This window comes from Vulpes vulpes, chromosome 3, assembly GCF_048418805.1.
Source record: "Vulpes vulpes isolate BD-2025 chromosome 3, VulVul3, whole genome shotgun sequence".
Lineage (NCBI taxonomy): Eukaryota > Metazoa > Chordata > Mammalia > Carnivora > Canidae > Vulpes > Vulpes vulpes.
The window spans coordinates 126,500,868-127,654,300 of record NC_132782.1 but is presented as its reverse complement, the minus strand read 5'-3'; the positions used below and the strand labels follow the sequence as shown (position 1 = coordinate 127,654,300).

At 35.3% G+C, this 1,153,433-nt stretch overlaps 2 protein-coding genes, 2 long non-coding RNA genes and 5 pseudogenes across 9 annotated transcripts; 3 read left to right on the top strand and 6 right to left on the bottom strand.

Moving 5' to 3' along the window:
• Window positions 1–170,739: 170,739 nt before the first annotated feature.
• LOC112918388 (nucleoside diphosphate kinase A pseudogene) lies at window positions 170,740–171,193 on the bottom strand (annotated as a pseudogene).
• A 38,237-nt stretch (window positions 171,194–209,430) lies between these two features.
• DPYD (dihydropyrimidine dehydrogenase) lies at window positions 209,431–1,002,575 on the bottom strand. Of its 6 annotated transcripts, none has more exons than XM_072754540.1 (25): window positions 1,002,334–1,002,473; window positions 999,878–999,975; window positions 997,962–998,062; window positions 962,512–962,622; window positions 892,474–892,556; window positions 807,441–807,528; window positions 788,486–788,647; window positions 761,965–762,161; window positions 755,008–755,089; window positions 745,122–745,209; window positions 656,637–656,744; window positions 654,654–654,823; window positions 638,481–638,691; window positions 615,706–615,890; window positions 590,597–590,812; window positions 529,685–529,849; window positions 477,376–477,444; window positions 469,909–469,992; window positions 420,146–420,266; window positions 419,221–419,340; window positions 354,469–354,611; window positions 321,160–321,339; window positions 231,820–231,963; window positions 213,107–213,247; window positions 209,431–210,908 (listed from the first exon to the last, which is right to left on the bottom strand). In XM_072754540.1, exons 4-25 carry the CDS (start codon window positions 962,581–962,583, stop codon window positions 210,735–210,737), a joined length of 3,003 nt encoding a protein of 1,000 aa, XP_072610641.1. In that variant the 5' UTR covers window positions 962,584–962,622; window positions 997,962–998,062; window positions 999,878–999,975; window positions 1,002,334–1,002,473; the 3' UTR covers window positions 209,431–210,734. The 6 variants fall into 6 exon arrangements, 4 of the variants coding, with proteins under 4 accessions (XP_072610641.1, XP_072610643.1, XP_072610642.1 ...); XM_072754542.1 differs by lacking the exons at window positions 997,962–998,062; window positions 999,878–999,975 and adding exons at window positions 884,702–884,799; window positions 886,751–886,801 and having other exon boundaries at window positions 1,002,334–1,002,462; XM_072754541.1 differs by lacking the exons at window positions 997,962–998,062; window positions 999,878–999,975 and adding an exon at window positions 884,702–884,799 and having other exon boundaries at window positions 1,002,334–1,002,502.
• LOC112918480 (U4 spliceosomal RNA) lies at window positions 223,487–223,610 on the bottom strand (annotated as a pseudogene).
• Window positions 238,494–251,954, top strand: LOC140598264 (AKT-interacting protein-like; annotated as a pseudogene).
• LOC112918317 (FAS-associated factor 1 pseudogene) lies at window positions 490,061–504,689 on the bottom strand (annotated as a pseudogene).
• Window positions 973,567–990,049, top strand: LOC140598365 (uncharacterized). Its single transcript, XR_012000750.1, has 3 exons — window positions 973,567–973,818; window positions 975,312–975,447; window positions 989,568–990,049. It is a non-coding gene; the product is annotated as an uncharacterized lncRNA (long non-coding RNA).
• Window positions 1,002,576–1,013,927: 11,352 nt separating the features above from the next.
• On the bottom strand, window positions 1,013,928–1,038,884 carry LOC112918456 (uncharacterized). Its single transcript, XR_012000749.1, has 3 exons — window positions 1,038,183–1,038,884; window positions 1,037,504–1,037,785; window positions 1,013,928–1,032,774 (listed from the first exon to the last, which is right to left on the bottom strand). It is a non-coding gene; the product is annotated as an uncharacterized lncRNA (long non-coding RNA).
• Window positions 1,038,885–1,062,231: 23,347 nt separating this feature from the next.
• Window positions 1,062,232–1,062,355, top strand: LOC112918481 (U4 spliceosomal RNA; annotated as a pseudogene).
• A 51,364-nt stretch (window positions 1,062,356–1,113,719) lies between these two features.
• Window positions 1,113,720–1,140,082, bottom strand: LOC140598364 (uncharacterized). Its single transcript, XM_072754538.1, has 4 exons — window positions 1,139,529–1,140,082; window positions 1,136,592–1,136,701; window positions 1,136,092–1,136,458; window positions 1,113,720–1,135,138 (listed from the first exon to the last, which is right to left on the bottom strand). Exon 4 carries the CDS (start codon window positions 1,134,955–1,134,957, stop codon window positions 1,134,208–1,134,210), a length of 750 nt encoding a protein of 249 aa, XP_072610639.1. The 5' UTR covers window positions 1,134,958–1,135,138; window positions 1,136,092–1,136,458; window positions 1,136,592–1,136,701; window positions 1,139,529–1,140,082; the 3' UTR covers window positions 1,113,720–1,134,207.
• Between the last annotated feature and the right edge of the window lie 13,351 nt (window positions 1,140,083–1,153,433).

The window sequence follows — 1,153,433 nt, the reverse complement described above, 5'->3', positions numbered from 1 at the left end:
CTACAGCTAGGAACCTAAGCCAGCAGCATGGCTTAGAAACTGCTGACAAGCACGTCCCCATTAGCTGCAACTGGGCCTCAAACCAGCCACCCAGGGTATAAGCTCTGCTACCAGTGCAACCACAGTGCTATGTCTCAGCCACAATAAAAGGCGGCATGCAACACAGACAGGGATAGCCCTGGAGCACCTGTTTCTAGTAACCAAGGGGTACTGGCTTATAGGGGATCACATAAACCTTTCTACACAAAGCCACTTTCCAGACCAGAAAATGTAGCTTTCCTACCTAAACATAAAAGTAACACAGACAGACAAAATGAGACTGAGAAATCTGATCCAAATGAAAGAACAAGACAAAAACCACAGAGAACTAAATGAAACAGAGATAAGTAATTTGATAAAAAGTTCAAAGTAATGGTCATAAAGATACTAATCAAACTTGAGACAAGAATGGGTGAACTCAGTGAGGACTCCAACAAAGAGACAGAAAATATAAAAGAGAACCAGTCATAGCTGAAGAATATAGTAACTGAAATGAAAAATTCATTAGAGGAAATCAAGAGCAGATTAGAGAATGCAGAAGAATGGATCAGAGATCTAGGAGACAGAGCAACAAAAGTAACCAAGCTGAACAGCAAAAAATAAAAAAAAAATGAGGATGGGTTAAGAGATTTATGTTCCATCATTAAGCATAACAACACTGGATTTATGTAGGTCTCAGAAATAGAAGAGAGAACAAGGGGCAGAAAATTTGAAGAAACATTATTTGAAAACTTCCCATTCATGGAAAGAAAAAGATATCTAAATCCAGGAATCAAAGAAGGCCCCAAAGAAGATGAACCCAAGAAGATATACACCAAGACACATAATAATAAAAATGGCAAATTTTAGAGATAAAGAGAGCATCTTAAAAGCAAGAGAAAAGTAAATAGTTACATACAAGGGAAAATCCATAAGGAAATCAGCTGATTTTTCAGCAAAAACTTTGCAGGCCAGAGTGGCATGTATATATTCAAAGTGCTAAGGGCAATAAGAGCCTACAACTAGGAATAGCCTCCCCCAAAATATAATCATTCAGAATTGAAAGAGAGATAAAGACTTTCCCAGACAAATATAAGTTCAAGGAGTTTATCACCATTAAACCAGTCTTATGAAACATGTTAAAGGGATATTTTAAGTTGAACAAAAAGGCCCTAAGTGGAAGTAAGCAATTATGAAAGGAAAACATTTTACTAGTAAAAGTTATCATATGTTAGATGCAACAGACCAATCATTTATATAGCTAGGAAGCTAAAAAAACAGAAATAGTAAATCAACTACAAGTTAGTTATCAGATTCACAAAAGAAAAAGATGTAGGGATCCCTGGGTGGCGCAGTGGTTTAGCGCCTGCCTTTGGCCCAGGGCGTGATCCTGGAGACCCGGGATCGAATCCCATGTCGGGCTCCCGGTGCATGCAGCCTGCTTCTCCCTCTGCCTATGTCTCTGCCTCTCTCTCTCTCTCTGTGTGACTATCATAAATAAATAAAAATAAAACAAAGAAAAAGATGTAAAATATGTTATATACATAAAACAGAGAAAGAAAATGAAATGAAATTTAGTGTTTTTATATGTGTTCAAACTAAAGCAACCATCAACTCATTTTAAACTACTATATACCTAGGATATCACATATGGTCCTTATGATACCCACAAATCAGAAATCTATATCAGATACATAAAAAATAAAAAGGAAGTTATCTAAGTATAACACTAAAGAAAGCCATCAAATCACAAAGGAAGAGAGCAAGAGAAGAAATGGAAGAGCTATAAAAACAACCAAAACACAAGTTTTAAAATGGCAATAAGTACATACTTATCAATAATTACTTTACATACAACTGTATTAAAAGCTGTAATCATGACAGCCCCGGTGGCTTAGTGGTTTGGCACGGCCTTCAGCCCAGGGTGTGATCCTGGAGACCTGGGATCAAGTCCCCCTCAGGCTCCTTGTATGGAGCCTGCTTCTCCCTCTGCCTGTGTCTCTGCCTCTCTCTCTCTCTCTCTCTCTCTCTCTCACTGTGTGTCTAATAAATAAATGAATAAAAATCTTAAAAGCTGTAATAAAAAAACACAGGGTAACTAAATGATTACAAAGACAAGAGACTGCATACAAGAGACTCACTTTGGACCTAAAGACACACAGACTGAAAGAGAAGGAATGGGAAGAAATTCATACAAATGGAAGTGAAAAGAACTGGGGTAGCAATACTCTTATCAGATAAGAGATTTTAAAACAAAGGCTCTAACAAAAGACAAAAGATAATTTTATAACAATAGGGATCAATCCAAGTAAAGGTTGTAACAATTGTAAATATATACGCATGCAACAGAGAGGCACCTAAATATATAAAGCAATTATTAACAGACATAAAGGGAGAAATGGACAGTAATACAATAACGGTGGATGAATTTAGCACCCCACTTAGACCAATGGATAGATCATCCAGCCAGAAAGTCAATAAAGAAATAGTGGCTTTGAATGACACATTAGACAGATGGACTTAACAGAACACTCCATGTAAAAACATCAGAATACACATTTTTTTCAATTCTCTCTAGGATATATCATATGATAGGCCATAAAACAAGTCTCAAAATTTAAAAACAAAGGATTGTGGAAGGGGAGGTCGGTGGGGGGATGGGGTAACTGGGAGACAGGCAATGAGGAGGTCATTTGATGAGATGAGTACTGGATGTCATACTATATATATGTTGGCAAATTGAATTTAAATTTAAAAAATAAGAAAAAATGGGATCCCTGGGTGGCTCAGTGGTTTAGCACCTGCCTTTGGCCCAGGGAGTGATCCTTGAGTCCTAGGATCAAGTCCCATGTCAGGCTCCTTGTATGGAGCCTGCTTCTCCCCCTGCCTGTGTCTCTGCCTCTCTCTCTCTCTCTCTGTCTCTTATACATAAATAAATAAAATCTTTAAAAAAATATATATATATAGGAAAGAAAAGGAATTTAAGAGATTAAAATAACATTGAACATCTTCTCCAACCACAATGGTATGAAACTAGAAATCAATTTTAAAAAAAACTGAAAGAAACACAAACACATGGAAGTTGAATAAACAACCAATGGTTCAAATGAAGAAATTTTTTAAAAAGAAATTAAAAAATTAAAAAAATACCTGCAGGCAAATTAAAGTGGAAACACTACACAGTTCTTGGGGTTCAGCAAAAGCAGTTCTAAGAGGTAACTTTATCATGATACAGGTTTACCTCAAGTATAAGAAAAATGTCAAACAATCTATCCTTATACTTATAGGAACTAAAAAAGAACAATAACCCAAAGTTAGTGGAAACAAGAAAATAATATAGATTAAGGTAGAAAATAAAAATAGTATGGAGGTTCCTCAAAAAGTTAGAACTACCTTACAAACCTAGCAATTGCATTACCAGATATTTATCCAAAGATACAAACATAGTGATTTGAAGGGGCACATGTACCCCAATGTTTATAGCAGCATTATCAACAATAGCCAAACGGTGAAAAGAGTCCATATATCCACCAAGAGATGAATGGATAAAGAAGATGTATATATATATATATACATATACATATACATATATATACATATACATATATATATATATATATATATATATATATAAGACTATTACTCAGCCATCAAAAGGAATGAAATCTTTCCATTTGCAATGACATGAATGGACCTAGAAGGTATTATGCTAAGTGAAAAAAAGTTAGAGAAAGACAAATGATTTCACTCATGTGGAATTTAAGAAGCAAATCAGATGAACATAGAGGAAGAGAGTGAATAATAAAATAAGAAAAAACAGAGTGGGGGGCAAACCATAAGAGACTCTTAACTATAGGAAACAAACTGAGGGTTGCTGGAGGGGAGGTAGGAGGGGGGATGGGGTAATTAGGTGATGGGCACTAAGGAGATAACTCTATGGAATGAGCATTGGGAATTGTATGCAACTGATGAATCATTAAATTCTACCCCTGAAACAAATAATACAGTGTATGTTAATTAAATTGATTTTATTTTATTTTTTTTAAATTTTTTTTAAATTTATTAATGATAGTCACACAGAGAGAGAGTGAGAGGCAGAGACATAGGCAGAGGGAGAAGCAGGCTCCATGCACCGGGAGCCCGACGTGGGATTCGATCCCGGGTCTCCAGGATCGCGCCCTGGGCCAAAGGCAGGTGCTAAACCACTGCGCCACCCAGGGATCCCAATTAAATTGATTTAAAAAAAAAATACAAAATAATAAAGAAGGGACAAAAAACAATAAAAAGATCAAAGAGACTAACAGCTGATTCCTCGAAAATATTTACAAAATGGATAAAACTATCCAGACTAATCAAGAAAAAAAAAGGAGGACTCAAATAAAATTAGATAGGAGGTAAACTGATCACAGAAATATAAAATTTATGAGATTACTACAAAAATTATAGGCCAGCAAATTGAACAACTTAGAAGAAATGGATATATTCCTAGAAACATAGCCGTTTAAGATGGAATCAGGAAGAAATAAAAAATCTGAACAGACCAATTGCTAGTAACAAATTTGAAATGATAATTTAAAAAAATCAACAAACAAAAGTTTGGGACCAGATGGCTTCACAGGTGAATTCTACCACACATTTAAAAAAGAGTCAATACCGGGATCCCTGGGTGGCGCAGCGGTTTGGTGCCTGCCTTTGGCCCAGGGCGCGATCCTGGAGATCCGGGATCGAATCCCACGTCGGGCTCCCGGTGCATGGAGCCTGCTTCTCCCTCTGCCTGTGTCTCTGCCTCTCTCTCTCACTGTGTTCCTATCATAAATAAATAAAAATTAAAAAAAAAATAAAATAAAAAAAAGAGTCAATACCTATCCTTCTCAAACTATTCCATAAAAAAGAAAAAAAAGGGGGCCCAGTGGTTTAGTGCTGCCTGCAGCCTGGGGTGTGATCCTGGAGACCCAGGATCAAGTCCCACATCGGGCTCCCTGCATGGAGCCTGCTTCTCTCTCTGCCTGTGTCTCTGCCTCTCTCTCTCTCTGTGTCTGTCATGAATAAATAAATAAAATCTTTAAAAATAAAAAAGAAAAAAAAGAAAAGGAACAAATGCTTTCAAATTCATAATATAAGGTCAGCATTACCCTAATACCAAATGAGACATAGACACTACAAGAAAATTACAGAACAATATCCTGAATGAACACAGTCAATAATTCTCAGCTAAATGTTAGCAAACTGAATTCTAGGGATGCAAAGATAGTTCAAAATATGCAAATAAGTCAATGTAGTACACCACAGTAACAAAGTGAAAGATAAAAATCATATGATTATCTAAATAGATGCAGAAAAAACATTTGACAAAATTCAACATCAATTAAAAACTCAACAAAGTAGGTATGGAAAGAACATATGTCAACATAATAAAGGCCATATATGACAAAGCCACAGCTTACATTATACTTGGTAATTAAAGTTGAAAACTTTTGGGACGCCTAGGTGGCTCAGCAGTTGAACATCTGCCTTTGGCTCAGGGCATGATACCAGTCCTGGGATTGAGTCCCACATTGGGCTTCCTTCATGGAGCCTGTTTCTCTCTCTGCCTGTGTCTCTGCCTCTGTGTGCGTCTGTCTCTCATGAATAGATAAATAAAATAAATCTTAAAAAAATAAAGTTGAAAACTTTTGTCGAAGGTCAAGAACAAGTCAAGGATAATCACTCTTACCACTTAAAAAAATATTTTATTTACTTATTCATGACACACACACACACACACACACACACACACACACACACACAGGCAGAGACAGAGACAGAGGCAGAGACAGAGACAGAGGCAGAGGGAGAAGCAGGCTCCATGCAGGGAGCCCAACATGGGACTTGATCCTGGGTCTCCAGGATCACGCCCTGGGCCAAAGGCGGTGCCAAAACTCTGAGCCACCTGGGCTGCCCTCACTTTTACCACCTTTATTCAACATAGTACTAGAAGTTCTTGCCATAGCAATCAGACAAGAAAAAGTAGTAAAAGGCATCCATATTGGTAAGGAAGAAGTGGAACTCTCACTTTTTGTAAATGACTTGATACTGTATGTATAAACCTGTAAAGACTCCACAAAAAACAGTTACAATTAACACATGAATTCAGTAAATTTGCAGAATACAAAATTAATATACATAAATCTTGTGTTTCTATATGCTAGTGATGGCATAGTAGAAAGGAAAATTTAAAAAACAATTTCATTTATATTACATCAAACAAAAAAGTCCCTAGAAATAAATTTAACCAAAGAGGGAAAGACCTATACTCTGAAAACTATAGGATATTACTGAGGGAAATCCAAGACAACAGAAATAAATATAAATATTTACCATTCTCATGGACTGAAATAATTCAGATTGTTCAAATGTGAATCTGTATGTGAATATGGATGCAATTCAATTCCTATCAAAATAGCAATAGCATTTTTAACAAAACTAGAACCTAAAATTTGTATGGAAGCACACACACACACACACACACACACACACACACAAACACCCTAAAAGAGCCAAAGCAAAGCAATCTTGAGAAGAACAATTGGTACAGTACAGCCATTACAGAAAGCAATAGGGAGGTTCCTCAAAAAATAATAGAGGTATCATACCATCCAACAATTCCACTTCTGGGTAAAAGAAAACAAAAACACTAATTTGAAAAGATATTTGCACGCTTGTGTGTGTGTGTTTTTTTTTTTTCATCTTTATGTTTATTGCAGCATTATTTACAATAGCTAAGTTATGGAAGCAACCCAAGTGTCCATCAAGAGATGAATGAATAAAGATGTAATATACATACACACGATAAAATATTACTTAGCCATAAAAAAGAATGTGATCTTGCCACTTGTGATAACATAGATGGACCTAAAAGATATATGCCAAGTGAAATAAGCCAGACAGTGAAAGACAAATACCATATGATTTCACTTATGCAGAACCTAAAAAACAGGGCATATGGAAAACCAAATAACAACAACAAAAGAAACAGACTTATCAATATTGAGAACAAACCAGTGGTTGGCAAATTAGTGGGGTTGGCAGGTAAGTGAAATACGTGAATGAGATTAAGAGGTGCAAACTTCTGGTTCTAAAATAAACAATTCACAGATATAGCATAGGTTATATAGTCAACAATATAATAATTTTGTATGGTGACAGATGTAAAATAAATAAAATTGTTCTGTGAAAAAAATCTAGGATATACTCAAGGATCATGTATTTAATTTAGTTTTCATTTCTCTTTGTTTTTAATTTAAATTTCCTAGTCATTATTATTTATGTATCTATATACTTATTTTCATTTTTCATAATATTGGCATTTTTCTTGAATCCTGGGTCAGTCGTTTTTGCAAAATGTCCTTCAGTTTGCATTACTAGTCTATTACTTTATAAAGAGAGTCAGGCTTACATTTTGGTCAAGAGTACTATGTGGGTGATGCTGTATCTTCGAGCATGACATCAGGAGGTACCAGAGGTCCCCTTATTGGTGATGTTATGTTTGATCACTTAGTTAATCTATTTATTATTAGTACATTTATTTAGAACTTGCAGACTGTTACTCTGTACTATTGTACTATCTCCCAGTATAAGGATACTTTGTATGTACAAAGGCATAAGTTTTTAACTACTTCCCAGCAATATTGGGGTAAAGGAAGAATATTCCTTTTCATCTATTTTCTCAGGGAGTTGTCTCCAAGTAGTTATGCTAATATAGCTATTATAAACTCAATAAATAGGAGTCTGAATAAAGCAGAAAACATTGCAGGGTCTGAATATAAAGTTCTGGGCAATGCCATGAACATTATTGTAAACAGACTTTAAGTAGAGCTGAGCCTTCCTGGCAGCTTGTTTCTTGATTTTGGATTCTGCTGATTGCCTCAATATTTAGCTTGAAGAGGTAATCTGCACTGAATTTATAGACCCACTCCAGGAAATACCCAAAGCCTGTAGCACCTTCTACTCATGGAATTTTTCTCTAGCTACTCTGATGACCTTAATCTGGAACTCAGTTTGGATTACCATTTTTTCTTTCTTTTTTTGTCTTTTAAATCTTTGGGGGAAAATCGAAGTTCTCTACAATAAAGGAAAAAAGATCATTCTTTCACTTTAGCCATCAGGCACATAGCTTGATGAACTAGAAATATTTGTGGACACTAATTCTATCACAATAAGGAATTTCACTTTGAAGAGAAGGATAAAAATTATTCAGTTTCACAGAAACTGTAGTGAGATTTCCCTGGCTGTGTTTGCAGGATACCTTTGGTTGAGAACCATTTGTGGGACAAGTAGACTGCATAGCAATTTCTGGCTCTCCATCTTCTACCTGTGATCCTAAATTTCCTCATATGTAAAGTGGAGGTAATACATGCTTTACTCAGAGACTATGAGAATTAATTAGAAAATGCCCCTAAAATATGAGGTGCACTTCTCACTAGAGTTGGTGCCAGGCATGTAGATAGCAAGAGTAATAATTTTTATCATGATTACCTTCAATTTAGATTAAATTTCACAAAAATATGGATGGGGGTATATCCAAACTTTGACAATTCAAGTTTCTCTTAATTTGAAGATGTTACTAATGATATTGTGCATTGGAAAAACCCATGATTTTAGGGGCACAGAAAGTGACTGTTCAGAGGAAAGAGAGTGGGTTTTGAATCTGACAATTTTAGGTAAAGCCTTTACCAAGATATGTTTGGGTACATTATTTAACTCTCAGCCTCAGTTTCCCAATAATTTGCAGAGTTGCTCTAAAGATTCAAGCTACTGCACCAGGAAGTAAAGAGGAAAGGCAACTTCTGTGGCTCTAGGCTTTCTTCTTCATGGATTAATAGAACATTGGACCTCCAAGTCTTGAAGCCATTCCTTTTTTTAAAGATTTTATTTATTTATTCATGAGAGATACAGAAAGAGGCAGAGACATAGGCAGAGGGAGAAGCAGAGTCCCTGCGGGGAACCTGATGTGGGACTCAATCCCAGGACCCTGGGATCATGACCTGAGCCAAAGGCAGACACTCAACCACTGAGCCACCCAGGTGCCCCTTGAAGCCATTCCTGACCCTTCAGACACTCAGGTTCCCTGACTATGGGAGTGGATAAGACAGGGCTGCTCACCACCTTTCTCTCACAACCAGTCCTGTGCCAGCTTTAGAAAGAACAAAATGGCTTCATTATGATAGCATCCAATATTTTTGTGTTGTATCTGATTTTCTATGTAATTATTGTTTTGCTCATAAACTTTCAATGGTGGAATAAAATCTGCTAAAACTGTATCTCTTAATAAAGATGAATTCAAGTAGTACTTATAAGAAGTATCAAGAGGAAAGTAAGATTTAAAGCTTGTTTCTCTGATTTTCTGGGCTGTGATCAACCTAGTGGCTCAGTGATCTGAGACATACATATCTATATATCTATATCTATGTCTATTGATACACAAATACATACAAGCTCTATTTGTTTTTAGTTTTGTGGAAGTTAATTATAATACATATCTGAATATTTTTCTTATATGTTCAAGAGTCTTTGTATATAGAGAATTATACTTAGGCAGTTTCCTCATAATTTTGACTTTGGACTTTTATAGATGACTTAGAAATATATTATCTAAGTATTTTTAAGCATTTGTGTATTGCAAAGAAATATTCTAGGAACTAAGACATAAGAAACTACGAGACAGAGTGTCTCTCCTCAAACAGCTTGTAATCCAATTTAAAAAGAGAGAGCAAACATAGGCAAAGGGAATATTTGAAAATCCCAAGTAGTAAAACCTAATGACCATGTAAATAGACCAGACTCTATTGCTTAAAAGAATGAAAAAGGAAAATAAAATAACTTCCAAATAGGGTGATTAAAGAAGGCCTCATGATTACTAAGAGCTAACATTTATTGAAAGCTTATTACATGCGAGGCACTAACTGCTTTATACATTTTGTTTCACATCAGCCTTACAAAACCTAAGAGGAAGGTGCTATTATTTTTATCTTACAGAGGAAGAAACTGAAGCACAGTGATGTTAAGTAACTTGATAAAGATCATGCCATGCATCTAGTAAGCCACAGAACCAGGATGCAAGCCAGTTAGACTGTGGAGCTCAGGTGTTCTTACGTTTTATGCTAAATATCTCTTGAAGGAGTTGAATTGAGCTAGACCTCAGAAGATGAGCAGAATTAGAATGGAGGACAGTTTGGGTAGGTCAATGAGATCACAGGCTCAGGAGTGGGAAAGTACAAGTTAGATTTTCAAAAAGTGAGTAGTCTCTTATACAATCAAGAGTTTCTGTGAGAGTGAAAAATGTAAGATAAGGAAGGGAGAAATTTGGGGTTCCATTGCAGAGGGCCTTATAGTTCAGGTTTAAGATAAGCTACATCAATTCCATGATTACCAGGGACCAACTAAGCATTTTTTAATGTGAGTTAAGATTCTGGTATATACTTATCCATATGTCTCAAGAAGCCAAGAGAATTGTATCTCTCTGTACAAGATCTGTAGTTTCCCATAAAACTTGCATCTGACTCCACCTACACTTTATCTCCTTGACTTCCTTCTTGTGCCAGAGATATACAGGGTCATGCCAACAACCTTTATCTTTATTGTTCTCAGTTCTCACCCTTCTTTAGTTTTCTGTGGCATTCATTGATACTTGATCATTTTTAACACCCCAGAACACTCTTTGTCTTTAGGCTCCTGTGGCTGGAATAACTTTTTCTATCTTTGAAGGTGCCTTTCCTGTGTATGTGTGTGTTCCTCATCTTTCCAACCCCCTGAATATAGGTTCTGTCTCAGCCCATTTTACTTCATTGTCTCTCTTTGCCCTCATTGTTTCCACAGTAGAGGAGGTAACTTTAAATCTAGACTTCTGACTGCTTTACTGTGCTCCACAGCTCCCTGACCCTTGTGCAGAAGAAAAGCACCTTGGAAGTATTAAGCCTTAGGATGACTTTTCAGGCCCAGAGGTCTTTGAGCTTAGCCTTTCTTTATTTCCACTGGCCACATGGACTTAATTTTTTTAAAGATTTTATTTATTCATTCATGAGAGAGAGAGAGACAGAGAGACAGAGACAGAGACACAGGCAGAGGGAGAAGCAGGCTCCATGCAGGGAGCCTGATATAGGACTCGATCCCGGGTCTCCAGGATTAAGCCCAGGGCTGAAGACAGTGCTAAACCGCTGAGCCACCTGGGCTGTCCTGGACTTATCTTTCTTCATTTTTGCCTCTTTATCTTTTCCTTTTCAATCTCTCTCTATATGGCTTTTTCTCCCACTGTTTCAAAGAGTGGTTGCAGATAGGCTATGGTCTAAGTTCCTTCCTTTGTCAATGTTTCTGAACACAAGAACACAGGTTTTTTGCATTTTAAGGCATTTGTAATACAGGCACAGCTTGAGATAAGAACTTGGAGTAAGAGATTAAGAAACTTTTCACAGTTTAACATATTGTAGACCATGGCTTATAGTTATTAATTCCTTTACTAAGGTGGTAGCATCTGGAAATTGGAACCTCTTCTCCTATCACTCCCCTTTACCAATCCCAACACCATCCATCATGGAGCTACTATTTAATGTTCCAAAACAGAGTCCCTACATTACTGCTTCACTTCCTTTATAATTACTTGTGCTATATCTTTTTCTGAAAAGTCTAGGTAACCAAAACACTGTTCATTAAATACCTATTATATAGGGAACACTGTGTTAAATGCAGATTATAGATATGTTAGTTCTACTTCATCACGGAACTTAGAGCACCATTTTTAAATTGTGAGCATGTATGTATGACAGCTATGTGTACAATGGTTTGTCTATTGCAGTTTCCTTCAACTATGATGAATAAGGAATAAGGTGGGTCACATAACAACCACATGCCTTCCCAGAGTCTTCCTCTATGGGTTAGAAATATACTTTTGTCTTACTCACAGCAATCAAACAAGAAATAAAAGACAATCAAATTGGTAAGGAAGAGGTAAATTTTTCACTATTTGTAGATGACGTTATACTATCTATAGAAAACGCTAAAGATTCCACCAAAAAACATGGAACTGATAAATGAATTCAGTGAAGTTGCAGAATACAAAATTAATATACAGAAATCTGTTGCGTTTCTATACACTAAATATAAAGTAGTAGAAAAATAAATTAAGAAAACAGTCTCATTTACCCCAAATAATAGAATACCTAGATATAAACTTAACTAAAGAAGTAAGAGGTTTGTACTCCAAAAACTGTAAAACAGTGATGAAAGAAATTGAATAAGACACAAACAAATGGAAAGATATTCTATTTTCATAGATTGGAAGAACCAATATTTTTTAGGTGCCTATAATACCCAAAGCAAAACTACATATTTGGTGCAATCCCTATCAAAATACAACAGCAAAAAACAAAACAAAACAAAACAAAAAAACAAACAACAACAACAACAACAAAAAAAAACCCAAAAAGACAAACCAATGCATTTTTCACAAAAGTAAAAAAAATAATCCTAAAATTTGTTTGGAACCATAATAGACCCTGATAACCAAACCTGCCTTGAGAAGGAAGAACAAAACTGAATCACAGATTTCAAGATATAGTACAATGCTATAAAACCAAAACAATATGGTACTGGCACAAAAAACAGGCCTATAGATGAATCAAACAGAATAGAGACCCGATAAGTAAACCTACAATTATATGGCCAACTAATCTATGCAAAGGAGGCAAGAACATATAATATAGGAAAGACAGTCTTCAAAATAAAATGGACAGTTACATGCAAAAGAATGAAACTGGACCACTTTCTTATACCATACAAAAAAAATAAATCCAAAATGAATTACAGGCCTAAAGTGAGACTTGAAACCATAATACTTTTTAGAAGAAAACACATGAAGTAACTTTTTGACATCAGCCATAGCACCATTTTTCTAGATATGTCTCCTAGGCAAAGGAAACAAAAGCAAAAAATAAACTATTGGGACCATATCAAAATAAAAAGCTCTTGCACAGTGTAGATCAACAAAGCCAAAAGCAACCTACTGAATGGGATGAGATATTTGCAAATGATATACCTAGTAAAGGATTAGTATCCAAAATATATAGAGAACCTCTATAACTTAATAACAAAAAATAAAATATCCTGATTTTTAAAATGGGCAGCAGACACTAACAGACATTTTTCAAAGAAGATATATAGATGGCCAACGGGCACATGAAAAGATGCTTGGCATCACTAATCATTAGGGAAATGTAAATCAAAAGCATAGTGAGATATCGCCTCATACTGTCAGAATGGCTGGAATACAAAGGACAGAATAACAAGTGTTGGTAGGGATATGGAGAAAAATGAACTTGTACATTGTTGGTGGGAACATAAATTGGTACAGCCATTGTGGAAAACAGTATGGAGTTTTCTTAAAAATTAAAAATAGAAATATGATATGATTCAGTAATTCTACTATTGGAGAGTCACCCAAATAAGTGAAAACACTAATTCAAAAAGATACATGCACCCCTATTTATTGCAGCATTATTTACAATATCCAAGATGTGGAAGCAACCTGTCCATTGATAAATGAATAAAGAAGATGTATGTATTCCATATAGATGTATATAATCCATATGGAATATCACTCAGCTTTCAAAAAAAGATGAGATCTTGCTTTTTGTGACAGCATGGATAGAACTAGAGGGTACTATTCGAAGTGAAATATGTCAGAAAGAGAAATACTATATGATTTCACTTATATAAGGAATCAAAAAAAAAAAAACAAATGAATAAACAAAAAGGCAGAATGAAAGCTATAAATACAGAGAACAAACTGATGGTTGCCAGACTTAAAGTAGTTGGGAGATTGGCAAAGTGGATGAAAGAGAGTGAGAGGATAAGTCATGGGGAAAAAAGTGGAGTATAGGGAATATAGTCAATGGTACTTATGTAGCATCGCATGGTGACAGGTGGTAGCTACACTTGTGAGCATAGCATAAGGTATAGTTGTTGAGTCACTGTTGTATACCTGAAACAATGTAACCAAATATATTCTACATTTTGGAATAGAATAATAAAAATATATTATGGAAGTAGAGACACCTATGAGAAATAATTTATCAGATCTTTCTCTTGACATTAGAGCATGTTTCTTGGCCAGGAAATCTGACTCCCTGCCCCAAAGTGGCTAGGTGGATTTCTCTAGTCCAATATTCCTTATGGGTCCCTTCTTAGTAGAGCACTAGGAATAATTTCTAAGTGTATATATGTGCCTACATTCTCATAGCAGTTCAGTTTTGGTGGCAAATCTTCATTGTACTTTGTTCTGATTTTTGTCTGGGTGATATTCCTAGTGGGTTTGAATCAAACAAGCCACTATTCTCTAAGCTTAAGTTTTTTCTGATAATTTAACCCACTCAAAATCTCTCCATTTACTTCAGAAACTCCATTTAATTTGTTAAAAGCCAATTCTAGAGATATCTGCCTCTTAAGCCATCCTTCCCAAACTCTGTTTACCAAGCTAATTTGTTTGTTTATTTGGAGGATCAAGCCCACTTGTATTGAATTAATCTCAGCTATTTGGGACCTGTTCATCCACACTGCATGTTGTTCTGTGCTTAATGGCCCTTGTCTCAGGGCAGGGATGAAGAAAAATGGATCGGGAAGAAGCAGATGGGGTTTTTTCTTGCCTAATTTGCCTGTGTTATATCACCCATTACTGCACTGGAAATTCCAAATCTAGAACTAGAATAAGGTAGTAGAAGATCATTGCTTACCTCCATTTTGTCTTTCCTGCAGGTGGGGTCCGTGTGTAGAAGGATAAGATATGTTTGATTTGGATGTTTTGATTTTGAGCTTGTATTTCCAAGGGGAAATTTTTGAAAATAGTTGAAAGAAGAAGCTAGAGTAGACATAGGAGATCTGCACCGGAGAGGTAGTCTTGCAATCTAACCTAAACAGTTTTACGTTTGAAATCCTAAATATATTTAAGCTCAGTGAAGAAATAAATCAATGGAGAGAAAGAGCATTTAAGAGTCATGTAAGTAAGGCAAATAAATGTCTATACTTACTAAAATGCCATGAAATATTGGTTTTAATTTTTATAATCATGATAAGTATTTCTATTAAAAAGAGGGAAAGATATAGAGATGGATTAATTATAGAGTTGGAGGAAGATAATGAAATTAATATACCAAGGGAGAAGAATGTTTCCAGTAGAGTCTCAAATATGTGTTATTTAGGGATGCCAAATATATATCAAATAAAGTATCACATATGTTCCAGAGAGAACATATTGACTGACAGAAAGTCATGGGATTTGGCAAACAGAAGAGGTCATTGGCAATGATGGTTGTAGATTGGTAGTAGGGACAAGCATCAGATTATGAGAAATTATGATGAAAAAAAATCAAGAATTTGGGATCTTTGTTTAGATTGTTGGCATAAAAAAGAAAGGGTGCTATTGATTGGTAAGTAGAAACATTAAAATGAAGTGGAAAAGAATTGTTAACCAGGGGAAATGAAATATTTTGAAATTAGAAGGGAAGGGAAAAGATGGACTAAAGCCTGTATTGAGAAAAAATTGAACTGTTGGAGGGTGATAAGGGTGGGTGATAAACATAAGAAAAAAGGAAGGAGAATAAGAATTTTCTCAAGAGTCACAATTCTCAAGAATTGTTCATGTGAACTCAATCTGAGAGGGTGTGGAGCCTTCAACATCATACAGGAACTTGCTCTTCTTCAGCTTTTACTAGCTAAAAGACATTGTTTATGTCTCTATTTCATAGATTTTGTCTTCTTTCAAACATCAATTGAAACTTTCCATTTTGCTTTGGCACTCTATTTACATTTTATTCCCCTATACATCTCACTATATGGTTTTCTACCATATAGAATTGCGTCATACACACAAGAATAGGATGAAGCATGGTGAACCTCATGACCAGTACTGCAAGTGCTGAAGGAATGAAATGATCATTCTTATTCAATGCTTGAATATATATAAGAGCAATTCTTTTCAAAGTATCCATAAAATCCTTATGATGAATTACACCAGAAATTCAAGTTGGATAAAAAGAATATATTTTATTCTTTTTAAGATAAGGGTTTTTAAAACAAGAGTATTTTTATTAGTTGATTTATCATGTAAAGTATTTTGGGGTTTGTTTTTTGGCTCAGAGTCAATAAACTGCACAAAATCAACTTCAAATTCATTTTTTCATCTCTCCCCACCTTCCACCCCCTGCAAGTGTTAAAAGATGTGACTAGGACTGAGATTTTGGTTTAAAAACACAGAGTGTGTGATGAAAGCATCTATACAGAGATTATTAGAGAAGAGTATTTTAATAACCTTCTCTGATTTTTGTGCTTACAATGTGGACAGAGGATTTTGATTCAGTGCAAGTACCTCCCAGGTTATAATTAGAATTGAATGAAAACAGTGATCAATAGGTTCTTTTTTTTCTCCACGGGGCAATGTGAAGTCTGCAACAGGAATTATATTTTGGGATAGGGGTGCAAGGAAGTTATTTGGAAAAAAGATTTAATCATAGCCATTATGATAATTTGATATTGGTGAAAGACAGTCTTTTAAATAAGCTTTTTACTTAATCCACCTGAACTCAGCTTTATTTTGTGTAACCCCCACAGCAATGTTTTGATGTGATTTATGTTATTTTCTAGTGTTTCTTATTTTGTGACTTTGTGATATTTACATCAGTACCAACGGCCAGAGAGAAGCATTTGTTCACTCTATTCTTTTTTACACTATGGACTGATTCATACAAATTGAGGCAGGATGTAGAAAAGGTTTCATTAATTTCAGACAGGTCATGAGATTGAAGAAATATATAGGGTGTTAATTGAAAATATCAGGTTGTATGCTCTCTCCTTCTTAATTTCCCAGGCTAAAACCTTGCTGGCTTTTTCTCTCTTGTCACATAATGCATCTCTCTCTCTTTTTTAAATTAGCTTTGGGTTGCTGAGGAGTTTAAACATCACACTGAAACTTGTCTTAAACCAAATTATTATAAAGCATTTGATTGTGTGAATGTTTCATTTCTCTGCCACATATTTTATCTAAATTAGTTAGGTTGAAAAGATTAATTCAAATTTGCCTGGATTTTAGATATTCTGGGTGAAATAGCTAACAGAAAGTCATAGTCTGTTTCACAAATTTCTTGTTCTGTAATTTCATGAGGCAAGATATCTGTGATTCTCCATTTTAAGAACTATGTCATATATTCCTCAAAACCAAGATTGGGAAAAATAACACTACTTGACCAACTAACAGGCTGTCATATGCATGGAGCTTAGACCTGATAAATCATCCTGAAGAGATGAGAATATGTAGGGAAACTTTCAAGATACTCATATAAAGGACTATGAGTATAGGTCTTTAAAAATTGCTTTATTTTATTTATTTGTCTCTGATGGCCTTTCTGTGGGCATATGACATATTTCACAGAAAGTAGAAATTTTGATAAACTTTTGATTAAACTGTAAAATGCATCATGATAATTATGTTTACTTATTTTTCATCTTCTAATTGAAACTGCTACATATGTAACATAAATTGGATTAAATGAAACACCAGAGAATTTGGAAGCTGGGACTAGAGAAATATCTTTTGTTTGCATTCTACCTTGTGGAACTCCAGTCACTTCAATCAAAGAGAAATAATTAGTTCTTAGAAGCTTGATCAAATCCTGTAATTCTAAAGAATCATTCATCTTATGGATGTGGACTTCCCAAAACAATATTCTTCTATCATCTCCTCTGTCAATACAAGTAGACAGAGAAGTCTCCTTTCTTTGATTTTTTTCACCCCTTATCTGCCTCCTTTTCTCTGGAACTCTCCTCTTTGTTAGCACTAGTGGAAACATTTCCAGTTTCTTGCTTCCCCTTTAGCTTTTACTTTAGACCTAAAATCACTCCTGGAACTTTCTGTAGGGGAAAAGGAGCCATACAAGAGGCCTGTTTCCTCCTATGCAATCTGTCTTCTCAAAGATGACTGATATGGCTGTATAGCACTTTGGTAGTTTACTTTAAAAATGCATACAGATTTATGGTTTGTTTTAATTACTAAGATAATACATGCTCATGGCAAAATAAACCCACAAAATTTTAAAATTATATTTGTAAAATAAAACAAAAATTTTGCAATTGAAATTAAATTATCATCACTTTAAAATAGAGTTATAAATGTAAGATATTTTACATAAAACTTTTGGTAACCACAAAGAAAATACCTATTGACGATACACAAAGGAAAATGAGAAAAGAATCAAAATATATATTACTACAAAATAATCAATGAAAAACAAAGGAAGACAGAGAGGGAAAGAAGGACAAAAAAGCTGTAGTATATAGAGAAAAAATTTAACAAAATGGCAATAATAAGTCTTTCCCTGTTAGTATTTATTTTAAATGTAACTGACTTGAACTCACTAATCGAAAGATATAGAGCTGCTAAATGAACAAAAATGCATAATCCAATTATAGCTGTCTAAGAAACTCACTTTAGATTTAAGTACACACAGACTGAAAGTAAAAGCACAGAAAAACTCATTCCATGCAAATCGTAAACAAAAGAGAGCAGGAGTAGCCATATATAACAGACAAAATAGACTATAAGTCAAAAGTTTCACAAGAGACAAAGAAGTACATTGTATAATTATAAAGGGTCAATTCAACATAAAGATATAACAATTATAAATACATATCCATCCAACACAATGTATATGTATATGAAGTAACACCCATGTATATGAAGAAAACACCTAGAGAACTGAAGGCAGAAATAGATAACATAATAATAACATATTTTTTGATACTCCATTTTCAGTAATAGATATAACATGCAGACAGAAAATAAAAAGTGAACTTGTACTGTACTTTAGATGAAATGAACCTAACAGACATACTCAGAATATTTCACCTAACAGTGACAAAATACACATTCTTCTCAAGTGCATAAGGAACATTCTCCATGATAGATCAAATGATAGGTAACAAAATGAGTAGTAACAAATTTAAGGGGATTGAAATCATACCAATTATCTTTCCTGACCACAATGGAATGAAGTTAGAAATCAACTGCAGAAGAAAAAGCTGAAAATCTGGAAATAGGTGGAAATTCAACATATTCCTATACAATCAATAGGTCAAGAAAAAATCCAAGAGGAAATAAGAAGATATCTTGAGACAAATAAAAATGAAAATACAATGAAACAAAATGTATGGGATATAGATAAAGTAGTACTAAGAGGCAAGTTTATAGTATTAAGTGTCTGTATATATATCTATACACACACACACACATATACACAAAACCAATCTAATGTAATACCTCAAGGAACTTGAAAAAGAACAAACTAAACCCAAAATTAGCAGAAGGAAGAAAAACTTAAAAAGTGAGAGCAGAAATAAATGAAACAGTAGGAAATCAATAAAAAAAATCGAGTTGGTTTTTGGAAAAGATTTTAAAAATTGACAAATTCTTAGCTAGACTAAGAAAAAACATGAAATGACTCAAACAAATGAAAGAGAAATGCCAACTGATGCCATAAAAAAAGGTTCAAGAAACTATGAACAATTATATGCCATTAAATTGTAAACTTAGTAATAAATGGATACATTGCTAGAATCATACTATCTACCAAGACTGAATCATGAAGAAATAAAAAAAATCTGAGATCTATTATAATTCATAAGAAGATTGAGTAACTAATCAAAAACTTTCCAACAAAGGAAAGATAATGATCAGATATCTTCATTGAAGTATTCTACCTACATTTAAAGAATGAATACCAATGTTTTTCGAACTCTTCCAAAAACTGAGGAAAGAACGTATATAACTCATTTTATCAGGTCAACATTGCACTGACACTGGAGGCAAACAAAGAAGAAAAGTATAGACCAATATCCCTTATGAATATAGATGTAAAAATTCTTAACCAAACAATAGCAAACTGAATTCAACAACACACTAAAAAGATCATATATCATGAGCAAGTGGGATTTATCCCTGGAATGCAAGGATGATTCAGCATATGAAAATCAATGTGATTCACACATTAATAGAATGAAGGCTAAAAATCATATGATCCTAAAAGATTGAGAAAAAGGATTTGACAAATGTTTTAACACCCTTTAACATCCTTTAATAATAAAAACACCCAACAAATGGGAATAGAGGGTTATTATTTCAATGTAATAAAGGCCATATGAGAAAAGCCCACAATTAACATCATACTCAATGGTAAAAAACTAAAAGCTTTTTTTCTAAGATCTAGAACAACACATGGAAGATAACAAAAGTACCATAGAGGAGGGAAGAGAAGATGACAGAATAGGAGGATCCTGAGCTCACCTCCTCCTGTGACACACCAAGGCAACAGCTATGTATGTATTGCAACTCACTCTGAAAATGATCTGAGATGACAGAGCAGATCTTCCACAGCTAAAGTCATAAAGAAGTCTGCATCAAAACAGGTAGGTGGGAAGGAGATACAGTTGGGAAACAAACCCTGATACTGCTACCTACAAGGAAGCAAGAGATCACAAGCAGGGAGGGGTAAGGGAATCAAGCCCCACACTGAGCATCTCTGGCCCTGGGGTTTTGAACTAGGAAGACAACTCCTTGTAATGTCTACCTTTGAAAATCAGGGGTACTTAACTCTGGGAGCTTTAAAAATCAGTGGGGCTTAATTCTGCCATAGCCAGAGGGTCACAGGAAACCAAAGATCTGCCCTTAAAGAGCTAGCACGCTAGTTTGAAAATCAGCTGGGTAATACGTGAAGATTTATTGATTTAGGACATGTGCTAGAGGGGTCAGTGTCTGCGGGGACTTTTTATGGAAACAAAAGTGTTGGCAGGAACCATTTTTCTTGCTTTTTTTTTTTTTTTTTTTTTTTTTTTGCAGTCTAGCTAGTCAGAGGCTTATAGGAGCCAGTTTTGAAATGCCCCTCCAAAGGAGTTCCTACCAATCCACAAATGGTGGCAGTTTCAGGACCAGCATCCTCACAAAGCATCTACCACCACTTGATGGGCAGCCCCAGCTGTGACAGTTGTCTCTAAGTGATTCCTCTGGAGGGGGGAGCTAAGCCTACACATCAGCATGCATGGAACAGTCACAGAAATTCATTGCAGCCGCTGGGCTGAAGACTGGATATACCTGGCCAGCAAAAAAACCAGTGGCTACAGCAGAGCTCAGCCAGTTATGCAAGGGACAAGCCCCCCCGCCCGCCCCGCCCCTGACAAGTACCACCACAGCAGGTGAAGCAAGTCACTGGGGCCATCTTGGCTGAGGGCCAGCACCCACCAATAACATGCCTACAGTAGTTCCAACTCAACCACAACAGGACACATATAACCCATGCAAGGAAAAACCCTTTTGCATCTGATTCTGGAAATCAAGGAGACTTGCCGTACTAGACTCCACAGAATGTGTTTTTCATAAGGTCACTAATTTCAAGACCAGGAGATATAGTTGGCCTACCTAGTATGTATAAAACAAACACAGGGAGTAAGACAAAGTGGGTAGAGAGAAGAATATATTCCAAAAGAAAGAATAAAACAAAACCACAGAAAGAAAGCTAAATGAAATGCAGTCTGCATTTAAAAAGACAAGCAGGGGTACCTGGGTGGCTCAGTCAATTAAGTGTCTGCCTTTGACTCAGGTCATGATCCTAGGGTCCTGGGATCAAGCCCCATATCAGTCTCCCTGCTCACTGGGGAGCCTGCTCCTCCCTCCTGCACAAGCAGGAGGCTTTATATATACCTACCTATATAAAGATAGGTAATCTGCCTGATAAATGCTCAAAGTAATGGTCATACCAGACTTGAGAAAACAGTGGATGAACTTGGTGAAACTTCAACAAAGAGATAGGAAATATTAAAAAGAACCAGTCAGAACTAAAGAATAAAATAGTTGAAATTAAAAAATACACAGGAGGGAATTAACAGCACAGTAGAGGATGAAGAATGGATCAAGGCTCTAGAAGACCGTATAATGAGAAACAATGAAGTTAAACAGCAAAAAGAAAAAAGAATTTAGAAAATGGGGATATGTTAAGTGACCTCTGTGATAACAGCAACACAACATTTGCAATATAGGTGTTCCAGAAGGAGATGAGAGAGAGAAGGGGGCAGAAAACTTATTTGAAGAGAGAATACCTGAGAACTTCCCTAATCTAAAGAAGGAAACAGACATCCAGGTCAAGGAAATACAGAAGTCCCAAACAGTAGAACCAAGGTGGTCCATACTACAACACAATAGTTAAAATAGGAAAAAAAAAAATAAGGTAATCTTAAAACCAGCAAGAGAAAAGAAAACAGTTACATACAAGGAAGAATCCATTAGGTTATCAGCTGATTTTTCAACAAAAATTTGAAAGACAAAAGAGAGGGGCATGATATATTCAAAGTACTGAAAGAAAAAATCCTTCAACCAAAAATACTCTACCCAACATGGTTATCATTCAGAATCAAAGGGGAGATAGAGTTTCCCAGACAAACAAAAGCTAAAGGAGTTCATCACCATGAAACTTGCCTTATAAGAAATGTTACAGGGACTTCTTTGAGTGAATAGAAAAGGCCAGAACTAGACATAAGAAATTATGAAAGAAAAGAAATCTCACTGGTAAAAGAAAATATACAGTAAAGTACTAGATCAATTTTAAAGCTACTATGACTACTAAAACAAAAAAAGTAGTGAAATAAATTCTATCTAAAAAAATTAGAAAAAGGATATACAAAATACAAAAAGGTGTAAAATATGACACATAAAATGTAGAGAGAAGGGTAAATATGTAGCACTTTTAGAATGTGTTCAAACTCAAGTGACCATTAAATTAATTTACACTGCTATATATTTAGGATATTAGATATGAACCTCATGGTAGCCACAACCCAAAAATCATTAGATACACAAAAAGTAAAGAGAAATAAAGCCACACATAACACTAACAGCCATCAAACCCAAGAAAGAGAACAAGAAAGGAACAAAACAAAACAAAACAAATAAACAACAAAAAGTAACAAATGGCAATACATAACTATCTTGAATGATAGCCTTGAGGGTAGAGTGTTCTTGGCTGCAGATTTTTTCCTTTCAGCACTTTGAATATATCATGCCACCCTCTGCTGGTCTGCAAAGTTTAGTCTGAAAAAAACTCTGGATAGCCTTAGGGGGCTTTCCCTTGTCTGTAACTGTCTTCTTTTCTCTTGCTGCTTTTAAATTTTTTATTACTACTTTTTGCCATTTTAATTACTATGTGTCTTGGTGTTGACCTCCTTGGGTTGAATATTTGTGGGGATTATCTTTGCCTCTTGGATCTGGATATCTGTTTCTTCCCCAGATTAGAGACAATTTAAGCTATTATATTTTTCAAGAAATTTTCTGTCCCCCTTATCTCTTCTTCTTCTTCTTCTGAGATCTCTATGGATGTTATTATGCTTGATGGAATCACTGAGTTCCCTAAACTTATTCTTAATCTGCATAATTTTCTTTTCCCTCCTTTGCTCAACTTGGTTATATTCCATTACTCTGTGTTCCAGGCCATTTATATAGTCCTCTGCTTCATCTATCTAGCCTTCTATTTATTACACCTAGTGTATTTATAATTTCACTTATTGTGTTCTTAATCTCTGATTGGTTTCTTTTTAAATCTCTGTTAAGGATCTCACTGGTGTCCTCCAGTATTATCCAATCCAGTGAGTATGTTTATGATCATTACTTTAAATTCTATGTCAGGCACATCACTTATATTCATTTTGTTTTGGTCACTTGCAATGGTTTGGTCCTTTCATTTAGGATATGTTTCTCTGTCTTCTTTTGACTGACTTTCTGTGTCCATTTCTCTGTGTTAGGAAAGTGTAGAGATAAAGATAGAGTCTAGAGAAAAGACAAAGTCTAGAAATAAAGAGTTTCTGAGACAAAGAAAAACTAGAGGAGTTCCTGACCACGAAGTCTGCCCCACAGAAATATTAAAGGGGATTCTTTGAGTGGAAAGGAAGACCATAAGTGAGAGTATGGAAAGTAAAAAACACAAAAACAGCTAAAATAAATATTTTGATAGACGCCAGTCAAGGGATTCATAAAATTAAAGGCTATAAAATATGACACCATATACCTAAAACATGAGAGAGAGGAGTAAAGAATGGGACAAAATCAATATAATCAATATAATATAGACTGCTATATGTAGAAGATGTTATATATAAACTTAATGGTAACCAAAAATCAAAAAACACTAATAGATATGCAAAGAATACAGAGAAAAAAATCCAAATATATCACTAAAGAAAGCCAACAAACCATGAAAGAAAGAGGTGAAAGGATCAGAGAAAACCTATGGAAACAACCACAAACAAAACAAGTTAACAAAATGGCAATAGATACATATCTATCAATAATTATTTTGAATATATATGGACTAAATGCTCCAAAAACAAGACATAGGGTGATAGAATGAGAAAAAAAAGACCCATCTATATGTGGGTCTGAAAGTCATTTCAGACCTAAAGACACCTACAGATTGAAAGTGAGGGGACAAATATTTGCCATGCAAATGGATGTCAAAAGAAAACTGTAATAGCAATATTTACATTGGATGAAATAGACTTTAAAACAAAGACTGTAAAAAGAGACAAAGAACACGATGTAATAATAAATGGGACAATTCAACAAAAAATATAATATTTGTAAATTTTTATGCACCCAACATGAGAATACCCGGATACATAAAACAGCTAATAGCAAACATAAAAGAAATAATTGGTAGTAATAGTAGGGAATACTAACAGCACTTATATCAATGTACAAATCATATACATAGAAAACCATCAACAACAGAAAAGTGGCTCAAATGACACACTAAACCATATGGATTTAACAGACGTATCCAGAACATTCCACCCTAAAATGCAAAATACACATTCTTTTCAAGTGCACATGGAACACTTTCTAGAAGAGATCACATATTAGGCCACAAACCTAGTCTCAACAAATTAAAAAAAAAAAAAAGATTGAAATGATACCATGCATCTTTTCTGACCACAACATTATAAAACTAGAAATCAATCACAAGAAAAAATCTGGATGGAAACAGCAAAAATACAAGGTTAAATAACATGCTCCTAAACAATAAATGGGTTAACCAAGAAATCAAAGAAATACAAAAATTACATGAAAACAAATGAAAATAAAAATAAATGGTTCAAAATCTTTGGGATGCACCGAAATGATTTTAAGAGACAAGTTTATAGCAATATATCCCTACCTCAAAAACAGGAAAAATCTCAAATAAACAATCTACACTTACACCCAAAGGAGCTAGAAAGAGAACAGCAATCAAAATCTAACCAGCAGAAGAAAGGGAAATAATAAATATTAGAACAGAAATAAATGATATAGAAACTAAAATTTAAAAAAAAACAAAACAATAAAGGTCTATGAAGCCAGGAGATTGTTCTTTGAAAAGATAAATGAAATTGATAAACCTCTAGCCAGACTTATCAAAGAGAGAAAGAGAGATAGAGAGAGAGAGGGAAAGAGAGAGAGAAGTCAAATAAAGTCAGAAATGAAGGAGAAGTAACAATCAACATCACAGAAATACAAACAATTGTAAGAGAATAATATGAAAAACTGTATGCCAACAAATTAGACAACCTGATACATATGGATAATTCCTAGAAACATGTCCTGCCAAAACAGGACAAAATAGAAAATTTGAACAGACCAAATATCAGCAAGAAAATTGAATTAGTATTAAAAAAAACTCTCAACAAATAAAAGTCCAGGACCAGATGGCTTCACAGGTGAATTGTACCAAACATTTAAAGAAGCATTAATATTTCAAAAAATATGAGAAGGAAAAAATTGCAACTTTATTGTATGAGGCCAGTGTCACCCTGATACCAAAACCAGGTAAAAACACCACAAAAATAGAGAACCATAGGCCAATGTCTTTGATGAACATCGATGCAAAAATCCTCAACAAAATTTAGCTAAGTCAATCCAACAATACATTAAAAAAAATCATCCACTATGACTAAGTGGGCTTTATTCCTTGAAGCAAGGGTGATTTAATCCTCATAAATCTACATCATACATCACATCAACAAGACAAAGAATAAAAAACATATGATCATTTCAGTAGATGCAGAAAAAGCATTTGGTGAAATACAACATCCATTCATGATAGAAACTCTCAACAAAGTAGGTTTAGAGGGAACATACCTCAACATAATAAAGGCCATGTTTGAAAGCCCACAGCTAACCTAACCTTCAATGGTGAAAAACTGACAGCATTTTCCCTAAGGTCAGGAAAAGACAAGGATGTCTACTCTCACCATTTTTATTCAACATAGTACTATGTTGCCATAGCAATCAGAGAAGAAATAAAATGCATCCACGTTTGTAAGGAAAAAGTAAAACTGTTGGTATGACATGATGCTATATATAGAAAACTTAAAGATACCACCAGAAAAGTTCCTGACCTGATAAACAAATTCAGTATTGTAGCAGGACAGAAATCTTTTGCATTTTTATACACTAATAATGAAGTAGCAGAAAGATAAATTAAGAAAATAGCCCCATTTACAATTGCACCAAAAAGTATAAAATACCTAAAAATAAACTTAACAACATTGGTTAAAGACCTGTACTCTGAAAACTATAAAACATTGATGAAAGAAATTGAAGATGACACAAATAGAAGGATATTCCATGCTCATGGATTGGAAGAACAAATACTGTTAAAATATCCATACTACCCAAAGCAATCAACAGATTGAATGCAATCCCCATCAAAATACCAACAACATTTTTCACAGATCTAGAACAAACAATCTGGAAATTTATATGGAATCACAAAAGACCTTGAATAGCCAAAGCAATCTTGGAAAAGAAAAATACAAGTCTGGAGGTATCACAATCCAGATTTCAAGATATACTACAAAGGTATATTAAGATAGTATGGTGCAGGCACAAAAACATACATGACCAACGGAATAGAATGAAAATCGTGAAATAAACTCACAATTATATGGTTAATTAATCTTTGACAAAGGAGGAATGAAAATGCCTGGGAGGAAAAAAAGAAAATATATGGGAAAAAGATTGTCTCTTCAACAAATGGTATTGGGAAAACTGGACAGCTACACTCAAAAGAATGAAATTAAACCACTGTCTTACACCATATATAAATACAAACTCAAAATGGATTAAGGACCTAAGTGAGACTTAAAACCATTAAAACCCTAAAAGAGAGCACATGCAGCTGTCTCTGACATTGGCAGTAGCAATATTTTTCTAGATATGTCTCCAGAGGCAATGGAAGCCAGGCAAAAATAAACTCTTGGGACTATATCAAAATGAAAAGGTTCTGTAGAGCAAAGGAAACAATTCATAGACCTAAAAGACAGGCTACTGAATGAGAGAATATATTTATAAATAACACATCCAATAAAGGGTTAGTATACAAAGTATGTAAAGAACTTACATAACTCAACACACACAAAAATGAATCTAATTTAAAATGGGCAGAGAACACGAACAGACATTTCTCCAAAGAAGATATACAGATGGCCAAAAGGCACATGAAAATATGCTAAATATTACTAATCATCAGAGAAATGCAAATCAAAATCATAATGAGATGCCTCCTCACACTTGTCAGAATATCTACACTCAAAAACAAGTGTTGAGGAGAATGTGGAGAAAAAGGAATCCTCTTGAACTATTGGTGGGAATACAAACTGTACAGTCTTTGCATATGATCCAGTAATTCCACTACTGGGTATTTACCAAAGAATACAAAAACACTAATTCAAAAAGATATATGCACCTCTATGTTTATTACAATATTAAATACAATAACAAAGGTATGGAAGGAACTCAAGTGTTCATCAATAGATGAATGAGTTACTAAGATGTGATGTGTATACACACACACACACACACACACACACTGGAATATTACTCAACTATAAAAAAGAATGAAATCTTACCATTTGCAACAACATGGATGGATCTAGAGGGTATAATGCTAAGTGAAGTCAGAAAAGGTCAAATACCATGTGATTTCACTCATATGTGTGATTTTAAAAATAAAATAAATGAACAAATTAAAAAGGTGCTAAACCATACAAAGCTCTTAACTATAGAAAACAAACTGATGGTTATTAGAGGGATTGTGGATTGGGAGATGGGTAAAATAGGTGAAGGAGATTAAGAGTACACTTACCATGAGGAGTACTGAGTAGTGTGCAGAACTGTTCAATAACTATATTGTACACATGAAACTAATGTAGCATTGTATGTTAACTATACTGAAATCAACATTTAAAAAAGAATAAACACTTTAAACTCTTTAAAAACGGATTAAAGACCTAAATGTGAGACCTGAAGCCATAAAATTCATTAAAGAAAATGATCATCAACCTTAGCAATATTTTTCTGGATGTTTTGTCAATCACAGGAAACAAAAGCAAAAATTAAACAATTGGGACTTCATCAAACAAATCGGTTTCTTTTACAACAAAGGAAACCATCAACAAAATGAAAAGGCAACCCACTGAATGGGAGGAGATATTTGCAAATGATATATACCATAAGGGCTTAATAGACAATATATATATAAACAATTTATATAATTCAATGCTAAAAAAAATCCCAATCTGATTGAAAAATAAGTGGAGGACTGAACAGACATTTTACCAAAGAACACATACAGATGGACAACAGACACATGAAAAGATACTCAACATCACTAATTATCAGGGAAATGCAAATCAAAACCACAATGAGATCTTACCTCATGCCAGTCAGAATGGCTGGTATCAAAAATGATAAGAAGTAACAAATGTTGGTGAGGATCTGGAGAAAAAAGAACCTTTTGCTGGGAATGTAAATTGGTGCAAACACTGGAAGATAATATGGAGGTTTCTTTAAAATGATGCGTATTTACCCATAAAAAGGAAAACAAATTCCAAAAGAGATATGCACCCCAAATTACAGCATTATTTGCAATAGCCAAGATACAGAAGGAACACAAGTGTACATTGATAGATGAATGGATAGAAAAGATCTTATACATATATATATATATATATATATATATATACACACACACACACACACACAATGGATTACATTCAGCCATAAAAAGAAATGGGAGTTTGCCAATCGTAACAACACGGATGAACCTAGAGGATGTTACGTTAAATGAAGTAAGTAAGACGGAGAAGGATGAATACCATGTGATTTCATTTTATGTGGAATCTAAAAAACAAATGAACAAACAACAAAAAAATATTTTAAAACTCAAATATAGAGAATAAACTGGTGGTTGTTAGAGGCGATGGGTGTGGAGGTTAGGTGAAATAGTGGAAGTAGATTAAGAGGTACAAACTTACAGTTATAAATAAGTCCTGGGTTCAAAGTACAGCATAGGGAGTGAGTCAACAATGTGGTCATAACTTTGTTTTTGTTGTTCTTTATTTGGTTTTGTTTTCATTTTTTGATGGATGTTAACTATACCTATCATGGTGAGCATTTTGAAATGAAATAATTATGGAATGACTATGTTGTATACCTGAAGTTGATATAATATTATAGGTAAAAAAAAAAAAAAAAACCAAACCAAAACAAGAGAAGGATGCTTACTTTTACCACTTATATTCAACATAGTACTAGAAGTCCTAGATAGAGCATTTAGGCAAGAAAAAGAAATACAAAGCATCCAAATCAGAAACTAAGAAGTAAAATGATATCTGTTCATGAATGACATGATTTATATGTAGAAAACTCTAAAGATTACACAAAGAAAACTGTTAAAACTAATTAGGAAAAGTATTTGGCAAAGTTGCATAATATAAAATTAATATACCAATAGCAGTTGCATTTTTATACAATAAAAATGAATAATCCAAAGAGGAAATATAGAAAGCAATCTCAATTTACAGTAGCATCAAAAAGAATAAAATTCTTAACAATAAACTCAACAGTTGAAAGACAAGTATATTAAAAACTGTAAAATACTGCTGAAAATAGTTAAAGACAAATAATGGAAAGGCATCCTGTGTCATGGATTATGGGAGACTTAATACTGTGAAAATGTTCATGCTATACAAAGCAATCTACAGATATAATGGAATCTCTTTCAAAATCTCAATGGCTTTTTTTTTACAGAAATAGAAAAAAAATCCTAAAATTCATATGGAATCATAAAGGACCTGAATAGCCAAAACAAACAAACAAAGAACCCCACAAAAACCCCAAAAGATCTTGAGAAAAACAATGTTGGAGGCCTCACATTTCTTCCCTTCAAAATATGTATAAAGCTTTGACAATCAAAACATTATGATACTTGCATAAAGACATATAGAACAATGGAACAAAAAAAGGATATCAGAAATAAAGCTATGCATACACAGTAACATGATCTTTGACAAGGCTGCTAAGACTACACAGTGGAGAAATAATATGCTCTTCAACAAATGGTGGTAGGAAAACTTGATATCCACATGCAAAGGAGTGAAATAGGACCCTTATCTCACACTACACACAAAAATCAATCCAAAATGAATTAAATTCTTAAATCTAGGACCTGAAACTCTAAAACTGGAGGAAAGCATGATGGGAAGCTTCATGACATTGGACTTGCCAATGATTTCTATATATAATACCAAAAGCACAGGCAGCAAAAACAAAAAATAGCTAAGTGGGACTACATCAAATTGAAAAGCTTCTGCACAGCAAAAGAAACAAAGTGAAAAGCAGTATGTGGAATGGGAAATATATTTGCAAACCACATATATGATGAGAGGTTAATATGCAAAGTATATAGGGAACTCCTACAACTCAAAAGTATTTAAACAATAAAAAAAATTTTTTTTTAAGTAACCCAATTTCAAAATGGGCAAAGTACTTGCATAGACTACTCCCCAAAGAAAACATACAAATAGTCAACAGGAACATGAAAAAATGCTCAATATCAACTCTTCATCAGAGAAATGAAAATCAAAATCACAGTGAGATATCATTTCACACTTTTCAGAATGGGTATCATCAAAGAGACAAGAGATAATAGGAATGGTGAGGAGTGGGGAAAAGGAGCCATTGCACTCTGTTGGTGGAAATGTAAATTGGTGCAGCCACTGTGGAAAACAGAATGGAGGTTCCTCAAAAAAATTAAAAATAGGACTACCATGTGATTTAGCAACTTCCCTTCAGGGTATTTATCCCAAAAAAAGAAAAAAAGAAAAGAAAAGAAAAATAGGACTTCAAAAAGATATTTGCACTTCTTTGTTGATTGCAGCATTATTCACAATAGCCAAGAAATAGAAACAATCTAAATGGCTCATTGATGCATAAATCAAGAAAATGCAATATAAACATACAATTCATTTTTCTTTTCATTATTTCATTTATTGTCATTCAGCCTTAAAAAAGAAGGAAATTCCCTCATATGCTACCATATGGATGAATCTTGAGTGCATTATTTTAAGCAAAATAACCCAGTTACAGAAGGACAAATAACTGCATGATTCCATTTATATGTGAAGTCTAGAATAGTCAAACTTATAAAACAGAGTAGAATAGTGATTTGCCTGGTACTGGGGGGAGGGAAATGGGGAGATACTATGCAATTGGTATAGGGTTTCAGTTCAGCAGAATAAGGGTTCTAGAGATGTGTTATACAATGCACATACAGCGAATACTGTATTGCACACTTACAAAAGTGTTAATAGGGTAGATTTCATGTTATATTTTTAACACAAAAAAAGATTGCTATCTTTGAACCCTGTTGAGGTTTTTTTGTAGTTTCAGTATGTAGGCAGTCTTCTATAGGAATGTTCTATGAAAATTTGTAGTTTTCAAAATCTTATTACTTAATAAATCCTATTAATTATATGAGCAATGTATGTGATAATTCTGGCAACTGTATCTTCTATATATTGACAATGACTTGCGTAGTTCTACAATTACATTTCTGTCATTTTCTCCTTAAATTTTCAAATGGCTTCTTTATTTATCTATTCAATATAAAGATATTGAAACCTTTGTTTTAGGTTTTTCTTCTCTTTGGCTTCATAGTTGTAATGCTATATACCAGTTTCTTTCTTCCTCGTCCTTCTTGCCTACCTTTCTTACATTTCAGGCATTTTCTCAATACATCTTTATTTTTTCTGTTAATAACATATATCCTATGTTCATTTATTGTCATTTAATATTTTGCTTTTCCAGCTTGTTTCATGCTTCCTAGTTTCTGTTTTTCAGTCTTTTGACAAACACATTTTTTTTCTTTAATAATATGGCAAGCACATATTCTGTTATATCTCTGGTTGTTTACAGCTTATTAAATATATAATTTTTATCTCTCTATTAAAATAAAGAATTAAGCAGAGATGATCCTTCTAATGTACTGAGGAATTTATCATCATTTTATTTCTCCTCCCCAGTGAGATCTTTGAAGGCTACAGGATGTAGCTTCTTCAAGATTCAAAAGTTTTGAATTACATTTTAGGATTCATTAAAAACACCTTCTCCTTTTATCTAGTATTTTTTCTTTGCCTTTATCTCACTGTATTTTCATTATGCTTTTGGAACCTGTGTCATGAGAGCCTTGTTGTCTTGCAACTACTTGAGAGCACCAAATAGATGCTTTTCTAAAATGGTCTGTTTTCTGCATGTATTTTTGAGTTTTCAAATACTCTTTTCCTCAGGCATTGCTTTTTGTTGTCTATTTTCTTGGGTGGGAAGAAAACTCTCTAGGTCTTATGTTTGTCTGTAGATTTGGGAAATAGGTTTCTCACAACCCTCTCTGTCTCCTAGTTATTGGGAAATTTCTACTCTCATATATCAGGTCCAAAGAGCAAAGTGATTTGTACAGTCCCTACATTCAGTTTCTAGCAACTTTGTCATCCAGACTGAGCCTGCTTGGCCAAGATGTTTTTGTTTTTGTTTTTGTTTTCTTCTCTGTAATCAGGCGCTCTGCCCATGGTTCTGAGGCAGAGGAATCTATAGTAATTCTTAACACAAGTTTAGGATAGGGACGACTATCCTAAAGAAGCATGCACTTCTCCCATCTCACCTCATGTCCCCTCACAGTAAATGATATAGAAACAAGAGCAAAAGAGATATTATTACATTTCCTCACTATTTACAGCTCATTGACAAATCCTTGAAACAGTTAGAGAGACATTTCTCTAGGAACTTGGCTGCCTCAATATTAATACTTTGCTAGGGGCAAAAGGCAATCTTAGCTCCACCTCCAGGAACCTGTAAGTCTACTTTAACATATAAAAAATCCTTTGGAAACTTCCTTTATTTCTACCCGCCCCCCAAGATATATGTTGGCAGTCATACCTACCCATGTGACCCACCGATATACCTCTGAAGGGTCTCATGACTCAGGTTTTAGTAGACAGTAATAAATGACCCTTCTTCAACGATAGTTAGCCCCATCAAGGTCCTGGAAACCTTGCTTCCAAAATTCCTTAGAGACTTATGCTACCCCTAACTCTCTCTCAACTTTAAAATATAGAACAGGCCACTCCTCATGAACCCAATGCAGCTCTTCCTGCCTAGGGACCTTAATAAAACCACCATTTTGCACCAAAGATGTCTTACATTCTTTCTTAGTCATTGGCTTCAAACCCTAATGTCTTTCCTACATCAGTAAATAAACATTTTGGTCAAGTACCTGTGCATCCTAAGATGCTGTATATCATTGGGTGAACTTCTTTCTTTCTGGTGATATTTATTGCTTTTAGCAGTCTCTGAATATGTAGACATAGACAAGTATATAAAAGCAGAGAAAGAAGCATTATTTTGGTCCATTGGTTTTAGAAAAATCATGTATCCCATAGCTAAAAGCAAGGGTTTTTTTCTTCTTCATAGTGTTTTTGGTCTTCTGTGTTATTTTTGGTTGGCCCACAGAATATATGTAATCTAAAGATATATTTTTTTAATGCATAAATCTCAGTGATAGATTTTTTTTTGGAAAAAAAAATCCCAAGACTTTAGTATTTGTTCTCTTATTTTATTCTTCTGTTGCTAGTTTTTGACTCCTCCTCCCCAACGAGATATTTTAATCGCAATTTGCAAGGACACCATTTTCACTCAGGTTCTCTAGTTCTAGGGATTGGGGTCCCTAGTTATAGGGGTAGCCTGGGACTTACAATTCATTCAAAATGTGACTCCAGGGAGCAGAGTCTGAAGCAAGGAAGGAGAGAGAGAGCCATTCTGATGATGTGTATGGAGCTGATCTTCACTATGGGGGACTGGTTGATCAATCCTGTCAGATATCTGAAGAGCAACATGAAGTGCGTCTTAGCACTTAATGTTAGTGGTAGCATCCATTAGTTTCCATCTCTCCTTAGTCAAAGGTTTCACCCATGGGGTGAACTCATACATTGTACATGTGTCAATACTAAACAGTTTCCTACAATCAACCAAAGAACACCAGAGCAGGAGGCCAGGGCATGCAGGCCTGAAGCCAGGTGCCATTGAAATGCTTTGCCTTGAAGCTGGTCAGTGTCCAAGCAGAGCCAATTACTGAGCTGAGGATGGAGAAATGTACACCAGAGGCTGAAAGGATGTGGACTGGTGGCTAAGAGGGTCCTACCAGAAATATACCAGGCTCTTTGTAAAGATCTGAAGAAGCTTCACATACAATAATCTGAATAGAATATAATTGTTTTCAATTAGATTTAGCATTACCCTAAGTTCTAATAAAACTGAAATAGCTAACATTTTTCAGAAGTTTACCGATGTTCTAAGATTTTTCATTTTCAGATATTGTGAGAATTAGAGACTCCGCACCAACCATCACATCTATTAACTCCCCTGATGTGAGCCCACATATGTCACTACTTCAACAACCAACTAGAGGCCCCCATCTTATTTTCAATGTGAAATACATTCTGTCTTCATGAAATCTATTGAATGGATAGAGATGACACAGAAATTCTATGCAAGGACATTTAAGTGTAACTTAGGCAAAAGTCTGGCAGGTAAAAGAAGTAAGGACACTGGGCTCTTGAGAAAGAGAAGCAGAAAGACTGAAGATCTCTGGAGGCCCCCTTCTAATGTTTGTACCAGCCTGCTGTCTGCCTTTTCACAACAATAAATTAATCCTAAAGATAAGAAAGCTGTTTTACATCTGGTGTTCACAGACATGTGAGGAGACAGATTCGTTAGTGACAATGGAATATTGAAATATATTTGTATACTGTTTGCTGCTTTACCATCAACATTCAGCTATTTCTCATTGGTTCTGATACTTGAAAGTATCAGTATGCTCCAGATATTATTTTATTGCTGTCGCTATTGTGTGAAGTAGACCAAAGGATTGGTAAGAGTCTATCCTATTATTAACTCATATATGTTTTATAAAAATGATTTTTAAAAATATTTTTTATATTGAATTTATTTTAGGTTTATAAAAACTTGCAGAGATAGTATAGAGAGTACTTGTATATCCCTTACCTCTCTTTCCTTAATGTTCACACCTCAAATAACCACTGTCCAGTTATCAAAGCCAGGAAGTTGTCATGGTTTAGTACAAGTAACTAAACTCTATACTATATTTCATACTGTATACCATTTCTTAACTTTACCCAATTTTCTCAATAATATCCTTATTCTGTCCTAGGATCCCACATTGACTTTGTTGTTCTGTTTGAAGAGTCTTGATCAGTTATTTTGTAGAATGTCTCTCAGTACGTGTTCTTCTGATGTTTTCTCAGGCCTGGGATAAACTTATGCCTTTTTGCCAATACCAAAGAAGTAATATTGTGTCCTTTTGAATACATAAAGGTGATTTGTAATCTTTTCTTAGTTAGTTCTTAGTTCTTGAGTTACAGAAGTGCTCAAACTCTGAGTAGACCTTGCCAATGTTGTATTTAGGATTATTGGCTCTGGATATGAAATTGAGGTAGATGACTTCTAAGATCAGACTCTATGATTTATCAGACTCTATGATTCCATTTCATCTAGCCAGTTAGTAAATATTTATTGAGAACTTACTATGTGTCAGGTATTGGAACATTGACAAATACTTGTATTAAAAAAACCCAGCACAATATTCCAGGAATAGACACAAATAGATGCATATAGTAAAATAAGTCTGTTAATAAAAGAATGACTAAATTTCTTGGGAAACTTGGAGGAGTATAGGGTTAGGAAAATAAGGAGGGGAATTATAATGTGCTTTTTTACACACCAAATAATTCTCCTATACCAGCTGAGTGTCTTACAATTGATCTCAATTCTGATATTAAGTGCCACAGGTTAGGGGCTCAATCCTACCCCTTCTTCAAAGGCCAATTGCAATTCCAGGTTGTTGCCTGTGCTTCTGATCAACCAGTTGGCTATAGACAGATTCCCAGGACCCCCTCCTTTGGTTTAATTTGCTAGAGCAGCTCACAGCTAGAGAAGCTCACAAACATTTATTTACATTTACCAGCTCATTGTAAAAAAGATATAACTCAGCAACACCCAGATGAAAAAGATGATTAGAGCACGGTATGTGAGGCTGCCTGGGTGGCTCAGCAGTTGAGCACCTGCCCCTGGCTCAGGGCATGATCCACGGTCTCAGGATCCAGTCCCACATCAGGCTCCTGCCTGGAGCCTGCTTCTCCCTCTGCCTGTGTCTCTGCCTTTCTCTCTCTGTGTCTTTTATGAATAAATAAATAAAATCTTTTTTAAAAAAAGAGAGAACACGGTATGTGGGAAGGGAGTACCACTCTCCCAAAGTCTCCACGTGATTGCCAACACAGAAGCTGTCTGAACCTTGTCCTTGTGGGTTTTTATTTTTTTAAAAAAGATTTATTTATTTGTTCACGAAAGACACATACACAGAGAGGCAGAGACATAGGCAGGTGGAGATGCAGGCTGCTTGCAGGGAGCCTCATGTAGGACTTGATCCCAGATCCTGGGATCACACCCTGAGCTGAAGACAGACGCTCAAGCTCTGAGTCACCCAGGCATCCCTCCTTTTGGGTTTTTAAATGGAGGCTTATTCCATAGGCATGATTGATCAAATCTTTGGCCATTGATGATTAAGCTGAATTCCCAGCCATGCCCTGCTCCCAGGAGGTCAGAGATGAGACTGAAAGCTCCAAACCACTAACCACATGATTGGTTCCTCTGGCAACCAGTCCCTATCCCTAGGTTACCTTAAGGCTTTCCAAAGGTCACCTTAACAGTGTAACAAGACACTTTTATAGCTTTCATCTAGAATATTCCAACAGTTTTAGGAGCTCTGTGCCAAGAATGGAGACAAAGAACAAGAATATGTTTCTTATTATAAGTGACAGTACCACAGGAATATAAGGGGGAGACAAATCTTCTATCCCCTAATTTCCATTTTTACCTATGCAGGAAGGAATGTCTTCTAAAATTTAAGGGCTCTAAAAGAAGTTGTAGGGAGGGAGTTTCTTCCCTCTTCTTCCCATTAACTGAGTTAACTATTGGTAAGATTGATAAGAGTCTGACATTTATTAAGTCTCAACTTTCTATTAGGCATTGATTAGACATTCATTAGCACTGTTGCTTTTGTTCATGTATGTTCCACACACTTGATTTCTAGGAAAGTTCTTTGGAAGCATCAGGCTTTGTTTTTAGTTTTCATAAGGGCAGTCTCTCAATAGACGGAGCTCTGGACAAGGATGAGGGAGCTCATTCTTCTCTCTATTGGTGATTGGTATATATGGGTAAGTGTGTTTGTGTAGGGGAGTGGTTATGAGAGGCACCACGAATTATCCAAATCAGTTTTGCCACTGATAGCATGGATATTTTTGCCTTTATTTTGACTTAATGTGTCTAAAATCTATTGTTTTCAATCTAAAGGCAGAAAGGTAAGTAATTAGTACTACTAATATACTCTAATGCCTTTGGCAGGGCAGGCTTTACAGAAGTGGATATATTTGAAATAGGTGTTGAGGTAAAACAGAGAATATCAAGCAAGGGTGGAAGACAGGTACACATTTTGGACACAGAAGTGTTGGAGCATTTGGCCAGTTATGGCCTTTCTGTTCTCTGCCTTGGGTTTGGAACAAATTGTCAAATGACAAAATGGAGTAGCTAGCAGATGGAGAACCAAATATCATTTTTATTACTGATATATGCTAAGTTGGAGAATATAGCTTAGTGTATACCTGCTGAGTGTGACATAATTTTAATTTAAAACAGAACTGGAGGATATGTAATGGAAAATCTCACACATGCAATCAGAGGAACAGAACTTACCTCAAAGACTGATTTCTCAAAAATACTTGATTTACAGATGGCTGAGACTTACCTTCTGACCAGTAAACACTTGCCAAGATCCTCATGATCCTCAAGTCAATGAACTTACTGCTTGGGCTCTGGCCAGATATTCCCTTTTGTACTGCTTGCTCATAAATACAGCCTATCCTAAACCCTCCCTAGACTCACTTATAGCTTACTATAGCATGGATTTTCCAAATGCAATTCTTCTTCTATTCCTGAAAAAACTCTGGTAATTTGGGCTTGCCTCAGTTTACCTTTTTAATTAGGTTTACATGAGCAATTCTCAGAATTACCCCGATTTATACCCATGGTCATGGGCAGTGAGAAACTGGGGCAAGTACCCTGACATGAGTTTATGCATGTGAATAGTGGTGTATGTGTGTATTAGGATGGTAGGAAATAATAAAATGTGAGACGGGAAAGGAAAATTGGAACACATTTACTACTTTGTTAAAGGGAGGTAGTTTGTATCATTAAATCATTCTAGTTGCAGAATGAAGGATGCATTCATAGGAAGGGAGACAGAAGGCAGATAGCAAGGTCAACTTTCCAGTTATTGAACTAGCCTAAGAGTGAAATAATTAGCTTATGAACCAAGACTATGGAAGTGAGGGTAGAGTGAACAAGATAGATTCAAGACAAATCAGTACAGTAGAAAGACCACCTGGCAAACAGTTAGAGGTGGGAATTAGAGAGAGTAAGACCTGAAAGTCAACCAAGTCTCTAGCTTTAGGGTCTGAAGTAGGGAATTTGGGCAGCAGATACTTCTAGAAAAAGGACATTCATACTTTTTGAGTTCCTCATTTGTGCCAGAATGTGTTGGGCACTTTCTATACTGTTGGGGTTTAGTGAGCCAAGAAATAACATTTTTATTTCTCCTTGAAATTTGGAAATCATTGAAAGATACAACATAGGAGTTAGTCACGAGGAGATCAAATTTCTGGCCAGGTGAGTCAGCCCATATTTTTCACCTAAATGGAATAGATTTATCCAGTGGTGCAATGGGACAATTGTAGGCATTTATCACAGGCCTGAGAATGGATCAAGAACTCTTTTCTAAAGGCAGGCACTTCTAAAGGACAAAGAATCTAGAAATTACTGACCTGAGCAGCCTTCAAGCCCTTCTGAATTTACCAGAGTGCTTCTTCTCTTCCTGTTTTGGGAAGACATAAATGAAGGGTGGAGAGATAAAGGAAGTGGACCTCATTTTTCTTTTTCATTCTTAATGAAATTTACACATCTAATAAGAGGATTAGAAAATAAACATTTGCCCTAGTTTGCCCTAGTTGACTTATAGGAGTCATTTCAACACTTTCAATAATACTGTGAGATAGGTATTTTTATCTCCAGTTTATAGACAACAAACCTGAGGCACAGAGAAGTTGAATAATTTGCTAAATTCACACAGATACTGAGTGGTAGGGGTGAGATTTAAATCTAGGTTTGCTTGAATTGAAATATGGAACATTTTTGTATTTTTATACCATGTTGCTTTAGAGGCTGAGTTAGGAAATGTTGAATTTTGGATGTGACAAAGACTTCCAGTTGGAGAGGTACAGTGGAAACATATATATGGGGTAAAAAGGGGATCTTGGGCTAGAGTTATAAATTGAGAGGGCAAAGAAAATATATGGAAGTTGAAGGTTTTGAATATGATAAAATTCCATCAAAAACATTATTTAATAAGGAGGAATATATGAAGGAGAGTATTATGGAAAAAAGAATGCTTAGAATAATTAATAGTATTAGGAGTTGGTTGCAATACACATGCACACACATATACATATACACTGAAGCTTTACTTGAAAATTTTTCCTTGAAATCTATGACATGTTTTCAAAGACAGACCTTTCTTTTCATAATTATATTAATCAGCCTTCTAGGATAAAAGCTCATAGCAGCATTGATCTTAGAATTGGACTGACAAACTCAGAAGACACATAGGCTTCCCCCTAAATTTAGGCTTAGGAAAGGCGACAGGATATAATAACAGCATGGATGGATCAGAATAAAGTTTCCATGACTCTCAGGAACAGCTTTGGAGGTCCTCCTCACTCTGCACTTGGAATGTAATGAAAATGAGTAGGTGTAGATAATTTCAGCTTAGAGAATCCATCAGCTCTGAATTTTTCTAGCTTTTATGACTAGCTAGTCACTTAGACCCCTCAGATTTATAATTCTAGTTTTCATTCTCTAGTACTGAGCTGATTCTCACCAGTAAAATTTATTCATTATTTGATAAACAATCTTGACAATAAAGTATAGGTTCTTGGTTTGGTACATAGTTCTTGACTGGATTCTCGCTTATCTTGGATCTGAAATAAACATACTCCTAAAATTTCTTTCATTAGTGTTAGAGGAGAACTTGCAGGATCACATCCCCAAGTGTCTCAGACTAGAGAAAAAGCCACAGAACCATTTTATTCCAAATAAAAATTAAGGGAAATCTATAAATACTTATTCTACCAACTATGTAACCTACTTATAAAATAATTCTTAGTGCATACAAATGAACAATGATCTCTTACAAGTGACAAAAAAACCCCACCAAAACTTCAAGCTGATTTAAATAAAAAATAGAAACAATGGATTAAAAATCTAAAAGTAGGTCATAGCTTCTGATATAGGTTGATCCAGAGTCTTAGGATCTCAAATGAAACATTAGTATTTACCCTCTCTCTCACCATTTCCCTGCTCTACTTGCTGATGTACTGCTTTCATAATTAAGCCTACCATGGTAGTCCATTTAAACTTAATGCTCAGTTTCTCCAGTGTTCATATCCAGTAAAGAATAGATAGTGTCTTTTTTTTTTTTCAACAGTTTCACTCTGCCTCATTGGCTCTGATTGGAGCACATTGTCTTCTTGAACCAGTCACTGTGGTTCAAAGGAATTTGGTGCTTTAGGTGGCCATGCTTGTAGCTATCGTTGGAATCATACCTGAAGCACTATAACTAAAAATTGGAAACTGTCTTTTCCCAGGGAAATTTGAGCTAACATTATTTTTTAAATGGTGAGTGGATGCAGAGAAAGCTATCTATATTTAGAATTCTTTCTCTCTTTCAACTTATCAAAACCGAGCTCAAACTACCTTAAGGATAAAAGAATATTCATTGGTTCATATCCATGGGAAGTCCAGAGATGCAGCTGACTTCATTCAAGTCAGTGGCCAGGAGCTTAAATGATGTTGGCATGACTCTTTTTCTTGCAATTTCTGTTTATTCAGTGTTATTTTAGTAATTAGGCCTTTGCATAAGGTGGGCAAATGGAAACTGGAAGCCCCATACTTGCTTATGAAGCAGGAAACATGGACTATTTCAGCATTTCTAGTGGATAGCAGTTGTTTTTTCTGTTAGCTCCAGAACCTTTGGAGACTTTCTGGCCCTGCTTGAGTCAGGTTCCTATTCCTACATTAATGATTAGACCCCAAGGTGCATAGTTAATTTGGCAAGGTTTGGACCCACTATTGACCAGATGAGGGCAGGATTTTGGGAGTAATAACCCCAACGGATCAGAAAGTGAGCATTAGAGGAAAGTGGGTATATACCAGAGGTAGATAAGATAAAAGCATAGCCACTACAGTCTACTATGGCTAGTTAGTGGCCTCTAAGGGATTCTAATATTGTGTTCATATTAACATTGTTCATGTACTGTATCACCCCCTCTGAAAGCAAATCACCATGCAGAAATGTTTTAAAAATGAAAAAGAGAAAGATCACATATGATTTCCACTTTATCAGAACATAAAACCTCAGCTCTACTCATTGGAAATTCATATTCTTGTAATCAGGTTAGAAGAAATTCGGGAGGGATCATGAGATTCTGGTAATAGGCCAAGTATTTTCCTCTACAGAATTATACTCGTCAAATCAGAGGAAATAAACCTAATGCAATGACTGAATGGAGTTCAATGATAAATTTTGTTAGTTGTGATTATTGCTAACATTATTTCTTACCTTTAGAACAATGATAATATTATTTCTTACCTTTGTACTTTGACAGTAACTTAGGCAAAATTCTTATTGAGTTGTAATTCTTTTACATGTAAATTCTTTGGAGATTAGCTTTCAGAAGGGGAGATCAATTAGTGAGTCCCTTCTAAATTCATTCAGCTTTGTGATTAGGCCCCAAAATAGGGTGTCTTTTAGGGAGGTAGATTAGAGATGACTTGCTTTATTTGTTCACTATGTACGCAATTCTCTATGTGTGAGCAAAGCTTTCTTCACTTTCATCACTAGGAATGAGTCCACCCAAGCTGATTAACTCACACCAAGGGTTTAAATGGAATGGAATAAAGATGGCTTATTTAAATCACATGCTTTTTGAGGATCATTAGAACTCTGTGTCCTATGAATAAGGACGATTAAAATTCAGCAGAACTTTGTGTATTCTTAATATGCATTTAGTTTACACCACAACGTCTTCTTTAACATACCATTATGCTGTATATGCTGTGACTGCTATTCATAATGGCACACACTTGGTAATATGCATGATGATACAGAATAAGTTTAAGTGTCTTTACATTATTCTTAATATAATAATGGTTCCTAGGGCTGCATGCAGCTGTGAGTGCATATTAACAGGGATAGCCCACTGTGAATTATGAATCTATAACACAAAATTTTCAGAAAAAGTACTTACTATGTATGTAAAATAGCTGCCTTTTAAAGCTTGAAACTTGGGCTGGTTAGAATTGCTCCTAGTAATATTTTTAAAAGAAAATATTCTGGAGGTAATAAGTGAACTGAATGGATTTATGAGTGATTGCTGTAAAGTCTTCTTTTTAAGGTTATAACTCACAAAACTGCAAAAAGAATAGAAAAGTATCCTTTTATGCATGCGTAATATGAAATCAATTCAAATGAATTTCAGTGACAAATGTTCTTGATGTTTTTGCCATCTTAATGGATCTCACTATTTATCTTTTGTTCTTGTTGATTGAATGATACTGAGACATAAAGAATTCTATTTCTTTGTTAATTTGGATTAAATGTCTATAAATGCAGACATTTTAAAGAATTTTTAAGTTGCCATTTTGACCTTATTTTAGTAATCTCTATACCCACAGCAACTCTTCCCTAAAATCCTTACCATCTTTATGAAGTAGAGTAATTACCAGCCTTGTACATGGAATTATTTGTGAACTATCTACCATTCTCTCTCCAGACTCATCTTCCATACTTCTCACTCCCTCAGACAGTATATGTCAGCATTTTGCTAAACATTCATTACTTCTTTAATTTGAACACACTCTTGCTTTACTCTGGAATGTGTGACTTGCCCTTTTGGACACTTCTCAGTTTCAAGGCATAGATAAAACCTCATCTTCTCTGTAACATGGCCCTTGACCCCTGTGTTGACCTCCTTGTCCAGCCCATTCCAATCATATACTTACTTAGGCCCTTTCCCTCGACTTCTATTAGTACACCTACTGGGCAACGTGATAGAATAGGCAAAATGCTACTGATTCCACAGGACTGACATAAGCCTGAAAATATGTGTAACTCAAAACATCTAGTACACAATATGTACAGTATATATTAGCTATATTTTTATTATTTAATAAAACTGAATTTTAATTGTTTATAGTTATGAGTGTGTCTTACTAAACTATAAACTCTATGAAGGGCGATGACTATATCTTATTCTCAGGATCAAGCAAGCATTTGCTAAGCATAAAAGAAGGGACTAATGAATGCATGTTGCAAAATGGATGAAATATTTCACTAAAGCAATGCATGGATTGTACAATCACTTTCCATGTGAATTATTGTTTTGGCATTTCATCGATTCTAAGATTCACTTTTTTTTGCACAATTTATCTCCTTTGAAATTGGGAAGGGTTCTCATAGCTTAATTGACAGCATTAATTCTTTCTTAGTCTTTTTTTTTTTTTTTTAAGAGAGAGAGCATAAGCACAAGCTAGGAGGAGCATAGAGGGAGAGGAAGAGAGAGAGAATCTTAAGCAGATTCCATGCTCAGTGCTGAGACCAACACAGGGCTCAATCTCATGACCTGAGGAAAAAATCAAGAGTCAGACTTTTAACCTCCTGAGCCACCTCGGCACCCCTCATTCTTTCTTAATAGATCAAAATAATGATGTGTCATACATTTGATGATGTCTTAAATTCAAAGAAATATAGCATTAGTACTCCTAGCAAGAGGTGGTAAAATTAGTTAAGAAAAATCTAAGTGTGTGATTGGTCTGGGTAGGCTAAGGGCCATAATAAATAACCACAATACTTAGTTTTGATACTAACCACAATACCTAGTTTTGATACTAATCAAAGTTTAGTCCTTACTCATGGTCAGTCTAATGTGGGTCAGAGAAGGGATGAGAGAAGCTTGTCATCTATAGTCTTTCAAGGGCATATGCTTGTTCCATCTGGTGGCTTCCATACCTACTGGGATAGTAGCATCCTTTGCTGACTTTCTAAATGAAGGGAAGGGTGAGAGCACAGAGGACCCTGCTGGAGGCTTAGGAAGCAGTCCTAGAAGTGGTACATACCACTTGCATTCAAAACTCATTCACAATGTCCAATGTAACTATAATAAAGACTAGACACATAGTTTGAATGTGTGCTAGGAGGGAGAAGCAATGGGTTTGAAAAGCACATACAAATCTCTTGTCATTCATCTAATGCTGCACAAGGCAATGTTGAGAACACACACACAAATTTCCATAACTCCTATCTACAAGGAGGTTGCAATTCAATATTTGTTTATTTAGCCAATAAATATTTATTTAATATCTACTATAAACCACGTCATATGCTAAATGGTGAGGCACACAGGATCAAAGAGATTTGGATGCTCATGTTGAGGCTTTTATTATTTAAGAGAAGAGATAAAATAGACACATAGATAGCTGTACTATAAAAAGTGAAAAAAAGGGGAAAAAAGTGAAAAGTTTCACAAAATAAGAAATTGTATTTAGGAAGATTTTGCAAGACAGAATAATCAAAGAAGGGTTTTTCAAGAGAGGTGTCTAGAGACCTCGACTAAAATAAGGAAAACTTTGGACATGGATGTGAGCAGAAAGGAGTCCAGGAAGAGGAACAGACAAACTCAAATGGTGGAAGAGGAAGGGGGTACAGGCTTGATATGAGTGTTTTAGAAATTTGCCTGGAACACACAGATGGTCTTAAAGAGATGAAGAAAATCCCAGTGAATGGAAGCAGCCCAGAAAGGGGCAAAGGACATTTTGTTAGGTAAACCTTAGGGAGGAGAGAAGGCAAGAGGAAATGCCAGAAGCAGAATCTCCATATTGCCTACTTTGGCTTCATCATTTTGGTAGCCAAAGTAGCACATCTTCCCTTCTGTCCCTCTACCTCTCAAGCTAAATAAGATGTGGTAGGTCATGTTTCATGGGTGAGCACTAAAGCACTCAAAATCTTTTCTATCAAGATATATGTCCTCAGTGCAGAAAGGTTTGTTCCTAATAATCCTGTTACCCTACTGCAGAGGGCACAGCAGCAGATAGCTTTGGTATCCAGGGTCACATCGTCACAACCACCTCTGATTTCAGTCACAGTTGGGATAGATGGTTCCGTGGGAGTCCATCAGATTCTCCTTAGGCTGATAGCTTTCCTCTCATCTAAGTGGCCATCTGAGGAGTCTATCAGTCTTGAAGTGGGGGAGTAATTAACAGCTTTAGGAGCAACCCTAAACCCAATGAGGGAGGGTATTTGGAGAATAACTGCCTATATTTCTAATTGGATGTTTGAAAAAATTGATAAAATTATAAGTTTTCCTTGTTGATTGCTAGGAAAAGGAGAGAGAGATTGATAGTGTTCCAGGGACTAAGGAAACATCCTTCAGGATCATGGGTTAAGAAACCTATTTTCATAGAACTTGTATCCGTGTAGAGCTTTGGAAAGGTCACATATCTTCCAGGGAGTGTCACATTTGGTTTTTCATTAGGTTAGTATTCTTTACTTTAATAAATTCTGGCTCTGTAAGTCTCCTTTTAAATATAAGAGATATCCCCTCTTTGTCTAACTATTATAAAAGCTTATCAACACCTTAGTAACCTTTATAGGTTTATTTCTATTTAAATCACTTAATCTGATTTACATTGGTCTTTTAAAAGAAGCAATATTTTCTTACAATAGACAATCTTTGAAATTGATATGGTTTAAATCTTTCCACACAGACATCTCTGAGCAGGACTTACTGCTTTCCTTAGTTGCCAACAGACTGAAGAAATACCAATAATAACAAAGGAAAACATAGGCTTCCCTGCCTCTAAACCACCTTAAGGTCCCATAACCTTGAGTGGTTAAAATAAGAAAACATGATAGGGATACCATCTAGTTTTTATTACAGAAGTTAACCGCATAAAAAAATTCCTTAGATGTATACACTTCTATACTGACTTCTGCTTAGAGGTATCCTCATAACTCTCATGCTGGTTGATAGAATTCAGTTCACAACAACTTTACAGTTCTAAAATTCTTTCAAATACTACATTTGATATGGATAACAGGAATGACAAGAATGTCAACAACTGATAGTAAATATTCAGTAGGTATCTTATCCACTACAAAGTATGATACACACTTTATATGCAATTCACTTATTCCTCAAATCATCCCAATGAGATAGGTGCTATTATTCCAATTTTGCAAATGAGAAATTAAAACTCAGAGGTTAAGAAATTTTCCTCAAAGTTATACACTATTTGACTTAGACCATATTGATCTCACTTAGTTGAAATGATGAACTGGGTACTTGCTCTCCCCTCCTTATTTCTCTCTTTCTTCTGTCTACCAACTCATATTCTTTCACTTATTCTTTGTGAAGACCCATATTGAATGCCTTTTAGGCACTAGATCCTGGTTTACAGGCTTTCATAGGCTCTCAAATGCAGCCATCAGATGAAGCCACAGAGTTAAATGAACCTGAAAAGTTATCTAACTAGTTCAGCCTTTCTCCAGATAGAAAAGGGGGAGAAGCTACAGCATTCCAAATAGTTTTAGTCCTACTTGAAAACTTTCTGGGATCAGGAATTTATGTTCTTTCAAAGCAACCCATTCTTCAAATCTCAGCTTTAATCCTGTGTGTGTGTTGTGTGTGTGTGTGTGTGTGTGTGTGTGTGTGTGTGTGGTAAGTAGATTTTATCAGCCTTGCCCTGCTAGAGCTGCCTCCAGGGGAAAGCCAATTTTTCTCTAGAGAAAAGAGTTGATTTGGCTCCTGCCCAAGTGGATAGGATGGGATGGGAAAGGTCAATTCTGGTTGTCTTGATCAATTTCCAAATAAAGATAGTTTGTGTCTCCTTTTTCAAACTGAGAACTGTTATTTTAAAATTCTGATCTTCTAGGAGATTTCCTAAATCATTTGGGAGGATATATCTCCCAACCTCTTTCTTTCTTTTCCTTACTTCCTCATCTTTTTCTCTGTTATTATCAGAAACCACCATAAATTTCCAATTCAACTTCTTGCCTCTCTATTTTATCCACTGCTCTTTTTAGGGATTTTTTTTTAATCTGAAGATTCCTTTGTCAGTTGCTCTTAGAGCCCATATGAACTCTATGTATTCTGATTTATTTAAATCCAATCAGTAAGAGTTAATGAATTCCTAAGGGCAGGAGATCAGTCATGTTCTGTTTATATTTAATTAATTTCTTGTTGACTCACTTGTCTTCTCTAACTAAAGCATAGTTGTGATACATTCTTACCTCAGAATTTTGTGTGGATTATACTTCATAGGAATCTTAGTTTCCTCAAGACTTTTTTTTTTAAGATTTTAATTTATTTATTCATGAGAGACACAGAGAGAGTGAGAGAGAGAGAGAGAGAGAGAGAGAGAGAGAGAGAGAGGCAGAGACACAGACAGAGGGAGAAGCAGGCTCCATGCAGGGAGCCCGATGTGGGACTCGATCCCGGGTCTCCAGTATCACACCCTGGGCGGAAGGCGGCGCTAAACCACTGAGCCACCCAGGCTGTTCCTCCTCAGGACTTTTAAGACGTCCACTGTAATATTTTTATTAGCCAAAAAAAGCCTCTTCACATATTTTTCCCCTCATATATTTCCTCCAAAGTAGAATTGATCCTATACTTTTTTTGTTCCTAAGTGAAACCCAATTGTAAAAGTTTATTACATGTGCTAATTTACCTATTTGTCCCTTTTTCTGTGCTTTTTTGTCTCCCTGTGTTTGACACTATGCATAGTGCACACAGTAGATGCTGCAGAAATATATTGTTTTGTTGGAAAGAATTGATGAGTCAATTTAAAAAGCTGTGAAACTAGAGAAATACAGTAAGTACAAGACATAGCAGAGGAAGATTGGCTGACTACACATGAAACAAAGTATGTAGCAGGTAAAAGATGTTGGAGCACAATATAATTAAATGCTGAATAAAAGAAAAGCATGATATAATGTATACAACTGGGCATAAGATTTTGGTATGGAGGGAAAAAGGAACTGGCTGGAGGAAGAAAAAGAGTTTGACAGGGATATGGGTATGCACTTGTAGAGAGGGAAGATTGGGAAATCAGAATTAGGGTAGGTGAGATCCATAACCTTCAGGAGCTGGTATAAAATGAACATAGGTTCTTTTATGGAAGATCCTCAGACCTCTTTTTGGTGTCCAGGCCAGGTACTAATCTTTCTTCTTAACAAAGAAGAGAAACCATCTAGGGTGGAGTCAGTAACCTTTTTCCATAAAGAGCTATACAGTAATTATTTTCAGCTTTGTAGGCCATATACTCTGTAGAAAATTCTCAACTCTATTACCATGAAAACAGCCATAGACTATATGTAAATAGTGTAATTAAACTTTATATACAGAATCAGACATTGAGTTGGATTTAACCAGCAAACATAATTTTCTGACTCCTGATATAGGGTATACAGATCATAGTCTGCCTTCTGGTCCTCCCTCTACCATGTTGTGTTTTCATGGCTTGTCCAATAAATTGGTCTAATCTGACATTAAGGGCTTTCTGTCCTGAATAAACAAACTACAGCTTTACCTGCTTACTAACTAAAATTCCTTAACAGAATATAAAATCTTTGATTTCCTGTTAGCTATAAAGTGTTCACTAGTCAAGTAAGTTATCTCAATGTTTGAAATTCACTCATTAAAATATGCCCTATCAATAAGTCAAAAAGTTCAAGTTACTGTTTCTAGATCTATTTCAGTTTTCTAAAGGGAAAGGGACAAAGAAATGATAGCTTGGAATATCTGAGCTAGGGAAGAAGTAGACATGAAAGTGGTAGTTGAAGAAAAGTTGCATAAAAAGCTAATTGGAGGAAAAGAAAATGAATTTTTCTATTCTCATCATCTGAATTAAAGTTGGCTTGGCTTACTTGGTCTCAAGTTACAAATTGACAAATTATGATTGAGTGGGAGGCATTTTTGTTAGGAATGACTCAATATTCTATAGTTTCCAAGATTTAAAAAATTTTTTGTTGTTTAAACATGGCTGACCAGACAAAAAAAGAATTAATTCTAAAATGATTCTAATTGTGGTGCCACACTGTTCCTTGGGATAAAAGGTCAGATTACTAGAGAGGTAGTATACTGATCAAAATTGGGTTGTAAACATTTGTGTAATACTACTTTCTCCCAAATATAAACATGTAGTAATAATATCTATGTTATATTATAGAGTCATTGCTGCTCTGGGATAAAATAAATGAGCATCTCTTATGAACCAACAGTTGAAAAGAAACAGAAGTGAGCTGAAGATTGACTATACTATAAATGAAAACACAAAGAGGTAGCTAAAAACGCAATCCTTTTGGAAAATAGGACCTAAACTTTCCATATTCAAGTCAGGAGCCAGAGTAAGAAAAAAATTTAAAAGGCCAAAATCATTAAATCATTCTCAGTGGCCATAATTTACAGTGTACTGCTGAGTAGCATAGCAGGAGAAAGTAGAGACAGCTGGATATGGCTTTGACTATATATTGCTTGGGATATTTGATCAGTTGTAACTCTCAGAATGATCATTCTGAACTGCCAACACAAGAGCTGTTTCTGACTGGGGACTTGGGTAACTTAAAGAGAGGCAACTATAAAAATAGTAGATATGGAGCAATGCATGGAACAGAAAGGAAAATAAACACAAGAAAAATTTTCATTTATCTTGGAACTAAAATTTCATGAATGAAAACTAAACTAATAGCCAACAAATTCAATAAATGATAAAATTTATTATTGAGTATAAGTTTCTGAATGAGACATTAAAAGGCATATGATCAAAATTCTCAAAGGATAAAGAAAAAATCATCCACAAGGCAAGAACAAGATAATATGAACAAAAATAGATGAATATAAGTCAAGGAAAGAGTTGATTTTTTTTTAATGTAGAAATTTGGGCAATGAAACATGTAATAACTGAAATACACTCAGCAGACTGAGCATAGCCAAGAAAAAATTAGTAAACTTGAAGAAAGCTTTAAGAGCTTGACTCAGAATTCAGGACAGATAAAGAGATGGAGTATGTAAAAGTCAAGAGACAGGGTAAAATGAGAAGCTCAATCTATCTATTATAAGAGTTCCAAAAGTAGAAAAGAAAAAGAATAACAGAAAGGTAATATTTTAAGAGATAATGGCTTAGTGTTTTTATGAATTGAGGATAAAAAATTCATATAAATTGAAACACGAGAATAAAAATAAATCCACAGTTACATCAAAATAAAAATGTAGAAAATAAAAAAGGATTGGAAATCTTAAATAGTAACATAGGAAGAAAGGACATATTACCTACAAAGTGGTGAAAACTAAGTTGACAGCAGACTTAGAAGCAATAATAGATATAAGTTGATAGAGAACATAAATTGTAACATGAAACTCTATGACCAGATAAACTATCATGCAAAGTAAAGGTAAAATACCATTTTGAGGTTCTAGGATTAAGTCAATTTATCCATATATAGTTGCTTAATGAGGAACTAATGGACTTGTGAAGTAGTGAATCTCAGGAAAGTAATATGAAATATGAAAGCAACCTAAGTAACTATTAACTCTAAAATTAATATTAATACTCACTAATTATCTTAAAATTAGCAGGAATAACAATACCCTAAAAAAATAAAGGGGCTGTGTTTGGGGAGTAAATCATACTAAGATATTTTAGGAGTGAGAGAAATAGTGAAGACTTCAGGCATAGTTAGAAAAATATAAAATCAAATCAGACTGTTAAAATATTTATACTTACAGAATAGAAACACAACCTATAATGTCTAAACTAGGAGAGAGAGAGAGAATGAGAGAACAAGCATGCAAATAAATGTTATAAATGAAACCACAAGCAGCAAAAGAATAAAGGAACAAATATGGAAAAGAGAAAACATGAAAGAAGGTAACATAAATAAATCTAAATAAATCAATAATCACAATAAATGTAAGTGGACTAAATACACAAATTAAACAGGTGTTCTAAGGGCAGCCCTGGTGGCCCAGCGGTTTAGCGCCGCCTTCAGCCCAGGGCGTGATCCTGGAGACCCGGGATCGAGTCCCACTTCACGCTCCCTGCATGGAGCCTGCTTCTCCCTCTGCCTGTGTGTCTGCCTCTCTCTCTCTCTCTTTCTCTGTCTGTCATGAATAAATAAATAAATTCTTAAAAAAAACAACAGGTATTCTAATTGCTTTTTAAAAATATGTGAAAAGCCATGGCTGAAAAGAGCAACTAGAATATAAAGGATCAGCTCTGGAACTCTGCCAAATAACAGGGAGTTGCTAGAACTCTCTCCAGGTCAGAAGGGCTGATGAATGCCATGGTTTATGTTCCCCTTCCACCTTGATAGAGTAGACAGGAGCACTGGATGTCCTAAACAACCTACCATTTCAGTGAGCCCTGGGTCCCTGTGTCTTGTATATCTTACCTAAGCACACATTGGGAATACACCTGGTCCACACTCAAGCTGTTATTCAGTTGCTGTACAGTACATGCTGTCTCATCAAGCTGACCTAGGCATGAAGCACCCCATAACATTCTAGGTCTTAACACTTTGGCTACAGACAACTTGCCAGGGTACCCCTGGTGCAGAGTGCCCTGGAACTTCCTGATCTGGAGACACTTTGACTCCAGCAGCTCTTCCAGGGGTCCCCTGCATGGAATACCCTGGAATGTCCCAGCTTGCACCCACTTCAGCTTCACCTATACTGCCACAGTGCCCTCTGTGTGAAGAGCCCTAGGACTGCCCTTACTTATGACTTCAGTTCCCCCATCCCATCAGGGAGTCCCCCAACATAGAGTGCCCTGGGACCCCTAGTCCATGTAAGTCACAACTTCAGCCAGCCAGCTGAGGCTACCATGCACACAGAGTCTACACAGGGAACAACCGTACATGGAACCATTTCTTCAAATTTGGGAGTAGCTGTTCCATTTAATTTATAAAAACAAACACAGAAAGTCAAAAAGTGAAAGATAAATAGGCTCCATATGAAAGAACAAGACAAAATCTCAGGGGGAAAAAAGAACTAATTAATGGAGATAAGCAATCAGCCTGATAAAGAGTTCAAAGCAATTGTCATAAAAATGCTTATTAGAGTGGAGAGAAGAGTGGATGAACTTAGTAAGAACTTCAACAAAAAAATAGAAAATACAAAAAGAACCAGAGTTATAAACATTACTGAAATGAAAAATACACTAGAGGAAATCAACAGATTAAAGAATGCATATGAATGGATTAGCAATCCAGAAGACACCATAATGATGGAAAGCACCGAAGCTGAAGAGAAAACAAATTTTTTAAATGAGAATAGGTTAAGGAATCTTTTAAACAACATCAATCTAACAAGTATTTGCATTATGAATTCCCAGGAGAAGAGAAAGAAATGTGCATAAAACTTATTTGAAAAAAATAAAACCTGAAAATTTCCCTAGTCTGGATAAGGAAACAGACACCCAGGTTCAGGAGGCACTGAAAACTCTTAACAAAATGAACCCAAGGAGATCTACATCAAAACACACAGCAACTAAATGGTCAAAGATTAAAGATAAAAGGAATTTTTAAAGCAGCAATAGAGAAGCAACAAGTTACTAGCTGATTTTTTAGCAAAACTTTGCAGGCCACAAGAGAATGGCATGATATATTCAAGTGCTGAAATGTAAAAGCCTACAACCAAGAATGCTCTACCTGAAAAGTTATTATTCAGAATTGAAGAAGAGAGAAAACTTTCCCAGACCAAAAAAAAAAAAAAAAAAAAGAAGAAGAAGTTAAAGGAATTCAGTAGCACTAAACTGGCATTACAAGACCTGTTAAAGAAACTTCTTATAATGGGGGGGGGGGGGGGGAGGTCATAATTAGAAGACTATTAGGAAGAAAAAAATTCATGAATAAAAGAAAACATACAGTAAAGAGAGTAGAATAATCACCCATAAAGCTAGTGTGAAGGTTAAAAGACAAAACTAGTAAATTCAATTATATCTAAAGGATTAGTTAAGGGGACTCACAAAATAAAAAGATCTAAAATATGACAATACACACGAAACATGGAGGGGGCAATAAAAATGAAATTCTTTTAGAATAATGTCACTTATATGACCATCAACTTAATGTAACTGCTCTAAACTTAGGATGTTATTTGTAAACCTCACGGTAGCCACAAAACAAAAACCTATAAGAGATATACAATAAAATAAAAAGCAAGCTAAGCACAACACTAAAGAAAGTCATCAATCACAAGGAAAGAGAGCAAAAGGAATAGAGAAGACCTACAAAAACAATTGGAAACAATTAACAAAATGGCAATTATTCTGCATCTATTATTACTTTAAATGTAAATGCCCTAAATTCTCCAATAAAAAAAACCACAGTGACTGAATGAATAAAAAAATGAGACCCATTTATATGCTGCCTATAAGAGAATCACTTCAGATTTAAAGACACAGACTGAAAGTAAAGGGATGGAAAAAGATACTTTGTGCAAATTGTAGTGAAAAAACCCATGGTAGCAATACTTTTTTCAGACAAAATAGATTTTAAAATAAAGATTGTAACCAGAGACAAAGAAGGGCACTATATAATGATATAGTGATCAATCCAACAAGAAGAAATAACAATTGTAGATATCTATGTACCCAACATAAAGCAAATATTAAAGATATAAATTGAGAAATAGACAGTAATACATAAAAGTAGGGGAACTTAACACCCACTTACATCAATGAATAGATCATCCAGGCATCTTTGAATGACACATCAGATCGGATGGTCTTAACAGATTTTATATATATCAAATAACATTCCATCCCAAAACACAATACACATAATTTTCAAATGTACATAGAACATTACCCAGAATAGATCATGTTAGTCCATAAATCAAGTATCAAAAATTTAAGATTTAAATCATATCAAGCATCTTTTCTGAGCACAAGAGTATGCAACTAAAAATCAGTTTCAAGAAAAATACTGGAGAATCACAAACATGTGGAGGCTAAGCAACATACTACTAAACAACAATGGGTTAATGAAGAAAAAAAACACATGGAGACAAATGAAAATGAAAATGAAAATGTAACAGTTCAAAACCTTTGGGATACACAGAAGCAGTTCTAAGAGGGAAATTTATAGCATACAGACCTACCTCAAGAAATGAGAATAATCTCAACCAACCAATCAAATATACTTCAAGGAACTAGAGGAAGAACAACAAAATCCAAAGTTAGTAGAAGGAAGGAAATAATAACATTTGAGTGGAAATAAAAAGAAAAAAAAAATTTGAGTGGAAATAAATGAAATAGAGACTTAAAAATTAATAAATGAGATCAATGAAACCGAGAGTTGGTTCTTTGAAAAGATAAACAAAATTGATAAACCTTTAGCCAGATTCATCGAGAAAAAAAGAGTTGTAAATATAAAATATACAGAAAGATATAAAAGTTAAGATATAAGACATATAAAATAATATATAAAATAAAATCAGAAATTAAACAAGAAAAGTAACAATCAACATCACAGAAATATAAAAAGATACTACTATGAAAAATTAAATGCCAGAGCTCCTAGATGGGTCAGTTAGTAGAGCATGTGACTCTTGATCTTGGGTTTATGAGATTGAGTTCCATGTTTGGTATAGAGATTACTTTAAAAAGAAAAGAAAAATTATATGCCAATGAATTGGACAATTTAGAAGAAATAGATAGATTCCTAAAAGCGTACACTCTTCCAAACCCAAATTAGGAAGAAATAGAAATTTGAACAGACTGGATTTTAGTAACAGAATTGAATTGGTAATCAAAAACTCCCAACAAACAAAAGTCCAGGACACAGGTGAATCCTACGTAACCTTTAAAGATGAGCTCATGTGTTGGTGAGAACGTGGAGAATAAGAAACATTAAACAGGCAGTGTTTATTGGAACGCAAACTGGTGCATCCACTGTGGAAAACAGTATGGAGTTTCCTCAAAAAGTTAAAAATAGAGCTACTCTATAATCCAGCAATCACACTACTGGGTATTTATCTAAAGAATACAAGAACGCTAATTCAAAGGTTTACGTGCACTCCTATGTTCATGGCAGCATTATTTGCAATAACCAAACTATAGGAGTAGGCCAAGTGTCCATCAATAGAAAAATGGATAAAGAAGATGTAGTTTATATAAATATTATTCAACCGTAAAGAAAATTGATATTTTACTATTTGCAATGACATGGATAAAGCTATAGAGTATAAAGCTAAGCAAAATAAATCAAAGACAAATACCATATGATTTCACTCACGTGGAATTTAAGAAATAAAACAAGCAAAAGGAAAAAAGATAGAAATAAAGAAACAGACTCTTAATTATAGAGAACAAACTGATGGTTACCAGTGGAGAGTGGTGAAGGGGAATGGATTAAATAGGGTATGGGGATTTTGGAGTACACTGTGACAAGCACCAGGTCATGAATGGAAGTGTTGAGTTACTATATTATACACCTGAAACTAATATAACACTGTGTTAATCAACTGGAATTAAAATGAAAACTTTAAAAAATAAAGTTAATAACTATACTCCTCATACTATTCAAAAATAAAAATGAAGAAAAGCTTCTAAGTTCATTCTGTAAGGTTAGCATCACCCTGATATCAACAGCTGACAAAGATACTATAAAAAAAGAAAACTATAGATCAATATCACTGATGAACATAAATGCAAAACCCTTAACAAAATATTATCATTAGAAGGATGGTGTAACACAATCAAGTGGGATTTATTCTGAGAACACAAGGACACAAGGACAGTTCAATATTGGCAAATCAAGCAATGCAAAATATCATATTAACAACATGATTATCCCAAATAAGCAACCTCATCTACACCCCCATGGAAATGCTGGCAGAGGCCATTTGTGTCTTCGTTACCTACCCTGTTAGTACAAACACACCAGCTTGTGTATGGCACCTTCTTGATGCCAGAGAATGTGGGTGATTGCATTGATCCCTTACTCCTTAGCTGGGACCAACAAGTGTAAGTAGTCATAGCATTTTTCCACCCTCATCCTGGGGCCTGCATTCATGGGCATACAGGGCACTCTCCTGCAGCACTGATGAAGCCTACAGGCATGCACAGTCTGGGCATTTTCCTGTTGCTTTTCTGAAGCCAGTGAGATACCCTGCTCCCTATACTCTACAACTGTCCTGCTAAAGCCAGTGGATACAGCCAAATCACACATGGGAAACGCTTTGTTTTCCCAGGCCTGGGGGACCTGACCCCAAGAGACTATAACAATCAGAAAGATATTTCTTGGCAGGTTACCACCTCTAGGGCATTGCACAGATGGGGAATATAAACAGGGGGACACTATCCTTGCACTTCATTGGCTGTGCTACAGCTTAATGAGACCTTCCAGAAAGGAGTTTTTACGCTCATCTAGAACCCCAATTGTCACAACTCTTGCCCAGATGAGACCTCCAGATCTCCCAATCAGGAGGTCAGTAGCATTCATGAATGTGGTCCTACAGGAATATATCATACTTAAGAAACTGTTGCTTGAGGGTCTGACTTCCATCAGCCCCAAACTAAATGCTAAATGAGATTCCTCCCCCTAGATCGTGGGCAGGTTTCGCACACACTCAAAAATGAAGGCATTTCAATAATAAATCAGGCAGTTTAGAACATCACAAAAGTTTAATATGTAACCAAGAACAAATGAGAAGATTCATCACCTACACAAGGTAACACATTCAAGGCAGAAAGCAGTAGTGCTTTTGGGGACAAGCACAGAAAGTCAAGTACAATGAGGGACCATAGAAGTATGTTCCAGATAAAGGAATAGGACAAAACCTCAGAAAAAGACCATAATGATCAAGAAATAAATAATGTATCTGATAAAAGTTTGAGGTTAATACTTATAAAGATGCTCACCAAACCCTTGAGAAAACTGAATGAACTCAATGAGAGCTTCAACAAAGAAATAGAAGATATATGAAACTTGAATTATGAAGATGATAGAATAGGAGGATCCTAAGCTCACTTTGTCCCATGGATCACCTAGTAACACTCACATCAGGGCAAATAATCCAGGAAATGATCCAAAGTTTGGCAGAACAGACTCTCCACAGCTAAACAGAAAAAAGGTCATATTGAAAATGATAGGAAGGGCAGAAATACAATCAGGAACTAAGGTGACCTGCAAGACTATCCATGAGATGGAAGGAGGGAGGGAGCAATGCCACGAGCACAGAAAAAGGAGAGGGGCAGAGCCCACACTGGGTGCCCTAGGCATAGGGTACCCACACTGGAAAGACAAATCTCCATAACATATAGCTTTGAAAACTACAGGAGCCTAACATCCTAAGTTTTATAATCAGTAGGGCTTAACACCTGGAACTTTAATCAGTGGCCTTTGGCTCTGGGAGACCAAAAGGGTAAGAGGAAACTAAATCCCTTCTCTTAGAGAGCATGACAAACAGCCCCACTGAGATATAGGATAGAAGCAGGAGTTTGAAAAATGCCTGGGGCATATGAGAAGGAGATATATTTACTAGTCTCAGAATATCTGCTAGAGGGACAAGGATCATTAGAAGACTTCTCTTAGAACAAAAAACTGGAGGATGGCATTTCCTCTGCCTCTCAATTCCCTAGCCTAAAGGATACCTACAAGAGTCAGCACACTGAAATCTCTCCATCTAGCTTGAAAACAGTGTGCCCACTCTGGCATTCTTCTGTGGACTCACCCTCTCCAACCTGCCCTCAGCAAGAGTCCATCCAAAGTGGTGCCAAAATGTTGCATTATGTAAGCAACCCTGAAGGAGCAAGCACTACTCCCAAGTGACTCCTGACCCAAAAATAGGGGAAGATAACTACACAAACCAGTTTGACTTTGGGTCCAGAGGGGGCTGCCGGGGCGGGGGGGGGGAGGGGCAGAAATCTATTCTGGCTGCAGGCCCCCCAGGGGCCAATGAAAGCCTTCCAGGGAACAATATAGGGAGACAACTCCTCAGTTTGGTGCCACCACAACTCTGAAAAATGCAGCCCAAGGCAGCTCATTCAATAGCACAGGGACCAAACTCTGCCCACAATAGGCAAAGAGAGCCATTGCAGATTACTAAAGGCAAATGCAGCTCAGCAACAAGAGTAGGGCGCACACAACACACATAGGAGATACTCCTGATATGTCAGGTTCTGGTCAACAGGGGAAATTGCACTATAGGGCACCACAGGAACCCTTATTCAGAAGGTCACTACTTGCCAGAACAGGAGACATAACTAGTTTTCCTAACACACAGAAACAGCAGAGTTAGACAAAAATGAGACAGAGGAATATGTCCCACATGAAAGCACAGGACAAAATCATAGCGAGAGAGTTGAACAAAATGGAGATAAATAATATGCCTGATAGAAAATTTAAAGAGCCTCCACTTGAGGGGTGCCTGAGTGGCTCATTCAGTTAAGCCTCTGCCTTTGGCTCAGGTCATGATCCCAGGGTTCTGGGATACAGCCTCACATCAGGCTCCCTGCTCAGTGAAGAGCCTGCTTCTCTCTCTTCCTCTGCTGTTCTCCCTGCTTGTGTGCTCTCTGTCAAATAAATAAATGAAATCTTAAAAAAAAAAATAAAGATACTCAACTTAAGAAGAGTGGAGGGGGATCCCTGGGTGGCACAGCGGTTTGGCGCCTGCTTTTGGCCCAAGGCGCAATCCTGGAGATCCGGGATCGAATCCCACGTCAGGCTCCCAGTGCATGGAGCCTGCTTCTCCCTCTGCCTGTGTCTCTGCCTCTCTCTCTCTCTCTCTCTCTCTCTCTCTCTGTGTGTGTGTGACTATCATAAAAAAAAAAAAAAAGAGTGGAGGATCTCAACAAAGAAATAGGAAACAAAAAAAAAAATCAGGGATGAAGAACTCAATAATTGAATTTTAAAATATACTAAAGGGAATAAATAGTGGAATAGAGGAAGCAGGAAAACAGATCAGAAACCTGGAGGAGAGAGTGATGAAATCAATAAAGCTGAACAGGAGAAAGAAAAAATATTAAGAAAAAATATCAATAGATTAAGGAAACTCAGCAACAGCATCAGCATAATGACATTTATGTTATAGGGATCCTAGAAGAAGAAGAGAGAGAAAACAAGGCAGGAAATTTATTTGAAGAAAAAAGAGGTGAAAAATTTCTGAATCTGAGAAAGGGAACATGCATCCAGATCCAGGAAGCACACAAAGCCCCCCAACAAAATTAACCAACATTTGTCCACAACAACACACATAGTAATTAAAATGGCAAAAAGTAGTGATAGAGAATTTTAAAAGCAGCAAGAGAAAACAGCTACATACAAGGGAAATCCCAATAAGGCTGTGGGCTGATTTTTCAGCAGACACTTTCAGCCACAAGGGAATGGCACACTATATTCAAAGTACAAAAACAAAACAAAGCAAAGCAAAACAAACAAACAACAACAACAAAAACCCTGCAGCCAAGAATACTCTATCCAATAAAACTATCATTCAGAATAGGGGAGAATGAGTTTCCCAGAACAAAATAAAATGAAGGGATTCATCACCACTAAAACCAGCTTTACAAGAAATGCTAAAGATGATTCTTTGAGTGGAAAAAGCAAAAGCAAGAGTACGAAAAGTTGGAAGTATAAAAGCAGTGTACAAATAGGTATATCTATAAAAATAAGTCCAGGGGTTCACAAAAAAAAAAGGATGTAAAGTACGATACCCTATATCTAAAATGTGGTAGAGAGGGGGGTACCTGAGATTGAGTCCTGTATCAGGCTCCCTTTGAAGAGCCTGTTTCTCCCTCTGTCTATGTCTCTGTCTCTGTCTCTTTCTTTGTGTTTCTCATGAATAAATAAATAAAATCTTCAAAAAAAAATGTGGTGGAGAGAGTAGTAAAAATTTAGTGCTTCTAAAATGTGTTCAAACTTAAGTGACCATCAACTTAGTATAGGTGGTTATATACACAAGATGTTACATAGAAACCTAATGGTAAACGTGAATTTAAAAAAACAGTAAGAGATATGCAAAAACTAAAGAAAATAAATACAAGTATATCAATAAAGAAAGCCAGCAAACCATAAGAGAAGAGAGCAAGAGAAGAAAGGAACAAAAGGACGCCTGAGTGGCTCAGTGATTGAGCGTCTGCCTTCAGCCCAGGGCGTGATCCCAGAGTCCCAGAATCAAGTCCCATGTCGGGCTCCTGGCATGGAGCCTGCTTCTTCCCTCTGCCTGTGTCTCTGTCTCTCTCTCTGTGTGTGTCTCTCATGAATAAATAAATAAAATCTTAAAAAAAAAAAAGAAAGGAACAGAGAAAAACTACAAAAACAACCTTAAAATAAGTAACAGCATGGCACAAAGTACCTACCAATCAATAATTACTTTGAATGTAAATTGACTAAATGCTCCAATCCAAAGACACAGGGTGGCAGAATGCATAAAAGAGCAAGAACCATCTGTACACTCCCCATAAGAGACTCCTTTCAGGTCTAAAGACACATGCAAATTGAAAATGGAAAAAACACATATCATGAAAAGGAAAGTGAGAAGAAAGCCAGGGTAGCAATAGGTATATGGGAGAAAATGGACTTTAAAATAGACTGTAACAAGAGATAAAGAAGGATACTACGTAATCATAAAGGGAACCGATCCAACAAGAAGATATAACAATCATTATATTAACAGAAATAATGGAAGCAGTCCATAGTGAAACAACAATAGTAGGAGATTTTAACAACCCACTTACATCAATGGGTAGATAATCCAAACAGAAAACCAAAAAATAGTGGCTTTGAATGACACACTGGACCAGATGGGGATCTAACAGATGTATTTAGAACATTCCATTCCCAATGTAGCAGAATACACATTCTTGTCAAGTGCACATGGGACAGTCTCCAGAATGATCACATATTAGGCCATAAAACAAGTCTCAAATTAAAAAAAAAACTAGCATCATACTATGCATCTTTTCGGATCACACCACTATGAAACTAAAACTCAACCACATGGAAAAAAATCTGGAGAAAACACAAATGAATGGAGGCTACATGCTACTAAACAATGAATGGGTCAACCAAGAAATCAAAGAAGCAGCAAATAATACATGGAGGCAAGTGAAACCCAATGATCCAAAATCCTTGGGATGCAGAAAAAAACTGTTCTAAGAGAGAAGTTTACAGTAATACAGTACAGGTCTATCTCAAAAAGCAAGAAAATTATCAAAAAACAAAAACAAAAACAAAAAACCCCAATTTAACCTTACACCTGAAGGAGCTAGAAGAAAACCAGCAAAACCTAAACCAGTAAAAGGAAGGCAATAATGAAGATTAGAGCAGAAATAAATGAAATAGAAACTAAAAAATTGATGGAACAGATCAATGAAACCAGGAGCTATTTCTTTGAAATGATAAACAAAATTGGTGAGCTGTGGCCAAAAGCAACAAAGAAAAAAGAGAGACTAAATAAACAAAATCAGAAATTAAAAAGAAGAAATAATAACTAATACCACAGAAATACAAAGGATTATAAGAAAATATATGCAGACATAAACATACGTTCTTCAAAGAAGACATACAGATGGCCAACAGACACATGAAAAGATACTCAACATCAGTCATCATCAGGGAAATGCAAATCAAGACTACAGTGAGATATCACCTCATACCTGTCATAATGGTTAAAATCAAAAACATTAGAAACAGTAAGTGTTGGTGAGAATGTGGAGGAAAAGGAACCCTTGGGCACTGTTGATGGGAATGCAAACAGGTGAAGCCACCATGGAAAACAGTATGGAGTTTCATCAAAAAATTAGAAATAGAAATACTTCATGATTCAGTAATCACACTATTGGGTATTTACCCAAGAAATACAAAAATACTAATTCAAAGGGATACATGCACCTTTATATTCATAGCAGCATTATTTACAACAGTTAAACTATGGAAGCAGCCCAGGTGTCCATTAATAGATGAATGGATAAAGAAGACTTATGTAAACACACACACGGGCAGCCGGGGTGGCTCAGTGGTTTAGCACCGCCTTCAGCCCAGGGTGTGATCCTGGAGACCCGGGGTCGAGTCTCATGTCAGGGTCCCTGAATGGAGCCTGCTTCTCCCTCTACCTGTATCTGTGCCTCTCTCTCTCTCTCTCTCTCTCTCTCTCTATCTCATGAATAAATAAATAAAATCTTAAACACACACACACACACGCACACACACATATGTTGGAATATTATTAAACCACAAGGAAGAATGAAATCTTACCATTTGCAACAACATGGATGGACCTAGAGGGTATAATGCTAAGTGAAATAAGTCAGAGAAAAACAAATACCATATAATTTCACTCATATATAGAATTAAAAGAAAACAAAACAAAACAAATGAGCGAAAAAGAAAAGAGAGAGTGTGACAAACCAAGAAACAGACTCTTAACCTTAGAAAACAAACTAAACTGATGGTTCCTGGGCAGGAAGTGGGTAGGAGGGATGAGTGAAATGGTGATGAAGATTAAAGAGTACACTTATCATGATAAAAAAAAATGGAAAAACGGACACCAAAATATTGGACAACCTAGAAAAAATGAATATATTCTTAGAAACATAACCCCCCAAAACTAAGGAAGAATTACAAAATTTGAACAGATGGATTATCAGCAATGAAATGGAATCAATAATTAAAAACTCCCAACAAACAATTCATCTTCACAGGTATATTCTACTAAACATTTAAAGAAAACCTAATGCCTATTCTTCTCAAACTATTCCAAAAATAGAAGTGGAAGGAAAGTTTTCAAATTCATTCTATGAGGCTAGCATTACTCTGATACCAAAACCAGATAAAGACACTATAAAAACAAAACAAACAAGAAGAACAAAAACTATAGGCCAATATCTCTGATGAACAAAATGTAAAAATCCTCAACAAAATATGAGCAAACTAAGTCCAACAATACATTTAAAAAGCATTCACCAAGATCAATGGGGATTTATTCCCAGGATCCAAGCGCAGTTCAACATTTATAAATTAATCAGTGTGATACATCACATCAACAGCAGAAAGGATAAAACTCAAGAGATGCAGAAAAAGCATTTCATACAACATTCATTCATGAAAGTTTAGATGGAACATACCTCAACTTAATAAAAGCCATATATGAGGGAATCCCTGGGTGGCTCAGTAGGTTAGTGCCTGCCTTTGGCCTAGGGTGTGATCCTGGAGTCCTGGGATCGAGTCCTGCATAGCTCCCTGCATGGAGCCTGCTTCTCCCTCTGCCTGTGTCTCTGCCCCCTCCTCTCTCTCATGAATAATAAATAAAATCTTAAAAAAAAATAAAGGTCATATATGAAAACCCTGAAGCTAACATAAATAGTGAAAAACTAAAAGGTTTTTTCCTAAGGTCAGGAACAGAACAAGGATGTCCACTCTCACCACTATTATACAACATAGAACTAGAAGTTCTAGGCATAGTAATCAGATAGAAAAATTAATAAAAGGAAGGATGAAATAGGTGGTGGGGATTAAAGAGTACACTTATCCATGATGAGCACTGAATAATGTATAGAATTGTTGAATTGTACTAAATTGTACATCTGAAACTAACACTGTATGTTAACTATACTGGAATTAAAATAAACATAAAATTTTTAAAAAGCATCAAAATTAGTAAGCAAGAAGTAAAACTTTCACTATTTGCAGATGACATGATACTCTATCTAGAAAACCATAAAGACTCCACCAAAAAGCTACTTGAACTGAAAAATAAATTCATTAAGATCACAGGACACAAAATCAATATACAGAAATACATTGCATTTTTGTACACTAATAACAAAGCAGAAGGGAAATTAAGAAATAGTCTGATTTACAATTCCACAAAAAATAAAATACCTAGGAATAAACTTAACCGAAGAAGTAAAAGACCTGTACTCTGAAAACTATATAACATTGATGAGAGAAATTGAAGATGACACAAACAAATGGAAAGATATTCCATGCTTATGGATTAGGAGAAAAAATATCATTAAAACATCTATACTATCCAAAGCAATTACAGATTTGATCCAATCTTTATCAAAATACCAACAGCACTTTTCCACAGAAATAGAACAATCCTAAAATTTGTATGGAACTTCAAATGACCCCAAATAGCCAAAGCAATCTTAGAAAAGAACAAAACTGGAGTATTACTATCCCAGATTTCAAGATATTCTACAAATCTATAGTAATCAAAACAGTATGGTACTGGCACAAAATAGACACATAGGTTCGAATAGACTAGAACAGAGCCTAGGGGCACCTGAGTGGCTCAGTCAGTTAAAATGTTTGACTTCAGCTTGGATCAGGGTCCTGGAATTGAGCCCCTCATCGGGCTTCCTGCTTGGTGGGGAGCCTGCTTCTTCCCCTGCCACTCCCCCTACTTGTGCTCTTTGTCAAATAAGTAAATAAAACTTTTTTTAAAAAGATTTTATTTATTCATGAGAGACACAGAGAGAGAGAGGCAGAGACACAGGCTGAGGGAAAAGCAGCACCCCCCCCCCCCAAGGAGCCCAATGTGGGACTCAATCTTGGACCCAGGGATCACACCCTGAGCCAAAGGCAGATGCCCAATTGCTGAGCCACCCAGGCGTCCCAGTAAATAAAATCGTAAAAAAAAAAAAAAAAAAAGAAAAAAAAGAATAGGGAACCCGGAAATAAATCACACCTCTATGGTTAATTTATAACAAAGGAAGCAAGAATATATAATGGGGAAAGCAGTCTTTTAAAAAAGTTTTGTTGGAAAAACTGGACAGCTACATACAAAACAATAAAATACTTATACCGTACACAAGCTCAAAATGGAATAAACACCTAAATGTGAGATCGAAAACCATGAAACTCCTAGAAGAAAAAGTAAGCAGTAATTTCTTTGAAATTAGCCTTGGCAGCAAATTTATGGATGTATTTCCTCAAACAGGGGAAACAAAAGCCAAAGTAAAGTACTGGGAGTACACCAAAATACAAAGCTTTTGCATAGCAGAGGAAATCATTAACAAAAACAAAAAGGCAACCTATTGAATAGGAGGAGATATTTGCAAATACTATACTTGGTAAGAGATTCATATCCAAAAGTGTATAAAGATCTTATACAACTCAACAGCAAAAAAAAAAAAAACAAAACAATCCAATTTAAAAATGAGCAGAGGACATGAATAGGTATTTTTTCCAAAGAAGGCATAGATGGCCAACCATCCCACAGCAAGATGCTCAACATCCCTATCATTAGGGAAATGCAAACAAAAGTACAATGAGATACCACCTGCCAGAATGGCTAAAATCAAGACAAGAAATAACAAATGTTGACAAAGATGTAGAGAAAAAGGAACCCTCATACACTGTTGGTAGGAGTATAAATTGGTGCAGCCACTCTGGGAAACACTATGGAGGTTCCTCAAAAAGTTAAAAATAGATCCAGTAATTCCACAACTGGATATTTATCCAAATAAAATGAAAATACTAATTCAAAAGGATATGTGCACCCCTATAAATATTATCTACAATAGCCAAGATATGGAGGCAATCTAAGTGTCCATTTGATAGATGAATGGATAAAGAAAATGTGTATACACTATACATAATGGAATATTACTCATCCATAATAAAGAATGAGATCTTGCCATTTGGACAACATGGATGGACCTAGAGGGCATTATGCTAAGTGAAGTAAGTCATACAGAGAGAGATAAATAGCATATGATTTCACTTATATGTGGAATCTAAAAAGAGAATACAAACAAGCAAAAAACCAGACCCTTAAATACAGAGAACAAACTGACAGTTGCTAGAGGGGAGGTAACTGGGGGGGTGGGGTTGGGCAAAATAAGTAGATGTGGATGGGAAGTATAGACTTCCATTTACAGAATGAAAAAGTCACAGGGATGAAAAGTACAGCACAGGGAATACAGTCAATGGTATTCTAATGGTGTTGTATGGTGGCAGATGGTAGCTATACTTGGGGTGAGCATAGCATAACCTATATAGAAAAGTTGAATCACTATGCTGTACACTTGAAACTAATGTAACCTTGTGTATCAACCATACTTCAATAAAAAAAAATGTACAAAATCTACATTTACCAATGTTCCATTAGAAAGTATGATTTGGAGGAAGGCAAAGCAGAGTAGTTATGTAATTTTGGTGCCATTTTTGTTATTTGGAATTTATAAAACTTCAGTATGAGCTACAAAACTAGAAATAATAAAAGCAGTTAAAACTACTGAATTTGTCAGCACATTACTAAGCAACTCTGCTTTTCAGTATATTTGGAATGAGAGATCCTTAAGCTTAAATCTTGATCGTGATACTTGACTTTGTACCCAGGACAAGTTACTTTAGACTTTTAAGACTGTTTTCTCATGTGTAACAGTTTATAGATACAACTCATTGGGTTGTGGGTAGGATAATGAATTTAAAGTTTCAGTATATGTTAATACCTCTCTTTCCCTTTCCCCTTTATTCTTTAACATACTCTATTTTGAGGTAAGATAAAACTAAACATTTGGCTTGATCTGTTATAAAGTAAACTTAGAGGAAGCAAATGTTCATTTACTCTCAGTCTCCATATGTAGATGGTGTTGAGCTTGGAAGATCTACAGGAAATGCAAGAGGATACCCAAGAAAGGAAGTTTTCTAACTTGCATTTGCTGTAAACCATAAATTGAGGACAGACCTTAGTGACTACTCAGTCTAACTGTTTCATTTTATCAACAAGGAAAATGTAATGCAAAAAAGATTAGTGTGCTGAAATGATAGAGAACAACATCTCTCACACTTTGATGTATACATGCATATGTGAAGATCTAGATAAAATGAAGATTCTGATTGATTCTGTAATTCTGGGTAGAACCTGAAATTTTGCCTTTCTCACAAGCTTTGATGTGAGGTCAGTGCTGCTATTCTGTGTATCACACTTGGACTTCCAAGGACATGGATACTGATGGCAAAATATACTTTAGAATCTGATATGTAATATGCTTTAGAACCTGAATTTGTAGATATATAATGTGCTTCCTGTGCCACACTTTAGGCATCTTTCCATAGAAGCAAACAAGAAATTATTTCTGGAATAAAATAAGGCATGCAATGCTATGGTTTATGGGCAGAGGAGAATATAATTTATATTTATGTATACTATTTTTGGCTTTTTATTAGAGGTCAGATGGCAATTCTATTTATATAAATCCAAATTAAATTGATCAAAATACTCAGTGAGGAAAGAATTTTAAATTCTAATACCTTAAAGTTCCCCCTCTTTGCCTGTCAATTTCCCTGCCGAACCTGAAAATTTATCTCTAAATGTTTCAATTGCGGGGGGGGGGGGGGGGGGGGGGGGGGAGGATTTCAAAGCAACTTCCTCTTGCCATGACAATCACTGGGATTTAGAACACATATACAGGAGGCATATTCCAAGCCAAAACTACCAAAAACAAAGCATTCATTTGTTGGGTTTGGATTTAGAGATTTTAGCCAGTTTTATTTAGGCAACATTCTTTTCCCAAATACTCCTTACTTCTGGGATTTGAATAAGGCTCTTATACTCTTGGGCTCAATTGCCCTGTCTCTTCTCACACTAACTATTAAAAAAAATAATAATAAACACTTAAAATTGTTCTTTAAGCACTAAATTCTTAGATTTATGGATCCAATAAAAAAAAAAACAGTGCCTCCTCAATTTTTCAGGGCTTGTGTTGATTTATATGGGCTTTACTGGCACAAAAATTAGATTAAAAAATTTTTATTGAATCTTGTCTGAAATGTTTAAACTTGAAGGGAGAATTTGTGGGGTTTTTTTTTGTATTTTTTTTATTGGAGTTCGATTTGCCAACATATAGTATAACACCCAGTGCTCATCCCGTCAAGTGCCCCCCTCAGTGCTTGTCACCCAGGCACCCCCACCCCCTGCCCACCTCCCCTTCCACTACCCCTTGTTCGTTTCCCAGAGGTAGAAGTCTCTCATGTTCTGTCACCCTCTCTGATATTTCCCACTCATTTTCTCTCCTTTCCCCTTTAATCCCTTTCACTATTTTTTATATTCCCTATTTGAGTGAAACCATATAATGTTTGTCCTTCTCCGATTGACTTACTTCACTCAGCATAATACCCTCCAGTTCCATCCACGTCGAAGCAAATGGTGGGTATTCATCTCTTCTGATGGCTGAGTAATATTCCATTGTATACATAGACCACATCTTCTTTATCCATTCATCTGTCAATGGACACCGAGGCTCCTTCCACAGTTAGCTATCGTGGACATTGCTGCTATAAATATTGGGGTGCAGGTGTCCCGGCGTTTCACTGCATCTGTATCTTTGGGGTAAATCCCCAGAAGTGCAATTGCTGGGTTGTAGGGCAGGTCTATTTTTAACTCTTTGAGGAACCTCCACACAGTTTTCCAGAGTGGCTGCACCAGTTCACATCCCCACCAACAGTGCAAGAGGTTTCCCTTTCCTCCACATCCTCTCCAACATTTGTTGGTTCCTGTCTTGTTAATTTTCACCATTCTCACTGCTGTGAGGTGGTATCTCATTGTGGTTTTGATTTGTATTTCTGAAGGGAGACTTTGAGAGAGAATTCATTCTCCCAATTCTCTCATTGTATTTGGCTTTAGCAACACAGAGGGTATAAGCACTGATGAGGCTGGTTTATCTGGTTTATCCCTGAATGTACACCAGTCTGTCCAGCCCATTAGGGGAAGAGATTTATTTTTTTAATAATAATTTTTTTATTGGTGTTCAATTTGCCAACATACAGAATAACATCCAGTGCTCATCCTGTCAAGTGCCCACCTCAGTGGGCACCCAGTCACCCCCACCCTCCTCCCTTCCACCACCCCTAGTTCGTTTCCAGAGTTAGGAGTGGGGAAGAGATTTCTTATCCCATTCATAATCTCACCAGAATTGAGTGTTCTGCTTGGTATTTCAAGGTGTTGCAGCCTGATTATCATCTATGAAGACAGGGCTTTAAGTTTTCTAGGATCCTAGCAGTTGAGCCAAATTCTTTCTGACTTAGTCATCAATAAAAGAATTATTGCTTCAACAGCAAAAAACCCACAAAAATCTATTAAAAAATGAGCAGAGGCCCTGAATAGACATTTTTCCGAAGAAGATATACAGATGATCAACAGGTACATGACAAGATGTTTGACTTCACTCATCATCAGGGAAATACAAATCAAAACCACAATGAGCTATTACCTCACATCTGTCAGAATAGCTGAAATTAAAGTGACAAGAAATAAAGCATGTTGGTGAAGATGTGGAGAAAAGGGGACTCTTGGGGCACCTGTGTGGCTCAGTCAGTTGAGGGTTGGACTCTTGATTTCAGCTCAGGTCATGATCTCAGGATCCTGAGATTGAGCCTTAATTTGGGTTCCACACTCAGTGAAGATGCTTGAGACTCTCTCTCTCCCTCTCTCTCCCTTTGCTTGCTGTCTCTCTTTAAAATAATAAAATATTTTTAAAAAAGAAAAATGGACTTTTGTACACTGTTGGTGGGAATGTAAATTGGTACACCTCTGTGGAAAACAGTATGGAATTTCCTTAAAAAAATTAAAATTAAAAATGCCATATGATCCAGTAATTCCACTATGGAGTATTTACCCAAAGAAAACAAAAATACTAATTCAAAAGGATATGTTAATTGCAGCATTATTTACAATAGCCAAGAAATGGAAGTAAATTGTGTCCATTGATAGACAAATTGATAAGGAAGATGTGATACACACTGCAGTGTTATGCAGTCATAAAAAAGATTGAGATCTTGCCAACTTGAAACAACATGGATAGACCTAGAGGTTATTATGCTAAGTGAAATAAGTCAGACGGAGAAAGGCAAATACTATATGATTTTACTCATATATAGAATCTAAGAAAACAAATGAATAAACAAGCAAACAAAAAGCAGAATCAGACCTGTAAATATAGAAAACTGGTGGTTGTCAGAGGGGAGAGGGGTGGGGGATGGGCAAAATGAATAAAGGAGTGGGAGATACAGGGCAGCCCCGGTGGCGCAGCGGTTTAGCGCCGTCTGCAGCCAAGGGCATGATCCTGGAGACCCTGGATCGAGTCCCACGTCGGGCTCCCTGCGTGGAGCCTGCTTCTCTCTCTGCCCCCCGCCCCCCCGCATCTCTATGAATAAATAAAGTCTTTAAAAAAAAAGGAGTGAAAGATACAGTCTTCCAGCTATGGTACGAATAAATCAGGGGAATAAAAGCTACCGCATAGCGAATGTAGTCATGGATGTTGTAATAGTGTTGTACGGTGACAGATGGGAGCTATACTTGTGGTGAGCATAGAGTGATGTATAGAGAAGTTGAATTTCTATGTTGTACACCTGAAACTAATATAACATTGCATGTCAACTATATTCAAAATTTTAAAAAAGAATCGAGAAACTTCTTTAGTGCATTTGGAAGAACTTGTTTGTCAGAGTTCAAAATTCAAATTTCTGGGTTACAACTTCCTGCAGCTTTAATCATAGCCTTTCTTTTTTTGGTCATGATTTTCTTCAGTTGAGCTCAGTTTGGTCTCCAGAAGTCCAGTTGTGTTTCATGCACCTGGATGAACACTGAATCAGAAGGACAATTAAATAGCTGAGAACAACGAATTCAAGGAACTCTGCCTTTCTTCTTTGTTTCAATTCAGGAATTCTTCTAGGCTTTATTTTCAGGACAATCAAAACCCTTTGGTTTTTACCTCCAGTTGCAGGCTACCAGCAAAGTGTGGAATTGGTTTCATTACCTTGTGAGATTGCTGGTGACGGTGACTCATGCAGGGATAGTTATTTGCTTCCTGTGATTTTCCTGCCATGCAGGTGGTTAGTTATATATAAAAAACTTTTTTAAGAAGTTATTTTCAGATATGTCCTGAAATCATATCACCTCTGTTGGGTTGCCTAAGGTAATAGGACACAGAAGGAGGAGGAGCAGGGGGGCTCGGTCTTGCATCAGTGGCACTAAAAAGGTGTTAAAATGACAGTGTATGTTAGAATAGCTATGTATAGAATACAATGCTATGATTGCTTATGGCTAAAAAATTTAAACACTGCAATAGCATAATTATCTAGTTGGGTGAATTGATAGATGGTGGTGGTTTTATTAATGTGATTTTGAATAATTTAACAGTAAAGAAATGTTTACCATGAAAATTATTAAGCAGAAATATAGATACCTATTCCACACACCCTCACTCCCAGTCTTCTGTCATCCAGAAAAGCAAAGACTAGATTTTTGAAAAACTTATTTTTGACAGGTAAATTGTGCATAGACTTTTGAGGTACAAATGTTAAATGGATTATGAATATTAAAACACTGCCAGAACATTTGTGTATCCGTACTACCGGTGAGTTAGATTAAAAAAAAACAAAAAACAAAAAACTCACTTGTCAAATGCATAGTTTTTTCATCCTGGCACAAGTTAAATGCCTCATTTCCTAATTTCTGAACTTGTTAATTTAGTAAATGCACACTGAGCTCAGTTGTCCCTGTAAATTAATCAATCAACAAATGCTCCCTTTGAGTCATGCTTCCTTAAAACTACCAGGGAGGCACTGTGGGGATATTGGCTTCTGGAGGTGACAGCAAGCTCTTTAGATCTTGTTCTGCTAGCATCTCTTTCTCCTCCCAGCCTGGAAGCACTGGCAACTACCTGGGGTTCTTTGTGAGGAACTGAGAGGCCGTAAGAATCAGGCAACAGATTCCTCATTGGCATGGTCCTGGAGCTCTTCTGAGGAACAACAGGGCAAGGACGCTGCCTGCTTTGACAGCCTGTCTGCTGCCCTGAACTTGCTGTTTTTCTAAGCAGATTTCTTTTTCAATTCATCTTTATGCTTAAATTTTTTATTACCATGTAAAACTACAACTATCAGGAGAAGCCCATATTTACTCTAGGAGGATATTACTCAGTTAATCTCTTGAGATATCATGATTCCCATACACTTATTTTTTGGCTCTTATCATTTGGATATTTCATATCAAGGAGGATATGAGTTTGCTAGAGAACGAATTGGTGCTGTTGTCAGTTTTTCCTGTGTATGATTTTATTTTCTTTTTTAATTTGATGGTAGGAATGACTCAGAAGAAGATCTAGGAAAAGGTAACATGATCTATATTCTTAATTTAAGAACCGGTTTCTAATGATCAATATCTGCACCAAAGGTTTAGCTTTATTCTTTCACTTTAAATACAAACCAGGCAGCACTTCTATATTTTCCATTAGATATTGATGCTTTTTTAAAGCTTGAAATAAATGACCTATTCATTTATAGAAGAAATATGTATGTATATTTTACAAAATTTGAAAGCTGTTGGGAGGAGGCAGCATATTGGTAGCTAAAATTTGTACTTCAGTGGATTTTAGATGAATGATAAGGTGGGATGGTAATTTAAATAATCATTGGATCAGATTTCCAAACAACATATTACCTATAATGAGATGATCATTTCATTTATGATAAAAATTTAGAGAAGGGAGCTTTAGCACTCAGTGAAATTTGCAAATTCATGCTAGTGTTGGAGGGCAGATAAGAGCCACCCTACAGACTGAGTTAAAAACAAAATGAACATAAAACATTTGTCTTATGAATTTAAACAAGGTTGCCACCCACCATATAAATGATACAAAAAAAATTAAAGAAACAAGAAAGACAACTTTATTAATTCCCCAATGATTGTCTATTAAGCACTTCGTACATCCCAGGCATTGTGCTAAGTGAATGTGCTCTAGCTCATTTTGGTTACTGTCCAATACCACTTAATATTATCCTAGCCTGGGTCTTCACTGCTGTTCTACATCTACCAGGTTCTGATCCCTCAAAAAGTCTCTTGAGCTAGTTAATATTTCCTTGTTTTGAACATTGGTGAGATTTTTGTTTGCTTAGCCCTCTGTCTTCCTGCTCCTCTTTCCAATTAACCATCTGTAGGATCTGAAATTACCTGCATAAATGGTGCTAATAATGGGTGTGTTCATTCCTTTTGGGAGGAGATTGTACATTTCTGGTGTCGTTGCTGTGCTGCCACAGAAATAATGGGACTTGTGACTCATTTGAATCATCTTCATAATGAACTAACAATGGATTCTCTCTACATCTCTATACTTGTTAAACAAATTAAACTTTTTTTCTGAAAAAATATACTTGTTGAATAACACTTTTAGTTCCATTGAACTATCTAAATTAAATGCATTAGAGATGAAAAAAAATAAATGTATTAGAGATGAAAGCTTACTTCATGGCATTTATCAGAAGAAGGAAGGTGATTTCCTCTGAAGCAACTTTCTTTTCAGTGTTGCCAGTGAACATCTGTCTTGAAGTACCCTGAGTAAAAGTGGGCACTAAGCAAGAAAAAATTCTCTAAGATTTTCTTCTATATTTCTAATTTCTTTGACCATTTGGTTGACAGTGCTTAGAGCACTATGAGCTCTCTAAATTGCCAAAATGATTTTTTTCTAGCAGCAATTTTTGAGGATTCCTGGAAATTCTTATGGTCTTCGGTTAGATTAAAAGATAAGACTATAACTCAAGGCATTTTCAAATATGCACTCTGATCTGTGGATATTGAGGAAAATTTGAAAAGTATGATCTTTCAATTATTTGTATCTGATGATAGCCTGAGATCAGAAGAGAAAAAGAGCTTTCAGCAACTGTTAAGCTGAGGAGATACTGGCAGGACGAAGGACATCGGACCTCATTGTCCTCCTACCCTTTTTCTCCAAAGCCCCTCAATAAAATGGTTTTATTCCCCCTCCCCCAACAAAAGAAAGAAAAAGAAGAGATTGAGAATAATTGTTAAACTCTTGTAAGCTAACATGTGTAGGGGAAATAATTTAAAACAAAATCTTTTCCCAATTCAGAAAACTCCTTAAAGGTAATAATGAAAGAAGTTAATTTTATTATTAAATAAACATTAAGCCACATGTGATACATATCACAGGCAATCTGATTAAAAGATTGCAAAAATACAAGCTTCATCTCCTTATATAGCCAAGCGGATACAACCCATTGTATATATGTTTCAGAATAAACAATAACTATCATCAAGGACTCTACCACTTACCATACACAGTTCATCTTAACTTTACCTGGTAATTGGAGTGAACATATATATTAGCTAATTGGCTTTATATGGAGAAAAACAAACTCATTTCTTAATGACAAGTTAGTTTTACACTTGGAGCAAGGTGCCCACTGAAGTTAGGCTACCGCTCTAACATAGAATAGGAAGATAGGTGTGCTATTTCCCTTGGTGTTTACATTTCAAAGAGATGGCTTCCTTGTTCTTCAAAAAGACATTTCTAAATCAGAAGGCTGACAAAAGACCAGCTGACCAAAGGCCTGTCTAGTCTTCAAATGGATTATATACATTTCAAAGAGATGAGAAAGTACTAACAATGATAAGTTTTCTGAAGTAAATACTCTGAGACAAGGTAGGGGAGGGAGATTTCTTATTTTCAACAGGGAGTATTAATCCTCTTATTTTTGATTTGTATTTGCTCTTACATGAGCAACTGTGTAGAAAAATCATTTGGTTTCAGAATTATCTGTTGATAAGACCTCCTGTGTAAATATTTATCTCTGAGTATTGAGACTATGTGCAATATTATAACCTTAACTCTGATGAATCTATCCTATGGGTCGAGTTCCCTAGAGATTTGTGATCCTTTCTGTAGCAGTCTTCCTCTGCATGCTGTAAGTTGGTTGGGAGACAAGGGATCTGGCTGATGTATTTATGTAGGTGCCATGACTCTTGGTTATAATTCAGTGGCATGTCCAACTTTTGGGCTCCTTTAGTTAAGTTAATAATTTCTCCTTTGGCCCTCCTCTCAATTTAGTTACTATTAATGTAGATATTGTCACAATCCCCAGAAAATTCTTCTTACTTTTATCTACAACATTGGCTCTCAGCACTAGCTACATATTACAGTCATCCATGGACCTTTTATAAAGCAAGCAGTGTCTAAGAACCTGTCTTCAGATGTCCCAATTCAGTTGATTTGTGGTGGGGCTCAGGCATCAACATTTAAAAAACTCCCTATAGTGTAGTTGGAATTTAGAACCACTGATCCAAAAAAAAATGGTGGATCTAGTAAGCCAATCACCAACAATAATTTCTCTCCGTCTGCAATCTGGTCCCCTGCTTATCTATTTAAAATTGTAGACTTCCACTATACTGGATTCTTCATATAATGGAGAGATACCTTTTTGAAGAGATTGTGTTATTACTATCACCATCACCACCACCACCAAGAACCATAAGCTACGCATTTGAATTCTTAGACTTTTTACAGAGGCTGGCGTGCACTAGCACATGATGAATCCTTATTGCATGAATGACAAATACCTAGTTATTGAGGAGTATGTGAGACTCAAAGAAGCAGAACATGCAGTTATCTCATGTAAAGAAAGGTCTTCTGAAATTCCAATTCCAACTCCGGGGACATAAGATCACAGTAAAATTCAAGTACATGATTACTTTCTGTTGAGAGTAATTAAGGTATGATCATGGTAAGCTTTTAGGCTTTAGAAAAGGGGGGAAAACTCAAAGCCAAAGAAATTTGAGTGGCAATTAATTCCTGGGTTTTCAAATGTTTTAGTTATAAGATATCAATAAAATCTTTTCTGCTATAGCCTATTCATCTCTCCACTGAGAGAGTGAGGAAAAAAAACCCACCCAGATGTTCTGTGAATTATCACAATTTCTTGACTTAGGTGGGAGGGTAATAGAGAGGAAAATAGATAAAATAGAAAAATTGAGGAAAGATCATGTCTTTAGGGGCGAGGAGGAAAAAGGAAAAGTGTGGGAGGACAGGAGGAAATTGATTGAGCGAGCTTTTCCCCTCAAGACAAGGAGAGTTAGAATAGGGATTGCTTCTTTATAAACAAGCATGATATTGTGTTAGCCTAAAAGACATTTAACAATAATTTTGGAGCTTACAATCTTCTTTGACATACATCTTGTGCATTTGGTAAATGTGCTTCCTGGGGTCTCCCCCACCGAAGTCCTACATGATTTTCTACAAACAGCAATCCCTTATTTAACTAACTCTGAAAATGATGTGAACACTGACAGAACAGACCTTTCACAGTGAGATACAGAGAGGCCATACTGAAAAGAGTAGGAGTGAGAGAGATGCAGTTATTAACCAATACCCTGGCAAGACTAACCACAAATGAGAGGCTGGGGGGTGGGGAGGAATACCACAAGCATGGAGAAGTAAAAGGATCAGACTCCATATCAGGCACCACTGATATGCGTACTAGGGACCCACCCTGGGAAGATGAGTCCCTATTAACACCTCATTTTGAAAATCCACCTCATTTTGGAACTTAATTCCAGGGTGATAGAAAACTGAGTCCTCACCCTTAAATAGCCATAAATAACTTGGCCTGAGTTACACAGCAGAAAAGCAGCAGTTTGAAAAGTACCTGGGGAACATGTGAAGATTTACTGACTAATCTTAGAACATGTGTCATAGAGTCAAGGACCTTCAGGAAATTCCTCCAGTAATAAAAGTGTTGGCAGGGACCATTTCTTGTCCCCTCCCCCAGCCAATATAACTGGACCCTTGTGAGAGCCAGTGCTAGTACTTTGTTTACTGTAGGCCCTACCATGGCATTTCCCTGCAGACACACCCTATCCACCCCACTCACCTTGACAGGCATCCTCTGAAACTACTCCTGCCCCTTCACAACATTCAAGGAACCCTGACCTGGATTGGTAGCACTCCAATATGACTCCTGCCCTGGGGAGGGAGGGGACGATAACTACACACACCAACTGCTGCAGTTCCAGCAGCCTGGCTGCTTATCCTGCTACTGAAGGGAGCAAGCCTTGCACTTTGGTACACCCACAACTGTGGCAGTAGAGGCTATTTTCAAACAGCGAGGCTGACTGCCAGCATATCAACCAAGAAGCCCATGGCAGCCTCAGACAGACCTTTCAACAGTACATGCCTCAAATCCTGCACAATGTACCCACAGTAGACAAAGTAGGTTATAGTAGGTAGGTGGGCTGAAGGGAATTATGGTTCAGTAATAACAGTAGGGTTCATGCAGACCATACTGGGAGATGCCTGAAGTACCTAGTTCTGGTGCCCAGGGGAGACTGTGGTACAGGGCACCACAGGACCTCTTTTATATAAGCCACTACTTTTAAGACCAGGAAACATAGCTGACCTACCTAATAGATAGAAACAAAGAGAAACAGAACGAGGAGACAGAGAAATATGTCCAAATGAAAGAACAAGACAAAAATCCTAGAAAAAGACCTAGATAAAACAAGGATAAGCAATATGCATGATAAAGATTTTAAATGAATAGTCATAAAGATACTCACTGGACTTTAGAAAAGAGTGGATGGACATAGTAAGAAACAAAGAGAAAATATAAAGAACCAGTCAGAATGGAATAATTGAATAACTGAAATGAAAAATACACCAAAGGGAAACAGCAGCAGATTAGAGTATGCATAAGAATGGATTAGCAATCTGGAAGACAGTAATGGAAAGTAACCAAACTAAATAGCAAAAAGAATAAAATATGGGAGTAAAGTAGGAGAACTCACCAACATCATCAAGCATAACATTCACATTTTAGGGATTCCATAAGAAGAGAGAAGGGGGCAGAAAACTTGAAGAAATAATAGTTGAAAACCTCCTAATCTGGGGAAGTAAACAGACGTCCAAGTATGGAAAACAACTAGAGCTTCAAACAAGATGTACCTAAGAAGATCCACACCACAACATATAATAATTAAAATGGTAATAAGTAATAGAGAATACAAATTATTTAGTGCACATGGAACATTCTTTGGGACAGGTCAAATGTTAGGCCACAAAAAAATCTCAATAAAATTTAAGAAGATTGAAATCATCTTAAGCATCTTTTCTCCATACAACAGTATGAAACTAGAAGTTACAATAAAAAACCTGTAAATAACACAAACACATGTAAGCTAAACACACTACTAAACAATAAGCGAGTCAACCAAGAAGTCAAAGGGAATTAAAACACACACACACACACACACACACACACACACACACACACACACACAAGGACAAATGAAAATGAAAACTCAACCATCCAATCTTTGAGACACAAAAGTAGTTTTAAGAGGGAAGTTCATAGCAATATAAACCTACCTCAAGAAACATGAAAAATCTCAAATAAATAGCCTTATACTTAAAGGAGCTATAAAAAGGGAACAAAGCCCAAAGTTAGGAGGAAAGTAATAATAAAGATCAGAGCAGAAATAGAGACAAAAGTAGGGGGGGAATCTCAATGAAATGAAAAGCTGGTTCTTAAAAAAAAAAATTAGTAAACTTTTAGGTAGACTCATTTAAAAAACCCCAATAGAATCGGAAATGGAGAAATAACAACCAACGCCAGAAATACAAAGGATTATAAAAGAATAATATGAAAAATCATATGCCAACAAATTAATCTAGAAGAAAAGGATAATTCCTATAAACATACAATCTTCCAAAACTGAATCAGGAACAAAAAGATGTGAATAGATTGATTACTAGTATTAAAATTGAATCAGCAATAAAAAAAACTTCTAACAAACATAAGTTCAGGACCAGATGGCTTTATAGGTATCAAACTTTTAAAGTTAATACCTATTCTTCTCAAATTATTCTAGAAAAAATAGAAGGAAGCCTTTCAAATTCATTCCATGAAGTTCACATTACCCTAACACCAAAACCAGATAAAGACACTAACAAAAAAACAAAAACAAAACAAAAAAAAAAAACTACAGACCAATATCTTTGATGAACATAGATGCAAAAGTCCTTAACAAACATTAATAAACTGAATTCAATAATACACTTTAAACAATTATTCACCACAATCAAATGGGATTTTTTCCCAGAGATGCAAGTGGTTCAATATTTACAAATCAATGTGATACATCATATTAACAAGAGGAAGGACAAAAACAATATGAACATCTCAACAGGTACAAAAAAAGCATTGGAAAAAAGTTCAATATACATTCATCATAAAATCTCCCAACAACATGGGTTTAGAGGAAACATACCTCAACCTAATAAAGGCCATATATGAAAAAAAAATCACAGGTATCGTCATACTCAATGGTGAAAAACTGAAAGCTCATCCTCTTAGAATAAAAATTAGATAAGAATGCCCATTCTCAAAACTTTTAGTCAACAATACTGGAAGTCTAGTCACAGCAATCGGACAAGAAAAAGAAAAGACATCCAAATTGGTAAGGAAGAAGTAAAACTCTATTTCCAGATGACATAATACCGTATATAAAAAACCCTAAAGACTCCACCAAAAAGCTATTAGAATGGAAAAGTAAGTTCAGTAAAGTTGCAAGATACAGAATCAATATACAGAAATCTGTCACATTTCTATACACTAATAAGAAAGTAGCAAAAGCGGGATGGAAACAATCCATTTACAATTGCACTAAAGGGAATAAAAATCCTAGGAATAAATTTAACCAAGGATATGAAATACCTATACTCTGAAAACTATAAGACACTGATGAAAGAAATTGAAGATGACACAAACAAATGGAAAGATATGCTTTGCTCATGGACTGAAAGAATGTCATTAAAATCTCCTTATTATCCAAAGCAATCTTCAAATTCAATCCAATCCCTATCAAAATACCCATGGCATTTTTCACAGAACTAGAACAAATCCTAAAATGTGCATGACAAAAGACCAAGAATAACCAAAGTAATCTTGAGAAAGAAGAACAAAGCTGAAGATATCATAATCCCAGATTTTATGATAGACTACAAAGCAATAGTAATCAAAACACTTGCTACTGGCACAAAAAAACAGACACATAGATCAACAGAACAGAATAGAGAGTCCAGAAGTAAACCTACACTTGTATGGTCAATCTAAGACAAGGGAGGCAATAATATACAATGGAGAAAAGAGAGTCTTTTCAGTAAATTTTGTTGGGAAAATTGGACAACCACATGGAAAAAAAATAAAGCTGGATCACTTTCTTATACCATACATAAGCAAATTCAAAATGGATTAAAGACCTAAATATGAAAACTGCAACCATAAAACTCTTAAAACAGGCAATAATCCCTTGGACATCAACCTTAGTAATATTTTTCTAAATATATCTCCTCAGGCAAGGGAAAAAAGAGCAAAATTAGACAATTGGGCCTACACCAAAGTAAAAAGCTTTTGTACATAAAGGAAACCAACAAAATGAAAAGACAACCTACTGAGTTGGAGAAGATATTTGCAATTGATATGTCTGACAAGCGATTAATATTCAAAATATATAAAGAACTTGTGCAAGCTCAACACCAAAAAACCGCAAATAATTAAAAAATAGTCAGAGGTCCTGAATAGACATTTTTCAAAGAAGACATACAATTGGCCAATAGACACATGAAAAGATACTCAACATCACTAATCATAAGAGAAATGCAAATCAAAACCACAAGGAGATAGCACTTCACACATCAGAATGGCTAGTATTAAAAAGACAAGAAGTGGGGACAGAAGAGGAGGCTCTTGTGCATGGTTGCTGGCAATGTGTATCGGTGAAGCCACTGTGGAGAACATTATGGAGGTTTTCAAAAAATTAAGAGTAAAAATCCTATATGGTCCAATAATTCTACTGGGTTTTACCCATAGAAAACAAAAACACAAACAAATATCTTTTCAAACAAAAAACACAAATATCTTTTCAAACAAAATTTGAAAAGATATATGCACCCCTATGTTTACTGCAGCATTATCTACAATAGCTAGAGTATGGAAGCAACCTAAATGTCCATCAATATATAAATGGGTAATAAAGATGTGGTATGCACTTACGCGTGTGCATTAGAATATTAGTCAGCCATAAAAGGAAATAAGATCTTGCCATTTGAGAAACCTGGATAGATCTAGAGGGTATTATGCTAAGTGAAACAAGTCAGAGAAAGACAAATACCATGATTTCACTGGAACAAAACAAATGAAAAAAACCCCAAAAAGTTTCTCAAATACAGAGAACAAATTAGTAGCTGCCAGGGGGAAGATAGGAAGAGAGATGGGTGAAATAGATAAAGGGGATTAAGAAGTACAAACTTTCAGTTATAAAATAAATACATCACGGAGATGAAAAGTACAGCATAAAAAATATAGTCAATAGTATATAATAACGTTATATGGTGACAGACTACACTTACTGTGGTGAGCAGAATAATGTATAGAATTATCAAATCAATATGTGTATACCTGGAATTAATATTATTTGTATGTTAATTATACTTTACTTAAAAAATAAAAAAATAATTTAGAGACTATAAAAGAGAATGAGGGAATAGGCTGCCTGGATCACAATGAGTTTTTGATTTTAGGGTTCTTACTTCATATAACCAGTTGCAATCTAGTCTTTAGATACAGCATATTTAAAGGAATTGAGATGAATGTGAGCTGAGCTTGATATAAGAATTTTTCAATGGGACACCTGGGTGGCTCAGCAGTTAAGCGCCTGCCTTTGGCTCAGGGTGTGTGTGATCCTGGGGTTCTGGATCGAGTCCCACATCGGGCTCCCTGCATGGAGCCTGTTTCTCTCTCTGCCTATATTTGTGCCTCTCTCTCTGTGTGTCTCTCATGAATAAATAAATAAAATATTTTTTAAAAAAGATTTTTTCAAGAAGATTTGGTACAGAGAAAAATGTCAAGTTCTTTATGACGATTTTAGAAAAATTGCTCCAATTCCTCTCTAGAATGTGATCCACCCGCATTTCATTTTTTAAAAATCCTGTTTAGATAATATTATCGTTGTTTCCTTTCTTATCTACTTTGTTACCTACTTTAAAATTTATCAAAACCAAAATTCAACTAACCAGATTTCTGATTATAACTAGAAAGGATTTCTTCAGTATTCCACATTTAGAAAAATAAGTATCAACAAAAGGAGTGGATGGGAGAGATTTATAAGATGTACAACAATTCCAACAGTATGAATTTGATTTCTAAAATGTTTTCATATTGATTAAATATCTAATTTTGTATAGTTTGGACAACTAATTATCTCAGTTTCCAGATAAAGGAAGTTAAGTGATTTGCCCAAGATCACACTGCTAGGAGAGCATGAAGTTTATTTTGGTTCTTCTGACTGCAAATCCCATCTTTATCCCAACACATGTGCAGCTTATTTTACTAGTTCTTTGACTTCTAAAAGTACATTCATATTTAAAATTTATAGAAAAATTATCAGTTAACAGCTAATAGCTGATTATTGAGAACAGACTGTGTTGCAGGCCCTGTTTTAAGTCTTTATACAAACTGCCTTAGTCCATCCTCACAATAGAGAAAACACTGTTACCTCATTTGAGGATGAGGAACCAAAGTTTGTAGAAATTGGTGGGTTGGGAATTGAGACTTGGCCCTATTTGATGCTGGAACCCATGTATGTGGCCACAAAGCCACTCCTGTAAAACAAGTCAAAGAAAGACAAATGCCACAATCTCAGTGGCTTAAAACAACACAAATTTTTATCTTACCATTCTAAAAGTCAGAAGTCCAACATGAGTACCGCTGAGCTAAAATTAAGGTGTCGGTAGGGTTGTGTTAGTTCTGGAGGCCCTAGGGGGAGAATCCATTCCTGGGCCTCTTTCAGCTTTGAGAATCTGCCACATTTGTTGGTTCCTGGCTCCCTTTAATCTTTGATGCCTGCAACATTCACTGATTCTCAAACTGCTCTTTCTACTGGGTTTCTCCAGCTTCCACTTTTAAGAATGCTTTTAATTATATTGAGTACACTTGGCTAACCCAGAAGCCTCTCCTTGTTTTAAACTTCTTTTGATAACAATATGAATTCCATCTGCAACCTTAATTTCTCTTCACTCTGTAACTTAACATATTCACCGGTTGCAGGGATTAGGACATGGACATCTTTGGAGAACATTACTCTGCCTGCCACCATATTCTTTCCCTATTCACAGAAGGAAAGATTCAGTGAGATTTAGAATGCAGTACTACATTTACTTAAGTAGAAATTGTTATTGGAATGTTTTAGAAAGACTTTCAAAAAATAAATGTGCAAGCACAAATAAGTTAGTTAACCTCAAAGAAACCAGAAAATATGATTTTAATAAAACATCAGATTTGCTGTGTACTTTACTGTGTACTTTACAGTGTTTCCATACATATCTGGTCCTCACAGACCACCTATGAGGTACCTAAGTCTTGATAGTTAACTTACCCCCCTCCTGCCCTACTTTTCTTTTGTTCTCTCTCTCTCTCTCTTTTTTTTTTTGTCTTCCCTTGTTTCACAAATGTTTTTCCTAAAATAAACCATACTATGTAGGCCTAGTAAAAATTATAATTTTAACCTAAAACAAGTGCGTTAAAATTTTCCACAGCTTTCCATTGCTTTTTAGTTTACTTTACAAGGAACTCCAACTGTGGAGTATTCTGAGTATCATTTGCAGATGGCAGGCCTTGAGAATGTTTGTCTCAACAATAAGAGGAAAACAAGAAGGAGGTAGATGTTGTTGGGAGAAGAGTGAAGTTGGTACAAAAAAGTAGGCATTTAAATTGAAATTGAAATTTTCATTGAAAATGCATTTAAATTGAAATTGAAATTTTCATTTAAATTGAAATTGAAATTTTCATTGAAAATGCATATTGAATGCCTACCACATGCCAGGCACTGTTCTAGGCACTAGGTATACAGCAATAACTTAAACAGTAATTCCTGTTTAGGGAGCTCAGATATCAATTTCTAGATGAAGATACAGATGATGGATAAATTAACATGTACATATATAATATCTAGCAGTGAGAAGTGCTGGCAAGTCTGAGAAGAGCAGGGCTGCAGTTACTATTTTCTACGGGGTGGCCAACAAAGAGTTCTCTGAAAAGGTGCCATGTGATCAGAGACCTGAAAGAAGAGACAGAACCATATGGATATAATGGATAATGGTGCTTTAGATAGAAGCAGTAGTAAGTCCAAAGACCCTGAAGTGGAAGTATTCCTGGCATATTGGAAGAAGAGCAAAGAAATTATTTTATTTTTTCCAGATTTATTGAGATATAATTGGCATTTAACATTATGTCAGTTTGAAGTGTATAGTGTATTGATTTGGCATACTTATATATTGCAAAATGATCACCACCATACCATTAGTTAATACCTGCATCATGTCACATAATTCCCATTTCGTTTTTGTGTTGGGAACATTAAGATTTACTCTCTTAGCAATTTTCAAATATATAATACAGTCTTATTATAACCACCACGCTATACATTAGATCTCCAGAACTTACTCATCTTCTAACTGGAAGTTTGCATCCTTTGACCAACACCTCACCACTTCCCCCATCTCTCAGTGCCTGTTGACCACTGTTCTAGTCTCTTTCTGTTCATTTGGAATATCTCTTTTAGTATTTGTCTTTCTCTGATTTATTTCACTTAGCATAATGCCCTCATGATCCATTCATATTGTCATAATGGCAAAACGTCCTTTCTTATGACAGAATAATATTTCATTATATATATATGTATATGTATGTATATATATCACATCTTCTTTATCCATTCATCCATTGATAAACACTTAGGTTGTTTCCATGTCTTGGCTATTTTGAATAATGATGCAATGAACATAGAAGTGTAAATGTTTCTTCAATACCGTGTTTTCATTTCTTCTGGGTATATATCCAGAAGTAGATTTGCTGGGAAGAATTATCCTAAATGGAGAAGAGGGAAGAAACTGAAGATAAATAGGAAATTAGTTCAGATAGGTGGTGAAGACAAGACTATAGTCTAATATTTGAGGAATTTGGGTTTTATTTTGACTGAGATGAGGATCTCCTGGGTTTTTTTTTTTTTCTCCTGGGTTTTTGGAATGAGAAGTGAAATATGACTTTATTTTCACTTATTTTTATTTAAATTCAATTAGACAACATATAGTACATCATTAGTTTCAGATGTAGAATTCAGTAATTCATCAGTTGCATATAACACCCAGTGCTCATCACATCATGTGCCCTCCTTAATGCCTATCACCTAGTTGCCCCATCTCCCCATCCACAACCCCTCCATCAACTCTCAGTTTCTTGCCAATAGTTACGAGTCTCATGATCTGTTTCCCTCTCTGATTTCTTCCCATTCAATTTCCTCCTTTCCCTTATGATCCTCTGCACTGTTTCTTATATTCCTCATATGAGTGAAACCACATAATTGTCTTTCTCTGATTGCTTTATTTGCCTTATTTGACTCAGCATAATACCCTCCAGTTCCATCCACATCAATATAAATGGTAAGTATGCATCCTTTCTGATGGCTGAGCAACATTCCATTATATATATATATAATATATATATATAATATATAATATATTTTACACCACATCTTCTTTGTCCATTTATCTGTATTCAGTTTTGTAAAGATCATTCTGGCTGGTGGAAATGGGAAAGGGAATACAGGAAAGGGAAGAGAGACCAACCAGGACACTAACAAAATCATTGTAATGAGAAATGATGACAACAGAAGAGGTGGAGAAAGGGCTAGATTGTGAATATTTTTTTAAAGGTAAATTTATGAAGACTGCTGATGAAGGGATAGTGTGGTGTGAGAGAAAGGGAGGAGTCAAAGATAACAAATACTTTAACCTGAGCAACTGAAAGAATGGAGTTGATATTTACCTAGATGAATAAATCCAGGGACATAATAGGTTTAGAGAAGAAAAGAAGGATCATGGCTTTGGGCATGATAAGATTGAACTATTGGCTGCTTAAGTGGCAATGTTAAATAGGCAGGTGGATATGCAAGTATGGACTTCAAAGCTGGAAATACAAGTTGGTGGTCATCGTAATTCTGGTTCCTATTGTGCTTCAATGTTTAAAAGTTGGAGAAAGGAGGGAAAAAGCTGGTAAAAGAGACTGAGGAGAGGCCAGTAAGATGAGAATCAAAAGATATATATATTCAAAATATATATATATACTCATAATTAGCTGTGAGTCAAGTGAAGAAAGTGACTCCAGGAGTCAGTGGAATAGCAGATTGTGGGGGGAAATATAGCATTGACAATTGATAATTGGATTTAGCAATGTGGAGAGTTCTATGATGACCTTGACAACAATTCGAACAATAAAATAGTGAGGATAAAACTAGTTGGAGTGAGCTCAAGAATGATAGGGGGCAAGAAATGGAGACAGCAAGTATAGATACTGTTTAAGAATGATATTTATAGGGGGGATCTTTGGGTGGCTCAGCGGTTTAGCACCTGCCTTCAGCCCAGGGCGTGATCCTGGAGTCCTGGGATCGAGTCCCACATCAGGATCCCTGCATGGAGCCTACTTCTCCTTCTGCCTGTGTCTCTGCCTCTCTCTCTCTCTTTCTCTCTGTGTGTCTCTCATGAATAAATAAAGAAAAAAAATGATATTTTAAAAAACATAGTCTGTATTTCTCTGATATCAGTCATACAAACAGTTTTCTAGCTATATCTCCTCAGGCAAGTCTTATTGGGACTACACAAAAATAAAAACTGTTGTACAGTAAAGGAACTCATCAACCAAACAAAAAGCCAAACTACTGAATGAGAGAATATATTTGCAAATTACATATCTGATAAGGGATTTAAAGCCAAAATATGTAAAGAACTTACATAACTCAATGGCACAAAAACAAATAATCCAATTTAAAAATGGTCAGAGGATCTGAACTGACATTTTTCCAAAGAAGACATGCCAATAGCCAAAAGACACAAGAAAAGATGCACAACATCACTCAATTTCAGAGAAATGCAAATTAAAGCCACACCCATCAGAATGACCAAAATAAAAAACACAAGAAAAAACAAGTGTTGGTGAGGGTGAGGAGGAATGGGAACCCTCAAGTACTATTGGTGGGAATGGAAACTGGTATGCTGGGGAAAACAATATGGAGGTTCCTGAAAAAATTAAAAATATGATTATCATATGATCCAGTAATTTCACCACTGCATATTTAACCAAAGAAAACCAAAACCGTAATTTGAAACATATATGTGCACCTATGTTTATTGCAGTATTATTTACAATAGCCAAATTATAGAAGCAGCCCAAATGTCCATCCTCTGATGAATATACATTTATGTATATGTATATATATACAATGGAATATTAGTCAGCCATAAAAAGATTGATATTGTGCCATTTGCAACAACATGGATGGAACCAGAGGGTCTAATCTCAGTGAAAGAAGTCAGTCAGAGAAAGAAAAATACCATGTGATTTCACTCGTATGTGGAATTTAAGAAACAAAACAGTTGAACAAATGAATTTAAAAAGAGACAAAAAAAGCAGACTCAAATGCAGGGAAGAAACTGGTAGTTGCCACAGGGAAGGTAGGGGGGCATGGGTGAAATAGATAAAGGGGTTAAGAGTGTACTTGTCCTGATGAGTAATATAGAGAAAGATTGAAGCACACTATATTGTATATCTGAAACTAATATAATACTGTATGTTAAGTATACTTCAATTAAAAAAAGAAAAATGGTGTCTACAAAGAGGGGCAATAAATGGAGTAGTAGTGGAGTGGATCATAGGTCAAGGAAGGTTTGTATTTTTTCTTTTTAGTGGAAGAAATTACAGCACATTTGTACACTAATAGAAAAATAACTATGGAGAAATTGATGATGCAGGAGATAAGACAATTGCTGGAGTAACACTCAAGTAGGTGAGAAGACATGGGCTCAGGGAATCCCTGGCCTTGCATAGAGCCATTGAAAGTTTCAAGAGGGAAGGCAGAGGATGTGGCCCAGACACAGACAGATGGTAGATAGGGTAGGAACATGACATGTTCTCATTGCTTCTAAGAAATTCTAATGTCTCAGTGAATTAAATGCAGGGTCTTCAGGTGAGAATGAAAAGAGGGGAGATGTGAAGACTTTGAGGAGACAGAAGGAGATATTCTCTCTAAAAGTAAGAAAGTGACTGCAATAGGGAAATGTGGTAGGATTGCTGGTTATGAATTCTGTGTTTTTCTCTGGCTCTGCCAGCTATAGGAGATGGAAAGACAATCATAGTAATTGGAGCTATAATATTTTAAAATTTGTAAAAATATTCTCTTTCTGGGTCATAATAAAGTACTATGAATGAAGCCTTTAATGTTGTCCACCCTTGGGGACATTTGTATGTTTAACAGTAGGAGAAAGCCTTACTCAACACCTGAAGACAGTAATGAAGTTTGAGACTTCAGTAAATAACGTTGGTAAAGAAATGTTCTTGGAGAGTGGGTCCAATTGCTATTCCGCAAATGACAACATGTTGTTATCAACTAGTGCATTAATTTAAACCTTTATAAATAAGCAGTTGTAATTTCAGATATTTACTTCTGACAAAGGCTAAACATTAATATCAGGGTTAGCATGCCAATTAACTGCTCTGGAATAACAGAAAAATAGAAACAAGGAAAGGTTTAAGGGGGTAGGATGGTTGTAAATCTTCTTTGTTACTATTCTGTAGTTATCTTTTAAAGCTGTGATTCATTTCCAGTTGTGTCCACCAGAATAAATGGTAAGCATCACAAAGATTCTCAATATTTTCTCTTTATAGTTCTTTGGCCCATTATTAGGATGCTAAATTTAAATACCTTCGGAAAATGAGAGCCTAGTGGTATCCTCATAATGCAAGATGCTAACTCTAGTAACCCCTTCCACTTAATAAAGACAAGGGAGATGCCTTTCTCTCTCTTAAGTGGCAGAGCTAACCTTATAATCTGTCATAACTCTGGTAAAGCAAGAAAATTCTGAGAAAACCTTTCTGACACATTTTTCTAGACTTCTAGAAAAACAGTATATAAGGAATCAAGAGAGCCTGACATCAAATGAAGACAGCTTACTGTTCTGTCTTTTTTCTTAATTGGAAATGCTGTTTTATAAGAAGCTCCATTTTATTTTCACGTTATTTCAAAGATCAGGTTAGTTCAGTTAAAGTAGGAAAATCTTCATTGGTGCTTTAATAGTGCTGTTTGTTTCAGAGCTCATGATATGGAAGTCGAGGTCCAAAGACAGGCTGAGGGCCCTGATAGTGCATTCTGATCCACGTCACAAAGAGAATTTTGAATTCTAACTGAATTTTCCCCAAACAGAAACACAAGATAAACAGAAGAAAATAGAATGCAATACAAAAGTGCCACTTACTTTTATTTTTCACTTGCAATTTATTGGTTTTTCATCACTAAGAGTCATTGTTATTTATTTACCTACCTACCCTATTAAGCAAACATCTATTAACTATCTGCATGGTACTTGAGGCTAGATGGTGAGGAAGTAGAAATTAGTCAGTGATGGTCTTTGACCTCCTTTAGCTCATAACCTAGTGTTCTAACCTAGTCGATACTACTGAATTGAATAGAGTCCCACCTCAGAGTGTGGTTTACCAAACTTCAGAGTGTGACCTTATTTGGAAATAAGGTCTTTGTAAATGGATTAAGTCAAAATAAGATCACACTGTATTAAGGGTGGACCCCAATCCAATGACTGGTGTCCTTATGAAAGGGTGGGGGCGGTATTTGAACATGGACACACATAGAGAGAAGGTGGCCATATGAAAACTGAGGCATCAATTGAAATGATGCTGCCACAAAACAAGGAATGCCAAGGATTGCTAAAAACCACCAGAACCTAGAAAGAGGCAAGGAAGGATAATCTCCTAGAGATTTCAGAAAGAGCATGGCTTTGCCCACATCTTTATTTCAGAACTTTAGGACAATCAATTTCTGTTATTTTTAAGCTACCTAGTTTTCAGGGATTTGTTAATGTCAGTCCTCGCAGACAAATACCGATATCCATTTTAATATATCTACTCTAACCTCATGTAATTCTCTCCTCTCACCTTTTCTTTTGTAAAATCATTCTGTAAGTGAAAAAAAACCTTTCTTTTTATTTTTTTAAGATTTTATTTATTTATTAATGAGATACACACACACAGAGGCAGAGACACAGGCAGAGGGAGAAGCAGGCTCCATGCAGAGAGCCTGATGTGGGACAGGATCCCAGGATCCTGGGATCACACCCTGTGACAAAGGCAGACGCTCAACCACTGAGACACCCAGGCATCTCAATGAGAAAAAAACTTTTAAACAAGTGTTCTGGTACCAGTTGATCTATGTCAACTCACTCTCTTTTCTTTTCACTCAAGTGCTTTTGTCTTCACTCAGAGTTGATGTTTCCTTTTTTAAAATACCTCTCTGAAACAATTCACTTTTGTAGTGAAGCATTTTGTGGTGGAAATAAAGGCTAGTAGTAGAGGACTTACTGAAGCTGGAGGCTTTTTTACCAAACTGCAGGTGGATGGTTTATAATTCCTTCCTGAATTTCAGATACTTTCTGTGAGAAGCAAAGACGGAAAGAAAATTATATCAGGCCTTCTTAAAGTTAAATGAAATTTCTACTTGGCCACATCTTAATAAACAGAAGCCAGCTAAGCCATATTTCTTTTATCTGCACAAAATGAATGGCATTTCAATCAATAGATCCAACAGCAAAGAGCAAACCGTGGTAGTACAGCTGCCAATGTCAAATATAGTAAGTACTCAAGAATACATTGGCAGGGACAAGTTTTGTGCAAATGTTGTTTCATGAAAAGCAAATTCTCATGGTAATTGTTGGTGACCATGGAGATCATGTTCTAAATTAACATTGTACGATTATTGATTTGGAGGTAGGAAATGCATTTATTCTAAAAGCTCATTACCTAGCAACCACTGAGGCACAATCCCCCAATCAGAAATAGCCTCTCTCGTGGAACTATGGAGGTCAAATTATATGTACTGCTTTGTGTTGTTGTTGTTGCTAGTTTTTTTGTATGCAAATACAGGTCTGCATAAAATAGAATATTCATTGCCATTACTTTCTAAACCTGTTCAAACTAGTTTCTCTCATAAACAATAGAATAGAGCATAAGAAGACCTCTTAAAGGTGCTTAAGAAATAGAAAAAAATGTACAAATTACTTGCATTAGGTTAGACAATTTTTATTTTTTCTTCAGGAGAGAGACTTCTTTCTTTCCTTCTTCCTTCCTTCCTTCCTTCCTTCCTTCCTTCCTTCCTTCCTTCCTTCCTTCCTTCCTACATACTCTTTCTCTCTCTTGCTTTATCTTCTCTCAGGACTAACCATGTATAAAATCTCAGAATGTGTATATACAGAACCATCCCACCAATACAACCTATTCTCATATGGAATTTCTTTTAAAATAGTTTTTCTCTGAAATATTTTCCTTTTTTTAAATTTTCCTAAGATAATTATGATCAAGATAATCAGAATCCCAACTTAGATATAAAACAAGATGTAACTGAGCTCCGCCTTGGGTGAATACACTCATGAGAGATAACTGTTGTAAGATGAGGGTCTAAGTGCATGTGTTCAATTCATAGAGTTAAAAAGTAATTCACAGGGAAATTATGTTTTTCAATGACAATAAGTATTCATGAATCTATTTTAGATTCTATTTCTTTTATCTCACCTTTTTATTGCACTTTTATAAAAGAAGATGTTTGTTTGAAGGTGGTAGTGACATATATCTTTAAAAACCTCTTATTATAGCCTGTTATAAGCAAACCCTGGTCAGTTTTTTGAATATGTGCTAAAACATAAGAATAACTTGACTTTCACATTAAAGGTAGGAAGGTAAAATAATCAAAGATCTTGAACTTCTTTACATAGTATGCCTATGTAATTCTAAATATTGTTTGACTAGTTCTGATCATATCTCAGAGGAAGAAGTAGTAACTCACTAGAAAAACATAATTCTGCCCTAATGCTTTGCAGGGGAATAATTATGTGAACCATATATGTAACTATACCCCAAATCCTTAGAAATTGGTCATAAATATCTTAAAAAGTTTAATTTTTAATCTGGGTAAATTTGCCTCATACAGCTTTTATCATGCTTAATGTTAAAATCTCCTAGGTACATGTGGAGTGCCTGTATGAATGACGAAGTGCTTGGAGAATCTGGCATGACAATTTTAGTCATTAGTTATTGGGCTGGTAAAGTTAATTTATAACCAAGTAACCAATGGATGACTGCTTTGCTCGCCAGTTCCTATCTTCTGTCTGCTAAGCACACCACAATCCAAGAAGCTCTACTGAGCTGAACTGTAAAAAATAGATCTATACATAACAGAACCATGATGATGTATATAATTGAGGTTGAGATTCTTAGCTAGGACTAGTAATGTGATCCATGACTCATTCATTAACAAATATTTATTGAATGCTTACTAAGGGTCAGGCATTGGGGACTTAGCAATAAATGAAACAAACAAAAATCCAGACATTAATCCTATGATGACTTTAATTACATTACAAATTAAATATTTAATTAAGATTATGCATAATATTGAGAGCCATTATGATTTTTTACTGAAGTAAGATGTATACACCATATAATGTACAGTTAGGAAGTGAAAAATTTATTGAGCTTTAATAATTATACCTGTGTAATCACAACTGCAGTTAAAGTATAAAACATTTCGATTACCCAGCAAGTTTCATAATGAATCCATACTCCACATAAGGAATCACTGTCTGATTTCTACAGATTGTTTTTTCTTGTTCTTAGATTTTATATAAATGGAATTATAGCGTATGCATTCTTGTGTCTTGCTTTTTTCACTCAGCATAAGATTTATTCATGTTGTTATACCAGAAGTACATTCCTTTTTTATTGCTGAGCATGATTTCATTGTATGACTATGCCACGATTTGTCTATCCGTTCAAATGTTGATGGACATTTGGGTTGTTTCCCATTTTAGGCTCTTATGAATAAAGCTACTGGAAATAATCAGGTATATTCCCTTTCTATACAAGTCTGTTGTCAGATGTATGTATTGTGAATATTTTCTACCAGACTGTAGCTTGCATTTTTATTTTTAACCATGTCTTTTGATGAGCAGAACTTTAAAATTTTGATGAAGTCAATTTTTAAAAAAATTTTTATGATCAGTGCTTTTTGTATCATCACTACAAAAGCTTTGCCTCCTCAAGACTCACAACGACATTCTGCATTTTCTTCCAGAAGCTTTAAAGTTTCAGGTTTTGGCTTTAGATCTATGATCCATTTCAAGTTAATTTTTCTGTGAGGTAAGGGTTGAGTTTTATTTATTCTTCCTGTATTTATCCAGTAATTACTGTTTTTCCTTTCTTCTTTCTTTCTTCCTTTCTTTCTTCCTTTCTTTCTTTCTTCCTTCCTTCCTTTCTTTCTTTCTTTCTTTTTTGACAAGACTATTCTCTTCCCATTGAATTACCTCAAGACATTTGTCAAAAATCAGTTAACTGTATATGTTTCTGGACTCTTTCTGGATTCTGTTCCACTGATCTACTTTTTAAAATATTTACACAATACCATTTTATTTCAGTAAATTTTATTTCAGTAAATGCTGTTTTCAAACAGCATGAGTCCAACATTTTTTTCTACTTTTTTCAAAGTAGGTTGAACTGTCTTAAGCTCTTTCCACATATATTTAAGAATCAATTTGTGACTTCTTTAGAAAGCTCACTGGGGCTTTGTTGAACTTGTGTTTAATCAATTTCATATAACTGAATTGTGTTGATCAATTTAAGGAGAACTGACATCTTAATAATATTTAGTCTTCCAATCCATAAACATGGTATATTTCTCCATTTATTTAGATCTTCTATATCTCTCAGAAATGATGTGTAGCATCTCCAGAGGCAAGGGAAACAAAAGCAAAAATAAATTATTTGTATTTTATTAGGATTAAAAACTTTTGCATGGCAAAGAAAAAAATCAACAAAACTAAAAGACACCCTGCAGGGGATCTCTGGGTGGCTCAGCGGTTCAGCGCCTGCCTTTGGCCCAGGGCTCCTGGAGACCTGGGATGGAGTCCCACATCGGGCTCCCGGCATGGAGCCTGCTTCTCCCTCTGCCTGTGTCTCTGCCTCTCTCTCTCTATGTCTATCATGAATAAATAAATAAAATCTTAAAAAAAAGACATCCTGCAGAATGAGAGAAAATACTTGCAAATGACATATCAGATAAAGGGTGAGTATCCAAAATCTATAAAGAACTCATCAAACTCAACACCCAAAAAACAAAAAATCCAGTTAAGAAATGAGCAGAAGACATGAATAGGCATATCTCCAGAGAAGACATACAAATGACTAACACATGAAAAATGCTCTACATCACTCGGCATCAGGGAAATACAAATCAAAACCACAATGAGATAGATACACCTCACACCAGTCAGAATGGCTAAAATTAACAACTCAGGAAACAACAGATGTTGGCAAGGATGCAGAGAAAGGAGAACCCCCTTACATTGTTGGTGGGATTGCAAATTGGTGCAGCCACTCTGGAAAACAGTATGGAGATTCCTCAAAAAGCTAAAAATAGAACTTCCCTATGGCCCAGCAATTGTACTACTAGGTATTTATCCAAATCCTATACTATCCAAAAATAGTATAGGATTCAAAGGAGTACTGCATCCCAATGTTTACAGCAGCAATGTCCACAATAGCCAAACTATGGAAAGAGCCCAGACGTCCGTGGACAGATGAATGAATAAAGGAGTATGGTGTATATACACAGAGCAATATTACTCAGTAATCAAAAAGAATGAAATCTTGCCATTTGCAATGACATGAATGGAACTAGAATGTGTTATACTAAGTGAAATGAATCAGAGAAAGACAAATACTGTATAATTTTACCCATCCTTGGAATTTAAGAGCAAAAACTGATGAATATAGAAGAAGGGAAGGAAAAAAATAAGATAGGGAGGGAGACAAACCATAAAAGACTTAATTATAGGGCAGCCCGGGTAGCTCAGTGGTTTAGCGCTGCCTTCAGCCCAGCCCGGAATTGAGTCCCACGTCGGGCTCCCTGTGTGGAGCCTGCTTCTCCCTCTGCTTGTGTCTCTGCCTCTCTATCTCTCTGTCTCAGTCTCTCATGAATAAATAAAATATTTTTTTTTAAAAAAGAGTTAATTATTGAGAATAAACTGAGGGTTGCTGGAGAGAAGGTGGGTAGCAGGATGGTGTATTTGGGTGATGGGCACTCGATGTAATGAGCACTGGGTGTTATATGCAACTTATGGAACACTAAACTCTACCCTGAAATTAATAATACCCTCTATGGTAACTAAAAAAGAAGACATGATTTGTAGTCTTGTACATTTTTTGCTAAATTTATTCCTAAGTATTTTATACTTCTTGATGCTATTTTAAATAGAATGATTTTAACTTTCATTTTTAATTATTTGCTGTTGATATATGAAAACTCAATTGAATTTTGTGTAATGATTCTGTATCCTAAAAACTTGCTAAATTTACTTATTAGCTCTTTTATAAATTTGTTAGGATTTTCTATGTAAATAAACACTATCTGCAAATAAAGGCAATTTGTAACTGGATTTTAAAATTCTTATTAGGAAACAAAATGTTTTTGAGGTGCAAAATTACTAATAATATGAACACAAAAACGAGACACCAAGCTCTCATTATTTCAAGGTTATGTGTTAAGTGTGAGACAGATATTTTTTTGTATCCTTATTAACCTAAACCCGCTCTGTCCACTGGAAATACAATGTGAAAATATTTCCTAGTAGCCACAATTTAAAGTGTTAACAGAAACGCATATAATTATTTTTAGTATTGAATTTTATATAATGCAGCATATGCAAAAATTATCATTTCAACATATAATTAATGTAACAGTTGTAAGATAGTGTGCCAGGTGGCTCAGTCAGTTAAGCATCTGTCTTTGGCTCAGGTCACGGTGGTAGGGTCCTGGGATCAAGCCCTGCATCGGACTCTCTGCTCAGTGGGGAGCATGCTTCTCCCTCCTCCTCTGCTGCTCCCCCCGCTTGTGCACTTTCTTTCTCTCTGTCAAATAAATAAATAAGAATCTTTTTTAAATTGTAAGTTATGGGATACCTGGGTGGCGCAGCGGTTTGGCGCCTGCCTTTGGCCCAGGGCGCGATCCTGGAGACCCGGGATCGAATCCCACATCAGGCTCCCGGTGCATGGAGCCTGCTTCTCCCTCCGCCTGTGTCTCTGCCTCTCTCTCTCTCTCTCTGTGACTATCATAAATAAATAAAAAATTTTAAAAAAAATTAAAAAAAATAAAAAATAAATTGTAAGTTATTTATAGTTTTGTCTTGGCACTCAGTCTTTGAAATCCAGGGTATATTCTGCATTGATAGCACATCTCAGTTTGAATTAGCCACATTTCAAGTACTCAATAGCCACATGAGGCTGATAGATTTCATACTGAACAGTGTAGATCTAAAGGATAAAAAACAAGTATATAAATAAGTAACTCGTGGTTGAATAACTATGTATTTTGTCCCTCTAAAAATACATGGAAACAAGACAACTTGGAAATTTTACTTCTTAATGTACATATTGCAGTATCTAGCACACTTTTCATTATAAATAACATCTTGGAAAGGCAACAACAATGGTTAAAAGATTGAGCACTGAAGCTAGACTGCCTAGTTTCCTAATCCTGCCTGACTGTGACCTTGGACAACATCCTTATTCTCTCTTTGTCATAGTTACTTCATATGTAAAATAAGGACACTAATATTTCCTATCACATAGAATTGTCGAAACTTAAGTAAGATAAAACTTAAAAGGATAAGTTAAATGAGATCAGACAGCACCTGGCACATGGTGCTCACTCAAGGAATATCAGCTATGAGTATTTCACTGTGTGTGTGTGTGCGTGTGCATGTGTGTGTGTGTGTGTGTGTGTGTTTGGGAAACCCTTATATATGACCAAGATAAAAAATGGATCCAGTAGCAAGTTGAGCTCATTTATGTTCCTCCTAGTTGGTCTTATGGTTAAACTGAGCCACATATATCAGGTTGATATATTAAAGTGGAATAATTTGGAAGCATGACACTTATGAAGAAAAATCATGAGGAAAGTGTCTGTGGAACTAACGAAAGAGACAGCTGTCTAGCCTGGTCAGCCAGGAGAGGGTCCACCTAGGGATCTCAAAATCACTCTTATTTGGAGCTGAATGGACTTTTCAGACATTTTCTATAGATATATTTGCTCTAATTTCTACTTCTGGTCCCAAGCTGCCAGTAACCTCTGCTGGCTCTGTTGACATCTGGCAGCTCTCTGGCTCAGTAACTTAAGTCAAATTACCTTTTTGTCTTTGTTTTAATAACTATTCTCTTCTATTCTTCTCCCTGGAAGCCAGAGGAAGGACAGAAGAAAAATAAGAATCCCCTCCGAGGCAAAGTCTTAGATTTTTGAAAGAATCTATTTTGGACTCGCTTTAAAATCCATTCATTTTGATGAATATAATCTAGTGTGTGTCTGGAGCCAGCCCAGTAAATTTGTGAAGATTCTCAGCTTCATCTCAGTACTCTCAGAGAGACAATAATTCTGCACTTCGGCAGCATAATGAGATTTATTTGCACAACTTCCATGAGTGTATCTATAGAATGTGCTTGTGGGGGAGAAGGGTTATTCAAGTGCTATCATCTGACTTTCTGCTTTCAGTAAATGTTTGCTATTTGAGATATTTTTCTATGTATGTGTCTCTTAGAGTTTCTTTGCTTTGTGATGTGTTCTCCTCTTGGGAGGCTGGCAGTGTAAGTGGTTGACAAAAAAAGCTAATAAATCTGAGGTTAATAGGGCTCTAGACAGCAAAGTACATAGAATAAGGAGTCTCACTAGCTGCAGAGTATTGTTGAAGGAGGAAGTGTCAACAGAGAGTCTGATTATTGCAAAGGGCAGGACGACGCTCAGAAAAATTCCAGATAGGTTTTCAGTTCAATGAAGTAATATCTCACATCAGCATATACCTCTCCCCTGGCATCTGAAGTTGGAGAGAAAGGAAGTCAAGGGAGGATACAATGTTCTGTGGGGGTTTAGTTTAGCTTGGTTTCAGAGATAGTTCAGGTAAAATAGCTTGAGGGGGCAAAGCATTTAGGGATGGAGACTCGGATACATAATGCACCCTAAATATTTGTATAAAGAATGTGCATGGTGGAACCTTGTGCAGTTGTGATAATTTGCCATTCATGTTGTTTTGGTGGCTCAGTGATAGGGTCATTGTCTACCTGCAGGGAAATCAGGTATATTTAACTATCAGCTGCTTGTAGTTACACAGTATAGGTGAGGTAGGCCAGTGGGAAGGAATTCCGCCCATGCAGATCTTGCGTAGGAGCTAGATTCGGGGACAGTGGCTGCTGACACCTGATTGTCACAGTGGCCACCACTTTGTATTCCCTCAGTGAGTTCCGCGGGTGGGGGGAAGTTGTGTTGCTGTGGTAGCGGAGGTGACCTGCTAGTGGGGCAAGGGTTGCTTTATCTGAGATCTGAACACAGAATCCGTGACAGAAGGGAGAAAAGCTTTCTTCAAAGGCTCTAATTTATAAAAAGAGTAAGGGGCTGAAACATTATATGTTTGAGGTATGGAATAGAAAAAGGTAGCTGAAAGTGTACATCTGACGTAGGAACACAATAAACAAACTAAGCTGTCTCTGACTTATAACACAGACATTGTTTTCTCTTAAAATCAAATGACTCACCACTTGAAATGTATACATCTCTTACATGGAAGCAAGTAAAGGATATCATTTACAAATAACATGTCAGGTAGAGGATAAACTGAGATTCCCACATGCATTGTAAGTCTCTCAGCATTCGTTGAGTAAGCAATTTGTACTAAGTTCATTTCTAGGCATAGCAGGATGGTCTGAACAAGCAAGGATCAAATCTTACAGCAATTCCATCCAGTAGCAACTCATTGACTCCTACTAGATGTCCAGTTTTGTCTGAGGCACTGGTCCATATGATGAGGAATAGCCGAGGGAAAGGCATTATAGAATCCTTAACGCTATCTGCCAAGCCCACTTTCAACTTCTCTGGAGACAGCCATGTAACCCTGAGCAAGAGCAAGAGAAAGGGAAAATATCACTGAGAGTATCAGTGAGTATTTAAACACCCTAGTTCCTAATAGCTCTCTGCCTTCTCATGTAGCCTGTCATGGGCTTCTTGCCCTTGAGTTCAGTGGAATACAACTGTTTTCTTAGAATCAATTTCCTTTCCTGACTTATGCTAGTTAGAATGGATACCTGCTATTTTTGAGGGAGGCCAGACATATTTATAAACAAAGGAAAATGAATAAACATTAAATTAAAGTAGAAATAATCCTTCCTATTCTAATTTCCATCTTTCTGCCTTATCTGTGTATGTTTTTATTGACACTCATTTTTTTTTTTTCTGATCAGTTCAGTGTAGCCCTTCTCTTCTCTCTACTCTCTGTCTCTTTGCAATTCTAACTGATTTCCTGGTCCTCAGTATAAATGGGTTCCAGCCTTTTCTCTGATTTCTGCTTTTTATGCACATTATGCCATGATAAAATTAGGCTATCTTCTATATGACAGAAATCTATTCCCTAGATTATTCCCTACATGGTTAGTGTAGTAGTTATTACTGAACGAACGCAGTGTTTCCATATGAACTGTGTTTCCATATGAGCCTTTTCTTTTCTTTTTTTGTAAAGATTTATTTATTTATTTGAGAGAGAGAGACAGAGAGTAAACAAGCACAAGGAGATGAGAGGGAGGAACAGAAGGAGAAGGAAAGAGAAAATCTCAGGCAGACTCCCTACTGAGTGAGAAGCCCAACACAGGGCTTGATCTCATGACCCTAAGATCATGACCTGAGCCAAAACCAGAGTCAAGCACTTAACTGACTGAATCACCTAGGCACTGAGAACCATTGCCTTTTCTATCTCAATCTCTATATAGCCAAGTCTTACCTAGTTGAGTCTGTTTAAATGCTTTATCTTTTTGATTCTCCTTGTTACCTCATCTTTCTTGTCTTGATCCCTTTCAAACCTACCCACCTTGAAAAGTAATATCTTTCTTTAAACTTCTCATACTATTCTAAGTACTTTACATGTGCTAACTCATTTAATAATAACCATTACCCTGTGATGTATATCACTCTATTATAATCACTATTTTATGGATGAGGAAATTGAGGCATAATAATCACATGACTTTCTCAAGTTCATGCTCTTAGTAGGTAACAGATTCAGGATTCAAACCTAGACAGTTTGGTTCTAGATTCCATGTTTTTTTTTTTTCTATTTTTAGATTCCACGTTTTTAACCTTTATTCTATAATGACTAAATGTCATTAATGCTTTCTACCTAGTGTGAAAGATGTTAAGGGAGACTTCCTTTTGTGCTACACTCTAATCTTCTTGAATGTAGAGCAGATGTTTGATTTTCTTTGGCTCCCCTACAATTGCATAGCAGGGTGCCTTACGCATTCCAGAAACTCAATAAATATTGGGTGAAGGATTGATTCTCTTATTTTGTTACTGCATCACTTTCTGTGGTTTGGTTGTCCCTAAATTTAACCAAACAACATATTAGTTAATGGTCAATATGTTGATTTATCAAAAGCCTTATTAAGAGCAGAGTGCCTTCACATCTCTCAAGCCACCTCTCACCTCCTCCTGGCTGAAGAAGAAAGTGGAATTGGTTTGACATGACAAATTTTGTGGGCTGCTTTTAAACAACTTAATAACCTCCAGGATTTCACAAATTGATCTTTTTCTTAATGAATTGCCCCAGAAACTTTCAGGTTTGAGCGTCAGACCAACTGCTCCATAATTCATGAGTTAGTCCTTGTATTCTTCTTGTAGTGCAGGATGAACTGATTAATTTTTTGGACACTTTGGCAAATCTGATCTGGATGACTAAGTCCCTGCCCTGTTTTAAATCCTATTTCTTAAGTCCTCTGGTAGGAATTATATTATGTCTCTGACAACAGTAGCTTTTGTAATGAGAACTGAAACAAAACAGGCATTAAACATGCCCGTGTTAACCAACCATTATTCATTTCTCTTCTTACTGCAATGAGTGTCTACCCTTTGTTTTGACTATGTTTGAAATATGTTTCTTGGTTGCTAAATGTTACAACCCTCCTGCTAAGTTGATTTTGTGTATCAGAAGTGTATGCATACTTTGAGGCTTTGGGTGATAGAATTTGGACTCATTTATTTTTTTGAAGGTTAAAGTTTGGGAATTATTTATTACAGCAGCCCATCCCATACAAGCATGACCTTTACCTTGCTCATGAAGAAGGGCTGGTCCCACAGACAACAATCTACTTAATCTTGCTCTATTATGCCATACAAGTGCCTGGGAAAAATTCTGAAGCTCATGATGTAGTCAAAATAAACTAATCTGTAATAGCTGAAGATGTTTCTCTCTTGCCTGAAGACTGTAGTTCCAACACCTTTAAAGTGAGGCACTTATTTCTTATTTATTCAATTTTTAAAAATAAATATTTATTGACATTCTATCTTGTACTTGGCCAAGTGCTAGGTCAGGAGAAGCATATAAAGATGAATACTGATCCCTGTCCTGCAGGAGCTCATCTGGTAGGAGAACATAGTCAAGTCATATGTCAACAAAAATATTGGGTGTTTACAGAGGGAAGAGTGACTAAATTCCCAGGTGACTTAGCAAAGGTGAATTTTGAACCAGGTCTTCATGGCTAAAAAGGAGTATATGAGACAGAGAGAAGGGAGAGGAAAGGGTTGCATATGAGAGAGAGAAGATGAAGATGGAAAGGAGAGTCTGGCTCTGATGGGGAAGGGCTTAGTGTGATTTTCTAAAATGATCAGATTATAATCTGAAAGTTATAGAGAAAATCTGAAGCTTTTGAAACATAAGAGTTACATGCTTGTATTTTTTGTAGGAAGGTCACTTTGATGTCAGTGGGGGAATTTGTAGGGAAGATAATCAGGAGCTGCCTATAAATACAAAATAACATTGTTTAGGAGATATCCATATTAAAATATCAACCCTGGTGAAGAGGGTATTTTGTTTTTTATGAGCATGTATTGATAATTGTTAATGACTTATTTGTCCTATAACTAAATAGCTATGGCATGCCTTCACTGCTCTCTGAGTACAAAAATCCCTGCCATTATCCCAATCCACTGCCCATATCTGAAACAACCAAACCCTTGACATTGAAGAGAGTTCATGTCCATTTGTGAACTATTTGTGCTTCAGGACTTAAATGAAAATATAATGCAAATTTGGCAGGAAAATGGCCTTAAAAGTAATTGTGGAACCCAACTTTATCTGCTGATTAAATCAGAATCAATCACTTATGTAATTGATGGTGATGATGATGATTGTGATGCAGTAATGCAAATGACGCTTGGAACAATTAGTTGTCTTGTCCTTGTCCATGGAAACAAATGTCTTCTCTAATTATGAAGAATTGTACTGTTTTACACAAGGAGTCTCACATCCTGTATTCATAAAAGGAGAATCTTGCTATTTAGGGTATATTTGAATAGCCTGCTGGGTTTTTATGTGAGAACTGGGGTATATTACAGGGTGAGGGAAAAATAATAAAACATAGTAAAGAAAAAGTAGACATGAAGTCCATCTTTAAGGTCTCATAAACTAAAAGTCTTTTAAAATGTTAAAAATATAATGACCAAATGCTGCAGAAACACAAATGTGTTCACAATGAATTAGAACTTCAGAAACATATCATGATGTCATGATATTTGGCTTGCTCCGATTCAGCCCAGGTAGAAATGGAAGGAATTTTGCAGTTAGAAGCTATGGTCCTTTTGATGTCAAGGAGTGGTGGTGGAAGTAATAACAAGTCAAAGCCACAGCTACTACTGATGTGATAAAGTTGGAGTCCATCTTCTGATTCATATTCAAAGGCCTAAGTTCAATATCTGGCCCTGCCACATATTGGCTCTAGGACTGTGGGAAGTTCATTTAAGCAATAAGTGCCTTGGTTTGTTTGTTTGTTTGTTTGTTTGTTTGTTTGTTTGTTTTTCAATCTGTAAAATGAGTGAATTCAATTATATGCCCTCTGAGATGCTTCTTGCTTCTAACATGCTTTAACTTCATGAATTGACAAGACTGTCCAGGGGCCCAGAGTTTCAGGGGTTTGATGAATCCAATCAAGACTCTTGATGGGTTGCTGGGGCTTTAGAGCTAAGCAACACTGTGGCTGAAGCAGTGAGTGGGGGGAGGGCTTCCTCTATATTCCTTTCTGGATGCATCTGATCTCCATCTGTACCTTAGTTTCCACAAACGAATTATGAATATGGAGTTTCTGGAGCCAGCCAACTACACATAGGACTGAATCTACCAAAGGTAAAAGAGGAGGAAAGGATACGAGGGTAGGATATTCTGACATTTCTTTGCCGTGGTAGTAGCGATGTGCTGTGGTGGTTAAAGTGCTCACTGGCTCCATGATTTAGGCAATGGAATTAATCTCTGCGAGTCACATTTTCCTCTCTAGTAAAACTGGGCTAAGGTTACTCATAGAGGAGGCTTGATTCCCTTAGATTCAGGTAAATAATTTGAAAAATCATATTTATTGAGTGGCACCAAAGCCAGGCACTTGGTGTGAGCTTTAAATTCTCAGTCTCAATTATTTCTCAAAAGAAGTAAAGGGGATAGTGAGTAAAGAGACTGTAGTGGCCGAGAGGGAGGAAAGAGGAACACCAGAAACAATGTTTCTGTTGTGCTGTAGGTTTGCCCAGGGCTGGCCTTTGTCCCACATACTTGTCTCAGTTTTCTCATAATTCATAAGCATACTGCTATTGTAGACATGACTTCTGAGTTTACAGAAAAAAAATAATGAAGCAAGAGAAAGCTAGTGGAAGTGCATTACTAGCTAAACATAAATGTGGCTTTTGCATTTTATATTCACACTAGTGTACTCTACTTTAAATTTCTCTAATTTTGTTTTTCCCACATTTCAACTTGGTGGAGATCATTTGCTATCCTTATGTTCAGTTAGTGGATTTTTTTTGTGGGGAAAAAAAAAAGCTTTTAAAAAAAATCTACTGTAATGACCACAGCATAAGTGAATCCTTTCTATAAATTCACTTGGATTTTTCCCTTGAATATTGTAAAAGAAATATAAGAATATATTTAACATCCCTGAGAGAAGCAATGGGTTCCTCTTCTATTACTTTTAGGTCCACACCTAAAGTTAATTTGTTTTTGCTCTCCATAGAGGGCAGTCTAAGACAAATTGCATTTAAAGTAAAACAAGAATGAATTGGAAGACATAGGGAAGAACTGGCTCAGATGAAGATTTTTGAAATACTGTGGCATATTATCCAAAACTACTGTGAAAATGTCTTCCCTTGAGAACTTGCTAAGTAGACTGGCTTCTTCCCTGTTTATATTATTTTCAGTGCAGTGGTAGCTGACAGTGTTTGTGTGTCCGTGTGTGTGTGTGTGTGTGTGTGTGTGTGTGTGCTCCGCACATGTGTGTCTGGGGAAGTGGTATATTCATAGCCCCTTCCAGTCCAATCTTTCAGAGTCTAATACCAAAGGGGAAGGAACCTTCACAAAGAGCCTTTATCATTAGAGCCAACTTAATGACAAAGAGCAATTAAGCATTTCTATGGCGGGTAGTATTCTGTGTCTGTTAGCTATTATTAAACTTATTGAGTTTTTGAAGGGATTTATCTCTTGTTGCCTCTCTTTGCCTTTGGCTCAATAGGGCAATGAAATCAGAATTGCATGCCTGTGACAACATGGGGCGTTGCCACAGGATGAAAGATGTTACCAATTTAGCCTGCCGACCACTTCAAAATCAAGAGGAGGAGCAGATGGGCTGGCGCTGGAAAATTCTCCTACTTGCTAAATGAAAATAACTCATAAAATACTAAAGATGGAAAAGTGACTTAAAAATTAAGCAAATACAATTCAATTTTTTTCTTTTCTGTTGGTTTGGTGCTTAGATGATAAAGTCATGTCTGATCTAGGATCAATCAAAAAAGATTTATTGAGGGCATACTGTCTATCTTTGTTATGAACTATGAAATACAAAATCAATGAATTTTAAAGCTATGGACTGCTTCTAAGGAGAGGATATGTGAATACCAGGACAAGCTACATACATAAGTATGTATGTGTATGTGTGTGTGTGTCTGTTTATATGTATCTGTAGAATTATATAAGCAGGCATCTTGAATTAGTATTATATGTATGTCGCATATAGACAAGATTAAATGTTAAATTGCTAGCTACTGGTATGTAGAGCTGAAAATTATGTGATATGCAATACAGATATTGTAAAGGAGAATTTTAAAAGTAGATTAATATGAATGGAGGAATCAGCATTGACTTAATCTGGACATTCAAGGGCATAGATGGAAGAAGCAAGACAATCAGGTATGACAAATAGTTTGAGCCAAGGTAGAGGCTAGAGTCAGGGAGATAGTAAAAGGACCACCGAATAGGGGCTAATTTTTTCTTGATTTGGAATTATAGGAGATAAAACGAGGTAGGTGAAGAGGCTAAGAAAGCTAATGTGGAACTAATGTGGTACCCATTATAGGATCCTAAATAAGAGTGGTATAAGATTTAGCAGTTGGATTAATTTGGATTTGCAGGTAAGCTTCATTCACCTCCACCACTATTTTATAAGGTTGGCAAATGGCTTAGTGGGATTATTTGGAAAGATGGGAACTAAATAATTGTGAAAAATGCCACAGAGGAGGCAAGTCTTAAGTAGAGTTTTAGAGGTAGGGAGGGATATAATATAGCATAGAAGTAGCTGCAAGCTTGGTGACATCATTCATTTAAAAAACATTTGTTGGAGTGCCTGGGTGGCTCAGTTGATTAAGCAGCAAACTCTTGATTTTGGCTCAGGTCATGATCTCAGGGAACTAGGGTAGAGCCCCTTGTCAGGCTCCTTGCTCAGCAGGGACTCTGCTTGAGGATTCTCTCTCCAGCCCCTCTGCTGCCCCCCCATCTGCCCCTGCTCTCCTTAAGTAAATAAATAAATTAATTAATAGATCAACAAAAAACATTTGTTAGCACCAACTCTCTGCAATGTACAGCCAACAGACAAGCTCCCCATCCTCCTGGAATTTGTACCTGGAATAACTGGAATAAATGTCTACACTTAATACAGTTATTAGACTGTTTTTCTGGTGTACCAAAAAAAGTAGCTTCTTTTTTTTTTTTTACAACTCGTCTAATCTTCCTTGTGATTCTCATCCCACTAGATAACAGGAAAATATAAACTTGCCAATTAATGTCTCATCTTATCTTTCTTGATCCCAATCATTTAACAGTTTTTGTGGGCTAAATCTTTACTAAATTCAAAATTTTCATTTCATTAGAGCGAGCTTAGATTGTCTTAAATGACTCGACCTTTTTGCAACACCTTGGTCTTTCAGATTTTTGTCCTTCCTGCTCTTTTCCACAGAGTCATCTGGCTGCAGAGGGCTTGTTTAGGTGGCCTTAAGATTTTGGAAATGAAGGGGGGGGGGGGTGGGGATTCACATGGTGTCTTTTGGATACTGGCAATCTCAGCTAATGGGGACAACCAGTGCTGTTTGAATTTTTCGACTAACAGGTAAAGTTTGTCCTTTGAGTCCATAATCAACCATTTGTCTTTGATTGTGATTTGGCCCTGATAGGTCAGTCACTTCTCCTAGCAGCAAATTTAACATGCCATCTGGCTCACACAAGACCCCTACATGTCCCCTGTGGGCTCTGTGGAGCCAGACAGATGAACTGTCTCCATCTCTTCAGCTGCTTCCTGAGACTGGTGTTGTACACTTCTTCCCAGCCTGCCCACGCAATGCCTGAAAAAACATGCACCAACTCCCTTCTCTCCTACCTGGCATTATTGGGCTTTCTCAGACTTAATCAACACATTTCTAACATTCCCTACATCCTGAAGATTCTACTCCTATGTAGGGTCGAAGTCACCAAGGGTATGCACACAAAGGAAGGGTCATGTGAAGAAGACACAGAGAGAAGGCGGTCAGTCCCATCTGCAAACCAAAGAGAGAGGTCTCAGAAGAGACTAATGCTGCTAACACTTTGATCTTGGACCTCTAGGATGGTGAGAAAAGAAACTTCCATTGTTTAAGCTACCCAGACTGTAGAATTTGTTATGGCAGCCTTGGTCAACTGACACAACTCCCAAGGCAGAACGTTGAAGACTTATCCATATGACTTCTTGGCTCTTTCCTCTCTTTCCCCTTTGCACAGTTTATTGGGACAGATAAGCCAGACTTCCTATTTCCTGTGCATGAACTTCCCTATTTTAATCCTCCTTTTCTTCCTATGCACCAAGCCTCCTATTTACTCATGATGAAAGAAAGGATACCTCTCCCTACATTAATAATAAAAAAAAATCCATGATTTGAGTCTCTCAGGTGTGATTGTTTTTATGACAGCCATAGAATAATTTGTAAGTAGCAATGAAACTAACGTGACAATGTTTTAGTTTAGTATCTTCAAAGTATTATCCCCTGCCACTCGGCCTAGTGAGCAAGACAAACTTTCACACATAATTACACAAATAAATAAGTAATTATGAAGAGGAATAAGTATGATGAAAGCAAATATAGGATCTATGAGATGGGGATGGATAGAGGTCAGAGAATTCCTCTGTAAGAAGCTGGCATCTTCCCTGGGAGCTGAAGGATGGGTAAGATTTAGCTGGGAGCAGGACAAAACTGTTTTAGGAGTGCAAAGGCAAAAAAAGAGGGAGGGACCTCCAAATGGAAGAGAGTGGAAGTGTATGTGTGTGTGGAGGGGGGGCTGGATCAGGATAAACACAAGAATGTGGTGCAGGATGTAACAGTGCAGTGGGCTATTAAGCAGACCACATTGTTCAAGACTGGTGGATTACGTTAGAGGTTTGGGACTTTAACCCCAGTGCAAGGGCAGCTACCAAAGGATTTTAGTCTGTGATTGCCAATTTGTGATGATGGAAATTCTGGGGAGCAAAATATATAATGATAATAGCTATAGTAGCATTTATGAAATGCTTCTTTGGTGTCAGGAGACTTACGTGCTGTTATTTAACCTTCACAATACCTGGCCAGGTAATAATTGCCTCTCTTTATTGGGCACCGACAATAATCCAGGTACCATATTAAACACTTTGTAAGTATGTCTGTGATCTCGCAACACACTTGTCAGGAGGTATTATTATCTTCTTATTTTCAATAGTAGAATGCAGGCAGAAAATGCATGCTCGGAGTGATTAACTGATGATTAAGGTAAGTGGCAAGAGTTCCTGTGCAAACCTGAAGCTATGCAATCTCACCATTCCGCAGTCTGAGGCACGTAGTGTACTTAAATAGAGAAATGACTAAAAAGTGTTAGCAGTACCCAGAGCGAGATAAACAAGGAGGAAGTTGAGGAAGGGCTTTAAACATTCCCGAACCTCTCATGTTGGCTGAATTTAGGAAAAATCCACACAATCTATTGGTCATGGTACCTATTTCACCAGCAACCCATGAAATCATCTTGTGTTCATGCCATATGTATTAGCTTCCTAGGGTTTCCAAATAAGGTCACATTCAGAGGTTCTAGAACGCGAACACATCTTTTTCCCACTTCACCATGTATTCCATTTCAGGAAGCTCCTCCTATGTTCTGGACAAACACATCCAGGAAAAGAACCCAGGTTATTACCGATCTGGTTGTGATCTCTTTGCTCCTAGAGGCCAAGACCTCCCTGCTTTGCTTTCAGTCTCTTCCTGGGATTAAGGCTTCTGAACAAGCAAGGGAAGGCTAAAAGTCCAGAGAAGCCCATGGATTTTTTTTTTTCCATTTTGTGGAGAAAAATGTGGAGCTTTTTTGATATTGCACAATTAACCAAAATCATACAATTTCCCCTTTCTTCTTTGGTGAGGAGTGAGATACACAACTGTTCCAGTTTGTACATAGGGCATTCGACTGTGTGTTGCTATTGTACTTAAGAGTGAAAAGTCTATCTGGGATATAAATAATAGTTAAGACTTGAAGATCATTTCTTTTCTCTTTTTTAATTTGTCAATGTTGGTTCAATGAACCAGAGTGAAAAAGATCTTCACACAGCCTGGAGTTAACATATTCTGCTCTACTCACTCATACATCCAGGCATAAATGATAAGGCATAGTATGTGTTTGGAATGGAGCCCTGTAATCTGACCTGCAGATCAAAAAAGTGCTAATAAGTGGCAATCAATCCATCAGCCAACAAATGGTTTTATTTTCACTCAGTGAGGGTTTCACGCTTAAAGGGGAGATGGATAATTAAGACTTCATGTTTCAAAATATTAAATATTGATTTGTAGACATTTAGCAGCAGGCATAAAGCTCTCCTGAGGGATGACAACAACTGTCTAAAAGATTATAAAAGATTTTATTTCTCTTGGTAGAATTTAGCATTTATTTCTTATTTAAAAGATGTGAAATGAGAGTTAGTAAAATATTATATCAAGGAGATAGCTCGGAGCTCTGCAAATGGATGTCATGTCTGTGGTGTGTGGCTAGCCAGAGTTAAAATAAAACCATTTTGCTAGTTTCATATCGGCTTTTGGTTTATTGAAGTGTCAGAAGGTTTATAAGCTCTTCAACTCAAGTTTTGATTGTTTTATCCAACTACTGTCACTTCTTATCAGTATTAAAGGCAGAAATCAAAGGAAAGGCCCAGGGGAGGAGGACTTCCAAATGTTGCTTTTTGCTGTCACAGTTGTAACGCTGATACGTTCTTGACAGGCCCTTTTTCTTGCCACCACGGAGTAATTAGGGGGATTTTTATAATAGGCTTCACCAATTAGTTAATACAATTTTTGATTAAATACTCCTTTGTCTCCGCCTTAGAGAAACTGCCTAAATGACTGGGAGCTGGAGATGGGACCCTATAGGGGCCAAAAGGGCGATGCCATGATGAGGGCAAGGGTCACCAAGAGCTTTGATTTTCCCAAGACCTTGACAGGAATACTTGTCAGTGCAGGCAATTGGGACAACATGAGGGCCAGACATAATATGCAGACCTCACAGAGTAATTTTGCAATCAATAGACCCCACGTAATGCGTGGTTTTCTAGCACCTCAACAAAATTTAGAGTCTTTCAAAAGGTTATCTCTACTAATAAGCTCTTTTGGTTGAGGGACTGTGCAAAGTACAGAAAAAGGAATCCAGTTGAATGGATGTGGGGAGACCCGTGAAATACTCTAAAGGTTCTGCAAATACCCAACATGTAAGACTTACAAAAATTGCAAAATTCCCCAGAGTTGTCACAGAAGTCTCATAGATACAATTTGAGTTTCATCTTTATTTATACTACTTAATATGCTTCAATACAACAAGCATGCTCTCGAAAATTGTGAGCCGTTTGGTTTGTTAAAACAAGTTCTTTGTTGATAAAAGTAAAAACTGCAGTCCCAAGTCAGAATTCTTTTGGCAATGGAAGCTTGAGGTTGTCAGGTGATGTTGAGGGATGGTGAATCTTGGATCTGCTCTTGCTCTGGGGTTAAAAATGGCTGTTTATGGGGATCCCTGAGTGGCTCAGCGGTTTAGTGCCTGCCTTTGGCCCAGGGCTGATCCTGGAGTCCCGGGATCGAGCCCCACGTTGGGCTTCCTCTGCCTGTGTCTCTGCCTCTCCCTCTCTCTATCTCTGTGTCTCTCATGAATAGATAAATAAAATCTTAAAAAAAAAAAAAAAGTGTCCGTTTACAACCTTTGAATTCCCCAGGGGTGTGTGCACCTGGAGGGAGCTTTGTTCTGCAGTCTCTGCTGCCTTTCCCTTATTTGGCTCAAAAAGTGATGACCTATCTCTGAGTAGCTTCTCGAATTTTTTTCTCTTGCAGCATTCACCCTGGGTTTTGTCTTTTATTTCTCATTTTAAGACTGTGGAAAAGTGACAGCTGTTGGATTTAAAAAATCAGAATTTGGATTGAAGTTCTCATAAACCTTCTTCCCACTGAAGATAATAGAATGTTGAGGCATTTTGCTTTTGGCAGCTCCTTTGACATTTTTAGGATTGAGGTGGGTAACATATCCTGTAGGCATAAACTGTGAAGAGCAATGAATGAGAGCCCAAAGCTCTCAAATGTAGCCATGACTCTCCAATGGATGATCCTTGGATCTCCACGCCTGGTGGTCTGCTTCCTATTGATTTTTTTTTTTAATCAATTGCACCATGGGGCTTTAGAATTGCTCATTAAGGAGGTTGAGAAAGAAGCAAATTTGGTTCAAGTTTTTGTACTGAACATTTGCACTTTTTGAATCTGAAGTGCCCAGCACTAGAGCTCTGCAGCTCTTACCTCATGCTTTGATGGCTCTGTTGCATATGTTCCATGGCAAAGTGGAGAAGATTTAATGAATAGCCTTGTGGTATATGAAATTGATTTCTTTAGCAAATATTAGTTCGGGAGCTCCGTGTGTGAAACTGACATGCAGTGTCACAGCTCATTTTATTTTGTTTATTGTACAGATATATTCAATTTTAGAATAAAAATATTTTGGTATTTCCCATTGAAGCTCATGTGATTTATTTCAGAGCTATCTTTTGCTTATAATGAAACACTTAGAATTAAAAATGCATACTTTTAAGGGCATATTCTTTTCTTATTAGACATCTGAATGCATCACACCGTTTTATCAGCAGCAGTAAGTAGAAGATAGGATAGGGAAGTGACAGAAAATCCATTTGACAGAGAAAAGAGGCTCTCTTCATATGGGTATGTGATTGCATGTGTGTAAGTAACATTATGGCAATCGTAATATGAGGATAGACATCTTTTGGCATCATAATGGCAAATCATAAGATAAAAAACAATTTTTAAAATATGGTCTGTTTTGGTCACTTGATTATTTCATACTTGCAGCAAATAGAAAATAGACTAAGACAAGAGAATCTACTACATTAGATTCTAAATTAAGTCCTAGGTTATATCTCTCTTATAAGTGAAAGGGAATTTAAAAGGCGAGTCATCTATTTGGAAGAGAAAAGGAGACAATATAGTTAGAAATAAACACTCATATTTTGTTTTAAACATATATTTTATAAAACAAAGAAGCAGCTGTGGTTTCCATAAGAGAATCATTGAGAGTGCATTAAATGGAATATTTAAAGCTGTAAAGTGGAAGTGGGAATTCATACCAATTATCATTGCCTCTAATAATTTAGATAGTATTTCCTAGTGTGCAAGAAAATCTCTAAAGTATATGATCATGCTCATATTTATATTTAGCCTTGGAAAAACAAAACAAAACAAAGAAAAAATTTTTTTCTTTCTGAGACCTTCCAGGAAAGTCTTATTAGACATGCAAATCCCTCCCGATTATCAGGTGATCAAGGAAGTATTTGCCGCTACTAAAATACGAAACATTGGATTCTGAGGAGAATGCACCCTGAAGAGGGGAAACCTGGCTCATTTAATAATGTATACTTCATTTACAGCTCTGAGTAGGTTTGTTCTTCTGGCTACGACATTTCCCCCAGTCATAGTTCTGATGTATGCAGATCTCTAAGTACATTTTAAATAGAACAACAGCTGAATGATACACTCAACAGAATTCATGAAGAGGAAATAGACATATTTCGGCATGGGAGAATATTTATGCATTATTTAACAGCAATAATGTTTGAATTCATACATTATGCAAATACAGTTATAATCAGGAAAATGAAAGAACTTGGACTGTGCAACATCCTTAAACCCACCATTAGGTACCTATTTGTGCATAGCATTTAATACTGCACGATGTCTTACAATGCTACAGTGTGTCACTTGAAGAGAAAAGTTATCAGAGATTAACTGGGTATAAAATGAAAAGTTGATGAACCCCTGATTGCTACCTTGATATTGACTTTTATAAATTTATCCTCAAACAAGTGTAAGGATGTTAATGATAATTAAAATGATATTGGAATAAAACACGCTTCACTCAGTTGCTGCCCCCCATTAAAGTTTTTTCATATTTAGTCAAATATGGACAACTTCATCCTCTTTACCTAGAAAGCCCCACCAAATGCAAGCACTGTTCTGAGCACTTGACAAGACTTATCTCATTTAATTTTTTAACAGTTAACTAATAACAATGCCTTGAGGTAGAGCTGTTATTATTCTTATTTTACAGATGAGGAAACTGAGCCACAGAGAGGATGAGTAGCTTGCCCAAGGTCACTCAGTATTTTTTTAAGATTTTATTTATTTATTAGAGAGAGAGAGAGAGAGAGAGAATACCTGGTGGGGGGTGGGACAGAGAAAGAGAGAAGCAGACTCCCTGCTGAGCACTGAGCCAGGCAGGACCCAATCTCACAACCCTGAAATGATTTGAACCAAAATCAAGAGTCTGGCACTAAGCAACTGAGCCACTCAGGTGCCCTCAAGGTCATTCAGTATTAAGTGAAAGAACCTTGCTTTGAATACAAGAAATCTGAATCCAGCGTCCATGCTCTTAACCACTATGTCATGTTGTTTACATTACCATGAAAATTACATATGTTTTATTTCCTTCTTTCAGACTGTAAGCTGACTGCATTAAAAATGATAATAATTGAGCATTTGTTATATCCCAGGCACTGTGCCAGGATCAGTAAGTGCAAAGATGAGTAAATATAGCCCCTGGTCTCCAGAGGCTCAGTCTACCAAGGGAGATAAGCATGAAAGTATATCGCTTCTTGGGAAGTGCAGAGATGGGCATGTAGAGAGGGAATTAGACAAGCAATGGGAATGGCATCTAACCCATCCTGAGGAATGGGAGTAGGAAAGTGAAGGAAAACAAGAGAAGAGATACCTGTGATTGGAGCTGTATTCTATTTACTTTGCCCTTTCCTTACCTCTAGCTCCTGGCATGGGATTCTGCACAGAAATAATAAATAGATCAATTTAATGCTTAATTGGTTGAATTAGGTGGCTCATTCTCAACACCAGGGACCCAGTGACTTTCATGCTGGTGATCCTGGGTGCCACAGTGTCTGGACAAAGTTTAGAGAAGACATATTCCTTGATTTTCACTGAAAGCAGTGGTTCCTGGTGACTTATAGAGAATATAAAATCCGTGACCCTTGCCCCAGGGGAGAAATATACACCTATGTAAAGTTCTATGAAATGTCAAGATGAATTCCAAAACATGTCAGAACCCCAGGTTAGGGACCCCTGGTCTAAAGGAAGGCAAGTTGGGTGAGTAATAAGCCTATCAGTATATAATGGCAGTGAGTAAGTATGAATCATCTGTTCTCAAACTTTCTGGTCTCAAGACCTCTTTACACTTTTAAAACTTATTAAGGAACCCTCCCCTCCCCCACCAAGTTTTTGTTTATGTGGATTATATCAACTTTCACTCATCATATTAGAAATTAAAACTGAGAAATTAAGGAATATTGTCTATTAGTTAAAAATTATTAGAACAAACTCCATTACATGGTAACATAAAAGTTGCCATAAAACATATTTTTCAAGCAAAAAATTAGCAACATGAATGGTACTATTTACACTTTTGTAAATTTCTTTAATATCTGGCTTAATAGAAGGTATGTGATATGATGAGCACTAGGTGTTATACTCAACTGATAAATTATTGAACACTACATCTGAAACTAATACTAAACTAAAGAAAACAGCTGGATTCCTAGGTCTGTTTCTGTTTTTAATCTGTTGGGATATGTTATCTTGGTTGAAGCATATGAAGAGAATATGTCATGTAGGGGAAAGAGAGAAAGAATTTAATAGTCTCTTAAGATCATTGTGGACAGTCTTCTTTGATACTACACCAAAATTTGGAAAGTAATTGTTTCCTAACATTTCCTTGAAATGGCAAGCCTGAAACTGTAAAATGAACGTTTCATACTCTGTTACACAAAAATCCATTGTTTTCTTTGCATTTTGAGTGGATCTTTTGTTCTTGCATGATTTTATAAAATTTTGCAATGGTCATTTGGAAATATAAGCTCACTGAGTTATGAAGATCTTCCAAATGTTAACACATTTACACAGTATTTTAAAAAATTGCATTCAATAATATCACCATCAACTCAACCAAAAGGCTTTAAGCATTAGGAAGCTGTCAAGCTCATCATTGTGGATACAAGTTTTCCCAAATTGCAATTTTCACACGAAATCTTTAATTTTATCAATGGCAACCAACATTGCCAGTTGCTTTTTTTGAAATGATAGGTACACTTCATTTGTTTTTGAGAAAATGTCTTCCAGATACACAGGGTGGAGTAATCATATTTGGTCAGGCGTTCTTTCAAGTCACAAAGTGGCTTGTTGAGCTCACAACTCAAACAATTGCAAAAGTTCTTCCTGAGACAAATTCACACTTCTATTTGCAGCCAACATGCTTCATATCTACTTCCCATTTTATTACCTAGATTATTAAATGTTATATTTGAGTCAAGTTTCAGTAAAATTAAATTTACTATTTCATAAAGGTCATTACTAATGAACCTGGTGTGCATTTTTTCAAGCAGTGACTCCATTGAATAATATGCTTATATCGTACTGTTGAATGTTATTGCCTTGATTTTGCTAAGGAACCAGAAATCTTACCCACCATTGCTTTTGCACCATTATTGAAAGTGTCAACACAATGAAAAAGCAAATAATATCTTAGTATTATTATGGAGATAGTTTCTTATGTTGCAGATGCCCCAGAAAACTCTTAGGGACTCTTTATTAAGAGTGCATTCCACATTTTGAGAACCATTGGTATAGAGGATAGAAAGAAAGAAAAAAACTATCTATGGAGGACAGTTGAAAGAGTATTGAGAGCTGAAAGGTTTAGGGAAAAGAACTTTTCAGGGAAAGAAGTTAGCTAATAAAAGTAATACTATGTGCCTAAGGGTGTTTACCGTGCAGAATGGCTGCGGACTTCTTGGATGTACAATATATCAATTTTAACATTGGATTGTTCTGGATGAGAATGTGAGCCTCCTTAGGCAGTCATTTTCCCAGCCGCAATTTTTGACCTTAGTGTCTCGAGCACACCAATACGTATTTCTCTGGGTAGAATTTAAAGAAGTGAATAGGAATGGTAAAAGGCAATTGCTCTCATCCAGCTGCAAATAGAGATCTTTTAAAATCTCACAAAACAGAGACTTTCAAGAGTGAACTTATACTGTGAACACATAAGCTTCAAAGAGTCCAGGTTCAGGGTGGAGTGTTGACAGAGGCAGGACTAGAGAAGCAGGAGAAGGCTGTTCTGCAGTAATTAAAACTAAACTGAAGAAGCCGAAAGATGCTTGTTATTCTGTGTTTTCATAGCAGTGTGTTCAAGCTGCCACGGAGGAGGCTCTATTAGCATTTACTTTACAAATCTCATTTCTTCAGGGGTCATAGCTCAAGCTGAAAATTCACTTCTGGTTGAAATTCCTTACCTTTTATTGGCCCTTGTCACAAATGGAATGCTTCTTAAGTTTATTTTGGTTGTCTAAATATTGTAGGGTAGTCTGGTAATAAATCAACTTTATGCAATATTTTTCTTCTCTTTATCTCTAGTCATCTTGAAACACTAAGGGTTTCTTGCATTAGGGTAGAATCCTGTATAATACATAGATCACTGATAAAAAGATAATTTTGTGTTGTGAAACAGGTTAATAAGAAAGAATATTACTAGCCATTCATCTTTCTGCCTCCAAGGCAAAGAATATCTTCCAGAGAGATAGCAGTTGATGTCTTTTTAAAAACACGGTGATAATTTCTCCACCAAGATTATTGCCATATGGATGGAAACTTGCAGTAGAAAGTTATCTGAAGCTTCAAATTTCATTCATACTTTGTGATTTCCTTGATATCACCATTTCTTTAAGCACAGTTAAGGTATACTGTGTAGAATCTTTCATGTAGTCCAATATGTAGTTATTTCTGGGACTAGGTTGGCATTTGGTGGTGTTTCCTGCCAAGGAATTTTGCAAAGGAAATCACTGTGCTTTGGTAGTGCATGAACGATGTAATCTGCTGGGACACTGAGTACCTACCACATGAATAAAAAATATGTGTTCCCAGTAGAAAAAAAAAAAAGCCTGGATTGAACAAAATTTACCCTGCTCTTCTGACCTCTGTGGGTCACTGTCAGGCCAAAAAGAGGACCAGTAAGTACACAGCTTTGGAGATAAAGGTAAATGAGATCAAGTGGTAGTCTCAAGCTTCTACCCAGTTGGAAGAAAATACATTTTCGGTCTGGAATGTTCTAACATCCACACTTGGCATTGTAACTAATGTAGTGATTACACACATTTATGTAATTCTAGACCAGGCATAGATGATAGATTAATGGAAGAAATTTCTGCTTTCTGTTTTTGCAATCTGTTACTTTACCCAAATGGGCTTCTCAAAGATCTTTTTGGGAGATATCTTTTTTGGAAGTTTGCATAAGAATCATAGGTTTCGAGAACATCATAGTGATATAGGGGGCCCCATTCATTCATTTCTTGGGTAAAATGTATCTTCAGCTCTTTAGGATCATATCAAATGAGAGTGAACCTCTAGATGGGAAATAGGCTAGAGAACTCCTTGAATTTGCTTTCAAGACCTAAGTTTTCATGATTCAATAATTATAGATATGAAAATACTTCCATCAAAATAAATGCTCTCCATACATTCTAGTTATTCTTATTATCTTGACTATTGGTTAAATGCTAAAGGCTTAAACTGTAACAATAAATCCAGGACAGAAAAAAAGACTGTCTCTATAGAGCCTTTCAAGGGGAGCGAAAGCAGCATTAGCCTGCTGACTGGTGTTAATGGGGAGCAGTTGAAAAGAGCTTAGAATTTCCAAATCGACACAAAAGCAGTATAGGTGTCACTTCAATCTTCAATCTCACAGAATCTTACTAAAAAAATTAAAAATAAATAAAAGAGAAAACAGAACTTTGTTCTCTTTGTGACTCAGAATAAATATGGCCTAAAAAGAGGCCATAGGAAGGAAGGACAGTGTTTGCTTACTCACAATGAATACTGTAATTGTGACATATTTATAATATTGATGCTTCTGTCTTTAAACGTATAGTACACCTCCCCCACTGCGAATACACATCCTGAGCTGAAATGTGGCACCAAAAGCTTTCTCCTGCACAGTTTCATCATTAATAGTGTTATCATTAATGCAAATGTTGACACATTATCTACGCGACCATTTTCTAGTAAGGAAATCCACAAATAATACTTGACATCTTGTTTGCATAGCAGCTACACTGTGTATTTCTCACTGCTCTTTCTATCTTTACTGCATGTTGGAGCTCCACAACATTTTGGCCTAGTTCAAATGTTTTAATATGCAAACTGGAGTCAACATCAAAGGACAAATCAGTTTCAAAATGATTTTCCACACTAACAGTCTTATGCATCTCTACCAAATATTATCACGTCGATTACTAAACAGTTTTAAGATTCAATGGTTTTGTGTCAATCTTTTGCCCATTAATATGCCATGTGGACTTTTATAATATCCATCTTAGGGGCATGATTTTTTAGTTCTGGTTTTCTTTTTTAAAATATATTCTTCATTAAATGTGTAATTTTTAATACAATGCAGTGTCTTCTGGGATCATGATATTAATGATACTTCAATTATTTTAAACTATTGTTTGCAATGTAGTTAAGCAAGACACTGAATCTTTAGCATTAGAATTTCATCTGTATGACTACAGCCATTATGTAACTATTGCATACTTGCTGTCAATTCTGCAGGATTTAAATCAGAAACCATTTTTTAAGAGCTATACTTCACCATAGGACGCAAATATCTGGGCTCCTAAGAAAAGCATTGTAGAGAGGGTTTGCTAATTGATTTTTCCTTAAGAACAATCTGTTTCTCTTCCAGTTTATTATAGGAAACACTGGCATGTGTCATTTTTCCAATATTTGGAGCTTGCTGTCTTAATAAATGCACATATCAGATGATGCTCTCTCTCTGTCTGATGGGCGGATGGTGTTGGGCAGAAGAAGGTCACAATGATGTTAAATTTGCTGCTGAGCAAAGGATCAAAGTGTAAATGGAATCTTGAAGCTGGGAAATGTGAGTGTGCCAGTGTAAATAATCTATTAATTATTGACAGCTAAGGGACTGAAAATTCCTATTTAGTCATGACATCTTCATTTTCACACTGACTGAACCATTTCTGGCATTTTTAAAATTAAAGTTTTCTTTTACTGTAGACATGAAATATTTCCATTTATTCTAAGTCTCTGCTAGTGCTTTCTTCTTTTGACATTTTTGTCTGATTTCTGCATATTAAAGCAATATTGGATATGACAAAAAGCAAGAAAGGAGCCAAGTATGAGAAATAGAACAATGGTATTAGGATTGCCTACGCATCACACATTTAAAAACTTCTGTCCCTACATAGAGGAAAACAAACCCCTGGGAAAAATGTAAGCGATGTTTGAGAAGCTTCAGGCACGTTAGCTATTTAAGAAGCCAAATGGCATTGAAGGTGCTAACATTTACGAGACCATTTAGCAGATATAGCTGGACTGTAGGCCATTTTTCAAACATTTTGAAATGTATCCAAGAAAAGTACAATGCAAATATAAAATATTTCAGTGTCCTCACTCTGCATTTTAAAAATTATTATAAATTGAGCAATGGCATGATACCTTGATACATCCAGTTTCTATATCTATATACATCAACAGGATTTCTTTATTTCCAGCATTAGCTATTTATTTAACTGAAGTAACTGACGTTCTGTTCATCGCATTTTAGCCAGAGAGAGTGAAAATGTAGCCTGACGAAAAGGTTGGCACCGTACGAGAACATCTGGGGACTTCTGAGGCACAGTGGGCTGGTGCCCCTGACATGTGGGGGGACAGCTTTTATTAACAGCGCACGTCCATTGATGAGGTAATGTGCAGACCTTTGATAACTATAAAGACCATCTCTTCTGGGCTTCTTAACAAACTAAAAGGTTGAATCAGGTTCCCTGAAGTTTGTGAACCCCCTTTTGTACATTTGGGTCAAGTTTGAAGCCCAAATGGGCCAATTTATGTTTTCAGGTTAGTTTTGCTTTGAGTTGAGGAGATACATTTGAACCTTCCATTCAACAATCCAACTCAGGCGATGTGAATAACGGCGAACTGTTCACACGAGCCCTGGCACACCTCCACTGCTGGGTTTCCTACTGCTGGACTGCTGGTCCGAACTGGCTTTAAAGGATTCGACACCAGGAGGAGGTCTTTCATGTTTCTCTAACTTTGATTTCACACTCCCCGTTACTGATCATTTATGATAAACTGGAGCCTTTTGAGGTGAGCAAAGTCATAGCTACTGTCTACATTTGAAATGACACAATATTGATGCATTTTACAACTAAAAATGTATATAAAATATATGATTTTTAAAGAACCATTTTAGAATATATGCCAAGATAGAGAGAGAAAAGTACAAGGGAAAGTCGCCATGGGACAAATTTAAAGATGAGGAATTTAATGATGTAGTTTGTTTAAAAGAAGAAAGAAGGCAGGAGGATCAGTCTAGAAGGAATCCACCAGAGGTTAAGCTAATAGCAAGACATTATTCCTAATAGAATCACATAGTAGGGATGAGTTTTCTGTATCCTGTCTTCAGTTTAGAAAGATTGTTTTTCTTCCTTGGGGTGATGCTATGCATTATTTGTTCTACAGCAACAGCATCCGAAATGGAAGAAATATGGATCCATCTGTATTGCTTAAGACAAGGGAGACCAAGTTCAGCCACAGCCCTGGTGGTACTCGAAATGCTTATTCTTTCCAGCAGAGGGCACTAGTAACCAGGGCACACCAGCAGCACATGATAGTATTTCCCATAAGAAGAATAACTGTATTTCCAATACATCACAAGCCACAGTAATGAGAAGCACCAGTTCTTATTTTTGTTGTTGTTATCATGGCATAGTATCTTTTATTTATCCCAGTGAACATTTCCAATCCCTTCAATGGAAATATTTTCCTTCAGTGGAAATATCAATAACCCGTTCAAGGCCCTCTCTGAGAGTCCAGAATGGGCCTATTAAAACAAATCCACACAGATGTTTTCACGCTTCGGAATAAAAGGAACTTCTCTGACTTTCCTCACACTTCTGCTCGCTTAAGCAGGATTCCAAAACAGAATAGCAGCAATCGTAGACTTGAAATCCCTGAATGTGTAGAAATACTCCAAAAATCCTAAGTAGCGATCTCCTTACATTGTTAGACCTTATTTATGGAAGCATCCCAGCACATATTTAAATATTAACATTAATTTAGCAACCTGCTGTTACTGAGGCTTAATTCCTCGGGAAGTGAGAAAAATTTCACACAAATTATCAAAACGTTATTCTCAAACTTTAACAAAAGATCTTTGGCCCTTTTCATCACCTTGGATCAGAAGTGAGAGGGAGAGGCAATGGAACTTCATGTATCTTAACTGTTCCTCAATAAACTTATCTGTAAAAACCAATAGCAAATATCTCTGGGTCACTGACAAGAAGGTTCTTTGCAACATCTCTATGTATTAGCAATCTAAAAACATTATTGAGTGATGGTTATCTAAATACAAATTCTAAGGATATTCTTACCGAAAAGAAGTTTTATAGGACATTTTAAATTAAATTAATATATTTTTGTATCCCCGTGTGTCTGTACATACACGCGTTTAACTTTGGATCTTTGCTAATTTTGAGTCTCATTTGCGAGGGATGGGACCTAAACCTTATGAATATATATGTGGCGATAAAAATACATCATGTACCCCGGGCATCATTGAAATGGCACATTTTACTCTAAAATTATACCTTTTATGGCTTTCACTGAAAATATAGACTGTGACATTAGTCTATCAGAGTTTTGAATTTTGCTACTCATATTTCCTTATCATTGGTTTATAGATAGTGTGCATTTTGCTTTCCATCACTATCACACCCAGATGAGTGCAGAAAAAGTTATATTCCTGAATATGCTAAGATTTCTGCCATTTTTGAATGGATTACTTCAGGTTGCCTGAATTTTTAATACCTCTTTCTTGTCACAGAGTAGAGAACTTTGTTATTTTTGGCTTTCATTAGAGTTCTCACTTCAGAGTTGGTTAGTATGGGTTTCTGCTTTCAAAGCTGACATGTCTTTTCTTTTTAGCATCTGTTACATAAACAGGGTGAATAGCTACAGGGTTCCAAAATTGTGAAGGAAGCAGCTAACCCGCTTAGTCTTCCCTAGCCAATGTAACTGACAGCACTTAGCTCTCTCCATCCTGCTGGCTCAGTTCTGCAGGGAAGCACTGTTGTGCTGCCTTCCTGACATCGAGGTGCTGACAACGGGCAGATCTGAGGCAAGGAGTGTCGTTGGGAGGAGAGCAGAGGAAGGAAGTCTGGTGGGGAGGAAGAAGATAATAAAGGAAATTATTAAGACTTCTGTAGTGGTTTTGTGCATACGTGTCTCACCAATTTCCATACCATCCTTCTGAGAAATATACAGTTATTATTACAACTTATTTTTAAAATCCTATATACATATCTGTATATTTTTATTTTTCAAGTATCTGTATATTTTTATTTTTCAAGTAAGAAGAGGATTAATACTCTAGGTAGGAAAAATTTTTTTTCTTTTCTGCTCTCTAAGCTTATGTTAAGGCAGAGATTGGTGCCTTCACCAATCGAAATCAAATGCCAAAATAACCAATCATATCAAAATGCCTGAAACAGCAAGGAAAATACCTCATACCACAAGAAGCTTCAGTGTAGAGTGGCTCCAGGGCAGAATGATGTCCTCAAGGAGTAAATATTTGCCATGGTCTTTCTGCTCTGCTGTGTTCATAGCACAGTGGATTCGTGCTCAGCTTGTGTCTTCATGGTCATGCGATGGCTGCCAGAGCCCCAGGAGTCACAGTTCACGTTGTCTAATGACACAGGGTGTAGCACAGTTTCTTAAAGATAGTAAAATCTGGTTCATCAAATTATAGTGTTTCATCTTTGAGTTCCAATGGTGGCTTAATTCTTAAGCTACACAAGGCAGCAAAATGGCTCTATTTGCTCCTGCCTCTTATATTCAAGTAGACCACAAAACCAAAAACAAAATCCTTGGGCTCAGAGAGTTTAAATAATTTGGTCCAGGCATATACAGAGGCATATACAGAACATGATGCTCACCATTCTAAGTCCAGTGATCTGTCCTGAAAGGTTTGGGGCTTAGAAAAAACAGCCCTCTCATCCGTTTATTTTTTGTGTGTGTGCATACTTTGTACATAGTAGGCACTCAATCAGTTGACTGGATTTTAGGTTTAAAAATAAAATGAAAATGAAGCTCCCTTGGGCTATTTGGCTTTGCTCTCTTTCTGGCATTTCCCTGGGTTAAGTTTAATTGAATTTGAACCAGATCAACTGTGAGAAATGTTCAGGACCCAGATATCTCTTCTTACGTGTTTACTTTGCCAATATCAGCATCTATGGGGATCATCAGAATTAGCGAGCTCATTCAGCTGTGCGTGGGATCCTAGCCCTACTCTCTCTGTCATTAATCAGCCAATTAATCGACAGCAGTTTTTCAGCACCTCCACTAGAATTCCTCTCTAACTGCTTCAAAATATGTAGGGTGTAGTGCCTTTTGTCAAGGAGTATGCAATATATTTGGAGAGACATATCAAGTCCATGTAAAAGGTTAGCTAACCATTTTAAGGTGTTTTATATGCATCAAATATGTATAAGCTTTCTGGGAGTCCAAAACACAGATAGGTATAAGATGTGAGCTGGCTCTTGGCAGGTGAACTGGCCTTGAGGGAGCAGAATCATAACTCTGATGGAGAAGCTCTACTCGAATTTTATGAACATGAGTTTCCTCAGATATCCACAGTTGTACCACCTGGCGAGGTCAGAACTTAATACCTCTCAAAGGCATAACTAGGACCTGGAAAACTGGGGCAATTGCTTAGGGCTGTGAACTCTATGCACTGAAACAGTGATTCAGAGTCAGCCTTTGGGGGGGCAAAGGAGGATATTTTCATTTAGGACAACTTTAATTAAGATGCAGAGTTTGAGGGATCTTTCCAAGGAAAGAATCAGCCAGTATACGTGCCCGTCATCCCCAACACAGAGCCCACCAAGCCACATAGCCCCTTCCTATATACATAACCATATACATCATATGGTTTTTATTTAAACCTAATTTCACTAACCTTATCAGGAAGATGGGCTCAGTGGACAAGCAAGAGTTCTCGGATTGGTTGTTTTTTTCCACAGAGCCTCTGAAGCTTGAGTCAAGAATAGAGGTGCAGATTTGGAAGTCAACAACAGGAGATGATTATTGACACCAGGTGAATGAGCTGTCTAGGCAAGAGATTACACAGAGGAAAGCCAGAGATAGGGTCTCAAGGATTGCTCATAGTTAATCCTAGACGCAACTGTGTCTTGGCTTTGATGCTTCAATTGTTTTTTAAAAAAAAAAAAGTATCCTAATACTATCTACTCCATAGGGTTTTGCTAGGTTTTAGTGAGTTAACAGATGCAAAGCAATGGGAAGTTTCTTGACAGATAAAGTGTTCCGCATCATTACCAAGACTAGTCATCTCACTGCCCCCACTTCCCACTCTTCTTCCTCTGCCCATTCCTCTGGCCATGGCTCAGCTGCTCCTGGGTCCGCATACCTTCCTTGGGTGTTTGCCACCCTCTGCCAAGGGGGTTTGTGGACCTCCAGACCTCTCTACATGCCACAGTTAAAACTTAACTGCTCCATTTTAAGCCCCATAACTCTGCCCCGGGCGTTTGCATTTTAACCAGACAATGCCTTGGTGTGAATGATTGTCTACACTTCTGAGATCCCAGGCACGGAAGAGATCTGGGATACAGGGCTCTCTCTGTGCCCTCCTCACCACACCCTTGTACGCAGTCTCCCCCTCATGTGATACCTTGAAAGCAGGAGAGGAGAAGGCAAAAAGGTGGTGAAGAAACAGGCACCCCGAAATGAGCAGTAATAGGACGCCACCAAGTTATTTCCGCAGAAATTGACAACCGATTAAAAGAGGGAGGCAAACAAATTTGTGGTCATTTGTGGTCTAAAGACACATTTAATAACATTTCTTAATTTCTTTCAGTTTCTATCTTTTTTTCCCACTATGGAAGAAATCTCCCCGATATAACATAAACCACTAATATTGTGCTCTAGGCAGAACATGGCTCTGTGAGCCAATGCAGGCTGGTTTCAGGGAAACTAACAACATTATTGATTTTAGTCAAGCTTATTAGAATCAGTGTTACATGCCCTCTTCCTCTACCAGATTGTATTTGGACTTCATTATGAAATCTCATTACATTAAAAGGAGGCAGCAGTGAGTTCTGTAAATAAAAAATTTCCAAAGATGGATTTGTTAAAATTAGTATATCTGTGAAACCTGCTTTGAGTATCAATCTGTCAAGAAACAGAATCATGTATTTTCTGATTCTACCATGATTTTTTTTTTTTGTATTGGGAATATTCACCAAATCTAGCAGCATACAGAATCTTCACTTGTTTTCCTGTTAGCAACCTCTGTGCAACATATTGTTATACAACCTGGGTAAGACATCACATCACCTAATGACTACAGACAGCTTGAAGGGATGAACATGGGTTTTTCTTCCCTTTCCATATAGCTCAGTAACACAATAGACCCGTGAATCCCAAACAAGAGCTATGGAAATGGAGTTCAGTCTACAGCCAGCCTGGCCTGGGTTTTTTAAGTGCAGGCATATGGAGGACTAGGAGAGATTTGAAGTAGCTCCCATTTCTGCTTCAATATGTGCCATATCATTTGGATTAGGTGGCTTAAGTGAATTGATAAAATTGATGGAAATGAACTGATAGAGGAAATTACTTTTCCAAAACAAACAGTTACAATATGTACTTTTCTCTCAGACACTCGCTCCTGTGTCTGTTTATTCAGCACCAGCAAGCACAGTCCTGTAAATACTGGAGAAAATGATGAAAACCATTTATCCAAAAAGCTCAATACCCTCTCATCCAAAATTATAACTGCAAGCTCCACACCAAACCACAGGGGTGGCCTGAGTTGGCACCGAGGAGCAATCCTGGGGTTGCCATTGGAGAGGAAGTGATGGTGAGAAGTCAAATGGGTTCCCAAAGAAACAACCTGTAGAGGTTCCTGTAGTTAGCCTGTTGCCTGCATTTTTCCATCTGCTTACACACAGCTACCCTGTGGAAATCTGCACTCCCTTTGTCACAGAATGCTTCCTTCACTCCCACCCAGTTGATGTTTAGGATCTCTGCAGTTCTAGGCCTTGATCTGATCTATTGTGTTTAATACTGACATGAGGAGAAAGACAAAACACTAAGAAACTGAGAACAATACTGTGTAGGGAGAGGCACACAAGGAAGCTAAGAGGAGAACTCTCAGGACTCAAGTCTCCTGGTTATGGTGACAGTTGAAGAGACAGGCTGGTTTCTCCCATCTCTTCTGATGTGGCCTTCCCCATCAACCGTACCCTATAGATTAATAGTGGGGTCATAAATTTACTTGAGGCACACACAGAAAAAAGTAGTGCCTTTATATTCTATAATTCAACTCAGTCTTTATGAAGACTCTTGTCTCCCCTGGACACCTTGAGTTGCCAAATATTAAGATAGCTGTCTCCTCTGCTTTGAATGGTTTCATTGTGGACTCTGGTCCTCCGTTTGGCCTCCTCGCAGGACGGCCTGTGTACCACCGCTCCTGCACCATGGGCCCTTGGCTTGGTCCCAAACGCTGGGGTTGTCCTAGAGATCTGGGGCTTGGAACACTGCTCTCAGTGTTCCTGTTACCCTATAATTGCAAAATTTTTATTACCATCTTCTCTTGAGATATGACTCCATGATGGCATGATGGGAGGGGGGTAGGTGAGGGGACCAGGCAGGGGATCACATGCATATCTAAATGCATATGCTTCCCTTTACATCTGCCGCTTTTCTTCCTGCCATTCCTCAGTGCTGGCAAGATTCTTTTTTACTTCCTCTTCCTATCTAATCAGGACTTCTATATCCTACATCCTCTTTGCAGATTTCAGTGTTATAACACATTCCTATTCTTCCTTGAAGTTTAAAGAGAGAAACCAATGCACCAATAGAGGATTACAGTTTGGAAGGCATTTCAAAACATTATGCCCGTCACCCACTGTTATATCTGTAGAGGTAAAATCTGAGTGGAATTATAAAATATTGAGACCTTCTCTTTCCCATATAATCTTTTTTCACAGTGTCCATTTTCAGAGACAAAAAATAGAGGTGTGTATTGCCCTAGCTCCCATGTTGCTCAGCTAGACATCTCGACTTCGTTAGATCTCTTAAAATTATTTAAACCAGATAGGTATTTACTTTCTTTTTAGTCATCACAGATACTTGGAAAAGTGTGTGTAGAACTGGTAGCAGAAACTACGAAGATTTGTGTATCAGTCTGGTTATCAGAAGTCTGCATTTATATTTACAACATTCTCTTGCAATGACTTCATTATAGCCCTTCAAAACAAGGAGTCTCTCACTCCTAGTTTGTAGTGTTGTATATACAGAAGCATTAGGTTATGAAATTAGTTTTCTAAGCTTCTACAGAGGGGAAAATGATCTCATTGTACTCAACACTAGTCAATAGCTCCCCTGGAGTATATTATGCAACTCTGGATGGAAGATATCACAAAATTACAGTACATCCCTGGGGAGGCAGCTGAGACTCAGTCATTCAACATATGTTTATTCAGCAAATATCTCGTGGACTCTACATGCCAGCTCTTTTTTTTTAGATACTGGAGACAAGATGGTGAAGTGTTAAATAGGGTAGATAAAGTCTCTTCCCTGAAGGAGCTTGTGTGCTAGCAAGAAAAGTAAGAGAGAGGGATCTAGGCAAGCATGAAAAATATCTAAGTACCTTCAGGAGTGTAACCATCAGAAGAGGAAGGGGTAGGGAGAAGGGCGTAGAGGATATGATTTGATGATGATAAATAGTTGAAGGCCTGAATTTTAGAAAAGGAAGGAACTTGCATTTCTATTGGGTGTTGTTCAATAGAAGAGGACTAGGATCAATGGGGAGAAGTAGGGAGATAGATCTTGCTCAGTATAGGACAGAACTTGCAAGCAATTATCATTTGATTACATCTGTTGCTATACAACCCCCATACACTGCTGGTGGGAATGTAAAAGGGGCAGCTCATTTGGAAAACAAACTGGCAGTTCTCCAAATGATTAAACATACATTTACCGTATGACCCAACAATTCCACTACTAGGTATACACACAAGAGAAATGAAGGCATGTAAGAGAAATGTAACACGCTAACACAAAAGTTGTACATGAATGTTTATAGAGGTATTATTCAAAACAGAGAAAAGGAGGAAAATGATCCAACTGTCTGATAAACGATAATGCAATATGAATTGGCTTTAATAAGGAATGAACTACTGATATGTGCTACAACATAGATGAACCTGGAAAATATGCTAAGTGGGAGAAGATGGTCACAGAAGACCACAATATTGTGCGATTCTATTTCATATGAAAGTACAGACTAGGGATATTTATAGAAACAAAAATTAGTTTAGTGATTGTTTAGGGCTTGGTGTAGGGAGGATTAAAAATGAGAGCTGAAGGGTATTCAGTTTCTTTTTAAGGTGATGAAAATGTTTTAAAAATTGACTGGGGTGAGGGGTGCACATATCTGAGAAGATATAATATCATACGCTTTACCTGAATAAATTGTATGGCGTATGAATTATATCTCAATAAAGCCATTCAAAGAGAAGTAATATTCAAATCTGTGATTTGAAAATGGCTTCAAATATAATACTTGGCTTTTCAAATCAGAGTATGGGACACTCCAAATTGTAGCTTCTACCCAAAGGAAAAGAGAGAACCTATTTCAGACTCCATCAGGCACCTTTAAATTCTTTATTTTAGCAGGTATGCAAATCTGAAATTCAGTCTCTGCTGATTTGGAAGATAATCCCTGCCCTTTTCAGTGCTTTTTGTGTCCTTTGTCCTAGGTTCTTACTCTTAGCAGTGCAAAAAACTATGAGATGCAGGAAAGTGAGTATCTGGGAGAAATCCTCTAACCAGCTGCTATTCTTCTTCCAACAGACATTTATCAAAAAGGGCAATTGTAAAAAGGATATTCATTAAGATATCCTTAAAATTTATAATAAGGAACAAAATGTCAAAAATTTCAAAATTTTCTTATCTCTTATTATGTAACGTGATACAAATTTTATGTATTGCCATGTATCCAGTATCTATTGTGCCGTGGGCACTTTTACCTACCTTAGTCCTAATCCTGTTTAGAGTTAAAGAAACAGAGTTCAGAGAGACTGCTACTTGCCTAAAATCACATTGGTTTTTGGCTAGTGGCAGAGGCAGGATTTGAATTTGTGTCTTTCAGACATCAAAGTCTGAAACCAACAGGTGCAGGTGGCCTAAGAAAACAGCGGACCAAGACTGCAGCTTGCGTCTCTTCACTGCTAAGGAGTATGAAATAACACAAGAGTGAAAAGGAAACCTGGCTATCTGGAAGGTCCCCCAGCAAAGTTATAAGTGAGAGCCCCTCCACAAGTGAGTTCTCCCTACTATTTCCTAACTGTTCGAAGTCCCCCAAATCCAAATGTTCATGTTTCACGATTACTGGATTCGCACGGCAGCATTCTCTCTCCCTTGTCTTTTTCTCTTGCTTTCACCCTACACAAATTGCTAGTTGTTGAGCTGCCAACAAACCAGAGCTCCCCTGGTGCTTCTCACACATCTCCAGAAACGATGTCAGACCAGCTCGGCTCATGTTCATATTCTCCTTGGCTGATGAAATATTTAAACCGTGCTGATAGCCTCAGATGGCATTTTAGATGCTGAATACACCCCCCTGTGGGTCTCCTTCCAGAGGAACAGTAGGCTGCAGTGCCCCGCATCCATTTCTTTCCCATGTTTATGCTAAAAATGACACTTCCTCTTCATGCTTTTTAATCAAAAGCAGCTCATCATCAACATTAAAAAAAAAAATTCCATTTCTAGTAGGCTTTACTGGCCAAGTGCACACAATTAGTAAGACCTTTTGGAGGAAGAATTTACAGAAAATGCTCCATTCGTTGACTTTCAATTAAAATGATAAGAGCAACAGATCAAGTGATAGGAAACCTGTTGCCTTTCTGTCAACCCTGTGGCTGGTGCGTGGTGGGAGAGCGAGGTTCTCTTTGCAAGCACAGGTGAGCAGGTCATTCTGAGTGCAGCTTTTACACCCAAGCTAATTGATGAAGACATTTTCATTTTGACCTGATCCCATAGAAAACAGACAAACAAACCCAAAACACTTGTCAAAGAGCTATGCTGACACAGGTAAGGTTAATAGGTGTGAGGGACTAGACTTTCTTTAATATTAATCAAAAATAATTTGAGCCTTAACACGATGGCCTTGCTCCTTAATTTCGGCGGTAAAAATCAGAACATTTCCCTTCAATGCTGTTAATGGGGTCAGTCTCTGAGTCTGAGCTGGTTGCCATGCCGTCAGTCCTGTGGAATCCTAAAAACCATCATCATTTGTTTCTAAACAGATCAAGAGCTATTTACCATCTCAGTGTTTTGTGCACAGCTGGGTGTCTGGCAAATGTCCAATATCCATTAACATTTAAAAATTAGTCCCATAATGCATCTTTTCTAGAGCTTGAGGAGTACACACAGTGACACATGTTGGGAACCAATTACACTTGCACTACCATTAGTCTGGCTGCATTCAACTTCCCAGTAAATGCAGGCTAATTTAGTTTCCAGAATAGTGTGTCTAAATTCATACAATGACCTTAGAGAAGGCTGAGTATCTAAAGATTTAAAGTGGAACAAGCCTCTTAGCAAGAATATTACTTTCCATAGTGATACACGAGACTACATTATGTGACAATTCACTAAATTTCTGCAAGTTTCCTTTTAATTCATCCTTTTTAAAACTTCCAGGCAGGGGTGAGTCAGGAGGGCACATTTTAGTGACCATTTCTATTCCCTTGGTCTACAAAGCTAACATCACTTTGTATGTCAGCAAATAACTTTAAATGTGTCTATTCTTTCTCACTTCTGGGGATATAAGTAGGTTACTTTATTCTACTTGTTTAATGAATGAACAAATTCCGTCTTCAGAGTAGAACATTTCAAATTCTATTTGGGAATCATATTATCTTATCACCTAAGAGGAGAGAAGCAAACTCTGTAATTAGTGGTTTAGTGAAAGGCTGAAAACAGAGAAGTTCAGAAATAAATACTTTCCGGAAAGTGTTCTTCAAACTTGCACTGTCTAGAAAAATTCCTCTAATAATATTCAAGGTGAAAAAGGGAGTGGAATCTATCTGGGGAGCAGCCAGTAGAATCTCCTCCCTCCTTCTCAGGTGTCCATTCAGCCCTCCATAATTAGGATGGAAACTGATTGGCTTCGCTGGCTGATGATTCTGGGGCACGTATTGTACCAATCTTATCTTAGCTCACTTAGTCTATGTCATGCTGTTTAATAAAGCCAAATTGCTCACATAAACAGAATACTGTGCCATGGGCTTTTAGGATTCAGAGGTGGTTTAAAAATATAATTTTTCACTAACATTCAACAGAACAATTTAGCAATAGCTTACAGAAAATTGCAGGAAAGCAGTAATTTTCCAAATGTGCACAAACTGATTCAGCAATTTACAAATTAGAGACTTTGGGGGTGGTTAGGGATGTGCAGTGAGCTAGCATAGTTGTCTTCTCCTAGGGGAGATTTCCCATGCCTCCGGCCAAGCTGAGGAACATTCTTCCATTATTTCCTCAAGCATCTTGAAATATTTTATGGCAAAGTTCCTTTTGGAAGGTTATAATTGTTAAGTTAAAAATTATATTGACTGAACTGATTTAAATCGGGGTTGATTTTTGTAGGAAACGTCATGGCCTCTGTAATTTTAGAGTAATTTTTAGTGATTTGGAAGCATATATTAGGAGCCCCTTTAGTATATTTCTATTTTGAAAAGACTATATATTATGATGTTTTGGGTTGAGGTGCTTTTAAACATCACAGGAAATACAACTGTCTCAATTATGGCTGTTGATTTGTGCTCTTAACTGAATTAGGAGTTTGGGGTTAACATTGTTTTTATTGTTCGGGGAGTGTGAATCATAGTCACTGCTGAAATGTTATAGAATAGGCAGATAGGCATAATAGGTTAAAATAATAAAGAATAAATGTGCCAATTAGGGAAAATATCCGAACCTATCATTTTACAAAGCTGTCTATATTGTATGTTTCCGGGTCATTCTTTTAGTGTAGGGATTAGCCCAATGGGCATAGAAGAATTTGATTCATTAGATGAAGACAGGTTGAGAATGCTTCATGTTAATAACTTGAAAGGTAAAGATTTTATCTACAACAGTAATTTGAATGTGTGTCCTGCTTAGAATAACTAGTTCAAAACAGGCTGGGGGGGAAAGGTGCATTTATCTTTTGCAGAAAAAGCATGCAGGACTATAATCTCATCACACATACAAAAAAAAAAAAAAAACCCCACAAAACCCAAAACCACCAAAAAAATTCTTTACCATAGGAATAGTGAACAAGAAATGTATTTCCTTCAACTTAATTATTTAGTTTCCTACTAAGAAGTTGCTCTGCAGAGGTCAATTATCCTTCAGGGATATCCTGGAAGAAATGAACAATTAGCTTGATTTTCTGTTGAATTTGGAGCTTGAGACTCAGTATGTGATCTATTAAAAACAGGAGATAATTCCTCTTAAACCATGTCCTAATCTACATGGGAGTCTTACACTGCAGGTAAGAAATCAGCAAAGTAATCCAATCCACCACCATGGGGCCAGGACTGAGTATCTTGATACACAACAATCATGGCTTCAAAACATTAAAAGAAAAATCTCTCATGGGGAGCAATGAAGGATAACAGAATTCACTCTTCTTATGAAGTGCAAAAACCTTATGAAAGAGAAACGCCATTTGATTTTTTTTTTTTTTTACCTAAACAGAATTGCTCAAATCTGATTAAAGGAAGTAGCGGCAAACATTGTAATTTGGAGTAATCAGGAGAATGTACGGTTTTAAGAAGAGATGAAAGGCAAGAGTAAGACTTTCATAAGCTTCAGACTATCCAGGAGGCTGACTATTACCTAGCTCTGCTCTAAAAAAAGCTTTCTTGCCCCAAGAAACAGAATTTAAAGTGGAGACTAAATTGAGTTAAAAAGCATCCTGCACAAAGCTTTTCAGAAAAGCACTGAATTCACTTATGTGATGAATCTAGAAAAAAAATTATTTCCTCTCTGGAAGTGTCTTTCTCTCTCCTTTTGAGTTATCTTAACATGGGAGTTGTAAATACAACATTCTCTGTCTCTCTCTCCCTGTCTCTGTCTCTCTCTCCCTGTCTTAATCTGAACATGCTAGTTTTAGCGGGCTCTATTTCCTTGGAAGTCAGGGCTCTGCCTTAAGCTTAATAATATTGGCTTCCCCTCAAGACCTTTAAATCACCTTCACGTCACCGATTTAACACTTCCCTTGAGGACACATTCATTTGTTCTCAGACCTAGGAGTGTGGCTTTTAAACACACACACACACACACACACACACACACACACACCACCCACAGAAAGAAATGAGAATATGCAGAGGGTTCAAAGAAGAACTCAAAAATATATTGTAGAGTGGGAACTTGCTAGCATTGTGTCATTTCAACTATAAACCCAAGAAAATAGTTTTATAGCCAGTTGTTGGTTTTCTTTACAAGATGAACAGCAGTTTAAAAAAAAAACCACTGAGTGGGTGGCAGAAATGTCTCTGCATGGAGAGAGTAGAGCTGTCTTGAATGGTTGCTACCTAGGACACCCATGATAATTTGTAATAATACATAAAGAGAGAAGCTTGAATTCATTTAGCCTATTTCAATGAAACTTAAGCATTTCCCACACATTTTTGTTTACTTTTAAAGCATTCAGGTGAAGCAGAGTGGACAGATCTTATTTCTCCCTCTGCAGTTGAGCAATGGCTGTGAGAATATGTGGATTAGCACCTGGTTATACCAGATTAGGTGCTTCTTGTTGAACTCTTTTAAAGTTATATTTTCTGATATGTTTCCCTTTCAATACCATTTGGGGCCCAGTTTCACACTTCTTCCAGTCTAGCCTGGGGGAAAGGGGAAGTCCCAGGACTTTGAATCAATGGAAAGATGTGCTCTTTGATTTTAACCCTCCTTGGCTCTTAAACTCCATTTCTGCTGACAGCTTTAGCATGACCCTAGTAACCTTGAGCTATCAGATTGGTATCAGTGGTCAGAAGAGATTTTATGAGGAAATGTGTGGTGTGACCACTCCATCTGGACCTGTCTCCAAAAGCAACCCTAGCCTCATTGACAGCTTAATGTGTCCTGAAGGATTGGGCAGAGGCAACCATCACACTTCTGGTGTCAAGACATACCTAGGTTTAAGTCCTGGCTCTGATATTTAGTCTGAGTCTTCATCATCTGTAAGATGAAGGTGATACGGATAACCACCTCATAGGATCATTTATTTAGTTATTGGTAAAGATGGATGAGACAATGCTAGGAAACATAGCTATTGTGAGTAGCATGCTGTCATTACACATCCATCTTGAACCAGGCAAGTTCACATCTCCATGATGCATCTTTAGCTTTAGACCCAGAATTTTCTTGTGCTTCCTTGGTTAAAGCACCAAAAGCCAGCTTTCTCTGTTAAGTTCATGTTGAAACACCACAAAATAACTTCTCTGAGTGTAGATTTTATATTAAAAATGTATTACAGAACTCTTAAGAAAGTTTACCTTAAGAAAGGTTTTCTCTCCAATTGCCCTCCAGAGTGTATGGGTTGATTTAGATCAAGGTGACTGAGGAACATCACAAGGCAAAAAATTAACTATGTGTGGTGGTGGATATTAAATAGATTATTGTGGGGATCACTTTGCAATATACATATCTATCCAATCATGTTGTATACCTGAAATTAACATAATACCATGTGTCAACTACAGCTCAAAAAAACTGGTACATTTAAAAAAAAAGTGACTGAGGAATCCATAAACTAACCTGAGTCCTAATGAGTAGCGAATTTTGTCATAAGAAGGCCTCACATTTCCTAAAATTCCCTCTGAAGGTGCAAAATGCATGTGGTGGCAGTTTCCAGGTGCATTTCTGGGCTTTGCTACCACAATGGAAGCAACAGAGATTGTTAGGTCCAACAGCACCTTGGAGAGCATCACACTCGCTGAGTGGTCCAATCTTCAGATGTAGAAATCAACACATAAAATGGTCACATAGCTCTTCAGTTACCAAGTAGGATAAGAATCCTGGACTCCTAAATCCTAGTAGAGTATCTCAGATAAAACATAATCTTTAATAAATATTTGTGAATACAATTCTGAAGCCAATGACTTACTTGTTCATAAAACAAATGACCCATGTATGCAACCCAGTTACTTACCTGACTAATTCCTTAGCAAGAGAAGGGGGGGTATGTTGCTCTTGGGGAAGGGACTCCTAAATTGGTTGTTTGGCTAATTGTTTGATGAAATCATCCTCAATTTGGTCCAATGGTGATTCCAATAGGCTTCTATATACAAAACAGATCAGTTAAAAAATAAAAGTTGGGAGAGTCAGGGACATCCCTTCCACTGCTATGCTGGATGAATGAGAGGCAATGGTTATAGCAATGGGACATTCAGCTGGACAGAAAGAGATGGCTTCCATTCCTGGGCATTTATAAGATGCATAACTGTAGCTAGTTGTCAATTTTGTCTCATTCAAAAGGAGGTTTGAGGTAAGCCGTTACACATTTTTCCCCCATCCACAATGATTTATTTCCTCCGTCCATTTTTCCTTCAGTGGTGCATTTATTTTACACAAGGCCTAACAAAATATGGACACCAAACTCAAGTGCAGAGTTAAATCATTCAAAAGCCTTTCTCTGGGAATTAAGGGGATGTTTGAGCAACCACCAGATGACAGGTAAAATCCATGCAAGGCAATTTTAGTTTTTTCTCTTCTTATTTGTTCTTAGAATTATGCATTGCGCTTAATGAAGAGTTGGTGAAACTTCCTCTCTAATAGTGAGTTTTAAAACACCCAGAAGCATGAGATGGCATTTGACTCCTATCTCTGATTTCATTCCCGCATTTTTTTCTTTTACAGACATATTTTATTCTCAAAGGTCTCTGAGAGTTAGAAAACATTTCAAAGGCTACAGCATCTGTTCCATATGTATCAGTTGCCCCCAAAAGAGCTCTATAGAATCACCTTCACTAATGCAGAGCCAGTACTCTGTTACATCTACATAGGTACCACATATCTGGATGCCTAACTACTATGTAATCTGAAGACTTAGGTCTTATAAATGATGGCACATAAACATTTCCCCAACTCAGGCCCCCACTTGCTTATTTTGGAATCTCAATCCCTCTCCCCCTGAACTTACTAATTATGCATGCAGGCCCACCTCAGGGAAACACTACTTAGGATTGAATCTCCCACGATTTTTGCAAGGTGTTTCACCGCCTTGGCAGAGTCCTCAGAATGAAGACTCAGCCTGGCACAGCAGTTGTCTGGTAGCAGCCCCATAAGCCTTTAGGGAGATTAAGCTATACCATAATGGGGACTGTCATGGGATGGAGATCCACTAGGAGGAACAGAAAAGAGCTTCTCCCCAGCTCCATGCTGTAATTTGTCACTTGGATTCCAGAGTAGAGTAATTTGGGCCCAGAATCTTATAACATCTTCTATAAATTCAGTTCTGTATGTCCTTACCTCTCTCTCTCTCTCTGTGTTGTAGACTGCTACCTATTAGACTGGTGATGGGGAAAAGAGTGGTTCGGTGAACAAAAGGACACAGTGCCACCCCTTGCATTCTTTTCTTCCACCCCAGCACTATTATGTACAATGAGAGCAACACTCCTAACCCCCCCAAAATCTCCTTCAGTCAAAACTCAAGACTCTTTGAAAATTAACTCATAGAAATGGATGTACATGTGTGTGGTGTGGTTGGAAGGAGAGGCAATTGAAACAAGAAAGGAGAACAGGAAAGTTCTCATCCTGAAATCTCTGAACTGAGAAGTTGAGAATGCTGGAGTCACTCAGGTGGTGAGCTCCTTTCTGTCATGCTGCAAGAGTGTCCAGCTGCATCTGGCCAGCCAGCCAGATTGTTACCTCAGCACAGTGGCTGTCAGAGGTAGATCCTCCTCTCCACGTAGGAGCTCACAGTATGGCTGACTATAATGTCTGCTTCAGCTGGCTTTCAAGAGAACAGGTTATGCTGATGAATGTTTTCAGCAGTTATTTACTAAGGAGTTCATTAATTGGCCCTCAAACCACAAAGTCAGGGGATGAGGGTGGGGAATTGCATAGCATAAAGGAGCAAGGCCTTCCTACCTTGACCTTGAGAGTGTTCCAAAGGAATGCATTCTTGTTCACTAATTCTCCCTATTCTCTCTTCTTGCTACATGAAATCCTTCTCTCATCCGTGTTCCTGGCACCATTGCTACTCCCTTACCACTCCCACCAATACTCCCAGGATTTCAATACTCTAGTCAGAATGATGGAGTCCCCATATTCCTCCTAGTGTCAGGAAATCTTCACAATATGGGGCCTCAGGTATCTTCCACATGCCATGTTTTTAAATGAATGAAAAGGACAAAAAGAAAACGATTCCAATTGTATTGACCTCTTCTCCACCTGGTCTCTAAACTTTCGAGTGCGGCAAGTCTCTCAGCTAGGCCTTACCCCCTTTTCTATTTACATCCTCTCCTTTGCTAATTGCACTCCACCCTCATGATTTTAAGCATTATTTATACTCCCAGATTTATAGCTCCATCAAGGACCTTCTTCTGAGAGCACATTTGACAAAGTATTGCAGAAATAGCTGCTTTTTTCCAATCCTGCTACTATTTCTACTATTTTTATTACCAAAAGCTAGCATTTATTGAATGCTTTTGCTGGCACATCCCATACTTAAACATTGATAGGCCTGATCCCCTTTATCCTAACAAGCCTAAGCAATAGAATCTTCAATTATCTCCTTTTTCTCTGGATAAGAAAACTGAGACATGCAGAGGTTACACGAGTTGTCCAGTGTTTCACAATCAACCAGGGATCAAACTTGGACAAAAGGGCACAAGTGTTTGATTCTCAAGTGTGTATAACATGCTGCTTCTCTACTTGTGTTTACCATTTCTTCTGCACATTTGTGATTTAGCATGTGCCACTCTGAATTGTCATCATCATCATCACCACCATTATTTCATCATTAAGTATTGTTTCTTCCTACCCCAATGCCAGCCCTTAGGGCAGGGACCCTGTCTGGTATCTCTCTGCATGCTTTGCTGCAGCAAAGCCTTGCATGGTACATCATTATTGTGTTGGAGGTTTCACAGAAATGCATTACAATTAATAGCCTGGATAGAAGCCTAAGTCAAGATATTTAAAAGAGCATCTTTACTCACCAGGGTTTTAACCCATTACTCAGGTCTTTAAAAAGCTATAGAACACGTTGTCCATGCTACGCCTGATTTATAGGGAGATAACAAGGTTCTGTGGCTTCCTCTCCAGAATTCACTTTGCAGAGCTAGATAGAAACTAAATATTAAATGCAGGTCAGATTCCCTCAACTCTGCAAATTGTACTTTGGAGGTCATCAGGCCAAAATCTAGGAGACCAGCCTAGAAAGCCTTTTGAGGGTAGGGATTTATTATTCGTGGGACAAAAGATATAATCAAAAGACTTGTCCCTAACACTACTGGGGATCATCCTCTTGTCTTAAAGACTGATTTTTTCCCCCTGTTTTTAGCTTTTGTCACATTGTTCCGTCATTTAGTGTCAAATGGGGCAAGTTCTCTTTTCCTTTGTAACTAATCATTGCTGACATGTAGTTAAAAAATCTTTTACTCCAGAGAATCTGCCCGTGGAGTTTTAGGTCAACCTCACCCCGGGTGAAAATACCATACATGGTGTCTCAGAGCCTGGGATCTGAAAATACAACAAGCTTGTTGTATGCTGACACTTTATAGTACATTAGGCTGGGTCATCTTTCACTGAGGCAAATGTGCTGTCCAACGGACTACAGCAAGCATATCACTGGCTTTGTTCAAAGTACTTCTGGATGCAGCAAATCAAAGGGAACCTCGTCAACTCTCCACCTCCTGCTTAGCCCTAGGGAAAGGCTTCAGTATGGTAACTGGCTTTCTCTTGACTTTTTGAGGTAGTTGCCCAATAGTTCAAAAATACTGTGAAGCCTTGTGGCTTTTTGTTTGTTCTGATTTTTTTTCTAGTTGTTGATTGCTAGTAAAAAGAAATGCAACTCTATTGTTGATCAATCAGGGTGATTGAAATATAATTTGTATATGGTAAAACTCATCCTTCTTGGTGGACTGTTCTATGAGTTCTGACAAATGTAGACTGTAGTGTGACCATCACCACCTTCGAGATATAGAGCTATTCCCTCCCCACAAAATATTCCTCGGCACCCCTTGTCATTGAACCCTCTCCACATCCCCAGTCCATCAAAACCCCTGGACTGTTCTCTACCTCTATGGATCATCTGTATAGCATTAAATGATATGTAGTCTTAAGAATCTGGGTTTTTAAAATTTACCATGTTGCATTTGAGATTCATCCATGTTGGTGTGTGTATCAGAATTTTGTTTCTTTTTATTGCAGAAGAGTATTCCATTATAAAGATGTGCCACAGTTTATCGAATCATTAGTTGAAGGATGTTTGGGATGTTGCCAGTTTGGAGCAGTAATGAATAAAGCCATTATAAGCATGCATATACAGGTTTTTGTGTGACCATAGGTTTTTGTTTCTTTTGGATAAATATGGATTGCTGGGCATATGGTGAGTATGTGTTTAACTTTATAAGAAACTGTTTTCCAAAGTGGCTGCACCATTTTGCATTCCCAACCAGCAATATGTCAGAGTCCTAATTGCTCTGTATCCTCCTTGGCATTTGGCACTAACAGTCTATGGTTTCTTTCTTTCATTTTAGTTAGCGTGCAGTGATAGCTCATTGTGGTTGTAATTTGTATTTCCATAAAGACTAATGATATTGTTTACCTTTTCATGTGATTATTTGACATTTTTATATCTTCCTTGGTAGAGTTTTAGTTCAAATATTGTGCCCATATTTTAGTTGAGAGTTGGTTTTCTTATTACTGAATTTTGAACACTCTCTTTATATATCCCAGATACAACCCCATGACGGTTGATCAAATTTTACCTTGTGTTTACTATGCCTTCTCTTTTAGCAGAAGCCTAGCAAAAATAGTAGAAATAGTAGTACTTATACTTTTTTGCAGTTATAAGTCATAAAAGTAATCAAATGTAGATATGAACTCCTTTGAATGATGTGCCTCTTCCTTTAATTTTTGGGAGACATCATTCAGTGAAGTAAACCATCCAGGAGGTTCAGCCCTTGGTTCTCTCTCGCTCGCTATTTCCTTGGCGATTTCATCCAGTCTATGGCTTTAAACACACTCTGTATGCAAATGTTCTCTAAATTTATATCTCCAGTCTGACCTCCAGATTCATGTTTCTAACTCTGGTTTCACATCTCCAAATGCCTCCTCGACATCTCTGCCTAGAAGTAAATCAACCTGTTAACATGCAGTACTCCAAGACGATCTCCACCCCAACCTGCTCTGTTTCACTTGTGCTCATGACAGTTGATGGCAACTTCATCTTTCCAGTCACTCGGGTCAAAAATTTTGAAGTGACTCAGCTCCTCTCTCTTTCAGTCTACACCAAATCCATCAACAATGCTGTTGTCTCTATCTTGAACGTATAGGAAGAATAGGACTACTTCTCCAAAGTTCCACGGCCGCCATCCTGAGTCAAGACACTGTTAAGTCTCATCTGGATTTTACTGCAATATTCACCCAATCGATCTTTCTGCTTCCTTCTTTCCCTTTCCTCCCAACCCCCACCCCAGAGGCAACACAGCAACCACACCAGTCAACTAAAAGCAGAATTCAGATAATTGTATGCCTCTACTTAAAATCCTGAAGTAGTAAAAGTCGAAGACAAAGTTCTCACAGTGGTCAACAAAGGGCTGCATGATCTGTTCCCTCCACCCCATTATCTCCAATTATTTTCTGAAAATACTTCAGGGCTCTGTTATTATCATCAAATTCCAACATCATATTTTCCACGTGAATTAAAATTAAATGGCGCAAATAAGTATGTACATTACTAATGCCAAGTACACAGTGAGTCAATAGTAAAGCTAAAAACAGTTTAGCACCTTGCCCACTTCCAATACTGTATTCTAACTGCTAGATATCTGTCTTCCCAGGGGCTATAATAACCTTGTTAAAATAAAAATGCCTGGCAATTATTAATTGCTTACTGTTTTCCACGTACCTCGCATACATCTTCCTTAATCTTCACAATAACTCTATGTGGTATGTATGATTGTACTTGTTCTTGAGGTGGTAAACCTGAGACTCGGGACTGTGGGCGACTTCCTTCAGACCACACAGTGAAGGCTAGAGGAGAGCTCGGGGAGCGGGGGTGGCCAAGCCCCGGACCTCATCTCATTATTGCCTCACTTTCCCTCTTTTCCCAAAAGTAGGTCAAAAAATTGAAGAAAAAATACAAAGATGATTTCCAGGTTTTTCTCGGTTTCTTATATAAAAAAGATATCAAAGGTAAACATTTTTTATGCTTTGTAATTCTACAAGATATTCTGTACATGCTTCTGCCTTCCTTTATTATTTTTCTTCTTCTTTACCCATGCCCAAGTCGGTGGCAAAGGCCTTATAACCCTGGGAGAAATACTGCCAGTGAAAATCCTGAAACTGTAAAGAGAATAGTGAATTTTCAACAGATGAATCAAGTTCTCCTACCTTGGAAACCAGCCAGCCTAATCGATATATAGATTCACTTGGCTTTATGTGCTAAATGTTCCTGAAAAGTTGTCTATAAAATAAATATTTGTATATGAAAATCATATATTCCCTCTGCCTTCCTTTGTGATTTAAAAATGTGTTCACACACACACAAAAGAAAAATATTTGCCCCAATATATTACGAAATGATGCTGAAGCCAAACATGCACTTGGACGAAGAGTCTGTCAACACCACTCATGCAAGAAGTTCATCAAACGGACAACCAATCCATATGATCATTGATACTCCTGCAAAAGCACAACTATGTCAAAATACACAATCAATTCCAGCTCAAATATTTAAACAGCCTTCCTAAGCTGTGATGCTGGATGTTTAATAAAACCCAATGGAAATAAACGAAAATACTTGCTGGGAAGTTATTAGGCATCCTCGACTTTGCAGTTAAGTTGCTACTACCTCTTTAACTAGCCGCATACTCCTTTACCATTCAACAAAAGTTTGCTTAACTTAATGAGTATCTAACAGATAAAAAAAAAAAGAGAGAGATTCTATGTCTCTCACCTGACAAGAACAATTGTAGTGTCACCTGAGATAAAAAGAAGCTTCTTCCCACCTCTATAAAATCCTGAAAACTTTAGAGTGAGATACCAGGTATATAAATCAGGATGCATCCTCATGGGTTAGCTACGTAGTTGCCATCCTGTGCAGCTGGGGGAAATCATATTTGGGAGAATCCTGATTGTCTCCTCTACGAAATGTGCATAGCAATAATAACCTCATAGAGTCATCCATAGAATTAAATATTAATTTACTCACATGTCTTATCTAATTTAACCCTCATCAATCATGAGATAAGTATTATTTGTCACAATCCGACAGACTTAGAAACTGAAACTTGAAGGGTTTAAGACACTTGCTCAATGTTAGTTAGGAAGCTAGTAGGATTTGAATTAAGGTCTTAAGACAAAGTCTGTGTCCTCATTTTTAGCAGGGCAATTAATTTATTGTAGTCTTTCAAATAAGTTTATACATGTAATGACAAATTTATTGACCAGCAGATAAGAATTTTTCCATGGATAAATGAATGAATGAATATAGTAAGTGTGTAAATGCAAGTATTTGCTTACATTATGTTTGTGCATATTTATGTTACAAAAACTCTATGATTACCTGCTACAACCAGTGGAACAGAATGAGTCCTGAATAGGAAGTTACCACCCATAACCAATTATCAAAGAATTAGGAGAAACAAAAACACTTAAATATCACTGGTTGTATGCTAAATATAGCTTTCTTTTTCTTGTCAGTTTTCCTAGACAAATTTTATTTATTTAAATAAGAGCTATTGGCTTCGGAAGATTTTCATCAAGCCAGGCTAGTCAGTGTAGGAACAAATACAAATGCATCAGTGCTTAGCAATCATATTATTTCTGAAAAATAAAGCCATTGCAATTATAAATATGGGCAAACATTGTCAAATTTTCTAATATAATGTGAGAAAATGCTTGTATTGTTTCTAAAGCATTTGAATTATTAATAGATCTGTTTTTAAGAGTGTTGACATTTTGGCTGATTTGAATGGCCCTTAATGGAGTGGGGATTTTGCATTCTGGCTAGGTTGGCAGGCCAATTTACAGGTCCCCGTCTAGACACACAAAAGCCATTATCAGCCAGGGTAGAGAATTCCCAGTGAGGGAACCCTTTCGTTGCCATCTTGGTGGCAGTGACTGTTTCCAGTCTCCTTAGCTCAGGAACTCCCTAATGAGGTAAATATTGAACAAAATGAAAAGAACACAACTCTTCAGATCAGGTGTTCTTAACTCAAATCCCAATTTTTGAATTTATTCTTCCATTCAATAAATATTTACTTTCATTAAAGAGATACTGGTCACTTTCTTAGGTAGTATCAAAAGACCAATGATTATCTGTAGATAACTCAATATCCCAGCCAGGCTTCTCTTCTCCTTGCTAGATTCTTCTGTGTGGAGTGGGTGTAAGGTGGGCTTCCATTTCAAAAACTATATTAGCCAATTGTATGGAGTAGTTTCTGACCAAGGGGAAGGGGGAGATCTCTCCATTTCTGGGTCACAGACCAGTAAAGTATAAAAGGGTTTCTATTCCTGTCTTTGAACAGAGCAGTAGTAGATAGGGAAGTGAGTGACCTACTCATTCCCCTTGGCTCTGACTGTCCCATCACAATTTATTATTAAGTTCTAATTGCAAGCTCCTATGAATCTGCAGAGGGCTGTCTCTACTTCCTAACAGAGGGAAGGGTTCACCAGAAATGCTGGGGGAGTTAATCCCTCCTGTAATAGCATTCATTAATAATAGAGAAGAATAAATACCCATCTTTCCCATCCCTTGGGTGGGCCATTGCTGAGGTCACTTCCTCACAGTCTCCCAGAAGTGGAAGGGGACTGAGTAGTAGTCTGCGGTACACACATTAGCTTCCTTCATCCTCTTTCCTGTCTCTCCCCTTCACTCCCTTGTTGGTGTTTCCGGAGATTACCTTCCAAACAAAACTAATTGCACTTAAATTTTTGTCTCAGGGTCTGTTTCTGGGAGACCCAACTTAAGACAAAGCCTAAAGAACTTATATGAAACCTTACTGTGCATGCACAAGGCACACCCCATCCTATAAGGTAGTCTATGCCCGTGTACTCTGAAGACTGACCAGCCAGGCCTCCCATCCTTTCCTACCCCCAAATGTCTGTAAACAGGGAGAAACTGGTGATGAGAAAGAAGAGATTTAGATTTGGTGCCATTCATACCAATTAATGTAAGGAATGTAAAGTAAGGGATCAAGTGTGTCTTTAACATAGAGGCCAGGATTATTCTCAAGAAACAAGGTCAGAAGTATGTTAATAAAAATAAATATTTTTTTTTAGAATTTATGCCTATAGCACCTTACAAATTCCCCCACAAACATCACAGAGATGGAATTAGGCCTCTACCTCCATCCTGACAGGTATCTCCATTCACATTCATTTCTGTCGCTATTCACAGAATGTTAAAAAATCAGCTAAATAAACTTCTATTGGCTTACATAATTTTAGTCCAGGTCTCCACTGTCAAAGCAAAGGCTTGAAGCAATTATCTGGATAATTCAGGCAGAGCCTACCAGACCCTTGGGACCCCTCTCTGCTTCTGCTACTTTTGCCCGAGTAACCAGGGAATCACTTCAATCCTTTCCCTACTCATGTAACTCCGGCCTTACTAGGTCTTTAACCACTGGACCTTGTTACTGAAACAAATATGTCATATTGGAAAACAAATACCAGTGAGGGAGGGCCTTTTAATTTCACAGGTGGATATATTTTATTTCCATATGGACAATGCAGAGAGCCAGTAAAAAGGCAGGTCCCAAGCATAAAGGACAAATGAAGGCAGACAGTTGGAAACTGAGTCCTTGTCATTTTGAAAGGAAATCAAGTTTTCTAAAGGTGAAGGAACTGGATTCTCTCAACAAGAGCCTGTATTATCATTTATTGTTATTTATGGCTCATTAGGAGAACAGTGAGAATACTAAAATACAGGAGAACATTTTGACTCATGTCACAAAACACCATGTGAATTTATAGCCTCCTCATTAGAGATATTTTTCTAATCAAGAAGCAGCACTTTAGCTTCACGAAAAGGGATGTGAGGGGGATGAGATGTTTTTGATTAAAAAAAAAGGGGGGGGGGAATTTTACTTGCCTAAATGTCCAGGTTAGGATAAATAACAGCAGAGGAAATGAAAATCTCACCAGCAAAGGACACCCTCCCTTTTGTGTGACTGAATATAAGTCCATGGAACTTGCAGTTGTGCCCAAATAAAGAGAAGCCACCAGCTCTAACTGAGCATTGACCGAGCCTGTCAGATCTTATCTTAATGAGGCACAGATCCTAGGACAGGAGAGGAACAAAACGAAGCAGTGTGATAAGGTACACAGTGCAGTAATTGGATCAAGCTGAGGCAGTGGTGGTCCTTAACAGCAGCTGTGGGCACAAATGAAAGGGCTGTCACTTGCGAATAATTTGCTATGTTTCAGTTTTCACTTTTGTCCATACGGTTGTGTGTCAGAAGAAAAGTCTAAACGCATAGATTTTCCTTCTCCATTTGCCTCCCAGAATATTCATCTCTGACCACACTTTGGCAAATTTAACAACATGGCAAATCTTGGGATGTTTCAAATCCTTTATTTATGTGACAATAATGGACTTTCTCAGATCTTACGGCCTTATTCTATGTCCAGCAAATTCCCCACATTGCTAGCAGAGTGTTGCAATTTGCAATGCATTTTCCATGATTTTCCAGTGTTCCCAAGAAATGCTAGCTAAATATTGACATTGAATGCTGTGAAATAAGGCCCCCAGAATAAGCTGAGGTCTTGTTACAATTTAAAAAGCATGTAGCCACTGTAGTCCACCACAATCTTGTAACAGTTCTATGGATATTGTTGGATAATCTACGGCTTTGTAACATACTACCACAAAATTTAGTGGCATAAAACAACAATTTATCATTTCTCTTCATTTTCCTATCTGGGTGGGCTTAGTGATATGGTTCTTCTGCTTCATCTGCTATCTGTTTGGGCTGGAAAATAAGAGATGTGTTCTTTATTTACATGTCTGAGTCTCATCTCAGATATCTGGAACAGCTGGCAGCCGGTCTGGTGGATCTCTCCAAATGGCCTCTTCAGGTGGCAGACTTGTGATTTCTAGTGACATCAGGGTCTCAGAGAAGTCTGACAATCTTACGTGGTAGCTGACCTCCAAGGAAGAGGTAAAAACATTCAGTCTTCTTAAGACCGGGACTTGTCCCATAAAACCACTTCTGCTACATTGTACTAATTAAAGCAAATGACAAGGCCAGCCCAGATTTACCTCTGAGGAGCTGAAGAAGTGCCAGGGGTGTTACAGGAGGCAAGAACTTGATGGTGGACATCTGTAAAAGCCTTAGAGATGCCTCCTGACTTCTCTGGTGGAGACTGAGGAGCATGGGACATTGGGTTCATTGCTTGTATATGGTTCATTTCTAGTTTGGAGCGTATTATTTTGGAGAGATGAGGAACCTTAGACATCATTTAAATTAGTGTTTCTCAAACAATTATGGTCACCCGAAGTTGAAAACATCTTATATCATGATCCAGCACATAAAACTGAAGTCAAATATATACACACACACATAAATATACACATATACATATATATACACAAACATATATAAATATATCTATAACACATATACTCATAATTAAACAATATCCCTACACAAACATACACAGGACAATAGTTTCGTAAGACAATGTTGATTCTAAATATGTGCACTGAATTCTGCTATTTTTTTATTCTGTTTCATTTTAAGGAAAGTTGATCTTGACCCATGAAATTGATTTCATGACCCACAAATGAGGTAACATGGTGATTTGAAAAATAGCCATCTAATCCTATCTATTCATTTTACAGAAGAGCTTGCTTAGGATTCACAGGTTAGGCTACATGTTAGGCAGAGGCAGAGCTAGGATGCAGGTCACCTGACTCCAAGGCTAATGATGTTCTCCTGCCTCCCACACTGCTGTTACAGATACAGAATAGCAGTGATCTAATGTGAGTTATTAATTTTGCTTAGTTTATACTTTCACATTCTGGTCTCCACAAAGGTACAAATGGGAGATTTTTTAAAAGCATTTTCTTTCTCATTTCCCTACAACTTAATTATGCTTAGTATAATTATTCAAGCGTGAGTATTAACTCACAGCACTTTCAAGTAACCACATAAAGCATAACCTATTCTCTGCCCTCAGACTTTTTTTGGTAGTTCACCTCCTTCACAGGTCTAGGACATGTAAAGAAATCATTAAAAGCCATAAATTCCTCATATTTACTTATTCATGCAAAGAGGAGACATTTCTCAACTTTAATGCTACAAAGAACCAGAGCAGTTTCCTAAGGGAGGTGGTGGAGATGTCCACAGGAGATTTTGAGGAATAGGTCTGTCTTCCAGGAAGAGTGTTAGTGTATTTCTGCCTGGAATCGTAGATTGACTAGATGACCTATGAATCCAAATTATTACTCACCATGGTTTAGTGGTGTTATGGGGCTGCATTAACTGATGGCCCAATTAGCTTTCCAACAGTAAAACTGCTTATTAAGTAAACTAAACTATCTCTAAACACTGCAATTGATAGCTCAGAGCTCTATAGATGTTACTTTAGTTCTCCCTGTAGCTTGATGCTCTGCTGTAGCACTATCCAGCAGAAATATGATGTGAGCCACATACTGGTATTTTTATATTTTCTAGAAGTCACATTGAAAAAAGTAGAAAGAAACAGGTAGAGCTAAATTTTTTTAAAGATTTATTTATTTATTTTATGATAGACTTAGAGAGAGAGAGAGGCAGAGACACAGGAGGAGGGAGAAGCAGGCCCCATGCTGGGAGCCCAATGTGGGACTCGATCCCGGGACTCCAGGATCAGGCCCTGGGCCAAAGGCAGGTGCCAAGCCACTGAACCACCCAGGGATCCCCGGTAGAGCTAATTTTTAAACTTTATATTTGGAAATAAATTTAGACCTATAAAAAAGTTGCAAAAGGAATGCAGCATTCCATTCACCTTTTCACCCAGCTCCTCTTAATATTAACATCTTGCACAAACCACGGTATAGTTATCAAAACTAAGAAATTAACATTGGTATGATACTATTAACTAAACTCCAACTTCATTTAGACTGGTGAAATTAATGAACACATCCAAAATATTATTGTTTTGATATATATTAAACATAAATATTATTAACAAGGTATTTTAAAATAAATCTTAAAAAATGCTTAAAATATGTTTTAAAAAAAAGGGCACCCCCCGTGGCGCAGCGGTTTAGCGCCGCCTGCAGCTGGGGGTCTGATCCTGGAGATCCAGGATCGAGTCCCTCGTCAGGCTCCCTACATGGAGCCCGCTTCTCCCTCTGCCTGTGTCTCTGCCTCTCAGTCTCTCTCTCTCTCTCTTTCTCTCTCTGAATAAATTTTAAAAAATGCTTAAAATATGTTTAAAAAACAAGGTATTTTACATTCCTTGTTCTCTACTAAACCTTCAAAATCTGATTTGAGTTTTATACCTATAGCGCATCCCAGTTGGGACCAGCCACATTTCGAGCACTCGGTCGCCATATGGTTGGTGGCTACCATGTTGAACAGTAACAACTAAGGAAAAGCTGTCATCAACAATCTACTTACTCGTGTGTGAATTCTATGTAGAGTACTTGAGTCTATGAAGCACTGGCAGGAGAGGCAAAATAGCCGGCTGTTAAGAGTACCAGCTTAGGGGGCCAGCAGAGGGGAATTCCAAGTCTGCAACTTATTAGCTGTGTGACCTTGGCACACAACTCAAATTTTCTGGGCCCTTTTTTCTTCATCTGGAAAAAGAAGGCGATGAAGATGAAGAAGAAAAAGAAGAAGAAGAAGAAGAAGAAGAAGAAGAAGAAGAAGAAGAAGAAGAAGAAAGAAGAAGAAGAAGAAGAAGAAGAAGAAGAAGAAGAAGAAGAAGAAGAAGAAGAAGGAGAAGAAGAAGAAGAAGAAGAAGAAGGGGAAGGAGGAGGAGAAGAAAACAACTCACGGGGCTATCAGATGTATTGAATGAGAGAACACATGTTAAATGCTAGCACAGTGCCTTACCTGGAATCGTTACTGTTACACAGTCAATGTTAGCTTTCAGTGGTCATCTGTGTCACTACCAAAAGACAAAAAATGTGTGTGCTTTCTTCAGTGTTGAATGATATTAAAAGTCCAGTTAAGGCACTCATCAATATTTTAGAGAAGCTCACCAAGTGTTTATTGAGTACTTACTATTTCATAGGGATTGTGCTGAGTGCTAAGGGTAAAAAGATGTATAAAAGCCCTCATGGAGTTTACTATTTAGTAAAAGATATCTTTTAAATAAAAAGACTGCATCTTCTGTGTGTGTACATATATATATGTATATATATATATACATATATATATACACATATACTTATACACTTATATATATTCATATATATATATGCTTGTGTGTCTGTGGCAGAGGTAGAGAGGGAAATTGTTGTGGCTATTCATTTTTTAAATGCTAAAGTAATTATATCTTTTCATGTTATGGAAAGAATTTAAAAATTGATTATTAGCAGTAATCCTATCATCCGCACAATAAACTTCCTCCGTCTCTCTTTTGGTATTTATTTTATAGTTCTGTCATTTGCTTAACTTTGTGTTTCTGTAATCATAGTACAGATATAAATAGTATTTTTGTGCCAGGGCGTGGCTGGCCCTTAGTACCTTCAGTGTTTGAAGAACATATACTTTTCACCAGTTATCTTTTGGCAGCCACTGCATGCATAGCTAGGGCAGGAGGATAGAAGCTTACTGATTCCTCCTTTTCTCCGTCATAAGCCTAAGGCAAATGGAAAAATGGGCATGGGCTTGGATGACCTAGAGGGAGTGCACTGTACTCAGTAGAGTACAAAATCCTCAGACATACGCAGGGTTGCCCGTAAGGAAGGGAGCGAGGCAATCCTTCCATGCTCCCTGTAAGCTTAATGGAAGGAAGAGGGAAGACATTATTTGCATGTCATCTGGGCCAATATTTTGAAAAGGAAAGTCCTATGCTCTTTTGGCCTTCTGGTTTAATACAATGGCAGGAGGTGGGAAGACGTAGAAGGTCCTCTATCTCTGGCTGATAACGAAAGCCATTTGTCTCCTACTATTTCTACCTCTTTGCCTTCTTAGAATAACACCTGTGAGAGCTGGGCCTGAATATCCAACTGTCTACTGGGGCTTCCAGCACCCTTGAATCATAGTCATGCTTTATTTTTTTTTAAGATTTTATATATTTCTTCATGAGAGACACAGAAAGAGAGGCATAGACATAGGCAGAGGGAGAAGTAGGGTCCCTGTAGGGAGCTCGACATTCATGTTTTGTTATGAGGAGACATGCAAGGCATGTAACTCACATTCCCTTCCTTGCATTTGTACTTTCCACGTGCACCTCACCTCCACACATCCATCTTCCCTGAGTGTGTTCAGACATGACAGTGGAAGTAAATGCTCTATTTCACGACACTGGAGATGGATGCCATCTTCCCAAGTAGATGCATGTGAAGCGATCTTCCCTGCATCACTGACATGATATAAAACTCCCACCCTCCTGAGGTGTCGGCAGGTCCATTATCATCCTTGACTTGTTTTCAGTTGCTGATGCCGCAGAGTTTATCTTGTTCTGGAAACAAATGTAGTCTTTTCTGAGAAGTCCGAGCAAAGCATAGGAGAAAGGTTAATAATAATAATAGTAGTGGTGATGGTATTAAATATGCCACTATTGATAGCTACCATTTATGCAGTAAGTTCTGATGTGCAAGGGCACTCTGTTCATTTCTTTGCCTGCTTGATCTCAGCTACAGGGGAAGTGGGGTTTGGGGGATCAGATATAGTGGTTAGATTTGGAATTCTGGTAGCATCTCTCATCACTGCGTGTGACGCAGGACCCCCTTTGCCTTGATTTCTTCATCTGAGAAATGAGAGCAATAATAACACCACACCCACTGTATAGGGTGGTTTCACAGACTAAATTTTATGATGTGCAGAAACTAAGTTTAACATGTCAAGAAATTAGAAGAATACTTGGCACGTAAATGATCCATAAATATCAGGTTTATAAATACCAGTGTTACATTTGTCCTCTTGTCAAAAATGAAAGAAGGAAATCAACAGAACAACCTGAGCTGCACCATGATAGGTCAAATTTCCAGGCTGAAGGTCAGTTTTGTTTAGGGCTATACATCATCCAGTGTCCAGCGGCCAAAATATCCCCATAAGACATTTCTGACATTTGTGTATAACTAATGTGTCTCATTCAAATATAAGAGATAATGGTGAACGCATTATGTGCTGTATCACATAAGTACATGTTACATCACTCTCAAGAGAAGACCACATACTCCCATTCTACTTGACTTTTGTGCTAGTTCAAGTGATGGTGATCCATGTGCAAATGAAAGCAGCAACCACAAAACCCCCGCAGCTGTGTGAGAAGGTCAGGACACCTGACCACAACCACATCGTGCCTGGGTGTCAGAGTCCTGACTTTATGTCGATTCTATGTATGCAAGAGTACTTTGTAAATTTTAAGGCTCTTATAATTATCATCCTGGGATGTCTATTGTGTGAGTACCCATACCTAGGAATATCTGTGCCATCTGGGTAGAAACAAAAAGTCCCTGAAAGTTGATGTTATAACTCTCAATGCATTTTTCCTCTCTATTTTTCTTGTTTCTAATGTTGACAACCGCCCACATGGTATTCACTGGTTCTCAGTGTAGCCCACAGAAATGCCAGCTGGCTGCATGCCAGTGTCAGGAGGATGAGATTGTTGAGAGCTTCCTCATAGCAAAACCTTGTCAACGACAAGCATTGTTTCTGAATCTGAAATATATTTCTTTTTCCATCCCTTTGGTTTTTCTTCCCACCTGGGAATGGGCCCCAGAATGGATTACTAATTATATTGTGGTAGCTGTGATTCCTAACAACACCAGTCCTCATATTTATGCAGCATCACTCACTTAGCTGTACCAGCTAATACGTGGAGATCGGATGGGGCTGTCAGCAGGCACATGCAGCATTGCAGGAAGTCTGCTGTGCTTCCTAGTTGCTCCATGCTGGCTTTTTAAAATATGATTTGTTTTCTCCAAACCTGTCCAAGGCATAACATCCAGAGTGAAACATGATAAAAACACAAAATCTGCCTCCTGCCTATTTTTGACAATTATAATGATCTTTGTTTTAAATTAATAGGAATGCTAAATTTTGCTGTTTGAGAATCAGTGACCACCAAAATTCAAACACAATCATTTCAAAACCCAAGACCTTTCTTCTATCCTAATAACAACTTCTAAGGTAGCAACACAGACTCTAGGGAATATTCCTTAGTTTGAAATCTAGTCTTGTGTACACTGGATTGCTGATTAGAGCAATAAATGAAGGAAGCTTGCAGAGTACGCAGCACTTCCTAGACTGTCTAAAAACATGTTATCTTTAACTCAACAGGCATAATGCTTTAAAACTGATCCTCACTGGCTTGAGGACCTATTTTGGCCTCCGAAATCTCCTGGCAAAAACCTAAGGGATTCTAACTCAATGCTTTTGTATAATGAAAATAACAGTGAACCGCCAACCTGTGTGTGAGGTGTGCATATCACTATAATAACTTATGTGCTATTGTGCTTATGTTAATCTGCCAAGGATGATAGCAGTTCGCTGACTTATGATTTCTTTAGAGAATGATGGAGTTAGGATTCCTAGGCTTGTCATTCAAGGTATTTTGGTTTCTATTAGGTGCTGTGATTGTTCAGAATACTGTATTATTACGTGTGAAGCATGGTCTCCTACCAAGGCTCCCAGAGGTTTCCGGGAAGGATCCCCAGTTCCTTTGGATTTGGGTGCAACAATAGAAGAGAGGGCCTGGTTGGTTCCCTCTTCTACCATAGGCCTGAGGTTTCCCTGTGCCTGCTGCTCCTGACAAAGGGCTATCCAGTAATTATTTACAATGCATCTATGATTTGAAATATTTCAATTGCTCTCACTCTATATATATTGTGAATTCCTCATTAGAAAGACAGGTGAGTTGTTATTTACTGAATATTATGTTCTAGGTATGTTTTAAGTGCCTTAGGTGTGTTAGTCCACGTAATCATCACAGTAATCTTATGAGGTGGAGTTACTATTTTCCCAATTTTCAGATGAGGGCACTAAAACACAGCAAGGTGAAGTGATTTTCCTGGGGTCACATAGTTAATAGTAGAGGGGAAATAGGCTCAGGCTCTCTCACTCCAGGCAGAGTATTATTAACCACCATGGCCATAGACTTTGAGACACCACTTTTTTTTGTAGAAGGAGCAGTAAGGGAATTTTCTAGTTAATTTTAATTAATTTTCTAATTAATTTTCTAGTTAATCAGGTTAATCCAGAGGAGAAGCAAAGAAGATTTATGATACCTAACTTCCTGGCTTTTTAGGCTGCTCTACCATGTTAGCAAACAGCCTCTTGATTCCTTAATTTGAGGAACATTCTAAGTCTATTGTATCCACACACTTTCCCTATTGCAACAAAAACATTCTGAATATGTAACATACTGAGAGCACATGAAGAGATTGCAAATAGTAAGAGGTATGAACATAAAGACTCCTTTAATATGTGTGGTAGCAACAGAATAGATGTTTACAGAATTGGTACCCATGTACAGTTTTAAGCCTTACCCAAGAAAGAGATAGAGTTCCACTTCAAAGGCACCTAGTTAAATCAGTTGGCAGTGAACATAGGCAGTGCTGTGCCCTCCAGCTGGAGGGAATTTGGACATCATATCTGTTGGCTTCATACACAATTAGAGGACAACTATAAGTGTACTGTGTGGTGCATTTAATGAAGAACTAGACATTTCCAGATACCACTGAGTAGATATTTTGATTTGTTCTTATTAGACCCAGCCTGGCCCTTGACTTCTGAGCTGTTGCAGGCATTTGAGGCATTACTGAGTGACTGGGATTTCCGAGGAACCTAAGTAACGAGGGCCACTTGAAACTCTGTCTATGGAAATGTGTATGTATGTAGGCTTTACCTGGAACAGGACTAGGAGGAAGGTGAGCCACTGGTTCATTTGTTCCAATCCATTCCATAGGTTCCATATCACCCAATCCATTTCACCCTGGAGAAATATCAATAGCGTTTGCTTCTGGCCTTACCCAGACAGTGAGTCCTTTAGTTGTCCATTGTTACCTCCTGATTATTTTCATTGTTGCTCCACAAAAAAAAAAAAAAAGAAAAAAGAAAAAGAAAAAAAAAAACCTCATTAGCAGCACTTGTATATGATTTGGTTGATTCTCCTGCGTGTTTTTTTACATTTAGAATCCTAGAGCAGCTCTGCAAACAAAAGGGTGTCCAAGTAAATCTACATGTTAGGATAATTCACTAACCAGTGGTTGCACTGCTAATTTGATTTTGCTGCTGATCAGAGATAGGAAGAGAATCGTAATTGAAATGCATTGCAACCAATTTGTAAATGTTAGTACACATTATCAATCATTGTTATGCTATTATGCTATTAACATAAATTATCACATAGGAGTAATTTAAAACTGTTAACTGACACAGGTATATCTTATTCCTGGTGACAATTACATATAAAGGAAGGAGGTCAGGGTAAATGTTGCATGGTATTACTGCATGGACTACTGATGGACAGTAGTGATTAAGTGAACAAAAATTATTTTGTTCCTATTTTTTTTAATTTTCTGTTATACATAAATTTAGAATATCATATTCATATTCTTAAGAACACACTTTTGAGGCTAACTTCTCAAAACTCACTATTCTGCTTCATACTAATCTAATGTTGATTTTTAATGAGTTATTTCACATTTTTTTAGCTTTATACTCAGTTATAGGACATTTTCTTTAAAAAGTTAGAAAACTAACTCATTACCAGTGAATTCTTGGTTGACTACACGAACTTCCAATACCTTTGTATATTGATGCATTGTGTCCTGTATTTTTGAGCGAATTAGGACCAAAAAATAATAAGCTTATGCTTCATGAGGTGAGCATTCACTTTGAATAAGGGAACTGGATATGTGGGCAGATTATCTGTTGAGGCTATGATATGATGAAGAAAGACTTCCTGTTTTCCTGTAGGGCTTAACAAACTATTTACTATATGTGGCCTTTGGGGTATAATAATGAAAGGTAAACTAAAATCCATTATATGAGGAGAGATAAAGCCAGATTATGAGCATTGGATTTCTCAGGTTCAAGCTTTGAAATCTTAAATGCTTGAAGCTTCTCAGCCAGAGGTTAAGTTGTCAGTGGCTAACACAATGAGAATTCTGGACAAGTGTCATGACTGGAAATGTTATATGAGATCATACTGCAACTGGATGTCAAGGACAACATGTAAAACGACAAATGGGTCCTTAGCAGAATAGCAGAATAATGTGCTATCACTTCATCTCATCCCAAAGGGTTTCATCAGTTCTAGGACTATTGAGTCTATGAGGGTCGTCTGTTATAAGTATTTATGAGATGTAGATGACACAACATGTATGACATCCTGAAGCTGTGAAATGGAATGGCAATACTGATTCCTTGGTGTTCAGGTCAGAAAACAATTGCATATAAACATATAGAGAAGATGCTACAATAATTTTTTGTTATTTTAAAATGTGGAATGCTAAATGCCAAGTCAGGACATAGAGGAGATGTTTCTAGTGATAAGTTCAAATAATCATGGAGGATAAAAGATAGATATCATCAAAATCACTCATGAAAATCTCAGGGACAGAGACACTCCGTGAATCCAGCTTTATCCCCGGGTTGGGTAGATCAGTGTTTCTGGGGAGGCTCTTCTGTTTAGGACCATAATGCATGAGAAGTATATATCTATAAACATCAGAATCTGAGTCAAAATAAAAAGGAAATTCACATAAGGGGCATGTAAGAACTGGAGATAGTTAAAGGAATAGATTTTTATGTTCTTACATTCCATCTACAATTCTTCCTGGGATTTACATGCACTGAGTGAAAATATTAAAATTGCAGACCTAATTGCATTATCTAATGGTTATCTTTCACTTTCTTACTTTCTTTTCTCTTCCTCTTTCCTCCCCTCCCTTCCTTCCCCTCTTCTACTAACTCTCAACAGTTAGCATTATTTAATATCACCTTGTCTCTTTGAGTTGGAATAGAAACATTAAGCCTCTTTTAAAAGAAAAACTTACATATCATCCATTGTCATCTCTAAGGTCTTTAATTTTTCAAATTTTTGTGTCTTATTTTCTGTTAGCAGGAATTCTTAAATTTTTTGTAGGCCAGACCTTTTGAGCGTATAATGAAAACAAAGGACACTTTGCCAGAAAAATTCACTAGATACATTTAACACTCTATGAAAAAAAACAAACAAGATTCAAGCATGGCCCTATAATTCTCAACTAAGAATCTCTAGACCACCACAGATTTCTCTTTCAACCAGCAGGTGGTCCACATTCTTACCGTCTAACATTCTATCCTGTATCATCATTTTAGAAGGGGACTATCGTACCCATAAAGACGGTATAGCAATAAGTAGCTAACATTCATTAAGTATTTAAATCCATACAGGCACTATTCCAAGTTAACTCTTTTGCCATTTACCACAACCTGAAGGTAAGTGTGCTGTTGTTCTGATTTCCTGTTAAGGAAACTGAGGTACAAGGAGGCAAAAGAATATGCTGAAGACCACATAACTAGTAAAGTGGCTGAGTTATGATTTGAGCCCAGAAAGTCTGGTTTGAGACTGTGAACCATTATGCAATGCTACCTTGTGACATAAGAGAAATCAGATGTCTTTTCTACTAGCCTTGGTAAAAAGAAGAAAAGGTGATGACGGCCATACTATAACCATTTAACTATGACCCTGTGACAATGGTCCTTTCTAATCAGGAGTGCTTTCTTCTTAGGAGAGAGGATGCGCCTCCTCTTACTACTTGAAGCTGGCTGTTGTTCTACACCTACACCTAGCTAGTCTTACAATCAGTCCTTTTGGTAAGCATTTGAATTGATATCTAGCAATTTTATAACCCCATGAAAAGAAAAATTTATTGGATCATAATCTGCAAAGAATTCATGAACAGTGAAGTCATGGAAGAAGCAGGGAGGCCATGGGCCTTAGGAAAAACTCAGACAGAGAATCTAATGCTGATGGATATATCTGGTTTTCATCTGCTTCTCTCTTTATTATTCATTTTCTCTTACTGCCAACTGGCTTTCTCCAAATGGCAGGAAATGTGAGCCACCATAGCTTACAAGTTTTATACTTTACATTTTATCATAAGAGGGAGATTGTTTTGTCATTTTCTTAATGTCAAGTTCAATAATCTAAGACATTATATTTTATTGACCCAACATGGGCTAATTTCTCACCCTTGGAACAAATCAAATGTGACTTAGGGTAGAGTGATTGGATTATGTGAAAATATATCAGTGCCATAGAAATATGTGGGTGGAATAGGAAGGGAGATGCTCCCAGGAAAAGGGACAGAGTGATAAACAAACAATACTCACTGCTTTACCACAAAAGAAAACTCAATTTATTTGTTTGAAGTTAGCATTAAATTATAGATGACTACTGGACAAGGGACTTGAACATTTATTTCTTGCTTTACACAGTTAATATGTTGGGGAAAATGGTGTGCAAATCAAATTTGTGTTGATTCAATAAATAGGTGACTAGTTGGAAAAATTTTGTAATAAATATTTCCCCAAAGGGAATGTTCTTAAAATAAATAATATCATCCTTAATTTGGGTTTTATATTAGCTCATAGAGAGATAAACTTGTAATGAGAAACTGGTGGGAGTAAGAAGTACCTCTTTTAGGAGAAAAGCTGTCACTTTTTGCTGAATGATTTCTGAAGGAGTCTGGGACTGTGATTATGAGAACTTTCAGCTGAGAATGAAAGTAAACATGCAAAGTTTAGTGATTGACTTGTCAAAGGTTCTTTGATAGTGTAACTGCCACCTGGTGCTTCTTAATGAAAGAAGCAAAACAGAATTAGTATGCATAGCACTTTGAATAAAATGATATTGAGACATGAGCCTGGACCAGCTCCTGAATGAATCTGAAGTTTTTGACAGGGAAATTTAACTGTCTTATATTCTATCACTATGCTGACTAAAAGATGGCTCTGGACAAGAGTGTACTGAGAAATTATGTCAGTAAAAAAGGCATGCATCTTTTTTTTTATATAACACTAGACTTCCTTTTTAAAGATTTCATTTATTTATTTATTTATTCACGAGAGACACACACAGAAAGGCAGAGACACAAGCAGGCTCCATGCAGGGAGCCTGACATGGGACTCGATCCAGGGTCTCCAGGATCAGGCCCTGGGCTGAAGGCGGTGCTAAACCGCTGAGCCACCCGGGCTGCACAAAAGGCACGCATCTTATAGAAGTCGTATTTTTAGCATTGAACTAGAATCAGAATGTGAAGGACAAGCTTCTTTCTCATTTTTTCTCTTCCTCATCAAGTGAGAAAAAAATTTACATGTGGAATTTTATATATTTTAAAACACGTGGTAGTCAGACTGAAACTTTTCTCCTTGAACCGCTTGAGCAAGTTTGAGAAATAGTGTGTATGGTGGATGGACAAATGCAGCTCTGAATGCCATCATTTGGAAAAATGAATATCAAAGTCTTAGGTTTAATACTTTTTTAAAAGATGCTTTATGTTTATATTTACAATTAATATTTAAAAATATTTTTCATCTACCATTAGCTCTGGGAACATGACTTGGGAATGTCAATTTGTAGCAGTGTCTTTATACCTGGGAATAAATGTGCACAGGAAGTTCAAAAGACAATTTAAGATTGAGCAAATATAAACCCTAGTTCATGGTGATAGTAGTCTCTCTCAATAGCTTCAAAAGAGAAGCTAGTAGCTGGTATACATAGACGAGAGATGGAGCAGAGGGATGAGATATGGTGGAAAAAATGCAAGAAGGATGCAGAATTGGTAAGAAACAAAGTGTTCATAGAGACTGTCATTGTATCTAAATTATAACTATTGATTCCAATGGAAATAGAAAATAAGATATTAGAATTATAATTTGTAAAAAGGAAAATCCAGCATTATTTTTGGTTATTTAGAATTATGAATCATTAGCCATTATGCCATTGGAAGCCATTATACAATTGGTCAAGAATATGGACTGTAGAATCTAAGTTCAAAAACCATCCTTCTTATTGGTTATGTGACTTTGGACAACTTAATCTCTTAAGCCTCAGGTTTCCCCATCTTCAGAATGTAGATAATAATAGAACTTATTGAGAAGGTTTTTGTTTTGACTGAATAAGCAAATCCATATCATATTACTACCACAGTGTCTAATATATAGTAAATGCATTAATGAAGTTTCCTATTCTTTATGGCTCAATCTTAAAAATAAATCATCAGGGCACCTGGGTTGAGCATCCAATTCTTGATTTCAGCTCAGGTCATGATCTCAAGGTGGTGAGATCATGCCCCACATTGGGCTCTGTACTCAGTGGAGAATCTGCTTGATATTCTCTCCCTCACCTTCTGCCCCTCTCCCCCTACAACATGTGTTCTCTCTTTGTCTCTCTCAAATAAATAAATAAATAAATAAATAAATAAATAAATAAATCTTAAAAATAAAATATAAATACCTATAGACAGAAATATCTGTCTCATTATGTAACATGCCACATCCTAGTTATATTCCTGACTTCAGTACTCTCTGGAATGACCTTAACATTATCTGGTTATGCATAACCCTTTGATCAGGGAATAGTAATAGACTGTTCAAGACAGAAAGTGATAAAGTCTTAATTACCGTTCCTACTGAGGAGAAAGCTGATTTCCAGAATGCTTAAGTATTCTTCATAAAGCTTTCCAACTAATTGGTGATAGATTAATGATTTTGTCCAATAACTTAAGCTTTTCCATTACACCATTGGTTCTTAAGATTTTGTGGGAGCCAGGAATCTCTTTGAGCATCTGATAAAAGTCACAGGCTTTATTCTCACCCAATGTGTGTCTGCTGCACACGTAAAAAAACTTTCTGCAAAAAAAAAAAAACAAAAAACTTTCTGCATATGATGTCAGGGATCCTCTCTTCTCTACCTCCTATTCGGCTCTTGGCTATGGACTTTAGCTGATCAATACCATTCCTGATGCTGCCACCTTGAAAAAAGAACTTTTGGTTAGTTTCCTCATTGTTCCCCATGTCCTTCATGCAGAGACTTTCAGTTTCCCCTCTCCCTAGTCTCTAGCCCATAAGGATAGGAGCCAGACATCTACAAGCAATGACCCCTACGTTATATTTTAGAGCTGGTTCAAACCAGCTCTAAGTGGTCTTACCCCACAAATCCTTCAGAAATGTTTCAAGAAATACACAACCAACTCCAAGAAAAACAAATTTCTACCAAATCCCTCAGGAATGGAGCAAAGAATAAGCTATAGGAAAAATATAGATGCAGGAGTATGTCCTTACATGTGATAGTTCTAATTGTTATTATATCAAGGCCATATGAAATGAGAACGTGCCTCCCGATTACACTCATAACAAGGAGAAAAATTGCCAAAAATCATTGCTTTCTTTACCTCCTGCAAATGATGACTTGTGATTCAGCTGGAAAGTTATATCCAAACAAAAATGTTCTCATCAGTTGTGGAATGATTGTGTGTGTGTGTGTGTGTGTGTGTGTGTGTGTGTGTGAATGAAAATTTGCAAACTATCTCTTTTATGCAAAAGAGTGAACAGTGGTTTTATATGAGAATGGGAACGTAAGGAGTGCTACATCTTTAAAGGGAGTGGCATGATATAATGACTGGGAAAAATATGCAGCCAAGAAACTTTATCCAGCCAAGAATACTGTATTTTGTCATTCAGAATAGAAGGAGAGAGAAAGGGTTTCCCAGACAAAGCCCAAAGGAGTTCATGACCACTAAATCAGCCCTGCAAGAAATATTAAAGGGGACTCTTTGAGTGGGAAAGAAAGACCAAAAGCAACAAAGACTAGAAAGGAAAGAGAAAATCTCCAGAAACAATGACTTGACAGGTAATACAATGGCACTAAACTCATATCTATCATCACTCGGAATGTAAATGGGCTAAATGCTCCAATCAAAAGATATAGAGTATCAGAATAGATTTTAAAAAAAAGAGAGACATCTATATGCTGCCTACAAGAAACTCCTTTTAGACCTCAAGACACCTCCAGATTGAAAGTGAGGGAGTAGAAAAACATTTATCATGCTAATGGATGTGGAAAGAAAGCCAGAGTAGCCATACTTACATCAGACAAACTAGATCTTAAACCTAAGACTGTAACAAAAGATGAAAAGGTCACTATATCAAAATAAAGTGATCTATCCAACAAGACAATCTAACAATTGTAAATATCTATGCCCCCAAAATGGGAGCACCCAAATATATAAAACAATTAATAGGGCAGCCTGGGTGGCTCAGCGGTTTAGTGCCGCCTTTGGCCCAGGGTGGGATCCTGGAGACTTGGGATCGAGTCCCACGTTGGGCTCCCTGCATGGAGCCTGCTTCTCCCTCTGCCTGTCTCTCTCTCTCTCTCTCTCTCTCTCTCTCTCTCTCTGTGTCTCATGAATAAATAAATAAAATCTTTAAAAAAGGAAAGAAGAGTTAATATCTATTCTTCTGAAACTGTTCCAAAATATAGAAATGGAAGGAAAACTTCCAAACTCATTCTACAAGGCCAGCATAACCTTGATTCCAAAACCAGACAAAGACTCCACTAAAAAAAATAATTACAGGCCAATATCCCTGATGAACATGGATGCAAAAAGTTCTCAACAAGATACAAACAAATCAAATCTAACAGTACATTAAAACAATTATGCACCACAATCAAGTGGGATTTATTCCTGGGCTGCAGGGGTGGTTCAATATTCACAAATCAATCAACGTGATATACCACATTAATGAAAGAAAGGATAAGAACCATATGATTCTCTCAATAGATGCCAACAAAGCATTTGACAAAATATAGCATCCATTCTTGAAAAAAAAATCCCTCAACAAAATAGAGATGGGGGAACCTACCTCTGCTTTATAAAGGCCATATATGAAAAACCCATAGCTAACATCATCCTCAATCCAGAAAAACTGAGAGCTTTTCGTCTATGGTCAGGAACAAGACAGACATGTCCACTCTCATTATTGTTATTTAACATAGTACTGGAAGTCCTAGCTTCAGCAATCAGACAGCAAAAAGAAATAAAAGGAATCCAAATCAGCAGGGAAGAAATCAAACTTTCACTATTTGCAGTCAACATGATACTTTATGTAGAAAACCCAGAAGACTTGACCAAAAAATTGCTAGAACTCATACATGAATTCAACAAAGTTGCAGGGTATAAAATCAACATACAGAAATCTGTTGCTATTTCTGTACATTAGTAATGAAGCAGTGGAAAGAGAAATCATGGAATCAATCCCATTTACAATTGCACCAAAACCATAAAATACCTAGGAATAAACCAACCAAAGAGGTAAAAGACCTGTACTTTGAAACCTGTAGGACACTGATGAAAGAAATTGAAGATTACACAAAGAAATGGAAAAATTCCACTCTCATGGGTTGGAAGATCAAATATTGTTAAAATGTCTATACTACCCAAAGCAATGTACACATTTAATGCAATCCCTATCAAAATGCCACCAGCAGTTTTCAGCGCTAGAACAAACAGTTCTAAAATTTGTATGGAACCACAAAATGCCCCAAATAGCCAAAGCAATCTTGAAAAAGGAAAACAAAGCTGGGGAATCATGATTCTGGACTTCAAGCTATACTGCAAAGCTGTAATCATCAAGACAATATGGTACTGGCACAAAAACAGATGCATAGATCAATAGAACAGAATAGAAAACCCAGAAATGGACCCACAACCATATGGCTAACTAATCTTCAACATAGCAGGAAAGAATATCCAATGGGAAAAAGATGGTCTCTTCAACAAATGGTGTTGGGAAAACAGGTCAGCAATATGTGGAAGAATGAAACTGGATCACTTTCTTACACCATACAATAAAATAAATTCAAAATAGATGAATTACCTAAAGGTGCTCACTTTCTTACAGCATACACAAAAATAAATTCAAAATAGATGAAAGACCTAATAAGGTGAAACAGGAAACCATCAAAATCCTAGAAGAGAGCATAGGGAGCCACCTCTTTTGACCTTGGCCATAGCAACTTCTTATTAGACACATCTCTGGAGGCAAGAGAAACAAAAGCAAAGATAAACTATTGGGACTTCATCAAGATAAAAAGCTTCTGCTCAGCAAAGGAAACAATAATATTAAGAGGCAACAAGTGTAATGGGGGAAGATATTTGCAAAATATAATACAAATCAAAACCACAGTGATGGCTCCCCTTTCTCTGCATCCTTGCCAACAGCTTGTCATTTCCTGACTTGTTCATTTTAGCCATTCTGACTGGTGTGAGGTGCTATCTCATTGTGGTTTTAATTGGTATTTCCGATGCCAAGTGATGTTGAGCATTTTTTCATGTGTCTATTGGCCATGTCTATGTCTTCTTTGGAGAAATGTCTGTTTATGTTTTCTGCCCATTTCTTGATTGGATTATTTGTTCTTTGGGTGTTGAGTTTGATAAGTTCTTTGTCACTGTTGGTGGGAATGCAAGCTGGGTGCAGCCGCTCTAGAAAACAGTATGGAGGTTCCTCAAAAAGTTGAAAACACAGTTACTCTATGATTCAGCAATTGCACTACTGGGTATTTACCCCAAAGATATAAATGTAGTGATCGGAAGGGGCACCTGCACCCCAATGTTTATAGCAGCAATGTCCTCAATAGCCAAACTATGGAAAGAGCCCAGATGTCCATCGAACAATTGAATTGATAAAGAGGTGGCATATATATATGATACACATATAATATATAAAATATATATATTTATATGATATACATATGTATATAAACATGTGATATACATATATAGATAAATACATATATAATGGAATACTATTCAGGCATCAAAAAATTGAAATCTTGCAATTTGCAATGACATGGTTGGAACTAGAGGATATTATGCTAAGTGAAATAAGTCAGTCAGAGAAGGGCAATTATCATATGCTCTCACTCATATGTGGAATTTAAGAAACAAAGCAGGCCCACAAGAGAAGAGAGGAAAAAAATAAAACAAGACAAAATCAGAGAGGGAGACTAACCATGAGAGACTCTTAATCATAGGAAGAAAACCTGAGGGTCACTGGAAATGAGGGAGGTGGGGGGATGGGGTAACTGGGTAGTGGACATTAAGGAGGGCACGTGATGTAATGAGCACTGGGTATTATATAAGACTGAGGAATCACTGACCTCTACCCCTGAAACCATTAATAATACATTTTATGTTAATTAATTTAATTTAAATAACAAAAAACCACAATGAGCTAGCACCTTACACATGTCAGAATGGCTAAAATTAACAACACAGGGAACAATGGATGTTGGCGAGGACGTGAAGAAAAGGAAACCCTCTTACATTGTTGATGGGAATGGAGAAAACGGTGTGAAGTTTCCTCAAAAAGTGAAAGCTAGAACTACCCTATAATCCAGCAATTGCACTACTAGGTATTTTGTACCCAAAAGATACAAAAATCTGAGTCAAAGGGGCACATATACCCCAATGTTTATAGCAGCATTATCAACAATAGCCAAATTATGGAACAAGCCCAAATGTCCATTGACTAAGGAATGGATAAAGAAGAGGTGGTCTACACATACAATGGAATATTACTCAGCCATTGAAAAGAATGAAATCTTTGCAATGACATGGATGGAGCTAGAGTGTATTATGGTAAGCAAGACAAGTCAGTCGGAGAAAGATAAATACCATATGATTTCTGTGTTCTCACTTGGTATTTCCTCTGTGTGTCACATCCCTGGTGTCACTTTTGTGTGGCCAAACTTCCTCTTATAAGGACATCAGACTGGATTTAGGGCCCACATGAACATAGCCTCATTTTAACTTAAGCACCTCTGTAAAGGCCCTAGTCACTGAGATCCTGGGGTTTAGGGCTTCACCATACATTTTAGGAGAGACACAATTCAGCTCACAATAGCAGCATAGCTTATTAGCCCAGCAGACTCATAAATGACACTTAAAGAGGTAAGCAGTTTTTTGTGGGTTTTTTTGGAGTAATATTTCTGTAAGGTGAGTGATGCAAGGTGTGCTCACCACCTGTTTACCTGCCTTTTCAGCCATCAGCACTTGTAAGATATAAGGTACACAGTGACTAAATTGGCTCTTTGACCAAGACATGTACCAACTCTTGCTCTAGCTCTCTCTGCAAAAAAAAAAAAAAAAAACTGAAGTGTTTGGGACAAAAGATTTTTTTAAACCTGAGAATGGATTTCCAAGAAGGCTGCCAACCCTAATATAAAGGCTTGCTACCATCCAGCTCTCACTGCTATGTTTACTCACCATGGTGGAGCATTTCCAATCCTGTCAGCTTGTCTTTGATTTTACATTTTTTATAGTAACTTTCTAGCCAAATATCAGTGCTGCTTGCTATCTTTTAGATGTTCAAAATCAAAAGTTGCACAGTGGTTATGTTTTTATTTTACTAAAGATTATTTCTATTTTTGGCAATCTTTGACAGCTCTTTTCAGCATGGGGGCTACAATAAACCCATGGAAACTCTGGCTTTTATGGAAAGCAAAACAAGTCAGAGAATTATTTCACCCAACTAACTTGGGAGATAGATTTTTATTCCCTTCAGCCTCTATAAATCCTATGTATCTCCATTACAGATTTACCTTAGGAATGGAATTTTGTGTCTTGCTTGCATTTTATAAATTTTGTCCAGAGTATTTCACATAAAACAGAGAAGTACTTTTCATATCTTTTATTTAAAGCCAGGATGTCTTCTGGGCCAAGGAGGTGGCTTTTAGTAATGGAGCCAGAACATGATAGTCTGCCCAAAATGGGAGACAAATCTAAAGTGTGCTGAGCTAAGAAGCCAGACAGGTTTCAAAAACCTCTTACCATATTTATTTTTATACGTATACTTCATCTTGTGTCCACTCCCATATGATCTGCCATCAATTACGCAGTGGTAATGAAAACCTCCATGTATTTTACAAGACAGAGACACCACAATAAAAGTAACTGGGGCCAGTGAGCTGCCAGTCCAGCTTTTTTTTTTTCTTACTGCCTCTCCCTGCACACCCCTGACTCCTTCCTCTGCCCTTACTTTAAAAAGCTTCCATTGGTATATTTCCTCCTTTTCATGTTTTAAAGTTTGCTGGAGAAATTATAATGTTATGTTTCAAAGCACTTTGGAATCAGACCAGGAATTGAAATCTTGGCTCTATCCTTGGTGTGAACTTTCTCTGCCTTAAGTTTCCTTATCTCTAAATCGGTGCTAATATGAAGAATAAATAAATTATATTTATAAAGCACTTGGTCTAGTGCATGGCTACATAGTATAAGCACTCCATAATTAAAAGCTATTTTTATCTTTCTTATTGTCTCTCCTTATTGTTCTTCTAAATTTTGGTTCCTCCTTGCCCCCATTGCTTCTTCTCCTTCCTGGTCTTTATTAATCAGCTTTCTCTTTCCTCCCCAATGATGTAGTTAGTGTATGTATGCCTTTGCTTGTGACCTAATCCAGTGAATCTCAAACAAGCAGCTGTATTAGGAAGGATTTTTAACTATTCAACTATTTGAACTATTCAAAAGCCCTATGGAAGCCTTAAATTGATCTCTAATAGTATTTCATTGTTTTTCTTTCCTTTCTTCTTTTTTTTTTTCTTTTGCTCCGTTTAAATCAACTTGGTATGGAGAAACTGCCAGGTTCATGCTTACCAGAAGTTCTGATGAGGAGTTATAAACATTTTACATTAAAAAGAGAGAATGATCAATGTATAAATATACTTTTCCTAGGAGTAGCATCTTTCAACACAAAGTCCACGGGGATAGGGGAAGAGAATATACAAATTAAAGGCTTTGTATTTCTCTTCTCTCATCTCTAAAACTAAAGAGGTGAGCTAGATGCTTTCACCTGTTCTAAATACTAGTGATATGGACCATGTTAGCATAACTCTTTAATTGAAAGATGTTTTGGTATCTAAGGCTCTCCACCCTTTCGTTGAGGGATACTATAATGAATAGATTTATGAATCACATCCTTGTATTCATTGCTCAGGAATACTATTGAGGATATAGTCTAGTATGTTATTCAGTACGGCTTCTGTTTGAAACCCATCTTAGTATTTCATATTAACATCTAGCAAACTTATAGTCAAATTCAAGTTTCAATTCTAGTCACTGAAGGAGTCTTTATAGGCTTACTAACAATATTATCCATAATTTTGCTGTTTAAAAAAGTGTGTTCAGAGTTTTCTATTTTATAATATTTACCTTAAACCCTCTCTAGTAAAACTAAGAGTATACATTAATAAGTAATTCTTATCCCTTCCCCTGGCCTATCTAATTTCTTAGCACTCACAGGTACTATTTCCTTGAAATGTCATTTTGTTCACACACCTTCTTAGGCTCTGTTTATCTCATGTGTGAAATCAAAGACTAATAATGTGTGCACATGTATAAAAGAAGGGAGCCTATTCTTTCTTCCCTCCTGACCTCTAGTTTTTTGCATGTAGATTTTTGTTTGGCTTGCAGATGTTATTCAATGTTATTTGGTAAGGGGAAATCTACAGTGATAACTGGCACCTCCTATCATATTTGACTTTCCCTTATGATTTTAACATTGCTAGTAAAGACCCTATTTTTTCCTTTCTATATTTCTTTCTTTTTTAAAAGAATATAGCATATTTTTCGTAGAATATGTCCTATGTTACCTTGAGAACATGGACTCCAGACATAATTTGTCCTGAATTGCTTGGTTTGTATCCTACTTGAAAACAATTAACTATCACAAGCCAAATTATGCACAGAATGTAGTTGGCTTATGTCAACTCTTGGTTCAGTAATTTACTATAGGTTTTATTGAAGCTATTTTGTGTTTTAATTTTACAGATTGCTTTAAGATTTTAGTCATTTGCCTCAAATCTTTATTAGGTAAGGTACACATGTAACATCATTTTACAAAAAAGGAAAGCTAAGATACTAATAACTAAGATAGCATGTGGCTTAGGACACTGTGAAGGCCGTGGATCTGGAGTAGGATTTCTTGGTTTTTGATTCTAGATTCTTCAGTTATTTGTCATGTGATTTTGAACAAATAACTTAATTTTTTGGTACTTCAATGTTTTGTTTTTTAATCTGCATAATGGGCTTAAAACTGGCATTTTTAGCTTAGCTCGGAGCCTGGTGCATAAATAGTATTATTTCTTTGGTGATTTTTAATTTTCAGGATAAAACTGTCAAAACTGGTCTGCAATGAACTGAAACATAATTACACTTAATTGCAGAATCTCCATGTCTCAGGGCCCTTTGTTGGTGAATTCCTTTTATCCAGAGAAAGCTGTCCTTTACCTCAGCATTAAACTTCGACATTGGGGGACAAGAAGAAGTAGTATATATATATATATATATATATATATATATATATATATATATATATAATGAAGCTGAAAAAAAGAAGTTGATGATTTAAATAAATGAGCATTGTTTCTTATAAAACCCAGGAAGGATAAAGAGCCCCATTCAGTTCATTAACCAGTTACTAAATGGTGTTTGTGTTATCCCCATGAATACTAAATGAATTCATTATGATATGTGCTATTACAGTGAATAGCAAATGAATTCATAACGATGGGCTCCATAAAAATATTCCTAATGGAGAAGTTATGCATTATCAAGCTGGTTTCTAGAGTAACTGAGGCTTACATTTAAATGGGGGAAATAAATAATACCAGGCACAACATGGATTAGTTGGAGTTATTTGAGTAGGTCCTACAGAAGTGAAAATACCGAGTCTTGGTAATGTGTCTGTAGCCTCAGATGACTCAGTTTTTAGTTTCTGTCCTCTATTACTGATGGATAATGTCTCTATCTGTCTTTGATTCAAAGAGATGGATGCAATTGTATGCAGCTGGTCAACAGTAAACCTTTGGTTTGTGATGACACAGATTAGTTGAGAAAGCTTGAAGGGTTTTCAACCTTTCCTGTTGAGACACTATCTGAAGGAATGGCTACCACACTTGACCAATCTGCAGGTCAGTTGCTGTACATAAAATCCAGCGAACCCCCTCATCTGCCCACTCTCTTTCTCAGCAGAAGAATAAAATAAATTTTAGAATTAATGGCATGAATGGTGTACCCTTGAAGTAATATTTGAATTTTATTGACCATCGTAAATAGATTATGAAGTCATGGCAGCAACAAAAGCACAGATGGTGTCTTATTATAAACCTGCAAACTACAAGCGATGAGCCTGAAGACCACTCAGAGGGCACTTGTGGGCCATCAGTGATCTAGAAATCACACTATGATAGCCTCTCATCTAAAGGTATAATTAATTTCTTAGGAAAAAAAAATGACACAGCTTCTCAGTTCATAATAAAATTAAAATACTTCCAGGGCTTAATTTTCAAGAACCAGCAGTTTTATATGTCACCCTAATTTATGATTATATTTGAGCCTATGAGAGTAAAATTTAGCAAGAAGAATAAAAAGTAGAAGAAATAGAAAGCAGAACTTAATGAATGCAAGCAGTTTAACAACTCAATTAAGTAACATTACTTGCAACCTACAGTGTACAAAGCGTTGTGGGAGATACATAAATAAAACATTGTGTTAGTCCTCAAGAAATTTTATAGGGAGCACTCCCAACTCTAAGAGTTCCCCTCCATGTTACAAAGGAGTTCTCAAAAATAATTGGATTTGCTAGAGCCTGGTCCCTGCCCATGGGAAGGAGTGGTAATGGAGTGGGCAAAGCTCTGGGGTTTGCTCTCTTGTCACTCATAGATACAGTTCTGAGCAGAGCTTTTATAATCCACCAGCTCCTCAGGCTGAAACCCCAAGCCAGTCACCGAATCGCTACCCGTCACCAAATTGCTACCATGGGTAATGTTCCTGTCAACATGGATGCAAAGGTCCCTATGGATGGTCCCAGGCTTGGATTCTACAGGGTTAGTCCTCTGAGATTTACTCAGCTTGTCTTCACCACATTCACCCCCTCCCAGACCATGGGAACCACAGTCCCTGATTGCATGTATTTCACCAGGCTGGCAAAGAATGATGGTCCTTTAGGTCAATGTAGTGTTCTTTGAGAAGGTCTTCCGAAGCCTGAATTAATCTCATAGCAATGAGACAATTCCCTTTATTCAAAACACTTGATACTCTCTCCTACCAGGCTGCACTGGACCTCATCAGGCTTGATGGCAATAAGGCGCACTCACTATTGGCCATCGTCCTGGGGATAGAGAGCCCTCCAACTATTCAGGCCACAACTCCATCAGGGGCCGCCCTGTCATGTACATGTTTAACCATGATGCAAGTTAGACTGGGATAAGACTTAGAACCAATATGCACCAATTTGATGGAGTGTGAATAGTAGCAAAATAATAGCAAGCATTTCTATAGCACTTGCTATGTGCCACGAACTTTTCTAAGCACTTCACATAAATTAACTCATTTAGTCCTCATAACAAACCCATGATGTAAGCACTATTGTCATCCCCAATTTAAATGGGAGGAAACTGAGGCACAGATGATTAACGAAGAGATAACTAATGGACCAAGACTTTTTCTCACTTTCCTTCCATGACAAAAGGTTGCTGCTGAGAAGCAGCTGCCACCTAGTAGAAAATTTTGAGGTTGTAGAAGAGAGTGGAGCCACAAGATGGAACATGAATTCTTGATTCCACAGATTGGACTTTCCAAAAAAAAAGAAGGTGGTGTCAAATGTGGTGAGACATAAAATAGGATGATTTGTGAAGAAAGGCACAAAAAGATGTTTGATAATTAGAACATCAATGTTTTTTTAAGATTTATTTATTTATTTTAGAAAGAAAGAGAGAGAGACCATGGGGCAGGGGTAGAGGGAGAGAATCTTCAAGCATACTCCCCGCTGAGCACAGAGCCCCATGTGGTCCTAGATTCTATGAGCCATGAGGTCATAACCTGAGCCGAGATCAAGAGTGAGGTGCTCAACCCACTGAGCCATCCAGATGCCCACTTTTAAGTAAGTGGTTCTAAGAAGTAATAATACATGGAAGTGGTTTCCAAATTATACCTAATTAAATAAAGAATAGGGTACAAAAAAGTGAGGATAGTAAGCAAAGCCTGCTTTTCTGATCAGTTCAGTGTTCCTGGTCAGAAGAGTGAGGATGAGATTAGTTACAGGATAGGTTTTAAAAGGAGAGCATTACAAAATAAGCATGAAATAGATTTAAGAATGATGGTGGGAGGAGAAGAGTCAATGGAGACAGACTGAATATGTAATCACCCTTTATATTACATGTTTTGTACACTACTTGTCATATAAGACATTGGCCAAAAATGCAGCTGGTTTTGTTCGTAACAGTGATTGGACACCATTGTGTGGGAAAACATATGACTTGGTAGTGTCCTCCTCTCTTTTATTTAATTTTATTTTAATTAATTAATTTTTATTTATTTAATTTGTTATATATCTTCCCTCTCTTTATGGAAGATCGAGTCTGAAAGATTATCAAAAATTTCATCAGAAAACATTGCAGTGAAATTGAAACAGGCCAAATGTTGAAAATTGTTAAAAACTGGGCAACCCCGGTGGCTTAGTGGTTTAGCACCACCTTCAGCCTGGGGTGCAATCCTGGACACCCAGGATCGAGTCCCAGGGCGGGCTCCCTGCATGGAACCTGCTTCTCCTTCCTACTGTTTCTCTGCCTCTCTCTCTATCTCTCTCTGTCTCTCATGAATAAATAAATAAAGTCTTAAAAAAAAAAAAAGAAAAATTTTAAAAACTCTTCTCTTGGCTTCCGTGAAGGGTCTCCCTGGATTCACTTCCTTCTCTGTCTTGGTTGTGAGCTAATTTCCTTCCCTCTTTGGATCACAATCACAAATGAAGTAGATCCATCGGCTAATGAAGAGCTTGAGCTAATTGTTCAAAGTTTGGCCTATTTCAATATCATTTCAGGGTCTCCTGATGAAGTCTGTGGCAATTTTTCAGGCTCTAGGCCTTTAATATAGAAAGTATTAAAACGCACACACACACATACATTCACATACACACACACACCCTTCCACTCAATATAATTGTAATACACAAAAGCTATAGTTTTGAGTGCTTTCCTTTACAACCTAAATATATATTGTGATTCAAGTAACTTTAATTACTTTAACTTTATTAAAACAATGGCATTAGTGCCCATTTTATACGTTATTGGCACACTGCACTTTCAGAAATGAGTGAACTTCTCACACAGCACCAGCAAAATGTTAAATGAAGTAAATGTAATTAAACATGAGCTTTAAGGGATCCCCGGGTGGCTCAGTGGTTTAGAGCCTGCCTTTGGCTCAGCGCCTGATCCTGGAGTCCTGGGATCGAGTCCCACATCGGGTTTCCTGCATGGAGCCTGCTTCTCCCTCTGCCTGTGTCTCTGCCCCCCGCCCCTGTCTTTTGTGAATAAATAAATAAAATATTTTTTTAAAAAAACATGAGCTTTAATACACACTATCTTATTTAATCCTCACAAAAATCCTATGAAGGAGGTATTATTATGCTATTTTACAGCTGAAGAAACATGTTAAGCAACTTAGGAAGGTCACACAGGGTGGAGAGGAAAAGCCTGGTCTTGACTGGATTCCAGGTATCTGACTAGAGCCTCCCCCTGCCTTATATTGGTTTTGTTTGTACTTAAAAGTGAAAGTAGAAGGCAAGTATAAACCTAAACACCACTGTGCTATTAAAAATCATGGTTTTTTTTTTTAGTGTAATGACTTCTAAAAAGTGTTCACAGTCTTGTTCTGTGACTTAACACCTCAGCAGAAATAGCTCTCGGCGCTTTGAAAGTGGGACCATCTTATACAGCCTAAAAATGCCCTCAAATAAGGCTACTTAGTAGCAACTCTACTGACAACTTCTGGAGTGTAAAATACAAACAGAGTCTAAACGGGAAGGATAATTTTATGGGAGGAGAATGTTATTATTAGCAGCCTTAGAGTCAACATGTTCTTAGCATGGAAAAAACAATGATCCTGAAGAAAAAACAGCGATGTGGATTTATAGATACTGGTCTCTACTACCCTCCTGGAGGCAATTGATAATCAATTCCTTAACTGTCCTGAATATCTTTTCTATTTCTACCATAACAACCATAATAACAGCACAAATGGATTCATGCAATCATTTATTCCTACAAGAAACTCGTTTTAAGCAATTATTTGGTGCCAGGCCCTGGGATTAGCACTTTGGACACGAAGGTGAATGGAGCACCTAATCTATTCCCATGGGACTCTTGGTCTCTAGTGTATGTATTTTAGGTACGTATATGTACGCATGCAGGTGGTATTATACATAGGAATTTTAAGATGCATTGTAAAAGAAATCATATTAATGATAACCTAGCATCATGCTCCAAACTCACAGTTGTCCCAGATGCCTCCAATTCTAAACTTTCCCAGGAGAGAAGCAGCCTTATATAGCACTTTTCTACCCTCCCATCTCCCTTCCCAACCAGCTGGTACAAGGTTTTGCACCTAGTGAATGGACAAAAATACTCATTAGATTATTCCTCGATTGATTTTGGCGATCTTTATTTTTCAAGGTATATACTTAACATTTTTCTCCATGGCAATAATGATTTTTAATAATTGGTTAGAAGGGTGCCTGAGTGGCTCATTTGGGTAAGCATCTGCCTTTGCCTCAGGTCATGATCTTGGGGTCCCAGGATCCAGCCCCAGGTCAGGTTCTCTGCTCAGCAGGGAGTCTGTTTCTCCTTCTCCCCTTGCCTCTCCCCCACCCCACCCCGTTCATGTTTTCTCTCTCTCAAACTAAAAAAAAGTATCTTTTAAAAAAATGATTCATTAGATTGTTTTTCTTTCATCAAACACTCCTGAATGCTCCTAGATGTCCTAGGTGGTTTATGAATAGTTGTCATTGGGTTCAATTTACATCTAAACAAGTCTTGATGCTCCAGGAATCCTAAAGATGATTTGGTATGATGTCAAAATTATTTCCTAAGGTCAGTAAATTAAGCAGTGTCAACATAATGCCAGCACCATTAAATGATCTTTTAGTTTTTATTTATTTTTTTAATTAATTTTTTTTAAGGAGCCTGCACACCCAGCATGGAGCCCAATACAGGGCTTGAACTCACTTGAGTTGAAATCAAGAGTTGGACACTCAACTGACTAAACCACCCAGGTACTCCAAGTGATCTAACTTTTAAATCCATGTCGGTGCTTTATGTTTGCCCATCCAGGGAAGGAGAAAAAAACTAAGGAACCCACAACTTGCTTGGTCATAGGTGGCAAATCAGTCACTTGTCTTGCCTCTCTAGGAAGCTTTGGCTGAAAAACAAATCGAGTATATCTAAAGCTGATGAAGTAGCTTAAGTTTCAAAAGCAAAACAAAGCCCAGAACTTGATAAATCCCTTTGCTTAAAAACAAAACCAGAGAAAGTTAAGTGACTTTAAGAGAAAAGCTTTTGTTTAGCAGCCAGGGATATATATGCCACATAGTCTTTTGGGAGATTGGGAATGAGAATTTAGCTTGCATAAATGATCCCAGTGTTTTAATGAATGATTATGAAATGACCAGAAAAAAGCATATTGTTGTCTCATTTCGATCAGGGATTAAGGTAATACAGTGGAACAAGGTTGATAATTAAACAGCTCCAGGAAAACTGATGTTGACTTAAAAAAAATTTAAAACTAAGCCATCCTTCTCATCATATAATTTAGGTGACAACATTTCTTGTTTGTTTATTTTTACGAAAGCCACTTTATTCTTTATCAGCTAGGGCTCACTCTTTCCTGAAAAGTCAGAATTCTGTGCCTCAAAGTGGATGATATACATTGCAATGCGTTGCAATGCAATAAAATTGGCTTGAAGAGTTTAAGGTCATTTCATAATTAATTGGATTTTGAATTAGCTTTTCTTTTGGAGGATTCTCTGTGGTAAATCCCACCACATTTAGTGTGTGTGTGTGTGTGTGTGTGTGTGTGCCCTTTCTGAAATATTTAACCTTGTGGTCTCCTGTTTACTTTTTGAAAAACTCTCTACCATTGGATGTCATGATAGCTTACTTTCTTGATTTTTTCCTCCATCCTTTTACTTCTCAGTCTCCTTTTGGGGGGTTCTCTGCTTCACCTCCTCAACCTTCTGCCCAGATCCTTGAGTGTTCTCGGCAATGACCCCAGAACTTCTGTTCACATCCTTTTCTTAAGCTCCCTTTCACTGCAGTTACAGATTTCTCTACCTTTTTTATTTCTCAGACTCCTAAATTTCAGTGTGTTAAAAACTAAAATTGTTATTTCCTCTTCAGACTCATCCCTTTTTCTTTGTTCACTATTATTTTTAAATGCTAGCTTCCCAAATATCACCAGTCTAGCAGAAACTGTTGAGGTAAAATTCAGTTTATTATGGTAAATTAATTAGAAAAGAAGGTCATTACACTGAGGTGGCTTTAAGGCCTTAATAGCCTTTGTAAGCAAACCAAAAACCAAAGCCTGTAAGTGCCTCAAGGACAAGAAATCAAATCCTAAGGACAGTCAATCACAAACAGTCAACTAGACTTTCCCAAATAATGCAATGACTTAAGACATAGGCTATCAAATAATTTCCTTCCTTTACTTCTACCCTTTCTCTATAAAAGTCTTGCCTTTAACTACTGTTGGTGGAGCATTGCTAACTACTTCTCGTTTGATCACTGCCTGATTTGAATTATTTTTTGCTCAAATAAATCCTTAAGAATTTTAATATGACTCAGTTTATCCTTTAGTAATTGTTTACTGAAGTAAGAGAGAATAGCCTCTCAATAGAAATTGGATAGTGTCTAGAGGAAGAAAGCAAGATTTGAGTTTATTGAGAGCTGAAACTTTGGTTTAAAATGTGTTTCAGTGTGGGGACTTGATAGGGTCGAATAAGGATCCCCATACAATCATCCAGGATTGGTGGAAACACCAAGGTGAAAATTTTTGAAGGAAGGAACTCAAAGACTCTTAAGGCACACACTATTGATGTTTTCCAAGGAAAAGTTGGTGGGCATTTCCAGAAGTTTCTATAACAATCAAGCTATTTACCTGAGCTAGAGTGTTCCAGAAAGGTAAAGTTTTACTAATGAAGACAACAGAAGAGTGAGTCATGCTAATATCAACAATAAATTATATATATGTGCAAGGGATGAGTAATTTCCAACCTCAGTATACAATCTATGCGTGGAGGTAGGTGGGTTAGTTCTCATCACGCACAAACTTGTTTTGGACAACTGGGCAGCTGATGGCTATGAGGACATACAGTTGCTTCACATATTCATATAGATCTCTCTCACAAATTCTCCAAAGAATACATTCACAAATGATCATTACTAATAAAAATTCCCTTTAATACATATTTAATTTGATAGCTTACACATCTAAGAGAATGAATTCTAGCCCTCTCGGTGCTCTCCCTACACAGCTCTCTAGTCCCTAATATGTATCATGTACGTAACTCTGTAATACTGTCCATGACTCTAGGAAACTTTTTAACCTAATTTTGCATGTATATTTTCCCTGATTCATTGAAAAAAATCTTTGAAGGCAGTTCCTAAAGCAGTATCTGCAGGATAGATAATAGGAGTTCAGTAAGTACATCTTGAAAGAATCCAGTTATCCAGTTTGAGGATTGTGTGGTTATTCTTCACATGAAGTAACTTTTTTGGTAAAAACATGTGGAGTGGTCTGTTTCATGAATATTAGTTGCTTTAAGTGTTTAAAAGTAATTTACTGGGCAGCCCCGGTGGTGCAGTGGTTTGGCGCCGCTTGCAGCCTGGGGTGTGATCCTGGAGATCCAGGATGGAGTCCCACATCGGGCTCCCTGCATGGAGCCTGCTTCTCCCTCTGTCTGTGTCTCTGCCTCTCTCTCTGTGTCTATGAATAAAATAAAAAATAAAATCTTAAAAAAAAAGTCATTTACTCCTCATGTCATTATGTAATTCCAATTTGGATAACTGTCTGAAGGCATGAAGGCATCATAATATATGGTGAAGAACATAAGCTTTGAGTCAGCCAGATTTGCATCCCTCAATAACTGTGGGATTTTGACACAATATTTTGGATTTCCAGGCCTCATTTTTTCCTCTGTAACATGCCAAGACAATTATACCTGACCGAATTTGTTTCCTAGAGCTGCCATTACAAACTGAGTGGTTTAAAATAACAAATTTATTGTCTCACGGTTTGGGAAGCTAGAAGTATGAACTGCTCCTTCTGAAACCTATAGGTTTGCCTCTTTCCAACTCCTGCCAGACTGCTGGCCATTTTTGGCGTTCACCAGCGCTGGTTGCATGACTTCAATCTCTGCCTCTGTCATCACATGTGTTCTTCTCCCTGGGTCTGTGTCTTCACATGGCCATCTTCTTACAGCCATTATATTATATTAGAAGCCCACCCTGTTCCAGGATGATCTCATTTTAAATTAATTAAGCACATCCACAATGACCCTATTTCCAAATAAATTTACATGCTGAGTTTTTTGGAGGTTAGGACTTGAGTATATCTTTTTTGAGGGGTCAACTTCAACCCGTAACACTGACATACGGAAACCTTGTTTAATTAGAACGACAAAGCAGTTGCTTGGCATGTAGGAGGTGCCACAAAATTAGATTTCTTTTCTTTCCTCCCTTCTTGCTGGATTATAATTATGGAGACTGTTCATGCTTTGGGTCTGTCCCAGTGCCCTTATGTTGGTCAGAAAATGTGTTCTATGTGTGGGGAAGGAAGGTTGGGTCATCACTTTGATCCCTGTTGGCCTCATCTTATGCCACTTTCTAAGGACATGGGCCAATTGATGTCATTTAGTATTTTTGTTTAGAGAATCATTTACTTGTCTTTGATGCAGTGTTCATCCATTGTCGGCTTCTTTTTTGTCATTTTGTTAGGCTTGCTGCATTCCCTTCCACACCACAATAAGCTTTTGTGCCGGAGGAAGCCAGCTCACTCCAGGGAGAGGGTTGGCGTCCCTTCCCCACACCCTGCCAGGGGACCCCACCAGCACCAGCTCTGATACGGGGATGGGGACGCAAGGTGGCTCCGGGGGATGCAAACCGTCCTGTCACGGCTGCTCATAGAAGGGTGGTTGGTTTTAATTGTAATACTTTACTTTTGGCTATGCTTACCTCCTGCCAGATTTCTAATTCCCATAACATTTAAGATTGCCAAATCAGGCCATCTGTAAACATGAAAAGTTGTAAAACTGGGGTCTCTCACCAAAGTGATAGTTTTAATATTTTGAATAGAAGAAAGGCTGATCTTCCTGGTCCTGAAAGTCCCAGACTGTATACTTCGGAGCAGGTATACTCTCTCCATTCTTCACCCTCTGCACTTCCTAGGGATTTCTGGATGTGGGTGGATTTTGGTTTGATGATCATCTTTTAATTTTTTTTTTTCCTTTTTGCTGTCAAGAATGTGCCTTGGCAACTGTTGTGGCAAAGCCCAGCACAGCCTTTCGTGAGCCAGAAAGGTTAAAACTGGGCCGACAGGACAGCCCCAGCTCTCTGCTGTTGGTGAGTTATTCTGTTTATTCTACATATGTTTCCTTTTAATTAAAATGTCATTTTTAATTAAAAATGAAATGTCAAGAAAGAAAAAAATTGGCAAAGTCTGGACTATTGCAATGAATGAAGGCAGAAAAAGTCAGTAGAGAGAAAAAAACTTTGAAAGGATGAGAACAGTATCTTATTCACCATTTTGGCAAAAAACAAAATCAAGAAGAGGTTTGGAGAGGTTAGAATGCCCTTTGTTGTTCATGGCACACGCGCACATCTTCTTTATAGCATTTCCCCATAATTAAAATATATATATATTCGATGTGTGGGCACATGCTTTAAGTTAATGAGTGATGCTGATGGGTGCCACATTTTTCATGAGTGACAGAGCCACTAATGAGATGTAGCATTGACTGCAGAGGGCACCAATAAATTGTGTAAAACACCCCTGCTGGCCGTTTATTTAATTTATTTTACAGAAGTGTAATGCCTTATAGTTTAATATGGAGCTTTTATTTTGTTATAAAGACCTAAGCCTACAATGGGCCTTTCAAGAATTATGCACCATTTATGCCTCCTATTTCAGCATTGCTCTGATAGAGAATGTTCCACGTTATGATTAAATCCTCAAAGGGATGCTTCCATAGGCAAGTAAATTCCATAAAAACAACTGCACTGGGGTATACATCACCTTTACTAGAGAGTAGGAGTGACAAGTGGCTGGGAAGATGGTGGGCGTGTAGAAATCAGTTGTGGGGGAGTAACAAAGGGTAGTTTTGGTACTGAATGGAGAGAGACCAAGGGGAGTTAGCTTCTCCCCAGCAGGTATTATCTTAATGTGCCCCCCACCCCATCACTTTTCGCATTCTTTTGATCGGGCTGAGAAACTTCCTCTCCTTCTCCATGTTTTTCCACTTTGGCTTTATTTTCTTCCCTCTGTGGTCACATGCTTTTCCCTCCTGATTTAGGTCTTTGCTTACCCTCTTCCACCCCACTTAAAATGCAGTTTTGCCCCCATACTGGCCCCTAATCACCCATGCAGAGACTCCTTCTTATCCTTTGGGTCTCAGCTTATAAAATCAATTCTCAGTATAAACCAAATCTGTCCGGTAACTTCCTTTCCTCTACCACTAATAGTAGGTTCTGTGATCACCCCTAACCTCAACCATTATATTCTTTCCTAACATCCTGGGCTTGTCCTTCATGGGACTTACAACAACTATAATTAAATATGTAATTGCCAACTTGACTTGCTGGCATTTTCTAGAATGTAAGCTCCAGGAGGGCAGAAACTGTGCCTACTTTGTGTTTACAGCTGTGCCCCTAGCATCTGGCTGGGTGTTTCTTAGATAATAACGTTAGATAAACCTTTGTTGTTGAATGAAGTTTGCTCTCAGTAAAGTAAGACTCTGTAAGTATTTGGTTAATATGGTTTGCCGAAAATCGAGTTTAAAGTAATACAGGTTTATATAGATTATGAAAGGGCTTTACTAACAGTCAAGCTGTTTAGCTTGAGCTCTGTCCAGATTAGCTTTAGCTCTGTCTCCAGTTCTGCTGTGATCTAGGAAAATGATAATAGCGCTTAGAGTGTGATTCTCTAATGATACAGACAAGAAATGCAATTTTTAGAGACATATTTCAGTAAACCTATACTGAGATTCTACTTTGGGTCAGGCAGTGGGCTTGGCATCGTGCTACCCTACATTCTAGGAGTCCTCAATTTAATAAAGTTTGCTGAGCAAGTGAGAATAAAAGGACATTTTTACCTTGGCTGTCTTTTTTATCCCTCTTCCCCCACCCCAAGTAAATGTTATCTGGAGCAAAAGGAAACTCAGGTGTTGGCCAAATTCTTAACTGGACCTAGAAAGAAACATGCTTGTATCTATTTATGAAACCCAAACTGACAGAATTGAAATGCTTGTTTACCTTAATAGCTGATTAATTAGTACGAAATGGTTCCTTTTGGTGAAAAAAATGGTGAAAATAGAATTAGGTATATATTACTACTCTCCAGTCTTCAAATTGTGTGACTATAAGTAATAAAACTAAAGACATCTCCTATCCATTTCACTGGATATTTTTTGACAGTTATCTTTGAAAAATTATTGAAAAGATTTCCCCAATTTTTCTTTATCACCATGATAGTCAAGAAGTTCTGCCTTATGTCCAATTGAAATCTCTCCTGCTTTATTAAACCAATTTCTGCTTGTTTGCCTCTCTGTATCCATGGAGAACAACTGATCAGCATCCTTCATATAAAATCCTTTATATTCTTGTAGACAGTAATTTCCTGTGAAATATTTAGTTGGAAGTTCCATAAACTTTAAGAGAAAAAAAAGGGGGGCTGTGGTTAGTTTATACTCATGAAAATATTACTGCAAGGCTTTGGACATAAAGATAGCTACATTTACCTTTTAGTGTGACAAATTAACTTTAACCCTGTTTTTAATAGCATTCTGAGGGCCATCATAATACATGTAAATCACGTATTTCCTGTCAAGCGTGGTTAATTATTTTGAAAGTGTGTGCATTATAGCAACTTTTTTTTTGCCTTCTCTTAATTTCTTGGTAAATCTCTTTCACTGTATTCTATAATTTAAATTTATAATTGTCTCAATATGAATTATTACTCATTTCGAATTGATTTTGGCGATTTGATTCTAAAACCTTGAAATCTGATTATGGGTAACCAATAAGAAAACATCCATGTGAGATACAGGAAAAAAATGCTGTCTTTTAAGGGTGAGCAATTTGATGTCAGGAGCTATTTTTGAAAAAAAAAAAAAAACAAAGCCTTATTCCTAGTATTAAACTGAGAAGTTCGTAACTGTCCACAGAAGTTTATGAAATCCAAACAATTATGTGACAATAAAGGTAAAATGTCACTGAAGCTGTAAACATTAGTATGATGACCTAGACGGGCAGATATTTTCTGAGATTGACAGCATATGGTATTAACTATCTCCTAATTTCTTCATTCTTTACATTACAGGAACTCTTCTTGGAGGTTCTATGATTGGAGGGGTCTCTATACAAATTAACAAAAAGTCCTGCCCAAGTGTTTCCTTGGTTTTGGTGAAAGGCTGCCCTCTTGTGCAGAGATGAGAAGCAACTGTTAAAAACCTCACCGACCTTATCAACTGATGCAATGTCTGTTGGATTCTGAAATGGACATAAAGAGTATGCTTGGGACCCACTGGTCCTCATTCAGAAATAACAAGAATTCACTCTTAGCTTCCTTTGGATTCTTTGTGCTTTAGAAAAGGATTACAATGTTCATGGTTCTGTATACAACTTGGACCAAAGGTAAGCTCTGCCATTCCACGCAAGAAAACAGCCCACCCATAGGAGAAACCTACAAAGTTTCCCTTTCAAAAAATAAACGATGTGCTTATTTCTAATTACAAAACCTTCTGATCTGTTAGTTAACAGAATCCTGTAACGAAATGAAAATGAAGTCAGAGCCACTCCCTTATGTATGTTAAAGGTTAGGGCTTGACTTTGTCCCTAGTGGGAGAAAAGAAAGTTGGAGAATCCGTCTCAAGGTTAGCACTTGAAAGTGAAAAAATAGAGTGCACACACTCTTCCTTCTCCTCCTCTTCTCCTCCTCCTCCCCCTCCTTCTTTTGGTCTTATATTTCCAAGTATTTAGTTCCATTGAAGAAGTCATGTTTCCAAAATGCGTATTTGATAAGTAGCTAAGACATATGATTTATTTCTATCTGAGACTTTAATAATAGGTTTTATTTTATGCAAATGTTTTTTATGCTTTTTAAATTTAGGGTTTTAAAGAGCTTAGCAAATAATTGTTGTCAGAAAAGAATTAGTGGACTATCTTTTTGAAAGTTACAAGTGGCTAAGAATCCTGAGAAATGTTATCTGAACCAATTACTCTGTCTTTAATCCATAACTCATAGAAAGTAGAAGTATTGATGTGGATTATAGTTTAGAATTCCATGGGGTCTTCAGTCATCAGAGCATGTTTGAGTTCCATCCTCTGGATGATAAGAACCACTTAAAAAGCAAACAGAACCTCGAGAAAAATGAAAACATATGTCCACACAAAACTTGTCCACAAACATTCACAGTAGTAGTATTCATAATCACTATAATAGTGGAAAAGTCGAAACAACCCATCAGTGAGCAAAATGTGGTTCATCCATACAATGGAATATCATTCAACTATAAAAAGAAACCAAGCGGGCAGCCCCGGTGGCTCAGTGGTTTAGCGCTACTTCAGCCCAGAGCCTGATCCTGGAGACCTGGGATCGAGGCCCACATTGGGCTCCCTCCATGGAGCCTGCTTCTCCCTCTGCTTGTGTCTCTGCCTTTCTCTCTCTCTCCCTCTCTCTCTCTCTCTCTCATGAATAAATAAATAAAATCTTTAAAAAAAAGAAAACAAGCAGTGATACCTGTTATAACATGGATGAACCTTGAAAACATAAGTGGAAGAAGTCAGAAGCAAAAGGCTACATAATGTATGACTCCAATTTTATAAAATGTCCAGAACAAGCAAATCCATAAAGATAAAAAGTATACTAGTGGTTTCTTAGGGCCTGGGAGGGAGGAGGGAGGTGACAAGTAGTGCATACAGTGTTTCCTTGGCAGTGTTTCCTGTGCAGCTTTGTGGACATGTTAAAAACCATTGAATTGTACACCGTAGATGAATTTTATGATATAGAAATTATAGCTCAATAAAGCTGTGAGGTAAAAAAAAGGGAAAGACTCAAAAAAGTTTTAAAAAGAAAAAAATAAACCAACCCCAAAACCTTGTGTTCTGTAAGAAGTATTTTTCTTCATTTCAGTGGCTGATATTCAGCATTCAAGACTCTTCATATGTGTGCAGTTAGCCTCAGAGAACCTTCCTTGGTTTTTAAAGATTTTATGTCACTGGTTCAAATCTGCCTTCTTGTTTTATGAGCTTAATTATTACGAATAATATTCCTTCAGACTTTTTTTTCCCTTTTCCAGGACAAAATGCCTTGGAGGGAATGTAAATATTTTAAGTGTTGTTACAATATTTATATGAGCAGAAACGAAGAGCCAAGGGCGGCACTTTGTCCTAATGGATGCTGGTACAGTCTTGGAGGTCTAACCGATTAAGATTCAAATCCTACTTACGAGCTGTAAAATCTTGCATGAGTTCTCTTGGAGTCTCAGTTTCCTTGGTTATGCAATGGGGATAGTGGTACCTTCTTCACAGAGCTGTTGACTCATGTAATTAGAAGAGCTAATGCATTTTAAGCATTTGCAAAGTTGCTTAATGCATAGATGTTCAGAAAAGGTGGAAATTAATAACAGTAATAGTTCTGAAGGAAATAATGCTATGTATTTTAACTAAGGTGAATGACTAGAAAACAGCTAACAGCTTCCTCAAGCTGCTTTAACGTTAATTAGGGAGTTTCTGCACTGGTCTTTAAAAACGAGTATTTCCAGAGGGTTCAGTATTAAGATATATTTTTGTTTTCCTTTAAAAGAAAAGGTAGATGGAAACCTGTAAGGAATCATCATAGCTTTAAGGCAATGGGCAGAATTATTCTCTTCAGGTCTTATTTTCAAAATAATGGATTTTACTTGTCTTAGGAAATGTTTTCCTGCCTTTCATCACAATCGTAATCAGCACACGACCTGCTTTCCGCAGCAACAGAAACAGCTGGATCACCCATTTTGATGAGGGATTACTCTTCAGTATTTATAGTAACACCCATTTCACCAAGTGGAGTCCAAAAGAAGGAAAAAACAAACAAGTGACTTTTCTTATAACAGGTAACTGTTTTCTTTTGTAGTAAATTTCCTTGCCTATTGCTCTCACCCGCTACAGATTCTGAAGCCTGTTTCACCACTCAGGGGACATTTGAAAGCAGCCAAACCAATGTAGCCAATAGAAATTTCATACTAAAAATATAAAGCTTTGCTTTAAATATCCTGTAGAAGCATTAAGCAAAATATTGGGGGATAAAAACCGAATACGTAAACATGCCAAAGACCTTGAGATCTGAACAGAGACTACGTTCGAAGTCAGACGTGAATAAATGGGTCTTTTCTCAGGGATATTAATGAAATGGTTAATTCTGTTGTCATGGCAACAAAGAACAGCTGTGATAAAAAAGCTAAAGGTCTATACATAATGCCCAATACAAGGTCTCTCTAGTTCTAAAGCTGATTTTCTTAGCTACAATAGAAGTGAGGTGTTTTCAATATCATCCTAAGCTTTCACATCAAATCCTTCTAGTTAATCCAATAAATAGACCAGTAGCATAAAAAGGAATATATGTTTGCACATTATAAACCTTATAAAAGAAGTTTACCTATGCTCAATCTTAAGAGGGGATCTGGAAAGTAAACATAGGCTCCTGCAAAAAATAAAAACCCATACTGAGTAGAAATTAAAAAAAAATAAAATATGTTCAAATGGGATATCAGAGTAATTATCAAACACATTATTACCCAGCCAGTCAGTAGGAATGTATCATATTCGAGATAACAGCATCACCGTGCACAACAACAGCAGTGCAACAGCAAAAAATAATTCAATTTTTAAAAAACTCACCAGAACATCATGATGTAAGTGAAGGAGTTTGTTTTTCAGGCCCATCAATGTTGCCTGTGGGAAAGGGATTTCATTAAAATTTGCGGAACGTATCACACTGGCGACTCCACCTCAGATTATAGATAGATTTCAGGGTCTGAGAAAGACCCAGATAATATTTGCTCTTTCTTCACAAACCTCTTCTCTCCATTTTCTGGTTCCTGGGAGGTGTCCTAGATTGCTTGGTGTCCTCACCGGGCCTAATCCTGGGTCTCCATGAGAATTATCCCCCTCCACAGCCATTGGTGGTCTTACCTCAGGCCCGCACAGCTTCTCCCCGGCTCTACTGTAACCATCAAGTGGGTCTCACTTTTCTCTCCACCCAGATGTCAAAGTGATCTTTCTAAAATACAAATCATATTGTGTCCCTTTGTCTGAAAATCTTCCCGATTTTCTCCCATTACTTTTGGGGAAATCCAAACTTCTTTTAAAAATTTTGTTTGTCTTTATTTTTAAAATAAAAACTACATGTACTTGAGATGTACGCCATGATGTTTTGATACGCTTGTACATAGTAAAATGATTACTAACATACCCGTCTCCACACATAGTTACTATTTTATTTTTGTAACGAGAGCACCTGAAATCGACCCTTGGCAAATGTCCCCTATTATTATTAACTACAGTCATGCTGTACATTAAATCTCTAGACTTACTCATCCCACAAAGCTATAACTCTGTATCTTTTGACCAACATCTCTCCATCTCTCCTGGCTCCCTGCCCCTGGTAAGGACCTTTTTATTCTCTGCTTCTGTGTAGTCAACTTTTTTTTAGATTCCACGTGTAAGTAAGATCGTGTGTATTTTTCTCTTCTCTGGCTTATTTCGCTTAGTGTAATGTCCCCCAGCTTCATCCATGTTGTTGCAAATGGCAGGATCTCCTTAGAAGGCACTTCGTGATCTGAATCTTAGGAACTGCACCCTCATCACCTTTGATGCCCTGCATCTTATGCTCTCTGATCAAAAAGACCTTTTGAAGCTCTCTGAATGGGCAATGTGTTCTTGTCTGTGGTCATTTTATGACTGTTTCTTCTTTTGATTTGAACGCCTCTTTTTGCTTCACCATCTAACGCTTCTCCATTTGTAACTTAAAGCTTAACTCATATTTTCAAAGGTGAACAACATAGTGTTACATACAATGGTTTAAAAAATGGTTAAAATTTAATTGCTCAACGGTAAAATAATTTAGTTAAATAAATTATGCCCTAGCCACAATATGGAATGTTTTGAAGCCATTACACACTATGTCAGAGATATCCATGTAGTTAGTGATACAGAAAATAGTTGTTGCTTTTTTTTAAGGTTTTATTTATTTATTTGAGAGAGGGAGCAGAGTGAGAGAGAGAGAAAGCACATGAGCAGGGGGTGGGGGGGCAAGGGGACGGGAGCTGAGGGAAAAGGTGGACCAGGCCCCCTGCTCAGCAGGGCTCGATCTCAGGACCCTGGGATCATAACCTGAGCTGAAGGGAGACGATAAACAGACTGAGCCACCCAGGTGCCCCAATTGTTGCTGTCTTTTTAGGTGAAGAAGAATATGTTCAACGTGATTCCATTTTTTTAAAATTAACTTTATTGAAATGCAACTTATATAATATAAAATGGACACAATTTAATGATGAGTTTTTAAATATATACTACCATGTAACGATCATCACAATCAAGATATAGAACATTCTATCACCTCAATTTCCCTTGTTCCCTCTTCTAGTCGATGGTACCATCAGTTCTGGTTTCAGGCAACCACTGGATTGCCTTAAGTCACTGAGGATTGGTTTTTGTTTCCTAGAGTGAAACCACATATATATGAGTGAAACCATATGGCACGTACCTCTTACGTCTGACTTTTCTTCAACACAATGATTTTGAGACTCCCCTATGTTGTATAGGTTGTTATTTGTATTGCTGAGTTGGACTCTACTATGCTATTCAGTTATTCAGTGATTTACCTATTCACATGTTGATGAACATTTGGGTTCTTTCCAGTTTTTGCCTATTCTGAGTAGAGCTGCTGTGAACATTCGAGTGCAAGTCTTTGCATGGACATGTGTCTTCATTTCTTTTGGATAAACATCTAGGAGTAGAATTGCTCAGTGTATCCCTAAGTATACATTTAAGGAAACTGCCAAATTGTTTTCCAAAGTTATAGGACAATTTTACATTTTCATCAGCAACGTATGAAAATTCTGGCTGCTTATAGTCTTACCGAATTTACTATCGCCTTTCTTTTAAATTTGAGCCATTCTAGTGGATGTGTAGTGATATCTCATGGTGGTTTTAATTTGTATTTACTTATTCATTAATGACATTCAGCCTCTTTTCATGTGCTTATTGGCCATATGTATATCTTTTTGGTGAGTGTCCATCCAAATCTTCTGCTTGTTTTTTTAATCTGTCTTTTTCTTGAGTTGTAAGAATTTTAAATTTTTTCCTGGAAACAGGTTCTCTCTTTTATGTGACTATTATACATAAAATGTGTATGTATATTACATAATAATACATAATGTTTCCTATAACATTTACATAATATTTTCTCTCTGGCTGTGGCTTGACTTTTCATTTTCTTAATGGTTTCTTTGAAAGAGTAGAAGTCTTTATGTGATTACATTTGGTAAAAATAAAACTTATTAACACATCTATCAAACACAAAAAAGAACCTGGAAAAACATACACCAAAATGTTCACAGTGAGTTCCTGTGACTGATGGAATTTTTTATTTTTCTTCTTTTTTTCTTCTAACTTTTCCATAATAAATAGGAGTTACTTTTGTAACTCAAAAAATTATATATATATAAAAAAATTTATCCCAGTTATCATGTTTACCCTTAGACATCTTCATAGACACTTTTCTAGCTCCTGAGAAAGGTGAGGTGACTCTTCTGGTTAAACTCCTATTGTGTCTTTCATCTTTGCATTACTGGAAACTGGCTCAGTGTCTGGCATAGCCAGTGCACAATAAAATTTGACTGAATTCATTCAGCAAAGGTTTATTGAGCGCCTACCACATGTCAGGGAGGAACTGTGGCTGGCACTGGGAATCAAAATTGTGTATGAAATACAAATCTTGCAAATATGTAGCTTATAGTTGAATAAATGAAGAAAGGAATACCGCATATGGATAAATCCTCTATATTGACTGTAACTAGCATGATTCTCTGTGCTTATTGGGTACTTGAAATAAGTGTCCTGATGGAGTGATCATAATTGAAACTTTGTTTCAGATATATTGTCTATTTATTTGACAGCTTTTTGTTCGTTTTACTTCTCTAATAGGTACCAGTACAGGGGCACCTGGTGGCTCAGTTGGTTAAGTGTCTGACTCTTGATTTCAGCTCAGGTCATGATCCCAGGGTCATGAGATGGATCTCATGTCAGGTTCCACGCTGAGTGGAGAGTCTGATGGAAAACCTCTCCCCATCTCCTTCTGTCCCCTGCACCCAACCCTCTCTTAAATAAATAAATATTAAAAAAAAAAATAGGTACCAGTGCAGACAATTCAAATAAATTAGGATTTGATAAAATACTGAGAAAAGCTGATAGCACAGAGTTTTGTTTAGAGTAGCCAGACAAACTGAGTTTTACTCTGTTTTACTGCAGAGTTTTACTCTGCAGAGCTAATGACTCCTAAAAGGAGAGCTATAAGAAGGGATCAAAATAAAACTCTTTTACTATTTATTTTTTTCCAAAGAGAGTTCATCTTTAAACAAAAAATGGAGCCCCAGACATCTGCCTCAAACTGTCTCCTTTTATTCTTTATTAGAAGTGGTAAGATCAGATCTTAAGTCAGTTAATATTGTCTTAATTATTAACAAGACTGTGATCATTCTTTACAAAGATGTTGTCTATGTATTCCTCAGTCATTAGAATTAGGGCACCAGTGTCATTATCTGTATAATCAAATTGGATGATTTCATCCTCAGGCCCTCTAATCTGCATGGTACTACTAACTCATTTCCTGTGAAACATTAACTCCCAGATATTAGATATATCATCATTGGTTACTGTGTTTGAACCTTTTTCTAACAAGGGCAAATAGAAATGGTGATTGCAAGAAGTCTCAAGAACATATGAATAAAGAAAGTGCTCTTTGAGTAAATGATAAATTCTAGTGACCTAAGCATTTATACGTACATAGAAAGACAATTGGAGTGTGTGTGTTTGTGTGTTGGGGGTGTCCAGGAAAATTGAACATTGACTACTGTTTTAGTAGTGGGTTTCTTTTTTCTTTTTAAGATTTTTTATTTATTTCTTTGAAAAAGGGAGAGCTCATTGACAGAGAGGGGGCAGAGGGAAAGAGAGAAGCAGACTCTGCATTGAACAGAGAGCCCAATGCAGGGCTCGATCCCAGGACCCCAGGATCATGACCTGAGCCAAAGGCAGATGCTTAACCGACTGAACTACCCAGACACATTTTTTTTTTCTTAAGATAATATCTGGGTATTTGAGTCTTGAGCATTTATGACTGGTGATTAAAGTACTTTAAAAATAAAAAAGGTTTGTTTATTTTTATTTGAGAGAGAGAAAGGGAGGAAAGGGGCAGAGGGAGAGAGAAACTCAAGCAGAGTATGGAGCCAGGTGCTGGGTTTAATACTAAGACCCTGAGATGGAAACAAAGAGTTGGACACTTAACTGACTGTGCCACCCAGAAACCCCTAAAGCACTTAGCACTTTGTTTTAATTTTACAGTAGCATTCCACAGAATGAGAATCTTTACAAACATTAGTTTCACTCTAAATTTTACTTCCAACTTCTTCTTTGAAGGTAAATCACTACCTGTGGGTGGAAATATATACCTTAGTTCATTTGGTAATGGTTTAGAGACAGAAAAAAAAACTTTTTTTGAGTGCAGATTATAGAGAAAATGTACATATTGTGATCATTAGCTTTTCCAGACAGGAACACACTTCTGAGGAGCACAAGGCAATTGTCTAGTTATTGGTTGAATTCTGAAATACTTGTTAAATTAAATTGGGATCATCCTTTACTTTGGCCAGTGCATTATCCTATTATGTTTACCAAACCTTCCTGCCTGGCTCGTGATCATTCCTTCAATCCTTTTATAGGATGACTGATTATAGAGTTTCTTAAAGCAACAAGACTTACTTTTCAAGTTTTCTCATTTCTACTAGCAGTTGATAGGAATTACAATAGAAAGTTTTGGAAACAACAGTGGACTTCATCGGGTTTAGATTTTATTTGAGAAAACTCTGAAAGGGAGAAGAATATTTTTCATAGAAAACTCTGGAAGAAATCAATTATCCACTTGGGGGGAAAGGTGGCTTCTACTTCTTTGCCATAATAGTCTCTAAAATTCTAATGATTGGAGAAAAGGTTCTTATAGGGAAGAAGGAATTATGTACAATCTATTAACAATTAAAAACCAATAAACTGAGACCCATAATCTAACCCTGTTGTAACATTCTTTTATCTCATCAATAAAAGTCAGGAATTTTTCAAGTTTGTTAATTTTTTAAAAGATTTTATTTCTTTGTTTGAAAGAAAGAGAGAGCACATGAGCTGAAGGTTAGGGGCAGAGGGAGAGGGAGAAGCAGGCTCCCCACTCTCTGACATCATGACCTGAGCCAACTGCAGACATTTAACCAACAGAGCCACCCAGGTACCCCTGTAAGTTTGTAAATTAACCTATTATTGCATCAGTAACCTTATCTATAAAATGAAGATAATCAAAGTATCTATGTCATTGACTTATTCTGAAGTTAAATCAAATAATTTAAATAAACCATTAGATTAGTGGATGACACAGTAAGGGTTTAATAAATATTAATAATTGTAATTGTTGTTGTTGTTACCTCCTCTATGGCCTCTGTAATATTTAGGAATAAGGACTATAAAATGAAAAATGCTGAGCATTCATCTTGGGAGTGAGCAGGAAGTGACATTGCCCTTCTGGAGAGAAGCATCTTCCAACATGAGAAATCTTTGTGTTACATGTGATGAATGGAAGGAAGCGATCTCAGCCTTTCAGGCCTGCAGCCAGCAGGGAAAGAATGCCAAGGGAGACTGCCTGAGTCTCAGCCAAGGTCCTGGGGCATGACAGTGTTTCCCGTTGTGCTGAGATAACACTAAAAATGAGTCAAGAGTTGGTGGTAATCAATTCATAGCTTTATTTGGCAATACAGGCCCATGATCTTTTCTCCACAATTCTGCAATCTAGCAAGCTCCAAAAACCAAGAAGAGTTTGTGGGGGTGGTGTGCTTTTTTCTTTGTTTTATGTTTTGTTTTAATAACATCATTTGCCAGTGAAACTAACCTGACCTGATTTGTTTTGGGGTGAAACCTGAACTGATAATGATATGAGTCTATTGCAACATCTTCATCACCCTTAGAGTGAGTACAGTGGTTCAGACATTAATGACTTTGTATATGGAATGTTACTCTGATTTTTGGGAATGTACATGATGTGCATATGCATCTTTTCCTAAAATGTGAAAAAAAAAAAAAACCCTGTAATCTGAAATATGTGTGGGCCCAAGGCTTGCAGATAAGGGATTAAGAACTATATGTATCTTTTCATAGATTCACTCTGGTCTAGCAAAATGGGTTGACCCAGTGTAATCCATCATTGCTGCTTGAGCCTCCACCTCTGAATGCCTTCTCCTTAGGAGGCCGTTCCTCATCTCCACATGGCCCCTGTAAGCTCTCAGAGAGAAGGGAGGCCACTGGGATCAAGGTTACAGCCATGGCAGATTGTGGCAGATTCTTGTCTTAGAGAAAGCAGCCCTTCACCCCTTTTTTGAAACCAGGAGTCAAAATTTAGAGATGAATTGGACAGTCAGAATTCAATCTGAGGGGAGACCTCCTCAGTGACACTAGAGCATGGCCTTGAGGGCCTGACATGTCTGGTTCCAGTAAGGCCTGTGTATGTTGGAAACTTGTGTTATTACCAACCTTTCACTTTCAGGTTGGTGTTGAGAGCTCCCGCGCTCACGTGCCAGTCCTACAGTACCATCCTTCGGTCAAGTAGCTGGAACTTGGGACAATTCTGGGGCGATGCCTTCTCCTTTCTCTCCACTCATCTGGAAAAGAAGATATTACCTTTAGGATGAAAGATCAATACATGATAATGAATCGCAGCAGATATACAAGGTCATGCTAAAGAGATCTCAGGCCTCCAGGCCTAGGCAAGACACGGATGCCAGTACTGATATGTTTTAGAGAAGAAATATGTAAATTGGAAGAGTGCTGGAGTAGTAAGGACATCATAGAGACAATCTCACCGGCAGAAATCAGTGAAGCACCGCGGAAGGAAGGGACTTTGACCGGGGGAGGTGACTGACCAGTCCAGGTACTTTGGACTATTAGAAAGGGACGTTAGCTGACATTCCAGCTGTCTAACCAGCTTTCCTTTCTTTATTCCCTATGCTGCCCTTGCCTAGAGAGAAAAAAACATATGCCAACCCCATTTTTTTTTTTTTTTTTTTGCTGCTTGGTTGACTTTATTCTTCCATTTGACTGCTGAATTAATGTTACTAAGTACACAGGCACCTGGGTGGCTCAGTTGGTTAAGTGTCCAACTCTTGATTTCAGCTCCGGTCATGATCTCAGGGTCATGAGATTCAGCCCCGCACTGGCTCTGCACTGGGCATGGAGTCAGCTTAAGATCCCCACCCTCCCAACCCCACTAGCTCTCTTGGTCTCAACAAAAAAAAAAGTTACTAACTATATTCTTCAATGTTGCACTTGAACTGCAGAGGGGGAACAGAGTCCAAAACACAATTTTGGGGTCAGGGAGGCTGTTTTTTATAGGGGCAACTTCATGGGGGCATTGTGCCTTGTGAATTGATGGTCAGTAGAAGAAAAGGATTCTCCAGCATTCCTGAATAGGAGTCCATGTGGAGAGTCCAGGCCCCCAAATTTGCTCCAGTTCTTGCTGCGCATTTCGTTTTATGTAACTGCTCTTGCGGAGTGAGGTAATAGGAGTTTGCCCCAAGACGTGGAGCTAGTTGCGTCATGTGCACTAACAAGTCCTCCAGACAGAGCCGCAGAGCCACTATCCTGGGAGGACCTCCGGCGGGCAGGTGGGCGGCAGGCTCTCCTGAGACTCCCGCCTCGGCGTGCCCGGAGCAGCCAGGTGATCAGATGAGCTGGCACAGGGAGCTTCTCTGGCTGTCAGATGGGAAATGTGCATCTGCCCCTCGAGGTTTTCTTCTTGAAGCAAAACATCTATTTTAGTATTCTTTATTCTTTTATAAGGTTAGGCTACATCAGGTTGACAACAATTAGTCAAATAAAAATATTAACCTAGTGTCTACTGTTTCATCCCTGCAATGTCAGACCTGAGGGGCATGCAAAAGAAGTAAAAGCATGTTCCTGTCCCCGGGAGACAAAACTCGCCAACTTTAAACAGGAAGGAAACATTTCTGCAACTAAATCAGGGCAAGGAAATGCAGCTGGTTTGATTGACAGTGGGCAGAAGTAGGGACTGGCTTGGAGAAAGGAAAGGGAGAGGCCTGAGCTGACCGGGTGAGAGGTTCTAAAACCCTGTAAGCAGAGAAGAAAGCTGATGTCTGCAGGACCTGGATCGGAGAGCCTCACCTGAAGGGACAGGTGCTTCTCATCTTAGCTCAGGGCCCAGCAAACTTTTCCCGTCAAGTGCCGGGTAGTTAAGTATTTTAGGCTTTACTGGCCATACTGTCTGTGACAACTTGACTGTGACAACTTGACTGTGAAACTGTTGCAGCTCCACTAAGCAACTCTGTTACCCATGAAAGCAGCCCTAGGCAATTTGGTTAGTGAATGGGTGTTGGCTTTGTTCTGGTAAAACTTCATTTACAAAAACACACTATCTCAGTGTGGCAGGACCCCTGAAGTACGCCAAGCCTGCTCTAGAACTGAGGGTTTTTGGGTTGGTGGATTTCATTTTATTTATTTATTTATTTTTAAGATTTTATTTATCTATTCATGAGAGACATAGAGAGAGAGGCAGAGACATAGACAGAGGGAGAAGCAGGCTCCCTATGGGGAGCCTGATGCAGGAATTGATCGCAGGATTCTGGGATCACAACCTGAGCCAAGGGCAGACACTTAACCACTGAGCCACCCAGATAGGTTGATGGATTTCAAAGGAATTTAGAAATCAGGACTGTAATGTGAAATATTTGTATGTTAAGCTGTTGACTTGAAAAAGGTTAATGCAAACCATTTCTTATGACCCCATTGTGACCGTTTGCATACTCTCAGTTAGATTTGATATAGGCTTTAATGATATGTAGGATTTAATAACTGAAGAGGAGAAAGGAGGGCTCTCTAATAAGAATAGCATGAAGGGGTGCCTGGATGGCACAGTTGGCTAGGTGTCTTACTCTTGGTTTCAGCTTAGGTCTGATCTCAGGGTTGTGAGATTGAGCCCTGCATTTGGCTCTGTGCTCAGCTCAGAGTCTGCCTGGGTTTTTTTGTCTCTCTCCTCTCCCTCTGCCTCTCCTCCTTGCTGTAAATAAATAAATCTTTAAAAACAAAAACAAAACAAAGAATAGCATGAAAAGGATGATCAGTGGACATAAGGTGCTTGTGGCAGGTGGTTTAGGAGTCCAGACGCTGGATCCAGATGGGTGGGATCAGAACCCCGCTCTGCCATCTACTAGCTGTGAGACCTTGGACAAATGACCTCACCTCTCAGGCCTGGGTGTCACCACATCTGAATTCTAAGGATTAAAGGAGTTATTGTTCACAAAAGCATTTAATTCCTGGCACAGAGAAATTACCAAATAGCTATTGGGCTAATAATAATAAAGAAGACCTATTAGGAGGACAGGTAAATAACAAGATAGATGCTTAGGCCAGCTTACCATTAGGAATAAGTGTCAATTATATCATTCATTGTGCATTTCCCATCGATACATGTGCTTTGTCATTTGTAGCACAGATGAATGAATTCCATACTGGCAGATGACTATCATTTTGTCCAGAGTCAAACTCTACTCCTGACTGTCACTCATCCTGCAATTGTGTCTCTTGGTCTTATGGGGCACCAGATAGACTAGGAACAGACTTAAAATAAATACCAAATCGGGAGAAAAAAAAGTGAAAGAACATCTAAGGAAGTCAATTATATGCTAATTGCTTCATAAGTTATCACAATTCTTACCACAATCTTGTGAAGTAAATATTAGAGCCTCCCTTGATCCTTTGAGTCCAGGAGCTTGCTGCTGCTCAGTGGCAGAAACTCAGACTGAATCTGACATCGGTCGGTGCCCATGCTCTTTCTTCTTCTGTAGCTGGGGTTTTCAAAATGTGTCCCTTGGAACTCTAGGGTTTGGAAAAGTGACCGTAAATTTCTTGTGAGCAGAGATCTTGGTCTGTCTTTGTGTTAAAATCACCAAGCCTAGAACACACACTGGGTGGTAGTTAAACGAATGCATAAATACATGAGGGACAGAGGAAGGAAGGAAGGAAGGAAGGAAGGAAGGAAGGAAGGAAGGAAAGGAGGAAGGGGAGGGGAGGAAGAGAGGTGGAAGGGCAGACACATAGGACCTCCATTCTTGGTCTTTCAACCACAGCAATTCCACTTTCATCTATTTTATCCTTTAAGATCACAGAGAGAAGCTCACATGAGGAAAAAAAGATGTTTAGAAGCCACTGCTTTGCATGTCACTGCATCCCAACCAATGCACATTTTTGACAGCAGTCATTATCTTGCAAGTTACATTTGCAGCAAAATTCAACAAATGATTAAGTACCATTGCTATGTTATTGTGCGACGGTGTCCCCTCTGGGTCTGAGCTGAGATTAGAATCATCTGGCAAGTAGAGACCCTGGAGACGGGGCTTCAGAAACCCAGAATTCCCAATAGCTTCACAACACTTCTAGGGCTTGTGCAGTCCTGTTCACACGTCCTCTTCCTAAAGGTGGACCCTACCATGTGATATGCATGCTCCTGGGCAGAGGCGCAAGCTCTCTGGAGGAAGAGGAGGTTTGTTTCTTCCCCACTGACCCAGACATTTGCACTGAAGTGTCCATAGGCAGTGTGTCAGAGACCACTTACAGTTAAGGTCAGAGAGGGGGTTCAAGAGAAAGATTTGGTTGGGTAGGGGGCTTTCCATTCATACTTTTGCCCCCAGGCGTCATAAATATTAGGACCACTTCACTGAACCCCTTTAATAGAAGGTAATACAATGAGTGGGTGTGGCTTTTATTCTTTTCACCCAAAACTAGAACTGATGTAGTACTAAGAGGATTGAGAGGTTTGGTGGCTCTGAGAACTGGCACAGTGTGGACAAGATGCAGTGTAAACTCAGATAAGGTGAATCCGGGTCTCAAGGGATGGCACACTTGTGTCTCCAGGCCTGGTGTTGGCACATGGGGAGGTGGGGGAGCACATAGCCCCTTGGAGACTCTAATCCTTTCATTGTTGTTTGAAGTTGGGGGCAGTCTGTGCTCTCAGAAAAGGCCTGATGTGGGTAGGCTTGCAGATGAGGTTAATTAAGCATTACCATTTATTTCATGATATTAATGTGACCTCTTTGGTCCACACAGGCTAGTGAGGCCTGGGGATGTTCAAATTAGGTTAAAATTGATCCCAGCACAGTTTGATTAGCACAGCACCCATAGTTCAGCATGTCTACCCATCAGAGCAGACGACGCTAAAATTCAGCCCTTCTTGCAATAGTTCTCTTTAAGTATCCTTTATGATTCTTTGGACGACGTTTTCTAAGAATCTATTCTATTAGGGAGCCCCAAATCTCTAATTTCCTTCTAACGAGGTCTGTTAATTTGATGACAGCATTAGCCAATATAAACACCTCCCTCCTTTGGTCTGTAGGGTGCTTCCTAATGAGATGGATGCAGGGGGATAGAGCTGCCAGATGCATTAAAGAAGCTAGTATCCTGGAGTAAGAGAGAACTTATTAATGATGTTAGTCCCCAAGGAAGAGACACACAGAAATTCTTCAGATGGGAAGAAATGGCGATGATGAAATCAAAGCAACCCAGATGGCCTATAAACAGGCTAATTATGTAGAAGACCCAGAAGCAAACTCTGAAGTTTCTTCCCCAGCTGCTCATGGGGTCTGCCAAGTAGCCAGGTGCTGGCAGGGCCGGCGCATCTTCCACAGGTTGTCAGCAAAGTGATGCTTACACACGAAGCAAATGATAGCCCCTTAGGACAGTTCTTTATGTAACAAAAGAATATTTTATATTTTACATATTTAGGGGTAAAATTCTATGTTTATAAGCCTCTGTGCTATTCAATGACTACAAATTATTATACACAATGTTTCTGTTACTGGAAAGGCATAGTTCTAAAACATAGCAGATAGGTACCTGGGTACATTCAAGAACACAGTGTTAGATTAAGGAAAGAAAATAAATTCTAGCACATTACTAGCTGATTATACTTGAGAGAAATCATGACAAAGTGTTGACGAATAATGTTATTTCATGTCAAAGTTTTCTTTATTATCTTGGAAATATCAAATCCAGGGGCTCCTGCCTGGGTGGCTCAGTCACTTAAATGCCTGCCTTTAGCTCAGATCATGATCCTGGGGTCCTGGGAGGAAGCCCACACCTGCTTCTCCCTCTCTCTGCTGCTCATGCTCTCTCTTGCTCTCTCTCTTTCAAATAAAATTCTCACTCTCACTCTCTTTTAAATAAATAATAAAATCTTAAAAAAAAAAGAAGGAAAGAAGGAAGGAAGGAAGGAAGGAAGGAAGGAAGGAAGGAAGGAAGGAAGAAAGAAAAAAGGAAAGAAAGATCAAGTCTAAAGCTTAGCTCATTGGCTGAGTCTGAAGAGGTTATGATTTAAAAGCCCCATTTGGAGCACCTGGGTGGCTCAGTTGGTTAAGGGTCTGCCTTGGGCTCAGGTCATGGTCCCAGGGTCCTGGGATTGAGCCCCGCATCGGGGTCCCTGCTCCACTGGGAGCCTGCTTCTCCCTCACCCTCTGCTGATTTCCTTGCTTGTCTCTCTCTCTCTCTCTCTCTCAAATAAATAAATAATTTAAAAGTCCCATCCATTCAATCTCTGGTCTTTTACTCCTGGGGCAGACATCTGAGGGCAGGTAGTGCAGCCCCTTTCAGCTAAGGGAGTTTGGTGATTTTGGCCATGTCTGCAGAGAAGCCAGGCGCCCAGACTCACAATAGAGAACAAGACCGAAGAAGGCGGGGAAAGGCATGTGGTGACTTTCTGTTACAAACTAATGGCCTGATTTAACCAGCCCAGGATGGCGTCACTAAGGACAACAGGAGCTGTACTTTAAGAGGAATCTGCTTTAGTTTCTGAGCTCTTTTTATCTATCATACTTAAGATTTTATTTTTTTTTTAAACTGAGGAATCTCCACCTTTTTCTGTGCTTTTATTCTTGGTGATTACTAATTGCTGGGAAATGCATCTGCTTGGAAAGGCTAATGCCCTCCAGAAATTCAGGCATTATGCTCTTTTAACTATATCTGATAGGAAGAGGGACCTGCTGCCTGTTGTAACTTTATGTTCAACATCACGGTTCAATCTAGAAGACATTCCTCACGAACTCTTGCACTTTTCTAGGCTCATACGTTGTTATGTTGCCCCATGATATCCTGGTGTACCTCAGTCTGCATCATCAGACTGAGTTCCCCACAGGAGGAACCGGGTAGTGTGCCATTTAATTCAAAATTTTATTATGGGGAAAAATATGATCTTTTCCACAAACAGCTCTGGGACAAAAGGACATCCACATGAAACAGAATGAAGTTGGACTCTTACTTTACACTATCTAAAAAAAAAAAAAAAAAAACTCAAATGGATAAAAAAAAAAAACTAAATGTAAAAGCCAAAAATATAAAAATCTTAGAAGAAAACATTGGTGCAAATTTTGTGACCTTGCATTACATAGTTTTAAAGATATGACACCAACAATATAAGCAACAAAATGAAAAACTAGATAAATTAGACATCACCAAAATTTTTAAGATTTTGTGTTTTAAAGGAAGCTGTCAAGAAAGAAAAGGGAAAAAAAGGCTCATACAGAATGGGAAGAATTTTTGTAAAGTCCATATCTAATGAAAGACTTGTATCTAAAATATATAAAGAACTTTTACAGCTCAATGTAAAAAACACAACCTAATTAAAAATAAGCAGAGTATGAATAAATATTTCTCCAAAGAAGATATAAACATAACCAATACACACATGAAAAGATCCTCAACTTCATGAGCCATCAGGAAAATGCAAGCCAAAGCCACAATGAGGTACCACTTTCACATTGCTGGGATGGATATCTGGACAGATAATGAAAGGATAGATAGCAACAGGTGTTGGTGAGGATGTGAAGAAATCGGACTCTGATACACTGCTGCCAGGAATGTGAAATGATGCAGCCACTTTGGAGAACAATCTGGTAGTTCCTTAAAAGATTAACCATAGGTACCATGTGACACACCAATTCTACTCTTAGATATATACCCAAGAGAAATTAAAACTTATGTCTACATTTTACGTGAGTATCTGTAGAAGGTTTACTGATAACTGCCCCAAAGTGAAAACAATCTGAATATTCATCAACTGATGAATGGGTGAATAAAATGTTGATAAATTATGTAGCCATAAAAAGAAATGAAGTACTAATATGTGCTACACAGCATGAATGAACATTATGCTAAGTAAAAGAAGCCAGTCGCAATCGGGGCACCTGCGTGGCTCAGCAATAGAGCATCTGCCTTTGGCTCAGGTCATGATCCCAGGGTCCTGGGATCGAGTCTTACACCAGGCTCTCTACAGGGAGCCTGCTTCTCCCTCTGCCTGTGTCTCTGCCTCTCTCTGTGTCTCTCATGAATAAATAAATAAAATCTTTTGAAAAACAAAAAAAGAAAGTCACCACCAGTCACAAAGGATGAAATATTTTGCAATTCCATTTATGAAGTATCCAGAATAGGCACATCCATAAGCAGACAGTAGATTCATATTTGCCTGGGGCTGGGGCAGAGAGGAATGCACAGTGACTGCTAGCGGGAGCAGGGCTTCTTTCTGGGCGGGTGATGAAATTGCTGGTGGTGATGATTGTATAACTGAATATACTAAAAACTGGTGAATATACTAAAAACTGGTGAATTGTACACTTTAAATGCTGAATTTTATGTCATATGAATTATATCTCAATAAACCTCTTATAAAAAAATAATTTATTATGTAGCCAGCCTACTTCAGGCCAAACCCTGCACCTGGCCCTTCGAATGCAGAGATGAAGGTGTTACTTGCCTGCAGCCTGGTGCACCGTAGGCAGATGCATAGGGAGCAGCCCTATGCACCGGGAAGGAGTGATTAACTCTCCTGTCTGGGAATGCCGTCAGAAAGGGGGCCCCAACTTCTGGAGGTAGTTTTTGAAGAAAGAAATGTACTCCTTGTGCAAGATAATGAAGAGCAATACAGAACAAGGGAACAGCATGTGCTAAGGTGTTAGTGTTTTATGTATTATATTTTTGTATGAAATTTTTTTTTTAATCCTGTGCTACAAAAGGGAAAAATAAAAAGATTCGAAAAACACTTTATGGGGCAACTGCTCTAGTAGGGATGAGAGGTTGGGAGCATCCCTCCGGACCTGCAGGTATCCGCTTTTCATCTGCACACAGCCCAACCGTATCTGTTGACTCTTTTCTCTGTTTTGGAGACAAGGGGGCAGTGACACAGAGAGACTAGGTGACTTGCCCCAGGTTTACAGCTGCTAAGTGGCAGGGGTGCGATGCAAACCCGGGGAATCTGTCTTCACACCCGAGCCATCAGCCACTACTTTGTTTTGGAGACGTTGCAGTTGCGCATCCTGCGAGAAACCCGGCACCGGGTTGGGCGCGTGTCTGGTCCTTGGAAAGCCACCGTCGAGGTCATGAATCTGGCTGCCCGGCCCGTCGGGCCCAGGGAGAGCGCGCCGGCAAGGCGGGCCTGAGCGGGGGCTGCGGAGAGGAGGCTGGGGCCGCCCGCCTTCCCTGCAGCCCTGCGAGGTCCAGCCAGCCCTTCTCGGCCTGCAGCGGCGCATCAGCAGCCGATCCTAATACCTACGAAACATCTTCCACGGGCAGGCCTGTGCTAATCACGTTGCACGCAGACCTCCTTAGGCCTCGCGCTGACGCCAAGTGGGTCTTGCGGGTGGTACAGCGGTTAGCGGCGTGATTCCGGAGCTGGCGCTGTGCCCCCGGACATTGGCTCGGCCGTGCACCCGCAGTGAGGCAGGTACGCGCTGCTCCACAGCTCCGTGCCTCAGCTTCCTCGTCTCTAAGTTGGCAAGCACGCCAGCACCTACCTCCTAGGATGGTTGAGATGGATAAAAGGAGGGCAGGAGGCAGGCTCTGGAACAGGGCCTGACATGAGCCCACAGCTGTCACCGGCTAGTTGTTTCCAGCGGGCTCCTGGCTACTTCTCTTTACAATTTAGAAAATAGGTTTAGGTTAGCAAGTACCTTCCACAAGAAGACAGAGCTAAGAGGTGGAACCAGGACTCAAACACGGGCAGTTTGGTTCCAACATCTACGTTCTAAACCCATACCCCAGGCCACCTCTCTGCAAGATTCAGTTGACCTGGTTTATGTCCTCCGTGAAGTATCCTTTGTCTTCCCCAGATGGATTTAAGGATGCCTTTATAGCTATTTCCATAACCGTATGTTCAACATTTTATTAGAAGTATGTAATAAATACTGTGGGTTTCTAGTGTTTTCTCATTACTTTGCACAGTGGCGAGTATCTACTCTTGCCTAATAAATGTGCTAAAGGTATTGCTCTATTGCTAATGATATCTACAGCCCATTCCCTCCTCCCTAACCGCTGCTACTGCTACCTTATTAGTTTAAGTTCTCGAAATTTCTTGCTTGAGTGGGTGTAACAGCACCTAGTTAGACTCGGTGCTGCTATACTCACCATATGCTCTGCTATGAGATACTGTGAGGTAGCGTCTATCCTGTGCCACTCTAAGAATCTCCAGTTTCCTACCTGATAAAATTGATCCAAAAGCTAAATAGATATATATTTAGGCCCAGTAGTTTCCTGATAATTTGAACAGCCTGACACCTGAAAGTTTTTAATTATAATAATTATTTTTAAAAGATTTATCTATCATCTATCTATCTATCTATCTATCTATCTATCTATCTATCTATCATCTATCTATTTAGTTAGTTATAGAGCATGAGAGCACACATGTATGGGAGGAGCAGAGACAGACGGAGAGAGAATCAATCTCCAGCGGACTCCCGACTGAGCAAAGCCTGAGGCTGGGTTTGATCTCACCAACCCAAGATCATGACCTGAGCCGAAATCAAGAATTGGAGGTTTAACTGGCTGAGCCACCCAGGTGCCCCTAATAATTATTGTTTGATAAATGTGAAACTGCTCCTGCCATTTAAAGCATGAGAATGAAGAGTGTGGCTTTGTAAACACTTCTTGGCTGACTCTAAGAATCATTGACTTAATACTACTATGCCAAGTTCGATTTTCTTTACTGTTGCTCTACCAGGCAAGCCATCTAAAATTTTTAACTGCCTGACAAATTCCATGTGGGCCTGTTTATGATCATGCACATCTTCTTTAAGGAAGGTATCTTCTACACTCTGAAGCTGATATTCATTCATTAAAACATCGCTTGATGCAGAAATTAATAAACTTCCCTCTCCTAAATAAATAAATCTTTTATAATGCATGAAGATTAAGAGTACTTCATTTCTCATTTTGCCTCAGCATGGAACTTCTAGGCTAAATTTTATTAACTGCTCAATTACACAATCTGGTTAGGGGCCAGGCAGCTTCAGAATTTTCTATTTGCTAACAATTCTTTCAGATTTTTTTTTTTTTTTCCTATCCAGTGGGTTGCATCTTGTTCAAGATTTGGATTCTGAAACCATAGTGTTTTAGTTTTTAACACCTTGATAACTAATGAGGTTAGGCACCTTTTTACACATTTATTCATCATTTGGATGTCCTCTTTCTGTGTAGTGTCTATTCTTGTCTTTTACCCATTTGCTCTCTAGGTGGTCTTTTTCTTATTGATTTGTAGGAGTTGCTTTTATGTTTTGTCCCTGAGTCCTTTGTCAGTTATATGTATTGCAAATGTACTTTCTCACTTTGTGACTTATTTGTTCATGCTCTTAAAGGTCCTTTGATGAAAAGAAACTCCAGATTTTAATGTAGTTATTATCAACGTTTCCTTAATGATTAGTGTTTTTGTTTCCTATTTATGAAATATTTGCAGTATGCAAAGGTGAAGCTGTTGTACATGAAGAAGGAAAAGAAGATGTGATCTAAGGAGAAAACAGAGCTGACTTTAGGCATAATGAATTAGGATTTGTATTTGAGTATCCACTCTGATAAGCACTCTGATATAAATGTTTCAAATTCAGAGGAGTGGGATGGCACACATAGATTTTGGAAGCTTTAATCCTTTTCCTCCTTTCTTCATGTAGATGTTTTATCTATGCTGCTCTTGTTTTGCTAGGTCCTTGGACTCCTATACTGCTATCTTTAGTGGAACAGAATATAAAGCTACCATGTCCTTATCTTTAAGAAACTTTCAAAGGTTTTATTTAAAGGGTTATCTCAGAATCACATTGCAGTGGGGGCATTGTCATTGGCCATAACTATTGGCAGGACTTTGCAATCTGATAAAGCTTAGTCATGCTCATAGTCCAGAAGAAGAAATGAACTTTCATTATTAAATATTCCATGCCCCCACAGCCCATTGTGAAGCCCCATTGAAACATCACAGCCTTTAAGATGGAGGTGCAAGATGCAGTCTCACAAACGTTGCAAAACAGAAATGGAATATAAAAAATTCATGATTACCTTCTTATAGTCCTATCCCAAATCCCTAAAATCTCCCTCCCCCTTTCACTCAAAGAGGCTCTTTTAAAAGACAGTAAATAAGAATTTTGGGGTTTCTTACCTAAAGATATAAATTGAATTGAAAGCTTCTTATCTTCCACTCAGGGTCTTATACTTCCATGAAAAATATGCAGAAGGAACCTTTTCAGTAATCTTAAATCACTATGCACATTCGTGTGTGTGTATGTGTGTGTATTCGGTGTTTCATCTTTGCCCAAATACCTAGATTCACGCAGATGGATACCATAGAAGGCTAGAAAGAGGAATAAACCTGCACTATTAATAGGTAGGTAGATCTTACATTTAATAGAAACACCTAAGAAAATTATTGGTAAGCAAAGAGGTCTTGAGCCATATGTTGACTAATGCAAATCTTAAAACTGCCAGCAGAATATAAACATGAATTTATCAATGGTAGTCGAATGAAGAAGGCATGAAAGAAGAAAGGCAGGAGTCCACAGAAGGCTGTTGGTGCTTGCAGAACACAGCATATGGAAAAGCACTACATAAATCCTGTAAATAAATAACTGCACAGATACAGTACTCAATATGACTCACTACTATAGACTATTTACCAGTGGCAAAATGACTTGGCTTCTTTATGTCACGGCAGTTTATAGTGCGTATTAGGAGAACGTAAATATGAAAATAACAATAGCCAGTATCAATTTATAAATGCTCTGGATCAGTTAACGGAAGGCTAACACAAAGGGACAATCGGCTATGCATGTTTCCAACCCAAATGTGACTATTCAATTTAAAGATGTCATCTGTAATTTTAAAAATTTAAGCAGAAAAATCTATGTTAATTAATAAAAGAGGTACCATATTAATTAATGTTACCATATTAATTAATAAAAGAGAGAGCTAGACTCTGTGAACTTCACAGAATCATTAAGGATTTGGTCCAAATTTTCACTCTGCAGGCTGTTTGCTGAATTGTGTGCATCTGTGGGTAAGAGGGAAAGTTACAGCTCTGGGTAGATAATAGTGTGTCTAATGGCTTTCCTGTTAATTGAATTAACTTCATAGGACAGAAGTAGATCAGATCCTGCCAGGTAATAAGCTTGTTTCTAAGGGCAGTATCTTAACCCTTTCAGACAACAGTTATTGCTAGATTTCTTTAGGCCATTTGATTTCTTTAGGCCATTTAGTGTTACCCTAAGACCACTAAAAGTGAATAATGTATCTCCAAATACCTATAGTGTAGAAAAATATATAATACTTGCTTAGCAAAATGATATGGAAGAGAGAGCATTGCCTGAAAATCAAGTTAGCTGAGCTTCATTTCTAAATATGATACTAATTAAACATATCAATTTATGTAAGTTACTTATCTGCTTTGTCTTTAAATTTCTTCTTTAAAAAAAAAAAGTACTTCTGCTGTATCCAGCTCATAGAATTGAGAAAGTAAAATTAGACAGTTATACATATGAGATAATTATATATAGATGATGAGATAATTTTATTTATATATATGTTAAATTTTATTTCTGAGGTCTTTTATTTTTGTCAGAATCAATTATCCTACTTTTTAAAAAATCTTGATATTCTACTTTTTTTTTTTAAATCTTGATCTTCCAACTTCATGGAATATCTTTTTTTTTTTTAAGATTCTATTTATTTATTCATGAGAGAGAGAGAGGCAGAGACACAGGCAGAGGGAGAAGCAGGCTCTACGCAGGGAGCCTGACTCAGGACTCGATCCTGGGTCCCCAGGATCAGGTCCTGGGCTGCAGGTGGTGCCAAACCGCTGCGCCACCGGGGCTGCCTGGAATATCTTTTTCTTGATTGCTACAGATGACAAACATTAGTTTAGGAAGTAATATCACCAGTCACTACTATGACAGCCTGATAGAGATTTTTTATTATTTTATTTCTTTAAAATGTATTTAAATTTTCTATGTCCATAAATAATAGCAGCAGAAATTATGATTATATCTAACTTATTAAATGCAAGGCTATTATCTTCTCCATTTTACAGATGAACAAATTGAGGTCAGTCTCCTTCTCTTGTTTCTCGTCCAGGGCTCCGGAGGATTTTTGGCATTGCCTTCTATTACCCTTCCTTGATTTATCTTTTTAGTAATTTGAATAACAGGCTGTTGTCAACTCAGGGTCTTTGCACCAGCTGTTTCTACTTACTTCTAGAACACTCTATTCTTCATATGGCTGGTTCCTTCCAAATCATTAGGACTTCCCTGCCATACTTTATACCCCAGGCTCTAGCTGTCTTTGCCTAAACACTTACCATAATTTGCTGTTGGCTTATTTACTTGCTGTTTGCATGCTCCACTAAGATGTAAGCTCAGTGAGGCAGGAATCATGTCTGTTTTATTCATAGTTGAATCACCATCAACCAGCTTGATATACAGGAGGTACTTAAATGTTTTTGAATGAATGAATGAATGAGCAAAATGATTTTGATCCCTGAAGGATTCTAAGATTCGTCAAACCTCTTTCTCTCTCTCTGCCTTACATCCCACATGTTCCTTCTGTTCTATCCCAAGCTCTTACAGCTTTCTAAATATTCATTCCTCTGACGTTTCATACCTCTGTGCTTTCCTTCTTGTTTTCCTTTTCATTCTTGTTTCCTATTTAGAAAATGCTTTTATGAGCTGAAAACTTGGCTTATCATGTCAAAAGAGTAGGCTGTAGATGTCCCTTCTCTCAATATTGTTTTCCTAGCACTGACCACACATCTGTAATAACAGTTACATGCCCATTTTCCTTGGGGATTGGAAGCAGCTGAAATTTAGGGAACCTTTATCTTTTGAGTTCACACCCTCAGCTGTTAGCCCAGTGCTGGGTACATGGTAGTTGTTTGATAAATATTTGTTAAATGAATGACTGGTTGGATGAACAAAAGGGAAAATGGCATATTAGACATAACCAACACACTTAGAAACATGCCTAATTATCTGTGTGACCTGTAACACATTACTTAGACCCTTTAAGCACCCATGTCCTCATTTGTTAAATAAGAAAAAAACAATAGAACCTACCTTTAATCTTTTCAATATTCAAAAAAGATAATATATGTTGTATTACTGAGGGTTCTTTAGAGAAACAAAGCCAACACAGGGAATGTGTGTGTGTGTGTGTGTGTGCATAAAGAGGTTTACTTTAAGGAATTGGCTCATGTGATTGTGGAGGCTTGACTAGTCCAAGATCTGATGGGGAGGCTGGCCACCTGGAGGTTCAGGAGATACAGGTGTAGTCTGCTGTAAAAGCGGGAAGAGCTGTCATTGCAAAGGAAGTCCAAAGGCCAATGCTGGATAATTACCTCTTGCTGAGGAGGTGAGGTGGAGTCAGCTTTTTTTGTATTTGGGCCTTCAACTGATTGGATGAGGCCCACCTCCATTTTGGTGAGCAACTGCTTAACTCAGAGTCTACTGATTTAAATGTAACCTTCATCCAAAAACACCTCATAGAAACATCCAGAATAGTGCTTGACCAAATATCTGGGTACTGTAGCCCAGTCAAGTTGACACATAAAATTATAGTACGTTTAGTATTAAGTTTTTTACACATAGGAAACACTTAAAATCAGACTCCTTGGTCTGATCCTATGTCTTCACTCCTGTCTGAAGGTCAGAAACCAGGAGAATGTGTGTGTTAGGGCCAAGGGCTTGTGGTCTCTGGCTGGATGGAATGACATAATTTTCATTCTTCCTCTATTCTGGAGTCTCTCTGCAAGCCACACATTGTAAAATTTAAGTATATTTCCTATAAATAGTATGGCTAAGAAATGCTTCTTAGTGTATGGCAGGAAGTGGACACAACAGAAATGTGTGTGAGGAACATACTAGTGTAAAACCCCCGATTGCCATGGCCTAACTCAAAGGCCTGCACTTGCAATTCCCCAAAGTAGTTCAAGAAAAGAGCCATAGCACTATGTCTGCTCTTTCTCAGAGGTGGATGCACAAGTCATAAACTGCTTTTTTCTTTAATCTCTATTAAAGGAGTTTTTGCCTGGCAGTCAGTGTCTTGAAGAGGACTCAGGCATATATGCACGGGATGTACTTTCATAAAACTCCCAGAGTGAAAAACTCTCATTAGATTGAAGTGGGGGTAATCCATTATGATGGCATCCACACAGCTCTGGTAAATTTATTTTCTGGACAACATGAACCCTTTGCTAAGCTGTTATCAAGAACAAAGGGTAAAATGCCCCCACCATGAAAGGAGCAAAAAAGTGAGTCCATTGATAGGAGTCCTTAATATTTCACAACTATTTAAGGAATACCTATTAAGTGACATTGATTTTTCTTACAGTGAAGATGGCACTTTAATGGTAGGTTGCCATTTTCTCATTTATCTCTGCCCATGAACCACTACAAGAAATCTGGCCTGTGCCCAGTGAAAGATGCATTTTGGCAGAGTGGAATTAAATTCAGTGGGAAAACCTGGTAAGAGGTACTGGAAGTGAAATATTTAAATAACTGTACTGTCATTACCTTCATTAGATCTGAACTAGCATTATATATACATTTAGATGGAATGCATTATAGGATTAAATAAAAACTTTTCTACCTCAAAATCTAAATGGTTGACATGATGTTGTACTTGCAAAAGAGGCAGCAAAAGACCACGTTATTTAAAATGCTTTATGAAATTTTATTTGATATCATTCAATCACACAGATCTTGTGGTAAATGTGCATCTCTACAAGTGCATAAACAAATATTTTATTTTTCTAGATCTTGCATTTTCCATAGAAATATACCACAGATTATTACTTAAAGATTTGCTACTTATGGATTCATATTAAAATATCCAACAAAGGGATAAATGAAGTTATATGATGCTATTTGCTGATTATGAAAATAGAGAAATATAAAAATATTTGGCAGTAACAGAAAATATATATTTCCTTTTATTTGATTACTTTTAAAATTAAACATAAACACTAAAAGAGTAGTCAAGTTAGTTTTGCACACCTAATCTATATTACCAATACTATATTTTTCATTCTTGAATAATGAAGCACGTGACCCACTGCTGTATAATTTGGGCTTTGTTCAAACATTAATTGCTATAATCATGAAGGCTACTATTAGAAGCAGAGAGAGCAGATCTGTGCACAGCAAAAGAGTGCCTTTAACCAGAGCTCCATCCTAATATCTTATTTTGTTAGGAACATAGTTTAAATATTTAAAGAAGAATGTCATGTTGATTCATTGGTAGAGTTTGAACACCCATCTCAGGCACGAGTGGGGACCAGCAGAGTGATATGAATGATTACCAAATACTGTCACTTGAGTATCTGGCCCCCCGCAAAGGAGCTATTTTAACAAAGGGGCCTTTAAAAAGTTTTTGCAAGTGACCCTCTTTGCCTTTTTGGCTTTCTTTTCCTGCCACAGTAAATAATTATTTGACTTTCTTCATTTGTGCTTTATGGAGCTAATTACATTTGCTTAGACACAGTGTTAAAATTAAATGTAATTTTTAATTATAAAATGTTTCCAAGGAAACATTTTCTTGTAAGTTAAATGGTACTTTGTTCTAAAATACTTAATTTCACTCACAATTAGAAATCAAAGACAAAGCATAGCACAGGGCAATTTGGAAACTATTGCATTAATTGCCAGCAAAAAGTTAATATTTTTCAGAACGGACAACTAATGGTGAAGATCCAATTAACGGCTACACAATTATTTAACAACTATCCTCACAAAATAATTATTCTGTTTTATGACAATTAGTTGAATGGTCACTGGCAGTAGACGGTCTTTCAAATTTGGGAATGTGTTTAGAAATTTATATTTTTCACTTAGAAATTTATTTAGAACTCCTATATTTGCTTTCATTTAGAAAGAGCTGGACCTAACGATCCCAATTAAAAAGATCAGCATATGTGGGTGGCCTCAAAGTTCACAGCCACAGTTTCACAAATCACCTTAACACACCAGATCATTCACAGCTAAGGGCAAGCCTCTCTTTGGTTCATAAGGTGTTGTCCTGGAAACCATTTTGATGCAGTCGATAATAGGACAGACGCTGAGACACAGGGTACAGCCTGTGCAAGAGTCAGTGACGGTGGGCAGGTGGGTTTCAGGATCAAACTGTATAGCCTGCAAACAGAAAGAAAGAGTATTGCTGTCACTGACCAAAAAGGTCAAGAACGCCCCCATTTTAGTAAGAACATTTTCCTCCACTGCAGTGGAGCTGCACTTGGAGACGACACCCAGCCCTGCGGTGCAGCTATAGCAACAGTTGAGCTGCTGGAGGGGAGGAAAAGAAAGAAAACAAACCAGAAAAGAAATCCTTTTAAATTAGAAATACATTGTTTAAAATTCCTTAGAGCTGTTTTTCTCGGAAAATATTTTGTGACAGTGACTCTCTCATTTCCTTTGTTCTAGCAAAGCGCAGACCCTAGCAGTTCTATCAGGATGGGCTGTGGGCTCCCGGAGGACCCTGGGGTGCTCTCTCCCCTCACACTCCTTGTTCTCAACAGTGAAACAGTGTCACCGGCAGATGTGGGCCATAAATGTATTTGCTTGGATTTCAAATTAGGCATGTAGTTTTTAGAAGAAAACAGTAGTTAAAAAAAAAAAAAAGTTGGCATTAGTGCCAGTATTGAGGTTTGAGGATTTTCAATTAAATAATTCTTTGATTCTGATCAAGGATCAGGATATGACCCTGTGTCATATAAAATGCGGTGTAATCCAATTCAAAGCAACTTTTTTGTTGTTGTTAAAAAAGTTTCCCTCCCCCAGGCGAAGCTACTTGTAACTATAATTCTTTCCTCTTTTATGCACATAAATGTGAAAATGGTTTTATTAAATTATGTCAGACTGCTTAATATAAAAAACCAGTCTGATCCTCAAGGAAACAACCATATTCTATCAGAACAAGAACTGTAGATAAGACAAACCAGAAGAAACTTTGTCCACATAAATCGTTGCCATTTTAAAAAAGAAAACAACATCTTGGATGGCTGTTTGAATGAGTAAAAACTATTTATCTTCCTTATGTACCCTTTTATAAATAGAACCCCAAGAAGCAATTGAAAAGAAAATGATTTTATCTTAAAAATCTTATCCTTTAAAAATTTGCAGACATATGAAACTTTATCATCAGTTGAAGATTTTGATTTTCTATTTTTTATCTTTTTGAGAGAGAAGAGTCAAAGGAGGACTTTTAAAATCTTTTTAAATGCATAATTGTGATTTTTTTCCCCCTCATTAATAAGGGTTTGTTTGTTTACTGATGTGCCAAGGTTAGAATTCTAAGGTAGGAGTCATAACTTCTAAGATTTGAGGTATTAGAGCCCTGCCACTATGATTTTAGTGACAGGACTTCTTGACTCACCTCTAAATGGTTAAAGGGAAGGTGAACGTGAGTGTGATAGGATTAGCATTTCCAAAATAACTGTTAGAGACACCTTTCAGCTACCAAAAAGAGTGACACATTGGGCAAAAATTTGGTATAGAACAAATGTCAAATTAAAGAGGAAGAGATTTTTAAAAAATTAAAATGTCTGTTATATCTCTATTAGGCAGTCAGAGGAATATGCAAAATCCCGCCACAAGCAACATGGGAACTTCCTCCAGGCTGAATAAGTTAAATGAACTTCAATTTTTTAAAAACAGGGCATTTTATCTACCTTGAAAATTCCATTAGTCATCTTAGAAGGTATTATTTTACTCTATTTCGTCATAGCTTGAAAAGTTTAATGGTTATTTTTTTTTCGGTATTGTCCCCTGGCAGCCTCTCAGCTTAGGGGTGAGGAACTGGCTCACTTCATGTGGTAAGACTACAACTTGCTGGCTTCTCTAGTCACAAAGGAATTCCGGGTCCCAACATTTCATTTGCCAGGTAAGAAGGTGCTTTTTTCTAGTAGAAGCCCAGTCAATATTGAATGGAAGAGAATTCTCTTTTGGTGGAAAGAATTAAGGCCTTCCAGGGTAATGGCAATACGTGGTAGTTCTTTTCCCTCTCTGTAGCAAAGCGTAATGCTTCCTAATGTACATAATTGTGTGGATTTCTTTTTTTTGGTTGGATCTTTCCCAGCCAGTTTTATGGGTGATAAAATTGTATTAAAATGACACTGTTCACTGGATAGTGGCATAGGTAGTAGAAGTGATGGCTTTCCTTTAAAAAAAATTCCTAGGCTCAGAGGGTGAGAGGACAGACACGCTGCTGCTGAGGGGTAATACTGGGCACGTCTGGTCTGCATTGCACACTTAGCAACAACACAAGATGCTTTCTGCTACACAAGCCAGAAGAAACACGCCTCACAGCATCCCAATTACAGCAGAATCCTTACCTGGTAGCCAGAGTCATTACAGGTCATGTAGCATTTGCCACAGTTGATACACATTTCTTCATCAATCATGGCCACAACTTGCTCTAGGTTGCTCAGTTCACCAAATGCTCCAAGGTACTGCAGCGCTTTTCCAATTACATCCTAAAACATAGGCACCGAATTACTGACAGTGTGCACTGTAAAAACAGTACCATGCAATAAATAGTATCAGCCCAGATTTCTCTGATTTTTATAAAATGTTGTATTATGTAACTTAGGAGGCTTCCAGGAGTGTCGTTCCCATAGCTCTACTTTTCATAATTGTAGAGTACATTTTTTTTGTCTTCTAAAAGATGGGCAAAGTATGTGTGTGTGTATACATACATATATATCTCCAGCTTAGAAACACAAGACCTAATTGACTACATTCCGTTGGTTTTCTTTTCTTTTTAAGATTTTATTTATTTATTCATGAGAGACACAGAGGCAGAGACATAGACAGAAGGAGAAGCAGACTTCCTGCGGGGAGTCTGATGTGGGACTCGATCCCAGGAACCCGGGATCACGACCTGAGCCAAAGGCAGAAGCTCAACCTCTGAGCCACCCAGGCGCCCCTCCATAGATATTCTACCAGACGATCTAAAACAGTGTTTCTGTGGACAGAAGAAATGACCCCTTTTCTCAGTGGTTCTGGCTTACTTTTTTCCAATTTTGAACTTTGAAGAATCCAAAAGTAGTAAAAAGAGACAAAAGGTAATGGACTTAAACTAGAAAACTTTTTAGATTGCTAGGAATGAGGGGAATAAAAAATGTGAATGCTATGCATTTATATCACTGCATTTGGATTATAGATTTTTCATTTCGAAAAGTGCTTTATTAACATACCCACCTGTCAGTCTTGAAGAGTATATTTCATTTCTAAAAATTCTAATTTATGTTAATTAATTAAGTTCATCTAATAGCTAAAGAAGATGCTCTTTTACTTTTAAAGAACTAGGATTTTCTTCATTCACTACTGGAGAGTTTTCATGCGGTTACACATTGCTTTGTTCTTTTTATTAATTGGAAGCCTGCTTAATATGTGAAGCACAGAAGATGTTTCATCAACAATAAGAAATACTTTGTTGCATAAAACAAAAACAGAAGGATGTAACAATGTTTGTCAAATTAGTATGCTGTTAAGATTTTCTGCTTTTGTTTTTAACTTTTAACAAGAGGATTTTTTTGTTTGAGTTCAAGGTCCGCTTTCAAGGAGGTTTGACTCTTATTTAAGCTATCTTCCTGTATTCTCTTTGGCATTTTATTTTCTGCTCTTCTTTTTATGGCCTTGGTTACCCTTTTCTACTTTTTTTTTTCTCTGTTTCAGCTCTAAATGACAATATGCTCATGACTTGGAGCTTTCAGACTGAAACAAATTTTACATTCTTATTTACAGTTTATGTGTGTATCCCTCAAGGAGTAACAAGATAGAGACTTTACAGACTGTTGTCACTATTTTCAATGTGTTGAAGATGGAATTTCAACTGTACTGTAGTCTGTTTGTAGGTGGGCACTTGATGTCCAAATCAATATCTCTATTCAGAATTGCTCTCACAAACTCAAGATCTACATTTGTCAGCTGCATGATGAGCATTATCACTAGAAATTGGTACCCCAAATTCTCCACTCACTGAACTTATCATCAACACCACAAAACGGGTCTTCCTTCTCATTTCCTTCATCTTGTGAACAGTGGTAGGTTTTTCCAATCACTGAAGCTTGACAATTCTGAGTTCTGTTCTACTCCAACTTCTCCCTACTTAAGCATCTCATCTGTCTATGGTCAAGTGTTGTGAGTTCTGGATCTGCAATATGTTTTGAATCCTCTTTCCATGTCTACTACAATCTGTAACCACGACTAATTAGCTTCCCATTACCTCTAATGCAGGTAAGAGCCCACGTGAAGAGTCTCATTCTCATATCCCTCCTTTCCCTACTCCACCCTAGGTAATGTCATATTAATCTAGGCTGTACAGCACAGACTTAATTTCTCGCTACCTTACTCAAAAATCTGTTAAATAACTGTCTTCCATTTAAGTCTAGCATCTACGTCTTTCTAACAATGTCTTTTTTGGTCTTATTTCTCACTTCCAAATATCATGTGCTTCAGCTACACTGAATACATTCTCCACACTGAACCACACCTGTCAGTTGACTCCTCTGGTGCCTAATTTTAGGTTGAGTCCTCTGTCCAGAATACCCTTCCTTCTCATCTCCACTTTGAAAAACCCTCTCCATCCTTCAAAGACACATCTCACGTGCCATGACTTCATGAAGATTTCCTCAGTTCTTCTTTTGCCTTTCCTACACAAATTGAAGATGTGATCTCTTTGTCTCTTCCTCTTCTTCATCTCCTCCATTTTCTCCCACCTATCCTTCTCCCCTCCCATCTTCTCTTATATTCCACCAATGATCTATAGTATTTTATCTATTATGTGGAACCAATGATTACAGACAAGTTTTGAGTTTTTAGAGTGTCTTAGACCAATGCCATAATTTTAAAGCATCGTCATATTTAAACCTCAACACATGATGAGACAAATGAGATTTAAAGGTATAAAATTAAGTGAATGATGAGAAGGGATTCAGACCAGTGTTGCCTGACTTTAAATTCTATGGTCATAAGCACTGCTATGCTGACTCATCTGTCATTTCTCTATTTAGTGAATTCTACTTCATGTTGTAGATATTTTCTATATTTAGCTTCCTATATGCAGTCTCTTAGCAGGCTTTATTCATCTTTTTGTCTCCTGTGGCATATCTTGCTCCTGCAGATCACTGAAACATAATGGGTGCTCAAATATTTGTTAAAATAAATATAGCATTCATTTATTCATGTACTAAACATACAGTGTAATATTAGGCACACAGTTGTATGGGCTAATAGCTACTTGTTGATTTACTGAACATTTTTATTAATATGAGAAACATAAAAAGATTTGAGCACTTATTTAAATACAAAATAATCATAGTCAAAGTATCTGGGCATGCTTAGTATTTTCTAATAATGTTTTAAGGCAGTAAGTCCATGAGGTCACTTGCTAGCTATAAAGCTATTTATATGCGATAGAAAATAATCTTTTCAACCTAGGAAATAAATCAAACAGTTGTTTTATTGAATCAGATCATGGCTTGACTGAAATCACCAGAAAATATTCAAATGATGATTAAACAGGAAACTCCCTAGACAGTCATCAAACCTCCAAGGCTTATTCAAAAGACACAATGTATATTTCAGGAGATTTTATTGTAAGAGGCAAGTTCACATTCTGTGTATATTAAATATACCTTCTGCTCTGTACTGGAGATTTGCTATTGTTATTTATTAAAATATTATTGTTTAATGTGAAGCTAAATAAAACAAGGTCCTTGGAGCCTCTAAATTTTATCAGCACATGGTGTTAAAAAGTCATCATAGTTCTTAAGATATTATAGTTTTTTAATCTGGTAGGGGTTAAAACAATGATAATTATTTTAAATTATTTTGGGAAAGAGTAGCAAAGAAAATGAATTACCATTTTATGTGCCTTAAAATGTGGGCATTTGTTTAAAACCCAAAGCTTCCACTTAGTACTGCCAGCTTATGAATACCCTTGAGAACACGTCTGGAATTTGGAGTTCACTGAAAGACACACACAGACAGAGGAAGACATATGGTTGGTCTAATCCTTCTTGGACACACACCTGTGGAGACTAGGGAACCTACATTATTTCAAGCAGGGTGTGGATATATACTCCGATAACAGTCGTCCCTGATTAGTGGAAATGTTTATGCCTGAATGTATGTGTGGAGAAAGTGATGCTAAATTCTTTAAAGTATAGATGATATATTTGATTTAAATATAAATGCCCCCAAAATTAAAAATGCAAAGGACTACAGAATTCAAGAATCACATCTTTGGGATCCCTGGGTGGCGCAGTGGTTTGGCGCCTGCCTTTGGCCCAGGGCGCGATCCTGGAGACCCGGGATCGAATCCCACATCGGGCTCCTGGTGCATGGAGCCTGCTTCTCCCTCTGCCTGTGTCTCTGCCTCTCTCTCTCTCTCTCTGTGACTATCATAAGTAAATAAAAATAATAAAAAAAAAGATTTAAAAAAAAAAAAAGAATCACAGCTTTGTCGGTTAATCATTCCTTTCGGACAATCAAAAGTATTTTTTAAAAAACTGGATCAGGGCAGCCCCGGTGGTGCAGCGGTTTGGCGCCACCTGCAGCCTGGGGTGTGATCCTGGTGACCTGGGATCGAGTCCCACGTCGGGCTCCCTGCGTGGAGCCTGCTTCTCCCTCTGTCTGTGTATCTGCCTCTCTCTCTCTGTGTCTATGAATAAATAAATAAAATCTTTAAAAAAAAATAAAAACTGGATCAGCCAATATTTCGGTTTGATATAAAGTTTAGGACTAAAAAGTAAGGGACTAGGGGGCCCCAATCCCATCCCTGCTGCATCATAATTTATGATGCTTAGTATGAATTAGTTTTGGCCTATTTTTTTAAATTGGTCATTAAAGTATTTTCAAGTTGGTACTGTTGTCTGGCACATTAACTGTTCTTCCTAGCTTTAAGTCTTCTACACATCTGACGAACATACTTTTTCCAAACTTGTCAATAAAAGTGCCATTCAAAGGCCAGGACCCAGAAGACTGTGCTGTGGGCAATCACTGTGACTTCTGAGTGAAAGGGATCTAACATTTAAATTATCTGGGCATAGCTATTCAATCACGTTCTCCTTATCTGCACCATTATCAAGGTCCCATGTCTTATCTTTTACTCCTACTTTACTTCCTGCCAAAAAAAACCAAAAAACAAAACAACAACAAAAAAAAACTCTCAAAATAGGAAATGAGATCATTTGGTTGGTTCTCACTGAATTTATGCTGATTCTTAATAATGTCTTTGTTTACTAATGCTCTCAAGTCAGAAGTTTCATTATCTTTGGAGAATTCCACTGGGATCAGACCTTAAGCTCTCTGGTCTACTTCTACCTTTTCCCCACAACACCCAAGAACCCGAGGCAACATTTATTTTTCAGCACTGTGATGCAGCAATATCATACAAAGGTACTTTAAAAAATACAGCGGGTCATTTATTTTTGATATCCTCATCCATACAGTGAGGAAAGGAAATCTTGAGTTTACATTCAGTAGAACTCTGATAACTGAGGACTTAGCATGAATATGCTGAGATGCGAGGGCAGAGACAAAGCAGCAGCCTGGAAATAAAGTAGTAGATTGACAGCGAAGGTGAGAAACAAGTAACCCAAGAAATGGGACAGAAACAAGTGAGAATCTGTGAATTTTTTTTTAATAAATTAATTTTTATTGGTGTTCAATTTACCAACATAAGTGGGGGAGAAAAGGAGTGGAAGAGACATATGAGTGAGGACTGAGTGTGACCATGGTTGGCTCAGTACCGGCCGGTGCTCTCATCACTGTATTCTTTTTAAGTAGGTAGCTCAGGCTTTAAAGGAGCAAGTTCTTGCCAGGAACTTTGGATTTAAATTCAATGAAGTGAATGTGATGTGTTTTTACTATATCTTTACCTATCCTGGGCTTCAACTCTCAAATGTGTTTTCCCTACCCTTTTCAGTTATAAGAGGATTCTCTATGGGGATGCTAGAAAGATAAGAGGAGCTGAACAGTTCTCACTAATTGTAAGTTAACAGTGTGCCATCTGTTCGAAGTCGTGGGTGTATTTTCTTCTCATTTTTTAAAACTTTTAATAGGCAAAATACCATTTCATTTTTCCTAATATTTTCCCCAAATTCAGATAATTTCAGGCTTTGGTACTTCTGAAACATCCTTACTCCTTGATGCCACTCTTTTATGATCATCATTGGTAATGTGATCTTATTTTATCATATGACCATTGACTACGGAGTTATCTAAATGCTTGACCCTCTTCTTGCTACTTGGGAAACTGAGTGATTATGTCATCAAATTTCAATCTGACAGCTTCTCATTCTTCTTGATCTATCTGCAGGTTAGAGTCACTGACTATAGGATTGTTTCTATTGTTTTGTCTGAACTTCCTGAAATGAGATTTACTAAAGGTGGAGGATACTTGTATGTCCAAGCTCAGAGTTCCTTTTTATGGCTTTTTTATGGCCTAAGATGATATGGGATGGTTACTTTCCTTCAAGATTCTTTCAGCTGCCACTTTCCCCAAATGGATTTCTGTAAAGAGCCAGAAATAAGCCAATGCAGCAAGACCCCTCATTGCTTCTCTCTCTTCTGTGAGATTAAGTTTCCAACAAGGCAATTCAATAATTTTTCAGATGTTTTGCCTTTAGTGGAGTGGGATTTTCATCTGAAGTCTGTAAAGGCTTACATCGCTCCTCTATCTTGCCTGTCCATATTAACCATCTGGTTATGAGGTCTGTGATGTAGTCCCAGGATAACATTTCTGTATTTCTTTCATTTCACTCTCCTGCAGCTGCTTCCTCCATGCTTCACCTTCAGGTTTGTGATCTCCATGCATGTGTACATCTTTCTGACAGATACTGCTCCTCCCCTAATCCTTCAATTAGACCTCTTTATTCCAAACAAGATATGCTTTTCCATCGTCATATTCCAGGCAGGAATCACATCGCACAACATCCCCATAAAATGTAAGCAATGATATTTACCAAATTCTGTTCATTTCTCTTAAAGTTCAGTTTAATAATTTTTCATCTGCTACTTGTTGGTATAGAGACAACTGAGAATGTTAATGTTGCCCCAGCCCATTTCTCTGGTATCTCCTAAAAATTGCTGGGATAGTCCTCTACTATTTTTCTTTCTGTGCCATCTCTTTTATGCTCTGTAGTATCTAATACGGTCTTACAATTTTATCTGAGTACTTTTCTCCTTTCTCTCACAATTCAATTGAAATAATAAACCACTCGATCAGGCTGACTGGTCTCCTGCCAACACCGTCTTGCCAGTCTTATGAGATGCAGTCCATCTCTTACTAGAAGCAGCAGGAAGAAGAGATGAAAACATCACTAGTGCCCCTAAACCATTCATTTTCCTACCCAGAAATTCAAAGACGTTAGAGATACATTCCTGGCTTCATAAAGAGAATGAGAATTCATTCTCATATATATCAACAGAAGTGGGAAGCATTCGGGGGACTTTATAAGTCTTGGCAGACTCTCAAATCTCTGTTATATGCTGCCTGGGAATAAAGCACGTTTCTCATTTAGTCGGGCCAAATGTGCACACTGTCACTTCAGTTCTCAGTGAGGAGACAAAACTGTCTCCTATTCAGTTTCTTTTCTCTAGCACAAGCAAACCTGTGGAATGTCAGGACCTTCTTCTGAAAGTCTTGGTTCACCTTTTAGAAGGAGACCTCTGCACCTATTGTAGGAGGCCAGCTGTCTTTTTCTTACTTTATCTCATTCTCCCCCTTCAGTCTTCCAGCACTATTTCTGATTACCCTCTTCTTCCTCAAAATCCTTTCACTTCTGTTTCTTTCAGAAAATTGGCAGCTCCAGATATGGTGAAATATATATATATATATATATATATATATATATATATATATATATCTCACTATATATATATATATGGTAAATGTTGTTTCATTATGAAATGGAAATCAAGATGTGGGCTTGCTAAAAAGGAAATCAACCAGATGCCAGGTTAACCTTAGGGCCTCAGACCCTCCCTGGCATTGGATTGAGGGCCTTAGCTTCCAAAGGAGCAGGAGAAGCTGGATAGCATGTGGCTAGCAAACACTTGGCTCTTGAGGAACCTGTAGTCATAGTGTAACACTGGGAATAACCACTCGATGCTCCAGCTGACACGGCTAGCAGCTTAATCAGCACATCCCTCTGCCTTTTTATATCATCAAGACCGATCAAGAAAACTAGATTATTTTCCTCATTGTTGTCTCTCAGTTTGGTCCTTTCTATGAATTCCTACTGAAAAAAAAAGAAGGGGTTTACCAGTCAGACCCTACTACCTGGCTGATCTACGTACTGTGTACGTCCACCTTATGTGGACATAAGGTTCCATGGCAGCATTTTCTGCCCAGTATGTATGAATACTATGCTTTTCAAACATACTGATTTGCTTGAGATACTGACTTCCTCCTTCTCCTCCTCCCCCTCCCCCCTTTTTTTTCTTTTGTGAGAGACACCAAAGATAGGCTTAAGACACCAAAGATAGTTCTAGAGCCACACTTTGGTATCCAATCTTGGTTTTGATGTCTTTCTAGCTGTGTGACCTTGGGCAAGTTATTTAATCTGCTTATCAATTACTCAAATCAGTAAAATAGGAAAAATAAGGTACCTGATAGGGTTACTGTGAGAATTAAATGAGTCAATTCACAAGCATGTAGAACCATGCCTGAAACCTCATAAGTACTCAATAAATATTAGCTTTTATTATTAATTCTCTGCTTAATTAACACTAATTTATTAAACTCCATGTTAAATATCACCATCTCTGTGAAGCTTTCCACAATTACCCGAGGCAGAACTAATCCCTTTCACTCCTCTGTGTTCCCAGAGCATTTTGTACATATTTGATTGAACTGTAAATAATTTTTAACATGTGTCTTTCTCCCTTGCTAGACTATGAGCTCCATAAGGATAGATGTCTTTCTTTTTAAAATTCATGTTGTATTCCTAGTTTCTAGCACAATTCCTGGATTGCAGCAAGTGCATAGTAAATACATGTTAGTGCTACATCTCCACCGAGATCAGGAAAATTCCTGTGCCTTGGGCCGTGTGTTTTACATCTTTGGATATAAACCTGGTCCTTAGCACACTGCTGGTCACATAGCAAATACTCAATAAATACTTACTGATGGACTGATATTGAAACTGCCTACCTCTGAGGCAACAGACCATTAAATCTTATCTGAGGCATTCGAAGGAAAAAAGAACAAAAGATGAGATCTATTGAGCATGGCTTGCTTAGAAATAATATTGTCACACTCATAACCAGGGAAGATGGGGTAGATTAGAAACTTGAATGCATGACTGAAAAACTTGTTCAGACAAGAGGGCTTAGTTAACTTTGTGGGGCACTGGGGCTCTTTCTGTAGCAGATGGGGAATAATATACTGTGCTAGCTGAAAGGATAAACAAAGCAGTGTCATGGAGTTTAAACTATTGAACAGAGGAATCTATAAAGAGGCCAGCAGAGAGGAGGGAAGAAACAAGCTAAAATAAACAGATGGGTGGACAGAGAAAATATTAAGCACGAAAACAGACAACCCAGGCCCCCCAGGAAAAAGGGAAGAAGGAAAAAATGGTATGTCAAGAACAGAAGAAACACCATAGGGAAAACATAAAAGCAATGAAAGCAACAGAGGGAAGTACATAGCGTGCCTGGGTATGTGTGGTAGGAGAAAACAAAAGCACAGAAAGCAATGTCTCATTCACACTCACAGAGCTGGCTCTTAAAGGGAAGGTGGCTGTTCATTTCAATGAGGACTGAACAACCACAGAGCTACACCATCCAGATGGGGTCTGAGATAATGGGCAGGGGGGTGGAGGCCTTGTATGAAAATAACAATAACCATGGCTCCTTACGTCTGAACAGAACTATGCTGTGTACAATACTTTCATACCCATCATTTCATTTGAAACAATGGAGTCGAGGCCTTCTGACATTATCTAGTATTTATTCTCCCTCCTGCCAATCTCTTGCCTGGGTTGTTACAACAGCCTTCCGACCAGTCTCTGCTTCTGCCCTCGCCCATCTAGGATCCTGTATCAACATCACAGACAGGATGATCCTTTGAAAAATTAAGTCAGATCATGTTTTTCTTCCTTTTAAAAAACCTCAACGGCTTCCTGCCAAAGACTTCCCTATTTCGGGGCCTTTGCACTTTCTGTTCCTTCTGAATGGGATGCACTCCCCAAAGGTATCGATCCACATCGTTCACTCTCTCACTCTTTAAAGTGGTTACTCAAATGCCATTTAATCAGGCAGGCCTCTCCTGACCAACCTCCCTAGCAATTCCTATTCTCCTAATCCTGCTATATTTTCTTCCTGGCACTGTGACCATCTGACACAGTATACATTCACTTTTTTACTCCTTTGTCTGTTTCTCCTTACTAAAACGTAAGAGCCACGAGAGCTGGGCTTTCGTTTTGTTCACTATTGAATTTCTAGTGACTATATCAGTGCTGGAACACGGTGGGTGTACACTACTAGTTGTTAGATGAATGACAAAATGAAGGTGAGTGAATATGACAACGCCTGCAAACTAGCGGTTGGTTATGTGTGAAAGATAAAAGGAAACAATACAAGATATCGCTGCTGAGATGAGGACTGCTTTCAGACCTGTGGACACTTCTACGTTCTTAAGATCCTCCTTCATCATTTCCTTCTGATGATAGTCTCCTTTATTTTTTCCCCTCAGTTCTTCTCATTTGTTTCCCCAGAACTTCCTTCTCCCATGTAGGGTATTAGGTTAAGTAATAATTGTGAAAATAGCAATAATCGCGCCTCGGATATACCTCATTGGCTACGATACTGCCACTGCGCAAAGCTAATAATTATGAAAATAGATGTCAGGCTTCTATCTTGTGTCTAGCACACAGTAGGTAGTCAGAACGTCAGCTCTTTTTCTTTTATATCCTCCAGCATAGGTCCCTGATTTGCTTGAGTTCATTAATTTCAACATGCTCAATTCTAAACTTTCATCCCATATCAAAAAAACCCATTACATCTAAAAACACTAAGAACAAAATCCTGATTCATTATCTTTTCTTTATCTCAGTTAGTGGGACCATAAAAAACCTAATTGTCTTGGTCTCCTTATTCTTAATTCCTTACTTGCCCTCATCTCTCAATATCTAATGACAATCACTAAGTTTTAGAAGAATTAACATGACATCATCAATTTCTTCCCTTCTTCTGTCTCTTTAACCACAGCCACCCACCAAATCCAGGACCACATTATGGATCTCCTAAAACTTCCTTTTCTCCTTACCCTTCTAATCCCTACCCACCTCATAGGGCTCCTTAAATACCAGTTCCTCAGAGAGGCCTTCCTCTGCTTCTTTGGTCTAAACTAGGTCTTCTTCTATGAAAGAGACTCTATACATCCTGCATTTTTCCTGTATATTTTGTATCACAAATATGATTTTATATTATTAGTGTAATTCTTTGCACTCTTCTTAATACCTGTTTCTTTCTTAGTCAGTATGCCTCATGAGGACAGAGGTTGTGTCACTTTATTTATTATATAATAGATGCCTAATTCTTAGCACATTGCTTGTCTTATGGTAGGCATGCAACAAAGATTCTCTGGAAAATATATGGACTTCTTCAAAAACTTCCAACTTGATTGGCCTCCAGAGCTTTATGTATCCTTACTTTAGTTCTTGAGCTAATTTTATTGAACAAAATGCAAATGGAGAGTCACCTTAACCTACTACCTCCTTCAACCTGTCCATTCTTAACATAACTAATAGTAGGTAATATTTATTTAAGATATATTTGATGTAGGCTAAAAGCACTTCATACATTACCTAATTTATAACTCCATGAGGCAGATCCTTTTATTTTTTCTGTCTCACAGATTAGCTAATTGAGGTAAGTTCACTCAGCTACAAAATGGCAGTGCCATAATTTGAACCCAGGCAGTGGGACAGAGTAGCTCCATGCTTAATTCAGGAAACTCTTCCTCTATAAATGTAATCTATGAAAATCCTATGAACTTTGCTATGTATTTCGGTGAAAGAAAAGAGGTTAAGACTTTTTCTTTAAACATGGCTACATACGAAAATGATACTGGTAAGTATAAATTTGGTTTCATTAAATGTATATGGCATGCAGTAGGTAGAAAATCATAAAAGATGTCCTTTCTCTAATGCAAGATGACTTAATGTAGTATCCGAACTCTAACCCCAACCTACTTGTCAAAGATATAGCCTCCAGCATCACACCCTTTCTGGTAGCTTTAGCTCTTCTCTCAGAGCACATGGACTCATGCAAACCTCAATTATCCTAACAAGTAAAAAAAAAAATAATAATAATAAAAAAATCAACCTTTCCCTCTATCCTATTTTCTCTTCCTGTCACTTTCCTTCTGATCAAGTTCAAGGTTAGAAAATAATATATTCATACACCTTGTTCAGAAAAGAGTATTCCATACACCTTGTTCTTACTTTTTCAAACTTTATTAATTCTTCAATTTACCACCTCCTGGGTTCTATTTTTCACCACTCAACTAAGCTGTTCAGGCCAAGACAAGCTAAAATATGAAGGGTGTGAAGGTTATGCTGAGGAATTTACCTTAAGGTGTGGGAATCTTAAGTAAAAGATTAAAAAAAATCAGCTTTGCATTTTTCAAAGAATATTCATAATAGTTGGAGGTGTATTAGGTAAGAATGACAAAAGAAAGCCAGTTAGTAGAATATTTCAAAATTCCATGAAAGAATGTGTAAAGAACCATATTAAGATCTCCTTGGAAGGAAAGGACAGAAGAGGAGGGAGACATGAGAGATAAAAATGATAGATATTAGTGAATGTCTTATGATCCCATTGACAATGGGATGAGCAATAGGACAGAGTCTAGGCTGAATTTCAGGTTTCAGGCTTAGGATAGAGAGTGGTCCTCCATGTTGTTCCCTGAGGCACAGAACTTAGGATCGAGAGCAGTTTGGATGGAATGATAATCAGTTTAGTTTAAAGTGTGATGGCCTTTGTGCTCCTTGTTTAGACTGCCTAGATGGAGGTATCCAGAGAATAGTGAGTGGCCCAGGTCTGAAGTATAGAAAAGAGAAAGTGATGGAGAATGTTTGAGTCAACATATAGGAAAAGTCTATATTAATTATAAAGGGAGAGAATATAGAAATTACGAAGCAGAGAGATGAATACAGACATCATTATCATTAAGCAAATTTTGAGAGGTTAAAAACTTGAATATAAAGCAAGTCATGCAATTTATGATACATTTGGTCACCGAGTCATAATTTGAGAGATAGAAAGGGGCGTTTTAAAATACAAATATTGAGATCTTGGTATGATTGTATTTTGGGGGAAAAAATAAAGCTATGGTCATACTTGATACTTTAAAGTAACAAAAATTTTAGATTAATTAGTCAAATGTAAATATGAAAATCCTAAAAGAACTAGATGGGGTGAATATTTACGATCTTACAGTAGAAAAAGTTTAGACTAAGCAAATAAAGAAAAAGAGAAATCACAAGATAAGCTTTTGTATGCTATAATTACATAAAGTTAAAGCTGCTGTATGTATATATGTAACACTACAAGTTATGAGACAAATGGTAATATATAAAAAGCTTATAAATAATCTGTAAGACAATGATAAATATTCCAACAGAAAATTGGTCAAAAAATGAGTAGTAAATTCACAAAAGAAGAAATGGTCCAAAAATATATAAAAACATGCCAATCTCACTACTATTAGACATTCAAAATTAAAGAAAAAAATTAAACATTTTTTTTTACTGTTGCATTGATTAAAATTAAAAATAAATCCATTGCTGATGGGTGTCTAAAAAAATGGGCCCTTCTATATTTTTTGGCGGAATATAAATTTGCACACTCTTTCTGGAGAGCAATTTGGTAAAACATATCAAAAGGCCTAAAATTTCATCTGTAAGTTCTCTTGAGAAAACAGTAAGATGTCTACACAAAGATTTTTATACAGTGATAATTATAATAGCATTATTTGTATAAAATTCTGGAAATAACTTAAAGGTTCAGCAATAGGTTACTTGTTCTTCTTTCTCCAAGATTTTATTTAAATTCCAACTAGTTAACATACACTGTAATCTTAGTTTCAGGTGTAGAATGTAGTGATTCAACACTTCATAAAACACCCGGTGCTCATCATAACAACTGCCCTCCTTAATCCCCATCACCTACTTTAACCCATTCTCTCCGCTCAGCAACTTTCTAGTAACCATCATTTTGTTCTCTATAGTTAGAATCTGTTTCTTGCTTTTCCCCCTCTCTTTTTTCCCCTCCCATGTTTGTTTGTTTTGTTTCTTAAATTCCACATATGAGTGAAATTACATGGTATTTGTCTTTCTCTGACTTGTTTAGCCTAATATTGTCTAGCTCCACCCACATCATTGGAAATGGCAAAATTTCATTCTTTGATGGCTGAGTAATATTCCATACATATGTACCACCTCTTCTTTATCCATTCATCAGTCAAGGGACATTTGTGCTCTTTCCATGTTTGGCTATTGTTAATGCTGCTATAAACAGGTGCTCCTTTGAATCAGTATTTTTTTTTTTTTTAAATTTTGCTTTAGGATGAAATGTTCTGAATAATATGTTAAGTCCATCTAGTCCAGTGTCATTCAAAGCCACTATTTCCTTGTTTATTTTGTGCTTAAATGATCTGTTCATTGCTATAAGTGGAGTATTAAAGCCCCCCTACCATTATTTTCTTATTATCATTGAGTTTATGTTTGTTATTAACTGTTTTATATATTTGGGTGCTCCTACATTGGGGCATACATAGTTACAATTGTTAGATCTTCTTGTTGGATAGACCCTTTTATTATTATATAGTGACCTTCTTTATATCTTATTACAGTCTTTAGTTTAAAATCTAGTTTGATATAAAGTATGGCTATTCTGGCTTTCTTTTGGTGTCCATTTGCATGATAAATATTTCTACATCCCCTCACTTTCAGCTTGCAGGTGTTTCTAGGTCTAAAATTAGTCTCTTGCAGGCAGCATATAGATGGATCTTGTTTTTTTATCTATTCTAACACACTATGTTTTTCGATTAGAGTATTTAGTCCATTTACATTCAGAGTAATTAATGATAGGTGTGTATTTAGTGCCATTTTATTAGTTTTGTTTTGTCATTGTTTCTGGAGATCTCTGTTTCACACTTTTAGTTTCTTCTTTGCACTCTAGGAGTCCTCTTTAATATTTCTTGCAGGGTTGGTTTAGTGGTCATGAACTCCTTTGGTTTTTGTTTGGGAAACTCTTTATCTCTCCTTCTTTTCTGAATAATAGCCTTACTGGATAGAATATTTAATAGCTGCAGATTTTTTCCATTCAGTATGTTAAATATACGTATCATGGTACTTTCTTCTAGCCTGCCAAGTTTCTGTGGAGAGATCTGCTGCTAACCTTATTTGTCTTTACTTGTAAGTTAGGGACTTCTTCTCTTCTGTCTTCCTTCTTTAATGATTTTTCTTTATCACCATATTTTGCAAATTTAATTACAATTATGTCTTGGTGTTGGCCTGTTTTTGTTGATTTTGATGGGAATTCTCTGTGCCTCCTAGATCTAGATGGCTGGTTCCTTCCTCTGATTAGGGAACTTTTTTAGCCATTATTTCCTCAAATAAATTTTTTGCCCCCTTTTCTCTCTCTTTTTCTGGGACTGCTGTAATATAAATATTATTACATTTAATGGAGTCACTGAGTTTCCTAATCTATTCTTGTGTTCCATAATCCTTCTTTCCCTCTTCTTTTCAGGTTATTTTCCATTATTTTATCTTCTATATAGCTTATTCATTCCTCTGCTTCTTCCATCCTTGTGCTCACTGTATCCAGTCTGTTTTGAATCTCAGTTATTGCATTTTTCATTTCTAACTGATTGTTTTTTTAATTCCTTTACTTCTCTGGTAAGCGTGTCCCTGAAGTCTTTCATTCTTTCTCAAGCCCAGCAAGTATTTTTATGATTATTGCTTTAAACTCTCCATCAGACATATTAACTTATGTCTGTTTCAATTAGGTCTCTGGCCATTACTTTACCAGTTGTTTCATTTGGGATGAATTCCTCGATCTTGGCATTTTTTTCTCCATTTCTGCCCTTTTCTCTGTGTTAGAAAAGCCCATTATTTTTCCTGCTCTTGAGAGAAATGGTTTTAAGAAGAAGGGGTCATAGAGTGTCCAGAGCCTGGTGCTTCAAAAAGGGTCTCTGGTGTGTGCTGTGTGCACTCTACTGCTGTGCTTTGGCTGCTCTATCCTTTAGGCCAGTCTTCTGCAGAGGCTTTCCTTCCCTGCAATGGGCAGTGTTTAGTCCTTGGCCAGAGTGCAGGGAGTTATAACTAGGTGTGCTCTGGTCTGCTTGTTAAATGATACCTCATACGACTTCCATTAGAACTGAAGCCCTGCAGAACTCTTTGGTCGGGAGATGTGGTGTGGGTAAGAGTTTCTGCTGCTTTTCTGGGGAAGGAACCTGTCATGTGGAGACTGAGGCAAACTTGACCAAGACAGCAGTACTGTCATAGCACAGGGGTTGTGGGACCTGGTGCAAACAGGTTAGGCAGTGAGTTTTGGACCTGCGCTGTTTACTGCAGATGCTTCTGTGTTTATGCTGAGTGGGTGTGGAGGAACATGGCACCAGCCAGCAACTTTGTCCTCAGAGAGGGGTCTCCATGCTTGCTGCTCTCAGGGAAGCACTCTCCCTGAGTAAAGGGAATAATCACCCCCACTGTGTGTCCCAGGCAGTTTTCAGATCACTGTTTCCACACTGTCTGCCTCTGGGTTGTTTGCCTGCCTTCTCTGCAGAACCAGCGCAGTGCCCTCTGGGCTCTAAGTTACTTTTAAAAAGTTAATAAGTTCATATTATAAAATACTGTGTAACCATTACTTTGACATAAAAATGATATATAAATTATTGTGGAGTTTTCATGTACAAAATGTAAGAATATTCTATGTTTATTTTAATATATTGTATTTAGATATAAAAAGGATTAGAATTTTATAAATCTAAATTTTCAGTGATTTAAGATTATGGGTAATTTTTATATTACTCTTTGCACTGTTAACATTAGAAAAAAAAACAAATGAAACTACAGAATGTTGGAGAGAAGAATTTAACTTTGCCCAGTAATATCAATCCCAAGACACTGAGATCATGATCTGAGACAAAGTCAAGAATCAGATGCTTAACTGACCTAGCCACTCAGGCGTCCCTAACTTGCACTATTTTTAATAAGACTTATCCCTCCTTGATACTTTAAAAAATGTTTACTTACTTTCCTGACTTCATATGTTTCTTTGGTTTATTTAATTCTGCTGAGTTTGATATTTTATTTGGATTAGTGATCGACCAGTTTGAATTCAACTCTAGTAGGTTTTTCTTTGTTCTGTTTTTGTCTTGCTTCTAGGCTATTAATATATTCCCTGAAGGAATAAAAGACTAGAAAAAGTCAAAATGCTCTTATAATCACCTTGCACTTCTTTTCCTTCAAAGATACATAATATCTTTCTTTTACTTTTTGTATATGTATGGAAAAGATGAGATATTACATTTAATTCAAGTTAGTTTAGAAGAGATAGGAGTGCGACAATTCTCACTTAACCCCAAATCACGTGATAATCATTGCCAAACGTGGGAGGGTGGAGGCTTGTAAAGGGTTGAAGGATCTGGTCTTCTCTTTATCAATAGTGTCCAGTTCATTCTGTTAGTAGCACACAAATAATGTAAAGGAAACAGCTCAAGAGAGTATTTGGGGCTATTATGCTGTTAAATGTCCCAAGTGTTCACTTTATTTGGAATTATGGTATTGAAGTGCTGGTAGAATTTGTGTTCAGACACTTCTATATTTCCTTTCAGAACTCTGAATCACTGAAATTTTGCAACAGCAAGTGTAAACCCCACTGCTTTTGACATAGGACACATCCTTTTTTCTCTCCTAGGTAGAGGAGATTTTTAAAGGGTTCTAATTCCCGGTTGACAGCTAAAGATGAATTTCTGGGAGGTTCCCCTGAGAGGTCCTAAGAGCAAGCTTTTCAGCTGATGCTTCAAACAGAAAATGGAAATGCAGGAGGAGATTGTCATTAAATAGGGAAGACTACGTTTCAGTAACTGAAACCACATTCTGTGATGGTGATTTCAGAGAGAATGGAGTCCTATAACACCTCCCTTTTCTTTCATTAAGACAATTCCATCTTGGGGAAGGTGGGCAGGAAAGAAGCAGGAGGGGTTACGACAGGGCAATCTGAGGGATCTTTGTAGTGACGGAAGTCTTGTATCCCAACTGTGGTGGTGGAAAGAGGAAACTATACATGTGGTGGGATTGCACAGATATAAACACACATGTTTGCATACATATGGACATGTGCATACAAATAAAACATTTAAAAATCTGAATAAGATTAGTAGATTGTACCTGTGTCATTATCCTGGTTGTGATAATTGCAACACGTTACAACGGGGGAAACTGAGCACAAGACCTTCCTGCATTATTTCTTACAACTGTATGTGAATCTGCCTCTCTCTCAAAATAAAAAGTTCAAGAAAAGAGAATCAAGAAAAACAACACACCCACAATTCCATTTGAATGGTAATTCTTGCTATTACCCAGAAAATAGTCTCTTGACTCCCCAATTCGTACAGGCTTTCCAGAGCCTGAACCAGACAAAGTTTGTCCAAACTGATAGTATGTTGTATATTAATAATTTAGTTGTATTACATAGCTAATATATCTCTTGGATTTAATTGTAGATGAAGATAATTTTAAAATGACTATGAGAAGACAAAGAACTGACCTTAATAGTATTTCCTGACCCATTTAATACATACAGAAATTTCCATGAAACACATACTTGAAAGTATTCTAAAAAGTATAAAATATACAAATAAAAGAGGCTACCCTATCACCATACACAGATTTTTAAAAAAACTTTCACGATATTTTTAAACAAAATAAGTGATACATTTAAACAGTAAATAAACATTTACATTATACCGAGCTATATTGTATATTTACGCAGTAAAATATATATATGGCTTAATTTTTACCTTGATGGTAGGTATAGGCTTTTTGGGGATAAAATGCTTTCTCTCAAGTGGTGGAAAACCTGCATTTTGTTCTTTCTGTCTAATCTTGTTCTCTGCTATGATTTCCTTGCGCTGCTCAAGATAAGGTCCAAAACTTGGCAGTTTCTAAAAGGAAAACACACAAATAAGAAAACGTGTTAGCTCACAGAAGAGAAAAATGTGAGGATATTAATACATAAGTATTATCAACAAACAAATGTGTGCTTTGAAATTGTTTCTTATATACTGTAATAAGGGCTTTCTTTATTCAAGAATCATTAGTCTTCTAGGTATCATATTCCACTAATTATTAAAAAAGAACTCAAGAGTACAATATTTTTACCAAGTATATATGTATTCAATATTCAAATGCTAATTAAATACATTTCTAAATGGAATAAAGTTCACAATGGTAAACCAAATCCATTCACTTAAAACAATAGCTATTAGTTAGACCATTTGTTTGGTTTGTATAGACAGAAGGTAAAACCTATTGATGCTTTTTTTCCTCTTCATCAGGTTTTTAGCACAATATAGACACAGCCATAGTCCCTGACAAATGCTTTTGTCAATAGCAAAGGTACTTTGCCAAAGTTCTAATCTGTATCTCTATTTTATTGTGTTCAAATTCTTACTACATCTCTTTAAAGACTGTAACTAATGTTGATTGCAATTTACTGGAATAGCTGAAAAACAAAATGGTAAAAATATTGATTTCTCTGTACAGAAAATAAATTTTATTTTGCATCAAGGAGGCAAAAATAGAAATGAAAGGCAGAAGAAATATCACAGTGCTTAAACAAATTCCATCAGTATTCAAAATCACATCATGGAGCTTTAAATCTCAAGGTTATTCAACTGTACTTTACAAAGTTCATTTAGAAAGATACCTGGGTGTCATGGAAAAATACTAAGTGGTTTCAAGTTAACAGGAATATGCCCTCATACAATTCATTATCCTACAATTATTTCCTCTTCAGTTTTGTCCTTCTCCTCTTCTAGAACCTTTGATCTTCACTTTTACTGACATATAATGCTGGTGATAGACACCACTGAATTCCAAATGTTCCGTGTCTGCCTGTAACCTAGAATTGCTAGGTCTCTTTTCTAAGACTGCAAAAACACCCTTTCTCCTTTCTCCCCGCCACCCTCTCTCATACAAAATAAAGCCCATTTATCTAGCTGATAGAGACTTGGAAAACTTCAGCACTCCAAGGTCATCCTGATCTCTGACCTAGCAAATACTTCGGTGAAAAATCACACTTGTTTCAAAAGACTGGCCTCCACCTGCCAGGCTGCATAATGCCCCAGGAAAATTAGTTCTCTGGTCTTTTAGAGGTGTTAGCAGGGTAGGTAAGCTAAACTTAACCCATGCTCCAGTTCAGCCAAACTGCCACTGAAAATTTATATTAGCAGAAAATTTATATAAAATTCATAGTAGCAGTTCTGCTAATATATTATTTGGAAATATCTAAGATTGTTACTTCCATTATCAATTTACTGTAGTTATATCAACAAGTCGAGCAAATGAAGCAACGTTATGAATACCAAATTGTTTATATACAATTAAACCAGAACCATATACTTCATCCCTATACCTCGATGCTTTCCTAAATTATAATTATAATGTGATGATTTCAGTAACATGAAATAATCTGATGAAAGGACAGAACATAGTGTATCTATTTTACCATAAAATACATGATGCTGTCTTGTTAGAAAGCATAAAATAAGTGAGTATAATGTAGGAAAGGTAATGCTTGTTTGAAATGTCCTCTTACGAAATGACTTTTTCCTGGGGCAGATGAGGTTTAGGGATTATATCTGATGCCAAGGAAATGCCCCTGGGGTTCTGATAACACCTCATAAGGTGGTAAACACATGCTCACATGACATAATTCTCAGAGTATCACCTTCTCCACACTTCTCATATATCAAGGGCACCTAAATCCTAATCTTATATTCTTGAAGATTATCAAAAATTGTTAAATGTTGAGACAAGTGACCTCTGGTTTTAGCAGATCCCTCGTGGTGGCAAGCTCAATGATAATCTGAACCATTACCCTGATTCTCTGATTCTTACCTACTCAACATTATCTAATTCCATGTAAGAGTTCTGTAAATGTTATTCAAAAGAAATCATTCCTGGGACTTTTTGATCTATCTTCTTTTTTTTTTTTAAACTTTTTATTTTATTTTATTTATTTATGATAGGCACACAGTGAGAGAGAGAGAGAGAGAGGGGCAGAGACACAGGCAGAGGTAGAAGCAGGCTCCATGCACCGGGAGCCCGACGTGGGATTCGATCCCGGGTCTCCAGGATCACGCCCTGGGCCAAAGGCAGGCGCTAAACCACTGCGCCACCCAGGGATCCCTGATCTATCTTCTTTTAAACATAAACCAGAGGATATTTTTCCCTCACATTTAGAATATCCTTTATCTGAAAGGAGAGAAATAAAGTAGTTAAGTTTAAACTGGGATACTTACTAATTGCTCCAGTGATAGTAATAATAATATTAATAATAACAATAATAATATTTGAAAATCCCTTGGTGCGGAACAGAACACAGCTTGAGTAAACATCTACCAGCCTGATATTTTCTGTAGGTTTTTTTGCAGTGGTTCACCACATTTGCCATATTTAAATTATACTGCTTTTCTATGGCTAACAGGGCTATGATTATAATGTGCAAATCTTTTGTAATCGGTCCTAACAAGAGGCTCTCAATGGAACATAAAGATTCTTATAGGATTTTATTCGTGTATTCATTAGAAGAATCAGTGGAAAAGAAGGAAAATTACTGCTAATTTTTTCTTTAAATTGAAAGCACACCCGCACGAGATACCAGTGACTGACCCCACAACCTTCCACCATTCATCTCCAAGTCAAATAGGTCCATTTGTGTGTAGTTTTTCACTGCTATATGGAGGTCCCAGGAGCCAAGGTATAGTACCAACTTCTGAAACACTGAGGATGACATAGTGATTTTGCTTTCTGCAAATTAGTATAAGAAAGTTTAGTGGTTTTTAAAAAATTACTTTGTTATAGGGGCACCTGAGTGGCTCAGTTGGTTAAGTGACTGACTCTTAACTTCGGCTCAGGTCATGATCTCAGGGTCAGGAGATCCAGCCTCAAGCATCCAGCTCCGTGCTTCGTACAGAGTCTGCTTGAAATTCTTTCTCTCCTTCTCCCTCTGCTCCTCCCCCTGCTCATGCTCTCTATCTCTCTCTAAAATAAATAAATAAAATCTCTTTAAAAATTACTTTGATACCTATTAAGATGTCTTTACCATATCTGAGTACTGAACATTTTAAAAGTTAAGTTTTCAGAAAATACAAAGATCAATTCTCTCCTGCACCAGATGACCACCTTTACACATACTACATTTGGGCATATATTTGTGTTCTGATCTTGCCAAAAAAACAACTAAAAAAAACAAACAGCAAAATAAAACTAAGAAAGAGTGAAGATGAATGCATAGTTAGCCACTGTGTATGTGCGCAATCAGTGATGATTAATAAAGCATTTAGTTCAAATCTCTGCCTGAACATATAGTTAATTGATTTCCTATTGCAGGAGGAGAAGCAGCAGAGCCTGACAGAGCCAGCAGCAGGAGCTTTTCCTCTTCATTCATTATTTTCTTACAGAAAAAGTTGTAGCCCGCGGTAACTCAGAGAGGTTTTGAGCGTCATGCTATATTTCTTAAACAAAGAAAAAAGAAGAAAAAAGTTTTTTAGGACTATCAAAAGCTGCTTTGTAACTGATGAACTGAACAAAGCTCAGAAATGGTATGATTTTTGTTTCAATACTTTCTCCAGGGATTCATCATTGATGAATTTGTTCTTACCAGAAAAGCTAAATCCTACTCATTTAAAGATAACAGTATCTCACACTAAAACTGTCTCTATCCAGATATAAAAAGCATTACATTGCCGATAGAAAAGTGACAACATAATGAATCAACAATGATATCTTAAGCCAGCAAAGCTTTAAGGTAAAGCAGTCTATTTGGATTATAATTTATTCATGGATCAATCTAAAGGTAATTGAGCATATTATGAAGTAGAAAAGGGTTCTTGTTTCTAATAGAGGCAGGTACTGGTATCTTCCAGTTTAAATTGCATAATTTTTATGAGAATGGCAGCAAGTTGGCTAATAGCACTGGTGTATAGTGCTATAATGGATCAACTCTATTTTCCTAATCATACTGTCTTATCTGATTGGAAACAATAACAGCAAGAAAAGTAATTACTTTGATAGTCAAATGGTAATAAGTTAAAAGATAGAAGGATTTCAGGTTTATACTGAGTGCAATAACCATATATGCGTATACACACACACACACAAAGATCCACATATACACTAAGTACAATATATATTACACTCAATATAAACCTGAAATCCTAATATATATACATATAAAATTGTATGTGCATATGTGTATATATAAATGTGTGTGTTCATGTATGTGTGTGCAAATGTATACACTGACAAAGGATAAGTTACTATGTTTCACAACTAAGAATTGACTTTTTTTTTACAAAAAACATGTCCACATAAGACTTAGTTACACTACATTTTGCCATTTATGCAACAAATATAATATCAAATGCTGGTTCTAGATCAGAAACTATCCTGTACTACATTACAGGTTAAATAATTTACATATGATATGTGTACATTTAACATGGTCATAAATTTTCTAAGTATTCCTTGCTATACATTAAGGGTACTGTCAGATTGAATTACATATTAAGTATTTGTTATTGCAGTTATCAAAAGGAATGCTATACCAAACTTCTTGGAAAACTGATCTCAATCAAATGATTATGAATTGGAGAAAAGAAAAGGAAGAAAATAAAAATAAAACTTCAAAGAGTTGCTCTGTAAAAAAAAACAAAAAACAACAACAACAACAACAACAACACCAAAAAAAAAAAAAAAACCCTCTCAGGAAGGTAGTGGAATACTTTTTAGATACTTAAAATAAAAAATCTGGGTACAATGGTTAGGAACATGAGTTCTCCGAGTGTGTTTCTAACATATCTTAATTTCAACCACTGTGTGCTCAGCATGATGTAAGCATGGGAGACAGGTGAGAAGTCTCTGTTCTGTTCTGTCCGAATTCAGTTACTTTTCTTCCTCCCTTCTCTCAATTACAAAAGTACTCAACTGCTTACATTTGATCTTGATTTTTATTTCAAAATCTGTTTTAGCACGGCTTAGAATCAGAAACTCAGAGTTTTCCCATGAGTAATTGGCATGTAATGCTTAATCACTTGTCACTTACAACAGTAAGCATTTTTTCATGATATTATCAAATTTGGACAGTAGAAAACAAAAAGCAAAGGACTATCTACATTTTATCATAATGCTACATGGTGCCCAATGGTGTAAATGGTGATACTGGAGCTGGACATGCAAAATACCTGAAAATAATGAAATATAACTATTAGTTTAGTCTGATAAATTTAAGAGTACAAGTTTTGATAAACCATCTGATGTCTGAATCAGTCAAAAGCAATGACAGTTCATGCGTCTTAGTGAAAGTAGAAAGCCAACATTTGCATAGTGTTAGGGTACTGATTTAGAAGTCAAATTTGCATTAAAATCACAGTTTTATACTCATTAGCTGTGTGACTATGAGCCAATTACTTAACCATTCTGCTACTAATTTTCCTTATCAACGAAATGAGAATGACAGTATCTAACACACGATGTTGATATAAGCATTAAATAGAATAATATTTGTAAAGTGCATGCCTGCCAATTTATTCCCATAAGCCTTAACTGCTTATATTGCATTGTGTCCCATGCTCTGTATTTCCATGTTGGCTCATACATCCCCTCTGTTAGGAAGCCCCTGCCAGTCTTTTTCATCTGGTACATGCCCATTTGGCATTGTAGCCTCAGCTTGGTTTTCATAGCATCTAAGTAATCTCCTTAACTGACTCCCCTCCCTTTACAGTGGCAGGGGCCCCTCACAGTGCTCCAGGGCACTGTTAGAGTGGGCATACTCTAACCCTGCATCTGCCGCACTGCCTTATCACTATTAGCCTATGCCTCTATTGTCTCTGCTGGAGGTCCTAGAAGATTCGTTTTTTGATCCAGCCCATAATAGGGACACAAGATGTTTTTGAAACTTAACAAACGAATGAATGAATATCTTGAATGCATTTTAAAAATCCTGCTGGTTGTTTGAAATGTCAGATAACCTGAAACAATTACTTTCAGAAAGAAATTAATTTACACAAATAGGTCCATTTAACATTAAGATCCTTTGAAGTAAAAAGTATCGGACACTTGAAATGTATTTATAAAAGACAATCTGTGACCTCAAAGAACCTATAGTTAATAATAATGGCAGTACCTTGAGACAAGGGCGGAGGCAGAGGTGACACAGAATGCTAAATGTACAGTGACAATGTGTACCTAACCCAAGCTGAGGGGTCAGAGCTCTTCTAGAAGGGGTGACATCTGAGCTAAGTTCTGAAGGATAGGTTGGCAAACAGTGAAGGTGGAGGTGTGAGGGTCAGGAAAGGGAGAGAAAATCCTCCTGGTGGAAGAAACACCAGGGGGAGAAGGGCCTCACTTTGGAAGAGGTGCTGGAGAGCCAGCAGACTAACCCTGTGCTCTCTGTTTAATCAGATACAAGATGGCAAGGAGTTTCCTCTGTGAAGGGGAAGCAGAGCACATTTTGTTGTGGAACGACCACACTGGAATGTATGTTAGGAAGACTGTCAATCAAGAGAAGAAAATCTACATTAATGGAATGCTAACAGAGGATGAAGGAGTTAAGACCTGCTTTTGGAAGGTGCTGGGCCTGCAAAGACAATTAGGGGGAGGTGAGTTTTGTTTTTTTTTAAAGCAGTTTATGGTTTTGGGAGGAAGGCTGGCTGCAATCTTTGAAACTGAGGGGAGAAAATTATTTTATGCTGAAATATTTAAATGATGCCCCTCAAGTTCCTCCAAAGAAACAAACTTCACTGTTTAAAGCGGTAACCTTTAAAACAAAACCTTTGCTTGGAGTTTGGGAGATGAAGCCCTGTGGCGTGGTTTAGGAGAAACAAAAACAAAAAGATGGCCAAACCACGGTGCATGAGGAATGCAGAATTCTGAAGCGGTGGGGAGAAGAGAGAGGAGAGGGGAAAAAGAGCCAAAAGAGAAGGAAGAGGGAAGGGACAGAGAGGGAGCAGAGCCTGGTGGTTCGAGGGCTGGAGGACTTTAATAAAGAAGAGCTCATATTCAATTTCAAGCTGTTTGTGTTGCTGCAATTGAAATCCTCCTCTCTGACCCTTAAAACTTAAATAAGTCTCCTACAAACTTATACGCCTTAGAGAGAAATTTGGAAGAAAATCAGCAAAATAGGCTTGAGTTTCATGGTTGGTTTGGCATATAGCTCAAAGAATAAGAACCAACAAGAAGTAAGATTGAGGGAGATGCAGAATTCAGTGAGAGGGAGAATTTATAGCAGGAAGTGACCTAGAGAATATAATCTCCAGGGATTTGGTAGCAATTTCCAGAAGCAGGGGACTGGGTGATTTCAGCTGACATCTGGGTTCCATAGGCAGTTTTACAGAAGAATAGGATAAGTAAAGGAAGAGACGCACAAACAGTGTGATGTAACCCTGATCCAAATGAGCACTTAATTCCAACTAAGAGACTTCCTAGTGAAGGGGGAATTTAAACTGTGATGAAAGATTATAAAAGGGAGAAATAGTATGTGGTGCTGGAAAGGGATGCGAGAGATAAAGGAATGGATGAATAAAAGAATGAAAAATTAAAAAAACAAAACAAAACAGGATGAACCCATAGAGCTAAAATATGATGTGTGACTGGGCAATAGCAGGGGATTCAACTGGGGAATCTGCGGAGGGCTCTGAATTCTGGGCAAAGTAGCTTGGATATTTGTTCTTTAGGGTGAAGGGAAACACCAGCTATTTGAAAATACGTGATTAGATCCCTCTGGTGGTAGAAAGATGGGTTGTGGGAGGGAGGATATTTGTGGCAGAAAGAAGATAATGATCCAGAATGTTAGAGACGGGGTTTTGGTAGAAGCAGAAAAGTGAAATGGATGACCTATAAGATTTTTGTTGTTGTTGTTTTAAGAGCCTATGGTACTCTGCAAAATAGAGAAAAATATTGACTACACACCCCGACCCCAACAGTCTAACATTGATCTTCACTCCCACACTGTCCGCTGGCCTCTTCACCCCTACTTTCACAGTGACTTCTGCCTGAAACCACCCAGCTTTCATTCTTTCTGACCCAGAACCTTTCTCTGACACACCTCTCTATCTCTTTGCTGCTCATCTTTCTGCAAATGACCCTTCCTCTCTGAGCATCCCCTGCTCAAACAGAATCTCAAACACCTTCAAAATCACAAAAGAGCTCGTGTTAACTGATAACCGCAGAGGCTGGAAGCTTGCAAAGAGTTACTTCTCAGTCAAAATGAACATGAAATCATGGTGGTGGGGAAGCTGGGCTTAGTTTTTCTTTCCTGGCACTCTGGAGGACACTTACTCATAATCTGTAGGAATGATGAAGTGGGGAGAAGACACGGAGGACATCAACCCCCTCAACAACAGCTGTAGTGGGAGGTGATTGGAAGTTCGAAAAATGAAGGAACTGCCTTGTCAGCATCATCTTCATCAGAATCAGCACATTACCTGAGCATTGCTATACCCTAGGCCCTCTGCAAAGCATGTGAATACATTATCCCTTCTTTACTGCAACCCTGTGAAGCCGGGATTGTCCTTGTCCCCTTTACAGATGAGAACACAGTTTCAAGAAGGTTAAGCCACTTGTTCCAACTCTCATCATTACTAAATGGCAGAGCCAGGATTCAAATCCCAGTCTGCCAGATGTCAGAGCCTGTGCTATGCTGTCACTCATGTTTCTTTATAGTCCTTACAAAGCTCTCTATTAGATGAGTATGTAAAATATTTTTAAGTGATATGAAGAGGCATATTACACATATAATCCATTCCTTGAAATCTATGCTTTTTTTCTCATTCCACAACCTATGCAGGGAAAAAATGTTTCATACAGTAGACACCATCTAAAAAAATGCTGAACACATACCATGAAAAATATCTGTATTACTTCAGTCCTGTTTATTATTGGCCTCAAGTTTAATGAGCTCAAGTTAATACAGGTGAAAGGCCAGAGTGTTACATGCAGCAGTTAATGAAATACCATAGAGCTGCTGAGAAAATGATTAGCAGCCAAATGTGAATTTAATATACTTCATCTCAAGGAGCAATGCCCCATGGGAGACATCTTTCCGGGGGAGGCAATATAGGAAATAGCACTTGAGAGTTAGAAGATGGGGCTCTGATCTTTGCCTTGATGTCAGCTTGTTTTGTGACCTATGGGAGCTAGTGACTCCTCTGGTCTCAGTTTTCTCATCTGTAAAATGAGGGGGTCAGACCAGATAATTTATGCTTCCTTTCAGTGATAGGTTTTGCATTGTTTTCAAATTAACAGTTAGAAATCTTCAGGGTTTATGGGGCATCTGGGGGGACTCAGTCAGTTAAGCCTCTGACTCTCGATTTTGGCTCAGGTCAGGATATCGGGGTCATGATCAAGCCCCAAGTTGGGCCCTGTGCTCAGTGGAGAATCTGCTTGGGATTCTCTCTCTCTCTCTCTCTGCCCCTCCCTGCTGTTCACTCTCTCTCTAAAATAGGTAAATCTTAAAAAAAAAAAAAGAAAAGAAAAGAAATCCTTAGAGTTTATGACCAGGTGGCATCACATCCACAGTTTTATCCACATCACATCTACATCACATCCACATCACATCTACGGAAATATTGGATTGAGTCACAAATTATAACTCTTCCCATCCTATTTACACAATATTCTAAGTATTTTTAAGCTGTAAAATATGGATAATAAGGATAATGTTTATCAAACTCCCAAGGCTGGATGGGAAACTGTTTTAGGCTTTACTGGTGGAAGGCACAACTAAAGATATCTTCTCTATTTTCTAATTATGGAATAATAAAACTTGTATAAATAATTAAAATAAATAAAATAATCTTTTAAATGAAGGCTAATATAAGCTATATAAATAGAGGAATGCATACAGATCACAACCAACACTGCACCGTAACTATCTTTACACAGTTTGGTTTAGTTACAACTCACCTGAGAAACGTTCTATACGAAATCAACCACATGCACATTAGAAGTGGACATGCGTGATACCAGACATGAAATCACCAAGTCACTAAGACATAGATACACATGTAGTTGCGTTTGGCATGCGGTTACAGGATGTTGGAAGAAAATGGAAGCTTCTACTAAAGCAGTCCAATGTACCGAGTGATCACTGGGGTGCAGAGACTAAGACACCTGGTCTTTAAGACAAGTCACTTGCTCTAATATGGGCCTCAGTTTTCATTTGTGCAAAATGGAGATTACAATGACCATTTTGCCTCCTTGCTCTTCACAACAACTGTTTGAAATAGGAAGATTCTAATATATCATTAAAACACACAGCTTTTACCATTTTGAAAACTATAAAGCAGTACAGAACCACAGTGTTATTTTATTATAGTGAGCATAATTTGTATTTATGTAGAATTTTTAAACATCTTTACAATGTGAAGATGAAGTGAGTATTCTGCATTATAAAAATGTCACATAAAAAAATAAAAATAAAAATGTCACATAAAGATTAGCCTCACACAAACAAAGACCTCCTAAGCTATAGTCCTTCCAATGCCTGTAGGAGGACTTGGATGGAATGATTTGCTTTGGAAATCTACCTTCAAAATGCTGCTGCTTTCATGGCTAAATATTGCATAGAATGTCAAGGGCAAAAACCAATGAGGGGAAAATGGAATAAAAATTACCTCATACAATAGGATAGAAGCAGAGAAAAACAGAAAAATGGGGTGATGAGGAAAATGGGACTGCTATAAATATGAGAAAAAGCATTCAGGAGTCAGGCTATATTTGGAGCAAGAGTAGAAGATTAATCAATCTTTTCTATATTTATTCAATATGATACTTAATATTTTCCCTACACAGAAACACCAGGATGACTGCTTTAAGCCTTTTTACCTGAAAGTGTGGCATAGAGCATAAAATATCACATTTTGATCCAATCAAAAACCCTATTTGGAATTATAGTTCAGGACATATTGGAAAAAATGATCATCATTTTGAAAGTCAATTTCTAGGGTTTCTATGCTAAGCAGGAGATTTACATTGGAGAGAAAATAAAAGGAAGTGCAAGTTTTTAGTTGAAAGGAAAGAATTTTCTAAGATAATTAATTACCATACTTGTAGGAAGTATTTAACATGGGAAAGAACCTTTCATATGTGTGGCAAAGTGCTCCATAAACAACAGCTTCTGCGTGCAGACATGGAGACACTAGCAAACAACCATAAGATAAAATTCATCTCTGTAACCGGGGTCACTACGGAAGGCAATCATTGCCCCCACAGATTCTGGATTTTCCTCTCTGTCTCTTCCTCATTACTTTCTAAACTATATTACCATTATTTATGCATTCTTTCTTTTTATGAGTGTATCATAAACATTTTGAGGAAAGGATACTTTTTGTAGCTGTTTTATCTTCCCCTTAGTTCTTTGTATATAGTTGGCCTAATTAACACAATAACTAATTATAAATTAGTTATTAACAGTAGTTAATTTATAATTAGTAATTAATACTAAAGTGTCAGTATATAAAAGCTATACTGACAAGAAATTTCAGCTAACCTCGATGTGATCACAGCTTAATGCTGACAACTGATGTAGTCTGAACACTTTTCATACAAAATGTCCAGAAAGGTTCTCTCTCTGCACAATGCTTGGCAAGAATGAGACTCATCTAATGTTTAATGACCAAACAAGTAACTTTTGCCCTCATCCATAATATTACATAAGCCAATCCCTGATAATAACACTTGCTTTAAAATTGTACAACATCCTACAGACTAACACATTTGTAATAATAAGGTATTGCAAGGTATAGTTCCAACAAATCAATTTAGATTCAAGGCTTAGAGCACAACACAAATAATTTCTTTGTATTTTCCTGGACCTTTGCTTAAAGTTTTCTATCAAGAAAATAATAACGACCAACTATTTCGCTCTCCTGCTCAAAAAAAAAAAAAAAAATCAAACAACAGAATCAAACAGAAACAACAACAACAAAAAATCAAACAACAAAAAATATTTGTAGGCCACAGTTCTTAAGAAGCCATTATTTTTATTGAAAATGTACTTTGAACAATTGTGAATCTAGGTAATTATTGCATTAGATCAAACATCAAGCCTCTGGAAACAATAACTCACTTGACTTCTGTGGGCTTCATGCAGGCCCTATGGTCAATAGTCCATGTTGATGGTACTTAGACACTCCTGCTCTTGACTGCCAAAGTCTATTATAAAGATGAGCCTCATGTTTGGCAATGGCTAATACTACAAAATGAAAACAATAGTCAAAGAAACTGGCCATTAGGCTTGGAGAAGAATAATCTGTACATAATTTTCTCAGCAAGCTTCATCAGATATCTGCCAGTTGGTGAACATTGCATGTCCCGAGGGGTATTAAAACCAAACTCTAAAACTAAATAACATAGTTAACAGTACTTCCAGTTTTAGAAATTATTTTTGTATATTGTCTGATTTAATTTCCACAATAACAGAATTATTATAATATTGATGAAACCTGAGGCCCACAGATATGGTGAGCACACGAAGCCCAGTGCCACGTAATGGTAATGGCAGAGCACACCCAAACCTAGGTCTCTCACCTCCAAGCCTCTCACCTTCTCCTCTACATTGACTGGCTGGGTCTTTTCTGAGCTGTTTGGCTGTTATTTCATATAAAGTCACTGTATGATTTTTGATGCTTTAGGAGAAGATACCAAGGAGAAGCTCTAATAAGATGTGTTCTTATGAAAGACTCAGTCTATGCACTAAGCAGTGAAGACATAATAGGGGGCAAAACAGATATGATCCCTATCCTCAGGGAGTTTGCAGTATAGTTTGTAATGTAATGGGATTAAACATAAATAATCCTACAAAAACATATGCAACATTTATCACAATTTTTGATGATACACATTTATCTGATCATTTAAGATCAAATCCTATCAAACAACCTCTAACCCTATCTCGTATCCAACAGGTGAAATCAATGCCCATATATAACCCAATCATCCAATCTGTCCATATTTACACTTGAAAACTGAAGACGCTACAGAGCACAACTGCTCCCTTCACAACTCTGTGATCATGATTTCAAGTGACATTCACTAGTGCCAGCAAGCCTTGCTGTGTTACTACAGTGGCTCATCAGCTTTCTCACTCTACCTAGGGACAGTTTTATATCTTCTTGCTCCTAGACTCTGAAGGGCTACCCCTTTTCATTCTCATTTGAGGATCTGGTCTCACATTATCGGTGTTAAAAATACTGAAGTAACTTTTCTATTCTGAATTTTATAAATCTCTCTCATCTGTACTATCACCCCCTATCTTTTCTTCTGATATGATGGGAAGTGTCCTGGTTCTTTCAAAAGATCCACTGAGGGCTCTTTCTTCTATACATCTGATCACATGAAGGAATTTGCTTCTTTAATTTTTATCTCTTACCATCCCGATTCACTCTCATTTTCTTATTATTTCTGTTAACGCACAAATATGCTTTAATCTCTCCCATCCTAAACATAAATACAGAAAACAAATAAAAGAACTCTGTCTCTGCAACCACTTCCCTGCATCCTCATTTATCTATTTCCCTTCAAACCTCTCTTAAGCACTGCTAGTAGTGTTTGTCCTCCCACCCTCACTTCCCATTCACTCCTCAGTTATTCAGAGCAGGAATTTGTCCTCCATTCTCAGCCACAGAAATGCTGTGGTGATGGGGCAACAACAACCTTTATTTTGTAAATCATATGGCCATACTTTTGTGCTCATTTTACTTTCCCAGCAGCATTCAAACTAGATGATCCCTCCTTCCTTCTTAAAATACTATCCTACTCTTTTCCTACATCATTTCTGTATCTCCTTTATTGGGTAAATCTTTTTTTCTGAAACCTATAGGTTGGAATAACCAAGGCTCAGTCCTAGACACTCTTTTTTCCCCATTGCCAGCATACCCTTTCCAAGTGATATGATCTTATCTTATGGCTTTAAATACCATTTTTTAAGCTATGGCTTTCAAATTTACAACTCCAGTTCTGTTCTTCATACTGAGCTCTAGACTCTTACATCCAGTGACTTAATTAACATTTAATTAGATGTTGAAAAGTGATCTCAAACTTAACATGTCTTAGGTAGATCCCTTGTTATTTCACTCCAAATCTTCCTCTCCCAAACTTCCCTATTTCAGTAAATGGAATGACTGCTGACCCATGTGCTTAAGTCAAAAACCTAGGGCTGGTCTGGATTTTATTTTTTCCTCTTATTTTCCTCTTTAGCGCCAATCCTTCAGCAAAACTATGCTCACAACAACCTTAAATGTCCCCCACTTCTCACCATCTCCATTGATATGGCTCTAGTCCAAGGCTCCACTGTCTCTTACCAGAAACACTGCAGTAGCCTCCTAACTGATCTGCCTTTCTCTTTTGACTCACTATAATGTATTCTCCACATAGTAGCCAGAGCAATTGTCTTAAATAGAAATGAGAACATGTCACTCCTCTGCTTAAAATTCTCCAATGATTTCCCAATGTACTTAAAATAAAATCTAAAAGCTTTGCAATGACTGCAGGCTTATCTGGCTCCTGCCTACCTCTTCAATTTTATTTTTTACCACTCTCCTCTTAATTTACTACACTGCAACCATACTCGTGTACTTCTTTCTGTTCTCAAAAAGTCTTAGGGCCTTTATACTGAAAGTAGATCCTCCGACTCATACTCTGTATATCTCCCTTTTGATAATCATCATATTCTTTATCCACTTATTTTGTATCTCCATCCTTTCTAGAAGATATGAGCAACCAGAATAGGATATTCATAAATTTTGTTCACTGATGTTTCCCTAGACCTTTGAAGAATAGTTGGCCCATTATACATTCCTAAATGAACGAATGTTTGAGTAACAGTATATTTAGGATAAACAGTGCAGTCCTTGATGTTGGCTTTCAACCTGGGTTCCATTATGTACTGGGCTTTTGACCTGGTCAAATTTTGTTTTACGTTTAAGATCTCTGTTGCCTCATTCATAAAATGGGAATAACATTTCATAGGGTTGAAATAAGGATTATATAATTTTATATAAAGTATATAAAATGAAGCCAGAGCTTGGTAAACATTAGGCACTTATTATAATGCTAGTCCTTATCATCAGCATTATTTTTATATAAATCCTTGGAACATGTTATAGTTTTCTTTCTATTATTAACTTACATATGCTTTAGCACATTTTGCGATGTGCTTAATATGCTAACGTAAACATTCCCCCGCCCTCCCATAAACCCTTTTTTCCAGACTTTATAAGGAAAATCAATGGCTTAAGCATGTTTTACATGATGGAGAATTGTTTATTTCACATTTAGACTGCATACACTCCATAAAGTAAGAATTACTCACATAGTTATATAATTTTATGCTCCACATGTTTAAATAAGTAAAATTACGAAAATGAAGATTTGATAGTTGAGAAGTAAATGTAAACACTAGTTCTTAAAGAATGAAAGCAAGACCATTCTGTAGCCTAAAGTAAATGCTGTCATTGGTGGGGGGTGGGGAAAGATGCTACGATCTGAGCCCATTACCGTGCTACTTCATGAACATCTGGCAGTCTGTCACTTCACAGGCAACAACATCTTCTCTAAACAGAATAGACTTGAATTCATCAGGGATTCCCATAGTACAGTATATGCTTAACTTAAGTACCTGCTTTCCGTGATTTCCATAGATTATCATATTCATGACACTGTGGAGTGAAAGCATTCTTCTCACTCTCTAACCAGAACATGAAAAAGAAATTAAAACATTGGCAGGCACTTTGTCTCCAGTTTGTTGGACAAGTAAGAAAAGGATTTTCCACCCATTTATGTAAATGAAATTCTGTCAACTTAGAGCATTTTAACAAAGATGACAGCCGCCTGTCTATTAATAAATACCTGACAGGATAACAATTACAATTGTGGTTGACTGTTTTTCTTTCAATAAATGTAGGTCAGTGGGTATTTTAAAAGAATTTATTTAAAATAAATTTGCAAACCCCAATAACTTTTACCCTCATCTCTATTAACCGAGAAAGAAATTTTAACATGTGCATTTTTGCCTTCTTAATAGTGGTTTTAGAAGATTATGGCCAAATCGTTTTAAATACATATAACTACGTAATTATATATGTGTGCGCTTACTCTGTGTACACACACACACATACATATAAAGACATGTAAGACATCCATACTTGGATCCAATATTTTGAATTCTGTAGAAAGACTTATAGGCTCTCTGTTATCCAGAAGTAGTTATTCAGATTAGGGATTATCTTTGTGCTACTTCTTCTTTCTGACTTTGGATTGTATTCATTGTTGACTATCAGAAAGGAAGAATAAGAATATGTAACAAATTAATTAATCTGGCTACCCATCAAGTTTTGGGAATATGTTTAGTAGAGAAAGAAGTGAATTCAATGAATAAATTGAGTTTTGAGGGATTATATATGGAATTCATTAATCCACTCTAGCCCAAAGCCCCATTAGTTAGATTTCAGAAAGTGACTTTCTGAACAGGATTAGGATAAGATTTTGAATTTTTTTGTGAAATAACTTTCCAAGACAATGTGTTTTTCTCTGTTTACTGGAGTTTGGGAGAGGATCTACACTGATGTATTAGTATGCCAGTATGCCAGTACTCCCCAAACAGTGAATTGTTTTATCTTTATCTACTACAAATTGAAAACACAACATTGTATTTCATCACATTTAAGATGTCACTATACATCGCTTTTATGCATATAGTAAGAGGAAAATTATAAGCAAAATAAATTTTTAAAACTATTACTAAAACTTCTAGATATTTAGAATCTGTTAAAGAGAAATTAATTGCAAGACATTCTGAAAAAAATTCATGTCTTAGAATGGAAGAAATATAGTATGTTCCTCAAATACTGACTGGTTCATTTCTAGGTTTTTTTTCTCATCATTGTCAGCAGCCATAATATAGTATCTCATTATTCCAAGAGCAATGCTATGTGAAAATTACATCATCATTCCTAAAATCCTATTTGTAAATAAAAGTCCAAATTTTAGAAGTATAAAACAACAGCACCAAAATTACCATCAACAAAAGCAGGGAATAAACACTGTTCTACTTCCGGCTTTATCCCAGAAATCAATGTGAGTAACTGAAGGAAAAAAGCAGAGAGGAGTAGTTAATTGGATGTTTCTGATTTGAGTTGACTCTAGATGTGAATGCTTCCAAGATAGATGTCTGTTGTTTCTTGAATTCCATACTCCCTATATCTCCTCTATAGATAGATAGTGCCAATTTTTAAAACTGAAGAATATGTAAAATATGTAATTGCATTTATATCTTCTAAGGTGATTTTTGAAGAAAATTTCACAAATAACATTGTTCCTTCAAAGAAAACCATGATACCTATTTTTTAAGAGCACAATTTACCTCTTGAATTTCTGGATGAAGGTCTTTGCATGAGGTAAATATCGGAGCAGTTGACAGGCTTAGTTATTTCTAGGAAAAATTTCTGTTGATCATCGTGCAGGGATTAATTCAAGCACTGCTCTTTTGAGATACTTTTTCTAGGACAGAATAAGCCACACAGAGAAAGATATCCAGACAATGTCAAAAGATACAGCATCATTATGCCATTTAATGGCTGATGTGGATTACGTCAGCCAGTCCTAGGAAAGTGGGTTTTCCCTGAATAAGAATGATTCAAAAAGATAATGTCGTGTTTTATTATAATCTATAAAATCATAAGCAAATACCATATATTCCTGTTAGTCATCCAATGATGGAATTGTATATATGATGGCACTAATGGATTCCTTAAATGCAAATTACTGCCAAATTCCTAAGTAAACTGTCCCCTGCTTCAGAGACATTATAATCCATCTCTTATGTCAGATGGACTGAGAGACTTAGCCTTCTGATCACATAGGCTTTACTGCTTTTCTTCATTCATCTCCCACACTCAGTAATCCTTTTACTTCTCCTTTCTAAGTTTATAATTTAAATGCAATCTATTCATTTATCGAAAAAGAGACCCTAGTTTAAATGGGATGTCTTTGATTTATGGCTAAAGAAGCCGTTACTGGTTATACAATGGTCTGAATCCTATTACACATATAACAATCTGGGGAGCCTCATTCCCTACTTGCCTTCACCACTGTTTTGTGTCAACACACAGAATTAAGGCTGGCTACTAGCTTTGGGGTCCTCTCCTGCTCTGACTTCTTTCATACAGTCTTGCATTTTATGTTTGAGAGAAAAGTCCTCAAGGAGCAGAACTGGCTGTACTAAGTTCTCTGGTTTTTCATCAAAATGGATTTTGATTTTATTATTTAAAAAATTTAAAATAGCAGATTGGCTAAATTGGCATTAATTTCTCAAAATCCTAGATGGCCATTAAAAAGAAAATCATATTTGGCAGTTTTGTAAGAAGCATAGAAAATTCTTACATAATATATTTTTGGGTGGAAAAATAAAAAGCAAAATTAGACCATTATATGCAGTATTACAACTTAAGAAATCATTGTTTTTATATGTATATACATTCCTGCATACACAATTTGTGGATTAAATAAGAACATTTTTGATTGGCTGGTGATGTCTTTTGTAGGCCAGTCTTTTTAAGTAGAAGTCAATGAGTATGGGAGAAGTTTCACTAGAATAATGAATCCAATTTGTAAAAATATGAAAAAAAAAAAAGACTGTATGTAGATTAGAGGTGGTAGTGGCAAATACACTGATGTTGGAAAAATAAGTTGTCAGTAAGGGAGTTAGAAGATCTGTAAACAACAGTTGGTGAGAGAGAGTGAAAGCTGGGATTTTATAAGCTTTTAAGACCCGTTAAAGGTACTATCTACTTCACAAGCATTTAAAATTGGGCACTGATGTGAGTGATTTGCATTATCCTACCTCCTCCTCCTGACAGTCTTTCAAGGCCCAAGTCAGCCCCTGTTTAGCTGGAAGGAAACCAAGGCTGGGGAGCAGTAAAGTGAATTCTGAAGACGAAAGAGTTTGATGATTAATCAAACTAGATTACTAATTTTTTTTGTTTGTAGTCCACATCATGAACCATTTGTGGTCCCTTTGTGGAGCATGTCCACAGCCCTGTATTCAAATGACCTGACAATGAAAAGAAGATACTAACAGAGGTTGTGATACTTAGTCCTCCATGTGCTGCTCCAAAGAAACAGCTGCCTTCTGTTCCCCAAAATGCTTTGCTCATAACTAGGCCGACATCTCTTGTCCCAGCAACATCGTCAATGAATGGCACACATGCTTCTTATGAACCTTCCACCTGGAATACACTTTTCTTGCAGAATTTACCATGGTTGTGAAGCAGAAGTTACCAAGTATCTATGCAGAGTCACCTTCTCGCTCTGCATTAATGTGGTTCGAAGCAATATTCATACAGCATGGACTTTATCAAGATGCTGTAGTTAAGTTTACATTCCCATTAACAACCTAGATGGTGAATGTCCATGCTTGGTGCTAGATATTCCCATCTTTCACCTGCTGGTCGATCCCACCTCAGATGAACTGGCTGTGAAGAGTGCATTTGCAAACTGGAAGTGGAACCACAATCATATTTGGCAAGTATTCATGTATGTGAGGAAAATTTTCTACAAGATTGATACACCAGCCCCCTGAACCAGAGGCCACGGTACTATATGTAAAAGAGACTCAGCTTCTTCAAAGTAAAGTGGTTGACAGTGTTGAAGTATGCAGTGCTTGTGTGTTTGACCAACCTAAGATATAAGACATCTATGCAATTAGCTTTCCTCCGGGGAAGCCTTCTGTACATGATGAGGCCAGAGGGGAAGTGCTGGCTCAGAAGAAGCCTGAAAAAACAGGACAATAAAAGTTCATGTTGCTGGCCTGTTGTGGGTAAAGCCTGGTTCAGTATAACCTTTCATTACGGAAGAGAAAACAGTAGCAACTTAAGGTGCTGGTGAATCTGGTGCCCCGTACACTTTCCTGCAGGGCTGGGCTCGAGTTAAAGCTGACCAATGATGAAGGGACTGACTGAAGAGTAACACTGTGTGAATGAGGGCTGGTGTTGGTGTTGTCCATGATGCTTAGGCTCTACCAGCCGGTTTGGGAAGCCTCTCTTCAGGTAATGGATTACTTCTGTCAGGGTGTCATTTAGGGTGGTTATTGAATTCATACTCTACATTATTGAGGATCTTGAGGCTTAAAATTTATTATTTATTTATTTATTTATTTATTCATTCATTCATTCATTCATTTAGCGGGGGAGGGGCAGAGGAAGAGGGAGAGAATCTTAAGCAGACTCCACTTAGGGTTATTATTGCCCACGCGTGGAGCCGAACATGGGGCTCGATCTCATGACTCTGTGATCATGACCTGAGCCAAAAATCAAGAGTTAGATGCTTAACTGGCTTAGCTATCCAGGCGCCCCACGCTTGAGGCTTAAATATTTTCTGAATATAGTTCTAAAAGTAAGGTACATTCACTTAAACTAATAGAGGAGACACAGTTCAGCATTATCTAATGATTTTTAAATCAGTGACTTCGGTTGTACATATGTTAGTGTATGGAGAAGAGAAGCAAAGTGCTTTTGAAAGTCTGGATAATCTTCCGTCTGAATGATTCAATTAATTAAACCAATGTTTACTGAGCACCAAAAAATGTTTTTTTTTAGGCATTGATCTCTCCAGCTGACTCAATATTCAGTGAGGAGACCCAAATTTAGTGCATCTTGGATACCTTCTAAAGGGTGGCTGTGGTGTGTCTTACTGAGACACCATTTTAGGAGGCCTAGATATAGATTGCCCACGTGAAATGCAAGAAATGGGTAGCTTTTCTCACAGAATCCATTTCTGTACACAATCTCTTTCCTGTAATGGTTTGTAGTACAGATGAATTACTGATTTTGGTTAGTGTCTTCTAATACCCAGCAGATACTCGAACAAGAAACTCAAGTCCCCCTAGGATAAAAAGCATAATGACAGGTTGAATGTGCTAACACTACAGATTCCCCAAATAAAACCTTTATTGATTGAATGCCTTATCATCATCAAGAGTCACTCATTTATTTGATGCTTTCAAGTACTATATATATGAATGTATGGATGAACAAAGCCTTTTTTCCTGAACAATCTTCACTAAAAGATTACTTCAGAATCATAGGTGAAAGCTTTATTATTGCTGTATAATTGTAGAGGACGCCTAGAGGAAGCTAGGTCAAGCACTGTTATCATCTTTCTCTTATACTGATTCAACCTACTGCATACTGGGCTTTATCCACATCCTACCAAGTTAATAAAGAGAAGATCAGAAGACAAACTTAATCCATAATATGAATCTACTGCGTGGAGCTTTTAGTTTCACTATACTATCAAGAATTTAATTTTCAATATTATTTGGTCTACAATTCTGCACCTTTATTCATAAGTGGAAAATGGTCTATATTTTTTTACTGCAGTATTTAGTCTGGGTTTTGGTAGTAACGGTGATCAAGGTTCATAAATTTATTAGGCAGTTTTCTATATTTTTTTAAAAGCTGGAATTATTTAAATAACATAGAAACTCTGATAAAACTATCAGCTATTCAGCTGCAAAACTACTTGGTCCTGATATGTTTTGAATGGTAAATTTAAATATTCGCTTTCCAATTCTATGGATGATTATTAGTTATATAGTTTCTTTTAAAAAAGAAATTCATTAGAGAGAGAGAGAGAGCACACACACATGCGTGTGCATGTGAGGGGCAGGAGCAGTGGAGAGGGAGAATCAGGCTCCCGGCTGAGCAGAGAGGCCCATGTGGGGCTCAATCCCAGGATCCTGACATCATGACTTGAGCCAAAGGCAGGAGCTTAACAAACTGAGCCAGCCAGTTGGCTTAGCTGGTTATGTATTTTCAAAATTTTGGTAGTTTATATTTGATAAGAAATTACTTCTTCTCTCTGGATTTTCCTGCCAAAGAGTTATATATAACATTTTGTTCTTTAATTCTCTTCTGGATCTGAGGTACAGTTCTGTTTTCATTCTTCTACCAAATATATTCTTTCTTCTCCTTTTTTGGAGCTCTAATGATAACTTCATCTATTCATTGGTCTTTTCTTTTCAAATGTCACTTTTAGTTTTATTCTTCCTTTTTAATTTTCTTTTTGGTTCTTCCTAAAAAGACCTTGCTGACACCCAGGAAAAGGAGATGTTCCTGGTAGACCTTCTGCATCTCGTCCCAGTTCAGGCTGACCTTCCCTTTTCTGGGCATCTTTATAATCTTTAAGTTCTATTATGAAAACACCTCCTTTCTTTTCCCTTCTTCCCCCCCCCCCCTCCTAAACTTCTGCCCAGATGCTTTTTCTATTTCTTTTCACCAGTTTTTTTTCAAGTCAGAAATTCGGGCTTCCCAGCAGGTAGACCACTTAAATATTTCTATTTTGGTAGAAACTACCAAAATTTCTACACTTTCTACTTTCATGTGTAAAAAGCAGCCGGTGATTATGCAATAGATTCCATACTTCTTGGCTTCTGTAAAGGGGCAGAGATGGGGAGGACATCAAAAATTAGGTCTGGTAGTAATGAACTACATTATTAAAATTCTCTGCTTGAGTAATGGGAAATAGCTATGTTCATTGAAAAGAGTACAGAGAGAAAGAGAGAAAGAGAGAGAAAGAAAGAAAAGAGAGAAAAAAGAAGAGAGTACCAAGTCAGGAGATTAAGGTTCTAGGTCTTTGTTTACATTTTTTTTTTCTGCCAGATTCAGAAATTAGGTCTTTTCCGATGGATCTTTCACCAAATTTTCCTCTTACTATTTACTCAAAAGGCTAGAGAAATACATAGAGCCAAAATGAAAAAAAAAAATCTAATTTTTAGTTTCATAGTCACTTGAATTTGTCTCAAAACTTTTGAGAAGCTCATTTGTTTGCTTTTAATGATTTACGTTTCAGTGCTTTAGACCAGGTCACTTAAAGATTGAAATTTAGTGAGAAACTGACTGGGCTAACTCCAAAATGAAAAGAAGGTTCTAAATGTAGGTGCATGGCCCTGGAATCCCGGATCCCAGGATGAACACCACATCTGCACGTTGACCAGAGGAAGGAGCGCAGCTCCCATACAACGCATCTCGGAATGTGAGACAAACGCTATGGTCACGTAGAACATTTTTAATGGGAGGATGAGGAATATAATACTATTTAGTGACGGAGGCAAAAAAGCCCTCACTGTGTTTCACAGGCTTTGGAGGCAACAGGCCCCTGCCTTCAGATACTGGCAATTCTGAACAGAGGCCTGCAGTATGAAGCACACTGGGGGCATTACTTTCTGTGATTTCTGGTGACATGACAGAGGCCAGGCAGGACGGATTTTGAAAAGCAAGCCCTATCCTGTGCCTTCCAGAACTCTGGCTCACGAACACGGGGAAGTGAATTCTATGCCACTGACAACACATCTCGGCCCTTCGGCGTGTCCCCAGAAGTCAGGTAAGAGTTCTGTGTAACACCTCAGTGCTCGGACACCATTCAAGGCAATGACACGGATTTCCACCATCTGACAGGAAGATGATACCAAAGACCCCAGAGAGGTGTTGAGGGAGAGCTCAAACGCTATTGTGTGTGTGTGGGGGGCAGGTGAGCAGTTAGGATCGCGTGTCACGGGCTGACAGGAGAGGGAGTGTCAGGCTGCCCTGTGAGTGAAGCGTTGAACATGGGCCCTATCATAGAAAATATGCTTTTTGTTCAAACTCTCAATATCTAGAGGGAGGGGCAACCTTTCTGGCATGAATGCTCTACTGCTGTGAGGACGCAGTAAAAGGTCGTCTCTGGGTTTGTTTAAAAAGGTCAGCCCAGGAACTACTGACCTCCAGGACTCCATCCTGACAGTTGCAGGCCTCTCTCAGAATCACTCCTGTCACTTCCAGCCTCCTGCGCTTTTCTGAAAACAAAACCCTCTACCACCTGCCGTCCATCAGTGAGCAACATGCGCTCTCTTCAGCTGATATTTCAATTTATTTGTGGTTAGATGTGCAATAATCCTCTGACTGAAGCCGAGGGAACAGTTTAAAGATTTAAAACAAAACAAAGCCAGTGCTTCAAACATCTCTTCATGCAAAGCTTACCAGACACAAAAATGTGGCTAATTCTCATCCACACAAAGGCAAAACTAAGACACGCAGATGGTCAGTGCCTGCCCTCTGCAGAGGGAGAAGCAGGGTTGGCTCCAAGTAACAAATAATTATCCAGGTCCTTTGTAAATCAAGTTGTACCACTTCTCCTGTGAGCATCCACAAAGGCGGCTGCATATATTTGCTATTAGCTTCTTCTTTGTCTGGGGATTTTGTTAATGCCCTTTCTGCATATAAGTTTGTGTCGCCTTGTTCTCACATTTGACACCAACTGAAATAGCCTTGCAGAACCTTTGTTTCTATTTTCTTCGAAATGTGTATTCCTCAATGAGGTTTCATCTTAATCTCTTCTTTTCAAAAGGATATGAATTGAACATGCAGAGAATCAGCCTAACAGGACCGATTATCAATTTCCATTTCCTTTCAGTGCCTTTGCCACCCGTGGGCCTCCTAGACAGCTTTCCTTGGAGACAAAGGGTGTCTGAAATGGACAACTTTATTTTATACAGTGGTCTATCTTACTGGACGACAGAGACTCATCGCCCATAATAAATCCTTCCTCTGACCCTTTTATATAATGCACAGCTGAGCTAAAAAGGAAATCAATGTTGCAATTTTAATTTAGCACTTTCATTCTGTTAATTTATCTAAAAAATCCTATGCCATGACTTTCCCTTGTCAAAACAGCCAATTCCTGTCAATGTGAAAATGTGAAAATGCTTTGAGTTTCTTCCCCCACCCCTCCTTTTTTTTAATAGTGTGGCTATAAAAACCACGGGTCACATACTCAGCCCTCCGTGTTTTTCTTGTGAGTGCAAAGCTCCTTTTGAAATCAATGTGAACACAGCAAGTTGGAGAAATGTGTAGTGTCTCTAGGGAGAAAGAAATCTGGGCCTACATTGTTAACTCTGCTAAAGATGCTTGTGAAACACTACAAAAATGGGATGCCAAGTGTCTGCTGTGTGTACTTGGTGGTGAAACCTGGTCATTTTAGTAAACTGGGGCTATATAATCATGCTTAATCCCTGCGGAGAGTTCTAAGTAATGAACATTGCTGTGTTTTTTGTCGGTGCGCCAAAAAAATGATTCTTTGGTTTCACTCTTTTCTCTCTGTATTTCAGACCTTGAGAATACCCTGCAGACAGAGCCTTACACTGCTTTGGGCACTATGCTTTCAGAGGAGACGCACGCCAGATCAATACCATGCGGCAAACAGTGCCATGGTAGGAAGGGTGCGGGAGGTCTCACTAGGGAGGTGGAACCTGCTGCCTTTTCAGTAGGAATCTCATGTCAAAGGAATTATTTCCTAAAGTCTTCATTCAAATATCACCTTTCCTAACCATCCTATTTAAATTGGAATTTTTTTTCCTGCCTCCTGCCGCTTTCCAGCCATAGCTGTGCTCCTTCTGTGCCTTTCTTTTTTCCTGCTTAGCACTTCTGATTTCCACCTTTATAATGTATTTATTTTGTTTATTGGCTATCTCCGTCCCAAGTAAAATGTAAATGACAATTTGTTCACCAAATCATCCTCGTGGCACAGTGCTTGACACATGGTAGATGCTCAATAAATACGTTTCCCTAAGAAATGTTATCAGGCCACTGCTGCCAAGTTGTCCCTTATGTGTGGAAATGGCAGCATTGTACCTTGACTGCCACCCCAGAACCGAGGCCTCATAGAGGGGTTCTGATCAGAGAGGCTGATCTACACAATGACTGTGTTTGGGAAGAAAACCACCCATCACTCAAAGGGGCGCCTGCGCAGCTCAGTTGCGTAATTTGTCGGACTCTTGATTTTGGCTCAGGTCATGATCTCGGGGTCCTGGGATGGGGCCCCTGCTGGGTTCTGTGCTCAGCATGGAGTTTGCTTGTTCCTCTCCCTCTGCTCCTTCTCCTTCCTCTCTCTCTCTAAAATAAGTAAAATCTTAAAAAGAAAAAAATGAAAAAGAAAAGAAAACGATATTGCTCTGAGAACCTTAGGACCTCGGCAAGAATTGAGTTTGGTATAAGAGAGAAAGCCCTGTGCTCGCTTCGGCAGAATATATACTAAGAGAGGAAGCCCATCTCCAAACCCAGGACAAGAAATTAGCTGAAGTGCGGGCTTATAAATCGTCAGAGCTGGGGACTTGTGTGTTGCAGAGATAAACCTAACTGGTTTGAGTTTGACACAAGGCTTCAGCTATTGGTGCAGATACTTTAAGTAATTGAGTGAGGGGCAGTATGGCATGGGTACCAAGCCAGGCATTGCAGGGAAGACAGCATCCTGGCCCATGTCTACAGGTAGATTATGATCTGGGGAGGTAGTTTATATGTTTCAAGTCCAGTGCAGGACACGGCATATACTATCTTGAATCTTGAAAGACAATGCTTTCAGCAGCAGAGATGAGATAAATGGCGTTAAAAGCACTGGGAATGGTGTCAAGAGAAGCAGAATGCATTTGAGAAATAGCAATTAGCCTCATGTAGTCCACTTACCTTACAGACATGCTTACTAGAAGGAAAGCTAAAAAGTGACATAATTCTAAAATCAGGAGGTGGCTAACTATACTGGAGATTCGGTTTTACAGGTTGTATTATTTGTTTGGGGAAACATATATTAATTTAAGGAGAGGACAGAGTCCTTCATTAATCTATGCTTTAGGAAATATGTTTTATTTTATTTTGTTTCTGTGGGAGTAATATGGGCGATGGTAAATATAATTAGTCAAGTAAATAAATGTAAAAACTGGACTATGAACCTTAAGAAGTATAGAATTCAAACAACTTCTAATTGTTAATAAAGATGAATATTCCAGAATAGAGTCAAAGATCTCCTGGACAGAAACTTTGCAACTTTGCTCATCAATCTTTCTAGTGTTTTGACTGTTTAAGAAATTCTTCCTTTTCTCCAAACTAAACTTTTTAACCTTCATTAGACTCCATTTTATTTGATATTATCCTCTGTGTGCACAGAGAATTACCATATGGCATTACCAAAAGTCAGCCTGAAGAGAGTAAGCAAGTAAATTTTGTTGAAATACTGTTCTTTAGAAACCCCATTGCTTTAATCTTTCCTCATTTCACTCATTTAATCTTTTAGTTTTAAAAAAGTAGATCTTAACTATCTTTACATTTCTTTCTGAAAACTGACAATACAAACTACTTTGATCTAAGAAGAATATGACTATTGTAGAGACTAGTGGATGACCATTTTGTGACTCTTTTATGCCACTGAGTGACTTTTTAGTCCTCAAGTGAACTGCTCTGATTAGCCAAATTAAATATAAGGTTGCTTATTCCCTCAGATACTTTTTTCTATACTTGGGTCTAGTCAAACCATCATCTATTATCTCGAAAGTCAAGATTTACCATCATATGGCTAGGGAAGAGTGAAACATGGTCCTGACACATTTATTTAAGTTTTGAATTTATTTAAGTTTTAAAGGTAAAACTTCAGTTTTCAGTTGATGAACTGGAGACTAAAAATTTTAATGCTAACAACAACACTAGGTCCTCACCCAAATTCTGAAAATTGGGTATTTTTCTATATTAGAAACCTATGCTTTACATGCCACTCAGTACTAAGATATTCACACAAAGAGTTTACTATGCTTCCTGTAGTTAAAATTTATTTTTCTAATAAATTCTGCTTCTAATATTGAGGCTGGGGTTTGACCAGTTCATTGAGAGTTGGTCCTTTATTATCCTCTAAAATTGGTACTATCCAATGAGTTTAAGAAAACTAGTAAAAATTCAATTGAATAGGGCTTGAAATATAGTACCTTCAATAGCCCTGAGGACTCTCTTATTTTCTAAATCTGATAAGCAAAGTAAATATATGAAGAAAAATACATATACTCCTTGACATCACATTTATATACTAGCTTATTTATGAAATTTTTTTTATTGGTCCTTTGAATGTAAGAGAATCAACAATCTAGATGCTTTAAAAATGGATGAGAGCATTTATTGACCAAGAAAACATACATGAATGCATACCAATATTTACTTTTGTGTTTTTATTTCTTCATTCATCTTTCCCTAATTTTTATATTTTCTATCTAATCTTTAAGAGATTTTTTTTTGAAAGCTTCATTACAATATTCTAAGTGTCCCCTTTCCTCTTTAGGCTCTGCTATGTGACTGGGTTGTCAGGATGGTGCAGGCTCTGAGCCCTGCAGCATAGAGAAGTGGCCTAGGTGATTCAGGTCAATGTGCAGTAACAGATATGGGTCCCTGCCAAATTTGGTCAGCCATTGTGACACCCCATCACCACATTTTAAATCATGATGGAGTTTCTTGAATTTCAATTTTGCTTGGATTTTGTTTCATTAAACTATTTTGGAAGAAGTATTTTGTACTCTTGATTTCTGTGTAAAAGTCACTGATCAATCGGTGGATTTATGGTTTGGAATGACACAATGCCTGATGTGTAGGAAACAGAGGAAACTTTCATAATGAACTTCTTCTTAATCACTTTGCCAAAGCAAATGGCTCCTCCACCCTGCTCCAAATAGCAGAGATTTCTCGAATTTTAATGTATCATTAGTTTGACCAGCTTTTAGTCCCTAATAAAATAATTCTAACCTTTAGGTTATTTATTTCTCTTAATACTCTGTTATGAGAAAAGGCAAATAGTCATGTTAACTGGGTCACAATGCTTTTAGTAACTTTTCAGAATAATTTTTAAAACACAGAGAGGCACATTTTCCCAAGGGACAGTGCAGGGAAACCAAAGAACTAGGTTTATTCCAAGCACAGATTCAATAGTCGGTGTCCATTTAAGATTTTGTGTTTTGCATTTTATATTATTTCCTTCAATATGCTTTAGTGTCAACCAAGGCTGAAAAAATATAGCCTTCATGGTCCATTTGGAGTTTATCTCTTCTATTTGGACAGACACTAGGGATAAAATATTTGGTTTCAACGGCTATCAGTTCACAGAAAAAAGTTAGATGCTACTAAAATTTGCCTGCATCTTTTGAACACTCTGGGTGATCCACCCCCACTCTCCTCCTGCTTCAAATATTTGTGCATCCACACAGAGAATTGTTTATCTGATCATCTCTTAGTGATTTGTGGGGTGGCCCTTGCCTTGTGAATTTAGGAAAGCCACTTACTCCTTTTATCTGCTGAATGTGGGGATCATACATGTTCTCTAAAAACCTGTGGGGCCTCACATAGGACGTTGGAGAGTACTTAACTTTTTCTACAGTGTGCGAAAGAGAAAATCTAGCTTCACCTGAATAACATTTGGAGGAAAAGATTTAGTAATGTAAAACCACAACTTGTATAATTTTGTTTTAACTTTAATTTTGGAATCTTTAAAAGGGATTCTTTTATAATAAACTAACTAGTGAGAAAGAAACAAACCAAAACACTTTTTTTTTTTTTTTTTTTGGTTTGCTTTCCTGTGTAGGGTGAATGGAAACTGACCATATATGACTATGTTTCCTATTCTGTGTGGATGAATTTCCTTTTCAAAAGACTATCTTGGTTACACGACAAAATTTTGTTTTAACAAACCAAAAATGTATTGCATCTTAGATATTTGGATTCTCTCTAATAACTCAGACAAAACATCTCACCTACTATAGTAAATTAAGCAGATTTCAATAAAACCTTAGACCACCCACACAGGTGTGAAAGAAAAATCCTAATTAAGAACTGTCTAGTAGACAGAATTGTTAGAACTATTGTAAATATTTGCATAGGCTTGGGGTTTAAGTGACTTAATTTACTAATAAACAGGCCAGAATAAACTATGATAAGCAATAACTTATTTTTTATATAAATAGGTACCTTTAGGATGCTTGGAAATAGTTAATTGTGTTTAGTAAATAAATAATTTAGATCACTCCTTTTTTGGGGACTGATAACGGCTTATCAGTCCTTTTGAGGACATAATAACTCTATGTTATCTCTGCTCTTATCTGACTTATCACAGATTCTCAATATCCAGGATAAAAATGAGTGAAACTCACTGTACATACGAGACTCCAGAATTGCTCTTTTGGCCCTCATCTCAGTTCTTTTTTAATCCCCTAGAAATAGTACCTTTGAATTTTTTCAAATTCTATGTTTTCTTTGGGACTTTTCTGCCTTGCTCTGCCTGGACATTCATTCATTCATTTGGCAAATATTTCTGAGTTTTGTTTACGTACAAGGCACTCTGCAAGGTTGTGGAAAGAACTCCTAGAGACAAAATACCTGAGTGTTGCCGTTGAGGGGTTTACAGTCTAACAGAAAAGGAAAAAACAGGCTTAAAGAATACTTATCATCAAAATAGAAAATGATGTCATGGAAGGGAAATAATATATCCGGCTGGAGAGCCAAGACAGGTCTTCTTAAATAAGAACAAGGCTTTAAGGCATGTACAGAGTCTGGACAGCATGGCATAAAGAGAAAAGACATTGTAAGCCACAAGAAAACGTGTAAAAAGAAGAAAGGAAAGAGAGAACATAGAACTCACAGACAGAAGCTTGACTGGAGTTCCGGGTGTGTGATGAAGATGAATTGTAGTAATGTTGATGGTATACTGAAAAGGAGCCTGGGTCTCAGCAGTGGAGACCCTTGAAAGCTAGGCTACAGAGTTAGATTTTTGGTAGACAAAGGGTTCTATTGATGCTTATGAGCAATGTTGTAAATCTCTCAGTGCTTGGCTGAGTCTTGCTTTATCTTCTTACACAATATTTCTTCATATAACTTTTTTTTTTTTTACAAAGCTAAAGAAATACCTCTCATCCCATCCTAGTTTTCTTTTTTAAAAAATTACTTTATGACATTCTAAATGATTCTTCTAAAAAGCTAAACTTGAAGGCTGCTAGAAAGGTCATTGTCAAACCATTTTCCCCATCCTCATTAAGCTTTATTACTCACATCAGGTTCAAAATCCCAATAATTAGCCTCTACTGTACTTTCCTACTGGCATTCTTCCAATTTCAATTTACCTGCTACACATTTATCTAGTCTTTTTGAGACGCTTGACCTCAAATTTTCCATTTTTGGAGTCATTTCCTTATCTTGTGTGTCTCTGTGTTCTTTTTTGAAACACCAACTCAACCAAGTTCCCTTAGACATTCTTTTTCTTGGATTGTGGAAAAAGTGTATCAAACAGAAGCCACCCCCCACATGCTGTTATACCTCCAATACTAAACCTTGTATATATTGCTGATCTTGCATGAACCAAGCACACAGTACTATGTACTTAGTGATGCTTAATGAATAAAGGAATGAATAAATAAATGAAGGTTGGTACATATTGGAATACATGTTCCTCAGTAGTAAAAATTATCTTTTATATTTACATCCTTAGCCACTCTCACTGGCACAGACACTCAATAAATGCTAATCAAATGAATGTAATTAGTCCCTTCAGAAAAAGGGATGCCTTAGAAAAATCCCAAGGAAGTGCCAAAAAAATTGTTTTTCACCTCAAAAAAAACAGAGAGCCTCCTATATGCTATTTGAGATAAGAAACATACTCTTTAGCTCTCATGGCCTATAAGCTTCTGATAAAGTATAGCCACTGTTGATATCTTTTTTAAAGCCCAACTCAAAGGCTTCGTATCTTTGAACCAAACAAGAGTTCTGGGTTTTATGACTTGCACAAACAAACAGAAGCTGAATGTGCTTAGAGTTATCCGTGCCTAATATTTTAATTCCATTGTTCAATAATTCCCATTCCTTTGCATTAGTTTTGCTTTATTATACTCTTATAATACTCTCAAATATATCTATAAAACTTTACAACCCTTTTCCAATGGCATATGGTGTGTGTTCTGAAGAGAAACATGTTTATGAGCTGAAAGATGGGAAGAAAATGTAAAGTGCTCTTACGGGACCTGGGGAGGGATTGCTGTCTGCCTGTGTGTCAGGAACAATGCAGTATATCAGGCTCTCGCAACCTGCATCAGAGCCCTTATGCTTCAGTAATAGATACAAGTCTGGGAATGTACTATGCCAACTTTGATGCCTTCGGATGTTTTTTTTTTTCCCCTGCTGAATATTAAAGTCAATAGTTCCTAAAACAACATTAATTCTGTATGCTGTAGAGTAATATCTGTTAGAGAAGAGAGAATTTAGAGTGTGGAGAGAGGTGTGACACCAAATACAACTGTATCGTCCTCTCCCATCGGAGCCCACCAGACTTTGCCCAGGCCAGAGTTACCAACAGTGCTCCATGGAGAACTTGTCCTTCCATAAGCATTCTTGAAAGTCTACAGATCCCAGGTCCACAAGATCCTACTGTCTTCTTAAAATGCTTCAGTCATTGAGCTCTAGATTCAGATTTTTAGCCACTTATGATATATACCCCTTGTGTTCCTTGTCACAATCATGGACCTATTCACAAAGACTTAGACTGGAAACCTAATCCTTTCTCTTTCTGCTCCCTAGTTGGTTATTAAGTGCAGGCATTTCTCCTCTCTGTTCTCTCTCACCCACACCTACACTTCCTCCTCATTGCTCTTTCCTAGCTTCAGCCTTGACCTAATCTCACATGGTCTATTTCAATAATTTCTTAATTAGTCTCTTCTGATGGTAGTCTTTCTCACTCAAATTACCTTCCAACATGCCACCCACAAGATCACGATGCCTTTTAAAAAGCCTTAAATAGCACATTAAATAAACAACCCCTTTCTGTCCTGTCTACTGTCCCAGTTGTTTGCTTATAATTCACATCCTTTCACCATCTCAATCTAGTTTACCTTTGCAGCCTTGTCTCCCTCTGCACTGCTCCACACACCCTTTGTGTCAGCTGCATTGGATGAACTTACAGAATTCTGCTCTGATATTACTGTGACTGCATCTCCATTGTGGCATTTTTATTCCACTTTTTATTATAGTTTGCAATTTTAGTTTCTTTAGCACCCAGTGACTGTAAGTTGCATCTTTAAGTCTTCTTCAGCATTTCCATTACTCGTTTGACAGTGTGTTTTAAGTGGACCCAGAATTATCTTTGCACAGAATGTTGGCTCGACTCATGAGCATTCTTCTGGTTAATATTTTCACATTTCTAAATGTGTGGCCTTTCCTATAGATATTCTACTAAAAGGAAACATAAAAAGGCATGGATATGTCTTAGTCAGCAACATAAGGAAACTTCACTGGATGTCAGACAGAGTATCTCATGCTATCTGCCGCTCAGTAATGATCAAACATGGGTCTGAAAATAAAATATTTAAGAATGGTCTGAAGACTTCATTTTTCTGAATTTTCTAAATTTTATTTATAGGTGCTCTAAATTTAAGCTTTAGAGATCTATATCTACCTAATTGGATGGCCATTTGTAAAATTCTTGTCACTGTCAACAATGAAGTATAAAGTGCTGTGCTGTGAAACCTACTACCTTTGTATCAGAGATGTGGTTCTAGAAATTATCTTCTTAGTAAGTATATATGAGACATTTCTTGAGGGATTCTTACCAGAAAAAGATGTGCTTCTCTTCCATTGGTTTGTACTTGTAGGTCCTGTGAACTGCACATATGACTGCTTTTTGTATTAGCTGTTGGGCAGCTCAGTCTTATTTTCAACCTTCTTATATTACAGTATATAAAGCCACTGATATACTTGGCAACTAACTCCATTCCATCTCTATTTTATTCTTCTCACTTTAATATCTATCCTCTGATTTCTTTTCCTATCTATCTATCTATCTATCTATCTAGGAAGTTACTACATTTTTATTGAAAACTGTTTAAGTTTTAAACATGAATATGGTTTGGGTATAAATATACTAGCAATTTCTATTTCATATAAAGTATATCAAATACTGTTTTATACATAGAAAGTACTCAAGGTCTCCTGAATAAATCCAAAGACTTTCAAAGTACTGAAAAGTCCTAGAGAAAAAAAAGCTACAGGTCAGATATAATCAGTCACTTGAAAGAACCCACATAGCATTTGGTCAAAGTTGAACACAATAATACGATATTCATCATTATTGGCTCTCACTGATTCTTAGTAACTTATACTTCATAACCTCAAGTATAAAAGACTGAGACAACAGTTTTCCCTACTATAATTCTCATATGGAGGATCTGAAAGAGAATGGTACTTTTTATGCATGTAATATAATAATAATAATAATAATATAATAATAATAATATAATAATATCCAAGCACCATTTTATAAACTAACTCTGTTAGACAGTAGTCACAAAAAATAACATCAATATCTCTCTTAGCTCCACCTGAGAAAGGTTAGTGTTATGGGATGTGCACAAGAAGAAGGGCAAGGAGCATAGATTGCTGGTCCCTGCTAATATGTCAGAGCAAGAGAAGTGAAATACACTGAGAAGGTCAAGTGCAGTGGAAGCTGAAGAGACAACTATTTGTGTGTGTGTGAATGTTCATAGGATCTGAAGAAACCTGAGTATAAATGTCAGTCTTCATGACCTGATCACAGATGACTCAATACAGAGGTGAAATCAAGATGCCCCTACTGAGAAGGTCAAAGTACACACTCCTTAAGAATGAGACTGCAATAAGCCAAAAGACCCAGGCCTAAAAGGAAGGAAATCCATGAACATACTTTTCATATTATGCTCAGATAGACCAGCAATGAGGAAAGATCATTTAAGACTGAATGATTTTAGTTTCTAGGGTTATCTTATTGTATACTTTTACATAAGAAATTTTTTTGTCATTTATTTTCCTTTGCTTAAATGTCTATTAAATGAAGATACATGGTTGCTAAGGTGCCTACAATATAAAATATGCTTGAAAGTATTTCCATGGCCTTCATGACTACTGTGCTATTAAAAGTGAACACAATGAAAATTGGGAAGGACATATAGAAAGAAGCTGAGGAAAAAATGTTTTTAAAAGAGATTTTTAAAGACACACAGAAAACCATAATTGCTTTATTATCCCCATCAGACTTCCTTACAGTTCAGCATTCTTAGGTCAGTTAGTCAAATTGCTGCTAAATGCTTTCATCAACAGGAACTTTATGATTGAGGTTACTACGTCAGTGCAAAAGCTGCTACTAATAACAACAATTTATAATGTTAAGGATTTTTTTTCCTTAAGTGATCTAGAAATGCCCTTATAGATGAGTAAAATACTATATCATTCCTCTAATCTATTCTACATTCATTTACTTGGCTCCAGGATAGTTTACCAGGATAGGAAATGAGTAAGATGGAGGAAATCTTCACGGCTTCATATTTCTTATTTCATATATTCCATATTTAATTTTGTCCTTATATTTTTCAGTTATAAAGGTAAAATAGTAATATAGAAAAATTTGACACATGAAGAAAAGTAAAAGAAAAAAAACCACACATAAACCCAGCATGCTCAAAATTCTTATCTTTCTTATGGGTCTTCCTTCCATCTTTTTCATGTGCAAGTCATCATGATGTAAAATGACTCTTAAAATATGTTTGCTCATTTTGCATTTTATCATATGGAGTGTGCCAGATAGCTGCCTGGAAATTGAAATACTCTATCCAATAATGTACCTTAATTTAATCAACTTTTCTCTATATTGCTTCCAAGTTTTTACAGTTAGTACTGTTTGATTATTAAATAATGATGAAGTGAACTTTTGTGTGCACATTTAAAAAATATATTTTGGAATATTTCCTTAGAATTAAAGTCTTTAGATTTTAGGACTTCTTTTCCAAAGAGTTAAAATCATTTCTAGGCTCATCAATATTTATGAGATCACCAGTTTCAAACCAATACTTGATATTGTCTTAATATACATAAATGTATTTTTTCTTGTTTATTATATGATATCAAAATGAGACCTTACTTTTCCTTTAAACTTTTTCAAGAACCAGTGAGCTTAATTTTTTCTTTTCTTTATTAGTTGTATTTCCTGTTTGTGAACTGTCTGACTATAGAGATGTCAAGATATTTTTCTTAAAATTTTAATTTAACCTTTTATTAAATAAAAACATTAACTCTGCCACATTTATTAAACTTTCTCTAAATGTGTTGCTAGTCTTTTCAAATTTGCGCTGTATATTATATACATAGGTATTAAAATTTAGGCAGCTAAATCTATAATTTATAATATATTTATATAAATAGATTCCATAACTCTTGATCTTTATTTTATTTTTAAGTTTCTTTTTGTTAGTGATAACCTGTAGTGATACTATAGTTTTCCTTTCTTCTTCATTTCTTTAAAGTTTATAACTAACTTTTGTAGAGAGATCTATTTGCTAGTATCATTTTCCTTTTTGTTGCTTTTAAAAATTGATTACCTACTGAACTTTGATAAATATTGTTTTAATTTCTTCTACCTATTCTTTGGTTCATTTTCATATTTAACTATTTCATCCTCTTGGAATTTCTTTCGGTGTATATGGTATGAGGCATGTTTAATTTTTCTCTGTAAGTGCTATACATTTTCATATACTATATTTAACTTAAAAAGTCCTTTCAGGGATCCCTGGGTGGCGCAGCGGTTTAGCGCCTGCCTTTGGCCCAGGGCGCGATCCTGGAGACCCAGGATCGAATCCCACGTCGGGCTCCCGGTGCATGGAGCCTGCTTCTCCCTCTGCCTGTGTCTCTGCCTCTCTCTCTCTGTGACTATCATACATAAATAAAAATTTAAAAAAAAAGTCCTTTCAGGGGTAGTATCACCAAAAGGTGACATATGTTGCTCCTGACATTACTGCCACTCACAAAAAGAACAACTAACAACTATTCAAGAACAAGATACCACTGGGAGAATCCTAGAACACAGGGGTAAGGCTGAAGCACCCCTCTGTACAAGAAACCAAAATAGACGGTATTAAAGGGAAGAGAAGTAGCTACACATTGACTACATTGTCCCTTCCCCAGGACAGCACAGTACCATGTCGAGGGGTCTCCCTTGAGGCTCCAGCCCCTCCAGTGGGAAAAGAGAATCCAAAAGGACGAGTACTTCTAGCATTGCAGGTTGCTTTGTGGGAGCCTCTACTCTGATCTCACCCCACAGGCATTGCAGGGAATCTATGAGGTTTAACCACTGGGTATGAGACTGACAGAGAAGGGAGGGGCTTGCAACAACCAATACATGGATCTTGGCAGACAAAATTCATGCCTGCAGCACCCAAGTAGTAATCTCAATCAGCAGTTTTGCTCATCTGCAAAACTTAGTTGGTGATGCTCTCTGACCAGGAAACTTGGCAGACTGCAGATCTGCTTGATTCAAATCCTCAAAAAAGAAGTTATGCCAGCCCTAGAACCTGGTTTGCCCACACCCAGGTAAGGAGCTGAGTCATAGCTCTACTTGCTATGCAGACGGTTTCCTGGTTTCCTGGCCACATTTGACCAGAGGAGATAGTGAGAACCCCTAGAAACTATACAGCCCAGGAATACTTGAGCTGAGAGGTGGGCAAACAAGCTGATTGTTGCAAAAGCAAAGCTAATTAAGGACATGGAGCTGATGGTCACAAGAGCAAAACCAGTTCAGGATATGGACACACAGGCAAGGGTATTAATTTATAGCCAAGGCTCAGGGTAGCTCCCAGCCCCTCCAAACCAAAAAGTCTGTCTGGGAAATTGAGAGTTAGGAACAGCCCCATTCCTTCCCTCTCAGGCAAGGGAGTTGGACAAAGAGCTGTCCACCACCTATGGGTCCTGCTCCCATCTCACTAGAAGGGCTGGCTGGAAGATGTGTGGCCCAGTGTACTTTGAGTCAAGAGAAGGGCAGCAAGAGTCAATAGTGACAGAGCAAAGCTGGTGTTAAGACAACAAACAATGAGCTTTACCAGCCTTAGAGCTATTTCTCCCACTGCACCTGGCAGGAAAACTAATTCTTAGTCCTGCTCATTAATAAATACTAATGATAAATACAGCTTTCACCTTGCTGGAACTGATTCTTGGAATTCCACCTTGCTGGAATTGAACCAGAATACCCAACATTGGAGCACCTAGATATATTGGACCAGAACACCCTACACTGGAGCACCTGGATATATAAAGCAAAAACTAATAGAGCTAAAAGGAGAAATAAACTATGACATAATAACAGTTGAGGATTTTAATACCCATTCTCAACAACGAACAGATTGTCCACACAGAGAATCAGTAAGGAACAGCACATTTGAGCAATGCTATACACCAAAAGACATATACATAACATTCTATCCAACCAGAAGAATACCCATTCTTTTCAAGTGGAACATGAAACAAATGTACATGGAACCCTTTCTAGGAAAGACCCTAATGTTAGGTTACAAAACAAGTCTTGGAAAAAAAAAAAAAAAAACAAGTCTTGGCAAATTTAAAAAGACTGAAACCAGATCAATCCTCTTCTTTGATCACAATGGCATTAAAGTAGAAACCAGTAACAGGAAGAAACTGGAAAATTCACACATATGTAGAAATTGAACAGCACTCTACTCAATAACCAACAGATCAAATTAGAAATTAAGGGAAGTCAAAACCTATTTTGAGACAAATGAAAATAGAAACACAAAACAGCAAAATTTATGAAATGCAGCAAAAGCAGTTCTAAGAGGGAAATTCTTAGCAGTAAAAACCTTCATTCTAAAACAAGAAAGATTTCAAAAAAAAAAAAAAAAAAACCCAGCCTAATTCTATGTCTTAGGAAGCTAGGAAAAGAAGAAAAAAAACTGAGCCCAAAGTTAGCAGAAGGAAATTAACAATAAAGATTAGAGCAAAATAAATGAAATCAAAACAGGAAAACAACAGAAAAGATGAACTAAACTAAAAATTGGTTCTTTGAAAAGATAAATAAAATTGATAAACCTTTAGCTATATGAACCAAGGAAAAAGGAAAGAAGACCCAAATCAATAAAATGATAAACAAAAAGGGAGACATTACAACCAATACCATAGAAATACAATGGATTATAAGAGGCTACTATGAATATAAAAAAAAAAAACTGTTACAATCTAGAAAAAAATGGAATATTCTTAGAAAACTACAACCTACCAAAACTGAGTCATGAAAAAATAGAAAATCTGAGTAGATAAATTCCTAGTAAGGAGATTGAATCAGTAATCAAAAATTTTTCAATGAAGAAGAGCCCAGGACCTATTGACTTCACTAATAAATGTTATCAAACATTTAAAGACTTAATGCCAATCCTTCTCAAACTCTTCCAAATATCTGAAAAGGAAGGAATGCTCCCAAACTTATTTTACAAGGCCAGCACTACTGATAACCAAAGCCAGAAACAGATATTTTAAGAAACAGAAACCACAGACCAATATCGCAGATGAACATCTATGCAAAACTTCTCAATAAAATACTATCAAGTCAAATTCAGCAGCAAATTAAAAGGATCACTCACCATGATTAAGTGGTACTTACCCCTGGGATGCAAAGGTGGTTCAATATATGCATATCAATCAATGTTACACACAACATTAATAGAATGAAAGAAAAAAGTCATATGATCACCTCAATAAATGCAGAAAAAGCATTTGATAGAATTCAATATTTGTTGATGATGAAAAATTAATAAATTAAGTATAGAAGAAATGTACCTCAGCATAATAAAGGCTATATATGACAGGCCCATGCCCATGCTAACATACTCAAGAGAAAAAGGCTGGACATTTTTCTTCTAATATGAGTAACATGACAAGGGTGCCCATTCTCACCACTCCTTTTCAGCACAGTACTGGAAGTCCTAGTCAGAGCAGTCAGGTGAGAAAAAGAAAGAAAAGGAACCAGAATTGGGAAGGAAGAAGTACAGGTGCCTCTATTGGGAGATGACATGATTTTATAAATAGAAAATGCTAAAGACTCCTGTTAGAGAATGTAAACAGCCCAAAAACAAAACAAAACAAAACAAAACAAAACAAAACAAAACAAAACAAAACAAAACAAAACAAAAGAACAAACCAAAAGAACCCCTGTTAGATACGATGAACAAATTCAGTAAAGTTCTAGGGAACAAAATTAGCACACAAAAATCAGTAACACTTCAATACATTAATAATGAATTACCTAAAAAAAAAAAAAAAAAAAGAAAGAAAGAAAATGATCCCATTTACAATAGGATAAAAAACAATAAAATATTTAGGAATACATTGAACCAAGATGGTAGAAGACCTGTACTCTGAAAATCACAAGATATTGATGAAAGATATTGAAGACTCAAATCAATTGAAAGATATCCCATGTTCACAGATTGGAAGAATCAATATTGTTAAAAGGTCAGTACTTCTAACAGCCATCCATAGATTCAACGCAACCGCTATCAACATACCAATGACAATTTTTATAGAAGTAGGAAAAACGATCTTAAACTTCATATAGAGCCACAAAGACCCCAAATAGCCAAAGTAATCCTGAGAAAGAACAAAGTTGAAGGCATCACACTTCCTGATTTCAAACTATTCTATAAAGTAATAATAGGCAAAACAATATGGTATCAATATAAAAACAGACACATCAACCAGGAGAACAGAATCAACATTCCAGAAATAAATCCAATGGTAGACAAAAAGGGAATCCTGTGTACTACATTAGAAATTAGTACAGCTACTATAGAAAATAGTATGAAGTTTCCTTAAAAAAAAAGAAAAATAGAACTGTCATAGGATCCAGCAATTCCACTGATGGAAGTATGTCCAAAGGAAACAGAAAAAAAATAACTCTCAAAAATAACTGTACCTTATGTTCATAACAGCATTATTTATGATAGCCAAGACATAGAAGCAACCTAAGTGTTTGTCAATAGATGAATGGGCAAAGAAGTTTGGTATACATATTATTGTAGGCCAATATGCATGTATAGTGGAATATTATTCAGCTATAAAAAAATGAGGAAATCCTACCATTTACAATAGGAATGGACCTTGAAAGCATTAGGCTAAGTGAAATAAGTCAGAGAAAAACAAATACTGTCTGATCTTATTTACATGTGAGCTCTAAAAGCAAAAAACCACAAAACCACAAAACCAATCTCACAAAAAAAGAGATCAGATCAGACATGTGGTTACCAGAGGCAAAAGGTCAGGAGAGGAGGAATTAGAGGATGGTGGTCAAAAGGTACAAACTTCTAGTTAGAAGATAAATAAGTACTAGTGATGTGATGTACAACATGACGACTACAGCTAACACTGCTGCATGATATCCAGGGGAGTTGTTAAATCCTGAAGGTTCTCATCACAAGGAGAAAATATTTTTTCTTTTTTTTTTAATATCCATTTAAAAAATATTTTATCTATATGAGATAATGGATGTTATTTGAACCTATTGTAATAATCATTTCACAATACTTGTAACTCAAACCATCATGCTATAAATTTTTTTAAATTAAAAAAATGTTTTTTAAGATTTTTATTTATTTATTTATTTATTCATGGAAGACAGAGAAAGAGAGAGAGGCAGAGATACAGGCAGAGGGAGAAGCAGGCTCCGTTCAGGGAGTCTGACGTGGGACTCAATCCTGGGACTCCTGGATCACACCCGGGCTGAAGGCAGGCGCCAAACCGCTGGGCCATCTGGGCTGCCCCAAACCATCATGCTATAAACCTTAAGCATATATAGTGATGTATATCAATTATTTCTCAATAAAACTGTAAAAAGATTTCTTTCTCCACTGTTGTATGAAATCTTCTATGATACATATTGAATTATTTTACACATTAGGTTCTATTTTTATTTAAAATTATATTCTAATTACATTAATGGAGATTTTGTTATGGGCTAATAACACTGATAATATATGATAATTATGGGAAATAACATTACACTGATAATAATTTCTTTATCTTCTAAGTAATGAATTTTTTTTAGGTTTTATTTATTTGAGAAAGAGACAGAGAAAGAAAAAAGTGAGAGAGCAGGAGCACAGTGTGGGGCAGCAGGAGGGTAGGCAGACGGAGAAGTAGACTCTGCTGAGCAGGGAACCCAATGCAGGACTCCATCCCAGGTCACTGGGATCATGACCAGAGCCAAAGGCAAACTCATAACCAACTGAGCCACCTAGGCACCCCTAGATGATGACTTCTGACCAAGCAGGGCCTCTATAAAACTGGCTCTGAGCTGATCCTACATTTTCAAGAAATGGGAAGAATATCACTTTTAATCGTTAAACTAGGTTATTATTCTATCTCCAAAGTGAAAGTAACCCTTTTCAGTAAGTCTGAGTATAAACATTTGTTTTCCTTTGGTAAAAAATCAGTTCAAAAAAAGACTGAATTTCATATCATCACGTGGTATTTGTGAGTATGGATTCTGAAGCCAGACTGAGTACAATTCTCTGGTCTGCTATGACAGGCTGGAGAGTTTGGATAGCCTGGCAATAATAAGCCATTGTCTCCTGGGGTTGTTATGAGGGTTAAATGAATATTTATATTATTCTATCTAGTTTTGGAGGAAGAGTGCAAAGTGTATCAACAAAGGCTTTCTAGATAAGGTTACCATTAGGCTAAATATTACAATATAAGTAGATGTTTACTGTTTGAATTTCCCAGTTGGACACTAGTTTCTGAAGTCAGTGGTTGGCTTAGCGGAGCAGTTTTATTGCATACTTTCAGAAGGCTCCATCCATCCCTGTTCGGGCATGTAGGATGTTGTTTGTTCTAGTACTAATGATGAAGTATGTCAATATTGCCCTTGCCACTTACCTCCTCTTGAGGGAAGTAGGATGCTGCTGATAGTACCCCAGTGCTAAGAGTATAAATGGTAAAAGTTCTGCTAGAACAATTAATACAAAAGTGGACAGTGGCCGGTGGGTTATTCCTTCTAGGCAGGATCTTACACATTTTTTAAATAAAAAAAATCTCTCTGACATAACTGATACTTAAAAAAATCAGTCTAATGGGTAGCCTTATCCATCTTTTTTTGTTTGTTTGTTTGTTTCTGTAAGCATTAAATTTGGTTACCATGAAGCAAAATTCCTAGAGTTTATTTGCTTAGTTTTGCTCAGACATACTTCTATTGAGTTGCGTTAGCTGATCCTTGGGCTCCACTAAGAACTGATATGGTATAGTTAGCTATTGGAAGGACATTTTTGCATCTTGCAAAACTGTAACTATAGACATTGCACATTATATTGATAAAGGTTTCTTAAATGTAGGTCCATGCAATAACATTTTCCTAATATTTAATGCCAAGAACAAATATTGTCCTTAAGACAAACCTAGATAGCAACCTTTCATCGAGGGTTGTAAAGCCCATGAATTTCTTTAGTTTCTTCACTACTGATAAGTTTAGAACTAAACTTGGTGTCTTGTTTTCACAGTATAGTTTACTCTGGTTTCTGATACAAGCATTTCTTCTTAGGTGATTCCTGATCTCTTTAAAATTTAAAAACTGTATTGTCTTAAATATCTTAAATCTGTAAGCTGCTTTAAAAGGCATGTTTTACAAAAAAGGCATAAATGTACATGAATGAAATAGTTATTGCCTGAGTTCCTCATTTGACTTTTGCTAAATGCTAATTTAAAAAAAAAATGGTGGTATTTTTTTCCTTTCCAAGTGAATTTCAAGGTCTTACCGCAAGAGAGGATTTCTTGTTTTATACCTTTTATACCTCTCACTTATAGGTACCCATTGAAAAACTTGATTGTTGACAGATGTCTTTTAAAAGATGCCTAGAGAGGATTTTTAATGATAGATTTTAATACCTATAAGTGATATTTGCTAAAGGCCCCAACGTATCTTTTTTTTTCTGATGAAGACTAAGGAATAATATGGCAAATGCCAAGTAAATGGTTCAATTTGAATCAGATTCATTGTTCAGCTGAGGGTACCATGGTACTATATCTTGCTTGTGAGTCTTTTGTAGCTGTACACTAGCTAACCCTCTGAAAATGCAGAGTATAGTGACTCCCCAGAGCTGGTTATACACTGGATGCCAGCCTCACTGATGCATGTCCCAGCTAACAGCCATGCCACACATTCCCACAATGCTTTCAGCATGTTCAGTCATCTGCTTGGGAGAGGCTGAAAATACTACTATTGATTCAGTGTGGTGTTTAATGTGGTTGTTAAATTTTAAATCACTGTACAATGACCAATACTTTGGGTAGTAATGTAATTCTTCTAGATTTATCATTTCTCTTGAAGCTTGACTATTTAGTACATTGTGTAGCATTAGATTCCAGACAGGCGAGTAGGTTTTAATAACACAAACACTTAATAGAATAACTTTTCTGTAAGCTTTCTCATATGGTATTAACAGGAAAAGACAATTTTTCTCATTGGGCTTCTCTGAAGACATTTAATTGGCCCTGTATCTCTATCAGTTTTTCCCATAATGCGCTCTTGACATCCTTACTGTAGTATTGCTGGTGTGAGAGCACTGTCTTTTGTATTCTTGTCACCAAAGGTGATTTCTTGCGTGATCCAGATATGCCGTAAGCAGGGACAAACTGATTTGTATTGAGACTACAATGCCAGAGCACGTAGGATCATCTACCTCTTTCAAATGATCCTTTAGGAAATGACTTCATCTTAAGCATACGTCTGGTTATTCTGTATATTTTTTAAAGGGCTAATAACGCACCAGGTAACACTTCTTTCATATTCACTGCCTATGAGCAGAGTGGTCTTGATGGGTACATACCTTGACTGAAGGAGTACGTATTACACCTACATCTCGCCTTTGCCAAAGACAGAGTGATGGCTCCTATCAGAGTAGTCTCTGATAGAGTAGACATCCCTGATCCAAAATGCTACTGGAAAGCATTTCTTTTTGGCAGTGGGGCTTTCAAAGGTGTTTTTCAGTGTCCACCAACCACTTCCCAGTCTGGATGAAGGATGTTAGCTAGGTTCAGGACTAAACACAGATGCAATCTGGATATTCACACTGACCCTACTAGTAGATGTTGGCTGCACATGGGAAGTGGCCTGGCTGAAACCTGTTTCTATGTGAGTGCGGCATGTGGAAATTGAGACAGATGGCAGGGTCAGTAATAAGGAACTTGTTTGTTGTTGCTGATTGGAGGCCATTTCTCCTGCCAGCATGACTCCACAGATTTATCCTGGCATTGGTGACCAAGGGGAGACAAACAACATTGTTCAACAAGCATTCTGAAAGATAGCATATGGCCAGAAATAAATCTCTAGAGAATACCAGGATGTGTTGTGTTGTGCTACACCATGGCAGTATTGCTCCTAAGCAGTAGGGGGCATGATGAGTTCATCCGGTTAGAAGTATAAATAGAAGTAACTGAAAACAGCAGGAAATAGAATCCGGTGAGTTTGTGAGCTGGTGAGCAGTTGGGTTGTATGTTGCTTCTATTTGCTTAATAAATGGCATTATTTTCATCTTTTCAGATTTTACTCCCAGAAAATATTCATATAGATTTGGTTTTAGGGTGACAAAGTGTTGAGAATTTTTGTTGAAAAAAAATATATATAAACTAATAATAGAGAAGTATTAATGATGCTATTCTAGAAGCTTAGTTAATTGGGAGTCTCTGGGGGAGTTACTCAAGTTGGTGTCTGCTAATTAAGGAAATACATTTTCCAGGGATTTAGAGAACCAGGAGCTTGTCTGGCTTTATGACCGCTTGTAGGTTATTATGCAGCAGCAGTGACCAGCTTTCACTGATTCTAGTCACATGGCTGACTTGTCACACATGGCGCATTCCACTCTCATAACAAAGAATTGTGAGCAGTAATATAACATTAGTCTCTGAATACAACACCAAGGTGATTCCCTTTAACTTTTTTCAGGAATTTGGCAATCTTTCATTGAGTTTGGTCCTTTTGAAGAATAAGAAATCTGCCACCATTACATATTTCTCCTTAAGTTTGGTGGATTCATCAAAATTATTCAAAATGTAGATTAATATCCTGGAATAGATCCAAACTGGAAATCTTGAAATTCTGTTGGTCTTGTTCTGATCCAAGCCGGTCCTGGTTCCTCAGATACTTCCCATCATCTCTGATGCTACAGTAGGATCTTCCCAATCACAACTGGATCAAGTAAATGGGATGGTTAGAAAGCTGAACATTACTTGTCATTCTTTTGAGATACAAGCCAGAAAAATAAAAATATTTATTCTCAAAGTGGTTTCACAGATGAATCTTTTAAAGAAAAGTCAAAATATTATGAAAAACCTAAAAATATAACTTCCAGATAAGCAATAGAACAATGAAACAGTGCCAAACCCAAAGATTTGGTTCCATTCATGGATTTAAAAAATCTTGGACTCCCAGTATTTAAATATCCTCTTCTTGTAATTTGGGTTTAACCAACTGAAGCATCACTATATCCTTAGTCTAATGTCATTACTATACTATCTGATATTTTTAGCCTGAAAAGATTTTTCTTTCATATTTACAAACAAAAGATGAAAAGCAAAGACAGAGATTGAAAACAAACTTAATAGCACTATTATATTAGGTGTTATGAAATGTCTCTTGGTCTCAGATGAGGCCCCAAAGATGAAAGAAATACTGGCAAATTTCCTTCTTTCTGAAGAGGATTGGGCAGGACATGGTAAGAGTGATTTAAACTTCTTCTTTGGGTCTGGGATCTTGCCCCATCACCTACATCTAGCCCAGTTCTAATGAGAGACTGATGGAAAAAACTGTAGAAAAGATATTTTATCATAACCTAGAAAAAGTGCTGTACTTCTCTCTCTCTCTTCTTTTGCAGAATCTGTGATCTCAAGCCAAGTGGCCTCTAGAAAATCAATCAAGAATCGAATGCTTGCCCAAAGAGGCAATTGACATTTTTGACTTTGGGGCTCTATGTTTGCTATTTTCAAAAATCTGCCTTCATGGGACAGCAGCTGATTATTAAATGTTATTTTGGCAAATAGGACATGGACATGACCCTTGGTTTTTGGGTAGATAGCTGCAGGCTGGTGAAAATAAGGAGGCTCATTACTGACTATTGCCCAGCAAGATCTATATGTTAGCATTTGACTATTAGGGTTGCCTGCTAGTAGGGGGTCTGCATAAGAGTTAGCTCTGCTGCCACTGTGGCAGAGCATGGGAGCTCATTTTGAGGACACCAAGGAAGGCTGCTGTGATAGAACTGTCTTGACAGTCCTTTCAAGGAGAAGTGATCTCAGTAGAGAGTCACTGTGGTCTGAAAATGTTGAAGCATAGGGCATCATAATGGGCACAGGTTATCACCAGGGCCGCAGAGCAAAGAGAATCTCTGAAGATCCCACAAAGGTGCCCCTTAAGTAAAAGAGCCAGTATTTGGGGTCCCTGCCCTAAAGGGTTGGCATCAATACCAAACCAGTATCTTTTAGCACAGTATATCCCTCCCATCCCAGCACACTAGAGGAGTTAGAGTTGATATTGAGAAGAGGAGAGAGGTGGTGTGCAAGATGGAGGTAAGAACATCACAGAAGACCTAAGCCTGTCCAACATCTTCTCTACTGGTGATACAGAATTCAAGGGTCTAGTACAGATAAAGCAGACAGAATGTAAATAGAAGGAGAGCTAGAAGTTTCCTGGCTGGACTCTTCAATACCTGAGAGTATTCAACCTCTGAAAGTGACCAGAAAAGCACTGACATCTGCCCAGGGTTTTAACCAAAAGCAAAAAAGGAACCTAGTGGATTTGAGAGCAGATAAAGATGTTTCTGGCTGATTCTGAAAGTGTAGTTCATTTAGTGACCTGTAGAATAATTTTTTCCCAATTATCAAGGAATTCATTTTTGGGTTATACTACAAAACTGAATGTAAGTATGAGCTGAGAATGACCTGAAGTCTTACAGGTCTGCAAACATGTCAAGGATAGGGAAAGTACATATTATACCTTCAAACCTTCTTGTTAAATAATTCAAAATAAGGTAGAGTGGGAAGTACTACAATGGCGATCTGGCTTCTTGCAAGATAGGAGCAGTATTTTCTAGCAGTCTCTGGCACATAATGCTAGATTGCTAAATGCATGTCAGACTGAACTGGAAAACGAGAGAGAAAACTGGACAGAAGTGCACAGGAAATGTCCTACAGCTTCTTGAGTTAGAAGGGAGCCAAGTTAGGGTGAGAGGCTGGACGCCTTTGCACTACCTCGCCTTACCCCCTGACTTCATTACTATCACTTCCCCTACCCATTCTACTCCAGCACGCTGGTCCTTAGGGCTTGTGCATCGGCTGTCCCTTCTACCAGAAAATCTCTTCTCACAGACATCCGGGGGGCTTATTTCTCACTTCCTTCGTATCTGTGCTCACATGTTGCCTTCTTGATCGGGTCTGCACTCACTGCCCCTCAACACTTAAATGACAACCTGTCTCCTGGCCTGATCCTTTTGACTCCATTGCCCTGCTTCACTTTTCCTTTTTACATCACCCTGTCACCTAACAGACTGTTATCCCTTGTCATTATTATTCATTTTTAAGTTCCCTTACTTGATATAAGTTCTGCAAGACTGGGATTTTTTTGGGGGGGGTTAAATTGATGCATCTCAAGTTTGAGGGGCTGGGGATTGGGAAATAGAGAGAGGTTAGTAAAAGCATACAAACTCTCAATTATAAGATAAATAAGGTGTGAGGATCCATGGTAACTAATGTTGATAATACTGTGTTGTACAACTGAAATTTGCTAAGAGAGTAGAACTTAAATGTTTTCATAAAAAATAAAAAAGGTAAATATGTGAGGGGATGTACGTATTAATTAACTCAATGGTGGAAACCATTTATAATGTATACATATATCAACCCATAATTTTGTACACCTTAAATATCTTATAATTTTGTCAACTGTACCACAATAAAGCTGAAAAAAAAAAAAACTACTCAGGGACTTTCAAGTCAAATAGCAGGTCAGAGAGCTCTATTCGATTCCTTTCTGGTTGTTTGGAAGCGGAAAAATTAGATTTGGAATCCCTAAAGTTTTATTTTTTATTTCCTTATATAATGCAGAGAGGACAGGAATTTAGATAGTCATGGGAATTAAACTGGAATGCAATCAGTTTAGATTAGCTAGTTCTTCAAATCAACTTGCACTCCAAGAACACTGGACCATTTTGGCAAAAAACAGTCATAGTTCACATCGAGGATACATAAATATATCTTCAGTGGGACTTCACCAAATATTTCCAGTGTTCTGTGTGAAGAACTAACTTGAGAATTCAGATAAATATTCACATATCATTTGGGAAGGAAAAGAAACTAGCTTCCTTCATATAGTTCTACACTTCAGAATTACAGATACGTGAAAATCTTTTTCTCAAAGACTTACGAAAAGAAAATGAAAAGAAACAAAACTTAAAAAAAAAAAAAGAGAGATTCCAGAGATTTATTTTGGGTCCCCTTCAGTCAGCTCATTCCCAGGAAAGCTTACCTTCTGACAGGTTTAACTTCTTTCTGTTCTGTTAATTTCCCATCCTCAGCAGTGGACTTAGGAAACTGTTACTCCTTTGTAAAGTTTTACATAATATCATTCTTAAAAATGCAAGTAGCATTTTTTTCCTCAGCCTTTCATTGTTGGCTAATTTTAATTTATTCTACAAACTAAATAATGCCAGTTCCTTATGCAGTTCTTGGCTTTGCTTTTCGACACTTGAATAGTTTTGATTCTTTCAAATTTGGCTCTTCCACAGCAATTTTGATGAAATATTTGATCCATATTCTTTAGAGACTCATGCAAAAATTTTTTAAAGCTACTACTTTCATTTTTAGTCTTCCTCACTATATAAAAATATATGTTCATTATAGGAAATTAAGGAAGGAGAAAAAAAAAAAAACAACAAGGAAACCAAACCCATCCAGAATGTCTGCTCAGAAATGCCTGTTAATATACGGATGTCATTACAGCTCTTTTTTGGGGGTCCACATATACCTACTTTTCCAATGAAACTGGAATTCTATTTATATAAAATCGGGTTTCTTGCCTTTTTTTTCTGACTTAATAATATGAGCATTTCCTAGGGCCAGTATATATTATTGTTAAGTATCAGATTTATTTTAAAAATTAGTTATTTTCCTTCTACCAGAGATGTTTGCAACAAGGTATATTTTTGAAATCCTGCTTGGTAGAATAGTTATATAAGATTTGGGATTTCTCAGCATCTGCTTTAAATACATTGAAATGTCTAATGGCCAGGGTATTTGGGACTGAGAACTCTTGACCAATTAGAGTAAATTCTTTGAACTGCAAAGTGAATAAACCTAGAAAAATGACTTGATAGCCACTAACTACTACCGATTGAGAAGTCTGAACCTCTTGTCGTTGGGTGGAAATAAAATAAAGATGAATGAAGACTCTTGAGTAAGGAATTTTAGTATTTTCCAGTGACTACACCAGTTAGGTAGATACTTCATCCAGTGATTCAGTGTCAACATCTATAAAATAGTAAATACAATCTTCATCTATATTCCATAAGGGCTTTCTTAGAATTTAAGTTTGCCAAGAACTTACAGATTAAAATATGCTTCTTTTTAATCACAGGAAATTTTTATCATACAGTAATACCAGGCTACCTAGCTGTTCATTACCTCACCATTTTAGTTTCTGAGATGCATAAAATTTTAAGCCAAAAAGTATTCTAAAAATGAAATGTACGACCCATCTTAGTAAGGCCATTTCTTATATATTCTCTTATAAATTTCACCTTACCGGACTTAAGGGCAAAGAGAACTATTCTTAATAAATGTGTAAAGGCTGCGTTTCTGTGTTATCAAGAAGAGTTCTCCACCAGGAAGTGCTGACTGATTCGTCTTGTGTATGCTTTTCCCCTAGTTATGGACCTTTCTTACATGGTAATAATTATTCCTGCCATGCTTCTCTGGTCATGAGACCCCAGTAGGTATCAGCATGAAACAAATGTCCAATATAAGATTGTCTCGGGATAACCCCAGAGCTGATTTTTGACTTTCAGACCCTGGAAAAATATTCTCTGACTTTGTGGCTTTTGCTAATTCACGTGACTTCTTAAAGCAAAAGGCCAAGAAATAGGTGTGCTTCCTTAATGCAGACATATAGGCAAATTCTTTTCTTTATGCTTTACATAAGGATAGTAGAATTTTTACATTGTGGGCAACCAACTGGAACTCTATTAACTGGTAGATGAAGTAAACTAAACTATATGTTCCACATGTAATGGGGAACAGTTACACTTAATCACTGATAAATAAAGTTGCAGCCCCCAAACAGAAAGAACTGAAAGTTATCAGGACATTCTACACGAAAAGTCCATTTTGACATTTCTGTTGTATTAACAATCTGTTCCTGCTCTGGTGGCCTTGGAAGAATGAACAGCAATATTCATAATCTTTACTACTGGTCTTGTTAATTTTTTCCCAAGACCACTGGATATTCATTACCCTACAACTTGCACTTTTTACTGAGTGTTCTCATTCCTGTAACAAATTAAAAGTTCCAAAGAGTGACAGGATTATTGGGAGATTGTTGTGATTACTTCTTTATACACAGGTCATTTGAGTCATAGTGAGAAAACTATTCAGAGTCAGATTCTGTGCTTTGTGCCTTTAGTATATCAGAAAGACAGAGAACTTGGGTCAATCACTCTAATCTGACACAGCAAGGTGGGGGGATGACTGATGTATTCCTAGATGAGTTATCACCTTCTTACGAATCACATTCTTATTCATTCCACTGAGATGCCAAAATAGCATTAGTTCTCTCACTACACTTAACAAATACAAGAGGTTATCTTTCAATGTGATGGCTAAGATTGGGTGATATCGAGGGGATGATATGTAGAGAGATGTTAGTATGGCACAGGGTGTCGGTGGTGGTGGGGGGCAAGTGTGCACCATTAATAGGAGAAGATGTCAAAAAAATGAAGCATAATAATAGTGCAACTTATCCTTGCTAAACGTACTGCAGTGTGCTATAATTAAATATGAAAACCTAAATTTATCTCTATGTTCGGTTGTCATTAATTTAACAGGGAGTGCACATGTTCTAATCTAATGGCTGATTTTTTTTCTCCATGTGCAGCATATTAAAATGTATATTAGCCTCAAGGTGCATAAACACAAAATAATAGACCAAAGGTTTTGGCCTGTGGAGAAAAAAATCCATGCTCAAAGGCCGTCAAGTAGCTGTGATGCAGGAGAGACACTCACTTAGCCTCATTAAGCCAAAGCTCTCTTTTGCTTGTCTTTTGTTCTGCATGACAGCAGCCTCTTTGTTGTATAATAATTCATTCCAAGTTCGTTCCAAGCTACCGAAACTGGTGAACTGTGGCCATTTTAATGAGAAGTATTGGTGGTATGCATAATCTGGAAGCCACGTGGGCCAGACAATCACAGAGCACTGCAGCCAGCAAAATGAGATATTGTCGAAATCACAAATTTGTCAAGTTGTTTTTGGACAGGGTATTATAATAAGCACTAAAATATGCATCCTATTACTCTGCATCTGCCAGTCAAAGATCACTGTAATGAATGCGTGCTGCAGGGTAAAACCAGGCCGTTTTCCTAAGTAAAACAAACCACAGAGTACAGAAAAGAATGATGTGGATTTTTTTTGTTTGTTTGTTTGTTTTTTGTTTTTGGCATTGCTTGGCTTTTTTTTTTTTTTTTTTTTAATCCTTTTGCACCAGGAGTCAGGTTCTCCTGGCATGGTGTCCACTGCTAGCGGTGAATACACAGAGCCTGCTGGTGCCAGGGAGTTAATGTGAATACATTGCTTTTTAATAGGTGTGCTTACCAACTGAGAATACAAAACCTCAAACTCAAGGCTTAAATTGAGTCTAATGAAGAATTCCTCAGAGACAAAAGAAAAAAAGAAGGATAAGAAAATCTCTCCCAATGATACTGAGCCTTATGTTTTATCCTTTCCTACTTCAAATGGCTTAGCCTTTGGGACTTGTTTTTGTTTTTTTACTTTGTTTAGTTTTTTTTTTTTCTTTTCTTGCTTTTTTTATTTGTCAGTTGACTGGATTGCTTTTCAGATTAACCTGAAGCTTTGAGAAGAAATAGATGGGATGGTAATTCATCTTACTTCTGTATTACCTTGTTTAAGAAAACCAATACAATAATGACGTGTAAGGTTAGTCATCTCACCTGTCAATGAAAATGGTCCTTAGGGAGAGTGATCTTAGAATTTATCATTTAATCCAAAACTCTTCTGAGAATGAAAAGGAGAGGGGTATCAAAAATTACAGGTCTGAATACCAGGTCTGTCACAGGCAAACTGGCCTATGTGATTATCCCAATCATGGGTTCTTGGATGGGCAAATATGAATAAAGCTCATCAGGACCAAAGGCACTACAGTACAGTCTATTATTTTAGGCAGTCTGTATCAAAAATTTGAGGTGAGTTTTTTGGTTTGGTTTTGTGGCTTTTTGTTTTATTTTGTTTTTGCCTTAAGTCAATGGACTCTCCATAAGATCTGGCTATAAGTATAATGACTGTAGAGGACAATCTCAAAATAGGGAGAAGAATCCACTCTTACACTCTTTTCTAGTCACTCATTTTAGTAAGTCTTACTAAACCTTTGTTTTATGATTAGTAGGCACTATGAGAGAAAGAGAGATATGAAAGTGTGGTCCTTAAGATATTCATAATCAGGGCTGGGGGTGGGAAGAGATGATTAAAGACAAGTACCATGATGACTGAAACAAATAGGTACACACATAGTCTATGTTAACATAGGCATGAACTAGATGATCTCTTAGTTCAGAGGAGAGAAATATCCTATCTGATGGGAAAAAATAAGCAAAAATTCTTGGAGTAGGTAATGACTAATTCCTTAAACCATTAGTAGGATTTCATTGGGTAGGGGGAATAGAGTCAGAAGAATTAATTGTATGCCATAAGTCAAGGTTTTGAAGTTGTAACAAGAAGGAGTGGAGCATATTTAGTGGCTACTCGACCCAGAGATAATATAAGTGCAGAGGAATAACAAAAGTAAAATTGGTAAAATAGGCTCAGTGAGATTACAAAGAGCCTTAAATGTTAGATGAAAGATGTCCTTACACCTGTTGATCTGAACAGGAAAATAAGTTTTGGAGAGTAACATAAGAGAGTTGGAGAGGGAGAAGGTAGGAGGAGAAAGCCTATAGCTATAGAGCAAGAGAGAGTTCCTAAAAGCCAAAACTAGGATATTGACATTTAAGTGGATAGATGAGGCTGTTCAAAGTGCTCCAATTCTTTTCTGAAATATTTCTACTGTAATATTTATATATAAATGCTTATTTATATATATACGTAATTTATATATATTTATATATCATATCTTAATTTATATATCATATCTTCCCAATGTCTTCCACGTCTTCAGCCCACCAGTTCATATTGCTTTCATATCAATTTCTTCGGTGTACAGTTTCAGGCTCAATAATTAAAGAGCATGTGACAGCTCTAGAGTTCTAGTTTGAGAATGTATAGGACCAAGAGGACAACTCTATTTATATGACTTAGTATGGCCTAAGCTAGTAGGCATTTTCTTTTGCCCTAATGTTTAATAGTATGAGCACTCTGAAGACATAATTACTTTATACTACAGGTGCAGGTTTGAAAAGGAAAGTAAGTGCAAGGCAAACCAGGGCCCTGAGTTTATCTCAAGAGATACAAGGTAGAAGTTCTGCCCACAGTCAAATCATAGAAGTCTGAAAGTGTAACAAATGTCCTGGGATGTAATGTCTGGAGTCTTAAAGCTGTGATGCATGACCAGTGAAGCTCTTCAGTGCCGGAGGTCTCCGTCTCTGGGGCACTAGTACATCCCTTCGTTGCCCAAGTGTCTTTTGTTTGGGGGTATATGTGTGTGTGTTCTCCTCTGGGACATTTGCTTTGAACGCTGGTCATCAAACTTGGCTTTTCCCTGGTGAGAGCTCCATACTATACAGAAAACATACACATTTGCCTGCAGTTTGTGTAACTTGCTAAACTTAAGATAGATCTGCTGTACAGTAACCAGAATGCTTTCATTTTCCTCTTAATTTCATTAGTTTTCCATCTACTGCTCAAAATTCTGGCTTTATTTCTTAACTCTGATGTGAGAACTATGAATTATTTTGCTTATAGCTATATTCTATTTCATAGGGAATACGGAGAGATGTTTTGAATTTTTTCCTGTAAAGACCTCAATAATATTTACCCTTTATATTGTTTTATTATTTTTAAATGAATGATTTTGTTTGTTTGTTTGTTTGTTTATTTATTTAAGAGAGAGCAAGCAGGAGGAGGAACAGAAGAAGAACAAGCAGACTTTGTATTAAGTGCAGAGTCTGATGAAGGGTTCGATCGGACCACCTAGGGAGCCAAAATCAAGAGTCAGCTGCTTCACTGACTGAGCCATCCAGGTGCCCCAATAATATTTATCTTTTAAACGAAATCTTCAATATACCAGGACCATCTTTTTAGCTCGCTACCTACTGGGAGATATCTTCTATGAAATCTCTGAAGTATCTGGTTTTAATTATAATGAAATGTCACAATAATGCTATTCAACAGTCTGATATCACGATAAAATCACTGAAGTCCTATGGAATAAGAACACTTGATAAAACTTAATGATTCTTCTGAACAGACGGACTCCCTTACGGTATAGTACTTTTGTCTCCTTTGTGTTATTCCTATATACTCTTCCTTGTATTATAGCTATTGAGTCTCATCTTTCAATTAAATTACAAATTATTTTATTTTTATTTTTTAAAAGACTTTATGAGAGAGAGAGAGAGAGAGAGAGAGAGAGAGAGGCACCAAGTGTGAGCATAAGCAGGGGAGGGGCAGAGGGAGAGGGATAAGCAGACTCCCTGCTGAGTGTGGAGCCTGGCGTGGGGCTCTATCCCAGGACCCTGAGATCATGACCTAAGCTGAAGTCACACTCTTAAGTGACTGAGCCACCCAGGCATCCCTAAATTCCAAATTCTTAATTGCTAACACCTGCATCACTCTCAGTTCACAGTACAGTCTTTCATGTGCTTTAGGTTCAATAGATATTAGTGAAATGTATAGATAAATCTAAATATTTGACATTCTTCAGAGTTCATTTGTATTATAAATACATATGTAGATGTACTAACAGAAGATGACCAAAAATAGCAATCTTTTGAAAATCAATATTTATTAAATGGATAGGATATGTATTGATTGCCATAAGTTTTTGTTGTACAAACAATTATATAATGCTCTACATGGACCAAACCTAAAGCTCATATTGGTGGCAATCTCATATTGGGTTCTAATTGTATTTCACTTGCAAAACAGAGATCACGTTTCTCCACCCCCAGCACTATCATCCTGGTGTATGGCAACATTATCTTGCAACTAGATTATGTAACAGTCAGCACCAGTTACATAATTTGGAAGCCCTACGAAAAATAAAAATGTAAGGCCCCTTATTTAAAAGAATTATTAAGAACATTAAGATGGAGTGAACAGAATATCAAACCAAGAGCAGAACTCTTTTGGAGAAGGGAGTCTTGTGAGATTTGACAGATCATGCACCCATGAGCCGGGTCAGGTAAGCATCTCCTAATGATCTTTCTGGTTTTGATTTTGCACATTTCCTGTCTGTTTTCACCTAGCGGCATAATGATGTATTTAAAATGAAATTTGGATATCATTGTTTCTGTGCAAAACCATTTGACAGCTTCTTTTTGCATGTTTTTATATTCCAAATTCCTTAACATGGCCAATAGGCTCTACGTGATGATGTAGCCAGTCAATCTCTCTAATCTTCTATAGTATCAGTTTTACCATTTTTCTCTAACTTCAGCCATACAGGCCTTCTTTCAGTTTATTGTACACATTCAAAGATGCTGTTCCCTCCCAGTGGAATGCTCTTCCCTGGCTCCTTCTCATGCTTCAGATCTCTTTTTTTTTTTTTTTTTTTTAAATTTTTTTTTTTTTATTTATTTATGATAGTCACAGAGAGAGAGAGAGAGAGGCAGAGACACAGGCGGAGGGAGAAGCAGGCTCCATGCACCGGGAGCCCGACGTGGGATTCGATCCCGGGTCTCCAGGATCGGGCCCTGGGCCAAAGGCAGGCGCCAAACCGCTGCGCCACCCAGGGATCCCTCATGCTTCAGATCCCATTTCAAATGTCACTCCCTCAGAGAACCCTTTCCCGATACCCAAACTAAAGTAGCTACACATTCCACATTATTCTTCAAAGCATGCCTTTTTCTCTTTAATGAGAGTTATCAGAAACTGTAACTTAAAAAAATTAAAATAATTTTTCTCCATTACCTGACTGTAATCTCTGAAAACCCAGTCTATCTTATTCACCACAGTGTAGCAAGGCTTAGCATACTGCCTAGCTTACAATAGGTGTGTAAGGACAGACATTTGTTAAATGGTTGGATTTGCTGAATGAACGAATGAATGAATGAATGAGCCACTCCAGTGCTCGATGACATTTTTCTCATTATTATTATTCTTTTCATGAAATTAAGATATAATTTGCTTGGCCAACCAGCAATATGACATGCTCACCCAGGCATTTTGGGAGGGATGCTGGGTTCTGTTCTGCACTCATGAAAAAGCTGGTTTTTTAGGATAATGAGTATTAACATTTATTTCTCTTATACAAAATAGGACCCCAGAACTAAGTACATCATCTGTTTTCATGACTTCTGTATGAGTCGAAATGTAATATCTCTTTCTAGGGCCTTCTCTTTTCCATTTTCTATTTTATTTCAGAAGAATGAGCTATTACATATTTTTCACCAGCCATCTTGTTCTTTGGCTTCAAATAGAACTAAGGATGTTCTTAAGAGACTACACACAAATAAAATATATTGCATCTTCCTGGGATTCTAGTACATTATTATGACAAATGTTTTTCATAGCAATATTCATTGTTTTATGTTCAACTGTTTTTGTTGTTGGTCTGGAAACACTAGACGTATAATTACTAGCTTCGAAAAAGTAATAAAGTCAATGGAATAAAGCTATGTTCGGATTAAGGCCTCTTGTTATAAAATAAACAGCAAAACTAAGTCAGTACAAATATGGAAAATTAATATTGATATCAAATCCAGCTATCTTATGCTCAAAATGAAAAATCAATACATTCTCATAATACTCTTCTGTGAAATGTATTCCTTTTATAACTTGAACACTATTGAAAATATTAAAATACATATAATTATGTAGCACCTTACTGCACTTAGATTTTTATTATATATATTACATATACACACATATCAAGATGTATTCTATATATATGTGTGTGTGTGCATTATACATATATGTATGTATAGAATACAGTTTAATTCTATTAATAGTTCTGTGAAATCAGCAGGGAAAGATTTAATTACCTACACTCACTAGACGAGAACACTACGCTTAGAAACGTTATCTGTAACCATGCAATCAGCTAATAGTAGAGTCAGAATTCAGATTTTCAGGTTCCTGTTCTTTCTATATTACTGTTCTGTGTTTAACAAACAAGGGAGATATATAATGCATTTTAGATTAAAAGTATTCTAACAAATATATCCTACTATTCCATGAAAGAACTTAATGCCAGAAAGTTAATTCATGAAAAAAGTTTTGTAATAGTACATTATCTGAATCTGTCCAGTATTATTTACTAAGCCCTCTTTTGTCTTTCATTATCAAAAAGAAGTGATTAAATTAATGCTACAGTTATTTAAAAATGTTTTCTAGACCAATGTAATTTTATGGATAAAGCATTAATTATCTCTTGGTTTCCCATCAAAATGCAGCTGAGAATATTTATATTGGCATTTTCAGGAAACTCCTTCTGCTAACCTTGTAAAGCACTTACTATATACATAGGAAACATTTTAAATACTTCTTGTGGAAAAATACACTATGCAATTTCAGCCAGAGTTTCCAGGGATGTGGCTGATTTATTTCCTGGCCTAAACCATCTCTAAATGAGATTTAAGAGTTTAAAAGCTGGGAGTGAATGTATGGTTGGGTTACATTATATTCAGAAGAATGAGATTTTCAAGGTCAGCATCAGTATTAAATTTAGGTGTAAAATAGAAAGGTAGGAGGTTTGAATGATGTTTTCACTTTGTTAGGTGATGACTAACTCACATACATATGTACATGCATATCTGTGCCTGCACATTTAAGATCTATTAATATATCTATTAAATGATGGTATGATACAGGCTTCTATATTTAATAGGTATCTATATAGTGTACGTTATAATAGATATTTATCAGATATTTACATACTATATATAATATATACACATAGGCACACATGAGATATTGACATTTATTATATATAATGTATATATATAACTATATATGGTATTAATACTATCTTTTTTGTCAAATTGTAACTCTCTCAGGTATAGCATGACAAAGTTTTCTCTCAGGTACAGCATGAGAAATGGGCACTTTTTCTCAAGTTTGTATTTAGATGATTTTTGTTATTTTCCCACTGATAAAACAGAATTTTAAATATAACTTGTCTTATATTTATCTGTCCTCAATTTGAATGCTTCCTAGTTCATTAAATTTAAAAATCCCTTCTCATTGCCCCTCTGCCATGTACTTAATGATCTGTAAAACACTTAAAAACACTAGAGTTCATTTTTTAAAAGGAACCCTATGGAGAAGCCTTCTGAAATGTGAGAAAATCTTTTGTAATAAGCCATTTATTTATTTGTGCTTTTACCACTGATTTTCATTAGTAGACGTACTTTTTTGCAGGCAAACCTGACATATGTTCTGTAGCTTAATCTGATGATAGCTGGTAAAACCCTAATTTTTCATTTTCTTGCTTTTTTGCATTTCTAGTTATAAAACTAGTTTGGAGCCTAATAAGAAGAACTGCTATCCAGAACAGGATTTACATTGAGATGTGGGAAAAGAGGGTAATAGCTACACTATATCTATAATCTTCTCCCATCACTATTGTACCTACAGACAACGTGGTGATGTAGAATGACAGGTGAGTTTAGGCCTGGCTGTATGTTGTAGAACACAGTGAGGACAATATTAAGAGTATGTGTCTAGATAATTTACACAGTAGGTAGTCTCGTCCTGGGTAAGTTAGTGTTTTGTCTGTGTCATTGCAGAAGTGAAGCAAGCCAGAGTTGTATTAGGCTGAGCTTTTTCTTAAGACCTGGTAATGGAGTGGGGAGTTAGCAGCAACTGGTTGTCTTCTCTTTGGGGGAATGCTTGTCTGGCCTGAATAGATGAGAACATAGACTTGGGCTGGGTACTATTAAATATGTGGATGTGCATTAAAATTTGGGACTTATTTTTATGCTTGATTTCACTACTATACTTCAAATTTCATGCTTCCTCACAGCAAAGGCTTTTTACAATTCCTATTTCCATGTGTTGCCGTATGTCTTACCTTGGAGTCATCATTTAAACTATTCAGACTTCTTTGAAGCTATCAAACTTTATAACCTGTTGTTCTCCGGATCTCATATGAAGCCTGAGCTTTTCTGCTTTTGTGTCCAAATATTCTCTTTGAATTTTCACCTGAGTCATTAAAAAAGAAACATTATCTGCCTCTTCCATGATTTGTCTCTGGGTAGGAGGCCTCAAATTGCATTAGTTGTTTTTATTATCCTAATACACCGAAAGCCTGATTTTACTATAATTTGTTCTTCACTTTCATCCCAGCTCTAGGTCTCTTGATAACACTGCTTTCTAAATTGTGTCTATTAAGTATATTATTTGGCATTATTATTTCACAGGTTCATATCTTACATTTTCCTAGGTTTCATTTCATTTCTTCTTTCTTCTTTGTAACCTCTTTAGATTCATTTGTATGAGTTATCTCTTTGTGAGACATAAAAGGACCTCCTAAGTTATAACCATCTACACATTTCCTGAATGTTCTTTTGACCTCACTTTCTAATGACGTCACTAGATAAGACAAAAGTGGTGCTTCTGACATTGAGATTTCACTTTAGCATGTATTGCAGGACTGCTCAAACTTTAATATACATATCAGTCACCTGGGGATCTTGTTGAAATGCAAGTAGATTCAATAGATCTGGGGTTGAAGCTGAGATTGTGCACTTCAAAGAAGCTCAAGGTAATGCTGATGTTGCCGATTCAGATATCATGCTTTGAGTAGGATTTATCTAGACAATTCCAGTTCACGAAAACAACATAATTAACCTAATTAGTTTCAAGTACAGTTTTAAGGAAATTCTTCATGTTTTTATATACGGACATTTTTTGAAATGGCAGTTATTTAAAATGAATGATTTTTTTTTTTTGACTTTGGCTTAGGGGAAAGATCTCACTCCTAAATAAGACCTAAGAGAGAGATTATAACTTGGTTTTCCCTTCTTCAGACTCTAGGATTCTATTCTTGGGTAAGAAAATGCTTTGTAGTTCTTTTCAAATCCTTCTTCTTTTTTTTTTTTTAAGATTTATTTATTTATGATAGACACACAGAGAGAGAGAGAATGAGGCAGAGACACAGGCAGAGGGAGAAGCAGGCTCCATGCCGGAGCCCGACGCAGGACTCGATCCCGGGACTCCAGGATCACGCCCTGGGCCAAAGGCAGGCGCTAAACCGCTGAGCCACCCAGGGATCCCCCTTTTCAAATCCTTCTTGATATTAATATATATTACCTAGTATTTGCTCACATCCAAACACTTGTCAACTTTTCTGTCCATTCATACAACTTTAGAGATCCCTTTTCAGTGTATTACCATCATCTTGTCTTTTGCTTATTGGGAAGACTTATCTACTTCTGTGGAATTTTAGTCCTCAAATAAGACAGGTTTTATTACTGACCCCCGAGTAATGCAAAGGCCTGGTTATCCCCAGCTGTAGTTTTCTATTATTAAGTCAGTTCTCTATAAAAGACAACAAAGTCTCTTTCATTTCCATGGTGACTATATGAAGATGCAATGATTATAGTCAACTAAAGCATATGAGACAGAGAAAAGGAGGCTTGGAATTTCTCCAGACTCAGGAAATATGTATTCCATGGCACAGGATGGAGTAGCACTTCTGAAATATTTCACTTTCTGTGAAAACTGCCCACACTTCTTGATGGATATATTTTCAAGTTGTACAAGCATTCCCATACCTGTAATATGTGTATAAGCTCTCCTTTACTTTTGACACTTTTATTCACCCTTAATGGTACATGGAGCTAAAAGTGATATATTTTCTAGACATGGCTTGATTTCAGGTGATGTATATCTGCAACTAGAGAATAAGATTCTTTACAATGAGCAGTGTTGAATAGGTACTTCTATAATAATCAGACATCACGTATTTGGACTTGACTGCTCAGGGTAACCATATATATTCTTATTGAAGTCCTGGGTGCTTAAAAATGTTTTACTTCATTCTGCAGTTAACAAAAATGACCCTGAAAAGTACACTGATAGCGAGCAGTATTGCACCAATTATACCCTTCACTGCATTTGATTGTAGGGTTTTCTCTTTATTAGCTTAAAAGTGAGCAATACCAAGTCCAATTCCCCAGGGCCTTTTGTGCTTCTACAAATCATGTCAAGTTGCTCACAACCACTGAATTCATTGCTCTGATTTAGAGATGGCAGTGCATAGTATGAGAATTTAAAAACAACAGCAGAAGACATTTAAGTCTTCAAATTATACAAATTTGCAATTTCAGACTTTTATAGGTAGGTGAATGTTCTTTCTATGAGGATTTTTCATGTTCCTTATTTACAACAGTTGATTTGTAGAGAGTCCACCTCTTGTAATGACAGAGTACCTTGTGCTGGACTTCTCCCCCAGATAAACGCACCAGGCACACAGACAAAAGCCATCCAAAGGCACTCTGAAGAACTAGAGGGGAGTTGACACTTGGAAGAAGGGAAGGACACCATTCTTTCTGCCTGAGGACAGGCCCAGCTGGTATCAAGCAAGGAGGTTAAAATTCAGAGAGAAATGCAGTCTTACTGTTTGAGAAATCAGAGTTCAGTGCCATGAAAGCAAACTGGGTGGGTGGGGCAGGGGGACATCTAGGAAAGGGGAAAAGCTACATAGAAAGCAAATCATATTCAGTGTATGTGCCCTATGCAACCAAATCTCTGGCTGGCTTCTGAGCTACGAGCTACATTTGTGCTTGGCAGACTCCAAGTTAATGAAAAGATATTTCAGTTGCTGCTAAGTGCAGAGAGGAAAGAGTTTGAGGTTTGCACTCAGAGAAGTTAACTGTTTGCTAAAACACAAATTAGTACTCCTAGGTAGCAAATAATAGAATTTGGAGTCATGCTACAATGTATTACTCACACAGTTTAGACACAACAAAAAAATTACCAGCCATATGAAAAAGCAGGAAATTGTGACAATTCTCAAGAGAAAGAGCAATCAATGGAGATCAATCCTGAGATGATCCAGATGTTAGAACCAGAGGTCATGGATTTTAAGCCAACTATGCTCAGGATAGAAGGAAAAATATGGCGGATAATGATAAGAAACCTGGCAAAAAAAAAAAAAAAAAGGAAAGCTTTAAAAGTGAACCAGAAAGACATTCAGACATTCTAGAACTGTAAAATATGATATCTGAAGTAAAAAATTCACTAAGTAGGCTTAACAGCATAATGGAGATGGTATAAGAAGAAAGCCTTAGTAAACTTGAAGGGAGATCAATAGAAGTAATCCAATCTGAAAAATAAACAATTAAAAAAAAAAAAAAGGAAAAGGATCTCAGAGGCCCTTGGAACAGTATCAGAAAGTCTAATGTACATTGAATTGGGGCCCCAGGAAAGAGGAAAGAAAGAATGGACTGCAACAATTATTTTAAAAAATAATAACTGTAGCACCGGGTGCTTCAGTTAAGCAGCTTACTCTTGATTTCCCTCAGGTCCTGATCTCAAGGGTTGTGGGATCCAACCCAGTGCTGATGGGGAAGTCTGCTTGGGGAGTTTCTGTCTGCCCCACCTTCCATTCACAGGCAGGCATGCGCACACATGCTCTCTCCCCCTCAATTAAATAAGTAAATCTTAAAAAGAAAAAGAAATAATAACTAAATATTGTCCATAATTGGTAAGACACATACATTTATATATTCAAAAAAGCCCAAGAAACTTAAGCTGAATAAAAACTATAGATAAATTTTGAAGGTTTATTACATTTTAATATTATGTAGAGGGCAAGAAGGGGAAAAGATTCGGGACTCTAAATTTGTAATGTGTTAAGAGAAAGCTGTAGCAAAGGGGATATGGAAAAATGGGAAAATATGAAAAATTAAGTTGAGATGCATTCTCTTCTTTTTAAATCTACTGCTAGAATGTTAAAAAGAAGTATTATAGACTGAACTTATCCACTAGGTAATTAAACAGAAATAATATTATTCAGTTGCTATGCACTTAAATAAATCCTAAGATTTCCTTTCATTTTCCCCTCCCTCCCTCCCTCCCTTTCTGCCTTTCATTCTGGAGAGAGGCAAAGGATACAATTTCTGATACCTTTAGTTGGAGAAGAAGTGACATTTTATTATTTAGGTCAAGAGTTATTGTGATAACTAATAATTTAATATTTACTGTTGCATATTTAACTAATTTCTCCACAATTACTATACAGTAGGGTGCTGGGCTTTCCAAGATGATTTAGAACAATTTCTATTTAAGAGATATGAAATTAAACCAAAGTCATTTTACAAAAATAGGCAATAAAGAAAAAATAACAAAGACAATTTTTCCCCTTTTTCCATTCAAAACACTAGAATAGGGTGACTGGGAAGTCACACTGGAAATGTGAGATAGAAGGTTCTCTTTAAGCTACTCATAATAGAATGTTAGTCATACTTCCTCAACTGAACTGACACTGTATCTTCTCTATAATATTGATAAGACTTAAAAACGGATGCCTCTTTATTATACCACCTGACAAATGTGAGATTAGAGAGTCTGGCATAACTTTGAAGGCCAAGTCTTAGGGTATATGATTCTGAGAGATAAGCTAACTCTTTAACTAGAATAGAAAGATTGTGTGAGATTTACCCCTTCCTATAAGGCCCCCTCTAGTTCCCAACGTTTAGACTCAATTATAATTTCATTGGTACTTGAATTTTCCCTATTGTTACCTACTGAATATTTGAATTTCAAAGAAAAAGACACATCAGCCTTACACATAGAATCAGTCAGAGCTGGAAAGGTACCACTCAAATTGTTTACTGTATCCACAAGACATGGTAGTATTACTGGGATTCAGTAATGTGATATCTGAACAAAAGCCTTCCTTTAATTACTGCTTTCATTTTTTTTCAAAGTCCAGTTCGTAACAAATTTTGAAAACAGAAATTTGGACCTGGTCACTGTTTGTTTTCCAGTTAATTCTTCAAATAGCTTCAGGATAGCTTTAGTTAATTTGGCAAAATGCCCTCAAAAGTAAATTAGCAGGTTTAACAACTTGGCCAAGCTCTCCCTCACCCCCACCCCAAGAAAAGCCTGCTTAATTTCAAGCAGGCATTTTTAACATATAGTGGTCTAAATTCCATCCTGTGTTCATATCTTGAATTGGCTGATTTGGAGGCAGGCAGACTTCCTTCTGCATCTCATGCAATTTAGAAACAACAGCAGATTAGTGATTAAATTGGCTGAACAACTTCTGGCTCATATCAATTAATTTCTCCAAGGATTTTTCCTTAAATAAAGCATCTTTTCTACACAGCTGCAGGGAATGTCTCAAACAGCCAGACTATATAACACAGCACTATCTTTGAATTCTTTCATTTTTAATGTTAGAAGCTCTGTCACGGAAAACAGCCTGGAAACTCTGTGGGGGCAACTCACCATTATCCTGCCACTACTGATACAAGTATAAGAAATGCAAGTATCAGTGTTCCAATAAATTAAAACTCTTTATAAAGAAGAACTCTCAACCTTCTGAAAGCACCTACAATCGTGAAGGATCTGAGGGTATTTCTAAGCCAGTGGACAAAGAGCAATATATTTGGAATCTATAAAGGCAAACTTCCTCATTTATAATTCAACATGAAGTCTACACCACGTGAAAAGTGATTTTCCACATGGAAAGGAAACAACCAAACATTCGCATCCACACACTGAATCTGGTGAACAGTATCAGAAGCAAATGGGATGACCATATTTTAACACGGAGGTGAGGGGACAAGATTATGATTCTCACTTGCTTCTAATCCATAGAGTTAGATTCTTAAGAAAAAGTGGCAGATTACAAAGCTGTATGGTAAAACTGAGGCTTCATGCAGATGGGAAAAAATTCACTTTCCTTTGAGGGCTTCCTTAAGATGATTTGGTGGCTTAACTAGATTGTACCCTCAGTTCTTGGCAGCTGACCAACCCAGTTACCTGCTCCTTCCAAACTTCCCTCTTCTCTCAATTCAAAAGTACCAGAACTTACCTGCCAGCAATTACATTTTGTGTAGAGAACTTTCCAGACATAAGCAAGAATCCAGAAATTTGCCATATGGGCCAAAACTTGTGCTTTAAAGTTTAAAAAATCAGAATTCAATGCAGGTACAGGAAAAGTATCGAGGCATTGTACTATTTGAACATTTTGGAAAGTTTCCTTATATTTTATTTTTAGTAGTTTTTATTACCACAATGTTTTCAATCACTTTATAGGGTATATTAATGCTAAATTAGGAAATAGGAATGTTTCTGATAGCAAAAGTTTGGATTTATAAAACTACTGAATTATGCTTTGGATGAGACTATTTATGAACAGATTTGTACCTCAAGGTTTTATAGTGGAAAATCTTTTTTTTTTTTTAATTTCAAAAGATGTTTCATGAAAAAGTCTATTTTTGTCAAAAGTCTTATGCAGATTAAAAGTTAAAATCATTTTGGTCACAGGAAGAGCACAATATATACTTTTGTAGAATATCTGCTTGATATTTATTTACTCCCTGGGTTTATTTAGTACCCTAGTATTGGATTTAAAAAATTAAAGCATCATTTCCTGTAAGTTACCATTCTTGACCCTGTACAATTCTTGGACATAATTACTTTGAGCCTTTAGAGTAAGATCAGCAAGCAACTAATGAAAGATTCCTGGTAGCAGATAGAATGAGACAATGCCTATATAACAGTGATCAAATTATATCCTCAGGGAATATGGTGCTTTCTCTATTCTATGAAAGTCTACAGTAAAAGCCCACTAATTTGGACGAATTATGTGAAGAGTTCTTTTGAATTGGTGGAAAGTCTGATTTATAGATTATTAGGAAAGAAACCCATTTTCAGGTACATCCACTGGAAAGAATTGACAACAAATGCTCATTTAAAATAGCACATTCATTGTTGGTTTTCATGGGAATTTTGATAGCGTACTCGAAAGCTGTTAATTATCTTAAGTAGGTTAAACAGTTTTTTGAAATATGTTTCTACTAGTAATTTGTTCAGCATGCAGTCTTCTTTATATTATAGTATACAAGTATATTACGGCTTCTAATGACTAAACATCTTGCATTTTAAAATAGTTAAAGTTTTTGGTTAGTCGTTTTTCACTATACTAGCCTCTGGAAAAATTCTAGGCCTTTCTTCCAGAGGGGCAGTATTCTCATTCAATATTTATAAATATATTGCTTTAATTAAATATGATCATAACCTGATAGAGTAATGTTTTCAAGTCTGGATGACAGATTTCTACAGTGAATGTCATATATTCATAGATTCTAATTGTAAATCTGAGGAACTCTGACACTATGAATTTTTTTAAGTGTGGTATTTCCCAAACAGCTGAGCTTTTCATAGAGAAATAAGAATATTATGAGGCTTAACTAGTATGTAGCTAACTCTGTGACAATCTTCTCCACAGTGTCCAATGGGCTATCATAGTCAACTGTCAGATGTTCTCTGGAAATCAAGGTACACTGTGCCAGGCACAGTTCTTCATGCTTTTGAGTGGGATGTGGAATGGTCTGGGGTTTGGGTTCTGATTTACTGTCATACTGGGTCCAAATCCCAACTTGATGATGTACTAGCCTTGTTCTATTTTCTCACCTGTAAAGTAGGCATATCACTAAGACTTAATTAACCTCACAGGTTGCTCCAAGGGTTAAATGAGGAAACTTAGCCCAGGACATGGTATTTAGTAAAAGCCAAAGCAATGTTAACAATTGTCATCTATTGCCTAGAAATAGATCAAAAAAGGAAATTAGGTGCATTTAGCATGAATTGTTTGGATTAGATTTTCATTTCCCTCTTCACCTGCCCAGATGCATTGTTTTAGACAAATCCTGTTTCCAAAGGAATAGTTTTCCTTTCCTTTTTTACAATTTACAAAGTATATATTTAAAACAATGAGTTTAATATTTTCTAGGGAACCACACTCAATTTTAACATTCAGAAATTTTCAGAAGTCACACTTCCTACCTTCGGTAAGATCAATGCATTTTCAAGGTTTTGGCATTTCTCCTGTGTGTGACGGTTCCTCAGAGATGACCAGAAGCTGGGTTTTGATCACATCCCCTCGATGCCACTTGTCTGGGGCTGGAGACTGAATCTGAAGTGGCTAAGAACTACATGACTATACTGACTCACATAGACCTAGGGTTTCAATTCACATGCAGTGACTTTTGTTCTTCTCTTTGAAGAAGATTGAGATTATTCATTTCAGTGGAGGAAATGGAAACAAAACAAGAGTTGAACAGCTCTGCTAACTTTGTTGTCACCTGTAAACATTTTACAATTTTAAATTAACTCTTCTAAGGAATGGTCTATCACCACAACTTTCATTTGGCAGCTCTAAAGAGTCAATGTTTACTAATGAGGTCAATATCATGCATAATTTACTCTTCTTTCCAACTCATAATGTGTACATATTGGCATCCTCCTTACATTCTGTCTCACATGAAGCATGCATGTCTTTCGAAGAGAAAACATTTTGGGGAAAATACCCTTAGTATAAAAATGCGCTTACATGGGCCCATGGTAATGATCAGATATATGCCCCCCTTTTTTGAATGAATTGGGTTAAATATTGAAACACTGCCACACTTTCCTCTTCTAATATGCTCTGTTCTTAACTTGTAGCAAATAATCACCACTCACTTGGGTATTGTTTTAATCTACATTCTCTACATATTTGGCATAACAAATGGAAACTTCAAAAATACATTCTGATGTTGACTGGTGGTATCACTTTTGTTTGTACAATTGTGTTCTGGCTTGAATCATCATTTGTCTTTATATACTCACTTCACTGAAATCTCTTCTAAGATAACCTTGGAGCTCTCCATTCCATACCCAATCCCTGCCACTCCACTCTCCACTCCATACCCAACCCCTCCTCACTTCACCCCACCACAGCTCTGGCATTTTATATCTTGTGACAATCAATAAAACCTAACAAGTGGAAAGTTTCAATAACTTTTCTGGGAATTTTTCTTGGGCCCAGGAGTGTGAGGCTAGGTATGCTCTAGGAACTTCCAGAGAGGAACATATAAGGTACCTATAGGAAATATAAAACCATTATAAGCAGGGGAAGAGTACCCACATACAGAGCTAGGACACCTTCAGATACCACTTGTAGGTTTGCTTTTGGTTCTCTGTAGACCTACATACACCACAATGCTTATATTACAAGGACTGCATGAATAGAAGCTTTGCCTGGATAATAATGAAGATGCTCTAACATCTTTGGCAGGTGTATCCAGGGATTTGCTTGCCACTAAGTATAAATTAGTCATTGCCTGGTACTGTGCAGTAATGTCCACTAGAAGCCCATAGGAGGTTACTTAACATAGAAGAATCTAAAGTCCATTCAAATACCTAGCTTCTGCCTAGATGGCTGATTTTATATGAAATTGAGGTGACTTAAGAGAGGAAGAAGGCATCAAAACTTCAGCTGGGCATACAGCCAGACATCCACACACACATCTAGACAGACACTGCAGCCGCTAAAGGGGAGGCTTAATGCTAGGGAGAACAAAGCAGTCCTTGGGACACCAATGCAGACCTTTGGATCCAGGCTTCTCCCTGTCACTCTCTGGCTCTCTTTATCTCAAACACTTTCAAAGACATAAATCAGAAGACCAGAAGGACTGGGCTCATTAAGGTAATTGGTGGGGGAAATTTATGCATATAAATAAATACATGAATTCATAACTCAAGCTGGATTTGTTGTACAGGAGCTAAAAGTCAAGTAATCCAGAATAAAGGGACAGAACAGAAGGAAGAAGAGATGAGCCCATGGCCTTTGCTGGTAAACAGAGTACTATATGTGGTGAGGATCAGCCCAGTTGGCAGGATGGCAATGCATCTAATGCTCTTGATGCCAGCAGTGAAGGGCCTGAGGAAAGGGGGTGACGTGCCTGCAAAAACATTGATTTATCCTGAGTCCACTGAATACAAGTGAGCAAGCAGGTGTCGTGTAATTCCCAGTACAATTGACTGCCACAGGTCACTGCAAGAGAGGTGGAAAGTTCAACATTCTTGCCCAAAGATTAATAGAATCTTAATCTGCTATCTGTCAACCCAGAATCAAATCTAAAGCCTTAGAACCAATGATCCTCTGCACAGGATAATAAGTGGAGGCAGTGAAGTGTAGTAGGCAAGTGTGCAGGTTTTGTGAACACATAGACCTGGACTAGAATGTCGCCTCTGCTCTTACTAGCTTGGGAGCTTGAACAACTTTCCTAACCTCCCTGAGTCTTACTTCTCTCAACAGAAAAAAAGAGAACAATGATTCAAACCTTATGTGAATTGTTGCAAGGATTCAAGTAGGTAACATAAAAAGCCCTCAAAACAATATTACATAACAGTTAGTTGAATGTACCTTGTTTTTATTATCATATCATAATTATCAATTCTACATTTCTCTGGGCAAATAACCGTGAAGTCAAGAACTGTTTTAACAGTTCTGTTTTACAGGAGGAACACATACATCATTGAATAGTAGAAGCAAAACTTATCCTGGCTGTGCATTCGGTGAGTGCAGTTTAGGGGGATCACTGGCCCCAAAGACTGATCCCAATGCCAAGACATGGGAAGAAGAGATTCTATATGCTAAAGTTCACTGGAACAAAGGAATTCTTGAAGTGGAAATATATACGAAAGTTTTTATTTTATTATTTTTTAAAGATCTTATTTATTTATTCATGAGAGACAGCACAGAGAGAGAGGCAGAGACACAGGTAGAGGGAGAAGCAGGCTTCCCGCAGGGAGCCCGACATGGGACTCAATCCTGGACCGTGGGATCATGCCCTCAGCCAAAGGCAGATGCTCAACTGCTAAGCCACCCAGGTATCCATTTTTACAACCATAGCACAGACTTAAATAGTGGTAGAAGGTAGATTTTGTGTTCCACAGAGTTTGAAGCAGCCTCATTGTCATGATCGTGCGTGGATGGTGTTGTTATTTTTCTTCATAGCCCTTATAGTCTAGCAAGGGCAGGAGAAGGGGATTCATATCTTATAAATCTCAAAGTATATATATTAATGAGTAAAAAGTGTTTCTTAGTCTGGTTAACAGTTTTTATACATTCTTCAAGTAATAAAATACTTGAAACTCATTGTATTAAATTCTGGTGAGCCTAGAAATGCTAAGAAGGGGGAAAGAAACGATTTGATACAGAGTTATAGATCTGATTTCTGTGTGTGGAGATTCATATATATTTGTTCTTTTTGCACTGATTCTGATAACCTGCCATAAAACTTTTGTTAATGCTAAGAGGAAAGACATAGCTAACGCTATAAATTCACTTAGATATCTCTGCCTTACATATTTTGGTAGCAAATTAAATTTATCACTTCATTATCCCTTCCTGGCAGTTGGAAGTTGTAGACTTTAATGGAAGGTGCCAGGGTTGTTAATAGAATCTTCTCGTCACAGATGAAGGAAATGTAAAAGCAAAACTCACAAAGATTTGATGGGATTTATGCTAAAAGACAACAGCTCCCAAAAGCACAAACTAAGAATGAAGCCTGTGCCCTATCAGGGAATGGGATAAGTTATCTAACAGATTTTGTAACTCTTTTACCCATAAATAAAGATGTAGCAATTTTCACACGTGATCACTTGGCCACAGCCATTGCCTATAGACTGGAATTAATGAGGACATTTACATAAAACTTATACTGTTTTCATCCCTCAAGATACAGTTCATTTGTCTCTTTCTAACAGCTCCTGATCCCCCAGATTGAGATGGACACTTGTTCTTTTCTGCTTCTATAACTCTGATATCATAATAGCAGTTATGTCAAGATGAGGTGTAGTTAAGTGGTTAAGGGCACAGTTTTTGTGATAAACAGAATGGGCTTTGTATCCTGTTTCCACTATAATAGCTACACCTCCTTAAGCCTCAGTTTCTACCTTTGTCAAATGGGGATATATACATATGTATGTGTAAATGCATGTATACATGTATAAGCATAAATAATTATGTAAAGGCTTAAAAAGTTTAATACCATTACTTTTTGCAGTTGACTGTCCCTCAGTGATGAAAAGTTTATTTTTATTCATCACTCAATCTCAATTATCTACCACAGTGCCTGGCATGTAACAGATACTCAATATTTGTTGAATGGATAGACTATATATTAAAGGACTAAAATCAAAACTCAAAGTTTCTGAGCTAGGCAGAGATATGTAAAATAAATTCTAATTAGTACCAAAAATCAAATCTGTCACAAAAATTCTGTGAGTTCAAATAAGTTATGTGATATTTGTTTCCAGCCATAATTTTGTAGGATATGCATCTTAGGTAACAAAAAGTAAAAAGCAGAAACTTGAAGCAAAAACAAAACAAAACAAACAAACAAAAAACCAGAATCAAAATATAGTTTTGGACTCATTTTACAACTTTGCAATAATAATGCCCCATAAAATGAATAAAAGGTACCAGAGTGAATGGAATTTCAACCTCAAGAATTTTGTTTTTATCTCTATAAATGTAATTTTATTATCCAATAATAAAAGAGCTATTACAAGACAAAGTGTCAATGCATATATTAAAGCGTTAAAATGTATTTGACTTAAGATTTCCAGAAAAATGCCCCACTGGGTTTGTTTGTGGAAGGATGGGTAGGACAGGAGGGCAGAAGAGCCCAGCCCGGCATGTAACCTCCTATCAGCAATCAATTGAAGGTTCTGTTTTGGGAGCTGTGGCCTCAGGCAAGGCTAGCTTTTGTTAACAGAGGCTGCAGGCACTGGCTGATCTTACAAAGCAAAGCAAGTAGAAGGCCTACCAAAGGACCTAATCAAATTTTCCATCTTTAGGAAGCAGCTTCTCATTTGCATTGTGATGCCACATCCCTTACCTATGTCACTCCTCAAGAAGCCAGATGTTCCCCTTCTTGATTTCTAAGCCCTAGTCAGTCTCCCTGATGTGCAAGGCCTAAAACTATTTCAATTCCATACCCAGCTGCCGGCAAGTTGGCAGAGGAAAATACATTTGTTTATGCCCCTAGTCATCCATTTTCTTTAATCTGGTTTCCAGGCCAAGATTTTTATCAAGGTACCAGTTATTCTTTTCCAGTGGCTAAATTCATAAGATTTTTAGTTTCCAAAGGCTACCTGATTAAAAGTAATTTGGACATTAAAAATGTCTTTAGTATTATACATATACACACACAGTACAATGCACAGACTATAAGCATACGGTTGGAGGAATTTGGACAAATAAATCTATCCACAAATTGTCACCCTAATCAAGGTATAGGACATTTCTACCACTCCAGAAAATTCCCTCGTGCTCTATTCCAGTTAAATCTCTACTTACCACTCTTGTGATTTCTAATGATACAGATTTTTTTTTTCCTACTCTTAAACTTCACATAAATGGCATGAGTTAGTAAGTATTCTTTTGTGCCTGGCTTCCTTCCCTTAACATACTGTTTTTAAAATTCATCTATTTCAAATGTTATGGAAATGTGTTCTTATTTCTCTTGGATAAATACCTGAGAATGGAATTGTTGGTTTTTTTTATAAGAAAATGTTGAAGAGTTTTTCCAAGTCGTGGTAGCATTTTATATTCCCACTGGCAAAGTACAAGAGTTCTAGTTGCTCCATATTCTTGCCAACATTTGATGTTGTCAATCTTTTTAATTTTAGCCATTATAGAGGCTGTGAGGTGGTATCTCATTGTGGTATTTTGTTGTACTTTCCAATGTCACTTAATCATTTTTCTCTGTTTTGCCTCACCCAGATTTATCAGTTCTTACTTTGTGCTAACCTTCACTTAAGAGAATATCATCCTAATCATAGGCCAGGCTACCTAAACTATAGTAATGTGTAAGGCCATATGTGTGATGGAATATAAGATGGTGATGACAAAGATGCATATTTCAAAACATTTCCTTGACCCACTCCTTTTAAGCTTCCTCTAGGTTTCTCAGGATAGACAGAATGAACTACCATCAATACAGTGTCACAGGTTATCAGAGTCTTGGTGAATTAATTAAACAGAGGTTTGCTCTATTTTGAAGCCAAAGGAATAAAAGAAAAATAGAGGCAAGAAAATGGAGCTACAAGATGTCTGTTCTTTGACTCGACTTTGTTTCCCTTATTCAACTGCCACCTTCTCTAGGCTTTGACTCCTATCTAACCAGTTAATGTATTCCTCTTAGAGCAAGGAAATTATCCTTGAAGCTCATTAGGATCAAGTGCGTCTCTTATTAATTGATTCAAAGTGAAAAAAAGCCACCACATTTCATGTAATTTAGGCTAAATAAAATTTTAAAACAGTGCAAATCAATTGAACTGTCCTTTCATGTTGCATCCTTCAATCGCTGAATATTCTATATGGCATTTCACAGAAATATGATTTGATTTGAGAACATCTGCAGCAGTCTGGAACACATTTTCCCCTGTACTTGACTTTTAGCTCATTATAGCTCTCAGATGTTCTCTCAGCAATCCTGTGACATATTGGAGTGTTGCTGAACAAACATCAGTGAAGCCGATGTCTTGAGTAGTGTCAATCTCAGTTGAAAATGTTTCAGCTTTCTTAGCATCAACACTAGAAGAATTTAATTAACCCACTGAAACTTTCAAAATGATAGTTAATGCATGTAAGAAATAAGAAATCAGAAAAGTGGGGAAGAGTGGATAAGCGCTTAACCTCCCACAAACTGATGCCTGCCACCTTCAGCCTGCACTTAGGCAGCTCATGAGAAGCCTGGTTGCTCTGTGCAGCCTCCCACGTTTTGCCATGAAACCTCTGGCTTGCTCTATTGCCCCTATGGAGATGGAGAAGGTGAAGGTGGCAACTGCTGCTGTCATACTCCCCTGGTCCCCAAACAAGGTCAGCTTCCAGCCTCTAATCAGCTCCCATCCAGCTGCTCTCATGTTTTCAGTAGGTGGGGCTGGGAGACCAAGGTCAGAAAAGCGCTGTTGGCAGTGACACGGTTTTTTGCCCACTGCTGCTATTACATTAAGGAAGCAGCTGGTGAGATAATGTATGCCAAAGTGCTTTGTAAATTATAAAGTGCTTATATAATTGTCATGGATAATCACTACTGTTGTTTTATTCCTAGGTTGCAGGAAGAGCACTGAGCAGGGCTATTGCATGGCAAAGTCCACCAGAAAGCTGAAGAGATGGGTGTGTAGGGTCCAGAGGGAGGTCGCTGGTGAGAGTACAAATGTGGAAGATGAACAACAAGGAAAGTGAAATTGGCTTCCTGGGTCTGATGAGCCATACAGTAACATGAAATCCATGAAGAGGGGAAATACTGGTATTTAAGGACCAAAAAAAGAGGAGGGAGTCCTACAGATCAAGTCCAAGAAGATTCTCTCCACATGCAGAAATGTTATTACATCAGGATTTTACCATGCTTTCTGCCTTAGCCCAAGGTATTCTTCATACACTTACTATATCTTAAGTTTCAGATTAGTCTGGAAAACATTCTCAAACTCTCTACCACCCCTGCTATACCTCTGTGTATCTTTCTATCACTGTAATTATCACGATGTTACAAATAACTCTTTAATTGTCTAATTCTACACTAGTCTTTGATACTTTTAAGGGAGAGAAGTTATATTATTATTAATATTTTCCTCTAGAGTGCCTGGCGCACGCTAGGTGCTGATAATTGTCTTCTTGGTTAAAAGTAAAGGAGAAAGAAACCAGGAGAAAAGAGTATTCAAAACTCAAAGAAGAAATTTCAAATACAAAGAAGCAGTCAATTGTTGAATATAACAAGGCCGAGTAGAGACTGGGAAAGATTTGGTGATAACTAAATCGCTGATAACTTCAGCAAGAGCAGTTCTAGTGATTTAGGGAGTAGGGATGGGTAGAAGCCCAATTTTGATGGGTTGAAGATAGAAAAACAGGTAAGGAATGAGAGACAGTGAGTGGAGATGATGCTTTCTAGAACCTGATCTTCCTTTCAGAAGAAATTTAGACACTGTTACTTATTTTTCTCAACAATCTTATGAGATATACATTATTATTCCAAGTTTTTGGAAGAGAAAATGGTGGCTAAGGGAAAGTATGTAAGTTGCCCAAGTCCTTACTACTAACAAGAAAGAAGTTATGTGTAAGGTACATGCTATGCTCTGTTTCCTATGCTGGATTAGTTAATTGTCGGATATCTTCACATAACTTATTGAAAACCAGGTACAGTGCAAGAATAAATATTTTCACTATATAGTTTAGAAAGAAAGGCTCTCTGGTATCATCAGGCACTTTGCCAAGAAATCAGATGCAGGTTGGAGTGATTTAATGGGAAACTGCATTATGGAATTAGCTGCCAGCATGTGGGACCACGTGCAGAAAAGAAAGTGAAGATCACTAAAAATGAGCATTTCCATTTTATAATTTTTCAAAGGCTCGCTCTGTAGCCATGAGTCTGTCTGGTGGCAGGTACAAGTTATTTGGAACTCTGTGTGGTCTTTACCAGCTGATAGTACTGTGGTTATAATCAACTCCCAAATCTCAGTGACTTAACACAATGAAAGTCTGTCACTCACAAGAAGTCTGCTGTCTCTGGATGTCCTATAAGTAAGTGGTGTCTCAGCAATCTAGACCATCCATTTTATGTTGTCACCTTCTCACCATGAGACTATAGTGTTTGCTGTGGTAAAGGAAGGGAATATGGAGAATAAGTGCCAGCTTAAATGTTTCCACCCAGATTCACATACCATATACTTCACTCACATTTTGTTGATCAAAGCAAGTCACCTAATCACATGGAACATCCAAGAGGCAAGGAGATTTGCTTTTCCTATGGAGCCAGAAGATGTTAGTGAACATGACTAATGCTTACCACCAACACCTAGCACATGACTAGAGTAGGATAATCTTTAAAGCAGGCTTCTTCTATCTCAATAAAGACTGTAGAGAGTAATACTGAAATTCTCTTCCCAGGAGGCCTGGATTACCACAAATGCTATGTTTATTTTCTACTAGTTTCACTTGGGATCTACATTAAATGGAAACAAGACTTGGTAATATTTAGTTTCTGAAAAATGACTAGGTTGATAGGTGACACTCTATAGCTCAGATGGACTGGGTACATGCAGAAATTAACTGCCAGAAGAGGATCTAGAGAAGGTTCTATAGTTTGAAATGAAATGGGATGAAACTGATGAGCAGGGAAGACAAGTGAAATGTTTTAAAGATATATGGCAATAAATCTTCAAAAGGCACAATCTTAACGATGTTTGCTGTGAACAATCTATAGCACACCAGCCAGCAGGTGTGAGGGACTGGGAGTGAGGTCTTCAGGGCATTTCCATCAGAGACAACTTCACAAACAATGCCTGGAGCTGCAAACCAAAGGATTCTCTGAGCAGCATTAGCACATTTCTCTGTGTAGGCTGTAGTCACATCTCAAACACGTTTCTAGGGGTCACCTGTGACCGGGAAGCACAGACTATTAAAGGGTATGGATTTGAGACATGTAATAAGATCACTTCCAGCAGCTATATGGCATAAAATAGAGGGGATATTTAGAAATTAGGTGGTTAACTAGATCAATATGAGCAACCTAACAGTGATCTGGTTTCTAAGGAAAAAAGTTAAATGGATGGATATTTCATCTGGATATATAAACCGATTTGGTTAACTATGAGGTTGCTAATTACTCAGTGCAATTAAAGATATCTCAGCCTATCCTTCCTAGGCTTCTAGAGTTTTGGTAAAGCTGTTCAATAGTAGGTATGATCCTTGTAATTTGAACGCTAAAAGAAAAACCAAAAAAATAAGATAACAAAAAACCCCAACTAGCTAATTATCAATTGTTTTATTTTAAAAATTTTAAAGATTGTTTTATTAATTTATTCATTTAAGAGAGAGAGAGACAGAGAGAGAGAGCGTGAGCTTGAGCAGGGGGGAGGGTCAGAGGGAGAGGGAGAAGCAGACTCCTCGCTGAGCAGGGAGCCTGACATAGGGCTAGATCCCAAGACCCTGAGATCATGACCTAAGCCGAAGGCAGACACTTAAACAACTGAGCCATTTAGCTAATTTTTTCTTTTCTTTTCTTTTCTTCTTTTTTCTTTTCTTTTTTCTTTTTTTTGTAAATCAGATCCCCCTTTTTATTTTCAAAAATAGACATTTATTTTTTTTTTCTCAAATCTTAGATTAGGACAAATTGGCATAAAGCTGAATATAATTAGAATTTCTGTTGACTCTTTACATTATCAAAATGACTCTTTGACTCTTTTAATTAGCAGAAAATTTTATCTTTTATCTAATACTCCCTTTATTCAAGTGGACAGATGAGCTTATGTAGAGATATAAGAAATATATATATATTTTTCTAAGGGAGAATCTCAAGGGCATAGCTCAGAATTACAGAAAGATATTTTTCCTTACTCCATAAAATCAGGATTAGGAACAAAGCTAACTGGTTTGCAATAAATGTACACTGATTTTGTAGAGTTATTAGGAGGGGGAGTAGGAGGTGAGACAAGGGTAGTATTTGAATTCAAATTTTATCTTCCACACTTATAGTAATGCTTTCTTTATATATATCCTCAATCCCCATCCAGAACAAGAAAATCCCAAATTTCTTTTCCCGGCTTAAAAGTAACATCAAAATTAACATAGGTAAGTTGTGTTGAAGATGAAAAGTACTTCTACACAGTTCTATGTGTGTAATTAATATTGATAAGGTGCATTTTGATTAAAGTAGTATATTTGATGGAGTATGAGGAATTACACTTAACCACCTACTTTATGAAAGTGACAAAAGAATAATTACATTTATGCTTGGCAATTAGATATCTGTTTATGAACAAGGAGAAATAAGAAATCATACTTTTAAAAAGCATGATGGATGAAGGCAAAGCATGGTGGGATGCTGACAAAACGGTAAAAATGTATGGTTCACATTTTATTTCAGGCATCCAGTGGTAGATTGCAATGAGGAAGCTGCAATGGTTACAAAAATTGCAAAGCTCAATGCTGCCCAAATTTCTAGATCGGGCAAGCTGTCAGTGCTGCACGCTCAGGGAAGTGGGAAGCCATATTCTGCAACATCTTGTCCTGTGTCCATGCTGATGCAGGCATTACCACTTGATCACATACCTCCGCTGGACTTGGCTCTGGATCACAGTCTTTTTCTACATACTGCTGCTGGCAACCACTACAACTGACTGGAGTTGCCCTATGAAATAAACCCACTTACCCCTGAGATGGGAGAGAAACCAAGCTGGGAAGGCTGATACTGGCACAAACTATTTTGGTTATAAGCAATGCAAAACTACCTCATTCTATAACAGGAGAGACTCCTTCCAGCACCTCCCCTAATGGTTTATTTTGTTTTATTTTATTTGTAAGATTTTATTTATTTATTATGAGAGACATAGAGAAATAGAGGCAGAAACATAGGCAGAGGGAGAAGCAGGCTCCCTGTGGGGAGCCCGATGTAGGACTCAACTCCAGGATCCAAGAATCACAAACTGAGCCAAAGGGAGACGTTCAACCACTGAGACCCAGGCATCTCTAACAGTTCATTTTAAGCTCTGGTGTTGTTACTCTGATTTGGCAACAATAGTAATAGGCTCTTCCCTTCTACTTATTTTAGGATCAATGATGGATTTTACTGCCCAAACCCCAAATTAACAAATTTATTTCCATTTTACCTGGAAAGTGAACACTTCTGAATTATTTAGAAACTCTTTTTTTTTTTTTTTTTTGGTAAAGGGAGTGCTTCAAAGGACAAAGATGCAAGCCTTTGACTGAATCAAACAAAATGAAGCTAGCAAAATCATGTTATCAGTAGGTTAAAAAAAGTATACAAATAATTTATAAGTATCACATATACAAATTACCCCAGTATTTCTGTATGTCTACTTATGTTCTATTAATGCTTCTATATATGTGTCTATGTATCTACCCATCCATCAGCTATTTTAGAATTAATAACTGGCATGGGCTGAATGTCTGCTTGCTATGTGCTATACACTTTACATATATGATTTCTAATCCTCACAAAGTACCTGTGAAACTGCTATCATTGTCTCAATTTGCCAATACAGGAATAGAGGACTGTGTGATTCATGTAGCCAGCCTTACTCACCCAGGAGTAAGCCACTGAGCCTAGAGTCAAACCTAGACCTGCTATATTCTAACACTATGCTCTTTTCACTACAGCACACTGACTTCTTTGTGGGATCATTAAACATTAATGAGATGATTAGACACTCGGAGCTAGAAGAAGGGGCTACCAAATCCTATTCAACATTTTTTTTGAAGATTTTCTTTATTTATTCATGAGAGACACAGAGAGGGGGGAAGGGGGCAGAGACACAGGCAGAGGGAGAAGCAGGCTCCATGCAGGAAGCCTGATGTGGGACTCCATTCCAGGACTCCAGGATCACGCGCTGGGCCAAAGGCAACCACTGAGCCACCCAGGCATCCCCCTAGTCAACATTTTTTGCTTTTAAGTAGGAATAATCACCATTTATAAACAGGTGTCTGCCCTATTCTTAAAGGATACTTGGCATTTCAGCATTCTACCTAAGAAACTACTCAAACCATCTGGTGATATTTAGAGATGTAGATAAGTCCTCATAATATCTATGCAGTAGACTCTGATTTGGTAATTTTGGAAAATTTGAACTTCCAGGAACTGGTGCTTTGGTTTTTTTGGTTTTTGTTTTTTTGCCATGTCCTTTGAAGTGAGCTCAATCAATAAAAATATTTAGCCTCATGCAATCTGGCTTCAGTCATAGAAAGGGATCTCAATAATACTGCTTCCTATTTCAATCAGTACCCAAGTAACTGAGAGAAATGGAGACTGTCATCTGGAAGTTTTCTAACTGTATAAAGTATCCAACTGGCAGCCTCAAAGAGAATAACCACAGGGACAGAGTTGCACTAGGAGAAAATAACATGGACAAGAACCACAGGGCCAGAAGATAAACTTGAAGGAAAATGGCTTTCATCTCTCGCATACCCTCTTTTCTAGGCTAGCTCTGCAAGTAGTATTAGAGAAAAGAGAAAAGAGAAGTTATCATGGATGAGGGTTAGCTGCAAGAGCCTACAGGTAGGTCTCTCACCATGGACTTTTCATTTTAAGATTTCCATATGCTTAAGACGAAATTAAATTATTTCATATTATTCCAGTTTACATTTCTAAAGTCTGGTCACAAGTTCTTTGTGAGATGTATATATCATGAATATTTCCTCTGTGACCTGAATTTTCATTTACTTAACTGTGTCTTTTGATGACCAGAAGTTAATTTTGATGAAATGAAAGTTATCAATTTTTTCTTGTTGTTTAGTGCTTTTGGCATCGTATCTAAGAAATTTTTCAGTATCCCAAGACCATGAAGTTATTTACTTATGTTTTCTTTAAAATTTTTATACTTTTGTATCTATGATATATTTAAAATTACTTTTGTGTCCTGTGTGAGGAAAATATGAGGTTCCATTAATTTTAATTAAAAGGACCTTTTCCTCCATTGAATTGCTTTGGCATCTTTGTGAAAAGTCAGTTGAGTGTATCTATGTGGGTTTATTCCTGGATTTTCTATCTGTTCTATTGATCTATTTGTCTATCCTGACAGTAAAACATGCTTGTTTGATTATTGCAGGTTTATAGAAAAACTTGAAGGTAGATAGTTAAAATCTTCTTTGTTCCTTTTCTAGACCGTTTTGGTTATTCTAGCTCCCTTAAATACCAATGTAAATTTTAGAATCAGCTTGTCAACTTCCCAAAACATATATTGGGATTTTGATTGGGATGGTGCTGTATCCACAGACTAATCTCTCCATTGATTTTTTTCTCATTAATTTCTCTCAGCAATCCCTTATAGTTTTCAACATACATTTTAATTTGTTGCTAAGTATTTTATGGTTTTTAAATGCTATTGTAAATGGAATTTTAAAATTTAATTTTCTGTTTGTTCATTGTTTCTGTGTTCATCTAGAAATATAACTGACTTTGTATCATGAAACTGTATCATAAAACTTTCCTAAATTCATTTATTAATTTTTAATAGTGTTTTCATAGGGTTTTGTTTTTTTTTTTGATTTTTGATGTATCCAATATTACCATCTGCAAGTGACAATTTTAGTAGGTTTCCAACCTGGATGCATTTTTTTCTTTTTATGTCTTTACTGTCCTAGTTAGGACTTCCAATACAATACTGGGGATGGAAGGGGTGAGGGTGGACATGCATGCATAGTCTGGATCTTGGAAGAGTACATTTATTTATTCACCATTTATTTATTTTAAATATTTTATTTATTTATTCATGAGAGACACACGGAGAGAGGCAGAGACATAAGCAGAAGGTGAATCAGGCTCCCTGTGGGGAGAGCCCGATGCAGGACTCGATCCCAGAACCCTGGGATCATGACCTGAGCCAAAGGCAGACACTCAACCACTGAGCCACCCAGGTGCCCCTTATTCACCATTTATATATGATATGTGTTGTAGAATTTTTTGCAAACGCCCTTTATCAGACCGAGGATGTTTCCTTCTATTACTAGGTTGTTTAGGGTTTTTAGTATGAGTGGATGCAGGACTTTTATCAAAAGCCTTTTCTGCATCTAAGGACTTGTACTCAGAATATATAAAGAACTCCTAAAATTCAGTAAACTATTAATAAACCCAATTTTTAAACAGGCAAAAGATTTAAATAGGTACTTTGCAGACAAGGTATATGGATGGCTGATAAGAAAATGAGGAAGTGTTTATTATCATTAGTTTTCAGGGATATGGAAATTCAAATCACAATGAGATACCAATGTACATGTGCTAAAATGGCTCAAACTAAAAAGATGGAGAATACCAAATATTGGATAGAATATGAAAGAACTGAAAGATCCATCCACAGTTGGCAGGAGTGTAAAATGGTACAACCACTTTGAAATCTGCTGGCAAGTTTCTTCTAAAGCTCATACATCACTTTATGACCCAGACACTACACTCCTAAATATTAGCCAAGAGAAGTGAAAATAGATGTTCATCAAAAACAGTTATGCCTGAATACTTATTTTAGACATATTTATAATATTGGAAATGAAAATAGCTCATATATCATTTTTGAATGAATAACCAAATTGTAATATAGTTATTCAATGGTATATTATTTGCCAATAAAAAGAAATTGAGTTTCATGACACCCCCAACAGCATGGATGAATCTCAAAACCATTGTACTGAAGGAAAGTAACCACACACACAAAAACATACATTCTGTGGAATTCTAATTATATGACGCCACAGAATATGAACAAACTAATCTACGATGATATAAACAAAATTGTGTTTACTTTTGGTAGTGGGAGGAGGGAGAGATTATGACTGGGGAGGGGCAGAAGGAAGTCTTCTGAGATGTTGGCAATGTTTGATATTGTGACAGAAGTGAAGATTTCATGGATGTGTGCATTTGTCAAAACTCATCAAATGGTTCACTTAAGACCTGTGCATTTTTCTTTATGCAAATTCTATCTCAACTTGGAAAAATAAAAAGCATGAAAAAATAAATAGCATGGAAGACATAAAACATTTAAAGTTGTAAACAGGAGGTACTACTCTCCTCTTCTAAGACTGTTGTTATTTGGCCTTTTGTAATGGTCATGCTTGTGACGTTGTATGTTCCTTTTGGACAGTTGTTTGTTGTCTGTATTGGATAACATGCCAGAGACAAATAAATAGATGGTTAGACATTTACATATAAAATACCACAGCCAGACAGCAGCAATAGCAGAAGTTTTATAAAACTGTATCATTTGTGGCTTTATAATGACATGAGAATGATGTATCTGGTCATATGGATGCACATATTTTTGTTTCTCTCATCAAAAGGAAGCCTTATTTTAAGAAGTGCCTTACAAGCACATTGACAGTTTTTCTGATTTTATCCTAATGAAAGCTTTTCAGTGAGCACAGATTATCTACACTTGTTAATATTACTGATGTGTGTATTTCACTATGTTTTAATACCTACTGAAAGTAATTTGCTGTTTCTTTCTAAAATCTCTGCTATTCTTGAAAGGGACTGGCTGGAATTTTAATTATAAATTGACTTTCTTTTTTCCTTCCAAATCAGGACACTGCAGATAGTTTGTGCAGTTTAATTCTATAAAAATGTAGCATTGTACTAGGTGCTTGAAAATTCAAGTATAAATAAGACTTCCTCTCTGTTTTCAAGATGCTCATAATGACCTCAGTGACAGACAAGAAGACACATAACTTGAAGATGATATAATGACTGCAATACCAGTTATATGAACAAGAACAGAGAAATGCGGGACTCAATTTTCTCAGACAGAGAAGAAGAGGGTCATAGATGATCTCATAAAGGAAGTGACACTTAAAATACATCTTATAATAAATGAGTGATTGATCAATATATTTATTCGGCATTTCAGCTACCATGTCATTTCTCCTAATGGTAGACATTGTGTCAGACACGGGCGTACAGTGTGTGGTCTAGGCCCTCAAGAAGTTTATATTCTAGGTACATTTTGCTAAGTCAAGAAGGAATAAAGCTTGCTCACCTGCCTACCTTACTCCACTCTGACTTCTTTCCATCTCATTTTACCAAACTAGGCTCATAAATGCAATAGGGCTTTAAGTTTAAAGTTATTTTTTTTTCTTCTAACACTCATTTCATTTCTGATGTGATGGGAAAAGCAATGGCTTGGTAAGTCAAATGACTACTGATTTCTAATGCTAACATTTAGCTGTTTTCTTACAGAGTTCATTTATCATTCATTTACATAAGCAGCATTTACTGAGCTCTTACTACATATCAGTGGGTGTCCAAGGAATTGGGAAGTGAGCTTGCTGTCTAGTAGAGAAAAAAGACATTTAAAAATCTAAGTGCTGTGTGATACTTGTTTCAACTAAGGCTGAAGAAGACAAGGAGAAATAAATTCTGGTGTAGAGATCAAAGAATAACTCAAAGAGGTGGTACTTGAGAATTTCTCTTCAGTGAATGGGAAAGACATTTCAGATGTAGGGAACAGAAAGTGATAATGCATGCAGACCCCAATCAAAGAGGAGTGTTGGCCTGTGGCTGCCTCCCTTTCAAGGGCTCTTGCTTAGGAATCCTGTTCTCATCCCAAACACACAAAAAAAAGTGAAGTCATTTCCTTCCATGCTTTTTGGTTGCAAAATTTTCTGTTCTAATCTTGAAGCATCCAATTTCTTTCATATTTTCCAAGCAAATAATCTCAAAATACTGTGATTTGCCACAACTAAAAATTCCAAATACTAATATTTTATTTTCTGATAGCACTAAAATATATACTTTGCCCCCAACTGTAAAGAAGAATTTGTGGATGAAGTTATAATTGCAGTTATATTCTCAATTAAAATTCCTTACAACTCCTTAACCACAAAATCCTTGGAGCCAAATATATCTCAGAATTCAGAACTGCTTTTGGGGTTTTAGAAAAGTAAAATGGAGCACATGCTACATTTAACCTAATAATCCCAGCAAGATGTGAGGTAGCAACCTGGAATCAAAGACATTAGTTTCTCTGCAGTAAACATTTAAATGTTCACTCTATAAAGAGTAAATAAAAATTATAAATAGCCTCACATCAGTGCAGGTCACATTTGCTGCCAAATGAAACACTGGATTTCTGTACTTTTTGGATTTCAGAATTATTAATGAGGGATTCTGGATTTATATTGTGATTATCTTCACTTGATAGTTTTAGAAAGAGATTTGGAGAGATTAATTAACTTGTCCACCTTTGTTACTTAGTTAAGTAACAAAACATCAGGCAAACCCACCAGTCTCACTCTGGCCTCTGCTATAACCTCTGTTCTATGTGTGCCAAACAACCACTTCACTTTCACTGAGTTGCCTAGGTTTTCACCGGGGAAAGGAGGCATTGAGATAACTGAGCCCTCTGCTGTCAAGACCCTTCCTTTCTGGGTGACGGGCACTGAGGGGGGCACTTGACGGGATGAGCACTGGGTGTTATTCTGTATGTTGGTAAATTGAACACCAATAAAAAATAAATTTATTATTAAAAAAAAAAAAGACCCTTCCTTTCTGATGATCCTGTGAAAAGTCTCTGCTTCCTTGTCCTCACAGATTTCCTCACTGTTGACTGCATGGATTGGGGATGTTACATCTTTGATGGCAAAGTGTCTCTGTCCTCACAGTTCTTTTTCCTTCTGTGAAAGGAAAGGAAATGCTGCACTAATTCCCTGCCTGTTTCCTTATCAGGGACTTTCAAACCACTGGCCATTCAGAACTCAGTATGCTGCTTCTCTGGATTTCCTCGCCTGATTATTTAACTTTTCTTCCAGCTCAAAATCACTTATTGCCAGCTTCCTCCATCAAGACAAGCTTGTGTTGTACTCACAGCTAACTTCTCAATCTCTAATGATATTCTGTTGCTATTCTCTTCATTACTTTTTGGCAATGTGGATCCCTGGATCCCTCCATCAGAACCACAACATGACAATGCAGATTCCTGGATCCACCTCTGACCAACTGAATCAGTATCTCTGGGAGTGCGGCCAGAGAATCTACATTTTTCACAGTATGCCACATGGTTTTTAAGCACCAGAAGTTTGAGACCCACTGCTCTGTGATGTGGCAAAGCTGGAGGCTGCTCTTCATATGGGTTTGCTCTCATGTTTGCAAGTACAGATTTATACAGCTTGTACCATAAGAGCAGAGCAAACTATAAATGCCTGACTTTTTGCCTTTCCAAAGCCACCAGAAGAAACATTGCTTGGGAAGCTAAAAGAATTAATAAGTGAGGTATGCAAAGGGAGAGTATATTAAATATACTAATTACTTAAAAGATAACATGACTAATTTGGCCAAACCCTTGTTTCCACAGCTAAAGTCTCATTTTCTCTCCATCTTCAAACACCGTATTGTAATTGGTTTCTTCTAAATTTCTGCTCTAATTTATACTAGCCTGACCTCTATGTGAAAGATTAAGTAGAGTAACATTTGTACTTTCCAAACAAATCTTCCCTCCCTAAAGAAGCCAGCTACTTCTAGTAGATCCTTTGAAAAGGGTCTATATCACCGCTTGTTTTCCCTGTAACATGAAAATACTGTAAAGAGCAGGATCCTACTCTTCAGCTAATAAGAGAACAATAGGAGTTGTTTTCAAAAATACAGACACAAACACACACCCCAGCAACAACAATGAAGGAACAGTTAGGAAGCCCCCTGTACCTTGGATCTAGCATGCTTTGAGTCACTGTTAGGGACATTAAACTAAAGGGGATCATTTCCTATTGTTTTAGTTATGTCTGCCCATACCAAGGTCTCTAGGAGCATAGCTCTATTACAGACCAACTGCTAGTTCCTCAACTTACTGTTGAGAAATGAATCACTAATATAATCACACAGGCAAAATATATGTGAAAAAATCTTTTTTTTAAAAAATGATAATGCTGAAAATTACACTTAGGATTTTGATGAAGGCTGGGCTTACAAAAAAAAAGTGAGAATCTAGATTCAAACTTTCAGAAAATCAGTTTCCACTTATGTCATTGACACAAGTGTCTCCATCATTATTCATCTTTTATTTGAATATGTAAGTTTTGAAATGAATGTGAAGTCCTTTAAAGACAAAATGGCACAGTGCACTGTAGCTACTTATATTTCAGCTCACATGGTGACTACTCGAATTTGAGACAATGCTTTTACACAATGGTCATAAACTATCAGGTCAGAACCAATTTACTTGAGATATTTATGTTGAATAAGTATAAAGTTATTGTGAGAATTTTTTTTTCCTATGAACAACTTCCTGATATTGATGGTCATTGATAAAGGCAAGAACACTCACTGTCTATACTGCAGACTCAGTTTATGATAATATGATTAGTTACATTAATAATGCTGCTGAGGCACAGTCTTGCTAATTACAATATTATAAATATTAATGCCGCCCACTCTTTTTTCTGTTTGATTGCCACTCCTGGAGTCATTCATCACGATATTTTCTAGGAATTCACACTGTAAGATTTTCTTTCTTTCTCTCTTTTGTTTTTCATTACTGGACTTGCAATCATGCACATTATTTTTCAAGAAGCCCTTATTTTTGGCTACCTGTGAGAGGAGTGATAGTTTCCATTAAAACTAGCCAAATGTAAGTCAGTTACGTGATGTTTCTCTTATTCTCTCAGAGTCCCTAACCCTGCCATCCAAAGCAGAGTATCCTGGGTTTTTGTTTTCCATTCTTTTTCATGTGACCTGTTTCAAGTTAAGATTCATTTGAATTATTAAATGCTTCTTAAAGAATCTTTTTATACTTGGCTTTCTTTTTTTTAAAGTTAATTATTGATGTAGTGACAAGCTGAAAAGACTAAGAATTATAATTTTTTCCTCCCCTCATTCAGGACTCAAGAAATGTCTTCTGACAATGGTTGTCTATTTAGAATAATACAAAGGAAATACAAAGGCAAAATGCTGAATGTTGTTTTAGAAAAGATTTGCTAAAATCACTGTATTATACAAAATGTAAATGTAGTATATATTTCTCTGAAAATAGCAGTTAGTGAGAAAGTTGGGACATAACCTTTTGAGCCCAGGTTTAACCACACAGCAGAAGCAGTTACAAAAGACACTGATTAGATTTTAATTTTAAAAACTTCATCATATTATTCAGGGCTCCAGTGATTTAATTGTCTTGAAAATAGAAAGGTAATGTTATAATTTCCAGAGCTTGTTAAAGAATAAAGAAATCTCCAGCCTCCCACTGGAAAGAATGCCAGTCATCACCACGGTAAGCAAGACTTTGGAGGCACTTTACACTACAAACTTCAATCTTTTTCTTTTATATGACCTTGCATTATGTTGCTTTTATAAAAATGTAATGCACGGACCTATCATATAGCTGTAATCAAGCCTCCTTCAGGTTGATTCTACTATAGAAATAACATCCAAAAGGCACTGTGTTTCCTCTGTTAATGAGATGGTGGGGAAAAAAAACAAGACCAGAAGTAGAAAGCTGCTGAGGTAGAGTTCTTAAGGACAACAGAAGTGAACACATACCTTTCCCATGAGCTCAGCAATACGGGGAACTGGTTTCCCTTTCTGGTGACTCACAGTAGCTGGACTCTGCCCATCCCAGTCTCGTAGTTCTTCAATGCTTTTCAGATATAGCAGGGCTTTGAGGCCAGTGCAGTAGTCTTGGATGACAGTGAAATCCTGATTCTGAACAGCACTGCATACCTAGAAAAGATGGAGCAATCAACCAAACATCAATCTATGAGCTAATTCTCCAAATGGACTCACTTTCCATTTATTCAAGAAAGCGGATTTATGTTCCAGGCACTATTCCAAGCATGGCATATCAATCATTACGTGGGGATGGGAATGGTGAGGAGGGAGGGACTATGAAGGGGCACGTGAATATTTTCATGTAGGGACAGGGACAATGAATATTTTCATGAGCTTGATGTGGGGATGGCCTCACAGGGGTATGCATATTTCAGAACTTGCCAGATTGTACACTTTAAATATGTGTTTACTGAATGTCAGGCGGACCTTAGTAGAGCTGTTAAAGATTAGATCCAGTTAATTTGATTTACAAGGGATCATATTTAGCACAGTATAAGAAATGGCATTTTAACTCTCTCGTTTTCCCTCCATTGAGATGGACTACCTGGAGGTAGTTCTCATGTCTAGAGGTGGTCATGCTGAGGCTGGAGTGCTGTTCATCAGTTAACTCAACCATTGTTGATCCCTGTCTACCTCTTCAGCCTTGTCTACTGTTCTTCCTTTTGTTCACTATGCTCCAATCACCCAGGTCTTTGCTCTTTTCCTTGTATCTGCCACATTCTCTCTTTGCCTTAAGACTTTTTCATAATATCTTGCTGCCTAGAAGATTTTTCCCTTCTACCCGTGGTTGAGTACTGGCCCCATCACTTCTTTGAGGAGGACTCTAAAAGTCCAGACGAGGTTAAAGCCTTCATTTTCCACATGTTGTACTTATAACTATTGCATTTAATGTACAGCTCATTCCCCCAATAGGCTGAAGCTTCAGGAGGGAAGAATCTGTATTTACCTTGGTCATTATTCCCAGTGACAAGCACAGTGTTTATCACTTACTCTGCTCTTAATAAATATGTGTCGAATGCCTGGATAATTCAGATGAGATATTTTCATTTGACTGTCCATATCGCAGAAAGTAAAGAATAAAAACAATTCCAGAATAAAGGAAGGCTGAATCTGAGAAATTGGGATCCTTCCAATAAAAATAAACTTGAAAGTCTGTATTGGGATTTGAGTTATAGCTTGAATTTAATGGATTTAGATAAACACTTCTAGGTTAATTATTACCGAAGATACCTCAAACAGCAGAAACAAAAATCCTTCTTTTCCTATTCTGAAGTGTTGTATGTTACTACATTGTAGAAAAGAGAACTGAATAACCACTAAATACAGAGGATATTTTCTATGAAGCCCATTACATTACATTAAAAAAATTGTTTCTTAGGAAGAACAATTTGAGCATTAATTAGGTTTCTTATAACTTTATTCAAGTTGATTTTTTGAGAACATGATAAAAAAAAAAAAACAATAATTTCCTCCACAGGATTTTTTTAACTGTAAGTCAACCGATGCCTTACTTTACCTTCTTTGTTCCCTGTGAGATTCAATTTATTTTTAAAAAATTTTTTCATAGTATACACGTATAGGTATAATTTTACTCTTGTCTTAAAATAGTTCATCATATGACCATAAGAAATCAGATTTTGAAAGTCACATCATATCATGTTCTTTATGGGATGTTCACAATTGTTGTAAAAACCTGCTTGCTAAAAGGAATCTAGATACTTTGTAACATATGAATGGTAATGCTTAATCTCCTTTATCCCTGAGTTGTCCAGTGAGGAGTGACAAAAGCTACTAATTCTCTTAATCCACAAACATGGCACATTTTGTATATTAGATTTAGCCCCTTGGTGCTGCAGTGATCATGAGCAGACTTGGTGTATTTTAATTTATTTTATTATTTTTTTAAAATTAAAGTCAATTAACATAGACTTGGTGTATTTTAACTATGAAGAACATGGGAGGCCCTAAGACTGGGAAGACTACCTCTTTCCTACATTTTCCTATGTTCCTACCCTATAGTGCTATGATATCACATAAGTGGGAGCTATTCTGAGCATGGGAAGGGAACATACCACCTCGAGAGGGAGAAGAGACTACAGCATGGTGACCGAACATGGCTGTCATGGTATACTATGCTGGAAACACTGGAAGCCACCACCAGACACAGGTGTTTGTGGTGATCACTTCAGATATGTTTCATCACAAGGCAAATGTCACACTATTTATATACCTTCCTAAAATGAGTAATTCAATTTCTACTCTGGTAAGATTAAAACTTATTAATTTTCCTGAGAGAATGTCTGATTGTAGGAACTTTGCACATTGATATTTTCTTTTAAACTTTCAAAAAAAAATAAAATAAAAAAATAAAAAATAAAATAAACTTTCAATATACATATAAATTATCTGAGGAGCTTATTGAAATACAGATTCTGTTTCTACCAGTTTGGAATGAGACCCAAGATCCTGCATTTGGGACAAGCTCCTAAGTGGTGCTGATACTTCTGGGCCACATTAGAATAGCAAGAGTTTACTTAAGCCCTGGTAGGGATGAATCTCATTTTCACCTGAAATGCTGTCTGCAAAGTGAATTTCTTCCAGACAAACAATGTTTTTGATTCTTACTATTAGATTCTAGCAATATTTTCAATGGCCCTTTTTTTCTTTCTTTTCTTTCTCTTTCTTTCTTTCTTCTTTCTTTCTTTCTTTCTTTCTTTCTTTCTTTCTTTCTTTCTTTCTTTCTTTCTTTCTTTTTCTTTCTCTCTTTCTCTCTCTCTTTCTTTCTTTCTTTCTTTCTTTCTTCTTTTTTTTTTTATTTGTATTTTTTCTATGCAGAATTTACTCCTGGCCATAAGGTTTTTTTTCTTTAGTTTCTTCTGGGATATATTTTTCTTCTGTGCAACCTCCTCTTCTGGTTTAGGAACAATCTGCTCTTTTTCAGTAAGAATCATCTCGATATGGCAGGGAGAGCTCATGTATGGGTTAATCCGGCCATGAGCCCTGTAGGTTCTACATCGCATCTTGGGGGCTTTGTTCACCTGGATGGGCTTAATGACCAGAGAATCTATATCTAAACCCTTAAGCTCAGCATTACTCTCTGCATTTTTAAGCATGTGGCAGTAAAAATTCAGCACTCTTCTTGGGCCACGGACCCTATGTCCAGCCCCACTGTTTGGCCTGTGCACACCTACCAACTCCACCATGGTAGCAACGGAATGGCACATACTGCTTCAGCAAAGTGACATCTTTCAGATACTTGGTGGCTTTTTGGATATACATACCCTTGATGGCCTGGGCAATTTCATGCGTGTTCTTAAAATGAACACGAAGCTTTGAACCTCTCGACTTGCATGATTTTGTAGGATTTTCTGGGTCCAGCAAGTAGTGAACCATCTCTGGAGGTCACCTGAGGCCACTCTCAATGGCCCTTTCTAAAAGAAGCACTACTAACAATAAGTCACATCTGAAGAAACAAGTGATTTTCTGATTAAATCGTAATAAGACCTAAAATAAATCTCAGGATGCAAGCACACCTTTGGGAACAGAGGTTTGGCCATGGGATCTGATGCTTAGAGAATGGATTTGCTCAGAAAGGTGTCTTGTTCTTGCCTAACCTTTACACTCCACTGAAGGCTTTATCTCTATCTCAAAGGTAAATGGCTCCTTTTAAAACTCCAAACATGTAGCTGCTACTCCTAAATGGGTGTATTTTATATGACATATCTTTGTTTGTTTAACAGCTCTGATTAGGACTCTTAATAGGTGTTAACATGTTTGCTTAGTATAATTTGTAAGTTCTTTATGGTGAAGGCTGGTTTATCTTTCTTCCCAGCAGGACATCAGGTACCATTATAAGGATCATTGCCACTATTAATTATTTCCATATGTGTGAATATCCCTATAGTAAGTCGTTTTAAATAGGGGCCCCTGGATTCTCAGCAGGATCAGGCCTGTGCAGGGGCTGAGTAGACTAGGTGGTGGCCCCCTGTGCAGCATGAGTTGGAGAGTGTCATAAAGTCCCTATTGCCACTGAATGAATAGTCTCCTCTAGAGGTCTGACACAGTGCCCTGAATTTTTGTAGGTGCAGGAACATTTAGTCAGAGCCTGTCTATGTAAAGTGAGCGTACAAATACTTGCAAAGTGACAGAGGGCTGTGAGGTGCTATTCCTTTCTCTTTAAAATGAGATTAAGCCCATTAATAGTAAATTACCTATTTATGGTGATTTACATCTTAAATATTTCCTTTACATACATTATTCTTTCCAAACTCAGAATAAACTTACAAGTTGAGCAGGAGAGAGGGTAATGTTTTTCCTTTAAAATTGGAAAGAAATTGAACTTGAAAAACTATTTCTTAAAGTCAAATCTAGTAGTTTTTACACCATATCAAGTGGTATAGCCTAAAGGCTAAGAGCATGTACACGGAAGTCAAGCAGAATCAGGTTTAAACTACATCATAGCTGCGTAAGTATGAGCAACTTTCTTTACTTAAAAATGAGAAACTAAAAGGCAACATATTTAAATCTTAAAATAGTAGCTAGTACTTAGTAAGATAGATTGGCACCCAAAATAAATTTCATAATATGAATAAATCATTAGAACAGGAATTAGGCAAGATATAATTTTTTAAAGCCTAATACTCTTTAGGTCTAATGAAGTAAAAAAAAAAAAAAAAAAAGGTTACAGAAATTCTATTTGCTTTAAATAGTGATCTCAAAAAAAGCTTTGGTCTTGTTGCCAGAAGCCATGTCTGAGACCCAGCTCTGTCATTCAGCAGCTGTGACTGGGGCTAGTCAGTCTTCCTCTCCCACCTCCCCATCTGAAAAAAAGTGTATGGTAATATCTTATTGTTGTGGGGATTAAATTGCATTGTGTGGGTGGCAGTGCTGTGGAAATTACAAAACTCAGAAGGACAGAATGGTACTAAACCTCATGGTTATTATCAGATAATTTAAAGTTGAAAGTGCCTATGAGGTCAAAATGGAAAGAAGCCAACTTTGCCTGTAAAGAGAAAACCAACTTCCTTGAAAAATAAAAGACAGTTTACTGGGAAGCTAGCAAATTGAATCCAAATTAGATTAAAAATACTAATCCCAGGTAAATAATTTGGCCACAAAGAATTCTACAGAATCAGAACACCGTGGGCTAGCATGTGTTTTTGTGTAATAGAGCAGCAATCTTTCATATGATATTTCAAAATGTGACAAGGGTATTAAATGGGGCTCTTAAACTATCAGACACAAACCAGATGAACCCACGATCATAATGATCCTTTTTCATTTCTTATCACATAGTGGACAAACTACACTTCAGGTCTTAGAAATGTGTGCCGGGATCCCTGGGTGGCGCAGCGGTTTGGCGCCTGCCTTTGGCCCGGGGCGTGATCCTGGAGACCCGGGATCGAATCCCACGTCGGGCTCCTGGTGCATGGAGCCTGCTTCTCCCTCTACCTCTGCCTCTCTCTCTCTCTCTCTCTCTGTGACTATCATAAATAAATAAAAATTTAAAAAGAATCTTTAAAAAAAAAAAGAAATGTGTGGCACCAGGCTATATGCAAATAAAATATATGTTTACAACGGAATCCAAAGTAGACTTAAAGTTGCTGTAAATTCATTTGTAAAAGGAATTTTGGAGAGTACCTGCATTTATGTAAAAGTGAAAATTTTTCTGCAATGCTTATTATATTCCAAAATATACTAATAAGAGAGTCTTATGTAGCTGGAAGAAGTTCAAGAGTATTCCTATGAACACAGTTCATAGATAAAACACTAAATAAGGAGGATTTTCCATCCAATTCTTAAAGATTTCCCAGAAAAAGAAAAAAAAAATCCTACAATCTCTCCTTACTTGTTTACTTTGTTGGAGTGTTAAACTGTTTAAACAATGTAAAACACCTGCAATATTTTACATGATGCTTTGTAGTTTTCAGAGCATGTTATGAAAAAGTCAGGAATGTTTATATAGTGATTTACAGTTTTCAAAGCACTCCAACAAATAAGACAAAAGAGAATTTATAAATTTTTTTGACCAGCCTCCTTATTCCACAGATCAGGAGTCCCGAAAGGCTAAATGATCTATCTGTGGTCCCACAGCTAGCTGGAGGCAGTGCTGTCTCCCCACCTGGCCTGAAGCTCTTCTAGTACAGCACTGCCTCTCCAGCATCATCATCCTTAGTCCATACACCAATTCTCACAGCAAGACAGAGAATGTGCCATTAAATACATAGTAAGTGAGGAAATCAAAACTAAACATTGAATGCTTTGTCCCAACTCAAAAGATTAGCAGGTGGCAGAGCCAACAGTCAGATTAATATCTTTAGAAGTCAGAAGATGGTTAAGATCTTATTTTTATAAGTTTCAAAATCTTAATTTTGATGTCTCACATAAATAAGCACATATTTATGATTTTCATTTGAAGAGGCACATCATTGCAAAATTATTTCAAATCTGTTATCTAATGAATTATGGCAGAAATCCACATTTTTCTTAAATGTAGGATTGTAGTGATTGGAGGATCACTTGAAGGTTTATGATGAAAACTGGAAAACAGATCTCTACTGTTGTTGTATGGAAATGCAGTTTCCAATTTCATCTGTCCACACCCACTTAGCAAAAACATCAGATTTTCTAAAGGCATGGAATCACTAATTTCTCATTGAGTTGAGATCTGTCCAGCACTTATAAACAGACATATAAAAGTACATTATACTTTTGAAATAGTTTTACAATACATATTGTTAAGGTAATAATTCAGGATAACATTATCTCCCTATGAGTTTTTGGTACTATATAAACATGGCACTGCTTACTAGAATTCATGAATAAAACACCAAAATTATAATTTTATAAGGCTATAGGTGAAAAGACAGCCCCTGGAGATACATAGTACATAAGGAGCTAGACGGGTATATATTTGTATATCCACATAAAACCACAAATCTTAGTTGTTCTATCATATTAGTTTCCATTTGTTGAAGCTGTACAACATCAAAGTCGTGATGTCCCTATATATTGTATTTAGCAGTAATGTAACGGACTACGTGAAGAAATCAAAGTGAGAGTTTCTAAGTAGTTTCCCGGCAATTGAGACAGCAGGTTCTTTCATCTGCTCTGTAACTGTGGCAGTGCATTGATTTAAACTCCTTCTGAGATCTCAAATGCTTTTATACTCCTAGGTCTCTCAAGCAGCTTTTTTTTTTTTCAAAGTGATAAAATTCTAGCATTCAGCAAAATACCATCTTGTTTCCCCCAAAAGGAGAAGGCTTACTTCAGCTTTGCTACTAACCTGGACAGGGTCACTAAGTAAAATAGCTGTCCAAATGCCATGCTGCCAAGAAATCTGGCTTTCAGTTCAGTTGTTTATGTTTTTTTTTCTAAAGCTGTGGGAATAAGCACTTCTGCTTATTAATTACATTTTAATGTTGTCCTTTAATTGCTACTCATTGATAAACGCTAAAGTACAGAAGTCACTTAGCTTGTTTTGTATATCATATATTTCATTGTCAATCACATTACTTATCTGGCCTTTTAAATTATATGTTCTCGGACAAATTCTAAGTATATAAATACCCCTTTTCCCCCTAGTCAAGGAAGAATTTTATGGCATTTGAAAGTCTATTTTTAAATGTCCATCTGCGGTCATTCTCTATCTGATTAATTTCTTAACCCAAATTCAGCTGAAGACAGGCTAATGAGAATAGAATGTTTCCTAGGAATTTTGTACCAGGATCCAGACTGATTTTGCCAACTGGAATATGGAATATAAGTATTTTCTCGAAGGTGGTATAGTGATGGGCCACCCACTTGACCGTTATTCAGAACAGCACCGTGGGACTGAGCTTCTCTATTGACTTTGTTCATGATATGACTTGACTGAGGACAGCCTGGGCTGATTAATAAAAAGGGATGTGATGTGTCCTGCAGGTGAGATCGCCTCTGTCCCCTTCCTTGTATCTGCCCTCTACAGAGTCAGCTTGAACTGGATTCCGATCTCAATGATGACCTGACCCAAGAAATCATAATGAAAAAGAACCACACAGAGACACAGCCCCTTTCTCTGTCTTTTATGAAGGGCTAGAGATAAAATGGGTGAGTCAGGCACAACATGTAGGGCCAAAGAGAGGGGACTGCTGTCCTGCCCCTTCAAAGATGTTGCTGTTGATGGTCTTGCTTCCCCACAGACACAAACGGAAGTCTAAAAAGCCTGAAGTGAGACCTGGAGGCCACTGCATGCCCGGGTCCCCTATGCAGCCCATTCTTTGGGGAGAGGCTGTGGCTATAGTTTGGGGAAGCTCGGCCACTTTGCCTCAGAGGCAGAGGGATTTTTCTACTAAAATAGATTCTCTCCATCTGAGGCTACTGCTGTGGTACAGCATCAGTTCCTACCATAATTTTCAATTATTCTGCAGTAACACAGGTGGTGGTGTAAAAGTTTGCATGTTGCATCGTGCAAGCTCAGCACCTTCCGTGATAAAAGTGGGGCAAGAAAAGGAAACTAAATATCCAAACAATGGCTGTCAGATGACTAAAATCCATAATTTTAGGCAATCTCTCTTTTTCAGCAGTGTCAACACAGCTGGGAAAATTTGACTTACAATATCATTTACTAAAATACCACATGGGGTTTGGATGACTGGAGAATAAGTCGCAATGCCTACAGAGGAAAAGTCTACTGAGCAAATTCAACCATGGAAATGGTTTTCTGGACTTTGAAGATGGATAAAGGTATGTGGTTACTCAACAATATAAGCCGTCACTCAACATTTCAAGAAAAGGGGACTATCCCTCTGAAATGGGAAGAATGTTGTTAACATGAAAACAGCACCTCAAATAACACTGTCCACCTCTTCAAGCACCCACAGTCTAGTAGTTGATTTTATGATTAATCTATCATTGACAAAAACACACATTTGTGAGAGTAGTGTGTGGCTATTATCAGTAAGACCACAATCTTGATTGAGTTGCCAATATAGCCTGGAACACAAAAGTTAGACAAAGTTCACCTGATTGGGAATGAATAATCTATTTATGAGTTAAATGCTGCAGAAAAACTTGCCCATTTTCAAATTAATATACTGAAAGCAGAGTGCATACATTTGGGGAGCTGGAGAAAAGGTTTCTTAAAAGAAGCTTTAAAAAATATTGAATACTTGCTCTTAATTTCTTTACTACACAAGTGGAAACACGAGGCTGACAAAATTTGTGATTTTGTGGAAAAACCAAGCAAATAAATTGTATGCTAGGTTTTGTTTTTTGGCTTTTTGTTATTTGTTTTGTTTTTAGTGAAAACCAAGAATCTAAAAATAAAAAGCCTGTTATTGTACTATCTTTTTATGAGTGACTTTATGAAAAGTATTGCTATTTGATCAATTGTCATCACAGTCTATTCTAATTTTAAAATTAATCTTACATGTAACAATACATTTCCAGTATAATTACTTAACTGGTAGTAAATAAATAAAACACTATGGATATAAAAAAAATAAATGCCTGGCCTTCAGCCTCCAAAGATGGATTGTTGAAACACGGTTAGAGAGGAATGAATGCAATGACCAAAGAAGCAGTTTTATTTGTGCATTTCTCACTAGAAGGGCACATATTTTATGATTTGTGAATGTGACAATTAACCTGAAGAAAGATGACAACGACTAGCAAAAATTCTAGGCTGGGGGTTTTAGGAGGATGCTTAGAGAGGACTACATAATTTACCATCCAAACACTTGAGAGTCAGCAGGGAATCTATTAATGAAAATACCAGGACAATCAGCACACACTAAAATTGTCCTGAACAAATCTAGATCTCTGATTCCCTTACTTAGTAGAGGGTTTTTCCCCATCTCTAGATTGGCGGGAGATTTTCACTTATCCTCACAGAACACATTCTAAAATGCTCTGTCACTTTTTGTTTGGTTGAACATCCGGATCCTTCAGGCACTGACGCAGGTCTCAGCATATTAACCCTGGACTGAAGTCACAGGGCATTTATGACTTACGTGTGGTTTGGAATCTCAGAGATCTAACCTGATCCAGAGAAGCCTAGTTTTAAAGGGTCCCTCTTGACCTCCAAGTATCTTTTGGCATAAGAAAAACTCAAAGGATAGGAAGGGTAAATGACGGCCCCAAATCTGAATCCTGTAAGCTAGACAGAAACACCCTTAAGGGTGGAAAACTTTTATGTACTGTACATACTTCTCAGTCTATTCTGTTATTTCTTTATGTTCTATCCAAATTCCTTTAGGCTTACTGCACTTTGACTGAAAGTCACTGGGTGGTGATTACTTTCCAAGCACTGTGCTAATATGTTCAATGTAGCATCACATTTAAACCTCACAAATAACACCACAGAGCCTTACTATTTTCTTCAATCAGGAGATGGCTAAACAGAGGGTCAGAGATTAAGGACCCTGACTAAGATCATACAACTAATAAATAACAGAGCAAGGGTTCAAATCCTTGATCAGTCTGTCCCAGAACCCTTTCTCATAACAATTGTATAATCTTGCTTTTCTTTTTTAACCACTATAAAGGCATCTGGTTCTCATGTAAAAGCAGGAATAAGTATATATACATATAATTTATACACATATATGTCTGCTTATCTGTCTTTTTATCCATCCAAAATAGAATTCTTTTGAGGAATATATCAAACAAAAAGATATGTAAGTAGCTAGAACAATACCTAAAATACATGTGAGTAAGAATTATAATTTAGATGTCCTTCTCCAGCTTTCGAAGATACAGTAAAGGGGCAGAAATTACATCTGTTTTATTCATCACGGCACTCTCTGTTTAACACATAAAGGTCTGTGCCTGGCAGATGATTTGTTCAAGTGAATAAATGAATGAGTGAATGAATGAATGAATGAAGATAATATCATATTAATACCATTCAATGACAAGCAAAACTCTCTTTAATTTCCTGTCAATGATATATTTTTATCTCCGTCTCCTTATACAAATTTATCATAATTCAGAATTCACACCAATTCACAATAAAACACTTATCTCTGTTTCTACTGCATTTAAAATCTGTGCCACTCGTTGCACTATCACACATTAATATCTTTGCATTATTACTTAACTACTCTTTGGGTATATCAATGTCTTTCCAGGATGCCAAGAAGCAGATCTACTTCAGTATTCTTCTTGTTACCCAGAGTACTATTTGTTACAGCCAAATTTGACAGTTTAGAGATGGATTATCGCTTATCTGGTATTCCCAGTCTGGATACCCAAATCATGACAGCAGCTACCATTTGGTTCTTTCTCTTCTGGTAGTCCCCTTTAATTACTAAAAAAAAAATATGTATTTCAGAATTCTGTGAAGACATTTGTTTAACAAAGATTGAACTCATAGTATCATCTCCAGTATATGTGATGTTCTAAACTCATTTTCACACATGTAAGTACATATATTGAAGTATCATACACAGCAGTCTAGATTCTGGCTACGCTGAAGGAAGATAAAACAGCCAGGAGAAAGTAAGGGAAAGGTTTCTATCCTGTTTTGTGTCTGGATTCTCTTAATGTTTTAGTTTCTGCATCACATATCCAGGTCAGTTCAGTTGTCTCTTTGTACCGGGACCGATGCTTTCATCTCAAAGAATTATCTATCTTTAATTATTTCAAGTTCATATTTCAAATTTAAAGTTCAGAACCTCATCAGCTTGCCCTAAATAGTTCAAGGTAAATAATCAAATTTACTACTGAACAGATTTGTGCAAACACTGGCATTTAAAATAATTTTCTCTTCTTTATATATGTCCTGCAAACCTGCTGCACCTTCCCAGGAAAAGCCTTCTCTATTTGCTGGAGATATATACCCAGAAGTATTTAATAGATAATTCTGGAGCAATTTTAAGACATCATTTCTTCAAAACAGTCTTTCTCTATTACTCAAAAATTACCCACTCATTCATTTATTCTTTTATTCTGCAGGTACTAGTTTCTAAGTCAGTCCTCTGGTTCTTTTCAAATTCTGTTATTAAACAAAACTTCTGACTGCAGCAGCCAGGGGTTATGCTGTTCACTTTATATCCATCAGAAAAAACTTTCTTGAAAAGCTGCTGTAAGGACCAAATGAGATAAGAATTATGAAGTGCTATTTACCAGGAAGTCTCTCTCAGTATATGTGTGACATAATAATGGGTCTCCTTCAGAGGTAGAAATAACTGGTTTTTAAAAAAAAAAAAACATTTTATTTCTTTATTTAACAGAGTGAACACAAGCAGGGGGAGGGGGAGAGGTAGAAGGAGAAGCAGGATCCCCACTGGGTAGGGAACATGATGCAGGGCTGGATCCTAGGACCCTGAGATCATGACTTGAGCCAAAGGCAGATGCTTAACCAACTGAGCCACCCAGGCACCCCACTGTTCAAGTTCTTAATTGGATGTCTTCATGTGAAAGTAGTGCCTTTTGAGTTTTCTTCCCATATGAACTAATCTCTCAGATAAGGTACTAGGTTGAGCCCCTGAACAAAAATTGTCATGTCTATGTCATAAACAAGATGGCTTATCACACAGAGATCAACAAGAAGATAGAATGTTAAGACCAAAAAATGACTGAATATCACATGTCATACTTTGACAGCATAAACTAAAATCTGATTATCACCCTCTCCCCACAAAATATTGCAAGCTCTATATCAATTATTGAATATGAAATAGAATATGAATGAAAGAACAGATAAGGTAATGCAGGAAAGTGAACTTGATATGTTTTACATTTCAGTCTTGTTGTAAATTAAACTATTGCTTATATTCTGAGGTTGTGATAAGGAACATCACCTAATTATATAATGCTTTAAAGTGCCATAGAACTGACTGTTTTTTTTAACTCTGTATATTACCCATATTCTGTGTTTTAGAGACCTTGAGCCCTATGAATATGCAACATTATTCTTAATTGAGTTCTGTAAGACTAGGCAGGTGCAATGCATGCTGTATTTGGCCATCCTGAAATCTCCAGTGATTGAGTTGATTTTTAGCTTGCATCATTGTTTTTGGGCCCAATGATGAGTCATAGAACTTTTCTCTCACCTCTTATACATTACTGCATCTGGTGTCATTAGGACAGAGTTAATATCCAGGATGTAGTGATTGATTTAGGGAGATGATAATGAGATTATGGCTCATGCCCTTAAAGCATGACAACTGAAATCCTATCATTTTCCACATGAGGAAATATGCTAAATATTATAATATCTGACATGTCTATCACTGTGGGATTAAGCCAGCTATCTGAAACAGAGGTTTGATATTTAGATTCTTAGACATATTATTTTCTTTTGTCTTACAAACACAGCATAATTGATTTGAGGGTAATGAAGGTTTATATCTGCATGCCCAAATTTTTAATTCCAAGAAGTTCTTAAGTCTTCTTGGTTCAGATCTGTCAGCTTAAATAAAAGAAGCCAATAGCAATCATTGTCTTTCTTTCCTCCAATTTTGTGGGGTGTTTTTTAACTAGAAATATGTATATTTCAACCAACAGAATCTGTTTTGAGTTTTCAGAGACTCCTAAGTCGTAAAACATTGAACATGTAGGAAAACGTGACCACAGCAGAAAAGCAATATTTCCTGGATATCTGAAGAAGATGAGTTAGGGAAATAGATAAATGTGTTTTTAAAGGCTAATAAATTTAGGATTTTTTTTCCTTTGAAAGGAAATGTTTTCTAGATTTTTTATTTACTTTATTTAAAAATCTACACTTGATGTAAATTGTATTTCTTGTAATCTTTTCCTTTAACACTCATGATCTTCTTAAGCTCAGCTTCAGGAATATATATCTGAGAATGATGAGATAAATGAAACTGGCCTCTGAAATATTCAATACCCAGATGCTTACTGTCTATTTCTAAATATTCACTGATCTATACATCCACCCAGTGATCTCTCAGCATCCATCCACAAGCATGTATCCATGTATCACTTTGTGCCTGATTTTTCTAATCACTGTGAGACATTCATAAGAAGCAGAAAGGAATGTATATCCTAGCTGAGGGAGAAGACATACACTCATTTATCAGCATTAGGTTATGCATGCATTTGAAGGCTTGGTACATCTCTGGAAAATAGGATAGAAAATAAGGAGAGGCAACTGCCCATATGACATCTCCACTGGTGTCTCCTGGGCATCCTCACATCCAGAATTCTTAATTTCCTCATTCCCTGAAACCTACCTCTCTAATAGTTCAAAAGCTAAAAATCATTCCTCATTCCTTTATTTTCTGGCTCACAAAATTACAATGTCTCAGCAAACCTTGTTGCACTACTTCAAATCTATACTGTTCATTCTCTCCATGTCCATTGCTCTTTGTTACAAATCCATCATCATCTCTCACCTGGACTATTGCCATAGTTTCCACCTTCTCCTATTGACTATCTCTAAATTAATTAACAGCTATAATGCTCATTTTAAAATATAAATTAGATTGTATCTTGCCACTGCTTAAAATCAATCATGTCTTCCAAAAAACAGGAACACCTGGTATAAAGTACTGCATGATCTAGTCCCTGCTCACCTCTCTTACTCATGCCAACTGTGCTATACCCACAGTGGCTTTTTCTGAGCATGCCAAAAAAAAAAAAAAGGTATGCCTTTTACTTTGCCATCCATGACTTCATTTTTGCAGTCAGGGTTTTCCCTGTCCGCCTATAGAGCTCTTTTCCATATTTTCACATGGCTGGGTAAATCTTCTTCAGTTCTCTGCTTAAATATCACCTCTCCAAAGAACTTCCCCAGCCAATCTAGCCACCCAGTCACTAGCGTATTTGCTAATTTAAATTCTCTGCATAGCACTTAACACTATTTCACATTTTTCTTAGGTGTTTGTTTCTTATTACTGTGCCTGGTGTCTATTAGACACTCAATAACTATTAATTCAATAAATGGACATTATGACCATTACATAACACGGCTTGATAACATGAAACTTGTGAATGAGGTTCTCAACAGATTAACATCGTTGATACCATCAAAGCCAACCTCCCTCTATTTAATTTTTCCTAGATAATATATAATTTTAAAAATTAAAATACTTAAATCAGATATTACCATGTATGCCAAGTATGATCAATGTTTATTTGCAAGAAAATAGTCTAATTTTAACACAAATGTGCATAAAACACGTTTAAGAAATCTAGGAAGGCCTCTCCCAAGGATGTCTTAATCAGGCAGGCTTATTTAAATGTGCTTACTTTTAAATTAGGCAGCGTTCATAAACATTTATTTAATTTGATTACATTTGAGACACTAATAATACTATAAATATTAATGGATCCTTATAAAAGGTATTATGTCATTTTCTAGTAAGATTAAAGAAACAGATTTAAAAAAACAAAGAAACAAAACTTTTAAGCATTATTGATATCCTCCTTGTTTACCCTTCAGGTTTTTCACTATTAATCCCTCAATCCAAATTCAAAATTATTTAGTACTTTTGTTACATACACTAGTTAAGCTATCCATCTCTAATTATGTGGGTTTTTTAATGCAGGGTTATTAAGGCACAATTTAATACCATAAAATTTATCTATTACAAGTATGCAAGTCAACGACTTTTAGTAAATTTATAGAGTTGTGAAACCACCACCATGACCCCGTTTTACAATATTTCCATCACCCAGAAGTTCCCTGTGCCTTTTATAGCTACTCCCCCACTCACACTCTAAGCTGCAGGCAACTACTGATCTGTCTCTGTCTTTCTAGATTTGCCACTTCTAATCATTTCATAGAAATGGAATTATACAACATAAGTATTACAGTATTTTGTGTCTGTTTGTCTTCACTCAGCTTGCTGTTTGTTATACACACGAAAACAATCTATGCTGTTACGGTATCAGTCCATTTTATCGCTGAATACCAAGCCAGTGTATGCACATACCACATGCACCACGTTTTGTTTATCCACTCATCACCTGATGGGGGTCTGGATTATCTTCAGTTTTGGGATATTAGGAACAATGCTGCCATGGGTGTCCGTGTACAAATCTTTTTCTGGATATATGTTTTTACTTATCTTGGGTAGATACCCAGGAGTGATATTTCTGAATTGTCTGGTAAATTTATGTTTAACTTTCTAAGGAGCTGCCAAACTGTCTTCCAAAGTAGTTGTGCCACTTTACATTTCCACAAGCAATACAAGAAGGTTCCAGATTCTCCTCATCCTCACCAGTACTTATTACTGTCTGCCTTTTGATAATAATCATTCTAGTAGGCAAAAATGTCAATATAGTATAGTGGTTAAAAATCAGATGCTAAGTCAGATGCTGGGTCTGGGTTTAGATCACAGCTGTGCCATTTATTGTCTTAAAATTTAACATTCTTGGCTATAGGAGAGGGACAATACCAAAATCTATCTCACAGGATTACTGGAAGATAAAAGATCTAATATAACTATTAACTTATAAAGCATATAGCACATAGTAAATTCTATATAAACATTAGCCATCATAATAGTTTTGGTATTATCATTTGTGAAATTATAATGTACTTATAGCCTGACTCTGGATTACAGTGAACCTTTGAGAAACTGTTTATGTTCTCTTAATTATCAGTTCCCTATATGTCCTGGCCTAAGTATCACAATGTCCAGGTGCTAGAATGCAGGTGCTATAAAAACCTACAAAATCTATAAAAATCTGCTATAAAAAACTTCAGCTCTCACACATAATTAGAATGGGTAATACTCCAAATGGCCAGAATGACCTACTAGGCAACTTCAGTTAAAAATCAGAATTAGATTGACTGATTTAAATAGTGATTTCATTTATTAGTAAAATGTATCTATCAATGGAAAAAAACTGAATGCGGGTATAAACAAGCATCCTAAAGTTCCCTTCAGTTCTCAATTACTTGACAATACGGATCTTCTTCCTTCCTTTCATTTACTCCATCTATTTGTTTCTTTGTCTCCTTTTCCTTTGCTTGACTACTTGGATGATTAATGGATCACTGCTGCTTCTGACCGAGGAATTAATGGAAAGACGGCCAAAGGATAACATTCCCTCTTCTCAAATCACTGCAACTGACCATTTTAGACACTTCTTTCGAGAGACACAAGTCCCATCTGTTTGCCAGATATATTTCTGATTACTAACTTTAAAAGATGTTTTGCACTCAGTTTTTAAAAAACATTATTAAAGCCTCTCAGAGTACTTCTCCTGAATTTCCAGATATAAGCAGGACTCACTTCTATAAGCTGAGGTCATTGCTGTCCTAATTTCTCCAGGTTTCACGAAGTTTGGGGTACCCACTTAATTCTTTAACAGCAAGCAAATTTTTGAGACCACTCAACTTCTTATCTTTCTCTGTCTTGTTCTGGGAATTAAGTGATCTAGGTTATAGTACAGTAAAATATGATTATAAAATTGCATGCTATTTTCACTTACCTATGTTACTATAGTCATAAACACAGACAATAAGGATAATATAAATATAATATTTGACTGCCTCTGCAATAACAATATTTTATCCATTTCTGAAATTCTATACTTTGATAAAAATTACATGGATATAGTCTGTCTCATTTTAAATAGGAGGAGGGCCAATGGATAAAAGATATATGGCGGTAGGGTTTCCATAGTACGAGGTAGAATTTACCTACAGTTTTTAGCTGGATACCGATAAGATAATGAGTTGTCTGTCACTATGAATCTACAGGCTTGATAACCAGACACACAGAAGAGACCAGTGTCCTGGATGAAGTGCCAGAATGAGTTACCTGGTAGCTGGGGCAACAGGCTTTCACAGGGTTGTGAAATCCAGAAGGATGCACTTCAACCAATGGGAGATGGCCAAAAGTAATGGCAGATAAAGTTTCTTTCCCTTTTCCCTGAGGCGTGTGGCCCCAAGGTACAATTTTCTATCTAGTCTACTTGGAGCTGTACCATGTGGCCAACTGACTGAATCGCTTGCACCTTGTGAAGCCGTGGACTACCCAGTCATGCATGACCTTGTGTTCATATTCCACCTTTCTCTGTCTCTTCTCTAATTCCCCTTGCTCTCCCTATCCTAGATTTTACTGTCTAACAAAATATTAGCACTCGGCCTTTTCCTCGGGCTCTGTTTTCAGTCAACCGGACCTACGGCACATGCTAGCGTAATGCTAGAATAGAGTGTTGTACATTTTGCTTGAAAATCCTCTGTCAATGCATAAAATTTCTAGTGGGGGATGACAATGATAATGATGATGATTATGACAATTAATATCTAATATCCATGGGTACTGTGTTACAGGTACTGTTTGAAATGCTTTACAGGTGATAACATTCAATCCTCACAACCATCCTATGAAACCCTAACTTTTCAGAAAACAAACCTGAAGTATGAAAAAGTTCACATACCTAATAAAGCCAAGGTCATACAGCCAGAGAGCAGCAGAGCTAGGATTTCAGTCCAAGCAACTTGATGCGTTTTCATTTGTGTTGGAGCATGAATCAGTAAGATGCAGTCCTGTCAGGCTTCCTGTGCCCAGCTGGCAGTTCTGAGGTTGATATCACTGCCTGTGTAGGCAGACTCTGGACAGGGCCGCATGGGTCCTCGGCACACTGTTTATGACTGCAATATGGTCTCTAGAGAGACGAATTCTGCTATCTTTCAAGAATGTGTCATTGCTGGGGCATCAGACTCTTTACCTCTAAGGCTACCTGTCTTGCATAGAAAAGAAGCACTAAAGAACACCCACTTTGTTGAATCAAAGTCTCTCATATCTTCCCCTCATTGTAGAGGTCTAACAAGGTCTACTTTATTTTTATACTTAATTCAGAGCATTTGTGGCTTCACATCGAATCATATTTACCTACCACCATACAGTGCATGTTATATCCATCCTGTGCGCAAACAGATATGGCCATGCTCAGGCTCATTACACACCATTAAGTGACTATTTGGGGCTACACTACAAAGGTTCCTACTTTGTGTGATGTAAGATGGTTATGACTGTAAGTGACCTATACTTTCCTTTTGCTTCTCTGTTGCTCTATTTAAAATAATGACTACAGAATCTCTTTCAACAAAAGGTCATTTGTGTCAATGGACAGAACACAGAGGATCAGATCACCTGTGGTAATTGCAAATTAATGCTCTCCTGGTAATAGCATTAACTACACACTATTGATCTACAATTGAATCATAGAAGCTACTGAGAAGTGATTTTACTTTCCTATTTTTTGTGCTTTTATTGCTTTTTCCATAATGCATTTTTCTTTCAACTGGAATTTTCCCTAATTATCTCCATTTTTAATTTCCCACAGTGAGATGACTTCTAACTTGTAATTAGAATCTGTAAAAATTCATGTCTCTGTCTCAGAAGCCTTTTAGAAATCTACTGAACTAGAACTTTGATGCCATAAAACACATACATGATGCACAGATATGTATTTCTAGAGAGTCAAGCTCTTGCTTTTCTTTTCCAGCTAGATAAAACAGAAAACTATTTGGTTCTCTATCTGAAATTATACTTTGGTGAGTAGCCTGCAATAAAACATTCTGAAGTTTCCCCTAAAAGCATTTTTTTTGGGAGCATTGATGATGAGATTCTATTTCCTAGAACAAACTTTTCACACATAAATAGTTTATTTCAGAAATGATTTTTTAAAAGGATAAGTGTGAGAGGAAGATGCAATAATCCGGTAAATATTTATACATATCTGCACAGAATATTTCTGATGAAGTCCATATTTCCTCATGTTTGTGTCAAATTCTTAACTGTTATTAATTCTTCTATCTGAGGGAACTAATCATAAGCTTGTATTTCAGTGTTAAACTTGATTATGCTTCTAGGCTAGACAGATCATCTGGTTTAAGCCTGGTTTCTGAATTGTGAGTTAGGAGTCACTGACCTAAAAAGATTTCCTAATAGCAATTGCCTTTACAACTTCTCATAAACCTTAAGCTTATCATTCATCTTGTAAACTTCTCAATTGGAGATATAGTTGTGATTTATAATAAAAGTCTTTCTAAAATATTTTTAGGCCTGTAAGAGCTTTGATATTTTACTATAATTTCTCTCATAATTATTATTTGCATCAAGACTCACAATTAATACTGCAAAAATAAATGTGCATTCAAATTCTTTGCTTATTCTTTATTTCTCAGTAAATCATTGTTTTCTGTACCAGAAAAACCCTTAATAAATGTCAGTTGCATGACTGGAATTACATAATCCTGTTACTCTTTTTTCTAGGAGTTTATAATTAAAGACAAATATATTCACAGTTGATATTCATTTTACAATGAATCTTCAGAGCTGCCCCAGGATGCTGAAGTCTCCCTGATGTGTCAGGCATTGCTGGATGGTGAGAAGAGTAAATGAACCAGGGTGGCTGGAGCAAGAAGGAGACCTTCCAGAGACTGTGACTCAGATTTGTGATATTCCCTTTAACATATTAAATATCGCTTCTTTCTTATAACAACTCAGTGGGATAGGTACTATATAAGTCCTATTTTATAGGTGAATACACAGAAGTTTATGCAAGTTAAATAATTAGCTCAAGTTTCTCCAGCCATTAAATGGTGGGGCTGGCAGTTGAACAAAGGACGGTGGAACTTCTTAACTATCACACTATCCATGACAATACAACCAAATCTGGGTACATAACAATGGCACACGGTACTGCTAAGAATATTCAACTACAGTGAACTGAGGTTTTTGACAAATGCTAGGAACCAACAACAAGGTTTACTAAATAAATGCATTAACCACGGAGAAGTTGAGAACATCAGTTTGCCAGATAAACAAAACCTAACCTGTGATACGGAGGTGGAAGGCAGAACCTCGGGAAGAAGACACACCACCAATCTTTCTAAAGTTGTTCTCAAGCTCAGTTCTAGTTGTGGCTCAGAGCCCCAGGCATTGTGGTACAGCGACTGTCTAGCAAGGCCTTCCTCCCTTCTCTTTTCTACTCCATCAACGCAGCCTTAGACACATCCCACATCAAGACCAGATAGTCAATAAATGAATCTTCACATTTTCTAATCTGTGAAGACAGTGAGAAATCAGACCAAAATCTGCTCCATTAGAAATGGGTTAGGAAGAAAATCAGGAGTGTCTCAACAGGAAATAAAAAAAGAAAAAGAAAAAAAAAAAAAAAGGAAAACTGGAATAAGATCAGAATGCACCACAACTAAAATGATGACTGGATCTTTTCCAAAGAAAATAACTCCAGGGAGTCTAGTTTGCTGTGCATATATTGTGGGGGTTGGTGACCAAGCATGAGGCTTACTATAAGACTTACATGAAACTTGTACACTTCTGTAGGTGTCAGGAGGATAAAAGTTCCTAAAGTTTGGTTTGTTACCATTGCAAAAAGAAACTGCTGCTCCCAAACATAAAAATGTGCTCAAAAATCAAAGGAATCAGTTTTAAAATAGCCTGAAAAAAATACTAACTCTGTTTTGTTCCCATTAAAATAAGGATAAGGCAGACAGAAGTCATTTAAAAAGAAGAGTGGCCAACGGCGCTTGGGTGGCTCAGTCGGTTAAGTGTCTGTCTTGGGTCCTGATCTTGGGTCCTGATCTGTCTTGGGTCCTGGGATGGAGCCCTACATCAGGCTCTTCCTGCTTGTGCACTCTCTTGCTCTCACTCTCTCTATCAAATATATAAAATTTTAAATCTTTTAAAAAAAGAAGAATGGCTATAACCCCAGGAACATCATTATTATAATAAGCTAATAATTCAGTGTCATTTCAAAAATGTAACTAAGTGATAAAAAATCAGGACAGCACCTACAAAGCAAAATAGGTGTATAAAAAATGGAAAGCCATGATTAGAAACTCTTAGGGAGGTAGGCATTTATGAGGAATCAACTGTAAAATGTCTTTCATGGTCTGTATTTTCATTCTTTTCTTGCAAGAAAAAACAGAATGACATAAACAATCTATTCTAATCTGAATCTTTGGGGGAAAATTTATATATACACATGAAACACATGATAAAACTAAGTGATTCTGGAAAGGGATTTGTGTTAGTCTGATTTTTGAATTAATATTTAATAGTCTTTTTAGTGTTGTGATGATTAACAAAACATGAACTCAGAGATATGTTTCCTCTAGAAGTGATCAGCTTGTGTTGATAGTCACATTTGGGGGGCCATTATCCTTGGGAATAATCAAAAAATTATCTGCAAGGCAACTAGCCAAGGATGAAGGAGGCTGCCGGTATCCTTAGAAGAAGAGGGAATTGAAATCTTGAGAGGATAAAAACCATTAATTAAAAAGCGAACAAAATGCCATGGAAGTACAAAGGGCCCACTGGGCATTTATTTGCTCCTGGATCTGAGGAGATAAAGAGAAAAGGGGTGTGGAGTCAGCCTGTGGAAATGTAAAGACTGTCACTCTTCAATAGTTTTCCATTAAACATAAAATAACATATAAATATTATGGCCTAAAGTGCCCTATAAGATCCAACTCTGCCTATGTACCTTTACCTCCTATCATCTTTACATCTGCTGTGCCCCCTGCCAGTCCTGAAACAGGGCAAGACTGTTCTCACTCTCGAACTCTACAGACTTTGTATTTTTGCCCTTGCTCTTCCTTTTGGCAGGAAGACACTGTTCTCCCAGTCTTCTGCATAGCTGGCTATTTTTTTTTACTCATTTGAGTCTGGACTCATTTATCTTATCACTCCACTGAGGGAGGTTATAGACTGTAAGGTTGCTGAAGGCACTGTCAGTTGTCTGGGAACATCTTTGTTTTCTCATGGCTAGAACCATGCCTGGCAATTGTGGGGACATACTATATGATAAAAGGAGATGTCATCTGATGAGAGTTCAGTGGGGACATTACTTCTCTTTTTCTAGAAGTCATATTTCAGATGCAACTAACATCATATCAGCTTTTCGGGGGGAAGCTATATCAATAAGCTGTTTGTGTTGACCTTATTGTTAAGCTTTTCCACAAAATCTTCTCTTTCCCATGTCACCTCCGTGTTAGAGGTATAATTAAGTTTCTACATCCTAGGATAGGATCACATATTTATCATTAATCAGCTTTATCATCTTGTATTGCACCAGTCATGTGTGTATTCTTTGCTTGTCCTGAATCTGCTTTGTAAGTTACTCTGCTTCCATGTTAAATGTTACTTAAGAATTTGGATTTCTAGATTTCCCCAAAACAGAACTCAGAAGCACCTGGATTGCCAGTTTTTAGAAAGCTCAGAATGTCCTTTGCTCAGCATGTGGAAATTTATCAGAATTCAAAGTAACGTTGCAAACTGAAGAAGTCCAAGGTAACTTATTTAGCAAAGAGTAACTGTGGGACCTGAAACTATAAAAAAAAAAAAAAAATCCTTGAACCGAGTGTTGGCAGTAATTTCTCTGACATTGGCCATAGTAACTGTTTTCTAGATGTGTCTCCTCCGAGGCAAGGGAAATGAAAGCAAAAATAAACTACTGGGACTACATCAAAATAAAAACTTTCTGCACAGTGAAGAAAAAAATCAATAAAACTAAATGACAACCTACTGAATAGGAGATGATATCTGCAAATGACATAGCCAATGAAGGATTAGTATTCCAAATACATAAAGAACTGATACAACTCAAAATACAAAAAAACAAATAACCCACCTAAAAATGGGCAGAAGACATGAACCTCCAAAGAAGACATACAGATGGCCAACAGACCATGAAAAGATGCTCAACATCACTTATCATTGGGGAAATGCAAATGAAAACTACAATGAGAGTATGGAATTGTTAAATCACTATATTTTACACCTGAAACTAATATAACACTTTATGTTAATTATCTAGGATTAAAATAAGAATTTAAACTACAATGAGATGTCACCTCATTGCTGTCAGAATGGCTAAAATAAAAAATACAAGAAACAAGTTTATCAGCGAGGATGTGAAAAAAAAAAACAATCCTCCTACACGGTTGGTGAGAATGCAAACTGGTGCAGCCTCTGTGGAAAACAGTACAAAGGTTCCTCAAAAAATTAAAAATGGAATACCCAATGATTCAGTAATCACACTACTGGATATTTACTGCAAGATACAAAAACACTAATTCAAAAGGATACATGCACCCCCATGTCCTGTGTTTATTGCTGCATTATTTACCATAATCAAACTATGGAAGCAGCACAAATATCTACTAATAGATGAATGGATTAAGAAGATGTGAGATACACACACACACACACACACACACACACAATTCAGTATCACTGGTCATAAAAAGAATGAAATCTTGCCATTTGCAACAACATGGATAAAACTAGAGAGTATAATGTTAAGTGAAATGTTAATAAGAGAAAGACAAATACTATATACTGCCACTCATATATAAGGAATTTAAGAAACAAATGATCACAGAGAAAAAAGAAAGACAAACTGAGAGACTTTTAACTAAAGAGAACAAACTTAAGGTTATCAGAGGAGAGGGAGGTGGGGGGTGAGTGAAATAGGTGATGGGGATTAAAGAGTACACTTATCACGATGAAAAAATTATTTAACAAAGTCCAAGGAGTTCACCTATAAAACGGTAAGATTGGGGTAAACTCTGCACAGGTGTAGTATAAGAATTGAGAATGAATCACCCATTAATAAGTCTAGAACAGAGAGAACATTCACGTGTTTATGATGAAGTTCTCTTCCATTTTGCTAGCCCATTTCTTAAGCACAGTAACACAGATTGTAGGGGATGCAGAAACATATCATGGAGCAGAAATCAGGAAACATGGTTTCTAATCCTACTGGGTTAGCCAGTTGACAAAATAAACTCTAGTACATTGCCAATTTGCAAATCTGTAAAGTGGGGTTAAAAATGCTTACTGATACCGCTATAGCTCTGTAAGAGCCAAATGAATTAATAATTGGAAAAGACTTTTTGAAAAACAGAAGGTAATATTCATCAGATCATGAATATTCTTTACCATAAAATGGTTATGGCACAAATTTTTCTAAATATTTATACAGTCTGAATTCTGAACCCTAACTTAGTATTAGAGCCCATAAAATATTGAGGTAGATTTTAAGACAAATACACAATTATACATATCCAAATGAATGTGGCCTTTTCTAAATAATCACTTTGGTTGGCATTGCTCAGAAGAATTTTGTAACACCTCTTTTTTGAGCTGTTTATTAAAGTCAGTTCATGAACTGCCAGAAAAAAGAGACTTCATATGTCTAATTCAGTTCAGTAGTCAACTCTCTAGCTTTGTTTATAGGAAATCAAATCCACTCTCAAAGTATGAAGAGTAGTTTCTGATGATATTCAAAATATGTTGCTCCCAAAGTGATTATTTCTCACAGTCATTTGGATAGATAGTTATGGGATGGTTATTAAAAAAATCAGTTACATCCAATCAGAACTCATTTCAAATGATATTGATAAACTTGAAAGGTTGAGAGAAAAGCAACAAAGAAAACATAATTTTTGGAAAATAATGTGTAACATAAGAATATCTAAACAAATGGGATTAAAAAAAAAACTGAGGGCGGCTGGGTGGCTCATTCAGTTAAATGGTTGCCTTGGGCTCAGGTCATGATCTCAAGGTCCTGGGATCAAGTCCCATATTGGACTCCCTGCTTAGCAGGGAGTCTGCTTTTCCCTCTGCCCTTCTCTGTTCTCTGCCCCCTACTCCTGCACATGTGTGCGGGCTCGCTCTCTCTCTCTCACACACACAAAATAAAATCTTTTAAAAAAATGAATAAAAGAATAAATTGTTTAAAACTGTGGTCAGGAATTGAAGATTTTATACCAAGAAATGTAACTAGTGGTTTACCATATCTCTACATGCAATGCATAAAAGAGCAGACAACATAAAAGATCTGGTGAGAGTTAGAAAAAAAAATCTTTAGCCAAAGAAGTTTATACAAGATCAAAAATTTCATATAGCTGTATCTGCAAACATTTTCACTAATTCATGGTTATTTTCGCACAAAAAAACCCACAGTTATTGCAGTTATTGCATGATACTGTTACTTTTTCTTATGTTAAAACTGTCTTCTAAAAAGATTAGATGTAATTTCAATTAATTTCCTTTGAATTTAGATGTTAATCTTTCTATCAAGTGGAGAGTGTACAATCATTGAAGGCCTAACAGGTTTCCATTTAATTTCCTCTGTTTGCTTATAAACAACGTTGTTGCATGGGAATCACGATGCTTTTCAAAAATTAAAATCTTTTCTGTTAAAAGTAACCATCCATTAAAGTAATTTAAAATAATGTAATAATTGACATGGTAATTGGAATTTCATTGAATGGATACTAAAAGCATATTTTTTCTTATATATTGCTCTGACAATATAGTTTCTATTTTTTTCAATACCTGCTTGCATATTGTTCTTAAAATTGTAAACGAAATACTCATTAAATCTAGGAAATAAGAAACTGCAGAGTGGAAAGAAAAATATGTCTATTTTAACTAACTCTGTGAAATGGTTCTGATGCCATTAAAAAAAAAAGCTTTGAATGGTATCAACTATTCTTTTTTCATATATCATAGCCTGACTTTAAAGTGAATGAAGATGGAAGAAAAAATAAGAAATCATTGAATAACTCTTTCCCACCTACCCAATAAAAATTTAGAATATAGTGTACAAAATTTTTATCACCTCAAGATCCCTGTCAATAGAGTTGAAGAACTAAGGTCTTCCTGTGTGTTATGACCACAAGACAATGTCGGTAATGCATCTGCACTCATGTGGAAACAGTGTCATCGTCTGCTTCAATTACTTCTTTTTCCTTAGTTTTAATAAAATAATACATCTCCTGATCACATTAAAAAATTCCATTTAACTTCAACTAGCTCCATTAGAACAGCTTTGATTATTGTTAAGGATTGATTTGGTTATCTTCGTTTAGTGAGCGTCCATCATGCGACTATGGCTCTTCACAGTAAATGCCCACTACGCTCCCTTTTCCTGTTGAATTTCAGGGTTTTCTATTAACTTCAGTGACAAATCCTAACAAAAGAAATGGAATAAAAAAAAAAAAACCCACACATACAATCTCAATGAAGGCACAGGTCATAATTGTACATGAATGAACTGATGGCTTCCTGTAATTTCCAATGTCTTGAATCACAGTCCTTAAGAGATTAAATTGTAAAGGCAATATCATTAAATTAAACTATAGAAACTCAGAGTCATTCAGTGAAAAAAAAAGGCAGCATAGTACTTATATTATCTATCTATATACAATAGAGGAGATTGAACATTTTGTGATGAAACCTATCACTAAAAGCAATGGACTCAGTCTGGGTTTTGTTTGCAACAGGAATCTCTAAATAGTTTTTTATTAACAGAAACTGCACACTATTACTTAAATCAGAAGAAAGGGATTTGGGCTCATTGGGAAGGCTAGGTCTGGGAGTAAAAAACTAAAACTTACAGTAAAAAAAATAACAAAAATACTCAGATTTAATTTATTAAAGTCCTCTCTTCAAACTATGTTAAAGGACTATTATGCACATTATTTATTTACTATCCTCTTCATGAATAACTAATTGGTAGCCAGAAGCAAACTTCTATTTTTCAGAGTAACCTCCCCAAAAAATATTTTAAGGCCTCAAGACTTCATGAAGAGTTTGAAACCATAATTTAACAAGGAAGTATTTATAAATTTCAGTATTTGAAATTTACTAAAAATTTTGATCTGTCATTTTTAGAGCTTTAACTTGCATATTCTAACTAATGAAAACCTATCAAGTAAGAAGAAAAATCACATTTCAAACACACTGGAGTTTGCATAAATAAATTAGAAGTCAATTTAGCGGACTGACAAAGTTATAGGAGCAGTTACCCAAGAACACAAACCCATAATCGGTTTTGAACCATATTTCTTGGCCACAGTATTGTATCTGGTTCTGTTGTAAAAGTCATTTTCACTCCAAAGATGTACTAGGGAAATGATCTGGAACCCAAATTACTCTCTAGCTAATTCCCTAGTTTTTATATTCAACATTCACTGAAGGTAGAGTTATTGGATGTTTCACCATTGAAATGTTAACATCCTTGTCAAAGCAGGTTACAGAATAAGATAATAGAAATAAACAGTGCCACTGAGAAATGATACATTACTAGAAATGGTAAGAAGATGTCAAAAGTTACCTATTAAAAGGCAACAAGAGACATTTGTTTATAAACTTCAAGGTGATCTACAATTATTTTGTAATTTTTATATTTCAGTTAACTCTCAACTAAAAATTTAAGCAATGGTGCTAGAACATAAGTATTTCCCTTCAATAAAAATTTCCTTAATTCACCAACTCCAATTATTCATACAAATGCTACCTTTATAATAAGGCTTTTTTTTCCCCATAGCACTTAACATCTTACATACCATATAATATACTTACAGTTCATATTTATTATACATTATGTCTCTTACCTCACTAAAATGTAAGTCCCAAAGATAATGGACTTTTGCCTGTTCTATTCACAGAAGAATTCCAAATTCCTAGAATAGGGATGTAGTAGGTTCTCAATAAATAATTATTGAATGAACAAATGTACAAATGATTCTTTGTGATACATGATGCTTAACAAGAAAGGCATGTTCTATCATACTTCCCCAACTTATGAAAACACTTTAGCTTTCCATTTTGAAATGTCGGTACTTTTTCTAAAGTCACATAGAAGGTCATAGCTGTTGAATTCATTTAAACCTGAATTTGAAATTACTGACAAAATCCTTATTCCAGTAGTGAACTCACCTACCTAAGTAGTCTACGTATGCATATAAAGATCAGAATCAAAATATTTATGTCACTATTTCTGTACCCATTACTTCTCCTTCTATATACCCCAGTGGAACAGCACCATCACCCTGATACATAAATACATTTCATTTGTCTGATCACACCTTGTAAAAAATGCATCTCGTCAGTATGTACCTCACTTCTGAGTACAAATCATTAAAAAGGTAGATTTGACAGTACTCCACCCAAAGATATGTAAGTGGATGAGCTCTTCAAGAGAAATATTACAGAACCAGAGAAGGGGACAGAATTGGGTGATAAGAGCCAGGGAGCAAATGGCATCAGAGAAATAGAGGGTGATGAGGGAGGATTTAGGGCCGTGAAGTGTATGAAAAAGATATGAACTAACTACTGGGGAGAATTCTATGGGGATTAAAAAAAAAAAGATAAATAAAAACAGATGCTGACTAGCACCCAAGGCCCAGCTGACATTAAACATTGTGAATTTGAAATAAATCCAATTGGCAGAGTTACTTGAATTTCTTTAATAATATTCAGCAGCCCAGGAGTATAAAAAATGAAAGGTTAGATTAATCCAGGACCAGGGAGTGGAATGGGGTCTAATTCAGTTACAATAGGAGAGACACAGAAATGTTGCACATTCTCCACTCCATGCAAATGCAAAGCCAAAATTCTAAATTCAAGGATCTTCCCTCTCATAACCATCCTAAGTATATCTTAATAGCGATTTAGATTCAGTTCAGACTTTAGCTAACATTGGTTTAAAAATATGTCTGGCCAAATAAAACTCTGACTCAAGCTAATGGTGGAACTGATACATAATCTGTAACCTTCTACCAGAAGAAGCCTACATTCAGAACTTTGCATTTTTATAAAATCATCTGGGAACCAATATTTTACATGGCTGGAAAGTCTATCTGCAGGTCCTAGCTGGAGCTGAAGAGGAAGTCTTTGGCAACTACTTTATAGACCATGTTAACCCTTTCATCTCCTTTTCAGAATCCAGTTAGAAAAAAAAAAAAGTACAACTCCAACATACTCATTTTAACACATTCTTTCAACAAATGTGTGTTTCTGCTACATACCAAACAGTTCATACACTTGGTGACCCATGTTTTAAGATGGGGCCTGGCATGAACAGATAATTGAGCAAAACAAGTTTCCTCTTTTGAAATCTGAGCTAAGAGATATTAAACTGAGATATTTCATGTGAAAGTTGGAGCTACCATGTAGAGTGGGCTCAAGTGCCGTGTGGCAGGCAGAAGTTCAGAGGAGGCAGAAACAAGAGGTAAGCTATGGAGAGAGAAATAGTGAACAGAACTATGGATTCCTCCAAGGGAGAAATCACATGGACCATAACAGAGAGATGGAAGAGATCTCTCTTGAGAACTGCCCAATTGGTTCCTACAGTTCTAATTCCAGGTTCCCCTGATGCATGGAAACAACAGGCTATATATTCTTAAGTTGCTTTGAGTAATTCCTTGCTTCTTGATCCAAGATGGGCCTGAGCGAAAATCACAATTTGAATGATCATTTCACCACACATTTTTGGGAGGACACATAGCATTTTACATATATTCACATACATAGTCCACAACCATGTACTATGTATGGTACACCTCTCCTCGGAACACGTGGTGATTTATTTTTCTATCTTTTCACATTTCTTCTCTTCTTTGCATCCTTTCTCTAAGGAATAAGCCATAGCCTGACTATGTCAGGCTTGAGTAGGTGGGAAAGACCTGCCTATTACTGATTTTCTCACCTTAGAAGTTTTAGGAGTGGGGACAGGCAACGTGAGCAGTTGGAAGAGCACTGGCTTTTCAGTTGTGAAACCTGATGTCTGAGTTCTGGCTCCAGCACTAGTCATGTGACTTTGACTACATTACTTGCATCCTCCAAGCTTCAGGTGATGGCAATCAAAGTACAGGCATACCGCAAAGATATTGTGGATTTGGTTCCAGACCACCACAATAAAGCAAATAATGCATTAATCAAATTATTATTTTTTTGTTTCTCAGTGCATATAAAAGTTGTGTTTACACTATATTATAGTCTAATAGGTTTGCAATAGCATTATGTATAAAAAATGTACATGCTTTAATTAAAAAATACTTTATTGCAAAAAAAGTGCTAACCATCAACTGAGCTTTCAGTGAGTCATAATTACTGATCATAGTTTGCCATTATAATATATGTATAATAACTTTACAACTATGAAATACTGCAAGATTTACCAAAATGTGATACAAAGATACAAGGTAAGCAAATGGTATTGGAAAAAATGGTGCCAGTTGGACTTATCTGATGCAGGGTTGCCACAAACCCTCAATTTTTTTTTTTAAGATTGTATTTATTTGAGAGAGAAAAAAAGAGCATGCATGAGCGGGGGTAGGGACAGAGGGACAAGCAGACTCACCACTGAGCAGGGAGTCCGTTGCAGGGGATCAATCCCAAGACACCAGAATCATCACCTGAACCAAAGGCTGATGCTTAACCAACAGAACCACCCAAGTGCCCTTCACAAATCTTCAGTTTGTTAAAAAAAAAAAAAATCTATAAAGTGCAGTAAAGTGAAGCATGATAAAACTTTAACTCTTGGGTATGTGTGGAAATACTGTCTGTAGCAGTAGTTAGAACCAGCACATGGTAGAAAGTCAACAATCTTCCTACTCATGTGTGACCTACCCAAGATCATGTATTTGGAAATGAACAAGCATATTTTCTGGGGCCTACTAATGACCCACTCGTATCTTCCAGTCCATACATTTCTTCATGTTTGTGAAAGTAAATTCAGGTGATATTCAAGCCTAGACAAACATTAACCTCAGATTTTCCTTGAGGTTATTTTGCTCTTTGCTCTTTCTTCCTTCTTTCCTGATGTCTCAAATACTTCCTTTAACATTTCCTTTCTTTTTAAGGACTTCCTTTAGCCATTCTTTTAGCTATGGTCTCTTGGCAATAAATTCTAGTTTTTCTTCAGTCAAGAATGTGTTGATTTCTCCTTCATTCCTGAAGGATATAGGATTCTGAGTTGATAGTTCTTTTCCTTCAACAATTGAAAAATACTGTTTCACTTCCTGGACTTTCCACTTTCTGATGAGAAATCTATTTCTATTAGAATTGTTTGTTCCCTCTAGGTGAAATGTTTTTTTTCTTGTTTCCAAGGTCCTTTTTTATCTTTAGTTTTCAGAAGTTTGACTATGATGTGTTTTGGTAAGGATTTCTTTAGATCTATCATATTTAAGATTCATTCAGTTTCTTAAATCTATAGGATTTTGCCTTTTTACAAAAAATTAGGAAGTTTTCAAACATTATTTCTTTGTCATCCCCTCCTTCTGTGACCTCTCCTCTGATTGTTTGATCTTTTGTTATAGTCTCAGAGTTCCCTGAAGTTCTGCTCATTTTTTTTCCCCAGTCTTTTTTCTCTGTGTTGTCCAGATTGGTTAAGATCTATTGCTCTGTCTTCCACATCATCGATTCTTTCTTCTGTTTTCTCCACTCTGCTGCTGAGCCCATTAACTGAGTCTTAAATTTCAGTTATTACAATTTTCATTTTAGTTTTCATAACTTTCATAATTTTCCATTTGGTTCTTCTTTATATCTTCTATTAGCATTCTGATACATATTATTTCCACCTTAGATTGTATTTTGTAAGAGGACATTAAGTCTGATTGTCAAATTGGCAACAAGATATTTGTTCTCTACTTTCTTGCCAGAGTATATAAGTGAAGCTAAACTGTATGCTTCCTAATTTCATTCGGTGGAGGTAGTAAGAATCCATTAATAAAGTATTACCTGAGAGATCACAGTCTAGACATCATATGAAAAATTTTATCCCTGGGTTGAATCAGACCATCCAAATCTGCATATCTGGCCTCAGAGAAATGTTTATACTATAATGTGCCAAGGCACTGTACTGGGCCTTTGCTGAGTGACATAAATACAAGCAAGTGTATAAGTAATAAGTAATAAATTATATGTACAAATGGCATTAAGACTATAATGTATTACATCTCAAAGTATCCCTTTGTGACAGTAATGGAAGAATTTCTTTTAGCTCTGAACCACAAGAAGTTGAACAATCAATTTATATTTTGAAAGTTATGAAACCAATAATTTCCTTGCTTTGGTTGCCAAGAAATTCAGAGTCAAATTTGGTAATCCCTCCAGTGCCTTACAGCACAGATTTTGTATATTGGCCTTACCCTTGACTTCATTTTATTTTTCAAACATGATTTTACTTTTACCCATATTTCTTCATGCATTTCTTTTTTCCCCAGTTCTACAGTATGCATTTTGGTATCTGTTTTCATTTATTTTGGAAACAAGGAGATAAGCAAATATATATATTTTTTAAAGACAGTGGGTTTGTAAGCTCTATCTAGGACAGGAAATAAACCTTAGGTTTGTTTTTGACTCACAAAAGGAACTTAACGAGTGCTGCCATTTTAATCCCACACTGTCTCTTTCTCAGGAGACCCTACAAGAATACATTTGTTGTCACAAAATTTACACTATATGTGTTAGATAGAGCTTTTTGAACGGCAAACCCAAGTACTACCTGGAGGACCGAGGCTCCACTGTGAAGAAACTGAAGACCACTTTCAGCTGAGTCAATTCCACCAGTGGCCAAAATGGGAAATCCAGGCAAAGCACGAGCAATGGAGGTCACAGCTCTTAAAGCAATAGGTCTGATAGCTGTGCCTACAGGAAATGAGAATAATCAATGGTTAGCATATTGATCATTTGAGCATATTGCCTTATAATCATTATTATGTATTATTTAATGATAGTGTACTAGACTAAGTCAATTTTCTTTATCTTTACTTAAGATATATGTGTGTGTGTGTGCGTGTCGTGATACATATACATTGCCATGTTTTAAAGTATGTTAATTTGTAAATGGATGTGCATTTATTTTAAGAATTTTGATGCTATTATTGCAAGCAAATGTGTTATGCAAGTGGCTATAGCAACTTTAGAACTGCTGCATAAAATACATGCATAATACAATTTGATATACAGTAATATGTAAAAGATTATATGGAATATTCAAGCATCTGTTTTAAAAAGAACAAGGAACAGCAGATTTTGAAAAAGAAAAACAATCACATACAGTGCATAAATAGACATACAGCTCTGTTATGTTTCCACTAAGTATAAAGCAGCTGGTGTGAATAGAGATACTGTGAAAACAAGCAAGGTGCTGATAAACCTACAGATTCCATATTGCTTTTTACATGTATTATTCACAATTTGATGAAATATAGTGAGCCCAATCAGATTTTTCATATATTAGAAAGTTTCAACCAAGGTAAGAACGATTTTCTAGAATTTAGTAATGAAAGAGTATGTGCTTAATTTCTTATACTTCACTCAGCCAGACATTACCAATATATTATTCTCTAATCAAAATGAAAACTTCATGGATGGACAGAACCCTTGGGGGTCATTTTTTAAAATGATTATACTGTATTAAAGCTGCTTTCAACTCTCAAGGGTTAATATATCCTGAAGTAAATTAATACTTTCATCACATTGGAATAAAATTTGATATATCCTGAAGTAAATTAATACTTTCATCACATTGTAATAAAATTTGATATTTCTGATGTGGATTCTTTAGCCATTGTTCTTTTAAAGGTATTTTCTGAACTAAAAATAGTTCTATTTGTGCAAGAATTGACATTGCCTCAAAAACATAAACAAGCAACTGGTAAAATCAGCCTCATGTGGTGAATACTTTATCATTACCTCCATCACCACAAGCATCTTCACCAGCATTATCAATACATATTTATGGGAGTGTTCTCTTTGAGGAAGCACAAAGAATTTTCTTTAAAATAAGTGGATTTCTTTTTATCCTGTTCACATCCATTTCAGATATTAAATTTATGTGTAACTGATGCTTTTGCATTCAACACCAAAAATGTTTGTGGAAATGTCTGTTCCTATTGCTCCCACACTTTAAAATCTTCCTCTAGATATTAGTGTTTCTCAGTCAAGAATGTTTAATGCTGACCCTTCAGAATTCCATAAGGGACACTGAAATACAAAGCAGTAAGTTAGGGCAAATTAGAAACTTAATGTCAAGATCCTATTTCTACTTCAAAATGTATATCAGTGACTTCTTAGTCTGTCGCAGAAGGTAAAGGTAACAGAGTAGACAGGAGAATGCACAGCAAAGATACACACCCAGGATACACGCTGACACCCACATACACATTTATGTATACAAATCTTTAGCTGTACTAAAAAGAAATCTGAGTAAGAATGAAATTTACATAAAAGCATTTTAAAGGAAATATGTAATCTAAATAAATCTTTTAGATTGACATTTATTTATTTGTATAATATAACAGATATGTTCAATACATGCTAGGCTGATGGTTTCTTCATATACATGTTACTTTGAAGTGATAAACACTGGGATTCTTTTTTTTTTTTCTCCCTTATTTAGTTGACCCTAGAGAGTAAAGGAAATTTGAGCTAAGCAGATAAATAATTTATTTCTAACTGCACTGTTAGAAGACTATCATTAACACTAAGGGATAAAATTTCAAAGTGGTACACAGGGATTTGGCCACATATTCCAATTGATATTAATGGACATCAAATGGCAAAATCCCAGAACACAGCTTTGAAAATTTAACCAGTTACATTTAAAGGGCAACATTATTACACAGGTGTTAAAAAACACCAGCAAATCCTCAATGGCATTTGAAGATGTTCAATTAGGTCAATAAGACATTTTCTATTTCATGTTTTTCTTTCTTTTATAAAACTTTCTAATCTACCTAATGAACATGAAAACCTTTCAAACTAATAAAGGTATCTTCTTAAAAATTAAGAGTAATTATGTTCTTTGAGGAAATGTGATCCAAAACTGAAGAAATGGATCCTTCTGTTACTGGGTAATAGTAAATTCAGTTTTTATTTCCATTATAAATTCCATTTGATTAGTTTTCTTTGTAACTCAACTGATTTAATATGAAGTATAATCTACCTGTTCTCATAGAGCATTTTTATGGGGAATAGATTTTAAAAATGACTTTTATCTACCATGAAAGGTTTCTGGAAAGAAATCTTTTGAAAGTATATAAAAGGATCTTTCTAAATTGTTATATAGAAATTTCTTTTTAGTTTTAAAATGACAGGAATAAAGAAATAATAGGTTCAAGATAAAAAAAAAGTTTCAGCGTAAGGAAAATACATGTATCAGTACTATATAGAGTTGTACATATGTCAATTAAAACACATAAATATTTCCAGGATCACAGCTATTCAGAAAAGGATTTTTATAATTTTGTCACTGCTATAGTAATTAATGATTTTAGACCAAAGACCAGGAAGGAAGAAGCCAGTTTGAGAGGCTTAAGGAATTGAATGCTGACTCCACCCTTAAGAAAATGACAAGGTTTAAAACAAGAAATAGAAATCCTATAAGCTTAAATGAACTCATAGGCAATATGCAATTTAAATTAAGCCCTCATCCACATGGGGGTGGCCAGATGAACCTGATGTCCAATTGGAAATTCAGTTGTATCAAGCCATTCTGTTCCAACCGTGGACTGTTCCAATCAAGGTCAAGCCATTCTGAATTCCCAAATTTTGAGACAAGCTATAGGTTTAAACAAACAAACAAATGAACTGGAATTCCAACACTGTTGCCAAGAACTCTGATTTGTTCTAAAGCAGCCCTACTAGGAAAACTGGTGGACTAGACTGAACTGTACCTTTTGACATCTAATCAGTTTAGGCCTTCCTTACAGTTACATCTTAAAATGCCAATCAATGTGCTGAAGTCATAGATCTTCTCTGAGAAACTTCACAGAACATTTTTGGATTGGTTCTAGAATAAGATCTAGAACTAAGCCATAAATTTTCAACTAAAGGTTAATCATTCTGATTTGGTGATTTTTTTCTTAAGAAAATAATAGTATCACTTGCAAATATCTTTAAAAAAATTTTAAAATGCTACCATTAACAATAGGGTTATGTATTGATATATAAGTATTAAGTATTAAGGTATTATGATTTAATCAGTTTGCTTATGTAGGTCTCATTTATCCATTCATCTGGCCATCTGTCTATCTGATAAATGTCTATTAAGCACTTATGCCTTTAAAAAAATTATACTAAAGCAAAAAATCTTCCAAGAATGATCCCAGTTAATCAATCTGTGTCCTAACCACACTGTCACCAATGACAGATAACCAAAACACTAGTCCCCATGATTTTAAAGGAAGTAATTTTAAGGGAAACAATATGAACCCAATAATTTATTCTGTACAGATGTTGCATTAGGAAAAACTCACATTCATTTAAACATCATACATTTTATAAATACTATTAATATGAATTTGAGAAAGAAGGCAATTTGAGGATGAACTAGTTAGAGCATCAGATAGACAACAGGGCTGACTACTTAGGTTCAAATTCTAGCTCCACTACCTGCAAGCTGTGTAACTTTGTGAAAATTTCTTAATCTCATTGTACTTTTGTTTTTTTCATCTATAAAATAATAAAATTACAATCAATCACAACTTCATAGAATTGTTTTGAGGATTAAATAATTTAATATATATAAAGGGCTAGCACAGGACAAAAATTGTACAGGTGTTTGCTATTCTGATCTGTACTACCCACAAGGACAATTGATTTCAGGGGGAGCATTATTCAGTTTACTTTGACAGTGCCTGCTATGTTTTTGCTGTGTATTTAGTAATGCAATTAAACCATTTTTTTTTTATTAGAGACAAAAGCACAATGCCTGTGATGGTAGTACTCAATATCCCCTGAAACCTTATGGGGACCACAGATGCACCCTCTTTTCCCCCCTTCTAACAGCTCTCATTCAGTAGTGTCATAATGCTGGTAAGATTACTTTAACTGACTCCAAAGGCAAAAATCTCAAAGGCAGTCATCAATATATTTAAGAATTTTTTTTTTTTTTTGAGAATCCAAAGGTCCATGTACTAAACCAATATACAAGGAGTTTAATGACAGCATCAGAACTCAATTTTATTGGTGAAAAGGAGGTAGAGCTTTACTTTGCATGACTAAATCCTTCAAAAGAAAGGAATTTTTAATGGGCAAGATAGTGTGGAACATATATTAATTTTTGGATAACTGGAATTTTGAATAATTGAGTTTAATTCCGTTTGTTTTTTCTCTAATCATTTGACTCCTAGGACAGCTACTGTTGCACAATTAATTGTTAGAGCTAAGTCCACAATAAACTCCCTGATAATAGCTTTAGCTGGCAATAAAACAGAAAGTGGGTTATAATACTCACTCGTGCTCACTGTGTATACAAAAAGAAATGTAGTTTTAATTTGCTTACATTAATTAAAATACAATGAATTAAGTAGATAATAAATTCATTAGAGATTGAACTTTGCCCATCTAATTGTTAATAATTTTAACATCATCTAGAAGAAAGAAAATATTAGCAAATCAAGAATTTCAAGGATTTAGGAGTTGAAAGATTGATTTTTATAAAATACTAAAATACACATAAGTCAAGCACCAAAAAAATTTATGCTTTACTAAAACAAGTTTAAAATGTTAATGAACCTAATATACTGATAAATATGTGAAGCATAGCTATTTAAAAATACATCTTTACACATGGATTAAAGTCCTCTGAGAAAATTAGCATAATTCAACCAGAAACTGAAGTACTAAAAGGATCCAGGGATATATGGAGAGATATGAAATTTAAAGAGGAGAAATGGGATACAGAAAATCAGTTGTTTTATGTTGCTGTTAATTTACTTCTATTGGAAAAATGAGTATTGTCTTATGAAAATGTTTTGATTTTCATAGATTATTTCAAGAATTTTTTCCTATAAATCTTTATATCTTTATGGATATGTTTATTTGCTTCATAATATATTCAATATGTTCAAAGTCAATTCACATTCAGGAACTTGGTACCTAGCATGTGCCAGGCATCCTATTTTAAAGCAAAAGAATGAAGACTACTTGTCAAAGAGGGGGCCTTCTTCCTTTCTGGAGTATCAGCTGCTGGTAGTGGCAGGATTAGGAACGCCCGTTTAGGGAATGATTTCCATGTGCCAGACCTGAGGTCGAGGCTTCATACAGCTTGTGCAACACAACCCTCACAATGCTGTGAAGGTAGATGCTGTCATCTCTATTCCGTAGAAGAAGAAAGGGAAGCTCAAACTGAATAAATAACCTGTTTGATGTCCCACAGTTTAAAAGGGACAGACTGAAATCAAACACCAAGTCTCTGTGACATGAAAGTCTGTACTCCTCAGCTCTTACTGAGAAATGACAGTGAGGCATTTATGAAGAGGATCATCTTTGAATTGTCTTTGCCTAAGAAAACCAGTATCACTATGCTCTACAGCCTAACGCTAAGAGTAGAGGGTCTAATGTCCAACCAATAGGGTGTCAGTCTCAGAGCCCTTACTTAATGTAAATGTGACTCTGAGCAAACTCTTTAACTTCGTAAAACATCCGTTTTCCCTATCTGTGAAACAGGGCCATTAGTAACAATATCAGAGCAACTGGGGAGAATTAAATGATACAATTCTCGGAAAGCACTTGGCATAGTGCCTGGTTCCTAGTATACATAAGCTAATATTACTGTCAAAGCTAGAAAAAACTAATCAGAAAAATAAACATTCAGCTACAAACATGTGGGGATAAATACTTAATACATAAGGGGTGTTAATAAACCTCTTAGATCTCAAATTTGGAGATTCTCTTGTAATTCATATATCACTTCATAGACTTTGAGTCTATGACTATAAATTCATATATTTATTTAAATAAGTCTTTATTAGACTTAAAATGCAATGGCAATATCTAAACGTATATGTCTTTTCATCCAGAAACTTCACTTTGAGGAATTCATTCCATTAGTACATAGACACAAGGTTACAAGTACAAAGACCTCCCTTGAAGTATTGTTTTTCATAGCAAAAGTGAAAACAACATAAATGACCACCGATAGTTATGCTATTAAATAAAATATAGTTCATCACATACAATATCCGAGAAAATTTTTAAAACTAACACTGGCACCTGAGTGGCTCAGTCTGTCGAGCGTCCAACTCGGTTTCAGTGCAGGTCATGATCTCTTGGGTTGTGGGATTGAGGGAGCCTTGTGCTCCCCCCCCCCCCCCCCCCCCCCGCCCCAAGGCAGGCTCCATGCTCAGTGGGGACTCTAAAGATTCTCTCCCTCTGCTACTCCTCCCCCCATAAATAAATAAATCTTTAAAAATAAACAAATAAATAGAAAAAATAAAACTAACATAGAGATATCTCCAGGATATAATGCTGAAATGTTAATAACAAGTAGCAGAACAATATATATGATGTGGTCCCATTTTCAGTTAAAAAAGTATGATTACATTTAGTATGTGGGAATGGTAAATGCCTAGAACATTGCATTTTAAACTGTTAACAGTTATCTCTGTGGATGATGCTGAAGAAGTCTCAGGTTTGATGTCTATACTTCCATACTGTTTGATGCCTTTAGATCAAAAGGTGTTTATAATTTACTTCTGCAATAAAGTGACTATTTTTTAGAATGCTCCTAAAACTGACGATACAGGAATAGGCACTATCAGATTTTCTGTTGTGCAACTTTTATAGATGGGATATGCACTGATCTATACTCTGCACATTCAGCAAAGTACATTAAGTCCTTTATCCAACATTTTAAGTAAAATATGAACAAATTCAAAATATGTCTGACTCTTCTTTTGAGTGCTTTCTAGTTGCCAGGGTTTTTCCTAAGTGTTTTTGCAGACGTTGTACCAATGACATTATCATAACTTTTTGCCCCCATTTTTATAGATGTGTAAGCAGGACCCAGCAGAGATCAGTTCAGTATCTCACTCTCAAGATCACTAAGAAAGTGTGGGTTCAGTACTTGAATTCAGGTCAACCTGACTGCCAATATCATGCCCTTAGCTATAATGTTATACTTCTTCCTTAATTTAAATGTCTGGTTATAAATTAAGTTACAGAGAGAGGAGTCAATAATTTTGTAACTAATAAAGATATATTGTCCATGTATGAGAAAACTAAGACTATTAGCATTGTATTAAATCTTGGCTAGAAATTAGATTAAAGTAATTGTTATAACTAGAGTGACTATATGATCTAGTTTGCCCAGAAGAGTCCCAGTTTATTATACCTGTATTTATTTGTAATTACCTGATGTAATATTAATAAGCATCCTCTTTCAGTCTAAAAGTATCTCAGTCTGGATGATTGAATTATAGTAATAATTATATGCATGAATTATAGCACAAGGATAATTATGAAAGCAAAGTAAAACTGATTTAGAATAAAACAATATCTATGAAGATCTCAGAAACTATACTGTCCAGATCTAGAAGAGTGGCATGAAGAGATAAATGTCTTTAAATCTGTTGCTAGAGGGAAAAATATATGGCTTTCGTACATGATATCTAGGTATAATTAGTCTATATGTTCTTTCTATTTTCAACCTGTAGGTGGCCACCACAAGCTATACTTATTAAACAACTCATTAGTAGCATTTTCAATACTGTCATCTTCAGATAATTAGCAATTTATTTAAATAAGCAATTTCTGTAGAAATAATTGCCATGAAATGCCCTGAACCTACTTTTTTATAAACTATAATAAAAGTGTTAAGATAATCCCTGACATTTGCAAATGCCATTAGTTCACCTTTCCTTTTGATAGTCCTATGGCATTATGTTTAAACAATTACCCGATAACACAGCAGTTTAATGAAACAGTACAGTAAGCACATTCTTCAATATGGCCAGTGAGGACATTCAGATTTACAAAGAAATCCAGTATGCAGACATGTTTACATAGAGAAAAGACACACATCCAAAAGAAAAAAGCTTTAATGAAATAAGTGCATTGCTGCTATTTCCAACTTGGTTTAGTTTTCATGGTAGATGTTACAACATATGCATTCTCTTTGGAAATAGCAATGGAGAGTTGATTCATGCAATTGGCTTGAGTAAATTAAAATAATATGAATCTATGAATATGTAAAATATACTCATCATATTATTTGTTCAGTAACCTCCACACTGGAGAAAACAAGCAGGGAATTTTTCTTTCATTTTTAAATGTTTAAGGATGTTTTTACTTACAAAATGGTGCAAATTTTCAAAGTAGAATATCAAGGAAAACTATAAATGCTTTTTAAATCTTAGTTGGTATTTAACATTTAAATGGACCAGAGTTCTTCTGGTTTCTTCTTTGCTATTCAGCTCTCTATTCCAGTAAGAGGGCTCAGGCAATGTTTCTGAGTTGCCAGCGATAAAACTCTTTGAGGCTTTCATAATTTTTAAGCTGTTGCCTTTCCTATGATAAAACAGAATTAGAATTTGAAGCCAATGGTGATATCATTTTATGCTAAGATGAAGTAATATGAGAGTCTAATGAGTATTAGTTGCTCTGCTAAATTGTTCATACATTATGTGTATGAACACAGTAAGTCTTAAATGCATTATCCCCACTGTACAAATGAGGAAATTCAGGCTTAAAGAGGTTAAATCACATGTATATGTAAGAAAGGCAGGAGTGTGTGGCAAAACACTGTATTACAACAATAAAACAATTAGTATACAATAGGACTGCAAAATTCATTGCTGTATTTGAATTTGAGGGCTTTTCTTTATTTCTAGATTACCATATGCTTTAGTCCTTCCCAAATAAGTACTTCTGGCAGTGCTTTTAGCTTATAAATATAATGAGTTTACCTACAAATACAAATATATGGACTATTTTTAGAAATACACATATTTCCTTTGCCAAGAAATTCAGAACCATGACAGACTTAGTGAACGTGGTGTATAAATATTTCTCAAGGAATTCTGCTTATGGAATGTTCAGGGCAAATGTTATCATACCAGATAGAAAGCTCCCCAGTCTATGTCTATGCAAAATGGTAATTTGAGGGGGAGAAAGAGGAAGATTATGATGATGATGATAACACTGATGACCAAAATCACATTTTACTCATGGAGAATCCAAAATCAATCAGAAGTGAGCATTTTTCTGAAGACATATTAGAAAAAAGAGAGAGAGAGAGTTCCTGCATCCACTAGAATCATATTATTTCTTCCTTTGGAAAATCATGAATTCTTTTCTCTGAAATTCAGTACTCTTTTCACTCTGTGGGTGGTTCCATGGCCAGGATGTCCGTGGTAGCACTTGCCGTACTGTAAAACCTTTGCTTTCATTCTCAGGAATACATTCTCTTTTCACTTTACAATGAATTACATGTGTAAATCTCTGTGCCCTGTGATCAGACTGCATTCCTCAGAGTCTGCTGAAACCCAGGCTGTACAGCAGGCAATAAGGTTTTGTTCTCTTCAAAGATAGTAATGTGGACAAAGACATCTCCAGCTGTACCCTATCTGAACCCTGAGAACCAATGCTTTCTATAAACTGCCTAAGTCCTTTGGAAAGGAGGGGCTCTACTAATTAATATTTGCTCTAGTGATTAGTAATTGCTCTCTTAATTACTCAACAATAAAATTTCTTCCTCAACTTCAATAGGGTAAAAAATGAGAAATCATTCTCAAAATTACTTATTTGTACCCAGCACCGTGTCAGTTGCTAAAAGGCAGCAGTAGAGATGCCTCTCTCCTCTCAGTAAGCTCCTGAGGCTGAGCAGAGGAGATAAAAACATGATCAATGGATGTTCATGTCCTGATTGTGGGAGGGCAGAAGAGTCAGAGGATAGGATGAGCCAGGACTCTAAAGAGGTCCAGGAAGGCTTTATGGCAGATGTAGGACTTCAACTGGGCTCTTGAAAGATGGTCTGGGTGGGTCTGGGGTTGAGAATTAGGCTATTTCAAATCTGGCTGGGGCTGGGGACAACAAGGTGAGCAAAGCTGCAGATTGGGTCCTGAACAAATCATCTTCATGAAACACATTAATAGCAAAACTAAAGTGGGCTTGCAGGTCGGGGAATGATAAACAAAGCACTTAGATGCCAAGAGGTGTTGTCTGTTGAACACTCCCCCAGCGACAACCATGATATTTTCATAAAGATTGTATTTATTTATTCATGAGAGACAGAGAGAGAGAGAGAGAGGCAGAGACACAGGCAGAGGGAGAGGCAGGCTCCATGCAGGGAGCCCGACAGCCCGACGTGGGGCTCCAGGATCATGCCCTGGGCAGAAGGTAGGCAAAAAAAACCTGAGCCACCGGGGATCCCCTGAGCCACCCAGGGATCCCCAGCTGTAGCCTTTCTATAGATTATAAGGATCTTATTAGTTTGATTAAAAATGTAATAGGATTTTTATCTGTCAGAAGAGACAAGGGTTAAAACTAAAATAGTAAGATTCCCTTTACATGATGTAGAGAGCTTGTGTAATGAAAGAGAATACAAGTTCTACTCCATTCTACATTCAACAACTGCTGCCAGTAATGTAATTTTCATTTCCATAGATGCATTTATATTTTTAATAAACATCATAAATATTGTAGCATGTTTAAGTACTGCATGATTAAGCAATTAGGAAAGGGGAAAGAATTTAACACTACATTCCTTCAGATAAGATCTCCCAAAGTATTACCTAAAGGAGCTCTCATGGTCCCCTACATGAAGGAGATATGCATCAGTCTGGCAATCTCTTTTACCATGCCATAGGGCTGGTCATCCATTCTTAGCCTGTGCATATCAGCATGGCCCCTGGGATCCTTGATTTCTGGGGGCTTTGAACAATAAGTCAGGACACGCCTCAGGCAAATGGGTGGTTAGAAACCAGCTGCTATTTAGATAACCATGGAGTAGGAAATAACTTTTAATGGATCTAAATAAAACCAGGTAAAATCAAATAATCTATGTAAAACAGGTAACACAGTGAGAAGCACATACCAAATGCTCAATACAGACCCTAATAACAATAAATATATAACAAGAATAATATGAGCTACTTTATGTAATAAATTCAACAACTGAAATGAAATGGACAAATTCTAAGCAAAACACAACTAACCAAACTGACAACAAAACCCAGAAAGCCAAAATAAAAAATAGCCCATAACTATCACAGAAATTGAATTCATAATAAAAAAAATTATTTTTATCATGCAAACTACAGGTCTAGATGGCTTTACTAGTATATTCTACCAAATTCAAGGAAGAAATAATACCAGTCTTCTATAAACTTGCAGAAGATAGAAGAAACAAATCCCAACTCATTTTATGAGGCCAGAATAATCCTGATACCAAAACCTGAGAATCATACTAAAAGAAAGTAACTATTATTGTTCAATATCCTTCACTAACATAGACCCAAATATCTTTAATAAGATATGAGAAAAATGAATTCAGCAATAAACAAAAGGTGCAAAGCATCATGGTCATATGGAGTTTATCCCAGGAATGTGAGGGTGGCTTAGATTTGGAAATCACTTAATGTAACTTACCATATTAACATAAAATAAAATAAAATAAAAGATAAGAAACATGTTAGAATTTCAAAAGACTGCAGAAACTGCACCAGAAAATTCACAATCCATCCATAATGAAAACTCTCAGCAAATAGGAATAAAAGAGATCAATCTCTGACAAAGGGCATCTAATGAAAAGCATATAGCTAACATCATGCTTAATCATAAAATATTTCTTTTCTCTACATACTTTATATACTTCTATGTACTATGTACTCTTTTTCTTTCTTTCTTTTTTTTTTAAGATTTTATTTATTTATTCATGAGAGACACACACACACAGAGAGAGAGAGAGAGAGAGAGAGAGAGAGAGAGGCAGAAGCAGGCTCCATGCAGGGAGCCTGATGTGCGACTTGATCCAGGGACTCCAGGATCACGCCCTGGGCCCAAGGCAGGCGCTAAACCTAAACTGCTGAGCCACCCAGGGATCCCCTGTACTCTTTTTCTATATACTAGCATGAGTGGTCAGAAAATTAAAATTTAACATTTTACAACAGCACAAAAAAACAACAAATAGGAATAAAGTGAAAAATATGCAAGATCTCTATGCTGAAAACTACAAAATATTTCTGAGAAGAATCGAAGATGCTTAAGAAAAAGAAGAGATAGAGTCATAGGCTGGAAGGTTCAATACTGTTAAGATGCTAAATCCCTCCAAATTGATCTATAGATTTAACAAATCCCAAATCAAATTTCCAGTAAGCTTTATATCGAGAAACTAAGCTGAGTCTAAAATGTATATGGAAATACAAACAATCTAGAATAAACCAAAACATTCATGAAAAAGAAAATAGAATTTAAGGACACTTTTTCACATCAAGACTTGCTATAAATCTATAGTATCGAGACAACAGTCTGAGAATATAGGACAGGATGAAGTTCAGAAATAGTCCACGCATATAATAAGGTCAATTGATTTTTTGACCAAGTTACCAAGTCAAGTCAGTAGGAGAAAGAAAAGTCATTTTAACAAATGGTGCTAGAATGGGTATTTGTAAGAAGAAAAAAAATCTTGCCTGCCACCTCACAGCATACAAGAAAAAAAATTTTTTAAGATTCAAACTGGATTGAAAATATAAATATAAAACCTGAAACTATGAAGTTCTTAAGGAAATAAACAACATGACACTACCTTTGTAAACTTGAGTTAGGTAACAATTCTTGGAAAGGACATTAAAAGCACTAACTAAATTTTTTTTTTAAATTGATAAATTGGACTTTATCAAAAATCAATAAAGAAGCAAAATCTAGGTAAAATATTGTATTTACACACACATATTTGAGAAAGAACTCGTATCTAAAATGTATAAAGTCATGTAAAACAATAATTACAAGATGAATAATTCAATTCAAATGGGTGAAACTTGAGCAAGATATTTCAAAAAAGACAACATACAAGGGGAGCAATTAGTACATGAAAAGGTGCACCATCTCACAGCCATTAGAAAAATCAAGAAGACCAGGGTGCCTTTGTGGCTTGGTAGGTTGAGCCTCTGCCTTTGGTTCAGGTCATGATCCCAGATTCCTGGGATCAAGCCCCAAGTTGTCGGACAGACTGTTCAGTGGGAGTTTGCTTCTCCCTCTGCCCCTCCACCTGCTTTTGCATGCACTCTCTCTCTCAAATAAATAAATAAAAAGATTTTATTTATTTATTATTCATGAGAGATGCAGAAAGAGAGACAGAGACACAGGCAGAGGGGGGAGAAGCAGGCTCCATGCAAGGAGCCTGATGTGGGACCTGATCCTGGGAATATGGGATCATACCCTGAGCCAGGGCAGACGCTCAACCATTGAGCCACCCAGGCGTCCCTAAATAAAATCTTTTTTAAAAAATTAAGAAGACTGATAAAACCAAACACTGACAAGGGTGTGGGACATGTGGAGCTTTTGTACATTGTTGGTAAGAGTATACATTATAAAAACATTGTGGATAATTGTTGGAAAATTTCTTTAAAAATTCAGCATACAACTCAGGTTATGATCCAGCAATTTCATTCCTAGATTTTCCCTCAAGAGAAATTAAAACAAGGCTTAAAAAAGTGTATGCACAAAAATGTTCGTAGCACTCTTAGGCTCTTTACAGTAGCCTCAAACTGGAAATCATCCAAAGGTCCATCAACAAGAGAATGGAAATACAACTTTTGGTCTACTAATTTAGTGAAAACTACCAGCAATAAAAAAAGACTCACCAACTGGTACCTGCAGCAACACAGATGGATTAAAAAAAAAACAGTTTGGGGCACCTGGGTGGCTCAATGGGTTAAGTGACCCACTCTTGGTTTCAGCTCAGGTCATGATCGCAGGGTCATGAGATCAAGCCCCACATGGGGTTCCACACTCAGTGTAGAGTCTGCTCAAGATTCTTTCCCTCTCTCCCTCTGCCCCTCCATTCATGCACATGCTCATAAGCACTCTCTCTAAAAAATAAATAAATATAATTAACCCCCCCCAAAAATCCAACTATGTTGAACAAGTGAAGCCAAAGACACACACACACACACACACACACACACACACACACACACGGGTATAAGAGAGAGATAGAATGAATATTACTTCATTTATATAAAGTTGAAGAACAGTCAACAAGAAAGTATGGTGATGTAAGTCTCAACTGGGAATGGAAGAATTGAATGGAAGAACTGAGCAATACAAGGGAATTTTCTGATATAAAGGGAATATTTTCTATCTTGTTTCAGATTGTAGTTACTGCAGATGTATACAATTTTCAAAGCTAATTTAGACAAACACTTAAGATCTGTGCATTGTATTGTATGTAATATACACTTCATTCAAAAAATTAAAAATATGTAAATATAAGAAGTAGCAAAAAAAAAAAAAAGTCCATAATGAAAGTGAGATTTCCCATTTGGATCCACTTCTCAGAAATCTTTTAATGATCAGATCATTTCAAAGATTCATTTTATAAAATATGAGAGCACCTTCCCATTCGTAGATATAAGCTAAATCTGTGAGAAACTGAATCTTGTATTTTTAAATGTAAATAGGACCTAAGATCATCATCTGTAGTACGTCATAAAAGACAAATCTGGAGATTAGGATAACCCACTGGGAACACTTTTTATGGTGGTGTTGGCCTTTTTGATGTTTGTGATTTCCATGAAATTTTCTTGAAAGCAATGCTTTGAAAGAAACCACATACATATATCACATATAAGGATGTATACACATGCAAACATACATAGTCAGGGATAAATCATGAATTGTTAAGAATAGGACACATGGAGTACAAAAATGATGCAAGTATAAAGACAGGTATTATGGCTGAACCACAGATCTAAATCACAACTCCTGAATTAGGCAGGCATGCTAAGCAGCACTCCATTGACAGTGACAGCTAAGCTCCAGCAAGCCACCAAGGCAGTATGGCCCTTTGCTGACTGTTGTGCTAAGTAAGACCCTAGAGCCAAATTTCAAAAATGTCATCAACGGCTCGCAAATATTGTTCACATATAATGGGAGTTTCTGTTTCCACAATTTATGCCCAAATTGCTATTTGAGTATATCTTTACCTCTTTAAAACAAAAAAAGCAAGCACTCAAGGGTGTTATTCCTATTAAAATCTTGTGATCATAAACTTATCTTCCCAGCAGAATCTTTAAAAAGTACTTGGCTTATAGTTTATGTCAAGTCTGTGATGGGTTTGCAATGAAATATCCTCTCTCTATTTGCTACTTTTCCTATCTTTTATCTTTTCTGATGAAATTTCAAGCTCTTGTCAAATTGAGGTCGTTACTTTGTCAATTGGCATGGATATTTAGGCTGAATTGGCAAGAGTGCAACCCCGGATGATTCAACTCCTTGCCAAATGGCATTTAGCTAACTTCTGCATGCATGAAAAGAAGACAGCCTATTATCAGGACCAACTTGGTGGAAAAAGGATATACAGTCAGTATGTAATGCACATATCTAAGCGGAAATGTGATGCATATGTTTTTCCTCATTCATAGACGCTCATTCAATTTATATTGTTGCCATAAGTGTTTCATCATCCAAATGCTTAAATTGTGCATAATGATTCCAAATAGCATTGGGCCATTCAGAATTGAGCACTGGGCTTCGCAGATGTGCTAAATCCAGTTACAAAGGCATGACTAGAACATGGTTTCCATGTCTCAAGGGGATAGACTTTTTTAGTAACCTTTGCCAGAACTGCTATATATTGTTTTCTCAACAGAGCTCAGAGACTCTCTGTAATTGTGTAGAAGCTGACAGAAATCATATTAGACTATACCAGTCTTTCAAATCTTTTCAAGTATATCTGCAACGGGTGTAAATAGGGCCAGCAGTCACAATGTATATCTTTTTTCTAACACTAATATTTGTTTTACCCTAGGCAATAAGAATGAAGGTGTGAGAAATGGCATGCTCACAGGCAGTAAGTGGCTTAAAAAAGGTCTCCTGTTTACATTCTAGAAGATCATTTATTTATAAACTCCAGAATACAAATCATAAGATTCTGAGTTCTTATTTGCTAGATGCTAAATTGTTATAGGGCAGCTCTTGAAATTTGAAATTTAAAAATGGCAAAGGATTAAAAAGTTTCAGGAAAAATGAAATATGTCCCATATCAAGCACAAACTGAACTACAGAAACATATTTGTGATTGCCAAAAAGGGCTAGCACTCTAAAGACTGTAGGCAAACAAAATGCTAACAAGTTTAATTATTCACAATGGCACATTTATGGAGAGTATAATGTTGCAATCAATAATTACAAGCCCACACAAACAGCATTGTAATAATTCTACAAGGCGTGTTCAGAAGTGAAATAATTTGGAATTTGAAATCAATAGCATTTATAGACATTGGAAAATGTCAAAAGGAAAATGAATGCCAGTATTTGTATTCTTTATAGAGCATTTTCACTACCCAGATTTGAATTATTCCTTAAAAGATCTGCTAGTACCTGAAAGCGAAAGCTAACATTTGCCCTTTCATGTCTCCATTAACTCTTTCAACAGATGTAGATTTCTCAGGGAGCTGCTTTATTTATTTTTCAGTTTCAAGTTTTTATTTAAATTCCAGTTAGTTACCATACAGTGCAATATTAGTTTCAGGAGTAGAATTTAGTGATTTATTACTTACATACAATACCCAGTAGGGAGCTGCTTCATTTACACAAAATGACAAGTCTTTCTGTGAACTACTATTTTTTTCTAAACTCTGTCTTTTAGTCAATGTCCCTTCCTCTAGTTTCTCCCCTCTCTGTGCTTCTTGGCCTTCTACCCATATATTAGTTCCCTTCACTTCCTGCCAGTCTTGGTTAGCCTTCAAAGTAAAGGCTTTGGCATAAATAAATACTTTATATCACCTAATACTACTTTGGTAACTTCTTAAATTAAAATACTCTTTATAATTAAAAATAGGAGAAATTGGGTGAGGGGTATATGGAAAAACTATGTACTATCCCTTCAACTTTTTTTTTTATCAACCTAAAATCATTCTAAAACAAAAAGTTTATTTCAAACTTATAAAGCACTTGAATTCTTCCTGGATTTCTTTAAAAGATTTTATTTATTTATTCTTGAGACACAGAAAGAGAGAGAGGCAGAAACATAGGCAGAGAGAGAAGCAGGTTCCCTCTGGGAAGCCCGATATGGAACTCGATCTCAGACCCTAGGATCATGACCTAAGCCAAAGGCAGGTGCTCAACCACTGAGCCACGCAGGTGCCTGGATTCTTCCTGGTTTTATAACAATATCTATTTGCCTATATTATTTGGCAAAAACAATAACACAAGCTTATGACTATTAATAGTTTTTTAACATAGAATTTATAGTTGTTTTTATTAACTGCCACTTCTTATTTGGAAATAACAGCAATATGATAGCTATATTTTCTTGAACTGCCTAATATGTGCATTGGAATCTGTTAAGGCTTTTACTAGTTCATTTAAATATCAAAAAATCCGGGATCCCTGGGTGGCGCAGCGGTTTGGCGCCTGCCTTTGGCCCAGGGTGCGATCCTGGAGACCCGGGATCGAATCCCACGTTGGGCTCCCGGTGCATGGAGCCTGCTTCTCCCTCTGCCTGTGTCTCTGCCTCTCTCTCTCTCTCTCTCAATCTGTGACTATCATAAAAAAAAAAAATTATAAAAAAAATATCAAAAAATCCCCAAAGCTGTTACTTTTGATGTTGAAAATGGCAAAATATCTTGCCCTTGTAATAGTAACTGGAAGACCTTAGATTCCACCCAAATTTGTTGATTCCCAAATGAGTGCTGCCCTTCACACTGCTTTGCTTCAAAAAGTTAGTATGTACTTCTATTCATAGGAGAATTCATATGAATAGAACCATGAACCATGAATTCATTCATGGTTCCAGGCACTGTACTAAGTTATATATTTGTAAGAGTACTCAAGAATAACCTTGTAAACAAGTTGCTATTAGTCCTAAAAAGTAAAGAAAAAAATTCTGCTACTTTCTAGTGAAAGTTGTTCTAATTATGAAAGCATTTATTTCCCTGTCAACCCTTGTCTTTGCTGACATTTCTTCATGCTAAAAAAATAAAAAAGATGTATTTAACCATTTCTCTATTAATGGAGTGATGTCCACTCACCTTATGTTTCACCAAATTACCTATCAACTGAAAAAGAAAGAGCAGAAAATTTAATTTCAGGTTGCTCCAGAAACTATGGCAACCAGGCTGTTTGGCAGTCAAAGGGTTTAAAATCTAGATTAGATAGATGGATATATTTACATATTCACTTTTACATTAAACAGAGTGGATGACACATCCCTGTATAAAACCTATTATTTAAACACTTCAAGTGCAAAGTGTTAAAATAAATGGCTCATGACTTATGAAGTGTTAAAATAAACGTTTATTTCAACACTATACATGTCATAAGCCATTTATTTCAACACTTTCTACTTCAGAAGACTCACTCAGACAAAAAGGAAAGATTTCATTTGCTAAGACTATGCCAAAAGGCCAAGACACAGAGGGTAAAACTGAAGTTTTGGGCTAGAGTACATGGTTTGGGGAGGCTGGATCAGAAGGTATGATGGGGAGAATGAGGCCTCACGCTTGGTCAAGGTTCTGTGGATGTGATAAGCTCTTCACCAACACCATCTACATTCGTTTCATTTAGACATCACAATTATCTTAACCAATTCTGAGGCTTCAGGGCATGCCTGAGCATCAAACTGCAAGTGAAATGTACTGGTTGGGGTATTTCTACAAAGAAAATATACATTGGATCTCATGTCTCCATTTATTTGAAGAGCTTGATGGACTCCAAACTCATTAGGAAACAAAGCTTTAAAGTCTGAGTTTCATAAGCACAAATGCATATGCTTACATAGCACTTCCCATACAGTTAGCTTTGTTCTCCGGACTGTACAAATATTAATTAACTAATTGAATCCTCACAACAATTTGGAGAGGTGGGTACTCTTATTTCTGCCATTAATTTTTTTTAGGTGAGAAATCTGAGGTATAGTGTGGCCGAGTAACCTGTGCAAGGGAAACAGGTAAGTGGTGGCAACAGGATTTTAACCCAAGTAGTTAGCTCCTGAGTCTCCACAGTTCATCCCTGCCTTAGGCTGCAGCCTTTTAGAAATAGAATAGCAGATTATTTTGTTGCCTGGTCTAGAAGTTATGTCAAACTTGAGAAGTTGTCAAATTCTTCACTTCGTTTTCAGGCAGGGCCAGCCCAAATGGGTGAAAATCTTTTTCCTTTGTAAATAAGATCTCGAAAATAAAAAGTATTCATGATGTTTTTACATGAAATTAGTATTGATCAGTTGCAAATGAAAGCTGATTATGCATTCTTTCCCTTTTCCCTATTTTAAGATTTTATTTGCCTAGCAAGGTCAAATGTCTACAGTTAAAATGAGAATGTTTGATAGTGACTAAATTCCCTCCAAGATGTCTCTATGATCTCCTGACAACAATTCTGGTAAATGTTTCCATTTGCAAGTAAACCCAGTAGCAGTATATGTCATATTCCAAAACTTATTCTGGGGTCTCTTTTATGAGATCACTAATTCCATCAACCAAGGCTCTACCTTCATGACTTAATCACCTCTGAAAGGCCCCACCTCCAAATATCATATCGGGAGTTGGGATCTCAATATCTCAATACATGAATTTTGGAAGGACACAAATATTCAGTCCAATAACAGCAACCAACCCCTTTGGTAATCTCAAGACCAAAAATTGGTAAAGAGAAGTTAGGAGATTGAGAGCACTGTACCATATGAAGAACATACTTTTAACATATCATAATGAAAAGGAAAATTCTGAGATAATTCGTTATAGAGATATTTGGCATTTCAAAAGAGGAAATTAAAGTGTAGCAAAATTGTCAAATGTACTAAACAAAAAAGAGGCAAAGAATTTTTTTCAAGTAATAAGTTGGATAATATTAAAATATAATTTATAAAATCTCTATCTGATATCTTATTAGAATGTAAATTACTTCAAATAATATAATTTTGATAATTATTTATCATATACCACATACATTAAATAAATGATATCTATCTTTTAATAAATGAGACCTGATATTTAAGGATTATTATTAAGAGCAAATTTTGATTTTTACTACTGAAACTAAAATAAGGAATTTATATCTATATATCTATATGTATCTAGATATATATGGTCTGAGTGTGAATATTTTTCCAGCTTCTCTTCAATTTAAGGGAAGTTCTATACCATCAATTGGAAAACAAAATTTGAATTAAAAATGGTTTTAAACTATACATTTAAAGTATTTAAATATTTTCATCTATTAAATCAATAGATATTTGTTGAATGCTAACTATAAAGCAGCTACTATGTTTAGAGGTGGTAATATAATTTACTGTAATATATTATAATGGCTGCAATAAAACCTAGGCAAGTGACCATCATAGCTCAGAGGAAGGTGAAGTATACTTTGGTTGGGCCATCTTTAGCTAAAGATGATATGAGCTAAATCTTAAAGGATAGATAGCATTTTAGAAGGCAGGGTAGGAACCACAGAACTGCATGAGCAAAAGAAAGAAAGATCTGGAAATAACTGGAAAATCAGGTATGTAACAAGGCTTATAGTAAAGGATAAATTAGGAGAGACAAGAGGGGACAACTCTGGGTGGAAAGAATGGCAGATAACTTTGTGACCCACATCTCATTCCATTTTCTGCCTCAGAACCTCTGCTGACACAGCCAAGAGCCTACTAGATCTAGCTCTGCAAGTGTAAGGGCTTGGACTAAGTCAAGACTACAGAGATAGGAAATGAGGTTAAAAAGTTCAGACACATTCAAAGCTGGACTATACAGAACCCTGTGATTAATTAGATGGGCAGAGTAAGAGGGTGGGAGGTATCAAGAAGACTCAGAGGCTAATGTCATTAACTATAATGATGTTTAGGGTTTAGAGAGGATAATACCTTTGAATTTGGGTAAGCACCTGAGGTTACCTAGGTGGAAAATATCTGAGCTACTTAAGAACATGGAATAGAACCCATTATTTTTATTTAGCTTTGTTGCACACAATGCCCTGCATAAATGGCTTTCTGTAAATATCTTATTTATTACGAACAGTAGCCTAGATCTGAAAAGGTTGAGACAGTGTTGACTACTGGAAAGTGTCTGCTAAAATGTTGTCCAATTGAAAAACCACATATGGACTTCAAAAGTCCATATAAATTGGTGTAAATTCTGCTTTCCTCTTTTAATAACAACTGTGAACTGTATCTTAATCACTCTAAAACTAGACCTAACAACACCTATCTCATAAGGTTATTGTAAGAATCAAATAAAATTCTGAAAATGAAAAAAAAAATAAAAAAAAGAAAAAAAATTCTGAAAATGCTTTGGATTAGTAAGAGAGCTACACAAATATGAGGTACCATATCATCTTAAAAGTAGCTTTGGAAATTGATGGATATGTAACAACATGGATTCTCAAGTTTCTGATGATAAGGATGATGGCAATGACGAAAGTTAACATTTATTACCATACTATGTGCTAGCCAGATCTTTAAATATTTCTGCAATTATCTCTTAATGATGATGGCAGAAACTGAGTGACACAAAGACCAGTGAACCAAGGACCAAAGCATTCAATCAAGGCAGGGTAGTGACTTAAGGTCAGTAGATGAGATCAGGTGACACAACTGCAGCAAAGTCAGTGCAAAAAGCCAAGGTGGGAAAATGAAGGCAAGAATTTTAAAGAACTGTTATTGACGACTATGTTACAATAATTTGGAAGGAGTAGTGAAATACCATTATATTAACATCGTTCATTTTTGTTCACATTAAAAGTCAACACGAATTTTAATTCCTGTTTTCTGTCCTCCTCCTCCCCTCATATCTGTTCAAAGTAGGCTAGCCAGACTAAAATAGGGAAGTGATATGGACCCCAAAATATAGATAGGTATGTACACATATTTCTACATATATAAAGTTACCTTTCACCACTGTCATTCTTGGCAAATAAAACACTATAATCATTTTATAGTTGAATGGCATATAATGCAATAAAAGGTCTTCACAGGAAAAAAGAATATTATGTTTTCACCCTTTTACTTTCTTTAGCAGTGATTAGTTCCAGAAATGTAAGGTATCATCACTTCTCAAAAAGCACTGTAGGTTATAAGATTGCTCCTCTGAAGTTGGCAACATGTAATAAGTGTGCTTTATTCCTAAACATCAATCAGTTTCAAGAATGGCAGTTGCTTGTAGAATGGTAATAACAGAAATAGTCAGCTAATAAGTACTATAGGCATTAAAACACTGGATGACAGATGTGAAGACTTCTTGTTATAAAAGAACATTCTCTTATATAATTATGGTTTTATAACTAGTTACATCAGTTTCTAAATATTTGGTTTTTAAGATTTCTGTATCTCTTTTGTGATGAAACTTATATGATAGTGTTCTCTACTGACATAAGAAATAAGATATAGAAATATATTAAAAAACTGTATGAAGGTATTTTTGGATAGTTGTGGGGCACTAGATCATACAATGTGAAGAGTACCTTATTTAAATAATTACTAAAAGTGTGGTTTGAGAGTATTTTAACTACATTTAGTTTAACTTGCAAAAATATGGACTTGAAGTAAAAATATTTGTGATACACCTTAAAATTACCTTGAATTTAAAATGTTTAAGCAACTTATGAAACAGCTATGTGAATATATACATGTATATACATATATACATATACACACTTTACTGTGTGTGCAGTTTGGTAAAAATGAAAAACAACAACAAAAAATGATGCTTCTCATTTTCAAATGCAAAACTGCATTTTGTGTCAAAGACATAGAGAAATTAGGTCCCTAACTCAAATGCAGTTATATTTTGCTGGAGAGAGGGTTTGTAGACCATACACAACTATATCGTGCAACATATCTAAAAGCCTGAGAAACATAATGGACAGTTTCAGAGGAGTTCAGAGAGTGGGTAAGTTTCAGGATGTACTTGAATAAGGTGATCATCAAAAGAACAAAATCAGATAAATGGACCTCAGGCATTCTCAACTCCAGAATATTTTGAAAGAAGGCTTGTAAGCAGTGAGAACACATAAACTGATTTTATGGAACAAGGAGAAAAGTCTTCACCTTGAGTAGACAATCTATAAAACAGTCACTGAGGTGCAGGATAGATTACATGTAGATGGCTGTTGCTAGATTGTGGAGACTTGGTCTAGAATGACTAAGAAGTTTGACAAACAGGCCTTTGGCAAAATGCACAGAGTTTTCTTCTTGTGTAGCACCCAGGAGATTCTGAAGAGGATTTTAATATAAAAGCAAAGGGAGAGAAAGGGAAGGGAATTTAATAGGGTGCTTCTACATACTGGGCACTGTGATGGATAGCGTTGACTTTAGGTATACCACCCTTACGATTATAAATTTTTAACTTTGGAAGAGTGGAGAAAATACCTAGTTACTACCTCGAGTGTGGGTATAGCCACAGGAAAGGAAATAAGAGTAAGCTTTAGGAAACACTAGGCATGAGCAGACAAGTTCCTAAAGCTTTCTTGAGTCTGTTTCTTTATATGTTAAACAGGGACAATGAAAGTATCCACCTGAAGTTAAATAAGAAACTGCATGAAAATGCTCCACATAAACTCCATTGAAGCCCTTCGAGAATGCTACTTCTTAGCACCACCACCACCACCATTCTTATTTTCAGTTACTTATAAAATTTATTCCCCAACTTCCTGATAGATTGAAAAGGTTTATATTTTGCTTTAAAACTAAAACTTAAACTTTTTTTGTATGTTCATCTCCATGGGATGGCCTGTATTATATGCCCAGTTTATCCCATAAGCTTGGTAAATGATGGCTGAAAAGGAAATTGGCTGACCACCTTATTTCTGCCTTAAACTGTGGAGACATAGATTTGGTTAGGAAAGTGCACGCTTCCTTTTCTCAGAGGCAATTTAGGATTATGGTAAAGAGTGAATCTTGAAGAATGGATACATCCACCATCCTCTTTGGGGTGGGAGTGTACCTAGCCTGGTACATGGGGCATCCCCCTGTGTGCTGCAGCATAGGACAGTGTGTGGGTGGGCTTTCCCTGGGCTGCACCGAGGAGGAATCCTGCACCTGGCTTTCTTCCTCTATCACAATGATATCACCTAGTTTTGCTAAGTAAACACAATTAATTTAAAGTTTTACAAATACTACTGTCACTGAAGATTGCCATTTGAGTTTCAGGAGTCATGATGAAAAATAATCTTTATTTCTTTTATGATTTTATTTTGTCTTAATTTTCTGTCAAAGCCTCTAAAGAACTAGCAATGTGGGGACACATATACTTTTACCTGGAAAATACGTAAAGGACAATGTCATTCTTATTTCTCTTTGCCTTTCAGGAAGTAGAAATTATAAGACATTTTCTGGTAGAAAAGATAATATCAGACTTAGGTAGTCAGTTTTATTCTGGATCCATGCTGGGAAAGAAAACAATGAATGTTACACTTCATTTATAATTTCCACTGTGAACATGATAAGGAGTAGTATATTCCGAAATCAAATTAATCCACAGTTGCAGCATTTAAGATACAGTGAAAATCCCTAATTCAAGTGTACAGTATCACCTATAAAGCCAAAATAAATGGGGTAAGATAAGAGTTCTCAATCTTGGGTTATAGTGTCAATGCAAGACTTGAGCTGTGTTAATTCAACAAGCTTGATCTTGATTGCCAAAGCATGCTTGTCAATATTTAGCTCCCAGGGGGCATGTCAGGGGCCTTTACAGAAACTAGCTTAAATACAAAATACCATAGCAGGATTTGTGATCCTTTTCCTAACACTCAGATTAAACTGCTGATTTTTTTTCTTTTAGCTTTTTAAAGCAGGAACGTGTTTTCCATACTTCTACAGTAACAAGAAGAGGAGAAATTGCAAAGAAGAATTGTAAATGCTGTTATTAGGATTTCTTGAAACCCAGATAAAATTCTGTCACATGAAATCACTGTAAGGCTTTTATCTAAAGTTTGAAATAACCATTTCTCCACCATGATTACAATACTGAGAAAAAGTTGGAAAAAATGTTAATCTGTATTCAGAAACAAATGTAATATAGATGAGATGATGAGTAAGGAGTCCCATAAACTTAAAAACAATAGTTTGCAATTTTAATAACTCTACACTTAGAATCTGCTACAATGATGCTGTAAGGTTTCTTTAAAAGTTCCTGTAACCACCGTTTTTTACACATAAGAAAGTGCAGTGAGGATCGGTCTCATGATGAAGAAAATCTATATACTCAATGTTGGTTAAGGATGAAATGATATGAAAAATATTATTCTTCTAAATTAATACATTTCTCATTGCCATCTAGCTTTTCTGGCTTAATATCAAGATATGGATTAGAAATATACATCTATCTTTCTAGTGAGCCTGACAAAATATTCTATGATATTGGATATGATGAAGACTATGAAAAAAATAAAAACAAAAACAAAATGTTAATCAAGCACGTATCTCATATAATTGAAAAATTATCCCTTTCATTTGGTGATCAAAATTTTTATCTATCTCAAGACCTTATAACACGTCTGAACATGCCCTTGATATTCTCTACCTTAATTCTTTAATCCAAAATAATGGGCTAAAGATGAAATCAGATTGACACTGAAACAATGAGATAGAGCTGAAACAATCAGAAGAACCAGCCCATGATCTACCTATATCTAGTTAGCTATAGATAGCTGTGACTGGTTAACTCTGATTTTTAGTACTTCAATGGCAAATTTCTCTTCTCAGTCTATAAATTCCTGAATTGAGAATGCCAGTGATTCATTGAAACGGTACCAGTTTTGACGTATCATACTTGTTTTACTATGGTAAGACAAATGTACAAGGTATGTTCTTAATTAAATTCTATTTAAACAGTTATATAGTGAGAAATTTTCCCATACCTGTCCCTAACTTAAGCTTCCTAAATGTCAGCTGACTCTCACAATATGATAACAATAATCACATTTAATATATAAGAAACAAGGCTCAGATGGATCAAGTGAACACAATCCAACACCATAAAGCTAACAAGTATTTAAACCAGGACTTGAAACTGGGTCTGCTGATAACCTTGGTGCTCTGTCTCTATCAACACATCAGAGATTTCTTGATCAAGGTGAAGCTTATATATAAACATGCTGACACACCTAGACCGAAAAATGTTTGTATTTTTAGAGAAATTTTACTCTTCGGTATATGTCAAAGTATGTCAAAGTAATTTTCCATTTAGTAATGGAAAAGACAAGACCATAGTTTTCAGTTATATTTTGCCTTGTCTATTCTTAGAAAACCATGTCAATTTCCCCACAATAGATTATAATAGGATGATCAGGTTTTATTCATTATCCCTTTTATCCTTGGACACTGTCTTACTAGATGCTGGGACTCCTAATTATAAGTAACATCGTTTTTCTCTTGCCATTGTTCTTCAGACTCCTGCCTCACTAGGATGTAAAGTTTCTAAAATCCCCATACACATGGTAGCAGGTCCTTTGCATGCCCTTTTCTCTCTGTCTGGTGCTCTTAAGTACCCATATTATTGCATGACTGGCATCTTTTTATCATACAAATCTCAGCTCAAATGTCATTTCTCAGAAACACTTGCCTTGAGCCCTAATATAAAGTTCCACCTCTTTCTTCCTCTATCACAATGATATCACCTAGTTTTGCTATTTTTCACAGCAGTTAGAAGTATCTGAGATTATCCTTATTTATTGTTTATTCCTCTTCTCTCTGTCCTCACCTCCTACCCTGCTCATTGCTCTGTGCTCAGAGTCTAAAACAGTACCTAGCATATGGTAGGCTCCATTATAAGTATATTTTTAATGGATAAATAATTGAATCATTCTCTTTAACAACCAGATACAACATATCCTGAAAAAATTGTTTTAATAATAACATCTACTTTTATCAACCCTACCTCTAGGGATCTGAATGTAGCAGAATTTATGTCACTGTGATGTATACATAACCTCATTGTCTATTTTCTGTTTTGTAGTGTAGGTTTTTTTTTTTAAGATTTATTATTTATTTATTTATTTATTTATTTATTTATTTATGACACACAGGGAGAGGGAGAGAGAGAGAGAGAGAGAGAGAGAGAGAGAGACAGAGAGAGGCAGAAACACAGGCAGAGGGAGAAGCAGGCTCCATGCAGGGAGCTTGACGTGGGAGTCGATCCCGGCTCTCCAGGATCACGCCCTGGGCCGAAGGCAGCTCTAAAGCGCTAAGCCCTAGTGTAGGTTTTTTATATCAATACTATTAGGAGCATAATTTTTAACTCTCTCACTAAACATTTAAATATAATTTTTCTTTATTCTAGGTCTCCTACTAACTTACCCTATTTCAAAAATGGAACCTATCTACTCATAAGCCAGAACATTTTGTTAATCTCCTCTTAAATAATCAATTCTCTAAGAAAACCCCATTTTTTATTATAGTATAAATTTGATTCCTCTATTCAGAATTTTATAAATTAAACATTCCATATCAAATGTATTCTACAACATTTTTATTGAGTAAAAGTAATGTATTGTGCTTTGAGTAAAAGTAAAAATTACCTTTAAGTCCTATGAATTTAGACAAATAGTACTATTGAATAAAGTTATTACCAATTGCCAGATTTTTTAGATAAAAAGATGGAGATATCCAGAAATAAAGAACTTAATCGAAGTTTCTCAAGTATTAGCTCATAATAATTTTAATAGAATATGAATTTCAGAGAAATACTGTGCTATAAAATCTGTATGAGTTTTCCCTCTGAGTTCAGAAGGGTATTAATAAATGTCCCTAGGCAGCAACATCCACTTGGCTTAGAATGTCAAGGGAGACTACCAGCCAGGGAATGAAAAATAGTACAGTTGTGCTTAGAATGTTCAGCTGTTAGGAGAAGAATGCTCTGCACCAAAGAGAGAGTGCACAGAGAGCATGAAGGCTCCAAAGGGAGAATCTAGGAGGGCTACCCAACACCCAAATAAATACGATGACTGTGGCTTGCAGTTGAGGCTAACTGGATCTTTGGTCTTCCCATATGCAATTCAGTTCAATACTCCATTATACCTTGTCAAGTGACCTCCAGTGGATTTGCAATTTTCTTCACATCTTATGTGAATATCTCAAATGAATGCTACATCATCTAGTTCTGTCCCTCCCTTTAGCAGACTAGTGAGAAACAAGAGTCTTATTTAGGTCAAAGTAATTTATCTGACCCTCAGCAGAAAGTTCCTGAAGAGCTCAGCATCTTAGCCCAAATGCTGATTTAAAAAGAGAGTATGGGAGTTGGGAACACAATTTTTTCTCTTTGATCTGGGATAAGCCTTCAAGGCAGCCTGAAGTTGTAGGTTGCAGAGGATTATATTCCAGATCATTCTTCAATTTTGGTGAGGATAAGAAGGCTTAAGATCTGATTTCATGTCTGTCAGTTTTGAGGAAGTATAGAGTTAGAATCCAACTTCACAAAACTCCATAGCTAGTCTGAAAGATCAGGTGGTATATTCTTTTTTCATCTGTGTGCTTTCTGCTAAGCCACTGAGGAGAAGCTCTATTGTTAGTGAGAGAGTATTGTACTTAACATCACACCAGAGTTCTTTTATTCTGACCCTCATTAAGTGAGCATACGTGGACAATCATCTCTCTTCTCTGAATCTTGGTTCTCTTATCTTGAAATGTTCACCATGATTCTTCAGAGGATTAAATGAGAGAAGAAACATGAAAGCAAGGAAGCTCTGACTACTATCTGGGGGCACATCATTTGGCTTTTCTGTCAGTATAGTTAGCAGAGCACAGGATCCCTCCTAGCTCTTGGGGGAGCTCAAAATTTGTGGTTGGGGCAAAGATGACACCAAACAGAGACTTGATTCAGCAGTCAGCTGAATAGTACCCATCCAAGGGTACTAAACCTATGCAAGAAAAGGAGGAACATTTTATGTCTTTCCCCTGATGCCTGCCTTTTACCACTAATGCCTGCCTGCTGTAATGTGTACTTATTTTTTGCATTAAACAGCTTGGGCTGCCATAACAAAATGCCATAGGACTATGTGGCCTACATAGGCCCAAACAACAGGAATTTATTTCCCATAGCTCTGGTGTCTGAGAAGTTCAAGATCAAGGTGCCAGGTGATCTGGTTCCTTGGAAGGGCTTTCTCTTTGGCTTTCAATCAGAAATCTCCTATGTCCTAACATGAAAGACAGAGAAGTCCAGTGTCTCTTCTTCTTCTTAGAAGGGCAGCACCCTTATGACCTCATGAACTTTTATCATCTCCTCATAGCCCCTATCGCTAATGCACTGGGGTTAGGACTTCTTCATATGAATTTTGGGGCAGACATATTAATTCAGTCTGCAGCTGAATAATTCACTTAAAATGAGCTATAAATACTCAAACTTAAGACAAACTGTAACTCCTAAAAATTATCCCTCTGAAAAGAGTCACCTCATATTCAAGTCTTAAAGTCTTTCAATTATGTAGTAGTCTCCCAATAGGCTTATATTTTAAATAAAATTACTTCATGTGATATTTTATATATTTAGGTAATTCTCTCAGAATTCTTTTAAATAATCAGGTAAATAAATCTAAAACTGATTTAATCATTATTCCTCCATAATGGGGAATGACCTCACAACTGAAAAGCCTATATATTAGAATAAAGATCAATTTAAAATTTAAAAGTTGTCAAAATCATGAATATATCCGCATGTGATCAATAAGGAAAAAAAGTCCAAAATTGAGATGAATTGGCATTTGTAGCCTGATATGAAATTTTCACTGACAAAAACATATATGATTTCACAAACTGTTTTATCTCAAAATTAACAGCTCAGGAAACAACAGATGTCGGTGATGATGTGGAGAAAGGGGAACCTTCCTGTACTGTTGATGGGAATGCAAGCTGGTACAGCTACTCTAGAAAACAGTATGGAGGTTCCTCAAAAGATTACAAATAGAACTACCCTACAATCCAGCAATTATACTACTAGGTATTTATCCAAAGGATACAAACACAGTGATTTGAAGGGGCACATGAACCCACAATGTTTATAGCAGCAATGTCCACAAAAGCCAAACTATAAAAAAAGCCGAGATGTCTGATGGATAAAGAAGACGTGGAATATACATACAATGGAATATTACTTAGCCATCAAAAAGAATGAAATCTTGACATTTGCAATGACATGGATGAACTAGAGGACATTTTGCTAAGTGAAATAAATCAGTCGGAGAAAGACAAATATTATATGACTTCACTCTTGTGAATTTAAGAAACAAAACACATGAACAGAAGGGAAGGGAAGGAAAAAATAAGATGAAAACAGGGAGGAAGAGAAACCATAAGAGACTCTTAACCATAGAAAACAAACTGAGGGTTGTTGGAGGGGAGAAGCAGTGCAGGGTTGGGGTAATCGGATGATGGGCATTAAGGAGGGCACATACTGTAACGAACACTGGATGTTATATGCAATTTATGAATCACTAAATTCTACCTCTGAAAATAATAATACACTATATGTTAATTAAGTTGAATTTAAATAAAAATAAATGAAATCAATTAAGATATTGTTAACAGGCACTTGAAAACTATTTTCACATTCATAAAACTTATTCATTTAAACTGGATGAAAACTGTTTTTTTCTCAATTTTCTCACTGAAAAATGGACAATTGTCTTATAATCAAAGGCAGCTTGTATTTGGACATGAACTGCCATTTTCTGACACTCAATTCACAAAAATTGCAGTGTGTGGACTACATATAAGCTATTGTTTAACACTAACTCTGTGGGTATTACATTGAAATACTGGGGAGATATTATGCTCATCTAATTGGTAGTTCTTTTCATATCGCTTAGCACAGTTGCTATTATACTCTAAATGTTTAAGAGTTATTCCTTTACTAGATTATAAGCACCTTAAAGGCCTGGGGCCATATATATTTCCTTTACCACTTCATTCCAGCAGACTGCCTGGCATACATATCGGGACACTCAAAATTTGTTAAAGGAAAGAAGAGGGGGAGGAAAGTAGTCAGGGAGACAACAGAATCATTAAATAACCTAATGCTCTCCCATTAGGAGTCTGAATTCATACACAATGGGAGTAGCTTTCCTGAAGAAAGGCTTTGTTCTACTATGGTGTTGAAAGGCATCAGCACTACAGCATCATGTCTGTGAACTCTGTACTCCTTGATCCTCTCCTTCCCCAAATCTGCCTAATTGCACACCTGAACCAAGTGCTGAGATTCCTCATATTTGAGCTATTCCTTTGAGTTACGTCCTAGATCTTCAGAAGAATTATCTATGGAACTTAATTAGCTAAGCCATTTGCACCATTTCTCATTCACATGGACTTGAACTCTGAAGGTTGTGAGGAGACAAGACACAGAACAGGTAAATTCTGCTGAGTGTCAGGCCAGAAAATAGTTGGAATACAAGCAATCACTACCAAATTTTAAGGTGGGGTTTGGGCAATAAATGTTTGGTTCAATGGAGAAAAGGTAAGACGACTCTTAGAATCTGTCCTCCAAGAGGTAGCAAAAGTGCAAAGGACAAGGAAGATGCATTTTGTCTTGTTATTTTCTTCAATAGCCAGCCCTGCCTATGCTGAATATTTTATTTTATTTTATTTTATTTTATTTTATTTTATTTTATTTTATTTTATTAGATTTTTAAAATTTATTTATTCACGATAGACATAGAGAGAGAGACAGAGAGAGAGAGAGAGAGAGAGAGAGAGGCAGAGACACAGGCAGAGGCAGAAGCAGGTGCCAAACCACTGCGCCACCCAGGGATCTCCTATGCTGAATATTTTAAAAGAAAGTTAGTTATATACATTCTGTCATAAACTCTTCTATATTTTTTGAGCAATTTCAGTCAGGAAGATTTCTCTTCTTTCTCTTGTGTTGATCTCCCAAGCATTTATTAAGCACCTACTACTACATACTGGGGACTTTGCTGATGGTTTTTAATTTTTTTATTTTTTTAACGACTAACAGAACATTTGTGGGCTGAAAGAGCTTTTAGACTAGTGAGAGGCAGAGATATAAACAACTAATAACGACACAAATGGCAAGCCCTTTGACAGAAGCACACTGAGAGTATGTGGAAGCCCTTGAAGGGAACATCTAATTTAGCTAGACAGTTCACAGAGAAGATGTATTTGCACACGGAAGAAAAACTGGGATTTCCAGAGACATGGGAAAAGCCAGAGATAAGAAGCCTGGTGCACATCAGAGAGTGGTTTCCTGAGATGAGTACCACTGGGTCTGTAAGGGAGCAGGCAGGGAAAACTATAGCTGGGAAGGTGCTTGGGGTGAATTTGTGCACATAAGGAGTTTGAAAATTAAAGAAAATTGGGTGTGGTGTAGAGAACAGACAGGAGATGGGAGAGAAATGAAGTAAAACCCCACAGGAATTTATTTCAATGCTCCCAGTCGGAAATAAAATGGGGGGGGGGGCAGAAGAAAAAGACCAGCTCAGAAAAACATTAAGCAAGCAAGTTTTCCAGGTTTTAGAGATCAATTGGATCTGGTAATACTTATCATAGCCTCTCCCCTTATGATCTTAGAAGAGGTAATGTATGTTGAAGGTTAAATTGTAATATAAATCAAAGAGACTGGTATTTTTAATTCAATGTTTTTCAAGAAATCTGCATATTATCCACACTCTGCTGATACCATATTTTGAAAGCCCTGAAAAAGCATCAATTACATTAGACCAGATTAAAACAATGGAGAGAACTAGTTACTAGGGCATAAAAATACAGACTGTTTTCAATTTATTGTCCATTCACCACATCCCCAAAATAGCTGTATTCTCCATTCTCCCACTGGGTGAACCACTGAATCACAGCATTTGAATGGAAAGACTTCCACACTTTGAATAATTGATCTCGAGCATGCTCCCTTATGATTTAACATTCACTGTGTTCCCTCTGAAGTATATTTATATCAATAACCTTAGCTTCATTTGCCCTTACATCACAGTGTTCCTTTTTAAGAGCAAACCAGTATCCTGAGATAATTGTGAACATCTTTTCGAAAAAAAAAAATTTCCCTTGCAATTTGAACTTAGGGCAACAGATTTTGTCAAAGGCAAACAAGCACATTTTTCTCTTTTAGAAATCCAAGTTTTGAACACCTGTGAAAGGTCTCTATTCGATTTGACACTCAGCCAATTCCTTGGAAATCACAACTCACAGTCATGTTTACTTTTTTTCTCTACTTTTTCTCCAACTTTCACTACATTTTAAAGTTATTTCTTGGCTAAATTAGTGAAAACAAACAAAAACATGGCTGCAAGCACAGGCCAGGAAGCTTATTCCTGGAGAGAGCTACATTTAGCTAGAAGCTATTCTGTTGCTTCTGGCTGGAATCTTTATTTACACAACAATTAATCAGCTATGGTATGTCTTTTATCTGAGTAAATGATCAACAACCCTTTCTAAATATGTTAAGGAGTTCATTTCCATCTGAATTCTCCTGACAAATACTAAAATAGATAACCTTAATAAGGCACTAATGAGATCATTATAACTAGTTTTGTCTGTATTTAAAGCACAGATTTAAGATCTTCATTAATGATTAATTACTGGAAAAGTGTTCAATCCCTTGAGTTATTTTTAAATCTTCATATACTATAATTACATATATTCAATCATAAAACTTTCCATGGTGCTGAACACAAGTGAGCTTTGAATAAGAGCAAGCATGTTACAAATCTTGGCTGTTTAAAAGGTTAATCTTTAAGTAGATTAATGACAAAGTGATCTTTACTCATTTCAACCTTTTTTTGACTGAGGAATAGATACTACAGCTATCTCTCTGACCAGACTTATGGGGATAATTTCTCTAAAATATTTAACAACCAGCACCTTGAACTTTCTGATTATAAAGTGTCTCTGAGATCAAATAAGTAGCATGCGGCTTATCACTGGTTTTTATTTTCCCTTGTGTTAAAATAAACAAAATGCACTTTCCTCATGGGTTTTACAAGAGAGTAGCAATTAACTGAAAAATTATATTGGAGCTGAAATCAACGTGCAGAACTCTCAACCCTAATGTTACTTGGGAGAATAGGAAATAAGGAGCATTTTACTTACATGTGGTATCACAAAATCAAAGAGACAGGAATATGGAGATATTTCCTTTCAGTAAACATGACATAGTTATTTTAAGAAATAACTTGTAGGTGACTGTATTTTATTTATTTATTTTTAAAAGATTTTATTTATTCATGAGAGACACAGGGACAGAGAGAGAGGCAGAGACATAGGCAGAGGGAGAAGCAGGCTCCAAGCAGGGAGCCCGACGTGGGACTCGGTTCTGGGACTCCAGGATTGCACCCTGGGCCGAAGGCGGCGCTAAACCGCTGAGCCACCCGGGCTGCCCATATTTTAAATTCCTGATGTACAATTTTCAGAATTAAATTTGGTTTTAAGGCAAATCAGCTAATGGCCTCCAGCAAAGAGATGAAATTTAGAAATGGAATTTTTTTAACCTGTCCAAGGCTTTCAAAATACAGTTTACAGGGCACTTGAGTGGTTCAGTGGTTAAGCATCTGCCTTTGGCTCAGGTTGTGATCCCGGGGTCCTGGGATCAAGTCCTGCATTGGGCTCCCGGAAAGGAGTCTGTCTCTCCCTCTGCCTATTCTAATGAATAAATAAAATAAAATCTTAAAAAAAAACACACCCAAAATACAGTTTGCTATGGGCCCAATAAGGCCAAAGGTAAAACTGTATCTGCTGGTCCCTGCCATCTTTGCCAGAAAAAAATAAAATAAAATAAAAGGAATGCAGAAATGTATAAACTATGCTAATGGGACAACACTGATATTCATCTATACTCTAACTGAATTACCCCCTAGTAAATTATCACTTTCAGTATGGTGCAATTACCTACATGGCAACTGCAAAATGGCAGCTAAACCTTTAAAATGTAAATCTTCGCTTTTGTGTGTTTACCAGCCAAGGCTTTCAAAAGTGCTGGAGAGGGCTGGCGAAGGTGGTAAGCTATTTATAAATTGGAAGGTCTTTTGCATTTATCTAGAAATATAGATATTGTCGGTATGTGATTAAATTACTGCACCAGTTTTCCTGGAGGATTTCTGTGTTTATTGCTTTTTTGTAAGACATTTATCCAGCTCTCTCAATTCCATTCTCTTTCTTGCATGAATTCACACATTTTAAAATGCAGGTGTCTTGCTTGTCTGATGTATGTCATTTGCATTATTCGAAATGCTGCAGCCCCCAAAATTTCTCCATGTCTGTACAATTCAGGAACAAAATTATTTAGTAATAATATTCTGAGGATAAGATAATGTGTAATGAAAACATATATACAATAACAAGTTCACAAGCCATCTTTCCAATTTTCCTGTTGAATTTTAGGGGTAAAGTTGAACAGTGTGTCTACTGAAAGGAAGCCAAGACTCTACATTATTATCATCATAGCCTGTGAATTATTACTTAATGCCCATTTTGCTCACAGGATACTTTATACACCATAAAGTTAAGGTAATCTTTGCTTTAGAAGCTTATACTCTTTTTTTTTTTATTAGAAGCTTATACTTTAAAGAATAAAATAAAGAATAAACTTTAAGTAAAATGAACATTAGCTCAAACATAAACATCTGAGTACAGGAATTTAGAACAATATGAACCAAAGTACATATACTCAGTAACAACAATAGCAATAATAATAGCAGAAAAGATTCACTGGGCATTTACTAAGTGCTGCTAAACTAGAAAACTCCATGGGGGTAAGGATCATGATCTGATGACCACTGTATCTAGTAGGTGGGAATAGCACCAATTATATGCCAGACAAGTCCTTTCTGTCCTAAAGCTCAAGTCTAAGGAAGACAGGCAAGAAATTAGAAGGAGAATACCATATAAGTATGATAAAGAAAGGTACAGGCTGCATGGACTCTGGGGGACAGGTTTCCAAAGTGGTTTGAGTAATGTAAGGAAAACACTGGTCTGCATCTTGAAGAATAAATGGAAGAGCAGCTCTAATGATAGGAATCAGAAAATAGGGGACTAGGATTCAGAAAGCAAGGAATCTGCTTGCAACAGCAGTAGTCTATCTGCCTTTAGACAGATCCATTAACCTTATGTCCTTATCTATAAATTCTGGGTTATAACACTTATGACATTTCCATGCAGGGTTAGGCAAGTATGTGAAAGTTGGAAAGTATTCAGAAGAATCCTGGGAATTCAGAAGTATTCCTTGAGTTATTTGAGTATATGTCACATATTTCCTACAAGAATGCATACTACCTAAAAAGGACAAGATTTGGACTTTAGATAGGTGGGTACTATAGTTCGCCAATTATTTATAAGCCTAAAACTTGAAGATTTATCTCAATCATTACTTCTTCCAGGAAACTTTCACTTAGTCTCCATGGCAAGTTAGTTTCTCATCTTCTCAGCTCACGACATGTGCATTGCTCCTGCAATGTGCTTTCCATATTATGCCATCTCCTGATCTTCCTCCTCAGCTTCCTTTGCTGGATCCTCCTACTCTTTGTGATCATAAAATGTTAAAATAATCTTTGGATCCTTTCTTTTCTTTATCTGTATGTAATTCTCAGTTTATCTCGTCAGGTCCCATGACTCTCGGATATCATGCACTGTTTACAGTACATATGCTTGATTTACGTATTAAAGCAATTCCTTCCCCTGAGCTTCAGGATCAAATATCCAGCCAGTGACTGTACATCTTCACTTCCATGTCTAATACAGAATACAACACATCCAAAAATGAACTACTGATCTTGTTCTGACATCCCTGCCCCAAAGTTCTCCAGGGTTCTCAATAGCTTTAAAAGGCACCATTGTTCATTCAGACGCTAAACGCAAACTACTTGCTGTCATCTGTAATTTCCCTTCCTCTCATTTCCAACGTTCAATACATCAGCCAATCTCATTGAATCACTTACAAAACACACTCTGAATACAACATTCACATCTCTCCACTGTCTCCATGCTACAGTACTGCCAAAACTACCATAATTTCTTGCCTGGATTTCCACACTGGCCTTCAAAATTTTCTCCCTGCCTCCATTCTCATGCCTTAAAATCTGTCTGTCACACAATAGCCATTGTGACGTTTTATTTAAAAATAGAAGTCAGATTATGTGACTATTTTAAAAATAAGAATAAAATCCAAAATCCATACAGGGCCTATGTGATCTCTGGCTACCTTTTTTTTTTCTTTCCCTTATTTTCTAAAAAAAGATTTTATTTACTTTTTTGGCAGAGAGAGAGAGCACACAAAAAACAGGGAGAGCAGCAGAGGGAGAGGGTGAAGTGGACTCCCCCCTGAGAATGGAGTCTCAGTCAGGGTATGATGCGGGTCTCGTTCTCAGGACACTGGGAACATGGTCTGAGCCAAAGGCAGATGCTTAACTCACTGAGCTACCCAGGTGCCCCTCTGATTGCCCTTCCAATCTCATGATTAACCACTCTCTTTTCTGTTCATCTTACTTCACATCACACCTCCTCATTGCTATGCCTGAGCATTCCACCATCACAGAATGTGTGGTGCTTCCTTCTGCAGGTATAGACTTGACTTGTGCCCACACTTCATTCAGGATTCTTCTGACCATATTTTCTAAAACAATGATCGTATTCCTCCCTTATCCCTTACTCAACCATTTTATAGAACTTATTACTATGTTGTATTAGGTATCTATTTAGTTATTTAATTATATATCTCCTCTATTAGAATATTTCTCTCCATAATGGCACAGTGTTTATCTGCCTTGTTCAGCCCTATACTTCTGAGCAATTAAAAATAGCAAAGTCTTAGTATTTATTGGATAAATACTCAATTGATAAGTGTATATTTTTTAAAGATCTATTTATTTATTTTAGAGAGAGTGTGTGTATGAGCAGGGAGGGGGCAGAGGCAGAGAGAGAGAGAGAGAGAGAGAGAGAGAGAGAGAGAGAGAATTTCAAGCAGACTGCCTACTGAGCATGGAGCCTGATGTGGGGCTCGATCCTGTGACCCCCCCCCAGATCATAACCTGAGCTGAAATCATGAGCTGGTCTTTCAAGTGACTGAGCCACTCAGGCACTCCTTAATTGATTAGTATTTAATGAAATAGGAAATGTAAATATATTTGAATAATTGATTTTAAGTAGTAGATCAATTTAGCATCCAGATGCATCTTGATCAAGATCATGGTCAGTTTGTCTCCAATCCACTCTTTTCTTCATAATTTAACTGAACATTCATGGGTAATAGTTTACCTCCACGGTTTCCACTCTAAGGCACTGTCCTAAATCCGTTCTCTTTGGTGCTGAGTTATATACTTTGTTTGTGGTCGCCTAGCTCACCTTATATAACTAACTAGAATGTGTCATGTAAGTGCTTATTATCATTCATCTCATGATTCAGCCTGTTTTAGGAAATGCTAAGATCAAGATTAAAAAATAATAAATTCTCTTTGTTTATAGCTTAACTTTTTTTTTTTTTTTTTTTGTATTCAGAAGTGTTTCCTCTTTTGTCTTGAACAATAGCAAATGACCAGTAGTGTCAATAAAAGTTTGCCTACCTGGGGACTTCATCTCTGATAAGAATGTGCCAGAAAAGCCAAAAGTAATGTGTTGGTCTATAACAGAGGAGTCTTCTCTGAGGCTCCAAACTTTAAAAGTTCTATTTACTATATGACTATCCTGTATCACATTACAATTTAAAGCAGGACGGCCAGAAACTCAAGAATGAGAGATGACAGGGAAAGAGAAGTGCAATAGTTGTTGATAATATGCTAGACCATGACTAAGCTGTGCTAGTTAAATGTTTCTCAGTGTTCTTAACTCAATGCCTAGATTTAGAAAGTCAATGCTCCAATTATGCTGAATTACCTGGTGGTATTACTAACCTCCAAGCAGACTTCCTGCTGTTGCTCCCTTCAAAAAGTTTCAAAAGTGTGTAGAGGAAAAGGAGGACAACCAAATGAGGTTAATTTGATGTGTATAACTGGGAAGAAGGCATCATTTAAGAAAGAAACAATGTTTCCTGTCAGGTGGCAATGATGCAAAAGGCTAAAGATATCTAAAATTCTTAATTCTGATACTGTAGAAAATATTTTCCTAGCACAAGGAAATGTACTATTAGCTTATCAATTTTAATTGTGTGTGCATGTGTACACACACACGTCTACATACATATATATTACACCTTACTAAGACAATGGTATTTCATAAAAATAATTTTTCCAAAGTTCTATCAAGAATTTGTGAATGGCAAGAATTAATTTTTAAAATAATATGTAATACATTGAATCTCTAAAATATCAAGGCTCTTATATTGAAATGCTCCATTTATATTAAATGTAACATGTATTTTGGTTCAATATGCAGATTTACTAGTCCTATAAATTCCTTCCTGAAAATTCCACTTGAATGACAGTAAGTAAATATTAAAAGAAAATAAGCATAAATGCCTGAAGACAAAGGGAATGAGGATGGTATCAGCAACAGACGGAAAATTTGGAAAATGGAAAGTGGATTGAGAAATAGTGCTCAATTTAGCAGAAACCCATGAACATTCGCCATGCAGAATTCCCAGGAAGGTCAAGGGCCTTGGAACACAGTAGGATGGAGGGATCAAAAGGGGCTGAAAATGGGAACATTGCTTGAAGACTGGTATGTAGAGCCAGTTGGACTCGTAGGTCCCCTCTCTCACTTTGCAGCCAGGTTTCTAGTGGTTCACTGCAGATCACAAATTTATTTTCATGGAGGAAGTGTATCAGAGATATATCAGATACCAAACCTAGTGGAAGGTAGTATTTGAGATGATGATGAAAAGTAGGGACATGAAATGAAAGTCTGCATATTTTTTTAAAAGATTTTATTTATTTATTTGAAAGAGAGCAAGAGCAGAAGACAGCATAAATGGGGTGGAAGGGGAGAGGGAGAGGGAGTAGCAGGCTCCAAGCTGAGCAAGGAGCCTGTTGCAGGGCTCAACCCTACAACCCTGAGATCATGACCTACGCTGAAGGCAGACACTTAACTGAGTCACCCAAGTGCCCTAAAATTCTGCATATTAACACTGAGACTACCACTCACCCTCCTTCCCTTTCACATAGGAAAACATGTGTTTGCATGACAGGAATCCTGATGATTCTTCTTCTGAGAAACTATTTACTTCCAGAGAAAAGATTTCAAGACACTCAAATTTGTGAGCCTGGGAAAAAGTATAGTTTACCATTTAATCACTCTACATTTAAGATCTTTAGCTGATAAACTGCATTCACACGCTGAGAACTTCCAATCAGCTTCTTAGTGTCTCACATTTGAAACTGAATTGAAAAAGAGAGCCCCAAATCCCCAGACGTTTCAGAAGGTCTTCTATGGGAAGCAGAGAACCCAGGCTAAACCATCAAAATAAATGTCAGAGGAAATAGAGACCAAAAAGGACTGAAGGAAAACTGAAAGAAGAAAACAAAAACAGTTAATATCCTTAGAAAGTGTAAGAGAAGGCACTTGCATTTAAAAGATCATGATGCAATCAAAAAGAAACTTTTGGAAAACAAAATAGAATTGTAAGAAAACATAACAACCAGGGTGCCTGGGTGGCTTAGTCGGTTAGGCGTCCGACTCTTGATTTCAGCTCAGGTCACGATCTCATGGGGTGTGGGCAGCCCCGATGGCCCAGCGGTTTAGTGCCGCCTTCAGCCCAGGGTATGATCCTGGAGACCCAGGATCGAGTCCCACTTTGGGCTCCCTGCATGGAGCCTGCTTCTCGCTCTGCCTGTGTCTCTGCCTCTCTGTCTCTCTCTGTCTCTCTGTGTCTGTCTTGAATAAATAAATAAAATCTTAAAAAAAAAAAAGATCTCATGGGGTGTAAGGGTGGTCTGTCAGTGGGGAGTCTACTTAACATTCTGTCTTTCTGCCCCTCCCCCACCCACATAACACTCTCTGAAGTGAACAAATCTTGAAAAAAAAAAAAAAGAAAATATAAAAACCAATAAAAAGTAAGTTAAAGGGTTGAAAATTATATATATATATAATTATATAATATATAATTATATATATATAATATATATAATATATAATTATATATATATATAATATATATATATAATATATAATTATATATATATATATAAACTCTTAAAAGAATAAGTTTCCTAAAGGACAGAAAAATAAGATTCAAATTAAAAAATTGAAGCAAAGAATGACATTTAAAAAGGAAAAAAATGAAGAAGAAAAATTATACCAAACACAATAACATCAGAAAATTTCTGAAACCTAAAGGTACAAGTTTCCAGATAGAAAAGGGCTGAGAACTCAACAGTCGATTAAAGGAAAACCTTGTTTTGAAAACTAGATCACTGAGAATACTTTTAGATTCTACTAAAAGGATCTGAAGAGGAAAAATATGTAGATACGTTAACTCTTTAGCAGATAGCAATTAAGAGCAAATTTCTCAACAACGGATAGAGTAAATTGGAAAATGACATAAATGTTTTTTAAAAACAATTTTAATGTAGAATTTTATACCCAAATTAAGTATGAAGACAGAATATAGGTATTTTCAAATATGCATGAACTGAAAAGTTTACTCCAATTTCTCAGAATGCTTAGAATATCTTGGGATGTTCTCAAGCGAGGATCAAAAAGATATACTAAGAATAGGGAATAGATGGCATCCAGAACTAGAGAATCCAACACAAGCAGTAAGTCAAGAAACATCCCAAAATGACAACAGCTAGGGCATACTTTCGTTTTTTTGTTTGTTTGTTTGTTTTGTTTTTTAATGTAGATCAAATTATAATTCTACCAATAGTATAAAAATCTACTTTATTCCCATCCTTTGAATTAAATATTACTTTAAAAATATTTTACTATTTGATACTCAAAACAAAGCCTATTTCTGCTTTGTTTCACGTGTCTCTGAAAACAGATTAAAGAGTTTTTTCCTTGTAGTTATTGTTTATTTTCCATCCTTTGTTCAAAGAGCTTTAAAAATCTACCTTTATATTAAGCCAGACCAGCAAAGAGATGCTTTTATTGACTTGAACCTTGACATTGTACAATTAATGAGGGATGTCATATGAACGCAAACTCAGTGGTGTTAGTGTCTATGAATCTTTTGTTGATGATATAAGTAGTATATGGTATTCTTGTAATGAGAAGGCATGTACCTTGGTCCTGAAGTGACTGCATTATATTATCTTTTGAAAACTGTTTTACATTCATCTTTTAATTTTGTTCATTTTTTTATATACAGAAATTTAAGTCACATGCAGATACATTCAACGTCTTCACTGTGGTATTTTTCCGTTTCTTTCAACTTTAGAAAGTTTATCTTTTCTATTTGCAAATAGGATAAACATCCATCTTTCTTTTTTAATAGTTTAATACAGTAGTTCTTTAAGTTTTTAATTGGTAATTTATTTTGTTGTTCATTATGGGGGAAAGGCTACACTTAGAGAATACAACACAATTCTCTTTTTTGCCCAAATAGCTAATGTATCTATTCATTCATAAAACATCTTTTCCCAACTCACTAGAGAGTTTTATTTTATAATATGTTATGTTCTTGGGAATATAGAGTCTATCTCAGTTTTTTCTTTTCTGTTCTACATCTTTTAATTATCATAATTTTGAAATTACTTTGAATTATTAGTTGTATATATCTTTTTTCATCTGTCTTCTGGTTGAAAAAACTACTTAGTGAATTTTTTTCCTGTTTGTCCTTGCTTCTAAACTTTAAAATGATTTAGTATGTCTTGGGGACAAGAGCTTATTATAATTTTGTAATTGTCTTAAACCTACAACTTAATTCGAAATAAATGTCATACTTATAATAACAAGTCTTTTACTATAATAACATACTATGTTTTGTCATTTATTCAAATCTATTTTTTTATGCTGTAGTTAGGTTGTTTCCTTCAGTCCCATATATTCTTTGTTAAGGATGGATATCTGTGCTTTTCTTTGCTGTTGCTAGTTTGAGTGCTGGTGTATAGGAAAGCAACTTCTGTTCGTATATTAACTGTGCTGTACTGTGCTGTACTGTGCAGGCACTGCTGCCTGAAGAGCATAGTACAACTTTCCTCATTTACAAAATGATTCTTGTAAAGATTGCTTACTTAGCTCAGTGCCTGGTACTCAGGGGCCCTTTAACAGGAAGTAGCTGTATGAGACCTTAGCGCCACCATTGTCATTACACTATCCTATATTTTTATTAATTCTGAGATTTAACATTTTGTTTCATATTTCTTAGCTATGAGCAGACTACTTCCAGATAACTAAGTATATTTTCCAAAAACTTAGACCTTTTCTTTCATGTTACATATGTTACACACAACTTCCAGAACAATATTAAATAACAATGCTGACAATACTATGTAAATAATACTTGTAATAAGAAGTCATTCTTGCCTTCCTGTGGAATATCCTTCTTTGGCCAAGTTGGATAATGAATTTTCATAGATTATTGAATTGAATTTCTTAGCAGTTAACAATACATTCAGATTCATAAATTAAATTGATCCAAAATTGTTATTTGGTGCTTTTTAAAAATCAACTTTTAGTGGCTTAGCTTCATAATGACTTTCCCATTACAGAAATGTTCTGAGACTATTTTTTGTAGTATGGGCAAAGAGAAAGCACTATAGAACTATTATCCATATTTTCTATGTATCCATTAGCTTAAGCATCACAAAAGCCCTCTAAAGTAGGTATTATTCATATTCCTGTTAAACAGATGAGAAAACTCAGGCAGACAAATATTAAGTGCTCCAGTCTCAAAATGTATCAATATACACATCTATGCATTTGACCACTGCTGCTTATCACAACTTTCAAAAAAATTATTTTCTAATTGTGTTGCAATACAACCATTTTTATGTCAGGCCCCAATTTTGAGGATTCATTCATTCAGCAATGTTTATTGAACCCCTATTATGTGCCAGTAATTATTCTAGCAACAGAAGATATAACTGTGAGTAAAAGAGCAAAACAATTCTTTTTGGGAAGTTTACATTTTAGTGAGCAGTAGCAGGTCATAAACATAATAAGTAACTGATTTGTAGGATGTGCTTAGAGCAATGGTTGGATGGAAATTTACAACTTTACAGATCTATATTAAAAAAGAGCGCAACATTTTATAGCCTTTCAAGTTATCTTCTCCACAAGCGGGAATGAACGGAAAAAAGGCATTTTGTAGAAGATAAGGAGGCTGGCAACAGGGAAGAACGGATCAGTAGGCTAATTAGAAGGATGAACAAAGTATCTAGCATGATTATTTTTATAATCTGGTCAGTTAATAAATGACTACTTTCAAATTGAAAAAGAAAAAAAAAAGCCTGTATTAGTTATCTGTATGTCTCCTTTCTACACTAAGAATCTAGAAAGATGAGCAAATTAAATCCAAAACAAGTAGAAAAAAGGAAACCAGAGAGGTAAGGATGAAAAAAGAAAATGAACAAAAGCCAGAGAAAATCAGAAAGCCAAAAAGTGGTTCTTTGATAAGATCAATAAAATTAATAACTTTTAACTAGACCAATCAAGGAAAAAAGAATGTACCAGTTATCAGTATTAGAAATGAAAGAGGATCATAATTATAGATCCTAAGATATTAAAAAGATAATTATTTATAAATAAGTATATAGTATATATCCTTTTATAAATTTTACTACTTCAAATAATAGTTATCCTTAAGTTCTTTAAAAGTCTATTTCAACCTATACTTTTGAAAATTATGTAAGTCAAGAGTGAGACATTAAAAAAATCTTCTATTTAGGGTAAGAAATTTTGCACACCTGAATTCCCTCCCCACCTACTTTTGTTGTTTCTCATAAATTTCTCTTTATTAAAAGAATCTAGGATTTAAATCTAAGTTATTCCATTTAAAATTTTTGTTAATATTTGTGGCTTTTTTTCAGGATTAATTTCTGACACAGGCATTCTGTTTTAAAACTCAATTTCTAATAATTATTTAGGCCTAAATATAAGATTAATTTTTTAAAAAGCCTAACATCTATGGAATGCCTTCTAATTCTTGAATTCATTAATTTAATTCAATGGTTCTCATACTTTAGCATGCATCAGAATCACCTGGAGGGCTTGTTAAAACAGACTGCTGGGCCCCACACTACAGAGCTTCCAATTTAGTAAGTCTGGGGTTGGCCCTGAAAAATGTGTGCTTCTAATAAGTTCCCAGGTGATGCTTGTTGCTGGTCCAGAAACCATAATTTGAAAACCACTGTTGTAATTTATTACTCAGTTATTTAGTACATATATCTTCAATAATATTTTTAAAGAATGATATATTTTCTGAGCCCTCGAGTATCTGAGAATTTTTGTCTTGAACTGACACATTAATTATCAACTTGAATGTATGATTACTCTTTTTCCTAAAAATATATACCACTCTGTTTCCTTCTGGAATTTAGGGTTGCTGAGGCTATATCTGTGGCTAGCTTAATTGTATCTACATAACCTTGTAATTCAAAATATTTTGTTTAATATACTAGGGTAAGGTCTCTGTGCTGTTCTGGTAAATCAGTGACTTCTTTCTAATTGAATTTAATTTTAATTCAAGAAAGCTAAAAAAAATGTTCTAAAATATGTCCTTCATTATTAATTAAATTATGGAAAATGCCTGTTAAAACAGTTAAGATACAGGAAAGAGACTGATAACATGGCAAGTGCTCAGTAAATGCTAGGTATTACTATTTTTTCTTTTATTATCTGCTGCTCCATGTCCATCCTGCTACCTTCATCATGAGTTCCTTCTCGGGTTGTCTGTACATGTTCACCATCTTCCCTTTCATTATTTTAATTGCTCTGTCCTGTTTCTGTATATTTTTGGAGAGATTCCTGAGGCTATCTTTCACAACACTGATTCAAGTTTCCATGGTTTCAATTTTGCTGTCATCAAGGCAATGTGGATTTTATTTGTGATACTGTATTTTGGTTTCTTTATTGTTGTTCTTTTTTCTTCTTTATCTTTCTTTTAATTTTTTGACTATTTCCCTATCTATTCCATATCTTCTCATATCAATCCAATGTGAATTGCCCCCTGCTTTTATTGTCTGCTTTGTTGGGCAAATCCCCTCTTCAGGACTACCGGTAGACATAACATTCATGTTCGCATTTCAAAGCCAAATCGGCGGAATCTAGCAGACCATAGCACTTTGTGAGATTAAAGTGGGAAAGTTTTCTCTTTTTCTCCTTGCTTTGATCTGACACTCTGTACAGATGGAATACATGTAAAACTACATAATTCCCAGGGAACGGATACTAGGAATCTTGGAGTCTCTAATTCTACTTGAAGATCTTAGCTTATGAGGATTAGAGCTCTTAAACATTAGGCATTGCCCCTAGCTACCCCTTGCTAACCCTCACAGAGAGAGAGATATATAAAGTCTTCATTCATTCTAGAGTCTATCCTATGGCACTGGAAAAACAGCAATCCTGCTTGTCTTAAAATAGGCAAAAAAGTGTTTAAGTGTTTCTTGGCTCTGTTTTTATCTACTCCTGGTTTAGGAAAAAAAAAAAAAGACTCTGGACCACTTATTGAAAATATTCTTATAACAACAGCTCTTTTGATACATCCAATCATATACACATTCTCAGAAATACCTGGTCTAGGACTTGGGGTGGCAAAGAAAAAAATAAAAAAAAGAAAAGAAAAAAGAAAAGATTATTTGAGAGAGGAGGAGCAGAGGGAGGGTAAGAGAGGGAGAGAATCTCTGGCAGACTTCCCGCTAAGCATTCAGCCTGAAGTGGGGCACACCTCATGACCCTGAAATCATGATTTGAGCAGAAACCAAGAGTTGGATGCTCCATCAACTGAGCCACCCAGGCACCCCTACAAGGGCTTTTAAAGATACATCCCATAATCCAAAGTTTCATACGCAAAAAAAGCTCATCAAATAGAAAGTTAGTGAAAACTCCTTGACGATTATGACAACTGACTAAAAGTCAAGTAAACATTTTGTTGTTTCTTTGAATTTTTGACACTCTTTATATTTTCATATATTTTAAGTGAGAATTTTAGAGAGTCTACCCGAGGGTCTACTCACTTAAAATCCAATTACTACATTTCAATTACTAAAATGAGAATGATTATTGACTAAATTTATATAAAAGATGAATTGATTCATTTCATTCTCAAAAGACAAACATCTCAAATTTTTATTATGTAAAATTATTATATCTTATAATGGTGGCATTCCCCATATTAGAATTTTCTCCTCCCCACCTTAAGATGGAAACTGAAGATTGACTATCAATGGGTATCAGAATCTTCTGAGATTCCTGATGAAAAAGGAATGGTCTCATCTCAGATCTACTGAATTAGATATTCTCTGAGCCCAGGATGAGTTTACTTAATAATCTCTTTAGGTGATGATTATCATATCAAAGACCTTGGTGATCCCTACTATATCATAAACCCATAAAACTAAGGAAAAACCTTTGGGAATGATTTAGAATAATATACAAGGAACAAATACAAATACACATACATATACACATAATTTCTAGAAAAAGTTACCATATTTTCACCTAGTTTAAACTCGCTGTTAAAATAAGGGTTTAGGGAGCTAGAAAGGCTAAGGCAAAAGATATATCAACCACTCAAACTATTACTGTTAGCTCAATTCATTACTACTATGTTTTTATTTTATACTATTTACCAGAGAAATTTATAATTCCAGTTTAATACTGGACTAAAATAAAAGACCCAACATTTGGAACTAGGAAACAAAAATCCAGCACAGAAATAATTTGATCCATTAAACCTTTGGCATCTGCCTTGAAAAGTACATATATTTCTTTGTGATATTTTTTAGTATATTAATATGAGAAATGCATCAAACCCAGAGGTTAATAGGGATACTGAGAGGTTTACTAGACCACTTACAGTGTAATTGTGACCTGTCATTCCTGTGAATTTTTTTAAACAGTGATTAATCTTAGAGTTATATTCATAGATTATTTTCAGTCTAAATTTTTCTTGTTTAAGAAATACAAAAGTGGGTCTCTAGATATTTTCATCCTACAATATGTTGAGAATATTAAAAAGCATAATAGAGTAATTAACACAGAATGAACAGTGGTGGGGAAGTAACTGTAACATAGTGGCTAAATTCATAATATTAAGAGCCAGATAGCAAGAATACTAATATATCTGGATGCAAGCTGTGTGATATTACGGAATTGACGATTTCTTTGTAACTCAGTTTCTTTTTCAGTAAAACAGGTAAGTAAATGTTACCACTTGACCAGGTGTTGTAATGATTAAATTACATAATAATATGCGAAATGCTCTCAGAAGCTAGTACCTAGTAAGATGGCCTATATTCTTTTTTGTAAAATTATTGATTTTAATTTCAGCATTGTTCACACACAGTGTTATATTAGTTCCAGGTATACAACATAGTGATTCAACAATTCTACACATTAATCAGTGCTCATCATAAGTTACTCTCAATCCTCTTTACCTATTTCACACATCCTCCCACTCACCTCCTATCTGGTAACCATCAGTTTGTTCTCTATAGTTGTTTTTTTTGGTTTGTCTCTCTCTCTTTTTCCTCTTTGTTTATTTGTTTGGTTTCTTAAATTCCACATATGAGTGAAATCATATGGCATTTGTCTTTCTCTGACTGACTTAATTTGCTTGGCCTTATACTCTCTGGCTCTATCCATGTTGTTGCAAATGTATATTCCAGTGTGTGTGTGTGTGTGTGTGTGTGTGTGTGTGTGTGTGTATACACACCATCTTCTGTATCCTTTCATCTCCTGTATCCTTCATTCTAAGGTTGTTTCTGTAGTTTGGCTATTGTAAATAATGCTGCAATAAACATAAGAGTACATGTATCCCTTTAAATTCGTATTTTTGTACTCATTGGGTAAATACCCAGTAGTGTGATTACTGAATCATAGGGTAGTTCTATTTTTAAATTTTTGAGGCATCTCCATACTGTTTTCCACAGTGACCACAACAGTTTGCACTCCCACCAACAGTATAAGAGAATTCCTTTTTCTCCACATCCTTGCTGACACTTGTTGTGTCTTCTGTTTTTGATTTTAGCCATTCTGACAGGTGTAAAGTGATATCTCATTATAGTTTTGATTTCCATTTCTCTGACGTTGAGCATTTTTTCATGTGTCTGTTGGCCATCTGTATGTCTTCTTTGGAGAAATGTCTGTTCATATCTTCTGCCCATTTTTAATTAGATTGTTTTGGGGTCTTGAGTTTGATAAGTTCTTTACACGTTTTGGGTACTAACTCTTAATTGGATTTATCGTTTGCAGATATTTTCTCCCATTCAGTAGGCTATCTTTTGGTTTTGTTGATTATTTCCTTTGCTCTGCAGAAGCTTTTTACTTTGATGTAGTCTCAATAGTTTATTTTTGCTCTTATTTACCTTCCCTCAGGAGACGTATCTAGAAAAAATGTTGCTATGGCCAATGACAAAGACATTACTACTACTTGTGGTCTCTTCTAGGACTTTGCAGTTTCAGGTCTCACATTTAGGTCTTTAATCTGTTTTGAATTTATTTTTGTGTATGGTATAAGAAAGTGTTAGGTTTTTCATTTTTTTGCATGTTTAACTGCCCAGTCTTCCCAGGACTATTTGTTGAAGAGACTCTTTCCCATTGCTTTCTCTTGCCGCTTTTAACAAAGGTTAATTGACTGTACAATTGTGGGTTTGTTTCTGGGCTTTCTATCCAGTTCTATTAATCTGTGCCCATTTTTGTGTTAGTACATACTGCTTTGATTACTACAGCTTTGAAGTACAACTTGAAATCTGGAGTGTGATACCTCAAGCTTTGTTTGTCATTTTCAAGATTGTTTTGATTATTCAGTCTTTTGTGATTCCATACAAATTTTAGGATCATTTGTTCTAGAACTGTGAAAAATGCTGTTGATATTTTAACATTAAATTTGAAGATTTCTTTGGGTAGTAAGGACATTTTAACAACTTTTGTTCTTCCAATCCATGAGCATGGAACATATTTCCATTTGTAGTCACTGTCTTCAATGTCTTTCATTGATGTTTTATAGTTTTCAGAGTATAGATCTTTTGCTTCCTTGGTTAGGTTTATTCCTAGGTATTTTATTATTTTTAGTGTAATTATAAATGGGATTGCTTTCTTAATTTCTCTTTCCATTGCTTCATGTATAGAAATGAAACAGATCTCTGTATTTTGGTTTTGTATCCTGCAACCTTAATAAATTCATTTATCAGTTCTAGTAGGTTTTTGGTGGAGTCTTTAAGGTTTTCTATATGCAGTATTATGTCATCTGTGAATAGTGAAAGTTTTATATCTTCCTTGCATATGTGGATGGCTTTTATTCCTTTTTCTTCTCTAATTGCTGTGGCTAGGACTTCCAGTAGGATATTGAATATAAGTGGTGACAGTGGACATCCTTGTCTTGTTCCTGACTTTAGGGGGAAAGCTCTCAGTTTTTCCCCATTGAGGATGATATTAGCTGTGTGTTTATCATCTGTTGTCTTTATTATGTTGAATTTTGTTCTCTCTAAATCTACTTTGTTGATGGTTTTTTTTTTTTAAATCATGAATGGATGTTGTACTTTTTCAAATGCTATTTCTGTGTCTATTAGCATGATCACAGGGTTTTATCCTTTCTCTTATTGATGTGCTGTATCATGTTGAATGATTTGTGAATACTGAAACACCCTTGCATCCTGGGAATAAATCCCATTTGACTGTGGTGAATGATGTCTTTAATGTATTATTGGATTCAGTTTGTTGAGGATTTCTGCATCTATGTTCATCAGAGATACTGGTCTGTAGTTCTCTTTTTTTGTAGTATCTTTATCTGGTTTTATTGTTGGGATAATGCTGACCTTGCAGAATGACTTTGGGTTCTCCTTCTTCTATTTTTTGGGATACTTTGAGAAGAAAAGGTATTAACCCTTCCTTACATGTTGGTAGAATTTATCTGTGAAGTTGTCTGATCCTGGACTCTTGTTTGTTGGGAATATTTTGAGCACTACTTCAATTTCAGTGCTAGTAATTAGTCTGTTCAAATTTTCTGTTTCTTCTTGACTCAGTTTTGGGAAGTTACACATTTGTAAGAATTTATCTATTTCTTTTAGATTGTTCAATGTGATCACATAAAATTTTTCATAATATTCTCTTATAATTGTTTGTATTTCTGTGGTCTTGGTTATTATGTCTCCTCTTTCATTTCCAATTTTGTTTGAGTCATCTCTCCCTCTCTCTTTTTGAGAGTTTAGCTAAAGGTTTATCAATTTTGTTGATCTTTTTAGAGAACCAGCTCCTGGCTTCATTGACCTGTTCTATTGTTTTTGCTTTAGTTTCTATTTCATTTATTTCTGGTCTAATCTTTATTATTTCCATCTTTCTATTGGTTTTGGGTTTTGTTTGTTCCATTTTTTAGCTCCTTTGGGTGCAAGGTTAGGTTGTTTATTTGAGATTTTTCCTGCTTCCTGAGGTAGGCCTGTATTGCTATAAACTTCCCTCTTCAAACTATTTTTGATGCATTGTAAAGATTTTGGACTGTTGTGTTTTCATTTTCATTTGTCTCCATGTATGTTTTAAATTCCCCTTTGATCTCTTGGCTGACCCATTCTTTAGTAGCATGTTATTTAACCTCTTTCCATATTTTTTTTGTGTGTGGCTGATTTCTAGTTTCATAACATTGCATCAGAAAAGGTGCAATCTTTTCAATTTGTTGAGACTTATTTTGTGGCGTGATAGGTGATCAATTCTGGAGAATGTTCCATGTGCTCTTGAAAAGAATGTATACTCTACTGTTTTTTGATGGAATGCTAAATCTGTTTTAGTGTGTGATTCAAAGCCACTGTTTGCTTGTGGATTTTCTGTTTGGATAATCTGTCGATCAATGCGAGTGGGGTGTTAGAGTCCTTACTTTCTTACTATTATTGTATTATGATTGATTACTTCTTTTTTTTTTTATTACTTCCTTTATGTTTATTATTAACTGCTTTAAGTATTTGGGTGCGCCGATGGTTGGTGCATGAATATTTACAATTGTTATATATTCTTGTTAGATTGTCCCCTTTATGATTATAGTGCCCTTCTTTGTATCTTGTTACAGCCTTTGTTTAAAGTCTATTATGTCAAATACAAATATTGCTATCCTGGCTTTCTTTTCACATTCATTTGCATGATAAATGCTTCTCCATCCACTTTCAATTTTCCTGTGTCTTTAGGTCTGAAATGAGTCGGCAAAGAGATGGGTAGGTGGCATAGAGATGGGTCTTATTTTTTTTTTTACCCATGCTGTCATCCTAAGGTTTTGATTGGAGCACTTAGTCCATTTACATTCAAGGTAATTATTGATAGATATGTACTGATTGCCATTTTGCTACTTGTTTTATGGTTGTTTTTGTTGTTTTTCTCCATTGCTTTCTTCTTTTGCTTTCTTCTTTCATGCTTAGTTGGCTTTCTTTAGTGATATATTTGGGATTCCTTTCTCTTTATTTTTTACATAACTACTATTGGTTTTTGATTTGTGGTTACTATTTGGTTTGTATATAACATCTTCTGCGTATAGCAGTCTGTATTAAGTTGATAGTTGCTTAAGTTTGAACCCATTCTTTACTCCTCTCCCCCTGATGTTTTAGGTATATGGTGTCATATTTTACATTGCTTTATTTTACAAGTCCCTTGACTGATTTTTACAGATATACTTATTTTTACTGCTTTGAGACTCCTACTTTCCTTACTCTGGCTTATGGTCTTTCCTTATCACTCAAAGTCTCCTTTAACATTTCTTGTAGTGCTGGTTTAGTGGTCATAAATGCCTTTTACTTTTGTTGGAGAAACTCTCTCTCTTTTTCTATTCTGAAGGATGGCCTTGCTGGATAGAGTATTCTTGGCTGCAAACTTTCTTTTTTCAATACTTTTATTACATCATAAGATGGTCTATATTCTATTAGTTAAAATTTCTTACTCTGTTGCCAAAAGTTCAGGAGGGAGTCAAGATGGACATCAGAAATAGGCAGTCTAGTCTCATCCCCAAAACTTTCTCAATTATACACAGCTGAATATTAAGGATCAAATGGTGTGTCTTTCATGTCTATAATGTGCCTATGCCTTTCCTAGGCTTTGGAGGAGATCATGGAGAAACAAGAGTGACTCTTGCTTTTAAGAAGCTTATAATCCAACAGGTCTGTCATTAACCAGATGTATTAAATGAACTGAGTGCAATTTAGAAACATTCCTTGAACTCTTGACTTCTGATCTATACACTTGTCAAATTAATTTATACTGATTAAAATTTCTCTTATCATACTATGCCAGATGTGTGCTAACAGAGTTTCATCTTATTTTATTGTATTTATATTTTATCTTGTTTTGTTTTAAACGAGGGAAGGTGAGAAATGGTGCAGTTTCCTTTTTTTTTCCCTTTCAGAAGGGGCTTAGCAAGGTTTTTTGGGCCAATTTCTTCCTCACCTCACCACCTTCAAAATGTCCTTCTCTTTCTCCCACCTAATGAAAAAGTAGCATCTCTGAATTACTTAGTGGTGCTTTTTGCAAGCTCAGTTGAAATTATAAAGGAGATGATACTGCTGCTGGGGAAAAAGATGGATCTGTCCAAAAAGAAGGTGAGACAGTTGCAGGAACACATGGTCATTTGTAACTGACTGAAGATTAGAAAGAAGAAATTAAAAAGGACACCCAAAGTTTTTTCTCAGTATCAGTGTTGGACCAAGCCCTCATATAGTTTATCTAAGTCAGTAAGAAATAAGGTTATTTATTGCTATATTGATGACAGTTTCACTTCAAGCAAACGTTGCATGTTTACACTTTAAGACAAATGACTGAATGCTTCCTGTCATTTTTTTGTTCTTTGTAAGGAATTAAAAATTTTTTTCCCTAATTCACCTACTTGCTCAATTTTCCAATATAATGATGTAGTGATACACATAATAAGGACATGATTTTGACAATGGTCACAGAAGAGCACATTCACAGATTTTCATATCCAGATAGAATAAATGTTGCATTAGTAAATGACATTTGTAGTCTATTAGATTTTAATGAGTACATTAAATGTGAGACAGAGACTTATTATGGCAAATACTGGATTAAGACATTCATGAAGATGCTTAGCTGTCCATCTTTAGAGACAGATCTGAGTTTGAATCCAAACTATGACATGTCCTGGCTATGTAAACTTTGGCAAGTTGCTTAACCATCTGGAGTTTGCGTTTCTAAGGCTATAAAATGGAGCCAGTGATGTCTGCATCATAGAGTTATTTATATAAGAATGCATATAAAGTGTTCAATATGGTGCTGAGCAAATAAAGATTGTATTATTTAAAGGCCTTGATATTCCTATGTAGCTTCTACTTATTGCCTGAATAGCCCATGCTGAGGAGTATAGTAATGCAGACTGATATTGCCAGTAACACAAAAGTTTGACAATATAAAATTCCAAATGCTACCATTAGCACATATTAACTTATATACTGAGATTTATTAGCCCATGCATGAAAATTTTCTTAAAATTGCTGGTGCTATTTTGATATAAAAAATATCAATTTGATGTAGCTAAATTGATATAAAAAAGGGAAAACCAAAGTACTGCTTTGTTATAAAGTTGTGTGAAGAGTAGATGAAATAAGTCAGTGGTCTTCTGAAAGATGGATGTATACTCAGTGTTGCACTTCTTTTGTACATATCCCATGGGTAAACTAATCTTAGAGAATCCTTTTCTAGATCCTTGATTTCCATTAGTATTGTATCTTAAATTTTGTATGCCTGAGAAAGAGTCAATCAAAATATAATGCTAGTTCTTCTGTTCCCAATGTCTTAACAGTCCTTTCTACCTTGGAAAAAAGTTTATTTCACAATGATTTCAAATATTATAATGACACATTGTTCAACGGTAAAAATTCTGGGGTACCAAACAAAATGATAAATCTGAATATTAGTATTGGTTTTAAAGAAGTGATTTATGATTGGGTGACAAATATTTTTGAAAGTCAGGTGCCTTCCAAGCCATTTCTTCAACAAAACTAAAAGAAGAGATCTTCAAATTGCCTAATTAAATTAGGTAAGATTACTAAGTAACTTTTAGCTTGTAATGTGTAAGGTGTTCAAAGATTTGGGTAAAGATACTATAATAAAACTCTTTGAGTCCTCTTTAATTATTTAGATGAGCAAGGATTTTCAATATTCATATCTAAAACTAAAAGAATAGAATAAGCCAACCCTGACATTTTTAGGAAATACTTTATTATGATAAAGTATAAATTGTAAATTAGAACAATACAGAAGAAAAATTATCCTTAAAGCCTTAACCCAGAAATTTCAAAAATGTAAATGTCATACCATAGGCATATATTTTGTTAAAGAGAAATTCTATAGGACAATCTATAAAATATATTCAAACTTAAAAATAAATTAAAATAGGATAAAATTTGGTGAGGAAGTTGACTGGAAATACTAGTTAGAGGGAAAAATTATGTAAAATTTTCAACTATTATTTCAAGCCTTAGTTTATGTATTTTTAAATGATTCATAATGAGTATAAAATCACTGTGCTATTTAGACTCTATTAGATGTATTTAAAAGAATGGTGTAGGCATTTCATCTAAGAATTAATATTTGTAGGATGTGGGAGACTATGTCTTTTATTATCACTTAAACTTATGGCTAAATTTTATAAGGTTGACTTAAATGGGTGACAAGTATGTAGTTTATATTTTTTTAATGTGGAGTATTTGGGGCATAAAAATTTGAAGAACACTAAAATAAGTAGTGTAAAATCCTAACACACATTGAATCAAAGTATTAGACTCTATGAAATCATAGCGAGTGAAGTTAAGCTGGCCTGACCAGCTTCCTTTACCTTCTCTATTATGATCCTTCATCATCAAGTCCTACCCAGTCTGCACCATGGAGCATCAGACACTGTATGGGTCTTTTGAGGATGTACTATGCCCCACACTTAAGGACCTTTTAGAATTTGGGGTATAACTTGCTTTCAGAGATTCAGATGGTACTAACTTGGAGGTGCACACCAGGACACTCCTTTATCCAGGAAACCTGCAGGAAGCTTCCATGATTGACAAACAGTATCACCAATAGGCTATAAACATGACTTTGGAAGACTCTTAAGTACATAGTACACTATGCTAATGGCAGGGACACTGCATTGAAACAGCTTCTGCCTACAACATAGGTTATCCTTCCCTTCTACTGATAAAAAGGATGTCATGGTATGAAGATGACAGGCAAAACATAAAGGAAGAGAGAAAAGCAGGAGGTTACCAATACTGTTGTCTCCTACAGTTTGAGTCTGAGGAAATAACTATGTTCATTGATATGTAAGTGCTTGTCCTGGGAGAGAATGATTACTATTCAATACGTTAGTATCTGTACGAAGTCAAGAAAAAAACATGGTATTTCACAATCATGATCTTAATTTTACCCTTGTCTGCCTCTGACATCTGTTTTATTTTTCAAAGGAGTACTTAGTGGCACTTAGAATGGATTCTCTTTGCATAACAATGGTTCATATTCAACATTTAATCTTAAAATTTTATTATTGAAGTATAGCAGATATACAATGTTGTATTAGTTTCAGATGTACAACATAGTGACTCAACAATTCTATGCATTACTCAGTGCTCATCACCATAAGTGTAGTCTCCATCTGTCACCATACAATGTTATTACAATATTATTGAATATATCCCCTCTGCTGTACTTTTCATCTCCATGATTTATTTATTTTATAACTGGAATCATTTAATTTTAAATGGAGTGACTATTCTTTCTATTCTGAGCCCTCAAATACTGTTTTCTGCACTTTTCTTAAGAATTAATTCTGATTCTATTTACTACAATTTGTTTCAGATACTTAGCTGTGGGCACAGACTCTAAATTTATGTATGGAATACCATGATTCTTGAATTTTACCACTGATGAAAGCCTTTGACACTATTTTGGAAATAAGATCTTCAAATCAAAATGCTCAATAACACTAAGCTTTCTTCATCTACTGTTCAATGCAGATTCTCAGGCCCTCCCAGACTCTCAGGGAGGAGTTCAGCAATATATATTCTAATGGATCCTCCAGGGTCTGGGGGTCACTGAAGTTCAAGATCCACTGATCTACTAGAGCCTCATCTTACAACAGGGCTTCCATAAGTAAAAATTGGTTCCAAATTAGGAGTTAAATAAGAATATTTCCCTTGCTGACATACCTAAATCCTTATACATAAAATAATCATATGTATAAATCTTAAGTTCAAAAATTAGGGATTAATCTAATTTTGATTATGTAATCAGGCATTTGTTTCTAGCAGGTTTTAAGATCTTCAACTACTGAGAGCCAATGACATTTTGATGGTTCTCTCGATGTTAGGGATAAATGCGTTGGCTTTATAGTCTGAGGAATGCTGGAGAGTTTGGTCTAATGCTTAGGGATTTAAGCCCACGAATGGATAAGGATGGTGAAGAATCTTATTCTAGTCATGCCCTCCTTTCCTAATTTCCCTTTTCACTGTTTGGTCTTCTTCCCTTTTTCCTTAGGGAGCTGAGTGATTGATAGCCTAATCCAATGACTGTATTACAGCTGCCTCAACTAGGACTCTTTTCCTTATCATTAGCAGTTAGCCTATGGTTAAATTCACAGCTCACTGCTTGGTACAGCCCCTGAGATTTAAGGGTCTGGCCTTTAGAAAATATTTAACATAAAACTGAAATCTTGACATACTGAGAACTCAGTTCTCTGCAAGGCTTCTTTAATTAATCCAATGTAGTGTACCATTGTTCTGTATGAGACTGTGACATGGTGAACTGTTTCTGAAGCTTACAGAGATGTGTAGTTCTAAATTAAACAGTCACTGACGTGTACCTACACTGATTTTTTAGTACAGTAGATATGCATGAAACTGTGAATATTTAAATTCAAGCTCAAACGGTGACACAATACTCCTTAGTTTTACTTTCATAATGGAACATTTTTTTATTAATTTCAAGCTTGAAATCATTCTTTATGGAAAACACACACACACACACACACACACACAGAGGAAAGAAATTTAATTATTCATTACCACTGCTGCAAAGGTAAGTTTTCTTAATATGCTTGTCAGAGTCCTTTGGTTTACAGAGTCTATCTAATATTTTCTTAGGAGGTGATATAGACATGAATTTATTTTCCTAATTTTGAATAACAGAAAACATATATAATTATCCACATGGCCATGGATTTGTTGGCTCTTAAATACTTTTTGATTTTACCATTTATCTGCAGGACAATAGTTATTTTAAAATACCTAAGGAAAGGATGTAGACCTTGATCTATGCTTTAAACCTTTGCCCTTGCTCCAGTCCGACGATGAGCTGTAAGCGTCTATGAATATGGCAGCTGAGTCCCAGATGAAAAATTATGCATCTCATAAACTGCTATTCTGCTGAAATGTCAAGCCAAGGCAAGGCTGTACCTCAAACTCAGCACTTGGCATTTTCCTTCTGTCTGCTTTGTTGCCATGAAGCAAACATGAACAGTGAGGATTTGTGTAGGGCAGGTAGCAGGCGAGCTCACCGTCAAAAATCTATTATTAGGGCTCTGATCTCCTGCACAGACCAACGACAGCCAAACAGTGTGAAATTCGGGCTCCAGGAAAAGCAATATAATGCAAAAGGGGATTCTTTGTCAATCTGTACATGAATATATTCAAATGAGCATGATTTAAATGAGAATAGTTCTAATGGTGAGCTTCTTTCAACCAAACTGATAATTTATAATGAAAATTGTAATTCAGCATCTTTATTTGATATGCCTACTTTGACTGTTCTGCAAATATAGTACATATATTTATATAACAAGGTCTTTCATAATTTGATCAGTTAAACTTGTGATGGCCTGAGAATATTTATGTGAATAACAGACTATATTTTTTGCATTATTTTGAACACACACACACACAGAAAAGAAAAGAGATGAGTGAGTATAAAGTGAAAGGTTCTCCTTTTAATTATTCTTTTTGGCATAATTCATCAGTGCTTTTTTTTATTCATTTAAATGTTACCTTTATCTATCAGGTTATTTTAGACATTTCAGGATTAAAATCTAAGCTCTTATTGATAAAGATGGTTACAAGAGATAGTTGAAATTTTATGACAGTGAGTAGGTGTGTTTTTCTAAAAGGATTTTGTGCATCAGTAATTGTGTGATTGACAATTAAAAAAAAGTCCAGCCCATTAACAACTACTTCTCATAAAAAAATAGCAATACTGCACTTCATGATATGATTGTAATGTATGGTGTAAGAACTTAAAGCAATCTTGCCAAAATCTTCAGTTACTTGCGCGTATGTAAATAGCTATCAAAGCAAATTGTAACTTCGGGGTTTTCCATCTACTCTGTGTTTTGTCATCTTCATTTTACAAAAATAAACTAATAAATACATCAAAATAAGTTTAAGTTCATGATTGGAATAGATTACATTGGATGTGCATTTATGTAAGAGTTGAGTGCTGCTAAGTCACTGTATGGTCTCAACAATCATGCCTAAGTAGCTTTTTAAAACACAAACATAAAGTATGCAATATAGAATTAAGATTATTTTCAAGCTATTATATTGATTCATGTTTCTGCAAGTTTTCTGAGCTATGCACTTTGTACTCACTTCTAACCCACACACTGGCGCAGAGTTACAAATTACTAGCAAATTTCTAACTTGTATTTATTGGTATTTCCCTGGTTGGTTTTACAATGAAAACAGCTTTAGGAGGCTTGTAACTATATGAACTCAGAGTTTGGTGTCTAATAGCCCAAGTAGCTGGATTTCAAATCATTCATTATTTATTTAAGAATGTAAGAGCATGTTATGGGGTATGCCACTGTCATTTGTTAAGAAATATACAATCATTTCTTAAACCCATAATATCCTACATATGATTAGTAAATTTGGGTTCCTGAAATAGAGATCAAATCTTGACGTCCATCTTTCATGAATCATTCAGAAATCAGTATTAAAGTTTATAGGTCTTACTATCAAATAAAATGTATCCTGTTGTTTTAACTGAGCAGGTGGTACAGACAATAATTTCAAAAAGCAATCTGAGGGATCCCTGGGTGGCGCAGCGGTTTGGCGCCTGCCTTTGGCCCAGGGCACGATCCTGGAGACCCGGGATCGAATCCCATGTCAGGCTCCCTGCATGGAGCCTGCTTCTCCCTCTGCCTATGTCTTTGCCTCTCTCTCTCTCTCTGTGTGTGACGATCATAAATAAATAAATAAAAATTAAAAAAAAAAAAAAAAAAGCAATCTGAAATTGAAGTTGAGAACAAAAGTTTCCCTTTTGGGGGGTAAATGAACAAATTTGGCAAATAAAATAATGTAAAGCAATGACTTAATTTTTCAAGCTTGCAGGAAGTGAATTAAATTGAGCCTAAAGCATCCATCAGTTTCAAAGCGCCTCTTGCAGAGAAATTTCAGGTCTTTTCCCTAGGTGTGGGTATGTGTGTATGTTTATATGTATAACAAACAAAATGTATACAGGATAATGGAATAACATAACAAACCTAAAAAATATACCCATCCCCCCATCAATAGAAAGAAGGTCTTAAATTACAACACAGAATAATTCCTTCTAATGAATTTAGCCCACTGAAAGATACTTGATACTTGTTTTTCCTAAAGCAGCTAGAAATTAATAAATACTATCCTCATGAAGTCAGTTGCAAGAAAGATATATCTTTAGTTATGTCATGCAGGACTCATTCTTAAACATGTCTAAAAGAATATTATCCACAGGGAAGATTGATTGTGAAAATGTCACACCACAGTTGGATGACACCATTTACATAGGTGATAGTAATCACTGAGTTAAGGGCTATCTGAACATCCCTTCATCATTTGTGGATAAGGCCAGGAAAAAGGTCAAAATTTGAAAGGAAAACAAGAAAAAAATAAGTAAACTAAAACTAGGAAAAATAATCAGTAATTCACGCAAGGTTGGGGTTCGTAAATAATGTTACTGATGAGATCAGCAGTTCTTTCAGTGAAATAAATAAAGGCAAAGAATCCCTCCTGCCAGAAACAAAACAAAACATTAATCTGCTCGACTGTTTGGTGACATATGAACTAATTGTTTGATATCGAAAAAATAAAGTATTCTGCATGGATTTCAGAAGAAGGGAAGTTCGGTGTTAACAACTTGTAGTGTAAAGTCTCTACTGCTCAAAGAAAGGTAGAGAATGTTGATTCGTTACGACTCAGTAACTTAGAAGTATTTGTATGGTGGAGAGCTTAATTAGCCATCTTAGTTTCATGAAAATCTTCCTTATGAATACTGACTTTCTTTTGATACTGTTCTCATTATGAAATCACTTTTAATTTTAGAATTCAACCTTTAATGGACTCATGGAGCATGATCTTGCCAGGTATATTTCTCCAACTGAAAATCAGGTTTATAAATCATTCCATTATGAATTTGGTTCATAGGTTTTGTCCCCTCCAACCCCCACCCCCAGATTCTAATCACCTGTAGATGAATTGGAAAATGGCAGTTTCTAAAAGAACAAAGCTAAGGATGAGATCTTGGAATGAGGTCTTAACGCTTGCTCTTGATAAAAATTGTAAACTGCAACAAGCAGAAGTAACCTTGTTTACTGACTTCTAAAGGCTTAATGACTTATTAAATAGAGATCTCTCTCTAATCAGTAGCTTTCTGAAGTTTTGAAGTTAACTATAATAAAAAACTCATTTTACATCATGACCCAGGATAGAAATACACATATATATTCATACATATACATATCCGTGTGTGTGTGTTACATGTGTAACTGAAAAAGGTGTTTGACCAATGTTTATCCCATCTGTGTGCAAAGCACTGACGTTTTCTCCGTTCTATTTCATTTTTTAAAATGTTGACTATAATTCATTAAACCTGGTTCCATAGTACACTCAAATTGGGGACCAAAATTTGAAAAACATTGCTTTAAAGCACTGTAAAATCCAGATTAATTGCATTTGAAATACCTCAACTGATATCCCTTGGCTGAGGTTCTGTCTCCCAATGCTAGTCACTGCCCCTTATTGGCTAATGTGTTTTAGGAAGACATTACAGAATGTGACCATTTTTCTATAGTATGTGCAGTACCCCAAGTACCTCATTATTTCCCCATTTAAACAAAACAAAACCTTCATGTCAAATAGCAGCAATCTTATTCTGAGAAAAAATAATAAAGACTGAATAGAGAGCTAGCGAATATTGAAGGGGAAAAATATTCCTCCCTGGCAATGGAAAGTACGTGTTGTATTTCAGGTGGCTGTCCAAAATCGAATACTCCTTAGCTTTCACTTAAAAAAAAAAAAAATCTGTGATTCAAGCTGTTCTTCTAAAAGCAGACACTCCAGTGCTCTGAGAAAATTCTTGGGAAAGTATTAGCACTGTGCTGTGGTAATTTTTTTAATCTTATAAAAATATCTGGTATATCTGTATGATATTCTACACTGAAGCAGCATTTGAAGTCTTGACAGCCATGTTTGATGAAAGCAGGGATGGTGTTTAGGCATTTCGATATTTCCATCTTTCCTAAAATTGAAGCCATTATTATTTAACACAGTTTTGGTAAGATAGGTCTTGTTATAACTCCTTCTGAAGGTATTTTGTTATAGAACTTGTTTCTGTCCTAAAATATATTATTATTGGCCATTTAAACTGCCTTTCAGATTCTATTACCTTTAAATTAAAGCCACCGCTGCTTTAAAGGAGAAAAATTCTATCTGTTTTGGCAATATGGAGAAAGGCTATTTTCAAAAAAGACTTTAATGTGAAGAGACTTAATATAGAACCCATTAGAAATGAGGTACAAGCCCTTAAAAACGTTAGAGACTTTTTGTTGTTCAAAATGGAAGTTCCACCCAGGCTTAGCTGAGTTTATAGCCCAAGTGAATATTTATATATGAATTTATAAATCTTAGAACCAGAGTTTCATGGAAATGTTAACAGGCCCTGAGGTATAGCTGAACTTGTTTTCAGGTAGCCTTATAATTTCCAGTGTGTGTATATGCTTAAAGACTACAACACAAAAGACTTTTTCTAATGTTGTAATTCTGTAGTTTTATTAGACTGAGTTATAGTATTGGAGAATATTCAGAAATTGCAGCTTAAATGAGAAAACGTGAATGGTGTTACTTATATAAAATACTACTGCAATAGTTCTTTTATTAATTTTTAATGTTCAGCACCCTCTGTGACCTCCTTTATTCTCTTGCTGTCAACATGGCAGGCTGGAAAAATTGAAATGGGCTGACAGAAAACATAGTGCACGTTGCAGCCCAACTCTGGAGTCTCTTGACTCTCTTTCTGCTGCACAGGCTAACGTGGCCCACGTTATTCTGCATTACAATAATATTTAAGGATCTGTTTGATAGCGCCTGATAAAAGAGAGTTGTGTCTGGACCTTGAGCAGGTGCTTCTCGTCAGCTTTCCTCTTTCTGACATTGTGAGGATGGGAATGGCATTCAATTAAGAGCAGAGTATACTTTTTTAAAAATCGTGGCTCATAGACACACTTCATGCTCTCGAAATATAACACCTCAGCACGGATAGTGCTTTATTTGTGTCTATCCAGCCTCTTCCAAAAGCATATTTTGGTCTGATTCAGCAATGCTTTTCTTGAACAGTGGGACACTGCTATATTATGTATATTTACCACTGTCTCTATCACCAAGGAGACTAATCCCCATACCAGTACAGTCAAGAACCTTACAGCATTGTCTTTGCGAGACCAAGTTCATGTTGTCACAGCAACAGAGTGCGCAGGGCAAAGATACCGAACGACACGTTGGGATTAAACTTCTGTTTCTGTTTTAAATGCAAATGTTTGATGATGAGAAAAGATACGCAAAAGTGTGAGGTCTGAAATGTCTTCTTGGCTGATGCCATAAAGGCAGTTTTGATAATTCGTTTGGGACAGGTGTGAAAGCAAGATTTTTTGAAGGAGGTAGGTTTCAAAGTTCTAGGAAAAGTGGAAACAAATTCTGACTATGAAAAAGATATTATAATCAGGGGGCTAATGTTTTGCTTGTAGCTGGCCCCGGTATTAGCCCTTACTCATAAGTGACAAGACATTTGTGACAATGGGAAATTCTGAGGAAAGCACAGACCACAAGAGAATAGAATTCACACACAACCCTATCTTGGTATTCTTTCATTTTTTGCAGTCAGTCATTTGAGCCTTCATGCTCAATATGCTCCATCTGTCACAACTATCAGGAATTTTGACCAGCAATGAGTTCTAAGGATTTGGAATTGTAAAAGACACAATATACTTGCTTGCAACATGGTCTCTTATTTTTTAGCAACCTTCAAGGAAGCAAAATGCAAGGAGAGGACAACACCTACCAGATACTCCTCCATATGTAGTCCGCTTCCCAATGCCCACTGCTGGCCAAGGTGTGCCATCAGCTTTTAATCCCATTAGACCTGAGACAGTGTTGGTAGCTGTAACGCCATCTGCGCCACCTATGAAAATCACTTCATCATTTACCTGCAGTTTTTAAAGGGAAAATGGTCCAAAGACCCACACGACCCAAGAAAATGAACACACATTTATCTTGAGAACATTTCCTCCCCTCAAATGACTTTACTAATTTCACTTCTACCATTATGCTTAAAATGCTAGACATAAAAATTTTAATTTCCATCAATTCATTTTTCCATTTATTATACAGATTATAGATGCCACATGTTTTGTATTCAGTGTTATTTCCCAGGTAGTTTACAATACTTTTGCAAACCAAGATGTAATTTCCATTGGATAGGGCATGGCATATATGATTTATAAAATCATCCACTGACTGCATGATTTATGTGTTCAATAGATATTTATTGGACATATGTTTAAGCCAGCACACTGGGCCCTATCAAATATAAAGGAAACTCACAAGAAATTTCATATTGTGGAAGCCGGTATCTTTTTGTTTTGTATTTCACTGAAGGTTCAAATGCTACTGCTGTATTGTTACATTACAAGGTCATTTATTTTGGAGCAATTTGCCGTGATCATGGTTTTGTTTCATAATTCTTTGTGTGTGAAGTAGGTGTTTACCAAGAAAGATTATAAATGTTGTTTTCCCTGGTCAGAGTTTGGAGTCCAGGTGTGAACTCACTACTTTTGTGAGATCAGGTGCTTAATTTAGCACTTTTCTTTAACTCTTAAACCAAGATATACACATCTATTTGTGGATGAAGATATACTTTAATATGGCTACATACTTCAGGTCCACACTTCCATAACTAGACAACTGATGCAAGTCTAGTTTCTTACCTTCCTTTGCAGCTCTTGCGATGCTTACGATATCAGTGACATTTGGGGTCAACTTGGCAAAAAAAGGAATCTGAACAGCTTGCCTCACCCAGCGACAGATGTTCCGTACCAGCTCTGGATCCTGTTCAAATAGGTCAGTTAAATATAGAACATAATTAAAGAATTGTGATCAAAATGTGTACTGGAACAACAGCAAAGCTGGATATGTGCAAGACAAATACAACTTGACAATGAGCTACATGATATATTTCTCAATTCCGCCTCAGTATTACACCTAGACTCATTAGGGAACTAAGGTTAACACACTTCCAGTGAACTGCAAATTTATCACATAAAGGTTAAATTCCTCAAGGGAGCCTTTGGAAAATAAAATTACAAAGAGCCAAATGGAAGAAAGTGTTTTCCACTACCAGTTAAATAATACCAGGAGTAAAACATAAACTCCTGGTGGTAATTTTGGTAAATATTACAGAATTTCCAGTGTATTCATTGGCTTAAGCCTTACAAAAAAATACTTAAGCTGCTGATTCCTGGGTGAGTGATATTATACCTGAAGCCTGTTTTTTTCGTTATTAGAAGACTTAGTGTTGATGAAGTATATTCAAGGAAAAGCTTTGACTTCCTAATCAATCTAATTGTGATGTATAGTATATGCTAATATGGAATAATCCAGCCTTGGATTATACATGAGCTGATCAGTAACTTAGTTTACTTTTGTAAATGTTACCAAGATCCGTGAAGCACTTTTCAACATTCATCTACTTGAAAGAATTGATCAAAATGACAAAAATGAAATAAAATATCAAATGCTCATTTTTAAAAGCAAGGAACAGACATTTTCCTGTGCCTGTTTCCTGTGATTTTTTTCAGGCTTCTATTTTCTCATGGGACAAGTATCATTTAGAGGGCAATCACCTATCCTTTCCATTGAAAATAACTTAGCTGTAGCAATGTTCTTTGATTTCAACACATACAATGGTCCTTTTTTTTATTACTTTTAGTGCAAAATTTATTCTGACAGGTACTGATAATGCACTTTGATAAATTACCTTAAAATATGCAATAGCGATTCATTATTGAACTTGGTAATATTATCTTAGCAAGTTAAAATGTTTTTTGAATAAAAGAAAACCCCAGAAAAATATAGACATATATTTAAACTATGAAATAGCAGGCAAGTATATCATTTGTAATTAATATTTTTATATGTAAGAAAGTTGCTCTTTGCATTTTAACCTTTCAAATTCTTTTAAGATGAGATTTCTAATGTTATAACCTTTAGAAAGAACCTTTTCACTTACGTTTAATGTGTCTTGATCTGTCATCTTGTATTACTCTAAAAGTTATGCGTTTATGTGCTAAGATACAGCAATGAGGTAATTTCTGTTGATTGTTACTGTCTCTATTCAGCAAAACTCATAATTTTAACAAAAAAATCTTTGATTCAGTTTGTTCTCTTTTCAGAACAGTAATTTCTTCATTAGGCATAAATATTAAAAAAGCACTATATGGAATGCTCTACAGGGCATACTGTGCATTATGAATAGTAAAATCTGGAGACTTAGCTGTACAAATTCTAACTCATGAAAATGGAGATCTGCCCCTGCCCATGCAATGTTCATGAAATATTTATAACCGCTGCATTGGCATTATGAAGGCAGTTGCATCTTTGTGACTTTCATTTTTAAGTTATGAATTTCCATGGGACTTAGCCTAGAAATGACAGTAACTCTAGATGATATGAATTGCATGTCCTTTGTGAAAGCTCTCTTTAAGATAGAATTTGACAATAATTTAAAGATCACTTGAATTGCATAATACATGGAAGGTAGCCTGATAAGAATTACCGAGACAAATATAAAATATTATTTGGTTCCAATAGAGTAAGCACTAATAATCTGATATAGGTTTCTAAGTGGCTTTCGATACTATTGACCACCATGTCTTAATAATTTACTCTGAACATTTATCACATTTTTTTTTTCTGTTCATTCTTACCAGTTGAATATTTTAAGTGAATGAATGGCTTTTACACCTGTTTAGCAATTTGGAATTTATTCAAAGTTTTTTGGTTTTTTTTTAAAAAAAAAAAAGTCTCTTGGTACCATTATTTACTTGAATCATCTGTCTCTATTTTGAGATACCATAATTTGACCATCCTATACTTTTTAAAAATATATATATTTTATTTATTTTTCTCATGAAAGACACACTCACACAGAGAGAGAGAGAGGCAGAGACAGAAGCAGAGGGATAAGCAGGCTCTATACAAGGAGCCTGATGTGGGACTCTATTCTGGGACCATAGGATCACTACCCGAGCCAAAGTCAGATGCTCAACTGCTGAGCCAGCGAGGCATCCCAACCATCCTATACTTCTATGAGTTAAGATTCCTGGTATTCAGATAATATTTTTCCTCATCATCATACTCAGCTAAGACACTTGTTAACTAATCTTCATACCCAGATGAAACAAAGTTTGATTACCTGGGAATTTTAAGAACAACTTCTGACTAATATTATTGTAAAAATTAATGACTGTTCTATAAATGGCAAAGTTTTGCTTGACAGACATAATAGCGAATATTCCAATACAACTAGAAATGTGGTGAGGCTAATAACATGATAAAATGAATCTGTCTACTTTGGGAAATTAAGGGGCACACTATTAATTATTCACACTTTCCTGGTTTCCTTACACTTTTGATATTAATGTTTGAGATCTTAAAAACAATTAAAGGTGTTTCTGCAACTTAACCTTCTCAATTTTCTAGTGATAGCATCAGATGGTATCACTCATTAGAGCCAGTTTTTAAAATCTTGTTGAAATGAATAAATTTTAGATAAATTCTAATGCCCTCCCCCCCAATCTTCAGGACAGAAAATACACAAAGGTATGTTATTAATGACAAATTGAGAATTTAACATTATCCATCCCAACAAATAGTAAATGAAACCAAACAGTTTTGGACTGCTTTTCTATTTCTAGGCACAAAACATTATTGATACTCAAAAAGTAGTTGTGTCAATGAAATAAAAATAAATAAAAACTCAGGATATTTTCAATTGATTTCTTTATATAATCACCAAAATATAGACGATGCCTAGGTTTAAGAAAAAACTGAGCATATTAAAAAAATTTTTTTTAAGAATTTATTTGTGAGAGGTTTCCACAGAGAAAAAATGAGCAGAGGGGGTAGGGGCAGAGGGAAAGTAGACTCCCCACGTAGGGAGCCCAAAACAGGGCTCTATCCCAGGACCCTGAGATCATGACCTGGGCCGAAAGCAGACACTAAACTGACTGAGCCACCACGTGTCCCAAAACCTGAGTATATTTTATCATAGACAATATCTAAAAGCATGAAATCCAAGACTTCCTTACAAATCTGGGATATTTCTGAAGAAAAAGAGTAGATAATAATGGGGGAAAAACAGCTTAACTAGACTTTTAAAGTGTTTAAGCTACAAAAAGTCTACCTAGATATTCAAGTCTTTATTGGCTTTTCCTACAGGTATTAATAATGCCTATCCCTGACCATGATTTGCAATCCCTCACACAGCAATTTTGTGTATGTAGGTGTGTATACTTTTTTAACACTTGTTCACCTTTTTTGTTATTCATGTGATCACCAAAAAAAGCTCTGAGACAACAGAATGATTTTTTCCGTGATGGAGGTGTATGAAAAAATAAGCAAGAAATCCCTGAAGCCCTTAAAGGAGTGATGGGCCTGGGAAAGCACATGGTGGTCTTGAGGGTTCTGCACTGAGGTGAAGGTACCAGACCAGACCTGTGAAGTGCTGACAAGAGAATGAAAGACCACAATTTTGGTCTTTGACAACTTTAATAGTGAGCCTCGGGGATCCCTGGGTGGCTCAGCGGTTTATCACCTGCCTTTGGCCTAGGGCGTGATCCTGGAGTCCTATGTCAGGCTTCCTGCATGGAGCCTGCTTCTCCCTCTGCCTGTGTCTCTGCCTCTCTCTCTCTGTCTCTCATGAATAAATAAAAAAATCTTTAAAAAAAAAATAGCGAGCCTCCCTGTATCTGCCTGCAATTAATACACTCTGGAACAGATCTCTATGAAAACCAAACATCAACAACAACCAAAACTAGAAGTTGTAGCTCTGAGTAGATTGTTTGCTGCAGTAGTTTCCACCATCCAAATTGTTTTTAAAGCTTTATTTTCTATCTGGGCCATAAGATAACAATTTCTAACTCTAGTAAATTTAAAGCATATTTTTTTTAAAGCTTACTTTTCTATTTGGACTGTAAGATAATAATTTTTAATCTAGTAACTAGTATGTCTCCAGTTACATATTAAAGGGGTTCTATAAATGATATACCCTGCTGAGTCTGAGACCCCTAAGATGACCTCTCCATTGTAGGACAGGCATTTCTACCAATTTCCTAGGGCATCAAATCTCATTGGTTTCATGCCCTGTACAAAAGAACAAGCATTAGAGAATGAGACTGTGCGAATTTCTTGATAAGCTAAATTACAAGTGAAATTTTTGACTTTAAGAAACATTTCTCTCCAATTTACCTAGTAATTTTCACTCTGTACTATTCTTTTCAAAATGGCTTTCTTAGAAGGTGGCATTTCAGTGAATCTACTGAAAATTTTTACCAGTTATAAATGTTTTCCACTGAGGAACTTCTAACTCTTAATTCACACGAATGCCAGGAAGTAGCTAGCATTTTTATTATGTCCACTTCTCTGACAGAGAACTAAGGCCCAGAAGATCAATCAGAGTACCTATTTCACCTTCTTAATTTTCTTTCCCATTATCATGTCCTAAACCATCATCTTCTTTAGTAAAATTGCTCCCTAAAGTGAAATTCAGTCATCAATTGTAAACCAGAACTATAAAAGGCTTCTACTTCATTTATACTTGTAAGACTAAATGTAGCTTCAGACTAATAGGCAAACGTGATGTATTTATCCTTCTATGTCAATAAAATAGAATAGAAAGAGTTGACTACTCAAGGTAGAATTATTAGTAAATGCAGATTGTACATTAGAATGGGAATGTTTTAAATTAACTTAACATTTAGCTTGTGTTCTTTTTAAATTGGTTTTCCAGGCTTAAGGATTCTAACAATGACACAGTCACCTTGGAAAATCAGTTGGTAGCTTCCTAAAAAGGTAAACATTCACATGCCAATCCACCCACCAAATTCACTTTTTATTATACATCCAAGAGACATGAAAACATATATCCACACAAAGACTTGCATGTAAGCGTTCATAGCAACTCTTTCAGAAAAGCTGCAGATTGGAAATGACCCAAATATTCATTAATCTAAATGAATAAACAAATAGTAACATATTTACACACTGGAATACTATTTGATGATAAGAAGCAATGAATCTACTGGATCTTATGCCAACATGGGATTAATAAAAAAAATTATGTTCAGTTAAAGAAGTACACAAGAGTTTAAATGATGTATGATAACATTTCTATGAAATCCGACACACACACAACCTCTGCTAATAGAAAGCAGAGCAATAGTTGCTGAGATTAGGGTTGGGGCATCAGGGAGGGATTAAGTGGGAAGAGGCATAAGAGATTTTTTTGAGTGTAATGAAAACATTCTAGAACTGGACTGTAGTAATGTTTACACAGGTGCAGACATCTAACGAAATACATAGAACCCTACACCTAAATGTGTTCTTACTCTTAAATTATACAGCCACAAATTTCTTGTAAAATATATTTTAAAAAATTCTAAGGGTATTTAAATATAAATTAAAAAATGAAAGCTGGTGGCATTATAGACAATGTGGGTTCTATTTTTTCAATAAATATTGCTTGAGCACCAGGTATGGAACTGGTTTGTGCTACAGACTGAGTGGAACAAGGAAGGCAGAGTCTACTAGAATATAGAAGGCAGACACATGAATGAAATCCATGTTGGATGCTAAGTATAAAAAAGGAGATCTTAATAGTGCTCTCTCAGATTATTTCAGAGCACGTAGCACAGGATTTGGCACATAGTAGGCTCTAAAAAATATTGTTGAAGAGTTCACATTGCATAAATTAACGCTGCCTTTCTTATTCAATTTTCTTAGCAAAAATAGAATATAAAATTATTGGATCGAGGACAACCTAATAAACAACTATTTTAGGCATTATGCCTTATGTTAGACAATGGTGTTTTAAAAATATATAGTATACTATCCCTATTCTTAAAAACAAAACAAACTTCATAACTAACGAGGATAATACATATAACAAACATATATAATGTGAATATAAAATGTTGTAAGTATATATACATGCAATGTATATGTGTATAAAATATTTTATATGTTATATATATATATTCTTTCTTCTCCATGTCCCTTTTACCTTAAGTTGAAGAAGACATGGAACCACTTGTGTGTTCTCTCCTCCCCAAGGCATTACAGCTTTCTCTATTCCATTTCTCACTTCAAGTTTCTCTTTCTTCTTGTCTCTTTGCCCCAAATGTCCTTCACCTCTTGTCCCTTGAATGAACACTCAAGGCAGTCTCTGTGACCAATCCTCCCATCCTACCTAAGCACAGGATGGATGAGTAAATGACTGCCTTTTAAATACTTCCATAACATTTCCTTATTTCTTCATTTATCACAATTTTTAATCATCACTCACTTATGGTTTCTTTTTCCTCTTGACTAGACTATTAGTCTTTTAAGGGATGTAGCCTACCCTGTATCCTGATCCCCTGGCACAGAGTCTGAGATACTAAAGATTATAAATACTGTGTTGAACTTAAAAAAATGAAGAACTCCTAGATATATATAGCTTTCCACAATGACTAAGAAAACATTTGCCTTTTCTCTTCCACGGTGCCAGAACAAGATGGAGATATTAGTAGTTCTTCCCCCATGAGCTGGTGGAGTTTGAAAAGTCTTCTGATGCTCCCTCTTGTGAGTTAAAGTGTTTTAGAGGGCAACTGTCCCCTCCTGTGGCCTGGAAATTCATGAAGACCTCCCTGAGGTTCCAGGCTGCACAAGGCCTCTTCCTCTCTGAATCCTTGGGTATTGAGGCTTCTCTAGAGTTTGCACCCCTAACCCTACCTCAGTTCCCAGTCCTTTATCCTTGGAGCCTGGAGGGAGAATCAGCTCATATTTTTGTCAGCTAAAGGGAACTTATATTCTTTTTCTATCCCTTTAAATAACATTTCCTGTGACATAGTTTATGCTGTTTTTCCTCCCTTCACACAGCATTTCCTTGGTGTATCATTCCTCTGACATTCCTTGTGTCAGAGTTCCTATTACCACACACTGAGTCTCAAAAAACATTTTTAACAAATGGATAAGGATTGCCATGCAATGTTTAGAGAATTCTTGGTGGCTAGATATTCTTTGAGTCATTCTTCTTCTTCTTCTTTTTTTTTTTTTTTTTGGAGTCATTCTTCTTATTCTCTTTGAGACTCCCTGATTCTCTAGCTACCTCTCCACCAGCTCACTTCATTACTCCCAATTGGCAGTGCTAATGGTGGAGGTCAGTTCTTGAAACTTTTCAAATTTCAAATCTTCCCCTCCACAATTTTCCCCCAATGGAATTAGATTCAGATTTCCTTGGATTATCTTGATCCTACTAGCTAATCCAAACTAGAAATCCACTGTCTTATCTGACAGGGTAATGAGGTAATGAGGTAATGAGGTTGGATAAGATATACTTGCCCCCAAAAACCGGTCAATGAACATCTCTTGCCCAGCTCTACGTACTAGCAGTGAGTGTCATAGGGAGATTCTCCCTTACAGCACTATTGCTGTCTTCTTGTATAAATGTCTGTGTCTCTATTTCAGGAATCCCATATTATACCAAGGAAAGAAGGAAGAGGAGGAGATGAAGGGAGGCAAGGGGGAGGGGAATGAGAGGAAGAAGCAGCTGAGCTCAGATTAAGTTAAGGATTAACTTTTTGAGTTCTTTTTTATTTTTTTTTTAATTTTTTTTTAAATTTATTTATGATAGTCACAGAGCAAGAGAGAGAGAGGCAGAGACATAGGCAGAGGGAGAAGCAGGCTCCATGCACCAGGAGCCTGACGTGGGATTCGATCCCGGGTCTCCAGGATCACGCCCTGGGCCAAAGGCAGGCGCCAAACCGCTGCGCCACCCAGGGATCCCAACTTTTTGAGTTCTTAAATAATCATATAACCTTTCTCGCCAAAACTGAAGTGTGGATATTCTCAGGTGACTTAACTAGAATCTGAAGTGTTCTTACCAAAACCATGCAGAAGTAGGCAATTGTGACAGACACAGACATGCACTACTCAGATCCTCCTTCAGGAAAAGACTCAAGCCCTGTCACAACAGCGTGGTGAGCTGACCTCCTCTAACTGCTGACACCTGGTCAGGTTTTTAAGCGAGGTCAGGCTCCTCTTGGGGAGTCCCTCACCAATGACAGCAAAGTTGTGGTACAAGAGCTCAGCCAATTCTATCAAAAGCAAGATTCCTCTAATGGCAATCTTTGCCTTTAAGCCTCCATTAGACTGGTAACGATTTTTCTCATGTCTTCATCAGGATCTCTCTGCTCTCCTTGCCCAGTCATACTTCCTCCCCTTTCCTTTCACAAGCATTGTTCCTCGATTAACCTTCTATACTTCTGACTCTATATCTGATTCCTAGAGGCCTCAACTGCTATTGCAACTCCCTACTTGGATTTGGAAATCTCCCTGTGATAGGATTAGGCTATATTCCAAGGAGGTGAGGGAAGAAAAATAAATTGCCCAAATACTCAGGGTATCTAATTGAGAGAAAAGCAAGAAAGTTAAGCTCAATCCAAACAAATCTCTGAAATCCAATTTTCCTGGAAGGTTCTTGAAAAAGTCAGGCCTAGTCCAGCCAACAATGGCCAAGAAACAGGTCTAATTTTTTGCCCTAGAAAAAGACTGCTTTAAGGGACACAGCAGAGAACAATGATGGGTGTCTTCTGTCTATGGACAGTTCAGAATATTCTTAAAGAGTTTAAACATCTACTTTCAGAACCTGCTGAAAGAGTCACCACTGTGATGTGGACCACTGAAAATGATTGTGCAGAAGTCCATGGATAAAAAGTTATACCTTTGTGTCTGAAAGTCAGGTCTACTCAGCAAGGGAGTATGGCCAGGGAAATCAGTGTGTATAATCCCTATCCAGTCCCATGTCTCTTGTTGGTAAAGCCAATTAGTGACAACCTCCTTAATAACAACATGAAAATGTCATCTGGAAATTTCTTCCAGGTGTGTTGAATCTCTAATACTCTATTCTAAAGTATGCTTATGCTTTCATAATCCATCCTGTTTGCCTGAATTCTTGTATTTCTGTTTTTTATTTCCCTTTGCCTACTTCATTCTGGATTAGTCCAATTTGAGTTTTGACACCTGCCTAAATTGACCTGCAGTTGCCCTGTTTGCATCCAGACTTGATCCATGACTTGCTGATTCATGAAGAAGCTTCCCAATGATTTTCCTTTGTTTCTGCTGGACATTTCCATTTCTTTTTCCTTTGTCGTAGTATGTATTTTATTCTTCCCCTCCCAACTCAAGATTGACACGGACTCAATACATCTATCTTTATAGGCAAAAAAATGCTATTTGAGAACCATACATTGGACATAGTAAAAAGAAATTAAGATACTTTAAAATCGTCTTTATTAAATATTATTTACTAATACTCCTTAAAATATTTTTGAAAATAGATTATTCTTTTTAGAATTATTTATATTAAGCTCCCCCACAAAAGGCCTTGATCTTTTCTTATATGTGAGTGGCTATTTATCTGTGAATTCAAAGGCTAGTATTATCCATCACTGCTCATAGTTTGTTTATTAATGAGGTTATATAGTGTAATGTGGAAAATCTTAATATATGGAGAAATAGGCTATGCACATGCTTTGCTGATACCACCAGTAGGGGTTCAAAATTGTGGACCAGCTGAACCAAACTGAAACTCAGCAGGCTTCCCAATCACTGCTCAGAACACGCTAAAAAGACTTCAGTGGGTAATGAAGTGCAGGCAGTTGCTTCCACCACTGTGTATGGATTCATTTTAGATAAGGGCGAGTGAGTATTTAACTATATAACAAGGAGTTTTTATTCTTTGCAAACTTCAGACAGCTTGTCATTTGTTTTCTTAATGCAAAGCATTAGTGTAAACAGTGTAACAATTGATATTTTATATATCTGTTGGTCTATGCACTCAGCCTATGTTTTCCAGTGCCAGAGTTGGAAAACAACCACAAGCACAAAACCTCACTATCTTTATAATCCCATATTGGTGTGAATGATTAACTGACACAGGGAGGAGGCTACTGTAAAACAGCCTTCTGCCCTGAAGCACCCACAATGTTGATACATTTAGGATGAAGAGAGTCTAGGGAAGTCATGTTTCTGTCCTGGGAACTTTATGAAATCTAAGCAAGAAGGAATTACTGCTGAGGCAATTTTAAATAATGTAGCGGAGAAAACCTCAATCCCTTGGCAATGAATGGTTTCAGCTAAGGGGAACTCATCCATAACAAGTTGGTACAGTTCCTTAAGGGATTTCTTCCTACGGCTGCTGTAAGAGCTAGAAAGAAATATCTAGGCCTTTGTTTGTTTTGCCAGCTCTGTGGACTGATTTCCCTTTTTGAGCTGAAAAGGATTTGGAGATACTAAAAGTAGGGTGACTTTATTGAAAAGTCTTTGTGTGAAAATATGGGATGGGGAAGATATTAAACATGACCTTTTGCAAGTGTGATATTTATAAATTCTTGATATAAAATTCAGGGATACTAGATTTCCCCCAAATTTTGAGCAATCTGAATCTAACTTAATCATTACCAATTTATTTATAAGAGTACATGGTTTATAAGAGTATATATCATAAGGTGTGTGTGTGTGTGTGTGTGTGTGTGTGTGTGCGTGTTTATAAGGAGGGATTCTCTATTTTAATGTTTTTCTGGTATTGAAAAAAGGAACCATGATGAGGTAACTAACCCCCATTGTCAGAGAGTTATAACAAATGTACATGGAGATGTCAGAAAGTAAATGAAGTGTTTGGGTAAAGGAAGAGCCAGTCTTCTAGGGTCTGGGATGCCTTTCATCATCTTGTAGCAAACACAGCAGCTCTGGTGACTCAGAGAAGCCAGTGACAAAGAGCAGCTCTTAATTTCTTGTTGTTTCCTTTAGAATTGCTTTAAGGCTTAGAAACTCTTTGGTACTAATAAATCTGCTCTTCTCAGCATGTTTCCATTTCTACTTATTTTTTTTTAAGTTTTATTTATTTTAGAGAGAGAGAGAGAGAGAGAGAGAGAGAGAGAGAGAAAGCATGCAGGTGAGTATGGGGAGGAGCAGATGGAGTGACTACCCAAGCAGACTCCTCGCTGAGCTTGGAGCCATTGTGGGGTTTAGTCCCATGACCAGATATCGTGACCTGAGCTGAAATCAAGAGTGGGAGGCTTAACTGACTGAGCCACCCAGGTGCCCCTCCATTTCTACTCCTAATCACCTTCTCCTTTTTTATATATTACTTTTTTGTTTTCCAATTCAATTTATCTAACATCTACTACAGAATCTATATGTTTCAAAATCAAGCCCACAGAGAAGAAGCAATACAAACAGAATAATTCTTTATTTTATTATTCAGACTGTTTCTATTTTGTGAGAAATTCCCACATATGAAACATTGGAGGGACATGGAAACTATCCTCACTATGTAGTCCATTGAAGAGACAGTTTTCCTCTCTTTACTCTCTGGCAACCAAAAAGTAATTAAATGATCTGGGTGTGGCCAACTGAAGCTCCAGCCAAAAATTTTAATCTGGCAATCAGAAAAGGGGTTCTAGTTTATTTGTGGTTGTGTATGGTATGGGTCTCCTAACAGTATCCTACAATGGGAGTTATCAGCACTAGTATAGAGACTGGACAATTCTAGTTCCCCATTCTCTGCACTCTTTTGGTTTAAGCCCCTTTTCGAAGCCTACTGTTTCTGCCTTCCCTGATTATGTAAGACATCTTATATCTTCCTGATAAATCATCTTTTCACTTTTAATAGCCAGTATGTTTCTGTTGCCTGCAATTAAGACTGTTAAATTACCCAGTTAGCCACTATCCACTATAGAGTGACCTTATCACCTTATAGCAACATACATACTTCCTGACAGCTGCTGACCTCTTTATATTTAGCCTCGGTACCCCCCCCCCTTTTTTTTGGTCAAGATACATCTAATCCAAAGAATGGTGGTCAAGGTAGCCAGAACACATTCTTTTGTGGAAACTTGTATACATTATGCTGCCTCTGGCCACTTTCCTTTAGAAAGATCTGACAGGCTCTTAACATGTTTAGTAGGAAAATGCCAATTTTTATTTAGCACCTAATCATTAATCAGAAACTTTCCATGAAATGTGGGAATCATAAAAGAGTAAGGCATCAACTTTGTCCTCAAAGAACTTACAATCAAGTTATAACCACTTAGGGCACTAAAATTTGTCAGGTTCAATAGAATATATAAATGGCTTTGGGATTACAATATGTCTCTATTCCTCTATAAATCATTTAGCATTTGAATGTGTCACAATGAGCAAGCTCTCATATAATTCAAGAGACCCTTGCAGAAAGAAGTAATATATATCACCCAGATCTAGGAAAGCTTGATTTGAAATGTATTAAGAGTAGTGATGATTTCTTAAAAGATGGTATGTAAACAGAGAATGGTAATATAGCCCATAAGGAAAAATATCTTGAGGCACTGAAATTAAATTAAAATATGATCTCCCTTTCACTCTGAATACCTGCATGATTACCAATTCGACAAGGATCTTTCATTTATCCCAACTCAACTTCACAAAAATGCCTGAAGCCTACACTGTTGATAAAACAGCTGATGAAGCTTGTATGGGGGAAAAATCTTCAAACTGCTTGATATACAAAATCATATTAGTACTAAAAACAGATGTCGTGTTTACTTTTGCAATATTCAACAAATGTAAAGTACCCAAAGGACTGCTAAATTTAGAGAGTTTAAAATTTTTTTTTTCACTTAAAAACAAGCACACTGTAGTGAACTTTACTGGGTTATGTAATTAACAACTAGATGCAGCAGGGCCTAATTAGGTTTTTAGATGGCTGGGCAAAGGCACTGTCCAGCATTTACAAAGATGATGATTACTCACACCTTTTCAGTTACTGATACACTCAGATTTTAACACATAACAGCTGGTATCAAAAACATTACATACATATTCCATATTTCTTTATCCTTTCTCTGATAAGTAAAGGATTTATAGGACCACCAAAATGCTATTGAATCTGGACCAATGTCTTTAATTGAACACTTTTGCAATCACCCTGCAACTAACCATGAAGACTTTATGAATAGTTTCATTTTGGTACAAGAAACAGGCATTAAAAAAAACCTCAAACAATTTGCTTTACTTGAATATGTATGTGTCTCCTGACAGTATCCTACAAGATGGATAGGAATTTAATGGTGGAGTGATCACCTTTATTTACTTCTTGTGTGTGTGTGTGTGTGTGAGTGTGTGTAGGAAGGGGGAGACAATAGTGAAGGTGACTGTAGTTTGAAATCTTAAAGGATTCTCATAATGACACTGGCTAGAGTAGGGCTTGTGAAGCAATATGTGAAAGAGGAATACACAGGAAAAGACCCAAAAAATGGGAATGCATGCATGCCATGATGGGAAATAAAAAAATTATTACCTATGAAGGGAGAAGGCAGGAGACATGGCTAAATGGTTCAGTTAGAGTTTTGGGTCAGCTTCCTAAAGATTCTGTGCCTTATCCTTTAGGCAACAGAAAACATGGGAGGCCATATGTTTAGATCCATGTCTTAGAAACATAATTCCATATATGTTTCTGGAAGTAAGTAAGATAAGGCAGTGCGAGCAAGGAAACCAATCTGAAAGAGAAGGGCCTAGAGTAAAGGAGTGTAAGTATAAACCAAGAACTTCAAAAGAGACTGGAATATCATTGTAAGGAAGATAGCAAAAATTTTCAAGATTAAGAGAAATTGGAGTTGGAGAATGAAAATTAAGAATTCTGTGTTTTGTCATTGTTGAGGGATAGCAATTTCATCAAACAAGTGAGGAAATGCAAGAGGAGCTGGGTTTTGGATAGATGATTAATGAATTTCAGATACATTGAGTCTAAGTTCCTTGAGGATATCTAGCTGAAAGAATTTGGTTGAGAGCTAACAGGAATCTGGATATTAAGAGGAATTTTAGAAATATATTTTAGGAGTTGTTCACATGCAGATGGTGGTTAGAATCTTGTGAATGGATGAAAGGATAGAAAGCAAAGGACTTAAACCTTGAGATCATTAATACAAAGGTTTAGAAATCACTGAAATGGTCAAAGAAAGAGACCACCCAGGAAAAATACAAGGGAAGAGAGAAACTCAAATTAAGAAAATGTGGAAGTAGATCTGGATACAAAATATGACAAAGAAATCAAGCATCATGAGAACTAAAATGTAGGCAATAGATTATACTAAAGTCATTGGCAATATATGAATACCTATAGCTAGACATAATAGGAATGCAAGGCAGATTATAATGGATTAAGAAATTAATAATTACAGACACATAGAGACAAAGAAAATAAATAATAAAATTAATTAGAACTACCAGAATCTAGAACTCTACTTGACATAACAGGTGTATGCTCAAATATGCATCAATTAATTATCACTTTATAGTTATCAAAATTACAGCTCATTGACAGTGAAAGATGTTATTTGTTATTTTATAAGGCAAAGCCTGTATGTGAGAGTAAAGAGACCGACATTTTTAAAGGAACTGGTTGTAGCTTACACAACTATTTCTGAATTCTTACAATGTGGAGTCAATAACAGTCCGAGACCTAAAGAATGAACTTTGTTAAATAAATATACAATTGAAATTATAAGCATAGACAGGACCCAAAGAAGTTATTTAGCTCATACAAACACACTATCATAACTCAGTGATTTACCCAATGCTCTCACAATGCTAATTTAATTGTGCTTTAACCATTCTAGCTTTTTACTTTATGTCAAATTATTCCTAGTGAAAGCTACCCTGCTTCTCACAGTATTTGAAATCAACAAATTCACACAAGTCTCTTTCCCATCCTGCCACAGATTAAAATCAGACGTTTGTCTTATCTTGAAAGGGAAAAAGAACAACCATGTTATATAATTTATATAATATCCATGTATTAAATCTTTCTTCAAATGTTTTTTTAATTGTTTTTCTAATTATAAAAGGATATCATAATTATTATGGAATACTTTTCAATAAAACATTCTGCAAAATTATTGAATAAAGAAGAAAAATGAAAATTACTTAAAACAACCAAACAACAGCACTATTCAAAAGGTATATTTCTGGGTGCCTGAGTAGTTCAGTCAGTTAAGCATCTGCCTTTGGCACAGGTCATAATCTCAGGGTCCTGGGAGTAGTCCCAGAAATCCGAGGAGAGAGCCCCTGCTCAGTAGGGAGTCTGCTTTTTCTCTGTCCCTCACCCTGCTCATGCTCTTACTCTCTATCTCCCTTAAATAAATAAATAGATAAAATCTTTTTAAAAAAGTATATTTTCTTCCATTTTCTTTGAGTAAGAATACACTTTCACAAAAATTTAATTTTTTTCTTAGAGTTTTATATCCTCAGTTGTACATTAAATCATGTATATGAATTTCCTATGTCATTAGATGTCATTAAAAATGCCATTTTAGGGGCACCAGGTGGCTCAGTGGTTGAAGATCTGTTTTTGGGTCAGGTAGTGATCCTGGGGTTCTGTCCCACATCAGGCTCCCTGCAGGGAGCCTGCTTCTCCCTCTGCCTATGTCTCTGCCTCTCTGTGTCTCTCATGAATAAATAAATAAAATCTTTAAAAAAAAGCCATTTTAATACGTATAAAATATTTCATCATATGAATATCTACCGTTTTACTTATTTCCCAGTTTTTTAACTCTGAAATTATTTCCAGGTTTTATTATAAATAACATTGAGCTAAATCTCTTGGTGATTGGTGCTTGTAATTCTCTTACTTTTGTTGCTAGGTGCTGGGTTTATGGGTAAAAGGTAAAATAAATAAATAAATAAATAAATAAATAAATAAATAAATATTTTAAAACAAACCAACAAAGACAGCCATTTAGAGGCTTCAACTACCTTGCCAGTCAGTAGCTCTGGGCCTAGCACTAGTGGAAACTTATGCTGCTGTCTGTTATCATGGGGGCAACTGGTGAAAGAGACAGGATTGAGTCTTAAGCCCATTTGCAATCCAACAGTTAGCCTCCTCTCCCTACAGAACTGAGCTTCCATAGATAAGATGAGGAGCCTCACTCATAGATAACGTCTTCCCTCAGATAGCACTTGATTCCTCCACAGTGTTTAATTTAAGCCAATATTATTCATAATGGGATTTTCCTGAACCCTATACACTATATAGTGAGGGAACAGAAGGCCAGTTGAGGACAAAGCACAAACTGATACCAAGCAAACCACCCCCTCCTGGGTGGGATATCTGTGACATTTCTCCAGGAAGTTCCCAACTGTCTTAATGTTAATGCCTTGCTACAAGGAAAAGCAACCTTAACTGGACAAGGCCTCAGGTATCTTGTGAATCCTCTTTAGCAAGTGAAAATCCTTTGAAACCTCCCTTTTCCTTACCTCTCCCAACTCCAAAGTTTATAATCAGCCACCTCTCACAACCTTAGGGCAGCAACTCTTTCTGCCCATGGATCCTGAACCTGCTTTAATAAAACCACCATTTTGCACCAAGGACGTCTCAAGAATTCTTTCCTGGTTGTTGGCTCAGGACCACACCTCACCAAACCTCATCTATATTCCAAAACCACATCACTATAGAGATCCCTAATATGGGATACAATGAAAATGCTCTTACAGTGTAGCCACACAGTTGTTTCTAAATAATGAGGAAATAGACAATTACCTAAATTATGTATATAAATCATGATACACAGTCAAAAATCAGTCACTATAGAGTGTTGGAACAGTCATAATAGCCCACTTACATGTAACTTATACCAGATTTTATTAATATTGTTTCCTCCATCCACAATATCCTTCTCCATTCAAATCATACACAGCCCTTGAGAGAAATGATTTGCTCATTTAACGTTCCTGAAGATTTCATATATATTCTGTTTTCATTGTTCCATAGAAACTTACTAAACAGATGAATAAATTGATATTATTTGTTATATAACTGAATCATAGAATACAATTTTTTAAAAAAGATTGATTTATTCATGAGAGATAGAGAGAAGCAGAGACAGAGGCAGAGATGCGGGACTCAATCCTGGATCCCAGGATCATGCCCTGAGCTGCCTGAAGGCAGACACTCAATGCTGAGCCACCCCGGCATCCCCATAGGATATAAATTTTTGAAAAATATCAGTAGGGTTATACATTTCCAAAGACACATTAATTAGAAAAGATAACAGAACTACATGTTACTAAGTAGAAAAGGAAAATAGCTACACTACATAAAATACAGGTTTGTTTTTGTAAAGCATCCATAATGTAATATCTTGCTAATCATCTGAGAATTATGTATTTATTTTATACAGTTACATTCATTTAAAGTTTGCTGAAATTTTACTGTGATTGCGTCACAACCAATCATTGGAGGAAAAAGTTACCGTTTGTGAATTTTAAGCTAATTTTATTGTATCTTTTCTTGATACCATATGTTTTATTTCACATTTAAAGCTAACAATTTGTTTAAAGTATGATAAATTAAAGAAAATATCTCCAAAGGTGAATAAAAGACAACTAAATGTTACTTCCTAGGTTTTGGGGGCAATTTGGTAGGATGAACTTGCTAGCCTAAAACAGCTATTAAAGAAGAAGGGAAAAGAAGAATAGTTGTAACTGTGAATTTTGTTAAGACTGCATGAATAGGAATGAGCATTAACAAAAATATATTTTAGGATATGGAATTGCTACCAATTTGAATCCTGCATAGGTTTGTTGTTATGATTATGCCAGTAACTTGAATTATCCATATTAGAGTGGTAAGAGACATTTATAAGTACATTCAAAATCAAGTATATTTCTCTTTGTATGTAATTAGAGTTACAAATGTACACCCTTAACCTTGTTTATTTCCGGGATTTAATCCTGGCTTAAAGCAATGCTTGATGAGTATTCTGCTGGCTACTAAAGGGTAAAGATAGGAAATATTTTTGATTCATCATGTACCAATGGCACACTAGATAAATATCTTACTCTACTTTTAAAACACAAATAACACAAAAGATAATAACTACCAGAATATCTTACACAGAATATCTTATACCATATTTGTAAGCTTTGATATTTTTATTTCTATGACATTTCCCATAGCTTCTATAATACCAAAACATACAATATATTTAGACTATTTGAAAATTACAAATCCAAACTTTAGTATAATTTTTATTATTATTTATGCATAGAAAATCTTGATATACAAAGAACATTTTATTTATGTTTCTTCTTAATTAGGGAATGGATAACTGTTTGAAATTAAATATCCTGTAATTCATCCTGATGTAATATAAAACAAAGCCATAAAAATAAATGCTAATTTTCCTGGCTGTAAAAGAAATCAGGGTGAGTTCCATGTCAAAGAGTTAGCAGCAGCTCTGAAGAAATTATAAAAATGATCAGTCTATTTTCTTTTATAAAATCTTAGTCTTGTTGTTCATTGTTATAATTGTTTAATAAAGATCTGAACTTGTATAACAATTAAAATCTATTCCATGGTAACTAATAGAGCATAATCAGCCATATTTATCTTATTTGCATAAGTAGTGGGGCCACCTGTTGAACAACCTGTCCTCAATGATCTTTTCCTTTTTGATGATACTCACTTATTCATTCATTCATTCAACAAATATTTATTCAACTATTCCCTTAGTTCCTGGAGTTTTAGCAAGAAATAAGAAAAAGTTACTGTTCTGGAATTCTCGTTCAAGTAGAAAATACAATAAGGAAAAATGAATAAATATGTAATACAATTTGAAGTAGGTAAATAAAAATATACAGCCAGGTAAGAGAAGAAAGAAGGAAAAGGTGACTAGGGTATGGATGTAGTACATTGGAGATGGGTTGCTTAAGTTAACCCTAAGGAAGTCACATTTAACTCTACTTAAATTCTTTGAGTAACACAAATCACTTTGGTTTTACAGTGGCTTGAAATTATTTTCATTTCATGCAGTTAAGTTTTTTCTTTGCTTCTAGATTTTGATGTTCAAAGCCACGGGTTATATATATATATATATGTATACACATATATATATATTTTTTTTCCATCATGTAACACCATTCATAGTGGCAAGCATAATACTAGCACATAATAGGCACAATAGATGTATTAATCATTGACTAAGTATTTATTGTCTTAGATGAGCTGTGATTCCAAAACAATGCTGTGATGATATGTCTTACATGATCATTCCTTGTTTCTATTACCCAGTTTTATAATAATACAGTAACAGGAAACTGAGTTGCAAGAAACCAGTAGAAAGCTCATAAAAGTTAGGCTAATTCTTAGCCAATTCACTTATACCAACCACACTGCAGGATTCAAATTTCTTGCAGAACCACACATTGCTGTATTTTAGGTGATGTCATTCACTGATAGTTAAAACTGCAAATGTCTGCACTCATGTTCAAGTCGATTGTGGCTAGTCAGATTTTTTTCACAAAGGAGGGAAGGAAGGAAGGAAGGCAGGCACGCTACAGAAGACTAGACTAAAGAAATTGGATTAACTCCTCCAAAGCATTATGGCATTTGGTTTTTGTTACAAATTAAATATAGTGCCATCTGTTTAGAGCGGCTTAAGAATAATGGGTAGTTTTTCTTTTTCAGACAGAGATATAGGATAATATAAGATTAATTGAATGTCTGTGCTTTCATTAAGAAAATAACTTTGATTCAATTTCTACTTAAAGCTATAAAATACTTATGCTGGAGCAGGAATTCAGAGAAATACAACTCCACAGTACTAATGGACTATTCTTGTTACTATCTATTATCTAGGAACTTTTACATTATCAGAAAGAATGCTTTATTTCTCTGATCTTCAAGTTTTATATTTCCAGGTTCTTTTTATTCCATCTGAGATGCTTCTGAGATAATCACTGTTAATTATCTTCTTTTTGTGTACCTAGAAACACTGAGAACAATCTTGGTGTTTCTGGGCCTACATCAAGCGTCCAGAGACATACACCTCTCTTGTCTACCTCTGAGGTCTGAGCTGCCTCCTGAAAATGATGACACATTCTATACATGAGGTCTTTGAGACAGTTCTCCTGTTTCCATTTTATAACTTATTTACTTTTTTTAAACTTATTTACTTTTAAGGGCCAGATTGTTTCCAAAAAAATTAAAGCAGCTAAATAAAAATGTACATATACAAAATAAAATTATTTAAAATTTCTCATACATGCAGTTTTTATTGAAGACATACAAATATATATGTATGTGTGTGAATACATATATGTACATACATAGCTGAGTGTATGTACATGTATATATATACACAATACTTAGTTATATATTAATGGTAGAAGTAATATCAAAGTAAGGCTAAAAATAGCACCACTAATAGGCACATTTTGAACTGGGGAATTCTGTCTTTGACGGTCTGACCATTTTGTTTGGTTCTCTTTCTTAGAGGTAGCTTTATTCAATCCAAGCCAAGGATTGTCTTCATGCTTGAGCATGAACACAATTGAGAATACTTATCAACAAATGAGGGTGGTGTTGCATCATGTGACAGAGATTAAATATTTACCATTTATTGGGTTCCTTGCATTGTATAAGCAATAACAACAATTACAAGCTCTGAGAAAATAAATTGTAAATGTACAGTCAGTAAATGAGTAAATTCTTTATTATTGATGGATATACTAAAAAACACAAAAGAAGAATTAAAGACTACATAATATAGTAAGTTTCTCATATTTTTAGAATAAACATTTGCATTTTCAACAATTTGTGAATGATCCCATAGAACATTTATTAATATATAATTTTATAAGAAATGTGGATCATGTGAGGGTGGTGTGAGTAAGTCATTCGGCTAGGAATGAGATGAGCGTTCAAGTGCTTTTCTAGTTAACACCTACCTTGCAGTGAAGCCTTGACTTCCTTTTTTTTTTTTAATTAGAAGCACAAAAACAATTTTTTGAACTGATCAAAAAATTTTTGTGTAAAGTGACCCCTGAAGAAAGCTAATGGCTAACTCTCATGATGGAAATTAAGAAAAAGTGAAACAGCTTTTTAAAAATTGATGCATCTTAGGAAATAGAAGTTCTGGATAAATTTGGTGGTGACTCAGACAAAAACGAGCACACCATATGCTCTATATGGGAAACAAGAAAAAGTGATGTTTGAAAATGTTTCAGCCAGTACTCAATTCAGAATTTATGTTAATAGCATTATAAATGACTTTAGTTCCATTTCTATAGAATCATTAGGGGTCTACAGGGATCGTTTAAATATTTCAGTTATACTTTACTGCCTTTTATGAGGAAAATTATATATTATAGTGATACTTAGGGATTTGAGAAGGTCTTGGGACATATCCCTCATTAATATCTAAGTCTCAGCGCTTGTAGATTTACTTTTCCCCTACAATTTCTTGTTAATTCTTCAGTAATTGCTAAAATTGGCTTATTCAGCTTATTAGGGAACTCTTTCTCTCCCCCCACCTTTTTCTCTCTCTCTTTTTTTTTTTTTGAAGATGCAGAGTTTTCCTACAAGTTATTGCTAAATTTGACTGTATAATGACTAGACACTTAGGACTTAAGATACTTTAAGAACTGGAACCTCTCCAGATGTCTGAGTGCTAACATGGGCCAAGGTTAAAGTTATACCCTCAGCTGCTGCTAATTCCTGCTACTTGGTCTTTGTTTGACTCATTTTTAAAAACTATGGCAGACATTATGGGATTTCTAACATGCATATTATATGGTCAGCAGCCATAAGTAGTTTACAGTCTAGGAGGGAAGCAAAGACCCAAGTAATCATATCATAGTACAGGGCAGTATGGGGCAGGGAAGGCAGTATGCACAGCATAAAGAAAAGAATATGGGATTGGGATCAGCATAGGGAATATTTATGTTTTCCTGGCTCTGTCACTTACCAGGTATATGACAGGCACCTAGCACACAGCAGGAGCTCAATACATTATAACTGCAAGATAAGCAGCCAAGCTACTGCAGAACTTAGAGAAGGGAAAGGTCAATTTGGGCAGCATTGATCAGTAGAGAGATTTGAACCCATCCTTAGAGAACAAATAGGCTTGACTGGGCAGATGTTGGGAGGAAATCTGTGCCATGAACAAAGATACTGTAGGGAACAAGAAAGACTGGTACATAGCGGGGAAAACAAGAGTATGTAAATGTTGTAACATGAAGGTTCTGTGCAGAAGTGGGAAGAAATCAGACCCAACTGCAGGTTTTTAAAGAAAGGCAGGTTGCCTGTCTCTGTGACAAGCTTCTAGAGAGGGCAGCTCCTTTGTGTTTTTCATCATGCTTTCCTTTGCAGCATGTATAGGAAGCTTTGCTGTCAGCTTTTGTAGAAGCTGCTTCCTAAATTTAATTAAAAGATGCTTCCTAACAAGTAAGCAGAACCTCCCCTCTTCTTTCCATGGTTGCAGTTTATCTAATCAAGCTCAGCTCATCATATTTCCAGTTTAGTTCTTCTCAACACTGGCTGTGCATCAGAATCACTTGGGGAGTTAAACACACACACTCACCCACCCACCCACACATAGAAGTATGCACACATGCACACTAATGCTTAGAGCCCCAAATTCCTGAAGAATTTGGGAAAAGGAGTCCATGTATCTCTTTAAAATATCTTTACAAGTGATTCTAATCTTCAGAAATGATTGAGGTAGACATTTTAGCAATTATTTCTTAGCAATTACTTAAAATATGGGTTGAGGATAGTTACCTGTTTAAGAGGAAACAAGACAGCATCCTTGGGGTAAGTATACATTTCTCCTTAAATTAAAGGAATACGTCACCAAGTGGTATTAATTGTAGAGATGTCATTAACCAAGAGCCTGTTCCAATTACCATGGCTTTCCCTGACTCCATTGGGTCCCCACAGTCCTTTGCATTACCTCTTCCACTAGGCCAAGTCAACAGGTAGTACCAATGATAACTCTAAATTTCTTACACTTAAAATTATATCAGAGCATACAAGAGCATAATTGTTGCACTCCTAAAAGTAGTCCACATGCCCTTTGAGAAAAAGACACAGCTCAGTTTATTCTTTCTAACTTTATCCTTCCATTTCTCGACCTTCATCACAGTGATCCAAGGCTACCCAGAACTCCTATAACTGCCATAGGCTATTTTCTTTCTTCAGTGCTGTATGTCCTGTCCTGTATCTCACTGGCTCTTGATTTTCAAGGAAACTGGTTTCATAATTTAAATTATGAGGTTATAAGCAGCTTAATGATTTTTTCTTATAAAGAACATTCACATTTTAAAAGAGGATTCCAGAAAAATACCAATGTAACAATGTCTCCACCTCACAGAATGACTCAATAATGGTGGATAATTCAGACATCATGGCACATAGTAGAAAAGGTAGATTTGAGCAATTAAGCCTTCACATAGTGCCTCTTGAATCATATCTTGTAGATTATTCAAAGCTTGACAGTGAACAGGTGGAAGCAGTATCAATGAGTCTAAATCAAATTTTGAAAATTTTGCAGAGGTGTTTTAAAAATAATGACATAAATTATTTAAAGAGCCAAGTATAGTAAAACTGCCAGTAATTAAACCTGATGGTGTTTATACCTACTGGTGCTCAATAAATGTAGAATGAATGAGTGTGCTGACATATTCAAATACTGTCAAGCAAAGAGAATTTAACCAGGAAACCTGATTTCTAGTCCCAATTCAGGAACAAGATGAGAATGGACCGGGAAAAGGGGGAAACAAGTACTCAGAAATGGGAAATGAAGCAGAAGAGTACAATTCTAAAGAAATGGGAAATAATTTCTTTAAATTTAAAAAAAAATATTTTACTTATTTATTCATGAGAGACACACAGAGAAAGACAGAGACATAGGCCGAGGGAGAAGCAGGCTCCTTGAAGGGAGCCTGATGAGGGATTTGATACCAGGACGCCAGGATCACACCCTGAGTTGAAGCCAAATATTCAACTGCTGAGCCACCCAGGCGGAGACAGGGAAATAATTTCAGGGAGAGATTGCAAATAAGGTCAAATTCTGTGCAGGAGGAGAGAAGACTGTGAAAATGTTATTGGTGACATTTCTAACTGGGATGGGAGAAAAGTGAGACAGAAGTTTGGAAGTATGAATGGTGAAGAAGTGAAGATAGTTTTCTACTTGACCACAAATGAAGGGATGAAGAAAAATGGACAGGTGGACTGAGAGGGCGATAGAACTGGAGCAAGGTTTATCACAGGACTTTTGTGATACATGTAGGAGAGAAGTTACGGACCATAAAGAGAGAGAATGAAAAATATGAGAGACGGAAAAGAGAGTAAGACATTGAAGAAGTAGACATGGCTGGGATTAAGCTTATGAGTGGAAAGGATTGTCTTGGGAAGGAAGAGGGGCTCTTCTGATAGCAACGTTACAGGAGACTGCTCACTAGGAGACCTTCCCAGGAGAGTTGGAGCAATGAGGAAGCAGAAGTCCTCAGGTCTCTACCATTAACTCCTGTTGTGCTTCCTGTCCAAAGTAAAATCCTAATTACCCCCATCCTAATTACCACACACCAACTCTGTAGTATAATGTATCCATTCCTTTAGGTCTCCTAGGACAGGTCTCTACTGTCTCCCAGTGCTCGAAAACAAAAACCTTCAAAAGACATCTTAGTTGATGGGCTGAATTCCTAGGCTTTTTGCTAAGAGACAACTAAGGCAGGTTTAAATGGAAGCATCATGACTCACACATTTTTTTTTTTTTTTTTTTTTGTAATTGGTTTCCAACTAAGAGAGTACTCAAACGAAATTAGGAAGAAGCTCAGTAGGATTTTAAAGAAGCTATATTGCCAAAGAACTCTAAGTCTGGCAGGGTGGCATGGGATTGTTTAAAATCTAAACACCACTTAACTATGTTAATAGGGCTGGCTGTGTCAATATTGGGCAAAAGTTAGCCCCCAGCAGCAGAAGCTGAACCCGTCGAAGCCAGATTGGTTAAATCAAGAATTTGGTTTACTTCATGGGAAGTAATTGCCACTAAACCTGCAAGTAGCATGTGGTCTGTGCTTAGTACCACTGGCAACTATATCTTGATATATATATATTACGTAGTCCATATGTCATAGAATCTTGCAGATGGAAGTGGCAGGAGACTATAATCCCATTGTTTTGACCTGCCATTGTAACCCCACAGATATTTCGAGTGAGACACTGGGAAAATCAGATTCCACAGAAAGAACCCAAACAAAATAATGGTGAAAATGAAAAATCGTATAATATTAAACCTTTACACTTAATGGCAATATTTAAAATTGTGTAAATGGATTCTGGGAAGATAGAAAGTTGCCAGAATAACTCAATATCTAAATAAGCCAACTAGTACCTCTGAAGCTTTGAGTTCCCCAGAGAGGAGAGCAAGTGTGAGGCTTTATTAACCTTGGGGCAAAGAGAAGAGCAGAGGTCTCAGGAGGTCTGAAGTTAATACAGCAGACTCCTTGGCCACTAGAGAGGGCTCAGGCAACATACGCCAGTGGTGCTCCAGTCATGCAAAAAGAGCACATCTGCCAATGTTTCACATGATCCGCTGGGAGGTTACCTGATCCTGCTGAGGCAGTCTGGAAGAGTTGGAGGGTGGTGAATGGACAAGATAAATTGTTTGATGTATTCATATTTTGGGAGGAACTGACTCTCTCCCACTTGCACCTATAGAGTCTTAGCTCCTGGTCTCACACCCCTCTCAGTGAAGTGATTCAGTGCATCATCGCATCACCTCTAGCTTACTAGACGGAACTGCCTTATCATCCACAATCGTCCATTGTACCATAGCTGAGGAGTACCTCAAATTTTGACCTGTTCTTGTGTGATGCAACCTACATGACAGGGAAGTCAAAGGAAAATTACTACCTATTTTATGAACTCTGTAAGTTGTGGGAGGGAGGTCAAGCCAAGCAGGTGGCTACTATTAAGAAAGAGCTAATGAATGAGATAGAGGAGAATGTTAATTTAAATGTAATGAGTATTCTCAAGGAGATGTAATTAGAAAATAAAAATAATAATTACTTGAATGGACAATAGTGATTTTCAGAGTTCTGAAATCAAATAGAGGAATGGAAAAATAGAGTAGCCACCGCTGAGAACTGAATTAGTTGTCTGGATGATCAAATGAAAGGGGGGAGGGAGAAAAGATGAAAATTAGCAATAAAATAAGAGATTTAGAGGAAGATTTAGGTGACAAAATATGCAAAAAAGAGGAGTTCCAGATGGGGAAAAATTGATGATGGAATAGAAGCGATAATCAAGGAAATAATGGAATAAAATTCTCTGAGTTGAAGAAAGACTTGTGCCTTTTGACTGAATGGGCTCACTAAGACTCAGACAGGATTAATTTTACAAAAAAGCCACACACCTAGACATAATCAGAGGAAATGTCTGACCTCCCATGCTAATGAAAAAATTCTTTCTTCTACCCAGAACAAAAAATAGTTTTCTTACAAAAGAAAGATTATCTGACTATGCTATTAAAAGAAGAGGACTATGATCCGAGAATCTTTATACCAGCCAATATAATACTCAAATGTTAGGGGAAAAGCACAATGGTTTTCAACATTCAAGGATTCAGAAAAGATGCCACCCATGTACTGATATCTTATCTGAAGAAAATACTCAAGGAAGTACTCCGAACCTCATGAATATTCAATCAGAAGCAAATCTCTTCTTTCTGAGAAGAGGAAAGAAGAGTATAATAAATAATAGTAAGCAATTTGTTTTAATTTATATGATGACAGTTCTATAACTAAGACTTAGAATATAAATTATAATACAAGGTCTTAAAATTAAATATATATACAACCAAAATTTTTCCCTACTCAGTAAAACCCAGAAATTGGAGAGGTAAGAAAGTAGAGAGAAGGTGGCAGGAATTTGTCTAAAAGTCTCTAAAAGAAGTAGAGGAAGAAGGGGTTCAGGCAAAATGGGCTAGTAGGCTTTCCTATTAGGGCCTCATCATGGCTGAACTTGAAATACTAATTGAGAAATATTACTTCACATATCATTGTGGACAGAAGACTAAAAATTCTATACTGGAGTAAAAAAAAGAAAAAGAAAGATAAGAAATAAAGGGGGAAAAACCAACAAAGTAAATAAATAACAAACACAAAATAATATAAAATAATGAATCAAATAGATCAATTACCACTGTATATGTGAATAGGCTGAATTGTCTATCAAATTTTTTAAAAATCTCGATTGATTTAAAAAAAATCAAATAAGTAAAATAGGAAAAAAAAGAATGGAGGGATGGCAATTTAATGTTAAGTATGCAAATCCAGGCTAAAAACACTATGAAGGTAAAGAATTTTATATAATGATAACATATATGATTCCCAAAACTATATGCATAAATTATATAGCTAGCAAGACAAGGTATGTAACATAACTTTAAGGGTTAAGGTTTAGCCTAAGGCTTATAACTGTAGGACACAAATGGGAAAATATATAAAAACAATGATAATAGGAGGTTTTCATAGATCTCTTAGATTCTGACCAATTGACCAGACTGAAAAATAAGCAAAAATATAGGTAATTTGAATGATACAATTCACAAGCTTGACCTAATAGATAATATGGGGCTATGTAACACACATAGAACATGTATTTTTCTCATATACCCATGTAAATACTCTGGACATACAATTGGCCACAAGAACACCTCAGCAGTTTGCCCCACACAGTGGTTTTATTCAGTGGGTTCTTTGACCAGAATCCAATAAATCTATGCACTAACCACCAAGAGATGACTGACCATACTCCTTCATCCACTGCTGATATTTACAGGACAGTGACACTAAAGGTGAGTTACAGGGAAAATTGGTTCAATACATGGAGAGGGTACTGAGGCATCGAGTTGTCTTCCCCCTTCCTGAGCCAGCTGTGGTTTGGCCCAAGTCAAGAAGTTCCCTCATATGGCATAAGCTAGTTGGTCTTCCTTTTTTATTTTCATCCCCCCCCCCCCAAAAAAAAGAGCCAAACTAACTCAACATTCTCTTTCTCTCTTCCAATATTTATGCAGACATGTATATTGAATTTATACAGACACCTTCAATAATCTCATGTGGAATTGCAAAGACCCCCAAATTAATGCAGATATCATGAGATGTATATATGTATGCTCAAGCCTTCAAGTTAAATTTTTCTCATTAACTCTTCTTTTCTCCCAGACTAGTATAATGTAAGAAAAAAGATCTGTTGAGTATAGGATATACTAAGGAACCCACAGAATTGTCAAATTTCCAAATTCTTTCACTGAATGTAGACTATCCCATTAAAGATGGACATTTTGACTTCTCTGGCTTAGCATTTAAAAAAGTGAAATTTGGGGCACCTGGGTGGCTCAGTGGTTGAGCGCCTGCCTTTGGCTCAGGTCGTGATCCTGGGGTCCTGGGATTGAGTCCCACATCAGGCTCCCTGTGGGGAGCCTGCTTCTCCCTCTGCCTAGGTCTCTACCTCTTTTTCTCTGTTTCTCATGAATAAATTTAAAAAGTCTCAAAACAAAAAGGTGAAATTTACCTTAAAAATGTTTCAGTTTTACCTACAAAATTAATGGTTCTTATCTCCTTCATCTCAAAGCAGGTAAGCATGAGGATCTAATGTGAACAGCTGGTGTTTAGGTCAGTCATTTTATCACTTTATATTTCTTTCCTTCATGAAGACTGACATGCCATTTTTCTGTCCTCAGTGTTCTAGCAGTATTAAGAGTGGCCACAGAAGTTAAATTTCCACAGGTGAAACTGAACCATTCCAGTATACGTTCAGTGACATGGGGGTTGCAGCTTAAAACTGTTCATGGTGGAGCATTTACATCATAGAAACCAGCAAATGCGACATACAAATCAGAGTCTTGTTCTCCCATTGAGCCAGTTTACCACATCATACTACTGATTTTTTTGTCCCTGGTAGTTGATTTGACAAAGTTTGGAATCCTATAGTCTTATGGGAAGAAATAATGTAGACAAAAAGGCCCATTAAAAACTGATTATGTTCCTCTTGAATAAGTGAATTTATTTCTGAGAAGTAGAATGTTTTTTTAAGTCTTGCACGGAGTCCTTAAACTAATAATTTTGGTGAATGTTAAGTCTAAAAAATCATCTTATAAAATTTTAAGTGGAGAAAAAAATAGTACTTTTACCCAGGCAAGTTAAAAACATGATCTTGTCTACTTTCCTCTTTTTAATCTCCCATATTCTTGTAGTATCAAATCTTTCTAGCTTCTACCTCCAAGAACAACTAATTTAATTTTTCAAAGGATGGTTGGAATGGCATTTCAGTGAATAAGAATTTTTCATAGTATGCCTTAATGAAACTTGGAGACCTGTTATTATTATATGGGAAAAAAATTACCAAGGCTTTTTCTTTCTGATAAAGCCCTGAAACATTCTTATTACTTCATACAACTTAACAATGTTAAGCAGAAGTGGACTTATGTTCTTAATAGAATTAATCAATGTGCAAATGATTATAACCAGTTTCGGAGCTGGCAAATACGCTTATCAAAGTCATGTATGGGAACATGAACTGAAATCTCTTAATTTGCATCCACAGAAAGTCCAGAAAAATAAGAAAGGTAAAGACAAGGTCAAGGCTCAGCACTGAAAGTTTAACACTGATGAATGTACAGCAGTCTAAAAGATGGATTTGTGGTGGGAGTGGAAGTCATGATAAGACTGTTGTCAGAAGCATGCAGAACTCTGGCTCTAAGGGTTTTGAGTTGTTTTTATTTGGTGGCCTTTGTAATTTCTGCTCATGAAGGGGCTTATCATCAGCTCCCTCCTCCCCCAACCCACCACAACTCACTATCACCACCATACTAGAAGGGACAATTCAATTTATTTTTATGACAGACTAGTTTTTGACGTCTGGATGAAGTGTGTTAACTGTCCTATATTTGACTTACAGTTTCAGATATTTTTAAAAACACTATTAGAACAAACAGGCAAAACTCCTCCCTCCAAAACAAAAAAAAAAAACCCCAAAAAACAAAAAGCAAAAAAAAAAAACCCCACAAACAACAACAAAAAACCAACACCAAATACCTTGTACAAATACTGAGAATCAGTACATTTCCTCAATGTTATAAAGGTCTTCTGAGATTCCTGTGTGTGTTTGTGTGTTTAATTGTCTCAGCTATCTTCTATGAACTGAGAAAGGCCTTCTTTTGTTTGAATGTGACAGATCAGTTAGAACTGTGGCAACTACCATTTACAGCTATTGATTTCAATGTGACATTAAAGGCCCTAAATTCAACCATTATTCTCTTCAATTGTCACAAACAAAGGTTAATAATAGTTGAGTTTGGACTGAAGGAATCAAGTAAAGATTGCCAACTGAAATTAGCACATTGTTTCTCTCTGAGTCACAAGTCAGTATGAGGGTCTGTGTTCCCCAGATTACATGTATATTATCATCACTTTAAAAATGTGCCTTTCTCCCCGAAGTAATATTTGAAATATAGAAGAGGAAAATGCGGTTTCATAAGAAATCATGCCATTTAAAATAATAAATAATTTAAAAATATATTTCTCCTTGCACAGAGTAAAAACATTTTGTTTTGTTGCTTCCACCACAGCAAAATAATGTTTCTCATAACTGTAAAAAGTGGTATGTAGCATGATTAAACAATATTTCAACCCTTTAGTTCATGCAGAGGTTACCAGCTAGAGGGGAGAAAGGTTTGATTAGGTTTATGTGTTCCATGAGAAATTTTAAAAGAAAGCATGCAACTTCTTTAATATATGAGTGCTGAAGCTACAAATGGCTTTCTCTCATGGGCAGGTATGAAAGAACAAAATCCCTTTACGATAATAAATAGGCAGATAATAGCTGGTAAGATATTATAAATCTTCACAAAAGCAATGGCAAATTTAAAAAGTCTACAAGTCTTTAGAATTTCAACTTGGTTATATTTGTATCATGACTTACTACCTATTTATCCTTTTGGTAAATGGTAGTTTCATGTTCTGTGTCCACTGTTAATATTTTTTAACAAGCATCTTACTTTAAAAAATTACTCCAATAATTTTAATTATTGATTAATAGATTATCATTAAATATTTATAGAGCACTATCAAATTATACTTCTTGTTAGATGGAAACTAGCCATTTTTATACTATTTCATAGAGAGGAATCCTAGATCGAGTAAATGAGTTCTGTTTTCTAAAAAACAAAACAAAAACAAAACAAGACACTTTTCCCAAAAGTTAACCTGTACTTGTTAATAACTACTTTAAGGAATTTTGGAAATGGGGCAATATAATTTCAAACAAACCTGGTTTATTCTCTGAGTAGACAGAGCAACATTTGGGCCTGAGATAATGCCGCATAATAGCATTTCCTAGCTTAATTACAATAATGGTAGTAAAATTATTTTAACTACAGAGTCACATCCTGTGTACTCAACCATAAAAATGTCCGCTTAAAACCTGACTTATTGAGATAGTTATATTTCAAAACACAGTAATTAACAAACTGTTCCTATTAAACAATTGTATAAAATAATAAATAAAATTTCCCCCTTCCTAATCTGAGAATTTCTATCCACTAGGAGCATTAATGTCGTCTTTTTTCATTCTCTACCCTATGTTTACATAGGCCTAACTATATATACTTATATATTATTATTATTGAACAAAATTCAACCATTTGCTTCTATGTATATACACACACAACATACACTGATATATGTGAAACTTGTCTTTCACTTATTTCCCTGGATTAAGACATACAGATTTACCTGTTTATGTAATGATTTACATGAATTGATTTGGTGCAGCAGTATGCTTTAAACCAACCTTGCTTTATTGAAGTAAGCTCACACGGTCATGCCATGTTCACCTTTTTTACGCATTGCTGGACTCAACATGCTGATATTTGGTTGGGTGTTTCATATCTGTGTTTATGAGTGAGAGTAGCCTGCAATTACCTTTCTAACACTGACATTTCAACACTAAGGTTATGTCTGCCTCATAACGTGAGTTGAGAGAGCATTCGTTTTATTTTGCTACAGTTTCTAATAGTTTAAAATCTCTCCTCCAACCACTTTTCATTTAAGCCACTTCTGGAAGGTCTGCTTTTTCTTGTGCACTAATGACCAATCTGACGGGAATGCTGGTCAGCCATCCTAGAGTTAAAATGGAAATTAGGAATCTTTCTGACTAATTAGGTTTCAAACAGCTTTTGCTGTACGGTATATTCATGGATGTTAAGAAGGCATTGTCACAATTAAGGTTTTTGAAAAAATCCTTTCCAAGAGGATGTTTTCCATCAACAAACAGAAGCAAAATTAAATGCCCGATTAACAAACATAATGTCCTCTTTAATAATTCTCAGCACTCTGGTAATTCTGCTAATATTACTCTGCTATCTACAATTCTTCCCTTTTGTTTCATGTTTTGAATAATTCAATTAAAAGTCTGACAAAGCAATAACAAGGGATTAAATGTTGTCGAATTGTAATTCAAAATAAAAACATAAGCTCTTTCGGAGTATTTATCAAAAATTCTACAAAACCTTTTCAAGTATATGTGATTGTTAGATTCTACAAAATAAACAGTTAACTGCTTATAACCAAGTTACTCTCCTTCCTCTTTTGTGCTCTATCCTAGCAAATGAGGAAAATAAAAATATGTAAAACTGAATGGAAGTCCTTGCAAAACAGACCACTTGGGAAGGGCTTCTAGATGTCTCTGCTTGACCCACACCAAAGAAGAGCGATGCCTTGTCTTCTTTTCTGCTGTAGTGTGAGAAAAAGCATATAACATGAGCACTGAAAAGCAGGAGCACCTGAGAATGCTCACCTACCAGGGTTTATAATTGTGGCCCTTTATCTGGAAACTCTTCATGTACAAGACAATGTGAAGGATATGAAAAAGAATATGATAACAGACCTTGCCCTTAGAAAGTGTTTACTCTGACAATGGAGATAGGACAAGAATTACTTTCATGTGTAAACTAACCTCATGTGGTGGTAGGGCAGAAGGAAGCCAAGAACACATGGCAAGGAGAATATGTACTAAAATGTTAACACAATAGGATTCAACACCCCCTCCCCGTTACCTACTCCCCACTACATTTATAAGTCTGCTCTCATTAGAATTAATGATGAAGAACGATACAGTAGGGAAATCATCCATTCTTACACCAAGATTAAAAGCAAATTAATGATATCATATCATTTTACAAGAGGAGCTATGAAGTAATGATAAAGGGTGCAAGCTTGCAGTCAGATACTCTGACCATGAGTCCTGGCTTGGCCATTTCCCACCCGCAAGAATTTGAATAAGTTACTTAACCTTTCTATGCTTTGGTTTCTTTATCTGTAAAAATAGGGATAATATTAGTAGTAGCTCAGTGGGTGGGTTGGGAATTAAACAATATAATCCACATAACACATACAAAAAACTCTCAAAAAATGAGAGCTATTTGTTGTTAGCCATGTAAGCCAATCCTATAAATTCTTATCAGAAATGATAGTGATGATTCCGAGAGAATCAGAAACCAGAATCAGAAACCATAAGGCAGATTCAAACAAGAGAAATGCCAGGTAAACAAAAAGAGGAGATTGAAGAAATGGAAAGATAAAGTTAAATATGAAATGAAAAATTAAAATTCAGTGAGATGAAAGGAGTCTCAGACCTGAACCACCCACACTGAGGGCTGGGGGGGGGAGGGGGGAGAGAGAGAGAGAGAGAGAGAGAGAGAAGTAAGAATGACTGGGGAGAGTGACAAAAAAAAAAGTAATGAGGATATTGAAACCTTTTTAACTAAGTACAATTAAACTCTATTTTAATACTGGCTTAGCTATTGGTGGTGAGAAGGAAGGAATCAAACACTTAAGTCATTAGATTTAGTGCAAAATGCCAGGCTTAATAGCTTTCTAATTTGTAGATTAGTATTGTATTATCAAATATATATATATTTAAATAATCTGGCCCTCCAAATTGATCTACCGTCTCTCAAGTTCACAATTTATACTGGAACGTGGGTTTCCTGTAACATTTTTATATTTGGTCATCTATATGCAACACTGGGCTACTTTAGTAGGCAGCTATCCTGTCTGACAAATCCTATGTTATCTAAACGTTTTGGGTAGAGGGGTCCTTGAAATAAATTAACTGAAAATTAATAGCTTCTTTTTAGAGAGGTTGTTTTTAAATGTGATAGGTTTTGTTTTAAAATTGGCACTAGTCAAGGCACAGGAAGAAGTGAGATTCACTCATCAGGTCACAAAATTAGAATAAAAATAAACATATATGGCATAATTATTTCACATTGTTTTGTATGCTGATCTCAAAATATTATCACTTACTCAAGTGTTTATGACATAAGTGGAATCTGGCTAATAAAAATGCAATAGCAGATCCAGAGGACACTACTATCATTCATTTTTAAAAATTAGGGCACCAGGTCAAAGGCATGCAAACCAGCAACAGTACCTTGTCAAGGCAGAGGCATTTAGTAATAACATGGATGAAATTCCATTAGGTGAACTGGATGCATTTCATGCAAAAGCCAGTGTCATTTGGTGGAATCAGCTGTAAAAGCCCTGACCCATAGGAACGCATCTGTGCAAGGTTCCTGATCTTCTCATCGTCTATCTTGTCACCAAAAATATTTTCCCTGTAACATCCTTTAAGGATGCAAGTGTCCTAAATACCAAATTTGCCTATTTACTTTCAGTCTATTGTCTTCCTTTCCCTTTTACAACTATTTCATAGCTCTTTTTTTTTTTTTTTTATTCATGAGAGAGAGAGAGAGAGAGAGACAGAGACAGAGACAGAGAGAGGCAGAGACACAGGCAGAAGGAGAAGCAGGCTCCATTCCATGCAGGGAGCCTGACATGAGACTCGATCCCGGGTCTCCAGGACCACACCCTGGGCTGAAGGCAGCGCTAAACGGCTAAGCCACCTAGGCTGCCCTTCATAGCTCTTTATATCTATCCCTCCCTCCACTTTCTTCCAACTAAGAAGAAAACAATTAAAAATTGGAGATGTGAAATACATGAGACTCTAACAGGAGCATTTCACTGCATCTGGAAGCTGACAGGACAACTGACTTGAGAAGAGAAGTCATCCTCATGCATTTGCAAAGTGATATAAAAGGGACTAGTGTTTCTTAAAAAGAAGAAAAAAATGGATACAGAGAAAGTGAAGGTGTAGAATTCAAAGTGGCAAGAAAAGAGAAAAAAATTATAGAGAAAATAAAACATGGAAACACTTACCTGGAAATTTGGAGACATGAGGAAATAAAGAGATTAAAAATATAAAGGAAACCAGTACAGAGAATAAATCATTTAAGTGGTAGAAACAGTAAGCTAACTTTTTTGAGTTACCATAGCAATTCTTATTTAAACTAACAAACACAGGGGCACCTGGGGGCTCAGTCAGTTGAGTCTGATTCTTGATTTTGGCTCAGGTCATGATCTCAGGGTAATGAGATCAAGTCCTGCATTGGGCTCCACACCGGGCAGGAGCCTGCTTAAGATTCTGTCTCCCTGTACCTCTGTCCCCTTCTCTCTCATAAATAAATAAATAAATAAATAAATAAATAAATAAAGCAAGTACAAAAAAATTTAAAACAGCAATAACACTGAATATAATATAGTAAAAGACAGAGAGGAAATATAAAAACAGAACAGAGGTAGAAACTGAAAATTGATGATAATTCAGGAGAGAAACAGGTTAGAAGACAGTAAATTTACAAAATGAGAAAATAAACAAATAGAAGAGTATTTAAAAGAAAGAACTAAATACTGTGAAAGGAAGAGTTTAATTGCAGATTTCATTTAATTCATTGATATATAATAAGTATATATATATATATATATATTTTTTAATTTATTTATGATAGTCACAGAGAGAGAGAGAGAGAGGCAGAGACACAGGCAGAGGGAGAAGCAGGCTCCATGCACCGGGAGCCCGACGTGGATTCGATCCCGGGTCTCCAGGATCGTGCCCTGGGCCAAAGGCAGGCGCCAAACCGCTGCGCCACCCAGGGATCCCTATAATAAGTATATATATTGACATAATTAAATTCAGCTACCACAAATACTACAAAAACCCATAGCCATACTAAAGGTCAGGTTACCATTTCTGTTTATTTATTTGTTTTTTAACTACAACAGAAAAATGGGTTTGAAGAATCTGGCACATGATTCCCTGGTGTTCCCTGCCAAGAAGATTTGAGCTTTCTAATCTAAATGCAGCAAATTTAAGTAGAAAATTCACAAGTTCTTTGTAAATAAATCTACATTAAAATGAGATGAATGCTAGGTCCAAAGGAGTCAAGGAAGAGAAAATGGGGAAGGCAGGGTGACAAATGACAATATGTGATGTGTCCATAGAAAAAAGAAACAAGTTAGGGATAAGGGACATGAGCAAATAGTGAATGCAAAAAGAACAAAACTCATGGTGTCCAATTTCCATAGCACCTGCACAATTCCTGACACATTATAGTTGCTCAATTAGTAACCAGTGGATTAACTGAATCAGTGGATGTTCTGACTACCAGTACTATATTTTTCTTTCTGACTGTGTTCATCAATGGAAAAACAATTATGGAAATAGCAGGTAGGTAGATTTGCAAGAAATAGTGTCAAAACAATTGCCACTTTGGACTAGATCTATACTTGGAGGGAGGGAAAGAGACTGAATAATCTAAAATTAGGAACAAAACCTTACAAATTCTATGTGAATTGATCTACAGGGAAGAAATAGGTCTGTGCTGTTCCCAAAGAACTATTCTACTGGTTGCTTTGATCGTTTTTTATTGCCATCAGCCTTGGCACTCCTCTGGACATGTGTTTTGGATTCTTGGAACCGAAATGAATAGTACATACAGTAAAGTGCATCTATCCTGAAGTGAAAATGACAACCACATAACACCATGTAAAAGAATGCCGACAAAAAGAGAATTTGTTTTTCTGCATTCTATGAGACAATAAGGCAGAAAGAAAAAGAAAAGTAAAGCAAATGACTGCATGACAGAAAAGGAGAACGAGGCTCACAACACACAAGACCAAGAAAGGGGGGTGGGGGAGCCCACGAAGGCAGAAACAAGGTAACAAAAAGGACAAAACCAGCAGCAGAAAGGAACTGTCAGGCACAAAAACCCTCAAAACAATAGATAGGAAAAAAAGGAACAAGATGACAGGAAAAGAACAGCATGGAATCTAGTAAGAAAAAGAAACAAAAATTTCAAATAATGGATTTTCTAACACCCCCGCTGTTCCGGCAATGCATTGTGTCACAGTCTCACAGAGCAGTGCATAATTTATTATGGTCACTCACTGCCAGGCTGTTATAAAGGGCAACAGCTATATGAAAATACTCCCCACCGCTGGATGGCTTAATGATCTACCCTTTGTAAAGGGGGTAGGGCTGCGGAATGGCAGGCAAGGGCAGAGCCACTTATGGGGCTGGCTGGCGCTCTGTGTATTTAGTGCTCTCCACCATTTGAAGACAGGGTGAATTCCCTCTTGGGCACTTTTGTGGGGGTTCTTCACCCCTCTTCAGCTTCTCCCAAACAATCACCAACTGGCAGGAGTAGTTTCTTAATGCCTGATACCACGTATTGTCTCCTTTATGGGAACGGTGATGTCAAATCCAAACAACAAAAAAATGAATTTTAAAATAAAAACAGACATTGACAATCAACATTTATTATGGTGCAATTGCACTGTGTTTTAATCACATCTGGAAATTAAAAAAAAAAACTTCAGGATTTCTCTTTAAAACTGAATTTGGATGCAGAAAAAATTAAAAACACAAAAATGAAGATCGTTCAAATCTTTTTCACCAATTATTTTGAGGAAACTGGCCTTTTCAGTAAGTATTTATACAGAGGCACTTTCATTATTTCCATAACTGGCACTGTTTTCAAAGAGAGATGCATTATTAAGATATGTATCAATAATTTCTATGCCTAAAAAAGCCAGTAATTTTCTTTCTTGAGAGGCAGCGGTGCCCAAGATGAGAGGCACAGTCTTCTGAGCCAGAGGACAGGATTTGAATCCATTTACTTGCTGTGTGATCTTACCAAACTACTTAGACCTTCTGTCTCTAGGTTCTCCTATCTGGAAAATGGGAATAATAATAGTAAATATATCATAGAGTTGTAGTGAGGATTATAGGAGTTACACCTTATATCAGCGCCTGGCAAGCAGCATGGCAGGCATCATATCTGCTCTCAAATAATGCATGAGGTGGCATTCAGGGAGCATTTGTAATCCAGAACTATCTGCCATTAGGTACTGGGCATGGAAACATGTGAAAATAAAGTCCTTAATTTCCTGGAGGCCAGGCTGAGGCAGCTTATTTTCTTTCTCTCCTTTTCATCCCCAGATAGTGGCCTTGTTTACATAAGATAGCGAGTTTGCAAAAGAAAGAGTTAGCCATTTTGACATCTTTCATCCTCCAAACTCCTTTGGTAACATGTAAAAAATGCTCATTCTTAACAAGAACAACAAAAGATTATTGAGTTCCAAAGATAGAATATTTGCAAAGGAGACAAACTCCTGTCCAGGGCACAGGGGATTGTAAATAATATTTATTTGTGAGCAGTATGTACCTCTGGATAAACATATTTACAATGGATTCAAGACACAAAGTGGAGAGATCAGACACGTGACACCTACCATGACTGAGGTGGAAATAAACAAAACAATGTATTAAGACTGGTTTTAGAGGGAAGTAAATGATTTGAAACATAAGTCTTAACTTACAAAAAATCATTAACTGCTATACTGAGTCATATTCATAAACCACTCTACTCAGGATTCTTCATTGCAAATGGTGCACATACACACAAAAACCCCACATATTTTGTATGAAGATTTAATTAGATTATTCATTCATTTAGACCTTCATTAATCTGTCCAAAAATTATTTATGTAACCTTCCACGTACCACAATAACATTAATCCCTGGGGACTCAATATGGAGCAAGTCACTCCAGCCTCAGGGCTCTCTGTAACATGGAGAATGTTTTATCTTCCCCCTCAAAGTTGACTGACGAGTGGGTATGATCCCATGTGTAGGAACAGCTAGCATAAGGCTTACAATACAAGGCACACTGAGTGAATATACTCAACTGTAATTCTCCATAAACATCTATTATTAATTTATTCTCTTGGGATGTATCTATATCATAGTAACACTACTTGCATTGTTGCTATCTCCAAAATATAGTTATTTATTTATTATATATTGGGAAAATTGTACTTCACTTTATGCTAAATCTATCATCTCTATAAGAGAGTGAATATCCAATACGTTTAACATTCAAAAGGCTTTATGGGTAAGTTTTTAATTATTTAAAATAAGGATGGATCCATTTAAAAGAAAGTTTTTGCTGAATTTAGTAGTGGGGATTGGAGAGAGTATACTGAAAAATATCAGAATCACAGCTATCAGTATATGGTCTAGGGGTGGGAAGGTGGAGATCCCCTGGGAACTGGGATGAGGAACCATAGATTTATCTGAGGCTAGGTCATTAGATGGATTAAAAATGCTTATCTATCACGGGGAAAAATAAGTCATCCACTATACCATGGAGTAAAAAAAAGAAAGGAAGAGACAGTGAGAATGCTGAAGACATCATCTGCTTTTCTGGATCCAGACAATCATGAAGTCAATTTCAACCTTATACCATCAGTTATATCAGCTAATACATCTGTCTTAGGTTCTAATAACAGAATTCCTCCATCAGCACAGAACAGAAAGCTAAGAACTATCTTGTCACTTGCTTTTCCCTCAAAACCCATATCCAACCCATCCTCAAATGCTGGTGGATATACTCCTTATCTCCGGAATATCCATTTCTTTTTCTCTACAATCACTTCTCTAGTCTAAGCTATAAACTACCATTATATTTTACATGAACAACTGCAAGGTTATTCCAGACAGCCTTCTTAGGCCCATTCTCATGCTCCTCTAATTCTCTTCTCTCAAAATGAAAATACAATCATATCACTCCACCATTGTCACCATCCCACCCATCAAACACATGCACAGGCCTGTGCACACATATATGTGCACACATACACACATACACACACACTCACAACAAACCTTTTAATAACTTCCCACTGCTGTTTGGATAAGATCAAAAAGCTTAACAAGGTGTGACTTACAAGCTCTTCTATAGTCTGGCCTCTATTTTTTCCTCTTCAACACCATCTTGTGCCATATGTGTGTGCTCTAAGCACCCTATTCTTCTTTTGCCCTTGACCATGCCTTGTTTCAACCACAAGGCTTTTGTTCATGCTGTTTCCACTGCTTGGAATGCTCAAACCCACTACAATCATTTCACTTAGTTAAAAATCCTCTATTTCTGTTACCAGATCTGACATCACTTTCTTATATAATCCTTCCTTGACCCTTCCAAGTAGTCCAGAAACTTCATATTATATGCTCTACTAAATAGAAAGCTCCATGAGAGCAGAAAACATGTCTGTTTTTGTTCATTATTATACTCTCAGCTTTTCACACAATTTTTGGTACATACTAGATAGCCTAAATACTTGTTGAATGAATATAAGTTGAGAAGTATTTGATGATTTGGTAATGAAATAAATACTATAGCGTCTCTATAACCTATATCTCCTAAATAGAAAGGTTGTTCTCTAAAAGTTTGAGACTGAGGTGATAGAATGTAGAAAGAGAATCAAGAGTGAATATGGGATAGAAGAATAGAGAACAGATATTAGAAATGAAGGGACCTAATTGTTCCCTCATATACCCAAGTTCTCCTTCATTTGGCAAAACACGGTTATAGCAGAAACAGGAATGACATGCCTACTATGTTGCCATATGATTTCTGGTGTAGTCAAGGAAAAAAAAATGATAAACAAAAACTGGCAATAGAGATCTGTGTCCATTTGATAGACAGCTAAAAGTTTCACAAATAAGAGAAAAAAAAATCTCTACGCTACTTTCTGATGGGTCATTAACATACATTAAGTATAACTGATTTTGCAACTTGATCTATAAGGACTTTCAAAACTAAATACATTCAGTAACAATAGATAGGGAGAGAAAACACTCAAACTAGAAAACATAAATAGCAAATAACACGAGGAAAAAAAGACATTCAGAACATTTCAAAGTCTCTAAAGTTGATATTCATGTTTTAAATTGGTATCTCCTTAAACAAAACTTTTTTCGTAGGGTATATATTTATTAATCATACTGCTACTTAATGATTTTTTTTGTGTGTGAAAGAACAAAAAGAAAGATAGCTAAAAAACATGACTGTCATTAAGACTTCTGCAATGTAATCAACATCAAGACAGACTTCATATTTGTATAAAATCTGTTATTATCAGTAGGGGCTACCTCATGTGTATCTAGGGTGGTGGTGGTGGTGGTTGTAATAGTTCTCTGGGAATGGAGTTGCTAAATGATAGTTAACAAAAGCCATAGAGTCTTCCATCTTGAATCAATACTCCTGGGCTGTAAAAATGCCATGATTTTAATAAACCTACTTTCTTTGACTTACTTTTTCTGGGGGTGGGGGTGGGGTGCAATATTTCCTTCAGTAGTCTGGCAAATCCACGTGCTTTCTTCCTGCCATTGCTCACCTTCTCCCAACTGGAAGCCCTAGACTGACTGCACTTTAAAAGGCTCCTTCTATGCCAGTGGAAAATGTGTAAAAACTTTATCTCTGAGGTACAAGTTGCCTTTATTTTAAGGTCTTCTTGAAAGTGGTGGCTCTCATGCCTTCCCTTGATTTGTCTTACTCATTATCCTTTCTCTTGCCTTATTATAAACTAGGCTGCCTCTGAATCTCTTAGCTCCTGAGTGCTTACTAGGCTTTGGAGAAGCTTGCTTTTTTAGCCTAATATGCAGTGTCCCGAGTCTTTTGTGGCTTTTAATAAATGACTCAGTCGTGTCTGCCAGTTTTTCCAAATATTCTAGGCTAGTTGGATCTGTGACTAGACCCTTCATTTCACTGCCAGTAATTCTGGTTTCCAACATCGTTTCTACTCTGCACTGCTAATGCCTATTATTCTGCTGTGACATTATGCTATGCAAACTCTCCATGATACCACTGATTAAGATCACAGCCTCTCCCTACCCTACTCCCATGTCTCTCTCTTTGGGTCAAAGACATTTTCAGTTTATCTTTATGCTATACGTCATCAGGGATATAGTAAATTCTGCTATACTCTCAAACTCACTGTGATATGATCGTTTGAGGGTGATTTAAAAAAATTGTGAAATGCTATTGCTGCTTTATGTTGGGAATATAACAAATGATGAGTACAATAAAAGCCACACTAAGCCAAAAGATATATACATGTTTATTTTTTTTAAAGATTTATTTATTTTTATTTATGATAGACACACACACACACACACAGAGAAAGAGGTAGAGACACAGGAGGAGGGAGAATCAGGCTCCATGCCGGGAGCCCGATGTGGGACTCGATCCCAGGACTCCAGGATCACGCCCTGGAACAAAGGCAGGCGCCAAACCACTGAGCCACCGAGGGATCCCCTATATACATGTTTAAGATGTTTTTCCTGCAACCATTCACCAGTGGTCCACCTATCTGTACTACATACAATTCTTTTAACTGCCACATGATTGGTGTCATAGACATAAACAAAGATACTCCCTGACCTATAGCAGTATTTCATTTAAACTTAAATGGCATTGCTTTCTGCTAAAATTTATAATTTTGGGGAGAAAGCAATCATTTTTATATCATTAACCAACATTAATAACTAAAACTGAAAAACTCATAGAGAATTAGCTTAAGGCGAAATATTGGCAGTTACATAATTGCCTCTTACACATCTCCTGTAGTTATCTACTTATCCAAGCACCCAGTCTACACAAATGGTTGAGAATTAAACTCAAATAAAAGTTGGGCAACATAATACAGTATAAAGCAAATATTTCTTTTTTGATCAGAGATACTTTTTCTTATAAACAAGCTGATAATTTATCTTAAAGCACCTCTAAAATTATAATGCCGCAAGGACAAGAAAAGAGAACAAGATAAGTCGAAAGTATATGGACAATATCAGATTTCAGTCACTTTTGCAGAAGCTTCTATGCATCCGTTTCTCATAGCTCTCCATAGAATGATGTTATTTTGAGAAGGAATGACTTCCAAACCTGTGAGTGTGATGTTTCAGGGACTCAATGCCCTGAAGCCAGCCTAGCCTTCAACTTTGTAGACCTTAGTTCCAACTCTCTAGCCCACAGTTACATTCACTAATTAGAGCAAGATTAAACATCACTTTTAGGACAATGTGGCACACATTTATTTTATAGGGGCTATTTTATAGGGGCTATAGTTAGAAGGAATGAGAGGAATCAAGAACCTGAAACAGGATGTCTCATGGGCATGTACCAGACTAGTATCAAAAAGTCAATCTAACTCAGCAGTGATCCTCACCTGAGATCCCCAAGAGGCCAGGGAGGTCACTGTGGCTTCAGTTGTATTTTACCATGGATAGGGCTCCCATATTCTTTCTTCTAGCCTTTAGGGTGTCTCATACTCCTAAGTTCCTGAATTTAATTCCTCTGGGAAATATAGGTAGTATTATGACTTGTCAGTTGTGCTGGCTTTAAAACCAGTATCTTTATATTGTCTCCTCCACAAACATCTAATGGGTACCTGATCCAGGCGGATTGTGGTCATCGCTCACTGGACCCTGTATTGTATATGAGATAGGGTGTCTGTTAACCCAGCTGCTGGAGGAAGGCTTTATTTCCCAAGAGAGATGCTAGCACATCTGGGGCAATGTGGTCCTCACACTTAGTTTTGGATTCTCTTCCTGGTGACAGACGTCTGCTCTCTGGCAAGGGTAAGAGTAATAATCTGTGGTTAATGTTTTATGAAAAATGCTGGCATGTTGTAACAGAAACAAAGCCTTTCTCTCTCTTTTTTTAATAGGCATACAGAATTTGTGTAAATTAAATTGGACATAGAACAGATCATGAGGGAAATATCAAAGTGTTGTTTGGGTGATCTTAATTTAAGTCAATAATTATTTAAGATCAGTAAACGTTTTAAGATTTACCACTTTTAAATCTGTTTGCTCTTACTTAGCTAATCACCATGAAAGCAGGGCTGCGGATCTATTTCCTGATGATAAAATTAATGCTAAGACTGTTTGAGTTAAACATTTTGGTGTTACCTCCACGTGGAGGATGTGGGTAAATAAACAGAAGGGGCTGTGAGACAGCAAGACATAGCAGGTAATAGCAGTGGCACCACCATCTTTCTTTAGGACATTACTTTAACTGTGAAGCTAGAGTAGTCTTCCCTCTGATTATAGTACCATTTTGGGATTTCCCATTCAAAGGCATCATTACTGAAATAGGTGTGCACTATTTAACAATCACACCTACAAAGAAAGCATCCAAACCACTGAAAAATGGGAATTCTGTAAGGTCCAGGGAAATAACATCTTTGTAGCCTATTAGAATTGTTAGGTAAAGAAATTCAAATCCATTGACCGGGATTCAATCTCTAGGTCACTAGAGATTCAAACGAGAGTATGCTTCTAAGTTTGCACCTTTAAATCTGTTCACATACGATATATTCTTTTTTCTTTCTCATGGAAAGTTTGGTTGACTAATAAGACATACTCAGTTAACAGATTAGATGTCATTTAAAATAGAAGTAGACAGATGATTCCTATTTGGATAATTTCAGTTGAAAAAAATATGAACTCCAGGCAGAGCAAACAATAGTATGCAGAAAGGTATGAAGTCAGGAGTTCCCAGGGCACAGTGCCAGCTTATTCAGTTTTCAACTGGAGATCTGGATATACTCAAATGACCCATAGGAAATACTGAACAGAGCACCAGATGAGCGTCAGTGACAACTGAGTCAATGGCTATGGGCCTTGCCATTTTGTTCCCTCCAGCAAAGGCAATTTAAGTATCTTCCCAGTCTCCGATTCCTTTCCTGTAAATAAGGGGGTCAAATAGGAAAATCTTTCAGGTTCCTCTCAGTTCTAGAAGTCTGTATTTTACTACACCACATCATTGACACAAAGCAAAGAAAGTAAACAGTGTGTGAAAAATAACTTAAGAAAAGTTTTAGAAATTAGCATTTTCTGACAGCAGGAAAACAATTGTTTCAAGAGGACTACACAACTAGTACTGCGAAATCCAGTGGGGCATGCTGCCTCAGCTCTTCCTTTTTGCCTTGTGGAAGATAAAACAGGAAGGTGAGAAGAGAGGGCATCTTAGCTCACACATTCCATCCACAGCCTCCATCAACTATTTTTTCCTTTGGTGGCTGATCAACAGTCTAAGAATTAAAGGTACTGCTGGCTAAAGAAGGCAGCTGAGAGACTCTTCCATGTCAGGGATCTAGAAAGTCAGCAAAAATTCTGGGAAGGGTTGGTTGTGATATTTGAAGGTTGCACTGGAGAGGCACATACTTATCAAATCCATGTTTGGGCAGAAGCACTTCCCCTTCCTGCTATTTACATGAACCGCATCCAGTGTTAAAGGAGAATAGTTAAGCTCTACTTCCTCACTTCTGCATGGCAACACAGGCCCTCTGTGGCCATTATCTTCCCGTAGTTCAAGAGAAAGTTAAGAAATAGGTGTTTTCTGTCAAAGCCACCTATTTTTCAAATGTTGGTAATCGTTTTAGAAACAAAGTAAACACAACAACACAAAGTTATTCCAGTTTCTTCAGCTCTTGTCTGAATTTAATGTTAGGAGGTTCTGCAGGATGGAATTAAAAATACTTAATAGTTAATAGTAATAATTCAAGGACAAAAGAGGGTTATTCAGCCAATGCTGTAAGAACCCTTTGTATTTAGGAAAAGGAGAAGACCTCAACGAGGTGCCATTTTACCTGAATTTTATAGAATTTATCACAGTTTGCTTTTATTTATAAACTAATATGTTGGCACAGGAAAATAGTGTATAGAGACTGCACGTAGACAATTTTATTCTGAACGTTAAGACATCAGGGAGGCTCCCTTGTTCCAGAGAGTTACAACATCTAAATAGTAGACTCAGGCTTGCTGCTGTTTTTATATATTTAGAGAAATGGGAATTTAGAACTATAGATGATTTTAGAGATACCTTAGTACTGTACTGAGCTCTTAGCTAATAATATTCAATGCTTACACTGGAGTACCAATTTATTAAGAACTGTTCTTGGAGACTTATCTCTATTTAGGCTTATATGCTAATTAATAGTTGGCAACTGCTGACCAGATCTTGACCTAGGAAGCAAGGAGGCTTTAGTTTTTTGTTGTTGTCTTGTTTAGTTTTTGTTTTTATTTTATTGTTGCTGTTCTTGTTGTACAATGGGATAAAATCTCAACCTCTTCAGAGGGTTATTATAAGGAGGAGAAGAAAACGAGGATATTTTTTCATGTTGCAATATAACTGACTTTTGGAGTATACACAACTAAAGCTAGAGCATATTTTCACTTTTGCTTGACCATCAAAGTTATCAGGGTTTTTCTGTTTCACTTTGGAGGAAATATACAATTCAAATCCCCAAGGTCAGCTTGAGATTTCCTTTATTTCCACAAATTCTGTAAATAAATGATTTCTATATATTGTGGAGTAGAGGTTATATAGCTTTGTCAGTTCAAAAATTGCACAATTTTTGGTCACTTATGGGAACATTTATAAAGAGTTTAAATAAACAGACATATATTTAAACATATACATATATAGTTAATATAAAATCATTTAGATACAAAGGCAGTATTTTTCACTTATAAAATATTTGTAAGAAAATATATGACACAATGGAGGAAAAACACGGTTAGAGAGGAAAACATATACTATACTGTGATCCTCTGCCTCTTCTCACGGGGCTAAAATTGTGATGATTTCTGGAAACACCAGAAGTGGAAAAAATACAAGAGAGTGTTTCCAATAGACAAATATTCTAAGCACGGGACTAATGTCAGTTTGTCTCATTCATGAAGCAAACACCTATTGGGCTCTGGCAATACACACAGCTCTTATGCTTTGCACACAGGAGTTTCCAAGAGATGGAATAGAGGATCGCACTGCAGTGGGGAAGAGGAATTGGAACGGCTTCTCAATCCCCCAACACTGAGTAGAGATTTCCCATGCCACCAGCTTACAAGTGTTCAACACTATGAAGCTCAAAGAGAAAGGAAGAGGCAATGGGAACAGGAAGTAGAGAAAGAAAAAAAAGGAAGTAAAGGAAAAAAAATGAATAAGCCCTAGACACACCTGTTACCACTCTACAGAGTGAGAGTTATAGTGAAAATTTTTTTTTAAATAATGCATTAATATTCTTCCTTCCCTCCATTTAAAATATCGAAGATTCCTGTGTCCTGGGGCAGGCTAATCATTTAAAATATGTTGGCACGAAATGATTAAATATGTTTTCGTTTTCCATTATATGATTTAAAAGAAAATATAATTCAAAAGAAAATTTATAAACGTGGCTAATAAAGACTGGTTTTAGTTTTAGAGATTATAACTAGTTGTTATAGACTGCAGTAAGATATGAAGAGGGACACTATATCATGCTTAAGGGATCTATCCAACAAGAGGACCTAACTATCATTAATATTTATGCCCCTAATGTGGGAGCTGCCAAGTATATCAATCAATTAATAACCAAAGTAAAGACACACTTAGATAATAATACACTTATACTGGGAGACTTCAACATGGCGCTTTCTGTAAATGACAGATCTTCTAAGCAGACTTATCTCTATATTGGAGACTCATCTCTATTTAGGCTTATATGCTAATTAATAGTTGGCAACTGCTAACCAGATCTTGACCTAGGAAGCAAGGAGGCTTTAGTTTTTTGTTGTTGTCTTGTTTAGTTTTTGTTTTTATTTTATTGTTGCTGTTCTTGGCATCTCCAAAGAAGATCTCCAAAGAAGAAACGGCAATGTTCCAAAGTTTCCTTCAGCGTAAGGTACCATGGTTTTTGGAACATATGTTTTCCAAAGGTTTTAGAAATCTTAATACTAACTCTGACTGCAAAATTTTAACGCTTGGTATCCTCATTCAGCCAAAGGCTGTGCAAAAATTTATGTAGCTAAATAACTCTCTGGAGAGGATACACCTAAGACACTTAACAGCTGGGTAAGTTGAGATGTGTTCACAGAGCCAAAGCCCACTCTAAAAAATAAGCTCAAGGTTGGGCAACATTTTCAAAATAATTGCCATTTCTGTGGCAAGGAATATATATTAAAATGTATCCTTCTTTAAAAAATTAGTCAACAGATTTAAATATTCCATAGCTGTTTTTTTCCATGTAACTAAAAAATATCTTGGGTCAAAGTTTTAGGAACCATGCAAGGGATAAAGAAAGAACCTGACTACATCAGACTCTGTCCAGCTGTCCTTTCAGAAGCCTACCTCATTTCAATCACCCAAGCCTTGCCCCAAAGAAGTCATGATTTGATACAGTATTTTCCCACTATTGACTAATTCTGAGGCTTGGTTCTGTCACCACCTTGACTGATCTTCTGGGTAACCTGTTGTTAGTGCAACAGAGGATATATTTGAAGACCATTTGACTAAGCCCTCTGCTCCTGCTGCTACAAGAGAATGGTTTCTTCCCAAGTTACAAATCTATTCCGAATGTTAATTAAATATTTACAAGGTACTTTAAAATCCTCCCTGAATGCTAATATGAAAATAGCAACCTAGGTTCATTGGAATAAGCAGAAATTTTTGCCCTTCCAAATTAAGGGCCTCCGGCCTCTGAGTTTAATTCAAATAACCCAAAGACTTGGGGGGGTGGAATTGAGCACCTACTATGTACTAGGCCCTGTGCCAGATATAAAGACAAAAGTAAACTTTCCAGGACTAGAAAATTTGTCATAAATGACAACATTTCATATTATTTAATTCACACCATTTCCCTCTGGGCTTAAAAGCCAAATTAGATGCAAAACACTCACCTTTTTAGCATTAAGCTTTTACATTGCTTCTTAACATACAACACTGTATCTAGTTACATAAAGATGCAGTATTTTCTACATATTAACATATATTTCCACATTTTATTCATTAGGTTTTTGAAAGTATTTTAGCATGAAGGTTCCATTTATTGTATCCCAAAATAAAAATAGCATCAAAGTCTTTTTGCAACTCCCAAAACACAGTTAGGGAATAATGATCATATGCTAAAAAATGTAAAATGCAATTTGTGCTGTGCCCCATTTACTACAAAATCACTACGAACAATGCATTTTGTACAGTATATTGCTCCAGGGAAACTGGATCAGCATCAGGAATGAATAAAGAACATTGCATTTGAAATCAGCTAATTCTGCTTCAGTGCTTTTAAAAACTATTTGTTATGATATTACTTCCTGTCAAGCACATAATGTGATATTTTCCTCAATAAAACTAAACAGTTGCTGTAATTTCAGTTTCCCTCATTTTCCACTTTTTAAGCACTAAATATTTAAACAATGCAGACCTGGAAGTCTCAAGCCAGTCATCTGATCCACACATCTTCTTGCCTAAGGTATAGTTACTATCCATACAGGGGCCTGTTCTGTCACACAGAAATACGTGATGGCAGCTGTTGAGGTCCTTACCTGCCCGCAGGCCAGGCCCATTCCTCTTTCTCCCATGCCATGTGGACACGATAAATTTAACTCCAGGGCATCTGCTCCAGAAGCCTTTACGACGTGGAAGGAAAATGCAAGAAAAGGCAAAGCTTTATTTGTGTCTCGATACACTTTAATCATTGGTAACTCAGCATAGGTCACATTTGTCAAATTTAAACTCTTCCATTTCCTGCATTACAGCTATCTTGTGAGGTATATTCTGACTCTCAAATTAGAGTGTCTACTATAACAATAATAACCACAGCAAATATTCACTAGTGCTTTTGTGAGAGGATACTCACTACTCTATGTGCTTTATATTTGTTACCTCTAATTCTCATAATCCTTGGATTAGTAGGACACTGAAGACAAGGAAACTGAAGCACAGGGGAGTTCAAGACAAACCTGGGATATTAAATGACACAGCAGAGATTTTAACTCAGATTTGTTTGACGTCACATTTTTTTTCTTCCCTTCCCTACACAGCTTCTATCTTTTATAGAAGCAAATCTTACTAATTTTGGATAATTGGTACTGGAAGTTGTAGTGCAAAGAAAAATGTAGTAGGCTACCTGGAATGCATATAAGTAAAACTTGAAATGTTTTTAACTGAGAATCAATTGTATTGTATAGAAAATAGGTCCATGATAAGAAACATGGAGTGATCGTTTTTGTCTTTAATAATTAAATAGGTTTTCTTCTAATTTAACTCATTAATTCACTGGTGTACTAGTGGATCCTGTGAAAATGAACACAACAGTTCATGTCTAAGTATTCATAGACAACTTGTAGAATCATAGAATTCTTGACAAGTCTTCTATGAAAAACTCAAGGAATAAACAAAACACTTTTTTAATAGTTTAAGATGGTAATTTGAGGGGTGGGGGATAAACTATAAATGATTCAAATTTGTACATTATTTTACCTAACTTCTAGAATTTCTCCAATGCCACACTTTCTTTTTAAGTAAGGTCAACTAGAAGCTTGAGTCAGTTTCCATAACATTAAACATGTCTACAATGTCACACAAAGGCTTAAAAATAGAGTTCACTACTTTTTAAGTGCATCACAGACCTTTCTTTATGCCAACAACTGTTTCTTCAAAGGCTCACTTTTTTTTTTCTAATTGTTCAAGATTTTAACCTATTTTTTTGTGCTTTATAAATTTTAAGTAGAACCTTAACAAATTGAAAATTTCTAGTTAGCTACTTCTTGGTTAACTTTCTTACCCATCTTTATTCATTAGTGAGTCTGCTTTTTCTTTTGCACATTTGTGAAAGTTCATTTGATCATCCAGCCTATTTTCTAATATGGCTTCATTATGGCTTTTGATTTTCTAATTCAGTTTTAAAATGCTTCATATTATCTCAATATTACCATGAATCATGCTACTTATTTTTTCCCTGCTGGTTTGGTGGTAAAGCATGAACAAAGCACAGCCTAAATTCTGAGTTCTAATCCTAGGTCTGCTAAGGAATTGGGGATGCTTTAGGAAGTCATTTAATCTCCTTTGTCTCCAACTGCTCAAGTATAAACTGTACATAATAGGACTTATCTCAAAACCATGTCATGTGGGAATTACCAGCTTAATTAAAAGATTGTACATTGCTATTATATACAATATTGCTCTTTTCTTAGTCTTAGTTATTTGAAATATTTCATTCAGACCTCTTTATTTTGCTGAAATACAGCAATTAATAGTAAATCAGTTCAACAATATTTTGGATTAGATAAACTGTAGGTGGCATTCATATACATATTTACATTATATGTATTTCTTAAAATGTAAGTGGAAGTTTACCATTAGCTATTATAGTAGACAATAATAACTAACATTTATTGATTATTTACAACATCCTAGTTTACCAGGCTCTTTATAGTGGGATCATTATTCCCATTTTACAAATGATAAAATAAAGGTTACAAAGAGTTCAAGTGACTTGCTTAATATATCACATTTTATAAATGAGAGTAGGGTCTTGAAACCAAGCATTCTGAGTCCAGATCCTGCTCTCTCTTACTATTATAACTTATTAGAAATCACTAATTCCAAGGCTGGAATTAGTATAGTGTGTTAAGAAGATATAACATTTGACATCCTTAAAGCTTCTAAACTTGAAGTAAAACTAAAACCTTGTAAAACTACCTATCCACTTTATAGGCTTTCTAGTGACTAATTAATCAAGATTTCCCCAGTATTACATACATATACAAACATCGACCCACCAAACACATCTGAAGAGGCCTTTGATTATCTCAAAACTGAGATAATCCGGCTCAAGGTGACATGAAGAGACAGAGAACATTCCTTTGGCCTCTGCTTGAATATTCTTGTCACAGGATGTATATCACCTTAAAAGGCAGTTAATTCCATTTCCAAGCAACTATATGCATTCGAAAAGCCTTAATTGCTGAATTAGCATGAAATGTTAAATTAACTGAAACTGGGCATGCATTCTGACTCCTGTTAGTCACAGCTTTTTAGTTTACTCACTTAGCCCAGAGTTTTTTCTACACCTCACCTAAATTATTACACAATAAAGTAATCTAGTGAAGGCCATGACATAGAAAATCTGCTGTTTCTAATTTCATACATTATCTACTTATCATCCATTTATTTATATGAAGAAGAATGTCTATGTCAATGGCCAGAACTCTGGAGGCAGATTTCATGGGTTTGAATCCCACTTTTACTATACACTACCTGTGTGGTCTTGGTCATATTATCTATCTTTTGCTTCAGTGTCCTTATCTCCACGAAGTGGAACACCATGGAAGTGACTCATAGGTTGCTTTTGTAAGATATAAACCAGTTTAATAAAAGTGAATGACTTAGTACAGTGCCTGGACTGTAGTAAATATTATGTGAGTATAAGCAATTACTGTGTACTGGTTCCTCTGTCCATCCATCCATCCATCCATCCATCCATCCATCCATCCATCATCCAGCCATCAAATTAGAATCTCCAACCTGCTTAAACAAATTAGGGAAAAGCATAGGTAGGTACACCTAGATTTTCGGGAAGCCTGAAGCTTAAACAAATCAGGGAAACCTCTTTAAGGAAAAAAAATTAAAATTACAAATACAAAATTAGGTACAGCGGCTTGGCAGTAACTTGGGCAAGTAAGAGACCTGAAGTTTATGTTTCATCAGTTTTAGTGGTAAACTGGCTTCCAAGGTCAGGAGCTTAGAAGGAGTAAGACAGAGGGTTTAACCTCCTAGTCAGCAGACTCAAGAATCAAGAAAGAACATTCTGTGAGTAAGAGAGGATATTCCAAGCCAAGCAAACAGCAAAGGCTCTCAGTTAGGAGTATGTCAGAGGAGTAAAAGAAGGCCAGTGGGTGCTGGAATGTGGACAACAGACTGAGGATGGCACCGAGGAGGCAGGTGGGGGCCAGACTGTATAGTACTTATGGACCACATTTAGGATTTTGCAGCTTAAGAAAGAGAGTGGAGGGCACCTGGGTGGCTCAGTGGTTGAGCGTCTGCCTTTGGCTCAGATTCTAATCCTGAGGTCCTGGGATTGAGTCCCACATAGGGTTCCCCACAGAGAGCCTGCTTCTCCCTCTGCCTATCTCTCTGCCTCTTTCTCTGTGTCTCTCATGAATAAGTGAATAAAATCTTAAAAGAGAGAGAGAGAGAGAGAGAAAGAGAGTGGGAAGATTTCAGATTGATTGAGGGCAAGAAGATGAGTGGAGCTCTCTCAGATAAACTTGGATTAGGGTGGCAGTGATGCATATTGAGCTCCACTCAATTTATATGCTGCTTCAAATCCGATGGCCCTCCTTGCCACTCAAGCTTTTGCCACTAGCTGAAAAAGGTACCTCAGCCCCTGTTGCTGTCCTCACAGCTCCTGTCATTGCCAGCTCTCACAGCTTCCTCAGCATGAAAGCTGTGCTTTGCCACCGCCCCCATTGAACCTGTCAAAGTGGCAGCTTTGGAATGCCAGGGCCCAGCCAGGCTTAGCCAGTTCTGGGTTTAGATCTCACAACATCTCACAAGAAACATCAAACAAGAAATAAGAAACATTTCACAACAAGGTGTGGCATTTGACTCCTTAGCGGTGCCCCTAAAGGGGCAGGATACGGCAACCTATAAGTGCAGAGGAAAGTGAAGCCCTGGGGTGTGAAATCTGACAGCGAGAGAAAGTAGACAGAAAGGAACCCATGGGTACATCTTTCACCCTTCTGCTCCTCTAAGTTTTTGTGAGGCAGGATGATTTCACATGGCACTCTCTGTCCCGCAAGACTGAGCACTCAGCTCCATTTCCTTGGGAAGTGGGAGCCAGTTCTGTAATGCACCACAGAGGCTCTGCTTTCCCTTCTTCCTATCTCATTTCCCTTTTCTCCCCTCTCTTTACCACTCTAGGGTAAGCATCTTCACATTAACTTTGACACAGCCTCTGTTTTCTAAGCTAATACACATTAAGAAACAAATGGATTCAAGATCTATTAAAATGAGTTCAAGACCAACTTAAGACCTAACATTGTGAGCTTTCAGTATGATTCACTTTGGTGTCTTTCTGAACAATCTGACCGGTCTCTTTCTGTACAGTTGAGGCTATGTCTCATTCATCTTTGTGTTGGCTGGTAAGAGATGGTGCACACAGTAGGTGCTTCACAGATCTTCCTTTGCATGGCATTGGAATACGTTATCCACGATCCAGAAAAGTAGGAAAGGCTGTGATCAGATACCGAAAAATTGAGCAGACCGTAACAATGCTACTGATTTGATACCAAGCTGTGAAAAGTTTTCCAGAGGCTGCTTCTTTTTTCTGATATTCAAAAAACAACAAAGTCAAACCAGATTGAATAATGCATAAAAGACAACATTAAAAGTGGTCATTCTTGGGTTACAGTGAAATGGAAGGCTTAGTTCAGTATGGTTTTATTTCTAGGAGAAAACAAAACTTTCTAAAAAATATGCACATGATAAAAAAGATATGCTGGATATACATTACTTTAAAAAATAGCATTCAGTTGAACTTACCAAATTTTAAGAATGTGCCTAGGTTCTATTTTTTTTTCTAATGACCCACATGATCTTAAATGTTTATTTAGAATATTAAAATACAATGGTAGCCTCTGGTGAAACAAACAAGTAATAATAATTCTTCTTTGTGCAAATTTTCATTCTGACACAGAGTTTCTTGGTCTTTACTTTTTCATGTTCTGGTATGGATCTGGATCCGTCCTGCTGTTACACATGTGTTATTTCTGTTTTCAGATGTAATAGTAAAGCGCTCATAACAGATTTCCTCAGTTCCCTATTGCGTAATTCAAAAATTAATCTACTATAAGGAGAAGAACTTCATGAATTTAAAATATATTCATCATCACACTAAGTCATTTGCTGAACTTAAAACTGGTGCTAGAACAGCTGGTGTGATATCTCTCATTTCTTACCGCCCATTATCACCACCCCCAAAGAAATGCACATTGTAAGTGGTACAGTAACTTTGGCTTGAACACTTTTTGTTTTTGTTGGTTTGTTTTAACGTGGGCTCTTCCATTGTAAAAAAAAAAAAAATCTGTTTTAATCTGTTTTGAAGCATGCATTTGTTAAGACAAAACCAACTAGTGACGCTGCAAAGTGTTATTGGGTATTTACCACAGGAGCTATGATGAATCATCCTGCCTAATATTACCCTCCAGTGGGATGTGGAGGCCTGGGGATAACTCTTTCATGTGACATGCCTGGGATAGTCCATATTTTAAGATTATAGGGGAGATTATTTTTTTTTAATTGACACCATCTATAGATGGACCTTCTTGATATGTAGATTGCTTTCCTGTATAGAGAGATACTACAGACTGGTTTGACTCAAAGGAAAGCATAACTTTTTCTTTCTAATTTTTTTCCCTTTTTTTCTCCTCCTTTCTTCTGTTTTTGTTGCTCTTTTTCTTTTTTGCTATGCGTACTCAGAAAATTATACTAAATAAAACTGCAATTAAATAAATACATATAGAATGTGAGAAATGTGAAAAATACCTTTAAATTGGTTAGTATGTTACTAATTAAGGTTTTTATTTTTTTTTATTTTTTAAAGATTTTATTTATTCATGAGAGACACACAGACACACACACACACACACACACACACACACACACACAGGCAGAGGGAGAAGCAGACTCCTTACAGGGAGCTCGATGTGGGACTTGATCCCCAGACCTCAGGATCACACCTTAGTCAAAGGCAGACGCTCAACTGCTGAGCCACACAGGCGTCCCACTAATTAAGGTTTTTAGAAGTGAAATTTGCTTACTTAAAAGTTGATGGCACTGAGGGGGGCACTTGACGGGATGAGCACTGGGTGTTATTCTGTATGTTGGCAAATTGAACACCAATAAAAAATTTATTATTAAAAAAAAGGGAAAACAAAGTTGATGCTCTTTGCTGAAGAAAATATTTATTTTAAAGTATTTTATTCCTTAGAAAGGCAGAGGAGCAAGTAGCATGATAAAGCCATTCATCATAGTCAGTTTAAAATTGGCAAAGTTCATGCCAAGCACAGGTTCTGTGGAAGATTTCATGGTCAATTAGGTAAATACATGTATAAAGTGGCCCCAGCACCAAAGATCATGAAGCCAATTACTGATCATGTTTAATTTCATCCCCTTAAGTCCCAGAAGTAATTTTTCCCCTCACAGTTTTAAGATATCCAAATAAAATGTTTAATTTTTGAATGCCATGGAAGGCTTTATAATATTTTGTAATGTAGAATCATTAGTATATAAGTATTGTTAGATTTAGTCTTCTACGTTTCTGAGACGTTTTCAAGAAACCTCAGCTAAAGCTGTCTAGAATATTTTTCATGACAGCATGATGGACATAAGTATACAATTTTAAGTATGTATTTTTCTATTTGAAATACAAATTTGAGGCACATGTTTAGTTGTTTGCATTTGCGCAAGATTCAATTTATATTATAGAAAACCTGCTGACTAGTGTTCCATTCAGGAGCTTTCTGTCCTACCATTTTATGCATGTCTGTATTCACACTAGAATAGTATTAAATGAACCTTTTATATTTTAAATATTCAAGAGTTTTATATTCAAAATTTCTTCTCGCTGTCAAACTAGTTTGCCTAAAGGCAAGGTAAGATCCTGTTACACTCTCAAAGGTAGAATTAAATTTTATCATGGCATCCATCATAATATACAGTTTGCTTAATATGCAAATAAAGAGTATATGGATTCAAAGAATAAAGGATTTTTAGGTACTGTGTGAAATCCAAGGGACCACTTTTATAGAATAGATTCCTTTTAAATTTACATTTCCATCATTTTAATGAAAACACAGGGTAAACAAATTATAATAGAAATGTTTTAAGTTACCATTTTCCATTCAATTTTACTTCTACTAGGCTATTCTTCATGGCAGCTCTTTATTTAAAACTAATAAAAATGGAAGAGAAGAAATAAAATAAATATATATGAAAGAAATCATTACCTCAGCCATTTTGGAGAGCTCCATCCAGTCATTTTTGCTATAACTGCACATGATGCTAGCAATCACAATCTTCAAAAAGAAAAAAGGAAAAAAAAAATGTCAGTTCAAATAATTGTACACAAGGTGTTTTGTACACAAGAGTATATTAATATTTACACATATATGTTTATAATGGTAAACCATATCATAAAAGTTAGTTTTTGATCTGTTGAAAGACAAATTATTTAAAATTAGCAATGTGTTATGGTAAGGCAGCGAATTCAGGGCTTCAGATTTATATTAGAGACTTTCTCATTTACCACCTTTTGAGTTCTTTTTTTTTTTTTAATATTTTATTTTATTTTATTTGACAGAGAAAGCGAGCACAAGCTGGGGGAGCAGCAGGCAGCAGAGAGAGAAGGAGAACCAGGGCTCCCTTCTGAGCAGGGAGCCTGGTGTGGGGCTTGACATGGGGCTGGATGTGAGGTTTAATCCCGGGACCCTGGAATCCTGACCTGAGCTGAAGGCAGACACTTAACTGACTGAGCCACCCAGGCGCCCCTACTACCCTTGAATTCTTATGTAAGTTACTTAACTTTTCTGATCCTCAGCATTCTCCTTCTTCAAATGGAAATAATGATACTGACTTTGCCAACCTCAGAAAGTGATAGTGGGTATTACATAAATTTGTGGATGTGAAAGGGTTGCCTAAATTATACAATGACATAGAAATGCTCATTAATATAATTACTGGTATAGCTAAAAGTTCCAGGATATGGAAAAGAAATAAATTAGTGTCTTCTTCAATCATATCTTATTACAGCACAGATAATAACACCTTACATATTCATAGTGCATTATAGTTTTAAACTTTGTTAAATGTTGATTATTTAACAATAGTCTTACAGTAAGCCTAAAATAGAGGCTGTATAGAGTAGTAGTTACTACCACCTGCTCTGAAGCCGGAATGTCCAGATTAGAACTCTGACTCTATCACGTACTGTGTGGTCCCCAGCAAGTTATTTAGTTTTTCATTGATTAAATATGGATAATAGTATTACCTACTCAGAAAAGTAACAATGGAAATTGCTAAAACTTACATAGCTCTTACGATGTGCTAGGTACTATTTTAATGGTTTTTACTTCACTCAACCATTCACATTATTCTCCCCATTTTAGAGATGAAGGTGCCGAGGCACTGAGATTTATTTATTTATTTATTTATTTATTTATTCATGAGAGACACACAGATGAAGGCAGAGACATAGGCACAGGGAGAAGCAGGCTCCCTGCAGTGAGCCTGATGAGGGACTCGATCCCAGGACCCCAGGATCATGACCTAAGCTGAAGGAAGACACTCAACCACTGAGCCACCCAGGTGCCTGAGGCATTGAGATTTACAAGGCATCTAGCTAATAAGACACAGAGCCAGGACTCAGACCCAGGCAGTTTGACTGGAAATCTGTGCTTCTAAACACTAGATTTTGCTTTCCCAAAATAAGTATTCAATACATGTCAGTAAAATTTTAAGTTATTAACATTTAAAGACTGAGATTGAGACACAAAGAGTTGGTGCCAAGCCTAAAGTCACAGATTCTAGTGGGAGAGTACACTAAAAGTCACTGTACTCTTACCACATGCAGCTTTTTTATATATGTCTAGAAAACAAAACAAAAGGTACATTGTAAAAGTCAGATGAATGCTTTCAACATGAGAGGAACATAAAATAACTTGTGATCCTATTGGACAGAGTTCTAAAAACCATGAAGACAACAAGCCTGTCTGTAACATTAATTTTTTTTTCTCCTGATAGACTACAATCTCCATGGGAGCTGGGACTACTCTGTATCATTCCTCATTTTATCTATAATAACCAGCACAGTGTTGGGCACACAATAAGACTGAGTGAATACAAGAATGAGGTCACCAAAGGTTTAGGGAGTGAGTTGCTTTATCAGCTCATCCTTTTAAAATTAAGCAGAAAAGAATATCATGAGTCAGAGAAGGGAAAATATAAACAACTGATGAAAACTATTGACAAATAACCACTATGAGTCAGAATGGGAGTGAACAGGGCTAATGTGAGTGTTGGTCTTGGTGATGCAAAATAGGGTCAGATGTTAAAACACACAGGACTTGTGTACTAGAAGGAGCAATTGAGAAAGAGGAATCAAAAGATCTGAGAGTCTGAATCTGAGTGACTGAGAAAAATCTCAGAACACTAGCAAGATAAGGAGTTTTTAATTTTTATTTTATTTTTTTTAAAGATTTTATTTATTTATTCATGAGAGACACACACACACAGAGAGAGAGGGGTAGAGACACAGGCAGAGGGAGAAGCAGGCTCCATGCAGGGAGCCTGACATGGGACTCGAGCCCAGGTCTCCAGGATCACGCCCTGGACTAAAGGCGGCGCTAAACCACTGAGCCACTGGGGCTGCCCGATAAGGAGTTTAAGACATTGACTTAGCATCTCTTCCACTGAACATTCAACCAATATTTTGTGTACTATGTACCAGTGACTGTTCTAACTCAGAAGAGATAAAAAGAAAAATAGAAAAAGTCCGTCTTCCTGAAGCTTACATTTTAGGGAGAGAAAACAATTATAAGTTAAAAAAAAAAAAGAGTATTAGGACTATTCGCAGGTCAAAACTATTGTTAGGAAGGCATAATAGAGGACAGCAAGATGTTGAATCACAAGGATGCATAGTGACATATCAGATGATGGTCAGTAAAGGGTTATGAGTTGAGACGTGAAACATAAGAAGGCACCTTACACTGAAAGACGAGATGAGGAATTGGGTGACAACTGGCATTCTAAACAGATAAAGTACATGTGCAAAGACACTGAGGTGGGAATGAGCATGGTATATTTAAGTAAAATTGAAGGCCATGTGGATGGAGTTTCATGATAGGCAAGAAACATATAAGAGAAAAGGAGAAAAGCAGGCAGTAGCCATATCTCTGAGAGCTGAGCCCTGTGGGAGTTTGGGCTTTTTATTATAGGTGCAGTTGAGGCCAGGGAAAGATTTAAAGGAGGGTGACAAAATAATATAATCTACATTTGTAAAGCATGATTTTCACTAATTTAGAAGGAATGGGGTGAAGGTGTTTTAGGATGAAAGCAGAGTCCAGTTAGGCTGAAATAATGTGCCATGTGTAATTATCCATGGAGATGTGGAGAAGTGGACAGTTCTGAGCTGGAACCAGTAAACTAGTCAGCAGTTAGACTCAGGAGATGAGGGAAAAGGAGAGATTAAGAATGCTTAGATTATTGGCTTTAACTACTGAGTGGACTGTAGACACTTTACTGAGATGGAACAAGGTTTAGTAAAATAACTAGTGGAGGAGTATTAAGAGGCTCAATCTTAATATATTACACATAAAATCTCATTAGTGAGGACATAGATTGTATCCCTGTATACATGAATCTAGAATTCACTAAAGAGGGAGGGATGAACATATATTGGACATATAATGGCATTTAAAGCTATCTGGTTAGGTGATTTCAAAGAGAAAAGAATAAAATAAAGAAAAAGAAAGGACCTGGGATACCCCCTGAGAATGTGATGTCACAAATGGCAAGAGAAGGAAGTGTTCCAAAAAGTAAAGAGCAACCCATGCTAGTGAGTACTTCTGAGAGTTTGTGTAAGAGAACAGAGAATTATTCATGTGATCTGGCAACACAGAAACTATTGGTAACCTTTACAAGAAGGAAAAAGTAGGGGATCCCTGGGTGGCTCAGCGGTTTAGCGCCTGCCTTTGGCCCAGGGCACGATCATGGAGTCCGGGATCGAGTCCCACATCAGGCTCCTGGCATGGAGCCTGCTTCTCCCTCTGCCTGTGTCTCTGCCTCTCTCTCTCTCTCTCTCTCTCTTTTTCTATGTCTATCATGAATAAATAAATAAATCTTAAAAAAAAAAAAGAAGGATTTCAGTGAAGCAGGGGAGACAGCAGTCACACTGGAGTAGTCTGAGTGAACAGAATATGAAGAAGTGGAGAGAAGTGATACACACATCTCATGATTTTGGTGAGCTAGTTAAAAGATAAATAAGGCAGCAGATAAAGTTATGGGAGGTCTAGCAAGAGAGAGGTGTTTTTTTTTTTTTTTAAGATTTTATTTATTTATTTGGCAGAGAGAGAGAGAGACAGAGTACAAGCAGGGGAAGTACCAGACATAGGTAGGGAGAGGGAGAAGTAAACTTCCGCTTCCATCCCGGGACCCTGAGGTCATGACCTGAGCCAAAGGCAGACACTTAACTGACTGAATCACCCAGGGGCCCCGATATATATATATATCTATATATATATAAATATATATAGATATATATAGATATATATATATATAGATATATATATATTTTAATGAGCCATATTTGAGTAAGTTTTATGCTTGTGGAAATGATCTGGAAAAGATGAAGAACTTGTTGAGAAGGGAAGAGGTGATGATGAATCCCTTGCATTAGCAGAGGAAGTAACTTTTTTTTAAGATTTTATTTATCTATTCATGACAGACACAGAGAGAGAGGCAGAGACATAGGCAGAGGGAGAAGCAGGCCTGTGGGGAGCCTGATGTGGACTCTATCCCGGGACCCCGGAATCACGACCTGAGCCAAAGGCAGATGCTCAACCACTGAGCCACCCAGGTGCCCGAGAGGAAATAAATTTTGATAGGAGTGGAGGAGGTACTGTTTCCAGTTTAATGGAGTGGAAGAAAAGGGTAGAGAGAGAAAAAATAAGTATGGATGCACTTGACTTTATAGATTTGGTGTGGAAAAGGTGAAATTATCTTTCCTCGTGTTTATATTTTCTTAAGTAGTAGATGAGGTCTCCCAACAGGAAAGAAAGTGGGGGACAGAGGTTTAGAAATATGGGGGAGAGTTGAGAGTACTGAAACAGTCATCCAAGAAAATGGGAACGCAAGTTTACTAAGAGCTATGGTAAGAATCTTATTTATTTTATTTATTCAGAATTGATAATGTTTTTGGAAGGGGACATTAATTAGTAAAAGCAAAAGGATAATATGATATAGAATACTGGAACACACATCAGAACCTTGTCAGAACACAGATCTGTTTTATACAATGTTTTATAATTGAGACTCATCAAGACTAGTTAAATGGTGCTTTGGCCATTTAAATGTGATGTGTTCCATGAAAGGGCATTTTTATATCTAATTCTGCTTTACACAGAATATTTTTAAGTTGCACTTTTACATAGCTTGACTTCCATTTTGATTCATGACTAACGAATATAGATTTAAAATGTATACTCTTTGTGTAAGCATCTAATTACTATGAGATATTAATGTTCTAAAGCATATAAAATGCCAACTAGCATAATTTATTAATCAAATTTTGCATGTTGTTTCTCCTAGAAAAATTCCTCAAGAGTTAAAAAAAAGAGGACACTTATTCTGAAAAAAAAAAACAACAAAGCAAAACAAAAAACAGTATTACATGATTTCTATTGTTATCCTTCCTAACTTTTAAAGAATCACATTTTAGGATTAAATTATTTTTGAATTACTCTGAATGAAAAAATAAAATGATTTTATTAAGTATTTTTTCCCAAACCAAAAAATAGAATAAAGTTGCATATCAGAAATTAAAGTGAAGAACATAAAACTTCTAATTTGGTTACAAGCTGACTCCTCAAATTCCCATTTACTTAAAGTGTATGCTTAAAACACCTATGTTGGCAACACTGTTTTGGTATTCTGTAAGTATACTATGAACTACATTGGAAATTCAGTCAACAATTCAGCTTCAAGACAACTTAAATTTTTTAGTAGGGAAAAACTGCGAAATGACAAAGGTGAACAACTGTAAATTACAAGTAGCTGAGTTAGGTTTTGTCAAACAATTTAACAATATTATCCCTTAACACTACTGGGATTATACCCAGGAAGAAAAATAGCATGGGGCATATGATTTTCAAAGACATTTAAACTAAGAAAACGTTTATTAAATATTAATTAACTGTACAATATTCAAATTTTAACTGTTCTTTATACTGTAGTACAAATAGAGCAAGTGAGATTGGTACAATTTTCCTGAAATGTACACATTGAGAAGAGGACACTAAAACTGAAATTCATAAGTTCTTTAAATTTAAATGGATATTGCTTATTTAATGTTTGCAGATGGGAATAATATTCTTAAAGTTGTCTTTTTATACTATTTAAAAATTCATCATTTTCTTTGTTTATTTTGGGACTAACAAATGTGTTATTTATACAACTATTCCTAACATAGAAAAGTATGCACGTAGTTTCCATAGAAAATCAGATGTTGGGGATCCCTGTGTGGCTCAGCGGTTTAGCGCCTGCCTTTGGCCAAGGGCGTGATCCTGGAGTCCCAGGATCGAGTCCTGCATCGGACTCCCGGCATGAAGCCTGCTTCTCCCTCCGCCTGTGTCTCTGCCTCTCTCTCTCTCTCTATGTCTATCAAGAATAAACGAATAAATAAATCTTTAAAAAAAAGAAAATCAGATGTTTTCTATTAGAATAGGAAAAACAAAACACTGGACTATTCAGGAACTACAGTAATGGCTGCCTTTTCCTCTTCTTTTGATTACTTCTGTATATATTTTATCTAGTTATTGTCCCTATTGTGTCTAGGAACTCATCTCCCCAAGGTCACCAGTGATACTTTTAGATACTTTTTAGCCCAAATCGTTACAGGAAATCTCTTCAGTACTGAGACAGTGAACCCCTCCAGCTTGCTGAAACTCTCCTCCATATGAGCTTTGAAGATACCACCTTGCCTTACTTTTATTTCTGTTGTTCCTTTCCCAGGCTCTTCTACCTCTGGCTACCTTTTACATGTTGATGTCCCCAGGGTCTACTCATGGTCCTCTTTTAGTATCTTCATACACACTCTTAGACATCACATTTACAATGATTTCAGATAATATCTGTATGTAGAAAATTTATAAAGTATACACCTTGAACTTATATCTTTCTCTTAAGTTCAAGAACAGCATATCCAACTACCTTCTAACCCCCAGATTCAATTTACTAACATCAAACTTACACTTCTCAGTGTAATTTGCTAATTTCTTCATGTTACATATATTCCACACTTTCATCCCAAATTAGAAAACTAGATTTCCGTTCTTTGTCATTGCCTACACCAAGTCAAGCCCACTGGTTCTCAAACTTAGCTAAGGATTGAAGTTCCTTGGACTTTAATAATAATAATAATAATAATAATAATAATAATAATAATAATTTTTATGAATAATAGTAATTCTAACATAATTTGTATTTAGTTAGGCCCAAGCATCAGGGTTTTTCAAACATCTCCAGGTAATTCTGATGCACAGGCAAGTTTGAGAAGTACTTCTCTACTTTACTTCCCAATGATCTCTTCTAAGTATTCCTGATTTTCATCATGACTGTCTTAGTTAAGATCTTCACCATTGCTTCCCTGGATCACTGAAGTAGCTTCCTTATTAATCTCCCTATCTCTCTCTTCAGCCTATGCCATCTGGTAGATCCTTCTAAAGAAATAAACCTGATCACATCACATTTGTTTTTCAACTCCAACTTCGGGATAAAATCCAGTGCTTTCATAAGCTATACAAGACCACAATGCTACTTTTACTCCAACCACATTGAATTACTGTTCTTTCTTAATGTAACATGTATTCTGCATTCTCCTGACCATATGTCTATTCCCTTTGTCTGAATGAATAAGGAATGGTCCCTGTGCTCTAGGAGCATATGGTATAATAAAGCAGACATATGTAAATTGATACAAAAATAATTATAGTGTATGAACCAGGATATAATGAGAGCAGAAAGGAAGGGTGATTATTTATACCTGTGTAAATCAGGGAAGATAGCCTAGAAAAGTAACTCTTCCTAGATTCTGAAATCATCCATGGGTGTTTACTGGAAACTGATTAGAAATAAAAGAGGCAAGAGTACTCCAGGTGGAGTGAGCAATAGAAGCAAAGACACGGGATGCTGTGTTTAAGTAATATACCCTAAAAAATGTCAAGTTGTTCAATTTATCATTGGAGGATATGAATGGATAAACTTCAACGGCAACAGAACTGGATGCATAGGTAGGAAATAGGTTTATCCAGGCAAGGGTCTAAACCAATGGTCTCTAACCAGGTAGGTATTTGGATCTGAACTTTAGATTATTCTAGCTTCTCATTTGGACATTACCTTCTCTATGAGGCCTTCCATGTGTACCCTTCCCCCCTGAGTATGTCAGGCATCCCTCTTCTGAGGGGTCCCACAGCATCTTTTGATCCCATCTGAGATCCCACAGCATCTTTTGCCTTTCTCTGTTATAACATTGATCATATTGCATTAAATTGTTGTTTATGTGTTTTTCAAAAGATGACTGAAGTTTTTGGGGACAGGGCTTTTTTTTCTTCTCTATATCTTTAGCATCTTATATTATACCTTGTACATAATTGGGATTCAATAAATACTTGCTTTAAGTAAATACTGGAATACGTAGCTGAGAAATGGAATTCTAAGTAATGCACATTTTTATTACCAATCCCAAAGTCTAAATGTAAGTAAATTTCAGCCTTCTAGAGAAAGAATGAGAAGGACAGGTAGGTAGTATAGGTAAGAGATTAGGAAACCTTTTACAACTTATAAAGTATATTTTATATAGAAGAATAATAATCCATTATGTATGTTTATACATTTAAACTTAGTGCATATTTTCACATACACGACCTCATTTACTCCACACAGTAATTTTGAATTTAGAAAACTTTATACCGAGAATAATGAGCACAGATCATTTATTTTACCAGGGTCATGTTAATCAATAGCAGAAGCAAGGATTAAGTTCAGGTCTTTTGCCTCCAAGTTCCTCTCTACTACATTAAGACTATACTGTATTGATTTCCTATCCTTTCAATTTACATTAGAGATTCCAGTTGATTTTGCATCCTCACCCCTCTTGTGGTGGAGTATTTGAAAAAAAAAAAAAGTGTTCCTCTACCTGTATTCATGTTCCTTTGCAATGTCACTGTGTAGTTAACCCATCAAGCGGAAGGATTTCTTTACTCACCCCTGGAATCTGGACTGACTTTATGACTTGTTTTAACCAACAGAACATGGCAAAACTGAGGTTGTGCAAGTGCCAAACCAAGCATTGAAGAGGATTTGTCCTCTTCTGCTTACTATGCTGAAAGCCTGCCTAGCCACGTGATGAAGCTATCACAGCCTGCTGGAGCATCAGAGCACATGGAACAGGGATAGGCCCTCTAGCAGAGGCCACCTAAGACTGGCCAGCCCCTAGCCCACCTGGAAGGTAACTACAGATAAAGGGACATGAGCTGAGACAAGAACCATCCAGCTTAGTCCTGCCCAAACTGCTAACACACAGAATTCTGAACTAAATTAATAGTTGTTCTAATCTACCAAATTTGAGGTGAAGCACATGCTGTGTCCTTGCATGTACCACGCACGGTGTTAAGCATTCCACATGCATATCTCTAAACCTGAGAACAACAGGACTATATAGAAATTATCAGCCCCATTTTACAGTTAGGAAACAAACAAACAAACCCTTATTTCAAGAGGTTAAATAACTGTTCATGGTTGTTCAGCTAATCTGAGTAAATTCAAATCTTGAATTGTTTGGCTATAATATTTTTTCTCTGAATCATTCTTCTGTGTTCCTTAATCATACATTTACAGAAAACCTTGTGGGTTTGTTTTTACACATGGGTTTCATTCAATGCATGACAGTTTTATTACTTTCATTCTCAGGGGCTAACTTTTTTTTTTTTTTTTAATGTTCTTGGCCAATGCACGATTTCAATGTAACTCAATAAATACCATCTAAGCTTGACAGGCAGATGGAACTACCTATGAAATCATTAACTCAGAGGAAAGACCAAGTGAGCAAGATCTAATGAGTGATTCACTGTTTCCTAAGCACCTAAATATGTTAAGGAATGAAGATAGGGTAGTGCAGCCCTTTATAACCTGGCCCCAAATCCACTGCTGTCCCATTTCTTGACACAGCAAATTGATCCCCCTTGTCTGTACTGCCCACCAGATGTCCTTTTAGACTTCCATTCTTTGCCCCATGCTGGTTGTTCTTCTTAAGAGTACCATCCTATTCCTCTGATGGTATATCTCCTATCGTTCTTCAAGGCCTAGCTCAGAGCCAATTTCTATCATACCACCTTCAATGATCTCAGACATAGAATCACTATACTTATCAGGTATTTGAGTAACGTGTACCTATTTCTATTCCAGTTCCTGTCACAGTGCATCACAGATGTGTGTTTATTTACACCAGTGTCTTCTTTTATACCATTCAGAGGAAGAACATGTTAATTTTTATTCGTGTTTGCTTTTTTATTATTTGGTTCAGCATTGCATAGCATCTAATGTACTTTGTAATAAATATTTATAAAAGGAAGGATGACATCTTGTTATTTTATTATTAATTTTTTAAAATTTTCTGGTTCATCCCTATGAAGATTATCATATTTGCTGCAATCATGGAAAATAAACACATATATGAAACTGCCATTACTACCATATATTTTTATATTTTTAAGCCATTTACTGTTTTCATAGCATGACTTTGGCACTGAATTTAATCTAAGATGATTAACTGGATTCAGGTTTTTCTATCATTGTTGACCCTTCACTGAGGTTGCAGTAAGTCAACTGAAACCATGAGATTTGAATTCACTGTACACAAAGAAAAGCGTGTTTCCTACATAAAACTGTGTATGAGATTTGATTTTGCTTTTACTTAAAAGGTCATGAAACATTGCCTGTTTTAATGTGGTTCATTCATGAATACAGCCTTTCAAAGGCACATAAAAGGGTTGATTTCAAAGGTGTTATGAAGCATCTATATTCCAATTTTAAACTTCTTCTTTTATTTAGAAGCTATAACAAATATGCATTTAATGAACTGCTTTTATAAATTAATAAGGCTAATAATTAATACAGTGCTAAAATGTAATATAGGAATTAAAAAAAATAGGTTAAAAAGAAAGCAATGAAGACTCTCAAGATAATTACATAGAATGATGCACCGCATTAAATAGTTTGGGCACTTCTTCCAATACCATACATGTAGCACATGGGTGTTGTAAAGATTATTGAAACATTTTCTGTAAAGACTTTAAATTCCCAAATGAAATTTTTATGTAAATACTGTTATTGTAATTATTTTATGAGATGTAGCTCTTTTGCTCTCATTAACTATGATTGCATGTTTAATGCACATTCAATTACATAATTCTGTTGTGTGAGTTAGTGGTATTGTGTCTTAAGTACTGGATGGTAAGCTTCTGGAGGACATAGGGTTGTGTCTTCTATCTCAGCATCTCTCTTTCTGGTGGGCTGGGACTGCCTGTTCTGTTTACCAAAGTACTGGACACCTAGTAGGGACTCACAAAATATTTGCTGAATGAAGAAATAAGTAACATAGTAGATGGCCAATATATGTATGTTAAATGCAGTGCTTTCAAGAAGTCAAGGACTTCTAAAAACATACAACTTACTCTTTTCCAAATATACGTTATTACTTTACAGAAATTCTATGGGAGGGCTTAAATTCAATTCATTGTGGAACGTGCTGTAAACCGTTGGGAGGCTGTGCCCTGGCTGCTTCTCCAACATTGTGTATTCTTTCCCAGACATCCACAGGCACTCTCCCACACTTCCTTCCAGTCTCTGCTCAAACGTCGTTGCCTCAGTGACACTCTATTTAAGATTGCAAACCATCCCTTCTCAGTCTTATTTTCTTTGCCATTGCACTTTCTATCATTTTCTTATTTACTATATTTAATGTCTTTCTCCCTTCAGCTGGAATGTAAACTCCACTAGAGTAAGAATTGTTGTTTTGGATACAAAACAGTGCTGGCATGTACTAGATGCCCCATACTTGTAAAATGAATGATCAAATACTGACATATTATTTAATTGTCTTTCTGCATCAGCCACCTGATCTATAAAATGGGAATGATCTGGTTTATCCCTCTTATTTCATGGTGATTATTCTGAGAATTTTATGGTATTATGTTTTTGACATTAAATACTTTTCAATGAAATCCCATGATAATTTTTATGACTAAGAGAATAATGTCATATTCAGATTTGCCATTTTCTACAATTTAGTTAGAGTGCAAACAATGACATTTTATAGTACCGCAACACTTTGGTTTTAAACATCCACAGATAAGACTTTTAAAAATATGTTATTGGAAAGTGTAGAAAGCATCTTCATATGCTCTTTTGATCTTTTTATAGAGTCACACTGTGGGCATTTTATATTTGTAAGTTAACATATTTTTTATTTATTTATTTATTTTTTATTTTTTTTATGCTTTTTTTCCTACAACAATGTTTAATCTCCATGCTGAGAAGTCCCATTTGACTCCCCCCCCCCATGCCTTTTAAAATTAGGTGACAAAGTAGAAATCCAGTCATGAAAATAAAAAGGCAGAGGTGTATGAGCCCTGGCCCAATGAGACATCAAATACATAGCATCCTGGTGTCACAGGGCAGAGAGAACTGTCCTAGACAGTGTGGGGGAACGATGGGTACTGCAGAGGTAAAAATTCTACTTCGTGATCACTCACACATGAACAGTGCATTAGTCATTGAACAGGGGCGAGGTGAGGGGTACGGGAGGGTGGCATAGTTGTAATTCTCTATGAGGGCTGGGAACATATACTCGTGGATGGGAAATTTTAAGTAGCTATGTTTATTATTACTTTTTTCCAGCAATCTTGCAAGAGGCAGAAGTGTGACATTGAGTTGAGTGAGACAAGCGTGTAGGTGGGTTGGCTGAGGAGCCCTTCTCTTGATGCAGGCCTCTGGCTTGTCAAGGAATGGCTGGTTCCACTGCTGTGCCATGTTTACTCTTTTGCTTCAAGGAAAAGGGTTTCTTGAGGGAACAACTTTACCTCCAATAAAGATTTATTTGGGTCCAGCTGGGTTATGTCTCTCCTAGGAAAGGTACTGAGTAACTTGAACTCGTCCCATGGAAATCCTTTGGAAGCAACAAAATCAAAGACAACCTGGAGCTTAGTGCTGGCCAGGAACCGCCGCTCAAGGAACTCGCCACTGGGGGTCCGGATCCACAGTTTGCTCATGGGTTCAGCATTTTCTTCCTTTGGCTCTGGAGGCAGGGCCTGCTCTAAGGAGAGCCAGATGGCCTCACGGTCCTCTTCTTGTTCTTTGCAAATCCGCTCCAAACGAAACTGCTCTGCCATCTCTCGTTCATGAGCTTCCCCCTTTGCTCTGTCAGCCTCAAGTGAAAGGCAATAGGCCTCATCTTGCTCTCTCTTCACACTTTCTCTGGCTTCACGTTCATCCTCATCCTTTATATCTTCCTGTTGTTGGGCGGTGAAGATCTCCATTGCAGCCATGAGTCTCATCATTAACTCATCCACTGTTGTGTTACCTTGTATCACATTTAACACTTCGTTAGATGATCGCTTTCCCATAATAATCAGAAAAAGTGGAAACTGATCTGTTTTTTGAGTCCGGATGGTTTGTGCAACAACACTGCCAAAGTGTCTATTGCACATTGTCAGAAATCTTGCTCTGTTGGCGTCCTTTGTCAGATCCCAAGCCCAGGTTATAAAATTTTGACTCAGATAAGAGACAATAGATTCAGCACAAAGCATTTGTGAGCAGAACACGTTGGTTAATACACCTTCATCATGGTGGAGGTAGATAGCAAGAAGCTTTCTATCTCTGGCTTTCACATAGAAGGCCTCTTGAAAAGCAGCTTCTAATGAGCCAATAAAAAATACAGGATGGCAGTCACCATATCTTGAAGAAAACTCTGCTGTAAATTGTAATAAGGCATCTCCTTCATTTTCTGCGTTTTTCTGGCATCATTGGAGATTTTCTCAGGGCAGAAGATGCCATGCCAAATACTTCTCCATCATCCACTCCAAATTCGGAAGCATCTTCAAAATCATCTCCATCGCTATCACTAACCATATGAACATCGGTGCTTTGCTCTTCGGACTGCTCCTGGGTCTGCACAGGTGAAGATCTTCTGCCCACTGTAAGTCGATGGCAGGGATGAGATAGCCCTGATTCAGCAAGACACATCGAGTCATCTGTGGCAGAAGTTGGCCAGCCCTCCCATTATTGATGGCGAACGGGGATACTGGTAAGGTCATACACATTTCTCTTTACCTCTTGAATAGTACTGCTTCCTGAGAAGTTCAGGTTGTACTCCCGCTGGTGGGTGATGATCAGCATGAAGTTTTGATTTAATGACTCCTGCAGGGCACCAGCATGAGTAGATGATGAAGGTCGTGGCAAGTCTGGTGTAAGGACATAAAGACTGTTGTTTTTTGGCAAATGTAGTGATTTTAAGACTGTACTGTCTTCCACATCTCCGGTCTTCGAGCCTTTCAACAGCATATTAGACACAGGAATCTGAAGTTCATTTTCTAGAATCTGTTTAATCTCTCCAACAGTACAGCTGTCTTCAAGTACCACATCAACATTTCTGTCTCTGTACTCAACCCTGAAGTCCAGCATCTGAGGTTGCCTTTCTACAATTTGCCTAGATGGCATTACAGGTCTAAATGCTGAAGAGGAAGAAGGAGCAGGAGCTGAAGCTGGGTGACTTGGATCAAATGTAGGTCCTGGTATAGTCTCACCTCCATAGTCACTTTGTAGAATGCCATTTTCCTGGGGTATTACACCACTGATAGCTGCCACTAAGTCCCAATTATTTTGCTCAAGCAATGTAATAGCTTCATCAATGTTTTCAATGCCAGTACATGTCTAGATATAATCTTTGTTTCAAACCAACCCAGGAACTTGGACAAGTCACTTCCTTTTTCTGGTCTCAACTTCCACAAAAGGAAAACTGAGAAGCTGGAAATAGATGATCTCTGAAGACCCCTGAAAATCCACCAGGATCATCTCCCAGTTCATGTTGGACGCCATGGCGGCCGATGAGTTCCGCCAGTTCACATATTTTTTAAAAAGGAATGGTTCCACAGAAGAAAATTTTTATAGAGTCACATTTTATAGATATTGAAGAATTCTTTTTAGATTTCACTAAAATCCTAGGAAATTCACTAATATCTAGGACACCTTTTTATTAAATTATGTTTCTTGGTTCACATTCTTTATTAGAATGAAGATTAAAATTTTTTCCCCTATTTACCCAGGACAAATCCTAAGAACTATGATCCCCAAATGTGTATTTCCCCAATTTGACAGATCCAAAGAGGGCCAGTATTCTAAACAGACACCATGTTAAAGACAGAGTAGCTTACTGGGACAGGCTGCAATGTTGGGTACGGAATGGTGGGGGTGGGTGGGATGGGAGTTAGAAATCATGCCCTTTACCTGAGATGTCTAAAAGGCTTGCATTCTAAAATGCAAAGTTGTAAGACTTTCTTATAATGTTCTGCATGAGGCCTAAGTATTTCCAGCACACCTGTGTTTCTACTATGCACTTCTGTAAATACTCACTCATCACCTTTCTTCCCCCTGAGGCCACCTCCTTCAACAGAGAAGGAGCTGAAGGAATACTTGCTGAATGAATAAACTAATGGAACTGTGTACTCTTCTTATACAAACGTTCTTATTTTCACTTCTCTGCTCTCCTTCTTCCTCTTCATCATGTTCCATCTCCACAAATTCCCTCACAAATTCCCTCAATTTCAATCTGACCTTTCCGTACAGGGAACTATGTATGGACTCATGCACTTCCACCTCCTCCATTTTAAGCTGCCACAGCTGCCAACAGTGGGCACCTTGGTACACAGCAATAGAAACAAAACCTCTAAAAAAAAAAAAGAAACAAAACCTCTAACATGTTTTGCTTTTTAGGATAATGATTAATGATACTCAATTAATAAAGCATTTATTGTATCTCTGAATATTGATATGATTCCCTTGCCTTAACACACTGTTGATACTTAAGAATCAACCAAAGATGGGATTCCCTGGGTGGCGCAGTGGTTTGGCGCCTGCCTTTGGCCCAGGGCGCGATCCTGGAGACCCGGGATCGAATCCCACGTCGGGCTCCCGGTGCATGGAGCCTGCTTCTCCCTCTGCCTGTGTCTCTGCCTCTCTCTCTCTCTGTGACTATCATAAATAAATAAAAATTAAAAAAAAAAAAAAAAAAAAAGAATCAACCAAAGATGTTTCACATACTTTGTAAACATCCTAGGATTTCATCTATATTCCCTATTTCAATTCAAAATGTTTCCTTCTCAGAGGCTTGGCATACTGATTTACAATAGAAATAATGACAGGACCTTTTTCAAAGTGATTGGAACCTTTCTGGTATAAACTTTATACAGCATAATGAATGTGTTGGCATTTGGTCCTTATTTGCATACTATAAAAATAAAACAGAGTGTACAACAAAGTCCCTGTTAAATTCACATTACCTGTTAAATGAAGATACTCAAAAGGCAATGTAACCTAATTAAAATCAAAAAATGGTATTCAAGCCTACTTATATAACTTCTAAGATAACACATATGCACTAATATTTGCAATGCACGCAAAGGGTATACATCTCATTAATTACACTGGAAAAAAATCCCCAGACTTCTTTGCTCTAATTAGCCATTTCATAAAATTTTCTAATTCCAATATTAGCTATTTCAAATGTTGGGCTAAAGTCACTTTTGTCTATAATCAATGCACGAGCAATTCTAATCCAAAGCAAACTCTGAAGGATCTTTGCAGTTTAAAATTTGATGTTTTTCACAATAATATATTGAAAGTTTGAAAATAAGAAAATATTTCTTTTTTCTCTTAAGTGTTCCATTTTCTCATTGTTCATACTTTCTGGCTTGCTCATGAATGCACAGATGTTGACATCAATGCTGTTTTTAAGCAACAACAATGAGGTGTTTGTTTTGTAATCTCTTCCTCCTGTCTCCCACATATAATTACATGATCTTGGAAGCTTTCAAAACACATAGGAGAAAAGTAGCCTTTTAAGATGAAGTAATTGTATGGCTGGGGTTTGTAGTCTTCTAAATTAAAGGTAGATTATACATTTTTCCTACCATATAAGATTTGCTAATTTGAGAGTTCCTTTAAAAAATAAATTTATCAGCATACGCTTGTCTTAGGAATTATTGCATAAAGATACACACAATCAAGAGTTGGGGGAAAAGGTATTAAGACTGCAATTTTGGGTCATCATATGCTTTCTTTTTTAATATTTTCTATATATTTTCAAAACACATCATAAAAACTACAGCACTGATTGTTTTAATTACTTACAATAAGGCAAAGAACAGCCTCTAGAATAATTCAATTTAAGAGACAAAGTCTGGTTCAGAACCTTTTGAATTATTTACAACCACCGCCAATTGTTCTATCATTTAACGAAGGAAAAGAGAGGTATCCTTCCCTCCCCCACCATCAAGTCATCATAGTAGAATACTATAAAAGCTTGTGATGAGGATTTTAGTCTCAGATGCAGCCCATGTCCCCACATGTCTCATAAATTCTTCTAATGCATTTTCACATGCATGATCGTGAATGCCTATTCAGTGAAAAGGTTTACCATATGCTACATTTTTCAACTACCAAGAACAAAGGGCAAATGGTTCCTGGCCTTGTGTTTGGAACAAAAAGTATAAAAGCAAAAGAAAAACCTCTTACATTTTTACTAAATAAAAGAATGAATACAGATTGTAAAGACCCAGGGGAAGCTTCTTTTGGCACCATGCTGTTCATTCTTGAGACAAAAGTATTCAATGAGGGACGGATGAAGAAAGAGAGATACAGACTTAGTAGTCCTCCTGCTTACTTAATCCATTTTAGTAAGAAACTTTTTGTGCTACAGTACAGCATAAAGTGTTTCCTTCAGTATAATTTCAGAGTGATATGAATTTCTGCTACTTCTTTAGGAAGAATTCACAATATAGTAGTTGGTTACTGTTAAGCGTTCTTCATTTATTTTTTTCTTTTCCCCTTCAAGATACTCGCAGGTATGCCTCTTGAATCAAGCTAAACAATCCCTTTCCTTTTTCTCTTTAAATATATTCTAATAACTCAGAGTACTATTTTTCTATTGAGAAAATAACTCAGAGGATTATTTCTCAATAGAAATTATTCAGCCAAGCCAGAGAGACTTACTGCATTTGTTAAATGTATAATATATTCCTCCAAATTATTTATGTAAATAATATATGCATATGCATATATAGAAAACATATAAATTATATACACACATACACATATACATTTTCCCCTCAATTAACTACCCCAATAACTACAATGAAACAGCCACCCATGAGCACAAATTACTCAGCCAAAACAGACACACAGACACACACACATTAAGAATCCTATAAATTGGAAGAAAAAAATCTTAGTATACAAATTTTAGGTTAAAATTTTTGTCCTTTCTATGTATAGTCCTTCTTTTCAAATTGTAACATACTACAATTAGTCTATCAGTTAGTTACCAGCCTTGGTTGAATGCACAAGCAATTTCTGGTAAAGTACTCACTATATCAAAATTCCATAGCAAATATGTTATAGGTGCTGCAAAGCTCATCATATGGAATGTTATCTCTATCTTAGAATTACAGTATCTAAGAAATGACAGGAAAAATTCACTCAAAGCAAATTAGTGGCTTTGCATTCATGTGTTACAGGACATATAATTTTGGTGTGGTGTCGGTTTCATAGCACAATTTTTTTGATGTGTATCAGAAGGGACCCAAAGTGGAAAATTAACTAGACTTTCTAACTAGCAGCCTAAGATGCTCATCTAAAAATACTTGTGCCTTAATAGTGTTTTCCTTCTCATAGCAAATTACTCTGCCCCACTTCATTTCTTACTGCCTGATATGTGGTAACTAAAGAATTTCTAAGAGTCAAGTCATTCTAGGTGCAAAGCATTTTAGTTCACCTATATTTTTCTAAGCTTGCTAACAGAAAGCTGCACTGAATTATTTCTATTGCCTGGCTTGGATTTGGTCTGGTTTGAAGGGTCAGCTTCTTCATCTGGTCAATTCATCTTAAATAATTTTGGCAATGAATCTTTTTTAGGCCACTCTAAAGCATCATTATTAAACTAGGTATCTCATTCTTTAAAAAAAAAAAAAAAACACTCATCAAACCTTTAGTACTCTTTTGCTAAGTTTTCCTTTAATAAATTAAAATTTGTAGCACGACTGTTTTTACTTCATAGGAAGCAACTGCTCCTATAATTATGAGGAAGAAGGGAAAACATTCTTTACGGGGAAAAAACAAACTCTAGGAGCCATATAGGGTGAGAAGAGGGAAAAACTACAATCCATTTACATATTTTTCAAGGACTTCCTTACTGAAGCAAGTGTCATAGCACTGATTGATTCTAATTTAATCAGGTGATTTTTCCATACTCTCCACCCTGGAAACAACAGTTCATTTAAAATAATAAAAAATCCTAAGCCTCTGGAGTTTTCCACCTTTAAATGGAATACTTATAGATACCATGGAGTCATCCAAGCCTTATCACTGATGATGTTTTTCCTGAGATCCCGGCACCCCTTCTCTGTGATATATTAATGTGTGTGCATCTGTTTGTGGGTGTGTGTGTGTGTTTGTGTTGTGTTTACTCTTACAGCATGTACAGCATGTAAAGCTATGGATTTTATGAAGCAATGTTTTTTTTTTTTTAATTAATTGTTATTTTGTATGTGTTTGTCCTGTCTGCCCAGCAAATTGATATCCCTTTGATGGTGGGGATTCTTTCTTCTACACCTTATTGTTCCATGTAGTGTCTTACATATATTAGCTACACTCCTGATTAAGTAGATATGGCAGCTATTCAATATCATCTTACTATAAAAAAGATTAAGAAAATGATTAGTATAGCAAAAGTAATCCAATAATCCCGATGCTTAAAGAACATTGACTTTTTCAGTTTTAATTTTGCTAGATTTGGGAATTAAATCAGTTTTTGTTGAGAACCTGAAAAACATGTCACAATATAGGATGCTTAACAAAGAGGGCAATCTAATTCCTTATACCTTTGAAAAGATTTCAAACCATGTCATTCCATTTACCTATAAGGACTAAATTCACATGAATTAGCCTCTCACTCATGTAATGTGGTGTAGAAACTTATTGTCTTGTCAATGGCTCATGTAGAGTTATAAATTGGAATAGGTGAAGGAAATGTATCCAGTGACTACAGTAGATGGTGACAGTGCCAAACCCTTCCAGAATCACTGAGTAAATGCTTTGTTGTCCAAAGTGCCTTACCTGTAAGTTTAATCTATAATGATATTTAATTTTGAAAATATTATTTTGTTTTAGCTCCTAGGTATACAGCAACATATTTTTATTTGAAATGGATCCTAGAATACTTTGAGGCCATTAGCATAGCACTTCTCTTGAAGTACTTCTTTTGGTAGTTCGCAGTTGCCAAAATGTCACATTATTGTTGGTAAAACAGAAAACAAAAACACTTATACCCAGAAATTATTGGGGATTTACGTCCTATAATGCTATCTACAAATACAACATAATTTTAAACTATGAAAATGTTGTTCCACTTGTTGCTGGGATGATAGGATTAATGTAAACCCTCTGAGATATCCTTAACCTGGAGGTATCACCAAATGCCTCCTGAGTTCATCTCCAGCCTAAAGGATTTCTTATTGACTCATATTTTCATACCATTGGTTCTCAATCCTTACTCCAAAATATAGCCACGCCAATATTAATCAATAATGTTTAATTTCCTAAGCAGTGTATGGAAGGATCTTGACAACTTACTATCTCTCCTGCTTGCTAGCTCTTTCACTACTGACAAGAAATACTCCTCAAACTCTACAAGGTAGGTCAGATGATGTAGCGAAAGGACTATGGGTTTCCACACTTAGTAGCTGTGGACTGTAGGTGAGTTTCATTTTATAATCTCTTGAGTAAATTATCAATGTCTGTGATCCTCAGTCTTCTTATCTGTAACATAGGATTAATCATGCTCCCTTAGTGAACAGTTATTTTTTAAAGGATTTCTATTTATTTATATGTAAAGAAACAGATTGCTGTCTCTATCTCTATTGCTATGTCTAATCTTATCTCCATATCTACTTCTGTATCTGTATCTCTAAGAAATAAACATCATGCACTCAACAAGTATTATCTAGGTCCTCTGCCTTTGCAATTCTCTAAAATTAGCATATATTTCTTACATATAAATACTGAATGAAATATGTAAATTTCAATTTCAACAAATAACATATTACAACACATGCCTTTAAACAGTACAACTGTGTTGGAAGAATGGTTGAGGGAAGTATAAGAAATACATTTCCTTTAAATAAAGCTATCTATAGTAAGCAGAAATTCTTTAAATAGATATATTCTGTTGCCTGGTTCATCTGATTTTGATTTTATTTTACTATGTTGTTTTTGCTTCAGTTTTTTTCATTATTGAAATACAAATATGCTTCTTATTAAAAAATACCTAGAACATCAAATCCCATGCAATAAGAGTGTTAACCATTGTAAACCCTGTCATGTCTCTGAGAAGCAGAGGAATTATCTTGTTATCAATTTAATAATGGAACATTGAAGTAAATGATGCCATCCACTGACACCAGTAACACTGTCTCTCTGGGGAAATTCATGTCTGTGAGAACTGTCAATCTAGATGGATACGGACATATTAAACATACTCCCTTCAATCCATAAATCTACCCTTTCTGGGATGCCTTAATAAAAAGATTCCTTATTTTGATAAAGACAAGCTATGCAGGATATCTTGACATTACTATCTATAATCTCTATTTAAAAAAATTTTTTTTGGAAGAGGTTAGTAAATAATTTAACATTTTCTTCTCCTTCCTTTCTTTAGCATAACCCATAAGTAAATATGTTTCTGAGGTTTTAGATGAATAAAGTAATAATAATTACACAGAGATGTAGGAAGTAGATAAAAGGTATTGTTTCAGCTATTTGCTCTGGCAAGCTTTTCACAGAACACAGTTTACCTTTATTAGTTTGCATTGAAATTGCCTCTAGTTCTAATTCAGATGGTTGTAAGACAATTACTTATGTTAAAAATATCACACATTTTCCCATGAGAAAATATGACAAGAAAAGTAAAAGTTATAAATATATTAATTAAATATATAGTAATAGAAAAGAATGAAAATATTCTCAGTATAAAAATACACTGTAACAACAAACCAAAAGCAAGAAATCAGTTCATTTGCATTATGAAATTACCAAGATGTTTTGGTATCTAAGATTGTTGGAGCAGATTAAATTGCATAAGTGGACACACGTTTTAGTTGAAGACAAGAAGCAACGACATCCTCAACTCTTTCCTAAGGACTGAAAAAGGAAGAGTAGATATTGATAAAAGGAAAAAAAAAAAAGTGGAAGTAGGAATCCTAGAAAAGGCTCTTGAAGCACCAACTAATTTTGAACTCTTACTCCCCACAGGCACCAGAAATTCTACTTACCCAAAACCAAACCCATCATCTGCCTCCCCAGATCTTTTTCCTGCTGCATTCTATCTTCACTGAATGAGGCCATACAGTTGCTGGAAAAGAACTGAGAATCATTCAACAGGATTTTGCTACCCTTGCTATTTGAATAGTCACCATCTCTGGAAATCCTAATTCCTACACCACTCTAAAACTCATCACCTCTTCTGTGTCCATTACTTTTGTTCAGGCTGTTCTTATTTATCACCTGCACCAGATTCTACTATACCCCTGGTATAAGTAGCTATTTAATATATATAAATATAATGGCTTTAACCCTCACAACATTTTTATAAGATAGGCATCAACCTTCCCATTTTTAAAGGTTTTTAAAAAGTTAAAAAATAACCTTTATTAAAGGTTCGAGAATTGAAAGAAAGCCTACAAAAATGGAGAATGAAGAATAAAAATCTATCTCCAACTCTATCATTTGAGTCTAGACCCTTTTCACAAATGTGAACCACTACTAAGGTAGTTTTTCTATATAAAAAATACATTTTTGTAGAAAACAGACCACAGTATGCACAACTGTTCTGCAACTTAATTCCAAAATTTATCTTGACTATTCATTAAATCAGCCTCTGTGGATATGTTCTTCCCAGTTTTTTTTTTTTTTTTAAGATTTTATTTATTTATTCGAGAGAGAGAGAGAGAGAGAAGCAGAAACATAGGCAGAGGGAGAAGCAGAAACATAGGCAGAGGGAGAAGCAGGCTCCATGCAGGGAGCCCAATGTGGTACCCGATCCTGGGACTCCAGGACCACACCCCGGGCCAAAGGCAGGCATTAAACTGCTGAGCCACCCAGGGATCCCCTTTTCCCAGTTTTTTAAAACCACTAAACAATATCACAATAAACATTTTTTTACACATATGTTAGAGTAAATTCTTAATCAGATATTTGTATCAAAAGACACATGCATTCAAAATTGTATTGCTATAGTCAAATTATTGTGTAGAAAGGGTACAGATAATCTCACTAACAGTGGATGAAAATGGCTCTTTTCCTATATTCTATCATATTAATCAGAGTCCTGGCAAGAAGCAGATGGTACACTCAATTTGGGTAATTTGAGTAAAGATTAATGAAGGGGCTATTTGCAAAGGTAGGCTTGTGTAGGAAAACCACAAAAGACAGTGCAGGATATGAGAGGAGCCAATAGGGAGCCTTTACAACCCCAAGACATAAAGGATGATGGAGAGTGCCACCAAACAGAGCCTGTGACTTCAGTAACAGGTATGGTGATCTCGCAGGGAAAGGCACCCTTCTGCCTTAATGTCTCTGGTCTCCCCTGACTGAGCCCAGTTGAAAGCAGGAGAACAAGGTAGCCTGTTAATGCAGATCAGCCTTCTAGATAAAGACACTGTGGAAAAGAGGGGAGTAGATCTCAGCAGCAAATTGAAAATGTCAACTATACTTTACAATTTTCTTAGTTGGAAATTAAAAAGTCTTTGTAAAAAAAGAGTCTGTGTATAATGCTAAAGCATGTAGATATTTTTATTCTGTCATCTTGGTTTCTGAACTATTTTATCCTCCTTTGCTAACTGTTTTTGTTGTCTCCACTCTTGCTCTGCTTCCATCAAGTTGCTACAGAGCCACTCAGAGATCTCTCCAAAATGCAAGGGAGATCTTATCATTTCTCTGTATAAAATCTCTCAGTAGCTCTTCAGGTTTCCACGCTAAAGTTGAAATTCCTGGGCAAGAATAAATGACCTTCACAATTGGGCCCCTGTGGTCTTGGGTCTCCAACTATCATGCATGCTACGCATGCCTGCTACCCCAGTTTGCCTATTTGCATTCAGCATTCAAGGGGTACTAAGTCATTCAGTTACCAGTTATAAAACATTTTCTCACACTTGTATGTGACTGCATTACTATGCTAGCAGTGCCAGCTCCTCCTTTGCACACATGCAAACCTTTCAGTCATTCTTCAAGATACCACTCAAGAGTCCTATCCCCTGGAAGGCTTTTCCTAACCAACTCTCCTCTTGGCAGAGTTAGGCACTTGGTACTCTCAGTCTCTAGGTGACATTGTGTGTTCTCACCTGAACATCGTTTTTTGAACTTGTTTACTTGCTTATCTTCCTCTTTAGGTTGTGAACAACTTGGGTTTGTTGCTTTTTCCCATTATTCACTTTCTCTTTGATATCCAGCACAGACTCTGATGTCTGACGGCCTAGTTGTGAGTCTTGAAGCCTTCATTAATTTGTTGTATGTACCTGTCGAAGTCTATTAATTTCTCCACCTTTTTAAAGCTATAAGTGGATATAATCACAGTGCCTTCCTAGGATTATTGTGAGAGTTAGAAGTTTTTAACTTTGCCAAGCTCTTAGCACTATGTCTAGCATAGAAGCTCTCGGTAAATGTTGTCATTAATTTTGTTAGCTCAAGAATGTTTATGTATCATCTCAAGCCACCAAGGATCCTATTTCCAAGAGATTCAGAGCGACTATTTGCATGAAAACCTACTAGATTTCCCTGGAGATATGTGAAAAGGTTTGCGACTTGACACTAAAACTCTAGGGGACATCAAGTTTAAGATTTCTAAGCAAAGAAAAACAAGTGACTGCCCAAATCTCTGGGTAACCAAGAAACAGGAGAGTAGTTACTGTCATTGTCCAGTTCTTGTTCATTGCATCATCATAACACATAAGAGTGCCAAGCATATAACAAGTGGTAATAAATATTCATTGGAAGAATATATATGCCTTAGTTTGGAATACAAACTGCTTAACAGTATTGACCACTTGTGGCCTGAGGTGACATACAAGCCCTTCTTCTCAGTGCCATGGGAAAGAACTCTAACACCTCATAGGAAAGGAAACACCATTCAAAGAGCATGGTGACAATCTGATGGTCTGAAAACCATGACCTCTGGTGGGAGATTCTCCTTCAGCTTTGAGGACCTCATGGCAGGAGTAATAGAAAGAATGCTTCTAAGAGAAGAGGCAGGAAGAATTTCTATATGAGCTGAGGTTTTGAAATAGTAAGAATGAAATAGTAAGACATGTGAAGTACTAGCCTCTGAGGACAGGAGCAAGGAAATACAGAACAGGAGAAAAAGGGATTGGAATTCTGGATTAATACTGAGTGCTGCTTCTTAGTTCAAATACTCCTGAAATTGTGATTCATTCTACTCCTTGTTTTTACTTTGGGAAAAGCAAAAGATGTAGAATTATCGTCACCATTAATTGCAAGTGATATTAAAAATAAACTTTTAAAAAGCAAAAGTCTATATTTTAACATTATTATATTAATAAGGGTACCAATATTTGGATATGGAACTGTGGAGTTAGAAAATGCACATTTCAAACAAATAATATATTCATTAGGAAGAAGTGTACAATTAAAGTGAAGCATCCATAAGTGAAGCATCTGACTCTTGTTCTCAACTCAGGTCATGATCTCAGGGTGGTGAGATCGAGCCCCATGTCAGGCTCTGCGCTGAGCATGAAGCCTGCTTGGGATTCTCTCTGTACTTCTCTCTGCCCCTCCCTGCTCATGCTCTAAGTAAATAAATAAAATATAAATCCTTTCTTTAAAAAAAATTTAGATCTAGGTCTGAGATTTCTCATTTCCAATTCCATGGTGTTATTGGGTCAGTGGCATTTCCCTAAGATCCGGCAGGTCAGAATAGAGACCTGGAACACACGACAGGGAGGTGGGCTCTGGTGCTTTATTCACTGTACATCTACTATGTGCTGGGAACAGTGCTAAATCCTAGGTATACAATAGGGAAGACAACAGATGTGATATTAGCATATACACCTCAAGATTATGGTCTGGTGGGGACTGACTAGAACATTCAAAGAATATAACAAAGTGGTGTCGGACTACAAACTGTTATCAATGCTCCAAACAGGTTGCTATGCTAAACAAGCATATAAACAAACTAATTAATTAATTAATTAATTAATTAATGGATACTTAAAATTGATCATCCTTTCAGGTAATATCTCCTCAAAGAAACGACCTGCAAATGGGAATCTGACAGAGGGTTGGAATTTGTTGGGTCATTAATGGCCAACTTCAAGTAACAGGAATATCACGTATCAAGGCCCAGATGAAGTGAGAAACAGTCACGTTGAAATACATAAAAGAAGACTAGTTTTGCTGGATGGTAGTAACTGAGGAGGGAATGAGATGAGATGCTGTTAGGGGAGCAGATAGCAGTCACAGTAAAGTGTTGATCCTAGCAAGAGAAACCATATTGAGATGATTTTACTGGGCATGACTAAAAAACTCTTAACTCTCCTATGCTGGCTATATGTCCATCTTCTTCAACTCAAGGATGGAGTTAAACAGAACTGAATTCTTGATTTTATTCAAGTATGTAGGTAACCAGATATCCATCCTGTAAGCTCATTTTCTGTCTGGTTCGTGTCTGGCCAAGTGGGAGGAGGGGTATGATTATGGCTAAGCGGAGTAGGTGGATGGAAAGCGGCAACTTCTTTTGTTCCTTTCCTTTCAGACCTGATATTATCCTAAAGAAGAGAGTACAAAATGACATTGCATCCCTCCTGCTGGGGAGAGTGCAGAATTGGTCATGGGCAATTGTGAGCGCTGAGCTGACATAGTACCCTGGTGACCTGAACGAGTTAATGCATTGTCCAGAAGCTCTAATTTACAACCAGGAAGAATCTGGAGCATTGAGAGGCAGATTGAATAGGTCCATTTTTACCCATTGTGATTTCAGTGACAGGTCCGGTTTGCTCTAGTCTAAACTGACTCACCAAATCATGCATTCAGACAATTAAATCACTGACCCTTTGACATTTTGTAGAATCTTTGCAATGTAACACAGCACTGTCACTTCAGGTTCCAGCTTTATATGCCCTTTACTTTCCAGTTCTCTTCTCTTTTTAGGCATTTTGCACTAAAAATCTTCTTTGACACTCATTTTTAAATAAGATATTAATACTGTTTCTTATCTTTCTATTATTAGCCTGTGAATGTAATACTTAGCTCATAAGCTTGCTATAAAAACAGATATACAACCAGAAATACAGCTAATCCCTTTGATTCTAAGATTTGTACCTCTTTCATACACCAACACTAAATCATATGTTTGTCTTTTTGTGTAGAACTTTCTTAGTGTATAATACACTTATTATAATACATTTATTTTTACCTACTGGTTTTGAAACATAACTCCAATAAAATATATAGCCAAAAACAATGGAAAAAATGCTTCTAGGGCAGTTCATAAAACTAACTAAAATCATATCTGGAAAAAAACTTAGCACTCTTTCAAAGGACAAGTGGAAAAGTAGTCCCCATAATAATAGGTGTTTAATGGTTACATGGGGGAGCTCCAGAACTTCTGTGAGGATGATTCATGGAGAAATGGCTATGATACTGCTGGATGGACATGGGACAGAAATGTGTCTACACGAATAGAGATAACAACTGAGAGTGGTAGTTAGAATACCGTTGGCAAAGAAAAGATAAACAAGCTACAGATAAGAAAGAGAAACACAGATTAGAAACCAGAGCTGCTAGACTTTGAGAGAAGGATCCTTTGGCCTCACTAGTTAAACTGTATCATCAGAACCACAGTACAGAGAAAATAGAAATTGGTTATAGTACTACACATCTTTTAGTATTTGTTACACAAATATTTACAGTGAAATTCTCTATGACACTCATTACAGAGTTTTGGCTCATAATTCTGACAGGATCCTTCTGCCACCTTCATAAGATCAATTCTAAAAAGCCTTCTCCCCCTTCTCCAGACACCAATATTAGCATATGGTCTAGTGGGCCCATGTTCTAGATTCTTATGCCCACAGTGAACTAAATCCAAATGCTGTTTCATTGAAGTAAATTTTTCTTAAGTGTTTTCTACAAATGCAAACCTAAACAATTAGGAGTTCCAGACTGGCCACTGGAGCTTCCCATACAATCTTTATTCTAATGTGTTCCAAATGCACAGGCTAACCAATCAGTTAGCACAGCCTTTAGCACAGGCTAAAAAAATCAGTTTTTCAGATTTGAAGTGTTTTTGTATTTAAAAATATATAAGACTATGACAACAGAATAACATTTATTAAATATATATAAGATAAAGAGTCTGCCTTGGAAATTTAGGGCATGTGATAACTATGCTTATGTAGTATATTATAAAAAATTGAAAAAAATGTTTTGGAGAATGTATTCATTAATTTAAAATCCCCAGACAATAAATATGTGTTCATTTGGCATACATAATTAATTTTGTTTTATTAAGTATAGATTAAAATTAGCATGATAACTAGATGTTACTAAAATACTTCAACTTAAGAAAAACAAATGCAAAATATCTAGTCTCCTCCTTACAACAATACAATACAATAGATTATTAAGCTGATCTCTTTATTAAACTGATGATTTGCCTATTTAGAACCTTTTGGTAAAACACAATTGGGCAAATCAAGAGATTTCAGTGTAACATGAGAATTCTATAAAGCAACAATTATCAAAGTAGACAGCAGAATTATTGTTATTGTCTTATTAATTAAATATTAGTCAGGAATATTTTATTGCCAAAACTATACAGATATCAGAAGAAAAGAAAAAATTAGAGATTTCTACTCTCTTTTTATGACCACAACTTTTTGAAGACTGTAATCTCCTGTAACGATCCAGCTCTTTGTTACTCAGAAGGAAAATTTAGAAAAGACATTTTATAGAAACAGATGTCTATGATTAGTAAGTTTTCATATATGGTTGTGCTTCTGCATTACAGATAAACTTCAATATAGATAAAAGTATATCTGGCATTTTACAAAACAGACGTCATCTAAGCATGCAATGGCTTTATTCCAATCCTCTCACTCTGATCAAGTCCTTCTTCATAAGATCCTAAAAATGTTCTTACTTGAACCTTTGACAGGATTCTTTTAATTATTCTCTTTTTCACAAGTTTCAAACCTCGCCTGCATTTTAACTGCACAATTTCATACATATTATACATACTGGCTGCAGTTAGCTGAAAAATAAATCTACATCTTCTGAATTCTTTACAACTCAATCAAAGAACCTAGTAAAGCAAACACAAAAAATCATAACATATGCTACTTATATGACTGATGCACACAGATGTTTGTTACACCATTTCCTCTAATTTTCACTATTTCTTTTTTTTCAAAATTAAAAGAATTAATTGAAATTATTGTTTATTGATTATAGGTTTGAAAGAAGAGTTGTAGAACCAGGACTGGGCTAAGAGTTGGAGAAAACAGAGAGGAATTAAGAGGCAAGAGCTCATGGACATGTCAAAAAGCACATATGGTGGTGGATACAGGAGGCAGGGGCTTTAGTTCCAGTAATAGGATCGCAGCTTTCAAGATAGTAGAGGTGGAACATTTCCTTAGGAAAACTATCAAGACAGGAGCTGTCTATAGAAGAAAGATAGTGAGACGTGATGGCAAAAATAATCAGGGGATAAAAAGTCAAGATATGATAACAAAACCCATAAATGTCGATGTTAGAGTTGCCTACAATGATGGCAGATAAAGATTGAAAGTCATATAGGAAAGTTCTCATAAATTTTTGGAGGTGAGAAGGAAGAAGAGATGGCAATGCAGAGCAAGGAAGAACGTGGCTTAATCTCATGACATATGGCTCAATGACAAGGCATAGTTAACTACATACCTACAAGTAGAGTGGGAATCCAGAAGAATGCTGGTTACAACTATTGGCTTAAGAATAGATATGTGGTATGTAGTGGTGGAGGGGAAGGGAGAATGGGAAAAAAAGGACTTCGATTTGAGAGATTGAGGAATGCTCCCCTTTTTCAAAGGAAATAGATATTTTATTAAGGTAGATATTAAGAGTCCAGGAAAATATTAAGGTTATCAAGAGATGTCAAAAGGATACAGGTTTCAGAAGGAAAAGTAGTTAAAAGGAAGTTTCTATAGGAAGGAGCAAATTTAAGTCCTATTGGGTGATAACTGATTAGAGGGAATGAACCTGAAGCAATGGTGCAGGACTCTAATGACAATATAAGGAGGGCAAATAAATCAGTACCTGTCCAGATTCAGGCCATTTAAGACTATTTGGAATTTTGTTTTATACAATGTTCCTGCAAATTATGACATGAGAGATTTCAGATTCAGAATGGGTAGGGGAATTTCAACATTAATGTCGTCATAGAATATGTAAATTAAGTTGATCCTGCATTATTTCATATTTAATCTTCAAACATGTTCTTTGGGAAAATTCTTATTAACAACCACTGACTTTGGATACTACGACACAAAAGGAAAGGCAAAGAGCCAACGATTTGTTCTGTATTTGCTTGTGGTTTTTTTTGAAATTAATAATCTGTTTGTTGGTATATCCATCTTTCAGATATTTAAAGTGTTGAGAATTAGACAAAAATGACCTTTCTCGTCCCCCTCATTATTATCTCAAGATCCAACATAAACCAACTTCTATTTCTGCTTGGTCAAATGACTGACATTTCTGTGTGCCCAAAGATCTATACCTTCATCACAGACAGGCTATAATACAAAACTCCTGTTTGTCTATTCTAGGAAATTACTAAGAAAACATAACCCCAATCCTTCACTCTACACTAGGTACCAAAATAATTTCACAGCTGATTTAAAACTCTTACCCTCATCTTCATGCCCCAAGTGCAATGTGACCTGTCTAGCCAGGAAACTAACAGAGCATTCTCTCCCTTCCTCTTTCTGCAGTGTGTTCCCCAGCTCCCAGCAGTGGTCTGTTCCCATAGTTAACCTCACAGACAAGATAAAGCTTTCTTGCCCAATGAAGCAAGAAGAAAAAAAATCTCTCTCTGAAAATGTACCTCTGTCTCAATTTTTTTTTCCAGAAATAGATATTAATCCTGCCCCTTTGCCCATTCAGCCAATAGTCAAAGAACCTCAGAATATAAAAATTCTTAGTAATTTTCTATGTTGCTCCCATCAAACCATTTCATTACATATGACTAAAATGAAGTAGGGAACAGAAAATAGTATGTATTCACCTCTGGAATGATCTCATATATTTTCTGAGCAAGAGATCCCACTGGCTTCTCTAATGTGCAATTCAAAGATGCCTAAAGAAATGACTAAGTATTTATGGTTCAGTTAAAATGTAAAAGCCTTTTCTTCTACTATTCAATACCTACTGCAAAAATACTACTGCAACGTAAGTTACATGTTACAAAAGTGATTTCTCAGCTGCAGGGAGAGATCCATTTAATCAAATCATTGTCAGAAATGTAGCATCTTCAGGGCCATGATAAAATTGCCAATCTCTTTGTTTAGGATAGGACTGTGACTTGCCCAAGTTCATAGAGTCGGCAACAGAGCTGTAAAAGACTCTAGTTTTCCCAAATTCTAGTCCAGCATTTATTCATTTATTCCCTTTACCTCCATGATTTTCCCCATCCATCCTTCCCATCCCCCTCAGCCAAACTGCAGGCTTCCTAGTCTATGAACCAGTTGCTTGAAATTATTTTAGAAAGTCAGTTCTTCAAATTCTAAACATGAAAAACAAATAGAAAGACCCCCCAAAAGTTAATAGTCAACAAATATTTATTTGTGTGATTATAATGTAGCAGGCACTGTAGAACAAAATTAATAAAATGGAAGCAGTGGGGGTAGGAAGGCAGTATATTTTGTTCACACAGGGAAGATTCAGAGTTTGAGCTCATTACCTATAAGTAACAAGGGGATTATGTGCTAATACGCAGCTAAGACTGAAAAGTCCAATCGACCAGCCAAGAAACAACAACTAAAAGCAAAACAACAAAAGCTATCTGGGTCTTCAAAAAAATAACTTGATAACAGCTCTTACACAAGTAAATGATTCGTATAATTTGAAAATAAACATGTTGAAAATCTAAGAAGTCCTTAATTTTTTTCAGTGCGTGTAGGTGTTTTTAAGTTTATTATGTGAGTACCATAAGAAAGGTTTCTTTTCAGAATGTGCATATGGTTATGACAATACTGCTGTATTAATTTGAACTGAGAAAATGGCTGGCTTTTACCCAATAGGATATTGGGTAAATAAGGTATTACAATTTATAAAGCATTTAGAATATTTTACAAGGATGCAAATGATGACAACAAAATATGATTTCAGAAAAATTTAAGAGCATAAGTAGTAAGATAACATTCTTAGAAGTGGATGCGAGAGGGATCCCTGGGTGGCTCAGCGGTTGAGTGTCTGCCTTTGACCCAGGGCATGATCCTGGAGTCCCAGGATCAAGTCCCACATCAGGCTCCCTGCATGAAGCCTGCTTCTCTCTCTGCCTATATCTCTGCCTCTGTGTCTCTCATGAATAAATAAATAAAATCTAAAAAAAAAAAAAGAAGTGGATACAAGAGAAATTTGAAGTTTGGTAGAATTAATACAAATTATTATGAAGCTTTTATAATTGTGCAGAGAAATGTTAAATGTTTAGCTCAAATTACTAATCAGTGTAACATGATATACATTTTAGTAAATTTGAGTTAATGAAGACAATAAAATTATATTATGAGTATGATCGGAAAGATGAATATGGTTTATAACTTTTTTAATGTCACATAATTTCATTTTATTTTTTACCTAATCAACTTGTATCCTTCTTAAATTTTTAGTAAATTAATACTATATTGGTAAATATCTTTATGTAAGAAATAAAGTGAGCATAAATTTGTGTGCCTTAATCATAAATAGAAAAAAGTATTTATTACAGTTTGCAATTTATTCTTTCTTTTCTTTCCTCTTCCTTTTTTTGCTTATTGATTTTTTGGTCAGAAGGCATGATTAAGTAGGTATTGTCATAGGTGACTGTGTTATCTATCAGAGAGACTAAAAACGTTGGATTTTGATTCCTGGCTTTGCCCCTTTCTAGCGTTTTTATCTTGGGTGAGTTGCTTTTTAGTTTCCAGGATTGATTTCCATATTTGTAAAGTGAGAAAATAATACCCCCTGTTTAAAATTGTGATGAGCATTAGCGATCAAGTGTGTCTATTACTCAGCATAGCAACTGGAACATGATGGATAGTTATTACTAATGAATTTAGTCATCATTAATTATTATACCCTGACTAATAGATATTTGCAACATATAATTCTAAAAGATGTGCACCTGGGCTTTAATACTATTCTCTTCAATGTGTTTTATTTGATGGTGGGAGAGGGAAAAGGGAGGAGAGGAATAACCAAAAACATCTATCTAGAAAAAGAGGCATGGTGTCCTTAATAAATGTGGACAAACTGAATGCTAATTTGCATAACTTTGGGACTAGTATCTTTAACCTTCATTTTTTTCCTTAGTAAACAAACAGATTGAGCCAGATGATGCTTGATAATTAATGATTCAAAGATTCCCCGGCATTCAAGGACTCTATGATTAACAATTCAGTCATGTTTATTGAGAATGCTAAAAAATGGCAACTCCAGTTTTTTCTACTAACATCAGCTTTCCCTCTAAGATTAGAAGGCTGTTCTGGTGATAATTGGGAGTAAATTTTAACATAAATCAGAAAATCACAGCAATTGCATAGAAGTTCTTTAGTTAGAACTACGAGCATCTGATATTGCCCTTAGAGATTTCCAGCGTGTGATTTGCTGTATTATATGTAATCAGTTACTGGTAGACTTTGATAGATTTGGTCATCTGTTTCCTAGACTCGGCCAACATGGCCTTGGGGACATGGATTTTAAATAAGAATAATAATTTAAACAAAGTATTTTGACAGTTGCCTTAAAAAAAAAAAAACCTTTTATGGCAAGTGTCCTTTATTTATTTGCTGATTCTTATAGATTGTTGAAAATTTTAAGAAATGTACATTTCCACATGAAATTTAATAAACGTTATAATTATATGAAAAAGAAGCAGTTGAACTGGACTGGGCATGCATTGAGCATGGTCATAGGAACACTAGGGAACAGAGACCTATATGCAAAGAATGACAAGACACAGTGATGTATGCATTGAAGAAGTATAATTATCCTTCCCCACATCTGGTTCCTCTTATCAAAATTCTAGTTTACATCTATCTATATGCCTTTTTAGATTTGTAAAAACTGCCTATATATGAATCAATCTTTTTCAGAAGGTAGAAAAAGTGGAGCCCAAGGGTGCAAGAGAAAAAAGAGAAATAATACATAGTAGAAAAAGCTTAGGAATTTTTGCCAGATAATCTTGGAAAAGACTATAAAATGGGGCCTTAGAATTAGAATGGACTCCTAGAAAAATTCATAAAAACAAAAAAGAAAAACTAATTGAGCTCCTACTATGCACTAGCTACTATTTGAGGGGTTGAGATTCAGGAATAAAAGAGAAAAAATTTGAAAGATATCTACCCTGGTGAAAATTATAAGTTTCATGAGAAAGGAGAAAGAGTAAGTTTCTAGAGAAGGAATAAGTTTCGTGAGAAAGGAGACCCTGTCTTTTTCATTCAATACTATGTTCTAAAATAGTGTCTGATTCTTAGTACATATTGAAAAAAAATTGGTAGAATAAAATTTAAAAAAATAAAGAGATACTTTCAATAGTAAAGAGTATTACTGGGTTTTGGGATAAGGGACAGCCTTCCACATGGGGATCATAGAAGGCCACTGTAAGATGGTACCATTTGAATTAATAATTTATGTCCAAATCTCTTGTATTTCTTTATAAGATTGAATTTCATCAATACTAGAGCATTTGATGTTGTCCCACAGATTTCAAACACTGTGACATGTTCTTTGATTTTTCAGTTTGGGTAACTTCTCTTACTCTTTCTATTCTTTGATTCTTCCCTCTGCCATATCCAGGCTCCCATAAGCCCATCCCATTAATTTTTCATTTCTAACACAGTATTCTTCATTTATTTCCATATGGATCTTTTTAATACTTTACGACTCTGATAAAATTCCGTATCTTTTCATGAATGCTTTTCACTGGAATTTTTTTCACATTTATCATGGTAGTTTAAAGTCTCCATCTGATAATTCCAACCCTATCTATGGATAGAACTGCAAGAAAATTTTCTTGACACTGGGCCACATTGTTTCTTTTTCATGTCTTATAATTTTTTATTGTATGCCAGATAGTTTGTACAAAAGAACAGTAGAGGTGTGCCCTGGTGGCTTAGTCAGTTAAGTGTCTGACTCTTGATTTCAGTTCAGGATATGATCTCAGGGTTGCGAGATGGAGATTCACTCCATCTCCAGGCTGGGCATGGAGTCTGCTTAAGATCTCTCTCTTCCTCTCCCTGTACCCTACCCCCCCTAAAAAAAAGAACAGTAGAAACTTACAAAAATAATAATTATCCCCAGAAAAGGGTGTACTTCTATTATCTGGTTGCTAATGTAGGAGACTAAGTTGATGAAATCTTTTGTTGAGTCTGGGCTTTGTTGTGGTTTTACTTAGATTCAGCTTTCCATGGGCTTCAAATGTTTTGATGGCTGAATCAGAACTTTTCTTTTCAGTAGGTCTTGGGAACTGAGCCCGAGAGAGACTCCAGAGTCTCTTTATCACAATTAGGCCAGCCACCAACTTTCCAAACCATGGGATATCTTTTGCTCCTTACAGACCCGCTGCCAGCTTTTGGTGTTGCTAAGGAGTTCTCTTTGCTCTGCAGTCCCACACTGGCTTTCTGTGCTTCAGAATATCTTTCTTCTGAGCTTCCCTTCCTCAAAACTTCAAAAGAGCCATGCAGCACAACTGGTAAAGGCCTAGAATGCCTTGCTGCCCAAGCCTTCAGCAGGGCTCTGCCCCGTAATTGGAGAAGATTGTGTTTACCTCAGAGAGGCTTTCTCTCAGTTTGGATGCCTTAGCCCCACATATGGGAGGCTACTCAATGAAGTAACATGGGTAAGAGCTGCTTGCTAAAGACTGACAAGGTCTGTGTCTGGGCTCCTTATATTTTCGCACACCAGACCACTCCAAACACATCCATTAAATGTTTTTTAAAACTTCACTGATTTCTCTTTGATGACTTCCTTTCCCTCCCATCATTTCAGCAGGGAGCAAAGCAGTCATGTGTTTCTTCTCTCCAAAAGAGAGCTTATCACTTTCTGGAATTTAGTTCATTTAGGTTAACATGCATTTTCAGATCTTTGCTAGTTGTTTTTTTAATTTTTTTTTTAAAAGATTTTATTTGTTTATTTGAGAGAGAGTACAAGCAAGGGGGAGGGGAGAAAGGACAAGCAGACTCTCCACTGAGCACAGAGCCTGACCACGGGCTCGATCCCAGGACCCTGAGATCATGACCTGAGCTGAAGGCAGACACTTAACCCACTGAGCCACTGAAGTGGCCCTCAGCTAGTTTTTGAAAAGTCAGATTTTGCAGTTAATCTGACTTGTTCTCCTTCTTAGGGTGGCAGTGGTGATTTCTCTGGTTTTCTACGTCTGAAGGAGAAGCAGAAGTCCTGCCTCAATTTCAAAGTCACAATCTAACCACACTGCCATCTATCTTGGCTGTTTGAGTTGGGAAGTTCTTAGAAGGCGGTAACCAAAGACAACGGCAACAACTCTACAAGACACGACACAAAACCCTGCAGTTAAATAGTATGTATGAAAGTATATGAAATGTGAAGTATTTGAGATGTAATTACAGTCTAGGTAACCATAACAATTATTGTTATGCACTGCTATAGGTCATTGTTTGTGTTGATTTCTACACTCAATCCAACAATTCATTAAAAAAATGATCACACATATAACTTTTCCAATCTATAAATGTGTTCGCTTCCTATATTAAAGCACCTTCCCCTGCACCTTGTAACCCAAGAGCCATAACTAAATTTACAATTTAAACTAAATCAAGCACAAACAGTCACTGATCATTTTAATATTGAGGTTTTAAAGGACACATTATGAAGAAATTAAAATGCAAAAAGCAGCACAAAGTTAAATTAAATTATTTATTATGGAAAGATTAGTCAATCTAGTTACTTCCCTAAATTTTGCATGAATAAAATATTACAAAAAATTTCCTTTTGGGTGATCAGTATATAGATCAGAAACTCCCTGAAGAAGCTATATTAATAAAGTTAACTCATTCCTTATTAATGCTCCAGGCATTTTAACAACATGCGAAGTGAAATATCCACCTCAAAAAATGACTTTAATGGTAAGTTATTTCTTTGCTTCACATACACAATGGATAATTAGTTCAGGAAAAAAATCTCAAAGGGAGAAAAAATAGCCAACTGTGAAATTCACAAATACTTTTCTTGGATTGGGTACAAATGCTATTCAGGCCAATACCGGGGATGCATAAATTCTTTCTATCCTATTTACAATCCAGTCTTGATTAGTTAGGAGCTCATTTTCCAGTTTGCGAATTATCTAGGTCTTTGATTCTTCTCTTCCCTCTGGCTGATTACCTTTACCATTTCTCTGCTCATTAGCACCTCCACCAGAAGGGGAAGAAAATCCAGGTGAAAAGAAAAAGGGAATCATACGTGAACATCTTCAACTACTCTGAAGCTTGTCTTTTAAAAAAATGTTAATTTTCTATTGTAAGTGTATGTATGTCAGATGTTCTGTTATCAATATGAAAGTCTACCATTTACAATCTGAGAAAAATCCTTGAGAAATTACTTACCTTCCCGGAGCTATCAGATTCTAGTATGAAATGAGGATGATTTTCATGCCTTCCTTACAATATCATTATGAGGTCAACTCAGAAAAATAGAGATTTGTGTAATAATAAATGGGTATACACAATTAGTAAGTTATTTTGTTTTAAGTTCCAAAACTCCTTTTCAATTTTTGCTTCTTGTACTTCCCTTAAGATTTGGGGTTTACTTTAGCAAAAAGCTCATTGTCAAAAGATGTTTGTTTTTTTCCTTTTCTTCTGTTCCTTTTTTTTTTTAAGTCCTTCCATTTATCTCTAATACGAGTATGAAATGCACTCTTGGTATAAAACTAGAAGATACTGGTAAAAATACTGTATTGTTATTGATGAATTCCATTCATCAACTCTTCCCTGTGATTGAAATGGATAATTGCAAGTTTCCTGCATAGATATACATTATTCCTACTAACATCGCCCTCATTCTAATGTATATTTTCATAACTGCAGTTCTTAAAATGAAGACAAATCCCACAGAATACAATTTTCAGTAATTTGGAGGGTTCATTGTACATATTTGTTCTATCAAAGCTTACCTCATTTGTAAGAATGTTTGGTTTGCCTGGTGATTAAATCAGTTGTCCAAGGCCTCTGTGACATTTTCCTTTTAAATGGTTTACAATTAATTAGATCTTATTTGTAGGTCTCAGATAGAGACTCAAATTCTCCTTAAATGGAATCAGTTATCCAACCATAAATAATGGTTAAAAAAAGAAAAAAAAAACAGACATTATATTACACTATACAAATCTTTAAAATAGCACTACTAGTTTTTATTATTGTTTTTTTTAACTCTCTTAAAGAATAAAGAGAATACTTCCAAGTAAATGTCTTAAAAGACCTAAGGGGAAAATATGAAAATAGTTCCTTGTGAAAAATAAATCTCTGGAATATTCCCTGTAGGGTACAATGTAAAAGAATAAAATGCCTAGTGGCAAAAAAAGAAGCTGGGGGAAAAATGTTGTCTATCAGCATGCTCCTATCCTCTCCAAAAAGTAAAATAGGATAAGCAGTTTGTAACAAAGTATATGCAACACATATAATTGTAGTGTCTTACGTTAAATAAAAACCTTCATATTCCCTCCTACTTTTAAGCCTCTCATAAAACAGTAGTGGTTTCTTTTTTCTGTTTTTTAAATGTTCCTAACTTTAAGATAAAAAAAGATATATTTTAGGAACTTGCACGGGGCGAGGAGAAGAGAGTAGAAGGTTTTATTTGATCCTTTCTCACTCCTGGTTTCCTGAATATATTAAGAGTCGAATGTGTTTGAGTAGAGTTCTCTACAAAAACATTAGAACGATGAGAGATTACCAAATCGGCATTAAGTAAGTGAGCCCACTGAACAAAACTCAGAAGCTATTTGAATATGGAGAGGGTTTCATTTTATGACATGGTCTGGTTATGTAGCAAACATATACAATATATAAATTGTTTCTATTGCCTCTCTCATGAGCTAGTTTATACCAAGAAAGAGTCTAAATTCAATGCATCATAGCCATCCCCATGGTCTCTTTCAACATGGTTCAGTGTATTCCATGCCATACTTCCAAATGGGGAAGAAAATATTGGTACCCAAAAGGCAGCCTGACAAATTACAAAATAAAGGGGAGTTTGAGAAAAAGTATGTTGTAGGCAGTTAATGCCTGTATAATGTGGACTATTTAAAAAGCTTTGGAAATTTTCTGCTGATTTTTCCTTTAGTGAATGACATGAACCACTAGCATTTTTAATGTCCCACAAAGCAGAAGCTCAAAAATCAACCCAACGTTTCTTTTTTTTTCTTAATACAGCATAAGGTCACTTTAGCCTGTTAATTCCCATGAGTCAGTATCAAAGTGAATGTGACCAAAATGCTAGACAATTTTGTGGAAGATAATAATTGACTGGTGGCTCAGACAATGGGATAGGGATTGAGGAGCTTGGTGACAGGGGTTTACCAATCCAACTAAACCCAAAATTAATTCCCAGGACACATTCCATGAAAAGTGTCATTATAATTTTAAACTGAACCTATTTTTAAACAGATTTATTGAATTATATTTTTATATATGATATATATTCTACATATGCTATATATAGTATGTCATATAAATTATATATAATTCTATACATTATATATATATACACAAAAATTGTGTATGTTATATATGTACAATTATTTATACATTAAAGTATAACATAAAATAAATTATATATATTTAAAGCATACAATTGTATGAGATTTGACATGTGTATGTACTTTGAAAAGATCATCACAAGACAATGAACGTGTTTATCATGCTCCATGTGTGGGAATTCACCATATCCTTGCCATATCCTTCATTTGGTATGATCAGTTCTTTTAAATTTTATGCAGTCTGATAGGCATATATGTCACTGTGGTTTTAATTTGCATTTCTGTAATGACTAATGATGTTGAGCATATTTTCATTTGCTTATTTATCGTTCACAATCTTCTTTGGTGAAGTATCTGCTCAAATTTTTTGCTCCAAGTGGGAAGGGTTATTTGCTTTCTTTCTTTCTTTTTTTTTTTTTTTTTTTTGGTTATTTGCTTTCTTATTATGGATTTGGAATGTTCTTTAAATATTCTGGACATAAAAAATTATTCTGGATATAGTCCTTCATCAGGTATATAATTTGTAAATATTTTTTCCCATTCTGGTTTATATTTTCACTTTCTTAACAACAGCTTTGGAAGAGCAAAACTTTAAAATTTGAGTTAATCACATCCCCCCCTTTTTTTTCTTTCAAACACTGTGCTTTTGGTATATATCTAAAAAAATGTTTGCCTAACCTAAGGTCACAAGAACTTTCTCTGATGTTTTCCTATGAAGTTTTATAGTTTTAGGTTTTTCATTTCATTTCATAGGATTTTCATAGATCTATGACTATTTTGAATTAATTTTTATATAACATGTCAGATGTGAGTCAATATTTACTTTTTAAAAAATTTGGATATCCAATTTTACTAGTATCACTTGTTGAAAAGACTATTTTTGTTCACTGAATTTCTTCTTTGCAACTTAACCAAAAAATCAGTTGTTCATACAACTAACATGAGAGTTACTTTGAAGCTTGTTACTCTTCATTAATCTATTTGTATATTTATTTTTATGCCAGTATTACTCTATCATGATTCGTGTAGTTTTACAATAAGTCTTGAAATAAAAAGTTTTAGACTTCCAAACTGGTTCTTTTTTAATGGATTCTGATTACTATAAGTCCTTTGCACTTCCATAGGAATTTCAGAATCAGCTTGTGAAATTCTACCGAAAAAATAATGCTAACATTTTGGTTAGCATTGCATTTTATTTTTATATCATCATGGGGATACTTGACATCTTAACAATATGAAATTTTCCAATCTTTGGAAAATAGCCTCCCATTTATGTAGGGTTTTTTTAAAATTTATATCAACAATATTTTGTAGTTTCAAAGTTGATGTCATTCTCATCTTTGTCAGATTTATCCCTATGCTCCTATTGATATATTATTATTATATGACACATTTATTTTAGTTTCCACTTGTCTATTGAGAACATATAAAAAGTATGATTGATTTTTATAAGTTTATCATGTATCTTGTAGCCTTGCTAATAAACTCATTTATTATTTAAAGTAGTATTTTGACAGGCCATGACCAGGATGAGGTGAGTTAGACATTCTCCTGGGGTACAGAACTAAAGAGAGTACAAAAAAGTTGGTAATGAAGATATACACTATTTTAATGCAGTATTTTTAAAAAGTCAAATCTGAGAACAGCCTGCTTTTGTAAATAAAGTGTTTTTTATTGTTACATTTAATCACATTTTCTAAATAAAGAATCACATCATCTGTGAATAAAAAAGTTTTACTTATTCTTTTGAAATCTGCATATCTTTTGTTGTTGTCATTCTCTTATTTAACAGAAACTTTAGCACAATGTGGAATAGAAATGGTAAGAGCAGATACCCTTATCTTACTTTTCTTAGGAAGAAAATATTGTCTTTCACCATTAACTATGATGTTGGCTATAGGTTTTTCGTTTGTTTCTTTTTTTCTTTTTTTTTTTTTTAAGATTTTATGTATTTATTCATGAGAGACACAGGCAGAGGAAGAAGCAGGCTTCATGCAGGGAGCCTGATGTGGGACTCCATCCCAGTATCCCAGGACCACACCCCAGCCAAATGCAGGTGCTAAACCGCTGAGCCAGCCATCCAGGGATAACCTGTTTGTTTCTTTTTAATGCCTTTCACTAGGTTAGGGAATAACTCTTCTATTTTTAGTTTGCTGAAATTTCTTTTAAATTAGAAACATTTTTAGATTTCTTCAAATTTTGTGTTGGTTCATAGAAATAATTATACAATTTCTATTGTTGTTATTATGTAGTTTGTCATTTATGTGAATTACAATATTCTCAAATGTTAAACCTACTTAGAATTCTTGGGATAGACCTCGTTTGTTCATGATGTATTATATTGTATGTAATATTGGATTATACTTGTTAAAATTTGTTTAGAACTTTTGCATCTATCTTCATGAAGGATAAGAGTCCATACTTTTATTTTATTGTCCTGTTTTCATCCAGTTATGGTATCCGGGTGTTGGCATCATAGGTTTAGTTGGGAAGTGGTCTCTCTGTTTTACTTTTCTGAGAGAGTGTGTGTAGAACTGGAATTATTCTTTAGACCATAAATAGCTGAAAAAATCTACTCATGAAGCGATCTGGGCCTGTAGTTTTCTTCAGACAAATGTTTCGAACTATAAATTCAATTTTTTTTAACATTATCTATTGCTTCTTGACTAAGCCTTGATAGTTTGTGTCTTCAAGGAATCTGACCGGTTTACTTACATGAAATTGTTCATAATTATTTTATGATTTTTCTTTTAATATCTATAGAATCTGCAGTGGTGCTACTTTTCTCATTCCCTATACTGATAATTTGTGTTTCTTCTCTCCTTTTTTCTTCATTAGTCTGGATGTTTTTATAAATTTCATTTGTTTTTGCAAGAAATTTTGCAAAGCTTTACTTTCCTTGGTATTCTCCATTATTTTTACTTTCTATCTTATTAATTTCCTCCACTGATCTTTATTATATCATCATTTTATTTACTTGGAGTTTAGTTTGTTCTTTTTTCTCTAGTAGTTAGAGATAAAAGTTGCAGTAATTGAGACCTTTCCTCATTTCTGATATATATGTGTTTAATGCTATAAATTTCCCTAATAGTAATGCTTTTATGAATACAATAATTTCAATTTTTTAGTTTTTCGTTCAGTTCAAAATAATTTTAATTCTCATGATTTTTTCCTTTATTCAAAGGTTATTTAGATGTATTATTTATTTTTTAAATATCTTGGGATTTTCCCAATATATTCCTGTTGTGGTTGGAATACATACCCTGGATGAACTGAATTCTTTAAAATTATTAAGACTTCTTTTAGCATGGTACATCTTTTTCCATTGCTACAATTTTCTCCTATTTGTGTCTTCATATTTAAAATTGTTTTTCTTATAGGCAGTATATGTGGTTGAGTCAAGCTTTTTCATTCAATCTGAACATCTCTGCCTTTTAACTGGGGATGTTCAGACCATTTACATTTAATGTGATTATCGATATGGTTAGGTTTAACTCTATCTCTTTACTATAGCATTTCTATTTGCATTGTCTCTTTTTTAATAGCCTTTCTCTCTTTTTCTGCCTTCTTTTGGTTGAGTACTCTGTATGATTCCATTTTATACCTCTACTGTTGCTTTTCTATTATAATTCTCATACATATTTTTTATTGGCTGTTTAGAGCTTGGAGTATACATCTTCAAGTTATCAGAGTCTATCTTCAAGTGACAAAAAATTTACATAAAGTGTTAGAAGCTACAATAGTATACTTCCATTTCTTCCTCACAACTTTTGTACTATTATCATATATTTTACCTTAATATATTTTATAAACCATATACTGTTTTATATTTTTGTTTGGATAACCAATTCTCTTCTAAAGTGAATTAAATAGTAGTTATTTATAGTTAGAAATTCTGTATTCTTCATTCCTTTGTGTACTTCCATATTTCAACCTAGCATCATTTTACTTTCTGCCTAAAACATTAAAGAAAATATTTCCTGTGATGCCAATCCCTCAGTGATGAATTCTTTTTGTCTTTTTTGTGTCAAAAATATTTATTTCACCTGTATTTTTGAAAGATATGTTGCTGAATTTTGAAATCTAGATTAACAGTTGTCATTTTTTTTCTTTCAACACTTGAAAGTTGTCGTCTAGCTTGCATTTTTTCTGACAACAAATCAAAACAGTAACCTCTGTACTTGTTCTTCTGTATGAAACATGCTTTTTGTCTTGTGAAATTTTCTCTTTATAACTGATTTGATTAATTTGATTATGACGTACTCCTTGGTGAAATTTTCTTTGTGTTTCTTATGCATGTAGCTCAAGTTTCTTGTTTGTTTGTTTGGCAGATGGGGAGGTTTGTAGTTTTATGTAAAACTGGGAAAACTTGGACCAGTTTTTTTCTTCAAGCTTTAAAAATCCAGTGCATACTAGGCCACTAATATGTAGTTGTCCCTGGCTCACTAACAGTATGCTTACTCCCCACTCTCCAACATCCTCTTATTCCTGCATGAATTTTACCTTAGATAATTTTTATTGCCGTATCTACAAGCTGATTAATCATTTTTCTGCAATGCCTAATATGCCATTAATAACTTTACCAGTATATTTTTCATCTTATTCATTGTAGTTTTCATTCTGGGAATCTGGTTTAGTGCGGCTTTGTTTGTTTGTTTGTTTTTATCTGTGTTCCATCTCTTGGTTTGGACATATGGAATATATTTGTAACAACAGTTTTAATCCATTTGCTAGCTAATTTTAACATCCCATAAGTTCTGGCACAGTTTTAATTTAATGATTTTCCTCTTATTTTAGATTATATTTTCCTATTTTTTTTTACATGATAGGTAATTTTTAATTGAATGCCAGACACTGTGAATGTTATCTTGTTTGGTCCTAGATATTTTTAATTTCTACATTTTGTTTTGAGTTGGAGCTAAGTTACTTAGAGATAGTTTGATCCTTTCAGGTCTTGCTTTTAAGGTTTGTTGGGCATGACTAAAGCAGTGTTCAGCCTATGGTTAATTGTGAATCATAGGGTTCTCCAGTCTGGCTAGCAGGAAGAGTCATTATTCCCAGATCCATTTAAGAACTGAGTACTTGTCCCTCTAACCCATTCAGAAAGTTCTTTCTGCAGTCCCTCGTAATTCACTTAAATGCATGAGCTTATCTGTACTCTGCTGAACACTCAAGGGAGACCTTCTGCAGGTCTCTGGAGTAGTCTCTGTATGTAGCTCTCTGCTTTCTGGTGCTCTGTCTCGTGAATTCTGGCCACCTTGGTCTCTCTGGACTTTCAGTTCTGTCTCCTCAACTCAGAGAGATCCCTGGGTTTTACTCCCTGAAATGTGGCCTGGAAACCTTCTGAAGCAATGGTAGAGCTCATTTCCTTGGTTTTCTGTCTCCCAGTGACTAGTGCCTTTATTGACTGATGTTTCAAGTTTTAAAAACTATTGTTACATATATTTTATAATTTTTTTATGTTGCTATTTCAGTTGGGATGGTAAATCAAGTCCCCATAACTCTACCTAAATGACACCTAATGCTTTCTTTTAAGGAACTAGACATATCCTATCTAAAAAAAAAAAAAAAAGCCCCCCAAAAACACTTGGCCAGAAACTAATCACAGAACTATGAATTATATTATGTATTCTGATTCATTTTGGCTACTCTTGCTTCGAGGAATTAAATATATTTTAAATTTTCTTTGTTTCTATGCTGATACTAAAAAAATAACTCATTTAAATCTTGTTTTAATTGGAAACTAAGTCAAAAGAATGAATGACATTAAAGCACAGAAGTATAATGAATAAAACACTGAACAAAGAATCAGACTTTACATTCTATATAATGTATAATAAACTCAGGTTCAGGTCACCAAAAAGCATATTTAGTGAGTTTTTAATTTTTTAGTTGGTAATTTTTTCTAAAATGGTGACTTTTATATGAACTGTTTACAAATACTTTGAAAATCGACTGGCAATATACTTCAACAGCTAAAAATATACTATTACCTTTGACTTAGAAATCCTTTAGAATATTTCATGAACACTAATTATTATTTTAAGTAGCAATAAAAGCTAAATGCATAAAGATATTCTATGCAATACAATTTATAATGGTGAATAATTGCAATGTGTCAAACATGTTACATATAATATCTTACTTAATCTATACAACCTCTGATAATAGTTATTGTTATTGAACAGATGAGGATGTTGAGGTTGTGAGTGCCAATAAACAGCAAGTCAGAGGATATGCTGAGATTCAAACTCATCCTGAGTTTAAACCTCATGCCTTTAGCTCTTAGACTCTATTAGAAAGTGAAAACAGATACTTGTTAGTATAATTGGATGCGGATTGCTTTACTTCCATCCACCTAACTTTTTAAATTTCAATTACTATTATGATTCATTTTATTTTATTTTTTGTTGGCTATATCGATCTTTTAAAAAATCAATAAAGCAATGTCATCAGATAACTCTCCTGTACTTTAGCAAAGAAAGGAAGTTGGGAAGTATCTATGTCCTCTAGAGTTCATGGTGTATAGAAGGAAAGGAGTTTCCTGGGGATATGCTAGCTTTCCCTTCAATACCTGCTCTAGCAGTTTCCTAATTTATTTAAAATAAATCAACCTGGGAATGTGTAAAGTTGACAGAAACAGAGACTTGACAAGCTGAAAAAATTCCAGAGGGAGCAAAGAAGGAATCCCTCCAGTGCAGAAATGCTTACATTTCTGTTGGTGAACATCCTCTTCAGGATATGAGGGGGAAAGGGTCAAGGTGATGTTTATGTTTTATAATCTCTGTGATAAGAAAGCAATGGTTTAATAAAAAATGAAAGCAAAAAAAAAAAAAAAAGATAAAAAAACCCAACCCTGTACTGGTGACTGTTGGACTGACAACATATGTATTATAGTTTTGACTGTAACTAAATTTTATCTTTCTAAATGGACTGAGTAGGGGGTAACAAAATCCCCTTATTTCTAATGAGTAAAACTTAATCATAAATAATCCAAAGAAAAGAAAGCCTGCTTCTGCTGAGTCACCCTTCACAGTGCCTATAAGAAGACTGAAGGAGTTATAGGGTGATGAATATCCACTGAACAAGCAGTGAGCATCTTCCTTGCTTTGCGGAAACATAGATCCAACTGAATCTCCTGACTCCCTATTTTCAAATACATAACTTAAAATGGGACCAATTAACAGTTCAAACCAAACCAGTACTTGCTGAGTCTCTGACATTGTTTGTGTAAACAAACAAACATTGTTTGTGTAAAATCAGCTACATCCCTGCAAAGTCACTGACATTGTTTGTGTAAACACAAACATTGTTTGTGTAAAGTCAGCTACATCCCTGCAAAGCAGTAAGTACTGAGCTATAAAATGTCCTGTGCTGGGACTAATGACAAAATAATGGTTGGCTGAAGACAGACTTATTTCTTTGTCCAATAAAAAGATTTTATTTTATATTTGAGAATCTGTGGTTAAGAGAGTTCAATATAATTGACCCATCTGAGTGGGTGGGTAAGGGAGGACTGAAATAAATTATTACTCTTAATTCTTCAGGTTCTTTAGAGCCAAGTGAAATACCTCAAGGTGTAATGGAAAGTGACCTCACTTACTAGCTGTGTGACACAAGTGCCCTGTGCAATGCAATATTTCAAAACGTCAGTTTCCTCATCTATAAACTGAGGAAAAACTCTGCTTCACAGATACATAAAGCTCATAGTACAGTTCCAGCACCTATAAAAGGCTCTCAAGTTCTGATACAGGACTTTTATAAATATTTAATGATGTATGTCAAGGATTATGAATGATGCTGCTTTTACATGCAGTAGAATTAATTGAGGAACTAAATAAAACACACTCACAAACACACACACACACATACACATACGCATACACAGAGGGATATATATTCATTCTATCCATGCCAGAATTTCTGAAAGGACTGAACTAGGACAGGGCCTAACCATAAATAGCTTTTCTGAAGCTCCCCAAGTGATTCTAATATGCACTCAGAATTGAGAACCACAGGACATAGATTCTGAAGCTGTGTCCGTAGTCAATAGAATACAAGAAATTAATGAAGTAGGATGGGAAAAAACTTAGATCTTTATTTTCACTAACCTCCTGCTGAAATTTGGCATTTCCTCATGAATACAATGAACCACAGTAGTACTATCAACCTGTAACTTTGCACCAACAGAAGCCACAGAAAATCATAATACTGTTGTTACAGATATCTCAAGGTGTCATTGATAGTCACCATTATATGTCAAAATTGCAGTAGTTATTAGATCTGCCACAAGGCTGTGTTTTTAGTGACTTGTTACAGAGGAACATGCATTACTATATCGTATTTTTAAAAATAAGTTTAGCATTCTATTTTAATGCAATGGGCATCCTTTGCAAACTATTGAATTGGGTTTTACACATTCAAAAACATTCTGAAGAAAGGCTTTTAGGCTTCACAAGGGTGTATAAGGATTCCATACAAAGTTAAAAACTTTGTATTTTGAGGCTATTGGTCAGGAAACCACTTTCAGGAATGCTGATGAAGAACAACAACTTTGGAATCATTTTGGACTTCATGTGGGCAATGCTGATTTCTCAGTAATGAACTGAGAAAGGGTTTCAGTAGAATGAGGTGTATTCTAACAGAAGTATATTTACATATCAATTGTTCTTCCTTTATTAATTTCTCTAACAAAGCCATCACTCCCTTTTCTATCTTCACCAGCTAATTCACTGCTAAATCCCTATCTTTTGCCTAACTCTTACTTTAGCTGCCACAAATGATAGAAAATGTCAGTCATTGTTTGCTAATTCAGTGCATTCAGACAAAATGCAGCATGTATTTTTTGGTAAAATTTTTTTTCAAAGCCTAAAATATACTGTTTCTAAGGCTTTTGCAATGGGAATGAAAGGATTCACTTAAAATTGATTTCTGTAAGCCCTAATTATACAGTACATTTCATAATAAGCATTGAAAAATCTCAGCTTAGGAACAAAAAAAACCTCTTAGTTAGTAATAATCATCACTACAATGATCCGTGTGCCAAATTTAATTCACAGATAAATAAAAGGAAACCTTGAAAGCTGGGCAGAAGTCTAGTCTAAGTGTGGGCTTTGCTGCAACTGTGTGATAGTGAAGAGACAAGCCCTTACAATGTATTTCAGGGGTCTCGATGTTTTTCTATTCAAGGTGTTCTTCCTGCTGTCTCTTCCAGTTCATGGTCAACTGGTGCCTAGACTCTCTAGAAAGAGAGATACTAGCTGCTGATATCAGCTGACCTACATCCCTTCCCCACAAACCCCAGGATAATTTCTTTTTCAGAAAAGTTAGCCCTTGCTTAGAAGCTGCCACAGTGGGTTGAATTATCCGATCTCTGTCATTAAAGGTGGCAGCCACGCACTTGAGAATGATGTGGGAAAACTCCAGTGAGAGTGATAATTAAACTTGGAAAATGAAGGGTCACCTTCTTTCATTCAGCTCATTGGGTTTGGCATCAGAGTAATTCCAAAACAGTAGGGGATATTCTAGTCTCAGCATGGCAATATCTAGGTGCAACACATTATTTCTAGGGGTTCAAATGGGAATGCCATTTTAATTGTATTTAAAATGTTGTCTTTGATATGGGGAATAAAAATGTTAGAGACTAGTTCTAAGAATATAGAAAAAGAATAATGAGTATAATTGAAATGGTGTAAGAATTAGAAAAATAAATGCATGCATTGTTTTCTCAGTAGAAAAAAGCATTACAGGAGAAGCAAATTGTTTTCAGGGAAATTGAAAAGAACAGTTAAATGTACGTCTTCTTTCTACTTGCTTGTGGAATTACAAAGTGAGTGGTTTCATCTCAGCTTTCTTGTCTACTTACTATCATTTATTGGAGGCCATTATTTAACATTTCACTCCTGCCCAGAAGAGGGTAGATGGAACTAAAGACAAGCCATTGGTAGGAGTTCTCTTCCAGGAAAACTTTTTTTTTTTTCAGATACATTGGCTTATCTAAATACAATATTTGGAGTAATGATATTCATAGTATTCTTATGTTGCATTCAAAAGTAATATTGAAATTTTAAAGGCCTGAAATGATACTGCAGTAGATGCATTAAAAAATCTCTGTCATTAGGCAGGAACACAGATGCTAAAAAGCAAGTTTCAAGTTCAAATTCTGGCTTCATTGTAATAATCCCCCCTGATCCATGGGGGATATGTGCGAAGACCCCCAGTGAATACTTGAAACCATGAGTAGCACTGAACCCTCTAAATTCAATACTTTTTCCTATATATACATATCTACAATAAAGGTTTAGTTTATAAATTGGGCACAATAAGAGATTAACAATAACCAATAATAAAATAGAATAATTATAACAACATACTGTAGTAAAAGTTGTGTGAATATGATCTTTCTCAAAAAAATATGATCTTTCTCTCTCTCAAAATACCATATTGTACTGTCTTCAGTCTTCTTCTTGTGATGATGTGAGATGAGAAAATGCTTACATGATGAGATGAAGTGAGGTGAATAACAAAAGCACTGTGACATAGCTTTAAGCAACTACTGAATTTCCAAGCATACATGAGATGCAAAATCATCTGCTTTTGGACCCTGGTTGACTATTGGTAACTAAAACCACGAAAACAGTAACTGTGGATGAGGAAGGACCATTGTAATAGCCGTGTAACCCTGGGCATGCTACTTAACTTCTGTGTTTCCTCTCTGTGTAATGGGGAAGTAACAGTACCTATCTTATAAGATTATTTAAAGACTGAGTGTTAAAATATATAAGGCATTTATCATAGTAAGAAGCATAGTTTAATATTATAAGAGCTCAAACTTTTCGTTATTAGGTTATTACATGGTCAGTAGCTAGTATAATACTTAAGGCTCTAGGCCATGTTAAAAATATATTAATAATTCTTATGGTTGACTTTTTGTCCTTGTCATAATGAGCAAAGTTTCCCATAAGCTTTGGGTCCTTTAAAAAACAAATAACCCAACATAACTGTTATTACAGTTGATTTTATAATGTGAACATAGACATGATTTGCAACATCATTTTTAGAAAGTGAAAAATTCCTAATGAACAGAAGCTATAGATTTCATATGAGTCTTGATAGCTCCCTTCATATTTGAGGGTTTAACTTGAGGAAGGTGAATTATATTCTCTGCATCTATATTTTGTTTCAATGCAAGAAAACTGTGAAACAATTAGGACTTTTTTAAAACATAAGAAACAGAAACAAAAACTTGGTAGGTTAGACAATAGTATGACAGCAAAAGTCTCTTTGTTAAGATTTTCTAATTTATCCATCTGTGGGAAAACATCCACAAATTTCATTAGAATTCAAAATATTATTATTTTATTCTTAAGCCATTCCAATTTGTCTTTGAATCTTTTCTACAACATAAAGATACACATTGCTCAAACCTCAACTTCCATCCATCACCAGCCCTAGGAAAGTAAATGAGAGGGTGGAGGAAGAATGAGTGTCTTTTTTTTGTTTGTGTGTGTGTGTGTGTGTGTGTGTGTATGCATTATGTGCATTGAGGTGAGGGAAGGGGAGGAAGAATGGATGAATGACATCAAGGACAACTCTAACCATCTACTGAAGAGAAAATACCATCTCCTGGCAACATGTAAAAATCCATAAAGAAATGAAACATGTGTGATCATTGTGCACAGTACTTTTAAGAAAGGGCTTCATAAAAAAAAAAAAAACAGCGATTCATTTAGTATAAAGGTATTAAAATTATTTGGTAAATTATTTTCTACTGAAAAAATACAAATACAGTGTAAACGAAGATATTCTGCTTATGCCTCAGGTTTATATTTAACTTGATTTATAGTCTGCAATTTCTTCCTAAGGTCATCACCTTCATAAATACTAGCCACATACAGTGAAAATCAACTCAATAAAATGAGTATTTCATTTCTCTTCCTCCTGCTTATGTAGATACTTCTTCCATCTGCATAGCACCCATTTATAACAAAGCCTCACATTGTGCAGATTTTTATGAGTTCTTGAGCTTTTCTTTCTTTTTTATCTTTCTATGCATCAGCAAAGCAACTGGCAGATTCTTTAATAAAATATATTATACACATTAATATTTATAAGCCTATGAATTGGATGTTTAAATAAACATTCACCAACTTATGCCAATTCTTTTGTTTTAGACGTTAAATCACACTTACATTGTCTGGAAAGTCAGCTTTTAGTTCAGTGACACTTTGACACCAATATGCAGCCGTTTTTTCACTGATGAGCTCAATATTCAGGAAGGAGCTTTGTCCAGGGCCATACATGGGGCCAGAGGTAGTCCCCCGGATGATTCTAGGTGAAACATTTGTCACGATGTCCTGATAAAAGAGTAAAGATATTGGGTCTCCTTTTGACAAACAAAAACTACAATCTTTATTCCCTGCTCGTTGCCATATGATAATATTTTACGAAGTCTTTCTCACATTTTTACAGAAGAATTTTTAAAATATATTTTAAATTACACATGAACATAAACCACTTCAAAATGAAAGAGTACAATATTTGTTAGCTTTATTTAAATTACCACCTATAATTGTAAGGTTAGCATAATAAAATATAGATATGCAAATTAATTTACACAGGTTTGGGGCATACATATTTTAATTTGTTTGCAATTAAATAATAAATAAAAACCTGAGTGAAATATAAGAATATCATTTCAGTCTATTTAACCCAAATACCTCCAATGAAATTTTAACTGCAATAAAAACTAATGTTTTGTAAAGAAAAAAATATTTTTCTTAAAAATTAATTCCAACGTAAATCAGCCAAGGAGTATATATTACTACTACTGGCTCATCAAACTTTAACGCATACTCTAACAAATGGGGGTCACTCAGCTTACCTACAGGATTCTAACTATAAATTCACATTCAATGAGAACTCAGTTCTCCCAAGACTGAAATGAGGATATCAATAACTTCCTGATAACTATAAACAGTAAACAGTCAAATTAACTCGCTTGTTAAGTGTAATTAACAATGCACAACTGCTTCTAAAGCTGTATTAACAAAGAAGAGTAACATTCTTACGTTACTAAAAACTAAAAAGAAACAAAGAAGAAAAATGTTTCTTTAGCCAACTTCCAATTAAAATTAATTTTGAGTAAAGGTCATTTAGTTAAGGATTTATCAGAATTAGTCATTTAAGTACCCCTCCTCACCATCTTGTCACTTTTAGTGAGATAACATGAACCCCCATTAGTATATAGCAATTAAGGTCAATTTACATATTTTAATTAAGAACCACCCCATATAAAACAATTAGCGTAATAGGCATACTAACTGGATTTCATAACATTTGGACGTTTTTCCAACTAGATAGACAGGAAACCTTAATTAGCATTAATTAGTGCTGATCTGCATATGTTTGATAAGGCATACCCTTGCCACAAAAGATTATTTATTCCTGAATCTGCCAAATGCTACAGTTGCAGAGGATGAAAGGACTTTTCTTCACATTGCATGTTAATTTCTGGTAATTTACATTCACTTTTACATTCGAATTAGTATATTATAAAATAAATGGTATAAATGTTACAATAAGCCTCCTTAAATATGTACATTTTTACTTATAGGAATCCTGCCAGTTAATGTTTTACTAATTAAGCCATTCCACTTCTATTGTAATTGTGGGCAATACCACCAGCCTTACTTTGATTTGCTATTGTGAAACAGTGTTCCACAATCTTATAATGGGTAATATGACAAGTTGAATCACTCCAGGAAGCTCAAGCCTAGTGGGTCAAATTTCTATCTTGGCAAATGCTTAAATGTGTGCTTTGCACCCCTGCAGGTGGCTTCTGTGCAGCTCACCCAGGTAGGTACTCTTTCACTGCCATGGTCTGAGGAGACAATTCTAGGAATAAATAAGGCTAGTTTTCTTCTATATTCCAATGTTGAAGAGCCATACTCTTTAAGCCTTGAGGTCCTCATTTCCTCTGCTCTACCCCCTATCCTAAAAGCCCTTCACCTACATACATCCAATGTAGGCCACAGGTTGTGCGCTGCATAGAAAAACTTGGCCAATGAAGTGAACAGAGTCCTCTTTAAGTTCATCAACTCCCATGGCCCGGCACTGAATAGTTCCACAAATGAAGGGGCACCTATTTTATTTTATTTTTTAAATTAATTTTTATTGGTGTTCAATTTACCAACATACAGAAAAACACCCAGTGCTCATCCCGTCAAGTGTTCACCTCAGTGCCCGTCACCCATTCCCCTCCAACACCCGCCCTCCTCCCCTTCCACCACCCCTAGTTCGTTTCCCCGAGTTAGGAGTCTTTATGTTCTGTCTCCCTTCCTGATATTTCCCAACATTTCTTTTCCCTTCCTTTATATTCCCTTTCACTATTATTCATATTCCCCTAATGAATGAGAACATACACTGTTTGTCCTTCTCCGATTGACTTATTTCACTCAGCATAATACCCTCCAGTTCCATCCACGTTGAAGCAAATGGTGGGTATTTGTCGTTTCTAATTGCTGAGTAATATTCCATTGTATACATAAACCACATCTTCTTTATCCATTCATCTTTCGATGGACACCGAGGCTCCTTCCACAGTTTGGCTATTGTGGCCATTGCTGATAGAAACATCAGGGTGCAGGTGTCCCGACATTTCATTGCATCTGAATCTTTGGGGTAAATCCCCAACAGTGCAATTGCTGGGTCGTAGGGCAGGTCTATTTTTAACTCTTTGAGGAACCTCCACACAGTTTTCCAGAGTGGCTGCACCAGTTCACATTCCCACCAACAGTGTAAGAGGGTTCCCTTTTCTCCGCATCCTCTCCAACATTTGTTGTTTCCTGCCTTGTTAATTTTCCCCATTCTCACTGGTGTGAGGTGGTATCTCATTGTGGTTTTGATTTGTATTTCCCTGATGGCAAGTGATGCGGAGCATTTTCTCATGTGCATGTTGGCCATGTCCATGTCTTCCTCTGTGAGATTTCTCTTCATGTCTTTTGCCCATTTCATGATTGGATTGTTTGTTTCTTTGGTGTTGAGTTTAATAAGTTCTTTATAGATTTTGGAAACTAGCCCTTTATCTGATATGTCATTTGCAAATATCTTCTCCCATTCTGTAGGTTGTCTTTTAGTTTTGTTGACTGTATCCTTTGCTGTGCAAAAGCTTCTTATCTTGATGAAGTCCCAATAGTTCATTTTTGCTTTTGTTTCTTTTGCCTTTGTGGATGTATCTTGCAAGAAGTTACTGTGGCCGAGTTCAAAGAGGGTGCTGCCTGTGTTCTCCTCTATGATTTTGATGGACTCCTGTCTCACATTTAGATCTCTCATCCATTTTGAGTTTATCTTTGTGTATGGTGAAAGAGAGTGGTCCAGTTTCATTCTTCTGCATGTGGATGTCCAATTTTCCCAGCACCATTTATTGAAGAGACTGTCTTTCTTCCAATGGATAGTCTTTCCTCCTTTATCGAATATTAGATGACCATACATTTCAGGGTCCACTTCTGGGTTCTCTATTCTGTTCCATTGATCTATGTGTCTGTTTTTGTGCCAGTACCACACTGTCTTGATGACCACAGCTTTGTAGTACAACCTGAAATCTGGGCACCTATTTTAAACAACCATTTTATACTTCAGTGGCACCTCTTGCTTACTGAATAAAACTCATTAATTAATGTTAGCAGTACCCCTGTTCCTTCCCATTCTTCAGGACTTAGCTTAGACTTCAGTCCCTTTGAAGAACCTTTCGATCTCTCCAACATCATCAAGTCTTAATAAGCTGACTTAAGCCACCATAGCATTATATACCTTCCCCCAATTGGCATTCATAACACCTGCATTGTGACTGTCTATATTCTTGTCTGAACCTTCCACTAGAGTGTAAGGTATGTAAGAGGAGAAACTATCTTGTTTCCTATTACATGCCCAGCTTCTAGCCTGGCCTTTAGTTCAAATAATGTGTTTTGGAGAAGCCTAGTGCCAAGACCCTAGGCACTAGAATGGGTCTTGTCCTGAGGCATGGGAACTATATAGGATTTGTTGCTGGCCCTATTCTGTTGCTGAACATATATGTGGATTTGGACTTATATTCAAATTTCAGGCACTGGTTCTTTGCTTAGATTCTTTCCTATTAGTCTGTTACTGTAGAATTGGGGACTTTCCTTGATAGCTCAGGGACCCCCTTCTCTGACTACAGCTCCCTACCACCAACTACAGCTAGATCCTGGTAGGAGTATGCTTGACACAGACTGTCCATTACTCCACCTTTCTCATATCAGCCTACTGCAGAGCCTTGATGACAGGAAGTATGTTTGAACTTCAATGCCCTGTAGCTTCTAAGATTTCCCTGATTGTTGGCCCTAACTTGCTGGGTTAATCTGATCTCTATGATCCAAATACAACGACTTTGTTCAAGTACAATCTGACTTTAGGGCTTTTCTGAGCCTGGTGGATGCAAATTCCTAACCTGGTCCATTCATGGCTACCTTGGGGATTTGATTTCTTAGCCAATGAACCTATTAGGATCTTAACCAACTATAGTTGCTTCTTGTGTTTGAACCCTACTAGGACTAGGCCCACATCTTCACGGTATGCTTAGATTTTTGGTTTTTGTTTTTTTTAAGATCATAAAATGAAAAAAAGACACAGAATGGAAGAATTGCACCCATACTGAGTAAGGAAAATCCCAATGGTCCAGTTATTCTAAGCCATATGCTTTTTCACAGTAACCTTCCTCATAATAATTAGGTCAACAACTCACGATGGTGAAAGGGTCAATAAACTGACAAGATTTAATTGGAGGACAGTCAAGCAAATGCTTCTTTCTTAAAATGCCCCATATTAGTGGTAACTTAAAACCTAAGATTTTGCCATTAGAGATTTTTCCTTCATGTACTGTAACTTAAGATTAATTTTAACATTAGGCTTATTTTATTTTTCTCTTCTATAATGTCATATTAAACTCTAAATATACCATGGGAGAATTTTCAAAGATCAAATTAACAAAGATTAAACTAACAAAGGTCAAAGAGGAAGTGCAAGAAAAATCAAAAAAAAGAAACTTCATCTACTTTATAACACAGGTTGCTTATTCCTTTCTGTTGATTTATGATAGGCAGTGTTTCTCTGAACAGGTCAGTTTTCTCTTTCCTTAATTCAAACAAAGAAGAAAGATCCTTAAACAACTCCCCGAATTACATAATGTCTACTGTGTAAAGCTTGTCAACTATCAGTGAGTCAATTTTTGCCATTCTAGCAATTTAAAAATTCAGCATATTCCAAATGCCCAGATTCCAAGATTACCACCCAGTGATAACTCAGTAATAGAAATTTTATTCTAGGTTTTCTTTCCCAAATTCATTCATATTTGCTACTTTGTCAAAAAATCTCCACTGACTTAAGACTTCTTAGAATTGTTAAATTAAGTGGAAGATGACTGAAAATGGATACAACCAATTATTATTGGTTATATGATTGTACAGTTAGAGCTTCAATAATTGGGCAGTAACTTACTAAAGATTTTGAACTGGGAAAACTAGAATTTGAGCATGATTTTATAAGATAATATTTTGCTTTAATATTTAATAGCTAAATTATATTAGCATTGCTTAAGGGAGTTAATATAACAAAATAAACATATTCAGAATATTTAGAACAAATGAGTTCATTCTCTATAACACAGAGGATGAATTACCATAGTTCTAATCTTCAGTGCGTTAACAATATACAGATTTCTAAAAATTGATGTTTATAGATAAGGAAACGTTAGGTGATATCTCTGCTTTATGTGATATTGTGACTACCATTATAAAATTGAATGTTAGTAACCCCTTAACATTTGAAGTGATGCTAGTGATATTTCAGCGTTAGTAAAGAGATTTAAATGGTAAACAGGCTGATTCTATTTGCTTGTTTAAATTCAGTTACTTGACTTCTCTTATCCACCCCCCCCCAAAAAAAAACCCTATAGTGTTTCCATGGTTACCACTGGTCAAGATAGTCACAATGGCCTCAATGAACAGAAAAAGAAACTTTGCAGCGATGTCTTGGAAAAAAGCTAGGAAAAGAACTGGGATCCAAAAAAGTTGAATGAAAATGAAAAATACAGGTTCCAGAGTGAGCCACAGCTACTGTACCACAACAGATTAACTTAAAATTTGTTGAGTGAAAAGAGTAAACTGTCAAAAAATATACAGAATATGATCCCTAAAACAAACAAAATAACACAACATACTGTTTAGTAAAACATATTTATTTATATGAACAAATATAAATAAGAGATTATGTAAAAATAATTCAGGACTGTGGATGCCAGGGGAGAATTGGGGACAGTGGAGTACGAATGATTCTAAAAGTATTAGTGATATATAATTTTAAAGAAGTTTTACTCTTGAACTGCAGAAACATAATGGCAAAATGAGAAATCTGTTTAGTGAACTTTATGGTATCACAGTGCATAGTGTTATGAGCTGCAGAGAAAGTTTTATTGGTTTACCTGAAAATCTGTCATTTAAATCTTAGGGGTAAGTTGTTCCTTTTTTTTTTTTTTTTTTTTAATTTCCAAAACTCTGCTCTAAACGGTTGTTTTTGTCAAACAAATCTCTTCACTAATTAGTTTTATAAGCTAGAATTTCAAAAATTAAATGTACTCCATGACAAATTGTCTTCTAAAATAAATCACTTTCTATTTAACTGGGATTTATCTATACATTATTCCATAATAGAGGAAAATCATTTTGCAAATAAATCTAACAACAAATATCCTGTTACATAATATGGTCCTATCATTATAAATCTGGCATACTGCTACCCTGGGAATAGCAAAAAGTAAAATAAAATTCAACAGTGGCCCAGTTTCCAGTGCAACTCCACTATTATGAAAGAAAAGAACTCTTTAACATTTTATTTTCTTCATGAACTGAGTATATTAATATTTGATTACTCCCCAAAATAAATGTTATAATGGTCAGAATAATCTCTACTTGGTTGTTTTGGAGGGTCAGAATGGGTAGGTTGAGAATTTTTTCTTAATACATCAATTTTTCCATTCTAGTGCCTTATATAAAGACAGCACTCAAAAACCTGAAATTGTGACAAAATTTATCCCTTTGTCATCGGGAACTTTAAATCTGTCTACCCACATGGAAAACACAGTAAACAAGAGTAACAGTGTTATCTAGACATACAAGATAAATTATCAGAGAAATACTGGCATTGAAATTGTAGAAAAAACAATAATTCAGATTTTTATAGCACAGATCTTTCACATACATCATTCTATTTGATCTTCATGATTCTATCATCATGCTGCTAATACTAAAACTAGGGCCTAGAGAAATTAAAGGGACTTGTCCACTACTGCCCAGCTCTAGTGAGCATTAGAGGTAAAACTAGAATTGAGGTACATTTATGTGATATGAATAATATCAGTGACCACTTAACATTTGATTCAGGTGATACTAATTAGCACTAATTTTAGTTGTAAGAAAAACAAGTCAATTTAAACAATTTTTTTTTTTTTTTTACGGAAATGGAATGTGATATCTACTTGAAGGAAAAGGAATAATTCCCATAACTGAAAATGCATTTCAAAATTTTTCTGTCTCTTTTCTCTGCTTCTTTTTTCATAGCTCTTCATTCTTCCCTCTTTCTATAGAGGGCTTCCTCTGTTACAGTTCAAGTTCATATGATAGAACCATCAGCCCCTGACAGGTTCTGGTTTATAAGGTATACGTATAGTCACGCTCAAATCTTGTAATCTCACAGGCCCAGTTTTACTCTGGTGGCAGAGACTCTAATGGGTTTCACTTGGGTTTAATATTTGCCCCTTGTCTAATTAACTATATCTAGCAGGGTAGAATTAAGGGTTCATATATATGCTCATATAAACAAATATAGAGTAATCGAGAGCTAAGCAAATAGTTTTAAATGAGTCTTTAAGAATCTACTACCCTGGGACTAGTCTTTGCTAGGTTCACCTTAGAAAACTTAGAAAAAAATATCATATGATCATTAATAAAGTATAATTACCTAGGAAAGTGGATGAAAAATGGACAAAATTATTATCATATAATGAAATGAAACTTCCCACAGTCTTGAATAAACCATAACAATCCATTTCCTATTCCTGTGGGCCCAAACCTTACTAGATCAAAGTTGTAAGAACTCTTTAAAAACTCCCTCATGTTTTAGGTTACATTGGCAATTCTGTTATTCCAGCATGGTGGTGTGCTGAAGACTGTCTGCACAGACAGCCTGCTCTACACTCAGTTGCAGTCTCATACTGCACTGAACTGATTGTGTAAGATGGGTAGGAGTGTAGCAGTAGAGGAGAAACAACAGGTTGTGTTCTACAATGAATAGGAAAACAATTTACAACCTGATTAGGAATAAAGAGGGGAATAAAGAGTAGAAACCAAATATACTGAATGCCTCCTATGTTGCAAGGAAGGACTTTTACTCACATACTCTCTCGAGCTCACGTGGATCAAACATCTCCCACCTCTTAGATGGTGTCAAACATCTAGAGGATTTGGTATCTCTCACAGCTCAAGTACGGAGATTAAATTTTTGAATTTTATTTATGTTTTACTAGTAAAATTTTCAATCACAGACTTGTGTAGCTTTTTGTCTTTCCTCTTGCCCTTTTCCAAAGAGCTTATAACTTTGTAAATAGGACACCAAAAAGTAATTTGTTTTGCTCTTTGACTTTCTCATCCGTCAAACCGGCTTCACTATATGCTTCACTATATGACAGAGAGGTTGTAGGATCTTAAGTGAAATATAGCACATATCTGACATGTGGTATTTGATAAATACATATTTAATCATTCATCAGCTCATCAGCTTCAGAAACAGTCAAAATAGAAAGAGTTCAGGCACCTGGCCTTAACTTGTACATGGCCTGAAACTGACAAAGCAACAGGAAATGAGGATGGGAAGATTGTAGAGTTGGGTCAGATTAGAGAGTCCTGAATGACTGTTTTAAGGAGTTCAAACTTTTTTCTGCAGGCTTTGAGAATCCATTGTGTTCTGTCTCCTATTCAAGTTATTAATACCAATAGCTCACAGCAGCTGTGCATTCACAGAGATAAGTTTTACAAGGAACAGATGAAGAGCTTTTTCAGAGCTGATATCAGATGGATTAGAACGTGATTAATCAACAGACAGACTGATTAAATTATTGGGTTCACTGTTCAGATAAGAGGTTTTGGATACACTCTGCCAAACTGTAATTAACTTAGAAATTTCTGCTGGCCTGCTTATAAGATGATCATGTGATATGCTTTGAAGAAATCTTTTAAGGCCCAGAACAGCAGCTGTGAAGGTGTAAGCATGAGTCAGTTTTAATAATTACTAATCATCTCCAAGTATTAAAGCATAATTTTCACTGAAAATGATAAATGTTTGTAAAAACTTTATTTTTTATAAAACTTGTATAAATCCTCTGGTTTTACTCTAGAAGCCACTGGAAGTGAAATGGCTATTATTTAAGTAAGAAGTACCTAAAAGAATCAAACAGTTTTCCAGTTCTGCAGTATGGTTAACAAGATAATGAGAAAAAACTCTCACAGTATAGCCATTAAAAAATACTGGACAGGGATATGAAAAAAACAAAAGATGAACAACTGAATTGGTGTCAAAATTAGGAAATTTCTTTGAGATCAAAAATGACAACAAAACAGATTCATAATGACAAACTAACTATAGGGTGGTGTCTGCTGGTATCTGGAGGCCTAGAGCCTGATTCCTAATGGCTCATACACACCTGAGAGAGCAGAAAAAGTCAGGGCCTAACCATAAGGTAGGACAAACAAAAAGCAATGCTCTCAATTTGTGGTCTAAAAAACCACCAGAGGGGAATGGTGGGGTAAATGTCCAATTTAGCCTTAATTATGGATGAAAAAAAAAAGAAGTCTCCCTTAAGATTTCAAACTTGTGTGGGCTGCAAAACTTCAAGTTGAAAATTTGGTTCAAAGGTGGCTCCTGAAAAAAAAAAAAAGAAAAGAAAAGAAAAAAAAAGGAGGTGGCTCCTGGTCATGGTGTCCACAGACACCTAGGAGAAGCAATCTCAAACTCTCTCTGGAGGGATTTTTATCTTGGTATCAAAAAAATTCCCATAAATAAATTTCCATGGAAAGTGAACTCAGAAGAATTCTGCTAAACAAGTGAGAAAAAAAAAAAATATAAGCCAGAGTCAGTAGGAAGACAAAGCTATAAAATCAGACCCATAAAAGATTACAGATTATCAGATATTGAAAATAAATCTTTAATATGTTTGAAAAATAAAAGAGTGACTGAATGTGTAATCAAAGAATAAGAAATTCAAACTTAACATGAAAATTTAAAATATAAGCAAATATAAGCAAAAGGAATTTCTAAAAATTAAAAAATATATATATACATAGTACAAATTGGGAAAACAGAACCTTAATAGTTTGGAGTAAACAAGAGATTAGACATAGCTGAATAGAATCAGTCCACTTGATATCTATGGGATTATTAAATGTGACATAAATGTGACAAATGACACGCAAAACGTAATATGGAGGTTGAGAGGCATGGAAAACAGAGTGAGAGTGAAAGAAATCTAACTGGATCTCCCAAGATAATAGGGAGTCTTGAGAGAGGTAATAGTTCAATAGATATTGTTAGAGATTCAATAGAATTAATGAGAGACACAGATCTTCAAATTTAGGGACAAAAAACACAAGGAAATATTTTTAATCGACATCTTGTAGCAAATAAAATACCAAAGACAAAGAGAAAGCTTAATAAGTAGCCCGAGGAAGAAAAGATTATGTACAAAGGAAAAACAGATTGACAGGGAACTTCTTGACAGTGTCCTTGGAAGTCAGAAGAGGATAAAATATTGTCTCTAAAGAAGGAAGGGGAAAAATTAATAAGTTAATTAATTAAAAAATTAAAAAGAAAGGAATGTTAACTGAGAATTGCACAACTTCAAAATTATAACTCAAGAATAATAATAAAATAATTACACTTTTGAACAAAAGGAATGATGAGCAAATAGTATACAGCAGAGAAAATGAATGAGCTAATGCTATTTCAATGAGGAAGAATGTGAAAAACAAAATATTGGACAATAGCAAGAATAAAGCAAGTTGCATAAAGAATGTTAACTTTAAAAAAAAAAGAATGTTAACTTTAGGGTTGTATTAAAAATAAAAACAGGCAAAACTGGACGGCATACTATTTAGAGATACATATGTGGTAAAACATAAAAAAGCAAGAAAATGATAATGACAAAATCTAAGTCATTACCTTTAGAGGGAAGAGAAAGGGCTATATCTGAGTGGGGGTACATAGAGTCAAAGGTACAGGAATATCTTATGCTTCTCTTTCTGTGTGAAATGTTAAAAGAAGGTATTCATTGTATTATTTCTTAAAATGTATATCTATATTACATATTCTTTTGTATACATACTATATTTCACATGGAAAATAGAAAAAAAGATAGGATGCAGACCTGAAGATGGTATTATTCTAGAGGCAGCTCAGATTGGTATTCTCTGCCTCAGCATTACCACCTGTGTTTACATATGGCCCTGAATGATGTCTTAGGCAGAGTACTACTTCTGGTGATTCCTCTAACAAAATGATGAGATTGTATGACCTGATCCCTTATACCACTTTTAGTTGATACTCAGTAGGATAACAAAAAGTCATTTATCCATAAACATACAAATTGGAAACATTTCAGATCAGAAGTGTTGCTATAAGAAACACGTTTTGGCCCATGACACAGATTTGTGATTTAGGGGTAATTTCAAACTCATTGAAATCACTTCAGGTAACACACACACACACACACACACACACACACACACACACACACATTTTGGCTGTTTTAGGTAATCTTCCCCACCAATATCTCACTGACTAAAATGAGATAGGAAAAAAAAAAAAAGTTTATTTCTGTCAAGATCTGCAAAACCATTCAGTTAACAAAAAAATCATTCATTTGAGCAAATACATAGAGTCAAACTCCCCTAAATGTAAGTTAAGCAGCCATGAGATTTAATAATTGAAATAGTAAAGTTTAAAGTCTGCTTTCTCATAATTCTAACACTCTTACCCAATAGCATTCTTTCATATATTAGGCCATAAAGATGCTTGTATTATAATTACAAAACACCATTTAAAGAATGTATTATGTCCTACAGCACTTAGCCTTGACAAACAATTACTGGATATCACATTCAACTGAATAAAAAAAGCAATCTTTATCACAGGTTAAAATTAGCTTTGGAACAATAATGCTTTCAAAGCTATTGTAAACTCCAACTGCTTTGCACCAGTCTCTTTTGAGGAAATGCAAACAAGTAAACTGAAGGACATTTGAAAAACTTTCTGTCTGTGTCCTCTAAAGTTATTTCAAAAAAAAAATTTTTTTTTAGCTTCTTAGGGATAATCTGATAACATTTAAAGGGTGATCAGCATGGCTTCAATAGGAATAGCTTTTACAAATTAGAATCAAAACAAAACAACATATAACCAAGCAAGCAAAACCCAGAATTCTGGACTTTAGAACGTTATTCATAATAGGATTCGATTTTAATTATCAGGACCACATGGTTTTATTATAGAAAAGAAAATTAAATGGCAAAGCCTATGCACTGGTGGGATTTGAGAATATGCTACCCTGAAATATGGTATCTTGGCATATTAAAGATCTTAAACTGAAGAAATTTTTTAAAAGAGAAAAAAAAGCAGAAAAGTCACTCTAACCTCACATTCCTGGCCCTTTTCTGATGCAGGTCTTAAAAGTCCCCTGTGAAAAATACTCTCCCTGTAACAGGAGGAAAGACATTCTTATCACCAGAGACAGGGAGTTTAGGGCCAAGAAATCTGTACAGACAAACCTTGTTAAACTCATCCTTATTTTCTTAGTTACTCCTTTACCACTTGCTACCCTACCCCTAACCCAAAACCTCTGTCTTGCCACTTTCTTCACTTTATGAGAAAACATTGCTTCTTTGTCTAAAAGGTGTAACAGTTTCTTGTTCTGGTCACTTTGAGTTTTCATTCTCTTGTGAAGGCACCCATGTACATGTACAAATTCAATAAAATGTATATGCTTTTCTCCTGTTAATCTTTGTCAGTTTCATTTTCAGACACAGCCAGGGGCCCTAAGAGGGTTGAGAAAAACTTTTTCCTCCCCTATAAGTAGAATTGTCAGTTCATTCAAACCCAGTCTTCTGAGGTAATATACATTCTTATCTATTCATCCTTCAGAAGACAGTGTGGAATGCAGAATTTCACCATTTAAATTATTTAATGAATTACTTTAATCATGATAGCTATTAATTCTGAAAATGGTATAATCAAAATCATAACAAAAAAGAGGTGGGCAGATGGAAATGCTGGATATAACCATAAAACAAACCTTCTTATAGGTTAACCTAAAAACAAACTGGATCCTGGTAAAGATGTTACAATCAGAATCTGATCATTTTGCTCAAAATACTGATTTGAGACTCTACCACTAACTTGCTAAAGCAGCCTTGGAGATCATTAGATCGTGAGAAGAAACAATGGCATGGTCAGTTTTCCTTTGGGTTATAATCACATTCTGACTTTAAGTGAGTTCAAAATTAATTAATAACAACAATAATAAATACCTTTAAGTGGTAATTAATTTAGTCACTTAAATGCTTGTCTGGATGTCAAGATTGATCAAAGTATCTCCAAATGACAATTTATATTTATATAGTGCTGTATAATTATCATCTGTGCTTCCACATATACAATGAAAGTTAACAGTCTTCAACACCCTTGAAATAGGAGAACATTTCCCGAGGGTATTTGCTGAACTATCTCATGAGGGATAACTGAATGGGGGGCTCTGTGACTGACCATCTTGGGAAACCATCAGGGATCAAAACAAAACAAAACAAAACAAAAACAAAAAAACAAAAAAGGAAACCATCAGGGATGTTTTACAACACACCTAAGCATGTTGAAAGTCTTGAGGTATCCAGTACTAGATCTACCTGTCTATAACTCCGTTTCTCACAAACCCGTTGAACTCTAAAACTGTTTTTCATATATCACCAATTAATATCCTTCAGGACATTTATATTTTATAGAAAACAGATTATGATATATATAGGGCAGCAGTCTCCAAAATTTTTTGATCAGGTGTCCATCAATAAAAGCAACCTTATGGCCATGCATCTCCTCTGAATGTAAATTAAAAAATAAAATGAATAAAAAAAGAGAAATCAGAAAAAAGAGATAACCATAATATTAATAGATATTTTCATATATTTTTTACCATAATCCTAGTGCTTTAGAGACATCTGAATCCACAATGGACAGGAGGGTATTGAAAAAGGTCTGTCTGGAGTGCAAAACGAAGAACTTTCTGTCCAGACAGGAAACTAAAATTATGCCCTACAAAGATTAGGAATTTTGTCTAGGGTAGAGGTCAGTAAAATTAAACTTCTATTGCAAAGAGTCAGTGAATATTTCAGGGTATGCAGGTAATATGATATCTATCACTCAACTACTGAACTCTGTCACTGTTACAAGAAAGCAATCATAGACGTTATGCAACAAATAGAAATGTCTGTGTTCCAATGAAAATTAATTTATGGATGGTAACATTTGAATTTCATAAGTTATGTATTAAACAGTTATTTATCTTTTACTTCTACTTTTAGGAATTTCCCATAACTTTCACAAGTCACATATATTACTCTTTTGATTTTTCTCCCAACCATTTAAAAAATGTAAAAATCAATGTTAGCTCATATGATGTACAAAAACAGTCTGCGGGCCAGATCTGGCCAGTGAGCCATACTCACAGATGCTTTATTCCAAGTGTGAAGGAGCAGATTAAAGAAGAAAGCCAAGGATGAATACAGAGGATGAGGTAAAGCAACATACTGATTTTTCTACTAAGGATGAAATATGAATAGAAAGGTGATTCTGTTTCTTAAAGTTTACTAGGATATAAAACATTTAAGTTGCTTGACAAAAAGTAGCAATAAAAAATAAACAGCTGGTCAATATACAATAACTGATTACAAAATAAAATTTATAGAGAAAGATAGTTCAAAATATTTTTTAAAAAGGATGATGTTTTTTGAAAAGTTTTCAGAAATCTCCAAAATTAGTCAGAGCTGGCTCTGAGGTCCTTATGGCCCTTTGTAGACAGTCAGTACTAATGTTTATCAGCAGGAATTGTTTTTGCAAAAATGGTATAAATGAATTGCCTTTTAATATATCAACCTCATTAGGAACAAAATGTAGTGCTAATATCTGCAATGTTTCATAGCACTATATAAAATTATTTTCAAGCTTAGGTGAGGGTTACACAAACATCATAGATCTCCAGAAGTCTTTTATGTGATAAATTTAAATGTAATAAAACCTCATGGTTCTGATTACCAAAGGCTAAAGAATGAGTAATTTATACACTGCAGGCCTACAGAAGTACAACTTGTCTGCTAAAATAGCCCTAGGGGAAGATAAAATTGAAAAGACAAAGAACAGATAAATAAAATGCCACTATTTTCTCACAAATCTTTTTGATCGTGGTTGATTTAAAAAAAAAAAGTATTACGACTGATTTTATGGTAGTGAAAATAAAATGATAGTTATAAGCGTCACTGTTTAATACTAGCTACAGAGAAGAGAATTTTGAAATTCATTCATTAGCATATTGATAAGTTTGTATAACAAAATTAAATTCTACTAAGGGTTCACAACTTAGACTGGAGATACTAACCGTAACACCATATTATGATGTTATAACTGAATTACAATGTCTTGGATCAATTTTGTAATTGAAGTAATTTCAAAATCTTATTTCTAAAAAATGGTTACAAACCTAATATACAGAGAAATATGGAAGATCCCAAGTACCTGAACCACAGCAAGCAAGGGATCTGATTGCTTCCTTAGATACGATGGAGGATAAAAGCTAGAACTAGTAGTTAAATGACTGCTTATGCACATGGAAAAAGCTTTCTAATATTATACAAAAGGGCTCCATGCCCAGTCAGGTCATGTTCATCATTTTTACAAATAAATGATGGTGAGCCATAAATAGATCTAAACATAGACACAGTGCAGTCATATTTATTGAATGTGCTGATAGTGTTGAGAGGTATTAGAAGAAAGTACTTTAATAGGACTAAGAGACCAGATTAAGAGACATAGGTCATTCCTGATTACTCCAAACCCACTTCATCCATTTCACCTGCATTTATGGAGTTTTTTTTTTTTTTTAAAGGAGGAAGCAAGTGTATTAGTTAAAAAAAGAATAGGGGCACCTGGCTGGTTCAGTCAGAAGAGCAAGCAACTGTTAATCTCAGGGTCGTGAGTTTGAGCCCTACTATGGGTATAGCGATCGCTTAAGCAAGCAGTCAAACAAACTTTTAAAAAAAGAATAAAGTCAAACTACTAGAGTTCACATCTAATTATTTCATCTTATTAGTTGGGCCACCTAGACAAATAATCTCTTTATTCTTCACCTTCCTTGTTGGTAAAATGAGCTAAAGATAACATCTCAAATGTTATCTTGGATAAAGTAAAATGAGTCACTTGTAAAGTGCTTAGAACAGCGTGTAACATTTTTTTTAAAAGACTTTATTTATTTATTCATAGAGACAGAGAGAGAGAGGCAGAGACACAGGCAGAGGGAGAAGCAGGCGTCATACAGAGAGCCTGACGTGGGACTTGATCCAGGGTCTCCAGGATCACGCCCTGGGCTGCAGGCGGCGCTAAACCGCTGCACCACTGGGGCTGCCCAACAGTTTGTAACATTATACAAATAATTCAAACAATACAAATAATGCAAATAATAATTATTGTAATTCCATGGTCATCTTCTGTGCATTAACATTCTTTACCCTCCTGTGGTTATAATATATGCAAGATAATATGGATGTGAATTGATGCTGGGTTTTGGGGATGGTGTGCACGGCTCTAAGCAGCACATCTGCACCCAGATATTGGGGGAACTCTGGCCTTAGAGAGAGGGACACTGCGTGCTAACTTGCTATAGCTGCAATATTAATGAAACAATTAGTGATGTTACTGATACAGTTGGACCCCCAATAGATTATAAGATTTCTGAATTAGTTCTCCTAATAACATGGCACACTGCTTGTTCTGGTAAAGGGAAAGGATTTGAGCTGGAGATTGTGAGTGCTATAATGTGGGAAAGATCTAGGCCATATATAACCTTTTTAAAAACCTTTGGGGGTAAAAAAACTTTAAATAAGCTTCAGATGCTTACATCACTGATACAAGTATGTATGATGAGATCAATAAAGTTAGCTCAAAAACTGCAAATTGCATTACCTCTATCTTCAATATGCTTTACAGGGAGATCACAAAAACCAAGGTGAGGAATCTCAGGACAGAGTGGAAAAAATGCTAGAGTCAGAGAGGAGGACCAATATGTAGGACACAGAATCAAATTCCAAAGAGATGTCGATGGGTCAGAGTGACAGATTGTATTCAATAACATGTAATAAGTAATTATACTTTGGGTCTAACATACATATGTACAAGATAAAGAAGTCACAGTTCATCAGCTGAAAAGCTTAATAAAATACTAGGTATTTTATTTTGATACGGCTCAAAAAAGGAAAGGAGGCTATACGTAAAACTAGTGCATATATTAGTAGTAAGTTAGTATTAGAAAAAGAAATGTTGTTCTTACTCTTCTCAGAGCTGTTCAAAATACTACCTCCAGTTTGGGGCAAATGAAAACACTTTCAGTGGAAAACAACAGCAACAGAAAAAGTTAAGGAACTTAAAATTAAATCACATAAGGAATAGTTTAGCTTGACTAAACTAAAATGGAATATATAAAAGCTTTTATCACTTATTTGAAGGACAGTCATACAAAGGAGATTCAGGCATTTTCTGAATTACCTTAAGATAGGATAACCTGTACAATAATTAAAAACCATTCACAAGCATTTCACTATTTTATAACATCCATAGCTATTTAAAGATGCAATCATTTGTCTCTAGAAAGTTCTTCTTGACTATCATATTTGAGAATAGTGTAGTAGATACCGACTGGATTAGCAATGCAGCACATCTTTTCCAAGAATTGTCTTTTCTCTCCTTCATCTACTTTGTTGCAAAAGCCACACACACAACTTTAGATTGATTCGGGGGCAATAATTTTAGAGAGAGTTCAGACATGGTTCCAATTTTTTATTATACTTTCTGCCTTAGGCAACTGCTTTCTTGTCTTTGGGATCTGTGGGACATCCCCTTATTTTTCACTTCAACCTAAATTGCTGCAACTGAAAGGAGACTAGCATACCTACTGGCAAGGGTACTAATTAATAGTGATGGAATTAAGCCTATAAATCCACTTCTAGCTGATATTTTATATTTGTGTGATATCCCATTTTCAATAAACATAATTTTTAAGGGCAGAGTTTGGAAATTTTATCACAAAGCCCAACCTTTACCCAAATCTAATTAGCCCAAATAGCCTTAAAGAATAAAATGTCCTCCAAATCACTGATACTGAATTTTTGAAAAAAAATTCTCTGTTTTCCCCTTCCCTAGCTCTGGCAACCACCATTCTATTTTCTCCTTCCGTGAGTTGGACTATATTAAGATACTTTACATAAGTGGAATTATGCACTATTTGTCCTCCTGTGATTGCTTATTTCACTCAGCATAGTGTTTTCTAGGTTCTTCCATGTTGTCACAAATGGCAGGACTTCCTTCTCTTTTTAAGGCTGAATAATATTTTATATGTATATAGCATATTTTATTTATCCATTCATCTGTCAATGGATATGTGGGTTGTTTCCATATCTTGGCTATTGTGAATAATGCTGCAATGAACATGAGGGTGCATATATCCTCATTTCAAATTTTTTAAAAAAGATTTTATTTATTTATTCATGAGAGACACAGAGAGAGAGAGGCAGAGATACAGGCAGAGGGAGAAGCAGGCTCCATGCAGGGAGCCCGAGATGGGACTCGATCCCGGGACTCCAGGATCAGGCCCTGGGCTGAAGGCGGCGCTAAGCTGCTGAGCCACCCGGGCTGCCCCCTCATTTCAAATTTTGAGATCCCCATTTTAACTCTGTTGGATATATATCCAGAAGTGGGATATTGGATCACATGGTAGCTCTATTTTAATTTTTGAGGAACCTCCATAGTATCTCTCAAAGTAGCTACACCACTCTATATTCCTACTAATATAATATAAAGGTTCCAGTGTCTCCACAACCTCACCAACACTTACAGTTCGTGTGTGTGTGTGTGTGTGTTTGTGTGTGTTATAATAGTCAAACCTGTCAGGTATGAGGTAATATTTAATGGTAGTTTTGATCCACATTTCCCTGATTATTAGTGATGGAGCTAAAGTTTCTGTCATGCAAGAAGAGTATGTTTTAGAGATCAGTACAAAATTTCACCTATAGGTATAACAATATAGTATTATACACTTCAAAATATGTTAAGAGAATAGATCTCACGTTAAGTGTTCTTACCAAAAAAAAAAGAATAGAATAGAAAAGAAAGAAAGAAAGAAAGAAAGAAAGAAAGAAAGAAAATAAGAAAAAAGAAATTAAAGTCCAGTAAAGGATATAAGGAAATTTTGGGAGGTAAAGAAAATTTTTAGCATTCTCGTTGTGGTGATAGAATGGGTGTATTCCTATGCCCAAACTCATCACGATGTACATAATTAAATGTATGCAAATTTTATACATCAACTATGCCTCAATAAAACTTAAAAATTATATTGAGTTTTTGAAAAGACAGTAAATATTGATCATCAGCAGGGAATCTGCTTCTCCCTTTCCTCCTTGCTCATTCTCTTCCATTCTCCACCTTTTCTCTCAAATAAAAAATAAATTCTTTTAAACAAATAAAATAAAATAAAAGTACATATAGATCAGGAGTACTAGCAGACATATTTCACAGTTTATACTTCTAGGGACTATCTCTAATAACTTCTGAAATTTGGTATCCTTTGATTAGTGTTTAGGTAAGTCAACTATTATTAAAACAATATACAGATTAATACTTTTTTTAAATTTTTATTTATTTATGATAGTCACACACACACACACACACACAGAGAGAGAGAGAGAGAGAGAGAGAGAGAGAGAGGCAGAGACATAGGCAGAGGGAGAAGCAGGCTCCATGCACCAGGAGCCCGACGTGGGATTCAATCCCGGGTCTCCAGGATCACGCCCTGGGCCAAAGTCAGGTGCCAAACCGCTGCGCCACCCAGGGATCCCCAGATTAATACTTTTATATTAGATATTTTTAATATACTTATTCATTCATTTAGTAATCATTCAGAGGGCAATTACTCTGTACCAGTTACTAACCATTAAAATTAATAAATGACTTCAAAATAAATGACAAGCATGAGGCATGTACTTCTACATGTATAATGTAGAAAATGCTTACAAACGTAATTTTATCATTATGAATATCTTTCCTAATTTTCTGTTTAATCTGAATGAAACATACAATATTATTATAAGTCCTTGATATCTTTTTATATAAAATTCTATAAATTATGAAGAAAATTAAAAATGAAATTCAATTAAAGTTTCCTATGATAGATTTGGAATTACAAAAAATTTAAAATTTTACCTATAAGAATAACGTAGTAAAAATAGCTTAAGAATACATTATAATATAAAAAGAAGAAAAGAGTGATAACACATATTAGTAAAAATAGAGAATAATAAAAATCAATTATTTAAACTGTATGGCTTCATCATAAGAAGAAACAAAGATCAATGAAGCAGAGAGAAGACCAACGTATGTGGGCATGTGCATGAATATGGTGTATGTGTGTGAATGTGGTATATAGTTACACTGTAACATTAAATGGAAAAATATAAGTCATCAATTGTCCTAGGACAATATAATGATTATTTGCCATACATCAAAATAAACTCTGGCTGACTGGGAAACTTTCTAAGTATAAAAGCAATGAAAATAAGTAAATAGAAAAAAAAAAAAAACAGAAAGAGCCAGGCTTAATAAATATTCAATATATATATATATATTTCCAAATCATATATTTAGAAAAATACAAATGAAAAACTTGGAAAATATTTGCAACATGGCTGGTATGAATTAAAATTCTTAAATATACTGGAAAAAAAAGAATTAACAGGGATGCCTGAGTGGCTCACCTGGTTAAGCATCTGCCTTCAGCTCCAGTAATGATCCTAGGTTCCTGGGATTGAGTCCTGCATCAGGCTCCTTGCTTAGTGGGGGGCCTGTCTTTTCCTCTGCCTGCCACTCCCCTTGCTTATGCTCTCTCTGACAAATAAATAAATAAAATCTTTTTTTTTTTTTTTTTTTAAAGAATTAACAGTTGAGTTCTGGCCTTTGTTCTAGCTCAGGGGTTAGCAAACTTTATCTGTAATAAGCCATTTAGTAAATATTTTAGTCTTTATGGGTTAATCAGTTTTTGTCATGACTCCAATTGTACCATGAAAACCACCATAGACAATATAAACTAACAGATGTGGCTGTGTGTCAATAAAACTTTATTTACAAAACCAGGCAGGGGGTCATATTTGGCCTGGGGACCTTACCTTTGCTGACCTCTGGTCTAGCCTTAGAGATGGTTAAAGACTTAACCCCTGGCCAAATCCTCCTTGCAACAATAACTTGCAAAGAACGTATGCCCTTTCCAAGATACAGAAGAGTCCTGATGAAGATATGCTTTACTCATTGGATACGAGTACCTTGTTGAATTTGGTCATTAAGAATCTGTAACTGATGAGATGCAGGTACATCAAAGGATGGGAGCTAGGTACCTACTCCTAAGGGAGCCATTGACTAGCAAAGTAAGAAAAGACTAAATGGATCCCAGAGCTCTGAACTGAGTCCTCACCTGGTTAGCTACTTTTCTAAGAACCATGTAAGTCCACTATGGATATAGAAGCTGTGTCACAGGGATGCCTGGGGTGGCTCAGTGGTTGAGTGTCTGCCTTTGGCTCAGGTCATGATCCCAGGGTCCCCGCAGGAAGCCTGCTTCTCTCTCTGCCTATAACTCTTCCTCTCTCTCTCTCTCTCTCTGTGTTTCTCATGAATAAATAGATAAAAACTTAAAAAATAAAATAAAAAGAAGCTGTGTCACAGACTAAAGCCATTTGCACTTTGCTGTTATTATGCATGCTATACAGACATGTCCCAATCCTTTTCAGAGCAAGTAAACCTGACGGTGGAGTCTGAGTTTAATTAATTAATTAATTAATTAATCAATCCAAGTTCAAAAACAGCTCTGGCTGGGAGGAATAAATTATATAATTGTGGTTTTAAAGGGTTTTAAATCAGCAAAAATAAAAAAATAAAAAAAAAATAGTCCACTAATAGAAAAATGGTCAAAAGATATAAACAGCAGGCAAAATAAAAATTCCTATAAAAATTTTAAAAATGAAAGAATAAAAAATGTTTTACCTCATTACTAGTCAAAGAAATAAATATTAAAGTGGCATCCTATTATATACCTATTAAATCCGGATTTATTTTAATGATAAAATTTTGTATTGGTAGAAGCTTGAGGAAATAGAGAACTTCATGGACAGTTAGCAGACTCTCCATTGGAAAACTTGAAAGAATTAGGTAACAGAAAGTGCCATAAAAAGTACTTTAAGAATTACAATCTCATTACTAAGAATTTATTTCAAATATAAGTATAGCATTATTTGTAACAGCAAAAGAAAATAAAAAATAGCCTAAATGTCAAATAATAAATTATTAAGCCATATAAATTATAATTAAACCTAATTCAGCATACATTGTTCATGGTCTACTCAACAGCCATTTATATTTCTACTCTTACTAACAGAATCCTAGGGGACAATGCACCAATTTAAGACTTGCCTCTTTAAATTACTGGCCACCTCCACCAAGGGGAGGCCATCATCTGGCCAGTGAAAAACAATCTGAGAATTTCTGAAAAAAACTTTGCTTCCCTGATATACACATTGCAGCTTTCTTGCTTTTCTTCTATTTCTTTATGCCTGAAAAACAGAAAAATCCTATGAGTGAAAAATGGTATTCCCTGCTTTCTCAATAGCAGCATTAAATGCTAGAAGGCAAGACATAATGTCTTCAAATTTTTAAAGAGAAAGATTTTTAAGCTAGAAATTTTAAATCTGCAAAAACTCTAAAAATATACCTACTATACACTCTGACAAGATTTCTGGAGGCTCAGTTTTAGGAAAAAAAAAAAAGATCAAGAAAGGAAGAAGTGGGATTCAGGAAACATGGAGGGTAGCATAAAGTAATTTGAACACTCAGAAATACGATTCTACATTAGAACAGGAGAAGTTGGTCTCCAGAAGACAGAATAAAACTGACTGAGTTTTGGAACTTTGTGTGGAAAAGTACCTCTATATATGTAAAGAATCAGATAAAATATACTTTAAAAATTAATGATAGTTATATAAAAAACCTTCCTTAAGGTGCAATTTTAAGTCCACATAAAACAAACATTTGTAAGACAGAGTACAAATAATCATTGCACATGCCTCAGGTCAACGATGAACAATATTTACATACACATAGTAAGGTAAACCCTAATAACTTAGAACTACATTCTCAGGAACTATATAATAGGAAGTCAATGGAAAATGTCTAGCTTTAAAAATTTGCAATGTAAATATCTTATTTAGAAGCATAGATGTAAAAAACCTAAAAAATGGTAAGAACTGAAAGTAGTTGCTTTGCAAGAACAAGAAAAGTAGTGTGAAAAGGTGGGGTAGGGGGCAACTGAATTTCATAAAAAGTATTTTTAGTATTATTTGATGTTTAACCTTGTGTACATTTTACTTTGTTTAAAGGCAAATTTTAGTTTTAAAAAAATTATAAAAAGAACGCTAAAAGAAAATGTGATATGAAAACCAATGTGTTAAAGATTACTATCCCCTATGTGCAAAAATGCTCCTCAAATGTTAGAGGCAATTGATGCAATAGCAATACAGTATTTGTCAATTATTCCTCTATAAGGTTGGAGGTTGGGGGAGAAACAGTCAAACAATGTGCAGTCATTTCACAGAAGAAAAGTAAATACCCACAATGTGAAGAAATGTGCGACTTTCCCAGCAGTCAGGAAAATGTACATGAGGATGAGGGATACCATTTTTTACTTACAGTATTTTGCAAGATGGAAACACTTTAAAAGATGTACAACAATGCTGGAGGTGCTAGTGAGGATGGATGCTCTTATGTTATTGAATGTGTGAACTACCAGTACATTTTTGGAAATTAATCTTCAGTGTTTCTCAAATCAAATAATATATGCCATTGACACATGAACAACATGGATTTGAACAGTGCAGGTCCACTTATACGTGGATGTTTTTCAATAAGTACACATACAGTACTGTAAACGTACTTTCTCTTCCTTTGATTTTCTTAATAACCTTTATCTTTTCTCTAGCTTACTCTATTGTAAGAATACGGTACATAATATACACAACATACAAAATATTTTGCTAATTGACTATTATATGTTATCAGTAAGTCTTCCCATCAATAGCAGGCTGTTAGTAGTTAAATTTGGGGGAAGTCAAAATTTATACATGGATTTTTCTGTGTGGTTTGGCTCTCCTAGCCCCTTGAATTGTTCAAGGGTCAACTTCTGAATCAGCATCCCCTTTTTAGGTATCTAGTATAGAGAAAGTAATAGTACAGGGACTCAGCATGCACATTTTACAGTAACAATTTCTAAAATCTAAATGTGCATCAAGAAAGAAAGAGTTGGATAAATTATGCCATATTCAATCTATACTACAAGAACTATGGCAGCTATTTAAAAAAAGTGAACAATATCAATGACTTGCCTTTATGAAACTTACATTCTACTATGAGAAGTTGACAATAAACAGATAAATATAATCATGTGTACTAAAATAATTATTTTATTGGAACCTTAAAAATGTGATGAAGTTAAAACAGTCTCTTACAATAAAAAGCCATGGCTCTTGTTATTGTTTCATTTGACTAACTGATATCTGCACTGACATTGATTTTTTACCTAACAAATAAATATTTCAAATTACCAGCTCCTCTTAGAAAACTATATAAGTTCTACTTTCTCCCTCTCTTTGAACATATTTTCATTCAAACACAGAGAGATATGTTTACACACACACACACACACACACACACACACTCATACATATTCCTACAGAATGATATTGAGCACTGAGGGTGGATTATAAATCATCACTGGATTGAAAGTATTTTTTTCCCCCATCGCATTTACTAAAGCAGAAGCATTCACTTTTCCTATGGGGAGGAGGATGAATAAAAGGTCTATCACATTAAAAGTTATAAAAGGTGTATTACATGTCAACTTGACAACAATTGAAGGAGCACAGTACCATTGTTGAGAGAGGGGTCCAGGGGAATATATATTCCAGATATAAAGATTTACTGTCAATCAGTGAACTATACAGTTATTTAATATGTGGATGTATCCAGTTCTTCCCATTGCATTAAACTGTCTTATTCCTCCCTTAAAGTGGTGTTATCCACCTGAACACATATTCAATTACATTTTCCACTAAGGATGAACTGCTAAAATCAATGCACACATCACAGACACCTATATTTTTCTTTCTCCATTAGAGTTTAAGATTGCTACAATTCTGTAAGTATTGACTGACATCATTAGATTATTTAGGGTGAAGAACTTGAGGCAAAGATACTGTTTTCCATGTGAGTACTCTAACAGAAAATACACACTTCAATTCCACTGTGTGTGTTTTTTGTTGTTGTTGGGTTTTTGGTTTTGTTTTGTTTTGTTTTCCCTGAGGTTTGAGCCAGATTTAGGCACACATGGCTAAAATAAACAAACAAAAAAACCTAGTTTGAATAAATAAAGGATATTTACAGGCCAGTTTCATTAGTGATAACAAGGAAAATTTTTATTATTAACATTGGGAATCAAAGATGGTAAATTCAGTTCTCCTAGAGGAGTAGCAACTGAAGGAAAAGTCACATTTCTGTGTTGTTGATTGGTACAACAGAGAAAATCCCCTGGCTACCTTTGACTTCAACTCTTACTTCCTATTATGGAAATTAAGATTTTAGTCCTTTGTATAGCCTCTCCCACAAATTTATTCTCCCCCATCTCCCACATATCTGAAAACATTTTCAGTTAAATCTGCAATCAACATTTTTGTTTGTAGCTATGTAAAATACTGGTTCATTGTGGTAACAGTAGTCTACAATCTTTCCCTTTCCTTTCCTTTTTCTTTTTTTTTTTAAGATTTTTATTTATTTATTCATGAGAGACACACAGAGAGAGGCAGAGACATAGGCAGAGGGAGAAGCAGGCTCCCCAAAGGGAGTTTGATGTGAGACTCTATCCCAGGACCCTGGGATCATGTCCTGAGCCAAATGCAGACACTCAACCACTGAGTCACCCAGGTGCCCCTCTCTCTCTTTTCTTGTACTATTCTCTCCTTGCACTCCAACACAGGTTAAATGTTCTTTCTTAATTTACTTGGCTATTCCTGAATCAGAGGCTAAGTCTCTTCCACATACCATGGTAATTCTATAAAAGGGCTCATAATCTGATTTTCTACAAGGTCAAACTTTTCAGATAATTGAGTGGTTTCATCTCTTTCTGGAGAAGTTTTTTTGGAGGTTCTTAATGGCCTGATCCTAGAATGCTCTCAAGGTGTACCGCTCACCTCTCATCCTGGAATTCTCCTTTGCAGTCCTACCAGAAATTCCTCCTGACTCAGCCTATTGTTGGCTCTCTCCATTTATTTCCTTGTTTAGTGTAGCATATTCTCCACAGTAGCTCCTGACAAAGGGCTTATGGGAAGTAAATGTACTTGTCTTCCCTTCATAACTGATAGATTTTCAGTTGGTGCAGAATTCAATATTTAAAACAGTATTTCTTAGATTTTTAAAGATATTGTATTAATTCCCAGAATTGGTTTTTAGGATTCTCCTTTCTTCTTACAATATCCCCCCTTATCCTTTTTTTGCTTTCTGTAGGTTTAGTTTCCCCATGGTCAGCTACAATGAGGAAGCAGATGATATTCCTTCCAAAATAACACCAAGGGTCAGTAGTAGCCTAACACTGTATCGCAGTACCTATGTCATTTACTTCATTTCATCTCATCATGTAGGTGTTTTATCCTCTCACATCATCGTAAGAAGGAGGAATGCAGTATAATAGGATATTTTGAGAAGAGAAACCATATTCACATAGCTTTTATTAGAGTATAATTATTACAATTGCTTCATTCTTTTATTATTGTTGTTAATCTCTTACTGTGCTTAATTCATAAATTAAACTTTATCATACCTATATATGTATAGGAAAAAACAGCATATTTGGGGTTTTATGCTATCTGTGGTCTCAGGCATCCACTAGGGGTCTTGGAATATAAGAGAGGGAATCACTGTATGTGGCTTGCTTATTTTACCTCTAAAATCTCCAAGAATTGGGGTGCCTGTGTGGCCTCAGTTGGCTGAGCATCAGATTCTTGATTTCAGCTTAAGTCATGATCTCAGGGTCGTAAGATTGAACCCTGTGTCAGGCTCTGCACTCAGCAGAGAGTCTGCTTCTCTCCCTCACCCTCTGCCTCACCTCACTTCTCACGCACCTGCTCTCTCTCTAAAACAAACAAATGAATCTTAAAAAACAAAAACAAACAAAAAAAAAACCCCAAAAAGATAAGATCTCCTAGAATCTTCCTAAACCCATTCTCTGAAATCTTATGATGATTTATCAGTGTGGGTTTTTCTTATTTCATTGTGTACCAGTGGTCCCATGCTCTTCATTTCTGTAGCATTTCCTTGTATTATTATTTTCAAACTGGCTTCCTTTACTTGTTTTCACTTCTTGTAGAATCTCCACTCTAAGGATACTGAGTCTGTTAGTCACGTTCTCTATTTTTCCTATATTTTCTATCCTCTTTCAACTTTGCCATTTTGTTTTACTTTTTGGAAGATGTTCACAACTTTAACTTCCAAAGTTCATAATATATATTTACTTTCCGCTATCAGAGTTTTAATTTCTAATACTTCCGTTATTTCTCTGCACTGATTCTCATTATTTTTCTACTCCCTGTATTTACTTAGGTAACTGTAACTTCATTTTTATTTTTGGTTATTATGATCTCTGTGTTTTATTTTAGACATATACCTTATTTCTTTTTTGTCTGGCTACTTTTAAGCTCTTTGTCTTTGATTTTCTATAATTTCACTATATTGAGTCTAAGTAAGAACTTGCTGCTCATTTATTTGTTATTCACTGACTTTCTTGAATCTATGGATTAGATCTTTCAACGTTTCTGGATATTCTAAACCACTCTCTCTGCAAATGTTGATTCTTCCTTATTTTGTCTCTTTTCATGAACTCTGGTCTCTTCTAGTTTAGAACTGCCTATTACACACTCCACACATTGTAATACAGACTTATTTCATTTTACTCTGCTTTGCAGATATTGTTTTTTTTTTTTTTTAAGTTGAAGGTTTGTGGCAACCCTGTGTCAAGTGAGTCTGTTGGCACCATTTTTTCCCAGAAGCATTTGCTCACTTGTGTTTCTGTATCACATTTTGGCAATTGTTGCACCATTTCAAACATTTTTATTATTATTATTATATTTGTTATGCTGAACTGTAATCAGTGATCTTTTGATCTTATTATAATTGTTTTGCAGCACCACAAACTGCCATTTTAAGATGGCAAACTTAATTTCTAAACGTTGTGTGTATACTGACTGCTTCACTGATCAGCCATTCACCCATTTCTCTCCCTCTCCTTGGCCCTCCCTATTTCCTACAATACAACAATATTGAAATTAGGCCAATCAATAATCCTACAACAGTTGCCTTTAAGTGTTCAAAAGAAAGGAAGAGTCACATGTCTCTCTCTTTAGATCAAAGGAAAGTATGGTGAAAGCCAAGTTAAGCCAAAAGCAAGGTTTCCTGTACCAAACAGCCAAGTTATGAATGCAAAGGAAAAGTTCTTGAAAGAAGTTAAAAGCTACTTCAGTGAACACATGAATGTGAAACAGCCTCATTGCTGATATGGATAGAGTTTTAATGGTCTTAATAGATCAAACCAGCTACCATATTCCTTTAAGCCAAAGCCTAATTAGAGCAAGGCCCTAACTCTCTTCAATTCTATGAAGGCTGAGAGAGGTGAGGAAGCTGCAGAAGAAAAGTTTGAAGCTAAGAGAGTTTGGTTCATGAGGTTTAAGGAAATAAACCATCTCTGTAACATAAACGTACAAATTGAAGAAGTAGCAAGTACTGATATAGAAACTGCAGGAGGTTATTCAGATGATTAAACTAAGACAGTTAAAGAAGGTGGCTACACTAAACAACAGATTTTCAATGTAGGTAAAAATCTTCTATTGGAAAAAGATGCCATATAGGACTTTTATAGCTAGAGAAGAGAAATCGCTGTCTGGCTTCAAAACTTCAAAGGACAGATTGGCTCTCTTGTTAGGTGCTAATAAAGCTGGTGACTTGAATTTGAAGCCACTGTTCATTGACCATTCTCAAAATCTAGGGCCTTTAAGAATTATGCTAAAGCTCCTCTGCCTGTGCTCTGTAATTGGAACAACAAAGCCTGGATGACAATACTTCTGTTTGCTACATGGTTTACTGAACATTTTAAGCCTGCTTTTGAGACCTACTGTTGAGAAAAAATATTCCTTTCAAAATATTACTGTTCAATGATAATGCATCTGGTCACCCAACGTTTCTTTTTTTTTTTAAGATTTTATTTATTTATTCATAAGAGACACACAGAGAGAGAGGCAAAGACACAGGCAGAAGGAGAAGCAGGCTCCATGCAAGGAGCTCGACGTGGGACTTGATCCTGGGTCTCCAGGATCACACCCTGGGCTGAAGGCAGCACTAAACCGCTGAGCCACCCAGGCTGACCTCACCCAAGGTTTCTGATGGAGAAGGACACTGTGATTAATGTTTCACCTTGCTAACACAACATCCATTTTGTATCCCATGAATCAACAAGTAATTTAAACTCTCAAGTCTTCTTATTTAAGAAATACATTTTGTAAGCTCTAGATGTCATAGACAGTGATTCCTCTGATGGATCTTGGCAAAGCAAATTGAAAACCTGGAAAGGATTCACCATTCTAGAAGCCATTAAGAACATTTAAGATACAAGGGAAGAGATCAAAATATCTTCTTTAACAGGAGTTTGGAAGAAGAAATTGATTTTAGTGTTCCTCTGCACCTGCCCACCTAACCTGCTCCCCTTGGTACATTTTCTCCAAAGCAGCTCTTATACCACTGCATCTGGTAGGCAGCCACAACTAAGACTGGTACTCCTCAAAAATGACTCATGCCCTAAGGGAGAATCAGTGACACCTGCCCACCAGTGTGTCTGCAGTGCTCACTGGAGACAGCCAGGCTGAGGGCCAGCCCACATGCCAACAAGTATATAGTAGTTATAGGAAGTGTGTAAGCCAGCAGTGTGTGGAGCAAGCACTGCCCACCAGCACATCCAAAACAGCTGCAACTGGGCCTAAGAGTCAGCCACACAGGGAGAAAGCCCATCCCATCAATGTATCCACAGCAGTTGCAGCTCTGCCACAATAAGAGGGTGCATTCAGCCCATAGACGGGACAGCCCTGCAGTTCCTGGTTCTTATGACCAAGGGGCATTATGGTACAAAGCACCACTGGATCCCTTTTACACAGGGCTACTACTCTTAAGACTAGAAGATGTAGCTGCCCTATGTAATACACAGAAACAAACACAGAGAGTTAGACAAATAAGAAGACAAGAATATGACCCAAGTGAAAGAACACAACAACAGACACAACAACAGAAAAAGAATGAAATAAAACAGAGATAAGCAATATGCCTGACAAAGTCTTCAAAGTAATGGTCATAAAGACACTCATGAGGTTTGAGGAAAGAGTGAAATAATTCAGTGAGAATTTCACCAACAGATGGAAAACATAAAAGAGAACCAGTCAGAGCTGAACAATACAGTAAATGAAACCAATACACTAGAGAGGATAAACAGCAGATAAGAAGATACAGAAAATGGATCAGCAATCTGGAGGATGGGGTAATAGAGAGTGACAAAGGTGAGCAGCAAAAAGAAAAAGGAATAATAAAAACTGAGATTGGGTTAAGGGAATTCTCTGTCATCATCAAGTAAAATAACATTCACATTTATACGGATCTCAGAAGGAGAGGGAGGGGATGAAAACTTATTTTAGGAAATAATAGCTAAAAACTTCCCTAGTCTAAGGAAGAAAATAGATATCCAAGAATCATAGAGGATCCCAAATAAGATGAACCCAAGAGGTCTACACCAAGATACATAATATTTAAAATGGCAAAAATTAAAGATAAAGGGAGTATCTTAAAAGTAACAAGAGAAAAGCAAACAGTTACATGCAAGGAGAAACCCCATATGGTCATCATCTGATTTTTCAGCAGAAAATTTACAGGCCAGAAGAGAGTGGCACAATATATTCAAAGAGCAGAAAGGAAAAATTCTGCAAACAATACCTAAGTAACCCTTTAAAGTTAGCATTCATAATTGAAAGAGATATAAAGAATTTCCTAGACAAACAAAAGTCAATGGAGTTCATAACTGTTAAATCAGCCTTATAAGAAATTTTAAAGGGTATTACATTATTTAAGTGTAAAGAAAAGACCATAAATATAAGAAAACTATAAAAAGGAAAAAATCACAGGTAAAATCAAACACATAGTAAAGGTAGTATATCAGTCACTTGAGATAAAAAATAAAGGTAGTAAAATCAGTGTATACACAGAAATTAGTCACGGAATATACAAAATGAAAAGATGTAAACTATGACCTCATATACTAGGTGATGTATGGAAATGCTGAATCACTATATTGTACACTTGAAACTAATATTCCAAAAAATTTTTTTAAAAAAAGAAACTAATATTCCATTGTTAACTAACTAGAATTTAAATAAAAACTTAAAAAATGTGACATCACATACATAAAACATAAAGAAAGAAGTAAACATTTAGTATTTATATCATGTGCTCAAAATTAAGAGACCATCAACTCAATATAGACTGAAATGCAACACAGGATGCCATATATGCATCCAATGGTAATCACAAAATAAAAACCCCTAACAGATACATAAAATATAAAGAGAAAGGAACTCAACCGTAACACTAAAGGAAGTCATCAAACCACAAGGAAAAAAAGAAGATGAAAGGAACAGAGGAGAACTACAGAAACAACCTAAAAACAATTAACAAAGTAGCAAGAAATACATACCTATCACTAATTATTTTATTTTTAAATGGCCTAAATGCTCCAATCAAAAGAGACAGGTAATTGAATGGATACAAAACACAAGAACCACTTATATACAGCCTAACAGTGACTCACTGCAGACATAAAGACACACAGAGATTGAAATTAAGGGGAAGGAAAAACAAATTATCCAAATGGAGGTAAAAAAAAAAAAAAAGAGCTAAAGTAGCAATACTTATCACATAGTATAGACTTTAATAAGGGACAAAAATACTCTAACAAGAGACAGAAAAAAAAAAAGTGTTCACATAATGATGAAAGGATTAATCTAACAAGAGGATATAACAATTGTAAATATTCCACCAACAAGGGGACACCTAAATATATAAAGCAATACTAAAAGACATAAAGGGAGAAATTGTCGATAATATGATAATATTATGGGACTTTAGTACCCCACTTACATCTATAAATAAATCATCTAGACAGAAAATCAATAAGGAAACAATAGCTTTGAATGATATATTACAGTAGATACACTTAACAGATATATATAGATCATTGCTCCCCAAAACAGCAGAATACACATGCTTTTCAAGTGCACACTAAACACTCTCCAGGATGTATCACATTAGGCCACAAAACAAGTCTCAATAAATATAAGATGACTGAAATTATATCAAGTATCTTTTCTGACTGTAATGCTATACAACTAGAAATCAATGATGGGGGGTAGGGGGGATCCTAGAAGAAACTAGAAGAAATGGAGGCTAAATAACATGTTATTAAACTACTAATAGGTCAAAGAAGAAATCAGAGGATATCAAAAAATACCTGGAGATAAATAAAAAGAGAAACACTACAGTTCAAAATCTTTGAGATGTAGCAAAAGCACTTACAGCATAAGAGTTGGTTCTTTGAAAACATAAACAAAATTGATATACAATTAGCCAGACTAATCCAGATAAAAATAGGGGTAGTTCAAATAAAATCAGAAATAAAAGCGAAGTTACAACTGATAGCATCGAAATACAAGGAAACCATGTAATTACTAAAAAAATTCCTAGAAACATATAACTTTCCAAAACTGAATCAGGAATAGAAAATTTGAACAGACCAATTACTAGCAATGAAACTGAAGCAATTAAAAAACTCCCAATAGATCAAAGTCCAGGACCAGATGACTTCATAGGTGAATTCTACCAAACATTTAAAGAAGAGTTAATGCCTATTTTTCTCAAACAATTCCAAAAAATAGAAGAGGAAAGAAAGCTTCCAAATTCATCCTATAAGGCCAGCTTACCTTGATACAAAACTAGACAAAGACACTACAAAAAACGAAAATTACAGACTAATATCCCTGATGAACATAGATGCAAAAATCCTCAACAAAATATTAGCAAGTTAAATTAAAAAATACATGAGAAGGATTATTCACCACAATCAACTGGGATTTATTTCAGGAATGCAAGGATAGTTGAATATATGCTAATTACTTAACATGATACCCCACACTAACAAAATGAAAGATAAACATCATATGATCATCTCATCAGATGTAGAAAAAGCATGTGACAAAATGCAATATCCATTCATGGTAAACTCAACAAAGTGTATACAGAGGAACCATGCCTCCACATAATGACAAATCCACAAATAATTCCACTAAGATCAGGAATAAGACAAGAATGTCTACTCTTACCACTGCTAATCAACATAGTACTGGAAATCCTAGCCATAGCAATCAGATAAGAAAAAAGAAATAAAATGAATCCAAATTGGCAAGGAAGTAAAACTGTCATTATCTGCAGATGCTATGATCCTATATACTATAACCTTAAAGATTCCACCTAAACATTATAAGAACTAATACATGAATTCAATAAAGCTATGGGATCAAAATCAATATAGAGAAATCTGTTGTGTTTCCATACACTAATAATGAAATAGTAGATAGGGCAATTAAGAAAACAAACCCATTTATAACTGCATCAAAACAATAAAATACCTAGTAATAAATTTAATCAAAGAAGTAAAAGAACCATATGACATTGATTGATTAAGGAAACTGAAGATGACACAAGTAAATGGAATGACAATAACAAGCTCGTGGAATGGAAGAATTAGTATTGTTAAAATGTCCATATTCCCAAAGTAATGTATATGTTTAATGCAATCTCAGACAAAATGCCAATAATATAGTTCACAGAACTAATATTCATATTGATAAACAAAAGACCCTGACTAATAAAAGCAATCTTTAATTCTTTAAAAAGAATTAAAAAGCTGGACGTATCACAATCCTTGATTTCAAATTATACTACAAATATACAGTAATCAAAACAGCATGGTACTGGCACAAAAACAGACACACAGATCAATGAAACAGAATTAAGAGCACAGAAGTAAACCCACACTTACATGGTCAATTAATGTATGACATAAGCACAAATATACTGTGGGAAAAAGTCTCCTCAAAAGTGTTGAGAAAACTAGATAGCTACATGTGAAGAATGAAACTAGACCACTTTCTTACACCATACATAAAAATAAACTCAGAATGGATTAAAGATATAAATGTAAGACCTGAAACCATAAAACTCTTTTTTTTTTTTTCGTAAAACTCTTTAAGTAGGCAACAATCTCTTGGGTATCAGCTTTAGCGATATTTTTTGTGGATATGTCTCACCACGCAAGGGAAACCAAATGAAAAAATAAACAATGAAACTACATCAAACTAAAGTTTTTGCACAACAAAAGAAACAAAAATGGACTAAAGACATAAATGTGCAACCTAACACCATAAAAACCCTAAAACACAGGTAGTAAATTTCTCTGATATTGGCTTTAGTAACATTTTTTCTAGACTTGACTCCAACGGCAAGGGAAACAAAAGCAAAAATAAAATATTGGGACTATTCCAAATATAAAAAGCTTTTTTGCATAATGAAGGAAACCATCATCAAAACAAAAAGACAACCTACTGAATGGGAAAATATATTTGCAAATCATCTGATAAGGAATTAATATCCAAAATATACAAAGACTTTATACAACTCTGTACCAAAAAAAACAAAACGAAACAAAACAAAACTCAGAAATAATCCAATTGAATAGACATTTTTCAAAGAAGTCATACAGATAGCCAATAGACACATGGCAAAGTGGTCAGCATCACTAATCACTGGGGAAATACAAATCAAAACTACAATAAGAGATCACCTCACACCAGTAAGAATGGCTAAAATCAGGAAGACAAGAAATAACGAGTGTGAATGAGGATACAGAGAAAAGGGAACCCTTGTGCACTGTGTGGGAATGTAAATTGGTGCAGTCACTCTGGAAACCATGGTGGAGGTTCCTCAAAAAGCCAATTCTCACCTACTATGATGATGATGACAAAATACATTAATAATGTTATCCTTTGTTGAGCACTTATTATGTCCTAAACACTTGCTTAGATTTTACCTCTATCACATGCTATAAAAGTACTTGACACATGGGCAAACTCAGTAAGCTACAGTTACTAATATTCCATTACAAGAATTTTACAAATAAGAGACTAAAACTTAGAGTTGAAATAACTTCCATGAAATCCCTACCAAATTGGAGAATTGGCTTTAATCATTAGTTCATTACAAATATTTGATTCTTTCTCTAAATGTGCACCTCAGTAACTTACTAAATACCAAGACGTGTCTATTATTTTATCATTATGCCAACTGACCACTGTGTGATATTGGCCGGGCAAGTCATTAATGCTTCTGTGACTTAGTTTTCTTTTTATAAAGTATTGATAATTTTAAGTACATTCACTACATCACTGAATATTCACAACGAATCCTTACGGTAGATATCTCATCTGTTCTACCACTTACTAATGGTTTCACTAGAGCAACTTTCTGTGTCTCATGTCCTCGTCTATTTCATGAGACTAATATTAATATACACTGCATAGAGTTGTTGTGGAGATTTAATCAGTAATTCACCTACAGCTCTTGAGAGTTAAACACACAGGAATTGTTTTCAGTCAGGTAATCATCTAATCTAATGGATGGGGGAGGGGAGCAGACATAAGTGGCTTTACTCCTGAAACTAAAAAGAAGAACCATGTGGACCTAAAAGAAGAACCTTTAGGACCTAAAGAAGAAACTAAAAAGAAGAGGGCTCACTGTTCTTCTATATCTTCATTTTCTTTTTTAACTGCTTTGATGTAATTTTTAAGAATAAAGGAAGACATGTTATATAGCAGAAAAGCAATGCTTTTTGGGTTATATAAACCTGAGCAAGAAGGCTGGCTTCACTATTTAACTGCGGTATGACCCTGAGTAAATTACTTCTTTTTTCTGGGACTCTTGTCCTTCTTATTTCTTTAATTGTAATACTATAAAGCAACAAAGGAACATAAGATTCTCATTTTTAGGTGCTGTCATGAATATTAAATCAGATGATTTATGTTATAATAAAATATATAATTGTTTCAGTCATATTTTCTACTGTATAGTTTTTATTTTTTTATTTTAAAGATTTTATTTATTTATTCATGAGAGACACAGAGAGACAGAGAGGCAGAGAGAGAAGCAGGCTCCATGCAGGGAACCCGATGTGGGACTTGATCCCGGGACTCCGGGATCACACCCTGAGCCAAAGGCAGATGCTCAACTGCTGAGCCACCCAGGCATCCCTCTACTGTATAGTTTTTAGAGTAAGTAAGCTCTATAAAAAGATTTGATTTTGGGGTTTACACCCTCAGATTAAGCATTTTCCCCTCAAAAATAGCAACAAAACCAGATCTTCCAACCAACTTTCATGGTAGTATTGCCATTGGAAAGGCATTTTTAAGCTGGTTTAAACATCCACATTTATGGAAATATCATTATGGATACATCTGATATTTTTAGTAGCATATTTCCCTCTTATGTCCCAAAGCCTCAGAAAGATCGCTTCTAATACAGTGTTTTAATTCATTTACACTTGTCAAAGAGAGAATATCCGGTTTTATTTCAAATTTGTGCCATCCCATTGCTTTGTGATACTTGACATCACAAGATATGATGCAGTTCTCCACATATTAAGCTCGATACAGTCCTAAATTTGCACTCCAAGCCCTCATTGACTTCAATAGGGCTTCAACTTGTAGAATGATTGCAGATCAAGTCATTCTGATATAATGTAATTTTTTTAAGTAGCTTTTTTCCATAAGTAGAAACATGCTGCGAATAGCAAACTACCTGCACAGCATACACACAGCAGTCAGTAATCCTGCTCCTTGTCAAAACATTTTCTGTTCATATGTGAGTGTTGACTGTGGTGAGAGACTTAAAAAGATTTTCAGGAAAATCACTGCAGCCACACTCTACTCCCTATTAGCATAATAAAATTTGAGCTTCATTAAAATCTATTCTTATAGAACCACACTTTGCATGTTTTATTACAATAAATTAGCTATCAATTGGACTATTGGCCTTTTATGCATATAAATCATAGCATGTTTTCCTTTATTTTAAAATCAGCTTTTGTTTCTAAATGAAGATTTATTTTGCCAGTTGATCACAGTCTAAACACACACCATAAATCATGAAGAGCATAGTCTACAGATATATGTTTCAAGTTCAAGCAGCAAAGATCTGCTACTTATAATCCAGAAGACAATAAACATTTTTATCCAATCAACCAGAGTCTAAAGGAATTCAAAGAATGGAAAGTCTTTGAAATATACAGGCTTTTGGATATCAAATTACCTTTGAAACCCCCCACCCAGAAGTATCTCTAACAAAATCCATTTGAAATACTGCTTCAATATTCTAAAAAATCAATAATTTAAACCACAGGTTGAACATTTTTACTGCTTCCACGGCAGACTGTCATTTTTCGAAATGAAAATGCTAATGATACCGAAGGGGAAAGCACTAAGCAGTAGAGATGCATGAATGAAACCTTGGATTGGCTAGACCTGCTGGTTTGATCTCTTTCTCCCTCACTCATCTGTGACAAAATGTCTTTTAAAATCAACAACTTTCATTTCAGTGTTTCTAAAAAATGCACTTCTCTGTTGTACATTACATCCTTCTCTATAGGAAGTTAAGGAATGTGCTGTAGCAAGACATTTTATAGTAAATATGAATACAGAATGTAATATCAAGGAGGCTGTATTATTTCAGCATAATCCATAATGTTGGGACACCTTTAAAATATTGCACAAAACACTGGGGAGAGAATAATCCCCTAGTACCAAGGATTTTTCATATTCATACCACTGTACTAAAACACAAGTAGTGAAGGAAGCCATGGAGATCCAGAGCCCAGAGGAGTTCAATTCAGAAGAAACTTTTCATTGCCTCTCCAATTATCTATAGTGTTTAAAATTTTAAAAGATAAAGGTGAGAGTTCAGGGTCATCTCCTTCTCTGTGGGGGTCCTGGATTTGAATCTGTTCTACCTGACATACAATCTTGCTAGTAAAGTGAGTAAGTATCAGAGTAAAATCATTTGTCCAAAAGCAGGTTCATTCAAAGTATGTGAAACATTCTTACTGCAACAGAGGCCAGGGAAATAAAGCCAACAAAACAATAATTATCAATGAGTAGTCAAACATGATCCCAGAGCTGTGGACTTAGGAGGGAGAAAGTTTGTGCCACAGAATAAAGTGGTTAAGAAGAGGCCCATAGTAAATCTTTTAACAGATTTCTCATTTCTTTCCTAAAAAACTGCATCAGCTTAACCTGTAGCCAAATGATGGCAAAAGAACATTACTGGTCAGTTTTTATCATGTGATAAATCATATCACATTTCCATCTAGAAGAATAAAAATCCTAACAGAAAACAGAAGAGAGAAATTCAGTGTTTGCTGAGTGCTGTGTGTGTTTGGCAGTGAACTATTATTGTAGGGGACATAAAAAAAAACAAGGGGATTCAGAAATTGTTAAACCTCAGTTTGTCCATGCAGTGGGGATTACGACAGCTAACATAATGAGTTGCTAGGAGTGAAAGAGAAAATGTACATTATGTGGGTTTCAGAATGCCTGACATGTAATATGTACATAATTAATATCCAGTGCTAGTTTTTCAGAGGGAGATGAATCTTGTGTGCAAATGACTCTAAAGAAAAATAAAAATGTTCTAATTAGACATGTAGAACAGAAGGGAGCTAATACTTGGTTCGCCCACTCCATTGTACAAGGCTACACATATAGTGTGTTAGCAGCAGAGCTGCAATTTTTGTCTTTCTCCTATTAAAGGAGTAAGTTCTAGAACTCCAAAGATTTGTGGGAGCCTTTGGAGTTTTAAGGGTAGTTTTAAGGGAAAGAGAAAGTTTTAAGGGAAGAGAAAGTCTCCAGGTAGGGTCACATCTAAACTGACCTGTGAGGGCAAATTAGGTGCCTGGAAGGGGTTAATGGATCGAGCAATGGCTCTCTGTTGACTCTTCCAACACGGCCCACCTGTCTCACCCTTGTTGTTGAAGGCTTGTGGCTCAAGGACGCATACTATAGCTATCTATTCAAGGGCACATACTGTTGCTATCTACTGTGAAAGGACATGTCTGGAGAACTAAGCTTAAAATATCCTGCTTGTTAAACAACCCTGCTTTATAAAAGAGTGAATAATACAAATAAAGTTGGCATTGTGGTTGAACCCAGCCATATGTTCCTCCTGCTCCCACTCTGTTTATGTCTCTTTTCTTTTCCTCATTCCCTTACCCTCATCCCTGGACGGTTGTCGCCCCCAGCGCGCGCGACAATAGGCCAGACATTGGGGAGGGCTCTTCAGACAGGAGCACACTGCATAAACAAGTGCTGAAGGAAGTCAGAATATGGCATCTTCACTGAACATGCAGGCTGCCCTCAAACAGGTTTTTCTTGAGCAGTGAGCAGTCTACAACTACAACTCCATGTGTACAAGCATGGTCTGTAGACCAGATAATAACAAGAACATGTGGGGGCTGAGGAATTATATAAGGCTACAAGGGGACACTTATATTTTAAAACTCTTAGCCTTCTGTTATTAAACATTTTTGTGAAAAGGTATAGATGAAATGAAGGTTAAGAAAATACTGGGTTGCAATGACAGAGGGCTTTGTATGACATGTTAAGGAGCATGAACTTTTGTCCTACAGGTAGACAGTGGAGAGACATGTTCAAATATACTTTAAGGAGATAAATTTGGTTGCAAATACGTACCTTGATTTCTGTCAGTAGACAGTACGGAAATCAGACCTTTTAAGAAGTTCATGCAATGTTTTAAGTGAGGATAAGAGATCTTGAATAATTAAAGTCAGTATGGGGATAGTAGATACATATTTATGTATTTTCTGGATTTGGTAACTGAGTATATGGAAATGATCAATACCCTTGAGAAAGAAGGGGATGGAAAGAGAGTAAGAAAGAAAAGGAGAGGAAGAGGGAGAGTGAAGGGATAGAAGGAGGCAAGGAGTGGGGGACGAGGGAAGGGGAGAGATAGGCCAAGAGAGTCCACATGTGAACTCAAAGTTTTAATAAATTTGCTTTTCTAAGCTACATCAAAATTATTTGTTCCATTGTTGATTTTATTATTATTGATTATGTTATTATTACATTAGCATTTGAGTCTGTGAAGTACTGTAAGACAGTTTGTTAACAATTTGTCATGACACCTCTGCTGAGTGGGAGGATGACACACATCATTATCATTATTATTAAGATTTTCTTTTACAGCTGGTATCATGATAAATGATTTACAGATAAACATAGCAATACTCAAGTTATTTATATCAAGTTAATTAATCATATTGATTTAACATCCTGTTCTGTTAACTTTTCCCCTTTAGATGTTAGTTTTGGATCTAATTTTAGAATAATTAAATTGAGTTCAAACTTCAGAACTCTACATTAGTGCTTATATCTCATCTGAGAAATTATTAACATTTTCAGTTCAATTTTAATAACTGCAGTTCCTCTATTAGGGTGACCTTTTCCTTCCAAATATTTGAAGTAATTATAGTTGGAGAATAAAAGTACCCATTGACAGTTTTCTTTTGATATTGAAAAGTTCTGCTTCAGCGAATGGCGCAAAACACAAAAACCATGTTTTTCTCCTCCTATATTCACTTCCTTTGAGAATGGCGCAGCCATGAACAGCTGCCAAGTCAGAGATCCTGGAGTCATTCTTGCCGTCTCTTTCCCCATCTCTACCTACCTTCATGCAATCAAACATCAAGCTGCTATTTTACTCTCCTTTGTACATTTCAAACAGGTTTGCTTTCTCCAGCCCCAACCTCAAGACAACAGCATTTCTTCCCTAGTATACTGCATCTGCATGCACCATGATTAGGGCCCTGCCATGTTTGTTACCACGCTAAGCTCAGTGCCCGAGCACAGCGTCTGGAAATAGAGTAGTTTGGAAATACTTGTAGAATGAATACATGGATCTTCTCTCACTCTTACGTGCTAGATGCCAAATATTTTATACACTACTATCAGAGAAACCTTTCTCATGTGCACACCCAAGCCTGTCTTGTCATTCTCAGCATAATGTCCACTTGTTATCCCATATGATCAAGTCTAAACTCTTCTCAAGGAATAAACATGGCCCTTTATTATCTGGTTCTTTTCTGACTTTCTCTATTCTCATTACATCATCCTCCTAGTGAAGTTAAACTCCCACTTCTACTGAGCTTTGCACATGTGACTCAGTCACGTCATGTCCCTCTTCTTCTGACAGGCACTATTCAGGACTCCTCTTGGACTCAACTATTTTCCAGTGACATCTCTTGGTGGCTCCTCCGGATTTTTACAGCTCTCATCTCTTCCTCTCTATCATGTTTTACAAAGTATGTGAATTGGCTGCTGGTGCATCTTACCACAAGACTTTGAGTTCTCTGGGAGCAAGGACAGAGTCATGGTTTTATAAAGACATGACTCATAAAAATGAACAGAGAACTACAGACTACAAAATACTATAAAAATACAGTGATAAGAGTACCAAGTATATGAGAATGTCCAATCACCATCTATATGAACTTGAATAAAGCTGTTACTTAAGACTAATTCTCCTCATCTGTCTATGAGAACTCTTAGACTAGAGCAAGAGATAAGGTAAATCTTTTAAAAGTCTCACAATCTGTGTGTTTGGATCCACAATGATAAAACCACCAAGTAGGGCAGCAGAGAACATCTGATTCAGACTCCTAGAGTAATAGTCCTTATCCTTGCTATCTAGAGCATACCAATTGTTTCTCTTAGGCTTTAATTCAATATGCATACTCAAAATTTAGGTTGGAACATATCCTTAAACTATAAATGACCAAACAGCAAGAGACTACTCTTTGAATATATGCCACCTTGTAACATTTTCTCTCAAAGGCCAGGAACCCAAATAAACTGGCTATTCTTCAGAGCGTGCCTACTCCCCCATCCCCCAAAGTCAATTTTCAGACTTGCTTGTAGGTCATGTCCTCAGTGGAAATGGGTCAGCCTATTTTGATTGACTACACTTTCTGGAATACAAGAGAAGAATGAAAAATGGCAGCTACTTTAACTATTAGTTCTATCCACTAGGTGTTATGGCGATATGCTATTAAGAATATTAAGGGAGGGGCAGCCCCGGTGGCGCAGCGGTTTAGTGCCGCCTGCAGCCTGGGGTGTGATCCTGGAGACCTGGGATCGAGTCCCACATCGGGCTTCCTGCATGGGGCCTGCTTTTCCCTCTGCCTGTGTCTCTGCCTCTCTCTCACTCTCTCTGAATGAATAAATAAATAAATCTTTAAAAAAAAGAATATTAAGAGAATTATTAGGCCTTTATACTTTTATTATTCTAGTTACCTCTTATAATAGGAGTCAATATTACAATGAGAAACAACTTCTCACTCATTCTGATGGCTATATTAAAAAAAGGCAATGTTGGTGAGTGTGTGAAGATACTTCATACACTGCTGGTGGAAAGTAAACTGGTGCAGTCACTTTGGAGAACAGTTTGCCAGTTCATCAAAAAGTTAAACATCTAGTTACTAGATCACTCAGTAATTCTGCTTCTAGGTATATCTGAAAGGGAACTGGATATATACATCCACTCAAAAACTTATAAATGAATGTTCAAGAAAATACTACTTATCATGAGCAATGAGTAGGAAAAACACCAAATATTCATGAATCAATGAATAAACGAATGTAGTTTGTCCACAAAAAAAGAATGAAATTTTGATATATGATACAACATGGAAGATCTCTGAAAATATTGTGCTACGTAAAAGCAACTATATACAAAAGGGCACATATTGTATGATTGCATTTATTTTTTTAATTTTTTTATATGATTGCATTTATACAAAATATCCAAAATAGGCAACTCCATGGAGATAGAATGTAAATTAGTGGTCTCCAGGGGCTAAGAGATATGGAGAATGGGGAGTGACTGCTAACAGGTATGGGTTTCTTTTCAGGAGTGATGGAAATACTCTAAAATCAGTTAGATAATGGTGAAAGTTACATATTTTAAAAGACTAAATTTTCTCATATGTAAATTATAAAGGAAAACAAAAGAATTTTAGAATGAAGTTGATAGCTAAGGTTTCTAAACATTGTTATTTCTTTGCCTTGCCTTTTTTAAATTGTAGGGATAAAATTTTTTAAGGAATTGAAAAAGAAACTGCTATTACATAACACACATATACACATGTATGTTAGGTATATATGTATATATAAATATAAATAAATACATATGTGCCAATTCATAGTAGAAGTTCTTAACAGATGATTATATGATCTTACAACACATAGAACATATTTTTTTTATAGTGGCTATTAATGGAAACTATTTAGATTTTGACTTAATAGAAAAAGACATCGAAACATATGTAAACATGAAACATAAACATAAAGGTTGTGTTTTGTAAAAATTCTTCCTTAAAACTTTAATTACAATGATAGATCTACTTGACTTATTTTTATGAAAACTTTTATCACTTATAATAAATAAACTTTTTATATTATCTCCATGTGGAATAAAATGAAAAACTGAATAGATCAAAATATAGAACAGTTGAAGTTGCAACACTGACCTCCATCTGATTTTTCTCCCTCAGGAGATATATCTTTAAATAAGCAATTTCAATGTTTAGCCTTGTATTCCCTTTGGTAAATTCACTTTTCTTCTATCGTGAATAATTTCTTTATAAAGACTTCATAACCTAAGACTTCACACAGAATGAAGATGATTTTTCTTTGCTCGTGAAATAAAGAATAATTTAATTTTAGATCTTTATTATATTTTTGATTTAATATTTTGAAGTATTTCTTTAAAACAGGTTAAAAACACTTTTTTTCTAAAACAGTAAATATTTTCATTTATTATGCATATATCTCCAAGGTTAATGCTAATTCAAAGCCACTTTAGAGAGCCCATAGTATCTATTTCTCTCTTCTTATTTAAAAGCATAGTAGATACAGAACTTCGAACTCTCCATGGAAAACAGTGAGAAAAAATATATATGTATCCATCTACATTTTATTTGCTAAGAAAGCAAAAAAAAATTTTCATATCATAATTCCATTATGGCCATGTTATCTTTTAGATATCTAGCTTTGAAATATTTAAATTTTCTCTTGCTTTATTAACAGAAAAGTACAAATCCAAGATTTATTGTGCACCTGTAACCTTTTGTTTCAACAACCTATATTCCATTCAAATCCTCAAAAATGTTGGAATCTGGGTAATAAATGGTAATAGAAGTGATAATTTATATCAGGTCCCTTATAAAGAGGTAACATGTATGTATGTGTACCTAAATTCATTTATAAAGGGCTTGTATTCTTCAGTGGATTAGTTTAGTTCATTTACAGAGAGAATTTTCATGTATTTCAATTATAGACAACTTTTGAAACAGGAAGTTAAACTTCCTCACCTATGAAGAATAGCAATAGCAGCAAAACAAACCCCTGCAGCTTTTAGTTTTAAAGGCATTCAAATTTTGTAGGTAATTCATCATATCCATTCAGAAATGAAAAACATTTAATTAGATATTGAAATATTCTATTTTTACATTTTACTAAATTATAAGTAAAATGATAAAACAAATTTTCTCATTAAAATAAAATGTCTTGGGACACCTGGGTGGCTCAGTTGCCTAAGCATCTGACTCTTGATTTTGGCTTAGGACATGATCTTAGGGTCCTGAGATCAATCTCTCCCCCTCTGCCCCTCCCCATCCAGTGCTTGCTTGCCCTTTGACTCTCTCTCTCTCCCCCTAAAAAATTAATTAGTAATTAATTAAAAGTCTTATTTCTTTAAAGTATTATCCAAACGTATCTGTATTATATCTAATATTTTATGGCCCACAGTGATACATAAATTAAAATTTAAATAATGAGCTCAAAGTTCTTATTTCAAATGTCTTTTAATCAGTTACATTTGTCATCTTTTCATAAAAGAGGCAATTTTTCCCTTGGATGCAGGGGATTTTCATAATATTTTTGCACATGGTCAGCAAATAACATGTTAAAAAGAGGAACTGCAAAAATGCAATGGGTATATTAATATAATGTGATACAGTGTATCAGAGCTGATACGTGGCAAGCAAGCAGCATATTTTATATGTTGAAGCACATTTTAAGTCCTCCTTTACTCACATAATTTAGGCTTCAGATGTATTTGTCAATTGCTCACTGCAGAATAGCTGCAGAACTGAAACAAAACCTTCAGTATAAAAATGACAACCCTTTTGTTTCCCCTAAATCCTTATTCTGTCATCCACTGGCAGTGAGCTTTCCAGTCATGTTCTCTGCCAGTCCTTACCAGTTTGCCAATTACACAAGCTGCTTCCCAGACATCAGACACAAATTCCACAAGACTGCTGTGCAAGCGTACCCTAATTAACCATCAGCTTAATTAGACAATTTACTGTGTAATTAGCAGGCAATTAGTCAACACCTCTCAGATCTTATTGACTGCTGTGACAGCCTTTCCGTCTCTCCACATTCCAATACACAACAGCGACCATGTTTCTAGCACTCTTCAACCCAGGACTACATGGCTTTGGATGGAGAAGAGGGTAATATTATATAACAAAGGAAAAAATCAATATGTAGCCTCTCCAATTATTGAACTATTTATAAACTTGTCTTCTATTTAATACTGGAAGTCCAATATTAAAGATGCTTTTAAATTCCTGCTCCAAAAATAGCTAGAAAGCCAACTTCTTAATATGTTTTATATCATATTTTAATGTAAAACACTTTCAGTTGCAGGTCAGGTACTATGAACTATGTTCCATGACTGGCTATGCCTACAATAATTTGAGCGAATTTTCTGTTATGTGTGTATCAGCCCTATTGATTGAATCCTATTAATGTGAATAGCAAGTATAGACACAAATCCCACACTGACGGAAGGTGTTCTAGGGTAGAGCAGCATTTTCTAGTTTCTTTCAGTCAACTATGAAGATGTCTGGACACTGGCAATCACAACATGGTGTTTTAACATTTACATTAACACTTATTAATTTTATATGAATATTTTAAAAAACATTCTTCTCAGAGCCTATGTGTATGTCACATAACATCCATTGCTCTTTGCAGTGAAATTTCTGAACCCTATAAAATACTTCCCATTTTCTGAAGATTTTATGGTTGGTAAGTAAAGAGATCCCAATAGCTATAAGGAAGAACAATTCTTTACCTTTGTCCTTTCAGAAATATTAAAGAAGATGAATTTTATTGAATGACTTAAAGTCATAAAATCCCCTGTTAATGGAAAGGAACAGAAAGAAAGAACATGTGACCATCCCTTCATAGTTTAATGAGTTAGTTGTCATCAGCATTTCCTGATAGCTGATAAACTGCAATAAGTATAAACTACTTATTACAACAGAATTATTCCTGTATTATTTACACGTTTCCACCAGCAACAACGTTTTCTTTTTTTCTCTTTGAAAATAAAGGTCTGAAGAATCCAGGCAAAGGGAACAGTTCATAAAGGTGAGAATGAGGTTGACTTATTGGAGCAACCGAGAAAAGGCCATTATGGCTCCAGGTTACTTAATACAAGGTAAAGTAGAATGAGATGAAGCCTGAGAGATCGGCAGCAGCCAGATGATAAAGTGACTGTACAAGAATTCTGGATCTTATTTCAAGGGGTATGGGAAGCTGTTGGAATATTTTTAGCAAAGGAGGGGCATGATATGATTTATGTTGTAAGAGACCACCTAAGCCATGGTCAGGAGGTTGGAATGCAGGACCACACAAGAGGGGAAATAGGGAGGCTCTTGTAGGAGGTTGATAGAGTATTCAGTGAGAAATGATGAGGGCTTGGATGTGGGTGGTACAGGTGAAGATGGTCCTTAAGTGAAAAGGCCAAAATTACATGATTTTAAATGGTTTAATAAAAGATTACATAACTACTAACATTTTACCTTGGTATGCAGATTGTGGGAACAATAACTATAACTTTTACTGATGTAGTGTTTTACATGTTACAAATCATTTTTATATCTTCTATTTTTTAAAAATTCAAACTGAGTATTGCTAGAATACTCTAAGAAAGGGAAAGCAGGTATTGTCTTGTGTTATTAGTGAGCATGCTGAGGTTTAGAGAAGTTAAGTAATTTATTGACATTCACATTACTTAGGAAAGAATGACCCTCAACATTTTCTTCCAAATAAAGGGAAACAGTTGTAATACTTGAATAATAACTACTGTGATTTGCTGTGAAAACCATGACTGAAAATTTAGGGTAAAATAACCCCTCTAGCCTTCTGCATGCAATCTCATTTTTCTCTTTCAATACATACTTTTCTTTGTATAAATTCACTTTACCTTTGGTGCCATACCATCTCTCCTCATATTGATCCAGAGAGGATTTCAAGATACAATGCAATGTTTGTTTATTCACCCACTGAAAAAACCACACACTAAGTGGCTGCTCACCTTATGCGTGGCTATGGCAGAAAATCCAAGGAGCCTTGCGGGAACCTCACAGTACTACCACTACAGAGAATGACTGAGCAAGGGTCCCAGCTCTCCTGCTCTGAAATTCTTCAGCTGCATTGTACTACATTCCCAGGCCTCAGCTAATGACTGAACAGGACAGAGAGACTAAGGTGAGCTCATTCCTGAGACCTGAGGACTTTTTAAAGATTTCACTGAAACTTACTTAGATGCAAGCCACTCTAGGATGCTTCCACTCAAGCTCTCTTCCTCTATCCTTCACCTGGGGCCAGACTTCTATTGTTGTCTCATGACTCTCCCATCTTTCTCCACCTTCCTCTATATTTGCTTTCCCAGGTATTTCACCTAATAAAATTCTTGCATGTCTAATCCCATCTTGGCAGTCTGTGAGTGGAAGAACCTGAACTAAAACAATTCTGATGTCACGTTAAATGGAATTTCAGGGATCAATTAGATGATCCACAAAATATAGAAAAAAAAACTCAGTATGAGAAATTTTATAAAATTTAAGAAATTTTTATAATGTGCTGTCATGTAATTAATGTCAATAATTAAAGTTTGATAGATGCTAGTAATATAACAGAGTATCAAAATGTAGATTTTGGCTGATATCTTGAGAGAAATTGAAATAAATTACCAAAATAAATGCTCCTCTTGAAGAAGTGTCCAAGTACAAGAAAAATATCTGCTTAAGGAATTCTTATACCATTCTTCCTCAATAAGGGTATAAAAGTTGGGGATGCTGGAGAGATTAAGATGATTTCTTTGGATCATACTATGTGTTCTGAGTCTCATTGCTGTCCCCAAGCCTCAGGAGATTCTGAGAATACTCAATATGTGTTCCCTGCGATTTATTTTTCCTTTTGGAGTGGGAGAGTAAAGTGTACAGCACTGTTTGATAGGTTTACACGGGCAAGCATGGGTTGTCTGCTGCTGAAAAATGAATTAAAAGAGATGGAACTATACTTTGACAAGTCTGCATTCCTAAGATTTGTCAGGGCAAAGGAAATGAAAAATTTTCCTGTAGACCAGTTAAGGGACCCATATAAAATAAGGTTGTGTGAGGTCACTCTAAGGTCTAGTCAGTAGGGACCTTTGCAAAGGTAAAGAGGTCTCAGCAGGAAAAAAAAAAAAAGTAAATAACTCAAGGGCTCCTAGGATTTGTGTAGGGAGTAAGTTATAACCAAAGATTCAAAAGAGCCATAGCAGAGAGTACCCTAATGATGGGAGGAATTTTTGAAGAACACGTGACAGCACCCCAAAAAAGAGCCTAAAAATACATCTCCTAAATAAGGATATAATAGCTGTACAAAACTATTTTTATCCAAAAAAGTGAAGTTGTTCATGAAATAGTGATATTTACTGATTTAATATTCACAATATTGCTAAACAATGCACTGCATTCCAAGACACAACTGTCTTACAGATTAGACCAGGGAAAGAGTCGGTCAACATGTACTTTCTCCAGTTCCTTAATTTGCAAAGCCTGAAGGTCAAAGGACTTGCCTTCCAAGGGCTTACATTCAAGAAGGAAATAAAGAAACAAACACATAAATAATTCACTCTATCTTATGTAAATTGAGTAAAATTTTATAAAAACTCAGAGACTGAGAAGAAGGTAACCATTGGTTAACAGCCACAGAGGACCAGAATCACATAGCCAATGGCCTTTTAATATTTAAGTAGGAGAAGAAATCATCTTAAGGAGGAAAAAATGGTAAAATTAAGGCCATAGATGACACAAAACATAGTAAGTCTAGTGATTAGACTGGTTTAATAAGAAAAGAAGACTGCATGAGAAGAAATAGTTGTTGTTATTGATGATGATGATGGTGATGGGAGTTACATTATGACTAGTAGCAAATTCCAAGTTGAATTAAATAATCTCTCTGCTTAAAACTCTTCAGGTTCCCTGTTGTCTATACAATCACATTTAAATTCCTAGCCTAACAGGCCTTTCCCATAATCTCTCCAGCTACTTATACCACCTTATGATACATATGCTGAATATGACTTAAGATTTAACTGCTGAATCTTAAATATGCATGGCACTCTCATGACCATGAATGTCCATGTGCTATCCTTCCTGCCTAGAATAAAAATGAAGCTCAAATGTGAAATCATTTTAAAAATTGGAGGAAAATACTGCCTATTAAATAACATTTTTAGTCTAAGAATCTCTGTTGCCTTATGTCAACATTCTGTTTTTTGGTGCATACTCTAAGTTTCCTAGAGTGAAGACCATTTACACACACACACACACACACACACACACACACACAGATACACTCTATATGAATGATCACTGCCTAACAAATGTTTGTTGGGTAAATGAGATAAAAAATGAGGGCATATAAAGGACATTAGCAATAGCTCTCAGGATACATCTAGTCTAGGCCATATACCTAAAATGACACTTTACTTGGTGATAGTTATAGATAAATTTTAACTTTGAGGGTGAGTTGGCAGAAGAGGAATGATAAACTGTTCCAAGTATGTGGGATACCATGGAAAAACTTACAAATGGGTAAACAGAGCAGGATAAAAAGAGCAGTGTTGTGAAGTAAAACAAGCAGATGGAGAAGTCTAGTAAGTAAAGGTAACTGGCATATGAAAAGGAATTTTGGCTGAATATTTCTCTAAAAAGCAGTCACTTCCTTAAGCCTCTAATGACACCTCATTTCTGAAACAGTGGCAATTGAATAGGAAGCCGATTGCAAGTCACGGAAGAAGCAGCAGCACAGAGGGAACTGCGATTTAAAACTGAGTAAGTCTTACAACAAAACAGCCGATGTAGGTATGTCTTTAATAAAAACTTGACTGTGAGGGATGCCTGGGCAGCTCAGTGGTTGAATGTCTGCCATGATCCTGGGGTCATGGGATGGAGTCCCACATCAGGCTTTCCACAGGGAGCCTGCTTCTCCCTCTGCCTATATCTCTGCCTCTCTCTCTGTGTCTCTCATGAATAAATAAATAAAATTAAAAAAAAAACCCAACCTGGTTGTGAGGTAATCACTGGGTTTTGTATTTAAAGTATTTTAATGAAGGATAAAGAATATCCCTAAGTAGTAATGACTAGAATCTTGTTAAAATATCAATGAAGAAAATACAAAGGCAAGGAGTGTATTATGGGATTCAAGCCATGTTAATTTCAACCAAGCCTGTATCATCTAAACATAGCCAGAATATGGATATTTTTGACTACACTAAAAATCTGAAAAAGAATTATGTGAGATAGGATAAGAGTAAAATCAGTATTTCAACCAGCAGGACTTTATGAAAATTTCCACTAGCAATAATTACAAGGATTTTCCATTAACCTTGACATGGGTTACTTTTAAAAAAACAAAACAAAACAAATAAAACCCCCAAAGTTGAAAAGTATTTTGCAATACAGGTTAGTTTCCTCTATCTGCTAACCCAAATCAAACTTGTGCACGTCAATTTATATTATTAAAAAGTCTATTTGAGTCTCACATTGTCCACTCTACCAAAATGATTAACTAATTAACAAGTGTGAAAACACAGCCTGAAATGGAAAAGAGGTGAAGACATAATTATATTGGAAAATTGACTGGTCTGCTTCATAGTCAACTAGCCCAATTGTAAAATAAAAGGTAAAAAACATTGGGAGCAATTTAAATAACTTTAATATTATACCTGGTTAAAAATATTACTTTGGCTACAATTAAAGGATTTATAGTTAATATTAGAAGTGTGTGCATTAACCTGTGTTTGGAAACATCATAATCTATATTTTCTATTAAACAAAGTCTGGCATACATGACATGGCTGAAAACAATGATTAGTTTAGAACTTTGGGGAAAGGCGAAATGTATTTTTATTACATTTTAACTTGCAAGATTTAGTTTCAATATCGGAAGCATACATACAAATGGGCATGCAGGGATACACATGTTCTTTTGTTGTTGATGCGATCAGGGTTGATTCATAGAAAAGCTTGCTACATTGCCTTAAAGTGAATGAGCATTTGGATGAAATCTCCCATAGGATTATTACATGTGAACTGTAGCCTTTTAATAAACCCATTCTTTATAATTTGAGGATGAGTCAATTTTAATAATTTCAATACAATAAATCTAAGTAACAATTACAGAACTTAAACAGGTGAAAATCAAACTATTAGTACATGGAGATCACTTATGGTTTTAGAATGTTAAGAGTCTCCCAGATGAGAAGTTTACATTGAATTTCTTTAAATAATTATAACTCCTTTGTTAATGCATAAGTATATACCATGAGAACAATACTGCATGATAAGTAGAAATTAATTATGCACCAAATTTGAAGCTAGAACTGTAACAGGGAAAATAATGCACTGGACAGTTGTTCATTTATTGTTTCATAGACTTTCATCATAATGTAATGTACAAACTCAATAACAATAAATCAGTTTGACTTAATGTTAAAAAGATTCAGATCTTTATTTCTAATAAGGCCTTTTAAAATGAGTTACAAGAGTAAAGTGTAGTCTTTTGTATTATAATCTAAAGAGAATTACCCAAGCTCTAAAATATTATTACATAACATATTTGTGAAATTTTTCTTAGCAGCTCCAAATATTATTTTTAGCATTTATAGTCCTGACAACATTATTCCTGAATTCCTGTCTGGTTGATAGGTGCTAACAATTTGTGCAAATGTAGGCAACTTCCTCTCAATTAAGATAATGTGGATCGAAACAAGTTTCTTGAAATCCACATGGGAGAACAGACAACCTACATGGTAAAAAGTCTGCAAACCTTATTATAGAAAGGAAAACAGGACTATTTAGAAAGGAAAAAGAAAAGGCTTGTTGATAGGACATGAGAGCTGTCTCCAAGTAACTGAAGAGCTGTCATGTGGAATTGTGGTTCAAATTAGAATCCTATAATTATTCATTCATCTAACAAGTATGTATTGCACCTTTCCTATCTGCCAGACATAGTTCTTGGCACTGGGCATACAGTAGTGAGCAAGAAAGACAACATTTCTCTTCTTATAAATCTTACTTCAAATGGCCAAGACAAAAAAAATAAACAAATAAACAAGTATGCGATCCAGAGAATGGTGATTTCATATGGTGATAAGTGCACTGAAGAAAAACAAAATGCAAAAACAACCAGGGAAATGTGGCACAGGAAGACATAGTTTTGAGTGGTCAGCAAAGACTCCTCTGATAAGTAATTTCTGATCTAAGGACTGAAAGAGAAACAAGAACTATATGTATAAAGATCTGAGGGCAGAGCATTCCAGGCAGAGCAAACACTAGCAAAATGGGCTAAGAGAGGGAGGACCCTTGTCACGTTGGAGGAATAGAAAGAGGACCAGTGTGGCTACAGAAAATTGGCACAGAAGATTGGCTTTTGACAATGGATTGACAGTGGATTCCCAGAAGGCTTTGCTATCTTTTTTTTCTTTTTCAAGTTTTTATTAAATTCTAGTTAGTTAACATACAGTGTAATATTGGTTTCAGATATAGAATTTAGTGATTCATCACTCCCAGAAGGTTTTAAATCAAAAGTCTCTCTCCATGACATTATACATAAAAGCAAAGTAGAAATAAAATCATAGGTGCTACTCTGTTTGAGGTAGAGGATAGAAGGCCCTTTAGTACACCTGCTCACCTGAACTCCAGGTCCCTGCCAAACACTGATGGAATTAAACTGCCTTCAATTAAGACTTAAAATAATAAGATTCAGAGAGGAAAAATTAGAAAATATAATACAGAGAAAAGTATCTGAATCTGTATCAAATAGACATTGGCTCATCCTGGTGTGGTGGATGTAGGCCTGTGAATGGCAGGAGGAGTTTCCATGCTTCCAAATCCTGGTCTGACCCTGTGACTTGCTCTAACCTACAGAATAAGGGTGGAAATTATATCATGCAACTTCTGAGCCTCAGACTCACAATTTCCACTCTTGCATTTTTAGAATATAGCCACTTTATGAACAAGTTCAGTGCAGTCTCTTTGAAGATGAGACCATATGGAGACCCAGGCCCAGTTATGCCAGCTGAGGTCCCAAGCATGTGAATAAAGCCATCAAGAACCAGCAGCCACCCAGTCTTTTAACTAACTGCAAACGCATGAGTGAGAACAACTAACGTCATATGCGGCAAAGTCAAGCCTACTCAGCTGCGCCCTGACCAGACTGCCAAACCGTAGAACCAAGAGCAGATTACTTGTTGTTTTAAGCTATTAAATTGTGCTTTGATATGCAGCAATAGATAAGTAATTCAGAAATTGCTTATGTTTGCTAGCATAACAGAATCTAAAACATGTGGCACTGGCTTTCGAAATGAGAGGGGGGCAGAGACCTCTCTTGGAAAATCAAGAGTAGGCTGTTAGTTAAGGCTGGAAAAATGGTGAACAAACTGTTAGTGGAGGCTTGAAATGCAGTGTGAAAATTGTTATTGGAGACTGAGAAAAGGGTGGCCTGTATTATGGAGTGACAGCACAATTGGCAAGAATATCGCTGGTGATAATTCAGAAGATAGAAAATGTACATAATGCATGTGTGGATCTGACTAATGAAATCTCTAGACAAAACACTGAAAGTGTCAGTTGGATGTTTCTACTCAAGAATAATAAGGTACTGTAAGAGAGAAAATAGCTATAGAACGATATATTTAATTTACTAAGCAAACCTAGAGCAAAGCAAAAGGGCCCAGGACTTGTTATGTTAAAAAATAAAACTATTCTTAGTATTTTTTCTACCCTGGGAGGAAAAGATTTTCAAAGTAAGAAATGATCTTAGGATAAAGATCATATCAAGAGCGTTGCTTTGTGATCCTTTGTTAAGATTTTAGAAAGATTTAAAGCAGGTCCTAGTAGATTCTCTCAGGTAGACAATATTGATTCTAAGAATCTTAAGGACATTGTGCTACAGCAGGAAGACATACCCAAAATGGAGAAAAATCTGTCTCAAAAAGAGACATTATGAATGTGGCTTTAGGGCATGCAGTCAGCCCTTAGTAGATTAAAAAAGTTTTAAATAAAGTTTTCTGATGACAGCACTAAGAATTAGGACTAAAAGGGGCAAGAGAAAGAGAATAGGGGTTCTTAACTTTCTATGGCAAGAAACAGGTAAAAAAAAGTTATTCAACTGACATGAATGGCCATCACTGGCCATTTCTAAACGAAACAAAACACAACTCAGAGGATAGTATAAGATCCAGGAGGGCAGAGCCAAACGGCAGATAGGAACAATGGGTTAGGGAATCATTATCAGGGAGCAGAATGGGGTCCTACTCAAAGAACACCCCCTATCCTTAGAGCAAGGGACTCTGACAACACGTGACCAACTGGATATTAAAACTGCTGTGGACAGTGATTTCTAAATCCCTTCCTTTTCTCCTATTTCTGAATGAGAATATCTACCTATTGTGGTTCTCTGGACTGTATAATTATATTTTGGGTGGATAGAGGATAGTAAACTTGTCTTTCTAGTTCACAGTATCCTGAATAAATCAAGTTGAACCTAACCAAGGCCGTTTCCATCTGAACTTAATATAGATCACAAGATCATAAACTTTGAGCCTAATGCAATCAACGGATGACATTTTTGGTTCCTTGGAAAGGGGTGGATGCCTTTTGCCTGTAAGAGGATATGAATTACTGGGACCAGAGGGCGAATTAGTTGTTTGCAACAATGGCTTGTCATCACCCTTCCATACTATATGCATGCCCACCTGTGATATGATTTTGCGGTTTTTCCCATAAATAAGCAGATAGTATTTACTATGTCTGCAATATAACGTGTAGTGTATCTTGTAATTTGCTCTAACCAAGAGTATGGTGGAAATGACAGTGTGTGACTTTTCAGTCTTTATCTCCGCAGGCTTTGCAGCTTCCACGCTTGCCCTCTTGGAGCACTGCTACCTTGTGAACAAGCCCAGCCTAGCTTCCTTGATGAGACACCACGAGGCAAGTGAGATAATAAAGAGATGGAAAGAAGGAATTAGCCTGCTTAGCAACGATAGCAACTCCAGTTGAGAGTCCCTATGTATGAACGAGGCCATCTTGCCAGTTCCTAGGCATCCAAATTACTGAAAATGCATGAATGAGCCCAAGAGACACCATGTAAAGCAGAACTGCCCACATGAACTCAGCCAAATTGCCAATGTATAAGATTGTGAACAAATAAAGAATCATTGTTCTAAGTCCTGGGCAATTGGTTTAACTTCCTCACTCTACTATTTTGCATGAAAAAAAAAAAACTTAATACTATCTAATAGAGATATTATGATGATTCAAAGAAAAACTGAAAAACATTTGGGCATCTCCTTATTTTATAAGCACTCAATAAATGATAGTTAATTATGTGTATAATAATGAAAATTCCAACAACAATGTATAATATCAAACAACTTGTGCAAGATAGTGATTTAGAAGCAGCTTTGGACAGAGACTGGAGTCTCTCAGGTCAAAGTTACTTTTCCTAGATGTCACTTATTCTCCACACTTGCTAGCCTTTCTGTAGGGTATTTATTTACTTGGAACAACAACAACAACACCGTATTTAAAAATTAACAATTCATTTATGCTCAGAAGTTAGACTAATTTATTCCATGGTATCTCTGAGGGCAGAATTATAAAAAATAGATGGAACTTATGAGAAAGGCCAATTTGGGGTCAGTAAAAAAATATATTCTAGGGATGCCTGGGTGGTTCAGCAGTTGAGCATCTGCCTTTGGCTCAGGTCATGATCCTGGGGTCCTGGGATTGAGTCCCCCATCGGGCTCCTGGCAGGGAGCCTGCTTCTCTCTCTGCCTGTGTCTCTGCCTCTCTCTATGTCTCATGAATAAATAAGTAAATAAACATCTTAAAAAAAAAAAGCTATTCCTAAAATGAGGTTTCCCATAGCTATGAGAGGCTGCATTGCCATAAAGATCTAGCATATCCCTTGTTGCTAAAAGCACTCAAAAACAAGTTACATTTATTCCGTCATAGCTATTGACACATGAGCTTTCAGAATTGGTCAGATGATTTTTATCTCCCTTCCTAAAATTGTGCAATCCCTATTCTGTTTTCTCAAAAAGTCCCTATATTTTAAAAACTCTTAAGTCTTGAAACGCTACCCAGACATTTAAAACTTCACTGACATTTTCATTTTCAGACATGTATAGATGCACTACAGAAAGCAACATGGGATATGAAAATTTTAAATTGGCCTTTTCTCCCTTGATTGAGATCAATACTTGAATAGTCAATTTTTCATGTGTTAACTGTCTGTTCATATGACTGAAAAAAAAAAGAAACTCAATATGCTTTTGCCAAAAATCTATTTATTCATTTATTGATTCATTTATCCAACGAATATTTATGAAACATTTATCAAACTCTTCCTGTACACTAAGCATTATGCGGTATAGGTTATATTTTATGGAAAAAGCCACTATCGATATTTGGTTCCAAAGAAAAGAATGGAAGAACCTTAAATACTTCTCAGTTTCAAGTATTGGTATTTTATGTTGAAAAACTCACTATATGTGTACCTATTTATCTAATCATCTGATACTTATTAAAACAAAATATATGCATTCAAGATATTTTCTCACTAAAAATCTATCACAGGTTTATCCTAATATCTATATTAGATAGTTTATAAATTAAGTGAATTTTTGCTTAGGTTTGAATTTGATTTGGAATAATAAACACTTCTGAGTTTATCTATGCAGTGATAAAAATATATGCAACCCGCAGTTACAGATTACATATTTGCAGCGTATAAAATGTAGAGGCTTGAGAAAACAAAATTTATGACATAATTAACAAAAATAAAATATTTTTATCTATTTCCTATCAGTACAATATGGACACAGGTCATGAGTTTCTTTTATGTGAAGTCTAAATGATTTTAATATTAAACAGAGCATTTCTCTGGTTTGTCATAGTTTAGCTTTAATTAAGCTTTACACTGATTTCTCTCCCACCTTTTTAAATTTAAACATGAATGCAATATATATTTATATATAAAAATTTATAATTATATTTTAAATATCATTTTATGATGATATTTTACATATCATCTTTATAAGACATAAACAGAATCTCAAGAAAGGCAATCTACGTATTTTGGGACATTCCAGGGAAGACTGATTTGGGAAGGAAGAACATTGTTAATAAAAGCCATCTTTGATGTTATTTAACACAAAAGTAAACACAGATCTTTTTATATTTGACATTAAAAATCTGATCATTTGCCTCCCTAAAGAAACCACGTACAGCTTTTATACAGACTGCACAGTAAAGAATAATAATATTTCTGTTTACTGAGATATCAACTGGCATTTCACTGTAAGTCAATGGTCTATCTTTGCTACAGCGTATTAGACCTCAATCTGGCATCTACAAATGTCAAGAGTATAAAAAAAGTATAGGATGAAAATCAAAAGCATGTTCCGAACTCCCAAAAAAATAAAAAAAGGGAAACAAAGTTCACCTAAACATATTTGCTGCAGAAATCAGTGCAATATTCAGCTGTCAATCTAGAAAAACAACGAGGGAGCCACCCTGTCAGTAGGACAGGATAATAAAATTTCCAGCAGATGTTCAGGCAGGGCTCTAATTTTTACTGAACTCCCTTGGTAAGCATTTAATTTCTTTATCATATGCAGGCTCGGCAAATTGTACTTCATCAAAACTGTATTGTGAAATATTAATATTTCATATGATAACAAAACTCCATAGAATAACCTTTGTCATATTGAGAGCATCCAAATTTAAAATGTCAAGATTCTGAATTTTAATACATTTTAAGTAGATTCTTGAATTGGCATAATAAATTATAATAAGGCTAATCTAAATTGGTATGCTATAATGTCACACAAATGTATAGTATCTATAATATTTTAATAGGTACCTTTAGTAAGAGGCTGTGGGGTAAACATGTTTATATCTACTGAGTTGGATGCTAAAACATTTCATCAGTAAGAAAGCACAGACGCTCATAAGACAATTTCACATTCACAACAGGTTTAATCACTAATTAGGGACAATATAAGAAAACAAAACAAAACAAAAACCTTAAATTTCAATGCAGCAATCGGACTACCTCACAAAACCATGTATGGGAAACAATTGTTGTTGAAAATGGCATTATATAAGCCCAATGTGGCATCATTATTTATGTCATTATAATCTGCAAAAATACATTTAAAATAGTCTTTGTACAAATATTGTGTTGTATCCACCATCAAAGTAAGTAACCGAGAGCTTCCTAAAACCCCCAACATTATGTTTTATATGCCAAATTTAATTTGCATTTGTTCCTTACTCTCCCTTTGAACCAGCATCACAGACTTGTGAATTGATAGATTAAATTCAAATTGGAGGTTTAGAAGGAAGTTAGCTTCCACATTTATTTCTGCTGGTGATCCTAATAAAGGCAACTGCTCCTAGGTTACTGAAAGAGACAGCATCACAAATCAATGCATGTCACCAACAGAGTAAAGACAGATGTCTCTGATTAATCAGAATTCAATTTTTTTGCAAGCAAACAGGAAATTCAAAGCAAACACTTTTTTTCCTACAGTTTTTCACTTATACCTGATCAGCCACCTATTTCAGTTTGCATATAAAATTTTTAAAACAGTGTAACTAATGTAGTCATTAAATGGTATCAGAGACTCAGTTTTTCTCAACGGATTAAACATTTGATTACAGCTTGCGAGTTATTCTTAAAGGAGGAATTGAAACAAAGACAAATATACTATCAATGTTCTACAAAGCTGTAAACAATTAATGGTATTCTAAAGCTGAATCTAGTAAATTGTTTATTTTTACACTTTGTTTAACCAAAGTATTTCTAAATATTCAGCCAATTTATTTGAAAAAGCACCTCCTTTTAGCTACTTAAATATAAAAACATTTATGATGCTTTTTATGCTCTAGTTTTTCTAACTTTTGAGAATTCTCTAGATTTTATCACACTTACACATAGCATCTTGTAAAGCTGTCAGAATAAGACAGCTGTAATGCTTTAGTCATACTAATGCCAGCTATTGATCCTAGTAAGAGGAGAAAGAAGAAGAGAATGTGCTTAATGGGGCATATTTGTTCTCTATTATTTTCTTTGCCTACGGATAAAGCTGATTTAAATAATGATACACTTTTCTCAGTCACTAGATTCACACATTCTTATACATTAATTATTACTAACTACCAGTTACTAACTAAATACATCAATAGATTTAGCATTTAAAATTTTATCAATAAAGGGTCTACGAATGTTAAATTCTGCTGTGCTTTTATAATTCAAAGCCATATAAGGATGCAACCTTCTATTGTATAATTCATTCTACTTTAAAAACATGAATTTATATGCTTTGTGTAGTTTAAAGAATTAATTCCAACCATAATATGTCCTTTATTTTCTACTAAGTATGGCCATTTATGAAATAAGTACCAAGTCATGATGTCAAATTAAACTCAGGTATATATACTTTAAAAACAAGTTTCTGTATATAAAAATTCAAGACAAATCTTATCACCAGAACAAATGAGGTACACTGAGTGATTCTTTTTGACATGAACTGGGTCCCAGGATTATGTACAGACCAAATCTATAATCTAACTTTGAATTCAGGCATAGCATAAGTCCTTGTTCACACATATCCAGAAATCACAAAATAATTAATGTCAAAATAAGGATTCATGAGTTTGTGACTATTAAATGAAATAATCACTTTAATAATATGTATATTTTTGATGCTTCCCAGACAAAACAAAATGAGAAATACATGCCCTTCCATGGGACAGAAAGAGTGGTAAAGAATAAAAACCAACTTGTAATGATAAGTCTTATCCAGTAATTGAATAACTTATTTTTTGGTCAGGAAAATCTTGCCAGTATAATATTTACACTCTAATTAAAATGCATGATAGAGATTTAAACATGACTTCAAAAATATCTACTTACCTTATCAAGAGAGAAAGTTTTGGTCAGGGCAAAACCCCATCCAGCTTCAAAAGCTCTTCGAATCATTGATGCACTGGTAGCTGGAGTTGCACTCGCAAGACCGAAAGGATTTAGAAACTTCAGTCCAGCCATCTCCACGCTGATGTCCACCAGATCGATGGGAGTGTAAAAGAGGGGCAGCTCAGGCTTGGCACAAACTGAAGCTCCATATTGCGACTGCAAAAAATAGTCAATAATCGTTCTTGTATAATATCTGATTTTTCCATATAATCTTTTACAAAAATCACTGTAACACAGAATTTGAATTAATATAGATCACACTGGTCTGTTTTCGATGAGGAAAACTGTCAGTTAACAATGAACCAAATTCATACAATACCATCTTTTTCTAATTTAAAAGGCATTATAGAGACTATTAACAGAAATAAAAATCAATTAAATAAACAAAATTATTTAAAACATACAGAGATTCAAACACAAAAGGCAATAATTTCAGAATTTAGCTCCCTGGTCCCATAAACCAGACTTTTTGCACTTAAATTGTGGAAATGTACTTAGTCCTCAGAGATATGGGCAACAGCAAGTCAGGAGGCCTAAATTCAATTTCCAGTAGTCTCACTTCTGTTTATATGAGATTTTAGGAAAGCCACCTAATATGACCATGTCTTTTTCTTCTCTACCGTTTTCAGTACAGCAGCAGGAATGCTGGTTGCCTAATTTCCTACCCTCATAGGGGTATTGGAAAATGCAGGAGATCATAAACCACAGGAAGACATCTAATTTGGAAAGTGGGGATGTACTCATGTGCAAGAGGAGATTCTTTTTTTCAGAAATAAAACTGGTACCAAAACAGTTAATGTCAAAACCTTCAACTAGCTCTCACAACTAGAAAATTACCTTTGCTAAAGGAACACTGTAATAATGTTACTTTGCATTATGAAAACAGTTATGCAAAGTGCATGGAACACTGAAGCAGAATAGGTACTTGCTAAATGTTGTCTCTTCCTGACTGGGTAGGTTATTAAAGATCTCATCAGGCCTTTGGTTTATAAAGTGTCTCTGTCTCTTTCCTTTTCTTCCTCCTTCCCTTTCTCTCTGTTTATCTCTGAAAGACAAATAATACTGGCAAATATTAAAAGGATGTATTTTCTAAGCCAAAGTGGTTACTAAATGGATAGGGCTAGTTAATCCCAAAGTAAGAACTCCTTTCCCTTGTGAGCCATCATTCAAAGGAAAACTTGTTTGAGCATAACTTTAATTTTACAGGAGTGTGTCTTATGTAGATAAAAATTGCCATGACTTGCATACAAATTATTTCTGGACCTCCACCATTTATAATGCAAAGCAAAGTTCACTTAGTCTGTAGAAAGGCATCAAAAACTTGTCAATTGAAAGACTAATGTGTCTTGAACACCTACAAAGAGATGCCTGACCACATCAAAGCTTTCAACTATGGCAGGCATCTTCTGCCAGGAACATTCTGGGTTTCAAGGCACATTTCTGAATATTGGTCAGTCCTGTTGTGAACATAATTTCTACTATCCTCCCGTGGAATTGTAATACTGTTAAAAAGATTAGCAAAGACAAAAGCTATGATGTACAATATAGGGAATAGTTAATTTGTGGGTGTGTCTGAATTTGAAAAGAGGTACAAGAGGGGAAAAACACCTTTGATGTGATTTTCTCAGCTGTGTAATCATAGTTTAAACTGAATCAAGCAAATTTAGATTAGACTAAGGAAGATTTTCCTCACACCATGGATTGGTCAACACTGGGAAAAATCTAGATGTATTTTTCATATCTGAGGAATCTTAGAAATTTCAGGCAAGTTTGTGTTTGACGCTAATAGCAGAAATGCATATGGTTCCATATCTATTTAGGTGAGGTAAATGACACTACTAGTTTTCCTCTCTTTTTAAGGTTTTATACTGAAATATCTAATCCCTTCAATCTTAGATGAATTTGTTTGTTATAATTGTAGCTATATTGATTAGGCAACAGCCCAAAGAGGCGGATACATACATGTGAGTTCAACTTGCATCTCTTAATTTATGTAGTTTAAAATAAATAAGGCATTGCTCTGAAATTCTTAAAAAGGTTTCTGCCTTAATACTAAAAAAGGAAATGATGATACAAACTTAGCGAGATTTTCCTTATGCTTCAAAACAAAAATATAAACCAAACCAAACAGTAACAAATATAAACACACACATAAAACTCTTTCAAATGAGAAGTACAGCTTCTTATAAAATATGTATTTTCTTTTATTTACAAAAGTACTACTGATGCACACATGATATAATCTAAAATCTCTACTTGTAATAGGCAGTTGTTTTTCATATCGTACATAAAAGGCTTTTGTTATGTTTTTAAGACTTTATACCACAGTGTGGTGCTACAGCAACCTAGCCTGTCCAAACTCACAATTTACTTATGCCCAATCAATGCATGCTTCATTTTCTGAAGTTTAAAATCCTGTTCACCTCTGTACCCTTGCTCAGACAACTTAAGTATTTCAAATTTCAGTTCTCACCATGAGGTTAATTCCTCCCAAATCCCATTCATAACCTCCAAATTCAGATTCCCAAGATACTTTAAGACCTTTGGATATGGATGCTTTGCTGTTAATTCAAACTCAACTGCTTCAAAGTTTATTCTCATATTCTCTTCTAAAGAATATGTTACCCAGATTTTCAATTGCAGACAATACTGTTCTTCCAGTCATCCAATAGTATTATTAAATGATAGATGTAAGAAACAGCCTAGATTATGTTAATTATACTGGAATTAAAATTAAAAACTTAAAAAAAAAAGGAAGAAGAAACCTAGAGCAATGAAGATTAGTTCCCCAATAATACCACTGTAAAAAGGAATGTTATACTGGTATCGGACTGATACAGAAACTGATACAAGAAAAAAAAAAAATGTACCGACGTGAAAGAGTATTTATTCTATACTAAGTGAAAAAATAGTGTGTTAACATTATATGTAAGTCCAAAAGTTTTCAGTAAAAAATAAGTAAACAAATAAATAAATATTTAATTATATTTATTATAATAGTATATTTATGTGTATTGCTATATGTTTTTAGGTTTATCCATCATAAAGAGTAAATATCCATATGTTAACTAGTGTTATCTGAACTGGGATTGGGATGACCTTTAACTTTTAAATTTTTGTTCCCTTTATTTTTTATACTTTCAACACTGAACATACTTATATGAAACAAATAGAATTAAAGGCATACTAAAACAATTTTTCTAAAAGAATCAATGAAAAACCAGTAAGGGAAGATCAAGGTAAATAGACTACTCTTAAGCTTCCTCCACAGGTTGTTTCAAATCAACCCTTTCAGCTATATTTAATACTATAGATAAATATAAAAATATTTAGTACTAGAACAATCAAAGAGATGATCAACCTTAAAAGCTTTATTTTATAAAGAGAAAACTAAGGGTAAAGGAGGTTAAGTACTTATAAGTTATTCAATTAGTAGCAAAGCCAGAATAAAATGTGCAATTTTCTATGTTTTTTGGTCAATTTTCCTCCTACTACCTTAAGCCATCTCTCAGAAATAAAATGGTTCTGTCATTCTTCCTCAAAAATACTTGATACCATCTTGCCTCTGCACCCTTTCCCATTCCATCTCTCTCTTCTTCACTTACTATAAAATTTCCCAATCTGGAGCACTCCCTGGCCACTGTAGATAAATAATTTTATCTGGACTACTCCCAGGGCATAAAAAAGTAACATTACATCATTTTTTAATTACACTGAAAATATCTGGTTAGATATTTAATAACTAATATGCTAAAACTTATCCATATCTTCAGGAAACCAAATTTATTTTCATGGCATATACTGATTGCTTACACAATGTAGTGCCTAAGAACTTAGACATAATTCTTAACATTCATATTAAACTATTTTTGTTCATGTATTTACTCAGCAGGTATTTATTGAGAACTTGACATTATAGAGATGAACAGAACAGACAAGTCTCTGGAGCTCACAAACAGAAGAATGCAAATAAAGCTTCCAACCAACTGACACACGAAATTAAAACCACAGATAGTTCATCACACTGCTACATGTCTGCATGCATTATTTAATGTATTTACATAGGCCTAACATATAACCCAAGTCCTTCCTCACCCATTAAATTACTATTCATCTTTCCAAACTCAGTTCATTCATGCAAGTATATGCTTCTTGGGGCATTTCCTTAATGAGTTCCATATTCTTGTCTAATACTTCTTACTGTCATCTCTTACTGCAATTTAAAACATGCCTGTACCTCAGGAGTCATCATACTGGGCTGTACAAATGATTTTCTCTTCAAACAGAACATAAGCTTCTTGAGGGCAGTGATCATTTCTTATTCAAATCAGTATCTTATTCAAATCAGATTATATATTATTCAAATCAATATCTCCATTAGAATTAGAAATATATGTAATATGTGTATGTGTTATATATTACAGTATTAATAATTATATGTAATTTAATATATATAATTATATATATTATAAATTATATATAATTTAATAATTATATATTATCATATATATATATATATATATATATATATATATATATAGGCCACTTAAAGGCCACTCTGCTCTCTTAGAGACAAAGATAAATAAAATGGCTTTTCCACATGGCAACCCTCAAATATGTTTTAAAGAACTATCATATTCTTTCCAAATCTTTTTCTCCAGGCTAAACATTTATAACTTCATAACTATTTTTCACAATTATTTTGAATTCTCATTGTCCTTTGTTGGATTATCTCATGTACCTTTTATGTTCTGAAATGGAGAACTATGCTAACATAGTTGAAAGAGTTAAATACAAGAATTTGAATTTATGTGATTTCCTCCTTCTTCCTTTCCCTTTCTAAAACAGGAACTGTCTTTACTATGTACGTTACCACGATTTCTTTGATTGTTCAAAATAACTTAAAGGAAAAGCAAAAACAAAACAAAACAAAACAAAAAAAAAGCCCGCACAGAATCAAGAAGCAAAATTGATAAGAACTGAGAAGAGGACAGAGTGGGGAGGTAAAAATAGAGATTAAGGAAAAGTGAGATGTCCAGTAGATTTTTAGAGTGTAAGGTAAAAATGATATTTCTTTTATAGAAGCCATGTCAGGCATTAAGATACATTGCAAATGAGAGAGATGTCTAATGATGACTTTTTAGAAAGTTTTTTTTTTCCCTCTCAGAATTTTTTAAGGGGAGACTGAGTGAAGAATTTTAAAAATTCCATGTAAAAAAATTATCTGCATGACATGCATAAACCATATGAGAGGTCCCAAATTTATACGGGTTACATTTAAATTTTCTCATTTCATTTTCACCTACAAAATCCTTCAAGGCTCTTCACTACCTGCAGAATATAGCATCAGCTCTTTAGCATTATATAACTCTAGCTGTGACCTGGGCTCTTCCCCACTCTTCATTCTTTCTAATACCATCTACTATTACTCCCTCACAACGTTTTATATTTCCAGTTATTAACCAATAAACAAAAAAATATCATTAATGTATCTATGCATTTTGACTTGCTTTTTTATTTCTTTTCCTAAACTCTCCTTTCCTGTCAGACTTTTCTGCTTGAGAATTTCCACCAATCTTCCAATAGTCAGTCCTGTTGTCATCTTCACTACAAAACTTGACTGGCTATCTACACACAAAGTTGTTCCCTTCTCTGTTTTGTTTGTTAACATGTATGTGTCTCCTACCTAATTTAATTTCAGCACCTAGCATAAGACTTGGCAGAAAGACGCTCAAAATATTAGTCGAATACATTACACTAGTGACCTTGCCTTGGTCTCCTTTTTACATCAATTCTCAGTAAGCTGATAGTCAATTTAGATGAAATAATCATCGAATGTATTCAAGATATATATTCCATTTCTCTATGATTCAAATCTAGAGTAACATTCAACTTTTACCATTGGAGGACTGTTGAGTTTAGCAAAAGCACTAAAAAGAGTTATTTAATGCAATAGTAAATAACTACTCTCATCAATTAAGTTCCACGGTGAGTATATGCATCCTATATCAGGCACATAAAGTGACATAAACATTTACTGACCTCACAATTTTGGCAGGATCTAGCTTAAAATGAAACATTTTTCTGCCCCACGTGATTTTTAACTCCTGGCTAGCAGTAGAGACCAGCCTCAGATGGCTATGAAGAACAAGGGTACAGAAGTATCTCATGAAACTCAGGAATGTTAAGCCTCTAGGAAAGGCTGTGAATCTTCATGGAAAGCCACATAATCTCTCTCTCTCTTTCTCTACTCTTCTATGCACATCTGGTTTATTCTTGTCTCTGCCAACTGGCTTCCTCTGATTCTTTATGCAGAATGGTTGCTATTCTATAGGTCCAGCTCAGTTATTTTTAACTCTACATATTAAAAACATCTGAAGGTGTTTTTGATGTCCTGAAGATAGATTCCATATTAATTACATCAGAATCACTTGAGTACAACTCAAGCAAATTCAAGTAGTTTTTGGATACTCTCCAAGGAATTGAACTACACATCCAAGACTGCCTTGAGAATTAGGAATTAGGGGGAACAATTCTCAAGTGAGAAATTCAAGTTTGGCCATGAGTGCATTACATGTCTATCTTACTGAAATAAATGGCTACCAGGGGCATGTTCAAGAGAATAAAGTATTACTATAAGGGGAGTAGATATTCTAAAAAGGGCCTATATAGGGAATTTCATCTGCTTATAAAGTATCTATTCTGATATTCATCATTACATTGTCTAAATATTGAGGTCTACTGTAAAAATATGACAGTTTATTCTCAGAATCAGTAAGATACTTGCCTACTTGTAAATAATATTTATGTCAGGCCCAGTGAGAAGTGTTTTGTACTTACTCTTTCCATATGATCACAACTCTTCAAATTAGGCGTTACTCTCCTACTGAAAATGAGCAAAGTGAGGTTCAAAGAAAATAAGCAACTTCTCCAAAGACAAGGAGTCAATAAGTAATAGAGTGAGACTTGGATTTAAAGCTACTACAGCCTACATTATATCAAGCTGCTCCTATTTACATAAATATTCTTCCAAAGAATTAATGTCCTCAACATTGGAAACTGATCTGAAAATTATTCATGATAGTTTGATTAAACACACACAATACATGTATACACATGGAAAATGTATTACCAAAAATAAAAAGCATATTCTGATCAGATATTGATAAGATAATCAAATATAATGCCTTTCATTTCAGAATGAAAATAAAAACAAATATAACCTTAAAACGGCCTAATTATTTTATTATTACATTATTATTACTCTTTATCACTGGCATTCTACTATACCTGGCTAGGTCATGGAATTATACACAGAGAAATTTGCATGTATAATGGTTAGTTGTTGAAGAAAAGCAATTCACATCATAATTATGTATCCCAATTGCATTTTTCCCTAATTTGTTTTACTAGAATGAAAATTAAAAAAAAAAAAGCACGCTGTTAAAAGCAAGACTATTGGTAGTGTTATATTTGATTGAAGAAGAGAAAATAACTACTACTATGTTCCATCCAATTTAAAATCATCAAACAGCTTTCACCTACTCATTTTATTTATATTTCATTGTGATATAACTACAATTGTCCCTATCTTGGGGTACAGCTGCTCTAGAAGCATCCATTCTGAGATTATTTTAAGGCAAAGAATAAATAACATTGTATAGCTACTTATGACTAGATTAATTCATAGGCTGGATTTATGCATTAATTAACTCCAGGTCAGTTACTTTGCCCTTTGAAGAAATATCTATTGAGGGGAAAAACTTGCAATGCAGAAATTAATTTGGATTAGCTGCTTCCATGGTGGAAAGGCCTAGGTAGGTGATTACAATTATGACATAAAATCAGGTGTCATTTCTCCAGAAATTACAATTTGTAATGAAAATTTCAGAAAAGATAGGCTATAGAAAAGTTTCTAAAAAATAATGATCCCATTTTACTCACTTCTTTAAAGGATTATATTCACATTGCTCTTAATAAGATATTTGTAACCTGAGTGCAGAATAAGGCTACAAAATTAAACAATTCAAATCCATATGCTCTTTTTCTTCATCTAAACTTTACCCCCACCCTCAACTACCAGCTCTTAAGCAACTTACAGTGGTATCATGCAAAAATTCCTCTTCTTCAACAACAACAAAAAAACTATTCCTCCCCCACTTTTCCCCACTTAACTTTATGACACTATCATTCATTCAGCTTAAGCCCAAAATCTATTTTTCTTAATACTACTTCTTTCATTCCCTATTTTTCTTCTAACAGCAAATCTAATGACCCTATCTTCGAAATATATGAATCCATGTACTTCTATCTATACTCATTGCCATCATTATCTCAGGACTATTTCTTTTGTTTGTTTGTTTGTTTGTTTGTTTTGTTTTTTTCCATTTTCCTTGCCTCCTACTAGAGTCCACTCTTTATTTTGCACCAGAGTCTTTTAAAAACACAAATCTGATTGTTTAAAATATTTCATTTATTTCTCATAGCATTTAAAAAAAATATTCCAGCGATTTCAGCCTACAAGATCTTCCATGAGCTGGTCCTGTCCCCCTATCCAAATTGATCTTACGCTGCTTCTATGTTAATACATCTATCAGTCACATATGATTTCTACTAAACTCTAGCTTTCCCGGAGTGCTTGCAATTGCTGTTCTGTCTTCTTGGATGGTTTTTTTTTGTTTGTTTGTTTTGTTTTGTTTTTTTAATTCTGTTTCCATTTAAACTTTACTCCCACCTCCGGGTACCAGCTCTTTTAGCAACTGCTATGGATTGAACTGTATTCCCCCAGAATTCATATGTTGAAGCCCTGACACCAAAGCAATATTATTTTGAGAGTGGGCTTTGAGGAGTAGCTTGAGTTTAGAGGAGGTCATGGAGGTGAGGCCCTCATGATGGGATTAGTGCCTCTAGAAGAAGAGATACATGTGGGGACACAGTGAGAAAGCAGCCATCTATAGCTAGGAGGAGAACTTTCACCAGAACTCAACCATGCTGGTAACCTGATCTCAGACGTTCAGCCTCTAGAACTGAGAGAATATAAATTCCTAGTGCTTAAGCCACCTAGTTTATGATATCTTGTTATGGCAACCTGAGCTGAAAAATATAGCAACCTAAGGTAGAATCACCAACAAGCAAGTGAACTTATAAAATGTGCTTCCTAAATCTCATGTGCCCCATGATTTAAAATGTTTCCTAGCCATTTTCAATCTTTCAGTGATATTTATGAAGTGTCTACTATATGGTAGGCATTGTGCCCAGGTGCTAAAAACATAGCAGTAAACAAAGTACATTTTCTGGTTGCATGGATTTTATATTCCAAAGTGATGGTGGGAGAAGGAATCAAAAACATAGATGAATGTGTGTGTATGTGTGCGTGTGTGCATGCCTGTGTGTATGTGTGATGTTGTGATTTATAATAAGAAATATGTATTTGGTTTTCATACAGTTTCTAGCTCCTGAAACACACAGGATTTCTTGAGTGATGAGAGCAATGAAGGTGTCTTTGTTTATGTCAATGAATGAAGGCACCTAAGGATGGGGGCTGGTTACCAGGAGACTCTGCCACATGCTTCTAGGGTTGGAAACTTCTGTCCCATCCCCTCCACCCCCTGACCTCGAGGGAGATGACAGGTGCTGGAGGTTGAATCAAGATTTAATCAATTGTGCCTATGTAATAAAGCCTGCATTATAAATAAATAAATAAATAAATAAATAAATAAATAAATAAAATAAAATAAAAAAAAAATAAAAACATAAGGACAAGGTTCAGAGAGCTTCCAGGTTGGTATACAGGTGGAGATTGGGGAGAAAGTTGCACCTGAAGAGGGCATGGAAGCTCTGCACCCTTTCTGCATACTTGCTCTGCACATATTTTCCATCCAGCTGCTCCTTAGTTACATCCTTTTATAATAAACCAGTGAGCTAGTAAGTAAAAAATTTCTCTGAGTTCTGTGAGCCACTCTGGCAAATTAATTGAACCCACTGAGGCAGTCATAGGAACCGCTGATCTATAGCCAGTTGGTCAGAAGTACAGGTAACAACTTGGACTTAGGAATGCTATCCTGAGTTGGAAGGGGTCACTGGAACCTCTGATCTACAGCTTGTTGGTAAAAAACACAGGTGGTAACCTGGGCTTATAGCTGGCATGTGAAGTGGCAGGAATGGACAAAAGGTGGGACAGTCTAGCAGAACTGTGCTTACTTGTGAGATCTGATGTTGTTTCAAGGTAGATAGTGTTGGAATTGAGTTACATTGTAGAATACCCAACTGGTGCCCCAACTGGTGCTTTCTGGCACAGGGAACCCCTACCCCTCATACACATACATTGCAATTGAGTCCAGGAACCCTGAATCGTGTTTTCAAGTGTCTTCTCCTCAGAAACAGAATGCAGAGTATATGCAGGTTAGGCAGTAGTGTGGCTAGGGGCAGGGATAGTTTCCATTTCGTGCCCATGGAGGTTTCTTTAATAAAGTAACATCTGAGCATATATGAGAAGAAGGTGAGCAGAGTCATGCATATACCAACAGTGTTGGTATACTCCCTGACTTTGAAATAAATGGTTAGATTTATCAGTTGAGCTACTGCAATAACATTGGTTTCTTTGATCTTCTACTAATTATAATATTCATTAAGAAAATACCACATAGATATTAGAGGCTCTAGGTCATAAAATCCAAAGGGTCTATTAAAAGGATAAACTACTGAATTAACTTTAAGAAGTGGTTTGTAAGTTAGCCAAGGACCCCCCAAATAATAAATAACATGTTGACAAATTTTCAAAAGTGTCAATCAGTAAGGTAACAATTGCCATAGTCGCAGGCCCAGGGGCAAAGGTGGTGACACTGCTGACAAGATGTCATTGACTAGTGTAAGAAAAGCCTGGTGACCAGCACAGGGTGGTGCCTGACAGCAAATCCATGTAGCACAAAGAAGTCAGCATGATCAAGGTAAGAGTGATGAAGGTAAATAAAAGAAGCTGACATTTAAGAAAGGTGACAACAGCAATGTTAAATATTAAGACTTGGAATAAAAAGCTCAAAATTGTAAGTCAACAACCTACCAGGCAATACCTGCTTTTGTGTTAACCTATTAACCCTTGGATTTCTAGGAAAAGAAGTCTCTAAAATAGTTTAAAGTGGGGGAAGGGATACAGGGAAAAACTAATACAGTAACTCAGATGTGATTTCTGGACTCTAAATAGGTCAGTTGGGGAACTTTGAAACTCATTTGTCTCACCGTTAAAAAAACTATTGTAAAGGATGGCTGGGAGGATTACAGGAGAAAAATTATGATGCACTGGCAAGTTCATTTTTATCCTTCTGTTTCCATGATAACTGTACCCCACGACCGGTTTGAGTAGTCTAAGTAGTTATTTATCATCAACGAGCCAAGTGAATCTGTAAAGTCTGCTTCCTAAACTTCACGTGCCCCATTATCTAAAACATTTTCTCAGCACATTCAATTTTTCAGTCATAGTTATCAAAAGCCTGCCGTATGGTAGGCATTTTATTGGTCAACCACCTACTATCAGGTAGGCATTGTTCTAGACACCAAGGATAAGGCAGAGAACAAAGCTGACAAAGAATCACATTGAAGGCTACATTCCCATGGGATGTTGTCTGGCATACAGTGACCATGGAATGAATGAGAAGTGATCCCAAAATGAGGTAAGATCATTTTGAGGACTAGCTGCATGGATTATACAAGTCCAGTGCCACTGTTCTCATCCCTACTTTGGCACAGAGTTCTATGACCATTGGCAGGTACTTCCCTATGTGTGCTGCCTTCCATATGCTCAACTGAAGCTCAACCAACAGACACCATGAGAAATGGGCAGGATGATTATTGAGAAGAAGAGTAGGGCCGAAAATGGAAAAACCTGTGTTTTAGCCCCAGAAGGCCAGACCATCAACACTTCATGATAGGCATTATTTTCTCCTGTTCTTTTCTATGGATGCTGTTCTCTCTTTATCTCTTTGGGGATCTTTAACATATCTATTTTTAATTCCTTACAGATAGTTCTATTATTGTTCTTTTCTCCTGAATTTTCCTATGAGTTGACTTTTAAAATCTGTTCCTCAGCTTTCTGACCCATATGTTAAGTGGTTGGATCAAGTATTTCCAGGGCCATTGCCATCTCAACAAAATTTAGCACACATTTTCTAATTTGTAAAATGAGAAAAAAGTTACTCTGGCAGGCATAATTTTGTATGATGTGAATATTAAGCCTCTAAAAAAGATAATCAGCATATTATAGGTATTTGATAAATCAGATGTTTTATTTTTAACATACATAATTTGGGTTTCAGAAGCATGAAAAACTATAATTTAATCTTTTATATGGATAAAGATAGTGAGGATAAAGATAATGCATTTGAGATTTTAAACATTAAGTCCTTGAGCTGAGAATTTCACTTCTGTGCCTACGTTGTGCTATCTCAGAGCCATAAGTGAGATAACCAAAAGGCAATGTGAAATCCCGAAAGGTCCAAAGGCAGAATTAATGAGTAATTAAATGAAGATTTGAACCCAGGTCTCCTAACTTTTAGGCTTTCATTGTACCACCTGTATCTAGGTATTTTTCAATCTAATCCATTACAATTTATATAAGACTCAACTTTAGTAAATCACTGAATCTCTACATTCGTAGAGGAACAAAGTTCTGATTAAAATTTTTGCATTTAAATTTCCACCAGCAAGCTAAAGGTTTTCAGTGCTTTGTTCTCTGTGATATTTTCATGAGGGCCACATGGCCCCAAGCATCAAGGTGTTAGAGATTTGGCATGGAATTCTTAACACCTATACCCCATTTGGACCAAGTGACCTTGCAATGGCTAATTTCTTTCATACTCCCTCAGCACCTACTGAGGTCAGGTTCAGTATGGCACAGATCAGATTTTTCAGTTATTTCTTCTAACCATTCTAATCTTAAGTTATCTGCCTGAAGTAGCAATCTACTGCTATATTGGTAAGGATATATTCTGCCTTTATGGAGACAATTTCATTCTAAATTACTTTTCAGGTCAAATGCTGCCATTTAATAAAGGTTTGGAACCCTATATAAAGTCAATAAAAGGCATTAAAATCACTTATTAGTCATGGTATTTTCTTTCCCTATCACCAACTAGATAGTTTTGTTTTCATAGCTCCATTGGACATAGGCTCAGTCCTCATTTTTTCCCTCAATCCTTTTACAACATATAGATATCATAAAAAGTAATCCTTCATACACAAAAAGCTACACATTTTTACAAATAAAGATTTTACTAGAAAAAAAGTCAGGCTTCTGATCCTTAATAATTATTTTAAAATATTTAGCTAAGGAATACATCAAAAATTAACATTGCTATACCATCAAAAAGATAAACTCTATAGATGTCTACAGGGTTTATTGAGTGGTTATTTAAAATACTTGAATAGACTTCATTTTTCAATGACTATAAGCAAATTTAAATTTATTACTTCTCACTGAAAAGGATAAAAATGATATCACAGGCACTTTTGATTCTAGTTCAGTCTAAAGGTGTAGTTTACCAATAAGAAATTGGGCTGAAGTCATTTCAATACAGTGATCCTGACCAAGTGGAAAAACAGCATGGAAACAGCATTTAGCCATGACATACTTCAATATTATTTTTTGGAGTCTATCACTATCTCAAACTGAATCCATTATGATTTAAAACTGTCTTTTTATTGATATTCATTGTTTTTCAACCTGACAGTGGCCAATGATTCATATCAATCTTCTTTTAACATAGGAATTAGAGAGTTTGCAATATATCTTAAACTGAAGGACACTTTTTCAATAGGTCTCAAGATTTTAATACAGTTGTCATTTGAAAAGCCTTACCTCCTCTCAGTTGGAGAGGGGTTTAGAAAAGAAGCCAGTTCCGTCAATAAGATTGTTTTTATCTGAAGCAGTGAGGGTTTTAAAAATTAGTATGACATATCGATGAGCCTCTTTTTTTTAAAGGCATTTTTATTTTCTAAGTGCAGGAACACTGCAGTTGGCTGTCAATCATTAAACCACAAAATGAAGTCCTTTGCCTGGCAAGGAGATCTGCAACTATACCAATACTGGTAAACTAACCACCAAATTATAGCCTTTTCTCTTGCCTCACCCAGATTTCACAGGGGCTGCACACCCAAATAAATGCCTCTTGGCTACCCATTCATCTAACAGCTGGAAAGATGACACTTGACATTTGGAAACTTTCCTGTGAAGATTGCTGCAAGGCTTTCCCATTAGCTTCCTGGTGAGACTGTAAGGTCGAATAAGCTGCCTCAAAACCTGCAAAGGGTAACGGAAATGCTCTAATATTAAGCCTGTGCAATTTAAATTTCTAATTCTCAAATCATAGTTCTTCAGATATTGTAGAAACCACTAGTATATTTCAGGGCAAAAGAATGCCTTTGAAGATGTGAAATTAAAATGATATTTTAAGCAATGATAATGATAACAAGTGTCTTTAAAGTTGGCACTGAAGTTCTTCTAAGCAACAGAGACTTGGACATAGATAAGTTCTTCCAAGTTTGTTTCCTAAATCCCAGATTGTCATATTTTTAGCAACTGCTCATCTTTGTACAGATCAGTAATCTTTAATATGAGCCACAGTAGCTATCATTCTTTAGATTTTATTTTCACATCATAAAAATTATCAGAGATAGCTTTAAAATCCTTACAATCGGACGTGAATTCTTTTTGAAAATCAGTGAGCTTGATATAAAATAAAAATGTAAATATTCCATTATGAAGAAAATGCTGTGATCTTATAAATCTTTCAAGTATAAACATATGCGTTTGTCCTCTTTAGAAAGGTTAATTCCTTTAAAAGAGATCCCCAAATCAAAAAGTTTTAATAACCTGACTGTTCACTAAAGATATTAGAAAGACAAAATCCCTCACATAATCTCCAACCCTAAAAGTGGCAGAAGGTGAAAGATTTCATTTATTGATATGAATGCACATAATTCAATTAGCTTTATAGCAATGATCCTTTCGCACTGTGCTCGATTTTTAATTCCCCGTCTTCAAAGTGTCCTTACAATTTTCTATTCTTGTTTGTTAACTCAGTATTTCTCATGTGAAAGATTGACAAGAATGAATAGGCCTCTCTAAATGTTCAGTTATATGTCCAAATGTAGATAAAATTAATAATATGATTAAAAGGGAAAATGAAACATTTAAAAAATATATGCAGAAGGGCGCTGAAGAAACAGGAGACATAAATGATGTAACTTTCAATCTTGAATTAATCACCATCTGGGACTGAAATCACTTTTTAAAAGTCAATTTAGAGATGCTGAATTGTACCTCATTAGCAACAATGACAGATACGGATTCCTATGGATGTGCATCTCACGGCCTCAAATCACAAACCAACACAAGGGCAAGCCTAGCTCTCCTATGCCATTCCATCAACAAATCCACTAAAAGAAGTCTCAGCTCAAAAAAACGAAACAAAATAAAAGGCCCTGGAATACTTAGCAATGATTGGACTCCTCCTTTTTCTCCAAACTAAAATCACAACTACCATTTTGTACTCACTCAATGGTGAGACTATGCCATGAATCTCTCTCCAGTAGGTACTGAAATCACAAATTCATTTCACATAGCCTATTGAACTGCCATCAGATGATAATGACTTTCTGTCACTCCTGACCAGGGGCAGATTTGAACTAGTGACCAAGAGGTTAAAGGCTCTGTATCTCATTACCAATCTCCTGAGATACCTAGTTCCCTCAACAACTACTGATTCTTTTGCTCCTCAATCGAACCAAAAGAAAACACACAAAAACCTAAAGCAGGAGGAAAATAGGTCATCAATGCAAGGAATTTATAACAGTTTTGAAGAACTTTACAAACATCTATTTCAAAATGTGCCCATATACTATATACAGCTGAGTAGAACCACATCAACTGTTAGAGAACTTCATTATGACCTTCTTTAAAATATCATATAAGCTTCATTGTTTGCTGGAAAACACTGCAGAAGCTAAAACTTAAAAGACAACTGTGCTCTGTGATCCTACAGTGTTAGGAAAGACATTTTAGAGTGAGTATGATGCCAGAATATTTATGTGTGTATCTCGTGTATATTTTCTAAGATATTTCTGCCACAAGAATTCATTCCAAGGGCGACTGACACGTTGGAAAGAACAACACAGATTCATGAATAAAATAATCAAACAGTATCAGGCTCCTTAACATGGATACTTATCACAGGAATATGGCATGTTTAATAAAGGATAAAGTTTGAGGAAGAAACAAAAAGAATTGTCATTTGGGAAGATGCATGTAGGTAAACTCGGGTATAGAGTAAAACCACTGAAACTAAACGAAAAATGAAACACACACACACACACACACACAAACTTTTTGTTGTTGTTGAATGGTGGCAGCCAGTAAACAGTACTGGGTAACCATTCAATTTCAATTCAGTGACTCCTAAAGTCACTAGTAAACATAGCAACCAGAATTTTTTTTAATGTGTTTATTTTTTTTAAGAATTTATTTATTTGAGAGAGAGCATGAGCAGAGGGAGGGGCAGAGGGAGAAGAACAGTCAGATCCCCAGCTGCGCGGGGAGCCTGATGCCGGGCTCAGCCCCAGGACCCTGGGATCATGACCCACACCGAAGTCAGACACTTTACCGCCTGAGCCACCCAGGTGCTCTTACATATGTTTAACGTTCCAGTGTCTCCTTTCTTATCCTCTGCAGTTTATCATAGTGTTTGAATTTCACAAAAGAATTCTACTTGAAAGAAAAGTGGTCTTCTTTTCCCTTTCACTTATTGCCTATATTTGAAGAATCCCTAATATAATTTCTTTCATTGAATTTCTATCTCTACCTATTCCTTCCATATTTATCTTTCCACTAATAACTCTTGTCTTTTGTCACTCAATATTTATCTGCAACATGTAAATTTAGTTAATCCCTTCCCCTACTAGTATTAAATACTGTGGTGTTTTAATGTTGCATCTAAAAGATAGTAAATTTAAAATAGAATTGTGAATCACAGAATAATGACATGGCTAAGGATTGCTCTACAGATGTAATCAAAACCGTAGGTTTTGAGATGATAATTTTCATATATTTGGACTAATTTTATTTGACAAAATGTCTCATGTTGGTAAGATCACCTTCTCAGAACTACCATGAATACTTCAGGGAAAATGAGCTTCTTATCTAGGATCAGAGTTTAGAAGCAGTTAGCCTGTATTCTATTTACAAGTTTGTTCTTAGTAGAGGACACGGCATGGAGAGATAATATATATAGCCTTTTTTCCCTCTACTGTTCATGATTAAATTTGTTTGCATGTTAATACTAAAACAAAGTACATGCCCAATTCTCTAAACAATTGTATCTTCATAAATTAGTGACATTTTTGTAAATTAATAATACCATTTTGTAAATATATTTTGTATTAAGACTTCTCTTTGGTAAAGAAGGACCTTAGGCACCGCACTATTTCCCTTAACGAGTTGGTTGCACCTAACAGACTCACTGGACTAATTTTTTCTCTCCTGTCCGTCTGTGAGATAAAGAGGAAGGATACGGAGTGCTGAATCTTTGTAATGAGTAGGGTACCCTGTGTGCCTATGAACTTTCTACTCCCCCTCCTTGAGTTGTGTGCTTACTGAATCAGTGGTATGTCTCTCACCCATTTGTGTTTAAGAATGTAAATTAAAATTATATAAATTGAAGAGCCATATGAATGCAAAAAGAAAGGGGGTTGAGTCTGTGAAAAAAAAAAAACAAGTTGAATATTTTCAAAAGATATAATCAAGGTGAGTTGCTAAAAGAGAAGTTGCTGTCACATTAGATGTGGATTAAACAAATAAAATGACTGACAGGCAATCAGACAAAAATCCAGGAACCTGCTCTGTGTTTCCTGAATATATGGGGCTCCACTTTAAAACACAAAACCAGAAGTTTTAGGCAGTATATTATAAATAAATACATAAGAAACATGATAGAGCTGTAACCATTAGATTAAAAAGAATGTGTCTCTGTTTTTTTTTTTTTTAAGAAAAATGAAAGGAGAAAATTTCTATGACAGGCTTGACATATGTATGTATCCTTTTTATTATTCCCTATTTTAAATTTTCCAGATTAATCAACTAATTATTGATTTTTGTTTCACAGACTAAGAGAACTTCTTTATAATCTTCTGTTTTTTAAATGAATGTTCTAGATTTAACCAATTCATTGTTAATGAATTTCTGGATTTACCTATATAATTAAAATGCCTCATCTTTATCCTTAATTAACAATTAAATTTAGGTCTTTAATTATATTGATTAAGTTGACTATCCCTCTCTTCTACTTCTCTGGAAGTTAGGAGATATGGAATGTTTATAATCTTAGAACTTTTCTAGTCACTTAATCATTCTGGTTGAGGTATATTTTAACCAGAACTAAGTTACACATAAGCTACAGCCTAGATTCACGATCTTCTCATTTCAGTTTCAAACTACAGAGGAACTCTCAGGTAAAGTTCGAATGCACTATTTTATTTTTAAATTTTAACACATTGTAGGGGAAGGTGTCTAGGGCTGCAAATGATTAGCAAGAAGAACAAGAATCCAGAGTTAAAAAGTATCAGGAAAGTAATTCAATCCAGGGGAAAATAATAAATATTTAATTTGAATAAATATGTTTAAATCCTGGCTTTGTTACTGACACCATACTTAACCTAGAATAGGTTTATCTTTTGAGACTTTTTTAACAACTACGAAATAAAGATAATGATACCCATAGGGGTACTGGGTGGCTCAGACAGTTAAGCCTCCAACTCTTGACTTCGGCTCAGGGCATGATTTTAGGATTGTGAGATCCAGCCCTGCAGCAGGCTCTGAACTCAGTGTGGAATCTGCTTGAGATTCTCTCTCTCTCTCTTTCTCTCTCTCTCTGCACCTCTCCCCTCATTTGCACACTGTCTCTCTCTCTCTCTGAAATAAATAAATAAAATGTTTTTAAAAAAAATTAAAAATAAAGATAATGATACCCATTGTAACCAAAACACACACAATGCATAATAGAGGCTAAACAAATAGTAGCTGCTATTATAATGATTGACAAGTAAATATAATAGCAAGGAGGGTAAAAATCAGGGAGCACTTCTTTCGTGAGTCTTTTCCAATTATTCTAGTCACCATTGATCTCTGCTCTTGGACTACTTTAGTATTTATTGGTTGTAGTAAATTTAGCTTTCCATTTTATCATGCCTGTTCTCTATTTCATCTGGGTAATCCTTGCATTCACACATTGCTAGAAGCACCTTTAGAGAAGAAAGGTTGATGGGTTCATGTGGTTAATTTCTTTTTTTCCTAGTACAGAACTTTTTATCTATCCACCTGTCCACATACATGCACACATGTGCACATACACACAAAGACATACATGTGCACTGGTTAAATAAATAAATCCACTGGGAAGATTAAAGAGGAAGTGCAAATAAATTTTAAAACTGATAGAAATTTTTTTTTTGTTTAGCTATAATAATTCTTGCAATTATATACTCTTTCTTTGGGTACACTGTCAAAATTATCTTAGATATTCAGTAATTCTTATTTAAGGAGAAGAAACAAATTCAAATATGCCTGGATTCCTACTAACATCATAGTATTAAAAACAACAAAGGTGAAGCCATATTGGATCATTCATTAGTAAAACTAAATAAAGACAAGTAAGTTTAATATTATAAAATAAAGGTTTTCAAGGAGGGAAATGTTGACAAATGGGAAAATGTTTCTTTCTATATTAATACAAAAGCTGGGCATCCCGGGTGGCTCAGCGGTTTAGCGCCACCTTCAGCCCAGGGCGAAATCCTGGAGACCTTTAAAAAAAGAACAATCTGACATTATCACTTCTTTTTTTTTTCTTTTTTTTAAGATTTTACTTATTTATTCATGAGAGACACAGAGAGAGCGCGGCAGAGACACAGGCAGAGGGAGAAGCAGGCTCCATGCAGGGAGCCCGACGTGGGACTCGATCCCAGGTCTCCAGGATCTCGCCCTGGGCTGAAGGTTGGCGCTAAACCGCTGAGCCACCTGGGCCTCCCACACTATGAGTTCTTTATGCAAACAACTCCTACCACATTCCTGCTTCATTACAAACCCCAAATTGGAAGTCCAACACTGGTTATTCTTATCATGTTCTAACCGCAGTATCATTGCATCTTCTCTTCAATTTTTCCTACATATTCTCTCTATTTAGGGCCTTCACTAGCTCAGGATGCCTTCTGGGGAAATTTAAAAAAGCCACTGCACAGGTGCAAGTCTTACAGAGCAAGCAGATAGCACCTTTGTGAAAATTCAAGGAACGCACTCCTTCCTCTGAATAGAAGCCCCACAACAAAAGATACCACCGTTAAGTAAGTGGAGCTTGGTTAGGACTTCAGCCAGCTAGTACCCTGATCTGGGTTTCCCTGGGCAGGAAGCAAGCTATCCAGTTTTGCTAGCAGGCCCCTTTATGTTCCACCAGTTCAAATCACTCGGTTTGTCTTAACCTCCCTTTTGATTTGTATCTTGATTTTTGTGAAGCCTTTGCTGACTCCACATCCTGATACCCACATCCAGACAGAACCAATCATTATCTCTTCCATGCTACCCTGTACTTTTACATTTTTTGTTACTACACTTATTATATCGTATTAGCTGTAAGCTTACAATATACAGACTGTGAGATTAGTAATAGCAAGTTTCATGTTTTAATTTACATTTATAAACCTACTGATTAGTACCATCTAGAGATGAAAGCACTATTTTTAAAAAATTTATTGAATGAAAAAAATGAATGAATGAATGAATCCATGCATGAATGGATCCATACATGGACAGAGAAGTGAATATATATGGTTAAATAAATAAATAGCTAATTAAAATGCTTTCATAATTATTTACTTACCCCTAAAAAGATCATGTCCTGGAGTGAAGTAACTTGCCTCAGGTCACACAGTTGGAAAGTGCTGAATATGGGTTAAAATCAGGTCTGTTTAATTCAGGGCCCAAATTCCTCACTGCTATATTTTACCTCTCCTCATGTATTCACTTTGGTACTCTCTCAAAGTCAAGTGTCTTGGGCCCAACAGCTGGTACTCAATAAATGGTAACTGATCAAATTAACTAATGAAATTTAAGTGAAACTCTCTTTAGACAACTACGGGAATTACTGAAATCCAAACCGGGATATCTTTAAATAATCACGATGTGTCTGAAAAAGCATATTACAAATAAATTCAAAATATACTATTGCAATGATCGTATGCATGAATTAATACTATAATGTGTGTATTAAATCATTTTTAAAAGTATACTATCTAGTGTTCCATTTCTCTCAAAACTAATGTAAAACATAAGACAAGCAGCGATAAAACCTTCATTCATGAATACACTCAGGCATTACAAAATTTTTCTTAACGAATGTTCCATCTGAAGCAAACATTATTTATTTACAGTGTTAATGAACTTTTATAACAAACTCATTAGTTTTCTTAACTCCTCTTTAAATTCCTTTAAAATGAATTATCTCATTTTATGTATTTCTCCTATTTAATAGATGAATACACTGTTTATTTTGAAGGCATAACAACAAACAAGCATGGCCACTGGCTTGGGTAGAGACACATCAGTGGGCAGGCTTCAGTCACGGAAACCAGGTGCTACAGAGCACACAGGAGGAACATATTCCTGGAAGAGAAGGAAGCAAGATCTGAAGGACAAGTAGGATCTAGACAGATGAAATGAGTGGAGTAGGGGAAACGCCCAGATTCAGAAGAAATCTTGGTGTGTAGGGGAAATTCAAATTAGCATCACAAGCAAGATAAAGAGTTTAGGCTTCATCTTGAGTGTGAAGAAGAGCATCTAAGGGGCTTTATTTTATTTATTTATTTTCTGAAGGCTTTTGAATGAAGAAATTAGGATCAAACTTGTTCTCTAGAGAGATGACTCTGGTTGCAATATAGGCTCATTGGATTTGACAAGGGAAGAAGTGGTGGCAATTTTAAGAGGTGATAGACCAGGCCAGAACTAAGTTAACGACAGTGTGGAGAGAGAAAAATCTCACTTTGTCTATATGTTCCTTTTTGGTCTTATCACTGCTTAGCACTATGCAACCAATAGGTGGGAAAGTGGAAGTGTTGATTTTACATGACAGGGATTTTACCTGCCTTCCGTTTCTACTCCATCTTTAAAAATGCAATTTAACACGTTGTTTGACATATCTGAAGCCTTCAGCAAAAAACAAAACTCTTCCTGGTCATGCGTTTTTTCTTGTATATTTCAAACACTACTGTTCCTCACAATGTGTATTTTTAAAGCACGTGCACTTTTCATTTCATCCTAAAAGTCTGTTTCTTTCCCTTTCTGAGTAGGTGGAAGCTAAATAAAATGATTGCTCATTTTTTTTCAGTACATATTTATTTGATCCAGGGAAGTAAACAAATAAAAAGAAAGTCAAAAGAAAAACACCCTTAGGAATCCTTTGGAATGATAAATGTGAAGTACTGCAGAACCACAATCATCACAAATATAGTAAATATTCTCTATATACTTTAATCTAAAACCTAAAAATGGATTTAAATCTTTAGGAAAAAATTAACACAGGCTATTCTCCACTGTCTTTCACTCAGTTTTACCTTTCAAATCTCTTTAGCATCTTTGCCTTCCCACCATTTTCACTCCTGCAAACTGAATTCACGCATCCACTAGATTGCATCTGGCCTTCCACAAGAGCCTCTTCTCTTATCTCCTGATTCTACTTTCATCTCTTCAGGAAGTTAACAGACTGGTCAGTCTGTAAAACCAAATACTGTATTTGGCACTAAAAACAAGCCAATCAAAGTGCGCATATGAAAGGTCTTTACAGAGATAGAATTGAGGAGTTATAAACAAGAGAGAGAGAGAAGAGGAAAATAAGATGTAGATAAATAGTTCCTAAGTAAAGATGTGTACAACAGTGTTCTTTTGTAATGAGAAAAGTATGTGTGTGTGTAAACACTCTAGTGTAAACCTTTCAACCATATATTCTTAAGAAATAGCTCTTATTCCAAGACTGTGTTGTTCCCTACTTCTCTCATAAACTTTCTTATTAATGTATTTCTGTTATATATAATATAGCAAATGTTATAATTTCCTGTGTTCAAGTGTTTGCTCTAATGCCATTACACAAAAATAAGAAGCTGTCAGGCCTATTTTGGTTTCAAAACTGACTTTGAAAACTGGATTCATCTGAGTAATCTAGAAGTCAGTAACCTAAAGTCTGAGGAACATTGATTTTGAGGCTTTGAAGTCAGTATCAAAAATGTTAAATGCTGGAGGCAGAACGGGTTTGGGAAAGCATGTTTAGTTCACTAGCAGTGAATCAGAAGTGCAGGTAACCAACTGACATCCAGTGAAGCAGAAATACACAACAAGCACAGGAGGGAAGGTCATCAATAGAGAGCTGGATCATGGAAGAACACAGATGGAAACACAGATGAGGGAGTCATGAAGAAGGTGCCACTGGGACCACTGAGAGTGCTGTGCCAAGAAGAGTAAAATGAGGAACTATAAACATAGGATGATAAGCTTTGCAACAGAAAGAACAACAGAGGCCGAATTAGGAGTCCATCCCGGGCAGTTGAATTAAGCTCTTCTGTGTATTTCAGAGGCCATGGAGACTCCCCAAAGTACAGGTGCTAGAGACCCTAGAGCTGGAGCTACTACCTAGTTTTCTCCTTTGAGTTCCTGGGTTTCTGCCTTTTAAAATTGTATTGCTTTTCCCATTTTTCCCCAGCCTAGTCCCTTTTGAATTATGATGGATTTAAACGGCATTCTTAATTTTAGAATTGTCATCTCCACAAAACGTTGTTTCCTAAATCACACTTCTGTCTCTGTGCATCACCTATAAGCTGGTTACACCCATTTTTAGAGCCCTGGGGTACCACTCTATGGCCCAAACCACAACATTTCAAGCCCTAGTACTCCGAGATGCTGGGCTAAGCAGGGGATAAAGGTGGATGAATCAAACATAAAAAAATATGACATAATTGGTACGACGTTTAGGCTCTACCTGGTAGGTAAGCAGTCCTGCACAGGTTACAGAAAAAAATAGGAGGACAACCAGAAAAGACTAAATGGTCATGGCAAAGAGGAAGAAAAATATTCAAGGAAACATTAAAGACAAAGTGAACTTTGTAGGCAGGTGGGAAACAAAAGAAACTGAAAGAAAAGAGGCAGAGAAGCAGACAGCATGTTATGAATGGAGAGTCTCTCCCACATAGGAAAAAAGAAGAATTTTATTAATAAGAGTAAACTTTTCCAGAAACATTTTATATAAAGGAGATCACTGTATCTACATTTCATTAAATTGTAGAGCAAGAAGAAAACAAAGTATTGTGTCAAAAAGTGAGGCAACTGAGATCTAGTAATTATGGCTTTTTCTCCCACAACCACCCAGTTACTGTAAGAGCATGTTCAACTTTATATCTTACCATTTTTACATTTTGCATTCGTTTCATAAAACTGAAGAGTGAAAAATTACAATTGAAATTTATAAAAAAATTTTTTTTTTCAATTAGGTGCATATAATTCGGGAAATGGATAGGAACTCATCTAATTTGATGAGCACTGGGTGTTATTCTACATGTTGGCAAATTGAACACCAATAAAAAATAAATTTATAAAAAAAAAGGAACTCATCTAATTCAAATGGACAGATGACATAGTCTTCTAGACTGTGTAAGATAATTAGGAATATAGATCTTACATACTGTCATATTGTGTACCATCTAGATTTGACAAATGGATTATCTATGTCTTTAAGCCATTGATAGATATTTTGAACAGAGCAAAAGTAATAACTTCATGGCATTGCCTGTAGAAATGCACACTGAATTTTTAATCAACTGAACAGTCCTGCTCTCCAGTCCATGTTAAAAAAAATGTTAGCCAAGTAATATATATGTGATATACCATATATAAATACTTGTATGAATGTGTAGCAAAATAAACGAAGTACATATACATTAGAAAAAATTAGTTAAAAGTGATGGCAAATGCCTACCTGTATATATTTGTGAATGTACCAAGAAGCTTGCTTTCCATCATTCACTGATTCCACTGTAGTATTAGCCACACCAACAATATCACCACCTGCAAACACCCATGGTTCACTGGTTTGCATAGTTTCTGGATCTACTTCTGGGAGATTCCATCTGTTGAATTTTAGAGGGCTCAAGGCTTCTTTTACTGGTAGGAAAAAAGTGAAAGGCAAGAGGCAATGAATAATCTGTGTACCACGTAACAATAATTTGAAAATTACGAAAAATTATGACTTAATTATTGTTTTAGGGATTCAAACAACTGTTTTTAATGAACCATGAAAGATGGAAAGTTAATGAAGTATCTGAGTTAACAATAATTTCAAAGGATATTGACTTAACCAATTTGAAGTATACCTCACATACAGGCATTAAAAACTTCAAATTTGGGCAATATTTCAGATCTGATATATACGTCTAGGAGTACAGATCCAAGAAGGAAAGTATAGCCCTTCAAATATTTTGATGTGTATAAAATCCATTTACATCCCTCTAAATGAATTTAAATGATTTTCTTTTTTAAAAAACGATTTTATTTATTTATTCATGAGAGACAGAGAGAGCAGAGACATAGGCAGAGGGAGATGCAGGCTCCCCATAGGGAGCCCAACGTGGGACTTGATCCCAGGGCCCCAGGATCATGCCCTGAGCTGCTGAAGGCAGATGTTCAACCGCTGAGCCACTTAGGCATCCCTAAAATGAATTTTCTAAGATTTTATTTGTCCATTATTTTCACAAATATGATATTACTCATATGATCCTAAGCTTGTCCCTGTGTGTAACAGGTACAAGTTATATTGTGAATTTGGGTCAATGGCCAGTTTCTCCCTTTTCCCAGAAGTTTTATAAACAAAACAAGAGAAAGTCTTCTACATTTTCATCGAAATATTTGCACCGAGTATTAAGCAATGGACCTAGAATATAGCTACATTAGCCATCAGTTTCTGTTTATTTTATAAAAATCAACAAATGCAAACACTACCAATGGTTCCTTGTGGAAACTGCTTTGTAAAAGAATTTTAAATTATTTGCTGTACTCCAGTGAATCCAAATGTGTCATGAAACAAGAAAGAGTTCGAGTTCCTTTAAGAAAAATATCCAAACAAGTATCTTTGAGTAGACATATGATCCTGATATTTGGAAGAGAGAAAAGAATGTAAGTTACAAAAAGGATTCATCAAGAGAAGAAGAGCATAAAGATATCATGTATAATGGAGCAAACTGAGCCAGTGTTTAGGATTAAATGTTTTCTCCAGGTATTCATGTCATGAATTTTAAACATCTCAGGACAAACTTATGGAGCTATTCTTTAATTTAATTGAAAAGAGAGTATAACAACTTAAATAGATTGTAAAATTTTGGAGCACAAAAGTTAGTTGTTAAATAGATTACTGAGTCAAGTTTAAAATAAAATAACCAAATGTAAAAAAAAAAAAATATTCTGAAACCTAAAACCATTTCTTCTAAACAATAATAGTAAAACAAGACATAAAAATAAAACGCCATTGTTTTCTACCTGGAAGTACTGTTCCCCACAAATTATATGTTCCCCACAAAACTGTAGGTTCCATGAGAATGTGTCCATGTTGCTGGTCACTGTACCACAAAGCCTACTTACAGTACTCGGAGCATAGGAGACACTCAATTCAATGCATGAGTGAATGGATGAATGAGTGAATGAATGAATGAACAGATGGGTTAATGCTATTGTGCTCAGGTTTTTATCTAAAAATCTAATAGTGTTTATATCTCTGATGTGATTTCACCTTTCATCGAGAGTAAAATTAAATATTCATGTAATTATTTTCAATGCAGAATGGCATTTTGAGAAGATTTTTCTAATGTCTTTAAAGGTCACATGAAAAGACACCTTTATCATTTGTTCCCCATCGCCTAACAGATCATCACTACCATCTGTTGACAGTTACTTGAGTTGCAAAAAAGCCAATAGTAAGCATTGTTTGTCAATTCAACCTATTACGATAATAATGGTAACTGGAACACACCACCATTGAATGGTTTTTATGTAATGGAGATAGAGACAGTAAAAAATAATTCTCCTGTAAGAAATGACCTTATTTGTCCAAGATTTTGATGCAACTTTGTTCTATATAGACAATTGAAATAAAGATTTTTAAATGAGTAGGAATCCAAAATTATTTCACCAGGAGGAGATCAAAGCCCTTTTATACGTTTTCCTCATGCTTTTTTACAGGGGTATCCTTGAAGGTTAGTACAGATTTCACTCTAAACTTGAGCAATGTAGGGATTATGCCTTAGTTATCTTTGATTTCCCACAGTAGCTATTAGAGTCAAAGACATATATACCGTGAAGTTATTGAAGCTTAAGCTCTCGGGTCTCTCATTTGCATGGTCCTCTTTTAAGGTTCTGTGCCTAAATTTGAGTTTGTAATTTTTTTTCTTTTTTATAAAGGAGTCCTCAAATTATATAAGCTTCAGGCCTCACAAAACTAGACTTAACCCTGGAGTACTGTGTGTTAAACACAATAGGTGCTGACTAAATGCTTGCTGAATTAAACTGAAGTCCTTAAGTGATATGTTTTATAATTTCTAATGACTTAAAAAATGTAAATAGTATGATTTACTTTAATATTAGAGCTCCATCTCTAACTCAGTCAATAAGTAGTCAAGAGATGTTACTCTAAGTTTAATAAGTAAATCTTGCATTTCTTAAAATATTTAGCACCAACACCATAAGCCACCCTAGGAGCATTTATTTGTGAATTCAAAAGCACTATTCTATTCACGGGTCTTCCATTATGTATGCATTGTATGATTTTAGGCCCCTAAACATTCATACATACTCATGTTTACTTTTGAAAATATGCTCTTTCTTCAATATTTTATTCATTTATATCTTGAAGTCTTGGACCTGAATATTAACTGTTTTAATTATTTTATCATTTGTAATATCCAGCTAACCTCACTAATAATCAAACAACACTCTGACACTGTGTACCAAAAAAGAAAAGGATTTTTCGTTCATATTGAAAATTATCTCAGCCCCCTTTTAAAAACTATCTACTAAATTTCTCCCCCAATATTTCTAAAGGCCTTCAAGTTTAGCATGTACATAGTTTCACTTAAAAAGTAAATAGAAAAAACAATGAGGTCAAGCAATTGGTTGTGATATTAATATATTACAGCAAAGCTTACATCGATCAAAATGCAGATCATTTGTTTCCACTTTAATATCTAATATGTTGACTTGTCAATATCTACAAAGCATCTTTGGAAAAATAGAACATGGGCAATTTATATGAATATAAAAGAAATGCTACAGTAGGTAAAAAATGTTTTCTATCAGTGGCACTAAGCAGCTAATGCAAGAATGACTGTTCATTACAACTTGAACATCAAATGATTCGGATCATTTCCCTGTTGGCACAGTGGACTCAATATTTAAATATATGATCTATATGTGTCCATTTGTGTGTGTGTGTGTGTGTGTGTGTGTATATATATACATATATATATAAATTTCAACATTTATAATGAAATAGAGATAAAGGAAGGGGGATAATCCATTAACTTATTGAAACATCGGCTATGATTACGGATCCAAATAACACCTTTTATGATTTCAATGACTCTTGAGATATAGTAGTTATTTCTATAACCCTATTTTGTAAGCTCCAAAGTATTCAATTTAGAACTCAAATCAGGGATTAAGTGAAAAAAAATGCATACATATTTTATGCATAATTTGTCAGAAAGAAGTTCATTTATTTAGCTACATCTTATGAGGAAGACTTTCATCCTCCTCATCATTGTAACTATTCTTCTATAAACTCCTCACAGCTCACTTACATCTCTGCTGATACATTTAACTTGAAATACAATAAAATAAATCTCAGAAGCACATCTTCTGTTCTGCCTTTATCGAGCTTGGAAGGAGTGAAAGCATAAGTGGATGAAAAATGTATATTTACATTTGCAAACCAAATAACTGCTTGCCATTTCCTATGAAGTGTTAAATGAATATTAATAGAAGGATTGTATTTTTTCTTCCTTGTTTATAAAATAACAGGAGTGAGGGGAGAGGGATTTTCTGTTATGATATGCACACTTTTCCCACGGATTTCCATGAGACTGCAGCATATGTCCCAGTAGCTCCTTGGTTGAACAGAAAAAGAACTTGAAAAAGAACCCTAAAACATGCTTATTCACAGTCTATATTATTCTGCAAATGGGAGAGAAATGTGTTAAGTGATATGGTGCCTGGAATTTTATGCAGTCTTTAAAAAGAACAAAAACATCCTTAATTCATACCAAACATTCAAGATTTATGTTAATTTTCTGCTTTAATTACTACTATGTTCGAATGAGCTTATTTAAAAAACAAAGACACTCTGAGGTAGCTTTAAAACAAGAAATGGTTTCGAAATAAGAACTTTTAGTCAATTTAATGTTATGCATGAAATGATTTTTTTATATAGACTTAATTGTATTGTGACACACAAGTTCTTCACTAAGCCACAGCTTAAAATTGCAGAAACCGTCCCTCAGGGACACATCACTAGCAGATGCAGATTGCCAAGGTCAATTAAACTGATGTAGCTGTGCTGTCATATACATAGAAGAGAAACCCACAAGCATATGACAAGTATATTTCTCAGTATTTATAAAAAGATGTCAAGAATGTTATATTTTAGTACATAAATATAAATTGATTCTGCATAAACAATAAAACAATACAACAGAAATCATAATGAAGAAGGATTATTGATATTCTTTTGGAGTGTTTTATATACTATAAAACAATGGGGGGCTAAAAAATTTCAACATTTATAATAAAATGATATCTTGAAAACGTGGATGAATTCATCTATATACTTGTTGTTTAATTTTGCATAACTTATTAGCCAATAGGACCGAAGCACAATGAAACAAAAAAGGCAAGCTGAGGTAATAATCTCAGTAATTCAGAGCTGAAAGCACAATCTCACCAAGAGCAAATTAATTCTAATTACAGGGCCAGGATATTGTTGAGAGTTCTGTCTCAACAAAATAATCTGGGGTAAAGAAGGGACAGATCCAAAGAATGCCTTCCACTAAGAATATCAAGTTTGGATGCCATGGACTTTTCTTCACATCTCCCTTCTGCCTCTAAGTATTTGAATCAATATGCAGTCCATTCACAGACACAATGGAACCCACAGTGGAGATTTATCATTGTCCTTCTGTAAACCTCTCAAATGTGAACCTTGATTGTGCATCTTCCCACTTCTCCAGGACCTCAAATATCATCTCTGACTCTCTTTAGAATATTGCATTTCTCATATTTCTTCTCTCATCTCATCTTCTATTTTGAAAAACTTTAGTTTTGGCATGGTTCTCTTTTTTCATTCTAACTTCCTCCTTTACCTAATTAGAGTAACTTACACTGATTGCTTACTTTCTTCACTACCCAAGTATGCTTTTTCTAAGCTGTCCCTCTAATGCAAATATGATCTCCATGGTTCCTAAATCCCATGACCTCAGTCCTCCTCCCTTCTGCCTTCCTGTAGCATCCAAGACTTCTATCGCATTAATTTTTATCTCTTTCTTGATTTGCAGAATGCTACTCTATTTAGGCTCTGTTTATCTTTAAATGGTCTGTCTTGGGCTTTGGCTCCTATTCATCTCATCTTCGTCTTCCCAACTCAAGTCATATGCCTTTAACTTCATTTCTATGAAAATGACTTTAGACACGACTTCAAGCTCTTTTATTCTGGCACGTTCAGATTCCAGTGTTGTTTCTGTACTGTTCCTTCCAAATCATCACATCCAAAGCCCAGTTTACAAACTTCTTCTGGGCCTTTCACTATTTCATGATTGATATTAGTAAGCTTGCTCTTTCATGTCTTCTACTCATTGTGATCATCATTTATACTTTTTCTCTTCTCCTCAAACTTTTGATGGACCAAGCTCCTTTCTCTTGCTTATATTTTTGTCAGAAGGACTTCCCTTATATTTCATAAAGAACATCAAATCTATTATATAAAACTCTCTGGTCATCCCATTGTCTAGAGGGTGGGGGGTAGGGGCAGAGGGAGAGAGAGGATCCACATCCAGCAGGCTCCACATCCACCATGGGCACAGAGCCACACCTGGGGCTCAACTGGAGGCTAAATCTCACAACCTGAGATCATGACCTGGGCTGAAATCAAAAGGATGATGCTTAACCAACTGAGCCACCCAGGTATCCTTTCTCCTTATTTATTAAAAAACAAACAAACAAAAAACCTCTCTCTCGTAACAAAGGCCAGTCCTTCCACATGAGCCTTTGTCAGCATTCAGCATTTTGTTCCATAGATTATATATTCTATTATTCACCACTCCTTCTGAATTAAATGTTTCTTATAAGCATGTACATAAATGTACAGTATTCTCAATTTTTAGGTCATTCTAGATCTGCATTTGCCTCTAAAAACTTCACTAAAACTCTTTTCACTAAGATGACTGATTAGCTCCAGGTTGCCACATCCAGCAACTCTCCTCAGTGATCACCTTGTTTCAGGACCAGGCTAAGGTGGAGTGAGGCACCCAATGAACAAAACTTATGAAGGTCCTTAGGCTCAGGACCTTAGGCTCAAGTACAGGTAGGCATTTCACTTGTCTCACCCAAACTGTAGCAATGCCTTCCTCCATTTCTCAGCAATATTCAACAGATAACCACTTCCTCTTCATAAATGTCCCTAAGCTTGGCTTCAGTGATACCACACTTTCTGATCTTCCACCTGCCTCCATGATCACTATTCAATCTCCACTATTGTTTTTTTTTCTAGTCTCCTTTCTCAAAGGAGCTAGAGATAGATTTTTAAAATCTTGGCATAATCTTTGAATCTTCTCTTTCTAATGATCTCAACATCTAACCAATTACTATGTTCTGACAATTCATGCAAAGGAGATTCTCCTACTTACTTCTTACTCCTCATTTTTATCATCCTCCCCTAATGAAGAACAGTAAGAAAAGCGATCAACATTTACTGAACCCTTGTATGAGGCAGGTATGGCTGTACATTTCCATATAATAATCTCATTTAGACCACAAAACAACTCTTTTAAGGTAGGTATTATCATCTTAAATATGGCCAAGGAATGGCAGAGCCAGCATTCGAATCCAATTATTTCTGACTCCAAACTCCTCCTTGCCACTGACCTTTGGTAGAAGGACAAGAAGAAGACAAGAATGAGTCAAAAATAGTCTCTTCAAGTTTCACAATGGGGACCCCTGGAATAGCTAAAATGAACCAGAGTGAGGTTTAGAGAGATAGCAAAGAATTCTAATTTTGACCAGCTTTACAGATAATAACCTCCAGGTCAACTCTTCCAATGAAAAATTATCTTTTCCCGTTTTGTTAAATTAACCATAACCACTTTTTGTTAAACTAGTCACTGTGTGACTTCATTTTAGTTACTTTGCGTCCACCACTCCTTGAGCTTAGGGACCATATATGAGTCAGTTCCTTCTTCAGCATCTTACACAAATTGGCACATAAGAGGAACTCAATAAATGTTATTTGTTGAAAAAATAGAGTAGTTGTCCATCCCATTTATTTAGCACTGACGTTATCCTGTCGTGATTATTTTTCTTGCAGATCATACTGCCACAATTACAGACTGTAATTACAGGACTGCAGAAAGGAAATCCAAATATTTTCCTTAAAAAAAAAATTTCCTAAAAAACTTCTATAGTGACAAACACACTGACTAGGGAAGAATATGTACTTGGTTATTTCTTTTGATTGATTTAACTATTCAATTTCTCTGCTATAGTTAAATAATGTTGTTTATATATGCTTGTAGAATTCAGGCAGTGGGAAAGTACAGATTTAATTTTCCTCCCCTCTATACTTAGAACAAGCTTAGGCTCCCCAAGTTAAATACCAAAAAAAAAAAAAAAAAAAGGATGTCAATAATAGCCTGTAGCAACTCCTTTTGTTTTACTTGTATTCTGCAGGGAGTCCTATTCTCATTTCCTAAACTGACCAACTAATCAATTAAGAATTAAAATTGTCCAAGCACTTCACCTTGATTTGCTTGTTTCTCTGCAATAATTCCATCTATTTAAAACCCTAAACTCCTTGAAGATTTGATTTCATTTTATCTGAAAGAGATCTCCACAAGGAGGTCAGTGTCCTTGAAGGAAATATATGGGGATTGTTTTCAAATTCTCTGTTGGATTCCCAAATGCTGTACTTTGATTTGCTTATTTATATTCAATGATGCCATCTACTTAAGGCTACAAACTCCTGGAAGGAATAGATCATCCTTTAATCTGATTTGGACCATAATCATCATAATTCTATGCACATTTGGGTGCTTAATACTTCTTGATAATTAGGAGTCAGTGAAAAAAGTAGAGAGGCTACTGAAATATTTTATATATACTCCCTAGTGAAAGAACCTTTTAAAATGCTGAATGATACCATCAAGTGATATAAATAATTAAAGAAAGGGATTAAGAAAAATGTTTAATATAAAATCCCCATTTACTGCATTTAAAGCATAAATAAAAACAAATAGAAAGCCAGTAGTAAATTATACTACTGGTGAAAACAATATTATTAAAATATAAGTGAATACTGAAAAATATTTTAATTAACAAAATAAATCAAATGGAAAAGATTCCCTAAATAGAGCTTTAAAAGTAAGTCTATGTGTGTTTGACTGCCATGACTAATTATGTATCCATGTAATGTGTGTTCAATTTGGGCTTATTTAAATAGCAGAAATGCTCATTAGCTGCAGTATATCTGTGAAGCTTCAGTAAACAGTTTAATGGTTTTTATGTTTAACCAATTTCATAAGTTCCTGTAATTTTAGCTTTAGCAGCTCATTAATGTTATTTTTTGATATCCATCTTACGACTTTTTTTTCCCTTGTCAATCGGCTGTAGGCATACTTCAATGCAAACTAAAAACATACAGTAGAATATATTTTAAACAATTTTAGTACATAAGTAAATGCATAATTCAAAAATGTAGTTTCTTTATATAGAGCATGGGTTGTATTACCATGCAGTCAAGAAATATCTTTGGCATTGGCCAAGGTTATTGCCTTCAGAATGATAATAATGACAAACATTTACTGAGAATGCCTCCATGAATGCGTAGCTGGTTCTGACCTAGGCAACATATATATTGTGTCTGTGAATCCTCATAGAATATTTGTTGTTACAATTTTATAGTTAAGGAAACTGAGAGTGAGGTAAGTTACTCAAGTCACACTCTTAAGATCTGAACCTAACTACAAATTATCTACAGATGTACCAACAAGAAAAGCCTGGCAGTCTTCAGGGGGCATTTGGAGATATATACCTAGAACTCAGGAGAGAGCTCTGTACCTTGGGATTAGATGTAGGCATAAGAATGGATAAAGTTAATCAAAAACATAAATCCAGGTAAGAGTCAACCAGTTATTTTTTAAAGTGGCAGCAAGCACAACCTAAACTAAAGCCAGAAGGGAAATCATCAACATTTCATGAGACTCAAGGCATTTCTGAGCCACACAAGCCAAGAAGAGATAATTTCAAGAAACGTAAAATACAAGAGAAATGGAAGATAGGTAACTAGATTTGGTGACTTGAAGGTCAATGAGCAGTAAAAAGATGAGATTTGTAGATAAATGATGAGAGCAAAAGGCAACTAAAAGAGGTTAAGGACAGAGGACCTGCAAAGACAGCAAGCAGTGCATACAGGACACTTTCAGGAGTTTAATAAAGATTGCATAGGAAAAAAAAATAAGGTATTAGCTTGCATTCATTCATTCAATTAGCATTTATTTATTGTTTACCATCTTTAAACCCTGCTATAGGCACTATAGCCTTCTTAACATGGAAGGGGGTGTTATATGCTGAGGGAAGTAAGAAGGAAGAGAGGTGCTTTAGATCTAGGGAGATGGAGGATCAAGGAGGGTTTTTTTAATGAGATGCCATCTGAGCTAAAACATGAAGGATAAGAAAAAGCCAGCGTGTGAAGACCTTGAGATAGATCTTTGTAGGCAGATGGAAACATTGCAGAGGCATTAGGGTGAGGTGAAGTTGATGCATTTGAGGAGTAGAAGGAAGGGAAGCTTTATGTGGGTGAAAGAAGCTAGGTAAGAGGTGAGGGGACCTGAGGGAAAAGTAGGGGCTTCATCAGAGATGGTTTTATAAGCTCTGAGAACTTTATTCTAAATAAAGTAGGAAACCACTGGAGGGTTTGGAGTAGGAGAATCACATGATATCATTTCTATTTTATAAGGGCTGATTCTGGTAGGATTATATGGAAACAAGAGGAAAAGCAAGATGACCACTTAAGAGGCTATCTTCTTAATGCAAGTGAAAGTATCCAGCATCTGACCATTCCCTCAAGAGAAGTAAGATTTTCTGGCCTTCAAATGACAGTTTACATAAATGCCACTTTCATATGCTTTTGTCTTTACTGTGGGTTTTTTTGTAGGGACATTCTGAATAAAGCAATCATTTCATTCTATTCTAGTCATCGCAATATGGTCATCCCAATATTCACCCACCTCTTCATTCATTCATTCATTCATTCATTCATCCATTTTTCAGTGAATACTTGGGACTGTGGCTGGGAACTTTAGAAATATGAACAAACTACCCTATAGTCCTACTGTCAATATAATTTAAAGTATATAAGATATACAGGGAGAAGGAGGAGAAGACCCAGAGCCAAAATGGACACACATATTTATATCTTCCCACTGTGTAGGAGGAAACATATTTAATCAGCATGCCCCTTTAGATTTCTAGTATCCACCAACTTTTGAATAAAATTTAGATACTTTAGCCTATACATTAAAAACACTTTATGAATTAGCAATGTTATGTTTTTCTACCTTCATAGTTTCTCATTGTATACATTATGATCTAGTAACTACTCCATGTACATCTCTATCTATTCACTGTGATGAAATGTGCTTTCCCTGTTTTTGCTCTCTTAAGTCCCATCCTATCCTCACCTCCCCTACAGATGCCATTGGTTCCGTAAAACCTTCTTTGATTCTTCCAGCTAGAGGTCATCTCTCCACCCTAAGTGCCACACTCATAGTTTTTCTGTTTCTCCTCATGTCACTTTCTATCTAATGGCATTTTTATTTCGGTGCATTTTTATTTCTCGCCCTCTATTAGACTGAAAACTCTTGTAGACAGAGACAATGTCAGGTGCAATTTTTGTGTACCCAGGACAGCCTAACAGAGAACCCGATATACTTAGCAAATACAGAATGAAAGAATGGGAAATAAGGTCCCACAGGCATGTAGGAGGGAAGATTAAAAGGGTGTCAAAATTAAATTGAGGTATTTGGTTTCAATCCCACCATCGGAGGGGTGGGAGTAATTTTAGATTCTAAAATTGAGTATGAGGATAATGCCATAATACTAGTGATGTAGAAGTTCATTTGGCAGCAGTGTGCAAATATAGGGGAAAATATTAGGCCATATTAAACCAAGTGATTTATCAATACATTTGGCAGAGGACATGGAAAATCACTGGATATTTTTTAAGCATATAGTACATAATAATCTTGACATTCTTTCATGCACTCATCTATAAAAATAAATGGCTAGTAAGTAAAGGTCCTCTGAAAACACTTAAAAGAGATTTGTAATTACTAAATATAAATATGGTTAGCATGAAGAAGAGATTGGCATTAGTCTGTATCAACATTGGGTGGGACTTCTGAATGGATGTTAATATTAAAACTGGCTTTCTCCTTTAGCAATGCCAGCAAATTTGGGATACTAAGTCCATTATATGTACATATTCCATTTGAATTGAGTAGCTTTCCATATTTGGGATACAGATATTAAATATGATTCAATGTAATTTTCCAACTTATACAATTAAAACTTACACTTTTACAGGTCAGTGACTTGCTTAACCAAAGACTATCTTAAATTAAGTACACAGTTATTTTTATTTTGTGCTTTGAGCCAAAAATAAATGCAAAGTAACTAACAAAATAATCTGCAATACAAAATACGTATTACTAAGAGCATTAGTATAAAATATACATCATTACTTTATAATTTAACTAAATTTCACATCTTCATTTTACTTTGCACAGCACTTTTGGGTAGTTTAATATTTCATACATATATTAGGTTTCAGAATAAACTTTAATATACCATAGCCAACTAGTATTTAAAAGACAAATATAATAGGCCATGGTCAATAAAGCCCCCGACATCTATTACATTCACTATATGTTAAATAACACTGGCTATGTTTTATGATTTCTGTTCTCTGAAACAATTATGTTATTTTTCCATTTTCTACCTTCTTTCCCCAGCAAAAGTTGTTTCATGCCACTGCTCTACCTCTTGAATGTAATCTTTGATTTGATGGAAAACTACTGATTTATCCACTGTCTCCCTATAAGAATGCATATGATATCAACCACTAGTGAAACCTGGAAAATAAAGATAAGGGGAGGCTCTGAACAGAGCAATTCACTGGGGAGACAAACCTATTCCTATGCAGTTATTAGAGGGAAGTAAAATAATTACAGAAATATCATGTTGTACTTCAAATGGATGTCGAAGGCAGTTGTAAGTGATGTGATGTTGATTCTAAATCACTTTTAACACTGTTATCAGTATGACCTCCTTCCTCATCACCTCCACCCTTTCAAAATAATTCCAAAGAAAAACTGTGCAAAGATTCTATTATTTTGGTGGGTTATTCTGCAGAAATGCCAGGACTTGCATTAAAATCCACCACTTCATCCTTACTTTCAGCCAGAAAAATATCTGACAATTAAGGCACTGTTTAAGAAAACATGTACGGTTTTCTACTGGGTTCCTGAGAATGCTTCTTTCCCAAAATATTTTTGAAAGCAAGACAGTGTAAAAGAAGAATAAAAGGAGTTCATTCTCATCCTGGGATGAGATATATTACAAAGTATATATTAATGTTTTGTTGCTCAGGTATTACAAAATGAAATGGTAGCATGGAGCTACCATTGTTAGCTCCTCATTGTACACAGGTTAGTACAAGAGCAAAGATACAGAATCATGGAATAAAGTATCTTGACACCCCGTGGTATCATAAATTGACTTATTCCGCTCATAATGTGGTAGATGAGATGTTTCTGGAATTCCAGAAGAAATGCCACACATCCTCTTTTATCATACATTTAAGGGGTTATCCAAACTACAGGCTAGGACAGCTTTCAATCTTTAATTCAATCAATGAGTAGCACTGTTCTAAGTTCTGGGTTATGAGAGTGAAAAAACAAGACAAATGATACATAATAATCCCCAATGTCTGTTTTCAATCATTCCCTATTTTCTGAGTTCTAGTCCCATTTCCAGTTGAATGGATGAGCAAATCCAAATGGAACAAGTCACCATTTCCCTCAAATTTGTTCCATCTGCTGTGTTCCCGAATGCAATCAGCATTACAAACATCTGATCAAACTGCCACATAGATACTCCACATTCAAGCTCTGTAATCAAAGGGATGACCAAAGCATGACTATTCTACTTAAGAAATATGTCTTGCTCTGAATGTTCTGTGGTTCTACCTCCTTTAATTTAACCTGGGCCTTAATCAGTAGCCACTCTAACTAACAAAAACAGTCTTTTAACTGGTTTCGTCGACACTACTCTACCTTGATTCCAGGTCATCTTTTTTTTTTTTTTTTTTTTTAACATCACAGCCTCTGTGGAACAACATGCTTATTTCATATTCCTGATGCATCTTACCATGTGGGGAGACCACTGTTGTTATAACACTCAGGGTGTCTCTCTATATCTTACCTGTCCTCAAAAAGCAGAAATTAGTAATCTTAATTTGTGAATCTGGAAGGAGAAATTAGGCATGCATAACTCACTCTGTCATATCTACAGCTTGGGAGCTACCCATGTGGGTAGAGGTTCTCTCCTTCCTTACTACTAACAATCCTGGTGGGGCACCTTCCCATTAGGGAATCTATATTGTGGGATCATACCCATGACTGAGTGAATAACTGCCTAATTCAGGTGCTCAACACTAGAAAACACATTTGCCTTCTGATATGCACCACCTCAAAGATGATTTCATGGTTTCTAATTCCCCACTATTCGAAGAATATACAAATGGCACAAAATCCAAGCACCTATCAGTATTATCTCATTAACAACAAAGATCTCTCCCATATATAAACCTTCCATTTTTCATGTAGGTATCTACAAAATAAAATTCAAAATCCCAGGATGCCTGGGTGGCTCAGCGGTTGAGCATCTGCCTTTGGCTCAAGGTGTGATCCTGGAGTTCTGGGATCGAGTCCCACATCCGGCTCCCTGTGAGGAGCCTGCTATTCCCTTTGCCTATGTCGCCGCCCCTCTCTGTGTGTCTCTCACAAATAAATAAAATCTTAAAAAAAAAAAATTCAAAATCCCTAACTTAGCATACAAATCTCTTGACTCCACATAAGCTTGTAGCCAAATTTCCTGCCATCTTATCCTGATCCAGCTTATATGTTTGTGTATGATATTTCCTCTAACAGATATACTCCTACTGAAGCTCTAAAACTGAGTCCAAATGTGATCGCAAAATTAGCACATCATGTTGCAGTATACATATGTACATGTCTGTTTCTCCCATTAGCCTATGAATCCCTGAAGTGCAAAGACTCTTTTTCACTCATATTTGTATTCCTAGCACCTGGACAGTGCATATAACATAATTAGACAGTAAGAAATATTTGCTGCATGATGAATAATGAGAGAATAAAGGGTAAAAATCATAAAATAAAAAGTTCAATTTAGAAATAAAAATGGAAAATTCAGACCTTCATTTATAAAGATGAGAACATGCATGAAATAAGTAGGCTGATGACAACTTTCGAAAGACATGATTTTTATATATATAAATATATATATATAGCTTTTTATGATGACTGTAAAATGACTGCTTAATCTAACTGTGGTGTTGAGCAAGTTGCATAATCTCCCTGGGGCTCTCTCCCTTCCACCCCCATTCCACCTGGAAACTCCCACATATCCCTCAAAGTTCAATTTACAACCCACTTCCTCCAGGAAGCTTCCCTGAACACTCAGACTGTGTTCTGTGCTTCCCTCCAGCACAATTTATCATCATTGTGCATCTCCCATTAAACTACATACCTGGAGACAAGGTTTGCCTTGGCCTTTTAACCACTTTATCCCTAGAACCTAAGCGCAGTGCCTGGAATAGCAGGATATCTGGATTATTAGTTAAAACAAGTCTGTGAAATGAGGGGACTAGAATATATGATTTCTGAAGTCCCTTCTGTTTAGAAATAGGGCATGTTAAGAAATAGAAAGAAAAGTCCCATGCAACTTACTGTGCTGTATAACACGTACAGTAAGTTACACTGGACTGATTAGTTTGCAATTCTATCTCATCCATTCTCAGTTATATTAATCACTAGTAAGCACCTTCCTCTAACATTTGTGCCATCAACCGAAAAGCTCTCCTGTCTCCAGTAAAGTCCGGTATTCCATAACCTATTCCTTGAAACTTTGTTACAAGTATTTCTGTTTTATTAAAAAAGTGCATACAATAGTGAAAATTTGACTATGGCATAGTTTCAACCCAGTACCCATTCCTTCCCCTCCTCTTTATTTTTGGAAAGGGAGAGAAGGAATTATGCAAGCTAAAGGCCATAAAGAACAGACAATTGTTCAAAGAAAATTTGCTCAACTTCTAATTGCAACGAGTAGCTTCTGGAGGAGATAGTTAATTGCTCAAAAAGTAAAAGACACTAGTTTAAGGGAGGGGGGGGTAGTTATTAAAATGTCATAGTGTTTTCAACTCCCTCAGAGAATTACCATAATAAGGAATAAAACAAATAAAACATAATGGTGCTATGCCTTTTAAAGTACAGAGAACTATTATTACCAGGCTTATCTAGAGCTCACTTAGAAGACTCTTTCCTAGGTTTTCTTTAACACCTAAGTAATTGAGGAAAAATGGACACATTTGAAAAATTCCTGAATGTCAGCATTGTCAGGGGCTCACGCACACCATTTCTTATCTAACTGACAATTTCTAGCTCTGACTTAGGCCAGAATAAGGCACATTAACCCATGGCCTGCACTTTTTCCCAGTATGGGGGCAAGTGAATCAAAGCTACACTCAAGAATAGTATTGGAAGAACCTTTGATTTACTCCATGAGGTTTTAAAAAACTTTTTCGAGAGCTGTCCAATAAAAGCAACTGGTAGTGATTTTAAAATCCTTTTCCCCAAAAAACATTCTCCTTATGAAACTAACTGCAATTAATGACATCAAAGGAGTTGGTTTCTTAGGGTTTCACTAAAGATTCAGAAAGAACTAGGCTTTGTCTACTTCTAGCGAGATGAACAGAAAGAAAATGTAGGCAACTGGGTAAAGAATATAAACTCCTTTCCTAGAAGAAGGACTACACATTCCTTGCTACACCCAGAGAGTTCAGCCACTTTGTCATTTGCTCTCCAGAGCAGTGCCATGTAGCACTATGCTGGGTCGGATTTATTGCCACCATTCATCCTATCTCTTCCTTCCATAAACATAGGTTTATGATACAATCCTAATTATATCATAATTTTCAATCACTTAAAAACTCAAACTTTGTATTCCCAAGGTGCTTTTCTCTCTCTTTCTTAAAAGTAACAATGATCAATCAAACAAAAATTAAATAAACAAAACACTGGCCCAATTTCACTATTTTTAAGAGGAAAAAAGTTATGGGGGCACCTCAGTGGTACAGTCAGTTAAGTGTCCGACTCTTGGTTTGCCTCAGGTCATGATCATTGGTTCGTCTACTTGAGATCCTTTCTCCCTCTCCCTGCCCCTCCCACTTGTGCTCTCTTTCTCTCTAAAATGAATAAATCAATCTTTAAAAAACACCTGATTTGTAGAAACTCAAAATGGAGATTTCTAATTACTAAAAATTGATTGAAAGAAAAACTTCATTCCCTTTGATGGTATGAAAAACATTAGAATTGATAACAAAACATTTTTTAAATATATGATAGTTACAAGTTGTGCAATCTTTTTCTGTAAAACACTAATCAAACATACTAAACTTTTTCATATTTAAAAAAATCATAATGTAAAAACATGTGCTTTACTTATTTACAAAGACATGTTTATAGAACCTGTAAGTTCCGAGATGAAGTCCTGATTGTCAAATGCTTTTATTCCTAGTCAACATTCATACTATCACAAGGATGTAATATAAATCAATTTAATTATTAAAATATGTTTTGCAACATAAGGAGAGTAACATCTAAAGCTTGGGAGATACTTACTATGTGCCAGACATATATTTAAGTGCATTACACATATTTTTAATTTATTCTTAAAATAACTCCAGAAGGTAGATACTATAATCACACTTCCCTTAAAAGATTAGGACCATGAAGTACAGAGAGACTAAGGAAGTCAGGTTTCCAGCTGGGCAGCCTGGCTCAGAACCACTGCTCTAAGCTGCTACACCAGACGGCCTCTAATTAGTGTAATATTTATTGGATTATAAAGAATGCAAAAACTTATGCCAAAGCAGAAAAAAATCAATAGCAACTGAAAAATAGGATTGTGTTTCTAACTTTCATATTTTCCAAAAAATAAAATTAAAAAACCAAACTGGTCCCATAGTAAGAAAAAATAACAAATAGTGTAGTAAAACTAATACGTTAATATGAATCAAGTCAAGTCAAAACACTACTATATATTATCCATGTACTATAGGCACATTAATATGCTGGCTGCTATTGGGACTACAACTTACTACTATAAAGGTAAAATCTTTGTGCTTTGGGGGTTTACAATCTAATTGGAAGACAAATTGCAGTAAGTTCTGGAAGATCAAAGCACACAGCTCTTCTTAAAGTCAACATTTCGAAACAAATGAGAGGATGGCTGTGGTGCAGCATATGGAAGAGGCACAGAGGTCACGGCATGGGCCAGAATGCCTTCCTTCAGTTGTCTGGAAGCATACACATAAAAGTTATGTCACATAAAGTTATGTCATCTAGATCTTCTGGGAATGGGAGGACAAGGCCAATGTTACTAACTCCATAGGAAAAATGAAGCTGTGAGGTTGGTGAAAATGGTAACAATTATCCTCATCAATTCCAAACTAAGAGAAAAGATATGCACACTTTCACAACTGGCAATTTGGTCCCAAGCAGAAAGAGAAGGGAAGATAAAATAAGAAAGGAGTCTTTTAAACCTGAAGTTGTCCAGACAAACAAACAAACAAAAAAAGAAAATTCAATTCAATAAACATTTACATTGGTGTTTAGCAGAAGAGGAGACTTCATGTATCACAAAATACATATTGTTAAGAAAAAAAAAAGTTTAAAAGTTTCCACTGAAGGGTGATGTTTGAGGGCTAGAAATTCCAGTACAGGTAGCTTGTGCTTAATTTACTGAGAGCCTTTAAAATCAGTCTTGAACAATAAAATCCCAATTTAATGTGATTTGAAATCTTACATACTTAGAATGGATGAGAATTTTTAAAAGGTGGAACCACTCTTACCTTTTTCACAGGAAAGATATCAAATAAGGCTGAGACTTTATTATCTCAATCAAATTAGGAACCAAACACCACAGTGCCTTTAGAATTTGGGACAGTAGTTAATGAAGGATTCAATTAAATTGTGCTCCTAATAAGCACATATATATTCCATGCAGAGGGATGTGGAATAGAGAGTCTTTTGTTCCTATTTCCTACTCACTGCTACAATCCAAAAAAACAAATAGAAATAAAATAGAATTAGATAAAAAAATGATGATTACTCATAAATGTTATTAGCCTTGGTAGAAATGAAATAATTAGCAACTATAATCTGAGGATATTATCCATATTTGTTTTGTAAATTTGATAATACTTATCTTTTCTATAAGCTTTAAGGCATTCACTGTTTTTACAATAGGAAATATTTATTACAGATATAGTGAGTGCTTAATACTAAGTAAAGTTATTTTATATTCTTTGTGAAACACACAAAGGACTTGCAAAAGTAACACAGTATACAGAAGGGAAAAAAAATCCTTGAGATTACAAATTTAATTTCCTTGAAATTTCCCAGTTTAGGTTACTTTTACAGATACATGTTATTTGGTATAACTGAGATGCTATAGGTATTTTCATTTAAAATATTGTAATAAGATAATGCTGAGAATATGTTATCACCATACTTTATAATTTATCATGTTTATTTCATTCCTTGAATACTTCAGCATATGTATGTATAAAATGCCTTTACCAAGGACTTACTTTCTGAATTACCAGTATGGAACCCACCTGTGCTAAGATACTGGGAAGAATAATCCCATAGGGAAGAGTGGGAAATAAAGCTGAATACATAGTGTATATATAAAGCCATTTGATGAAGTTCTCAAGTGCTTCATTCTACAGTATAGGGTAACATTGGTGAATTTAATGACAAGAAAAACTGGAATTAGATATTTGAATCTGGGATAACATTTTGAACTTTAGTGATGGGAGAACTACAGTACCACTTAAATAACAACAAAGTTGAGGTGCGATCTGCCTTAGGGAAACTTCATGAGGTGATCCTTCATTATGCTGTGCAGTGTCTCTAAATGTATTATTCTTTGCTTCGTAAAGCAATTATTTGTTTAAAACTCTGCCTCCTGCCTGAGACTGTGAGGTTTTCAAGTAGAAGGAATGCCTCATTCGTCTTAGTACTCTCTGGAACACAACTTGGTACCTGGCATTCATTAGGTACTCAGTAAATGCTCGTTACATGCATAGCATGTAATAAAGGATGAAACGTCTTCTGAGACACAGACTAGAAAGAGAATTTGGAACCAGTTACACAGAAGTGAAATAGTGTCTACTCTAAGTCTAGCCTTGACCTGGCACATAGAAGTTATTAAGTCTTTCTTACAGGAGTGAATGTGTGGATGAATAATAAATGAATTAATGAGGTGATCAGATCGCTGAAGGAATAAATATATTAAGAGAAAATGGGTAAAGTCTGAACTTGGGAAAGTACTAAAAAGTCATAAGCTAGAGGAAGAAAAGTACTCAGTGATAGGCTTAGAAGAGGAATATTTAAAAGAAAAAAACCAAGAAAATGGAGGGTCATAAACAATAATAACGTGTTACATTTCCAAAGCACTTTCATGTTACTTCATTTTAATTCTGACCACAGTCCTGAAAGGTACGGGAAGAAGGTTTTATTATGTTTGTGTCTTTATAGAAGAAGAAGTTGAGGCTCAGAAAGGTTAAGTGACTTAGAGCATTTCAGAGAAAAATATTTAACATTGTCAAATGCAGAAAATAGGATGAGGACTAAAAAAATGTCATGGGGTTTGTCATGCAGTTCATCGCAGCCTGTGCAAAGTGATGCTGGGAAGGAGGGAAGGGGAGGGGTGGAAAGGCAGGCTGACGGTTTAAGAAAGGTGTTATCAATAAATGTATTAAATCACATAGTATCGTACATGTGATGATCACAAAAGTGTCACACATAAATTGCATCACATAGGTATCAAGATGGAACGAGATTTAAGGTTGAAGGAGACATGAATAGTTTCTTTTCTTACCTAAATGAAGAACTTGCTTTCTGGAAACTGATTTGTACTATAGCTAATACCTGTGTATATAGGAAAACTTGCTGACTTTGAAATTATTTTGTAAAAATTTTGGGATGCTCAGGTGGCTCAGTGGTTAAGCATCTGCCTTTGGCTCGGAGCGTGATCCCGAAGTCCCAGGATCGAGTCTCACATCGGGCTTCCTGCATGGAGCCTGCTTTTCTCTCTGCCTCTCTCTCTCTCTCTCTCTCTCTCTCTCTCTCTCTCTGACTCTCATGAATAAATGAATAAAATCTTTAAAAAACAATAAAAAATTTTAAATGCCATTTGGGTAAAGATCTTTTCAGTAAAATTACAACAATTAGATTCCCTGTCCCCCTTTCTTTAGAGTTTTCCATTCAAAAAATGGTCCTGAAACATTTAGATGGGAGGAGAGGCATGGATACTATTTAACCTTCCATCTCTCCCAGGTCCCCTCTCACTTGGAAAGTAGCTTATTAATGTAAGTATTGAAAGGCCCTGGAAAAGCAAGTAATTCTATTTAAGTATGATTTTTTTCAAGCACTATGTTATTTCAAGTCAGGAAGAGGAGGGAAAAAAGGTAAAGTGAACCATCATTTTTCTTTGATTTCTCTAAATGTCTATGAGTAGTAGATGTGAAACATTGGAAGAAACACGCAAAAGTAAAATACGTAAGTACATAAACACATTCTGGGATAAGTTTGAAAAATAAACATGACTAGATCAAATTTTCTTGTACTTCATATTTTAAATACTAAGTTAAATCACTCTTCACACACATGAGCATAAGTTTTGCAAAGGCTTTTTTTCTATGATCTGAGTCATATCTACTTAGGTTTGTTTAGGAAAAAATACATTTTTCTTAATATTAGAGATGTCAGTTGTGAAACATAAATTTAGATGGGTATACTAAATTAGTTTTTGATAAGTGAATCATCAACAGATTTGCTAGTTAAATATGATTCAACTTTTTACTCAGTTTCTGGTGATGTGCCGAGCAGTAAGAATGGTATTTTTTAGATGATAGGATGCAATTTACGCGTTGTTCTTTTTTTTCTTCCTGAACTCAGTTAATGAATAAACAAACCACACTGTGACTGTGTCTACATATCACATAAACATCTAGATGAAAAGTGACAAATTCAGGCCATCATCCAGCTATTTGAAAACATTTATCTTGATGACATTAAACATCTGGATGTTTCCAAATACCAAGATGTTTGATGTCCTGCAGATAAAATATCCTGATGACTGGTTGAATTTTTTACTTATCTGTTGCATAAAAATGCACATTTGCATACATATATCTCTTCTTATTTCAGACACAAAATGTAATTTTAACATGGATATAGTAGGAAGTATAGGAATTGTCAGGTTTAGATTTTTTGCTGTTACTGTTATTCATAATGAATCTCTGACTTGGAGAAATGTCTTTTATTTTCCTTTCAGTATATAAGAGAGTTAATCATCATTTCAACAATATGTATTAAAAGGTAAAGAATTTGCAAAATGAAGGCACATAGGTACCTAAGCTTTCATCATCAATGACCCACAAAAACAGTGTGGCGAAAATGTAACACAAAATAGCCTTGATTGATTAACTTATTATTCAGTTGGAATATTATGTAAAACACTTCCCTTTCCTATTATCCTTTTTTAAGAAGCATTTTGTTCTTCCTTAGCATGTCCATTTACGCCATTCATTTGAAATGAGAGGAGTTCAAACTTTCTAATTTGATAATTTTGATGTTTCTAGTGATAGTTTAACATGAGGATAGTAGTACACCTGAATTCTATTTTTGCCTATTCATTAGGTCTTAATTTGTCTGAATCACTGAAGATTGGCTGTTATAACTTCTCTGTCACATTTTCTTACTCAAGGTCTAATTGAAGAAAAAGCCATTCTTAGAGAGGAAACAGGCAATTGTTATTACAAAATAGAATATGTATTTTGATTATCAGCTTAAAAGAAAATTAATGTTATTTTCAATTCCCACCACTTTAAAAATAATTCTGTATAAGCACTAAATGCCATTCCTAAGCCTTTTAAATCAAGATTGCTTGGATTTCAAACTAGAAGAAGAAAATGAATGTTAAAGTGAAAAACAATGCCCTGAAAGCTGGAAACTATTATGGCACTAAAATAGCAGACAATTGCCTAACACCTTTCAGCTTTCAACACCCTACCTGTAGGATCACTCAGAACTGAACCAAAGGCACTGATGACCACATCGGCTTTCAGACGGACTGTCTCATCTTCATGTTCATGCCAGTTTCCAGCTTCATCTTGTTCTGTCCGAACAAACTGCACAGCAACAATTCTCCCTCCTTTTAATTCAACCTTCCGTGGGGACAGGAAAGGCAAGAATTCACACTTTTTTTCCTTAGCAAGCTCCACCTAAAGAACAAAAGAACAGAGAAAAATTTGAAAATGTTTCTTCTCCATTTAATATTTGGTTTTTAATTCAGTTAGACATGCTGCTGCTTAAAACATGTTAAATCAACATGAAGCCTATTCTTTCACCAAAGCTGAGGTTCAAGTTATCAGCTATTTACATTCTGCAAATCACTGACTCAGGGGAGTCTTAAATTGATTGGAGGTGTCATGGGGAAGTTTATAGAGCATGGCATCACAAGATATTTCTCAAGTTCTCAAGTTCTGGGGACTGCATGCCCCACAGCTGGTGGCGTATAAGGGTTTGGCTATAGTGGCCTTGTTTTCTATAAGCTTTCATTTCTATAGGTTAAATTCTTTTTCAAATCATGCCACGTGTGAAAATAAATACTTCTGAATACTACTGGGTTGCATATATCTAAACTGGAAATATATCAATCAAGTGGGTGAGCCAATCTCTGCAAGTACATGATTAAAATGGTGGGTAGGAGAAAAGATCGAGAAACTGTGGAATCAAGAAATAAATAACATTTAATCTTCCCTTCATAAAACTGCAAATGAAAAATTTAAGAAAGAGAAACAAGGATGCTCTTCTTGACAAATTCCATTGTCCAGGTCTATTACCTCATTTATTCTGCTATTTTCATTTTCATGCCCATAATGTGACGCCTATCAAGACAGAATATTAATTCTTTATATATCTATTCATTTTTACATTTACTGTTTTTAGGGGCCATTGTCAATGTAATCCTAACTAGTATGCGGAGTCGTCTTTTTTTAAAAAATGTACTACGGAACAGGTTGAGGGGGTATTAAGTCTCATTTTTTCCCTCCCTCATGGAACAGAGGTGGGTTCTCAGTAGGACAAGTGAGGTTGAGAAGGTGTGTGTATAAGGCTCCAAACCAGGAGTTGTCTGGGCAACATCAAAATGGAAAAACTTAGATAGAAAATGACTTGCTTAATGTTCTGATCAAGCCATAGACCCATATCTCAGCACTCTGTCCATAATTAGTGGTTCCAAACTTTGGCATGTATCAGAATCACCTAGAGAGCTTGTTAAAACAGATTGCATGGACCCACCCCCAGAATTTCTAATTTATAGGACTTGGATGAGGCCTGAGGGTCTGCATTTTTAACAAATTCCTAAATGATGCTATGTGGTTGGTCTAGAAATGACAATTTGTGAACCACTGTCTTATCAGATTATAGCTGACTAGCTCTGAACTTAGTTGGTCTATACCATGCATTCTCAATGACAGTAATCATCCATAAGGGAGCAAAACCTGATTCTTGAGGAAGGAATCTTAGATGTCACAATAATTTGTGGCACCCCCCCACCCATAAGAAATAGTATATAAACAAATATACAGGGTATCTGTAGTATTAAAATTACAGTGTATTTGCATGTGTGTTTGTGTGGGGGGAGTTAACTAAAAAAAATTTTTTTTCTAAACTCCCTGGAGGGACAATATAAAAACAAAACAAAACATGGGGCATCTGGGTGGCTCAGCAGTTAAGCTTCTGCCTTCAGCTCCTGTCATGATTCCAGGGTCCTGGGATCGAATCCTGAGTCAGGCTCCCTGCTAGGCAGGGGAGTCGGCTTCTCCCTCTGTCCCTCCCCTCCCAACTCACACACAAGCTCCCTCCATCTCAAATAAATAAATACAACCTTAAAAAACCCTGAGGAACACTGGCCATTACTCTATCTTGGCATAAAACTATTCAGTCTCTGTCTTATTTAAGATATGTGTTGAGGGCAGCCCCGGTGGCTCAGCAGTTTAGCACTGCCTCAGGCCTGGGATGTGATCCTGAAGACCCGTGATCGAGTCCTGCGTCGGGTTCCCTGCATGAAGCCTGCTTCTTCCTCTGTCTGTGTCTATGCCTCTCTCTCTCTGTGTCTGCCATGAATAAATAAATAGAATTAAAAAAAAAAAAACAAGATATGTGTTGAATACTGGCCATAAAGCCTTAAAAACTGGACCACAAAAATTATGATTATACAATATTTTCCTTTTCTTTATAAAATTAAGAGATTATTGATATAAAAAATACTAGCTATTTGGTATATCACGGGTAGTAAATATACAAAACAACAGATTCAAATTGCTCACTGTTTACACAGAAAAATTAGGGATAAGTGGAATTGAATAAGGTTTGAAACTTCATCCTACTGTTTACTTGAGATAGTCACTAAGTAAATCTCTCTGATCATCAGGCTCCTTATATGTAAGATAGGGATAATACCTAATTAGTTGGTTTGTGCCGTTATTTAAAGCAATTTAGAAATGTAAACCACCTAAAGGAACTTAACATATAAAAAGTGCAAGTAAATAGTATTTATTTGCAGTCGCAATTCTCTGAATTCACTCCCTGCCCCCCATCATTCTTCGGACTATTCAATATCACTTACCACTAGGATTATGATTCCAATAGAAAGGGTGCCCAAGAGCAAAGGCCAAAGAACCTTAGACTCTTAACTTCCTACAAAATAAAATGTGTAATTTCTAGAAAGCAAACTATTTCTTGAATAGTTCTAATTACAAAATAAATATGGCTCCATACATAAGATATGTTTTCTGTATCACTTTTGTCACATTTGCGTTATATAGCACCTTATAACTCATCAATATAAACCAGTTTATTATGTTTCAAAAATGTCAAGTGATACTAAATTTTAATGATAATGCCAAACTTGATTGAATAACAATGACAAATGTTTATGGGTTGAATAAATCAATACATGATGCATATTTATAATAGTTCTCTTTTCTGTGAAGGGCAGAAATAAAAACCTGAGCTATGCTGCACATATTGGAAGAATGTCTCAGACTGATTTAAGGTCTGTTTTGTCTCATTTTACTTTTCATGTCTATTAATACTTAGTATCTATTATTCTATGTAGATAATCTGATATGCTTTTTGGCAAGTTAGGCATTGAATTTTTTTTTTTTTTTTTTTTTAGGCATTGAATTTAAAACCAAATTGAACACTGCAAGCAAATCAAAACCTTTAAAATAATGATTATCAATGATTTAATGCCTGAAAAATTGCTTTTAGAAGTATTCTTACCATGGTTTTGACTTTTGAAGGCCTAAAAACTATATGGTTATGAACGTGAAGAAACTATAATATATCCTCAGCTCACATAATAATTTTCCATATGCACTAGGATTAATAGCTTATATTTAAATATTCAGCATTTGTGCCAACTATGTGATAGTGCACAGAAGTTTGAGGAGTGTGAACAGTGGCCTCCACAAAGATTACTATGAAATTCAACTTTTGAAACTTGACATGTTCTATATTCTCTAAAACATGTAAGACTTTACAACTGGGCAGCAGACATAAATCATACCACTTCTTGCTATTCTGTTATCAAGTAGATATTTTTCATTGTATGCAAGAGATGGAAAAACTTTTTTTTTTTTATTTTTTTAATTTATTTATGACAGTCACAGAGAGAGAGAGAGAGGCAGAGACACAGGCAGAGGGAGAAGCAGGCTCCATGCACCGGGAGCCCGATGTGGGATTCGATCCCGGGTCTCCAGGATCGCGCCCTGGGCCAAAGGCAGGCGCCAAACCGCTGCGCCACCCAGGGATCCCTTTTTTTTTTTTTTTTTTTTTTAAATTGAGATGGAAAAACTTTTAAAGGAAAGATAGGAAGATATCACTTTAACATATGTATTTATTTGGAAAGTACTGATATACTGGGAAAAGAAGAGCTGAGATTGTAAGATTTTTTTGAGATGATAAGATTTATCTCAATCAGCAGGGAAATATTAGGAAAATGAGAATTCAAAGTAAGTACAGTCATGTGTCAAGGGAAATATCCTTTGATTTATTTGTGGACAACAGAGGAATTTACTTTCATATTTAAGATACCTAACGGGACAAAAATAATAATAAATACTTAGGTAGCAAGCATTCCTTTCTTTGAGAGAGGGGCAAGAGGATAGGGGAGAGAGAGAATCTTAAACAGGCTCCACGCTAGGCATGGAGCCCAACATGGGACTTGATATGGGGGCTCAGTCTCAAGACTTTGAGATTATGACCTGAGCCACCCAGAAGCCACGAGAGCTGGTATTCTTTTAAGTGCTTTACATATGGCTCATTTTAATTTTCACACAAAACATATTTTATGATACTTACATATTAAAGCTTTTTTTTAAAAGTATTTAAGCTTTAAGCCAACTTTTTCTTCTTATCATGACGCAAAAAGCCAGTAATATACTAGGTATCATGATTTACAACTTTAGCACCCAACCTCAGGCACTCTGCTGCTTGCTGTCCTCACAACTAATCCCAGGTGGGAAGAAGTATTATTGCCTTGCTAAGAAGAGAAACTGAGGCTCAGAGAAACCAAAAATACACTAAGGAATGACAAAACTTAGCTAAAATCCTGATATGCCTGAACAAAATCCTGGGTGATATTCATTAATATCCAAAGACAGCAACTCTTGTATATTTGAAAGAATAAGACTTTGGATGGTTCTAGTTATAGAATCTCAAAACAAGGTTAATTAGAATATGAAAGGATCTAGTCAAAGGCAAATTAAAAGTCAAGGGGTTGGCTTGATAAAGGCTGCCCTGTAGGAAGAGATTCATGCTTCTTATTCTAAGTAAGTTCAGAAGTACAGTAAAATAATGAAATATAGGAACCAAGTGATGGATTTATGAACTCAATATTATAAATGAATTAATGGTAACTCCTTGAATCCAGAGAAAGTGTAAGCTTAGGACAAAGAAGTACTACTTCATAAAGTGGATAGTAGAAACATAGAACATGTAATTTTAAGATACAAAAGTAAAATATTAAAATAGAATTTAAATAAAGTTATTTGTTAGTAAATTCTTTCACAAAACTCTTTTAAGTACAGAAAGAATAACTTACCTAATTTGCTATCCCCAGGGTTGAGGAGTTATATTTATTATAAATATTTAACAAATGATTGAATGGTCAGACAGATGCCTGGCAAATCAGAATATACTCTAGCCAATATGCCACATGGAAGGACATTAAGTGACTAGCACGCAGTAGACTTTGAATAATATTTTGTTTACCAAGATGAATTACTAACATGAAAACCCAGAGTACATTCAAGTTAATGAAAGGATAATTAGTAGTATAAGGAGTCAATGTCTGCTAAACATCCATCCCAAAGTAAATACACTGGGCATGCAGAAGACATGCTGCTACCTGACCACAGCAACCTATGTTGTGAGATTGAAATAAAAAGTAAGTGATGTTCTTTCTCAGCTGTCAGTAACACTGCCATGGTGAAAATATGGGCCAGACTGACCAGTGGTCTAGCCTCATGCAGTGGATCTTAATATACTGTTTAAAATAATCGGCATTCTGTACTAAGTAGTTCACAGATTTCAGCGCTTTTTAATACCTAATGTTTCTTAATGACCATCAATAATCAGCAACTCTGTAGTTTTGGTACATGAACACTTGTGTTCATGGCACACATATTTACTTGTCTGATGGTGCCTATTCTCATGAGGGACAAGTGCTACATTAAGCAAATATACAAATCTCTCTTGTCCTTATTTTCACCAATGGAATGAAGGAGAAAACATCTATAAGGTTCCATTTTGGAGGCTCAATAAACCAAATTAATAGTCTCTCTTCATACCATATAAGGAAAGTAAGAAAAACCTTCTTAGCTTTGATTTTTATCTCCATATTCAGGGAAGATACATGGTTAGTGCTGAGTGAAATAAAAATAGAATGCTATCGCATGCAGTAATGATGATCATTTTAATGATTAACTTTATGTAATGTGATGATTTGGTCTGATTAATATTATAGGCATCATACTGTGGAAATTATGAAACAACTTAATTTACTATAATTAAAAGCATGATGTCAACTCATTTTTAGATTGCATATAGGCAAAGTAAGCATAGACTATAATGAGAACTCAAACCCAGCATACATTAAATTCTACTATACAAAGTTTGAGAAATAATATGAAGAAACAATATTCTTTGTAAAGATGATCCTTGAATAGCTAGATATTTAACAAGTTATCAATTCCATATGAACATGAGGACCTCTGAGGTGGAATTTCAAATCATTGTTTGGTAGTCTGCTTTGGTCAGGGACAATCCTGAAAAATTATTTTATTTCATCACTGCTAAATTATTGCATATACCACAAACATTCATAACCACTCAAAAAGAGTTCCATTCACCCATGAATTTATAAAACATTTATTAAGTATCTATTTTTTACAAAAAAAAAATGGTGCTAGGTTCTATAGCTAATAAAATGATCCCTGCTTTCAAAACTCTCACAGAGGCAGACAAATCAGCAATCATATTCAGTGTGATAACACATATAAACTCAGTGTGCACTCATGGCATATAAAGAGGCATTCTGCACAGCAGTGCAGGTCAAGAAAGAGAAGCCTGGAAAAGGTACTATATGAACTAATCTTGAAAGATCAGTAGGAAGTAATTACAATTACTAGAAAGGAATTAGTTACTGGGAAATTGAAGTATACAATAGATTATTTCCCTTAGGTGAGGAAAGATGTAGGAAGGTAAAAGAGTTTATTTCAACAAAGGAAGAAGGAAAGACACCTGGTTAAATCCCCTTGTAAACACGCCATTGGGAAACAGATTACCAGTCAGCATCCGAAAGTGGGAGAGCCCTTATCTGTGGCATGCTTTTGGCAAGATATGCCTGATAGTCTAGGATAGCTATGGTAAAAACAAAATAAAACTAGATGAGAAAGAAAACCTGGGAACTGGATTTATGGGGCATGAATCTCTTAAAGAGTCATAAACTATGCAACTGAATATAAACTGGAGATATTTTACAGTTGCATCAGCTTCCTTTTGTGTGACAGAGCTACTGATGCTAGAGACTCTACATTAATCTGGGTTGAAGTACATCTTGACGCACCAAGATGGGACCTGGGAAACCATGTTGGGAGTCCTGCACCTCTCCCTGCTTACACCATACTTCAGGTTTACTTATGTCCTTGAACTTGTTAAGAATGCTTGATGCAGATTATTACTCTAGTTGGTCTGAGTCTGATTTCACAATCCAATCTTCTGGTGAATTTGGTTACCAAGGAGATGAAGAAAGATCAAGAAAAAGGCGGTAAATTCTGCCTACCTACTCTTTTTTTAAATATATATTTTTTATTTATTTATTCATGAGAGACACACAGAGAGAGAGAGGCAGAGACACAGGCAGAAGAAGACACTTGCAGAGGGCTCCCTGCAAGAAGCCTAACATGGGACTCGATCCCAGATCCTGGGATCACGCCCCAGGCCAAAGGCAGACGCTCAACTGCTGAGTTACCCAGGCGTCCCTGCCTACTCACTCTTGATCTCATCTTCCTTAATTTACTAAACAGTTTTTAACCTGTTTTGTACTTTTTAGTTTATATAGACTCACACAGTCAGTTGTGGAGAGCAGAGCAATTCTGATAGGTTTACAACTCTCTAGAATATATAAGCTAATTCTGCAATTATTCTTTTCTTTGGCAAAAAAAGTTTGCTGAAACCACAAGTTGAGGTTCCTTTTAATACCTACTATGATGTTACAGGCTTTGTGTTTTTTTTTTTTTTTTTAAGATTTTACTTATTTATTCACGAGAGACAGAGAGAGAGAGAGAGAGAGAGAGAGAGAGAGAGAGAGAGAGGCAGAGACACAGGCAGAGGGAGAAGCAGGCTGCATGCAGGGAGCCCGATGCAGGACTCAATCCTGGGACTCCAGGATCACGCCCTGGGCTGAGCCACCCGGGCTGCCCTAGGCATTGGGTTTTAAAGCTTTTAAAGTTTTTAAGCTTTTAAAAATGGAAGAATCTTGAGCAGAAATAAACATTTTTCCATGAGAGAGTTGTACAACACAGTGGATACAGTGGCCCCTAACTGTTTTATTGTGACACTATTGAGCTGCGAAAACAAGAAACACAATGCATGGGATAATTTAGAGGCTTAAATGCATTTACACAGGCATCACAAAATACATCTTTTCTAACAAGAAGAGAGTATTTTGATTTTACTTTTTCAAGATTTTACTTATTTATGAAAGAAAGTGAGAGAGTGCATGGAGGGGGGAAGGATAGAGGGAGCTGGAGAAGCTGACTCTCCTGTGACCAGGAAGCCCAATCCTGGCTCCATCTCAGGACCCAGAGATCATAACCTGAGCTGAAGGCATCTAGATGTTTAACTGACTGAGCCACCCAGGCGCCCCAAGAAGAGTGTATTTTTAAATATTACTCATGATTGACGACATTTTCTTAAATCTGACTAACTCTTAACACTCCTCATATTAGATTTTGCTACAGTTAAGCATTCCTGGCTGCTGTCAGAATAGCTCACAAAATTATCTTCTGTATAATTTTGGTGCCTTTGCAGTATCTTCTTCAATTTTCAAATCCCTCTTTGAATAAATTCTGTTAAACAAGGATCCTCTCTTCTAATCCTATTTCTAAAAATGTTTATTAATTTGTACCTTTTATATTACTTATAGTTTCTTTCTTTCTTTTTTTTTAAAGTCTTAGCTATCTTTTAAAAGACTGAAGAGCAGGAACAATTAATTTTTTTCAATCAACTTCTAATGTTACGTTGGTATTGTAATGTGATATATTTTTTAAAATTTAAAAATTAAAGTATTACTTATTTAAAAGCTATCAGTGGTAATCCTGAGGTGTATGTATGTATATATGTATAAATTATATATCTTGAATATTTAATTTTCATTTAAAGTCTTCCTATAAGGAAAATATTATTCAACATGATTCACCAATTTGATGCTTTGGATTAAGCACTGTTCTATACTTTGAATCAGATACAAGTTGAATGAACCAACCCATTTGAAGAAGCTTGCATTTTAATTTGTGGGGTGAGTATAAAGTAATAACTACCCTATGTGACAAGTGCTATTATACAGGAAGCATAAAAGCTATAAAATCTCACAGGAGGGAGACGTTAATTAGGAGGAAACTAAAGAAGCCGTCAAAGAAAAAAATGACATTTGGAGCAGGCCTTGAAGGACAAGTTCACCTTTTTAAAAGAAAAAAAAAATCTTTAAAAAATGACAATCATTTGTTTTTATATTAATTCATGCATCTTTTTCATTTATTCTTATCTTTTGGTTTTGGTGCCTGACCAACATGCATATTTTTTAAAATTATGCAAATTACTTTTTAATATTGTCAATGTATAAGACAAGAAAAGAAGACACTGGAAAAGTGAGAGGAATATTACTAATGGGAGAAGGGCTTCTAGCTTTCACATTAAAGTTAATAGAGTAATAACACACTGCTATGTAATAAAGCTTGACAGTGATTTGATAAAATAAATCTTTGCTGCTAATGTTTTATATGTCCACGTCTGTAAACATACACATAGATATGTATATACATAAATACATATATACATATGAATCATAAATGATTATTAAACCTTTTTAAGAGATACATAGTTTTCAGCTCTAAAGATATCCCTTTCAACATAATATACTCACCATCCTTCCCTTGGAATTATTGAAAATAGGTAAGCTTTTAAAGTATATAATCTTGGATGAGCACGGGCTTCTGTTGGCTTATGGACTATTTACAGGTTTTGTTTGTTTGTTGTGTTTTTTTTTTTTTTTTTGTCCCACTTGCCATTTGAATTATCACATGCAGGGGAGAATTCTGACAACTTCACCTGCCAGTTTCTTTGATATCCATGTCTTGAATGCAGCAGATTTTTACCTTACCAAATGGTTGGGATAACAAAACTGCAATTTGTTTCAAGTGTAATATTTCTAGACAGGGCCAAACTTTTCAGTATAGAGTTGCTGTCATTCCATGAGGAGATAGAGCTCCTATCCAGATTCCACATCATTCAGATATCTTTCTCTCAATGTTCAAAATACAGAATTTGGGGGATATAAAAAGCTTTCAGAAGCATCTAATTACAACAGATGGGCATTCTCAGGCTAGGATATGTAACCTAGAACCAAGTTCTCCAACTTTTAGTTAAAAGCTTTTCAACTGTTCCATTCTACTTTCTCATGTGACATTGAATTTTCACCCTTTTCAAAAATGTAAACACACACAGATTCTTGAAATGTCATTCCCATGCTATCATTAAACTATTTAAGGTATACTTATTAATATCTTAGTACCAGGGGAGCCCCTAGCTGCCACTAATTAACTGTGTGCTGGGGGCAATTGTATATGTTTATTTTTTATTTTTTTAAATTTTTATTTATTTATGATAGTCACACACACACTGAGAGAGAGAGAGAGAGAGGCAGAGACATAGGCATAGGGAGAAGCAGGCTCCATGTACCGGGAGCCTGACGTGGGATTCGATCCCGGGTCTCCAGGATTGCGCCCTGGACCAAAGGCAGGCGCCAAACCGCTGTGCCACCCAGGGATCCCTATATGTTTATTTATTTGTTTGTTTTCAGGTATCTTCATATTGCCCATCATGCTAACAGGTTCTGATTAGTTTCTGTGAAGAATACAAACTTAAATGATGTGCAGGTGCCAAATGTTGAAGTGCTGCTAAAAGTATCACCCTTAGTAAGTAAAATTAAATTTGTTACCATATAGAGGTTATTTTCTAAAAACAGTCCCAAGTTCACATTTCCTATATTTAACTTTAGGAAAGCATTACTTACTGGTATAAAATGGATGCTTAGCCAGTAAGATGTATATAATAGAAGTATCAATGGATGTAGCTTAAACATCATTTGATATTAAAAATGTCTGAGGGGAGGCCTACAGATTGTGCCATATACAGGATCCATTATGGGGTATTAGGAGTCAACAAAAAGTCACATTCTTACACATGAAAATATACTATTTCCAAAAAAAAAAAAGGAAATATATTATTTCAGAGTTACAGTAACAAATTTTTGACTGATTAGGCAACCTGGTGCTGTCATTTTTATTATTAAAAATAATGAAGTAGCATGAATTATCAAAATAGTTTCCCTCTGAATAGCTCAAATATGTGGAAATAGGCATACCAAAGGTAAATCAGTTAATATTTTGGCAGATGAACAGGGGGAAGCCAATAGAAAGCCCATTTATAATATGGCAGAATTAGAAATCCATGTTTTGCTGATATTGGGAAATTAAATACATGAACAACAGATTCTTAAAATTTGTGTGTGGGATTGTACTATTAAATTAATTTTGTACCATATTCTTCTCAGTAATAATTAATAAGAACTACAAAGTCCTTCCATAACCTTATCCTTTAAATTTACCTACTCAAGCAGGTCTGTTGAGTCTTGACCTTCATGCCTCCTTTTAGGGATTCCCAACTGCCTAAAGCATTCTTGCAGTTTTATCTGATCTGTCAACAGCTTTTAATACCAGCATTTTGGGGGATTCTGTTATCCTGTGAAATTTAATCTCACCTATTTAAGCTTGCAGAAAGTACTGGAGGGAATTATTAACAGATTTTCCCTCATCTTCTTAGAGGATAGTGCCGAGTGATTGGCTGGTTTCCCTAAGGACCCAGTGCTGAGAAGAGCTAGTTTGTCAGTAGCATCCTATTTAGCATGTGTGTGAGGCCACAAGGGAGACTGAAAGACATTTGGAATCAGAATTACATCAATATGCTGACGATGCCTCCATATCTTTGTTTCATCAAACCTGTATCACATATATTAATGCTTTCTTAACTAAGATGGAAAGTGCCCCTGAACAGTACACTGCTTATGGCTCTAATTAGACAGCTGGAAACTACATTGATGATATGTAAGAGCAGTGGATCAGCAGTCTGAGCATCACCAGGAAACTTGTTAAAAATGCAAATTATCGGGCCCCTCCCATACCTACTGAGTCAGAAACTCTGGGACTAGGGCCCAGCAAGCTGTGTTTAACAAGCCCTCCAGGTGATTTTGATGCATACTGAAGTTTGAAAACATCTACATTCAAAAAATGGGACCTGGGTGTCACTGCTGAATCTATTGGGTGTTGCCTCCTACTTTAGCAGATTAAAGCATTTCTGGATCCAGTCACTGTTCTTTCTTACTAACAACGTAACATTAAATGTAACTGGCTTCTATAATAATTCATATTTGCCAGGAAAGGATGAGAGAACTTTATATTGTTCTGCATTTCCCTCCCTCTAATACCATCTGAAAATCAGACTGAAGCTTTGCATATATGCACAATGACATGCTTAATGAGGGGGACCTTTACCAACAAAAAAATCATGTTATCCCCAAATTCCATCCAAGAGCCCAAACCCATTTAACAACACACATACATGAGAAAAACCCTAAATACCCATTTTTGCCATTCTTCACTGACTTTAAAGAAAACAAGCATAGTTGTAGTTTGAGTGTATTAGGGGTAGAAAGCATAGAAAGAATACGAGAATTACAGAGAAATTGGGAATGATATTAAATCTTTCATGTTGGTTATCATTTTTTTCCTAGAATATATTCTCTCAAAACCCTGTCTTGGGATCCCTGGGTGGCGCAGCGGTTTGGCGCCTGCCTTTGGCCCAGGGCGCGATCCTGGAGACCCGGGATCGAATCCCACGTTGGGCTCCCGGTGCATGGAGCCTGCTTCTCCCTCTGCCTGTGTCTCTGCCTCTCTCTCTCTCTCTCTGTGTGTGTGACTATCATAAATAAATAAAAATTAAAAAAAAAAAAAAAAAAAAAAACCCTGTCTTGAAGTACAAACTTCCTCTTGACTTTCCCATTTCATAAGTGTTAGCACTGCCTAGTCATGGGCTCTCTTTTGATGTACCAAAATCATGTGATGGACATGAGGCATTAATACCAGAACCTCTGGAAATACTAAAAGCCTCCAATCCCATAAAACATAGGCACTGGCCAAAAACCCAACCCTAAAATCTATGCGTATTCTGATAATGTATTATGTATTATTCCTTCTCTCATGCTGAGGAATTTTGCCAAAAATTACCAAATTAACCTTCAAAGGCCTATTACTGTCATACTGATCTAACCTGGAAAGTACTAGCCCTTCTAAAAAAAAAAAAAAAAAGACTTTATTTATGTATTTATTTGAGGGACAGTGAGTGAGCGGGGGAGGAGGAGGGGCAAAAGGAGAGAAGAAGAGGGAGAGAGAGAATCTCAAGCAGACTTCCTACTGAGCATGGAGTCTCACGTGGGGCTTTATCTCATAACCCCGAAATTGTGACCTGAGCTGAAATCAAGAGTCCAATGCTCAACCAACTAAACCACTCAGCTGCCCCAAAAGTATTAGTTCTTTTAATGACAGAAGCCCTGGATACCAATTCCCTTCAGGAAACATTCATTTCACAATTCTTTGCTGAACACTTTTTTTGCGGCACCACTGTGCTAGGCAGGGGGAAGAAACAAAGGAACCAAGATAGCTGACCATGGTCCCTGCCCTTATGGAGCTCACAGTCAAGGAATTTAAAGATCATATAAAAATCTGGTTTCTTGTAAGCCAATAATAAACATTCAAACATTTGTTTTTGTGGTTTTAATTAGGCCTGAGATCCACCTGAGTTCTACCAAAGCTGTATTGCAGATGTGGGGCTTTGTTCCAAAGACCCATTATTTTTCAACAGTTTGGAAACCATGGCTCAGCCCAGTGAACTCTGGCCTTATGATCAGCTATGTCTAGACTCTGATTCTTTCCATCCCATAAGCCAGTCCCACTGACTGATAGTCTACTCTTTTAATTAGCCCCTGACAGTCTCCCTGCTTCTGAATCAAATCTCTTTAGTCAATTTTCAACAGAGCAGATGCTTTAAACTTTTAACTGAGATCTTGGTGCTTCCTTACTCAAAACAGTCCAGTGGTTTCCACTTTTATACAAAAAAAGTAAAGGCCTACAAGACCTCACCCAGTGTGCCACATACTGTCCTCTCTTACACTGGTCCAGTCACACTGACTTATTTTTTAATACTCCCAGAAGTTTAACAGTGTTCTTCAATTGCCTTGCCTGGAATGTCTATATTCCCTCAATGTCTTCATTTCTATGCTCCAAAGTCATCTTATCAGAGAGGCCTTCCTGGGCTAACCTATATACAATGGCAAATCCTGCCACTTCTTCTACTGTACCTTCACCCCAAATAAAAATGCCCTCTACATTAATAAACTTTTCTCCATAGCACTAATTACCTTTCAATATACTATTTATGTGTAGTTAATTTGTTTGTTCATCAAGTGCCTTCCCTCACTAGGTACAGGCTGTATTAAAGTTGTCAAGACAATGCCTGGTACACAATGGGCTCAATGTATACTGGTTGATAAGAAAGAAAGAAGAAAGAAGAAAGAAAAGAAAGAAAGAATAAAAGAAAGAAAAAGAAAGAAGAAAGAAAGAAAGAAAGAAAGAAAGAAAGAAAGAAAGAAAGAAAGAAAAAAGAAAAGAAAAGGAAAGGAAAGAAAGAAAAAAGAAAAGAAAAGAAAAGAAAAGAAAAGAAAAGAAAGAAAAAAAAGAAAAGAAAAAAAGAAAAGAAAAGAAAGAAAAGAAAAGAAAAGAAAAGAAAAGAAAAGAAAAGAAAAGAAAAGAAAAGAAAAGTCTGCCTCTACCTTCTAAGTAATTATCTGGTCTCATTTTTTGTGTGTATTCCACTGAGGGCAGAAGGAATAGCCATCACTTATTTCTAGCTATCTGTGTTAACAGAAGATGGCTATAAGATAAAGTATAAACTGTCATTTCCATCCAGGGTCATCTTCCCTTCTAATTCTCACGGTGAAGTTTTTCCAATGAAAACTTCTTATTCAGAAAAACAAGATTTAAAACATTTAGTTCAAAACATATGTGTCAACTATTTATTCTTTGCTGAGAACCTGTGCTCTGCATGGAGATACACAGATGAATAAAATTAGCTCCCATCCTTTTTGATCTTAGGCAAGTCACTTAATTTCAGTATGGATGTTTTCTTTTTATTTATGACATAATGAAATCGCACTGATTGATGCTATAGATCAGACTCCAGAAACAAACTCCCAAAATTATGTGACCATCTCCACCTTGGATTTTGGAAAAAAGTCTGAATGGGTAGAATGGATTAAAGAAAAAAAAAGCCCAGAGAACAAAGTTGACATCTGAAATCCAATCATGAACCAGTGGTGATCTCATATCTTAGTGAGATTAATCTATTGTGGTTAATCTACATGTGGCAAATTACCTATTGACTACAGTTATAATTTTTACCTGGTATACAGGCTCCAAATATATTAAGGCATTCTAAAGTAAATCAAATTCATACTGATTTGGATAACATGAGTAATTTATCTTTCTATAAATACATTTTGTTCTTATTCTCAGGACTAATATCCTTTATAAGGCATTATCTTCTGCTAATAGCATTAAAATTTGAGAAGTCCGTGGTACATGTACCCAGCCAATGCTTCACCCAAGATTAGTCACCAGTCACTTGTAAGAATGAAATCATTTTAAATCTGTCATTTTAGTAAGTTAACTCATTATTAATTCTAAATAATGCTTACACGAGAGCTCTTAAAAAAAATAAATGGTAATCTCTTTGTTCTATTGGCTTCACAGCAAAATGAACCGACTTTAAGTATAACCAAGGCATATGACTTCGAATGCAGCTTGTAAACTTGGCTTATAGAGAATTCCAAATGTCTCTAATTACCACATTCCCCTAATATCCTACATTTTGTGATGAGTACCTATTGTTCACGAAACGAAAACTTAGCACATTCCACTGTTACTAGTTAAATACAATACATTTCAAAGATACTGACAGTAAGAATAAGAAGCACTCAGTACCGATAAAAATAAATTTTTCATTTTATCCAAATAAAGTATTATAAAATAACTTTCTTTTACTTTGAATGTCTGAATTAGAAGAAAAAAGAAAAAAAACCTTGGTGAGCCTGGAAATTTTTAAATTTGCATTTCACAATTTCAAGAACATTCTAATGATTTAACTAGGAGACTGCACATTAACAGTTTCATCTCCTAAAATCCGTCACATTACAACTCCATATTTTCTGATGGTTCCATTTTACCTCCTCGGGGACAGCTCTTATATTAACAAAGCCTTTTCTGAAGACGATGAACACGCGGCGGGCTCCACAACATAGAGCGGATGTTGCACAGTCAAAAGCAGTGTCTCCAGCTCCGAGTACAATCACGACTCCCCGTATCGATGGCAATGGAGAGTGACAGGCGCACATTCCTGAATGATGAAAGGAAAACCCCATTTTCAAGTAGAGAAACCATTTCTGCATGACAGCTCAAAAGATACTTGTACTCAAAGCACTGTAAAATTGCATCTTGCAGTTTTCGAGGATGGAGTGTCACTATCAAATTATTCTGCTTCATTGAAAGACAGTTTTATTCCCATTTTAAAAATATGCTCATATATGTAATTTCATAGTCAGTACCTTTAACTTCTTTTTCCTTCTAGAAGGATAGATACAACACATTTTGAAGAGTTTAGGTCATAACAAACGAATCAATCAATTAAAACATGCTTGGTCAAAGTCAGATATGTGTTTTTAACTTGGTGTCATTAAGTTTCTGTTTGTTAGAAGAAAAAAGTGATCATCATCTGGGTAAACATAATTCACAGCATTTCATGAAAATACTTTATTTAGATATTATTCTATAGGATTTCTAACATATAGCCCCACTATATATCATATTTTGGAAACTTTGAAAATTTACGCACTGAATAAATGCTTTCCATGAAACTGAAGAATTTTTAACAACTGTTTTCTTGATATAGTTAAAATGAACTTTCTCCTTTACAGTTTTTCCCTGGTTTTGTTTGTAAAATAGAGCTATAAAAGAAATATGACTTTCTAAGTGTCCATTTCTCAAGGACATGTATATGGGGATTAGATGTCTATATGAAGATTCTTGTAAAAAAAGTAAAACGAAGGTTTCTCTATGTGTTAGATGTCACTGTGTTATCAGACTAAATAAAACTACTGCTAAGCTAAATTATTTTATTTATTTATTTGATTTATTTGATTTCTTTGATTTATTTATTTATTTATTTATTTATCAGAAAGAGAGAGAGAGAGAGGCAGAGACACAGGCAGAGAGAGAAGCAGGCTCCATGCAGGGAGCCCGACGTGGGACTCGATCCCGGGACCCCAGGATCAATCCCTGGGCTGAAAGCTAAATTATTATAAATGAAATTATACCATGGGCAGCATATGCCTATAATCTCTATAAGTGTAATCATTTTACTTGGAAGAGTGCATTTGGAATTCCAGTGTACCTGTAATCCTCACAAATATGTTATATGTACTATGATCTTCCTTAGAAAGAGCTGCAAGTATAGAATCCCCTTCTCCAAGTAGGAGGAAGGTGGAGACAGTAAACATGTTTAGCTATAAACTTCTGCAGAATGATCTAATAGAGAAAGCTTATCTTTTTAGCTTACAGGTTAAAAAAAGTAAGTTTATATCTTTTTACATATAATTAGTTGACTCTCATCCAACCAAAGCATCGGGCTGGTTTACCTTCTGATTGCTCCTCTTAGGTTGTATGAAGTGATATTATACACAGAGCCTACATACTAGGATCTGTCTATTAAAGTGTTTTCCTTTAACTTCATAAAATTGCTGTCTCTTTCTGCCTGCTTAGACACAAATTATGTAAGATATGTGAAAATTTATCCTATTTTAAAATTAAGGAAAAAAATATATAATGTAAGATAGTTCCTAAAATAAAGTTCCTGCTATTTAAGAACATCTTTCACTGTTTGTTTAAGACTCTCACTTTGAAGCAATTTAACATGATGTAGGATATAGACCTCTATATGAAAGAGTGAAAAAATCCTTATGATGATGTTTGATTGAAGAATGAACAAATGGTTGATCCTGGAAAACCATTACATCGTACATGTTTTTAACTTTATATTTGCATAGCAAAAATGGTTTGAGATCTGAACACTGTCCTCCTAAGCCTGGATTTAATACAAATTTATGATACATAAACAACAAAGGCAACATTAAGAATACAAAACAATGTTATACCTGCTTTACTGCTTTTGGCTACCAGTGGCAAAAAGTCTTTGGATGTATAAAATCCATGGTTCTGCGTCAGGTCTTTGAAGATATGGTTTTTATTGGGGTCTGGCAAACCTAAATAATACAAATTTATAAAATCTTGTTAACAGAAGAAGGGATTTTTCCTACTGTGTTTTTTTAAAAAGTAGAAAGCTGAGATCATTAAAATAATGTGGTTCCGGGCGGGGGAGAATTCTTATAAGCAGATCAACATAAAAATGTATGTAACATTGTTACAGACCTCAGTGTATACCTTTACTATATAACTAAGCACACATCATATATCATGTATTCAAGTACACATATAGGTATACAGAAACATGGATACATACACATATATGTACATATAGCATTAAAGGGAAAATCAGGCTATATTAGTTCCTCATGTCATAAATAAAAATAAGTTTCTAGCATATTAGAGTGCTAAATATAAAAAAAATCACAAAACTAAAACACCATATGGATACATATGTATCTAGTTCCTGGTTATGACAGATAATTCTAAGAAAAAATTTAAAAACTTGAAAGAATATATGTATTTTACCACAAAAAAATACTTGATTAACTAGAGCAATATTAACTAATTAAAGATCTTTACTATATAAAAAAGTTTCTCAACTTCAGTAACATATAAGCTTCTCAATAGAAACATAAACAATAGATAACAAAATAGAGATATTGAAAAATATAAATAACTTCTAAGCACCAACATTTTAACTAGTAATTTAAGAACTATAAATTAAAACAATGAGATATTATCCTGTTTATTAAGAAGTAAAGGCTTTAAGAAAATTAGACTATGTGGCAAGGTGAAGATGATACTTGTTATACTCTTGATGCAAATACACATTGGTGCTCAATTTCTAGAAAATAGTTTTGAATTTATACTAAGTAAACACTAAGACATGGAAATAAAGATTTAATGTGCAAAAATGGTCAACACAGAGAGAGAGAGAATGAGGGAAAACCAAAATGCCAATAAAATGAATAGAACACAATGCAGCCATTAAAATGAATATTTAAAAAAATAACACTGGACTGTAGTCAAAATACAGTGTTAAATGAACTACTAGCAGGATACAAAACTCTATATAGTAGGACTCAAGTTTTATGAAATCTGAATGATGATCATTTCTGATGGTGGAACTGTGGATAGTCTATTTTTTTCATTATTTCTTTATTTTCCAAAATTTCAACAACATGCATGCACTAAGCACATAGTTAGGAAATAATTACCAAAATTCTGAAAAGAAAATGAATAGCAGACTAAATTTTTTCAAAGCATAAACAAAACAAATCTGATAACAATCACTGCCCCCCAGCCCCTCGCACTACCATAGAAGAGTAGAATTAATTCATCTCAATTCCACAAATGCAGGAGAAAGCTTATACTTTAACTTTACTTACTTCCCCAAACTCTGGGTTATCCTAGAGAGGTAAGATTTCATTTTATTGTTAAGTGAAGAGCAATGAGTAGTTGTGGTGGACATCTAGAGTAATAAGAATGGCCCAAGAATGACTTAGGTACAATAAGGTAGATGTCATATGAAATCTGAAAGCTGAAGGTGTTTGTGGAATGAGTGGAAGTGTAACCAACAAAAGACTGCTGTTTCCCTTCAAATTAAATCAAACATTTTCCTTCCCTGTACAGCATGACTTCCTCTCAAATATTTGCCCTTTGCTCATAGATTATTAGTTTAAGATCACTTGTTATTAAAAGTATTTTATTTATCTAGGAAGGTGAGGCAAGTCACTTGACTTATCTTTGGTTTGGCTTCTTTTTTTTTTTCCTTGTAAGTTTTTACTTAAATTAACTGGAATGTCAGTTAACATAGTGTGCTTTGGCTTCTTTATAAATGAAATGTGAGAAGACTGTTTCCTCATTTTCTGACATAAAGGATTACTCTTTAGGTATATTTATAACATGGAAACTATTACATAAATGTGTGGTTATCTATATAATTCTTTAGAAAGATTGGGATAGAGAAGTCACAGTTACATAAAAATAGCTGAATATGTACTTGAAGACTCTAATAACAAAACAATTTCTCTTGAAAGCTATTAAAAATGACTATAGTTTTAGCTACACCTGGTTAGTCTACCCAATACATACATATGCTACATACCAAAATTTAAATAAGGACCTGCCTCCCCTCTTATATATACCACTGTATGACAGAGATAGCATATGTTCTATAGCACTTCATTTTCTTGTAAAAAAAAAAAAATCACACACAAGAAAAATAACCTGCAGTGCTATGAAATATGAAGGAGATATGATAAACAAAAATCTTTAAAGCAGATCAAAAACAAAGCACAGAAAATGCATGTGGCAGATAAAAGTTCCACACTTACTGTCAATGAGGTCTAAAATCCTCCCTTTACTGACTCCTAATCTGAGGTTTTTTCATTACTTGCCATGGTTAAGGCAGAGAGGGAAATTTATATCTGTGATTACTTTCTATAAATCCATTGCTAAAATGACTTCTTGGGGTGCCTGGGTGGCTCAATTGGTTAAGAGGCTGCCTTGGGCTCAGGTCATTATCTCTGGGTCCTGGAATCAAGCCCTGTGTGTCAGGCTCCCTGCTTAGCGGAGAGTCTGCTTCCTCTCTGTCTACATCTACCTCTCCTCCTCCTCCTGCTAGTGCTCTCTCTCAAATAAATAATAATAAAAATTTTAGAATAAAATAAAGAAAAATAACCTTTAAAGAAATCCAAGACATTCTTATCGAATACACCACTGGATCTATGGAGAAGACTTTTCCTATCCTGCAAGGACTATTTTACAAGAAAAAAGCTTCGGTAAAATTTAAATTTCATTTTTCTCACTTGGATCAAGAGATTGACAAGGACAAGTGAATTTCCTGTGCTTTTACTCCATTCTGCATTTATCCCTCTAAAGATTTAACATTTACTGGATCAGATTCTTTCTGTAGGTGTTCAAGAGGGCACCGGTTAGATGTCCTGACTTATGGATAATGGCTTTAAGGAGAGAAAAAAAAAATGAGTCAGAAACTGGACAGGCTCATAATGTTATTCCTGTAGTCTATTTAGCCACACCTCAGGATACACATATTTTTAAAGTCTCAAGGTCCACTGAGCTCTTCTTGGCCATGTGGGTGACAGGTCATCCCTTATGACCTAGGGCAGCACATCTGAAGCTCTCCTCACAGACAGTTTGGTAGTCTGGCCCAGCTGGCAAAAGTACCCTAGCATCTGCTAACCATGATGCTGTGCAGTGATTAAGAGCAGGACCTTTGTCATTAGCCAGACTTGGTGTGAGGTCTTCCTCTCCCATTTACCAGCTCTGTGATCTTGTGTGAGTGCCTATGATTATATGTACTTAGATAGACTATCAAATGATCTGATCAAGCACTAATCTATGTATTGTCATGAAGGCGTTTTGTAAATATGGTTAACATCTATAATCAGTTGACTTTAAGTAAAGGAGATTACCTTGACAATGTGGGTAGGCCACATCCAATCAGTCAGTGGAAAGGCCTTAATAATAAAGCTGAAGTTTCCCTGAGGAAGAAGAAATCCTGCCTGCAGGCCCAGCCCACAGATTTTGAATTTGCCAGCTCCCACAATTACATAAGCCAATTCCTTGAAATAAATTCTATAATATGATATATCTAGATCTATATGTCTCTTAATGATTCTGCTAGGGACAACAGTTATCTTCTTTCATTGATGTGAGATTTAAAGGAATCTATCCATCTGTCTTAAGCATTGAGACTGCATAGTCAATGCTCACTAAACATTAGCTATTAATATTAAGATAGATTTATTTATTATGTAGTTTATCAATTCCATCAAATTTCACATCTTATGGCAAGGAAAGAAAAGAGTTTAAAGTATTAAGCCTTAGCAAATTTAAACAAAGTGCTACAAAAGAAAAAAAAAAAAGAAAAATGAAGCAATCTTAAGTGAAATATGAAAGATAATGAAACTTGCAAATACCCATCTATCAAAGAAGATTTCCATGAGAGTAGGTGGCATATTAATAAATAAGGTATGTGTCTCTATCAGAATGATTTCAAAATGACGCTGAAATGACTTTTTAATTCACCTTTCAGTGGGAAGAAGGAGGTTTATGAATAAAGAAGAATTGACAAAGATTTGACAAACAAAACAGCTCAGCTTATTAGATGTACAGTGTTCTCTGTCTTTCAAGAAGGCCAGATAGTTTCTATGTTTTCCTAGAATAGTTAATGAAGTTTTTGGTGTTTCAACATGTATCTATACAAAGGAATAATACCACCTTATGAACTACTGCAAAAATGGGGCACCTGGGTGGCTCAGGGGTGGCTCTGCTTTCGGCTCAGGTGATGATCCCCGGGGTCCTGGGAGTGCATCCCGCATCAGGCTCACTTTTGGGACCCTGCTTCTCCCTCTGCCTGTGTCTCTGCCTCTCTCTGTGTGTCTCTCATGAATAAATAAATAAGATCTCAAAAAAAAATTGATCTCAAAAAAGGATTATTGCAAAATGATAATTTTCAGCTTCTCCTAAAATAAATGTCTGCTTATATTACAGAAAGTCTAATTAAACATGTATTGATGATTTATATTATAGTCACTGTTCTAATGCCTAGCATATAGGTGGTTTTCATACATTCATTTAATTCTCAAAACAATTCTATGAGACAACTGACATTATTTTCTGCATTTTTTTTTATTTTCTGCATTTTTTTTTTATTTTCTGCATTTTTTGAGACACATACAGGTTCATAAGTAACTTTGCCAACAGTCACAGAACAAATAAGTAGCAAGCAGTACCAATTTCTAACCTGGACAGTCTGGTTATACAGTCTATGTGTTAACTTCAAAATGCTGCCTTTTTCATATAAAATGTTATAATTAAGCCCTGTTTTAATGTACTGCTACTTAACAAGTGATATCTAAATCATTTAACATATATGCATTTAATGCCTCACTGCAAGGCTAACGATACACACAGCACAGAATGTGTCTGTGGCCAGGTTCCAATCTAGTGGTAGAGAAAAGATAGGCTGCTTTTCTAAGCTGTATCTTTGTTTTGTGATTATTTTCTCTAGTACAATTCCTTTTTGAATTGTTTTCCTTCTTAAGTGTATTCCTCTTGGGTATCTGCTGGTTATTTTTCCAATATTTGATATTCTTTGAAATATGTATCTCTGCTTTGTTTCCAAAGCACCTCTCTGGAACAACTATAGAATAAATAACAGCAGTGTATATAATAAATTTTTGTGCTCATATTAAGTTCTGCACAACTTCAATGAACCTTAATAGGATATTAAATATTCTGTTTCATGTCCTCATCTAGTATGTATTGAAGGAGAAAGAAAGAAGCTTTTAAGGCTGGGTTTTCACAGATATGGTAGGACATGTTTAAGAACTCCCGAGAGCTTATAATGTCCACCTGTGTTACTTCACGGGCTCACTTATTTGGTGTTAATTGAATGGAACAAGCATTCATGTGATGCCTCTCATTCTCAGTGGCATCACTTGAATGACAGCTAAGCCGTCCTGGGAAAGACAGTGATCAGATACACCCATCACTGGAGAAAGCCTCACGAATCCCACAGACATAGAGAGAACACTGAGAGACTGTCTCAAGTTCCTGGCAAAAGACTATAGCTTACTGAAATGGGCTCACAGAAACGGGGAGAGAGCATACCAAACTCTCTACAGGTATATCAATTCTTGTTATTCCACACTAGTGTTTTTTCAGTAAGAAGATGTTAGTAGACAAATAAAATCCCACTGATTATGTCACTATTCACAAGTGGCTAAAAACAGAATATTGAGTCTAATGGCAAATGTCCTAAGTTTTTCACTTTTTCAAGTACTTTTGTACCTGAGATTTCACTTTCTTGTCACAGAAGAAAGCATGTTGTGTGCTCACAGTCCTCATTCCCTAAGCCTACCTTGGGAAACAATGCTACAGGAGGAAGAACACTGAAATGTGAGATTACACATGGATTCATTAAACAAACCCTAACCGAAGCTATATACCTCAGCCTATCTACCACAGCCATCCATGCATGTCCTTGTAAAAGAAATGTGCCTGTGTAAACATTGCTTTTCTTTATTTTGGTTACTAGACCTTTTAAAAAATCTTAATGTCAACTGACTTCTGTCATTATTGGTAAACAGAGTATATGAGTAAGAGCAAAACCTCCTAAAGTCAGACTTTCTGCATTAAAATTCTAGTTTTAGCACTTACTAGCTATTATGACCTTGGGCCAGTAAATTACTTTTTCTGAGCAACAGAGACCTCATCATATGATTGTTAGGAGAATAAAATGAATACAAATGGGAAGCTCTTTGCACAGATATGAAAGGTTTCCTTTTATTTGCATTTTCTCCCTTAAAAAAGCCTTTGTTTGATATGATAAAATGATACATTTGGATAGATGTAAATTAAATGTTCATCTAATCCATGATATACACAATTAATATTATTACACATTTAAGTGGTCAATATTGGGCAGATTGATATCAGAGTCCACAAAACTTAGCAACCTTGGCTAGAATAAAAGACTCTGGCCAAACCAGGGTATTCTGACCTCATTCATTGTACAGATTACAATGGACTCAAACCACATGTGTTTCAAGATCAGGAAAGTAGCAAGATTAAGACCCTCTAATGTTTAACTTGGCATTCAAATAGGAGTTTAGAGTAACATCATGACTCCAAGAGCACTGACCTAGGAGTCTGAAGAACTGGGTTCTAGTGTCACTATTTCTCCTTTCTAGCTGTACTCAGATAAAATTACTTAATACTATGGTCCTCAAATTCCTTGATTTTAGAATGAAAATAACTCTCCCTAACGTATAGAGTTGTTCTGAAAATTAGAAAAGTGCACATAAAAGCACTCTGGTCAATCTAAAACACCACTGAAATGTAGTTATTATTACTGTCTTGGGTAAAGTATAAAAACCATGGAAAACAAAGATTCACATGATAAAAAGATTCACAGTAAATACTTCCAAAACAGAAGCTATTGTGAATAATCATAAAAAGGTACTTAAGTAGTTATATGTAAGATATGTGAATATAGGAATAAAATAATAAATATATGTATTTATGGATGCACCTATGTATCTAAATGTGTTTCTATACCTATTAGAAAAGGTGAACTACTCTTATATCAAGCCCAAACTGTTCAGATTACAACATAGAAGTAAAATATGCCTTTCAAGGACCTAAGTATTTCAGAATTCCAAAATGGATTATAAAGGTTTTCATCTGCACTTAAAAATCACTTATATGATTCAAAGGATTTATATCTTATTTCCAAGGGACAACAGTGCCATATGGGTTATCATTCTAGGATCTATATATTGACTAGAAAGAGAACAGATCAATGATGCCCTATTGTGCTTCTTTTCTCAATAAAACTCCCTATCTTTTCCCCAACGCCCCACTGTAAATACGTTTAGTTCAGACTGAACTCAGAAAGAATGGAGTGATTCAATATAACACATATGAAATCAGATCACCATGCATCACAATAGTGTTCATTTCATTGATTTTTCAAATCCCCATTAAACATCTGTTTCATGTAACTGCTGTCTAGTTTCTCTCTCAATGTGACCACATGCCTTAATCGTGTGTATCACACAATCGGTTAGAGCATAACAAGATGAAGACTTTAGAAAAATGTTATGAATGAAGTCACCATCTCAAATCATATTTTTTCCCATTACATATGGTATTTTTCTATACAGACACATGTAACAGATAATGAAATCCAGAAGCAAGAGAAGTACTAAGCATCCATACAATTTTGAAAATCTGATAGATGCAGAATTAAGGTCTTCTTTTGTATTAAGTCATTAAACAGTAAATTTTAAAAAGCCTCAGAGAAGAGAATGAAATAACGAAAGATGATACTTCCTAGTGTTGTTACAGATGTACTTCAGTTCTTTTTTATGACTTCATGTAGAAGATATACACAAATTTTATCACACCAATGAGATCAATTCCTAAACTTTGTATGAGAACTGAATACCGAGCTCCAACTCTAAGTACTATGTACGAGTGAAAAACAATATAAATATGTTAAGAAAGCAATGTATTCACAAGTGGAATAATATGAAATAAACTGATTCTAAGTAGTTAAAAGTTTTCTAGAGAACTTTTAACTTGTCATAAAATATCCAGCAATTCCATATAACAAAATGAGATGATGGTTCTCTGTGCATTTTGGTCTCCAATGTTTCATTCCCTTTATACATTTGGAATAAAATAGAGGACAGAGATTATTTTAATTGATAAAATAATGCCCAAGAATTCAAAAATGGACAAAATATCCTTGAATGTATTTTACATTCTTGACAAATAATTCCTTATACTCAGGATCCATCTTCTTTATTTTTCTTTTTATATAAAAGGATCTATGAAAGAACCAAACCAACAAAATACTGTACCAAAAAAAGATTAAGTATTTTTCTTTACACTTTTGTAATATTAAAATTTTCTTATAATTAGCCAAAGTTCCTTTAGTAATTAAATTTTAATTTTAATAGAAACATAAGATCTCGTTAAAATCTCTCTTCTAGAAAAGATATATTAGTGCAATTTCCTATTTCTGTCACAAAACTCTTCCTAGCACTTTGATTTTTGGTAATATTTATTAAAGCTTTATCTCTTGGACCCCTTTCTCTTCATTTCCCTCTCTTCTCTTTTCTCTGTTTCCAACTCTCATTTGGCTTTTGCTATAAAACAATTTCCTTAAATTTTAATCTTCACATCACGAAGTAAGGGTAAGCAAAAAAAAACCTCAAACAATATGCCTCAGGCAAAGGTTTTTTTCCTTAATGATTGGAATTCTTAGATGTGTTAGGAAATTACTATTTAGGACTATGTAAGTATACTATATTCCAAAGTAAAGAAATCATTAATAATAAAATACTAAAAAGGAACAGTTATATTACAAAATAAATCTACCAGGCTTACAAAGAAAACAAATTTGCAACAGCCACCTGCTGTGGAGATGAGGCAGTAATCTCAACAGCAGGAAATAAAAGGGAAGAGAGGAGAAAAATACAAAAGCACAGACATTAAAAAAGTAATTAAAACACTTATCTCCATCGACATACATAACGAAAAAAAACCCTCAACCAACCACCTAAAAACATACTCTATTGAACTGCACAGCAGGAAATAGCATTAAAGCTGCCACCATAAACACACATTCTGTAGAAGGGAGAAGACCCCTTTAAAAATGTAATCTCAAAAGTATCACTAATGTGTTAATCACCAGTAAAGGTACCATACATTCATTGCATTGTATTAGTTACTTTCTCAAAGGTATTTATAAAAACTGTACTTTAATATTTTTTATTCAAATAAATTCTTAGATACAAGCACTGGTAGCCTTTTAATTTGTAATTGTTTTAGAGAATTTACAACTATATTGTGAGGCCAAGGTATTCTGTATCAAAAACTTTAATAATTTTTAACATAACATGTATTTGGGTGATATAGTTAAACTGTTTCCTTTAAAGCCAAACGGATCCTTGCTATATTATTGGAATAAAATAAGGTGAAACATAATGCAAGAGCCAGGGTCATGGATTAAAACTGAAATGAAAGCTAAGAATCATTTTGAGTTACCCAAGGATGCTCTGGCCTTCAGAGCTCTACAAAGTGAAACAATGCAAGCCTGAGGAAGCAAGTGGCAGACTTTAAAATAAAGATCATGCACTAACTGTGCTTGGTGACTCTCTCAGCTGCTGGAACTTGGTTTCTGTGTCTGTGCAATTCTCCCCAGGCATGTCTGCGAAACAATGGAGAGCTGCTTGCTTCCAAATCAGAAGACCTCCAACAGATTCCTGACTCTGTTACTTATCAGTTATTAGGTATAAGTTTATCTCCAAGTCATTAAACCTCAGCTTATCTCTAAAATGAGAAGAGTTACAAAAATGTATTTTTTTATAAAACTGTGATGCAGACAAGTAAGCATAATATACTCTATATTGTTGAAATAATTTTACAAGTTACAAGAAAATGCAAATTAACATCATAGATATTTATTATACTCCTATGATAATTCTTTTTTCTTGCAATGATACACCTCAGAGTCACTTCACTTTAATTATGCTTTTCCACTTATACGTAAGCAATACATTTCTGTGCAAATTTATCTTACTCTGAATCACTACTATAATTCTGTAAATTTTACAAGAAAACACCTATCTCAATACATTTTTTTTCAAGAAATCTGCATGATGTGGAAAAAGTTTAATTTATTTCCATCCTTAATTATACATGTAATGTATTTAGTCTTCTTAACATGTTGCCGAGTAAGAGTCTCAAAATTAGAATACTTTTCTAGGAATTCAGGAAATTCCCTGAAGTAATTCCTCTCCAAAAGACATTTTTTAAAAAGATTTTATTTATTTATTTGACAGAGAGTGAGCTAGAGAGCACAAGCAGGGACAGAGGCAGAGGGAGAAGCAGACTCCCCGCTGAGCATTGGGCTCAATCCCAGGACTCCAAGATCGTGATTTGAGCCAAAGGCAGATGCTTCATGGACTAAGTCACCCAGGTGACCCTCCAAAAGACATTCTTGATGGATAGAAATGGTCAACCATTTCTATGGTCAACCAGAAACATGTGATTGACCTTGACCTTCAGTTTGTTCATCTACACAATAGGGAAATAATCTAAAAATGGAGTTCCGAACATTGCCTGAGTTTCTCAAGAAAACCAAGGCTATCAAAAAAGTACATTTTTGCATATGTATTATAGGGGAAGAAGAATTTTTCCTTTAACTGTCTAGGTTTCTTCTAACTTTTCTATTCACCAAATTGACATAAAACAGATTAACAGGAGGAAAACAAACTTAATCACATACACACAGGAGCCCCCTCATAGGAATGTGAAACCCACAGGAAGTCAGGCTTATTAATGCCATCCTGAATTAACTAAAGGAATAGGGGTCTGAGACTCTGAAGGAGAGAAAGATAATTTTGTAGGAAGATGGGAAGAATAAATGTTTGGTAAACAAATGTTTGTCATAGCCTATCACACAGAAACAATGGGACACAGAGAGGAATTTGACCTCCAAGTCCTGCTGAGCACCCCCCCACTCCCCACCCAAGAGAGCTAGACCATATTTTTTGTAGTTATCTCTAGTGATAATTCTTTTCTTTGGACTAGGCCCTCTAATTTTTTTTTATGTAGTTAGGTAGGAAGTAAAAGCTGTTCCAGAGTTTTTTGGGCCTTGACTGATACCAGCTCAAAGTAATCCACATGCCAAAGCGACACATTTTGGGGAGGCCCATTCTGAGCCCCTTCAATATCATTTAACTGTGTATGTGTACCTTTCATTACATTCTCTAAGTGACTCAAAAATGGTTAAAGAATCACATTCACCAAGATTAAATCAATTACTATTTATCCAAGTGCCATTCCAAATGCCCAGCATGTGCCTGTAAATGCCAAAATGCAATGTAATTATCCACACTTGACACTGACTACACACCATGAATAAATTCCATTGTATACAAGAATTTGTAAGTATGTTAGGCCTGATGTAAGAGAAAGTAATGGTTTTGATGTTAAAGATAACTCTGTTCATATAATTACTCCTTTATGTATTAGCTATGTAACCTTGCATAATCACAGTTACTTTAAGTCTCAATTTCCTTATCTATAAAATCTGCTTTATGGGGAGATATTTATTGAGCGCATACTATGCTAGCTAACATACAAGGTGCTAGTGATACATAGATGAACAGTTTCCAATCTAGTGGGAGAAGAACATGTAATCAGAAACTTAGAATAAAGCAAAATAAGCACTATGGTAGAGGGATACATAGGTAAGTAAACAGGAACACATATAAAGCATATTTCACCTAGACTAGAGACAAGGATGCTCTAGCTGAGTCTTGAAAGATGAACATTTCCAGCAGTTTAAAAAAAAAGAAAAAAAAGGGCAGCCCCTGTGGCTCAGCAGTTTAGCGCCGCCTTCAGCCCAGGGCTGAACCCTGGAGACCCGGGATCGAGTCCCATGTCGGGCTCCCTGCATGGAGCATGCTTCTCCCTCTGCCTGTGTCTCTGTCTCTGTCTCATGAATAAATGGATAAAATCTTAAAAAAAAAAAAAAAAGGCAATGATGATTGGCATTTACAAAGGTATAAAAGGGTAAGACTTCCATCTGACTGGACTAGGGTTTAGGGGAGCAGATAGGAGGGGACAGGGAATAGCAAAATTTAAAATCTGACAAATAGGCAAATACCAGACCATGAAAGATGATGCAAATCACACCAATGAATCTGGATTTTATGTTGAGAAAATACTGCAGGAATTTATATAATCAGCTTTGAATATCAAGAAGGACAAACTGGTAGCAGTGTGTACAACTGATAGGCAGTTGAGAGTGATAGGAGTAGATCATGTAAGGGGATGCTGCAAAACTCCAAATAAGAAAGGAATGCTTACTTTATACTTCTCAACCTGGATTACTAGTTAACCTCCATTAGCATGGCATTGCAGGGAGGGTCAACAGCCTTACACAGTGGTGTAGAAACATAGCTTACCCTCCCAGAGCAAGAATTTCACTCAAAGATAAGCAATTTAAATTATGGTGTTTTTATTGGTCATATATGGAGAGAATGAGGAATGAAATGCAAATTTTGAATGAAATTTTAATACTTCAAAGAAATTCTCTATATGGCCTTTGAAACTGTGACTCTGGCATTCCCTTGAGGTATGCTTTTACTCTCTTCTCCTATTATAGTAATTTTAATGGGAAAAGAAGACTCACACTGAAATACTGACAGTGGGGATACAGGAGAATAAAAACAGACCCCATCGATATTTAGGAGTTAATTTCAAATAATTTGGTCCCAGTAGTTATACAGAATAGAGGGAAAGACAAGGAAAATGTTAGGCCTAATTTTCTGTTTTGATGGTACCTCAAGGGCGGTGTGCTTGACAAATCCAGTACAATGGAGGAGGAACAAGTCTTAGGGGAACAATGTTGTTCCATTTGGATATATGTAATGGAGTGTGGGGCATCAAAGAGAGTTGTTCTCTAGATAATAAACAGGTAAAAATTCATGCCTGAAACTCATGAGAGAAATCTGGTCTGGACAAATAGATTTGAAAATTATGATTAAAAAAAGATTGTACTATAAGTTATGAATGCTAATAAGCTAATCCTATAGTGAGTGTATATAGTAAACAGAAAAGAGGGCTAAGAGTAGAGCACTAGATAACACACCAATATTTAAAGAAGGAAAGAGGAAGAAGAACTCAAATAGATTGAGGATAGATTAAGTCAAGTGAGAGGTGCAGGAGAAAGTGGTATACTGGAAGCCAGGATAAGAGAGGTTTGAGTTCAAACTTCCCTGTCTATAGAATACACATAATTTTTAAAAATTATCTAGTACAATAATATGTACACTACAAAGCACAAAGAAACAGGTGCTCAAAAGAGTAATTTTTCATTTTAGGACTCATCCTTGAATTTTAAGTATAACACAAGGCCACTGACCTACAATTTTAGAAATAATATACCTAAAGGAGATTTACTGAGAGAGAGTATAAAATAGAACAAAAACAACAAAATCCAAACACATAAATTTCAACTATAAGAATAAATTTAATTAAATGAGGCAAATCAGAAGAGGCAACAGGATAAACCCTACGCTGATACCCACACTGCAAAGTATTCTAATGGTAATGTAGCCAAAATACAGAAAGATTTTGCTAGAGGAGGACTAGACTACATGCGCTTCCAGGAATCAGTGTTAATGGAGAATATATTCACAATAGAATGTTTTCAAAAAGAAAGAATTAGTCAGTAATGACAGCTCCACGTTAATTAAGTTGGTGTGTGGGTAATATAAAACGGATATAACTTGGCTTATATAATATACATTTGATTAAAACCAATTTTTAGAAGGGCTGCTCTGAAAACTGAAGCTTTGAATTAGGGAAGTGTTGTTCCACCTCTACTGGGTTTGGAAATTCTGCAAAAGGGCACATTCTTGTGTGGTTCACGCTGCAACAAATTTTCTGACCTCTGAAGCAAAACCAAATACTCCCAGGCAGATGAAATGCATGGCCAAAGCAGGAATACCTAGGTTTGTTCTCAGTTCTCTCACCTACTGGCTATGTGATTAGCAAATTAGCCTACTTCCCCATGCCTTATTTTCCTCTTCTGTAAAATTAAGATTTTAGCACCACCTCCCTTGAGCTGAGGTCTTTTGAATCATGAAGTATTATACAGACATGAGAAATTTAGTTAATAATAATTGAAATTATTTTCATTATAATTGGAGCCCATTATATAGGCAAATGGTCTCATCTCTTTTCCTACTACTAGATGAAGAAATTACAGTAACAGTAGATGGTGGATTAATCAGGAAGATCAAACTGAGATTCTGTTTTGCTCTTTGGAAACTATTTAAATTCCCTATGAACTATAAACAAATTCAAAAATTAAATTATACTCAAAAACACCTGTACCACTCTAACTATAGTGTAAAGAGTACATATCTTAACAATATCAATAAAAATCTTACACTTTCAAAAATCAACAAAAAATTGGAGTGCCTGGGTGGCTCAGTTGGTTAAGCGTCTGACTATTGGTCTCAGCTGGGGTCTTAATCTCAGGGTGGTAGTTTGAGCTCCGTGTTGGGCTCCATGCTGGGTGTGGAGCCTACTTAAAAAAAAAAAAAAATCAACAAAAAATAAATTAATTCTATCGTAAACACCTTTAGTTTAATGACAGCAGTCTCTCTCTCTCTTTCTCTTTCTCTCTCTCTCTCTATATATAATGTATATATATATATATAGTGTATATATATACACACATGTATATATCACATATATATATAAAAATATGATACATGTAATATATATATCACATATATATTTCAGTTTCTGAACTATGATTTCTATATAATATATGGTTTTAGAGCCATTTCTTATAATTACAAATATTTTCATTTTTAAAAGTAATATTTTAATAAGTTGTTTGAGTTCTTCTTCTAGAGCATGGTGTATGTAAAGCCAATATCAATAATTTAATCTAGTCCAATAAGTTTTACATTGTAGCTCCAATGGACTCTTTTATAACCCTAACTGTTATCTTGCCAATGTGTTCTATAGATTACGAAGAAAAAGAGAGAAAATGTGTTTTAGAAAATCCTTCTACTACCAACTGTCTTAAGTGTAGGCTCAGTAATAATATTTTAAGAGTTTATACTTGTAGAGTGTTTTATTAAAAATATTTCTTGTATATTTGAGCCCCATGAAAACTCTATCAGCTAGACACCTTTATGACCATTTAAAGATGAGCAAACTGAGGTTGAAGGCAGTAAAATAAGTTTTCTAAAATCTCATAACTAGTAAGTGTTTAAGCCAAATTTAATTTAATAAAAACTCTTTAAAGATAGTGTTTCTTCCACCATTACATAAAATATATATTCAGGATAGCATATAATCTTTATTATTAGAGAAAAATAAAAGAAGCTTGAACCTAGTCTTTGAAAATTTAGTTTTCAATGATCTGTGGCACCTTTAATTTTCTGAATGTTAATACAGTAGTTTTATTCACCAGAAAGAAAAAAAAAGGCTTTAAAGATTAGTAGGTAATTATTCACATATCATCCCACCTACACTACAGTTTCAAATGATTTTAGGTAAACTATGCCTACTTAAATTTAAATGATGTCTTGTAAAAGTATCTTCTAAGCACTATTCATTTGTTTGAAGCACAGATCTACAATGACAAACCTATCATCAATTCATTTTGGTGAAAGGGTAATAATTAAAGCGTTATTTTCCTTCTTTCATTGCAAGTCATTTGACCTATGTTAAATCAACTATCAAATTTTCATTCATTATTTCTATGTGAAGGACTTTGCCAGCTCAAAAAGTATAAATCTTCATTTGTCAAACTTAAACTATACCTGTCCCCGTTGCTATCAGGGCTCATAGCTCTTATCCCTTAAAAATAGCAAAATATTGTCAAGTCACACAACCTCCCCACAGCCTCAGATGACCCCTGAAATCAATAATATTTGTAACTTGTAAGTGCACTGTTAAGGAGAACAGAAGGCAAGTGCTGTCCTCGTTAACCACATTGAGCTGTGATACTACAGCTGACTCCCTTGTGTGGCCTGTGATCAATTTTAATCTCCTGACCAAGAATAAAAGAATGCAGACTCCTGATTCTGGATTCATCTTGAAAGGAGATTATAGATTTGTATGTCTGCAGTGGGAATGAAAGATTTAATTCAACTGGCATTCCAGGAAAGAATACATCTAAACTATCATTCCTCTTCATTACCCTCACTGCTTTCAGGGTCCTCTATTGACAGGACTAAATACTGAAAAATGTGTATACAATGGGTTATAAAGCAAAGCTATCTTTGTGGGCATATGATCAACTAGCTACAAGAGAGACACACCACAGGGGTTTGTTTTACTGCTACAGGATATGAAGTGAAGTTACCTTTTCCATCTCAAATTTCTTTATAAAGATTTAATTTTGTGCCCAATATGTTCACGTAAAAACCTTTATTTTTAAGCAATAAAAGAATGCATTGCTTTCTAAAATAATGATTAGTTGTTTCCAAGCATATATCCAGGTTCACTGGCACATTTGGGGGGATTTAAAATGCAAACTGACTCTGATGTCAAAAAGAGAAAATACACCAGTTTAATATTAGTTTTACATCTCAATCTATACATATCTTCCTCCCCTCTCCCTCCCTCATTCTCCCTCTCTTTCTGTATGTATACAATAATGTGTATATATACATATAAATATATATGACAATCATTTATACATACATTCAGATATACTGTTTTTTCTTTAAAGATAAAAAAAGATATTTTGTTGTTAAAAGTAGAATGAATATAAGGTGTTCTAGGGATTTAAAGAGACAATCCATGTAACTATAATTTGAAAATTTCATAATTACTGTAAAATAGGTTTTCAGTACATCAGATAAAATTTCCCATTCCACATCATTACCATCATCTTGTAGCAGTTTTTGAGCATTCACAACGCAACATGTATAGTGATAGATTAAAAAAAAAAAAAAAATGGTGGTCAAGTCATGGACTCCAGAGCCACAGCCTAAATTCCTGACTGCTATTTTCCAGCTGTATGATCTTGAGCACATTAATTAACCTTTTCCACAGGCCCCTCATGTATAAGACAGACATAAGATAATTAATAGCACTGAGCTTATTGGGGCTTTTGTAGGGAGTAAATGAGAGAATATAGGAAAGCATAGAAATGTTTATGGTACTTAATCGGCACGAAATAGGTGTCAGCTATAGTAAAATGTATTGTACTTCCCTTATTCATTCAATTCTAACCATTAAGTGCTCTGTTTCAAGGACAATGCCAGGAAACAAAGATGAGCAGAATACTCAATATGATGTTGACGAATTGTTTAACTTTGGGCATTAGCCTTCTTACTTGCAAAATTAAAATACTAGTATTTGTCTTGAAAGACTTTTGTGAGGATCAAAAGAAATTATGTAGAGTGCCAATCATAATGCCTTCTACATATAAAAGATGTTCAGTAAATGTTTACTAAATGAAGGAACAAAGAACTGGGTGGATGGAAGGATACATGGATGGATGGATATATGCTATGCTTCAGGTCAGGGAAAAATAAGAGCAGATCAATCAGGCATCAGCTCAGAGCACACATTTATAAGTAAAATTAAAATCATACTAGACTAAAAATCTGAAATACAACAGGTAACTTGAGGTTTTACATGAACTTCTGGCAAAAAGTACATTTATCTTGTTTCCTCTAACACAGAAATCAACATACAGTGAAAATGTAAAAAAAAAAAAAATTTTTTTTTAAATATATGTTCCTTTCACAGGAGCTGTCTTATCCTTGTTTATTAATTGTGTAACAGACTCACAATTCGAAAAGCCCAAACTTGGTAGTGGTAGTCAACTGATATTCTAAAACCATTTTACCAGGCAAGGGTGATTTATTTTATCATTTGATTTTTAAATATTTAATGTAGTCCATGAAAATTTGATTGGTTTAAAAAGTTTCTGAAAAGAAAGCAAGAAAATAAAGAGGTGGGAATCACTTTGACATTTTTATTTTAAGAACAATGACTTTGCTTCTGCCAACAGAAGTGAATTAGTAATGGAATCTGTTTCTCTGTGAATTTGAGTAATGAACATTTGTATTATTCTGTCTCTTAAAATTAATATTAATCAAATAGTTAAAACACATATATTGATTTGAAAACATAATAACATTTAAACCTATCTAGTGTGCCAGTCCAATCAAATCCCATTCCATATACACTCAGAGTTGATCAGTCTTTGTGGTTTTTTTTTTTTTAAGATTTTATTTATTTATTCATGAGAGACACAGAGAGAGGCAGAGACATAGGCAGAAGAAGCAGGATCCTTGTGGGGAGCCTGATGCTGGACTTGATCCTAGGACCCCAGGATCACGACCTGAGCCAAAGGCAGAGTTCAACGACTGAGTTCTAGCTGGCTGTCCTATGAGGGTAATACCACCAGCCATTCATTTTTTTCCATAGGTAATGCCATGCTAAATGTAAAAGTATAATGAGAAAGAAACCAAGATTGTTCCAGCATTTGAAATGGGAAAGAAATTGGTGAATATCAGACCTAGTCAAGCGGCGAGGACAAAGATAAATCTAATCACTGTGTTCAAGTAAAAGATACCTAGAACCGAGTGGAATAGCATGATATTCAGAGACCAGAGCTGGCACAGATCAATAAAGGCACAGGGAAGAGGGAAAGAGACTGGAACTCAGAGCAAAATAAAACTTTTTCTTGAACACTGATTAGTTCAGGGAAGCTTTCATGGAACCAAAAACAGTTTTTTTTAGATATCTTAGAAGTACTATAGTATCTGATAAAAAACATAATATAAATTTACTATTATAAATGCCTACTTATATATATAAAACTTTGGGGAGACCCAACTCATCCATTAACTAAGGACAAACTTTACATATGTGTGTGCATGTATATAGGTGTGTAATATATATTATATACGTACACACACATGTTCACCAACTTATCTACAGATACGTAAGATTTATATGTAACCATATATCTGTATGCTATGTATGTAAATGTGCATATTTGTTAAAATAAGCTGTGTGCTTTATGAAAAAATAAGACAATTTATTGACTTATATGGGTCCCTTTAACAACTCAAAAACCACTCACAAGAATCAGCAGATACAACTGCTTTAGGTAGAATAGTCTCTCCCTTTTCCAACCTTTATCTCCAACTCTCTTCTTTCCTAATAGGGTAGAAATCACTAAGAATCCATTGGCTGACATTATTGAAGGTGAATTAAGATAACCAGATAAATTAGGGATAAGCCAATCACCACAGCAGGTTAAGTTTTAGCCAAATAACTGAATGCTCATTCACCACCAAGCTATTTATAGCTGATGTACCTCCTGATTGGTCTGTGCCTATGCTCTGCTAGTTAGTCAATATTTGAATGTCACTCCTGGGATCCAGCCAAATTAAAGTGAACATGAGGATGAGAAGCCAGGAAATATTTTCTAAGCTAACATGGCAACCAAGGTAAATCTGGGTGAGGTGAGGTGGGGGTGGGAGTAACAGAGAAATGAAAAGACACAGAAATATTATCCCTTTCCTCTTTTCAAAATATATAATGAAATCTCAGAATGTACCTATTATTCACTGAATCCCTAATCATCCCTTCTAACAAATAGAAGTAAATATTCCCAGAGCTTTGTTGTTAACATGACTTTCTGACAAGAAAAAGCATGAATGGCTTATCTATTATTTGGACCATCATGCCATATATATAGGGTATATCCCATCTCCACAGATCTATCCCTAAAATCTGCATTTACAGTAAATAGTAATACAAGCAGAAAGGGGAACACAAACCAATTTACTCCAGTGTTATATTGTTTAAGTTCAGCATATTAATGCAATATGATATTGTCTCTGCAGAGTTTCATTTCACATGATAAAAGAAACAAGAAGCATCTGATCAATAAACAGAAAATCAAGTTATATATTCCCGCTAGGTTTCTCTAACAAGGATTAATCTCAGAAATGTTGGTGCATGCCTAATGCTGTGGCTTTTAATCCTCTCACACCAGTGGGTCTAAAATACTTGCTATTAGCACTAATGTAAAAAGAATTAATACTTTACATATGGCTATCCACTTTACTCAAATGAAGGGGTTAATGGTAAAATAAGCCTTTAAGGATGTAAATGATTCCTCCCATGAGGCTGGAAAATAGCTCAAGTGTTTTTCATTTAAAATTATTAACATATAGAAACATTATTATCTCTGCAGTTAATATGCACCTCACTGAAAATCTCATGGTCTACAAAAATTAAGGAAAGTAGCAACCTTAATGAAGTTATAAAATGTATATCATTTATTAAGCAGCAAATTATATCTTTAATTTTGGCTTTAATATATCTTTAATTTTAGCTTTAATGATTATATGAAAAACATCTTCCAAAACCCCAGGACAAATCATGCCATGGGAATAGGGTTATTTCCTTCTACCCACTACCATTCACCCACCCCCAGTGCTAAACAAGGTTGTAATTAACCTCAAACTTCCTTTCTATGAGCATGTACTTCTCTGAAATACTGAGACAATCAAGGGCACAACGACACTATATGAATGTTTTTCCATTAAGAGTTTTGTATCTAATTTTGACACATTTTTATTGATTAATGTTGAGTATTGAACAATCTAGTGAATGCTATGAATCAAATTTCCATTGCTTCTTGAAAATGTGATATGTTAAAATCAGAAGGCCGAAGCCAAGTTAGGCCATTATTTGTCTTCCCTCTCTCCCTCTTCCCCTCCTTTTTTCCCCCTTCCTTTGATTCCTTCCTTCTTTCGACAAATATTTATTAAGCAGCCCTGATAAGATAGGCACTGTTCTCTTGTGGGAAAAATTCATCCAGATTTGTTTAAATCATGTACTAATTTAATGTAAAGTTTATTTGCACAATCAGAACATAATTTCAGTTGTCAATAGTTGATAGAGTGTAAGTCTGAAAACTCTCTTTCCCAAGGAAAAATATTTTATGTCTTAGTAATTCAAGGGGACAAACTCCTGGTTCAGTGTGCTCAGAGAAATCAATCATACTTCTCTGAAAAATGATTAGGAAAAAGTAGGCATGTCACTAAAATCTTCAGTAATTTTTTTCTTATTCATCTCATGTTAACACAATGTTGATCACCTGTTTTATATAAGCTATTAAATAGTTTCAATCACAAAAAGGCAGACCGCATTTAGATGTTATATCTAGAAATTTGGATTATATACCATTTCTCATTAAATAACCTAAGACAAATATGATCAATGTTTCTCACTATGTAGCAGGTTAAGGTAAGGAATGAGTCAGCTGGAGGAGAGATCCCATGATGTTGGAGGTGAGTGGGAAAGGAGTAGAGAACAGAGTAGAAAACATGATGATATGTGCTGGTAACTCTGTCCAAAACATCTGTTTCCAATGCCTAACTGCCAATGTATGTCTAAATCTGTCCACTTATCTAATATATATCTAATAATTAAAATTACAACTAGAAAGTGTCAGGATATAAACTCACATAATGAATGAATTTTATGCACAAAAGATATGATATATAAATATGATAATAAGTAACACTAGGTATTACACAGCAATAAACACCACTACTCAGTAAAGGAACAAGTATAGGAAAGAGGAAAAAACGAAATTCTTTGAACATACAGAAAATGATATCACAGAGCCAGAAACTACCAGCACCATAAAAGGGTAGCTACACTATATTATCTGTGTACACATACAACATTTTAATTGTCTTTGAATTTTAGTTACTAGATTTTCTTTTTCTCTATCTCAGGAAGAGCCAGAGAGGGCTAGACCTTACTCATAATCCCAGCAGTATCTCTCATGGGGTTGATATTCAAATAACAGATACATGGAAATTTTATACAGCACCCACATAGTTCCACTCATGGTATTGAAATACAGTGATTTAAAACAGAATAAGTGTTTTTAAGTGAGTCAAATATTTAAGGTTGATTTAAATTTTTAAAAAAGTTTTCTAACACGATGTATCAAACAAGAAACAGATTTCACACAAATCGGGATAACTTCAGGAGATTTTATTTACCAAAAACAAAACAAAACAAAACAAAAAAACAACAAAAACAAAGGGTGGGTAAAGTGCTAGGGAATTATAAGTGATAGAGGATTGGGGCTAGAAGAATTAATCTGACATCAGTGTTTCTCCAGATAATCTAAGTATGTCTATTGTATGTTTTCAGTAGTTCAAGAGTTACTGTAGTAGATATTATAGTAAATCACATTTGAACACACTAAGGTGATTTCCCCCATAAGTATGACAGAGTAAAATCAAACATAGAAACTTAACTTTGTAATTTCCTATGATAGGGAACCAGGAGCATCTTTTGTTCTAATATTTAGTCTTCGAAATGGAATGGAATTCCTGAAACCCTTCTAATTTTCTTGGTGATAGAAATATCTTTTGTTCTAATGAGTTAACTCTGGGTGGGCTCCTGGATGGCGGCTAGTCCCCAGAAGGACCAAGCCATGATTTAGAAGCTTGGAATTTTTGGCCTTTCCTTCCATTCTCTTGAGACAGGAGAAGGGCTAAAATGAAGTTAATGATCCATCATGCCTATGGGACGAAGGCTCCGTCAAACCCCCAGGTAGGTGAGTGAACACATCTACATACCAGGATGGTAATATGGGTACAGAAGCTCATGCACTTGGGACCCTCTCAGACTTTGTCCTCTATATCTCTTCATCTGACTGGTCATCTGTATCCTTTATTATATTCTTGAACACACTGGTAAATGCAAGTAAGGATTCCTCTAAATTCTGTGAGGTACTCTAGCAAATTAATCATACCTGAGAAGGTGGTGGTGGCAAACTCTGATTTGTAGATAAGTCCTACAGAAGTTGTGGGTAACCTAGGACCTACTACTTGAATTTAGTATCTGAAGTAGGGTGAGGAACAGTCTTGTGGGACTGAGTCCTTAACCTGTGAGATCTGACACTATCTCCAGGTAGATAACTCATAATTGAATTAAATTGTAGGACACTCAGCAGATGTTGCAGAGAATTTCTTGGTGTGGTGAAAAAAAAAAACACACACGCACACATTTGGTACCAGAAGTGTTGTTGAGTAGGAAAAGAGATATATAGGAGGAACACAAGAGGTGGAAAACTAGGTTTTTCCCTACAAAGCAGAGTAGGCCTGAAAGTTTTTCTAATATGAAGGCCTAGGAAAAGAAATATTTTTAGCTAGTAAAATCTAATTAATGGCAAACTAATACCTGGAGATCTTCTAATTCAAACATCCGTGCACTTTCCACAATCAGAGCTGCCTCTTATTTCTGCCTTATTTATTCTTTTTTTTTTCTAAGCAGGCTTTGATTTACTTATTTTCCCCAGATCCATTGAGATATTAGTGAAAAATAAAAATTGCATATATTTCATGTGTACAATGTGATGATTTAATATACATATTATACTGTGAAATGATTACCACAGTCTAGTTACTCAACATAACCATCACTATACATAGTCACCTTTCGTATGTGTGTGGTATGTGGTAAGAATACTTATCTACTGTGTTATCAAATTTCAAGTATACATTTATTACTAACTATAAACACCATGCTGTACATTAGATTCCCAGAACTCATTCATCCTATAAATGAAAGTCTGTATTTTTTTTAATTTTTTTTATTATTATTATTTATTTATGATAGTCACAGAGAGAGAGAGAGAGAGAGGCAGAGACACAGGCAGAGGGAGAAGCAGGCTCCATGCACCGGGAGCCCGACGTGGGATTCGATCCCGGGTCTCCAGGATCGCGCCCTGGGCCAAAGGCAGGCGCCGAACCGCTGCGCCACCCAGGGATCCCGAAAGTCTGTATTTTTTGATCAACATCTCTCCATTTCCTCCACCTCAAGTCCACAGTAATCACCATTCTACTCTCTGTTTCTATGAATTCAAATTTTTGGATTTCACACAGAGACAATACTTGACTTAGAATGGTTCTACATGGTTTTTCCACTTTATGACAGTCTGAAGTGATATGCCCTCAGTAGAAACTGCACTTCAAATTTTGAATTTTGTTCCCCCGCCCCCCCCAGGCTAGCAATATGCTGTATTATACCCTCTCATGATACTAGGCAGTGGCAACGGGCCACAGCTCTCAATCAGCCACAAGATCACACGGGTAAACAATTGACATACAATCATTCTATACCCATAGAGCCATTCTGTTTTTTTAACTTTCAGTAGGGTATTCAATTACATGAGATATTCAACCCTTTGTTATAAAATAAGCTTTGTGTTAGATCTAGACAATTTTGCCCTACTGTAGGCTATGATGTTGAGAGGTTAGATGTATCAAATGCACATTTTACTTAATAGTATTTTCAACTTACAATGAGTTTATTTGTTCTAACCCCATTGTAAGTCAAGGAAGATCTGTACAAGTAAAATCATATACTATTTGTCTTCCTGTGTCTGGCTTATTTGATCTAACATAATGTCCCTTAGGTTCACCCACGTCATTGCAAATGGTAGGATTTCCTTCTTTTTATGGCTCAGTAATATTCTATTATATATAATATATATAAAAATATTTTCTTTAGTAATCCTTGTATGCTTCTAATGAGAATGTAAATTCATATAGCCATTATGGAAAACAGCATGGAGTTACCCCCCTCCCCCCCCCAAAAAAAACCCTACCATATGATCCAGCAATTCCACTTCTAGGTATATAGCCAAAGGAAATGAAATCAGTGTCATGAAGAGATATCTGCACTCCATATGTTCAGTGTAACATTGTTCACAATAGACAACATATGTAAACAAACTGAGTGTCTATTAATGAATAAATGGTTAAGATTTCAGGTTTCTAAAAATATAGAGCCATTTCTAATTTTTCATATATTGACTAAATTAGCTAGTTTAGACTGCTAAACTCCAAAATACCATTTGAATATTGCTTACTATGATTGAAGTTAACCCACATTTAGGGACTTATATTTCTGGTTTGGTGTTTAAAAAGAGAAAAAGATGACTAAGCCATGATTCCCATTAATTTTTAAAAAATAATCCATATACCCAAACACCTACTTACTAAACATTCCCCACCAGCTGGAAACACATCAGATTCAATTTGTCCAAAATTTTACCATTGTCTTCCTTCCCAAATGTACTCTTGATCTGATATTCACTTTTTATGAACAGTAAGATTATTTTTCATTCAAAATATATTTATAGAGGGACATCCGGGTGGCTCAGTGGTTGAGCTTCTACCTTTGGCCCAGGGCATGATCCTGGAGTCCCAGGATCAAGTCGTACATCGGAGCCTACTTCTCCCTCTGCCTATGTCTCTGCCACTTTCTCTGTATCTCTTATGAATATTCAGAGCGTGTGTGTGTGTGTGTGTGTGTGTGTGTGTGTGTGTATATATATATATATATATATATATATATATATATATATATTTAGAGCATTTACTATGAGCCAGATAGTGTGCTGAGTGCTGAGACTCTATGGTGACCAATAATGAATTGGTCAGCCCTCACATAGGGAAAAAAAAAAAATTGTGTAGTGTGACATACACACAAACTATTCAGCTTATCAGAGAAATAGAAAATTAGGAATCATCCATCTACACATCTTCCTCTTCATCAAATCTCATTTCTATTAAATTACAAAATTCTGTTCTTTTCACTTAATAATTTCTGAGGTTAACATTCTCAATCTCACTTCCATAGCTCAAACCCTTATCATTTCTGTTCTGGCTAACAAAAATACCCTCCCAAACTGATCTTCCTGCTTCTAGAATATCTGGAATCATTCTCTTACCATACTTACAGAGTTTTTCTGAAATGGAAAATTCACCAATATCACTGGTCAAGGACTCCCCAGTGTTAAACTCCTTAGCATGAAACATAAAGCTCCTTGTTATCTGAACTCAAGTCTTATCTCTCTTACACTTCACTTTTGATAGACCAATTTGAATTTCATTGTGTAGTGCCCTAAATACCTCACACTCTCTCTCATTGTTCTATGCACTACCAATTCTCTGTGATTAGAATGGTCCTCCTTCCTCCTTTGCCTGGCTGTCTCTGAAATGGTCTTTAAGAAACAAATGATAAATAAACTCCTCTGAGATTTACAGACCAGTGCCCCCTCCCCCACCTCAAACTGAAATATCAGATTCCTACTCTGTTTTCCCCTTTATTATTATTATAACCAGTGTTTCAGTCTATTAGTCTTTACTCCAATTTTTTTTTGTCTGTAAATTATTTAAGCCAAGTCCCTGCTCTGTCTTTCTCTGTATTCTTTCTGCCTAACACATGGTAGCTATTCAATCAATATTATCCCAAAGAAAAAATGGTAAATTTAGCTATTTGCTCATTTTCCAATTTTTCTCAGCATCATAAAAGAAAGGTTCCTACATACATGAATGAATCACTCTTCTTTCTTTCTTTTTAATATCCAAGGATCAAAATGTAATTTTAGGATAATGAGAATGAAAATTATACTAATAAGAAAATTCTTATTCAAAATATTTTTGAAATCTCTGAAACAAGATAGGATTACCATGGACAATACAGAGACAATGGAGACTTATCTATTATTCACTTACTTATTCATACAAATAACTTGAATGTTGTCCTAAAATCATAATTTCCAAACACGGTAATAAAAATCTATGAATCACAAATATTAATAACTGCATCTACCCACATATCAGCTCAAATTACTTAAGTGCTTAGATAACTGAAGAGAAGACACAGTAAGTAGAGAACAAATTCATACAAAAAACAGAAAAAATATATGTATATTCTAGGTGAATGAATTTGTACAATGCTAAACAATAATTATAATTTTTCATTTTGATTTTTGATGCTATGGACAAAAAGAAAGCCTAAAGAATGAATATTCTACTGTTGCATTAAATATCTTAAGATTATTAAACCAGAGATTTGCTTTAAAGTTAAGGCTGTGAAAATATTCTTTCTTCTTTCTCTTTCTATCTCTCCCTCTTTCTTCCTCCCTATTCCTCCCATCTTTCCTTCCCTTCCTGTCTTTCTCCTTCCTTTCTTTCAACCCTTTCTCTTTCTTTCTTTTCCTTCCTTCCTTCCTTTCATAAGTGATCCAAAGACCCAATTCTCACATATTAAGATAAGACTTAAGTATGAAGAAAAAAACCCCATGCTCTTCACCAAAGCCACAAGACCAAGACTCCAAAGAAGTTAGTTTTGGAAGCTAGTATTTAAGAACACTAAACCAATCCATTATAAAACAAAATTAATTGGCAGTAGGCTAATTACTTCAGGCAAATATATTTTTGTCAGGGTGATAGACAATTAAGATAATGGTGACTGTATTAGACCAGTCAACTCGTCACATTTGTAAATAGCATTAAAAAAATACTAATTAACTTTAAATGAAGTTAGGTTTACAGCGGAGTCCTAGACCTTCAGCTTTGCTGGATCTTTGGGTTTGGGTGGTCTCCTGACCACCGAAAAATACCATTATTGAAGGAGAGGCCAGGCTGAGGATAAAATGTATCAAATGATCTTGGGAAAACTAGAGTATTTGCAGGGAGATTTTTTTTTTTCTCTGAGTGGTTTTGCTGCCATGTACCAGGTGAGATGATATACCTGAGAAACCAGAGGTATAAAATTCTCACTTCTCTGTAGCATCTGCATCATGCAGGAGATTTGGAGAAATGCAAAACCTTAAACCCCAATACCAGACTCACTGAGTTAGATCTGGAAGCAGATCTCTAGGTGATTCAAATGTACATTAAAGTTTGAAAAGCACTATTAAATCAACAATTTTCATCTTGAGATAAGAATAAACTTTATGAAAAGAAGGAAGAAGTCTCAAGATGCCTTCTATTTTTTTTAAGGTTTTATTTATTTATTCATGAAAGACACAGAGAGAGAGAGGCAGAGAGAGACACAGGCAGAGGGAGAAGCAGGCTCCACGCCAGGAGTCTGATGTGAGACTCAATCCCAGGACCACAAGATCATGCCCTGAGCCAAAGGCAGACGCTCAACCCTTGAGCCACCCAGGTGTCCCAAGATGCCTTCTCTTCAAAAACTCTCTCATTTTTCCCCTTGGTCCACCATACACATTGTAGTAAGACTTGCTGTAGGATATAAGGTACCTGGAATTGCTCAGTTGATTAAATGACTGACTCTTGACTTCAGCTCAGGTCATGACCTCAGGGTTGTGAGATGGAGTCCCCCACTGAGTCCCACATGGTGCCGCAAGCAGGACTTTGCCCTGGGCATGGAGCCTGCTTAAGATTCCCTCTCTCTCTCTTTCTCTCTCTCTTCCTCCCTCTCTCCCTGCTGCTTACACACATGCATTCTCTAAATAACAGTAATAAAAAATTTTAAAAACAAAATCTAGTTTCCAAGTAGTCTCCCAGTTTCTTTTTCCCTATCCACATCCACTCCATTAAAGAAAAAAAAAAAAAAAGAAAGAAAAAACACCTAAGATTTGCTGTAGCTCTGAAAACTGACCTAAGAAAGCAAATGGGCAAGTATATAGAAAAAAGAATTTTTGAAATTGTACAGTTGACTCTTTTGAATGCTGTCACTTGACTGGTATAAAGTCATTACCCTGCTCTACTCTTTACCTCATTTTACTGATGAGGAAATTAAAGCACTGTTTTAGTGTTCTAAATCGGTGTTTTGCAAACTCTGTGGTGAGGAATAGACTTTTTTTTCAAAGATTTATTTATTATTTTAGAGAGAGAGTGTGAGTGGGGAGGAGGATCTAGGGAGGGGGAGAGAATCCTCAAGCTGACTCCCTGCTGAGAACAGAGCCTGACATCGAGCTTGATCCCATGACCCTGGGATCATAACCTGAGCTGAAATCAACAGTTGGATACTTAACCCACTGAGCCACCCAAGCACCCTGGGACTAGTCTTCCTTAATCCCAATCCATTAAAACAAACAAACAAACAAAAACACTACTTGTATAAAACAATATAAAAATTATTAGAACCATGAATTGGAAAGAAAGCAAGTATACAAATTAATACCCTGATATTTTATTATTTGATTCATTAGACATGAAATTACTCTGTCAAATTGCTATAAAGGTTTCTAAACACTTACTCTCAGTGTGTGGTCTTATGTCATTACAGAATAGTGACAACCAGTTCAGGAACTGGCACCAATCTATGGCTATACTACTAATGGGCCTGATAGATCATACAAAATTTAAACCAAGGTAGCCATAGGCTACATAAATAAATATAGGATTTGAATATAGATAGTCAGGCTTCAGAACCACTGCTTTCAACCATGGCACCAGCACTGACCTGTGAGGAACACAACTCAGCCGAGAGTACAGGATTCCTTGCTTATAAACCTATACTTAGCTTTTGTCAATAAAACAGATCAAATCATAAGGCAGTGCAACATAGAAGAAATAATAGTGGACTAGAAATATCAGAAGACATAGTCTGTGCCTCAGTTATGCAATACTAGTTAATAATCTCTATGAAGATGTTTTTACCTTCATTATTTCTACTTCATTTATATTTGGTGTATGATATACTTTAGACTGTAACTGGAGATAATACATCACACATCACTGGGTTGTTATAAGTATTACATACTTTGACAAAGTTTTTTTATTTTATTTCATACAGATTGGTAATTCACAAAATCTAATGTTCTATTGAAATGTAACGACTGTTTGATTTTAAATCAAGTGGGTAGTCAACATATTTTCATTTCTTTTAGAACTGTTAGAGATGCACCCAAAATTATTCCTATTTTAAACAATTTGCACTAAATTATATTCAAGCATCTTATTTATATCAAGCTGACAACTACAGGTTTATGATCAAAATGGATATGCCAGTTGACAGGATAAAATACAGTGTTCTATGTGATTCAGTTGCCTTTGGCATTTGGTAGTATGTAAGTATAACAAGTTTACTACTTTCCATGAAATTGGAAAAAAAGCATAATTTTGTACTCAATTGTTTAGACTGTCACATGAGAATACTAAAAGAATAATTTACTTTTTTAAAATGTATTGCATATTCAATCTCTATCCATGTTTTAATCAATGCAAGAGAAATTAACTAATGTGAATGTTATAACTATCAGTTCTATTCATATAATACTGACTAGCATCAACAATTGATTCAGCAGTATGTGTCTTATCCCTTTGAAAAGTTTTGGTATTCTTTCTTAGTCTTGGTATTTTTTATATGTTTATCAAATATACAAACTCTAATTTCACTTGGTTTCAGAAAATCTGGAGGTAACTTTTTAAAATAGGTATTTTTCATATGGCAACATTATTTTCTGGGCTTTAAGTCTTCTTAAGTATTGCCAGTGGTATTCATGCCTATATTGTTTGACAACTTTCTCTCTGTTGAAAAATAGATTTGAGGAAGTTAAAACAAATTCAAACATCTGTGATTGCCATGACTGATCCTAAATACAAAAAGAAAGCTGAAAGCTATGAGAACTGTTTTAGCCATTCTTTTTTATTTAACTTTATAGTTTGGCAAAATCCCCTAGTATAAATGGGAAAAACATAAGAACTCTAGAATTATTACCTTGGATCTCAGATTCCAAGGAAAGTTGGCTACATCACTATCTCAAGGGATACATCAGACATGAATCTTAAAGTTTAGCTAGGGGGATGCCTGGGTGGCTCAGCAGTTGAGTGTCTGCCTTTGTCTCAGAGCATGACCCTGGGTCTTGGAATCCAGTCCTGCATCAGGCTTCCTGTGGGAAGCCGGCTGCTCCTTCTGTCTGTGTCTCTGCCTCTCTCGGTGTCTTTCATGAATAAATAAAAACCTTAAAAAAACAATTAAAGCTCTGCTAGGTATTGGTGTGTCCACATCCATTTTTTAAAAGACTTTATTTATTCATGAGAGACACACACACAGAGAGGCACAGACATAGGCAGAGGGAGATACAGGCTCCCCACAAGGAGCCTGATGCAGGACTCGATCCCAGTTCCTGGACCCGGACCTGAGCCAAAGGCAGACGCTCAACTGCTGAGCCATCCAGGCGTCTCTCCACACCCATTTTGAACACATTTAGATTGCTTACTAGCAACATCTCAAGGGTTATTGAGAATCATCTGCATATCACCCTCTTAAGATTAAACTTAGTTGGCCAAAACTTATTTCACTTAAAACTTCAAATAACTTATAATTTCATATATTAGGTCAGAAATCCATATTTACCTTTTATACAATGGTTAAGGCTGTATGACTTTTATTAGTATAAGCTCTTTTATTCCTCACTGTCCCAACCTAAGGGTCCCTTCTTAAGGCTAAGAAGACAGTTTTCTTAGCCTTCCTACATACTACCACCCTCATCTAATCATTTTAATTTGAGTTTTCTGGTCTATTCTGATTTTCATTTTTTAATAAAAGAAAAAATTCTCCTACTTTACATAAAAATTGAAAAATTAGATGTTTTCATCCCATTAAGATGCCTATCATATTTACCTTAAACTCTGCTCTCTGACAATTGGCATATTTGTATATTTACATATCAGACCTAAATTCATAATCATGGCCATGGCAGCATTGCAAAAAGCTGTGATATCTTTTGGATAACAAAATTAATTTGAATTTGATTGAGTATAATAAAAATATTAACCCTTTTGGAAATCCATCAATAGTATAAATATTGAGAACCTACTATAAATTTATCATTCTTCTAGGTTTTTTGAGTAATACAGAAACACGATTACTACCTGGCACTTAAATATATCATTTTAAATATAATAAGTTAGGATGATGGGATGCCCGGGTGGCTCAGTGGTTGAGTGTCTGCCTTCCACTCAGGTCATGATCCTGGGATCAAGTCCCACATTGGGATCCCCACAGGAAGCCTGCTTCTCCCTCTGCCTATGTCTCTGCCTCTCTCTATCTCTCGTGAATAAATGAATAAAATATTTAAAAATAATAGTAAGTTAGGATGCGAGTATGAGTAAATTTGAATACCACTATACATGCACATTGGTATTAAACAATTAAATCAATGGTGGCCTATGTTTATAGCAGCATTATCAACAATAACCAAATTATGGAAGGAGACCAAACATACATCAACTGATGAATGGATAAAGGAGAAGTTGTGTGTGTGTATAGGGAATATTAGTCATCAAAAAGAATGAAATCTTGCCATTTGCAACGATGTGGATGGAGTCGGAGTGTATTATGCTGAATGAAGTCAGTCAGTCTGAGAAAGACAAATACCATATGACTTCATTCATATGTGGAATTTAAGAAACAAAACAGATGAACATAGGGAAGGGAAATAAAAGAGAGGGGGAGGCAAACCATAAAAGAGATTGTTAGCCATAGAAAACAGAGGATTGCTGGAGAGGTGGTAGGCGGGGGATGGGCTAAATAGGTAATAGATATTAAGGAGGGCCCTTGCAATGAGCACTGGGTATTATATGTAAGTGATGAATCACTAAATTCTGACCTGAAATCAACATCACACTACATGTTAACTAACTTGAATTTAAATAAAAACGAAAGAAAGAAAGAAAGAAAGAAAGAAAGAAAGAAAGAAAGAAAGAAAAAAGAAAGAAAGAAAGAAAGAAAGAAAGAAAGAAAGAAAGAAAGAAAGAAAGAAAGAAAAAGTAAGTTAGTTGAGAAATTTCTTACTGCTACAGAAAGAAGAATATGCCAGAATGAACTGTGTGGTAATAGATTAAAGTTGGAGACAACAGTATCTATTCAGGTTTAGCTTAATATAGATATAGAAGCCTATATATAGAAGTATTTATAGATATATGTATATACACAGGTGAGTATACACATACATATTTCCTTACTCTGTCAGCTGAAAGATCCTAGAAGCAACAACTGCAGTAGCAATGAGCATACTTAGTTCCAGGATCTTGGGTTGAAATAGCATTATCCAATAACAGGAATCAGGGTTCCTTGGAGAAATGACTGATTCTAGGACTAGGACAAAAAATATATAAGATATACTTAGAGCTTCTTTGCAGCCACCAGAAATATAGTGTGTACAACACACACACACACACACACACACACAGATGGAGGTAAATCAAAGGAACACAGGAGCCAATTGAGAGAACTCCTATTGGCTATAGCTGGAAGTTTGAGCAACAAAATAAAGTAATATTAGGTTATTGTCCACAATATAAAATAAGTACCCATGAGTCCATACTTATATAAATAAATAAATGGGCAGAACAGAAAAATCTCCAAACAGAATAATTCCAAATAATTTATATGCATATATTACAGCATAATTCTTCACTCCTTGAGTATGCCTACACACCATGACTTCCTTTCAGAGTATGAAAAGGTGTGAAAATAAAGGTGAGAAGAGTAACTTTATAGTGAAAAAACATGGCGTAATACCACTTTTGCAAAGTAGACAAATGAAAGCTGTTAAAGGTGGTCTATTATGGAAAGTGAAAAGAATATCAGTCTAGTGTAGAAATTATTCACTGAAGAATAATCAGAGATAAGTTTGGAAACAGAGCGTTTATTTGTTACCAAGACTTCATAGAGTCAGCCATGGGCAACAGAGGCATTTTGATGAGGAGGTTTTGATCAGGGCTATAATACAATGAAAAAAACTATTAAAGAAAACAATTCTAGTTGGAAGGACAAAATGAAAGAAGAAATTCTGATACAGGATGGCTGTCTATAAGAAAAAATACTGTTGTTTATTAAGCATCTGAATTAGAATAATAGCTGACATGACAGAAGAGAAGAAAGGTATATGATGACAAACTCATTGTAGGTATTATGCAGGATGGTAATTGTTATAGGATGAGATGTGTCCCCTCAAATTCTTATGCTGAAATCCTAACCTCCAATATCTCAGAACGTGACTGTATTTGGAGAGAGGTCACTGAGTTAAGGTTACTGGGTTGGGCCCTAATTCATGATGAATGGAATGGCATCCCTGTAAGAAGAGAAAATTAAAGAGGAAAGACCATGTGAAGACACAGGGAGAAGACAGCCATCTACAAGCTAAGGAGAGAGGCCTCAGAAGAAACCACCCTGTTGACATCCTGATATCAGACTTCTAGCCACCAAAATTATGAGAAAATGAACTTCTGCTGTTTAAGACACTAGTCTGTGGTATTTTGTTATGGCAACCCTAGCTACCTAATATAGTGACAAAACAGAAGTGCTAAATTTTGAAGTTTTGCAATCTAGTTTGGTAACTGTGACATCACTAAAGGTAACTGGGAAAATGAGGAATGGAGTTCATGTGGACTATGGCAGATGATGAATCACTCAACACAAATAAACCACTGTCTTCTTGGGGGTCCTTTGAAAAAAAACAGTGATAAGACAGTTTGGCCTCTTGACTCCTATCCTACTAGCCTATGTACACAGTAGGTCTGAGACCACTTCTCATTCATCACTCTATCTGTGATCCTGAAACATAACAGAAAATATATAAATATCTGTTAAATAAATGAATTCATATTTCCCACAGTGCCAAGCCCAGAGTCTCTTGCATTTGTCAGTGCTTCATTAATATCTGTTGAAACAAATCAATGGAAAACACGTTTTAAGCTCTAGTAAAAGTTGTAATTATTTTTAAATGTCAATGATACCAACATAACTTAAATGAGAAAACAATTTTTAAAGTAATAGGAAAACTCATGCAAATATCCAGCTACTTCAAGTACTTTACTTTAAGATGATTTTAATCTCAACTTAATTTAGAAGTGACTACATCCAATGCCTACAATTGGTTACTCCAAAAGGCAGGAAAACAAACAAATTAGATTGACAAGCTCCTACAAGACCCTTTGCCTAACTGAAAATGGGCTCTATTCTCTCTCATATTTCTACTTCAATCTACAGTTTCTAATTGTGAGGTACAGATTTCCCAACATAAACAATAGCCTTCTAAAACAATGTTAAATTGATATCACTTGTTAGTCTTTGCCTAATTATACATGTGGAAAAGGTCAAAGTGTATTCTCCTTCTGCATTAGCTTGACAATTGTCAAAAAGAAAAGACAGAAAGGGAAGAGCCTGGAGGGGGACCAGAATTCTTGAGATTCATTTTTTGTGCCAGGTATCTTTCTAGATGACTTAATACTCAATTCCCACATCACGTTGGTAAAGTATATTATTGTTTTTGGTTTATTTAGGGCCAAACTGGAGCTCAAATGGAGCTTCAAGGTAAAACATCTTATGAAGTGGCAGATGCATGTTTTGGATTTAGACTACATAATTTAATTCACAATCCTTTCATAATCAGTGATGCTTTTATATGTAAACACTAACAATAATTTAATAAATATCACTTCCGGAAACACAGTATTCAATTATCTCTTCTAAGTAAGTCAATTGCTGTTACCTGCCTAATTACCCCTTGTTCTAATATAAACTGAGAGTATGAGGATCCAGCCTGTGGTAACTCACATTGTTTCAGTTTATTTTCTCCAAATCACCCCCTGCTCTTCAATTTCTTGTTTCTAGGTACCAAAGAATTTATGCTCCTTTTGCCTTCCTAGTTATAACACTGGACTTGTGTGCCTCTATCGTGCCCATTTATGCTTTTATCTGCTACAGGGCCAGCAACTTTGTAAGTTCCCTCAAAGCCTACCTCACCTTTGATAGAAAATCCTGCTCTAAATAACACTCATAATCATTCTCTACACTACTTCAAACATTTGTCCATCTTGGATGACCTGGGAGGATTGAACATTATCAACAGATTATCATCTGACATTTCATTGCGAATAGCATTTTATTATAAAAATATACTTTATGTATATACACAGTGTAAATAACAGGTACAAATAAAATATATTATTATAATTATAATATTATTAGATTCAAGAAGACAAAATTATAAAGACCCTTTTGAGCCATGCTAAAGATTTTGAATGCCATCCTGAGAAATCTTTTTGCAAATGGAGTTGTAACTATCTAGCATCTAAGAGACATACACCTGGAGCAAGGAATAAAAAGAAAGAGACCCATTTCAGAGACATTTAGAAGTAAACCCTTCTGCCTGTGTATATGAAAACTGCCTGGATGTAGAAGGAAAAGAAAAGGAAAGAAAAAGTCTTGAAACCTTGGTCAATTTCATGGACCAAAGAGTCATTAGTTCTTACTTCCTGGGTTTACCCATCCTATTGCCCCATAAATCTAGTATCTTACATCTACATTCTAGGTCCAGGGGGGCTTTTGCTTTAAGAACCTATTTCCATACTCTATTTTAGTTTTCTCCCTGTGTGTACTCATCACTCCTCTCTCTATATGCTGGTTTTAAAGCAACTAAAACCTTGAGTAATACATATTCCATCCCTACTTATCAGCCAGTATGCACAGTGATTCTCATTGTGCATGCCAAAGAGAAAATATTCTCAGACATTAATAAATTGTCATTTGAAAATCAGCAAGTAATAAGAGAAAATGCCTTTGGCATCATATATGTTTTGCCTGCTGTTTTAGGTCCTGTAATCAAGCACATAGCAATATTCTCAAACAATTGTATCAAATAACAGTTAATTATAGGAAATGCAGTACCACTTAGAAATCTTGCCAATAATAACAATAATGATAATAATAATAGTTCTTCATAATTTTTATGAGATGAGAAGGGCCATGATTTGTGAAATGATAGCCAAATCCTACTTAGACTTACAAAAAGCTTTATGTGGGTGGGGAGGAAGCTTAGAAGAAGAAAAATTCAGAACTATCATTTCATCATGCAAACAGACCTAGTAAATCCTAATGCACGGCTGTGCTGTTTTATGGCTCAGGTACTGAGCACATATGTATGTAAAAGAGCACAGTGGTTATGTGCTCAGACTTTGAATCTAGACACCTGGGTTCAAATCCAGCCTCTACATGCTAACTGAAGGACCTAGAATGAACTGGTAATCATGATGATGTGGATATAGACATAACTCACTGGACTTAGCACGTATAATAGGATAAGAGTGACTAGCGATTAATAAGCTCTCACACACATAGATATAATTATTGCTCCTTTTAAATTAGTGGTTATCTTTAAAAAAAAAGTGCAAATCATTGATACATTTGCTGTTCTGTTTTCCTCCCACCCCATAACTAATCTAGCAATAAATGCTATCAGCCCCACCTATGAATTACCCACTGGTTTCCCCAATTTCTTATGAGTTAAATTGCTATCACTGTCTTAGTTTGGGTCCTCCTAGAATCAGAGCCTGAGACAAGAAACTGATTGCAAGTGGTCTACTTGAGAGAAGATTCCAGGAAACACCAGTTTGGAATGAGGAGGTGAGACAGGGAAGGGAAGAAAGCAAACAAAGAGTATTTAGAAGCAAGTTAATACTATGAGTAATGAGCTCAGTCCTGCTAGGGATTCTGGGAGCCAATGGAGGACCCATGGGTCAGAGCTATCCCACCCAGAGGCCAGGAAACTGGGGCATGGAGAGGGCATTATTCATAGTTTGAAGGGTGCTCAAAGAAGCCTTAGTTCTCTGGGGACATCCTGCCTTTCCAATGTCATCTCACATCCTGTCCCTATATTTCAGTCTGATACAGCTATATTTTATCAAATGTAGTAAAGCAAGAATGACTGACACCCTCACATAATTCAATTACTCAAATGACTTTCCTCAAAGAGGCCATTTCTGATAATCCTATTTAAAATAGTGTTCCATTCCCTTTAAAAGACAAAAATTTATTTAAAATATTAGCAATCATTGTCCTAAATTCAATATATTCCATGAATGGTTATAGAAATTAAGATCTAGACATTATGATTTATACAAATCTTTTAAATTTTTATTCACCGGTAAAATGGGGATAATAAAATCTCTACCCCAGGGCTGTGAAAATTGAATAAAACTAGATAAATATGCTATAAATGTAAAACAAATATAATGTTCTTATACTTATTTAACATTTAAAAATATATATTTTGTTCTCAGATTCTCCAGATCTTGTTTTATTTCATTTTTCATTTTCCCTCTTTAACCATTTACTTTGGTTGTTTTGTTGTTTACTTCTCAAATTCCTTCAAATACTTTATATGCCTCACCATCTCTTACATGTCTAATTTGGTGTTGGCTCTATTTCTCCATGACTTCTCCGTCATTCTATTTCTAGCTCCCTTCACATCCTCCTCTTGGGGGATTCATTCCTTCCTCTGAGCACTCTGCCAGTATTGTCTCTCCTGTAGCTTGAAGCTAACAAGACCCTGAACTGCTGCTTCTCTAGGACCTTGGAGCTTAGTGTTTTGTCAGCTTCAAGCTGTTTTGGAGAAAGTGTTGGCTTATTTCTCAGCTGTAGCATTGACTTAGCAAGTCTTTCTTCTAAACTTGTAAATAATTCATTTCAGGTCAAGTTTTTGCTACCAGAAACTTTCCCCAGTAAATAACAAGTTTCTTTATCTCCTGTAAGAAAGTATGGTTTGGTGGTAATAGTGGTAAGCAACTTATTAATAAAAGATAAGTTCTATAATAGGAAGGCATAAGCCTTCCACTTTGGTACAACACTGAATTTGCTACTATTTTTTTGATGGCAGCAAAGAATCACAGTGGTAATACAACTTCCTGACCTTTACAAAGCCTGAAAATAAGGAGTATTGTCAAAAGCTTCAAGAGATAAGCTCAACCTCAATGGGACACTAATACTCCTGTTGTTTCAGTATGTTTCATTCTAGTTTCTCTAATAACTGAAATAATTGAATAAATAGAGGTAGCTGACACAGCATCAAAAAATTAAGTATATAACAGACCTCTGAGAGTAGCTTACCAATTCTCATTTGGCTGATACAACACCTAATGGAGGTAATGGTGATTCCAGAAGAAATTCCCAGTTGCTTCAAACTCTCAATGTGTGAGCCACTGCAATGATAGGATTGGGATCAGGGAGTTTGGGACATTCTTCTCGTCTCCCCAAGCCCGGAGGAGAAATGGCTGCAAGGCACAAGAGGGCACAAATCCTCTTCTGACCAGCAAAATTGAAAGCCTAGCCAGCCACAATCAAACCAGCTCAAAGCATAGTTTATTTTCTCTTGTCAATCTCAACAAACCCTATTTGTTGCTGGCATTTCAACAAGCAAGATTTATTAAGGGTGAAATGTCAGTCTTGGGCTTTGCTCCACCTTGTCCCAGGTCAGTAGGCAACCAAAGTGGTCATTTTAGCAAGTGGCATTTTGTAATCATAAGCGCTTATGTGAAACCAATCTGAGAAATGATTTATGTTGACAAAGAGTAAGAGAGCAAATGCATAAAGCAATAAAGAGATGGACAAAAAAAAAAAGGTGCTTCTACAGAGAATTCTATTCAGAACTACAGAGGATTCTATTCAGAACTAAGCCAAAAGAGTTTCATGAATGAAAGTAGATACAGATTAATAATATTCCTATGTTTATTCAAGAAAAAGGACACACAGACACATATACCACTAAAAGGCAAAAGGATTTGAAAATAGGATTTTCTTGAAATATATTTTGCAGTTTTGGACAAATGTAGGCTCTTTAAGGTTATGAGCATAGGAAGATAAATTTGTGACAAGATCTTTGTAACACAGAGTATAAAAGATTCAGAAAAAACTATAACATTAAAAAGATGCAAAATAAGAGTATTAGAGCATTTTATGGATAACACAGTTACAGTTTTTAAAAATGATTTTTAAAGACCCCTTTGAAAATGAGATTTGAATTATACATAAATATAGCCACAGGGACGGACTTCTAAAAATTCCATATCGCCACTCAGTTGTAACCTAAAAGTAACACCAAGAGTATGTAAGCACAAGCCCATGTTACTTCTTCCACAGTAAAAATAACTAATATAACAGGGAGGGAATGAAAAGAGCTGGCAGTGCATTTCCCCCCCAGCATATCAAGCAGGTTTTCATAAGGAAGCTGTGGTCATCAATCACTACCTCATTACCAGCCCGTCATCTGGGCTTAGGCTAAATGTATCCTGGCTGGCTGCCATACTAAATGTTCAATGAAACATCCTTAAGGCTCTCTACAAGTTCAGCTGAAGTCACACATGCTATACATCAAAGGGGAACATTAGCGTTATCATAGCTTAATAAATAGTGCCATTCTGGCAAAGTAATCCTGTGTTCTAGAGCTATCTACCATCCCTAGTATTACATTGCTTAAGTAAACAATCTTGCTGTCTCCTGTGAGGTTTATTTAACAATAAATGCGTGTAGAGATAATTAGTCATACTACTATAGATAAACAGATATACTGCCAAACCTGCTAAAAAGCTAGACATGAATGAGATTAACAAAATATTTTAAGACACAAAATAATCGGGAAAAAAAAATCTCTCTTGGAATAACAGTCACATGTATCTATTGTGATTTATCATTCACACTTGGCTCTCACTGAAAAACTTTTAAACCAAACAAAGGTTCCAATCCTACTTAAGAGTTTACAAGTTCAACCGGTAAAAATGTTAGGTAGTGTGGTCTTTACTAAAATGGCTACTCACTGTCCTTAGTCAAAACAATAGTTCCAGTATTTTTCTTATACATATAGGTGTCTTTACTCTTATTTGTATAAGCTACATAAGTAGGCTTGAGGATGGGCTTTTTTTTTTTTTTTTTTTTTTAGCATAAAACGTACAAAATGATTTCAGAGAAGTCAACATTTTTGCTACTGTTGGTTAATCTTAGTTTGGTCTTTAAAGCCTAAGGACACAGATAATGTGCACATTACCAAGAAAAATGTCCCTGGCTTCTTTCAGGTTTTAAAAATATAAGTAATTCTAACACAAAGTGGCAGGTATGCTTTTTTTAACACTATCAGATTTGCTCAAGCCACACAGATTTCTTTGGTTTCCTTGCTAATTACATGCTTTTGAACAGGAGCATCCACAAAATAAGTAAATAAATAAAAATCAAATAATAATAATAATAGTTGAGAGATCTGAAAGGTAAAACTAAAATGTGAGGTCAAACATGGGCTATATCAACAATAAATTGCATTAAAAAAAAAAAAAACAAGAAAATATTTTGTGTCAACCGTAAGACAAGATCATCTTGGACCAGAAAATGAAGCAGAAATGCAAAATAGCAAGCAATATTAAACCACACATAGAGTAAAGGGGACTAAAAGTAAGATGAGTGATCTACTACTGAAAGCCTGAGTCTAGAGTAGGCCTAGCCTGCTAGGAACAAGTACCCAAATCCATTACCAACCCCCTGACTGGCACCGTGACAGTTTAAAATGTAGGCCTAGTGAGGATGGTTAGGCATAGACAAGGCTCTTTACTATTGATCAAACCAAGACATCAGCCACATGGGCATTAGATCATTAGGGGAAGAAGCCTCAAACATAGTAAGATGTTAAGGAGGAAAGGCTTTTCTTCTAACCTCTTAGGTTCAGTAATTAAGGGACTGTGAATTAAACTAACAGAAGATGAATTAACAAGAAAAAAAGTCATAAAATTTTTATTAATGTTTACATGCACAGGAGTTCACAGAAAAAGAAGTGAAACCCAAGGAAGCAATTAGACTTGGGGTTTACATACTCTTTTGATAAAGGGAAAGGGGGTTTTGTCTTCAAGGGAGGATAAATTATGGAAAAGTGACTAGAAAACATTATGGGGAAAATAAAGAAAGATAAAGGTCATTTTATTAAGGTATTTTTATGTGTTGAATCCCTTCTCTGGTGATAAGTGTTGTGCTTCCTCCTTAGGGGGGTGGGAGACAGGAGAAGCACCTTCACAAAGGGAAATTTATGCTGTTATTTGCCAGATAAAGGGACAGAATAGAACTCCCTGCAACTATGATTCTCAATTGTTTTCAATTCAAAATAATTCTTAAGCCAAAGTGTCATATTTTTGAGTGACATATTCTGATCCCAAAGACTTGATTCAAGACTAGAGTCCCAGAGGAACAGGTGAGCAAACTGCAAAGCAACTAGAGATAGAGATAAGAGATAGCAGATAGAGAGGGGAGAGTACAGATGAGGAGAAAGAGGAAAGTAAGACCAAGATAATTTTTTTGAATCCTACTTAAAATGAATCTGAGAAAAACCTTAAAGCATGTAAAGGGTTCTAAAGCTATGAGAGGAAACCAATTAAATCAATATATGAGCCAAGAATTCACAAAAAATAATTCTTAAAATTTTAATGAAAACATTATACTAAGTAGGTCTAAGATGCTCAAAATGATACATAGACTTTTCTTAAACCACTGACTGATGACATAAAAAGAGGGGAAATTAGAAAGGAAACAACAGATTTGGGGGAAAATGACACAAGATAATGAAATACAATATAATCAATAAAATAAAAAATAAATAAAAGATAACTCTTGCTGTGAATATGCCAAAGAGATCATTGGTTAGGATACTGAAATACCCCATCAGGCAGAAGACAAAAAGGAAAACAACAAACAAACAAACGTGAGCAAGCAGGTAGAAGATAGGAAAGATACCAAAACTAAAATGGAGAGTCTAAAAAGCCCAATTTGAAAAAAAAAAATAGTAAGCATTTTGCAGTATTTAATACTAGAGGCCAAAGTGGACACACGTGTTTCCACAAGGCTTATAGAATAGTGTCAGAACAAAGCCTATTCATGTCTGGTTGTAGTAGAACTGACAATAGGAGGATTTTTAGGGACAAAGAGAAGCCCCTTAGGACCAAATCTAATCTCCTCCATCTCATTGCAATTGCCTGAAATTCCTTTAACTGGAGACAAAGCCTTTCAATCTATAGCTAGAGATAAAGGGCTTAAAATGCAAATAACCAGGCAGAAAGAATGTGTTCAGTCTATGCTCTGTTTACTTAGATGGGAGTGTTCAAAAACATGAAGAGGCACAAAGTCCTAGAAGAGATGCTGTTGAGGAGAACAATGCTTTGAAGAAAGAGGCTAGATAGAATGGCACTGCCTTTAGGCCCAGACTACATGGGCCCCTTGCTCTGGACTTCAAAAGGCATAGACTTCAGAAGACATTGCTGTAGCAATGTGGCTCTATTCCACAGGGTGAGGAGTTCCCTGGAGTTTAGCTATGGCTTACCTGGAATCTAAACCTCCTCTCCTCCCATTTAGAAACCTGAAATTCCTTTCCCCAAAGGCCCAAGACTGCTTCTTGGGTCTGCAACATCTTCCTCATTCCATCCCTACAATGACAAGTCTGCACACCAGGTGCTAGGGATAGCCAGAGTGCAGTTGTTGGTGTGGGAAGCAGTTATACTGCTTACTTCTTCAGCTCCACCTCCATGGGCTTATGTGTGTACCAGTTTAAGACCACCAGGGTAGCCCCTGCCCAAGGAATGGATATGCTTCCAAATTGCCTTGAAGTTATCTCTCCCCAGTTATTAAATACATGGATGTGTTTCTTAATCAATTAGCTTGGAATTCCTCAAGGACAAGAAATATGAAGCCTCAGAGCAATATATTCTATATTGTATAATAGAATATATTTAAAAATAACTGTCAAAGGAGAACCCTGAGAGGCTCATTTGGTTAAGCATCTAACTATTTACTTTGGCTCAGGTCATGATCTCAAGGTCATGAGATCAAGACCTCTGGCAGGCTCTATGCTGAGCATGGGGCCTGCTCAGGATTCTCCCTATGGGGATGCCTGGATGGCTCAGTGGTTGGGGATCTATCTGCCTTTAGCACAGGGCATGATCCTGGGGTGCTGGGATCAAGTCCCACATCGGGCTCCCTGCATGGAGCCTCCTTTTCCCTCTGTCTGTGTCTCTGCCTCTCTCTCTCTGTGTGTGTCTCTCATGAATAAATAAATAAAATCTAAAAAAAAAAAAAAAAAAAAGGATTCTCCCTATGCTCCTCCCCAGCTTGCACGTGTACAGGTATGCACGCTCTCTCTCATAAATAAATAAATAAATAAATAAATAAATAAATAAATAAATAAACAAACAAACATCAAAGAATTTAAAAAGAAAAATACTGACATTAGCATTAAATCAATTCAACATGCCTAAAGTTGAAATTGTCACAACTCCCATAAATTAGATTCTCTTCTGACTACCTCAGTTTCTGTCAAAAAAATAGCCAGGCTCCTTTAGCATCATTCTTATCTTATTCCCACCTCCTTACTCCAAGCACTAGGTAGTTGCTAAGCCAATCATCAAAGTAATAATATCAATATAATATACATATAATATTAATAATATAAAAGTAATAGTATCAATCAAGTCATAATATTGATCCCTTTCATCCTTTCATTTGCCTTTCCATTCTTATGGGCTCTCTTCTTTTTCAGGTCTCCATCCCTCACCTCTGTGATGGATTATAGTTACGCATACATGAGCTGAATCTCAGTTCTACCAACTATGGTTGTGTGATATTAGGTAAGTCCCCTTGACCTTTCTCATTTCATGTTCTCTATTAATAAAATATAGATTTAAAAAACTCTACATCAAATAAAACTGTGAGAATTTAGGAATAACTTATTTAAAGTTCTTGATGCTTGACAATAATACCTTTAGGATTACTAACAGATTAATTACTTATTAATTATTTTTATATGAAAGTGGACACGGATAAGTGAAGACATAATATATAAATTATCATTTTTATCATTATTATTATCATCAACAGCAAAGTTCTGCTTCTTCTCATACAACTCTTCCTCTGCTCTTAGATAAATAACCATTGTTTTCCAAATGTTAACTTTTACTCAAAGGATTTCAATGACTCTCCAAAAAAGTATGAAATCTTTGGTGTCTGTAACAAGTGGAATTTTCAGATTCTTGTTAACCTTACACCAGACATGAGAACTCCTCTTGGTGAGGGCATTGCCCATCCTGTGAATTCTCTTGACAAACCTACTCAAAGTCAGTAAGAAATCCCAGGTGTATGAATAGACAACTTGGCACAATGTAAAATGCCAAGGAGAACCATTCATACTGTGAAGACCCTTTTGAAACCCAAAGTTATATAAAGATTATTTTGAGCTAATGACATTTGAGATGCAGCAGATAAAGAAAGAAATCCTCTCAGAGTTATCCCTTGCTGATTAAAAGCAGAAACTTCTGGGAAATCAGGCTGCCATAAGTTCTATCTTTGGAGTGGCTTCTACAGCCAGGAAAAAAAAAAAAAAATAGAGTAAAACTACCAAAAATTCCCCTCATGGCCATAAATAAATCAGAAAGATCACCATACTTGCAAAAACAAACATTATTACAAACTTCATTATCTCTGGCTTATTCTCCTAAAATCCCATTTCTTTCCTAAGGAGATCTACTTATTTTTCCCATTGATGCCTTTTCTCTTCTACTTCTTTCTTCCCCATTTAGTTAGGAATATAAGCTTCTAACTATAGCCATTTATTGAACTAGTTGCTTCTTTTGCTGGCTCCCATGTGTTTGCAAATATACCTTTTTTCTCTCATGAATCTGTCTTTTGTCAATTTAACTTATAGGTCTCCAGTCACAAACCTAAGAAGGTAAAGGAAAGGAAGAATGTTTCTTCCTTCCTAGCAATACAAAGTGTCCTAACGTTGGCAAGGATACAGAAAACAACACAAAGGGCTAAAGGGCTTTGCCTGTGCCTGAGACCAGGTGGGGATTTGCTTTTTGTTTACAGACAAAAAAAAAAAAAAAAAAAAAAAAAGTAGAGGAGGCATAGGGAGGAGGAGAAAGGAAATAAAAAAAAAAAGAAGAAAAGAAGAAAAAAGTGGAAAGAGAAAATAGAGAAGTAGGTGTCTGTTTGAAGCCAACAAAAGAGTAGCTAAGACTTGGTTCAATAAAGGGTGTTGGCCAGACAGCTTAAAACAAATTTTAGGAAAGACGATGTCCACTATGCTTTGCATTCTTTTTTTTTTTTTCATTTCTTTGGCACATATTTCTTTCCTATATTCTACTACATTATCTCAAGGAAATACTAACCTCACCGGTGGAGTGTGTGAAATTCTATAATTAAAAACTGACTTGAAAGCATGGTATAGCACAGAAAAGGCAAGCAGCTTTGCTAACAGAGTCCTCTATATTTGGGATGCATTCTATCTAAACAGCAATTTTTCAGTGCCTAGCATCATCTCTCTGAACTTGCCTCATGAGCCCTTGGTATTACTCTAAGCACTAATACGTAACACTAAATACTTACGGTGTTCCAGAAAAGGGGCTGCTTGCTTTCTTCCTTGCTCTAAACATCTAGAACAGTGGTTTTCATTTGGAAGGCAGAGTTAAGAGATAAGTATTTCATGGGTAACCTTTTTCCAAATGCACACACTTTCTCCTGACCCCCAACCTAGTGCAGTGGGATTTGAGGAAGAGAAGAACATAAACATGGTACATCACCATGTCCCTTTAAATTAAACTCCCACTTTCCTTTCATTGAGAACTATGTCCTAGAAAGTTATGTGTGACAGAGTAAGACAGGCATGTTTTTGCATGTGTGAGTACTTGCTGCAGATTGCTAAATCACCTGGGAGAAGCTGCTTTCTAATAGAAGACCATCCATTTGTTTACCAAATCTTTATTATTGATGACATGGGCTAAGCAGCTGAGAAAATTCAAGAATTAAGTATAAAGCTCTTGATACTGTGTGAGGGATAACCTTCATTTTGGGAGATAATATTATAACGGATTCAATATATACTTTTGAAGGGTTAAGCACATATTTTTCTCCAGAGAATAGCTCTTGGATTATGCTATTCAATTGCCAATGTAGTAAGGCAAATCTTATCTGCAGGCAGTGGATGAGGCTGAAAGATATGGATACTGGGTTGCTATGGACCAGCTTTCTGCATTTAATTGTGTGGCTCAAAGAAAGTTTTAAAATAATTTAATCTTCTTTTCCTCATTTATAATATAAGGATAAGACTGTCTATTCTCAGGATTGCTATAATGATTTAAGAAGACATTATATATAATATATATGTAAACATTTAATAAATGCTCATGACTCTCCTCTTGATAATGCCATTATCATAAAACAAATGTATGTGTACTAAATTAAAAATACTATTCTATTACCTTCTGTTGTCTACTGCCCATGACTCAGACACTAAACAAAATTACTGTATTGTACTCAATATTAATTGTTATTTTGTGCACATATATTTAGTTGCTTTTTCCCGTACTGTCTTTTCTTATCTATTATATAAGTTCTGGAAAAAAGAAATTGCAAGCATTGTGCATTTTCAAAAACATAAATAAAAAAGTTGAATTTTCTGAAAGTTTAAAAAATCTCCCCTTTTAATGATCATTAAAGTGATGTGCTGTATCAAATAGTCAATGGTCTCATTAAAAACAAGACAGCAGTCTTCAAGTCTGTGAAGCTGGGGCCTTGATTTCAGTGGTGTATGTGTGTGTGTGTATTTAATTTCATATAATTGGTAAGTAAACAAAGAAATAAGATTTTCAGCTATGACATTGATTCCAATTATCTCATTGTTAATTTGAGAAGCCCACTGGAGGCTTAAGATCCATTAAAAAAAGAATGACCAAATTAGATCCTTAAACACACGTATGCATCACTAGACAATGCTTGAAGTTCCTATGTAAGTCAACGTGATTTCTGAGTGACATTGATAAGGTCGATAGTCCTGTGAAAGCTGGTTCTTATGCTATTCAACCTAATTGAAACATAGGGATGGAAACTATATTCTAACATCACAAGGAGTTAACTATCAAAACAAAAGCAACCCAAGGCTATCAGTCATCAGAAAATATATCCCTTTATCTAGTCTGCATATATAACTGACAATTCATCAAAATATTTAACTATATATAAATGAAGCCAGGTTACATAGTGACTTGCAGAATTTAAAAAGTACAAATTCTCTTTGTACTTGTTTTTAAAGAAAACATTACTAAACAGGAACATGGCATTTTCTAAGTCCTCTTGTCACATTTAAATTTTCTTTAGTATTTACATTCAGCCCCTTGCAGAGGCATTTTTATTTACATATTTCTTTTCTGTTAGAAGTTGATCTGAGTCTCTAATTGTACCAGCTGTATAACATGGCTGAACCAGTGTGAGAGGTTCCCTGGCAGATGTAGTGAAATTAGAGGAAGGCCTGCATTTGCAACAACTGCCACTGCTATGTGCCTCCTGACCCTTAGCATTGAACCATGCATCACGGAAATTTTCCCTGGGTGAATAAAATGGTCACTTTTACAGAAAAGTCACAGAGGCCAATACAGTGACAGCAGAAAAGTGTGACTTAAACTTGACTCTGTTGCTCTAGCTGTAAGGTCTGAAAGTTAGTTTAAATACCTTGTTTATTATTGCCTGTTTTGACTTTAAAGGGTCAATCCCCTTAAAGCCATAGATCCCAGCAGTGGGCCTTCTAACATAAAATGCTTATCATGAAGCCCATGCTTCGCATCTCCTTTTCAATTTGAAAGGTGAATTTTAGCTTCCTTGTCTTTCTTGGATGAAGACTATGACTGCCTGGCTGACACATGGATGGAATGTAGAAGACACAGGCATTGCTTTGCCTGTCCTGTCTTGCATGGGGATCAAAACAAATGATCCTCCCTTTGAACACAACTGATTGGATGGTGGATGAATGCCTAATCAGGCCTCAACCATGACCAATCCACCCAGATCCTATAAGTAGTCAGCCGTGGGGAATTTGGGTGAAACTTCTATTGCAGAGGGTTAAGGACTCCTTTTCGAGACATGTACAATAAATACATGTAAAGGTGAAGTGAATGACAAGGAATGGAGACAGCAGAACCAAAAAAAAGGAGAAAGTTCAAATATAAAAGCAATTTTGGCCACCAAGGAATAAAGAACTTCACTTCTATTCCTGAAGCTTTCTAGTTCGCAGAGAACCTAGAAACGTTTCATTTCCTATATTTTCAATGAATCACCCTTTACTTGAGCTAGCTGCAGTGGCTTTCTGCAAAGGAGACTACTACTGAGAATAGCAGCAAACATATTTATTGAGTATTTATTGGCCCTCTATACCTGTAAAGTGGGGATATTTTACCTAGAACATCCCAACAGCCTCCATCTCTAAGATGTAACAAAAATAAATAAATACATAAATAAATAAATAAATAATAAAACAATTTTATATAACTACAAAAAGGTCATGTTATAAATTCTTCTAATTTGCTTTCTGCTCTTAGTCATCAGGGTTCTACATGTTGCAAAATTTTTGTATATACATCAGATGTATGTATACATACATACAAACACTACAAAGTAAATACACATGTTTTTATTTTTATTTATTTTTATTTTTTTAAAAAGATTTTATATATCTATTTGAGAGAGATAATGAGAGAGAGCTTGAGCTGGGGGGCAGGGGAGGGAGAAGCAGGCTGCCTGCTGAGTACGGAGCCAATGTGGGGCTTGATCCCAGGATGCTGGGATCATGATCTGAATCGAAGGCAGGAGCCCAACTGACTGAGCCACTCACCTGTTTTAAAGGAAATTATTTCTAAATTACATTTTGGAATAGGTAATACATTCATATATTCAAAGATAAGATATAAAAAGATACATTGTGAAAAGTCTCCCTTCATTGTTGTCTCTCCCATTTTAAACTTTTTTAGATAGCATTGTACGTATGATTTTTTTCATGCATACACAAATAAATATTTTTTTTAAGATTTTATTTATTTATTCATGAAAGATACAGAGAGAGAGGCAAAGACACAGGCAGAGAGAGAGACACACAGAGAGAAGTAGGCTCCATGCAGGGAGCCGGATGTGGGATTTGATCGCAGGTCTCCAGGATCACACCCTGGGCCGAAGGCAGGTGCCAAACCGCTGAGCCACCCATGTATCCCCATACACAAATAAATATTTATTTTGCCCTCATTTTTGGTACAAATGACAGCATATACTGTTTTATACCAACTTTTCTCACTTTTTTTCATCCATCTCAGCATTTTTTCTCATCAGGATACAAAGATCTTCTTCACTATTTTTTAAAACTTCCTAGTATTCTACTGTGTAAATATACTGTAATTTATTGATTATTAGCTAGTCTCTCTTGATGGACATTTAGGTTGTTTCCATTACTTCACTACTACAAACAATCCTGCAGTTAATAAGATAGGAGACACATCATTTCATGTATATAAAATAATTTCCCAGAAGTGGAATTGATGGTTTTATATAAACATTGTATGAGAGTGTCTGTTTCTTTACAGCCTCATCAACAATCTGCCAGTCTGAGAGATAAAAATGGTGACTCAGTGGAGTGTTATTTTGCATTTCTTTTATTATGAGTGAAGTTTAGTATTTTTTTCAACTGTTCAAGGGTTCCTTTTCTGTGAAATGTGCTGTTCTACCTTAGTGGACCCAATTCCAATATTGGCCAGAAGGCAAGGAAGTCTCCTGCCTCAACAACTCTAAACAATTCTGACTCAACTTAATCCTGACACTATCTACCCAGGGATGATATCAGATTTGTTAAGGTATCAGATTTGTTAAGGCTTCATTCCTAAAAGCTGCCCTCCAGGCCCCACTTTGGCTGTTATCTGTGCTTCTGACCAACTATGGATTTGAAGGTTCCAAGGACTCCCTCCTTCGGTTTCAGACCCTAGTCACAAGTGCACATTATTACTTATACTCCTGACCAACTAACTGGCTATGAATCAGAAGTTGCCAAGACCTCCTCCTCAGGTTCAATTAATTCACTAGAGCAGCTCATAGAACTCAGAGACAACATTTTACTTACTACATCATTGATTTATTATAAAAAGATATAACTCAAGAACAGCCAGCTGAAGAGATGGATGAGGTAAGGGTATGTGCGAAGGGTGTGGGGCTTCCATGCCTTCTCCAGGTGGCCACTTTCTCTGCATCTCCACATGTTTATCAACCCCAAACCTCTCTGGACCTAGTCCTTTGGGTTTGTATGGAGACTACATTACATAGTCATGACTGACTAAGTCATTGGCATTGGCTGATTCAATTTCTAGTCTTTGTCCCCTCCCAGAAGTCAGCTGGTGGGACTGAAATTTCCAACCTTCAAATTTATTGCTTGATTCTTTTGGCAACCAGCCCCCCATTCTGGGCTATCTACAGGCTTTTCAAAAGTCACATCGTTAACATAACAAAAATATCTTTATCATCTTTATCATAGAAAATTCCAAGGATTTTAGGAGCTGTGAGCCAGGAACCATGGACCAAGACCAAATCTAAGAAATATCTTCTGGCCATCTGAATGACCAAATATATATTCTTATAAATCACATAATTGAAAAATTACTTTATTCTCAATTTAAATTATTTTTTTTAACTATAAGTGTCTGAGTTGGGAGTTTAAACCCTTGTTTTTCTTTTTAATTTTTTCTTTTTGTTGATAAAGGTATTTAAGGCAACACATTTTTCCACTTATCCCTGATTTAACTGAATTCCACAAAATTTTATATGTAGAGTTTTGATGTCTCCCTCACCTTTTTCTACAGACACTATTATTTTGGTTTGTATTCCCTGTTTGCTCCAAAAATATATAGTTTAAAGGAAGTTTCTTCCTCTATATTTCTTATTTGAAGGGTTTTGTTGTTGTTGTTTAAATAGTGATTTTGTTTTTTTACTTTACTTTACCAATAAATTGGTATTGATACTATTATGTTTTCTTTTGAAAATATACTGAGGGGTGCCTGAGTGGCTCAGTTGTTTGAGCGCTGACTCTTGATTTCAGCTCAGGTCATGCTCTTGGGGTGCTAGGATCAGGCCTTGCTTCAGACTCTGCACTCAGCATGGAGTCTCCTTGAGATTATCTCTTTCCTTCTCCTTCTGCCCCTTCCCCTGCTCACTCCCTCTAAGTAAATAAATAAAATATTTATTAAAAAAAGAAAATACATTGAGTTTTTTAGCTTAATAATGCTCATTTACACATCATACTTATCTATGAGTTATAAAATATAAGAATGAACAATATATATTATGTATAAAACATACATAAAATATTCTATGGGTGCTTTAAAGGAAGATTTCTTTTCAGGGTACAGAGTTTTGCTTGTATGTTTTAGCAATTGATTATTATACTATTTAAGTCTATCACACTTTGTCAACTTCTGCTTGGAATGAGCGTGGTGTTTGTGTTTCCTATTAGTACTGTGCCTATTGGAAATTTGCTCCTCTTGGTACTAGCTTTTCAATAGTAGTATATCTTCATTGTGATGTTCAAACATCCAGTGTTAGAAAATGCCCTTCATTTTTTATTTAATTGCTTTTGGATTGAATTTTACCTTATCTGTTACTAACATCATGACCACTTGCTTTATTTTTGCTCTAATTTACATTACCACCCTTTTATTTCAACCTTTCTAAATCATTTTCTTTGACACATATCTATTGAATATAGCATAGACTTGAGTCTTGACTTGAGATGCAACCTCAAGGATTTGTTTTTGTTTTGTGTTTTCTAATGATAAAGCCAATATAGTTGGTCAGGTCAGTCATACTATTTCATGGTCTCTTATCTAGTTTTTTTTTTTTTTAAGATTTTATTTATTTATTCTTGAGAGACACAGAGAAAGAGAGAGAGAGAGAGAGGGAGAGAGAGAAAGGCAGAGGCACAAGCAGAGGGAGAAGCAGGCTCCACGCAGGGAGCCTGACGTGGGACTCAATCCCCGGTCTCCAGGATCACACCCTGGGCTAAAGACGGCGCTAAACCACTGAACCACCTGGGCTGCCCATTTATCTAGTTTTATCTAACTTTTTATTCATATTTTCCTACTTAGTCTGCTGCTTTTTAAAAACTTAAATAGGTATTTCTTTTGATATTTTATACTAATAATATAATACCCTCAATTTGCTAATTTTTAACACAGAATATATAGTTTCCTAATTTTAAAAAATGATAAGATTCCTCCCTCCAAAACCTAGTCTCTATCAACTGACTTTTAGCCAATATTATTTTCATTCCTATGTTTTTTCCATTAACTATTTAAAGTTGCTTATACTTTTATTAAGTGACTTGGTCAGCTTTAAATGATTACCTCGAGATTAAAGATAAAGCTCCACATTCCTTTTCATTTCCTCATTTCTGATATTATTATCATTTTGGAATTATAAGAGCATATATATAAGCATATAAAAATCTTATATAAGTATAAGAGCATGCTGCATTCACATTGTACTGTCACCATAATTGCCACATTTGCTTTACACTTAATTGTTCAGTTATATATGTGTAGTGTTCACTAACACCTTGGCAGAGTTTTTAGCATCTTTTCTAATTGAGAGGATTTTGTTCTCTAATAGTTTCAAGAATGGTCTACTGGAAACAATCTTTCCTGAATTCTTGAATGTCACTCATACCTGAGAGTTTAGCTGAATAGCAAGTATTGGTTCACACTTTCTTTTCTTGACTATCTTGTAAGTTTCACTTCAGTGTTTTCTATTGATGCTGCTGAGAAGTATGAAGTGGGTCTTAAGGGTGGCCTGATATTTGCCCCTATATGTACAAAGAAATTTTTATTATTTAAAATCTAGTAATTTTCCTAGGATATTTCAGAGTCTAAAGTATTCCAGGGAATTTTCCCTGGCAGGAGTTTCAAAATATAATTTCCAATGTTTTATTTCATGCATAGAGTTTTTTCTTGAAATATTACTTCAAATATTTGTTTTGTTCCATAGGAGGGAGAGACTCTCCTTTCAAGAGACTTCAATTATGTGTATGCTACATTTGTTCCCAATAGTTATTATTTTCTCTTTCTATACTTTTCCTTTATCTGAGTCATTTTTTTTCACTTTTCTAATTTTCATATTAAATGTCCCTTGCACTGTTTTTTAAATCTTTATTCATTTTCATTCTTTCCATTCTGTCTTCATTTCAGTAATTATATCGGTTTTTGTCTACATTTTTCCTTTATTTTGCCAACTCATTTTCCATCTCCTATTTTCCTGCCTTGGCTCTGGCATTTATGCTTTATGGCTTTCACTCATACAGGTGATACTACGTTAAGTTTTCTTGTTTTAAACAAGTAGCAAAATATTTATTCATTATTTTTATATATTTGATTGCAATATTTTTTTCTGGGGAGTGTAATTCATCTATTGGTAAACTTAGTTACTCTGTCCACAGTTAATACTATTTTTGTTTTAATGTCACAGTATTATCTTACTCCTTATCACCTACTGAGTTGATTCTATTTAGATTGGTTATTTACAGGATGTTCCTGGAGAGGGGTTATAATGAGGGGCAGAAACAAGGCAGCATTACAGGATTACTACTCCAAAATAGGATTTTCTCCTATTTTGTTGCCACATAGACTGACTACTTCCTGCAAATATGGCTTATTTGTGTTGGATTCCTTGAGTAGTTTCATCTGCTCAGTTTTTCTGAATAAAATCAAGTATCAGGAAAGTTTTTTGTTTGTTTCCTTTTTGCTCATCCGAGATTCCATACCTATTTATGCCAGAGGGCAAAGTGCTACCCTGAGATTTACCACTTGTGGGCCTCCTAAGACTTTAAAATACTTGTTTCACTTTCTCCCCTATTGTTTTTGTCTGATTTTAACAGCTCTTGGCAGTTCTGAATTTACTTTGGAGTATACCAGTTATATTTCTACTTTTTAAAAATTACTCTCTGATTTTATTGGAAGAAATGAGTTTGAAATATTTTGCCATTATTGTTGTTGTCTTTAAGGAGAAATAAGAACTAATTTACTAGAAAATAAAAATTTAAACATTTTGGTGTTCTATTCATAGAAACAAAATTAAATTAAATCTTAAATTTTAGCATGATTTTATACATTTTATTCTAGGTAAATCTTACATTTGGTTAGCCCAAAATAATGGGGAATAAATACAGAACACCCAAATATTTATCTGATTAGTTCCAGAAGACAATTTCTCTGGAGCTGAGATACCATGGAGAGGACCATGAAGAAAACAACAAGACAGTATAATATACAATTTTTATTCTAATATAATATATACCTATATAGCATGGGTATCTTACTAAAGGCAGATAATTTTAAATCCAATATTATACATGTTTTGAAAGACAAAAATTTACATATTTTAATATAAAATAGAACATTGAGCATAGTTGCATTCAATGCTACATCTTTTTTTTCAATGCTACTACATCTTTATAATTTTTCTGAATGAGCCAAAGAAAGATTATTTCAAACTACTTGTTACCCAACCATATTATACCTGCATAGTACCTTTGTATAAAAATGTAACTCCTGAGAATAAATATATAAATTAACTCTACATTTGAAGTTTCTAATATTAAAATAATTACATTGTCAAGTACTACATCATAACTAAAATTATGTCCAATAAGGAATTACCAAAAAAAATCTCCTCATAATCTCTTCTATTTTTTCCCAACTCACTCATTTGATTTTTGTCAATTATACATGATTCAATTGTCCTTTCTTTTCCATTCATTTTTATTTTTATTTTTTATTTATTTTTTAATAATAAATTTATTTTTTATTGGTGTTCAATTTGCCAACATACAGAATAACACCCAGTGCTCATCCTATCAAGTGTCCCCCTCAGTGCCCATTCATTTTTACATCTTCATTTCTGCTGCTACTACCAAAGCAAATTTTCATTATCTTTCACCTTGACTATGGCCTCATAGAAACATAGAAAGTTACTGTAAAAAGTAACCTTGCAATCATAACCAGACCATTGAGTATCAGGTCTGGTTTTAAGTACAGGTATTACCAGGTGATAGTTTGAGACTATTAGGATATTTCTGGTCTTGCAGTAATAGAGGTAAGGTATCTAGGTGAAGGGATTCATTATGGATTCAATCAATTGCAGCCATCATTCAAACACCCAGTCTCAGATAGGACTTGGAAATTGTTCTGCAGTTTAGAGTGAATGTCTGAGGCACTCTAAGCAAAACTAAAACTGATCTAAAACTAAGGTAAAAATGGGCCAGGACTAAGTTAACATAATAAAAATAGAAATTAGGGAGCTGGGATTTAAAAGCAATTCGGTGTCTATGGATCATCTCAATAGGTATTATGTCTTGTGTTTACTAGGAAACTGGATACATGGGGAATAAATTTTTATTTTCTGTTCTATGATTATGGTTTAGTGTTTTGAGAATGAAGTTTAGAACATAATTACTAAAGGAAAGTACTCATATAAAGAGAAAGCAGGTAGAAGGAGAAATAGAATTAGAGATTACATTGATTTATATCATAGGAACACATAGTTTTATTCACTATTAAAGACTAGGGGTAAGATATAATAGCTAACGCAGGTTAAGAATTTCTTTTTTGCCAGGTACTATTCTAAGTATTTTATCTGTATCAAATCACCTAATCCTTTCTATGATCCTATGAGATAATTACATTATTTTTCAGACTTGAAGTTAGGAAGACTGAAACAAAGAGTTACTGAGTAACTTGTTCAATAACAAAACTGATTTTAAAACCAGGTAAATGGCTCTGGAATCTTCAATCATGATAATTTGGAATATAAGATTGTTTAAAATTATACATAAGCATATAACTTCTGCCGGAGGGCTGACTACTAACTCTGTCTTTGGCCTGCCATCTTGTTCACGTCCACTCAATGACCTCCTTAGGAGCTACATGTTCCAGGGCCTCTGGAGGTTGATGTATGTCCTGAACAGAATGCAGGAAGGCTCATTCTGATTCTCCTCAAAGTTGTTTGGATAACTAGCAGAGATAACATAGTTTCTAACCCTCCACACAGATGGTGCCAAGAAGTCTTTTAAATACTAAAACCTGACCTCAATGGCCTATGCACATATCCCCACTCTATAAAATCTGTGGATTAAGGTCTAGACTTTGCAGAGAATAGCTGTGCAGTGCCTGGATTGCTGTCTGCCTGACACCCTCTGTTGCCCTGAATAAAACTCTCTGTAAACAGTATGGAGTGGCTTGCTTTGCTTTTTGGACTAAAAATGTCTTCTCAGTTTGAAGAACACTTTACTGTCCCTCCTCTATCTTCTAACACTTCTGCTATCTCATTTGAGTCTGATGGGAGTCATTACAGAACAATATTCCTGTAAGAAACTGTCCATGTAGAAAAATTGTTCTAAAAGAGAAACCATTTGAAAAAATTTACTTTTCCTTGATAACATGCACATTTTGTAATGTATTTACATAAAAAATCATAAGAAACTTTCCCATCCTTGTATGTATGCCCTTTTGCAGATGACTTTGCCATTTTCTCCTCAAGATTCAAGGGGTGTCTATTACTCTGTCTCCATGGAATCTGGGTTTATCTTGTGAATTACCATGACCAACATAATGGGGTGAGAGTAGTACATGTGGCTTCTAAGCCTTGGCTTGAAGAAGCCTTGAAACTTGTACATTCATTCTTTTGGTACAAGGCCACTTTGTGAACAACCATAGGTAAGCATCCTTAAGGGTTAGATCCATGTTAAAAGAGACACCACAATCCAGTTTTCTCAACTGAGGCTTGAGATCCTGGGACTCCAACCCCTAAGCAATCCCTAACTGTTTCCAACGCATGTAACAACATCTGACACCATGGGGTGGTAAACTTCCAGCTCAGCCCAGAACAAATTAACAACCCTCAGAATCATGAGCAAATAATTTAATATTTACTGCCCAGAATCTAAACTGTCCCCTTCAAAAGCACACAGGTATCTTTTAGCATGCATTAGTTTTGCTCATATTTTTATTATAAAATAACAAATTAAATCTCTTTTCTTTGTTACCTTGAGATTCTTTCTTAGGACAGGAGCTGTACTAACAGTGTAAGTTGTCAAATTTTCATCCACTATGAATAGCTCTCAATACTGACAATTAGCTTCTAACTGTAAAAATCATCAAGTACTTCCTTCTGTCCCCACAGCTAGCCTACAAAATGTCCCTGCAATGCTAAGTTAAAAGTATAAAACTCAGGGAAAAAGTAATCTTAGGGAGTCATTGGTTGGTGTTCAAATTTTCTTATGAAAAACTCAAGTAAGGACATGGAGTCTACTTATAACTATGGGCCTGAAGCTGCACTCAATTTTATGGGAGATGAAAACTGAGAATCAATTTCAGCTCCAACAATTAATATTTATAAGGGTTATAGATTGATGCATAATTGTCAAAGTTCTCACATATGCCATTTCTTTTCATCCTCATATCAACAATCTTGCATTTAGAACCTGGGAAGAGTGCCACCTGTCCAGGGTTGCAGATTCAGTTTAAAGACAGAGACAACTAGAAACCAGTGTCTCATATTTTTTTCTGAATTCTTATTAGGTTCCTACTAAGTATGCCCTGGATCTTAATTTTGTTTTACATATGTTATATCTACATAATTAGGAAGAAGAACATATCTCTATATGTTCTTTGATGTTAAGGAGGTTAGGCTATATTAATATTTGACATCTTATCAAGGAGTTCTAAGAAAACTCCTAAATCTAGAAGGTTTGTATTTTCATATGTTTGCCTACATATTTCAGTTTAATTGAGGAAGCAATTTTTAGTCTTTAATTAATTGGAACTGTAATTATTCAGCCTGGAGAAGTCAATTTAATGAAGATTTTCAGCTACATAAGGAGCTCTCAAGATGATCATGCCTATTTCCACTTAAAAACTGATTTATAAGATAGCAAAAAGAGAGGAGAAAAACATCCTGACAGTGAAGTTTAGCACATTTTAGAAACTAGAAAGGTTGCAGAAATTCTTTCTATGAATGCTATTAAATCTTCATATTTCTTATTCTAGTTATAATCTTGTCTGTACATGAATGTTACTTAAAACATAATGTTTATTTTCCTATTTTGAATGATTCTGTCACTGGAAAGAAAGCTTTTAAATCTGACCACATTATTAATCATGTATATAGTTTAGTAACAAAACAATGGTATTAAAAATTTTTGACATTTCTTTGGAGTTAAATTTTGAAAATAAACTCAAAATATAAGAACATTCTATTGCCACTGTCTTATTGCCTGACAAATACCACTGTGTTTATTTTTTTTTAAGATTTTATTTATTTACTCATGAGACACATAGAAAGGCAGAGACACAGGCAGTGGGAGAAGCAGGCTCCATGAAGGGAGCCTGATGAAGGACTCGATCCCAAGACCCTAGAAGCACGACCTGAGCCAAAGGTAGACACTCAACTGCTAAGCCACCCAGGTGTCCCACCACTGTGTTTAATTTAAATAGTAGTTAAGATTTAATAAATAATTCTGAGTTAAATATAAAAGGGGGAGTAGGGAGTATCAAAAAGTAAGAGGAAAGATCTCTTATTTTTAGGTCATGACCACTCTCAGGGAACAGAGAAAATTAACATTGGAGTGTGGCAAGAGGAGGGAAAGAGATCAAAATAAGCAAAGATTTGTGTTCCTGTAAAGAGTAGAAACAAATGTCACCATTTCCTGTTCTTATTACTAAAATCTCTTAAATGATTTTCTCACCTCCAACTCTTCCCTCCACACATCTGACAAAGTGATTCCTTTAATATACAAATATGATCATTTCACTTCCCAGTCCAATTTTCTGGCATCTCCTGCCACTCACTTCCTTTCTTCATTCTCTCCAACCTCAGCTAGCATGATTCCTCCCTTGTCTCCCACTCAGGAGAGAGTCCCTTGGAATGTAACCTCCAAGACCCTTATATTACTGTATCTCTTTTCAAAATGTTTCACTATGTGATACGTGATATATTTAATATCTATTTCCTACAGTCAAGCTGCTCCTTGAGAGCAGGGACTATGCCTGTTTTCTCCAACTTTATATTTCCAGACCCAGCCCACTGCCTGGCACAAAGGAGGTTCCTCAGCACTCTGTTGAATGAATGTAGTTGCTATGAAGATTTCCATTCATCTATTCAATTATTCAACAAAACATTTAATAGCGATTTAGTCTATGCTCAGTCATGGTCAAAAGGCATGCTGAAATCTTGCCCCAATTCAGTTTCTAATTTATTTAAAATTACAAATACCTCTATAAAGTTTCATAATGTTCTCCAAAAAACAGATTTTTCCTTATAGAACTTAGTTTGCTTCTGATGGTATTTTTTTCTAATCCTGTTGATCTGAAGAAGAGATTCCTCATAGTTACAACATCCAAATTTGCAAAAGTGCCTTTTAGGAGTAAGTTAAACAAGTAAATACATCTCATAAACCACAAAAGAAATAATTAGTAGTCTTGATGGCATAACTCTCCTACAGACTGTTCCAGTTTCATTATCACATTGTTTTTTGTTAGGTGTAACCCATTATGACTATTATCAGGTTACTAATACCTTGAAAGAATTTGAAATCTTATTTTCCATAAATAATGATCTTATATTATATGTGAAATATGATGTAACTATATTTAGAAAAAAGGTATGATTTTTAACCAAGCAACAGTGAATGATTCAAGGTATGTGTATACGCATACACACACAAATTACAGCTCCAACAGCAGTACCTAAAATAGTATCAATATCTTCAATGCATTCTGCTATTTATCATATGTCACCTAACTAAAAATTGTTCAATCATAAAATGATAGATTATTCAAATGTCTAGTTATAATAGTTGCAGTGAAAATCCTTAACTCTGAGCATTTGATGAGCATTGAATTAAGACCCTTAAGACTTAAAAAAAAAAAAAAAGACCCTTAAGACTTCAAACTTTATTTCTGTTTGGGAACCAGTGTTTTAAGTGCCCACAATTTATTCATCTTTATACATAAAACATATGTGCAATTTTAATAGTTGTATATGATGCAAAATTTGAACATTTAGGGGATGTTACACCACATTAAGTTTAACCCTCATTTATGTCTTGGATGATAGATGCAAGAATTCCAACTGAGGCGATTTTATGAACCAGTTAAATGATTTGTATTCAGAACAGCATTAAAAGTCCCCATGACAAAGTGTACTTGAACAAAAATACCCTGCTTCTGACACATCCTTTACAAGTAATGTGTTTTCATTTTTCACATGTTGCATCTCATTTATTTTATTCAGGCACACATACTTAAATCTGCAAGATACCACAAGCTCCCAATACCTTTGAAATAATAAATCACTTTTTGCAGATGTTTTTACCCGCTGCAAGGCTGCCGTTCATTAATCAAACATTATCAGTTTCTATCAGTGCCCAATGTTAAACAGAAAAGGCACTTCATTTTGAGTTCTGACTTTCATTCACTGGTTAGTCCCTGACCCCATAGTACTTACTGCTTGCATTTTAGAAATGTGAAACCTCCTACAGTGTAATAGACTTTACAGCAAAAATCCTAAATGGTATTATACTTTTTTGAATTCTACATTGCTTAATCCTAAACTAAATCAAACTGTGTATCTAAATGGCAAATAAATGAAGTAATAATATCCATTTAAAATTAGGTCCACAACAATAATAAATCTATAATGAAGGGGTGTTTCTATGGATATCTAACACATCAAATTTCTAGAACACAGATAAAGGGATATACTTTTTAAAAAAAATTAGCTTAAGCTTTTTAAATCATCTAAGAAGACAATGAAGGACAATTTGTCTGCCTACATTAATTTTGAAGCCCACAAAAAGAAATTGGAACAAAATTAGAGACAACTGTAAAATCTTCTGTAATTTTTCCCTCTCTAGGGAAATATAGAAAATGAATCCACTTATAATACAAGATATCACAGATGATCTTATGTATCATGAGTCACTAGAGACACGCTAGAACATCCTATGAACTAAAGAAAAGATAAGGGATGTAAACTGCATTTCTTTGCTGCCTTAAAAATAGCCCAATAATACAGATACTACAAAAAGGAATTTCAGCACTTTAATTTTCTCTCCAAAAACACAGTTTCAGTAATGATGAACACAGTGGTAATGGTCATGCATATCCATGAATATACTAAAAATCACTGAAACATAAACTCTTAATGGATGAATGATAAGGTATGTCAATTATAACTCGATAAAGCTGTTTAAAATTTAAAAAACAAACAACACTCTCTTGACTAACAAATCCTGAACAAATAATAACTCAAAGCCAACAATCACTTCAAAACCTGAACTTATAATGAATTAACGAACTGGAGATTACCATGCAATTAAACATAAAGGAAATGCTTTATAAATATTTCATTTCATCATTATGAATTGATATCATTAGTGATTATTCATAAATCCTTTCTCCATTAAGGTATGGTGCTGAAAGCTGTAAATGTTGATATGGCTCCCTTGTCAGTAAATTAATAATACAAATAGTGTCAATTTTTGCAAGTTCATTTTCCAGATCAACATCGGAGCAAATCAAAGTTTATAAGAAAAGCTACGTTAAAAGAACTTCACTCAGATCTCAAAAAACCCTACAGAATATCAGTTTGAGCACAAAGGGGAGAGGAACAGTACCACTGCAGTTTTTTGCATGGTGACACTCCTGAGTCCAGATGCCTAAGGCAATACCTTGATGACATCAATCTAGAAATTCAGATGCCCACCCACTGCCTCTGGGATAAATCTAAACTCCATAAATGTCTTAATTTCATAAATATGACCTATAACAAGTTATTCATCCCCTACCCTCTGTTGTCATTTACTTTCTCACCCCCCAGCATGCATTTTCGGAAAAGGCCATGCCGTATTTGCCAGGTTTAAAATTCACTCTGTTGTCTTAAACCTCTGTGCTATGGTGGACATATCTTATCTGGAAATAATTGACTTTTTCAACTTTTCTGTCTAACAAACTCCCAACCTCAGCCCTCAAGATGGTCATTAGGTATCTACTTTGTTCTCCCTTTTTATTTTAGTATGGTAATTATTTTTTCCTTAAAAACTGATGACCTTTTCTGGTAAGAGAATATACTTAATTAATCATTGAATCCCCAGTGACTAATATAGTGCCAGGACCAATAATAATTGTTCAAAATATGACAGGGGTGCCTGGGTGGCTCAGTCAGTTAAGCGTCTGACTTCAGCTCAGGTCATGATCTCGGTGCTGGGACTGAGCCCCAAGTTGGCTCTGTGTTCAGGGGGAAGTCTGCTTCTCTCTCTGCCTCTGCCTTTTCCTCTACCTGTGCTCTTGCTCTCTCTCAAATAAATAAATAAATAAATAAATAAATAAATAAATAAATAAATAAAATCTTACAAATTATGACAAATAGCTGAATAAAAATAATGGAAATGAATAAGCCTCTAGTGGTCAGAATTTCATTTTCTTATTTGTACCTTGATATTTTCTTGTCTTCATATTTTCATAAGATCATTCCCTGCTAAAGGGAAGGGTCTGAAATACTTTCGTATGATTTCTAAATTAGTAGTAATGCTGGAATTTTATTCTTTTCACACACATATAGTTAACTAAGGATAAGTACAATGTGTTGTCCTTATGTTAAATAATAAACCTACAGTTGTGAAATTGGAAGTTGGGCTTAAAGAGTCTGAGGAGAAAAATCAGAATCAGACTCCTATTTAAGTCTGAACTTAATATCTAGCAGTAATCAATGTGGTGTATAGGCTCTAGATATATATGTACAATAACTTATTAAGGTGTCATCTATACTTTGTAACCTCCATCTTCTCTCAACTAACCCAACATCTAAAAACTAAATGGGGTACATAGAGGTGTCATTCACAAATTTGTGTAGGGCCAAAGGGGTTATAGATTATGTAGCTATAATATATACTTTTCTGCTTCTATAATGTATTTGAGATAATCTAATAGTTGAATAATTACACTGATTGAACACTAAAATTAGATCTGAACTTCCAGGTAATGGAGTCAAAATTAAATTATTATAAATTACACAGATATCAATATCTGATGAAAGAAAGTATACCAATTCATCAGGAGAGACAAACTATTTTCCTAACTATTTTCAAACTTTATTCCTAAAATTCAAGGAATTTTATAATACCAACCAATACTTAAGATTTACTGGCCAATATAATAGACAATGTTCAATAGTAGTTTTACATGTATTTATGTGGCCTTTTCATATTCATAAAAGTTTAAGGAATCATAATAAAATAACTATATTTCCATATGATTTTCAAGACTATGTGAGATAGCTTATTGTATATAACCCTTTTTTGCATAGAACCTCTAATATGTATTATTTGACCAGAACAGCCGAGTATTTTTAGAACAATAATCTTAGGAGTATATTTTTCTATTTATCAAAAATATCTTTTAGAAAAAGAAATGAAAACATACCATCAAATGACAAGCAATTAAAAAAAACTTGAAAAATAATCAAAATCAAATATGGGCTACCATAAGATGAATGTTTCTACGTGTTATAATCTACCTGAATATATACAAATATGCTTGGATTGTGCATTTCCATAAAAAATCTTGACAATTAATTTTGCAATGAGGCATTTAGAAAATAAGCAAAATCCTATGTATTCCACAATGAAGTGTCATGGATTTTATTTTTAAAATTACTGCACAGCTTTTACACACACACACACACACACACACACACACATCCACAAAGTATGTGTTTCTTTCTCCTTAGAGGCTAAGACATGGTCTCTCTGAAGCTTAGCTCCACTACTTTGTTAAGCCTCAAACAGAGCGAGACACATTTGTGACTGCTGTTTCAGCTCTCAGAAGATGCTTTTTGTGAGTTACTTTGAGCGTTGCCTGCTGAAACTCATCCAGCCATTCCAGCTCCAAAGTAATAGAGGTTATCTCATGAACTTTCATAGTTTTGTTTTGTTTTTGCTTAAACAAGTTGATATCCAAAATTCAGCTTGGTCATGGAAAATAAAACTTTCGGAACTTAATTACTCAAAAACAGTATTTGTATAGGAGAAGCAATCAAATGAGTATAATACACACATTAATACACAAAGTACTGGCATCTTCCCTGACCTAAGGAAATAAAAACTTTAAAAAATGTACATATTCAATACACATTTGAGTGAACTTCTGTTATCTTGTGTTGTGAGCCAATTAATAGATACTGGCTTTTAAGTATTTCTTTTGAGTCATTTAACTTTCATTGTTTTGGGGGAAATATGGCTAAAAGGGGATTTGCATGCTTAGGAAACTTAATACAAGGACGTACTTTTTTATTTTTCATGAAAAATAATTCTTAAGAATATCATTATTTCTTCTGGAAGAATGAGAGCTAAGAGGATTGTAGGGATTTTTCAAAATAGCAACATCTCTTGGGCTCTGACTTTCTCATATTTCCATTTTTTCTTATTCTAAATGTACCAATTTTCCATCAGTTATTGATCTCCTTGTGTGTCATAACAACACATATTATGCAACCGAAAGCTATACCCAGCTGTCATATTGTACTTACAAGGCAGCTTCTCTGCAAGCCAGGTAAGACAAGAGAGAATAAGGTTCTCAGCTTGTAGCATGCGAAAATTCACCAAATCCCTTCTTTTTTCAGCAAGGTATGCTTCGGTCTTGTGTCCTTTAGTCTAGGCACTGGTTAGTCTCCCTACTGAATAAATATGCTTCTTGAGCTACTCAAGGTAGACAGGGGAATCAAGATATATGGCTGCTTTTTTTTTTTTAAGATTTTATTTATTTATTCATGAGAGAGACAGGGAGAGAGGCAGAGACACAGGCAGAGGGAGAAGCAGGCTCCATGCAGGGAGTCCAACGTGGGACTCCATCCCGGTCTCCAGGATCAGGCCCTGGGCTGAAGGCAGCGCTAAACCGCTGAGCCACCCAGGCTGCCCTATATGGCTGCTTTTTACCAGAAATTTGACAAATCTCTCCCTTCACTCCTGCTTTCACAGCTCCCTGGTACTACTAATTTTGCAACTTTAAGTAGATTCAATAGTACAAATCATGGTACTTCTTGGGTCCAGTTCAGAATTCAGCTTTTTAGGGCCTGCTTAGTCCAATCTCATAGAGGCATCTGCTTTTCAGCCTCCCACATTTTATTGTTTCCTCTCTTATTCTTTTTTCTTTTAAGCTTATGGCATTTGAAAAATCCTGCTGCTTTTATTTTAGTGGCAATTCAGCACAGGATAGAAGGATATGCTTATATTCGGCCTGACATTTTCAAATAGAGTCTCGCTGAACTAATTATAAAAATAAGAATTCTCATATCTTACTTTGTGTTAATACTTAGAAACTTTTCCATTTTCTTTCCAAAAGACTGAATAGGCCTAGAAAATTTACTTGTAGGTGTGACTTTTCTTTCTTTGGTCTATGTTCCAGAAATGAACTTGAGCTTGATTTCAAGCTCCATTGTAATCTCTTAAGCCTATTGCATAAATATATTCTTTAGCACCCTCACTATTCAATTAGCACACCAGTAAGCAAGTTACAGGGAAAACAAAACCAGCTATGGCTTCCTGTACATGTTTATTTACTAAAAATTCTACAGAGTATTAAAATTTGCATTTTTAAATTAAATTTATAAATTCTAACATGTAGTCCTACCCATGAGTTGCCTCACTCTTATGACTTAAACTTGTCAGTATTTTGTGTAGACAAATGCAGTATACCAAATTATTTTTTGATGGGGTAGGGGCTCCTGTCAATAAATGATATCACACCCTACTGCCATTACTAACAAATAAACTGGTTTTAATTTCAATAGACCGTGTATAAATCAACAACTACTCTTTTTGTGGTCACACATACAACATGTAAAAAGATGGTTCCCTAACAAAGGAACAACAGATGCCCAGAAAAATCGGCTCATACCACATTTTACTCTCTCTCAAGAGTGGTAACAGAAAACTGGTAAGTTCACATCAATAATATTTTCCAATTAGAAATTATACAGCTAATGGGGAATATTGAAGACTAGTTGCTTCCTAATTTTTTCTCAGGAGACCACTCTCTAGATCATCTAACTACAAAAATTGGTTAACTAGAACTGTTCCTGAATAATTGTTAAGAGATACAGCTTATGCCTTTGAATTTCCCATGAAAATTTAAAAAAATAATAATAATGCAGAAGGCTGGGGGGGGGGCTGCTCTGGCAATGGCTGCCCCAGGAAAGGGCAGCAGGTGAGGCCCCTGCCCCAGCCCCGCACGGGCTCAGCGGGTGGCGGGAGGCCCGAAGCGCTGCATGGTCCGCATCACCAGGGAAAGCTGGTCCAGAAAACTGATGATGGAGATTCGGAGGAGACGGGGGTTCGTAGCTCTCCAGCGGACCGCCAGGACGCTGCCCCTCACGGTGAGCTGCTTCTCGACGACCCCTCCGTGGGGCCCAATTAATTGTTGAAATATACCTATACACTTAAAAGTTATTGTTACTTGTTTCTAGTCATAAGATTGTATCACTTGTATTCTACAGCTCGTGCCTGCAGTTTGCATCAAATAAACCACAAGAACAAATCATGAAAACATTTTATTTGGTTATACCAGAAGTCAATTCTTGTTAATGCTCTATTAAGCATTTCAATTAGTTGTTATGTTTACTTTTAGTTTTATAAATTAATCTTCTCTACATATCTAAATATACATCTCCTAATGAGCTTTAATATTCAAGGAGATAAATATGAGAAAATGCTTTGAAACTAATTATAGAAATAATCTTATTAATCTGCAAATGCTGATCAAAGTATATTATTTCAGTAATGCCAATGCTGGGACAATATAGCCTAATTTCATTGAAAATAATGTTAGGTTTTATCTTATGTACACAGAGATTAATACGATATTGAAAATCCTAAGCTATGAGAATTTAGGAGTAAAATACTGTATAATTCGAATAGCTACTTATTAAGTGATCATTTATTTTTCAATTTTTGACTAAGCTTCCTGATTTTAAATCATAAGGAAAAAGACTCAAGCATTTAGACTAAAGATTACTTATTTAATTCATTCCTTGCCCAAGTTCAAGCTTGAATCATCTCTTGCCTGCATTGTATAACAGCTCTCCAACTTGTCTTAACATGTCCAGTCTTGTTACTCTCAAGTTCATACTCTATCTGGTGAGACACTGCTGCTTGAAACCTTTCAATCAGCTGTCATATTCAACAGATAATACCCCAAATTCCGAAGCATCCGAAACAGGACTTCCATGATCTGCTTCTTGACTAACTCTGCAGCCCAGAGACTCAACAATCAGAGATTCATGCACAACAGAAACACTAAACTACTCAGGAGTTATCATGCTAGTTCACTGAAAAACTTCTCTTGAGCCCTCCACTGGTAATAATCCCCTCCCCCCAACTTCTCTTTTCCTGCTAACTCCTAACGATCCTTCAACTCTGTAAAGGTGCCACTCTCTCTAGTAAGTTTCCATGACACATTTCCCCTACTCTAATAAACATTCTTACACTTAAATTCTTCAGAGTCATGGTTAACTTTGGGCACTGCAATTGTGCATTCTCAAAACTCCAGGCATCTCTCAATCACTACATACGTTACTACACTGTGTTGTAATTATGTTACCCTGCACTCAAGGAGCCCTTAGTCTTCATGAAGTCAAGGGGAATGGTTTGTTTTCCTTGCTACAAAATGCTTAACAAGCAGTACCTGTGACTTCTTTTGTTCAACACAATGTCTGTGAAGATTCACCCATGTTGTTTCATATCTCAGTAGTCACTTCCTTTTGTTGCTGAGGAATATTCTATTGAGTGAATATGCCAGAATGTGTTTAATCCATTCATCTGTTGATAGACATCTTTTTGGGTTTTTTTTTCCTGTTTTTGGCTAATATCAATATTCATGAAGGAGTCTTTACAGTCTTTACAGTCGTCTATGTTTTTATTTTTCTTGGTTAAATATCTAGCAGTGGTATTAATGCATTGCATTGTAAGTATATGTTTAGGGTGTTTTTCTGTATGTTGGTAAATTGAACACCAATAAAAATTAATTAAAAAAAAAAAAAAAGTAAGTATATGTTTAACTACGTTAAAAAAAAACAAACTAAATTGTTTCCAAAGTACATTTACACTTTGATCAGCAATGCATGAAAGTTCTAGTTGCTCTGTACCTGTTGCCAACCTTTGGTATTGTTACTTAGTCTTTTTAACTTTACTCATTCTAGTGGGGGTGAAGTGGTTTCACTTTGTAGTTTTAATTTGCATTTCTCTAATGACTAATGATTCTGAGATTTTTTTTAAGTGCTAATTTTTTTTCCTGTATATTCATCTGCCTGTTTAAACCTTTTGCCCCATTTTGAAAATTGGGTTGTTTATCTTATTTATTGTAAAAAAGAAAACTTTGCATACTGAAAATACACAAATACCTTTGTCAGGTATGTATACATATTTTTACTCCCAGTGTAAACTTGCTATTTCTTTTAAAGATCAGACATTTCTAATTTTGATGAAGTATAATTTATTTCTCAAATATTATTTTTTTGTTTATCTAAAAAAATTTTATTTAAACTGTTTAATAAACACAAAGATTTCTTCTAAAGGAAATTCATAATTTTAATGAGAATTATTCTAACAACCACTAAACATTCGGCACCAAGCAGTGTGCTAAATTAACTTAATCATCACAGTGAACCCTGTTTTTAATTATCATCTTTACCTAAAGGATAAGGAATCCTGAACAGTGAGCATTTAAATAACTTACTCAAGGGAACAAAGCTACTAAGGAACAGAGCTGGGATTAAACTCAGGTCTGTCTAACCTGGAACTCTCTGTTCCAAACCTTTACTGCCTTTATGGTTTTAAACCCAGGTGACGGTTAGACTGGGGATTTTAAAGATCACTGGAAATTTTAAGGATATAAAAGGCTTTTATCCCTAGTACAGATCATGGTAAATGTCTGTAGAATGAATATATAATTTTGATATAAGTAGATACATCTTAACAAGCTGCTTGTAAATTGGCACTCTGGAAATTTGGGAGAAAGATTCTAATGATAATTTTTATATTACAAAATACAGTTTGTACATGGGTATGTGGGTGGTATCTGCTCCACATATCCAGTGATAGAACTTCTTTGGTTTTCTGTAATGCTTTGAATAGTTACAGTTTAAAAAGATCAATCCATAATAAAAGTGTTTTCCATACTCTGTATATTGAACTTATTGTTCTTTAACATGTGGCTAATTAAGTCCGGCAGAAATCAGAACTCACGTTTTCCCTTTGACTAAAATTTTGGCCTAAAGGCTTAGTTCAAAATGAATTACATCATTCTTCAATTCAGTAAATAAGATGTCTCAACTTGATATTTTTTCAATCATATAATGCTATGTAGTTGACCTATAATATTTAAAAGTGAAATACATGCACGTAGTTTAAGAACTCAAGTGTTGAATGAATGCTAAATTATGTTGCCCTTCACTGAATTTTACAAGTGTTTATCTTGTTTTCTGTACTTCTCCTCATTAACCTTCATTTCTTCCATTTCCATGTCACCATACATGAATACTATTCATTCATATGCTTATCCAATTTTCACAGAAGTCCAGAGTACAAAGCTCTAGTACCACAGCATAACGTGCTTAAAGATGAATTTATCTTCCACTTTCAACTTATAAAATGCCCTACATTTTTCCTAATAGTAATATTCTGTAATGGCATGGTGCCTGATTCCATCACTACACTTAAGCAAAACATAAGTTGTTGCTAAGACTAATAATTTGTGAAAACACTACTCCTCCTTTATTTTTAAAGTAATATGTTTGTCATAATAATTTACTAATAAGGTTATTTAATGACCTGATAAAATTAACTCCTTTTCAAAGCAATGAATCACAACCTGTTTATAACTTATAGTTGGACGAACTGGTTCAAACCAGTTTTGTGTGTTGGTTTTATTTTTATATCCTTAAAGGGATAATGTTGTAGGTCTACAACATTACAAGGGAATTACATTCCCAGGTCTACAAGGGAATGTTGTAGGTCTCTAAAATACCCATTAAATAAACAATCACTAATTTCATTGTAAGAAGTTCAAGAACTATTTTCTTTTAATTATAAATAAACAATAAAACTAATGTTCAATAAAGGTATCATCCCTACTTGTTCCCTCCATTATAATAAAATGCTTTATTTTATTCTTTTATTCCTACTACCCCATAAAAGTAAACTGGTAATAAGACCTACTATAAATGTTCAATTAATTAAGTAACAATTTAATGTTCTTTGTCTATATTTTTTCTATTTTGCTATGCAGTTTCTTCTCCCCACTTAACATTTGCTGTTGTATGTATTCCTGGAAAGGAGTTATTTTCCCTTTATCTCTCTCTCTCTCTCTCTCTCCTCTACCTGAAAAGCAAAGTGAACTCACTTGGCTGACATGTTCCACCTTGGAATTCTTTCCATCTTCACCAGATTATTTCTCTATCAATGAGGAAAAAAAAAAATCCTAACACCTTTCAAAAACTAACACATCTGCCTCTGTTCTTCTTTTCTAGTCTCCTCTTTTTCTTCCCCCTTCTTCCTCTTAAAAATCATTTCAGACTTTTGTTTTCCACTTACTTCTTCACCTTGTCATAAAATATGCCCATATTTCTTTATAAAAACAATAATGACTTTCTCACCTCTCCTCATCCCTTAAGCCATTATATCACTCTTTATTTCCCCTGATTATTGTATCAGGTGCTGTGGAATGGTGGAAAACCAGAAGATTTGAATTTCTTGAGAACTTCGGTGGCTTTAGGCAAGCCACTTACCCACTCTTGGTATAGCTTCTCCAACATTAAAATGGTGTATTGGATGTAATACTTATTCTCTGGGATTATGGTGTGGCTTGAATGAGATGCAATGAGATCAGATATGCAAAGTTCCTAACACATAGTAGGTTTTCAAAAAATGTTGGCTAAATTCTCAGGCATTGATGGCTAAATGCCAACTGTGGTATTTACAATGTAATAGATATTCAAGCAAGTGTGATTTATTTGCATCAAATGAGAAAATTTCTCAGAAATACCAAGTGTACTTGCTAGAATAATTATTTTTTCTTACTTTTCTCAAGCTTATCAAAGTACTGATAGAGCTTTTAATGCTCTTTCAAAAGGCTCAACAAAGGTCCTCCCACAACTTAAATTCAGAACCCTGAAATAAAGCTGCATTTCAAAATAATCCTCACAAAGTAATCATGAAACATTCACTAGCCTAATTAATAGATATTTACAATCTCCTGAATGACTTGGCTCAGGATTTTTGTTCCTTTCCATTGTAACCATGTGAGCAAAGCTCTCATCTATGATAATAAGCCCATGTTTAACTGTTCAGTGACATGCCACTCATCTACACCTGTGGGCGGAATGATCAGGAACACAGTAAGAATTCCCAAAGGATCCCAGATTTCCTTTAGCATCCCATTATAAATAAAAGAGAACTCTTCACAAAAGCCAATTCAACAAGAAAAGTAATAATCACTTTTCAGCTAAAAGGTAGGTGGTCTTAATAGCAGGCTTGAGCATTTTTAGAGAATTAGTTCTTTTTTTAATAGAAATAAAATCAGTGTAATTTTAAAAATTGAGCACATTTAATGAATGCCATTGGTTAATAATATTATATATTGTTACCAGAATTCTAAAAATTTATAATATTGGGGGTGGAGAATTTAGCATAACAACTGCCAATGTTTAAAAAGATCTGTTTACTTGATCTAACATATATATGTAGTAATCAGTATTAAGTAGAATTTAATGCAACTCACTATTACAAATTCACTTAAGAAGGAAAATTTAAACCCTAAAGCCAAAGACTTGCCTAAAATCTTCTACCATCCCCCTTTTTATTTTCTGTACAAATAAACCTATAGTAGTGTATTTGTAATAACCTATAGTAGTAACTATAGTTAGTGCAGATCATATGTTCAGTTATTCTGTATTATGGAAACTTATAGAATCTGGAGGACTGATTTTGTTTCCCTAATGCATTATAATGCACATTTTCTTACCAGACAACAGGAGAATAAAATATTTAACTTCGATAGTGGCAAAAAAGTTAATTTTAGAGACCTATCTATTTAATAGCTGTAAAATTAAGAGAATTTCTATATGTGTTAAGTCATATACTAATGGTGATAAAATATATAGAAATCCAGGAACAATGCTTTAAGGAAGAAGCAAAGTTCAAAAGAAAAAAATTGTGGCAAAATTATTATTACTATTATTTGCAGAAGAACATTGGTTACTGAGGAAAAGGGATAAATTTATATCTCACTTTATATGATTAATATATATATGAAAAAATCACTTTTATAACTACAGATTATATTAATTCTTATTAAGGAAATTTGCCTTTTTAAGGTCTCGAAGATAATATTTTTTTAAAGTGAAAGATTCTCTTCCCCAATATCTCTTCTAAATATACATTTATTATGCTGAATTTTCTTTCAAAAAGTTTGTTTTCAAGTACTTATTTAGTATTTCAAACTTACTTACCATAAATATCTAGTATTTCCAAGTCCACTCCTTAGTAAATAACCAGGTTCAATGGTATTCAAGAATATTGGCTCTGTACACCAACAGTTGATATTAAAACATCATGCTAAAGAAGTTAAGTCCTTCATATGGGCTACTTTACTTTTTCTCTGGTACTTAAAAAAATCTCTGTAAAAACAAAGAGCTATCTAAATAATATATACTATGGAAAAATGAAGGATGTGTAATAACACAACATTATAATACTATGAATAAGTCATGTTGAAATAATATCCATAGACATGGAACTAGATCATATTCATTCCAGTATGTCTGAATATCATACTCAGTGAGGAGGATAAGTTACAGAATTTCAGTGGGTCTTATTTTTCTCATGCTACCAAGGGTGGATTTGAAGAATGACTACATGATCTCACCAATGCCACAATTCACGTAATACCTGTAAGTTGATAATATTAATGACCACCATTTTAAAAATCCTACTATATTCCAATTCAGTGAAAAATTACTCTATATTATTTCTATTACTCCCAATAACCAGAAATGATACGATGCTGACTGAATTTGACTAGCTTCAAGGCTCATAATTTTTCTGCTAGAACATACAGAAACTAATACCAAATCTACATCTTTGGCCCACAAACTTCTTGCCTGATTTCCAGATCTATTTCAGTACACCTGAGGGCTTACTGGGTCTTTCCATTAGGGTATCACAAAAATTCCCAAACAAACAAGGTAAGATCAAAATTCATAATCTTCCACTCCATTGTTAAATTGTCACCAAGATACATCTAATGAGTCAAAAGGAATGCTGAAGACATCTTTGACTTGTAGCTCTCCTTAAATTTTCAACCTGCTTTGCTGCTTCTTATTCCTATTCTTCACCAACTATATCTAGTCAGGTGCTAAGATCTACTTATTGTATTTCCTTATATTTGTTTCCTAATCTCAGTTCTCAGCCCTATTTCAGATCCTTGATTTTCTTTAATCTGAATTATTGCAATAGCCATACATAAAAAGTCTCCCAAGACCTGGTCTTGTCTTTCCCTGATCCCTTTCCATAGTGTCACCAGACCAATCTCTAATCTCTTACATCCCAAGTCAAAATTCTTCATCCTCCACAGTAAATAGGAAAAATTGTAAATTGTTAGCAATATTTTTAAAAAATAATACATGCAGGGGCACCTCAGTGGCTCAGTTAGGCATCAGACTCTTCATTTCAGCTCAGGTTTTATGATCTCATGAATTGTGGGATCCAGGCTTGCATCCAGCCCCAAATCATGCTCTTGCCCAGAAGACTGAAATTCTCTCCCTTTGCCACTCCTCCCACTCGTATGAGCACACTCTCTTCTTAAATAAATCTTTAAGAAAATTAATATAGGCATAACATCAGGAATAAAAATTCTTTTCCTAATAAAATAAGATCTTATTTATGTATTTATATATTTATGTATTTTTTGAGTTTTTACTTAGAGTTTGTTAACTTATGATGTAATATTGGTTTCGGGAGTAGGATTCAGTGATTCATCACTTACTCATAACACCCAGTGCTCATCACAAGTGCCATCTTTAATAGCCATCATCTTTTTGGCCCATCCACCAACCTCTCATTCAGTAACCTTGTTTCTTCTGTATATTTACTAGTCTCTTATGATTTGTCTCATTCTCTTTTTTCTTCCTTCCCCTATGTTCATCTGTTTTGTTTCTGAAATTCCACATATGAATGAAATCACATGGTATTTGTCTTTCTCTGACTGACTTATTTCATTTAGCATAATGCACTCTAACTCCAACCACTGCATTATACATGGCAAGATTTCATTCTTTTTTATGTCTAAGTAATATTCCATTATATATATACCACCTCTTCTTTATCCATGTATCAGTCGATTGGACATTTGGGCTCTTTCCATAATTTGTCTACTTTTGATTATGGTGCTATAAACATGGGGGTCCATATGCCTCTTTGAATCAATATTCTTATACTCTCTGGATAAATACCTAACAGTGCAATTGTTAGATCATAGGACAGTTCTATTTTTAACTTTTTCAGGAAACTCCATACTATTTTCCAGAGAGGCTGCACCACTTTTGTATTCTGACAGTGTAAGAGGGTTTCTTTTTCTCTGCATCCTCACCAACATATGTTGTTTTCTGTGTTATTAATTTTAGCCATTCTGACTTGTGAGTGGGCACTCATCATAATTTTGACTTCTTTTTCCCTGATGGTGAGGGATGTTGAGCATCTTTTCATGTGTCTGTTAGCCATCTATACGTCTTCTGTGGAAAACGGTCTCTTCATGTCTTCTGCCTATTTCTTAACTGGAAATTTGTTCATGGGTGTTGAGTTTGAGAAGTTCTTTTTATAGATTTTGGATACTAACCCTTTATCAGATATGTCATTTGCAAATATCTTCTCCTATTCCATAGGTTGCCCTTTAGTTTTGTTGATTGTTCCCTTTGCTGTGCAAAAGATTCTTTTGTTGATGAAGTCCTAATAATTCATATTTGCTTTTGTTTCCCTTGTCTCTAGAGACATATCTCATAAGAAATTGCTGTGGCTGAGGTCAAAGAGGTTGCTGCCTGTGTTCTCCTCTAGGATTTTGATGGGTTCCTTCTCACATTAAGGTCATTCATTCATTTAAATTTTTTTTGTGTGTATGGTGTTAAGAAAGCGGTCCAGTTTCATTCTTCTACATGTTGTTGTCTATTTTTCCCAACACCAGTTGTTGAAGTGACATTTTTTTCTATTGGATTAGTTGACCGTATACTTATGGGTCCATTTCTGGGTTTTCTATTCTGTTCCATTGATCTATGTGTTTGTTTGTTTGTTTTTTCCAATCCCTTAACTGTCTCGATGACTACATCTTTGTAATATAGCTTGAAATCCAGCATTGTGATGCTTCAAGCCTTTCTTTTTCAGTACTGCTGTGGCTTTTTGGGGTCTTTGGTGGGCCATACAAAATTTAAGATTGTTCTTTTCACTCTGTGAAAAATGCTGATAGCATTTTAATAGAGCTTGTAGTAAATGTGTAGATTGCATTGGGTATTATAAGCAATTTAACAATATTTGTTCTGCCAATCCATGAGAATGGAAAGTTTTTCCATTTCTTTGTGTCATCTTCAATTTCTTTCATAAGTTTTCTATACTTTTCAGAGTACAGATCTTTGGCTAGAATTATTTCTATGTATCTTATGGGTTTTGGTGCAATTGGCTGTAAATTGGGATAGGTTCCTTGATTTCACTTTCTTCTATTTCAGTATTGGTGTATGGAAATGCAACAAATTTCTGTACGTTCATTTTTGTATCTTGCAACTTTACTGAATTTGTTTATCAGTTCTAACAATTTTTTTTGGTGGAGTTTTTCAGGTTTTTCTACATTGAGTATCATGTCATCTGCAGATAGTGATAGTTTGACATCTTCCTACCCAATTTGGGTGCCTTTAATTATTTTTGTTGTCTGATTGCTGAGACTAGGATTTCAAGTACTTTGTTAAGTAATAGTGGTGAGCGTGGTTATCCCCGTCTTCTTCCTGACTATAGAGGAAACTTAAGTTGAGTTATGGTCCATCTATCCCTACCTCGTTCAGGGTTTTTATCAAGAACAGATGCTGTATTTTTACGAATTTTTTTTTTTTTTTTTTTTGCATCTGCTGAGAGGATGACCTGGTTCTCATCCTTACTTTTATTAATGTGGTGTATCACGTTGATTGATTTGCAAATATTAAATGACCCTTGCAGTCCAGGAATAAATTCCACTTGATTGTGGTGAATAATTCTTTTAATATATTTTTGGATTAGATTTGCTAGTATCTTATTGAGGATTTTTGCATTCATGTTCATCAGAGGTCTATAGTTCTTCATTGTAGTCTCATTTTGGAATCAAGGTAACACTGGCCTTACAGAATGAGTTTGGAAGTTTTCTTTCCGTTTTTATTTTTGGAACTATTTGAGAAGAATATGTATTAACTCTTCTTTAAATATCTGGTAGAATTGCCCTGGGAAACCATTTGGCCCTGGGCTTTTGTTGGGAGACTTTTGATTACTTATTTAATTTCTTTGCTGGTTATTTCTATTGACTTTTTTCCTTTTTTTTTTTTTTTCTTTTTTTGCTGGTTGCTGTTCCAATTTTTTATTTCTTCCTGTTTCCTTTTTTGCAGTCTATATGTTTCTAGGAATTTATCCATTTCTTCAGATTGCCCAATTTGTTGTCATATAGTTTTTCATAAGATTTTCTTATAACTGCTTGTTTTTCTGTAGTTGGTTTTGATATCTCCTCTCATTCATGATTTTATTTGTTTGGGTCCTTTCTCTCTCTCTCTCTCTCTCTCTTTGATAAGTCTGGATGGGGCTTTATCAATCTTATTAATTAAATATGAATATACATTTTATATCAATTTTATTAATTAAATGTGAATATACATAATGCCATTGAAGTATACACAATAATGACTAAGATGGTAACTTTTATGTGTATTTTACTAGAATTTTTAAAAATGAATTTAAAAAGGCAAGTTTGTAAATTAAAAAAATAATTATTTATAAATAACATCAACTTAGAGGATTGGTTAAGAATATGGCTTTGGTTTCAGACAGACCTAATTCAAATCCAGGTTACAGTACTGGGAATATTATTTAACATCTCTTAACACAATCTATGCATACGTGAAATGGAGTATCAACAATATCAATCCAAAATTATTTTGTGAGAATTAATTTAGATAAAAAATATAGTCAATATTCTAAGAAATTAAGTTACTGTATTTATATTTCCATATACAAAATTCTTATTTATTAATTGCATCAAAGTATTTTATTGTTTTTCTAAATAAATAACCTTTTAAATTTATTTTACAAACTATTATCCCTAGCACATAGCCATACATATGGTAGAAGTATAACAATATGCTTTAAAATATGATCAGTCAATGGTAAGATTAAAAGATTAAATATAGCAGAATATAGTATGGTCATTATAAAAAAAAAGACAAGAAAAGAAAAGAAAAGCTATTTTATTCAAGTGAAAAGGAAAGTAATCACAAGTGTAAAATAGTCATTTTATTTATTTTTCAAGGATTTATTTATTTATTTAAGTGCGGAGGGGCAGAGAGGAAGGAGGAGGGAGAGAGTCTCAAGCAGACTCCCCACTGAGAGAAGAACCCAATCAGGGGCTTGATCTCATGTCTCCAAGATCATGACCTGAGCAGTAATCATAAGTCAGACACTCATCCAACTGAGCCATAGTAGTCAACTTTAAAACATGCTATTCTAGCACAAACAGGTTTATCAATGAAACGGAGATATTAAGACTCAACAAACAAAAATATTGTGTACATAAGAAAATAAAGAATAGAAACTCAAAATAAGAACTTAAAGATCCAAGGAAGCAATTTTCCAATTAAATATGATTTTCTTCCACTAAACTGGAAGTATTCACATAATCTTCAACTCTTTAATCAAGGTATCAATATCTCCTTCTCCAAATTTAATTTATGAATTAAAAGTTGTATGCACAATTTATCTCAGTAACACAAGCAAAGTGAACATCTGTTAACTTTCTGCCATGTAAGTTTGTGTATGGGGAGATGGGTGTGAACAGAGCCTCTGATGTGTAATATTCTTTCCATCTGCACACCAGGTGGCACTGCATGGTTAATCAGAAGATAACACACATCAAGATTTCTTATGTATTTGGAGATAAGAAAGTAAGTAAATGAAAATTCTGTTTAATTGTTTTCTTAAATGCTCACTGTAACTATAGTTAATTTATTATTAGGGGTTATGTTATTTGAGTTAATAATGTAAACTAATCATGATTACAGTATTTTTTCCTATATATTAATTCCTATATAATTTAAATATTATTGCCAAGAAATATGAGTTTAAGCAATTGAGAAAGGATAATATAACCAAACTAGGTTCTATCCCATTGATTTCTATTTATTCATTTAAGTAAATCTGTGTCACACAATAGAGCCTTGGGGAATTTAGAACAACATGAATTCACTAGATGCCCCTTAAACAATTCAAAGGCAGGGTCTGGAGAAAAACTGATTTGATATATATTTCAATTGAATTTCTTCTAAAACAGATTTATTACTTAAAATACAATGTCTTAATGAAGTCTCCAATTAAAAGCAATGATCTTGCTTTAGAATATACTGCTTTTTAAGCATTCATGCCAAAGAAGGTATTATTTAAATGTCAATGAAAACATTATTATACCATTTGATCTGATGCTGCTCAAAGATGGTATAGCCTAACCTGTATAAATACAAAATAAGTGATAAATAAGACACAAATTACCCTGCAAAGTTTCTCACTCCTATTCTTTGGAGAGATTATCTGCAGAAAGAAATCTGAAGCATATGCATGAACTTCTGCCATTCCATACCATTTTTCATGCCTTTCTTAATCCCTCTTTCCTTGTGTGTAATGAGGGCCCTCATTTTACCAAGTTCTGCTTACAGTGATTTGCAAAACTGTAAGATAAGCATGATTGTGCAGTTTACACTAAATAAAACTATCTAGTACTATGCCTCCTAGCTCTAATTAAAAAACCACTGATGTATCATACATATGTATTCAATGTCATGAATTCCAGATTCAGCTTCATTGAATTGGGGGTGTGGGGAAGACGTTGTGTATTGTGATGTTCCCTAATTCTTGTATGACAATATCCTCACTGCCTTCTAATTTTGTTAATTATCCCAATGTTTATTCTCCAACCTTATCAACATTCTACTTCCAGAGGACAATTCAGATCTACAGGATGATTAATACATTTCTAAAAAAACAAAACAAAACAAAAAGCCCATCATGATGCCAATATCTCCTTCCAAGTTCAAATGATATTTTCACCTACTGAAAAAAGGTAACCAAGAGTCATAAGCAGCAGTTGAAAGATAACATTTTGGTTAGGTCCAATAATTTTCCAACTCTTTTTTCAATTACTTTTTAACCTCTGATTAAGTTACTGGGAACTACTCTTTAAGAAAATATAGTGCTTCAACAATTAAAATGACAAAATTATTTTTTCCTCCTTAAATAACTAATGTAAGTGAAATATATTTTCATCCCACGAAATATACATAGAAATAAAATAATTCCTCCATGTCTCCATTGAAGAAATCCAGAGAACACAAAATTGTTCAAATTTAAAACATAATTCACATTCATAAAAATGTTTAATAAAAACATGGCAGATAGAATATTTAAAATAACCCTCTTGCTAAATGAGTTATGTCCTTTTTTACTGTAATATGGGAGAAATAGATTATTTCAATTAATTAAATCAATCATACAATTGATCTTTATATAGAACCTACAACATTCCAGGAACTCTACCAGCAGGAAAAAAAAAAAAAAACACTTAAAAAAAATGGATTTTCTTATATCACTTCATCATACAATGCTTATTAAACACCCTCCAGCAAATAATATTACCTTTACCAAAATGCTCAAAGACAACATCTAATATTTAGCACAGAAGTGTAATACTTAATGTAATAAGGTATAAATGTAAGAATGACATGAAATATAACATTTAGAATTTAATTCATTGTTTTCGTGTATCAAAACCATGAACACGTCTTTGCATTTTATTAAAAAAAAAAGAGAGAGAGAGACGAAGGTACTTATAAAGATCCATGAATTTTTTTAAAAAGCTAAATGATCAAATACTTTCAAACTTCAAGATATTATTACATTGTTTTTACTTATACTCACATCCTCTTTTTATTCTTCCAATTGCTTTACTTCAAAAAATGTTATTAATGTTATCCTATATTCATGTCACAAACTGTGCTAAACTATGAAATAGAACAATTTTTAAAACTAATCCCTGATCTCAAAGGTTGTTTTTGTTTTTGTTTTTTTTAAGATTTTATTTATTTGACAGAGAGAGAGAGACTGTGTGAGCCCTAGCAGAGGAAGCAGCATGCAGAGGGATATGGAGAAGCAGGCTCCCCTCTGAGGAAGGAGCCCAATGCAGGGCTCCATCCCAGTACTCTGGGATCATGATCAGAGCTGAAGGCAGATGCTCAACAAAATGAACTACCCAGGTGCCCCTCATAGGCTTTCAATATACTGTATTTGTGTGGGGGGCAAAGGAGGTGATATATGCACACAACCAAAAATAATAAAAAGAAAACTATATTCAGTTCTATAAATGACTTAGAACACATTTTGCTATATATGAACACAGAATAAACATTTATCTCAGCAGGATGAGTATGAATGTCTTATGTAAGAAGTGGCATTTGAGATGAATATTGTAAGTATTGACTTTACCATATGGAGACAGAGTAAAAAATTTTCTCAGTAAAGACAAGACGATGAGCCAAGATATAATGATGGAAGAGGACAGGTTGCTTTTGAGGGATATCTAGATCTCTGGTGGCAAGACAAATACATAAAGTGGTAGATTTAAGGCTGAAGGGGTAGATTTGGACAGCTGTTTTTGCCTGTAGAAAGTCATACAAAGAAAATCTGACTTATTCTGAATGTAGGGACAGCCACTAAAAATATTTGAGACATTTACAACTTGTTTTTAAGAAGCGTTACCTGATATGGAGAGTTCTTCCTATTAGAGTATCATCTTACTAAGAGTAGAATGATTTTAAGCAGCAAACATAAAAGGACCAGGATTACTCTTACTGACATGATTAGCATCATCTCCTAATATAATCAAACTATTCAGGAAACCATGCCAGCGTGGTGAACTTGGAAGCAGAACAAGAACATTTTAAAGAAAATAAATTTATCTGTTTATCTTCATGATGTGGGCTCAAAGAACTCCTGGTCCATTTATTCAGGTGTCTTTAAAGAGATACCAATATTTCCTCAGATTTTTTTCCTTTCTATATGTTTAAAATTGACCAGTCCCTATTACCTGCTTCTGCAGATTAAGATGCACTTTCTATAGATATGTTAATATGATCAAAGAATAATTGCCCTACATCTATTTTATCTCCTTCTGGGGGCTTTGCTTGAACTCATTAAATGATGATTTAATGAACTCTCAGCTGGAATTCTATTTCCCTTATTTCTGAATTCTTGGGAGCCATCTCACAATTATATCCAAGTACTTACAAGTGACACTAGATTAGACAATATTACAAATTAAAAAAAAAAGCAAACTGTCAAAATCATGCCTTTTTTTCTTTTGCTTAAAATTAAATCAGGTTTATTATTTTAAAATAATCTACTGTAATTGTGCACAATCCCTAAACAACTTCAGTTTTTATCTGTGGACAGAAGAGGGTGGTCTAAAAACCTCATTCTATTTTCTGCTAAATAAATAGAAAGTATTCATGATTGTGTACAATTTAGAAACTCCTGATTAAGAAGCTAATTAAGAGTAACTTTTACAGAGAAGAATTCTGGCTCTAAGAAGGCACAAGAGATTTAAGTAAAGGCCACAATGTAGCAAACTTAATACCACAGTTTCTCAATAGACTTTCTTAATTGTAATTATCTTTTTCAGCTGTTAAAATATTTGAGAATCATAATATTTAAAAAATAGTATTTTCTTATGGTAACTGGGGAAAAAAGTCAACTGGTGGTAACAGTAAGAAAAGTGAGGCTAAATATAAAAAAAAAAATACTTCCAGAGTATGAGGTCCCCATGTTCATGATCCTTAAGTTGGACAACTCAATATCGGCAGGTGTCATCAGGTAACTTGTTAGCTTTCAGTCATTTTGTCTATAATAGCTTTTGCTGCTGAAATATGGATGTTTTCATTTGTCACATTTTTACTACCTTCTCTATAAAATCCACTTGCCATGTTTTAGTTGCATTTACTAGTTTCCTTTAAGCTTTCTTAATCTATTTTCTTATCCAATTCAGGGGCCATTTTAAGAGTTAATGGCATAGATTATATTAAAACTAGAATAAAAAAAAGAATTGCGCATGGAATACTTTAGCTATTACTGCTACTACTACCAATATCACTACCATCAATATCACTAATCCTACTTAACTCATTTATACTGCAATAACAATTTTATAATAATGTAATATATCTATTTTCCCCTAGGTTCAGTCAATGTTATAATACGCCCCAAATTGTCAACATGTTTCAATATCCTATCAATTTATTTTGGCAAAGAGTTGAAACAGCTGCATTAAAAATCAATAATTAAAAAATACTTAATAGAGTTCCTAGTATGTGGCAGGCACTTTTCCAGGCACTGCAGATCTACAAACAAAGCAGAATATTCACCCTGCAAAAATTTGACTTTTAATGGCTAAAACGAACTATAATACAGGGAAGTAAATACTATAATAAAGCATAAAGTCTAGTCTGGACATCCAGAAAGGGAACAAGGGCACAGTGGTGTGGGTTTTAGGCTGAGCAAGCAGCTTCCTTTATCTAGACTAAAGAGTGAGAGTAGTACTGGATCATTAGAAGAGTACTATATGAAGCAGAAAAAAGAACACGGAGGATAACAACTTAAATAAGAAAATAATGATAGTTGTAGAGGTCCAGGCAACAGGGGAAAAAAATTTAGATGAGGTAAAACCGGGAACAGTTCAAAATGCAGAAACACATAATTTAATGAGAAAGTGACTAGTGACATAAGCTGTTGATCAAATCATGAAGAGCTTTGAAAGTCATATTTTAAGGAGGTTTTCTTCTATCCTGAAGGAAATAGGGAGCTATGGCAGAGGAGAGAGGGTTTAATGAGGGAATGGCATCATGAGACCTCATTTTAGATAGATCATTATTTCTGTTGTTAGGACAATGATGTCTGGTTGGGAGGCTACAGCAGTAGTCTAGTATTAGTAAGAGTGGGGAACGGTATAGTGAGAAGTGAATTCAAGAAAACTCTTTGGGGTACATACAAATTTTAAGCATTTGGTGGTGAGACAGTGACGATTTATCTCTGTAATATCTTCCGGCAGTTCCTGCTCCCTTTGTGTCTACTGTGACTGCAATAATGGATTTTACTGCTATTTCTTTTGTAATCCTATCTCTTTACCAAGTATTAAAAACAAAACTTCAGGAGGGAAAAACTCAAAACACAAAAAAACCTCACTAGGAGAATATACAAAGTTTTCCCATTTATTTAAGAGTGTCTTAGTGTATGTTCCTTGCTTTACATGTTTGTTTAATCTTCTCATTACTGCTATGTTTTGAGAATATCAGAGGTAAATTACTGGGAAAGGGAAAGAACATGGGTTCCTCTGAAGCAGAGGTTAAAGATTCAATTCTTCAGTCATCTAAAATAGATGTTCGTAAACCCGACTCTAGAATATAATCACCCAAAGAACTTTAAAAAAAAACAAAAATAAAAAACTATACTCATGTCTAGCCCACTCTGTCCACATCATACTCCTCAAATTATATGATACTATTGTTCAGTTTGAATCTCTTATAATTTTCCTGACTGAAATTAAAATCAAGCTAAAATCTGAATTCTATTTCTTTGTATTTTTTTTTATTTTAATTTAGCACAGTGCCTAGAACATTGCATTCATTAAATACTTATATAATTCAATCATTGGTTACTTACTGATAGGTGTTGGGCATGCTATGAGGAAAAGGCAATTAGTACTTCCGGGCCTTTACAACATAAATCAGTAGCTTTCAAACACTGACTCTTAATCATATTTTGAAAATACATTTTTTAATAATATGCAAGGTACACATGCAAGCACACACATCAAAAATAAAAACGCAGAAAAGTGAAAAAATTCACAAAATAACACCCTGACTATGAGCAGCATACTTCGATATTTTCTATTCTATTGTGTTCATTTTTGTAAAATTAAAAATAAAGAAAAGGAATGATGGTTGTAATCCATTATATTGATTTCAATACCAAACAAAGAGAACCACCCAATACATTGAAAAGGCTTTGCATGGTAAATTCTAACTCTACTTCTGAATATTAACGGTAACAAATTCCGCAAGTGCTTTTATTTAAAAAAGAAACACAAAATTTTAGTCTTTTAAAAAAATCCCAATTGTCTCAAACAACTCATTCCACTTACAAAAAGACACAGAGCTTTATATCACTTATCTTTATTACACTTAGAAGAAACTAAAACTGTCATGGGTAAAAATCTCACAACGATCTGCATTCAATGTGATTATTTCTTTAATGAACTCTGTTAGCATCAGTTAGGGGAAAACCTAAAAGTGAGCAACTTTTCACCAGCAATAGCATACATACCGTTAAAAATTAGGAAACATGAGAATATACTTTTGTTAATGCAATGGATTTATCAAGCTGTCCCTGTTAAGTCATATTCAATACAAAGTTTTTCTTTTCTTCTAGACGAACTAATATAGAATGGACAGTACTTATAGAAGATCTATAAATAGTATTTCCAACTACAGAAAGAGAAAATACTCCATTTTCATTAAGTGACCTATGTAACCAATATTTAAGCACTAAGTTCAAAGAGTGAATTCTTTGCTCTTCAGTGTTTTATTAAGCCCTCTGAATAAGGAATCCAAATGTCAAATACCAAAGATGATACACACCTATGGCAGAGAGAACTTTATTTATTTTTTTCTCTACATACTTATCACATTCTCCCTTCTCTATAGTAATAGAAGTTTAATGGGGGCGTATGTTCACCCAGCTAAAGACTGTCTTTCCTCTGCTGCTAGGTATGTTTATGTGACCAGGCTGTGGACAATGAGATAAAAACAAAAGTGATCTGTGCAACTTCTAGGTCATAAACTTAAAAAGAAAGGAGCTCCCTTCCTTACTTCCCATTTTTGTTAGGAGGAATGTGGGCAGATTGGCTCCCTATTGACCAAAGATGGAAGTCAAGTGTTAAGAATGGTTCACACTGATAGATGAGAGAGACTAGACATCTATCTTGTTTAATCCTCATTTTCCTTTCTCAAAGTGACCAAACCTATATTCCAAATAATATGGAAGTCCTATTCAAAAACTGACTTCTCCAATCTGGGTGGAAAAGGTAGATAAAGTGAGTGAAGTTTCATTACAATATAGAAGCATGGTTAATGAACAAAAGCATGTAAGGATGTGAGGCTGTCCAAGTAAAAGGCAGTTATATGGTAATAGAAAGGTCATGAATTCCCATCTCGGCAATCAAGAGTGTCAAATAAACAATTCCTGGAGGTAACGCTAACTTGTCTTCTATAGAAGCTATTTTTTTTGACAAGATTAAACTTTCCTGTATACATTTCATATAAAATACTAAAATAGAACATAACTGCATTCTACACATCACTATACCAAAATGTCAAAAGATTCACTTCCCAGCATGAAAATGCACAGCAACATAAATATGAAAGGACCTCACATTTTAGATGCAGTATTCACACCTCAGTGCAGGGTGAAATGGAGTATTGTGAACGGATATGGCATTATCAAATAACATATGTATGGAGATTTAATGGAATAAAATTTAAAAAAACATTATTGATTCTAACAGATGGAAGATATTGTTATGGCTAAAACCACTCAGACTGATAAACCAAATTTTGATTAAATGTACTTATTATGCAATTAATTTGGAGATGTCTCAATGTATTAATTATTTATTTGGTCCCTATTTTTCCAGTACAGAGTTTCTTTGTAGAAACATTCATAGAGATCACAAAACTGTATTAGCATATACTATTCCATTAATGGAAAATCTATCTTTTATGTACAACTGCTGTAGGAAACCACAATGATGAATTTCAAATATCTATTTGAAAACATTACCAAAATTTCATACTGATTGCCTCACTAAATTATCCATTCATTTTTCACAAAGCGCCTCTGAACCTGTACTTATTGAAGGTAACAGCAACTTACCCAAAATTGCTGGTATTTAGATATACTTCATAGGTGCTGGACTTATTTCCTTATGTTATTATTTCTTGTATGTTAATTTACCATACAAATGTAATGTTGAAAGTAAAGCCAAAGTTGGTGTAATGCCTTTATAAAAATGAAACCTATGAAAATACCAGACCTTTTCTCCTTTCTATTCTTGGGCTACATAGTGGTTATTGTACTTAAATGAAAATAGTACAGAGAAATAGCAATGACAGTGGAACTCGTTTCTGAAGGGAAGGAGGTTCAATATAGACATTTCAAAACTAGAAGGTAGGGATCCCTGGGTGGCGCAGCGGTTTAGCACCTGCCTTGGGCTCAGGGCGCGATCCTGGAGACCCGGGATCGAATCCCACATCAGGCTCCCGGTGCATGGAGCCTGCTTCTCCCTCTGCCTGTGTCTCTGCCTCTCTCTCTCTCTCTCTCTTTCTCTGTGACTATCGTAAATAAATAAAAATTAAAAAAAAAAAAAACTAGAAGGTACAGTGGAAATTTATTTTCCTCTCCATAAGTTTTCATCTACATAAAGGGAGTGACAGAGATGGTCTTAGCCTTGGTAGCAATTACCTAGTAAGAAAATACACGGCATCCTGATAAGAAAAATTTAGTAGGCAAAGAAGCATTCCTGGTAATTTCAATCTAGATACGCTATAAATAAGGAAAGCCCCAAAACAAATGTTATCCAGTGTGTGATCACTTAAAGAAGTGGAACAGTTTCCGTCTCATATAGATTCATTACTTAGCTATTCATATTAAAGGAGCATGAATGTAGGAAAGACAAAGTGGCAGACAAGAGGATGGGCTTACTCAGTTTGTATGCCACAACTGTCCCCAGTATAGGGATATGAAACAATGAATACAAAGACTAAGTTAAATCAACTCTATGCTCTCTCTGGTGTCTCAGTGGAAAAAATAAGTGTGTGGAGCAAACGTTAGAAAACTCAATTTCTGTGGGACACGTAGACAAAACATGCAGCCTTTAGCAGCTATACATTGTCCATGTGACTTTATATAATTATACGTATAATGTGAAGTACAATTAAACATCTCTAAAATTCAGCTAATTATGAAAAGTCTTTAGGACATTTTGGAAAAAGATGAATAGAACAAACAAAACTTGAGCCAATTCTGTTATTATTTATTTAGCCAATTGGTTTTATCATAAAGAGAAATCTACAGCATCTAGACATCATTAAGCTCAAATTCTGAGCTTCCATGGCACAGCTGAAAAACATTTTGTGTCTTAGAGATATTCACAGTAATGATGGCATGGGGAGAGATGGGAAAATTTAAACATGGTCTTGCCAAAGTCTATCCATAGTGAAGGTGAGACAACACAGTTAAGTTATAAATAGAAAACTTTCTTTAGCCACTCATTCCTGTCTGCTCCCTGAACAGATATAACTTCTATCGTGGAAATGTCTGCAGGGAGTTATTCCGGACATTGTCAGGACATTTTTTAAAAATTACAAAGAAAAATATTTAAAAGCAAGCTACTCACCAATTCCAATGAAAGCAGCTTTGTACCCTTCTTCTTTCAAAGTGCTAAGAGTGATTTCATTCACTGAAAGGCTTTTGCCACAAATTATCTATAAGAAAAAATGTTTTGATAATGATATTTTGGCATTTGATTAATTAAAACCTTAACTTTAAACATCAAAAAGAACACAAAATTGATATAAAAAATTCCATATATATGTGGACATATCTTTGTCTTTTAGTATATAGGCTTATGTATTCAAAAGAGTACATAAAAAGAACACTAACATGTCTTGCTCAAGAACTAAATGCATTTTTGCCTTTTAATGAAGTAGCAGAAGAAAAGCTAATATATTTAAAATAAAGTCAGTAAACTTTCATAGCTTGATTAATATGTTCAAGACACTATGTGGGGCACTTTAAACAATAACATGATAAATGAGACACAGTTTCTGCCTCATTGTATAATGAAGATCTGTGAAGATGTACATAATAAATATAATATAAAACAGAGTGTGATCAGTACATGTCCAGAGGAATTCAGAGGATAGAGATTCATTACGGCTGAGTTCACTGGATGAGAATAAAGAGAGGTAGCAGGATTTTAATAGGGCTTTTAAAAATAATAGAATTTTGATAGGGGAGATTGTCCAGGAAAGATGAATAGAGCTGGGAGGCAGAGGGTAGGTACCTCTATGAAAAGTCACGATACTTTGCTCAGTTCCTAAACATGAGCCAATTTTCAGATCTGGCACCCACTAACTGTATAGGATGGGTAAGTCCCCAGGAAAAAGAACCTGCAACATTCTGTCAAATTAATGCTGTAATGATTCCCTTAGTCCCTCTCCAAAGGGAGCTATGGCCATTACCCAGGTAATTATACACTGGATAAAGGGGAATAATCACACGTTTCAAGGACATCGGACACAAATTCTTCACTGACATTGATACAGAGATGCAAGAGTGGAGAACTACAGGGAAAAGGTAAAAAATGGACCCTGGTAAAATTCTGGCTCACAGTGGGACCACTGAGATCACAGCCCCATATAGTGATTATTCCCCCCAGTATTCAACTGCATAAGCAAAATTGCTATACTTGTCAGTTGAAGTAATCCCTACATTGGGTCGCTGGTCTGTGCACTAAGAGCTGTAACAGCTACAATAATTGGGAAGGCCAGAAAACTTCTAAAACCCTAATCGAGAGAGTAAATCAAACATACTACCATATCCTGAGGGTGGTTAGGATGGCGAGAGATGGTGGTGGTCCAGGTTATATTTCTCTGTAATTCCACCAGTCTGGCCCCCACCAAGACCAGATGATTCCTGAAGAATAACTGTAAACTACTGCAGGCTCAACCAAAAAGTACCCGATTGCAGTTTCTGTGACAGATGTGGTATTGTAGCTAATGCAGATTAATAAGGCCACAGGTACACTGCATGTGGTATACTTTTCCATCCCACTTCTGAGAAAAAGGAATCAGAAACAGTTCACATTCCCAGGGGAAAGATAAGAATATTCATTTACAGTTTCGCCTCAGGAATATGTCGACTCTCTCCTGTAATAATATATGTAATCTGAAACTATCTGACCACCCCACAGAACATCAGAGTGATCCATTACATTGAGAACACCATGCAGATTAGACAGCATGAGCAAGAGGTGTCTAGTAGGCTAAAGAGTCTGTTAAGACACATGCACTGCAGAGGGCAGACAATGAACTCTAAGAAGATCAAGGACTACCACTTAAGTGAAGTTTAGGTATCTACTTGTCAGGTGTGTGAAAATACATCCTCCCTACAGTAAAATATTTTGCTGCAATTCTGTTCTCATTTACCACTATAGAGAAGCAAGCACAGCACCTGGTAGGCTTCTTCAGGTTCTGAAGATAACATGTTCTTAAAAACAAAAGGCTCTAAAGTGAGGAAGATGAAATTTTACCCATGAAATAATATTTGAAATAATCTGTACAGAGTATTTAACTAAGTGCAAAACTCTCCTCTAAATACTATATGTATGGACTCACTTAATCCTCACAATTAACCCTATTAAGTGGTATTGGTATCCTCATTTTACAGATGCTGATATTAAGGAACAAGAGGCTTAGACAACCTTTGTCAAAATTGCAATATACAGTCTAACTTCAGACTGAACATGAGTAATAGCTATGCTCTTATGTTTCTGAGGTAAAAGGAGAATGAAGGGCAAAACTGGCACCGTTTCCAAAGGCAGAGAACAACATATTACATGTGAAGACCTACTGAAAATGTAGTATTTCTGGAATATAAAGGGTAAAGCAAAGAATAGAAAGAGAAAGTAGAAGAAGGTGTCTGAGATTGTATCATAAAGGGCCATTTGCTCTCCTAAAATGCTAATTCTATTTTTATATTGGAGGATAGAATACTGAAAGTTCATAAGCAGAGAACAAACAAGATGAGATTAATAACTAACATTCAGAACTCTGGAACATATCAAATACCATAGAACAAGTGAAAACATTAAATAAACATGTACCATTAAAGATGCTTTATAGTATCTAATACTGTGTATTCGTATTAGAAGAATTAAGTACAACTAAATATATGTAATACTGGGGTTTCTGAATTTCAATATATGCTAATTTAAGGGAATAGATTTTTCTTTTATGAAGCTATTTTGCATCATAAAGAAACTTCTATTTATTTTATGAAACATATTACCTCAATATAAATATATAATAAAGGCTAGACATAAAAATAAAATTATAGGTCCAAACATTCTAAATACAGTTTTAGCGATCAGAATAAAAATGCAATTTCCAAAGTTGAGCAGTGGAATGCCCTGCCAATGGGTTAACTCGTGGAAGTGATCCTCAGAATACCTGACTTTAGGTTTAGTTTATCTACTGCCTCAACAAAAAGATTTAGGAAAAACCTCTGTCTTTCCAGAGGTAGTGTGTGTATGTGTGTGTGCGCACATGCGGTTTAATTTAGTAGTGGCAATTTATGTGATCTATCAAATGAAAATAAAGACATCCCAATCTTTCTACTCTAGTAGAGTGAACATGTCTGAGTTTATAATGTACATGAAAGATGCATAAATAGTTCTTATTTCTACATCCCATTTCCCATTACTATTATTAGTAAGCAATAGTATGCAACTGGAGAAGAACAAAAAAAGTTGAATTATACTTTAGTGTATTGAAAACTGAAAAGACAAGTATCTTGACTCTTTTTGTTAATATACTCAGACTAGGATCAGGAAGGTTTTACAATACTATGGATAGACATCGTGAGAAAGATGGATAATAGCCATCATTGGACAGTAGCTCCTCAATGGAAGTGAGACAGAGCAATGATAACAAAATTCAGTGGAGTGACAGGCATGGGGACTCTTCTCTGTTCTGTGCTGGGGAACCCAGCAAAACTTCCCCTTTCTAAAAACCTCAGACTCCCAAACATTTGTCATCTAATAGATAACTAACTCTCAGTCAGATAGAACAAGGAGAAAGACCCTGGACAAAAAAGTTAAAATTTTGTTTGTTATGCCTTGGGAAATTGAGCTGAGATGTGTAACACATAACTAAAACTACTATCATAAGACAACTACAAATATTGAAAACATTCCTCTGGCTGACATACTATGAAATACCAATATTATTTGTTAAATAGATATGATGCTAGAAAAATATCATATGGTAAGCATTTTGTTAGTGTTTTTGTTCCTTTCCTTATTCCTCTGTACTTCTATATATGTAATATTTTCATCTTTATTTTCTTAAACATGGAATACGGCAAATATTGCACCTTCCTCCAGTGGTTTTAGTAATATAGGACAGAGTACTCAAGCTTCTCAGCTAAATTGAGAGTACATTCACTCCATTTCAAGCTCAGTATAAGAATGATTATTATTCTAGTATAAGGGATAAATAGAGTAAGCTCTGAGCCAAAGTTCCATCTAATATCCTCTTTGGGACTTCATGAAATTTTCTTTACACATCCTTAATATGTCTTCATATATATAATAATATATGTAATGTGGACAAAGATTTACAACTTTTTTTGGAGTACAACTCTTTCTACAAATAAAATATATGACACCCATTATTAAAAAATAACAATGTACATGCTCGTCACATTTTTATAGAATATTTGGCTAAATAGATAAAATATTTCCAGAATCTCTATGATAGGAGATCAGATGGAAGAATTTTAAAAATAATATTTGGCTTTAGATGTAAAAATTATTTTGGCAGCTATTGATATACACATATCTCTCCACCTAGTAGTGTTATGATATGATTTTGTATTAGTTTTCCAAAAACATCCTGTAATAACAGAGATGTTTCAAATAAAAATAATAAAAAACAAAATGAGGTGATGAAGAACAAGATCTGAGTTAGGTATTTTCACTGAAATTATGAAGCAGAAGACATGCCTAGTAATTACAAATTAAGTTTAATTAATATCTATCAAAATATTTTGAGAAATGCCAAATATAAAAATATTTAGAAAAAATACAAGATGTTTATGCAAATTTACATTTTTAGCTTTTAATAATGAAGCCATAGAAATACTGTAAAGATTGAGACAAAAATATTTATATCCACCTAGTTTCTGAATTGCAAAACAAAAAGAATAATCTAAAAGTTAGTGACATCATCTGACACAAATATCATACGATACTCTGTTAAAGTCTACTTGGGTTAAAAAAATTTGCAGTGGCCTATATTAAATTTATTATAAAATAAAGATTTCATAAAATATATAATAGCGAAGATACTATTTCTGCTAAAAATATATAATTTTATTACAGTAGATCCTTTGAAGTGAAATCAATTAAGTATACTTGAAAATTAAAAATTGTATACTCTAAAAAATTGTATACTCTGCTGATAAGTAAAATAAAAAACAAAAATTTTAATTCTATCACAAGGATACATGAGCAAATGCAATTATTACCCTAAACAATTCTGTGTAAAAGGAAATGAACAAAACAAAACTAAACTATAATTATTCAAGAAAAATAACAATGGGGCACCTGGGTGGCTCATTTGGTTAAGCATCTGCATTAGGCTCTGGTCATGATCCTGGGGTCCTGGGATCAGGCCCTGAGTTAGGCTCCTTGCTTAGTAGGGAGTCTGTTTTTCCCTCTCCCTTTCCACTGCCCCTGGTTGTGTCCTCTCTCTCTCAAAAAATAATTTGTTAAAAAGAAAAAGAACAACAATATTAATGAGAATATATAGATACTGGCAAGGGTTTATTTAAAAAGAAATTAATAATTTAAAATGGTTTCATTTTCAACCTAGAAAAGTGAAGTCAGCATACAACTCCAAACACTAAAAAAAAAAATAATAGATAAGTATAAGGATAACAGGAGGAAAGAGATAATAAAGATAAAGTCAGCAATTAGAGAATAAGAAAACATAAAACAGAGAGCAGGTTCTTTTAAATACACTAACTAAAGAAACTACGACACACTCTTCTCAAGAAAAAAACTTAAGAAAATAAATTTAGAATATGGAAAAGCAAATTTAATCAGAGGCACAGATGAGATATTTTTATTATATAGTGGATATCATGTTTAAATCAATGCTCACTGGGATCCCTGGGTGGCGCAGCAGTTTGGCGCCTGCCTTTGGCCCAGGGCGCGATCCTGGAGACCCGGGATCGAATCCCACGTCAGGCTCCGGGTGCATGGAGCCTGCTTCTCCCTCTGCCTGTGTTTCTGCCTCTCTCTCTCTCTCTGTGTGACTATCATAAATAAATAAAAATTAAAAAAAAAAAATCAATGCTCACTAATCCAAAAGTCTCAGTGAAACAAATTTTTTCTAGGAAAATATATATTGGCCAAATTGGCATGAGAATGAAACAGTTGAAAAGACTAATAACCATTAAAAAATATAAAAAATAAGTCAGGGGCACCTGGCTGGCTCGATTGCTGGAGCATGTGGCTCTTGATCTTGGGGTCGTGAGTTCAAGCCCACATTTGGGGCAGAGATTACTTTAAATAAGTAAACTTTAAGATAATTTTTTTTAAAAGGTCAAAGTTCCATCTCATAAAACGGCTTTGAGGTAAGAATGACAAAATTTTCGAATTTAGTAAAATAGGTAAGTCTCAAGGCAATATTCTTACCAACAAGAAAATAATGAAATGCTGGGAAATTTATTTTTATAAGGCTACCATAATTCTATTACCAAAACCTCACAAAGATATCAAACACAAATACAGCCAAACAAAAACAGGCTTTCAGTAGATTTGAAAGGATCTACTCTGCAAGGATAGCAACAGTATTTGACTATCCCCTGCTAAATTTCCAGTTTTAATATCAATTACATAAATAAATGCATAAAAAGGAAATCTTTAAAGACTAACAGAGCAAATGTATATGTAGAGACATAATAAAATAATGCAAACATGGATATATTCCAGAATGCAAAAGTTTAGATAATTCAGTATATTAACCAAACATAAGTTTTTTAAAATGTCAATTAAAAAATTTAATACCCTTTCCCCACTAAAATAAAAAATAAAAATTCAATATTCTAATTCTAGAAAAAATAAAAAGCCTATTCAATATGATTAAAATGTTATCTCAAAGACAAAAAGATGCCATGTATTAACATTCTTTTATAACATACTAGAGATTCCAGCCAATGAAATAGTGGGAAAAAAATGTACAAGTAGAGAGCAAAGTCTCATTATTTTATTGTGACACCACCTAACTGGAAAAATATAAAAATTTATAATTTAAAATTAAGAAGACACAATCTATCAAGCTATTAGATATGAAATAAATTCAAATTATTCAACAGGAAATTTAACTAAGAACATAGTTGGGAGTAAAGATGAATTAATCTTCGTTTTGGGTATGATGAGTTTATGTTATTTGGATGACAGATATGTTCATTAAACTAATAAAACTACTAAAAATATAGGACTAGAGTTTGGGGCTCCTGGATGCCTCAGTCAGTTAAGCATCCAAAGCTTGGTTTGGGCTCAGGTCAGGATCTCAGAGTTGTGGGGATGAGCCAAATGTCAGGCTCTATGCTCAGTGGGGAGTCTGCTTGGGATTCTTTCCCTCACCCTCTCCCCTTATCCTCCTTTGAACTTTCTCACTCTCTGTCTCTCTCTCTCTCTAAGATAAATACATATTTTTTAAAGACTTTTTACAATGTTTTTATTCATGAGAGACAGAGACATAGGCAGAGGGAGAAACAGGCTCATCCCAGGGAGACCGATGCAAGACTCCATCTCTGACCCCAGGATCATGCCCTGAGCCCAAGGCAGACAGACACTCAACCACTGAGCCATCTAGGTGCCTCAATAATTTTTTTTTTTTTAAAGAACATAGGACTATAGTTTGAAAGGATGGTTTTAAGGGAGCCAGGGTGGCTCAGTCAGTTAAGTGTCTGCCTTTGGTTCATGACCCCAGGGTCCTGAGATTGAGCCCCATATCAGGCTTCCGGCTTGGCTGAGAGTCTGTTTCTCCCTCTTCCTCTAACCCTGCACCCTACCTTACTCGCTCTTTCTCTGTCTCAAATAAATAAATACAATCTTAAAAAAAAGAAATGTAAATAATTTTTTTAAAAAAAGAAAGGATAGTTTTAGGATAGTCCTTATACTACTAATTGGCAAAAGTAAATTCTCAATAATTATCTGTTGAATAAATGAAACAAACCTATTAGAAAGAAAAAAGAAAAATTGAATAACCAATTATATTAGAAGATCATGAGAGCCAAAAATACATATATACAGACAGTCACATATAAACACATACACACATACATACATTAAGAATGTGTCATATGCTGCACAGGAGTCAAAGAGTATGAATCTAGAGCAAAATTCACATCAGTGCAGGAAATTATTGTAGACTTTAAAATATAAAATGTTAGTTGAGAAGTACAAACAGAAGGGACTTTAAGAAGAATTTGGTGAGGAGAAAAAGGAGGGAATAAATGTACACGGTTTTTAAAAAATGTATCCCTTTAGGTCTAAAGTTTATAAATTGTAATAGCTGTAAGTATCCTATCATTAGATACAATTCCTCAAAGCTGAAAAAAAAATCTCCTTGCTGTCTCTCCCCAGAATTATACGTACAATTTATTTCTTACTAAGCAAGTTTTAATAAATATCTCTTTTTATCTTAAAAACAACCTGAGAGGTTTTAACTATCTTAAAAAGATAGTATTGACCTCCTCTTTAATTCAGGTTCTAATTTTTTCTTGATAATACAATCAATTCACAAGGTTTAAAAATCAAATGCACAAAATGGTAGTCAATTATTCCTATATCTTTCCTAAAGCAATCTTATGCTATCAGATTCTCTTCTTTCCAGAGATATTCTCTGTATATATAAGCAGATAAGTTTATATTTTACACAAATGGTAGCACACATTCACACTTCTTCTTTTTTCGTTTTTTTTTTTTTCTTTTTTAGTAGTACACACTTTTACCTTTGAACAGATATTGATCAAATCTAAGGATATTAATTGATTTTGTCAAAATTATCTGACTATAAAATTAGAAAGTTACATGACTACAGCTAAAATGTATATTTTTCTGGCACTCAGTACATTCATTCACTCCTATGTCCTTGATGGGTTTCCTAATGAGAATAATGGGTATACCCTAATTTATGCAATATATCTGGTACTCAAAAATTGAATGTAATTTTGCAATTACTTATCAGAATAATTTAGAAGCGCTTTAAATTAATTTCTGACTCATCTTCAATTGGTTCTAACACCTTACATATCACTGATTCATCTTCAATTGGTTCTAACACCCAGCATATTAGTTTACACCTAATATATTAGTTTGAAGTCCCAATAAATACTCTTTTCCTTACTTAATGAGATTTAATAGGAACTAGTATTCAAAATGAAAGACATTTAAAAGAATATATTTTTAAAAAGCAAAAAATCACCCTTAAATGATCTATTTTGAACATTATTTTTGAACGCCAAGCTTTCATGAAGTTGTGCACATCTGTTCTATGTACTTATTTGCTATAAGATTATTTGTTTAGTGATTATGTGTAAATGTTTCATCCCAGCCACTGCCAAATAAAATGTAATGAGAAGTATAAAAGCACAAAATACTGTTTTGAGTGTTTCCCCTTTTTATTATTTTAGTTTTGATTTCTAAATGCAAAGAGCCACGAGTTTGTTAATCACTTTTCAAAATATCTTTTGCATGCACTTATAGAATGTATTATGTAAATCACAGTACTTTATTAATATACTGTGTATATCTACTATATATAATTAACATTTTTGAAACAAAAATAGCAATATGTTCCAGTGAAGAACCAGAGTATAATACTCCTAATTAATAGAAAGGAATAGGGATATGTACAGACAAATTCTGAAAACATAAATGTTAACTTTTGGCCATCTTTAAAAGAACAACATTTATTTCACAAAACAAGGAAAAAGACAAAGCTGTTGCTTCCTACCCCACTGATTTGCTGCTTATGTTAAGAAAGGATTATCACATTAACACTACAGACATGATACATATAATAAATAAAATAAACCTCTGCAAGAAAATATGGTCCAAATTGTGAAATACAAATGTTTTGGAATGCACACAACTTGCATGAAAAAAAATGTGATTAAAGAAGCCAAATCCTTCTATTAGCTGCAGTGAACCCCTAAAGCAATTTAGGAATTTGTTTCTTACAGACAATTAATCACATGCAGGCGTGCCAGATGAGAACTATTGATTGCCCTTTTCCAGGCTAGTGGCATTCAGACAGTAGACAGACAAATGCCCTAAGCAAGGAGAAGCATCTTTCGGCTTCTGCCTGGTGTAGCTTTTAATTGTTCTTTCCTAAAATGTGTGACATTTTGCTGTTAATCTTTAGTGTAGAGCTTACTCCTTTCTCTTTGAGCAATACACATGTGTTAAGTTTTTCATTTACCTTTACACCAAGGTCCTTCATAAGCTCAATCTCAAAATTCACCGCATCATATGGTAGCCTGAACTGAGGGATTTCAGAAATACTGAGGGGGGAAAAAGAAAACAAAAGAAAAAAAAAGCATTTGTTGAAAAATTATTAATCTTTAAAAAATAGCAACATATCTATATTGATCACTATTAAAAGAAAAAGCACCTTTTCTAAGAGTATTTTTGTATCACAGGAGTGTGAGAATATCCAAATTTTACATACATAACAAAATATTATATGAACAACAGTAGAAACAGTAGCAAATGATGTGAAAATAAGTATAAACAATGGAAACAAATAAATAGACAATTGGTCAAAAGTTAAATCCAATACTTTTAAGTTTATTAAAGTATTTACTTGAATTATCTACTAATAATCTATGAATTCCTAAGAAAATAAAATCTTAAAAACACAAAAGTTAGCTGAAACTATTTTTAGTGTTTAATATACATAAATACACATACACACATACATATATATTCCACAAATACACCACGAGCTTGTTCAAATTCAAATCTTAACTTTGTATTACCATGCTGTTTAGGACATTATGAGATTGGCTCCATCTGATCTACAGAACATTTTTTATAGTAAACCAATCTTCTTCTATTAAAGCAGTAGGTGTCCCAAAAGGATACAGTCATTAAAAAGTAATCCTATTTAATATCAGTGCTCGCTATTTGCACTTAAAAAAATGAGTCCTAAAATATAACCATTTCAACAATATAAAGGTTTATAGAGTATCAATGTCAAGGGCAAGTAACTCTTCAATGTTTTGTAGCAATAAAAAGGATATGTATGTCAGGAACGTATAGTAATTCATTTATTCAGTTATCTACTTATTCAATAAGCATTTATAAAGTGCCAGACACAGCATTAGCTGCAGTGATTTCATGGTGAATTTTACCAAATACCCACTTTCAATATATTCTCATTCTGGTGGGGAAAGTTACATAAATAATAATTACAATAGAATGTAGTACATGCAATGAAAGAGATATATTCAGGTACTACACATCTGTAAAATAAATAAATAACTGTTGAAGATGAACCTAATGGATCCTATCACTGCCAAGTCTTTCAAAGTACACATGCATATTTTTCATTCTTTGGTGACTTAAGAATTTAATCTTTTGATACATAAAACAATTTGTAAGATACCATGCTCAGTGCTATGGAAAATACAATGTATTAAACAGTATAAAAACAATCCCCTACACTTAAGGAATTTTTCATTTGGTTAGGACATAAGATTATATGTAAGAGTAAATGTGGGCCTCAGTCGGAGATAAAAATCTCAAGATGACATGTGGACTCTAGCCACCTGACCTTGAAGTCATCATAATGCTCTGGGCACTACAGTCAGAGGCCTTTGTACAGTATTAGAAGTGATTATGGATAGTTATATTGTGACATATTTTACTCACAAATGGATGAGGTCAGCAGACTCATGTATACACACACACAGATGGGGGATGTATACACACACAGTACACTGTGACAAAATATCAATGTGAACAAGAGTATTTCAAAGGAGGGGAGGCTTATTAGGGGATGAGATAATCAAGTAGGTGAAATATGACAAATGACTAATTCTCCATTAACTGGAGAAAAGGGAAGGGATGAAAGGACAAAGAAAACGCCAAGGAAGAGAAACAGAAAGGGGAGGAGGAAAAAAGTGTACATGCTGTGCTCAGGGAATGGACAATGGAGCAAAGGGATGTTAGGGGTGTTGGGAAGCTTTATCAGGAACACCACAGCCCTGCGTCAGATTTCCTGAGTACTGGATGAATTCCTCCTTGTCACCGAACTTTAAATACCATCTACATGTAATAAATCTCACATTTTTATCCTCATACCTAAATTCCAGACCTTTATGTTCACTTGAATTCTAATACGTATCTCAGATTTATCATGCCCCAAACTACACTTTGGATCCTCAGAAAATTCCATTTTATAAGTTGCTCAAGCTTCAAATTCCTTCATCTTTATTCCCTTACCAGCAAAATTCCAAACAGGCCATAAGGAGGTGTATTGATTTAGACTATTTAAAACAGTTGTAAGACTGATTAAAATAAACCTGTTTAATATATTCACCATGAGCTGCTCTCAACAATGTCACTGATATTCTAAACTCTGTCTCCCCACCCTCCCAAAATACCTTTGATAGATCTAAATTCTAAATAATCACTATTGTGGGTGCCTGGGTGGTTCAGTTGGTTAAGCATCTGCCTTTGGCTCAGATCACAATCCCAGGTCCTGGGATTGAGTCTCCAGTCGGGCTCCCTGCTCCCCTGCTCCCCTCTCTACAGGGAGCCTGCTTCTCCCTCTCCCTCTGCTGGACACTCCCCCTGCTTGTGAGTAAGCAGCTTTCTCTCTCTCTCTCTCTCACTCCACCAAATAAATAAATAAAATATTCAAAAATAAATAAATAATCACTATTGCTATAGAGTTCTAGTAATATGTTTTTAAGTTTGAAATTGTCCCAATTTTATTACCTATTCTTCAATAAGCATGGACTTTTACAGGGAAGTTAATATTGGAAATGCAAGATAAACTGTAGCCACTGACACATACTGATTGAGCTACAAGCATTACTTGTTCCAACTTCCCATAGGCAGCATTTGTCTGCACCCTTCACTATTACATGTTCTAATGAAACGGTTGATTTGGAATTGATAAAATGATAGACATGATGCAATATGAATTACTTCAATTCTAATATTGGGCAACTACGAGGAGTTTTTGTGTTTCAAATTAAAATTAAAGTAGGGACATTGTGTGAACTGTATCTTTAAAACTGAAATTATTTCAATTGTTAATGTTTTGTTTTATAGGAATGAATCAAAATAATTTTTATTACTGATTATCATGTGAATCTTTTTGAAAATAACTTTTTTGCATAGACTAGACAATAAACATGTTTAAAAAAAATCTCCAGGCATCAAATGTGCTAGGTACACACCATTAAACTGCCATTAAAAACAAAACAAAACAACAACAACAAAAAACCCTAATGCATTTGTCATCTCTGACATATTCTATATTTGGTTTATTGTTTTATTGTCTGCCTCCCATCACTAGAGCGTAAGCCCCATGAGAACAAGCACTTTGCTTTGTCTGTATTTGAGCTCTAGTGCCTGAGAAAATAACCAGCATATAGGAGATCAATAAATATTGAAGGAGGCTGTGAGTAAGGTAAGGAGGGAGGGAGGGAGGATGTGAGGGAAGGAAAAGGTAGGTAATATCAGGTAATGGCTTTCTGTGTGAAGCTAGCTCCATTGTCTCCTAGATTATGGGAAGCTATTGAGAGATTTCAAGGAGAAAAGTTATATAATCAGATTTGGAAACTATAAGAAAAATGAATTTGAAAAAAACAAATCAGGAAGCAAAGAGAACCATAATGGAGTCTACACTACAGTGGTGAGATGTCAGGGGCATAGAGGTCAAGGGGTAAAACGGCATTTTATAAAGTAATCACACAATATAAATTGCCAGGCCACTGAAGAGTAGTGCACGGAATTCCCATATGTTTTGGGGATGCCATCCACTGAGAGAGCATATTCAGGAAGAGGAACAATACGGTGAAGTTTATAAGAGAAAATGTCCAGGATTTGAATGTATGACCAGGACAGAGAGGTTAGAACTAATAGATATTTTTAAATAATATAAACTTTAAATAAATTTTTAAATAGTTCACAAGTAAGTGGTAACTGAAACGATGAGAATAAATGAGATCACTGGCAAGATTACATGGTGAGAAAGGGGATAAAAGAATGAAAGAATATGACTGGAAAGATTACTTTCCAGGTTTGTTGTGCTTATGAAAACAAACTTCTATTCCTCTGTCCTCTTCTAACAATCAAAAGCATTGAAAGAAATTTTTCTTGTGGCAACCATATCCTTTAGTATTGTCAGTGGAGTGTCAGATAACCTAAAAACAACAACCCCAAACAAAACAAAACAAAAACTTTCTTCTATGTTCATGTTTCTTTCAAGTAAATGGAATTTACCTATACCAAATCCTATACTTTTCAAAGCACAATTCTAATACTTTTAATAGAGCTTTGCTTCTATTTATGGTACAGGTACCACACTTTATATCTGTGCTGCATCACATATTTTCTTAAAATATTTCCTATTGATAAAACTATTTCATCTAAACCCCATTTTTTATTGTCAATTAATATGAAATGAAACAGACATAGTGAAAATGTTTGAAAAAACTAAAGCAAATGAAACCATTGCTTTGATTATCTTACATAACAAAAATGTCATAGTTCATGTATATTAATTTTTAGAAAGAAAAGACAAAATCAAAAGTATACACACACACACACATGCACACTTACAGTTTAATACCATCTTTATTTCTCTCTATTACCATAATATCAAGCCCTTTAACCTTTTCAAACTCATGTCCTGAAAAAAGAAGCCACAGTGGTAGGAATGCAAAACTACTGATTATTTTAATATTGTCGCCGCATCAAAAAAAATCAATCCTGTTCAATGCAACAGGGATTAAGTCCTTGCTATCTTTCACCAACTCAAGTGATTTTTTAAAAAAAGTGGTTGTGATACTAATTCACTAGGGATAAAAGAATCTGTTTGGATGCAAAGGAGAAGGAAAGATAAAACTTGACATCACCTCTTTAAGCAATTGATTTCAAATACAAAGCTAATTTAATCTTTTTTAGCCACTTTGAAGATACAAGAGAATGAGAGGCATCTGTAAGTGAGAAAATAAATTAACAGGAAAAGGTTGTAGTTGTAATGCTGGCTAGATTCCAATGTCAGTTTTTATAATCCTGTAACAGTGGTACATAATGCCTCTTCCATGGGACAGTCCAAACAAGGCTGATTCAACATTTCATATTGTCCCTAGATACTGGGAACATTCAAAGTCAAAGGAAAGAAAATAAATCAAAAAAGAATTTTTAAAAAATGTTTGGTTATTAATCCAGGCGAATCTGTCCCACTAGAAAATGCTCAGCAAATACATAAAAATATACAAGTTTAGTGTTAGTTTATATGATTTAGAAATGCCTATTCTGCATTTGAGTTACAGAAAGATAGAGATGCGACCAGCAACCAGAATAATCTACCAAAATTGTCCACACAGAATAATTCACAAACAGGGCTTGTTTCATTTTAGGCTTCTTGTGAAAATGCAATTAAGGGGCAAAAAGATTTTTCCTAGACTACTAGGGTAATACAACAATTAGGTTCATATTTTTTAAATTAGCTCACGTATTCATTGATGTGTATAATTGAAAAAAAAATTTACAATGCTTATACATATGTTGCTAATAGATTATGTTTTTCCTAATTAATAAAGCTGTGGTAAAACACCATTAGAAAGATAGTCTAAATCATTCCAGCAAAATAATATATTAGGTATTTCACATTCCAGGAATAAATAAAAAAACTTTATAAAATATGTTTAATCCCTTAAAACTCATAGTGGTGAAGCATCAATATAGAAAAAAAATAATTATTTCTTGACAATCAGGTTATTTTTTCTTCAGTTTATGCTTCAAATCCTCTTTAATAGGTTTTCCTATTATATGATACCTTGGCTTGATGATTAAGTCAAATAGTTTTATATTAATGCAAGCTTATCTTGGGTTTAGCATATAGTCATTTGACCAATATTGACATTTTATAATTACTGACACATATTTATAGGTTTCATAAAATATAGAACACATAAGCACAACTTTTAGTCAAAACCTGGTTAAATGTATTCCCTGTGATGATTAAATATGATAAATTTACTTTGAGAATAGTTTAGTAGCCATTACACATAAATGCTATAAGTACAACAGATATGCCAAATGATAGTATTTTATAATTCAAAATGTTCTGATGTAAGATGATATATTCATAAAAAACAACAATAAATTGAGTAATATTATTAACTTCCCACTCAAATTCTTTCATTTTTACATCATTTTAAGTAATATCCATTACCCATTTAAAATAAATTTTATTTCATTCTAATCACAAATGTAATATATGTTCATTATAGAATTCTATATACTTTAAATAAAGCAAAGTTCTCCAGTTTCTTTTTTTTAAGATATATTTATTTAGAGAGTACAGGGGGGAGGGCCAGAGAGAGAGGGAATCTCAAGCAGACTCCCTGCGGAGTACAGAGCCCGACATAGGGCTCAATCTCAGAATCCTGAGATCACAACCTGAGTCAAAATCAATTTGGATGTTTAACCAACTGAGCCATCCAGGCACCCCCTCTCCATCCAATTTCTAAATATGGTTTGAATATCTGATAATCACTAATACAAAGTAAATATTTTTCATTTCAGTGAATGACTCTTCTGGGAATTAAAGACTGTAACTGAATCCTCTTTTACAATAATGATGCTGATTAATATCAAATATTAGTAAGGTATTTATGAAATAAAACTGCATAAATGTACATTAAATGGAACAATTTTAGTAGACTGACATAATTTTAATTAAATGTAAAAGTTAAGAGATTTTAAACTGAAAATATGTGAGCAGGACAAGTCTATGTATACAACAGAATGTATTACCCCGTATTCCACAGAGCTAGGTTTTTCCTATCTCTAATTTCTATAATTTTCAGATATACCTCCATTAAAGGACAGATTCACAGGGATGAAATGAGTTTTTATACGACTGTTTCCTCTACCCATAAAATATTTTGCTGAGATTTATCTTAAATTCACAATACTAGACAGGGAAATTTTTAAATAAATATTGCTTAATGCCAACTGTAAATTTAAAGTGAATAATGAAATCAAAATTGAGCATTCAGAAAAAGAACATTTAAAATACCATCTGTGAGCTTGAAGTTCCTATACGATTATGAACCAACAATATTCATAAATGTTCTATGCCATCATTTTTTATTCTATAAACATGAGAAAAGAAAGTAGGCATTACCTTAAACCACCAACGTATTCTTGTTTTTCAAAGATAGTGATATCAGAGTAGCCTAATCGAGCCAAAAAGGAAGCACAACTTATACTTGCAGGCCCAGCACCAAAAAGAGCAATCTTTGCAGAATAGGCTTCAGGCATTTTTTCTGGAGGAGGCAGAGAAGGATTTCGAATTTGTGTGATATTCATTGCTTTGAATACCTATGGAGAAATCAATTGCCATGGTTAAGAACTATAAACTAACTTTTATACCCTCAATTTGATGTTTCAAAGTCATTAGTGTTTTAAATGGAAATATAAAGTACATTTTCAGTATTCATATGTTACAATTAGAAGTTGTATTAGGTCAGGAAGATGACATCTTACACTTGACTCTTTCTCGATCTTTGGAATCTCTTTTCATATCACCTCCTATAGGTGTCTCACTTTACTTACACCCACCTCTAGGCCAAGTTAAGTGCTCCTGCTCTGAAATCCTTCCTATAGTATATGTTGTATGCCTCCAACATAAACACCAATGTCTATGTGGCATGTTTCCATGTTAGTCAGTAGAACATTTGTTCCTTGAGTCAGAGAATATATCATTTATAAACACACACATATAACTTACAACTATATGTTTTAGTCATTTTTAAAATCATGTCACCATTATACTACCAGCAGTTAGCACTTACCCAGCACACAGAAAACATTCAGTAAATAATCTATTGACATCCGCTTCTAATTATGATAGATTAGCTTTTTTTCATTTAAAAATTGTATTTAAATTCAATTAATATATAATGTATTATTGGTTTCATAGGTAGAGGTCAGTGATTCGTCAGTCTTATACAACACCCAGTGCTCATTACATCACATGCTCTCCTAAATGTCCATCACCCAGTTACACCATCCCCCGCTCCAGTGACCCTCAGTTTGTTTCCTATGATTAAGAGTTTCATGGTTTGTCTCCCTCTCTGACTTCATCTTGTTTTTCCTCTTCCCTATGATCCTCTGTTTTGTTTCCTAACTTCCACATGAGTGAAATGATATAATTGTCTTTCTCTGATTGAGTTATTTCGCTTAGCATAATATCCTCTAGTTTCAGCCACGTCATTGCAAACGGCAATATTTCATTTTTTAATGGTTGCATAGTATTGCATTTTGCATGTGTGTATGTGTGTGTATCACAGCTAGATTAGCTTCTGAAGGATAACTTTTTAAAATATTTTGGAAGTATTGAAGAGCCATCTGAAGTAAGTCAGGGGCCAAGATCTCAGAGGAAAGAGAGTAGCAGAGAAGTGATGACAGCTCAAAAAGTTACTATTACCCTAAGAGAATCAACCACTTCATATCAGAGGGAGGAAGGCTATGAATCTTGTAGAGGATCACAGCTCAGAAGAGACAGCAAGAGATTTTGACAAACTCCTAGGACTACAGAGACACAGAGTTTGGGAAATTTAAGAGATCAGAAACCAGAAGCAAAAGAAAGTGCAGAAAAGTGAGCTTAATTTTTAAACTGCATAGGATAAACAGAAAATCTCTGTAAAGAAAAGAAGTTTCTGTACTTTGATGATCCAAAGGAAACAAAAACAAGTGTAATTGTTTTAGCTAAGAAGGAAGAACTCCAGCTGAAACTCTTGGAGAGCTACACTCTACAAGTGGGACAAACCAGAGGTAGACAAGCAAACTGAATCAGCTCAGCCCTTGTGAATAAAGGTGACTAGTGATTAAGTTCACACTGTATTTATTTAATAAATGATAGAATGGACATTCTGTGGAGAATAATAAGTCAACCATAGCATTTAAAAATTATCATATACAATGCCTGCTTTTTTGGCAAAAACAAAAAATTCTAGGCTTGCCAACAACTAAGAACTAAAAACTGCCAAGAAATAAGAAAATAGAGATACATATAAAATCCAATAAGTGTAGTTACCAAACATAGATTTTAGAATAACAGGATTAATATGTTAAAAATTAAATAATAAGAATATGAACTTTACCAGAAAACTGAATTGGAAAAAAAAATAATAATAAAATAAATAGAAGAAGAAAAGAGTGGAAATTAAAAAAAAAAAGAAAACCTAAACACATGTACTTAACAGCATATGGGAATATGGGACAGGTGATCAAAAAAGGACATGCATACTGGGATCATAAAAGGAGAGGAGGGCAGCCCAGGTGGCTCAGCGATTTAGCACCGCCTTCCGCCCAGGGCATGATCCTGGAGAACCGTGATGGAGTCCCACATCAGGCTCCCTGCATGGAGCCTGCTTCTCCCTCTGCCTGTGTCTCTGCCTCTCTCTCTCTGTGTCTCTCATGAATAAATAAATAAATAAAACCTTTAAAAATAAATAAATAAAAGGAGAGGAAAGAAAGTGAGATAATAGTGATATTTCAAAAGAAACAGACCTAGAACTTCTCCAAACTAATGAAAGACATGAAGGCAAAAGTTCTAAAACCTTTTAAAAAGGTAGATATAAAGAAACTCATGCAAATCACAGTAAAATTACTATGAACCAAAGTAAGAAAAGGCAGCACTGTAAACAACCAAAAAAAAAAAAAAAAAAGAAAAAAAAAAAAGACCTTGTCAACAAGCAGCAACAAAGGGCTAAAAGTTTTCCTCTCAAAAGAATTGATGGAAGACAAGGAAATGGTATCTTTTTGATCAGTGAATGAAAATACCTTCTATTTGGAATTCTATTCAGAAGGAAAATATCTTTCAAATATGAAGGCAAATTAAGACATTTGCAGGGAATGTTTGTTGGAAATAATAAAGGATATGAATAAAGGATAAGAATGAAGAGTATTAAAGGAAGTTCTTCAGGAAGGCACAAAGGGCACTGAGAAATATAAATATGTGGGTAAGTGAAAATGACACAGACTATAGTTTACTATAAATGAAAACTGAAATACATAATAAAAGGTATCAGAGGTTAAACTGAGTGAAAGTGCACTGGATCATAGCTTTGTCTAGGAAGTGGTAAAAATAATAATATTTATTAGGCATTAATCAATTAAGGATGTTTTACATCTACAGTATCAACTAAAAGAATAGTGAAAGAATATTTAACAATTAAGTTGTTGAGGGGAAAGTAGAATTTTAAAGATACTTTAATAATACAAAAGAAATAAATGAGAGAAAATTAAGGCAATAGTTGCGTGGAAGGGGAGAGTAGAAGAGGAGAAAAAAATAGTAAGAAAGTGAATATAAATTACACACATGTGAATATTACATTACATGTAAGTGGATTAAAATTACAATTAAAGGATTAAGAGTAGAAAAGTTATAAAGATTGAAAAAAGTTATTCTAGAGCAGCCCAGGTGGCTCAGCAATTTAGCACCACCTTCAGCCCAGGGCGTGATCCTGGAGACCCAGGATCCAGTCCCATGCCAGGCTCCCTGCAGAGCCTGCTTCCCTCTCTGTCTGTGTCTCTCATGAGTAAATAAATAAATTTTCTTTTAAAGAAAGTTATTCTATGCAAATACTAAACAAAAGAAAGCTGGTGTAGGTATACCAGTATCAGACAAATTAGACTTTAAAGAAAAATGCATTACTAAAGTTAAACAATAATAATAATGTCAATCTGTCACTAAGATTTTCCTCTAAAGCTAAAGGTTAACTGAATAACAATTTCAGAATCTATAAAGAGAAAGAGAACTAAAAGTGAGAAAAATGGATCAATATTTTCTCACTATTTTCTTCTCATCAAAACTTGACTGTCAATACAAGTGGCCTATGAATACATACATATTAAGGATTAATTATGTAATATTTAATAGATTACCTCACAAGGTTATTAGCATTTTAGAGCTAAGTTAGGCAAATGGGGTTTTCTTGGGAGTAAGTTATCAGGGAGATAGGACTTGATGTTTTTCTTGAATTCCTTCTATATTCATCACCAACTACACAGATGAAGTAAAGCATTTCAAACTATTCAAGGAATATCCAAATTATCTTACTTAAAAATTATACGGTGGCTGGGTGGCACAGTCGTTTTAAGTGTTCACCTCTTGGTTTTGGCTCAGGTGGTGATCTCAGGATGCTGATATCAAGCCCTGTATTAGGTTCCATGTTCACCATGGAGTCTGTGTAAGATTTTCTCTCCTTTTCCCTCTTGTCCCTCCTACTTGCTCTCCCTTTCCCAAATAAATAACTAAACCTTTTTTTAAAAATTAGAGAGTAATATTAACAAGTACTATAAGACCTAATAATGTAGTCTGAGTTAAATGGCCCTTACAAATGTCCCCACACATTTTGTTCCTTCTATCTTAATACTTTATCACATTTTACTGGTAAGAAACTGATAGGCTTCCTCCCTTAGAACATCAGATCTTTAAATGCAGACATCATATTTGAATTCATCTTTTAATTTCTAGTGGTTTTAATACAAAAGAGGTATATATTAATTGAGATATATTAATTGTATATATTGAGTTTATATTAAATTAGTAATATGATTATTTATTTTCACCAAAATTTAGGTTTTACAAATTACAGATTTATTGTTGCTCCTTCCTTTGCTATCCAAATAACATAGATTTTTCTCTCATATTATTTTTGAATCAACATGTTTTACCTTTCATTGCTTTCTAGCAAGCTGAAAAAAAATGCAATTCCAATTCAAAATTACTAAACAATTTTACTGAATAATTAATAGAAATGTATTTGAAGTCTACTATATTTTCACAAAGTAAGTCATATACTTTTCACAAATCAATATTTAAAACATACCTTTAACATGACCGGGAGACTTTTAGTAATTTTTAAGGGAACTGAATAAATGCTAATCTTTCATATATAGTTCAGTACTCACAACTTCGTGAATAACTAAGAACTTTCCTATGTTAAAATTTACTACCATTTACTACCTTTAATGGACTAAATGCTCCAATCAAAAGACATAGGGTGAAAGAAAGGATAAAAATAAGGCCCATCTATATGCTATCTACAAGAGATGCATTTTAAACCTAAGAATACCAGCAGATTGTAAGGGAGGGGATGGAGAAAAATCTATCATGCAAATGGATGGCAAAAGAAACCCAGAGTAGGGATACTTATTTTGGATAAAATAAACCTTAAAGACTATAACAAGAGACAAAGAACACTATATAATAATACAGCGGAAAATCCAACAAGAACGCCTCACTTACATTAATGCCTAGATCAACTAAGTACAAAATCAGCAAATAAACAATGGCTTTAAATGACACACTGGAAAGATGGATTTAACAGACATATTCAGAATATCCCATCCCAATACAGCAGAATATACATTCTTTTCAAGGGCAAATGGAACATTCTCCAAAAGAGATCACATATTAGGACACAAAAGAAGTCTCAACAAATCCAAGAAAATTGAAGTCATACCATGCATCTTTTCTAACCACAATGCTACGAAACTTGAAGTCAACCACAAGAAAAAAATCAGGAAAGATTACAAACATATGGAAATTAAATAATATGCCAGTAAGCAAAGAATGGGTCAACTAGGAAATAAAAGAAGAAATTAAAAATATACATGGAAACAAATGAAAATGAAAACAATGGTTCAAAACCTCTGGGATGAATCTAAAGCTTTTCTAACAGGGAAGTTTATAGCAATACAGGCATACCTCAAGAAGCAAGGAAAATATCAAATAAACAACCTAACCTGTACATAAAGGAGCCAGGAAGATAATAAGGAACAAAACCTCAAACCAGCAGAAGGTAGGAAATAATAAATATTAGTGCATAGATAAATGATATAGAAACTAAAAACAAACTAGAACAGATCAATGAAACCAGGACCCGGTTCTAGGAAACATCAATAAAATTGATAAACTTCTAGCCAGACTTATTAAGAAAAAAAGAGAGCGTACTCAAATAAAATTACAAATGAGAGGAGAAATAACAACTAAAACCACAGAAATACAGATGATCATAAGAGAATATTATGAAAAACTACATTCCAACAAATTGGACAGCTAGAAGAAAAGGATAAATTCCTAGAAACACATAAACTACCAAAACTGAAACAAGAAGCAATAGAAATTTGAACAGACTGAAACTAGCAAATGAGTCAATAATCAAAAAAACTCCCAATAAACCAAAGTCCAGGACCAAATGGCTTTATAGGCAAACTCTACCAAACATTTAAAGAATACATTCATATTCTTCTTAGCTATTTCAATACATAGAAGACAATGGAAAAGTTCCAAATTCATTTTATGAGGCCAGCATTACCCGGATACCAAAACCAGATAAAGATACGACTACAGACCAATATCCTTGGTGAAAACAGATGCAAAAATTCTCAGCAAAATACTAGCAAAATGAACTCAACAATACATTAATCTCCATAATCAAGTAGGATTTGATCCCAGGATGTAAGGGTGTTTCAGTATTTGCAAATCAATCAATGTGATATATACATCAAGAAGAGAAAGGATAGGAACCATATCATCATTTCAATAGACACAGAAAAGCACAACATTCATTCATGATAAAAACCCTCAGCAAAGTAGATTAGAGGGAACATAACATTAAAAGGCCATATATGAAAAACTCACAGATAACATCATCCTCAATGGGGAAAAGGTGAGACTTTCTTGTCAGGAACAAGAAGAGGATGTCCAGGAAATGAAATCAGTGTACAGAAATCTGTTGCATTTCTTTACACCAATAATAAAGCAGCAGAAAGAGAAACCAAGGAATCAAACCCATTTTAAGATATCTAGGAATAAACCTAACCAAAGATTTTGTAAAAGACCTCTATTTTAAAAACTATAAAACATTGATAAAAGAAACTGAAGACAACACAGAGAAATGGAAAAATATTCCATGCTTATGGATTAGAAGAGGAAATATGGTTAAAATGTCTATACTGCTCAAAGCAAACTACACATTTCGTGCAATTCCTATCAAAATACCACCAGCATTTTTCATAGACCTAAAACAAACAATCCTATAATATGTATGGAACCACAGAAGACCCAAAAGAGCGAAAGTAATCTCAAAAAAGGAGATATGGAGGCTTCACATTTCCAGACTGTGAGTTACACTGCAAAGCTACAGTAATCAAAACAGTATTATTATTGGCATAAAAATAGATACACAGATCAACATAACAGTATTGAAAACACAGAAATGAACCCACAATTACATAGTCAATAAATCCTTGACAAAACAGGAAAGAATATCCAATGGGAAAAAAGTGTTTTTCAACAAATGGTGTTAGGAGAACTGGACAGCAACATGTGAAAAAAATGAAACTGGACCAGTTTCTTACACCATACACAAAAATAAATTCAAAATGGTTAAGACCTAAACATGAGACCTGAACTTCTTTTACATTGTCCATAACAACTTCTTTCTAGATATGTCTCTGAAGGCAAGGAAAACTAAAGCAAAAATAAACTTGAGATTACATCAAAATCATTTGATGCATATGACACACTGGAACAGACGGATTTAAGAAAGGAAACAATAAAACTAAAAGGCAACCTCTGGAATGGGAGAAGACATTTGCAAATGACATATCTGATAAAAGATTAGTACCCAAAATCTATAATGATTTTCTAAAACTCAACACTCCCCCCAAAATAAATAAATAATGGGCAGAAGACATGAACAGACATTTCTCTCAAGACATTCAGAGGGCAAACAGACACATGGAAAGTTCATCATCAAATATCATCAGGGAAATGCAAATCAAAACTACAAGGAGCTCTCATCTTACACCTGTCACAATGGCTAAACTCAGCAACACAAGAATCAACAAGTGCTGGTAAAGATATGGAGAAAAAGAAACACTTGCCCATATTGGTAGTTTGCAAACTGGTGCAGCTACTGTAGAAAACAATATGGAGGGGTCCTCAAAAAGGTAAAAAAGAAGTACCTTAGGATCAAGCAATCACACTACTGGATATATACTCAATGAATACAAGGAAACTAATTCAAAGGCATATATGAACTCCAAGTTTATAGCAGCATTATTTACAATAGTCAAGATATGGAACCAGCCCCTGTATCCATCAATTGATGAATGGATAAAGAGGATGTGATAAAAAAAAATATATGTATGAAAAAATATATGTATGTATGTGTATTTATATATATAAATATATATATTTTTAAATATATAAATTATATACACAAGTGTATATATATGTGTGTATATATATACACATACATAAATTATGTACACATGTGTACATATGTGTGTGTGTGTGTGTGTATATATATACACACACACACACATATATGTAATGGGACACTATTCAGCCATAATAAAGAAAGAACTGCCATTTGCAATGACATCGATGAAACTAGAGAGCATAATGCTTAGCGAAATAAGAGAAAGATAAATGCCATATGATTTCACTCATATTTGGAATTTAAGAAGCAAAACAATCAAAGGAAAAAAAATAAGAGAGAGAAAGAGACAAACCAAGGAACAGCCTCTTAATTATAGAGAATAAACTGAGGGTTGTCAGAGGGGAAGTAGGTGGGGGACGATTTAAATAGGTGATGGGAATTAAGGAGTGCACTTGTGAAAAGCACTGGGTGTTGTTTGGAAGTGCTGAATCACTATATTGTGCACCTGAAACTAATATAATAGGGTACACTAACAAATTAAAATTAAAACTTAAAAATAATAACAAAACATTTACTATCATTTTTAAATTAAAATTGCATTTTAGCAAATTTGAGAAGCGGAAAACATAAGTTTTCTTAAAAGAATATTTTATTGCTGATATCTTGAACAACAGAAAAGTTTAATGTGATCACTTAGGACTTTGAAGGTCGAAAAGTTTATAATTTGAGGTTAAACTGTGACAATCAAACAGGATAGGATTTTTGAAATGTCTTTCTTGTCTTACCCAGAAGCAAGAGATAGTTTAGTTTTGTGACACTGAACATATCTGACAAATTCTACCCAGTAGTATGCAAATAAAGTAGCAATTATTCAATAATATACAATACATATAAATTTTCGTCTAAGGATAGTTTAAATTATTTTTCAATGAAGCTTTAAGTGTTCTTTTAAAAAACTGTCAAATATTGAACTAAATAAATATATCTTTTGAACCTCTACTAGTGTGAACAGAGTTGAAGGTTCTCAGGGATTTGAGGGAATAAAAGTAAGCATACTCTTCAATTCATATAATATCAAAGACATGTACTATGATTAGCCTCTGAAATGGGCGACCCCAAGCTCTGCAGCTCATGAGTTGGTTAATACATACTCAATACAAGACCTTGCTCAATATATTACTAATCTATGAATGAATATTTGGTCTGTTTTGCTTTGTTTTGTTCTTTTGTAAGTAACTTTATTGCACTGGATTTTCTCCCTTGTCTTTACAGCAGGTTGCATCAACCTTCATAAATTCTTTTTTTTTAAATAAAGATTTTATTTATTTATTCATGAGAGACACAAACAGAGAGAAGCAGAGACACAGGCAGAGGGAGAAGCAGGCTCCATGCAGGGAGCCTGACGTGGGACTCGATCCTGGGTCTCCAGGATCACACCCTGGGCTGAAGGCGGCGCTAAACCACTGAGCCACCTGGGCTGCCCAACCTTAATAAATTCTAATCAAGTGAATATTCGAAAAAAAATTTGTTAATTTTATCACAAGGAACAGTAGTTTGTTTTTAGAGGTCTGACTTTAAAATTAGACTGCTTGGAGTTGAGACCCAATGTCCATCATTCTCATGGTGCATGATATTGAACAAGTCCCTTAACTTATATATCCCCTCCTCAAAATGTAAAGTGGGGTTACTAATATCTATCTCATAGGGTTACTATGAGGATTAAACAAGTTAATTCATATAAAGCACTTAGAAAATTGCCTGGCCACACAGCAAAAGCTACTTACTAATTCACCTAGATTCAAACTTCATGAGGTAGAACTTTTAGCCACTAGCCATATGTGGCTATTCAAATTTATATTTAAATTCATTATAATTAAACAAAAATAAAAATTTAGTGCCTCAACAACATTTTCCAAGTGCTCAATAACTATCTGTAACTAATGACTAATGTATTATAGAACATTTCCATCATTGTAGAAATTAGAATTTACGCCATACGATATAATAGACACAATCTCAAGAGCACTTTGAAGATAAAAATGAAATAATTATGAAGAAATGGGGTTTTAGTATTTGTTACATTTGTGTTTAATATGATTTATATGATTATAAGGTTATATAATTTTTAATTTTTCATAATGGTCTATTTAACAACCAATTCACGAAATTCCTGAAAATTTAGTCACCCTCTCAAGATCTGCTCCAAGCTGGTTTCATCACATTATGGGACTCAGGAAACATGTGAGAGTTCACACAATTGTTTTTTTAACCTCTGACATAATTGCATCAAGTCCAAACTTTGAGATATGTCAGCTACACTTGCCAACTTACTCAAGACCTGAACAAGTAAGTGGTCCTTTATGTTTAAAACAGTAGTGTTCCGGGTACCTGGGTGGCTCAGTTGGTTAAACATTTGACTCTTGATTTTGGCTCAGCTTATGATCTCAGGTTATGATTATGACTCAGGTCTGTGGGATTGAGCCCCTAGAATGTTTTTTAAAAATTAGCCAGAAAAAAAAAAAAAGGAAAAAAGAAAAAAAAATTGGCCAGGAAGTCAAGTAAATATCTACATAAATGTTTAGATTGGTGTTGACATATATCTAAGTATTTTATAAACTTAAGAGATGTGAATGAATTATTTATACATTGAAAATTGTCATTTTATAAAAGAAAGTAATATATCTAATAAAGTTAATGCTAAACTATGTTTATAATAACAAATCTTGTGATTTTTTTAAGACCACTAATCCATAGATAGTATGAGTGGAAAAAAGCAATTTATACTATTGATTATACAGCATAATTAATTTTGTCCTGAAATTTAATTAAATCTATAAAATTTAAGAATGTTAACAAATTAACAGTAATAAAGCACATTTTTCATTAAAACTTTTGTAAAACTAGATCAGTCTTCAAATAAATGTAACTTCAAATTACAAATAATTCATATATTAATACTATATTATGTCTACTTGTTTACAATATCAAAGGAATGTTTCCTAGTAGATTTTCTTGGAGTATAATTTCCAATGTTTTATAATGCAACAAAAATTTAACTGAAGACAATTAATCTCTTTAGATGAGAAAGATCCTTTTATTTAAAACCAACTTAAGCTGTAACTCCACTGATTAATTTTGTAAGATAAATGTTTTTCTAAGCAGAAGATTTAAGTGCCAAAACAGGTTAATAATGAAAACAAATAGGTTAATCAATATCACAAGGGAATAATTCAAGTATTTACAGATGCCTGGAAAGTATGCCCAGTATGTATTTCTCCAGAATAATAAGGCCAATATACACTGAGCACATACTATGTTGGGCTTTATACTAACTCACTATATAAATGATCTCAGTCTTCAACAGTTCTATTATGGTGGTACAATTATTATTTCGATTTCTCAGATTGGAAGCCATTTTCACAAAGTAAGGATTTTATCTCAAGACTATTCTACTCCAGAGCCTAAACTCTTACTGTCAAATTTTCATGGTGATTTTCAGTAAGAATTCATTATGCACATATAATATTTCAACAAGAAATATGAAAAAGCTATTACATTAATTTATCCCTTGTAAGTCTAATATATATATATATATGTATATATATATATAATGGTCAATTAATAACAAAGGTGGTTATATTTAATAAATTAAACTTACAAACCAACAACTATTAATGAGGCAGTTGAAAAACACTGCACCACACCATTTGGTTTCCTACCATGCTATTCTACAACTCAAGAAACTAAGATAGTTAGCTGCAGCAAGAGGAACATGATCTTAATCAAAATAATTTATATTTATATCCTTTTAAAAGTGTTCTTTTTCCTCCCAGTGCCCTTAGAGTATTTTAAGATTGTTTTACTTTTCATCAGTAGTATGTAACAAACATGTATAGAGCCCTGTGTTATAGAAAATAATGAAAAAGGCTTTGAACCAGCCCTAAGGATCTAGTTAGGGGCAGATTACTGGATTTACTGCTGTTGAAATTATGTTTAGATATGTTTAGATAACTGAGCACTATCTTCTACACGCTTTGCTAAGGATTTTACATTTTTTTTCCACTTAGCATAGTTTACAATCTGACTTTCCCTATAGATTATGAAGTAATCAGAGTGGTTTTTTTCCCCTCCCATCTGAAATCCCAGGGTATAGGAAAATTTCACCACATAGTAGGCATCCAACAAGATTTGGTTGAATTTTAAAATTGCTGAACTCCCATGACAGACTTCAAAAAATGAGTAACAGTAACCAAGGAAATAGAGTTCTTGCTCAGTGATACAGAAGGACAGTTATTTATAAGTCAATGCTCTTCTTGAGAAACTTCTTAAAAGTAATTTCCTTGCATAAATCACCCTGATTTCTGACCTCTCACTTATCTGGAAAGTGTATTTCTTTCATCACTCCAAATTGACTTAACTTTACTAGCATTTTGTCCATAATTTTCACATTATTTTGAAGCAATGGAGAGACTATCTTGATTTTAAAAATGAGAAGACTGAGACATGAGAGAAACCATAAGATTTATCCCTAAGCCTGCTCACATACTGGAGACAGGAACAAAATAATTTTCTAATCATTATATAGTGCTCTCTAAATGAAAAAGGACATAACATGCCAAATGCAAAGGATATTTACTAATTCTGATTAGAGGGTAATTCTCATTTTAATCCTTCCTACTTTCTAAAATGGCAAATAATGAAAATAAACATAAATGTTTGGTAGTTATAATTCTTCCTCAATTATTCGATTTATTCTTATTAGCCAAGCAACAGCAAAAATAAACTATGACAAAATGAAGACAAATAAAATATTCTTGGAAATTTTGAAGTATCTCCACTAGTTGAAAGATAAATTGTGTGCAAGTGATTGTATTCTGTGTACCTCTTAAGAGGTTTATATTTTTGTGAGCATTTAACTTGCTTTCATTATAAAATAAAACATAATTTCTGATAATTCCTAAAAAGATGCTATTTCATCAGTGGGGGTCTAAGAAAAAATCCTAATAAAAGTAATAGATTTTTATTTTCCTGGCTTCAGTTTCCTTGAGTTATTTATTAGCAGTATGACAGTCTGGTTACCTTTTGAATGTTTAAATGAAGAAAGATTGCTATTTGTGCATCCAAAGTAAGTTACCTCAAATTACATGCCTTCCAAGAGATGCTTCTATGTAATTTTCTTTGTAACTTGCTTCCTTTTGTAAAAGAAGTAAAAGGAAATACTGAATACATGCTATTCACTGCAGCCATCCTCTGAGAAGAAAAATTCTTAGGCTACCTGACAGTTTTCTTCACTACATTAAACAAGGGACACCAAAAATAGGAGCTTTGTTCCAAATGAATGGGAATAAAGAAAAATTCCATGCCACATCAACTCTTTAGTTATCAAAATTATTAATATGTTAGTAATTCTTAAAGATTTTATTATTTTCTTATTATAATGAACATTATTGTGAGACATTTCTGGCATAGTAAATACTGTGTAATTTGAGATCAGAATACGCTGTTCCATTCAATTTCCACTTTAGTTCAGTAAATATCTTTATGTGCCCTCCTTGCACTAGAAACCAGTATGCATAAAATGCATATCTACTAGTAAATAGTTCTCTTGGTAATATTCATATGTCTGAAGTACAGAAAAATTATTGCAGTCAATTTGTTCTATGTAGGCTTCATTTTTACACATAGTGATCTTGGAGCCCATGAGAAAGAAAACTTACTTAGAAGGAAGGAAACAAAGATAATACCTATTACCAAGTACCAATCTTTTAAAAAAAAATGACTTAGAGATTATTTCATCTCTCTAAATGTCAGCTCTAAAACTAAGGAGGTAATAATTACTTTAGCAACTTACTGTAAGACTGAATGAATCAATGATGATAACCTCCTGAAATTAATGTCTTCTCCTTATAAGGCACTCTCCTAGGTGTTTAACATTTATATCTCCTATCCTAACAGTCTTCAAAGTTTGGTAAGATGGTTCATTTTATAGACACTGGAACTGACACCTAAGTTATTATTCTTACATTATAGTTCATATTTTTATTATTACTATATATTATATCTGGGATTTGAGGCTACAATTGAAGTAAATGGTTGAAACTGACCAAATACAATTTGAAAACATGGGTATAGTTCAGTAATGAGCAACTTTACTGATCCAAAACCACATACAGGTTCATATTAACCAGTACATGTATTATTTTGCCTTCAAGATTTGCTCACATTTTTCTCTGTGCCTTGAATACACACCCACTATTGACTTTGCTGCATTTGATGAACACCTTTCAAGACCCAGTTTAAATTTCACTTTCTCTGCTCAACTTCCCCTCCCTGCTAGGCTATCTATTAGGTTTCCTAGCTACTGGCTCCCATAGTACAGTCGCACTGCTCCCTCAGCACTTCATTGTAATTTGCTTGCTTAATTGTATTTCTTTCTTACTAGGCAGTAAGTTCCCAAAGGGCTAGTATCATTCCTATCTTGTTCATCACTGTATCCTTTGCACCCAGATACTGCCTGGTACCTAGTCAGTCACTCAGATGTGTGTTCAAAGTTAGAGTTGAAAACTAAAGCTGCCAGGGGCCAAGCAATCCATGTTACTGCTTGCTGGGGACAAGAGAATGGATAGCAGGGAGGCAAAGGGAAGTGGTGGTGACATGGTGGACTAGAGAGATCCTCCCCAGTCCGATCTGCTTCCATTGATTATTCTGTATTTATGTGACTTGGGGGGAAACAGCAGTAATGATTAACTATGGCACCAATGCTACTTGTAAGCAGACTAAGAAAACAATAAAACAACAGCAATAAGAATGCAGTAATAACTGAAATGTAATGGGTGTTACATGATATGCCATTCGAAAATTTACTAAACTATTTTCAAAGAGCCAGCTATTTGTTTTATAGATCTTTATTTTTGCTTTTATATTCTCTTTCATTATTTGTCTATTATTTTCATTACCTTTCTTTTATTTTTTAGAATTTAACACCACCACTACACCCACACCAACATATCCATCCACACTCCATTTGTTCTCTTTCTAGCTCCTTAGGATAGACATTGCTTTCTTTCCTGTTATCCACACTTAACATAATAAATTTGATAAAATAAAATGACTTTAGTTGCATTTCATAGGTTGTCAGTGGGAAGCTCTCATTCAGGTCTAAATATTATGTAGTTTCTACTGTGATGACCTCCTTAACCCATGAATCATTTATAAATGTGTTTTTTTTTTAATTCCCAGACAAAATTTGTTGTTCCCATTGTTTCAGTTTTATAATATTTTTATGTTTTATTTCTAATTTAGGTATGTAGTAGTAAAAAATACAGTCCACATATACTTATTTGGAAATATATATGTAATTGTTCTGACCTAGTACATGGTCGATTTTGATAAACGGTAAACAGGCGTATGACATAAATAGGTGTGTATTAGAGGGATACAGGAAACTTCTGATTTATTTAATCAACCTAATAAACCTTATTCAAATAAAAATTTTACTAATTTTGGGTAAGGCTATGTTGTAATGTATACACAGTTTACGGTTGTTTTTTTTTTTTTTTTTTTTTAGTTTACGAATGTTTTAAGACATTTATTCTTTTTTTCATTACTTCTCTCTTCATTTTTATTAATACTTTCGCCCCCAAATTCTATTTATGTTACATGTTAATATCACTACACTAACCTTCTTATGGTTAGTGTGTGCAGAGCATATCTTTTTTCAACTATGTTATTTTCAAACTTTCTGCTAAGGTCTTTTTCCTCTAGACATCATACAAGCTGTTTGTAGTATTTATTTTAAATTGATACCAGTCATTTATGTTTCCATACACAAATATACATTTTTGCAGTTAATTATATACTTGGATGTCTTTCTACTGCCCGTTTCATGTTTTGTTTACCCTGCTTTTTCTTTGCTTCTCTCTCTTTTGTGTTTTAGTTTTGCTTTCCTATTGACACTGAATTGTTTTCTCCACACCTACCTCTCTGTTTCAATGATTGCTTCAAAGTTACAGATTGTATTTCCATATTTTTGTGATTAGTTTTAAAATTTTAATATCAATATTTCAATGTTTTTAGAAACATACTCTTAAGTTATTAAGTACTCCCTTCTCTACCATCGTAAAGACCCTTAGGACACTTAACTACTCACTATATTCCCTCACCTTCACCTCAAATGTCTTCCTTGTTGGTATTATATAAAATTTTATTTCTATCTTTAACATCCCCAAATAATTTTATTATTAGACTACACTCACTAATTACATTTACCACCATTATTTTGCTGGTTTCTTCACTTCACTCTTAGTGTTTATTACCCCTCTCTCTTTTACTCTGGGTTCCCTTCATTCATACTAAAGTAGAACTCATTTTTAGTAGTTCTCATAAATAACAAGGTGAAAGTATTTTTAATCAATGTCCTTTGTTAAAGGAGTAATAATGTTCTTTATCTTAGGCTTTGAAAATATTGTGCTCTTCATTTCTCATATCTATTAAACCTGATGAGAAATGTGGGGTCCGTTTAATTGTCACCTGGTTTTAAAATGATCTTTTTTATCACTTTCTGGAAGCTCTGATTCTTTTGTTATCCTCATATTTCACATTATTGCAAACATAAATGTAGGTGAGGGCCTTAAATTTTTTCTTTCTGGAAAATTCTCTACCATAACTGCTTTAAGACTGCTTTTGCCAATCTCTCTTTCTCTATTTCAGGAATTGTTTATATGTGTACCAGAGCTTCTAAGCTTAACTTCTCCATTTTAGTTTTCCTTTCTTTATATCTTTTTACTATACTCTGAATGAATTTCTCAGTTCTATTTTTTTTTTTAGGTCACCAATTATATCTGTCTGTATCCACTTCAAGATTTTTTTATAGATATTTTCATTTCACCGAATATTTCTAATCAACTATTTTTCATACCAAACTCGTTTTTTAAATATACATTAAATATTATATTCATAGCTATTATTTTATGCTTATTTATTTAAAACGCCTGATTATGATATTATTTGTGATTCATTCAGATACAGTCATCATCTCGAGGTTGAATCTTCATTACCACCAGGAGCATTAGCTCTTCTAATACAGTCTTGAACTTTTTGTTTTACTTATTCTAAGTGGAATTTGTCTCTTGTTCCACTTGCTTTCTTCTTTCTTATAGCAAGTATGTAGTGACCTCAATCCAGCAACACTCTTCTCTCTCCCTCTCCCCAACTATGTAACTAAGTTTCTTACTGGAAGTCCAGAACTCCAGTCCCCAGGCAATACTTAGAGATATCACAGAAACAAGTTACTGTGCCACTTAAACATTGGGGCACAGCTGTCTCTGCTTCTCTCTGAAGCTTCATATAAGGCCCAGCCGGGCCAAGTAGATGCACCTAATTTTTTTAACTTTCAACTGGGGTAGGTGACTCCTGTTTTCTACCTCACATATGTTTCTGGTACTTAGTACCTTTCACCAGTAAAATTCCCCAGTAGCCTCTGACTGAGGCCCAAATCTTTTTTAACTGTTGAATGTTTCTATACTTCTGGCACCAAAAGGTATTTACATTCCTTTTTACTTTGGTATTAACTTTTGTTGAGTGCTTATTATATTTCATTTATAATCATATTTTGGAGTAAAATGGTGGTTTAAATCTTAACTCCTGCCTGTTACAAGTGATCCATTATTGCTTCAATATCACTGTTTGCTACTACTTTATTCCTCTATTCATCAAATATATTTATGGAAATACATATTTATTAAATTCTTAAAATTCAAGCCAATAAACTACATCATTCTAAACTAACTGTAAGCAGCTCACAATATATATATTATATGTAATATTTATATTTATATAACACATATACTCTATATATATGACTTCTAAAAAAACAAATTCAGAAAAAAAATTGTAGCAAATAATCTTAATAGGTATATAATTTTGGCAAATTTAAAAGTTATCATCCCAAATCTCAGAAACCTATTTTTATGTTTTAAAGCTCTAGATGGTAATAGTTTTAAAATAGACTAAAATAGGCTGATGAAAATCATCTAGCAATTTATCCTGTCCTACAGTTTTATTATCAATCATTGTGCTAGCAATGAGTATTTTTCATAGATTTCTAAAGCTTTTTGGAAAAGAACATCAGATATTTAGTGAAATCCATCAAGACATTATTTTCTATTAACCAGTGCATTAAGACCAAAAGCAGAGACATAAATCAAGCCTTAACAGATATTACTAGTATTTGCAATCCTGAGAGCAACATTTCACCAGGGTACAAACTATTGATTTTATTAATGTTTAATGTATATTTTTCATGTACATCTTATTTATTTTATAAATAATTATTTTTTTGTATAAATAGTATTCACAAACTGCTAGTAATACTGATAATAAATAGTAGTAGTATGGAAAAATTTTATTCAAAGACAATTCAAGTTTGGGACAGAGAGGCAAGTGTGAGATATCATTAATCTAATGACTATTCTCTAATCCATATTCTATTTATAAATGACCTGCAAAAGGGATTAACCATAAATATTGGTTATCATTCATTATCATGGTAGTTTATCTTCATTTTAGATTAGATACATGACCTGATAGATTTTATTGACCACTTTGCCAAATTGTATTATAAATGTGCTAGACTCATTCTTAAATTTACTTACAAACCAGCTATATCATCAGGCTTAGGCTTTCCAAAATAAAATAAACTTTAGATATAATCTTGAGCTCTAGGGCCTTTAATAAAATGGGCCCCTTTCAGGGTGCAGTATTTAAGCTTAATAGTAGTGTTTTTTGCAATTTTTCATAGAAGGAACCCAAAGTTTATCATCTTAGGCCCCTGAGTCCTAGATCTACAATACTCCTTCACTGGCCAGAAAAATAAAATAATAAATAAAATAAAAACTTTTTAGTAACATGCATAAACAAAAGAAAGCAACAAAGCTACATTCATCTTTTTTTTTTAAGATTTTATTTATTTATTCACAAGAGACACAGATAGAGGCAGAGACCCAGGCAGAGAGGGAGAAGCAGGCTCCATGCAGGGAGCCGGATGTGGGACTCGATCCCAGGATTCCAGGATCATGCCCTGAACCAAAGGCAGACTCTCAACCACTGAGCCAGCCAGTCCCTACATTCATCTTTAATATTGTGGTATCATATCACACAGAAACCTCATTATGTGAGTTGTGAGGTACAGTGACTGAGGTAAATTTTACAAAGTGCAATATTGTGAACTTATGGCCAAAACACTTGGGTTTACAGTGAGTTTGTATTGATGCCTTATAGCAATATCTGCAAAAAGTGAGAGTTTGTGAAATGATAGAAATTAACGCACTAGATTTGTATTCTAGATCTGCCTTTATTAGACTTGAATTTGGGGAAATCAAATTTTTTCATGGAGTCCCTTGTTGCAACGAATGGACATGATCACATTTACCTGAAGGGTTATTTTCAAGATTAGTCAAATTCTAAGTGAAGTACGTAACACTGTCCAGTGCAACAGAAGTTTGTTTAACGTTAACTATTTTTTAATCACTTTGATCCTTACTTTCCTCATGTCTGGAATGGGAAAAACATTACCTAGTTTAAGTGTCTCAAGGGTATTTTATCAACATTTTAAAGTGAGATATCATAAAAATAAATTGAAGTGCTACGCAAGTATGGTATACTTCTGTAACTCTATATTTTCCCCTGCTTTATCTTTTCCTTCGTACAAAGGTCTAATCGCCTCTAAAACCAAGTGACAAAAATTAATGAAGACTGAATTATCAGTCCAGGGGATGCTAAGGTAAATGCGATATGTATTATTAAGTTTGCTACAAACTTGTAGTTGTTGGCTTGTATTATTTCTTGAGAAGTGTTGTAGTTTCCCAAGACCTGTAGTTCAAAAAAGCCTACAACAACACTTAATTCTAATCAATGCTCAATCAATGTTTGTTTGATTAACTGAATCCTTACCTAGTGGGAACTTATTACACTGGCTGTTCATACAAGACAGTCTGCCTGGGATAATCCTGGTTTGTGCCTGCTGTCCTGAATTAATTATTAATAATGTCCTTGCTCACTCTCTAAAGTATCTCAGTCATTTGATTATCTTACTTATAAAGCAATCAACATAACACGGAGAGTAATTCCAATCTTACAGTGTATGTACGTTTTTTTATATAATGGTTTTAAATTTGAGAATAAGATTTATTCTTTTTCTTTATCTCTATTTTTCTATTAGACAAATTATACCACAAAAAATATATTACTTGAAAGAGAACATGCAATACTCTGTTTATATTAGAATGCATATTTCTTTTTTCTCCTCACTTATGTTTTTAGAAGACAAAAGTTTAAGGCTTTTAGTGACTTCCATGTTCAAAATGAAGATATGATAGAAATAATACGTGTCCTATTAAATCAAAATTAACTCAGGTAATAATATTCCTCTTTCATTCACAATTCTCCAAAATATTTACTGTAGTATTCAAGCAAAATGTAAATATTGACATAATTTAAATAATTATAAAATATCTCTTAATGGAGGCTTCTAACACCTGCCTGTTTGAATTACATTACTGTATTTTTTCATTGTATTATAGGCAACTGATCAATTTAATTTGAATTGTGTCTGACCAGTAAGATAAAGAAATAAAAACAAATAGTATATAATAGTGTATAAATAGTGTATGATGGTGGACAACAATTGGGTTATATGAAATGAAAGGTGATATTAAAAAAACCTGCTGAGAGATACAGGCAAAAAAATCTAAAGAGTAATCCTGTTCCCAGGAAGTCACTTGATTTAGTTCAGAATTCTGTTTATCAGTTCCATTCCTAACTAAAAGTATAAAAACAAAACTAAAGGCGCAGTGTCAAGAAGTATACATCTCATAAAACAGTATATTTAATAGGTAATTAAAATAAATAATCTCATAGAATATTTATTGTGAACACCAAATAATCTTTTTAGAGAACAATTCCATAATCTAACGCATTTCTAAAAATTCATAACTGAAGAAACAATTTTAAGTAGTGAACCTATGGCCCTCATTCATCTTAACATTTAAAGTCAAACTTCAAAACCTTGGACTTTTAACTTTAGCTTCTTTAAACTGACTCCATAACTAGTTAAAAAACCACAGAAGGGAACTGATTTAAAATGCAGCTAAGTATGACAGTTTATTTTTCAAACTTTAGAAAATGAGTACAAAGATGTGTTCTCATTTCATTCTCCTTTTGCAACAATTTATTAGTTAAGTTTATGAAACAGTGAAAGTCCAGTTGGTCCATATGGGTGATTAATGTAATGATTTCTTTAAAATTCAATTTCATACTCAAACACATTCCCAAAAAAAAAAAAATTTCAAGGGTTACAATTGTTTAGAAAAATTTTATTTTTTATTTTTTTAAAGATTTTATTTATTTATTCATGACACACACACACACACACACACACACACATATACACAGAAAGAGAGAGGCAGAGGGAGAAGCTGGCTCCATGCAGGGAGCCTGATGTGGGACTTGATCCCAGGTCTCCAGGATCAGGCCCTGGGCTGAAGGCCGCGCTAAGCTTCTGAGCTGCCCGGGCTGCCGTAGAAAAATTTTAAAACCTTCATGAGACTGAAAGGAGAATCAAGTGGACAGTCTTTCCACCTTTGTCGAATATTAGTTGACCATAAAGTTGAGGGTCCATTTCTGGATTCTCTATTCTGTTCCATTGATCTATGTGTCTGTTTTTGTGCCAGTACCACACTGTCTTGATGACCATAGCTTTGTAGTACAACTTGAAATCTGGCATTGTGATGCCCCCAGCTATGGTTTTCTTTTTTAAAATTCCCCTGGCTATTCGGGGTCTTTTCTGATTCCACACAAATCTTTTTTTTTGTTTGTTTGTTTGTTTTTATTTTATTTATTTATTTATTTTTTTTTTGATTCCACACAAATCTTAAAATAATTTGTTCCAACTCTCTGAGGAAAGTCCATGGAAAAAAGTCTCCTCAATAAATGGTGCTGGAAAACTGGACATCCACACGCAGAAGAATGAAACTAGACCACTCTCTTGCACCATACACAAAGATAAACTCAAAATGGATGAAAGATCTAAATGTGAGACAAGATTCCATCAAAATCCTACAGGAGAACACAGGCAACACCCTTTTTGAACTTGGCCACAGTAAATTCTTGCAAGATACATCCATGAAGGCAAGAGAAAGAAAAGCAAAAATAACTATTGGGACTTAATCAAGATAAGAAGTTTTTGCACAGCAAAGGATACGGTCAACAAAACTAAAAGACAACCTACAGAATGGGAGAAGATATTTGCAAATGACCTATCAGATAAAGGGCTAGTATCCAAGGTCTATAAAGAACTTATTAAACTCAACAGCAAAGAAACAAACAATTCAATAATGAAATGGGTAAAAGACATGAACAGAAATTTCACAGAGGAAGACATAGACATGGCCAACAAGCACATGAGAAAATGTCCCGCATCACTTGCCATCAGGGAAATACAAATCAAAACCACAATGAGATCCCACCTCACGCCAGTGAGAATGGGACAAATTAACAAGGCAGGAAACCACAAATGTTGGAGAGGATATGGAGAAAGGGGAACCCTCGTGCACTGTTGGTGGGAATGTGAACTGGTGCAGCCACTCTGGAAAACTGTGTAGAAGTTCCTCAAAGAGTTAAAAATAGATCTGCCCTACGACCCAGCAATTGCACTGCTGGGGATTTACCCCAAAGATACAGATGCAGTAAAACGCCAGGACACCTGCACCCTGATGTTTATAGCAGCAATGTCCACAATAGCCAAACTGTGGAAGGAGCCTCGGTGTTCATCAAAAGATGAATGGATAAAGAAGATGTGGTCACTGTATATAATGGAACATTACTCAGCCATTAGAAATGACAAATACCCACCATTTGCTTCGACGTGGATGGAACTGGAGGGTATTATACTGAGTGAAATAAGTCAATCGGAGAAGGACAAACATTATATGGTCTCATTCATTTGGGGAATATAAAAAATAGTGAAAGGGAATAAAGGGGAAAGGAGAAAAAAATGAGTGGGAAATATCAGAAAGGGAGACAGAACATGAGAGACTCCTAACTCTGGGAAATGAACTAGGGGTGATAGAAAGGGAGGTGGGTGGGGGGGTGCAGATGACTGGGTGACAGGCACTGAGGGGGGCACTTGATGGGATGAGCACTGGGTGTTATTCTATATGTTGGTAAATTGAACACCAATAAAAAATAAATTTATTAAAACAAAGAAAGGAGAATCCATACAAACTATTATTTTTAAGTTATTTTATTGAGGCAATTTTGTTATACCTAATTGAACTAGGAAGAACTGCCTCCTAGAGAGTCAGAATCACTCCATAGTCTATATGTTCCATAGGCACACACAAATTTCTGAAGCAAGGTCACTGCTGATTTGGGGATAGCAAAGGATTGAATAATAATGACAAGTAGAACAACAACAACAAAAAAGCAGCTGGTCTCCTGATGCAACTGCAGGCTATTCTTTGTGTGATTTATTTGTATTCTATTTTGATCTCTATGTTCCATATGCCCATGTTCAAATCGAAAAAGTAAAAGGTATGGATTTAACCAATAATGGCAAACTGCGAAGTTGGTATTTTAAAAATCACTTATAAATTACAGGAAAAACAATTTTGAAAAATATCATACTATTTTAGTCTGCTTTCCTAACCTTTCCTTAATTTGGTTGAAAACAGATTTGTATTTCTTTAAAGGTCAAAAATCAATCATTGTTTTATCAAACAACCAAAATAAATAAAATTATTTGCATCATGTTCTGCTTCAACTTAAGTGTCAATAGTTTAGTAGTTTGAAATAATAATAGTAGCTTGCACATTGTACTTTCTCTTTTCAGTGAGAGCAAATTAATATGTTGTCTATCTTTGGCTTATCTTCATAACAATACTGACAGTTGGGTAAGTAAGTAAACCTCGCACTGACTTATGAATAACAAAACTTTTTAAAGTATCTTGCCCTAAGAGGCCAACTTAAAAAGAGAAAAAGAGTTTTTCTTCACAGTTCCATTACAAAACTTATTTATAATTCGACAGATATACTTGAAGTTACTGTTTTATAAAGTACAATTGAAATGTAAAAGTTAGATACATTCCTATTTTAAACTCCATTATTCACTTACAATGCATTTAATGCCATCCTAAATGATGCTATATCTTAAACTAAAAAACAAAACAAAGCACACACATACACAGCAAAAGAAAACAAAGAACTGCTTTAGGAAGGGGTGGAAGCAGTTCATGAATACCAAGTGAGGGTGAAGAAGGGGACTTCTGCAAGATGGTGGAACAGAAAGATCCTGAACTCATCTCCTCCCATGAACACACCAAATCTAAAGTTACATATGAATTATTTCCCTCTGAGAAAAATCAAAATACTAGATGAACTTATTTTCCACAACAAAGGTTAAAAAGACCATATTGAGACAGGTAGGAGAGTAGCTATGGTCTCAAAAAACCTCCTGCTGGGACAGCAACACACCATAGAGAGGGATCTCACCAGTATGGCGGTTCCCCTGGAGGGTGAAGGGTTGGTGTCACATATCAAGTACCCCAACCCTTGAGATCCGAACCAGAGAGATGAGCCCCAAAACATCTCAATTAGAAAACCATAAAGTCCAAGGAACCCAAAATTATAATAGTTTTTGTCAACTATACCTCAATTTAAATCAACAAGTGAGAGTTCTCAGAAGAATGATCTCTATCGTACAAGTCACTGACAAAGTAACATTATTTTAACTCCTTTTGTTTTGAAATGCAGTATTAATTTATATATATATATATACACACACACACACATATATATATATATAAAATGCCCTTTCATTTACTACATCCTTAAAGGTTGCCCTGTTATAAGGAAGAAGCAATGAGTCCCCAAAGAAAGATGTCGAAGAACTGAGGTTAATCTTCTCTATCAACTAAGGACTTTCCCAGGTTGTAAAGATCATACCTTACAATGGTCAGGTAAGCCTAATGCAATTTTGAATTAGGCAGAAAAGAAATTAAATCCAATAATTTATTGGAACAACTCACAACATCAAGTTGTTTCTATTTTCCCATTCCTAGGAGCCCTTGCTTAGAATTAACTTGTCAGAAAGCAGAGAAGGAATAACTTTGATTTATTACTAAAAGCAAAGTGAGACTTAATCTTGAGGGATGTTATAGGATGGATCCTAAAAGGAAAAAATATGTTGTGTTTGAGTTGACAAAACCAGATGGGGAAGTCATTAAGTAAAAATCTAGTGTTGACAGGCATTTAATTTAGTCTTTTAGCCAACTGACCCTAAGGACTATACAATCTTACTGTAACTCGATATATGTTGATCATTTAAATGATACGTGGAAAATAACCTGGTAGTTGACTCCAAATAGGGGTTACCAGAGAGCATAAGATGTCCCAGAGTATCAGTCATTGACAAAGGATTCATAAGAGAGAGAGCTAACCTGCGAGATAAAATGGTTTCATTTGGGTTCCCTGAGTGGCTCAGTGGTTTAGCACAGGCCTTTGGCCCAGGGTGTGAATCTGGAGTCCTGGGATTGAGGCCCACATCCCTGCATGGAGCCTGCTTCTCCCTCTGCCTGTGTCTCTGTCTCTCTCTCATAAATAATTTTTTTTAAATGCTTTGATTTCATTATAAATCTGTATCCAAATAACATATCTGCTTCTAATCTAAAAGTTTATAAAATTTCACTTAAAAGAATATTATTCGGTGTTGGGTTTTTGAAAATTCTCTAACCCCTATTACTAAAATAAATAAATAAATAAATAAATAAATAAATAAATAAACAAACAAACAAACAAATAAGAATAAATGATGATGTATTATTTCAAGCAATAAACATTAAAGAGAATTTCAGGAAGAAGAATCAGTTCGCCCTTTTTTTTAAAAGATTTATTTTTATTTATTTATTTATGAGAGAGAGAGAGAGAGAGAGAGAGAGAGAGAGAGGCAGAGACACAGGAGGAGGGAGAAGCAGGCTCCATGCCAGGAGCCTAACGCAGGACTCGATCCCGGGACTCTAGGATCACGCCCAGGGCCAAAGGCAGGCAGGCGCCAAACTGCTGAGCCACCCAGGGATCCCCAAGATAGCCTTTTTATAATGGGGTCTCCCTGTCACACTCCAATGCAAAGTTAATGAATGAATTTTTGTTTCCGACCCTCTAATTTATATAACTTCCACTCAATATTTTAATAACTTTCTGGGATTGCAATTAATTTGATATATGGCTTTATGAGCTTAATTTTTATAGCCATTACTAAATAAAAATATTATTTAGGGCATACAGCACACATTAGCTGTGTATCACACTAAAAATTTGGGATATCAAAGGAGCACCGAGGATTAAAGTTACTTTAAGATTTTTGTGCTGTAGAGGTGGGTGGGAGGAAAACAGTATGTACAGCTTACATACCTCAGTAGCAAACTGCTGCAATCCACCAATATTAATTGGTCCCTCTTCAGTGGCATATAAATTGCATCCACCTACACAAAGATCAGAAGTTGGACATACCATTCCACAGGTCAGACCAAGTGGGTTGTCGGAAAAAATCATCTTAGCAGCTCCATAATAGTTCTACAAAAATAAAATAAAATTTTATTATGTAACAATTTTATTGTGCACCTTACACATTCAAAATATAACCTAATTTTGTATTAGGTAGTTGAGTTGAAGATCAAGATATGTATAAGATGTAGAGGTTACAATACTGTTTACCATCAGAAAACATCAAGTAATAACTAGCCAAGTACCTAACATACAGGAATATTCAGTATATGGTGTATCAATAAATGAACAACTAATCAATTTGGAAAATTGAAATTTAAAGTATAAATGTTCTATAAATAGTTTTCTTTCTCAAGGCATCTAACTATACCCTGAGAAGAATTATCTCTTTCATTTTTAACAAAGGTAAGAAAGATAGATTGAACAAACTTAGATAGATTAAATCTTAAAAATTTAAAAAACAATCAAACAAAAAGGTGAAATTCAAGTTATCCTCCACTTAACTAAATTAAAAGCATCTAGGGCCCTCTTTCCCTTTCTTTCATCTTGCCGGTCCAGAGAGACTATATAAATGGCAGTCTGTGTTGATTATCATCCTTCAATTACATACCATTAACGAAAGATGCAGATGAAACTGCATCTTATACAGGCAGTTCTGAACCAAACCTTGACGTGCTCATTTAATCATTACTTCCTTCCATACATTTGGTTACTATAGAATAACTTAGAACCCCACTAATTTTATCAAGAGTTTTTAGAACCCAATGTGTACATACATTGTACAACGATATCATTATTGACTAAGAATGAACAACTTGAAGGTTGGGGGAGTATTTTTTTCTCCTATCAAAACTAAGAATTGGACCTGACCAGCATTCCTTAAAACTGTCAAGTACATCAAAAATAAGGATGATTTTGAGAAAATATAAAACTCAAGAAAACCCAAAGGAAACATGACAACTAAACGTCATTTGCTATTCTGGACATGATCAGGAAAAAAGGCACTAGGTAAAAACTAAGGACATCCGAAGAAAGCATAGACTATAGTTAGTAATAAATCATAAATGTTTCATTAATTATAATAAATGTGTTACTGTAATATCAGATATTAATAATAGAGAAAATGTGCAGGTCTATATGGGGACTCTTTGCATACTGTGATCTATTTCAAAAGAATCAAACTGGCATTCTATAACTGAATAAAACATTTAAAAATAGATCTTAATGCATGGTTTTATAGTGGTATTAGTGGTTTAACAGTATTTGTCTTATTCAGTATGTCTCCTTAGCAACCAACAATAACATCTAACACATTAGAATGGTTCTTCAGTATGTATTTTCTGAATACATAATAGGAAATGTGTTATTAAATTCAACTTATAAGTAAATAAACTGGGATAGGAAGGGTAAATAATTTGCCAAAGGATCACAGAGCATATATAGTGACAGAACCATGATTCAAAGCCATATATATGACCACATACTACTAAGGACCAAGATATACTCTAATACTAAAGAAAACTGTTCAATACTGAATAGGTTATAAAATTTAGTTACATTACTCTTCAGATATCTTGATGTAAAACAAACACAGCTGTTTTCAGTATAAACTGGAGAGCACATAGCTAGCTCAATAATTATACTTTGTATTTTATTAGATGAATTTTTTTGTATATTCCCCTTAGCTTTGACCTTCCTGTCAATTTAACGAAAAATTAAAGTAAAAGTCATTTCATCTTCACTTGAGATTCATCCATTTTTTTCCTCAAATTTGGTCATATCTGCTACTGTCTTTGTGAAAGTCTTTGTTAGTGTCACTGATAAGGAACAAAAGTAAAGCACTATGTGGTCAAAGTATAATTTTCAAAAGTTAACACCAGATTCTGTTACACATACAGAAAGAGCATGTATCAAAGATTGTACTTGACTCAATAATGAATAATGAATCATTAAGATAGTAAAGGAGATTCAAGAAACATTTGAGGATAACATATGGAAGGTGATTCAAGGAGCATTTGGGGCTGACATGGCTTAAATACTGAATTATAGAAAGTATTTAACAATTTATACCAATTCTTCACATATACCTCCATACATATGGAGTATCTCCATATGTACTCCATACATACTCCATACATATGGAGTATCTCCATACATATGGAATTTATCTCAAGAATTCAGTGTTGGTTTATTATCCCTTAAATCAATTAATATAACACACTGCATCAATAGAATAAAGGACAAAAATCACACGATCATCTCAAAAAATGCAGAAAAGCATTTGACAAAATCCAATACCTTTCATAAAAAAAAAACCCTCAACAGACCACAAAAAGAAAGCCATTAATTCACTTTAGAGGTTAATAAAGGACATCTCATTAAAAACCACAGCTAAGGGATCCCTGGGTGGCGCAGTGGTTTGGCGCCTGCCTTTGGCCCAGGGCGCGATCCTGGAGACCCGGGATCGAATCCCACGTCGGGCTCCCGGTGCATGGAGCCTGCTTCTCCCTCTGCCTATGTCTCTGCCTCTCTCTCTCTCTCTGTGACTATCATAAATAAATAAAAATTAAAAAAAAATGTTTAAAAAAAAAAAAACCCACAGCTAACATCTTACTTTATGCTGAAAATTGAATGCTTTTTTCTTACAATTAAGAAAAATACAAGGATGCAGATCTATCAAGAATAGTACTGGAGGTTTTATTTTATTTTTTTAAAGATTTTTATTTATTTATTCATGAGAGACACGGGGGGGGGGGGGGGCAGAAACACAGGCAGAGGGAGAAGCAGTCTCCATACAGGAAGCCTGACATGGGACTCAATCCGGGGTCTCCAGGATCACATCCTGGGCTGAAGGTAGCACTAAACCGTTGAGCCACTAGGGCTGCCAGTACTGGAGGTTCTAAAGAAGTAAAAGCTATTCAAATTGGAAAGTAAGAATTAAAACTATTTCTACTTGTAGATGAAGTGATCTGTATATTGAAAACCCTAAAGTCTACTAAAAAACTATTAGCACTATAATGCTTAATTTTGTGTGTCAACTTGACTGTGCCATGGGATGCCCACATTAAGCATTATTTCACCCCAAAATAATGGGTGGGCACATGAAGACATTTCCATATAAGATTAGAATTTAAATTGGTGGATACACCAAAGTAGATTGCCCTCCCAGTTATTTATCACTCAACTGGGTGGACATGAGCCAACCAACTGAGGAACTGAGTAGCACAAAAAAGACGACAGGAAGAAAAATTCTCCCTTTTGGAGCCTGCTATATATATATATATATATATTAGTCTAAGCATATATATTTTTTTCATGTAGAACAGTAATACAGCACTAATAATAATGACAATAGCCAGTTGCATGATGGACATAAGATCAACCAATATACAATAATCAATTTTATTTCTACACACAATGTATAAAACAATGAAAACAAAAATGAAATAAAAACTAATTTATAAAAAGATCAGTATACAAATTATCTAGACTATATTTACAAAAAATGTGTAAAACAGAACATTGCTGAAAGAAGTTAAAGAAGACCTAAGCATATGGAAAGACAGCTCATGATTATGAATTAGAAGACTTATTACCAGGATATTGATAGTCCTCAAATTTATCTACAGCTTCAGTGCAAGCCCTATCAAAATCTTAGCAGATATTTTTTGCAAAAATTGGCATACAGACTCTAAAATTCAAATGAAAAAAGCAAGAAATCCAGAATAGGCAAAATAGCTGTGAAAGAGAAAAATAAAGTTAGAAGAATCACACTGACTGTCAAAACTTACATGAAGCTACAGTAATCAAGACAGTGTGGTACTGGCATAATAATACACATAGAGATCAACAGAACAGCATTGAAAGTCTAGATAGAACCCTCATTTTTATGTTCAATTGGTTTTCTGACAAGAGTTCCAAGACAATTCTATAAAGAAAGAATATTCCTCTTAAGAAATGATGTGATAACTGAATATCCATAAGTAAAAGGATGGAGATGATCTCTATTTTATAGCATATCTAAAAATTAATTAACAATAGATTAAATGTTAGAAATAAACCTATAAGCTCTTAGAAGACAGTATAGGAATAAAGTTTTAAGACCTTGGATTAAGCAATGGTTTTTGGACATAATGACAAAAGCACAAGCAACAACACAACAAAAAATAGACAATTCAGGGATGCCTGAGTGGCTCAGTTGATTAAGGGTCTGCCTTCAGCTCAGGTCACAGTCCCAGGACCCTGGGATCAAGCTCCGCATCAGACTCCTAGCTCAGTGGAGTGTGCTTCTATCTCTGCCTCTGCCCCTTCTCATGTTTTTTTTTTTTTTTTTTCTCTCAAATAAATAAAATCTTTAAAAAAAAAAAAAAAGATGGTTGAATTTCATTAGAATTAAAAACTTTTGTACTACAAAGAACACCACGAAGAAAGTTAAAAGGCAACCCACAGAACAGGAAAAAAAATCATATATGGTAGAAAATTTTCATCTAGAATATAAGAAGAACACTTATAACTTAAAATAAAAAGATAATCAATTTAAAAATGAACTGTGAAAAAAAAATAAAAAAAAAAATAAAAATGAACTATGGATTAGTATGAACATTTCTCCAAAAATATACAAATGGCCAATAAGCATAAGAAGTGTTGCTAAATATTATTAGCTATCAGAGAAATGCTAGTCAAAATAATGAGATAGCACCTCTTACCTATTTGGCTGGTTACAGTGGGTGGGTGGATAGGATATATGGGTTATGGGTATTAAGGAGGGCCCCCCCCACCGACATCAAAATGTTTTGGAATCAGTGATAAGTCTCTTGAGGAAGAGGTTCAGAATCTGCTTTAAATGGGTGGTAATCAAAGTGTTTCTGAATTGACAGGACTAAGAGATGAGAGGGAATGGCATCCAAGTTATCCTGGATTGACATGAGTAAATAATCAAGAAAATTCAGAAAAATGCCTTGCATAATGATCTGGACAACCGGCTAGAGATGTTCATTGATTCATTTAGGAAATGGTGATTATAAGATATGTATTTTAATGTGCTTGGAACAAATTATGGAAAATTTTGACTTCCAATCAAAGTGTTTAGTATCTAATTGAAGCTTTTTATAGAAAGGTGCTAGTATTAAAGGACTAATTGGGAAGATTATTGTATAGATGCTGTTGAAACTCTCAGTGGAAAAATAAGGAAAGTGAAGAAGACATGATGATATATCAAAACAGGAATGCATTAGCCTGTGTCACAGAATACACATACATGGTTTTGAAAATGGTCTGAGCCAACATCAAACAATGATTCAGAAGTCCCTTTGACCTCTACCTCTCACAAATAACTGAAGAAATGGTAGATAACTCTACTGTGTAGGAAGTTGGGTACTCTGAGTCAAAGACATTCAGAAACCTATTAGAAAAGGAACACCTCCTCAACTGTTCCCATCAAGAATGTCAAGATCAATATCAATTTTTTCTCTCCTGGTTAAGTGGAGAGATTTCTTGAGTTCTCTTTCTAAACAAGAGGTTTGACTCCTATTCTGTGAGCTTTTAAACCTTTCTAAAAGCAAAAGCCTTAAAATTTAAATTTAGAAGGGTACTTTAAAGATACCCCAGCAGTCTCCTTCTAGAAAATACACAATCACTTCACCTGGTTTCTTCGGGTTATTCAATCACTCACAAGTATTTTAGTCTTCTATTGTGTGAAGAAAAATGTACAGGGTTATGTTAGAATAAAAATTAAATATCTGATCTTTTGTGCACAGATTTGTTTTATTAAGACTTTTACTCCTTCTTTAAGCAAAAATCTAAAACAAAAATGATGTCTGATATGTTTGTTGTTTTTATATCAACAACACAAAAGAACCTATATTGAATGTTCTCTAGTCCATTAACCTACCCATATTTTGCAGGTATTGAATTTTCTATTACTTATTGGGGTTTTTAAAGCTTGTTCGAAGCTACATGTGCCATTTGCATGTGGGTTAATTCTAAGACAACTTTAAGTTTTATTCTTTGCTTTTTATTTTAAAGTTATAACTTGAAATTGCATTAGTGTCATCTTTCGACAATTTAATGATTTTAAAGTCATTATCAAGAAACATGAAAAACTCACAAGCCAGCTATCATCTCATATGTTATAACGAATTTAACCAATAGTCCTATCACCACAACATTATCAAAACAGCTGGTGGATTTATTTTAAAGTGTTCTTGCTTTTTCCAATGAGAGTTTTCACAGATGGGAGCACCCTTCCAAGATAAACTCCAATCTGCTGCATTTAAAATACTTGGGAAAGTTCAATAAGTTTGCAAGTGTGAGAAGGATGATTAACATTACTTATACTTCTAGACTGAGCTATCTAATGGCGAGTGTGCTTATGTACATTAATTTGATAGAAAATGTCCCTCAGGGGATCCCTGGGTGGCGCAGCGGTTTGGCGCCTGCCTTTGGCCCAGGGCGCGATCCTGGAGACCCGGGATCGAATCCCACATTGGACTCCCGGTGCATGGAGCCTGATTCTCCCTCTGCCTATGTCTGTGCCTCTCTCTCTCTCTCTCTCTCTCTGTGTGTGTGTGTGTGTGTGTGTGTGTGTGACTATCATAAATAAAAATTTTTTTTAAAAAAAGGAGTTGTTAAACTTTAAAAAAAAAAAAAAGAAGAAAATGTTCCTCATAGCATATACAGAAAGTATAGGGACAGGGAACAATTGTCAAGCTGTCACCACTCTTATAAACAACCCACTGGTCTTCACACATTTGGCTAAGGAGAGTAAGAACCTATCATTCACAGAACAACAAAATATCCTGTCCTCACAGTAGTCACTCTTCTGGGGACACAGGGGGACAGAACAGGTTTGTCTGGTTTTACTTTGAAAATCCTCTCTTCATATCTCAGACATACTAAAGTTTAGAAAAGTTTTGCAAAATATGATTAGACTTTTAGAACTATGAATGTGTAAGGAAAGAATTATTCTTTTATTTTTTTTTAATTATTCTTTTAGAAAATAAAATTTTTTATCTGACCTTGAGATGCTGAACTAGGAAACACATGTAAAGGTGCACACAGGTGCATGCACACAGGCTTCGACACCATACACTTCTGGATTTATTTCCTGATTATATCATACAGGAGTAGAATTTAGTATCTCTTAACCTCAGTTTCATCACTTGAAAAATGCAGAAAAAATTATTTCTTAACTAGTCATATTTACACTAAATATTTTTTAATCTGACACACATAGCACTCCTAGTACATTATACAGCACAGAATAGACCTAATAAATTTATCTGCACCCTGTTCCTCTTAGACTTTCTAGCTAAAAAAGATTTTATTACAACGTTAATATTAAGAGTTTAAGATTTTGAAGTTTATTAAAGAAAATTGATGTTATGAAGTAGAATAGAAAGAAAGAAAGAAAGAAAGAAAGAAAGAAAGAAAGAAAGAAAGAAAGAAAGAAAGAAAGAAAGAAAGAAAGAAAGAAAGAAAGAAAGAAAGAAAGAAAGAAAATCTATACAATGCAAAACTATCATTAATATATTAAGTCATGGAAAAATGGCATGAAGGTATGTAAGAAGAGGTAGAATTCTTTATATACGCTATAGAAATATAAAAATGTCACTTCTATTTCTCTTATTTTCTGGCCCCTATCCACCTTTATCTGTTTAATTGATTTAAAAATTCATTAATTCCCCCATGAGTTAGTTAAGAAATCTTAGTGTATATGTGTACAGGTATTACATTCTTTCATTAATCATCAAGTTACTTATTGAACATCTACTCCATGACAAAACTTTTATTAAGCACTAGATATATGTAAAGAATCAGTATTGTTGGGCAGCCCGGGTGGCTCAGCAGTTTAGTGGTGCCTTCAGCCCAGGGCCTGATCCTGGAAACCTGGGATCAATTGAGTCTCCAAGTCAGGCTCCCTGCGTGGAGCCTGCTTCTCCCTCTGCCTGTGTCTCTGCTTCTCTCTCTCTCTCTGTGTGTCTCTCATGAATAAATAAATAAAATCTTTAAAAAAAAATCAGTATTGTTGCCTTTACAGTGTTCCAGCTGAAGCAAATAAAATTTTCATCTATACCAAATCTATTCTTTTCACACTTTATATCATTTTTCAAATGGCATTTCCTTGAAAAAGCTTTATTAAAATTTCAGCCATTTTTCAACTAGGAACATAATGCCAGACTATTCTTTATACTACACCCTTTTGAACATAGTATTTGTTAATATACATTGACAATATTTGTATATTTTTACTGACATGTGTGTGTCTTTTATTAATTTTTTTTTTTATTTTTTTGAGGTCAAAGACGATCTCTATTCTACATTCCTTACCTACAAGCAGATAGTGGAATACAATACTTTTTAGAAAGGTAACTGATTATCATTCACCTTTTAATATAAAACATAATTTGTAGCATTTTTAAAAAATTAAAGTGCTTCACTGTTTTGGAATTATCCGTTTATTTTATTTTTATTTTACTATATTTTTAAAATTCTAGTTAACACTGGTGTAATGTTGTTTTCAGGAATAGAATTTAGTGATTCATCACTTACATATTACACCCAGTGCTCAACACAAGTGCACTCCTAACACTCATCACTCATTTAGGCCATCTCACATCCACCCCCCCTCCATCAACCGTCAGTTTGTTCTCTATAGTTAAGAGTCTCTTATGGTTAGCTTCCCTCTCTTTTTTTTTCCCTTCCCCTATGTTTATCTGTTTCTTTTCTTAAATTCCTCATGTGAATGAAATCATATGGTATTTGTCTTCATCTGACTGACTTATTTCACTTAGTGTAATACACTCTAGCTCCATCCATGTCACTGCAAGTAGCAAGATTAGATTCTTTTTGATGGCTGAGTAATAGTCTATATATATATATATATATATATATATATATATATATATATATATATAAATACACACACACACACAAACACACACATTTTATACCACATCTTCTTTATCCATTCATCAGCCAATGGACATTTGGGCTCTTTCCTTAATTTGGCTATTGTTGATAATGCTGTATCAACATTGGGGTGCAAGTGCTCCTTCATATATTAGTATTTTTGCATCCTTTGGGTAAATACCTAGTAGTGCAATTTCTGGATTGTAAGGTAGTTCTATCTTTAACTTTTTCAGGAACCCCCATACTATTTTCCAGAGGGGCTGCATCAGTTTGCATTCCCACCAATAGTGCAAGAGGATTCCCCTTCTGCGTCCTCACCAACATCTGTTGTTTCCTGTGTTGTTAATTTTAGCCATTCTGACAGGTGTGAGGTGTTATCTCATTGTGGTTTTGACTTGTATTTCCCTGATGATGAGTGATGTTGAGCATCTTTTCATGTGTCTGTTGGCCATTTAAAGGTGTCTTCTTTGGAAAAATGTCTCTTCACAGTCTTCTGCCTATTTCCAATTGGATTATTATTGTTTTTTTTTTTTAAGATTTTTATTTATTTATTCATGAGAGACACAGAGAAGGAGAAGGAGAGGGAGAAGGAGGCTCCATGCAGGGAGCCTGACCTGGGACTCGATCCTGGGTCTCCAGGATCACGCCCCGAATGAAGGCGGTGCTAAATTGCTGAGTCACTGGGACTGCCCTAGTTTTTGAGTGTTGATGGAATTACCAATTTAAGGTACATAATGTGACTATATACTATGGAAATTTAAAAAGCCACTTTATGCAGAGAAAATAACAAAAGGTGCAATAGATTTTGTAAGAAATTACAGAGATACTTTTTTTCATTCTAAGTGGGTTATTAAGAAATATAAACAAAATAGGATACAAGATTATTTTATTTCATTGAATACTAGAGTTTGTGTATATCATAATCCAGATATAATTTTCTTCACAAAGACAGTATGCCTTTTTATATCTAAACTTCAATTCAAATACAGAAAGATATATGTTAAGAGTTAGGCTACTAAACTGAATCTCTGATGATATATCAGGAGGAATATTTGCTTCCCAACTGCAATTGACTATGGATAACTAAAATCATGGAAAGTGAAACTGAACAGAAGAGGCAGGGGATTATTATACTACAGAAAAAATTATAAGATATTTTTCTCTAACTTTATAATACTACACTGAGATTAATTTTCCTTACAACCCAACTAAATTTATATATTTTCAAAGATCACCAGAAATATCAGAAATGGAGACAGAACATAGAGACTCCTGACTCTACGAAGTGAACTAGGGGTGGTGGAAGGGGAGGAGAGCGGGGGTGGGGTAAGTGGATGACGGGCACTGGGTGGGGGGGCACTTGATGGGATAAGCACTGGGTGTTATTCTGTATGTTGGCAAATTGAACACCAATAAAAAATAAATTTATTATTTAAAAAAATAAAAATAAAAATAAAATAAAAAAAAACAACAAAGATCACCAGAATTATGGCCTAAATATGATTCTTTTTATTTGGACAATCAAAAATATACATGCAGCATATACTAAATTGGCTGTCTAGGAGTTGAAGTAAAAATTTAGTATTTGGATGTAATATTTCATATATTCTCCTTCTGAAAGATATTATACTATAAATAAGCAACATCACACATATTACTGGCTACTCAGAAAACTACTGAAAATTACTTCATCCTAATTTAATATATACTGATTACTAATATTTGGCTGCAGAGAAAAACTCTGGAGGTTTTTGTTACTATTTCTTTCTTTAAAAAAAACAATTTGTTATTTAATAAAGTAAAAAAGACCCAAATCAATGAAATTGTTAGCCAAGTTTAAATAAATTTACAGGCATACTTCAGAGATATTGCAGGTTCAGTACGAAACCACTGCAATAAAGCGAATACCACACAATAAAATGAATGAATCAAACAAATTTTCTGGTTTCCTAGTGCATATAAAGTTATGCCTATACTACACTATAGTCTATTACATATGCAATAGCATTATGTCCAAAAAACAATGCATGTACCTTAATTTTATTTATTTTTAAAATTTATTTATTTATTCATGATAAACAGAGAGAGAGAGGCAGAGACACAGGCAGAAGAAGAAGCAGGCTCCTTGCAGGGAGCCCCATTGAGGGACTCAATCCCTGGACCCTGGGATCATCCCCTGAGCCAAAGGCAGAAGCTCAACCGCTAATCCACCAAGGCGTCCTACACATACCTTAATTTTAAAAATTAAGAAATGTTAACCATTACCTGAGCTTCCAGTGAGTCATAATAACTGATCACAGATCACCATAAGAAATATAATAAATAATGAAAAGTTTTAAAATATTGTGAGAATTACAAAATGTGACACAGAGACATGAAGTGGGCAAATGCTGTTGGAAAATGGTGCCAACACTTATTCAATGTAGGTATGTCACAAAGCTTTGATTTGTAAAAAAAACAAAAAAAAAAAAACAAAAAAAATACACAGTATCTGTAAAGCACAATAAAACAAAATGCAATAAAACAAAGTGTGCCTATATGTTCTGAATAAAAAATACCAAATAATAAATATATTTAATAGAAAAATTATAAACTGAAGGTGAGAAACATTTCAAATTATCTCACCCTAAATAATCTAACCTCAAGCAAGATTTAAAACAAATCAAGTGACTGGTGTAGAAAATCATATGTATAAGACAATTAGTTATAAAAACAAAATTTCATTATTTATGCTATTAGAACTTCTAGAACACTCTATTTTCTTCTTTTCAAACAAAATTAAGTCAGATTATTTTGTGAGGGTTTGCTTTTCACTGACAATATTGTGAAATTTCTTCATTGTCAGGGTGCTGCAGTGTCTACGATACTGTATTATTGTATTGTGGCTCATAAAACCAGTTGTCAGCCACTATTTGTACAATGGGTACAAATAAATTTACCAGAAAAGTCTCCATTCCAAGTATAATAACTAAAACCTATTACTACTTTCAAAAGTAAAACCAGTTTTGATTATAATAATTTACCTACATTTTTCAATTTACCAGTTTTCAGAAAACTAAACTCAAATTCTTTAAGACGAAGTTTACTATTGCTGGAAGGATGGGAGATGGGAGGGGGTAGTCAGGTGAAGGGCATTAAGGAAGACATTTGATATAATGCGCAGTGGGTATTATATGCAACTGATGAATCACTAAATTCTGCCCCTGAAACTAATAATACAGAATATGTTAAACTAAATTTTATTTAAACAAAATTTTTTTTAAAAAGATGAAGTCTACTGTGATATACATTTATTCACCATTTAAGGTAGTAATAGCACTTACTAAATTCTCATAACAGAAATTATGCTGCTTATATATATGTAAATATAATATACTCTATATTTAACATTCTGTATTTCATATTTTACATTCATATTTTAAATACTTTATATTTTAATAATGACTCATAATATACTTTATTCATATAGTGTATTCATATAGTGTAGTGTGAGGTAGACAAAAGCACACTAGAAAAAAATCAAGTAAATTTAGTTATTCTATCAAGTAATTATGGGATCTGGGATAAATCACTTAGCCTTGATGGGTTTCAAATTTCCTTTCTCTACAAGGAGATAGCTAGATAGATTAAAATTCCATTCATCTAGATTCTGCTACATTTCTTTTTACTTATTAATATTAAAACATATTCTCATAGTATCTTATATGTTAATATAGATTTTTCTTTGTCCTGATTATATTAAATAAAAAAGTGGCAACTCCAGTTTAATTTACAGATACATATATAAAACTAGATATTGGTGTTCTGTTTTTTCAATAATTTAAGTTTTAAAAATATTAACAAAGGCGTATGTTTAAATGTGTCCATAAATAACACAAACACAAGCAACGTGGTATTGTTTGTTTCATATAAAATTGGCTTTAGTTGAGCAGCCCCAGTGGTGCAGCGGTTTAGCACCACCGGCAGCCCGGGGCATGATCCTGGAGACCTGGGATCGGGTCCCGCATCGGGCTCTCTGCATGGAGCCTGCTTCTCCCTCTGCCTGTGTCTCTGCCTCTCTCTCTCTCTGCATCTCTATGAATAAATAAATAAATAAAAAATCTTAAAAAAAAAGAGAGAGAGAGAAAGTAATTTAAAAAAATTGGCTTTAGTTGTATAATGGAAATCTTTTTTCCTTTAGTTATACTGATATTACTTTTAGGTTTTATATCACTTATACTTTGTAATAAATTGACTAACAGTACTTTGAGTTACAAAAAGTTTTCCAGAACTAAATGTTCATCTCTTGAAACAAATATGAAGAAATGCAGTTACCATTACACATTGCATTAACTGTGATTAAAAGTAAAAATATAACCTTTTAAAGGCCTGAAAATATATATTACAAAACAGAAACAAGATAGATTTTGCCTAAGCATTAATGATTCAGTAGACAATGTAACTTCCATTTATCTTTTTCAGCTGACTACATTAAAGAAGATGGGACATTTTGAAAATAATATTCCAGTCCTTTAACACTAGTAAATTGAGTATCTTCTCATTTGCCAGATTCAACATTAGAAAGTTATATATTAAAATTAATGACTGAATTCTGGAATATTCATATAATGTTATATCAACTGATAAATGAATAAGGCAAAATGGGCATACATTTGCATTAATAATTTTAAATTAATATTTTATTATAGTCTGAACATGGTATTCAATAATTATTTTGTAGAGGTTTTTTTTCATTTCAGTTTTATATGCCAACAAAAGTTAGGATATTCTTAAAATAAATATAATATCAGAGAAATGGCTTTAGTTAATGATAATGTATATTACACAATATAGCAATTAAAATACCTTGATCTATCAAAGATAGATTGGTAGGCCAAATGCAGGGTTTGAAAATATACTGAAATAAATATGGAATTAAATATATGATAAATGTGGCACTTTAGGACAGTAGGAAAATATATTATTCAACAGATTTCAAATTATTAGTCATTTAGAGAAAAAAAAAAGTCTAGATTTTTTGCTCTTTACAACAAAATAAAAACTTAAAATTTGGCTTTTGTTAAACCAAACGAATATGGGATCCCATTTTCATGTCTTCTGAGAACATAAATATAAATCCCTTATAAAGAAAAATGTACTCATTGCATTCCCCACAGAATATCTACAGATAAGCTTCAAAGAAAATTAACAGAATGAATAAACAAACAGACATATGAAGAAACAAAGAATGATGAATGGAACCAGTAGACACTACAAAGAGTGTAATCAGAGAGACAGAAACTTTAGTGGAACTCCCAGAGTATGAAAATGAGCATTTTTATATATTTAAGGACAAGCTTGGAAAATGATTTAAAAGATATAGCAAGCCGAGCTTTTAAAAATACAAAAAAAATTAATAGTCATGGAAGATAAAGTGAAAAGGTTTAACATATATCTAATAAGAGTTCCATAAGGAGATGACAGAAAGTCCATGAGAAATTTCACCAAATGATTTAAGTCATCAATGCAGATTCAAGAACTCTGATGAAAACCAAATAGGGGGGGAAAAAAAAACCTTAGGTAAATCACTTAGCTGAACACTAAACATAAAAAGATCCTTAAAACAGACCCCTTCCAGAGACAACGCTCAAGTGAACAATAATTAGGTTTCTGTTAATTTTCCAATAGCATCAGTGTAAGCAAACCAGTTTCCCATGTCAATTCCAATATGAAAGAAAAAAAAAAGGAAAGGAAAAAAATGAATAAAATCCGCAAAAATGTGAATAAAGCAAATCCAATATGGACTAATAAAGCATAATACTATCTTACCAAGTTTTAAAAGGATAAAATTAATATGCAGAAAACACTATTTTATGACTTAGGGATGAGCTAATTTGTTTTTTTTTTTTTTTTTTTCGTTAAACCCAGTTTATTACTTGGGTTGGAGAATGGGATGAGCTAATTTGAAGTACAGGACTTTACTCTCTGTCAGAAGACCCACTCAGACTAACATACTAAATGACACAGACCCATACTATAAAGCAGTTGTAAAAACTTGAATTCACTCAGCCCTAGAGAAATACATCTTTCATGTTAGTCAAATATTGGCATCTCAACTGTAAATGAAATTGACCCATGAATTCAGAACTATTTATTTAAGCCAAATGGCATATTCAAATCTGCTTGTTTCCCCCCTAAAAGCATAACAGTTTTTAAAAGCTGTTCTCTTGGGCACCATTTTATGGCAGCAGGCAGGTAAGACTCTGACAGTCCTCTTAGAATGGAGAGAGGTTGTCTTAGTTCTCATCTAGCAAAACAAGTGAGGGGACTAGCCTTATGTATCAAAGGAAACCTCATCACCTTTATTTTATAAATCTAAAATATTCATATTTCCAAATACAGTTGAGTAATAAGTTGTGGGCTTCCTAATACTTTTTTATCTCCTTATTTCTCTGTCATGATAGCAGGAGGAAAGCTTAATAGCTTACATAATAGGCTATGTATTTGGACATTAGTTTCTAGGCACTGAGAAGCCAACATTTTTTGAGCAAGGGAGTGATATAATTAGAGCTATGCTTTTAGAAAATGATTCTGGAAATGATCAACATTCTACTTGATAAAGGCATTAAACCACTTAGCCATTGTAATTAAAAAGCAAACCCAAAAGGAGGATGAAGTAAATTGATTGCACTTCTGCTTCTTAACATTTTAACAGGAATATGCATGTGTGTATGTATGTGTACACACATATACACATATACGCATTCACATATATCAAGACGACTTCCTTTAAATAAAAATATTGTTATCAGTAGTATTTATCAAATGAATTCTGCTGGTTACATTTTTGTTTCTCCTCTGATTTCTTGTTACTTTCAGTGGAGATCTATGATAAAGAAGAGCTTTTTCTTTTACACTGAATCATTTAGTCAGCTTTCCTCTAATGTGTATTATTAAATTTATTTACCTACCTATAAAAGCCACACAAATCTGGGCACACAGATTCAATAAAATATATAAATCAGTGGAAAAATCAATACTTTACGATTTGATGAAAAATTCTAAAAAGAGAAAGTATCTCTATTGTTTAAAATGAAACAAAGGAACATTTTTAAAAACAGTCATTCTTTTTCACTACATTTATAGATCGACCTCTTGCATTCTGATATAAAGTACTGTTTTTTTCCAAAGGAAAGCTATCAATAAATATAACCCAGTATTCACAGTTTGATGATTCTGAAACGTGTACTTCCGATTGAGAGATACAATTGCAAACAACAGCCTGCATGAACGAAACAGAGAAAAACTGACTGAGGAGGTACAATAGCATTGAGTGTACCTTTGAAAACTAGAGCTGTAATCCAGTTTGTAAGAAAATAAAGAATGGAAGTATTGGGCTAAACTCCACTGAATCACAGAAACCTAACACAATACAATACAAGTGACATCCTTTTCTCAAAGAGGCACAAGGCTCATTGAGACTGGCGATTCAATTACCCTCTCAACCTGGAAAGAATCCCCCTCCTGAGTTGAGGTCCACTGGCAGAGCAATGTGGGACAGCCTACATTGTACACAGCTGGTAAATATCTAAAAAGCTGCAGGCTTTAAAGAACAAGAATCTCTGACCTTTTATGATTACTTCAGTGATTCTTCAACAAAACACTACTTAACGATAGAGTTCCTTAAATGCCTGGCAAAAGATCACATTTTCAATCACATGTCTCCAAATATCTTCTCTTCATATCAAAATCTGTTTAAATAAATAGCTAAACGAAATGCTTCATTAAGCAGTAAAGAATACTGACAAATTAATGAAACAGGAAGTTTTCCTAAAATAGAGATGATTCTGATCTTGCTTAGATATTTTATAAACTTCTCAAAAAATACCATTATTCCCTTTAGGTCTTTTTTTTTCCTATAAATTTGTATAGACCTTGAACGTATGGGGTATACACTAATCAGAATCACAATATCACCACTGAACTTTGGAATATCTAGGGAACATTTAGCTAACATGGATCATAACTGTAATATCTCTTCATGCTTAAATTCAAGAGTGCTACCTTGGAAATAATTTTAGCCAAAACACTTCCGACTTCAAACTTTGAACATTTTGTTTCACTCCTTTTCTATGAAGTCATTATTAAACAAATAAGATTTCACTTAAAAGTTTCACATAAATTATTTATTTTCACATACAAGACAAAGGTCTTGTGATGATAGATATTTGGTATCATGAAGTTAATAAATGAGATCACTTCCTAGAATTCGACTTAACTATAAGACAAATATAAAGCATTAGGGATTTTTCAACTATGTATAGGATTAAGTGCAAATTTTGAGCATAGAATTTCAATGTTTTCACAACTGAATCCCAGTCTAATTGCCTTGTCTTTTCCCATCACTCTTTTCTCTGTAATCTAGGCCCTACCATAGCGGCACTGGAGTTACTACATTTGCCCAAACTTGCCACATATAAATTCACATTGCTACTTTTGCCTATACTGAATATTCTTCCTGGATTGCATGGATCACAGCCCAGCCACATCCAATATGGCTAGAGTGTTGTGGGTTTTTTTTTTTAATATATCTGTTTTTGCTCATAAATTATGAACTGAATGTAGAGGTAAATTAATAAATCCACATCAACAAAATATTTGTTAAATAATAACTGTTAGAGATGTTTGCATACAAGTATTATTACTTCATACTACAGCCTTGTAAGACACGTGCTGTCTTCCTCTCATAAATAATTTTCCCTGGGTTCAAAATAAGTGCTCAATCTAAAAATTTAACCTAGACTTCAAATCCTAAGAAATATGTCCATGTAGATTAATACCACACCATATACCTAAGGAATAATTTTAATTCTTTTGAAATCCTTAAGCTATATAAATGCACCATTTTTCTCCTGAAATATTTTTTAAAAATAATTGACACTGAGAAATGATCTTTATAAAAAAAAAAAAAGGTAGCTGGTTGTTGAAGGAGCACTTATTGGATTTGAACAGCATTTTAGAAGCTAAGTGTCAAACATTGTGAAAGAAGAATCCTCTGCATCCTTTTGGGAAGACTTCCTTCAGCTTTTGCCCATTTGCTAAAGCATCAGACACTTAGGTAAGAGCTCATAATACTCCTCTTACAAACAAAAGATATTGTTTAGGGACGCTTGGGTGGCTCAGCAGTTGAGAATCTGCCTTCAGCTCAGGGTGTGATCCTGGTCCCAAGATCAAGTCCCAGATAGGGCTCCTCTGCCTGTGTCTCTGCCTTTCTGTATATCTCTCATGAATAAATAAATAAAATCTTTTTAAAAAGAACTATTAATTATTCAATCAAACATTCACTCAGTGAATAAAAAGCTGGGCTTAGGCTTACATTGGTTTCAAAAAAATAAAGATTAAAATTCCTTTTGTTCTACCCATGCTCATAAAAGCCTGTTTTCTCTTTTTTGGTCTTTGGAGGTTTTTTTAAATTATAACTCTATCTAGTCTCTATGACTTATTTCAAATCTTAAACAAATTAACTTAATTTTAGCAACAGGGAAAAGTCCATTTCCTTGATGTGTCTCAGTGTTCCAGACTTAATGCCAAAACATATTTTAAAATAGAGATATTTTACAAATTTGAAATGTGTTTTGCTAATCAATGACAGTTCCTATCTATAAGCATTTAGCAAGCTTAAGCTACAGTCAATCTATTCAGTGAGTGCTTTGCATTAAAAAATCATTAATTTCAATAAAAACCAACTTTTAAGTCATTAAACAATGAATGTGCATTTTTATAATAATTATATCACAACTTGGAAGAGACTAATTAACAAAATGTCCATTTTTACATACCTATAAAAATCATATCCTTAATACTTTAACCCAATTTACTAAGACAAGCTTTATGTTTTAACCATAGGTCTTAATAGATAGATACCAAGATCAAATGCTGTTATTTTCACTTGCAGAGCTAAATCTGAATTTACCTTGTTTGCAATACTTGTGATAAATGATTTGATATCTAGATTCGTAGGACAGCTCTTCTGACAGGGGGCATCTGCACATTTCAGGCACCTAAGGAATAAAATAACCAGATAAAAGAAACTATAAAGTAACTGAGTTAACAGTCAATGTATTATCTACCCAATACCTATTCAGAGTTAGTGTGTAGTAAGGACAAATAAAATAGTGCTACTGTTAGGTACAAAATCTTTTTCTAAGCAGTAAACAATATCTGTGTTTCATTTTTTGTACACCTTCTGAGATATATAAAATAGCACCACTCAGGCTAACCACCCCTCTTTTCTGTGTTCCTCTTAGAGATTAAGAGTACCATACTTATCTAAGATACACCATTTACTCATTTACTAAACCAGTCTTGTTTTGATCTCTCACTAAACTGACAATACTTAGAGAATGTAGTCTTTTACGATAAAAGTTTTATATGGCTTGAGGACCACAATTATACAAACACAGAAGCAGTCTCTCATTTTATCACCTGTAACATCCTTTCTTCTTCCCTTCATCCCTTCTACTTTGTCTCCCACCCTACCTCTCTCCCTCCTTCTTTCCCTCCCTTCATCTCTCCCTCCCTCCACTTTTCTGATGTTTTTTTAACCTACAAACTATTCACATGGCAACTGGGCTTTGTAGTACATGCTTCAGTGCATAGTGCAGATCCACCCCCTTCCAGAATGAAACATTTCCCCGGCTGCTGTGCCCTCGGCCAAAGAGAACAGGCTCAACCAAGGTCGTGTCCCCTTTCCAATGGCAGCTTGCTTTCAATTACAGGACAATGAAGAGGTTAGAGGCCCAGTACCCTTGCCCAGACTTGGGGAACAAGTCTGCAGAGATCCACTGCAGCCTTTATTATGGCTGTCTATCCAATCCTGATTCCTTCACTCTTGTTCAGATGTTGATCTTCTAATAACCTTCCTGCATATTAATCTCATTTCAAAATATGCTTCTTGGGGAACCGACCACAGACATGTTCAAACTTTAGTGTGTCTAAGAACCAGCCTGATTAATGTCACTGTTTCCACAGAGGAGCCCCTTCTGTCTGAGTTACTGGCATGAGAATTTGTATTTTGGGGGAAAAAAAGCCTTTGACGTGATTCCGATATACATTGTTGGATCTATACAGCAAGAGTCACAATTCTAATTCAGGACTGAAACCTGAATGGCTAGAATGATATTTCACATGCACAGTAACATGGGTTATTTGTTCATTTATTCATTCACTTAATAAATATTTAATAAGTCCCTGTTACATGGCAGAACTTGGGATATGAGGATATAAAATTCAAGAAGACCACCATGGTCCTGGTTTCATGCACCTTGCAGTTTGGAGGAAGTTCAAATATATAAGGCAATTGTAGTTGTCAATGTTAATTTGGGTGAAAACAGTATCTTAAGGGAGCATATAAGAACAGTAGTGCTGGAAGGTAAGAGTCATGGAGGGCTCATTGGGAAGAGGAATACACAAAGGGAAAATTGAAGAATGAGTGGGTATTAGGGAAGTGTAACAGGGTAGGATTTAGAGTGCAAGATCACTCAAGAGAATGATCCAATATATGCCCAGGCCTGGAGAACATGACAAGGTATGTAAATTAATACAGGTTGGTCTGTCATAGAGTAAGAACAGAGTAGAGTAGAATTAGGCTGGAGATCTAAAACTTTTTTTTTTTTAAGATTTTATTTATTTATTCATGAGAGACACACAGAGAGAAAGAGGCAGAGACACAGGCAGAGAGAGAAGCAGGCTCCATGCAGGAAAGCCCAACGTGGGACTGGATCCTGGGTCTCCAAGATCACGCCCTGGGCTAAAGGGGGTGTAAACCGCTGAGCTACCTGGGCTGCCCTGGAGATCTAAAACTTAAGATACACTTTTTAAGATACACTTTGTCACATTCATCAGAATTTCAGAAGAAATTCTCCAAGAATTTCATTGAGAATGAATCCTACACTGCTTAGCGACAAAGGTAACTAGCTAGCTCATTTTCTCTCTACTTCCATGTGTAAAGACCTTGCTTCATTTCCTTTGAGAAAACAATACAGGTCTCCTTGTCATTCTTTTGTGAGTAGGAGAGTCCTCTTCATTGTCTGAACCAATTTCTCAGCACCTAATTAATATCTTGTTTTTAAATCTGATCTCTTTTCTCTGGTTTGTGCCCTTACCCTTCTCTCTAAATTAAATTTTACACAATGAGTACCGAAGGCTTTTCATAATCAATTGTCCTTCTGAAATGTAGTCATTAAACCTCTCCCCTATCATTTCTCTAAATGCCATTGTTAGATTCACATCTATCATTTAGTTGAATTCCTATCTTCTCATACTTATGATTTCCCCCTAAAACACTGTCACTGAGTTCAAAAAGAACTTCTTGAAAGTGTAACCAGCAGCATACATTGCACAACAATGCAAACAGAGCATAATGGATGGTCTATTTAGTCTATGATGTTGAAATGAGATATTATATGTATTGTCTTCACATAGATAAGCATGTTGAGCATTATTAGTGATTTGAAAGGATTTCCTATGATGTAGTAAAATAAAATAGCTAAAAATTTAGCAAATAATATGTCATCTTAAATATCTTTTAATTTATTTTTAAAAAGTCATCAAACCATTTTAAAAATATTTGGCAACTCACAGTAATAAAGCAATAAATGTACTTATTTGTTTTATATGTGTATTGGTGTATATGTACGTATATGTGTATATATGTCTATGTACATATATATCATATATCATTTAGCTTCTGCTTATCCCTCATGAAGTCACACAAGTTTTCTGCTTTTCTTTAACACCCAACTTGAATAAGGCAATTAAAAAATAAAGTTATATTGTCAGCAGATATGAATGAGCCAAATTAATGCACAGCATATTTCCCTGTTCTTCTAGAAAAATCTTAAATTCAACATAAACAGATTCACTTAACAGCACTGACAATGTAAGGATTTTTAGTTGTGGTTATTAAGCCTCTTTACCAAATAATTCCCTTTTTATTATTGAGCTAGTTCACAAATAACAGCTGTTGGAAATGTCAGATGTTAATGAGGCAGGGCAATGCAAACCTGAATTGTAGCATTCTTTTTTTTTTCTTTGGTGCCATGAATATGCCAGAATGGGCAGACTCTGATAATAATACCATCTTGCAATTCTCTAAGCGCTCTGCAGACTAAAGTGCATCAGGCTGCCATTAATCCCACTTATCACTCTGACAGCTCAGTAATTACACTACTGCTATAGCCAGGTAGTCCTAATAAAATATCAACCACTGCACTGGAATGCATACTGGTGAGATGTTTTATTAAACTTGGGGTGGGGGGGAGAAGGTTGATCATCAAGTGACATTAGTGTTGACCTATTTTTCTATTTGACAATAAATTATCCTTTGACCATGCCATAATAGATATTACAGAGTGCATTTACTGTACCAAATCAGAAAGGTACTGCATTACAATGATGTAGGCAAATGGTGTAAATAAAATAGCAGAAATGCATGTCAGAATGTTATTACCTAAATTGCTTTAAATGATTGATACCATGAAAAATCACAGACACAGTACTTAGGGGAATATGTCAACAATTATTGTAAACCACAGTTCTACATAAATTTTTCCTTAGAAGTAACATTTAAATTATACTTGTTTTTATCTTCATTCATTTAATTCCCCTTTTATGTTTCAAAGTTACTGTTATAATGCAGCTTATTTTTAAATGTGTTGTTAAGAGCCAAAAGTTAATTCAGATAAACAATTATGTAATATTTTTAATCCCCAAATAATTATATTTATACTAAAAGTAGTATTTTAGATTATTTTAAGGAATGAAACATCTTAGATTTTTTTACTAAGATAAACTTTTTTCATTTCCACATTTAATAGAGAGCATAACAATGGGTTTCATTAAAAGCAAAATACAGAATCCTTAATAATGTTAATCCTTCATGATTCAACATGACCATAAAAAATGAATGAAAACTTTAGTACTGCTACTTAAGAGACAAAAACTATTAAAGATATACAGATCTTTCTCCAGGGAAGAGAGCCATGATTCCTCTTTCCAAATATTAGTGAGGCTGGAGAGTTTTACTCTATAGCCTAACACCAGAAAAAAATTATAATAAGTAATGAAATGAAAAGCACTTCATTCTTTATACATCTGAGAACAGATGCCTGCTTCTTTTATTGTTAAGTATCCATAGTAGTTAGAATTTAAACCATGCTTGTTAAAGAATTTTCCAATCCATGAGTTTAAATAATAATTTCTTCCTTGGTTTAAAAAAATCACACAAGTCTACCTGAAAATGGCATGGTTCTTTGGTTTTTCACTAGAGTTTGGCTCAATGAAGTCAGCACTTTTTGACCAGGCTATGTATAACCTGTATTATTAGTCTATATGTAATCACACTGGGCAACTTAGTATTTACATGGAAAAAAATTAAGATATTTTCCTAATACTGATGTTGTATTGGCTCAGATCTTTGATGTTTAGCACCTTTATTTGGAAGATTTAATTAACTGAAATGTAGCAAATGGGTATAGGATCTAATTCCCCTACCCTATAATCACCAGTATAGGCAAACACTTAGTCTAATATCCTACCACAATTTGGCAATATTTCTACTAAAATAGTATAAAACTGACAGAAAGGAGTGTAAATCAAGAAATGGGGGATTAGTAGCGTCTAAAGCAAGTCTGAGTTCCACAGCTTGCAATCCTTGTATCAGATCCTATTATAAGGAAAACACTGAAAAAGATGGTTGGTATGTTTAGAACACAATGAGACTAATTCAATGTTCTGATACATTAAGTAGTCAACAGCAATACTCAGATTCTAATAATGTCTCTCCACTTCTCTCAATATTCAATTAATAGCCTTTCCTATATTCTTTCTGACGGTGCTTCTCTGATTACACAATAGATTCTTACTAACTCAGGGGTATTTGGCACTAATTTTGAATATTCCTAATATGCATCTTGGCCAAGCTTCTACATTCTGCTGAGCCAGGAAGCTATGGCAACATTGTGAAAAGTAACTCAATTTTTTATGCTATGCATCATTCTGCCTTGGTGATGCTGAACCAATGATGTTCATGTTTTAAGACGTTCAATATTTATTTTAATTTACAGGGTAACACTAAATCATAATTTTTAAATAGAGCTATTTATCTACTAGAAATTTCCATTGAGATGAGGGTACTTCAAGACAATTCAAAACAAACAAGGCTTAAAACAGTATATAATTCACATAACTAATACTCAAAATATCTTGTTGGATGATCATGATCATGAGTCTGGGAATAAAATATAGTTGAAAACTTTTCTATAATCTTTCTTTAGTCTATATCAGAGAATTATTGGTTTTCTCAGACACTAATGGCTAAAAAAGTACCTTTACACTTTTTGCATACTTTGAATTGAACAAAATGACATAAGTTAAATTTTGATACTCATTTTTTATCTTCATATGACTGGTTCTTAAAAATTAGTAAGACTGCTTTTATCTCTACTTCATAGATCAGAGTATTGAGGCTCCAGAAATCTCACAATTAAGACCAGTGGCTAAGGCAGCTGAGGAAACTACTAGAACACATTTACCATCTTACACCCAGGACTATCCCATTCACGTATGAAGACAGGTTAGAATTTTAAAAGGTGATGTTCTACTGACCTTATCTCTTCGCAACATCACTGCCTCCTTGCCAGAGTAATTTGAAGACTGAGAAAAAAGCAGTTAAGAAGTCACAGCTAGAAAAAGGCTACAGTATCCTCTCTCCTGGAGTCCAATTTTAGTTTAAGAAAAAAAAGTAAAAGGTCTCCTCAAGAAGCTTCTCAAGTCAAGATGAAAACATTAGGGTTTTACAGTATCACATGATTTCAAAGGCTTATATAACCTTAGTAGTCACTGAGGCACTAATTCCTAAAATTAGTAAGCTAATTTATTACATTTTAAATAACTTAGGTATAGCCACTTCTTTAGAAAGATACTTTTAACCATATTTTTATTTAAAAAATTAAGTATGCTATAAAAGCCTCAACAGCCTAAGAAGTCACAAAGTCATGCACATCTTGTCCTACAAGCAAATAAAGTATTTCCATAAAAGCTTAGTGCAGATCATCTTCTGAAACTTTTTAACATACTGTCCTATTTTACTACACAAAGAGAGTATCTTTATGTAGTAAAATCTTCAACTTAGATTTTTCTCTTTCTTACAAGAGAAGATGGGACTTGAAAATAAGCTTTTGTTGTGCAAAGATGAAACTAAAAGGATGTGATAGAATCAAGTATCTTAATAACTGCAGGAAGATTCATCGAAGGAAAATAAACACACCATTCCTATATGCAGAAGGTAAACTAAGTAGGTTTGAAAAGAGAAACAAGTCTAACTAAAGGAAGTGGGTCCAATAATCTACTGACTCTAAGATATTAGAAACAGAAATACTAAATAATAAGGTAAGATTTCAAATAACAATGCTAAATAAAAGTTCCACCCTGTGTAAAGAAAACAACATTTATTTGCAAAATGTATAGTACTGATGATAATTTTGCCGAGACTTGAAGGGGAGAATGAGATTGCTACAGGTTGCAGCAGTGAGGGAAGAGTGCCCCCTATTTCCAATGTTTCTGTTAAAAATTTATTGAAAGAGGGCGGTTCGGGTGGCTCAGCGGTTTAGCACTACCTTTAGCCCAGGGCCTGATCCTGGAGACCGGGGATGAGTCCCACATCGGGCTCCCTGCATGGAGCCTGCTTCTCCCTCTGCCTCTCTCTCTGTGTCTCTCATTAATAAATAAGTAAAATCTTTTTAAAAAATTTTAAAGAGTACAAGATCATACTTACAACTGAACTGTTGAATTGGAATAAAAAGTAAGTTATTGCAACTATTAGAAGTAATTAATATCACACATGCATGTTTTCATATATAATACAGAAACAGTTACATAAAGTCTGTGACTGCAAAAAAAAAAAAACATAAAAATGTTTATGAAATGTTTTTCTGCCCAGAAGACATCTAGGTATTAAAACCTGTGATATAATTTGATCCCTGTCACTTGCAGCTACAACAGAGGTAGACTTTAATCAAGAAAACCAGAGAATATGATTGATAAAAGCTCTGCTTTATGTCCTGGAGGGATGGTCTTCTTGGTAACACTCTCTTAGGAAACCATTCTTTATCCATCTTAAAGATGGTGGGGATTGAGACTACTTAAGGACATTGAAGAAGGTGGCTGGATTCAAGAGAAGATAAAAAGCCTTCTCTGTCTTGCAATAATGAGACAGTGATAAACCATGTACCTAGGATAGGGTTCCTTGTAAAAGCTGGCTACACTAAATACAGCCAGCATAAATAAGTCTGAATACACACACACAAACACACCACAGAGACTTATATACATGCTGTATTAATTACTCAAATGTGCTTGTTAATCCAAAGCCTTACAATGTATTAACTGAGAAAACATAGAATACAGGTTAAGACAACAGGCTCTGGTGGTTGATTGCCCATATTTCATTACTGACTTCACTTTATTGGTTTTAAGACTTTAGGTAAACGAGTTAAAATTTTCTGGGCATCAGCTTTCTCATATGCAAATAGAGACAATAATTTGTACTTCAGAAATTGATTGTGAGAATTCTTTAAAATTATGTATTCACACTAAATATTATGTATTTTAGTTACTTAGCAGGTTTTCTTATAATCCTCAAAATGCTCTGAAAGTTATATGGTACTTTCTCTAATGTGGAAGGACTCAGGTAAGAGTCACAGCATAATGCTTTACTGCTATTTACATACATTAGAGAAAGCGGATATCCGATAAACATATTCAGTAAGTCTTCATTTTCTCCTTATGAGTTTTCAAAAGAAGGAGAAATTATTTCTGTATCAGGATAATCAGAGAAGTCTTCCTTGACAGAGATACTTATGCTAGTGGCTGAAGCACAAGTAGGATTTTACTATGTGTGGAATGAGTATACCAGAGCTTAATATCAAGGACAAGTTCTGGATGCAATGTGCTTCTTCTCTGTATACCACACAGCAGCTACTACTACACCATGTACATTTTACATGCCCAATAATGTCGAATGAATGAATGCAAGGAATGAGGGGAAAAGAAATCCTATCGCCTAATGCAATCCAAAAAGAAAAAAAAAAAGGACCATCTAGGACAGAGACTATAATTCACCTTTGGTTCTCGGTATTTATGCTAGTGGTTGGCACATACATATTTGCTCATCCATGTTTATAGAAAATTCCTACAAGTCACTACACTTCTTCAGGAATTAAATCCCTAAAGCACATGCCAATCTCATCAGTGATCCAAAGTTATTTATACCAAATCCTTTCTTTTTAGGGCTTCTGGTTCTTCTTCCTAACAGTGTGAGGTAAAAATAAACTCTTAAAAATTAGTTAAATCTAAGATGGCTGGTTGAACTACACAATATATTACAAAGTTTGAAAATGGCTATATCCTCACTAAAGGTGTAACTTATCCTATTGTGGATGTATAGCTGAGCAAGTATCTAAGGAATGCAAATTGTTAAACATGAGAATCTATGTGATAAAAAATGCTTTCCTTAATTCCTGCTCCACACATTTTCTCCTAATACTTCCATATTTTCACTGCCTGTGTTAGGCATATTTCTCCCTTCCTCTTTTCTTTTTTCTTCCTTTGCTTTTTTCTTTTTTCTTTTTTGTTCGTCAAATGATCCTTTATTGAACTGTTATCCTTTGTAGTTCTTAATTAGCTGGGTGTTCCACTGCACTACCAGCGATGTCATCTATGATGTCATGAGGATGGTGGCCATCAACACTGCAGACCATAGGATCTCTTTAATGGTTCCAGGTCTGTCAGGGCAAGATTGACAGTATCATCAAAAATGGTATTTCCACTGTTTATTTTAATGTTTTTCTGCATCTTTCTATCTCTTTGTGGTTCATTGAGGGCTTAGAAATCAGAGCTGAAGCAAAAGGTACCACTTAAATCTGGGCTTATCTGTTCAGAATGGTCAGTTTCATTGTAATCCTCAGATGCTTCCAATCACCGGCTGCCTCAGTGATGCTGTCACCAAACGTTTTGGGAGACAGACCAGGGGGCCGATCTTCAAGGGCAGGGTAGACCTAGCACTGACTTCTGCATCAGCGCACCTAAGGTATAGGACTTTGATCTCATTGGGGTCGAACTTAAGACAGCATGGTGGTGGCAGCTGGTGTCAGATGAACCCGGATTCCAATCTACCAAAGACAGTTGTAGCTTCCCATCCTCTGAGCCATGCCAAAAGCCAAAAACTCTCCCTTCCCCTTTTCAATTTCTGCCATTTGGTGAGGTGGTAACAAAGAAAAATTTTTTATAGATTTTATTTATTTATTCATGAGAGACACAGACAGAGAGAGGCAGAGACATAGGCAGAGAGAGAAGCAGGCTCCCTGTGGGGAACCTGATATGGGACTCGAACCCAGGACCCTAGGGTCATGAACTGAGCCAAAGGCAGAATGCTCAACCACTGAACCCCGCCAGGTGCCCCAGTGACAAAGAATGTCTTATCCTCCAGAGTAGGGTAGCACTTTCCCCTGACAAAATATACTATTTACAAATACAGTCTTTCCTTAGGTGACGGTTTATAATTAATAAAATACATATATTTATATGCCATTTTAATTTGAATAAGTTTATATATACGTGACTACATATACCGATAATAAAGTCAGTTACATCCTTAGTTATCGTGTAGCCATTTTCAACCATCCAAGTCTCTCAATACATTTTATAGTCCAATATATCATTTTTAGTTTAATGACAAGTTATGTGTCTTTTATTCAAACTAGCATATTGTTGTTCACCACAACTGTGAATCCCCTCACATTCCAAACAGCTGTTAGATGATGCTCAATATATTTTGATCCTTTACAGACCTTAAAGGAAACTAGGTGACAGTACTGACCATGTTTATTATAGCTTTCCTGATACTCAATAATCTTACTTCACCTGGACTATTCCCCCACTTGTATCATAAACTCTTTGGTTTGTATTCAGGATGTTCCCAGACTTCTTAGAAAAAGGACATTATTTTTTATAACATATCCATATGCTGTGCAAATTATTTTCTCAAATTTTAAAACACGTGGTGTATGTTCAACTTAATATCAGTGAATCCCCTATATGAAGGTAACCAAAAAGGTAATATGTATTAGTAATAGATGCTCTAAAAGTAAACTTTTCAGCAATTTTCAAGACTAAAAACACTTTATATTTTATGCTTTATTTGAAGGCAATTTCAGAAATAATATAACAATAATAGCAATACTGACAAATTTCTATCTGGTTTCTAATAAAGATGTAAAAGAGAAACAAAGCACAGTATTTTAATCAACAAACAAAATAGGTTATTTATTATGATACTATTTCTAGATTTATGTGATATGTTGACTACGAAAACATATTTATGTAAATATGTAAACCTACTTCAGGGTAGTGGGCTAAGATTTGAGATAGATTTAACTTCATACAATGTTATACTGTTTGAATATTTTTGCAATGGACGAGCATAACATAACTTTAAAATTAACATACTTTGATGTTGATTGGCAACTAAAAATCACAATATCCTCTGTAATTTTCTTTTTTTTTTTACTTTGGTCATTTCAATGGACCAGGCAAAGACCAACCTATGATGCTCCCATAGTCTTTCTTCTCCCAGAAAACTCCAAAGGTCATGTGAAAGATCCAGATGAGTGTTTTAATAAGAGTTTTAACAACAGAATATACTTCTTATACTTCTGAGTATTTGGTGGTTCACAAAAGCTAACAGAACAAAGGTTCAGGTCTCATCAAATAAATAAAGGGTAAGTGACAGCACAAGTGCTAAAAGGACTCAGTGAGTCAAAACAACAGCGGAAGAAAATATTTGGCCTTAAAATAATACTATATCATTCACCAGTACTAGAATTTAGAAACAAATTTATCCAAATCTTAGCTATCTAGATATTATAATGTAGTAGGAATAATTCAACTTAAAGTTATTTATTAAAAAGCCACTATGTTCTAAGTTTGTGCTGGTGAAGGGAAGAATTTACTGAAGCTAACTTGAAGATGGTGACTTAAAAATATACTGGACTTACTTCATGTAAAAGAAACTTGTCTAGTTTTTTTTTTTCTTCTTTATAAGTGCAACAGCAACTGTAATATTTCCAGTGCTGAAAGAATAGATTTGGAAAGCAACAGCCAGATCTGGATTTTCTTCCCGTTGAAACTGTTCAGTTTCATGTGTGGAATCTACAAAAATTTTTTCTAAAAGTTTCCCTCCACAAAAATGATGCCATTTCCCCTTTTCAAAAAGTAAAAAGTAAACACTTCCCCTGCACAAATTTAAATTTAAATATTCCTTCCTAATCAAAGTCTATGCTGATTACTCTAAGTAAAAGACAAATGCATTCTCCACATTTTTTTTAAAAAGATCATGACATCTTCCTGCTTAAAGGAGAGTTTTTCACAAAACAATCTTTAAGCATTGGCTCTTACTTCCTTTATTCCTACAGTTCCAGCTGCAACACTTGCCACTCTAGAACCTTGTAGTTCTGTGAGTACCTCAAGTCATTCTTACCCTCTCTGCATTCCTGCATGTTCTTTCCCTGCCTCAAAAGTCACACCTTAAGCCTGCTTCATAATTCAGTTCAGGTGTCTCTCATCAAGCTCCCTGGCTTGCCATTCTGATCTCCTAGAACACTCAGTGGGTCCCTTTATCAAAGCAATTATCATATTAGAATGCAGTGCTAATTCACTTCCTGATGTCTCTTGGATTTCCTCTTCCAGTAAGAAAATGGTTGGGTTAGTTTACTTTGGCTTAGAAATAGATTAATTTGAAATTGGATTAAAAAGCCAGAATTTTAGTAATACGCTAGTTTCTGCTGTTAATGTTTGGAAAAAATACATTTTCAAATAACTGTTCTTCAAGCTTATGTAAATAACATACACCTATAATGAAAAAATGCTTATATTTGGTTCAATTTATTGAATAAGTACTTACATAAGATTACTGTATGCTAGCACTTGGTTTTAAAAATATTAACTCATTTAATCTTCATAATCACTTGATGAGGTAGATATATAGATTAACTCACTATATTCTTTTAAGACTCCAATGAGGGGCACCTGTGTGGCTCAGTGGTTGAGTGTTACGTCGTGATCCTGGAGTATTAGGATCGAGTCCCACATCAGGCTCCAGGCAGGAAACCTATTTCTCCATCTGCCTATGTTTCTGCCTCTCTCTCTGCGTTTCTCATGAATAAATAAAAATTTTTTTAAAAAAAGAAAAGAACCCCTTAGGGAGGTACTCTTGTTATTCTTGTTTTAATGGTTTTTTTTTTTTAAGATTTTATTTATTTATTCATGAGAGACACACAGAGAAGAGAGAGTGGCAGAGATACAGGCAGAGGGAGAAGCAGAGGGCTCCATGCAAGGAGCCCGATGTGGGACTTGATCCTGGGTCTCCAGGATCACGCCCTGGGCTGAAGGCGGCGCTAAACCGCTGAGCCACCGGGGCTCCCTGTTATTCTTGTTTTAAAGATAAATATACTTAGGCACAAAAATTTCCTTCTCTGTTTTAGGTTTGAAATCTTTTATTTCCTATTTTTGTAATCCTGGTGATTATTAAGATTTTATTAAAAATCTCCTAGGAGTCTAAGATTGCCAGCTTTCTCTCCTACTTCATTCAAAATCTTCACAGTGTGTGATAAGTGTCAGGGCTTGCCCCACAGTTTGTGAAATCCAGATTCAGGACTCTTACCCAGGTCTGACTTTCTCCAAAACCCAGCCTGTGGGGTATCATCATTTCATTTCTGCTGTAGTTCTCATAATGATAGCCAGTAGCCCCAGAGAACCTGAGAAAGATTTTCTGACATGATACATAAAAGTCATACATGTTCCAGTCATTATTATGCAATATATTCCATAAATGGCTGCCTTTAAAAACAATTTAACAAAATTCCTCATTTACTTCGCAAGGTGCCTAGCAATAATACTTACAGATGTTATTTTTTACAAAGCGTTTTCTGATAATTACCTAACAAGAAATCACAAAGATCATCTAATAGAAATACCAGACTGACGGGCTGCATGGGCAGCTCTAGTGAAGTGTCTGCCTTGGGCTCAGGCCATGATCTCAGGGTCCTGGGATCGAGTCCCACATCTGGCTCCCTTCTCAGCAGGGAGCCTTTGTGTCCCTCTCCCTCTACTACTCTCCCTGCCCCTTCTCTCTTTCTGTCAAATAAATAAATAAAACATTTTTTTTAAAGAAATACCAGACTGACAAAATAAAAGTAATTAGGAACATTCTGGAGAAATGTCACAAATATGAGTCATAATACATAAAATAAAAATCTATTTCACATCCATAATCATGACCAAGCCCAAAATAATGATGTCACTATACATTTGGAACATTATATAGTGTAGCAAAAAAGTAAAGACTAAAATTGTCCCCATTAAAGCTGTTGTGCAGACCACTATGACTTCTTGCTAGGTTCTGTATAAAGTGACTTAAACATTATTTCAGTCCTTAGGAGTTTATGCTTAAGATTCAATGCTGACATTGCACATGAAGAATAAGCAGAAATTTCAGGAAACTAATGAATATGGGAGAAAAACAGATAAAAATATAAATGCTTAATCTTTTCAATTTAATTTATATCTTAAGGTGGACCACAATTTCAGACAATGGTATTGCTTGGAAAATGAACTGATGTAATGATGGCCTGATTATCATCAGAACATTTTTATAAAAAATTAGTCTAAAAAATTAGCCTAGAGGCCAAAGGACATAATGTTCAGAAATAATATCTTGAACATGGTAATCAAAATTAGCTGCCTACAGCTTAACATAAACTGTAAAAACAAGAAAATAAAAAAGCAAGGGGCAAATAATATATATTTTTGTAAAAGTAAAAAATGCCATCGACTATGCTTTTCATTGTAACACTGACAATGCTGTCATGGTATGTTATATACACCATTAAATTTAAGAAAGATCAATGAAGAATTTCAGTGAAGGTAAAACTTAAACGTGTTCATGGTCTATGGATCGTAACATATTATCTTCTTTGTTTTTTTGTTCTTTCCTTCCATCCCTCCTTCCTCAACAAACAAATACCTACAGAGCACTTGTTATTTGCTGGGTATTTCACTAGATGGTAAAAATACCAAGATGAGTAAGTAAGACATGGTTTGTGCCTTCAAGAGGCTCACAGTGAAGCAGAGACATGAAAACACATTATTATGATGTGAAGATGTGGTTATGGAGAGGTGAGAGAAGTACATACTTGCCCCAAGTTTAGAGGCACCCCCATCTGTTCATTCCTCTATCTTCAATGCCAGCATAATTCTAAAAACTCAATAAATGGATTTGTTTCTTCAGCCTGTGTGTGTGTGTGTGTTCTGGTGTGTATATACTTCTCTTATGGACAGGCCAAGTAATACAGGACTTGAGGAAGACATATGAGAAACTGGAAGTATCTAGATTCTCTGCCCAAATACTTCTAGATTTACCTTGACCACAAACGGCTGGTCTCTTCTTTTAACTGATCCCTCTTCTTTTACTCATACACCATCCATTAGGTACTTATCACAAAACAATACTTTAAGAGATAATGTAGTGTGACAGATTCTGGATTTTTTATTTTATTTTTTTAACAGAGACACAGGCAGAGGGAGAAGCAGGCTCCTGCAGGGAGTCTGACGTGAGACTCAATCCCAGGTCTCCAGGATCAGGCCCCTGGGCTAAAGGCGGCACTAAACCGCTGAGCTACCCCGGGCTGCCCAGATTCTGGATTTAAAACTATCACTTTTTAGCTTTGTAATGTCAGAAAAGTTATTTAAATTCTTTGTGTCCACAGCTTCCACCCATAAATTGCTAATTATAGACTAGATACTATATCATTCTAGGGAGGGTTAAAGAAATTAACATATGTAAAAACATAAAAAAAAAAAAAACATTTAGTGCCTCCCATATGGTAAACGCTCAATAATGTAAATCATTGTAAATTGAATGTATTATTATCTAGGAACAATGGAGAATACAATGGAATAAATGTGTTCTCTGTAGCACTGTTTTTCAATAACTACTGGGAGGGAAGCACAGATTTATGGGGAAATTGTAAAATAATTACCATGTAGGTTCCTGTGAAAACTAAATGAGATAATCATGAAGAATACCAACAACGTCAGACTAATAGTAGCTGCTCAATAAATGTAAAACATAGGAAACATTTTGAAAAATATCTTCCAATCAATTAAAGGGTGCTTGCAGGATACAGAAGTGAAATGGTATCATTTTGGAAAAAAAAAATGTGTAACCAGGAGATGAGAAATAAATATGTAAGATGTAAGTGCTACTGCATTCATAAGGTTCATAAGGAAGTCAGCAGCCACACTATAAAACCAAGCATGAAGTGATCTCCACGGATACCTCAGTAGCAAGATGAGTTACATTTAGCAATGACCACCGTAATTATTACCTCATTTCTCCAAGTGATTCCTTCTTTAGTTCATATTAATAGTTTTGGTGAGTCTGCTTCAGTAACGAATTCTGCATCTGGGTAGTTAGTGTAGGCAAATTTATATCTCAACAATGAAAAGAGGTAGAACCCAGGGTGGTGGGATTAGGCCAGGAGGCAAATGAATTCCCCTAGCTAAGGGAAGCTCTCTGATAGAGGTATAATTTTTTGCCTCCTTTATTTCACACATCTAAAATGGATAATCTTCTAGTACATGAATGCATTTCATATGATGAGATATCTAAATTTTCAACTTTATACCAAAAGAGAAAGAGAAACGGGTTTAAAAAATAATTTTGGAGAATAAATTTTTCTTATGCAGCACATTTTCATTCAAGCTGTGAAAAGTTCCACCTGTTCCCTTCTTGATATTTTTTTAAGGTGAACTTTTCAGAACAATCCCACTGAGAGGGATTGCAAACTGCTTTGCAAGCTAGGAAGCTATTAATCTGTTCTCCCAGCATAGTGAGTGCACAAATCCTTTTTATTGAAGAGAAACATCTCTTAAAGTTCTACATATAAGACGATAGTATAATATTGATTTTGGTAATGCGAATGCAAAAGCACTATTTTTTTTAAAGATTTTATTTATTTATTCATGAGAGACACAGAGAGAGGGGCAGAGACACAGACAGAGGGAGAAGCTGGCTCCATGCAGGGAGCCCGACGTGGGACTCGATCCTGGGACCCCAGAATTACTCCCTGGGCTGAAGGCAGCGCTAAACCACTGAGCCACCCGGGCTGCCCCAAAAGCACTATTTTTAAGTATGTTATATTCTTCCCATTTTCCTTCCTTTGCTCTTGCTTCTCCCTCAATACACAAGCAAAACTCCTCACTCATGTTTCTCAACTGACAAATTCCTGGGTATCCTTCAGGATGTACATAGGTACCATTTCCTCCTAAGAAGCCTGCCTCAATTACCTCCTCTCCCTTCGTAAAGATTATTAATTTGCTTCTTCACATCCCCACATTTTACTATAATTATATTTTAAATTAACTGTATCTGCAAATGGCTGATAGGTCTCAGGAGAACATTTAGTCATTCAACAAATATTGGTTGAGAGCTTGTCAGGTGCAAGGCCAAGAGAAAATAATGGCTAGTAAAACAAACAGACACAGATATTTCCTCTGTAGCTTAGGGTTAAACAAACAGACAAACAAACATTTCACTGCAAATAAAGATGGATTATGATAGCATAGAGCAATGAGATTAGGGGATCCAGGAAATTCTTCCTGCCATCTGAAGGATGAGTAGAAATCACCTAGAGTGAGAAGAGAAAAGGAGGAGGCAGAGGGAACAGATGTTCAAATGCCATGACATGGCAGGAGGCTCAGCAGGCTGGAGGGTTTGAAGGAAGATCCTGGTGCCTGGAGCAGGAGAGTGTCTGGGAGGGTAGCTGACAAGGATAGGGAGACTGCTGATTTAGTCCCACTACTTCCAGCAGCTAGCCCAACCACGTGCTCACCAAATGTCAGTTGAATAAATGAGTAATAATAGTGATAAAAGGAGGACTATGCACTAGCTTGAATTTTGAGGATTTATATAATTCCTATCTTGGGAAAATTAAAATTTTTACAAGGTAATTTACTTCCCTTTACTACAAACAGAAATATTTTGCCTTGTTAAGACTTTCCCCTTTCCATATATTTAAAAGTAATTTAGAGAGCTATAATTCAGCACTAAATACAGTATATAAAGTATTTATTTATGATAAGCTAACTTGAAAAACATGCATCTTATATACATCTGCTTCCAAAGGAAATATTTATAATATTTACAAAGTTTCACTGTGGATTCCAAAGGGATATAAATTGTACAATCTCTTTAAGAAGAAAAAAATGATCATCATTTTCCATATAGCCTTACCAAATGAATACCCAAAGAGGAAGCTTGGCCTGAATTGCTTTTTTTTTTTTTTTTTTTTTTTGTCTGCACTACTATATTCCCATAATACACACTGCCCAAGTAAAGGGAACACCTGCCCCTGATTATTTCATTTATAGACATCTCCCATCACACAGAGATTCAGTAATGTGGCAAAAAAAAAAAAGAAAAAAGAAAAAAAAAGAAAAAAAAAACCTAAAAATAAACTCTCAGAGGAAGATACATCCAAGAATCTAATCCATAACTGCCCTTCTATACTGAAAAAGCCCTGAGCAAAGAGTGCTTTCTGGCTCCTTTTCTGTTATTGACAAATTATATAACCCTAATCAAATAACTGACCTGATTAGGTCTCAGTTTTCTTATCTTTAGGTAATGGATATAAGATCAGATGGTCTTTATAGCGCCTTCTAATTCAAAATGACAATGATCTGATGTCCTCTTCACATGTTTCTGAAATGTTATGAGAATATGAGAGTAAAAATCTTATTAAAAAAAAAACAATAGTTAAGAACCACATTCAGTTTTCAGTTTTGGGTAAAGTGGATAAAGAATCACCAAAATTTTATATTCCGAACATTTTCTTTGAATGAGAAAAATCTTTCAATAAATGGAATATAGTTTTAACTTTGTAGTGAGACCTCTCCTAAAATTTCGTTAACAGTGCAGAGATTTTATTTTAAAAGGAAAATGAAGAACTTGAAAAAAATCTACCCACAACAATAGAAATGGTAAAATATCTGACAACTGTGTTCAGGACCAAAATGTTCAGCTACATTAAGTGGTGAGGATATAGATTGCTCCAAATTCTCCACTCTGTATTCCTTGGCAGTCTGACTTAATTTTGAATTAAGTCCTTAAGAAAGTCATTTAATTCCATTTTTAAGTGTTAGGAACTGACCTCGTCTACCTGCACTAGAGTAAGAAATTCCTATTTATTTCTGTGTACATGATGCCATTCTGGCATCCAGCAGAGGAAACATCAAGCTCCTTTCTAGAAAGAGCCACAAAATAATCAAAAGAACACTGGGTGGGGCCAGAAAATATGGGTTTATATCCTGTCATTGCTGCTAGGAGGTTGTAGGGCTTGAAAGAAGCCATCTAATCTTTCTATGTCTAACTTTTTACATCTGGGAAGTGAGATAATACTTATTTTAGAATCATGAGAAGTACATGAAACAGTGATATAAAACAAGCTATTCAAAATGCATTTACTTAGTCATGTGTGCATTCCATTTGCCCCCACCAACACCTTACCTGTGGCATGCCTCTCTGGAGCTCAGTCTTTTGGCTTATGTTAAACTTACTTACTGTCCTACCTATAAACCAGCATTACTAAATCCCACAGACACAAACCCTTGCTGGGCTGGTATTTAGAATTATTTCACTAACCTTTCCTAAGGCCCTAAAACTCCAAGATACATGCAGACTGCTCATTAGGTCAGATTTTTTACTCCTGTTGTTCTGCTTCTCTTTGTTTCTAGTCTACGCTTCTGAAAATTGCTACAATCCAGATTTTGAATCTTCAATGGCCTCATTCGATGGCTTTTAATATTATCCTTATTTACTTAGCCAATCTAACAAATGTATCCATAGTCTCCTGTTATTTTTTTTTCCCTCTAGCCATTAAGTCATTTGACAGTGGAAACTTGTATTTACCCAGTGTAACACTGGCATAATTAGAAGACAAGTAATGAACTATATTTTTGTTTAGTATTATGTAGAAACCACTACATACTTTAAAAAATGTTGTTTTAGATGAGTATTTGTTAAGACACATAAATTTTATATTGTCTTGCCACCTTCTACAATCTTTTACATGCTTATATATGTATGAGTGTATGTGTGTGTGTAGGATTAAGCTCACAATCCTAAACTGAGATGATATTAAGAAAAGATATGACTAGTCCATTTGTTTTAGCAGTAGGTATGTATTCATTTATCGGGCATTTTCTATGTACCTGCCATGTGACAAACACCATGTTAAACACCAAGATTTCAAGGACGAATAAATAGAAAGTGATCTATAACTTCTCACAATAACCATAATGTTGGGCACAGATATTTAAACACCCAACCACGGGTATATATGATATGATAAATTAAAAGAATGTACAAAATGTTTTACAAGCCTAAAGGAAGGAATAACTTCATAGTAGGAAGAATCAAGCAAGTAAGTGTTTCATGAAAAGTGCCTTCTGATTTGGGTTTAAAGAATAATGACTTTGACGGAACAGAATAAAACGGTGTATTCAGGTGGAAGAAGCAGAATGAGCAAAGGCATGGAACAAAAAAGTACATGATGTATTCAGATGTATTCAGGGAATATCTCATGTCTTTTAGAAGAGTTAGAATAACAGGTATCTGACAGATAATAGCTGGGGAAAAGGGGGGGTAGGCACAGAAATCTAGTCTAAATTAAAAAAAGTTTTACTAGTCCTCTAAGAATTCTGGATAAAATGACATTGTAAAATTTTGATTTGAAGTTCATCTAAATTTCAAAACATATAGACACACACACACACACACACCCCTAAGATATCTCAATGGACCAGAAATGAAATAAAGACACAGTAGCAAACAGAACTGAAGCAACAGGCCTGATGGTCTCCAGGTTCTGAAGCAAGCATACATAGCCTAGAATTGACTACTTCGGTTAGACTGAGACCAAAAGTGCCCCATTCTGAAGTAGGGGATTAGAATAAGACTCCCTGCTTAAAATCATGGGCTGGTTGCATGACATTACCTTTCTGCATATAAGGGGCTAGGAAAACACTGATGTGCTAACTTAGATAAAGACTTATATAAAGCTCTATGCTAAAGAGAGACAGGAAGAAGACAACACAGACTTGAATCTAAGACATGGGTCTAGCTATCCCTCATGTGGTTCCCACAGATACATCAACACAATATTACTATGGGATTACTCTCAGAGCCATTAACATAAGACTCATGATTCTACATCAAGCACACTGAAATACACATTGAAGCAACCATGGAATCAACTGATAGAAGGGACAGGGAGACATCATCAAGAGAAAAGCAAATAAGCACAACAATCACTCAAGATTCAGAAATACACAAAATTTCTAAAACCAGACAAGGAAAAATTCACATTAAGAGACCTCCAGTGTTCAGGAACTGAATTTATTACAAAGTGAAAATAATAATATGAAAATTTCCTTAAAGTTACTATGTTTATAATCTTCATAATAAAATAAAATAAAATAGAAGTGGATACCATCCCTTGAAAACAAAATAAAAATGTATGTATCAAAAATAAGCAAAATGAAAGAAAAATGAGAAGATAATAAAAAGAATCAAAGAGAAATTTTGGAAATAGAAAATTTTGCCACTGAAATGAAACTATCATAAATGGCATGCATTCTAGACAGGACATACTAAGAGAGAAATTTAGTGAATTATAATATGGCACTGAGCATTCATATAAAGTGCAACACACAGTTATAGAGATTGACACATTTATATTCTGGAATAAGGAGTTTACACATCATTGTATAATGGATAGTGTGGAATCATCAAAGGTTACTATTCAGATGATTCTTCAGAAATTCAATTCCAGTGGCAGTATAAAGAATGAGCAACAGGCTACTGTCATATTCCTGCCAAAGGATGATGAGGTCATAAACAAATAGGTAATAGAAGGAATGGAGAAACCCATCTTTTCCCCAGCACTTCTCTGACTTCAGAAAGTTAGTTTCCATATTTTAAAATATCATAGGGAGAAAAAACTAAAAACTTCCATTTTACCCCTAAAGCCTTTCCTTGGCTTCAGATTCTTTCTCCATATTTATTCCTAGCTACATTCTTTCCTTCCAATCCACTTAACACAGAGCCTTGTCATTATTTACTCCACATTTCCTCTTTAAAATGAATATATATCCCCCATTTGTTTTAAGCATGACTGTCATACTAGTTTTCAGTAACTCACATCAATCATAGACTCCTGGAATATGATAACAATAATACTGCCTTAAAGTAAATGGATCTGGGTTCAAATCCTATATCTCCTACTAATTAACTAACTTTGTGATACTTCACAACTACTGTGAGCCTCATTTTCTTAATCTGTACAAGTAGAATGAAAAGCCCTTACTACACAGTTATATAAGGACCAAAGGACATTAGATATCCACAAAGTCTAGAAGAGTGCCTTATAATAAAGTGCTCAATAAGCATTATTTTCTCATTCCCATTAACAACACCCAGCAAAAACATTATTTTCTTTCTTAACTAAGAAGGAAAAGACCAATTCTTTCATTGTGCCTTACCTTTGTCCATTTCTGTACTTGGTTAAACTAATTTATTTGCACACACAATAAAAACATAGAATGTATCAAATAAAAAGGTAATGCGTATTTTAAGTTATTATGATTTATTAATTTGGTTACTTTGATTTATTTATTTATTATTATTTTTTTTTATTTATGATAGTCACACAGAGAGAGAGAGAGGCAGAGATACAGGCAGAGGGAGAAGCAGGCTCCATGCACCGGGAGCCTGATGTGGGATTCGATCCCGGGTCTCCAGGATCGCGCCCTGGGCCAAAGGCAGGCACCAAACCGCTGCGCCACCCAGGGATCCCTGGTTACTCTGATTTATTTCAGGGAACTTGGAATGAGAACTTCTAAAACTAAATAGGATGTTAAGATCCTCAATATTCATCCAAATATCTTTTATGAATCTTATTTTCTCTGGAAGTAAATATTCATACCAGTCTAATTAGCATGCATTTATCGTGTGTGAAAACATCCTCAAGGATTTTCCTTTTTCCAGTCAGTGCATAATTGTTAGTACTAATATCTATTACATATTTCATCAATTTAAAATGAACATAAAATACAGTTATTATGTTAAAAAATAAAAGGACACCACTACTGACAATCTTTTCAGGTAAAATGGAAAGCATGAGAAAGAGGGGGAAGAAGGAGAAGAGGAAGCTGGAATGAAGAAGTCATTAAATTAAGAAAAAAAGGAAAAAAAGAATAGAATAAGTAAGAAGAGGGAGTGAATATGAAATAAAAAGTAACAGTGAACCAAGAAAGAAGAGTACAGAAAGAAGGAAGAGAAAAACAAAGTTGAGAAAATTAGAGAATAAAGAGGAAAAAAATCTTAAAAGCATAAAGTATATATTTCACACCTAAATATATAGAATTTCAGCATGGCATGAAACCAAGAACTGATTCCTTGAAAAAGATAAATGAAATTGATAAACTCTTAGCCAGATTCATCACGAAAATCTTTTTAAATAAATAAATAAAATAAAATTAGAAACAAAAGGGAAGTAACAACTGATACCATAGAAATATAAAGGATTATAAGAGAATACTATAAAAAAATATATGATGGGGCACCTGGGTGGCTCAGTGGTTGAGCGTCTGTCTTCTGCTCAGGTTGTGATCTCAGGGTCCTGGTATCAAGTCCCTCATCAAGCTCCCCAAGGAAGCCTGCTTCTCCCTCTACCTATGTCTCTCCCCCCCTCTCTGTGTCTCTCATGAATAAGTAAATTAAAAACACTAAAAGAAATACATGACAACAAACTGGACAACCTAGAAGGAATGGATACATTTCTAGAACAATGATTTTCTAAAATTGAATCAAGAAGAAATAGAAAATCTGAACCAACTGCTTATAGGTAACAAAATTGAATCAGTAATCAACACCTCCCACACACATACATACATACATACATACATACATACATACATACATACATAAATAAAGTATAGGACCAGATGGACTCAGAGGTGAATTCTAGAAACTTTTAAAGAAAAGTTAATGCCGATTCTCCTCAAACTATTGCAAAAAATAGCAGAGGGAGGAAAGATTCTAAAAACATTGTACTGGGCCGGCATTACTCTAATACCAAAACAAGACAAATACACTCCAAAAAAGAAAACTATTCCTATGAACACAGAGGCAAAAGTCCTCAACAAAATATTAGCAAACCATATTTAATAATACAGTAAAAGGATCATTTACCTGGATCAAGTAGGATTTACTCCAGGGACATAGAATGGTATTTGCAAATCAACATGATAAATTAATAAAATGAAGGATAAAATCATATGATCACCGCAATAGATGCAGAAAAAGTATTTAACAAAATTCTACATTTTTGTTCATCATAAATACTCTCAAGAAACTGGGTTTAGAGGGAATTTACCTCAACATAGTAAGAGCCATATATGAAAACGAAAAGCCCACAGCTAACATCATACTCAACGAAAAGCAAAGCTTTTCCTCCAAAATTAGGAAAAGACAGTGATGTCCACTCTCACCACTTTTATTCAACATGAGACTGGGAGTCTTAGTCATAACAACCAGACAAAAAAAAGAAATAAGAGGAATCCATATTGGTAAAGACGTTAAACTGTCGCTATTCTAATTCATTATAGTTCACATTCTTAGCACAGTGCCCAACAGTTTATACACTCAACAAATGTTTCTTGGATGGATGGATGGATGGATGGATGGATAAATAAACGAAAAACCCATGAGATGTTATACCTTAAGTATATTTCGACTAATTTGTGTGCGACACACTTCTGCCTGCTTCTTCTGTTTAGCCTGTCACTCCCAAGCCAATCTTCTTTACGTATTCATTTCATAATGATATTCTCCTTTTCAAAAACATTAAAAGGAATCATCCTTGGCTCAGCTGGTTAAGCATCAGACTCTTGATTTTGGCTCAGGTCATGATCTCAGGATCATGAGATCAAGCCCTGTGTCAGGCTTCCCACTCAGTGGAGAGTCTGTTTGGGACTCTTTCACTCCCTCTCCCTCTGCCCCTCCCCCCCATCCCCCCCATGTACATGCTCTCTCCCTCTTTTTCTAAAATAAATATTTTTTTAATGATTTTATCTATTCATTTGAGAGAGAGAGAGAGAGAGAGCGAGAGCATGAGAGGTGACAAGGTGGAGGAGAGGCGGAGGGAGAGGAAGCAGCAGACTTTCCACTGAGCAGAAAGCCCAAAGTGGGGCTTGATTCCAGAACCTAGAAATCACGACTTGAGCTGAAGGCAGACGCTTAGCCATCTGAGCCACCCAGGCACCCCTAAAATAAATAAATCTTAAGAAAAAGAATCATCCTTTCTAAAGTTTAAAAGTTTAAATGCTTTAGGCTTCTTACCATTCATTCAGTCATAGATTTAAATGTTCTCTAAAACTTAACTTTCACTCTGATGATTCTTTGCTTTTTGTTTCAAGTACTGTATCTGTCACTAAACTTGGTGTGGGTGTTCTTCATAGAGTTTGCAGGAGAAAATGCTTTTTCAGTTTATATTTCACTCCCTGAATATTTAACATATGTCAGCATAATGTTTTCAGAAATTTGTGTTTAATACATTGCTATAGGCTATGGCTACAGACAGGCCATTAGACCACTTCAGGGCCACTATAATCACAGCCCATTACACTAAGGCAGGATATCTGAGTGATTCAGGGACAAGCTCAGAGGACACATACCCAGATATGGAGGACAAGCAGCTGTAGCAGTCAATATTATGTATTTACCTGAGGAATCCCAAATTCCATCTCTACTCAAGAGCTCATACTTCTCAGGTGGGCTTGGGGCATGAACAGAAGTTGGATAGCCTTATTCTTGGGGAGGTATTGACAACTGGTGAGAAAACTGGGTGCAATTAATCAATATATTGTATTTAACCAATGAGCTAGAAGTGACTTGTATGTGACAATAGCTGTACCTAGAAATATAGTAATACCATAGCAAAAATCTAAAATTATGTGTCATGGACTCTATAATAAGGTGTTGGGCAGAAGTTGGTAATTGGTACAGAAGCTAGAGAAAATGGTAAGTAAATTATTAATAAAGTCTGGAAAAAGTCATGGGATTATTATAGAAAAATTATTAGTAGTCCTGGAAAAAAATGGTGACCTGTGTTATGTAGCAGCAAATATAAAACTGTTTCTTATGGTAAGTTTAAAACAAAATGATATACTTAATGAATTTATGGACTTTGGCAAATGATTTTTCAGGTGATATATTCAAGTATGTTGATAAAGAGAGAGTCAAGAAAAGCATTATTGTCCATTTGGCATTATTGTTCAATAATTTACCCTCTGAACTTTCTTATATCAAGAAATAACTCTATATCAATAGTTCAATAACTTGAACTCTGTATCAAGAGGGTATATAGAGAAGGTAGGGAAAACTAAGTTGGAAAATAAAATTGTTTCTTATCACTAGTCTTCCCAGCTGGCAAAAGATTATGCCCAAGGACTAAAATCAAATCAGGGTCATGGCTGTAAGAGCTCTGAAAAATAGCAATGGTTAAGTGCATAAAGAGAAGCATTTCTCAAAAACAATTGTGTTTTAGCCTTTGCAGCTGATTAGACTATAACCGGAGAAAGCTCACAACGCATCACAGTGAGTTGCATAGGTAAAAGATCCACCAACCTATACTAGAAGTGGCTTAAACTGTTCAAATGGAAAAATATCCTGTGGGCCTCCAACTTTCTAGGGGCAGGTTTAAGAAAACTACATATATGCCAAAATGGACCATTTCTTCAAAAGTAGCCAAGAAAAGCAACAGACTAGGAAGATACTACAGAAGGCAGAGCAATGAACCCAGAGGGGACCTTGAGAAATACTGAATTAGAAAGTTACTCCAGGGAGAAGAACTAAGAGCTAATTAAGGAACATTCCTTATTTTTGGATTTGAGGGACTTCTTAATATTTTTCCAGCATAACTTTAGAATTACTATGGACCAGTGACTGCTTGGAGCCTCTCATTTTCCCCCCTTTGGCACTGCATCTGAGGAATCATACCAGAATTTTATTAGTTTCTGAATCCCTGGAATTAACATAATGCTAGCACTGGATGAGACTTCTGGCAGTGCTGGGTTAGGAGTTACCATGATTTTGCTTTTGACAGATATGTATAGCTGAGGTCAAAAATGGGCTGTAATAGACTGGTGACCAAAATGGGCCCATTTCTTTACCACTTCCCATGTCCACATCCTTCAACAATATGACTTTGAAGTCCTCTCATTAAAAATAAAAGTCTATATCCCTACTCTTTTAAGCTGATGTTGTGAATTGATAGGGCCAAAAGAATGTGGCAAAAAAACGTGGCAGTATGAACTAGATCTCAAGAGACCTTATTCCTATTTGAGCAACTCCTAACCAGCCTGATGGAACTGGTACAAAAGTAACCACAGGGGAGAGAACCAGTTGTAAAAGTCAAGGTTTGCCCAGACCACCCTATAGGCAGCCAATCTTAAGCATGTGGAAGAGTTTAGTCAAGATCATCAGAAATACCTGTACAACTTAGAACTAACAGGATGCATAGGTATATTCATGAACAATAATAAAAGCTATTTGTTTTAAGCCACTGAGTCTGGGGAAGGCTTGTTATGCAGTAATAGCTAACTGATACATGTAATAAACCTCTACAAATCTCAACTGAAAACTAAATAACAACCAAATCTTCAACAATTCTGCAATTAATGTCAACAGTCCTCTTTTTAAGTAGGGTCAGAACCAGATGATCATTTTAAGACTTTGTTTTTCCTGCCAATGCACCAAGGAGAGGAAGAGACTTGGCAAAGTTAAGAGAAAATCCACTATTTACAATAGAAAAGTATCTGATTTTTACTTAAATATTCTATGCATAAATTCTTAACGGTTTGATTTAAAAAGGAGATATCAAGAGAAAAAGTGATCAGTTCCTCGTAAGTTTGGGGAATGTGAGAAGTACTCTCAAATATGTACATATATCTCTAACCATGAAATTTCTTGAGCAAACAGCCTCCCACGTTAAAAAAAAAAAAAAAAAAAAAAAGTTTAGGGGCACCTGGATGGCTCAGTGGTTGAACGTCTGCCCTTGGCTCAGGTCATGATCCCAGGGTCTGGGGATCGAGTCCCATATTGGTCTCCCCGGGGGGAGCCTGCTTCTCCCTCTGCCTACGTCCCTGCTTCTCCCTAAGCTTATGTCTCTGTCTCTTTCTCAGTGTCTCTCATGAACAAATAAAGTCTTCAAAAAAAAATAAAAAAATAAAAATAAAAAGTCTAGTTTTTTTTAATGCAAGGAGACATATAATCTATAATTTTCTATACTCTGCCATGTGTGTATCTGTGTATTCAACATAATAATAATAATAATAATAATAATAATAATAATAATAAAATTACTGTAACAAAGCTATGAACTTGAGAATCAAAAAACATGCACTTTTGTCCTGAATGGGCTCTTATCAGTATTTATCTCAATGTTAACTGATTCTAAATGTTCTTTTTGTGTAAGCATTACCAAACATCTTTATATAGGCAAAAAAATTCACACAAATAGAGATTGACAGTTAAAGAAATTTATTTATCCTTTTTCTTGGCAGTATAGAAGACACATTAAGATCTGTGATGATAATATAAAAATTTCAAGTATCCTTTCACATTCTAAACTTAATAATTTTTTTTGTAGTTTAGATAGTTGGGCAGTTGTCATATAAAAATTGGAATAATTCAATTACAAAAGCTAAACTCTAGCTACAAGAGGAATAAATGCTCAATAGTTTTTGCTGTAAGTAAAATTACTTTTTATGCATGTAGGACTGCCAAAACAACAAATATTCATTTCAAAATGCATCTTTTCAGAGCACCTGAGTGGCGTATTTGGTTAGGCATCTGACTTGGTTTTAGCTTAGGTGGTGATCTCAGGATATTGAGATCTGGCCCTGTGTCAGGATCTGTGCTTAGCATGGTGTCTGCTTGGGATTCTCTCTCTCTCTCCCTCTGCCCACACTCCTGTGCTTGCATACATGAGCCTTCTCTCTCTCAAATAAATAAATAAATCTTATAAAACACAAAATAAAATTAACATAATTTAAAATACAAAAAGCATCTCCTTCTAATAAGAAAAATCCATAGCAGTCTAAATTACATTTATAATATTAACCCTATCATATCACATAATACCTTCAAATAAAAAAGAGACCAATAATTTTTCAAAATGAAAACTCTATTCAGTTTTTATATGAAATTACAAAAAAAAATTTACTAAGGTATATCTTAGAAGAGGCCTTTCTATAGCTATTCAACTCTATTGAAAGAATGTCCCAGATTCTTACAAATGATCTAGAAATTGCTGGCCTTGCCTTGATTTCCATTTACTAGCACTATTCTTCAGGAAGGAAAAAAATTTTTTGGAAGGAATGAAGTTTTCTCTGATATAACCATTTTCAAGCTCAAAGAATACAAGAGCTCGATGCAGTTATACACATTTTTCTAAAGCAATGGAATGGCAATTTTCAACTAAGTTGTAATAGGTTTCTTTACCTTAAAAAAAACTCAATTTTTTTAACATTCTTCATGCATAGAATAATTTCCATCATATACCTGAGTTATAAAAGAGAATTTAACATACCATGTGTAAAACATTTGCTCTTAAGTAGTGATGTGTTAGTTTTAAACAATTATGGGACTGGGATGCCTGGGTGGCTCAGCGATTGAGTGTCTGCCTTCAGCCCAGGGCGTGATCCTGGAGTTCTGGGACGGAGTCCCACAACAGGCTCCCTGCACGGAGCCTGCTTCTCTCTCCGCCTATGTCTGCCTCTCTCTCATGAATAAATAAAATCTTAAAAAAAAAAAAAAAAGAATTAAGGGACTATTTGTGAATATCGAACCATTCCAATTTTTTTACATTAGAAAAAATTGTTCTTTAAAACATTTTTCAAAGTGTGGGACAAGATCTCAAAAACTAGCTCTCAAAATATTTTGTGGAAAACATTTTGAAGTCAAATATGAACTTAGTTCAGAAATATTTCTTAGCCATTAAAATATGAATGCACATATTCTCAAATTTCTGCAACATATTAGCTGCTTATTTCAAATGGGACAATGCTTAAAGATATGCAAACACCATGTTTTCCCATAACTTACAAGGATACAGTGTCTAGGAAAATAAAACAGAAAACAGGAGACATTAGGAAGAACTTATCATCATCCTATTTTGGAGCTTCCAATTGGTCTGAGTGGAGGCTGGGAAGGGCATAAGAATATACCAGTAAACAAGTTTTCTTTTTTTTTTTTTTTTTAAGATTTCATTTATTTATTCATTACAGACAGAGAGAGAGAGACAGAGACACAGAGGGAGAAGCATGCTCCATGCAGGAAGCCCAATGTGGGACTCGATCCCGGGACCCCAGGACCACGCCCTGGGCCAAAGGCAGGCGCTAAACCTCTGAGCCACCCAGGGATCCCAGCCAGTAAATAAGTTAATGATCAATATGATTTCAGCTTCTGTTAAGTGCTTTAAAACAAATTAAAAAAAAAAAAAACTCCACAATGATTAATAGGACTGGGTATCATTTAGATTAGGTATTTGGGACTTTCCTTAGGAGGCAATATTTGAACTAAGCCTGAATGATATTAAAAGCCAGCCACAAGAAGATCTGGTGCGGGCAGAGCATTTTGGCAGGAGGAACTGCAAGTACAAATGGTCACTGCTCATTAATACATTCATGCAGTACTTCTACAACTAAACTGCAAGCTAAGTTCAGAGATCACAAGCCCTAGCTATTTTTACATGAACATTATTATCAGTATGACTCTACATTCCCAACAGTTGATTAATAAAAGTCTATTAGTTAAAGAAAATAGACATTTGTTTTATAGGATTATGATATATGAGTATGTATATTGACTTTAGCTTTAGGAAAAGATAAAGTATTATGATTTAAGTTATATAAACAAATAAACGCCCAATATATTCAATAAACTGATTTAGTAACAAAACTCAGTCTTAAAAAGATAAAATTTTGCATGTATTTTTTCTATGAGTATGAACATTTTCCAAGTTAGAATACAAAAATATACACATTTGCATAATTAATGTTGTACATATAAAAAGAACACATTGATTGGAATATGAAGGTAATTCTGGTGCCTAACACCTTATATGAGAAAATACTGTTTTGAGTAACTAAGAAACACATTATGTTTGCATGAGAGCTTTCTGACACAACTTCTCTCTAGGCTAACTGGATAATACAACAATCATTTCTATTTTATTAAACTGGGAAACTTCATAAGTCTCTTGCAAATAAATCTCTATAAATGTGAGATCAAACACAGGAAAAACATGAAATATATTGAATATGCTATACAAAAATCACAAAATATCATTTTATTCACTGTACAAGTCCCATTCAGATAATCCATTTCTTACATTTATTAGGTCCTTAGTATATCTTATTATAACATAAAACACAATAAATACATATGTGCAAACACATATACATCTATATTATAGGCTGTATCTGTGTATTTAGATAAAATAAACAATACTACAATATAAATATTACAAATTAGCAATTATGGAAAAATACAAATGGCTATCCATTTTTAACAATTAAAAATCATTAAACTTATGAATTATCAATTATTTAATTTTATTTAAAATTAAATCAAAACTTTTCCCACATCAGATTGGCAAATATTTAAAGGAAAATGTTCAGTGTTGGAAGGTAAGTGAGAAGTAAGCACTTTAATAATCTATTAGTGGCTATCAACTTTAAAAGGCTTTTGACATTTATAGGTAAGAAAAAAACTCCTACTCTTTTACACAAAAGTTCACCTCCAGTAATATATCCACGGAGACACTCATATATGTACACAAAGACAAATGTGCACATAAATTTATTTGAAGTGAGTGAATGAGAATTAATTAATCCAATAAGGATATTTTCTTTGTATAAAGTACTACTTTTACTCAAAAGTACAAGTTCCAACACAAGAAAACTAAAATTATGGTATAGTTTTGAAAAGAAATAATTTATGTGACATCATATTCTCTTATATCTAAATGAAAACAGATAAAAGGTGTTAGTCTCCATTAAAACTAGCTATAGGCACTACATTTGGTGATTAAGAATGCCTCCAATTTCCCTTACCGCTACGATAAGCTGGCAGTACATTAGCTCTAAAGATTTTCTAAATAATAACAATAATGTTCATGTGTAGTGAATAAGGAAAGGAAAATGATAGCTTGTGTGCCTACGACACAGTCTCACCATTTTAAGCACAACATTTTCTTTCGTTTTACCTTACAAAATGCTTTCTGATATGATAAAAGTATAAACTGCTACATGATTCTTTATTACCCCCCATTTATAAGAGGTAAGCTTATAAAATCAAATAAATAGAAAAATAAGTAAACGGTAATTATTTTTTATATATCCTTTCTTTTAGTCTTCATAACACTATACCAAAAAATAAATAATATTTACTTATCAATGGTCTCTTAGTCTTTCTAACCAATGATATTCTTTCAAATATTTCACCTCTCTCAATATCACTTTCACATTTCCTCATTCTCATCAGTGGATATAAAGAAATGAGGGAAAAGAAAAGAAGACTTTCTCAAGAGCCCTCTATATACAATACATACTACAAATTAACAGATCTACAACCATCTTCCCAGTATAAAGTCCTGGGGCTATAGCAGTGGACAAGGTGAATCCACATCTGACTTTACAGAGCCCAGAAATTGTACACCCTGTCTCTTATTAGAAGATAAATTAGCCAGCTTATGCACAGCTAATACCAACAGCCTTCTACCTCTTGTCTCTACAGAGAACTATAAAGAAGCTACTTGAATTTGGAGAACTCTATGGTGAACTTCAAAAGAATAATTTCAAAAGAGTGTTTTAAAAGCATAATTTCAGAGGTAAGAAGTATTTGATGTAGAATTAGATACAATTTTTCCACATGCAGATTTGTTCAAAACAGTTCGCCCTGTGAAAGACAGAAAGATCAGACAGTAACTAGGGAGGACAGCAATGTCAAGCTAAAGCATTTCCCCTATTTCACACATACTTGTGGATGAAGGAAAATTGGCAAGCAGAGGAGAAAAGGAGATTGATGCTAACAACAACAACAAAAAAGATCCTGGGGGAGTTAAAACTATGAATACGAGGTGAAATAAGTAAACTTGAAGAAAATACAAGTAATTCTACTACAGGTATAGGAAAGGATGATAGGACATGTTTTCTGAAGAGCACAGAGATCTATGGATAAAGGAGCTCCATAAAGATGATTTTTCATAATCTCAGAAGGAGACTCACTTAGAGGGCAAACTTCCTTCTCCTAAGAGAACAGAAAAAATCAATAATCTAGGGAACCTCGTTGGGTGACTCAGTCGATCAAGCATTCAACTCTTGATTGTGATTCAGGTCATGATCTTGGGCTGGTGAGATCAAGCCCTAAATCAGGACTGAAGCCTGCTTAAGACTCTCTCTCTCCCTCTGCCCCTCTCCACCCTATTAAAAAAAAAAAAAAAAAGAAAAGAAAAGAAAAGAAATTTGTAATCTAATGAACTAGCTAAGAAGTTTAAACCCATTTTCAATTATCTTTTTAAATTCCAAAGCAATAACTGAAAGTTTTATTCTATCTCCAACAATCCTTGTAGAATATATATATTCTCAATATACTTGAGTTTTTACCACGTGTCAAACACACAACTGGGTTCTTTCATAGAGCAACTTGTGTGTTCCTATGCCAAGCCTGGGAGGTTGAGACCATTATTAACTCATTTAGCAGATGGGGGCAACTGAGCCAACAAGTGGAACCTAAATTGGAATTCAGAGTTCACAATCTTAATTACGAAAGGATAATTTCTTCTGAACTTACTTTCATACGACATGTTAAGAAATAAATAAATATAGAGGACTTGAAACTTTAAACCTTACTTACTGTTTTTGTCCTAAAAGTAATACAGGTTTTATAGGCAATTTTAAAACACAGAAAAGGGCAGGGGAAAAAATATCATTGTTTATAATCAAAATCATCCCTAATGTCTACCACACAGAGATTTCTAGTGCACACATTTTCTAATCTTTTAAGGACTATAAGCCCACAAACACATACATTACAAAAATACAACATCTTATCCATTTTGACATCTGCTTCCTACATTTCACAATATACTGATATGTATTCCCAGGTCAATAAAAATAGATGTATGGCATAATTTTTTAAATTTTGCTTATTATTATCCTCTAAAGCTTCCCTACATTTAAACTATCTCAATTCATTGCACATGTGGATTATTTCTCTTTTGTTTTTGTTTGCTATTATGAAATGTTATAAGAAATATCCTTTTATATGACTACATGCATCATACTATGTCTCTCAGAATTTGCCTTTCATAATTTTACATGAAATATACATTCTGAGTTTGTTCCATTAAATTCTAGTTTTAGAACTCTTAAAATTTTATAGAGTTATAAATGTTTTACTATTTTTAAGGCTAATATAATCTCCTCTGGTTAACTTTATTTTTTCAGGTATTTGACTAAAATTAAATTTTTAAATGTGAACTTCTCCAAGTTGCTTAGCCTCTATGTGTCTTATTTATGAACCAGTAAAATAGGGATAATAATAGCATCAACTTCATAGGGTTTTTGAAAAGATTAAATGAGTTAATATATGGAGAAAGCTTAAAATAGCACCTGGGACATAGTCAACAATGAACTATATATACTACATATATGTATATGTACATGCATATATGTAGTATATGTATAACTAATGCATAATAACTAACATGTATAATAATGGATATGTGTTAGTTACACATATATAATAAACTACATATATGTAATGAATAACTAATATACATGTTAGTTACATATTGTATGTATATAAATGTTAACAAAAAAATGTTACCAACAGTACATGTGAACTAATGCATGCTTATACTATATCCATTTCTAAACAAGTGGAATTATCACCTCTACTATTATTCTTTTCCAATACCACTGGATACAATTTGCTAATTTCATTTAAATTATATATCAATATAATTAAGCTAAAAAATATATAATTAAGCTAAAATTTAATTTTATTTTAGTGTTATCTTTGTCAAGTTTGGTATTTGAAGTTTTTAAAATATATTATAAAGCTCTTCATGTTTTTCTATATTCTATAACAGTTTAAATAACACAAGTATCATAATTAATATTTATGTATTATAATAATTTTATATATTATTATTGTTATAATTAATTTTTATTATTTAGGATGGGTAAAGCTTACCTGAACAGTGTATTCATCCAACAACTCTTCTATGGTTAGATTTTTTTCATGTTTCCTTTTATAACTTTTTGAATCTTTTTTCCCCTTCCTAATTCTTCATTGTTACATATCTGGTAACATTCTAATTCACTGAATTCATATAATTCGTGTACATTTTCTAATTCATTTATATTTTCCTAAAATATTCAGATTTCAATATTATAGTAGTCTGTAGTTCTGTAAAGCTCTAATGATTTTTCTGAAATCTATGAATGCATTCCATAGATTCTTCATTCTTACTATTCAGATTTATATTTTATATCATTTATTTTTATCCATTTGGTTGTGCTATGTAAATAATTGACTTGTCTTTTCAAAGAACCAGCTTTTAGATGGAACTATCATTAATTTTTTTATATAATTTAACTAATTTTTACTTACATGCCTACTGCTATGATACTGCCCCCCCACTATTGGGTTTCTATCAAGAATTCCAACTCTAATAATTTTCTCATTATAAATATCAGTGCAATATTATTTGGCATATAACATTTTCCTTTAAATTTCTGTTTCCCCAATGTTTTATAGGACATATATTCTGCTTTTAATTTTTCTAGTTGTTTTCTTTATAAGATAACTCAACATATTTTTCTCATGGTCAATTAAAATATTTTTCTTTGGTTCAAGAAATTTAGTACATATTTACTTGCCTTCCATTTCCCTACTCTATAATCACTCATTCTTTATTATTATAGTCTGGGGTTTCATATGTCGATTGTCAGTATTATACTGACATATTTACATTATAGTCTATTCTTTCAAGAATATCTAAAAAAAGAATATTTGTCTTTAATTACATTTTCTCATACAAAATATATTTTAAAATATTTTTAAAGATTTACCTATTTGACGGGGGTGGGGGGATGCTTATGCAGGGGGAACAGCAGGCAGAGGGAAACAGAGAAGCAGGCATCCCCACTGAGCAGGGAGCCTGACGCAGGGCTACACCCCAGAACCCTGAGATCATGACCTGAGTTGAAGGTAGACACCTAACTGACTGAGCCACTCAAGTGCCCCATGATATTTTAAATCCCATTCTTGATATCTCCATTTTTTTCATTCAGCTGAAAAATATTTTCCAATATCTTTTTCCTAATAGGTTAGATAAATGGTGTATTTTCTGAACACCTGAATGTCTATGAAAATCTTTCTTTTTTCCCCATACGTAAACATCTCGGTATATAAACCTACTAGACCACAATATGTTTTTCCATTAAAATTCTGCAGATAGAATTTCTCTGTCTTCTGACACATGGAACTGAAAAGATGTATAAAACTAACTGATTTTAAATAAATTTATTTCTTTAACCTAGATATTGGCAGAACTTTCCTTAATTATTGTAGCACAAAACAATTATTGTAGTATAATAATTTGACAATACTAAAATAAAGAAATTGCTCCAAGCTAAATATTTAGGTAAAGAAAATATTCTTCTATTATATCTTTCATTATTGTTTCAGTCCACTTATTTTTTTTTCTTTTTGGGGCAAATATGTTTCTGTTTCCCTACTTTCTACTCTCTCTTTGTTTTTACTCAAAGAGTTTATCATCCTTTTACATATCATATATTCCTCTGTTCCCATCTTCATAATCTGTCTCCATCCACAGGCTGTCAGCTCTATGAAAATAGGTACAATTTTTGCTTTGTTCTTTGCTGTAGCCTTAGAAAACTGAATTAAATCTAGTAGAGACAGATTATAAATACATTCTGAGTAAATTACTGCAACCAAACATTGGGTCATCATTTTGTTCTTAATATTGATTATATCTCACATTATTTTACACTTTATCATTTTTATCTGCAGTGTTAAAAGCAGATCAAATTTCTTTTTCTTATCACTTATTTTCTTTTGACCTAATTCTACTCATTATTGCCTTCAAAGTGTTTTTGTTTTGTTTTGTTTTTTTGGTTTTAGATTCTTAGTAATTCTGTCTTTTCTCTTGTCTTAGTTCTGCCTGTATTCTACATTTTTTCAAAGAAGTCATGCCTTCATGACTGTGCCACAGTCATGTCTGTCAACACATGTCACAGTCAACACATGACTGTGTTGAGGTCCTAAACTTCTGCTAAGATAAGTGCATATCTATGTACTTACTATAAAGATTAATTTTTTAAAATGTATTCCGGGATGACAGAAGATAACGTGTAACTGTTAAAAGCACTGCTACCAGAGTTCATCTGCTTCACATGACCAAATCTTTATTCTCGTGCCTACCTTTCAAGGAAGGTCCTAAAACTTGATTAATTTTCTGAGACTTCCAGTCTGATTTCTCTAGGATTTTCAAGATCAGCCTGTATAGGGATGCCTGGGTGGCTCAGCAGTTGAGCGTCTGCCTTTGGCTCAGGGAGTTATCCTGAGGTCTCAGGATCAAGTCCTGCATCGGGCTCCCTGCACGGAGCCTGCTTCTCCCTCTTTCTGTGTCTCTGCCTCTCTCTCTGTCTCTCATGACTAAATAAATAAAATCTTAAAAAAAAAAAAAAAAAAATCAGCCTGTATTTAGAAAGAGAAAGAAGGAGTGGTGGAGATAGGAACAAGAGTGGACTGTGTTTCATAGTTATAGAAAGGTACAAAGGAACTGATACTCAGCTTCCTCATTAACACAGGTGTAAGGTTATTAACAAAATGTGTATGAGCTGTAAGGCATCTTCTTCCCTCAGTCCTGGACAGTCTTTATGATATATATCTGAGGCGCAGCAAAAAGATGAAAACTGATGAAAATTTTCTTAGGAGAATTCCTTTTGATATATATACACTTAGTACATATTTCTTCAAGACTACTAGATTATCCATCAGACTTAGTTGCACCGTTTTTGGAAGATTTGACATTTTTTGGTTTATCTACTTAAGAATTCACAAAGGCTAGAAAAAGCTGCATGTGTAAATTTGAAATAAAGCAATATTCAAAAAAAAGCAATATTCAAGCTTTTTGACAGATATTATATATTTTAAAGGAAATTATCTAAAACCCCACATAAAATGTGGATATTACTTACCATGATTAGACCACTAACAACTACAATTAATAATTATTTATTTGTAAGTCTTTCTTCCCTGGGTACTCATTATTTGCTACCTACCAGCTGGTCATGTAAATCCAAAATGATTAATTTACTCTGATTACTTAAAATATTAATAATATTTTAAAATTAAAATAGACTAGGCTTTTTTAATGTAATGTATTTCTTCTTTTTTACTTCTGAGATAGAAAAACTGATTTGGTCATGAAAATGGCTTTCCTTTTGCTTATGAGCAACTATAAGTTTGTCTTTTGAAAACAGTGTCAAAGATATTCCAAATAACCAAGCCCACACTAATTTGTCCTCTCTTTGAACATCTATAGCATGCTCACTCACTAACATGCAATTTATTGCTTAATTATTTGCAAACTCATAGTATGAAATGTTCTTAGGATAGAAGTGCCAGAAGGGACCTTACAGATTATCAAGTTCAATTTACCAATAAGAATACTGTAGAGACTTATTGAAGACTGCAAAGCTAGTTAATAGCAGAACTGAAGCTAAAACACAGGTCTTCCAATTTCTTTTCCAGTTTTATTTTACTAGCCAAACAGGGTTGTATTTAAGGACAGAGATCATGTCCAGTTTGTTCTAGAAACCTCCTTCACACTCATAATATTGGTAGGGAGTGACAAACACTTAAGCACTGATATATAACGGATGATGAGCCAGACATGCTTTTGTTTTTCTGTTGTTTTTCTAGCTTGGCGCATGATTAAGTAGCAGTTATGTACCATATCATAATACTGTGACAAACCTCAAATTTTTATCACAAAATAAGGTCACATCAGAAAATACTTAGAAATAAATGGGATTAGTTTCTGTGGTTCTAATAAAAATTAACAAAATATCTCAAAGTTTAGTAAGCACATCAATAACATCATCTAATTTAAACCTTCAATGGCCTTATTTAGGAAGGATTATTACTATCTCCAAATTATTAATAAGAAGAAAAATCTCAGAGGCAAAGTAACAGGCTCAATGTCTCAAAGCTAATGAGTGGGAAGGCAGGAAATTAAACTTAGTTCATTTCATTAAAAAGCTTAAATTCTTTCTATCACTTCTCCACAGACAAATGCCATTTATTAAACCATGTCCTAAAAATCCTGTATTCAATATCACCAAAATGAAAATTATAATCATTACACTTGATGTAGAAAATGACTATAGCCTAAAGTATATTTTTTAAAACATGTATATTCAGTTATCACTTCTCACTAAAACATTGTCAATGGTTATACAGAAAGCATCCATTTAAACCACTGCATATAGGCACAAATGGGATGAAGGAAAAGGTTTCCCTTCATGTAGCACTGAATCTACTAGATTGTTTCCTAACGGTCTTTGGAGTTAGTAGAATTCAAGAGTGGTGTCTTTGATGGTTTTCCACGTACTCTGTAAGAAATAGCTGCTCAATTTTCCTCAAAAAAAAAAAAATACAGGTACAGTAAATTTTTATGCACAGCTCAACATTGTCTAAGGAACCACTTGGTGCAACCAGCATTCTTTCTATACTGATGGTTATCATTGAAACATACTGCCACCTTATGACAATTCTTTTTATATCTTAATTTTCAGAAAACCCTGTTTTAAAAATAAACTCCCGCCAGGAATATGGCCATGACGTACAGAAATTGTCTGACTTAAAAATACATAAAATTGCTAGCTCTACTGAAAGCAACCTGAAAGAAAAATAGTACATTTAAGAGAATACTTTTTAGAATTTGAATAACACAATGATTTTTATGACACGACATAAGAATTTTTAAAATCCAAGAGGCCAGGATATAACTGATTACATTCTGGCTATGGAACTAAAATTCTGAGTCTATTTTTTTTTTTTTTATGATAGTCACAGAGAGAGAGAGAGAGAGGCAGAGACACAGGCAGAGGGAGAAGCAGGCTCCATGCACTGGGAGCCCGACGTGGGATTCGATCCCAGGTCTCCAGGATCGCGCCCTGGGCCAAAGGCAGGCGCCAAACCGCTGTACCACCCAGGGATCCCTCTATTTTCCAATTATAGTTTTAGAAGTTATATCTAGATATTTGCCCCCTTATTGGCTCTATAACATTGTATATACTCAAAAGACATAAAAAAGCAATGGTTCAGATTGCAAGGAAGTACAGGGAAAAGACACACTAAAATTAAGAAAAGATTATACACCTGAATAAATTCATTATTATGTGAAATCTACAATGAATCCAAATACTACTAAAAAATACTACTACTCCCTAGTACTACAAAATAAAGTACTCTTTTACATAGAACCCTCTTTTTTGAACGTCCACAGTAGAAATTTTTTTATTGTTACTAGAAAACATGAAGCTTTTACTCAGTAGCCGGTTTATTTTTCTCTATGGATCCAGTGATTCATGCCTGTAATGAGTTCTGTTTCCCTTTTTGTATTAGTTGCTAAGGTACTTATAGATGACTTTATAGTTCATATTTACCAAGTATTTAAGAATGTATTTTATATTCTACTATCATTTCTGGTTACATCTTATTTTTCTGCACTATTTACACTTTGACCTGATAGTACCATTTACTTTCATATTTATGTATATACTATATGCGCAGTACATATGTATGTATATATTGTGGAAAGCATACGGATTTTGGAAACTGAATAACAAGAACCAGCTCTAATCTTTACCAGTTGTAGAGTCCTGACTAGTTGCTTCATCTCTAGGATAAACTATAGACTTACCATTTACAAATTGGGGCTATAGATATCTTCCTTGAACAATTAATCTAATGATTAGTAATGATTAGCGATATCTCATATTTATTGAGTGCTTGATACATAGAAGCTACTTATATTTCTACATTTTTATTTCAATAAAGTTTCTGAAATCAAGTTCTATTCTATAATTACATTTAGTGCAGTAGTGTTCTCCCAAAAAAGCAGTTTTTAAATCAGGGATGTCTTAGAATCAAAGAAAAACAGTATTAACTTATTATGCTGTACTTTTATAATCACTCTCATGCTCTTTTTGAACTAAGTTGAATTATTAACAAAAATATTTCAGTGAAATGTTCAGTTGAAGTTAAATCATGAATGGAGAAAAATTAGAAACTAAGGAACAAATATAGGACATAATAAAGACTTTGGCATTGTAGTTTAAAAAAAGGTTATGATTTGCTAAAGTTTTCTATTTCTGTTTAAACTTTATAAGCAAAAGAATAAAAACAAAAAGAATTCATGCACAATAACATACTGCTTAGTTTAATTACTGATTTGCTGTTTGCCCAAAGTTTTAATCAAGAGAGTTCTTACATGTGGATAACAATGAAGACATCTGTAAAAGTTAGTGCCACGTTTAACTCCTCTAGGCATTGCAGCACCTGGTGACGCCACAGGGAAGAAATCATGGATACTTCTTGAACATACTGCAACAGCTGTCAACTCAGAAGGAGGTATATTCTAAGTTCTACCAAGCAAGTAGTACTCCACAAAAATCTCATTCTGTCCTTTCTCTTAACTGAAAAGAAGCCAGATGGAAACATGCAACTTGTCAAATTGCAAATGAAGAATTACTATAAATCGTATTGCATAGATCTCTGTTATGTTCAGTTTTAAATACTTAGATGCTCAATTTTCAGAATAATTTCACTGACATTTTAAGAAAACTAAGATTCTTAATGCTATTTCAGGTAAAGACAATAGCACATCTTTAAGAGAATACAATGAAGGTAAAGACAATGGGAATATGATTATGTTTTTAACATAGCATCAGAGTGAAGAAACAAAAGGAATAATTCTAGAAGCTTAATAATGTCCAGAATGACTATGGCTGCAGCAAAACTAGCCATCTCTCACAGCAGTTAATGGTACTCTGCTTGGAGTACATAGCCACAGAAAACCAGAAAACAGGCTGCATCATTTATGATATAGCCGTCCTAGCTGTGCTGGTATAGCTAAACCTCCACCTGTTAAACTCTGACTTCTATTTCTATTCATTACATGAAATTACCATAATGATTTTAAATATAATGTTGCCAGCTTTAATTGTGAATATACACAAGGATCCGAAACTAGTGATTTTGTTTTGTATTTCTACTACCAAAACTTAGGACTTTGAGACCACAAAATGGACATAAAATTGGACATATGTAATTATTTTATATTTAGAGTTCAAGCTTTAGTATTTCTCAGGTGCCACCAGGAATGTTAGTTTGTTCATCCATTCTTGTATATCTACATAAAAACATTTGTTGAGTTCTTATTATATAACATTTGCCAAGCATTTTTATTTATATGGAGCCATCACTTCAACATTATTAAATATTCTTTTATAGCTGGAATCTTGTTTAGGGCAGGAAAAATACCCTATGAATTCTGGAACAGAATGATTTATATCAAAACTCTGAACCATGTCATAAACAGTCTCCTTTGGGGTTATGATAGCCTAACAATGACAGAGTCTCTGTGAACATTTTTAACATTTCTACCACAACTTTGGTATAACAGGTTCACAATGGCAAAACTGTTTACTTCTCTTCTAAAGAAAGCCTAAGAATTACATAAATTATTTTAACAAGTCAACTCTCATTTTTTATAACAAAATAACATCTAATATGGTTAATAAATGCTAAGGATTTTATTAATAATATTGTCCCATTTTCAAATGCTTATAATTTTGTAACATTATTTTAATTCAACAACACATCATCCATGAGAAATAAATATCTTCTATACCTACAGTACAGATTAGAAAGCTAGCCTCACAGAGTTTGAGAGAGCTGCCTAAGATCACACAGAAAGTGAGAGGACTGTGTCTCTAACTAATTCATGTTTCTGTCTAACCCATGTCTCATTCTAGTCTCTTATTCCCTGATAAAGCTAGTAGGCAGAAACGTTAAATACTGAAAGATGTTCTTTTATATGTGGTGTAAGGGAATCATGAAAGGACAGAAAGATTGAATTTAAGTTGTCAAAGTTGGAGACTCAGCCACTGTTTTCTGCTTTTTTTCTTCCTGATGCTCTCACACTAACACACGCACAATTAAGCCATTGCAAACAAAGAAGGTCCATGTAGGAGATACACAGTTCCTACTGCCTGGTATCTGTGAGTTACGTAACTCATTGTGGGCTACACTTGCAACTCTGCAACTTCTGTAATTCCACTTCTTTACAGGTGGTTTGACCTCACCTTGCTTTTCAAATCACCACCCCATTTCTTTCTGTGGCCCCAGATAGCTGCTGTGTTTTGCAATACAATAGATGGTTGCCACTGCAGTTTTCTTTGGCACACGGACAAGGGGAAGTCCCCATCTCCAGCAGCTGCTTCATTCCTGGGGAATGAAAGCCTACCACACAGAGCTCTAGTAGGTAGACTATCCTCATGGGAACTACCCATTTGCTGAGGCATTGCCAGACACACTCACTTTTCTTTCCACCCTACTAAACTGCACTCTAATTTTACTAGTTTCTGATTTACATTTTAAACTGCCAACAAAAGCACAGAAAGTAAAAATGCTGCAAAGGCAAAATCAGTACGGGAAAAGGGACCACTCAGAATTAGGTCACAGAATCATAGCTGCTACTGCACATTTATCCACTCTATCATTAACAGGATTAATTAATTGCCTTCAGTCACCTATAAACAGTAAACTATTTTTCTTTGCTACATTTGTAAAACAGAATAAATGCCCCAAACTCCTATTCTGCATTTGTCCTTATGAATCAAGGATGAGAAAATATTCCCTGAACTGACAGTACCATCAGGGTGTTGCTATGGTTCTTTGTAACTTAAAAGTATAAAATGTGAGACAACATAATAAAGGCACAATCTTAGAGAAATGTGCAATAATACAGCAGACACTTGAGAATTCTAAGAATGTGGGGGAGGGTTACATTAGAGGAGATTTGCAAAATATTAATTTTTACAGTTCCTGTTTTACCCATTTCTCAAATGTTCTCTACTTAGTTCTTATAGAATCAAGGCTATTGGACATAAAATACAATAAAAAACCTTGATTTTGAGAAAATAACTTTTGAATACTCATATTTATAAATGACTGGCCTCTTCTACAATATAAGGAACTCCACAGCCCAATTTTGTATGGCTATATATTGACCATCCTATTTAAAAATATAATTTCATGCCAGCTGACTCAGACCACAGGAAATCAGATGCTCCTTCTTTATTGGCTGGGGAATGGAACAAAAAGTTGTTATTCTAGAGATTACCTTTAAAACGAGGGAAAAATTTACACTATTTTACTTTTAGGCAAGAATAAGAAGGCATCATTTCTTGGGAGTCACAAAGCTGGGAAAGAGAAAAGAATAGATTCAAATGACAACTTCTACAGTGGAAGGCTCTCTTAAGATCAGGACTTTATCCTAAATCCCAAGCCTGACCCCATATTACAGAAATACGAGGCATCAGCTTCGCCATGCAATCCCTCATACTTCTAATAAAATTATGTTTCCCATGGCAACAGATGGTATCTCAAGAGAAGCAAGTTCCGAGTAAACAATACACATATTGTGGCTTAAGCAGGAAGAATGACACTACAATGACACTATTAGCCTTTTATATTTCTGTTGTCGCTGTTAGTAATAGTAATAAGAATATGCAAGAGACAAGAGTCATATTATGGTATAATCAATCTGATATGCATTACTTTATCTCACTTGAATTTTTATTCCCAAGAGATTTAAAATATTTAATATGGGAAGGATAGTAAATAAAAGTAAAACGACAGACATCTCAATTCCCAGTGATCATTATTTCTCCAAGCAGTAATGTTTCCTTAGATATGAGTTATGCTTTTCCTTTTTTTAATTAATCTTACAATGTAAATAAAACCAATTTTTCAGCTCTTCATGCCAACAGTTGAAAGATATCTATTTAGTAATGAAGACTCCCTGGCAAAGCATTCCAAAAAATATATGAAGTAGCTTTTTAGACGAGACACAATACTTGTGTCTAAGTAGTTTCCTTAAAAATGTAAATATAGACAATTTTGCAAGCTTAAACCACTGTCTTCAAGAAATGGAGTACAAAAAAAAAAAAAAAAAGAAAGAAATGGAGTACAAAATGTATTCTAGGTCTTTCTCATCTAATACAAAAAAGGCTATTCATCTGCTAAGGAAGAACAAAGCACATTATATTTCCTATTACTGATAAGGGCACTAAGGAAGGGCTCTCTCTCATAGATGGTCTATGTTCAAATACTGCCCCTCAATCTGCTTCCCTTTTTAGAATGTCCGTTCTAACTATTTCTGTGAAAAACATGTGAGAGGTTCATATTACCAACTGACCAGGTTGACACATGCTATCCACAGTGGCAGTATTATAAGACTATGATGTTAATGGCTTCATCAACCTCTTAATGTCCCCATTTTCTATAGTGTTAAAATACATACCAACAAAAGTAGCCAATACATAAAAAACATGTGCTCAAAGTAATTTTCATAACAAACAGAAGCTGGGAAAATAATCCTCGTCTTGGTAACTTTTATGTTGGGAAATATTGTACAATTATGTTTAAAAGTAAGAAAGGCAAGAAGCTATTTGCAAAATTTCATGGTATTCTGCCTTTAGTAAATACAAATATATTTATTAAATTTTCATTGTTTAATGAGAATGAGATTTATCTCTTATTTAGTAAAATCATTAAATGAGAACATAGCTAACTCAGACTTTAATCTGCAGAAAGAAGGAAAAAATATAGCAGCACAATAAAAATATACTTGCCTTTCCTACAAGCTTCAAACACCATGAAATCCATTACACATTTAATTTACTGAATATGTATATTTCTTTGGTAATTTTGATAACATTTACCATATTTTAAAAGGATTTTACTAAATTTGAGAAAGGTCAAAATTTATCTTTTTGACTATCTACCATAGATAGAACACATATTTCCTCTACTCGTATCACATGAAGCAGTGCGGACCATTGTTTTATGCTATGCATATTATTCAATTTGAATATATATTTAGAATAGTATTTTACAAATGGAAGAAAATAACTACTTAGACACATTTGAGATACAAAGCTTTCATTTAGGCAATGACACCCATCTATCAACAGCCATCATCCCATACATTTTTACAACAGTTCTCTAAACATGAAGAGAACCTAAATACATAGTAAGTTGTGAGCACATCAGATATCTCTGTTTATTAATAGGTCTTTATGTTAATTAAAAGAGAAAGATAAACTTTCCTTATAGGTCATTGCCTCCTGACTGATATGAGCCCAATTTGGCAATTACATCTTAGGTCAACAATATGCCTCAACCAAATTTAAAAGCTAAAAAGCAAACAAATAAACAAACTCCTCAGGATTTCTTCCAAAATACTCAATTTAAGATAATCATAGAAAATGAGTGACATTTACTTTTTATTACTCTAAAAAGAACAAAGGCAATTGTTAAAAAAAAAAAAAAGAGGCATTCCCTTTTCTTTTTAAAACATGTTTATTGGGACGCCTGGATGATTCAATGGTTAAGCATCTGCCTTTGGCTCAGCGCATGATCCTGGAGTGCATGATCCTGGAGTCCTGGGATCAAGTTCCACATTGGGCTCCCTGCGTGGAGCCTGCTTCTCCCTCTACCTGTGTCTCTGCCTCTCTCTCTCTGTGTTCCTTATGAATAAATAAATCTTTAAAAAAATAAAACATGTTTATTAGTAACCATTACTTTATTAATCCTATGAAACATGGTTGTTGGTGCCTAAAAAAATTTAGTGATATTTCTAAATAAATATATGGCTTCTTTTAACATGCAGATGAAAAAAATAAGGTTGATATATGAAAATGTGTAAATTTGTGAGTTGTAATTAGCATTAATTTCTACACAAAAGATATCACCCTTGTAAATGATTTTTCTTATAAGGCATAAATATAAAAGTGCCCAGTCCACTCTGAATTATTGTAATGTGCTCATTTAAAACCACCATCTGTCAGAGATTATCTTATTTTATACCAAGGGAACATCCATTAAATATTCATCCTCCTCCTCCTAGAAATGTGCTCACACAAGATCAGGGCCTTACCTGAGAAGATATTAGCATGAGTCATTTTATTAGCTCTTATCTGAATGAAACTTAGAATAGACACCTGAAGATTACACCTAAAGAGCAGCACTCTTTTTAGGCTGAAGAGTGTGATTCCTGATGGCTGCTATTAATTTACACATTCTGAGGCCAATGAGTTAATTTACTCTATCTTGGCAACAAGCAGTTATCACTTATTTTCCTTGATTTAAAAATAGCAAACATTTGCATAGGTAAACTTTGTTAAAATATAGCATATACCTGCAAGAACTGGAGTGGAAATAAAAAGCAAACGCTAGCATAACTGCTGAGGGGAAAAATTGTGTAAATCGTTTTCTTTTTGCATAGAAGTTCCTAACTTCTAGACTACTTAATCACAGCTTCATATTTTATGCTTTATTTCCCTGGCTTTGGGGGAAAAAATACACAGGTCACTGTGAACCAAGAACAGTCCTTAAAATATTCATGCTGTCTTCTATTCTCCATACAATAGTAATGAGAAAACTGAACATAGGGTTCAATTACAGAAAAGACTACCAAAAATTTCAAGTTATAGATGCACACAAATAATACCTAAACTCAGGAAGAAAATCACGTCTGCCCTCTGATTACACAGATCTCCCAGTAGGATACTTCATATAGGCAGTGAAAATATTTGAAAGCATAACTTAATAAGTCATAATTGTACCTTTATCTAAAGTAAAATAGAGTGAGACTTTTATCCTAAATAGTGAAATAGATCATAATGACAACACTTTGAGAAGAAAGAAGTTTCAAAATGCTATACTATAATACTAACTTAAATTGTCAACCTGTATGTCTAGTGTTCATTTGGAATAGTGGCAGTATTCCATGGCAAGGTTTCCCTGCTAGCCTGTACTACATGAAGGAGAAGAAACAGGTCTATCTACAAGATTCAACTTACCCTCAGGCAGAGAAGTAGCAAACACTTTAAAGAACAACTCTTGGCAAAGAATACAAGTCTAAGATACAAAATTCAAAATAATGATACTTCTGAAATTTTTATGATGTCTTCCACTTAAAAACAACAACTAAATCTTAGAGAAAATTCTGAGCCAAAGGATTCTGTTAAGTAAAGCTATGGTAAAAAGAGTACTTTTAAATATAGTTATTTATATGTTGGGGCACCTAGGTGGCTCAGTGAGTTAATCATCTGCCTTCGGCTCAGGTCATGATCCCTGCTGGGACTGAGCCCCTCACCGGGCTCCCTACTCAGCTGAGAGCCTGCTTCTCCCTCTCTCTCTGCTTCCCCCATCATGCTCTCTCTCTCTCGCTCTTCTCTATTTCAAATAAATAAATAAGATCTTAAATATATTTATATGTCTCTGTTAAACTATAAGTGTGTATTAATATTGATATTATCATTATCAATACTACCTGCACAGAATCCACTCTGCCACTGACCACTATTGGCCAACTAGGGACACCTCTGAAAGACAAAGTTTAATAATAAATCTTCCTCTAGGACAATTACATTGTAGGGAGGAAACAGACAATAATAGGTTGAAATAATCACTGTAATACAATGTAACAATTACTGTATTGGTAATATGTGATGTTTTCTTCAGAGGGTACCAACAATTCCTTTCACCTCTGCATGCACATGCCATTTCTCTTATTAAGCGAGAGAATCTGTTTCCACTTAAATCTGGACTACTTGTGTCACTTCCAGTGAGAAGCAAAATGGTGGCAAAGGTGATGCTGATCCAGGCTTTAAAAGGTCTAATAGCTTTCACTTTTGCTCTTTCAGAATCCAAGTGTTAAGCTACGAGATGCTAGTTTAGCCTACTGGAGGATGAGAGGTGTTTTGGATGGGAACAAAGGCACCTCAGCCAATAACTAGCCCCAACTGCCAGCCATATGAATAAGATCATCTTGATCCTTCCAGTACCAGATGAGCTCCCACATGACTGCCACCATATGAGTGAACTGAAGCAATACCAGCAGAACTATCCACTGAGTTTAATCAAATTAAATACAAGAAATAGTAACTATTTTAGGCCACTAAGTTACGAAGCGGGTTGTTATGCAATGTTGGATAATTGATATAAAGTAAGAAAAAAGTGATCATGAAGCACACAGGCCTATAGCATGTAATCGGATTTTCCCAAGAATAATCTGCTAACGAAGGACAAAGAGCCAGTGCCAACTCCCATGAATTCTCATCTAGAACTGAAGCAGAGTGCAAAGGCAAAAATGTAAGCTCCATTCTCCAGTGGAGAATCCTAGGGCTGAATACAACTCACTTTAATCAATACAGGAGATGACCTACTAGTGGTACACATTAGTACTCTCACTCGATAATAAATTAATAAATTCACAGTGATCCAGAATCTGCAAAGGTTCCTTTATTAGCTCCAATTTGAGATATTATAATTAATTTATTAGTTTCTTAGTATTAAATTTTGAAAATACTAGCTATATATTACAATTCAGAAACCAATATAACTGGGCTATATGAGCTGAGCCTCCCTCAGAAATGCTTTACCTGACATATAGCTTAAAGATACAGCTTCTGACTATACTGGGAGCATCAGTCATTGAAGAGTATTTCTTTCTTTTGTAAAACTTAATGATAAGCTATTATTCACGTGCTTACTATTAATCACTCTAATATATAAATATGCATGATATATTCTAGTAGTTTAATTTCTGGAAAAATGGTTTATGAATATGAATTTTAGATTTTTTCTTCCCAGAAAATAAATCATTTTTTCTATTATAGATGTTAAGCAAAATTTTAAATAGTCCCATTTCTTTTTCTCCGCTTTTCTCTCACCTCCCACACTTCTTTCTCAGCCCATGGGATCCCATGCTGGCCTGCGTTCCTTTTGCTACTTCACAATTTTCTCAATTCCCCAGAAAAGCAATATTTGAATAACAAAATGAGGAATAACACAAATATGTCTTCTCAGATACACCCCAAAGGACTCCATGTCCCCAAATCACTCAACTCCTTTCCCACAATCAACATGCTCAAGTCTCTGAGTACAGTAGATCTCAGCTAGTTATTAGGAGGAAAGCTTTAACATAAAATGATTAATGTATATACCACTTTAAATCTCTGATAGACATGGAGATGGGTGGTTTTGAAAAATAAAGCAGGAAGGCCTTCCAGATTGCAAGGGAGAGAATCAAGTCAAAGATCAGAGAAGTACCATACTGGCAACACATGAAGGGGAGGGGCAGGGATAGGAGGCAGCTTCAGAGAAAGGACAAGGCTACTCAGGATTTATATTAACATGAAGTTGGGACCTATGCTGTAAATCCTTCATCCACCTCTCTTAGGAAACCTTCAGTAATTTCTGCCCTGCTAACTAAAATTTCTAAGTAACTTTCTGGTAATGGAAAAAGTGATAAATCTGTCTCAAAGTTGATCAAGGCTCAAAATAGATGCTTCTCCTAGACTCAGCCGACTTCATGATTATATTCTTTTTAGACAGAAAAGTTGCTGCTTGGAGGAGGGTCACCCTTCTTGCATAAGAAGGAAAGCAATGATACTAACATTTTTGTCTCTGAAAGTTCTTTCTTAAACATATTGAAAGGGATGGTACAATGCCCGGAGGAATTCTGCATCAGGGTACCCTGGAAAGAATGGATTTTCCACAGAATCTATGCATTTCAAAAAAAAATACAATGTTTCCATGGAGGGCACAGAATATTCTGCAACAATGTGATTTATATGGCTCTCTTACTTTTCTGACATTTGTTTCAGAGAAATTGCCTGGATACATTCTACTTCTCTGTAAAATGTGGATAACATATGTTGGAAAAGTAAAAAACAGTGTGATTATTTTCTGTGTTCTCCTATCATTTGGATATTATTTATTAGCCTCTTTACACTTTTCTTTATTCTTTTAGAATTCTTCAAAAGACTAGGCTCCTGTAAGGTCACTTAAATTGGAAAAAGCAGAATTACTACAGAGGATGTTCTATTGAGTTCAAACTATTCAATTAGAAAAGGATATCGACAGATAAATTTAATGCCATCAACAATTATCACATCTTTGCTTTTGTAAAAGCTATCAAAAAATTGTTTTCTACCCACTATTAAATTACTGTAATATAGTTTATAAATGAATAGCTTATTTATTAATATTTATACATTCAGCCAGGAAATAGGCACTTGGTTCATCCACAGTATGTCTATATGAGTTTATTATAAGATATAAATAAATACTCAATATAATAGATCAGTTATACCCACAGTTTCTTAAGGGCCATCATTCACATTTTATAAAGAACAGCTCTTTCATATTTTTTTTTGTTGTATATCTGATATCTCTGATCCCTTCCTATTAAATGCGAGAGCATCAACCCATTATTGTGACAACCAAAAATGCTTCCTCACACTTGCAAATGTCCCCTGAGGAATAATATCACCCACTCCCTTGGTTAAGAACTACCAAATTCATTTTATGATTCAGGAGGGAAAACATCTTTTATAAAACTAAAGCCACTGAAACCTCTACTTATCTTGGAAACCATAATAATCTGCTTTTGCGACTGTAGCTTTAGCAGTACTGTAACAAGTTTTATGGTCTAGTGTGTATTTATAGGATAGCTGTGCTAAACATTTTTGAAGTAGTGAGAAATTTGCATTTGCAATAATGCATAAAGCTTACAGAAAAACTATGCTTAAGTTTAGTACCTACATCACAGTCTGCACATTAATCAATGGGGTCCAGGTACAGTTCCTTTTAGTACTTTAAAATCTCCTTTCTTTTGAGAAAAAAAAATATTTAAATGATAATGAATAGACTAAGCTAATTCATCCCAATCAGTATACAACATCTGTGGACAAGAAGAAAACAAATATTTTTTATAGACTTGTCTAAAGCTATTCTGATCACTGAAATTTATGCACTTGAATACTTAGCTACACCAATAGTTTACTAGTTTTTCCTCTTTGTTAAATTGTTGGGAAAGACAAAAAATAGGAATACAGAGGAGTCAGTAATAGGAAAAGATAAAAAACCCCAAACTTTCTCAATTCTCAGTTACTCTAGAGAGCACAGTGCTTATAACCTCTCTTATGCAGTCCTAATGCAAGATAAAATAAAGATATTTCAATTAACAACTATTTACTCTATGCTGATTAGACACACTGAGGGACTATATTCTAAAAAGACCTTAATCCTAGGGACTGCCCAGGCACTGATTTAGTCCTATGACTCTGTCCATCACCCAGAGAGAAGAAAGAGAAAAATACTGAACTCTCTAGACTGTATTAGAACTTCCTTGTGCGAGGAAGACATAGACATGACCAACATGCACATGAGAAAATGCTCTGCATCACTTGCCATCAGGGAAATACAAATCAAAGCCACAATGAGATACCACCTCACACCAGTGAGAATGGGGAAAATTAACAAGGCAGGAAACCACAAGTGTTGGAGAGGATGCGGAGAAAAGGGAACCCTCTTACACTGTTGGTGGGAATGTGAAATAGTGCAGCCACTCTGGAAAACTGTGTGGAGGTTCCTCAAAGAGTTAAAAATAGACCTGCCCTACGACCCAGCAATTGCACTATTGGGGATTTACCCCAAGGATACAGATGCAATGAAATGCCGGGACACCTGCACCCCGATGTTTATAGCAGCAATGTCAACAATAGCCAAACTGTGGAAGGAGCCTTGGTGTCCACTGAAAGATGAATGGATAAAGAAGATGTGGTTTATGTATACAATGGAATATTCCTCAGCCATTAGAAATGACAAATACCCACCATTTGCTTCGACATGGATGGAACTGGAGGGTATTATGCTGAGTGAAATAAGTCAATCGGAGAAGGACAAACATTATATGTTCTCATTCATTTGGGGAATGAGAAAGTGAAAGGAATAGAAGGGAAGGGAGAAGAAATGTGTGGGAAATATCAGAAAGGGAGACGGAACATAAAGACTCCTAACTCTAGGAAACGAACTAGCAGTGGTGGAAGGGGAGGAGGGCGGGTGGTGGGGGTGAGTGGGTGACGGGCACTGAGGGGGGGCACTTGACGGGATGAGCACTGGGTGTTATTCTGTATGTTGGCAAATTGAACACCAATAAAAAATAAATTTATTAAAAAAAAAAAACTTGTGCCAAATACTTTACATATACATTTTCCAACCTAGATCTCATAGCATTGCAGCATCATCTCCATTTTACCAATGGTAAAACAAGGCCTCCATAATGTCACACAATCCATAAGTCTCATTTAAACAAATAAGAAAACAATGATTAATGAGGTAAGTGAAAAGCTCAGTTAAACTCAGCTTCTTTATGTAAATTATCAGTATTGGTAACTTCAAAATGGGTAGCAGAGCAATATAGGGGAGAAAAAAAATTTCTCTTTATAATTTCCTATCTTCTCTAAAAAAGATATTCAGCACCTAGCGGCAGATTACTACATACTCATAATCATTCATTCATTCATTGAACAAATGTATCTACCTACAACAGATTTCTTTTTTTTTTTTTTTTTAAGATTTTATTTATTCTTTCATGAGAGACACAGAGAGAGAGGCAGAGACCCAGGCAGAGAGGGAGAAGCAGGCTCCATTCAGGGAGCCCGATGTGGAACTCGATCCTGGGACTCCAGGATCACGCCCTGAGCCAAAGGCAGATGCTCAACCACTGAGCCACCCAGGCATCCCAACAACAGATTTCATCAAATTATTTTATTCTATCATGCATCAGTTTTCAAAATGCTACAGGTGTATAGTTTACAGTGCTGGAATAATAAATCTACAATCTACAATCAACTATTAAACATTTAATGAAAAATGTAAAAAAAAATGTTAACTCTAAGTCATATGTATATCCTACTAATATAATATATAAAACATACTTAACAAGGAAATTAGACAGAATAAAAAATAAAGGGCATGTTGTAAAATAACAGTAAATAATCAGAAGAGATATTCCTACATAGATTTGACTTTCATTTCTATATTTCCATCTTAGCAACTTCACTTTTTGACAGAGTGAACTTAATAATTTCATATACATTCATCATTTTTTAAGATAACAAACATAGTATACACACTCCTCTATCATTATTTTATGCTCCAATGCTTAACCTTTATTTAACACATATCCATGATGCTCAATATAGTATAGAAAATTCTGAAGAAGTTAATTATTAAAAATTACTGTTATGATATTATAACAATTACAAGTTTCATTTTATTTTACCCTAGATATAATGAAATAGTATTTCTTATTCTAAGTCTAATAAAATACATAAAAACTGATCCTTCCCTATGTTACTATTGTTATTTTGAAGTCTCTTTATAAACTTCTATTAACATGAACAGTACTTCATCAAGAGATGCTCCCTTTAAGGACATGGCAATGAAGGTAACATCTTAAAAGTTTTATTATATTGTACAGATAAAAATTCACACTCACACATATATCTTTTAATCTACATATTAATTCTGTTAGGTATTTGTGATTATCATCCCATTTTATAGATGAAAGTACAGAGGCTTAAGGAAGTTGTCTGGCTTGTGTCAAATCACATAGGTAATTAAGGAAATTTGATAGCATTCATTTTTCTTCAATGCTTTTAATCACATTAAATGGATCCCTCTATTCAACATATGGACTTAACTTTCTATTAAAATAAGATAGTAATTTCTCATTCCACACTCATCACAAATTAAATATATCCTTTCAATACACCAGGAAAATCTATATTTTAGTCTTTATATAATTTTATGTAAGTAAACATTCTAATTATAAACATGACTTACATAAATGATAAGTCCACACCTCAAGCCACTGCAATCATTTAATGCCAATATAAAAAAAATTACTTGTTACTTGTGAAAAAGGTGTCAGACAGATTCTGAATGAACAAGAGGGAAATATCGGAAGGAAAGGGGAAAGACAAAGGGTGAGACAGAGAAACAAGAGAAAACAAACATCCAGCAGTAGTAATATGAATTATTTGCTTAGTTACTACAAAAGTAATAATTACACTGTAACTCCATGGGAACAATGGTAATTTCACAGTAGCCCACGTTAGTGTTATCGTCCTATATCCTGATAACTGTGAAATTAATTTGTGGCACTACTGTAAGTGTCGGCCATAAGCTGTTCCCTTGGTAACAGTATTATACTATCACAGAGAAGGAATGTTTGGCAGTAAAATGGGCAGCAGCAAGCTGATTATACAGGGGAAAGCTTCTATCTAAATATACATAGCATAGCAATCACCCTTGGAAAAACTACATGGCTTACCAAAGGAGTTCTCTCTGTTCAGGGTCCATTATCTGTTGACTATAACAGTTCAAACGAATAGCAAGTAATAATCAAATTACCAGCTTATATTTAGCAACAGGGCCTTCTTATATTTAAAAAAAACACAAGGAGAAAGTATGAAAATGTAATACATTTATTCTACTCTCTTTTTTCCTTCCTTCCCTGAAATTATTACTATGCCACTAGAAGCCATACAAACACATACACACACAAACTTCAATGGAAATTATGCATGTAGTTGACAGCTCGACAAACTTTAGGTATAAACAAAGATGCCAGGATTCTCTTTAAGGAAATTCATTTAAGAAGGAAAATCTATTACATCTTCAGTCTACTACCTTTAAAGTCACATAAAGAAAAGTTGAATATTTGGCCAAAAAGATAGGAGGTAGGTTTCTTTTTCTTTTTCAGCATGAAATATCCAAGGGGGCATACACTAAAATGGAAGAACGTAACTATACAACATCATAAGAAATCCTGAATTACAAGAGTGCTTTTAAAAAGTCACGTATCCCGGGCTTTCTATGGCTAAACAACCTAGAGCAGAGGCCAGTTTCTCCACCTCACTTCTTCTTTCATGATACTAACCAGGCTGAACATCATTCCAGGATGATAATGAATTGGCTGGACATACTGTTTAGATTAGCTAATATTTATGTGTCTATGCTAAACCAAGCATTATAAGACTGGCACCATTTTGTCATTTTTCAGAAAGAAAATTCAGACATGAACTCTTCAGAAATCAGTAAGGCTCTTTTAAAATCCATTTTGCTTTAAAAAATGATCAAGACATACCTGGAGTAATGTCTGCATCTTAAGATTTATGATAAGCTTTTGATGAGTAATATTTTCATTTACATGCACTTATAAGGCTAAGAGTTGCTAGGTGTTTTATTCAGGATATCATTGATTCCGATTGACCAAAACAACTAACCTCAGGGATTATTAGGTTCTGACAGGTTTAGAAGAAGAGTTAAATCACAGCCAGATATTGACTGATCTTAGTTGGCTCCTATCTACCAATCCTTTTCCCCCCAAGTATTTGGCATAGAAGGCTTTAAATATTTGCTTAATAATTGAATAAGTATTTTCAGAGTTCTTATTTGAGCATATTCCTAATAAAAACATAGTCCTAACCTATACATAGAGTTCTCTTCTGACATCTACTTCTCTAGTATTATTTTCCTAATTTAGATTTCTGGATATTCTCTTTGTAATTGTCTTAGAAAAGATCACTGATAATGTGAATTACAATATATTATTTTAATTACTAATCAATCTACACATATCTAACCAAGAACTAGGGCTAATAAACACTGATTTAACAGAATTCTCTGTGACAATAAAATGCATAGTAAAATATTTCTGCTATTATGAATTTATCACTTACTTGGTGCATGACCATGGACAAGCTTTTTAACTCATTTGAATCTCAGTCTCTTCATACATAAAATGGGTATAATAGTAATACCTACCTCATGAGATTCTTATTAAAAAGAAACAAGATAATCCATATAAAGTATCTGCCTAGTATTGAAAAAAATCAAAACAAACATTTATGTTATTATTAAATAAACAGATTCAAGGTATTTAAGACTTATATACTTCAGTGATTATTTTTTTTAAGATTTTATTTATTTATTCATGAGAGAGAGAAAAAGAGAGAGGCAGAGACACAGGCAGAGGGAGAAGCAGGCTCCATGCAGGGAGCCCAAGGTGGGACTCGATCCCGTCTCCAGGATCACACCCTGGACTGAAGGCAGCGCTAAACCACTGAGCCATCCAGGCTGCCCAGTGATTACATTTTTTATCTGCCATTTCCAAATGCTCATATATATATTCAAAAACCTTTGCTAAGTTATTTACTATATACCAGGAACTAGAGGAAATATTTAAAAATGGTTATTTAGCTGTCAGAGAAAAGTATAAGTTTCAGCTTTGTCATTTAAGAGAGTCCCATCTACAAATTACTAAAATTTTTTAATCTTAATTTTCTATGTATAAAACATGATAGAGATTATAAGTATCTACTCCTTTCCATGGCCAAAAGATCCTATCTTGCGTCAGAACTCATCTTCCTCCCTGAAGCTCCATCCATACTGCCTTTTTCAGTCTTCAAACGTGCCAAGCCTGTTGTCGTATCAAGACAGGCCTACACAATAACCAGGGAGGAAATTGAAGCAGTCATCAAAAACCTCCCAAGACACAAAAGTCCAGGGCCAGATGGCTTCCCAGGGGAATTCTATCAAACGTTTAAAGAAGAAACCATACCTATTCTACTAAAGCTGTTTGGAAAGACAGAAAGAGATGGAGTACTTCCAAATTCGTTCTATGAGGCCAGCATCACCTTAATTCCAAAACCAGACAATGACCCCACCAAAAAGGAGAATTATAGACCAATATACCTGATGAACACAGATGCAGAAATTCTCAACAAGATACTAGCCCATAGGATCCAACAATACATTAAGCAAATTATTCACCATGACCAAGTAGGATTTATTCCCAGGACACAAGGCTGTTTCAACACTCGTAAAACAATCAATGTGATTCATCATATCAGCAAGAGAAAAACCAAGAACCGCATGATCCTCTCATTAGATGCAGAGAAAGCATTTGACAAAATACAGCATCCATTCCTGATCAAAACTCTTCAGAGTGTAGGGAAAGAGGGAACATTCCTCAACATCTTAAAAGCCATCTACGAAAAGCCCACAGCAAATATCATTCTCAATGGGGAAGCACTGGGAGCCTTTCCCCTAAGATCAGGAACAAGACAGGGATGTCCACTCTCATTACCGCTATTTGACATAGTACTGGAAGTCCTCGCCTCAGCAATCAGACAACAAAAAGACATTAAAGGAATTCAAATTGGTAAAGAAGAAGTCAAACTGTCCCTCTTCACCGATGACATGATACTCTACATAGAAAACCCAAAATCCTCCACCCCAAGATTGCTAGAACTCATACAGCAATTTGGCAGCGTGGCAGGATACAAAATCAATGCCCAGAAATCAGTGGCATTTCTATACACGAACAATGAGACTGAAGAAAGAGAAATTAAGGAGCCAATCCCATTTACAACTGCACCCAAAAGCATAAGATACCTAGGACTAAACGTAACCAAAGAGGTAAAGGATCTATACCCTAAAAACTACAGAACACTTTTGAAAGAAATTGAGGAGGACACAAAGAGATGGAAAAATATTCCATGCTCATGGATTGGCAGAATTAATATTGTGAAAATGTCAATGTTACCCAGGGCAATTTACACATTTAATGCAATCCCTATCAAAGTACCATGCACTTTGTTCAGAGAGTTAGAACAAATTATTTTAAGATTTGTGTGGAATCAGAAAAGACCCCGAATAGCCAGGGGAATTTTAAAAAAGAAAACCATAACTGGGGCATCACAATGCCAGATTTCAGGTTGTACTACAAAGCTGCGGTCATCAAAACAGTGTGGTACTGGCACAAAAACAGACACATAGATCAATGGAACAGAATAGAGAATCCAAAAGTGGACCCTCAACTTTATGGTCAACTAATATTCGATAAAGGAGGAAAGACTATCCACTGGAAGAAAGACAGTCTCTGGGATCCCTGGGTGGCGCAGCGGTTTGGCGCCTGCCTTTGGCCCAGGGCACGATTCTGGAGGCCCGGGATCGAATCCCACATCAGGCTCCCGGTGCATGGAGCCTGCTTCTCCCTCTGCCTATGTCTCTGCCTCTCTCTCTCTCTCTGTGACTATCATAATTAAATAAAAAAAAAAAATAAGAAAGACAGTCTCTTCAATAAATGGTGCTGGGAAAATTGGATATCCACATGCAGAAGAATGAAACTAGACCACTCTCTTGCACCATACACAAAGATAAACTCAAAATGGATGAAAGATCTAAATGTGAGACAAGATTCCATCAAAATCCTACAGGAGAACACAGGCAACACCCTTTTTGAACTCGGCCACAGTAACTTCTTGCAAAATACACCCACGAAGGCAAAAGAAACAAAAGCAAAAATGAACTATTGGGACTTCAGTAAGATAAGAAGCTTTTACACAGTAAAGGATACAGTCAACAAAACTAAAAGACAACCTACAGAATGGGAGAAGATATTTGCAAATGACATATCAGATAAAGGGCTAGTTTCCGTGATCTATAAAGAACTTATTAAACTCAACACCAAAGAAACAAACAATCCAATCATGAAATGGGCAAAGACATGAACAGAAATCTCACAGAGGAAGACATAGACATGGCCAACACACACATGAGAAAATGCTCTGCATTGCTTGCCATCAGGGAAATACAAATCAAAAGCACAATGAGATACCACCTCACACCAGTGAGAATGGGGAAAATTAACAAGGCAGGAAACCACAAATGTTGGAGAGGATGCAGAGAAAAGGGAACCCTCTTACACTGTTGGTGGGAATGTGAACTGGTGCAGCCACTCTGAAAAACTGTGTGGAGGCTCCTCAAAGAGTTAAAAATAGACCTGCCCTACGACCCAGCAATTGCACTATTGGGGATTTACCCCAAAGATACAGATGCAATGAAACACTGGGACACCTGCACCCCGATGTTTATAGCAGCAATGTCCACAATAGCCAAACTGGAAGGAGCCTTGGTGTCCATCGAAAGATGAATGGATAAAGAAGATGTGGTTTATGTATACAATGGAATATTACTCAGCCATTAGAAATGACAAATACCCACCATTTGCTTCAACGTGGAAGGAACTGGAGTGTATTATGCTGAGTGAAGTAAGTCAATCGGAGAAGGACAAACAGTGTATGTTCTCATTCATTTGGGGAATATAAATAATAGTGAAGTGGAATAGAAGGGAAGGGAGAAGAAATGTGTGGGAAATATTAGAAAGGGAGACAGAACATAAAGACTCCTAACTCTGGGAAATGAAGTAGGGGTGGTGGAGGGGAGGAGGGCGGGGGGTGGGGGTGAATGGATGATGGGCACTGAGGGGGGCACTTGACGGGATGAGCACTGGGTGTTATTCTGTATGTTGGCAAATTGAAGACCAATAAAAAATAAATTTATTATTTAAAAAAAAAAGACAGGCCTACAATTTCATGTGCTTTACCACAGTCGTACCCTCCCCTCACCTATGGAAAGCAACATAGAAGCACAGAGGATTTATACAATGAGTAGTCAAGCACATTTCATCAACTAAAAATAACAGGTTTCCATGAAGCTGGTACATTTGAATAACTTGAGTACTTCTTAGGAAACTCTACTGATTATCATAGCCTTGCAATATAATATGCCCCTGATCTGTGTAATCAATCAGCAAATTTTCAAGGAAGTTACTGAGTATGAGGGTAATTTCTAGACACAAATGTATATGTGCGTGAATGATAAATAAAGAAATTTATTTCCTAAATAAAGAAAAAAAAATCACCTTCTGATTCCATGCTAGTTATTTGAAATAACAAAGGTGAAGTACAAACTATGTGATACATCATAACGTGAAATAAACATGTGTTGCTACTCTGTGATTTTGGTCTTTATCCCAGTCTGACCCATTTCTTCAGATTGTTACCTCAGGATGCTCTCCCATGGAGTTTGCACTGAGTATACTTTAATCTGATTTCTTAAAAATCCATAACAAATTACTAGGGTCTCAATGACTTATCAAAACTCCTCTGTTTCAAAAATGATATATGAGAAACATAATATTCCGTAAGTGTGAATAAAGTATTTTATACCTGCAGAGTAGAATTGTCCCATTGGGGGAGAGCAACAAAAAAATAAAAGTTAACATGACACGACTAGAACCTTGTTGTCACTCTTAAGTGTATTCCTCCTGAATTCACTAACTCAAACATCCCATGCTTCCAATGTGCCTCTCTTAGCCTCCTATTTTGCTTGTTCAATTCCTCCATCAGTACTGGTCTTCATGTTTTTCAAGATCTCGGCCATATTCTATGTTCCAAAGTAGTTAAATTCAAGACATGAGAACTAGACTATCTAATGGTTCAAATTGCTGATCTGTTATTTATTACCTGTATAATATTAGGTATGGTTCTCTTTATTGTAAAATTATTTAAGAATAATACCTTACACTTAAGTAATAATAATACCTACATCATATGACTGTCATAAGAATTACATGAGGAAGCAAATATTGAGTATTTATTTGCGTTCTTGGCATACAGTAAGCAATAAATTATTACTATTATTATTATTATTGATTCTTCCAATTTTTATTCATTTAGTTCATCACTGTTTTTACTTGGCTTATACTCTACTTTTAATCATTTCAAAAAACTTTTTGTATAAAGGTCTAGCCTCTTGTTACTTAGTTCTTTCATCATGCCTTTCTTAGAAAATTCATATTCTGGGTGAAAACACCCATGTTCATAGAGAAAATTACACATACATACAAAAAACAGCATCATGTTTCACCCAGTTTAACTAATTAACTGAGCTCTCAGGACTCCACATGAAAGAAACCTATTTCTTTTGTCAACCTCCCACTCTTCTATTCTTTAGAGCAACTATTTAAAACTTTCATCTTTCCTTCTGATTTCCAAGGTATTCCTATTCCATTCCTTTATCTTTAGCAGATTGCCTTCCTTTCTATTTTCATGAAAAAATAAAAGTTTTTAGGTGGTGTTCCCTAACAGTGTTACTACCACTCCTCTAAAGCATTTCTAAAAATGGATCACTGTCTTTTCTTTTGTCTCAAAACACAATGGTGTTCCTGGTCCTCTTCCTATCAAAGTGGAATCCCCAAAATTGAACTGGATTTGGATTCCACGTCCTACTTTTCTCTAATGTCATATGCTTTCAATTTTCACCTCTTCTTTTATTTCCTGGAACTACTTTATTAGCATCTCATTATTTTTGGTCACTCCAATATGATAACATTGCTCCCTGAATCCTACATCTCCTTCCTCCTGTGTATGGCTAAAAAGTCAAAAGAAGTTTGTTGTCTGTACTGACTGTTCCCATTTCCTTCCTGTCCATTAATTTATTAATACATTCCATAGTCTATTCCTTTTTTAAAAAAGATTTCATCTTTTTATTCAGAGAGACACAGAGAGAGAGAGAGAAAGGCAGAGGCATAGGCAGGGGGAGAAGCAGGCTCCATGCGGAACTCCAGGATCACATCCTGAGCTGAAGGTAGACGCTTAACCACTGAGCAACCCAGGCGTCCCTCCATAGTCTATTCCAATCCAGCATCAGCTTCTACTTCTCCATGGATATGTTTCATGTCATTAATTATGTCCATGTCATTCGTTCCAGAGAATATTCATTCAGATCTCTTCTTATTTGATCTTTCAGAGGATTCAATAAAGATGGCTACTCTCCATCTTAAAACATTCTCTTCTTTCACTTTAAAAACACTCTAATTTTAAATGGAATTGCAGGTAAGGGTGTAGATGAAATAGATAAAGGGGATTAAGAGTACTCTTATGGTGATGAGTACTGAAAAAATGCATTGAAATTTTTCTCAATTTTCAAGAAGAATTGTTGAATCATTATATTATATTGTGTACCTAAAGTAATAAAACTCTATTATACTTGAATTTTTTTAAAAAATCTATTTTCCCATTGCCTATTTGGTCATTCCCCAGTCACCATTGTTTTTATTTGAGTTTTCCCATTCTTTTCCTAAATGATTGTCAAATATTGGAGTTCTTGGGGCATCTAGGTGGCTCAGTGGTTGAGCATCTGCCTTTGGCTCAGGTAGTCATCCGGGAGTCTTGGGATGAAATCCCCTATCAGGCTCCCTAGAGGGAGCCTGCTTCTCCCTCTCTCTGTGTGTCTCTTATGAATAAATAAATAAAATCTTTAAAAAAATATATTGGAGTTAAGATTTTACTGTGCTCTTTTGTTTCCTTTCACATTCATTTTCATGCCTTCAATTATATCTCCATACCTAATTTGTTCAGTACTCTCAGATTTCTGCACCACAGCCCATCTCTGTCCTTATCTTTGGGCTGTGTCAAATATAATTATTAAATCTATTCATCCATTCACTTATTGAATAAATGCTTACTAAGCACTTGCCACACCCAGGAACTGTTCTTTACACTAGGGATACACAGTGAGCAAACTACACACACATTTCTGCCCTCACAGAGTTCTATTCTATTGAGGAAGATACATTAAAGATTATAAACAAGAAACATATATAGTAAATTAGTTAGGAGTTCTAAGGAGAAAAATTAAATTAGGAAAGAGAGTTAAGAAATGTTGATGGTGTCAGTTGGGTTACTTTTAGTTAGTAGCCAAAAAAGCTCTCTCTAGGAAGGTAACATCTGCAAGAACTGAAGACTGATAGGAAGCAAAGTATGGTAACATAGAGGGGCAAAGAAAACAGCAAATGCAAAGAACACTTTGTCTCTCTTATTTTCCTTTTTTTCTTGTATTCTGTGCAACTTCTTTTATGGTTTGCCTCCACTCTCTCTTACTGAATTTTCAGTCATATACAATAACTATTCACTGTCTTACAGGGTTTTTTTTTTTTAATTTTATTACTGTTTTTCTTAATTAGTTACTTTGCAATAAGTGATAAATATGATTTATTTTATTATTTGACTAGTATAGTCTTATCCACATGAAAGAAGATCCCCTTTTCTTTTAGAAGCAGGATATAATGATAGATAAGAAAACAGGGGATCCCTGGGCGGCTCAGCGGTTTAGTGCCTGCCTTTGGCCCAGGGCGCAGTTCTAGAGTCCCGGGATCGAGTCCCACGTCGGGCTCCCGCATGGAGCATGCTTCTCCCTCTGCCTGTGTCTCTGCCTCTGTGTGTGTGTGTCTAACATGAATAAATAAATAAAATCTTTAAAAAAAAAAAAAAAGAAAAGAAATCAAAGTACATCAGTATGTCAAAAGAGCTTTTACTTTGTGAAGAGCATTATGCCTAATAGAAAAAGAGATGCAAAGAAGCCAGATTGTGGTGGGTTGAGGTATGACTGGGAGGTAAAGGCATGGAGTCACACTGTTCAGACTACACATTCCAAAAGCTTGGCAGTGAAACGCTTTCCAGATAAATTTGTAGTTGGAAACAGCACAATTCTGTCACTTGGCTCTTAGTGAGTTCTTTCAAGCTTTTAAAACTATTTAATTATGAATATATGAACATAAGCCTTAATTAAGACAAATCTTTCTTCTGCCTGAATAAGAACTACCAAGAAGTCAGAGGACAAGACTAAAAGTTTCTGTCTGAACCATTTTAGCCTCCCCATTTACACACTGAGCCACACTAACGGGAACTGTTAAGCATGTTCTCACACAGGGCAGGGCCAGCATTGCTTCAGTAAGAACTCTGGCCTTGGAAAAGAAACTGGCAGGGAACCACTGAGTCAGAAGCATTCAACTACTCAATGTACATTTGTCCTTTGGACGTCCCATGTATGGTTTTCTCATAAATTTCTGTTAACAAAAATCCTGGGTATATTGTTTTAAGATTCACTTTCTGACACTCCAACCTTTGGAATTTTATTCTCTTTGGTAGAACTGTCTGACCTCTCCGACTTATCCTTCTTGCCTTGGCTGACATTTCTGAAATCTAGACCTCTTATTGTTAAATATATATATATGCTTTGAATTTCTACAAATCCATATAATGAATATATATTTCCTCCAAATTGGATATTATATCCCATTGTGTACACTTCCCCACCAAAGATGTCTGCATTAAATGAGAATTAAGATTAAGAAAAATGACATTTAATATTAACAAATGCTATAGTCCAACATGTGGCCCTGAAATGATTTCAGGGTATTTTTTGAAAGTTCTTTTGGATCCTATATTGGTTTTTGTTATGCATGTTGTTGTTGTTTACTTTATACCACCAGTAACATTTTTTCTTCAAACTGAACTGAACTGCCCCATCAAGACAGTCAAGTAAATAGACATCTGCAAAAATTGATATAGGCAAAAGCAGCATTTAAATGATTCAAAGTTTTGTTCTTACATGTCTTCAATGTACAAGTTTATTAATCTTTTCAAATAAACACATTATTTTCTCAAACCAAAGGTATGAAATTATTACAATAAAAGCAATTAAATATATTAAATGGTGTATAATTATCTCATTTATATGGCTAAGGTTATTAGCTTATATATGATGTCTTTAAAATAACTCCCATTTGCAGTTACATTTCAAACTGCAGATTTGACACACCAGCCAGGAGGAATGCCACAATTCCTGCTGTGCTAAACTTACTGAAACAAATAGAAAAAATACTTTATTGTGTTTTGTTCCTGTTTTACTATTTTGTAATTGGACTACCCTACAGGAAATACTCTTCTTTATAATACATCACTGAGTTACTATAATAATCTTGTTGCATGCCCTTCCTTTATGGACAACATAAGAATTTCAGAATTATTATTTTATATTAAGGCTAAAAATAGTATAACCAAAAAAAGCCTTAGAAGACATTAATCCAAAAGGTATAACTACTTATAATGATGACAACTGCTTCTAATAACATGATTGAATATATATTTTTGACAACGGAAATACGGGCTCACATACTTATTTATACACAAATATCTATAAACTAAAACTACCCAAAAACAGAGAGATGAAAAGCATTCTGGGAAAAAAATGTGTCTTCTTTTAATTTTTAAAAAGATAGCAGCATATATCTTGCTATTTAAAGATTACCAAGTTGTTGGGTTTTTATTTTCTTTTTGATTATTAAATAAAACATGTCTTAAAAACAGAGTGTTCTATACAAAGTAGCTTTGAAATTTATATGTGGAAACTGTCATTTAGGGTTATATTTAACACTGCTTATATATTATCATGTATTCCATGATTAATTTTGTCAAGATTAAAAAAATACTTTTTTAAAAGTGCTAATTTCTTTATTCAAGAATTAAAAGTGATCTTTAGAAAAAACATCAAAACTCCACCCCAACTCTCCCTGGATTCCACATGTTAAGACCATCCTTAAGGTGAAAATAACCTGGGACTATTGGGTGGCTCAGCAGTTAAGCATCTGCCTTGAGCAGCTCAGGACATGATACTGGTGTCTGGAGATCGAGGCCCATGATACTGGTGTCTGGAGATCGAGGCACCATGATACTGGTGTCTGGAGATCGAGGTCAGGCTTCCTGTGAGGAGTCTGCTTTCCCTCTGACCTATGTATCTGCCTCTTCTCTCTCTCCATGTCTCTCATGAATAAACAATTTAAAAAAAAAAAAAAAGGGAAAATAACTTTTAATGAAGTTATTTTGTCACTAAAGTAATAAAATTCATTCAAATGGTTTTTAAGCCAGGGTAACTTTATGAACAATTGCACTAAGTAGCAATAACATTTCATTTCTAGTGAATAATGAAAATTCTTATCACATTTTATTTAGAAAAAGAAAATTTGTTAATATTAAATAGATTTTTCTTAATCTTAATTCTCATTTAATGCAGACATCTTTGGGGGAAAAGTGTATACAATGGGATATAACATCCAATTTGGAGCTTCATATAAATAACACCTGCTCTTTAAGTACTACCAAGATTAACTGAGGATCAGCTTATAAGGATACCAAAAGATTTTATTTCACAGAAAAACACATATATTTTCTTTAAGAATAGGCACACTTGTGAATACTACATTAACAAAATGTGGAAAGAAATTGAACATAATTTTGCAAATTACATGCTATTGTATGATGTCCTAAATCTCTGTCCTCACTATTTGTGAGGATTTTAACATACTATACAAATTCATTAGGGAAAATAAATAAATGCATTTATTTCACAAAACTTTAATTAGATGCATCCTAAATGTATCTTTGACATTATCTATCCCTACAGATCCCATTGATATTTATTTTCCTACACCAAAGTCTAAGTCATTTGATTGGGTTCACCCAGGTATAGCATACTTAATGATACAGAACTCTCTCCTGAGAAAAGAAGAGGGAATTAAAGAAATTAGAAGACAACAGGTTGCATATTTTAGTTGTAAAAACAGACACTTTAGAAGAGTAAATGCTAAGTGGTCATACAAAGGCTCAATTAAAACTAATTTAGCCTTGTCTCTTAGGATTTTCACACCTATGCTTCTGAGCATTGAATTGAGTTGACAGGACCAAGTTATCCTTAACTGTTCCTTGTTTAACTTGACCAATTAATTCTTATCAAAGTAGTGAATTATTTAACTTACATGTTAGGTAACCTGAACATATACTATTTTGGTTTTGAGAAAAGATCAATCTAACTAGACACTTGATAAAATATTTTCTAAAAATAAGCAATGACCCTGCTCTATTTTGATTCATTTAAATGAAATATAAATTGAAGTGTTTTTGAGGGATGCCTGGATGGTTCAGTGGTTAAGCGTCTGCCTTTGGCTCAGGGCGTGATCCCAGACTCACGGGATCAAGGCCCACATCGGGCTCCCTGCATGGAGCCTGCTTCTCCTTCTGCCTGTGTCTCTGCCTCTCTCTCTCTCTCTCATGGAAAAATAAATAAAATATTTTTAAAAAAGTGTTTTGAAAAGTAACATTCATAGAAGTTAAGGAGATTACTAAAATTTACAGACAGCCCTAATGACAGAGCCAAAATTAGAACCCTGGGACGATAGGAGACCAGTTGAAAAGTAAACCAAATAAATTTTGGTTTTGAATAGTTGAGTTTGAGGTTCCTGACGAACATTCAAAAAGGTGAAATAAGCCTTAGAACCATGGCTTTGGGGTTCAAGAGAGTGTTGCGACAGATAATACTGATGTAGGAGACACTAATATACAGATTGTGAAAAAAGACAAAAGAAGTAGATTATATCACTAAAGGCATGATATCAGTGAGAAGAGGACCAGAGATGAAAACTTTATATGCCTATATTCTAGAAAAAGTGGGGGGGGGGCAGTGGATTAAATAGTCTGCTTCAAATAAACAAAACAAATAAATAAATTATAAAAAAATTTTTTCTTTAAAGTTATAATGACATGTAATTTCGTTTATTTACTCAAGATATAACTCATTACCAAAACAATGTGTTAAGGTAGGCAAATGGAGGCCTCAACTTCTAGGCAGAATGAAGGAAGTCACAGGTGGTCAATCTATGCTCCCATTGCCAAAAACTAGAAAAAACTATATTAACCACAAACAGTCTTTTGAGGCATCAGGGATCTGAAAAAGCAAAGACTACATAAACTAAAGTTCCTGAGGAGAACATTCTCAAAATGAACTGAGGAGAAATCAGCAAAACTTTTAATGATTATTGGCATGCAAAAGAGGCGTTACAACTGGAAACTCAAGAAGACATTTACATAAGGGTAATATGTTGTACATTTTATGAGTTCCAACAAATGTATAGACATATATCCACCATTACAATGCCAGACAGACCAATTTCTCTGCCCTAAAATCCCCTGTGCTCCACAAATGCCTGGCAACTCCTGATCTTTTTACTGTCTCTATAGTTGTGCTTTTTCAAGAATGTCACAGAGTTGGAATCATATAGTACATAGCCTTTTCAGACCGGCTTCTTTTATTTAATTATGCACATTTAAGTTACCTCTGTGTTTCTGCATGGTATAACTCACTTCTTTTTAGTGCTGAATAATATGCCATTACCTGCCATGATCTGGATGTATCAGTTTCTTTATCCATTCATCCACAGGGGAACATCTTGGTTGCTTCCAATTTTTGCAATTATGAATAAAGCTATAATAAGCACCCATGTGCAGGTCTTCATGAGGAAGTTTTCAATTCATTTGGGCACACATTAAGTGCAATTGCTAAATCATATGGTAAGAATATGTTTGGTTTTGTAAGAAACTGCCAAACTATCTCCTAACTGGTTGTACTATTTTGCAGTCTCATCAGCAATGAATCAGAGATCCTTTTGTTACACCTCTTTGTCAGCATTTGGCGGTGTCAGTGTTTTCACTTTTTGAAACGTGTATTCTAACAGCTATTATGGTATCTCATTGTATTAATTGGCCATTTCCTAATCATGTATGATATTGAGCATCTTTCCACATGCTTATTTTCCATCTGTGTATCTTCTTTGATGAGTTGTATATTCAGATCTTTTGCCCATTTTTTAATCAGTCATTTTCTCATCATTGAGTTTATTGTATATTTTGAGGAATAGCCCTTTATCAAATATGTCTTTTGAAAATTCTTTTTTTCCCTAATTTGTGGCTTGTCTTCTCGTTCTCTTGACAGTGTCTTTTGTAGAGCAGAAATTTCTTAATTTTAATAAGGTCCAGGTTATCAACCTTCATTCATGAACCGTGCCTCACTATTGTATCTGAAAGTCATTGCTAACTCAAGATCACTCAGGTTTTCTCTAATACTGTCTTCTAAGAATTTTCTAGTTTTGTATTTTACATTTAAGTCTATGATCAACTTTGAATTAATTTTTGTGAAAGGTGTAAGATCTGTTTAGTTTTTTTTTTCATGTGGATGCCATTGTTCCAGCCCTACTTCTTGAAAGATTATCCCTTTTCTATCCTATTGCCTTTGCTCTTCTGTCAAAGATCAGTTGACTCTATTTGTGTGGGTCTATATCTGAACAATCTGTTCTGTTTCATTGATTTCTCTCTTCTTTAGCCATAAAATACCATGTTGATTATTGTAGCTTTACCGAATGTCTTAGAGTGGGGCGTATCAGTCCTCTGATTTTGTTCTTCTCCTTCAATATGATTGTTCCTATTCTGAGTCATTTACCTTTCCATGTTAATTGCAGAATCAGTTTGTTGATAACCAAAAGTATCTTGCTGGGATTTTGATTTGGATTGTGTTGAATATGAAGACCAAGCTGGAAAGAACTAACATCAGAACAATATTGAGACTTCCTATCCAGGAACATGGAGTTTCTTTCTTTCTTTCTTTCTTTTTTTTTTTTCTTTCTTTCTTTCTTTCTCTTTCTTTCTTTCTTTCTTTTTTTCTCTTTCTTTCTTTTTTTTTCTTTCTTTCCTTCTATTTCATTTATTAGAGTTTTACAGTTTTCTTCATATGCATCTTGTACAGATTTTACTAGATTTATAACTACATATTTCACTTTTTTGGATGCTAATGTAAATGCTATTCTTTTTATTTCAAATTCCAACTGTTCATTGCTGATATTAGGAAAACAACTGACTTTGTATATTAACCTTTTATCTTACAACCTTGATATAATTGTTAATTCCAATAGGGGTTTTTTCATCATTCTGTCAGACTTCCTACAAAACAATCATGTCATCTGTAAACAAATACAGTTTTATTTCTCCCTTCCCAATCAGTATACCTATTATTTCCTTTCATTATTTTATTGCATTAGCCAGAATTCTAGTGGGGTATTGAAATGGAATGTTAACAGTGAGCTCTCTCACCTTATTCCTGATGCTATTAGGTAAAACACTTTTTTTAATTTGGTTTTTTAAATCTTTTTATTATTTAAAATAATTATTTATATATCCATAATCATTTTTCAATTATGCTAAAAATGGTAAGGGCAGTTAGTCTTATAATAAAGTGTAAAACTACCATCCAAAGTGGCTGTAAATTTTCCTCTAAATTATGCTTTAATCGTATCTGTAAAATTTTGATGCTTTATTTTCATTATTATTCAGTTCCAAATATATATATTTTAAATATCTTTGTGATTTCTTCTCTGTCCCATGGTTATTTTGAAATGTATTGTTTAATTTCTAAGAATTTAGGCCACTGTGGCTAAAAGTAGGAGAGAAGTCAAGTCATAAAATATAAGGTCAAGGAGACAGTGGAGAGGATCTGGATTATATAGGGCATTGTAGGAATTTTCCCTTTCACTCCAAGTGAGGTAGGAAGTCACTGAGGGGTTTTGAGTGGAAAAGAAACATGAGATGATAAAGTTATAAGACGTTTCTGGCTGCTGTGTGCAGAACAGCCTTCATGAAGTCCAACTCGAAGTGTAGTCCTCAATCTTGGCTGCATTCTGGAATCACCTGGGATGCTTTAAAAATACTGATACTAACTGTAGTCCCCCAACTCCCACACATAATTTAATTTAATTAGTATGAAGTTCGGCTTAGGTATTTGGACTTTCTAAAGTCCCTTCCTCTCCCAAAATGATTCCAATGTGCATTTATGATTCTATATATCATCACTTTTAAACTGCATTTGTTTTTATATATAATCAATTTGATAAAATAATATAAATAATCATAAATACAAAAATAATAAGAGGCTTGAAATAATTTAGATATATCTAGAAAATCATAGTTTGCTTACATACTTATAGGTTACAAATAGCATTCATTAGTATTGATACAGATACCCATCTGATATAGTTATATCATCTGTAGAAAAATGATGTGACACATATATTTGTCATGAGACTTAAAATCATGCAAATTTTTGGTAGAAATACTGAAAGAACCATCAATTCCCCAAAGATTTTAGATGAAAAGAACAATCCTGAATAAATATGAATTGCAGTATAAGTCTTAGATTAATACCAAATAACAATAAACTTTCATTTTTAATGGATTGACCCAACAGAAGGGATGATTCTCAGATTTATATGAATGGTAGTAACTGGCTCCAACTGGCATCCAATGCTTTTTAAATTATTTATGGTTTTCATCTCTCTCTTTTTCTCCCCACTATGTGGCAAACCATAAAACAGACTCTTAACTATACAGAATAAACTGAAGGTTGCTGAAGGGGAGGTATGTGAGTAGATAGGATAAATGGGTAATGAGTATTAAGGAGCAAAATTGTTGTGAGGAGCACTGGGTATTGTATGTAAGTGACAAATCACTAAATTCTACACCTGCAACTAATATTACACTGTATGCTAACTAACTGGAATTTATATTAAAACTGAGGGCAGCCCTGGTCACTCAGCGGTTTAGCACTGCCTTCAACCCAGGGCATGATCCTGAAGACCCGGGATCGAGTCCCCACATCAGGCTCCCCGCCTGGAGCCTGCTTCTCCCTCTGCCTGTGTCTCTGTCTCTCTGTCTTTCTCTCTCTCTCATGAATAAATAAAATCTTTTTTAAAAATTATAAATAAATAAATAAAAACTGAAAAAGAAAAATAAATGTATCTTATTCATATTTAGTCACTTAATTATAATTCTCTATCAAAACCAGTAACTTTTTTTGCATTGAAAATAATCTTATACTTGTTCCGCTATTTTAAAAAGAAAAAAATCTGATCTCCAAAACAGCTTTTCATCCAAACTGTTTAAATTTCAACACAATTCTAACCCCTGGGTGAGAAATGTCTCAAGCAATATTCTCTCACAGAATATGAAATTATAAACAATTTCTAAAGGGATGAAGGAAAAATGAAATATGGGGAGAAAATATGACAATGACAAATTTAATACCAGTAAGTAATTTAACCTTATTGTAAATCATTTTTCTTTCCCATCTTAAAAAAATAAGAATAAAAATTAAAAAAAAGATTTTTCTAAAGTCTCCTGAAAGATAGAGGAAGATACTGGCAAGATAATTGGTTTGCAAACATAGCACAGATACCCATTAAAAGTATTACCTCTGTAGTTCAATGACAAATATCCATTTCCACTAATACTTGATGAAAGTTGATATTATGGAAGATTTGAAAATTAAGTGACTCATTTCTTCTATTTGCCATCCAAAATAATGGCCCTTAAAATGGAAGAGAACTATACAGCTAAAAGTTAGGAAATGTACTAAATTAAACTAATTTTCTTATGAGGGTCTTTGGAAAACATTAGATGACTGAACTTTAAACATCAAGATTATTTTTTTAAAAAGAGCTTAGAGTATCCCAAATGGCATCTCATTTAATACTGAAAAAATCTTCTTCGTGGAGTAGAAGAAAAATAATTATTTGTAATTCACAGATTTATTAAATATAGATTGGTTACATTTTTTAAATGAAGTTCCTTAGATAATCTCATGGGCATAAACCTTTTTAAAGGAATTAAAGTAATAGATCATGGAACACATCACAATATTTTCCAATCAACATCAGATATCATGTATGTATCTTTAGTAGATGCCATGATTCTTCACACATATATCAGAATAATTAACAAAATAAGATATCACAATGTCATATTTTTATAGGTACTACATTGTGGCAAACCAGTGCCAAAATGAAGAGTAACATTATAGTGTTTCTTTTTTTTTTAAGATTTATTTATTTATTCATGATAGAGAGAGAGAGAGAGAGAGGCAGAGACACAGGAGGAGGGAGAAGCAGGCTCCATGCCGGGAGCCCGACACGGGACTCGATCCCAGGACTCCAGGATCGCGCCCTGGGCCAAAGGCAGGCACTAAACCGCTGAGCCACCCAGGGATCCCCATTATAGTGTTTCATAATACAGATGGCTCTTCAGTCTTTAGTCCACATTTTAACTCTAAGCCATAAACATAATAAATGAATGCTAATTGATTCAGTAGCACTGATACCAATACTGCATGTTGGTTGCTTCTTGGTGATTTTACAACTGCAACTGGTGATTTATCTCTAAATTATGCTTATTACTCGAATGAGTAATCTACGAAGTGCAACTTACTCAATTTCAAGGATTAGCCCAGAAATAGGGAAATGATGAGAGTCAGTAAATGTTTTATAGCCATCTTTGTTAACAAAATTGGTAGAGCTTCATACTAATTTTAGTATTAATCTGAGAGAATCAAAATTCATAATATATTTGCCAAATTATTTTTTTAAATTTATTTTAATTGATTTATGCCAAGTCTGTTCTTAACCAGAGATCAATAAACTATGACCCATGGGACAAATCCACCTGGCTTCCTGTTTCCATACCATGTTATTAGGACACAGCCACATCCGTGCAGCTACACATATCGTCTATGTGGCCAGTTTTGTACTACATCAGCATAACTGAGTAACTACAACAGAGACTGTATGAATCAGAAGTTGGAAAGTATTTACTAACTGGACTTTTACTCTGAAGTTTGCTTCTTTCTTTCTTTTTTTAAGATTTTATTTATTTATTGGAGAGAGAAAGAGAGCAGAAGTGGGGGAAAAGGGAGGTGAGGGAAGAGGGAGGTGGGGAGAGAGAGAGGATTCTCAAGTAGACTCCCTGCTGAGCATGGAGCCTGCCTTAGGCTACCAGATACCATGACTTAAGCTGAAACCAAGAGTCAGAGGCTTAACTAACCAAGCCACCCAGGTACCCCAAAGTTTACTTATTTCTGTTTTAGACTATCAAACTGGCATGCTTTGTCTCTGACAACTGAAGTTACAAAATCAGAAAAAGTAAATCTGATTAGCTATCTTCAACAATCATCAGAATAGGACATTTTTTTTCTACCCCAAAGATAAATAAACAAAAATACTTCCAATGGATGTAATTCAGTATATATCACAATAACCTGTACAAATACTAGATAAGAAAGATATTAATTTTTGGTTAAAAGTAATGTGCTGGTATATGAGAAATGAGAAATAGCATCACTAAACTACAACATATATCTTCCAGAAGAGAAGACTATTACAGAAAAAGAAGTAGAATCAGTTATTATTTTATAGTACATGTGGAATAAACCCAAGCTAATTAGAATGGACAATAACAAAATATGCCAATGTATTATGAACAATAATATATTATCTATAAACCTATTCTATTATTCTTCTTAAGTTGTAGAAAATGCCATGCATAATTACAAAATATGTATTCAAAACATGTAAACCACTAATTTTCCACTTGTAAAAGCCTGATTCAAAAAGCAATTTACTTTATGGTTTACTTAAGCTTTGCAACTACATTAAAATATGATAGTATATACACAACAGCTTGTTAACAAGATTATCATAACATTAAAATCATAATGTGGCACTTCAATTATGGATACTTAAAATTAAAGCTAATCCTCACAGTACCAATTTTTATCTCCTAAATAATTTTAGCTATTAGCTGCTCATTCAAAGTCTGTATCTAAAATGATAAGCATTCTAGAGTAAGACTTAGCTCTGCACTTTTCTTTGGTAGCAAAACAAAAGCTGTATCCCTTCCTTTCTAGTTTTTAATACACAATCTTCAGCTACTAAGGGGAAAATGTAATTTTTTTTAGCATGGCTAAATTCTATTTATGTATATTGATGCTAATTTGTGTTTTAAATATAAACATCCAATTTACCAATGATTTTATTTCATTCTAAAGTTACCAAGTTGTCATAAATGCTAGTTAAAATTTTAATTTGATTTTCATCTACAAATACTCCTTTTAAATAGTGTCTAGTATATAGTAGGCACCAGGTTTAATGAACAAATGCTTAGATTAATATGATAATGCAGATTACAAATATATAATTAAATTATCAATGCCTGATTTCATTTGTGCTGTTGTTTCAAAAATTTATCATTGATATGTATATAATCAATATTTCTCATATTCAAGTTCTAATTAAAATTTAAAGTAGAGAAAAAGATTTGTAAATCAACATAGTTCCAAATTCATATATACTAATCACTACCAAATGAATAAATAATTCAAAGTATTAATGCTAAGCATATATTTGACTTTATTAATAAACATTAGTGAGAATTATTCCAGGACTTTTCTCCTATTTCTGATAAATAGTGAAAAAATTAAAGTATCTCTGGTCCATCCAAAACTAAATGATAAATCTTGCTTTCAATTCGCTCCTGGAATGAATGAAAGTAACATTCATAACTTATCCTGTAAACAAATGACACCAAACATATATTTGTGTGTACCTTTTGGCATATATATGTGTGTATGCATATATACATATATTCATATTACACAAATCACATAAACTTAATTATATAGAATATATAATCAAATGCAATTAATTGTATATATTTTTAGGTAATTATTCATTTCCCTAATGCCTAACCTACATTTTCTAAGTTGTATACCAGTGCCATTTATTAGAGTTGTCATATCATCATGATATAGAGAAAGTGATAGTATACTTTTGTGTCTAGATTTCACAAAATCTAAAACATTAAGCTTGGTTTTTAAGATGTTAATTAAGAAATGGAATATATAAAAATATTCATACATGCATGTTAGATGACCAAATGCAGAAACCTACTGTGGGCAATGGTGGAATATCTACCTCCTTAAAACAGAAATGATAAAGACAAGATATTCTCCTCTGCATAGAAGAAGAGGATACTCATAATTTGCTGACTTGGTGGGGGGACCTTTCTAGAGAGATACTTGCTGATCCCTTTAGTGAGAGAAGACTCGTAGAAATATAATTATGAAGGATCAAGAAATCTGCTTAAAATGGAAAACTAACACATTGTTTCTGAATCCAATCTCACTGGACAAACTTTTCATATAGTTAAAAAAAAACATAGATACACACACACACACACACGGGTATTTATGATCACAAAGATAATGTATATTTCTGAGAGCTTTGAAAGCAAAAAAAATGTATCAAATGTGAAATCATCTGTAATCATTGATAGCATAATATAACATCTAGAATTTTGAAAAAAGTGTATTTACTTTCCACACTATTTAACCATCTGATGATTTTACTATAAGTATTTTGTTAATATTTTCTCATTTTGGGCAGCCCGGGTGGCTCAGCGGTTTAGCGCCTGCCTTTGGCTCAGTGCGTGATCCTGGAGACCTGGGATCGAGGCCCATGTCAGGCTCCCTGCATGGAGCCTGCTTCTCCCACTGCCTGTGTCTCTGCCTCTTTCTCTCTGTGTGTCTCTCATGAATAAATAAATAAAATCTTAAAAAAATATTTTCTCGTTTTATCTCATATTTTATTTCAATGATATTTCAACATTTTTCATATCTTATATTCATTTTTAAATTATTCAACTAACTATTCATAAATATTTAGGCTGTTTTCTCCACCTCTTTTCCTTTTTTTACTATTATAAAAGAATTTCATTGAACCCCCTTGTACATAAATTTTTGTAATCCTAATAGATATGTCTAAAGAGCATAGGGATCTCCAAATGCAAAATACTGTCACACTGCAAGATTTCCTTGACTTGGAAGGGAAGATTTAGACAAAGAGAGGGAGGGAAATAGTAACACATTTACATATACAAACATACACATTTAAACATATATCATATATGCATACACACAATAAACTTACAAAATTAAGATTTAGTAGGATAAGACTAATATTCTTTTTTTTTAAGAGTAATATTCTTAACTTTAGGTCTTATTCAGATAGACAAAACTACTCATAGAAACAGTTTTTACACCAGTTCATGTAGAAGTACCATTTAAAGAAATGTCAGCGTAGTTTAACCATTATGCTTAGCAAGAGATATAATCTTACTATAACTAAAACATTAATAAAACAATTAGCAGCTAGGTACCACGAGTAACACAACCCTTAGATCAGTTGGTAAACAGTCCCATTACCACTGGAAATTAACAAAGAAGTGAAATTAAAGATATACTTTTTAGACTAACACATCTAGAAGAGAAAAGCTGGAAAATACCTCTTTTCAATATCTCTGAATCTCTCCTTAAGACTGGAGTCTTTAATGACGTTTAGATTGCTATTTATATTTCTTCCACCCTCCAAAGTCTAATGAGTCTAAAGTAAAGAAACAGTAAAGCAATGTTAAATTTTTGACTTAAATATTTAGAATGTGATTGTATCTCTTAAAACTATCCTCCAAGCTTATACAGTTACACTTAGTTTAACTCTACATAAATGGCTGTGTTTATGGCACACCTACAATTACTATTACACACACCAGAAAAAAAGCCAGAAATATAAACTGTGCAACTCAATATCACCATCTAGTGACAGAAGTTCTAACACGTGATGAAGCCTAGCAGAAAGGAAGAATAAATTTCATATATGTCCTGGAAGTTCATCCCATAATAATAATCTAAATATAACAGGTGTCACTGAATAGGTGTGACTCTGCATTTAAAAAACTAATACCTAATTAGCAATGTTTAAATTCCAACAATATAATTTACTTTCTCATCATTGAGGTATAACCATAAATCTGACCAATCTATATTTTTCTGTATTGTCATTATCTAAAACCTTTATACCACATTTTTATTTTTTTTCTTTTTAATGAACTATATGGGCCCTTTCTTTTTCATAATTTGGGACTCCTTTTTCTCAAGTTATTCAATTGACTTATTTTTCAATTTCATATTTGTACTAAACATGTCCAGCTATTATTGCCTCTGGAACTGAAAGGGGGACAGAGAGATACAATGTTAAAAAGGTTCCACTTTTCCCCTTGATGTTTAGAATTTATTACAGGGTCTAAGAAAGGTGCACAATATGATAATACAGAAATCAAATCACTTTGGCATGATAAGAAGGCTGAATTGGCAGTGATAAGGAGAAAATATGACAAAAAACAAGTTGCGAATTTTAGCTCTAAATTCACTACTATCATACAATAGAGATTTAACCCAGAGATGCATTTTTTCCTGCCTTTAATTTTTTTTCTTATGTTATCATTTTCAGAAATCCTGTACAATTATTTCCACATAGCCATGGAATTACAATAAACTCTGTATAAGTTAGACAAGAAATATTCCCTCTGGTATTCTACATTCTAAGGCTACACTGAAGTTTTCCAGTCAATTCCATTATGTATGACATATGTAAGTTCTTTTTGAAATAATCACTCTAACACCATTAAATGCAAATAATGTATACAAACATTGTAATACTTTGTATCATCATTTTATTGATGTTTCATAAATTACAAAGCATCCTCCATTATTGTTGTTCCTCATATTAATCCTATTAAGGTTTTAATCCTATTTTACAAGAAAAAGTAAGACTAAAAAAATATTAATATACCTAAAATCACGGCTGGAGTCTAAAATCTGATTTTTACCACTTACCCTAGTATTCATATTTTATTCTTTCCATTTCTCGATTTCTTAGTTCATTATTTTTCAAATCATTCATAATATGCTTCCATTATAGAAAATTCAGAACAGAAAATTATAAGCCTGAATAAAGTATCTGTTCGCCCATCACCTAGATATAATAGCTATTTTACTCTATTTTAATCTCATCTTCTTTCTCTGCATTCTTTCTAGTCAGTGGAGATAATGTTCTACACGCAATTTTGTTTCCTGGCGTTTTTCAGTGAACATTTTAACATGAGGATTCATGTGGTACTAAAAACACCATGAAGACTCTTTTAATATCCAGATAGAATATGCCACAATTTACCATTTATGTATGTGTGTGTAAAATACTATACGTTATTACATAAATATTTTATAAATATATTTAAGTTTATATACTTATATGTAAATATAAAATCGTATATGTATATATAAATATGAATCATATGTTTTATATATATAATACTCATTTTCTTATTTGTTTCCTTAATAGATGACGAGGTTCTCTTCAATTTATTTGCTGTAATATTCTAGTAGTTTAAGGAAGAGATTCAGATTATCCTTAATTTTTCAGTCTTCTGCATAATCTATTTCAGGAAGTTAAATTAATATGAAACGGGTATGTTTGTTTTAAGGCTCTTCATACTTACTGGTGCAATCCTTTCCTTAAGTACAGCAATCATTTCCTCTGTTCTTGAGCTCTGAGAAAGAGAAATGACTGTCTTGCCATTTCCAATGCTAGCACTCAAAAATCTCCTCCCCACTGAACTGCAGTGATGTCAGTAATCAGGAAATTAGTACATTTTTTACATAACTTATATTTTGTTGGCTGTTACAGTTGAATATTTTCAAAGGTTTCTTAATCATACTTTGCCAATTAGCCATTGAGCTCCTAATCTTTTTGTATCTTTTAAACATACAGCAATAGAGTACACTGATGCGGTCTTTGAATTTCATGATTTCTTACTACGTACAGAAACTTTTTTAATGAGAGCAAAGCTTAGTGATTTTTTTCAACTACTTTTTAGCTTATCATCTCTTTCCCCATCCAAACCTCAAAAAAAAAAAAAAGTAGTCACTTCCATATTTAGTGGACTTTGGCTGTTTCATTTATATTTCATTTAGTTCTTTAATATACATGAAACATCCTTTAGCACCTGTGCAGTAAAAATATGAAGTGATTTCTTTTTTCCAAATAACAGAACAACTGCTTCTTATACTACTGCTTCCTTACTACCTATTCAATGATTCAACATGTCCTGCATGATTTGAGGTACCTTATAATATAATAAATTCATAGGATCATCATAGGATCTACTGTCAGTTGCAACCACTAACTAGTTATGGATAATACACAGAAAACCTCATAAATTTCCATCTTTATCTTAAATCTGACCACATTACTAAGTTCTTTTATTAATTCCTAAACTGTTATTGTTGTTAATTCTCTTAGAGAATAATAGTCACTTACCCCCTCCATATCAAGTCATTGTTGTTAATTTTGGTTTTACAACCATTATTATATTATGAATCTACCTTTTATTCTACATTTTTTGAGAGCTAGTATCTGATATATATGTATAATGTGTGTGAACATGGTTTAGCCTTACCCTAGCCACTCCACTGATGAGAATCCCATTAGTGAGAGATGGATGAATGTTATGTTAGCAACTCAAACATAACCCCATAGGGTGATGCATCCAAACCACGGCCCCTAACTGCATACAACTATTTACATTTAGATTAAAAGTTAAATAAAATTAAATATTCAGCTCCTCAGTTACAATAGCCATAATTCAGGTTCTTTGTAGCTATGTGTGTCCAGTGGCAATCATGCTAAAAAGCACAGACTTAGAACACTTCTACTAGAGGCAGTTTTACTCCAGTTCACAGAAAGTTCTTCTGGGCACCACTGCTCAAGATATCTCCAGGAGCCACAGAACACTGGCCAGGATTGCCGCCTACCCTTCTCTTCTCAAGCACACCATTTTACAGTTTCAACTTACTCTGCTGGAGAAAGTTATTTATAATTTTTAAATCTCAAAATATGTTTCCTTTGTGACACACATTTTCAAGCCCAATATTTTCTTAGTCATCTGGTTAGACTCTCCTTTCTGATTTGATGTCCTATTCTTGGAAATCACATCCTCTCCTATGGCTACAAGAATCAAAATACTCAACAACTGCCAAATGTGCATATCAACCCCCAGTATTTTTCCTGAATTGTAGAATTATATTTTTCCTCTGCTTATTGCAAATTTACACGAGTTCCCCATAGCTATCTCAAATTCATCTGAAAACCAAAATATTCTTCCTTAGTCCTCTTTTTTTTCCTCCCCATATTAATTAGTGTATATCCAAATATTCAAAGTAAAACATTTCACTTGTCCATACTAAATCTCCTTCTTATCTTTATCAAGAATTCAACCACTAATTATTGAGCACCTAACATATGCCAATACTATGGTGATGCTAAGAATACAAACAAAGGCAAAATAGCAATCCTCCTACTCTCATGGAATTTACTATATAGTTGGGCACAGAATAAATTAGAATTTATTCAATCACAGTAAGAATACTTTAAAAGATTTTAAAAAGAGTAGGTAAGTCAGGGTTATGATTTACTGGGGCTAAGCCACAAAGTCAAATCAGATCCATGTTCTAAATATTTCGATATTTCTCAAACATACTCCCCCTCTCTGTTGACCTCTATACCCTTCTACCTTGATCTTAGTGAGCTCACTAATCTCTCTAGCTTTCTCATCACCTTCACTGCACCCTCTATTTTGCTGTGAAAACAAACTTTTTAATGAATTTTTTTCCCATTTTAGGATTAGCCAAAACCTGATCAAATACCTGCTTTTATTTAGACAGTACATTCCAGGGTAGGTCATAGCCCTTCGTGTTTTCAAGTTTCTTTTTTTTAAAGATTTTATTTATTTATTCATGAGAGACACAGAGAGGCATAGACATAGGCAGAGGGAGAAGCAGGCTCCTCGAGGGGAAGCCTGATGTGGGACTCGTCCTGGGACTCCAGGACCACGCCCTGAGCCGAAGGCAGAGGCTCAACTGCTGAGCTGCCCAGGTGTCCCAGCCTCTTGTGTTTTAAGACAGTTGGCTATGGGTCCTCATATCTAGGATAAGAGGGAAGCACAAGTGGGATCTCAAATGGCAAGAACACCACTGAAGATGTCTGGAGCCACCTGAGGGCTGCTGCAGAGACTAAGCTTCTGAGAGAAGATAATGTTCCCATAGCTGAGCTAGGCCATGTCCATGGACCAAGACAAAAGCTCCATGGAATTCTGGAAACCAAAGAAAGGACTCAAGACGGGGGTTTTGAGTCTTCACATCAAGCATTTGATTTCTGTACCTGTCTGCTCCACTAGACTGTTACCTCCTTGAGGGCAGGAATTATTTCTTTCCATATTCCCATCACCTGGTATATTACAGAAACCAAATAAATATTTATTAAGTAAATGAAAGACTGTTTCTATTTCGACATCCTATATTCTTTCCCATTAGAATTCTACAAAATTCTAATTTTTATATTTCATCTTGTCACCTGCTTCCTTAAAAACATGACTTCCTGAAATAACTTACCTTCTTTATCATGACAAGCTAGACTGCAGGTAACTGGTCTCCAGAGTAGGGTAACAAACACATTTCCAGCCAGCTTTCTAAGGCCAGCCCTGATGCTAACTGCGGTTTTCAGTAAATTTTTTCCCACTGCCCCTTCTCACACTGTGAGATTCTGAATTGTTCCCATCATCTTTGCCAACTTTGTATTGCTTCATTTACACAGAAGGATGTTTGACATATAAAGAGAGACATTACTCAAAAATTCTGCTTATGTGAGTTTTGTACAGAAACATATATTCAAAAGAGCTTAAAAGATGTGCTTTATATCAACTATTTACTGTTGAAAATACCAGATATTCGGCATACGCTTTTCACTTAAAGACCTTCATGACTTTGCTCAACTCTATTCCCTCTACTTGCAAAACTGGCTATCTTTCAAGGCCTAAATCAAATTTCTTACTCTCTCCATAGTTTTCTTTGATATAGACACCCTTTATATAAGGCAAAAATTGATCATAGAGGAGAAAACAATTAATTTTTGCCCCTTTATGCATTCTCCTCTTATTCTTAGTCACAGAGCATCACGACTTTTTTCCCATTTTCTCTAATCTCACATATTAAAAAAAAATGAGCTCCTGCTACATTTCCTAAAGGCAAAAAACAAGCAAAAACATAAGTGGCAGCCCCCAGTATACTAAATTGTTGAATATTCTGGTTGCTAAATTATTTGTGTTTAGAGAATCTAAACATTATGAATATGTGTGTATGTGTGAAATATGTAGCTGATATACCAAAGTACATTATACAGCTGTAAAATTAAAAGCTGATTTAAATTATTTAGAATACTGCTTTATCTGACAGTATAAGTGACTGAGAGGTTACTCCAACCAGGTAATACTTGTTTTGCTTATTAGTTTGTTTCTACTTTCTTAAAAGCAGAATATCTGGTATTTTCAAAAGTCGTAAGTATTACGAAATTTGGCAGAATTATCTTCTTCATACACAATTCTCCCATAATTCTGTTTGGTTTTCCTTAATGACAAATTTTCTATACTAGTTACTGTCTTTTCCTTGTTCATTATATTTCCCTCAGTCACATCCATTCTCATTCACATTGCCCTTTGTAATTCTTTCTGTTTTAGGCCTTCAGTTCTTTTATTCAAAGCTTCAGAGCTGGCATTCTCTTTGTCTTCCTGTGTGTCTGTGTTTACTTCAAACCGAATAGATGTAAAAATACAGAGAATAACTACTTTTCTAGATAAATATTGGTGTGCACACTTAATATATTCAAAATAATTATAATAAGCATGTACAAATATGATGCCTTCAACCTATAACTGTGGTAGTTTTAGATACGGGATAAAGACTATACTGAAAAATAGTTCATTCATTCATAATTTCTGTATTGGGTTTTTCTACAATATATTTTATACCTTATTTTAAATTTATTACTACTTTTCAAAAACTAACTTCCTGTGAATGTCTGATTGCATTTTATAGGTGCAAATTCTCTATTGTATACTCAGTTCTATTTTTCCCTCTTTTTTTATTAGTGAAGACATTAACAATAAAATAGGCTCACTCGCTCCAGCTGGTAATTTCTCAGTACTAGTAATATATTATTCCTCTTTTTGTGACATCATAATCATCTATACAGAAGTACCATGTATCTTTGTGTAGAAGCTACTGTTTCCATTAAATTTAATTACCTCCCCCTGTGGTTTTAAATAGAAGTGGCTTCAAAATGAGGGCAGCTTCTATTAAATTTAATTACTTTCCCCTGCTGCTTGCATGGTAAAAGGAAGCTTACTAAATGAGAGCAGCTTCTAAACTAAAGTATATGGTAACTGTGTGCTAGCAATAACAAAATTGTACACAACCTATCCTTGTAGAAAGCCTCATAGGTTTATACTTTCTCTTATTTTATATTATTTTCAACCTTAAAGTCCTAAAAAGAAAAAAGAACCTGATAGGAGGAGCTATATTTTAAGAACCAATTGTAGTTTCATAGGCTAAATAGAGGTAAAGACACTATTTCTGTACAAATATATTAGAAATTATCCCACTGGAATGTTCAGCTCAGAACTTTAAAGATTAATCGCATTTGTTGTTTTCTAGATCTAAGGATGATGAGTTTTATTCCTCACATTTTTAATGTCTAGTAAAAGAAAGATTTAAAGACTGCTTCCTAAAAGTTATTAAAAAGGTTTCAAGTCTGGGGAGATTTCAGAGAAATATTTAGAAATAGTAACGGTAAAAAAGTGAAAAAAGAAAAAAAAACCATCAGGCTCGTTATATTTGAAAAAAGTTAATCCATATGTTTTATAAAAGTGTGAAAATGTAAATCAGTTTAAAAACACTATGATATAATCCTATAAAAATCTAATAGAATATGAAATTTTAAGTACCTCTTTTTAAATTAAATATTAATTAGGAGAAAATACTACTCAGTTTTAACCACCATTGTACTGTTTATTTTTTTATATTCAGGCAGAATTTAGATGAACAATATTTCCATTCAATCACACAGTTTAGTATAAATATAAAACAAGACACCCCTTAAGCATTTTAAGTAACAAATTAAACATTTACATTTTTTACTGTGCACTGAGGCTTAACATTTATGCAGCTTCAAAACCAAAGTACAGCCTCAAGGGAAGTCTCTCCACTGACAAATTAATACCTTAGAGAACAGAGCTGAATGGTGGCAATGAACTCATTTGTTCCCCCAATAATGAAGAATGACTTTTTCTTTACCACATCTGTGACTGTTGCTATGGTGACCCAGACTTACCTCATTGCTTCTCGGAGAGCTCCTCGCTCACCAAGAGTCGTGTGCTTGATGTCATCAAAATTATTCTCCAGCTTCTCGCATTTCTGCAACATATTAGAAAAACACATTAATCCTCCAACATCCTGAGATAAAATTGTATCTATGCAATTATGTAAAAATATAATTGATTATATTGATTATGGACTCATGAAACATATGCACAACACTTTAATTGGGTAAGATTCATTAAAATTGACAGTGAATTCAACAGTAACAAAATAAAAATGTCTTATGATACAGCTATCACAGAAGTCTTTTATCAATTTTTCAAAATGGGGTAAATAGAATAAATTAATTTTATATAAAATTAGTACAACTTCAAGAGCTCTGAGGTTTAAAAATCAGTTCTCTAAAATAATCTCAAATATATAAAAACCAATTTAAATTCAAAAGATAAAGTCAATAAAGTAAGTTTGAAATCATAAAAATCTGTATAGGATAAATAATTACTTCTAAAAAAATTAGTAATTACTGACATGGAAAGATACAGCCTAGGTATAATATAAAAGTTCCAACATTTTGGAATCAAAATTTTCAAATAAAATCTTTAAAAAACGATTGTATATGTGATGTTTATAAGTATATGTATACAGATGTTTTAAAAAGAATATATTTTTATATAGATATGTTTAAAAATAAATAACTTCAATTCTTAAAATTAAGTGATGTATCAGATTCTAAGCATTTCTAACAGTTTTTATTTTTTAAACTACACTTTTAACTATATATTCATATGTAAAACTAACTCGATCTTACAAGGCCCTAATAAGTTTTGAGAACATAATGTAGTATAGAAATAAATTTTAAACTAAAAATGTATCCATGAATCTTTTGGAATATTAGATTTTATATAGAATTTAGGGGTATTTAAGGGTGCTTTAAGTCTGTCTTAAGCTCAGGTCATGATCCCCGAGTCCTGGGATGGATACCCACATCTAGATCCCTGCTCAGTGGGGAGTCTGCTTCTCCCTCTCCCTTTGTTCCTCCCACTTGTGCTCTCTTTCAAATAAAATCTTAAAAAAAAAAAGAAAAGAAAAAGAATTTAGGGGTATTTAGGTAATAAAATAGATTATTTAATAAAATAATTAAATAACAAAAAATAAATTTAAAACTTTAAATATGAATGTGCTCCTTCCATTTTAAATTATAACTAAGAATGGATTTTAGAAAATTGCAGAATTTAGATTAATATTTTCCAATGTATAAGAATTGATTTAAAACCTATTGAGATACATATACTACTTTTTCTCTTGATTTTTTTAATCAGCCAAGTTAGGGGAAAGATCCTTTCTAACACATAGTTACATGCTTTTATAGTGAAAGTCTATCAAATTACCAAATATATCTAAAATAATTTGAATTCTGAATAACAGTCCTATTTTGGATATATAAACTACACATATCCTCTCCCGCTCTATGTCTTGTCTTTTCACTTCTTTACTAGTGTTCTTTTATGAAGAAAATGATTTTGAATGAGGTCCAATTTACTATTACTTAAATGTATGGTTAATAGTTATTGCCTTTTGCGATCTCTTTAAGAAATCTTTGACTTCTTTAAGATTATGAATATATTTTCCTATATTTTTTCATAAAAGTATTATTTTACATTTCACATGTAGATGTTCAAAACTCTGGGATTAGTATTTGTATGTGATGTGAGGTAGGAAATCACACTGTATAGGTAATCAATGAAGTCAATACTAATTATTGAAGGGGCCATCATTTCGCCACTGTTATTAATCTTGTTCATAAAGTAAATCACAGTATATATGTAGTCTGCCTTCTGGAGTCCATTAGGAACCACTACTCAATTTCCTATACTTAGGCCAGTTTCATACTATTTTAATTACTCATACCTACAATAAATAAAGAACTCCTACAAATAAATATGAGAAAAATAGCTCAATAAAAAATAAAGCAATGGACTTATATAAATACTATATAAAAGAGAATATCCAAAATTGCTAATTAAAAGCAAACAAATATGCTTAACATCACTAATCATGAGAAAGATGCAAATTTAAACAATGGGATTATCATTACACACTGAAAATGACTAAATATAGATGATACAAAGTGTTTTTTTAGTATAAAAAGCAACTGAAGCACTGCCAATGGAACTGTAAATTGTTACCATTTTGAAGTACTTTCAAAAGCTGAACTCATGCTTAGGAATATACCCAGAACAAATTTATAAATGTTCACCTAAATTCATGTACAAAAATGTTAGTAATACCATTATTCAAGATAGCCAAAACTAGAAACAAAACAAATGTACATCAAGATGTAATATATAAATATATAAATATCATTATATACTAATACAATGGTAAACTATATAGCAATAAGAATGAACAAATTACAGCTACATGGACTGACATGAATACATTTTACATATATAATATTGAACAAAAGATGTGACATAAAAAAGAAAATGAACAGACAACAAAATTATTTCACTTATATATAGTTCAAAAATAGGCAAAGCTGCAATAAATGAACCAAAATGAAAAATTTCATTTATATGAGGATAAAAAGAATAGATATTTCTGAATAAATTAAATAAAAGAAGCATATGGCTCATGCATTGAAAAGCACAAAACATCAAGAAAAAAATTAAGGACAAAAATAAATGGAAAGATATCCCATGTTCATGGATTAGAAGACTTAATATTAATTATTAAAATGGTGTTACTCCCTAAATTGATCTAAAGATTCAAAGTAATTCCTGTCAAAATCCCAGCTGACATATTTTTGCAGATTTTGACAAGCTGATCTTAAGATTTTTTTTTTGTGAAAACTTTTTTTTATTTCATTTTATTTTATTTTATTATTTTTTTAATAAATTAATTTTTATTGGCGTTCAATTTACCATCATACAGAATAACACCCAGTGCTCATCTCGTCAAGTGTCCCCCTCAGTGCCCGTCACACACTGATCTTAAGATTAATACAAAAACACAAGGGACCAGAACAGCCAGAACATTCTTAAAACAAAGTGCAAAGTTGAAGGACTCATGGTTCCTGGCTTTAAAACTGACACTAAAATTAAAGTAACCAAGACATTGTTGTACTGGTGTAAGAATGAAAACGTAGGGCAACATACATCCACATAAATATTTGTATATAAATGTTCATAGCAGCATTATTTGTAACAGACAAAAAAAAGTAAAAAATCCAATATAATGATAAATGTAGTATACTGATAAAATATTTTTTGCCAATCAAAAAGGGAAGTTCTGATACATGCTACAACATAAATGAGCCTTAAAAATATTATGTTAATAAAAAAAATATTATGCTAAGTGAAAAAGCCAAATACAAAAGACCACATCGTATAACTCAATTTCTATAAAATGTCCAGTATAGGCACATCCACAGAGATAGTAAGGAAATTAGTGGTTGCCAAAGACTGAAGAGTGTGGGAATGAGCGCTAATGGTAATGAGGTTTCTTTTGGGGGAGATAAAAGTGTTCTGGAATTAGTGGTGCTAGATGCACAACTCTGTGAATATACTAAAAACTACCGACTTACACACTTTAAGAGTGAACTTTATGGTATGTAAATATATCTCAACAAAGCAATAGTTTTAAAAACAGGTAAAACTAATCAAGACAGTGACTACAAGAGACACAAGAGGGTCTTCTATGGCTCTGTTCAATTCATTTTGTTAAAATTCATGGAACTGAGTAATCTATTTTTCCACATTTAATTATAATGCAATAAAAAATTTTAGAAGAGAGCTTGAATTCTGGTTAGGAAAACACAATGCAATCACATATAATTACAATTAAAATTTAAAAATGTATATAAAGAAACTAAAACTATCTGACAGTAAATATTAGCTATCAGTTAATAATCATAAAATAACATTTTATTATTTATTAAAACTCTGTATGAAAGATCTAATTCCTGTAAAAAGTCAAACTTATCCTTACTGAAATGAAATAGTATTTCAGGTTACCACAGAATGTTGAATAAACAAGGGCACTTCTTTAAACTTACAGTTTTCAATATTTTCCAAAATTTCAAATGTGGGTTTGTATTTCTTTTGACTTTAAAATAATTCATAAGTAAATGAAATTTTTCAAGTTTTTGGAAATACCTGTACATTTTACCTTGAATATGATGCTTTCTTAATGTAATGCAATACAAGAAGTGCTATCAATAGAAAAAATTTAATGTAAAACAGGACCTTTTTAATATATCTTAATTTTTCCTATTAAATCTGCACTTTTTAAAATTTTTCCTCCTCTAATTGTTTGCCAGTGAGCTCAAGAAAGTTTTCATATTTTAAATTATCTAGAAAGTTTCTAATCATCAGTTAGTTTTCTTTACTTTTGCACACCCAACAAGAAGTATAAGAATGTATACAAAGTAATAAAAAAATAAAGTCCTTGAAAAAAAATAAAAAGAAATAAGTCAAGTGATAAATTCATTTACATCCATTTGCTACATGCAACTACAACAGAGCTTAATGTTAACAACTGCTACTTAAATAATGCCTTTTGGAGTAAATGAATACCTTAAAAGACTGAAACACAATTACTAGGTATATGACATTTGGAAGATACTATTTTTAACCTTCATAAAATTAAAATTAATAATATATGATTAGTATCTATCCATCATTCTAAATACATATCACAATGCAATTTTTAAAGTTGTATAATATTCCAGTGCTGTTATTTATTTAGTCAATTTCTTTTTAATTTAGTTTGCTAATATTATAAACATAGGACAGAAATAGATGGCTAAAAATTAATTAAAACTCTCAAAAGTATTTTAGAAAGGAAAATAAATGTTCATTGACTGAAATTATTCCCATGTAACTCAAATTGTTTTCACCTAAAATGCATTCTAAGTATGTGACTATTGTATTCTATGGTAGACTTAGTACTCAAATTCAAGTTTTCTGATTCTAATTTCATTCATTTCCCCCACCCATTTAACCATTAATAGAAAACGATATATATTATCTCTTTGGTCATATAATCATACTTATTTTCCTCTGCAACTAGTTTGTCAAAAATCAACCCGATGCCATCAATTTAGATGAAATGCTGCTAAGAGACATGTTTAAATCTTATTTTTTTTTTGAGACATGTTTAAATCTTAAAGTGGAAGGTTTGATAACCTTTTTTTCCCAAAATTTAGAAAACAGCACCTATCTTTATTTGATTTTTCCACAAATAATTTATAAATCACATATGGAAATAGATACTTCTATTTAATTGCTATGGGCATATTTGTAATAAATCTCTAATTTTAAATATATACACATATACACACACATATATTTATACATATGTTTTTGTTTAATGGAATTGTTTCATAGAAATAAATCTGTCCCTTGACAGGATATTTTGTTTTGCATGGTTGAAAATCTTCTAAACTTTGCATTTACCAACAGGGAGCAACAAAATCAAACACTAGATCTGAATCTCTTTATTTAAAAACAAATGTTCTGAATTGGGATAATGTCTTTAAGACTCACAATACTATAGGAAATGTGAAATTTAATTGTTAAAACCAAAGGAAGGGTATGTTAATTGCACTACTATAATTAAGAGAGAATTTTAGATCTCAGTTTAGTCATTTAAAGTTACTCCCTAGACTACAGCAATAATGCTCATGGCAAAAGAAAGTCACAGATAACAAATATTTAAGGCAGCCCACTACAACAGTGTAACAATAGCTTAGAATCAAAAGCAAACACAGAATAAGTCCACAAAAGCCTCTTGTCATCCCAATATCTATGTCTGAAGTCCCCTGGGAAAAGCTGTGTAATAAAATGCAGTAAACAAACATTTTTTAAAAGAAGCTTTTATTATTTCTTATAATTTATAAATCCTTCCCCCAAAAATCCATGTTTATCTGATTAATTTTTGGAAAGGGTCATTTTACAGTAAAATCCATGTGTAGACCACCTTTAAAAAACAGAATTCTTAAGGAAACTTCACTTTTTTAGATTTACATTTTTAAAAATACATGTTTTTTGAATCTCACACAGATTTCAACAATGTTATATAACAAATGCATTTGACTCCTTTTCTATACAGTGAATTAAGAATATAAAGAAAAAATATACTTTTTGTTTGTTTTGTTTTGGCCCTGAAATCCTTCAGACCTGACTCTTCTTCAAGTAACTTTAAACTTTATCTTGGCCAACACAGTTGCAGAAGAACAAGCTCATGAAAGACATTAAAAAAGAAACTAAATTATTAGATTTTGAGTTCTTAAAGGCTCACTCCTAGCATAAAACAGAGTTGAAAGACTATTTGACTATTTAGCTTTTCTGGCTACAGGGATAGGAGATGAATATATTCTCCTGAAGGTAGAAGAAAGAGGAAAGTCATACAGGGAGGCCTGAAGTGGCCCCACTAAGCTCTCTGTGGCTCCAGGACTTAAGTTCTCAGAGTGCAAAGAGGGTATTCCAGAGCATCTATAGGTATTTCTTCATTTTATTCATAAAAAGGCTTAACTCCAGCAGTGATTTTATCTGGAAGTGGTTAAAATTACATATCTTGCCATAAGGTGGAATGGGAACCCAAAGCGAGGATCACGTTCACTAAAAGAAAAGGAAAGAAGGCTCCATGTTTCACACTCCATGAGTCTGTACAAAGCTTATTGTGCCCAACAGAATGAAAAAGGGAAAGAAAAGAAAAGAAAAAAAAGAAAAGAAAAGAAAAGAAAAAGAGAAAAAGAAAAGAAAAGAAAAGGAAAAGGAAAAGGAAAAACCTTGTAAGCATTTAATGGTCTGATACCTTCACCAAAAATATTCTGTATGCTGAAATGGAAATCAAATCCAATATTTTTTCAAGAATAATATTTCAAAGGAGAGATACATGACTTTAATTCTAATTCAGACAAATGTTATTCCTTTATCATAATGAGAAAAACATCTCAAGCAGGTAATACCTTTATCTGTTCATTCTAATCATAAATAAAATTAAGCATCAGATAAATCTATTGGGTGAGAGGCAAATAGACTTATAGTATATCAATAACATTTCCCTAACACGAGGGACAGCTATAAGTAAAGGGGATCCAATGTTGTATCAAAGTCTATTCTAGGCCTAGTTCACAGGAGTATGCATCTGAAAAAAAATTATAAACCTATTTTTATGCAACTGATACCTTAATATGTTGTTCATTCTAAAGGATTCTATAATGTAGTGTATGTAGGACTATTCCAGAAGACAACTTCAGGCATAAGAAAGACAGAGGGGACTTATTTCCAGGTTACAAAAAAATTCCAAACAACTCCAAAAAATTACCTTGCTCATGGTGATTACTTGCATTTCCTATGTTTTAGGTGCCTAATAATTTCCTTTGAACAAGATAATTGCAAACCACCACAGCAGAAGCAAGGTGATGCATGTATTTTACAGAAAAAAAAGAAGGGAAAGCCAAAGGGTAAATTAAAGGGAAAGGGAATACAATACAATAATGAGTAAAAAAACCTACTCCTCAGTAGGTTTCCAGTAGGAAACTGGAAATTCATATCAGCAACCATGGTAATATTTCTAGTTTTTTATTGGCATATCGAGCTGAACTACAGGAAACTAGCCAACACTGAGGACTTCCTCTCTGTTAGTCACCTTTCTAGAAGCTTTGCCCATTTTATCTTTACAACAACATAGTTACCCATACTTTATAGATGAGGAAACAGGCACAGAGAGATTAAGATAACTTACTCAAGATCATACAGCTAGTAAGGGATATAAAGGTTTGAACCCAACTAGTCTGTCCTCAGAGCCAGAATCAAATCCCTTAGAGAGTGCTTCAAAAAAGTAAACTGAATAAAATAAATATAATAAAGTTCTGAACATATCCTCTCCTAGATGTTGGTTGTTAAATGTAGATTCTGGACTGGATGTATAATAATACTTTACTAGTAAAATGGGGCCTAAGTTCTTAAAGAATTCTGTCTTAATTCTTAATTCTAGACATGGTATACTTTATAATGTAGAAAAATAAGGAATCCAATATACACATGTTTAGGCCAAATTAATACCCATAAATATTTTTCATGCAACAGTTTTTATTTGAGTCTGTGACACCACTGTGACAAATATAATGAGCAATTAAATCCCCAAGTGCTCAGATTTTGGCAGCAATTAAAGCAGAAACTAGAAACTAAGCATCAAAAAAGAACTGGTTTTGGTGGCCTTTTGCCAAATGAATTCCCATGGGTCGAAGGAAGGTCTAGAGTTTCAACTGTGATAGATTTTATAGTGTTTTATATCTCATCTGTGTTAAGAATTGTATAAAAGTATATTAAAGCAAACAAACAGAATTATCAATAGCAACAGGGGAGTAAAATAATATATAAGGAGATCTCTGAATGCTAAAAAATTTAAAAAGATTACTGAGCTATCTTTGTTTAAACTATACCAAACAATAACAAATTCAACCAAATATCTACTGGTTCATATGCTAGATGGAGCTGGAAATAATAAAAAAGTTAGCAAATTAGGTTATTAAATTTAAAAAATCATATTTTCATTTGACTTAATTTCCATGGGACTGCCTTTCCTTTATAAAATAATCACAATAACTAAAACTAAACAGGTTGGATCTAAAATTTATATACTAACCAAGGTTTTACAAATTAAAACACCAAGTTTAATACCTGAAGAAACTTCTATATTATTAAGGTCACAGAGAGTTGATGGCATAGCTACTGAAATGGAAGTCCTGGAATTACTAAATCATAAAAGCTCAAAGCTAATTTCAATTTAGAATAAATTCTTGCAAATTGTACTGTATGTTAGGCATCATACTAAGCACCAGGAATATAATAGTAAATAAGTACCCCCAAATTGATCAAAATCTAGGGAGAATATAAAGAAGAGAGAGGAATTAATTCTCTTTGGAGCAGACATGTCCATAAGTTTATTACTTCCGAACATCTTTTTGAAACGAGTCAATTTTTCCTAGATTAAAAAAAAAAAAGACTAAGGTAGTAAAACTGGCTCCAGCTTCATACTTCAGTGTTATTACATGCCTACTGTTACTTGTCCTCAGGCAGGATACTTAACTGAGTTTATTCTAAGTGAAATATACTTACTTCTAGAGCTGTAGGGACATCTTTATGCCCCTATTCAGCAAGAATAGGTTACAGAAGAGGAGACCTTCCACCCTCAGCAACCTAAAAGATTTAAGGGTCAAAGCTGTTTGGGGGGGGGGGGGGATAAATCAGGAGAAAAAGAACAAAGGCCAGACAATGCTGCAGCTCATAGTCTCCAGGCAGAATTTGTGAGGTACAGAGATTGTAACACAACATACAGTTCCCTCCAGGACTTCCTTTAATGTTTTACCACCAGAGCTTTGCTCTAGTTAGTGTTACTTCACTCTGGCAACTGTAAACATCACTCCCACCCCACCCCCTGCCCCAATGATATATGTTAACAGTCATATTTCAAACATATGGCCTGTTGATATTCTGAAGGCTTTCAGGACTCATGTTTTACTAGACAATTGTAAACGATCTTATCCTAACAGTAGCTAGCCTTGCTTCCCAATTCCTTGCGATTTACATTGTCCCTAACCCCCACTAACTAAAAAGTATATGACCAGTCACTCCTCACAATCCCAGTGCAGCTCTTTCTGCCCATGGGTCCAACTGCCACACTATAGTAAAAGCACTTTTTTGCACAGGGGGTTAAAAATAATGAGATAATATATGTAAATCACTTAGTACATTGAATAGAAGCTTTTAAATAAGTGATAGAAGACCAGGAAAAGAATAAAGAGGAGGAAAGGGAGGAATATCCATGACCCACCTCAATACTAAGGGATCAGATTTTACAAAGTGAGGTAGAAAAATGTGCATTTTTCATGCTTTTCAGGCAATTCTTCTGAATAATAAAATAAAATAAATACAGTCCTATAAAATATTTTTGACTTTTTGGTTATAAGATACCTATGAGAATATAATAAAAATCATGATCCTTTCCTCTTAAAAAATTAAATGTTCACACACACACACACACACACACCCATATGCTGTATATAATTTTAGTCAGTCATTGGATCCCCTGAAACCTATCTATGGCCCTAAGTCTCTGCTTACCAAATTTTAATATCAGGAAATATGATTTTGCAATGAAACTAGACGACACAAAAAAGTTACAAATATAATTAGTTGTCTAAGTATCTTGAGTAGCAACATTGAGTGGCAAATTCCTGTTAGTGTCTGATAATGACACTTCAGTGCAAACTTTCAAACTTATACAGAATATAATGCAAAAGTCAAATCTGTTGCCAAAGTAGAAATAAAAGGTAGGCATCACTTATTCATTCAATTATTTACTTAGAATCTAGTAGGTGCTGGACACTATGCTAGTCACTGGAGATACCAAGGTTAAAAACAAGTAAGCAAACAAACAAACCCTATTTCATTTTCAAAAAACACAATTTCAATTCAATAAGGTAATTTTTATCATGCATGTATGTTCCATGTCAAGTGGGCGAATCATTGCTACATATTAATCACGGATTAATAATCATTACAAATCTCAGATGGTTGGAGGCCTGCAGCATACTATATTTTGAAGGACCCACAGGGAATTTTTACCAGGGAGGGCACAAGTCTTATGGAAGCAACTATAAACACATTTTAAAATCTGAAGACTTTCGGGGCAGCCTGGGTGGCTCAGCAGTTTAGATCCGCCTTCAGCCCAGGGCGTGATCCTGGAGACCTGGGATGGAGTCCCACATCGGGCTCCCTGCATGAAGCCTGTTTCTCCCTCTGCCTGTGTCTCTGCCTCTCTCTGTGTCTCTCATGAATAAATAAATAAAATCTTAAAAAAATAAAATAAAATAAAATCTGAAGAATTTAAATAGCATACCCCAGCTTACCACTACAACTCTAAGGTGATTTGACATTGATCAATTTAATGGTTTTCTTTAAACAGTAAGATAAATCAAAAAAAGATAATACCAGTGTTTCTATGTAGTTAGAAATTCCTAAGATCTAAATTAAGGTGAAGATTGAGTGAATTAGGTGAACTCATTCTTCCAGTAAAATGTTGTATTTTCAATTTGTCACTCACCAAAACTAGGCCCACTGAAGTTGTTCATAAGTAAGAAATAATGATTATATTTAGATCTTTAAAAATTCTAGATAAGCATTCTAATACCAATACATAATTTCCAGTTCTAATCAAGAGATTCATATTTCAATAGCTAATTACTTTTCCCTTCGGTATGTCTTAACTAGTCTAATCCTTTCAGGGAACATTAAGACATAATCATATTTAGCTAATGTCATTTCACTAATGGTGGCCAGCTTACAATGAGGCTCTGTCTAGGAGAATCTTCTTGAGTCACAATGAAATGGAATACAATATACTAGGAGAGGTAGTAGCTGTGGGGGAAATCTGTTTTTAAAGAAATCTGTTTTTAAGTTCTAGCTTTGCAATTAAATTGCCTATGTGTTTTTAGGAAAATGCTTAACATCTCGATCTGCAAATATTCCCTCGTGGAATAAGATATCAATGAAGATAATAAAAGCAGTGATATCCACTTGCGAGGATAAATTAAGAGAGATCATGTAAGTGAAAATCTATTCAAAACAAGAAATACATTTATAAATGGATAGAATCCCCCCCCTAAAATCAACAAAACCCGATCAACACCTCGACATTTAATAGTGAAGCTTGCAAATTCCAAAGATAAGGAGAAGATCCTTAAAGCAGCAAGAGAAAAAAAGTCCCTGACTTTTATGGGGAGGAATATTAGGGTAACAGCAGACCTCTCCACAGAGACCTGGCAGGCCAGAAAGGGCTGGCAGGATATATTCAGGGTCCTAAATGAGAAGAACATGCAACCAAGAATACTTTACCCAGCAAGGCTTTCATTCAAAATGGAAGGAGAGATAAAGAGCTTCCAAGACAGGCAGGAACTGAAAGAATATGTAACCTCCAAACCAGCTCTGCAAGAAATTTTAAGGGGGACTCTTAAAACTCCCCTTTAAGAAGAAGTTCAGTGGAACAATCCACAAAAACAAGGACTGAATAGATATGAGGACACTAAACTCATATCTATCAATAGTAACTCTGAACGTGAATGGGCTTAATGACCCCATCAAAAGGCGCAGGGTTTCAGACTGGATTAAAAAGCAGGACCCATCTATTTGCTGTCTACAAGAGACTCATTTTAGACAGAAGGACACCTACAACCTGAAAATAAAAGGTTGGAGAACCATTTACCATTCAAATGGTCCTCAAAAGAAAGCAGGGGTAGCCATCCTTATATCAGATAAATTAAAATTTACCCTGAAGACTATAGTGAGAGATGAAGAGGGACACTATCTCATACTCAAAGGATCTATCCAACAAGAAGACTTAACAATTCTCAATATATATGCCCCAAATGTGGGAGCTGCCAAATATTTAAACCAATTAATAACCAAACTGAAGAAATACTTTGATAATAATACACTTATACTTGGTGATTTCAATCTAGCTCTTTCTATACTAGATAGGTCTTCTAAGCACAACATATCCAAAGAAACGAGAGCTTTAAATGATACACTGGACCAGATGGATTTCACAGATATCTACAGAACTTTACATCCAAACTCAACTGAATACACATTCTTCTCAAGTGCACATGGAACTTTCTCCAGAATAGACCACATACTGGGTCACAAATCGGGTCTGAACCGATACCAAAAGATCAGGATAGTCCCCTGTATATTCTCAGACCATAATGCCTTGAAATTAGAACTTAATCACAACAAGAAGTTTGGAAGGACCACAAACACATGGAGGTTAAGGACCATCCTGCTAAAAGATGAAAAGGTCAACCAGGAAATTAAGGAAGAATTGAGAAGATTCATGGAAACTAATGAGAATGAAGATACAACCGTTCAAAATCTTTGGGACGCAGCAAAAGCAGTCCTGAGGGGGAAATACATCGCAATACAAGCATCCATTCAAAAACTGGAAAGAACTCAAATTCAAAAGCTCACCTTACACATAAAGGAACTAGAGAAAAAGCAACAAATGGACCCCACCCCCAGCAGAAGAAGACAGTTAATTAAAATTCGAGCAGAACTAAATGATATTGAGACCAAAAGAACTGTGGAACAGATCAACAGAACCAGGAGTTGGTTCTTTGAAAGAATTAATAAGATAGATAAACCATTAGCGAACCTTATTAAAAAGAAGAGAGAGAAGACGCAAATTAATAAAATCATGAATGAGAAAGGAGAGATCACTACCAACACCAAGGAAATACAAACGATTCTAAAAACATATTATGAACAGCTGTATGCCAATAAAATAGGAAATCTAGAAGAAATGGATGCATTCCTGGAAAGCCACAAACTACCAAAACTGGAGCAGGAAGAAATAGAAAACCTGAACAGGCCAATAACCAGGGAGGAAATTGAAGCAGTCATCAAAAACCTCCCGAGACACAAGACTCCAGGGCCAGATGGCTTCCCAGGGGAATTCTATCAAACGTTTAAAGAAGAAATCATACCTATTCTACTAAAGCTGTTTGGAAAGATAGAAAGAGATGGAGTACTGCCAAATTCGTTCTATGAGGCCAGCATCACCTTAATTCCGAAACCAGACAAAGACCCCACCAAAAAGGAGAAGTACAGACCAATATCCCTGATGAACATGGATGCAAAAATTCTCAACAAGATACTAGCCAATAGGATCCAACAACACATTAAGAAAATTATTCACCATGACCAAGTAGGATTTATCCCTGGGACACAAGGCTGGTTCAACACTCGTAAAACCATCAATGTGATTCATCATATCAGCAAGAGAAAAACCAAGAACCATATGATCCTCTCATTGGATGCAGAGAAAGCATTTGACAAAATACAGCATCCATTCCTGATCAAAACACTTCAGAGTGTTGGGATAGAGGGAACTTTCCTCGACATCTTAAAAGCCATTTACGAAAAGCCCACAGCAAATATCATTCTCAATGGGGAAGCACTGGGAGCCTTTCCCCTAAGATCAGGAACAAGACAGGGATGTCCACTCTCACCACTGCTGTTCAACATAGTTCTGGAAGTCCTCGCCTCAGCAATCAGACAACAAAAAGACATTAAAGGCATTCAAATTGGCAAAGAAGAAGTCAAACTCTCCCTCTTCGCCGATGACATGATACTCTACATAGAAAACCCAAAAGCCTCCACCCCAAGATTGCTAGAACTCATACAGCAATTTGGTAGCGTGGCAGGATACAAAATCAATGCCCAGAAATCAATGGCATTTCTATACACTAACAATGAGACTGAAGAAAGAGAAATTAAGGAGTCAATCCCATTTACAATTGCTCCCAAAAGCATAAGATACCTAGGAATAAAACTTACCAAGGAGGTGAAGGATCTATACCCTAAAAACTATAGAACACTTCTGAAAGAAATTGAGGAAGACACAAAGAGATGGAAAAATATTCCATGCTCATGGATTGGCAGAATTAATATTGTGAAAATGTCAATGTTACCCAGGGCAATTTACACGTTTAATGCAATCCCTATCAAAATACCATGGACTTTCTTCAGAGAGTTAGAACAAATTATTTTAAGATTTGTGTGGAATCAGAAAGGACCCCGAATAGCCAGGGGAATTTTAAAAAAGAAAACCATAGCTGGGGGCATCACAATGCCAGATTTCAGGTTGTACTACAAAGCTGTGGTCATCAAGACAGTGTGGTACTGGCACAAAAATAGACACATAGATCAATGGAACAGAATAGAGAACCCAGAAGTGGACCCTGAAATGTATGGTCATCTAATATTCGATAAAGGAGGAAAGACTATCCATTGGAAGAAAGACAGTCTCTTCAATAAATGGTGTTGGGAAAATTGGACATCCACATGCAGAAGAATGAAACTAGACCACTCTCTTTCACCATACACAAAGATAAACTCAAAATGGATGAGAGATCTAAATGTGAGACAAGAGTCCATCAAAATCCTAGAGGAGAACCCAGGCAACACCCTTTTTGAACTCGGCCACAGTAACTTCTTGCAAGATACATCCACAAAGGCAAAAGAAACAAAAGCAAAAATGAACTATTGGGACTTCATCAAGATAAGAAGCTTTTGCACAGCAAAGGATACAGTCAAAAAAACTAAAAGACAACCTACAGAATGGGAGAGGATATTTGCAAACGACATATCAGATAAAGGGCTAGTTTCCAAAATCTATAAAGAACTTATTAAACTCAACACCAAAGAAACAAACAATCCAATCATGAAATGGGCAAAAGACATGAAGAGAAATCTCACAGAGGAAGACATGGACATGGCCAACATGCACATGAGAAAATGCTCTGCATCACTTGCCATCAGGGAAATACAAATCAAAACCACAATGAGATACCACCTCACACCAGTGAGAATGGGGAAAATTAACAAGGCAGGAAACAACAAATGTTGGAGAGGATGCGGAGAAAAGGGAACCCTCTTACACTGTTGGTGGGAATGTGAACTGGTGCAGCCACTCTGGAAAACTGTGTGGAGGTTCCTCAAAGAGTTAAAAATAGACCTGCCCTACGACCCAGCAATTGCACTGTTGGGGATTTACCCCAAAGATTCAGATGCAACGAAACGTCGGGACACCTGCACCCCGATGTTTCTATCAGCAATGGCCACAATAGCCAAACTGTGGAAGGAGCCTCGGTGTCCATCGAAAGATGAATGGATAAAGAAGATGTGGTTTATGTATACAATGGAATATTACTCAGCGATTAGAAACGACAAATACCCACCATTTGCTTCAACGTGGATGGAATTGGAGGGTATTATGCTGAGTGAAATAAGTCAATCGGAGAAGGACAAGCAGTGTATGTTCTCATTCATTTGGGGAATATAAATAATAGTGAAAGGGAATATAAAGGAAGGGAGAAGAAATGTTGGGAAATATCAGGAAGGGAGACAGAACATAAAGACTCCTAACTCGGGGAAACGAACTAGGGGTGGTGGAAGGGGGGAGGAGGGCGGGTGTTGGAGGGGAATTGGTGACGGGCACTGAGGTGGACACTTGACGGGATGAGCACTGGGTGTTTTTCTGTATGTTGGTAAATTGAACACCAATAAAAATTAATTAAAAAAAAAAAAGTAAATGGATAGAATCAATCTCATTTCCAAGTTCATAGTCTAAATCAAAGTTGTATTTACTTTGAAATATGTTAAAATGGTAACATGGTAGTTAACCATTAAAGTTTCAACTTTTATTCATAGTAAGATTTAGGTAATCTTTTAGTACTTTCCTAAGGTAAGCAAAAATTGAAACAGTTGTGCTGCAAAATCCTATCTATTGATCATTAATTATTTTATCTAGGAAGGTTAACAAAATTTGAGATTCAGGATTTATTTTAATTACCACACAGTTCTTTACATAATTCACACTTATGTTTTGATTGAGTCTCATATGGTTTACAGGATAATGTTTCAATTATTTGAAACAGGTTTCAATCAAATGAAACAATATTCTTTCAACAAATATTGTGGAGTAACTGTGTGCCAAACACTGCCAATCTCAAATCACACAAATCACCTCGGTATTTGCTTTTTGGAAGATATTATTATTTACTTATACACTTAATCTTAAGAAGGGGGAGGCTTTTAAAGAGCAATTTTAAATAATGAAAATCTACTATTTCAATGAGGGAAAGTTTGCTCACCTTCAAGTTCTTTATGATCCAAACAATCTCATTTCCTACCTGGCTTCCTATGCTTAATTTGCCTTAGTCACAGCCTCCATGTGGCTCCTTATACACAAAACTACCCATTCTCCCCAGGGCTTTTACACTTGCTGCTCCCTCTGCCTAAAATGATCCCCCTCTCCAATTCACATGGCTTACTCTCTCATCTCCTTCATGTCTCTGTTTAAATGTCACTTCTTTAGAAATATTTTCCCTAACCACTGTCTAAAAATCAACCTACCCTCACTCTGCCCCTTTGTCCTACTTTATTATTATTCTTCATAACATTTTTTATATTTAACATATTACAGTATATTTGAAATACTAACTATAAGTTCTATGAAAGCAAGAGGTGTTTGGTTTTTAATTTACTACTGCAATTCCACATGGTAGTTAACCATTAAAAGTTTTTTGAATGGATGTTCTAGGAACCTCTACATACATTTAGACATACATGAATCAAATACTAACTTCAATTAAAAGTGCAAAGTGAAGTCAGTGAAGGTAGCTAATTATCTTTCCTCCAAGAAACATTCCACTGTAGCCTTATCTTGATGACTACATCATGGTCCAATTTTGGTTCTTCAGTCTTACAAACTAACAAAATTAATTTTGTCAGTTCCTGACAATGAGTCTTGCCTTTCCTGTTCTGTCCCACACTAACCAAGCTAACAGAAAATAATGTATAAAACTGGAGTGCAAATGCACTCAATTATTACGTGAAAGTGTTACAAGGACGAGGCTATCATAATAACATGATCAGTGAAATTCTACTTTAAGGAAATGTAGTATGGAATGACAAGTAAAAATCAAATGTTGCTTAGTGAGCATAAATTTTAATCAAAAGTAATCAGAAACTTTTAAAAAGCTTTACTTCAAAAAGACTGCATAGAGTATTATTGCATTCCACAAAGGGATCCATAGCAGTGATAATATTTGGCTTAAATAGACACTGTCTTTAAGATTTATTTATTTATTGCCTTTGTTAAGATTTATAACTCACTTTTTCTATCATTCTAGAGTTAAGCCCTCCTAATGAAAATATTGGTAGACTTAACCCTAAACAAATATAGATCTGCCACTGAATTTTAACTCAAGATAATTTTTCCTATACATATATATATATATACTCATAAGTCACACTCAAATATTTTTTATGGTGAAAAAAAATCAAAAAGAAAGTTACTTGCAAGTCAAATACACCGAGAAAACAAGGACTTCCAAATAAGCATTTTACATATTTCTAATATAAAAAGGCAAGCAAACAAAAAATCTGAAAATGCCAGAAACTGCTGGTGTTTATTGAATATGGTAAAAATAAGAAAAGTGTGTGTGAGGGGGGAGTTGTACTAAATCATAATCTGCATTTGTATGATTTTCTCCAGATTTAGCTTCAATTTCTAGTCATTTCCAGCCCTCTCATTCCAGTTCAACTTAAAGATACCTACAAAATAATATGTTTGCATATATATTTTTGATGAATGGCAAAAACACACTGGCCAAACTCACCTTGTTCTGTTCAGTGATACAGTGGAAGATGAACAGGAAGCTACAGAAGGAATGGAAGTTTTGATCATCTTATCTGTCTCCTAAGCTTGTCTTTGTACACTCATATTTAAACACTCCTTTAGCACTGGGGTGGATAAAAACCGGACTGAGCAGCACAGGTTAGCTCCCTGCTGGCAGTTCCTTGTTATGATCTTCAAGTGAATGTGAGGACTTCATGTACCTTCAAATGCCCCTCTGGTGGATATTCTGTGCCCTGCTATACTAAGTAAGGCTACTATGAGAAAACTAATTCCAAGAAAATCAAAACTTTCCCAAAGGATAAGTCTTCAGGTATGATATATTTATGAATTAATTTCTATAAAAAGTCTTACTACCAAAACAGATTATTAAATTCGCTTTTTAATACAAATAATTTCATAGTACCAGACACTTCATATAGTGGCTAATTTGTCATCATACATAAGGACTGATGCCAACATTGAGCAATCTATATTAAAATGACCATCAACCACCATGATCCAAAAGCTATTTGACATATGGAAGCTTAAAAAAAATTTCCTAATAGTTTTTACTAACATCAGTATTAATTATCACATCACTGAATTAATTACCACCACTAAAAAACCATAGGTTTTTCTAGTTCTGTAGAATCCCAAACCTATTCCAGATTAAAAATTGGATAGAATCCGAAGGCTTTAAATTTAAAACAATCCCTTGTTCTTGGGGAGTCTCTCTCCAAGGTAGCAGGTGATTCTAGAATAGGTGCCATCTAAGCAGATGAGAGAAACTTTGGGGTCGGGGTGAAGGGGTACATAGTAAATATAATTCCAATATCACTACTCTGGGCAACAGTGGTATACTATTTTAGATCTCAAAAACAATTTTAGATAGAAGTTTTTCACATAAAGGATTATTGTTAGACTATTTATGTAGACAGTCTACATAATAGTCTACATAAATTTATTTATTCCTATGTATCATTTTAAGTTATCTCAGTTCTCTTATTTGAAACAAAACCCCTTGAGATCACAGCAAAGTGAATCAATTTACATAGAGGAGGAATTTAGTAGATTGGGATACAGATATTTTAGTCTTTCGTGCATCACAAATGTTAAATGTACATCACAAAGAAAAATATGTAAGCCAATTCAATATAAACCCCATTAATGGTACCTAAATTGATAAACTGATTTTTGTTTAGAAGGAAAAATAAGCCTAATACATAATTCCCTATACACAGTTATGGAATGCTTGGCATTAGATATCAAACATTAAAATCTAAAATAGCACTTCTAATCATTTATCTTTCAAATCATACATGTGTTTTGCATATGTGAGAAAAGAGTAATAGAATCATTTAAGTTCTTGTGTTAACTTAAAATTCAGGAAAGCAATCATTTTTAAGTTGCAAAACATAAAGCCTTGTAACATCCTTTTGGTTTTGAAAAAATAAAGGCTTTTACTTGATAGTTACTTACATAAATTTGTATGAAAAAGAGAAGTTGGCAGAGATTTCTAAATTCATAACAATTGTCTATTAGTCTGTTTTTAATAATTTTTCTTTGGCATGTAATCCTCTTTAATTAGATTCCACTCTCTGTTGTTTCAAGATTCCATAAACTGGTGTCTTATATACCAGCTGCTAAAGCAGGAGTTACTGTCTAAATGATATTCACAATGAGTATTTAGAAGGTTTACAATTATACCCTTGCTAATAAATTGTGCTATTTTCCCCAACAATTTTAAGTGCTAATCTTCAGAAGGCATTTTAAAATTAGCAAAAATTCTGTCAAGAGATTTACAAAAATTGTTAGCATGAAGATAATTATGTCACAGTCCTTGGACTCCATCTCTGATTGTGTGCATAAATCAGAAAATGTCAGCTGTGTTTTCCCTTAATAATTATCCTTACAGCAATATATTATAGTCTAAACTCCTATTATAATTTTTGTTTCTGGTTTCTAAAACACCAGTTATCTCAAAAGTTTGGAATTGATTAAATAATTCATATTCTCCAGAATAAGTAATTTCAACTCTAAAATTTTAAGTATCAGCAGTAAGTAGATCAATATGGAAGATATAAATTCAGTGTTCATGAACCCTCCAAAACAAAACACTTGAATGTGACAATGATTTTTTTTTAAATATTGATGAGGTAAAAATCTAACACAGCACATAGTAGGCATATGGAGGTAGAGATATGAGTAGAAATTGTAAGATATATTTACTCTGTATTTCAATGGCAGAGGCACATGAAATAGTATCTGTATATTTGAAATATATATCAAGGTACTTAATATCTGTTAAGATACCATTTTCTTTATAATAAAAATATGACTTTCATTTCAAAAGGTATGAAAAAACTCTCTCCTTCTCTTCTGATAATCATAAATTATAAGTGTGTTTTTATTTTCTCTGACTAAACAAATGACAAGCAAAGATAAAATTCTGATTTAAGTTCAGTAATCAGAATGAAAACCAAAGCTTTAGACAATGATCTTTATTTTTAATTAGCTATAATAGGAAGTATTTTGTTTGGTATGTTCCTCACTGAATCAAGCATTTTAGAATTAGCAAAGATATTCCAGTTCTCTGAATACTTTCATGCTGTAACTTATCAAAATGGCTGGACATAATAGTTTATAAAAAAAAATATGAGCACAGTGAATGAAAGATGAATGAATGAAAAGAAATGAAGAAACAAATGGAAAAAAAGTGCATTTTTGTAACACTAGTTTCATGAAAAAAAGATTCGGGGGGAAAAAGCTTCGAAATATCATCTGTCAACTACAATGAATAGACACATTTTCATGTTACTCAATATTGTGTCCTTTTGGGCAGGCCAGGTGGCTTAGTGGTTTAGCACCGCCTTCAGCCCAGGGCGTGATCCTGGAGACCCAAGATCGAGTCCCACGTCAGGCTCCCTGAATGGAGCCTGCTTCTCCCTCTGCCTGTGTCTCTGCCTCTCTTTCTGTGTCTCTCATGAATAAATAAATAAAATTCTTTAAAAAAAAAATTGTGTCCTTTCCATGAAGTTTCAGGGTGGAAAAATATATACGTGTGCATTAATTGATAAAAAACAGAAACTTACAAAAAAAAAAAAAACAGAAACTGAGTATTATTACTAAATTTAACATTATAAACCTTGAAGTCACATTAAGTTAACACGACCATTGATAGCTCAAAAAAGAGTACAGGAGCCAGAATCAGTGACTTCAGCACATCCTTATAAACCAATTTTGTGAAAAATAAGTTTGTAGCCTTAGAAACCAGACTTCTTTTCTTTTTGATTAAACCAATCAATACATAAAACTCTCTCCTACAAAATACATCAACATCTTCCACGACGACTTTAAAATGGTTTAGTAATAAACATTATTAACTTTCACTCGTCTTATAGTAAACTCTTAATAAAAACTACGTGCTGAAAATAAGGCATATCAAAAACTCATATTTTTTTAAATATTTATTTTTAAGTAAGTTCTATGCCTAACATGGGGCTGAACTCATGACCACAAGATCAAAAGTCCTATGCTCTACCAACTGAGCCAGACAGGTGTTCCTGAACTAGCATATTTTAGTTTTTCTTTCATTTCAAACTTTATTTAATAGTCAGATGGCCAATTACAAAATATGTCCTTATAAAATTAGAAAAATACAAGTATATAAAAATTTATCATCTCCTATCCTAATTTCTAATCCCACTTTCCTGTGCTAGACATTTTAAACATAATTACTACATTTTTATAGAGGTTTCCATGCTCACATAAACACACATGCTTTATGTTATGATCTGTGTGTGTCTGTGTGTCTGTGCATGCAATTTTTTCAGTGGGAAGCATCCTTTTTTAAAAAGAGTCTCCACATTTTTCTTTCCTGATAACATACATGTATCTCACCAACCAATAAATACGCGTCTAAAATTCCAAAAACAGCTTAAATTCCATTTTTAACAATTTTATTAATGATACAAATATACTTTTATCATAGCATTTTGTTATGAAGAATGCAATAATATATACCACTGTCCTTGGGTGGTGGTAATTTTTCTTATTGTGGGATAAATTCTTCATAATCCAAATATTAAGATCTTTTTTTTCATTGTAGCATATATTACTAGCTAATTCACCAAAAGTTTGTACCAGTTAAAAGCACACTAGAATATGAAAGTGCTTAGGGATCTAAAACTGCTAGTGATGGATATTATTAATTTCCTACATATTTGCCAATTTGAGACTAAAAATATTTTTTAATTCTATGGCTACTAATGAGGTTGATCATATTTTCCTGTGTTTATTGGCTGACTACATTTTCTCTTTCCCTATTCATATCCTTTGACTTTTTAAATCATTTACATTAGAAATATATTACCAGACAACTTTTTCCTTTTGTTTCAAGTTTTTCTGTAAATTCTAGCTAACATATAGTGCAATATTGGTTTCAGGAATGAATTTAGTAATTCATCACTTACATAAAACAACCAGTGCTCATCACAAGTGCTTCCTTAAAGTTCATCACCCATTTAGCCCATCTCCCCTCCAACAACCCTCAGTTTGTTTTCTATAGGTAAGAGTCACTTATGGTTTGCCTCCCTCTTTTTTTCCTCTATTCTCCTATGTTCATCTGTTTTGTTTCTTAAATTCCACATATGAGTGAAATCATATGGTATTTGTCTCTCTCTGACTTATTTTGCTTTCCGCACTACACACTAGCTCCATCCACGTTATTCAAATGGCAAGATTTCATTCTTTTTGATGGCTGAGTAATATTCCATTGAAAATATAATATATATATATATATATATATATATATATATATATATATATATACACACACACACACACAAATATATACACTACATCTTCTTCCATTTATCAGTTGGTGAACAAACACTTGGGCTCTTTCTATACTTTGTCAATTGTTGATAATGCTGCTACAAATCCAGAGTGAATGTAACCCTTTGAATTTGTATTTTTGCATCCTTTGAGTAAATACCTAGTAGGGCAATTACTGAATTGTTGGGTAGTTCTATTTTTAACTTTTTGAGGAACCTTCATACTGCTTTCCAGAGTGGCTGTACCAGTTTGCATTCCCACCAAAGGTATTAGAGGGTTCCTTTTTCTGTGCATCCCTGCCAACCGCTGTTGTTATTTTTAGTCAATCTGACTGGTGTGAAGAGATAGTTCATTATAGTTTTGATTTGTATTTCCCTGATGAATCAGTGATGTTGAACATCTTTTCATGTGTCTAAAAATTCATGGCTAATAGTAGCCAACTGTATGTCTTCTTCGGAAAAATGTCTCTTCATATCTTCTGCCCATTTTTTTAAAAAGATTTTTTAAATTTATTTATTCATGAGAGGGGGTGGGGGCAGAGACATAGGCAGAGGGAGAAGCAGGCTACATGCAGGAAGCCCAATGTGGGACTCAACCCTGGATCCCGGGATCATGCCCTGAGCCAAGACAATCACTGAGCTACTCAGGCGTCCCTCTTTTGTCCATTTCTTACTGGATTGTTTTTTTTTTTTTTTTTTCTTACTGGATTGTTTTTAGGTGTTGAGTTTAATCAGTTCTTTATAGATTTTGGATACTAACCCTTCATCAGAGAAGTCATTTACAAATATCTTCTCCAGACAAAAATTGTTTCTATTTGACTCGTTTAGGGCATATTTTGCCATGAAATCATTCCTTGTTGTTTTTCAAGTATACTAAGAACAATAAGAAAAAAATGTAAAAACCTATGAGATGGAGTTAAAATGGGTTTTTAGATAAATATTCATAGCATTAACATATATAACTTAAGAAAGAAACATTAAAGTATTGAAAACTATAAAGTAAGTGATTAAAACAACTTAGAACAAAGAAAAAATAAATAGAATCCCTCTGCACTTGTCTAATGAATGAACACTAAATTTTTGAAGTTCAATGTTGTAGTATTTTGGTTGAATCTTCTTTGGATCACAAAGAAGTAGCAAACAGAAAATGGATTGTTATTTATTTATGTCTAAACTATACAATTTAATACATTCAAGTGACATCTGAATAAATGGTTGAAATGAGGGGTTAACCAGATACTGTATTTTCTTGTAGGAAAACATGACATCACTAATACTTCCTATTTTTGCCTTTTTTCCCCCATTTTTACTTCACTATTTGTTATGTGTTCATTTCCTAAATATTTAAACTTAGGATAATCAATGAAGAGGGACACCTGGGTGGCTCAGTTAGTTAATCGTCTGACTCTTGATCTCAGCTCAGGTTTTGATCTCTGGGTCATAAATTGAAGCCCCCCATTAGGCTCCATGCTGGGAGCATACTTAAAAAAAATTTAATGAAGAAAACCTCAGTAGGCTTTTTGAGATTTTTCCTTTTATTTCCTCCTTTATTGTTAAACAAAATTGTATTAATTAGAAAAAGTATGAATGGGGATCCCTGGGTGGCGCAGCGGTTTAGCGCCTGCCTTTGGCCCAGGGCGCGACCCTGGAGACCCAGGATCGAATCCCACATCAGGCTCTGGGTGCATGGAGCCTGCTTCTCCCTCTGCCTATGTCTCTGCCTCTCTCTCTGTGTGTGTGACTATCATAAATAAATAAAAATTTAAGAAAAAAGAAAAAGTATGAATGAACTCATGGTGCACACTGATGTCAAGTTCATGAAAGGCAGAAGTACAAAAATATTCACCTATATCTGGGCCATATCACCTTCTGCATGCTCAGGAGCTAGAGCCCCATTCTCAAATTCTACCTTGTCTCCAAGAATTTTCCTTTTTCTTGGTAGGTTTTAGTGGCAAAACAGTCAAATATACTTTTTTTAAGTCTGAAGCATCAATAATATTTTTAGTAAGCCCTTACTGGGACAGACAGGAATGTGTGCAGCTTTTTCTGCTGTGCTTCACTGGAGGAAAAGTATTATCCAAGAGTTTTTCTTCATGAAGGAAAAATGATGCTGTCAGAGGTTAGAAACTGAAATAAGGTAAATTAACTTAAATTCATTGTTCACCCTAATGTAGAGATTCATAAATCTGACCTATTTAAATATTCTTGCAAGTTTGGACATGATTCAAACAAAATTATAAGAAAAACAGTATATTTACATGACCAAAATGCTGCAACAAAAATGAAATTTGAAAGCTGAAAGAAGATAGTTGATTATGTAGATTGCAAGGCTGAGATAATTTACATGTGATGAAAATTACAGTATCAGTTTTTAAATTAATGACATTATCAGTCATCATTATTCTCTGAATTGGTCCTTTTATGAGATTATCACAGAGACAAGAGAAGACTGACCAAAAGATTAGTGACCCTTTCATCCCATCATAAACTACAAGTGGCTTAACTTGTCATCAAAAAATATACTTATCAAAATTTCCATCAACATAGCCTGGAAATATTGCACTGCACTGCCTCTTTGACTTGATTCTGGATATCTCTTATTAGTGATTATCTGGATATACTCAGTAAGCAGAGTAGAAGGACATATGGCATCTCTCCCCATATTACTGTGTGCAATCTCCAATGCTAAAGTTTAAAGAAAGAATAATCACTGTGTTGCTGAAATGAATATGTGACGTAAGTACTTTTTCATTTAAACCAGTTTCCTGACAGATAGGATCATTGAAACAGCATCTTACTGGCTACTCAAAAGGAGTAGCTGGGGTGGGGTAGGGGGAAGGGGGGGAATTGTTTGTTCCTCAGCATAAGCAATTCAAATATATTAACCAAATGAATAGATCTTAAATTAATTTGGTACACTATATATATTACTCACTTATTTTGTCATTAATTTTATCAAGCTAAAATGTAATCTCCATAAGAGAAGCAATCTTCCTCCACTGTTCATGGCTGTGTCTCCAGGGTATTAAACAGTGGCTGACCCACACTAGGTGTTCAATGAATAAATAAAAGCCAATATGATATGTAGAATAAAATTTTTCATTAATATTAAAATTAAACAAAGGAAAACCTCATAGACTTTTTCCCTTGTGGGCTAAAGTTTCAGACCTTCTCTGGTAGGCAGTAGCTCCTTTGATAAGCACTGCTTTATTGACTGTTCTTAACTGACCTGCTTCACAGGGAAAGATGGCAAGTATATCTTAATTTTATTTTTTAATGACCTTTAGTCATTAAGAAATATTTCTATTAACAAATATTTCAATTTGGTAAACTGGTAGCTTTCATGCTACCCTCGTTAGAATAATTAAACATTGGCTGCAGTCATTAAGAGAATAACAAGTATAAGAAAGTTAAATTGTCAATTGATACATTAAAATTATAAAAAAAGAAAAAACTCTTACAGAGCTTAATTTTCAAATGGACATTTTTGAGGAAAATCATACTACACTGCAATTCAAGATGATTTCTTCTCTCACTAATATTTATTTCTATCAGAAGACATCTATAAAGTATTTGAATAATCCAAATATCTTATTGTACCAATTAAGCATTATATACATGTGACAGATACATATATTACATACATATGCAAATATATATCCTACAATTCATACAGGTACTTACTTTATGTAATGATTCTCTACTAAATGATACTGTTAATACCTTTTACTTCCACTCTTCTACCAATTACATTAAATTATTATAATCATAATCAACATAATTATCATTATTACGATCTTAAATAGCTTAAAATGTTGGCTAATTCCACCAAGATCTGCTCAGCATTCTATTCATTGACAGATTGCTAAGATCACTGAACTGGAGGGGGCTTTAAGAATGCAATACATGTTTGTTGAATTGATACTACTGCCTATTGGTAGGGTTATGAAGTGAAAATCTATATTGTTTAAGAGACTTCCAAAAAACAAAATTCACAACCTCTCAAGGAATTAAAATCTTCACTCTTAGGATATTCTTCAGTTCTAATCTAAAGCCCTTATGCTTCCTATCCTCTTGTTCTACACTCAATGGAGATGTTCAATAAATATTTGTTAAATCCCATCCTCTTGTTCTGTACTCACTGGAGATGAAAAACAGCTAGTCATCTTTCTTTTGTAAGAACCCTTCATCGTTAAAGACTGTTATTAGCTCCCCACTCTTCTAGTCTCAAGCCTGAACAATCCAATCCTTTAGCCTTGCTTCATCATTCTGATTTGTTTTTAACTCTCAATTTATACATGTGCTTATCTCAGGAATCCACTTCAGGTTCTTAACTTCCTTTTTTATTAATGGGGCTCAAAACTGGACAACTTGTTCTATGCATTTAACTAATTTTGAACATAATTGACAAAATACTGCTTTACAGCTTCTCACTATAGCAATAACTCCCTCCTCAAGCCCCAATCTAGATGATCTTAGGAATTAAAAGATTAAAAGGACACTTTGAATCACTAGAACATATACATATAGTGGAAGAAGCTGTTTTTTTCATAGTAAATTATAGTTTCTCTTCAGTATATTCATCAGGATTTTATCATAATTTTCCTTAGCATAATTTGATTACATGTAAACTGAATAAAATTTCAAGACAGAATAAAACAGAGTGTAAAATACCCATATATCATTATATTATGGTTTAGAATAATTCCATTGTCTGGTCCACATACATTGCCTATAGAGCTTTCTCACAATCCCAAATAAACAAGATGATATTGGCTGCATGACAACTTTTATTTCTCCCAGCCCAGTTGAAAATAAATGTTTTTTTAAACACTTATTATAGCATATAATCCGGCTTTTTTTAAGCAATAATCAAGTAATAACTAGAGAGATAAAGTAATAACCACATTTCTTTCCTTAAAAGATCAGATTTTAAGGGGCGCCTAGATGGCTCAATCAGTTAAATGTCTGACTCTTGGTTTTGGCTCAGGTCATGATCTCAGGGTCCTGGGACTGAGCCCTGCATCAGGCTTCATGCTCAGTATGAAATCTGCTAAAGATTCTCTCTCTCCCTCTCCCTCTGCCCCTCCAGTCCTACTCATGCTCACTTTCTCTCTCTCTCAAATAAAATCTTTTTTTAAAAAGTCAGATGTTTATTGAGGAGCAATAATTTGAAATATACACTCTATAACATATGTATACAGAAATCATGTCTATGAATCTCATTTGTATAGATTTACTGAATATAAATTAACAAGACTTACAGAGTTTATTCTAAGTATTATAGTTCTCTGTCTTCTTTTGAGCAAAATATGCCTTCTTATATGAAGGGGAAAGAGGTAATACAAATATATACTTAAAATATCTATTTGAAATACCGTAAACATACATACTTCAAATGTCAATATTTAAAACTTATAGCTTCAGATAGTTAAATGCTTTGGGGAAAGAAAGGAAGATAATGTGATGGTAAAGGAGATGGGAGTCTAGTACAAAAACAGAATGATCAGGGAAGCCCTTTCTAAGGTCACAGTAGAGAAAAAAGAAATTGCAAAGACCTTGAGTTGGCTACAAACTTGGCTAATCCTAAAGAAAGTAAGGTCAGTGTGCCTAAAGCATGACAAATAAAGTATATAAAGGTAGAAAATAAAATAGGAAAGGTGGATAGGGTCCAGATCATATAGAATCTTACTAAATCATGATAAGAAGTTTGTAATTTATTCAAATTACAACATGAAATCCTTACAGGGCAATAGTTATTTAGCATTGCTGTCTTAGAAGCGCAGAAAAAAAAATCACATTATACTTGCTATTTTCTTTTTTATTCACTGCTTGTTTACTAATTTTTTAACTTCTTAAAATATTATTCCATCATGTGTTTCCATAATAGATATATGCATCAAGAAGTGATTACTGAAAAACAAAACAAAACAAAAAACAACAAAAAACCAAAAAACTGTACATTAGGTAAATTGCTTTTTGGTTTGTGGAACTAAAGAAGAAGAAGAAGGGGATTTCAGGGAAATAGCTGCCTCAGCTGATCACTTAAAATCAGTCTTCTATTTCCAACTGACTGCTAAGAATCTGGAACTACGCTATGTCACACAATGTGTCTGACACTGAATTGTAAGTTTTTTCTTCAAAATAAACTATATTATTCCCAGGAACAATAAAATGCTTGTAGGATACAGTGACTTCTGAAATCTAAGAACTCAATTTTTACAAAAAACAATCTCAAATAACTATTCAAAAAGCAATCTTCCCATTTATTTCTTACATAGAGAAATGTAGCATAAAAAGACATAAAATTTAAAAGTTAGAAATTGGAACATAATTATCTTTAATAACATATGAAGCTTAGTAAAAATATTTCAAAATATTCTTAAGAGAGAAGTTTCACAGCACCTAAAAAATAAAACAGATTTCAAACATAAGCTTACCCTAACAAAGTAACAGAAAGGAAGGAAATAAAAGCAGGAAATAAATGCATGCTAAATTTATCAGTTTAAATGAAGGGACTCAAAAGAGCTTGACTGTGGCATTTATTGCCTATGGTAGAGAAGTCAATTAATTCAAATATGCTAAAAATTTAATATTGCACAGTTACAGAATCAAAATAGAGTATATGATTTATTAATCTAGAGAAAAAAATGAAAATTTCAACAAAAGCAAAAAAATATTGTAGACAAGATGAGGGTGGGGTAGGAACTAAGATACAGCATTCAAATGCAAATTCACATAGACACAAATGTAGTCAGGCTTTTATATTAAGAGAAAAAGATTCTCCAAATCAAATAATAACAACAACAACAACAACAACAACAACAACAACCAGATATATATCAAATGATTTTTTAAAAATAAATGGCTGGGGAGGGGGGTGGAGGTGAATGGGTGACGGGCACTGAGGGGAGCACTTGACGGGATGAGCACTGGGTGTTATTCTGTATGTTGGCAAATTGAACACCAATAAAAAATAAATTTAAATAAATAAATAAATAAATGGCTGGGTCAAGCAAATGTAAAGTGTAAGTTTATACTGATAAGTGGTAAAATCCACAGAGAAGATACAATAGTAGGAAACTGAGAAGAAAACAGCATTTAAAATATTTTTGAAATAGTCCTATCAATGGAAAACTTTAATACATCTATTTATTTAACAATGAGAAAATATCACTTCTGTTTAAGAACTTTTTGGAGGGGGCACCTGGGTGGGTCAGTGGTTGAGCATCTGCTCAGTGTGTGATCCCTGGGCCCTGGGATGGAGTCCCACATCAGGCTCCCCACAGAGAGCCTGCTTCTCCCTCTGTCTCTGTCTCTGCTTCTCTCTGTGTGTCTCTCATAAATAAATGAATAAATCTTTTTTAAAAAAAAAAAAACCTTTTAGAGATTATAATCCGAATATAATCCTAATATAATATAATCCTATAGAGATATATATCCTAAAATGTCATATTGAGTAAATAAATAAACCCAAAATAGTTCATCCTTTAAGATAATGCAAAAAGTGTCACTGTAGAGGATACGGGAGGTTGGCTGTTAACATGCAACTATCTTTTATGTTATTAAGGCAGCAAATACACTAAAAGTTCTTTTACATGCATATACCATGTATATATCAGACACCATTATGATATGAAAATTCAAAATATACATATATAATATAGATTTAAATTACTTATTTTAAGAATACTAATGTAAATCTATAACATATAAAGTGACTACTTCATACAATTCTGCTTAAATATAATTCAGCATTATTTATAAAAGAACAAATGGGTTGTATAATGAACAGCAAGTAGTATCTTCCTCTGTATGTCACCATTGGTCAGCATCTTGAATGCTAAGTTTGTTTGGAAATGCTCCCATAAACATCAGTTTTCAGTTGAAAATAATAAGGAAAGATTAAGAACTTTTTTCTGCATATTATGAGATTCTGAGTCATATGTTTCCAAACATTTAAAATGGGATCAGTTTTAGTTTGCTTTGAGATATAACTAAGAACTGAAAGTTAAAATAAAAACAAATGTTTTACATATCTTAAGAAAATAATCCTAAACATGTAAATATGTAAAATGATAGCCATTATAACAATATCAACAACTGAGACACTGCTGACAGTAGCTTAATCAATCAATCAATAAATCCTGTATGAAAACAACATGTTCAGCTCTAGGGCACTGGATACATAATTAACGCATTACTGTTATACTAAAGTTATTTAAATAATATGTAATATGATATATGATTACATGGAAAATTTACACATTATTTTAAGTGAACCACATGAGGTTACAACTAAGATGTATGCTATAACCTCATTTTTCATAAAACTATAGAGGCATAGCGTAAGACTAAAACTACACACCTCAAAATATCAGTGCTTTATTCCTTAGTGGTAGGATTTCAAATGATTCCATTTTTCTCTCTTCTATCTATATATACTTCCTAAAATACTCTACACTAGCTAAAATCCTTTACTAGCTAACACTATAACAAACAAAGAATTCTTGCTCTTTGTCAGGAATTGTTCTAAGTGCTTTATATGTCTTAATTCCTTTAAATCCTACAACAGCCTTTTAAGAAAACCATTACTGTTCATTCATTTTTTTTTTCAGATGAGAAAAAACAAAGAATAGAGGTTAAATAATTTCCCTGTAGTTTCCTTAGTAGAAACTGACAGGATCTAGATTTGAACCTTAGGACTTTGGTGCGAGGACCTGTACCACACTCTAAGCATTCCACAAATAAGAACTGAATTCTGAATTCTCTTTCATAATTTCTAAAGCACTGTAATAATTATATTAAAAATGTAAGAAGCAAACGGTGAATTTAAGGATTGCTACACCTGGAATTTACCACCAAGATCATTGTATCTCCTTTTATGCATATTTACAGGGAAAAAAAACACAGGCAAAGATTCTGTAGCAATGTTTGATGCTTTTCCTAAATACGTGAATCCCTTCCAAACTTTTTAATTTTGTGACTTTCTTTTAACAAAAACAAAATATCACGTGTTAATTGTTGTCCTCAGGAGCACTGAGAAATTTCCTGCCTGAGAAGTAAATGACTGAGGGGGAAAAATTATAGACCATTATGGCATGCTAATAATCCAAATTAGATAAACAAACACAAGCAATGGAAAGGAAGAAAGAGCAAATGCATTCAGCAGAGAATGGTGATAAAGAGTAATGGACAGCTCATTCTCCACAGCTAAAATTGCACAAGCTGAGCTGTCTAAGGGAAATGAGTCATCTGGTTCTCAAGTTATAAGGGAATCTTACAGAATATTTTCAGTTTGAATAGCTTACACTGCAGGCAATTGAAATAGGTCTCCAAATATCTGATTAAAGTCATGCACGATTACAACTGGTATAGAATATTTTTGCACCTCTTTTACAAATAGTAAAATGCAGGTTAAATTTCCACCTTTCTCTTACTTAACTTCCAAAGTAGGTATTAATTAAGGAAATAAATTAAGATATGCTTAACTAAATTCTTAGTTATGAAAATGAAGTCTAAAACTATTTATTAGGACATTATTCACTTCTACAATACATCTTAATGAACTATTTTGTGCTTTGATTCAATAGTCCTTTTATTTCATGTGAATTCTTTAACATAAATGGATTTTCACACCAGAATCTGGTTTTAAATCTCTAAAAAATTAGTCTCAATACTAAAGTGACTGAATAGGAGAAATAAATGAAAAGAGGAATAATGTGAGGGGTGCTGTGCAATCATGAGAGATAAGAAATACATAAGATCAGAGGGAAAATAAAACTACCAATAATGTCATCTATAGAATTAAATCTCCTATTTTTTTCTAACTTAATTTGATCATGCAAATTGCCTACTAAAAATCATCAGGCTAGGTGATTTTTATATTTCATTGCTTATAACTAGAACTCTACCATCTGTTCTTCCATAAATGATAAATTAAAAATCAAATCAATGATGATTTTTTTCAGTACATGTTCTTTTGTACAATGTATCTCCCATGATTCTATACCAGCTTGCTAATGAAAATCTACTGTCCATTTTTTTTAATTGTTCATGAAATAAAACAATACATTTTATGGAAATCGCAGAGTGGAAGAGAACTTTATCTAATATCTTCCTAAGTTTATATCAACTGTTTTATCGGTTCACAAAGCAACGATGCTAAAAAAGAAAATATTTGACAATGGAAGTAGCCAGCTCTATAATAATATAAAATATAGTTGTAGAAGAACATTTTAATTTAGATTTAAAAATTGTAACAAATCTCTAACAAAGTATACTTCTAGAACACAAATTATTTATCTAATTCCCATGCATGTGTCATTTCTGTTGCCCTTTAAAATTCTTGATAGTCAAAAGAAAGTACAGCCTCACTGTATTGTTCTTTGCTTTACTGTACTTCACAGGTATTACATTAAACATTACTACAGTGGCACCTGGGTGGCTCAGTCGGTTGGGTGTCTGCCTTCGGTTCAGGTCATGATTCCAGCACCCTAGGAATGAGCCTCACGTCGGGCTCCCCACTGAATGGTGAGCCTGCTTCTTGCTCTTCCTCTCCCTCTGCCTCTCTCTTCCCACTCTGGTTCTGTCTCTATCTCAAATAAATAAATTTTTTAAATATTTTTAAAAATTACTACAAATTGAAGGTTTGTGGCCACCCTGCATTAAGTCTATTAGTGCTACCTTGCCAAATGCATTTGCTCAAGTTGTGTATCTGTGTCACATTTGGAAAATTCTTGCAGCATTTCAAACTCTTCATTATTACTATGCTTGTTATGATAATCTGTCATCAGTGATCCTCAATGTTATTATCGATGATGGTTTTAGGGGAACATGCTACACCCATATAAGAAAAGGAGCTTAATCCATAAATACTGTGTATATTTTGGCTGCTCCACCTGACTAACCATTCTTCCTGTTTCTTTCCTTCTCCTCCGGCCTCTCTATTCCCTCAGACAAAACAATATTGGAATTAGGTTGACTGATAGGCCTACCAGGACTTCTAAGTGTTCAAGTGAAAGGAAGAGTCACACGTCTCTCCTTTAAATGAAAAATTTGAAATGATTACGTTTAGTGAGGAAAGTATCTCAAAAGTCAAGATATGCTGAAAGCTAAGCCTCTTAGGCCTTTTCTCCACATCTTTTCCAGCATCTATTATTTCTTATCTTTTTGAAAATAAACATCTTTTCAAGTGTGAACCAGTATCTCATTGTGGTTTTGATTTGCATTTCCCTGATGATTAGAGATGCTGAATACTTTTCATGTACATGTTGGCCATTTCTATAGCTTTGGAAAATTTTCTAAATTCTTTGCCCATTTTTAAACTGGGTTATTTCGGGGTTTGTTTGGTTTTGTTTTTTTGCTATGATTAACCCATTGTTGGATAAGTGGTTTGCAAATATTTGTAGCATTCCAAAAGTTGAAACTTTTCATCTTGTTGATGATTTCCTTTGCTGTGGAGAAGCCTCCCTATGACTGGGTCTCCCTTGAAACTTTTACTCTGACTTGGCCACAGTAAGCCTCCAGCAATCTGTCAATTACAGACCAGGTTTCCTTCTTTGGCACTGGCTCCTGTGGCAGTTTCCTCTCATGAGTCTCTACTCCAGTAAACTGTGTTTCCCTGTATGCGTCTGTCTCTCCAATCCTGATTAAAGGGTTTACTCTGGGTCCCTTTCTCTCTTCCTAATCCAAGAAGAGTTGTTGATTTTGCAGCCTGTTCATTCAGTCTTTTATTTGTTAGGACAAGAGTGGCAACTTCCAAGATCTTTACATGTGGAACCGCAAACTGGAAATCTGGGCTTCTTGATTTTTCATAAACAAATTCCATAGCTTCCTGTGTCATGACATTTACACTATCTTTTCTTTCTGTCTGGAATATTCTTCTCCCAGATGTCTGCAAACCACATTCCCTTACTCTGCTCATTTGCTATTTAACTGGCAAGATCTTTCTTGACACCCAAAGTCATAAAACATTTCCCATTCCAGCATCCCTCATTACCTCTAACTACACTTATATTTTTCCTCTACAGCATTTATTATCCATATATTTGCTGGTTTATTTTTTTATTGCCTTTGTCCCTTTTCTAGAATGCAAGTTTCTTGAGGACAATAGCTCAGTCTTCTTTACAACTATATCCTCAGGGCTGAGACAAATACCTGGCAATCACAGACAAGCAAATTAATGGCCAGACCATGCAACTATCTTACATCTACTTAAAAAATAAATACAGTCACACATGTATCAAAATTGAAGCTCATATTTAATGTTTGGTTTTTGAATTCATTTACTTCTTAGTAATTTAACCATTTATTTCATGTTGTATCAATACTGATGTGGATTGAAATTAGAAATGTTTAGCCCCCAGGTGACAGCAGAAAAGACCGTAGTAGAATGTCTGATTTTCTCTTTCAGGATACCGTCTAACGTATCTTTAGTGAGGAAAATTATTTCAAGTTCCATCAGTAAATATTAAAATACAGCTGCCATATAAAATGTAAAAAGCAAACAAACAAACAGCTGCCATCAAGGCTTTTGATTGAAAAGACTGACATCATAAGAAAAATGCGATATAGCTTGTATCTTTGGACTATGGTGATGAGAAGTTATTATTTATGTGTATTCTGCATAAAGGACTTTAAAAGAAACATATTATGCTTTTCTATGGCACCCAAATGAAATCAGTAATACTATTTCTTACTCAGATATACGTAAGATCTGGGCATTTTATAAAATTGTGAGATTCTTGGGTGCATACTTCATAGTATTATTTATAGGTAAAATTTCATAACTGGGAAAATCTAGCCACTGATTTTACCGAAAAGATATGCCTGTTTTCCCATCATTATAAATTGAAAAATTATTTTATATAGCACTTCCTACCCTTTTTCTTTTCTTTCTTTTGCTTTAGAACATCATGGCAGATATTGATATTTTCATGCCATACTGAAGTACCAAGGAGGATCTGGAAGTATCTATATGGGACTTGAATTAATGAACTGATTACATTTCCTTAAATCATATAAACATATTTATATAAATACAAATATTTATATATAAATAAATATATGACAATATGTAATTATACATAAACACATAAAACCAAATACATAAACAATAATAAAAATGAAATAGGAAGTTAGCAGAAGGCCCTTTACAATAGTGTACAAATATATTTTCAAGTGCTACAAATTTTGAATGTGCAGAAATGAATCAAATTTTATCACTATAAAACATTATGACTTTACATCCATCAGCTTGTGCTGTCACACCTCTAAGCCACTCACAGAAACCCAATTAAGAACTCTATTGTGGAAATCACACTGAGAGGCCACAAGATGTGTGATTACTCTGCATTTACTATCCGGTGGCATCTCTCAATTAAACCAAGTCTTTTTCTTCAAAAACTGTGGCAAGATAGGACAGTGAATAGAAGACAAAGACTTATCTTATATGTACTTTAAAGGAAGTTTTCTACTTGTGACCATGGAAATACATATTTCCATCTCTTGTATTATAACATCAGAAATGATTTGAGCTACATGATGACAGGGATTGTTTCTTAGTCATCTTTGTTTCACCTATATCTATATAACCATATATGGCTCATATGGCTGATATTTTAAGTTATTAAATTATTTTAGATACATATTTGTATTAGACTTATTTTTGAAACCTGGGAGGTATTAGGTAGACACATTTTGGCCATGGTTTGAACAGAGTAACTCCCAAACATGGCTTGTTGACTTCCCCATATAGATTTCTCCCAATTACATATTCCCAAATATTGGCACTTAACTATAAAATAAGCTTAAAAAGAAGTGTGCCAATTACTGCACTATAATGCTGTTAATTTATAATTTTAAAAGTAAAAGCAATGTACTTAATATTTATGTGGCATAAGTGAATACTTCTGAGTTTTCACAATAAATTTAAATATAACAAAATATATTTTGACTCATGTTCATTTGAAATCCATCTCTGAATGCTATAACATACAAAAAATTATTATTAACTCTCAACAAATATTTACTGATAATACATTGTGGAGAAAGTGGAAGAATGTAGACAATCAGAGAATGAAGGAAGATTAGTCAGAATGAAAAGGAAAAAGAAAAAGAAAATGGGAGTAACAGAAATTCTATGGTAACGTTCCATTATATAAATGAATGAATGCCCAGTTATCAATAAATCTTGAATTTTAGGTTTCAGTGTTTCATATTCTTTAAAATAAATGATTTTCAAATATCCCCAGAAATACTTTCCTATTTTCACAAATAATATCTTAAAATAACCCAAAGTACAGAGTATATGCGGGCTTGTGTAATCTGAGGTGAAAAAAAAAAAAATTAAATGCATTTTATTTGGTTCAGTGAACAAGATTATTCTGCTTGTTAAATCTGTTTATTTTTCTTTTCCTTTCAAATCCAAATAGTAGGCAGGCATATCTTTCCCCTTGCCAAATAGTGTCAGTAAGTAATCTTATATCATTGGATTCTCAAAGCTCCTAGTGAAAATATCCAAAGGCTTATGGAAGAAGTTTATGTACAGTGTAGAACACGTTTTCTCCTCTACTTCTGCAGCAATATTTCCTTTCACTAGGTTTGTTACTTCAAAAAAAAAAATCTGTTGAAGCATATGTGACAACTAGATACATTCACAGATGTAACCAACCACATCTCCTTCCCTCACCCAGAATCAGACCTCAAAAGCATCGCTCATACTCTGGAAATAGCAAGTGATCATTTCTCTGTCACTCCTAAAACTACCACAAACTAGTTTCCATTCCCTCTGCTTCCAATGAAATTGCTATCACCAGGGTTGAGTCTCTGCATTGCTAAATCCAGTGAACATATTTCTGGTCATTTTTCTTTCTAAAAATTTCAAATTTTATAAATATAGATATATATACATATTTCTGCCTATCTATGTATCTATTTATCTAATGGACATCTTCACCTTGGATAGTCCAAAGGAAATTTCCAAGATAAAACAATATTTTCACAGAAATCATTTCTACTTACCTCTAAGCAGTCTTCCATTTAAACTAGAACAAACAACTGCACACAATCCAAATGCATTCAACTAAATCCAATCTTGTTGTTTAGGTCTCAGCCAAGATTTTCTATCTTCTGGAAAACATTTGATTACTCCACTCCCATAACCCTGAACCTACCTCTGATGTAGCCCATCTTCCCTCCTTTCTACCTTCCCTTCTTCTCTCTCCCTTTCTTCATCTAATCAACAAATCTGTATTGAGGACTTATTAATTCCCTGTCACTGCTATAGGCACTTGGAATACTACTAAATAGACTAAAATCTTTTCTCTATGGAACTTCCATTCTGGTCAAGGGAGAGACCAAAACTTACAAATAAGTAAATTATATTACACTGAAATAGTTACATTGTATTAACATTGCTTATTTACTGGCTTTCTTCCCAACCAATACCATAAATTCCTTCACTTACTATGTTCTTAGCATTTTATTAGGTGCTTAAAAACATTAATGAATCTAGAATCTGCCTTTCCCACTAACTGCAGATTATTCTATTCTTGTAGAAACTTATACAGATTAACTTTAGACTATTGCTTTAATGTTTTACTAGGACCCTAAAAAGAAATTCTTTCTGAACAGATCTAGATTACCATCTTATGTGCATTAGTTATTTTCCTTTTATTCCAATTTCGGAGTTCACTTTGTTTATTGATTGCTCCCCGGAAACCTCGTTTTATAACTAATTATATGTAACACTGTAACTTAATGTCATACTGGGTTGCTCATCCAATTACAGACTTTTAGAACTGTCTACTGTTAGTTGCTACATATAAAACAGAATATAACTGGTTCCTAGGCAGCACAAATTGATCTATTTCATTAACTTTAATGGCTGTATAATATTCTATTTATACATATGTAATTATATAATCATTTTTAAAAGCTTTCAGTATTTCCCAGTTCACTATCATTACAAACAATGCCATAGTGAAGCTCTTTGTATCTGCCACCTTATGTGCATGTCTGAATGATTCTATAGGTTAGCTTCCTAGAGTGGAATTGCTAGTACAAACAATGAATGCTGACAAATTATCATCCAGGGAGGGTCTGTAATCCATGCTCTCCAAAACAGTGCAACTTCTACTTCCCTTCCTTTTTACAGATGCTGTGTTGCAAATGTACATATTTAATTTTCTCATATTCTGATCATATAGCAATTCCTTATGAAACACAAATTCTCCCTGAATCTGTAGCCTAGCTTATATCTATTAGATGTCTTCACAGTATATCACATCACATTTTATCCTAATTACTAACATCATTATATATTTTGTGTTTTACTATCATTTTTGCTTTTTAAAATCATAACCTCTTGAGTTAAATACATCAAGATGAAAAAAATAATAATTATAACTTGGATCGGTCTTTAAGTATGAAGTTTTCTCATTTTACTTATTTTTAATATATTTTTTAAAATTATACTTTTACCTAATAAATGCTCAAGAAAACAACTGATACTTTCATCCAAAATGATATTTTTCCTGTTATTTGTTACCATTTTCCTCATTAAGCTGCATTATAGTGAGAAACCCTATACAATAATTGCTTTTTTAAATTGACAGAAAAATATTATTTTTTAATTGGTGTCATATTGAGTTCTTACATTTTAAAGTTCTAAGAACCAAAATTAAAGTATGTACCCTAATCGTGGGATATCATAGACATCATGTTATATGCAACCTAGTTAGGGAAGATGTTGGGCTTCACACTTAGGGAGAAGTCTGCTTAAAAATTCTCTCCCTCTGCCCCTCCTCCCACTCTTTCTCTCTTTCTCTCTTATCAATATATTTTTTTTAATGACCAAAAGAGGGTGAAATGGAAGATAACATTAAACAATAAAGAAATGGTTACAATTTTCAGTACTGTAAATATATTATGGTGAATATAAAGTAGAAGGAAGTGAGAGGACTGAGGGGAGGTTACTGGATAAGGGATTTACATCAGATGGTCTCTGAAGAGGTAGCATTTAAATTAAGTTGCTGTATCTTTTATTATGTTTTGAAACTCGTTCAAGTTAATTTTTTGCTTTGTATTTTATTTTGTTAGCATAGGATTGTGGCTATGTTATTTTTATTTGCTTACTTAATATAGTTTTGTCCATGTGTTTATCTTTAAATCCACTTCTCAGTTTGTTTCTGGCTTGTTTCTCCTAAAAAGTATGTATTTGGGTTTAATTATAATTAAAGGTGAAAAATGCTGCCTATTATTGATGAGTGCAAACCATTTAAATTTGTGATCACAAATGATAAATTTGTTTTCCGTCATGTGTTAAGTGCCTTCATGTTGGCATTAAAATATTTTTACTATTTTCTACCATTTATTGCATATACTATGCTACATTTTCTTGTTTTCTGCAATGATTTGGTAGGAAAACTTTCCTTTATTGTTAAAAAAAAGTATTTTTAATACTTTAAAACTACTATAAACTAATAGTGTTCATATTTTAAGTCAATAATTTAATAGTAATAAGAATATTACTACCTACACTGGGTATTACGTAAGACTGATGTGTCACTGAACTCTACTTCAAAACTAATAAGAACTATATGTTAATTGAATTTAAATTAAAAAAAAATAACATTCGTACCAATATGTTGTTCTATCCATGAATACTTAACACTGCTTTGAATTATTTACTATTATGACACCACTTTCATGTATTTTTACACATTTCTCCTGATACATGTGTATAAGATTCTCCAGAATATATACTGGGCTATAGGAGCTGGAAAAGTACAACACTTCAAAATAATGTCAAATTGTATATGCCATTTATAATTGCAAAGCAATATTTTATTAGTCCTGTAAATCCACATTGTCTCCAAAAATTACAGTCAGCCTTTTAATTTTGGTTCATATAACATGTAAAATTTTATCTTGATACATTCTTAATTTGCCTTTCCCTGGTTATTTTTGGGGAAAGAATCTAATGAGTTTGACCATTTTATGGATAAGGCCATACATGTTTCCTCTTCTGTCTGTGACTCTTCATGTCTTTTGCCAATTGTTCTGCAGGATTGTCTTTTTCTTAGTAATATTAAGGAGTCTTTTGTATATCACCAATGAAATAATTTGTTGGTTATGTGTACTGCAGATATCTTCTTTCAATCTGTGGCTTAACTTTTCATTCTTTTTATGTTATGTTGAACAGATGTTCTTAATTTTAAGTAGGTTGAATTTATCACACTTTTATTTTACAGTTACTGAATTCATTTATTTAAAATTCTATGAAATTACGGCTAACTATGAAATTTTCCCACTAATTTTGCATGAAACATATGTCTTTTCAATTATAGGAAACGCCTCTTTTTCCTCCAGCTGAGGAACATCTTCTTTTACTTTAATTCCTTACTGTTTCTGCATTATTTGTTCTGTTTCACTCTGCAGATCTCCATCATACATACATTGGATTTCCTTTACTAGAACATAATGTATATTATTTTCTGTTAGTTTATTTTACATTTATTTCTTTGCAGTGTATTTTGAGAAATAATGTCAAAATGATCTTTGATATTAGTAAATTTGTTTTTCTATCTGTACTGTCAGTCTTGTTTTCTAATGCATTTCAAAGGAGATTTTTATTTCTATTATTGCATTTTGCTTTTCTATAAGTATCTTCCCCATTATCCTTTCCTTCATTCCATCCTCATCTTATTTAGCACCATTTTATCTCAGAAAACAATGTCAGCTTTTAAATATATTTTTTTTCCATTATTTCTTTTTGAGGTCCTTTTCTTTTATGCTGTAGGTTTTCTTCTTTGAAAAGACCAAACATTTTCTTTCCTATCATGAAATATCTTTAGAGTAGGCTTTCTTTCCAATGAACCATATAGTGTGATTTCTTGAGGGAGGGGAGGGCTATAATTTTATTATCTGTTTCTTGGTTTCTTTTTTTCTGTAACTTTATTTTTTAATATTTTATTTAAATTCAGTTTGCCAACATAGAGCATAACAGTCAGTGCTCATCCCATCAAGTGCCCTCCCTAGTGGTTCGAGGTTTCAATGTCTTAGATTAGATATACTTCTACAAAAAATTATCTACTCATACCTAATTTTGTTAACTGATTTTATGTTTGTTGTTTCAGTTGTGAAATTTGGTTCCTATTTGTACTACTATTGTGCAGTAAGGTCAATGGTTATAAAATAGTTTGTCCCATGTTCACTGGAATTTACATAAACATTTTTATTTTGTGTATTGGTTTATATTATAAATATCTGTTTTATTTTACTGTTTGAGAAAAATTCTTAATGTCTTAAGTCCTATATTAGGTTTTTTTGTTTACATTTACTGGTTTCTTTCACAGTTTTTATATAACATACTTGTACATCCTCTTATAATTGTTCTCTAGAAGTAAATAAGATGTTTTAAAATGGGATATCATAAAACATTTAGAATTTCTAGATCTCCCACAATTATGAAAATCTAAGGGTATCCCATTTAATCTACCAGAGAAAAATTGGGGGGAGGGGTTGGATTTTCACAAATACTGGTATTAATAGTGGAACATATTTTCGTTATTTATATCTTTGTTAGTGTTCACCAATGAGTGGATAGACAATGAAAGAAAGGTATTTACAAGAAACAGTAAGGGAAGGAATCTTTATTAAGTGTCCTATGTTAAAAAGGGTAGACAGTACAACACTGTCAAAAAGTATTTTCTTTTAAAGTTAAATTTATTTTTTGGTTTAGAAAGTACTGCTTACAGTCATGTGGGTAATAGTAAACATATAAAGCTGAAGAAGAAAACAAAGATTAAAAAATTCGCTTGATATTTTCAAAAACAACATAATTCAAAAAGGAGAGAATGAATAAAAACAAAGAAATAACATAATTCAAAAAGGAGGGAATGAATAAAAAATGAATTAGAAAAAAATCAAGTAAAAATTAGAAAAACAAATAAAATCAAGCAGTAGATGTAGACCATTGTAAATTCATAGAACTAAAATATGGCATGTTATGTTGAATCAAAATTAAGAATGATTGCTACATAATATTTGTCAAATATATTCTGCATTTGGGATTAAAGATTTCATGTATATATTCATTAAGCATATATTATGACTAGTATTCAAACTGTTTTGACAGTAGTGTAGATTTGATAATTTAAACCAGACAGTGATGTCTATTTTTCTTTCCCAAAGGCCTACATGTTTAGGTAGTTTAATTTTTTTAAACCAAAGTTTATTTTGGTAAACACATTCGTTTTACCAATAGATTAAATCTAATCATTGGTTACAAAAATACAGTTTGAGTTTCAAATGTCTCTACTGTAAGAGCAGAAGTACTGATTTTATGCTAACTAGAAACAGAAGAAAATAAGCAATCTACTCATGAAATTCACTTTTGTAAGTTCCGTTTACAAAACACTATCTTAAAAATTACAATGCTATCAAGTTTCCATAATCACTTAAGTAATGGCCATGAAACAAGAAAAAAAGAAAAAATTCACAATTTTGCTTGAAAAGAGACAAAAAGTTCCTGCAGTGTTTCCAGATTATTTTAGGACATTTAACAACAAAAATCTGTAATTACACTGTCTGCACACTGAATAAGATAGAAGTAATTTACTTAAAAGATTCACATTTATTTATTTATTTAGAGACAGGGAGATGGGGAGAGAGAGAGAAAGGATCTTAAGCAGGCTCCATGCACAGTGTGGAGCTTAACATGGGGCTCTATCTCACAACCCTTAGATCATGACCTGAGATGAAATCAAGAGTCTGAACTTAACTGACTGAGCTATCCAGGAGCCCTTTATGAGTCACATTTAAATGATATACAGATATGACACATCTTCCTATGGATTATAATCCTCCCACACTTTCATTTGAGGCATTGTATAACATATTAATAGTAAAAGGAATAAATGAAAAAGAAAAAAAATCAAAATCCCTTTTAAAGAGAAAAAAAAGAAAGCATCTTGCTATGTTCAAAAGCACACTCATTGGAAAATGGGATCAACTAGGAAATTGGCTTACTTCTGTTTTCAGGCTGTGTGATCTGAATGAAATCCAATACTTGGTATTGCAACCTTTCAGGGGAGGATGCACTCGAGGAGAGAAGTCCTTCAGGTAAATGAATTGTTTAGAAGGTTCACTTTTACTTTACAGAATTGAGAGAAGTCAAATGCTCCTCAAACTCAGTTCTGGTCTTGAGGAAGACATGCTGTGTGAGGAAGAGCCTGCCTAATAGAAGAACCTTGTTCATGTAGCTCTAACCCTAGGCTGTGGGAGGGTGGCATCTGGTCCATACTGGACATAAGAATGCATTATCTGCCCAGTATCACAGCTTGAGGTTCCTCCCTCCCCAGAGATCTGTTCATTCAGAGTGTTCCAGGTAGTCTCCTGGGTCTCAGCTAAATGACTTCCTTAGAAGATCAAAGATGTCAGGATACTTTCCAGAATATTTAATTTCTTTTTTTAAAAGATATTTAAATTCTTAATAATTTGTCTGATGTGTAGGGATTTGGGTTTTTTATGTTACTAGTGTTTCTCTCAGGCAACACAGCTTTCAATCTATTAGCTGAGTTTTCTCAAATGGGAAATAAAATAGCTTTGATAATAGCCAATGATTTTTTTCAAATAACATATTTCTGAAAAACTTCTGGCTATAATTTTATATGCCCATTTCTTCACATGTAAGACTGGAAAGATCCTCCTCCATTTTTATGGAATAAATTCACATTAAACTGTATATTTTGTGAAAATGCATTTCATATTTTTGGATTCAATTCTGGAAGGATTAGGAGTTTCCACCAGTATTTTTCCTTCTCCCTTTCCGTGTGTATGTGTGTGTTTTCTAACCAAAATGAATCTTTGCCAGTTTGGAGACTGCTCATATGATCTTTAAGCGTATCACTTCTTTCACCTTCAGTTAATTGAGCTAGTATTCATGTGGTTTTTTTTTTTTTAAATAAGAGTTTTTAAATGAGTAACTCAGCTGCATCAATGGATTTCTTCAAAATGACTTTTGATTCATCTTCTAAGAAGTCTCCATTTTCCAAAGCATTCTTTATATACAATTCCAAGTTTCCACTATCCATCTTCTTCAAGAGCAACAGCCCAGTCTCTCATCATTAACTTGTGTTCACCTGGAAGTTTCATCTTTCTTTTACTTTTAAAATTTGTTTCATATGCACGTTAGTTTTCTACCGTTTTATCCTGTTTAATAAGTTTGCTCCCTTTCTCTTTTCCATTCTCTGGCTTCTTGTGAAAGCAACTTTGTCCTTCCCTAAAGATCAGAACTTATCCAATGCACCGTTCGGTGCTGAGATGTTTTTCATTCTTCTGATGTATTTTGAATGGTGTTTGGGTTGCAGCGCCATGCAGTTGGTTGTGTTTTGATGTATTTTCTAAAGACTGAAACTTTTTTGAAACCTCAGCTACCAGTTTAACTTGCTGTAAACATTTATGTTTTTATTCTTTGTTCCTTCTCTAAAAGTCGCTATTACAAGCCCAAAGAAAAAGTTGGAGTTCTCTAGCTCTTTATTAAAGATTTCTAATTTGCATGTTTCTAGTACTTTGTTCTTGAATCTGGCTTCTCTTAAAATTGATTCAAGTCTTCCAAATTCTTTTTAAATCAGATTAATTTTCTCATAAACTTGTTGTCTTTATTCTAGAACGTCTGCCCAGAACCAAACACTGTAATTAGAAATATCTTTTCGTCTTTAGCATTTCTCATATATTATCCTTTTTCAATTTTGGCAGGGGAATGGGGATAAGATAGGTTTGTCTCCATGTCTCCACATGGACAGGTTTATTATAGTTTTGTTTTTTTTTAAAGAGTTTCAGAAAGCAAAGCAAGAAAATGGAAGAACACTAGAAAATGGAAGAACACTAATTATGCTAATTACTCAGAAAAGTCCCTTGCCTACTGTACATTACCTGATAATCTTAATTATCTGATAATATCCTTCATATCTACCCTCTGATAAAATTGTATCATGAAAAAAACTGAAGATGTATAAAACATTTTAAAAGAAAAAATGTTACATAAATTATGGCTGTTTATACAGTTTTGGATGTTTACTAAATACTCTTATTCAAATAATATTCTAATCTAGACTCTAGGCCATGTGTAGTGTAATATATATCAAAACTGGATAAGATAAAAATCAGCTTTCATAAAGGTTGCTGCTCATCATATATGCCCGCATTTGGCAGCAAATATTAATTATTCTTTTCAGAGTGATTCCCATAGTTCAGAAACTTAAGTATGACAACACCCAAGGAGTTCACTGAATTAAGATTTTTTAAGACTGTACATAACTAACAGCATGAAAGTTCCTGAACAGTTGACTTAAGTATAAATCAATCATTAATTAAATCAGTAAATGGAAAGTGACCACCTACTATACATCAAACTCTGGGTTATATGCCAAGAATTTATGCACAAAGGAATGTTTAGTCTAGTGAGGGGGACCTGTCAATGGAGGACTAAATATAAGAGAAATAACCTGACAAACAGATGCTGAAGTGCTAGGGAACGCTTCTATGGAATCATTAACTCACAATGAGATTAATGAGTTTTAGGGAGTCTTGGGCCTAAAAGTGATGTCAAGATACAAAGACTGCTGGGAGGCCTCAGTGGCTCAGTTGGTTAAATGTCTGCCTTCAGTTCAGGTCATAATCATGGAGTCCTGGGATTGAGCCCTGCTGAACAAGGAGCCAGCTTCTCTCTCTTCAACTGCTCCTGCTTACGGGAACTCTTGCTCACTCTCTTGCTCTCTCTCTCATGCACTCTCTCAAATAAATAAATAAATAAAATCTTTAAAAAAAAAAAAAAGATACAACGACTGCACTATGAGGTTTGGTACTGATAGTCAATCGGTTCTCACTAATAAACTGGTAAAGTATTTCTGAGGGAAATATATCTGACTGGTTCTTACTAAAATAGGTTTCATTGTCCCACTTTACTGATTTATAATGAGGAAAATAACTTTTCCATATACCAGAATACTTTAATTCCTATGACCATCATTTTCTGCCTATGTTTGAGCAACATGGGACAACAAATCATTAGCAGAAATGTGTTCTTGATATAACCCAAGAATCACCAACACTGGGAAAGGAAATCCACAGAAAATCAAACACCATAATCAGATGATCACTATCGAGGCATCAGATCTGTTGAATTTGAGTGGCATAAATAGAAACTTGGCATTGCACAAAGCAATTTCACAATAAAAGTAATCTTTTCAGAAAATTCATATGTTCAGTGTTCATTGGCTACAACTCTACTGTTTACAATTTGGATAACATCATTAATACAATAATTATTTTTAGATAATTATTTTTGTAATAAATTACACGTATTATACTGTGTGATTAATTTTAAAGATGGGGAGGATGAGGCTCAGAAAATTACTAGTTCTGTGATATTAGGAAGGTTATTTCAACTCCCTGATGTCTAGTTTCCAAACATATAAAATAAAAATATACTAATATTTACTAATACTAATATAGTATATAATAATAATATTGTTCACAAATGTGACACCTTCTGTATGGCAAATAAGCATTGTGTAAACCATAATACACTTATTGAGTATTATTACTACGAGTAAAGGAAAACAGAAAGAAAACTGAAACAGATGTGAAGAATTAGTTTTTAATGTGGGGATTTCTGATTTTAAGAATCTAGCTAAAGAAAGTTGAGTCCCTAATATTGGTCCTTGAATATTTGTCAAAAGTTACCTAAATTCAACTTAATCTTCCCATTCCTTTATTTTGTTTTCTTCAGTAGTCATATAACTACACTTCTTAACTAGTTCAAAGATGTAAACTTTAATGACTCAATTTCTAGACTATGTTCCTGGTTCACCTAAATTAGGCATAAACATATACACACAGACACATACACACATAGACATAAAATTCTTATTTATTGTGCTTTACAGTTACAGAAAGCTTTCATATTTATTTGTTTGTTCAGAGCCCAACTTTTTTTTTTTTCATTATTCACTGCAGAAATTACGAAAGTAGTTATGGTCTGGTTTGGCATTTGTAGAGTTCTTAGGACTGGGGCTGAATATCTAATTTTGTCTTAGGGTGAGAAACTTTCTGTAAAATAGTGTAAATATCTGGATATCTGAAAAGACTACATAATGGAGGTCCAAATGGCCTTGAACATTTAAATTATAATTATTCTTCCTTGAATTTCCATGATAGTAAGTATCTTTCAAGTATTTTACCTTTATTTGATCTTGACCTTATATGTAATAACTACACTTAGGTGATTTAATACATCATAGCTTAGGTGAAGGGAATAATGAGTGAGGCAATAAATTATACTAACTTAAAAATAAGGAGGATCCTAACCTGTCTTCATCATAATCACTACTTTCCACCATAGATGTGTAAAAACTAACTGATAAGCTAGACTTCATTAAAATTAAAGTCTTTTGGTCTGCAAGAGATAATGTTAAGAGACTGAGAAGGCAAGCCACAGACAGGAAGAAAATATTTGCAAAATATATATATCTGATAAAGGGCTGTTATTCAAAATATGCAAGGAACTCTTAAAATTCAACATTAAGAAAGCAATCGCCTGATTTTAAAAATGGGCCAAAAACTTTAACAGATACTCCACCAAAAAGATGTAGATGGAAAATAAGCATAGGAAAAGATGTCCCACATTCTGTATCATTGCAGAAATGGAAATTAAAACAAGATACTGTAACACACTTATTAGAATGGTCAAAATCCAGAATATTGACTACATCAAATGTTAGTAAGGACCTGGAACACTAGAACTCCCATTGATGGAAATGCAAAAATGGTACAACCACTTTAGGAAGCAGTTTGGCAATTTCTAAAACAAAACAAAACAAAACAAAAAACACTTAAACATACTCTTACTATATGATTCAGCAATCACCTTAGCACTCTTGGTAATTACCCAAAGGAGTTGAAAATTTTTGTCCACACAAAACCTACAAATGGATGTTTATAGCAGCTTTATTCATACCTGTCAAAACTTGGAAGGAACCAAGATGTCCTTCAGTAGATAAATGGATAAAGATACCATGATACATCTTGATAATGAAATATTATTCAATATTAAAAAGAAATGAGCTATAGAGCCAAGAAAAGACATAGAGGAACTTTAAATGTACATTACTAAGTCAAAGAAAGTAAAATGAAAAGGCTACATTCTAGAAAAGACAAAAAGATGGAGACAAAAAGATCAGTGGCTGTCTGTGGTTTAAGAAGAGGAAGGATGAACGGGCAAAGAAGATTTTGAAGGCAATGAAACTGTTCTGTATAAAATCATAATGGTGGATACTGTCATATAGTTGTCCACACCAATAGTCTATCCAATACCAACAATGAACCATAATGTAAGGTACAGAGTTTGGGTGATAATGATGTGTCAGTGTAGTTCACCAATTTTTAACAAATGTATCACTCTGGTGGGAGATACAGATAATGGGAGAAGCTATGCATGTTTAGGGAACAAAAGGTATATGGGAAATCTCTGTGCCTTCCTCTCAGTCTTGCTGTGAACCTTACACTGCTTTTTAAAAAGTGGTAGGACCAGGTATCGTTGAGCAGGTTGTACACATAACTCTAAGAGAAACTACTTACACAGATTATAATACAAAACCTCTCTCAGAGATCACAACATAAATGAAACTCCCTTGGGGTAGAGAATGTGAGAAGTATTCTTGTATGTATATTCTGTATATATTCTGAAGGTAGAGCTAATTTATTAATTGACTGGACAAGATGTATATAGGAGAAAGTGAGAAAACAAGGATTCGAAGCTTTTGGCCAGAAGAATTCAATGGATAAAGTTGCCATTTACTCAGACTTATTTGGCCAAAAAATAATTCTGTAAAACTTTAGGTAAGCTTAGAAAACACTACTGATGCTTTTTAATGTATTTTCTCCTGAGGGGAATGACAGAACAATAATATCTACCATAGAAATATTTCACCAGTGTGATCAGATGAATGTCAACTGTTTTGACTTTCTTAGAAGATGTTCTATAAACACAAACTAGAATTGCTATCTCAATGTTACATTTATGACATTTTCAAATGATTTCTTAGCATACATGTTCTGTCTAGGTCCTTGCCTGATGCCAACATTGTGTTAACACAAAGAATACTAGAGCTAAAGGGCCAGTAAAAGTCAAATACAATGAGAGTCTTGGTAGGAAAAACATTTTCTTTCATCAGCATTGCTATTTTCAGCATTTCAGCAATCCGTAATACTACTGAATTTTACTGATTTTTACATGTAGTTTTCTAGAGGTTGATTCTCATAATTAAAATACCTGTTTCTATTTTTTAATTAAATAATGAAGTGTTTTTATTTTTCAAGTTACTACCCTTGTGACAACACAATAACATTAGTGCATTGAGACAATTTTCTGTCACATACATCAAGCTGCTAATGTACTAAGACTGCTCTGTTAAAAGTAGGTTTCTTTAGAAAAATTTGATTTGGATTTTAGGAAAACCCAGATAATACCTTGGTAATGGAAATGTCAACTAAAAGAGAAAAAAAAAAGGCAATGCAGCAGCTCTTCTTATCTTTTTTTTTTTTTTTAAGATTTCATTTATTTATTCATGAGAGACACACAGAAAAAGAGAGAGAGGCAGAGACACAGGCACAAGGAAAAGCAGCTCCATGCAGGGAGCCCGACGTGGGATTCGATCCCGGGTCTCCAGGATCACGCCCTGGGCCAAAGGTGGTGCTAAACCACTGAGCCACCTGGGCTGCCCAGCTCTTCTCTTATTGCAGTTTAGTACAAAAAATATTCCACATGTTTAATTTCTCCTTGAAAAAATAGAAAAATATCTTTTTCATATATTCTGAAATATTCTAAGGCTTGTAGATGTCCAATTTCATCCACAGATGTTAATATTTTATTTACCAGATATATGACTTGGACAAAGAATTAAATAACTCTAATCCTCTGTCCCCACATCTTTAAAATAGGGATAACTTTGGTACTTACATCATTGACTTACTATGAAAATTTAATGAGTATTATTTGATTTCGTCTCTCAAAAGGGTACATAGTAACATATATTTAACGGCTTTCCTAAGCTGGTCCTTACTATCCTGCCTATTCTATTAATACCATACTATACACAATTGAACTTATGATACTACTTTGTAAATCTGTGAGGCTGTGCATGCTCTTCTGCCCGTTGATACCTCCTTTTCTGCCTGTTTCTGATACCTCTCTTTTCTCTTTGCTACTCAAAGTCCTGCTGCCTCTTCAAGATTCAAATTACCCTTCATCTTCTCAGGAAACCCATGCATTTTCTCCTGGCAAAGGGGACTGTTCTATAATTATCCAGAATTTTTTTTAACAAATATTTATAAGATGTCCAGCATTATTCAATGTTTTAGAATTCATCTCTTCAAGATTTCTCTTTAGACTCTTATATTTATCTTTTGATCTTCTTTATCCTTCATCTTTTTATCATCAGGTCCATGCCTTGTTTGTTGAATGAAATAAAGGAAGACTGAAAGGCCACAATTTTCACATTTCCATTCATTTCTCTCTCTGGGTGATTAAATATTTGTTTAATTGATTCGTAACATTTCCCACTCAAATGGTTAAAACCAGGTTCTTTTAATAACTTTCATTAACAAAGGAAACAAGGTTTCAGTGCTGGAGAAAGTGTACTATGAACTATTTTCTAAGAATGTTTAAGATGGGGGTGCCTGGGTAGTGCAGTCTGTTAAGTATCTGATTCTTTGTTTCGGTTCATGTCATTATCTCAGGATGGTGAGATAGCCTCCACGCCCTGCACAGAGTCCACTTGGGATTTTCGCTCTCCCTCTCCCTCTGCCCTTCCTGCTCATGTTCTCTCTCTCTCTCTCTCTCACACACACACACACACACACACTCTCCCTCTCTCTCTCCCAAGTAAATAAATAAATAAATCTTGAAAAAAAAAAAGGTATAAGATGAATCAAAAAGAAATAATATTGTTTTATGGAAAATAAGCAAGTGTTCAAAAGAATACTAGCAGTGAAAAACCTGTGAGAAAGGGTAAGATAGTTAATGTAAAAGAGCTTAGTACGTCTCATAAAGCCTAAACTTCACGCCCTGCACAGAGTCCACTTGGGATTTTCTCTCTCCCTCTCCCTCTGCCCTTCCTGCTCATGTTCTCTCTCTCTCTCTCTCTCTCTCTCTCTCTCTCACACACACACACACATTCTCTCTCTCTCCCAAGTAAATAAATAAATAAATCTTGAAAACAAAAGGTATAAGATGAATCAAAAAGAAATAATATTGTTTTACGGAAAATAAGCAAGTGTTCAAAAGAATACTAGCAGTGAAAAACCTGTGAGAAAGGGTAAGATATTTAATGTAAAAGAGCTTAGTACATCTCATAAAGCCTAAACTTAGCAAGTAGATAACTTGTCCAATATATATCCAAAAGTTTGTGGCCTACCAAGTTCCTTTGCCTGTTTCTGAGTTGTGGTGAAGGTACCTTCTCTTCTACTTGCTTCCTTTTGAATATCAGCCTAGAGGCCATTCTAGTGCAGCCAAAACCAAAGAAGGTATAAGACTTTCAATAATTAGACAAAAAAATAACCTATCACTAGATAAGCAACAATAAATAAGAACAATAACAGCAAAAACAGCAACAATAATAACAAAATCTATCAAGAAAAAAATAATACCTATATCTTTCTTTCAGTGCTTACTATGTGCCATAAACTAGGCCAGCTGGGAGAACAATGGGCCAAGGTAGCACCATAGCTGCTATTTTCCAGACTTTTCCTAAGTAATTTTAGCAATGTCTAAAGAATCCTTAATTCCATTCTCTCTTTTCCCAGATCTTCCACCTTTACCGATGCCCCAACAAACAAGCAGGTTACAAATTAATATTCTAAATATTAGTCATTAAATTAAAAATATTACTTTTATGATCATAAAATCCTAGCCAAAATCATGAATTGATCGCCCTAAGAAGAAGCTTCAAAATCCCTAGAGTGTATTTAAGTTTTTACACAATCTGAATCCTGTCTTCTTTTTTAAACATTTTCATCTCCATCATTTCTTCCAAAACTCTTTTTCTGGTGCTTTCAGACATGAATTCCTCCTTAAACCTGAATTATCCATGTGTTCTTTGCCTCCCCCAAATTCTACATTCAAACCTCTCTTCTCCTTGCTGGGCCCATAGGCCCTCTTCTTTTTAATACCTTTTTATAAATAATCCCGAATTAAACCAAAATATTGCAGAAGTCTAGAAAATTTATCTAAATTGCACAAGAAAAACAGCAACATTGCAAAACCTTCTTAGGCAGTGCTGTGGAGGAAATGATTTGGGTAGATTACTTGTTGATTCATCGTTTACAAAACTGCTAGCTTTAAAGCCAGGAAGTACCACTGAAAAAAAGGCATGCAGATGAATGAGCTAGAGATAAAGACATAGAGATAGATAGGTAAAGATAGCACTATATACATTTCAATTCTCAAAAACATGAAAGATTATTTAAAAAGAAAATGTAATAAACCAAAAAACAAGCTGATAAAAACAGGTAAACCAATAGAAAATAAGGATAAAGCCATACCATAAATACTACAAATACTCTTCTTGGATCTCAGGAAGAAAAAAAAAAAAAAAAAAGGAAAGGAATCCAAAGTAACCAACTATAATTATTTCATGTAACATGGAAACAAACTAAAACTACTGGATCCGTGTAAGTTTTGTTTCTTACAGAATAAAAAAGACTAAGAGGCCTTATAATAAAGAGTCTATTTAACCATGAAATTCATATAGACATATAAACCTGGATTTGTTTACCAAATATTAAAATAAAAGTATGACACTTGAAAAAAACTCACACCTAGAATACATGTAGTGTTACTTTATTTTTAATATTTGCAGATTAAGAAATGATGTAAAATTCAAAGAAATCTCAGACAAATGTTGTATTATCAGAACCATGAGACATTTCCCATATCCAACGAAAAATAAAATACCATTTAGTGAGCATTTACATGTGTCAAGCCTTGTATGATCTCTCTAAATTCATTACTTCATTTAATCCTCAAAATAATTTAATTAGATCACTATAATTATTATTATTTCCATTTTTCATTGAAGGAAACTGAAGCAAGCTGACAGAGGTATAGAACTGTACCCAAAATAAATCAGTAAATGCACAGACATGATTTGCACCCAAGCAGTCTGTTTCTAAGAAGATTACATTATATTCTACTGTTTCAAACGATGTAAGGCTTAATTATTCTTATTCCTCCCATTTTTCTTTTCCTACTTAATTACAATTTTACCATATTCCCCAAAATTATAATTTTACCATATTCCCTAAAAATAGACACTTTTCTTTCCTAAGCCATTAGAATTTGAAATACGCCACTGTGCTTCTTAGGATTTTTTTTTTTTTTTTGGTTGTCTATATCTAAAACCAGCTTTAGATAGTTTAAGCCAAAAAAGGAGACTATATCTGGATATAAGCATATCTTACAGAACACAAAGTTGCAAAACTCTCCCCATAAAAAAACCACGTGTAACCCAGGCAGAAATTTTGTCTACATCTGCCACTACTCTTTACAGACTGACTTTTTTAAATACACATGGCAGGTGGAAAATGTCCACCCTGCGACACCCAGGTTTCAATTTTTTGTTTCTTACTCAAACAGCTCAGAATGAAATAAAATCTCTTACCCCAGATTTCTAGGAGTATCTGCTTCTCCTGGCTTTGGTCAGTTTTCTCAATCAGATTCAGGCCATGAAATTTGAGGTCTGAGTCGGGGGTACAAATACACCTTCAAGAGCCCGTACCTACGTATCTTTGAATTTGAGGGGCAGACACCTTCACAAGTATACAATCATATTTATCCCAGAATTTATGATAAAATCTTTATATCTTATAGAAAAAAAATCCTATAACTAAACATAAAAAATACAGAGAACTCAATCCTAAGAGGTTGTACATGAAGAGGATCAGATTATATGACCACATCATATGCCACTACAGCATAACAATTATTTTTGTACTGGAGGCATTTAAGAAAAAGCAAACACAGAAGAAGTTCTTTGTCGTTCTCTCCTCCTATCTGCCTAAAAGCAGGACATAAATTTCCCTTTGTGAAAGTGTTCCTCTTGGCCGCCCCTGTACCAAAAGAACCATTATCATTGGAGAAAGTCAGCACTGAGATGCACAAACAAACCTTACTAAAATAACTTTTATTTTCCATTAGTTTTTGCCATATATTTACCTTCCCACAATTAATCACCTATAGATGTCCCAACCCCTTTTTTTCCTTGTCTTGCTACTTCTCCACAATTTATCATCCTTTGTCAAAATGGTATATAAGCTGTTGACTCTAGAAGCATCTTTGGGTCTTCTTTTTTATGAAGGTCTCCATGCACATAAAAATAAAATATCAATGTCAATCAAAATGTATATACCTTTTCTTCTATTACTTTCTTTTGCCAGTTTAATTCACAGACCTCATTAACTAAGAGAATAGAAAAAAAAGAATTTTTTTCTCCTTGTATTATAAGTTATATAAATACATTATAAAGATAGATAGAGATAGAGATATACAGATAACTGGAGTGACATATTCAAATGATGATGTTGAAATTTTAAGCTTGGAGCCAATCTTCAAATGTTAAATAGATATTAACGTTTTCAGGATCAATCAATCACATGAAATGTTCTGGAGAACAGGTCAGCAAAATCTAAATTGATCATAAAATATCTGAAAGAAAAAAAGACAAATTTCATTCTGTCTTATTAAAAACTATTGAGTCCGAAGCACAACCAACACAGAGAAGGTATAACACATCTTTTTTTTTTTTTTTTTTTTTTTTTGGTTGTTGTTAATGCAACTCAAGAGACAGAACACTAAAAATATTCTGGTTTAAAGAAAATAAAAAATGCAATGCAGTTAGGCTGTGCTGATCTTGACTGGGTTATATGAAAATCCAAATATTTTTAAATTCAGAAATTTCCATAATTGAGGACTATGACAGCAGAGTTCCATATTTCCCATATTTCCATTCATATTCAATTCTGAATGTGACTACAAGAGAGTCTTTTTCATGCAATTTTTCAATGGTCCCTGATACTCAGAGTAATGTATGAAACATTAATGTTCTGAGTTTTGTGAGTATACAGCATACACCAAATCCCCACTGAAAGAAAAGCTCCTCAATTCCTAATCATTTCAATAGGCTCTAATGTAATATTTCCTACATTGCAAATCACAGCACTTTATTTAAGGAAATCAGTCTGGCCAAGTGAGCTCTGTGGAGTGCAGCCTGCACAGACATCGGTTCAAAGGATCAGATGTCAAAGTGCTCCCTCTAATGTCCCTTAATCATCACTCCGATTAGTGCTTGAATAGAACTGTGATTAAAAACGCTGCTGCCATTGTCTACCTATTCAGTCGTCTAGCATTCTATGTAGGTTCCACCGATTAGTGTCTGAATAGGGGAACGATTAGAAAGACAGCTGCCATTGTATGCCCATTCGGAAAACAGCAAAACTCGCATATTTATTTGCTATGAGCACCAAATAAATGTTTTGCAAAGGTAAAATATACTATTAGGCTCTAAAGACAATTTAGCTGATTTCTTTTGTTCAGAGCATTCTATTTTCCTATATGCAAAGATATTTCTTATTTGCAAATACAGTAATATGCTTCATTAATATCTTTTAAAATATACATATTCTGTTTTTATAGACATAGTCTTAACACACATCTGCTTTATTATATAGTACTTATTGCCCTACAATACATCACACAATTCCAGTTTAATATTATGACTACCCAGAGGGTTTCTGTATAAACAAATCAGTTTGGTTTCAGATCTTTTGGATCCCTTCTCAATATTCGTAGACTAATGTCCAATCCATACGAACAACATCTCCAAAGAGAAACTCCCTTGTCAAATATTGAAAGAAAATATTTCATTCTCAAGGCACTCTAAGACAGAGGCACATTTTAGGTTAGCATTCAGTACTCTGTAGGGACTCAGGTAGGAAGAATCAGCCAGGGTTAGAGTGCCCAGGTTAACACAGACCTATCGACTGGTGAAAGTGGGCAGGACCAAGGCATCACATTGAAGAATTTTTGGAGAAAGGAAAATGTGACAAAAAAAATTCACAGGAAGATAATTCATTCCTACTTTATGCATATATTAGTCAGTGTTCACAAAAAGCTGCTGTCTGTTTCTGTTTCTCCCTATCTCTATCTGTCCGTCTCTCTCACACACACACATACACTGCCCCCAATGCATACACAATGTGCTGCCAGGAAATTTCTGAGCAATATAGAAATGTTCTGTTTTTCATTACCGTTCTTAATATCTTCCTGTTCATTACCCCTCCATGTTGTTTCCATATTTAGTTATGCTGTTCTGTATCCACTGTCATGATGGACCTACATGTGTAGTAACAGAAACAGACCTGGGATCATCAATGCTTCAATGATAATAATGATAATTAACACTTGTTGAGGATTATATACATGCCAGACACTGTCTTAAATATACTATGCAAACTGAATCATTTAATCCCAATAGCAAATGTACCAGGTAGATTCTATTAGTCTCCTATTTTGCAGAAGAGGAAATGGAGCCAGGAAGAGACACAGGCATTTACTCAAGATCACACAGCTAGTAAATGGTAGAACCAATACCTGAAACCAATTAGTTTGTCTCTCTAGCTAACTTTTTTTTTTAAGATTTTATTTATTTATTCACGAGAGACACAGAGAGAGAGAGAGAGAGAGAGAGGCAGAGAGACAGACAGAGGGAGAAACAGGCTCCATGCAGGGAGCCGGAGATGGGACTTGATCCCAGGTCTCCAGGACCACGCCCTAGGCTGAAGGCAGCACTAAACCACTGAGCCACCAGGGCTGCCCTCTCTAGCTAACTTTTAACCAATATTTTTACTGATAGGTCATCCCTTTTGGCTCCACTGTCTTTCATAAAAAAAAGAAGAAAAAAAAACAACTTCAAAGATAAGGAAGCTAGCTTTAAAAGGAAAAGTTTTCTTTCTTTTTGCTAACAGAACCAAAGAAACACATCTTACCCTTACGGGAAAGTTTTTTTCCAGTTCAACTTAAACCCTGACCAGATAACTATACTCCATCCTAATCAACAATAAAGTTGATTTAAAAAAAGAATAAGAACACCACTTAACCACTATAAAATTTCAAACTAAAGACGAGCAAAATAAAAGTAATGGGGCTGATGGCTGACAATTACAAACGAGTTTAATTTGTGTGTCACATGGATATGGAGAAAGTTGTGATCAGTGTGAAATAAATAATTAAAGCAAAGCTCTCTTGTAACAGCCTCAGGAAATCAAGAGTTAACACTTTTCTTCCTTTTAGTCAATTAACATTTTATTACATATTTCTGCTGGAGAATAAATCCCTGACAATACTAGTCTCTGTGTGGAACGAAGCACCAAGAAAACACATACACACAAAGAAAAAAACCTCGTAGGTGACAAAACTCTAAATTACAGCGTGTAGCAAAGAGTGCACTTCCTTAGTTTGATGACATGCACTTCTCTTAATGAAATCAGCAGATTATAGAACTTTTCAATAAAGTATTAATATCATCTTCACCATTATCAGTGTTATTGTTACTTGTACTCATCTTTGCTGACCTCTTCTGTCTCATTACTTGGTACTTACCCTCACACTGTACATCTCAGCCACACAGTGCTGAAATTGTTTCAGTAGGTGGCACTCAGTATGCCCCCTCATCTCAAGTTTTTCCAATACAAGTTCTCCATTATGGTGGGATCCCTCTTCTTCTTTTCCTCTTCCATCTGTATTTTCAACTTAAATTCTGCTTCCACAGGGAGGCCAATATTGAATCCTGAGACCGGATTCCACAGCTATAACTCCCACATTTGGCTGCCCCTGCCACACTTGATTGTGAATGACTTCAATTCTTGTGAGAAAGACCGTGTAAGTTGTCAGGGCAAGAAAAAATGTTTGTCCCTTTCCCCACCACTTTTCACAGTGGCAGGCACATAGTAGGGCTGTCATTAATATTTCATAATTAATGAAACTATATAAGGCAGACTCCAAGTAAATATTTATACAATCTAATTCTGAAAATTAGGTAGAATAATTGATCTATAGTAGTGTTGGAATACAGAAAAATGTGATGCATTAATTCTTTAGGAGGGTTCACTGCTATGAAAAGTAACTTATTTCCAGCCATTGGATTAATGTCCAAAAATGTTCAGGAGATACTTTTCAGAGTTCATATCTCATATACAGACAATGAAAACTGATCAATGATTTCATATTTTAACTACTGATTCAGGGTATATTTTGTATTCTTTTTTTTTTTTTTTTTAATGATAGTCACACAGAGAGAGAGAGGCAGAGACACAGGCAGAGGGAGAAGCAGGCTCCATGCACCAGGAGCCTGACATGGGATTCGATCCCAGGTCTCCAGGATCGCGCCCTGGGCCAAAGGCAGGTGCTAAATCACTGCACCACCCAGGGATCCCTATATTTTGTATTCTTAAAGAAAATTGAGATCACCCAAAATTCTCCTCTTGAAATCCATGTGTCACAGTATATTTTTCCTTCTGTAATTTTTTCCCTCTGCTGAACTTTAAACTTGATTTTTCTTTAAAGGATCAAATAGTTTCTTCAAATGAATGTCTATTCTAATACACACATAAAATTAATTACTAAAGCTATATAGTGATCACTTCTTACCTTTGTTAGAAGTTTGAAAGACATTGTCCAATAAAGATCACTTAATATACACTTATTTAAAAACAAACTTATTTTTTTTAAAGATTTTATTTATTTATTCATGAGAGACACAGAGAAAGAGGGAGAGAGAGGCAGAGACACAGACAGAGGGAGAAGCAGGCTCCATGCAGGGAGCACGACTTGGGACTTGATCCTGGGTCTCCAGGACCACACCCTGGGCTGAAGGCGGAGCTAAACCACTGAGCCACCCTGGCTGCCCGCACTGCCTTACTACAGTGAAGTAAGTGAGACACATATGGCACAAAATTTAAGGAAGTACTCACTTTCAGAGTCTTCTAAGTACCATCTAAATTTCCCAATGTGGGGTTCTAAATGATCTTGCCTGTCTTTTTTTTTTTTTTAAGATTTATTTATTTATTTTAGAAAGAGTCTCAAGCAGACTCCCCATTGAGCCCAATGTGACCTTGATCTCAAGACCCTGAGACCATGACCCAAGCCGAAATCAAGAGTCCAATGCTTAACCAATGGAGGCATCCAGGAGCTTAACCAATGGAGGCCAGGAGACTGGCCTTGCCAGTCTTAACCCTTCTTTCTTACTTTCTCTGACCCAAAATAGAAATTACTCTGCCCTCTCTCCCCTCCTCTGACAGACCTCATTTGAGAACTTGCTGGATAGAAAATAGGAAATAATCACCAATTCTGTTAAATCCAAATTCAAAATCAGACTTTATGGGATGAGGAAGTTTTACCATAATTCCTAAAATTTGCACGTTAGACAGTGAGGCCACTGGTTTTCATTTCTTGAAGAAAAAGATGTAACCACAGAAAGCAATGAAAAAAAGAGTGTTTCTCTGAGACTTAAGATTTTGAAAGTCACATTTTCAAGAAATCTGAAAGAACCCGAGTGACTGACAATGGATTTAGAAGGAAATGTGTAAAAAAAAAAAAAAATAGAAGGAAATGTGTGATGAGTTTAAAGTAGTATTTTTCTCCACTCTTATCTTCCCATCTAAACTATATGAATATCTTAGGAATGGAAAGACAAGATGAAGATACACAGGAAAGGGGAGAGCCCAGAAATATTGGTAGATCTCAGAAAAAAAGGATCATTGCCCAGTTCCTCAGGGTACACAATGATCCTCTATGCCTCAGGGTAGGCATAGAGGGATGGCAAATACTAGCCAGGTACATGGAAATCAGGAGCTGGAGAACCTGTGATGAAGCCCTGAGAGGAGGTGACTGAACTATGAAATTTCCTGACCCCAAGTGTTGAGTGGAACATTAGGACAGTTTTGCAATCAACAGTCACTTAAAAGTAGGGTGGGGAACAGGAAGGGATCTGGTGAAAGGGAATGAAGGATGACTCCACATCCCCCATGATTGGTTATTAACTTGAAAGATATAATGAAAAATCAGCTGGGCTCACCTTATCTACCACACTTGTTACCAAATCCAAGGGAAGTCAGATGTTAGCCCAGAGAACTAAGGAGGGGCAGGAGGACCAGCAGAAGAGAAACTCATGAAAGTGACTAAATGACTAAGTTTCTATTCTTGGAAAAGCTCAAAAGAAAAATTAGATTTGATTACAGAAAAATAAGGGAGATTATATTTTCTATATGCCTGGGTTTCTAGTCTGATACTTGTATTCTCCATACAAACAATGCATTTTTCACCTATCAAAGAAGGCATTAAGCTGCAAAGAATCTTGGTTTTGGTTATTTTACTTCAGAAACTCCTTCAGGCACGAGTCTATTTCTGGAAGAATGCTACTGTCAGCAACCAGAAAAGCAAGCTCAAGCTTGAGAAGTTGTTTTAAAATATGGTGTAAGAGGAGGTGAGGGTAGGACAGGGATTGCTTTCTTACTGTGAATCTGGTCATTCATTTAACTTTGGAGTTTACAAAAAGGATTCATATTATGAATTTGCTATGTACCAACAGTGGAACCTACATTCGATATCAAGTTTAACAGAGCCAGGTAGCTGGTTATCGAAGCAGGAATGATCTTACCTTCCTTTTCTAGATGAGGTTGAGTGACAACTTTATTAACTATATAGGTTTTGTTCCTTAATAGTTATGTAAGCTTGAGAAGGAAAAACACTCCAGCACACAAAGTAAATCATAAGGATAATTTTCAAAGTACAAAAAGTAACCACATTTGGAAATCATATATTGGAGGGAAAATACACTGACTTCTTCCTTGTAGGAAAACTCTCACTATTCTTTCATGCCTCTCCTCTAACCGCACATGGTGCCTCTTAATTCTCATCTCTACTGCCCTTGCCACTCTGGTATTCAATGTCCTGCTAAACCATACTGGAGCCTGAGGCATAGGAAAGAGGTATTCTCCTATATACATGTTTTATATATTTTTGTATTATTTATCTTGCTTACAGAGTCTTTTGGTGCCCTTTACATTTTGTACCCCAAGTCAGTATCTCACTTGCTTCCCTCTAATCCCACCCAAAGTTCTCAAAGATCTAAGCTCCAAACACTTCCCACTTTGCACATTCTTCCTGGGTAACTCTATCCACAAGCTTTTAAAACCACATATACTCTGATGATTCAAAACTCTTCATCTCCATTCCTGATTCTTTGTATTTAGCTACAACTTTAAACGGGATATCCCACAGGTACAAGAAACAAAAGGTCACAAACTGAACTCACAATTTCTCTCAATTTATCTTATAAACAACTAAATGCATACATAAAGTAAACTCCCAAGTAATATTTATTTTACCTCCTGTTATGGACTGAATGTTTGTGTCCCCACCCAAATTCCTATATTGAAATCCTAACCCCCAATGCGATGATATGAGATGGGGCCTACAAGAAGTGACGAGGTTATGAAGGTAGAGTCCTCATGAATGGATTAGTGCCCTTATAAAGGGAACTCCAGAAATTTCTCTTATTCCTTCTGCCATGTGAGGACAAACCAAAAAAAAAAAAAAAAAAACACAACAACAACAAAAGAAACAGTCATCTATGAACCTAGAAGCAGGCCTTCACCAGATACCTCATCTGCCAGTGCCCTGATGTTAGACCTCTCAGCCTAGAGAAGTGTGAGAAATAAATACTTGTTGTTTAAGCCACCAGTCTAAGATATTTTTTGCTGTAACAGCCCAACCAGACTGAGACCTCCTAAATATATCCAAGTTTATCTTCTCTCCTACATACCCACTACCCTGTCTTCTTTTGTCTTCTAGCATTCTATACCATTCTGAATCTTGCCTTCCATTTTCCTTGTTAAATCCATTTTCCACTATGAAAGTTAGACAAATTCAGTCAAAGGCAAATTTGACTGAATCACACTGATAATTAAAACTCCTTCATGGTTCTTCCTTTGGAAGTATACTATTGTTATTTATTGATATTTGTCTTTAAAAAGAACGTGAAAACTTCTTGGCAAGGTCTATATCAATCAAATTCATCTTCATCCTACTGTGGTAAGTGATGCAATGGCTGGCCCATAATAAACAGGCAATAAAGACAAAAACAAAAATAGTGACTAAGATTGTGAGTCTCACAAAGAAAAACAAGAATTTATCAAAACCTATATGTTACTATAGTTATTTCCCAGAATAAAAAAAAAGTCAATGATTTATTTTTATTTACTATTCAAGCAACTTTAATTAAAAAGTTCTGATGCCAGTTTGCATGAGTGCAACCTCTGGTTCTACCATGCAATAGTGGAATCCTGGACAGGATGTCTAATAATTGGCTGTCTTTAATTGCCTTCCCTTTTTATTTTCACCCAGTTTTCTGATTTGTAACATTATCTGGTCTTCAAAAATTGCTAATGGAAAATGAGTGCAAAATATTTATGTAATTAGGACAGTTCAACATTTTCAAAAATGGCAAAAATAAACAGCAGTTATGGAACACCTGCTTAAAAGATACTGGAAATAACTGCTTCGTGCTTCATTAACCAGTATAAACACATTTGCCAGTTTAAATCCCCTACTGAATTCAGAATTTCCAATTAGTACTAGAATGGTATCAACCTGCCAAGGGAAGAAATTCCTGAATAAAAAAATTTGAGAACTGCCATTTGCAGAGCTCTTTTATGGTCAGAGGCCTATCTTCTAAGAAGCCTATAAATTTGTTTATTAAAACTAAACCTCTATCTATTTTAATAGACAATTTTAGACTATAATTTGTGATTCATTCATTTTTGAGTGGCATTCAGTACAGTATCTGAAATATGGCTGTTTCCAGGACCAAAATGGACAAGAGACAGGCAGATCTGGACAAAAGACTATACAATGGCTCAAGAAAACCTTCTTCCCTGGGAATTTAAAGAAACCCAACCCACAACCCTGATTCACCTATGCAAAGAGTAATAAGTCAGTGATTATCTGAACTAAATCAAAACAAAATTATAAAACCAAAGCAAAATAGTTATTAGAAAAATCAAGCAAAATAAGCATAAAAAAATAAAACCTTTGTATTTGGTGGTCAGGAAGTCAGTTGAAAATGATCTCTTTACCTTCAGAAATGATAAAGATTATTAGTAAAAAACAAAAATGTGACAACAACCACAATCCACATTTTACCTTGATGATTCCAGTTCGAATAATCTTACTTGTCTTTCCTAAAGAGGCCAGGTAATATACTGAAAAGATGCACTAGATCCAGATGACCCAAATTCTAGATCTAGCAACACTAAGTGATTTGATTATAAATTCAAGTAAATCATTGAGCATTTTCAGTAGAGTCTAATCCATAAAACAAGAAGACAATTCTGAGTTGTCCACTTCATCATGATAAAAACCAAATGTAACATGCAAAGGTACTCTGGATACTACAGTACAACACAAGAAAATATGTAATCCTTATGCCTAGTATATAAAGAATACGTAAAAGAAGGGTCATATACACTCATGCATTCATCCAAAAGACATTTAGTGAGCACCAACTGTTCTAGAAGCTGAGAACATGGTTTATGAAAAACAACACATGATGAACAAAACACAAAAACCTCCGACCTCTTGGACTTTATATTCCAGTGGAAAGAGACAGAAAATAAACAAATTAGTGAGTGAAAAACAAAGTATATCAGTGATGAGTGATAGAAGAAAAAATAAGCAGAGAAGTCTAAGGACAGCTCAGAGGGGAACAGTCTTCAAGTTTTAAAGAGTGGCCAGAGAAGGCCCTGCTGAGGTGACAATTGTACAAGGAAATTGTGCAAACTCCAAGCGAGCTGAAAAAAACCACTGCAAGACGCTGAGCACAGAAATTTGAAAAGGATTCTCATGTGTATTAAGAAGAGATTTTACTAGGAAAGGCAAAAGCATAGAAATTGTTTCAAGGCTACTGAAACAAACCAGATGAGAGATAATGGTACCGGCTTAGAAAGGTTGGTAGTGGTGAAGGTGGTTAGAATAAGATTCTGGATATAAACAGCGTTTGAAGTGAAGACGAAAAATGAGATCACCAACATAATGAGTCTCTGAGAGAGAATGATCGAAGCCTGGGCACGCTAATATTTAGGGGTGAAAAGATGAGGAATAACCAATAATGAAGCCAAGGAGATACTAATAAGGGAGTTTGATGTCCTGCAAGCAAAGAGGAAAAAAATATTTCAGGAAAGAGAGAGCAACTTTCTGTATGAAGTGCTGCTGATAATGTCCCAGGATTTGACTCTGTTTAGCAATTTAAATTGATTTTCCCTAACAGCAAAATTTGAGACAGGGATTTGGGTGCAGGTGATTTACGGAGTAAGTGCTATTCAGGAAAAGTACAAGAGGAGTAAAGGAGGGTAGGAAGGAGGGAAATCTGCAAAGTAAGGATGTAGTCAGTGGTACTGTCTAGTCATAGCCAGAGCAACAGGGCAAGGTTCAGGAGCATAAGAGCCCACAGGAGTCACCCCTGCCTTAAAGCAAGTGGACTGGCTTGCTTCCTTCAGGATATGTCTTTGTCTTAAGCTTCCAGAAGTTTAATTATGACATATCTTGCTATGCATTTCTTCATGTTTCACTCAGGTTTGGGAATCTATAGGTTTATGTTTCTTGCCAAATTTGGAATTTTTTTAATTTATTTATTCATGAGAGACCCATAGAGAGAGAGAGAGAAGCAGAGACACAGGCAGAGGGAGAAGCAGGCTCCATGCAGGGAGCCCGATGTGGGACTCGATCCAGGGACTCCAGGATCACACCCTGGGCCGAAGGCAGATGCTCAATCGCTGAGCCACGCAGGCGTCCCTAAATTTGGAAAGATTTTAGCAATTTCCTTTTATAGTATTTTTCAGCCCTGCTCTCTTTTTTCCCTTCCTCTGGATAGTAGCAGAATTCCAGTGGTCTCTCCACTATCACAGAGGGTAACTAAGTGGGGACGTGGACCCACGAGGCTACTAGCTAGCTAATGGGGATAAAAGGACTGGCTCCCTATTCTTTCACACAGCAGAGGTATGTGGGCATCTCATCTCATCACAGAGCAGAAGTCTAGGTTCCCTACTCAGGCTTTATGGAATATACAGGGATCGGGATCACAGGTTTTCTTGCTGTGTTTGGCTAGAGTAGAGAAGTTACTGTCTGAAGGTTTTTTTGCCTGGTATTTTAGCCAGAGAGAGCGGACTATTGTTAGGAACTTCTGTGTGTGTGTGTGTGTGTGTGTGTGTGTGTGTGTGTGTGAATGAAGTTAGCATTTCCAGTTCTCCAATTTTTTTAGCTCCAAGACCAGGATATTTCTTCATTTTATTTATCTATTTTATTATTTCCATTTTTTCCAAGGCACTTTTAAATTTTATTTTCATTCTTTTATTAGTTGATTTAAGTAAGCTCTGCACCCAACGTGGAGCTTGAATTAATGACCCCAAGATCAAGAGTAGCATGATCTAATGACTGAGCCAGCTGACCCCCCATCAAGACTGGGATAAATGCAGGAAAAAGAAACCCCAGGAAACTCACTACTGTTTCATTCTTTATGTTGCATTTCTCTAGCTAGTTGGCCCTCTCTCTACCTTTCAAAGTCTTATGTTTGCTTTATATACATTTAAGGCTTTGTAATTTTGATGAATGATTATAAAACACAAGTATAAACATTTACAAATTAAAAAATAAATCATATCTTTTGGTTATGGTTTAATCTTTTAATCAGTTCTTCATGCAAACACAAAGAATAATGAAAAGGAAAGGAACCACATTCTTTAACTGCACTGAGAATAACTTTCATCCCTAGCTCCATATTTCCACTTTGGGTATGACTTCACGGCTCTTTTTTAAATACAAGTGTGTCAAATAGAATTTTCAAAATGGTATACATCCAGAGCAATAAATCTGATGTTTTAGCTTTCATTTTCTATTAATACTTGCTTATCACAGAAGACCTGAAATATACAAAAGTTCTAAGAAGACAAAGCTAATCACTATTAACATTCCATTATATTTTTTTGTGTGTCTTGGTGTGTAAGTGCATACAATCATTCTCAAGTATAATGCTTCATGCCTTTTCCTTGTAATATAGATTTTATTTTTCCAGATTATTAATTATTTTAAAAATAATTTCCATGGTTGCACAATTTACCACTGAATGGATCTGCCCTAATTAATTTCACTATAACTCAATGATTGCAATTCAGTGGGTTTTCCCCCACATTTTTCCCTACTAAATAAGTAATGTAGGAATAAGCTTCATTCTACTTCATTCTTTACCTGCATTCCTAATTCTTTGTTTAGGATAGTTTACTAGAAAATGAATTATTGAGTGTAAGGGTTTGTTAGTTTAAAGATATTGATATGGACTGAACCATATCCCCCACAAATTCATATGCTGGAGTCCTATCCTGCAGTATCTCAGAATATAACTGTATTTGGAGACAGTCTTTATAGGGATAATTGAATTAAAATGAGGTCATTAAGGGAGGCTCTATTCTAGTATGATTGGTGTCATTATTAGAGGAAATTTGGACACAGGCACATCGAGGGAAGACCATATGAAGACTAAAGGAAAAACCAGAATAAAATAACCCTGGTAACACCTTAATCTCAGATTCCCAGCCTTCAGAATATTGAGAATTTCTGTTCTTTAGGCCACCCAGTCAATGGTACTTTGTTATGGCAGCCGTGGCAAACTGACACAGGTGTTGATGGATATTGTCAAAAATACTGTCAAATTGCTTTTCTCAGAATTTGTGCCAATATATATTTAATGTAGAAAGCCCATCTCACTACATCTTTGTCAATACACACACACACACACACACATATATATATATGAATGAGACAGTTTACAGAATAACATTTACAGAATAACATTTAAATAACATTTAAAATCCTAAAATAAAAATGATAAGAGAAAGAGGAAGTCTTTCTCAATAAAACCCTTACCATAAATAGTTTAATTATATGTAAATGAGACCTTAGAGAAGTCATACAATTTATCTGGATCAGAGTTCTCATACCTTCAAAATGATTTAGATTTAATAATCTTTGAGTTTTCTAAATTTGAAATTTACATGATTTCTTTATTCACATCATAATATAAGATCATGCCTTAGCATTAGTCTATTATTTGATTTAATGATCAATTTTGTCCACACTAGTCTCCTTTCAGAGACCTCACAGTGGAAAGCAAAACTCATCCAAATGTACAACTGAACTCCAAATCCAGGTTTGCTATTAAGTGGCCGTGTTATCATCTCAAATCACATTCTTTGTATTTCTAGTTCCCTTTTGCATTTAAAATAAACTTTGCTGGGTGTCCAGTAACAAGAAAATTTTAAAAATCACATGAATACATACATATATTTTAATTTCCATCACCAAAGAGTTCATATGTAAGGAAGAAAGAAAGAAAAATAAACTAAAATCATTATATTAGACAGTATAAGCAAAGTACCAAAAAAAGCCAATGCAAATAGGCTAATACTATTCATTGTTTCACTAACTGAGAAAATTAATTCTGGGGAAATTGATTTTGAGAAATTGCATAAAAAGGCCATTGCTTTCCTAATTTAAAAATATATATCCCCTAAAACAGTATTTTAAACATTGCCTTCAAGGTTGTACTTAATCCCCATTTATGGTCTCAAACTGCCAGCCTGTGTTAACGTCATAGAATCAGTTAAATAACATTTAAGCAATCAGTAATCTCAGACATTTGTCCTCCAGTACCTCACTTGAAAATATTAAATGTTCATACTATTCCCCAAATATTGTTCATATGTTTCCCAAAAGTGTATCTTAACATTTTATATATACCAGTGTACTCTTCTTCAGTTGAATTATAATATCTGTAAATATGGAAACTCTTCTGTGTCGTTGTGTCATTATACAAAACATTTTTAAAGGCTTTAACTTAATTTTATCTTTTTCATCATGATAAGTGCACTCTTTAATTCCCATCACCTATTTCACCCATCCCTCAGCCACCTCCCCTCTGGTAACCATCAGTTTGTTCTCTAGAGTTAAGAGTCTGTTTCTTGGTTTGCCTTTTTTTTTCCTTTGCTCATTTGTTCTGTTTCTTAAATTTCACTTGTGAGTGAAATTACATGGCATTTGTCTTTCTCAGACTGATTTATTTCGCTTAGCATTATACTCTCTAGCTCTAACGATGTTGTCACAAATGACAAAATTTCATTCTTTTTTATGGCTGAATAATCAATATTCCATTGCTTATATATACCACATACTATTTATCCATTCATCTATCAATGGACACTTGAGCTTCTTCCATAGTTTGGCTATTGTACATAATGCTGTAATAAACATAGGGGTGCATATATCTTTTAATATTAGTGTTTTCATACTCTTTGGGTAAATACCCAGTAGTAGAATTACTGGATCACATAGTAATTCTATTTTTCATTGTTTGAGGAACCTCCATACTCTTCCACAGTGGTTGCACCAGTTTGCACTCCTACAAACAATGCAAGAGGGTTCCTTTTTCTCTACATCCTCACCAATACATTGTTTCTTCTGTTTTGATTTTACAAAGCAATTGTAAGAGAAATTTTATAGATTTTTAAGAAAATAAATTCTGGTACCACACTAAAACTACATATTTTTTTAAATGTTTCAATAGATTTTAAAGGAATAAAATCAAAGACACTTTTGAGATTATTCAAATATAAAATATGAAAAGAATACAGTTGTGCTTTACACATATTTAATTTTTCAAAGTAAATGTAAAATTTTGCCTTATAATGTGTAAGAAGAGATCATTTTCAGTGTGAAATCACCTATTGATGGTACTTACAGAGCAGTTTTTGTCACGATTTCTTTTCCAATGTCTCTTGTCTACTTTCTTGGCCGAAGTGGAACGCAGCATTGCATGAGTTTGTGTTCGAGGATTTAAAGCCAGGATACTCTAAAGATAGTATAAACAACGTATAAACATATATGTTGTCATTTTAAGAAATCAAAATTTTATTTTAAAATTACCCCGATACACTCCCAAAGACATATACTAAAAATGTTGTTTTCTCCTTTTGCTATTGTAATTCCACAATAAGCTTATCTAAAGTAATCATGTACAAGGCAATATATTCGCTGATTTTATAAGAATATTTATTGATCAGAATATGAAGGATTTAAAAATCACATAAGCTATACCAAAGACTCTTTAAGATAAATTTTATACATAGCACTTTTAGATGAGAATGAAATCAGAAAATATGCAGATTTTATTTAAACTTAAAACGATACTCTTCATTTTAAGTTTTTAGAATTTACATATTGCTTCCACATGCTCTACCTAATTTAACAATATCTACTATTATCTCAAAATTTTGGATGAGCAAATAAATTCAAGGTGCATAAGTAACCTGCTTGATATTTCACATTAAATGCAGAAGGAGCTGGCTTAAAACCCAGTTCTTAAGAAGCATTACTCAGTTCTTAGCATTACACTTATATTCAAATTCATCCAGAAATAGTCTTTATTTTATGAGATATAGAAAAGAAAACCTTTTTTTTTTAAGATTTTATTTATTAATTCATGAGAGAGGCAGAGACAGAGGCAGAGGGAGAAGCAGGTTCCATGTAGGGAACACGATGTGGGACTCGACTCGATCCCGGGACCCCAGGATCATGCCCAGGGCTGAAGGCAGGCACCAAACCGCTAAGCCACCCAGGGATCCCCAGAGAAAACCTTTTTAACCACATGTGCAGATACATTAAATGGCACCTGAATAACTCAATAAAGAATTTCAAAACCCTGTCTTTTTTTTTTTTTTAAGATTTTATTTTCTTATTTAGAGAGAGAGCACAAGCAGGGGGAAATAGCGGAGGAAGAGGAAGAAGTGGATTCCCCACTGAGCAGGGAGCCCAGTATGGGGCTCAATCCCAGGACCCAGGGATCATGATTAGAGCTAAAGGCAGATGCTTAACTGACTGAACCACCCAGGTGCCCCTCAAAGTCCTGTCTTAAGCAATCATTTATAAGAAAACCACTAGAGGCCTTCTAGAATGGTGGCATGAAGATCTCTGCAGATCAATTCCTGAGCAAAACAAACATACCAATAAAATTAGTAAAAATAAAAATATTTAAATCTCCAGGAATCATCCTAAAGTCAAACAGCAAATGAAGAAACATTTATGCAAGAAAAATCTACTAAAACTTGGTAAGAATAGTGAAGGTCTGTTCTTTTGAAGGATGGCCTACCTATGCCCACTCTCCCTGCTCCCAGCTCAGCATGACAGAAATTACACCTCAGGTGAGTGCAGCCAAGAACACAAGGGTCCATCTGCTTCTACCTACCAGGTGAGGCTGTGGGATTTCCCAGAGAAGGGAAAACGATTAGCATTTCTCACCCACCCCCCTACCCACACCCACTATGCAGCAATTAAACTCTACAACGTGCAACTGAGAAGTCAGGAGCTCCCTTGCTTCATCTAGCCCCCGACTCATAGAACAGAGGCTTCACCTGAGGAACAGTATGCCCACTATCCTGGGGTCCTGATCATCCTCACTGCAACTTGCTCACAATTTGGGAGTTAATATGCCAGGAGAAGCAAACTGAGATCAGAAGCTACTGTCTATACTAGTGCTTTGCCTCTAAAGCAAGAGTGTCAATTTAAAAGAAGCATGCCACTAACCACCCCTAGTTCTTTAGCTATGGCTCAGAGATTTTTCAGAGCAAGAGTAATGCCATAAGAACAGACAGCTCCCCTCTCCCCACAAAGGAACTGACTTTACTAGAATTAGTATGTAGGGAAAATCAAACCTATGGGAACTCCCAAAACAATAGTTTGATGGCAAACAGTTAACAGGAGCGTGATCACTTCATGACAACACTAAACTAAATCATAAGGCAGACAGTTTACCAGAGAGAACCAGGGAAAGAAATAGTTAATAACAGCTCTCCCAGGGACACCTAGGGGCCTCAGTCAATTAAACCTCTGCCTTTGGTTCAGGTCATGATCTCAGGGTCCTGGCATCTCCCTGCATGGGGCTCCCTGCTCAGAGGGGAGCTTGCTTCTCCCTCTCACTTAACAGCGCTCCTGCTTGTTCACTCATAATCTCATTCTCTCTCTCTCTCTCTCTCTATCTCTCTCTCTCTCAAATAAATAAATAAAATCTTAAAAGAAATAAAATACAATGTTTGGGGGGAAAAAAGGATAGCTCCCCTAGGGTTACAAGAAATCTCAAAGACTCCCTTCAAAAACTATTCCTGTAGGTGCCCAAATTTAATTGACTCACACTGTGGAGCAATTTATATCCCAGGGTACTGTCAAAAACAATAGAGCAATTAGCCAGCAATCACTGGAAACTAAGAGCTGGGTGTAATACCAACAGATTTGGGCAGTTTAACAACAACAACCACAAAGAGAGAAAAGGCATATAGAGCCCTGATAAAACCAATAGCATCCCAGAGTTATTGTGCACAGGCCCAAGACTTCACCCTATTCATATACAATTGGAGGTTCACACCTTGGGGGAAACAGACTTCCTGAAAATAGTCCATCAAGTCACTAAACTAATAGGCAAACACCAATAAGGCCCATCTTTGAAAAGGAGGTAGTTAATATCCAGAATCACTATAATATTTTATCTAAAATGTTCAGTTCTTAATTTAAAAAAATCACAAGACATTCAAAGAAACAGGATTGTGTGTGCCACAATAGGAAAAAAAAGGGGGACAACAGAAATTCCTTCCAGAGGGCACAGGCATCAGATTTAACATACACAAAACTTTATCCATAGTACACTCCATTCAATAACAGCAGAATGCACATTTTTCTCAGGTGTACACAAAACATTCTCTGTGACAGACCTAATGCTAGGACATAAAACAAGCCTCAATAAATTCTTTAAAACCATACATGGAATGGAATCATATCAATAACAAAAAGAAATTTGGGAAAATCACAAACAACATAGATGAACATAGCAAAAATTATGCTGAGAGTAGCCAGTTATAAAAGCAGATATTGTATAATCTCATTTATATAAAAAGTCCAGAGTAGGCAAATATGTAGAGACAGAAAGTAAACTGAGCTTCCCAAGGGTTGGAGAATTAAGGGGAAATGAAGTGATTGCCAAAGGGCAGATGGTTTCCTTTTGGAGAGATGAAATTAATAGTGGGGATGGCAACACAACTCTACAAATATACCAACAGCTTCTAAATTCTATACTTTGTGTGAGTAAATTGTGTGGTATGTGAATTATACCTCAAAAAAGCTGTTATGAAATAAATAATAGTCACTGAATTCTTCATTCAGCAGATATCATTGTGTACTGTTTTTACTCTACTAAACATCAATGGGACTTACTTTATTAGCTCAATATAAATGAGGATTATTTCTAGTAATTCCTATACATAATGCACATAAGATTTCTTCAAAATCCATCAATTCAGATGTCTAGGTTTTCTGGAAAACAAACTTCAAATAGAGCTATGAGTTTTAAATGGTTTATTCCTTATGATGAAATAAAGCCAAAACAACATATTAATAAAAGCCAACATTAAAAAATATAATCTCATTTCTATACATAAAAGTTGAAAACACTTTCTTATTATAAAATAAATGTGTATTTTTTATCATTTTCAACCTTGAACCATTACTAATCTCCTACATTAATTCAAGCTGATAAATAAAAAGATGACATTTTTTAAAGGTAAATATTGTGGCCAACATTTAAAGGGAAAAAAAAAAAGAACTGGGTAACGGGCAAGATGGTTCCATTTATTTTAGCTTTTACTTCACAATCCATATTGTGATAAATGATTATGTTTATCTATGTCAGCATAGTAATGTAATTTTTGAGAATAAACATTCTGAATGCAATTTATTGGCTGCTTATCACAGTAACTTTTCTTTTACATAACATAAGTAGAAAGTATAACATAACATGAAATATTGGGTTAACCTTTAGGAAAAGGCAGTGAGCTGAATTCAATGGATCTTGGATAAAAATAAATTGGATTGTGGAGAATGGTTACCAAGAATTTGACTTAATATCCCAAATGAAAAGTGATATAACATAAAAATTCAAAATATAAGTGTAAGAGGGCTGTTCAAAACAATTTTCCAAAGCAAGACATTTTAAAACTAAAAGTCAATATCATCAATAACTAAATACGAGAAAGTTCTAAATTGCATTCTTCCTAAGAAATGACCAAAGCTAGATCCAAACAGGGTTACAGGGTCCCCTCTCCCAATAAATTCAGCACTTTAAGAGGCCTGTTAACCCTTTCGGATATAAGGCATATTACTTAGAGGAGATTTTCTCCCATACAAAGAATCTGACCTTGGGCTTTCTCAATCACTTTCAGTAACACAATAAAAATGTACTGGTGATTCTGGAGGCAAAACAAACAAAAACAAAAACAAGAATTTGAGAAATTTTCAATACACTAATTTAATTTAGTTTAAGAAATGATAGACTATGATCCAGACACAGATTTACATGTGAGATCAAATCAGGGTTATGTGTTGTCACTGTGTTGTCTACCAACAGTATTCTGGGAAATATTGGGAAGAATGCCACAACATAGAAACTAGAATTTGGCATCTGAGGAGAGTCTTTATATACTGCCACAGAAGGTACAAAGAGGAACCCATATTGACTACAATCACAGACCCTCATTTCACAAATAAAAACATTAAGTCTTAGTCTAAAAATACTGGAACTGTAGTAGCATTTGAGAGCTTGAATTCCAATTGCAGGAAGCCACTTGGCCAAAATGTCCTCTTTCTAAAAATGTGGCTTTGTTTTATATCACAATACCAGTTATTGAAACATAATGCATCATTAAGCTTCCCTCACCCTTCACATTTTAAATTATAAGCAAATGTTGCCTCTTCAATCCTGGCCATTACTATAATGCTGAGCTATTAACATGTTACACACATTTGGACATTTTAGATTTAGAGGCTGACCTTGGTAAATGAGAATTTATCTTATTTAAGTTATGCTTAAATTTTGTCTTTGATGGCTTTTTCTGAGTCTTCTGTAAGTTGTCTCCTGTTTCCCATTCCATCAGATAAAAATTTTAAAAATGAGAGTAAAACTCATGTTTTTCTCATTTTTTTAACAACTGGCATTAATATCTTCATTCCAGTAAAACATTTTATTGTGCTGCCATTTTTTTCCTCAATAAATATTCTCAACTAACAGGAAAACAGAATTATCTATTGATTAGTGCTTTTTTCAGTATTTATTGTTTCATCCAGGCAATAATCTAACAAATGTTGATCAATGAAGATCTGAACTTTTCATTACTCACTCACTTAAAAGTCTCTTGCTTACCCCAATCTCAACCAGTTATCCCACCCTTTCCAATGTCCATCGTCAAAATGCAGTGTGAGTTTAAGTATCTGTAGGAACTTACAAAGGCATGTTTGGTTCTTGGATAATCTCAAAACTGATACAATTCACTCTCCTACTGGGTTGCAAGCAGAAGAGAGAATGCAGCTTCATTTTGCTTCCTATACCCACACTCATGAGACACATTTGTCTAAAGTCTGAAAACCCTGGAAATCTATGCTATTCAGTCCTGGTCAGGGACTCTCAGATTTTCTTTATCATCATCATCATCATCATCATCATCATATTTTAATGCATTTCTATTCTTTGGCCAATATCTATTCTAGACTTCTTTTCCTTTAGGTTGGACTACCTTTACAATTAACTTTCTTTTTTTTTTTCTTTTTCATTTTACTAGCTCCACACAAAGGCCAATTTTCCCTTTATGCACAATGTCTAAGTCACTGCAGTTAATAAATAATCAATGAAGGAAGGAGTCTATGACAGTTCTAAATCTTACAACTTTCATTTTATTAACTATCCACTAAGCAATATGCATAGTGTCTGATGTTAAACTTGGGCTTAAGTCTTAGCTCTACTATTTTTGCAATTCCTTTTTTCTTCAACAATAAAATGTTCATTAGCAATGTACCTTCCTCAAACTGGTTGTTCTGAGGATTAAATAAAATAAAACTGTCTAGAATGTGCATGCTGTGAGTGCTTACTACCTGTTGTCAGTTAGTATGTGACAGAACTAGATTTTAGGCACCATTCACCCAATGTATATTCGTGTTCTTTTACTTCCAAGTTTGAATATATACAAGGGAGTATTTTTTTTTAAGTACAGGAGTATTAAAAAAGATGAAGGAAACAGGTTAAAAGTTAACTATAAATGAAACAGTAAGAAAAAACAGCTGTATCCAGGTGAAACCAAATCATTGATTCTGAATTTATCTGTGCCCTATGCCTACAATTTCAAAAGGAGATGCCTCTAAATGCAATATGCTCTTCACAAATTAAAATGGCAGTGTGGAAGGGTCATGAAATTCAAATATAGGTTTTTTAAATCCACTACATATAAATAGAAATGCAGATGTCATTTTATAATACATACAACAGTATATAACTCATGGACCTTTGGTCTCAACATGTTTGGGTAAATTCATATTACAATTCCTTCTAGAGAAAGGTCAGACCAAAAGTGATGAATTTATAAAACATCAAAAAACTCATCAACTAGAAATGAATGAGCCCCTTCAGAATGCTAGTCATATTGCCTGGGGAATCTGGTTCATTTCTATTGAACAAATAGTTAACACAAATAAAACAGTTTATGCATCTTAAAACATCCCATTCATCATGCCACTCTTACTCAACACAGGAAGGTTAGACACATGAAGTTGTTGCCAGTATGTGACTTTCCTTTGCTTATAAAATACACACCATACACCAGGCACCTCAGTGTTCTCTAATTGTAATAAATGTCTTTTTATTGTCTTTCAGAAAAGATTGAGAACTTAAACCCAGAAACCATTACTTATACATCTGGTATTAATCTTAAAATTCCTAATATAAGAGAGAGCATGCCAAAAGTGGTGACTGATTCTGACTTAGACACTGTATTAGTCAGTTTGGGTTGCTACAAAAGAATCTTACAGAAGGGTGCCTGGATGGCTCAGTTAGTTAAGCAACAGACTCTTGACTTTGGCTCAGGTCATGATCTCAGTGTCATGAGATGGAGTTCTGTACTGGGTGTGGAGCCTGCTTAAGATTAAGTCCCTTCTCCCCACCCCACTTGTGCATGCACTCTCTTTCTTAAAAGGAAAAAAAAAAAAAAAAAGAATCTCAGACTGAGTAATTTGAACAACAGACATTTCTTTTTCAGTTCTGGAGGCTTAGTTCCAACAAGGTGCTGACATATTCAGGTACTACTGAGAGACCACTTCCTAGTTTGCAGAGAGCCACCTATTCTCTTTGTCTTCACAGGGCACAGAGAGACAGAGAGCTCTCTTGGGTCTCTTCTTATAAAGGCATTAAACCCAGTATGAAAGCCCCAGCTTCATGGCCCCAACTAACCTAATTATATCTCAAAGGCCCTATCTCCAACTAATACCAACTGAAAGTCAAGGCTTCGAAACATAAAATTTAAGAGGGACACAGACATATAGTCCATAATCATCATGGAAAAAACTCCACTGTCTGAGGAACTGTGCAAATGCTATAAATAAATACTGGGCATTAACTTACAAGATAGCTTTATCTTAAGATTACAAACAGTACCACATTGAGTTTACACCTTTATTTTATTAAAAAGAAACTTCACAGGGTGTGAGGGAATAAGCAAAATGGATAAAGGGCAGTGGGAGACACAAGCTCCCAGTTATGAACAATTAAGTCAGGGATGAAAGGTACAGCATAGAGAATATAGTTAATGGTATTCTAATAGTCTTGTATGGTGACAGATGGTAGCTATACTTGGGGTGAGCATAGCATAACATATAGACTTGTATTATCACTATGTTCTTCACCTGAAACTAATACATCAAGTATACTTAAAAAAAAAAAAAAGAAAGAAAAGAAACTTCAAAATAAACAAAAGCAGTATTATATAGCATTACTTAAATTTTTTAAATAAAATAAAAACCACATTAATGAAGAAATTAACAATAGCCATTAAGTATCCTATTTTATTCTTTAAGGCATATGAACAGCAAAGCATTAATAATATATATCCTAATTCATATACTCTACATATATTTTTAGTACAAAAAGTGAAAATCAAGTATCATGTGCAAACACCATGTGATGTCAAAAATAGAAAAAAATAAGAACCTACACTACAGCTATTTCCTTCAAAAATTTCACTACTTTAACCATAAACTATTTGATATAATGTTACAAAATATCCATGCATTATATATTTAAATGAAAACCAACATTTGGAAAAGGCATAATTATGAAAATCCATGCTAAAATAGCATCTTATGTTGGCAAGAACTGAATATATATATATGAATCTATATGCAGAAATCCAAGATAATATTATGAAGGGAGAAAACTGATAAGGATTATTACAGTAGCATAAGAGAAAAAAATTCACCAGTTCACTGGGTAATTATGGAAGTTCATATTCTAGAGTTTATGCTTTTTTCATTCAAGAATAATTATTTTATCCTAAATCTTGCTTTACAAAAATTGTCTTAAAGTAAAATCAGCCTTACAGAGTCTTTTTAATTAATATGAAAACTACTATGATTTATCTGTAATCCACTTTCTTTTGTGGATAAGATATACTGGTTTTCAAAAGATCTGTGTTTACAAGACCAAGGGTCATTTTTAGTTCAAGAGAGGTTAAGTGCATACCAGCATGCCAAAGATAAAGCAATAGTGACCAACATACAGAAAAACTGGAAAACAAAATTTAAGAATAAATAAGGAAGTAGGATCTTGCCTAATTGAGTTTTGATTTTTTTTTTAAACTAGTAAACTGAGCAAGTACCATGATTTTCAGGTTCACAAAATGTAATAAATCAAGTACTGACTAGTTGCCCTTTATCTATATGGGCTAGTAAGTGATTTACATAAGAAATAAGAAAATGAATTTTTTAAAGATCTATGAATTTTTTTGATTTATTAGTATGAAGGATTACTATAAGATACTTTCTCTTTTGAGAAAGGTAAGAATGGAACAAAGAGTATATGATGATTTAGGAAGTTGGACTATAACCAAGAAAATGAAACATGTGAAAACACTCATATTATTATGCTAAAAGTCTTAGTTTAATTCTCAACTCTCCATGACTTCTGCACAGTATTCAATATGGTTAATTCACTCCTCTATCCAGAAACTCATCTGCTTTGGTCTATGATGTCATGGCATTAAGACCACTCTTTCTATTCACTATTTTTATTTTTGTACTTTTCATTTCCCCTCTTGACCACGAAGGCTTTTTGGACCTCTACTATCTGCCTTTGACTAATGATTACTTTTCTAAATGTGAGCTTTTTATCTATATTCTAAACCCTGAGATCTCTGCCTTGATCTATAATCATCCATTTCATTGGATGTCAAATAACCCACTTGCATGTTCTATCAGTGTCTCAATTTCTTAATATCAAAAACAATGCATTGCCAATCCATAACCACTACTTCTTTTGTTCCTGAAATTCAAATAATGCTAGTCATTGTTAGTCACATCTAGCCTGTCTTTTGTATTTTCTAATTTTCTAATCTACTGCAGATCCTTATGCAGAAGACTTGCATTATAATATAATAATATTCTCATTAGGGATCCCTGGGTGGCGCAGCGGTTTGGCGCCTGCCTTTGGCCCAGGGCGCGATCCTGGAGACCCAGGATCGAATCCCACATCAGGCTCCCGGTGCATGGAGCCTGCTTCTCCCTCTGCCTGTGTCTCTGCCTCTCTCTCTCTCTCTCTGTGACTATCATAATTAAATAATAATAATAATAATAATAATAATAATAATAATAATATTCTCATTAAATTATCCACCTCAAGTCTGTGCTTTCCTCTTTCTTATATGACAGCCTCCATACACACATATAAATTATGTGCACACATGCACACATGCACACACAAAGCTTAAATGGCTCCCACTTATATACATAATGCCAATAAAAACTTACTATTCAGTCTCATACCCACCTACCATTCCAACACATCTCCACCTCACCTATATGTATGTTTTTGTTTTTTTTGACGCTGTTGTTTTTTAAGCAGGCTCCACATCCAGCCTGGAGCTCAACACAGGGCTTGGACTCACAATCCTTAGATCAAGACCTTAGCTAAGATCAAGAGTCCAGTGCTTAACTGGCTGAGCCACCCAGGGGCCCCTTACTTATGTGCTGTTTATTGAGTCCATGTATGGGCATTCCTATATCCATACCTCTGCTCCTATCACTCTCTATATTTGGGATACACCCAATTTATGCTAGTTTAGATGCTAAATTTTAAGTTCTAAGAACTATTTTCTAAAATTTTAGAAGCACTGTCCCTCCCTCTACTTAGATTGCATCCATAAACATTTACAGAATCTAATGCCACAGTCATTCATTTGATACAATATGATATGATATTAGTAATCATTATTATACATGTCCTCTCCCATCAAAATGCACACTAAAAACCTCAAAAGTGAGGATATATTTTAATATCCCCCTGTCCTCAATACCAAGCATACTTCATTAGTGAAAATTTGCAACAACAAAAAAATCTTTAATGAAAACATTTTCTTAGCAAAATAATAATAACAAAAGGCAGCAAGAAACTTCCACTGCAGAACAGAAGGATGTTGATACTGCCAAATCAAATAGAATTCTGTTTTCTTCTTTGTGTTCATTCTATTGCAGAGGATAAAGAGAACACCATTCAGTACTCGTCAGCAGTTACACAAATTTTAAGCCATATAATCATTAACTTCTCCAAAATGAGAAGTCGGTGTTTTCCTCACTGTGTTTTCCTCACTTTCACGGAAAGGCTTAATCATGCAACTCACTTGCTGAAGCAGCAGTGAAACACTTCAAACTGAACCTTGAAATCTGTGGTAATAAAAAGTCAGCAACAAGTTCTGACAAGAAAACAAATGAATTACTTGTTCTTATTCATTCTTCAACTGTTCTCAGGACAAAATTTTGGATTTTATTATGCAACACAGGCATCTCCAACATGACAAAGACATGGTCCCTAGTACAAAGTGGCTGCAGACCACTGAAGGCAACAGACAGGACAAAATAAAAATGAAGTGATTTGAGTATGTTCGTGGAGTACTGCAAGGTGCTGTGAACTCTGAAGGTGAGTCTAGGAAAGGCTAAATTTAAAGGATATATTTATGTTTTAAAAAGTATATGCGGAAATCTTTAAAATAAAAAGGAGATCCTTTAAACAATTTCCATTAAGAGAAAATATGATGTTATTTGCAGCAATAAAAAGCTGGACAATACCTACAGCAGAAAGAGAAAAGTGAAATTACAGTCTGTCTACAGTGGAGTTTACCTATACCTACAGAGTCTGTACACCGTTTAAGATAGATATCTTGCTAAAAATCATGTTTACAAGGATTTCTAATGATATGTAGAAATACTGTTGGTACAATGGAAAGTTTTTTAAAAGTAGAACTCAATTCCGTATTTGAAATAAGATCAGTTCTAGGGACGCCTGGGTGGTTCAGGGGTTGAGTGTATGCCTTCAACTCAGGGCGTGGCCCCGGAGTCCTGGGATCAAGTCCCACATCAGGCTCCCTGCATGGAGCCTGCTTCTCTCTCTGCCTGTGTCTCTGCCTCGCTCTGTGTCTCTTATGAAAAAATAAAATAAAATATTTTTTTAAAAAAGAAAAGAAATAAAATCAGTTCTATTACAAATAACCTTGTATATTAAATAATATTTTAATATAAAATTCCTGTATATAATTACTACGGAAGCTACTTATGTTCTATTAATAAATGATATCTTGTATTCTTAATTAATGCCCTTTGAATGCCTACAGAGAATGGTCTCAATTTAAAAAATAATAGTATTAGGGAGTGGAAAATATTCAGTATAAAGTCGATCCAGATATTTCAATTCTTTTTGTTTTAAGATTTTATTTATTTACTCATGAGAACACACAGAGAGGATTGAGAGAGAGAGGCAGAGACACAGGGAGAGGGAGAAGCAGGCTCCATGAAGGGAGCCCGACGCGGGACTTGATCCCGGGTCTCCAGGATCACGACCTGGGCTGAAGGCGGCGCTAAACCACTGAGCCACCCGTGCTGCCCGATATTTCAATTCTTTAACAAACATGACCTAGCAATTCCAACTTAGGGGCATCAATATCTCCCTTTAAATAATTTAAGTTTAAACCTAAAGCAAGATATTTTTAAAAAATGATGCCGCTTCTGCTAATCTGCCTTTATAATTAAATACTACTTGACTTGGGAGAAATGGGAAGTGAATGTTAATGGGTATAAATTTGTCGGGGGAACAAAGGTTTAGTCTCTTTTATATATATATATATATATATGCTACGCTTACACAAATTAATAAGAAAACAAGAAAATGCCAAAAAAAATAGGAAAAGGGCATAAATATTTCACAGAGGAACACATGTATATCTCCAGTCTAAGAGGGACAAAAAAAGAAATGTTCAGCTACCTATTGAGTCTTCATTGCAATAAGTCTCTGCTCGTACCAAGTTTCAGATGAAGACCACACTGCCCAATATTTCTCTTTTGTGCTTTGTTAGACATTTTACTTTTTTTTCACATTTTCTGCCTTTTTTTTCAACTAATTTTTTTTTTTAATTACAGAGAAAGGGAGGGGCACAGGGAGAGAGAGAGAGAGAGAGAGAGAAAGAATCACAAGCAAGCTCCACACCCAGCACAAAGCCCAAAGAAGGGCTCGGTCTCACGATGGTGAGATCATGACCTGAGCTGAAATCAAGAGGTGAATTCTTTGTTTTCTTTTTTTTTTCTTTTTGAGCATGCATCTATTCTTTAATGTTTTCCCATGATATACTAAAATAAAAACAACATTTCAGTCTCAGACAAAAAGGAAAAGAAGGTAAGGGTATAACCCTATAAGGTCACAAGACACAATGAAGTTTAAGTTCTCCAATAAAAAAAAAAACTAAAAAAAAAATAAAAAAGAGGTGAATACTTAACCAAGTAAGCCACTCAGGGACTCCTCAAGTAACTTTACACTAGCTTTACTGAGATACAATTCCCCACATAATTTACTCACTTAAAATATACAATTCAATGTCTTTTAGTATATTTGGAGTTATGCCACCAGCATTGTAATACCTTTTAGAGCATTTCATCAATGCACCCTACAAATTCATACCCATTAGCAGTTACTTCCCATTTCCCCTGAATTCTCAGCTTTGGGCAACCATTTATCTACTTTCTGACTCTACAGATATGTCTATCCCCTTTTCCCAGGTTTAGTGATATATAATTGATAAATAAAAATTACATATATTTCAAATATACAATATAGTACTACCAACTATAGTCACCATGCTATACATATTAGATCTCTAGAACTTCTCCATTCTGTATAACCGAAACCTTTATACTCTTTGACCATGATCTCTCCATTTCCTCTGCCCCCTACCCCTGCAAACCACTCTCTGCTTCTATGAATTTGAATTCATTGGATTATATGTGTTAAGTGGTATCATGCAGTTGTTTGTATTTTTGTGACTGTGTTATTTCATTTAGCATAATGCCCTCCAGATTCATCCATTTTGTCACAGATAACAGCATTTCCTTCTTTTTTATGGTTAAATAATATTCTTCTGTGTGTTTATGTGTGTGTGTGTGTGTGTGTGTGTGTGTGTGTGTATGCCTGCCTTTCTTTATCCATTCATCCACTGATTTATGTTGTTTCTATATCTTGGCTATAATAAATAGTGCTGAATGAACATGGGTATGCAGGTATATCTTCAGATACTGATTTCTATCCTTTAGAAATACACCCAGGAATGGGATTTTTGGGTCATTTGGTAGTCCCATTTTTAATTTTTTAGAAACCTCCATACACTTTCATAATGGCTGTACCAATTTACATTCACACCAACAGTGCACAAAGGTTCCTGTCTCCACATATTCACCAACATTTGTTATCTTCTTTTTGATAATAGCTATCTTAACAGGTACAAAGTCACATCTCGTGATTTTGATTTACATTTCACTGATTAGAGATGCTGAACACATTTTCATATTCCCATTGGCCATTTGTATGTCCTCTTTTGAGAAATGTCTATATGGGTACTTCTCGCATTATTTAATTCAGTTGTTTTCCTGCTATGGACTTGCCTATTCTAAGCATATCATATAAACAGGATCACATAGCATGTGGTCTTTCATAACATATTTTTTCATTTAGCACAATATTTCAAGATTTATCCATGTTGCACTTTACTCTTACATGTTATAAACACACTGTATGTATTCTTTAGTCAATTACTTTCTAATGAGACATAATAATTAAAAATTATACATTTACCCATGTAGTTAACATTTTTGTAGTTTTGTATTACTTGGTGAAAATCGGTATTTTCAGCTGCTATCATCTTCCTTCTGTCTGAAGGACATGACTTCCTTATACATTTCTGCGCAGGTCTACTGTTGATAACTTCTTTCAAATTCTGAAAGTCTTTTTACACCTTTATTTTTTTCAGTTTGTTTTGTTTTGAAAGAGTATACATAAGCGGGGGAAGGGGGGTGCATGGACAAAGGAGACACAGAGAATCTTAATCAGACTATGCTGAGCACCAAGCCCCAGCTGGGGCTCGATCTTAGCACCCTGAGATCATGACCTGAGCAGGAATCAAAAGTCAGACAACCAACTGAACCACCGCAGTGCCCCCATCTTTGTTTTTCAGCACTATTTTCACTGATATAGAATTCCTTTGAGAGTTTTTGCTTTATTTTTTTCTTCCTGGTATTTTAAATCTTACTCTCTGTCTTTTCACTTGCATTGCTAACAAAAAGAAATTTGTTTTTGTCTTACTTTTGTTCTGTATCTAGTGTGCCTTTTTTTTTTTCCTCTGGTTGTTTGGAAAATTTTCACTTTACCACTGGCTTTGAACAATCTGATAATGATGTGCCTCAGTATAATGTTGTTCATGTTTCTTCTGCTTGGGATTCATTGGTCTTCTTGACCTAAAATGGATTTATTTTTCAAATGTGTTTTCTGCCCCCCCCCCCCTTTCTCTCCTTGGCAGATTCCATTTACATGTATATTAGGCCACTTGAAGCTGTCCCACATCTCACTGATACTCTTTTCTTTTTTTCTCTCTGTGTTTCATTTTGGATAGCTACTACTGCCATGTCTTCATGTTCATATCTTTTCTTCTGTAATATCTAATCTATTTTTAAATCTTATCCAGTGTATTTTTTTATCTTAGACATTGTAGTTGCCATTTCTAAAAGTTCAGTTTGGATCTTCTCTCTTCTATGTCTCTATTTAATATTTTGAACGTGTAGAATACAGCCATCACTGCTTTAATGTCCTCTGCTAATTCTAACATCTGCATCAATCTTGTCAGTTTTGAATTTGGTTCAGTTTGTTGATTTTTATATAGACTATGCGTTTCATTTTTATACTTCTTTTCAAAGATGGCTGATAAATCTTTAATTTAATCTTTAATTTAATGTCAGGTATTGCAGATTTTACCTTATTGGGTGGGGGATGTTTTTGTATACCTATAAATATTTTTAAATTTTGTCTAACATATGGTTGAGCTATGTGGAAATAGTTTGGACTTTTCAGGTTTTGCTTTAAGACTTGTGAGATTGTACTTGAGCAGCATTTGGTTTAGGATTTAATTATTGTCCACTGCTTAGACAAGAAACTTCTGAGAACCCACTGTCCTGATAATCATAAAGTTTTTCAATCTGGCTGGTGGGAGCAGGCTCTATTCCCAGACCAATGTGAATATCAGGTACTATTCCTTCTAGTTACCTCAGATTTTTCTTCAACTAAGTTTGGGTCATTTTTCTCAGATGCATGGGCTATTCACTGCCTTGGAAAATTCACTGGCAACCTTTTAGAAATCTCTGGATTTCTCTGTGAGCAGCTCTCTCCTATTATTATATTCTATAAACTCTAGCTGCCTTGGTCTCCCCAGACTCTCAGCTCTGTCCTCTCAACAGAAAAAGTCCACCGGGCTCTGTGTGAGTTCCATTTCCTGAGCTGAAGCCTATAAACTCGAGATAGTATGCTGGGAAAATATCGGAGCTCTCTTCACTTGTTTTATCTCTCAGGGATCACTATATTTTGCCTGATAGTTAATGTCTTGAAAACTGTTGTTTTATATATTTCATATCTTTTTCATCGTTTCAGGTAGAAATGTATGCATAAAAGGGTTAATTTGATAGGTCTGAGTTGCTCAAGTCCTGCACATTCCTATTTCAGAAGTGGCCCTTGACCACTCATGGAACATTCTGTCCATCAAAAGTGTTTCTGTGTACCTGAGGCCTTGGATGATGACATACCAACTGACTAGGAAGTTTAATCACATGAACACCTGATTTTTCACTGGTGGTATAAAGCTTGAGTAACTGAAGTCAGCACTACATACCTACATAACTCATGCCCAATAAAAACCTTGGACACTAAGGCTTGGGTCAGGTCAGCCTTCCTTGCTGGAATACTCTATTCATGTCACATATTGTTGCTTAAAGAATTAAATATGTCCCATATAATTCCATCGAGACAGAATACATAGAAGCTTGTGCCTGATTTCTTCTAGGTTTTGACCTGTGCCTTTGCTCTTTGTTGACTATAATCTATCCTTCATTGTAATAAACTGTAACCATGAATATAAAAACTTTTGAGTTCTTTGAGTACTTCTTGTGAGTAAGGAGCCTGAGAGTGGCCCCAGGGACCCCAAAAACAAAATGTAAATCCATTTCCTATTACTCCATCTTGAGTAGAAGTAAAGACATAAGTACCATATTTTAACAGCCACTCTTTCCTACACAACTTACATTCGTAAAGCACCTTGACAAAAAATACAGAAAAGTTCTCAAAATGGCAATATCTCCACTCACTTTTATATTCAACTAAGTGCCAGCCAGTAAGATATATTTGGAAGTCTGGATCTTCTGGGAAGTCTCATTAAAGGGAGAGATACGCCCTTCTTTTTCCCTTCCTTCTTTCTTTTTGAGCTCTGGCTTCCAACTTAAACAATGGGATGGACTTGAGAATATCAGTAGGAAAAGATAGAAACCTATTGACAAGAAAAAAGTGTTGCATGCCCTATACTCCATATCTCTAGACTTTTTTACATCAGGAAGAAATAAATTACTGCCTTGTTTAAGCCAATTCCATTATTTTTTTTCTATTAAATGCCTCATAATCTGGTTCTTACAGTGCCCAAGGTGATTCTGGTGGCCAACTAGGTGTGGGAAGCACTGATAGTCCAATCAACAAGGGAAAATATTCAGAGCCAGAGTGTATATAAATGTCAAAATGAAAGCATTTGGCTTATGTACTTAAAAGACAAATGGGAAATCACATCAGCATAAGTTAGTATTTTTCTTGAAATCCATCAAAATGTCAAAAATCCTAAACCAAAAATTACTCATTTCAAAAAATGATCAATGGAAATTTTGTTGTGCCAGCATAGAAAAAAAATGATTCATTTTAATCTCCATTGATTGAGTGCTAATAGCTTTCACCACTTTAACTTACATGAATTTTTTACAATGTGGCACAATGATGTGAATAAAAATTTACCCAATGTTCCTTTATAAACTATATTCTGGAAACTTTCCATAACTATCCCCTGTACATAACTCCCTCCCTTCAATCCACACTCACAAAAAGGCTGTGTTAAACCCTTTCTACCAGGCTGTAGCAGATAATACACTTCTGTGCTCTCAAGATATACCCATCTCTATCAATATTCTCTGACTTGAATTCAGAATTTGTTCTAACCTTATACATATTTCAAACAAGAAGACAGTTTAACTCCTTTTCCTCAAAATTGTATAATGCCTCTTATTTGAAAAAACAAAAATATTTAGACACATTTTTCTAATGTTCTTGCACTGGATACCTGTTTATAATTGCTGATGTTGAATTATGGCTTTCAGTATACCTGACGCTTTTGTGTTTTTTCAATTTGATCCTCACAACAATCCTATATCATTGGTATTGTTATTGCCAGTTTATAGATAAAACAAAATCATGAGAAAACTGAAGAAGTGACAGAGATTCTAATCCACATTTGTTGACTTCAGATTCTATATGTTAATCACTATTCTGTACTTCTTCCATGGGCAGCAATAATGACAGCTTCATATTTATTTTAATGTATATAACTCAAGGACTGCTGTATATTCATTATGAAGTCTGAAATCAATTTTGCATTGGGCAGACAGTATAAACAAGAACTGAACTGAGTCAGCCTTAAAGACAAGTCTATCATCTATCTATTAGCCACAGCATCTGACAAACTGCCTGATACATATTGGTTATGAAGTGTTTATTTAAATAAAGAAAAACAAGCAAATCTTAGAAATATTGTTAAGGAAGCTCTAGCAGGACTTGATGACAATAAATATAGGTTGTGAAGAGACAGAGAAATAAATGTCCCTCCTTGTCAACAATTTGGTGTTTACAAGATACATTGATAACTATAATTCGTAATCACAGAAAATAAAAAGTTGGGATAGAGAACCAGCTTAGAAAAAATTTTCAATATTTTTTGGCATATCACTTGAACACTGATGTCATTTACAAATGACATAAAGGCTAAAAAAAATTGACAGTGAAATTTAGCATGTTTCAATGCCTTTCAATTGTGGGATTTGAATTAAGTCCAGACATGTTATCCGAAAAGCTAAGATTCTTCCTTAATTGTGAAGAAATCACAGATGCTCTGGTACCAAAAATACAGTTTATAATTCAAAAATGCCAAGTAACACTACTTTCATTATAACAGAAATAATAAGCTTGATACCTAAAATGAACAAAATATTTTTATATACATTATTAGATCCTGTATTCCAAATGAAATCTACACTGTCTAAAATTTTTGTATTTGTGCCTGTCTGTCCCACTAGACTTTGAGCTTATAGAGTATAATGACTGGCTATAATTCATAGCATTATCTTCAGTACCTTGTAAGAGCCATAAAGAATACTCACAATGAATCAAACTGTACCTCCTTAGGATGTTAGAGCAATAAGGGGCCTCCTCTTATGGATGGATGTTGTACAGTGAAAGGACAACCCAAGTAAAAGACAGTAAAGATCAGGACAAAGTCTCCTAACTCCATTACATCACCACACTCATACAAAATATTACTACAAACATGCTTCCAAATATTTTGAATTGTCTACTATTTCACATCATGTCTGACCCCACTTTTCATTGGAAATCCTATCTAGAGTAGAAATGAAGCAAGAACCAGGAGATATATAAATACTAAGACCAGAAAGAGGCATAACAGGTCAGAAGTTCAGCGTTTCAGATTTATGGGATACAGCTATATTTCTTTTATTTCAATAGGAAAAATTACATGATCCCTATATTTAAAATAATTCTTTAAGCATTAAAAGTTTTCCATTGCACTGAAATACTCTTCATCTCAAGATGAGTAAATTAACACCATCACTTTCAATACAAAGCTTCTTACTCTTCAGCTGTCATTTTACAGATTCATACTGAAAATAAATTTTAAGAAGAGTTACATTGCTGTGCACTAATAATTTCATCAAATTAGTAGCATTCAGCTTCTAGTGAGACTTCTTTATTATTTTATTCATAGAATATTTTATAAAAAGAACATACTAAGCAGAACCATTTACCTTTTAAGACTTTCCTTAAATAGGGCATACCACTAGGAAACAATCAGCTATTATTCCCTATTTCTATCTAAATAACTGTAATAACTTCCAGGTGTTTAATAAAAGGCATTTCCCATCACTATATAGGTCCATACTTTCTATAAGCCTTGCTGGTACTTAAACTTGTTCAAAGGTATAAACATTTTTCTCAAGGATGATAGATATTAGGTTGTAATTAAGGTTATTGTGCTGGCATGGAAGATAATTTGACTTAATGGAAGACTTTCTGTGATGGAAATTAACAAGTTTGCTACATAATTGCATAGCAGGATTGGTTTTGAGTAACATTTGTGCTATTTACACACTAACATTTAAGGAAGCAAAGGCTAGATGATTAACAGATTTACTGTAGTAGTTACTATGAAGTGAAATGACTCAAAGGACTAGATATAATTTGTTTAACATCACAAAGAATGCAGTATCTCAAATTTCTTTTACATTAAAATTTGTTACAATGAAGATTTTGAATATTCATGAATATATATTATGAATACATAATGTATTTTTATTGGAAAGAGTAAAAAAAGTTTTAATTAAAGTGAAATTTGACCATCCTAAAATCACAGGTTATGGAACTAGATGGAGCATTTGATAACTTTAAAAAAAAGAATATCAAAAAAAAAAAAAAAAAAGAATATCTAAATGGTATTTCTTACAATTTGTGAGTCAACTCCAAATAGAACTACTGTTAGAACCAGAACCTTGAAACAGGCCAAATACATTAGTGTAGCAAAACAGTATCTAACATAGGCAAGGCTGTGGAAGTGTCCTGTATTTATTAAATTAATTCTATCATTAATATAGCAATATGTTTAGTATCAATAACAGCTTTTATAACAAAATTATACCTTGGGAAATTTTTCTTGGTACTATCTTATAATCCATTATTATTCTTCATTTTCAAGCCTATTCGTTATTTGGTCACTTAAATTGAACCATAGTATTGAACCCAGAAGTCCAAGTAACTACTGTTTTCAAATCTTAAACTTCAAGTGGCCTTTTTTTAAAAAAAAAAAAAAAGATTCTTTTTTATTTATTCATAATAGACACAGAGAGAGAAAGAGAGGCAGAGACACAGGCAGAGGGAGCAGCAGGCTCCATGCCAGGAGCCCAATGCAGGACTCGATCCCGGCTCCAAGATCACACCCTGGGCCAAAGGCAGGCACTAAACCAGTGAGCCACCCAGGGATCCCCTCAAGTGGCCTTTTAAAAAATGTACTTTTCCTGGGGATCCCTGGGTGGCTCAGTGGTTTAGCGCCTGCCTGCAGCCCAGGGCATGATCCTGGAGTCCCAGGATCGAGTCCCAGGATCAAGTCCCAGGATCGAGTCCCACATCGGGCTCCCTGCATGGAGTCTGCTTCTCCCTCTGCCTGCTTCTCCCTCTGCCTCTCTCTCTCTTTCTCTCTCTCCCTCTGCCTCTCTCTCTCTTTCTCTCTCTCTCTCTCTCTCTCTCATAAATAAAAATAAATAAAACTCTTTAAAAAAAAAAAGAAAAAAATGATCCTGGAGTCCCAGGATCGAGTCCCAGGATCAAGTCCCAGGATCGAGTCCCACATCGGGCTCCCTGCATGGAGTCTGCTTCTCCCTCTGCCTGCTTCTCCCTCTGCCTCTCTCTCTCCCTCTGCCTCTCTCTCTCTTTCTCTCTCTCTCTCTCTCATAAATAAAAATAAATAAAACTCTTTAGAAAAAAAAGAAAAAAATGTACTTTTCCAAAGCCACTAGGCAAATGGCCAAACACATAAAAGGAAAATATCCAAAAATCTGATAAATACAAATTGGAATCATACTAGCAGAAGAATTAAAACAGAAACAGCTGAAAGTGTTGCCTCTAAAAAAACATCTGGGAAAAGGAAAAGTACAGAGAAGTCACTGGTGTGCTAGACTTATCTCCAATGGGTTCTGGAGAACTGATAGTTATAACCTCTTCCAAACTCTCCATTTTTAGGGCTGAAAAGTCTGCCACAAAGGAGGTATTTACCCCATAGAAATTAGCAAACACTACAAATCAGGGTTTCCCTTCTCTTCACTCCCCTCTCTCAACTCCCAGTTAGTTGTTTATCAGTATGTCACTGGTAAGAGTAGTAAAAGATGCTGTTGCTTTTCCTCAAAAGCTCATCCTAATTTATTTTTTATTTGTGTGTGTGTTTTCATTATATTGATAAGAATTAAATAACACTTAAAGATGACATTATTAAAACAATGGGATAATTCAGAGATTATCCACAAGATGCACTGGGCAGTAAGGTAATCATAATGTTTCAATGATAACACCTTAAATAATAATGGAAGGGACTCACAACTCCAAGGCAATCTAAAGTAGTTTCCATGGGTATTAAAAGGCCTGGATGAGCTTGAGTAATAACAAAAGAACTTTTTATAACTACTCAATGCAATTTAATTCCTGCAGAAAACCTGACTCAAGAAATAAGTTATCAAACTATCAAAATTTTTTATGCAGGTATATTATTTTTAGGCCATAGTTTTTATGCAGGTATGCTATTTTAAAATTGATAAACTAAATTACAAGTTATGATTACACAATGTATACCTCTAAGTATTCACCATGTACCATAATTAATTCAAAATTGCACAGTAATAAAGATGCAAAAGGGGCAAGGGTTAAGCTAATATAAATTGGCCATAAATATACCATTTAATCACATTTTTTAATCATCAAATAAGAACTGGTTATCTTGACAGTGACATTGTTACTGTTACAAAGTAGAATGCAGAAGAAAAATGTCCTTATCCCCAAACCAACTCCAGTCTTTTAGTCCATTGTGCTTATTTCTTTTTCCTAATTTCTCCAACAAATAATCTATCCTGTCAGAGGTCAAAGTAGCCTGGAAAAGGGCAAAACTGGTCAGTTAACATCATATTGAGAAGTGATTGATGATATTTCATCAGCTCCCTCCATTGCAACCATCTGGTTTGTGGATGAGAAGCCATTCATACCTTGCTTCATTTACACATGTGAAGGACTCCTTGAAGAACCCATTATAAGATATCTTATTGAGAAATTTTGTGAATGCATACAGTGGGAAAAAATGAGGTAACATTTGAAGGACTTCCCATTCCTATACTTCTTTTAGTCCTCATTTTCTTGTCATGTATTTTAATGTCTGAATAAACAGCAATGTAAAATTGGGCTCATATTCATAGGTTTTAGTTTCCAATTCACTACTGACTGTAATCAAACCATTTAACCTTTCTATGCCCTTGGTTTCAACATTTCTGAAAGTGATGCATCTTTGTAAGGCTGGAAACATGTTCATAAGTAAAGCAACAGAGAAAAAAAATGTTGTAAAGTGCACAGACCCACATTCACCCTCTTTAATCTAACTTTGCCAGCTCCTATACTTCTACCTGTCTTACATTTGACCCGTTTCAGCCAGGGTAGCCCTCTACTTCCTATCTCTAAAAATAGACACCTAGCTCATTTTTTGGTCCCTGAATTACTGGAGATCAGAGTGAAGGTGGTAGGAAATTGCAACAAAAGTTACAGGAATTTCTTTATCATCATTTATTGAACAATATCAAAATAACAGTGTAAAAGTAAATGATTAAGTTGCATGAATGTGAATTCATAGCATGCAGACTTTAATTCTAACACTATAATTCTAAACCATCACTCCAAAGCATTTTTTACTTTCTATTTTGATTTATAGTTATTTGTGAATTTGCCTCATCTTCCATTCTGGTATCATAAGCTCATTTAGGACAGACACATTTATCTTTCTAGCCAGTCCCCACATGTACTTAATGTAGTGCCTAGGATATTTAATAATTACTTATAAAATGGGATGAAGGTATATTTTTTTGGTAACTTAAGCTTTGGAGAAAAAATATATATAAATTTTTAATGTGGATTTTAAAAGTTATCTATGTGGTTCTTTGCCATATATGATAATAAATATCTTTTCCTTTCATACAAGGACTGTACATGTCTCTAAGTTAAACAGCTTTCTGATAATACCGGCTTACATTTGCATTTATTCTTAATTCATCTGTTCCAAACAAAACACTATGAGGTAGATAGGGAAAGTATCATGATCTCTATTTCATAGATAAGGAAATTAGCTTAAGTTCACAAAGCTAAAAAGTAGCAGAACTAGGACTTTAATAGCATATTCAAGACTCTCTAAAATATAACATTAAATCCTAATTATGTTCTTAAACATTTGAATGCAATAAAGTTCTCTTATAAATGTTAGATATCACCACCCTCACTACCCTTACATCTAACGTATCTTCCCTCCTTCCCTTTCTTTCTTCCACAGATATGCCAGGTTCTATGCAATCCATACCAAAATCCATATTTATTTGCAGCATGCCTAGCTGGCTGAGTCAGTTAAGTGTCCAACTCTTGGTTTTGGCACAGGTCATGATTTCAGGGTCCTGGGATCAAGCCCCATGTCAGCCTCCCCGCTCAGTGGGGAGTCTACTTGTTTCCTGCCTTCTCTGCCAGTCCCTTCCCTCACCTTCTGTCTCTAAAATAAATAACTAAATCTTTAAAAAAAAAATCTGTATTTATTTGCTTGCTAAGGATGACATGAAAAAATTACTCCAAATTGGGTGCCTTAAAACAACAGAAATTTATTACCTTAGAGTTCTGGAAGAGTCCCTTCCCTCACCTTCTGTCTCTAAAATAAATAAATCTTTTTTTTTTTAATCTGTATTTATTTGCTTGCTAAGGATGACATGAAAAAATTACCACAAATTGGGTGCCTTAAAACAACAGAAATGTATTACCTTAGAGTTCTGGAAGATGCAGGTATGAAATCAAGGTGTCAACAAGTCATATGCACCCTGAAACCTGTAGAGGAGCCTACTTCATTGTCATGTCAAGGTTCCAGTGTTTGCTGTCTCTCCCTGGCATTCCTTGGCCTGCAGATACATTATTCCAATGTCTGCCTCTAATCACATGGCCGTCTTTCCTCAGCACCTTTACATCATTTTTCCTCTGTCTTCTACTTCTTTTTTTTTTTTTAAGATTTTATTTATTTTTTTATTTTTTTAAGTTTTTTTTTTAATTTTTATTTATTTATGATAGTCAGAGAGAGATAGAGAGAGAGGCAGAGACACAGGCAGAGGGAGAAGCAGGCTCCACGCACCGGGAGCCCGACGTGGGATTCGATCCCGGGTCTCCAGGATCGCGCCCTGGGCCAAAGGCAGGTGCCAAACCGCTGCGCCACCCAGGGATCCCGAGATTTTATTTATTTATTTGTGAGAGACACACAGAGAGAGAGAGAGAGAGAGAGAGAGAGAGAGGCAGAGACACAGGCAGAGGGAGAAGTAGGTTCCATGCAAGGAGCCCGACGTGGGACTCGATCCCAGGTCTCCAGGATCAGGCCCTGGGCTAAAGGCGGCGCTAAACCGCTGAGCCACCCGGGCTGCCCTGTCTTCTACTCCTTATGTCTGTGCTCCTATCATCTCCCCACTCCTTGGTTACCTCATCGCCCTCTGTCCTAATGCAGTAAGAATGTAAATCAAGTTCTTTTTTCACACCCCCACTGTTATTTATAGTAGTCTTAGTTTCAACAGTCACTTGGTTCATCCAGCTCTGCCCCTTATTCAACTATCTTACTGGCAATAATTTTTCCTTCCACATCACCATGGGCACCATCTCCCTTGGTTATGATCTCAGCTTTCTTATTACCTATGATCACACCATCTCCAAAAGCTTTATTTCAAACACACCACTCCATCCTCCACCTCTTCCACCTTCATATTTCTCCGCCTTTCAGCAGCTCCCTGACCTTATGGAGACCACTATTTCATTGACCCTACTACCTCTGGTATTTTCAAAACTCATTTTTCTCTACTATCCTGAATTGTCTCACATAAGATTCCCTGATTTACCACGTCTTCTTCACGACACCCTTAATTCTCTGCCCCTCTCTCACACCAATGTTATTGCCCAGGTAAATCCTACCCCAATTAACTACTCTGTCTGAACCCAAGCAGTTAAAAGCAGATGGACGAACCCACAATTATATTCATGTGAATTCTTAAGAAATTTCAAATAGAAAGCACACACTGCCTAACAATACTACTATAGTACCTTATTATTTTCATTTTCCCACTTTCCAGAAAGTTTATTCATACTTTCTTCTGTTTTTCAAATTTACTTCTTGTTTTCCTCTTAGCCTCAGTTAATGGCATTGCCTCATACTCTTATTGAGAAACTAAAACCAGCAGATGGGAACACCCACTATTGTACCTCTCTGGCATCCATCTGACTCGAATGGTTATACTTATCAACTCTATTCCCCCTCATCCAAAGAATCCCTTTATACAGGTAATTATCTCTTCTGTGTCTCTCAACACTGGTGTCTCTTGGTTCTCTTTCATTAGCATATGTACATGCTCTATCTTCCCCCTCCAGTTACTTCCCAATTTCTGTGTTTCTCTGTAGAGTGAAACTTTACCCTAGAGTTTTCTAGTGTCACTGTCTCACTTCCTTATCTCCTGTGCCCTTCTCAATCCATTCCAATTAGGCTTCTTTTTCCAAGAGCTATCATTAAATTCACAATTTCTCTATGCTACCAAATTACAAGGAAACTTTCATGCCTTCATCTTACCCTATCAACAGCAATAAAGAGAGCTGACTAGACCACCTACCTTCCTCCTTCCTTGCGTTCTGTGACATCACAGACTCCTGGCTCCTTCTTCTAAATGCTTAAATCACCATCCCTTTATCTAGCTACACTGTCTCTAAGGGATTTTACTCAGCCCCAGGATTTTAAACATTAATTTTGTATCAGTAATTCCCCACTTCCCATCTCTGGCTGTGATTTCTTTACTAACCTTCAGATACTTATTTCCAGAGGCTTACTTAATATCTTTACTTTGATATCTAATAGGTATTTAAAACTTAATGTCGTTAAATACAACACTTGTATCTCACACACCTGGTATTTCTTTTTGCCTCTCGGATTAAGCCAAATCCCACCTCTTTAATTTTCTTTCTTTCTTCCTCAAAGGCCATGGCAGACTCCTTCTGGTATTTCAGGTTTAAGTTCAAATGTCACCTACATAACAAGGCCTTCTCTGACTATCCCAAACAAAGGAAATTCCTCCAGTCATTCTGCATCATATTACTGTGGACATACACTTTGAAATTTTTACTGTCATTTATTTCTTACTGTAATGCAATTTTATTGAGAGCAGAAATCTTTTCTATCTTGTTTGCAGGTATGCTTTTAAAATCTGGACCAAGGGATGCCTGGGTGGCTCAGCAGTTAAGTGTCTGACCGGCTCAGGTCATGATCCTGGAGTTCTAGGATCAAGTCCCACATTGGACTCCCTGCATGGAGCCTGCTTCTCCCTCTGCCTGTGTCTCTGCCTCTCTGTTTCTCTCATGAATAAATAAAATCTTTAAAAAAAAAAAAAACATACCATAATAGATCAAGCCTACTAGTCCACTGCTGTTTCTGAATTTACCTGAAGTTAGTTTTAGTGGATTATATATTTCCAAAAGTATTGATTTTGTTGTGATTTTATAATTAATTAGCATCTAATATTCTTAAAATCTGTGATGTTTCTACTTTTCCTTTGTATGTGTGTATACTTTTTCACTGAAGTATAACTGACTTACAATATCAGTTTCAGATGTACAACCTAGTGATTCAAGTTATGTACACTATGAAATGCTCACCACATAAGTGTATTTACTATTTGTCACCATACGAAATTATTATAATATTATTGACTATATTCCCTATACTGTATTTATTTCCTATACTGTACTTTTCTTCCTCATGAGTAATTGATTTAGAATTGGAAGTCGTATGTACCACTTAATCCCCTTCACCTATTTTATCTATCCCTTATTCCCCCCATCCTGGCAGCCCCAGTTTGCTCTCTGTATTTGAGTATATTTCTGGTTTCTGTTTGTTCGTTTTGTTTTCTTGAATTCACATATAAGCGAAATCACATGGTATTTGTCTTTTTCAGTCTGACTTATTTCACTTAGCATAACGTGCTCTATCTACATTATTGCAAATAGCAAGATTTAATTATTTTCTATGGCTAAGTAGTATGCCATTGTGTATATATATATATATCATTTCTTCTTGATCCATTCATCTGTTGATAGACACTTGGACTGCTTCCATACCTTGGCTTTTGTAATTAATGCTGTAATGAACATAGGGGTGCATATATCTTTTCACATTAGTGTTTTCATTTTCTTTGGATAAATTCTCAGAAGTGGAGTTATTGGATCATACAGGATTTCTATTTTTGATTTCTTAAGGCTGCAACAATTCACATTCCCATCAACAGTGCACATGGGTTCCCTTTTCTTCACATCCTAACACTTATTTTTTGTCTTTTTGACGCTAGTTATTCTAACTGATGTAGGTTAGCCTAGTTATTCTGATAGTTCATTGTGGTTTTAACTTGCACTTCCCTGATGTTGAGCAATGCCAAGTATCTTCCATGTATCTGTTGGATATTTGTATGTCTTCCTTGGGGAAATGCATATTCAGGTCCTCTGCCTATTTTATTTTTTTGAAAATTTATTTATTTGCTTAAGAAAGAGAAAGAGAGAGAGTCATATGTGAGCAGGGTGGGAGTGGAGAGATGAGAGGGCGAGAATCCTCAAGGAGACTCCCTGCTGAGCACAGAGCCTCACCTGGGGGCTCAATCCCAGGACCCTGAGGTCATGACCTGAGCTGAAATTAAGAGTTAGACGCTCAATCCTTAAACAACTGAGCTAGCCAGGTGTCCGTGCCCATTTTTAAATTGATTACTTGTATTTTTGGTGTTCAGATGTATGAGTTCTTTATATATTTTGGATATTAACCTCATCAACTGTATCATTTACAAATATCTTCTTCCATTCAGTAGGTTGCCTTCTCCTTATGTAGATGGTTTCCTTAGCTGTGCAAAAGTTTTTTTAGTTTAATGTAGCCCCTATTGCTTATTTTTACCTTTGCTTCTCTTTCTTGAAGAGACAGATCCAGAAAAATACTGCTAAGGCCAATGTCCAAGAGATAATTATCTGTTTCCTTTTAAGAATTTTATGGTTTCAGGGGATCCCTGGGTGGCGCAGCGGTTTGGCGCCTGCCTTTGGCCCAGGGCGCAATCCTGGAGACCTGGGATCGAATCCCACGTCGGGCTCCCGGTGCATGGAGCCTGCTTCTCCCTCTGCCTGTGTCTCTGCCTCTCTCTCTCTGTGTGACTATCATAAATAAAATAAATTTTAAAAAAAATAAATTTCTTTAAAAAAAAAAAAAAGAATTTTATGGTTTCAGGGAGTGCCTGATTGAGCATCTGCCTAGCATCCTGGGATCAAGCCCTGTTCAATGGGGAGCTTACTTCTCCCTTTCCCTCTGCCCTCCCCACCCCCTCACCTGTGCATACTCACACTAGCGCACACACTCTCTTTGACCTCTCTCTCTCAAATAAATACTTCAAATCTTTACCCTCCCCCCACCCAAAAAAAGAATTTTATGGCTTCAGGTCCTACATTTAGGTCTTTAATATATTTTGAGTTCACTTCTCTGTATGGTGATAGAAAGTGGTCCAGTTTCATTCTTTTACATGTAGAGTCCAGTTATTCCATTACTATTTATTGCAGAAACTATCTTTTCCTCATTTTGTCTTCTTGCCTCTTTACGTCACAGATTAGTTGCCCATATAAATGTTGATTTATTTCTGGGCTCTCTTTTCTGTTTCATTGATCTATGTGTATATTTTTGTGCCATTAACATACTGTTTTGATTACAATAGCTTGATATCTAGACTTGTGATACCTACAGCTTTATTTCTCTTTTTTTTCCTCAAGATTGCTTCAGGATCTTTTGTGGTTCCATATAAATTTTATGATTATTTGTTCTAGTTCTGTGACAAATATTATTGGTATCTTGATAGAGATTAAATTGAATCTCTATACCGCTTTGGGTAATTTAGACATCTTAACAATATTAATTCTTCCAATCTATGAGCATGGTCTATCTTTCCATTTACTTGTGCCATCTTCAATTTCTTTCATAAATGTCTTATGGCTTTCAGAATATACATTGTTCATCTCCTTGGTTACATTTTTTTCTAGGCATTTTATTCTTTTTTATGGGATTGTTTTCTTAATTTCTCCTTCTGCTACTTCATTATTAGTATATTGAAACATAACAGATTTCTGTGTATTAATTTTGTATTCTGCACCTTCACTGAATAAATTACTCTAAGAGCTAAGAGTTTTTCGGTGTAATCTATGGCTTTCTATATTTAATGTCATGTCATCTGTATATAATGATACTACATGACATTTTTACTTCTTACTTACCAATCTGGTGCCTTTTCTTTTTTTGGTCTTATTGCTGCATGTAGGACTTCGAGTACTATTTAAATAAAAGAGGTAAGAGGGGACCATCTTTGACTTGTTCCTCATCTTAAAGGAAAAGTTTTCATTCAGCTCTTCATCACTGACTGTGATGTTAGCTGAAGGTTTTTCATATATGGCTTTTATTATGTTGAAGTGTGTTCTCTCTAAAGTCACTTTGTTGAGGGATACTTCTACTTAGTTGTATTTCTATTTCTATTTACCTCTTTTATTTTACTCTTACACTAAAATCCTGTTATTTTGTTTAAAAGAAAAGCCAGGGACTCCTGGGTGACTCAATGGTTGAGCATCTGCCTTTGGCTCAGGATGTGATCCCCGGGGTCCTGGGATCAAATCCTGCATCAGGCTCCCTGTTGGAGAGGGAGCCTCTGCCTGTGTCTCTGCCTCTCTCTCATGAATAAATAATTGAAATCTTTAAAAAAAAAAAAAAAAAAAAAAGAAAGCGAACCTATTTTAAAATATGGAAAAAATGTTCAAATTAACCAATATTCAAATAAATACAAATTAAGCCAATCATCACTTTCTTCCTCTTCTTAAGTACCATAAGGAAAAGAAAAATAAATTGCACACACACATGCTTTTGTGTATGTACACATATGTACATACATGCACACATACACACACACACCAATTTATATTTCTAATATAAAGGCCTATGGTAAAAGAATGTTTTGAAAATATGGTCTGTTCAAGTGGCTTTAAGTGAGACAGGGGCACAGGTACAATATAAAAGTTTTCATTCCTGGTCACACACTAGAACATCTGCAGTTGGTGTCATACCTAATCATTCAAAATAAAAGCCTGACATTTACCCATTTAGGAAACAATCTGAAACCCAACTTAACTCTTAACTCTGTTTTCCCTGGTGGAAAAATAAGGAAACATCAGGCAGTCAAGCCATAATCTAGAATGAAGCATCAAATCAGCATTAAGCCCAAATGAAGTCACATCCACATCAAAGGAAAACTATATCCAAATGCTTGTGTGTTCTGTAACCTTGAATGTGGTGGGGAGATGAAGCAAACGAGTAATTGGTTCCAATTCCGTTTTGTCTTTTCCGTCCTTGCACCCAATAATGGACTTTTTCCTTTTAAAAAAATGCTTTTTTAAAAAGACACTTAATTTGAATCATGTAGGTAGGTGGAAAAGGCAAACTAAAACGCACTATATTTCAATGAAACCAACCCTTACAAGTATATTTAAGCAAAATGTCTTAAAAGAAAAAATACTGAAGTCTTATTATAAATAATTAAAACAAAGTAAGTATCTGATCATTAAGGAGAGGCTTGCATAAATTTTGGTATCTCCATTCCATGAAGTCTTATGGTGCTATTTAAAAGCCAGTATGAATGGGGGGAAATAGTTCTTATCAGAGAAGAAAACAAATATAAAGCTAAATATGATTAAAACTGTTTAGGAAAAAACTGCTTATGCATAGGAAAGAAAATAAATTGCTTAGCAGGGCTAATTTGGGTGGTGTGCCTACTATGTATGTTTGAGGTCTATTTTCTAACTTTTTTGGACATTTTTCTGGAATGCTCATGAAAAATACTCTTAAAAATTAAATCATAGGAATAAAAAACATTAATAAAAGTTACACCCTCCTCCCAAGATCCTTTTTGCTTCTTGCTGTGAAAGCTGTCGTGCTTTATTTAACCCTAAGGATCTATGAGGAGAACTGAGTGTCTTTCTTTGGAGTATACGGATTTCAAGCATTCTACTCCAGTACTCCCCAATATTTATGTAAGAATATCTGAAAGAAAGTCTCCAAAGCTTTGAAGTCACTGTGGTACAAGAAGTCAGAGAAAGGTAATGTGAATTCCCTATGGGCTAGAAACCCAAGAATTTAATACTCTGGTTTCCACTGACAGTTACCAATCAACAAACACTGGAGAAACTAAGAGACTCCCAACTCCTTTTTAGAATCTCTGACCATTGTTTCTAGTTAAAGACAACATTATCTAAGAGACACAAAATATAAATTTATGAATTCCAGATCACCTCACAGAACTCTATCCATATATAGAAGGATTAGAAAGACTTAACTGAAAAAGAAAAGGAAGAAGGCACGCATAAAGAAAGTTTAAAAATCAGGTAAGTATGCCAATTCCATATAGTAGATACAAACGGTATACTTAATCCTATCTAGCATGTAAAATAGAGTAGCTATGACAACACCATGCCTGCATTTCCTTAATATGATTACTCAGCAGGTCACATTTCCAAACAATTTCACCATTGCCATATTTTATTACAAATCATCCTTAAAAGACCGATCAATAGCAAATTCACTGAGAAGTCAGCAAACTCTTCACAGTGGTTGAATGATTTCCACAAGGTCAGAGAGCAAGAGACGCAACACGTAGAGCAAACATATTCCCTAGCCTGTCCCCTATCCTAGAATACTTGTATTAATTAACATAGAGTAAATACATGTTCTCTACTATTGCTTTGCTGGAGATTTTCAAATGGCTTTTACGTTAGATATACTAACATTTTTAAAGTTTTAACATGCTGCTAAAGTCAATTTTTAGAATCATTCAAAGGCTTTCACAAAGATAAAAGATCTAGTTAGGCGAGTCAATTGTGGGTAGGTAAAACAGGTAGAAAATTAGGAGATGAAGTTTGGAGAGAAAAGTATAAGGGGAGGAGGGGAGGATCAGCAGAGAGTGGTGGCTAATAAAATATGGGAGGAGGGAAAGTGCAGTCAGGTCTCCATCCATGAGCACCATCTGTATAAATCAGGCTTGGAGTTGACATGTAATTTTGTGTGGGTCCCCTGAGAAGTGGCCCTCAGGGCTTCATTATTGATGAAGAGATTTTTCTTCAAAGTGGCCCAGTCAGCAATGCCTCAAGGGGACATTCATAAGCACTCATAATATCAATTTCCAAACACCTGGGAGGTAGGGACACAGATTGTCTCTTTAATTATTATGATAGAGGTAGAGGATACCAAGAATGCTATTACACAAGCAAGCTGAAATTCTCAAAAAAATAAAATTATCACAACCTGGTATGAAAATATTTAATATTTGAGTCATCTTTCAGAAAAAAAAAAACACAGTTTACATTTTCCTGGTGCAAAATAGGTTGATCTTTCCTTCCTAAGAACTGAAAAAGTTTTCATGAATATACAGTGTATACAGGGCTGTTTAGAAGTCTAGGAATAAAAAACTGTCTTTGAAGCTAATGTACCTCCTTAGAGAAATTAGAAGCTTAATCCAGTTTGTACATAGATACAAAAAAGCTGGGCTTTTTTAAAAATAATTGTGTAGAAGTTTCTTTTTAGAAAAGGGTAATACTAAACCCTTCTAAATACAGTTGAGAATGCCAAGAAATAATTTTCACCAACGCACTGTCCTGATATAGTCGCAAAAAACACTCAGAAAAACATTAAAAAATTATTCCATATGTACACTGCAGTTAAATACTAAGGATCAAGGGGGGTCAGCCCTAGATTTGAATGTTATTCCTTAGTGTATCAGATGTGGATAATCCTATATAGAGAAATACCTATGCCACAAACTTCCTTTGAATCTCCTTCAGTTTACACTAGAGGGCCAGCAATATAGAGGGCATTACACATATTTTTTAAATAAATTTTTTTAGAAAACGAAAGGGCTCTTTGTAATTTAGTCTGAATTTCAGAAACTACCCCTTCTCATTGATATTGACAAATAAAATTCAAGAAGTTTCTTATAAAACATATCTGCAACATTTCTAAAGCTTTTTTCCTAATTCTTTTAACTTCATTAACTCCTCCCTACCTCACATATTTTAACAGACTTTGATACCACTAGTTAATTTCTGGAGTTGATCAAATTCCAGCCAAATGACATTTACATACTACACATGATATATGCAGTAGTGATATTTAAAAAGAAGTACTACCATTTAAAAAACATATATTTTATGTGACAGACGCTGTTTGAAGCACTATATGTATATGACACCAATTAATCATTATAGCTATTGCATGAAATAATTAGGATTAAATCCAATTGACAGAGAAAGAAATAATAGTCCAGGAAGGAACTTGACCACAATAACAAAAATATAAAAAGGAATAAGCCGGGAATAGAACCCAGGTCTGTTTTAACAGGATGCTTTCTTTTTTAACCTAATGAACTGAAAACTTGATTTTGTGAAATACAAAATAAATAACTATATAAAATTACTGAATTCCTAGTATCAATAAAAAGATATCTGTGGTGAACATTCTAAAAGAAAAATTATACATTGAGTTCACATCTAGCATAACATTTTAATTACAAGCAATGGAAGAAGTAATAATTATAAACCACAGGAAATATATAATCCTATTAAGAGTTATCTCAGTAGTATAATTGGCTCCAGGATACCAGTGAACATTCACACTATTGATGTTTGAGGCCAAAAAAAATACCTTCTGTTTTGATATAGAGGATTAAGAGCAAATGAAATCCAGAAGGTAATCATGTCACATTTGAAAATCAAAATTCTCTCTATAAATTTATAATCTTAGAATGTCTTATTAAATATTTTTGAATTAAGGTAGGGCAGAAGGGAAATTTTTCTTACAGTTTTAAGGACTGAAGGTTTCTACCACGTATTTGTCATTATAGCTATATAGCTAAGATGCAGAAAAATAAATTGGCCAATCTTGCTTTTCAATATTCTCTTTAGGCACATTGAAGCCTGAACTGTATCAGTATCATATTTTCTTTGCCATATTATTTTATTACTTATTTTTTTCAGTCTTTATTTTTAGTGTTTTTCATTTTATAACTTAAGTTTGTGCTAATTAAAAATTCTCCCACAGTGACCAGATAGATTTACTGTACTGGAAAGTCTATTTTTCAGCTCTTGCATTGTTCCATTTGGTAAAATGCTGTATCCAAATTGTTAAGTAAAGAGATTACTTAAAAATTATCCAATTATCTCAGTATTTTGGCCCTAGATGTTTTTCACATTCTTATCAATTACTCCAAATATTTAGCTTTCCAAAACTGAACTTTTCTTCCAGAACTCAAGAAAGAAGGCTACTAAATTCCAGCACATTTTTACAATTAGGCAATCAAAACAAACTATCTGCTATGGTTAAGATTAAGATACCAATGTAAAAATTTCCCTAGTGATAGATTCATCATTAGTCATTAATCTCATAGTGTGTAATGAAACTACTAAAACTGGTCACTGAATCCATGTACAGAAAATAGGTTTTTTTTAATGTATTAAAATACACATATGACCAAACTTACCTATAGAAATGTACCACAAAGCAACAAGGAGCTATCACTTGGAATGAAGTAACTTTCCCAAATCACATTATCAGAAACATTTTTACTGCCCAGTCAAATTCCTTAGAAAGGAGAAATACTTTCAATTAAGTATGGTCCACAGAACAGAGGACAAGCATATTTTTAACAACTCAAACTCATAAAACAAGTTTAAAGTTAATTTTTTTTTAAGAAAATGAAAAAGCCTCAGCAAGTCAAGATAGCATTTCCATAGATTGGTGATGCCCAATCAATTAAAGAGACAAGAAAAAACTGTTACATATACACTGAATAAAAGTTTAAATAAATAACCCATAACTTCTGCATAGTTAAATATTCTTGCCTTTAGAACCATGACCCTCCCCTCTCCCCGGGGACAGAAGCAGTTATGCTAAAGGATATTCCAAAATATCTTCTTCCATCTATACCAAATAACTCATAACCCAAGCCTTTCCCTTTTTTTCAAAGTGCTCCTTAAAATGAAATTTCCCAAATTGTTTCCTTTATACTCCCATTTTCCAAATCTACCATTTTATTAGCTTATTTCTTAATTAATAAAGAGAAAATTCTCAATTATCTTCTCAAATGAATGGAAGTCAGAGTATAAGTAATTCAGAAACTCTTTCTATTTGACTTGAAATGCACTATGATTTTGTAGACAATGGACTGAAATCCCTTTCTGATTCAGGGTAAATGTGAAATGAGTTTATACCTTTTAATACTCATAGACTGATAATTCAAGGAATAGACTTTGACTTGTGATAGTGAAAGCATTAGAGCGGTAGGTAGCAATTTAGTCTGGTTGTAAATATTTATCAAAATTATTATTATTCAAAAAGTTAAAAGCTCCCTGCAGCTACATACATTTTCCTTTAACTATACTTTTATTGTCTACTCTCAATAATCCATGTCAGTGGAGAGAAACAAGGCATTAAACACAAGTATGCTCTTCCAAAATCATTCGTACTTGCTTTTAAATGTGCAGATATTGACATTATACTGGTTATCAATTTAAACTAAATCAAGTACTGTGAAGGTACTGCTGAAGTCAGGAAAAATGATCAATATTGGGTATTAACCTTCTCTGAAACCTTCCCAGGGGAATTTGTATTCAAAAGTCATCCTAGACAAAATTTAGCTTCAGAAACTAATTCCATGAAGTAAATGACTTTTAAAAGTACTTAGCTACCATTAATGCCATTAATGAACTTTAGAATGCTAATTATTTCATCAGCAGTGATTTTCCTAAGATATTTGCTCATATTCTTATTTTTTAACATTTGTCCTTTTTCCTAACATGATGTCAACTTGTGACATTTGTTTATTATATTTTCTATTATGATTTTCGACAGATTTGCAAATATGACTCAGAGAAGCTAAGTAATTTGCCTAGAGTCACACAGCTGAAAAGAGCTAAATTAGACCTCAACCCCAGACAATTGTTGCTCTAGATCCCACATTCTGAACCACAGTAATGTGTCAGGTTACAAAACGAAAAAAAAAAAAAAAAAACCACCACAAAAGCAAATACAAATTCAACATCTTCATTTTTTTTTTTAAGATTTTTATTTACTCATTTGAGAGAAAGAGCATGCACACAACCCATGCATGCAAGAGAGCACAGGAGGGGGGTCAGAGGGAGTGGGAGAAGCAGACTCCCCACCAAGCAGGGTTCCCTGCTCCAGCCAAGATGCAGAGCTAGCTCCCAGGACCAGGGGATCAGGATCAGGACCTAAGCTGAAGACACTTAACTAAGACACCCAGGCACCCCCCCAAAACTTCACTTCTCACACAGCTTCTACAATTACTACAATGAAAACAATTTTTGAGTATATGAGCAAGGTTCTATCGCCTAATATATATATCACTTACAAATGCATCATTGTTGTTATGCCTACCTTTCAGCCAGGAGTATTCCAGTTTTGGGGTTTGGTGACATTCTGATTGTCTTTCATGCTCCCAATCCTTCAAACTCTGATGTGATATTTAATGGAGGCTAGAAATTATGGAGTGAACACACAAAGCAACTTTGTATACCTCAGTAACTTTTTTCCTCAAACACAAGGATATTTCTTGGCTGCTTCACTGAAACCTAAGGTTTTGTTGGGTAGCTTACGGGAAAATTAAATCACTATTATAGTAGCTTGTCACCATCACCTTCTGTTCTTTTCACATTTATCAAGTGAATATGTACTTTGTTTCATACTGATTTTTTTTTTTTTGAGATTACTCCATATACTTGAGACTAAAGCAATGGTCACAGTCATGTCAGATCAATCTCCAGACAATGGTCTTACTGAATTCATTCAAGGAAGGAAAATCCAATGTATGCATTCAAATTTGATAGAAAACTGAGCTTTCATAATTCATTCTGATTTTTTCAAACAAAAATGAACTTTGGTGAATCAATAGGATCAACTAAGACATCTATGCTTGAATGTGTTTCTTTAGGCTTAATGTATTTTTCCTCACTGCATTATATTTTAATGATTAATTTCACGCTCTCTCATGGCACTCTAGCTCATGAATCACGGGTATTACTTTGAGAGAAAAGGAAGGTACTATGTATAATGAAAGCTATTACTGATTAAAATGTGTTGCATATACAAACTACATAAAAGCTGAAAACTTTAAATACCACCATTCTAGATTATAAATAATATCATACAGATGAACCCTATAGATTAAGGTTAGATTGAGGTGAGTGTGAGGGTGTGGATTTCTCAAATGGTCTTGGTTCAAACAACATACAAAATGAAGCCAGTCATTTAATGTTTCACTGGCATCTTTTCCTTAGTGTTAATGTGGTTAAGAAATGATTTCAAAGACAATTGCAAGAGAAATACAGAGAAAGGAATCAGCTAAGCAAATAACACCCAAGCCGAAAGCCAAAAGCCAAAAACCAAAAGCCACCTGCCCACTAACACTCTATTCTCTAAAATCAGCACTGTCTGAATGCTATCAAAACTTTGCTGTTATTCTTAGTTTAAAAAAAAAAAAAGAGAGAGAGAGAGAGAAAAGAAAAAGGAAAGAAAGAAAGGATTTGGTTAAGTCAAAGCAACAAGGACCAAAAAGAGCGATGACATAAATTATCTTTTACCCTGTGCACACATGAATAAATATTTGGTTAAATATATATTATACATCAATATTTTTGAAATAGTAAACTATCCACAAGAGAAGCCACAAGTAAATTAACCAGATAGGTCACTACAATATAATTTGACTCTTGTTAACTAACATGGATTTTTTCCAAACCAAAGCATGGAGTAAGGAGAAAAAACACTACTATCATCTCCCAAAGAGAACACAAAGTTACTTCAAATCAGTGACAGACGAAAATGTGGCAAAAGTAGCTATTGTGCAAACAGGTGGTTTTTAACTTTTACTTAAGCCACTGGAAAAAAAAAAAAAAAACTGAGAAAAGAAAAATCGTGCCCCATATAGAAAAAGAAGATATACACATACACAGATGTTATCAGAGAGGAAGACTCAAGAAAAGCCTTAAAACACAACAACAACAAAGTAAAAAAAAAAAAAAAAAAAAAAAAAGCAGTTTATCTCAGCTCACAAATCCTGAAAGTGGGTTAGGATGTCTAAAAAAATCACTGTAATTAAATCCTTATTTCATACATAAAAGTCTTCGGGAGAATTGAAAGGAAACGATCCTGCTATTTCAGGTTAGGGACCTTATTCACTGGAAGAAAGATGACATTTTCACAGAAGCAGCAAGAGAGGGGATCAAAAACTATTAAGAGGAGAGAAAAATACAGCTTGCTTGTGGTTTTGTTGTTTTTTTCCCTCTGACAGCACTGCATTCTTCATGTTCCCCATACTTTGTTCCCTTCCTCCCCACGTTAAATTAATCCCATAAGCAATACTACGGCTGGCGGGGGCTGGCGGGGGCTGGCGGGGGCTGCTCTAGATCCCCGTGACTCCTACGCTCGACCTTCGCGACCACTCACCTAGCGCAGGTGCAGGGGGAGGCAGCAGGCAGGTGCCCCGCCGCGCGTGCAGGGGGAGGCGGGGGGGGGGAGGGAAGTGTCGGGGCAGCCCGGGGGGGCAGCGGGGGCTCCCCTCCCTGCAGACCCCGCCTCACTGCAACCCGCGCCGCTCCGGGCAGGACGGGGCGGGCGTCCCTAGCCCCCTCCCCAGTAAACAGGTCCGGCGGCGAGGCCCCCCTGCAGCCGCGGGACCCCCTTCCCCGCCCCGCCGCCCCCGAGGGCTGCAGCTCGGCTCCTCCGCCCGCCGACCCCCCGCGGACGCAAACTTTCCCGCGTCCCGCCCCGGCTCCCGAGCGCCCCGGGCGGCCTCCCCCCCGCGCCCAGCCCGGCGGCCCGGCGCGCCGCGGTACCTCGATGTCCGCCGCGTCCTTGCTGAGCACCGGGGCCATGGCCGCGCTCGAGTCCCGGCGCCCGCCCCTCCTCGCGGCTGCGGGCTCCAGGCGGGGAGCGCAGTGACGGCCGCCCCGGCGGCGGGTGAAGAGGAAGCGGAGGGTCGGCGGCGGGGGGCGGGGCGCCGGGAGGCCACGCCCCCGGGGGCGGGGCTGCGGGCTCGGCCCCGCGCCGCCCTGCGCACCCGCGGCCCGCGAGCGGAGCCCCCTCCCCGCCCCCCGCCCCCTCCCCCACGCCGGCGCCGCGGGGAGGAAGCGCCCGGGGCTGCCCGAGCTCCGGGGCGGTCGGGGCCTGAGCGTGCGAGGCGGGGCCCGGCGGAGAGGCCCCCGGGACGTAAAGGTAGAGGCGGTTGGCGCTCTAAGCGGCGAATCGCTCCTTTTCTTTCCTTCCGCACGAACCCCGCGAGGTGCGGGAACCTCGGTGCACGGGCCGCTCGCTGCGTCTTCAGGACTCCCGGGGAGGGGGCCGGGGGGCGGGGAGCAAACGTTCCTTTCCTGCAGCGCCCGGGCGGGAGGCGGCGAGGGCGCGGGTCTAACCCGAGCAGCCTAACCCGGGGCAGAGCGGGGGCAGGGCGGTGGGGCCCAGGGACCGAGGCCCGCAACACTGCTACGGCCAGAAGTGGCGAGTGGTGTCCGTGGTACAACAGTCAAGGTTGTATTTCTGCAGGGCAGTCCGTTCTAAGGGCCGTTTAAATATCTATGTGTGTGTAATTCTAACATGTGGAGCTCTTTCGAGGAGTGCCTTATGTTTCGTTACAGAGCTTGCTGTGGACAGGGGAGTGATTCTCACTTAGTGACGGTCTCGACCCAGAGAACATTCATCCTTGACTCCATCGGACTCCAGACCTTGCCCCGTCCCCGCTTCGCTCAGAGCGCTACCTGCTTCCTTCCAGTGAGGCTTTCATCAGGCTTCTTAATCCTCTTGGCTAAGTTGTGAGCAGCCTGGGTTCAGATATTTCCTCCATATCCTTATTCTTTCATTAGTGCATTCGTCATTCCGCTCAACATACACTTACTGAACATTTTCAATGTACCCAACAATGTGTTAGGTACTGTGTTAGGTACCCAACAATACTGTCAGGTAGTAGTGTTTTTTTTCTCCTTACTCCATACTTTGGTTGGGGAAAAATCCATGTTAGTAACAAGAGTCAAATTATATTGAAGTGACCTATCTGGTTAATTTACTTGTGGTTTCTCTTGTGGAGGGTTTACTGTTTCAAAAATAATCCACCTTCAGGCGAGATACCTCACTCTCACGGAGATCAAACTCTGAGGAAGCAAGTAAGCAAAATAGTAAAGTACAGTGATGCCTGCTTGGAATATAAAAGAGAAATGGGACCGAATAACTGGGGTGCTCACCACCATGAGTGGTTTGGGAAGACTTTAAACAAACCACTAGGTTACCTTCCTGAACCTGGAATTATTATTAGATATAGAATGGGAACATTTTCTTGAATCAAAGACTATGGTTAAGAAAAACTATAGAACCCTTAAAATCATGTGTTCTCCCACATTTTATCCATCCCCAAGCTCTCAGGATTCAGCCTCTTACAGAGATCTTGGAATATTCATCATTTCTCCACCTTCACTGCATCCGCCAAGGTCCAAGATACCGGTATTCCAGTTCTACTCTTACCCCTCTCTACTCCAGATTGAGTTTTAAAAAGTATTAATTGGCTTATCTTATATACAGAGAGAGAGAGGGAGAGACATAGCATAAATCTTTCAGTGGTTTACATTGCAGTCAGTATAAAATACAAACTCCCTAGTGACCTCTTAATTATCTCCCTTACCCTTCTACAACCTCTCCTATGCCCATTTTTGCCATGACTCCTTATGTTCCAGCACAAGAGTAACCTTCCCTTCTTCTACTTCTCTTCCCTTTGCATATGTCCTCCACTGGGAGGACTCTTCCCTTTCTACACATCCTTTAGGGTGTAGAGAAGACTCCCCTGACCCATTCCAGTCAACAAGATTAGACTCACCCTGTCTCCGTTGTTCTCTTTTTTTCTAATTTTGTTATCATGTCTAAATTTGTTCTAATTTTTTTTTATCATAGCCCTATCCAATTTTATTTGCATATTTATTGAAGGGTGACTTGTTTAATAACTTTCTTCCATTCAGAATATAATGGCCATGAAGAGAGGGCTCATGTCTGGCTTTTCTGTTTACTGGATAGTCAGCTCCAGCCCAGGAATGAGCATAAGGTACCAAGGTTGGTGATTGAATGAACTCTCTAGATCCTAAAATTGGTTTATGCATTAAGCAGTTCATTTCAGAAGCTTTAGTTTCACTTTGCTATATATTCTTTTCAATGTCCCACTTATTCCTGAGAAGAAAATCACATTACCTATCAATTTATAGTTAAAATGTGTCAAACTAACTACTTTCTTTTTCATGAAGTAGTGTTCCAAAGTCAGATGTTCCTGTATCTTCCTAGAATCATACCTTACCCACCTCCAAAGTCATCTATAGTCTCCTGGAGTTATATATGTATTACATATGTATAATAATACTGTTATAGGGGATCCCTGGGTGGCGCAGTGGTTTGGCGCCTGCCTTTGGCCCAGGGCGCGATCCTGGAGACCCGGGATCGAGTCCCACGTCGGGCTCCCGGTGCATGGAGCCTGCTTCTCCCTCTGCCTGTGTCTCTGCCTCTCTCTCTCTCTCTCTGTGTGACTATCATAAAAAATAATAATAATAATAATAATACTGTTATAATGGTATGTAATATTTGTCATTAAATATCTAGGTATGTATGTAGATACATATACATATATTGAGAGAAAAAGGGTATATGTGTAAATACCTATATTACATATATATGAGTAATGTATTTAATTATAACATATATGATTCCTTCTCCAATTTAACCAGAGAGCTTCAATAGTCAAATTCCTAACCACCAGAGATAGAGATTTATATGCTCTTTTCGACTGTACTCTACTATAAATCTTACCAGTTAGCAAACTATATTTTAGTTTTTTTATAGGCACAAGGGTCCAAGTTATCCTTAAGAATTAGACACTATATTTCTATATTTGCATTTTGTGATTATTATTCTCCTAAACCACTATAGGACAAATTCAAAATATGCTGTCTCTATAAGGATAAGAGCTGCTTCATTGACACTCAATAATCAAATATAAAATTGAAATGCTATTTTACCATCCCCCCTGACCTCACCAAACAGATGTACCCTGTTCTAAGATATTTAATTAAAGCATCTAATCATGTTGCTCACATGCCACACCTATATTCTGGGATCAGTGATTGAATCTAATAATACTTTAAATCCATTGAAATTCCACATTAAACACAGTTGTACCTGTAAATAATCCAAGCTGTTTAAAGCTTACTGCAAATGCATTCACACCACACTTTTTAAAAGTTGTAAATTATGATGGCATTTGTCAAGCTGTCCCTCCATCTGGAAGCACAGTCAAATATCAGGTGTTCCACATTAATTTTTTTGTAGACTTTGGAGAGACAGCTCATCTAATAGTGTACAAATTCACCAAAATGCATTTCAGTCTAATAGTTTACATTACATGAATGGATATTATTATTATGATGATTATTATTACCAAAATCAGAAGGAAAGCTTATGAGTCATTTTTCATTTCTGAAAAGTTATACAGTATCACAAATTTAGAAACACAATAAAAATGCAGATTTCCATATGCTTTATTTTTTCCCCTGTAGTCTAGCATTAAGCAGTTTGTTGTATGTGTGTGTGTGGTTTTTTTTTTTTTTTTTAGACACTCCTTGGAAGATGTTTTTCCCCCAAAAGAGAGACTTTAATAGTCAGACTTATTTTACCCACCTGATTTTTTTTATTTTTATTTATTTATGATAGTCACACAGAGAGAGAGAGAGAGAGAGGCAGAGACATAGTCAGAGGGAGAAGCAGGCTCCATGCACCAGGAGCCCGACGTGGGATTCGATCCCGGGTCTCCAGGATCGCGCCCTGGGCCAAAGGCAGGCGCCAAATCACCCAGGGATCCCACCCACCTGATTTTTTAAGGCTAGATTAACTCCTATCCAAACTGACAAAGGGGATAATGAATAAGAATCAGTTGGGTCCAAAAATGTCTAGTATTTCTACTCAAAGAGATCATAATGTATATATTTGTTCATATTATTGAAATAAACTTGGTGTAATTTATCCAACTACATATACTATGTATCCCTTATAAACATACATACACATACACATGGATGCAACATATATGCATGTATATCATAATGCTGTAAAAAAGCACAGATAACACTGAAACTACAGATCCCTCTCAAAAACTTATTCAATGATTACTTATTGAGTGCTATTACAGGCACTGTGATAGGCATTGGTGATACCTCAGCATGTATTAAAGACATTGCTCTTATTATCACAAACCTTAAGCCACTAGCTCAAAACGTACACTGTCATGTAGTGATTTTTAGTCAGTGGTTTAATTGAATGAGTTTATTATGAGAGTTAAATGTCAAAATGTATGTGATAGTATTTTATAAATTGCAAAATGCCATGTAATGTTAGTTAAATATTAAAAATTTAAAGATATGCCCTCTGATGCTCATTTTCTAGGAAAACATTGTTGGTCTATAATTGACCATGAATGATTTTGTGTAAAATGCAGTGTGAATAGGAAGTTGATAGAGTTATCTGACTTAAAGTGGGGGGAAAAATATCCTCTAGGGTGAATATTTCCTCATTACCTCAACGCCTTTTCTTTGGCCTTGTTTTTCTCTCATCATCAAAAGTTACCATAATTCTAGCAACTGTCATTTAAAGCTGTCACTTTGTTTTCTTGCTGGAGTTTTATTCTTTTGTAATTTAAAGTGCATTTGTATTTGGGATTGAGACAGAACCTTGCTGTACATTATTCACAATTGTTCCTTTTGGCCATCTGTAGTGAATGCCATGATGTGCTTCACAGATCCCCACCCTTCCTCCCAATCCACTCAGGACTGAGATACTAACTCTCACAACTGTTGGGAGTGTGGTAGTTGACAGCTCTCTGCTAGGTCCCTCTCTGGAAAATGCCCTTAGGTAAAGAGAGCCGTTGACCTAAGGATCATGTCCCCACGCAGAGTAGCAGACATCCAATGATGACTAATGTGGACTATAAAAGCCTGGCACTTGCCTCTATTCTTTGAGGGGCCATCTCAACTTTAGAGATCTCTTGAGGGATCATCCAAGATATTTGTTGAGATTGCAGTAGAGTTCTGCTTCTCCTTCTGTCCATCCTTCTTTGTTTCCCACCCACAGAAATCCTCATCCAGACAGTCCTTCCCAATAAATTTCCTGCATGCACATTTCCATCTCAGAGTCCACTCTTAGTGCATTTTCACTACTGTCTTTTATTTAACTGATAGAATATATTGCATGTAAAATGTACTTAATTATCCACATGTCTAAACATAAGAAAATTGACTCTTGTAATAGTCTTTTTTTATTTCAATGTGTTGAAATATCTCTGTATTTGCTCATCTATTTATTTATATCACAAATAACTGTGTGCCCAATATGCACTAGATGCAACAAAAAAACACCAGAGATACAGTGGTGAGTGAAACAGCAGTGAGGTCTATGCTCTTGCAGCTTGCAGATGATTTAGGGAGGTGAACATTTGTCAAGCAATCACACAATAATATAATATTTACTGTGAATAACACTAACCAAGAAAAATAGAGGACTGTTATAGCAGAGAGTTGGGAAATCAGTGAAGAACTTCTTAAGGAAATGACCTTGCTGCTAAGATCTGAGAGATAAAGTTAGTAAGACAAAAAAGGAAGAGATCAAAAGCATTCCAGGCTGGACACCTGGGTGGCTCAGTGGTTGAGAGTCTGCCTTCAGCTCTGGGCCTGATCTTGGAGTTCCGGAATCAAGTCCCACATCGGGCTCTCTGCAAGGAGCCTGCTTCTCCCTCTGCCTGTGTCTCTGCCTCTCTCTTTCTGTGTCTCTCATGAATAAATAAATAAAATCTTTAAAAAAAGAAAAAAAAAGAAAGAAAAAAAGCATTCCAGGCAAGAAAGTAACCTGTACAAAGGCTCCCAGCCTAGAGGTCCTTATAGAAGGGAAAAGAGGGTCTCAACAGCTAGGGAGAGAGTGACCCAGAGTGTTGCCATGTGGTAGTTTAGCCTTAATTTAGGATTCTGAATTTTATCCTATGGAAGTGGGAAACTGGAATTTTTTTTTAAAGCAGAGGGATGATGTGATCAAATATGTATTTTAGAAGTATATTCTGATTGTAATGTATGTATAATGCATATTCATATATTCACTTGGGTGAATGTTTTAAAATCAACCAAGGCAAGTGATTTCTAGGGATGGGCTCAGTTATTTCTTCCACATGCCAGCCAGGGTGGTAATCATCGTTGTCATTGGAAACCAAAATAGTGAATTTTCTACCATATATTAATGCCAATGTTCTTTAGTATTTTGTTACACTTATGAAGCAGAACCCTGTGTTTTTTATCAGTCTGGAAAGAAAAACCTATAACCCAGAAGGATTTGTCTCGATCAGTGTCTCTATTTCTGTTTTCTACCATAAACCTATAATGATCCATTTTTGATCATCTGAATAATAAGTGACATCCTGTTCTTGTTCTGTAGTTTGTTTTTGTGATTACCACCTTCCCTAGCCTATAAGGTCCTTCGTGGTTTTGAGTGTGCCTTATCTTTTTATCCTCCATGCCTAACACAGTACCTGGTAATAGTAGGTACATGAATATTTAGGAGGTATTTGTTATTATTCTCTCTAACCATGACAGAGGGTATGGAAAGCCTAAAAGCAAGAGACTTTTTTTTTTCTTGAGTAAAGAGTATTAATGGGCAATTCCTTTCCCCTTTAGAATACAAGTAGTTGATTTTTTTAAAAAAAAAAGTGAAATTATATCACCCAAATTAATAGTCAAAAAATGCCAGTTAAATGAGGTATAAGGGGTGCCTGGGTGGCTCAGTGGTTGAGCATCTGCCTTCAGCTCAGGTCATGATCCTGGGGTCCTGGGATCAAGTCCCGCATTGGACTCTCTGCATATGGAGCCTGCTTCTCCCTCTGCCTGTATCTCTGCCTCTCTCTGTGTGTATCTCATGAATAAATATATAAAATCTTTTTAATAAATATATATGATTTTTCACCTATTAGGCTGACAAAAATATTTCAAGGAGTGATTAAGGTGTAAGAAAATTGACAGACTCATGAGGTTCTATAATGAGCAAAAATTTGCATGTAGCCAAACTTTAAACATATGCATTTTCTTTGACCCAACAACTTTATTTCTCATATTGTCATTTTAAGAGAGAATGATTATGCAACACGCAAAATCTACCTAAAAGTACGTACGGCTCACTCCAAAGTTCTTTATGCAAGAATAAAAATGTAGTAACATAAATCTACATAAATCTGATTAATAACTGTATTGAGTTGCTGCAATCCAATTTTCAGCAGTGTTTAGAAGTAAATTGGTAGAATTTTAACATCAGGGGAAGATACAATGTATCCAAGAGTATATGAGATTATAGGGTCTGAATATATATGGACAAGTCACAAACACGGTTTAATTATACGGAAAAGTAAAAGTTATTTTTAAAACTCCATTGCATTATGAGCAAATACAGAAACACATTTACCTTTTATAAATTTAAATGTGTGTACATGCATGTGAGGCCCTTAGGCCCTTGTTGTCTGTACTATGGTGCTTGGCACATGTTAGGTAGTCTGTAGTTTATATGTGAAGTATTTTACATGAAAAAATACCAAAATTATCTGTAATGTTCTATAATCCATTAATTGAAAATAATTATTAACATTATCACATTCCTGGTTGAATGTTTTTAAGCATTATAGAAACTGGCAAATAGAATTATTAATAGCATCATAGTCCTAGGTAAAATTTTTTAAGGTGTAGAAGCTGGCAAATAGAACTGCTTAAACTTTAACTACACAAAATAATCTGAGTGTTTTAATACGATGTCCTATCACAAAATAGTCATTTTGAATGTATTGATTTATTTAATCTATAAAACAATAAGCCTGTCAGTCTTTTGCTCCAAACCTATCATGGCTTCCCATTTCACTCAGAAAAAATTCCACATAGTGGCCTACAGATATCAATAATACAGCTGCTTATTTTCTCTCCTCCTAATTCTTACTATTTTTGTTTGCTCCAGCTCCATTTACACAAACTTTTCCACTTCCTGTTCCCTCTGCCTGCAGTGAGATTCTATCAGATATTATGAGGGCTAAGCTCCTCATCAGGTTCAAGCATTTACATAAAATTCACCTTTTTGGTAAGTTCTTCTATGACCACCACGTTTAAAACTGCACCTTGAATTTCTCACATTCACTATTCCCTCCTTCCTGCTTTATTTTTCTTTATAGCACTTAATATAAATCTGTGTTCTATTTGTTTTAATTATGTTTGTTCATTGTCTACATTTTCCTACTTCAGTAGGAAATGCAATTATTTTTAATTGTAAATTTTATAAGGTTGTTTTCTTTACTGCTGTATCCCCAGGCTGGACCAATACCTAGCACATTGTATATGCTCAACAAATATTTTGGATAAATGCATGTTATAGTCCTTGACCATTTTTTCATATTTCTATATTAGCATTTAATATTGAATATTATACTTTTAGGTTTCTATATCCCCACCTGAAAGAGTTATTCAAGGGCAAGGACTATATCTTATTAATCTTTGAACCCTTCAGCTTATATAATGTTTGGAAATAAGTAAATGTGCTCTAAAATATGTTGATCGAACAAACAAGTGAACTAAAAATCAGCCTCTTTGTATACTTTTCTGGTGTCACTTGCTCCAGTGCATCTTTTGATGTTTAAAAATTGAAATTTATCATGTATGCCAGTCAGAGAAACTCTAAACTAGAGGCTTACTCTGAAACATATTTTCTGTTCTCATTCTTGTCTTGGCAACCCAATTGGCAATATATGATAAGTATGATCATCCATGTAAAGTACTTAGAATATTTTCAATAAATTTGAAAATATTTAACATTTCCTTATTCATGTCTTAAACACATGCAGTTTCATTAATTTTATTTTTCTCAAGTATTCTGAGCAATATCTTCTCCATTTATTAAAATGTCATCATGTCTTTTTTTTAATATTTGCATCTGATTTGCAGAGTACAAGGGAATGAATTTTTGGTAGTTTGTAACTTAGGCAGAATAACCACTTAACATTCTTTTAGAAGAACTAATATATTACATGTTTGTGCCATTGGATATGATGTGTATGTCTGTGTGTATGTAAATCCATATATTACCACCCGGTATACTTTTTCAATTTATTACTCCATTTATTGTCATCACTGAACTCATAAATTTCAAGGATCTTGTGTTAGGCTTCAGTCGAAAGAACTTGCATTAGTTTTTTTCTTGTTCTTTTCCTTTTTTTGGAAGGTGGGGAAGGGTGGAGGAGTGGGGGATGCTGATTAGTCTGACTCTTCCAAGTAGCACAAATACATTTCACAATGTGATCTTTGATAAATGTCCAAATGGATTTTAAAACTAAATTGAACTGCTTTTTATTGAGCCCCATAATTTATTCCAACCATCTGTGTCACACACACAAAAGTTTGTTTCTTAAGGGCTTTATGATATTTTTTGTCCCCCTCAGCACCACCATTAGGATATAACAACATTAACATATTTCAGGATTGACTTTGATCCCTAAAGAATATAATACATCTTTCAGCCAATAAACATTTTTCAACACAACTATTTGCAATTTGTAGATTAAAAAATATGGAACTGAAAGCATTCTTTTGGCATCATACTTTCTATTTAAAGGCCACCAAATGTTTCTTTCTGAGAGATTGTATTGAGCGGTTAGGATCTTGGCATCCTCTATTGTTTTAGGGAAAGATTTTCCTGGCCCACACTTGTTGTTGCTGGATAATGAATGACTAGAGTATATGGACAGAGCCACCTTCCCATCTGTACTAGCCTTGACGACCATTGATTGGTGTGTTGCGTCCTCTGTTGAATCATGCATGCTTAATCATTAATTTCACTTAGAGCTAATAAAAATACCTTTTATTGATCATCTATTGTATGCCTAGGACATTCACAGATTTGATTTAATCATCATAATAATCTGAATTTAAACAGAGAAACGAATGCTTATGCATTTTGTTGGAATCTGAAAACTAATTTTTTGTAGGTGTTATTAAAACAGTATTAGAAATTAGTGGCTTTTGTTTGTTTAAAATGCATTTGAAGGGATCCCTGGATGGCGCAGCGGTTTGGCGCCTGCCTTTGGCCCCAGGCGCGATCCTGGAGACCCGGGATGGAATCCCACGTCGGGCTCCCGGTGCATGGAGCCTGCTTCTCCCTCTGCTGCCTATGTCTCTGCCTCTCTCTCTCTGTGTGTGACTATCATAAATAAAAAAATAAAAATAAATAAATAAAATGGATTTGAAGTACACTTTATGCAGTTTTAGTTTTCTTTATAGAGAATAGTAACTTTTAAAGATCCTACTCTACTGGGGTGCCAGGGTGGCTCAGCTGATTAAGCATCCGCCTTTGGCTCAGGTCATGATCCCAGGGTCCTGGCACTGAGCCCCACATTGGGTTCCTGCTCAGTGGGGAGACGGCTTCTCCCTCTGCCCCTCTCCCTGCTCTGTCTCTGTCTCTCAAGTAAATAAATAAATAAAATATTTTTAAAAATAAATTTCCTGCTCTGCTAAGCAGTTCATTAGACTGTATGTTAATTATCACAGTGTGAGGAAGACAGGCTTAGTAAGGTTAAATATATATTTTTACAAGATTTCTAGGTAGCTGATCCTGCCCAGGACTCTTTCACTCAGTATACCTTCCATCTTATTATTATGCCTTGAAATAGAGTAATTGTAGACTATGTTCCCCTATAGAATCTCTCTGTCTTCCTATCTATCTCTCTATATATATCATCTATTCTTTTCTGTTCTATTTTATTCTATTATGCCTATGACCTGTAATAATCCTGATGTAGATTGTTCTGAGACACCTTGTGGCTCAGTGGTTGAGCATCTGCCTTTGGCTCAGGTCGTGACCCTGGGGTCGTGGGATTGAGTTCCACATCAGGCTCCCTGCATGGAGCCTGCTTCTCTTTCTGCCTATGTCTCTGCCTTTTTCTCTGTGCCTCTCATGAATAAATAAAATCTTTAAAAAAATAAAATAATTTTCTTCTGAGGAGAAGAAAAATGTGGCTAAAGTGATAAAAATAGAGAAATATGAAAGAATTTGATATCATTTAACATGGAGAAGATAAAGCTAGTTCAATTTGAATATTTTTTCATATTTAAATAAATTTTTTAATAGAAATAGCAGTTTTCTATTTTGACATCAGATCAGGAAATGGGCTTAATAAATTATGAGATAGTTTAATTGGATATACGAAAAACAACCTCTATGTCAAAGTAATAAAATATTAGCATGGACTACTAAGGGAGATATTAAGTATTTATACCTGGAAATCTGCAAAAAGAACATAAACAACCATGTGTCTCTGCCTGAGAAAGGAAAGCTACTAGACAATATGATCTCAATAGTCTTTTCTAATTTTTTTTATTTCATAGATACCACTCTTTCTTTACTTTTCTTCCAGTTTCTCTGCTTTTTACAATACATTAAACAATAACAATACATTAAATACATCTGATTATAAGATTATTAACTGCAGTTTCTTTTACATTCCATTGTCAAGAAGTGAACACAGTGATACATCAACCAGTATTTCAGGAAGAATGCAGATTCCAAGGTAGATCACATTTATAATGTATCCCTTAAAAAACATATAGCAAGTAGATGGATGGTCAAAAGCATCTTTATATCATAATTCTCCCTTATTCAAAACCTATCAAGTCTTCTCATTGAAAATTAAGTAAAATCCACATTCTTTAGAATGGTCGACAAGGCCTGACCTATCTGAACATCCCTGTATCATTGATTTCACCCCCTCCCTTTCTTCTCCAGTTCATGCCACTTAAGCCACTCTGATCTTAACTATTTGTTCAATATACCCAAATTCTGAGCTATTTCTCTTCTTTGTCCTTGGATTAAGACCAATATGATATAGACCAGGTGACGATTCAACAACTTTGGATATTCTACACATGGGGAACAGCAAACAAAAGGCTCCAAATTCTCTCGTTCTGTCATTTTCTCCTGAACATGTATAGGCACACATACATATCAATGTCATTCACTTTCCACAGGATATTTTCCTTTGCTGCATACACACTGACATTATATCTGCATTTGTATTCTTGTTTATTGTCATCTTCTCCTTCCATATCATAAGTACTGTGATCAAGGACTGTTTACTTTTTTATACTCTACTGTGTTGCCTATACCTAGAATAGTGTCTGGCACCTGATAGACATTTAATAAATCAACCGTTCACTTCACTTTCACTTTAAAAGTAGACATTATTTCTGCAATGCCAAAATCTGATGAAAGAAAGTATTGTTTATAGTTGTGACTATAGCCAAAGTCAGTGTATTAGTGACTGAATATTATGCTTTTCATCTATATAGTTTGTCATCATGGAAAGAGAACTGTAGTCTGAAGGTGAAGCGAGAAGTACATTTGCAGAAATCATATCATTTATTTCTAAAATGAATCAAGGCTTATTGTCTTTGGGTAAAAATATAAAAAAAGTTATAGTGAACCTCTTTTCTTCATATAAGAAAACACTTGCTGTTTAAATAATGTGATTCTCTCTCTGATGTGAGAAGAATTTATTCCATTCCCTATCTGAGAATTTCATTGCCATTTGCATGTTGCCTGGAATACAAATTGTACTTAGTAATCAATCAGTGTTTAATTGCCGCTCAAGTAAACCCTTGTAATCAGACTTGCTGTAAAAATGTTAAGGTGTGCAAAAAGCATAAGGTGGCATTTTCCCCTCCTTCTTATTATGCCTGTGTAACTTCCATTAATACTAATAGGAGGCACAGCTGGTCGTCAACAGGAGATTACAGGTTGCTGCTTAAATCGTATTTTATTTTTATACCTTGGCAAGATTTATGTATTGAAATCAGGTGGCCAGATTTTTGCTGTTAAGAAAGCTTTTACTCTGAAAGAATGAGATTGGGGGAGGGAAATTGAGTTTCAAATTTTTTATTTTAGGAATATAAAGACTCAAAATCCAAGCAGCAGCTTGTCCTTATACAGCAAGTCTGTCTTATTCTTTAGCACCAGCTGGAGTCCCATTTCTAATTTGCTGTGAAGAATTAAGTGATTTGAGACCCATACCCTGGAGTATTTGACCTCCAATGTCAACCAGCTAGCTTGCAATTCCCTTGGCTGGAAAGTTTCTCCAGAATTGATTTGAACTAACATCAGTTAAAATACTCTACAATTTAGTAGTAAATATCACTGCAAATCTGAGTACAAGTTTATAGCCATGAAAATGAACACACTGTAGAATATTAAGGAAAAGAGTTTAGGAAACTTGAAAAGCCTTGGTAATCAGAAATATGATAATAGAACCTTTCACCTCAAGGTCATTAGTTTGAGTCTGGTACAGTTGGGTGGCTTACTGGCTGAAGACGGTTGTTTGTAGCATATGTGAGTTTTGTCAGTGCTCTCAAACTCATTTATTTTTGGTCAGGTCCATTTGTCATAAAACAGCTATTCCTGTCGTTGTCAAATGCCATGGTGTTGACAACCCTAAAGGAGAATAGAAGGACTAATAGGGACAGAGTTAGGGCAGTATCCTTATTACCCCAAATGCAAATCAGTCTTTTATCTCAATCTTCCTTTTCTCATGCTGTTACTCCCATCCAGATTGTTGCCCATTTTTCTCTATGCCAAATCTAATCTTTCAAATCATTTGACTCATTCCTTCTCTCTCTCCATGATACTTCCCTCAGTAATCTCTATGATTAGTACGATTTTCTCATCTCTGACTTTGCTTGGTGTCTAGTTACCTGATGGTAGATGAATTACCGGTGTGAGTAACACTAGTGTAGATGGGAGAATAAATGTTGCCATCTCATAACTCTTATCAAACTTTTCTGTTCTCATTTTCTCTCTTCGTTTTCTCCTTCCCACCTTCCACTATAGTTAATTAACCACATCCCATGGAGCCATGTTCTGCTTCTTACTCCAAAATTTCACCAGGCTTCTTACCCTTAAAAACACTTCCCCTGACAACCTGTAGTTCTGCTGTCATTATTTTGCCACTGCCTACCCTGATTTGCTATACTATCTATTCTAAGCCATGAAGGGTACAACAAAAGCTTAAAACCAGAGAAATCACCATTTATTTGACATAATAAAGTAGCTGAAAGAGGAAGTGGATGGTTAGTGTGAAGCAGAAGCTGAGATTAAAAAGGTATAGGCACACTCTGAGAATCCTTGTTTGGAACACTAAATAGTGATTACCTTTCATAGTCCATTTTCCTATATTTATTAGTTCCGTATATTTGCTGGGTTACTTAGTATATTCAATACTCTTTTTCAAGTATATTGATTAAGAGTTAATTTAGCCTTATGACTTTGTTCAATTCCCCAAACCTTGAACATGTGTTCTTTTTTCATGAGTAAAACTACATGATGGGACTGAGTAATAAAAAGAACTACCATTTATTGAGAGATTAATTTATACCAGGCACTGCATTATATATATTTATATATAAATTATAAATATATTAAATATTATTGTTTGATAATATATTATATATTATATAATACATTATAAAATAAATACATATTAAGTATATATTATATATAACATATATAATATTGGTAGATATTATGCTGCTTGTTTTACAGTAGTGAAACTTGGGCCCTCAGGAATTCAGGTACCTTGACTAAAGTCACACTGCCAGAAATATCAAGGTTTCAGGTTGAATCCAGATATTTCCAACTCTATAGCATATTTATCTTTATTAGTGTTACATACAATCTCTTTAAATCCTAATATACTGTGCTTTGATCATCCAATTTAAGCACCTAAAGATCCAGCCTGAGGTTCCACCACAGTATCAAGTTTATGGCAAGAAATTACTATACTTATATTTTCAGCTCTGTAATTTAACACATATAGTGTGGAATGAAGAAGGAGAGTTGTATATCTTCCTTATCTATGAAACCATTTATACCAATTCTTGCTTATCTAAGTCTTTGTCACCAGGTAAGATTTGGAGTGTAATAATCCATTATCTCATTATTTATTTTTTGTCTTTAAAAACATATAACACATTATTGAACACTGAATAGATAAATGTTCAACAAATGCTTGTAACTTCAAATTGACATCGTAATAACATTAGCAAGTTATGGAAATTCAGAGATTTGTGCCCCTACAAATCTTATTTTTAATTTGAAAGAAAAAAAATATACCCTACCTCCTAATACAGTACCTGACTACATATAATACATATCTCAGGGTTTTTTTGTTTTTTTTTTTTTTAAGATTTTATTTATTCATGACACACACACACACACACAGAGGCAGAGACACAGGCAGAGGGATAAGCAGGCTCCATGCAGGGAGCCTGACATGGGACTGGATCCTTGGTCTCCAGGATCCCTCCCTGGGCTGAAGGTGGCGCTAAACTGCTGAGCCACCGGGGCTGCCCCATATCTCAGTTTTTTTAGGAAGATATTGAGGGATATGTGATCATATTTTATTACGTTTTATTTTTTTCTGAATCTGTGATAAGAAAAATGTAAAAAAAGGGAAGGGAGGAAATATAAAATACTCATCATTTTGCCACCCATGCTTTAACCTATTCAATTTACATAATTGGTGTTATTTTAATAACCTTAATTTGTAATCTATTTTGTTTTACTTAACACAAAATATGATATTTAGTAGATTCATGTTATTCTAAATGTTGACTATTCAATAATATATTAGTAAGTACAGACTAGACTATGCTGAAATAACAAATTACTCCAAAAATTTCAGAGAGTTAAAACCACAAAAGTTTGTCTTGCTCATACTACATATCCTATTGGTTGACAAGGAGCCTCTGCTCCATACAGCAAGTCTAGGACCTAGATTTCCAGAGGTTGCACCTTTTTTTTTTTAGATTATTTATTTATTCATGAGAGACACAGAGAAAAAGAGAGAGGCAGAGACACCGGCAGAGGGAGAAGCAGGCTCCATGCTCCCTGCCCCACGTAGGACTCAATCCCAGGTCTCCAGAATCACACCCTGGGCTAAAGGCGGTGCTAAACCGCTGAGTCACCTGGGCTGCCCAGGAGGTTGCACCTTTCTGATAGCACCTTTTGGAGCATGTGACCTCCTCAGTCACTGCAGTACAATTTAAGGGCACAGGGAGTTTTCATCTGAGCCATTAACCACTTAAACCAGAAATGACACATGTCATTTTCACTTACAGCCCAATGGCTAGAACAAGTTACATCACCCTGCAAAGGAGCTGAGAACTGTGAGGAAACACATGGAATATTTGATATAACTAAGCTTTCTCAATTTCTTCATTTAATGTAACTCCTCTGGTTTTATATTTAACAGTAATTTCTCAAAGTTATGATTATTAAGAAAGGCATTGTTCCCCTTTTTTCAAGGCTTGATAAAAAGGTAGTAGTTACTAACCATGGACTTCAGACTTAGTTACATTCACCGGAAATATCACTTAATTCTGTAATTAGAACTTAATTTGTATTTAGAATCCTTAATCAGACAAATGGAAAGATCAAAATCTCAGCCAATTTCAGTCTACTTCTCCTTTTCTCCCAGAGTTGCTTCTAAATTCTAGGGGATTGGTAAAGTGCCAAAGTCTCAGTAAGGAGGGTAGACATCTGCCCTTCCATCATTTTCATTTTTCTGTGTGATGAATCATCTATTCTGTTAACTGGTCCACACATGTCAATATAGTATGATTCTCTTTGCTGAAGACAAGACTTCCAGAGTATCCTGCTCTCTCTTCCATGAGGCACAGGGAACACATTCATCTGCTCCTCTGGTCATACTAAGAATTTGTTAGAGCTGGAATACGGCGAGGGGTTGTAAACAGGTAGGGATCAGGTTCTTTTCTCAGAAACCTGAAGGTGACTAATTTTTCATCCTTGATAGGAAGGATGAGGAATGTAGAAATAGATCATATTTTCTTCCAGATCTTATGATGTGGCATAAGCTTGTTCCTGGACATCAGCTTTTAAATGAAAAACCTAAAGTTTAACTCTTTTATTCATGTTCTGTTTAACCAACCCTCATCTGAGGCCATAATCACACCAAATGAATAAGAGAAAAGGCAAAAAAAAAAAAAAAATGAGGAAAGGTGAAGAAAAATACATGCCAATTTATCAAAATATTATTCTGTAATCTGCTGACCAGGTCCTCATGGCTGTTTTCTTCTGTGTAGCTTAGTCATATTCAGCACCATGCAACTATGTTACCTTGTAATACCTGACTGTCCAGTGTTTATTTGGGATTGTGGGGCAAAAATTCCCCTGTAATAATATGTGATCCAATCATATTCTCAATCTTAGCATTTTATTTAGAGATTCCAATGTTCCAAATAAAATGTAATTACGTATTTTTAGAAATGGTGGAGGTGGGACAGGAGATTGTTTTTTATTTGTTCATTTATTGGTTGGTTGGTTTGAAGAAACATTTTAGCTATCATCGAGGGAAGGTGACGCATTAGCTATGAATATCATTTCCTCCTTCCCTTCATCTGGTTCCTGGAAGTCCTGTCATTGTGTTTGTAGGAGTTATTTTCCAGTCCTCCTGTATTTTTACATGGTGGAAAGAGAGAGAGAGTGAGAGAGAGAGGGAGGGGGCACTTATAAACTCCCCTCTCTTCCTCTCCTTGTAAGATACTAATCCCATCATGGGAGACCCACCATCATCTAAACCTAATTATCTCTCAAAGGCTCCATCTGCAAATATTATCACATTGAGGGTTAGGGATTCGATATATGAATTCTGGGGAGACACAACACTCAGTTCATAACAGTATCTGTATGTGTTTTAGCACTTTCTTACTTTTTGGCACTACAAGATGTTCCAAACTCATATATTTCCTGCACCAATTATACAAGCAATCATTTCTCCATGGATCCCTGGTTCCATTTACTGGAGAATGGTATTAGAGACCAAGATTGGTATCCCAGGTATGCTTATTGCTCGTGGAGTATCATTAAATCTAGGCCTTTTCAGAACATAGAGCAAGAACATATATGTGTGTATACTAATGCTTTTATATGTAAATGTCTATAAATATTGTTTATATATTCATCTGTGACTATATAAAACTAAATATGAGTTTCTACTAATGTTTCTATCTCTAATCCATTACTACATTGATCATTGCTCTCCCCTTGCTTTTCTGTAACCTCCTATTCAACAGTAAGAAACCTGGCTCCCTTCATCCTTATTACTTCCTCAATTTCAGTGTACATGTATGGCAGTACCAGAATTCTTACCCCAAAACCCTATGGAAAACAACTTTACCAACTCTACTACAATGCTTATGTGCAGTGCTTATGTGCAGTTACTTTTTGCCTTTAGTTTTACAGACTACTAATTTCCAATTTTTGATCAGCATCTGTTCCCCTACTCCCTTCAGTGAGGTTATTTCATGTATTTGTAATACAGTTAGATTCTTTTGCCATGGTTTGCCTTCCCTCCTGATATATCTTGATTTCCTAACTAATTTATTTTTAATTTGCATATATTAAGGTTTACTATTTATGCTATAAAGTTTTATGCATTTTGACAAATGCATTATATTATGTACCCACTATTAGTATACAGAATAGTTTAACTGTCCTAAAATATCCTCTGTATTTTGTGTATTGAAACTTTTCCTTTTTCTGGAACCCTTGGTAACTGCTGGCCTTTTTACCAACTCTATAGTTTTGCTTTTTCCAGAATGTCATATAAATGGCATCATGCAGTATGTAGCCTTTTCAGACTGCTATCTTTCACTCATATGCTTGTATGATTCATACATATTTTTGCATGGCTTGTAGCTCACTTATTTTTAATCACTGATTAGTATTCTGTTACATACATATACCATAGTTTGTTTAATCTTTCACCTACTGAAAGACATCATGATTGTATCCAGCTTTGGTGATTTTGATATTTGTATAAACATTCATATGCAAAATTGACTTTTGGCTTTATCTTTAAAAAATCTTACTTAAATATAATTCACATACCATAAAATTTATCCTTTAAAATATATATATTTAAATATTTTTAAGTATAATTACAGTGTTAGGCAACTATCACCACTATCTAAAGTGAGATTAATTTCAGCGTCCCAAAATGAAACCCTGTACCCTTTGACACTTATTCCCTATTCTCTCTTGCTCTCAGCCCCTGACAATCACTAATCTACTTTCTGCCTCTATGTCTTTGCCTATCTGGATGTTTCATGTAAGTGGAATCATACATGTTACCTTTGTGTCTCACTACTTCAACTTACAATGTTTTCAGAATTCATCCATGTATAGCATGTATGGATACTAATTCTTCTTTATTCTGAATAATATTTCTTTATATAGGTATAGCATACTTTGTTTTTTCCTTTGTCAGTCAGTGGACATCTGATTTGGGTTATTTCCACTTTTTGGCTATTAAGAATAGTACTGCCATAAACCTTTATGTGCAATTTTTGCATGAATAAATGTTTTCATTTATCTTGAGTATATGCCTAGGAGTGGGATTACTGAATCATATAGTAGTTCTATGTTTGACTCTTTGAGGAACTACCAAACTCTTTTCTGAAATGCTTGTGCCATTTTAAATTCTCACCACTGATGCGTGAAAAGTTTTGTTATCTCTACATCCTCACCGATACTTTAAATTGTCCACTTTTTAAATTGTAGCCATCAAATGGATATGAAGTGGTATCTTATCAGGATTTTGTTTTTCATTTCCTTAATAACTAATGACATCCAGCATCTTTTCATATCCTTCATGTGCAGATTTTTGTATGAGCATAGTTTTCAAGTTATTTTGGTAAATACTTAGAAGCACTATTATTATATTATGTATTAAGGCTTTGGTCTCTTTATTTTTGTTCACAAAGAAATGTGACATGAATTGCAACTGGTATTTGTGAAACAGGCCTACCTGTTCCATATTATGACAGCTAGCTTTTTGTTAGCCAGAAAGGAGGCAGAAAGCTCATTTTGCCCTGTGTAGTTAGTTCTTCCTGGAGTGTGGGGAGGAGAGATACCGCCCTCTAGGGGAGTTTGGCAAAGTATTGGGGTACTTTGGTTGTCATAATAACTGGTGTGTGCTGTAGGCATTTAGTGTCCATGGCCTAATCAATATTATGGAATGTGTGAAAGAGTCTTGGACAATTAAGAATTGCCCTGTCACAGAAGTCACTGAACATCTCAGATGAAAATAATTTCCAGACGTATGATCCAGCAGAAACCAAGAGATAGAGAAAGTAGAGTAAGGTTTGAAATTTCCAAGTGATAAAAGCCAGCTTGGAAAAGGAATACTGGTTAACTGACAATTTTTAGGGACTGAGAGGTGATAAAATCTTCTTTCCAGAATTGTCTTGTATCTTAAATCATCTCTGGTACCTCTATATGATGAGGTCTGGGGTTCCTTGAGATTCCTGTTTTCCTTCTTTATATTTTATATCTTCATATTGACTACCAAATATTATTTAGATTACTTAAATGAGTGTTTAATTTTTGCAATTCAAAGATGCTAACTAGCTACTTTTTCCCTCATAAAGATATGGAGAAAGTGGCATTTAAAGAGAGGAGTTTCAAGTTCCCATTTTACTCTAAAGTTTTGCATTATAAGATGTTAAGACTAACATTTGCACTGCGATTAAAACATTACAAGTAATTGTAGCATCTTTAAATATTAACCTGGCAGGCTCATTATTTTGGATACTCTAGTTAGTTGTTTTTTTCCTATATGATGCTAACAAATTAGTTTCTCAGAGCACTCCAAATTATTAGATTGAAGCCAACTTTATTTCATTTTATTTTATTTTTAGAGAGAGAGTGCAAATGGGGCAGAGGAGGGACAGAACAGAAGGAGAAGGAAAGAGAGAATCTTAAGCAGGCTCCATGCTGGGCTCTGATGCAGGGCTCAATCTCACAACCCTGAAATCATAACTTAAACTGAAATCAAGAGTCAGACACTTAATCAACTGAGCCACCCAGGTGCCCCCAAAATTGAAGCCAACTTAAAACAAATACATGAATAGGGGAAAAAAGCCAGTACTTATTGCAAATTTATTCAAGCTTGTGATACATTAATTTTAGAGGGCTTAGTATTTTTGCTAATGTTTTCAATGTTATAAACCAGGAATAAAACTTTTTAATTTAACTCCCATTGATAGGAATTACAGCGTTAGTTGTGGTGAAGTAGAACTTCGTCAAAAGAATAACCAAGTCACAATCTGTACATACCAAAGCATTTAATGTACATATACTTAAAGTTGGCATGTTACTAAAATGTTAAATTCATTTTACCCTAGTGATTAGAGACTAGAACATTGTGTTCTGTATCACTAACAGTCAACTGAATAAGTAGTGATTAAGCCATGTGGTAGCGTGTTCCACTGGTGACCCCGATGAGTAAGTCTCCTGGTATTCATCCTCTTGTGCAATCCTCTCTCCTTGAATCTGGGATGGAGCAATGATGTGCTTAACTAAAAGAATATGCCTAATATGACACTGTGTCAGTTTCGGGCCTAAGCCTTAAAATGTCTGGTAGCTTCCACTTTCGTACTCATTAGGAGGTTTGAGCCTCCAGAAAAGAAATTCAGCCCAGCCTGTAGAAGGACCACATGGAGAAGAGAGTGAGAAGGCCTGAGACTATGTGGAAAGAGAGAGATGCCGACCCCTTTCCACTTCCTCACTGCCCACAGCTGACTTGAGGGCTGAATTTACCCACAAAAGTGACCAGCAGTAGGACAAACAGAAGAATCAGAAACTGAGCCCAGCTCAGACTGCAAACTCATAAGCAAATAAATAGTTGTTTTAAGCCAGTAAGTTTTGGGGTGTTTATTTTTGAAGCAATGACTAACCAGAAAGAAATACCTACTGAATATCTAGGACTGCATAGTTTGTCAGGGAGGTAGAAAGAATAGATGATGAAGTGATGCATGTTTAACGACTTCTTTTTTTTTTTAAATTTTAATTTTACTGTGGTAAAAACACTTTACCTGAGAGATCTAGTCTCTCAACAAATTGTTAAGGGCGATACAGTATCATTGATCATGGTACAATGTCAAACAACAGATCCCTAAAACTTATTAATCTTGATTAACTGAAACTTTATGCCTATTGATTACTAATTCCACATTTCCTTCTGTGCCAGTCCCTGACAACAACCATTCCCCTCCAGTTCTATCAATTTGGCTTTTTCAGCCACCTAATGTTATTGACTTCCAGTTTTTGAGCTGGAGTATGTATACATCTTTTCACAGAAATTTTTGAAAGTTATATTTTTGTCAATAATATATTTCAGATGCATTTTTGATTAAAACATAGCATGGAATATTAATTACATTTAGTAATTTTGTGGACAAGTAATTTTCAACCTCTATTGTCAATGTTATTTCAATAAATTTTATTTAAATTTTCAACTTTTAATAAGTAATCTATAAATGAATGTTTGGAACACATTAATTTGCTGGGTGTTACCTGTATCATCACATGCAGTCCTTCAAGGTATAATTTCCAATTACTGCAGTAATTCAGGCAAGGGAGAAATTTGGACCTGCCTGAGTGATTCAAGAAAGATGCAAACCACTTTGGTATCAGGAACTGATAGGAAGAAAGACTTGGAATGAGCCAGGCGTAGAAGAACAAGACAGACATTCTAAATGAGGTGTGACATACTCAGAAGCACAGCAGCAGGGAAGAAGCTGCCATGTTAGAAGAGTACATAAGGATTTGATTTATAATCAAACTAAATGGGTGAAGAGGATTTTTTAAAAATCACCCAAAGGTAACTTAGCAAGGAAATTACTTGATTAAGCTATGTTTTAGGCTTATGAATTTAGTAGTAGTTCTCGGGGCAGAGTAGAATATGGAAAGATTTGGCAAAATCATGAAAAAAATCTTACTAGCATCCAGTATTTTCAACAGCTTTCTCTAGTACTTAAAAGAGGTTTTTGTTTGTTTGTTTGTTTTTTTCAACAGAAATACACAATATTTGTTAAAAAAAGTCAATAAGTACTTTCCTTTTGCAGTTTTGCCAAATATTTTTGTGTAATGTAATAATAACAATAATTAGACTATCATATCTTCTTTTTTAAAGATTTTATTTAGTTTAAAGAGTGCTGTGCATGAGCTAGGAGAGGGGCAGAGGGTGAGGGATAGAATCTCAGGCAGACTGTGCACTGGGTAGAGAACCTAATGTGGGGCTCCATCTCATGACCCTGAAATCATGATATGAGCTGAAACCAGGAGCCAGTCGCTTAACCAATTGAGCCACTTCTGCACCCCATACACTAACATATCTTCTTGACCAAAAAGTCAATTCTTGATCATACAATTTTGATGATCATCCTGGGCTGTTCTAGCATAGCTTTAATAAAGAGATGTATAGGTTTTGCAAGCATAGCCTTTGGCATATTGGAACAATTTTGTTTCTACCGACTTCCTTTAACAATTCTATTTTTAAGGTATATGTATATGTATATATGTATTTTTCTCTTTTCAGTCACTTATTCTGGACATGATTTTTCATATTCTGATCGGGATAAAACAACAAAACGTTTTCTCACATATTTAATAATGAACATTAGTTCATTCATTAAAAATAATGAACTAAAGGAATAATGGAGTCAGGATGAAAAATGAAACGAAAAATATCCCCTCCAATTCTCAGGTTAGTCCAAAATAACTCAGGGTATCCTATACCAATGCATTCCTACACTTCATATTACTTGCAGTTACATTGAGAGTATCACAGGAACTGAGAACGATATCTTGTTGGAGTTTATTACCTTTATAAACTTTATAACCAAAGAATTTGTTTATACACAAATATTATTCAATGGATAAGCCTCATGCTTGTATACAGTTATGGCTAGACTGAATGCCAATTTGTATTCCTAGGAGGATAAGCTGGATTAGTATTTCTTCTAATACATAACATACATACATAATACATTTACTTTACATTTTATTTTATTTTATTTTATTTATTTTATGCAACTTTGTAGAAATTGGTGAAAGCCTTTCCAATTAAGTAAAGCTTTTTAAAAGACTTTGTATTTAGCAAAATTTCCTGGATTGGTCTCGATGCTAATTTATATATTAGTGACCCATAAAAACAACATGAGACATTCACCTATGGCCAGAATTTATGTGATATGTGATTCTGTGATTTAGAATGTTATGTCATATCACTGGATTACAGATAATCTGTTTCCCATTGAAATATGTAGCCACAAACTTTAAATAAAAGATTGAGTTGGATAAGAAGCATGACAAAAGTTTCTAAAATGCAAAGTCTGCATATATTTTTAGATTTGCCTATACTATAAAATATGGAAATTCTTTTAAAATCTGGAAATGCATGTTTTTGGAAAGCATAACTAAATGGAACTAATTTAAGTTTTAAGTATTGTTTGTGATAAAATATTAAAGGTAGTTTTCTTTATTTGAAATATTTAAATTAGAGATGCCTGTAGATTAATTTCAAAAATTAGAACTCATAATCAGATGTTAATTCTAATTCTTTTTGCTGTCATATAAGTGTAAAAATATATTTTTATATCGAAGGTAACATAATGAGCCATGAATATAAGATTTGAAAAACTGTATACTAATGAACTTATAATTCCCTTGTGCATATGTTGGGAAGGCTTTTTTTTTTTCAAAGCATATCTGAAAGTATAAAGAATCTCTTTCAGTGTTTGATTAACAACAAAATTAGTGAGCTAGAAACATTATTCATAATACAATAGAAATGTAGGAAAGTTGGAAACTCTCCAGTTAGGTATTTGGAAACAGGGACAACTTAATTGTTCTGAAGTTGAGAGACAAATTATTGATTACATTTTCTCACTAAAGTATTCTCTTTAAAACTGATCTGAAATTGTTGGTGTCTCTTACTAAGAAAACACTCATCCTATACTGTATCGTGCTTGGCACATAGTAGATGTGAATATTTTTTAAAAAATAATAATAGATGCAAATATGCTCCCTAATTATAAATCTTCTAAATATGTTCCTTACTTGGAATTAATAAGAATTGTGGTTTATTTTTCTATCTTAAGAATTATCCACAGTAAGGAAATATGAATGTTGATGCTATGTTTGGTGATCTTATGAAACAAATTTGTGATTTATAACATTTTAACTCAGTATTTCTATTTCTAGTGTACAAGTATCTGATTCCTAGAAATTATTAAAGACTATTTTTGCATGTATCAAATGCTTTGATCCTTTCAATAATGCTTCTTAAACATGTATTTTAAAAATATAAACCTGAGCAGCACACCAGGGTGGCTCAGTCAATTAAACATCTGACTCTTGATTTTGGCTCAAGTCATGATCTCAGGGTTTTGAGATGGAGCCCTGGGTCAGGCTCTGTGCTCAGCAGGGAGTCTGCTTGAGATTCTCTCTTTCCCTCTCCCCGCCCTCTCATGCTCTCTCTCTCTTTTTCAAATAAATAACTATTTAAAATATTTAATATATGTATATATTTATGATATATACATATATTTAAACTTGAGCAAACGTGTCTAGATTTCTTAAATGTCTAGATTTTAAATGAAATATTTAGAAGAGTATTTCTTAAGCTATATCCACTCAAATTGAAAGTAAGGATTTTCTAGGCAGCATAAGAAATTATGCTAAAATGTATTGCCTCTGTATATTTAGGTTAGTATTGTGCATGTTTTACAATAAATGGAAAAATACATGGCACTTCTTGTGGCTGAGTGAGCTTTTCAGTGTCCCAAGTTGTGTATGTATTAAATAAGAAATGTTAAATATTCAAATATTGAAAAATATTCAAAATCAATAATATGGTTCTGTACATTAAGGAAGTTTTTCCACTATATAGGAGAGGCAATGTTTACAGCAAAGTTTGAGTAGGGTGAAGAGAGAGTCAAAGATGAATAGGAATGTAAGTAAGGATAGCCATGAACTAACCAAAAGTGTGAAAATACTTTTATTATTCATTGGACAAGAAAATTACAGAATCAGAGATGCAGAAAATCCACACATTTTGACATGTGTGATTTAGTTTCAGTTTAAAAGATGCTACTAAATAGAAGCAGCAGAGAAACAAGTTCAGATATTTCCAAATGAAGCTGGCATCTGGAAGAAGGGACAGGCTTTTCAAGCTTTATTCTAATCTACTACTAAATCTAATACCATTATCAAGAATTTACTGATAATCTAATACACACACACACACACACACAATACCATGTTAAGTGACAAGAAGTCTATGTTAAATGACAATACTATGTTACATTTTCCAATCTTCTTAGAAAGCCAGGAAACCTCCATAGAAAGAAAAGATCTGATATCATGCACCATATTCCAAATATGTATAGCAAACAGTAAGTGCTATATGTATGTAAGGTGGGATGTGGTAGATGTAAAAGCCAAGTAGCATGGGAGCATAAAAGGTGGAGAGATCAAAACTGTGGACAAATATTTCCCCCATTAGGATTTTTTTTTAATTTTTATTTATTTATGATAGTCACAGACAGAGAGAGAGAGAGAGAGAGAGAGAGAGAGGCAGAGACACAGGCAGAGGGAGAAGCAGGCTCCATGCACCGGGAGCCCGACGTGGGATTCGATCCTGGGTCTCCAGGATCGTGCCCTGGGCCAAAGGCAGGCACTAAACCGCTGCACCACCCAGGGATCCCCCCATTAGGATTTTTAAAAAAGATTTTAAAATAGGATTTTTCATAGGCTAAGATTTCACATAGAAAGAACAGAGTAGTAAAGATATTAGTATAAGAAAGATAGAGTAGGATTATGGAGTTGCCCTGAGTGAGCATACAATGTGTATAATGATATAAAAGTCTAAAGAAGATTGACCATAGTAATGGAAATTTCAAATGTTGGGACAAGAGGTACTTAATCGTATTACATGAACCTGTGAAACTATTAAAAGTCTTTCAACACTCAGATCCTGGGGTTACATGATGAAATGTTGGATTTAAAAAGAAAAATCTGGTGGAGAGCAGTGAAAATGAAGTGAAGGTAGAGGGACAAGTTGGAAAGTTACTGTAATAATCCAGGTGATAGGCATTAAGATTCTGAAATAGGACAGTAACAGAAAGAATGGAAAGCAGGAGGTAGATGATATTGCAGAGATTTAAATAAAAATTAATGCAATCAAATGGATATATTTTTAAAAGATTTTATTTATTTATTCATGATAGACACAGAGAGAGAGAGAGAGCCAGAGGCACAGGCAGAGGGAGAAGCAGGCTCCATGCAAAGAGCCTAATGTGGGACTCGATCCTGGGACTCCAGGATCAGGCCCTGGGCTGAAGGTAGGCGCTAAACCGCTGAGCCACCCAGGGATCCCCTCAAATGGATATTAGGATAGATAAAAGAAAAAAAGATATTAGTAATTATTTGTTACAGATCCTGCATCTATATTTATATTTATGAGGAATATTGTCTAAAATTTTATCTATTTTTATTTATTTTTTTTTCAAATAACTGAATTTTATTTTATTGTATTGTATGTGAATAAATAGAAATTTATTTAAAGAAGTTGGCACACAAGATTGTGGTAGCTGGCAAATTCAAAATCTGCAGGGCAAGCCATGCAAGATGGAGACCCAACTTGAGTCAGAATTTTTCCTCTTTAGGGGACCTCAGTCTTTTTCTCATAAGACCTTCAACTGATTGGGTGGAGCCCACCTACACTAGGGAGGATAATTTGCTTTACTCAAAGTCTACTGATTGAATGATTGGTTTTGAGTACAGTTGACACACAATATTACATTAGTTTCAGGTGTACAACTTAGGGATTTTGTGAGATTATACTTTATGCTTTATATTCACTGCAAGTGCAGCTATCATTTGTCTCATTACATGGTTATTACAATATCATTGACCATATTTCTTATGCTGTGCCTTTTATCCTTGTGACTTATTCATTGCATAACTAGAAGCCTATGTCTCCCTCTCTCCTTCACCCATTCTGCTGAATCCCCACCATCCTCAAAACCTGGCAACCATCAGTTTATTGTCTATATTTATAGCTCTCATTCTACTTATTTGTTTTGTTATTGCTATTGTTTAGATTCCACTTTTGAGTAGAATTATATGGTATTTGTCTTTCTCAGTCTGACTTATTTCATTTAGCATAATATCCTCTAGTTCCTTCTATGTTGTCTCAAATGGCACAATCTTATGTTTTTTGTGGCTATGTAATATTCCTGTGTGTGTGTGTGTGTGTGTGTGTGTGTTCTGACTTTTCTTTATCCATTTGTCTACTGATGAACACTTAAGTTGCTTCCATAATTTGGCTATTGTAAATAATGCTGCAATAAATATTTGGGTGCACATCTCTTTTCAAATAGTGTTTTTGGGTTTTTTTGGGTAATACCCAGTAGTGGAACTATTGGATCATATGGTAATTCTCTTTTCAATTTTTCAAGGAAACTCTGTCCTGTTATATGCAGAGGCTGTACCAATTTTCATTCACACCAGCAGTGCAACAGTTCCTTTTCCTCTACATCCTCCCCAACACTTGTTATTTCCTGTCATTTTGATTTTAGCCATTCTGACTGGTGTAAGATAATATCTCATCATAGTTTTGATTTGCATTTACCTGATGATTAGTGATCTTGAGCATTTTGTCATGTATCTGTTGGCCATTTGTACGTCTTCTTTGGAAAAATGTCTATTCAGGTCCTCTTCGTATTTTTTAAATCGGATTGTGGTTTTTGTTTGTTTGGTGTTGAGATGCGTAAGCTTTTTTATACATATTTTGCACACTAACCCCTCATGAAAGAAATTGAAGATGACACAGACAAGTGGAAATATATTCTATGCTCATGGATTAGACGTATTAATATTATCAAAATGTCCATACCATCTAAAGCAATATACAGAATCAGTCCAGTCCCTATCAAAATACTAATAGCACCTTTCACAGAAACAGAACAAACAATACTAAACTTGCATATAACCACAGAAGACCCTAGATAGCCAAAGCAATCCTGAGAAAAGAACAAAGCTGGAAGTGTCACAATCCCAGATTTAAACATATACTCCTCAAAGCTGTAGAAATATATATTATATATATATTATTATATATTATATATATATTCGTGCCTGTATATAGAATATATTATATATAATATACATTATTGTATATAATAATTATATATTATTGTGTATATATAATATATTATATATTATATTATATATTATATACATATTATACATATATATACAGGCACAAAAATAGACACACAGGTCAATGGAATAAACTGTAAATCCCAGAAATAAACCCATAATTATGTGGTAATTAGTCTATGACAAAGGAGGCAAGCAGATACAATGGGGAAAAGACAGTCTCTTCAATACATGGCGCTGGAAAAACTGGACAGCCACTTGCAAAAGAATGAAACTGGACCACTTTCTCAGCACCATACACAAAAAAAACTCAAAACGGATTCAAGACTTAAACATGAGACCCGAAACCATAAATATCCTAGAAGAGAGCACAGGCTGTAATGTCTCAGACTTTGGCCGTAGCAACAGTTTCCTAAGTAGATCTCCTAAGGCAAGGGAAACAAAAGCAAATATAAATTATTGGAATTACATCAAGATACAAAAGCTTTTGCACAGCAAAGGAAACCATCAACAAAATGACAGCCTCCTGAAAGGGAAAAGATACTTGCAAATGATATACCCGATAAACACTTATTTCTTTTAATGTTATTGTCCAGTACATATATCATAGTAATGCCAACCTAGTAAAGTGAGTTATTTTGATTACATTTTATGCAAAGATACTTGTAAAGTATTAGAATATCAATTGTGGGTATTAAAAAGATTTTCTCTCAAAGGAGGAATTGGCAAAATCTGCTAATAATTGTGAAATGTATGGGAAATACATGATATTTCCTCCCCATCAGCTTTACATCTCAAAAAGTTATTCAAAATCACTATGAGAAAACATGCTGGAACAAGAAAATTTACTCACCATCTAAACTGACTCATTTGAAGTGGGGCTAGGTATTATCTTCTTTAAGAATGAGAAAAACAAATAAAATAATGACCAAACCTGAATGTATAACTGTTCAAAAGGTAGAAAGGAAACAGCATCTGGATACCCTGGTATAAAGGCTTTGTTTCTGGGACACCAGGGTGGCTCAGTCTGTTAAGCATCCAACTCGATCTCAGCTCAGGTCTCAGTCTCAGGGTTGTGAGTTCAAGGCCTGCATTGAGCTCCACACCCAGCGTGGAGCCTATTTAAAAAACAAAAAAAAAAGATTTGCTGCAGAACCCAAAAGGAAATATTAGAAAACAGCATTCAATAAAATTATGGAAGAATCATTGCTTTTTATAAAACAAGAGAAGGTCATTTAGAGAGAGAGCGTTCAGATGAAATGCTAAAGAAATAAAATTATAAAGACATTAAAAATTATATTTAAAAAAATAAAGATCCATGAATCTTCCAAAAAAGCTTAACAATGAAGTGATGAATCACTAAATTCTACTCCTGAAACCAACATTGTGCTGTATATCAATATTTAGATGTTAGAATTTAAATAAAAATTCGGGGAAAAAAAGATTACTAGGTTCAACATGGTTGCAAACTGCTAAGCCACCAGCATTTTCATATTCTGAATATGAGGGAAAATAAGGCATCTTTTTATAAGGTAAAACAAAAAAAATAAAATAAAATACATAAGTAACAGGAATGTAAAGTACAGCATAGGGAATATATCCAGTAATATTGTAATAATTTTGTATGATGACAAATGGTAATAAGACATCACGGTGATAATTTTATAATACATACGAATGTCAAATCACTATGCTGTACACCTGAAACTAATATGACATTGTATGTCAACTATGCTTCAACAACAAAAAAGACTTTTTAAACATGTTCTGCAAAATAAAGAAGAATTTTGTTAAAAACACAAAAAGACAAGAAAAAGGCTTAACAAAAATGTAATGATAAACCCAAAACAGTGAACGAGAACAATAAAACAGTAGAAAGTGACTTATACTATTTCTAATCTGATATTTCAATTAAACATAAAATGCAGATGGAGAATTTGAGAATAAGATTAACTCTGTGGATCTGCTTCATAGAAATATGTGTAAATTCATTTATACCTAAAGCTCATATCAATTTCAAGAGGTTTACAGACCTTTCAAATTACATTCATGTACCCCATGGTAAAATGAAGAATTTGCAATATTCAGTGGATCTGAATAATCTAGTTCAGTATTTCCAAAACCAGTATTCCATGAAACACATGTTCTTCCTCTGGCTATAACCAAAGTATTCCACAGTCAAGTTTGCATAATGCTAGAATAAGCAATACTAAGCAGACTACATTACTTTATTACTTCTCAAAGACTTTTATATGCAATATATCAAATATCTAGTTGTTTTTAAAAATGCATACTCTCTGTTAGGCACTGTCAAAGTGTTCAAAATATATTCATCTTACAATCCTTATAAAAATCCTATGAGATTAAGTACTATTATTTTCCCTATTTTACTGACATGGAAACTGAAGAAAAGCGAGATTAAATAACTTGCCCAAATTCACACAGCCTGCCTATAAACTGGAGGAGCTGGGATTCAAATAACTTGGTCCAGAATCTATGTTATTTACCTATACAATAAAGACAGGAAGCAGGACATATAGGGACCATTAAACTTTTTATTTTGAAGCGAAACTATTAGTATTTAAAATGCATAATATGGGAACTGGTAACATGATTAATGAGGTAGATTGAATAATATAGAAATATATACAAAATTTATACATACATAGTCATATATCTTTTGAAAAGTAAAATACAGGATATTTACAAAACTAACAAAATACAGGATTTACAAAACTTGATCATTTAGTAGGTGGCCAAAAATATCTCAACACATTCCAGTCAGAAATTGTGCATTCTTTATTCTTTATTAATGATGCAAATATACTGAAAATTATTAATTGTATTAGTTATAATTACATCCATTGATGCAGAGTCTCAAAATAACAATTCTTGAATGAAATAGAAGTTGGGTTTTTTTGTTTTTGTCTCTGTCTCACAATTTTGTCATAAGCCATCAGGGTAGATAGGGAAGCTCCTTGGTATCCAGGACCCAGGCATCTTCTATTTGTTTTTTCTACACACCTCAACCTGTGGCTTCTACACTGTACCAGCTCCTCTCTCCTTTGTATTTGTATTCCAGGCATGGAGAAAAAGGCACACTCATTTTCAGAATAAAAGTATGCATCAGTTCACCATTTTGTCACAACCCCTGGTGGAACTAAATAACATGGCAACACCCAGCCACAATAGTGATTAAGAAGTAGTAGTCTTCAGGTTAGTGACCATGTGCTCAACTAAATATTATGTTACTGTATAAGAAGGGAATAACAGATTTTGGGGTGCTGGAATGACTACCAGCTTTGGCCACTCTAAAAGGAAAAATTACTTTCACTCAGATAAAAGATGACATCATAACTATAATTACAGAAGGTTTATTTATTTATTTATTTATGATAGTCACACAGAGAGAGAGAGAGGCAGAGACACAGGCGGAGGGAGAAGCAGGCTCCATACACCGGGAGCCCGATGTGGGATTCGATCCCGGGTCTCCAGGATCGTGCCCTGGGCCAAAGGCAGGCGCCAAACCGCTGCGCCACCCAGGGATCCCCAATTACAGAAGGTTTAAAACTGGTGGGGTCCTGCCAAATTATACTCAGAAGAAAATTTAATGCTGAAATATGATGATTTTATATTAAACAAGAAAGAATGAAAATATATGAATTAATCATTCAAGTGGAAGAGCTAGAAATAATTCTTTAAAATGAGTATAAGAACAGCATAAAAGAATTAATAAAATGGTAGATTAATAATTTATAAATGAGAAAAAACTGATAAATGTAAATGCAGGCTCTTCAAAAGATCATTAAAAGAGATAAACTACAGAAAATGCAAGTCAATAAAAAACGATGCATGTTCTTTACATTATGCATAAAAGAGAGACCGTAACCACAGATAATAAAGGGAGATTGGTAATCATAAACATATATCAGAGTGTTAGGCTAACTCAGTTGGTAGAGCATGCCCCTCTTGATCTCAGGGTTGTGAATTTGAGCCCCACCTTGGATGTTTATTTTAAAAACATAAAATCTTAAAAAAAAAATGTATCCTCATATCATCACTTAGTACAGTGCATAGCAGGGCACCTGACACAAGTACCAGAAACTTAATTTTAATTAGGTAATAGGCCCTGGCCCACACATCCACAAAAAGCCCTTCTCTATAATGTAATTAGTATATAAATCTATTATGATAACAAAATCAATATAGGAAGATGTTGAAAATGTGAATCACCAGAAGCAGAGAAGAAGGAAGGAAATCATTATTTTTGTAGGACATTCTATGTACCAGGTGTTTTACATACTTTTTCTCATTTTATTTAAACTTTATAATCCTTTAAGGAAGGATTAACTACATTTCAAAGCTAAGGAATCTGAGATTCAAAGAGGTTAGTGGTTTGCTCAGTCTCATGATGTAAATGATTGAGCAGGTGTCTCTCCTAGTCGGCCTCACTTGGAAGGTTTGGAAGGTGATGTTCTTTCCTTTTTGTTCCTCCTGACTTTTCTTTGCCAACAAAATTTTATCAAGATTTTTATATCTGAGCTGGTCCATTTAATCTAGTTTATTCTTTTAAATACTGGGACTTTGTAAGACTTTTTTGAAGAAGCAGTTTACTGGTCAAAATATTATTAAAAATTATTTCATAAAAAAATTATTTCATGTAGGTGGGAGGCAGAGATTTCTCTTGAGTCTCAGGACAAACCATATTGCTCCTAACTAGCTGTTTTGTTTGTTTGTTTGTCTTAATCTTTCAGACACTTGTGAGTATCATAATCAACTCTCCTTTTTGCCTGATAGGAAGCTCGAAGAGCAGAAGCCAGTTTTTCTCCAAAACCCTATAAAACCCATGAATGTTTGGATTAATCTTATCCCTGATTGTATTTTCTCTAAACATTTAAGGTTTTCTTCACTTTTTCTATGTATCTATTTTACCAAAGATGTTCCAAATATTTTTTGTAAGCCATTAAAAATACTATGTGCACTAAAGTGTGATTGTATAAAAATATACAAATTGATAATTTCCCTAACCACTTTCTTATTTTTGAACATTTAGTTGTTTTCATTATATTTTTCTGCTTTTCTAGCATAGCCTAATAGCTTGCTCTGACACTAATGATGTTTAAAATTGCCAATTTACCACTACCACATAAATGATGGATATCATTATAGCCCACATATACTTTAATATTAGGAATAATAGGAATTTGGCATAGAAAAGGAAGACAGGAATGGGAAGGGGAAGTATATGGGGGTTCTTCTGATAATAGCATGAATACCAAGGAGGGTGGTGAGCAAACCAAATGATGGTTGAAAAAGATATGAGAGATTCAGGCTTGATTTGGTCTGAGATAATAATTTCTAAGTGTAAATTCATCGAGTGGAGCAAAGCAGCAGGAATTTTAGAATCGTGTTAATTCTTGTGGTAAGGTCAATGGTAGCACCAGGATTTAATGACATCATTTTTAAGGTTGCTTGTTTTGGTTTGGTTCTTTTAAAAAGGGAGAGAGAGGTCAGGGGTGAGGGAAAGAGAAAAAATCTTAAGTAGGTTCCATGTCCAGAACATAGCCTGAAGCAGGGCTCAGCCTCACAGCCCTGAGATCATGACCTGAGCCAAAATCAAGAGTCCGACACTTAACCAACTGAGCCACCCAGGTGTCCCCATCATTTTTCAGTTTAAAGCAAAACCCAGCTAACAGCTAACATTAAGGATTAAGGTCTAATACCTAGGAAGTCACACCTAGCAGTTATTTGAACTGATTTAATGGTCAAAAGCACTTATTTTCATTTGTATTTTTTGATAAATTAGTCAGTTTAGCAAATTCTTAAGTGTTTATCAACTAAACGTACCTTCACATTAAAACTTCTATAAACTTTGTCCATTTAGTTACTGAGGTATGATTCCAGTATCAACTTCTATGAGCTTCTGATATAATAAAGTATCTTTTTCTATTTTCTCAAAATATTTTGTCAGTCTTTTTACTTAAATATATAAATATATTATTTACAACTTGGAGACCTTATGAGTAGATATCACGTTAATGTTCCTTTATTAGTATATTGATCCTTTTAAGAAGTACTGCTTAAGAGATATATCCACTCGTTGGTACGATAGAGTATCTTGCAGTTGACCTGTTGAGAACAATAAAAGGAGATTAAAATATGCATATGACCTTTGTGCATACTCTGCCCAATTGCTCTAAAGATAAAGTCTATTAATCTTTTTAAAATACACATGTTTAAATGTACTGGGGGACTGTAGAAACAGGACTAGGAAGACACAAGATTTTGGACAGAGGGAAAGTTAAAAGCCATAAGCTCATAGACAAATGATAATTTTTTTTTTCTGAGAGTTTTGCCAGTGCTGGGCTCAACAAAAGGATATGAAAATCCAGACTTCCCTTGTACAGAATGAAATTAGGAACAGAAAAAACAGGAGAGCTTTTGGCAGGCTTCCAGTATAATAAAGATGAAATTTCAGACCCATGGGGCTAAGATCCTACTGAGAAGGAATGGGTAGAAAACTGACCTTTGCACATGGCAAGTTTTCCCCACAGGATACTTGCCAATTTCTGAAGGTGCACAGATGATGATATCATATGGTGGCATTCAATTATAAATTACTAGACATTCAAAAAGACAAGGATACTTGAATTTTAAAAAAACTGTAAAAAAATAAAGATAATAACATGATAAATATATGAGAAATTACCAGGCAAGAACTTTTAAGTAAATATGGTTAATATATTAAAATAAGTAGAGGAAAAGGTGAGGAAAATAGGTGAAAATACTGAGAATTTCACCAACAAATTACAATATGTAAAATTAATGTAAAATATGTAAAAATAAATGTAAATTTTAGACCCCAAATATAAAATAGCAAATTAAGAACTTTAAAGAGGGGTCAGTAGGCAATTAGACATAGTGGCATGGAGGATAACAAACTGCAAAATGAGTTAATGAAATAATGCGATTGAAGCACAGAAAAAAATGGAAATCCAGAAAAGCATAAGAGAAATGTATGACAGTGGAAATATTTAATGTGCATGTACTTGGGTTTCATAAAAATATCAGAGAGAGAACAGGGAAGCAGAATTATTTAAATACATAATGGCCAAAATTTTTGGAGAAGTGAGGAAGACATCCACTATATCCAGTTCAGAAGTTCTTCCAGGGATCCCTGGGTGGCGCAGCGGTTTGGCACCTGCCTTTGGCCCAGGGCGCGATCCTGGAGACCCAGGATCGAATCCCACGTCGGGCTCCCGGTGCATGGAGCCTGCTCCTCCCTCTGCCTGTGTCTCTGCCAGTCTCTCTCTCTCTGTATGACTATCATAAATAAATAAATAAATAAATAAAACAAACAAACAAAAAAAAGAAGTTCTTCCAAACCTGAGTAGGCTATATACAACCCAATCCACACCTCACACTCAGCCACACGATAGTAAAACTGATTAAATCTAAAACAAAAATAAAACTATAAAAACAGTCAAGGTAATAGAAACATTGCCTTGAATGAGCAACAAGATTGATAGTGCATTCTGAAAAGAAACAATAAAAGAAGAATAAAATCAGAAGACAATGAAATGATACCCCAAGTGCTAGAAAGGAATCCTATCTCCAGAGAAAATACCCTTCAAAAACTAAGATGAATACAGGTTTTCAGACAAATATAAATGGAGAGAACTGTTACTAAGAGAGTTAAACTAAAACAAACATCAAAACCTAAACAGAGGTCTTCAGACAGAAGGAAAATAATCTCAGAAGGGAAAGATAATTAAGAAAGGAAAAGCTAAATATATGAGTAAATATAAATATTGATACTGTATAATAATACTATTGTCTTAAGTTCTGTACAATATACATACAATTAAATGCATAATAATAATAATTAACTCAGTGAGGATAATTCTTTTACAATATGTAGGTATATCAAATCATAGTGTTGCACACTAATATCTTAAAATTTTATTTGTCAATCATACCTTAATAAAGCTGAGCACAAATAATAACACAAAAAGGGAGAGTGGAATGAATTGAGGCAAACCATTCCAAGATCCTTGCATTGTCTCAGCAGTGGAAAAGTAATAATTTATAGTCAAGAATGCATATTTTTTTTCTTTTTTTTTTTTTTATGATAGTCACAGAGAGAGAGATAGAGAGGCAGAGACACAGGCAGAGGGAGAAGCAGGCTCCACGCACCGGGAGCCCGATGTGGGATTCGATCCCGGGTCTCCAGGATCGTGCCCTGGGCCAAAGGCAGGCGCCAAACTGCTGCGCCACCCAGGGATCCCAAGAATGCATATTTTAATAACTATGGCAATCATAAAAAAGAAATAGTGGGGAAGTAGAATAGTAAGAAATAATTGATCCTAAAGAGAGTAAAAAAGGACATAAAATTATAAAACAGATGGGTTATTTAGACAACTAATGGTAAGAGTGTACCTATCAACCCCTATTAATAATTATACTAAATATAAAAGGATTAAATATTTTGACCAAAAGATCAAAAAATAAAATTCAACTATGTTGCTCATTAAAAGTATACTGTAAATATAAGGACAGAGTGACAGAAAAAGGATTTGAAAAGATGTATCATAACATTATTCAAAGGAAAGCTAAGATTACATTAAAATAAGACAAACTAGGGCAGCCTGGGTGGCTCAGCGGCTTAGTGCCGTCTTCAGCCCAGGGCCTGGGATCGAGTCCCACGTCAGGCTCCCTGCATGGAGCCTGCTTCTCCCTCTGCTGCTCTCTCTCTCTCTCTCTCTCTTCCTCTCATTAATAAATAAAATAAAATAAAATAATAAGACAAACTAGATTTTAAGCCTAGAAAGATTCCTACAAAAAATATTTCATACTGTTAAAAGGTTAAACCAACAACAAAATATACAATTGTAAATTTGTATATGTTCAGTAACATAACATATGTATGTTACCATAGATATAGATGGTTGGATGAAGGGATGGAAGGAAGGAAGGAAAGCAAGCAAGCTAAGCAAAAATTGACATGTAAAAAGGAGAAGTAAACAAAGCATATGAAAGTTTAATTCATTAATATTCATAGCTGATGGAATAGAAAAAAATTATAAGACTATAGAAATGAACAACACAACTTACTGGTATAAATTGAACCATATGTATAATTGAGATAGAATATACATTATCTTTAAATTTTGGATAATGTGCCCAAAACTAATCTTAACAAGTTCCATAAAAATATAAAGTATTCATAAACATAAAATTTTCATGAATAATACAGAGTATAGGCTCCAGGCCACTGTTGAATTAAACTATAAAATAATAATATAGATAACTAGAAGATCTCCATCTTTTGGAAAATAAGCAATGTATTTTCAATAATGCACAACTGGAGGACAAAAATCATAGTGGAATTAGAAAGTCTTATGAATTAGGGGATCCCTGGGTGGTGCAGCGGTTTAGCGCCTGCCTTTGGCCCAGGGCGCGATCCTGGAGACCCGGGATCGAATCCCACGTTGGGCTCCCAGTGCATGGAGCCTGCTTCTCCCTCGCCTGTGTCTCTGCCTCTCTCTCTGTGTGTGTGTGTGACTACCATAAATAAATAAAAATTAAAAATAAATTAGAAAAAACTATTAAAAAAAAAAAGAAAGTCTTATGAATTAAACAATAGCAAAACATATGAAAACTTTTGGAATGTAGCTATAGGAAAGTTCCCTAGGGACAATTTATAGCTTTAAAATCTTATATTAAAAAAGAGAAAAGAGTAATAATTGGTATCGAAGTTTCCACCTCAAGAAGCTAGAAAAGTAATAGCACATTAAATGCATAAAAAGTAGATTGAAGGAAATAAGATAAAAGTAGAAATAAATGAAATACAAAGGAATAGAAAGGAAATACAGAGCAGTGAAATTCAACAAAATGTGAAGTTTTTTGTTTTTGAATAATAAAATTGAGAACTCCCGTCAGGCCTGAGCGAGTTAAAAAAGAGAGAACACAAACTTACCAATATCAGGAACAGAGATGGATACATCACATTAGGACCTACTAATATTTTAAAAAATTAATAATGGATATTTTTAATGACTTTATATGAATGTGTTTGACAATTCAGATAAAAGAGATAAATACCTTGAAAAACAAAATTTGTCAAAGTTATCAGGAGAATAAATAGAATATTGAATAATTCTATATATATTTGAAGAATTGAACCCATTATTTAAAAATTTACACAAACATCCTGTCGATGTTTGTCAATGGCGCCAAATATTTATAAAGAAATGATAAAAAAAAAAAAAGAAATGATACAAATTCTGCACACACACTTCTAGAAGATTAAAACAACAACAGTAAAAAGACGGTACATTTCTTATGCACTTTATGAAGTCTACATAAGCTTGATACCAAAATCTGAAGATATACAGAAATTAAAGTCATACAAAATCTCTTTAATGATACAGATTTTTAAAAATCCTTCATCAAGCAGTGCAATATAGTAAGATGGGGCCATTTTATTCCAGTGAATTATAATGATGTTTTAGCAATCAAAAAATGAATCAATATATTGATGGACACTTGTGTTGCTTTCATTTCTTGGCTATAGTAAATAATGCTGCAATAAACATTGGGGTGCATATATCTTTTTGAATTAGTGTTTTGTTTTCTTTGGGTAAATACCTAGTAGTGGAATTATTGGATCATGTGGTATTTCTATTTTTAATTTTTTTGAGGAACCTCCATACTGTTTTCCACAGTGGCTGCACTACTTTTCATTCCCATCAACAGTGCATTAGTACCCTTTTTTGTCCACATCTCTGCCAACAACTTGTCATTTCCTGCCTTTTTGATTTTAGTATTCTGATAGGTATAAGGTGATATCTCATTATGGTTTTGATAGGAATTTTGAATTTCTTTCTTTTTTCTTTTTTTTTTTTTTTAGAAAAGGAGAGGCAGAGGAAGCAGGAGAGAGAGAATCTTATGCAGGCCCTACACCAAGTGCAAAGCCCAACACAGAGCTCAATCTCAGAATTCTGTACTCAGAACACAGTAGCCATAACAAAAGAAGATATCTTGCCACTTGTGACAACATGGATGAACCTAGAAGGTATTATGCTAAGTGAAATACATTAGGTAAAGAAAATAACACATTATTTCACTATTATGTGGAATATTAAAAAAATTTACAAAAGAATCAGACCTATAAATACAGAGAACAAACTGATGGTTACCAGAGGGAAAAGAGAGTTGGAGGATGTGTGAAATGAATAAAGGAGAGTGGAAGATACAAGCTTCCAGTTATGGAATGAATAAATCATGGGAATAAAAGGCACAGATAGGGAATATAGTCAATGATATTATAATAGCTGTATGGTGACAGATGGTAGCTACACTTGTAGTGGGCATAGCATAATACACAGAGTTGTGGGATCACTGTGTTGTACATCTGAAACTAATGTAACATTGTGTGTCAACTATACTCAAAATTTTAAAAATCAATATAATTGACATTAATGGAAAAAAGAGAAAACACATGCATCATATCAATAGATAAAGAAAAATTAAATAGCATTAATGAAAAAAAACTTTTCATAAGCAAGGGATGGATGGGAAATTCTAGAACAGTATCTACAAATATCATAGTTAATAGTGAATTATTGAAAGCTTCCCTCAAATATTGGAGGAAGGTATCTGGAGGTCCCAGTCATTGAAGAAAAACATGAAGAAATAAATGAAAGGTATAAGGATATTATAGGAAGAAATAAAACTGTCATTATTTGTAAGCTATATGATTACATATATAGTAAATCCAAGAATATGTACAATATGCAATAATTTAATAATTATTAAATGCATGAGTTAATTTAGCAAGATCACTAAAGGCAAGATCAATATACCAAAAATCAATTGTACACCTATATATCAGCAACATAAAATGTAAAAGAAAAATTTAAAAGATAACTTTTATAATAGCATAAAACAAAAACTATCTGGAAATAAATCTAACAAATTATATATAGAGTCTGTATCTTGAAAACTGCAAAACTTTGTTGAGAGAAATAAATACCTAAATAAAGTGTATGACATACTCAAGAATTGGAAGAAATAATAATATGTAAGATGGCCATTCTCCCAAAACTAATCTGTAGATTTAATGCATTTTCAGTCAAAATCCCAGAAGAGGGCTTGGCGAGGCGGGGGTTGGGGGGCGGTGGTGAGGGGGTGTTTGCTTGTTTGTCTTTTCTGGTGGAAATTGATTAACTGATTCTAAAATCTATATAGATATACAAAGATCCAGGAAAAATCATATAACTTGTAGAAGAATAGACTGGAATAACTTTTAGTGTCAGTTATCATTTCTTATTGTAAAACTGCAGAGATTGAAGACAGTATTGCAAAATAATAGACAAATAGATCAAAGAAACAGATGAGAATCCATAAACACACCCACACTAAATTGACCAATTTATATATGGCAAATATGACTCCAGGGCAGTGGGGGATAAGGAATACTGGTTCCATTGAATATCCATATGGAAAAAGGATTTCCTTTTCCTTGTGGCTGAATAATATCCCATTGTGTGCGTATGTGTGTTATATATTCAATTGTGTGCATATATAATATTTCTGTGCGTGCATGTGTGTGCATCTTCTTTATCAGTTCACCCATTTGCAGGCACTTAGATTGTTTCCATATCTTGGCTTCTGTAAATAACACTATTGTGAACAGGAAAGTACAGATATCTCTTCAGGAATCTGTTTTCATTTCCCTTGGATATATACCCAAAAGTGAAATTGCTAAATCACATGATAGTTTTATTTTTAATTTTTTGAGGAACATCCATACTGTCTTCCATAGTGGCTATACTAGCTTACATTCCCACCAGCAGTGCACAGAGTTTCAATTTCGCCACATCCTTGACAACCCTTATCTCTTGTCTTTTGGATGATACCATTCTGACCGGTGTGAGTGATCCCTCCTTGTGTTTTTGATTACATGTATACATATGTTCTAATGATCACAGCAACACTATTCACTTTAGCCAAAAGTTGGACACTACCCAAATATTCATCAATAGTAGAATGGGTAAATCAGTTGTGATATATTCATACAATTCATACAAGTTAGTACTATCCATGCTATTTAAATGATTCTTTATCCTCAGTTATCCTACAGAGAAGAAATTATAAATCATCAAGGCAGAATTTGATTCAATCTTGTTGGTTTTATAGAAGGACAACACTTATACACATACTGAATTAGAGAGAAGAAAGGCTAAGGATGGAGACAATTTTAATATTAAAGATAAAATGTGATGAGGAATTGAGATAAGCCTGAAAGCTGGAATAATAATAAAACAGTGGTAAAGACCTGAGAGATGTTCATGAAGTATCAGTGGTGATCAACTCAATGTAGGGGACCATGAAAGTAAGGAAACAGTGAAGAATAATTCTACCTTGGAATATTTGGTAGACGGTGATATTAAAGCTCCAGATTTTAAATAAGAAGAGGAAGAGGTTTGGGCTGTAAGATAACTTTAGAGAGTTTTCCTCCAAATTACTTTTAAGATGCCCAAATGGAAATAAGAAGTTGAGTTCAAAAGAAAGGATGAGGCTACAGGCAAAGATATGAGAGTTGTCAAGATGCATGGATTAGAAAAATCATTGGAATGACTTTTTTTTTCCTTTTTTCAATAGGAGAAGAGAAAAATAATAAAATCCTTAAAAAAATAATGTAAGTAATATAATAATGTTGGGTGATGTTTGAAGGGCTATTGCCTGCAGGGCTAAAGTAAATGCTCCCAGGTGAGTGATTTTAGGAATGCTCTCAAAAGCCTCCCCAGCTAGGGCACAGGTACCTGGTCTGTAGCCTTGATCCCAGTTTCAGCATCTCAGCCCTTCTTCCTCAAATGGAGGTGTTAATAGAATATTTTGGGTAATCCCAGGCTTACCCTTTGTTCCTGACTTTCTAATCTTTCTCTTAGTATTCTACAAGCTGTGAATGACTTTCACCTTACCCCTATGACCTAAGCTTCACAGAACCCCAATCCAGGAATTACCCTCAGAGCCCCTCCTTAGCTGGAAAGGGAATCTGTAAGGTGTCAGTGAAGCAGGCAGAAAACTAGCAAACAGAAAAGAAGGACTGTGCTGATTGCATGGACACTATTTTTCTAATTGCCCTAACACTTTTGTACCACCAATCGGTTTTTCCACACTGATGAAGATTAATTCTAGGTATCCCTGATATTCTAACACTTACTGCTTTCCTGGTATCCTTCTGGGCATTCATTCTGGCACTTATTATCAATATAATTAGCATGTTTTCAGATACTCTCCCTTAGGAAAAAGTTCACATAGTTGAATTCCCTCTCCAACGAACACTGCGTTATCTTTATGATAGCCTTACAATGTTTATCAGAATGTCAAGGAAACTCTACAAAATTTTCCAATAGTTTTCTTTCTTTTGTCCCTTTCTTTTATTTCCTTATTCTTTCTGTTCCTCCTGAAGTTTAATTTCCACATCCATGTGGAGTGGAGTATCTTCTTGTCAAAAAATGCTATTCCCTTCCCCCTTCCACTAAGCCTATTTTAAAATATATTGATCATTCTTTTCTCTCTTACAATATTGAGCTATATCTCATTAAGTTATGTCCCCAAAACTTTTTTTGTTGATATTTCACAGGAATTTTGTATCAAATATATATTCTATATAGAGCCTAAAGCAATCAGCTTTCTGCTTGGTTTTTACATTTTTTACAGTGGCTTAACTTCATAGCCCCCTCAAAGTTTCAAGTACAAACATGAGAAACTTCATTTTCTAATTGACATTTTGCTGCATGACAGACCACTCATAAGTAGAATCAATTTTAAAAATTACACAACAAATCTATTTTCGTTGCATTTAGGAGAGGTTGAAAAATATATTTCTCATTCTAAAAGTATTAAGGGGAAAATGTGAAAAAAGATTAATTCCATAATAAGTGAAAAATATTTGACATCTGGTTAGTGGAAGGGGGATGAAATGAGGGAAAAAAACTAGAGATCATACAATTTCTAAATTCTTATAAGTTTTATATATTCTAAACCTAGCATAATGCCATTTTCTCTTCTCTCTGAACTTCTATTACTTTCTCTCTGCGCTTTTTATTCCTTAAATCTTTTCATTACAACACTGGACCAGCTGAAGCAGTGAGAACTATAACTATGATCTGCTAAAACTCTGAGTCTTTCAGTTTCCTAGGATTTGCTACCTCCTAAACAGATTGGACTGGCACTTCAGCTTTCAGAGAAAAAGTATGGGCAATTACACTCACATGAGATTGACTGCAAGCAGATCCAAATATTGCGGAGATGGACTGTACTGGGCTCAGTTTATGCACTACCTGATTTCTGCATGAAACCACCACCTATGTCTTCAGGCCTCAGCCACTTGCCTTTCTGGTGATGAAGTGGAAGGAGAGCAGCTCTCTCAAATACTCTCACCTTCCACAGTTGTGATGCCCTGGATATATCCACCTCATTGCCACAAATTTAGGTGCTTCCACACATTGCACCAACTGACATAAAAACACTGCATCAGCCTATTGGCTGCATTGGATGCCTGGAGGCACTGGCTTCACCAGCATATTATATAGAGGTGCCAGCAAACACAACTCAGAAATTTGGAAAGCTAATACTGTATAGAATGGACTATAACCAATAAAAAATAGTAATCAGAAGGAGCCAACAAGTAAATTGTTTGTCTTTCCTTCACCTCAACAGACTATTCCAAGTTGCAACAGTTTCATATAGCTCCTTTTGAGATTTCCTGCAACTATTAACAGCCAACTGTGATGTAGAGCTGTGACCTGCTCAGGATATAGTTCTTATTAGCCTCAGTTTTTCCTTCGCTCTTGCTTCTCTGGGATTGCAACCCCAAGAAAGCTATTATGCATGAGCTTTTGCCTCAAGGTTCTGTTTTCTAGGCAAGCATATTTAAGACATAGACTAAACATCAACAAAAAAGATATTTTTAGATTCCCTCCTCTAAGGGGCCACCGTTAAACATAAGGTTATGGAAAAATTGAGAGAAGTATATAAAAATATATAGCAGGCAAATATTAAGTTTAAAAATCTATTAAAAACTGATAAGATAAACTTCAATGAATAAAATAGCATAATTAGGAATATAATGACTAAATGCATAATGACAAAAATAAATTCATCAGAAAGATTTAATAATTCTTGTGTGCATCTAATAAAACATTTTAAAAATATATACAGCAAAAGTGGCTGAAACAACAGTATGACAAATCCACAACCATAGTGAAAGACTCCATTCATCTCTTTAAATGGTTACATTAAGTAGAAATTTAAAAAAATAGAATTTGAATACACAAGTAACATATTACTAAGAGTAATTTTTTAAAACTGTAAAAAAACCAAAATGCTTTTTCAAAGTGACTGAATTAGAACACTGTTGTATAGGCACCCAGTGGAATATTATGTAGTCATTAAAATGAACGGATTATAGCTACATGCAATATCATGAATCTAAGAATCATAGACTTGAGTAAGAAAAGCAAGTCACAAACCATGTGTAAGTTTTATAAAGCTCCTACTATATGAGCTCAAAATTATAAAGCTAAAATTCTAGCGATAAATACATTTATGGTAGAAACTATTTGAAAAAGCAAAGTAACAATAAAACCACCATTCAGGATATTGGTTACCTTTGGGAGTTAGGAGGAAAACATAGGCACTGCTTCAGTGATATGCATAATATTCTACTTACTGTGCTGGCCAAATTGTTTGTGGCTAATTTATTCTCATGCTGCACAATTTTTATTATCAAATATTGTTACTGATATATGTATATCTCAAATACTACATATAATTTTGTATATTGAATGTTATTTGACAAAATAGTACATAAAATTTTAAAATTAGTTTTAAAGGTCATTCTATTAAGTAGGCATAATTACTTAATTACTGATAAAATTACTTAGGAAAAGAAGTTTTAATAATTTCCACGATTGAGTGTTTGCCTTTGGCTTACAGCAGGATCCTGAAGTTCAGGGATCAAGTCCCGCATTAGGCTCTCTGCATAGAGCCCGCTTCTCCTCCCTCTTCCTATGTCTCTGCCTCTCTCTGTGTGTCTCTCATGAATAAATAAATGAAATCTTTTAAAAAAATAATTTCATTACCTAATTTTATTAACTCAAGATCTTGTTTTGGTCTACTAAAAAAATACCGTACTTTACTATTCTGAGCCTCCTATATTCTTAAAATCAAGATGATAGTAATATTTAAAATAATAAGTTTGATGAGTGGTTTACCTTTTAATTTACCTATTTTTTTCAATATAGAAGGGGTATATAGTATGTCCAGGGAAATATGGCATTGTGTTAAGTGATGTGTCTACAACTTTGAAACCACCAGTGAACATGTAAAATTTTCTCAATATAGAGGAATATCCGTCTTGCTAGATGTCATATCAATGTTCTTCTTTAATTGCAGATGTTATATATACAATGCTATATACCTCCCTCATACCTGCAAATCATTAACGTAGTCCATTCACAGAGCTATAAGTGACAAGTTTAGAGAACACTAAGATGATATGCTAGCCTGTTCATTTTATTCCTACAGGCTGCCAAAAATCCATAAATAGCCAGTATCTTAAATACACACATGCATTAAGAGATAATGATTACTGCCTCATTCCAGTCAGACCTTGAGTTTATTCATTTATTAGCTGTGGGATCTTGTCAGGTTACTTATAATCTTTTTGCCATGTTTTCTGCATTTTTAAACATAGAAATAATGTTATTCCCTACTTTATAGATTCGTTGTAAATATTAATTCATGTGAAGTTTGTAGCACATTGTGCTTTAATATTCACTGAAAGCACTCAATAATTGTAAGCTGTTTCTATTATTATTATTATTATTATTATTATTATTATTATTATATAATTGGGGTAGTACTTAGACCTGTGACCTCAAAGGAAACCGTGCTATTGTGCTATCTTACTCTTACCTAAGATTTCAGATAAGTAGGCTCTATAAGAAGGGAGTGTTTATGTACATGGAGATTGGAAATAAAGAAACAATGAGTGTAGCAAATTCAGTTGCAATAAACAGAAGATCCAACTAAAAGTGGAAGATTTATTATGTCACATATCAGGAACTTATATAGAGGTAGGGTGGTACAGGGTTGGTTCAGAGACTCTCTACTCTGTCTTCCTTAGAATGTGTTATTCTCTCTAGCCTTACAAGATGGGTACAGCAGCTTCCAACACTTCTCATAAATTGTTTAAAGGTTGGATGAAAGTCATCTCTTCCTTTTTCTGAAGAGTGTGGAAAAATCTTTCTAGCAGATGCTACCTTGTGTCTCATTGGCCACAATTACATCCTATGCCCCTAGAAGAAGTGGGGGTGGAAGACTGTTAAGATATATGACACTGTTTGTCACATTGAGGATGGGAAGGAAGTGTTGGAAGCAGTCTTGAAACGGTTAATCAATCAAGAAACATTTACTGTACAACATCTAGTATAGAGAACTAGGAATATTAGGGAGTATTTATACAAAATACAAAAAAGATGGCATGTCATTAAGAAGAAAAATAAGTGATAATTTTTTATTAAAAAAGAAAAATACTAAGAATGACATAGAATTAAATAAGAAAAATCTATAAAACTATAAAATAGTATTAGCACATTATTTATGTATAAACAATATCTATCTATCTATCTGTCTGTGTCTCCTCTTTATCCTTAATAGCATTTCCCTCAAGGGAAATAATTCATTTTATTTTCAGTGTTAGCATACCACATGATTTGAAGAAGTTCCTTTTTTTGGTTGTTACCTGGATACCAACATTTTAAAAATAAATGGGGGAACCCTAGAGAAGTTATGCAATTTGCAATTCAAGAGGGAAATTATAATGATAAACGAAGCACTTAGCATGTATATATAATATTGTACTTAGATTCTTAGGCTTACTGACAAATGATAAGCATAAAAACACTTACACAAACAGGAAGGTATATTATACTTTAGTTCAAAGCCATCACAGAAGCAAAAAAATTCCTTCATGGACATTTTTAAATTTTGAAAATATTGATGATTTATACATACCATGTATTGAATCAAAATGGTCATCAAGAGAGTAAGTAGTAAATATTTAATGGATTTGTGAACATTAGGCCTATTATTTTTAACTTGTTTCCATTATAGGTAAAAGGGAATATTGAAAAAAAATTTGCAGTGGTATTTTTTGCTGAAGACACCATGTTTTAAAGGCTCTGAACTCATAAAAATTTTAAAGCTAATAGCAACCTTATAAATTATTTCATCCTGCCTCCTAATTTTACTAATGAGATCCAGGTAGAGGAGAGGTTAAATGACTTCAGCCTACATTTGTACCTTTTTTTATGAGCTTCTACCATTTTCTCCTCTAATATATTAATGTCCTTCATTTCTCTTCTCTTTTATTCTTGGAATACACGGTGCCCTAAAACCTGAGTTTTGAAGTAGACAAATAATATATTTTAGTTAAATGTTAAAATGTTAAACAATTGTGTCAAAAACATAACCTGGAGAGATGGATTATGTTTTAAGTTACTTGTATTCCCCAACCCGGCTGTATTAAGGTATAATTTGACAAATAAAAATTGTATATGTGTGTGTGTATGTGTGTGTGTATATATATACACACACACACATATATATATTAAGGTATATAATGTGATGATTACAAATATATATCATGAAATGATTACTGCAATCAAGCTAACATATCTACCATCTCACATAGTTATAATTTATGTTGTTTGTAGTGAGAACACTTAAGATCTACTCTATTAGCAAATTTCAAGTACATAACATGGTATTATTCATTATAGTCACCATGCTATAGATTAGATCCCTAGAATTTATTCAATTTTTAACTTAAATATTGTGCCTATTGACCAACCTCCCTATTTCCTACACTACCCACCTTGAACAACCACCATTCTACTCTGTGTTTCTATGAGTTTGACTTTTTTTAGATTCCACATTTTAGTTGTGCTTCTCTTTGTTCAAGTTTGGATCCTACTATCTGGGACATCACTTATCTGATAGCTGGGAAATCGAAACATCAGCTCCATTCCTCACAAGCACATTTTCCTCAATGTTATCCAAAAGAATATTTAATAAAATAGAAGAATAGCCACAGTAATTATAGAAGAATAACAGAGCAGAAAATCAAAGTGGTTCAAAGTCTCTTCCCCAAAGCTACATATAGTCCTTGCAGGAAGATTGGTCTGAATAAGGGTTTTTATCTCCAATCCTTGGCTCTGGGCTAAAATGTCCTCCTTCCTCCAAACTAGAATGCCCTCAGGGGGACATGACCCAACATGATCTGAACCTACCTCTGTTGGGTCTATAATACTTAAGTCATTATCTGTTTAATATAAGCACATTTTTAAGGTAATTTTCACCAGGTCTCATTGCTGTTCATGTTTATTTCCTATATTGGTGAAACCAACCAGCTATTTTCCATTCAGAGATTTATTCCTTTGATAAGTATTAGGTAAGTCTTCTTGCATATTCTTAGCATCCTAATAAACTGTGGATACTCTGGTGAACAAGAAAAACAATTTCTTTCCTTACAGAACCTTTAATCTAGCAGGGAAGACACACAATTAGATATTTAACTTAATGTGTTACTTCCCCTGATCTAGAAATTATGGAGTATAATGAAAGCACCTAATATGACTTCTAAAGGAAGTTTAACTTTTAAACTTACTGAACGCTGAACAGTTTACAGGGAAAATGGGCCAATTTCATTTTCACTGGTGTGTTTGGTAATTCTTCCTTGTTAGTTTTTCAACAAAATCGTTCATAAAATATTTCTTTTGGACATCTTGATGTAACTCTTCTTCTCCAGAATTTATTTGCCACATCAAGTTCCAATTCCTGGAGCTGAGTCTTATTATCTGAATTTAATTTCTGCTGTGGCTCTGATTTCTCAAAGAGTCAGTGACCTCCATTCTTACATGGTAGATCTCCACCACTAGTCCTACTTAAAATGTAATTTCTGGGAGTATGAGGAGAGAAAGAGAGCTAATTCAAATCTGCATGCCAAACAAGTTTCCCTCATTTCCCTCATTTACTTGAGACTTACTGGCTGCCACCATTGAGTATATATTCAGAATGTAACTAAAATTTTCTTTCCCAATTTTCTTCTAATTGTCTCAAAATGGAATATATGTGTCTTTTCAAGGGAAAACTATCCCTAGCGCTCAAAGTGCCAAAAACTCACCTTGATTATTTCCCATGATGTTACCTAAGGCACTATGTTGGTATATAAGCATTTCCTGGGACTAAAGTGACACATGCCTAGGGCAATCACCAGTTATTGCGGTCCTCTTCCTTGGTAGAAGTAGAAATTAGAAAGGTCAGTTTCAAAACTCCTGCTTAGCCTATCTGGAGTTATATATTTTTATCTGGGGAAACAAAATCACAGTTACTATAACTGACTAGCCTCTGGCCAATTCAGAAAATTGGGGCAAAGTCTTTCAAAATATCCTAGAATTTTTGACCCAAGATGCAGTGTTTACCCACTGAATCATTTTCTAACCAAGTATGTTGTATAAGAGTACTGTATTAGTTAGGATAAGAGTAACCTGCTACAAAAAAGGACACCTAAAAATAATTCAGTAGCTCATAAGGAATTTTCAAGTTTATTTCTCTCTCATGTTACTAGTCTAAGATGAGTGGTCCAAGTTGGAGGGTGGCTCTATTCCACCTCCAGTGACTGAGGTTCTCTTCATTATGTACTCTTCCATTCTCTTAGGACATTCTACCGCTTACATGATAAATCAGGTTGCTATAAGTTCTAGTTAGTGGGCCCACAAAATGCATACATCACTTCCATTTGTAGTCTACAGGGGGAAACCTTGGCCTGTGGTCACACATAATTGAGAATTGAGCTCATAATATAATCTCTGACAGGGTGGCTACATTCCCAGCTCCAATTGTATTACTATGGAAAAAGGGAAGGCCAGATATTGGTGTACAACTAGCAGTCTTCATAACTGTACTTTATAAATGCAAACTGAATGGTATTGCTTTTGCCATAAAAGAGGGTATTGACTCCCTCAAAATAATGCCTGTATTTTTTCACATAGAACTTTATTAGTTTAATAAGAAATGAGGCATATTCCTTTTTTGAAAATAAATCTGTGCTCTTTTTCTATAGTTATTTAACAAACCACCCCAAAACTTAGGGGCTTAAAACAGGATCAGCAAACTTTTTGTATAAAGGAGAAGATAACAAATATTTTAGGCTTTGCAAGCATACAGTTTCTGTTGCAACTACTCAATTCTGTCATTATAGCATAAAAGCAGGAGACAGTACATAAGCAAATGAATTTGGCCATGTTCCAATTAAACTATTCTCAAGAACATGTGATTTGGCCCATGAGATATAGATTGGCTGATCCCTGGCTTACAACAACTATTCTATTTTTCCTTATAATTCTTTGGAATAGTAAATTGGTTGTCCAGGTAGCAGAGAGGTTGTCTGAAATTGAATGATTTCGAATGGGCTTGTTCATGTGTCTGGTGTTTGGCACCTTGGTTGGTCTAGGTATCCTCAGTTAGTATGGCTCATCTCTACTCCATGTGGTCTCATTCTCCAGGAAACTAGTTCAAGCTGCTTCATAGTGGTCTCAGGGCAGCAAACACAGCCAACCCTAAAGTGTAAATGCTTTTCAAACCTCTGTTTTCATCATCTTTGCTTTGTCCAAAGCAAGCCACTTGGTACAGGCTAGACTGAAAGACTAGAGAAACCGTAGGTCACCTCTTGGTAAGAGGAAAAGCAAAGTCGTATTGCAAAGATGTACGTATACAGAGAGAAGATGGAATTATTTTAGTCATCTTTGTAAACAATCTACCACAACATCTTTAAAGTAATAGAGGACATTAGAATTCAAGTTCAGTTGTTTCTTTTCCTACTACAAAATTACTTAAATGAACTTTAAAATATCTTAAATAATATAATCTTCATGCTTTGTGAAGTATAGTGGAAAATGTGTATGTATAACTCTTTTTAAAATATTATATTAGTCAGTAGAGAATGCAGCTTTTGATCTCAGGGTCATGAGTTCAAGCCCTGCAGTGGGCATGGAGCCAACTCAAAAATAAATAAATTAAACAAACATAAATAAATAATAAAAATTTAAATTAAAATATTCTGAAGAATTTTATTCCAAGGCCTGGAAATGAAACAACAATCTTGAGAATAAATAATCTACATCAAAGACTACCTAGATGAGAGAATTGTTAGCGAGGCAACTAAGCAAGGTTATCTCTAGACTGGTTAATCCTTTTTTTAAATTCCTATTTCCTGTAGTGCCTACCTTTAAAGTTTCAAGGCATACACACCGCCTGTCATCTTGATAGATATGGTAGCCTCCGGCTCAGAATTTTGTTTGAGCTTTTCAAACAGTGGGGTGTATAGCCAGAATCAGTCTTTTTATTAACTTACCAAGAAGTTTTGAATAACTGAAGCCATGCATTTAATCTCATTTAGTAAATAATGGGTTAAAACCCCAAGAGGTGCCCTTGAGCTTCCATGTATGAGTAACTATAGGAAGCAGAAATTTTCTAAACTAACCATACAGAAGAAATCACATGCAAGTGTTAGCAATTGTTTATCTTCTTTACAAAAATCTTACGTAAGGAAAACCATTTCACCTGTAAAGTCAGTAAAATAATTTTTACAAATCCTTCTCTCCTAGAATTTTAATGAACTAATTGAAATGCTTTCTAGTGTGCTGGAAAAGCTAAATTGTTCAATAGTCTGTGCAATAAGCTGAATTAAATAACTAGAGTGCTACCACTATTGATGTTTACTAGATATATGAAATATATCATCCATTGGAAGGTCTGCAGAATCCTAAGAAGACCTGTTCTAACAATTTTTTTTCTTTTCAAATGAAAAAAAATCTAAAGCTCAAGAAGGTTAGGAAATTTGCCCAAGGTCCAGCACTGTGCTGGTAACTAGCACTCTAGAATAAAGACTAGGTCTATAGGGTTTACCACTTTTGGGGATATAAATAATTTCAACTTGGCTGATTTTAAACTACCAGTATGATGTCACTGAACATGATGTTGGGAAAAGTTGCACATAATCATCAATCAGGAGCCTGTAGAAGGTTACTCTAGCATACCACTGCCAAGATCGAAATCACAGTAAGTTGGGGAGCCAGGACTTCAGCTCCTGGTTTGCCTACAAAGTCCATCCTCTAAAGTGTCAAACAATAATGGCTTCCAAAATAATAATCTATTCACCTAACAAATCACAAAAATCATGGATGTCAGTAACATCTTTAATGCCAGAAACATAGATCCACCTCTGTCATCTTTTAGAAACTAATGTAAGGACTGTAGTCTCAGAATTATTCAATAAGCATATGTGAGAGGCCAAGAAGAATTATGCTTCTTCCCTCATCATTTCCATTGGTCCTCCATTTCCATTCCCATCCTAAGCTTTCATAATTTTTGCCAATGTTGGCTTCTACTCATATTCTGCTGCTGCTTTTTATCTTAAAATCTTTATGGTTGACCCACAACAAATCCCTTTGCTATTTCAGACAGCTTCTTTTTACTTTATTTTCTTTTTTTATAGTTTTTTTCTTCTTACCTCATGGCATGGCTTTCAGACTTCTGCTCTTTATTTCTTTGACATACTGGCATTCCTTGTTTAAGCAAGTAAGTAGATAGAAATCTAATTACTAAAATAAGTTGGGTTCACATTGTATGAATTATTTAAACTCTCTGTAATGGAGTATCTTTATCTGTAAATGAGGAAAATCATAGTACTTACCTTCTGTTTGTATGAGTGGTTAATCAATTTTAAGAAACTATAGGAGAAACAAATATAGAAAGTCTGAGAAGGGGATATAATGATGCCTTGACAATGGGTGAGACTCAACATTATTTTATGTGATGAAAAACATAATTTTCTGTTTGATGGAAATACCTTAAAAATATGGAAACAACGGGGGTGCCTGAGTGGTTCAGTTGGCTAAGTGTTCAACTTTTGATTTCAGCTCAGGTTATGCTCTCAGAGTCATGAGATAAAGCCCTGTATCAGACTCTGAGCTGGGTGTGGAGCCTGCTTAAGAGTCTCTGTCTCCCTCTTCCTCTCCCCTCACGCTTATGCTTTCTCTCTCTTTCTCTTTCCCTCCTTCTCTCTCAAAAGAAAAAAAAAAAGAAATGATAGAACTTTTGAAAATAATAGGGTTTTTTTCACAATATGAAATGAAACTGTTTTAGGGTATTTCATTCACATAACAGCTTTTATACTAAGAATTTTCACCCATTGTTAAAATAATTAAGGTACTTTTAAATACCATTTACCATTACCATGGATTGAAAAAATGACAAATGAGAAAATTTATTTTTCCCAAGTAATCATATATGTGTTGAGTTTTAAAAAATAAAGGAAACAATTTTACAAATTGGTGTGAATTTATATCTGATTGAGAAGATGAAATTTATGAAAGCATACCTGTGATGATAGATCAATGCGTGTTTGTACTATGAGTTTTAAAACTCATCAGAATTTTCATAATTTCTCCAAATGGCAGAATTGAAGTAAATATATACACAGCAAAATTGTTCTCATATACTTCTGTAGAAAAATAAAAGTAAAAATTAAGTTGATTTTTCTTTTCACAAAATGAGCCCCAATGTATGTTTTTTTCCCATGTATGCTTTGAAAGAACTAACTTGAAATGGATAACTCTCACTGTCCAGAAGTAAAACAAAAATCTTACCTTCTGTCTGAGGTATTATTCTTGTGGTTCTATGGCAAAATTCAGTGACATCTTGACTTTCTGTTGAAATTATTATTTTTATTAGGTAGCATATCCCAGGGTTTTGAAGAGTTGTTTAGAATGGTAAATAAGGAATTTTCCTGACCTGATTCATTTTCAAGGGCATCCAAGCAAATGAGAGGAAATAGATAGGAGACAGAGCTAACTTAGATGATTGAGGTTCAAATGAAAATAAAATTGGAAATAGGAAAAACATTGAATTCAATCAGGAAATAAAGCCATGAATTAATTTGACTTTAATAACAGTTAATTATAATTAAATTGCAAACATAATTTGTAAGTCATGCAAGTTCCATTAAATGGAACATAAAAAAACAGTTTTTAGTTTGTATCTTTTTTTAAATTTACCTTTCCTTCCTCAACTCCTACTCTAACATTAAACCATGGGAAGCCAAGTTTGATATTAGCAATAGTAAATAGTTTAAGAATATAATGATGTCAGGCACTACAAAGGAATTCTGGGGAGAAGAATCATTGACTTAAAGCTTAACCAATATCCTTCTAATAAATGGAATATACTGATGGCATATATATTGCTTCAACACAAAGAAAATAAATCAATTGAACATAATATCTCCATTCTTTCCAAAGCCAAATGATTCTCTTTACTATTCCAGTGGCTTTACTTGTTAAATTTCATCACTTAGCAGACAGGATGTGCAACTTGGCAATAACATAGTCATATTGGCATTTTTCCCCCTACAATGAAGGAACTTAATTTTCCCTTTGTAGAGCATATTACATTATAGAATTACATGTTGTTTCTCTTCAAATTTTGGTATTACGATTAGGTGTGAGTTTCACTTACTAAAACATGATATTTTTTAAAAGATTTATTTATTTATTTATTTATTTATTTATTTATTTATTTATTTATTTATTTTAGACATAGCGAAAGAGAGAGAGAGAGAGGCAAAGACACAGGAGGAGGGAAAAGCAGGCTCCATGCTGGGAGCCCGACTTGGGACTCGATCCCAGGACTCGATCCTAGGACTCCAGGATTATGCCCTGGGCCAAAGGCAGGCGCTAAACTGCTGAGCCACCCAGAGATCCCCCTAAAACATGATAATTGAGAGCTTTAACTTCATTAAGGGAAATATTTCAGAAGGGTCAGTTTTTGCATAAAACTTAGTAAATCTGTTTTTATTTAGAAAGTTTATGATTATGATTAAAAAGTTACAATGTATTTTATCTGTAAAAAAAGTATCACTGGTGAATGTTAAATATAAACATAATCTAGTTTAAACAGATTGTAAAGCAGAAGTAGTGAGAAAGCTAAATAAATAATAAATAAAGCAGAGTCAGGATTAGTCACAAAGTGAAAATGAAAGCTCTAATAATGACAAGGTTGTGAACAAAACATTTAAAGAAAATGTAAGACATATATTAGATTTCTAAATTTTTATTTCCTCACAATTTTTCTGGGCTTCACTTTATTATTAGATTATGAACATAATCTAATGAATATAAAGCATCCTGAACTTACAAGGAATGTTGCCAAAATTATCTTGCAAAATAAACATTGGTATTGAAAGTCCTGAATATAAACACTATATTATTAAAATGTTATATTTAATGGATTTAATGCTTCAATGCAGACTACTGGAATTCTTCAAACCTTTACTTATTTATTTAAATAAACCATTTCATTATTAGACCTTGCTTTCTGTCTTGAAAATTTTATTTTTATATTAATTCTAATTTTTAGTGAACAGTGGAGGATGTTTAAATTGACCACTTTCATGGAATACATGGTTTGTCATGAGCAATATAAATAAATACATTAATTGCTTATCATACTTATATCTGACAGATGGGTCCCCAGGCACAGAGCCTAACCTTTTATTTTGACACCTGCCACGTTTTGCCAGCCCTGACCCTTTTTTCATTGCCAGAGTGTTGCTGTGCTGTTCACCATGGTTGCACTAATCTCCAGCTTTTAAAAGGCATAATATTGGAACCCTTCTGAGAATCACTGCTATCAATCAGCTGATACTACAACATAAAGTATTTCACAGATCTATCCAACATCTCTTCTCTCCTGTGACTCAAACACATTTTCCCTTATTTTTGTGACCTACTGGCTCAATAAGATTACATGGGGCTTGTTTTAATCTAAGACCCCATATTGTCAACCTCTGACATAAATCATTTAATTTAGAAGTCATTTAAAATCTAGAATATACTAGAGAATAATAAAAGAAGTTATGCTTCCATTTTTAGACTAACAAATACTTCTTACTATTAAGCAAGTATGATATTTTAAAATAGCTAAAGAGATAAAAATAATCTCAACATGTTCATCAAGAAAAAAAAAAGCACTGGGGCAATAAAACATGTTTTGAGAATCACTATGCACTCAATCTCAAACATGTACCTTTGATTTCAGGGTTGATTCCAGAAACCACTAACACGTAATATGTATCTGTATTCATACACACTAGAGGCACATATCTGGTCCATTAGATCAGTGGTCTGCTTCTAAAAAGCTCTGCAAATTGGAGTACATGCAGAGGGCAGGTAAACTGTGGAGGCTCCTCCATTACTGAAATAATTGGATATAAATTTGAAGGGATTCCCTGCTTGAGTGAAATCAGATTATAATTAACTACGGAAAATTTTGTAATTAATATTCTTCAAGAATATGTTGGAAACAAAGAAATTGAGAAGTAGATATATAGGTAGGAAGGAAACGGATATTTGGCACCAGAATTGCACCGGATGAGACGAGTTTTGCTCACGATCTCATTGCAGACTGAAAGTCAGTTAGGGGTGTATGCACTAACAACTTGTCTTTCAAATGTGGCATCTGTTGTTCCTGACATAAGCTTATTAGGTATAATGGAAAAAGCCTTGAACTATGTCTTAGATAAACTAAGTTTCTTGAATAATTCAGAGACCTATTTATGCCAGTTAGGATATATATGTACATTGCAAGAAGTATGGGATATGTATCTTAGGACATTGAAAGAAAATGCTATTTAAAGCCTGGGGCTAAGGAATATTGGAGTTGAAAGGTAATTCTAGAATTATGGCAGCTTTTTGTGCCTCAGCATCAGCAGTTTTTGAGTCTTTCGTGAGCCACTATTAATGACTCAGCTGTATTTCATATCTTCCTCTTTCTTCTCTGTCCCAATCCATCTTGCACAGCTTACTCAGAGTTTCTGCTAGCTCATATTTTAAGCATGTACAAACTTTGGACTGTCACAGAAAATCCTTTTTTTTTTTTTGTACTTCTTAGACCTAAATACAGAGACAAAACCTCATGGGTCCAGCTCATCTTTTCAAGCCTGGCTGCAGTTCATAGTTTCCTGGCCAGCCATTCTTTGGTCTCAATCCAATCAGCTGTAAATGGTGGACGACAGAGATCACTTCTGAGTAAACAGGGCCACTTAGGTGGCAGATGTTCTGGATGAGGATGATTCTCTTAGAAGGGATATGTCATGATTGACACAGACAATACTCAAAGTGAGGTCCAGAGGCTGGAGATGGTCTGTGTCCTATTTGTTTGCCATCCAAAATGATAAGCACATGGAAGAAAACCATTTCAGACCTTAAAGCTATTTATTGAAGTCACTTGATGGCTATTGAACCAAATAATTTTAAAAATGGATTTGTGTTTTGTGTGTATATATATATATATTTAATGTAATTCATTTCTATTATATTATTTAAAAATAATAATTGGTGACAGATTGGGAGTGTGAAACTGATCTGTCACTAAACATAGTTTGAGTGGCACTGGATTAGAAGTCTCCTAGGCCCTGTTGTGGTGCCTCTCCAATTAATTTTAAGTAATAATGATCAAATTTTTATAGTTGAGTTATAATCTTCTGCCTATTAGTTTTCTCCTAAACAGAGCAAGGAGTATAATGTCAGTCACTCACCCTCCCAAGTTATTAAAAGTCACAAAACAATAGAGGAAAATGAATTTTGAAAAGTTGTAATAGGCCAATCAGAATTAAGTTATTATATTTTACTATTATTAAAGTATCTACATAAAAATATATACCACAATTATATGTACATATATATAAATACACATGTGATATACATACATACTTTCCCATATGAAATATAAGACATGACAGTGTAGATTTTGTTTGTTTATGTTGTATGTATTGTTTATGTCGTATTTGCTAGTTTTTGCAAAAGACAATTAGAAGTCAACTTGATAAAGATTTGCTCAGGAAGCACTCTGTTCTTAATAATTTTACAATTTATAGGCACCTGGCTGGCTTAGTTGGTAGAGCATGCAACTCTTGATCTCGGGGTTGTGAGTTCAAGCCCTTCGTTGAGTGTAGGGATCTACTTAAAAATAAAATATTTTTTAAAATAATAATTTTACAATTGTGTGTAAAAGTTAAATGAAAATATGTAAGCAGTGGAAGTGTATTTAACTGTTTAAGCATAGTTCTAAGAACTGTGAGGAGGAAGCATGTATTTAGTAAACAAATAACACAAATGTTAAAGACAAGATATTCAAAAGAAGGGCAGAGGATTTCATGCAATGATGTTCAGAAAATTTATAGAACTAGTAGGATTTGTACAGTATATTGAAGAATGGATGAGATTTGAAAAGATGGAATGGACAGACTCAGTTATTCTAGATGGAACAAACTTTCAAGCAGAAGTATGGAGTCAAAATATCTACATGTATATGTGTGTGAATATGTGTGGGTATTCTGATAGATAGATAGATAGATAGATAGATAGATAGATAGATAGAGCTTTGCGCAGTGGCAGTATCGTAGCCAATGAGGTTTATCCGAGGCACGATTATTGCTGGTAGATAGATAGATAGATAGATAGATAGATAGATAGGATAAATATGAGAAAGTAAATGAAATTAAAAATAGAAAATAAATAAAATAAAATAAAAGACCTTGAAAATTAAATTGTAATATGCAATCTTAATTTTTTTGTGGTTTTCCCCATATGACATTAAATTATTAAAAGGATTCTTGAGGGCCATCTGGGTAGGTCAATCAGTTAAGCGCTGGACTGTTTGATTTCACTCAGATTATGAACTCAGGGTCATGAGACGGAACCCCAAGCCAGGCTCCATGCTGCTGAGTTCTCTCTCCCTCTCCCTGTGCTCCTCCATCCCCCTCTCTCTCAAAATTAATTAACTAGTTAATTAATTAATTTAATAAAAATAAAATGGGGACTCTTTAAATAGAATTACTTTTACATATATATCATTTACTGTCACATGTTAAATGAAAATGTTACAAATGCAAAATAACAAATCATTTTCTCCAAATGAAACACAATACTTTAAATGATAACTTATTTTAAATCTCATAAATAATTCAAATGAGAAAAACACAATTGTTAAAATATTAGTATATATTCCTGTGGACATCTGGCATCTCAGTCTAATGTCAAGAACAAAACAAAACAAAAACTCAGTGGCAAGAGAATCACTTCCCCTAAAGAGCACCTCAGCAATTATTTTATTTTATTTTTAAGATTTTATTTATTTACTCATGAAAGACACAGAGATAGACAGAGGCAGAGACACAGGCAGAGGGAGAAGCAGGCTCCATGCAGGGAGCCATCCCGGGTCTCCAGGATCACGCCCTGGGCCGAAGGCAGGCATTAAACCGCTGAGCCACCCAGGGATCCCTGCAATTTTAATACTGTATGATAGAATCATAATAATTAAATTACAGAATATTACATAGCATTATGTTAATTTGAACTCTTTTACACAGAGTGCCTCCTTTAAAAAAGCCCACCTCATTGAATGTCATTCTTTAAAGACATAAGAACTATGATATTGTTAGAAATGTTATTTAGTGAGTTTTTGGTATTTCAGAATTCAACTATATGACACTAATTTAAAGTATCAAGGTACCAGTATTTTGTTTGTATAGTATCATTTTATTTTTTCATTCTGAATTCATTTTACACTGTTAGGATAAAACCACTAATTTAATTGTTCTAGTAATATGAAAAGGATTAACCAAGAAAATGGTCTACAATTCTCAAATGGTCATAATAAGCCAACACATCATGGTGCTGCAAATTTTTACTACTAGAATAATCCTTCTCTGGTATCTTATATATAAGACAATTTTGAAAGTGAAAGAGGTGACTATAAAAATCTCCAACTACAGAGGTGCCTGAGTGGCTCAGTCAGTTAAGCATCTGTTCTGGTTCAGGTCATGATCTCAGCATCCTGGGTTCAACCCCCCCACCCCACCCCACCCCTCCCCACCCCCGGTCTAGCCCCTTGTTGAGCGCCCTGTTGAGCCCTGTGACAGGCTCCCTGCTCAGTGGAGAGTCTACTTCTCCTTTCCCCTGTTTGTGCTCTCCCTCTCTCTCAAATAAATAAATAAAATCTTTATAAAATCTCCAAGTACATACAGTTAAAAATATTAAAATGGAATCGTTTAACAAGAGAAATAGAAACTAGAGCTCTATTTTCATTTTAAAAACTGTAATTTCTGGAAAAAAAAGGTAATAAAGATTCTTAAATCAAATAAGAAGTAGAATTATTTGAAGATGAAAGAATCAGAGGAAAATATGTAGAAATAGTTTATAACCTCCCCTGCATGGTTTTCCTGACCATGTAGATGTGGAAAGAGTTTATTGACAGTTCAAAAATTACAAAAATGGATTGAATGAAGCTTTGTCTCTTAAGATTACAAAGTTATAAAAACAAATAATATTTTGCTTTCAGTTTGTCTTAAAATTTTTCTTCCTTTTTTCTAGTACTTTATTTTAATAATGTTTTACTTTCATTAATTGAATCTATAAATAATATGTTAAATTATGTTTAATATTTACACATTCTTAATTTACTTTTTCTGTTTTTTTTTGCATTTTGCTTTGTAATGTGCTCATAAATGTTAGTATTTGAAAGGCATGGAAGGTTAATTTTGATGTTTAAATTTTTAACAATGTGCAAACTATAACAGCAGTCCTACCATTTTATCTTACTATTAATTGCCTGTCCAACTGAAGCTCAATATTAACTAAGCCTTACTGGTTGATTTCACCAGAGGACTCTCTTGAGGAAAATGTGGTGAGAAGATCATGGTTCTCAAGTGACTTTTTTTAGTAGGCTAGCTATCTTCTCTTCAACTTTTATTCTTTTCACTTATATCGCTTCCCTTCCATAAAGTCCTCTGCAAAGAAGCAATTAGACTTATCCCTACAATTAAAAAAGCATATTCTTATAATATATAACATAAAGAAAACATCATATTTTTCTTTTAAGATTAGATTTTGTCAAAGAAGAGTCAATATTCCTTGCCCTGCTGTCCACCACACGTGGTGGACCACACTGGAGTCACCAGTCACTCCTCAGTGACTTTCAGGCTGACTTCCCGCGTCCAAACGTTTTGTTAGCAAGACTTTGGTTATCAAATTTATGGCCTTTTCTCAGAATTAATTTTGAATCAGCTTTTCGTTTTTGATATTAATCACTCTCAAAAATTATTCCTCTTGAGTTTCTTGGCTTCTCTTAAACAGTTTTCTGACTTCATCCTTCTTTTGTCCTGGAATGCAGAGATTCCCTGAGGAGCAGCTTTCTTTCTTTCCTTTTTTTTTTTTTCTTTCTTTCCTTTTCCAACATTCTCTCCAATGTAGCTCTTAGCTCCCCGCTACATTAATCTCTGTGAGGCTTTCCTCTAAACCATTATCTCTTTTTCCATGCTGCCTGCTGGACATCAGCCTGACATCCCAACCAGCACTTCAAATCCAACATGTCCATAAGCATCTCTCTCGCCCCTCCACGCACCTTCCCATTTCTTGGGTAGCTGTACCATAATCCCAGAAAACCAGGCTTGAATATTGACCTTGGGTCTGATTCCCCATCCTGCCCTCCTCACCACATGTCTTGAGCTTATGAATTGTGTGGATTTTGCCTCCATAATATTCCTAACATGTGTTCCTCCCACTGGATTCTCATTTTTGCCATTAATCTCTCATTTAACTTTGATCTAAAATATGAAAATAATTATATAACTTGACTCTTTAAATCTGCTTCTTCTGGCAAAACATAATTCTGATCATGTTCAGAATCCTCCAATGATTTTTTAGTGACAATTCTGCTTTTTTAATATTTTATTTGTTTATTTGAGAGAGAGGGGGGAGAGTATGAGCACGGGGAAAGGCAGAGGGAGAGGGAGAAGCAGACTCCCCACTGAGCAGGAAGTCCAACACTTATATCAGGGCAGAGCTCGATTCCAGGGCGTTGAGATCATGACCTGAGCCAAAGGCATAAGCTTAACCAACTGAGCCACCCAGGCATTAAGAATAAGAATTCTTAATGAGAATTCTAAATTGCTTTCTTTTTCTCTTTTAATAACCTCCACTATTTGGCAAAACATATTGTCTAGCCTTATTTTTTTTATTCTGTTATCTTTTAAGATATACCTCTCATTCCATCATTTCTCCCTTATAATATACTATAAGTTGCTTGAGAACTAAAGCTTTGGGTTATTTGTATTTGTGTCCCCTAGACCTTCACATCATACTTTATTTTAAGATCTCAATATGTTTTCATGGTGAATGAATAAAAGTATAAAGTAGCCTTTGGCCACCATTTCCTCATCCCAGAAAGTCTATCATTTCAACAAGCATAGAATTCTCTTAAGATCAAAGCTAATAGGGATGCCTGGGTGGCTCAGCAGTTGAGCATCTGCCTTCGGCTCAGGGCGTGATCCTGGAGTCATGGGATCGAGTCCCACATGGGGCTCTCTGCATGGAGCCTGCTACTCCCTCTGCCTATGTCTCTGCCTCTCTCTGTGTGTGTCTCTCATGAATAAATAAGCAAAATCTTAAAAAAAAAAAAAAGATCAAAGCTAATAAAAAAGACTAGAGTGGTGGTTCAGCCCTGTATGCACACTGGAATTACTGAGATTTTGAGAAACACTAATGCTCCACCTCCAGAGGTTCGGATTTAATTTTCCTGGGTGGGATTGAGTAAATGGTATTTTTAAACATTCCCCAGGCAATTTGAAGTACACCCAAAGTTAAAAACTTTTGAGCTAGAGAGTAAGTGTAGGCTGGGAAAATTTGAATTTTGAATATAGTTTAAGATTAATTTTCACATACTATATTTACCCCAACAATCAAATCCACCCAAATGAATCCTTTCACTGTCTCCAGCATCAGAATTTGATACTTAACAGCTAATAGAAAATACACATTTAAAAAAATCCTCATTTTAATAGAAAATTAGACTTTTAAAATCTGTATATAATCATTTGAGATTAGACAATTCAAAAAGTGTATCAGACCAGAAAGCAAACCATTTTATAAGACCAGAAATCAAACCATCATAATTTATGCTGGGCCTTTTATTCTATTCATGCAGTCATCTATTCATATAACCAATTTTAATATTCAGTTACATTTTGGTTATTTATAATTGCAATTTTAATTCATATAGAAGTGATTCCATATCAGGCTCTTTTAAATTCTAGAATTGATAGATCTTTAATGTATCTTTTGTGATCATTAACAATATTGATTATCTTTGGAGTCATTGGGCCTCTGGTAAGACCTTCAAGCTAATTAGGGGTCTTGAATCCTTTAACTAAGCTTTCAAGAGGAAAAGGGTGTAAATTACATAATGACTTCTGAGTTTTTAATGTTCCCATAATTTTGTCTCACTCTCTCTTTAAATACAGATACAACATATATTTGGAAATAATTTTTTTTTTGTTTTAGATATCACCAACCTGCCAATCAGTATTGTTTAACTAACTTTATTGTTTTAGAAAAGTAATTGACTGTTTTTAATGCCACCATTGGTGACTCAGTAATTCATTAACTAGTTTTGAAATACTAACCAATTTTTTTCTTAATAAGTTTCTCTTCTGCCACTTTTCCTCCCTTTTCTACCCTAACTTTGCTCTATAACTTCAATATTTCAGGATAACATAAAGGCAGAAAAAATATTTAGTTTGTTTTTCTTTTTTTTTTTTTTTTCTGTAACTGGTTACCAAAAAAGCCTGAAGCCTTCAGGGGAATAGTGAGAACTCAGAATATATATATATATATATATATATATATATATATATATATATATGAAAAAAATTCCTTAAAAACAAAAAATGTGCCACTCCATGTGTTGGGCATGGAAGAGGTGGAGGGGACACCATATAAAGAGGTTATCTCTTTTCAGAAACATATAAGGGATGTAATAAAGTGTTCCACTTGAAAGAGTAAGCAGATGGGAAAAAGGAGGATGCCTGGCTGGTGTAGTCCACAGAATGTGCAACTCTTGATCTTGGAGTCGTGAGCTCAATCAAGCCCGTGTTGGGCATAGAGCTTACTTAAAAAAAAAAAAAAAAAAAAAAAAAAAAAGAAGGAAACCAAATGGGGATAAGGAATAGCAGATGGTTACAAGCATGGACTGGAGCCAGACTGCCTGGGTTCAAAAGCCAGCTCTGGCATTCACACTAGCTATGTGACCTTAGGCAAGGTACGGGCAATTATAGTAGCCTAATATTTCTAAACTATAAACAAATGGGGATAAATGGAGTCTCTCATAAAACTGTTGCAGGGATTAACTGAGTTGAGGATGTTACAGACAACACAGGCTCACCCAAACCTCCCAACTCCCCATATATTCCACATTATCTTTTCTCCTCCCCTGGCTCTATGATGCTGCTTCATCCTCATTCCTTTCTAAGATCTTAGCTATTCTCTCCAAATTCAGCTCGTGAAAGATCACTGTCTTTAAGAGCTATCTTCTAGCCAAACGTCAGGACATAGGCAACCTGGAAGAAGCCCAGTCACTCGCTTAAGAAGCTTCTCCAAGCTTTGCCTCCTAGCGATCTAAATTGAACCTTTTCATTTTTCTTTGCTCAGTCCCTTTACATGGACATTACGTCTGGATGGGATACCAGCCTTTCCATTTGGCATCTCCCTTCCCATTTTGTCCTCTTAGCATCAAGCAGTGCTTTCTGTGCTGGAGTGGAGCACACACTCATACCCACATTCACCCTGCACTGGGCAAGGCTTCCAGATTCTGACCTGGGCCCCACCACCTCTTAAAGGATCAAATATATTTCTGTTTTCTCAATCCCCATATTCACACATGCAATCTCCTTTTCCTCCATTGTTTCAACATTCATTAATAGGCTAATAAAAATAAAGACTTAACATCGATTGAATGCTACTATCTACTATATACTAAGCACTCCCTGAGGACAGAGAGTATTATTATCCCTCATTATGAAAATGAGGAAACTGAGGCAGAAGCTGGGTAGGCAACATGACCAAAGTCAAAGCTCATAAATGGGAAAGGAAAACTGGAAATCTGGTGCTTATATTGCTTTATACTGAGTGTGGATTTTAGAAGCAGATTGGGTTCGAATCCTGTTTAGCTGGAAGCCATGTGACCTAGGTAAATCATTGAATAGATCTGAGCCTCAGTTTCTAATTCATAAAATGGGGGTTATTATGCATGTCTCCCAGGACTTATGTGACTATTAAGTGGGGTAACATATGTGGGACACTTACAACAATACCAGCACTTTACCAGTACTTTAATGGTTGTCTATTATTATTATTATTTACTCTGTATTGCCTCCCATGATGGTTAAATCTCTGTCTTTGTTCCAAATTTTTAGAACTCCAGATCTATGTATCCAACTCTGCTAGACACCTGGATGTTCCATAGATGACTCAACTCATTATTACATTCTCAACCTCTTATTCTTGAATAGCTTACTTTGGTGAATGCTGTCATCACACTAAACATAGAATCACTCTGAACTCTTTTTTAATAAGTTAATTCCAACAATTAATATCCCCTTACTTTATATGTTGTTCCATCTGCCTTTTCTTACTCCTACTTATAAGACTTGTTTACAGTATATTGAAGTATCTAATGTTAGTTAATTATTAAAAAAACAAACTAACCAGGAGCTCTACTATGTGCCTGTTAAAGATGAACAGGATCTAATCCCTGCTCTCCTCTGTGAAAGCAAATGTAATTTATTTTTGAAACTTGGTTATTTGCAGAGTAATCTTTCTCTTAACCTATTATGAAGTGAGGCATCTAGTTATGTGGGAGTTTGCCACCATAAAAACCTGTTCCCTTTAGTAATCCACCAAATCATCAAATACTCTGCCCAGGTAATAGCAATTTGTACTTAGTGACTTCAGAATTTAAAATGATTGAAAATTAGAGTTAAGGATGAAGTTTACATTCAACCAAGGGTGTTCATTACTACAAGTAGTATAAATGAGTATAAAACATCTTCAAGGCCTTACTTATTATTAAAGCAGACATATTCCACTTAAGACTCTTGTTTCCATTCAAGCTAATAAAAATAATCACTTAACATTGATTGAATGCTATAATTAGCAAGCATTTTTTGGAGATAGGTAGTATTATTATCTTTCATTGTGCAAATGAGGAATACTTGTAGTATTTTACATACTCATAAAGTCTAGTTGTTATTGCTGCTAAATCCCTTGTTACTCAAATTATCTTCATTGAACATATGATGAATTTTTCCTGTGTTTTCTATGTTCCAGACACTGGACAATCAGACCTAATAGGGCTGCCAGTCACTAATTTATACAGCATTGTTGAGCAATTTGTAAAAGAAGTCCCTCCTCAAGACACTTCATGTCCACCTATAGGCAATTTGTCATAATAAACTAATTTTATTAGAAGATGGCAGTATGCAGTCAGAAAATTGTTGTAATACTTAAATCTACAAAGTCTACAATGTGAACAGCTCCTCTAGAGTTGTGGAGTAAGCAACCTACACAGCCATTCACTCTGGTCCATCTTAGTTATCCTTGTCCTCAATGGGGAATTTTATTGAGATGATATGATAAGAAAAATGAGTGTTTCAATAATATACGAAATCAGAACTGTATATAAGTAAACAGTTTACTACAAAATTATTACAAAGAAATACCATATGAATAAGTAATGCGTATCATATATGGTTTCAATTTGACAAAATGCTGTACTGAGTGGGAGACTTAGAAATCAAGCTATAAACAACAATGGGCCTTTGTGATTTTGATTACAGTCATTGTTTAGAAGATCTGTTATTCCATAAAAGCATCTGAGAATCTGTCAGATGCAGAATTATTAGATTAAAATTGATCTGAATAAGTTCACATGCTCAAAATCCTGTCTCCAGAAAGGACCATCTTTAAATTACCTAAAATAAATGAATATCTCTTTAAAATAAAGATTAACAATTTAAATAAGAAACTTCATTATCATTAAATCCATAGTGCTTAATATTTAATCTCTTTTCTCTTGTTCTCTCAATGAGAGAGTAACACAACAAATGTCAAGTGCTTAGGTGTAGAAGGCATTCTATAGGTGGTAAAATTTTAAAATTTTACAATTTTAAAATTTTAAAATTTGTACCTGGTCTTCGATGACCAGGTACAAAAGTTCATACAAATTCTTCTTACTAATGGATTCAGAATACTTTTCAGGCTTCCTATATTATGCCAAGTTACACTAGTAATTTCTTGCAAGCAAATGAAGGACTAATCAATTAATTGATGATAGTATCTGAAATTTTCTTTTTAAAATATGGGTATGGACATCTATGATTTTAAGTTCATATTCAATCATATGCTGCACCAGTACACAATTTAACAAGGGAATAATAATATGGTAAGCAACATTGTGAATCTGAAGAAAATTATTTTTTAAGATTTATATCAATTACTAATTTCTAAAATTATGAACTCCTGTTTGACATTTCGAGACAATGCAAAAATAGATGATAGATAGATGATAGATAGATAGATGATAGATAGATAGATAGATAGATAGATAGATAGATAGATAGATAAAACTGAACCATGTCAAAAAAAAAAAAAAAAACTGAACCATGTCTTTTCATCACCATGGGTTCCCTTTACCAGTTCTCTTTTTGTTAAGTATTTCTTCATGTTCTCTTTCTTACACCATCTATCAGTTCTTTTTCCATTGGCTTCTTACTTCCACATAAAACTATAACACATTAAAATTATCCTCAAGTTATATTCTTTCTTTCTTTAGATTCTTTCCTTTGTCATTGATTATCTTAGACATGTTAGAGCACTTAATGTGTTTAGGTTACTGCAAGAGTGATTACATATGGCCCCAATGTCTATATTGACCTGTTTTCTTCAGTTTTATGTATTACAAGCAGATATTTTTTTGTTTCTGTTTTTGAACATTTATGTGTAGAATGTTTTACTTGTCATAGTAGTTTTTCTTTTCATTATGTTGGCACTTTTGGTGTATTTCTAGCCTCTCTAAATCTTCAAAAGGGGAAACAGGAGAGATAAAAGGAACATTTCTAACTTCATGTTTCATAATTACACTCTGAACTCAGGAATGGAAGTCATGGTCGCACCACCAGAGAGTTGCTTATCAGGCACATAAGATTAGGGAGTCTTGGGGATCCCTGGGTGGCGCAGTGGTTTGGCGCTTGCCTTTGGCCCAGGGCGCGATCCTGGAGACCCGGGATCGAGTCCCACATCAGGCTCCCGCTGCATGGTGCCTGTTTCTCCCTCTGCCTATGTCTCTGCCTCTCTCTCTGTCTCTCTGTGACTACCATAAATAAATAAAAATTAAAAAAAAAAAAAAAGATTAGGGAGTCTGAGAGAAGAATGTACCCATTAATTGCAGATAAAAAAGTAAGAGATCATTTTCTTAATTACATGGAAATGTAGTAAGGAAAAATAATCTAGAAAAAAGACCAAAAAATGTATCTAAGTAGCAGAAAAAAGAAAACTTCAATTAGCAGTTTATTTTCACACCTATACAAAAATTCAAAGAATATTATCCATACCAAAATGATTTGATTCATTATTTTTTCAGTGAATTGAAAAACTATTTCTTTTTTCCCTAAGTGAACTGACCAAATGTTTGATAATTTCTCGTGGACTTTGACAATGTATGATGTCAGTAATGCCAACAATTTTTTAAACTTAATACTGAACTCAGAGCATTCTCTGAATTTCTCATTAAGTATGAAAGTTCATGTTTATTTCCTAAGTATCTTCTTAAAGATACTCTTAGAAACAGAGCCAAATATCTCTTAGGAAAAAAATAATTTACTTCTTTGACTTTACCAAAAACACTTTTTTCAAAATTTTTTGTCATTGTTCCTATTCTTAAATTAAGGGAAAACTCTACACTATTAAGTACTGTATATACTACAATATACAGTTTACAATTTACAATACAATACACTGTACAATATACAGCGTACAATTTACAATATAAATGCGAACACACCAATCAAGCTCCATAAGAAAGCTCCTAAATTACATAATAAACAAGTTGCTCTTTTTCTGCCACAAATGGCCACTTCTCTTTGTCCAAACAGGCACACCTCAAAGATATTGCTAATTTGATTCCAGACCACCTCAATAAAATGAATATCACAATAAGGCAAGTCAAATGAAAGTTTTGGTTTCGCAATGCATACTAAAGTTATCTTAAAAGAAAAGTTATGTTTACATTTCACTGTGATCTATTAAGTGTCCAGTAGCATTATATCTTTAAAAAACAACGTACATATCTTAATTTAAAAATATTTTCTTGCTAAAAAATATTAACCATCATCAGAGCTTTCAGTGAGTCATAATCTTTCTGCTGGTGGAGGGGCTCGCCTCGATGCTGATGGCTGCTGACTGACCAGTACTGGTGGCTGTGGAAGGTTGAGGTGGCTGTAGCAGTTTCTTAAAATAAGACAGCAATAAAGTTTGATGCACCAATTTAGTCTTCTTTTCATAAACAATTTCTCTGTAGCATATGATGCTTTTTGCTAGCATTTTACCCACAGCAGAACTTCTTTTAAAACTGTAGTCAGTCCTCTCAAACTCTGCCACTGCTTTATCAACTAAGTGTATGAAATATTCTAAATCCTTTGTTGTCATTTCAACAGTCTTCACAGCATCTTCACCAGGAGTAGTTTCCAGCTCAAGAAACCACTGTCTTTTCTCATCCAAAAGAAGCACTCCACATCAATAAAAGTTTGATCATGAGATTGCAGCCATTCAGTCACATGTCCACGCTCTACTTCTACTTCTACTTCTAGTTCTCTGTTTCCACCACATCTGCAGTTACTGCCTCCACTGAAGTCCTGAACCCCTCCAGGTCATCCATGAGGGTGGGAATCAACTTACTCCAAACTCCTATTCACGTTGATATTGTGACCTCTTCTCTTGAGTCATGAACATTCTTAATGACATCTAGAATCATGAATCCTTCCCAGAAGGTTTTCAGTTGACTTTGCTCAGGTCCCTCAAAGGAAAAAATATCTGTGGCAGCTATAGCCTTACAAACTATGTTTTTTAAATAAGACTTGAAAGTCAAAATTACTCCTTGATTCATGGGCTGCAGAATAAATGTTGTGTTAGCAGGCATAAAAACAACATTAATCCCATTGTAATTCTCCATCAGAGCTCTTGGATGACCAGGTACAAAATATGAATATTTTGAAAGGAATCCTTTTTTTTCTTTCCCTGAGTAAGAGGTCTCTACAGTGGGCTTAAAATATTCAGGAAACTGGGCAGCCCTGGTGGCTTAGCGGTTTAGCACCGTCTTCAGCCCAGGGCATGATCCTGGAGACCCAGGATCGAGTCCCGTGTTGGGCTCCCTGCATGGAGCCTGCTTCTCCCCCTGCCTCTCTATCTCTCTCTCCCTGTTGCTAATAAATAAATAAAATCTTAAAAAAAGAGAAAATATTCAGTAAACCATATTGTAACCAGAATACACTGTCATCCAGGCTTTATTTGTTCCATTTATAGAGAGCAGGCAAAGTGGATTTAGCATTATTCTTGAAGGCCCTAGGATTTTTGGAGTGGTCAGGGAACATTGGCTTCAGCTTCAAGTTACCAGCTGCACTAGCCCCAAACAAGAAAGTTAGCTACTTCTTTCAAGCTTTCAAGCCAGACATTGACTTCTCTCTGGCAATGAAAATCCTACAGAGCATCTTCTTCCATTAGAAGGCTGGTTTATCTCCATTGGAAATCTATTGCTGAGTGTAGTCACCTTCATGAATTATCTTAGCTAGATCTTCTGATAATTTGCGGCAACTTCTCCATCAGTACTTGCTGCTTCACCTTGCACATTTATTTTATGGAGATGGCTTCTTAAGTCTCACAAACCAACCTCTTGCTGCTAGCTTCCAGCTTTTCTTCTGCAGCTTCCTCACCTTTCAGCCTTCACAGAAATGCAGAGTTAGGGTCTTGTGCTGGATTAGGCTTTGGCTTAAGGGAATGTTGTGGCTGATTTGATTTTCTGTTAAGATCACTAGAACTTTCTCCATACCAGCACTAAGAATGTTGTGTTTTCTAATCATTTGAGTGTTCACCAAAGTAGTTGCTTTTAATTTCCTTCAAGAACTTTTCTTTTGCTTCACATCTTGGCTTACTGGCATAAGAGGCCTAGTTTTTGGTCTGTCTTGGCTTATGATATGCCTTTCTCCCTAAGCTTCATCATTGCTAACTTTTGATTTGAGAGACATATGATTCTTCCTTTCATTTGAATGTTTAGAGGCATTCATTGTAGGGTTATCAATTGGCCTAATTTCAATATTGTGTCTCAGGGAACAGAGAGGCCCAAGCTGAGAGAGACAGGGGAACAACTGGTCAGGTGGAGCAGTCAGAGCACACACAACATTTATCAGTTAAATTCTCTTTCTTATATGGGCACAGTTCGTGATGCCCCAAAAACAATTACAATAATGACATCAAAGATCACTCACTGATAACAGATCACCATAATAAATATAAATAAAAGTTTAAAATATTGGAAGAATTACTAAAATATGACATAGAAATGCAAAGTGAGCAAATGCTTTTGGAAAAAAATGATGCCCATAGACTTGCTCAACACAAGTTTATCATACACCTTCAATTTGTAGAAACTGTGATATCTGCAAAGCACAATAAAGCAAAACACAAAAGCAAGGTATGCCCGTAGTGTTATAACAGTAACTGATGGGTATGACCTGAAAAAAATAGGCTCTCTCTGATAAGTATTTTTACTCTTTGAACAGGAGTCTTAATTGTTTATAAAGAGTTAATCATTCTACAGTTACATATTTGACATATTTCACATGTTCAAAATTACTATAACAAGACTGACTATTGCTTCAAACAAAACAATCCTTTTAGGGAAAAGTGGTAAAAAATCTGTTTTAAAATCAATAGAGTTTAAGTTGCTATTAAATTAATGATATAAAGGAAAATAAGCTGATTTTGATTACACATTTAATGTTAATTCAAGTGCCTCTTGATATCTCCTCAAATTAATTTAAGCTATAAAATTGCCTGTTGACAATCCATTTTTATAAATCTCTTGTCAAGAGAGATTTGCATTATCCACAATTTAGTTCTAGTTTTTATTTAAACAATAAAAAATTGTCTTTAGAATGTTATTGTCATTTCTAGTTAGATTTAGCAATATATCTTAGCAACTTACTTGCACGATTTCTTCCTGAATCGTATTCCTTCTTTATGGATTAATTTATTTCTTAATGAGGTACATCCTTCGGTATTTCTTCCAAGTGAGGGTCAGAAACTATAATTCCTTGTGTGTCCTTAAACTTTTTCATTCTACCCTCTCTCTTAAATGATTATCTTTACTTTGAATGTTATTTTCTCAGCACTTTGAACTTTTACCCTATACTCTTCCAGCCTCTCCTAAAGCTGATAAGGTCAGGCTGACTCTTCCTTTGTAAATGAAGAGCTTATTTCTCTTTTATCTCTGGTTCCTTCTAAGATTTTCATTTGTCCCCTGATGTTCTGCAATCCCACTGTAAAGCAAGTAGGTATAATTTGTTTCATTTTTATGTAACTTCTTAATATGAGGACTCATCTCTTTCTTCAGTTCAAGTTTTTCTGCCATCTTTTCAAATATTTCCTCTTCCTATGAACACCATTCTTTGTTACTGAAACTCTTATTTGACGTATGTTAGAGCTTCTTGATTTTGCTTTCTCCATGTCTCTTAAATTTCCTTTTATGTCTTTATTTTCTTTTTCTTTCTGTGCTACATTTTGTACACTTCAGTCTTCCTACTCACTCATTTTTTCTTCATTTATGTGTGGTCCATATAGTATCTATTATTGTTTTATTTCAATGATTAGCTTACTTTATTCGAAAGCTCTTTTTTGGCTTATACTCCTGGAAACAGAGAACTCAGGATTCTATACTAAGTCTTGAAGAAATAATGGTATAATATTGAGATTGTGTTTCCAGAAAGGAAAATCCTATGATCATGTTACAAGATGCATGAGAGAAAAGATGTTCCATCATCTTAGTAACTCTAGTACCTAGCAAACAGCTTGGTGAATTGCATATCTCCAAGTACATATTTTCAATAATGAATTAAATGTAAACCAACTAAGTGTTAAACTGAGCAGTAGTATACCCTAGAATCTTTACTATTTGTCAGTAGTTCAAGTACAATGATTCACAAACCAGGGTTATATATAAACGCCTTGGGTGAACATTAAAATGCAGATTCACAGGCCTCACCACATAGCTTCTGATTCAGTAGGTCTTGAAAAAGATCTAGAAATCTGTATTTTCACAACATGTGTGAGTTTGGTTTTGGAAGCATGAGAAGCACCTTGAGAGAAGCATTGCCTGAGTGTGATCAGATTTAGGAGTGGTATTGATAGATACCACTACCTAGGTTTTGTGAGTTAGTCAGCAGAGGGGACAGTGGAAACTGACAGGAAAGAAACACTTTGGAATGAAGAAGCAAAAGCTGAATGACTGGAGAAAAGCTTGAGAAAAGCTGATCCTGGCTTTATCAAGTATCATACCAAAGCTAGATCATTTTTAAAAATATGTATTTAATGACTGAGTTTTGTTTGCTCTAGTAGAAGCATTTTACAGCATACCTGTGTTTTGTTTTGTTTTGATTTTTCATATAGTTTCCTTTATTAATTGAGACCATTTTGAAATAGGTAAAAAAGGTTAATATTGGGCCTTTTTCTTTTTTGTTTAATTTTTTAAATTTAAATTCAATTTGCCAACACATAGTATAAAACCCAGTGCTTATCACAACAAGTGCCCTCCTTAGTGCTCGTCACCCAGTTACCCCATCCGGGCCTGTTTTCTTGTGGATTTATTTCTTTTAAAGGCTTTGCATTGAATTTTGTAGCATGATAGAATGATAATGTAATGTAATTTAGCTTAATATCTATTTTGTGTTAGATGACAGTTTTATTAAGCAGAACCAATAATCATCGTTATTCAGAGTCATAACGACCCATTATAAATGGTCTCATTTTTTTAACTTTAATTTTACCTCTTAGAGTATGCCTTTGTAGAATTGCTAAAATGGTTACACTTGGTTTCTTTTATAAATATAATTTTAACAATCACTATGGAAACATAAGTCATCTAGCAGTTAAGTACCACTATTCTATATATTTGATACAAAACTATTTTAGTATCTTGGTTTCTGTTAATTAAACTTTCAGATGAGCAAATTTCAGGAAATTAAATTACCATCCTTCATGTGTTGTAGCCTTAAAATTGAGATGAATAGCCTTTTCTTTCTGGGATGGTGCCTTTCTGACCCCTGTGTTTATTAGAGTAGGAATTAGCAGTGAGATTAGACAGAAAAGTACTCATCCTCAGCAGCCTTCAGAATAACTGGATATACAATACCCTCTTTAAAAATACTAACAAACTGGGACACCTGGGTGGCTCAAAGGCTGATCCCTTTGCTTTTGGCTCACACCTTGAGCCACACCCTGATCAAGTCCCGCATCGGGTTCCTTGCATGGAGCCTGCTTCTCCCTCTGCCTGTGTCTCTAACTCTCTCTCTCTGTGTCTGTCATGAATAAATAAAATCTTTTAAAAAATTAACATACTAAGGTAGTTTTCATGTTTATTAGGCATTTTAGATTAAAGCGAATAAATTTAGGCAATAATCAGAGTATTTTCAGGCCCAACAATTGTACTGACAGGGATTTGGAGAGAAGAGAGAATGAAGTTATTTAGGTCATGGGTACTTCAGAGCAAAGAGGACGTTAGAAGTTCTTCAATTTTAAGAATGTTTTATACAACATCAAATATCCATTTAATGTTTTATAGTTTTCAGAGCATCCTCACTTGTGTCCTTTCACATAGGCCTAAACCCTCAGAGGAAGATCATTATTATTCTGAATTTACATCATGGGTACTAAGTGCCAGAGAAATTAACTCACGCCCAAGCCAGTTACCTAGTTCTAGTAGAGAGAAAGCTTATGCTTTTTTCCACAACATCAGAGTCTTGACAGTCAGAGCACATCCCAAAGGCTCTGGATGTATGGGAAGGAGACAAAAGGTCAAAAAAGTTCAAAAAATGAAGGGCGAAGGTCATCTTAAATACAAACTTTACCAGCTTTATATTATTGTCCAGGGACCAGCATGCAACAATTGCTTAGAATTCAAGGAAAGTCAACCCTTTCAGCTTCTGTCATGGGCACTCTAGGTGGCTCCTGTTGCTTTTGAGTAATAATTCTATTTCATCTATACATGATTAAATATATCTTTCTTCTATAAAATTTGTGCCTGGATGAACTAAAGATGTATTTTCAAGCATTCAAGGATGTGTAAGAAGAAATCAGATCTGTTCACAGATGCAAACAGATTATAACCAATGATGCCATTATGAAATTTTATATTTTACTTTATATTATTCATTTATTTATTGAATAAGTAATCAGTAAATGCCAGAACTGCATTATACACTGGGTTCATAGAGAAAAAAAAAACACAGTCTCTGACCTTATAAAGTTCATCCTCTAATTGAGGCAAAAGGCATTTACAATACAATATGGTTAAGTAATATAATAGAATTCATTGGAGATCATGGCGGTACAGAGGAAGAAACTTTAAATCAACCTTCCAATAACTTTTTGAAATGATTGTTTCACTGTGATTCATTTATATGCATATCAGTGATTGAAAGTTTGCCTGTATATATATATAGGTATGTAGTATGTAACTTTACTCTTGCAGAGTTGCCATGGAATTTGTCAATAAAATAATGTTCCCAAGTTTGTTGAAACAGAAAAACCTCACAGAGAATGGCAAATTAGAATTGCTTTGATTGAGCTTGGAGCATGTGGTTTAATATAAGAGATATTGGGCTGTCTGTATTAATCGGGGTCTTGATAAGCCACGCTGATAGTAGCATTTCGGAAAGTCTTGGTAAAGTAATGAAAGAAATGCTTTTATTTTTAGCCTCACAGATGTTTGGTTTCTGGGTTATAATCATCTCTTAAAATGTTAGAATCACTGGAATTTTGTGACTACCCAAGAATTCTGCCAATTTAGCAAAGTCTTTAAGATAAAGCTACACACATACACACACACACACACACACACAACCTGAGAAAATAGGGCATTTCTGTCAATATGTCCTGTGTCTATAAAGCTCTTGGTCATAATTATTGTCATCTGAGATCCATGTTCTTCACTTGGGTTATTAGGTCAATTCATTATATCTATCGGATAGTATAAATAATGCAAATGACATATGTCTTATCAAGTTGGTTGGTTATATTTACCTTATCTTTAATAAAAACAATTATGGAGTTTGGCATAACTCTTTGTAGTCAAATTCTGAATGAAGCCTTCACTATTTTCTACCCTGGGTAAGTTTTTTATCTCACAATTTAGTTTCTTATCTAGAAAACGAGGATATAACAACTACCTCATATTTCTATTGTGAGGATCAAACATAACGTATTACATTAGGAACTGGGATGGCATGTGGCACAGGGTAGTTCTTGAATATCAGTGATGCTCTTCCTTATGCTTGGCTATAAAACCTGTGCTGGATTATGCTATTGTCATTTAAACACATCTTCTTACAACATTCCATCAGAGGCATCAAGTCAAAAAATTTAGTTTTTTATTTTGTGAGGACATCAAGCTCGCCAGCCCGTGATTGAGTGACCCACATGAGCCAACCACTCAAAATATTACTTGGGTTACATTTTCCCACCAAAAAAGGTTGAGACATACCAAGCATTTTCCTCTTACTTTCTCATAGTTCTAATGTTAAGTGATGCCTGGCACTCTGTTATAATACACATGCTGAAGTATGTACAGTGAGGAAGAATTGGGGATGCTTTCTAAAATTCATCAGGGTTTAACAAATACCATTTTTAAACACTGGATTAAATATAGATGCATTTTTGATACCATATGGATAGTTAAGCTTAGTTGGTCAGAACTTGGTGCTAATATGTCAGGTTAGGGTATTCAATCTCCCCTATGCACTAATTACAATCTGATTGATTTTTCACTCACTGGGTTTTTGTTTTGTTTTGTTTTGTTCTGGGCTCACTGACTGCAGCTGTAACTTCAACTTGCCAATGTACACCATTGCTCACAAGAGGACCAGATGAGAGAGTGTGAATGAATTTATTGCCAACCCTTTCCTACTCCAAAAACAAAACAATTTTGTAGATTTGTTACTGATGGGTCATAGCACCATCATCATATACAAGTAACAGCATTTCATATGGCACTATTTTCAGTGTAAATGATTATAGAGATCACGAGGAGACAGTATAAATTACCTTGGGCCATTGTCTTTTTTATAGATTAAAGTACAATTATGTTTTTCACTGATTTACATTCTGACATCTTAGTTAATTATGTTATTTGGTTCTTTTATGCTCATTCTCCCTTTAGATCTGGTTTAACTATTCTTTTCTTTAGTGTTCTTTCCCTTGTTAGATTGTTTATTTTCTCTGAGTAGCAGAATACCTTTTTTTAATTATTATTATGAGAATGCTAAGTATTTACCTAATTACCCTTTAGAGAACATTGGAAGACAATGCAGTTGATCAGATGGATGAATACTAGAAAGGGATTACTGAAAAATGTATTATTTCTTGAAGTCTCAGCGCTGTTATTTTTCTTACCTTCATATATTTTTTCCACTAGGTTACTATTTTTTTCATGATAGTTTTCAAGCTTACAGCTGGTAATTTTTTTTTCCTGTTTGAAAAAATATCCCAGGAGTGTGAAAGTGCTCAGATAAATATCTATTAAAAAACTCAACATTTTGAGAACCTATTCATTCATTTTTTTTTAGAATGGAAAAGCACCTAATTCAGTGGTTATTTTTACATTATCAACTTCGGTTCATATCAAAGTTTAAAAAATTTCAAATCAAATCTTATGTCAACCCCAAAATTGAATAACTGATATAAATAAAAGAGTACAAATCCAATACAAATAATCAGACAGAGAAAAAGTTCATTGATTCTTTTAAGGAGTCAACTAGCCATCCATCAAACAATTATTGAGAGCCTAAATTTTATGTGCCTAGGATTTCTGTAGATACAAAGGTGAAAAAACATAGTAAATCCCAACCAAAAACACATTCTTTTATCAGAAAGGTAGATGATATGAATATGTAAATAAATTAGCACCAGTACAATGTAGTCAGATCTATCTAGCCCAGTGGCTAATCCAATCTGGCAGACAATTAAACTTGGAATGCATTCTGATTGTTTCAAGCAATTATTATTATTGTTATTATTATTATTATTGTATTAACTTTTGTATTGGGTTGGTGATCCTTAAATTGGTTTAATTCTTTATGCACATATTATCCAGGAGTAGGATGAATAATAGAATTTGATGAATTATAGAATAAAGGGTCATGTGGGATTAAACATTTGTAAAAAGTAATTTGAAAAGTGGAATTCATTCCTAAAATGGAGAAGTGACTGCAAAATTAGGAACATGTTCGCGGAAACTCAATAGCATAAGCCCAGCATTGACAATCTGATTCACGGCTCTCTTACTATCTATTCACATTGTTCCTTTAGGGGAAATTTGACAATGATGTCTCACAAATGTGTTGCCACTTTCAAAGCTTCTTACTAGCATTTTAGCAAAGTGGAAAGCGGTTCTGGCATTTTGGATAAATGTTCCTCAAATCTTCCCTGCCAGACATCTCATTAAATAGAAAGCCTCAATAGAGTAATATGGAAAAGCAATTTTAAATAGAAGTTTGATTCACAACACGGTGATTTTTGTAAATAATATTCTGGGAAGTATTCAGTGCTTTTTATGGATTTAATTTTACTGTTGGAGTTGTATGTCTCTTCTCATCTACTGTGACCAGTAATATCACCCAGCCACCTATCATTTCTTTTCAAAGAGAATGGACTGTAGATAAATGTTTAAAACTTTTCCATAATTAACAGAAGACTATGCAAGAAATGACTATTTCAGAAAGGATTATTTACTTATTATGTTCTCTCATACATATTTTCTAAAACATTAAATGCATCTCCTCCTCCCTAAGGGGATGATACTTTTTAATAGTGTCATTATAGCCCTTCTTTTAAATACTATGTTATTATAATTGTATAGTTGTTATTCTCTTGCTAAAAGTTGATGCCTGCAAGCAGAGATTTTCATTGTATACACCTTTGTATCTCCAATCTGGCCACAAACTTTTGTAAGTACTTAATATTTTGGTGAACAGCATGATTTATCAATGTTGATGCTTGTTAATATCCACTATTTTTAAAAAATAAATATGTTGGGCAGCCCGAGTGGCTCAGAGTTTTAGCGCCGCCTTCAGCCCAGGGCGTGATCCTGGAGACCTGGGATCCATTCTGGCATCAGGCTCCCTGCATGGAGCCTGCTGCTCCCTTTGCCTATGTCTCTGCCTCTCTCTCTCTCTCTCATGAATAAATAAATAAAATCTTAAAAAAATAAATAAGTATGTCTTTTTTAAGATTTTATTTATTTATTCATGAGAGACAGAGAGACAGAGAGAGAGAGAGAGAGAGGCAGAGACATAGGCAGAGGGAACAGCAGGCTCCATGCAGGAAGCTCAATGTGGGACTCAATCCCAGGACTCCAGGATCACGTCCTGAGCCAAAGGCAGACGCTCAACTGCTGAGCCACCCTGGCATCCCTAAATATGGCTTTCAGTGTGATATGTTGTCTTTGTCCAATATCTCTATTTGCTAAAATTTGTTGAAACAATCCTGTGCAACCCTCCTCTCTGTCTGGATTGCCTTTGTCCTGGTATATATATTCTCATCCTCTCTTGGTTGGCTACAGACATAGCCTTCTTACTATTTACTTGACACAAGTCCAATATCACCACACCATCCTATGTCTACCTTTACTCCCAGAGTGGTATTTTCAACACTTAAACCTGACTATGTCATTCTCACGCTTCAGAACTCTTCAAGACCTGCACTTCACTCCACAGTGAATCTAGATTCCATGTTATTTTACCTAGACTTAGTTCGAGGAATATGAGTGGAGCTCCAGCTTTTCATTTTTTCCCCCCGAGGTGCCTCATATATAATACCCATTAAATATCATTGAATAAATGCTGCATGACTGAATAAATTAATATGGCCATTGTAGTTCGCTTGTGCAAAATTTGGGCAGGTGAGTTAGTTCATAGAAGTTTGTAATGGAGCTGTCTGATAATGGGGACAGATGCTTTAGGAAAGCATTTTACACACTTGCCTGTTCATAAAAATGATCTGAGGTATGTTTTCAAATAAAGATTTCTGGAGTCTGAATTTCCAAAGGAAACTTGAGAATCTTAATTTTTGTAAAAATAATTGTGTTAAATGATTTTCATGTTCAGATAGGTTTGAGAAAGATCTCTTAGAGAGGCTGTTAATGTCTGGAGGCTCAATCCCTATTCAGTGTGGGAAGCTGGCCTTTCTACTCTAAATTCATTTACTTCCACAAAGTCTGGGATACTATGATTCTAGTAGAGATCAGCTTTTACATGTGTAGATGTAGGTGATTGACTTGAGATTTACCTGAATGCAGATAGGAAGAGTTTGGGGACAAATGACTGCATCCAAGAATTACTGGATCTAGAGAATTTTGACCAGTTTGCACTAGTCAATGTACTAGTTATGTATGTACTAATATGACTGTTTTTGACTAGTTACCTACATATCTAATATGTATGTGGTAAAATTCTAGGTATTGGCAAGATAGCAGTAACAACACACACAATCTCAGCATTCTTTCAGCTAATGTGTCCCAACTCGCCATGCTTGTCTCCAGAACTCTCCAGGTAAGTATTATTTTCATAGTCACCTGGCTTTTAGGCAAATTGAAAATGATCACCGCCAAACAGCCATTATTTTCCTTGTTAAAAACAAGTGTCCACAGGGTACTTGGGTAGCTGAGGGGGTTAGGTGTTTGCCTTCAGCTCAGGTCATGATCTCAGGGTCCTGGGACTGAGCCTTGCATTGGGCTCTCTGCTCAGCAGAGAGTCTGCTTCTCCTTCTCCCTCTGCTGCTCCCCCTGCTTGCGCGCGCCCGTGCTCTCTCTCTCTCAAATAAATAAATAAAATATTTAAAAAAATTAGTGTCCAAGTGTTTTGGTCTGACTGAAAACTCCAAATGGGTTCCCATGTCCTCTGAAGGTATTATGGTTGAGTTCTGATTATAAGGCACCACTTCTCATCTTTTGGAACCTGTTTATATCCTGATGAGTAAGTCATTCTAGGCCTACCCCTGAGTGACTACCAAGTGTCCTATCATTTGAAGTGGAAATGCATTGTATTTTTTATTTTTATTTTTTCTTCTCTAGTTTAAAAGGTTATTATCTCAACCAATACAGGAATTAAGTATAAAGACACAATAGTACATAGATATGTATATTTTATATAAGTTACAGGAAGCACAAAAAATTATCTTATCTAGGGCTGCCATATTTTTCTAGAAAATAGTTGGTAAAGAATTAAACCAAATACTCACTTTTCTACCTCTGGAATCCTCATAGAATGACAACAACTATTGGTATCATGTGGGAAATCATGAATCAGTTTATAATGTATTCCACAAACACTGATTATAACAATCATATTAGATCTATTTCCACATACTGCAATCTCCATGCCAGGGGTAGTGTACAGTATCTAGATAGTACATGGAATAATTATGAATCCTTTACTTAAAACCCAGTCCTTAACCATGGGTATTCATCACTCTGGATTTTAAGCCTTGACATTTACATCTACGATAATAATGTCTATGGTGATAGAGTTGGGACCCTTGGGATCTCATTCATTAGGATTTTGCCTTTCCTCTGAGAGAAATCTTTTAAGAATGTTGAATTTTATGAACATTCTCTCGAAAGAGCATTGGCTCTGGTCTCTTTAGATTTCAACCACTTGCTGAGATACTCATTTTAATTAGGGATAGGATACAAGCAGAAATAGAATTGTACCTGGCTCTCATCCGTATGAAAATACTACTACTGTTACCTAATTATTAGGACTAGAATTTAATGTACCTACTGTTATTGTCTTTAGGGTAATGAATTATTCCATTGTTTTTTTTTAACTCATTTTAAAGTTATTTTTATCTTTGAACTTATTTTTCTGCTCACTCTGAAAATCCTATGCATATTTCAAACTGTACAGGTAGCAGAGCGAAGTAAGGAAAATAGTTCCTACTTCACAAGCTGTGAAATTAAATGAGATATAAAATACAATAACATAGTGACTGGCACTTAATGTATATCTAGACATTAAAATTGCCGTGTGATTTATCTGCATTTTTTGGCATGTTAAGAAACAGATGTTTGAAATGGCTATGACTTGTAAATTTATACTTGTGGTAATGGAAGCGTTTTCAAACATTGTCAGCTTCTTAGTAATGCCTAATGTTTGTATGAAATGTGGTGAGTTAAAATGATGGCTCTGAGGCAGGTGATGTTTCCTACTCTAGATTTTTTTTTCAATCCTATGTGGTAGTCAAGGCTCAGGTTTCTTAATATTTCATTTCTTTATAGTATTACTCCCGTCTCAAAGCAAAACAAACAAACAAAACCCCCAAAACAGATTATGGCATATGCATACAATCAAATTGCTACATTTTCACAAGGAAATTGTTTTAAAGGCAAAGTCTACTAATTAAATCTAAGGACAATAAAAGACCATATTGAAATAACTTCAACTTAAAAGTAGAATTCTGCATATAAAAACTGAAAACAAAAAAAAATAAGCATCAGTTTTGTGCTTTGTTTGTTGTATTTGAATGAAACAGTTGTATGGGTGTGGATGCTTTGGAAAATGGAAGAATTTTCAACAAGAGCCAAGAATTTTATAATGATTTTTGTGGGTGTATTTCCAAAGTTCAGAAAAAATATACAAGTCACTATATGGGAATTAAGAGACATAAACTCTTACATAAACAATAGAGCCACAGAAAAGCAAATGAACTAGCTTAACTGAAATTTCCTAAAGTTTCATTTGTAGTTTTAAAAATAAGACATGGAGGGGGATCCCTGGGTGGCGCAGCGGTTTGGCGCCTGCCTTTGGCCCAGGGCGCGATCCTGGAGATCCGGGATCGAATCCCACGTCGGGCTCCCGGTGCATGGAGCCTGCTTCTCCCTCTGCCTGTGTCTCTGCCTCTCTCTCTATCTCTCTGTGACTATCATAAATAAATAAAAATAAAAATAATTAAAAAAAAAAATAAGACATGGAACAAACGGGCTTTCTCAGCACTGGTCTATATGTCCATGGAGAGGTGCAATTGACCTATGAAAATAGAAAGCCAGGATGTCAAAATAAATATCTTTTTTTGTTTTATTGGTCCGAATGAGGGAGATTTTTACTAATCACCTTGCTATAAATGTAAGAGAGTTAAAGCTTTTAATAGTTTATTTTAGTGTTCTCTTTTCCCTGGGATCTTTTGAAAACAGCTGCATCACACACAAGTGTATTTTTTAAACTCGTAAATCATAAAAAAAAGTATTTCTCTTTTTTTTTTAACAAACCTACACTTATGTATTTATCATTTGTAATTAGGACAGCACTCATTGAAAATAACATTTCTATAGCACACTGGGGCGAAAAAAAAAAAAAAAAGAAAGAAAGAAAAAAGAAGGCTTCTTCCAGCAGAGACTGAAAGCTAGGGAAAAGCCTGGGCCCCAGGCCCAACCTCGAAGCCTAAGGGTTGGAGGCATCACTGTCCTGGCACACACGCAGCCCATTTGCGCACATCAGGGTGTATCAGCATACCAATTGGGAAGCTCTGTGTTGATATGAAATAAGTGATAACATTAAAAAAAAAAAAAAAACTACATGGTTCTTTGTTTGCTTGAGCCGAGATTTTAGCAAGACATATTTCGGTATTTTGTACCTCAGCTTTCTATTAAGATTGTTTCCAGTGTCCCCAGGGATGAAGATGATGAGAACGAAATATGTGAGCTTTATGTTTCAAGTAAATTCACTTAGGAAATATGAATCTTTTCATGGTGACTTGGGTTTTTCTTTTTTTCTCTGAAATTTTCAACAAAAAATTGGGGGTTTAAAGTAGCAAACTGAATTTCTGATCAATTGTTTCTGAGGTAATTATTGATGGTTTGAGGGGAAAGAGTAAGTAAGGTGGCATACTTAGGTAATTTGACTGATCTAATTTTAAACATCTTTTATTTTTTAATCTAAAATACAATGTTTTCATCTAACTAAATCTCATCTAAAACAGAATGAAGCATGCCACGCAGTTTATCTTTAGAGAGGAATGTCTTTAAAATGATTAGAGAGGTAAGAAGAAACAAGAGAGGCAAAGAAAGGAGATGGGGGAGGTAGAAAGACTCATCAATTTCTCTTTCTGTGTTCAAGATTTAACAATTCTTTCTGTCTAGAAATTGTTATATGTAGCTTTAATCTCTTCTACTACAATGCAACTTCATTTTCTCTTTTTATGTCTTGGAGGGCAGAGGTTCCCAAGAGTGTAAGAGAAGTTAAAGAATAACCAGCTCTACAACCACGATTGGGTAATGTTGACACAACTATAAAATAAAAGCTATTCAACTTGTGCTATAGCTCTTAAACTTTGGAAAAGTGTCCAATAGTGGAAATTTAAAAAAAAAAAAAAAGTCTGCCTTGTTTTGCAGAGGAAAAGGATCATGAGTCTGTCTATCCATGATAGATTAGATCAATTGTATTTCTTTCCAAAGCTTTTAAAAACACAACTGAAGGCTGAAAGAAGTTGTATGTCATCATTATGAAGTTGGTAACCTGTGACACTTAAGTAATTGATTCTTATGTTCATTGTGCTTTATTAATAATCCTTTGTATATTTCCTGACACATTATCCTGCTCCTACTTCCATAGCAATCTCTTCAATTTTGAAGATAGTCTCATTGCAACATGTACTCATGAGGGCTGGTCTCATCTGATGGAGAATGAGATCATGTATCAGGAATACCCTTTGAGCTTTTGTGACCTTAAAACCAGTGTGAAATTGGATCACAATTACAGAAAAATACCCAGTCTGTAACTATTTGTCTCAGACTTCTTAATGGCAGCTCTTGTACTTGAAATGACTTAAGACTGTTCAACATCAAATTCTTTCTGAGGAACTAACTGAAGCACATTTGACATTTACCATACCCTAGGAAGTTTTGGAGAAACTGTTGGTTTCAACATATGTGTTCAAACAATGGGGTTTTTCTCATCTTTATAAGACATGATGGATCCATTTTTTTCATTTTGAAATGCAGAGCACATGAAACTATACAATCTCTAACATACTTATAAGATTTCTGAAGATCCTCATCACAAATAATGCATTAAATTTACCCAATATATCACTGCTTATTAAAGTTTTATTGCAAACATTGAATTGATACAAACATGGTAAAAAAAAATATCCGGAAACGATTAAACACATAAAAAAGGCACACTAGGGATCCTTGGGTGGCGCAGCGGTTTAGCGCCTGCCTTTGGCCCAGGGCGTGATCCTGGAGACCCGGGATCGAATCCCATGTCGGGCTCCTGGTGCATGGAGCCTGCTTCTCCCTCTGTCTATGTCTCTGCCTCTCTCTCTCTCTCTCTGTGTGTGTGTGTGTGTGACTATCATAAATAAATAAAAATTAAAAAAAAAGAAAGGCACACTATCATCATTCTATAGCATTTTGAGGAACAAGGTGACATTGCCATAGTGCAATGTCATTTATTATCTAGAAAGAGTTCTTCCTCTTAGATTTTTCCAAATTGATAATTAATATATTCTTTTTAAAAAATATTTTTTAATTTATTTTAGAAATAGAGCATGTAAGTAAGCTGAGGGTGTAGGGGAGGGAGAAAGAGGAAGGGAGAGAGAAAGAATCTGAATACATTCCGCACCCAGAGCATAGCCTGATAAGGGGCTCAATCTCAGGACCCCGAGTTCATAACCTACACTAAAAACACGAGTCCGATTCTCAACTGACTGAGCCAGGTGCTCCTCCAGATTGATAATTAAATAAGTCCTGAGTGTTAGTAGGTTTGGGAGAGACAGCTTTTCATGTTTTTGTTTTTGTTTTGTTTTGTTTAGATTTTTTTATTTTTTTTATTTTAGAGAGAGAGAGCACGAGTGGGAGGGACCGAGCTTGGAGCCAGAAACCGGCTGGATCTCATGACCCTGGGATCATGACTGAGCTGAAACCAGGAGTCAGATGCTTAATCAACTGTGCCACCCAGGCATCCAGAGAAAGTTATTTTCTTCATGTGTAACTTCTGAAGGGGTGTTTAGAGAAAAGATTTCCAGATGCCCACACAAGAAAACTTTTGCTTGTGAATAATTTCTATGATAATTAAATTCATTTCTGGAATGCTATCAACTAATGGTTCTTATTAAGCCATTTTACAGTTTTGAGTTGATAATAAAATATGCTATTTCTGAGCTATGATTCTTGTAATAGTCTCTTACAAATTGAACATATTTTTTGTCTAATAAATGTTACAATTTTTGTGTGTGTTTTTAGATTCTCGATTGCACTCTCAGCTAATTACAATTTAAAAAATACTGCCTTTTTTATGAATTTGGCAAGTCTAAGGTTTTCTCTATAATTCAATAATCAATTTGAGTGAATTTATTTTGGCATCATATGGAATTAGTCTAAATGATTTTTTGTTAAGGTTAGGTTCAGCTTACATAACAAAATTTAATTTCAGAAATGTAACTCCATTCACCCATTTAATTGATTCTGTTTGCCCAAAATATGAACTAATATAATTAGTGAACTGTGTTCATTAGAAAGTAAAAAAGTCAAAATAATTTCCTGATTTGATTATTAGTGATATCATTATATGTTCTTGTCAGTTTCTGCCTATAAAACTATATAAAGGAAAATAAAATTATAGATAAAGCATTTTCTTAGACAATCACATGAGGTTCCTTCTAAGTCATTCAGTAGCTACTCAGAAAACTGCTATTTTGATTGAATATCATTTTGCAAAGATAATTAGCACTATTGCATTTAAAAGTTATTGCTATGGTATGAAATAGATAGAGTATGTCTCTGATTACCTACTGAAGATTTTTTTCATCCATAGATTTATGAAGATATTTTAACATGAAGTCTACTTTTAATGGTATGAAGATGGAGGGGTGCCTGGGTGGCTTACTTGGTTGGCCATCAGACTCTTGATTTTGGCTTAGATCAAGACCTCAGGATCCTGGGATGGAACCAGTTTAGGGCTCTGTGCTCACTGCGGAGTTGGCTTGTCCCTCTCTCTCCTCCTCTACCTTCCCCTTGCTCTCTCTCTAAAAATGAATAATTTTTTTAAAGATTTCATTTATTTATTCATGAGGCACACACACACACACACACACACACACACACACACACAGAGGCAGAGACCTAGGCAGAGGGAGAAGAAGGTTCCCCATAGGGAGCCCAATGTGGGATTCTGGGATCACCCCACTGAGCCACCCAGGCGTCCATACAAATGAATAGATTTTTAAAAATATTTTTAAAAAATAAATAAAAGTATGAAGACAAAGGGGATGCTATCCTGATCTATGGGTTTAGGAAATTCATTTCTTTCTGCCACAAGAGAGGTTATTTGTGTGGAGGTCAAGTCTAAAGCCAATCCTGTTTGAAATTCCCATAGTTGTCTGGTCCTGAGCTTCACTTGGAAGTCTAGTTTTATACATTCATTAGTGAGAAATTTTAGCCAGGGCAGATCACCTGCAGGACCCCACCATCTGCTGTGAGCCCATATTTTCAATGCAGTCTAACTTACTCTTTAGCTGATGGTCGATACACATCTAAATCACATGTGTCACCACTTCTAACTGCCAAATTAGCAACATTTTACTGAAATTGGAAAACACAAATGATATAAATACAGTGGGATCAACACTTTAAAACATGGGTAGTGGAATGGAAATGAATTGGTAATTCCTCCAAAAACCAATTTTATAAAATGCATCAAGAACATTAAAATACTTGTATCAATTGAGGCAATAAATTTTATTTCTGGAAATGTATCATAGGGAAAAGCTGAATACTGACCAAAAGTTGTATTGAGAGGTATTTATGACAGTGATATTTGTAATATTGAAAAAAATATGTCATTGAAATTAAACATGCAACAAAATGGAATTTGGTAAATAAATAATAATACACTATATGAGGAAGAGAGATTATTAATAATTAAATTATCTATAAGATTGTTTGCAATATGGGAAATGTGTTGAAATGAGAACTGACAACTGAAAAATAACTGTTAAGAAAGGAATACATAAATTTATGAATTATAACTGCATTTGTGTGCATATCTATATTTGCACCTATTTCTGCAGCTTTCTAACTATATTTAAAGTACATAACAACCATCAAAGAGATAATGAAATAACATGTCTATTCTCTAAAATATTTTTATATTTTTATGCATTCTCAAAATTGCATAAAATTAGATGAAATTATTCTTATAATCACAAAAATCTTATTTTAAAAATGGACTCAGCTCTTGGTAGTGGAAAAAAAGAATATTCTTCATCAGCTGGTGTGTCCCTGTCCGACCACAAATACACTATCAGATCATCCCCATATACTGAAATGCTTTACTGCTTATCACGGGTGACAATATGAGATACATTTGATAACTTGGTTAGGTCTAATTATTATCAATAATGGAAGCACTTGGCTTAATGCATACTAAAATTACCAAAACTTCCCTTGTGTCAAGAGTTAGAACAGTAAGAGTAAGTTGAGAGTTTTCCTAAAATCCTAAACAAGGTGTGAAAATAGTAACTAAGAAATAGTTATAAAATCATACAGAATGAGACATTTATAAACCACCAAATATACGATAAAATTAACTTTTTCCTATGAAGATTATTTCAATGTATACTTTAAGTGCCTTTCTCACAAACAATATTGACTTTGGAGAATTTGAATCTGTAATGTTTGGCAACTAATTGGAGTTTCTTCACTTAGGGTACTTCAAAGCCAAATTGTAAAGTTATTAAAGGATCTTTGTCTTATTAACAATTACTGTGTTTTGTGATACTGCCCCTGAGCTGGTAATTACAGAAATGGGAGAATGGTCTGAGGAAAAGAATAACTTGGAAATAGCATAACTTCTGAAGTCTGCCCCAGTGACCAAAGTCTATGAAAGAACAATAATGCTGTCAGATGATTTTTGTTCACGGGAAACACTGCAGCTAAACTTTTTAGCACTTTCTTAATGAATAAATGCAGGTATGGAAAATGTTTATGAATGAATTGAATTGAGTCAATGTGTATGAAGTTGGCTCCACACCAGGCACACCATGGCAGTGTTCTGTGCATAATGGGAATAAATTGAAAAGCACGTGGAATGACAGGGATTTAATGAAACCTGATTTCCTCCCCCATCATCTTTGTATCTTCCTTAAATGATAGCTATGTCAAAATTTCAAGTCTGCAGTCTGGCCTGGAAGATTTCACATTAAAAACAATACAAACTAGGGGTGCCTGGGTGGCTTGGTTAAGCGTCTACCTTTGGCTCAGGTCATGGTCCCAGTGTCTTGGGATGGAGCCCCACATGAGGCACCCTGCTCCGCGGGGAGTCTCATTCTCCCTTGTCCTCTGCCCCTCCCCCTGCTCATGATCTCTCTCTCCCTCAAATAAATGAATAAAATATTTTTAAAAATACAAAACAGGGCAGCCCAGGTGGCTCAGAGGTTTAGCACCTCCTTCAGCCCAGGGCATGATCCTGGAGACCTGGGATCGAGTCCCTAGACGGGCTCCCTGCGTGGAGCCTGCTTCTCCCTGTCTGTGTCTCTGCCCCTCTCTCTCTATGTCTCTCATGAATAAATAAATAAAATCTAAAAAAAAATACAAAACAAACAAAACTGTATTTTCATTGTACAACCCAAAAAAACTAAATTTATTTTGATTAACATAATTTTTAAATTTCCAGAGTAAAGTAAGTTCAAATAGCAGGCAAAATGCTATGGTTTTTAGTTAAATTGAAGCCTTAGGAAAATGAAAAGTTTTATATGTACTTAAAAAATAACCCTTAATATATGTTTTCATTATTACAATAAAATGACCGATATGCCCCTACAGTTATATTACTGCACTGAGAGCTACAATCATGGTGAATTTGCATGAAGAATGTAAATTCTGTTTTTTGCCATAGTGATGTGACTTTTATCATATGTGGCTATTACATTTTTAAGTGGCTGCTTAGCAACTGAATCTATAGCCTTTGTTTGGTAATGTCTATTTTAGGGAAAAAAATCACATTCAATGGGAGATAGAAAAAATCCAATTTTTATATTTATTGATGCTCATTAATTGTTTATCAAGGTATTTAAACATTCCACAAACTCATCTTCTGAGTAAATCATTTACACAGTCATAAGGAAATAAAGCATAATTGATGAGGATAGCATTCAAAAAATGCCTTCTGACTTGAATTTTATGTGTACTTTACAAACAAGGTTTTATGGATAGCAGGAACTGAGTTATGTTATTTATTTTGGGGTTCAATTTTCACCAGTGAGCTAAGAACTTTCATATCTTTGCTTGGGCTAATTTGAAGATGATTTGTGTTTGTTTGAAAATAATTTTAAAGTATTGAACTACTCAGTAACACTGAATTTTATTAAAAACTACAAATGCAAAGCAATTGAAATACTGATCATTTAAAATATAGGGGAGGGAGGAAAAGAAGGAAATGAGAAATGGTTTTATTTTTCAGTCAATATGCCATTGCTGATTAAAGAAAAATAAGAGATTTCATTGTATGCTACAAAGGAGGATGACATCAAAGTGTCCTGTTGGTAGCCAGCTAGCTATATAAACCACAAAAAGAGAGTTGCATTAAAAATACAATATGTTGAAACAGTAATTTTTCAATGTTATGTAAATACTATGGACATTTTAAATTCAAAGATAAGCAGAATCAGCAGATAGTGACAGTTTTAAATTTGCTAAAAATCAATAGAAGAGCAGTAAAATGCAATTTTCCTAAACCATGCTGTAACTTCAAGTGAGCTGAACAGTTCTTGATTCACCTGAAAGGTTTTTTAATAGGACTTAAGAAAGTGGATTTACCATTGTTTCATTTTATTAGCAGTTGAGCAATACAAATGTGAAATGCTTTGAAGTAATCTACATTATATTTTTATTAGCCTTAGAGCTTCTATATACATATTTTATGTTCTTTCAGAAGCTTAAATAATATTACATTCTAATTATTATTTGCAGATGGTATTTGTTTTTCTCATAATGACCAGTCAGAAATCAGTGCACCGAGTTCCATGAAAAAGAATCATTTCATGTTGAGTAGCAGTTACTCAGTATGCATTCTAGCTCTTGCTCTCTCAGAGGGAAAGATTTAAATAATGTATGGCGGGTTCCTTTGTAATGAGGCGTTCTTTTTTTATGTTTTGTTGTGATTTTGTCACTTTAGAGGAAATGTCGTTAGTTAAAGGGTCACAAATCATATCAAGGATTTCATCAATGCCATATAATTGATCTATATATCTTTTAATGGGGGGGGGTGAATGTCATTCAAGGCTCTTGGGTATTTAATTCAAATGCTAAATTTAAGAACCATGAGCATATTGATGTGTTAGAAAAAGATACAGAATTGTGTGCATAAAACAAGACCTGGGTGAATTTCTTTTTTTTTTTTTCTTTCTTTTTTCTTTCTTTCTCATTAAAGATTGATCTAAAGATTTTTTTTTGAGGGAGAGTTATTTGATAGCCATAGTCACTTTTTTTGGTTCCCAGAGTGGTAATAAAAAAAAAAAAATTCAATAAAACACAATTTCCCTTTTCTCTTGTGTCCGGTACTCCCTTCCTCTTCAAATGCAGCTGTTTTCTTAAAGCTTCTTTCAAAAGTGAAGACCATGGGAAGAAAAAAAAAGGAATTTCTAAAGAAACTAGAAGCTTTTTAAACATAGGATTGAAGTCTTGTTTCTAAGTGTGGCTTCTAAAATAGCCTATCTTGAAATAATAAAAAATAAAAATAACAGATCTCAGTAAATTTTAACAGAAGAGTAGGCTTCCTAAAGGTATCCTTCATTATTCTGTTATCTCTTTTCTTAAATATTTCCTGCATGTGAAGTCACTTGTATCCTCTAGCACACTTGACTTGTTTAGGTATTGATAGTTATTTTGTGCATCTCTTTTTATTGCCTACGCACTTCGCTATAATGCCATGTCAGGCCCTCTGTCAACTGACAGTATGTATAGCCCTATATTTGGGATGCATATCTAGGAGCCATAAGTAGCAACAACATATAGAACCCAAATCAGCAACCTCATATGCCAGAGAAAATTATTTCTTTTACCAAAGTCCTGTAATACACTCTTAAAACACTAGCATGTTAATTTTACCTGTTTTCCAAAGAGCATGTCATTATTATTGACATGCTGCTGGCTTTATGGTCCCAGGATGCATGAATTATTAGTGTTGCTTGACATTTTTAAATCCCTAACTCTATAGCCTATAGCTATACTTCCCGTTAGCTATTACAGGCTTTAAGAGGCCATGCTAGTTCTTGATCAATGATTGCTCAGTAACTCAGAGGTGTCAGATTCTCTTGTGGGCTTAAAAAAAAATCCTGGTTGTTATTTCTCGACTTTATAAGTCATAATCTAAATAAAATTGTAAGACACTGTTATGTATCCAAAGCCTAGAGGCCATGTATCCTGATTTTTGTGAAGAAACTACTTACTTTTCCTTTCTAACATTATTTTTTGACAATAAAACAATAATGTCCAATGCAATTATTATTCATTTTTAGTGTCATTAGTTTCTAAATGCTTTAGTCTCAAACTATTCAGTGAAATATTATAACAGCACTATGTCATACATAATTGAATATGTCTGAATATTTATTATCCAAAAAGTCCACCTGATTAGGAAGAATAATGAAAATATTTGAGTCACAAAAATGCATAGCATATTTATGAGTCTTTAATTTTCTAGAGACAACATACTGATTCTTACTGGACTGAGTTTTTAATGGCTATTTGCTTGTCATGGAAATATATAAACACTAAAAGCATGAAACAGAAAAACAGAAATATCAAGACATTTGCTTTTCCCCCCAAGACTTGTCATCCTTTTATTTATTTATATTTGCATTCTCAATGTGTTTTTCAGTGTGAGAAGATGTTAACTGACTCTCAAATTTTTTAAGTCTTTAGACAAATCATTGTATTCTTGGGAGATTTTTAATTGTTAAAGAATAACAATGGAGATATATTTTATTTCATTTTTTCCCCTTTAATAGACACTTAGCCTCCCCTATCAGCAGGAAGCACTTTAAATTGGGACACCTGTAATGAAACTCAGTACAATTAATTGCCTGTTAGTCTTTTACACTAGATCTACACTACCAGTTATGTCGCTAAATTGTGGGTTTGGAAACTTGCCTTATACCAATTGACTCCCAACTCATGAAAGGATATATTCCAAAATCCCAGTGATTAGTACCACTGATACATTTAGAATAGGAAACACATTTTCCAGTGTTCTCCTATTCTCAAACTCACTGGCCTATTTTAAGTCCTTGTCCCAACTGATCTGTCTGAAGCATTTCAAGCACTGGGACAAATCTCTGTGTTTTAAAGTACTCTTCTCCTTTGGCTTTCATTCTTCTCTTTTCATCCCATCACCTAACCAGTCCTTCTTAACTTCCTTTCTGGGCCCCTTCCTTTTTCCCATTCTTTAGATTTTATTTTTTGATGGTCTTTTCATTTACTTACTCAAACAAACTTTATGAACTATGTGTACTGTAGTGTAAAAATATCCAAGGGATTCAAAAGTGCGGGCAACAAAGACACTGTCCTGAATGAAGACCTCGATCTCTAATTAGTGAGGAAAGCAGGTAGACATGTCATTCCAACTGGACAATCAGTGCATCCTTTCTCCCCACCTTCTGCCTGGATCATCACACTGATCCTCAGGACTTCAACCAGAATATGTACTGGCCAGCCTGACACATTTCATCTACAGCTCTGTATCCAATTTCTTATGAACCTCTCTCTTTGGACATTCTCTAGGCACTCACACTCAGTATGCCACACTCTAAATTTTCTCTGTGCCAATGCTCCTTTATACTAAAAAAAAAGAAAGAAAATCATTGTTCATCTCCTAGGTCCTTAGTTTTGAATGTTTCCACTTGTATTAATACTTTCCCATCTCATAGCCTTTAAATGCTTTCTGTTTCCTCTTTTTATATTAAATCTGTTTTTGGTTTTGCTTTTTGTTATGTCTCCTTATTTTCCTCAGAAATAGCTTCTGAATTTCAATCCTCATTGCCACTTTATTTTAGTCCTATATCACCTCTTATTTGGATGAATGGCAATAGTTTCATATCCTATTTCCCAACCACAGAGACCAGTGGAAATATAAGGTGCCTTAGAATCTTTCGAATTGATTAAAAGCACAGCTGCACTACTGACTAGTGCTGTGCTCTTGGATAGTGAACCACTTGAGGCTTCAGGCTTGTCATGTATGACATGAGGTGATAATCTGAACACTTTAGGTTCATTGAGAAAGTCATTGTATAAGATAATCCCTAGCATATATTAAACGCATACAAGTGCTAGTTAACTTTTTTACTTTAATTTATCCTGGACCATACCCTAAGAATTATCATTCCTTAAAAATGTGATCACAGGGCAGCCCTGGTGGCTCAGCGGTTTAATGCCGCCTGCAGCCCGGGGTGTGATCCTGGGGCCCGGGATCGAGTCCCACGTCGAGCTCCCTGCATGGAATCTGCTTCTCCCTCTGCCTGTGTCTCTGCCTCTCTCTCTCTCCCTCTGAATAAATAAATAATCTTTAAAAAAATTTTTTTAAATGTAATCACATTGTTTTTATTGAAAATTTTCATTGAACTCCTATTGATTACAAATCAAACTCACCAGGGTATTTCACCTCCAGTTTACTTCTCCAATCTCACTTCCTGCTCCTCCCATCCTGGTTCCTATTGAGTAAGTTGTACGACCTTGTCACCACTCACTGAACTGTCTGATCCCTGAAAATACCTGATGTCTTACCCTGCCCCCTCTTTGGAAAGCTTTTCTCCCACCTTGTCTCATGGCCAAACTCCTACTCATCTTCAAGGCCCAGATCAAATGGCACATCTTCTGGAAGTCTACACTTGACTTAGCCAAGAAGGAATGGATATTCTTCCCCCTGTGATTCTGTATCACTTTGTTTACAAATAGTGTATTAATTTCTTGCCATTTTCCCTTTGTGTTTCATTTGTTAAACAGTAACAAGGGCAACAACAGTAATAATTGAAATTTATGGAGTCCATACTATATGTAAGGCATTGTACTGTGCCCTTTCTATTTGCTTGCCTCATTTGGACTTCACTACAACACATTGAGATAGATGCTATTATACTCCTATTCTCCAGATGAATAAACTTAGGTTTAAAAAGTTTATAGTTAGCCCCAGATGAATCACTTCTGTAGCCCTAACCTCAGAATCCATATTAAACAATACTCATTATTCTAAATATCATATGTTCTTTCACAAATTCCTTTGAGAATGTTACAAAAGTAATAAAGATGTCATTTGCAGATTCATTTGTGTGTCAGGTAGCTCATGGATCGCCTGAAATACTTTTGTGGACAGCAAGGAATCCTCTGATCTAAAGATAAGACCCTTTTCCTTATAGTTCAAATTTTAAATTCTATAATCTGAGGAACAATTATTCTCAAGTATTTTGTTTTCAAATAAAATCCACATTTCAAATGACAGCCTTCAGTTCATCTCCATAATTGGGCTTCTTAGGAACTCCAAACCCTTGAGGTTCCATGGAACAAAGTTTGAGAAACATCGAGTTGAGATGACATTTCAATTCCTGAGAAAATGTTTATTTCTCTTCATGTTGGAGAGCAAGCTTGTTATGAATATGAGCTGCATCTCATATCACCTTCTTAAGGGGTTATATGTACAATCAAGATTTTATATGAATATTTTAATGAGTTAGGGTTTAAGAGAAAAGTAAAACATGTCTCCACAACCAAGATAAGGTTGCTTTTTATCATGGAAATAGCAGCATCAGCAAATAGCTGACAAAAATGGAAATGTATTGATCCAGATAATTGAGACCACCCCCTAGACACATTTGGATCAATGCTCAAACGTGAATTATAAAGTAATCAGCGGATAAGAAGGACAAAGTTGTGATTATAGATGGATAGCAGAGATTACAAACTGACTGCCAGTGGACTGAATTTGGCCCACAAATGTTGTTGTCCTGCATAATATATTTTTTAATTAAGCCAGTATTTAAACACCAGGGTATTTGTTTTTTACGTGAATCTCTGGGTTTTCAGCTTCTCTTGAAAATTTGGAAGCTCTGACAATGCTGGGCCCAGATTCTCACACGGTGATGGTTGGCTAGGAGTGAACAGCAGCTGTTCCCTCTACACAGGACTTGTTCTTTCCAGTGCAGCATGGCCCTCAGCAGACCCATTTCATACATCCACCATACCTGCCTAACCCCTGTTGGCAGTTGTAACCCTCTAGAAGACTGACCTGGAAATTTGAAGAGTTAATAATAAAAGGAAAAAGTCACCTTTTCTAAGGTGCATATGGTAAACACAACTAAATAGTTACAGAGCCTGCAAAGACTCCCAAGAAATGGTGTAAGTAGGAAAGTTCCAAGTTTAGTTTGAATTCATACCAGTTTGACTATGGAGAGACAAAAGACTTGCATTTTAGCCTACTGGTCAAAGGCAGATCAGTTCCACAGGTAGCAGTGAAGCGTCCTGGAATCCAGGCACTACATGATGAATATGAAATAAAATCCAGAAGCCAGGTATTATTATAGGGGATAAGGCATCCCCAATTAAATGGAATTTTTTAATATCCATTGTCTATAAGAAAAATGGGGGGAGGAAGAGGAGGCTGAGATGGGGATCAATTTTCTTTTTATTTTCTATATATTGGTTTTAAATCTGTGTATCTATCATCTTGTAATTAAAACAACAGTATAAACAAACATAAATGGGCAAACACCTTAGTTCATCACATTTTACAATTATTTGTTTTCTAGTCTTTTCTCTGTGGTATTAGCTAATAGTATTATTAAAATGGTCTAGTAGGTTATGGTAGTTTGTTATTCTAAATCCTAACACTTTTATAGGGCCTTGAAGGAGGTTTTCACTTGAGAAAAAAATAAGTAACTATATCAAGGTTTAATTGTTTGTGTTGGTTAACCAATACAACACTAAATTTCTATTCCTAGCTTTGTTGAAGGTTAAACCAGAGTGTATATATTAGAGAACTGATTTGATTTAGGAAGACTTTGAGCCCTGTAAGTTATCATGGAACAACCAGCTCAAATCTCTTTGATGTGTCACTCATCTTTCAGCAGCCCTGCTAATATTAGAGCACTAAGGTTTTTTCCAAAGCATTTTCACATACTGCAGACTTGCCTTTAGGTATTGCAATTAAGTCAATTTTAGGATATTTAGCCTAATGGAAGTACAGACACGGGTAGCTCAAAAAAAAGAGGACAACTGACTGATTCGGGAGTTTTCTTTCTGCTCCAGCAGTCCGTGAGACTCAGAGACTTGATAATTTTGATAAGTAGGTAACAGAAAAAATACGTAGGAAGACTCTGAAAATGTAGGAGCTGGCATCTATATTAGATCCTTACCTTTTATTTACCATTTGAAATTTGACTGTTCACGAACTACCTCTAAAGTTTAGGACATTTAAAAACTGTGATCATTTTTTTAAGGCTGAGAATTTGAATTATTTTCTTTTCAATTCTGGTAATTTGGAGAGAAACACTTAGCTAGAATGTGAGTCTCATCACTCACTGGGCATCAATGCTGTCTGTTGTTCACTAACCATCTCTGGATACAAAGCATTTCTCTTGGTATGGTCAAAGCACACACACACATACATACACACAGAGGGAACTTTGTGTGTGTGTATGTGTGTGTGTGTGTGTGTGTGTGTAAATAAAATGGTCTTCAAAGAAAAGGCACTCAGAGAGACAAAAATAAAAGTGATTAGCTTTTAGTGAAAGAACTTCACAGCTGAAAGAAGCCAATTCTATGAGTGTTTGCAAATTTAGAAACTTCAGATTTCAAAAATTGAAAAACTCAGGAGTCTACTATCTTTTTGGTATATCCTTTAATACCAATTCTCTTATTTTAACAATGCACAGCCTTGAGTATTCCAGTTTAATCTTCATTTAGTCAAATCAAAAAGAATATTCATTGAATGCCTATTTACACAGATTATGGGATTAATAGAGATCAAAGCAAAGCATTGTATCAAATAAGTTTTCTTCCAGAGGTACTTTTTACCCTCAAGATTTAAAGACTTCTATTTCTGGTCCTACGGTCCTCTAATTATTCACATTCCTTTTCGCTTTGCTGTATTTTTGCAAATGCCTTTTCTTCTCCTTTAAATGATCTCTATGCCTAAATGCTATTTTCACTCCAGATTCAGCTCAGGTGGTAATTCCTCTAGGAAATTTTGCCAAGGAGTATTGAGCATCTTTCCCTGAGTCTACCCAGCACTCCATACAGATGTTTTCTATTGTATTGAGATTATCCATTTGTGTGCTTTTCTCCACTCTGATATCACCTACCATCACTAGATCTTTAGCTTAGTGAGGGGTTAGGCCATGTTTGTGTGTTTGTTTGTTGTTCATGGGAATCTGTGGTGCATATCAAAGTGCCAGAAGAGTAAACATTCACATAATTTCTGATACAATTCAAACCACGAGGTGCAGGAAAATGCCCATCAGGGAGAATGGGATGAGAAGGTGAGGTGGACCCTGTCCTAGATGGAAAAAAAGCTGAGAGGCAGCAGTACTCAGCATATACAGAGCATAAATGTGCAGTTGATTGAGAGCTGACAGGACACTGCCAAATGAGAAAAGAGCAACTACACTGGAGAATAAACTTGCAACAAATCCAAGAAATACTGTGGCCATTTGTTCAATGACCATATGATTGGATTTGATTCTGGGCCTACCAGGCAGTACTTTGTCAAAATGATTCTACCAGATGTGTTTCATATCCAGAGGAAATAAAACATTTAGGATAACTCAATAATGTTTCAAATTTTTCAAAAGTGTAAATGAAATATATTTTTGAGAAATGCATAAATTATAAATTTCAACCATATATGTAACCTTAGTAATGTCAAAAGATAAATTGTAACTGTATACCACTGATTTATCTTTGTAATTATCTTAGTGCTCTTAAATGTTTTATTATAATATGAAATAATATAAATAGCAGTTCCAGACAAATTATTTCCTAGTTTGATAATTGCTCTAATTATGAAAATCTGATGAAGCAAGAATTCAACCTGGAATAGCTCTAGTCTTTTGATTCGCCTTTAAAAATTAATGTTTATGCTTCCCTTAGGTTTGAGGAAAAAAATATATTTATGCCATTTAGTGTCATTTGCTGTCTATTGATATAAAATACATAGTCTTTAATATATTGTTTTATCTACAAAGATTACTTAAATTTGCATGAGCTCTTTTCAGAATTTTAAAAAATAATATTCCCAGAAAAGTGCTGATTTTTAAGATTAGGGATCTTCTGTAATGACAGCATCTCCAAAAAATGGGCCTAATTATTTGTTTTCGCCTGAGGATGTGACTTAAATCAAGATTTTCCAATTATAATCTGAATAAAGGAAAATAGGTTATATAAAATTATTTTATAACTACATATTTTCATCTTTCTTCATTGAGTGCTGTGACATCCTGGGCACAGTACTAGACCCTGGGACAACCAAAATTCCTTAGAGAAAGTCCCTGCTTTTGAGGCACTAATTGTCAAGCAGGAAAGATAAACACAAGAACAGAAGAAGGCAATATTTGAAAAATAATTAACTAGAGGTTTGTATAAGTGCTACGGGAGCAGAGAAGGAAAGCATTTGAACGAGTGAGTATGAATGCCTAATGAATGTGTGGTGGAGATGATGTTGAGTATTTAAGGATGAATAATAGGGGGTTGAGAAGGGGAGAGAATCCTACACAAGGGAAAAAGCAAGTACCAAGAGATGGGGTTGAAAAATAAAGTATCTGATGCATCCGATCCTTGAACACACCAAATGTATTTGTATCTAAGGTACTTTGCATTTGCTGTTTTCCCTTCTGGAACACTTCTTCCCAGAAAGTCACATGGTTTATTTTCTTATTTCAGTCATTTCTCTGATCAAATGTCATGCAGCACTCCTTAAATTGATAATTTCTATCTCCTTAATATGCTTTATTTTTTCCAGAGGAGTTAATACTTTATGCTTATTATTTAGTAACCACATTAAAGCCTGCATGAGGGCATGAACTTTGTATGTAGTTGAATCCAAAGTTCCTAGAACCGGGAATGGTTCTCTATAAGAACTTACTGAATGGATGAAATAACGCACCTGTAAGTGTTGATAGCAAGTGAGCATATCTGAGATTCATCTTTGCTTTGTGACTTTTTCAATGCATAAATGACTTAGGATGGAAAACATGTTAAGTAATCCTGACCTTCAGGGGTTGGAGAGATGAATAAAGCTTTCCATACTCCATTCTTGGTCCTAAAACTGTTCTTAAAGTTTTCTGAGTAAGCCAGAAGCCTCATATACTTGTAGGATTAAGAATTAATCATATATGAATAAAAGTTAACTTTCAACCCCAAGTGAGTGAGATTAAAGAATCTAGATAAAAATATTTTTGAAGGAGCTTATGTCATAAATTATTCTTGCAATATCATCATGACTATAATATCCTTAGCAAGATTTTCTGGACTAGAGGCCCTACTCTCAAAAAACTTCACCTTTTTCCAGGACTTCTCAGTTCTGAAATAAATGAAAATACAAACCTCATTGTCACAAACCAACACATTCATAATTATTTCTAATTTGGTGCAATTCTACTTGAAATTCCCAAGAAATGTGAATTTATTTTCCAATGTAATGATATTGTATAATTTATATTCATACATGTCTAAATGCTCTAGTTATGTTTAACTCCAATTGTAGAAGTTAAGCAATTCAAATATAATATAATTATTAGAATATAGTATATATTACTAATATATAATATTATATATAATATAAATGAATATAATTCAAATACTGTATTTGAATTATATTAATAGGAAAAGCAATCTGGTTGTTATAACTAGGCTTCCAATTATTAATGTCACTATATATTTGCAGTTAATTACTCCAAGTTAATAAAAGAGGTAGCTATTTTATTTGATTATAGAGTAAGTAAAAAGATCTACTTTCCCAATTCTAGCAATATATGTCATGTACTTTTAAAATATTTGAGAATATATTTTGAATTTGTATTATTTTACATGCTTGCCAGACTTCAGGCATGAATATAGTACTGACGTTCTATAACTCTAGATTAACTTATACTGTTTAAAAGAATATGTATATTAGGAACATATATATGTTAAGAATACACACACACACACATATGAAGAATACACACATAGACTTTTATGTAGTCCCACTTGTCATTTTCTTCCCCTTTTGTTGCCTGTGCTTTTGGTGTCAGATTCATGAAATCATTGTCAAAAACAATGCCATGAAGCCTTTTCTTTACATTTTCTTCTAGGAGTTTTACAGTTAGAGGTCTTATATTTAAATGTTTAGTCCATTTTGAGTTGATTTTTGTGTATGGTGTAAGGTAAGGATCCAATTTCCTTCTTGTGGATATGGATAACCATTTTTTCCCCAGCACTATTACTGGAGACTATCCTTTCTCCATTATGTCTTCTCAGTACAAAGAGATTGTCAAAGATTAGTTGACTGTATATGTGTGGATTTATTTCTGAGCTCTCTATTCTGTATCTTTGGTCTCTATGTCCATCTTTATATGAATACCATACTGTTTTAATATGCCAGTACCATTTGTAGTTTTATAATATGTTTTGAAATCAGGACGTGTGATGTCTCCAATTTTGTTAATCATTCTCCGGATTGTTTTGGCTATATGGGTCCCTTATGGTTTCCTAGGTATTATAATTGTTTTCTCTAATTCTGTAAAAAAAAAAAACAATGCCATTGGGATTTTGATAGGGATTACATTGAATCTATATAAATAGCTTTGGGTAGTGTGAACATTTTAATAATATTAAATATTCCAATTTATGGGCATGGTATAGTTTTCCATCTGTTCATCGTTCCATTCTTTAATTTCTTTCATCATCAGTGTTTGTAGTTTCCAGTGTACATGTCTTTGATTTAGTTAACTTTATTCTTTTTTTATTTTTAAGAATTTATTTTTTAATGCTATCATAATTTCCTGATACCCATTACAGATAGTTCATTGTGAGAGTATAGAAACACAACTGATTTTTATATGTTGATTTTGTATCCTGCAACTTTAGTAAATTCATTTATTAGTGCTAATGGGTGTGTGTGTGTGTATGTGTGTGTGTGTGTGTGGTCTAGGGAATAACAATCAGCAGGATGAGCAAGCAACCTATGGAATGGGAGGACATATTTGCAAACCATACATCTGATAAGGGGTCAATTTCCAAAATATATAGGAAATGCCTAAAATTCCATAGCAAAAAAATCTAATAACTCAACTTTAAAAAAAGAGTTGGAACTTAAATAAACAATTACCTGAGAAAGACATACAGATGGGCAACAGGTATATGAAAAGATATTCAGCATCAGTAATCATCATGGAAATATAAGTCAAAACCACCACTCACCTGTTAGGATGACTATTATCAAAAGAAAAAAAGAACAGAAAAAAACAAAAGATGAGTTTTGGTGTGGATGTGCACTATTATTGGGAATGCAAAATGGTGTAGCTGCTATGGAAAACAGTACGGACATTCCTCATAAAAACAAAAAATAGAACTACCATAGGACCCAGCTGTTCCATTTCTGGATACTTATACAAAAGAACTGAAATCAGGATCTTGAAGAGCTTCTACTACATGTTCACTGCAGCACTATTCACAATAGCCAACATATGGAAAAAACCTAAATGTCCATAGATGGATGAATGGATGAAGAAAATGTGGTATATACATACATACATTGGAATATTACTTAGTCTTTCCAAAAGAGGAAATCTTGCAATATGCAAAAACATGGATGAACCCTCAGGATATTATGCTAAGCAAAATAAGCTAGACACAGTGGCAGAAGTACTGCATGACTCCACTTACATGAATTATCAAAATAGTGAAACTCATAGAAGTAGGGAGTAGAATAGCTGTTTCTAGGAACTGGGGATAGGGAGAAATGAGTTATTATTCAATGGGAATAAAGTTTCAGTTGTGCAAGATAAATAAGGTATAGCAATCTGCTTTACAACATTGGGCCTATAATTGACAATATTGTATTTCACACTTACAAATCTGTTAGCAGAGGTCTCATGCTAAGTGTTCTTGCCACATTTTTAAAAAAGAATATATATGCACATATACATAATTTTAAAATCTGTAGGTTGTTTAAAAATACTGAAATGCTGTTTTCTATTTGTTTTGCAAGAATAAGTTCCATTATGAGAAGTCATTGGTCATTTATTTAAAATTCACATCACAGCAGAATGAGGGAAAAACTTTTTTTTATAACTAGATATCTGAAATAGTTCTTGAATTTGGATTACTGAAACTGGGAAATATGCAAGTATGAAAATTTGAGAACCCTTCAAAATGTGAGTATATGTTTCAGAGTTTTTCAAAGTATATCTATGTGAATCCAGCAGAGGTTGGCTGTATGTATTCATATTCTTTATAAATAGTGTAAACAGCAAGTATTTAGTATTTACATACCACCTGACAGAGCAGTCAAACACCACAAAGACATTTATTTGTTAATAATAAAGGAAATAGGTGTTAAGAATAATTTAGAATATGTTATTCATGTCACCAACAGGCTAATTTTATAGAATTTACAATAGAGGAGCGGGAGAAAAACTCCTGCTCAGGAAAGCAGTCTTTTGGTTTTCATAGGTTAGGGAAATTGGACTGTTACTTACAATAAACACAGAACATGTTTAGATTTTTCTCCCCTATGCGATCTTGGAAATAGTTTCCCATGCATGATAAAAGCGAGAGAGTGAGAGAGAGAAAGGGAGAGAGCGAGCACATAAACACATCCATTATGTAACTTTTCAGGCTGCAAATGAATTGAGGTTACAAGGCAAGAATAGGGTCTAACACCTGTGCCTTAATTGTTTTCATGAATGACAACCGCAGATATACACACAAGTAGAGAAGTAGAGTGAATCAGACTTCTGACACCTCCATAAAAAATATTTAGATATGACGTAAAACTGGTTTCCTCTTTTTCAAATTTTCAGCTTAAGAAAGATTCCATAAATGAAAAAAAAGGTATACTCCTTCATGATGTAGCTTCTAAGTTGATTTTTCAGTTTCATCAGTGTAATAATATCTCACTAGCAAAAAATATCAATTTTACCAGATCCGATCTATATCTCCCCTTTTCATTCATAACTAGGATTTAGTTCTCCAGTGAAAGGGAAGTTCTCCAGGGGAAGTTACTATTTGAACAAGTGATGTTGCCCATTCAAATATAGAGCAGTCAAGTGTTAATTTTTACATATTCATGATTGCCAATATTTTGATTAATTCTCATGACATCAACTGGCTCTGATGCTTGTAAGATTTCAAGATCTTCTGAGTTATTCATATAGACCTAGGCATTATCAATATTTTCCTTACAAAGAATGACTATATATGAAAATACCTTAGGAGTGTATTGATCAGCTTATAAGTAAAAATAACATTAAAGTTAATTTTTATTGAATTGGCAAAATGATTTACATTATATTAGGAATCCTTGGCATATTAATTTTTACTAAACTCTAGGGGAAAAATCAGCTGTATCAAATTTCATCTAGAAGCAAATAAATCTTAATGTTACTTATGAAATAGAGATAAAATTATTTTTAAGTGCTGTAAATTTTCTTCATTTCTAAAAATAATAAACCTAGGGCAATATGGATGTACTTTGAGGATATTATGCTAAGTGAAATAAGTCAGATAGAGAAAGACAAATGCCATATGATTTCCCTTATTGTAGAATCTAAAAATTTAAACAAATGAACAAACAAAACAGTAACAAACATAAATACAGAGAACAAACTGATGGTTGCCAGGGAGGAGGGGCATGAGAAGATGGACAAATAGGTACAAATTTCCAGTTACAAAATTTAAAAAGACACGGTACAATATACAGCATAGAGAAATATAGTTAATAATATGTAAAAATTTTGTATGGTGACAGATGGTAGCTAGATTTATCCTAGTGATCACTTCCCAATGTATATAAATGTTGAATCACTATGTTGTACACCTGAAACTCATATAATATTGTATGCCAAGTACATACATTTCAATAAAAACATGAATGAATATTAAAAATATATGAGCACGGAAATATTCTAGGTAGATTATCCCAAGGCAAGAAGCATAACACGATGATGAAGTTCAGAAAGGACTTTTTGATTGTATTGCTTTTTTAAAGCCTACTCTGACATTTCTAATGTTTTCTTTTGGGCAAATTGCTTAACCTATCTGTGCTGGTTTTCCACTCACAAAATGTTTATCCCACAGGATGCTTATGAGAGAATTAGATAAGGCAGTCATTCAAACTAACACTGTGCATGGCACATAGAAAATGCCCCACTTCTCAGGAGTGCTTGGGTGGCTCAGTCGGTTAAGCAGCTGTATTCATAACTGAGATCTCAGGGCCCTGGTATCAAGGCCCTTGTTGGGCTCCCCGCTATGCCGGAAGCCCACTCTTCCCTCTTCCTCTGCTTGCCACTCTGCTTACTTGTGCACATTCTCTCTCTCTCTCTCTCCGTCTACCTCTATCTCTATCAAATAAATAAATCTAAAAAAAAAAAGAAAGTGCTCCACTTTTGGTATAATAATAATAATATCATTAAAATTGAGGTAGCTTCACTTTAAAAATAAATTAGTAAATTTTAGGACTGTGGCATTTGAAATGTTTACTTACAATCAGTCTGAGGGTGCTGGTTTTAAGAATGTTGACAATTACGCCTTCAGGAGAACATATTTCTGACTTCTCTCTTCCCTGCAAACTTAGTTGGAACTTCAGTTGTTTGCATACCATTTGAACTACCATTTATATATGTTTCTAAGATACTATCTCTAAAATTACCATTAGAAATCTCCTATCTTTTTCCTTGGCTTGTATTCTACACCAATGTAGATGAGATAAGTATAGCATTGCATGCTAAAATATTCTCCAAAAGTCAGCATAGGTTTAAACAGTCTCATTGGTTCAGTTATCATGTATCATTTGTAGTAAACATTGCAAGCAGCTTCATAATACAATTCTTAGTGGGAAACTGTAACTAACATAAAGTAAGATCAAAACATGTGACTTCTCTTTACCCATACATTTATTTCATTTATCAGGATTCCTGGTTTTTGGCTGAGCTTTCTGATATTTATGCTGGGTATGCAATTAGTGAACTTGACATTAACACATATTTCAGAGGTCAAAACCATGCAAGAATATAGTCTCTTGCTTTTTCTGTGATTGCCCAAGACTTTCTGTGATAAGTAGCAAGTAAATCATCTGCTATATTTTACATAAACTAAGAAAAAAAAGCCTCACTATAGGCTTCTATTAATTTTTTTCTCAATGATAAGAGTGTGTGTAATCTGATACTATTAACTAAATAAATTTTAAATATGAGGCCGTTTAGTATATATTTTTATTTTAGGTTACTTTATTCCACTAATTTTTTTTTAAAGATTTCATTTATTTATTCATGAGAGACACGGAAAAAGAGGCAGAAACAGAGGCAGAGGGCAAAGCAGGCTCCCTGCAGGGAGCCTGCTGTGGGACTCAATCCCAGGACCTGGGGATCTTGACCTGAGCCAAAGGCAGACACTCAACCACTGAGCCACCCAGGTGTCCCTATTCCACTGAAATTTTAACCAGCAATTATGATCTCAGACATTATCAAGTTCTGGGATTTACAACATAAATAATAGGTAACACCTAAGATTTAGAGTGTTTGCATTTTATTAACTTTGACCTGAAAAAAAAATAAATTCAGTTAAAATTAACTCAATGTATTCTAACAGATTCTCTAAAATATATTTATTCTAGTATTTCATAAAGCATACTTTTTTGAAGTTTTAGGACATTGTTATGATTACAATTTCCCAAAGTAAATTATTTTATGTAACAAGGAATTTAACAGAATTTAAGTCAGCAACTTTCTGTTAGTTAACACAGTAGTAGCTTTTAGTACCCTAATTTATCTTCTTTTTCCTCTTAAGAAATAGGTGTCCCTCAAATATCTACATCTATCTCTGTGTCCATATGGTTTTGAACAAGTGGTGAAAGTATTCACTATTTGCTGTGTACCCACACTTGTATAGTTCAGCTGGAGTACCATCTGGTGTGGTACTCTTCCCATTTTCCTCATTTTGATTGCTTTCTCAGTCTGGAAAATGGTAGCTTGATTGTCCATCAGGTCTCCATATGGTTGCCGGATCATTCTATGTAGTATCCATCAGCAATATTTGATGGGTTATTTAAAGTTTATCCGGGGTACTCACAAACTAATAATTTGATCATACAATATAAGAAATTTTATTTGGAGAAATATCATAATCTTAGATTTTAGGAATGAAATCTTTTGGATTGGTTAAAGAAACAAAACACATCCATGTCTTTCTGAGAAGCAGATGGCTACTCTTATAGTGTTAGTTATCCAAAATTGTTTCTATTTTTACCCTTCTATACTGTCTAAGATGACATTTTAGTAGAAACAGCATCCTTACATACAGATAATCTTTGTTGCTTGAAGGACAACTATTGAAATAAGAAAGCAATGAGATTAAATTTCTGCAGAACAATGAGGCAGCCCAACAGAGCTATAAGGATCAATCAATGAAAATGGAATCAAATCCTGATGATAGATACCATGAAGATGTGACAGGAAGCAAGAGTGTAAAGATGTGAGGAAATTATGTTGCATAGCCTTGTGTGAATATAAATTTGCTTGAAGGAGATCATAGTTTAGCAATCTCCCTTTCTGCCTTCCTATCAAAATAAGCCATATCTTTAATAAATTTTGGAACACCAAAAATGTATAGTTTCTTAATTTATCATTCAACATCCTCCATTTCTCCATGGTATTATAAGTAGGATGGAGTAAAAAGGTTGTTTTCTCCTCTATTTCTCATTCATTCATTTATCCTTTCCTTTCACAGTTATGAAGTACCTACCAGAAAAAAAAAAAGTACCCACCAGGGATTTAGGAAAGGTAACAGATAATTTGGGGAGGACCACTTACTCAGGGAAGTCTTAGGAGAAAGAAGGTATGTCAGTCAATAATCACAATAAAAAGGGACTAGTACCAGAAGGTATTCATAAGGAAATATAAAACCACAGAAGCCTCCTAACTCTGCCAAGTGGATTCTAGATAAATACATCTTCAAGTTTTCCTGAATCACTATCTGCTCATAAATATCTGCTTTATCTTTCTCAAAAGATTTACTGAAGAATGCTCAACGACATCATTTGTTGTATAAGTGGAAATATTTCTAGCTGGCTTAAAAACCTCAATAAGCAAACCCTAACTGAAATTGAAACATAATTTTCAATTTACCTCATCTGTATAATGAGGTGCATGTAATGAGGAACATGTATAAAATGTTCCTGAATTATTTATTTCCTCTTTCTTAAAATTATTCCTTCTTATGTAAAAATGGAAAAGATATTCATGATTCTTACCTGGTGTTTATGCATTCTTTGGATATGGTTTCATTTTATAACATCTAACATGAGACCAAAATTTAGTTTTCTCTTTAAAAAAAGCTTTAGCCTTCATATTAGATTACTTCATGTCTTATTTTTCAGTTTACTTAAAAATTCTTGTTATCTCCATGTTCTGCAAAATGCTTCCTCTAGAATCTACCTTCTTCAAAGTGGATTTGGATTCTGTTACTTTTACTCAGAAAAGATGTGTTAGCTACCTGTTAAACTCTGAATTTATTTCAAAATTGATTGAAAAATGACACTTAACTGATGTCTATGTTTTAGAGTTGTACTTAAATGAGAATTAGAATTGTCAGAAACAATTTGAAGACTGAATGATGCCTACTTCAAGTACTGAACGAAGCTAAAGCTTTATAAAACATACTAGTTTTATTTAAAATCGAACTAAAAGTTTAAAAGTTTTATTCAAAATCTGGTAGTATTATTATCTGGTTTAAAAAAATGTATAGCTAGAGACCTTATTCAGTGTTGTATTCAATTCTTGTCACCTTTATTAGTCAATTAAGAATATTTGGACCTAAAAAAATTTCAAAGTAGTCATTAAAAAAAGGCAAATCCTTACATTTTGAACACAAAACCAATTTAATAGATTTTCCCCTTACTTTTAATTAATTTGTTGTGATGTCATATAGATATGTCATTATTATCATGAATTTGTACATAACATTTATTAAAATTAATTTTCATAAGAACATCTGTAGCAGTTTTATATTTTTAATTCATTTCTTGGTGGTATAGTGTAAATATTTCAAAACAAAATAAAACTCTCCCTAAGTAGCACCTGTGTGTAAGATGACAGAATTATTAATTAATTATTAATTAATCTTTGAGGTAGTCCATGTACTTTTTCCTGAAATTATGAGTTCACAGGAAAATATTTGTAGATGTTTTTGACAAGCAATTTTTAGTTTTTCTGTCTTCCTTAAATGGTGTGTATTTTGCGAATCAAATGCATTCACTGTGAGTAAGAAGACATACTTAAGAAGCAGTTATTACTCCAAGGACAAAATTGTATCACGATAAGTTATATTCTATAAAAACACATTTATCTTTCTCATAGACTATTATAAACAGAAGACCTAAGCACAGATCATTACTCTGAGATATTAATTTCTTAAAAACATAGTATCTAGTAAAGAATAATATTTTGAGTATTAAGTACTTCACCCATTCCCCCTCTTTTTTTTTTTTTTAAAGATTTTATTTCTTTATTCATGAGAGACACAGAGAAAGAGGCAGAGACACAGGCAGAGGGAGAAACAGACTCCTCACGGGGAGCCTGTTGAGGGACCCAACCTGGGACCACTCCAGAACCAGTCCAGAACCCAACCCGGGACTCTGGATCACGACTTTAGCCAAAGGCTGACGTTCAACCACTGAGCCACCCAGGCACCCGCACCCCTCAAAACTCCCCCTCTTAAAGCTGGTTCTCAGGAGTAATTTCCTTATTTTCCAAAATTACTATAACTTTTCAAAAAAGCCTATCTCTTCAGCAAATCTTCGTGCAGAGAGCTGAGATTTTCCTGTGAATCATACTAATTAATGAAACTGAAGGACAAATTGGAGAATATATTGCTAAAATATTTGGTATGTATCAATGCCTATGCATTGATACTTAACAATGGCTTTGCTTAAAACACTTCATCAAGGATTGGATTCATGTTTGTCTTTCAGGATCTCAGTAAGAGCTCCATTTCACCTTATCTAAAACAGCCTCCCTCCATTATCTATACTTCCTCAATGCATTAATTTTTTCTGTGGAAGTTTTCACAATTTGTGATTATTTTTCTATTGATTTAGTTGTTTATCAGTCTCTCATATCATGCTTTGGAAGCTTCATGTAGGCATCAGACTTTGTATTTTTTAGTACTATAGGTTCAGCACCTTGCATAATGCTTGGTACACAGTAGGAGTTCAGTAAATACACACTAAATACAGTAATGAGTGAAATCAAATGTAGTATCTTTTTTGGCAAAATTCCTACCAGCTCAAAATCACCTGAAGTCATATATTTTACTGCGTGTGAAAATCATATATTCCAAGAAGGTGTTATAGGGGCTTATGAATTATGTGAAACAATTATTTATTATTATTTCTCATATAAAATTGTGGAATTATGGCAATATTTATGCAATAGTGATAGGAAAACACAGAGTAATAACTGCTGAAGGAAATGATAATTCTTTTCACTTTGCCATCATTTACATTTTTGTCAACTTTAGAAAAGGAGAAAATGGTGAGAAAAATCTGTAAAGAGTTTACACACAAAAGAATATTTCAACGAAGGAAAATATGTCAGCTTACTATACCATATTTTGTTCTTTCAAAATATTACAAAATTGACATAGGACATAATGTTTGATGTTCTAAGAAAAATACAATATGTTTAGGGAACTGTATATGTGATATGGATGCATCACTAAGAGAACTGCATAAGGAATGGCTAACATTTCAAAAGCACAGATTTTCAAAATGGTATGTATATGTATCTAAAATTGCTGGTGTACTATAATTAATTTTTATTCTATTTTAAAGGGTCATTCACTTATCTTTTATAGACAATTTTCACAGCTTATCACAAATCCCTAGAGCTGCTATGGTTAGGCCAATATATTTACATGAATAGTATGCAAATTCATTTAAGTATTTAAGTTTAGTGTTCTTGACATAGCCTGAGGTGTTTCGTATGAATATATCCAACATTTAGCTTTTTGAGGGAGATAAATGTATTTTTATGCTTCATCACACATACTATAAATATTCTTTATGCTTGCACTGTATTCCCACCTTGCTTCACATCATTCATTTAATTTTTTTATATATGCAGCATAATAAATGCATGATGCTAAATTCAAACTTTGTGAGAGTCTGACCCATGATAAGTCAATTTCATATCTTTCTCCGTGCCTCACTGATCTGGTCAGAATGTGGCCTTCTTTGTATATCAACAAGGATTCTGTTCTGTGATTGAAGCCATGAAATCAGATGAGAACCTGGGAAATACCAGAGAAAAATTGTTCAGTGCTATTATTACTGCAAATATTTTTTTTCAATTTTCTTTCTCAAAAAAAAAAAAAAGAAAGAAAAAAACTTCTCTGAGGTAACTTAAAACCACAGAAGGCTAAAGCTAGTTCTATCACCTAATTTTATAGATGAAGAAAATGACACACAAGTACTGGTGTAAAGCCTTATTTCATGTAGTGGCAGAAGCAGGAATAGAACCCAACCTTCCAGTTCCCAAACTGATGTTCTTCTCAGGCATCACTCATCTTTGCAGGTTGTTTCAGGAAGGCATAGAAATGGCAATGTAGTGGGAAGAAGAGAGCAAGGGCTTAATTATAAAATAGCCTTAGGCTCTTGTACTTATTAGCTGTGTGACTTTGAGTGTGTGACAATCCCTGTGAAATTCAGTTTTCTTATTTATAAAATGTCAATAATCATAACTGACATATAAGATCATTTTCAGAAATGAACAGAATGAGATAATAGGTACTGTGTACAGTGCCTGCTACATGGTAGGCATTCAAATGAAATGTATATATTACTAGTATGATTATATGTGATTAGCATTCTTTTCATAGTTAATCTTTACTACAAGCATGAGTAATCTTACAGTGGTCTACAATAGGAAATGATCACTTGGTGGGCAGAGCTCACCTGACGTTGGAAGAATCCAGCCTTGGTTTGGCAGACCGTGGCTGCACCCGGTTTAGAAGTAATTAGTACTACTCAACCAAGGTAATCTGGAAATTGGCTCTCAGACATTTGCAATTTTATGTGGAGAGAATGATTCAATATTCGGTAATGGTTAGGTACTTTCAATGTTCAACCCTGAGGTCCTTGTGTAAATAGGATTGTTGTTGAAATGGAATGGAAGTTTTGTGTGCAAAATGACAGCAGGAGCGGCCCGTTAATCAGATTTACACAGAAAAGGAGGAGATTGTGCCATCATGTGAATGTCAATGAGAAGATACACTGAATGTGAAGATCAGTTATTTTTAATGTTAAAATACATATTAGCAGTAATAACTGGGCATAGACTTGTCCCTCCTGCCTGTATGTTTCATAACGCAGAAAAGAATCCAATGTTTGTCACGTTATGTTTGAACAATACTTTTACTTCAAAAAATCACTGAAATAGCTTATCAATTAAATAAATTTCATAAGAGTATTCAGTGATTGAGTTTAGAGAATGAGAAAATTAGGAATAAGCCAAATGTGAGGAAGAAGTATTTTCAAATAATAATCACTTTTGCAATAATAAAGGTGATGATAGTGAAAACTACTTGAGAGGTCAAGCCACGTGTGTTGATCTGGATGTGATCCATGACTTTCCATAACTTTGTTATTACTATCAGAAGCCTTTTACTGGAGAAAATACTGTCATATTAAGAGTGTAAGTTCTAGTATCTCTAAAGCTCGGTTTCTCACAAAATTCTGTAAACGGTTCTGTCATCAATACAAAGACAGTCTTTCTTCCTATACTTGGACGCAGAACCCATCAGGACTGGATGAGGCTGGAGGGGAAACATTTCACCCTGTGAGGTTCCATTAGATCAGATCACCCCCAGGAGTATTGGAGGACGTAAGAGTGAGCCCAGAGATACTGTTTCCATAATCACTGCCTCTTTTGGTCCTGATCCTTCTGAACAGCATAAAGCTAGTTTTGAATTCAAGAGAAAATCCCAAATTCAGGGCCAGAAGCAGATCTGCACTGTTTTCCAGAATTGGGAAGTCAGTTGCATTTTGCTAGTCCACTTCCTTGGTGGCTGGGATATAAGTGAAATCACAAGATCAGCTTCTTTTTTTTTTTTTTTTTAATGCTCACATATCTTGACACTCATAGCTAATTACATCACCAATTATCTTCCATGCGTGTATTGTCCAGAACATGACTGAAAGAATTCAATGGTCTTCAAGCCTCAGGATTTCAAATCTGCAAAATTTTAAAGAGAATCCATTCCAAATTTCCGTTGTTTAACCTATTCCAGAAATTGAAGTGCCTTTAGGTATAAATGACAGGATAATAGAATTCTAAGTCTTCTCTGCAGTGAATATTATACTTTCATTTTGCACAGTGGAGCTTAAAATGCCTCACTTTATGCTGATGGTGGGCATTTTTTGAGTTTTTCATCCTCTTAAAATTAAAATATATGACGAAGTGGCCACTTGCAAAAAGAGATGAAGAGGAATACGTGAGCATGAAATTCACAGAAACTAAGATCATATTAAACACTAAGTAGGTGTACTTCCATCTACCTCTATTTGTAGATAAAAATTTTAAGTTGCTATACCAAGAAATTCACATGGACAGATTACTTTTTTTGGTTAAAATTAGAAACCTTGGGGAAAAATATAATAATCATAGTAAAGACAGGTTGGAAGCACAATAACCCTCATAAATACATGTAAAGCAAATATATATAACACAGATATGTATAGCATTTAATGATACAGAAATAATTCTGAAAAAATATACTACTAAGTGAACTTACACGCTAAAGTTTAATGTATTTTTATAAAATAATTTCTGTAGCCATATGGCTTTGGCCACAGTAAGCAAATTATGTATAATGCAAAATAAAAATAAAACAAAGAAAATGCCTTTTCTGAATATAAACTTTATTACTTAAATCAGTGTAAATTTGTATTATAATAAATGTGAAAAACAAAATGCATATAAATGCCCTCCCTACTAAAATATGGAGAGAATTCAAAATGAAGCTAATTCTTTTAAAACAAATTTCTGCAAACAGATTCTTACCATAAGTGTTCTTTCTGCTGATAAACAACATGTAAAGTTAAAGAGAAGAACATAAAAGCAGTAATCACCATGTACCAAATATCATTTTGGGAAATCATTTTAGAATCTTCTAAGCCAAACTGGATTTTTATCTCTTGATTAAAAATAACTAGTGCCTTCCTTGACACAATAGGCCTAGTTTACAAATAAGTCAATATAATCAACACATGAATATTATTTAAAATGTTATTTTACACTTATAGATGTTTCTAAATAAAATTAACTAATGTATATGAAATGCCTGTGAGGTAGGTGGGATTCCTTTGTAAAGACTAAGAAACAAGAAGGCAGCCGGGGTGGCTCAGTGCTTTAGCGCCGCCTTCAGCCCAGGGTGTGATCCTGGAGACAGGGGATGGAGTCCCGCGTCGGGCTCCCTGCATGGAGCCTGCTTCTGCCTCTGCCTGTGTCTCTGCCTCTCTCTCTCTCTTTCTCTCTCTCATAAATAAATTAAAAATCTTAAAAAAAAAAAAGACTAAGAAACAAGAGACAAACAGGACAAAAATTAACAAATCAGAACAGAATTTCAAAATTCATCTAAAGTTTCTTTTAAAGAAAAATAGATCATAATTTTAAAAGGATATAAATGATAACCCTTTTATAATTGTTTCTACATTAGGCTAAGACCTTGAATCACCCTGAAGACTGGACATTCTGTAAGTGGTTACGTTTTCCTAAGAGATATAAAATTACCATGTAATGGTGTTTTATCATGGCCTAGCTTTGATTTGTAACACCTAATCCCCATTAATTTAGCTATTAAAGATATTTTTAATTGTATTTGTAGATTTTTTAAAGCATTATCAATAGCATTAGTAGTAGAAAAGTATTCGAATTATTTGAATACCTTGCCTTATCATTATCTAGAAGTGCTTTGCAATTCGTTTTCCTGTTTTATTAGCATTTTATGGAAATCTCTGAACTAAAATGTCAGCCCCTTAGTTTCATGAATCATTACAAAAACTTCAGGGAGTATCATTTATAATGTACAACAATCTATTTTGATCCAAGAAAATAGACCTAGTTACAGTATGGCATTTTTGGATTCTATTTTCATGTAATTTGAAGTAAGTGCTAAAATTATAATCTTGCCTGATACTTACTAGTGAGGTAGTCATAGCATTAGAGTCGATATACATCAAAAAGAAAGAACAGAAAGAAAGGGTAATCGAAATACATTGATTTACTAAACATTACACCTAATATTTCCTATTTTTGTATGCTAATTTTAATACCTAGATTTAATACTTGACTCAAGTGTGCTTTCATTTTTATTACTTTAATATCCTTCTCCAATGATCTTTTCCTATATGGCCAAACATTTCAAGTTTACTTTTCTAAAATAAAATGTGTGATGTATAAATATTATTTGAAAGTTTTGGTAGGAAAAAAATAATCAGGATTCAGGAAGACTGTGAACTCCTATGCCAGAAACCAGTATATAAAAATTAAAATTATTTTAAAGATAGTCTTAATAATAATATTTTATAAACATATAGTTACCATATCATCATAATTGCAACAGCTTCCTCTTATAAATAAACATACTAGTTATAGTTCCTAATGTAATCCAGTATTTATTTTTGAATAGTAATTTATAAAAATAGATTAAATATTTAGTTTTTTATAAATGAAATTTCATTTACTATAAGCTTTAAAACATACATTATTTAAAATTAGAGTTCAGAAACAATAAAATAACACATTTTTAGGTGAATAATTGTTACAGTTTCCTTCATGGATCTGCTTTTATAAGCATATTGAAAAACTTTCTAAGTAGCATAAGGTAGCAGTTTGCAAATAAAATGGTCAAGAGACGTGACTATATCAATTTTTCAAAACACTTCAAAAGCATTCTAGAAGAGAGATGTTAAACCAGTAATGTCTTATTGTTGATAATTAATCAGCTCACATCTGATAATTTTTCCAGCTACCAGCAAACTAATTTATATTAAGTTAATGATGATAAGATTATCAGCAATATAGGCCCACAATAAACCAAATGAGAGATGGCTAAAAAAAAAAAAAGTTTATATACTCATTTGAGGAAGATTATAATGATCTCTGTAATATTAACACAATTTTTTCAAACTGGCTTTTCCTTTATAAAATGTTTAAAGTAACACTGATTACATAAAAACGACTATGAAGGGGCACCCGGTTGGCTCAGTCAGTAAAGTCTGAAACTCTTGATCTCGGGGTAGTTAAGTTCCAGCCCCACGTTGGGAAGAGAAAGAAAGAAAGAAAGAAAGAAAGAAAGAAAGAAAGAAAGAAAGAAAGAAAGAAAGGAAGGAAGGAAGGAAGGAAGGAGACCATGTGAAACATCCACAATATAATAGTCCAACACCTAGGAATCCACTATACATTGTAAGAGCTAGAACCAATAATAAACTGAAACATTGAATAAAAACACAAGAGGAAAAACTAGCTGTTTTGATATTTCTGAATTCTATGTATCTTCTCTGCTGAAATATAAGCCAATTGGTACTTATTTTGCATCCTTTTTGCAGTCAAAACTCCACTGTTTGAAGTTTGAAATACTAAGCATTAAATTAGTATCTATTTAATTTCATAACGAAATCCATCAAACTACAGTTCTACTAAAATGATTTCATTTTCTTTTCTGGGTAATCTGAAGTGTTTAATCTTAAAACATGAACTGTCAAAATAACGGACTTTTTTTTTCCTCCACAAGAACAACTTGGATTTCTTACCTATCTCTTGTCAATCATTCTATCGAAACAGGGTGTGCATAAAGTTTTCTATCACTGAGATGCTCTCTTAACTTTCTGGACAGTGTTGTTCACCTCCGTGGAAAACAAATCATATCCTAAAATGGACTTGTAGTTCTATGTTTATAGTCAGAATATATTTTTAGCGAGAGAAAGTTCTATTATTCTGTCAAGTAATGGAACAACCATAAAAAGATAATATTTGAGAAAACAGAATCTTACAAAACACACTAATGCATTAAAGTCATAAAGTAAAACACTACCTAAATTTATTATTTAATGTTGCACATATTCTCCATCAAGAAATTTTTTAATACTCAGGCCATCACCTTCTCTCTTTACATATTAGTAAAAGTGGTTTTTTACTAAGAAATATTATTATTAATATTGCATTATATATTCTGACATCCTATAATGTATGTGACTAAATTTACACTTCGACATAAGCAAGCAAGTACATAATCAAGTGACTCATTAATAGAAAGGAGCCTTTAGACTGAGAAAAATCCTAGTTATGTTGTCAATCAGTTACTTTAACAGTAAATCGAAGGTAGTTAAGATTACTTTCTGTGTTAAATACAAAAGTCAGTTTTTATGGATCGGAGGACTATTCTAGCCCTTACAATCCAGAGTGATATGCTTTAATAGTCATCTTTTTTAAATTTGAAATTAAAGCATAAACAAGAAGCAATTTGCTGCCCTTTAGAGCTGCATTTTAAACATGTTAGCCTTTGAATTTCTTTCAGTTCCATGAAAGCTTGAAGAATAGAAAGCTGTGGTCTGACAAACTAAGAACATATTACAACTCTATAAAACAGTCTTCACTTGGCATAATGAGAATGGATATAATCTAATTGTTTAACCAATAGCATTCATTTTTACCATTCTATAACAAAGTTATGAGCAAATTTTCATCAAATATAGTTCTAGTACACACATTTAGGAAATTTATTTTATACTAGTATATTACTGGAACACTTTGTAAATGCTCAAAGAATTTGGTCAGGACATTCTTTTACATGAGAATTTAAGAATTCCTTGTGTCATAAATGAATGAGAAGATTTTAATGATGATCCATGGGACAAACACACCACACACACACACACACACACACACACACACGACATAAAGTTCTTGTTTTATGTCTTTTATAAACAGAAGCTGTTTGTCCCTGCTTCTAAACTAGGACATAATTTAATACTGGAGTAAAATTTGGGCAGCTATTGGAATTATCATAATAATAATAATAATATCACTACATAATAATAATAATGCTACATAATAATAATACCAATGCAATAATAATAATTTAAATCAAAAGAAGAATTTAAGTCCTAAGAAAGTTCAATATATATTTTCATAATTATAAAGCTATTAGTAATAGAGTACTATTAAGAGTATTACATAATACTAATAAGAGTACTATGTAAGTTCTGTATAAATAGAACTCCAAGTAAAGTGGAATATTTGGGAGTTTAAAATGTTTTCCAAATGCTATAGAATTTGCCAGTGAGGTAAAGTCCTGATTTTTAATTTAAAATATCTGCTAAAATTAATAAGTCATTACTATCAATCTACAACAGAATCTCAGTGATTTGGATCTGTATTAAAAGTCAGAACCTGATTTTGCGATATTTTTTTAATCAATAGAAAGCAGGTTCTCAAAGCCTAGCAGGCATCAGAATCAGGCGTGTTAAAACACAGATTAGGAGCCCCACCTCCAGAGTTTTAGATTTGGTGAACCTGTGATGCCATCTGAGAATCTGCATTTCTAGCAAGTTCCCAGGTGATGCTGAGGCTATCGCTCAGAAACCACATTTTGACAATCACTGATCTGAGCTGTAGGACAGTACTTTTAGCACTTTCTTTGATAAAGCTATCATCATGTTCTCAAAGACATTTATTGACTCTGGAACCTATTATTATTAATGGATTTGAGAATTAGATGCATTCAGTATCATTTTACAGTTACTAAAATAAATTTTATGATAACCATAGATACACTAACAATTTTTGCTGGGATAATACACCTTTGTGTAATTATAAACGTGTTACAATGACTTAGGAATAGTAATAGAGTAACTCGCTTTAAGATGAAAATATGTGTATTTTATTATTTTCCTATTGAGTGCTTCCTTGATCTATTAGGTTGTAAAAGACTGTCTATACTTTTTTTTTGGTCTATACTTTAAGGAGGAAAAAAAAGAGTAAATACATCGCTACAGAGGACTTTATTATTTTATTAGTGATCTGTATCTTTTTGTGAACGAGACAATAGTAATGGTCTGTAGCAACATTCGCTTTTACACTATTTAATATTTGCTCTATTAACCCCGATCTAGTATGTTATTTGAAAGGAGGATATTGCTTTACATTCTTTTGAATTTCCCACAGACCTCGTAAGAGCCTGGATTGTGACCTGTTCTATAGGATGCAAATGCTTTCAGAGCAATAAAACTCCAACATTTAGAAGAATTCCAGGTACATAGTAGGTGCTTAAAAAATGTTGGGAGACCTGAATACCACATGCATAATATATATTCATTGATTTATTCTGAAAGACGTCCTAGCTCTTGAATATAGAAGCTGCTTGATCTCAGCATGTTCATCAGATGCTATAAAATGAAAGGTGGAATGGTCTAAATATCCTTGCACTGAGGTAGGTAACTCGGTTAGTGTTGGATTGACTTTAGGTTACTAATTTTGCCCATGCCTCTGCTACAGGCTTTACAATAAAAACAAGTTTCTATATTTGAAAAAGTTTTGCTTTTAATAACGTAGATATGACTTTGTGCACATAAAATATATACTTAAAATGTGCACATCATCGTTACTTGTAGTATAAGCTACAGTTTAATGAGACCAGAATGGTAGCAACCAGATTTTGTTCTCTTTATGATTGGGAAAAGGGGCTTTATAACCTAGTACTAGGACTTCTGAGGTTTAAATAGGCCTGTGTATTGCCCACTAAAATGTTAATCTAATTTCTCTCCCTAAAGTATATTAACTCAGATATTATCTTTGGTTTTTCATCAGTTCTGAGAATTGTACCCCAAAATATACAGGGCTAATTAGCTGCATACATTGAATGACAATTGTCATTAGAAAGACAGGATGAGCATGAAACCCAATGACAAAAAAGTTATGGAGTTCCCTCCTTCTCTCACTGACTTATGGTAACCTAAAAAGCCAAGAAAAACAATTATAGCATATAGGATGTGTGGTAGGGGAGAAATTGCAGAAAGACCTGATAAACCCAAATGTCTTGATAGCGCTGAACTAATTTTTTCTAACACAATATGAAAAACCACTAAAGACAAAACACTTTAATAACAGAAGTCATTTAAGGCCTTAAAAAAGAAGAAGAAGAAGAAGAAAAGAAAAAGAAAAGTACTGCTCTGCATCTGTTTTTAATTGACACCCACTATACCAGTCCCTGAGACACTATACTGAGGCCTGCTGGCTGTGTCTCCCCCCAACCCCATCTGATTCTATAAAGATGCGCAGCCCACACTAACAAGCCAGCAGCGCTGCTTCTGGAAAATATCCTTTACTAACGTCAAAGAAAGAACAGGGTGGAACAGAACTGTAATGATGCTTAACACGAAAGACTGCCTTTCTACTTCCTTCTCCCTTTCCTCATAAACTGAATGAACTGTTGTTATAAGACAACATACTGCTGAGTTAATGTAACTTAAAAATTTACAGCAGGTTGTATGCCTGGAGGCACATTATGAGGCCACCTGTAGGCATCTAATTCCACTGAAAATAATAAATAATTGTGGAGAATTCCTCAGAGTCTAGAGGAGAGTGGATAAGAATCGTGTTGCTCGTTCACTCCAACAAGGATTCTGTTGTGGAGGAGGATTAGAGAGCTGCACTCTCTCCAACAAATATGAGTAATCCTTCTCCCCACAAAAGAGTCCGCTAAATGCAACACCAGACACCTGGGTGCCAAATCTACACAGCCATTTCTTGGGTACTTTTGATAATCCACCGGCAGAAATGGCCACATATGGCAATTGCTTAATATAGCAGGTTGATCCATTTAAGAATGCTTTTTTTTTTTTTTTTTTTACAGTAAAGAAGGCTATTTTGTTTGCTTCTGCATCCTATTTATCTCTTTGAAGCCTCCTCCCCATATTTTGGCAAAGGTAAAAATGACAGTAAAAATATCCCCCATATGATTCCAAGCTTTTTTATTTGGGAGAAATTAATATGTGTATTTTAGCAATGCTCAGCAACCTTGACCTTTTTCAAGTGGAAGGGAAAATTAATTTACTGCAGAGCTGCTTTAAAGAAAAAAGTAAAAGCGTTTGTTATTATGCTTTTGCCACAAGGTAGGTGGATTTAGTACTTATCCTATAACTACTCAGAGTATATATGTAATTTATTTCAGGTCATATTCTGCTATAAGATCAGTGAAATTTTACACACACACACACACACACACACACGAACCTTTATCAAGTGATTCCAAAAGCTAACCTAAGTTTTGTTCAGTTGGGTTATAAATTACCTGTAAACTTTATTAATCCTTAGTCTTAAAAAAAATCCTTAGTCTTAGAAGCACTGCAAATACTGTTTGGATTTTATGACAAACTTTCTCCACAACAATACCATGGCTTTGAATTAAGGAAATGGCATTTAAATGATCACTTAAGTACTGAAGATTGGATTCTTGGTGGTACTAAAGTTGACATTTCCTTTCTATTTGTACTACACGAAGGGTTAATAAGGTTTGCATAACCTTATTCTTTTCGGCAGAGTATTTCAGGATCGCTGCCAAAACAGATTTTAACCCTTTTAATCATGCTGTTAATAACCACATTGTGCAGAGTAAAGCACATACTGCCCATAAGGCTATATAGCTCTGAACACTGTTTGATCTGATATCCAATCAAGGAAAGGTTCTTTGAGACGCTTGCCATTTTGGTTGCTATGGTGAGTTTCATATTTTGTGGAAACCACTGCTAGATGTCTTAAAATAGACCTTTGCCAAGAAAAACACTGGTCCAGTGGCATATGCTGGCAGAGCATTGCAAGGTTGCTCAAATTCCCTTCCTTTGTTTTTCCCTTTCCCCCCTGGGGCAACTGCTCCAAGCATCAGCCCACTAGTCTGGCAGGCTGAGAATCCAGAAACTTGCTGCTAATTACAATGTTGACAATTCCCAACCTGTTTACTGGCGCCAGCAATCAAACCGCATCCTCTCGAGTGAACCAAAAAGCACTTGCTGGCTTTAGCTTCCTGAGGTTCCAAGCTGGCTATATTAATTACTGTTAACTTAAAACTGTATGTTGTACAAAAGAAACTTAATTAGCTGGTTTGAGGATTAAAATCTATCCTTTACAAATTTCAAAGCCTTCTGTTCTTGACCAAATTATATGAATCCATAAAACATCTTTCCTTGGACAAAGTGTTGATTATTTTAAATATTGCTTCTCAGAGTCAATTTTAACTACTATATTACCTTCAATCCAGTACCAAAGTAGATCAGAAGACCCCTCTCCCTGTCCCTCTCTCTTTCCTTCTCTCTACCTCTCTCTTTCCTCTAGTCTCTCATTTCTGTCTTACAGTTATATCTACATTTTGTTTTTGAAAATTGAGGAAAATAGTGGATATAATTACTTATGGTTATAGTTTATGGTTAATGAAAAAGGAAAATCTTCTGATAAGAAGCAAAATACCAGAAGATATCTTTTTATCTTGGTGAATTTTAAAACAATGAGTTCACTTGAAAAACTGGTATATAGTTACTTATACCAGTTTTTCAAGTGAACTCTTATTGCTGTGATACAGCCTGATTTGGGAGCACTCATTCTTCAAGTATAATATGTACATTTCTTTGATTGATAAGTTAGGAGACCACAGCAAAAAGTCACCCTCTCGGCCTCCTAACTGGTTAACACCATAGGTACCCAGATGTATCAGTAGATGACTACCAGACAATTTGCATAAATAGCACAACAGCAATGGACAAGGGTTTAGTAAAATTGAGAATTTTTTGATTTTGCTCTAAGCCAACAATCTTTCTTTATTCAACAAGATAGCCTTGAATGTTTAAAGATGGAAAAAAGAGAGCAAATACAAATATCGTTTATATATTAAAATGTGCCTTATTTATGTTCTTTGATTTGAGAATATCATTGGGTCAGCATTTGCTAACCTTATTTTTAATTCTCTATTGAATATACCTCATGACAAATATTTGTCATTCCAACCTAGGAGCCAATACTTTCATTTGGAAGCTTATTAAATTGAGTTGATTTAATTGAGATTTAATTTTTCTTTGTTTTACTAAAATATTTGCAACTTGAGTAAAAGATTAAGCTATTCCTTTTTAATTGTGATTTCCATTTGTTTCTACATTAATATTAATTTGGCCTATAAAAGCTTCCTAGATTTTGGGGAAAAAAAACCATAAGAATAAGTACACTATAGACCCTTGGAATCTAGTGACACATTCACATCTGTATATATAATATTTAAGCTTGAAAAAGGTTAAATCAGATGAATCACTGACTAGTATAAAGAATATGAGAATTATTGCCAGATACCAGGAAGAGCAGAGTTGCAAGAAAAACTTCAATATTGAAGTTTTAGTGTGATGTAGTAGAAAGAAAACCCCAAAGACGACTTAGAAAATGGGTTCCAAATATTATTTGGGTATCCATGGGGAAGTTACTTAGATTCTCTTTGTTGTGAAAATATCATGCATAAAACATGGATGTTGAACCATATACCAAATAACTAGATCTGAGATAGAAAATTATCATGACAACTAAATATCATCTGAATTTACTATGGGCTTATCTAAGACTCACGAAATTTTGTATTCTATGTGGATAATAGACTGGAAAATAATTCTATCAAAAGAAAACAAATGATCAAGTGGAAATGCTGTGTCTTTGGATACACAGACAAGCCAGAGAAGAACAAGCATGTCAATCTCTTATATCTTTACCATGGTTAATTTACAAATAGCCCTCATCCCTAAAATCTAAACCAACAGCAATGAGTAAGAAAAAGTGAACTCTCTATTTCATACTGAGAATAGTGCCAATACAGTCTTAAATAAATTCCCTAAGGTTACTTTATTTCTAAAGCATGGTTTCAAATATAACATATATCTTTTCCGTAGGAAAAAAAAAAGGATCAAAAGCCTCTCTCTTTTAAACTATGTGTCCCTTAGGCTTAATTTTCCATAAGTTTGTCTTTTCAAGACTGATGATCTTTTCTTTGACATGAAACATCCAGATTCCATGCCTTTCTCAATTTTCTACCTATAAATTAGGCCTATTTTATACAGACACTATTTCTATTTAAATTGATTCACACAGCTCTATACCAGAGTATGACTTTTGATCTAAATAAAAGCAAGAACTTTTGAATACTATGAAAGAATTCCTATTATATAGATACATATATATAAAGTCAATATTGTCAACTTCCCATCACAAGCTACTAGATCTGCCAATAAAATAGCCACCAATAATTTCATTATTGTTTAACACGTCACCAAAACCGCACAATCTTCTCTACAGTCCACATCCTTAATATTGTTACTTGCTATCATTGTCTCTTGTCTCTTGTCAAATTCAATTGTTATCTGCACAAATTGTCAGATCTAAATGTGAAACTGTCTCAAAAATTTAGCATCAACCCCGATTTTTAATATAGCAGCCACAACTAACAAAAATCTGTTTTCTTCAGGGCAAAGAATCCTCATATTTTGACTCTGTCCTAATAGCTAGTATTAAACACTTCCAAAGTTGTTTTGGACAAACACATCCAGCAACAGAAAGGAATATGAGATAGTTTAATAAAAACATAAGTAAATGGTTTCCAGATTTTGCATTCCTTCCATTAGAAATCTACTTCAAGTCAAATGCTTTTGAAAACTCTATAGAATTTGTATTGAACCTATTCTCAAAGTCTCAAATGGACGTAATGTGTCATATCTATCCATCATTAACTGTGGATGAAACATTATGTAAATTCTCTGAATAAAGCTACAGCTGACAAACCATGTTATTTTAATTTTTAGAGAATGGGCATATTATTTTGTGGTTAAAAGGTCAACTTGTACTTTTTATACATGGAACATCCAAGAGAGTCACACCTTTCAAATAAAACTATAATTTTGCTTGTAACTTAAATTTGCTTTGCTAATGAGAATTGAAAAAAAATTGTACAATCCTTATCATTGAAAATATATCTATCATTGTAATCATTATATTAGATAACACAAATTTCAATTGATTATTTGTTTAAAAATTTATGAATTCTTACAAGTATTTATACCTCTAATATTAAATAAAATATATTAAGTAACATATTTACATCCAAATTCACGTGGAATGAAATAATTCCAGATTAAAGTTACTCATAGTTCCAAACGAATACCACTTTAAAAAAATGTTTTCATAGATTCCTCAACTATTTAGGAGTTATATCTGAAAATCAGAGAAAAAATCATTCTTTGTTTCTATATGAACAAAGAATAACTGCATAATCCGTACACAAATTTAAGAATTACAATTTATATTGACATTAAATTAAACTTAGATATATGCAGTTCAACAGCCATTTTATGTAATAGTTACTTTTAAAAGAACATTAACTATGGGGGATAATGTGTAAAATCCTGTATAAGCATGGTTGAAAGAATATAATTGGTTTTACTAAATTGATAAATATTTTTGAACACCTTTCTTTCTGCCAGACACTGGACCAGGTATTTTTAAAAGGCTATATCACTGCTATGCTATTTCAGAATTAAATATGCTAGACAGATAGCAGTCCTTCTCTTTTCAAAAGAATGAAAAAAAAATAGTAATTTCCCCACACTTTTAAATTTAATTGTAATTAAATTTAATAGCATAAACATTTGCACACAGAATAAACATTTTAAAAGGCCCAGTGTTTATTCTTCAGCCACTGCAAGTATATACAGTGACTTTGAAAAGAGTTATTTGTGATTTGGTCTTTTGAGGCTGAAAAGTTTCTGAGGCGGATCCATGGTTGGTGGAGCTTCAGATACATTACACACATAGAGACATACATGCATTCCCACAAAAACACACTAGGATGAATCTGTAAGTCATTCTTTGGGGCTTCTCTTTCCTTCTAAAACTTCAAATAAAAACTGACTGGCAAAGAAGCAATAAAATGTTTCCATGTATTTCATGTTTTAAAAATTTAAGTAAAAATTTTGAAGACGAGTTTCCAATTTGGTATCAAGCTAAAATATGTTGGTGAATATTTGAAAGATTGTCTTTTTTTTAAAGCTGCTTTCTTAGTTGTGGTATTGATTTGCACATCATCTATACATAAAATGAAGAGAAGAATTCAGTGCCTCCCCACCCCAAAAAAGGCTTCCTTTGAAATGGAATACATAGGAGGTAAAAGGGCTTTAAGAAAATATAAATCTAACCCTCCCTGTTGTGGATGAGACACTGAGGGCCAGGCAGGCTCTGTGGTTAGTCCGTTGTCATAGTTTACAGCTGAACCTGTACATAAAATCAGATTTTCTAGCTTTTATTCCAAAGTTCTTTTTACCTTAAGTATTCTATAATTGAGGAAAAAATGAGATTTGAAGTTTTTCCATATAACTGCCTCAATTCTCTAATTTGCTTTGTCTCTGTGAAAACCTCCAAAGCATGTTTTAAAAAAAAGTTATGAAAACAAATTGTGCATGAAACTGGACACGTAAAGTAACTCATTATTAAATTTAATTCTCCTTTGATTATGCATAAAAACCAATCCAGAATACTTATAAGTCTTACCCTAATATATTGCTGTTACAAAGGATAATATTTTTGCATGCATGCTTGTGATAGAATATCAGTTATGACATTCATTCATTCACTTTTCCTAGAGTCCAAAAATGAATGGAGTGTTTGATAGATATACAGAAACTATCTTAAATAAGTAACCTTAGTTTATCTTGGGACTTGTTTGAACCAATCCGTGAAATTGGCCACATTATGTTTACAAAGATAAAAATAGACTTCAAACAATTTTATGTGTTGAGCATAAATTAAGAAAGCAAAATGGCAAGAACATCAATTTTCCAATTAAGTTGTATCACTGTTTCACTGTTACAAAAAGATTTCTTTTTAGAAAGTATCTCTTGAGAGCACATATTTTATTCAGGTTTTAAAAATAGACACCATTTTCAAATTCCACAAATATGCCATTATTGAAGTATAATTTGTCAAGAAAAAAGTGTATTATGTTATAAACTGTATTTTAAGCAAGGACATAGTATTAGCAAATAGATTACAGCAATATATGTGTTTTTCAGTTTGAGATTTGAGATTCAATACTGATTTGAAGCTAATAAAATAAATACAGTAAACCTTATTTAAAAATCTTTATTTGAATGTTTTAAGGTTTATAATTTATCCTTAGTTGTTTTGTTTTGTTTTAACTTTTGGTTCCAGTTTAGGTGGCATGTATGTAAATTTGCAGATAATGTGCCATAACACAGCCTCAAAGGGCATTTCCACAAATACAGCAAATGAAAATTGTCTTTGCTCTTATATAGCTAGCAAAATACTTTTTGTTGATTTCAAAGATCAGATTGTCTCAGAACTCAAAAGATTTGGGTAGTCACACATTTGTAATCTGGACAATAATACAAATATTAGAGATACAACTGTTTTTAAGTGGCACGCAACAAGCACCACCTCACTAGGTACTAAACACGTTTCAAGAAACTCAGAATTCACAAGATGGCTTTTAGCTGATAGCTGTTTGGATGAGTTGCAATGTTTTCTCAGTTAAAAAGCTTACACATTCACACAGAGTATTTTGTAGATTGAAACTTAAGAATTGTAAGTCATTTACAATAGGTGTCAGGGAAAAAAATCTCAAAAATTTTTTCAAAAATTAAAAACTTAAAAAAAACCAATTTGTATTTATGTCTGTCGATATATAACTACTGATAATGGAATGTAATAGCTAAATACAGTAATAAAAGTTTTGACGTATTCTGTTATTTTTTTGTTAAAAATGTTTATAACCAAAATAAACTTGCTTTCAAACAGTAGGTCAAACACGTAGATTACACTACTTTCTGACATCATTCCGTCGTTCCTATCATATAACGATAGCTAAAACTGTACATTATTGAAAAGTTGGTGGAAAATCGTGATGGTTTCATATTATTCCTTAAACCTTGTCCCATGGTCCTCTAGAGCCTAAGAACTTTTCCTATGTCCTATGTAAAAACACAAAATATTCCTCAGTATATTCAGCACCTCCACCTACGAAAAAGTCTATTTTTATATTTGAAAATTTACCATTACTGATGTGCAGTATAATAATAGGAAAAATGATTGTATGGTTTATGGAATTTTCTATCCATCAAAATGTTACTTTATCATTGCTCTCCTCTACTTAGACATTCATTGACAGTTCTCTTCTGGTTCTAGATTGGTACTGGTGTGAGAACAAGAATCACATCATTCTAAAGCAAGCAGTAGACTTGGGGAGAAATCCTGGCTCCAGGACATGATTATATATTTAAAAATGTACTCAGTCAGAATCATCTGTCTAATATATACGGCTTTTATGTAGACATAGAGGTTGACATAGAGGTTGTTATGATCCTCAGTGGATCTCTAACCATGAATACCACCACTCCCTGCAATTCTATTGAAGCAAAAATAGCAGAACACAATTCGAAGACATAAAGAATGAAATCAGTGAATTCTTTGCAAAACACAGTTTCCATCAAACTCCTTACCTGAGACTCTGTAGTAAACAATCAACCAAGATGTTTCTCATAGCTACTAATGAATATCACAGTATAAATGTGACTGTTCATAGACATTACATAAATCTCAATGGGAATCCTAAAATCTTCCATCTATAAGCCATGAATTGTGTTCACAGCCTTTGAGTACTTAGGTGGACACAACTAAAGTAAAAATAGTAGTAAAAAACAGAATTTTCATAAGCTTTCTCCCTCTCCCCCACTGTGCTCTAAGTATTACTGTCAAAGAATAGTCTAAGCTGTATCCATATGCCTTTCTCAGGTAGAAATTCTATCATTTTTGGAAAGCAGACCACATTTTAGAAAAAGGATCCATATCCTTCTAGTGTTTGGACATCAAGTAAAAACGATCCAACTATTATAATTCCTTAAAATCACTTGGAAGACATGAAAAACACACATTATCATTTCATACTTCTTTAATCGTGGTCTATGAATACTGACAGGGCAAAAGTGATAACGGGCTAGTTAGTAGTGATATAACTTAAAATACTATTTTCTGAGGAAAACAAGTCGCCTAGGATAAAACAACTACAACAATTTCAATTCAATAAAGTTTTGGGTTCTCCCCACCCCCTTACGTAAAAAGGCCCAATCTAGTTAAAAAAGAAAACAACAACAACAACAACAACAACACAAAAACTGGTTTTTTTTTTCTTTTGAAATTTAAATAGAAACCAGCTCAGTCAGACTGACACCTAATGGAAACTTTTATAAGAAAATAATTCTGCAAAGTAAAAAAAAGCAATGAGGTAGGTCTTTAAACCACTTGAACCAAGAAAATCAAATACTTTTTGTTGACCATGAGATAAGTACAGGTTTTAGATTTCATCAGTAGCATTTACAATTCTTCAACTCTAACAATTATTACTCATTTACGAAGCAATTGCAACCATAAGCTAAAGTACCAGTGGCAAAGAACTGAATAAAACAGCTTATTGTAAGAAGTTCTTCCTCCATTCTCTCAAGGAATGCCAGAATATCACCTTTCATTTCTGGCCAGCCCTACAGCTAGGCCCCCAGCTCCCCTTCTGCCCTTCAAATCCTATACACTTATTCAGTCAACCAGCAGCAGCATGAGGCCAACTTCCCAAAGATCACCTAGTTACAAGATTATGTAGCTCTCTCTACTTTCCTACTTTCCCATTAAAACAATGCCACCAGCAGACATATTGAATTTTGTTAAATACATAACAAGCCCTTAATCACCAACTGGTGGATCCCCAGGGAAAGAGGATAATTTATGGAACAAGGAAGCAAAGAACAGTAGTTCCATATTCTCCTGCTAGTGACAGAACGTCGAGCGCAGAGGTAGCATTTGTGCTTTCTTTTCTACCATCAACTCCTCCTAAAAGGGACTCGCCCTGGGAGCTTCTCGGAAGGTCCCCACCTCTTTCCCTTGCAAGCAACCCTCCCTGGGCGCAGAAGCTCTGCGTGTCGATACCCCGAGGGCGACTGTGGGCTCAGACCCGGTGTACTGGAAGTGGGGGCAGCAGAGGCGTGGCGTCGTGCACCCCTCACTAGGAGTCCAAAGTGCTGGAAGAAACGCAGGGCTCTGCACGGGGGAGCAAGGGCGCGCGCCCGCCTGCTCCGAGGGGCCTCGCCCTCCGGGGCTCAGAGCCGCCCGCGTGGGCGCGGACTCGGCGCGGGGGCAAGCAGTCGCGCCCGGGGAGAGGCGTCCTCCAGAAAGGCCGAGGTGTCTGGGGCGTGGCTGGGCTTCGGGCCGGCGTGGGGGCGCCGCGAGGGAGGGCGCCGCGGGCTCCCCGTTCTGCCGCGGCCGCGCGCGCTTCCTCCCGCAGCCTCGACCTCCCCGGAACTGGGAACTGGGTCTTCGCAGCCCGCGCCCCGCCAACGGCACCACGCGGAGAGGACACCTGGTTTCGGAGTCCCCGCAGCTTCTTGCTGACCCTGGTGGAACCTTCTGGTGGCCTGTGCGTAATCGTCCCCAGCATTTTCCTCCTCCCACCTCGGAGGCGCCGCTGCCGGGCGGGTTGCAGAGCCCAGCGCCCCGGGCCCCGCGGCCTTCCTCCTCCTCGCGCACCGCGCACCGCGCACGTCTCTCCCAGCTCCATCTCGGGCATCTCGACTCCTGCCACATCCAGCGGTCCCCAGGGGTGCCTGGCTGTGCTCGAGGGGATCGGAGGGTGGCTGCTTGCTCTTCACTAGGAGGGGACAGATCCGCATGGTTTTATCGTCCATTAATATTGGAAACAGACAAACACAACTGCAAGTAGAAAAAGGGAAGGGCTCGCTCTTCCTCTCGTCCCTTCGCAGCAGACCTGAGAGGGGAGGGGGGGGGAACATGCCTTGGGTTTGTTGGTGTTTGAGAATCGTCCTAAAAGCAGAGGCGGGGAGGACAAGCACTGAAGAGGGGTCCCTAAAGAAACTGGACGACTGAACAGCCACTGCCTGCCCCAACCACTTTCGGGAAGGTTCCAGTTCTGTGCCACTCCGCAACCAATCCGGTTCCCATCCAGTTTCTCCACCCCTTCGAGGAGAATCCGAAAAGAAAGTAATGGGTCCCTCTGGAGACCCGCCACACACTTCCAAGGGGGAAGTCCGGCGAGGCCCCCGCCCCTCCCATCCCCATCCCCGGCCCCAGCCCCATCCCCATCCCCGGCCCCAGCCCCGGCCCCAGCCCCATCCCCAGCCCCAGCCCCAGCCCCAGCCCCAGCCCCAGCCCCAGCCCCGGCCCCGGCCGCCCCGTCTAGCTGCGCGCTGGCCCCGCCGGGGGGTGGGGCTCCGGCACCGCCCCGGGCCGCGATTCGCGAAGTCACGAGCTCCCGCGGCTCGCGGGGGCACCTTCGCCCACGGACACGCCCTTTCTGCGCAGGCAGCCCCTGGCGACCCTCCGCCGGGCTCCGCTCCTCGCTCGCGACGCTGCCACCCCCGCTCAAGGCCTTTCGGTCATTCCCAACTTTAGAGACTCTCTCGGTCCCCGTGTCCCCCCCCTCCCCCCCCCCGCCCGCCCGAAAGCCACACCCCAGCGAGGAGAGGCGAAGAGCAGGCCGGGGACGCCGAAACTCGGCGCACGCTCCGCGGAGCAGACCCCATCCCGTCCCCGCCCCGCCCCTCCTCCGCGCCCCCCGCGCCCCTGCGCGGACCCATTCTACAGCCCGGTCACCAGAGGCAGGGCGCGCGGAGCCTTTCTGGTGGGACGTGCCTTCTGATCAACTAACACGCGACCCAGAGCGAAAACAACGAGGAAAGGAAAAGATCAAAAAAGTGCTACCTTGGCAACCACAGGCGTTTAGAGGCCAGCTGGTGGGCTGGGAGGGGCGGCCGCTGCCCGCCTGCCGCTGGTACTCTCCTCGACTACGCGTATTCTTAAGCAATAACAACGTAATCCGTATTATCCACCCAAGAATACCCGTCACCGAAGAGAGTCAGAGGACCAAGCTGCTGCTGCCGCTGCCACTGCTGCCGCTGCTGCCGCCGCCGCCGCCACCAGAACTCTTGCTGCTGAGCCCGCCCCTGGCTGGGGCTGGGCTGAGCTTGACCGGGACCATAAATCCATAACTCGATTTCCCTAAAGAAGGATCCAAAGCTGTGCTCTGCTGCTTCCTGCCCAAATCCAAATGGCTGCTTTATTTCCAATTCTGAAAGACAAATCACAAAACCAAGCACTTAACACAGAAGGAGAAGAGTGCTCTCTTCCCAGGGAGGAAGGAAGGAGGCTGTGGGAAGGCTCTCTGGGCACAGGGTGGGCGTGACAAGTAACCTTTAGTTTACCTGGGGCTCTCTCAGTGCCTTCCTCTGTACTTGTTCTGCTCGGTACCCGCTCTGGTCTCGGCCAGCCCACTCTAGGTGCTTTGATTGAGTGTCATGGCAGCGAGAGAGCCCTGTAAGAGACATGCATAGTTAAGCACACAAATATTACAAATGTATTTGCCTAGACGGCTTTAAGAAGAAGTGAGGCTCAAATAAAGATAGGGTCATGCACGGGTGACATTTGCAGCAGTGTGTTTTGGAAATGCATTTTCTCAAGCCCAAGATCACAGAAAATAAACACTCATTCAATTTACTACTTGAAATCAAATACTTATAGATCTACAAAAATAGGCATCTCTCCTTTGAAGGCCTTACAGCTATACAACATAATGATTTTTAAAGAAAAAAAAAAAGCTTCAAAGCACAGAATAATTAAACTCATTTTCCATAGTATCAGAACTCAACTGAGTTGACAAGCTGGTAGAGTTTATATGATTTAGGCATCGTTTTGTAGTACCACAATGTGTAGTTCCATAGCCCACCTTTTTAAATATACGATATAAATGCATTGCTGTGCAGTTGTTGTGAACACCTCTACAGAAAAGCCTTTGAAGCTCTGTCTTTATAAAAATTATTTTAAGGGAAAAATACAAAACAAAAACTCATTTGTAAAGTGGCTGTAATTTTGGCTTTCAGGGAGAGATTCTTTGATGATCAATATGGCTCTTACTGGAAAAGCTTTGTCTTAAGACCCTGCAGTGAATATTCTGATAATAAGGGTTTATTGTTCACTAAATAAAATGGACAAGTGCAACGTCACTACCCAAGTCATGTAGCTCCATTAGAAAGTTCTCTATTTGCTTTTCCCTTTACTCTCAAATACATGGAAGTACATCCATGTGAGTGGAATAGGGAGGGGATATGGAAACATGGCAATAGACATTATGATTCCTTAAATTATGTAAGTGCAAATAGCTCTTCATCAAGGAGTAATTATATAACAGAATCTCTCCCACTACCACAACTCACATCTAACTGACCTGGTTGCAATTTAAGGCACTTAGTTCATGCCTGCTCTTATCATTTTTTTTCTTTAAATATATTACTTCTCCAGACACACCAACTCATCATTTTCCTGACATGTTGCAAATAGAAAAAAAGCAACATGAATTCTAGGTTTTATGAACAGTTGTTTAATATATAATACCTGATGTCTAAAATAAGTCAAAAGAAAAGCAGCATTGCCCAGTTAATAGCCTATTTTACAGTATTTTCAGATGACTCTTAAGTACACCTTTCACAAAAAGACAGATGCCAATTAAACAAATACATAAGCACTATTTTCTGCCATTACCTAACATAGCTATAAAGTGGAGCTTTTCTCTGGGGGTGCTACAACCAAACATACATACAAACACACCACACACACACACACACACACACACACACACAGAGAGAGAGAGAAAGCTGACAGGTTCTCTTCAGCTTGAACTCCTAGAAACAAAAGCCCTTAGGGAAAGTAATGCAATAGTCTATGAGCAAAGTGTACATTTGCTCCTGAACTCTCCTATTTAAATCTCAACTAACATTAAAAGAAAAACAAGGAACACGTTATACAGATAGATTTTGATTTAGTAAATGGAGCGTTCCTTTTGAATTAAAAAGGATTATTGAGACATATACACACACCACACACACACACACACACACACACACCTACACACACAAACACACATATACATAATACATACATACATACATACACATCAATACATGGCATATCAGAATCACAGCATAAATAGCCACACAGATTTTCAATGCTTCCCGAGTAATCTCCTTTAGTTTTGCTTCCTTACAATTGAAATAAAATACAGGCACACACTGACCCACAGACTCACACGCTTTAAGAAACTAGAACAACGTAGTTGACGATACGTTTTCTTTTTAGCCGAGTAACCAGTGCCAGCCCTTTCTCTACCTACCCAAATGTTCCACCAGCTTCAGCACCTGGACGAGTGGACAGCTCAGCCCGGGCCGACTGCCGGCAGCACTCGCAGCAGAACTGACGCTCTGAGCTCTAACCAAAGCTCTCTCGTGCTTCAGCGGGGCAGCCTGACTTACGAGAACACCATTTCCTACGAGACCACTGCCGCTGGGTGCATATTCAATTCAAACCTCCTTAAGCTGTCGGATTTCCCCCACCCATCCACCCTCCTCCCTTCTCCACCCTCCACACAAAAACAGAAAAGGGAAAAAGCCCAATGCCATCAGGGCGTTTGTTGATCAACTTACACTTTGCTTTTGAATATTTAGATACCGCTAGCGGAGCAATAGCAACGGAGGCTTAGGTCCGCATTAAGTACCTTTGTTCATCGACTCCTGCAAGCCATGTTTATTAGAATCTACATTTCTCTAGCTCCTCAGTAACTAGAGGTGTGTTTTGCGGGCAGGGGTTTTCAGCACCTTTGGATCTTCCAAGGCCACCGCGACTGACTGCCAGTCCACACTACTTTCCCACCCTGTCCCCCACGCTCCAACACCCATCCCGGTTAAACGCTTGGTAATTTGCAACCAAATATACATAAAGAAACGCGACAAAGCAATCGGTTTGAGGAAATAAGCCAATTAAGCTAAAGCAGAAATGCTTCTCTCTCTCTCCCCCTCCCCCTTGTCTCCCTCCCTCTTCCTCTCTCCTTCCCTCTCAAGTAGAAAGGGGGAAACACCAAGGAGAGGGAAAAAATCGGGAGGAGGATGGTAGTCGACTCTTACGATCAATGGAAAAACACTATACACATCTTTACTGAATAATACTCTCCTTCTCAGACAAAAAGAAACACATTTATCGATGTAAACATAGTCTCCCTCTCTCACACATCCTACATCCTTTACGTTTGCTGAGATTTGTCTTGCGGTATAGCAAAGTAACTGTCACAAATCCATCTCGATTGAAGTGCTTACCCTCTAAATCCAGGTTTCAAGCGGGACTCCAACCGTGTGTAGAAGCCAGAGTCATCTGATGAGCGGTGAGGTAGGCTCTGGGCAGTGGGAGCTGTTTCCCTCGGAGTGCCGGGTTACAGTGTTAACAAGCCCTGGGAAGGGACCTCGGTGCCTCGCGCTGGCTGTGCCCCAGTGCCTTCGCGTGGTGGCGGCTTGCTCACGCTTCCAAGGAGTCCCAGGCGATAGCCTTCAGCTGATGCGAGCTTCCAGAAAGGAGTGGGGAAAGGGAAAAAAAAAAAATCATCTAATGCAATCAAATCGATCTGATCTACACCATCTGTCGCCTGCCACTATACACAAACGTTAAAATAGGAAAACGGAAAACACTGACAGCCCGAGAGGGTTGGTCTGCAAAGAGTTCATTTTTAGCAGAGCATAATTGGGTATGGTCGGCATACAGTTACAAAAGCTGCTGTTAACCATCCAGTAGTGGATCCCAAACATGCTAATGGTGGATTAATTGAGGAAGATCTGACGTGCAAGCTTCATAGTCTCTTATTCATGACTTCCCAATGGGAAAGGACCAATGCCTTGTGGGACTATGGTAACATACAGTCAAAAAGCTGCTAAGAAAATGGCTGTGTGTTCACAGCACCTCTCTCTGATAACAAACATATGTCGACTAAAACGGTTTAGTAGAATGGGAGGGGGGGTGTTGGAGAATAAAATTTTCTTTCTCGGTATAAGCAATTCCCATCTTCTTTCCTTAAAGAAAAGCAAAAATAGATACCACATCTTTACCATAGTGGAGGGAAAGGGACGGTTTAAAAGGTTTTTATCAAGATTAAACTCTTCTATATAAAAGAAACGGAACATTCCTGTGCAGCAATTCTTAAAAAAAAAAAAAATCTATTATCATTTTTTTCCTTACTGTGATCAAAGTAGATCCATAGCATGTGCAGTTTATAGAAACTCAGCCCAGTTAATCCCACCAGGATTGACTCGGGGTTGTTTAATGCCAGGTACCCTTTTGACTTCTTGAAATCAGGATGCCTCTTGGGCAAGACATTTTGCATTATTGAAAATTGACATAATGAATGTTAAGTGTGATTGCAGTGAGGAGATGGGGAGAGTTTTCTTTTTTAATTCTACAATCATTCTCTCCAGCCAAACCCCTTTTTTGGTCTGTTTCCAGTCTTCTGATCAGCTGATGGGGGAACTATAGGGATTGGGGAAGGAGTGGAGATATGGGACAGGGGAGGGAGATTGTAGATTATCGATAGCCAATAAATTAAATTCTATCTGTTATGAAAATTATGGTAATAAAAGAGATCGGTTATTAATTATCCATCATGATATTTAAATATAAACCAGTTTTCAAAATAAATGTTTTATATGTGGGAAGAAAACATACTGCAAACAATGTGTGATATCCCCCACCCTGTTGTAATTTTAAGATTTAGAAAGGAGTATGGAGAGTTTATTATCTAGATATATGACATTCTTTCATTATATATATCTGAATAGTCCACTTTTCCTCTAATTTTGCCACCTACCTGAACATTGAAAACTGTGTTCATTTTGATTTTGCCCCCTTTTTTGAGAGCATAAAATACAAATTTCATAGTAAACAATTAGTGTTTAGGATAATTCTTGAGATAGCTGAATATGGCTAGTGAAACTTTGATAATCAATTTAAGAAAAAAAAAAAAAGACCCCAGCAGTTATGAGTTAGTTTAAAAATATAGCTTGAAGACAAATCAAACAATTTACCTGATCTTTTGTTTCAATATACATTAATTAAGCACTCTTTCCAACCTACACAACATTCCAGGGTCATAGTCAGAAATCCAAGACTAATAGCTCAGCAGCCTTTGTTGTCATTCGTGTCAAGCTATTGCCCCCTGCAGGTTAGGCTGAAAGTGCAGGCCGAATTTGGCCAAGTCCTCAGGAAATTTATGGTAGTCATGTTATGCATCCCCTCCCAATATGTAAGCAGAGTCAACTTTTTAAACTGTAAGTTGTTTACCTCATAAACTATTTATTTATAAACATCTAGTAAATCCACAAAAAAAGTTTCAAAGGTAGGTGATTTCAGTTTTCCTTCTGAAAATTTTGTTGAGTGGAACGGACCACTTCATTGTCACACAGGAAGTATCTTGATGCACTTAATAGTTCCTTCATCTTCTCTTATCCTTTTTGCACAAGATCCAGGACACTTAAAAAACGAATGTAACAGAATTGGAATTTTGATTTCTTAATAATAAAGAAGTAATCTGGGACAATTTACTACTTGATGTCAGTGTGCTCTTTGTAGACTCAGTGATGTGCATTCAAATCAAAACTTATTCAGATTCTTCCTACTGCTGATATGATGGGGACAATTACACTGTTTTTCTGGATTCTGAAATGAAACGTTATTTAAACCTCCATGCTCCTGCCATGCCATCCTCCTTTTCTACAATCAACCTTTCCAAACAAGGAACCTTGCCAAGATGGAATAAATTTACTGTTGACAGAATAGAAATTAAATTACATCAACTTTTCCACAGTATTAGAAAGTGGAGCAGGTTTATGGGAATGATTTCAGAAGGTTTGTGGGAAAATTCTTTCATATTTTATAAGTCATGATATGGCTACTGACACTGAGTTATAAAAAAACAACAACACTGCAATGCTATTTACCTATTATTTAAATACATATCTCATTGAATAATGGGATATCATTATGCAAAGTAGCATCAATTCCAATGCCAAACAATCAATAAGAATTTTGCCCAGTCAAAATGTTAGAAATATTATTTCCATATTGTGTTGAAGTAGTTAGAAACATAAAGTGCCTTTTATTATCTCAGAGCTACCTGAAACGCTCACAAAAGACTTAAACTATAGTGGCAAGACTCAGGACTTTCTTGGAGGATTTTTCTCAACCCCCCAGCCCCCCACAACTACTGAGGCTTTTCCCAGATCCTCCAGAATAGAACCATGGGATAGGCCCTGGGGATGACTATCATATTTTAAAGAAATCTAGAAACAAAACCACCCAACCACCCAACCAACGAAAACCTGATTGTCTCCTTGTTTTATTATATTTTTAAAGCTTGTTGTTAAATTTCAAAAGGACACTACATCTATAAATCAAGGTCTTTGCCTCTCCAGTTCATTAACACTCTTGCTCCAAGCAAGGAGAAGCTTTGGACTGGGCTGTTGGGCTATTAATTGCACAACTTGTTGTAACCAAGGTAGCGACCGGTTGCCTGCAGCTGACATTTCTAGTTGTCTCCGAGCGCACATTTTTAAAGAAAATAAAATTCACCACTTTCAAAATCATATATATATATATATGGTGTGATTACATATGATTATGTATCTAGAGAGAAGGACATTGCTACTGAGCCGGAAAATTTCAACTATTTCGATTCAAATACCTATCACAGGCTCCTCTGCAGAGCTGCTTTTAATTAGCGTCCAGAAAAGAGAGATGGTGTTAGTTGGCCCGTGGGTCTGAAGCAAGGGGGACTTTTTGGCGGTTGTTTTTCCCACGCACTGAACAGAAGATTGCCTGCAGGTGCCCTGAAAAGCGCCAATCCCTTCCTCTTACTGACCCCGGTACTAAAGGATCCGAGCAGGCTTCTAGGTACCTTATAATGTTCTGTTATTGCCGGAACCCTGGGCTACTGGACATTCCTGTCCTCGGAAGCGAGAGGCTATAGGCGATCTGATTCAGATGCATCCTGTGACTCAACTCCGGGTCCACTCGGCGGGCGCGCGCTTGCTCGCTGGTGCGCGCGTGTCTGCGTGTGTGTCTGCGTGTGTGTGTGCGTGTGTGTGTGTGTGTGTAGGTTCATCCCGAAAGCGCCTGTTTCCAGAGGTTTTCAAATGCAAATGGGGTGGGAGTGGTGGGGGCGGTGGCGCGCGGAGTGCGGGAGTGGGGGGATTTGGGGAGAGACGGTAACTTTATACCAATGGGAGGCGGCCCGTCCTGCGGATCGGAACAACTTCGGTGTGAGGGGCCCCCTAGACAGATGCGGCATCTCCCGGGGCTGGACGCGGGCCCGGCCGAGGGTCCTCGGGCTCCCGGCGCCGGCCGGGTCGGGGCCGCACAGCCCCCGGCTCCAGCACTGCCTCCCGCCGGCGCGGGCTCGGAGCGGCCCCTGCGCGCGTGGGGGCGCGAGCCCCAACCCAGGTGCGCCCGCAGCCCCGCGGGGACCCCGCGGCCTCCCCGGGCCGGGCCGGCCCGCGCCTCGCAGCCTCGGAGCGCGAGGTGCGGGGCCCCGGGGCGGGGGAGGGGTCGTCGCCCGTCTCGCCCCAGCCCCGCCCCCCTCGCCGCGCCCGAGCGCTCCCGGGCCCTCCCGCGCCCCCGGCTCGCCCCCCGCGCCCCGGGACTCGGGAGCCGCAGCCGGGAGGGCAGGTGGCTCGGACCCCGCTGCGGGAGCCCCTCGGCCTCTCCGGGACTTGCCAGGTCCCGGGCAGCTCCGAGGAGGCTCCGCCAGCTCCCGGGGGCCCCCTGCGCGGCTCAGCTCCTCGGGCGCCTCCCGAGCCCTCGCGCTCCCCGCGCCCCCAGGCCCCCCAGCCTCCCCCGGCCGCGGCCCCGCCGGCCGAGCCCGCAGACCCGCGGCCGCGCGGTGGTAGGCGGCGCGGAGGAGCCCCCTGCTGGCCGCCCGCCGCAGGCGCCGCCGCCCGCTCCCGGCCTCCGCCCGCCGCCGCCGCCCCGCCCCGCCCCGCCGCCCCCGGCGCCCCGCGCTGGGCGTGTCCAAGGAACAGAAAACAAAACAAAGCGCCCAAAGCCACTCTCACCTGTCGCCTGCTCCGAGGTAAGTGAGAGTCCAGCCTTTCCCGCCGCCCCCTCTGCCCCTCCTCCGGGCTGAGGTCTGGGGGAGACAAAGGGGCCGCCCCCCCCCCCCCCCAAAAAAAAGGAAATCATGGCTGCTTCGGAAAGCACGTTCTGCAAGCATGAGGATCGGACACACACGCACACGCACACACACACGCACACGCACACCCCGCGGAAGCAGCCCACACTTACCAGCCCGGAAGAGGGCTACCGCTGTGCACGTTTCTGGAAGCGTTTCATGAGCTGCTGGAGGAAGTGTTTACTAGTCTCTCAGGTGGTGGAGGCAACAGCAGCACCTCTGTGGATCGCAGAGGGGAGAAGGGGAAGGAGAATGCCCCGCAGCCCGCAGTTGAATCCTCCCTCCCGCCCGCCTCGAGTCCCAGCAGGGCCAGAAAAGTTTTCATCCCACCGAGAAGGGACCGAGACAGAGGCCGCAGCGTCCCTGCGGGGTGGGGGACTGTGCCTGCGCCCTGCTCGCGTTCTCCACCAGGCCACCAGGCCACCAGGCCACGGGGCCAGAGATTGTTTTATTTATCTGGGCAGTTTGTGAGTTAGTTCTGTTTGGCTTTTTGAAATTAGCTTAACCTTGAAGTAGGCTATGTGCTTGAGTGGCAGGTTTTTCTGGGCTTAGGTAAAGGTTATTAGAAATCAACAATGTTTCATTCTATTCAGGCAACCTTGAGTTAGAGATGGGCATAATATCTTATTATTATTGTGACTTTCAGTAATGTCTGTTGCCTCTGGATGTTTACTCTCTTTGGAGAAGGAGCATAGCTAAAAAAAAAAATTATATAGGTCTAGGCATATAATAACTATAGGTCCAATAAAGGATCAGTACTATTTGCTTCTATTTTCTTCATACACTCATTCTGAAGAAAGAAGCTAAAGGATTTTGACTGTCCCGGAGACTATAGTAAGATCTAGGAGAATCTTTTAAAGTGATGTCTGTTTTCTTATTCTGTATTTTCAGATGGATGACAATATTTGACCTCTTAATTCCTGAAAGGAAAGGAATGAGGCTGTTATGGAGTGAGATCTGATATCTCTCTTTTGTATCCACCAATCCAGGAGATCTGAGCAGGTCATGGAGAGTTTGAACTCTTCCCAAGATAACAATAGCAGCTATAATAATTAAAAACTAGTATGTACTGCAGCCTTCACCTTCATTATCTCAATTAAGTCTCCCTGAAGTTCTGTGGATCACGTAATGATAAAGTTTCTCATTTTACAGAATAGAAAAGTAAGGCTTAGAAGGTTTATGTAACTTGACCAAGGTGACAACAGGTGGTAAACAGAAGAGCAAGGATCTGAACCCAGGCAGTAGAAGAGTTTTGTCCTGAGAAATCATGCTTATTGTATTGAATTCAGGCTGGCAACCAAACTAATACTTTAGGTCTGAGTTTTAGTCAGAAATAGAAAAGCAAATAGAAAAGATCATCTTTTCTGAAAAGAGAACATTTGATAAAAGGCAAGTATTTGTTCTGAAAAATGCCTTTCCTATCCCCATTTCACAGATGACAGAACCGGGAGAATGAGTGGACTGAACTACCATAGGGAGGTGCACAGCCAGGTCTTAGAACCAGATTTTTCTGATTCCAGCTCTTGTATTCATCCTACTTAACTACAGTGCCCAAACACAGAAAGATTCTTGCTTTTTGTTTTGTTTTGTTTTGTTTTTCTGAAATGCTAAACAGTAAATCATTAACAGCTCAGAGCCCATATTTCTCAGTGAGGAAGCTTTCTTTCACGTTAATTGTGAATACCTTTTTATACTGAAAGGATGCAAATGTTGAAATAGTGCTATTCTCAGTGGTGAATTAAATGACATAAAAATGGCAAAAGACTAAAATAACTACATCAGCTTTACTTGAAAAGCAGTTAAGAAGATATCTGAAAGGCCTGTCTCAGTACAGTTTTAGTGTTCTCCACCCCCAAGACCTATCCCACCCTACCTTATCCACATTACATTTCTGCTAGCTTTTGTTCATAAAAGACTTTAGCACTTATAAGGTTTTGGTGCTTTTCATCTCCATTCATATATTTCTTCTTTGCTCTGTGAATGGTTACAGTAAAAATGTCAAAACAACTCTCTGGAGTGACCACTTCAATGGACAAAGAATTATATTAATTGGCAAGAGATATTTGACTGGCATCCGCATTTTAACACGTACTTACAATGCGCTGAAGTATACTGTGTAGAATTGATTTACTCTGTGTTGTAAAGTTAGTGCAGGTACAGAATGTGCTTCATAAAATGGTCTTAAGGTTCCTCCATTTTCAGTTGGGCTCAAAGTATCAGCAAAAGCCAGATGAACTGCCTTAAGTCACTGATTGGACTGCAGCCCGTATGCCTCAGCTTTTTCAGTCATTTGTGTGCAGATTATTTGGCCACATGGCCTCCTGTCATGTTGGAGATCTGTGATTTTTCCAAAGGTTTAATTTAGTTGAATATGATTGTTAATGTCAAGTTGGGATTTTTCTCCCTCCCACCTCTCATTAAAACTCTTAGAATCCGTATCAGTTTGGAACTAGTATGTTATATAATGAAGTTTGCTTGTCTGTGTGAATTTGTTGTTTTTTTTTTAAAGACTTTATTATTATTTTTTTAATTCATGAGAGACACAGAGAGAGAGAGAGAGTCAGAGACAGGAAGAGACACTCAGAGACAGTCAGAGACAGGAAGAGGGAGAAGCAGGCTCCCTGCAGGGAGCCTGATGCGGAACTCGATCCCAGTACCCCGGGATTAAGACCTGAGCCAAAGGCAGATGCTCAACCACTGAGCTACTCAGGCGTCCCGCTGTGTGAATTTGTATTTTCACAGATTTTTAGACTTGAAGGGCTTTTTGAAACTGCCTAGACTAATCCTTTTATTTTACTGATGGGTACATGGATAGTCTTAAGGGGTAATATAGAATTCTCAAGGTCACCCATCTAGTTAGGGGGAGAATGAGAATTGGAACCCAGACTTTCTGTATTTAAACTCTAAGACCAATGCATTCCCTCAACATCATGTTCCTTCTTTATTTGATTGTCAGAGATTCAGTCACCCATTCGACAACCAGTTATTGCCATGAACTTGGCATCTGTCCTAGGCATTAGGATTTCAATAAAGGGAAAAGAAAAACAGTCCAGGAAAAGGCCTTAATTTTTTGAAATTTATAATCTAGTGGTAGACAAAATCAAATACTGACGTTAAAATGGTTATAAAGACATTTTATAAAGATATTTTTCTTAAAAATACCTTTAATGTGTTATACTGTACAAGGCAGACAAAAACAGGCTAGTTCTCCATTTCCTGTTAAAGAAATTTGGGGGAACACTTAATGTTAAGTAGAGAAATCATTGGTGGTATAGCAACATAGCATATCAACATAGCAAACAGTAGCCAGGTAAGCAGGGCCTTCTTGGGTGATCCATTCAATGATTAAGGGTAACTGTGTCCTAGAGTCTTTTCGTGATTTGGAGTTAAATACCTGTAAGAAGACATAGACTCAAGCAGGGATAAAGCTGGGATAAATAAATAATAGAGATCAAAGAGGAAATTATTCAACAAGATGTTTTTAAAAAGGCACATTTTCAAATGTATATTAGATTGTCCCAGCAGATGAACCCAAAGGCCAAGAGAGCACTAGCATGAGTGTTTAAGGCAGAAGGCTCAAGATCTATTATAATTGGTTTTTGTGATTACTCAACATTCCCCTTCTAGAATATGATACATAGTAGTCCCCTCTTCCTCACTATGGAATAATGGGAAGGCAAAGGTTAAAAAAAAAAGTTCAATCCTGTAGAATCCTGGGTTTCACTGTTGAGATTCATCAACAATATTTTTCAGAAAATAGAAGTGGCCATTACAAACAAAACACACCCTGGACATTGAAAAGAAAACCTTACCAAGTGATTAGGGTGCAACAACTTCCTAAAATCCCTCCCTTGGGGATCCCTGGGTGGCTCAGTGGTTTCGTGCCTGCCTTTGGCCAGGGACGCGATCCTGGAGTCCCTGGGATCGAGTCCCGCGTCGGGCTCCCTGCGTGGAGCCTGCTTCTCCCTCTGCCTGTGTCTCTGCCTCTCTCTTTCGCTATGTCTATCATAAACAAATAAAAATAAATCTTAAAAAAAAATAAAAAATAAATAAAATCCCCTCCCTTGCTGCCTCTCCCACCTGGATTTTAAGCTTGTCAAAGTTTGAACAATGAGGATCAAAGGCCAGTTGTCTTATTATTCACATATACCGCTAGTGAGGGGCTTTTTTTTTTTTTTTAAATCTTTTTTAAGAAGGTTTGTACTATATTTGACTTTGAAATGAAATGAAGTTCCCTCTTGGCAGATATACAGAATGAAATTTTTAGTTAATTAAGGGATGGGGAACAGGGCAGGGAGAGAGGAGTGTTTTGTCTGATAATGAAAGGGAGAAAAGTGTGATTTACCCACTTAAGTTTCTTTTGTGCTCTTTCCTGTCAATTTAGTTTGTATGTTCTGAGTTCCCATAAAGCAGTAACATAATACATCAGTTGCAATATAGTTAATAATATAGCATAATGGTATAGTATACTAATAATGTAATATCATTTGGGTCTTCTGTATGTTAGTCACGTGATAAGCCAGACTGGCTGACATGAACTATTGGATGGCTGTTCATAATTGAGGCCTACCAAATCCGATTCGCTATATTGGGAACTGATGAGAAACTCTTGCAGAATTTCTCTTTCATCTTGCCTGGGTGTCACGTGTTAGTAATGTTAAAAAAGAGACAACAGGCCCACAATGAAGTCATTTGTACTAAGCCCCAAATCCGCAAACCAAGACTTAATACCTATCCTGATTGCAGTTTCATCCTCTCCCAAGAATGTAACTTTTAACCACTTGGTCTGGAATTACCTGGTCAGAGCCAGTGAGGTGATCTGTCTGACAGACTCCTTCCATCCCCCATAGGAAGGTTCACCTGAAACAATCCATTATATGCTAGAATTTCTTTTCTTTTCTTTCTCTTTTCTTTCCTTTCCCCCTTTCCCCTTCTGGGTATAAAGCCTTCCATTTTGCATAGCTCCCTTTCTGCTTGCTAGATGAGATTCGGTCCAGTTCAGGAATTGTTGAATGAAGCCAAGTAGATCTTCAAATTTACTTTGTTCTTTAACAGTACCAAACAAGGATATGATTGGGTTGGATCCTCAGGAGAATCACTGATCCATTTCATGCCTCCAAGTATAACTGAAACCAAAGTACAACCACACCAAGTGTTGCATTGTAGAAAAATGGTCAGATGAAAAAAAAAAAAGAAAGAAAGAAAAATGGTCAGATGGTTATCTCTACTACCTGAATTACTGAGATGAGAAGTTCTCAGTAAAGAAATCTGAATCTCCTTCAGTTTTCTTTTTTTTTTTTTTTTGACTGCAGGCCAGATGAAGAAGCAGTAGCATATTCTCCTCCATAATCACTGAAAAAAAATAGCAAATCTTAAATAAAGGAAAATGTGAGACCTGAAATCTTTTTGATCTGCTTTATGATCCAGGTGAGTTTATGGAACAGTTATGCTGGAGCTCCCAAACGACTTAAGGTTTTTTTTCTGGAGGGGTGGAAAGGTCTTTTAGAACTATACAGCTTTTAGAGCCTACTGTCTGTGGAAGGAAAGCCAGCAGGACCAAAAAAAAAGAGAAAGGGAAGTGAAGGAAAGGAAGGAAGGGAAGGATGGAAGGAAAGAAGGAGAGGAAGGGAAAAACATCTTTTTTGAAATGGAGGCTGAGTGACAAGAGGAACTTTTAGCCGTCAGGTTTATTTTCTCTTCTCTTAGGTATATAAAAATATTGTTTTCAAAATCTATACTTAGCTAGGCATTAAACTCTAGGAATAATCTGTTTATAGAAAATAAAGCCATTTCTATTTGAAAACAAATAGAAAAAATAATTATTTTTCCCCAAATGTGTACCCTTTTAATTGATCAAATGCATCCAAGAAATTCTGCCGGCAATTTGAACACTCTGTAGGTGTTGTTGCTGCTCTAAATTTGTCTGCAAGAGGAATTGTAAATGGTATTTACCTTTTAATTAAACAAAGCATCTTGCAAATTAAACACATGTTCTTGCACATCAAAATTTAGTTAACATCCTTTTCATTGTTCATCCTGCTGACACTCTGACAGCATCACGAGTCCACACACAATATAGAATCACGCTGCTTCCCCCTCCCCTGCACTTTGCATTCCTCAGAGTAGATGATATCACATGCTAGAGTACACTCTGTAACTGACTTCTAATAACTGAGCAGCTTTCCCCCTTTCATATACTTAATATCGTGTAAAATATGGGGCTGCATTGGTGTGTCCAGAACCTGGAAAGCTTTGGACACTGATCTGACATATGTCTTATAATCTTACACTGGAAATTTGACAGTGAATGACGGAACACCTTAGAGGAATATAAGAAGATGATAAAGGTAGAAGCACTGCACATGAATGCAGAGTCTGGTTTCTAATAGCTACATACTTTTTTACATGCATACCAGTAATTTGACATTTATAATTCACTGTGGAGCTGAATTTCTGTCATTTTCTTACTGTCAAGTTCTCCACATTTTGAAATAAATGTCCCTTCTAATTATTATATGAATTTGAACTCCAACATTCAATTTTTTCCCCTGTCCCTTATAATGGAGTACTACATTTGGCTGAAGTCTGATTTGCAAGACCATTTAGGAAATGTGATCATTCCACATTGTATTCCCACAAACTATACAGGGGAGACCCTTTCTTGATTGTACTCTGCCTAACTTGTGAAAGTATGATTTAAAACTCATCCATCGGTACTATTTCCAAGAAAATAAGGTTATTAATGGAAGAATAAAACAGATAATTAGGATATAGTCTTAACGGAACCAAAATCAGAGAGAGGTTTTTCAATAAAGGAAAATTGTAGTTAACAACTGTCACTCAGTTGTACCGGTGCTCATTAATCTCTTTTATTTCTGTTTATTTATGGTTTATATAATTGAAATAAAGTCATTTGCTTAGAATATTGCCAAAGGAAAAACGCATTCTTCTTCGAAAAGAGGCATCTCAGATAAAAGTTAAATAAATTCCAGGTTGAGATGAGATATTCCTTTAGCATTATGGCACCTCCAAGATTTTCCTTTTTTTTTTTTTTAAAGATTTTATTTATTTATTCATGAGAGACACAGAGAGAAAGGCAGAGACACAGGCAGAGGGAGAAGCAGGCTCCATGCAGGGAGCCTGATGTGGGACTCGATCCCGAGACTCCAGGATCACGCCCTGGGCTGAAGGCAGGCACTAAACTGTTGAGGCACCCAGGGATCCCCAAATTTTCCTTTTTTAAAGTTAAGGGTTTATTTTTACTTCCAGTGTTTAGTTTTAGGGTTCAGGCAACTAGTATGTTGAAGAGATGCTACTCAGGTAAGAAATTGCTTTGAGGCACAGAAATGATTGGTGTGGATATGAGTGGAGGAGATGGTGAGTGGTTCCTTAGTGTCATCATAAAAAGTTTCTGCTCCAAGGAGTACACTACCATCTTGCTTTGTCTTAACCACGCTTTAAAATACAGAAGTAAATCATGAAAGAAGGATGTGAAAGTACAGAATTTATGTTTTAAATGGTGTTTATAAAAGTATTGATAGTACAGTGCTTATTTGTTAATTAAAATAAGCCTGGGGATCCCTGGGTGGCTCAGCGGTTTAGCTCCTGCCTTTGGCCCAGGGCGCGATCCTGGAGTCCCGGAATCGAGTCCTGCGTCAGGCTCCCGGCATGGAGCCTCCTTCTCCCTCCTCCTGTGTCTCTGCCTCTCTCTCTCTCTCTCTCTCTCTCTCTATGTCTATGTCTATCATAAATAAATAAATAAATCTTTAAAAAAAACTTTCTAAAAAAAATAAGCCTTCACACACATAAATATAAAATATTCTTTCTTGATCTCAAGGAAATGAATAGAATGTGAATGCTGAATACACTCAAATAGGACTTAAAATAACCAAATTCAGACAATTCCCTAGATTCAGACAAGATCAAAGATTAAGGACTTTGTGTGTGGGGGGTGGTGCCTGTGTGGCTCAGTCTATTGAGCTTCTGACTCTTGATTTCAGCTCAGGTGCTGATTTCAGAGTTAAAAGTCAAGCCCCATGGCCGGATCCTAGCTCAGCATGCAGTCTGCTGGAGATTCTCTCTCTCTCTTCGCACTTCCCCTTTGTCCCTTCCCCTACATGCATACATGTGTGCTCTCTCTCTAAAATAAATAAATAAATAAATAATAAATAAATAAATAAATACATCTTTTTAAAAATTTAAAGAAAAAAGATTAAAGACTTTGGCTAGTGACAAAGTTTTAAAATATTATCGGCTTTTAAACAGCACAACTTCTGTCCCCTTGTTTAAACATTTCACAATTTAACTGAATACAATTTTCCAACTACAAAGAAAATCTATGCCAGCCAACAAGTTTCAGAAATATTGATTGGAACTTTCACTGATGTGTAAAATGTGCTTGACTATAGACGTAGATTTTCTGTCTGAAAAAAAAAATTTTTTTTAAGTTTCATATTGATCCTTTTGCCATTTGGTTTTCACTAGGCTTATGAAAGATAAAACATTGATTTAACTCTTCATAGAGCCATTCAATGTGTAATAATTTTTACAAGTGATATATAAGTGTTCTTTCGTTTAGACTAATTTTTATAATGTATTATAATGTGCTCCCATTTTATCAATTTCCAAAAAGATAAATGAGTATTTTAAAAAAATGAGCAGTGCCTTCATGAATGCTGACAAAATGGCCAGTGTTTCTTCAGTTCTTGCTAAGTGCCAGGTATTGTGCTGGATACATGACATATCCCATTGCCTTTTATAGCAACCCTGTCCCCATCTGAGGGGATGGAGACTTTAGGAGACTGAACGGCTTGTTCAGGGTCACCCATCCAGTAAAAAGTGGAACGTGGTCTCAAACCAAATTTTGACCTACAGGCAAGGCCCTTACATTGCTATGTGGCTACTCACAAGTCTCATTTACTGAACACTTACCATGTCCCAGGCACTGTACTTAGTAATTTACAGGCTATAAAGTGTATCTTCTTTAGCACAAATCTAAATCATAGATCTTGGT

Excerpts from the sequence above, each read along its gene's own strand:
- DPYD (XM_072754539.1), bottom strand. The coding sequence starts at position 1,002,372 with ATGGCCCCGGTGCTCAGCAAGGACGCGGCGGACATCGAG. Across the intron at positions 755,090-761,964 it reads GAATACGTTGGTGGTTTAAG|TATTTCTGAAATCCCTCAGT; the intron begins GTAATGCCTACT and ends TTCCCCCCTCAG. Across the intron at positions 213,248-231,819 it reads AGCCTATACCTACCATCAAG|GATGTAATTGGAAAAGCGCT; the intron begins GTAAAAATTAAG and ends CCTATGTTTTAG.
- LOC140598364 (XM_072754538.1), bottom strand. The coding sequence starts at position 1,134,957 with ATGTGGCAGGAGTCGAGATGCCCGAGATGGAGCTGGGAGAGACGTGCG.